The 1,153,433-nt window shown below is 43.1% G+C and overlaps 1 protein-coding gene across 1 annotated transcript; it reads left to right on the top strand.

Moving 5' to 3' along the window:
- The first annotated feature begins 234,489 nt into the window (after positions 1-234,489).
- On the top strand, positions 234,490-1,028,134 carry NALF1 (NALCN channel auxiliary factor 1). The gene is made up of 3 exons (XM_074983195.1): positions 234,490-235,278; positions 1,005,618-1,005,789; positions 1,027,839-1,028,134. Exons 1-3 carry the CDS (start codon positions 234,490-234,492, stop codon positions 1,028,132-1,028,134), a joined length of 1,257 nt encoding a protein of 418 aa, XP_074839296.1.
- Positions 1,028,135-1,153,433: the final 125,299 nt, after the last annotated feature.

Here is a 1,153,433-nt window from a genome sequence, read left to right as displayed (position 1 = left end):
TCCTCCTTACCCTTCATTCAGAATTTTAAATTCGACCTTTTACCTGTCAGGTTGCTATCATATTATGATGTTGTGATGTCAAATTTAGTGCACCATAAGTCAAGCTAATGGAATTTATAGTGAAGACAGACACTTGGTAAAATTGGGCTAAATGACTTAAAATCAATGTTATCTCGTAGTGTAGACATAGCCCTAGTGTGGAAGTCAGCAATTCCAGACTACTACTTGCGAGGAAGGACTGTGACTGGAAAATGTGTGAAATAGTTGATGGCTTTGTCCCTCCACAAACAAATTTCTGCAAAAATAGACATCTATATTCCAATTTTGACACCAGATCACCTTACAGCAAAGTACATCAATAGGACAGAGACTTACAAACATGCCTGCAATACCATGTAGATCACCACAGACATTTCACTGACTTTTGTACAAAGTACACTGGGAAAGTACATGACACACATCTTCAGGAACACCAGACTGAATAAAAGTTGCAAGCTGCTTAGTTTCTTTCTCAGTGAAAGATTACAGTAGGAAACATTGAAATGCCCATATTGATTCTGGGAGACCCAGCATATGCCTTACGTCCATGTCTAATGATACCTGACACAGGAAACCTAGATAGTACTAAGGAACAGTTCAACTACAGGCTAAGCAGGTCCTGGATGTTCATGGCTTGTGCTGTTTGCAGATTAAAGACACACTGGAAATGTTTTTATGGCAGGTTAGACCTCAATACGAGTAATATAGCCATGGTTATAGCTGCATGTTGAACATTACTTGATATTTGTGAAGCTAAGGGTGAAAGATTTGCTCGAGGGTGGAGTTCTGAAGCAGACTACCTAGTTGCTGATTTTCGGCAGCCAGGGACCAGAGCTCTCAGAAGGGCACAGTTTGAATCAGGGTGGCTTTGCGGTAACACTTTGAAAATGAGAACCAGTAGTCTACACCTGTGTGATTAGTATTGCAATATTACATTACATCTAGTTTTCATAGGAAGTAATTGTGAAATCTGGGGCCTTAAATCTCAGTAAGCACATGAATAAAATGGCTGTGTATGTCTTGGTAGTGCTTGCTATGTCAATTTGTGGGAAACAAATATTAGTTTTCATTCAAAAACTTTGCTTTTATTACACAGCACACAAGCTGAAAGACATACACTTGGCGGGAAAGGACGTAGAGTGAAGGGAAGAGCAGATTTTCTGACTGTGTGAAGGACCAATTATTATGAAGTTGTTTGAGGGGGTGGCAATGAACAGGAAACTGAGAGTTCCTGGAAAGGGAAAAGAGTGGAGTTGGGGAGGCAGGGAGAGGCACAGAAAAAAGTTCTGAATGTGTTGATGGGGAGTGCAGCCATATACTTGGCAACATAATTAAGGATGTCAGCATCTGTGTTTGCTCCTCTATGACTTTAATCATCCACAGAGTAGTGTCCATAATGAACCACTGATTCTCTTTTCTATCCTACTTTTAAGCTTCCCTCCACTCTCTGCGTTTCTTTTTGACTGCATTGGAGAGCTGCAATACTTCCTGGAGCATGTCTTCTTTTCTCCATCTTGGGCATTTTCTTATCAGTGGAGATACTCTGCTAGTGTGTGTGGAGTGTTCCTGAAAGCTGCATCTGCAGAAGCACAAGAAAATGCACAGAAGCATGGTTGTCAAGCTTACAAACAACATTGAAACATTTCAGTAAAATGCACCTCTGGTTACATAATTGCTTTCTCACTGGCTCCTGATAATCTTGCATTCAGTGAATACCCAAAGCATGGAGTGCATTGGTTTGGGGGGATGTCCTCTCCAATGGGCAGGGCAATAAAAACATGACCTCTTTTTACCGCTAGCAGATCTCTCTGCTGAAAGTGAAATCTGGCTCAGCTGTGCTAATTAGCCATGTGAGTATGCAAATGGGAATCCATTTGCAATTTCCAGAAATCTGCTAAAGCATAGCTTCTGCAGAGCTGAAGACCAGGGCTGTGTAGATGTGGCCCAAGTGTTGTAGTGAGCCAACTAGGGAAAAAAAATAAACTCTCCCTCACTTTTCCATAAGTGGTCATTGTAGCAGATATCTTGCACTTGATGGTAAACAGGGAAGCAAGGGCCTGTCTAATGCACACTTGTGGATTCTGCCCTGGTCTCTGCGCTGCTCAGTTGTGTGCCACATTGGTCCCCACAAAAGTGATTGCTGAATAGCATGTGAACATTTTCTGCAATAGAGAGAGGAGCAAAACTGCGCTGCCAAGGAGCCCTTAACAGAGGATTGCCAAGTACTTCCAGGAAACTTTCCTAGAGATTGCTCTGGAAGACTCCTGTAAGGTTTCAGCATGCATCATCACCCAGTTCTGCCTTATTGATCAGTGGCATAGGAAACTGGTGCACAGAAACACAGCCAGCTTCACATATTTCTATATTCCAAGTCCACCTTTGCACTGAACAAACTACAGCCACTTACTAGGTGTTTCATGTCCTGTTTCTTTCTCCCTGGAGAGCAACAGCTAAGACTGGCTAGATAACTCTGGAGTGGTTAACAGTTCCTGGATACCCACCCAACCAGGCGACTTCCTTGTGGGCTCCACATTGTTATCAAATTCTGCCTCTTCATCAATGACTTCACCTTTCAGGTGTGGTTTTTTCCCACCACTTCCTGTTCTGCCCTCTGCTTCCAGCATGGCAGGCATTGTTTTCCTGGTTCCACACACCAGGAAGTGTCTGGTCCTCCCTCTCTGTCAATCTTTGAGAGGGTCTCAGCCTTTTTGTTACAATCAGTCTTTTGCAATAAGCAGTGTGCTACTGTATCTTCTTTTCCCTTCTTAAACTGGACCTATCCCTTTTCATTTGTTTTTTGTACATTAAGATAATGCCCAGTAAACTGTTTTATCAGTAAAGTATTTTAATCTTTGGTCGACTGGCATGGGTATTTTAGATGAAGAGGGGCATAATAAACTCCTTAAAATGTCATCATTAGAACTGGACATATGCACCAATGTCCAGTGCTGAGTTATACTGTGATAATTACAGAATCATCCACAAATAAAGTATGATGGAGCTCTACATTAGAGAACTGTAACAGAGAGGTAGCCATGTTTTATTTTATTAGGAAACTGGTTTAATTATTGTATATCAGTAAGTTGATATAAAATAACAAGTCTTTGTCAAAACAGTGAAAGCCCCTTTAGTTGAGGGTTGAGAAAGTGGACCCACCCATCTCCCTCTTACAGGTTCCAAGACTATCCAAATACTTTCTCTTCACTTCTCTCCATAGTTTACCTGCAATGGCTGAGCTTCTGTGCCAGGGAGGAGCAGGCAGAACTCCATTTCTCACTTGCCACTGGCCTTGGATTTTACCTACAATGGATGATAGAGAAGGTCGCTTCTTTTCTCTAGTATCTGATCTCTTGAGGACACAGCCGTTGTTGCACTAGTCCATCTGCTGGAGTGCTAATTTGTTATTTCAGAGTTTTTGATGCATCTTGGGCCTTCATTCCACAGTTCACTGCAGTGTTTTGATATCACAGCATGTGTGAGTGTTAGGACCCTCCTTCATGTGAGAACAGTGAATCTGGCAGGCAGGAAGAAAGGAGGAGATCTGGAATGCAGTCTGAAGTGTTAACCACAGAGTGTCTCATGCGGTTTAAAGTGGTATTTTTGTGCCTATCAAATACATAATTTTGACAACCCAATGCATTACTAGATTCCGCATTGTTTTTCCACCAGACATATCACTATATCTGTAGTAGTGAATTTTAAGCCTTCTGGTGTATATCAAATGTACCTTCTATATGAGATTTAGATTTAGGGGCAGACAGAGTAAAGACAGAGACAGACAGAGTAAAGATATAGACACACATTCTAGAATCAGTGGCAGCTGTGTAAATACAGAATGAGTTCAATGGTGGTGTCCTTAATGCGTTTTCTCTGGAGTTACAGAAGAGTAATCACAGCAGAATTCAGCCTTTTTGCATTCTTCCAGGATTTTATTGCTTAGGTCCCCAAACATGGAACCGATTCTGCATGAGTGAAGAGGTCCAACATACACTGTGAGTTGCAAGACTGAGCCTTAGCTTTGTTTAGTTAAGTGATATGATGCAAGGAACAATGACATCAAGGAAAGGGATGTGGGATGATTTTAACAAATAAGGTGATGAGGTCACTTCTTCCTGAAGGTATACATCCTTCTCTTTCGCACTGTTTTATTCCCTTATTCATAAATTAATATTGTATTAGATTGGTGTGGGAATGTGGGCCTCTACTCCAGCAGTTGTGGAATTTAAATAGGCTTTATGTGGAGGCCTCTGAGGAGGGGTAGCAGGACCATATGGCATACAGGATGAGGGACATTCTTGGAGTAAGGGGCAACGTAAGAGAGCACAGGGGCTCTGGATAACATTTATACAGTTATACAAATCTTATTAGGTATCCATACTAATGTAAAGTATTACCCAGTTTCTATCAGCTCTGATTGAGAAAACTGCCTTGTGGGTTATCCTGGGAAGGAGCAAGGCTAAAGCCGCGTCTACACATGCACGCTACTTCGAAGGTAGCGGTGCCAACTTCGAAATAGCGCCCGTCACGGCTACATGTGTTGGGCGCTATTTCGAAGTTAACTTCGACGTTAGGCAGCGAGACGTCGAAGTCGCTAACCCCATGAGGGGATGGGAATAGCGCCCTACTTCGACGTTCAACGTCGAAGTAGGGAATGTGTACACAATCCGCATCCCGCAACATCGAAATAGCGGGGTCCTCCATGGCAGCCATCAGCTGAGGGGTTGAGAGACGCTCTCTCTCCAGCCCCTGCGGGGCTCTATGGTCACCGTGTGCAGCAGCCCTTAGCCCAGGGCTTCTGGCTGCTGCTGCTGCAGCTGGGGATCCATGCTGCATGCACAGGGTCTACAACTAGTTGTCAGCTCTGTGTATCTTGTGCTGTTTAGTGCAAGTGTGTCTGGGAGGGGCCCTTTAAGGGAGCGGCTTGCTGTTGAGTCCACCCTGTGACCCTGTCTGCAGCTGTTCTTGGCACCCTTATTTCGATGTGTGCTACTTTGGCGTGTAGACGTTCCCTCACAGCGCCTATTTCGATGTGGTGCTGCCCAATGTTGAAGATGAACATCGACGTTGCCAGCCCTGGAGGACGTGTAGACACTATTCCGATGTCGCTACATTGAAATAAGCTATTTCAATGTAGCGTGCATGTGTAGACGTAGCCTAAGGGAGTAAACCCTGACAGAAAATCCAGAGGGGAGTCCTAAGGCGGTTCTGTGCCAACTTCTGGCATTGATCCAGCAACTCCTGCAGCTGAGCTGAGGTTATCCTTTCCTTTGGACTACATCAGTAAAGCCGAGAGGGGAACCCTGGCGTCTGGGCAGCCCAGGGTCCCAAAAAATTGCCCAGGCTTGTGCCTGGAGAGGTACTCCAGCATCGCTTAACAGCACTGAACCAACACAGGAGGTAACAGATACCGGTAATAAGCTCTTGCTCGATTGGCGTAGAGAACGAGCACCAGGGGTTGTCTTCGATGGTGGGAGAGATCATCGCATCTCACTGGACAGTCACTGCCCGCCTCAACCTGGGCAGCCCCCAGCCACAAGGGTACTGTCCTGCCACAGTTCACCTACCTCACTGGGTGCATGAGGCTTAAGGTTCCCAAACCTGACAAGTGACTGAAATTTGAGCACCAGGCAAACAAATAAGAAAAATCAACAAGAAAAGGAAACCATCAAAGTTTTAAGCTTGCTTGCTAGAATGTGTGGACCATGCTGACTGGTTTGATTGAAGATCTTCAGGACATCAGCAACACCCGAAAGACCTCTGTCATCAATGAGGCACTGAAGAGGCTCGAAGTTGACATTGCTGCTCTGCAAGAGACGCAACTCGCAGATCCGGGATCTCTAAAGGAAAAGGACTACACCTTTTTCTGGCAGGGTAAAGCACAAGAAGAACCCAGGGAGCATGCTGTTGGCTTCTCCATCAGAAACACCCTTCTACAAATGGTGGAATTAGTCATGGGCGGATCAGAAAGACTCCTTCAGGTCATACTTCAAACTTGCGCCGGTCCTGTCCACATGGTCAGCGCTTACGCTCCAACCCTGTACACCAGACCAGAAGTAAAAGACAAGTTCTATGACGTGCTTAGTGCCACCACAGCACAAATATCTGCTCGCGAACAACTGTACATTTTGGGTGACTTCAGTGCAAGAGTTGGAGCCGATCGTGACTCATGGCCTTCCTGCTTAGGACACTTCGGTGTGGGAAAAATGAATGAAAACAGACAGCGTCTTCTCGAACTTTGCACGTACCACAATCTGTGCATCACAAACACATTTTTCCAAACCAAGCCACAGCACAGAGTGTCATGGAGACACCCATGCTCGAAACACTGGCATCAACTAGACATGGTCATCGCTAGACGCGATAACCTCAAAAACGTCCTTCTGACACACAGCTATCATAGTGCTGACTGCGATACAGATCATTCGCTAGTTTGCTCCAAACTCAAGGTGATTCCCAAGAAGCTGCACCAGTCTAAACCAACTGAAAGGCCCCACACTGATGCCAGAAAGACAGCAAACTCAGGGGGAGCCGAAAAGTTCAGAGAGACCCTCGAGGAGAATCTGTGCAGCAGCCCTGGGGGTGCCAATGTGACATCCGGATGGCAGCATCTGAGGGATACAATTTACAATACAGCCTTGTCGGCATTTGGAAGAACAGCCAGAAACACAAATGACTGGTTGGAAGCTAACTCCCATGAGATGATTCCAGCCATCGAAAAGAAGCGTGCTGCACTCCTGGAGCACAAACGCTCGCCAAGCTAGAGTACCCTGCAAGCACTCAGAGCAGCCAGAAAAACAGTACAGCAGACAGCCAGGTGCTGTGCCAACAACTACTGGCTCGAGCTATGCAGCAGCATCCAGATCAGTGCTGACTTTGGTAATCTCAGGGGAATGTATGAGGGCATCAAGAAGGCATTAGGACCCACCCAGAACAAGATGGCACCTCTGAAATCCAAATCTGGTGAAGTCATTGCTGACAAAGCCAAACAGATGGAGCGCTGGGTCGAGCACTATTCTGAGCCGTACTCACATGAGAACATTGTGGCTGATACAGCCCTCGATGCCGTCGAGCTCCTACCAGTAATGGACGAACTGGACCAGGAACCAACTATGGATGAACTGAAGAAAGCCATTGACAGCATTGCAGCAGGAAAGGCCCCTGGTCAGGATGGTATACCACCAGAGGTAATCAAGTGTGCCACAGACACTCTCCTGGAACCCCTACATGAGCTACTGTGCCTGTGCTGGAGAGAGGGAGAGGTTCCACAGGATATGCGCGACGCTAACATCGTCACCTTGTATTAGAATAAAGGAGACAGAAGTGACTGCAACAATTACTGTGGAATCTCCCTCCTAAGCATCACTGGTAAACTGTTTACTCGCATCATCCTCGGCAGACTCCAGAAGATTGCTGAGAGGGTGTATCCCGAATCACAGTGCAGATTCCACGCAGAGAGATCTACCGTTGACATGGTCTTCTCTGTGAGGCAGCTGCAGGAGAAATGCAGGGAGCAGAGGAAGCCACTCTATATTGCCTTCATCGACCTGACCAAGGCCTTCGACTTGGTCAGCAGGGATGGACTGTTCAAACTGCACCACAAGATAGGCTGTCCACCGCGGTTACTCAAGAAGATCCAGTCTTTCCATGAAGACATGAGACAAACCATCCAAAACGATGGCACATTATCGAATGTTTTCAGCATCAGGAGCAGTGTCAAACAAGGATGTGCCCTTGCTCCGACATTTTTCGGGATCTTCTGTGCACTCCTCCTGAAGCACGCCTTTGGATCTTCAACAGAGGGCATCTTTTTGCACACAAGATCTGATGGGAAACTATTTAATCTTGCGATGCTGAAAGCCAAATCCAAGGTGCGGGAAGTCCTTATCAGAGATTTGCTGTTCGCAGATGATGCTGCTGTTGTGTCACACACAGAAGACCAGCTTCAGAAACTGCTGGATCGGTTCTCCAAAGCATGCAAGGACTTTGGACTTTCCATCAGCCTAAAGAAGACAAATGTACTTGCTCAGGACGTTGCTGACCCTCCATCAATCAGCATTGACAACTATTCGTTAGAGGTCATCCACGAGTTCGTTTACCTCTGGTCCACCGTCACGGACACCCTGTCATTGGAGTCTGAGCTAAATAGGAGGATTGGAAAAGCAGCCACAACTCTGTCCAGACTCAACGAGAGAGTGTGGAATAACATCAAGTTGTACGCCCACACCAAAATGCAAGTCTACAGAGCCTGCATCCTCAGCACCCTCCTTTACGGCAGCGAGTCTTGGACCCTGTACACCCGCCAGGAAAACAGGCTGAACATCTTCCACTTGTGCTGCCTTAGGCGCATCCTTGGAATATCATGGAAGGATAGAGTGTCCAACAACACCGTCCTTGAGCAAGCTGGAATCCCAACCATGCACACCCTACTTAGACAGCGGCAGCTCTGCTGGCTTGGCCACGTTCACAGGATGAATGATGGAAGGATTCCAAAAGACACCCTGTACGGTGAGCTAGCCTCTGGCAAAAGACCTCCCGGATGCCCCCAACTGCACTACAAAGATGTTTGCAAGAGGGACCTCAGGAAGTTAGACATCGAGCCGGACAGTTGGGAGGAGCTGGCAGACGATCACAGCAGATGGAGGCAGGAACTACACAAGGGCCTTCAGAAGGGTGAGATGAGAATCAGACAGCTGGCAGAGGAGAAGCGAGCTCACAGAAAGCACAGTGAGGACCTGCCAGACACCCATTACATATGCAACAGATGCAGCAAGGACTGTCACTCTCGTGTGGGCCTTCACAGTCACAGTCGATGCTGCAAATGATGATCCCAAATGGAACTACGAAGGGCGTGATCCATAGTCTACGTAGACTGAAGGATGCTACTACTACTACTACTGATTGAGATAGAGAAAGATGTGTAATAGATTAGATACTTGCAGCAGTAAGGGTCACTGTGTCCCAGGGAGATTCAGCTGAGCATGATGACAAGCAGCAGAATCACTGCCACCTGTTTCAGGGCAAAGACAAATTTAAGCTGCAACTAGAGGTCTCTCAATGGTATTGGGGGACGCTGCCCAAGGAATGCCCTAAATCATCCATTCTTATCACAATATACTGCTTTGACAAGCATCACTACCTACTTCTGGAAGAGCGATAGCTCTTTTTGAGCCTCAGGACTCAGTAAAGGTTGTGGGATGAGCTTGACAATAGGCTGAATATTATAAATATTAACTATGTGTTAGGGCAGCTGTCCCACACAGGGAGAACGGGGATTAAGACAGCCTTGAAGAAGCTGCTTGGAACCCCAACCAATGAGAAGAGAGCTCTTTAGGAGCCAATTAGAAAAGGGCTGCTGGAGCAGCCCAGGTATAAGGGCTTCCTCAGCAAAGCAGAGATGATTCTTTCCCTGGAGTGCAAGGGAAGAGGACTGCATGCTTGGAGAGCCTTGATAATACAGCAGGACTGGACAGGGTCGGGGAGCATAAGAGTGGGAGCGTCAGCCTAACGGGGTGCCAGACTGAGGGGCAGAAAGGTGCTAGTGCTGCTGAGAAATGTCCCAGGAAAACAGGCAGCAGAACGTGGAGGAGGGGCAGTAAGTGGCTGCCAGCTATAGGATCCCTTGTCCAGGACCCAGAGCACTTAGTGGGCCTAAGTCCCATTAGCACCTGGTTGCCAGTGAAGAAAGTGGCTGAACCAGACTGCTGTTAGCCTACAATGGGAGGGCTAAACCTTAAATTACAGTTTTCCAGAAAGGTGAGTGGAAGGATTCAGGAATCAGGGACAAGGTAGTTGGGGGCAGCCAGGGCTGTGACCTGAAGAGGAGGCCATGATGCAGGACTGACACAGGTCCAGAGAAGATGGAGACAGTGGAGTGGTGATGGTTGAGACATCACCCAAAGAGGGTGCATGAGAACTGAACTGAGTTAATTCTCAAAGTGACCAACAGGGGCTGCTGTGGTGGTGAGTCCACCCTCTTACAAGCTGGCATAATAGATAATAAACAGGCTTGACACTTAGTCAATATGTAAAATTGAACAGACCTCCAAAGCAGCCATGTTCCACTAGGGCTTGCTGGGCAGCTTATCGTGGTAGTAAAGATTTATCTTTGTAGGTACCATATTAATAAAGACCATTTTATGTTTCTATTTAGTTTTGATGTGCAAGAAAGCCACACTGAGCTCCACATGCCCCAGCACCCCATAGTGCTAGGTGCTGCACAATTCCACAAGCTTGCTTTAGTAGAATACTAATGAGAATCTTCACTCTCATATGCTCACGAGAGAGAGAAGGAGAGAAGCAGCTTTCACTACTGCAAGAGATTCCAAATGCTTATTGTTAAGCGGCAAGTGAGTGTGAGAAAGGTCGGAGTTGGTTATTCTATCATTTGTGATGAACACGACTGAATTGAAATGTCACAGAAGTTGCACCTGGTAATTTTAAAGCTTTGGAGTGCTGGTAGCCTGTGGTTTCGCCTGCCAAGTAAATAAAAGCAGACTCCCTGACTGACTGTACAAATTTAAAATATTATAGAAAAATGTATTTACTGATGTGGCTGAAAACATTCTGAGCACCTGTGGAGGGTAGGCAGGGTTTGGATTTTATTTGGAGTTTAGCCATTTACACTGTGCAGTTCTAAAACACTGAGCTAGGAATTTAATAGAATATCAGTGATCGTAATCATTGGCACAAGGCTGATTGATCTTAACCTTTCTTAGAATCTGTAATGACCTTCTCACATATTAAAGAACCTCCCAAGAAAGACACAGGGGACTGTCATGGTGTAATACAAAGGATGTGAAGAAAATTAATTTTAAATGGTTGCAGAAAAGCTAACATCCCTCTAAAAGTCTCTCCTGGAAGCAGAGAATTTCTTGGCTGAAATAACTAATGTCCGATAAGCCCACCAATGGGGGCGGGGGAGGTGGGAGCGAAGGGATGGTTGCTCCAGGACCTGGCATTACAAAGGGGCCTGGGCCCTGTTGAAGTGCTGTGGAAGCACAGCTCATCCATTGCATGTGGGTCTGAGGGGAAAGGGTGGCTCAGTGCCATGATTCAAGCAACACTAAGGAGTTCTTAGCTAATGCTCTTGGCCCCGTCCCCTCTGCCAAATATGGGACAGGGATATATGGGGGGGAAGGGGTGGCTTCTCCCAGTTCCACCAGGCCCTGGGCAGCCGGGAAGGAGGTAGCAGCTCCCAGCACTCCCCTGGCTTCCCTGAGGCTCAGGGAAGTGACCTCCCTGCTCTCCAGTCTGCTTGGCTGCTGTCAGAAAAGGTCAGTGGGGGGAGGGCCCAAATATGAGACCGTCCCTTTTAAACAATAAGTAGGCACGCCTTTTGGCATCCCAAATAGGGGTTCATCCCGCCAAATACAGGACAGATGGTCACCTTAAAGCTGGGCCACCCACAGTGGCTGTCAGCCTCAGTGATGTCAGGTATTTGACAATTTCCTTGCTGAAAATGAACAATTAGAAAGAATTGGGGGGAGGTTTGCTGGCTCCTGAGGGAAGAATCCCTGAGCATGGGGCGTGATGACCCCTCCCTTCTGCAGGAGTTAGAGCTCAAAGACTGGTTAGTAGGAGAGATTGGCACTGTTCATCTAGCCAACATGGTAGTGATTTGGGTAGGACTTTAAAAAATCAAGAAACTGCTCCCACTTTTTTTTTGGAAGCCCAGGACTGACCAGGCAACTTGAGCCTTCCCCTCCAACCCTTGGACAGCAAATCAGAGAAACTGAGATTTTTTTTTATTTGTTTTTTTAGTACACCTTGTGATGCCACCACATGAAAAAAACAAAAAGAAAACATTCCTCCTGAAGAGTTCTGCAGATTTTATTAGGGATGAAACCAACAGAGTTCCAAATAGGCTTGTCTAGAAATCACTTAAAATCTGTAGATCACAAGGCAATTGTCTTGCTAGATTTTTAAATCAGACTTTGACAGCAGAGACATAATTCTCCATTTACTTCTATAAGATATTTTAAAAATTCTAAATGTGTTTGATTATTGAATTAAAGTCTATAGAATTTGATCATAAGGATACTTTAGAATGTGACTGTGGTGAGCAAGTTTTGTTTCTCCACTGTAGATGGGTTTTCTCAAACAAAACAACATGCGAATCAAAAGTACACTATTGAATATGCACCTACTACTAGTCTGGATTCAGACTTTCCAGGTATGAAATTAACTTTTTACATGTTTCAGATAATCTGAAAAACAGACTCTTAGGCCGCATCTACACTAGCCGGCTAGGTCGAAGTAGCCAGCACAACGCCAAAATAGCGCACTTCGTGTCTACACACACTGTGCGCTACTTTGACGTTGAAACCGATGTTAGGCGGCGAGACGTCGAAATCGCTATTCCTATCCAAAGATCAGAATAGCGCCCGACTTCAACGTTCAACATCAAAGTAGGGCGTGTGTAGATGATCCGCATCCCACTACTTCGAAATAACAGGATCCACCATGGCGGCCATCAGCTGAGAGGTTGAGATGTACTGTCCAGCCCCCGTGGGGCTCTATGATCACCATGTGCAGCAGCCCTTAAAGCACCATGCCCCCGGATTTCCTGTGGCAGGAAGCTGAGACCATGGAGGCAGCAGCGCATGCATGTGCTAGTCCTGCATGCCCTCCAGAGGCCCCGAACCTCCCAGCCAGAGCCCTGGCATCCAGCCAGTCCCCTGAGCGCCCCTAGGGCTCCCCCCCAAGGGGATTGAGGGCCCCCAGGCAGCCAGAAGGGGAGGCCAAAAAGCGGCGGGGCCCCTCCTGGTCAGAGGCTGAGCTCTGAGACCTGCTGGGGCTCTGGGGTGAGGAGGAGGTGCTCCGTGTGATGAGGAGCAAGCATCAGAATGCGGAAGTGTTCACCCAACTGGCTGAGGGCCTGGCCGCCTGGGGTCACCCCCCTCCCCACTGTCCTGATTGGGTGGAATTCCATCCAGTTAAAGCAGTGGGGGAGGCCTCTCTCCAGCAGCACTACGCTGCCATTTCCCCAGCCCAGAGAGGGGAAGGAGGAGCAGAGGCAGAAGTGGGCAGTGGCCCAGGCCCAGGCAGTGGTGGCAGAGGTGATGGCAGAGTGGCTTCCTGATTCCACCAGGCAAACACTGTGGGCCAGATCCAGCCCTGGCTTGCTTGACTGCAGCCCATGAGGCTCAGTGTTCCACACACACCCCTCCCTGTGAGCTGGATGCTGGGGAGGGGAGACCTGAACTTCAGGGACTGGATCCTGGCAAGCTGCTGTTCAGATGCAGACCATGGTCTGAGAGTTTCCCATCCCTGTTAGGGAAGGAATGGTCTCTAACCCTACGCTTGCATCGTGCCTGGAATGATGGAGCCTTGCGTTTTGTGAAGGCTCTTAGGTGCTACTGTACTATTTATTGTAATACTTTTCTGATAGTGGAACATTTTTGCAGCAAAAAGGAACTGCCATCTGCTATATTTATTTTTTTGTTTGTTTGTTTCAGGGAGTGTAGACAATAACCAGTGGACAGCCATTTTACATCTGATTCTGACCAACAGGGAGGAATTGGTTGTGAATCTACTCTGTACGGATTGGGCCTCACTGGAGTACTGTGTCCTGTTCTCTGCACAACATTTCAGGAAACGTGGAGAAACTGGAGAAGTTCCAAAGAAGACCAACAAAAGTTATTAAAGACCTAGAAAACATGACCTATGAGAGAACAGTGAAAGAACTGGGTGTGCTTAGTCTCAAAAAGAGAAGACTGAGATGAGACATGGTTACTTTCAAATACCTAAAAGTCTGTCACAAGGAGGATGGGGATATATTACTGTTTTTAATCTCTGAAGATAGAACAAAAAGCAAGGGGCTTAAAATGCAGCAATGGGAGGTTTAGTTGGACATTAGGGAAAGTTTTCCAACTCTCTGGTTATGTCTACACTAGCCCCAAACTTCGAAATAGCCATGCAAATGGCCATTTCGAAGTTTACTAATGAAGCTCTGAAATACATATTCAGCGCCTCATTAGAAAGCGGGTGGCCACGGCACTTCGAAATTGATGCGGCTCGCCGCCACGCAGATTGTCCAGACGGGGCTCCTTTTCGAAAGGACCCTGCCTACTTCGAAGTCCCCTTATTCCTATGAGCAGATAGGAAGGGGACTTTGAAGTAGGCGGGATCCTTTCGAAAAGGAGCCCCGTCTGGACAATCCGCGTGGCGGCGAGCCGCATCAATTTCGAAGTGCCGCGGCTGCCTGCATGCTAATGAGGCACTGAATATGTATTTCAGCGCTTCATTAGTAAACTTCGAAATGGCCATTTCAAAGTCTGGGGCTAGTGTAGACATAGCCTCTGCGTAGCTAAGCACTGAAATAAATTTCTTAGGGAAGTTGTGGAATCTTAGTCACTTGGAGATTTTTTTAGGAACAGGTTAGATAAACATCTGTCATGGATGGTCTGGGTGGTGCTTGGTCCTGCCATGAGTTCAGGGGCTGGAGCTGATGGCTTCTCGAGGTTCCTTCCAGTTCTAGTATTCTATAATTTTATGACTCTAAAGTTGGAAGGCAATTTGAGTGAAAGTAACTGTGAAAATGATGGATTTCAGGATTCTAAGACAAGGAAGGTGTGGGAACATCAAAATAAGGACTTCAGAAACAGATTCAGAGAACTAGTAGGTAGGGGAAGGAGGGGGTTCAGGAGAACCTAGGAATGGCCTCACAGGGTATACAGTCAGATGTCAGGGATGGTCTAGATTTACTTCAAGGTCTTTCCAGCCCTACATTTGTATAATAAAGCACCCCCCCAAAAAAAAGCAGTGTAGGTGACCCCTGTATTATCCACCAGAAACTAAGGGAAATGTTGAGGGCAGACAGGGGTATGTCTCATCTCCTCTCCACTCAGCCTATCTGCTATTAGTATAAGTCCCATTAAGAGCTTTTGCTAGTGCGTCTAAGTTACAGCAGCCCCATGGCTGTTCTCACTTGCACTATGGGTTGAGACAACATACAATTAGGGAGCTACAAACCAATGTGAAAGGGAAAGTAGTGTCACTAATAAAGAAAAAATGATGTTAGCTAGAATCTGGAGGAAAAATAAGTATGAAAATACATGAAAAGAGGAAAAATGGGAAAAAGTGGTAAAATTATGAGGAAAAGTGCATTTTTTCAGGAGAGTACTTTAGGGTTGATTACTGCACAGGAGACTTAGTAGAGAAAAAGAGCTTTCTGTCATTCAGTCGCCTGTGCTAAGCCAGTCTTAGTTTAGCTCTTGAAAAATGCAGAGTGGTGATTTAAACAAAAAGAAAGATGAAAAATCTGAGGACACTAAGACTCTTTGATTTGTCCAATAAATCTTTCAGAATGAGCAACAAATTAAGTGATGCCATTTAGTACTGATTAATGTACATTTTGAGATTTGTGCTTATTTAATTTATCGTTCAGATTTATCACATGCAAAGTATTGAAGTGCGTGACACAACTTCCAGTCAAGCCATTTAAAATAACCTCAAACAACTGGTGGAACAGAATCTGGATTCCAAAAGCTCCCACTGAAACTGCCCAATGACAAGGAAGTTCCAGTGTGTTGTCAAATTCTCTGGTGATTTGAGTCTTGAACATGAGGATACCATTGGTGTCACTCTGCCTTGATGATGTTATTAAAGGCTGTTTCAAATAGTCTATTTCAAAAGAGTCCCCTTTATTTAAAAGGTGCCCTGAAAAGAGATTACAACATGTGATACTGTGGCATACAGCCACAACTTTTTCAGCATGCATTTGAGCTGGCCATGTTACCCAGGAGCAGAGAAATCAGGGATGAGTTATGTAAGAATTTCCAAGTTATCCTTAATAGCTACATTGCCACTTTTGTCACCAAACACTTGTCAGTCAGGTCTGTGAAAAACAAACAAACAAACAAAAAAAGCAAAAGAAAAACAAACAAACAAAGAAACAAAAAACCAAACACCCCAGCTGCTAGAAGTGGACAGTGCTCTGTCTGTGGGAGATGCTCTCCCCCTAACATAGTTACCACTGCTTGTAGAGGTGGTGTAATTATGCCAAAGGAAGAGCTCTCTCTCCCACTGGCATTGAGTGGCTACATGGGAAACCTTATAGCAATGCTGCTGCAGTGCTACAGCTATGCTAGGTCTGTAGCGTAATCTTGACTTGACTATATGGAGGATACATTGAATACGTATTCAGAGAAGCTTTGGAAAATCTGGTGAGGCAGAGATTACCACTGGGCTAGAGTTTGGCCACCTTATAGTGCACTTTCCGCTCAGATCCCCATTCTACATTGGTCTGAGATCATAACAGTAGCAAATATTTTATTTAGAACTGTTGGTAGAGTTAAATTAATAATTTATGGAGGAAAGGGAGGAGACCAAATATGATGTGCTTATTAAATGCACATTTTTCTCATATTTCATCTGGGAACATGTTCATAATGTTCTGCATTTTGGTTTACTAGAGGTCAATTTGGTTCTTTTGCTCATGGTGCTGGGTAATGTTGCTGCTGCTCCTGCTGCTGCTGCTGCTGGCATTTGTGTGATCCTGCAGAAAACCTGGATGTCCAATCACATACAAGAAAACTAGAGCACTAATGAAAAGCAGGGAGAAGGAAACAGGCAATCAGGAGGAAGCTTGTTTGAGAATGTAATTAGAACAAAGCAACTGCATAACACAGCTAAATTGTTTTCTTTACTTTAACAGCATCTAATCCACACCATGCACTACACTGCCAAGAGTAATGGACTTATGTCTGCACTTCTGAGTGGCCCAACACTGCACAGGATACAGCTATCCCCAGCAAAGCTGTGTTATATGCTAACCAGTCCTAAGCCTCAGCAGTTCCTCTGGCCTCCTTCCATGGTTGTGACTGCTGCAAGTTAGGTCAGTGCTGTTTCTCCCTGCCTTCACAGCTTGCAGTAGCATAGAACAGACATAAGGAGCTAATGTTCAGCCTGGAACTAGCTGCCAAGTGAGGCAGGATTGGATCAACTGATATATATAGAGTAAGTAAGCATTCCAAACACCGACAAGGCCATGTTGTAAACTGTATCCCTCAGATGTTGCCATTTGAATGTCACATCGGCACCCCCAGGGCCGCTGCGCAGATTTTCCTGGAGGGTCTCTCTGAACTTTTCAGCTTTCTCCGAGTTTGCGGTCTTTCTGGCGTCAATGCCAGGAAAAGAGGCTGAACGTCTTCTACTTGCACTGCCTTAGGCACATCCTTGGAATATCATGGAAGGACAGAGTGACCAACACCTCCGTTCTTGAGCAAGCTGGAATCCCAACCATGAACACCCTCCTCAGGCAGCGTCGACTCCGCTGGCTTGGCCACATCCACAGGATGAATGATGGAAGGATTCCAAAAGACATCCTGTATGGTGAGCTAGCCTCTGGCAAAAGACCTCCCGAATGCCCCCAGTTGCATTACAAAGATGTCTGCAAGAGAGAACTCAGAGAGGTAGACGTCGAGCTGGACAACTGGGAAGAACTAGCAGACGACTGCAGCAGACGGAGGCAGGGGTTACACAAGGGCCTTCAGAAGGGTGAGATGAGGAACAGACAGCTAGCAGAGGAGAAGTGAGCGCACAGAAAGCACAATAAGGACTTGCCAGACACCCACCACATCTGCAAGAGATGCAGAAAGGACTGTCACTCTCGTGTGGGTCTTCATAGTCACAATAGACGCTGTAAATGAAGTCCTCAGTTGAAACTATGAAGGGCGCGATCCATAGTCTATGCAGACTGAAGGATGCCTACTACTACTAAGTAAGCATTGTGGAGGGTGAAGAGGAGGAAGTAGAGATCCTGGTAAAGAATCCAGGAATGGAGAGAGGCAAGGTGGGTGAGGTAATATCTTTTGTTAGGCCAGCTTCTGTGTCTGGGAGAAACAAGCTTTCACAGAGCTCTTCTTAAGGTCTAAGAAATGTGTTTACCTGTGATGACGCTTGGAGTACACAGTAGAACAGATTGTTTGACACAAATAGTTCATTCACATTTCAAGGGCCCCTTCAAGGTGAGGTGGCATGTTAACACCTCCACAGTGATAGGGTGAGGCCGTGGTGGAAAGGAACGTAGCTGGGAGGGAAGGATTTAAGTATCAGTATTCATGCTATGATTGTTAAGAGTGTGGCAACATCATGAATGTAAGCTCCCAGGCTTTGGAAAGTGTTGTATAGGTTTCCTCTGTGGATTGAGGACTGAGAAGTCAGATATAAGCTGCATCTACACTAGCTGGCTACTTTGAAATAGCCAGCCCAACATCAAAATACACGCTGCATGCTATTTCGAGTTGACATCGACGTGAGGTAGTGAGACATTGAAATCACTAACCCCTCAGAAGATGGGAATAGCGCCCTACGTCAACAATGAAAGTCGAAGCCAGGCATGTGTAGATGGTCTGCTTCCTGCTACTTTGAAATAGCGGGGTCCTCCATGGTGGCAAACAGCTGAGGGGTTGAGACGCTCTGTCCAGCCCCTGTGTGGCTCTATGGTTGCCGCACACATCAGCCCGTAAAGCGCCACGCCTCCAGATTTCCTGTGGCAGGAAGCTGAGAGCATGCAGGCAGCAGCACAGACACGTGCCCACTCTGCATGCCCTCCATAGGCCCCACAGAACCCCATGGCAGCCAGCTAGCCCCCTGAGTGCCCCCAGGGCACACCCTCTAGGGGGACCCAGAGCTCCCAGACATCCAGCCAGGAGGGGATGGAGGGGGTTCTGCTGGATGGACTCTGAAATCCGGGACCTGCTGGGGCTTTGGGGTGAGGAGGCGGTGCTCAAGGTAATGGGGAGCAAGAGGCAGAATGCAGGTGTGTTTGCCCGGCTGTCCAAGGTCCTGGCTGCCCGGGGTCACCCTGTCTGCTCTCCTGACCATGTCAGGAGTAAAGTCAAGGAGCTGCAGCAGGGTTACGCCCTGGCCCGGGACAAGGTCAGCCGGTCTGGGGCCACCCCCGCCACTTGCCCCTTTTACAGGGAGCTCAGGGAGATCCTGGGCCCCCAGTACACCTCCTCCTCCCGGCCACCCTTGACACCTTGGCCAACTAGACCCAGCAGGCCTTGGAGCCGGGGTCCAGCCCGGAGGCCAGCCCTGCACCCCAGGGGCCCCCAGAGGAGCCCACCCCTGGGACAGCAAAGGAGGAGGAGGGCTCCAGCAATGGAGAGTTCCTGATCGACCTCCTCTCCTGCAGCTCCAGCAGGGCATCCACCCGCTGGATGTCCCCCGACTATGGGAACAGACCACCAGTCATGTACCCCACAGGTGCACACCCCCAGGTTAAGAGGCGAGGGGCAAGGGACACGACCAGGGCCCCCCACACACCCAGCTAACACCAGCCCACCACAACCCAGCCAGATCATGGCCCTGGGACAGCAGTGGCCAGGCCCCCAGAGCCCGTCAACACTCAGCCCCCAGGACAGCACCACACTCCATCCCTGGGGGTAGAGGGGAGCAGAAGCCCCGAAGAGGGTCAGCCAAGGGGACACCACACCTATCCTGGGGGACAGGGGACAGGGACCCAGCAGGTGGGGGTGGGAGTTGTGGGCCACGGGTCAGGGCCCAGACTAACGGCTGCCTTCTGTCTTCCCTGCTCTTTTCCGCAGCTGCATCATCTGGGGGCCATGGCAGCATGGGCGCCGTGTCCATCATGCTGGACAGCCCGCCGTGGATGTCGCGCCATGGCCGCCAGGTGACGAAGCAGGGACTGAACCTGCAATGAGCCTGTCACCACCTGCACTAGCCATGAGCGGCTGCTGACCTCCAGGTCCTCGCCAACCTCTGGAGCCAGGTGGAGGTGTCGGAGCATTGCCTGCAAGTGGAGGAGTGAGCCGCCTCCAGTTGCAGGAGCGAGCACTGCCCTGGCACCAGGAGGCCTGGGAGTCCTTCATGTGGACCTTCAATTGGATCATCAGGACTCTGGAGTGGATCACCATGTGGATGCTGCCCCTCAGTGCTCCAGCTACTATCCCTCCCAGCCGCTCACCCTCCCCTGGAGGCTGCAAAGGAGGAGGACCATGGGGCTCAGGAGCTGGCCCAGCCATACCCGCCACTACTCCTGGCCCCCACCCAGCCTCAATGGGGCCTTCAGCCCAAGTGTGGGTCATGCCCCCCCAATGCTGGGAGATGGACAGTAGGGATGGGGGCCAAGGACTGGGCCACCCAGGCCCTCCGCCTTTGTACATGGTTCCCCCCTTCATTGTAAATAGTTGTTGTGTCCCACACCCTCTTTAGTAGCTGCCCCCACCCAGCGTGCATAGCTCCCCCATTTCTGTTTAAAAATTTCATCATTTTTGTTGGTTTTAAATTATGTCCAGGTTTATTTTTAAAATAAAAATGTGTCATTTTGTACTCTTAAGAGTGCAGTAGTGTGGGTGTCAGGGCAGTATTGTGGTGTGGGTGGTGGTAGGACAGTGAATGGCCCACCAGGGATGGCCACGTCGGCACTCACCCCACAGCCTGGTTGAAATGGGCCCACCGGGCCTCCCAGATCTGGATCCCCTCATGGTAGGCCTGGCGGCTCGGGCCAGTGGCTGGCTCGGGGTAGGCCATGCCAGCCTCGACAGCCCAGCTGTGCACGAAGTCCTCCCCCTTGCTCTCCACCAGGTTGTGGAGTGCACAACACATATCCACAACCTGGGGGATGTCAGGGAGCCCCATGTCCAGGCAGGTGAGGAAGCACCTCCAGCAGCCTTTGAGGCAGCTGAAAGTCCACTCGACCACCTGGGGCACATGGTTCAGGTGGGTGTTGAACCACTCCCAGCTGGCATCGAGGTGGTCCGTGTACAGGCGCATAAGCCAGGGCTGGAGGGGGTAGGCCACATCCACCATGAGGCAGAGGGGCATGGTGGTGTCCCCCAGGGGGATCTTCCTCTGGGGGATGTAGGTCCCCACCTCCAGCTGACAGCACAGGCCCGAGTTCCTAAAAAGGCAGGCATCGTGGGTGCTGCCAGGCCAGCCAACATATATGTCCTGGAAGTGGCCCCTGCTGTCCACCATGGCCTGGAGGACCACCGAGTGGTAGCCCTTCCTGTTCAGGAAGCATCCTCCGCTGTAGTCTGGGGCATGGATGGGGAATGTGGGTTCCCTCCAGTGCCCTGAAGCGGTTGGGGAACCCCATGCTGGCAAACCCCACAATAGCCACATCCAGGTCCATGAGCCGCACGAGCCTGTGGAGCAGCAGAGCATCCAGCTCATGGACTGTCTGCGGGGGGAGAACATGAGCACCCATGAGGGGTGTGTAGGGTGTGCCTGCCCCCGGGCTCCCCACTGCCCCCCAGGATCTCCTCTCCCTGGGCTTCCCCCCACCCCTGGACTCCTGCCCCGCCCCCGGGCTCTCCCCCTGTTCCCAAGGCTCCTTGGGTTCCCCCATGCCAATGTCCCCTCCTGGGCCTCCTTACCTCCATGACAACAGCCCCAACTGTGGCCTTGCCCACATGGAACTGCTGTCCTATGGATCGGTAGCTGTCTGGAGAGGCCAGCTTCCAACAGCAATGTCGACCCGTTTCTCAACAGTGAGGGCACACCACATGGGGGTGTCCTGGCACCGCAGGGCAGAGATGAGCCACTCACAGAGCTCAAGGAATGTCTGCCGGCTCATCCAGAAATTCCGGAGCCAGTGGTCATCGTCCCACTCCTCGAGGACCAGGCGCTCCCACCATTCCATGCTGGTGGGGTACCTCCATAGCTGGCAGCATGCCCAGTGGGGGAGAAGGGGTCAGGAGGGCCCCATGATGGTCTGGGGCAGCCCCTTCATCTCCTGAGGGGGAGGGCTTGTCTTCGAGGAGGTGCTGGGTGGCCTTCTGTGCGGCATCGAACAGGGTGAACCCTGCCTCAGAGACAGCCCTGAGGGCTCCTGGCTGCCGCCGCCGCTGCTTCTGCTGCTGCTGCTGCTGGGGGTCCATGTTGCGTGCACAAGGTATGCAACCTGTTGTCAGCTCTGTGGACCTTGTGCTGTGCAGTCCTAGTGTGTCTGAGACAGGCCTTTTAAGGGAGCGGCTTGCAGTAGCCCCGGCACAGCTAGCCTGCCCTGTAACCCCCATCTGCAGGCTTTCCTTGCCCCCTTATTTAGATTGAGGTGGCTTATTTTTTTTCGGGGCTGTGTAGATGCTCCCCTGGGGGGGCCCTTTTGATGTAGAGCATTCCTATGTTGATGTTGAACGTCGACGGCACGAGCCACGGAGGATGTGTGGACACTACGCATCGAAGTAGCTTATTTTGATTTCGCTACTTTGAAATATGCTACTTCAATGTAGCGTTCCAGTGTAGACATAGCTATAGAATGATTGTTTTGGTAGAACTGTGCAAGAGTCTTTTCCTAAGGAAATAGTCTGGCAAAACAGAAAAGCCCAAGCTCTCCACGCCTGTGTAGCAGCATCTATGTGACAAATTACTTCCACACCAGAGTGAAAGTTTGGCTTGGACCAGGAGTGATTCCTGTATCCATTCTATCCTAGCTGTCAGAACTGTTATTGGTGTCTGATACTTTATGAGAATGTGGATGTTATTCAATTACTGTCTTTAACATAAATCCTGGTTTATAAACTCCCTCTAGAATCCACCTCTCCACATGACATACTGGAATTTTAAGTGCCTACCATTATAGCCTGTTAGCTTATAGAGTATATTAGTTTGAGTAAAGCTTATGCTTTTATATAGATCTGTATTTATGCATAAATTGCAGTCTAGTAAATTTAGGTGAAAGGGGAGGCCTCTTTTTCTGTCTATTTTAGCAATAACCCCAGGAAACTTTCATAGGAGTCTGCAAAAAGGGGTTTTTGCAAAAGGGTTTTTCTTAAAGTAAAGTTTTTCTTATTTTTTATGATAGATAAATCTTTCTTGACAACTATTTATATATATTTGCATCAATTTTCCACCTTATTTTGTGCTCAAACCCCAGCACACACAGCTATTGACAAGAAGGAGTCATGGAAAGAACCAGGCACCACCCTGTTGACTCAGAAAGTATAGTTGAAGGTCATATAATGGCATTTGGGGGTACTTTCCTGACCTGCTTTTAGAATTTGCTTATGAGGACTGATCTCACACCTTGTGCATGGATATATGATCATAAGGAAAGTCCCTAAATTAATTTCAGCAATCAAATCTGGATACTCCAAAATTCCAAAGGGGTGGATGCCTAATTTAGCATGGGTATTTAAGAGCAGTAACAAAAAACAGTCTGGTGACAGATAGATAGCCATGTTAGTCTATATTCTTGCAAAACAAAAAGCAGTCATGTAACACTTCAAAGGCTAACAAAGTAATTTATTAGGTGATCAGCTTTCGTGGGACAGACCCACTTCTTCAGATCATAGCCATACCAGAACACACTCAATATATAAAATTTTTATCAAGGAAAACAAATCAGAAAAATTGTTATCAAAGCTGGCAAATCAGAAGAGCAGAGGGGCGGCAGGAGAAGGGTGTGGGTTGGGGAAGTTAAGAGTCAAATAAAACGAAGTACGCAAAAGAGTCCTTGTAATGGGCCAGGTAATTGGTGTCCCGGTTGAAACCACGTGTTAATGTGTCAAATTTGAATATAAATGACAGTTCTGAGCATTCCCTCTATAAACGATTGTTAAAGTTCATTTTCAGTAAAACACAGACTTTCAGGTCGTTAACAGAATGGCCCACTCCATTAAAGAGCTGGCTAACAGGTTTGTGAGTTAGTAGTTTTTTGATGTCTGTTTTGTGTTCATTCATTCTTTGTCGAAGAGTGTTTGCAGTCTGTCCTATATACATGGTGTGTGGGCATTGTTGGCACATGATGGCATATGTTATGTTTGTTGAGGAACAGGAGAATGTGCCCGAGATTCTGTGAATAACACGGTTAGGTCCAGTGAGGGTATCTCCAGAATAGATATGTGGTCAAAGTTGGCAGTGAGGCTTGTTAGAAGGAAAAGTTCCAGGATTGGTATTGTTGTGGTATAGCCTGTGGTTGCTAGTCAGAATCGTCATAAGGTTGGGATGTTGTCTATAGGAGGGAACAGGCCAGTCACCTAGGGCCTTCTGGAGTGTAGCATCCTGATTTAGGATAGGCTGTAGGTCTTTAATGATGCGTTACAGTGGTTTGAGTTGGGGGCTGTAGGTAATAACCAGTAGTGTTCTGTTATTGGCTTTTTTTGGCCCTATCTTGGAGTAGTTGGTTTCTGGGCATTCTTCTGGCCCTGTCGATTTGTTTTTTCACTTCTCCCGGTGGGTAATTCAGGTTTAAGAATGTTTGGCAGCGATCGTGTAGTTTTTGGTCTCTGTCAGTAGGATCAGAGCAGATGTAATTGTGCCTAAGGGCTTGACTGTAAATGATGGATCTTCTTGTGTGTGCAGGATGGAAGCTAGAAGCATGTAGGTAAGTATAGCGATCAGTGGGTTTCTGGTAGAGTGTGGTACTGATGAGGCCATCATAAAAACAGCCTATATAACATATCATGGTGAATTCCACACTCAACGTGGAACAAGCTCATGCTCTTTTGAGCGTATCTCCTTCTTTATATAACTATCTTGGTACCAATCTTTAAAGTCTCTCTACTCTGACTTATTATTGTCACATCTCTACTCACTGGCTGTGGAATGAAGCTCCAAGAACTGTAAGGAGGCAGTGAGTATCATATTTTCTTTTAGTATAAATAAAAACCATAAGTGCAGTTAGTAAGGTGAGCAGTATTAGAATAGTCAGTTAAGCTAATTTTGTTTGTAATCGGCTATTAAATTTGGATTTAAGAGTTTGTATCTCTTGTATCTGAGTATGTTCTTTATTAAATACCATCACACTGTTAAAACAAACCAATCATTAGTACTGCTAAGCCTGTCATCTGTGTAATCACTGAGGATCTTGAGAACCGCCACAACTCCAGAACATATCTTGCTCTGGACCAAAGTTGGCTGAGGGAAATGTGAGAACCTTTAATCTTTAAATCAGATTGGTTTGGGTAGGGTTGCCAATAAGCCCATCATCAGTCCCTCAGGTAGACACCATTATGCGTGCTCATGTATCCTATTTACTTTTTTAAGCCATACATTGCACATTCCCATGTGCTGAATTGTTCAGACCTTAGCTTTTGGAGAATCAGCCTTTTCCTAGTTTTGCATACAAATCAGAAGTAGATCTTCCACAGGAGACATCTGCATTGTTCAAGGCTCCATTGTCTGGAGTCCCATCACTATCTGTTTTCCTGTAGGCACAAATACAGCTGTACAGTCTAACAGAAGACCAGGAAGAAAGACAGCTAGAGAGAACAGAGGGAACAATACCTCATATAGGTCTCTGTGGAGGTGGAGTGCCACATAATTGTTTTTTACAAATGCCATTCTGTCAAATTCAACATTCACAAAGGTGCTAACCAGCTCAGCAGTTTTATATTTAAGTGCTCCCATTTCACTGTCCTCTGTAAACAGGTTTCACATTTTTATTCAGTGTTCAGATGTCTTTAAACAATGAACACAATAGCTATTGCTTTACTATGGGAACAGAACTTTGATAAGAGCTCTTCAGTCTAGCAGACAAAGATATACTATTATACAAGAGGTGGGAGTTGAATCTAGGCACATTCAGACTTAAAATAATATCTGTGTTTTTAATAGCGTTAACCATTTGTGAGAGAGTAGGAATTTTTTGTACTATTTTAGGATCCCTATATGTGCCTCAGTTTCTCCTGTGTGTTGCCGTATTACCTAGGGTTGTGTGCTCACCACAGAGGTTCAGACACAGGTGTGACTGTTTTCTAGCCATCTAGAACTCAGCTACCATATCAACAGAGTATCTGAGAAGATAATGACAAACCCAATCACTTGGACTTTGATACTTGGCAATTGAAGGCCACGGCTAGCCCAGCTCTCATCAGGAAGTGAAGTGAGGCAATGCTACCCAGCTGAGAAAGAAAGGATTGGGGAGGTGCTGGGGTGGATAAGACTAGGCTGCTGAGGGCTTTTGGGGATACACCTGAAGTGGGGCAAAGGACATCAAACAGCTGGGGAGACAAAGATTGAACAGTGTGTGTGTGTGTGTGTGTGTGTGTGTGCCCGCACGCAGGAGGTTGGAGAGGTGGGGGAGGGACGGTTACTACAGCTTGTCTGGGCTTTGGCTATCCAGAATGGACTGTATTGTAAATACCTTTTCTTGATGCTAATCAAGGACTTTCTGTGCTGTGTTCTAGTCAACCAATAAACACTTCTGGTTTACAATGCTGACTGACTGTCACTTCAAATGCTCACAGAGGAGGAGCCTTGCTTCCTGACACAAATCTGTACAAATCTCTCTGAGGGGTCTCTCTCAATGGGACTTGCTGAAAAGAGGTTACTGAGGGACCAGAGGTTCAGCCTAAGGTGGTGATGAAGCCATGTTGTGTACTCTGCAAGTGTAAGACCTTTAGATGGTCTGGCACAATGAGGGGTTCCTCCAAAAACTGTTCCAAAGCTGATGACAGAGAATTGATCCTGTGGGTGTGTGAGACAACTGTAAAAACTTTCCAAGGGTTGTGGGGATTGTTCCCTGTTGTGATTTTTTAATCAAAACTAGATGTCTTCTCTAAATATGCTCTAGTTCACAGAAAAAAGGCTGTGGCATACATGATTTATAACTAGTTGATCACAATGGTGCCTTCTGACCATACAAACGCAAGAATGGCCATACTGCACCAAAACATGTACCCTAGTATTCTGTCCTCTGGTAAATTGCCAGTGCCAAATGCTCAGTGTGAATGAACAGAGTGGGGCAATTTATTGTGTTCCATCCATGCCATCAAGTCCCAGTCAGCCAGAGCTTTGGAGAAACCCAGAGTATCTTCACTAATAGCCACTGATGGGTCCATCCTCCATGAACTTATCTAATTATTTTTTGAACCCACATTTAGCTTTGGCTTTCACAACATCCCTAATGATGAGTTCCAGCAGTTCACTGTGTGTTGATAGTATAATCTATGGAACAAGAACACTACTCTAAAGATTTTTCTCTAAAATGATGTGACAGAGAGACAGAGTTAGATGTGGGATTAGCTGAAAAGGAGATTGTTTGCTTGAGGGGACTGAGATTTATGAGTTCTCAACACAGAGATGATACTGGAAATTTAGACCAACAAAATTGCCAACAACAGAGTCCCCTATTTCACTCATGTATTGAAGATAAGTGGTTCTATTGTTTGATATAAATACCTCCTGTGGTCCTCTACTGTCATTTTAAAGAAGAAGATGCATTGCCAATTGGAGCAAATTATGACATAATTCACCAATATTCAAAGTGAGTTTCAAGAAGAGAAGATACGTCCATACAGACTAGTAACAATGATATTGATATATACAGGAACTGCATAATATATCTGTTTAGCTATATATGCTTAGCTATATGGCAATAATTGGGTAAGGCATGGTCCAATTTTGATTTTGGCAAAACCCCAGCTACATTTTTATATGCAGTCCCTTGGAATACAATGCGCAATTCTGGGACGTGTTTTCAGCTTTTCATCCGTGGCCTGTAGGAGCAGAGTATTTTGCATTATTTTATCTCACCTACATTAAAATAATGCATTGTTTTAATTATTGGTAATATTTATATTGCCTCGGAGTCTGTAATGAGTCCAGAGGGAGGCTACTCTGCCTAACTTCCACAGACAGCAAACATCAGGGGTTTGGCCCTCTGGGCAAGACAGAGTAAACAAAGCAGCTTAAGTCAGCTTCCTGGATGGAGCACTAGTAACAGTCTGGTACTGGCTGTCTTGCCTAGAGTGCATCTCTGGCCAGCCCCAGTGGTAGGGTTGTGGCCAGGTTACCTAGGCCCATCCTATTCCAGTGGATCCCAGATCAGGTCCCTGTTAGTGTTGGACAGTCCTGTCACTGGGTCAAAGTGAAAACCAACTTGCTGCCTCATATCCCAGCAGCAAAGCCAGACTGAAGTTTGGTTCCCCTGAGCTCTGCTATCATTGCCCTGACAGCAACTGGCTCTGTCTCACCATTTAACTATCTGGTGGTATGTCCTCAAGCAACTCCTCAGGGCCCTCTGCCTCCTGAGACAGTGTGGCACTGGTTGGTTTGGCCACTAACCCAGAATCCTGTAGAAGGCTCAACTCTCTAAAAGAGACATCTGCCTCCTTCCCTGGTCCAGTCCTGACTGACCTACAAGGCTCCCCTCTTGTGCTTTCTGTCCAATTCCTACACTTCCTATGAGAGGGCAAGACCAGTTTTGCTCTGCCACTATGGAGAATGTAATGGTCCTTCCCCTTTAGGTCCGAGGGAAGTCACTGTGCCTCACTCCTGAACCTCATATCCCTGTTGTGCTAAGCATTGTACAAAAATGTACAAAGAGACAGATCTTGCCATGAAGGATTGGTCTCCTTGATTGATCAGTCCTTCTGTCCTCATATGGACTACACCGATCATGTGTTTTCCATTTTTTCTCTTTCTCCTGAAGACTCCTTTCTTCTTCACATACAACCCAGCCTCTTTGAAATAAAATCTTCCCAAGTTATTGGAGGTCAGTCAAGTGTTTGATTTATTCCCTCTGGGTACCATTTGGCAATAGCTGCTATCCATTTAGTGTCAGCGAGCCTAGCTGTATATGAGGCAAATCACATTTTACTGTATGGCTACGTCTACACTATCAAGTTCTTTCAAAAGGGTTTTTGAAAGACGGGGGCTTTTTCAAAAGAGACTGTAGAACATTTACACACAAAAAACATTCTTTTGAAAGTAAACCAAAAGAAAGAGGTGCTCCATTCGAAATCACTCTTCCTTTCCCATTTCAGGAAGAGCGCCCCCTTTCAAAACTTCTTTTGAAAGAAAATGTGTGTAGACGCTCCACAGGGCCCTTCTTTTGAAAGAACAGTCTTCATTTTCGATCCCTGCCCCATTCTTTCAAAAGAGCAAGGGCAGTGTGGAGGCTCTCTTTTGAAAGAGATCATTCTTTTGATTCGCTTTCGTGTGTGTGTGGAGGTACTCTTTCGAAAGAAGTTCTTTCAAAGATCTCTGTAGTGTAGATGTGGCCTACTCTCTTTAAACAACAACTCTGTACTCTGAAACTCTGAACTGTATTCTGTGGTCTGATCAGTTCACTGAGAACACAGTTACGAGTTGAAATCCCCAGAATTATTCTTCCCATCACCACCTCCTTGACAGATAATTGTTGTTCCTCTATCTTTGGCAATTCCCATGTTCTGTTGACATACAACATAGCTGACACTACTGTTGAGCTGAAGAGGGTTGTGCATGTTGCCTTGTTGATTTTTTTTGTTGGAGGGCGTCCTTGATAGAATTCAATGTGCACCAACCAGCTTTCTTTCTCTGGGAGAGTTTACCTTTCTGATTTTGGCCCATGTTAATTTCTTGGACCAAATAAACATATTTCTCAATTTCTATTAGTTCTCCATGTATGTGCAAAAGTACATTTTAAAGCACACAGTAGAATAGCTTCAATTTTGGGGGAAAAAAAAGAATGTAAAGACAACAATGGGACTTCTTCAAGGGTCTGGATGCTTTATCTGAAATTTCCTCATTGTCTAGGTTGGCCCACAAGCCTTTTATTCTCTCACAATCCCCCTTCCCACATCAGGTTTTTGACGAGGTTCCTCCTTCTGCTATTAATTCATACAGTCTTCTTGGGAGTTGAGAGAGATATACAAAAGTAGGGCTACTGGCCTGTCACTTTTTATCAGATGCCTTTGGCAAAGGAATTTTCTAGGATTGTCTTCCTTTCTGTGGCTCACTTGCCCCCACATAGGCTGGCAAAATGTAGACCTTTTCTTAGTACTGGGGTTGGCTCAGCAGTTCACAAACCAAAAAGGACCTTTGTGTGACTTAATAGTCCATCTCAGCTCAGTGATGAACATGTACAATACCCTTTGAAGTGTCCTCAACATTTTCAGATATCATACAGCGCCAAAACCTTAGGAGCCCTAGTGTTCACTAAAAGTGAACATTTTCTACCCCAAAGCACAAATTCTGGGAAAAAATACATACTTTGGGAAACAGGCAAATTCTCTTTTATGATCTGTGTGTGTGCATGTGTAATAATTCTTGCAATGCTTTCTCAGTACAAGGTCAGAACAGAAGCCACATAGAATTAGCTTCAACTTCTCCTGCAAAGAATGACAATAAAGTATTGCTACCCTCTCATTAGAATATTTATCCAAACTCAGCTCTGTCTGTAGCTTATTTGCTATTAATGGTGCAAAAAGTATTTCACCGTCTCTTGCACTGGAGGCCTCTTAGAGATATCAACTTCACAATATGTACTACATCTGGTACAGAGAAAAAAGTAAGCTGTTTGCATTTTGCTCTAACTCAAGAGAACAACAAAACACAAACTACAGGTTTAGAAAAGGTGAGTAGGAAAAAGAGTTCAAAGCCAGATAGCTGTAGCTGAAAGAGCTGCAGCTGCTTTGACTTTCTCCTGTTACTCATAAACAGCACACATGGCTAGAAGCACAAATGTGGGTTCTCCTTTGAAAAAAAAAAGGAGATTTATTAATAACTGACACAGAAATTTAACAAGCACTGTACCTCCTTATCTGACAGCACACAGAGATAAAAATTTAGCTACATCAAAATGGGATATAAAACTAGAAATTTGAAAAGGTTTTTCTAAGACATATTCTCAAGCGTACAGTATCTGTCATTTTATAAGCAGGCGGCAGTGTCATATTAAAATATGGGACATGAGCTAATGCTTGTACAGAGCCTTGAAGATGTAAAATACTATTTGAGTCCTAAAAAGTATTATTATGACAAGTCAAATGAGAGAGTGGGAAAGGTTTTGACATAATCATAGACTTCTCTGACAGTCAAGATCAGTGAAGAACTACAATACTTTGTATAGGAGAGAAACCTGTATTTCTATTGGGTAGGACTCCTATTTTGCTCATCTAGCTATACCATGTTTTCTTGCGCTCAAAATCAGCACTGCTGGAGTTAAATTATACATGTTCTGTAGTTAAACACATAAAAAATCCCATTTGGTTACTTTTTGGTTTGTGGCAAATAGCAGAGAAAAAGTCTGTGTCTCATGAGGCACTGAACTTGGGAAACATTTTGGAAGAGTGAAGCATCAATATCACTGTACCTAACAGCCTCAGATTTGAGTCCTCATCAGCTCAGCTATGAAAGTGTATCCCAAATGTTATTTTTTATTCTAAAAGAAAAAGAGGCTGAAATCTAACTTCCTGACGGGGGACTCTAAAGAGTGTAGAGAGAGGCTGTTCTCAGTAGTGACAGATGGCCGAACAAGGAACATTGGGCTCAAGTTGTGGAGCGGGAGGTGTAGGTTGGATATTAGGAAAAAAACTATTTCACCAAGATGGTGGTGAAGCACTGGAATGTGTTACCTAAAGAGGAATTTCCATCCCTAGAGGTTTTTAAATCCTGGTTTGACAAAGTCCTGGCTGGGATGGTTTAGATGGGGTTGATGCTGATTTAGGCTGGGGGCTGGACTCACTCATCTCCTGAGGTCTCTTCCAGTCCTAGGATTCTACGATTCTAACAGAATAAACCCGTTATGAATGAACCATACCGATATTCTCTATATAGAATTGGAACCAGCTGAATAGGGGGAAGAAGTCAAGCTGTTTGTTCTGCGAGTGACAGTGTCTGGTGCAATCTTTATTGTTTCAGTGTCTGAGTAAATTGCCTAGAGTACCAGGTGAACAGATGCACTTTGTACACTGGGCACATGCTATGCATTTTATTCTAAATATGTAAGTAGACTACTGTGTTAAGGGGGAACCCTAAATCCACCAATTATGAAGCTGCTTCCCTCATTTATAGCAACACCTGACAAATTAAAACAATGGTGATCCCTACTACACAGAAGCAGAGTCACCCATTTCAGGGTGGGACTCCACTGCCTGGGAGAGTACAAATGTTGCGGTGAACTGTGGGACTGCTTAAAAAATCTGAAGACTTATATCAAAGGTAGTGCATATGTTTTTCATATGCTCCTGAAGGAAAAACAAAAACTAAAACAAAAACAACCCCCCCAACCTCTGCCTAGTGCATCAGTGGCTAAAATATATTCCAGCCAGTAAACTGCTGGATGGCAAGGAAAAATAAAGACCTTTTGACCCCTTGCTTAAGCAGCAGAGCTATTCCTAAGGCCAGTTCAACATTGTTCATCAGCTCTACTCTAATCTCACTTGGTGTAACTCTGTAACACACAACTGGCCCTCTTAGCAACTATGACTACTCTACCAGTATTTCACCACAACCATTTCTTCCCTTTTTGGAATGCAGAAATTCAATCTCTGCATGCATTGCCTTTCTGGAGAAACAAAATGACTAATTTCTCACACTGAGCCAAATTACAGACCATGTGAGCCTCGTTTGTTTTATGCACAAAGGGCTACATTCAAGTGTTTAAAACAATGGAGCCTGTTTTAACTCCACTTTCTGTAACATGGCTGAAAAAAGTTCTGCACCTTCTCAAACATCTGCATTGTGAGGCAGTGTCCCTCCCCAGCTTGCCAAGGATTCGGTACCATGCCCACATTCTCTGTCAGACAGTTTTAACATTCAAACTTAGGTTAAATCAACAAAAGGTACAGTTCCTCAAACCATGTATTTTGCCCCCCATTAATTCTCAATTTTGTTCTGTCCCTGAGAATTTGCTTCTTTATCCTCCTTTCACAAGATACTCTCGCAGTCCTAGTTCTTCAGAGCTCCCTATTCCCACCAAGCAGGCAGTTTGGGCCCCATGTCCATGCTCTCTGCTCCTTTCCTTACTGACTTGCCCAACCTCCCCCTCACCGCATCTCTCTCTAACTTCAACCTGCCCCGCTCCCTCCCAAGCTCAACTGAGGTCAGCTGACCAGCTGCAGGTGTACTGGCCCTGCTCCTTCTTAAAAGTCTGGTGTCACCCTTTGACAAGAAGTTAAACAATTTTCAATTTAGAGGGTCCTAAATGTGGACCTAAATCCAGACAGCTATTACATTACAGTAACAGTTTCCTGGTCCAAATATGGTCTATGCAACCAAAAACTCTGAACTTGTATGGAACAATTGGTGGGAAGTCCTGTAAGTTTCACTCACCAGATTTGTCCCTAACAAAAAGCCCATTGGGTTTTAGGCCTCCCTCTCTTTCCCTTATACTCCTACCCTCCCCTATAAATTATTCCACACCGTAGCTTATAGGTTTCAACAATAGACAAAAGGTAACTATGCAGAAGTTTAGAAACCTTCATTTTCAGAAAGAATGGCTCTTGAAGTATTTATTATACCAATAACTTATGTGTCCCTGATAAGGCCTCAAACAAATGACTCATAATTAACAGCCCATTCAAATACAAATAATAGCTCCTATGAAATGAAAGAAGGAAAGGAAAAAAGTGTGTGTACCAATATTAATTAATTAGCTAAGTGATATTAATTAGGTGACTACATAATTAGGTCTGGGACACTGAGGTTTCCTTTTGCTGCATTGTTAATATTTACTTCCTTGAAATCCACTTCTGAATTAAGTAGATGATTGCAGCTTATTTGACATATGGTGTCCAGAATGTCTGAGTTTTCATTGCAACAGAAGTGGATTTTCACTGAGATGCTCCTGTAACCAATGCAGTCAGTAAAATTTTCCTTGCTCTTTTCCCACCTTTCAAACTGCTTCCTCAGGGTAGTTTTTGGGATGTAAAGGACTGAGCATGTAATTAATTTTACATTTGATATAAATAAGTGAGTTTGATTGCTTTCAGTCCTGAGTATATAATAATGTGAGGTTTGTCACGTACCTTTTGAGACTACAAAAACCTTCTGGATGTGGTTAGACTACAGCCCTTTCCAGGATACTGGAGGTCTCTCGGAAAAGGTCTGCCATGTTCGACAACACTTCCGGTAAAGCAGACGCATTCTGTCACCCTCCCTATAATCCTCATTTTATGAGGAAGAAGTGATGGCCTGATGGAGGAGGTTTTTCCAAAATTTGGTACCATGTGGACAGGCCAAATTTGGAAAAGTCGGCCCTCACAGAAAAGCAGAAAAAGATATGCAAATTGTGATACACAATTTGGGTATCTTTTTCTGACATTTCCCCATAGTTTAGCCATTGCGTCAGATGCCCACATTAGTGATACAGGATGAACCTCTCTTGTCTGGCACTCCCAGGATCTGGCCGGTGCTGAACCAGAGAATTTGCCTGACCAGGGGAAGTCAATATTATCTAGCAGTATTACCAACACTACCACAGCTTACATGGCCATTACAAGACATTTAGGGGTAAATTACAGCTAAATAACAGCACAGAACACTGAAAGCCAGGACTGTGTTAGCCGATGGCCGGGTAAACGAGTGGTCTGTGAGCCTAGTTACATCCAAGTCTTTGACTACTAGAACCGACTGTCCCTTTGCAGCGGGCACCCAGAATGGCTGACAGATGCCCCAGAGATTCACCCGAGTCTTTAACTGCTAGGACAGACTGTCCCTTCGCAGCGGGCAGCCAGGGAGGCTGACGGGTGCCCCCCAGGAGTCTGTCCCGTGGAGGCGACATGACTCAGCGCTCAGCTCTCACTGCACCTTACCACTGACCAGGCTGATGTAGCCAAATGGCTGAGGTTCTTTGTTCTGTGTTCGGCTGAGTTACAGTAACTGGAAGGAGTCAGGCTGAATGCTTATATGGTTACTATTTATTAAAAGGGCAGAAATAAGAATCTTAATGGTTATAAAGTTATTGCTCTATCTTCTTAACTACTAGTAGGATAATACATATGGCATACCAATTCGATTACAAATGAAAGTTACACATTTCAGGACAAAGCGACTCAGTTTACAGAGCTCTTACTATTAAATATGCACAAAGTACATTACAGGTATAATTCTCACCCCTGTGTCCTTCAACTCCGGTGTAGCCAGCGTCTACCACTCAATCCCTCGGGAAGAAGATGTGCAAGGCGGGCGTCCCCTGGACCTTGGGAGGCAAAGACCTTACCCGACCGGCAGGTATAGGTAATTGGAGCTCAGTTAGAGTAGGCTGCTGGGCCTATCTTTATATCCTTTGGGTCACACACACTCTTCCATATCTGTTAGATGCCAATTATGCTGGTTTGCCTTTGTGACTCCAGTTCTTGCAAGGGAGTTGCAACTTAATTTACACTTGTAAGATAAAGGTAACTAAATCATTAAGGCAGGACATTCTTTTCGTAGGGGTGCGAGGTTCCTCTCCCAGGATGATTGTGTAGGCGTATCAATTAACACTACCAGCCAAGGGCAATTTAAGGCCCTGTGGTCATCGGCTGGCTTGTCAGCCTTCTTATCTGTGTTCTTCCGTTATCCAAAGTCATGACTGGGGCAGCACATCCTGTGTTCTTGAAGCATCAAAGACTGTGCTTGAGATAAGCGCATCTGTGCTTTCAAGCATTCTAAGACTGTGCTGTTTTCTTCTTTGTCTTTTGTGCTCTGAGGCACCTAAAAGGGGCAAGATGGAGTAAAGCAGGGGGATTCTGTCTGGCTACAGACTGCTGGCTGTAAACTAACTTTATGGACCACAAGAAACTTCACCACACCTACAATAAGTGGTCGTCTGGCTAACTAAAATCATGCCAGGTGGATGGACGTTGCCAGGTGAGAGAGTTCTGGATTAGAGATGTTCAACATATAAATTAAATGTGTTTGATGATTGTGCCCTAACTGCTATCATATCCTTGTGCTGATACAGTATTTATTTTTAATTGAATAAAGATGTTCAGAAAGGTCAACAGGCCGGTAGTGTTAAATTGATAACCTTTACATGTTTGTGCTTCCATCATATCTTTCTCATAGTATTTCCTCCCTTCTTGTCTCTTTCATTTTATATTCAACATATATCTTTACTGCCTACCACAAACAGTAGAATTCAATGAGTGAATCCAAAAGGTGATACCAATAGTGTTCTTTGGTCCACTAGCGCAGGGGTGAGCAAACTTCTTGTGTCAGGCCCCACTTTTCATCCCTGCAATTAGCAGGACCCTCACAACCCATCTAACGTAATCCAAACCAATGCAAATTTTGGTTATGTTCATATGCAAAAAAAATCTTTTGGCATGTACAAGATAATAAGTATGTAGAATGTAAAAAAACTATTGATCTGTATATAAATGTGACTATACACACATGAAAACAGTGACATATTTCAAAATTTTAATGAGATGGATGAGCCTGAGACCCAGCTGCCGATCATGTTGTGCCCCCCTTATGAAGTTTCACCCCATCTCAAGGGGCCCACGCCCCATTTTGTGCACCTCCACTGTAGAGAACAAGGGAGAGCAATAAAACATGTTGAGATTAGCAGTACAGATGGACAGTATCAGTTCCCTTTCCTAATTCTCCTGTTAATGGAGAAGGAATTGCCCCTTTTCTTTTTCAGTTGGGTTTTCTTCATGCCAGTCTCATTTCCTGGGCAGCTGGCGGAAACCATTTTGCTGGCATGTAAATCTGCTCCTCTGGGTTTTAATCTAAAATCAACAAGTTTCCACTGTGTACAAAACTGCATTTCAGCATAATTTCTCACTGCTGCCTACAAGCCAGGAAATGTCTTATGACTTCATGATTCAATGATCAAATGACTCTACTTTAGTACTCTTCCCCACAAATATTTTCTGCTGTAAAATATCCACTTTTGGTCATTTGGTAATGCAGAAACTGTTACTCACATTAACTATACATTAGGTTGACAAGGTGGCAGACATTTCAACTGGCCTATGATGGAAAATTGGAATCAAACAGTTGCTGTCCCTTCCCCGTTGCCGTTATTGGAACGAGTTCTTGGTAATGAATGGTGAGTCTCAAAGTGTTTGGTTAGATAGGGTATCTAAAAAGATTTCTACTTATCTCAAACTTGTCTATGTGACAGAACCACTTTGAACTAGAAATAAGGATGGAAGTCTCATTAGACAGTCAACAAGAGAACATGTGTTGGAATGGGTGGTGGAGTTTCTGTGCCCTACAATTTACAGTAGGTCAGACTAGATGACCCTGATAGTCCCTTCTGACCTTAAAGTCTCTGAACCTATGTGCACATCAAATTCAGAAATACCATAAGGTCAAGATTCTCTTCTGTCTCAAACAAACCCAGCAAGGCAGAGGCATGGAGGTAATCAATTAATTTCAATCAACCATTTTCAAACTTCAGAAAGTTTTAAACGTTGGGTTAATTTTAGAGTGATTTTGTTTTATCTAAACTAATTTGTCTGGCCCTCATTTTCTTCTTAAAATATTTTACCTACATGGAGGGTCCTTTCATAATATGAAATATGTAAAATCATAAGAGGTTGGTTTTGAAAGTGTTTTCCAAAAAGAATTTGTACTTTCAAACATTCCCCATGGTAAAATTATTTAAGGATCCATACAGTGGAAAGGATCTCCAAGAACTTCTGAAGATAAACAGCTTCTCAACTGGTGTTTAGTTGGTAAAGGCACATGAAGTAGAGTTGAAAGTTAATGAGCTAGGCCAGCATATGTCCAACACAGCTAGCTATCCACCACTCATTATTTACTGGCTATTGAAATACATAGAATATTCTATAAAATATTCTATATTCATATAAGACTATCATTTTCTCAGCTATGAAGAGGAGAGAATCCTTGAGAGTTCATTAATTCTGGCCTGTCCTATATAATTAAATGCTTGTTTTTTCATTAAAAATATGAATATAACTGTTTCATGCATTGCAAAATTTCTAAGTATAATAATTTACCAGCAAATTACTCTCTTTCAATTGCATTAGGAAAATGTCTCCAGTATTTAATACTTTTTTTGCTCCCTCTGTATTTCACAGTCAAATATGTATTTCAAAAATAATTAGAAATAGCAATCAAGATTATAAATTCAAAACAGTTATATTATGGGGCTCCAGTCAGGGATAAGACCCCCACTGTGCTTGGCAATGTGTGCATGTATAGCGAAAAAGGTATTCTCTTTCCCCAGAAGTTTTATAATATAAAAGTAAATGCTTCAACATGGCACAGTACATACAGCAGCTTTGGAGTTTTCTTCATCACCCTGGAAATGTCGCCATGTACTTCTTCCTTATGCCTTTCCTCGTTCTGTATACATTACCTTTAATCATAATTTGGATTACACTGTGGGACTCCTGCGAAAGAAGAGCAGAATCTCTGTAAAGGGAAATTTCTCTTTTGAAGATGAGAAATTTTTTGAACTTCATTGGTCAAGCTGGCCCAAAGACAAGACAAAAGTTAACAGTGACATATGGTCTTTGTCCTAAAAGATCCCACAGACAGATGATAGTACATAACTGGCTGTGTTGGTACGAAATGAGCCCTCCAGACTTAATAGAGTTGAGATATTTGACTCTCTCTTCAGACTACACTATCTATCTAGCTCTTTTTTTGAGCAGATTATCGAAATCCATAATAGAATAAATGTTGATGTGCATTTTGTTAATGCTGTTGTTAGGCTAGCGTAGATTCATATGCTACTGATTTTTAAGATAAATTAGATTTTTGATATGAGAAATTCACACATGGTGTAAATTGATTTACACTTGAATGAATTTGTCTTCTAATGTTTCTATTTCTGCTGGCAACAAAAGCATGAAATGAACAGAAATTAAACAGTGAATAAAGGTTTCATTAATCTTAAAGGTCCTCAGCAAGACAGCATTTTAGAAGTTAACAATAGCTTAGCTGGTAATAGTACTGTAGCAATTCATGAGCTTCACAATAATTATTTCAGTTATACAATATTTTATTCACATTAAACTTTAAGGCCACTTCTACACTTAAAGCTAGATTCATTAGGCATAGTTGCACTAGTTTTCATCCAGTTAGCATGCTAAAATAAGTGGTGTAGCTACTGTAGAATGGGCTAGCCTCTGCAAATTCACACCCAGGGGATCAAGATGGATGTGTACTCAAGTGTGTCTCTCTGATGCCCACGGCACTGTGGTTATACAACTAGTTTTAGAATGGTAGCTTAAAAAGAACTAGCCTGAGTATGCCTGTGTGAGCTGAGTGGCCAACGTAGTAATTGGCTAAATCTTCACCTTTAATCCTTTTATGTTTAGAGTTTTTAAAATAGCACTTGATTACTTTTGAAAATATAACAAAGCATAAACAACACATATAAATATCAAAAGTGATTAAAATACAGAGTACTTCTCAGGGCTGGATTCTGGTACCCTGACTCATACTAAGTTAATACCATATGTCACAAGTAGCTCCGCACATTTCAGTGGGAGGTTTGAGTGGGAAGGTACTACTCTACATTAGAGTGGGCCAGAAAACAAGAATTTTAGTTTGTGAAAAGTTCTGAGATTTCCGAATTTGTATTTGATCCACATTGGGATGAAACTGCAACACTTTGAAATCTTCTGTGAAGAAAAGAGAGTGAAAGAATAAGGTACACCCACAAAAATATCCCACTGAGCAGGGCACATAGCTGGGATGTGGAAGATATAGGGTCAGGTTTTTACACTGAGCAACCCATAGTGTCAATCCCTCCTGTTAGAAGTACTCCACTCCATTTAAATATTCATGGACCCAGAAAGAGAGTGCTGCTGTAGGGTCTCTGTCTCATTCTGGTTTTGATGAGAAACCGTGCAGATGAAAATTTCGTTGAAAACTGTATCTGTATGCAAAGTTTTGGCAAATATGTATTTTCAGACTAAATTATGTATTATAGTCATTTTCTGACTAAAATCTGTATTTTCTGACTAAAAACCTTTAGTTAAAAAAAGCTCTACGCAGCACGAGTCAAGGTTCCACAGGCTGATCCTAAACTGCTAAGGATCTATGGTAGCGAATACTCAATCTTTCATAATAAAAAGCCAACACTGTGTTCTAACAGACAGATAATGTGCTAAATGAATTACAAAAATCTTAACACTGCTATCATATATCTAACTGATCAATTTATACCTCTTTTTTATTGCACACACTGAAGGTATAGTTATGAAGATCAGATATATCTAAATGTAGGGATAACCTGTCAATTGATGACTTATTTGAATAGTCACACAATTATCTGTCCTATTAAATCATCTTTTGTACTTTGGGGGACACTACCATATGATTTTTTTCTCTGTTCTGTCCCTTTTAGATAATGTCAGATGACAACTGAATAACCCATGTGTCAACAGTTCAGTATATCCCCCTTTAGGAGTTAATGATTTCAGTGGAAAATAGATGCATAACTATTTCTGAAATACCACTATGTACCTGTTTACCCCTCCACTCTCTCTCTCTCTCACATGCCCCTACTCAAAACAATGCTCAACCACATAGTTCAAATTCCTCAGTGGCCACTTCTATTTTGGGTAGTGCCTGTGTTTGAAGGGAAGGTTGGTCTTTTTTTCAAAGATGTAGCAAAAGGTAATGGCTGTTTCTTACAGCTACTATAAATATGGGATGGTGGTTACACCCACGCGGCATCAATGACATTTTGCCTAAACTATAAGATATGCTAAGAAAATCTCTCCATATGCTGTTTTACCTGATACCCATTGACATGTGACTGTATGGAGCTGTCCTGACTCTCCTCAACTACAAAGTATAATTAGAAATGCATACTCCACCATGTAACTGCTGACTAGCCACACACAAGGGGAAACAGTCAGCGATGTCTTCAGGATTTTACTCAGGGTCATTTGTAATTTGATGTAGGAGCACCCTGATTAAAAATTGCTGAAGCTAGTTGGCATCTCAAATTTGGATGCATTTGGTATGTTAAAGTTTGCGGGATTTTTTCAGTTCTTCTATCCAGAATCAGAGCCAGCCCGGCTGGTGGGCAGAGTCCAAGATGGCACTTTGACTGCAGGTCCCGACTGGTGAGCAGTGGCTGCTATAGTCAACTGGCTTATAGGGCTCTCAAGGAGCAGAGCCTAAGACCTGCCCAGAATTGTACCCATTTCAAAACTGAATGGGGCTGAATGGAGCACAATCTAATGCCAAGAGGTGAAAAAAAGGGAGCCTCTTCTGTGCATATTGTTTAAAAAAATAACAAAATGGTAATGACTTGCACATCAAGTAAAGAACGATATATTTCAAGGAGAGTTCAGATATCAATCCCAAGAGTGACTCAAACGTATCGCTGCATTTACAGCCACAGGGGGAAGTACTTCAGAATTTCAGGGGCTGACAAATCTTTTCCTGAGTTCTAAAATTTGATCAACTTTGACAACTCTTACTTCCTTGAACAACCCTGCATTGAGAAGGTTAGGAAAATCAAGTGACATATCAGAAAAATAGTATTTGCTCCCCAAGCCTATTGAAGAATAAAAGGTCACAACTCCTGGGCCAATTTACATGTTATACCTGCAGTAGAGCATAGTGGGTGTAATAAACAGTTTTAAGTTACAGCTTTACCATTTTAACATTTTTATAGCTTTGAAATGCCTCAAAACTGAACACACTGAGTGCATCCAAATTTAACTTCCCAATTAGCCTCTGCCATTTAGTGGCATTTCCTTAATGATCACTTATAACTGAGCCCATGTCCATTAACCACATTAAATCCCTCACTGCCTGTTCTAAGGTAGGTTTCTAAGGTATGGTCCCCTTTAATGAATAAACATAGTTACTGCCTCCAGTTTTAGTGCAGGAAGTTTGGGAAGCACAGATTAAGGTCTCAGAGTACCAACTGGGAATATATCAAGGAGATGTCCGTTGTTCATATTTTCGGTGTCAAAGACATACGATGATCAGAAGACGCAGCAATCACATGTGTTAATATTGTTTCATTCAATACCTTGCAAAACAAGGGCAAGGGAAAGAAAAAGGCAAGTATAGGCACACCATTTAGTGAGGAAAAGGGATTAATAGGTGACACCAAGAAGACTGAGGTGTTAATTTGCTTGTCTTCACGATGAAATTAATGTAATCAGATGCATAACACAATATTAACAACATGAGGAAGGAATGCAAGACAGATTAGAAAAAGAACAGTTTAAGGAATATTTGTATATTTTAAATGAATTCAAGTTGGCAGGGCCTGAAAAAAATTCACACTATGGTACTTCAAGAAACTAGACGAAGCAGTGATGTCCCAAAAGACTGAAGAAGAGCAAACATACCATTAGTGGTGGTAATATCATATTTAGGTCTGCTTATTGACTTGAGAGAGAATTTTCAGTTTTGTTTGCCCATTTGACATTCTTATATCTGTACTTACATTTGTGGACAAAGAAAAAGGTTCCTTGTGGCCAGTGGGAAAAGATGGACCACAACCACAGCCCTGGCCAAGAGAAATCTATCCTGTCCTGTTGGCTTGTTTCCTTTCCAGGGAACACCAGGCTCACTAGTGGGCTCCAGATGAGGGGAGAGATGGGAATTATAATATCATGCAAGTAGATATACTTGACCATCTGAGATTGCCCTAGAAACATATCACTATAGACGTCAATTTCAGCCTTTTGCCTAAGTGGCTCACCCCTAGGCAATAAACAAAGCATCTTAAGGATTAGGCTAGCTGTTGATTGTGCCTTTAGACATACATGATTGCAGAGACTTTAAACTCCATAATATTGCAACATTACTCAGATATATTGCAGCAGCAATTCAAGAAAGGACTCAACAGCAGAGTCACAATTTCTTTGCCACAATGATACATCTGACAGAGGACTATATTCTAGCTACTTTCCCCGGCATCCAGTCAAGGTTGGACAACTGGAAAACTCAGTTGAAGATACCACAGACATATGAAAAACCAAGAGAGAAGCTCCTCCAGACCTTTCCTGGAGGCTCTGTCACACTGGGATCCTACCCTTCCTTCATGAAGCAACAGCCCAGAAATGCCTGTGAAAAGGAGCCAAGCAGTCTCTCACTACCCACTGGTAGTATCCTTCAGACGGGGCACCTCAGCCAGTCATGTCCAATCATGGAGTGCAACTCCCTAGAATGTGGGATCATAGAACTATGCAGAATTTCTGACCTTGATTTTGACCAGAATGAAAAGGTGTGTTTAGCCCATTGAAGCGGAAGGGGTTCACTGTGTCCAGGTTGATGGATTCAGAGTGCTTGAAATAGACCTTGTTCAACCTAGTGCACTCTTTTGTGAGTACCTTGTGAAGGTGATCTGTGTACATGGAACAAAACAGCAGTCATGTAGCACTTTAAAGACTAACAAAATAATTTATTAGGTGATGAGCTTTTATGGGACAGACTCACTTCTTCAGATCTGGAAATTTTGATGGAGGCATCCATTCATATCACACAGCTTGGAGGCCACTGAATGTTGGCAACACTGAAACAAAAACTTGGGTCAGCAAAATGAAGCGGCTGTCTTGGAATATTATAACTGGGAAAGACTGGTAACAGTTCCCCTCTTTACTGTCCCCTCCACTGGCTTCAGCCATACTCGGCTGAATGATATTTTCCAGGAGCAAGGTTGATTTTGTGAAGAGCTGATCTAATTGGAAAACATAGGAAGACTAGATGGCAATGTGAAGAGGATGGGAAAGCTTCATTACAAACCCATCTGGCCAGGGAGACAGAGCGTGGGGAGCACCCTCATCAGGTGGGCGATACCCAACCAGAAGGTGGAGATGCAGCTTCTGCTCAGGAAGAGCTAATAGCAGAGGACCACTCACCTGATTTAGAACTAGTCTATTTAACGCAGATCTATGAATTCATATGGGGGCAGAAGGAAGAAAGTCTTTTGAGAGACCTATATATCTGGATAGTGGAGATAGAGGGAGCTGTTATACAAGAAACAGAAGCAGCATAATTTCCCTTAGGAGGAAAATACATGAGAGTGCCAACCCTAGCCCTATATGCAACTCAGAGTTGTTGGCAGGTCTGGCTTCACCTACTGTCACAGGTAAAGTGGTTCAAATCCTAAGAAGGGGACAGGGCTTATTTTGGAACCAGAGCAAAGGAGTGACTTTCAAGGGCTCAGAGACGGGGCTGCAAATGCTAATGAGGGCAAAGAGACTATTTATTTGACTGTTTAATAGCTCAGAAGGGGATCATTCAGACTTTGTGAGGTGGAGAAAAGTGCATCATGGGATAGTGAGCCCATCCCTATGATGCACTGCGATCCAGTCTGAGAACTGCTAGTGGCAGAAGGTGGGGATTTGCAGAGGGATAGCTTCCCATGGTGCACTGGTCTCTCTGCTGATGCTCAAGCACCAACTGTGGACTCTAGCCAAGCCATTGGACTGATGCCAGGTTAGCTGGCGCCTGCTGGGAGCAGTGGGTGAAAAAGAACTGTGGTACTGCACCCCTCCACTTGGAAATGCTCATGAGGTGAGTTCCCCTTACCAGTAACTCACTTGACTATGTCCACACTACAGAATTAAGTTGACTTAAGTTATGTCGATGATCATAAACTACTGTAATTACATAACTTATGCATCGTCATACAACAATCCTTGTGTTGGCAAAGTATGTCGACATTATGGGGAGTCTGGGGCAGCCATAATGGAAAGGAAACTGAGCCTCCTTACATACCTTCTGCGCCAAGGGATGTAGCTTGGATGTCCAGAGCTATTGTTTTTTTGTGCTTTTTTTGGGAGTGCATCCAACAGACTATCCCTTTGGCCAGCTGTGCGTGGTGGAGTCCTGTGCCTGCAAGCAGCCAGCCATAAAAGTTCCAGTCCTGGGGGTGAAGCTGGCAATTGCTCTATGCCGCCCAGAGGGCTGAGCCTGACCATGCTAATTCCTTGTTGATTGTCCTTCAGCTGCTAAGTGGCATTGTGAGATATGGTGGCCTCACTCTGAAACTGAGCCACTCCAAGTCACTACAGATTCTGCTGTCTTCTCTCTCTAGTCAGCCCAGGTTGTCCATGGGGCATGGGATGATGGAAGTGGGGTCATCACAAAGGATGGCAAGTTGGCATCTCACCAGAATGACAGATGGCCTCCCTTGCCTTCTGTTACACCTGCCTCAATTTCCCTTTCATGCCCCTTCTCCTCCATGCCACAGGCAATCAGCTTTTAGGTATCAAAGTTCCTATGATAGGAGTGGAACTGGGACTGCAGAGCCTCCTCTTCCCACAGATTCAGCAGGTCCAAGAACTCTGGCCTGCTCCAGGCAGCAGCGAGTTTCATGCACAAAGCCAGCCTGGTTAGCTGGAACTATGCTGTGTGAATTCTCCACAATGAAGAAACAGGAAATGGAATTTCAGAAATTCCTAGGGCTTTGAAGAAGGAAGGGTGCATGCCTATTTACCTAGCTGAAGAGCAATGGAGTTGAAACTACTAACAAGGGAGGTTCAGGGTGTTGAAGGACACCTTCTGAGGGCCATTTAGAGTGACATAAGCAAGCACATTTTCTACAGTGACACTACATGATTTCAAAAGCTCAATTCCTCTCATCGAAGTAGTTTTATCATGCTGGAGTCAAAGGAGAGTTAAATTGGTGGGATGGGCATTGTGTGAACACTGCCACTGTTTTGTCATGAAAGCTGGTTTTTGTCAACAAATTGTGTAATGTAAACAAGGCCTAATGTGGAGGGCTTTTTTTCAGGCACCATTTGAAGTTGGATGTAATATTGCAGTTGACCCACATGATGGAGCCATCAGAAGTATCCTCGATCTCCTGCATATTTGTTGTGATTATTTTAATAAAGTAAGTATTTGTGTAGTGATATGTGCTATGTGAATGCCAGTTGCATACATTTAGAAATACATTATACCTTCTAGGAATAACAAAGCTTCCACTGCTTTCTCAACCAATGAAGCCTTTTTTCTCCACTGGACTCAACTCTGGCAAGCTTACTTACCATTTGAGTTGTTATGAGGACTCTTGTCAACAGAGAGAGATGTTCTAATGTGATGTAAAGCTCACAAGAGTGAGGTTCCATCTGATCTCTGGAGATCTGGGATACTGAAGTCAAGAGTCTTCTCGGAAGAAGGTGCAGTTGTAATTTTAAATGCCATCAGCCCCAGTGACTGTAGTTACAACTTCTGGCTACATTTACATGGCATGCTGCTGTTGGCAGGGTCATGCAAATGAGGGCACTCAACAATGCAAATGAGGTGCTTATTTACAAACTGTGCACCTCATTTGCATACTCTCTTGTGATCTCTGTCCCAACAGAAGTTTCAATCACCACAAAACAAGCCAAAAAGATGGGGTTCTGTCAACCAAACTCCACCCTTGTCAACAGCCCCTTATCCCTCATTTCTGGAAGGGCTAAGGGGCTGTTGACCAGTGGGGTTTTGGTCAACAGACCCCCCCACACACACACGTCTACATGGCTTATTTTGTGGCTACTGAAGCTTCTGCCAGGAGAGTGATCATGCTACAGTATGCAAATGAGATGTGCAATTTGCAAATGAGCACCTAATTTGCATTGTCAAATATCCTTATTTGCATGACCATGCCAGCAGCAGTACGCTGAATAGACGTAGCACAATAGAGTGAGAAGTTTCTCCAAATAACCTGGCACTATACACATGATCTCAGATCATTTTTGTAAGACAAAATGCACAAGTCTGGCTTTATCTTAAATAACCCCACTGAATACCAGGAAGGAATGCTGCTTCTGATGGCATTTATTGATATGTAACTCACCTAACTAGAACAGAGGTTTTCTTTACTTACTAATAACAGTGGCAATAACAAATACCAAGGGGCATGATCACTTTTGAAAGAGAAGGCTATGTGGGATTTGAATTATGTCAAATGTCAGGACCGCACACATCAAATTAGTGCACATAAACTTGTTTATATAATAACAGAGAGTAAGATGTGCTAGTCTATACACTATCAAAACAAAAAGCAGTCAAGTAGCACTTTAAAGACTAGCAAAATAGTTTATTAGGTGAGCTTTCGTGGGACAGACCCACTTCTTCAGACCATAGCCAGACCAGAACAGACTCAATATTTAAGGCACAGAGAACCAAAAACAGTAAGCAAGGAGGACAAATCAGAAAAATTTTCTGATTTGTCCTCCTTGCTTACTGTTTTTGTTTCTCTGTGCCTTAAATATTGAGTTTGTTCTGGTCTGGCTATGGTCTGAAGAAGTGGGTCTGTCCCACGAAAGCTCACCTAATAAACTATTTTGCTAGTCTTCAAAGTGCTACTTGACTGCTTTTTGTTTTGATTGTTTATATAATATATCACAGGCTCTCAGACTGATATAAAGCTAATTGATTGTTTTAAATGAATGCCTTTCTGATGTAAAGACATTGATGTGACTCAAACCAAAACATATTTTATATATTGACAAGACATCTTAAATGATCATATCTGGTATTAAAGGAACAGACACTTTAACAGAATTACTTTTGAAAGCAGAGGTCGTGATTTAACATTTGCAGTGGACTGTTTTAATCGCTGATGGACACAACATGATTTCTTCAGGTTTCTTCATGTTTGTTGCTTGTTTCTTTGAGCACTCAGATGCTACAGAGCTGGATATGGTATAACAACATGGATACATGAGAAGTCTGATGTTTACATTGGTAAAGTACTCAATAGCGAGGCTGGTCATAAGAAAACTACTGTTTCTGCAGAGTTACATTGAAATTTTGGCATATCTTTTGTTTTGTTTTGGAAGTACCAGTGTTCACCTCAAGAAAAATAAAGCATTTTCCCAATTCTGGCTCATTCCGTAAATAATTCTCAGAGGACTACACTAGATTCTATAATCATCATAAACTCTTAATTGAGATCAGCATGTGCATATGCACAATATAATTGCTTCATACTTCATGCACCATCACCAGATAATTCATACTGAAAGCAAGTACCCAGCTTTTGTGTGAATCCAGACAGATGTAGGGCTTAGCAAGCAAAAGCCAAAAGTTATCTGAAATTACTTAACTCTTTCATACAATAAAGATAACTTTTTTGAGTGATTTTGTGTGACCTTACAGAAAATGAAAGCAAGATGAAATTCACAGTATATGCAGTTATTAAAGAGAACACTAAAGTAAAAATATGCATTTTTCTACATTCTTTTTTGACTTATGGGTAGAGGAAGACCTTCTAGTTATGCTATCTTGGTGGTCTGTTGTGTCTGATGATGATGACTTGAGCTTTCACAGGCTTGTCAGTTGTGGACTCGCATATGGCTGAGGAGTCCAAGCCCTGAACGGCATGAGCATTCACAGTAGGGGCAAGGGAATTGTCCTGGCTTTGTTGGTGTGGCTACTGCTGTTGCTTTTCTCCTCTCATGAGCATCAATCAGGCACATGCGTCGCTGCTCTTCGAAGTTGTCATATGCGTGTCGTACAATGGCACACCAGCCTGTTCGGTCATCTGCATGCTACTCTAGCTGCATTGGCTTTAATCCAGTGTGAGCAATGTTGGCCTTCATGCAGTCTTTATACCTCTTGCAAGGCCTACCTTGATTCCTTTTGCCCCAGGAGAGTTCACCGTAGAGGAGTTGCTTAGAGATTCTTGACTCCTCCATTCGTATGACATGCCCTTCCAGCAAAGATGGGCTTTCAGAATCATAGCTTCAATGCTTGTGGTTCCTGTTCTGTTAAGGACTTCCAGGTTCGTGACTATGTCCTTCCATCAAATGTGCAGTATTGACCTCAGGCTGCGTGTGTGGAAGCTCTCCAGCAATTTTATGTGTTTTCTGTACAAGGTCCAGGTCTCACATCCATACAAGGGACTGGTCAGGATTACTGCCTTGTACACTTTCACTGTAGTAGACAGTTGGATATTGTGCTGATTCATGACTCGTGCTCTCAGATGTCCTTGTGCCTGATTGGCTTCGCAGATCCTGGCATTGATTTCTTTGCCAATGGAACCATCATTGGCTATCACGCTACCGAGGTGCTCGAACTCATCCACTGTTTTTAAACTCTGTTCCTTCAACAGAGGTTGAAGAGGGGAAGGCAGCAGATCCTGAACAGGCTGAAACAGTACCTCGGTCTTTTGTAGGATGATGGTCAAACCAAAGAGGTGAGTGGCTTCAACAAACTTGTTGACAATAAGGTGGAGATCAGATTCCTTGTATGCCGGAAGTGCACAGTCTTCAGCAAAATGGGCTTCAAGGATGAGCTTCTCAGGAATCTTGGTTCTAGTATTCAAACAATGAAAGTCAAAAAGTGACCCATCAAGACTGTATTTTGTGTAGACTCCATGGTCCAGGTCCCTGACTGCATGGCTGAGGATGCACGTGAAAAAGAGGTTGAATAACACTAGGGCCAGCATGCACCCTTGTTTCGTGCAGTTGGATATTTCAAATGGATCTGAAGACTCACCATTCGAAAGAACAAAGCCAGGCACATCATCATGGAACAGGCATATGAGGTTGATGAATGAGCTCGGGCAGCTGAATTTTGACAGGATAATCCACAGGACTTCTCTGTTGCCAGTGTCAGACGCCTTGGTCAGGTCTATAAAGGTGGCATATAGATCCAAGATCTGCTCAATGCACTTTTCCTGGACCTGCTGAACAGCAAAGATCATGTCAATGGTCCTGTGGCCTGGCTGGAAACCACACTGTGTCTCTGGTAGGTTCTCCTCTGAGATGCTGGTGATCAGACAGATGAGGGTGACTTGAGCCAAGATCTTCCCAGCAGTAGACAGAAGGGAGATGCCCCAGTAATTTCCACAGTCAGCTTTGTTACCCTTGTCCTTGAAGAATAGTCCCTTAGATCTGCATTTTAAACTGTATTGAAAGGAAAGCACAGTAATGTGTGTGTGTGTGTTTGTAAAGAAGAAGGGGGAATGAAACCATAATTTCTATATTAAAGCACTTTGTGTAAACACTTTGTAAATAAAGTATATGGATCAACAATTCTGGAGAGGTTCCATGTATTTCCAGCAGGTTCTCAGATAAATGACCCTGGTGGTGACACTGTTATTGTGCTTATTTATTATAACTCAAACTTCAAGCAGATCTTCATCAGAAAAAACAAACTTAACAAATCCAGAACTGGACTGCAATGACATTTCAGAGAGGTACTTCTGAGTAATGGAATAACCCTAATCTTTTCAAATTTTGAAAACAGACATTTCCCTCCGGAAGCAATGCTGTCAACTGGTGAGTCAGAGCAGGCCCTCACTTTACCAGCTTCCATTATTAGCAAGAAATAGTGTATTAAATGTCTGTAGAAATTACTAGGATTTTTTAAACCTCAAAATAGTAAATAATAAGGAAATACAAGGTCTTAATACTGGATGCTGTTTACAGGAGCAGGGCCAATTCATCCATTCCTAATCCTTCAGCTGGTTTTGTCCTTGGGCATAATTCAAAATTATCCCCACAAACATGATTTTTATGGAAGATTAGTATAAGAAAAATTGCTGCCCATCTAGTTCATTGCAGAATGGCTCCCCTTAATTTGCATATCTGCTTGAGAAGCTTCTTTATTTTTATTACAGGGAATCTCCTGTGACATCCCACAGCCTAAAGACTGGAGTTTACTGCTATGATTTATCCAACATATTAAAATGTATCAAAGAATTCTCACAAAAGATTTTCATTGCAATTCAGTTACACTGCACCATTTTGTCCAATTGTTCCATAGCTGTAAAATCAAAATGAAACACTGTAAAATTAATTAGTTATAATAATTCAGTAACTATACTGTGGAAAAGTTTAGACCAAAAAATCTCCCCTATTCACACTTAACATTCTAATGTTATCTGATTTTTTTATTGACTGTATAGTAGATTTTCTAATTCAATCCTTATTCCACAAGGTATGCAAAATAATGAGACAATCAGATGACTTTTGAATACTACTTAAAAATAATATATGCTGGTAATATGGTATTAATTTTGTCTTATTTCTTTTTTGAAGGGAGCCTGTCAGAAGAATATTTTTACCTTCCTTTTGTTCATAACTCTTCATTGCTTGCCATTCTCTTTGTGTTAGAAAATATTTACTTTCCCTACCAATTTTCCTTTTTCTACTTGGAAAACATTGATGCTTTCCTATAGATGGATATAGTTGAAATTAAAGGGGAAATCTTGTTTCTTTTATTTTTTTCTTTGAAGAGCAATGTTCCAAGCAAACCTGATACAGCAGATTGTTTGAGGGAAAGAGTTGTAAGGAAAACACCTTCAGTCTGACATACAGCATGGAAATAAGAGGGTGTAAGAGTTTTAATATTGCAAGTGCATCCCTAAAGCAATTTGGTGTCAATAAATAGAGAAAACTGTTTACTTTATAATCAATGTTTCATTTGTATCTGATGGCACTCAAGAAGCAATGTGCTTGTTTGCCTGGCAACAGCCAGAATGCACTTCCAGCTCAAATTTTTTTCACAAGAGCACTGATCCCTCTCTGGAAGTTCATTGGAACTATCCTAGCAGTCAGTCACCAGTTTTGCTGAATGCAGGATTATTTGCTTTGGATAGAGATTTATGAACAATGTTTAAATAAAACAAAGATGTCACTCTTACGTGTTGCTTATATTTTCAAAGAACTGAAGAAATTATTCTAAACTAATTGTTCATCTCATATGCCTTCCTCAGTCTTTAATGTGTTTGACATCACAGGGCTTTTTCCCCTTCTGTGGACATTGTTCCAGCAACATTTCTGGAACGAAGAAATTATTCCAGTCAGAGAGACCTGAGGGATGAACAGACTTGACTGTTGATATGTAAATGATGTTTTAAGAGGTCTGCTTCTCCGCATTTTAAATAAGATGATCTCTAGTTATGACTGAGGACTGTCTTGATGGCGTCTTTGCTTAGAAAGCTACTTTGTCCTGCTGCTTTGACATGAATTAGTTCTTCATCTTTCCATCTTGACTGTTTTGACTCTACTTTTGCAGCTCTCCATACTCCATCCTGCACAATATAATGGTGTCTACTTTCTCACATACCCAAAGCATAAGCACATCAGATCCCAGTTCAAACAGCTCCATTCATTCTCTTTTAATGACTTGGTCCAGCTTTAGACTGCCCTCCTGTGAAGCAGCTGCACTTCTAGACGTTATGTTCCATGCTCCTCTTTGTTTCCTGATGCTCTGCTAGTTTGTGTATATGGACAATTTCGTTAACACAGATAGGTGCACTCTTTTCTGAGACCAGTTCTTAAGTTCTCATTTGTTGCCCCAAGCTGTGGCAGCTAAGCACCAACTAAACAATAAGTTCCTTTCTTTGCCTTATTCCAATTTTTTGCAAGCATAGATTGGTTAAAATAAATAAATGAAATACACAAATGGATGTTAACAGCATTTCCTCAAGCAAAACAGTCAGATTCAATCCAGAGTCACTCAAACAAAAAGCTGCATTTAGCTCAAGGAATAGTGGAATGAGATACATAGCAAAAGAGAGATCAGGAGTTTAAATTGACTGCCTGGGTTCTATGGAAAGCTTAATGCATGCTAGCAGAATACTTAAAAACCACTTAGCTACAATGCTAGCATCTAAAATGTGACATGTTCCAGTCTGTTTGACTTATGTTAGCCTGCCTTCTGCCAAAACTACACAGCGACATGACATACTCACTCACTCCCCATGAGGAAATTGAATGCTCATCTTTGCAGAGCCTTGGACAAATATAGTTCACTTCTGCTTTGTAGGGTAAGTGATGGAGTCTGAATAAATAGATCCTGTTGTAATTAAAATATATCTATAGTATCTGTCTACCTTATGTAGTTTAACATAGTCAGTTTGAAAAGGCTTTTATGTTTTCAATTGTTGCTCCTTTTCAAAACTGACGACACCAAACCCCATAAGAGACAATACCATGTGAATACGGCGCTATGTTCTTCATATACTGACTCATTTCTACCAAGATATTAAAAGTTTCTTCCCTCAAATTCATACAGTCTAAATGCCTCTTTACAGGCCAATCAATCTTTTTATTGGTGCCACAAAGCTATTTTCAAGTTTTTGTAAAATAATTTCTTCATAGACATTGGAGAGTTCTGTGGATGCTCTAGGTAGAATGCATCTTGGTAGTTCTGAATAGGTTCTGATACAGGCTGAACCCCTCTAATCTGGCATCCTTGGGACCTAACTGGTGCCAAACAAGAGAAATTGCTGGACCGTGAGAGGTTAATATTGTCTTGCAGCATTGCCAACTTTTCTACTGTTTACTGGGCTCTTAGAAGACATTTAGGGGTAAATTACACCTAAATAGCAGCACAGAATGCTGGCAGTCAGACTGGTGGCTGTAAGCAAACTTTTTGGGACCCTGGGCAACTTTGCCACACCAGTAGGCGGACGTCCAGCTAACTAAATAATGCTAGATGGCAGATGTGCTAGATGAGAGAGTGCTGGACTGGAGAGGTTCAACCTGTACTACATTGAGAAGTATATCAAACACCTAGATACAATGTTTAAGATCTTTCTCTCAAGGGACCTGTTGTGTGCAGCCCTGAAGCTTGTGCCACCATTTACATCTATGTAAGGTGGGTGTAAAATGCTAATATTCTGATGTGTTAACTGTAACAGGCTGGTCTGTCCCCCTTAAGGACCATGGGCATAGGAGTAGCCAACTGTATTCCAAGGCATGGCCCCTTTAAAGTTAGGTGTTACAGGGAGGACTGGGGCCAGGTGACAAAGCCAGGTGACTAGTGCTGTGTTAATAATTATGATGTTCTAATTTCAATGCAATAAATGAACCCGGAGAATCAAAGGTTTTAACATGACCCTGTCACTGCACAGCATTGTACAGTTAAACTTGGGTAGGTGTTTCAAGAAGAGAGACCTCAGTCTTCAAATCCCATGCCACTGATTTTTTTTGACGTATTAATAAAGATACAGTAAAAGAAAACAATGTTAAACTATTTGAAAGGCAATAAAATGCTTTTATTTTAACAATAATCCTTGTTCCCTGCCTCTTTAGCTATGGAGGGCTTTTATAAAAAAACTTTCTTTTCTGACAGTCTTTAAGATGGTGTTAAATATACTAATATCTTCCTGTTTGGGAAAAAAGAGAAAAAATTAATTAAGATGGTCTGCAGCTGTAATTAATCTGTGATCTTGTTCCTTCTAAGATGAAACAAGACAAATACACACACACACAAGGGGCAGGGAAAGAACTGCAAAGATAAAATTAAATTTCTGATACTGATTTTCATGTGCAGCCTCGCTACTGGCTGAGGATAGGCCCAGCACTGTTTCATCAGCCACTCTGAGACCTGGAAAATATGTATCTGCATTTGGCTGAGTTTGAAATGTCTTTTAGCTGCCTTTCTCATCGTGGACTTGAAGGAGTTTGGTTAAAAAAGCCAGTCTTGGCATTCTAAGCCAGACTCAGAAGGCAAAACGAAAGAGTTAGACAAGAAAGGAAATAAGATGAAAAAAATTAAAATGTTGCAGCAGGGAAGCAGCTAATGTCCAGGGTGGTGGTAAGATTCAGCCACTAGAGTTGATACTGACAGCTTTACCCTTGTCTGACCCCTTGGTGACATGGTGGATGTTGAGTTCTCAGGAGACTGTGGATGTGGCAGCCATGATGGTAAAGCTTACCTCTTCCAGTTCACACATCTACCTGATATTAGTCTCAGAGGGGTAGCCATATTTGCCTGTAGCTTCACAGAAAATCCAACCTGAAGTACACTTATCCCTCGCTATAGGAGCACAATTGGTTCCCAACTTTCTGCTCATAGGCAAAAACTCATGAGGGACATTAAATTACCATTAAATACATGTTAAAGTCTTTGATTGGTTCCTAGTGCTCCTAACTTGGGGAAGGAGCATGTGGCGCTGCTTTTGAAAGCTAAGTGAATCTTGGGTTGCGGGGGATGGGGTGGAGAGGGTTAAAGGCTGGGGGCAGTTTGGGGCCATGAGTGGGAGGGAGGGTTAAAACCTGGAGGAAACTCCAGTTGAAGAGCTGGAGGCTCCTTCCTCCGGGCTGCAGCAGTGGTACCTGTCGGGGGCAGGGAGGCGGTGGGCCGAGGAGTTTGGGGACCAGGCCGGGGTGAGTGTTGGAAGTGGACCACACTGGGGAGTGCGCAAGGAGTTGCCACCAGGGAATGTTGGGAGTGGCCAGGCAGGGGCTGCTTGTCTCCCTTCCCCTCAGCCAGGGACTCTGTGGCTGGAGCTGAGCCAGTCGCAGAGCTACAGGTCTCCCAGCCCCCTGGCCAGGGACTCCATGGCTGGCTCATATAAGCAGGGGAAGTTCACTTGTTTTGTGGACGAATGTAGGTGTGTGAGTCCCTCATTTTAGCAAGTACTTGTAAATAAAGTACTCGTTAAAAGAGGAATGTGTGTGTATATTAAGTGTGCCATGAGGCAATACGATGTTAAAACAGTAATTAAATACAATTAAATCAAAGTTTTGTCATATCTTTAAAACAAAACAGAAAGCTCTGCAAATTTTCTGCTGCCTGCCCAGAAAAGATATTTCCCTACTCTCTACCCTATGTTTTGTTTTACTTGTCTATTATCAGACAGCACTGTGCGTCTTCAGATAATCTTCCCTTTGTTGATATCAGAGCCGCCTTTTCTGCAACTCTTGTGATATGGAACAGCTTTCCTCCATCTTGTTGCCTGCTTGACTTGCTTTTTTTTCAGACCACAGCTGAAAGATACTTACCTATTTCTTTTAATTTCTGTCTCTGCTATTTGCCTTCTGATTGCTATAATTGACCCACAATATGCTATTTGCTAAGTGCAATATGCACACAATATGCTAAGTGCTATTTGCAGCTTAGGCCATATATATATATATATAGTGGCAGACCGCTGCCTGGTAGCTGCAGGAGCCTTCTAGAAGGAACATATGCCGGCTCCTATTGGAGGTCCATGGAGTGGGCGGGCACAGCCCGCCCACAACTAAAAGGCCCCTCTTAAAAGGAGAGGGAGCCCATTAAAAGACATGGCCCCAACAAAGTACAGGGGACAACTAAGGAGAAAAACAGGGATGGGAGTGGAGGTCAAAGGTTTAAAACGAGGGAACCAGAAAAAGACACTGAGCAGAGAACCCTGGAGAGCGCCCACTGCCCCCCAAAGGTGTCGAGAGAGCCAGTGGACGCCGCCCAAAGGAACTCTGCCCAGATTCATGAGCAGAGAGTGGAGCGGAAATAGGCCCCACAGTCGCAGGCCTCCCCCCCGGCCAATCTCCTCTCCCAGGTGTTGTAAATGGCCACCTTGGCTGTGGCCAGGAGGAGGCTGACAAGGAGGTCCCGCGACTTAGTGGGGCCATGGATGGGGTGTGTCAGGATAAGAAGGTGCGGGGAAAAGTGCAGCCAGAATTTCAAGAGAAGATTCTGGAGGAGCTGGAAGAGGGGCTGCAACCTGGCGCACTCAACGTAAATGTGCGCCAGGGTCTCCCTCGTGCCGCAAAAGAAGCAGGTGTCGGGGAGGGGGGTGAACTGCACCAGGTACACGCCCGTGCTCACCGCCCCATGGAGGATTCTCCAGCCAATGTCCCCGGCAGTCCGCGGGACCAAGGTAGAATAAAGGCTGGCCCAGCAGGGCTCCCCACCCTCCGAAGGTGGTAGAAGGTCCCGACACTTGTGGTTTGGGCAGGACGTTAGGGTGGGGAAATGGAGCGTGTGAAGCACGAGCGTGTACAGGTGACGCCTGGGCACGGTTCAAAAGGGGACCGGCTGCAAGGCATGCAGCCGGCTGGGATGATGCAGGGGAGGGTGGTGGGGAGGCTTGTGGAGCCAGGGGCCCACAGAGAGGTCCAGAGGGCCAAGAGTGAGAGGGGGGCGGGGTGCACCCTCTCGCAGGACCCATCATAGGTAGGGGTAAGCAGCAGGTGGCAAGGCGGCCTTCACCTCCTCGAGCACACGCCGGGGACAGTGTAGGGTGGAGAGCCCCATGCGCCGGGCAAGCGCCGGGGCCTCCATGCAGTCTCCCCGGCCGTAGTCCAGGAGGTCTCTAACCCTGGTGATTCCACCGAGGACCAGCCTCCAGCACACCGCGGGGGACTCCGCCACCTGCACACAGAGGTAGGGGCTGTGTAGCAGGGGCTCCGCGAGGAGGTCTTCCCCTGCGGTGGCCCCTAAGGACCTGGAGACTGCGAGCAGCCGCCAGGTGTGGATGAGGTCCTGGTGGAAGGCCGGCAGCTCCAAGAGGTCTCGTGGATGGCCTCTCAAAGGCAAATAAAGGAGCTGCCGGTTGTATCGGAGCCCTCGGAAGTGACAGAGGAAAGCGTGCACCAGCGTGCTCCATGCCGGACTATCTGCACTGTTGCTGTTGAGGAGTCCCTGCAGGGCACGGAGGTGGAAGACATGGACCTGAGTGTGGAGGCAGGTCAGACCCTGACCTCCCTCCTCCGGGGGGAGATGGAGAACCCCTGCAGGGACCCAGTGCAGTCCTGGCCAGAAAAACTTCACAACTACCTTCTGGAGGTTGGCCAGGAAGCCCGGGGATGGGACAAGGGTGCAGAGATGGTGCCAGAGCATGGACAGGACTAGCTGGTTAAGCACCAGTGCCCTCCCTTGTAGGGAGAGACACTGGAGCAGCCCCACCCACATCCGCAACCGCTCAGCCACCCTGCCCTCTAAACTCTGCCAGTTTTCCAGTGGAGAGGGATGCGTGGTGGATAGAAAGACGCCTGGGTAGGACAGTGGACCCGTGCTCCACCGGATGGCCTGGAGCGTGGGTGGGAGGTGGCTCGTCTGCCACCCAGCCCCAACCACCAGGCCAGAGCTCTTGACGCAGTTGACCCGGGCAGAGGAGGCCACCGAGTAGATGGCTAGGCAGGCCTCCAACCGCACCAGGTCTCCCGGGTCCTGGACCACGAGGAGTACGTCATCGGCGTACGCCGACAGGACTAGCCGCAGCTCTGGCTCACAGAACACCAACCCCGTCAACCTTCACTGAAGGAGACAGAGGAAGGGCTCGATGGCCAGAGTGTAGAGCTGGCCTGACAGCAGGCAGCCCTGATGCATCCCTCGCCTGAAGCTGACCGGAGTGGTCAGGGTCCAGTTGAGCTTGACCAGACACTCTGAGGCAGCGTACAGCACCTGGAGAAACCCGATGAAACGGGGCCCGAAGCCGAAGGCCCGCAGAGTGTCCAGGAGATACCCGTGGTCCACCCTGTCGAACGCCTTCTCCTGGTCCAAGGACAGGAGGGCGAATGACAGACCATCCCTACACCCAAGCTCCAAGAGATCCTGGACCAGATAGAGGTTATCGAAGATGGTACGGCCTGGGACAGTGTAGGTCTGGTTGGGGTGGAGTATGTCCTGCAGCATGGACCCCAAGTGATGGGAGATGGCTTTGGCAATCATCTTGTAGTCCGTGCCGAGGAGCGAGATGGGACGCCAGTTCCGAAGGTCGCTGGGGTCCCCCTTTTTGGGGCGCCAGGGTGAGGACGGCCATGTGCACGACAGGGGGAGGACCCCGCTCTGCAAGGACTCGGCCCAGATGCTGAGTAGGTCTGGGCCGAGGACATCCCAAAACACAAGGTAGAACTCCATGGTCAGCCCATCCATGCCCGGGGATTTGTTGGTGGGCATGAGACGGAGGGCTTCTGAGAGCTCGGCCAGAGTGACAGGAAGCTCCAGCTGGTCCCGGTCACCCATGCTGACCAAAGGGAGTTGGTCCCAAAGCACTCTGCAGGCGTTGGCATCGGTCGGATCCAGGGAGAAAAGGGTGACGTAGAAGGCGCGAGCCCTCTCACGCATCTCCGCCGGATCCGTAAGAGGGGTGCCATCCTCCGCGAGGAGGCAGAGCATATATTTCTTGGCACCCCTCTTTTTCTCCAGGGTGTGGAAAAGGCGGGAGCTGCAGTCCATCTCCCGAAGGAGCTGGATCCGCGACTTCACAAAGGCCCCCCGCGCCCAAAGGGTGTCAAGGGCCCTGAGCTCGTCCCGCTTCTCCTGGTACGTGCCGCAGAGGGGTGGATCCCCAGGGCTGGTGGCCAGGCACCTCTCCAGCTCAAGAACCTCCCGCTCCAGCTGTCCTATCAACGTATCCCACCGCTGGCTGGCCCCCCGGGTATAGTCTCAGCAGAAGAGCCGCACGCGTACCTTTCCCAGATCCCACCACTGCTGCGCCGAGGGAAAGGCGCACCGTTGCCCATGCCAGGCCAGCCAGAACTCCCGGAAGGATGCCACGAAGCCCACATCCTCCAGCAGGCTGTTGTTAAAATGCCAATAGGCCGATCCCCACTTCCCCGGAGAGAGGGAAGCCTTCACGGCCACCAGGTGGTGGTCTGAGAAGGGGGCCGGCTGCACACTGGAGGAGTGGGCCCGAGAGAAATGGTGTCGGGAAATGTAGATGCAGTCCAACCGAGAGTGTACAGATTTATGGCCCACCACTCGGACGTAGGTGAAGACAGTGTCTTCGTCCAGGTGGTGGCTGCACCAGATGTCCACCAGGGAGCAATGATTGATGAGCTCCCTCAGGACTTCTGCAGCGGCCTGGCACTGCTCGGTCCCCATATGGTCCTGCTCCTCGAGGGTGCAGTTAAAATCCCCGCTGAGGACCAGGCACTTGTGAGGATCGATGGAGTCGAGGAAGGCCGCCGCCCGCTGGAAGAAGGATGTTCTCTCCGGGCCGGATGTCAGGGCGTAAACGTTGATGAGGTGGAGGGGCATCCCCTCCACCCGCACCCGGAGATACAGCAGGTGGCCTGGCACGACCTTGACGCTCCCCAGCACCTCGGGCTGCAGGTCTGGGGAGAACAGGGTCGCTACCCCGGCCCGATGGGCCAAGAGGTGACTAAGGTGGACCCCGCCTCCCCACTCCAGCCACCAGCTGGCCTTGGCAGCTGGAGTAGTGTGGGTCTCCTGCAAGAAGGTGACCGAGTACCCCCCCTCCCGGAGGAAGGAGAGCACTCGACACCTGTGGAGACCCGACCTGCAGCCCCTGGCGTTTAACGTGGCAAGGATGAGCGGTGCCATTTGGAGGGCTGGGGAGGATCCTCACTGGAGGGAGCACCGATGGCCCCCGTGAGGCCACGCAGCAAGCCGTGACCGATGCCGAAAGTAATTAAGGCATCACGGAAGGTACAGGCCCGCTGGTAGGCCACGGCATCCCTCTTCCTGGTCCCCTTGCCCTCTTTTAAAAGGGCCCTCACGGACTCTAGGATGGCGTGGAAGTCACCCCAGCGCTGGAGGGCGTGAGCGACCTTGTTCTTGGACCCGCGAATGTTGTCCAAGAACTTGTGTATCTCGCCCGCCAGCACATAGGGTGCTGGGATTTCAGGGATCTGGGGACCTGTCAGCCCCGTTTTCTTTTGGGCCCCGCAGCCAGAAAAAAGGTTGAAGCGGGGAGTGGGATCTAGGTTCGGGAGGGATGGGGGCGGTAGCGGGAGAGCAGCCCCAGAGGTGCTGGGAGAGGGTGGTGCAGCAGAGGCCTACTGGGCGATCACAGCCTCAGGGGCGGCTATGGGTGGACAAGTGTTGAGGGGAGGGGTGAAGAGGGGAAGGGTGAAGGTGGGGAGGATGGGGGTTGGAAGGGGAGGGGAAGGGGAGGGAGGAGATGGAGGGGGAGCAGTGAGAGGAGGAAGGGGCTGGAGTGGCGGAAGAGGGGGAAGGGGAGGGCCTGGAGGGGGGAGGGTTGCATGTTTTAGGATGGGACGTTGATTGGAGAGGGGAGTAGGGGTGGGAGTGGAGGGTGGGGCAGGGTGAGAGTAGGGGCTGGGATGGGAGTGGAGGGGATCTCGGGAGGGGGAACTTTATTGGTCAGCGAGGGCCCTGCACTCCCTATAAACGGTTCCCCCCAAGCTGGTTGCAGGAGGGAAGGTTTTGAGAGGTGCACCAGAGGAGCAGGAGCAGGAGCACAGCGAAAGTGTACCACGGGGAAGTGGTGGGAGAAGTGGCCCAGGGTGAGGCTACTACTTTGGGGCAGGGGTAAAGGTCCTGCCAGTTGCCTCTTGTTCTCATAGGGATGCTGGGCCGGAGTCCAGGGTAGAGGGTGGGTCTGGACTCCCCCCACCCTCCCCCCGAGGGATCACTTTACTGCAGCAGGCGCGGGCCTGCAGGGGGACTGGTATTATTCTCCCTGTACTGGTCCTGCCTATGATGAGGGTGGCTCGCTCAGCGGAGACCCCTGCCTTTGGAAGGGCCTGGGCAAAAGGGGGGCCTCCGTGAGTCTCTGAGGCAGCACAAATCCACCAGGAAGTGCAGGGACCCACAGAGGCTGACAAGGGACTTGATAGTGTATTACTCATGAGCAAGTCTGGTTTCAAGATAGTTTAAGGTTCTGAAATGCAGGTTTAATGTGAAAAAATAAAGTAACAAAATTTCTTTTGCCTCTCTGCCTGCAGCCTGCGACTGCCCAGGCCTGCTGAGCTCCTTTGTGTGCTCTGTTCCAACATGTAGCACTTCACCAGAAAAACAAAAGGTCCTGTAACACCTAAAGGACTAACAATGTTATTTATTAGGTAATGAGCTTTCATGGGTAATACACACTTCATCCGGAAAACTAGGAGATTGCATAAAGAGTGTGCAAAAAGAGTGGTATCTCTAAACTTCCTAGAGGACTTATTCTATAGCATACATACTGAGATTTTCAAAGGGTTCCACTGAAATTAAAAAAAAAACAACTGTGCACCCCAGCTTCCTTAGACTCATTTGGAAAATACAAAATACAACTATAGCATAGGGTGCCTTATGAGAGATAAAATGAAACCATGGTCTGGTAAATAAAGGTTCTGACCTTATCATTTACTTTGTTCTGAAAACTTAGTTTTTAGTTAATGTTTGTACAGAAAAGTGAACATACAAGTACTATATAAATGCTAAGTATTCTTGGGTGAATACATGTGAGTAAAGTCTTTTTTTTTTTCTAAGTGTACTGAATGAAGTATCTTCAGGATGGTTATTCATATTTCTAAAATTAGTATCTTGGGTGAGCAAACAGTATTTTCTTCCTAGCAAATGATACTTTTTTTCTTTTATGTAAAAAATAATTGGAGACACAATATAGAAATCCTTCTAAACACATTACCCAAATGATCTTTCATTATTTTATCAAACTGTTCAGTGTTTATGGCTACAGAGTTGCTATTGCTACTCAGATAAAATGCAGAAGGAGATTATTATTGACAGTGAACTCAATGAACCCCTGCACTGGAGACAATAATCTTTATATTTGTTTTGAATTCTTAGCATAAAAATGCACACAATGAATTGGATTCCACCACAGGCTCTGCTCAGAAATTATCCTGTCCAGATAATTTGTAACTTTAGGCACTATTCTAAAAAATGTTTCCAAGTGATTGTCCATGAAAATGTTATGCTCTTTAGTACAGAAGAATGATTTGTCCCTTAGCAAAACAATTTGATGTGCTCTGAGTTCTAAGAATCTTCTATCAAATCTGAAGCCTATGACAAACTAGTGCTGGCAAAAGATCTGTTTAGTTCAGTGTTTCCCAAACTAATTTGGCTATGGAACATGTCAGGGTCTGGAATATATTGACAGAACATATACATAATGGTTAGGGAGAGGAGGGTGTTCATACAAAAAAAATTGCTGCACGTAAGGTTCAAAAGTTGATTAAAAAGGTTACTTTTTAAGGTGTCTTTTATTTTACAAAAAAACAAAAAGAGAAAATCATCTGAATGAGCAACTAATGTCCTTCCGATAGGAGGATGGTTAGCATCCCGATAATTAAATATAAAGATGGCGTTGTACCTGATGAAGCAGGTCTTTGCCCATGAAAGCTTATGCTCCAAAATATCTGTTTGTCTATAAAATGCCACAGGATTTCTTGTTGTTTTTATAAAAATTAAATACAAACCCAAAACAAAGCATCAGTGTAACAGCTGCAAGAAGGATGGTTTGTGTCATTCTTCTGTACAACCATAGAAAGGACAATATTGTTCCAAAAAGGACTGTCCTTGGTTAAAGCTTAAAAGCCATTCATATGAAAAAGAAAAACAAAAATAATTAGGTACAGAATAAATATTTTTAAGTTTTGTGTTTTCATGCATTTGTTATGTTTCTAGAAAACTACTAGAAACTAGCAACGAAGGGTCCTGTGGCACCTTCTGTTAGTCTATAAGGTGCCACAGGACCCTTCGTTGCTGTTACAGATCCAGACTAACACGGCTACCCCTCCGATATTAGAAACTAGAAATAAGTAACATTTGATAGTTTTTTTTTTAATGGAAAGAGTGTTTTTGCATCATTTGATCACAAATCCAGTTAATATTAGGAATGATGCTCAAGAGCTGGATCTTCATATCAGGTGCAGCATCACGTGATTTCTCTGAACACAACTCAAGACGAAACAATCCAAATTGACACTGATTGTTTGGGCATGAGTAGCGTAATAACTATACTATTACGAATGTGTTATAAGTATTAATAAACCTACCATATAAATGCTATTCAAATACCTTAGTATTTTTATATACATCTTTCATATTTATTTTTTAATTTCATATTTAATATTTTAGAAGGAAAAATATCGCTAGCATCAGATTTTTTTCATGGCGCACCTATTCACGTCACACAAAACACCAGTGTTCCACAGAACACAGTTTGGGAAATGCTGGTTTAGTATGATCAACATCATACCAGTAAAATTTATGCTCTACAAAGAGCTGACAATTTTGTTCAAAGAGGTGGACTTTGTGCACTTATTAGCATGACTTTTTATTAGCAGAAGACTAGTCAAACGTGAACAGGCAGTATTCTTATAATGTCAAAGAAATGGAATGCTGTGCTCTCTTACAACCAAATTGTGCTCCACAGTGTACTTATTAGTGGTCCATAAAAAGAGCAATGTAGTCGGATTCTGTTGCCTCTTCTTGTTTCCAGATGCTAAAGTGATTTTTTTAGCTTTTTTCATTTGGAGCCCTAAACATTTCCTTACTATTATTTTTCCATGTAACCCACTGGTGGAAAAGGGAGTTTATAGTAAGTTAATGAACTTCACAGACAATACTAAAAAATAGGAAGTTCACAACAAAAGAGGAGACAGATATAAAACCCAGACCTTGTCTATGCTATTGGTTGCATGTGGTATAATTTATATCACTCAGGAGTGTGAACAGTCTGCACCCTGAACCATATAAATTGTACTGGCCTCAACACTAGAAGAGAGCTTCTTCCACTGACATACCTACCACCTCTCATGGACATGGGACCTACTAAGCTGATGTGAGGGCCTGTTCAGAGCATCTCCACCACAAGCACCACAGCTGCAAGCACTGTACTTTAGATGTAGCCATAGATATGGTTAGGAAAAACGACATTTATTTTGGAAAGCATCAGTAACATAATGGAAGACATAGTGATTGAAAGGGGAGGGAGAGAAACCTGTAAAATTGTGAATTTTAACCATCCCTTGTTTGTGCATCAGTGTCTGAATAGTTTTTTAAACTGGCATTTTTATGTCTCGTTTTTCAGAGTCCATCTATGAAAGGTCATCAGCCACCCTCTGTTGAAATTAGTTTTCAAAAGAAAACTGGGTTTTACAAAATACAAACACACAAACAATTTTGTTCACAAAATGTTCTGATTAGTGTGGAAAATTAATATTTTTTCATCTGAATACCATAACATTTTGACCAAACTCCAAAGTAACCTTCATAGTGGAACCACAAGAGCTACATATTTAAGATGTATGATTCAAGGGCAAGATGAGCCATTTTTAAAAACTGAAGATTTTGCCTACCACACCAAAATAGAATATTAGCTATCTAGCATTAAACACACGTTTCATGTCTTTAAATAAAGAAGATGGAAATAAAGAGGCCAGAAGAGTGAATGTAGAAGGAAGTGTATTAAGTAGTTAACAATACAAAAGAGGCGTTTGAAAGATCTAAAGCAGAAATGTTACAAAATGAAGTTAAGCTACTGTGAAATAAAGGTAAGGAAAGCAAAGGCAGAGAATGACAGGAAGGTTGCATGAGAGGTTAAGATAAATGGTAAGAAATGTTTCAAGTATACAGAGAACAAAAGGTCAGAAAAAGAGACAACAAGAACTATAAGAGATAAGAGATACTGGCAAAATGTAGATAGTGCCAGAGAGAAATAAAATGATCCTGCGTTGCTTTGTTCACAAAGAAATTCAAGGATGGAGAAGTTAGCAGAGGTAATAAACATATTTCTACATATCTCCTGGTGAGGAAGAAGACACACTGGCAGAAATCAATATCTGTTCAGAACAGTTTACCAAGAAGTTACAACTGCAATCTCTCTGTCCATAATCATATGAGACTTTGGGCTTGTCCACACTTGCCCCCAACTTCGAAGGGAGCATATTAATCAGAGCAATGGGAGATCACTAATGAAGCACTATGGTGAATATGCAGCACTTCATTAAGCTAATTCTCTTTCACGGCAACTTCAAAGCATCAGACTTCAAGGTGCTGGCATGCGTGTAGCTGTGGGCACTTTGAAGTGCCTGTGCTACTTCAAAGTGCCTTTACTTGTCAAAATTTTGAGAAGTAAAGTCACTTTGAAGTAGCATGGGCACTACTTCACTACATGCATTACATGCGTGCCAGCACTTCGAAGTTTGATGCTTTGAAGTTGCTGTGAGGGAGAATTAGCCTAATGAAGTGCTGTGTATTGACCACAGCACCTCATTATTAATCTCACATCGCCCTGATTAACATGTCCCCTTCAAAGTTGGGGGCAAGTGTAGACCCAGCTAAAGTGTGAATGCTCCTGATACGATAGTTTAGTAAGCATATGCTAAGAATAATACAAAAGCAGTGCCCAATGATCATAATATAACTGGGCTGACATCCTCCACAGCAGAAACCCAACCCTGAAGGAGAAAGAACTGGGGCAACAATCATCAGTTATGAGTCATTAGTCACAGAGACATGAACAGCTAATGGTCATTGGCTACAGGAGAACAAAACCGTAACAAAGGTATGCTGGCAAATAATTATGTGCTAATGTTCCCTCTTGAGCTTTTCTTGCATCTGCATGGAGTGTGAGGGCCTTCCTTGGCACAGATAGATGTTATCCTTTTGCCTGCTGGGTGTAAATCAAGGCTGTGTGCACGTATAGCACTTGGACTTCTCTTGCCTGCCCAGAACATGCACAGTGTGCATGTGGAATAGGGCTGTCTGTGCAAATTTGCAAATCAGGCTTGTCAAGTGCCCATTCTGGGCATAAGTACTCTCTTACCCTCACAAATGTTATGTACATTGGCCTCACAGTGGGTGTGTAGGCATCGCCAATGAGCTTTCAACCCTCCTTCCCTCATGGCGCACTTCACCTTTATACTGCAGAAACACAGTATGTAACTGAATTCCTTGTTTCCAAGGTCACTGATATTTGGGTGTGGTTTAAAGAACCAAGTTGGGAGTATCGGCGGGGTAGCCGTGTTAGTCTGGATCTGTAACAGCAACGAAGGGTCCTGTGGCACCTTATAGACTAACAGAAAAGTTTTGAGCATGAGCTTTCGTGAGCACAGACTCACTTCATCAGATGCTGGTCTTGGAAATCTGCAGGGCCACGTATAAATAAGCCAGAGCAAGGGTGGGGATAACAAGGTTAGCTCAGTCAGCAAGGGTGAGGCTTACTACCAGCAGCTGATCTGGAAGTGTGAACACCAAGGGAGGGGAAGCTGCTTTTGTATTTAGCCAGCCATTCACAGTCTTTGTTTAAGCCTGAGCTGAGGGCATCGAATTTGCAGATGAATTGTAGCTCAGAAATTTCTCTTTGGAGTCTGGTCCTGAAATTTCTTTGCTGTAGGATAGCTACTTTTAAGTCTGCTACTGTGTGGCCTGGGAGATTGAAGTGCTCTCCTATGGGTTTTTGTATATTGCCATTTCTAATATCTGATTTGTGTGCGTTTATTCTTTTAGTGAATGCTGGTAGAAAAGGGGTAGAGTTAGTTATTGAAATAAAAATAGAACAAATTAAAAACCATTTAGAAAAATTAGATGTCTGCGAGTCACCAGGGCCTGATGAAATGCATCCTAGAATCCTCAAGGAGCTGATAGAAGAGGTAGCTGAGCCGTTAGCTCTCATTTTTGGAAAGTCATGGGAGACAGGAGAGATTCCAGAAGACTGGAAGAGGGCAAATATAGTGCCCATCTACAAAAAGGGGAATAAGAACAACCCAGGAAATTACAGGCCAGTCAGCTTAACTTCTGTGCCAGGAAAGGTAATGGAGCAGGTAGTTAAGGAAGTCATCTGCAAGCACTTGGAAGGTAGTAAAGTGAAGGGAACAGCCAGCATGGTTTTGTAAAAAACAAATCATGTCAAACCAACCTGATAGCTTTTTTTGAAATGATAACGAGACTCGTAGATAAGGGAGAAGCAGTGGATGTGGTATACCTAGACTTTAGTAAAGCATTTGATACGGTCTCGCATAATATTCTTATCGACAAACTAGGCAAGTCCAACTTAAATGGGGCTGCAATAAGGTGGGTGCATAACTGGCTGGCTAACCGTACCCAGAGAGTAGTTGTTAATGGTGCTCAATCCTGCTGGAAAAGCACAAGTGGGGTTCCGCAGGGGTCTGTTTTGGGACCAGTTCTGTTCAATATCTTCATTAATGATTTCGATATTGGCATAGAAAGTACGCTTATTAAGTTTGCAGATGATACCAAGCTGGGAGGGGTTGCAACTACCTTGGAGGATAGGGTCAAAATTCAGAATGATCTAGATAAATTGGAGAAATGGTCTGAAGTAAACAGGATGAAGTTTAATAAAGATAAATGTAAGGTGCTGCACTTAGGAAGGAATAATCTGTTTCACACATACAGAATGGGAAAAGACTGTCTAGGAAGGAGTACAGCAGAAAGGGATCTAGGGGTTCTAGTAGATCACAAGTTAAATATGAGTCAACAGTGTGATGCTGTTGCAAAAAAAGCAAACATGATTCTGGGATGCATTAGCAGGTGTGTTGTGAACAAGACACGAGAAATCATTCTACCGCTCTACTCTGCGCTGGTTAGGCCTCAGCTGGAATATTGTGTCCAGTTCTGGGCACCCCAGTTCAAGAAAGATGTGGAGAAATTAGAGAAGGTCCAGAGAAGAGCAACTAGAATGATAAAAGGTCTGGAGAACATGACTTATGAAGAAAGGCTGAAAGAATTGGGCTTGTTTAGCTTGGAAAAAAGAAGATTGAGGGGGGACATGATAGCGGTTTTCAGATATCTTAAAGGGTGTCATAAGGAGGAGGGAGAAAACTTGTTCTTCTTGGCCTCTGAGGAGAGAACAAGAGGCAATGGACTTAAGCTGCAGCAAGGGAAGTTTAGGTTGGACATTAGGAAAAAGTTCCTAACTGTCAGGGTGGTCAAGTACTGGAATAAGTTGCCAAGGGAGGTTGTGGAATCTCCCTCGCTGGAGATATTTAAGAACAGATTAGATAGATGTCTATCAGGGATGGTGTAGATAGTGGTCGGTCCTGCCGTCGGGGCAGGGGACTGGACTCGATGGCCTCTCGAGGCCCCTTCCGGTCCTAGTGTTCTATGATTCTATGATTTACGTAGAGACTGTCCAGTTTGTCCGATGTATATAGCAGAGGGGCATTGCTGGCACATGATGGCATAAATTATATTGGTAGATGTGCAGCTGAATGAACCCACGATGGTGTGGCTGATCTGGTTAGGTCCTGTAATGGTGTTGCTGGTGTAGATATGTGGGCAGAGCTGGCAACGAGGTTTGTTGCATGGATGGGTCCCTGAGTTAGAGTGACTGCGGTGCGGTGTATAGTTGCTGGTTAGGATTTGCTTCAGGCTGGCAGGCTGTCTGTGGCCAAGGACTGGTCTGCCTCCGCAGGCCTGTGAAAGTGGGGGATCATTGTCCAGGATGGGTTGTAAATCCCTGATGATGCGTTGCAGAGGTTTTAGCTGAGGACTGCAGGTGATGGCTAGTGGTGTTCTGTTGGTTTCTCTCTTGGGCTTGTCCTGTAGTAAGAGGCTTCATGGCACACATCTGGCTCTGTTGATCTGTTTTTTCACTTCCTCAGGTGGGTATTGCAGTTTCAAGAATGTTTGGTAGAGATCCTGTAGGTGTTTGTCTCTGTCGGAGGGGTTGGAGCAAATGCGGTTATATCTTAGTGCTTGGCTGTAGACAATGGATCGTGTGTTGCATCTGGGATGGAAGCTGGAGGCATGAAAGTAGGCGTAGAGGTCAGTGGGTTTACGGTACAGGGTGGTATTGATGTGGCCATCGTGTATTAGCACCGTGGTGTCCAGGAAGTGGATCTCCTGTGTGGACTGTTCCAGGTTGAGGTTGATGTTGGGGTGAAAGTTGTTGAAGTCCCGGTGGAATTCCTCCAGAGTCTCCTTCCCATGGGTCCAGATGATGATGTCATCAATGTAGCGTAAGTAGAGATGGTGTGTTAGTGGACGAGAGCTAAGGAAGCGCTGTTCCAGGTCAGCCATGAAAATATTGGCATATTGAGGGGCCATGCGGGTACCCATAGCTGTGCTGCTGATTTGAAGATATATATCATCACCAAATCTGAAATAGTTGTATGTGAGGATAAAGTTACAGAGCTCAGCCATCAGATGTGCTGTAGCATCATCAGGGATACTGTTCCAGACAGCATTTATTCCATTTTTGTGTGGGATGTTGGTACAGAGAGCCTCTACATCCATGGTGGATAGGATAGTGTTTTCTGGTAGGTCATCAATGTATTGCAGTTTTCTCAGGAAGTCAGTGGTGTCTCACAGATAGCTGGGAGTGCTGGTGGCATAGGGTCTGAGGAAAGAGTCCACATAACCAGACAGTCCTTCAGTGAGAGTGCCAATGCCCGAGATGATGGGGCGTCCAGGATTTCCAAGTTTGTGGATCTTGGGTAGTAGGTAGAATAGCCCCAGATGGGGCTCTAGAGGTGTGTTGGTATAAATCTGTTCTTGTGCTTGTGTAGGGAGTGTCCTGAGCAGATGGTGTAGTTTCCTAGTGTATTTCTCGGTGGGATCTGAGGAAAGTAGCCTGTAAAATTTGGTATTGGACAGTTGTCTGGAAGCCTCCTTCTGGTAGTCAGACCTGTTCATGATGACTGTCGCTCCTCCTTTATCTGCCTATTTGATTATAATGTCAGGGTTGTTTCTGAGGCTGTGGATGGCATTGCGTTCCGCACGACTGAGGTTGTGAGGCAAACGATGCTGTCTCCACAATTTCTGCCTGTGCGCATCAGTGGAAGCATTCTATATATAGGTCCAGACTGTTATTTCTACCCTCAGGAGGAGTCCATGTGGAGTTATTCTTCCTGTGCTGCTGGGAGGGTGTCTGTGTAACGGTGTGCTGGTCAGTGTTGTGTTGAAAGTATTCTTTGAGTCTGAGACGGCGAAAGTAGGCTTCCAGATCACCGCAGAACTGTATTATGTTTGTGTGGGTGGCGGGGCAAAAAGAGAGTCCCTGAGAAAGAGCAGACTCTTCTGCTGAGCTGAGTGTGTAGCTGGACAGATTGACGATATTGCTGGCTGAGTTAGTGGTACCACTGCTGTGGCTCTGTGTGGCAGGCAGGAGTTTAGACAGCTTGCAGTCCTTTTTCCTCTGTAGAGCAGTGAAGTGTCTAATGTAAATCTCCTGTCTTATTTTAGTAAAGTTCAGTGGTGTGGAAGTTTGTGTTGAAGGTTGGTTTTTTATGAAAGACTCCAGATTTGAGAGCCCTTTGATGTTCTCCTGTTTGTTGTACAGGATGCTGATGAGGTGGTTCCTCAGTTTCTTCGAGAGTGTGTGACATAATTGCTCACTGTAGTCTTTGCAGTATGTAGATTGCAAAGGATTTTTCACCTTCAGTCCATTTGGTATGATGTCCATTCGTTTGGACTTGGAGAGAAAGATGATGTCTGTCTGAGTCTGTGCAAGCTTCCCCGTGAGGTTGATAGATTTCCACTCCATACGGCTAAATGCAGTGCCTTGCATGGTGTCAAGTATCGGAGGGGTAGCCGTGTTCGTCTGGATCTGTAGCAGCAACGAAGGGTCCTGTGGCACCTTATAGACTAACAGAAAAGTTTTGAGCGTGCGCTTTCGTGAGCACAGACTCACTTCATCAGATGCTGGGTAGGCATTACTGAATTTTAATATTACTGGCTTAACGTATGCTCTTTTTACCTCAGAAACTCACACTGCTGTACACCAGTATCAACCAAGATAATTTCATGATGGTTTCTGATGTTTGATTACTTCAGTATTAGACTGACAAAATCTTCAGACAAAATCTAGAAAGTCCAATACCATGAAGCCAAATAGACAAATTTCAAATTAAATCAGATTTAGATAAAATTTAACAGTTTTGCATTCAGATTAACAGTCACAAGCATGAATAGCCACTAAACTGTGATTTGTACTGGCGTGCGAGAATTTATCCCTTTCCTTTTAACAGTAGCCATACTAATTCAAATTGTAACTATGTGAGTAGGAAAAAGAGCAAATTATTCTTTAGCTTATTCGCCATGCTGTAGATTATGGTAACATCTCAGCATCTCATATCAGTCCCTCCCTGGCAATACTTTCCATAGTGCTGATATAGGTGTATGTGACAGAGTGTATACCCTACTTAGGTATTAAATTGGTTATCGTGGGCTTAAAAAGCCAATTGATGAAGCTCAGATGGGGAAGGGAATGATGATGATTATAATGGCAAGAAATTAAGAATAGAAGAAATTAACTTAAAATAATTATGGAAAAGACAAATGAGGAAGTTCAAAATTTTTTCAAATGCAGGAATGCCTGGTGATTTTAAATCTCATTTGCAATAACAAAGAGGAATACTTTTTAATTATCAAGGATGTGAGTGACGTAAGAATATTGATTAGGCTAAGTCAGTCACATCAGAGCAATGGACTGGACTAAAACAGAGTCCTTACCAATGTTCCCAGGATTTTACCCCGCGACCCTGCTCGCTGTCTACGGTGGGTCTAATCACAACGGGGTTTCAGGGTGTGTGAACTGCGCTGCTACAGTGTGTTTACCCAAGGAAGAAATACGGACAAAGTGTTAGGTTCAAACAGGGAGAAAGGGTTTATTTAACAAAGCAAAGTGTGGATTATGGTAAGCTAGGTGACACAAAATATATGGACCCTTGTTTTTCTGAAATAAGCACAGGATTTGAATACTAATTGGCTTTTAGCCTTAAACAATAGGTAACTGCTATAACAGCACTGCTATCTAACCCCTTAGCTACTTACTGCGCTTCCGGGACAGGGCGTGCAGCCTTCGATGCGTGCTGTAAAATGGAAAGGATAACTTCAGAGCTGAATATTGTATTTATTTATTCCTGGATCTTCCTGAGGTTCACCAGGTCGCTCGACCCTTGGCCGACTACTGCGGGGAGCAGATCTTACTTAGAATAAGAATTTGCCTGCGCTAAGCTAGGTCATTTCTCTAGTTAAGTGGGTTGCCCTGCTGGCCAAGCAGGGGAGAGCCCAGTATATGCGGGGTTTCCTTCTGAGAGGTTATCCCCTTAGTTAAATGGTGGGGTTTTCCTAGTTAAAGGTTATCCCCTCAAAATGGTGCTGCCTATTTCAACCACCTTGTTATGGTAGCCCTTTATTGCAGAACCTCGTTACCCCTAAGGGGTTACAAAAAACACCAGGGTTTTCTCTTTATAGGGTTATCCCTGGCCGCTCTACCCTCCTAAATAGGGGGGAGCTTATAGCTCTGGATTATAATTATAAAGCAGTTTGCCTAACTACTCTTCTGTTTGCATGTAATAGTTTTAGGCTAGACCAATAGCATTGGCCTCCTGTGCCTTTACAAAGAGACAAGGGGTACAAAATATAAGACGCAGATCATGGACTTGGGGAAATCCCAATCCACTCTCTGTTACAAAACTATATAAAAACATTAACTGCTCACCTAATTACTTATATTAGCCTTAAACCCAGACCACAAATACCTCCTTATTCCTGCTCTGTAATCCAGGCACTGGGCCTGTAGTTCTCTTCGAGCTAGGAAGTTATGACCCTCACGGCGCGCTTGTACGGCAGCCGCGTCAGGTCAGATAGTAAAGGAGGAAGGAAGAAAAGGAGAGCCAGGAGGAAAAACCGGCTTGGTGTACAAAAACCTCCCAGATTTTTTCAGGAATGACCGTGATATTTCAGACACCGGCCCAAGCTAAGGTCGGTGACTAGAAGGGCAGGGTCGCTGCTGCGGTTTCCCCGTGCAGGGCACCGTTGTTTAGGTGGCGCGATCTGCCGGGCAAACCCTCCGGATAAAAGAACCGGAGCCTTACTCGTGATTTTTGCTCTTTGTAGACTGGAGCTCTTCTGGTCTTCTGGCTGGAACTCTTCTGTTCTTCGTCGGCCCACGGCGGCTAGCGAGCGATGACTGACACGCAGGTCAGCTTCGGCTCTTCCGCCAGCGATGTTCGGCTACAGGCTCAGTCCAGCTCTTAGCTCAGTCCTTCTCTGTAGTCTTCTTTCTTCTTCGTCTGTTCTCCTCCGAGGTCTGGTCCGGAATGCCCCAAGCAGGGCTGCTCTCCTGAATATATGCTGCCTGGGTGGACCTGTTTGACAACTTCTGCCTGCTAGGTCCTCCTCAGTGCCACAATGTATCAAAGGGGCATTTGACTACTATATATGTATAAGGATTCTAAATTGACCAATCAGTTTGAAACATTTCAAACCATAACTTCATGCATATTCATAGCCCGCCGAATATTAATTGTAACTGTCATTCTCTAACTGTCATTTTCCAGTGGCCATTTTGTGTATCTAAACACCATTTTAACAGTAAATACATTTTACAATTTATCTAATTTTGATGTGGTTTGTGAGGGAAATATGTCACCACTGCTGGTAAAGCAGATTATAAATGTTAAATGCTTAGCTTAAAGGCCGTTTGGTCAGGATGCAGGGCAACCACACAGACACCACGGCTCATGGACAGGGACATATAAATCACCTCAGAAGAGGATTTTTCTACATTAATCAGGAAGAAATTCAGAGAACAATGGGATTTATTTTTTATGTTGAAAATATTCCCATAGTTCAAAAGTTTATATTTCTGTGAGTGATGCTGGATAGTAAAGTAACTTGGAAAAAGTGGTATAGAAAATAGCAAATGAAAGATGTAGGATTAACTTACTTAAAGTGCATCCAGAAACAAAAGGGCTGCAGATGAGAGCATACCAATGATGATGTAAAGACCATTGATAAGATCAGTGTCATACTTAAGGTACCAAGTTGCAATAATAACACCACCAGTGTGCATACTGCAATTAGTCACTGGGAAAGAACCTGAAAGCCTAAGGCTGAGACTATTCGCTCTAACCTTCTGGGTAAAAATAAAAGGAGTTGTGAAGTACATGGAGGTAAACACTATATTTATGAGGATTGCAGGGGGAGCTTAGTAGACAAAAGGATTGCCCAAAATTTCATCAAACTATTGGTGTAAAAATGGGTGAAAGATATACGTTAAATAAATCAAACAAGAGAAATGAAAATTTTGAGTCATGGGAAATCAAATTGCAGCTAGGCAATTATTTCCATTTGTGGATTTGGAACTATATGAAAAGTCAGAAGGAAGTTAAAAACTGCCTTGTAATACCAATGAAATTTCTGAATTTGTGAAAAATGAAACCAGCTTTGCCAAGTCTATACAGATAGATCAAAAGATGAGAGCATAGGTGGAGGGAACAACCTTTTGTTTTCCAGAAATCTAGAAGGCTATCAAATTGTATCATCATTCTAACAATTGAAGTAGTGGTGATAATTTTGGCACAACTTGGATAAGAGATGTGTGACCAGCCGCAGCTGCAATTTTATCTCATTCCCGGTCAAGCATAACAAGAGTAGAGCAGGGACTTCAAAAAGCAAAAATGATGTAATAAGTGAAATATGTTGCTAACTATGGATATAATGCCTGACTTGCAGGGTGACTGACTGTCCTGTTTTGGCTGGGACACCTACTGTCACCCTCCCTGCTCCATATTTGGCCTGAGGAAGTATATACCTCATAGAGCTGGAAGGGATGTTGGGAGGTCATCTATTCCAGTCCCCTACCTTCTTAGGCAGGACCAAGCACCACCTATTTGCCCCTATCCCTAAATGGCCACCTCAAGGATTGAGCTCACAACTTTGAGCATACCAGACCAATGCTCAAATCACTGAGCTATCCCTCCCACCACAGTATGGTCACCCTATGAGAAAACCAGGTGGGAAAATAAGCCTGAGGCAGGTTCACTAATGGGGTAAAAAGTGGCAGTTGCCCCAGGGCCTGGTGATTTAACAGGGACTTGGGCTCCCTGCTGCCGCCACTGCTACTAAGTCAGCTGCATTGAGCTGGGACCTAGGCCTTTTAAATAACTGTGGAAGTGTGGTTCTGAGGGCAGCGGGGAGGATGGTGGGGGGCCAGCACCATACTCCAGGTGCTGCTGAGGGCTGGCTGACCCGGCTCTGCCCCTTCATCCTGAGGCCCTGCCCCTTCCAGGGGCCCAGAGGTACCCTCCTCCCCTACCGCCACACCTTTCCCTGGCTCAGGGGTGCTGTTGTCTCCGCTCGCCTTGGGGTCCTAGATTGAGTTAAGAAGGATGACAAACTTCTGGGGAGGCATAAAGGAGTCACTGGGGTGAAGTAGGATCAGGTGGCACATCCTGAAAGAGGGGTAGGATTTGGGCTCCCATGGATTGAAAGTCCAAGGAGGTGTTCTGGGGAGGAACAGAGAAAATCAAAGTAAGAGGCTTAATAAGGACAAGCCTGAGGAGGGTGGAAGTTGTCTGAAGTTCATTCTTTTATGCTGGAATTTTATTATGAGATTTCAGTGGAGGACCTGAAAGAAAGGGCAAGCTAGAGATGTTGCAGGGAAGGAGCCCTGGGAAAGGATGGACAGGAAGTCTTGGGAAACAGCAGTAGGGAGTGGGACTGTGCTGATCTGGACTGCTGGTTATAAGGTCACTGGTCCGGAACAGGTGTTGTGCGGGTGACAACTGGCAAGATGATGGTGGGCTTGGAAAGCCCTGAAAGCAGGATGCAAAGATGAAGAGACCTTAACTGAGGCCATGAACCCCCTTTGCTACCCCAGGACAATTAGACTGCATGTCATGACCTGGCTGAGAGGGCTGAGTTATGGGAAAAGAGCCCACCCCACCGATGGAGTGTTGGCAGAGAGCCACATGGGGAGACGGGTATTACAGCTGGCCAGGAAGAGTGCTCTTTTGTTGAGTAATGTTCCTTTGGTGAGTGAACATCTTCAGTTTTTAAACCTGACGCAGTGGTTATAAGGGCCAGTTATTGCAGCATTTTCTTCAGTCAGAATAAAAACTTATTTAAGAGGATATTTGACATTCTGTGTCAGTGGGAACAAACCACTCCAGAGATGGTCACAGAGATGCCTTTGTGAACAAGTTTTCTGATGAGCCCTTCCTCAAAATTCACATATAGCAAATCATAAACGGAGTAAAACCATTTGGCTCTTCATACTTCAAACAAATATTCCTGAACTTTCTTCATGGTATTTTATCAGCATTAGCTGGAACTATGGTCTGCCCACGAGGATCAGTTAGGAAGGTTTTTTGTCATTACCTATTGTACAATCAAAATGTTGTTTGAAAAGCAAATGTAGGATGCATTATCAGAGCTAAAGCTTGGTGTTAAGGCTTTCTGGCTTAATAGCCTATCTTTTTTTGAAGAGGAGCTCAAATATAGACTGCCCTGGTTTAAAATCCTGTAGATTCAGTGCAGTCATTAAGTTTATACTGTAAACTTATCATGGAGTTTCACACCACACTTATGTGAATTATTTATTTTGTACAGTCAGACTAGAAGCTGAGCCTTTAGCTTTGCTTGAGCTGATATACATTTGAAAGAAACTGCTACATTTCCTGCAGACTGCCACTGATCCAGGACACAGCTGCTGTGAATGGATGTAGTATTAACAATACCAATAGTTATGTAGCTCTGATATACCACATCTGTTGGCAGTGTTATTCTTCTCTCCATTCAGGTATAACGCCTTTCTCTACAGTTTACTGTCAACAAAACAGCCATGTAGATGTTCTGGAGCCTTTTTGTCAACAGTCAGGGCTTCCAGTTCACCAGGCAGCCCTGTTTGCAGAGCTTCCAGACAGCCGTTTTTTCCAAATAGGGCCATGTAGTCTGGCTGCTCTCTGTTGACAGAGCAGATTGCTCTTTTGATCTTCTTTTATGTGTAGACCCAATCTGTTGACAGAAGTTTTTCTGGGAAATCCTTTCCAACAGTCACCGTGGTTGACAGATGCTTCTCGTGTAGACATAGCCTACAAGTATAATATTTAGATGCTAAGCTGATGCAAGACTATGTGTTAGCTTTGGGATGTAGCAGTTTTTGTTTGTTTTTTGTTTTGTCTGGAAATTTATCATTGACTAGATCTCAAGTATTCTCAACCTTGGGATCCTCAAAACAGAGTTCTGATTAATTTCATCTCTTTAATTTCACATACCTTCTGTGCCTTATCTGCTTGGTAGAATTTTCAACCACAAATCAAAATGTGCACCTGTTCTTGAAACCTAATGTTTTGAAAAAGTGTAATTTTGTTTTGGTTACCCCACACTTCTAATAATAGGACTGTGTCTGGGAAACATATTCCCTGTGTCCACATGTGCCCCTTCCTTTCAAAAGGGGCATGTTAATGAGTGAGTTTGAAAGATGCTAATGAGGTGCTGCAATGAATATGGAGCACCTCATTAGCATAATGGCGGCCGTGGCAATTCAAAAGTGCGGCTTTTCAAATCATGCGCTTCCCCTGGAGATGGGACCGTCTGAAAAGATCCCCCCGGTTTTTGAAAGCCCTTCTTCCAATCAGCAAATAGGAAGAAGGGCTTTTGGAAACTGGAGGGGAGGGTCCTTTCGGAAGGTCCCATCTCCACAGGCAGCACGAGATTCAAAAAGCAGCACTTTCAAATCGCCGTGGCCGCCATTATGCTATTGAGGCCCTGCACATTCATTGCAGCGTCTCATTAGCATCTTTTGAACCCACTCGTTAACATGCCCCTTTCAAAAGGAAGGGGCACATGTAGACCCAGCCATTAGCTGAAACCCTTTTTTTTAACCAAAACCACAAAACATTATGAAAGCACAAAAACGTTAATTGTTTCATGTCGAACTGGTTTTTCATTGTGAATTTTACTTTAATTTTATAGTTTTTAGATGTGAAAATACTCCTAACATTTTTTTTAACTTTTTCACTTCACTGAAAAATTTGAAAAGAAATTCCTTTGTATCAATTCCAAGCAATTTTTTTGTTATGCAGCCATAAAACCAGCAAATCAGTTACAGGAGGTCACTTGTTTGTCCTTTACTGGGTGTATCATTCTCTGTGGTAATGTGGAATTCTGCATCCAGTTTTTCTTTAGTTTGAAGTTTAACTTTGAATGGAAGTTAAACACCTCACTTACTTAGGCACTTTTGAAAATTCCACTAGGCATCCATATATATCTCCAAATGCTGATATAGTTTTGTAAATCTGCAGTTGGGTTTTTATGCATTATGTTCATTTTGGTGCAGAATTTGGCAGCCTAAGAGTTTGTACAGGTGGTCGGTCTCAGAGGAATACTAGGAAAAGCTACCTATTTCATGTATAACCACACTGAGCACTGCATACATATATGGTCACCTCATTTCAAATATATATATATATATATATATATATATATATAGGCACTAGAAAAGGGCAACAAAAATAATTAGCAGTTCGGAAAAGATGCCAAATGAAGAGAAATTAAAAAGACTGAGACTTTTCAGGTTAGAAAAGAGGAGACCAAAGGGTTGATATGATAGTTGTACACAATCATGGCAAATATAGAGAAAGTGAATAATGAGAAGTTATTTACTTGTTCCTATAACATAAGCGCCGTGTTTACCCTTGGCCAAAATTTCAAAAGGGCCATGCTAAAGGCCAAATCGGAGATTACTAATGAAATGAATATTCAGCACTTCGTTATCATGCTGCCATCTGCGGCACTTCAAAAGTGCTGTGTTTCAATCATGTGCAGCTCATCGACATGGGTCCCTTTTAGACGTTTGTGGGGTCCTTTTGAAAAGTACCCCCATGTAGACAATCCACACACGATCGCAACGTGGCACAGCCGAGAGCATGCTAATGAGGTGCTGAATATTCATTTCAGTACCTCATTAGTATTCTTCAATTTGGCCACTAGCATGACATTTTCGAAATTTTGGCCAAGTGAAGACATGGCCAAGAAGTGGTGATCGCCAAATGAAATTTATTGGTAGCATGTTTAAAAAACAAAAGGAAGTTTTTCTTCACACACTGCATAATCAACCTGTGGAACTCCTGTCCGGAGGAGGTTGTGAAGACCAGCACTTTATGAGGGTTGAGAAAAAAGGTCTAGGTAAATTCATGGAGTTTAGGTGTATCAACAGCTAGGATGGGTAGGAATGGTATCCCTAGCCTCTGTTTTTCAGAGGCTGGAGGTAGATGCCATGAGAGGGATCATTCAATGACTACCTGTTCTGTTCACTCCATCTGGGGCATTTGGCATTGTCCACCGTTGGAAGACAGGCTACTGGGATGGATGGACCTTTGGTCTGACTCAGGGGTCATTTTTATGTTCTTACGAATCTCAAATGTCAGAAACTCAGTCAACTTGGTATTTGAGATGGTCTGCCTGCTGAAATTTGAGGCAGTCAGTCTCTTCATTATCATGGCCTCTGAGTTTATTCAAATGAGGATTTATAGATGTCTGTACCAAGTTTGACCACACCTGATGTTTTGCCCTGAGGGACTGAAATCCACCAAAAATTGTGCTCTAGAAGTCATGCAGCCAAACAGCACAGGTTCAGCATGGTGCTCAAAAAAACAGTTGTTGGATTCATTTGAAGCGCCCTAATTGCAAATATCAATGCAAGAAGTGAAAATCATGAGAACAACCAATAAGGGAGGTGTGTATGGAAATATGTGGAGGATGGGGAAAAATGGACAAACAGGTCTCTGACGGATGTTGCTGTGGAACACAAAAGATTGCTGTAAGTGACAAATGCCTTCATTCTCTCCTCAAAGTATAGGAACCAATTACTGGACAATGAGCCCCATCAGGGATCTGTTTAATTTTTTTCATCCACGGGTAGAATAGATTTTGCTGTGTGCACCAAGACATGTACAGATGTGACCCGCAATAGACACACATCTTGCCCACTGTAGGGGTCAATGGGCACTCTGCTAATCAACTGGGCAGTACCTGAATCTCCCTTGGGTGGCCACACCGGTGCACACTAAATCCCACTACAACAGTCCCTTGATCTACACGAGGGTTCCATTCCCATGCATCCTCACGTAACTCAAATTTTGCGTAAGTCAGTGGAGGTGATGCTTCTTTCCCTGGTGGAATACACGTTCTGCAGCTAGGGAAGCCACAGGAGCACCTGGAGCTCATTTTGAAAGGTAAGTCCTGGGGTTGCGGGGCTTAAGCCTGGTGGCGGGTTGAGGTCATGGGAGGGCAGTAGGGGGGCTAAGCCTGGGGAGGGTTAGGGCTTCAGGCAGGGCAGAGGTGGAATAGAGGCAGGGCCTCACAGCCTTGCAGGGGGTTGAGCTGGAGCTGCATGCGGGGGCAGAGGAGGTGAGCCAGAACCACATGCACTGGGTGGGAGTGAGTCAGTCCATGGGGTGGGAATAAACCAGGGCCACATGGGGAGGGGGGGATTGAGACAGGGCTGGGGGGAGCGGGATTTTGAGTTGCACTTAACTTGCATTAATGCGAGTTAAGTGCAATTCGAAATTGCACATTTTGAGAGATTACTGTGCTCAAAATCACCTTTGACTGGTCATTCCTGTATTTACTGAAAACAGGTGTGACTTTGGAGCATGGGAGATAAACATTTTCATATAGCTCTGTAATACTTTAGTTGAAGTAATATGGCAAACTCTGTTCTTGTTGATATGAGAAGTATTCTTTCTGTGTGAAAACTGATTCTTTTTGAAGAAGTATAATTCACTGTAAGAGTATGGAATACCTCTCCCTCTACGTCTCTCTCTCTCTCTCTCCCTCTCTTTAACACCCCAAGGAGAACATCTGGAATTATGTAATTGCATAATGAAACTGAGTTTTCACTGATTATGTCTAATTAGTAATAAACATATTTTGAGAGATATCAGAGGCTCTTAGCCCCAAAATGAACCTTAACTCACCTGAAAGGACAGAGGGTTTTTAAGGATTGTTCCCATACAGTAGAATGAATTAGTTTTACACATTTTTTCCTCCGACTGAATTACTACATTTTCTAACTCTTACATGCAAGCAAAAATAATCATTATCTTAAACAAAGCTACAGTATAATTAAATTATAAAAAAGGGATTATTTTATCAACATAATGTTTAGTCATGGAAGAAAGCAATTTTGGATCACAGGTGGCATGATCCCAACTAAATCAAACCAAGGGATCTTGACAGCAGAACAATGTTGTTTATGAACACACAAAACCTAGGGAAGGTGTGATTAATTATTCCTGTTCTTGGAGGATGTCAGAATTGATTAACAGATAAATGGCTGAATGATTCACCTCCTGCAGGTCAAAATGATTGCACAGTGCTGAAATTAAAATACTTAATACCAGGGGTTGACTCAGCAGTTATTTAATTCCAGAAAAAAGCTCAGCAGATGTCAGCTAACAGCAAACCTGTAAACACGCCATGCTAGCCCTTTCTCTTATGATATATCAGAATTCAGTGAACACAGTTATACTTAGTCTTTCGTATTCATTCAGTAAATAAATAAATAAATAAATAAATAAATAAATAAAACCAAGTTCTAAGAAGAAATAAATGCATGGTCAATCCAGGTGATAACTCCTTTTAAATCTCTCTCTCTCTGTCTCCTACTGTTTCCATCCATCCAGTTTTACATTAAATAGAGATTTATTTTCAATTTGAAAGGAAAATGTGAAAAAAGTAATTGGTATACAAACAGGAAATGGAATACTTCGGAAGCAGGCATATACCGATTAGTATCTCTGGATGATTTGTATGAAAGGAATTGACAAATAAATTTCTTGCAAACTGTCAACTTTTGAAATATTCTGGGTATTGGGAAAGATACTAGAGGATTAGAGAAAGTCAAACTTAGTACCAGCCTTCAAAAAGAAAATAAATATTACAGGCAGTTTATTTAAAAGGAGCAACCATTCACCATAAATCTAACTTCTGTTTCAAATTCCATCATCTATCACAGGCTACATCTACAGTGCAAGATAAATTCAAATTTAAGGCAGCTAGCTCAATATTGCCACGTGATTGTCTTCACTGTAAATGTCATTAGTTCAGTTTAGGGAGCACTAATATGGAGATTACAATATCGCAGTTACCTGACAGGACATAACATCAAACTCAAATTCAGAAGTTCAATTAAAGGCCACTGTGGAAGTGTCATGTCTTAAAATCGAATTTATTAGCCACCAGAGGTGTCCTGTATGTAACCCACAATGCCCCTCAGTGCTCTGCGCTGGCTGCTGCTCTCCAGTTAATTAGGTAACAGGAAGACCATGAATTTTAAAGTGGGAGCAGCAAGCCTGTGGCTATTGGCTCTTGCTTGTATGAGAGCCTGAGAAATGTCTGTCTTTCTTTGCTATTAGTGCTGTGAGCGCATCTACCCATTACAAATAGCTCCTGCATGGAGTTTGTGCTTCTGTCTCTACACGTCTTTATTTTTTTTCTGTGAGCCAGCCACTGTCAGACATGCGTACCACGTGGCAACAAGGCTCTGGGGGTTGTGCTTGCATAAGATGCTGAAAATCTTCTCAGCAGTTTACATTTGTGAGCAAACCCCCTTCCCTCACCCACAGGTGCCACACAGTTGGGGTCTTTCTCGAACTCAGCCACATCATGTGGGTAGCGCCCAACACTATAAAAGGAGGTGTCAGCTCCATGTCCTAGCTTGCGTGCATTTACAGCTCCAAGGTCAGGTAAGTATCGGAGGGGTAGCCGTGTTAGTCTGGATCTGTAACAGCAACGAAGGGTCCTGTGGCACGTTATAGACTAACAGAAAAGTTGTGAGCTTTCGTGAGCACAGACTCACTTCATCAGATGCAGCTGATGAAGTGAGTCTGTGCTCACGAGAGCTCATGCTCAAAACTTTTCTGTTAGTCTATAAGGTGCCACAGGACCCTTCGTTGGTGTTAAAGGTCAGGTAAGATATTTGGAGGTTTGAAGCCACTGGGAGAAAGTGTCCCCTCCCAGCTAAGATATTCGGGGACTTGCAGGTGCCGGGGAGAAGTCTCCCCTGATACTCAGGCAGGACCGCTTCACCTGGCCTCCCACTGAACGCCTGCATGCCCATAGCATGGGACCACTGGGGCTTGCGGCCGCCAGGGTGAGGTCTCTGCCAGTGGCTAACATACTCGGGGGGGATTACTATCAGAGAGGTAGCCATATTAGCCTGTATCTTTGAGAACAACAAGAAGTCCTGTGGCACCTTATAGACTAACAGATATTTTGGAGCATAAGCTTTTGTGGGCAAAGACCTGCTTCAACAGATTCATGAGTCGGGGGGAGGGGTTGGTTCAGAGGGGTATTTAAAGAGTGGGGTCCCAGTAAAAAGGAGGTCCAGAGCTGACAAGTTCAATTCAGCCAAGGTGGAAATGGCCCATTATCAGTAGTATGTATCAAAAGAGGAAGAAACAAGTCAGATCAGACAGGAGGGTGTGGCCCATTGTCAGAGTCTAATGTGGAGATGTTAGCACCCAGGGCAGAGAAGCTGCTTTTGTAAGGGGCCAGCCACTCCCAGTCTTTGTTTAACCCTTGGTGGGTGGAGTCAAATTTGCAAATAAATTGCAGCTCAGAGATTTCTCTCTCCATTTGAGTTTTGAAATTTCTTTGTTTTAGGACTGCTACTTTTAAATCTATTACTGAGTGTCCAGGGAGACTGAAGTGCTCTCCCACAGGTTTCTGTACCTTACTGTTCCTCATGTCTGATCTATGTCACTTTATTCTTTTACATAGAGACTGTCCAGTTTGGCCAATGTAAATTGCAGTGGGGCGTTGCTGGCACATGATGTCGTATATTGTATTAGTAGATGTGCAAGTAAAGGAGCCCCTGATGATATGGTTGATGTTAGGTTCTGTGATGATATCACTGGTGTAGATATGCGAGCAGAGCTGGCAGCAAGTTTTGTTGCAAGGATTAGTTCCAGGTTTAGAGTTACTGTGTTGTGATCTATAGTTGCTGGTGAGAATTTGTTTAAGGTTGGCACTCTGTCTGTAGGTGAGGACAGGCCTGCTTCCCATGGTCTGTGAGGGTGCAGGATCATTGTCCAGGATGGGTTGCAGGTCACTTATGATGCGTTGGAGAGACCTTAGGTAGGGGCTGTATGTGATGGCCAGTGGTGTTCTCCTGTTTTTCTTGCGAGGCCTGTCTTGTAGCAGGTGGGTTCTAATATCAGCCATACCATCAGAAGCTCCTTTACCTGCACATCCACTAATATAATATATGCCAGCAGTAAAACAGTAATAGCATTTCCCATGACTTGCATGTTATAGCTTTGTTAATGCAATCTTAAATTGATTTGCCCCCCCCTTTTTTTTTTCGATCGCATTTCTGATTCATGCGGAGGTTATAATTCACCTCAACTCCCTTTCCCTTCTCAGCAGTGCTGCTGCCAAGCTCAGTTATCCCCCGTTTTGTGGTACTGCATTTGTTTTTTCTTCCCTGAGAGTGATGCTAAATTACATTTTTAGTTCTATTTCCCAGTTCTCCAATTTATCAAGAACCCTGTGGGAGTCCAGGAGGGTGGTCAGGCAATGGGGAGCACAGGGGGTTGGATCAGAGGTGGCTGGGGTCCAGAGGGATTAGAGGGCAAGGGAAGGTTGGATAGCAGGCAAAGGCCAGGACTTGTCTTAATGTTGAGGGAGGTATAGCCTCCACCAGTTTTCCCTACCTGGTCCCCCTTGCCCAAAGTGGTCCTCAAGCCAAAAAGTTTGCTCAACCCTGATCTAGTAACTTCCTAGTTATTCAAGGGTGTGTCCTTTTTAAAGCTGGACTCTACATTAACCTTTCTCCAGTCTTTGGACAATTCTCCTATCATCCAGGAGTTTGTAAATATTGTTGCCAGTGGTTCTAAGATTTCTTTAGCTAATTCCTTTAATAACCTGGGTGAATAACATCGGGCCCTGCTTATATGAATTCATTAAAACTGGTCAAAAGATCTCATGTAGTCTTTATTTATTCCTTTCTCTTTATTGTCTATGGTAGCTTCACTAATCATCTGATCACGTTATTTTTTGTGAGAAGAGTGAAACAAAGTAGGCACCGAGCAGCTCTGCCTTTCTATCTTTTGTTGCTACCCAGCTTACTTTCTTCTTAGAGCAGTGGGCCCACACCAGCTCTAATCTTTTTTGTAATATTTATAAAACGACTTCTTGTTGTCTCTAATATACCCTGCCAGCTGTAACTCATTCTTTGCCTTGGTTTTCCTGATTTTTATCCCAACATGGTCAAGGTATTCCCACATATACTTCCTTGGTGATCTGTGCCTTCTTGAACTTCCTGTATGTATCCCAGTAAATAAATTTGGGGGCCACGTAATGAATGGAGAAGGTAAAAACACATAATAAACAGCTCCCTGATTTAAGACCTAATCCACAACCCATTAAAGGCAAGGAAAGAGTAATAATGAACTGTTGAATCAGACCCTCATTGTGCACCATCTATCAGTTTCATTGAATGTGGCTGAAGTCCTGTGTCAGCAATAGAATGTAACCACATAATTAAATATGAGCATTATGTGTGTGAGCAGCCATTTGCAATTGTGAGACTGTTCATTCACATGAAGCTGCCAGCAAAAGCCCTCCATCTAAACCCAGCCCCACAATGTATAGCTTTGCCAGCATGCCCTATAACGCAACTGCTAAACTAAGCCTAGATCTCTCCTAAATCCCTGGGGTTAAGCAAAACAGGCAAGCACTGGCAACCTCTTATGATGGTTTTGCAATCTGGAAAAATGTTCAATAAATTCTACTTAAAGCTGGCAAAGTGATAGACTAAGTGATCCAATTGAGTAAGGCCAATTTTAAAGGAGATTTGTGATGCTTCTGAACTATAGCAACCTGCACAAACCTCTCTTGTTAAATATCACTTGCCAATTATTTCACCAACTAAAGGGTAATATTAAGAGCTGATTAGTTAGAACTGCATAGTCATTTTCAGAATTACTACCTTTGGAGATAGTATTGACAAAATAAGCAATTCAGCATAGTCCAGATGCGAATGAGTTAAGTTCCAAGTTCCGCACCCGTGTTTTCTCTAGGCCTTTTCTCTATGTGCCTTTCATGACGTACATATATAGTTAAATTACAATTTGTGGAAACTCTAGGACAATTGTCTCTAAGGTGACAATATTGTATCTTTTTAACCACTTCTTCCTGGAAGCAGTCCTTTGGGAAGAGAAAGCACGTAATTTTGTGAGATAATTGCAGGCACTATCCGTTTGGCTCCTCTGTAGAGCACAAAGCTTTTGGCTGTATTTTGCCTTTTTTTGAAAGAAAAGGAAAGAAAAGAAAGTTGAGAAAGAACAATGCTTCCTTGAGAAATTACCTCGAGCACACCTTCTTCACATTGTGTCTCCTTCAGTAAGCACTGCAGAAGAACAGCAGGGTGTAGAGCTCAGGCAAACGCAGAAATCAAACGTATATCAAACTATATTGTCCCAATTCTTTAAAAAAACAAGTAAGATGACAGAGAAATACTGCAAATACAGCGTAATCCTTTTGTTCATGTTGTTAGCAGGCTACATCTTTACATCAAAATCACTAGCAGTTTAATAATTGAATGGATATATATTTTTTTCAGAAATAATAGACCTCCAGCACAACAGCTTCAAACCAAATAGTGTAGCAATCTGAATGGAGCCGTACATTTCCAGACCTGGAATGAACAGAAAACATCTTTTAGCTTTCTGATTTTTAAGTGAATTTAATTCTATCCAGTTCATCGGCTGGGGATTTCCCGGCTAAGTTCATACAGACAGAATCAGTATTACCTCTCCGCTTTCCCACTCTGTGAAGTGGAAGCCCCAGTAGGGTGTTGCTGAATCAAGGAACAATGAGCTGTGCTGGGTGTGTATGAAGACTGGTTGGGAGGAGGTGGATAGAAGTGAAGGGGCATGGTAGGGAACCTGCCAGCTTCAGGAAGCTTTACATTCATGTGTATATCAGGCAATTAAAGGGCTGTGGAGGCACAACTTGGTTTTCCTGGGAAAGGACTGAGCTAGAGGTGTGCTCTGCAAGGTGAGCCTCATAGTGTCCTTCCCTAGGCTAGTTTATTTCACCTTGGAAGATTATTTGGGCCATAGAGACTGTAGGGTTTCTGTATCACTTACAACGGCATTAAATTAAACCTAAAGTATATTTGACTCAGTTATAATGGGGCTTTTTTCCCCTCCTTGGTTCCATAAGAATAAGCCTGTGCCTCAGAGAGGCTGCCTCTAAAAAGGGAGTGCTCAGTGATGTAGCGCTCACTCCCTAGGGAGCCAGGAGGTGGCTACTGCAAGACTCAGTGATGGAAGGGTAGGAGGAGGGCATTGGAAGATACATCAGTCAACTTTCTTCCAAGATTCAGAGCTTGTCTGGAGCTCCGCCTGGAATTTGAAGCTGTTTTACCATCACAGGAGGTTGAGTGCACAGGGGTGCAAAGTGTACTTGCCACACCCACAAGCACCACTCAATCCCCTGTACTTCATGGTGAAATTTGAAGGAATGCTGGTAGCAACCTTTCTGCCATATTTTATGTCTTCATTCTGGTTTGTGCATGTGAAGATAGAAAACCCACATAAGTCTCCTGAAATAAAATACTGAACCAAGACACTGTCTCCTGTCAGGGTTATATTATGCTGTCACTGGAGATGAGCAAATACCTAGCAGGAACAGAAAATGGGCAGACTGATGTGATGGCACATTAAAAAGGAAAGAAGCAATTCAGTTTCATCATGGACTCAATACTCAGTGGCCCATGCCATTGATCACTTTATAACATTGTATTAACATCAACCATTTTTGGGCTACATGATGAAGCTACTTTCTTTGGAAAGGAGAAGAATCAAAAAATGGTTGTGCGATGTGCATGCAAGCACTCTGTATTAGTGTTAAAACATTAAACACATAGGTCATAATGGCAAACAGCATTTTGTTGGAACCAATCTCGGTTGCTAATCTGACTCGCCTTTGGAAATGCTGAATGGTGACAGAGAGATAGCCGTGTTAGTCTGTATTGTATCAAAACACAAAAGCAGTCATGTCGCACCTTACAGACTAACAAAATAATTTATTAGGTGATGAGCTTTCGTGGGACAGACCCACTGTTCATCTGAAGAAGTGGGTCTGTCCCATGAAAGCTCATCACCTAATAAATTATTTTGTTAATATAAAGTACTACATGACTGCTTTTCTCTTTGGAAATGCTGTTTAACTATTGATCACCACGGTACAAAACTCTTCTACAAATATTCATTTTAAAATTACTATTGGTGTTTTGATGTCCTAGTGCTTTTGTAAATTCACCTTCATAGTAAATACAATTTTAAAATAAACCTTTCTCTGCACCTTGCTCCTTTATGGGGGAAAAATTATCTGCCAAGTTGCTACTAATTCCTTGTGGGCAGAAGGCTAGCACTGGACATTTGGCCACAAGAGAGAAATCGCTATCAGTCATAGCCTAAATGATGACTGGCAACAGCTGGTCCGGAGACCAGTTAGTAGAGTGGAGTTGGGGTACGGACCTCTTCTCCTAAACAGTACATCTATTAAATTATCTGATTCTGTACATATGATTCAACAATGATTAAAATCGTGAAGTTTGTCCAGGAAATGCATTTTGCTAGTTTTCCAAAACCGTAGTTTAAATACTTTAGAGCCGTGGTGTCCGACACGCTTTCTGTTCGCCACATGTGGCAAATGGGAAACCGCGGTGTGGTGAAATGGAGTCCACTCCACGTAAGCACCCCACCACTTGGTGGAACAAGCATGTGGTAGCAGTTGCTGAGGTGGCTCTGAGCCTCAGGTTTTTGTGGCCTTGGCAGGTCACCGCATGGCTCCAGTGGTGACTCACTCTCTCTCGCATGCAGTGGCACCTCTAGCCACAGCTCCTTGCACATATGGCAGCAGCTCCAGCCTCGGCTCTTGGGTCTTGTGGCACAGGTCTGGCAAATAATCTTGGGGCAGGGGGGTTCCTGGCTGTGCAGGGGATGGTGACTGGCAGAGGTTGTCACATGGCTGGAGGGGGTGCATTGCTTGCGGTGGGGCAGTGACAATTGTGAAATGTCTTTTGGACACCGCTGCTTTATAGATTTAGAGCAGCTTTACACATTTTCACTTACACTGAATAGTTCTGTAGGGCCACGACTTTAAAGTTATGTAATTAACTAAAAATGAAGATGGGCACTTCATGGGATTTTCCAAAGCCCCTAGGTTAGAGGTCTAACTACCGTGGGGATTTATTTAGCTGTCAACCTGCATCTTAATGTGCTTAAGTACCTTTGAAAATCTTAACCTTATTTCCAACTATTCTCACTGAAATCAGACTGCATCTGAAGGGAAGTGCTACTCACTCTGACTGTGTGTACACTACAAAATAACTTCGAAGCTGAGCGTCTACCCACACCCTACTTCGAAGTTAAACTTTGAAGTAGGGCACTATTCCATTCCTGGGAACGGAGCAAGGACTACAAAGTTGGACTGCCTACTTCGAAGTAAGGAAAAATGTGTATAGACTCTCTGCTGTCTACTTCGAAGTAGTGCCTAACTTCGAAGTTAACTTTGAAGTTAGTTCCTAGTGTAGATGGACCCTCTGAGTTAGGGTCCTCAGAGTCTAGCTCACTAGTAGCATTATAAAGGCCTGGTAGTATCACTAGCCACATGTGTGGTCATTGTCTCATTAAAGTTTGAATATTAAGGGATTGATTTTACTTATGCAGCAACTGTTTAGTTCATTACAGTGGTGATTTATAGGCCCATCAGACTAGCCCTTTAATGGATTATATTATCTGTTTTGAACATGGGAGGAATAGGAAATACCCAAGACAGCCTGAACACCAGACTTTCTTCTAACTTCATATGCATGAAGAGTTAATTACCAGAGCATAGAAACAGTGAAGGTGGGGAGGGGGAGGATTATTAGTCTCTCAGGTAACTAAACTGGAACAGAGACAATCAGCTTTCATTCTATGCTGGCAGTGACTAAATAGCTGAATAAAGGAAAGGAAGCAGCACTCAATTCAGGGGCATTTGTGTAACCCACGCCCCTACTAGATGTCTTCCACTGTCCCACGTGGTGGCACTTGGAGCACTTAGAAAGAACAAGCTGCCTCTACTGCCTTGGCTGAGCGCCAGCTGTGTTTTTTTTAGCTCAAACTGTAGAGGCTCCTGCACTAAGCTCTAGAAGTTCCAGGTTCCAATCCACCTATGGGCGGTTACAAGAGGGGACTCCTCCACGATTCCCCCTGGGTCTCTGAAGCTCAGGAGCTGCTTCCTCAGGCTGGGGAAGGAGGGTACTCATGTAAGTGGGGGTGTGGTTCTCATGTGGTGGTACCTAGACCACTTACACAGGGGGAAAGCAGGCAACAGCCGGCTTCTCCACTGAAGCTATAGAGGCTTCTGCACTAAGCTCTAGAGGTCCCCAGTTCAAGCCTGCCTGTTGGTGGTAACTTTTTCTTTAGGGCTCTCTCTTCTGTGGAAAGATAAAATCTAAAACCCTTTCTTTTTCAAGCCTGGTTAGGTTGTCTCATTGGTGGATCAGGGAGTGCCACACCTTTTGTGTAATCACCCAGTTTGCAGGATTTGCAGTTGTCTCTCCATTTAATTTTTCTAGCCTATTAAAAGTTCTATTTCCCAGCCCAAGAAGGGACTCGGAAACTGTGTTGACTCAGGTCTACTCTTAAAGAGACAGGGATACCACGGCTGTGTCTAGACCACCCCCCAACTTCGAAGGGGGCGTGGTAATTAGGGTGTTGGGCAATGCCTAATGAAGTGCTGCGGTGCATATACAGCACTTCATTAGGATAAATCTCCCCCACGGCAACTTCGAAGTGTGAAACTTCCAAGTGCTGGCTTGCGTGTAACCACGGTTCAACCGCACGTACTTCAAAGTGCCCGCACTCCTTCAAAGTCCCTTTACTCCTCAAGAGGAATGACCCACGGCTAGGTGCAAGCCAGCCCCCTTCGAAGTTGGGGGGCTGGTCTAGACACAGCCCACAGTTATTCAGGGAAGCAGTGGTCTTGCAAATGCAGTAAGGTATTCTATGGACAAACTCCTGACTGCTGTCTTTCCTCATGGGTGCTGGACCAACATACAGATAGGGCTGAGGGGTATGCACAGAGCCACTGAGCTCGGCTATAAATCCTGTGTATAACAGAAATTTTTTCAGACCAATGGATGCAGCAGGGTTCTCAAAATCCCTAGTTCCAGCATCTATGCCTTCACGGCCAAGTCAGAGTTGCCAAGGGTTGTACAAACCCTTGGAGATTTATGCTCCCCTGTGATTACATGACAGGGTTTTCAGAGATGGTTAGATTGAGCAACTTGATATGATATTTAATAAAGGATAACTTTAATGAACATATTGATATGACAAGCAGATTTTTTTTGTGTGTCTGGAATTATTGGATTCTTTTTTAATTTCACACTGTTTCTTTTCCGATGCGTGGCTGAGTAGTACTTTTTGATTTACTAGTTCCCACAAGGTTTTTCCTTTATCAGCCTTTTATTCAAGGAAGTTCTTTTCTCTGATTTTTTTCCTGTTTCTTCCCAAATCACTAATCTTTATGTCACATTTCTTACATTGTTATGCGTAGCAGATGACTTAACCCTCATGAGGCTGCACTTCATGGTTTCTCTGTTAGTTCCACTGAGTCATACTAAAGCTTCTGGCTCCATTAATGAGATAGTGAGAGCCACAAAGGTGTTTGTTTTGTTTTGATTTTTTCTTTTTTGGGATGGGGGAGGGGAGAGGGTGGGATAGATATTGGAGCTCTGCACTGTGACTAAGAGATTGGAGGATTTTTTATCCTTAATTTTCGTTGTCTGGCAACTGATATTCAGATTTAGAGTGTGATTGTACATTATTGGCTTAGTCCTGCCTGGGATACAACACAAACAACATTTTGTCTCTGGAAGGTATAGAACTAAAAGAGGAAATTGCCATTTTAATGAATTATATTCACCAGTGTGACCTTGTGGAACCTCCATGAATTGTGACCACTTTTGGGCTAACTTGTTAGTAGCCTGTTGAGAACTACCTTGCAAGAATCTATTATTGTAGCATCCTTCCATACTGTAACTGAAACTCCATTTTAAAACCTCTATACTGCCTTGACTCTTTGAAATTAGGTGTATGGCTGTAATTTCATTTGTGAGTATGAATGTGGGTGTGTGGGTGTGTGCAATGGGATCAGTCCCTGAAGCCAGCTTGTCTGGAGGACCAGCTGCCAGCTCTGCCTTGATGGCTGAAGAACAGTGCAAGTGAGCCTGCAGAAGAACTCACCCAAGAAAGAGAGACAAAAACCCCATCAAGAAAATAAGATCAAAGTCTCTTGTGTTGTTAATTGATGACTCACGGTCATACAGCTTCCTGGGGCAGTGGGACAGGACAAGAGCTGTGCACTGAAACATATGAAAGGATGGATGCAAATACTGTTGAAGTGGGTCTTGTCTTGTCAACATCAGAGCACTGATCTGGTTTGACAAAAGCTTGGCTACTCCCCTTCCCCCATCTAACTCACCTGACCAGTGACTTAAGGGGAGCAACAAGTTGGAAACTAAATAACAAGATAGAGTGTGTGTGTGTGTGTGTGTGTGTGTGCATGCACGCATGCACGCATGCACGCATGAGTGTAGTATATCATTTGCATATAACCCAGTAAATGTGGCATTTTTCCTTATCCTTCTGAAAAAGGATCCTGCATAATTCTTTTAACTATAACAACAGCACGTTCATCTGGATCTTCATGACACAGAACTGGAGAGTGGCCACTAATACACTCCTTGAATGCATATAGCACACTCTCTCTTTCATGACCAGCCAACCAACTGCTGAAAATTTGGCTATGTTTCAAGCTAGTGTGCAGCAAGCCAGGGTGTGGCTACATCTTGCCAAGCAGTAACATCTCATGTGCATACTGCTATGATGCAGTGAAAGACATTAGAGCACTATTTGGTGCATTGCTACTTGAAGGTGTAATGAGTCAAAAGGCACTCTGTGATGTGGACTGCACTGTAGCTGGAGAAATACACTCTGGCTTCCTACACACTAACTTGTCATGCAGACAAGCCCTAAATGATGGGCATTGGGGAAAAAATCTTCTTTATGGGCTAGTTGTTCCATAATTGTCAGCCTTGAAGGGTCTTGCCCCTTTCTCTGAAACGGTTGATGCCAGCCATGGTAAGAGACAGGCTATTCATAGAATCATGGAATCATAGAACACTGGAACTGGAAGGGATCTTGAGAGGTCATCGAGTCCAGTCCCCTGCCCTCATGGCAGGGCCAAGCAACATCTAGACCATCCTCAACAGATGTCTATCTAACCTGCTCTTAAATATCTCAAGTAATGGAGATTCCACAACCTCTCTAGGTAGTTTATTCCAGTGTTTAACCACCCTGACAGTAAGCTTTTCCTAATTTCCAACCTAAATCTCCCTTGTTGCAGCTCCTCGTCCTATCCTTAGAGGTCAAGGAGAATAATTTTTCTCCCTTCTCCTTTTAACCCTCTTTTAGGTACTTGAAAACCACTATCATGTCCCTTCTAAGTCTTCTCTTTTCTAAACTAAACAAGCCCAGTCCTTTCAGTCTTCTTTTATAGGTCACGTTCTCAAAATTTTAATTATTCTTGTTGCTCTTCTCTGGACCTTCACTAGTTTCTCCACCTCTTTTTTGAAATATGGTACCTTGAACTGGACACAGTATTCCAACTGAGGCCTAATGAGTGCTGAGTAGAGTGAAGAATGACTTCCCATGTCTTGCTTTCAACATTTCTGGAAATGTATTGCAGAATCATGTTTGCTTTTTTGCAACATAATCACACTGTTCATATTTAGCTTGCGGTCCACTAAGACCTCTAAATCCCTTTCCACAGTACTCCTTCCTAGGCAGTCGCTTCCCATTCTGTATGTATGAGGCTGAATGTTCCTTCCTAAGTGGAGTATTTTGTATTTGTCCTTATTAAACTTCATCATGTTTACCTCAGACCATTTATCCAGTTTGTGCAGATCATTTTCAATTATGACCCTATCCTCCAAAGTTCTTGCAACCCTTCCCACAGTGGTATTATCTGCAAACTTAGCGAGCGTACTCTCCATGTCAATATATAAATCATTGATGAAGATATTGAATAGAACTGGTCCCAGAACAGACCCCTGCAGAACCCCACTTGTTAGGCCCTTCCAGCATGACTGCAAATGGTTAATAACTACTTTCTGAGAATGGTTATCCAGCCAGTTATGCACCCACCTTATGGTAGCCCCATCTAAGTTATTTTTGCCCAGTTTATTGATAAGTAGACCATGCGAGACCATATCAAATTCCTTACTAAAGTCTAGGTATACCACATCCACTGCTTCTCCCTTATGCACAAGACTTGTTATCCTCTCAAATAAAGCTATCAGGTTAGTCTGTCATAATAAGTTCTTAACAAATCTATGCTGGCCGTTACCTATCACCTTATTTTCTTCCAGATGTTTGCAGATGAATTACTTGCACTATTATCTTTCCCAGCACAGAAGTTAAACTGGCTGGTCTGTAGTTTCCTGGACTGTTCTTTTCCCCTTTTTGTAGATGGGCACTCTCTTTCCCCTTTTCCAGTCTTCTGAAATCTCTCCTGTCTTCCAGAACTTCTCAAAGATGATAGCTAAACGTTCTGATACCTCCTCTATCAGCTCCTTGTGTATTCTAGGATGCTTTTCATCAGGCCCTGGTGACTTGAAGACATCTAATTTTTTTAAGTAATTTTTTATTCACCATGTTAGGCATTTCTGCATCAGATTTCTTAGTGAAGGCCAAAAAAAAAAAGTCATTAGGCACCTTTGCCATTTCCAAATTTCCTGATATTGTTTCTCCCTCCTCACTGAGTAGTGGACCTACCCTATCATTGGTTTTCCTCTTGTTTGTTACCCTTTATGTCTCTAGCTAGTGTGAGCTCATTTTGTGCCTTTGCCTTTTAATCTTGTCCCTGTGTACATGTATTGTTTGCTTACATTTATTGATGGTAATTTCTCCTGATTTCCACTTTTATATGACTCCTTTTTTATTTTGAGATCATGCAAGATGTCTTGACTAAGGCAAGGCGTCTTTTACCATACTTTCTATCTTTCCTATGCAGTTGTATAGCTTACTTTTGGGCCCTTAATTATGTCCCTTTGAAAAACTGCCAACTCTCTTCAGTTGTTTTTCCTCTTACACTTGCTTCCCAGTGATTGTAAACTAATCCAGTATGGACATTCCAGTGAAACAAAGTCCCAAACTAAGGTGGATTTTATCCTATACATAACAGAGGGAATTATATGGTTGTTAGTAAGTTTGACCTAGATTTGCTGCAACACATGCTGAAAAATGGCTAAGCTGTGAGAAACAGAAGCAAAAAGAAATTCATAGGCAATCCTCATTCAGTTCTTCCGATAGCAAACTTCCCATTGGCTTCAGTGGCAGTTTTGCCTTGGTACCAAGTGAGCAAAGACAGTAGGATTGACACAGTGGCCATGTCTACACAGCTTCTCCCAACAAAAATGTGCTTTTGTCAACAAAATCCACGGAGCAACCACACAGCCAAAGAGCTCCATTGGGAGTTTGCCAACAAAACCCAGCTGATCAGCCAGCAGCATTATACCTCTCCCCAATCAGGTATAGTGCCTCTGTCGATGGTATTCCATCAACAAAGTGCCCATGTAAACACCTCAGTTGACAGAGAGGGTCCTCCATGCAGCCCGCCAGCTCCACTCTGCAAGTTGGGCTCTATGGTGAGTGCCTCCGGCTGCGTTTAAAGCTACAGGGCACTAGGAAGCCCCATCCAGAAAGCCAGGGGTATGGCTGCAGGCTGGCAGCACATACCCAGTACTACACCCCAGCAGCCACTCCATGGACTTTAAGTATATGGCAGAAGCTGCCCAAGACTGGCCTGGCCCCTCCCAGGAGTCTAGTGAGGGGTCCCAGGATCCCTCCTGAGGGACCGGAAAGCAGGCCCCATCCTGGTCTGGGAGCTGATGGACCTCTGGGAGGATGAGCCCTTGGTGCTAGACCCCAGCGTCAAGCACCACAATGCCCACAGCTACACATGCGTTGCCGGAGCCCAGGTGCAGTGCAGCCATCCTGCAGGCACCCTTGAGCAGGTGTGTGCAAAAGAAAAGGAGCTTTGCCAGGGCTGCATTACAAGGAGCTTGACTACATGCTGGGGGGCAATGACAGAACACCCAACCGAGAGACCCTGGACACCAGGGAGGAGGTTCCCCCCACTGAGCTACTGGCCCATGAGTCAAGATCCCTGCCAGAGCCAGCCCATGAACTGCCCTTTCACCCCAAATCCAGCCGGGGCACCCATGTGATCACCCCCTCCTCTGGCCCCACCAGTGCCATGGCATCCACAGGACCTACCTGCAGGATCATCCGGTGAGATTCCCACAAAGCACATACACCCAGGCTGCGGGGAGGGGAGGACGGGGCACGCCACAGGACCTGACAGGATGGCCCAGGCAAGAACCCATGTGCCGGCCTGGTCATGTTGCCATTCCACACTGAGGCGTCCCACCCTAACCCTGCAGGGAACCCCCAGGCACAGCTGCCAGCCTGCTCGCAACTCCATGATGAGCCACATGACCCCCAGTGCCCCGCTTCCCCCCACAATGCCTGAGAGAGTGACAGACACGTGTGCCAGACCCAGCCCACCCACCCCACCATGGAGTGTGGCCCTCTGCTACAGGCGATGGGCAGCACAAGCACCTCCCGCCCACCCTTGACAGCACTTTGAGCAGCATGCTTGCAGGGTCCCCAGGGAGGCCCTGGCTGCACCCAGATCACCCATCACCCAGGCAGGACCCTCTCCATGGCCAACCCCTCTGGGGTACTAGCCTGCCGGGCCAGCCCTACAAGGGGGCTGTGCTCAGGCTGGTACCTGTGACACTACAGTGTCCTCATACAGCTGGACCCATCATTCCGGGGGCACCAGTGCGGACACCCCAGAGAAATACATTCCACCATGCAGGGGTGCAGGCTGCTGCTCGCAGGTGGTGTGGAGTGGGACCTCGGGGTCCATTCTGTGGGAAGGACTTATCTTCCCCTGTTCCCGCCCTACAGCTGCACCATCCAAGGGCTAGGCCGGCCCGGCCATCCAGCCAGGCAGCCCCGAGGAGGAGCTGAAGCTAGTGGAATTGGGAGCAGTGCCGCAGAGGGAGGGCACCCCACCACCACTGATGTGTGCCTGCAGTCCAAGGGTCTGCGCAGAGACGAGGAGTGGCAACAGGACTAGGAGCAGCCTCGGACCAGTGGCTGGCCAGGCCTGATCATGCCCTCGACCGCATGAGGCCTGGCTGGCCCAGGGGCCACGTCCCTGCCTTCTTCCTATTGCCTCACTGCTGATGTCCCCCCTCCCACTCCTGCTCCCTCTGTCTCTGTTCCCCATCAAGCTAAGGTAACAGATAGCATCTTTCGTAGCTTACAAACCCGTTTTACAATTTACAGATCTTGTGAAGTTTACCGTAGATCTCCCCACTACCCATTTTGCAGTCTTTCTTTTACTTATTTTGAATCAGGCGAGGATGTTCATGCAGAGTGCCTGATGCAAAAGTGAACGTAAACAGGCAGTTGGTTTTATTTTAAAAGAAGGGGCCATCCTTTTTCCGCAGGGTAAAGATTCCAAAGAGGACCCACTTCATCAGTCTTGTCCTCAGAGATTTATATGAAGTGATGTAACTAAAAAAATTGTAAGGATAATGAGATGTGTCTTTATCTGTAGTGTTTCCCCCAAAGAGGTACTTCCCTCACCATCTGCAAATGCACTCTTGGGAAGAACAATTTCTGTTCATCTGAAAGTTATGGGATGCTTAAATGACAGCACAGCAAATTGTGTATGTATGTGTGTGAGAGAGAGAAAGAGAGAGAGTCTGTGCACTCTACAAATAGGTTTTTGAAGGCACTTTCAACACCATTTTTGAATGCTTTCTAGCTGTTTCTGCGGATGGGTACAGGGCCAATGAGGGAAGCTACTGTAATCTATTTTATAAAGGTTTGAATGACCATTTGTAAATTAGATCTGATGGTATTATTTTTATTCAGACACAGACTAATGGTATAATGTATTATACTTGCAGAAAAAACCTGAAGTTCTCAAAAGTACAAATCCTCATTTTTTAGAAAAAGAGAATACCTGAGAAATTAAAATAAATAATGTGCAAAGTACACCTTCTATGGGCATTCAGTAGTTTAACTGAAGTCAGCTTCTCAGTTTCATTTAAAAAGACCAATTACTAATAAGAACGGTAGCAATTATGGTCACACTTTAGAGCAATTTGAATAAGGAAAAATTAATTTTATCTGAAATGGTATCATTCTAACAGCCCGTTCCCATCAACTTTTGCTTATGGTATGATTTTCACAGCAAATAACATGAGAAATATTCTAGCTAGAAACCAATTCTTTAGCCACTGAAAGTTGATAAATCTTTTGAAAGCTATGCAATACAGAAGTGAATATGTAAAAGGTATATGTGAAGCCATAAGTTAAGTGAGGTTTTGTGCAATCAGATTTTGAAGCCATTCAGGTCTGCAGATTTTGAAGTCTGAACTCAGAGTCTGCAGTCATTATCCAGATGAATGGCTTGCCTAAAGTTGACTGCTCAGCAGGGGAGCTGGAAGAGGAGATGTTGGAAGGGTGAGATCTTCCAGCACAAGACTGATCATGGTATTTTTCATATGACTGTCACTATGAATGTTAGAGTCTCACATCTTGTGATATTGTCAGCCCCAGATAGATCTGGAAGGTAGGACACAAGATTCTTTTGCTACTTTCACTGATACCAATGAAAAAATTCCTATAGAATTTGAGTTAGATGCCAAGACTATGAATTATACTCTGCTACACATGTAGAGACTAGACAATGGACCACACAAATAATATTTTTTTCAAAATTTCAGATGTACGTATTTGCAAGGACATACATCTCATTTGCTGAGGTACCTACCCCAACTAATTTGCACCCAAGTGAAACTTTCTAACACATACAGCAAAAGCTTGTGAATGCAAGCACAGAATATGCAAAACTGTTTAAATCAGGTAGCTAGATGTCTAAATCCCCAATATAAAAGGGCAAATGCAGTTTTGTACACAGAATTCTTTTTTTAGGAAGAAGATGAATGAAGAGCTCTGTGAGCGCCGTGCTTCTGTCAGAGATGGGAGAGTCTGCAAAGGGTTGGTTGGCTACATGGCATTGTTTTGTGTATGCAAAAGTACGTGCCACAGTTTTGCTCCTGCTGAAAATTGAGTGAGGGAGTGTCCGCACTACAGATTTTGGTTGACGCTAGTGACATTGGTGTGCAGCTATTGAAGTTTGTATATCCCTGGAGTTCATGCATGTGTAGCCGCTTGTATGGGAGTTGCGCATACTCCCCTGGAGTGCTTGTGTTGATGTAAGGTGAAGTGTATTACATGTAAGTATCTCACATAACACAAGTCATCACCTTTCAACATTGTTGCAATGTTTGTGCAATAATAATGACTCACCTAGGAATTTCTGAACTGGGGTTCAGGTTCACATGATGGAATTTTCTCCACCCTATTATGCCACTTATCGCCCATAATTTTCACCCTTTAAAAAGTGTCACTTATCTAACTGCAACAAGGAGTCCTGTGGTACCTTATAGACTAGAAGATGTTATGGAGAATAAGCTTTTGTGGGCAAAGACCCACTTTGTCGGATGCATGAATGACGGTTCCAGAGACATACACAACTGACACTTTTCAGTCTGTTCCATCTCTGACAGAACCACAAAGCTTACAGTCTCAAGAACGTTGCAAATTCAGGGTGAACAACTGTCCTATATTTGCAGCTCCTGAGGAAGTACGGCAACAACTATTTGAAGATACAGACTAATTCGGCTACCTCTCTGAAACTGGGAAACTACAGATTTTTCAAGGGCAGGCTGGGGAGGGACATAGTGAAAAACAATTCAAGGTTGTTCATTGCATTCACATCCAGCTGCGGATGGAGCGCCACTTCTGGGGACAGAGAAATAAGCATTGACTGGTGGAATTGAGCATAATGCAGATTTGGAGGGATGAGCAGTGGCTGCAGAATATTCAGATGTGAAGGATCTGTGTGCCAAGCTGGCACCAGCCTTCCAGAGCAGGGACACCAGACTGTCAGCCCCACTGCCAGCTGTGATTGCCTTCTGGAAGCTTGCAGTGTTGCATTGTTTCTGGTCAGAGGGCAGCCATTTTGGAGTCAGATAATACACAGCAAGGGCTGTTGTTATGCAAGCATGCAGGATCATTAACTGTCTGCTGCTACACAGGGCAATGACTCTCAGCAATGCGCAGGATATGGTGGATGGATTTGCAGCATTGGGGTTCCCTGCCTGCAGCAGGGAGATAGCATGCACTCCAACAGAGTACATCATCAGAACGGTCTGCTTTTCTATGGTCATGCAGGCAGTGGTGGATCACCAGAGACTCTTCACTGATAACAGAGTGGGCTGGTCAGGGGAGGTACATGACGTCACACCTCTAAGAACACAGGACCATTCAGAAAGCTGCAGGCATTGAAGTGCCAGTAGTTGTTTTTCTTGGGCACCTCTTGAGCCTCAGGCTCATGAAGCTGTACGCTGGCCACCTCAATGGCACCAAGGAAAGATTTAGCCACTAACTCACCAGGTGCAAAATGACAGCTGAAGATGCTTTTCATGGATTAAAGGGACGCTGGCAGTGTTTATGCTTTAGATTAGATCTCCGTGAGAAAAATATACCAGTGGTTAGAGCTGCTCTTTGTGTCCTGCCTCGTGTCTGTGAGGCCAAGAACGCCACCAGGGCAGCGGTGCACTGGCTGTCTGCTGACCTTGACCAGTGAAACACAAGAGCTGTTGTAATAGCCCTGTGGAGCTGTGCAGCAGAGGGAGGCTCTGAAGGAGCACTTTCACAGTCAGCCACCACAGACAACTGGTGCAGGGATTGCAGGGGGAGCTAGGAAGCTCATGCTGCCATCAGGCCTTGCCAATCTGGGGGAAGAGGAGGACCATCCCTGCCCTCATCGGAAGCAGCACAATGCTCATAGTGAGTGGGGGAGAGGAGAAACGACACTGGGCTTGCATCTGGCCCCCTGTGGTGCAAACCCCAGTGTTGCCCTATATCAGACACAGTCATGTTCTGTGCTCAAGTGCTCTCTGGGCCTGGCGATACGGATACGGCTAAGAACTGTGTAGCACTCATTGTAAATTTAGAAACAAGGCTGGGTGCTTCCTTGGAGCTATGAGTTCTGTGGTGCTTTGTGTACATTCACTGTTTGCTCTGAGTACAGTGATGCATTCTGCAACATTTGTTGAGAATTAGTAAAGATGATTTGAGTCTCCAAAACCAGAACATAACAGAATGAGAAAAAAGAGTGCAGAAAATTAATGTGCAAAACCTGAGAGGGTAGGAAACACACCTTTTAACACAGCTTACTGTGGAGAGAATTTAAAACTTGAAAGAAAGTAAACATTTAGTCTTTTTGAGTAAACAAATGTAATCTGCTGTGGCTGCACATTCCCCAACCAGAGAGAACCGGAACTGGTGTAAATGAACTTGTGGTTTCTTTGAGCTTTTCTCCTGATGTGGGTTAATAATACATCCCATGATGCCAAGTGGGATGCTGTTGGGTGGGAGCCTACTGAGCAGTGACCCTGGAGTTCTCTAAGGACTATGAAGGGTAGAGACTCCACGATTTTTGGCCCATACTTAAACCAGCAGCTGCAGCAGCATTTGGGTTTGCTCCTTGAGAAGACCCATAAGAAGGTATTCAGCAGCCATGGGGAGGACACCCGTGAAGCTGCAATACCAGAAGCTGATGATAAAAACAGGTTGATATGCCACTGGATTTACAGTCACAAGGAGAAAGGGAAGGGAAGGCAGTATTGAAACTTATCACCAAACACAGCTTTAATAAGAACTGTTTATCGGCACTTCACCTTTGGAGCACCTCAGCACAACATTGTTCTACAGTTTCAGCAATGCTTAATAGGGCCTGCCAGGGAGTAAGGATTTTCTTTTGCTTGAATCTATAGAATATTTATTCCTATTATGAGTGTAATTATAGGTCAAGATCACTGAATATTGACACTATTTTCTACAGGAACTGGTTGCAGTTTTAACTCCTGCATTTGCCCATTCATTGCTTTGTAGTCCAGGAGAGCTCCTGATTGTCATCCTTTAAACAAGTTCCCATGGTTTTATATTTTTATCAAGGACGTGGAGAAAAAACATAAAATCATCACTTACCATGTTAGAGAGACAAGGTGGGTGAGGTAACATGTTTTATCAAACCAAATTCTGTTGGTATCTCACTCACCAACAGAAGTTGGTCCAACAAGACAGATTACTTCACCCACCTTTTCCCTCTGAAGTCCTGGGACTCACATGTCTACATCTACATCGCATGCACCTCTGACAATGTCATCAGATCACGCAAATGTAACACTGATGGACCCAGGTTACCAGCTGTTGGGATAAAACCTGTGTGCATAGGGTCTAAAGCCCTGCACTCTGCCACATGATGTAAAGGCCAGCTGGCCCTTAGCTGAGGCTGTAGAGCAGGAACTTCACTCACCCCAGATGAGATCTTAGTGCCTCCGGGTACTACACACAGATAGGAGGAGGCGTAAGCAATGAGAAGGACAGGTCATTAAAATGAAAGTGATTTGGATCACTGGGTAAGCTAAGTGCAAGCAAACACCGTGTTTCTAGGATGGACTAATGCAGAGTTATCTATCTAGGAATAAAACATCCACACCACATTTACAGGATGAGAGACTCCATCTACTATGAGCCCCTAGTCTTTTTCTAAGAGTCACTGCCCAGAATAATCCACTGAACATGAGCTCTCAGTGTGATACTGTTGCCAAATGGTCTAACATGATCCTTGATGATGTATGAATAGCAGCAAGAAGGTTATATTTATTATGCTGGCAGATCAGGCACCAGCTCATGCCGAGGCCCTTAGGCATCAACTGTACACTGAGAAGCTCAGGTAGAAAACAGTCTGGTTTACTTGTATGTTAGTATTGTAAAATAGGTACTAATGTTATTAAAATGTACTTAGTGTTTAGACTTAATGAAGTGCATATAAACTGCTGAACACATTAATCTCACTTATAAGATCTGTATCCTATGTTATAAGGTAATATGCAAGTATTTACTCTATAAGTGCAAAAAAATTCACTCTGAAACCATAAACCCTCACAGTCATGAGCAAATCCTTACCAAGCGTAAAATACTAGTTTACAACAGGACATGTTACCTTCTACCTGACAAAAGATGGACCACAGACACCAGATAAACCATCGGGGACCAGGAGAGGACAAATGACTTTGTTGATTGTTTCCCACCCTCCCATTTATATCTATCTATTGATATACATAGATATAGATATAGATAAAAGGTAGGAAATTCCTCTGTAACCATGAAGCGTCAGTGGTAATTAAGGCTTCTGTTAGAGCCATGTGTGAAAAAGCCAATGAAATATTACGATAGTTTTCCCTCTGCATGGATCCAGACAAAAGTAGACAATCTGCAGATTGTTTTGAAGAAAAAGGCAGCTCTTTTTTGTTGTTGTTGTTCTCGTTCTTGTTTAAAAAATCCATATTTGGAAGGTATGAATTTTTGGTGCCTAATTTTTATGGCAGAGTCAAGGCTATGCTTCAAGAAATGTAAAGAGAAATTACAACAAGAACCATTTAAAATGGCTGATGATAATACTTGAAATAAATATTTGGTTATTTCAGTACTACAAACCAAAGTGGGTTTTTTAATGGTGACTAGCAAAATCACTGATCTCAGACTGTGGGATGAAGTAGGAATGTTCTGTAATATTTTTATGAGTTGTAGGTGCACAGCAAGTTCCTTCTGTACTGTGCATTGCTCATGGTGGAATAAAAGGTGCGTGTGCTCTTTGGGGCAGCTGAGCCCTGGAAGTCTTGTTGTCACTTTGCTGTCTCAGAATGAGACAACAAGAAGCCCCACTGACCAGAATATTGACACCTAGGAAACAGCGACACCCATGAGGAATTACATAGGAAGATACAACTGAAAGAGAACCTGCTGCAGGAGATTATAAAACGGAAGCTACAACTATTTGGACATGTTTGCAGAATGAACGATGAACGAAAAATCAAGACCCTAGTATTCGGCATAATGGATGGTTTGAATAGGAGAGGCAGATCCCACAGAGAATGGATAGATGATATAGTAGATTGGTGTGGAGCTAGTCTACAGAAACTAAGCCACTCTGCACTGGATAGGGAAAGATGGAAGAAAATAGTGAGAGAGGCATCAGACACCAACTGACGCTGAGCCCACGGTTATTGATGATGATGATGATGATGATGATGATGAAACGGCGACCAGAAGATGGAGATCTTTCTCCATCTCTCAGCGGGGCTGAAATGTGAGGGGCAAGAGATAAGGGATTGGCTTCTGGATGAGGCTTCTGATCTCACCTGAGTCCGAGGACAGAAAGAGAGGGACAGAGATCGCAATAGACTTTGTCATAAATTGGGTGCCTTTCTACCATGGTTTTGCCAGAATGTGCTAAGCCTCCCAGCATTAAGTTAAAAACTTTCTGACTCTGTATGTTGGGTGTCTAATAAATTGTTACCTGATTTGAAAAATGCTGCTTGTTGTTGCTGCAAATTCTAAGTGGGTCATTGCAGCCTGGAGGAGATGTACAGAGCAAACCTCCAACAGGAGTCTGTCTTGGCTGGATTCATTAGCGCCATGAAGCCAAGGATAGACACAGGGATTAGTGCTGCCCAAAGACCCAGTTCTTAAGGCTTGCACACTCTGGTTTTGCTCCTGTGGTGTTGTATGTGTAACACTGACAGCCCTGGGCTGCTGGCCCCAGGGATAGAACCTGCAAGCAGAGAGTCTAAAGCCCTGTGCTCTACCACATGAGTTAAAGGCCAGCTGGTACTCGGCTGCACCTGTAGAGCAGAGACTTCACGCACGTCACATGAGGGCTGAGTGCCTCTGGGTACTACATATGGATCCTTGAGTCCTGGCCTACTAAAAGACTCACTCCCAAGGGGTCGGTTACAGTTTGGAACACATATCAGAGCTGTGGATCATGACACATGGTAATGGCTATTATTTACAATGAACCTCCTCTGACCGCCTGATATTTATGGCCCTGGGTGCACTGTACAATCATAGATTCATAGAATCATAGGGTTGGAAGAGACCTTAGGAGGTCATCGAGTCCAACTCCCTGCTAAAAACATGAGCAATCCCAAATAAATCATCCCAGCTAGGGCTTTGTCAAGCCAGGATTTAAAAACCTCTAGGAACTGAGATTTCACCACCTCCCCAGCTAAACTAGTCCAGTGCTTCACCACTCTCCTAGTGAATTAGTTTTTCCTAAATTTTCAACTTAGGCCTCCTGCACTGGAACTTGAGAACATTGTTCCTCATTCTGTCATTTGTCTTCACTCAGAACAGCCACTCTCCATCCTCTTTAGAACTCTCCTTCAGGTAATGGAAGGCTGCTGTCAAATCCCCTTTCAATCGTCTCTTCTGTAGAATAAATAAACCCAAATCCCTCAGCCTCTCCTCATAGGTCATATGCTCTGCCACTTAATCATTTTCATTGCCCTCCACTGGACTCTCCCCAAGACCTCTACACCCTTTCTGTATTGCAGGTGAGGGGCAGAATTGGACACAAAACTCCAGGTGCGGCTTCAGCAGTGCAGAATTAAGGGGGATAATCACTTCCCTAGATCTGATGGAAATATTCCTATTAATTCACCCCAATATGCCATTAGCCTTCTTGGCTACAAGGGTACACTGTTGACTCATATCCAGTTTCTCAGCCATTGTAATCCCCAGGTCCTTTTCTGCCAAACTGCTGTTCAGCAATTGGTCCCCAGCCTGTAGCAGTGCTTGGGATTTTTCCATCGCAGGTGCAGGACTCTGCATAGCCGTGTCTACACATGCACGCTACTTCGAAGTAGCGGCACTAACTTCGAAATAGCGCCCGTCACGGCTACACGTGTCGGGTGCTATTTCGAAGTTAACTTCGACGTTAGGCGGCGAGACGTCGAAGCCGCTATTCTCATCAGGAGATAGGAATAGCGCCCTACTTCGACGTTCAAAGTCGAAGTAGGGACCGTGTAGTCATTGCGCGTCCCACAACGTCGAAATTGCGGGGTCCTCCATGGCAGCCATCAGCTAAGGGGTTGAATGACGCTCTCTCCAGTTCCTCAGCTCAATGGTGGCTGCGTGGAGCGGCCCCTTAAAGGTCCCCTCCCCCTCCCTTCCTGTGCAGGAAGCTGAGGGAACGTGCAGGTGGCAGCCTAGACACGCGGCCAGCCTGCACGTCCCTCAGCCACCCAGAACAGGGCCAGCACCTGCCATGGCTGCCTGGCAGCCCCCCCAGCACCCCCAGGGGAGCCCCCCCAGGGGACCCAGAGCAGCCAGGCCAGCCAGCCCGGCAGCCAGGCTGGGAAGCGGCAGCAGGGCCCCTCCTGGATGGAGGCCGAGCTGCGGGACCTGCTGGGGCTCTGGAACGAGGAGGAGGTGCTCCAGGTAATGGGGAGCAAAAGGCAGAACGCGGATGCGTTCGCTCGGCTGGCCGAGGGCCTGGCCGCCCGGGGTCACCCTGCCCGCACTCTTGACCATGTCAGGAGTAAGGTTAAGGAGCTGCGGCAGGGTTACTCCCAGGCCCGGGATGCGGCCAGCCAATCTGGGGCCGCCCCCGTCACTTGCCCCTTTTACAGGGAGCTCAGGGACATCCTGGGCCCCCAGCACACCTCCTCCCCTCCGGCCACCCTTGATACCTCGGCCGACGAGCCCCAGAAGGCCCTGCAGCCAGAGTCTGCCCCGGAGGTAAGCCCCGCACCCCGGGGGCCCCCCCTGGAACCCACCCCCGGGCCATCGCGGCAGGAAGAGGAGGAGGAGGAGGAGGGGGGCTCTTCCTCTGCAGAGTCCAGGCTGCAGATCCTCCTCCCGCCCTCCCGGAGCAGCAGCTGGGCGTCCGCCCCCTGGGGATCTCCGGACCGTGGGAGTGGACCGACAGGTATGTACCCCCCTCTGGTGTACACCCCCGGGGTTGAGGGGCAGGGGTAATAGATATGTGCCCAGGGCCCCCCACATGCCCACATGGCCATGGCCCCAAGGACAGCAGGGCCATGTCCCTCACAGCAGTGCATCAGCCCCTGCCCCCCCCCCCGCACGACAGTGCCACGGCCCATACCCGGGGCAGGGGGGAGCGGAACCTCAAGGGTCCCCCGGGAGGAGGGGGTGGGACACCCCGCAGCAGCAGCATGTGATGGAGTGGGGGGTGTGCAAAAGGGAGACTCAGGCTAGATATGAGCAACAAGCTGAATAGCTCCCAGGGGCAAAGGATGATCCTGGGGCTACAGCTGGCAGGTGACATCTCTGCCCTGAACAAAGAGGAGGGAGGAGCCGAGCTGGCTTTGAATCAGGGTGGGGGCCGCAGACAGAGGCTAGGGGAAGGGAGAGCTGGAAGGCAGCCAGCCTGAGGAGGGGGAAAGCCACACCCCAGAGGGGCACCCCTTGGGGTCTTCTCCCCAGGACGGGTTGGAAGGATTGTCTCTGACTGCTGTGCGGGCACTCCCAAGAGAAACCGGGCATCTGTGGCCTAAGAAACCTGTCCTGTCAGACCCTGCTGAGTGAAGTGAGAGTCACTTCTGCCAGGGTATGGGGTGCAGTGCAGGGGGACCCCTGAACCCCATCCATCCCAGTAGCATCTCCTGGGGACGGGGATGGGGAACCTGCAGCCCAGGGGTGGGGGGACAAGGGTCACGGCTCGGGGCCCACACTAACGCCTGTCTCCATTCTTCTTCCCCCCCTCCTCCTGTGTTCCTCAGCTGCACCATCGGAAGGACCAGAAGAGAGCGCCAGCGAGGCATCAGTGGTCCTGGAATCCCCTCTGGGGCCATCGCTCCAGGCAAGCCCCTCGGCGGAGGACCGACCGGCCCCACGGCGGGCTAGACGGCGGACCCTGCAACAGCACCCGACGGCGACGGACCCCCAGCTGCTGGCCATCCATCGTCGGCAGCTGGAGGTCGTGGAGCAGCGCCTGCGGGTGGACCAACGCCACCTGGACCTGCAGGAGTGGGCGCTGGCCTGGTGCCAAGAGGCATGGGGGGCCTACTTGGAGACATTCAACTGTCTTGTGGACTACCTGGCCCCCCATGCCACGCCGGCCGCCGTGGCGCCCAACGTGCCTGCTCCACCTGCCGCACCACCTGCTGCTCCGCACATCGCCGTCCCGTCCGCCATCGCCCCGCCACCCACCACCGAGCGCCGGACCACCGAGGGACACCTGGGGCCAGCTGAGACTCGCCGGTCATATCTTCCAGTCCGCCCGGCCCCCAGCCAGCCCCGGACACGGCTGCGGCTCAGGCAGGGCTCCCGGCCGCCCACCCCCAGTGCCGGACTTTAGGGGCGTGGGGCCTGGGACGTGCCCCCCCCCTTGTATATAGTTATGTCACAAAAGAGGATTGTTTTATTGACCCATTTCATTTATATTTGTGCCCCCCCCTTTGCCCCGCCCCATGTAAATAATTGTCCCCTTCCTTATCATCCCTGGTTTTCTTTTTATTGACCAATGTCTCCGTTATGTGCAATCTTTTTTATTATTGTTTTATTTGTACAGAATATTTTTGTTAGAAGAGGTCTTGTATATAGTTTGTTCTTGTTTTAATTATAGTTAAAAAAAAAGTTCTAAAAGAAAAACCAGTTTAAGTTCAGCCACAAGTGTGTGCTGTCATTTGTCCAGGAAAAGTGGGGAGGGGGTGCGGTTGGGTGCTCCGTGGTTTGGGTGTAGGGGCAGGGAGTGTTGTGGAGGAAGGGGTGGGCAGTGGGGGGCCTGGCAGAGTTCACCCCGCGGCCTTATCATCGAAGTGGGCCCGCAGGGCCTCCCGGACCCGGGTCCCTTCGGGGTCCACCTGGCGACTGGGGGCAGCAGGTGGCTGCAGGTCGGCCCTGCCGGCCTCCACAGCCCAGCCCTGATAAAAGGTCTCCCCCTTGCTCTCCACCAAATTGTGCAGGGTGCAGCAGGCACACACAATCAGGGGGATATTGTTGGGGCCCGCATCCAGGCGGGTCAGGAGACATCTCCAGCGTCCTTTCAGGCAGCCGAATGAGCGCTCCACCACCTGGCGCGCGTGGTTCAGGCGCTGGTTGAAGCGCTCCTGGCTGGCGGAGAGATGGCCCGTGTATGGGTGCATGAGCCAGGGCCAGAGTGGGTACACCGTATCTGCGATGACGCAGAGGGGCATGGTGGTGTCCCCCACAGGGATCTTCCGCTGTGGGATGTAGGTCCCCGCCTCCAGCCGGCGGCACAGGCCCGAGTTCCGGAAAACCCGGGCGTCGTGGGTGCTGCCAGGCCAGCCCACATAAATGTCCTGGAAACGTCCCCGGCTGTCCACCAAGGCCTGGAGGACCACAGAATGGTAGCCCTTGTGATTGATGTAGCGTCCTCCACTGTGATGCGGGGCGCAGATGAGGATGTGATTCCCATCCAGAGCCCCGAAGCAACTGGGGAAGCCCAGTGTGGCAAAAGCCGCGATGATGGCATCTGGGTCCCCCAGCCTCACGAGCCTGTGCAGGAGCATGGCGTTGATGGCACGCACAACCTGCAGGGAAAGCACATGGGAGAGCACCAATGAGGGGTGAGCAGGGTGTTCGTGGCCCTGCCCTGCCCTCCTCTCCCCTGCCCTGCCCTGCCCTCCGCCCCTCTGCCTGGGCCCCCCTCCCCTGCCCTGCCCTTCCCCCGTGGGTCCTCTTACCTCCACGAGGACAGCCCCGACGGTGGCCTTGCCGACACCAAACTGCTGTCCCACGGATCGGTAGCTGTCTGGAGTGGCCAGCTTCCAGACAGTGATGCCGACCCGTTTCTCCACTGTGAGGTCATGCCGCATGGCAGTGTCCTGGTGCCTGAGTGCGGGGGTGAGCCACTGGCACAGCTCCATAAATGTCTGCCAGCTCATCCTGAAGTTCCTGAGCCAGCGGTCGTCGTCCCACTCCTCAAGCACCAGCCGCTCCCACCAGTCGGTGCTGGTGGGGTAGCTCCTCAGGCGGCGGAGTGTGAGGCGGGGGGGGCGGGGTGCTGCAGAGTTGGGGGTTGAGCCCTGCTGCCCTGGGGGCAGCTCCTCCTCCGGTGTAGCAAGGAGGTGCTCAGCTGCCTCCCGCATGGCATGGATCAGGGCGAGCCCTGCTCCTGCCGGGAGGGCTGGGTGGACCTTCGGCTGCTGCTGCTGCTGTTGCTGCTGCTGCTGCTGCTGCTGGGGGTCCATGCCTGCTTCACCCGGGGTCTGTGTGCCTATGGCTCCTCAGACCACGTGCTGTGCAGGCTGAGTGTATGTGGGAGGGGCCCTTTAAGGGAGCAGCTAGCTGTTGCCCCGGAAGCACTAGTGCTCCCTGTGACCCTGTCTGCAGCTGTGCCTGGCATCCCTATTTCGATGTGTGCTACTTTGGCATGTAGACTTTCCCTCGCAGCGCCTATTTCGATGTGGTGCTGTGCAATGTCGAAGTTGAACGTCGACGTTGCCAGCCCTGGAGGATGTGTAGACGTTATTCATCGAAATAGCCTATTTCAATGTCTCCAAATCGAAATAAGCTACTTCGAGGTAGGCTTCACGTGTAGACGTAGCTCAAGTGTCCTTGTTGAATTTCATGAGTTACTTTTGGTCTAATCCTCAAATTTATCTAAGTTGCTCTGGATCCTAGCCCTACCCTCCTCCTCTCCCCTTAGCTTAGGGTCATCCGCAAATTTGCTGAGGGCGCAATCCATTCCTTCATCCAGGTCATTAATGAAGATATTGAATAAAACCAGCCCCAGAATCATTCCTTGGGATACTCAGCTTGATACTGACCACCAACCAGACATTGAGTGATTGACCTCTACCCATTGGGCCCGATGATCTAGCCGGCTTTCTATCCACCTTATCCACCTTACAATCTATTTATCCAATCCATACTTCATTAACTTGCTGGGAAGAATACTGTGGGAGATTGTACCAAAGATTTTGCTAAAGTCAAGATATAACACATCGGCTACGTCTACACGTGAAGCCTACATCGAAATAGCTTATTTCGATGTAGCAACATCGAAATAGGCTATTTAGATGAATAACGTCTACACGTCCTCCAGGGCTGGCAATGTCGATGTTCAACTTCAACGTTGCGCGGCACCACATCGAAATAGGCGCTGCGAGGGAACGTCTACATGCCAAAGTAGCACACATCGAAATAAGGGTGCCAGGCACAGCTGCAGACAGGGTCACAGGGCGGACTCAACAGCAAGCCGCTCCCTTAAAGGGCCCCTCCCAGACACAGTTGCACTATACAACACAAGATACACAGAGCCGACAACTGGTTGCAGACCCTGTGCCTGCAGCATGGATCCCCAGCTGCCGCAAAAGCAGCCAGAAGCCCTGGGCTAAGGGCTGCTGCCCACGGTGACCATAGAGCCCCGCAGGGGCTGGAGAGAGAGCATCTCTCAACCCCCCAGCTGATGGCCACCATGGAGGACCCAGCAATTTCGACATTGCGGGACGCGGATCGTCTACACGGTCCCTACTTTGACGTGGAACGTCGAAGTAGGGCGCTATTCTGATCCCCTCATGAGGTTAGCGACTTCGACGTCTCGCCACCTAACATCGAAGTTAACTTCGAAATAGCGCCCGACGCGTGTAGCCACGACGGGCGCTATTTCGAAGTTAGTGCCGCTACTTCGAAGTAGCGTGCACGTGTAGACACAGCTATCCACCACATTCCTCATATCCAGAAAGACAGCTACCTTGTAATAAAAGGCGACCACATTGCTCAGGCATTACTCACCATTAGTGAATCCATATTGACTATTCCTGATCACTTTCCCCTCTTCCTAGTGCTTCAAAATAGATTCCTTGAACATCCCCATCATGATTTTTCCAGGGACTGAAGTGAGGCTGACCAGTCTGTAGTAGCACAGATTCACCTTCTCTTTTTTAAAGATGGTCACAATATTTGTCTTTTTCCAATCATCTAGGACCACAAGTTTTCAAAAATAATAGCCAGTAGCTCTGCAATCATTTCAGAAAACTCCCTCAGCACCCTTGGATGCATTTGATCCCAACCCGTGGATCTGAGTGTGTCCATCCTTTCTAAATAGCTCTTACTCTGTTCTTTTCCCACTGAGAAATGCCCACATCCTTCCCATACTGTGCTGCCTAGTACAGCAGTCTGGAAGCTGACCTTGTCTGTGAAGACAGAGGCCAAAAAAAACATCAAGTACTTCAGTTTTATTCACGTCATCTGTCACTAGGTTACCTCTCTCATCCAGTAAAGGTCCCACATCTTCCCAGACCACATTCTTATTGTTAACATGCCCATAGATGCCTTTCTTATTACCTTTCACATCCCTTGCTAGCTGCCATTTCAATTGCCCTTTGCCTTCCTGATTGTGCTCCTGCATGCTCAAGCAGTATATTTATACTCTTCCCTAGTCATTTGTCCAAGTTTCCATTTCTTGTAAGTTTCCATTTTGTGTTTAAGCTAACTAAAGATTTCACTCTTAAGCCAAGCTGGTCACCCACCATATTTGCTTTTCTTACTGCACATTCCTGCACCTTCAGTAAGGCTTCTTTAAAATACAGCTAGCTCTGCTGGACTAGCATCCCAGGGAATTCTGCCAATCAGTTCCCTGTGGGAGACAAAGCCTGCCTTTCTGACGTCCAGGATTTATATTTTGCTGCTCTCCTTTCTTCCTTTGGTCGGCATCTTGAACTCCACCACCTCATGATCACTGATGTCCAGATTGCCCCCAAAATCTACCTCAATTACCAATTCCTCCCTGTTTGAGAGCAGCAGATCAAGACAAGTATGACCCCGGTTGGCTTCCTCTGGACTCATACCAAGAAGTTATCCCCAACCTTCTCCAGAAACTTCCTGGACTATTTGTGTATTGCTGTATTGGTCTTCCAATAGATGTCAAGGTGCTTAAATTCCCACTTGAGAACCAGAGCCTGTGATCTGGAAGCTTCTGTTGGTTACCTAAAGAAATTGTTGTCAACCTCATTCCCCCTCATCTGGTGGTCTATAACAGACACCACAGAATCATAGGTCTGGAAGGGACCTCAGGAGGTCATCTAGTCCAGCCCCCTGCTTCAAGCAGGATCAACTCCTACTAAGTCATCCCAGCCAGGACCTTGTCCAGCCGGGACTTAAAAACCTTAAGGGATGGAGAATCCACCACCTCTTTAGGCAACGCATTCCAATGCTTCACCACCCGCCTGGCAAAGAAGTTTTTCCTAATATCTAACCTACACCTTTCCCTCTTCAACTTCTGACCATTACTCCTTGTTCTGCCATCTGACACCACTGAGAACAATTTCTCACCCTCCTCTTTAGTGCTCCCCTTCAGGAGGTTGAAGGCTGCTATTAAATCACCTCTAAGTCTTCTCTTCTGTAAACTAAACAAGCCCAAATCCCTCAGCCTAACCTCATAGGTCTTGTGCTCCAGCCCCTTAATCATTTTTGTTGCCCTTCGCTGAACCTGCTCTACCAAATCCACATCCTTTTTATACTGGGGGGCTCAAAACTGGACACAACATTCCAGATGTGGCCTCACCAGTGCCGAATATAGAGGAATAACTACTTCCCTACACCCACCACAGCTTCACTCTTGTTGCTCTTGCCTCTAAACGTAACCCAAATACTCTCAGTGGGTTTTTGTCCCATTTTATCCTGGAACTCTGAGCAACCATACTGCTGTCTTACACACACAGTTCAACTCCGCTACCTTTTCTCCCTCACCCTTCCTTCCTGACCACCTTATACCCTTCCATGACAGAGCACCAAACATGCAAGTTGTACTACCAGGGCTCCATTATTCCAATGAAATCATAGTGCTTTGTGCCAGGACTTACAATTCACCCTGCTTGTTTCCCAGGCTCCTTGCTTTCATATACAGACCCCTTAGAAAACCAGCTGATTGCCCTACTTCACAGTCCGACGTTTCAGAAGCTCAGTGTATTCTGGAAGCAGGCCTTATTCATTTTCAGCAAGTTACACCACAGAACCCTTCTTTGGCTACGTCTACACGTGCAGCCAATATCGAAATAGCTTATTTCGATGTTGCGACATCGAAATAGTCTATTTCGATGAATAACATCTACACGTCCTCCAGGGCCGGCAACTTCGATGTTCAACTTCGACGTTGCTCAGCCCAACATCGAAATAGGCGCAGCGAAGGAACGTCTACACGTCAAAGTAGCACACATCGAAATAGGGATGCCAGGCACAGCTGCAGACAGGGTCACAGGGTGGACTCAACAGCCAGCCGCTCCCTTAAAGGGCCCCTCCCAGACACAGTTGCACTAAACAACACAAGATACACAGAGCTGACAACTGGTTGCAGACCCTGTGCCTGCAGCATAGATCCCCAGCTGCCGCAGAAGCAGCCAGAAGCCCTGGGCTAAGGGCTGCTGCCCACGGTGACCATAGAGCCCCGCAGGGGCTGGAGAGAGAGCATCTCTCAACCCCCCAGCTGATGGCCACCATGGAGGACCCAGCAATTTCGACGTTGCGGGACGCAGATCGTCTACACGGTCCCTACTTCGACGTTCAATGTCGAAGTAGGGCGCTATTCCTATCTCCTCATGAGGTTAGCGACTTCGACGTCTCGCCGCCTAACGTCGAAGTTGGTGCCGCTACTTTGAAGTAGCGTGCACGTGTAGATGCAGCTTTTGTGAAACAAAATAGGAAGGGTTCTTTCAAAGATGGGGTTTATTTTCAAAAGAGCCCTGTCTACACTGCTTTTTTTCTTTTGAAAAATTCATTTGAATTTTTGATTTCCTTCATTTGCATTCTTCTTTTGAAAGAGGAATGCAAGTGTAGACACAGCATATAAGTAGCTGCACCGAGAACAAATACATAATGGGCTCTTCACTTCAGCAGAGAAAGATATAACACAATTTTATGGATGGAAGCCTGAAACTAGGGAAATTCAGCCTGGAAATAAGTGTACATTTTTAACTATTAGTAATTAACCCCTGGAACAATTAGCAAAGATCGGGATGGCCTCTCCATTGCTGAATTTTTAAATCAATGGTTAGATATTTTTCTAAAAAAAATGTGATACAGGAATTATTTTGTGTAAATTCCCTGGCTGGTGTCACATATGAACTCAGATTAGATGATGGTTTAACATGAAGAACTCACAGGTGTGCCATGAGTGTTTGGAAAAATAAGTCAAAGTTTTACAATGAGACTTTATGTTAAGTTATTAGAACCAGATGCAATGTTACTTCTTCATTGCTATGATACCTTATTAAATTACTTCAACTTGTTATCCATAGAATCATAAAATCATAGAATGCTAGCAATGGAAGGGACCTTGAGTGGTCATTGAGTCCAGCCCCCTGCCCTCATGGCAGGACCAAGCACTGTCTAAACCATCCCTGATAGACACGTATATAACCTGTTCTTAAATATCTCCAGTGATGGAGATTCTACAACCACCCTAGGTAATTTATTCCAGTGTTTGACCACCCTGACAGTTAATAACTTTTTCCTAATGTCCAACCTAAACCTCCTGTGCCACAGTTTAAGCTCATTGCTCCTTGTCCTATCCTCAGAGGCCAAGAAGAACATGTTTTCTCCCTCCTCCTTATGACACCCTTTTAGATACCTGAAAACTGCTATCGTATCCCGCTTTAATCTTCTTTTTTCCAAACTAAACAAGCCCAATTCTTTCAGCCTTTCTTCATAGGTCATGTTCTCTAGATTTTTGATCATTCTTGTTGCTCTTTTCTGGACCCTTTCCAATTTCTCCACATCTTTCTTGAAATGCAGTGACCAGAACTCGACACAGTACTCCAATTGAGGCCTAACCAACGCAGAGGAAAGCGGAAGAATGACTTCTCATGTCTTACTCACAACACACCTATTAATGCACCCCAGAATCATATTTGCTTTTATTGCAGCAGCATCACACTGTTGACTCATATTTAACCTGTGGTCCACTATAACCCTTAGATCCCTCTCTGCCATACTCCTTCCTAGACAGTCACTTTTTATTCTGTATGTGTGAAACTGATTGTTCCTTCATAAGTGGAGCACTTTGCATTTATCTTTATTAAACTTCATCCTGTTTACCTCAGACCATTTCCCCAATTTGTCCAGATCATTTTGAATTTTGACCCTATCTTCCAAAGCAGTTGCCACCCCTCCTAGCTTGGTATCATCTGCAAACTTAATAAGTGTACTTTCTATGCCAATATCCAAATAGTTGATGAAGATATTGAACAGAACCAGTCCCAATACAGACCCCTGCAGAACCCCACTTGTTATACCTTTCCAGCAGGATTGGGAACCATTAACAACTACTCTCTGAGTATGGTTATCCAGCCAGTTTTGCACCAACCTTACAGTAGCCCCGTCTAAGTTGTATTTGCCTAGGTTATTGATGCGAGACCATATCAAATGCCTTACTAAAGTCTACGTATACCACATCTACCACTTCTCCCTTATCCACAAGGCTTGTTATCCTACCAAAGAAAGTTTTCAGATTGGTTTGACATGATTTGTTCTTTGCAAATCCATGCTGGCTGCTCTCTTCCTCTGGGATTCTTAAGACTGTGCAATCTAAATGTCCTCTTGACGTGCTCATACCACCTCTGCACCCCACTCATAGTTGCTGTCCTGGGTCAGTGCAGACCTAGAGTTCTGAGGTGCAGCCACAGCGTTCACCTCCCATCCTGCATGGGAAGAGATAAAGAGGCATCTTACTCACTTCACTGGTCACTCACCATACACCTGCTTTTTGCTGCTGCCCTGTGAGCCACTTGTGTCACTCTGCCACCACTCTCCTGGCCCCTCATCACATCTCTCCACTGCAAGCAGTATAGAAGAAACACAACTCCAGTACAGTTAACATTAATTTAAAAAAACATTCCTTTGCATATTGTTTACACAGATATTGCAAAAAATATCCCGTATACATTACAAGCTCCCCTAAAATAGCCATTAGGTCAGTGGTTGAGGTGCTCAGCTGAGAAGTAGAAGACACAAAGCCACATCCCAGCTCTGAATCAGACAACACCTGTGTCTCTTATTCAACCTGAAATTCCATGTGACCCTGGTAAAGCTCCCCAGCAGAAGTTTTGTCAAAACTGATAATCCCATGAAAAATTTTTTGCTTTGATAAATTGGCATTTTTCTGATTTAAAAAAAAGAAAACATTTCCCTCAAGGTCCCCCATTTAAACATGGGTCATGTGCGGAGCTAAGTTACCCTGTTAGGTGTGATTACATCACAGCCCATGTTGCTATGGCTATGAGCTTTGTGTTCCAAGATGGATTACAATCTTATTTAGGATAGCAGCAGAATTTTTAGTGATCTGTAGACTGTGCTCCCTGTAAGCTGAGTGCTTGGGTTCCACCCAGGAGAGATGCTGGTGCTGCCCAACTGATCAGCAGAGATCCCACAGCTCCCATAGCCAACAGCATGGGTGCGTCTACACTAGGAATTAACTTTGAAGTTAGGAGCTACTTCGAAGTAGCCAGCAGAGAGTCTACACGTGTTTTTCCTTACTTCAAAGTTAAGTAGGGAGCCCTACTTTGAAGTCCTTACTCCATTCCCGGGAATGGAGTAGTGCCCTACTTTGAAGTTTAACTTTGAAGTAAGGTGTGTAGATGCTCAACTTCAAAGTCTCTTACTTTGAAGTTATTATTTTAGTGTAGACATGACCCATGTGTTTCTACCGGTGGTGCACATCCATGCATGCCTTGGTACACATAACGAAATGTATTCTTCACAGACATGGGAAAAGTAGAGGGCCCATTGAATTGGAGGGAGATAGCTCAATTCTTGAGGGGGCCATTTAGGGATCTGGGGCAAATAGAGAACACACACACACACACACACACACACACACACACACACACACACACACACACACACACATAAAATCTGTCCGTGAGGGTGATAGGTCCTGCTATCAGTGCAGGGGACCAGGTTTGATGACCTCTCAAGGTCTCTTCCAGCTCTGTGAGAGAGGTATATCTTCATATTTATTTGTAGGTAAATACCTCTTGAATGCCAGCTACTAGTATTACCATGTTTAATATTGTGGTACTGTCAGAAAAAAAAAGATCAGGTTGTCATCGATGCTTTGCTAAGTATTCATGGTTCCTTGAGCTTTTGCTTTTAATTGAACTACCTTTTAGCAAAACTCACAGTGATTAAAATTAATTAATGTCTCTTAGTTAATGATGTGGTGTGTGTTTATAAAGTCTGTGGATGACACCAAAATGGGAAAGATTGCAAGCACTGTAATGGACGGGTTTCGAATTCAAAATGACTTCGACAAATTGGAGAACTGTTCTGAGATCCACAGTATGACATTCAGTAACAGTGAGTACAAAGTTCTGCACCTAAGAATTTAAAGAATCTTGAGGTTATCGTGAATCCCAAACTGATGTGTCAATAGTGTGATGCAGTTACAAAAAATAAAATTGTAATTTTGGAATGTATTAACAGGTGTGTTGTATAAAAACACAAGAAGTAGTTGAGCCAAATATAGTACAGGTTGCATCACTCTAGTCTGGCACACTTGGGTCCTGACTGGTGCTGAACCAGAGCATTTGCCAAAGCATAGGAGGTCTATATTGTCTAACAACATTATCAACACTTCCACTGCTTCCTGGGATGTTAGAAGACATTTAGGGGAAAAATACAGCTAAATACCAGCACAGCACCATGAGAGCCACCATGAGGACTGGTGGCTGTAAACAATCTTTACAGAACCACAGGAAACTTGGCCACACTCATAAGTGGACACCTGGCTAACTAAAATCATGCTGGATCACTGATGTTGCCGGACCAGAGAGCCCGGACTAGAGAGTGTGACCATTTTCCCTGTCAGCCTCTGTGGGTCCCTGCACTTTCCTGGTGGTTCTCTGGTATTGATGTATATGTTGCTGTTTGTTGGTTTGTTTGTTTGCTTTTTGTTTCATTTTGTTTTGGTTTTAGGGTGACAACAATTTTTAAAAGAAAATTTTCATTGGACTTCCACATAAAAATATTATTGTTTGGTGTTCTGTGGTTTCCAAAAGTTTAAGAAACACCTGCTCTATAGCAATCTGGGCAGCCTGAAGTATCATGGGCAGCTGTGAGACAGAAGATGCAGGAGAGCAGGGTGATGAATGAGAAGGGTAGAAACTCTCAGTGGCAATGGGGAGGTGCTGCACACAGGAGGCTAGTGTGAAGGCACAGGAGAGAGCAGCAGCTGCTGGCTGGGCACCCAGTTCTGAAGGCAGCACTGCTGCCAGCAGCTGCACAGGAGTAAGGGTGGCAGGGTTTGGCATTTCCATCTTTACTTTGCTGCTCCCGCTGCTGCTGCTGCTGCTGCTGCTGCTGCTGCTGCTGCTGGCAGAATTGCCTACAGATCCTAGTTGGTGTAACAGTGGCAGCTGCTGGCTAGGTGCCCAGCTTTGAAGGCAGCAGTTCAGAAGTAGGAGTGATGTGGGTTGTTCATTGCCACCCGCCTCTTTGGTTTGACCATCAGCCTGGGAAAGACCAAGGTACTGTTTCAGCCTGCTCCAGGATCTGCTGCTCTCCCTGCTTCAATCTTTATTGAAGGAACAGAGTTAAAAACAGTAGAGGAGCTCAAGTACCTTGGCAGTGTGATAGCCAATGATGGCTCCCTTGACAAAGAAATCAAAGCCAGAATCTGCCAGGCCAGCCAGGCACTAAGGTGTCCGAGAGCATGAGTGTTGAATCAGCACAATATCCGACAGTCCATTAAATGGAAAGTGTGCAAGGCTGTAGTCCTGACCAGTCTCCTGTATGGCTGTGAAACCTGGACCTTGTACTGAAAACATATAAAACTGCTGGAGTGCTTCCACACATGCAATACTGAGATCAATACTGCACATTCAGTGGCAGGACAGAGTTACAAGCTTGGAAGTCCTGGACAGAGCAGGAACCATGAGCATTGAAGCCAGGATTCTGAAAGCCCAGCTTCTCTGGACATGGCACGTCAATGAATGGAGGAGCCAAGAATCCCTAAGCAACTCCTCTACAGTGAGCTCTCCCAGGGCAAAAGGAATCAAGGCAGGCCTTGTAAGAGGTATAAACACTGTGTGAAGGCCAACATTGCTCATGCTGGTTTAAAACCAGATCAGCTAGAGCAGCATGTAAAAGATCAAATAGGCTCTTGTACGACACACATATGACAACTTGGAAGAGCAGCGATGCGTACGCCTCATTGATGCTCATGAGAGGAAGAAAGCAACAGCAGCAGCCACACCAACAGAGCCAGGACAATTCCCTTGCCCCCACTGTGAACACCCATGCCATTCAAAGCTTGGAGTCCTCAGCCACATGCGAGTTCACAACCAAGAGCCTGTGCAAGCTCAAGATGTAATCGTCGGACACGGCAGACTATCTGTATTGTTGTTGGTTAAAATGTGAGCAGTAAGGTTTTTTCCCTAAAGTTTGTTCCTCCCTTCCCCAGAATAAATTTTGCACCTACCAGTTTGAGAACCTCTGCACTAGCTGATCAGAAGGCAGCAAGGTGCATTGGGTTTATAACACTGAAACACCTTATTTTCTTTTCATTTCCATGACCTGTTCCTGTGAGGATGGGAGGGGAGCAACGGCACAATGCCCACAGCTGGTAGTGGAGGGTTGTGAAATAAAGGAAATCATTGTTTTTTAAGAGGCAGGGTGTATTATATAACATCTGTTCCTAAATGGACTCAATAAGAGGCAACCTGCTTGCATAAGCTGAAATATGTCAAGTTAAATGAAGCAGCAGCAGGGATGAAGGTAGGGTGCTTAGAAGTTGTGAAAATAAACAAGTGGCACATATTAACATTCGTAGACACCAGTCAAATGCTCAACTGGGCTGGTGCTTTCCTGATGACACTTCCATTTATTAAACTGCAATGGAACTGTGGGATTCCACCTGTCAACATGCTGCAGAGGAGAAATATTATAAATTGGGCAGTTTTGACTTGGGAAATATCCATGCCTGAAATGAACTTCAGAAGCCTTGCGAGCAGGTGGAGGGAATATATAACAAATGCTCTATGTTGGCTCTTGGCCCAGCCAAGCAATTTGGGGTAAATGAGCACCAACAGAAAACTATGACAGGGACAAGGAGAACAGGTTTAATCTGCTTCCAGAAATGGAGCCTGAAGTGGAAAGAAAGGTGGACTTGAGGGAGCAAACAAACAAAAATGCTGAGGAACAAAGAGCCCCACAACACAGGCTTCTCCTGCTTATTTCCAGGGAGAACTGTTGCCCTGATTCTGTGGCCTTCATGTGACCTTTAGCATTCTTATTCATGGCTATTTTTTTCAAAGTGAGCAGGAACAGTGCACACATTTTGAATAAAATAGATCAGAAAAGCACATCCCGAGATGCTGCCTCACTCACTCCTCTCTTAAGGAGAAACTACCCCACTCTAAAACACCCAAACTGTGCTTTAACTTAGAGAGTCAGAATGCTCTAAGACAAAGCTAAAGCTGCAAAGGGAGAGACAAAATGAAGAGGCACAGCAAAAACAGAAAAAGATGTGTGTCCAAGTTAGGAACTGAAGAGAAGAAGTGTGACAAGAGGATTCAGGAAGAATGTTCCTTGCAAAACAGAAGGTGTTATGTTCATGGCACTGGCCCTAGTTACCTGAGAGCTCACTTTTTATGCAGTGATGATTTTGAATGATAGCTTTGCTCCATTGGAAGAATAAATCAGTTGATAAATGAGGGAAGAAATGAATTTGCCAGACACAGACCTTTCATAGGACCTGGAGCAATGCAATTCAACTCATGTCAGAGAAAACCAGAATGGCCATGCACTTCACCTTATTTTGAAAACAAGACAAAACCCATTCCTCTGAGACTGCTTTCCTGAAATAAGACTCTTGAATGTGTTAATGGCTTTTTGCCTGCTATGCATGTTTTTTAAAAAGATCCAGATGATAACGTTCCGGGTTTGTTTTCAAGGAAAGCATTCCGGTAACTTGATAATGAGCATATTTTATGAGGTAAAGCAGTGATCGTGAGTACATAGATCAGAACAGGGATCCATGAAAGAAAACAACATTTATTCTTCCACCAATATGTCTTCCAGAGGAGAAGTTTCCCCCCTAAGAGTTGTAGGGGGAGAACTGGTAGAGGGCGGAGGTGCTAATAACATTGCCTCTTGCTATATATGAGCAGTACTTGGGCCCAGAGCACTTGTTAAGTATGTGGCCACTAGCTTCATTTTACTTTTCAAATCATTCTCCTTTCAAAGCTGCACACTAAACACAGCTCAACTCAGTTTATGTTCATGGTGATTTACAGCTTTTAGCAAGTTAACATGAAAAAACAGCACGAGAGCAAACACATTTACATAATGTCATCGGAAACAACATAAAATACAGAGTAGCTCATGTCACCAATGCTGTGCTGCCAATACCCTGTGTCATTACCAGTGCTTGTAAAGATTTTAAAAATATAATTACAAAAATAGACTTTTGTAAGGTTTCATTTTGTGAAGCCCCCCGACTGGCAGCATACCCTGTGTCATCTAAAGCACCAGATGCCAGCTTGTTTTGTTGCTGTTTGGTTTACAATTATGCATTGGTAAGTGGGTGTGGACCATCAGCTTTATTCCTTTGTCACTCTCTTTATTTAATTGCTTTGTGTATATTTTCGTAAGTGGATGGTGTTGTGTAAGACAGGCTGTTGTTAAAGTAAAGCAGGGGGCCAAATCATGAAGTGTAAGGTGTCCACTTTGTGCTGCATCAGAGGACAAATCTCAGAGCTAGCGTAAATGGCCATGAGAAGATCACCCTGCCAATGGAAATTACCTGATAGTGTAGAACCCTCAGAGCAACTCCTTTACCATGTTAGCAGTGCAGGAGGGCATAGCTGGAGCAAAGCTGGCATTTCCGAAACTTCTCTGTGCTCTGTTGGTCCCTGACTTCCATTATGGTCTGAAGGACCATTGACAGCCACTGTGACTTGAAACAATCTTCAGACTGCTTTTATTGATCCTGGAAGACCCCACTGTAAAAAGGTAGTTTTATGCTACTTTTGCACCTGCCCTCCTGACCTGCCCTGGGAACTTTTTGGCAAACACCAAAAGTCTGGTCCTATGTTTTTGGTCTGGGTGATGTCATGGAAGCAGAACATTTGTAATGCATGTAAAAGCAGAATTATAAAATACTTAAGTTGAAGTCATTCTTTAAACAAATCCCTTGTGAAAGAACAGTTGATATTCTACTTTATTTTCAAGGTCCAGCTCGCCTGGGTTTTTTTACTCCTGATAGGGTGTTGTCTTCCAGCTGTTATTTTCCTGGGAACATTCGCTTGCTGTTCTAAGTTCTGTAAAGCCAGGATGACACTGCATCAATTTTCAAACTCTACGTTGTGAAAGTACTATCAGAAATACATTGCAGTTTGCAGCTTATGGGAATGAATTTTATCCCATTAACCAGTTTGGGAGCCATCTAGTGGTGCTCACCCTTCAGAGTAATTAGAAGACATCAGAACCCACCTAGAGCAGCAGTAAGTAGATACTTGTGTAATGCAGACATTTGGTAGACCCTTATTTGGACCCTAATATGCTTCTGCATATGTTATACATGCTATGGAGAGAGGAGGAGAAGAAAATCCCAAAATCAACACACACACACCACACACACACTGCGAAATGGTTTTATGTATAAACAAAATTCTAGATTTGGTTGAAGCCTTCTAGGCCTTGCCCTGGAAGAATTATCTTGGTGCTGCTGTTTTAAATTGTCTTTGGCCTGAGACAGTTAAGTTTCCATCAGCTATTCTCTCTGATTCTCTGGAAGAAAGTTTGAGAAGGACAGTATACATTTCAGAGTTGTTTTTCCTTAATGGTCTCTAGACTTGCTGTGACTTGGCCACATAAGCACAGGTGTTGCTGACCTTCTCCCGAGTTATTTTCATTTCCATTCTTTATTGCACTATATTAAATCAGCCTGGAAAAGTGTTATTGCCTAGGACAGGTAGAACTGTTATCTGATCAAGGGTCAGGTTTCCTGCCTGCTGCATAACAACAAGGGAGGTTAGGGGAGGGCCAAGTGACAGAAGTTACACTCAAAAGTCCACTGAACTGCCACTCAAAGGGAAGGGGTGAGTGGGACTGGAACAAAATAAACTGAGCTGCCTCAGGACTAGTGAGAGGGAGAATAAGAGACCCGAGCTGCCAGTCAATGAGGAGGACATGAGCTTTGCTCCAGTCAGTGACACAAACAAGGCCTTGAATTAAGCCTAATTAGACAATCAATCTTTGACTTATACACTAATGTTCAGGTGGATGATGGGGTCGCCTCCACTGCCAAGGTCATAACCACTAATAGCAAGGGTTCTCAGAGCCACCCTTTCCTTCAGGGCAGCAAGGCCCAGTGGCAGAGGGACAGCTCAGTGGGTGGGGGGATAGCTCAGTGGTTTGAGCATGGGCCTGCTAAATCCAGGATTGTGAGCTCAGCCCTTGAGATGGGCCATTTAGGAAGCTGCAGCAAATAGATTATTCATGGGAGACTTTAATCATCCAGACATTTGTTGGGAGACCAGCACACAGACAATCCAGGAAGGTTTTGGAGAATGTTGGGGATAACTTCGTGGTACAAGTGCTGAAGGAACTGACCAGGGGCCATGTACAACTTGAACTGCTGCTCACAAACAGGGAAGAACTAATAGGAGAAACAGAAGTGGGTGGCAACCTGGACTGCAGTGACCATGAAGTCGTAGATTTCAGGATCCAGACAAAAGGTAAAAGGGTGAGCAGTAACATACAGACCCTTGATTTCAAAAGAGCAGCCTTCGAGTGCCTGAGAGAACTGATGAGCAGGATCCCATGGGAAATGAAGATGAAGGGCAAAAGAGTTCAAGAGAACTGGCAGTATTTTAAAGAAGTCTTACTGAAGGCACAGGAACAAACTATCGCGCTGCATATTCAGAAATACAAACATGGTAGGCAGCCACCTTGGCTTTACAGGGAAATCCTTAGTCAGCTTAAACTCAAAAAGGATGCACACAAGAAATGGAAACATGGACAGTTGACTAAGGAGGAGTATAAAAATATGGCTGGAGAATGCCAGAGAGTAATTAGGAAAGCGAAAGCACAATAGGAACTGCAGCTGGCAAAGGATGTGAAGAGTAACAAGAAGGGTTTCTACAGGCATGTGTGTGGGGCCGTTACTGGATGAGAGAGGTAACCTAGCGACACACAATGTAGGAAAAGCTGAAGTACTCAATTCTTTTTTTTGCTGAGGCTTCATGGACAAAGTCAACTCCCACACAACAGTCCTAGACAATGCAGCGTGGGAAGGTGGAGGGCAGCCATCGGTGGGGAAGGAACAAGTTCTGAACTATCTAGAAAAACTAGATGTACACAGATCCATGGGTCTGGATTTAATGCATCTGAGGGTAATGAGGGAATTGGCAGATGTCATTGCTGAACCTTTGGCCATTGTCTTTGAAGACTCTTGGAGACTGGGGGAGATTCTGGGTGACTGGAAAAAGGCAAATGTAGTTCCCATCTTTCAAAAAAGGAAAGAAGAACAATCCAGGGAACTATAGACGGGTCAGCTTTACCTCAATCCCTAGGAAAATAATGGAGGGTATCCTCAAGGAATCTATTTCGGAGTACTTGGAAGAAAGGAAAGTGATCAAAAGTAGCCAACATGGATTCACCAGGGGCAAGTTGTGCCTAATCAGTCTGATTAGCTTCTTTGACAAGGTAACAGACTCTGTGGACATGGGGAAGTCAGTGGACGTGCTATACCTTGACTTCAGCAAAGCTTTTGATACGGTCTTCCACAACATTCTTGCCCATAAGTTAAGGAAATACGGATTGGATTCTTGGACTCTAATATGGATAGAAAGCTGGCTTGATGGTCAGGCCCACCAGGTAGTGGTCAATGGCTCAATATCTGGATGGCTATCAGTTTCAAGCGGAGTGCCGCAAGGCTTGGTTCTGGGGCCGGGGTTGGACGAGGGATTGGATTGCACCCTCAGCAAGTTTGCAGATGACACAAAACTAGGGGGAGAGGTAGATACATTTGGAAGGTAGAAAGAGAATCCAGAGTGACCTGGATAAATTGGAGGACTGGGCCCAAAGAAATCTGATGTGGTTCAACAAGGAGAAGTGTAGAGTCCTGCACCTGAGGCAGAAGAATCCCAAGCATTATTATAGGCTGGGGACCAACTGGCTCAGCAGGAGTATGCCAGAATGGAACCTAGGGGTTAAGGTGGATGAAAGCCTGGTTATGAGTAAACAGTGAGCTTGTAGCCAAGAAGGCTAACGGCATATTGGGGTGGATTAGGAGGAGCATTTTGTGCCAATCTAGAGAAGTGGTTGTTCCCCTCTATTTGGCACTAGTGAGCCTACATCTGGAATACTGTGTCCAGTTTTGGCTTCCCCACCCATCAGCATAAAAAGGATATGGATGTCCTGGAGCAGGTTCAGCGGAGGGCAACAAAATTGATAAAGGGGCTGGAGCACAAGACCTATAAGGATAGGCTGAGGGATTTGGGCCATGTTAGTTTACAGAAGAGAAGACTGAGGGGTGATTTAATAGCAGCCTTCAACTTCCTGAAGGGGAACTCTAAAGAGGAAGGTGAGACACTGTTCTCAGATGGCAGAACAAGGAGTAATGGTCTGAAGTTGAAGAGGGAGAGGTGTAGGTTAGATATTAGGAAAACCTACTTCGTCAGGAGGGTGGTAAAGCATTGGAATGCATTATGTAGAGAGGTGGTGGATGCATTCTCCATCCCTCGAGGTTTTTAAATCCCGGCCTGACAAGGTCCTGGCTGGGATGACATAGTTGGGTTGATGCTGCTTGAAGCAAGGGGCTGGACTAGATGACCTCCTGAGGTCCCTTCCAGCCCTATGATTCTATAAGTTAGTAGCGCCTAACATCAATAGTCACTACCTGTCATACATTGTACCAGTAGTCCCAGGCTGGAAAGTCTAGATGTAGGTATGGGGAGGGGAACCTGAATCCACCGGGTATGGCAGGGGGAACCTGGTTGCCAGGTTCCAACCCAGGGGCCTAGGAAAGCAGTCACCTCCTGGTGGAAGGTTCAGGTCTCTCTGCCTCTCAACATATCCCCTGGATCACTTCCAGCATGTAGGCTGGCCTCAGGCACATTCCCAGCTGGCAGCATCTCAATGCCTTCTTTGTTCCCTGCAGTCAAATGGTTTTCTATGATGCAATCAGTGTTCCCAGACTTGGTAGTCTAGAATCTCGGCACTTCTTCTCCAGGAGCCTTAAGCACACCTGTGGTCTCCTCCTCAACCAGGCGAGCTGTGCTGTTCCCTTTTTCATATTTCTTCCACTGGGATACTACCCAGTAAGAATGAGAGTAGATTTGTGCCGAAAGTAGTTGGTTATCTCTGCCTGATCAGTGTGGGGGTAGTATACCCTTTCACAGCTAACCATATTAAATAAGTTTGCATAAAAATGATATGTAAGGTTTTCAACATCAAAATGTCTGGGATTCACCAAACCCGCTTCTTGAGGTTTTTTTGGTTAATATCAGCGTCAATCAGTAGACATTGGTGTTGAAGGTCCTGATTATGTAAACATGAAGCATGTCACAGAAAATTTAAAAATGTGTTACACTACTCTTGTGTAAAAATTATTTTCTAGAAAGTAAGTAGTCATGGATTATCTATCAGAAAGAGAAATTTTTAAGTGAATATTAGATCCTTGGAAGTATTTCCCTGCATTCACAAGACTTCAGTAAGCCTCATGTCAAATTAATGAAAGAAGGAAATGTTTCACTTTGCCTACAAAGAGTTGCATAGCATGAGCTATACAGTTGCCAAGGTTTTTTTTCATTTTTAGAGATTTTAAAATACTGTGGAACTAGCAGACAAATTGTCCTTAGCATAGTCCCATCCAAGAGTAAAAATAATACGTAGAAAAAATTTAAATGCGCAGTTACAAAGTCTCTTAGGGAACAGTCTTGGAAATGAATACACAAAGTTGTTTTTATTGCTGTTCTTGCAAATGGCTCAGAAGCTGAGCAAGCTGGTGTACACCAGAGTTGTGCAAGAAGAGAATCCATACACTTTGTCTTTTTGACAGAAAATTTGAGAAAGCATTTGGCAGGAATTTGGTTACCACACAGAGTTCTCTCAGAAGCTACTAGACAGGGCTTAATATAGATCCATCTGCACCAGCTATCTGTTGCTTAGGGATTTCCCTTACAGTAGAGCTTCATTGGTGGGGGGCTACACTGACCTTCTCAATGCTTTGCATAGCTGGAATAAGGGCAAGGTTCTGTCTTTGTGTGTGTGTATTATGTGTCTTGGGACTGACAACAAGATATGGCGGCCTTCAGAGGTAACATGCTCACCATTTAAAAAGTCTACATTCACCAACAGATTTCTTCTAGTTAAAATAGAAATTGTGACTCCAGTATTTTAGATGGCACTGTTGGATAAACGTTTGTAAATGCTGACTTTTTGATGTCAAGGACTGTATACTAGGTCACCAATTTGGATCTAAACCAGATTCTTAGTCAATAGAAGTCCATAAGCTCTAAGGGTTTATTGCATCTGAAACAAGTAGGTGGTGCTAGTCTACTTCCTAGTGGGAAGGGGACTACTTCACAAAGCATGAACACTGCATTAGTATTCCCATGGGAGAGGAAAGCTCAATCTATGAACTGAACAACCTTATATTTCTTAAAGGTGGTCCACCTAAATCACGATTGAGAAACATTGGTAGAGCAGTGCTGGGAAACCTGAGCTGTTGGGTCCCATGCTGTACCTCTTTTACAGAGAAACACAGGGTTTATGTCTTCAGTGCTGTGACTCTGGAACCATTCATGAGCATTAAATTCAGAGGGGGAAACACAGAAGACTGTCTGTGCTGTGCTTCCTATAATTGTTACAAAAAACAAGCTGTCCTGTGACACCTTAGAGACTAACAACTGTATTAGGTCATGAGTGGTCATGGGTAAAACCCACTTCTTAAGGTGAAAGTGGAGAGGAAAAACAGAAGTTTGTAGGGTTTATACAGCAGGGAGAGAGAGGAAGTGGGGAGGGTTACCTGTCAATAGTAGGGCCAGTTAATGGAGCAAATTAAATAGGATCTGTCTCATTCTTGCAAAGGTCGAAGGTGTGGAAATTGTCATAATGAATAAGACAGTTAAGATCTCTGTTCAGGCCTTGTTTAATTGTGCCCAATTTGAAAATGACTTCCAGTTCAGATGTCTCCCTGTGTAATTTTATGGTAAAGTTCTTTCGTAGAAGAATGTCTACTTTTAAACCCATTATGGAATGTCCAAAGAGGTTCCCCTACAAGTTTACATGTGTTCCCATTTTTCTTGTCACATTTATGTCCAATCATCCTTTGGCTCAGAGACTGTCCTATGTGTCCTATGTACATGGCAGAGGGGGCATTGCTGGCACGTGATGGTATATATCACATTAGTGGATGTGCAAGTGTCTGAGCTCCGGATGGTGTGGCTGATGTGGTTAGGTCCTGTGATGGTGTTGCTTATATAGATATGTGGATACATTTTGCAACAGGGTTTGTTGCAGGGATAGGTTCCTGGGTTAGTGCTTCTGTAGTGTGATGTGTGGCTGCTGGTGAGCATTTTCTTGAGGATGGGTGTCTGTCTTTAGGAAAGGACTGGCCTGTCATCAAAGTTGCATAAAAGTGAAGGACCATTTCCAGAATTGGTTGTAGTGGCACCACTTGTCCTGCAGCTCCACCTTACACCCCTGCAGTGCATCATTGAAAATCTACAAACTAGCCTCTCCATCTACCTTCCTCTCTATTTTTCATCTGAAGAAATAGGTTTTACTCACAAAAGCTCATGACCTAGTAAATGTGTTAGTCTCTAAGGTGTTACAGGACTTCTTGTTATGTGTGAAGCTGCAGACTAACATGGCTACCCTCTGAGACTGTAATTGTTAGTCTTTTTGACCGTCATGGAGGACCATATGTTCACTTCAGCTCTTCTTGTCATCGGTTATGTTAAAGATTAGATTCAGAAGAGAGAGAAACATTTGCCTCCATACTCATCATGATGCTTCATGAGTCTCTCAAAAATTGTTGCTGTTTGTGCCGGCAATGTTGGCCATATCACTTCATATTTAGGACACCTTCCAAACTCTAGTGAAGTCAAGAGAACTTTTTCCATTGGCTTCAATGGTCTTTGAGTCAAACATTATGTACCCTGTTCTTCCTGCTCTACATATACAAAACTAATAAACAATAGATGAGAACATAAGAACAGCCCATGCTTGCTCAGACCAATGACCCATCTAGCCCAGCATCCTGCCTTCCATCTGTGACCAGTGTCAGATGTTTCAGAGGGAAAGAACAGAACAGGTAATCCAAATTCTTTTTCTTATTAGGTTCCACATACATAAATTAATAATGAAAGATCCCAATATTGCTGTATACTCTCTCTCTCTCTCTCTCAATCAAGGACATTGCAAATATGATGGCTTTGAAGATGAATGATATCTTCCATGGCTTTGAACGTGTTGTCTATGTTTAGACTATGGTTGCTATTTTGAGATACAAATAGCAGTACTATTTCAAATGCAGTATTCTGGTTCCACTGCTACCAGTCGTGACAGGGTTAGTAGAAACCTCAAAACAAGGTGTGCAAGTTGCATAAATTATTTTGAGTTAGGGATACAGTCTAAACACAGCCTTTTAGAGAAAATCATACAAAGTGTTGAGAACACTTTGGTCGCATCTACACAGGCAAGATCTTCTGGAAAAATGCTGGCTTCTTCCGGAAGATTGCTGTACTATCTACACATAAAAGGTACTCTTCCAGAAGGAATCCGGAAGAATGTGCCACCTTCTCTGGATTCCGTACTCCACTCCCAAATCAGGAAGTGTGCCCTCTTCTCAAAGAATCTTCTGGAAGAAAGCATGGGCAAACACTCCACAACCCCTTCTTCCAAAACAGCAGTGTGCCATGGTGGTGGCCAGCTGGAGCGTGGAGACAGTCAGAGCTACATGAGGGCCTGGGACAGTGTCCACAGACCCAGCTAGGCCATAGCCAGCTGCCTCTACTTCAGGAAGCTGCAGGAACTCCTTACCAGTGGAGTACGGAATCCAGAGAAGGTGGCACATTCTTCCGGATTCCTTCTGGAAGAGTACCTTTTATGTGTAGATAGTCCAGCAATCTTCAGCCAGGAGGTGACTGCTTTCCTAGGCCCCTGGGTTGGAACCTGGCAACCAGGTTCCCCCTGCCATACCCGGTGGATTCAGGTTCCCCTCCCCATACCTACATCTAGACTTTCCAGCCTGGGACTACTGGTACAATGTATGACAGGTAGTGACTATTGATGTTAGGCGCTACTAACTTATAGAATCATAGGGCTGGAAGGGACCTCAGGAGGTCATCTAGTCCAGCCCCTTGCTTCAAGCAGCATCAACCCAACTATGTCATCCCAGCCAGGACCTTGTCAGGCTGGGACTTAAAAACCTCGAGGGATGGAGAATGCATCCACCACCTCTCTACATAATGCATTCCAATGCTTCAGCACCCTCCTGACGAAGTAGGTGTTCCTAATTTCTAACCTACACCTCTCCCTCTTCAACTTCAGACCATTACTCCTTGTTCTGCCATCTGAGAACAGTGTCTCACCTTCCTCTTTAGAGTTTCCCTTCAGGAAGTTGAAGGCTGCTATTAAATCACCCCTCAGTCTTCTCTTCTGTAAACTAACATGGCCCAAATCCCTCAGCCTATCCTTATAGGTCTTGTGCTCCAGCCCCTTAATCATTTTTGTTGCCCTCCGCTGAACCTGCTCCAGCACATCCACATCCTTTTTAAACTGGGGTGCCCACAACTGGATTCAGTATTCCAGATGTGACCTCACCAGTGCCCAATAGAGGGAAACAACTACTTCTCTAGATCAGCACAAAATGTTCCTCCTAATGCACCCTAGTGTGCTGTTAGCCATCTTGGGTACAAGGGCACACTGTTTACTCATATCCAGCCTTTCAGCCACCATAACTCCGAGGTCCCTTTCCGCTGTACTGCTGCTTAGCCAATCAGTTCCCAGCCTATAAAATGCTTGTGATTCTTCCATCCCAAGTGCAATACTCTACACTTCTCCTTGTTGAACCACATCAGATTTCTTTTGGTCCAATTTATCCAGCTCGCTCTGGATCCTATCTCTAGCCTCCAACGTATCTACCTTTTCCCCTAGCTTTGCGTCATCTGCAAACTTGTTAAGGGTGCAATCCAGTCCCTCATCCAGGTCATTAATAAAGATGTTGAACAACACTGGCCCCAGAACTAAGCCTTGTGGCACTCCGTTTGATACTGACCGCCATCCAGATATTGAGCCATTGACCACTAGTTGGGCCCAACCATCAAGCCAGATATCTATCCATCTTATAATCCATGGATCCAATCCATACTTCCTTAATTTATGGGCAAGAATGTTGTGGGAGACTGCATCAAAAGCTTTGCTGAAATCAAGGTATATCACATCCACTGACTTCCCCATGTCCACACAGCCTGTTATCTCGTCATAGAAGCAAATCAGATTGATCAGGCACAACTTGACCCTGGTGAATCCATGTTGGCTACTTTTGATCACTTTCCCTTCTTCCAAGTGCTCCAAAATAGATTCCTTGAGGATCCACTCCATTATTCTCCTAGGGATTAAGGTAAAGCTGACAGGTCTATAGTTCCTTGGATTGTCCTTCTTTCCTTTTTAAAGATGGGAACTACATTTGCCTTTTTCCAAACATCTGGGATCTCTCAGATCTCAAAGAGTCTTCAAAGATAATGGCCAAAGGTTCAGCAATGACATCTGCCAATTCCCTCAGTACCCTTGGGTGCATTAAATCCAGACCCATGGATTTGTGTACATCCAGTTTTTCTAGATAGCTCATAACTCAACACCATGGACAGCAGCACCAGAGCCCCTGCCACACCACAGGGGGAGGGACGTCCACCGGAAGAGCAGCCTGGATCAGCCTCAGAGCCCAGTGCCACACAGCTGAAGGTCCGATCTGGGGATGAGTCTGCCAAGGGTTCACTCATCATCAAGCTGCCCTCCACCTCCAGCAGCCAGACCACGTACAGCCAGGCATCCTGAGACCTTTTCAAGGGCACCTCAGGTAAGCATTCTCCGTCTGTTTCTACACACAGTAAAAACTTCAAAATGTCTGTGCTAATGGCCAAATTGAAGAATACTAATGAGGTGCTAAAATCTATTTTCAGCACCTCATTAGCATGTCGGTGGCCACGGCACTTCGAAAGTGCCACGGTTCATTCTCATGCAGCTTGTCTACATGGGGTCCCTTTCAAAAAGACCCCACCAACATCGAAATCCCTTTATTCCTATGATTTTCAATGTTGGTGGGGTCCTTTTGAAAAGGACCCCGGTGTAGACGAGTCACACAGGAGCGAACCACATCACTTTCGAAGTGCCACAGCCAGAGGCATGCTAATGAGGTGCTGAGAATGCATTTCAGTGCCTCATTAGTATTCTTTGATCTGGCAATTAGCCTGGCCATTTTGAAGTTTTTGGTAAGTGTAGACGTAGCCACCATGGCACATCCCTTGGGGTGGAGGCACACTTGGGCCCCTATGTGATGGTCCAACTGCAGATGTCCCACCCTGGAATGCTCCCTGTGGCCATGGGCATTCCCACAGGTGACACCTAGCACCCTTCTCTGTGGAGAGCCCTCCAAGCCGCATGCATGCACTGGGGGACCTCAGGGTGCATGACAGTGCCTGGACCACTCCCCCTTCAGGCAGGGGCTCCCCAGTGTCTGAGTGCACCCCCTCCCTCAGCCACTAGACTGTTCCCAAGGTGGGCCCGCCACAGCCAGGACCGTACCCAAGGCCACCAGCCACATGGGCCAGCATGCCAGGAGTATGGGCCACTGATACAGGGGACATCCCTGGGACCTGCCCATCCCTTGGGGTGGGGTAGCTGCACCCAGGGGTCGGGGGTCATGGCATCCAGGGCCAGGACTCAGGTCTGTCCCCAACCCCAACTCAGGTCTGTCTTACTGTATCACTGTCCAAGGGCCAGGAGAGCCATATGAGGAGCCCAGGGCCAATCCAGTCCATCCAGTCTGGAGGGCCTTCCAGTCCTGGAGCCAGGCTCAGAGCAGCCTCAGCACTCATGGCCCAGTGGGCACTCACCCAGAGGGCCCAACACCAGGGCCACAGTGAGGAGGCCACAGCCTATACAGTCAACCTGCAGCATCAAAATGCCCTTGCCAAAAAACAGCTGGCCCTGGATGAGGCTGAACTGGCCTGGCAGTGGGACAAGTGGAGGGAGATGCCAAGCTGCTTTGTCAACCACCCACCCATGCCGCCCCTAGCTACTCCCACCCCACCTGATGCTACTGAGGCCCTAGTTGCTCTACTGCCACCAAGCCTTTCTGTGGCTGCCCTGAGGAGCGTTGGGGCCTGTCTTGTGGCCACAGCACTCCACAAACCCTCCCTCAGCTTTCCTGCTCAAGCCAAGGCTGCGGCTGCCCAACATTACCTTCCCATGCTCCCGGCCCCTTCAATGCCCCAACAGGGACCATTCACCTGGGGAAGAAGAGGCACCTGCAAGCTCTGGGGCTCACAGCTCTCCACCCCATCCCTTGAGTAGGGACCCCGCCATCCTCATCCCTGTCACTTACCGAAGTTGGGATGCCCTTGTTTCATGACTTCACCCATGTAAATAGTTATCAGACATTAAAGTTTGAACACATATGTTCAGTATTTACAAAGTAATTCTTAAACATTGGGTTTATTGTTTTCAAGTTCTTTGCAAATGCACTCAGGCTATGTCTACACTACTAGATAAATTCAAATGTATTAATATCGATTTCATAATTCTGGAATTTATAAGTTCAAATTTGAACATCCTCACTTCCCACATGCTTCTCACAAAGTCAAATCATTGCTGCCACACACAAATTGGCTGACATCGACTGTTGCAGTAGTGCGTTGTGGGAACCTATCCCATAGTTCCCTCAACCCCATAGAATTTTGGGTATGCTCACTGGTCTTTCATATCATCTTCCCACATTGCATTTTCCTCATTCCCCTCCCATGCTATGCAAATATCCATTTTCCCATTGAAAGTAAGGAAAAGGAGGACATCCACACAGATGGTAAAAAAGTTTACAGAAATTTCTTTCTTCTGTAGCTGAATTCTCAACTGGCCATGCAATGAGTGTCCCCACTCTCATGATTGTATCTAATCCCTGAAAATGTGCTGATCCCTGAAAATAATACAAGGACCCTGACTCTATTCTCAGAGTTACAAGAAAGAGGATAGAAAAGTCAAGGAGAAAAGATTTTTGACTTTACTGAAAATAATACAGGGACCCCAAAAAGTCTGAAGAAAGAGAAGATAGGAATGTTTTTCAGAAAAAAGAGTTGTTGATGGGGAGAGTCTTTGGCTTTACAGTGCACTATAAGGCTTTGGTGCAACAACTGTGTTCTCAATTGGCCATCCACTGATGTCCCATCTCCCATCATTGCATGTGAGCCCTGAAAATAATTTGGGGGCCTGGACTGTATTCTAAAGTTAGGAGAAAGAGGATAGAACCAACTTCCGGATCAGCTGACTCAGTTTTGAAATTCAGACACAAGACAATTATCCTCTCAAGAGTATGTTGCAAACTTACAGGTTGTCTACTTCTAAGTGTGACCAGCAGAAAGACCTTTAGGGAAGCTACTAGAACGTGTATGGAAATAAGGGAATGCCTTACATTTGATTCCATTTGAGCACCCAACAAACCTGTGACTTGGACTGTGGGGAACTTTACTAAGTCTGTTCAAGCAGTCCAGGGTTAGATTTCTCTTCCCCTCCTAAATAAGGGAATGTAACCCAGGAAAAGAGATTTTAAAATGGAAACTTAAACAATTCCACGCAATGAGGGGAGATTTACTTAGCTCTACTTCCTAGGCTTACATCAGAGATTCTCAACCAGGGGACAGAGGGGGTTCTTCAGACTTTCTAGAGATTTGTGGTGAGCCTAATAATTCAGTAATTATTAATAAATGTGGGAGGTGGGGGTGGTTAAGCACCAGCTCATAATGTCAGTCCATCAAACTTGCCCCAGCTGCAGGTGCGGCTGGACCAATTTGAGTGGTACAGGTTTTACCTCCCTCATCTGGCATCCTGGGGACCTGACAGCTATGAGACAAGAGAATTTGCCAGAAAAAGGAAAGTGCAGAGCTGTACTCAGACCACCAGCCTTCAGCCTCCCTCCCATGGGGCTCTGGCCCAAGACCAGATTCCCAGGGCCTTCAAGAGGGCTCAAGCCAGCCCTGTCTTGTCCTGTCTCCCCCCCAAGCAGATGGGGGCTCCAACTCCCACCTGCAACAGCCCCCTGGCTCCCTTTGCTGCAGGGAAGGCAAGGGTGCCAGATCCTGGCCCAGTGCTGCTGAAGTGCTCTGGTTCCCAGCCTTGTGGCAGCATCCCACCCCCTGCTGCTGGATGACAAGTGGGCACTCAGGGTCCCTGCCCTGGGCTGCCCCAGGCAGGTAGGGGCTCCAACCCCCGTTGAGTCACTCTGATTGCCAGCCCTGCAGCAGCATTCTGCCCCCTGCTGCCATGCGACAAGCAGGGGCTCAAGGACCTGTCCTCATGCTGCCATAGTACAGGTGGGGGCTCCAACTCCTAACTCCCGCGGCCAGTGAGTTCTGCTTCCCGCACCCGCAGCCATGAGGCAGGCATGTGCTTTGGCTCCCAGCTGTGCAGGGCTCCTGCACCTGCCAGCTACTCTCTCATCTGACAGCATCTGTGGCCATGCTGGAGGACAGAATTTGCCAGACTAGAGAGTACTGGATCTGAGAGGTGCAAGCTGTATTGCAACCCCATGCTCCAGTATGCAATGCCACTCACTCAGATTTGGTCCCTCCTCTTTTGATGTCCCTGATCTGAGCAAAGAAGTGCTTTCCAGTACCAAACAAGCCCAAATCACTCACAGTGGCACTGGTAATATTAATCAAGAAAAGGGGATATTTCTGTAATTACTTTTACTTGACTTTTGAAGCGGTACCTTAGCAATGTTAGGTGGTAACAGCATTCTTTTTATCTTAAGGGAAGGGGGGAAGGGTCCAAGTAAAAAAATAAATAAAACAATGCTAAGATAGCATATGATTTTAAAAAATGTTGGAGAACCCAATGCCCTGTCCACTGATTTAATGGGAATTAGCTCAGGCCCACGCAGCATAAACAATGCAAAATTTTATCACATGCAATGAACCACAGAGATAGAATATAACAGCCAGTGAGTTGCAAAATGCAAATTAAAAAGCAGGCTTCTTACTAACAGTAGCATTTGGCACAAGCAAGAAAAATAATGATGATGGCATTGAACTGAAAAAAGAAAAAGAAAAAATCCAACTGCTGTAATGTAGGGAGCAAACACACATGAGTAAGAGTCTGTAGCTTCTTTTCTGCCAAGGAAATTAATTTAATCCAAGTCATAGAACAGTTTTTAACCTTTCTTGCAGAAACAAATTCTTCAGCTTTGAAATGCCAGTGCAATCTGAACACATGCGTCTCCTGATGTTACTTAATCTCCAGCCCTCTCAAGTCCACCCCCACAACCCCCCATCTCATAAAAATTCTAGCAACACCCCCTCCTCATCACCCATTGCCCTCTTCCATCCAGTCACCAAGCAACAGATTCCCAGTCAGGTACCTAGCCATCCTGAAAAGAAGTGTTTTTCAAACTGGGAATATTTTATTGTTCAGCAGAGAAATCCCCTTCTTCCACCACCTCCCGTTTGCTAGATCTAAGCTTTCCACAGTGCTAATTTTCATCCCCCTTGCTGACACCCACTGGTTCTGCAGTGATAAAAGTACAAACACAAAACACTCACCAAAAACCCTCAATCCAACTTCTTCAGCAAGCCCAGCAGCAGCCATATGTTACACATTAAAGAGAGCCAGTGAGGTTATTCGCTGCCGACATTGATAGAAAAAATGAAAAAAGTGTGTTTTTTTCTTAATGTAGAAGTAAATTGTCTACATTTCTCCACAGTTAAAATCACTTAAGGTTATATATTTGAATTTATTAATTACTTGTTCCATGTCTTTCTATAATCATTTCAGTTTGCAACTATAGGGATGTATTTGCTTTTTTCTCCCAAGGTGAGTTTTATCTCCTGCATACTACATTTTATTTTATTAAAATTAACATAAAATAAATGACTGGTTCTGTATGAGTACCTTTGTTTCTGGGATCACTAATGAGCCCTGAATTTACTGTTTCTAAGCAAGATGCCAAAGTCATTCTAGCAGAAATGTGTATCCACTGGGTTGCATTTGGGAAGCTTTACATTGGCATAATATTGCATCATATAAATTTCTAACATCACTTTGAATCCTGTTAAGATACTGGTTTCAGTGTCTAGTAACAATAAGTTTCATAGATTGTGCTTTCTTTAAAAGAAAATCCTTTTCAGTTTGAAAATTGCTTTTTAAAATGTAATTGGGTATTCCCTTATGGCATCTAAAAATAGTAGAACAAGTACAAACACAATTCTCCAGACCGTTCATTGTTTTACTTCCCTTTATGATGTTCCCACTTACCTATTTCCTTGGAAAATAATGACCTAACTTACTCCCGCCCCTCTCTTTCAACCACATTATAATTGTATATGGCATTCTTCATTTCCTGTAATCAACTCTTGCACAGTGTTTCTCTGCTTTTCTAAACAGTTTGTTTCATTTAATTGACTGAATTCTAACTGTCATCCTGAAGACAACATGGCTTTAGGCCTAACTTTTGATTAAATTTTTAAGTCTCCACTGAAGTATCCTCCACTGGCTGGGGCACCAACAAAATTAGCTCATTTACAACAAAATTGCATTTGAACAGGACAGTGAGGAAATCAAAATAAATCTTTGCATTTCTCAGACCTGGAACAGGCTTTAAAAGCCAGAAGACTCACAGGTCCTCAGCCTGAAAAGATATTTGCAGCTAATACACACCATTCTCTGAATCAATTAAGAGACAGATTATTGTCTTTATGGGAGAACAAACATGTTAACAAAGGCCTGGAATCTTGAAGTCAGTGGAAAGACTTGTATGCTGGATGGAGCTCAAAGTGAAAAAGAGAAAAAGGTATGACAATATTCTTCATATTCTGTTTTCAGATCCTTTGAAAGTACATCGTGGTCTGAAATAGTGCAAAACACATCTCCGTTAATGACTAAGGAAAGACAGTTATCTAAACAGTCTCCCAGGGGTTAAATTCTTCCCCAGTTATGCAGTACCCAAAATACAGGACTAAACACGATTTGGGGGTTGGACTTCTGCAGAATGGACACTGGTTCCCATTATTCATTTAAAAATAGCTCTTTATGTGACTTTGCAATCATTCCATGGTTCCCTCTTGCTGTAATTTGAACTGTTCTGTTATGAAAGGAATTTAATTTAGAAGAAGAGAATTGGATTGTTTGAGCAATTTGTCTCCCACTAGCCTCTAAAATAAGGCCTAAAGGAAGACTCTTAAACTCCCACTGACCTCATTGGCTACTTGCTATACCACACGGCTGGAACAGTCCCTTGTTTAAAGTACAGAGTAAATTAAATTCGAGGCTATACAAGCTTTGAAGAAGTGTTACAAATTAGCAGGTGACTCGTAACTGACTTTGAGGTTGCTAATTATTTTTACTTGGTACTCTCAATTTTCAGTGAGGGTAGATTATAATTTCAGTAGTGATTTAAAATGAACGAAGCTATTAAGTGCAGTGACAGGGAGGTGACAACAATTTGTAAAAATAAGGAGAGATTTGTGTGTGGTGGAGAATTGGATTTTGCTTTGCAGCTTAACATTTCATGAATGTCATAACCAAAACAAGAGTCAGGAATTGCCCAAAACTCGATGAATTCAGAGAACTTAAGCAAAAGGAGTAAATATCCAATCTCTGGCCCCTTCTCATCTCGAGAGAAGGTTAGCAACAATGGTGAGGATTTATGGGCAGTGTTTGAGTCTGAAGCTTCTCTCGTGGCTTATCTGTCCAATACTGGATTTGCATGGTCAATTGCAACAGCCGCATGTCAGTCTATTTCTCAGTTCGGGAGTCTGAGAGTTTTTCCTTCTAAGACAAAGTTCTTTTGCGTAGCTTAAACATATACTGTCGAAGGATGAAGTGCCCTGTCATAGCAATCGTTGCCAGGTGTTTCGATCTGATGATGTAGATTCCCAGGATTTTGGATCGATGTTGAACTTTTTCATGGTGTTTTTGCATGTATCCTTGAATCTTAGCTTTGGTCTTCTGCTTGTTTTCAACCCACATGACAGTTCGCCAAAGAGGATTTCTTTGGGAAGACATTCGTCACCTATTCTTCTCACATGACCAAGCCATCGTAGTCTTCTGATGTTGAGGATCACTATGAGGCTGGGCATGCCAGATCTTGACAGGACATCTGCATTTGAAACTTTATCTCACCAGTTGATATTCATAATTCTGCAGAGGCAGCGAAGATTGAAGCTGTTCAATTTTTATTCCTAGTTCGAGTAGGTGGTCCATGCCTCAGAATTATATAGCAGGATGCTCAATACACTTACCTGGTAGATTAGTATCTTTGTTTTCACTACAACAAGAAGTCCTGTGGCACATTATAGACTAATATATATTTTGGAGCATAAACTTTCGTGGGCAAAGACCCGCTTCATGGATGAAGTGGGTCTTTGCCCACGAAAGCTTATGCTCCAAACTATATGTTAGTCTATAAGGTGCCACAGGACTTCTTGTTGTTCTTAAAGATATAGACTAACATGGCTACCTCTGTGATACTTTGTTTTCACTGTCAGCTTAGGATTGTTCCATGCTCATTTTGTAAGTCTGCCAAAAAACATGGCTTCCTTAACAATTCTGATGTTAAGTTTTTTGTCCATAGATAGGTTTGTGGTGACAGTAGATTCAAGGTAACAGAATTGTTGAACCAGACCTAATGGTCTGTTATCCAGAATGATAGTGGGTCGCTGAGGTATACCTTGAGTGAATACAACAGTTTTCTTCATGCTTATGTCAAGAGAAACAACTTACAGGCTTTGCACAGAGAATCCATTACTGACTGTAGTGTGTCTTCATTATGAGCAACGACAGCTGCATCATCTGTGAAGAGGAGTTCTCTAATGAGGACTTATTTGACCTTAGTTTTGGCCTTGAGTCTTGCCAGGTTGTAGAGAGAGCCATCTAACCTTGTGTGGAGAAATACATCACTGCATGAGTTTTGAAATGTGCAATTTAGTAGAACTGAGAAGAATATGCCAAAGAGGGTTGGGGGCAAGAACACACCCTTGTTTGACTCCACTTTTCATTGCAAATAGTTCCAATGTAGATTCATCATATTCCACTGTAGCACTGTTGCTTTCATGTTTTCGTGAAAGGATGTAATGAGCTTGAGTAGGATAGGTGGGCGGCCAATCTTGGATAAAACGCTGTATAGTCCTGATCTACTAACTGTGTCAAAAACCTTTGTTAAGTCCACAAATGCTATGAATAATGACTTCCCTTGTCCTCTGCATTCTTCCTGTAGTTGTTGAAGTGAGAAAATCATGTCCATTGTTGACCTGCCAGCCCTGAAGCCACATTGTGTTTCTGGATAGACTCAATCTGCGAGTTTTTGCAGGCCTTTGAGAATGACACGGGCAAATGTTTTGCCTGTGATGCTCAGTAACGAGATGCCTCTGTAGTTGTTGCAGTCACCCTTGTCACCTTTGTTTTTATAGATAGTGATGACATCACGTGCTCTCCAACATTTTAGGAGTAAATCACAGAGGAAAGAACATAAGAACATAAGAACATAAGAATGGCCATACTGGGTCAGACCAAAGGTCCATCGAGCCCAGCATCCCATCTGCCGACGGTGGCCAATGCCAGGTGCCCCAGAGAAGGAGAACAGAAGACAATGATCAAGTGATTTATCTCCTGCCATCCATCTCCTGCCCTTGTTATGAAGGCTGGGGCACCATACTTTATCCCTGGCTAATAGCCATTTATGGACCTAACCTGCAAAAATTTATCAAGCTCTTTTTTAAACCCTAATAGAGTCCTGGCCTTCACAGCCTCCTCGGGCAAGGAGTTCCACAGGTTGACTGTGCGCTGTGTGAAGAAAAATTTCCTTTTATTAGTTTTGAACCTACTACCCATCAATTTCATTTGGTGTCCCCTAGTTCTTGTATTATGGGAAAAGGTAAATAATTTTTCTATATTCACTTTCTCCACACCATTCATGATTTTATATACCTCTATCATATCGCCCCTCAATCGCCTTTTTTCCAAACTGAAAAGTCCCAGTCTCTCTAGCCTCTCCCCATATGGGACCCTTTCCAAGCCCCTAATCATCTTAGTCGCCCTTTTCTGAACCTTTTCTAATGCCAATATATCTTTTTTGAGGTGAGGAGACCACATCTGCACGCAGTACTCGAGATGTGGGCGTACCATAGTTTTATATAGGGGAAGTATGATCTCTTTTGTCTTATACTTGATCCCTTTTTTAATAATTCCTAACATCCTATTTGCCTTACTAACTGCCGCTGCACACTGCATGGATGTCTTCCGAGAACTATCCACTATAACTCCAAGATCCCTTTCCTGATCTGTCGTAGCTAAATTTGACCCCATCATGTAGTACGTGTAATTTGGGTTATTTTTTCTAACATGCATTACCTTACACTTATCCACATTAAATTTCATTTGCCATTTTGCTGCCCAATCACTCAGTTTGCTGAGATCTTTTTGTAGTTCTTCACAATCCCTTTTGCTTTTGACTGTCCTGAACAACTTGGTGTCATCTGCAAACTTTGCCACCTCACTGCTTACACCATTTTCTAGATCATTGATGAACAAGTTGAACAGGATCGGTCCCAGGACTGACCCCTTGGGAACACCACTAGTTACCCTCCTCCATTGTGAAAATTTACCATTTATTCCCACCCTTTGTTTTCTGTCTTTTAACCAATTCCTGATCCATGAAAGGACCTTTCCTCCTATCCCATGACCACCTAATTTACATAAAAGCCTTTGGTGTGGGACCGTGTCAAAGGCCTTCTGGAAATCTAGGTATATTATGTCCACTGGGTGCCCCTTGTCCGCATGTTTATTAACCCCTTCAGAGAATTCTAGTAGATTAGTTAGACACGACTTCCCTCTGCAGAAACCATGCTGACTTTTGCCCAACAATTCGTGCTCTTCTATGTGCCTTGCAATTTTACTCTTTACTAGTGTTTCTACTAATTTGCCTGGTACTGATGTTAAACTTATCGGTCTATAATTGCCAGGATCTCCTCTAGAGCCTTTTTTAAATATTGGTGTTATATTGGCCGTCTTCCAGTCATTTGGTACCAAAGTGGATTTAAAGGATAGGTTACAAACCACTGTTAATAACTCCGCAATTTCACATTTGAGTTCTTTCAGAACCCTTGGGTGAATGCCGTCCGGTCCTGGAGACTTGTTACTATTTAGCTTATCAATTAATTCCAAAACCTCCTCTAATGTCACTTCAATCTGAGTGAGTTCCTCAGATTTGTCACCTAAAAAGGCTGGCTCAGATTTAGGAACCTCTGTAACATCCTCAGCCGTGAAGACTGAAGCAAAGAAATCATTTAATTGCTCCACAATGGCACTGTCTTCCCTGATCACTCCTTTTATATCTTTATCATCCAAGGGCCCCACTGCTTTTTTAGCAGGCTTCCTGCTTCTAATGTATTTAAAAAACATTTTACTATCGTTTTTTGAATTTTTGGCTAGCTGTTCCTCAAACTGTTTTTTGGCTTTTCTCACTACATTATGACACTTAATTTGGGAGTGTTTATGTTCCTTCCTATTTTCCTCACTAGGATTTGACTTCCACTTTTTAAAAGCTGCCCTTTTCTCTCTCACTGCCTTTTTAACATGGCTGTTAAGCCATGGTGGTTCTTTGTTAGGTCTCTTACTGTGTTTTGTTATTTGGGGTATACATTTAAGTTGGGCCTCTAGTACGGTGTCTTTAAACAGTTTCCATGCAGCTTCCAGGGATTTTAGTTTAATTACTCTACCTTTTAGTTTCTGTTTAACTAGCTTCCTCATTTTAGTGTAATTCCCCTTTTTGAAATTAAATGCCAGAGTGTTTGACCGCTGCAGTGTTCTTCCCAACACAGGAATATTAAAAGTTATTATATTGTGGTCACTATTTCCAAGCGGTCCAGTAACAGTTACCTCTTGGACCAGATCCTGCGTTCCGGTCAAGACTAGATCGAGAATCGACTCTCCCCTTGTGGGTTCCTGTACTAGCTGCTCCAAGAAGCAGTCATTTAAGGCATCAAGAAATTTAATCTCTGAATCCCGTCCTGAGGTGACATGCACCCAATCAATATGGGGATAATTGAAATCTCCTATTATTACTGTGTTTTTTATTTTGATAGCCTCTCTAATCTCCCTTATCATTTCAGCATCACTATCACTGTCCTGGTTAGGTGGTCGGTAATATATTCCTAATGCCATATTCATATTAGAGGAATGAATTGTTATCCATAATGATTCTATGGAACATTTTGATTCCTTTAGGATTTTTACTTCATTTGATTCTATATTATCCTTCACATATAGTACCACTCCGCCACCCGCACGACCTGTTCTGTCTTTCCGATATAATTTATATCCCAGTATGATAGTGTCCCACTGATTGTCCTCATTCCACCATGTTTCTGAGATGCCTATTATGTCAACTTCCTCCTTTGATATGAGGTACTCCAGTTCACCCATCTTATTAGACAGACTCCTAGCATTAGTGTAAAAGCATGTTAGAAAACTGCCACTATTTATATGTCCGCCTTTCACAGACGCGTTGGATTTTTTTATGCACGATTGTTTCACATCTGATCTTGCCCATATATTATTTCCCACGTTCCCTATCTGACTAACTTCTAGGGAATCCCTATCTATGGAGCCTTGTGTAAGAGAAGTCTCCATCCGATCCAGGTGCTCCCCCGCACCAATCGGCTTTCCCCCACCTCTTAGTTTAAAAACTGCTCTACGACCTTTTTAATGTTTAATGCCAGCAGTCTGGATCCACCTTGATTTAGGTGGAGCCCATCATTCCTGTATAGGCTCCCCCTACCCCAAAAGTGTCCCCAGTTCCTAATAAATCTAAACCCCTCTTCCCTACACCATCGTCTCATCCACGCATTGAGACTCTGAAGTTCTGCCTGTCTATCTGGCCCTGCGCGTGGAACTGGAAGCATTTCAGAGAATGCCAATCTAAAGGGAAGATCACAGCCTTGTATGCCTTCAGGACTTCAGCTGGAATTCTGCCCAATAAGATAAAGGAAAACACTAAAATTATTAGAACCATTATTTCTTATTTATCTCCTGGTTTTTTGTTGTTGTTTTTTTAAGCTGTAATTACTGAATTAGGATTGTAAGTGTAGACATCTGCAAAGAGGATATTTTGAGTAATATATCAATATCACATGTGTCCAGTAAAACATCATTAGAGTTCCCTTTTGGTAGTCAGGAAAACTATGAAAACCAATATTTTCCTTGTGTAGCGGCTTCCAGGTTTGTTGGTGGCCTTTCACATGATGGGAAAATATAAAAGTTGCTTTTACAAATGTGCCTGTAGAGGGACCATTACACCTGATCGATTGTACGTTACTGTGTATGTGACCACTACACAGCCAGACTGTGTAGTGGCCAGATGTTATAAGCCATAATACCAAGAAAAAATAATAACGAATCCTTCAGGCTGAACAGCAGAGGTCTTAATTTTGGAGGCAAAAGTCTGACTCCTTAATGCTGTTCCTTAGGTTGCAGGCATAGAATTTAGCTGACAACAAGAACTGCGCAGGAAACAGAGTTTCTGTTTCATGAAGCACTTTTGTTTGGTTGGTTTTGTTTTTATTTTTGTTTTTTTGAGATTTCAGAAAACGTTTCCTGCCCTGAGCATGAAAAAAAAGATTAAATGAACTGAAATGTTTAATTTTGATTTTGTCCTTTTAAAATTTGATTTTATGTTTTCATTAGAAATTTTAAAATGTTGAAATTCAGAAAACAAAACTTTACTTAAAATATTAACACAGGATGAAAATATTAAAAAGGAGAATTTATCAAAACTAACTCTTCCCTCACAAATAGTTTTGGTTTAGCTGAAACACCATTTTTTAAGGAAAGCGTTCCCAGCCAGCTCGATTGAAAGAGACAGGATCTATTTTATAGCCAGAGATTTGTTATAAAGTTAGATTGATAAGAGCATATGGTGCTGTAAAATGAGTCACTTGAAGTCCAGTTTTTTGTACAACAAAAGCCAGTAGATAGAATCACTTCCTGTGTCTTATGTATGACGCTCCTGTTTATACATCCCAGAATGGCCTTTACTGTTTTTTTCAAACAGCCTCATTTTCTTCACCCTCTCTGTTTATAAAGCACTACAAGCCTCTTTTCTTTTCTGCTGTACTTCTGCCTAGCCAGACATTTGCCCATTTTGTTTAAGAGCGTTTGATTTAAAGTATCCCAAGTGCAGTACTTTGTACTTACCTTTATTGAATTTCGTCTTACTGATTTCAGACCCCAACTCCAACTTATCAAGGTCATTTTAAAATCTAATCCTCTCCAAAATGGTTGCAACCCTTCCCATTTTGGCATCACCTACCAATGTTTTAAACAGTCTCCACTCCATCATTCAAGTCATTTATGAAAATATTGACTAGTACCAAAGTTAGGACAGACTCCACTAGATATGTACTTCCAGTGTGGTAGTGAGCCATTGGTAACTACTCCGTGGGTTTGCTCCGGAGCCCATTGAAGTTACTGGAATAGATCTAGCCTGGCGATGGCATATTTTTGTAACATTATATATATATATATATATATATATATATATATATCAGAGAGGTAGCCATGTTAGTCTATCTTCAAAAACAACAGGAAGTCTTGTGGCACCTTATAGACTCACAGCTGTTTTGGAGCATTAGTTTTCATGGGCAAAGACCCGCTTTGTCAGATGCATGAGTGGGGGTGCAAGGTTCAGAGGAGGATTTGAAGAGGATTTAATCCTCCTCTGAAAAGCCCCGTTCACGCATCTGATGAAGCAGGTCTTTGCCCACGAAAGCTTATGCTCCAAAATATCTGTTAGTCTATTTGGTGCCACAGGACTATTAATTATATAGCACTCATTCCAAAATGACATATATCCAAAAATTTTAATCTCTGATTAATGAAAAACCACCAACACAGCTGAGATCATAGACTGATTGTAAAACTACATTCTGAATAAAATATTTTTACGTCTTGTATCCACAATTATAAAATGTATATAAAATCTTTTCAACTGCCATAAAAATAGGAAGAAAATTCCTTTTCTGTACTCTCTAGAACAGTGGTTCTTAAACTTTTTGAGACCACAGAATACTAAACAATAATATTTTTATGCAGAACTATGAAAATTTTCTTCAAAAAATTGTTGTTATAAAAAAAAACCCTAAACGCAACATATACAGCAAAACCAAAATGAATTTAAGTGGGTATCATAGCAGTGAAGCAGTAACATTGTGTCTGGTTTTAATTACAGAAAATATATACCATTAATGTAAGATATCAAAAAACTGTCAGATGTTCGCAGCACACCTGTGAGTTGTTCACAAGACACGAGAGCTCCACAGAACATAGTTTAAGAAACACCAGTCTAGTGAGCTGGTTGGAAAATGGATATCCCTTCACACAAAGCACTTTATGAGTTTGGATTTCTTTTGGGTCAAATCCGGATGGAAAGTTAAAGTTGCAAACATTATAGGAGGCGGGAGTTTACAGAACTATTTGAGCTTGGGAAAGCCAATATTTTTGACTTGCAGGATGCCTGCCTGGAAGTCTTGCATCAGTTTCAATTGTTGTGTGAAAAGAGCCCTCTAGATGGACTGCTGGCAGCTGAGCGCTTAGGCTTTCCACCTCTCTGCCTCTTCCACTGCAGCTGCCAGAGAGAGGCAGCCAATCCTATGCAGAAATGGAGAAACCCAGCCTGCCCCAGATTGGCTGCAGCTCCATGGTTGCCCATCTGGGATAAAGTGAAATTGCCAACAACCTGACAGGCAGACAGCCATGGAGCCAACATTTTGATTTACCCAGTGGGGGAAAAAAAGCCCATATAATTATTTTCTGGGGGAAAAGTGATATTTTCCAGATGAAATTTTTGATTTTGGGAGAAGGGCCAAAATTCCTCGCCAGCTCTAATAATCTCTGAGGGTGTTTTGATATTACATCTTCATGCTGCGTGTGTGTGTGTGTGTGTGAGTGTGCACACACACATATGTGTAACTTATCAGAGATTAATGAAATATTACTAATATCTGTTGGGCTTGTTATAATCACCACCAGTTTTAGGCGTGGGGGCTATATAATGTCTAGAAAATTAATATCTGATCTCGTAAATGCTTAAGCATAAGGATAATTTTAAGCATGTGTATATTCACAGCTTTCAGTGGGACTGCTTCCATGGATGACTGTGGAAGTTTTGCAGGACTGGAGAGCAGAGGCTTTGTACTGGCAACTGTGATGTTGTTTAAAACAATTGACACAAATTTTAGCAGTCTTTGAACTTAAAACTGTACCCATAAATCAAACGTGCTCTTTTACTTGAAAGCCAGATATTGCTGGGATCTATCCTTTTTTAAAATTAAGAACCATACTGTCATAAATTATAGATGAGTTACTGCCCATGCCTGGTAATTTTTAATTGCTCAGAAGTTGTGAGATATTCAGCTTACATCTGGCTGTATTGTTATCCTTCTCGTTACGCTAAAGTCAGATAACTGATTTATTGCCCTATTTTACACCTGGAACTAGGTTTTAATAAAGCCAGATGGGTTTTAGCCTAAGCAATACATTTTAATCTATGTCCTAAATATATCATGAAAGCTTAAGAGGTTAGGGGTGGGTGGGAAGCAATTAATTCACCAGAAATATTGCTGATCTGACACTAATGTGACTGGTGAAATATACTGTGATCCCCCAATAACTAAAAACAACCAGGATTCTTAAATAAATCATTTGCAACAAGGTCATACAAGCAAGAGTGTCACTTTTAAATATGAATTTTGTAATATACTGACTAATGTGTATCACTGTCGTCTGCTAAAGACAACATAGGATCTCAAAGCATATTGTAATGAACCTAACAGTGCCCTCAGTGTCTCATAGCTCAGTGGTTCAGTGCACTTTAATGAGATGGTAAATCCTGGCTGCAGAAGGGGAATGGAACTGGTTGGGAATCTCTGTGATTCTGGGTGAGATGGGTGACCCTCCGCCCCATGTCTGGAGGAACAATCCCGTATTTGGGAATGCCAAAAAGGTGTCCCTACTTATTTTTTAAAAGGGACTCATTGGCCCATATTTGGCCCTTCCACTGCTGACCTTTTCCACCACCAGGGCTACGTCTACACGTGCACCCAACTTCGAAATAGCTTATTTCGATGTTGCGACATCGAAATAGGCTATTTCGATGAATAACGTCTACACGTCCTCCAGGGCTGGCAACGTCGATGTTCAACTTCGACGTTGCTCAGCCCAACATCGAAATAGGCACAGCGAGGGAACGTCTACACGCCAAAGTAGCACACATCGAAATAAGGGAGCCAGGCACAGCTGCAGACAGGGTCACGGGGCGGACTCAACAGCAAGTCGCTCCCTTAAAGGGCCCCTCCCAGACACACTTTCATTAAACAGTGCAAGATACACAGAGCCAACAACTAGTTGCAGACCCTGTATATGCAGCACGGACCCCCAGCTGCAGCAGCAGCAGCCAGAAGCCCTGGGCTAAGGGCTGCTGCCCACGGTGACCACAGAGCCCCGCAAGGGCTGGAGAGAGAGTATCTCTCAACCCCCCAGCTGATGGCCGCCATGGAGGACCCCGCTATTTCGATGTTGCGGGACGCGGATCGTCTACACGTCCCTACTTCGATGTTGAACGTCGAAGTAGGGCGCTATTCCCATCCCCTCATGGGGTTAGCGACTTCGACGTCTCGCCGCCTAACGTCGATTTCAACTTCGAAATAGCGCCCAACACGTGTAGACGTGACGGGCGCTATTTCGAAGTTACTGCCGCTACTTCGAAGTAGCGTGCACGTGTAGACGCAGCTCCAGAGAGCACTGACAGCTGCCACTTCACCAGAGCTATGTCTACACATGTATGCTACATCAAAATAGCTTATTTCGATGTAGCGACACTGAAATAAGCTATTTCGATGAATAGCATCTACATGTCCTCCAGGGCTGGTGCCATCAACGTTCAATGTGGACATTGGACAGCACCACATCGAAGTAGGCGCTGCAGGGGAGCGTCTACACGCCAAAGCGGCACACATTGAAATAAGGGTGCCAGGAACAGCTGCAGACAGGGTCACAGGGCAGACTAGCACTTCCGGGGCAACAGCTAGCCGCTCCATTAAAGGGCCCCTCCCAGACACACTCAGCCTGCACAGCATGCGGTCTGAGGACACATAGGCATGCACACCTCGGTGAAGCAGTATGGACCCCCAGCAGCAGCAGCAGCAGCAGCAGCCAGAGGTCCACACAGCCACCCCTGCAGGAGCAGTGCTTGCCCTGCACAATGCTATGCAGGAGGCAACTGATCACCTTTTAGTCACAGAAGAGGAGCTGCCGCCAGGGGAGGAGGAAGCAACCCCAGACCCTGCAGCCCCCCGCCCCCTCCCCCACTGCACACGCCGCCGGCTGTGGAGCTACCCCACGAGCACCAACTGGTGGGAGTGGCTGGTGCTCGATGAGTGGGACAATGAGTGCTGGCTCCAGAACTTTCGCATCAGCCAGCAGACATTCCTGGAGCTCTGCCAGTGGCTCACCCCCGCACTGAGGCACCAGGACACCTCCATGCGGCGTGCCCTCAGCGTCGAGAAATGGGTCGGCATCGCTGTCTGGAAGCTGGCCACTCCAGACAGCTACAGATCCATGGGGCAGCAGTTTGGCTTGGGCAAGGCCACTGTCGGGGCTGTCCTCATGGAGGTAAGAGGACCCATGGGGGGGGGGGAGCCCTGGGGGTGGGGGGCAGCCCTGGGGGGAGGGCAGCCCTGGGGGGGGAGGGGAGCCCTGCGGGGGGAGGGCCAGACACATCCTGCACACCCCTCACTGGTGCTCTCCCATGTCCTTCCCCTGAAGGTTGTCTGTGCCATCAATGCCCTGCTCCTCCACAGGCTCGTGCGGCTTGGGGACCCGGATGCTGCCATCGCGGGGTTTGCCAGCCTGGGCTTCCCAAATTGCTTTGGGGCTCTGGATGGGACCCATATCCCCATCCGAGCTCCGGAGCACAGTGGAGGATGCTTCCTGAACAGGAAGGGATACCATTCGGTGGTCCTCCAGGCCTTGGTGGACAGCCGGGGCCGCTTCCTGGACATTTATGTTGGCTGGCCTGGAAGCACCCATGACGCCCGGATGTTCAGGAATTCGGGCCTGTGCCGCCGGCTGGAGGCCGGGACCTACATCCCCCAGCGGGAGATCCCTGTGGGGGACACCACCATGCCCCTCTGTGTTGTCACAGACTCGGATACCCCCTCCGGCCCTGGCTCATGCACCCTTACATGGGCCATCTGTCAGCCAGCCAGGAGCGCTTCAACACACGCCTGAACCATGCGCGCCAGGTGGTTGAGCACACTTTTGGCCTCCTCAAAGGGCGCTGGAGTTGTCTCCTCACCTGCCTGGATGCAGGCCCCACCAACATCCCCCAGATTGTGGGTGCGTGCACCGCACTCCACAACCTGGTCGAGAGCAAGGGGGAGGCATTCTTTCAGGGCTGGGCTGTGGAGGCTGGCAGGGCTGACATGCAGCCACCCGCTGCCCCCAGTTGCCAGGTGGACCCCGAGGGGATCCGGGTCCGGGAGGCCCTGTGGGCCCATTTCAACCAGGCTGTGGGGTGAATACTGGCAGGCCCCCCACTGCACCCCCCCATCCTCCACAACACTCCCTGCACCCATGCCCACACCACAGAGCACCCAAGAGCACCCCCCCCCCAACTTTTCTTGCAAATAAAAATAGACCTGTTGGTTTTGAAACCAAAAAACAGTGAATTCTCTTATTAATACAATATATATATATATAAATATATATATATATATATATATATATTTATTGGAACAAAAGGGGGGAACTATTTACATGGGGGGGCAGGTACCATAAAAGAACAGGGGTCTAACACAAACTATATACAAATATAATGGCGGATATGTACACAGGGGGAACCACACCCGCTACTGTCCAGCGCCTGGGGTTGGCGGGCGCGACCCTCGCCTCGGCCTCAGCCCTGGCCGAGGCTGGCTGGGGGCTGGGCGAACCGGCAGATACGGCTGGCGGGTGTCAGCAGGCCCCAGGCCCCCCTCGGCGGAAGGCCACGGGGTGGTGGACGGCGGTGGGACGGCGGTCGGAGCAGCGGGTGGAGCAGCAGGTGGAGCAGCGGGCAGGGCGGGCAGAGCGGCAGAGCAGCGGGCGGCGCAGCATGGGGGGCCAGGTAGTCTGCTATGTGCTTAAAAGTGCGCATAAAGGCCCCCCATGCCTCCTGGTGCCAGGCCAGCGCCAGCTCCTGCAATTGCAGCCGCCGCTCATCCACCCGCAGGCACTGCTCCGACACCTCCAGCTGCCACCGGAGAGTCGCGAGCAGCTGGGGGGGTCCGTCGCCATCCTCTGCTGGTGGTGGCTCCGCTGTCGTCCCCGCCCTGGGGCTGGTTGGTGCTCCGCCAAGGGGCTGGCCTGCAGCGATGGCCCCAGTGGGCTGTCCGGGACCACTGACACCTCGCCGGTGCTCTCCGGGCCCTCCAATTGTGCAGCTGCAGAACCCAAGTGGGGAAGAAGAGTGGAGACAGCCGTTAGTGTGGCCCCCGAGCCATGGCCCTTGTCCCCTCACCCCTCTGCTGCTGGTTCCCCATCCCTGTCCCCAGGAGATGCTGCTGCTGATGGGTGTCCCACCCCCCTCCCGGGGGACCCTAGGTTCCACTCCCCCCATCCCCAGGGATGGGGCATGGCACTGTCATGCTGGGGGGGGCAGGGGCTGATGCACTCTTCTGAGGGACATGCCACTGCTGTCCTTGGGACCATGGTCATCTGGGCATGTGGAGGGCCCTGGTCATGTCTCTTGTCCCCGCCCCTAAACCCCGGGGGTGTGCACCGGGGGGGTACATACCTGATGGTCTGCTCCCACGGTCAGGGGACACCCTCTGGGCGGACACCCTGCTGGAGTTCTGGGATGGCAGGATTATTTGGAGCCCCCCCCCCCTCGCTGGAGGAGGATTCTCCCTCCTCCTCCTTCGGCATCCCAGGAGTGGGCTCCTGGGGGGGCCCCTGGGGTGTGGGGCTTGCCTCTGGGGTGGACGCCGCCTCCGGGGCCTGCTGGGGCTCATCGGCCGAGGTGTCAAGAGTGGCCAGTGGGGAGGAGGTGTACCGGGGGCCCAGGATTTCCCTGAGCTCCCTTTAAAAAGGGCAAGTGGCGGGGGCAGCCCCAGATCGGCTGGCCGCATCCCGGGCCCAGGCATAACCCTGCCGCAGCTCCTCAACCTTACTCCTGACATGGTCAGGAGTGCAGGCAGGGTGACCCCAGGTGGCCAGGCCCTCGGCCAGCTGAGCGAATGCATCCGCATTCCGCCTCTTGCTCCCCATTACCTGGAGCACCTCCTCCTTGCTCCAGAGCCCCAGCAGGTCCCAGATCTCAGCCTCCGTCCAGGAGGGGCCCCGCTGCCTTTTCCCAGGCTGGCTGCCAGCCTGGGAGCCCTGGCTCCCCTTGCGGGGGGTGCCCTGGGGGCACTTGGGAGGCTGGCAGGCGGCCATCGCAACAGGGGGGTGTCTTGGGGCTGCAGGGAGGCGTGCAGGCTAGCCGCGTGTTACTGGTGCTGCCTGCATACGCTCTCAGCTTCCTACACAGGAAGGCAGGGGGCGGGGAGCTTTAAGGGGCTGCTGCACGCGGCGACCATAGAGCTTAGGGGCTGGAGAGAGCGTCTCTCAACCCCTCAGCTGATGGCCGCCATGGTGGACCCCGCTATTTCAATGTTGCGGGATGCGGATCAGCTACATGTGCCCTACTTCGACGTTCAACGTTGAAGTAGGGCACTATTCCCATCCCCTGATGGGGATAGCGACTTCGACATCTCGCCGCCTTACGTCGATGTCAACTTCGAAATACTGCTACTTCAAAGTAGCCAGCACGTGTAGACGCGGCTCAGGGCTCAGGGAGGGCCTGCAGCCGCTGCCTCCTTCCTCATTCCCCAGGGCTTGGTGGAGCTAGGAGGGGCCACACCTCACCCCAATGTCCTGTATTTGGGAGAGGGAGGTATGGTTGCCCTACGGATACGGAGCCTGACCATGTAGCTGACAGTAATAAGTAAGGCAGTGGCACCCCATCTGGCTGGATTTTGAGGGAGGTCTGATGTAGTAGGTGAGCTTAAAGCAGCAGTCCTCAAAAGATGGGTTGAGACCCCAAAGTGGTTTGAGACCCCATGTTAATGAAGTTGCCAGGCCAGTTTTAGACTTGCTGGGACCATGGCTCAAGTTAGACAGAGCTCCACCCCCACTAGGGATTTTGGGGCTCTCCCTCAATCTGGGGCAGCAGGATCTGGGCTCTGATCCCTCTCCCCCTGCCCTGTGGTGGGGCTTGTGTTGCAATGTCACTTATCCATGTCCTGGGATCATGCAGTGACTTTGTTGTCAGAAGGAGGGTCACAGTACAATGAGGTTTGAGAACTGCTGGCTTACAGTATAGATATCAAATGAGGCTCTGCAGTTAGATAGGCAGAAGAACATCTGTCTTCCCCCAGTCTATGACTCTGGGATGCAGGAGAGAGACAGGTGCCTAGAGAGTGACATGACACAGAAACTTAGTTGCCCTAATGGACATTTACAGGAAAAGTTAGATGCCGACAATGTCAGGTAACAGCTGTGCATTTTTTTAAATTTCCAGTCTCAGTGATGGCTAAAAAATGGGACTTAGAGATCTGAATCTGATGTTTAAGCACTTAAATAACATTGTGGATCTGGCTGTGATTAACTTTGAGTTTGTTTGTACAACTGCAAGTTTACCTCAAGTATTTTAATGTAAACTTTTTCTGCCTTTTGACGAGGGAAAGTTCATGTGAAGAAAGAGCTTGTGGTTTATCACAGCAATAGCTGAGTCTGATTATGCATTCCAGGGAGTTCAACATCTCTGAGTTTGTGTTATTGAGACATTACATTGAAGCATTGCACTTTGTGGAGAGTGACAATGATTAGTCCTAATGCTTCAGTTGCATTTTTATTAAATAGGAAACTTCATTTTAAAACTGTCTTTTTTTCTCCAAAAACACTTGCTAGAACTATTCGTCACTGTTTCAGTGTCTCTGTAGCTGTGACTGTTTCCCAGCAGAAGCTGCCAGGTGGCTGCTATTGCCAGCAGGAGGTCCAGTCTGGTGATCTATATGAGGATTTAGGGAAGGCAGAGACATATGCATGCTGGACAAAAATAAGCAGTCTTTGCAGATTGTTCTAAGGTGGTTTAAACTGCTTTTAGGTTAACCCTGAATTTTGTAATCTGGATTCTCCTCTGAGGTACACAGGAGTAAATATGGAGTAACTCTAAGGAAGACACAATCACAGAGAGGTAGCCGTGTTACTCTGTACTCCAATAAAACAAATCAGCAAAAATTTGTTAAAGTCTAACAAAATGATTTATTCAGTGATGAGGAAGTGGGCTGGGATTTATTCATCAGGAAGCAGACCTGTCCCATGAAAGCTCATCACCGAATAAATCATTTTGTTATACTTAAAAGCGCTACATTTCTGCTGGGTTTTTTTTTTGTTTGCTAAGGAAGACAGATGTGAGTAAGAAGGGAATTCAGACACCTGAGCTCTTATTTAAATAAAATAGTCAAGATGGCAATTTTCTTCAGAACTGATTTGATGTTTTATTTTTAATAAACATTTTAAAATATAAATAACTTTTGAATATGTGAAGAAATATAAGGCAGAAAGCAATACACGTTATTAATTAATGCATAAAAACCTAGGCCCAGATCCTCAAATCAATAGGGCTGTGGCCACACTAGCCCCTTCTTTCAGAGGAGCTGTGGCAATGTGACACTTTTGAATATGCTAATGAGGCACTTCCATGAATATGCAGTGCCTCATTAGCATAATGATGGCCGCTCATGCTTTGAAACTGCTGATTTCAAAATACACGCCACCCGTGTAGCCAGGGGCATTTTGAAATGGCCCCCTGATTTCAAAAGCCCCTTCTTCCCAGCTAGTTTTTGAAAGAAGGGGCTTTCAAAATCAGGGGGTCCTTTCAAAAGGCCCCTGGCTACACAGGCAGCTGCGTTTCGAAACCAGCAGTTTCGAAGCACACATGTCTGCCATTATGCTAATGAGACACTGCATATTCCTGGAAGTGCCTCATTAGCATATTCCAAAGTGCCACATTATCATAGCCTATTCACAAGGAGGGGCTAGTGTGGCCATAGCCTAAATGTCAGGTGTTAAAATACCTTTGGGGATCTGGGACATAAGTTCCTAATTTTGTCGTCCTGTGTGTGCCCCCTCAGATAAAAAGATAGGTCCCTATTGTTTAAAACTAGGCGAAGACAGGAAAACAAAATTACCACCCATGGGCCACATCTACATGGGCACTTAGTACAGTGCTGTTGCTGGCCACCCTATGCTAATGAGGTTTCTAGAAATTGCAAATAGTTGCTCATTGGCAAACTTGCGTGGCAAATTAGCATAGCTACACGAGGTTTTGCTGTTGGCAGAGGGGGCTGCCGGCAGTACAGAGGCCATATAGACATGCCTCTGCCAGCGAAAACCCCCTCTGTCACCAGGCCCCTTATGCCTAAGTGCCAGTGTAGATGAGGCCACAGACTTGTTAACTCATTAGAAACTAAATATGCCACTGCATTCAGTCTGTCACTAATATGACTGCACATATAAAACTGCCTTTTCTTTTCCCACCAATAGAATGATACACTCTCTTGCATATTCTAGGCCGTGTCTACACTAGCCAAAAACTTCAAAACAGCCATGGAAATGGCCATTTCAAAGTTTATTAATGAAGTGCTGAAATACATATTCAGCACCTCATTAGCATGCGGGCAGCCATGGCACTTCAAAATTGACGCGGCTCGCTGCTGCACGGTTCATCCAGATGGGGCTCCTTTTCGACAGGACCCCGCCTACTTCCAAGTCCCCTTATTCCCATCTGCTCATAGGAATAAGGGGACTTGGAAGTAGGCGGGGTCCTTTCGAAAAGGAGCCCTGTCTGGACGAGCTGCGCAGCTGCGAGCCGCATCAATTTCAAAGTGCTGCGGCTGCCCGCATGCTAATGAGGTGCTGAATATGTATTTCAGCGCTTCATTAGTAAACTTCAAAAGGGCCATTTGCATGGCCGTTTCAAAGTTTTTGGCTAGTGTAGACACAGCCAATAAGAAAACAAAAGTGCCAATGCGGCTAACCAACAAAATAAAAGAAGTGAGAGGCAAAACACATCCTTTCACATCATTTAAAAAGTGTATCCTAGTGAAGAAAGTACCTTGTGATGGATGGGAGGGCTACTATACCTTTTCTAGATATCCTAGTATTCAATTTACTAAATTGCCTGTAAAGGTTTAAATCCAGATTTCTTTGTGGCAAGCAGCCAGATGAGCCAATTCCGAAGGGAGAGGTGGATTTTTTAATTGGTGCAGTTATCTGATAGGTCTTTTGTATGGCCAGAAGATAGATACAGAAATAGCTTCAGCCTGAAGCCAGGCTTGGAAGTTTTCAGTAATATCTGTGCCTCCGGAGAAATGTTGGAATAACAGATATGTGAGTAGAAAGAAGGTGTGTAGTCAAAGCAATCAGGTTATTTTCTTACTTTGGGTTTTGTGTGGGGTTTCTCAGGCTGGCTGATACACCCCCTGTACACTGTGGCTATGTCTACACTACTTCTCCCCTTTCAAAAAGGGGATGCTAATGAGACATTTTGGGATATGCTAATGAGGTGCTGCAATGAATATGCAGCACCTCATTAGCATAATGGCGACCGTGGCACTTAGAAAGTGCCGCTTTCGATCATGCACGGCTCGTCTACACGAGGTCCTTTTCAAAAGGACCCCACATGCTTTGAAATCCCCTTATTCCTATAACCTATAAATAGGAATAAGGGGATTTCGAAGTGTGTGGCGTCCTCTCGAAAAGGACCCTGTGTAGACAAGCCGCGCATGTCAAACTTTGAAGTTGCCACAGGGGAGAATTTGCCTAATGAAGTGCTGCATAAGGGTGAATATCTTTTTATGGACTGATAATTGTGTAAAGGATAGGAACACACAGCAAGATTGTATGGACAGTTTTCAGAACGGGGAAACGTAAATAATGGTGTCCCTTGGGGGTGTGAGTTAGAAGCAGTATTATTTAGGGTTTATTAATGATCTGGAAATTAGAGATAAAAAGTGAAGTGGTGAAATATGAAGAAGAAACAAAATTACTCAACATTAAATTCAAAGCCGACCCGAAGACCTACTAAGGGATCTCGCACAACTGGGTGACTGAGCAACAAAATGGCCAATACAGTTCAATGTTGATAAATGCAAAGTAATGCATATTGGAAAACATAATCCCAACTATACATATAAAAGGATGAGTTCTAAATTAGCTGTTACCACTCAAAAAATATCTTGTAGTCATTGTGAATACTGCTACTACTACTGAACTCTTGTACTTCAAGTGGAGCATAGGCTATCTACAAGTTTCCTCCACTTCATGCCGTCTCAGGACAAAACTTTTAGCTGACTCCACGAGTACCCCGGTTGTTGTCCTTCACTCTCAGAAGATCTTTTCCACGTTGTCTAAGGTCTTCCTCTTTTGTATTTTCCTTGTGGGTTCCATGTCAGAGCTTGATGGACTATGCTGGATAATGGTTTTCAGAGAATATGGGCTAACCATCCCCATTTTCTTCTCTTGGGCCGTGTCTACACTAGCCCAAAACTTCGAAATGGCCATGCAAATGGCCATTTCGAAGTTTACTAATGAAGCGCTGAAATACATATTTAGTGCTTCATTAGCATGCGGGCGGCCGCGGCACTTCGAAATTGATGCAGCTCGCTGCAGCGTGGCTTGTCCAGATGGGGCTCCTTTTCGAAAGGACCCTGCCTACTTTGAAGTCCCCTTATTCCTTTGAGAAGATGGGAACAAGGGGACTTCGAAATAGGCGGCGTCCTTTCGAAAAGGAGCTCTGTCTGGATGAGCCACGCGGCAGTGAGCCACATCAATTTCGAAGTGCCGCGGCCACCCGCATGCTAATGAAGCGCTGAATATGTTTTTTAGCGCTTCTTTTGTAAACTTCGAAATGGCCATGCAAATGGCCATTTTGAAGTTTTGGGTTAGCATAGACATAGCCTTGATTTCAATGTCAGTTAGTTCTTGTCCTGCTCTGTTCCAAAGCTCCTCATTTGTGACAAAGTCTTGCCATTTGATGTGAAGGATGTTCCTCAGGCATCTCTTTATGAATGTCTGTAGCTTGTGATTTGAAGACCTTTTAGTACACCAGATCTCGCATGCATACAAGAGCACGCTCTTCACATTTGTGTTGAAGATCCTCGTTTTTGTCTTCGCAGGTATTATTTGTGAACTCCATATGGGATGGAGAGTCTTGAATGAAGTTGCTGCTTTCCCTGTCCTGGCATTGATATCCTTGACTGTTCCTCCATCTCTGCCCATAATACTCTCCAAGTAGGGGAACTGCTCCACATCTTCCAGGTCATATCCACGTGGTGCGATGCTGTTGTTGGACTGGTTGATCCCCATTGTCTTGATGGATAGTTCTCTTAAAATATCCCCTCAATGTGCAGCAGCAGTGGAAAAGCTAACAGAATATTGGGAATCATTAAGAAAGGGATAGGTAGTAAAATAGAAAATATCATTGTGCCTCAATATAAAACCATGGTAGGCCTATATCTTGAATACTGCATACAGATGACATTGTCCCATCTCAGAAAAGATATATTGGAATTGGAAAAGGATCAGAAAAGGGCAATCAAAATGATTAGAGGTATGGAATGGCTTCCATGTGAGGAGAGATCAGTAAAATAATGACTTTTTGGCTTGGAAAGGAGATAACTAAGAGGGGATATGATAGAGGGCTATAGTATCAAAACTGGTATGGAAAAAGTGAATAAAGAGCTATTTACTCCTTCCCATAACATGAAAACTAAGGGTAGTCAAACGCAATTAAGTGACAGTGGGTTCAAAACAAACAAAATAAAGTATTTCTGCAAACCGCACAGAGAACCTGTGGAACTCCTTGCCAGAGGATGTTGTGAAGTCCAGGGCTAAAACATGGTTCAAAAAGAAACAGATAAATTCAAGGAGGTTAGGTCCATCAATGTCTATTAGCCAGAATGAGTAGGAATGGTGTCCCTAGTCTCTGTATACCAGAAGCTAGGAATGGATGACAGTTGATTATTACTTCCTCTGTGCATTCCTTCTGAATCACCTAGCTTTGGCCACTGTCAGTAAATAAGGTACTTGGCTAGATGGACCTTTGCTCTGACCAGTATGGCCATTCTTATGTTCCTCATGCATGCTCTGTACTGCCGCATCCATCACTATTTCCCCACTCTTTATCAGTATCTTTGCCAGATGCATGTAGAGTTTGTATGGCCACATCCTCTAACAGAGGCATGCAGAGGCAGTTTCTGGATGCTGGGGAAAACACATTTTCTTAAGAAGCAAGTGCGAGCTTATCTTGATTTATGGAGATAAAGAGAAAAAAAATCAGAAACATTGCCCTCTTTATTGGTAGGTTTGCCAGCTTTAGAAATAGAGACAGATGCTTGCTTTGATCAAACTGTACTATTAGCGGGGTACTTCACAGCTTCATTTATTTGACTGATTTTTATTTTTTAACCACATTTGTCTTCAGCATTCTATGCAGAAAAGCAGCAAGGGAGGCTGAATTCTCAACCTGCTCCTCATTCTCCCAGTTACTGCTTCCCTCCTTTCCACTTGTAGGAAAAATAATGGGCTGGTGGAGAGATACCTGCTGTTCCTCCTCCACTGGCAGCTTGTCTGTGCATACATGCTAGCTTACAGCACCTGACAGATTTCTTGATGATCCTGGGGAAGCCTGGCAAGATTAGCTATGTAACGTGTGAGCTGAGGAGAAGCTCTGTTGTGAAGGATTCTGAGTGTCTGTTTGCAGCCCAGGATAATTCAGTGGTTTGTGCATTAGCCTGCTCAGCCCAGGCTTATGAAGTCAATCCTTCAGGAGGCCATTTAGGGCTCTGGGGCAAACCGATTAAAGAAAATTCTGTGAGGGATGGTGCTAGCTTCTACTGTGAGGGCAGGGGACTGGACTTCATGAGTTCTGAAGGTCCCTTCTAGTCTTTTAAAACATGCTAAATGCCTGCATTCAGGTGAGCAATATGTACAACATTGTCAAGAAATTTCATTTCTTTGTTTTGAGCTGTAGTTAAGACCCTAATCATTGACTATGTGAGCAGAAAATTAGAGAGTAAACTGTCCCCCACTATTAAGACAGATGCTACTGTTTAATTTCAATTTCCCTTGGGGTAACTGAAAGCCAGGGGATTTGGCTTGCTTGTCAGTATTCCTCGTAGTTATTACCTCAAAATATAAATGCTTTGGTGGTATCAATATTTGGGTGAAAATTTTAGGTTTAATTGACAGCTTCCTGACAGCATCCATGATTTATTAACAAAATTAGTGTGTTTGCTGACTTTCTGAGTGGCTTGTCTGAAGGAAAATCCAGAAGGCTATGCATTGCTTTTTATGGGAGGACTAAACCTCACCTTTTAATGCTACCTCTCTTGTAATTGCCACGTTTTAGGATTTCTCCCCTCCTCTCCCTTCTATTATTAGCTGTCTGTATTACCTAAGTTAGTGTCTCAAGCCCCAACAGAGATCAGGGGCAATGTTCTGAACGGCATCTGTCAAGCCTTGGTAGGGAATGTGATCTGTAACTCAATACCAGAAAGACATAATTTAGCAACTGAACCAGTTGGTAGGCCCTCTCAGAGAGCTGACCAGCACATCTGTGCTGACTGAAATGCACATTTGGAAATAAACTAAATGAGAAGTTGATGAGACTTTAATGATCATGATGTCTAACGTCAATTAGATACAGAGAGAGCTCACTGATTTGCACTTGGCTAGTTTGCAGAATCCATGATTCTAAGGAAAACTGCTCCGCCCTGCAAAGATTTGAGAGCAGAGAGCTGTTGTTAGGTCTTAATAAGACTTTCTTATTTTAATAAAATATGCAATTCCTGTATCATGGCACGTTGAGAGGTACAGTGTACTTAAGTAATAAATGAAAACTTTGTTGGCTGGGGAATATTCCCTATAATTGTCACAATTCAGAGCACCCACACCTAGATTCCCCCTCAGTAGGATGGATCCGTTCTTGGCATTCATCTCCCCAGCTGTTGTCTTTCTTGGTGGATCCAATGGGAGATACATCTGTCTCTCTCCCCTGTGACCATAGTATTCCCAAGCTGGACAGTTACTTGTCTTCAATGTGTCATTCCCCAGTACAGGCATTCTGCCTAAACAAACCTGCTTGCTTTCTCTACACAGACATATCAAAAGCAATTACATTGTTATCTAAGCTACCATTCAGCTCTGTCTAAGCAATCCTACTTTGTTCTTAGGATTAAAAGCAATGCACAGAAAACATATTAAAACAACCAAAGACAAACATGCCAATAAGCTTACAAGGCATCACGTCAGGCTTGGCACTGCAGGCAGTCATGCCTGCTGGTCAGAGACAATCAGAGCGTCTGAAGTTGGCCAAGGGCAGCCTGACACCAGGAACTTGGAACAGGCTTTGGGTCAGAACAAGGGTCAAAATATATAGACAAGCTAAGTCAGGATCAGTGTCAGGATGCAGGCTGAAGGTCAAAGCCCAGCTGAAGTCAATCTGAGGCCCTGACAGGTCAATAAGTAGCTGGAACAAGATCAGAGGCAGAGGCAGACACAGACAAATCTGGAGCAAGCTGGAACAAGGCTAGGGGGGCAACAGGAACAGGCTCCAAAGCAGACTGCAAGCTAGGGGTTGTATAATGCTGTAAAGCAAGATGGCTTCAGCTAAGTAATGTTACTGCACAGAGTAACTTGCAGTTCATGGAGGGGAAGGTTCCACTGAAATAGTTATGCTAGAGGGTCATCTGACCCAGACCCTGCCCAGGGATAGGTTGCCTGAATGCTGAATTACTGCAGACTCTGCTTTTACAGAGTGAATGCACCTATCAAAGGAGCTGATGGACATTGCCCAGGGGAACTCTGACCAGGAAACAGAAGGAAGAGGTCCCACAATCTTTAAACACCTACCTAGCCAGCTTCTTCCTCCTGGTGTGGTGAATGGCCACATGGGCTAGAGCCAGGACAAGGAGGTCTAGGAACACTAAAGGGCCATGCATGGGGTGAGTGTAGATCAGGAGGTGTAGGAAAAAGTGCATCCAGGTCCTGAGGAGAAGATTCTAAGCAGCCACAGAAGGGGCTGTGACCTGATGCACTTGGGTATGGGCAGGTGTTGGGGAAGGGAGTGAACTGTGCCAAGGAATGTACTTGTGCTCCTGGCTTTGTGAAAGAGACACCAATTGTTATCCTCAGTGAGCTGCAGGACCAGGGTGGAATATAAACTGACCCACCCAGGGTCCTCACCCTCCACAGGTGGTACAAGGTCCCATCACTTGATGTCCAGGTGGGAGACAAGGATGAGACAATGAAGGGTATGGAACATGAACAGGTATAGCTGTTTCTTAGGAACAGTTTGGAGGTAGATTGGCTGTATGTTGTGCATGTAGCTCAGGTGGGATGTAGAGGGAGGCCAGGGAGACTCACAGGGCAGGGTCTCAATGGCACAGGTCTGAAATCAAGGGCTGAGGGTTGATCAGCCTTCCACAGGGTGCACTTGAGGAAAGTGTGAGAGATGGGTGGCAAGCAAGTCATGACAGAGGAACAAGCACCCCAGGTCTGGCTGTGGGCTTGCATCATAACACCCCAATCTAGGGCCTTATGTTCACAGTTTCGCCAGCAGTTCAGATCAGAATAGGATCCCATCTTACAAAGCCACAGGAGAGGCCATCTGTTTTTGCTAGATCAAGAAGAAAGCCCCCAGTCTGCCTAAATCGAGAGGCTTTTTTCCAAAATCTTTTTCATTGTCTTTGTGTTGCTGGAGAATTCACTGTGAGCTACGTATGTGTATCTACTGTGGCAAGTGCTCTTCTTATTCAGGTCACTGCTTGGGTCAGTCTCTCGCCCCTTTCCCCCACCAGTGGGTCTCTGTGGTACGGATCCCAGTCACTCCTCCTGGGACTCCTTCCCCAGCAGTTTCTCTGCTGACACTGGTCTGACTCTCTCTCAATCTTTTGCTCTCTAGCTCTGTTTCTCCTACACATCTCTTCCCATCCGCCCACTCTCTCCTCCACCTTCCAACCATGGAGGTTTTCAAAGGCCTTCATCAAGCCGCCAGTAGAGTCAGCTGGCCCCAATCTGCCTGAGCCAGCTCCCTCCCAGTTGCTACTGATTGCCCTGCTGCCCTCTGCTTCTATTGAACAGGTCTCTTCCCCTCTTTGGACTGCCTTTCTCTCACTCTGAAGAAGCCCTCTGGCCTGACCCTGCCACATTACTCAGAGACCAATAGCACAGGAAGTTTGTTAGCATCCTCCTCCCTACTTGAGAATGTACATGCAATGCCACAGTGACATGTACACACTTGTGTTTTCAATAGCTTGTACCCCAAAGGCACAACACTGATTGGATAAAGTTTAAAGATTCCCTAATTCTTATTTTAATTCTGTAAGGTTTGTTCAACACATTACAGGATATTGTCAGTTGTTACAGTAATTTCACTGAATTCAGTGATGTGCTTACTAGGGTTGAATTGGTAAACATTAATCAAAATAGAAATTTCTTAAACATCCTGGCTGCGACCACAATAGCACTGAGTTTCAAAAGGGGAAACCCCGATTAGTAATTTCAAAATGAGACCTTTCGATGTGGCGCGACTACACACAAATTGCTGGTCGATGCTACAATCCTCAGTGTCGAAGAGAGCCCCCAATCCTTTTGAATGGGAGCAGCTACACAGCACAGAGCCTCCTTTTGAAAGAAAGGGGCAGGAAATGGCACGGGAAGGGTCGAATGGACAACAAGTCCTTCCTGGAGCACTGGCCAGCTGCACCCTTAAGAGGCCCCTCCCAAACACCCTCGCCATGCACATGCTGAGGGCTCAGGCTGTATGCAGCCTGCGTCCTCCAGCCCAGAACTGATGGAGCCTTGCTCAGCCCTGATAGCGCACCACGGCATGTACCTTCAGCAGCCACAGGACAAGGACATCCTGCACATCATGGCCAGTCTGATGGCTGTCCTCAAGGCTGTTCAGCTCAGGCTTCAGCCAGCCAGCCACAGGGCTGGCTTCCTGCAGGTCACCCCACACACACACTGTGCAACCAGAGCACCCCATTCCCTGGGTCCACCGTCGCCTCTGGTGGTACGCCACCAGCAAGGAATGGTAGAACCACATAGTGCTGCAGGAGTGGGACAACAAGCGATGACTCGGAAATTTTTGGATGACCAATGCCACCTTTATGGAGCTGTGCCAGTGGCTGGCACCTGAACTGCAACACCAGGACACACGTATGAGGCCTGCGCTTCCCCTCAAAAAAAAGGTGGCCATCACCATGTGGAAGATGGCCAACCCAGACAGCAACCGCTCTGTTGGTCACCAATTCTGGGTGGGGCAGGCCACAGTTGGGGTTGTCCTTCTCAAAGTAAGTCATCCGCAGTGATCCACCCACAACAGGTCCTGGGGAGGGGTCCGGGGGACTGGGAGGGGTCCTAGGTGCCCCCATGCATCCCGCCACATGCTTTTGCCCTCCACCCCACGCAGGTCATCGCTGGCATCAACAGCATCTTTCCGCACTGGTTCATCTGTGTGAGGGATGTGGATGCCGCCATGGCTGGCTTCCAGCAGCTGGGGTTCTCCAACTGTTTTGGTGCATTGGACAGCACAAGTATCACCATCTGGGTCCCACCACACAACCATGGATGGTACATCAATCACAAGGAGTACCATTCTATCATCCTACAGGCCCTTGTGGACACCAGTGAGCAATTTATGGACATTTGTGTGAGCTGGTTGGGCAGGGTCCATGATGCCCACATTCTGTGCAACTCATGGCTTAGGTGCAGACTGGCCAATGGGCCCTATGCTCCCCCACATGGGAGCTCCCAGGGGGGTACACAACTATGTCCCCATGCATAGTCACCGATGTGGCCTATCCCCTCCAGGTCTGGCTAATGTGGCCCTATACAGGCCATACCAATGAGAGCCAGGACCGCTACAACGCTCAGCTCAGCCAGGCCCGTAGCACACTTGAGTGGGCATTCGGGCACCTGACGGCGCATTCAGGTGCTTATTGATGTGCCTGGAGGTGGGTTTCCCCAGCGTGCCCACGGTCATGGGAGCATGTTGTGCTCTCCACAGTCTAGTGGAGAACAAGCACAAGTTCTTCATGGAACACAGGGCAGCTGAGGCCATGCCGCAGTATGACCAGCCAGGTGCGGTCCTGTGCCACCAAGTGCACTGGGACAGGGTGCCACGTGGGAGGCCCTCTGGGAGACTTTCACTTAGGGGCTCCCATGACCTGCCCCTGGCCCACACCACGCAATCTCCCAATACACCCGCCCCTCACCCCTGCACCACCACCTGACTGCACATTTCTCACCATTCCCACCCAATTCATGACACGCAGCATAGTTCTTGTATGAATAAAGTGACTGTTTTTGTTTAAACAAGACAGACCCTAACCTTCAACCATGTACATGCAGGGACAGGGCAAGAAATATGTACATGGGGATGGTGGGAGAGGCCTTACTCATCTGCAGGGGAGGGGAGACAGGATCCATGACTGCCCCGGGTCCAGGGCCCCCCTGTGGGGCTGGGATGGTGCTGGGACCATGGGGAGATATGGTCATGGTAGGGGTGCAGCAACTTCAGCCTCAGTGTGGGGGAGTGGGGGGGGAGCCATGGCCAGGGTGGATGCTCCTGCCTGCAGCCACTGCACCAGCTCCCTCTGTTTAGTTACGATTAGGTGGGGTGTGAGCAGGGCACTGAGGGCAGGGGCCATGGGGAGGGCTGTGGGGGGCGAGGGGGCTGCAGGTGGGCTGGCTGGAGGGAATTCAGGCAGGGCTGTGGGAGGGGCAGCAGGTGGGATGGTGGGGAGGGCAGCACAGGGGAAGTAGGAGGGGCTGTCAGTGTAGCAGGCAGCTGGCCTAGGCAGGTGGTGACAGGCTGAGTGAGGGCGTGGAGGGAGCTGGCCACCCAGTCCCAAGCCACCCGCTCCATTGAGAGCCACTCCTGCAGCTGGTTGTTCTGCTCCCACCATGCGGCTGTGTGGTCTGCTGCAAAGTCCGTCAGGCAGCTGCAGTGGCAGGCCTGCCCAGCGCGGTGCCCATTCCTTGGGGGGGCATCAATGTTCCCCCCTTGTCAGCTGCAGCAGGGCTCCCTGGGATGTCAATGGGGCTGGGCCAGCTTGCGGACATCGAGGCTGTGAAGACATAAAGGGAAAGGGGGCACACTGTCAGTTGATTAACCAGGCCGTGTGGACCAGTGGCCATGTCTCTGTCGGCCATCACTCCCTGCCTATGGTGGTGGGGGCCTTGGAGTGTCCAAGGTTAGGAAGGGTCCATCCATGGGTGGGTGGTGTGTAGGGCTCTGTTGCCCCCCCCATGTCATCCAATGCCACATGCCCTGTGTGGCTCTCCATGGGCTCATACAAAGCTCCCCATGCATGGGCCTCTCCTGGACAGTGACCACACCTGTCCCCAGAGCCCCAGACTGTGGCCGCTAGCCATGTGGGCAGCCCTGTGCCAGCAGCAGCAGGGGCTGACCCACCTTCATGGCCTGGGGTGCCTGACACACCCAGTCCTACCTGAGGGTGCCTTGAGAGGCTCAGGGGAGGACCAGGTGGAGGTGGCCCAGCTCATGCACACAGGCAGCACAGCAATGTACAGGGGTCCCTTGCTGCCTCGCTCGCTGTCATTGTCCCCTTCCTCCTGCTGGGGCTCCAGGGGTGGGACTGGTGGAGTTGCAGAGGGACCCAGCTGTGAATCCTTGGCCTCCCACTCTGGTTTGGCAGTATCCAGGACCTGTTCTGGGGAATCTGACTCCTGTGGGCTGAGGAGCTGATCCAGCTCTGCATAGTAGGGACAGCTGGCAGGTGCTGACCCGACCACCTGTCTGAGTCCTTGGCCTTTGCATAGCCCTGGCACAGCTCCTTTATTTTGGAGCGCACCTGGTCAGGGGCCGGGTGTGGGGGGGGGTTTGTTTCAGCCAGGTTCTGTGCAAGGTGGGCAAAAGTCGCTGCATTCTGCTTCTGCACCTCCAAGTGCAACAGGACCTCCTCTTCCCCCCAGATGGCTAGAAGATCACGGACCTCGGGTTCCAGCCATATGGTGTCTCACCATATGGCTGGGGTCTTGGGAGCCCTGCCACCTGGTGCCCTGGGATCCCTGGGGTTCCTGGGGGGTCTTGCCTGCTGGCCATGGCTCTGGCTGTGGGTTTTGGGCTTGTTTGGAGAGGTGCTGGACAGTGTGCTGCTGCAGACACATGGGCTTGTGGCTGCCAGAACGCTCAGCTTCCTGCACGGGGTTTCCGGGTCCCTGCAGCTTTAAGGCAGATGGAGCCAGCAACCATAGAACACTGCTGGTGTTGGCCAGGGCATCTCTGTGCTCTGGGGGAGCTGGCACCATGGAGGACTTGTAATTTCAAAATGGCGGCCAGGGGAGCGGCTACACACATTTCCTTTTTATATTAACTTCAAAATGAGATGCTGTTCCCAATACGAGAGTGGAACAATGCTTTCAAAATGACCGCCTTGTTATTTCAAAAGGAGCAATTTGTGTGTAGTTGCTCATGTGCACATTTCAAAATTTCCCCTTCTTTCGAAATTGATTTCAAAATTACTTCCTAGTGTGGATGCAGCCCCTGTCATGGTTTACCATGAAGCGGTCCCTAACTCTTACCAAGAACTATGGTTTTAACCAAAACCCATTAACGTCAATTGGCTTGGTCCCATTGACTTTACTGAGAATTGGGACAGGTCCTTATGATAGCAGTCTCATCAACGTCATTGGGACAACACAAAAAAATATGACGTTAATACATAAATGAGTGTTGATGGGATTGGAGGGCATAATATGGTAAACTCTTTCATATCCAGCATTCCCAGGATCAGGAGGTAGCCAAGTATTCAGATATTCTGGATAATATAGAGGTATATCTATCAATGCATATCACTAAAGAAAAACAAAGAAACAAACAAAAAAGTATGCAGAGTGCTCTATTTACCAACAAAAGTAGGACTGCACAATGTAAGCTTATACCCTATTTGCTGTATTTATTTGAATTTACTTTCACGAAAATGTACTTATGGAAAACGTAACTAAAGTTTACTCATGGTTAAAATGCCAGTTATTTGAGAGTCTTGGATAATAGAATGCCAGATATGAAATAGTTTACTGTACAAGTACATGCTTCCTAGAACTTCTTTTTTGCCAGAGGCTAAAATTAGCCCTCGTGACTGAAGTCAACTCAAGTATGAATTTGATTTACGGGTCCATAAAATATACATGGCTCAATAGGACCAATAATTACAGTCATTGTATTCTTGCATATTCGGACTCCCAGTCCCATTTATTTCTTTTTGTAAAAAAAGCTTTATATCATGCTGAGATTTCATCAAGGATATAAAACTGATTAGATTTGGTTACTTCAGTTCATATAATCAGTTCAAATGAAAAGCTTCCCACAGGTATATCTGAGTGTGGGAAAAATCACAAAGCATAATCCTCATCCAAAACAGAGTCAATCAATGGAAAGAGTCCCCTTGAGGCGTACAGGTTTTGGATTGGGACCAAAGGACACATTGAACAGCAGCAGTAGTTAAAACTAAGGTAGAAATTATTAAATGTTTTAATACATTTCAGAAAAATGCCATCCAGTTTTTCTTCCCAGTACATTAAGAATTTAAATATATTTAGATAAACAATGGTGACTATATTGAGAATCATAGAGTACTAGAACTAGAAGGAACCTCAAGAGGTCATGAAGTCCATTCCCTGGCCCTCCTGGCAGGACTAAGAGAAACATCAGATGGATCACAGTACACAAACATTCCTGCATAGGAAGTAACTTGTCTCTTCTGAGTGATCCCATTTATATAAGTGGTACAGGTTCAGGCCCAGTCCCATTTCTATTACAGTACACTGTAAAATACCCAGTGAATTCAGTCCTGCCGAATCAGTCCTTTATTTAATGTGGCTATCTGTAGTTATGTGCAGATTTACAAAAATGTACTCAATTTGCACAAACTGAAACCCATGTCAAGGTCTAATACCACTCCCAAACTGCCCAAAAGAGCCTGAAAGAATACACTTTGAAACAAATTCTGGCTCAGCACATTGGATAAAGCAGGCTTAAAGTAAGTAGCCGTTTTACATCAGCTGATCCAGCCCATAATGTTTACCAAGATATCTCTTGCTCTATGAGTTAAAATTATATATTATAGTATAGTTACTTTAAACCTGATTTATCCAATAGGATATATATTTCAGTTCATTTGTGGTAAAAGGTGTTAAACGAAATACACATAGTTCTTTTAACATCTCTGGTGCTTCCATTGGATGGCATTATGAAAAATATAGGCATAAATAATCTCCCATGATTATGGCTACATCTACACTAGTCCCTTCCTTTCATAAGGGGCATGGTAATGAGTGAGTTGGGAAGATGCCTCATTAGCATAATGGCTTCCAGGTGCAATTCAAAAGTGCCGCTTTCAAATCACACACCACCCATATAGACAGGGGCCTTTCAAAAGGACCCCCCCAGACTTTGAAAGCCACTTCTTCCTATATGGTTCTAGGTAGCCTGTGAGAAAAATATTTTTCAGATGAAAAGTTACTACCGTCAACAACAGAAAGCAAACGCAAGATTGGAAATCTACCTAATCATTGCTCTTCTTTTAAAAATCAGCTGTTCAGCATGGCATGAATCATTTAGTTTAATAAACACAAAGAATTTCATTTTGTTGTATGCTCATACAGGATATTGTCTCTGGGGAATTAGACGCCCAGCCAGGCTGATTTTCCGTCCTATTTCTCCTCTTTTCTTTCTGCATTTTGTAATGTGAATAAGGCTCTCACAAACAGGAAGTTGGAGCACAAGATATTTTAAACACCAGTGTATCATATATTTCTCTTCTCTTCCTCCTGCTTCTGTGTTTTTTTATACTTTCATTGACGATGCAGAAATGACCTCTTATGAACAGACAGAGCGACACATTAAACATATACACTTTTTACAAATACAGACTACACTCCACATATACTCCTATAATCACTTGATATTGGCCAAATCCTTGTTCACACGGCTAATTCTTACCAAGGTGAGTAATTCCAGTGAATTGGAAGAAAACAGTATGTATGTATGGCTAACATAAAGTCTCTTCAGTCACCTCTTAAATCAGTGTTTCTCAACCAGGAGTACATGTACCCTTGGTGGAACAATGAGGTCTTCCAGAGGGTACATCAACTCGTAGATATTTGCCTCGTTTTACAACAGGCTACATAAAATCACTAATAAAGTCAGTACAATCTAAAAGGTCATTCAATGACTTGTTTCTTCTGCTGAATATGCCTTATGCAGAAATGTAAGCACAGTATTTTTATTCCAACTGAGTTATTTGATAAGATGATAGAAAGTCAGCAAGTTTTCATTAGTAGTCTTCTGTGATATTTTTGCATGTGTTTGTAAGTAAGTAGTTTTTAAGTGAGGTGTAATTTGATGGTATGCAAAACAAATCTGACTCCTGACAAGGGTACCACATAATCTGGAAAGTTTGAATGGCACTTGTTTCAAGACCTCAAATTACTTTAGGACCATGTTTCTCAACAGGTGGTATGTAAAAGAAGTCTGGTGGTACTTATAATATTTTTTAAAAAGGGGTATTTTATAAAAAAAGGTTGAGAAACACTGTCTTGGTATTATACACTTCACAGATGCTTTACCAGTAGTAACTTTTTTCTTTTAAATCCCTTTATCTCCCTTGCATAGCGAAAATGCCTAAGGTGTTGAGGAAATGATGCGTTGGTGATCAAAACACAAGTATGTTATATTCACCAATGATCATTCCCTCTCCTAGGGTACGTCTACACTAGGAACTAACTTTGAAGTTAACTTCAAAGTTAGGCACTACATTGAAGTAGCCAGTAGAGAGTCTACACACATTTTCCCTTACTTCTAAGTAGGGGGCTCAACTTCAAAGTCCTTACTCCATTCCCAGGAATGAAGTAGTGCCCTACTTCGCAATTTAACTTCGCAGTAGGGTGTGTGTAGATGCTCAACTTCAAGGTTGCTTTCTTCAAAGTTTTACTTCAAAGTAGACAACTTCTATGTTATTTTTGTAGTGTAGACGCAGCCCTAGAGAGTGAGCATTACCTCTAATATATCCAAGGGTCGCCTCTCTTAGACTTATAGATTTTAAGGCCTTAAGGGACCACCACGATAATCTGGTGTGACCTCCTGCAAACTGCAGGCCATAGAACTTTTCCACTTACTTCTAACCTCTTAAACCTAACCCCTGGCTGAGTTACTACAGTCCTCAGATCATGGTTTAAAGATTTCATATTTTAGAAAATCCCACATTTACATTCATCTAAAGCTTCTAAAGTTGCGTCTTCATGGCCCCTACCTTTCAGAAGGGGCATACAAATGAGTGAGATCAGAAATGCAAATGAGGCGCAGATTTAAATAACTTGTGGCTCATTTGTATATTCCAGAAAAGCCATTTCTGGAGGCCAAAACAGCCATGTGGATGGGGTTCCTTTGAAAGGAAAGTCCCCTTTCGAAAGCATCCTTCTTCCTGAAACAAAATTGGCCTTAAGAATTAACACAATTCCTTTAATAGTCTTCCAGAGAGTGGAGGAGTGTTTATTTTAAGCGTACATTGTCTGAATTCATGTACAGAAACAAACCATGTGTCTGGAAGTCAGGTGTATTGTTTAGTACTCACATTACATTAATCTTAGAGGAATATATTTCCATGATTCCTAGGAAGTTCCACAACCTAATGCAATAACACTAAGATTCTTAAATTTGGTCTTATATATATTTTTTTTAATTGAGAGGGTCACATCATAAACTTAAGTAAACCTGTGTCCTTTACTGAAGTTAATGGGATTTCATTTGGATTTACCCAAATGAAAATATGTTTGCTGGAATTAAAATAAAATAGCAAGGAGCCATTTTATGTTGTTTTCTGTATTCACAATGCACAGCCCAGGGTACCTATAATATATCTATAACACATGTACTCATTGTCATTCGTTTGGTTCAGGTTTAAGTGCTGGGGTCCTGGGTGGCTTGTTTCCCCCCCCATGTTGTCCTATAATTTGCCCCCATCAGACGGATAACTACCACAGCCATTTACTCCAGCTTTCAAAACAAATATGTTATTTTTTCAGAGATGACCAGGGTATAATCAGCTGTCTCCACTCTACCTTGTAATCTTGAGTACCTTACGGTGTCTTACTGAGGTAACTCCCATCTGGATCACTTGCAAACAGCCTTGCAGCATGCAAGCCCTGTCTTGAGTGTCTGTGTCCTATTGCAGCCTACCAGCCACACTTAGGTTAAACTCCCATTTTCAAAAACAACAAGAATTCCTTTGGTACCTTATTGATTAACAGATATTTTGGAGCATAAGCTCTTGTGGGCAAAGACTCACTTCATCAGCTGCATTGGAGTGGACTCTTGCGTTCATCAACCTTGTTGACACTTTAGGGGGACTATTAAATCCCTCCAGTCTCAGCTTTTTCCCAATAAATATATCTCCTGTACTGCCCAGCCTTCTCCTTGACAATGCATGTTACATTAAGTCCATTATGTCTGTAAAAGAATAATATGTGCACAACATGTCGCCACAGGTGGAGTTACCCAGACACTTCAACTTAAACAAACTGGATTAGAAAAAACAATAAAACAATATTGTTAATACAACGAGACAGATTTTAAGTGAGTACAAGTTGCAAGGCACAAAATTCAGAAACATAAGAAAGATAAAGATCAAATGGTACTTGGCAAAATTTTCTCATCATGTGCTCTCAGTCATTGTAATGACCAAATATATTTCATCAGGAGCCCTCCTCCCAGATTACAATGAAAGCTTCTGTTGTTGCTTCAGGTGCAGTGAAAGCAATTGGCAGAGAGGTGGTACCTTGGTGTGTTTGTCCCTCCTTTTTATAGTCTTGTCTACTATCTGAAAAGTATATCCAGCTGGAAGCAAGGTGACAGGCAGTCTGTGTGGAAGGAAACTCCATGCTCTTTCTTTGCCAAAACCTAGATTTTTCACCCAAGTCCCACTATCTTTCCTGAAAAGGATTGCCCACTTATCAGACAATGGTCCATTGGCCTAATTTTAGGGTTACCATATCTGACCTTTCATAAAAGAGGACATCCCCGTGAAGGAGTGTATCTGTATGATTATCTACCAACTTATGTTGTATTAATGTAATGTAGATACACCTATGCCTCAGTTTACGACCTTCTGATTTACAAATTTCCACTACAGCAAACCATGTAAACTTATACCTATATTTCAATTTACAAACACTATTTTCTCTACAATGAAGAACCAACCTTTGTCCAAGCATCCACCAGCAGATCCATTTTTGATTTACGAATTTGCATTTTATGAACAGTTTTCATTGAACAAATTATGTCCCTAAATCGTGGAATAGGTGTACATACAATAGCACATTAATACAACATGAGTTGGTAGATACTGATACAGATACACTCTCTTGCAAGGGTGTCCTCTTTTTTATATGGTAACCCTACTAATTTATACCTGACTGAGAAAGCTTGCTCTTTATTTCCGAGGAACTGTTTTGGCTGCTTCCCACAGTTTTCTGGAAAACATACTATTAGCCATGATCTCAGTTTATAATTTCACACATAACTCTGTTATGTGCATATTTCCATGATATTACTGATCAGCAAATCATGAATTTTTAAATGACGCATCACAAGGCATGCTTTGTACCCAGATGATAACAATTAGTGTGTAGACTATGAACAAACGTGTAGTCTGTCTTAGATGGGCTCAAATCAGAACATAGAATTTGATTCTTCACTCCTTTCCCTTGTAATTCTGGACTACAGATCTAAACTTTACAACTCAAATATTTGCAAATTGGATCAAGATGGAGCACCAAACCTACACCTCTGCACTTCAGAGAATTTATACTCATATCTGATTCCAAAACCAAATATAATCATCACTACTCTAATATCTAATAGTGATATGTTATTCATAATAATCTGACTCCTTAGCAGATTTTTTTCCTATAGAAACATTTTATTTAATAATTTTGAGCTGAAACTTCACTTAACCTATTTAGAATTTTCCTGCTTTATTAGAACAAAATCATCATAACCAAATACACCTTCCAGAACTGTTAATTAAAAGGGCATGTTGGATAAATAAATACACATGCTGTTGATCAGCTTCTTTTTGGAGGTCAGCAGTTGGTATCTCCTGCAGTGTTTATGTTAATTGTTGTCCAAAATTTTACCAGGAACTGTTTTGCCCATATGGCACGCAATGAAAATATTTGTAAATACAGAGCCTCTAGAGAGAAATTAAAATAAGAACATATATGTAGCAACCTAATAGTTCACCTGCTCTGAGATGATACCTACCTACCTACCTACCTACACACACACACATCTCATCATGACATCTATATTAGTCACATGCAATGGCAATTAAATGTGCATTATATACACATATACAAAATATGTACTTATATGAAGAATGTTTATCTTAACAATGAAAAATGTGTCTGTACATAGAGATACAGGTGGAATCTCAGATTATTGGCAATAACTAGTTCCAAAGGCCCGAAAAAGCAAAATGAACTCCAAGATGTGAGTATAATGCCTGAAACTTCACTGCAACGATGTTATCACCCACTGGATGTCACATATTTTCAATTCAACAGGTTTGTTTGTCATGTAAAATATATATAGGCAGATGTTTTTAGTTGGTTGTATCCCTTGAGGATGACTGTCTTCTACAAATCTGTATTGCGAAAAAGCATAAAAATGGTCTTTGTCCATTGATTCTCCTCTATGATTTCCAAAGAGAGTCTTCTGCTTTCAGAAAATTATTTTTATTTGTTTTTGTTTCTTATTAGTATTTACTATTTTGTTACATTTATAAATAGAAAGGTTCTGACTTCCATCATTTTGCTGAAGGACTGTGACAAGTTCTTTGGAAAAGCAGAAGGGTGACATCTCAGCTAGATTTAAATCCGAATTGCTGAGAGTTGATATTGCCTTCATCACACTTCTGCTGGGAGCCTTGGATGTTGTTAGTCAAGTTTGGACTTCAAGCAATGATATCATCCAGGTCTTTCAAGGATCTTGGGGAAATCTCTGCCAAAAAAGGAGTCAAAACTGATTTTTTTAATATAAACAAAAGTAGAAAATGGAACACTTGAAATTAGATTGCTTCTTTAACTTCATAAAGAATTAAACAAATGACAAAAAGTAGATTTCGATCTGATTATATTAGATATCTTGGTCACTATGAAATGGCACTTGGTCAGAACAAAATCTCTGTATCCTAATGGCTGTAAACTGTGGAGAATGGGTGGGTTATGGCTGTGCTCTCACCTCTCTCATGTTAGCCCCATACATATATGTTAGGTGCAGTATATACCATATTAACAGGTATTATGTGTCTGCTATTAGTATGTATGTGTGTGTGTGTGTTCTGGGAAGTTATATTTACTAAATATATAATGCTCTCTCCACCATTGTGTTCACCCATGTCAAGAGACCCCAAACCACTTTGCAAAGCTGAAATCATCTTCGGATTTAGAAAAGAGGTCTGCCAAAGCCAAGATAAAGAATAGTGTGCCCTACCACAGATTGGGAGGTATTTCTAAACCAAACTGGTTTGGCATGAAGTGTGCAAAACAGAGATAAGAAAAGTACTGAAACAAACAAGTGTTGCTTTACCTGGTGGGTTAGATTTTAGTGACATATATAGAGTTTTATAACTCGTAAAACCATACCATAAATATAGCTAATACCATATCATAGCATATTCCCAAAGCACACCTCCTGTGTAAGATGAGCACACTTCAATAATTTGCTTCCCAGGAGACGTTGAATCTATATCTATATCTATATCTGATACTGTTTTGTTGTTAGACAATAAATTTCGCTCAGTGTTATTTATTCTCTTGAATATTACTAGGAATGAACCACAATTGTAGTCAAAAAATTGACTGCTTTTTAGACTATATTCACTGGTATGTCCACTCACTGCTTCTTTCTCTTTGGTGCACTCCAAGTAACTGGATACCCCTTCTCACCAGAGTTCCTGGCTAATGTTGAATTTTGTGCCTGTCCCTGAACAGATGGTCTGGATTGCAAAGTAAAAAGAAAAGAGGATAATGTCAAAATTCTCCTTCATCAGACAGAAGGAAAAGAGTTACATGCTGCAAGGACACTGCTAACAAAGCTAACCATCTGGCTGTCTCCACTCTCAGTGTGATTTCAGCTCAAGAAGAAGGTGAGATGCCATGAGGCTTATAATTGACAATGGGAAGCGTTTGTCCAATGGATTTGTGTTTAATTAGAAGTGACACAATTTAAGTAAACCTCTGGGAGGTGTGACCCTGAGGTCTTGGGTGCAGGAGGGAAAGCAATAGGAAAAAGCTATACAGTGAAGATTTTGTCTACTGTGTACAAAGACAGTAAATATTAAATACTTCCTGGCCTCTTATCTTTTGTCATTTGAAAGGTGACCAGTCCCCTTATCCTTTGCATAGCCTTGGGCTGAATGGACAACATCCTCACAGGAGAGAACCTGTTACTCTTGGCTCAGGCATGGCTCCCATCTTTGATGACTGCCTGGGAAACTGTCTTCAATCTTGTACATCATCTAGCTGGAAATTTTTCATTTTTAAAGGAAAAAATGACCATTTTGTGTGCAATATCTTTGCAGAAATGTTCTTCCTTTTTTGGCCTGCTCTGGTTTATATAGAGGCTGCATTCTCTCCTGATCTCCCTATGCTCTTCAGCTCTCTTCTGTGGTCTCCTACATGTGCACAGCATCCAGCCTTTTTATCCAGAGACTTTTCCTTGGCTCTTTGCTGTTTAAGATCGAGATCCCCCCAAAACAAGACTTGCTCAGCATGCTCCTTTCTCTCTTCCTCTGGTTCAGACAGCCATACTTCCCTGCCTTTTTTTATTTTCTGAGGTTTGCCTTCTTATATTGTGGTGCATGAAGGAACATGCAATTTGGAAAAGAGTTTTCCTCTGGGGTCTTTGGTTCTTCAGTCTGGCTGCATGAACTGGAATTACAAACTCTAATAAGGAACGGGCCTTGCAACTAAAATGACTCAGCTGCCATTCAGTGGGTGAACCATTACCAGCAGTGGGACAGAGAGACCTATGAACATGAAGTGGTTCTCTTCTTCCCTTATTCCAGCTCCTTTGGCTTGTGTCTCTCTTGCATGGCATCCAAACTCATAGGAAACAAAGAGGATGCCATTAGTATATTCCCCATCATGATTTCCCCGTGGGTAAAAATGGACGGGATTGATCTTGAGCATGCCTTTGCGATTTCCCCTGTCTCTAAACACCAAACCAAAGTGCCTCTAATTTCACACTCCACCCAGTGTAGGCAAACTAAAAGTTCCCTAGTCGGTTAAAAGAACCCAGATCCCTTAAGTAAGCTCAGGTACATTTGTCAGTGCTTCCCACCACACATAGAATATGGATACATGTATCTGTAGGTAACTGAAGTAAATTACCCAGATTGAGTTGGTACCATTCTTGGCCACCAGGTCAAGAAAGAGGGAGAAAGAAGAAAGTCAGACATGATTAAGCTAGAGAAAGTAACAGACAGATGGCAGCTTAACTCAAATATGGCCTTTTCTCACTTAGCTGGTATTTACATGGCATATTTTCCAGGATTCCAAAACAGCCAGCAAGTTTTCTGGAAGTGATCTCATAAGACAATGCCCATCAGTCAGTATCAGCACTTATCTTCTAGAGCAAACTTTGCAGGTGTCCATTAACTCTGTTGAAGAGTATCTTCCAAGTGGCTGGCCAGGCATTACACTTAATGGTGGTAGATGCTTCCTGAGAGTATCTGTTTCTGATGGCTCAGTTTGACAATCTGCTTTCCTCCTCCCACCAACAACAGCTTCATGCAGCACAGGGCAAACAAAAATTGGATTTCAGTCTAAACTGAGCATTTAAAAGTGTATTCAAATTGTATGCTACAGGCCTATATACAGGGTGGGTGCAAACACCCAGTCCCCAACCCTGTGTCCTGTTTCTCTCCATTACCCGCTGCTGCACTTTGCAAGGGAAGCCTGAAGTGCATGATGGGTGAACCCAAGACACCCTGGGAGCTGTAGTTCTTTAGCCAACTCTCTGTCTACTGAGCTGGCCCAGGATCAGGGAAAGGACTACAGTGCCCAGCATGCCCTTGTTCACTAGCAACAGGAAAGGGAGGGGGACAAGGAAATGTTGTTTTCACTTGTGATATTACAGCAAGATCCCAGAAGGTAATTTCTATAAAAACTTTATTACTATATAAATGTTTATATAGTAATAAAGAAATCATTTTATCAATTACTGTTTCAATTCAGATTTTCGTTCAGCCTCTTTTATTTTATTTATTTTGAACTCCTTTACATTTCAAAAAGGGATGGTCCAAGTGTACCAAAAAAGTATGCTGTTCCACAGACATTCCTGTATACAGGCCTGTGCTATCGATTTATGTATCAGGCTTATGCCTCCTCCTGCTTGCAGGCTGTGGAACGCTGTTGTGGAGAGGTATGTGGTCTTCATGTAGCAGCTGTCAGTCGGTAGACAGGCTGGAATAAGTTTTGGTGAGTTGAACCTCTCTATCTGAAGGAGCAGCGTGCTTCGTCTCTCTTGGTTTTGGAGTTCTTGTGTGCTATCTGCCTAAATTCAAAGACATAAAATAGCATTACATTACAACCTTCCAGCAAGAGTACTTAACTTCTCTGTTGATATTCCATAGAATATAACACAATAGTAGTGTGGTAACACCTCACAATAAACCAAAATAATGGAGTTTTTCCTGTAGATCATCAGATAAAAATGGAGCAGACCTAGCTGCTATCCCATTCCTTTATCTCATTTACAATATAGTGGCTATGACTGTGCATTTTTATCGATAAAAAAAAAAACAAAAACAAAACAATCCTCCATCCCCAATTCCTCATAAAACTCTAAAATGTCATGATGACTGAACATACAAATGAACTGTCTGAGCTTTGTTTTGACAAAATATTCAGCTGTTTTGATTGTCTCAGAACCTCAGATTGTATTAATGTGCTTTTTCTTCTATCAAAAAACTACAGTGCCATACTGCAGCCTCTTGATGAGATGTGATTTGATGATAAGATAGGGGATGATAATATTGGAAAGGTGAATGCTCAGAGTTTAATTCTCTTGGAATATCCCTCACTCTGAATGAGGGCTGTAACGTTTTCTGGCCAGATCCTTAGCGGAGGTGGATAGACTGCCTTCTGTGGAGCTATGCTGATTTATGCCAGCAAAGGTTTTGACATATACTGTTTAGTTGAACTTAAGCAGTTCTACTCAAAATTGCTCATTTAAAATAATTTAAATAAATAACTCCCCCCAAAGTGTGTTTATAAATAAGACACCTAGGACATAGCACCTTGCTTAATTTAGTACATATGCATGTTCACATTCTAAAGCTGTTTATGATAATAAATGCACTGTCTAACGCTCAGCAACCTGTTTTTGAATTTCAAAGCAATGTAGCCTTCAGTTAAATAGTTGTGTAGGAGTGAATGTTACCAGCAGGAGTAACAGTGAAGAGTATTCATTACAACTTAACACATTGCTGATCACTTAGATTAGTACAAAATATTTATTAGCTTTTTAAAATTATTTCTTCTTCATTTAGTTGCTTTTAGAAATCTCTGCTTTAATTGCATTTTTGAGATGTCATTTTGCAGAACTGAATATTGCCAACATGTATGCAAACTTCAAAAAAATATTTGTATTTATTTTGGATGCTGCCGCTCAGGAGGATTTTCTCAAAGAAAAAACCAGTTCCGCAAGAGGATGTGCAGGTTCTCTGCACAACTCCAAAGAATATTTTTTTACTCTAGTGCAAATTAGTGTCAAGGAGAGTTGGTGATTTTTCATGTTTAATTAGAAGAAAACAGGGACATAGGAGGAAGTGGTTAAATTAGGGATTTTTAATAAAAGGTGGCTTCTCGTTCAAATATGGCCCAGATGGACTACATATTAATGTAGTTAGTATCCGACAGCTCTTTTCTTACTGATGTGAAAGCTTAAGATGTTTGAGTCTGGTTGTTGCTGATGGATAGATGTGCACATCATAAAGGCAATTATCAGCACATACTGATTAACACTGATGGTGATTGTAATATTTCATGACGAAAGGTACACCAGTTTTGATCATAAAGTTACTTTACTAGTCATACCAGTAAATGTGAAAGTGTTCATAAGCTCAGAGTCAAAGATTCAGCCTAACAATTTCCTGCAATATATTACATGAACTGTAACTTAACATTTTACAAATAGGGAGTTACTAAATAAGAGCTTCATTAGTGTTTATCCAAACACTTTCCTCCTTTGAGGAAGAAGGTTCAGGTTAGTGCCCTTACCAAGATTTTTTAGAGATCAGAAAAAAAAGGATGAAGGAAAGAAGCAAAGGAGAATATCAATTTATATTTAAATTATAGAAAATAATTAAATTCAGATGTGCTGGGCTGAATGACAGTAGAAATCAATGAAAAACGAACTAGTGTTTCCCAAAATAGAGCTGACTGTTTAGCCTGTCAAACTTGATTGTCACCTATTCAAATTTATTAAGAGGAGGACCCTCAGCTGACTAAACTTTGTCTGAATATTTGTCAATAATGTCCACTAACAGTAGTGTTTTTACATACACAAGAATTTTTCTAAGTTCTATTGGAAACTGAACTCTCCTTTTGAAATATATTGGAAATTGTAAGCTATCACTGTATAGAGGTTTTCCTGGTCCACCTTGCAAGGGAAAAAAAGGCCTTGTAGGGAATCATGCAGTCTGGATCCAGAGGGGTCTGTTCTCCAGCCAGCCAGCATAAGAGGGATGAGGTCTGCCTCTGTTTCAGGGAGAAGTGTATTTTGTTTCCATAAGTTCTTTGGTGAAAGCAAATGTGTTTGAGGTTCTTGTGTTTGGTTGATTTAAATTCTTAAGAATAAGTAGTGCTCCCTTGCTAACTTTCATCAAGCTTATTTACGTTTTTTATCTAATTTCTGAGCGTGTGTGATAATGAACATTACACCTACAACATGGAACAAAATCATTTTAGAGCTGAATTTATTCCATGTTTCCAATTGATCAGTTGCAGCAAAGAAGGAGGGTTATTTCAAGCATTTTACCTTAATTTGGTGGTAGATTATTAAATGAGTTTTACAGAGAAAAATTAGAAATGAGTTTGTCTATTGTGACTAGGTTAATATATATCAAACTGACTTCCTAATTCCCTTGGAACACTGGTTCTACTTAGTTAAGGGAGATTTGCCTAATGAGCTCTGTAGTTGAGCCCTGTGGGGTCTGGGATGGGTTGGTGTGTGTCTGGGGTGTGTTGGTGTGTGTTGTAGTCTGCTGATACACATACTTATCACTTGCTTGGCTTTTTAAGATTTCATGATTATTTTATTTTCAAAATTTAGGGCAAAGTAATGAGTAATAGTCCAGTATCCCTTCTTTTTAATGATCAGCATAACACCTGTAGAATGACCACATTTTCTGCTGGTGTAATTGGGTTCAGCTAATGAGGCTGATGACCCTGATATGTGGTTAATCTGCAAAGCCAAAACCTGTTCTTGTCCTCAAAGTGGTTGCAACCCTAAATTTCTGATCCACTTCCCTCACCATGCCTAGACATGCTCATAAATACTGTCAGCACAGTTATGTTCAATTGCATGAACCGATACACACAACAATGTGCTTTCACCCAAATACACTCACATAGTCAAATCTATCATCCCCACATAAAGACAGTCAGGCACTAGAACACACTAATGAACTCCCAGTTATATCCCCCGGGGAGACATGCACTTACACACCGGTGACACACCATTCCCCACATGCACAAAAACATACTTTGAAAGGAAATGCTTTCCAATCTCAACATGCTCCAATACAACATAGACACAAACACACATGCTTTCTTCTTCTTCCTCCTCCAGTCCTGGGTGATTCCAACTGAAGCACAGGTAGCTCTCTCTCCCTTTCTCCTTTGATTGCACAGTGTGTTGCTGTGAAAACAAAACCAATTTTAGCATCGGGGGATATTTTCAAGCTCCCCCCTCCATCCTGTGTCTGTTGCTAGATTCTTCAGTTGCCATGGTGAGCAGGGGAGTAGGCAATTCCTCCAGTCTGGGGAAAAATCATGAATTGAATGCTAATTTGAGAAAAACTGGCAATACCCTGTTTTTAACCCACTACTGGTTCATAAATGAAGTATATTCCTCCTCAGGGAGGCCAACAAAGAAAAGGCCCTAAAACTTAGGCACACCTTTTAATAAAAGCTTTACTTGTTTTATAATTTACGAACAATAGAAATGCAGGAAAGAGAAGAATAGTCTAATGCTCAGAGAAAATAAAAAGTTCTGGATTTTGCTTCTGGCTCTACCACTGACTTGCTGGGTGATTAGAAGCAACACACTTAAAGGCTAAATTATGGCAGTGGCAAGCAGAATTGCAGTGACAGGTGTTATGGCATGTCAATGCATTAGCAGAAGCTTTGGGAGGTGATGAGCCCTTTGGAGCTTGGAGGAGTGAAAGTCACTGTGCCACTCTTAGGCTGCGTCTACACAGCACTGCCCTTCTGGAAGGGGCATGCTAATAAGAGAGAGTGAAAATTCAAATAAGGTGTGGATTTACATATCTTGCAGCTCATTTGCATACTCTCATGCAATCTTGCTTCCGGAAGACCCTTTTCTGGAAGCAAAACCAGCTGCGTAGATGGGTTCTCTTGGAAGAAACTACCCCTTCTGGAAGAACCCTTATACTTATTCAAGGCCACATATACATAGCCCCCCTTCCTTCCAGAAGGGGCATGATAATGAGCAAAGGGGAATATTCAAATGAGGCACTGATTTAAATATCTTGTGTCTCATTTGCATATTCCTGCGATATTTCGCTTCAGGAAGCAAAGTGTTTGAGGAATTAAGGGGGCTTTTGGGGGTTCCTTCTGGGAGCAAAATCTCACATGAATATGCAAATGAGGCACAAGTTATTGAAATCCACGCCCAATTTGAATATTCCCCTTTGCTCATTACCATGCCCCTTCCAGAAGGGAGGGTTCTGTGTAGACACGGCCCAAAGTTTTCATGAAGGGGGGTTTTCTTCTTAGAGCATCCCATCTACAAGGCTGTTTTTGCTTCCAGAAAAGGCTGTGAGAGTATGAAAATGAGACATGAGATTCGTAAATCCACACCTCACTTGAATTTTAGTGTAGAGCTGAATTGTGCTTTTGCCACAAATGCCAGTATGGGGTAGCATGTGGTTTTGCTGCCCCAGGAGCAGAAGGAGGATCGTACTATGGTTCAGAGATACACAAGCTACCTTTTTGCCACCCAGTCATAGGCACACATACCCTGTGTCAGCCCTCTACCTAGTGCAGCATAAGTCCCCAGCTTGTTCAGCATATTGCATTGTGGGTTGAATGGAGGCCAAATTTCACCCAGTCTCAGACCCTGCACACCTGTTCAGGTGCCTTGGAGGGAGTGTAATGACTCTGTGGAGCTTACTGTTGTGCTTAAGTGTGATAGGTTCACCCTTCTGCTGTAAGGGTGATAGGCTCAGAAAAATAAGGCACCCCTTAAATACTCTTACTTTCCTGTGTAGGCTCACAACACTGGCCATGATTTGGCCTTTACTGTATAACTTAAGTAGCATTAAAGTCAAGGATGTTATCATGCTTAATTACACAGGTGGTGCAGATCCAGGGCTTTTAACTCCCAGGCTTTGGTGGCCCAGATTACAGTGCTTTACATATTATTTTCCTCATTACAATAGCCAGCTTTGCAAACTATTCCCTAGTCAAAACCATCAAGAAAAGGAGATTATTTCTGCAATATCTCAGGTATCACAGTGTGATAACAGTTGGTAGTGACTAAGTCCCTGTTAGTAAACATTGTTCCCTTTTGTCCTAGGGTTAAATCATGAAGCACAACTATCATCTGTAAACTGCCTTGCCATCCTCTGCTGCAAGCTGGTGTATAAAAGTCAAGCTTTGAATTTGTTAGATAATTATGCCAGGAAAACAAAAGTAGTGCATACCCACTTTGTTTCCTCATGAAAGAGTTTGTATATAGGATTAACCCTCTTTACTGCTGAATGAAGTGTTGAGTTCACACAGGGATCATGGTCCTCCAGTGCAGCTAGATGTATGATGTCTCTGAGAAGAACAAGCATTCCTCTAACATCTTAAAGACTAACAAATTTAGTAGGTAATAAGCTTTCATGGGTAAGGCCATTAGAACAGAAATTCTTTGGAATTTCCTGCAGCTGCAAAGAGGTTAATGTTGAAATAGGTGTTTCAAATGTCACTGCTGTATCCTTAACAATAGTGTGCTCCAGTAATGTTTCCTAAATAAAAAGATGACTAATGATACTTCACATGCTATAGAGCACAGCAATGTTCAAGTCAAACTATGTGTCTCCCAGGCATTTCTACTGATACTGTAAACAGTGTGATTCATGGTATCCAGAAATTGATGACCTACACTGTTGCTTTTGTCTGTAACTGCTCACAACCTAAGGGTGCAGAAGCAATTTTTAAAATAATCAAATAAAATACAGTGAAGAGGAGAACTATGTTGCAGATATTCAGTGCCAGGAGGAAGAGTAAGTTGCATTGGGCTGTGAGAGAAGAAAATAGTAGATTACAGTAGCTTCCATAACAAATGAGCCTAATGGAACCTGGGTTGTATTTTGGGAACCTAAGCAGTTTAGGCATCTAACTAACCCATTGATTTCTTTGAGGTTGCAGAGAGCATATCATGCTGAGTTTGGTCCAGTATATATAGGAAATAAGTCAAAGTCCTTACAGCCCTTAGAATATCTACAGCTCTGTTAATTCAATGCTGAAAAACTGCCTGAGAGCACCGAGCTAAATTTAAGCACACAAGTAATTTCATCCATGTTCCTCAAAATACGCAAGCATATGATTAACTTTAAGTATGTGCTTAAGTCCCATTGGCTTCGATATTTTGTGTGTATGGTGAGAGAGAATAGGGGTCCCTCCATGATGTCCTCTCATCAATACACCTAAATCCCATATTAAAAGCCATTAGTGATTTTATGGCTTGTATAATTTTAAGAAGATTTTCTTAATTTGTAATACTCTTATAGTGGAGTCATCCCCATTCCCGGGAGCTAAATCTTTAAGAAATATTATCTGTTTTGGGATCTTTGGCATCTTGAACTCCTCAGTCATCTTCAAGCTTAAAATCAATGAAATGTTGCTTTTGCTCCCCTCCCCCGGCCCTCTTCAGTTACAAACAGGCTTAACTGTTTAAATTCAAATTTCACAATTTGGGCCAGTTTCCACTGTCTGTGCAAATTTGCAAAAAGACTTACCATTGTTTTGTGAAGAAGAGTGCCCAGAAGATCATCAGCAAAAAATTTATATAAATAGATAGAATCTATTTTAGCCCAGACATAAAACCAAAATTGTGGGATCCAGGAGAAACCTAAATGTACCTGAAGTTGTTTTGATACCGCCTCCATAGGAAATGGTTCAAGACAGGTTTGACCAAGATTTTTAAAAGTGATTAGTGATTGTGGGTGCTTCAGTTGTTACATATTCAAGATCAATAGGATGCTCATTATCAAAGGGTGCTAACACCTACCTTCTGATCATTTCATAGGAGAGCCAAAACTGAGGCAGTTAAAATCGCTATCCACTTTTGAAAATATTGATCCTTCAGCAGAAAACCCTATTATGATGGCTTCCTTTTGAGCAGTCCCCTGCAGCTCTCCTTAGTCAAGACCAGAAAGGCTCACTTCCCACCCCAGCTGAATGAAGCAATCCATGGCAATGCTTCAGCTCACATTTAGGAGCAAGTGAAAGCACTAGGGTAAGCCTCAGAGGTGTAAAGGGTAAGATGTTGGCCTTTTAAGCTACGAAGACTCTCCCTATCTGCATAAGTCTTCATGTCTGAACACCTCTTACAAAAAAGGTAAAGACAGGAGTTCATCTGTCCTTGCCATGGACCCGAAAGCAGCTTACATACTTAGTGAGTTGACAGGCTACATACTGGGCCATTCCTCTTACCCCCAAACTGCAGCTATCTTTGGGTTAAACATGTCATCTGTTTAACAAAGCACAAAAAATGTTACATTACATGGTAAAAATAGAAAATAATATCATATCCCACTGGCACTTCAGGAGGAATGTACAGTTGGCAGGCAGAATGTAATCTCTGGTGTATTTTCATTAGAACATTAGAGTTAATAAAACAGCTCTTCTGGAAATTGTAGTAAGTCTTGACCAGTGGCCAGGACATCAGTCTTACATCAGACTTCAGGAAACGACATTTCAAATTACACATTATCCTCCAGCACAGACTCAGAGTTTCAGAGGTATTCTTTAATTATATCTATGCCACCTTGACCAGTCTTGCCAAGGGGAAGGGAAATAGGACAAGTGCCCTGGTGCTTAGTGATTCAGAAGAGCTGTGGACTCCTGACCACTGTTGCTGCCACCACTGTTGCTGCTACTATGACAGAAGCAGTGCCCAGAGCCCTGGGCTCTTTAAATTGCTGCCAGAGCACCATGTGGTGCACTCCAGGCAGTACTGAGGGCATGGGGGGTGTGGGGCAGATGTGCTGTGGTCCAGGTAGTGCTGAGAGCTGGCTGCCCCTGGACACACCCCTTCAGCCTGAGGTGCCATCTTTTTCAGGACCACAGAGCTGGTCCCCTTCCCCTGACTTAACCTATCTTGAGCTGGCTTGTGAAATCTGAGCAGATCCTAAAGCACAATGTTGCGGTCTCTAGTTTATAATTACTGAGATGAAGGGAAGAGAAAGCTGTTAGAGTGATTTCAGCAGGCAAGGAAAAGGTTTGAAAATAAAAGGGAAGTACAGATAGACAAGGAACAGACTAAAGGACATAAATTGTTCAAGTAAATCAGAAGCAAAAAGCCTAGAGTCATAGGAGATACAGTAAATCCTCTAGACTTCCAAAGGGGCAATCAAAAAGACAGTCAAAGAGGACACAGAGAATGCAGGAAAGCTACAGGATTTCCTTTTTTAGTTTCCATCAAAAAATGGATGGGAAGATGCCTATCCTTTTTACATTTATGCGGCTAAAGCCAAGCTTTATCAGAAATACATATATTAAAAGGTAAGGGAGAAAATCCCACTAAAACTACAAACACCAAGTACTGTTTATTCAAAATAATTTGTTAAAGGAATAGTAAAAAGAAGTAGTGGAACTCCTATGAGTATACAGAGTTTATCAAAGGAAGCAGTCTGCCCTGCGGGACTGTAAGGAGCCCAAAATTTTGCCAACATTTTTTAAAAGAGATCCAAAAGTGATGTTAAGAATTTCAGATGAGTGACCTATGAACTATATTACAATACCATGGCCTTTTGAAAAGCAGTCTACCTAGTTCCACCTTAGTGAGCTCTTTCAGATCACTCTAAAAATGCAGGGAATCATGACATACATTTCCAGAAACCACTTTAGCACTCCAGTTACTCTCTTCCAGGTACTTCATAACTTGTTTGATGATTTTCTCATGGATAAGTCCTGGCAATGCAATTCTTAATATCCCTTTTGGATCTTTTTAAAAAATGCTGGCAATTTTTTTTTGAAATCATCATAATAAAAAACTATTAGCCAAATTCAACTCAAATTTGTGAATGATTTCAGCAGACCCAAAACATACATTTTGACTAATTTATTGTCATACAGAAGGAGATTCTAAATGAGGGTGACCAAATATCCCAGTTTTATAAGGACAGCCCCAATATTTGGAACTTTGTCTTATATAGGTTCCTATTACTACCCCTGTTCCGAGTTTTCATGCTTGAACATAAGAGCAGAGATATATACACAACACTTTCTGAGAAGTGGTGTAGAGTACATTCCAGTAGGCACCTCTCTTCATCTTTATAAAGCTTAGTATCTTTATTAGTCTGGCTACTGAGCACTTTTTAAAAATTTATCCTGACTCATTTATTAATTATCTCGAAATATTGTGCCAAATTATCTGACTGCACCAATTTACACTGGCAGAGTGTGTCTCGTTAGCTGCATGATATGACAAACAAGTATTAGAAGAATCTTTGTTAAATGAATAACACTTGCTTTAGTTTCATATAAAATAAAGTGCTTGTTTGATACAAAAATCTATAAAATCTCTTCCCTTGAAAAGGATAACACATGCAACAGTTCAAGCATAAAGAATCAGGCTCAGAATGGAAAGTTAGCTACCATCTTAACTCTTAATAAAATGCTAGTTAATGTTATCTGATCATATACAGAAGTGTTTGATATCACACATTCCTTTACATTGAATATTTTACGAGGCATGGAAATCCTCTCTGGCAGTTAATTATGGTTTTCAGCAAACATTTTGCTATCATGCCCAAAGTGCTGGAACAATTTTGAGAGTGGGGATGCTAAGAGCTGTTGAACCCAAATGGAAACCCTGTATATAATGGAAACCACTTTAAGACGGGGCACCCCTTGCACTGCTGGGCTACATCTACATATCAGAGCTATTTTGAAATAGCAGCCATTATTTTGAAATGACTTTGAAAGAATCTACCCTACACACATGCTATTTCGAAATAAATTGAGCATAGCAGGTGGGTTATTTTGAAATCAGCAAATCTTATTGCAGGAGCAATAGTTCCTATTTCAAATAAGCTATTTTGAAATAGTGCCTATTTTAACCTACTTTGATCCGTTAAGACATGCCCTGTGTCTACATGTGCCCCTTCCTTTTGAAAGGGGCATGTTAATGAGTGGGTTCGAAAGATGCTAATGAGGCGCTGCAATGAATATGCAGCGCCTCATCAGCATAATGGGGGCCGTGGTGATTTGAAAGTGCGGCTTTTTGAATTGCGCGCCACCCATGGAGATCGGACCTTCTGAAAGGAACCCCCCCAGTTTTCGAAAGCCCTTCTTCCTATTTGGTAATCGGAAGAAGGACTTTCAAAAACAGGGGGGTCCTTTCGGAAGGTCTCGTCTGCACAGGTGGCGCATGATTCGAAAAGCCGCACCTTCGAATTGCGGCGGCTGCTATTATGCTAATGAGGTGCTGCATATTCATTGCAGCGCCTCATTAGCATCTTTTGAACCCGCTCATTAACATGCCCCTTTCAAAAGGAAGGGGCACGTGTAGACCCAACCATGGAATAGCACTATTTCAAAATAAGTCATAATGGCTGGGTCTACACGTGCCCCAAACTTCAAAATGGCCATGCAAATGGCCATTTCGAAGTTTACTAATGAAGCGCTGAAATGCATATTCAGTGCTTCATCAGCATGCGGGCGGCAGCAGCGCTTCGAAATTGACGCGCCTTGCCGCCGCGCGGCGTGTCCAGACGGGGCTCCTTTTCGAAAGCACGCCACCTACTTCGAAGTCCCCTTATTCCCGTCAGCTCATGGGAATAAGGGGACTTCAAAGTAGGCGGGGCCCTTTCGAAAAGGAGCCCCGTCTGGATGTGCCGCGCAGCGGCAACGCGTGTCAATTTCGAAGCGTCGCTGCCGCCCGCATGCTAATGAAGCGCTGAATATGCATTTCAGCGCTTCATTAGTAAACTTCGAAATGGCCATTTGCATGGCCATTTCGAAGTTTGGGGCACGTGTAGACACAGCCAATGGTGTCTAATGGCACTATTTCGAAATAGCCACTAGGGATGTGTCTACACCACAAAGTTCTTTTGAAATATTTTTCAAAAGAAGGGAGCTCTTTCAAAACATTCCACAGAGAATCTACACACAAATAATGTTCTTTCATATATAAATCAAAAGAATGTGGCACTCCATTCCCATTTTTCTGGAAGAGCTTCTTGAGAAAGAAAACGTGTAGATGCTCCACAGGTTTTGTTTTTTTTTAAGCAGTCCTCATGGGGCCTGATTTTTCGATCCCTGGCCTGTTCTTTTGAAAAAACATCAGCTGTATGGACGCTGTCCTTCGACAGAGCAGATCACTCTTTTGATCAGCTTTTTTGTGTGTGTACGCACTCTTTCAAAAGAGGTTCTTTCAGAAGAGATCTTCCGAAAGGGCTTCTTTCAAAAGATCTCTGTAGTGTAGACGTAGCCTATGTCTCCAGACGTGCTATTTCGAAATAGCTGGGTGCTATTTCAAAATACATTTTGGCTACATTACACATGCCCCTCCCTTTCAGAAGGGGCATGTAAATGAAGTGGGTTAAAATGCTAATGGGGCACTGATGTGAATATTCAGTGCCTTATTTGCATAATAGTAACCACCTGGAGTGTCAAAAGTGCTGCTTTCCAATTGCAAACTAGCTGTGTAGACGGGGTTCCTTCTGAAGAAAACCCTGGTTTCGAAAGTACTCTCTTCCCAAAGCTCCTCATTAGCATTTTTGATCTGCTTTATTTACATGCCCCATCCAAAAGAGAGGCGCATGTGTAGACGTAGCCTTTGTGCATAGCTGTGTTATTTCAAAATATTTCAAAATAGCTGTTTTGAAATATCTTATTTTGCAACAACTCTGTAGTGTAGATGTTGCCCTAGTGTTCAGCACATATGATCAAGCCCGCTGTGTCTGGTCACCTTGTGTTTTATGGAAACAATACAAACGAAGTGTTTTTCATCAGGTCAAACAAAATGAATATTGAGCTAATTTAGCCCAAATTTACAAAGAGTGTGAGCACCTAAACTCTAAAGTTAAGCTCCTCTTCCCCAGTTTTGGACTTCACTGAAATCCACAACCCGTGGCTGTTGCTTAGCCCTGTAGGTACACAATAGAAACCCCGACCTGTGTAAATTATGAAGCCTACTCACTGTGCACAGAAACAAATTTCCTTGTGTTGAGAGTGCTGTATTTAACTATGATCCTACAGTGCTTCTATACAGAGCTACCCTCAGAAGTAATGGCTGCTGTACTGGGCCATTAGCCAAATATGACAGAGCATGAAGCAAGACATAACTGTGTGTGCTGTGAAAAGAAGCTGCTTTGTTCTACGAAGAGTGATGTTCAGTTGTTTTTTTTTTCTTTGAGTAACGTGAAAGCCTCAGGGGAGTTGAATCAGCTAAACTTCCTGTAAATAGATATATGAAAACTTCACGCATCTGACTGCAGAGAGAGTGCTAAATGTGATGCCACTTTAGCTGCCAGGCAGCTGAGAGGTGTGTGACCATGGGAAACAGATGTTAGAGAATTAATAAGCGTGTTTACGTTCCATGTGATGAAATATTTAGGAATTATTGGAATGACAAGATTTGACAGCTTGTGTAAGTTGTATTGTATGGAAGCAGCAAGTGACAGAATCATGTGGCTAAGGCTGTTCTAAAAGAAAAGCTTCAGTTATCAGACATTGGTGTGAGGTTTTGCTGGTAGACTTTCAAACATAGCTCCCTGGGGGTTATTGTGTGAAGACTACTTGGATTATAAGCACCACTAGAAAGTAAGAAAGCCTCAGTTCATCAGATCTGGACTTTCTTCCTCTAGGGTCAACAAGCTTAGCACAACAACTGATTAGAAGCTAGTGTCTTGTGAGTTCAGGGTGAGGGGGATTCCTTGTGAGGATGAAAATGGAAGCCTAAAGCCTGATGAGAAAAAGAGTCTCAATGAAAATATCAAACCTGTAAGAATGTAAAAATGAAGGAAATTAGTCCATTTTCATTGGGATTTTAAACTATATTTTGGATTCCCACTAGGAACTGAAAAAAGTGGAGATGGGTAAGTTACACTCTCAGAAAAAACATCATCCAGCATAGTCTGTCAAGATCTCGTGTGGAGCCCAGAATGAAAACACAAAGGAGGAAGACCTCAGACAACATAGAGAAGATCTACTGAGATTGAAGGACAATTACAAGGGTACTTCTGGCATCAGCTAGAAGTTTTGTCTCAAAACAGAGTGAAGTGGAGGAGACTTGTAAATGCTCCCCTCAGAGTTTAAATTATGTAAGTCACCAGTCTTTTTAAAAAGATATTCTTGAAATAAGATTCAAGTAAATTGTATTCCTCTTTCAATGCTCTCATTATTAGATACATTTTCATAGTTTTATGTAATTTGTATGATAGGTTGACTACTTGCTGAGTTTATAAAAAAAAGGAGGAAAGTAACATAGTTTCATTATCAATTTGTCTTTTCCCACACTTTCCTTAGATAATATGTTAGCAATCTATTTTTTACCCAAAGAAATACTAATTAACCCATAGCTCTTGCATGACTGTTTTATGGTTACCTTATGCCACAAGCTTCCCTTAATATTACGAACAGGAAAAAAAATGTTTCTCAAGGATGGAGTACATATTTTTTCAACTACTGGTTTACTAAAAAGGACACACATTCTTCCATCTTTGTTCATTATTATCAAGGTCTTTATATTCTCACTTCTTCTACGGTCCACACATTCTAACACGTAACTTACACAGTGCTTAATTATACACAAGTGGCATGGAATTTTGAAGAAATTTTGTTGTATTAGGGATCATAGAGAGGGTGCTGAGCGTAAAAGTGTTCTGATGCTGTTGAGAATACCGACTGAAAAAAGCAAAAGATGAGCATATGACATGCAGAAGTCTTGGAGCGCCACAAAAGATTCCATCAACCAACCTGGTTGGAGTAAGTATTAAATGGAGCAGGTCTCAGCATCTTACCCTTTCCTTGTGATTTTGATTCCTTTTGATGTTATTATTAAGTACCATCATTTTTGTCATTTACTTTCGTTTTTGCTGATGGGAACTTTTTCAAGAGATTGATGTGTTTAGGGGCAGCACTCTGCCAGTTGTAGGGGAAGGCTATTTTCAGCTTATCTATACACTTCTTTCATCTTTCTATGGCTACGTCTACACTAGCACTCTACTTCGAAGTAGCCTATTTCAATGTAAGGACATCGAAATAGGCTACTTCGACGCATATCGTCTACATGTCCTCCAGGACTGGTGCCGTCAATGTTCAACATTGAAGTAGTGATGGAGAACATTGAAAGGAGCAGCCCCGGAAGAAAATGCAGAGCGTCCACACACACACAAGTGCTCCCCATCAAAATAAGGGGCCAGCAAAGCCCCAAGCTGCTCCCTTAAAGGGCCCTTCCCAGACACACTCAGCCTGCACAGCACGAGATCCACAGAGCCAACAACCAGTTTCAGACCCCGTGCATGCAGCATGGACCCCCAGCTGCAGCAGCAGCAGCAGCAGCCGCCAGAAGCCCTGGGCTAAGGGCTGCTGCACGCAGCGACCATTGAGCCCTGCAGGGGCTGGACTGAGCGTCTCTCAATCCCCCAGCTGATGGCTGCCATGGAGGACCCCACTATTTCAATGGAGCAGGACACAAATTATCTACACACGTCCTACTTCGACATTGAACATCGAAGTAGGGCGCTATTCCCATCTTTGGATAGGAATAGCGATTTCGACGTCTCGCCGCCCAACATTGATTTCAACGTCGAAATAGCGCATGGTGCGTGTAGATGCAATGCATACTATTTCGATGTTGTGCCAGCTACTTCAAAGTAGCCAGCTAGTGTAGACGCACCCTATTTGTTGAATGTTTCTGTCACCAGCATCTTTACTATTTTAATAATCATTCAATTATTATGAACTACTTAATCATATGATCATTAATTACAATATATTAAAATCATTGCAATCATAAGCTGTCTTCCAAAACACCTTAGTTTAAAGATATTGGCTATGTCTACACTTGGACACTATGATGAAGTAGTCTAATTTGAAGTAACAACATTGAAATAGGCTACTTCAAAGCATATTATCCACACATCCTCTGGGCCTGGTGCTGTCGATGTTCAACGTCGAAGGAGCAATGGGGAACATTGAAAGGGACCACCCCAGATGGGAAAGCAGAGCATCCACACGCACAAGCACCCTCATTCGAAATAAGGGGCCAAGAAAGCCTACAGACGGGGTCAGAGGGCGGACTAGCACTTCCGGGACAACAGCAAGCCGCTCGTTTAAAGAGCTCCTCCCAGACACACCTAGCCTGCACAGCACGAGGTCTGCAGAATGCTAGCCACACTCTTGCAGACCAAGTCACAGCAGCCATGGACCCACAGCAGCAGCAGAACCTGAAAGCCTTCCAAGTTTTCACCCAGGGAACAAGCACCCTGCTAGGTGCTGCATGGGAGACCGCCCAACAGCTCCTGGCATGGGAGCCCTCCCTGGGGACAGATGGGAATGCCCCTGACCACCGGGCTCCCCTGTTCCTCCCCCGCTGGGTGCTCCGCTGCCTCTGGAGCTAGCCCACAAGCTCTGAGTGGTGGGAGCAGCTGGTCATGGGGGAGTGGGATGGTGACCAGTGGCTGAGGAACTTCTGCGTGTGCCGGAAGACCTTCCTAGAGCTCTACCAGTGGCTCACCCCCGCACTGAGGCACCAGGACACCCAGATGTGGCACGCCCTCCCTGTGGAGAAGAGGGTCGCAATAGCTGTCTGGAAGCTGGACACTCCAGACAGCTACTGCTCCGGGTCCACCAGTTTGGAGTGGGAAAGGCCACAGTCTGGGCCATCGTCATGGAGGTAAGGAGGCCTGGGCATGCACTCACTGGGGGGTGGGGAGTCAGGGAGGGGGGCCCAAGTGTGGGGCTGGGGAGGGAGGGGGCCGGGTGGAGGCCTGGGGAGGCAGGGGTGTCTGGGAAGGAGGAGCCTGGGGCACCCTGCACACCCTCATGTGCGCTTGTGTCCCCTCCCCACAGGTGGTCCGTGAGATCAATGCCTTGCTGCTCCAGAGGCTTGTCCAAGTCAGGGACCTGGACTTGGCATCACAGGATTTGCTGCCATGGCGTTCCCGAACTGCTTCGGGGCCCTAGATGGGCCCATATCCCCAGCCATGCCCTGGACCACAGTGGGGGACAATACATAAACTGGAGAGGCCACCACTCTGTGGTCCTGCAGGCCATTGTGGACAGCTGGGGCCACTTCCAGAATGTCTACATGGGTTAGCCCGGCTGTACACATGACGCCCGTGTCTTCCAGAACTTGGGCCTGTGCCGTCAGCTGGAGGTGGGGACCTACATCCCACAGACGGAGATCCCTCTGGGGAACACCACCATGCCCCTGTGCCTCATGGGAGACGTGGCCAACCCCCTTCAGCTCTGGCTCATGTGCCTATACACCAGCCACCTCAATGCCAGCCAGGAGCAGTTCAACAGTCACCTGAACCATGCCCGCCAAGTGGTGGAGAGGACCTTCGGCCACTTGAAGGGCCGCTGGTGGTGCCTCCTCGCCCGCCTGGACGCCAGGCTCCAGAATATCCCCCAGGTTGTGGGTGCATGCTGCATAATCCGCAACATCATTGAGAGCAAAGGGGAGGCCTTTGTCCAGGGGTGGGCAGTCGACACCAGCACAGGCTTCCCCCAACCGGCCACCGCACCCAGTCACCAGGTCCACCACGAGGGGTATGGGTCTGCAAGGCCCTGTAGGCCCATTTCAATCAAGGAGACCCCTGAACACCTCCCTGGCCATCCCCAGCGGTCCTCCCACACTCCGCCCCCACCACCCATACATTATCCCCCCAACAAGCACACATCTCACAGGTTTCTTTGAAAAATAAAACAGTGGATTATTGAATAACTGATAAAACTGTCTGGTATGGTATGTGAACAACAAAAATTGGAACTTAATATACAAATGGGGAACAACTATATACAAATGGGAGGCCAGCGGATGGCTCGGCCATCAGCACATCAGTTGGGGGTGGGGGTGGAGAGGCTTGACCCCTGGTGGATTCAGGTCATGGCATCGCCCTTGTCTGCAGTCCCCGGTGTGGCAGGCTGGGAGCCAGAAGGACCTGCAAGTAGGGCAAGGATGCCTACCCCGGCCAGTCTTCAGCCCCAGTGGGCTCCACTGCTGAGGGGCTGGCAGGCAGGGTGGCAGGCTGGGCAGCAGCTGTGGGGGGCAGGCAGACCATGGCCTCCTGGAATGACCCTCCTATGTCCCAGAAAACCCCCATAAAGTCTTGCCACATTTCCCAGCAGCAGGTGGACTCCTCACAGTAAAAGCATGTCTTCTGCTTAGCTACCTCTGTCTGCCACAGGAGAGCCACCAGGAGCTGGGGGTCCATGGGGGACATCCCCTGGGTCTGGCGATGGCACACCCATCCTGGCCTTGGCAGTGTCCCCAGGCGCTGGTTGTGCCTGACCTCTGGCAGACTCTCTGGCATGACAGAGGGTGCCTGGCTGCCTGGGGCCTTGGATGGTGCAGCTGCGGAAAGTAGGAGGGGAAGGCTGTTAGTACTGTGCCCTGGCCCGTGGCCCATGCCCCCCATCCCTCCTTGGGTGCTGGGTCTCTGTCCCCCATCCATGGGTGTGGTGTCCCTGTCAGTGGCCCCATTGCATGGCCCCCCCACCCTGGGGTTAGGGCACAGTGCTGTCTGGGGGTGTGGGTGCTGACAGGCACTGATGGCCATGCCACTGTCCTGGGACCGTGCTGTGGCTGGACAGTTGTGGGTCGGGGTCCACTGGGGGTGTGTGGGCCCCCCCGGTCATGTCTGGTGCCCCTGCCCCATGGCCTGGGGGTGTGTGCCCTGTGGGGTATGTACCTGACTGTCCACTGCCACAATCAGCAGAAACCCAGTAGGCGGATGCCCAGCTGGTGCTCTGGGAGGGGAGATCAATGAGAAGCTCCCACTCCTTGCTGCTGGACCCCTCCTCCACCATCCTGAGGGCTGGCTCCTTGAGTGGGCCCCAGAGTGTTGGGCTGGCCTCTGGGCTGGAGTCCGGCTCCAAGGCCTGCTGAGAGTCCTTGCCTGCAGTGTCCAGTGTGGCCATGGGGGAGAAGGTGTCCTGGGGGCCCAGGATGTCCGTGAGCTCCCTGTAATAGGGGCAAGCGGCGGGGGCCGCCCAGACCGGCTGGCCAAGTCCCAGTCCTGGGCGTAACCCTGCCACAGCTCCTTCACCTTGCTCCAGACATGATCCAGAGTGTGGGCAGGGTGACCCCAGGTGGCCAGGCCCTCGGCCAGTCAGGCGAATGCTTGTGCGTTCCGACACTTGCTCCTCATCACATGGAGCACCTCCTCCTCACCCCAGAGCCCCAGCAGGTCTCGGCCTCCAACCAGGAGGGGCCTACCGCTTTTTGGCCTCCTGTTTGGCTGCTGGGGGGCCCTGGGTCCCCCTGGGGAGGAGCCCAGGGGTGCTCAGGGGGTTGGTTGGCTGCCATGGGTGCTGGTTGGGCAGTACGGGGCCTCTGGAGGGCTTGCAGGAATGGCATGTGCATGTGCTGCTGGCTGCATGCTTTCAGCTTCCTGCCACAGGAAATCCAGATCCGTGGTGCTTTAAGGGCTGCTGCGTGTGGTGATCATCGAACCTCACAGGGGCTGGATGGCATGTTTCAACCTCTCAGCTGATGGCTGCCATGAAGGGCCCTGCAATTTCGAAGTAGCAGGACACAGATTGTCTACACACGCCCTACTTTGACATTTAATGTCGACATAGAGCACTATTCCCATCTTCAGATAGGAATAGCAATTTCAACATCTCACCGCCTAACATCAATTTCAACATCGAAGAAGCACTATTTTGATGTTGTGCCGGCTACTTCAAAGAAGCTGGCTAGTGTAGATGTGGGCATTATGCGTTACTGTAGCTGACTGGATAAAACTGGCTGAATCTAAGTTCCTTGATGGTTTGATGAACATTAAGAACAGCTATACTATTCAGTTGTGTCTGTGCTATTGATGACTTGAGATAATGTATGTTTTCTGAAGCTGCACTGTTCTAAAATTAATAAACAGTCTTATTTTCTTGTCTTTTTTAAGCTATGTTTCACTTTTGCCTCACAAATGCAATGCAATCTCCATGCTATAATTGTTCTTTAGCTCTTCAGGGTTTAATCAGATGGAAAGCTGTTCCTGCTTTTGTGCTCTGGTATGTGACGTAATAGTGAAAAGTCACAGTTGCCAATTTTCATTGGTAGTCTCTCGCTTCAATGAAAAGAAAAAAAAAAACCCGTCATCTGTTAAAACTGCAGAGCTTTTTTACCGATGCAAAATTCAGTTGCATAAAAAGACTTGGTAGAAAAAGATCTTGAAAGTAACTGAAGAAACTGTTTGAAGGTATTATGGAAGTTAAATGAAACCAAAATGCAAGCATAAATTGGCTACTGCTTAACAGGCAGAGAAGCTGGACCTATTCAAAAGAATAAGGTGCACAGAAAAGCAAATAAATTAGTCAGGCTACGGGCCTGCTTAGGGAAAATATAAGAAAGCTACAAAATGTTTTGGGGAAGTTTATAATATAAGAGGATTGCACCTTTCAGATAATGATGATGTTAATGTTTCTTTTAAAGAATTTTATTCCTAGTTAGGTAGTTGACTGTGACTGGAACAAATCAATTAAAAAAAAAAAAAGACATGGAATAACTCTTACCTAATGGGGCAAGTACTTCAGAGAAAAGCAAAGGCTTGATTCGGCATGAAGAGTGCAGTCCAGCTCTCATCTAGGCACTAGTGGGGAGAAGAAAGTTTAGGCAGCCCCCTCCTCCTCCATTTTCTTTACCTTCTCTCCCTTCACATCCTCCCCTAAGAGCAGGAGATGATCTTGCATATGCGTTCAAGAGAGAACTAGTAGGGCCATCCAATAGGTGGGTCCAAAGAGGCATGAACTGATGACTAACTAGCAGCACCAGTTAGCCGGGGTTATCCACTGCTCCTTTTTAGAGGTGCATCAAGATGAAACCAATCAGACATTGTTTGCTTGCTTGGTCCTGCCAGGAGTGTAAGGGACTGGCCCTGATGCCCCTCAAGGTCCCTTCCAGTCTAGTGTTCTATGATTCTGTGGTTCGTGCACATACTCACTGTATTGAATCATTGTAGGACCACCAGAGGTCATGTCTAACATCGTTTTGGCTATTTCTGTAGCACTATGTAGGGCAGGGTTTAGCCAAAAGTGTTTGCACCTCTGACCTCTGCAATCCATTATTCACCCCAGGGTTGGGCAGCATGACAGGGCTGTGTCTGGACAGTTCCAACAAATTCCAAAAAAGCAGAATAACCGAACAAGAAGCTGGAGCTCCCCACAGAATTATTCATTCTAGTCCTTAAAAAAATTGGGAAACTGGCAAATAACTACATCTCTGCTTCCTTTTGAAATTATAGACTGACTCACTTCTACATATATTTTAACTGCTTTAACCTCTGAGTATTTTTCTTAGCTAATGACCCTCAAGTTAGTTTACTCTAAAATTGATGCCAACTCTTGTCTTTGGTGTGAGAACTGCTATGTAAATCAACTTAGGTGAGTGCCTTGTTTTCTGACACTGGGCATAACCTGAATAGTTTGGCATTTTTGGGGTAAAAGATCATTTATCCCAGCATTTCCCAAAGTGTGGTCTGTGGCCCAGTACCAGTCCCTGAAAAAAAAATACCAGTCCTTAGAAAGTTTACAAATTATCGCTATGTACTATTAATATTGTGAATAAATAGCAAACAGTGAACATCTATTCATTTTTCATGTGCACTTACATTTTTGGGCCACAAAAAAGGTACTAAAAATACCAGGTCCCAAGTATATAAAGTTTGGAAAATCCTGATTTATCCTATAGTCCAGTTTGCCTGGGTGACAAGATAGGCAGGAGTATCTAATGGGACTGTTTTTGATGCCATTATATAGTACTTTGGAAGTTCACATTTGGTACAAGAGATGTTGAAATCTAATTATAGAACATACTAACAGTCAGGATGTCTGTCCTGCTTTTGACACTCTACCATGAGACTGGCATTTATGGTTATGAGCCACTCCGGTAAGTGTGACAACTGACAGCCTCAGAAAAAGAACTCTGTTTGTCTAATATCCTGGGACCAACACAGCTACAACAACACCAGATAGGACAGTCTACGGACAGAAGACAATGAAAGTGTCAAAGAGAAAAAATGTGTTCTTTAGCCTCAAGGAAGACAATAACTCAGAAGTAGGATTATTCCTGTAGGTGAGCTCCCTTTCTTCTGTGCTCAGAACCACATGTATACTCTGTTATCTTCAGTTGTGTAACTCACAGGAATTATTAGAGGTTCATATTAGTAATAATTCTCCTGTACATCCAGTGGTAGCGGGGACAACTGAGTTTGGTGAAATTTATGGGCTGAGAAATAAAATGTATAAAATATTACAGGAAACCCAGAGATGTGCCATTTACAGTGTTTTCCATACACATGAGAGATTTCCTCCATGATCAGAGTCCTTCTGGGACTCCCTCTTTATGACTTTTATATATTTGTATCCATTTAATCCTGACCAATAGTTTGTTCCCAGAATATTTATGTGCTGGCAGTGGAAACATGTAAAGTCTGTGTTGGTGTGACTGTATCTGTTGTCAAACTTTTCAAATAAATGGTTGCAAGGTTTTGTTCACTGGTATGTGGAGCCATGAGGATGTGAACAGATGGTTATCCTGTAGCTTTGTTCCTTCCTCTCTGAGAGGGCTCAAAGGGTGAACATGTCATGTTCCCTTTCTTGTTTACACTAAAAAGTTCCACAAAGTTCTATCTTGTCATCACTTCTCTTCACGTGTGTTCATGTACGCTGAATGTGTTCATGTATTGGCCTTCATTCTCACTGGTACATAAAGATCATTCAGATTTAACTGTGTTTATCAGACCTGGGTGATCATTTTTGTGTTCCCCCCCATCAGACAGAAGTGGTGGAGTAAAAAGTTAGTTATGTTAGTCAGGACCAGAGAGATCAGAAAGACAAACACCTTAGGTGAATGGGCAACACAGTGTAAATAAAATTTAATATAAATAAATAAAAAGCAATAAGCAATCGAAGGAAAAAGAACTACTTGTACAACTTAGATGTGTCTAAATTAATTACATGAGTTCAAGAAAAAGATATGGGCATCATTGTGGGAAGCTCAGTGTGCAGCTGCAGCCAAAAAAGCAAACAAGATGTGAGGATGCATAAGGAAGGAAATGATAAAATATACAAAGAATATTATAATGTCTTTATATAAATAATTGATATAGTGTGATCTGCAACACTGTATACTATTATAGTTAAAAGGATATTGCAGAAGTAGAAGGAATTCAGAAAAGAATGATACAGGACCAAACAATTTTGTCATATAACATTAGATGGAGACAGTTGTTTACCTTAAAGCAGATGAATCAGGCAGAACATGATAAAAGTACATACAAGAATGAATGACTTAAAGAACATAAATTATGAACTTCAGTTCTCATATCACAGGAGTAAAGGATACACCGAAGGAACTTAAAAGGTGGGAAAGTTAAACCTAATAAATGCAGTTTCACTAAATGTGCAATTTGCCTGTGGAACTCATTGTTGCAGGAAGTTTGAGGCCAAGAATTTAACACAATTTAAAAGAGGTTGGACGTTTCGGCTGCATCTACACGGGCCTCTCCTTTTCAAAAGGGGCATACAAAAACGGCTGGTTGAATATACAAATCAGTGTCTTATTTGCATTTTTAATTCCTCATTTGCATAATACCAGCCACTCACTCTTCCAGAAGTGCTGTTTTTGAAAGCCAATACAGCTGTGTAGGTGGGGTTCCTTCGAAAGGAAGCCCCACTTTCAAAAGCACCCTTCTGATTTTTTTCCTCAGGAGAAAGGGTGCTTTCGAAAGGGGGTCTTCCTTTCAAAGGAACCCCATCTACACAGCTATTTTGGCTTTCAAAAACAGCACTTCTGGAATGGAGAGTGGCCACCGTTGTGCAAATGAGTCACTGAATAGGCAAATCAGCACATCATTTGCATTTTTGATTGACTATTTTTGCATGCCTCTCTTGAAAAGGAGTGGCCAGTGTAGACATAGCCTTATCTGGCTATCAAGATTATCCAGCATTATTGTAATTACTTAAAACAATAATTTTGTCAGAGATACTAAATATTATGCTTCAGGGATTAAGCTAACCTTTGCATGTTAGCGATCAAGATCAGACCTAATATGTACAGGAGGTGTGGGGAGCACATTACCCAGCACTTGCCTACTGTGAGGCTCTTACACCTTGCTCTGGAGCATTTGGTTCTGATCACTGTCAGAGATAAGATATTGGACTCAATGGATGTCAGACTGATCCGTCATAGTAACTCCTATGTGGCTATATCAACTAGGGATCAATTTGTGTAAAACAGAAATTATAGTGCTAGATATAGGGAAGTGTCTAAGGCTGTGGCCACACTGTAGCCACAACTTGAAATAAGTTACGGAATTTGCACAATGCAGTTTACTTTGAGTTAAACTATTTTGAACTTTGTCATCCACATGGCACTGAAGTTCAAAATAAGTAGCTATTTAGAAGTTTCTAGTACCCCTTGTATGACAAGGTGTACCAGAACCAGAATACCGTGCTCAAAATAGCTGCTATTTTGAGTGTGGAGTTTAGTGCAGGATGCATTTGTATCCCAAAATAGCAATTATAGCGTAGCTGTAGCCTAAAGGAATGGATGGAGATCATGAATGCACATCCTCTCAGAGGGGTTGTCTAACTTTTGCAGTACAGTTTACTGCTGAAAGTCTTCAGTCCTCAATGAGTCTCACATAACAGCTACAACACATGGTTAGAAAAACGTGCCATGACTGATTGAAGCCTGAGTCATTCTCTTCTGATGTGGACCTTGCCCTATTGGTCTGTGCCTCTACAGCTTCAAACAGTACGCTCTGCCCTAGGACTAAAGAACATGTAAAAGTAGGGCTGTCAAAAGATTAACAAAATTAATTGTGATGAACCACACTGTTAAACCATAACAAAATACCATTGTTTAAATATTTTGGATGTTTTCTACATTTTAAAATATATTGATTTCAATTACAACACAGAATAAAATGTTTGCAATGCTCACTCTACATTTATTTTTTATTACAAATGCTTGCGCTGTAAAAAACAAAAGAAATGGTATTTTTCGATTCACCTAAGTACTGTAGTGGAACTCTCTATCACAAAAGTTGAATTCACAAATGTAAAAACTCATGGCATTCAAACAGGAGATAATGCTGCCTGCTTCTTATTTACAATGTCACATTAAAGTCAGATCAGGCTCCCTCATGATACTCTTGTAGCTGGTGTCACAATATAGTTATGCACAGATTTGCTAAAGATTACGTCCTTTCATGCTTCAACCACCATTTCAGAATGCATATGCCCATGCTGAAGACAATTCTGCTCAATAACAATCCAGATCAGTGCAGACTGGCACACGTCCATTTTCATCATCTGACTCAGATGCCACCTGCAGGTTGATTTGCTTCTTTGGTGGTTTGAGTTCTGTACTTTCCACATCAGAGTAAAAACAAAGAAGTCCTTTGGCATCTTATAGACTAATAGATTTTTTGGAGCATCTGACAAAGTAAATCTTTGCCCATGAAAGCTTATGCTCCAAATATCTGTTAGTCTATAAAATGCCACCGCACTTCTCATGTTTTTTGCGGATTCAGATTGAGGTTATGTCCACGCTACATGATAAAGTCAAATTCAAGGCACTTAGCTTGATTTTACAATGTCTCTGTCTTTGCTGCAAATACCATTAGGTTGATTTTAGGCAGTGCTAAGGTCGATATTATAACACCGTGAGAAAGTGACTCGACATACCATCAAGTTCAAATTTAAAAGTACAAATTGAAGCTAGTGTGTAAATGTCATGTCTTTTAATAGACTTTATTAGCCTGCAGAAGTGTCCTGTATGTATCCCACATTGCCCCACAGTTGTCCACATTGACCACTTCCATCTCTGCTGCTCTCCAGGACCATGTCTATACATGCCCCCTCCTTTTGGAGGGGACACGTTAATGAGGTGGTTTTGAAGATGCTAATGAGCCACTGATATGAATATGATTTCCATGACCAGCATCTGATGAAGTGAGTCTGTGCTCACGAAAGCTCATGCTCAAAACTTTTCTGTTAGTGTATAAGGTGCCACAGGACCCTTCATTGCTGTTACAGATCCAGAATCACACGGCTACCCCTTCGATACTTGATATGAACATGCAGAGCCTCATTAGCATAATGGTGACCACACATGACTCAAAAGTGCCGCCTTTAGAACACACGCTGCCCATGTAAACAGGAGCCTTTTGAAAGGACCCCCTGACTTTGAAATCTCCTTCTTCCTAAACCAAATAGGTTCCCCCCACTCCTGAAGATTTTGGGGACTTGTTGCCACCGGGGGGAAGTTTCTCCCCACTGCAAAGATTTCAGGGGTGTGCTGCCACCGGGGTTGGGGGGAGATAAAATTCTCCCACAAGGAATTCAGTCAAACATCTAATCAACACATTATTTTTAACAAGCATCATCAGCATGGAAGCATGCACTCTGGAATGATGGTAGAAGCATGAAAGGGCATAATAATGTTTAGCATAACTTTTGTGCAAATACCTTCCAATATCAGCTACAAAAGTGCCACGCAAATGTCTGTTCTCACATCCTCAACACATTGCAAGTAAGAAAAGGCAGTGTTATCTCCTGTAAACATAAAGAAACTTGTTTATCTGAGTGATTGGCTGAACAAGAAATAGGACTGAGTGGATGTGTAGGCTCTGACATTGTACATTGTTTTGTTTTTAGTGCAGTTATGTAACAAAATGTCTACATTTGTTAGCTGAACTATCAGCACAAAGAGATTTCACTCCACTAGTTGCATAAGGTGAAATAAAATACTACTTTTATCATTATATAGTGCAAATATTTGCAATAAAATAGTATACTTTTTTATTTCAATTACACAGAATACTATACACTAGTCCCTTGATTTACAGCAGTGTTGTGTTCCCACATACCCTCACGTAATTGTTGGAATTTCATGTTAGTCGGGAGGTGACTTTTTTCCCCAGTGGAATGTATGTTCTGCAGCCGTGGAAGCAGCAGGAGCACCTGGAGATCCTTTTGAAAGGTAAGTCCTGGGGCTGGGGGGGGGAGTGTTAAGCCTGGTGGTGGGTTGGGGCTGTGGGAGGGGGGCAGGGGCTTAAGCCAGGTGTAGGTTAAGGCTGCAGGGGGCGGAGTAGAGCTGCAGCAATGCACAGGGGTGGTGAGCCAGGTTGCAGTGAGTTTGAACTGGGGCTGGAGGGGGCAGTCTGAGCCAAAGCCACATGTGTGTGGGGAAGCTGAACTGGGGTGGGGGGTGAGAAGGGGCCAAGTGTTGGGGGGTTTCAACCAGGGCTGTGTGTGGGGTAGTGAGCCAGAGCCGCGCACAGGGGAGTTTGAACGTGGGGGGTTGAACTGTGGTGAGTAGGGCTGCCGGGGGGGGAAGAGGGGGTGTTGAAACAGGGCTGGGGGGGTGGGACTTTGAGTGAGCAGGATTTTGAGTTGCATTTAAGTTAATGTGAGTTAAGTAAAACTGAAAATTGCACATTGAGGATTTACTGTACACATAAAATATAGAAAATTTGTGTTCAGATAATTGTTTTTAATTGTGATTAATTTTTCAGTTAACTAATTGATTGACAGCCCTACTTAAAAGCTGTAGCTATTACACTTTGCCAGGCAAACCATAATAAGCACATAACACCAGTGTTCTGATATCTATCCTGGAATTTGTTTTGTTCTGTTTGTGTAACTGACTCTTTTTTTTATACTTACAAATGCAGTAGTGTTATAGCCATGTTATTCCCAGGATATATGAGCAACAAGGTGGGTGTAACATTTTTTATTGAACGACCTTCTACTGGTGAGGGAGAAGCTCTCAAACATACATACAGTGCTTTGTCATGTGAGTCGAACAACTCGCCTCTCACCAACAAAAATTGGTTCAATAAAAAGTGTTACCTCACCCACATTGTTTGTCTGTTTGTACTGATATAAGGCATAGGCTTATACCTATGCCCATTGATGAGGTAAGTTTATAAATAAATAAACACAAGGGACATGTCCCTAATGAAGTGCTAATGCTATAATTAGGTATGTGTGAATAATGTGGCACCAAAAATGTATTTGATTATCTTTTCTGTTCAGGCAGTATCTGTGAGCTGATCATGATATCCTTAACCATGTGCATTATTCAGATATATGGAACAAATATATTTAAAATTTATTAGTTTGTCTATCAATATGCATGTTGCTAAATTGTGATTGTTCGGATAAACACACATGGTGTTGCTTCTTATCCTTGACTATGTAAGTCTGAAAGCACTTCCTGTGTCAAACCTGTGACTCATTTGAAATTTGTTTTCTGTGAATGTTTGTTCTAGGAAACATCATCATTTGAGTCTGCAGGAGTCTGAATATGGCCAAATTAAAATAATTGGAAACTCAAATTAGTATTCACAAACTTTTTTTTTAATTTTGCATTATACATTGTACAGAAATTGTAGAAAATTGATAAGGGATGTAAGGGAAAATGGAGTAATTTTTACCAGCAGAGTTAAGAACAAGGAGTTCTTAAAGTATACTAGAAGCAAAAATGAATCTTAAGAATGATATTGGTCCCCGCTATACGGAAGGTGGAATTGGCAACAGTAATATGGAAAAGATAGAAGTGTTCAACGTATGTTTTTCTGTATTTAAGGAAAAACAGATGTATCTCATATCTCAGAGGATATCATACCACATCTACTAATTTTAATCACATTTAAATCTTAGGTCCATAAAACTTGCAGCTTTAGCATCTTTAAAAAGCAGACCGATGTTCTCAATAAGCTGTTAATGCCAATTTTCAATATGGCTATGGTTATACTATAGCGCACTGCTAACAGAAGTCACTCTAAGAAGAGATGTCCCGACAAAACTTCTGTTGACAGAATGCAGCCACAAACAAAAACAAATTGGGAGAGCCCTCCCCTCTTTTGACAGAGCAGCCGGACTCTCCAGCTGCTCTCTCAACAAAACAGGCACCGGGAAGCACAGCAGACAGAAGGCCTCCCTAAAGCATCTACACAACTTTTTTGTTGAAAGAATCTGTGGAAAGCAGAGTTATGCCTCAAAGCATTGAGGCAGAACACTGTCAGCAAAAGTGCTGTGTTTGGTCAAGATACTGATGACAAATCCCATTGTGTGTGCATGCTCCACAAGTTTTGTTGACAAAAGCAGGGTTTTGTTGGGAAAACTTGCTAGTGTAATTATAGCCTTTGAATCCTGGGGAAATTCCAGATGACTACAAGAAAGCTAATACTGTGTCAATATATAAAATGGGAAAAAGGTTATTTGCTGAGTTATTATTGGCCTGTCAGTCTGATCTCAGTTCTGGATTATGGAGGGGCAGATATGGATTTGATTTATGAAGAATTAATTAATCCTAGCCAACATGTGTTTGTAGAACTCAGAATCCAGTCAAACTAAATGGATATCTTTTTCAATGAATCATACAACACTCAACTGGAAGGGACCTCGAGAGGCCATCGAGTCCAGTCCCACCAAGCACTGTCTAGACCACCCCCAACAGATGTCTATCTAACCTGCTCTTAAATATTTCCAGTGATGGAAATTCCATAACCTCCCTTGGCAATTTACATGAGATTACACATTTAATTGATAAAGATAGTAGTATTGATGTAATGTATGTGGACTTCTCTAAGGCTACGTCTATATTACAGCACTTTGTTGAAAGAAGTTTGTCAGAAGATATCCTCCAACAAGACTGCTGTCGACAGATTGTGGCCAGATTCTAAAGTGGATCAAAAAAGCAATTTGCATTGTCGACAGAGAGTGGGTGGACTGCCCAGGTGCTTTCTCAACAAAAGCGCTAATGGGAAGCACAAGAGACAGGGCTGCCTGGTGTCCTGGAAGACCTGTGTGTTGACAGAGGCCTGCCCCCAATCCTGAACATCCAGACTGGCTTTCTGTTGGCAGATCTCTGTCAGAGGCATTCTGCCTCATGCGACAATGGCAGAACACAGTCAATAAAAGTACCACAGAATCCTAGAATCCTAAGGCTGGAAGGAAACTCAGGAGGTCATTGAGTCTAGTCCCCAGCCTAAGGCAGGATCAACCCCAACTAAAACATCCCAGCCAGGATTTTGTCAAGCTGGGTCATAAAAGTCTCCAGGGATGGAGTTTCCACTACTTCTATAGGCACTGCATTCCAGTGCTTCACCACCTTCCCAATGAAATAGTTTTTTGTAATATCAAACCTACACCTCTCCCTCTGTAACTTCAGATCACGGCTCCTTGTTCTGCCATCCACCACTGATAACAGTCTCTCTCCATCCTCTTTAGCACCTCCCTTCAGGAAGATGAAGGCTGCTATCAAATCACCCTTCACTCTTCTGCAAAATAAGTAGGCCCATATCCCTCAGCCTGTCCTCATACGTCATGTGCTCTATGCCCCTAATCATTTTTGTTGCTTTCCACAGGACCCGCTCCAATATATCCACATTCTTTCTGTACTGGGAGGACCCAGAACTAGATGCAATACTTGGGATGTGGCCTCACAAGTGCTGAATAGAAAGGAATAACACCTTCTCTAGGTCTGCTGGAAATGCTCCTCCTAATGCACCCCAATATGCTGTTAGCCTTCTTGGCTACAAGGGCACACTGTTGACTCATATCCAGCCTCTCCTCCACTGTAATCCCTTGCTCCTTTTCTGCTGCACTGCTACTTAGCTAGTTGGTCCCTAGCTTGTGTCAATGCTTGGGATTCTTCCATCCCAAGTGCAGGACTCTGTACCTGTTCTTGTTGAATCTCTGATTACTTTTGGCCCAATCCTCCAATTTATCTAGGTCACTCTGGACCTTATCCCTACCCTCCAATATATCTACTTGCCCTTTAGTTTAGTGTCATCCGCAAATTTGCTGAGAGTGCAATCTATTCCTAATCCAAGTAATTAATAAAGATGTTGAACAACACCAGTCCTAGAACTGATCCTTGGGGCACTCCACTTGAAACAGATTGCCCACCAGACCCTGACCCATTGATCAATACCCACTGGGCCCTACAATCCTCTCAGGTTTCTATTCACCTTACAGCTCATTTACCCAATCCATACTTTTTTAATTTATGGGCAAGAATATTGTGGAATACTGGATCAAAAGCTTTGCTAAAGATGAGGTATATCACATCCATTGACTTCTCCACGTCCAGGGGTAGTTACCTCATTATATAGAAACTAATCAGATTGGTCAGGCATGACTGGCCGTTGGTGAACCTGCTGAAAGCTGCTGCATTCTATTGCTTTACTGTTGACAGAATGCCTTGGAAATCTGGACATTTCCTTGGGTTTTGTCAACAAAATGCCAGTGCTGTTGACAGAACCCTCTAGTGTAGGCATAGCCTACGGTATTTGTGTTACTATATGACATTTTTGTTAAAAATGAAAATTCTAAAAATTAATATGGCACACATTAAATGGAATAGAAATAAATACACTGATAGGTCACAAAATTTAATTGTAAATCAGATATCATCACTGAGTGGGTGATGTCTAAAGAAGTCCCACAGAGAATGGTTTTTGGCTCTATGCTTTTTAGTACCAATGGTCTGGAAGAAATCATTAAATCTTCTCTGGTAATATTTCCAGAGACCGAGCATACAAATTGGAGGAATAATAAATAATGAAGGACCGGATACTGATACAGAACAATCTGGATCACTTAGTAAATTAGAATAAAAAAAAGCAATATTCTTTGTACACAGGCAAATGTAAAGGCATACAATGTGGGACAAAGACTGTCAGTCACAAAGGATGGGGTCTCTATCCTTGAAAGCAGTGACTCTGAAGAAGATGTGGAGGTCATGGGTGTGTGTAATCAGTGGAATATGAGTTCCCAGTGCTGTGGCCAAAATGCCTAATAGTAGTCTTCAATATAAATTTACTGGATTGCCACAATCTCTCCTGTCCCCACTACCCAGGCACCGGCCCCAGAGCAGGCACCACCCCACCCCAGCCAGGCACCCCTCAGGATTACTCACCAGAGCTGCTGCTGCCACCGCACAAGCCACCCCAGGGCTGAAACCACGTTGCACGAGCTGCCCCACAACTTGAGCCTGCTGGGGCTGGAGGAGCCACCGCTGCCACCATGCTCTTATCCCATATGGTGAGGCATGTGCACGGAGCAGCTAGAGGAGCACCCCATGTGTGCAGCTCTCCTGAGCAGCTGAGCTGCATTTTGCTACACTACACTGCCCCGTTCACATGTGGCAAACAGCAAGCATATTGGACACCACAGGGATAATGCAACCCTTTCCTTCATAAACAGGGAAAACTGTTATACAGAAATCCAGCCTATTCCCTTCTGGCCTTGGAATCTGTGAATCTATACATCTACTTCTACATATAACAGAATTTTTCATTTTTAATAAACAAAGGGAGGGGAGAAGGGGCTGCTAGCAGATTCTGCTGCTGTGAATCAGTCAATTTTTCTGCCAGCATAAATTAAAGCATCATTTCTTCAAAGTAAACAAGTTGCTTCAAACTTTTGTGTGGGAGCAGGGCAACAAGCCTAAAATCTTGCTCAAAGATCTCTCAGGCAGTCCAAAACTGGAGGATTTAGCTTTCTACTTTATTTTTCATTCTCTTCAGGGCTGCCACTTGGAATTGTTTGTCACTTCCTGGGCACCTTTGAAACCATCCTCTCCTCATACTGCCATTTAAAACAAAGTTATTCTTGAAAGTTCTTCCAAGATGACCTCCCAAGTATACCTATTTTAATTAAAGGTGAGTTTTTAAAATGTAGAGAACTATTTAACCAGTGCTAACAAGAATTATGGGAAACAAATCAATGCTCTGTCCGGCTTTCTTATGATTCTCTCTATGCTCATCAAAGAATATGGGTCATTGATTCGATAAAAAAGCACTCTTTGTATTGGATTGTTTACTTCTTTTTTGCTGCTCCTACTAAGGCTATGTCTACACTTAGTAAAAACTTTGAAATGGCCATGCTAATGGCCAGATTGAAGAATACTAATGAGGCCCTGAAATGCATATTCAGCACCTCATTAACATGTTGGAGGCTATGGCACTTCAAAATTGCTGCATTTTGCTGCCGCATGGTTCGTCTATACCAGGGTCCTTTTCGAAAGGACCCCACCAACTTCAAAATCCCCTTATTCCTATGAGCAGCATGCTAATGAGGCACTGATTATGCATTTCTGTGCCTCATTAGTATTCTTTGATCTGGCCATTAGCATGGCCATTTCAAAGTTTTTACTAAGTGTACACATGGCCTAAGTGGCAAAAAATATATTGAATATTGTTCTGTACTCTGGTGAACACCATTATTTTTAGGATGTGTTTTTGGCAACTGTTTACCTACTCCAATTTTGTCACAGGCCAATCCTAACTGGAGGTGGAGTAGGACCCTCTCCATTAGTCTCTAGCTGACCTGGTTTGGCCTGAGTTGGGTGCCCCTCCAGGGGAAGGGTTGGGGGGTGGGTCCAGTCCCACCCACAGCCCTGGACTCCCACCCAGGGACCCTATGGAAGGAGGGAACTGGTTGGGCTTTTGCCACTGCCCCACAGCAGCAGCCTTTCTCTGGGCCTCTTCACCCATCACTTCCCTCTGGTACCTTGTGGCTGGTGTCACTCAGCTCCACTCTGTTCTCTTTTTCTTTCAAACCTCCAGCTTCCATTTCTCCAGACATCGCTCTACCCCTCCTGCTGCCTGGGGAAAGCCTTTTTTAGGGAGCCTGGAGGCCTTAACTGGTCACAGGTGCTTGATTGCAACCTATTGCTGGCTGACTCCTGACAAGCCCCATCTGTCTATCCAGCCTGCAGGACTGCACCTACTGGCTACGTCTACACGTGAAGCCTACATCGAAGTAGCCTATTTCGATGAATAACGTCTACACGTCCTCCAGGGCTGCCAACGTCGATGCTCAACATCGACGTTGTGCAGCACCACATCGAAATAGGTGCAGCGAGGGAACGTCTACACGCCACAGTAGCACACATCGAAATAAGGGTGCCAGGCACAGCTGCAGACAGGGTCACAGGGCGGACTCAACAGCCAGCTGCTCCCTTAAAGGGCCCCTCCCAGACACACTTGCACTAAACAGCACAAGATACACAGAGCCGACAACGAGTTGCAGACCCTGTGCATGCAGCATGAATCCCCCGCTGCAGCAGCAGCAGCCAGAAGCCCTGGGCTAAGGGCTGCTGCACACGGTGACCATAGAGCCCCACACGGGCTGGAGAGACAGCGTCTCTCAACCCCCCAGCTGATGGCTGCCATGGAGGACCCCACAATTTCGACGTTGCGGGACGCGGATCGTCTACACGGTCCCTACTTCGACGTTGAACGTCGAAGTAGGGCGCTATTCCGATCCCCTCATGAGGTTAGCGACTTCGACGTCTCGCCGCCTAACGTCGAAGTTAACTTCGAAATAGCGCCTGACGCGTGTAGCCGCGACGGGCGCTATTTCGAAGTTAGTGCCGCTACTTCGAAGTAGCGTGCACGTGTAGACACAGCTACTGAGAACTAGGAGGGGAACAAAAGGGAGTTCATCCATCACCCAAAATGTTCACCCTTTGCCTCTGATCTGCCACAATATATAACTTTTAAGAGAACAAAAGACTAAAATGGAAAGGAAATTTAGTTGAGTCTATTAAAGGAAATAAAGGCATAGCATGAATTGCAAGCATTCAAGTAGGCAGAGTAAATAATGTCTTGTAAATTTAGGCCAATGATAGTTTTAAGTGCTATAAAAGCCTACATGTCCTTTGCCTGATGGTTTAGATTTAAGGGAAAGCTTTAAGAAATCTTTGCCTGGTAGGATGTCTCATGGAGATATTTGTGAACAAATCCTGTAAAGAACTATGGAATCTTTCAGTAATGACTTCATTTTTGTTTACTTTGTAATTAAGAAATATATAGTTCAAGTTAAAAATACAGAATACGGTGTTTTGCTTTATTAAAAGAGATCCAAATCTTCTGTGCCACCTCAGTCAGAATAATTTACAGGCTGAACCTCTCTTATGTGGAACTCTCTCACCTGGCAACTCAGTAATCTGGCATGATTTTAGTTAGCTGGAAGACCTCTTTTCTTGGGTATGGCCAAGTTTCCTGTGGTCCCATAAACTGTGTTTACAGCCACTAGTCCTGGATTTCAGTGTATCTGATTGCTTAACAGCCTGTGCATGCTACCATACTAGGACCATGAAGCAGTTGTAAAACATGCCTGTGCAAGCCCCTGGCACACTTTTCTGCTTGATTATTGTTCATACACTTGCTGTGATGTTGTGTATAAGAAAGGTGATCATTTGTATCACTGTTCTTACCAGTGTTACACAATTTCCATAAATGTCACACAAAATGTTTCCTGTAAAGTGCCAATGTAAAAGTTATGATTTGCTAAGTATCATTTGCTGGTTTATATGCAGGTATGATCTTTGTATCTGAAGCAGAGCCATTGTTGTCCATACACAGAATATGCATTTGTGTAGGGCGCCTGAAAATTTGGGGACCACTAGGTCTTAATGTCCATCCATCTATCGTTTATTGTTCCTGTTCTGTGGCTCTGCTTCCTCCAGAGAAGATCTAGTTAACTTAAAAGTAAAAAAGCCTGCCAAACCTGTTAGCAGAGCACTGAAACTGTGAAAGAGCCATTCAAGTACTAATGAAGCTCTTTAACCAGCATTTGACAACCTCAGGTATATACTGTCAGTTTCTGAATTTACGTGTTAGTTGACAGGAACTTATTTTAAAATTTATTTCAGCATATCTCATTAGTGTGTTGCTGAAGATTATAAAATTACATCTCTAAAACATTGTGTGTATTCCCGCCCCCAGCTGAAATCAGGCACGGGGCACCAGTTTAATAGTACTGTATAACTTACTGACTTAATTTAAACCCTTGTATTCCAAGTGGAGCATAGCTCATCGAAAAGTCTCTTCTACTTCACTCTGTCTTGGGACAAAGCTTCTATCTGACTCTAAAAGTAACAAACTTGTGTTTTTTTTCAACCTCAGTAGATTTTCTCCACATTGTCCAAGGTTTTCCTCTTTTGAGTTTTCCTTGCAAGTTCCATTTGAGGGTTTGACCGATTATGCTGGATGATGGCTTTCTGAGAGCGTGGTCTAGCCATCCCGACTTTCTTCTCTTGATTTGAATGTCAAGTGGTTCTTGTCCCACTCTGTTCCAAAGCTCCTCATTTGTGACAAAGTCTTGCCATTTGATGAGAAGGATTTCCTTGGGCATCTGTTTATGAATGTCTGTAGCTTGTGATTTGTTGACTTTTTTTTAGTACACCAGGTCTCACATCCACACAAGAGCACACTCTTCACATTTGTGTTGAAGATCCACAGTTTCGTGTTCAGAGATATTATTTGTGATCTCCATATGGAATGAAGAGTCTTGAATGTAGCTGTTGCCTTCCCTATCTTGGCACTGATATCCTTGTCTGTTTCTCTGTCTCTGCCCATAATACTCCCCAAGCAGGTGAACTGTTCCACATCTTTCAGGTCTTCTCCTCCCAGTGTGATGGTGGTGTTATTGGACTGGTTGATCTACATTGTGTTGCTCTTTCCCTTGTTAATTCTCAGTCCAGCAATTGGGGCAGTTTTGTCTAGTGTTGCAATGTTTTCTTCCATGCTTTCATAGAATCATAGAATAGAATCATAAAATTCTAGGGCTGGAAGGGACCTCATGAGGTCATCTAGTCCACTCCCCTGCTCAAATCAGGATCAACCCCAACTAAATCATCCCAGACAGGACCATGTCAAGCTGGGACTTAAAAACCTCTAGAGATGGAGATTCCACCACCTCTCTCAGTAATGCATTCCAGTGCTTCACCACCCTCCTGGTGAAATAGTTTTTCCTAATATCCAACCTACACCTCTTCTTGTGTAACTTCAGACCATTGCTCCTTGTTCTGCCATCTGTCACCACTGTGAACAGTCTCTCTCCATCCTTTCTAAAGCCCCCTTTCAGAAAGCTGAAGGCTGCTATCAAATTGCCCCTCAGTCTTCTCTTCTGCAAACTAAATAAGACCAAATCTCTCACATGTGGGTGTGACAGGAAGGCAACGTTGTAAGCAAAATCAGAGTCCTCTAGCTGTTTGAAAAGTGTCCACTGAATGCCCCATTGATGGCCACCTGTTGTCCTGCTCATAACCCAGTCCATTGTGATCAAGAACAGGAAAGGTGACAATATGCATGCTTGTTGCTTTTCTGAGAGTATGCTGAAGGATTCTGTCAAGACACCATTGTGAACAACCTGGCATGTTGAAGGTCCTGAATGGATCAGGTTAATAATATTCAATGAGATGCCACGGTGTTGCAGCAGTTTCCTCAAAGTTTCTTTTTCTCTGCTGCTGAAGGCATTTTAAAAGTCTATGAAGGTAATGTACAGGGAAGACTTTCACTCAAGTGACCATTTTGTGATCATTTTGAGAGTTGCTATTTGGACAGTACAAGATCTCTTGCTTCAGAAGGTGGCCTGTTCTTCCCTGAGCTGTCTATAAATTTCTGTCTTCATTTTGTCCAAGAGAATGCTACTGAACACTTTTCCTGGAATAGACAGTAATGTGATGCCCCTCCATTTCTTGTGTTCCTTCAGGTTGCCTTTCTTTGGAAGCTTGATAAGGTAGCCGTGTTTCTAGTCTTTTGTGATCTCCTCATTGTCCCAAATTTTCCCAAATAGACTATACGTCACATTGACTGATGTCTCATTACCTGCCTTGATTGCTTCTCCAGAAATGTTGCCTGGACCAGATGCTTTTCCGATTTTCTGATTTCTTCTTTTGTAGGTCTGTTGCTGTTAATTTGAAGAGGTATATTTGCAGGTGGTAACTCCAGAGGTTCCATATGGGCAGGGTCATTCAGTAGCTCTTCAAAGTGTTTCTTCCATGTACTGAGCTGCTCACTTGGGTTTGTTAGCACATGGCCCTCCTCATCCTGTACTGACTGATCCACTGTACATCGTGACACGCTCATTTCCATGTGATGTTATAGAGCTCTTTCAAGTTTCTCTGTCCTGCAGCTTGTTCCACTTGTTTTGCAAGGTTTTCCACAAAGTTCTTTTTGTCTTGTTTTACAACATTTTTAGCTTATCTGTTGGCTTTTGAATACAGTCTTTGAGCTGCCATCTTGGCTGCTCTAGTTTTGCTGTTGTTGGTTGCTGCTTTTATGTCTTTTCATTTCTTCACTTTTCTCAGAGTTTCAGCTGTGATCCATTCTTTGTGGCACCTTGTTCTCTTTCCCAATGTTTTATTGCAGGTCTCTTTCTAGGTTTTTTTGGTGTGTTCCCAAATGTGTTCCACAGTAGTATCTTTTGGGATGAGGTTTAGAAACTGGCTCTTGTCTCTATATCCTTCAGCTGCTCTGTGTGGAATCTCAGTCCTGGCTTGGTCGCTTTTGTGGTGTATCTCTTGAGCTTGAATTTGAGTTTTATCATGACCAAATGGCGGTCAGAACCTACACCTGCTCATCTTCTAACTCAGACATCCTGTATTCATCTTCTGAAAGAACTGCTGATACGGATGTGATCAATCTGGTTTTCTGACTTGTAGTCCAGTGAAACCTAAATGACCTTATGGATTCTTTGGTGTGGAAAAACAATACCTTCTATCACCAATACTTTGAAGGAACAAAAGTCACTGGAGCTCTCTCCATTTTCATGCATGTTGCTTAGGCCTTCTTTTCTCTGGATTGTAGACTGAGTATGAAGCATGGTAGGGAAAGATGAAAGAAAGCTGCGCCACTGATGACCCTTCTCTTGCCCAGGAAAACCACCCAGACCACATACCAACAGAAGAAGACAGCACAGATTGAAGCAGAGATAAAACAGTACATGCTTGCAGTTTTGGGCTTGTGTGAGACAAGATGGGCACAATCTGGGCAGCTATGCCTGGCAACAGGTGAAACCCTCATCTACTCAGGACGTGAAGAAGAGGGCACACACATAGAATGTGTGAGCTCTGTGTTATCAAGAGAGGCATCTGGTGCTTTAATGGAGTGAACAGCAATATCAACACACACCATCACAGACAGATTCTACAGCAAAGTGTGGATGGTACTGATTGTGCAATGTTATGCACCAACCAACAAAGCAGCTGAGGAATGTAAAACAGACTTCTATGAGGAACTACAAAGTGTTGTGAACCAGAAAGCAAAGAAGGATGTCTTGATTTTGATGGGTGACTCCAATGTGAAAATTGGAAGCATAGATACAGAGAGAAAACAGACCATGGGAAAAAAATAGTACTGTATAGGGTCCCATAAATCTAAAGGATGGTCCTGAGCTAAAATTAAATATTTTGGTTATATGCTTGAATCTTAAATTTGTGTCAGATTATGTGGTGACATCCTCCAGAGCAGTCTAAACATAATGTAGACCTTGGCATTGATGGTCCATTAAGGATACTCCACTCTCATAATGGGCCATATAAGAACTCGTCCCACTCAAATAACTCTTCCTGAGAATGTCTCAGATAGTGAAGAGCCATGACTCAGCAAATCATGTAAGCACATGTGATATACTCATGTGACTTTGAACTTCATCTTGGGGTAGTAACTTTCCATGGACCTGGGCTGTGGGCTTTGTTTGGGACAGTAGATATTTAGGCACATGGCTGAAGATATCAAAAGACCCTTAATAAATTTCCATTTTGCCTTTTTTCTGCTTTAATTCTCTGGACTGTAGATTTACAACCAAAACAAGTATCTTAAACTACAGACTGAGGACCAGATAGACTTTAAAAGTCAGCAGTCTGTTCTGTCACTGCTACAAACCTAATATAAGGATATGCAATCACTGGTATGTATGTGATCTAGCATTTATATATCTATTCTTTTATTTACAAATGTTTAGTTATTTTACTAACGATTGGCTCAGAGAATGATATTTGGGTAAGATCTGAGATTCATGTTGACCTGGACTAACTGTCTGTTACTTTGGGATTAATAAAAACCTCACATATGAGCCGCGTCTACACGAGCCGGCTACTTCGAAGTAGCCGTGCCAACTTCGAAATTGCGCCCGCCGCGTCTACACATGCCGAGTGCTATTTCGAAGTTGAAATCGACATAAGGCGGCGAGACGTCGAAGTCGCTATCCCCATCAGGAGATGGGAATAGCGCCCTACTTCGACGTTGAATGTCGAAGTAGGGCACGTGTAGACGATCCACGTCCCGCAACATTGAAATAGCGGGGTCCTCCATGGCGGCCATCATCTGAGGGGTTGAGAGACACTCTCTCCAGCCACTGAGCTCTATGGTTGCCACATGCAGCAGCCCCTTAAAGCTCCCCTCCCCCTTATTTCCTGTGCAGGAAGCTGAGAGCTCGTGCAGGCAGCAGCACAGCCACGTGCTCAGCCTGCAGGTCCCTCGTCAGCTGCAGCCCACCACCCTGCACCCCATGGCATCCAGCCAGCTCCCCAAGCGCCCCCAGGGCACCTCCCCAAGGGGAGCCAGGGCTCCCAGGCTGGCAGCCAGCTGGGGAAGAGGCAGCGGGGCTCCTCCTGGACGAAGGCTGAGATCTGGGACCTGCTGGGGCTCTGGGGCTAAGAGGACGTACTCCAGGTAATGGGGAGCAAGAGGCGGAACGCGGATGCATTCGCTCGGCTGGCTGAGGGCCTGGCTACCCGCGGTCACCCTGCCCAAACTCCTGACCACATCAGGAGTAAGGTCAAGGAGCTGCGGCAGGGTTACCCCTGGGCCTGGGACATGGCCAGCTGATCTGGGGCCGCCCCCGCCACTTGCCCCTTTTACAGGGAGCTCAGGGCCATCCTGGGCCCCCGGTACACCTCCTCCCTGCCGGCCACTCTTGACATCTTGGCTGACGAGCCCCAGCAGGCCCCGGAGACGGAGTCCGCCCCGGAGGCAAGCCCTGCACCCCAGGTGCCCCCCAAGGAGCCCACCCCTGAGACGCCGGAGGAGGAGGAGGGGGAGTCCTCCAGCGACAGGGGGCTCCGCATTGCCCTCCTGTTCTGCAGCTCCAGCAGGGCGTCCGCCCAATGGGTGTCCCCTGAACGTGGGAGCAGACCGTCAGGTATGTACCCCCCTACTGCACACCCCGGGGCTAAGGGGCATGGACAAGAGACATGACCAGGGCCCTCCACACGCCCAGATGACCATGGCCCCAAGAACAGCAGTGGCATGTCCCTCAGAAGAGTGCATCAGCCCCTGCCCCCCAGCAAGAGAGCGCCATGCCCCATCCCTGGGGATGGGGGGAGCAGAACCTAGGGTCCCCAGTTGGGGGGGTGGGACACCCATCAGCAGCAGCAGCATCTCCAGGGGATGGGGATGGGGAACCAGCAGCAGAGGGGTGGGGGTACAAGGGCCACGGGTCAGGGCCCAGACTAATGGCTGTCTCCACTCTTGTTCCCCCCTGTGTTCCGCAGCTGCACCGTTGGAGGGCCCGGAGAGCGCCGGCGAGGTGTCTGTGGTCCCAGACAGCCCACTGGGGCCATCCCAGCAGGCCAGCCCCAAGGCGGAGCACCAACCAACCCCAGGATGAGGCCGATGGAGGAGCCACCTGTGGATGGCCACGGACCCCCAGCTGCTCGCGACTCTCCACCGTCAGCTGGAGGTGTCGGAGCGGCGCTGCGGGTGGAGAAGCGGCGGCTGGAGCTCCAGGAGCGAGCGCTCGCCTGGCACCAGGAGGCTTGGGGGGCCTTTATGCGCACTTTCGACCACATTGCACAGCACCTGGCCCCCCCGCCACGCCGCCCGCCACGCCACCCGCCGCTCCACCCGCCGCTCCACCTGCTGTCTCTCCACCGTCTCCCACCCTGGGGCCTACCGCCAAGGGGGACCATGGGCCTGTGGACACCGGCCGGCTGTATTTGCCGGTTCTCCCGGCCCCCACCCAGCCTCGACCAGGGCTCCAGCTGAGACGTGGGTTGCGCCCCCCAACACCGGGCTCTGGACATTAGGGTGAGGGGCTGAGGACATACCCCCCCTTTGTACATATTCCCCCATTTGTAAATAGTTTTTGTTGGACCCCTGTTTTAGTAGCTGCCCCCCCATGTACATAGTTCCCCCCTTTTCTTCTGTTAATAATAAGGTTGCACTGTTTTGTTTGAAACAACATTTCCATTTATTTCAAAGAAAAGTGTGGGGGTGTGTGCTCTCGGGTGCTCTGTGGTGTGGGCGTGGGGGCAGGGAGTGTTGTGGAGGATGGCGGGGGTGCAGTGGGTGGCTCACCCGCAGCTAGCCCTGCCAGTGTTCACCCTGCAGCCTGGTCAAAATGGTCCCTCAGGGCCTCCCAGACCCGGATCCCCTCAGGGTCAACCTGGCAACTGGGGGCAGCGGGAGGCTGGACATGAGCCCTGCCAGCCTCCACAGCCCAGCCCAGGAAGAAAGCCTCTCCCTTGCTCTCCACCAGGTCGTGGAGTGCGCTGCACGCGCCCACAACCTGGGGGATGTTGGTGAAGCCTACATCCAGGCGGGTGAGGAGACACCTCCAGCGCCCTTTGAGGTGACCGAAAGTGCGCTTGACCACCTGGCGCGCATGGTTCAAGTGTGTATTGAATCACTCCTGGCTGGCTGTGACATGGCCCATGTAGGGGTGCATGAGCCAGGGCCGGAGGGGGTACGCCGCATCTGCGACAACGCAGAGGGGCATGGTGGAGTCCCCCACAGGGATCTCCCACTGGGGGATGTAGGTCCCTGCCTCCAGTTGGCGGCACAGGCCCGAATTTCTGAACACCCAGGCATCGTGGGTGCTGCCAGGCCAGCCAACATAAATGTCCAGGAAGTGGCCCCAGCTGTCCACCAAGGCCTGGAGGACCATGGAATGGTCTCCCTTCCTATTGAGGAAGCGTCCTCCACTGTGCTCTGGGGCACGGATGGGTATATGGGTCCCATCCAGAGCCCCAAAGCAATTTGGGCAGCCCAGGCTGGCAAACCCCGTGATGGCAGCATCCGGGTCCCCAAGCCGCATGAGCCTGTGGAGGAGCAGGGCATTGATTGCACGGACGACCTGCAGGGGAAGGACATGACAGAGCACTGGTGAGTGGTGTGCAGGGTGTGTCTGGCCCTCCACCCCTGGGCTCCCCCCTCCCCCTGAGGGTTCCCTCCCCGGGCTCCCCCCAGGGCTCCCCCTTGAGCTCCCCCCCGGGCCCTCTTACCTCCATGAGGACAGCCCCGATGGTGGCCTTGCCCACGCCGAACTGCTGCCCTACAGATCAGTAGCTGTCTGGAGTGGCAGCTTCCAGACAGCGATGCCGACCTGTTTCTCGCCGGTGAGGGCACGTCGCATGGAGGTGTCCTGGTACCGTAAGGCAGGGGTGAGCCACTGGCAGAGCTCCAGGAATGTCTGCCGGCTCATCTGGAAATTCCAGAGCCAGCAGTCATTGTCCCACTCACCGAGCACCAGCCGCTCCCACCAGTACGTGCTCGTGGGGTAGCTCCACAGCCGGCAGCGTGTGTGGCGGGGTGGGGGGGCGGCTGGGAGGTCAGCAAGGTCTGGGGCTGCTTCCTCATCCCTTGGGGGCAGCTCATCTTCCTCAAATAAAAGATGGTCAGCTGCCTCCTGCATGGCACTAAGCAGGGCAAGCACTGCTCCTCCGGGGGGGGCGGGGTGTGGACCTCTGGCTGCTGCTGCTGCTGCTGCTGGGGGTCCATGCTGCTTCCACGGGGTGTGCGTGCTTGTGGCTCTGCAGACCGCGTGCTGTGCAAGCTGCGTGTGTCTGGGAGGGGCCCTTTAAGGGAGCGGTTTGCTGTTGCCCGGGAAGTGCTAGTCCGCCCTGTGACCCTGTCTGCAGCTGTTCCTGGCACCCTTATTTCGATGTGTGCCGCTTTGGTGTGTAGATGCTCCCCTGCAGCGCCTACTTTGATGTAGTGCTGCCCAACGTCGACGTTGAACATCGACGGCACCAGCCCTGGAGGACATGTAGACGCTATTCATCAAAATAGCTTATTTCAATTTCGCTACATCGAAATAAGCTATTTCGATGTAGCATCCCCGTGTAGACGTAGCCATGGTGAACTAGGATTTCAATAACCCTTCACTGTATTAGACCTATTTAACTGGATAGAAGCCAAGGGCTGGAATGCCTAAGAGATACTGTGTTTGGCTTGTGATTAACCAGTGTGACACTGCAGAAGCTGTTGTCTTAATAGGTTGGTGGAGCTAATCATAGGAAAAAACAGCAGTTTAGGGGGACTGTCTGCCCTATTTCTTGCCCAAAATGTTGTATTCTCAGCGTGGCACTTCCAAGCGCCCATTCATACTTACTTCTATTTATCCATCCATTCTTCTCATCTCCACAGTATCTCAGCAGTTACTGAGATACTGTTTTAATCTATATGGTGATTTCATTAATTAACCTTATGGAATTTTTTGTGTTCCTTCTCCTCTTTTTTGGCTAAATTAGAGTCTGTTTGGGGAACACATTTATTTTTGGTGGAAATTACCTTGTCAAACAGGTGGAAAGGATCTTTCCATATGTCCCAAAGGCAGTAAGCTTCAGGATGACTGTAACTGCCACTGGAATTAACTCTTAATCATCATTGGCGTATTGTTGAGAATGATGTCCCAAGAAGTCCTGTGTGAAGGATTGTTGTGGAGAACTAGAGTGGCTAGCTGAGGGACCCAACAGACGATGGCTTTTGAAGAAGAGAAACCCACCACTACTAAATGTTATGTTACAGAGAAATTTCTGAATCCACTTTAAAACTGCATCTTCTCTGCCCGCTACATGATGCATGTGGGTCAGTAGCATCTTGGGGCTAATTTTCCAAAACTGTAGAGAAATAAGTAGCAGGAGCTTTGAGACAGTAAAGTTATTTTGAAATAACTTTAGCAAAGTCTGTATGATGCACGTGTTTCAAAGTAAATTTGAAATAGCAGGTACATTATTTTGATTCCAGTAAATCTCATTTCCTGAGGAATAATACCTATTTCTAAATAAGCCTATTATGAAATAGCACTATAGACCTGGAAATGCTATTCGAAATAGCTTGGTGATACTTTGAAATGCATTTTGTGTGTGGTTGTGTTATTTCGAAGTAAGATATTTTATTTGAAAATAGGGCAGTTCTGTAGATGTAGTCTAACTGAGATTGCACATTTCCATGATGAGGTTGTGTTTTAGTGTTTATAAGATATGCAGAAAGCCTGATTGAGATACATTCTTTAAGCTTGGTTGTCATTAGATTACACCTTTCATTTTCAACAATGAGGGATTCTTAATAACACTTTGTAACAATTAATGACAAATAACTCTTCACATTAGTTTCCAGACTCCTACCTGCCATCCAGACAAAAGCTGTTGGCCAATAGATTTGTATATTAAACTCAGAATAAAATTTAAATTCCCAGTTTCAAAAAAATGATGTATGTTATTTTGGCTAAGTACCAATGATTTAGATTTAAAATAGTAAGAGAGGAAGCTGTGCTAGTCTATACACTATCAAAACAAAAAGCAGTCAAGTAGCACTTTAAAGACTAGCAAAGTAGTTTGTTAGGTGAGCTTTCGTGGGACAGACCCACTTCTTCAGACCATAGACAGACCAGAACAGACTCAATATTTAAGGCACAGAGAACCAAAAACAGTAAGCAAGGAGGACAAATCAGAAAAAGATAATCAAGGTGAGCAAATCAGAGAGTGGAGGGGTGTGGGGGAGGTCAAGAATTAGATAAAGCCAAATATGCAGAGGAGCCCCTATTGTGACTCTCAAAGTTCCCTGTCCCGGTTTAAACCATGTGTTAATGTGCCAAATTTGAATATAAAAGCCATCTCCGCTGCTTCCCTTTGAAGAATGGTATGAAAGTTCTTTTTCAGTAACACACATAACTTTAGGTCATTAATAGTATGCCCCATTCCATTTAAATGTTGACTAACTGGTTTGTGGATCTGGAGTGTTTTGATGTCTGTTTTGTGCCCATTAACCTTTTGTCCCAGGGAGTTAACTTTGCTTTTTGTTTAGATTTAAAAGTTACTTAAGTACCTAGAGATGCAGACAAGCACATAGTGGATTTATAAAAGCATTCCAGCAGATTAGATGCCTAATTCTTATTGATTTAAAAATATGTTTAAACAATGTTTTAAGAAAATCACAAAACTCCTACCTGCCCGCCCCCCCACCATTTTGCAGCCCTAAGGATCATCTTTTAACTCTCATTGACATCCATGTGATTTGTGCTCAGTTCAGTGGCTACTATTTACATGTCAAACAAGGATGCATCCTTGCTCCGACGTTGTTCGGGATCTTCTTCGCACTCCTCCTTAAAAACACCTTTGGATCTTCAACAGAGGGCATCTTTTTGCACACAAGATCTGACGAGAAACTGTTTAATCTTGCAAGGCTGAAAACTAAATCTAAGGTGTGGGAAGTCCTCATCAGAGATACGCTGTTCGCAGATGCTGCTGCTGTCATGTCAAACACAGAAGACCAGCTTCAGAAGCTGTTGGATCGGTTCTCCAAAGCATGCAAGGACTTTGCGCTCTCCATCAGCCTAAAGAAGACAAATATACTTGCTCAGGACATTGCTGTTTCTCCATCAATCATCATTGACAACTATACATTAGAGGTCGTCCACAAGTTCATTTACCTCAGGTCCACCACCACTGACAGCCTGTCCTCGGAGACTGAGCTAAATAGGAGGATCGGTAAAGCAGCCACAACTCTGTCCAGACTCAGCGAGAGAGTGTGGAATAACAACAAGCTGTACACTCACACCAAAGTGCAAGTCTACAGACCCTGCATCCTCAGCACCCTCCTTTACGGCAGCAAGACTTGGACCCTGTACGTCCACCAGGAAAAGAGGCTGAACGTCTTCCACTTGCGCTGACTCAGGCACATCCTTGGAATATCGTGGAAGGACAGAGTGTCCAACACTACCGTCCTTGAGCAAGCTGGAATCCCAACTACGCACAACCTCCTCAGGCAGCGGCAGCTCCGCTGGCTTGGCCACATCCACAGGATGAATGATGGAAGGATCCCAAAAGACATTCTGTATGGCGAGCTAGCCTCTGGCAAAAGACCTCCCGGATGCCCCCAGCTGCGCTACAAAGATGTTTGCAAGAGAGACCTCGGAAGTAGACATCAAGCCAGACAGCTGGGAGGAGCTGGCAGACGATCGCAGCATATGGAGGCAGGAAGTATACAAGGGCCTTCAGGAGGGTGAGTTGAGGATCAGACAGCTAGCAAAGGAGAAGCAAACCCACAGAAAGCACAGCAAGGACCTGCCAGACACCCATTACATATGCAACAGATGCAGCAAGGACTGTCACTCTCGTGTGGGTCTTCACAGTCACAGCCGATGCTGCAAATGAGGATGCCAAATGGAACTACGAAGGGCACATTCCATAGTCTACGTAGACTGAAGGGTGCTACTCCTAAACATGCTTGCATTTGCTGCTACCCTATTTCTGATCTGTCCTGCCCCCTGTATGTCTATCTGCCTAATGTATCTTCTCAAAATTCTTCATTATAAACTTTCTGGAGCCTTGTTCCCTGAACACTGATTAGCACTCCTTGGTGCAACTATAATATAAATAATAATGAGAAGGTGATTTAGGAAATTAAGATATTTACATTTTCTTTCTCTTTTATAACAAAAGTATGAAATTAGAATTTTCTTCATTTTCACTGACAAATAGGGTAAAGAAACTACAGTATTTCACATGGCTATCATCTGCATTATGTATGGAAGTAGCACTTGTTCACCGGGGGGTTGGGGGAGAAAACTTTCTGCAGGATTGCACCTTAAGGTAGGGGAAGGCTGGTGTGCAGCAGAGAGCATGAGAGTTGTACTGTCAGGAGTTTGAACTTCCCGCAGACCCATCCACATCAAAGGACACCTCACAGTATATATTCTGCCTAAAATTGATACCAGCAATCAATGGCCCAAGTGCAGTACATTAGAACTCCATATAAATGTGAGAAATGTGTGCAGGAATATAGAGTCATCTATGTGCTCATTACTCACCCCTAGCAGCTATCTCATTAACCTGAGGGCACCAAGTGATGTTTACATTCAGGTCAAACATATCAAATGAATTGTGGGAGGATCCTGAGAAGACCACAGGTGCTTGAGTCACCACACAGCTTGAGTCAGACGCCATCTGCCCAGTAATACTATGAAAGAGCTTTCTGTTGTATATAAAATAAATCTTCTTTCTTTACTGGTACATGGCACAGTAGTGACATGAATGCAGTCAGTGCATTTCACTCCCTTGGACAAAAATGAACTCTGGAGAAAATCCCAATAGTTCTCAAAGTACTGCTCATGGCTCTCTGATATTAGGAATATAATTGTGTTACCTGCATACAGGAACAGGGGAGCTACGAAATGTCAAAACACTTGGACATGAAGACTAGTAGAGTTTCAGATCCATCACGAGCTACCCATTTTGAAGAACTTTGGAAAGATTAAAAAGATTTAGCATTATATTTTAGGGTAGGAGATTAGGTGGGTTTTAGGTAGGAAATGGTGAAGACAGTAGTTTGTATAGCCCATTTATGACATCTGTCCAGATAAAATTGTTGGAATCAGTGAACTGCAGTATTTTTGGTTCTGTAATGTCTATTCTTAGCTCTGTCTAAGTTCACTGTTACGTCTAATCATCAAAGCACACATTCAAAAATAGTGTATCATGGGATGCTTCTGATTATATTTCCTGTAACCAAGAATGAAAACAGGAGATCATAGAAATATTTCAGCTAGCCTCTTCTATACGTTCTTGCAAACTTGTCTGGTATATGTAGGTGGTGGCTACTTTATGTTGTATAATTCAAATATGTGGGAAAAAGAGAGAAGTAAAATAAATAGATTAATATGTCTGTGAGCTGATTCAAAGCATGCTGAAATAAACACCTCAATTTACATGTGCATTGGTCTCCAGTAAGCAGAACTACAATATACAAAAAAATTATGGATAATCTTTTTATGGACAACCTCACATAGAGCAAGGAGGTTCACAAGGACAAAAGGGAACAATGTTCAGTGCTTTTTTATTCAGACCACAATAGTGATGTTATTATGTGAGTTTAACTTACTTACTAGCCATATCAGTGTCCTCCCAAGTTCTTCAGTTTGGGATCATGTATTGCAGCAGGCATTATCAAATGTTGCTTTAGTAATTTTTCCTGGTTCTTTTTTGACAGTCAACCCTTCTAGCATAGGATTGGACAGTTTATTACATATATTTATGTGATCATGGGGTGTGACTTACCAGCAGGGAGCCTGCTCTGGAAGGCTGATACACTCAGTTGTAACTTATCCCCCTCCCTCCAGCCACAGGACTGGGGAGCCAAATAGAGGTGTAAAAGAGCAAAAAGTTGCTGCTGTGATGACACTAGTGACACCCAAGAAGAATTTGAAGCTGGAGATATAGGAGTGCAGCCCCTGTCAGCCAGCAGCAGGTCAGAGGGTGCCCCTGCCAGGAGAATTCCCTTCTCTGCTCTTGCCCCAGCAGGGAGCTCACTGTGGGGCTGTGGAGGATGGACTTCTAAACAACACTACAGTATTCAGTGTTCCTTTTTTTTTTTTCCTGAGGTCTAAATGTTTTTGCAGACTTTTATAGACAAGTCCAATTTTAGCTGGTTTTTTTTACAGACCATCCATGAATTTACTGATGGTTGGCAAACCTGACCCTGTGTGTTTAAGCTTAAGAAGAATATATTTAAAATCAATGGAAAATGTCTACAAATGGGGCATAAACAGAAATGCTTAAATGTTCTATGTTAGGTCAGGTCTCACAATCACACTCACAATATCCCTGTTATTGACAAGATTCAGCCTCTGAATTTCTCTATAATGTTTATATTAAAATGCATATGTGTGTGAGAGACTGAAAAAAGTAAAAACAATTTATAGACTTCACTGGCATACTGAACAAGTAACTGATGTATAAGTCTCTTCAGGACATAGCAGTAGAATCATGATCTGTAGATGTTCCCATTAAAACCTGTCTGGATCACTACTTCTAAAACCAAACAGTATACAAAAGAAGAGCAATTAAAGTGCCCAATCCCACTTTTTTTATAAAAGGAATGGAAGATCAGCTTCTACTGCAAGAAAGCACGAGGTATTCTTCCTACAAACTGAATATTTCCAGTGTCAGTAAAGCCAGTTAATTCAGTTAACAAAACAAGATTTACTGTATTAAAAACAATAACCTGCTGCAGGACATTGCAAAAGATAGTACTCCATAAATGAACAGAATACTCTTCCTAGTATAAACCTCAGCTATAAAACACACATGCACACAACAAAGGTAGCCAGTAATCACAAAGCCATTTTATACAGTTATACAGGTTATGTGACATATCTTCTGAAAGATGTACGTACTGTCACAGCTTATGAGCATGATGGAAGAGTTTCTTTTCATGGTCACTATTTATTGTACACAATCTTCACAGCAAGGGAAGAGGATAACATAGACAGTTGCAGGTTATAAAATATGTTATAAAGTAGAATTTAAAGATAACTGTTTTAATCATTTTCTGTCTTTTACAGGAGATTTTAACTTTCACTAACAGAAATTATCTCTGGCCAACTCTTGTTAAGATTAGCTAAAATATGCAAACTAATAAAAGACATATAGAATTGGTTAAGCTATTGTTTTCAGACTCACAAATGTTGTGCATAGCTTATTCCAATAATATTTTGCAATGAGATAAAGCAGTAAATAAATTAGTTGTATTGTGCACCATAAGTCAAAGAATTAAAAGAACATCAACTCTTTAATTTAATAGCTAAAATAACTGCATGGCAAAATTAATTTAGACTGAACTATGAGACGTTAAAGGGATCAATCTGGAGAACATCCGCTGATGCTGCCTTATTAGGGAAGCACACTTACATGAGTTCTTCATGCTTGCCAAGCTTTGGCAGGCAAGAAGTAAAAAGTACTTCCAAAAAGAAGTCCTACCACCAGTGTTGTTATAAAAACAAGCCACAATAAAGAGAAGTATTTAGTAAGAATGCTGAGTGTGAGAGCATACTTTTACACAGTGGTTTTCTGGCCCCAGAACCGAGTACCAGCACCTCCGCATCCCCAACCATAGGAATGACTGTGGGGGAAAAGAGGGGAGAAGGGGGCACAAAGCTAGCTGAGTACCAGCTCCTCTTTTTTTAATTTTTTTTAACAAAAAGCACTGCTTTTTATAACATTTGTGGATAAAAGTTAGCTCTGATTTTTATATGCAAATAACCAGCAGTTAACTCAGAGTTAAATAAAATTCTAGCTATTCACATCTAACTTAAAGTAAAAAAAAGTATTAAAGGACATCTGAGTGATAAACCATTGGTCACTGTATATAGGTGAAGAATTTTCCCCCATTTGTAAAGAAATTGCTGATTTTTTCCTATTCTGTAGCATTACTCTCCCCCTCCCCCGCACCGGAGCTCCAAGACCTAACACTAAGGGGCACCAGAGAACAGAACTGCAGCAGTTTAGGTCTGGCAGGAACCAGCAGATGTCTGCATCAAACCAACATCATAACTTATTTGGTATTGGGAAGAAATGGGGATTTGGAAAAGATACAAGAGACGAAACAAACATATCAGCATGACAAATTCCCTAATATACAAAATCAGATCTGAGATAAAAACAAAGGAATACAAATTGCAAGAATTACTCTGTGATTTCCCATTATATTTTACTACTAAATGTCAGTTGAGTGACCATATATTTTCCAAACCAATGGGGAGAACACCATATAAATAAATAAATAAATCAGAATAATTGTGAACTTAGTTAAATCCTGGGGAAGTGTCAACAGAGAAGTAATCTCATTCACACATACACATCACTAACACCTTTACCACTTCAAGCTCACTTTAACTGTCATTAGAGTCTGAGTAAAATCTTGATCCTACCATATCCTGCCAGTTTTTGACCATAGCCTTTCACTTTCAACACAGAACAAGTTTAGCCACTCTTCTTGTACATGTGCAAAGAACAAAATAAATGAACTTAAAAAACAACTATATTACCGTAATATATCCCCAAGCAACTATCACAAAAACCCAGATGCAGTGCCTGCATCCTGGTAGATGCAGACATTAGCCTGCTAAACCCCAGGTTGTAGATTCAATCCTTGAGGAGGCCATTTAGGGATTGGGGCAAATAGATGCCAGGGATGGTGCTTGGTCCCACCAAGAGGGCAGGGGACTGGACTAGATGACCTCCCAACATCCCTTCCAGTTCCAGGAGATGTGTCTCTCCAGTCACATCTTATGGGGAGGGATAGCTCAGTGGTTTGAGCATTGGCCTGTTAAACCTGGGTTGTAAGCTCAATGCTCAGGAGGCTATTTAGGGATGGGGGCAAAGAGATGTCAGGGATGGTGCTTGGTCCTGCCAAGAGGGCAGCAGACTGGACTAGATGACCTTCCAGTTCCAGGAGATGTGTGTAAATCCCATGAATTGCAGCCCTCTTACAAATTTAGCTGCTCCAGTTGCAGGGAAAATAGAAATTCAAATGCCATTGCATCTGGGTAGAGTAAAACCCATTGGATCCTGCCTGCTTTTTACACAGATAAGTTCCCAACCACCACTTCTCTCAAAAATTCCACTGTACAGAGAGCAAGTTTAGCTAATTTTGTATGAAAACCATCCAAAACATCTAGAGATAAACATATCCCAATGTATCAGCGAGGCAAAAATTTACACCTGGCATTTGAGTCCAAATGGATCATACAAGTTTTTGCCCCGACCCTCCAAATCATTGGAATCAACATACCAAATTAAATTATCTCAGAGGATTAGCCATGTTAATCACCACTTCCTTGTCCCCCTCTCTCCCTGCTGTAAAACCCTGGATTACTGTTTTTCCTCTTCATTTGCATCTGATGAATTAGGTTTTACCCAGGAAAGCTCATGACCTAATATATGTTAGTCTCTAAGGTGCCACATGGCTGCTTGCTATTTGTGAAACTAAATTATGTCCAGAGTTAGCAGATTGTGTTCTGATTGACTAGGAACTGTGATGTGATCTGACTTACTGATGTATAGGTTTTTTTTGTAATATTAATATCCAGTAGTTTTAAATGAACATCACTCAGAGTTGAAGGCCCTGTGGGACCCAAGTGCAGATCACTTGCCTAACACAGGTCAAAAAATTTCCCCATCAAATCCACAACTTCTGGTTGACCTATGGAATGTCTTTTAGAAAAATATCCAGTCTTGATTTAAGTCTTCAAGTGATGGGAAGTCCCCCAACTCCCAAGGTAAGGTGTCCCCCTGGTTATTGACTAGTAACAGAGAGACAGCTGTGTTAGTCGGTGTTCTAACAAAAAAAAACAGCAGTCATGTAGCACTTTAAAGACTACCAAATACTCTCATTTAGAAATCTGCACTTTATTTCCAATCTTCATTTTTCTAGTTTCCTCTTACAAACATTGGATCTCATTATGTCATTGGGTACTAAATCATGGAGCCACTTATTATTGTGAATCTCTTTCCCCTATGGGTATTTGTAGATTACAATAATAGAATCATAGAATTATAGACATATAAGGCCAACAGAACCCTCAAATACCATCCAGTCCAGTCCTCTTCTTCCTACCCCCCACTCTGAGGCAATACCAATTATATCTAGTATATTATAATACAAGAAAATAACTAATATAGTACAGCTTCCACTTGCTATGGTAAGAACGAACGACTGCCCAAACAGTGGGTGGAGACTGCATTTTATGACCTGCAATTGGCACGCTGGAAATCCTGCATTTAGAGATATTACAAGTCTCACAAATCTTCTCTTTGACATAAAGAAGACCACCGGCACTGGCATTACCTACAAAACCAAAAATCATTTTGCAGAACACCCGCTGTCAGATAAAAGACAAGCATCAGGAGGGATATATGTTTCACGTGCCTTAACACGTCATATTCTTCACCAGAGATGGTTGCTGATCAGTGAAGACTCCACTTGTATAGATTTGGTTGTTCTCCACCAAATGTCTTGCCAGACACATACTTCTGTGGCACTGTTGCACCGATATTTTGGGATTCAGATTATTCTATGGGATATGTAGATGCTGCATTTGTACTCATCTAAATAGTATGCTGGAGTCCATGCTGCCAAGAAGCAACCAGACCCAGTAAGATACAAGATGTTTAAAGTTCCTGGCCTAGGATGTATTGGCTTTTGTTCTGCTTTCCTCTGCCTCCTGTTTCTATAGAAATAACAGAAGCAAACATAGTTCGGCTGTGAGGTACAGTTTCAGGGTTTCCGGCCAAAATGTAGCAGGATCCAGAGGCTGGACCCAAGTTTTCGTGTGGCTCTTCACGGGGAAGGCTCAGGGTTGGGATTCTGGGGAGGCTAAGCCTGCTCTTCATTTGGATGGTGGGTTGGAGGTTCTGCACGTCAGCGGGGCCGCTGGAGTGTGACTGCACTGCGATGCCCTGAGGTGGCCGCGGGGTTGCGCTCAGGGCAGAGGGGGGCAGGGAGTTGGTTCTCCTGTGGGCAGTGGAAGATTGGGTAATGGGGGCCACCCCCTCAAAAAAACCCTGGCCGGGGTCCCACAGCTGCCCATTGCCCCTGCCCAAGCCCGTGGCTAGCCGAGCTGCCCGCGCACCCTGCTGGGAGGGAGGGGGTACTGCGGGGCCAGGGCTAAAGGGACGCGGGGGCCCCCGACGGGAGCAGGCAGTGGCCCAGAGCTGAGGCGGCGCGCGCCGGCAGCCCTCTGGAGGGGCCATGTGCTCCGCGGCGCCTGTCCCCACCTCCTCGGGCAGGAGGCGGGCAAGCGGCTGCCAATGCGCCAGGCTCTAGCCAGCTCGGCGCGGGAGGAGATGACGCACGAGCTAGCGCTCCCCCCAAAAAAGTGCTTCTCCAGGACGAAGATGGCGGCAACTTAGCCCGGGGCCCGAAGATGCCTGTGGCCCTCGGGAGGCGAAACCCAGGCGAGCCCGCCCCGCGCGAGCCGCAGCTCCCCGTCACCCGCCGCCGCGGCAGCAGCTTCAGCAGCAGCAGCCGCCGCCTCCTCTGCCACCGCCTCCTCCTCCTCCTCAGGCGCGCTCCGGGAGCCCTGCAGCAGCGCCGCTCCGGCTAGAACCAGGGGAGCGGGGAAGGCGCCGCCGGCGGGCGGGCGGGCTGCGCGCATCGGCGCCGGGGCTGTGGGCTCGCAAGGAGGCGAAGCAGCCCCAGCAGCAGTGGGGAGCGGGCGGGGCGGGGGGGGGGGGGGGAAAGCCGCGGGCAGGCCGGCGGGGGAGCTGCTCTCCTCCAGCCGTCCGTCGGCAGCCGGGGGAAGCGGCATGCGGCTGGCAGGGGGCAGCCCGCTCGGCTCGGGAGAGCGATGGAGAGCTGCTATCTGACCATGCCTGGGTGAGAGGAGGGGAGGGAAAGAAGCAGCCAGCCAACCCCACCACTACCACTACCACCACTAGCCGCCACCACCACCACCACCACCTCCTCCTCCTCTCTCGGCATTGTTCCTCTCCTCCGCTCCACCGGACTCTGGGTGGGATGGATCTGGCTGATTAGTGTGGTGAGCCCCAGCCGGATCCACCTGCCGGACCCGACACCATTTCCATAGGGAGAGGACGAAGAAGAAAAAGAAGAGGAAGAAGAAGAAGAAGAAAGAAGAGGAAGAAAAAGGAGGGAGAGTGGAGCGGGGGAGAGAGAGGAAGGCAAGACCCCCCCCCCACATCCTTTAAGTCAATGCATGTTGTGGTGACACTGGCAAAGGAGCCCTCACGGTGGAGTCGGCCAGGGCTGCGCGTTCCCAAAATATGACCAGGGGTGCTTGGATGTGCAGCCGGCAGTACGATGAGGGCCTAAAAATCTGCTTTGCACCCCGGGAGAACGAGAAACCCTTCGCTGATTCAGAGAGGGCTCAGAAATGGCGACTGTCCCTGGCCTCGCTCTTGTTTTTCACAGTCCTGCTCTCTGATCACTTGTGGTTCTGTGCCGAAGCCAAACTCACCAGGACCAGAGACAAGGAGCGGCGGCAGCAGCCGGAGCGGGAGCTACTCTCTAGCATGGGGGAGCCCTCGCCTGCAGCACAGGCGGCCTCCTCATTCCCCACCTTGCCTCCCTCCCCCAGCGGCGGCGGCGGCGGCAGCAAAAACCACAACCACAACAACAACAACCAGGCTATTTTTCTAGGGAACTCTACCAAACCTTCCGGGCGCCTGGAGGCGTGTTACCCGCAGAGCTCCGCGTCGGGCCAGTGTTTCAGCGTGCAGGATGCGGACTCTCTGTGCCGGAGGCGATGGAGCCGGGAGCAGCCGGTGACAGGGCAGCCTCCGACTCCGGGCTGGAACTTGACGGATTTTTACCTTTCCTTTTGTAATTCCTACACCCTTTGGGAGTTGTTCGCCGGGTTGGCCAATCCGGACACTTTGAACTGCAGTCTGGCGGTGGTGCTGGAGGGGGAAGGCTCCTGCAGCCAGTGCGTCCAGGCTTACCAGCGCTACGACCAGCACGCTCAGGAGAAATACGAAGAGTTTGAGGTTATGCTCCAGAAATATTTGCAATCGGATGAGTACTCAGTGAACTCGTGCCCTGAGGATTGTAAGGTAGGAGCCCTGCTGTGTTCTGTGCTCTCTCGCCTCGGTGGGCCGGCTGGTGGCTGTCCCTTGTGCTGCGGAGCTGTTAGGTCGGGGGTCGGCGGCTTTGGTTGGTAGAGAGGAGGAATTGACTCTGGTCATGGAAGCTGATTTACGCATTGCTTGCAAGGAGCAGGAGCGTGATCCTTGGTCCTCTGGGAGTGCAGAGCTGGAATCCCCCTACCCATGCATATGCGATTGGCTCTCACTCGGCTGCCTGCTTCTGCGGGGCTTCCAATGCGGCTTGGCAGACAGGCAGGGGTAGGGGCTGCATGCCAATGAGCGGCCCCTGATACGGCAGTGTGCTGTCCCTGGTGGCTGGCGGTCTGGAGTGGACGTGGGAAGTTGGTTGTTCCGCGGGACCAGCGGCGTGGTTGCTTGGCGTTCCTGGAGGCGCTCGGTGGCCAAGAAGCGTTGGTTTTGGTGCGCACGGGGAAGCTCTGATTGCCGTATAAGCCATGGGTCTGTGCGACGTGACTCTGCCTTAACTTTAAGGACAAGTTGCTGGCTGTCTTGGGCTTTTGTGTTGACTGTCAGTGAGCCGTCCTCAAGGCTCAGTGGATGACTTCTGACCCGTGTTAGTTGTCTTGCAAGTCGTCTGGTCTTAGAGCTGCCAAAAGCCAGAAGCTCTCCAGAATCTCTGAAGGACACGCGTTGCCTTTCAGTGGTTTGACATGTCAGTGTGAATCCAGATTTGTTGTTCTCTTTAACGTGCAACCAGGTTGGGATTCAGGAGGAGTCAAGAACTGGGCGAATGTAGGAGTAGATATTATGGAGGTGCGATCCTGTGTAAAAAAGAGGACGTTTCAGGTGTATGTGCTTGTGGAAGTAGTCGGCTCTGCACACTCAGTAGCGTGGGTAAGAGCTCCAGGACTAGAGTGGCTGTAAACACACACTGCAGGGACCTTTACTGGGGAAGTAGTGATGACAGAATTTCAATAAAGCTCATCGTTATTCTCTGTGCATCCCCCATGCTCATTCAGAGCGATCCGCAGGCAGATTATTTTTTCTCCTAAGAAAAGTATGTCCCACGATGCTCTTCGGTAGCTGTCGCCTTCTCTCCACCTTGCACAAGCCCAGTTGGCCTAACTCCCAACGCGGGAAAGCTCAGGGAACGGGGCCGTACTTGGTGCTTTAAAATACAAAGTCTGGTTGTAAAATATTCTCGAACCTCTAAACCAGAGACGTGGTTTCTGCTCTGAAGCGGCTTGTGTGACTTTCCGTGATTGTGAACCACATAGGCACCTAGACAAAGCCAAACCAAACCCTGCTTTGAAATCAGCTGAGTACAGCAGCGCATACAAATTGCTTATCTGAACGGAGGGCTTTTCTGGTGATCATGTTTATCAAGAGAATGTGATCCCACAGCCGCTAGTGCTTTTTAACTTCCCCAAGGCCTTTTTGTTGATTACGGTATATGCCTTAAGAATCCCATTGCGTTGAATAGGGGCAGTACTAATAAGTAAGGCTTATGTATACTGCCCCAAAGGACAATCAGATGTATGTCCAAAAGTCCAATAAGTTATCTCATTGCCTAAATAAAACCTGATGTTATCAGCAAGAGAAATGTCAGTAGAGTTTTTCTCATTAGCTTAATAGGAATAAAATCAACTCACAAAGCAATGTTGGTCCAGCATTTCCTGGATCATTTAACTGTCTCTGTGTATGTAAACACACCCCACATGCAGCATACACTTAGAATACAGTGTAAATATCTTTTATCTCGCTATTGATTTATTTGGAAGCAATAGAAATTTCTGTTCAAAAGTTTTCTTGCTAAGGGACAAAAGTGTGAGGGCATCATTGCCGTTTCAGTAACTCCTTAACCTGGAAATTGATCTGCTGCCTTGTGCTGCCCAAGGATCAATATTTACATTCTTAATACGATGTTTTAAATCACAGGCTGGTTTGACTGGACTTTTACACCCACCACATTAACAGTTGCGTTGCCATGTCGTGGGGGAAAAGGGAAATGACAGAAAATATGAATTGTACAACACTGTATATAGCATTTCTCTTTTTCCCAGAGGGGGTTGATGTGCATAAATGTTTCTAATGAGTCTTCTGAAAAGATATAAGCAAAAAATTAGTAAATATAGAAAATATCCCTACTTGTGCCTTTTCAGCAACAAAATTGGGGCAAAAAGAAATACAGAGCAAATTATTTAATAGTTCCTGAGTTGGGGTTGCATGCACCAGATGTGCCAGCCAGTGGTAGTCACCTGTGCATTGAGAATTTGTCCTGTGTAGTAAAGTGAAGACAACAACAACTATGGTAGTAGTATTGTTATTTTTGGAACATACCACAAAGAGGTGATCTGGTCAATTACTTTTTTGCTGTATGATAATTAACGATCAGATGCTCCTGTAAGACTGGCTGTTTTCTAAGAGTTGCTATCCAAGGTGCTGAAAGACAAAGCACAATGCTTACTGTCCACATATTTGGAACACACTGGGGGTATATAACTATTGTGCATGTTGTGTCCCTGAATTTATGTGCTCATATCTTTAAGACATTTTCAAATCTTGTGTATCATTATGCAAAATCCAGTCATTTAGCAGTCTTAAGCAGGCTAGCACTGTAATGTAATGAAGTAATGTGAGTTTGTGTATTGGCTAGTCAGTTGCATGTACATGCTACTATGATGCCTTAGTTTCTTGCTGATAGTTTTTTAAGTGCTTATCTCAGGAAAAAGAGCTCTTTAAAAGCAGAATAATTTGAAAACTCCATGCTACTCTTGTGTTTTGTTTCTATAAATATTTTATTTCTTAAACTAAAATAAGAAACAGCTTTGCCAGTCTACGAAAACTGAATGTCTAGATGAGATTTAAGAGTTATGGTGAAGGACCAACATATAACATCTGATGAGGAAACAGAAATTGGATATCTAATTATATACAGATGTTGTTATACCTCATTTGATTGGCTAATTATGGTGTGCTGCTTTTTACTGTATATTAAAAGTTAATATGAGACATAATTAATGTATTCAGTAGTCAAACAAAAATACAGGTCAGATGTGCAGTAAGAAAAATGGAAAAGAGAGGTAAATTTGTATTTAAGAAAGGTTTAGTATTTTTTGAGAATATCTACGTTATGGAGGGGAAGAAACTATTTTATTCAGTTAAAATTTCTAGGTGATTGCAAAATCAATAAAAGTTATATTGAATAACACATAATGCAATATTTGTATTTCTCTGGACCCTCTACACTTCTTTACCCCACTAAACTCAAGAAATGCTTCATGAGTTAAAAAGTGGCAATTATGACATTACTTTTTCTCTTATGCAAATTACTGCACTTTTTAGTAATTATAAGATAAATAACAACTTTCTGCAACTTTTGCAGAATTTTTTAACTGCACCATTCTGAAACACTGACTTCGTATTTTCATCTTCTTTTACGTAAATGTATTTTTTTAAGTTATTCGTCTTCTCTAAATATTCTAAGGTTCATTGCAGATCTAGTAGTTTCTGGGGTTTGTTTTAGTCATATTTTGTATTGTGGCAATACCTTTATAGTCAGAAAGCATTTGGGCTAGTATAAATGCACTTTTAGATATTCTGTGACACTCTTAAATCTTCAAAATAGAAGTATATTAAATAGAAAGAAATTGCTTCCTGTAACATCGGTAGAGCTTAGCTTTATATGTTACACATATCTGTGCATTTACATGTGATGCAGATTAGAACAGTTGCTTGAAATTCTCAAGGTTCAGATGCTTATGCTTGACAGCGTCACATACATTTCATATACCATATATACTAGTTGAGATTTAGATTTTGCTTCCCTGTGGACTGGTTTCTGTTTGACAGGCACTAGTTATTGTTATCTTGCTGTAATTGTACTCTGGTTTCACAAAATATTGACCACCTGTTGCAAAAGTCTGGCATCCTTGAGTATGTTTTTTGTTTGCTTTGATAATCACACATATCAGAGTTGTATAAAACAAGAAGTACAACAAAGAAAAGCATTTATTTTAATGCATTTAAATAGCTGATGAAAATAATTGTAACTCTATGGAGTTATGCTGAGTTACAACAGTAGAGAATCCAATCCATTATCTATTTTAAACTTTGATTTTTAAACAAAATTAAGAAACAGTTTGAAGTAATGTTTATATTTGGTGAAATTACAGTAAACGTGATTGATAAGATCCATGTACTCTTGCTAATCAAGAATTACTAATGCAAATACAAATGGCATTGGGTTAAAGTTAGAAGGCACAGTTCTTAATAATGAGTTGTCGACTTTCTGTCAGGGGAAATACTCAAGTTCTTATTAAGTCAGAAGCCTATTGCTTTTCTGGAATAGAGGAAAATTCTGGCTGCTTCTGAGTCTGAACTGGGTCAAAGCACTAAGTAGGCCATGCAAATGTAGAGGTTTTCTTGAATGCTAGTTTTGGAGACAGAGTACTGGAGCTTAAGAATATTCTTCACAGACACATTTATTAATACTTGTAGTTTCTGAACAAAAGAATCATCATCACAGAGGCATTTATTTCACTATAAGAAGCAGAAGTGTTTGAAATAAGAACTTATTGCCTTAAACAATACTAGCTTAATACTGTACTTTGTTATTCATGTATTTTCATGGATTACCATAATAACATCTAGTTATTTTCTTTTAATGCTAGGACAACAGAACAGGAAAGGTAGAAGATATGCCAATATTTGTAATTTCTCTGTTAAAAATGGGTCAGTTCTTGCTGGAAAATCTGCACTAAGATCACTGCTATGACTGAGCAAGGGCTCCAGGAGTGGGGCCATGGCTCTAAAATTATTTTATGTATTACAGTCTTTCATTGCTAAGATCCCCCCTGAAACTGGTTCAAGGTAATTGGCATGGTAACTGCAGTATGTTTCTTCAGCCTGGGCCTTATCCAAAGCCTAATGAGATAAACGGGAGTACCTCCGTTAGCTTTGGATCAAATCCTAGATATAACATAGAATGACAGATAAAACAAACACACAGTAAAAATTGAACAATATTTAATCAATTCAGATTTGCAATTTTAAGACCATGCTGATAGAAAATTTGTAAAAATAGTTCACATGTAATGCTACTTAGTTAACAAAATACACGTTTGTGTGTATTATTATCATAAGTATTCAGTTGATTGGTGAATATGCTTCTACACCTGTTTTTTATTGGATTACTGTATTCAGCTCTTATTAACAGGTTATGCTAGGACGATTTAATATAATTAAAATAAATTATTTTTCATTTAATTGGAAATATCATTGTTTGCATGAACTTTGACTTCTTTCCTAAACAGAAGATCCATTGTAATTAGATTTTGGTTTAAGCTCTTAGTTAAGCAGTCAGAGAGGAACAAATGAGAAGTTTGAGATCAAATTTCAGGTGATAAGAGCCTTTCTACAGCAAAGGTCAAATAGGTCGGAATCTGACACAAAGCCACTTATGAGTTTCAGTCACACACCAATATTTAAAATTTAATATGTTGGGAGTAGTTCTTAAAAATAATCACTAACGGGGAAGTCTTATGATTTGACACTATTGGACAGTGGCTATATAAATGGCATAGATAAAATTGTATTATAAAGTTGATATTTTAAAAAAATTCTAAAATACAATGTTTATTTTAAAAACTTCCTTAAAGATGATTAACTGCAAGAAATTATGATAATTTTGTTCTGAAGTAAAATTGTTTTCAGGCAGTACACTTCAAAATACATCATGTGATTTGATTAACTAAACAAACTGATGTTTGTGCATATTTGATTGTTGAGATGAGTGTAAGGAATTAAACCAAATAATAATTTTTGTAGTTTTTTTCATTTTAGATGTGGCAGAAGTCAGTACCTCTATTATAATGCATTATAGCCTTATTGCAGTTAAGGGCGTCATCCTGCTTCCAGTTAAGTCAGTGGCCACACTTCCATTTACATCAGTGAGTTTTGATCAGATCCCTAATGTCTTGATTCAGCCAACTATTTAAGTACATGCCCAATCTTAACAACATAAGTAGTGCCAATCAAGTCAATACGACTATTCATGTGTATGAAGTATTTACTCAAGTGCTTTGTTGTTTCAGGGCCAGAATGCTCTATATGAGTAGTCCCTTAAAGATCACATTTCCAGAGGCCACAACTCTAGTTTAAAGACATGATTAGTGGCAGCTGCCATTGCACGTGTGGGGATGTTAGAGCCATATAGCGTGTGTCTATGCTGTGTTTGGAAACCTGTGGCAATGAGTCTCAGAACCTGAGTCCGTGGACTTGGGCACACAGGGGCTCATGCTATGGTACTAAGACCAGCAGTGTAACTGTTCACATGTATCTCCAAGGTTCAGAGCCTGGGCTCCAGACTGGGCCCAAATGTTTAGACAGCTGTTCTTAGCACTACAGCATGAGCCCACGTCTAAAGCCCACGCTCTGAAGCTTTTTGCCACAGCATTAAAAATACAGCATAGGCATACACAGGGGTACATCTCATGGCTTTGCCCTCATGCCACTCATACACACTGGTTCATTTGGAACCAGCAAAGATGTTCCTTGTACAGTTTGTGGACAGTGCAGAAGGCAGTCTCCTTCATCTCTATTTCCTACTTGGCAAAAGTCATCAGGAAGCTAAACACAGTTTTGCCATTTACAATGCCTGCAACACAGTTTGGTGCATGTTTTGCTCCAGGTTGGCCTGGGTAAGGATTGCCTGAAACGGTAATGACAAGGCATAGATGGTATTCTTTAGCATCACGAATACTCCTTGGAAAACAAAAGTGACAGTATTAAAATTAGGTTTGTGGGATGTTCTGTGGATATGTTAATTCTAATGCAGATTGAACAGCTTTGTTTGTGCATTCTGGTACTTGAGACTGTCCTGGACCGGCATGTGATATGACCAGGTTCATGGGACCTGCCTGTGGTCTCTTGGTTGAATGTGTGAGGAGAGTATTCTGTGTTTCTGAGGTGTGAAGGGAAAACTATATTAGCTTATGTGACTATATCGGTGTTAAATTGGATGAGGGTGGAGAAGAGCTTCCCTAATATTAATTTTTTTTAGCTCTGTGGTCTAGCATTTTTTGAGGGCTCTTCCAATAATATTAGTGTCTGACTCTCAGAAAAGCAAACCTCGTGGGAGCAGGGTGGGAAAAATGGTGGTTTGATTGTTCGCCCAACACACATTTTACAAGATTTTCTGGGGTATGTGTGTGTGTTGTGGATGGAGGTGGATAGGTTTCCGACTGTTTTCAACTTTTTCTTCCCTCCAGCCACGCCCGAGGGATCTCCTAGCCCATCTTCAGTTCCCTCCAGCCCTCTTTTCTCAGTATGCACAGGTTTGCTCTCTGTGTGTATTCAGAAGCAGAACTTCTTGTTTTAGTGAATAACACAGGTTTCGCTACATTTTAGTCTTGTTACAACTGTAAAGCTGTCATAGCTAGGAAAGTAAGTTAGCTTCAGCTTACTAAATTCTAGTTACAGGGTCATGTTGGCTGCTGCAAACCTGGTAAGGAGAACGGAATTGCACTGGTAGCACTCAGCTTGCTTTCTGGAATTCTGCAGCACATGATTTATGTAAAGCCTGGATCATTCCCATGAGATATGCACTTGACTGGGCTCTCCCTAATGATGTTCCACAGTTCATACCCAAATCTGGGGCTCAGCTGGATCTGTAACATCATTGCTCTTTCCAGATCCTGCACAGCTCTTTATGTGTGTCTGGTCTGGTGGTAAAAGTGAAGATTGAGAAGATGTCAGCAGGCTCTCTCTCTCTCTCTCTCTTTCTGTGCATATGTGTGAAGCTGTGTGTGGAGGATGTGCATTGTGTTTTAGTAAAGATAATGCATTATTAGTAATATAATTTGTGCTAAGCTATATCTGCAGATGTTTCAGGGACAGTTGAAGCCTGGGAGAAACTTGTATCTTGGGTCCTTGAGAATACATTGTCTGAGCTTGCAGTAAGCAGGTGCCAGTGAGACAGATCAGGAACTTAACATGGATGTCATAGATCGTCAAGGACCTTCAAGAAGCTGTCTGCTTCAGAAAGCCACAGGATGGGGAGAAGGGAAGAGAGAAGGAGAGGAAATATTCCCCAGTCCCTGATAGGATGATGCAGAAAATAATTGAGACATAAGCCTCCTGAGAATTTCTTCCCTGTGGTGGTAAGACCCAGAAGATAGGATGATCTGAACTGAAATTATTAATAGACAGTATGTATGGGGTGAGATTTTGAAAAGTGACTTTTTGAAGTCACTGAGAGATTTTAACATTGTCATTAGTGGGATCATAGCTAGGGCAAAGCAGAGGGCTTTCAAAAAACCCATCCCTGAAATCTCACATTTTTACAAAGGCAATTATGCAATGGATATTGTGAATGTTTTCATATGTATCGACTGTAAAATTTAAAGAAGCACCAATGCTAAAATGTCTTGTTTTAGCATTGCTTGAATACCAGATGTTCTGTAATCTTCAGGCAAATCAGAAGCATTTTCCCTGGGAAAGAATGTAATTTTGGTAGTTGTAAAAATATCTTGAATGAGTCCTGAATGTGTCTTTTATCTGGATGTTCCTTACTTCAGTGCAGTGGATCATAGTTTGACTTTATTTGCCCAAGTACAAACATGCGGAAGCCACTGACAGCCTAGCCGGCAGGTGGCTGAACAACACAAAGAATGTGTTGCAATTGGTACTCCCTCTATCACAGCTGGTGGACTGATTCATCAAGGTGACAAGGTGACAACATACAGATGGAATTCAGAGCATGTCAAGATACTTCGTCTTTGTGGAGTACAGGTTGAACCTCTCTAACCTGGAACTCTCTTGTCTGACAACAGCCATAATCCAACATGATTTGAGTTAGCTGGATGACCACTTATTGTGGGTGTGACCACGTTTCCCGCAATCCCATAAAGTTTGTTTACAGTCACCAGTCCTGGCTCTCAGTGTTCTGTGCTGCTATTTAGCTGTAATTACCCCTAAATGTCTTCTAAAAGCCCAGGAAGCAGTGGAAGTGTTGGTAATGCTGCTAGATAATATTGACCATCCATGGTTCAGCAAACTCTCTCTTTTGGCCTGAGTCAGCTTCTGAAGGTACAGGATGAGAAAGGCTCAACCTGTATTGTCACTGTGGCTAGTTCTTTCATAACATGTTCATTGTATTAGCAATGAAAACCATAAGTAAATTTCTCATTAAAGCAAAAAAAAAAAAAAAAAAGCCTGTGAGAAGTAACTCATAGTATTTCTCACTTCATCAATCGTTTTTAGGAAAAAAAACTGGAAGTGTTGTAAAATTTATCATACATTTCTGAACATTTTTCTATGTTGGTTAACATGCTTTTCATTTGTCAAGAGTTACACTCCCAGAAGACATTAGCCCTTTTCATCAACATTATATCTGTATCATTATGCATCCATTTAGGGATATAATTTTGATGCAAGAGTTTATTATATAATAAAGATTTTGAACAACTCTAATGTGTATTAACATAAATTAGAAAAGTTAATTATATTATATCTCAGATTAACGTGCTACAGTAATTGAGTTCAAAACACAAAACAACCAATGTTTCTAAATGTGTTATTACAAATTATCTTTATTAGGTGAGAACCCTTTTGGGGCACATCAATATATTTATACAAGTGATGGATTAGAAATGAGCAAAATTTACTAGGTTTTGCTTTAAAGTATAGGTCTGTTGTAGCAGCATTAAAACAATAAAGTAAATTAAATGGATGGGGGATCATTTTAAATGTCTCATTCCAGCTTTTATTCACACAGTATTATTGTAGAATAGATACTGCCTGTGCAGGAATCCTGAAGATTTACTCAACAAAAAGTGAATGGAAATCACACTTGAGTATCCATAACATTTTTATCATATACAATGTTTTTTCAGAATAGGTTCCTATACAGAAATGTGTGGTGAATAGGAACACCACTTTTTAGTCACACTTGCAGTTAGAGTGCATCTATATTGAGAGATTTATAACTGAGCTGAAAAATGAAATCAATCCAGTCTAAAACTTGGTGTAGAAGAACTCAACATAGGACTAGAATTCTCTACAATATATAAATAAAATAGTTCTACTATGTTCATGACAGAAGAAAAAGGATCACACAAATTGTGCAAATCGCTTTTTGAGATACTGTAATTTAAACAGCTTTTTGCATTAGAGTTGGAAATGTGCAGAAAAATATTACTTGATATAGACTAAAACCGTTGGTGATTTTTAAAGGAAATGACCCTTCTGAATACAGAGTAACTTTCTTTTGTCAAATTGTCTGTCGAGAGTCTGTTATGGTCTGAGGCAGAAGTCTGCCTCATCAAGAGCATTCTGCAGACAACCCTCTATTCCTCGTGGAATGATGAAGAAGGGGTGTCTCAGAAGAGGGGGTTTTCTTGACAGTTGGCCCCATGTAGATGGGCCAAATGTCAGGAACGCCTTTCCTGGGAGGCTTTGTTGACAGTTCTTGGCAATCTAGACGCAGCCTGAGTGTGCAAGACCGTATTCTTTGTATACCCCATTTTGCTGCAGATTTTGGCCCTTTTTGTGTTAAAAAAATGGAACACTAACATCCAAACTTATGTGAGCTGAGAGTCGCTGCTGACTTCCAAGGAAGTAGGACTGAGCCTATGGCCATGATCAGTCCATAGCTCATACTATAAAAGTTGTGAGTTTGCTTCCAAAGCTTGTTCTCATGAAGAATTTCCAGTGAAGTAAAGCAGGATTTATTGCAGGGGTGGTGAACCTTTGCCCATGGACTGCATGCTGTTCATCTGTGTTAGCTGCTGGTGGGCCACCAGATGGTTTCTTTAATTGAGCCTCTTACAGACAAGGCCACTCGCAGCTCCCAGTGGCCACAGTTTGCTGTTCCACACCAGTGGGAGCTATGGGAATAGATGGCATGGCCCACTTCCTCAGGTAAACAGGCTATCTGTCTGTCTGTCTGACGGCCCATCAGTGGCTAACCCTGACAAACCACCTGTAGGCTGGGGATTCCCCACCCTTGCTATAGGAGAGATTCATAATTCTGAGACTATTTAGAGAGGGTCATATTATCAGCTTTCATGTTTCATGCTTTTATCTAAGTGAGATCTTTTACATAATGTACTTCAAACTTATGTCGAGCTATCTAATGATTTTAGTATCATATCAAAATATTCTAATTGTTATTTTGTTTACTTTACACTCATTTTATTTTTATGATATTATCTGTAGTATTGCAATTAATCAACAGACATTTATCAATTTATTCTCACTGTCTTTGATATTGGTTAGAATGCTGGTTTGGCTTAATGTCCATGATGAAAAGTTAACACTGTCTTCTGACTGGGAGAAGTAAAGAAGCAGATTGACAGGGACAGACAAATACCCAGAAACCAACTACTTCTAGACAGGCCCAAGGAGGATAATAACAAAACACTGCTCATCATCACTTATAGCCCCAAGATCAAATCCCTCCAGCACATTATCAACAATTTAGTGCTTATACTGGAACATGATGCTGCACTCTTTCAGGCCCTGGCTGGCAGACCTGTTCTTTCCTACAGACAACCACCTAATCTCAGGAAAATTCTCACTAGCAACCAAATGCCGCACCACAGAAATACTAATCCTGTAACCTTTCCTTGCAACAAACCCTGTTGCCAACTTTGTCCACATATTTACACTGGAAACACCATCTAACAACATCAGTTACATGATCAGGGGCTCATATTCCTGTACTTCCACCAATGTGGTATACACCATCATGTGCCAGCAAATCCCCTCTGCCACGTGTATGGGACAAACTGGACAATCACTTCACCAAAGAATGAATGGACACATTTGACCTCAGGAATCTGAATACACATAAACCACTAAGTGAGCATTTCAATTCAGCAGGTCATAGTATCCAAGACATAGAGGCGTGCATTCTAAAACAAAGAGACTTTAACACCAGATGACAAAGGGATACATCTGAATTGGAATTTATTCTCAAATTTGTTACTTAACACCTTTATCAATTACTGTACACATTACAAGGACAATTTCCCCTCCTTTGATATTTGCAGCAACCCCAGGCAGACCGCTTAACTTAAGACGCTCACAGAAATTTTTTTCTTCACCCTTTCCCTGCCCGTCCTTCTGTCCTATCTTGCTGATTTGTCAGTTTTTATTTAATTTTTCCTTATCTTTTGTTTAAATTCTCTTCATCTCAGTTATTAAGATTCTCCAGATCTGAAGAAGTGGGTCTGTCCCATGAAAGCTCATTACCTAATAAAGTCTTTAAAGTGCTGCAGAACTGCTTTTTTGTACAGTCATCTCTGTATTAGTGGTTGGAAAATAAAAACAAATCATAACCATCTCCCTGTGCATTTTGCTATTAAAACAAAGGATTGAGTTCATCCAGTACATTTGGTTTCATAAGAAGTTATGTTTCATTTCTTTACTGGAGACAATATCAAAAATACAGCAACTATCTCATCTTTGGATATGGCTGGTCAAACATTTACAAAAGAGCAAAAAGGCCTATTTTTTTCTTGCTTCGTGTAGACATGCCACTAAATGAGGAAAAACAACAGAATGGATTTTGAGCTACACACAGCAACTTTAAGACAGCTAACACTGGGAAGAGGGCCACCTGCTCATCATCCATCCTGCCCATCATCCATACTCTCAACTATCAGAACTTTTAAGTGTTCCAGTGTAGGGGCTGTAAGGGTTCCTACCACAAAATCAATAGCTCAGGGTATATTTTCCTCAGTGTGTCCCTAGGACTTAGTTTGCTTTTCTGAGTCCCACTGCCTGCACCTCTGTAAAGAGGACAGGGGGTACTAAAAGTGGGAAACTTGACCTGTGAGGGCAATAAGATCTCTCTCTATATCTCATGAGCACAAGGCCTACCAGTGAACTCCCAGGTGTTTTACTATTGCCATCTGGAGAAGCTTTGTTGTACATTCAGACTACTACACCTTCAAGCTGTAAAAGAACAGAAGTGGCCAATCTCTGATCCAGAATGAAAGTTTTCTTGACTATGAATAAATACATTTTAAAATATTGGGCCAAACTATTCTCTCAATCCTATTAATGTGACTGAATGAGTAGGGTGACCATCCATCCTGTATTAGGTGGGATGGTCCCGTATTTGGGGTGCCGAAAAGACATCCATACTTATTTTTTTAAATGGGACTCATTGTGCCATATTTGGGATGTCCCCCCATTGGCCTTTTCCACCAGCAGCTGCCCAGGTGCAGCTGCTGGTGGGAATCACTTCCCTGTGCCTCAGGGAAGCAGGGGGATTGTGGGTGGCTGAGGTGTCCCTGCTGCTTCCCCAGAGCTAGGGGAGTGCTGGCATCTGTGGCTTCCCTGGGGTTCCAGGGCAGGGCTGATGGTTGCCACTTCCCTGGGTTCCTGGGGCGCACTGGGGGCTCCTGGGAAGGCTGGCAGCAGCTGTGGCTTCCCCACGGCTCCCAGGGAGCTCTGGTGGCTGTGGCTTCCCTGGGGCTCTGGGGGAGGGCTGGCTGCTGCCACTTTCCTGGGGCTTCTAGGGAGCACCAGCAGCTGCCACCTCCTTCCCAGCTCCCTGTGGCTTGGTGGAGCTGGAAGGAGCCACCCCTCCCCCCATATCTCTGAGATACGGTCACCTTACTGGGTGAGTGTACTGCATACAAATCTGTCTATGACAAACAGGAATTTTAATTGTTTTTTTTTCACCCAAATATACAGGATCTGATTCTCCTTTAAGATAAATCATGAGTGAGTCCATTTCAATCAATGGCATTGTTCCAGAATACAAGAGTTGAGAGAACCAAATTAGGCCCATATGGATTAAAACTCCGAACTGTGAAATGCAGAAGATAAATTTTATTCGGATTACTGAATTTACTTGGTGAACCTCACTATAAAAGAGGAGATGGAAAATGAAGTTTTAAATTCCCAGTTTCTTGTACTTGACTGATTACATTAATTTGCTGTTGATGTCAGACTAGTGCTGTTTCTGTCTTTGTTCCTGTGTTTTGTCTTCATCCCATTCTCCAATTCTATTGATTTTTCAGACATACCATGGCAAAATACCATGCACCTAATTTGTTAAATCTATGAAGGGAAAAATTCCTGAGGGACAGCTCAGCAGAATTAATTTACCTCATCCAAACAACATTATAGGTCATTCGCTAGTGTTATAAGGGCTGATGTTATAAGGACTTAGGGGGGACATGATAGCGGTTTTCAAGTACCTTAAAGAGGGTTACAAGGAGGAGGGAGAAAAATTGTTCTCCTTGGCCTCTGAGGTTAGGACAAGGAGCAATGGGTAAGGGAGGTTTAGGTTGGACTAATTACTATTTACTGTAACTTTGTCAACTTCTAGATCAAGTGTGGGGAACCATGAGCCTGCTGGGAGCGCATATTTTGTCAGGGTTACCCACTGGTGGGTAGCCAGACTGTTTTTCTTTTTTTTTCAGACAGTTATGATACGCCATTTTTAAAAACAGAATCAATCCTTGGTGACAGACATTCTTATTGGCTAGTTTAAAGGGAGCTAGTGAAAACAAGGGCACATTGTAAACATGGATTCAAAGATAAATAAATGAGTTGTGAGAGAGTTAACATGCAGCATATGTCAGTAACTTAAAGGTAAAATCTGTGTAAGAAAAATTAAATTAGCAAAATCAATGGGGAGAAAGCCAGGAAAAATTCAAAGAAGATGTTTACAATAAACTTCAAACTTTGCAAGTATAACAATTTTCAGTGAATGACTCAAAACAAGCTTATCTCTGTCCCCTGACTACAGTAACTCTTCACTTAACTTTGTTATTATGTTCCTGAAAATAGCATCTTTAAGGAGAACACTGTTAAACAAATACAGTTTTCACATACGAATTAATGTAAATGAGTGAATTAGGTTCCAATGATTTTTTCCCCCAGAGAAAAGCATTATATACATAGTGTAAGTTTTAAACAGTTTTAAACAAATTATATAATGCAGCAATAAAAGGAGGAAAATAATGTTTGGTGCAGGGTTGTGTCCCTTCCTGCTGTGTGCATGCCAGGGCAGAGAGATGCAGCTCATTAGTAGGTGGATCATGGGCATCCAGTTGTGTGAGCTCCCCCAGCAAGTAACTTGGTCATAGGGTCACAATTCAAAATGATCTGGACAAACTGGGGAAATGGTCTGAGGCAAACAGCATGAAGTTTAATAAGGACAAATGCAAAGTACTCCACTTAGAAAGGAACAATTAGCTTCATGCATATAGAACAGGAAACGACCGTCTAGGAAGGAGTACTGTGGAGAGGGATTTAGGGTTCATAGTGGATCACAAGCTAAATATGAGTCAACAATATGATGCTGTTGCAGAAAAAGCAAACGTGATTCTGGGATGCATTAACAGAAGTGTAGTGAGCAAAACATGAGAGGTCATTCTTCCACTCTTCTCTGTGCTGATTAGGCCTCAACTGGAGTATTGTGTCCAGCTCCAGGCACCACATTTCAAGAAAGATGTGGAGAAATTGGAGAAGATGCAGAGAAGATCAACAAGAATGATTAAAGGTCTAGAGAACATCAGCTATGAGGGAAGACTGAAAGAACTGGGCTTGTTTAGTTTAGAAAAGAGAAGACTTAGTGGGGACATGATAGCAGTTTTCAAGTACCTTAAAGAGGGTTACAAGGCGTGGAGAGAAAACTTGTTCTCCTTGGCCTCTGAGGACAGGACAAGGAGCAATGGGCTCAAACTGCAGCAAGGGAGTTTTAGGTTCGACATTAGGAAAAACTTCATAACTGTCAGGGTGGTTAAACACTGGAATAAATTACCTAGAGAGGTTATGGACTCTCCATCCTGGAGATTTTTAAGAGCAGGCTAGATAGATACCTATCAGGGATGGTCTAGACAGTGCTTGGTACTGACAACAGGGCAGGAAACTGGACTCGATGACCTCTCAAGGTCCCTTCCAGTTCCAGTGTTCTATGGGTTCTATAATTGGTGCATGGCAGCTTTAGAGCACCTGAACACCCAGATAATTGCTCCTGGACACCCCAGAGTGTGGGGCCCCTGGGGAAGTGGCATGGAGGAGGATGGGAGAGATCAAAGTGCCCCACTCCTGCTGCAGCCACAGGCAGCTCTTGGGGAAGGCTACACCCTGATGAGCCTAATGGATGACCCCAGAAAGGTCTCCCTGGGGCAGGTGCCATGCCTTGTTCCCAAGCCAAGCTCCCAGAGAGGGGAAATGCCTTCCCCACTATGCCTCCAGCAATCCCTGGGCATATGAGCCTTACCACCCTGGCAATGGGGGACAGCTGCTCGGAGAAGGCATCTGGACCGAGGTGTTACTTTGAATCCACCCTGATAAGCTTACCCATCCCAGGTCCTTGGTCTAGCACTGGGGGGCCCAGAGAGGTCAGTATCCCAGAGAGCTGCCTTACTGCGTATTTGCTGAGCACTTCATGCAGCTGGGCAAAGGAGCTGCTCTTTCCATTACTGTAACTTGCTTTGCATGGGCTATTGCCCCCTGTGTTCACAGCCCCTTCCAGCAAAGGGGAAGAGGGAATGGGATGCCACGTAGAGAAGTGTATTCAGCCGCAGGATAGCAAGGCAGCACCCCTGCTGTGCACCCCTTGCCCCTCATGGCTGCCTTGCAGGCAGGTGGTGGCCTCAAAAGCACTTTGAATAGTGCCCTGTTCCTGAGCTGGGAGAAGGATGAGAGCAGGGCCACAGAGCAACTGAGAACTGCTGAGGTGGTTTTGTGGTGTGTTTACGTACATACTATAGCTGAGCAGTGCCCCGTCTCGCCCCACAAAGACACAGCCCACTGCAGAAGAGGAGGCAGGCAAGGAAGCTAGGAAGTGTCATGAGTAGTGGCAGCAGTGACAGCTTCTGCTCACAAGAACAGGCTTGCTGCTAACTTCGCCAGGAAGTGCTCAACCCCTGTCCTCTCTCTTCCCCAGGCCTGTGTTTTCTCATGCCTGCTCCACTCTTCTCCAGAGCAATCCTTCTGCCCTTCTACCTCCCTCCCCTCCTCCTGAATGCTGCCTAACAGCTGATTGCTGAAGCAGGAGGCATGGGGGAGGAGGGAATAAGGCGGTGCTGATTCATGGGATCTGCTGGCAGCCAGGAGGCGTTGGGAGTGTAGGGAAGCTAATGGGGGAGTAGGGTCGCTAACTCTATTGGTTACAAGTTGTGCAATGCTGACTTATAAAGTTGCTGCTCTTCTGGAGAATCTTGCAAGCAGTGGACAGAAAAATTACCTTACAAGGGAGCATTGCACAACTTTAAGCAAGTGTATTCTCTAATGGAGCATGGATGTAACATTGGAACAATGCTAAGCGGGAGGCTGTTAAGTGAGGACTTACCTTAATTCATTCCCCTTCTTTACTCCTTTTACATCTACTTTGTATGCTGAATTTTTATTTGGACCAGCAACGTTTTTCTAAAGACTTTAAGAAGTCCCCAGATATTCTATTTATATAGCTTGCAGATGGAGTAGTAAACATACGCACCATAGATCACAAGTTTCTAAATCAATTCATGTCTCCATTGTAGACATGTGTAATGAGGCTTGGATCATTGGTTGACACACAAAATTGTAAGGCCAGATTGTATAAAATGCTGCATACCCTCAGTACCTACAAGGATCCATGCCCATTAACATGGGCTCAGGAACTGTTGCCATCAATAGATTATTAGCCTAGCCAGGAAGTTGTAGATATATTTTTTTCTTCCTGTGGAGTATGTGTGGTGTAAAGAAGCCTGGAACAGGCAAAACAAGCATGATTAAGACAAAGGAATTCCAGTTGTTGAGCTACCCAAAGAAAATGAAATTATATGTTAGGCCTGGGTAGGCTAATTTTTTGTATATTTTCTCAGGGCAGCTTTATATTGGAGGGATTAAGTTATGCTGGATACTTTAAGTATAAATTTTCATACTTTCAGATATTTGAATTTAAACTGAACTTGGAATTTTCCTGCTTCCTGGGGTTCTTTTTGACAATTAAAAAAAATCTTATGAGAATTTTCACCCTTAAATTACTGAACTTATAGGGTGAGTATGAACTTCACAATAAAGCATTTCTTTGGTCTGAATTTTCTTAATTTTTCCATACCATCCTAAACATGATACAGAGCAAAGAATGGAGCTTTGGACTGGAGAGGGGAAAGGCATCGGGGAGGAAAGATGTGGTATCCTCTTTAGAAATTTTCAAGTCTGTAGAGGGCTTGCCTGCCTCTTGAAATTCCTTATTACCTCACCATGAGGGATCCCCACTTCCCTTCACCTCAGAAACTTAGGAGACTTTTAGATCCCACCACTCTACATTTCTTGCAGGTGTCAGGAGGCTTGCTTCTCCCCCCACAAGCCTTGATGTAAACCAGAGAGTTAAAATGTTACAATTTCACTCCACACTGACTGCAAGTCACCTGGAGATATAAACACACCACTCAGATCCCAAGACTATGGGCTTCAAGTGGGGAACTTTTCAGGTGTTGAAGAGAATAAAATATACTCCCAACCTTTATGCAATATGCCAATCAGCTCAGCAGCTTCTTTAGGATTGCTGCTTTAACCCCTGTTTTGGGGAAGGGGTTGTGAACGGCAGTTTCAATTGGATGAAGCCAATGCCAAGGCTGCATTTCTTTCACTGTGCTTCAAGTCTCCTGCTGTGGCCTGTATGGATATGGAACACAGCAGATGTGTTGAGTCCTACCATACATCTTCTTGGTAGCTGCCAATCCTCCTTGTAGCAGGACTGCTGCATTTATGATGCTCTGAGAAACCTGTTGCAGTGCCTGTACCCTCATCGGAATTTTACCAGCAGAGAGCACAACATACAATCATGTTCTCCTAGTATTTGAACATGTCACCAAAGAGCTTTCAATCTACAGATAAATGAAGTTTACGAAGTCACTGCTCTGATCTTTAGAACTACAGAAAAATATCAAAACCACAGCAGAAACAAAGCTCATATTGAGGAAAATAAATAAGCAAGAATATAAGGTATCTGACCTTTCATAAAATACTTCCCCATCTTGCTATTTATTCTCCTGTCTTCCTATTAAGAGAAAGGATTATAGGTCACTGTTCAATCTGGATTCTAGATGGTCATGAAGCAGATAACAAGAGACACTGAGGAAAACCTAAGTGATTGATTTTCTTTTAAAAAAGATTCTATTTTCTATGTATCTGTGAAGATTTCATTTTACTTAAATGTTCAGTATACAGGACAATATTATAGCTATGGCTATAGATTAAGTTTTGTTCTGTCACATATTAAAGCTGCTTTCTCAGAGGACTTCGGGATTAAAGAAATACTATTTTATAACCTGGGAATAGTCTAAAACACTGAAATATGATTACTGCAGGCTCCAGTATTTGGAAGGATTTATGTAGCATATTGAATATTTATTTTTTTTAATAATGGAAACTTAACATGCTGCTTCATTTGACAATTGAGATCTTGTACAAATTCTGTTTGGTAGTTGCACAGTTCAAACCAATAATCAGTGAAATTATACTACGTCTAGAGATACCCTTCAATAAATTTACTATACTTTTGGAAGAATAATGAGTTAATTTTACCCTTCTTCCGGGAAAGTAAGACAAAAAATTCTCAATTGTTTAGACATTCCACAATATCTATTGGGTTAATCTTTTTAGCCCTTAGTAATGGCTGTGAAGTTTTCTTAAGTTGGCCACATTGGTGATTTGAATTAGGGACAAACTGAGTCTGGAAAAGTGATCCACTGGCTTCGTACAAAGAGAGAAACAAATCATTTGTAGAAGTGATGCCAGCATGTGTGATTGATTGTAACATTAGGAGGAGACCTGCAGGTGACCAGCACTTACCTCACTAACAGATGCTACTAAGCTAACAGCAATTGCTGGTGACGATCTCAGAGGCACAAGATCATTCTGCCAGATGGAAAAAGAAATTGGAGCAGCGTATAAACAAAAATGCAGATATGTAATTTGCATAAATAAAATTAGAGAACAAATACCTGTGCCTCATTAAGTTTATATAGGAGAATGAATAATGCATTTGCCTCATCTTTCTCAGGTAATAATTGCAATGGTATATGCTAAGAAGATAATTGAAGGGATCTCATTCCTTCAGTCAGCAAGCTGAATAGTAGAGATGTCTGATGTATTAACTTAGGTATTTCCATATGCAAAAATATATGAATTGGCACACTGGACCAGTCCAGTGATCCATCCAGTATCATGTCTCTAGCAGGAGATGGAGGAAAGGAAAAGAAACTTTGTACCAGATAGTTGTGAAATGCTTTGCTGCTGGCAAATGTTTCTTGCTAACTCAGAGGTAGCAGTTGACATATAAACATTTGTGCTCTGGGACATATTGGCCACATCTACACAGGCAACTTCTGTCAACAAAACTGGGCTTTTGTTGACAAAACTTGCTGAGTGCCTATATGGTTAAAGGGCTCTGTCAAGAGTTTGTTTCGCTGTTTAGCCGGCAGCGTTGTATCTTTCTCTGATCAGGTATAATGCCTCTGTCATCAGTTTTTTGTTGACAGACTGCCTATGTAGACACTTCTGACAACAGAGAGAGCGTCCAGTTCCCCAGGCACCCCTGTTTGCAGAGCTTTCGGTCAGCTGTTCTGTCAACAGAGGGCAGGGCAGTCTGGCTGCTCTCTGTCAACAGAGCGGCTTGCTCTTTCGAGATGCTTTTATGTGTGGATGTGATCTGTCGACAGAGGTACTGCTGAGGTTTCTTTGTTGACAGTGACCTCTGTCGACAGAAGCTGCCCACATAGATGTAGCTATCTTTTTGTTATATGTTATTCTGTCTAGCGTAACTGTGCTTGTGTGCATTATGGAGGAGCTGTGCTAAGGACCCTATCTTCAGGGTAACATTTGAAAATGACCTTAAAAATGGAATATAAGTTTTTGAATCTCTCTGAAAGCCTTTCAGTGAGAAAAATTCACAGATCTGGTCTGTGGCCCCTTTGGAGTTTTGATTTTGTTTCTCTTTGTAATTCTTGATGTGGCTCTGGCTGAAATTATTCCTGGGTAGCCTTATCATTCATAGCTACCAGATATCTGTAAAACAACCACTGTATAACATACACGAAATTTGGTAGAGAGGTGCATCCTCTATGGTAATTCAAGGATAATGTTGGATTTCAAATTATTTTTGTCCACTATGCATTGTAAGCAAAAGTTTATGAACCTGCTGTTATCAGAGAAAGTTTATGTGCATCTGTGCATGAGCTATCTTTGCTGATTGTGTCACTGCACACACACTCAGTGCCGCTCACAGGCAGCTGTTGATGCAAAATATTTATGTGAAGTGTCTGTACATAACAGAGAAGGATTTATGTGTAACGTGCACATAACTGAAAAGGATATTATGGGAGATGCTTTGACGTAAGAGAGCTTAGGGGCCACTTTAGCTCCTGTCACATAGGGCTCATGAGCAGCAGCTGCTGGTGCAAAAAGACATCTCCACGGGTTGAACCTCTTTAGTCCAGCACTCTTGGGACCTGAGTGGTGCTGAACAAGAGAATTTGCTGGACCACCAGAGGTCAATATTGTCTAGCAGCATTACCAACACTTTCACTGCTTATTGGGCCTTCACAAGACATACAAGCACAGAACACTGAGAGCCAGGATGGTGGCTGTAAACAAACTCTATGGGACGATGGAACACATGGCCAAACCCATGATAAACAATCATCTGGGTAACTAAAATCATGATGGTTTATGGATATTGCCAGACCAGAGAGAGCTGGACTAGAGAGGTTCAACTTGTATTAGCAGCCACAATTATGTTTCCACTGTAACAGAAGGTATGTTTTGAAGCTCAGGTGGACTTACCCATGCTACTTTTAATGTAGCTACCATGATAAAAATGGAAGTGAAGATGTGGTATCATGAGTTGTGGGGTTGGCTAGCCCACTCTGAATAGCTGTATCTTTATTGCTATTTTTAGTGTGCTCGCTATACTGAAGCTAGACCACATATATCTACCCAAGCTGGAAATCTCATATATGATTGCAGTGTAGACATTTAGCTGTTGCACAACATGAGCCCCTGACTTAGGAACTCTAAAATGCTAGGTAAGTAACAGACAAGAAACTGTTGTGAAGCAATTAGTTTTGCACTTCTTATGACATATGTAACTCAATGTGCAAAAACAAGGAAACAGACACTTCAGAGCACCCTGCCTCTTCTCCTTCAGCAGTAGGCAGAACTATTTCCCATTACTAAAACTTGTGTTTCATTCATTGGTGGATGAAAAGAGATCCACTTCAGCTGAGGCTTAAACCATTTATTTTAGCCTTTATTGTACATATTTTAAGACAATGCTGTTCTCACTTATGAATTGCATATTCATGCAAAAACAAAGGAGAGTAAAGTAAATGATCAGGTTACTTTCCCAGAGGACAAGGTTACTATTTTCAAATTTTTGGTCTCTGTTTGGTTGGCCCCTGTGTCTTCTCCACTCCGTCTTTTTGTCAGTCACCTAGGCCACATCTATACTACTGCAGTTTTTGAAAGATGATCTTCTGAAAGATTTTCTTTCAAAAGAGCATGTCCACACACAAAAAACCCAGATTGAAAGCTCAATCCATTCTTTCAACAGAGAATGTCCACATAGCCTCCACTCTTTTAAAAGAACAGGCCAGGGATTGAGAAATTTGATGCCATAAGGACTTCTCTTTTGAAAAAAAGGGCTTGCAGAGTGTCTACACATGCTTTCTTTTGAAATAAGGCACTCTTCCTGATCCGGGAGTGGAAGAGGGCTTCTGGAAAAAGAGCCACATTTTTTTGAGTTTGATTGAAATAACTCATTTTTTATGTGGCTGCTCCTCATATTCTTTCAAAAAAGGGCCTGATTTTCTGAAAGAACTTGCTAATGTAGATGCAACCCTATTGTTTATCCCCTGTACCACAACTCTGCACAGACTCAGCGTATCAGGTTACCTCTTCTTTGTACCTTTCTGTTCTAAACCCATAATTAAAACATTCTCATTAACCTAAACAAATACATTTTTGCTTATCCCTCCAAAACTTGCTTTTATCTACTTCTGTCATGCACCTGGCTCCATCCAGTTGTTGTTATGTGACAACAGTATTCTTCTTACTGATCTGTTGTTGTATCCTGTAGCTTTTGCATTTTGGTTTGTCTTGTTGGAGATGGTGAGCAGCACTGGAGCTAATAGGTTTCTCTTGACATGCTCCTTCCTCCACTTTGCTATTTCCACAGAGCAAGAGTTTTACAGAAAAGATATACGAACCAGTCATGGTTTATGCAACCCTGAGCCTGCTTCATCTAAATTCTGAAATGCTACAACTGCAGACATATGTAAAAAGCATAAAAATTCTTTTATATTTTCATAAAATATCATGCATAATGTTCACTCCTCTGACATTATTTAGCTGTTATTTGACTAACACATTCATTTCAGAGTTCTCTAACAAACTCATCACTCTCTTCCTATAACAATGCTTTAACCTCCACTCCCACCCCCAAGACTGTTAATTGTGGATGTCAGGGTAGGAGTGTGTTGTACGAGGTGAGAATTGATTGATCTGAGGGTTGACTGAAGACCATCATCCCTGTGGGAGGGAGGCGACAAACATAAAATTGTGGCATGTAGTCTGTCACTGATCTCTGAATCTCTTGTTTCTTAAGACAGTTTGCCCACAGTTAAATACCATATTATAGGTGAGGCGATAACAGTGATTTATATAATGCTACTGTAATATTGCAGTTCTTTTCTATTCTGTTCCCAAAATGCTTGGTAATATTTTGTTGTGTTTCTTGTTTGCTGCTTACAGAGCAGAGTTTCATTAACTATCCATGAGTGTTTTCCCTTCATAGTTGTAGGCAATTTTAACCCACTAGTGTCTGTAAGTAATTATAATTATTTTTTCCTGTGTGCATTCCTTCCATCTGTCAACAATACATTTTATTTACTATTGTTCTGGCCACCTGGCTTGGTTAAGTCCTGTGGCTGAATTCAATCCTCCCTTGGTCTTGACTAACTTAAATAATGTTACATCATCTGTAAATGAGGCCATTTCATACACGATCAATTCCATACAGTTAATAAACAGATTAAACACTTGCCTGTAGTACAGAATCACAGATACCTCTCTAGTTACATTCAGTCACGCTGGAAATTGGCCATTTATTCCTTTGCTTTCTTTTTTGTTTCATAGCCATTTTGCAGCTGCTGACTGTACTCTGAGAATAATTTTTAGTTCTTGAGCAGCCTGTTCTGAGGGACTTTTTCAAAGGCTTTTTGAAAGTCCACATAAACCGTCAACCATCTCTCCTTTCTAATTTTTAATAATGCATAGAGAGAACACTTAGAAAGTTTGTGGACAATAGCAAGTGCATTGGATGATAGGATTGAAATTCAAAATGATCTTGACAAACTGGAGTAATGGTCAAAATAAATAGGATGAAATTCAATAAGGACAAATGCAAAGGACTCCGCTTAGGAAGAAAACAGTCAGCTGAAGACATGCAAAAAGGAAAATGACTACCTAGGAAGGAGCACTGAAAAAAGGGATCCGAGGATCATAATGGCTCAAACTTAATATGAGTTAAAAGTGCTAACACCTGTAGAAAATACAAACATCATTTTTGTATGACTTAGCAGGAGTGTTGTAAGCAAGGTACAAAAAGTAATTCTCCTTTTCTATGTCGTGTAGATTAGGCCTCAACTTCAGGTGCCATAGTCTAAGAAAAAAAAGGTGGACAAATGAGGGAAAGTTGAGAAAAGAGGAAAAAAAAATAAAGATCTAGAGAACATGACCTATGAGGGAAGACTGAAAAAAATAGGTTGTTTATTCTGGAAAAGAGATGTTTGAGAGGGGACAAGATAAGAACTTTCAAGGAAGGGGGGTGGGTGGGGGATAATCTCCTTAACTTTGGAAGATAGAACAGAACAAGAAGCAATGGGCTTTAATTGCAGCAAGGCAGGTTTAGACAGGCGATTAGGAAAAAAAAAAGTTCTTAACTGTCAGAGTGATTGTGCACTGGAATAAATTGCCTAGAAAGGTTGTGGAATCTCCATCACTGTTTCTTTTTTTTTTTTTTTTAAGAGTGGATTATACGAACACCTGTCAGGGATGGTCTAGATGAGGGGTGAGAAACTCTGGTGTACTGGCCACAGGTGGCCATCAAGGTTAACCACTGGCTGGTTGTCAGAGAGTTGGTTTGCCTGAGCAGCTGTAGGCATGTCTGCATGGTGCCCTGCAGCTGCCAGTTGGCCACAGTTAAGTATTCTTGGCCACTGGGGGCTGCCAGCAACTGGGCCTATGAATGCTTATGTACACAAAGCATCAGATGGCCAACCAGCAGCTAACCCTGAGGAAACTATGTGTGACCTGTGAGCCAGAAGTTCCCTAACCTGGTCTAGATAGGGTGACCATCTTTCCCTATGCCAAATATGGAACATGGGGGGTTGGAGAGCTGCCAAGCTAGTGCAGCTCCCTGGATGCCTCATGCCATGTGGCACCTGGGATGGGGCTACTGCCCCAGGGAGGAGCTTCCTGGTTGCAGGGGTGGTTGCCCTGCAGAAGGGAGGTGGTTCACTGGCTGCCCCATGCTACCAGGCCCCAGGAATGCCGCAGAGATGCTCACTGGCTCCAGCAGTGGCTGTCTGCGGGGAGGGGACAACTCCCTGGCTTCTGGGGATGGCTGGAGCTCCCGGCTGCCCTACCCCTCCAGGTGTCAGGAATGGGGCTGCTGCCGTGCAGGGGACCTCCCGGGCTGCCCCACACCTCTGGGCGCTATCAATGGGGATACTGCCCACCAGCAGCAGGAGGCTCCCCAGCTGCGGAGGGTGGGTGCCTTACACCTTGAGGCACTGGCAGTAGAACTGCTGCCATGCAGGAGAGGTCTGTGACTTCCCCATGCCTTGGGATATCAGCAAAGCTACTGCCACCCTGCAGCAGAACTCAATGGCTGCGAGGGCTCCCTAGCTTCAGAGGCATCTGCTCTATGGCGGTGGTCGGGGAGAGCTACAAGGGAGGCTGCTCAGCAGCAGGGATTGGTCTACCTCCCTGCAGTGGTCTCCCCAGCTGCGGGGATATCTGCCCCACGAAGGGGCTACCCAGCACTGCTGGGCACCAGGTTCCCCCATAAAATCATGCAGGGGGGACAAAACACACTACCTTGCCCCTCAACAAACCCTCCTTAACTCTATGGCAGGGCACCTGGTTCCCTCCCCTGCTGCCGCCAGTACTGACTGGTCAGTACATGCTATACATTCTGTTCAGTCAGCTCCTGATTGATTTTACTTTCAGCTGCTGCTGTGTGGCTTGGGAAGAGGCAGCTCAGCAGGGGGAGTGAGTATATGGGACAATTAACGTTTTTGTTAAGAAAAGACATGCCTCAAATACAGAACTGTCCCAGTGCAAAAGGGACAGATGGTTACCCTATGTCTTGATAATACTTAGTCTTACCATAAGTGCAGTATGCTGGACTAGATGACCTCTCAATTTTCCTCTTGTACTTGATTCTATGACTTCATGATATGCTCAAAGAATTCAATATGTGAGGGAGGCACACAAGCCATGTTGTTTTGTTTATATCTTCTCATGCTCATCTTGGTGTTTCAGAATTCTATTTTTAATTATTGCTTCAACCAGTTCATCGGTATTAAACCAGCTTACTGGTTTGCAAGTTCAGATCTCACCCTCCTGACCCCAGCATTTGTTTCAAAAAATAAATACCATAGTTGTTCTCTTTCAGGCCTCAAGATGCAAACATATTTTAGTGAGAAATTAAATGCTTTTGTTTTATTATTGTTCTTACATTGCTTTAGAACTATTAGCTAAGTAGCAGCCTGTCTTAGGGATGTGTTGCTCTTTAATTTATCAGTGTCTTCCTCTTTTATTGTTTGAAACTTTGAATATACCTTAACTTTATGACTTGAAAAGGATAGGTATCTCTCCAGCATTCTGTGTGCTGAAGAGCAATGCAAATAAATAATTTATCTGCTGCACAATGTCTTTATGGCCCTTTTACTCCCGGCACCCCTAGGGAGCCACCAATTCTCTGTCAGATTCACGTTTCTGATAGGTTTAAAAAGTTTTTTTATAGCTTTGACTATTCACTCTTCATATTTCTTGAAGCCATCTTACTTGCTTTTTAATACTTTACATGCCATGGTTTATCCACGAGCAGGGCCTTAGGTTAACATCACCAAGTGTGCATGTTCACCAGTTGGTTGTTACGGAAGTAAATAGACTAGCCTTCTATGAGTCTGTTTTTCTATCTAGATACCTAAATAGGATGTTTTTGTTCTGACTGCTGGCTAGGCTGTATGAGGCTTTTCCCTTAAGTTAGAGGCTGAGGTTACCCCAGAAGTTCAATCTTCTGGGGTTCAATTTCACACCTCTAGTATAGAGGTGTGAAATCGACTTCTCAAGGGTTGCAGCTGACCCCTGTACTCCTTGTGAAACGTGAGGAGTAAGAGAGGTTAACAGGAGAAACTTTCCTGTCAACCTTCCTCAAGAGGGACGGCCAAGTCCGCCAAGTGCATATACATTGATTCTAGTTACGCAGTTGCCCTGGTTGACTTAGTGTGCCTAGTGTAGACGTAGCCTAAGGGGTTTATAGTTAATTTAATGGTTTTTTTTTAAATTTTACACTGACAGGCAATCAGTCAGCCTACTCGTAACCCACTCGGGCCAAACTCCTCTGTGCTCACTCTATCAGTGCGTTACTCTGGGTCATCTCTCAGTCTGAGATTTTGTGATATAAAAGGAGTGTACCACAAAAATTCTGTCTGGGGGAGTATTTCAAAGTTAGTTTTCATTCCATAGTGGCACAAAATGTTAAAATACTGACAATGTTCACAGAATGGAAAGACCAAAACTTTTCCATTGGGAAACGCTCAAACATGTTGTTTTGAATATTTGATTGAAGTGGGACATATAAACTTTTCTGAATCACAATAGTATATGAACTGAAGTAATCTGTATCTTCTTGAGCAATGTGATTGTCTCTGTAATCGGTGATACATTATGGGAGCTGTATTTATGTTCTTCCTTTATGAGCCATGGGTACATATTCCATGATGCTTCATGACCATGTTACTGCCCTGTTGCAGTGCATCAACTCAGCTAGAGGGGATATCATAATGCATCATAAAGAATGAAGTGAATTCAGATTATCTACAACTCTCATGAAGTATCCCGGTTTGGCTTTAGATAATTTTCATTTGAGTGCTTGATCTCAATATCTGCATTTCAGAGAATGCTGTAAACCACCACTTAGTAAAGAGTTTGAAACTTATATAATGCATGTATGTACCTTGCAGCAAGTGAGCTATGAAAAAAATTTACCTCGCTCTGTAATAGCATCTCTTGAGACTTTCCATTAAGCATGTTCCTGTTGTAGCTATGACACATGTTAGAGGGATAATTTGCATGCTTCACTAATTAATAACTGTGTTGCAGAGGAGAGTGAGATTGTTGTCTTCTTTGTCTTCCATTCTCAGTCCCATCCAAGTCCTGTGCCCTTGAAGTTACTGTCAATGGTCATGAAACAATGACTTTGCTCTCCAATTTAAACTGAGAAAAGTGAGGAGGAGAATGTCAGACTGTAAGGTAGAGGAGTGGTTCCTAGTGTACAGTTTCCTCCTTGTGTGGCCCCAGGGAGACAACCAAGCTCTTTCTCTGGAGATCTATCCTCCATTAATAGCCTTACTAATAAAAGTGCCCCCTTTTCTTACAATATACTGTACAAATGCTGAAAGAAACAAACCACTTTAAATCCAGGTGTTCCTGTTCTAACAACACCTCTAGACAATCAGAAGAGTAGTTTCAGGATAATAAAAGAGTCCTTTTCAATGTAAAAAGTTCTCCACGTTCTATAGGAAATGAAACAATAGTTTTCTAACTAACTTTGTCCTTAAATTTACAGCTGATCTAAACAATTTTTTTTTTTACATCTAGAGGCAGTTCTAGCCCTGTTGTAAGCTGTTGCAGCTGTAGCGACTGCAGGGGATCTGTGCCTGCTTCATTCAGAGCTTAATTTGGCCTGAGTTACTTCCTGAAAGCACATTGCCCACAAAGATACTGAGGGTTAGATCCTCAGCTTGATTAAACTAGTGCAGCTGTGCTGAAGTCAGAGGTGGGAAGCATCTTCAGCTACCACTGACATTAACGGATTTACTGCAACTTACACCAAGCTAAGTGTGTTTTAAAGGGATTTCACTAATTAAAGCTTTAATGGCCCAGTTCTACTCTGAGGTGTATATGAATGGCTCACATTAATTTTTATGAAGCCTCACATGTGTCTCTGACCTTTGGGAAGTATCCACTTCAACTCTAATTTCAATAGCTATTTTGATGTATTGAAGCCAATGAAGATAATGGTAACTGAATGTGCTTAGCACTTCTGAAAATCAGTCCACATTTATTTAGAAACCTAAATATGGATTAGGTGGCTAACATTAGGGGCAGAAACGTGAAAGCTTGAAACATTTTTAAAGGTCTTGAATAAGGTGAAAAGTCCAGAAATCCATACTAACCTCCATATATTTTCAACTACAACATCTTAAATGATGAAGATTGCCTTAGGTCATTTCATTGCCCCTAACGGAAGCAGACTATTTAATTATGTCACTGATCTACTATTTCTGTTAAATACAACCCCCAACAATCTGCTGGAAGAAATGCTGACTACATCTACAGTAGCATTCCTCTTTCGAAAGACGTATGTAAATAAAAGAAATCAGAAATACAAATGAGGTACATATGTACATATTTGGCACCTCATTTGCATATTCTTCTTTCAAAAGAGCTTGTTTAGAAAAAAGAAAAGCAGTGTAGACATGGCTCTTTTGAAAGTAATCCCCATCTTCAAAAGAACCCTTCTTCCTATTTTTTTTTTTTTTAGGAAGAAGGGTTCTTTCAAAGGCGGAGATTACTTTCGAAGAGCTGCATCTACTCTGCTTGTCTTCTTTCAAAAGAAGAATATGCAAATGAGGTGCCAAATATGTAAATCTGTGCCTCATTGACATTTTTGATTTCCTTCATTTGCATGCCTCTTTCAAAAGAGGAATGCTAGTGTAGACTTAGCCACTCTGGGTTTACACTGTTCATCCTTTCACTGACTGAGAAGAAGTTCGGCATCCAGCTGATACAAACAACATTAGAGACACGGGCATATACACTGCAAAACTTCAAGCCACATGTCACAGCAGGCAGTCTGGGTCCCATGTTAAAAGCAGAAGCCCAAGATATTTGATCTAAATCTTTATTAGCTGTCAGTAGTAATAAGTTAAGACTTATGAACAGTCACCAGAAGCTGACACTTTAACAGACTTTAACATATCTTTAACATATTCCAGCAAATTGAGGTTGGTGGTACGTATGTACAGGTGTGAACCAGGAAGTTACACAGTACACCTGCCATCTTTTTATTAAGACAGGTAGATTGGCAGAAGTGGAGGCAAAGGTTTGGCTATGGCTTGATGGTGACTGGCATTAGAGTGCTCGTGCCCACTGACATGCAGTAGCAATGGTGAATTACAATTCTGATTAAATGAAAATCATCCTTTCTAAAGCACTGCTTTCTGAAGGACAAAACAACCACCTAACAGTAAAGTGTCTCTTTTTCTGAACTAAGTGTCCTTGTCTTCCCACAAAATCAGTTTGTGTATTTGTATCTACATCTGATCCTGAGCTGCAAAAATAGTCCATAGATATAAATCAGATATCTGTGGATATGTAGAGTTCTGTTCATGTGTTTTTAAATTCTTTTACCTTAGTGAGAAAGGTAATCACTTTCCATTTAACTCTACTGGCTATGCTATATCAGGGTTTCCCAAACTTTATATAGGTGGGACCTGTTCTTTTTTTTTTTTTGGTACCTTTTTTTGCAGCCCAAAAATATAAACGCATATTAAAAAAAGAATGGAAATGAATATATTTTCACTGTTTATTATTTATTCACAGTTATAATAGTATATAGTGATAATTTGTATATTTTCTAAGAACTGGTATTTTTTTTTCCCAAGAATCGGTACTGGGCTGCGGACTACACTTTCAGAAACGCTGTGCTATATTATAAAACCCCAGCAACCACTATTATTAAGCAGCTTCCAAAATGCTGTTGGATTTAGATGATGCACAGCAGTGGGCATCGATGCTTTGATGTTGTATTTTTGCATACAGAAGACTGTGTTTTAAAATGCACCAGCAAAGTAACTTTTACCTCATAATCAACACCATCAAAGGGCCGTCCATTTCAGGGTCTCAGCACAATCTGTATTAGCCAGGGATGTACCATTAATAGGATGAAAGACAATAGGTATGTGGTAAACACACCTTTTCTTTTATGTAATATCCATATTCACTGTATGAAGAATGGGTGGTGTTAATTGTTTCCTTGTAAAAATGAGGTCCCAGTCTTATACTACAGGTTGACAAACTGTGGAACAGATATACTATGTGGGCTTTGTGCCACTCCATGAGGCAGCCTTAAGACTTATTTAAATGATTGGTTGAGGTTTCCCACTCTAGCAGATGCTATGCAGCCTTCCTCCCTTTCCAGTCTTCCAGACCCTAGGGCGGGAGCAGGCAAAATACAGGCTGCAGACTGAATTCAGCCCATTAAGCCTTCAGATCTGACCCTCCATTATACTCTGGGCCACCAATGTCCACAGCCTCTGGGGACCCTCAGGCCTTGCCTGCTGGGATCCCACATGCCCTCAAAGCAGCTAGCTGCTGGACGTGTGCATCTGTGAGCTGCGTGCCCCATGGGATGGCCACCCCACACTGCCTCTGCACCCAGCACAATCCTCACAGCTCCGATTAGCCAGTTTCCAGTCCGTGGAAGTTGCCAAGGCCATGCTTGTGATACAGCCACTGCACAAAGAGCCTCAGGGGATGTGTGGCACAGAGACACACATGGTGCCAGCTGCTGGCTGCTTTCAGCAATGTGTGGGGCCCTGGCAGGCAAGGAGCCTGCCTGATAGTCTGTCTGGGCTGGTGGCTGGGAGCTACATACTATAGTAAGCACTTCCTGGTCAGACCCTGCACCTGGCATGCCACCCAATCCTTCCCCACAACTTCTCTTCCCAGATTAAAACCCAAACCCTGTGCACCCCTTCCTGTAACCCTGTCCCGGGTCACAACCTCCTCCTGCGCAAGGTCAAAACTCAAGCCCTCTGAGACCCATCCTACACCTCTGTCACAGACCTCTCCCAGACCCTGCATCCCCTTCTTCACCTCAGCCATGTCTGCACCACAGCCCCCTTTTGAAAGGACGGCTTTCGAAACAGAACATCGAAAGCTGTTCTTTCGAAAGGGAGCGTCCACACAGAAAAACAGAGACCGAAGGTGCGATCCGCTCTTTCGAAAGTCCTGGACTGCAATTTTGAAAATGAGTGTCCACACTATGCAGGGTGCTCTTTTGAAAGTACAGGCGCAGGAAGTCCTGCGGGCAGGGTCACATGGCGGATGAGCCCTTCCAGGACCATGGCCCACCGTCCCCTTAAAGGCCCCCCTCATCCCGTATGTCAGCCTGCACGTGTCGAGGGCCAGCCACCTGTCCCCAGGCTCGCTCACCGAGGAGATCAGAGGAGGCACCCCGGGCCCGCATGGAACCCAAGCAGCCCCCCATGCCCATCGAGGCCGTGGCCAGCGCACTGGCTGTGGTCCTGGCTGCCGCGCAGCAGCGGCTATGGGCAGCAAGCCTATTAGCCACTCTCCTGGAAGTCATCCAGAGGGCGCAACATCCCCAGCTGGTCCCCCGGGGCATCTGCCGCCTGTGGAGCTTCCCAACAAGCAGTGACTGGTGGGACCAGCTGGTGATGGAGGACTGGGGCGACGACCGGTGGCTACAGAACTTCCGGATGACCAAGGGGACATTCCTAGAGCTGTGCCACTGGCTCGCCCCAGCCCTCCAGCACCAGGACACTGTCATGAGGCCAGCACTCCCTCTTCAGAAAAGGGTGGCCATCGCCCTCTGGAAACTGGCCACTCTGGACAATCACCGATCCGTTGGCCATCAGTTTGGGGTGGGCAGGGCCACCGTTGGGGCTGTCCTCAATGAGGTAAGTCATGCACATGTGGGGGCCAGGGGATGGGGGGCACTCCGGCATGGGGCACCATCAAGGACCACAGGGCAGCCCCCATCAGGGACGGGACAGGGACAGAGGCCTCAGGGAGGCCTGCCCTGCAGGGGACAGGGATGGTCGGGCACACTACACCCAACCCCATGCTCATGAGTGCATCCTTCTCCCGCTCCCTGCAGGTCGTCCGGGCCATCAACAGGGTCCTCCTGCGGCAGCTGGTGTGTGTCAGAGACCTGGTGATGCCATCTGGGGCTTCGAGAAGTTGGGCTTCCCAAACTGCTTCAGGGCCCTGGACAACACGCACATCATCATCCAGGCCCCACGGCACGGCAGCGGGGCTTTCATAAACTGCAAGGGCTACCATTCCATGGTCCTGCAGGCACTCGTCGATGCCAACGGTTGGTTCCAGGACATCTGCGTGGGCTGGTCCATCCGTGCCCATGACGCCAGGGTGTTTCGGAACTCAGGGCTGGGCCGCCGCATGGCCGAGGGGAACTTCATCCCCCAGCGAGAGCTCCCCATTGGGGACACCACAATGCCACCCTGTATCGTGGCGGACGCAGCCTACCCCCTGCAGGCCTGACTCATGAGGCCATACACGGGACACACACAGCCCAGCCAGGATGTTTTTAATGAGTGGCTGAACCAGGCCCGCAACACAGTGGAGCGGGCATTTGGCCACTTGAAAGGGTGCTTTAGATGCCTCTTCACGAGGCTGGAGGTTGGCCTCCTCAGTGTTCCCGCAGTGGTTGGGGCCTGCTGTGCCCTGCACAACCTCGTGGAGGCAAAGCACGGGCCATTCGTGCACGGGTGGGCTGTTGAGGCAGGGTGCGAGCATGAGCAGCCCCCTGCTGCTCCACGCCACCAGGCCCAGCAGGACGGGGTGCGGGTATGGGAGGCCCTGCGCCAGGCCTTTGAGTGGGAACTGCAGTAACCACCCCACCCCCATGTACGCACACCCCACCCCCATGCACACCCCACCACCCCCACACATGCACAGGGGACCCAGATGGAACCACAAAATAAACACTTTACTTAACCAATACTACTTCTTTGCCACCTATGTACAGGGAGGGGTATCACAGAAAGGGGGGCTGGGGGGAACTATGTACAAGAGGTATCACAGAAAGTGGGGCTGGGGGGAACTATATGCAGGGTTGTTGCGGCCTGAAGTGGTCACCCTCCGGGCCCTGGGAGGGCTGAGGGTAAGGGAGGAAGGCCCTATTCATTTATGGGAGTTGAGGGATGGGATCCCTGTTGCTCAGGTCCACCCCTTCCCCCTGCAGGTCCAGATGGTCCATCGTGGCTGGGCTGGGGCGGGTGGCACGGGGAGGGGCCCCTGTGAGCTCCCTGGGGTTGGCATGGGAGGTGTGGGGTGACCTCACCTTGGCCAGCTCTGGCCATCAACATATGGGCCAGCTGCATCAGCACAGATGGGGCAGGTGCGTTGGGACAAGGGCAGAGAGGTTGGGCTCGTGGGGAGGGGTTCGCTGCAGGGGGTGGGGTGTAGGGGAAATGGGAGGGCAGGAGATTTTAGGGGTGGGGAGGCTGACCGGGGGACTGGGGAGGTGGGGGGGTGGCTAGGTGACAGGGGGGTGTGGGATGGTTGGGTGGGGGCAGGGGGGGCGGGGGCAGGAGTGGCTTGTGATGGGGTGGCAGCCGTGTCTAGATGGCCCACCGTGGCTGGGGTCAGGGCGTCCATGTTCACCACAACCCACTCCCAGGCCTGCTGCTCCATAGCAAGCCACTCCCACAGCATGCCAGTAAGGTCCCACAAAGCTGCGGTATTGGCAGTGTCCCCCGCCTCCTCGTCACCACCCTGGTGGCACCAGCGGATGGCCCAGTGGCGACCCCACACGGTCTCTGCTCGGGATACGGGCCGCTCCCCCTTGCCCTCTGTGGTGGGGCTGGTCTGGCCCCTGGCTGCAGGAGCTGTGGAGACAGAAGGGGAGAGGGAAATGGGCCATTATACCCAGGTGCAGGTCCCCGTGTCCTGCCCCCCCCAGGGTTCACGTTCCTGGGTGCCCCACAGGGGTACCAGGAATGTGCCTCCCCGCCCACGCTGTTCCCTGCTCCCTCCAAGTCTGGGCAGCTCCTGATGCTGTCCCGTCTATGTGATGCTGAGTGCCGTGCATCATCCCCCTGAGAGCCCGGGGAACATAGCTGTCTAGGGTCCACATGCACCTGGACTGGTGGCCATGTGAGATGCCTCTGACCACCCCGGGTGGGACCTGACACTCCCTCACTGGGCACTAGGGAGGCTGGTGTGCACGCCACCTACCTAGGGGTCCCTCTGGGAAGGCAGGCAAGGCACAGTTGGATGGGGCCTGGCTGGACGGCCCGGATGGGAGGTCAATGACGAGGGTCCCCTCGCTTGAGCCCTTGTCATTGCCGGCAGGGTCGAGTGGCCGTGCTGTCTGCGGTTGCCTGGTGCTGGCTAATGACCCCGGGTGCTCCTCGCTCTCGGTCACCGTCTCTGGCTCAGTGTCACCAACCGATGTGTTGAGGAAGATGGTGGGGGGTCCAGCCTCCTTTGGCCCCAGGAGTCGGTGGAATTCTTTGTAGTAGGGGCAGCTTGTGGGGGCTGCCCCCGACCGCCTGGCTGCGTCCCAGGCCCTGCAATACCCCTGCCACAGTTCTTTTACCTTTGACTGGACCTGGGCCGGTGTGCAGGTGGGGTGTCCATGCCCGAGCAGCCCCTTTGCCAGCCGCTGGAAGGCGACCACATTGCTGTGATGGACCCGCGTTTGTTGGAGGACCTCCTCATCCTCCCAGAGGGAGAGGAGGTCCTGGATCTTGGCCTCTGTCCAGGAGGGGGCTTGACACTTCGGGGTCTGGCCCGCCTCCTGGGACAACTCCCCGCTGTCTTTGGAGGGCCCTTGAGGTGGGTGGGGGTCTGGGTGGCTGGCCATGGGTCCGGATGGTGTTGGGGACTGGCTGGCCGTCGCGGTGGCTGGCGAGCTGGAGAGCAGCATGGCTTCACTGCTGGCTGCACACTCTCAGCTTCCTGCCTGAGGGTTTCTGGGAGCCTGTGTCCTCTTAAGCGCAGCCAGACACTAGAACCATAGAGCTCTGTCTGTGCTGTGAGTGGTGCTGCCACCTGCCAGCTGATCGCTGCCATGGAGGACTCCCTCTTTTGAATGCGCAGGTTGCGGAGCATCTACATTTGCTCTCTTTCGAAATTATCTTTGCTCTTCCCATCCCGGGAACGGAGGACCAACTTCGAATGAACGCGGGAGTTCTTTCAAAGTTACTTTCAAAAGGGTGCGGGATGTGTGTGGACGCTCTGCGGGTTCTTTCGAAAGAGCTCGGTCTTCTGATTCTAATTTCAAATGTGCTTGCTAGTGTAGACGCGGCCCTCTTCTCCAAGTCAAAATCCTGTCCTGCACTCCCTCCCCACCCCAGTTCCCTGCCCCAAGCTCACGCAAAACACTCTTTGAAGTCATGAGAAGTTTTAGTTGGGCTTGGAGGTCAGAACTAGTCCCTAGTACCTATTACTCTGTTATTCTGGGCTAGGACTAGGGAACCAGTCAGGTAAAAGAACATGATTGGACTTTACATTCATCATGTTTAAAAGTGTCAATGTAGTTGAAAATGGGAGAATCTGTACATTGCCTGCATTGAATCTGATATGTTGAAGCTGTATGTGTATAATTCATTTGGGAGCAGCAAATAAGATAATTCTTTGAGAGGAGCAAAGGCTGGTCACTCCAGAATGACACCTGAAGTACACAGTGGTTGACATGTGCTTATCACTAGACTGTGCAAAGAGCACAAGGACAGTGGAGGTTTAGAAAGAGTGCTGGTGTTGCAGAGGCTGCTGATCCACAGCAGGCACATACAATGTTTCCTCCTGTTAAAGGCAGGCAGCAGCAAGATGCCTCCCACCCCTGGATACTCCTGGGAAGCATCACAGTGTTCCACAAAATAATTATGCGTGTAGGACTTCACCCTGAGAGGTACTGAACACTTGCATTTGTCACTAGAGTCACTGGCCCTGCTCAGTGAAACTGGGTTGAAAGATATTGAGCCCTGTGAGAGAGCAGAGGGAGCGAAGCAGCTGCTGGCAGGAGACTTGAAGTCTGGAATAGATTTGCTAAATGAGCCAACCAGAGACACCTGGAGGGAGCTGCAAGCAGCTGGCTCCTCAGAGAACTGAAGCAGGTCTTTTAGGGGCAGCTGGCTCTGGGAAATCTGAAAGGAAGTCAGCTTTGAGCATAACAGAGAAGCTGCAAGCTGAAGTCAAACCCTAGAGAGGGTTCTGTCTTTAGAATCAGCAAAAGACCCTGTGAAGGAATCTTTTTGCTTACCCAGGCTCTGAGGTAAGAGCCATGCCTAGAGGCACATTTGTGGACCTTAGGTTTACTTTTTGGTTTGTTTTGTCTGAATGAAGCCAGACCACAGTAAGTGTGTGTGTGTGTGTGAGACACAGAGGACCATTTGTGGTTCACCACTACCGTGTATCAGCAGCTTGTGTCCGGTTTCATATTTTCACTGTACTTAACACATTGCACTCATTGTGATAATTACAGAATGTAACATGTAATATATCATTGGAAAATTAATAACTAACTGATTAATAATATTTTTGTGTGATGTATATATGGGATGTGCACAAAAAGTTATGGATATGTGATAGAATGATGTTCTTCAAAGTTCATAAACACTGTCTGCTCTAGACCAAGGAATGTATATGTGTGTGTTTTGGCTGGTCTGGTTCTCATAAAAAGACAAAGAAGATGCATTTACATAAAAGATAACCTCAAGTTCTGTGTCTCCTTATTACGGTCAGACTTCACTGACCCTGTCTCAAGATAAAGGATGAACAGGTACAGTTTTCCCTTTCTGGGGGTTTCACCCTTCCGCTGCTGATTCATTCTATTCTTATGATTCCACAACATTACCTTCCCTCCTGATAAGAAGAAAATCTTTCCCTTCTCTGTTCTGTTATATACTTCAAAGCATAAAATCAGTACATAGTCAAACTTCCTTATATACTGTTAATACTTACATTCAAATTGATAAGCACCATGTCGCAGGTTTTCATACATTACTCAATATACTTTTATAATGTAGGAATAATGTATGCAATTTCTTGTCCATTGAAATGCACACACCTGCAACAGGCTATTTTTGCTGCTTACTAGGTTGATGTCTTTGTTCACCTGTTACTTAAATGTACCTTCATTTTCTCTGCCTGTTGACCAGGCTTGTTATGCAAATATGTGTTCCTTTGTCTAGGGTACGCTGGGCCATTGTTTGCAAAAACACATTTCAAGACCTAATTTTAGCATATCTCCATAAGCCTTCATACGCATATCCCATATGCACATCATACAAGAATATCAGTAATCAATGAGTTACTAATTTTTCCAGCAATGATGTAACACTCAGTTGGCATGTACATCATGACCACAAAGTACAGGTGTAGTGAGGGTATCAGGCCTGGCAAGGGTTGCCGATAAAGAGCACTGAATCACAAACAGGGAGGCTCTGGTGTCACAGAGTGGTGAGAAGATGAGCAAGGAGTCTATGGCTATGTCTATCGTACAAGAGAAATGCGAATTTAAGGCAGTTAGGTCGACACATATGATGTTGATGTCTTCACTGTAAATACCATTAGTTCAATGTAAGGAGCACAAATATTGATATTACATCATCAAAACTGGTTGGGTGTAACATCAAGTTTGAATATAAAAATCCAGATGAAGGCCAGTGGGGAAGTGCCATATCTTAAAATCAAATTTAGAAGCCTCCAGATGTGTCTTGTATGTATCCCACAAAACTACACAGTTATCTGCTATGTATGGCCACTTCCATCTCCACTGCTCTCCATCTGTGCAGGAAGTAGGTCACAGGAAGCCCATGAATTTGAATTCATCATCATCAAGCTTGGGAAATATAAACTTTCTTTTGCCCATCACATCGCACCATGTTGGTAGCCATTGCATCTCTTTCAATCATGAGCACTCAGGGTACTAGTCTGATTAGTTCTCAGGTTTGCAAGGGAGCTCACACATGGAGCCATCATGAGGTTCTGGAGATGAATCAGTGACGAGCAGATTTTGAGTCTCCAAGAGAAATGAGGAACTATTTCAGAAGATGTCATATGGGATAATCGCCAGAGGTTACTCCTGGGACTTTACACATTGCTGGGTGAAGGTGAAAGAACTCCAGAAGGCCTATCACAAAGTTCAGGAAGCCAACCGGTGGTCTGGGTCATCTCCAAAGACCTGCTGCTATTACGAACAGCTGCACATGCTTCTTGGGGGGACCTAACCACTCTGAATTTTGATACTTCTGGAGGCCCTGTTCCAGAGTCTGGGGTGAGCCAAGAGGAGCTGAGGGGGGTGGCAAGATGAAGAGGCCAAAGGATGGGGTGTGGGGAGGGGCAGAACCAGCAGTGGCCTGAGGAAGCTCTTCCCGAAAGCCCAGAGCTCTTCACAATAGACCTGGAACTGATCCCTCCTACGCTGGTCCCCCTTACGCAGGCCCCCCTCTATGTTGGTTCCCAAGCCGCCAGGGTCCAGCTATTCTGGTATTTTTTTCTGCATGCTAGAAGTGGGTTGCAGCTGGGTATAGGTATGGGTGTGGGCTTTCTAATGATCTGTGCCCGTCAGAACAGCATGTTAATATTTCTGGGGATGGAGCAGTTATCCTTTTTGGGAATCTCCACGAGGGCCTCCCTGAGGTACTCTTGTATTTTATGCACAAGGTTTTTGGGCAAGCCTGACTTATTGCGACTTCCATGGTAGCATACCTTGCCATGCCAGACAACCAGATAGTGATTTGGTATCATGATGCCTCACAGCAGTTTTGCAAATTTTCTAGGCTTGTGCTTACACAGAATGAGCATCTCTCCTTTTTGCTATCTGTTATTCTTAGGAGGTTGATGTCGTCTTTGGTGACCTAAAGAAGTATGGGAATTTGGATTGGATTTCTTTGCAATCCTCCCTGTCTTTTTACATTTCCCTGGAGTGCATTGCCGCACCACAAGGCTGGTGGGCGCTCAGTCTTCTCCCCTCTGCATGGGTGGCAGGCTCTCGGGGCCTTCTCCCCTTCCAATTCCCTTACCTCCCGCATTTCTTTTCACTTTACAGGGTTCCATCCCCAGCCAACCATCCATACAGCTGGAATAGAACCCTTCTCCCTTGCCATGTGGCTGCCGGGCTCTGCAGACCCCAGTCATGTACACCAACATGTCCAGCACTGGTTTTCCCTGTTTTACACAGCCTTTTCCCTGATGAGGGTTGTTCTGGGGACTGCCAAAAAACTTTTTCCCCTCACCATGCAGCTGGAAAGCTTCTCCCCCCAACATTTATTTTCACTTCACAGAGATCCCTCCACAGCCAACTGTCCATGCAGCTGGAATCAAACCCTACCCCTTGCCATATGGTGGCCAGGCTCTGCAGATCTTGGTCCCATGCATCAGCATGTCCAGCAGAGGTGAGTTTTTCTTGCGGAGGATTGCTCCAGGGAAGAGTAGAAAAAACTTGTCTCCCTGCTCCAGGACACCAGCTTGCTTCCCCTGCTTTGCACTCCACTCCCTTTGATTGTAAAGACAGAGACCCATTCATTCCATGGGTAAGTGCTCGCTGTATGAATTGTATTTCAGTTTTGACCTTCACTTTCCAGCAAGCATCCCCAGCATGGGAGACAGGGCAAGAAAGCACAAAAGGTCCAAGCAGGACCTTATCCTACAGCACGTGGAGTGGGCTCATAGAGAAATGATGGAAAGCAAAAGGCTCACAGCACAGTGGCATCAGACTGTGCTTGAATTCCAGAGAGAGCAAATGGGACACCTGAGGGAGGACGTGGTAAAGCTCATTTCAGCAATGAGTGACGAAACCAAGGTCCTCTGCTCCAGGCTGGAGCTGCAGAGGGACTCCCTATGGAGAACTGTGGGCTCTGCTCCCTGCTGCCTGGACTCCCCTGAATATAGGTCGCCCACCCCCCTTCATCACGGTCCCCAAATGCGGAGAGGGAGAGTAAGGCCACTCTGTTGCTCTGCCCCCAAGAGCTACTGCAAAAGACTTTCCCACCACCCTTGATAGCCCGTCTTTTCTCTTCCACTTAACCCTCTCCCCCGCCAAATAAACCTATTCTTTTTGACAGCCACGGTGTGACTTTTTCAGTATGCATGTGGGGTGGAGTGGGGTGGGGTGGGGTGGGGTGCACAAATAATTGCAGAGACTCATGGGACACCTGCCCACCGCTACACCAAGGTCTGTAAAGGACTCGTAGCAGAGGTACCCGAGCAGAGGTGGAGAGGGCCAATAGCCCACGCCTATGCCAAGGTCTGCAGGGGATTTGTGGCAGAGGGACCCAGGCATGGTTGGAGAGGGCCAATAACTCAGCTGTCTGTGTTTTTGTGTAACGCTCCCTTTACATCCATTCCTCTTCCTGCAACTTAACCCCCACCTCCCCATATAACAGCATTCTTTCTGTGAAAGCCACGGTCTGATTTATTGGCTCACATTTGGTGGGGAGCATTCAGAATTTATCTGAAGCTATTTCAGAAGTTGCAGTTTGCCATAAACTGCAGTATCTGACTGCTACATGAACTAGGAAGTCTTGCCAAAGAATTTAGGTTCTGTTGTCCATTGAAAGCAATGGTATGCATCTATGTGTATGCAGATATGTATAGCTATGCATATCTAATATATAAAGAATCCTTGTACAAGTCATTTATTAACTTCCAAAGGGCTTGAAATGAACGTGTAACTTTGTGTGTTGTGAGCAATCCCTCTGAAGTTGTGTAAATAAGAAGATGTGTAAATTTTCCCAGGACTGGGGCCCTAATTCACATGTTGCTCTTGAACTAGAATCTTGGAATTTAGTACATTAAGTGATTGGCCAGTGACTATAGAAATAATCCAGATGTGAATGTTTATATTTCCTGTGCATGCTGGTAAAATACTATCAGTACTTTTTGCTGGATTTCACTCTGTTCAAATGCCCTTTAATGTTACCCTAATTAACCTATTTTCCTGGGTCAGATGCTCATGATGGCTATAAGGCTTCTCTTTTATAAAAGCGGTGTTCAGCTGTGGTCACTAGTTCTGTTTAGCAGACTTTAGCCAACAAAACTGCCAGAGAATGACAGCCACTTCTACCCAAAGGTGCTATCTGCTAATTTCCAAACTGACTTTCTTAAGCAGTGAAGCATTGGTGTGCTTGATATCCTTCCCTTCTGGATAGCTTAGGAAAACATCTAAAGTAATTTTGTCCATGCAAGCCACTGAGACTTTCATCTATGTCGCTTTCCCACTAACAAATCAGGGGTAGCACACGATTATCATTATGCGCTAAATAAGACTGGCTTTTATTTTGTAAACCAAGCTGATAAGTGGAAACTTTTTGCACTCACATGCTTCAGCTGGTACAGCTGTCCATGTGCTTACTGGAAGTTGGTAAATGAAGCACTTCTTCACCAATCACATTGAATCTGTAATTTGAGACCAAGAGCAGTTCAGGCTGTTGGCTTTGATCTAGAAAGCTGTATATGACTTTGGCATTAGTTATTTGGAAGAACCAACTACCGTAACAGTGGACAAGTCTAGTTGGAATGCTTGAGCTAACAGTGGAAATAGTATTAAGAGCAGTTGTCAGGGATGGACACTGAACACTTTGGAGATGTGTTTGAAGCTGGCTGTTGACTTACAGAATGATGCTATGTTCATCTCTCTTTTCTAGGCTGTAGTACTAGTCTGATTTTGCTCCACAGCACAGAGGCACCCAGAGTTCCAGGACAAGTAGTGATAAACTTCCTGATTAGTCTGCTCTGTACCTCAAAGAATCACAATATGGTCAAGTTCAGATCTTTTAAACTGCTGTAAATACCAACCTACATTTTCAAAAGTGAATGATCTTGGACGCCTGCATTTATGGGGATCCAAATAGGAGCACTTCATAGAGGCCTGATTTTTAAAGGTTAGGCGAGGCCATCCACTAGATTAAAAATCAAGTTTTCTCCCAAAGTGGATGCAATTTCATGCTTTGCTCTGTCTTTTGTGGCAGTGGTGGTAGTGTTCCGGGTTTTTATGAATGCTTGACTGAGCAATCCTTTTTAGGAGCCACTTATCTCCCCCGAAATCAGGAGGAGGCCAGAAATGGTTCCCTCAAAGTAGTCATGCCTCTTTTCCTCTTGGCTGGAAACCCACATGCAGCAGGATCCCCATCCCAGAAGTTGAAATTGGAAGAAAGTTTTTTTTAATTTTGGAATGTGGGAAGTACACACCTTCATGGACAACTCAAACAGCATCTGACCAGAGTGATGTACAGCAATTCATTTCTCATGAATTGCATCAAATGAACATCAATATCACTACTTGGTCCAAAACTAGAAGAGCTGATGAAGGACAGATGGGGAGTTAAAAAGGGGGATACATCTTCTTCTGGAAGGAAAAGTTTTTGTGTGACTCTTGTTTGTGTAGATTGGGCTTTGCTATAAAGAACAAGCTCATAAGTTTCCTCTTTGAGGTAGCAGTTGGCATCAACGAGTTGCTCATGACACTCTGACTGAGGCTCACTTACAAACTAACAGGCAACTATTGTGAGCCCCTGTGCTCCAATGCTGGATGCTGATGAGGAGGTAAAGGAAGATTTCTATTCTCAGCTGGAAACAATTTTATGAGAGACCCTAAAAAGATAAGATCATTCTTCTGGGGGATTTCAATGCGTACATTGGATGAAACTCAGATTTGTGGAAAGGAACAATCATGAAAGAAGTTGGTAAAAGTAACTCAAATGGAATTCTGCTCTTGACCAAGTGTGCTGAACATGTACTTATCATGAACACCCTTTTCTGACAAAAGAAGTTAAAACATCTTGGAGCCATCCACAGTCAATGCACTGGCATCTTCTTGACTGTCTTAGTTTGTGCCTGTACTTCTTACAAGAGCAATGACAAGTGCCAAACTTTGCTGGACAGATCATCACCTCATTTGATACACAGTGAAAATTAAGATCCTCCCCAAATGGAGGCTGCAAAAGAAGCAGGTCAAGTGCAAGTGGAAGGTTCAAGATCTGAAGGACTCCATTAAGTGTGACCACTTCCGAGCAGTGTTAGAAGAAAAGGTTCCATCAGAGTTCTCAGAAGAAATTGAGAAACACTGGAGCCAGCTGAAAGCAGTAATCATCACAGGAAAACACAGACTACCAAACCAGAAAACAACAGTACTGGTTTGATGAGAAATATGAGTTTCTTGATTTCAGCATCAATGAGAAGAGAGTATGTCATTCTGCCAAGCTCAAAATGCCATATTGTAATAAAAAGTGCCATGACAAGATGAGGGTGGATGTCCAGTGTAAAATCAGAGAATTCAGGAACAAATGGTGGGCTGAGAAAGCACAAGAACACCAACACCTTGAAAGCATCCTCAACATACTTTGGGATTTTTTTTCCCAGTGCCAATAAGGCTGACTATGGGCCATCTTGTTATGGCATGAATCCTCTGCTCTAAATATGGAACCACACTTCTGAAGGACAACAAAGCCATCAATTTTTTGCTAGAAAGGACATTTTGAAGATCACCTGAAGGATAACTCCATGGTTGCAATTAAGTCCTGGAGCAAATCCCCCAGTGACTTAATAGGGATGAGCTTGGAGACCCTCCCTATTTGCACGATGTACACAATGCTATTAAGCAGATGAAGAACAAGGCAGCAGGTCTAGATGGGATCCCTGCTGAAATCTTTAAAGATGGTGGACCAGAGCTAATTTGGCAGTTTTACCTCACCGTCATCATCTTCAAAAACTGAGGGCTCAGCGCCCATTGGTGTCTGATGCCTCTCTCACTATTTCCTTCCATCTTTCTCTGTCCAGGGCGGAGTGGCTTAGTTTCTGTAGACTAGCGCCACACCAATCAACTATATCATCTATCCATTCTCTGTGGGGTCTGCCTCTCCTATTCAAACCATCCATTATGCCGAATACCAAGTGTCTTGATTTTTCATTCATTGTTCATTCTGAAAATATGCCCAGATAGTTGTAGCTTCCATTTTATAACCTTCTGCAGCAGGTTTTTTGAATGCCAATATTCTTCTTTTCGAATCTTTCATTGTCACCTATGTCTCACATCCAAACAACATGATGCTGAATAAACATGTTTTCAAGATGCTCAGCTTGGTTCTTGAGCTAATTGCTTTGCTTTTCCAGATCTTATCCATCGCCTTCAAACTTGCTCTTCCTTTTGCTATTCTACTCGCTATTTCCTTCTTACAGTCTAGATCATATGTTATGTTGCTCCCCAGATATGTGAACTTCTCTACATTTTCTAGTTCAATACCATCAACACTGCTCTTCCTTCCTATTTCCTTATCTCCAAATACCATTGGTTTTTGTTTTATTGATGTTCATAATCAGTCTGTACTGCTTCCCTTCTTCATTTAACACCTGAACTGTTTTCACTAGCTTCTCCTCATCTTCCTCAATAATAACTATATCATCCGCAAACCTCAAGTTGTTAATTCTTTACCTGTGCACAGATACCCCTTCTACCTCTTCCTTGGTCTTGTCCATCGCTCTCTACAGATGTGTGATGAAGATACTTGGTGATATTGGATCTCCTTGTCTCGTACCTCTACTTGTTTTAAACCAACTTCATAACTTCCCACATGTTCTCACCACTGCCTCCGCATTGTCACTGATATCCTTCAACAACCGTATCAGTCTGCTATCCACTCCATATGACTCCAACACTGCCCAAGTCACTTTCTGATCTGTACTGTCGAATGCCTTTTGAAAATCAACGAAGCAAGTGTATACGTTCTTGTTCTTTCATCGAGCATTTTCCGCTATCAGTCTTAGTGCCAATATCTGCTGTATGGTACTTCTGTCTTTTCTGAACCCTGCTTGCTCATCTGCTGTATGTTCTTCTGTCTATGATCTTAGTCTCTCCATCAGTATCATCATCAGCACCTTGCCTAGATGACTTGTTAGGGCAATCATTCTGTAGTTCTTGCACTGCAATGTACTTCCTTTCTTGGGTATTGTCACTAGCACAGATCTTGTTCATTCCTTAGGTGCCTTCCCTTCTTTCCATGCTATATTACACAGTTGGTGTATATCCTGAATCATGCTTTCTCTGCCGTATTTGATCATCTCTCCTGTGATCTTATCATTTCCAGGGCTCTTGTTGTTCTTTAGTTGTTTCACTGCTTTTTCTACTTCCTCCTTCGAAATATTGGTCTCTCTCTTGATGCTTGGTGGAGATAGCTCTTTCATTTCTTCAATCAGTCTCTCTGAGAGACGCGGGTCCAACTGTGGTTTGTATAGGTCAGTGCAATATCTTGTCCATTGCTGCACAATCTTCTCCCAGTTCATGAGCACTTCTTTGTTCTCATCTTTTATCTCCATCTGCTTCGGTTGCCATTTCCTATTAATATTCCTAATAGTCCTAATATTCCTAATACACCTCCTGGGTCTTACATTTGCCGTAATACCTCTCTATATCTTCACATTGCTCCTGTAACCATTACCTGCTCATCCTTAAAATCTGTATAAAGGAGGGGATACCTGGTGAAGTGAGGGATGGCAGATTATTCCTTTTCTCGAAGAGGATGACAAAGTGGACTGTGGATACTATCATTGTATTTCTCTCCTTGCCTCTGCAGGCAAAGTGGTGGCATGGATCCTTGCAACTTACCGTCTGCCCTCGTCAGAAGAAATTTTACCAGAGTCACAGAGTGGTTGCTGCCATATCTTGGAACTGCAGATATGACCTTCACAGCATGGCAGCAGCAAGAAAAGTGTCAGGAGCAAAACTGACCTCTCTATATGGCTTTCATATATATATATATATATATAACTAAAGCCTTTGATTCAGTGACTCAAAAGCCCCTTTGTATTATACTTTCGAAGACTGGATGTCCTGATATATATCAAGGTCCTGAAGTTGCATCATAATACCATGAAAGTGACTATTCTGAGTAGCACTGGTTCCTAGAGGGAAACAGGTGAGACTTGATACCATTGGTATCAAGGCAATGATCATCTGTCAGCAAAGCGCTGGACTGGTCAAGTTGTCTGGATGTCAGACCATTGCCTCCTAAAACAGGTCCTGTTCTCTCAGCAGAAACAGGGTACCATAATATAGGAGGACAAATGAAGTGTTATAAGGACTTGCTGAATGATCACTTAAAATGCAATATTGAGATTAATACTTGGGAGACCCTCATCCAAGATCACTCAAAATGGAGAGAGGACCTACATGATGGTTCCCCTTATTTTGAATTTTCCTGCCAAAAAGCTGAGGAGCGCAAGAAACTCAGGAGGAAGGAGAGCCTGTTTCCAGTCGTGGTCAACAGCCTCTGTCCTCACTGTAGTAGAGCTTATGGTTCACAAGAATCCACAACTCCCATGGAAGATGATCATACTCAGGAATGAGTGATCACTATCACTTCTAGATTTATACTAATATAACTGAGATCATAAAAGTGGTTTCCTGACACGGATGATAGTTTTTTTATTTTCAGATTTGTGGAAGCTTTAGTAGTCAAAGTGGCTGCATGAGTGAAGCATAATGGATTTGGCAATTTATGCATGCTGTATTGGAGAACTCCTTTAAGTCTTATTTTATTTTGTTAACCAGAATGTCATTATCTGAATCTTTCCTACATGTATTTTACCAACAACCTGCCAGGTCACCCTAAAGAAATTATCTGCCTCTCTTTTCAGAATTGGAAAAATTCTCTTAATCTTTCAAACACTCTTAGGAACTGGAGGTTTAATTTAAGAGTGCTGCCTTAAGCTATGCAAGATGTCTCAGTTTTTCTCTGTTCACTGTTTTAAAAACCCTGACTCAAAATACTAAACTCTCCCTTACTGTCATCTTGTAGTGCCAAACTGAAGGTGGGAGCAGCTAGTCACAGATGAGTGGTCCATGGATGTGAATCTGTGTGTTGTAAAGAGATGCCATGGAGACACTCTTTGGGCTCTATGGTACTTGGTTGAGACATTTTTCATACTCGCCTGTAAGGTTAGTTGTATGGTAAGGGTTCTCGCCTGATTCCTAGGAAACCTAGATTCAAATTTCTTTACTGAAACAGACCTCAGTGGACTTTTTCATTTGTTATGGGGAAATTCTATGGCTTGTGTGATATAGGAGGTTGAACTAGATGATTAAACTGGTCCGTGGTTCACCTTGGACTCAATGAAAGTCTTATCACTTATAAATATAGGTGAACCAGCCCATTGTAAGACATTCTAGATTTCTGTCAGAACAGCTTGCAGCATCATGGTATTGAAACTGGTGTGCAGTAGTCCAATAAAGAAGGGAAAAGTTAAACCACTCTTACTGTTCATTTGAAAGTACATTGATTTCACTGTTAAACTATGAGTAGCTGTTGGGATTCTTTAAATCAAAGCATGATTCATATAATTACTGTATTATGATTAGCTTTATTAAATAACTCAACATATTCTAAGGATCTGACAAATGGAAGGGAAATCAGAAGTGAAGAAATAGGCAGAACTGCTATGTGCAGTGTTTAAATTAATATAGTCCACTGTTGGGCATTCTTTCTCTGTCAAGATTACCTCTGAATGGAAGGTTGCTGTACTCTGATTTCCTTCAGCCCAACAGAAACACTTTTGTAAGCTTAACTTGTATTAAAGGTTAATTCTTTGTCTTCTATGTAGTCTTATGGGTGCACTTTCAAATTTTTTTAACACTTCAAATTACTTTTAGTTATTAAGAGATCAGTTTTCAGGTTTGGCTTTTACTTCTCCCCTTCCCTGCAACACATGGGAGAACTTAGGCTTTGTTAGTTTTTGGAACCCTGTAGTTGCATTGTGACTCGTTCAGCTCCAATGAAAAAATGAATTAGTAATTGTCCCATGTATGCATGCTAGGCAAGGTAATGTAATATCAAAAACACTTCCACTAACCAGTGGAATGATAGATGTACATACTAGAGTCTAAAGTCTCCTAAAGAAATGGAGCAGGAAGAAAAGAGGGTTTTTCATTTTTTTAAGACTGATTAATAGTGAGACTACTATCATTAGGTATACTTTACTTTCATATGGGAAATTCATCTTGTGACTAATTGTGCAGAGAAATAAAAATATGGGAACGATGATGCTTTGGAAAAATGAATGGACAGTGTCACATTTATAAATAGTTTGAACTCTGCTTCATTTCTTGAGAAATGCTAGCATTTGATATTAGAGAAATGATCAGTGAATCATAATACTGGAAGTATCCAACATTTAAATATTTTCTTTTTGTCTTATCTTATCTATTTATCTGACAAGTGGATTCTGCACCCTGGAACAGCATATTACTCTGCGGGTAAACTAGTTGAAATTATCAGGAATATTCACCAAATAAGGTATAATCCAGTGGAAATAAAACCGACAGGTTCTATTCGTTAGTCTGGGAATGATCATATACATTTTTAAGTGTAAGAGGAATATGTGGAAATACAAACTCTTCATAAACATATGTGAAATTGAATTCATCTTCATTAACTTTAAAGCAATTTTTAACTATCAAGGTGGAGTTTTCAGAGAATAAGCAGTTGGCTGTAGCCTCATTCTTGACTGAGGAGGTAGAAGAAGGAAGAAGAAGGTCTTACGTTTACTCTTTTTCTGTGTTTTTTGAAGAATCATGGGTTGCATTCCTTGGCGTTTCCAGTTAGCTACTTTTGTAGGATTTTTATATTTAAATTTCAATATATTGGTGACAAATGTCACTTTAAGACCTTTCACTCAGATAAGACCATGCCAGCTTTTTTAAAAATGGTCTGGTGCCTCCCGAGTTGTGGTATTTTGTTTGTGTGGTGGGGGGGAAGGGAGGGAGTGGGAGTGGTGGTCACAGCTGTAAGTCTGTCTTATGTAGATTTTTTAATTTGTCTGTTTCAGTGAGACTTTTCCAAATTGCTGTTTGCTAGCAATGATCAACAGTCCACGCTGGCCTCACACCAGTCTCCCTTAGTTCCTAGTAAAAAGCACTGTGTCAGCAGGGCATTGCTCTCTGGCTTCTTGACATCAGGTCCAGCTCCTACTCCAGGAGAGTTCGGAAGACATTACAACCACTATGTTCTTTTTAAGTATCTTATTCTTCCCTTTCTTGATTTTCTTTTTGAACTTGATTTTATTAGCTAGGAGACTTCTCAACCTTTAAATCCTTAGGGTGTGGCAGTGAAAGAGTAGATGTGTACTTACATATGCAGGGACGCACCTGTAAAAGACATAAAGGGAAAGCTCATGAAAGAAATGTTCCCAGTTTTTGAATAACCCTAAATGTTGTCTTTTAAAATTACTAATCAAAGGCTTCTCTGTGTTCTATGTTTAAAAGTCTAAAGAAGTTTAAATTTGTCTTATGTAATTTCTGACCAAAAATAATTATTAAACTTCTGGCAAAATCTGGTGGACAGGAGGAAGAAGTGTTAATTACGTTAACTTTATAATTTGGTTCTGAAGTTGTAATGCAAACAATAATATTGGAACCAAGCTATGTAAACTATATAACCATTTAGATTACCAACATTTTGGAAGAAATTCATTTTTGGTTTGACCCACCACAATTTTTAAAACTTTTGTACAGAATTTCTAGCAAACAAACAAAATCCATTATCCTCACGACTGTGCTAATGTTTTTTCTAAGAAGTTAAATATGAAAAGCTCTGATAGGGCTCTTGTTTCCCTAATGTCCTCCAAGTGTTCACGAGGAATGTAAAGTGTGAAAAACCCTAACAAACAGAAAATTAATATAAATGAAGCCTGCAGCTACTTATGAATAAACAGAACATTGGTAGATATCATTATTGATCTTTATGATAAAATAATATCTACAACATTGTTTATAGTCTAACATTATTGGCTTTCTATTTTGTAAGTTGACTCTTTTTTATTTCAAGCAATATGTTATACTATTGATCACTGAAAATTAACAAACTCCCTACTGCCCACAAACTCTGTGTCCTCTTAATGCCATCTACTGCACAACACTTTCATCTATTTTCTGCTCCTCCTTCTTTTATTGTAAAAATCTGAGGAAGGAAATTACCTAGCTGTGAAACATATTTCTCTAACAGCAGGATCTGGCTCAGTGGCAAGTTTGTTAAACAACTATTTTGGCAGTGATAGAATTGGACAATAGATACCTCTTGAACCTCTGCCTGGTAGTGAAACTGCGGATGGATTGTCTAAGTTGTCTTCCCTGCCTCCTCTTATTTTCTTTGTGCACAGGCTTGTTTGTTTGTAGTATTACTATATGTTTGTGATATGCACCATTTTCTCCTCTTCATTCCAAGTGCCAAAGAAATTGGACAGAAAATCCCATCCCCTCTTCAAAGAGGTGAAAACATTAAATATAATTATATGAAGATTTCATGTGAGGATCAGAAAAAAATGTTTAGGGCATTATTTCTGGGAGGGAAGTAAGCCATTCATTTCCTTCCTCTGCAGGGTTCAAATAAATAGTCTTCACTCCTTCTGGGCTGATAAACAGGGATTTTTTTTAAGCAAGCTCAGAGTGGTGAAGTCCTTGTCTTTTGTAGCACTGGAAACAAACTTTCCTTCTCAGCTAAGGTCTTTCTTTCTGTTCCTGTCCAGCCAGAAGGGGTGAGCACGTACAAAAAGATCTTTTCTCTAGTAGGTGCCAGTGAAAAGTTTGTTCTCCCTTGCGGTACTGGGGTATTTAATGTTATGTCTACCCTGCAGCTGAGAGCAAGTCTCTCAGCCCAGATAGACTGGAACTAGCGCAAAAAGAGAGAGCATGCTAAATAGCAGTGTGGATGGTGCAGGAATACCAATACTCTGGTTGGTCATCCAAGCCCACCTGACCTCTGCTACCTTTGAGCTACTATGACTGTCTATGCAATCTCAGAGGCTACCTGCTGTAACACAGGCATCCCTTAAAAGATGGCAGGTTTCTGTTCCTTGGCTTCAGAGCACTTATGTTCACTGTATAGATGGGTTCCTGGATAGATCCTATTGGTATGTTTTGAGCATAATTAAATATACCCTAATGTCTATCCTATAAAAAGTTTCCGTTTCTCAGTGAGCTTGGGTTTTTCAGACCATGAATCTCAAAATAGAAGGCTGCTGATAAAATACCCATAGTCCACCTCCCATTTCTTCCTCCAGCTCTCCAGGATTTATGAGACAATATGTTCAAGCAGTGTAATGAAACCTCACTGTGATATTCAAATTCTTGGTATGTGATAACAGGTTTCATAAAAGAAGCAAGTCTTTGAATATACATTCATATTATATTTGTATTTATCTCTTTACTATATGGTATATTAATCCATTTGAGAACAACCTGAAGCTGCAAATGATATTTACACACAAGTAATTTACAGAGCAATAATGATACCCAAATGGAGGTAAATAAGAGGAAGTAAATAATCTGTCATGAGGGAAGTTTTTGCTTGTGTGGCAGCGTCAGGACTCGTGTGCCTTAGGGTGTTTAAGGTTTTGAGGTAAGAGTGTTTTGTCAGGTACAGTATTATTTTAGTCTTCCAAGCACCTAAAAAGAATCACTGGAATCCAGTCAGAGTTTAGTAGGGTATATTGTGGCTGAAACATGTTGTTTGAAGCTTGACATGTGGTTGGCAAGGTATCTGGTTGTCTAATTCATGGAGATGGTAGGACAGATGACTTGGGTTCCTGGACTCCAAGACCAAAAAGTAACATTGTGATCATCTAGTTTGACCTCCTTTTTGGGAGTAAGGAAACTTTGAAGTTTGGCACATACTTCAAAGCGCCTGTGGCTACACTGCCTGTCAGCGCTTCGAAGTTAGCAGCTTCGAAGTTCCTGCAGTGGCCATTATGCTAATGAGGTGCTGCATATGCATCGTAGCACCTCATTAGCCTCCTCCCACCTGCCTGCTTAGCATGACCTCTTTGAAGAAGGGGAGTAGTGTAGACACACCCTAACTGTTTTAAAAATAGTAACAGAGAGGAAGCCGTGCTAGTCTATATACTATCAAAGCAAAAAAGCAGTCAAATAGAACTTTAAAAGACTAACAAAATAATTTATTAGGTGAGCTTTTGTGGGACAGACCCACTTCTTCAGATAGGGCTATGGTCTGAAGAAGTGGGTCTGTCCCACAGAAGCTCACCTAATAAATTATTTTGTTAGTCTTTTAAAGTTCTACTTGACTGCTTTTTTGTTTTGTTTTAAAAATGTACACTTTTTGATTTACTCTGAATTGATCCAGCTTCCAATTATAGGATTGTGTCCTGCCTCTCACAGCTAAACTGAAAAGCTAATTATTGAACTCATTCTTCCCCATGCACATACTTACAGATTATAATCAAGTCACCCCATAACGTGCTCTTTTTTTAGACTGAGCGTCTTTAGCTTGTCCCTACAAGGAACGTTTTCTAACCCTTTAATCATTTCTGTGGCTGTTCTCTGAATACTCTCCATTTTTTCCACATCCTACTTGAGGGCTATGTCCTGTTCATCAGTCACTGGGCCATTAGTGACTGTAAAGAAAGGCAATTTTATGAATGGACCTGGACACAGTAGAATCACTGTTTCTAGTCCTGGGTTTATAGGGCTAAGCTCCCAGATTTGGATTTTGTGGCTGACATCACATCCCTGGGACATTGGATTTAACAAACTAACCACCTTAGACCCTAAAACCAAACCTCTTAAGTCGCCCCATCATTATATATAATGTATATGTGCTCCTGCATAGTTCCACCAAAGCTGTGAGCACTCTGGTCTTCTAGTCTTACCGATTTGGGTGCAATGTTGCAGGGGAAAAAAAAAAAAGGAAAACCATAACCAGATTTTACTTTTGTTCAAAGTTCATAACAGATAGGAGGTGAAACGTCATATATTCCAAGCTATGGAGTATAATGGCTAGTACTTCCCTCGTACATAGGACACAGAATCAATATCTTCAAAATAGATCCAGCAGTAAAAATTAGGTGAATTATCTCAGTTACTGAATCTGGCAAAATATTTCACCCTAATTGTGTTCATGCCCAGGTATGGATGTGAGTGAGACTGCTGAAGTAGAATTTCAAGCATATAAAGCAATCATTGCTGATGCAGAACAAGCCTCTATACACTTGAATTTATAGAAAAAGTTAAACTTGTAATATTTTTATGACAGACTTTTGTGAAAACCACAAAGACAATTTTGACCTGAATTTACCTTAAACAATTCCTCTATCTCCATAGTATTCACACACCTTGAATAACACTGCTAGGAAATGTTGCCGCACATACAATCATTTTTGCTTATTCCAGTGAGACACTTGAAATAAGTAGCAGACAAATCCTTTAAGAGTGTGTGTTTTAATGCTGGATTTTCTACATTCACATTTACAGTACCTTTCTCTTGAAAATTCTCTTCCTGCGTGGCATTTGCTGTCATATAAAACCTGGTATTAGTTTGGCATGCTTGCCGTGTTTCCTTAGAAACGTTTCTGAATGATTTCCTGTAAAGGAAATTATCATCCCACATTTAGGAAGGTACAGTTACAACTGAATAATGTTTTGACAGAATTATCAAAATTAAATTGCACACTTTACAATAGCATCACATCTGAATTAACCTAATGTATATTTTCGATTCCTAAATGCTTTCTCCTAAATTCTGAGCTTGTGTCCGTCACCTTTAAAAAAGTAATTGAGTGAAAAAGGCCCAGGTGAACCCAGGGAGAGAAGTATTATATACTGTAATTTCACTTTGAAAATGTTGCGTTAGAGTCTCTAAATGGGAACCCATGCCATTTGAGTCAATATTTGCATGAGTATCAGAGAATGCTATAATTCTGTAGCACTTGCAACAAAGCCTGTTTATTGGTATTACAGTGCACCAGGACTGATTTATTTTCTCAGAGGTGGAACTCCAGTACTAACAGTTGGATTGGGATTTTAAGGCCCTAGTCTTGTATTTCACAAGTCCACCCACACAGATCTAATTGCTGTTGCTATCAGCTGATTCCTTATTCTTATCAGGGGATTTCAACGTTTGCAGGGTTCTTTCGAAAAGGACCCCATGTAGACGAGCTGTACGTGAGCAAAACACAGCACTTTCAAAGTGCTGCGGCCCACAGTATGCTAATGAGGTGCTGAATATTCAGTTCAGTGCCTCATTAGTATTCTCCAATTTGGCCATTAGCATGGCCATTTCAAAATTTTCCCCTAGTGTAGAAGTAACCCAGGAGTCTCTATTTGCTCTATTTTTGGTACTATCCCTTCTTATTATCTATTAGCTAATGACAGTGCCTGATCATGTCACCCCTCACTGTATCCACTACAAAACTCTGTGGGAATATGTGGAATAATTGGATGATGATTGGGTTGTTGCTCCTTGTTGTGGGGTACTTGGTTATGCAGTGGAGTGAATGGTCGGTGACATGGTGGGTGGAATCTGGGCAGTATTTTCTGACTCATTGAAGATGTTGGCCAATGACAGTTGATGATGTAGCTCACACTATACAGGTGTGGTGAATTCCAGTATTGTCATGTGTTGCCCTTCACTTGACTTTCACTTTGGGTGCAGGGAAACAAGGATGGTGTTGTGGAATCACATTGTTTTGGAAACCTGACAGGGCCAACAGTGATGTCAAAACTTCCAAATAAAGAAAATGGCCTTCATGGAGCTGTGTGAAGGTCTGAGAGGCATGTTGCTGAAGACGAATATGGGTGTCAGGGTGCTGAGTAGACTATGATTGTACCTGAAGGGGAATAACAGATTTTATTCCCTCAGAATTATATGGTCCTGCATGGCATGTGTGTACGAACTGTTGCTTTGAGGTCCCTCCTCCTGCTGTGGGTCACAACAGTGTACCCCAACATCACTAACCCTGGAAAGAGGGAATTCAGTTACAAGCTAAGTAGCTGCAGTATGGTCATGGATTGCATGTTTGGTAGGCATAAAGCTCACTGGCACTGCCTGTGCATCCATCTGGATGCCAGTGTGGCAAAGCTCTTTGTATTATTGCTTGCCATATAGTGTATAACATTTGTGAAGGTACGGGAAAGTGCTTCCATCCTGAGTGGCATCGGAACAAGTGGATCCTATCCACTTGCCCACTGGTGCTGATTCCCATTGGCAAAAGAAATCCAGGATTCTGATATCACATGACTATGGGGGGGGGGGGGAGGGTGGAGAGGGTTGTATTACTGTAGGGTCTAGAAGCTCCAGTTGTAAGTGGTACTAGCTGCTCATCATGTTGACCAATGTACACGAATACAAAGCCCCAAAATGCTTGTACTCTAAATATTAAATGACAGTAAATGAGATTACCAGAAATATCAGTAAGTGTACACAAGGCCCCAAACTGCTTGTACTCTAAATATTAAATGATGGTAAATGAGGTTGCCAGGGATGTATGTAAGTATAAGCTGGACTTCAAGTAGTAATATGTAGTGGGAGTCCTGTTCTGACTACAACAGGGTGGTGCAAAGAGATGCTAAAGAGAATTAGTTAGATTGTGATTGATCAACTTTGTACTGCTTCTCTCTCTCTATGGGAGTTGCTATGGACCTAGAAAACTGTCCCACTGGACCACCACACGGCCATGCAATGGCATCCATTCCCAGTCACTGGAAATCAAAAGTGATCCGTTACAATGGTTTCATCCATTACAAATCCCCTGACCTAACCAGGCAACCATACTGCTTCCCCAACAACTCCAAGAAATGTTTGTAAAAACAAAAGCATTGGACCAATTTTTCGGTGCCGAGGAGCAGAACGTCTTGGAATGAAGCTTCTAAAAGATCAGCTCACTTTCCTTGTGATCCATATTATGGCTGCTAAGCACATCAGCATTTTGTGCTCGATGTCATGTGGTTAATCAAATGAAGGATGCACTTACCATGCATCTAAAGGATCAGAAACTAGTTGTATAGAAATAACATGTTTATATTTGGGTACCTGTGGAGCGCTAGACTTGCCTGGAGTTACTGTTCACTGTTATTCTCAAGGCCTGTAGGCTAGTAGCTACAATTTAGTATACAAGTTGTGAAAGAGGAAGGCTCTTGCTCTAATTAGCTGTAAGGAATCTTTTCAAAAAAAGACAGATGAGGCTCTGCTTTATTAAAAATGCTATCTCCTTTTAAAGACTAAGCAGAAAAATGCCCAAAGAAAAACAATATGAAATGGTAATTCAAATTTCCCTTTTGTTTTCTCAGATACTTTATGATCTTTATCACCTGCTGAGTGCTACATATCAAGTAGATTCTGACTGGGGGACAAAACACTTCCTGCTACTATCTATCTGCTCTATTGTTCAAGTAAAGGCAGATTTGAAATTTCTAAAAAAACAAAAAAATCATATCTTTTGCTGGCAGTTCGGTTCTTAGAAGTAATTTAATTTTTACTCATCTTTCCTGATAGTGATACATTTCTTATGTCAAAAATTCAAACAGTATTACACTAGCCAATGCCCTGAAGCAAAGAATGCATTTAGGAGTCTATTCAGTTAAAGAGAAACCATGCAGGTAGAGTTGTCCCATCCATAGGGTGGTTCAAGGTATCTGCCCCAGCCCCAGACTTTCGGGGTCTCTTTGGAGGCTGTGTCAACCATCCAATGATGGCAGGGACCTGGGAGTTACACGGGCCTAGGGTTGGGTGACAGCAGTGGTCACTCCACCACCATGGTGGTGGGATTTAGAATGGCCCAGCAGTCGGTTCCATGCAGTCATGATACCCTCTCCATCCAATTCCATTCTGCTTCACTGTGGCAGTGGGAAGCAGAGCACCTCAGCCCTCGGGAGCACGGCTTCCTGCCCCTGTGAAGAAGAAAGATGTAGTAGTGTGGGAGAGAGTGGAGTAGGCTACAGGGCCACTCTGAATCCCGCCACCATGGTGAATGTGGGCCCCATAATCCCCCAACTCGCACTGGTCAGGGGAGTGGCAAGGGGCAAGATGCAGGCACAGCAGGGGGAGGCCTTAGGGGAAAGATGGAGTGAGGGTGGTGGGGGCAGTGCAGGGGCGGGTGTCTGGTGGTGGTTGTGCTCTGGGCCCTGCACCTGTGGCACGGGGGTCAGGGGGTCATGCCAGTCCCCATGCCCCCTACAGATAGACCTGCATGCTGGGATTTATGTCTGAGAAAAATAACACATCCTTTCTGTTCAGAATTGCTTCTCTAGAGCATTAAGAAAAGGTTATGAATATACTGTGTTGGGGGGACAAATATAAGAGTAATATGATGGAGATTAATGCATATTCTACAAAAGTCATTTATAATTGGTCCAACCTGGCACTCTACTGTGCCATGCCAGCACCATAAATTTGGGAAATCCAGAGTTTAGAAGTTGAAAATAGTTCTTTGATTGTAATTCAGTTGGATTTGAGAGCTTTTTATTAATTATATTTAACTTCTAAGCATAGGTTGAAGGCTTCACATTACTCTGATGTCCTGTCTGTAGAGCATTAATGAGTTTCTGAAAAAGGGACATTGACATTTTCTCAGGTAGATGGGGGAGATGTTTTCACAATAGAACTTCCTTTAAAAGAAAACACGTTTGTCTGACAATTACACTCATTACTGTTTACTAGTAAACAGTTAAATACTGTAATTGAAAGAGACTAGAGAAAAAAGAATACTTTGCACTTCTGTAGTCCCTTTCATTGGAAAATATCAAAGCATTTACAACCAACCAGACACTGAATTCTACCCATTGAGGTAAGGAATTAAAACTGTTTTGAAGAGGGTAAACCAAGACACAGATGCTGTGTCTAGAGTAGCCCCCAACTTTGAAGGGGGCATGGTAATTAAGGTGTCGGGAGACTACTAATGAAGTGCTGCGATGCATATACAGCACTGTATTAGGCTAAATCTCCTCCCTCATGGCAACTTCCAAATGTGAAACTTTGAAGTTCTGGCTTGCGTGTAGCAAATTTTGAGGAGAAAAGGGACTTTGAAGTAGCGCAGACACTTCAAAGTACCCGTGGCTGACCCATGGCTACATGCAAGCCGGCACTTTGAATTTTGACACTTTGAAGTTGCCACAGGGGAGATTTAGCCTAATGAAGTGCTGCATATGCTTCATTAGTAATTTCCCAACACCCTAATTACCGTGTCCGCTTCGAAGTTGGGCACTAGTCTAGACACAGCTATAGAGATTAAAGTGCATGACCAAGTTGTCAGAGTGACTTAGTAGCAAGGCCAGGAATTACAAGTCAACCCCCTCCACCCCATCCCAGGTCACAACCCCCTCCCATACCCTGCATCCCTCCATCACCTCTCCTCTAGGTCAGAATCCTCTCCTGCTCATATCTATACCCTCTCCTACACCCTCAATCACCTTCTGTACTCCAAGACTCTGCCCCAGGTCACAAGCCCCCCTTCACTCAAACTTCCTCCCAGACCCCACACTCCTTCCGGCACCCCTGTCCCCTACTCTGGGCTCCCTCTCCACAAAAACTCCCTTCTAGGCTCTGCACCTTCTCCATTAACAATCATGGGAGAATTTGGCCTCTGACCACTGACATAGTTTTTGGCTTTGCCCCCCATCTCCCACCTTTAATTATTGCCTGCCCCTGTTTTAGGGTTCTGTGGTAGAGACGGGAGTGAGGCGGGTTTCCTCACTCGGTGCTATGTAGCCTTGAGGCAGACCTTGAGAAAGGGAGAGCACATGCAAATACTTAATGGACACTGCTACCAAATCTCTGATTAGAGGCGCAGGGGCTCACATATACCTACGGTGGAGCACCTATATTGTTACTGCCCTAGACAAATAGCTTCATCTGCCTGTTGGACGAACATTTTCAGACAGAAAAGTTTTCTATCAGAAAAATTTCAACAAGCCTAAGTCCCTTTCTCAAAAGTTTTGGTGGCTTTTTTCCATTTCTGCTGCCTTTTAGCAGACTGTGAACATATCACCTTACCAGCAATCTCTTGGTCCTTGCTGACTGCCTATTATTCCTTCGGCCTTTCCATATATTTGTAGTTATGTTGTGCGCTTTCATGTTTCCTTTGAGGCTGGTAGTGGCTGCTGAAAAGCCTCCTGTTACTGTTGATTGCTAAGTAGTAGTAGTTCCTTGCAGTGGTGACAGGGGTTTCTGAGCAGAGAGTTTTACAGATTTCTACCAACAGCTGATCTCCATAATTAGGATGAGCTAGCGAACACTGTTCACAAATCCTGACCCACGCTATCTAAATGGACTCTCTAACCCAAATCCATGGTATCTGGGCATCTCTCTTTCATCAAAGCTTTATCCTTACTATCTCCACTTTACAGAGGCGGAGTTGAAAGCCATAGCTCAAGGTGAACATTTTTGACTTGCTGGAGGTCATGCAGGAAGTTATGATAGATCCTGGAATTGAGTTTAACTCTGCCCATCTCTAGGCAGCACTAATCATTTTTTTTTTAAACTAAGTGCCCTGCATCCTGCCCTGGCTAACTGAGGGATTCTGCTACTGCAGGAAGAATGCTTTGCTGACATAGCTGATTCTGCTTATTACCCTCTTGATGTAAGGGACATACTAGGGATGGGGGTTGTACACAGATTGCCTTTGGGTTGATGATCTGAGCATAGCTTAGTGATGCAATGGGGCTGCTCTAAAATTATTCCGGAGATAGGAAAAGTGAAGATCATTGATAGGACTGAAGTGCTCACAATAGCTGTTCTTCCATCTGCACCAGTACCTGGCACAGCAAAGGATTCAGCCACAAAGCTTCAGTGTTTCTCACTGCTCACTAATTCTAGGGACTGCTATGGTGCATCTTTTTTCTAGATGTGCACTAACTGAGTTGCATGCCTATTAGAGACATGAGTAACTTACAGACTTCTTTCCCAGGACACTTATTGGCGCAGCGTAATTCTCTGTCTGCAATTTTGTGCCAATGGAGATGCATCTGTGTGACTCTTACCTCTCTCTTAGCAATGAGATGACATTACCTTCCAGCAAACTGACTCAAAGTTTATTGTTCCTACCATTCTATTGGTCTCCTTTTTCAGCAAAAGAAATGATGGTACCTCATGTCATGGTCTTAAGAGATCTTGAGCGTTTACATTAATAGAAATGAATTCCATTAGCAGTCCTGTCTATCAGTCAAATGTTAATTCATTTAAAATGTAAACACTTGTACAGGACAAAGAAAAGAATGCCAGAAAATAGCTATAAGTGAATTGACCTGTGTTACTTAGTCGTTAACCTGTCAAAGCAGCAATGGAATATTAATTTATTTTAAGCATGTCTTAGTCTTTTCCTATCATTTCCATCCTCCCATTCTTCTTTTGCTGTGCACACTCATGGGATCCAAATAATAGTGAATTATGTACCAGAACTGTGTGGAAATTTTCTCATTAAATTTCTTTTAATAGCATATGCCCATTACAAAAATTGAAACTAGTTGCCCAAAAGAGTAATCGTTTATTAATTTCTCAGTGAGAAAATTATTTGAAAAAAGAGCAACATTATCTCATTTTGACCATTTCTAAAAGGGAAATGCCCTTTTTTTCAAGTCAAAATGACTGTTGTAACTTACATTAATTTATAATAAAACATTTTAAAAAAATTTTGAGGGTTGGAAAAATGGATCAGGTCAAAATATTTTAATCTGATGCATAGTGTCCTCAGGGAATATACACCAAAATGATGAATGAACTGCTCAAATACAATACATAGTGTCACAGCCCAGGACAAACTGAACAATCAAGGGCCATCAGAACAATCAGATATGCCTCACATTGTAAAAGAATCTCTAAGCTGATGAGCAGAGGGGGGCTGAAGTGGAAAAAAGCCATGGAAGGACAGTGAAACTGAATTATTGGGCAGTCTGTGGTTGTTTTAAAAAGAGCATAGGTCAAGAGAGCACCACAAACCAAATCACATTCCCATTATGCTGCTGACTGTCATGACAGGTCACTGGCAAAGGATATTTGTAGAAACAGGCCGAGAGAAAGTACTGTGGCTGCTGACAGGACAGCTCCTTCATTAACCATTACCTGATGGAATGGTTCTGGCTTCTGAGGCAGCAGTTGTTGGTAGCACAGGTGCATGTAGAGGGATATGGGTGTTTGCCCCTACTTCTCTGTAAAGCCCCACATTCTAAAATTGAGAAGAATTCTGCAGAGTGGAAGAGACCCATCATAACAATCTATAAGATGATGCCTAAAAAGAATCAGATTTACTGTTAAATAATTGTCTGTTCACTTGCTAAGTGTGGATACATGTGATAATATGGTGATCTGATTATTATTTTGTATCCCACCAGAAGTGTGCTAGATGCTTGCTAGAGGACAATGACAGACACATTCTTAATGGAGGAAGAGCAGATTATTCCACTGCAAAGGAGAGATAGGAAGTATGACAAGATGCCACCCTACCTTAACTAGGAGATCTTGAATGATCTAAATACCAAAAATTAGTCCTACAAAAAGTAGAAAGTAGGTCAAATTACAAAAGGATGAATAAAAAAAAACCTCCATAAGTGTGTAGGGGCAAAATTTAGGCCAAGGCACAAAATGAGCTCTAATTAGATAGAGACATAAAGTGTAACAAGAAAACATTCTACAGATATATTGGAAGCAAGAGGAAGACCAAGGTCAGAGTAGGCCTGTCAGTCAATGAGAAGGTTAAAAAATAGCAGAAAATGTGGACATGGCAGAGGTACTTAGAAACTTGTATGTTTTTGATTTTCACCAAGGAGGTGGATGGTACTTGGAGGCCTAACATAGTGAATGGTGGTGAAAATTGAGAGATTCAAAAGTTTAAACAGGAAAAAGAACAAGTTAAAGATTACTTAAACAAGTTATATGTCTTCATGTCATCAGGGCCTGATGAAATGACTCCTACTATACTGAAGAAGCTGCCTGAGAAGATATTTGAGCCAGTAGGTATTATGTTTGAAAAGTCATGGAAGATGTGAGCAATAAATGATATAAGTGATAACATGGATTAGTAAAGATAAGGCAAGGGAAGTAGTAGAGGTGGTATATCTAGACTTTAGTAGAGCATTTGCTACAGTCTCACATTCATTAATAAACTAGAGAAATATAGACTAGATGGAGCTACTATGAGGTGGATGCATAACTGGTTGGATAACCATTCCAAGATAGTAGTTATCAATGATTCACAATCATGCTCGATAGGCATAGCAAGTGGGGTTCAGCAGAGATGATTTTGTTCAATATCTTCATCAATGATTTAGATAATGGTATAGAAAGTACACTTACCAAGTTTGTGGATGATACCAAGTTGGGAGGAGTTGCAAGTGATATGTAGGATTGGATTATAATTCAAAATGATCTAGACAAAAGGGAAAAATGGTCACAGGTAAATAGGATGAAATTCAAGAAGGACAAGTGCAAGTACTCCACTTAGGAAGGAGAAATGGCTTTCTAGGAAGGAGTGCTGCAGAAAGGGATCTTGGAATCATAATGGACCATAAGCTAACTATGAGTCAATAGTGTGATACTGTTGTAAAAAGAGCAGACCCCATTCTGGGATGTATTAGCAAGAATGTTGTAAGCAAGACATGAGAAGTAATTCTTCTGCTCTACTCTGGGCTTATCAGACCTTAACTGGAGCATTGTGTCCAATTCTGGGTGCTGTATCTCAGAAAAGATGTGGACAAATTGGAGAAGGTCCAGAGAAGAGCAACAAAGATGATTGAAGGCCTTGAAAATATGAGGTATGAGGGAAAATTGAAAGAGTTGTGTTTCATTAATCTGGAAAAGACTGAGAGGAGACATAACAGTTTTCAAGTATCTAAAAAGTTGTTACAAGGAGGAAAGAGCAAAATATTCTTGTCAGCTTCTGATGATAGGACAAGAAAAAGTGATCTTAAATTGCAGAAAGGGTAATTTAGATTGGAGATCAGGAAAAAAACTTCTTAAGCGTAGGTAAGTACTGAAATAAATTACAGAGGAAGTGGTGGAATCTCCCTTATCAGAGACTTTTAAGAGCAGGTTAGTCTAATGCCTGGCAGATAGTGCTTGGTCCTGCCAGGAATGCAGGGGGATGGAGTTGATAACATCTCAAAGTTCCTTCCAGTTCTATTATTCTCTGATTCTCCTTCTAAAAGAAATCTTACATTGTAAATTTTAGATGTGACATTCAATAGAGGGAACTGACATTTGGAAAGAGAAGGGTTGGAATGATAAGATTATGCAGTTGCTGGGGTTAGAAATGTGTGCAGATTGGGGGAAGGCGTAGATCAATATGTATTATAGATGTCTGTGAATATCACAGAGGAGTGATAAGACTGTGAATTGATTATTTTGCTTGCAGCAGGGGATTATTTTAGCTGTTTGTTTACATGTTGTTAGTCTTATGTCCTATTATGTATGTATGTATTAAAGTAGGACTGAAGACGTGAGTCATCCCATTCCTACCTGATTTTCTTCCTTTGTACTCTGTATTCTTTTTACGCACACACACTACTATTTTCATGCTAGCTCTCTCCATTCAGTGCTCTCCTGCTCATTTTCTTATGCCTGTCTCACTTCAGCAGTTCCTACCACCCTTCAAAATCCTGGCACCATTGAAAGCAATGGGAGTTTTGTCATTGACTTCACTGGGGCTGGGATTTCAACTGAGCTGTGAGGGGAGCTTTTCTCATATTTGACAGGGTTGTCTAGTTCAGCACATAATTTTTGCAGGAGCACCTGGAGGAGAAATACCTGGGAAGAGACTGCCTTTCTCCCACACAGTGGTTGGCACTCTAACTCTGGGTCACTCTGACAGTGTCAGTTGCCGAAAGGCATGAGCGGCCCGTGCATTTTGTAAGCATCCCTGCACGGGCCAAAAGGATGAGATAATTAATTCAGCAACAGGTGATTAGCCCAGTTATACAGGTAATTCTGCTTACTGCTGAGTACAGTTAAAAGATGAACATAAAACAGATAGGAGGGAGAGGAGAAGGAAGACTTAGAGAAGCACAAGATTTTAGGGTATCTAAAAAGCTTGAGGTATCTGTCCCGAGCTCTGGGGAGAAGATAAAATCTTTGCACTGTGGAGAACAAGCATTTGTATTGCACACTGTGAATAAAGCACATGCTATTGAACCTGCCAAGAGAATGTATGAGAACGCTTTGTTGGGATGGATCCAGCGTGTGAGAATCCTGCCTATCACGTTTACTTGCATTGTACAGTAGAGATACCATGGGTGGATCAATGAAGTTTAAAAATCCAGATAGAGAGGTAAAGATGCTAACAGAAATGTAAATACATATTGGAGACCAAAAAGTGACAGGAAAAGATAATAATTTAAATGTGTTGCATAAATATTCTGAACTCTTTCAACCCAAATGAAAGTGCCTAACTTCCTTTTTCCTGTGTAATGTGACATACCTTGTGTCAGAAAACATCAGGTTAAGGTTGACATTGTTTTTTTTTTCTTGAACCATATAAAATGCCTGTTGGTATGTGAATAGAAATATGTTTCATATTTTAATTAAAAAGTACTAAACTTAATTATTCAGAGTAAGTCCACAAAAATAGTATTCATTTTTGAATACTCACTATGTAGGACTTTCCCATCAGATTATACAGCAAACACTTTGCAGTGACATTTTGTTGCCAGCATTTGGATTTTAAGACAGGCTTTCTAGGTCTGTACAATATTTTACCAAATCAGTAACTTCTTTCCTGCTGTTACAAAGCTGTAGGCTAGAAATTGCAATAAATTATAAGCTTTGGAGTCCTTGACAGAAGTATCAATGTGCTAACAAAATTTTTTTCTACTAATTTTTTTAGAATTTAAAAACTACAGGAATGGAGGTGGATTTGAGCAAAATAAATGTTTGCACTACATACTTGGAAATAAACATTTAGGATGTTATTTAAACAATATGCCTCATTGCTCTGCAGGAATATTTTATATAAACACAAACATATTTGGAGCAACTTTGACAAGGAAGACAAGGGGGGGAAAAAAAAAAAGCTTTGGGTGTGCTGGATACCACAAACTGTTTTGTCCATAAGAAAGTTAAACTGATGAATTTCCAGTGTTGGTAACCAGCACCTTCCACACAAACTTTCTTTTTAACAGGATTAATTAAGTTGTAAAAGTCTGAGATAGTAAAGCCGTTATCTAGACTAGAGACTGAGTAGACAGCAGGTGGGTCTAAATAAAGTAAATCATTTAATCATGTGTTGAAGTCCATTGCTACCAAAATAGAATTTAAATATATGCAAAAATCCATGCCACTTACATCCAGCAAAACTGCTAAATATGAGAGGGATGGACTTAAACAGATGCTTAAAGTTAATTACATGATTAAATACTTTGTTGATTTAGGCAACAGTCCCCAATACTGATGAAATCTTGGATATTAAACTGGTATTACACTGTTATACAAAACACAAACATGAAAAATCTTACAAGAATCCATGCTAACTAAGCTCCAGTCTGATAAACATAACACCTGGGCATTCCCCTTTACTTCAGCATGTGCATGTTCGACAGACCTGAATATCTATGATATTGCTACTTGTGCTTTCACAGCCAGAGTTGTGGTTTTAACACAAACTGTGCTAATGTAAAGATTTAACATAAGGTGGAGTACCGTGTACAGTGTTATCCTCCCAAAGGTGATTAGGTACTTGATCCAGAATAACATAGTTTAACCAGCTACCTGTGTTTCAAAAGCCTTTGTACCTAATTCTAGTTGCACAGCAGATTTATGCGAATTTAACTCTGTGTGTAATTAGTACAGATTTATATTGGTGTGAAGTCAGATTTAATTTCTATTTTGCGGTTATATTCGAACTGGGAATATAGTACATAAAGAGCAGTGAATTTGTCAGTTGTTTATATTGGGGCAGAGGTTACATCTTACAAAAATATGGTACATTTTTACATGGTATATTCTTACAAATCAGAGGATAGCTTGTCTGCTTTGGTTTTCATTCATTCTATACCCATCCGATAGAAAATGATGGCTTGTAAAGTCCCGAAAACACATTTTTGTCCCTTAATTAAATGTCTTTTGTATCTGCTATTGCATCAGAGGATTTCTACAATGGAGAACGTTCAGCCAAAATGTTCTGGCACAGGTTATTTGTTTGCGTGGCCACGTTCTGATTGTTTTCTTTTACCTTAATTTTTAACAGTGTGTGGGGCCATGGCACATACATAATGAACATTAATACTTAATTCTAAATATTCTGGAAACCCCACAAACCACTCATGATCTTTCTGCCAACTTTTGTATAGACAAATGATTAATACCTGAGTTGAGGTTGGTAATAACTAAAAAGTTTTTTTGCACCTTGCTAAATTTCTTATGGACACATTTTGAGCTAATTACACTCATCAGCTAATTAATGAATTAATATGGAAAGCCCGAGAAAGTAACTATATCCCCACCTTAATTTGCCCTGAGCATGAAACTGTAACCAGCACCTTCTTAATGATCCATAACTTCTTTAATTTTAACTATTCTGCTTTTATGTGCTGTCTAGTCAGTAGTTTAACTAGAAGTGTTTGGAAAATTTAAGCTAATAAAGTTTGACTATGTTTATTTTCCTCAGCAGAAACCGTATTTAAATAGACCTGCACAGTTCATTTAACGGATTTCCCCCCCACACCATGGAAGCAAAGTGGAAAGTTCTTGCAGAACTGCAATGGCTCTGGAAGTTAGTCTGCTCAGAATATGACAATTTGTCTTCCTAATGTCTTTGCATAATAAATAAGGAAAAGAAGTAAAATGTTTTTTTCCATTGAAAAATTCACAATAAAAGTGAGAGGCTAGTACTAAAGGAGAGTGACTATTTTTTTCCCTTGATCAATAGAACACTTTATTTTCTCTTGTGTTTTCATTTCTCGGGCTGTTCAACTAAAGGTGCAAAGAGGAGGACTGAATGAATGAGTCATAAGTATTCGTAGGCAAAAAACTTTTATTGAAAAACACTTTTATAGGTGAGTAATTTTAGCTGTTTGTCTCCACGCTTAGGCATAATACCATCTGCCTTGATCAGTTTATGAATGAAAGTCAATGAGTCTGCCAGCACCGAGGGTTTCTATTGCATTTATGTGAGAGCAGTGACTTCTATTTTGCAATCATACAAATGAAAAAACAGATTTTCAAATTTTCCCAGAAAATGAAGTTTTGCACTGGAAAATTCTGGTGTTTCCAACCCTAAAATCACCTTTCATGGGGACACAATTCCTCTCTTGCCAAGTACGCCTGTGTACTTGCCACCACTAACTGACTTGGGGGATCAGGAAATAATGACAGTAAAACTCCTTGCTCTCAAGTTGCTCTGGGACTGGTTCACTAGCATAATAAATTATCTATTGATGAAGAAGGTTCTTATGATCAGCACTGTGATTTGTGCCAGAACCACCTTTTTCTAGTACCCTGGTCTTGCCTGTATTTTAGTACTGGTTCTGCCAGATGTCATACTGTTCTTTGTCCCAGAGTTGGTGACTCTCCCTTCTTACCATTCTTTTGGTGATTGGCAGGCTGCTCACAATCTTAGCTGCAGTGTTTCCTGCATATCTGTAGGTGGGATTTGGTTTGGTTTGTCTGTCCAAAATAAAACCCAGCACCTTCACATGCTGAGACAGGCACGGAAGGATTATGAAGGATGGCCAGAGGTGGGAATGGGCAACACTGGGTGGCTTACTTCATGATTATGTGTTCTGTTTTTTCCCTCTGAAGCACCTGGAACCCTGCAATATCAGAAGATGGAGCTTTGCTGTGATCCACTGGGGCATTTTTATGTTTGCCCCAAAACACATGTCAAATTAGTGGTATAGCTGGGAATAGAATTTAGATTTCCCTGACTAGCTAACACTGCTCTTAATTTTTCTGATAGTTTTCCATGTCTATGGTGATAGTCAACAAGAAGACCTGTGGCACCTTATAGACTAACAGGTATTTTGGAACATAAGCTTTTGTGCCTCTGACAAAGCGAGTATTTGCCCACGAAAGCTTATGCTCTAAAATGTCTATAAGGTGCCTCAGGACTACTTGTTGTTTTTGAAGATACAGATTAACTCGGGTACCTCTCTGATACATGTTCATAGTACAGATCAGAGAAATTAAATGGCAATTAAGGAAAAAAAAGATTGTAGATGGGAAGCAACGAGCCTAAGTAAAGAAATGGTGAGCTTGAAAGCTTTTTCTGAGATTTCACATAACTTTCTCCAGGGTGCAAGCTGGATTTTCCCTTAATTTTCCAGGCCACGGTGTCTTTTGCTCTCCAGGCTCTGCTCATGCTCATTAGCATGTAAAGGTACACCCAGCAAAGTAACATGAATGCTATCCCAGCCACACATGAGCAGATACAAAGCAACACTTCATAACTCTGTTCCAGCCTTACACCCTAGAAATGTGGACCCTTACAATATTCAAGCCTTTCCCATCAACTCCAAACAGTGTAAACTCATTAAAAGTTTACCATTCCATTAAAGGGTAATGAATATGTACCAGCCTTTGTTAACCTGAGTGAAGATTCCTCAGAAACTTGAACCAAAAGCACACTGGCCTAGCTTAAGTAAAAGATGAATGCTTTAGTAAAGATGAATGATTACTGATTACTAGTGTTATAGGCATACAAGTCACAATTGGTTGCTAACCATAATAAAAGATAAAACTGTAGGCTAATTCCTAAACTTTACCAAGCTAACTAAGATTTGAAGTGAATAGCTTTCACACCCCGCCACTTGCTACTGCCAGTTCACAATTCTTAGTTCACAAAATATTTCCATTTAGCTTGTGACCACTCAGTTCAGTGTCCTATGGGCATTTATTGATGTTCTGGGCATGGAGAGGTAATGAGGACACGACTATCTCTTATTTTATACCCTCATTATATCTTTGAGGATTAGATCCCTGATGAGGTGAAGACAGTCTGTAGCATATATAAAAATCAATGCATCTTCCAGGTGAACTGTAAATTTTTTGTTCACACTTTCTGCTTGTATTAAGGATGGCATGCAAATATTTTGTTTATAATCCTCTCTCTGATGGCAAATGATTGTTTTAGTAGCTCTTAATTTTCTATAACTTGAAAGCAGTCCTTTTGTTGACACTGAGGAAGTAATCTGTAAGCTTGACTTGCATGTTTCAGTAACATATGTTGAATCTCTCTAGTCTTGTCTGGCAACATGTGTGGACTGGCATAATTTTAGTTAGTGGGATGTCCACTTATCATTCGTGCGTCCAAGTTTTGCACAGTCCTGTGAAGTTTTGTTTACAGCCCTGACTCTTAGTGTTCTGAGCTCTAATTTACCCCTAAATGTCTTCTAAGAGCCCAATAAGCAGTGGAAGTGTTGGTAAAGCTGCTAGACAATATTGACCTCCCATGGTTTGACAAATACTCTCGTTCAGCATCAGTTAGGTCCTGAGAATGCTGGACTGGAGGGGTTCAACCCACAGTAAAATCTTATGACTCCTTATACAATAGTGGTACACACGTTTTAACAGGACAGTGATGTTCATTAGCTTGTGACATTTCAAATAATACCTCACAAGGCACACTTTGTATAGAATCTATCATGGCCATATCAAAGTGATAAACATGGACTACAGGGAAAGTACGGAGGGAGTAGACAATGTCATTCAAGCTGTATGTTCAAGTGCTTAAAATGAACAAATAAACAGATGCCAGGCCACCTGGCAGCAAACAGCTCTTGTTTCACTTATCAAACCTACCTGGAAGTCACTGTACTGCTATTTCTTTAAAGTTTTTGTGTGCAAGTCTTGCGAAGGTGATTGAGCACTTCTAGCCATTAGTCATATGATTTATTCTAAAATCTTTATGTTCATTATATTTCAGTATTCTCATTGGCTATGTCTACACTAGTCCCCTCCCTTTCAAAAGAGGAATGCTAATGAGACAATTTGGGATATGCTAATGAGGCGCTGCAATGGTTATAGGAATAAGGGGATTTCGAAGTGTGCAGGGTCCTTTCGAAAAGGACCCCATGCAGATGAGCCGCGTGCAATTGAAAGTGGCACTTTCAAAGTGCCATGGCCACCACTGTGCTAACAGTAGTAGCATCCTTCAGTCTACGTAGACTATGGATTGCGCCCTTCGTAGTTCTGTTTGGCATCCTCATTTGCAGCGTCGGCTGTGACTGTGGAGACCCACATGAGAGTGACCGTCCTTGCTGCATCTGTTGCATAAGTAATGGGTGTCTGGCAGGTCCTTGCTGTGCTTTCTGTGAGCTTGCTTCTCCTTCGCTAGCTGTCTGACCCTCAACTCACCCTTCTGAAGGCCCTTGTATAGTTCCTGCCTCCATCTGCTGCGATCGTCTGCCAGCTCCTCCCAGCTGTCTGGCTTGATGTCTACTTCCCTGAGGTCTCTCTTGCAAACATCTTTGTAGCGCAGCTGGGGGTGTCCGGGAGGTCTTTTGCCACTTGCCATACAGGATGTCTTTTGGGATCCTTCCATCATTCATCCTGTGGACGTGGCCAAGCCAGCGGAGCCGCCGCTGCCTGAGGAGGGTGTGCATAGTTGGGATTCCAGCTTGCTCAAGGATGGTAGTGTTGGACACTCTGTCCTTCCACGATATTCCAAGGATGCGCCTGAGGCAGTGCAAGTGGAAGACGTTCAGCCTCTTTTCCTGGCGGGCATACAGGGTCCAAGTCTCGCTGCCGTAAAGGAGGGTGCTGAGGATGCAGGCTCTGTAGACTTGCATTTTGATGATGTGAGTGTACAGCTTGTGGTTATTCCACACTCTCTTGCTGAGTCTGGACAGAGTTGTGGCTGCTTTACCGATCTTCCTAATTAGCTCAGTCTCCAAGGACAGGCTGTCAGTGATGGTGGACCCGAGGTAAACGATCTCGTGGACGACCTCCAGCATATAGTTGTCAGTGCTGATTGATGGAGAAACAGCAACGTCCTGAGCAAGTACATTTGTCTTCTTTAGGCTGATGGAGAGCCCAAAGTCCTTGAATGCTTTGGAGAACCGATCCAGCAGCTTCTGAAGCTGGTCTTCTGTGTGTGACACGACAGCAGCATCATCTGTGAACAGCATGTCTCTGAGGACTTCCCGCACCTTAGATTTAGCTTTCAGCCTTGGAAGATTAAACAGTTTCCCATCAGATCTTGTGTGCAAAAAGATGCCCTCTGTTGAAGAGCCAAAGGTGTGTTTAAGGAGGTGTGCGAAGAAGATCCCAAACAATGTCGGAGCAAGGACGCATCCTTGTTTGACGCTGCTCCGGATGCTGAAAGGATCCGATAATGTGCCATCGTATTGGACGGTTCCTCTCATGTCTTCGTGGAAAGACTGGATCATCTTGAGTAACCGTGGCGGACATCCTATCTTGTGGAGCAGTTTGAACAGTCCATCCCTGCTGACCAAGTCGAAGGCCTTGGTTAGGTCGATGAAGGCAATATAGAGTGGCTTCCTCTGCTCCCTGCATTTCTCCTGCAGCTGCCTCAGAGAGAAGACCATGTCAACGGTAGATCTCTCTGCACGGAATCCACACTGTGAATCAGGATACACCCTCTCAGCAATCTTCTGGAGTCTGCAGAGGATGACGCGAGCGAACAGTTTACCAGTGATGCTTAGGAGGGAGATTCCACAGTAATTGTTGCAGTCGCTTCTGTCTCCTTTGTCCTTGTTCTTTGTGCTAACAAGGTGCTGCATATTCATTGCAGGGCCTCATTAGCATCCCACTTTTGAAAATCGGGGGGCTAGTGTAGACTTAGCCATTGTGTGATGACTGATGGGCAATAGACTGGATTGATTATTACATACCTACAAGCTGTCATATGGAAAACGTACCTACTTTTGAAATTAATATCAGTAATTAGCCAGATTTTACTGTGTACAAAGTGAGATGGAGAGCTGGAGGAGTTGGCTAAAGTAGAGTCTTCTGGGGGAAAGCAGTATTTAGTTCAGGATACAGATGAACATCAAAGATGCCAAAATATCATACTTCCTCCAATAGTCAGTGAAACTATAGAAGTACAAAAGTTTTTGCAGTCTGAAATTTGTAGTACTTAATTTTACAGAGTAGGTCTTTCTGTCCTAAGAGTTATGCATCTCTTCCGTCTTTCCTTCAAGTTCCAAATAATCCTAACCTCCAGGAACATGTGACCTGCAAGGAGTTTGGCACATTGAAGGGATTCTTCTGGGAATCATGGGGTGCAGCGGGCATGGGCCTGTAAGTCTGCAACCCCGCTCAGCAACTCATCTGTGAAGCTGCAGCACCGGGAAACTGAATTGAGATTAAAGGATTGGAACAAATGAGAGAGAGAGAACAGCAGCATGAATGTGCAATGACAGAGCTGAGGGTTAAGGAAACTCCTGCAGGGGTGAGCCAAGATGGGGTCAGGGAACCCTGGGCTGCATGGAGCTCTGAAACAAATGGCCTGCCACAGTTCAAGGAGGGAAGGAGTGATTCCAATCCATTGTCTACGTCTACACGTGCACGCTACTTCGAAGTAGCGGCGCCAACTTCAAAATAGCACCCGTCACGGCTACACATGTTGGGTGCTATTTCAAAGTTGAAATCGACGCTAGGTGGCGAGATTTCGAAGTCGCTAACCCCATGAGGGGATGGGAATAGCGCCCTACTTCGAAGTTGAACGTCGAAGTAGGGCACGTGTAGCCGTTCCGCATCCCGCAACATCGAAATAGCGGGGTCCGCCATGGCGGCCGTCAGCTGAAGGGTTGAGAGACGCTCTCTCTCTAGCCCCTGCGGGGCTCTATGGTCACCGTGTGCAGCAACCCTTAGCCCAGGGCTTCTGGCTGCTGCTGCAGCAGCTGGGGATCCATGCTGCATGCACAGGGTCTGCAACCAGTTGTCGGCTCTGTGGATCTTGTGTTGTTTAGTGCAACTGTGTCTGGGAGGGGCCCTTTAAGGGAGCGGCTTGCTGTTGAGTCTGCCCTGTGACCCTGTCTGCAGCTGTTCCTGGCACCCTTATTTCGATGTGTGCTACTTTGGCGTGTAGACGTTCCCTCGCAGCGCCTATTTCGATGCGGTGCTGTCCAACGTCGAAGTTGAACGTCGACGTTGGCAGCCCTGGAGGACGTGTAGACGTTATTCATCGAAATATGTCGCTACATCGAAATAAGCTATTTCGATGTAGCATGCACGTGTAGACGTAGCCCTAGTGGCCAGGACAGTCCTGCGGACAGTTTTCCAGGCCTGAGCCAAGGAAAGGTGCCTCTGTGTCTGTGCAGGAAAGCAGCTTGTCCACTGGGAAAGGCAAGTTGTCTGTGACAGACGCTGGCTCACCTGAGCATATCTGAGACCAGCCTGGGGGCTGGGACAGAGGAGAATGTATCCAATTCTCTGTCTGGCCGTGTTTACACTTGGCCAAAATTTCAAAAAGGCCATACTAAATGGCCAAATTGGAGAATACTAATGAGGAGCTGAAATGAATATTCAGCACCCCATTATCATCCTGCTGGCCACGGCACTTCGAAAGTGCCATGTTTCAATTGTACATGGCTCATCTACATGGGGCCCTTTTTTAAAGGACTCTACAAACATTGAAATCCCCTTATTCAGCTGATAGGAGTAAGGAGATTTCGATGTTTGCAGGGTCCTTTTGAAAAAGGCCCCGTGTAGATGAGTGGTGCACGATTGAAAAGCAGCACTTTCGGAGTGCCGCAGCAGGTAGCATGTTAAATGAAGCACTGAATATTCATTTCAGCACCTGTAGCCAGACAGAATCCCCCTGCTCTACTCCATCTTGCCTGCCCCTCTTAGGTGCCTCAGACCAGCACAAAGTACAGGGAAATAGCACAGTCTTAGAATGTTTTGAGAGCACAAAGTACAAGGCTTAAGAATGTTTTGAAATGCCTCACAAACACATATGTGCTATGTTAGCATGACGCTGGACTGGGAAAAATACAGATAAGAGGGCTAATAGTCTGGCCGATGACCACAGGGCCTCAAGCTGTCCTTGGCTGGTACTGATAATTGATACGCTCACATTTTTCGTCCCAGAAGAGGAATTTCCTGCCCATGTGAAAAAAACGCCCTGTCTTAACAAATTTGGTTATCTCTATCTTACAAGTGTACATTAACTTGCAACTGCCTTGTAAGAACTGGCGTCACAAAGATGAGCCAGCACAATTGGTACCTTGAGATAAGGAAGAATCTGCGTGCCCCAAGGGGTATAAAGAAGGGTCCGGCAGCCCACTCTAACTGAGCTCCAATTACCTACACCTGTTGGTCGGGTAAGGTCTTTGCCTCCCGAGGACCCAGGGGACGCCCTCCTCGTTTGTTCTTCCCGAGGGATTCAGTGAACGACATTGGCTATGCCGGAGTTGAAGGATGCAGGGGTGAGAATTATACATGCACTGTTTTTGTGCACATTTAATAGTAAGAGCTCGTTAGTCTGAGGCATCTGGTCCTCAAATGGGTAACTTTCTCTAATTGACATGTCATTTGTATCCTCCTACTATAGTAGCTAAGCAAATAGAGCAATAACCGTGTAACCATTAAGATTTTTGTTTCTGCTTTAATAAATAGTTACCATGTTTAAGTTTCAGCCTGACTCCTTTCAGTTACTGTGATTCAACCGAACACAAAACAAAGAACCATAGCCATTTGGCTATACCAGCCTGGTCAGTGGTAAGGTGCAGTAAGAGCTGAGTGTTGAGTTGTGTCGCCTCCACGGGACAGACTCCTGGGGGGCGCCCGTCAGCCTCCCTGGCTGCCCACTGCGAAGGGACAGTCTGTCCTAGCAGTCAAAGACTCGGGTACTATAAGCTCTCTGCACCAATCTCAGGGGCACCCGTCAGCCACACTGGCTGCGCACTGCAAAGGGACAGTCTATCCTAGCAGTCAAAGACTCGGGTGAATCTTGGGGGCATCTGTCAGCCATCTTGGCTGCCTGCTGCAAAGGGACGGGCCGTCCTAGCAGCTAAAGACTCGGATGTAAAATAGGCTCACAGACCACTCATTACCCGGCCATCGGCTAACAGCACCTCATTAGTATTCTCCGATTTGGCCATTAGCATGGCCCTTTCAAAATTTTGGCCAAGTGTAGACAGGGCCTCAGTGTTGAACAGCAGCAGCATGCCTGGGGAGAGAGCAGAGTCTGCATTTGAAAAGGGTGCCAACAGGGAAACTAGTTCATTGTCTGAGGAAGATTCCCCTCAGCCTGTGGTGGCTAGAGAGGGAACTACGAAAGTGCGTTCCAGGTGTGATCCTGAATCCAGCCATGGGGACTGGAATAGAGGGAAAGTCCCTGGGATGGGCAGTAGCATCCCTAATAAAGATGCTGGTCCTTGGTGCAAGGAAGGTGCTTCTGCTTCTGGAGAAGCTAGTTCTTTGCCAGAGCCTAAGGTGGCTCAAAATGTTGGTAAGATCCCAGAGTTGGATATGAGTGCAGCTGAAGCCCAGAAGGAATTGGTTGTGGCTCAAAGGAGCAGGGCCCCTGTAAAACCAAATGGAGGTCAACTGTTGTTTGAAGGAACTCCTGAGGAAGGGGCTCCCCCTGAGCAGTCTGTGGTAATTGCAGGGAATAGGAGCAAGGTAAACAAGAGTGGTCAGGAAAATTGTTTGTGTGTAGAAGGCAGAAGTTTGTTTGGGGGCACGTAATGTACTGTTTCTCTCCACAAATTTTCCATAAGTAAGGCTTTCTTTAATACAGAATAACTACCAAGCCACCCCTGTTTTCCACTTACATGTGACATGGCCAAATTAAGACTCAAGACTGGTATCTTTTCCTGCATATTTTCTGTGCTTTTTAATGTTAGTAAGTAGCTGGGCATGGAAGGAAAGATTCTGTGTGCATTTCCAGGCAGGAGACATAGATGAATGGAAAAAAAAAAGTGAAATAATGTCTAAGCTAGAACAGTGCTTCTCAGACTTTTGTGCTGGTCATCTCTTTCACGTAGGTAGCCCCTGAGTATGACCCCCTACCTTATTAATTAACAACGCTTTTTTAATATATATTTAACAGCATTAGAAATGCTGGAGTCAAAGCGGGGTTTGGGATGGAGGCTAAGAGCTCATGACTCCCCATATAATAGCCTCACCATGCAGCCCGAGAACCCTCGAGCCAGAATATACTAAACATATGTGATATAATGACAAGCTGTATGCACACTGATGAAAGTAGGACTCACTTTTATTCTGAATTGATAATATGAGGGGAGGCAACATATTTCATAATCTCATTTATTACAAGGTAAATTATAGCAGTAGGCCAATGAACATAAATGTAATATCTAAGCACTTCTAACCATTCTTCATATTGTTTATTATAAGGTCTTGCACTTACTGTCCATTCTATTTCATTATTAATTTTTTTTCAGTATTTCTATTCATTTTCAACACATTCACTGGTGGCAAAGTGGATGCATATCCATTTTTATTGGTTTTGCTTTTAATTCCAGCATTTGGCTTAAATTACTGTCTCTGTGTTACCTTGGAAACAAATGGAGGCTTGACTTTGAGTAGCTATACACCCAAAATGAGGGGTGGAGTTTTGAGGACTGAAGAGTGTAGATGTGATATAGAATAATAAGGTAATTATTGTAAAATTATTCTGTGTTGTATTTACACAAAGAAGAAACTCAAATAAAATGATAAAAAAGCCATATAATGTTGGAGACTGCTGAGAGTGAATAAGGAAAATAGTGTAATTCTGCTGGGAGAGCTGCGTTTACACTCATGAAATTGGCATTAAAGAAGTACAGCTGATGTAGAAAAATCCCCAAACCCTGGTGAGAGTATTAGAAGTGTTGGTACTATTTTATTTATTCCTAGAATATTGAAAATAACAACATTCCTATGTGAAAGTTGGCATAATGTCCCTTCTCTGTATTATAATAATAATAATAATTAATAATACAGCCCCACTCACCCAAATAGCACAGGAATTTTGACTGCATACAACCTGGATTATCCAAACAGCAGAGGGACATTTACTCATAGGATAACTGAAGTTGCAGATGATCGAGGGAATTTTCAATTGAGCCATTTGCAGGCTCCTTAATAGAAAAGACTCCCACTAAAGCCAGTGAAAACTTCACGTAAGGCTTGACTAGTAAAGACATTTTGAGTTTTGCACAATTTAATACAGCATGCTTCTGATTTGGATAAGATTGAATTCATACTTGTATAATCAAAGCAATTTCATAATAAAGTTGCTACTTTGGCTTTCAGAATTTGATTTCTTGTATTTCGTTTTGCTTACAGAGTGTGTGCATAAATATTGATTTTTTTTATTCCCATCAAGACATAATTTAAGAGAAATGAAGCTGATATATTAAATTACTTTGAGGAACATCTCAAAATACAATGACTTGAAAGTGCCTGTGGTTTGCAGGTATTGCTGAATTTATCCTCATGAAGTCCCAGTATGTTGGAAGGCATTATTATTGTACACATTTTGCAAAAGGGGAGATTTGGGCATAGAGGTTGAGAATTAGCCTAAATTCTCACAGAACAGCTGTGGCAATAAAAGAAATAAAACCCCCAGATAGCTTCATTCTCGCTTGTGTCTTTCATTCAGTAAAGCACTTAAATGTAGGCCCATTGGAGTCAATGGAATTTAACCATATACAGAAGTGCTGTGCTGAACTGAAACTACAGAATTGTGCTCCAATCATGTATATAGTTGTCTCAAGCTTAGTACATCTCCAACAACAGTGAAAAGTCATAGCTGGGAACATTTTTGATGCATTTTCCCCTTTATTTAGGCTCACTTTCAGACATGATTAACAAAACTATATCCACATTAGGAGTAATTAACAGTAATTTTAATAAATCTTCTAAGTAATGCCTGTGAGCTGTCATCATTTATTTTTAATTTTGTTTTGGAAATTGCATTTAGTTGCAAAAATGTACGTCCACAAGAAAAATACAAAATCACAATGAGACATACAAATGACAGGTTTTTCTATCTTCTTCATATATGCTCTTATTGAGCACTTTGTCAATAAAATTTACATCCAAAAATCCTTTGTTGCTAGTAACACAGAGATTTTACTTTTCTATTCTTAAAAAGATTGTGTTGCTTAAAAAAAAGTTAAAGAATAGCTTGCTCAAAATCTATGAACCAAATCCTGCAAACTCTTGTGTGAGGCTTTGACTTTGTAATATATGGGTAAGGACTACACAGTTAAAATGATAACTAGGATCAGCTCTGATTCACTTTTAACTTATTTCTCATTTTTTCCAGTTTCACTTAGTTTTAATAATGAAAGAAGCCTTCTTTCACAATAAGATAGTTTGAAGGGCCACATTCAGTTATCTCAGAAGTAGCGTGCATGAATTTCCAATAGACTTCCTGAAGCATTGATTTTCCTGTGTAAAACATCATGAAAATGTTGTTTTTCATATAAAACTGTAAATCTTCTCTCCTTTCCCCCCAAATAAAAAAGTCAAAATTGTAGATTTTACTATCTGACTCTGCTTTTACTATATTGTTTCCCCATTTAGGTTCTGACAGCTGGCTAACACTGGGGACCCTGGACATTTTCCAGCTGAATTAGAAACACATGCAAGTCTAGTATGTTCTTCTTAATTTACAAGAGATGGATAAAGTCCTACTTGCCTGAACTCAAGAGGAACCAAAATAATTATAATAAAAAAAATGCCAGTTTGTTAGTATAAAGGGCTAAGCTGCATTAAGCCACTATACAAAGCCTGATCTCTCTTTAGACATCTTCAGGTTTGCACCATGCTCACAGGCTGCTACTTGGCTTTCTTCCTGCCTCTCAGTCTCTCTTGGTTTCTGTATTTTTTTTGTATTATATAACACCCACTCACATATAACCACAAAAACAATGCTCTGTAGTACCTTGTGTGCGCATTCACAGCCTTCTTCTATTGTAGGTGGGGGCTTAAATTTATGGGTATGTTAATTGAAGAGTGTGTTCACACCTGTCAGCCTCAATGACATTTTAATTCAACCCCATAGCAAGCTTTCACCTGGCGCATAATAATACATAGTCCCATTTTGATATAATTAACACAAACTTTTCCTGGATCACTTCACAGAACTATTATCAATGAAAATATTAAAGTGGACTCAAAAAGGAAAATAACTATTAAAATGACTTGGTGGAAATCTGCACTTATTCTCTGTTATTTATAAAATAGGTTTACAAATCCAAACAAGATTTTTCATATTGATAGCAATCAAAAATCAAATGAACATATATTGAATTTGCTAGTGTTATTGATATTTCAGACTGTTCTTTTTCCATATTACTGCCTTTCTGAGATCAACAGGCCTGATTCTGATCTCTCAATCACTAGTTTTACCTCCACTGGTTTTATTCACTGTTCCAGCTGAGCTAAGCTGCCCTTTTTAGATTTCAGTTTCACCAGAGCTCGGTGGTAGGTGCTGAGAAGCGGGTAGAATGTGTGTGTGTTGGAATAAAGGGAAATTCCAAAGCTGTAGCAGCAGCCAACTATATGGCCTTTATATAGTACCAGAGAGATGTAAAACAGATGTTAAGCAACCAAGAATTTGGATTGTTGACTTCAGCAGAGTTTCCCCTGACTGATAGTGGTAAAAGTCAGAAGACAATTAGTCGCAGATTCCTTGAGTGAAATTCTGGTCTGCTTAAATCAATAGCAAAACTCCAGTTGATTCCAATCAGACTCTATGCCACCTGCCTATGCTCTTGGGATTGTGTGATTTTTGGAACTTTAAGCAATAGAGCTGCATTTATAGGGTCGCCTATGGCGTGGGGTGGACCTGGACCCAGTGACTTAAAAAAGGCTGGAGCCCCAGATGGCGTAGTCCAGACAGTGCTGATGGGCTGGCTGGGAGACACTAGCCACACGCCTGCCTCTTCTGCCTGAGGCCCCACCATCTCCAGATGCTTGGAGCTAGTCTTCTCCACTTTGCCCAGGGGCCTGACAGCTCTGTCGCCAGCCTTGCGTATGGTGACATTAATCTAAGAGCTTTCAGCACAATGCAGGTTTTGTTTTGTTTTGTTTTGTTGTTTTCCTTTGAATACATTTGGCCTGTTGAGTCAGGACTTGTGTGTGTCCTTCTGAGCTTTACAAAAACCAAGCAGTTTTTTAGCACCTTACAGACTAACAAATTTCTATATTGAGCTTCCCTAGGTAAGACTCACTTCTTCAGATTTTCAGACTGGAGTAGATAACTAGAACACAGGGTTTATATAGCAGGGAGGGGGATCTTAAGAAGAGTGTCTTACTCATGGAAGCTCATTACCTTATAAATAAATTCCTTAGTCTTTAAGCTGCAACAAGACTACTTGATTTTTGTGATGCTACAGATTAACATGGCCACCCTTTTGAGACTTCTGGGCTTTATTTGGCTCATGAGCCAATGAGTGGTGTCAGCCAAAGGCAGCAGCTTCCAACAAGGTCAGGTTGTCATTTTGAGAGTCTTTTCCCTCCGATCAGAAACAATTTTTGACGTTTCAACTGCTAGTGACGTACTTAATACAGTATGTTGTACTGATTTATTTATGACTGAGCTCATTAAACACAGCTGCACTCTATGATCAGGAGAAAATGAGCCAAAACAACACAAGGAGTTATCTGACAGAAGGAAACAGAGTTCTTTCATACCCACTTCCAGCAAAGTTCAGGCATCACTAAAAGTGGTTAGGGAGCAATAATGCACAATCTCTTCAGCACTAAAGGTTGCATTGGCAGCTCTCCAGGAACCTTCAAATGCATATAGTCTTGAAATGCAGAGGTGCTGGGTAGTATCATAGTTTAGGATTTTAACCATGTATATGAGGCATACATAATCCTTATGTACAGATGTGCTAGGCAGGATTCAGAAACAAGTAGTTTCAGCAGTGCAATGGTGGGGACTAAAATAACTAAGGTCTCTTAGGGTACATCTATACTAGGAACTAACTGTGAAGTTAGGCACTACTTCGAAGTAGCCAGCAGAGAGTCTATGCACATTTTTTTCCCCTTACTTCGAAGTAGGGAGCCCAACTTCAAAGACTTTACTCCATTCTCGGGAATGGAGTAGTGCCCTACTTCAAAGTTGAACTTTGATGTAGGGTGTGTATAAATGCTCAACTTTGAAGCTATTTTTGTAGTGCAGACACAGCCTTAGTGATCCATTGCTTGGATTGGAATTTTATGTGGTGTCAGAAGCGAAGATACATACAGCTCTCTTTTTTTCAAGCAGCAGTCACAACATCTGAGATGTGCTTTGCCCTGGACCTTGCTGGGCTGACTTGTTCTGCTCTGGAGGTGGGCCCTCTAGAGTAGTCTTTCTTAAGCTTTTTGAGACCATGGAACACCAAACAATAATATTTTTAGGTGGAACACCTTGGAAAATTTTCTTCCAAAGATTGTTGTCATCCCAAAACAAAAACAAAACCTACATATCCAGCAAAAACAAAATGAAGTAATGCAATAAAGTATCATAGCAATGAAGAAGTAATATTGTATCTGGTTGCAATTACACAAAATATATACTGGAACATAGTTTAAGAAACACTGGCCTAGAGCCTTTCAGCTAGCGCTCTTTCAGTAACCTAGTGCACAACTAATCCGCAATACAGATATTTGGAGAAATGATCGAATGATGCGTTACAGCACAAAAAATGAAGTATTGTTAGATGGTGGCCGGGTAATGTGCGGTGAGGTACCAACTATGCCCTTGTTACCATCCGAGTCTTTAACTGCTAGAGTGCAGAGCTCCGTCGCAGCGGGCAGTCTGGGCCAGATTGACGGATGCCCCAGGGTCCTAAACACCCAAGTCTCTTTTACTGCTAGAGCAGGGAGCTCCTAGCACTCTCACCTATGGCCAGGCTGTGGTAACCAAACGGTTAAAGTTCTTTTTATTGTGCTGGCTGTGTGGTAGTGACAGAGAGTAACAGCAGTCAGGCTTAGATCTTAACTAGTTACAAGTTTATTAAGCTACAGTTATAAGCGTGCGGTTACAAAAGGCTATTGTCTACTTCTTATATGCTAGCAGAGTACAGGTGTTAACAGGTTACATTACAATTCAATACCATGATGTCTTAATGGAACAGCATCTATCTATAGAGCTCTAATTCTTTAACTGTGCACACCAAAAGGAGACCTTAATATGGGTACATCTTCTCCTCCTTAATATGGGTATATCTTACCCTCCTTGCGTCTCTCGATACCAGCATAGCCAAGCCAGGATCGGTCACTCAATTCCGCAGAAAGACAAATACGAGGTTGGGCGTCCCCAGTTGCGGACCTCGGGAGGCAATCACGTGACCCGACCAGCAGGTAGTTGGTGAAGATGCACTCCGAGTCAGAGTGCTGCTGGGCCCATCTTTATACCCCCTGGGTCACGTATTCTCTTTCTTATCTATGGTGTCAGATCATACTGGTCTGTCTTTTGTGATGCCAGTGTTTACAAGGGCAATTCTTACTTAATTTGCACTTGTAAGACAGGAGATAAGCAATTTGGGAATACAGGACATTCTTTTACAAGGGTGGAGATTTCTCTTCTGGGATGGCTGTGTGGGCGCATCAAATCCATCAATGCCAGCTGGGGTAATTTGCTGAGGCCCCCCCGTTAACGGTTAGCCTGCTAGCCCTCTATCTGTGTTTTCTGTTTCTCAGGGTCACGATGAGCCAGCACATCTGGGCCCCTTTAGGAAGGCATCAAAGACTGTGCTGTTTAACTGCTGTTCACTGCCCTGTGTGCTCTGAGGCACCTTAGAGGGGAGGCAAAAGCTGGTCTGTAGTGGGGAGATTTTGTCTGGCTACAGGTATGTAGGGGGCAATGAACGACCTGTATAATCATACGTGTATAAAATACCAGCAGCTTAGACGTCAGAATGATTTTTGTGTAAGAAGTCCTGAACTGTACTGACATCTGCTCTCTGTAGCATTGGACTATAACAAAATGGTGGTTTTCAGGGCTATAACCATTTTTTGCCCTTAATAAAGGTGAGTAAGGTCATACAGCCCAGCCTGGTGCACCTCCATGGCAGTGATAGGGCAGACATTTGAATGCATCATCACCTTTCTATGGCACTTCCTTTGCCCACCGTGGTGTCCACAGGTAATGCAGAATCAGGTTCTGATTGATTCCAGGGGGAAAAGGGGGAGGAGAAGAGGCTGAGAAACTGCTTTCCCATCCAAAGGAGGCAAGAGGAGCACAAATTACTCACTCCACACCTGGGAAGGTAGTGACCAAATATCTGCCCCCGAAACCTCTTTTTGGGGCCATATAATAACTGGAATGAGAACTCAGCCCAGACTGGCTCTCAGGTTAGTGAAGTCCTATATGAGCTTAGATGTGTTTCTCTTTTATCTCCCTCCATTGCTCTAGCTATCTGTTGACCCAGCTCCCTTTGGTTGCCTGAGAAAATCCCTTAGGCTGGTGTGGGCTCACCAGACACATACCTTTTGTATATTACCATCATCTATTTTAAAGCATGGAGACGAATGATTTAATATGAATGTCTGTTTACTGCTAATTCCAGTGGCCACCATTCACAGGCTCATATTGGCGCAGTATCACATGGTATACAAACAATCACAATTGTTCCTTTCCACTTAGAATGGGTAGGGTGTCTTGTTTATTTTAATGGAGACTATTGTTTGTGGTATATTCTACATGAGGTAAAAATGTAACTACAGAGGTAAGTAAATCAGAGCTATTAAGGAATATGCTTAAGTCAATGAATTACATACCTGTTCAGTGACAACAGGGTATTGTTTGAGTAGTCAGATGATGTATATAGGTCATTGCTGCAAGAATTAATCTCTGTGCTTTACTTTTTAGGACCTGTGGGTTAGTATAGAATCTTTCACGGTATTTACACAAAACAAAGGGCAAAGTCATTTGTACTGCAGGTTCATCTCTCTCCACTGCAAATGGTAATGTATATAAGATCAAGAAAAGAAATGATGCAAGACATATGTCTGAGTCATGAGCTCATCTCTTTAAACATTCATTTTGAGTTCATTCATCTTTCCACTGGTCAGGTAATTGTTAGAGTCAGGAACCCATGGATACTAATCTTGGCTCTAGCACATACTACTTTTGTAACTTGGGACAAGTCTCCTCAGAGAAAATGCTTCTCACTTTGGATCAGTGCACATGGTCCCAAAAGTAGCAGAACCAGCACAGGCCTGGGGGTGTGTTTGTGCGTTGACAAGAAGGGGGTCTCTGAGAGTGATACGTCAGTGCAGTATCATCATGCAGAGTGTCCCTAGGCATAGGATAGGGAAAGGATGAAAGTGTGGCCAATGGGTCTATGTTCTACTTGAAGGTACTGGACACCCCTTCACTGTAGGGAATTGAGGCTTTAACTGATATTGAAGCCCATACACCATAATAAAAGAGGTGGGTGACTGCCTGACTGCTCTGTGAAGGGTGGCTGAGAGACCTGACCAAGCCTTGGGCCAGGTGGAGGGTGGCAGTTCTGAGCCCACATAAGCCAGACCTTCAGCTCCACCTGGGACTCCAGTGGTGATTCCAAGGGCCCAGGGCTTAAGTATATGCTGAAGTAACTGTCAGAGATGTTTGATTTAGGATAATATTTAAAAACACACTTCCTTATAAAGAAGTCCGAGTATTTAGTCTGATCTGTTTAATGCAGCCTTTGGTAACTTAAAAACTACATTGATCAGAATCAGACTTTTGGCACTATTTGGGACTTTATTTATTTTACTATGAAAATGGGAGACTATATAGTGTCATCGATTTTGCCTGTAATGAGGTTTCACTACTATAATTGAAAGGCAGATTTGGCCCGTTTCTCTTAACTTAATTTTCTTCTTCCCCAAACTATCTAGGCAGCCCAGCCGGCTCCAGGCAGCTCTCATTTATGTGTAATAATAGTATTAAGCCAACTTAATGTGACAAATGGCAAAAATCACTTTGTAGAAATTTCATTCAGACAAAAGAGTGAGTTGGGAAGTTGTGGTGGAGGGAGGAAGGCTGAAAGTGCTTAATGTTTTCATGTTTTTATTGCGCATATCTACAGCCAAGGTTTGGAACCAGAGTAAACAGATAGAAAATTTAGTAAACCTTTATGTCAGATCATTCAGAAATTACTCTCTTTCCATGTTAACAGAGACCTAAAATGAAAATCCATTCTGACTCAAGCGATCATTATGCTGGCAATGTGCGATACACTTTTAGTTACTCTCTGACCAGATGTTAATAGTCAACCGTTTCATCTGTAGGAAAATCTCTTGAAGAGTGGACTCTGCTGAACTAATGCACTTAATTTCTTTAGTGATAGATACCAAGGTGGTGCCAAGCCCATCTATCTTCTTACCTTTTTTGTTGCATTTTCTTGTTATTCTTTGTATGTAAGAAAAGAACCATATAAAAGCGTTCCTTGCGACTTAGTTATAATTGCACCCTCTGTTAGTAATTGCTCATGCATTCAAGAAGATTTGCTGCAGTATTTTGAAACAAATTGACATCATTCCAGTACTGCAGTTAATCTACTATTCAAGAAGGCATAGCAGGGGATGTCTTATTGCCGTGCTTTCTATGCATGGGTACTTTGGAAAGAAAACTAGCTTTGGAGGCAGTGTTTGAATGTTGCAATAAAATCATTATTCCTATCAGACTGTAATTTTTAGGTGTCAGTTGATACCAAGTAGCCTTATTTTAGAATTGTTTTCTTTAATGCTGGGATTATGCATGTCTTAATATTTCACTATACCTTGTACACTTTTGACATTAGTATACATTAAAAATCTCTGAAATCCTATTATGTGGAAATGATAGAAATGCTTGAAGACCTTTAACTGGCAGCCCGACAACTTGTATGGAAATACTAATAGTGATACGTTATGCAAATCACTTTCTTTGAAATGTGATGGTCAGATTTGTGTTGGCTAGCTTTCTTTCATGTGTTGCATGTCAGAAAAATGTAGCATATTGCCAGATTTAAATATAGAAGGGTATCTAAGGTATCCTTAATAGCAGGGCATTTTTTAAAACATAAGACACCCACAGAATGTAAAAGAAAAAAAGTTTGAAATATTACATTACAAGGAATGGCAAGCAATGCTGAGGTAGTAAAGATTTGCCTTCATCTTATTATTGGGAGCAGTAAATGATGGTGACTTGAATTACAGCACTTGACACTTTCCCAGAACATAAACAGCAGTGTAAGTATTGACAATTAGACAGCATAAATGTGTAGCATTTTGATAGTTAAGGGAAAGCATTTAAAGAACACTTTCTACCAAATAGCTATTTTAAAGTGAAAGCATTTTGAAGATTAGAACCTTTTGGGTTCTGCTTTATGCCATGGTTGTCAAAATGTAGTGAGAATCTCTTTGTAACTTAATAGGAAACTATGAAGGTTGGCAGAGTTAAAATTAGACTTGCCAAATGTGTTTTTGTTTGTAACCAGTCACATGCACTTTACACCATTCCTGGTTGCTCCAGCCTTCTTTTGTTTTGTGAACAGTCAGGGGATGGATATTTATCAGCTTTATTCTAACTGGTAAAAAGCATGCAGGCTGATCAAGATTGGGGGATGAAACATGAGGACCGGAGGTGTTGTAGTTCTTCCCATACCCCAAAGTCGTCGTCTTCTCTCCTCAAAGAACAAAGTTCAGGAAAACTCAAACAAGTTCCACTATTTATTTTGTTAAATGAAACAGAAATCAAAGATTAGGCCCATCATTTAATAAGCATATATTTTTCATCATGTGCAAAAGGAGGGGAAACAGTCAATGAATCAGTATCTTGCTACTATGTAAGTAAAACATAGCAATAATTCCTAATTCCTGGTACTGTAACTAAACCTAGCCAGTCTTGTGTGTGTGTGTGTCTGTCTCTGTCTGTCTGTCTGTCTGTCCTTAGATACATTACAACCCGTTTGCCAGCATTTAATCTATTACAAAGTTTTAATGAGATCCATTTAAAGGTGATGACTGTACTGCTCAACTGAGGCTGCCATGGTTTATCTGGAGTGCAAGAATCTTAAAAATTAACTGACTGAATTCAACTGTGGGATTAGCACTGTGACTTTAATAGCACTGTTAGTAGTCTGTTTTCTCTTGTTCATATTTTACATTTTATATTGTTGTTGAAGAAATTGGCTATGTCTCTCTTGTCACATTGCTCTCTGCAGTCTAGATGGATGCAGTCTTCTGGAGTTTGTTTTTCAGCTAATTGGAGCAGATTATTTTTTCTCCTGCGTAGACATTCATAGCCATTATTGTGTCACTGTTACTGTTCCAAAGCCATTTTATATTAATATAAATGTTGATTCTTTAATTTGATTTTTCCCTGTTTCTTCATTTGTCTTTTAGTGGCTTTCTGAATCTGGAGGAATATGGGCAGTCATTTCTTGAAACTGTTTATTATGTGAAAGTGTCAGAGCTAGTGTAAAAGAGGGATACGCATTCAAGTCATTCCATTTCCATTTTTATGACATAATCCTCAGTTGGTTTTTGCCATTTTTTTGGTGTTGAAGATGAGCAGATATGGCTCCCAAATTCTTCTGTTGCTTCAGGTCTTTTGGAAATGCGGACTCTGATAGTCATGGTGGCTGTTCTGGTGATTCATCAGCAGGCTTACTTGTGGAATCATCAGTGTTCAGTGTCCTTCCACTGAAAAGTCAAAGTTTCATTTAATTTGGTCTTGAAGGATCTCATTTTTTTGTATTATCTAAAAACTTTTATCTTATTATTTAACTTCTGTACCTTTATCTTAAAGGTGAGCCATTAGTAGTATTTCGTTGACTAAAATTACCTTCAACTTTAGGCATGCTGACTCAGATAAATTCTTCCATTGATTGCTGGTAATCATGGAACACTAACTCACTAACTCCTGTATTAATCAGCAGCATCCACATTTATTACACTCTGAATAAGAAGCAACTTCATCGTAAATTCAGCCCTGGGAAGTTGAATTAGCTAGCTACCGTATAAGTTTCCTAAAGTTTTCAAAAGTTTCTAGATTCTAAAAAAGGCCTATCAGTTCACAACTCCATTCCTGCTTCTTTTTGCAACCCCCATTTAATGCAAGCATATAAGAATACACTAGCCATGTTTGCTCTTCCATTAACGTTAATCCATTGCTCTTCCTCTGTCGGTTCCTGGGATAGGTATAACAAAAACCTTGATTAAGTCTTCCAAAATGTTAAAAGGGAAATAAGCTCAAGTTTACATTCGTAGGTTCAAATAAAAATCACATTTCTAGTATAAAAAAAAATCAAATATCCTGTGTTAATGTCGATGCTTCAGAGTAATGGAGAAGTTTTTTTTTTAAATCCTTGTAAAATACAAGTTCTATTTTGATAAGTCTCTTTTTTTCTATAAGTTTTAATTATTTATTATAATCAGATTAACCCAGTGTTTCTCATGTCTGTAAGTTAATTATATATTTTTTGAAAAATAAAAGGAAAATATATACATTTTATTTTAGCTATTGTATTTTACAAAAAATACAGTATTTTTATTGTTTTATCTGAGATTTCTTAAAAAGGGATTTTTAAAATTTGTCCATTTAATTTATTTTGTATTTTTTTTAAAATGGGAATTCAATCAAGTATATTTTTTTCTTCATCCCTATAAATTCTTATCATTTGTTATATTTTAACAAATAAGGGCTATAGTCAATTTGGTTTCCAACATTTTCTTCTAGTTTTCACACTTTCAGCATTGATTCAGCTGTGGCAAAATAGAGCACCACAACACATTTCTCTGTTTTGTTTCTTTTTTGTAAGGTTTATTGAGAAGCAATCGCATTCCAGGTTCATCCTATTTTTCTGGATCATTTTGATTCAGTCTCTTTCAAGAATTGCTCAGTTATGTCAATTTTGAGGACTGTACTTGACTTGGTGATTGTCTCTTTTCTGCTGGGTTTCATGAGAAATAATCCTATTCCAGGTACATGCCATTTTCCTGGCACATCCAAAGCCTTACAATGCTTTAAGTTATGATGAGGATACAGTATACCAATTTTGCTGGTCCTTGCTTTTATTGATTAAGTGGAGTTCCTGATCAAACAGACGAAGAGGCAAACTGTTGAAAATATATAGTAGATTTATGCCTTCTAATGATTAAACAAAAATATTGGATTTATAAACTTCTGCAAATTTGTTCTTTGCTTTACTTGAGCTGATAGCAAGTTAATTTCTTCCAACATTATTCCAATCAATGTTTCACATTAACTGTAAGCTACTAGGCTTAATTGTCTTGTTAGATGTTGTGTACGTTTTTTGTCGTCTATGAATAGAGCCCTACCAAATTCATGGCCATGAAAAATGTGACATGGACCATGAAATCTGGTGTCACGTGAAATTTGGTCTTTTGTTTGCTTCTACCCAGCGAAAATGATTTCAGGGTTGTGGGGGGAACCAGCATTTCTTAAACTAGAGGTCTCAAACTAAAAGAAGGTCGTGCAGGGTGGCAAGTTTGTTGTAGGGGGTTACACTATTACCACTCTTACTTCTACTCTGCCTTCAGAAGTAGGTGGTTGGAGAACAGCAGCTGCTGGGCAGGTGCCCAGCTTTTAGGGCAGCAACCTGCCAGCAACAGCACAGAAGTAAGGGTGGAGATACCGTATCATGCCACTCTTGCTTCTGCCACATGCGATTGGTGCCTTCAGAACTGGGCAGCTGGAGAGTGGCGGCTGCTGGACGAAGTACCAGCTCAAGAGGTAGCAGCACAGATGTAAAGGTGGTAATACTGCCACCCACTAACTTTGCAACCCCTCTGCCCCACAATTTTGGGTCAGGATGCCTACAGTTATAACATATAATAGTTCAGATTGAATATTTGATATCAGGAAATTTACCATTTTTAAAAAATCATATGGCCATGAGATTGACCAGCGTGGACTGTGAATTTGGCAAGGCCCTAACTATCAACATCTACTTAATCTCACATAGGGCCTAATTCAGGAAAGCATACCCAGGAATGTTCTCTTTCATGGGACTAGAAATAAGCTGATGGTTAAATGAGTTCCTCCTTGGGGTTGGACTCAAATTTATGCTGTACTGCTTTCCTAAATTGGTTCCCTAACAGATAAACCTCTGTATTCTATTGTGTCGTTAAAGGAAGCTTTGCATAGATTTTCAAAATAGACATCCTTAGTAGATCTCATTGTAGTAATGTATCCTGATTCAGATAGGAAAAAATATGAGAGGTATTCCATATTGGGACTGTTTGTTCCATGATTTCTCCCTATGTTTTTTGCACCTTCTTTTGAAACTTCTCCTGTTGTTTGTATTACAATAAAACCTAGAGGCTCATTGTTCTAGGTGCTGTACAAAGAAGGGATAACGGAACAGAAAGTCCGTTGGTCTCGTATGATATGCCAAGTCCTCCGTTCCTGTGTATGAATGTCAGGAAAAACATTAAGGCTACATCTACACTAGAAGCATCTGTCTACAGAAGTTACTGTCAGAAGAGATGGTCTGACAAAACTTCTGTCGAGAGATCACATCTACACAGAAAAGTGCATCGATCTTTTGATCCCCTCTGTTGAGAAAAAGGCCCCCCAGATCATCTACACAGCTTTTTTGTCAACAGTGTCTGTTGACAAAATGAATTTTGTGTGTAGATGTTCCGTGAGTTTTGTCTACTAAACCCCAGTTTTGTCTACAAAACAGTCTAGTGTAGATGTAGCCTTAAGAGTCAAAGTTAGGTAAATTCTTGGTGTCTGTTTCCTTTTGGGGGCCTTAAAATGCCTTTTTTTAAAATAAAATGTAGGGATGTTCTGAAATAAAACATCTTTCCTAAATGACTGGTTAGAATGTTTAATTTCAGCTGTGCCAAAATAAGCTAGTGTTTTGACACTTCTGATTTTTTTTGTAACCACTTTCCCATAAATAGATCTAACTTCACAAATAGTTTGTTGTTCTGAATCTGCATTTTTCCATGTAATCTGTTTGCATGAAAACTTTTGTGCAGCTTTCCTCTTGAGTTCTATCCCATTTCCTTTACCCCAAAGATCATGCTTCTCCTTTCTTCACACTTATAACTAGGCTGAATGAACACATTAGTAAATGCAATGTAAAGAACAGCACCTCTTGGGAAAGAAGTATGTCAGGTTCAGTACTGCATTAACTTTCTGGTCCTGTGAGTCCTCCTGCATTTGATTTTGTGGTCTTTGGTGCAGAAGGGGATTCTGAACCAGGGGCGGGGGCCTGGGTTCTGGAGGGGGTGTGAGGAGCAGGTTCAAGCCTGGAGGCACCTGGAGGCCATGGTCCACACCACTCCCTGGAGCATTTGGCTGCTGGCATGTCTCTGCATGCCCCTGGGGGAGACAGGGTGACAAAATGTCACCATGTGCTGCTCCAGCCCCTGGCCAATGGGAGCTGCAGGGGCAGTGCACAGAGCCACCTCCCCTTCTCCCCACCAAGTGCCTCAGAGATGTGCCAGTAGCCAGATCCTTCCAGAAGCAATGTGAGGCTATGGCACACAGGCAGCCTGCCGAGCCCAGAGGCTCCAGGATGTAACGGTCAATGGTGATCAATGGATTGATGAGCACTGAATATAATAGTGGGTTGACTTTTTCTGGGCACCTTTTAGCCTGGAACTCTGGTCTGCAGTCCCTAAATCCTCTGGGTTAGTCCAATCATGGCCAGGTTATCTTAAAGATCTTTTCTTGGGTCACACAGGAAATCTGTTGCAGAGCAGGGCTTTGAGCCTTGGTCCCTCTTTTTAGTGCTGATAGATGAAATTCAAACAGGATGGTTCTACGTTGGATTTTTCTTCTCATATTCCTGGTAGTTTCCATGATTCTTCTTATGAAAGGGGGCCTGTTTGGGGCTGATGACTTTTACAATTTTTTTTCTCTGAGCAGAATTGTAAAAGTCATCAGCCCCAAACAGGCCCCCTTTCATAAGAAGAATCATGGAAACTACCAGGAATATGAGAAGTATATGCTTCTTTAAAATTTATTTTAATTTTAAAGAATTTGCAATTAAACATAATAATTGTGATAATTAAAACAAACACATTCAAAGTAGGCTAATCTGTTTGCGTTATGGAAAACTAGATACCTGAATTTTCACTGTACTGTGTAGATGTTTATGATTTGGTAATCTGAAGCTCCAAAAGGAATTGATTGTTACTAATAAAGTCTGATTCACAGATACATTGCTAATAAGAAAAAAATGAGGCCCGGGAAGGGGGAAAATAAGATGATCCTACAATATGGCGTTGCAACTTCAATTGTTGGTCTGAAAGTATATTCAGTAATTAAGGCATAAAAGCAGAATGCTGCAGGAGTACTTAATAACAAGAATGAATTTAACTTTACTGCCGTTGACTAATTAGAACTGACGAGTGACTTAAAGATTCCACTTCTGTGTTAGAACTAGTGTTAAAAATGGCAAAATGTTTTTACAGTAAACTTTTTCATATCCGGCGTCCTCTCATCCGGAACTCTCAAATAACTGGCATTTTAACCATAAGTAAATTTTATTTATATTTTCCATAAATAAGTGTTAGGGCAGGGGTGGGGCTGCCTCCTGTCCAGCCAGTGGCTCTGGCTCCCTCTGTGGATGGGCAGGTGGGGCCTGGGTTAGGGGAGGGGCGGAACCACCTCCTGCTCCAGCTCTCAGCATCGAGCAGCATGGTGTCCCTGCTGCCCTCCAGCTGCTGGCCCCTGCCTCCCTGCAGAGCCTTTAATGGCTTGGAACCTGCAGTGGCCAGCAGGAGCACAGCAGCCCTGGCAGCACTCATGGGGAGAGCGTGGAGGTTGCTCTCAGTGAGGGAGAGGAAGGGGTGCCCGAGCATGCACGTGAGCGCTGGGGGGCATCGGGGCAGCTTCCTCCTCCTGCGTCTCTTGGAGCTGGGGTGGGCCCAACAAGCTGGGCTGGGGCTGAGTGGGGGGTACTGCATGCTGAGCCCCAGCCAGCTCCCAGCCACGTTGCTGCTGGGGATCCCCTAGCCCCAGCAGCTACCGGGGGTGGAGCTCACAGCCCTACCTCTACCGTGAATTGTGCGAAATTCACAATACACCTGGTTCCTCAGGAACATAATTCTTGTGCAAGTCAAGAGTTTACTGTGCTATTATTTTATTGCAAATAACTTGTACTGCAAAAAAAAGATAAACAAAAGAAATGGTATTATTTGTTTACATTCCCTGTAGTTTCCATGGTTGTTCTTATGAAAGGAGGCCATATAAAACTTACATCTTAATGAAAGTTAATGGCCATGGTTACACTACAGCAATCTGCCAACAGATGTCACTGATGGAAGAGGTTTCCCAACAAAACATCTGTCAACAGAGTGTGGCCACACACAAAAGCCAATCAGGAGAGCACCCCACTCTGTTGACAGAGCAGCCAAAATGCCTGGCCACTCTCTTGACACAACAGGCACTTGGAAACACAGAGGACCATTGTCCTGGATGCCCTGTCTGTTGAGAGAAGGTCCTCAGAGTGGCCAGGTATAAGGGACTGGTGACAGAGGGGTGTTTAGCTGGCAGAGGCACGTTACACAGCCTCTTTACTGCTGGAGGACCCCTCTACCAAGGGTGAAATCTCACACGGCTATGCTAATTAGCTATGTGAGAGTGCAAATGGGGAACCATTTGCAATATCTAGAAACCTCATTAGCATAGTGCTGCCAGCAGCAGCGCTATGCTCCTGGGCTGTGTAGACACGGCCTGTATTTTCTTTTTCGGTTTACTTAGTTACTGCTGAAATGGAAAAAGAATAGACGTCAGGGAATTCCTCAAATTTCCCAAGGAATTTCAGTTTTAAGAAGAGCATAGAAAATATTTGATTGTATTGGCATGTGTTGTGTTTGTCAACAAAAGTGTGAGGGAAAAAACTCCAACTGTAAGCCTTGTTGTGCTGAATTTAGAATAGGACACAACTTAGGTTTCTGTACCTTCACTGCATCACATTAGTTAACGTCTTCATTGACACCTTCCAGCATTCCAGTTAACTTCTTCATTGACACCTTCCAGTGTCTGTACGTGGCTGTAATAATGTGAATTCTTGCGTAGTGATCTGTTCACTTCGGATAGGACAAACAATCTTACTACAACTTCTACTCTTATTTTTCCTAGCTACATTTTAATTAATGTTCAGTCAGGTCTTATGGGTGTGGCTCTAATATTTTTTTTTTAACAAATTGGTAATTATTTTTCTGAAAACAATGAAAATGTTATGTTGCATTTAGATCATGGTGGATGTAGTTTAAAAACTGAAGCGCCTATCTACGGCTATGGCTACACTAGCAAGTTTTTTTTGACAAAACCATAGTTTTGTTGACAAAACTCACCGCACGTCCACATACAAATGCTTTTTGGCGATAGTCTGTCAAGAAAACTTAGCGCTTCCTCCATCAACCTTCTGCCGCTCCCAGATGAGGAAGAATGCCTTTGTCAACAGATTCTGTTGATAAAAAAGCCACGTGGACATGCTGGAGGGATGGAGGGCCTTCTCTCGACAGACACAGCTTCCAGGACACTGGGCAGCCCTGTCTGTTGTGCTTCCAGTTGCTGTTTTGTCTAGAGAGCAGCTGGGCTGTTTGACTGCTCTGTGGACAGAGTGGAGTGCTCTTTCAATCTGTTTTATCTGTAGACAGATGTTTTTAGTATATCTGTAGCCTATATGTGTAGGTCTTAAGTGGGTATCATATTCTTTTAGAACATTTAAAGTACGTATCCTTTTACAATCTCTTTGTAGTTCATTACATTTTATAAGCCTAGTCTTGCTCCTATTATGGTCAGTGGTCGTAGCTTTTCATGGTTAGAATATTACAATTAACATAATTTAATTTTTAAAATTATGCTCTGAATATTTTGGCATATGTTTTCAGCCAGGCATTGTTTCCTCATGTAAAGCCTGTAAACTGAACTGCAAATGTAAATCTGAATAATAATCATACCCTTATCCACATGACTATGCCTAAATTGAAATGGTTAAAGGTGCAACTACTCAAAGTTGCACCTATGACTGGATTTCAGGAGCTAATTTTATGGGTGAAAATAGCACTCACCCTTTGGAAAAATTACTGTTAAATAATATCCCACATGTTCATAACAGTCTAACTTAATTAAACAAGAAAACCAAAGTAATTTCAATGTAAGTAATGTAATTTGGGCATACACATTGTAATTTTGACATTTTTTCAAGCTCTAATTCAAACTGAAAGATTTCTTTTACTCAAAAATCTGAATTTTGTCATCTTTGAAGTTCCATTAAGATGCAAACTTACAGAAAATAAATCTGAAGAAAGTGAGGCTGACAGTAGATTTATGTCATTTTAAAATAAATCAAACAAAACTCCTGTAAAAATTTTAAAGGGGATATTATAGGGTTTTCTGTGAAATTAAGAATAACTTTATAAAATATGCTATATTTAAGGACTTCTTCATTGCTAACGTATGAAATACAGTAGAGCATATCTGGAAAAAAATAGCAAGCCAGATTCTGCCAAATTTCCTTACATGGACTACTCCTTACTACTCAAGCAGTCCCACTGAAATCTAAGCTGCTTCTCATAGGGTAAGGTACTACCAGACATGAGTAGCACAAAAAGGCTGAAGGGGAGTGGTTTGCATATCTGTCTTTAAATCAGGTCTATGGTCCAGATTCAAAAGGGCAAAGAAGGAAGTGAAATGAAAAAGAACAAAATACTTTATTTTTCAACCTCTACTCATGTTGAGCATTACCTTACATTGTAATTTATTCTGATGTGTTCTATGGGACTTCTCATGAGTAAATGCTACTAAGTGTGAAAAAGCATGACAGATTTTGTCCACAGTAAGAAAGAAAACAGATTATTGGCACATGTAACTAAGCACATGGATGGATACAATGGAAAACCAGTAACAGGTGAATAAAGCTACAAGAAGTCCAAACAAATTATTTTAATCAAACTTCAAAGCAAAACATCTACAATGATATGTTGTGAATGATTTTTTTTAACTCTCACTCAGACTTTTTCCATGGTGCATATTTAATCTGATTGAATTACTCACATTAGCAGAACACCTGTCACACAAGCTACAGACTAAAATTTGAAAGGAATGACTTTTGAAATAAGAGGACCTTAGGTAAAACTTCTAGATTGCATAGATGAGACCTACTCATTTGAAAACAAATGATCCTGTGCTCAAGTTGAGGAAGAAGTGTCATTAGCGAAGGTTACTGGCATTTTATATGGAGAGCTTGGAAGGTGGGTCAAAAATAATACTGAATAAGTCTAATTTTCTGGAGAAGAGAACAAATTACATCACTTGTAGATGTAACACCATGTAGAAGAGGAATACAGAAGCATAGGTACTATGGGAAATATAAATTGATACTTCGCCTACCAGAAATTAAGACTATGATACAAACAGGCAAGAGTTAGTGCATTGCTAAATTTAAGATGAGGTTTCTCTTTTTAAAATCCTTAAAAAATGTTGGGATATTTAAGGATAGTGTTACCTTTGCAGCTGTGATATTGTAGGTAATGTGATCAAGAAGTGGTAGCGTCAGCAAAAGAGTGCTCAGGAACCAGGAGCTAGTGAATCTGAGATGGGGGATGGCGAGTGGTCTAGAAAAATAGACTCAAAAAGAGAACATTGAAAGAGACATACACCTATATCCTGACACCATACAGGGAGAGTGGCTAATGTTAGCATCTAGTTTGAGACTGTATCTAGACTAGAGGATTTTGACAGCAAAACAGCACTTTTGTCAACAAAACCTGTGAGCATCCATATTTCCAAGGGCGTTCTGTTGACAGTTAAGTTGACAATGCAGCACTTTTGTCAACAGCTGTACTCACTTGCCATGAGGAAGAACGCCTCTGTCGACTGAGATCTGTCAACAAAAATCCAGTCTGGACATTCGGTCAACACAAAGGGCTTCCAGGACACCGGACAGCCCTGTGTGCTGTGCTTCTGTTTGGCTGTTTTGCCAACAGAGTGGCTGGTCAGTCTGCCTACTCTCTGTCAACAGAGCAGATCACTCTTTCAATCCATCCTGTGGTCCATCTGCAATCTGTTGACAGAAGTTTTGTCAGAAGATATCTTCCGACAGAACGTCTGCCAATAAATCCCTCTATTCTAGACATAGCCTGAGATGTGGGGAGGATCTTTATGTGTATACTATCAGCTTTACCCAACATTGCTGAGGTCCTTATCTGCATTAAGATTTTTTTAAAGTAAAAGGAAAATACTTCATTTCAATAATTTGTATTTTTCAAATATAGGGTTATTTGTATAAAGCTTAATTTTATTTTAGAGCTCTTTAAAAGGGGTCGTTAAAATTGTTTATTTTTAGTAATTTTTAAATGGGAATTCCATCGAGGGCTCATCTACAGTAGCCCCCTCCTTCAAAGGTGGCATGTAAATGAACCAGATCAGTGAATAGCAATGAGGTGGTGCACTGCATATGCAGCACTTCATTAGCGTAGTTCTTGCCATGCAAACTTCCATGTTGCTAAATTCGAAGCACTGGCAAGCAGTCTAGCCATGGACACTGCTAAGTACCTGTGCTACTTTGAAGTTTCCTTACTCCCAAAACATCTGGGTCCAGGTTTTCACTCCTGAAATTAGATTCTGTATTGAATAAAATTATTTTGCGTATGCCTTTGGCATTGCCATCTGCTAATATTACTCTGCCACTGTGACGAGCAGTCCAAACATATCAAAACACTCCTAGGCAAAAGGAGATTGGCATTGTGAAATTGAGTATCACAGTGCTTACATTTTAGGGGTCTAGAAAATCACCGTGGTATGCAAAGCCTGAGGAAAGGTGCTTGAATTCCTGTGAAACGAATGGGAAAAGATGGGAAAGCTAGACTGCAGGTCAAAAAGAAAAATCAGCACTGTAGGAAGGGAGCAACCTAAGTTGGCCAGTGGGAGAATTTGACAGGAGGGGTTGGTACAAATTTCCAACGCTATCATGGGCATAGGCTGCAGGGAGGTGCCTATGTCTCCTAGAAAATCTCAGCTCTGAACTGTCTCCTGGTCTTAGGTGCCTACTCTATTTTAGCAAGAAGTTGGTTGGAGAGATAGAAGGGGCTGCTTCATAGCTTTTCTCCTAGTGGGTAAGGTATTCACCAGGAATGCGGGGGGATCCCGCATCTAAGTTCTTCTGTGTCTGAAGAGGAGAATGGGTATGAACACCACTCAGGTTAGTGTTCTTACCACGTGGCAATTTTGATGTGGGGACTTGCTTAGTCTCTCCTGTTGAAACTCTGGATAAACACATGGCGTGCTAGTCTTCCCAGAGACAGAGGGAATGAAAGAACACACCTGGGAGTCACTCTGTAGCCTGGTGGTTAACACGCTCATCTAGCACGTGCTACCTATCTTCCCTTGGCTTGTGAAGAGATCAGCATGTGAGTGCCTAGCGTGAAACAGCACTGTGACTTCGCAGAGGTAAAAACATAGCTGTTATGCTTATTTAGGCACTTAAAAGGTTCCATAGGTGTCGTATGCCTCACCACAGTCCCTAGACTGTGATGTGAATGACTAAAACAGGGACTTAGGTCCTAACTCTTTTTGTTCATTCCTTCGTTCTCAGGTAGAGTTCAGCAACAAGCAGTAGAAACCAAAAAATTAATTTTATCTTGAGAGAGTGGTCTTTTGGTTTTGTGACCCTGAAAATGGCCAAATCGAGTTCAATGGAGTACTGACAGTCTTTGGCCTGTGCCTTCACATATTTATCATCCAGACTGAGAGCTTTGTCAGGCCTACCTCTTCTCAGGTGTGAAAGTGGGAAGGGGGATAACAGGGTGCTAGAATTTTTTGTATGTTCTTGTGCAGGTCCTGTCTCCTCTCATCACCAGCCAGACAACTCGGCTATTTATGACACAGTAATAAAGTGTTTGCTACTATGTATACTCTGAGGGTGGGCTTCTGGAAGTACTGGCCTGCCCTCACTTTCCCAGGACCTGCTGATGATTCTCCAATGTATGCAGTGGCATATAGCCAGAATCTAGACATTTGTTGCAGTAAACTGTGACACAGACAAAAAATGTGTAAATCGTGACTCCCCATTAATTACTTCATAACTGTAGTACTAAGAGGAGCTTCTGTAGGAAGGTTAAGAATGGAATTTATGGTGAAAAGTGAATCATTGTACATTAAATTAAGGCTATAAATACTTTATTGGGTTCACTTTGGTAAATTTATATAACTAGTATACTAGAAAAACATGATTGGTTTAATTGTTTTTGAATATCTAACAGGCAGGGCTTCAAAAGCCCTGGAGACAAAGACAGGTGACTCATGAGGTCTTCTAAAGGTCAAAGAAAATTGATTTTGAAATGAAAAAGAAAAAAGCACAAAGAGGAAGTAAAAGAATACATGTCAAAGACAGTAAGATTGTGGAAAGGAGAAAGTTAATAAACCCCCAAAAGAACAAATTAGTCAGAGAAAAGAATGAAAGTTTAAGGTCTGAAATATTTAATTTAATAGTAATTCCAGTCAAAGTGAGAGCAGATATTCTTGTACTGAATATTGTTTAAAATATGATTATTAACCAAAAAGGTTATCTTTCTGTGCTTATTTGTAACTGAGCCCCATGCAGGAGAATAGAAGGACATAGAAAGGGAACATAAGTTCTCCTTTTGGATCTCTGTCCAAGGGTTCACCTAGTTCATGAATGTGACCATGACAGCGTGGAAAGCCTCTACATCAGTGGTGTCCAATAAAAAGTCAAGGATCACCACAGAGCCCCTCCCAACCCCGCCCACTGCTCAGAATAAATGCCCTCCCCTTCCCCAGAGCCAGACACGCCCAGAACCAGGCACCCCCCACCCGACCCACGCAAACTGCCAGTGACTCACCAGAGCCGCTGCCCCTGCTGGAGCCACAGCTTGGCTGCAGCCATGAGGAACGCAGGAGCCACAGGAGGAGCTCCTGTGGTGGGGTGCATGTGTGGAGTGGGTGGAGGACATGCCACGTGTGGGACTCTAAGGAGCCTCATGTGGCCACATCGTCGTGTCCAGTTCACCACATGTGGTGAATGGCAAGCATATTGGACACTGCAGGTCTACATGATCCTTACTTCCACTCTGAGAGGGAAGAGGAGGACGGGGAGTGAAAATATCTTTGACTCTACTGTCAGCAGGCAGGTTATCAAAACTGCACCAAGATGGGGAAGTTCTTTATTGTATAAAACGCTGCAGTAAATGACTGACACCTTGGAAGGAGTGGTAAGTTGAGAAGGAAATAAAATATCATGCTTCAGAGTCTCACTGCGCCATCAGCAGAGTCAAGAGCAGATTCCATGCCAATGTATTCTGGGGTTGTTTTGGTCAACTTCCTCTGAAGAAGATGACTGTGGCTGGAGATGGGACACTAGACAGGGTCAGCCAGCGCTCTGAGGTGGCTCTGAGCATTCTCTCTCTCAGGTTCTTGGTTGTTTCCTGCTGTCATACTCAGGATCTGACCAACAGCCAGTGTATTTTCCAGGACTGTTTGGGTCTCTCTTTGCCAGGGGTCTAAGGCAATGGTGCACCTTGATCTCTTCTGTTATCTCACAATGGTACACAATAGTAGACTCCAGTGGGCAGTAATGATTTTGTCCAAATTGGTATGTTGGGTTTAATGCAGGGGTGCTGGGTAACATTCTCAGCCTGCTACAGTAAACTCTCTCATATCCAGCAGCTCTAGACTGGGAAATTGCCAGGTATGTAAATATTCTGGATAATAAAGAAGTATACCTTGCAATGCATAAAGCTAAACAAAAACAAGATTAGATATTAAGAAACAAACAAAAACATATGTGTGGAGTACTTTATTTTCCAACAACAGTAGTATTGGATGCTGTAAACTTATACTATATTAGCTGTATTTATTTGTATTCACTTTCACTATATTGTACTTATAGAAAACGTAACTAAAATTTACATACGATTAAAATGTCAGTTTTTTGAGACTTCTGGATAATAGAATGCTGGTTATGAAAGAGTTTACTGTTTTTACAAAAGGTGTTTCTTGATTTTAGGGGATTGATATTCTTTTTACAAAATAAATTGTAGGCTTGCCAACTGATCTGTTCAGAGGACAATATGGTCCTTGTACCTGCATCGGGCTGTGCAGACACTTGCAAGGACCCTTGGAAAGCATGACAAGGGCATTCATGCTGAGAACAAAATATAGCCTCATAGACTTTTATTGACATAAATGGAATCAAATGGACTTAAAAAAGGAAACAGTACTGTTCTAGAGGTACGTGTGGTACCAATCACTATAAAACATCCTAGATGAGCATAGTCACACCCTTCCTTGAAAACCTAGTGGTAAAAGACAAAGGATTAACCTTGTCTCTGGCATGGTCCAGGTTCTTCAGTGCGTGAGTAGAAGATGAAAAAGGAAAAGATGGAGGCTAGAAAGCCAGAAAATGAAGCCAAGGCTCCAGAAAAACTAACCTAAAACTAACTAGCTGAACAGATGGATTATCCTTCATATAGAGCCTTAGCACTGTGTAACTAAGCTGCTATGTCTAAACTTCATTTCTTCGCCAACAGAATATTGGAGTGTGCTTACTTTATAGGCTGGTACAGTCATATATATTAATAACAATTAGCTCATTCTCGCATCTGTTATTTCTAGCCTGAATTAGTTGCCTGATTATTTCCATGTTCTTTATGATGAACCTGTTAAGCTTATATAAGGCAATTGGTAGGCTACTTATCTATGCCAAAGTTCAAAGACAGGTATGCCAATTTGCTCTAACTCATCATACAGGCCTACAGAATCCTTGCATTACTGCCAAAATACTATAGTATAAAGCTATAAATTAATTATAGAATCATAACATCCTAGGGCTGGAAGAGACCTCAAAAGGTCATTGAGTCCAGCCTCTGCCCAAAGCAGGATCAAGCCTACCTAAGTCATTCTAGACAGAACATTTGTGGAAGATGAGTCTTCTGGAAGGGAGGTTTCCTTAGGAAGGACCCCCATTTCCTTCCAAAGGAACCCCATCGACACACCAGCTTTTGATTCCAGAAGGGGATCTTCTGGAAGCGAGATCTCATGGGAATATGCAAATGAGGCATGGGTATTTTAATCTGCACCTCATTTGCATCTTTCCCATTGCTCATTACCATACTTCTTCTGGTAGTGGGTCTTCGCCCATGAAAGCTTATGCTCTAATATAGCTATTAGCCTATAAGGTGCACAGGACTTCTTGTTTTTGTGGATACCAACATGGCTACCCCTCTGATTTAGGATCAATTTGCCTCCTTGTTTAGGTATATAAACACATATTCTGGATGATGCGGACAGTTAGTGAGAAGCCTGCTTTAACTGAACCCAACAAATAATTTCAGAAGGAGGCCAATGACCACTAGCTTTTGACCAGAGGTGACCTATTACTTACTGTAGAGTGAGGGACGAATATAGTTACCCAGTTTCTTTTTTCCATATAGGCCAACCACAGCTTACTCTTGGAGGTTCCTTAGGAAACTGCTGCTATGAAAATTCTGCCCCAGTTTGTAGTCTTAGCCCTTTACCTTTGGCTTCCTTATTCTGCTAAGTGTCTGTATTTCAGGAATCATAAGAAATCTCATCCTCTAGCTAGAGGACTGGACCTGACATTTTAGTCATGCCCTTTACAATCAGAGTTGTATTGAACCCCAGTCACAGCAAAGGGACTCCTCGAGACGTGTGGCATTAAAAAAAACTATAAAAAACAAAAGAAAAAAAACACTGCAGCTAACTCATTTATGTACAAAAAGTAAAAACGTGCAGTCAGAAGAATCTGATTCAGAATAGTCACAATATTTCCTCTAATACTGCGAAGCTAATACCATGCACGTGTAATTCCCAGAGGCATTGAGTGAAGTCTCTGCCCTGCAGCCTTGGCTGAGGATCAGGTGTCCCTCACCTCATGTGGTAGGGTACAGGGCTTTAGCCTGTGGTTATATGTTCACTCCTTTGGGCCAACACTCCAGGCAAGTCAGTGTTATACAGGCTAAGATGCAGAGAGAGGAAAACCCAAGGAGACCAGTAAAAGTGCTAAACTAGGATTCCCTCTTTCTTTCAAAACATTATGTAAATTTTCCTTCCTAAATTATCCTCCAAATGAGTCTGCACTGGCCTGTAAAAATGTGAATTTAAGGCACTAGCTGGCTAGGTACTAAAACAAATAATTTGTTATGCCCAATATCCCCCAAGAATACTCTTGAACCTCTGTAATCTGTGTGTCCCTGGTAAGGAGAGGAGGAAATGGCTGTGTGCACTGTGGCTTATCTCTCATCATAGCAGGGGGAATGGCAGGACAATAAAGCACTGCTCTGGAGTCCTTTTCCCTCACTGCTCCCATAACAGTGGGGAACAGTGCCCGTGAGTGGTAGTGGTGAAGCTATGAAGCCACATATGCCTCCTGGAAGAGGGTGCCATGTAAGTGTCTCAGCCCATGCCCCTCACACTCACACCTTGTATTTCCACCCTAATACCCTTCATTATGAAAAACACCTGTTGCCTGATTAAAGAGGTTAACATGTACTTGTGCAAGTTTCATTCTAAACACTATCTACATACTCCATCCTCCTTAAAATATTTCTATATTCTGCTATTAATTAGAGAATTTATTGAATGTGACCAGGCCCTTTAAATAATACCTCCAAGACTTTCTTTTTTATTTTCTTACCTCTCCTACAAAACAAAGGGGAAAACATTTCTCCCTATTAACTTACATTAGTAGAAGAACTGAGAGTTCCAACTCATATTTAATTTTTTTCTTAAAATGTGGCTCCTTTTTTAAGCACATACAATCAGAAACTAAATTAGCAGAAATGTATTTGAATTGGCTCATTACATTCCTTTGCTTAGTTGGAATGACTAGCTGATTTTTAGTGCTACACTGTATTTATTTTGCCATTGTGTGTTGTTCAGTGCACATTCTCTACATAACTAAAATAAGCCCAGCTCATTCCACTGTAATCTGGTACTAGGACTCCCAAAAATGACTCACTGTGGGAAATCTACAAAGGTGTTAAATAAAAAGACATAGTAATACCCACATGGAATGTAGTTCTGCAGACATTAATGGAGCAACTAACAGTTATAGCGTGGCGAAAAACTGCAAATGAGGGTGCAGGGGGACAAAAGTTGAAGGATTTGAGGAAAAAACCTCTTATTTTAACTACTTCTCAGCTAGTGGCTGTGTCTACACATGCCACTTCCTCCTGAAGTGGCATGGTAATGAGCAGCCCAGAAAATGCAAATGCGGTGTGGAATGTAAATTTCCAGCACCTCATTAGCATATGGCCACATGATTCAGAGTCTGGAAAAAGCTCTTCCAGACTCCAAAATAGCCATGCAGAGTCATGGCCCACAGGAATCTCCCGGAAGGAAACTCTCCTTCCAGAATCCCTCTCTTCCTTAAAATTTTGAGGAAAAGGGGGCTTCTGGAAGGAGGGTTTCCTTCCGGAAGATCTCTGCAAGCTGTGTCTCTACACATCTATTTTGGAGTCTGGAAGAGCTTTTTCCAGACTCTGAGTCAAGTGGCCATATGCTAATGAGGCACTGGAAATTTATATCCGCACCTCATTAGCATCTTCTGGGCTGCTCATTAACATCCATTTCAGGAGGAAGTGGCATGTGTAGACATGGCCAGTGAGTTTCATGTAAAATAATGTTGGCATGTGGGGGATGGAGGGTGTTCAACTCATCTTAATAAGGACTTCAGACTATTTTTAGGCAACATTGACAATATTAAAAGCCTGAAATATTATTCCATATAAAAGCTGTGTAAATAAAGGCTCACGTAGCTTGAATCTGCTTTAGATTTTAGCTTAAATATCTTTACAGTGAAGAGAACTCTAGCAGAATTTACAGTTTCTCCACTGAGACAAACATTGATGTTCTTTGCAACACTAGAGGTTCAAAATGGATTTTAGGAACCACTGTGCCATTTCTGACCCTCTTTTAATTATGCGTTTCCTAAACTCCTTGCCCATACCCAACTGGTGTGAATGTCAGGCTAGAGGAATAAGAAGTGAGTAAGAATTGGAGGAAATCAGAATTTCTTGAGGCCAGACCTGTTGATGGGTTGGAAGGAAGGGTGGGGAGGCAACGGCACTGGATACTGGGGTTTCAGCATGGCCCAGATCTCTTCAATGCTGATGCTGCCTCAGGAGCAGCGGCAGCGGCTGAGAACTCCAGGACCCTTTGAAATGCCATGGAACCAATGCTCTGCTGCTCCACACGCTGTTGAGGGAGGCAACACCTCGCTGTAGGCGGCACTAAAGAGCTGTCAGCCCTTGGCCAGGCCTGTTCCTCTTGAGGCTCCATCCCTTCCAGGTGTATGGAACCACCTCCCCACAAACCTTGTCCCCAGCTCATGGTGGCTGTTGTCCCCACTGCTTGAGGCTTACACATGCTGTAGGAAAGGTAAAAAATAAACCAACCAACAAAAATCTCTTTTTTCTAATTTTATTGATGAATCCCATTTTTAAGTTTTGTTTTCTGAGTGTTAATAACAGATTATTTTTTGATCTAAGTGAATGAACACATCAAGTGAAAAATAACAAGTATAGAAGACTGCAAGACCTGCCTCAGAACTGGAAAAAGAAAGGTATACACCATTCTGATTATTGGCCACATCCTGCGTTAAAGGAAGTAGAGCATTTCAATAGAATAATTGTTGGCCTTGGCCCAGGTTCTCAAAAATAGTTGGCTAACAGGTAAGCTCCTCAAACAATGTTTAGGCACCTAAATAAATGGCCTGATGTTGAAATACTGAGTACCTACTGCAGCTTCCAGTGACCACCCACCTCATCTGAAAATCTCTTTGTTCATTTTGGTGTGTAAATACGGGTTTAGGAGCCTAATGTTAAGCACACATTTTATAAAAATATTGACCCTGGCCTCTGTCTTTTCACACAGTCTTTATAAAAGGTGCCACCCTTTTATTCAAACATAGCTAGTAGTTGGAATAACTAAAGCCAGTTTTCATACAAGTGGTCAGGTTTAGGGCTTGAGCTCATGGGAGTATTTCAATTGATCAGGCATAGAGCTCAGACATGGTCAAATGAGTGCTCGCAAGCCACATGCATCTCGGACAGGGCAGCTGTGGCTCATGGAGTTTGTGGCTTCAGCCCTGTGTGGGCAGGGTGCTCTTTCAAGTTGAGCATGTTTAGTTATACATAAATAGGATCTACACTTAACATTTTATTCACTTTATGTCAACAAATATAAATTTGGTATCTAAAGAAGGCTCTACCTCTGGCTTCTAGGACTCTCCTTCTATCCTCATTAGGAAAAAGGGGAGAAAATAAGGAAAACACGGGAAGTTGTAAATGATAATTAAGGAGAATTCTACACAAGTCAGCCTAACTTCAATATCCGTTAAGATCCTGAAACAAATCACACTTCTGCATGGGTTCCATTGTTTGTGAACAAATAACTGTTCTTAACTAATTTTGGGTGCTGAGTTCAAAAATTATGTCCATTTTTGCCCATGACGAACAGATTTTCTGAAAATGGGAGTCTAATTTTTTGAAAAAATGCTATTATAATGTGTTATACATTATATACAGTGACTTATTTTCAAGAACGTGCATGGAAAAATACCTCAGATTGATTTAATTAATCAAAATGAATGCCATCTAGCTTAATTTTGTTGAAGAGAATCACCAAATTATTACATTATATACTCTAGGAGTAACAAAACAGAATTTTTTCATTGTTTTATGTTTTGAAGGATATTTATATTTTGGTTACACAAAAATGTCATGCTTTTTATGTGAATGGGATAGCAGGGCAAGAGATCTTCATTGGGTAAGGAAACAGTGGCCACCAAGGGAGAGTCAGATTCCCTGCTCCAAGAATATAATTACTGAAAAACTGATTGAGCCCTACAGGGTGCTGCTACCTCTAGTCCACATCACGCTAAGTATGAGGAAACAATTTGTGAAAACATTAAAGAAAAATGGTGACTGTTTCAAGCACATTTGCAACAAGACCTTCTAAAGGAACTATAACTTAATATTTACCAAGTTTTTAATGCATAAGGTGGAGTAAAAAGCATGAAAAATGTCCATATTTTTCTTTTTGATTTGTGAAAAATCCTTATGTGGCAGAGCAAAATGGATACCATTTTTGAAATCAGCACAGCAGAATTATGTAAAGTCATCAATTTTGACCAAAACAACTGAAACTTTGTTTCAATTTGCAGACCAGTGTTATAAACGATCAGTAGTAAACACTTAGGCTGTGGCTATACTACAGCAATCTTTCAAAATAAGTTCTTGCGGAAGATCTCTTCTGAAAAAGCTTCTTTTGAAAGAGTGCGTCCACACACAAACAAGAGGATCAAAAAATCAATCCACTCTTTTGATACACGGTGTCCACACAGCCTCCACTGTTTTGAACGAATGGGCTAGGGATCAAAAAATCTGGCATCATGAGGACTGCTTTTTCGGAAAAAAAAAATAGAAGGGGGTGCTCAAGGATCATCTACACATGTATTTCTTTTTTCTTTTTCTATTTCTTTTTCTTTTCTTTTTTTTTTTTTCAAAAGAAGTTTTCCAAAGAAGGAGCTCCCCCTGATCCAGGAGTAGAAGAGGGCTTCCAGAAAAAGAGACACGTTCTTTCAGTTTTGGATCAAAAGAGCGCATTTTGTGTGTAGATGCGCCGCATGTTCTTTCGAAAAGGGAACAGATTTTCCGAAAGAACTTGCTAGTGTATACACAGCCATAAAACTGATTTTATGAGGAATGTCCACCCTGCATTTATCAGGAAGAAATTATGCTCCAGTAGCCTAATTTCCTTCTTTGGCAGTTGTAGTCATGGTGGCTGGGCTGAGAGCCAGGGCCACTGCAGCAGGGCTGGGAGCCAGGACCAGGGCAGCTTGGAAGGCAGTATGGCTGAGGTTTAGGGGTAGAGAAGCCAGCTGGAGCCAGAAGTGCGGTCAGCAACAGCCTGGGGGCCCTCCAGCAGAAAACTACCCTGGTTCAGCAAATTCCCTCATTCGGGATTGGTTTGGTCCTGAAGGTGCCGGACCAGGAAGGGCCAATGTGTACTTACCCTTTGCTCATGAGCTTCGAGGTTTAGATGTGGACAACGTGTAGGGAAGTGCAGTGTTGCTAGCGTAGACATACCCTTCTAGTGCTTTGCCTTTTACCATATTCCTTAAACAGTAGTAAAAACATAATCTGTTTCTCTTAAGATATATTTCAGCAGGCCACTCCCACTTTTAAATTTGGTTCGGTGCATATGTTAATTTCATAACCATTTAACTATGTTCCCACAAGGATAATATGTTTCATATTCAATCTAAATACTTGATGCTGACTGGTAACTGTTGAATAAAAGCCTGAACACTAGCATGATATGTCTGGAGAAAGTTCTTTAATTATCAAGTGCAAAGGCAATCATTAACACCTTCCTCAGTATTTCTTTGAAGTAAACAGAGCTCATTTCTGAAAGGGAAAAAAATAAAAGCAGTTCAGGAATATGTCTGTTACAATGTGACTGAAACTGACAGACCGAGTCTTCTGATTCTGTTATATTTTAGAACAGTGAGTTGTTTGAGACAACTGGCTCCGTGTATAGATTCTTCATAGCATAGTGTAAGAGAAAAGTGTCAGAAGTCTGAGATTTGAATTCCTTAGAGACTTTCTCAATTTGTACAAATAAACCTGCAAAAATGGGCTTTCCCAAATATGTAAATCCTGCCACTTAAGTGTAAGTCACTCACAGCACACTGTGAAGTTGCATTTATCTTTTTGGACTTATGTTAAATTGACTGTAGTCTGGGTGGACCTGATTGTGTTCCCGTTGGTGGGACTTTTTTTATTGACTTTAAGGAGAGTAGCATCTGGGCTGATAGTTCCAAAATTCTCTTCAAAATGTTTGAATGAGTACATGTCTGTGAACACTTTAAATCCAACAGAATGGTTGTATTCTGAACTATGTTTATTTCTTGTGGATTTGACAGTCATACAACAATTTAAGCAGGGAACCACAGAAAATAGACTTAAGGTAGCATTTCAGTCATAAGGACATACACATGTACAGTAGACCCCCCAGCATATATGGGGGTTGTGTTCTTGCGCAGCCCCACATAAGTCAAAATTCACGCAACTTGGGGGAGCCAGGAAGCTCACCAGCACAGCATCACTGGACAGTTTCCTGTCTCCTGTGAGTGGCAGGCAGCAGAGAGTCTGGTTCTGGACTGCCTGCAGTTCACAGGTCGGCGAAGATGACCAGCACATCAGTTTCCCGGCTTCTCTCAGGGGCGGCAACCTGACTCGTGGCTCTGCTGCCTCGCTTTTGTCAGGGGTGGCAGCTTGACACATTCCTGGTTCCTGGCTCCCCTGCACTAACTGGACCCAGAAAACTGACCAGGACTGCTGCCCTGGTCAGTTTTCCTGCTCCTGTCAGTGGCGGCAGCTGAGAAGCTGGCTCCTGGCTGCCGCCCTTAACAGGACCAGTTGCCACCCCTTGACAGGAGCAGGGAAACCACTTCTGTCATGGGCGGCAGGTCAGGCTGCCACCCCTGACAAGAATGGTTTCTCCACTCTTGTCAGGGGTACTGCTGGTCCTGTCAGTGGTGGCAGCTTAGCTGCCGCCACTGACAGAAACTGGGAAGCAGATCAATGCAGCAGCGCTGGTCAGTTTCCCCACTCCTCTGAGTGGTGGGCAGCTGGTGTCAGGTATCAGCTCCCCGCCACTCAGAGTTGTGTTAACTGGAGGTGCGACTTGAGTGAGTGTATCTTGGGGGTCTACTGTAAAGATGTGAGGTTTTTATGACTAATATTCTCCATTAGTAAAGGTTGAACCTCTCTAGTTTGCTAACAGTCTGGTCCATTGACATCCGTGGTGCATCATGCTTTCAATTAGCTGAATGTCCACTTATGTGTGGCCATGTTTCCCATGAACCCATAAAGTTTGTTTACAGCCACCAGTCCTGGCTCTCAGTGTTCTCTGGTGTTATTTAAGCTGTAAAGCTGCCAAACTAGAGAGGTCCAAACTGTATTAAGATGCTGCATGTAAAGGCAATGAGATTTTCAGGAATTGTAGGAAGGTAGGTATCAGTGTGTTTCAGGTTCTTGTCATCTTCAATGATTATCTGAACCTGCTATTAATGTGCACATTCATTGGAGAGGTGGGTTTTTTTAGCCTGCAGTCTCTACAGCAATTTGCTTAAATGTTTATTCTTCTAGTACAGTAGAGTCTCATAATTACCGAATTTAATGTTTGTGACTTCAATTATTTGCAAGTAGCCATTTCGCCTGGGTCCCCAAGCAGGAGGACTGACAGCTGCCACTTCCCCGGGGCCCCAGGCAGGAGAGCCGGCAGCCGCCACTTCCTCGGGGCCCTGGGCAGGAGAGCCGGCAGCCGCCACTTCCTCAGGGCCCTGAGCAGGAGTGCTGGGAGCCGTCAATTCTCCTGGAGCCCCAGGCACACCCACCCCGTTATTTGCAAAAAATCAATGTGAGGGTTCTAAACACAGAACCCTCGCAAATGTTGAGACCCTACTGTACTGATATTTAGTATTCACATCGATAACCCAGAAAGAGGAAATGCAAATTGAAGTGCTAATTTACAGCCCTTAAACTTCTGACAGAGAATAGTGAAAGCTTTAGTGAATATATTTTGATAGTTTTTGAGGGGGAGTGCATGAAGTGTGACTTAAAGGGAAAAAATATTCTGTTCCTTCATTTTAGCAACAGTTTCGTGCTTTGTCTCAGGTACTACCTGCCTTGAGCTGTGAGCATTCAAGCCCACATTTTTAAATTGTAGTTGTTTCTTTGCTCAGCATTGCAAAGCCTAAGAGATTTAGACCAGTGGTACGCGTACCCCTGTAGCTATGCAGAGGCCTTCAACTAGATATTTGCCTAGTTTTGCAACAGGCTAAAAAATGCACTGGCAAAGTTTTATACATGCAATGGCTTGTTTGTACTGCTCTCTATACTGTACACTAAAATGTAAGTACCGTATTTAGATATCAGTCAATTTATTTTATAATTATATGATTAAAAGAGAGAAAATAAGCACTTTTTCAATCATAGTGGGCTATGACACTTTTGTATTTTAATGCCTCATTTTGTAAGAAGCTTTTAAGTGAGGTGTAACTTGGGGTTTACAAGATAAATCCAACTCCTGAAAAGGGCAGAGTGCTCTGGAAACTTTGAGAGTCACAGTAAAATCCTATTTTGAGAGGTGACTTACACCCCTTAGGATAGATTCACACAGAGGATTTAGGCATTTCAGTGCCTAACTTTTTGGTGCTATGATGCCCAGTGTAGGTCACGGCCTTGAGTTAGGTGTGCCTAAGTGTAGAATTCTTGAAAGGAGTTAGGGTCTGAACTTCCATTTCAATGGAAATTAAGAGCCTGAGTGACTATCTAAGTCACTTGTGGGCATGTCGACATAGGTACATGACTATGAGGGGAGAGAAAGTTAGCTGCAGCCTGCAGCACACACTGAAGTATTGTAACTGCTTTGAATAGTCTTCTAGGCCTCATCTACAAGGCAGCTTCTGTTGCAGGTCACTGTCGCCAGAGAAGCCTCAGCAATACCTCTGTCGACAGATCGTGTCTAGACACAAAAGTAGATGGGAAAGAGCTAGCCCCTCTGTCGACAAAGAGCAGCTAGTGTCCGGCTCTCTCTCAACAGAACAGCTGACCGGAAGCTCTGCAAACAGGGCTGCTTGGGAAACTAGAAGCCGTCTCTGTTCACAGACATATCTACACGGGCACTCTGTTGACAAAATACTGTTGGCAGAGGCGTTATGCTTGATCAGGAACAGGTATAATGCTGCTGACAGGACAGCTGAGTTTTGTCACCAGACTCCCTACAGAGCACTTGTAGACACATGCTGAGTTTTGTCAAAAAAGCTCAGTTTTCTCAACAGAAGCTGCCCATATAGATGCAGCCCCACTGCAAACTTAGAAGTGCCTGGTTAACAGGGTACCTCGTAATTTTTTTAGTTCATGCTATCAGAGTCTACGCAGGCAGAGACAGCACAGTTTTTTAGTGCACGCTGCAGTTCTTACTCCCTGTTGTCTGCACCATCAAGCTCTGTAGACAAACCCACGGCTGTCAAAATGATGAGGATTTGCAATGTTAAGCACATTAATGCCTATACTTCTTAAAAAGAAACAAATAGCTTTGCCTACAGCATTTGCTTCTTGAAAATACTTCCAAAATATTTCCAAAGTACTACCTTAGTCCTCAGTAGGAGTCTTAGAAGCCTCTAGTTTATTTAGCCATGCACAAATCAGGAAACTGCAAGCCCTACTACAGTGAATATATGTTTCTTGGCTTTATAAGGAAAGACTGATTTCAGATTAAAGAGAAGAAAGGATTCTTTAACAAACTGAAAAGGATACGTGTTAGTCTACCTATAGGCTAGATACATATTAGGCTGCTCATCTTATGCTAGGTGGACAGAAGGGTGCATTGGCAAAAGGAGGCCTGGAAGAAAAGTGTTTTTAGAATTCATAATTGCTAAATAATTGGGTATGATGATATTAATGTAACTTAATGCACTTTGGGAAGGGGTATGGGTAGTATGCCTCTTTCATGTGAGTAGTGACATAGAGCTCATTTGGCAATTCATTTGAGCTAGGAATAGAGCACTAGGCACTATATTTCTAAATATATAATGGGAATCTAGGTAGTCTGAAGCAAAATGTAAGCATACAGATTAAATCACAATGGAACCAGATTTACAGGTTCATGGAAGATGAAATGAAAAGAAATAATTGCTCCATTTAAAGCCAGCTATTCCTGTTATTCTCCAAATGATAAAGGCAGCACTTTGTATGCCTTTCTGTGGCGTGACAATTGCACCCATTAGCTGAAGAAGCATGTTGCCTAACAAACGACTTTGTTTGAGAATGCCTTGCTGGTGATGAATTATTTGCAAGTGCAGTTGTTTCATTTTGCCACTACAAAAGGAATAGTCATTACCTAGGGGCAGTATTGCATCATTATTTCAGCTGTGAGTGGCATTTCCATTGTAAATGATTGGCAGTTTTATATCTGGTGATCTTGTTGAACGACTCTTGTTGATAATAATCAATTGTTATCTGACCTGAAGGTGTTGAGTGTCTAAAAGAGGATTTAGTAATGAAACACTTAAAATAAAACAGGAACCAAACAAGTAAACTGGCAATTCTCACAATATAGTCCATTAGTTCAGGGTCAGGGATTCAGTCTTGATCAAACCACTGAGTAATGGTCACATTAGGAGCAGTAGAAGCATGAATGCCCAAAATTTATGCTGATGTAAAATTGCTGTGGAATTATGTGGAAGCAGAATTATGCCTATTGGGTAAAATTGCAAGAAGCATCTAATTGTCCTATGTTCCAAAGTTCCACTGAAAGCTAATTTAAATTAATGTATATTGGTTTTTATATTAACTCATGACTCTAATCTTAAGTAGAATGTGGAACTGTCAATGATACTGGAAGTAAAAATGGAATTGAATCCTATGAAAATTTGAACCACAACTGAAAATTAACTAACTCTCGACATCAATAAGCAAATGTCTATGTTTAGAAGCTGATTTTTAGAAATAGAATTATGATTTATTTTGGTTCTTTCATTATATATTTTTAAAATTGAAGTCATCAAAATCTGTTTTTCTTGCATTTTGTCATCATAATGAAGTCATATCAATTGCTGACCTATATATATAAATTTTTTTTTTGTGGCAATAACTCATTTTACCCAATTGATCTGCAGGGGGATTTTTTTTTCATAAATTTCATATGTTCTCAGTTGGGAAATAAACTGATGTCGTAGGCTGCCACTGGAAAACAGACTTATTTTCTTCCTCCTTCTATGTTAAAGAATTTGAGCATATGTCACATTTTATGAATTTCCAAATGAATTATACTTTTTTCTTGAAGTTTTAAAATAAAGGCTTGTTTCCTGGAAAACAAGTACAAAAATGATCTCTCAATTTTTGTGAAAAAATAGTGATATAGTTGAGGCAAGTTTACACTGTTTGACTAAGGAAATAGGTGATTTTATTTTTGCTGTTTTTTTTTAAAGTGCTTCAGATGAATGGAGCCCCGTACAACACAATCTGTTGCCTTCTCTTACTGAAATGCGGAAGTCCTGTCACTGTTTAGTGGTCCAAATTGCAATTAGGAATAGTTCCGCTGGTTATTTTAAAGTCCTGATCAGGAACCGACAGAGGATTTTCCCTAGACTTTACAGATAGCAGTCTCTAGTTTTTCTTTCAGTTATAGTTGTGTACATGTAACACTGACAAACCCTGGTTGTTGACAGGCTGAATTGAACTTGGGATCTTTAAGAGAGAAATGTATGAGCCTCTGCTGTATGAGCTAAAAACCACCTACCTGTTAGCTAAGGCTGTAGGAGACTCATTAATGTCTAAGTGGTCTGAGTGTCACTAGATGAGACAGAACACAACACCCAAAGGTGTGGGGGTTAAATATATATATTCAATGATGTAGTTGGAAGATTTCACTATTGTTAAATTGTCATGCAAAGACTTTATTATGCATACCACTGCCATTCTGACAGAACTCATCCCTGACAGCATGCCAGCAAGTGTAGTGAACTTTAGAGAGAGCGAGAGCATCTTTCTTTTTAAAGGAAAAATGTGATGTGAGTGTTAGCACAGGTATATACTTAAAATGCTGCAGCTGTGTCAATGCGGAGCTGTAGTATTTCACTGAAGATGACACTGTGCCAATGGGAGAGTTTATCCACCTCCATGAGATACAGTAGCTATGTTAATGGGAGAAACCTTCCTGTCTTCAGAGCTCTCTTTACACCAGGGCCGTGGATACACTAGCCCCTGCCTTTCAAAAGGGGGATGGTAATGAGCCACTTCAACAGATGCTAATGAGGCACTGCCATGAGTATGGAGTGCCTTGTTAGCATAATGGCGGCTGCGTGCATTTTAGAAGTGCCACTTTCGAAATGCACGCTGCCTGTGTAGACAGGGGCCTTTTGAAAGGACTCCCCAGATTTCAAAAGCCCATTCTTCCCAAAAGCAAATGAGGAGAAGGAGCTTTTGAAGTCTGGGGTCCTTTTGAAAGGCCCCTGTCTACATCAGCAGTGTGCGTTTTGAAAGCGGCACTTTTGAAATGTGCAAAACCACCATTATGCTAATAAGTCACTGCATATTCATGGAAGCACCTCATTAGCATATGCCGAAGTGGCTCATTAGCATACCCCTTTCAAAAGGTGGTGGCTAGTGTAGCCACGGCCCAGGGGACAGGTGGTCAGTAAAACTGCATTACTTAGGGGTGTGCATTTTTCACACCTCATCTGATGTAGTTATATCAATGTAAGTTTGCAGCGTATACCTGACCTGACAGTAAATAATAATAGTGCTGGTTATCAATTACTAAAGGTGTGCAACCTTTTTCTGTAGACTTTTCTCTGGCATCTCAGGCCAAGTCTACCCTATAAACATTCACTGGCCTAAGTACATCACTCTGGCTATGTCCGCATGGCCAAGTTATCTTGAAATAACAGCAGTTATATCAAAATAACCTTCATCGTCATCAACAATCATGGGCTCAGTGCCCGTTTGTGTCCGATGCCTCTCTCACTATTTTCTTCCATCTTTCCCTGTCCGGTGTAGAGTGGCTTAGCTTCAGTAGACTAGTATCAGAGAGGTAGCCGAGTTAGTCTGTATCTTCAAAAACAACAAGAAGTCCTGTGGCACCTTATAGACTAACAGGTATTTTGGAGCCTAAGCTTTGACGGGCAAAGACCCACTTCATCAGATGCATCTAAGAACATAAGAACATAAGAACGGCCATACTGGGTCAGACCAAAGGTCCATCCAGCCCAGTATCCCGTCTGCCGACAGTAGCCAATGCCAAGTGCCCCAGAGAAGGAGAACATAAGACAATGATCAAATGATTTATCTCCTGCCATCCATCTCCTGCCCCTGTACTGAAGGCTAGGGCACCATACTTTACCCCTGGCTAATAGCCATTTATGGACCTAACCTGCAAAAATTTATCAAGCTCTTTTTTAAACCCTAATTGAGTCCTGGCCTTCACAGCCTCCTCTGGCAAGGAGTTCCACAGGTTGACTGTGCGCTGTGTGAAGAAAAATTTCCTTTTATTAGTTTTGAACCTACTACCCATCAATTTCATTTGGTGTCCCCTAGTTCTTGTGTTATGGGAAAAGGTAAATAATTTTTCTATGTTCACTTTCTCCACACCATTCATGATTTTATATACCTCTGTCATATCACCCCTCAATCGCCTCTTTTCCAGACTGAAAAGTCCCAGTCTCTCTAGCCTCTCCCCATATGGGACCCGTTCCAAACCCCTAAGTATCTTAGTTGCCCTTTTCTGTACCTTTTCTAATGCCAACATATCTTTTTTGAGGTGAGGAGACCACATCTGCACACAGTACTCAAGATGTGGGCGTACCATAGTTTTATATAGGGGAAGTATGATATCTTTTGTCTTATTATCTATCCCTTTTTTAATAATTCCTAACATCCTATTTGCTTTACTAACTGCCGCTGCACACTGCGTGGATGTCTTCAGAGAACTATCCACTATAACTCCAAGATCCCTTTCCTGATCTGTCGTAGCTGATCTGACGAAGTGAGTCTTTGGCCATAAAAGTGTATGCTCCAAATTATCTGTTAGTCTGTAAGGTGCCACTGGATTTCTTGTTGTTTCTTCTGTAGACTAGCCCCGCAGCATTCTACTATATCATCTGCCCATTTTCTGCCTCTCCTGTTCGAACTGTCCATTATGCTGAATACCAGTGTCTTGACTTTTCATTTGTTGTTCATTCTGCAGATATGCCTGAATAGCTGTAACTTCTGTTGTATAACCTTCTGCAATAGGTTCTCTTTCAGCTGTATCTTTCTATATGGTTTCTCTTTGGTGACCTGCATCCATCCTAGTCTCAGGAGCTTTCTTTAACAACTCCTCTTGAATGCCAATATCTTTGTCTTTGAATAGTCTATTATCACCATGGTCTCACATCTGTACAAGATGCTTCTGAATACATATGTTTTCAAGACACTCAGCTTTATTCATAAGCTAATCACTTTACTTTTCCAGATCTTATCCGTCGCCTTTAATCTTGCTTTTGCTTTCACTATTCTACTTATTTCCTTCTTACAGTCTAGATCATATGCCATATTGCTCCCCAGAAACATGAACTTCTCTATGTTCTCTAGTTCAATCCTATCTACACAGATCTTCCTTCCTATTTCCTTATCTCCAAATAGAAATAACTTTAGTATTGTCTAAATGATGCACATGCTGTTTTAAAATAAGTTCAAAATAGCATGTGTGTTATTTCAGTTCTGGTAAACCTCATTTCCTGAGTAATAATGCCTAATTCAAAATAGGCCATAAGGGGCTCTGGTGGCACAATTTCAAAATAGTGCTATGGATGTGGAAATGCTATTTTGAAATAGCAAAGTACTGTTTCAAAATGTGTTTTGTGCGTGGCTGTGTTATTTCAAAATAAGATATTTCAAAATACTTTATTTTGAAACAAGGGCTGTCATGTAGACATAGCCTCAGGGATAGGAAAAATATCCACATTCCTGAGCAACAGTTATACTGACCTAAGCCTGGTATAGATATACTTATGTCGATGGCAGGTCTTCTTAACTACAGCAATATGGGAAGCTCTCCTATCAGCATAGTAGGGTCTTCCCTGAAGTGCTACACCAGGGACCAATACAGCTGTGCTACTGTGGAGTTTAAGGGTAGCTCTACCTTCAGTCATTCATGACTTCCATTAGTTTATATTTATTAATTTATTTGATTGTCTTCATTGCAGCTGCATCTAGAAGCATTAGTCAAAGATTGTGCTAGCCATTGTACAGTGCCTCCTCATGGGACTACTCATGTGCCTAAAGTTATACTCAAGCATTAGTATCTTCCTGAATCATGGCTTGTATTGTATAGTTAGAGACTGCACGCATGTGTGTTAAACTAGGAGTTCTTTAAGAATTATGCTTCCTTGGTTTATTCTCAGTTGTTTGTTTGTTTGATTTTTTTTCCCTTGCATCTACTGAAACTGACAAGCAAGAAAGAATTTTAGATGCTCTTCTCGGGACGTGGAGAAAACATGAATATAGGATCTGACAATCGGGACAGCCTTGTAAAATTAAGACTGCCAGCAGGAGCCTGTCTCAGACTATACTGATATAATTTTAGAGACTTGTCTTAAAGGCTCTTTGTACTTGCTGCAATTTAATTTAAGACCCTATTAAGAATTTGAAACAGAGCATGTAAATTATTGAACAATTAATTTTACAGAGATTCTGAGTTTATACTGCCACAAAGAAGTATGTAAAAAATTGGGTTGGTTCCTAAGGGTTCTATTTTTCTTTCTTTCCATTGATGACATATGCTCCTTCCTGTACTACTTTAGGACTTCTGTGACCCGTGACAGACTTGTGAAAATTGATAATCAAACAGCATAAAGGCCACAAGGAATACATTAGAGAAGTGTAAACTCCCCAGAGATGGGGAACACTGTTAAGGCATGCATTTGTAACAGGGGGAGGAAATGGCATGTTTAAAACTGCAAAAGGAGCCAGAGGCATTCAGATGAATATTTACAACTAATCAGTGCTTTTTTTTTTTGTTAAAAAAAAGAAGAGCTGGTACTTAGCCAGCTTTCTGGCCCACTTCACCAGCTAATCCCATGGATGGGGTTGCTGAAGTGCAGGTACACAGTACCAACAAGTACTGGCATTAAAAAAGCACTGCAAGTAATATGTCAGACAATAGATGAGGTTAATAATGGCAGCTCACTGTTTATAGCAGTACCACCGATCATCAGTGAGCAGAGAAGATTTAGCGTAGTGCTCTTTCTTCTGCACAACATAGTGGACCAAATAGTAACCTTATGATCCACAGTGAATAGGTATCAGTGTACTTCTGTGCTGCCCCAGGAGTGTGGTAAGAAGCAGAAATGAGGAGTATATAGAACTGAAAGCTTAAGCTCAGGTTAATGTCGGAAGCAAAAAATGGCTCTGCAGCAGGGTCTGGGAAGGATAGATATGTTCTCCTAAAACTCACCATAAACAAATATCTAAAGCTGCTATAATTGCTGATGTGGTAATGAGAACTGTTAAAATGCCCCCCTATCCCTGCCCTCGAAATCCTACCACTAAAAATGGGCTGTGCATGAATGTAGTTACCCTAGGTATGGCACACATATGTCACTCTGCAGTGTGGACTCCTGGAATTGTGCTTGGCTAGCTCGTTCCTGCATTCATATATACAGTGAAGTGTAGACATATCTTAAGAGTGCCAGGAGTTCAGGAATGAAGCTTGTGGATGCCTTTAATGCAAGAGAAGAATACTCTTTGCAATTTGTGTCCAATTATATCTACTCATATGGCTCCCATCACTGCAGCATAAGAATGCGTCACTACCGTCAATGAGTCTGTCCTCAGAACAATGTTCTGAGGTAAGGAATCACCATTATCTTTTAGAGACAGAGATTACACAGGAAATGATGGCACAGCTGAGAATTGATTCTAGATGGAACACTCTGCCTTAACCAATCTCCCCTGCTCCTTCCTCCTTTCGGCATATCCATGTAAAGGTGAAAGCAGGGGAGCATTTAGTGGGTCAAGACTCTTTACACATGGTGCAGAAACTTTCAAATGTTCAGAGCCTCAACACCTGAAAAGTCTCACTAAGGACACTAAAAACGTAGGAAAAATAACCTCTCTATATACCATTTTGATATTTCTACTTTTGGTTTGGAAGTGAAGAAAGAGGATTCAGAGTTGAGTGATTTGTTTACGTTAAAGTTTAATTCAGTATGTTTTGTTCAGAGGTTTACCCTAGCTCTTCTTGTATTTGAACTGGTTCCCAATCCTAACATCAAGCTGGCTTTAAACATGTAACAGTGGATGTCACCCCAAAGCATCCCACACTCAGTTTACTGACAGAACTTACTGTAGACCGCATTTACTTTGAATGGTCATGTGATCTCACAAATTTGCAGCAAGAAGATTTCACTTTTTGCTCATCACCCATAAAAGTGTTTTCCTCCTTTTTGCTGAGTAACTAATTTTCAACTGTTTTAAAGTGAGCGGAAAGCAAGAATATAAAATGCATAATGTCTACACAGGGTGTAATTCACAGAGCAATCTTATTATCAGGAAATAATTGGACTGAAAACATGGATTCAGATTGATGGAAAGGGTTCATTTGTAGTATAATTAAGTGGGAACAGAACAGTGATGCTTTGTTAAAACAATAATCTAGTTCCTAAATTGGTACTGTGAGACTGAAGGTTGAAACATTAATGCTGGAAACAAAAATTGTCTGGCTCCTGATTGTGCGCAAAAGAGAAATAACAGTAAGCATCATAAGCTTTTTAAAAAGTTTTAGACAAAATATAGTACATGTACACTTTGCCCCAAGTAACAATAAACTGGTTAAGATGATTCCTTTTGAGCCATCTATGGTAACGAGGGATGACTTCTTTTTCCTTGCCTGTTCAATCCTTAATGTTATCTAAGGCTGCTAGTTGCGATGGAGTTTTCAGAGTGGACTGGAATCAAGATGGCACCCTGGGAAGCAAAAACACTATATGCCATTACCAGTCCCCAAGGCATTAAGTCCCCCAGTTTGTGTGTTGATTTTCATTATCACCCTGCCACTATTTTTTATTCAAGATTCCCCAAGGAAGCTCTAGTTGGCAGTTTATAATGCAAGTGCTGTGTGTTCGGTCTGAGGCCCATGGTCTTGCAAAAACTCAAATGGTCTTGTGAATATTCGAAGCATTTAAGAGTGCTAGTTCTAAAAGGCCAGGGTAATAAGTTTTCTTTGGAGTAGTTTCAACCACTAAAACGTCATAGCTGTATTTTTTTATCAACTAGCAGCATTGACCTTATTATATTTTTGTACTGTGTAACGTACTTGACCTTGAATCCTTTCATGTTCTATTACTTTTGTTCAAGAACCTCAGTGCAGTGCTTGTACATTAAATGCTGTGCTCTGGAGTCATCTTGGTATTTTAGAGTAGATTGAAAGAGACATGGCAGCCATTACAGGTCAGATGTGATAGGAGATCAGAGTGTCATAATAAGCCTATTTCTTATTAACTCACTGCACACAAACACACGGGCTCTTTCAGCTGTTCAGAAGGGAGAAGACTGATTGTCAGGGGGTAGGGGCGGGAGGGGGGTGAATTGATCGTCTGTCGAGACCCACACAAAGCCCTGGCCAGCCCAGTATTTTATCAGAGCACTTACCTAATTAGACTTGGCTGTCCCACAAGGTCTGGATGCAGCTGGATATTCCTGGCTAAAGTGACACCTCTGGACCTCTGACACACCAGCCAGTATTGGTTGTGGTGGTAGTTTATGCTGTTAGTCGCGTCATTGCCTTGGAGATTTCCAGTTGCAAGGGAAGATGAGCCCCATGATGGTTAGAAGATTCACTTCAGAGCACTTGGCCTGTATCATCCGATGTATTACCTATAAAACTGTTTGGACCTGTAAATCCAGAGGCACTGAGACCACTGACAAGGGAGAGTGAAGTCTCTGCTCTACAGCCTTAGATAAGAGCCAGCTGGCTTCTAGCTCATGTGGTAGAGCAGAAGCTTTGCCCCTAAGGCTGAAGGTTCATTCCCTCCTGCTGGCAACCTAGGTCCATTGGCCTTACACAACCAAGAAACAAGGGATTCCATGCAGTCTACCTGCATTCTAACTTTTAAAGTGAATGATGTTTACCTGTTTGGAAATCTCCTCAAAAGGGTAATTCTCTGTGGAATTCCTCTGCTTCCAAAGATGTTCCATTCCAAGCAACCAATGCAATTCATTAAACCCTGCTCTCCAGGGCTCCAAGTTTCCTGAATCACAGTCCTCAAACTTTTGTTAGTCTTTAAAGTTCCACATTGCTGCTGTTTTGTTTTGTTAGGTCCAGCTATGTTTTCCTGGATGTTAAAAAAAATCTTCCATTCCCTATAAAAGTATTACCATTTAAAAATGTCCCAGATAGAAATATTGAAAGGACCGTTAGGCACAACTGTGTCTTTCAACTTATGATCTCCGTTTAAGCCTTATAGATCTCCTGGGGCAGTTTATAAAATGAATAGCAGAGCTTCAAGCCCACCAGCTAGCTCCCTGGTGAAAGAAGTGTGATAATGTGTAAAATGCCAAGCTAATGTTAATGTGCCGAGATCCTGATCCCACAAGGTGCCAAGTACTCTCAATTCCCATTCACTTTATTTGAAATTGACACTACTCATCACACTGGAAGGTTTGCCTTTTAGATTATTATACTTTGTGCTTACATAATGTTTTTCAGTCACGGATCTCAAAGTGCTTTATAAAGCTAGGTAAGTGTATCTCTCTCCACTTCACAAATGGGGGGGAACGAGATACCAAGAAGTTAAGTTATTAACGAGGAAGGCAAGTGGCTGAACAGAAAATAGAAGCCAGGTTTCCTGGATATTTGGCTAAGCTCACAAAATGATATTCTGCAAGTGATCATTATAGTGTCAGCCAATTCTGTAAGGCACTTGATCACAGGTCAATGCATTATCTTCATCAGGGGATGGAAAGAGATGGCATGGAACTGGATGGTGAGAAAAGACAATCAGAACTGGATGGGGAGAAAAATAATCAGGGACATACATAAACCAAAAATAAATTTAATCCAAATTTCATTTGGAAATCTTGTAGGTTTTGATTTTCATTTGGTTTTAGGGTTAATTTTTTGCTATGAAAGCTTGACACATTTTGTTGGAAAGCACAATTTTCTTGGGCAACTTTTGTTAAAGAGGAAAATTTATTTTCCATTGAAAATCTTGTTTATTAAATATTTTTTCACTCATCTGTAGTAATTGTATGAAAAATAAATGTTGAAGTTAGAAATGCTGGATCCTCCATACCCGTTTCCATCCTGGAAGAGTTTATGGCTTCTCCTATTTGAAAGACCCTTACAGTTGCTCCCAATCAACAAACTTTCATTCTGGGCCACTGGCATCTCCAGTGCTGATCCCCTTTTCTATGGACTGACAACACACTTAGCAGGTACCCCAAAAATATAGTGCTTCACAAGTATTCAGATGTGCATTAACACATTTGTGATTTGGACTCAAGGTGAAAGGACCTTATTTCTGTCATGGTAAAAAAATTCTCCTCAAGCAAAAATCACATTTAGCCCCAATGGGAATTTGGAATTGTCCATCACAAGACATTTTCTAGGACCCATTGGACACAGTCAAAATGCCACCCAAGATTTCACTTGAATAACTATTAGATTTGTGGAAGAAAACTTATCTGCAACTGTAGTCAGGGTATGGGACTACATAATTTTAATATCTTTTGTAGGAGGATATGCAATATTGATGTAGCTTCTGAAGTATGCCAGAAGCATGTCAATAATGGTAATAAAGAAAACACACAGACAAACAGTCGCACCAAAAAAATCCCTCCATGTCTGCGCCAAGAAAATGAAATTTTGTCATTAGGGTTAAGCCAATCTTAGCAAAGCTAACGAAAGTGGTGACCAGATATAAATTTTATTTCATTTTGCCCCTATATGGCGCTTGGGGGATACCATTACAAAAAAGAAAACTGTTCATTGATAAACTGTCTTCTATCTCCACAAGGGGTACGCAGTTAAGGGCTATGTCTGCTACAATGTGGTGTGCATGCAGCTACACTTCACAATGGAAAGCAAGCCGTGTCCATATTGCGATGCTTCACTACTGAAAGGCTCTTAGTAGAGAGGAAGTGGGGAAAAGCTTTGGAACTTGGGACCTGCTAACGTCTTTCCCTGCCACCTTGCCCTGCGGGAAGCAGGCAAAGACTCTGGCAGAGGTATGCAACACTGTTCAAAAGAGTGTACATGCAGGAGCAGGCCCACCAATATGTGTGGGGGGCAGGGACAAAGGGATCAATTGCCCCAGGGACCAGCAATTCAAAAGGCCCCAGGACTCCCAGCTGCTGCTACTGTGGCAGCCAGAGCCTTGGGCCATTTAAATCACCACTAGAGTGCTTGGCGGCACACTCCAGGATGCGCTAAGGGCTGGGGGTGTGCTGCACTGTCCAGACAGGGCTGCAGGCTGACTTCCCCAGCCCCACCCTTTCCTCTCTAGGCCCCTCCCTTTCTGGGAGCACAGAACTCCCCCCCCCACTTCACCCAGGGGGTTGGCAATTCTCTCCTGTGTGTGGGAAGTGCTGGTTGGCTATATAGAGGGCCATGTAGGGTAAGCTTCCATAGTGTTCAAGTGTGTCTTTACTCATCTTCTATCACTAAACGGGGCATTTAGAGTCTGTGCTCCCACACCACTGTAAGGAGTATGCAGTGCAGACATACCTATAGCAGAAACTATGGTGAGTTCAAAACTTCAGTAAGATCTGAGATAACCATCTACAGCAGAATTTCTCAACCTGAGGCATCTGTCAGATGGGTTTAGTGGGGTTGTAAGTGCAGGTCTGGCATCAGGGGATGACAAGCAAGACAGGGGTGCCTGTGAAACTGTTACGCGCTTCAGCCCCAACCCTGCCACTAGCTTGGGTGGCAAAACTTAGGCTGTGGACCTGTTGCATGGGCCTGACCCACATAATTGAGCTTTGCGAGGCTGTCTGTGATGTGGGGTCCCAGGCAATTGCCACCCCCCAAGGCTGGCATTTGGTATTACTCATAATTTCCTTAATGATACATAAGGTAGGAAGGTTGCAATTTTTTAATGCCTTAGTGGGTGTGCGGGCATAATTGGGGGTGTGTGATGGGGGGAAATTACAATTTCTTATTGTCTAAAATAGGTCACCAGCAAAAAAAAAAAAAAAAGTTGGAGAAACACAGGTATGCAGCATGAAATGTTGGACTGAACCATCAGTATGTGATAAAGCCCATTGCAAGGAACAGAAAATCCCTGCTTTGCCTCTGAAGCAGTCTTGGTCTTTCAGCAGCTTTTGGGCCAGAGTAAACTGCCACAGATTGTGTCACAGTATACGCACTGTGCCATCATAACTGGGTTGCCAGGCACACTGGAGAGGCAGAGTCAAGGCTCTACCAGTTTCTCATCCTGTCCTGAATATCTGCATGGTAAAGGTATACAGTGGATCTGCAGAGCCTGCTCTCCTTTGGCATATATAGGAAGTGGTAGATGGTGCATCAATGTAAAAGAGGAAGGAAAGACTTATGCTGTCTTGTGCTGTCACACAGGATGGCCCGTGATCTGCCCATAATCAGGGTTTATGTCAGTGAGGTGGGCATTAATACATCTCCTCTGAAGTTGGTACTTACATTAACTATGTTTTTCTACAAGGGTCTTAGAAGTTCTGTGCAGAAATATATACAGTGGAGTAATACAAGAAAACATGCAAGGAAGGAAAACTGATTTCCTCAAGTATGCACAGCTAATAGAAATACTAAAGCAATTTTAATCTAGCTTTGCACATTGCATGTGGATATCTGTGTTTGTATGAACCAATTGAAACAGATTATACTTGAATAAGAGACATCGTAAAGCGAAAGGCACTCTGAGGAGGCCTTAAATTGTCATTTTTCTCCTAACAAAGCCCACCGTGCCCTTAAATCCAGCAAGCAGATTATTTCATGATTTTAAAAGAACTAAATAAAAATCCCAAGCCTCCGCATGTATCAGACAGTGATTTTTTTGATGACAGAAGATGGAGTTATCACTTTAGAATGTTTAAGGTTATAGTTAGATGAGGAGAGTGGTCCACATAGATTAATCTATTTTGGGTATGTTTCATCACCTAGCCAACTTACTTCCTAAATTAGCCCTGCCATCTTTCAGACTTTCACCTGGATGTGTCTGGTGTTAGGTCGAAGACTGCATTTGACAGGTTTTATTTTATTTTTATTAACTGTAAAGCAACAGCCACATGGTCTGCTGTTGCTCTACCATTTTTACTTTTTTAGGATTTTATATTTAGCTTTCTTTTTTCTCAGTTCTTTATTTTTCAAGGAATTAATTTTCAGTTCTCTCAATATTTTTAAAGTTAATGGAGTTGATCACATGACTAGAGAAGGCAATGCATCAGCTCTTTAATGTTCCACTATAGCAAGCTGATAGTGTGATAACCAGGTGAATATCTATATATGACTGTACATGTTTCCAACAAGGCTAATGCTGAGCTTTGTGGATGGGAAATTACAATCTGCCCCTAAATCTTTGGAAGTCAATTGTTTAGTTCCTTAACAGAGTGTGTAAGTTTGGCTAGGGCTTAAAAATTCACAGCAACATGGGGTGGAAAAGTTATAAGAACAAATTTTCAACCCAGAATAAGCTTATCTTTTTGAATTCATGATATGATCGTTTTTGCACCTTTTGCTCTTAGAAGTCTTTTTGCTTTAAAACTTACAAAAATATATGAAGTCTATTTAGATTGTCAATTGTCTGCAGCAGGGACTGTATTTGTACAGCACCTAGAAAAGAGGGGCCCTGGTTCACAACTGGAGCTTGTAGGAATAACGGCAGTACAAGTGATTGATAATATCTCAACTCCCACAACTATCATATTTGCCTGTTAACAGCAAAGCCATAAGATGTGTGGATACTTTTATACCTGGTGTCTGATCTGGACAACTGTACATATTGAATTAGCTGGCTGCACTGTAGGTAACTCTCTACTATGACGTGCACCAACTGTATGTTTTACTTTGCCTCATATATGCCTGCACTTACCCTTAGTGTGGGTAACTTACCATTAGTGTGGAGCCTGTAAACTGCAACACACAACACATAGCATATGTGATGACTTATCAGGATCCAACTCAGTCTTCTCTTCTCAGACCGAATCGACTCCTGCCCAGTTTTTCAAACTTTCTTTGTCGGTCAGATGTTTTTCTAAACCTTTTATTCTCATTGTTGATCTTCTCTGGATTCCCTCCAATTTTTGGTCCACATGATCCTAAATTGTGCTGCACAGAACTGGAGACAGTACTCCAGCTGAGGCCTCATCAGGGCCAAGCAGAGTAGGACCTTTATGTCCCATGTGTTACACAGAGCATTCCTGTTAATACACCCCAGGATGGTAGCTATTTTTGCAACTCTGTGGGTGCGTCTACACTAGGAACTAACTTTGAAGTTAACTTTGAAATTAGGTGCTACTTCAAAGTAGCCTGAAGAGCATCTACACACATTTTCCCTTACTTCAAAGTTAACTTTGAAGTAAGGGAGCCCAACTTCAAAGTCCTTACTCCATTCCTGGGAATGGAGTAGTGCCCTACTTCAAAGTAGGGTGTGTGTAGACATTCAACTTTGAAGTTATTTTTGTAGTGTAGACACGGGCTATCAGAGGTTAGAGCATTGGCTTTGTAAACACAGGGTTGTGAGCCCAATCCTGGAGGAGGCCTTTCAAGGGTCTGGGGTAGGTTAAATTTAAAAAATAAAATAAAGTCTATCAGGGATGGTGATAGGTCCTGTTGTGAGGGCAGGGGACTAGACTTGATGACTTCTTAAGGTCCCTTCCAGCTCTATGAAATCTTGAAATGACAGCTATTCCATTCTCCGTCTAGTTAGCAATTAGACATCTATCAGCAACATCCTGAAGTTTATTTTTTTTCCATGAGAAGGAAAATTTAGAATAACATTTATTAAATGAATTCAAGACAGGGATGTCACTGTGAATCTTTGTCTCTCACAATAGCATAACAAGTGGCAGGGATGTGGCTGTCTTAGAAATTAAAGAGTAAGGACAGACTTCTGGCTTAGTATGTGGCATGTCCATATGAGAAAACACAAAAAAAGCCAGAGTTTGCAACTGATACAGGTTGAGGAAAACTTACACAACAATATGCTGCTATCTGGGTTATATACCTAAGCGAGGCCAATGCAATACGAGTGATGAACATCATTTGAATGGTAGGCAAGCCACTGACAATGGAAAGGGGAACAGCCATTGCATAATCCTCCATTTTCTCTTCCCCAGCACTTGCTCAAAAGCACCTTGTATGTCTGTCAGAGGCATTTTTAAACTAGTGCACCGATCTGAGCAGGGCCTAAAAGTTGGAACACAAACCAAGTGATGTACACTAATGAATCAAAGAGGAGAGTGTAACAGTATGGCTGATGACTAGATCATCCTATTGTCATGATGGCAAACCCACAGCAATCTCCTACGCTTATTGCAGGTGCATGGAGGTTGATATTTATTGGAAAGATGAACAAAAATACATCTACAGGCAGAGTGCTGGTTGGCAGTTTTTCTAACTTTGATAGTGAAGTGGGGAAATCTGCAAAGATGCTAGAACCTTTGTAGAAGTGATGGGACTAAGGCTACGGTGTTCCCTCCCTCTCCCCAGCTGGCTACTGTGGCAGTGAGCCCACTGCCCTCTCTTCTGGTGACAAAGCAGCCCCTAGTGGGTGCAAAATTACTTCTGTGCTTATATATCTTTTGTTAAAATGTGGGGGCCATGGTTCCCTGCCCCTCCCCACTCCCCAGCTCCAGTGCTGACAACAATATATCGCCAAGCTAATAATGTACAAACAACGATAGACAAACAATAGCTGGTCATACACAGTCAATATAAATGACTGAAGTTTAAGTGTTACACTGACAATACGTCAACCTAACTGACTTCTTTGGCAGACATGGAGGTATGAAGTCAGTGTAGTGGGTGAGATGTATCATTGGGTTGGTGGAAGCTAAGTTTCAGTGTAGATGCTTAAGCAGCATTATGTTGACCCAACTCTGTAATGTGGAACGTGCCCAAGTAACTTGTAACTTGTTCTTTTTCTATTTTAGCCCCATTTAGAGTGATATTCTCCGTGTTAATCACCTAATCAATGCTAACTTTTTGGTGAAAGCCGAAACAAAAACACGTCAGCCATTATTGTGTTTTCTTGTCATTCCCTCCTCATTCAGTAATGGGCCCACTGTGTTCTCAATGATCATCTTGCTTCTAATGTATTTAAAAATGTTTTCTTTTTACCCTTTATTTCCGTAGCTAATGTAATCTCACTTTACACCTTGGCCTTTCTAATTTTGTCCCTGCATGTTTTTGTGTGTGTGTGTTTGTGTATTCCTTCATAATTTGACCTAGTTTCCATTTTTTGTGGAATTCTTTTTTGAGTTTTAGGTATTGAGATCACCTGATTAATCCTGATAGTCTCTTGACACACTTTCTATACTTCCTTTATAGTTGGATGATTTGCTTTTGTGCCTTTCATAATACCTCTTTAAAAACTGCCATTTGTCTTTGACTGTTGACCCCACTCCCCGACCTCTCATGGGATCTTACGTACCAATTTTAAGTTTGCTGAAATGTGCCTTCTTGAGTTCCATTATCTTTTTTCTGGTGTTTTCTTTCCTACACGTTCCTTAGAATTGTGAACTCCATCATTTCAAGGATTGCTTTCACCCAAGAAGCCTTCCACGCTTAGATTCTCTACTACTTCTTCCCTGTTTGTCAGAACACATCTAGAATAAATTTTGTGAAGGAGGTCATGAAATGACTGAGTTGATTATTCTAAGGAATGATAGGGAGAGCAGGAAAATAAAGACAATGGATTTCGAGAAGGAAGACTTCAGAAAACTCAGGGACTTGGTAGGTAAGATCCTATGGGAAGCAAAACTAAGAGGAAAAAACATTGAAGACAATTTCAAAAACTGTCAAGAGACGCTATTAAGGGCACAAGCAAATTATTTCACTACATAGCAAAGGTAGGAAGTATGGCAAGAGATCACCTTGTCTTGACTGTGAAATCTCACATGATATAAAAATCAAAAAGAAGTCCTATAAAAAGTGGAAACTAGGTAAATTACAAAGGACAAATAACAGCCCCCACTCCACACACCCACACGTATGTAGGGCTAAAATTAGGCCACGGCAGAAAATGAACTCTAATTAGCTAGAGACACAAAGGGTAACAACATTTTCTACAAATATATTAAAAGGAAGAGGAAAACCAAGGACAGGGTCATGCAAGAGGAAAAAACAGTAACAAAAATGTGGACATGGTAGAGGTGCTTAAAGACTTGTTTGCTTTGATTTTTACCGAGAAGGTTGATGCAGATTGTATGCCTAATATATTGAATGCCTGTGTAAACCATGTAGGTTCAGAAGCTAAAATAGGAAAGGAAAAAGTGAAAAAAAGATTGGACAAATTAGGTATCTTCAGTTCACCAAGGTCTGATGAAATGCCTCCTCGAATACTCAAGTTGCTAACTAAGGAGAAATGTGAGCCACTTTTATCTCTGGAAAGTCTTTGACTACAGGAGAGATTCCAGAAGACGGAAAAGGACAAATATAGTACCCATCTGGAAAAAATGAAAATGAGAACAACAACCCAGGGAATTAGACCGGACAGCTTACATTCTTTACCAGGAAAGATGGTGGAGCACATAATTAAAAGAATCCATTTACAAATATCTAAAAATTTAGCACGGAAGGTTTAGGATGGAGATTAAGAAAAATCTTCTCACTGTCACAGTGGTTAAACATTGGAATAAATTATCTGGGCAGGTTGTGGAATCTCCCTCACTAGACAGTTTTAGGACAAGGTTAAACAAACACTGCTCGGGATAATCTAGCTGGTGCTTGGTCTTACCATGAGTGAAGGGGACTTGTTCTATTATACTATGATTCCAGTTACTTTCTCCACAGATCTATAACAAAAAAGTTGTCTTGGAAAGCAAGATATTTTTTGGATAATCTGTTCCCTGCTTTATTATTTTCCATACTGCTGTCTCCATTGTAGAAGTCTCCCATCAGCACCTATGACATCACCCTGGTTTTTTTACCTCTTTTATCCTTACTCAGAGATGTTTAACTCAGAGATGCCTCTCACTTCCATCCCAACATAAAAGCAAGCGTATAAATCTTTGATTTGCAAAGCAAAACCTGTTATCCTTTTTCCAAAGCTGTTCTTTCTGAACAAGCTGTACCATTCTATACCAATATTGCTGTCATATTGATGCCAATTATGTTGCATTTGTGTTTATCCACTAGCATTTCTATTTATTCCTGTTTATTGCCCGTATGTCTCACATTAGAATACAGGCATCCAAGATGTTCATTAGGTTTCCCTTCTATAGTTCCTTTGTCCCTATGTTTACCTATGAAGCCCCCTCTCCAGTTTCCAAGCCTTAACCCCAGCCTCTGCGTTGTGGACTTACCTATGGGCTTGTATCTCCTGCCACTTTCAAACCTAGTTTAAAACTTGCCTCACTAGGTTAGCCAGTTTGTAGATGGAGATGCTTTTCTTTAGAGTTGGGACCCATCTCTGCTGAGCAATCTTTCTTGGAACAACATCCTGTGATTGAGAAGGCCTCCTCTCATGCTGGATGGTCACCCTCCACCTGGTTTTCTCTTAGTGCTACATAGACAATAGTCTCTGGAAATCCACACCAGGACCCGGTGGTGGCATCTATGGACAGGTTTCTGTCTGGGAACAGGTGCACGTGGAGAACCAGAAACAGCATTGGCTTTGGATTGTGTTAGCAATGGAGGTGCAGCCTTTCTGAACCATGCTGATTTTATTCTTTCTCCCTGGTATAGCATGGCTTTGACTTAATTACCTTGTTCCTTGGTAGTAGAGAATGAGACTGAGTAGCTATCACGTCACTAAGAGGAGGACTTCACATTCATTGATTCTTTATAGTAAGTCCTGCATCTCTCTGAACACAGCAGGAGGCAATTTCTTTGCTTATAGATTTAGTCCTTTCCCAGTCTCCACTTAGCCTAAAGTCTGTCTCTCTGCATTTTTTTTCCTCAAGACCGTGTTCCCAGTATCTTCTGACTCTGTCCTTGCCCTTCTGTTGCTTTTATCCTTCTCTCTGTCTCTTCCTCTCTCTCCCCACACACTCATATTAACAATCAACAAAACCACTTTACCTTTGTGTTTCAATTTGTAAGGTGTTGCATGTGTCTTTATTTTTGGCTGTGACATGTATTACATGTGTTCTGGGTTCTCCCACTGCTTCATCTACTGCTTCCATAAAGGACTTAGTAGCTTCTCAAAGCTTATAAGTGGAAGGTGTCAGGTATGCCCTACCAGCTTCAATGAAGTTTCACCGACCCCTTAATGGTTCTCAACTAAGAGGTCTTGATGAGTTTACTTCTTTCCTCACGTTTATGATGATTACATCATTTTTAAAAAATCCATTAGGACCACCAGCTTAGTCCAGAGGTTCTCCAGCTCAGTACTTGTTTGACTGCTTTGTATGACTTTACTAGCCTAAGAAATATTAAATGAATGAAAAACATATTGAGCCACTGCATTTGACTAACTCTCTTTACTCCAGGTTAATATTCAGTACATCATGAGACACAAAATCATTTAAGAAATGGGCTGCTGATTGTATATAGAAAAACAAATCAGCAGTAATTAAATATTTGATGTTCAGGTTCCTTAAAATCTCTGTGGGGAGTCACATATTTTTAAATCCTTTGAAAACAAGAGCTGTCTTAGAAGTAAAATATTTGTTTATATTTAAAGTAATATCAAATAAATGTAACATTTACAAAATCTTTATCTCTATATTTGTGTCTACATGTGCCCCCTCCTTTTGGAAGGGGCATGTTAATGAGGCCCTTTGGAAGATGCTAATGAGGCACTGACATGAATATGCAGCACCTCATTAGTCTATAATAGTGTCTGCGTGCAATTGGAAAGGTCCACTTTCAGTACGCACACTGCCTGTGTAGACGGGGGCCTTTATAAAGGACACCCTGTGTTTGAAAGCCTCTTCTTCCTAAAACCAAGCTCTCATGTCAGCACCTCATTAGCATCTTTCGAATGCCTCATTAACATGGCCCCTCCAAAAGGAGGGGGTACCTGTAGGCCCAGCTTAGGAGTGCCTTTGAAGTGATTAATGGGGTCTGCTGTATGTGGTGGGTGCTAGTGGGATGTATGTTATGGAAATGGACCTAGAATGCAGCAGCTCCCATCTTTGGGAAGTTTCTTTTCAGTGTGATTCCAAATCCCGTCTTCACAGTTTGGGCTTTTACTCATAATATCTCATTTTAGACTCTGTGATTTGTTAGAATGCCTCTACACTGTTCAGTGGGAGAAGAGCAATTTTAACGTTTTGTTGTTTTCCTGCTGAATGAGTAGAAAACAATATTAATGGGGAAAAAATCATTCTGAGGATTCTAGCTGTATCTGTGAATGAAAAAACAAAAAAGCAGTCAAGTAGCACTTTAAAGACTAACAAAATAACTTATTAGGTGAGCTTTTGTGGGACAGACCCACTTCTTCAGATCATAGCCATCCCAGTACAATCCCAGACTCAATATTTAAGGCACAGAGAACCAAAAACAGTAAGCAAGGTGGACAAATCAGAAAAAAAAATTATCAATTTGAGCAAAACAGAGCATAGAGGGGCAGAAGGGGGGCGAGGAGCCAAGAATTAGATTGAGCCAAGTATGCAAATGAACCCCTATAGTGATTCAGAAAATTCCCATCCCAGTTCAAACCACGTGTTAATGTGTCGAATTTGAATATAAGAGAGTTCGACAGCCTCCCTTTCAAGAGTGTTGTGAAAATTCCTCTTCAGTAACATGCAAACTCTTAAGTCGTTAACAGAATGGCCCACTCCATTAAAATGTCGGCTAACAGGTTTGTGGATCAGGAGTGTTTTGATGTCTGTTTTGTGCCCATTAACTCTTTGTCTAAGGGAGTTTGAAGTCTGTCCAATATACAAAGCATCTGGGCATTGTTGGCACATGATGGCATATATGATGTTAGTTGAGGAACATGAGAATGTGCCCATGATTCTGTGAATAACCTAGTTAGGTCCAGTGATGGTATCTTCAGAAAAGATATGTGGACAAAGCTGGCAGCGGGCTCTGTTGCAAGGAAAAGTTCCAGGGCTGGTGTTCCTGCGGGATAGACTGTGGCTGTTGGTGAGAATCCTCATAGGGTTGGAAGGTTGTCTGTAGGAGAGAACAGGCCTGTCACCTAGGGCCTTCTGGAGTATGGCATCCTGATTAAGGTTAGGTTGTAGGTCTTTAATAATGCGTTGCAATGGTTTAAGTTGGGGGCTGTACGTGATGACCAGTGATGTTCTGTTCTTGGCTTTTTTAGGCCTACCTTGGAGTAGCTGGTCTTTGGGTATTAGTCTGGCCCTGTCAATTTGTTTTTCTTTTATTTCTCCTGGTGGATAATTCAGGTTTATGAATATTTAGTAAAGATCTTGTAGTTTTTGGTCTTTGTTAGTAGGATCAGGGTAAATGCGATTGTACCTAAGGGCTTGCCTGTAAACAATGGATCTAGTTATGTGTGCTTGATGGAAGCTAGAAGCATGTAGGTAAGTATAGCGGTCAGTGGGTTTCTGGTGCAGTGTGATACCGATCAGGCCATCCTTGATTTGTACTGTAGTGTCCAGGAAATGTCTCTCTCACGTGGAATAATCGAGGCATAAGTTGATGGTGGGGTGCAGATTGTTAAAGCCTCTGTGGAATTCTTCTAGAGTCTGTCTACCATGGGTCCAAATCATAAAAATGTCATCAATGTATCTTAAGTACAGGAGGGGTAATAGGGGACGACAGTGAATCGTTGTTCCAGGTCAACCATAAATATAATAGCATATTGTGGGGCCATGCGGGTGCCTATAGCAGTTCCACTTACCTGGAGGTATAAATTGTCCCTAAATCGGAAATAATTGTGTGTGAGAACAAAGTTACAGAGGTCAGACACCAGATTGGCTGTGGTGACATCAGGGATGGTATTCTTGATTGCTTGTAATCCATTTTTTGTGTGCAATATTCGTGTACAGGGCCTCTACATCCATTGTGGCAAGGATGGCGTTATCAGGAACTTTTCCAATGTTTTGTAATTTCCTCAGGAAGTCGGCGGTATCTCAGATATAGCTGGCAGTGTTGGTGGCATAGGGTTTGAGGAGGGAGTCCACGTAACTGGATAGTCCATTGGTAAGGGTGCCAATACCCAAAATGATAGGGTGTCCGGGGTTTCCAGGTTTGTGGATTTTGGGAAGTAAATAGAATAATCCAGGCTGGGGCTCAGATGGTGTGTCTGAGTGAATAAGGTTCCCAATAGCAGCAGAGAGTTCCTTGAGTAGTTGTTGTAATTTCCTTTGGAATTCCGAAGTGGGATCAGCGGAGAGAGGTCTGTAAAATGTGGTGTTAGAGAGTTGTCTGGCTGCCTCCTGTTCATAGTCTGATTTATTTGTGATGACAACAGCACCCCCTTTGTCAGCTGGTTTGATTATAATGTCTGGGTTATTTTTGAGACTCTGGACAGCATCGCTTTCAGCATAGTTGAGATTTTGTCTCATTTGGCATTGTTTGCATATAATGTCAGTCTGAGCACGGTTGCAGAAGCATTGTACGTAGAAATCCAGACGTGATGTGAATGACAGTGAGTCACTGCCAATGTATGGAGATTGTTCTGCCTAAGCTACATGCTCTGCTTTCCTTCCAATTTCTGAATACTTTATAGAGGCTCAGTAGTGTTCAGGCCTGTGCAGAAACCTGTTAGATTACTATGATCCAAAAATATATATTCCTGTAAAGAGTTATGAACTCTTTTCTTTCACCCTGACAACCCATCCAGCGTGAACAAATACCATCCTGGTAAACTTGCCTGCTTCCCAACACTGAGATGGAGAAAGGCCTTGAGGCAAGGCCTGAATTCAAGTTCTGTCAAGTTGTATTAGGGAAGCAACTTCCAGAGTTGAATGTGTACCTCTGAAAGTGCACTGCCAGCAGCTAACTCAGAGTTAAACCAAGAAGGAAGGTGTCACTTGCACGTTTCAGCTGACCTTCATTGCCATGGGATACATATCATGTGCCAGAGAAACACATTCAGGGTGGTGGAAAAAGTAGATGGGGTTTCTCAAGAAAAAAAAAATCTGAACAGGGTGTGCTATCAATTTTTTCAGTGCTTGAATTTATAAAATGCTCAGAATTATTGACATAATCTGAACCTATTCAAAAGGTTTATACAACATGAGAACCCTGGTGCTCTAGCTTAATTGTGGAAGTAAAGCTGAACACATCTAAAACATAAAAACGGAAGTGATGAGTTGATCAAAGTTCATGTTACACCTACTCAGACTGTTAGGAATTTATTAGAAAGTTATACTACAAAGTTGTTTCTTTTTGCTTATACCGCAGATTATAAACTGCAGGGAACAGAAACCATCATTTTTGTTCTGTATTTGCGTAACACATAGCACAATAGGGTCTTGGCCTGGGTCTAGTGCTACCACAAAAGAAATAGTAAGGAAAAGTAAGGAGAATGGGTGGGATCCCTGGGGAGAGAGCTGTGATGAGTAGGTTAGATTAAATACTATTTTGAATGGCTGTAAAGTTGTTTGCTAGTTTTTGGAAATGTTTGGAATCTGGGCAGCACATCTCCGGCACAGGATCTGTATGAAGCCAGCTAGTTCTCTTGTTTCACCTGCACAGAATTGAATTCACTAGGTGGTTATTTTTCTCCTTCTAATGATAGTATACATAAAACTGATGTTCAGTCTTCAGAGAGTTATTATTGTGCATCTACCAAACATCAGTGTAAGAATTTCTGATGTTATTCATGATGGTTAAAGTTGAAGGAATTGTTAGGAAATACATGAGCAAATGGATTAAATAATGAAAACAGAGAATGTGTTTTATGGCAGATTATAAGATGTCTGGAAACAGGAACCATCATTTTTGTTCTGTATGTATAACTCATAGCACAATAGGGTCTATGCCTGTGTCTATTGCAAGTACAATACAAATAGTGAGTGTTTTGGGTTCCACTTAATAGAATTTGAATTTTTCCCCCACAGTTAGCTCTTAAAGGGGGGAGAGGCGAAGCTTTTTCTTTTATCTTGGGTAATGGATAAAAATCACAACCAGAGAGGTAGTATTTGGGTAAACAAGATCAAAATCATTTAGCACTGTTTAAATTCAAGCAAACACTTTAAACTGCACATGCAAATGAACTGCAGTTAGTGGAGCCAAGAGAGCATAGAAGTAAGGGAGGAATGTGTTACCCAAAGGAGACCAGTCAGCAAGTAGCTGCATAACTCAAGCTTTCACATGTTCTACAAGAGTGTTCTGATGTATTGTACAGGAATCCAGTCTTGAGGGGACAGTACTTTGCAGGCAAGCAATTTGGCGAGCTGATGTAAATTTTTGGTTCTGTAGGCACAAAGCTGCTCTCCTAGGTCCAGTGAATCATTCACATACTTTTGAAGTGTGAGAAATGATGCAGACACATAACTCCTGCTTCAGTAGTCCCACACATTTTACCAAGGAATATTTACAGAAGTTACATGGGAAAGTATTTACTTTAAATCAGCAATTCCACTTCACAAGTCTGTTACTTGGGTCCAATGTTTATTGAGCTGGTTTCACTACTGTTAACACTCGGAAGTGCAAAAGGCCAAGGGTTCTTTAGGGAAAGCCACATGTTAGTGAGGAGCTGATGAGTTCTTCTCCAAACCCTAAAGGGGCTAGGGTGGATGGCGAGTGTAGTTGGGACAAGGAGGCCCCCTTTTATCTGTATAGTGTATTGTGTAGTGTGTTAACGGGTTTGATGTCCTAATTCAACTATATTTGGGGTTTCCACCACGCCATCAGTAAGAGAAAGAGAACGACGCCCAGAAAAAAATAAGCAGCCCCTGGGGTTTCTCCAACTCCCAATAGTTATTTAGGACGGCCCATGGGTTAGTGGAATTCCTTGGCTGGTACTATTACAAGGTGTAGGAAGTTGTGGGTTTTGGACTTTAGTGTTACCTTGTGGTTAATATGAAAAACAAGACTTTTAAATGAAGACTACACCCTGTCCTGTAGAGCATGGAGGCTCAACGGGTCCTGCTTCCCAGCTGTCGCAGTTTGCTTTCAGAACTTCCTGGTCATCAGGCCAAAACCCTTTCAGGGGCCCTTCGGTGTCTTTGCCACAGCCTTACACAGTACCCTTACAGGCTCATGGAAAACTAAGGATACACATACATATACCACTGAGACATATAGTTGAAGCAAGATATTTAAAAAAAAGACGAAACCCAAGGATGACAATGCAATTGCTAGTTTTTACTTGCACAGCAGGACATATACAAGAACAAAATAACAAAACTCTGCATTTGGTTAACTAAGCTAAACTGTTCCAGATTTCTTCGTGGTACCATTAAGTATTCATGCACTACTCTGCCTTAACTCAGCGCAGGCAGAGGAGCAGTGAAGGGCGATCAGTCCTTGTCACAGACAGCATCTGGTCCCGCCAGGATTTGGGAGTTTCTTCTCCTCCTTACATTGTTGCCCCCCTTTATGGTTCTGCTGTTTGCTGGCTCCACCCAAGGCTTGACACATCACATTCTGGCTGCTTCTGCTTCTCTTTGCCTGCAAACCTTCCGCGCTTCCCCCCCTTTTTTTTCATCTTACACAACTATAAATTTCCTTTTATACTATAAAGTTCCTTTTAAGGCATGCGGAGAGCGCCACTGGGGTTGCCAAGTCAGGGATCATGGGTTCTTTCCTGTTTATCAGTTTTGAGCTGAGGGTAGGGGTGACAAAAGTCACAGACATAGCCTTCAGGCAATTTAACTGATGAGACAAAAAAACAGTTTAGGCCTGTCTCCTATACTTTGGTTCCTCATTTCTTGCCCTGAGGGTGGCAAACATTGTGGGGTTGCTTTTTTATGCTTGGTTAGTCTCCCTTGCATATATTGTGTTTGTTTCCCTCCCGTGCACCACCCTTGTCTCTCATACCTCACGACTTTGTTCAGGTGCCTATGCAATTCACCCTAACGCGAGCGTGGCCAATGACTGAGGGTTCGCTAGACTAGTTTTACACAGTTAGAGTCATTTGGAGCACCAGCCTTTGGAACCAGGCTGCTGATGGGGAGGGAGATGGGGACAGTTGCCCCAGGGCTGAACATTCACAAGAGCTCAGTGCTGCCAACCACAACCACTACTGGGGGGACAGCTGGAGCCCAAGACCCTTTGAATCACTGCCAGCTAACACTCTAAGACCAGTGGTAGTTGGCATGCAAGTCTTGCTTGCAGGCTAAGTGGTTCTGCAGCAGCAAAGCCATGTGACCAATCAGTATGTGCACAAACTAGGGGGCCAGGTGGGGTGACTGGTGCCTCTGTTGTGGAGAATAGCCTTCTTTTCTCTCTTTCTGTATGTTTGCTCTTGTGGCTGGTTCAGAAGTACAGTAGTGTTAAGTTGTAACATTCCAGCAAGTATATTTGTTTTAATCCAATTGCTCTGTTTCTATGATGTGAACATAGCAGATTGCGCAATGGGCATATCTTCTAGCCAGACTTTCTGCCATCATGCCCTACAGATTGTGATCCATTAGCTTCTGCTAGTGAAATGCAGGAGCTGATTCAGATTCATTACATGGACAAGCTACATAATTTACTGTGCGTCCTGAAAGCCAGATGGTAAATTTGTAATTTCCCAGCACCATACCCGCACCAAGACTCCCCTAAGCCTACCCTTTCCCACTGTTATTCTATGGGCATTTCAAAAGTGCACCACTGGGGATATAAATAAATGGCTTTTAAGCAGATACTGCGGGGGGTGTCTGGATGGGAAATTACTAGATCTTAATTTAAGTAAGACTGAATGGCAATACTGGTTGTGAGATATACTCACATATTCAGGTGCTGAGGCATCATACCTGAGCTATACTTAGGTTTGAAATTTAAGTTCATTACACATATGAGTCAGCGGTATCACCAGTCTGGTTCATATAATGCACATACAGGATAGTCTGTCACCTCTAGCCACCAAATTATAAATCAAAACAATTGCAACAAAAGCAACAGAGTTATTTCATATTGAACTACATGTGTAAATGCATAGAACAATCGGTACAGTACATCTTCTGTTCGTTAATTTAAAACTATGTTTTTATGTTATCTTACATGTTTTAGTGTTGTATTAAAAACACAATTGCACTGTGGAATTTGTTAGAAGCTGGACATTTGTCAGCTAGGTGGGGGAAACTGAAGATGTTGACACCAATAAAGCTGGGGAAGGTAGTTGGGGTTGTACGATAGGCTTATTAACAGGATGTTCTGCTAAAATTGTCAGCAGTGCAATAGTTAATAGTGTTAATATTTTTATTCGTCATTATTAGATGTTCAGGTACCACCCCAATAACAGGATTTCTATAGTTTGTACCTCTTAGAATTATTGTTTCAGGGGTATGCAAATTCAGGCTATGTCTACACTACAGTGGTCTTTTGAAAGTATATATGGTGTTAAGACCAAGTTAATCTGATGCATATCCTGATATGTTTTAACATTAATATATTATTGCTAGTTTTCCCACTGTACTCCAGGTTTTTCCAGGACCTTTTAAATGGGTACAAGTTTTTTTTCCCAATAGTCACACTTCTCTTAGAAAAAGAAGCGCCAAACTGTTCTGAAGCTTTATCTCTTAGAATTGATGGCAAAACGTCCGACTTTTCCTGCAACGAACTTGTCCCTTATCAACTTCTGTAGGCATTCTAAGTCTGAGCCATCTTCAAGCTTAAATGATATGACGGGTCTAGCACCTTCATTGACTGACAGATGGTGGTTTTGGACTGTTTTTCAAATTCACTTACATTTCTCTCAAATTGAGAGTTTTGTTTTGTTTTGTTTTGTTCTTTAAAGAGCTATGCTTTGCGTAGAGGTGATCTTGAGGTAGGGAAGATTTCACTGAATGATTGGCTAATAATTCACTGCAAATGACAAGCTGACACTGGTTCACTCTCTTTTGCCTCTTAAAGACTATCTAAACAAGTAGGTGAGATCAGACCTTCTAACAATCTTGCACTAGTTAACTACTTGTAGCAGAAATTCTGCCAGCGGTGTCTTAAATCCCTCCATTTTATTCACTCAGGGACTGATTTATCTGACTGCCTATTTCAGAAGAAAATGAGCTCTGTAAACTCAAGAGCTTGTTTCTTTCGCCAATAGAAGTTTGCACAAAACCAGCTATTACCCCCATCCAACTTGTCTGTTTAATACCCTGGGTCTGACACAGCTACAACATCACGGCATGTCTCAGCAGGGGGCATTTATTGTGTTTCTGTATCATTCTCTGAAGTTTTGTTTTGGTTTGACACTGCTATTCATTAGCCATTTCTATATAATGGAAAGATAACAATTCCATTCATGAATGTGCAGCTTCCACCACCACATGCTAACTAAAACAAGTGACACCATAGCATTCAGACAAGCTAGAGGCAGGTGTATGACTATGGATTGACTCTTTTTGATGAGCTAAGATCAGGCCGTTATCCTGGCATGTATGCAAGCACGTCAAAATTGGTCTGCCTGGTGGACATGTGCCTGGGAGAAATACTTAAAAAAAAGTACTTTAGCTTAGGCAGTCTGAGTGGCAGTGTTAGAGGACATAAAGTCAGAGAGAAGGGGATAGTGGCTGGAGTGTAGAGGGCTTTACTATTTGTATGTGTATGGAGGGTTTTAGAAAGGGCAGGAGTTCTCAGCAGAGAGGGTAGGAAGGTAGGAGAGTCTGAGCTGGCAGTGGGGGCTTCAGCTGGGCATAAGTAGGGTGACTAGGAACCTCATTTTTAAAGTTACAGTCCCCTATTTAAGTCCTCCTACAGGTGTCCTGACTTCTTCTTAAAAACGGGAAAGCTCTCCCATATTTTCAGTAGCATGCCCAGTGCTTTTTTGTAAGGAAAGAGAAGAGCCGGTACTCTGCCAGCTCCTCACCCCGCTCCCCCAGCCAATCCTGCAGCTGGGGCTGCAGAGGTGCTGGTACTCAGTACTGGCACAAAAAAGGCACTGGGCACTCCCATCAGTATCAGTGGTTTCTGCTGTTGGCCACATCCCTGTTTGCCAGCCACAGGCCCACCAGCAGTGAGTGGAATGGTGCAGTTGCCAACTATGGGGGTGGATGTGCAAGGCTGGTGGTGTTGCAAACCTTTGGTGCACAGGGTTGAGCTGCTCCCCCTGCAGATCTTTCAGTGAAGCCTCCAGTGCACTCTGGCTCAGGAGCATGAGAAAAAGTGATTTCCAGGCTTTTCCTGCACTGAACCTGTAGGCTTCACAGCAGCTTTCTGGGCAAGGGCTTAGCAAACTCTTCATCCCCCCTCCCCGACCACCCTAGGCCCTGCACCCAAGGAATGCAGGACTGCTCTGTCACCTACACACCCTTCCCTGTGCAACCACCTCTATGGCTGGGCTCTGTGGCCACTGAAGCTCCTGTAGTGAGGTTCCCTGGGCCCCGGTGAACAAAGCATACTTGGGGCTTAACCCCTTCCTGCCCACATTGTAGCCAAGGGACAAGAGGCAGCTGGTTATGTCAGTGGCCAGCAGAATCCTGGAGATATTCACTGCCTTCTGAGGCTCTGTGAGCAGGCTTAATCAAGCTGCTTGCAGGCACTGGGGAGATATGGCAAGGAGGAAGGATAAGCTCTGCAAAGACATTAGCTTGGTCATCCCTTGCCCCTCCACATAACGTCCCCTCTGGGCAGAAGCTGCCCCCATCCCTCCCCTCCTGCGCAGTGCAGACAGGCTTCTGCTGGTCACATTCTGGTGTGAACCCTGGCAGAATTTATTTAGGGGGCCGTATGACCCTGCCCCACCTTATGTTGCCCTAGGAGGACACAGTAACAGGTGCCAGGAGGTCCCAAGACACTGACCAGGTGTGGAGGACAGAGAGTGCCAGTCAGGGAGGATCACTCAGTTGGTCATCTTTCCCCTGTGTGAGACACAGATAGAGAAGTGTGTGTGTGTGTGTGAACTTACCTGGGTGTTGAGTAAAAAGTCTCAGTGTTACTCCTACATGTGTTAACTCTTAAGTCATAAAGATAAGAATGTAAATAAAAAGAATCCACCTGTGTAGTATTTCTTTTTAATGTGGTCTCAGTCAGTTTGTTAACTTGAATGTTTGTCTACTCAATTTTAATTGTCATTGGACTCGTTTGAATACAAGTACCATTTTACCATTTGTCCAGTATTCAGCAAGGGAAATATGGTCAACCTAGGCATATGGCAGCTCCATAGAATCATAGAAATGGTATCATTTTAAAAGATCATCTAATCTAGACCCCAAAAGTGAGGGAGGAGCAAGGATACCTACATGATTCCTGACCTCTTCTTATTCTCTCTCGCTGCAGATTAAGTTAATTCATTTTTGTTCTACTTTTAGTGAACGTGGAAACTGTGTCAGAGAGGTAGACGTGTTAGTCTGTAGCTTTGTGAACAACAAGAAGTTTTGTGGCACCTTATAGACGAACAGATATTTTGGAACATAAGCTTTCATGAGCAAAGACCCGCTTCATGCATCTGATGAAGCGGGTCTTTGCCCATGAAAGCTTATGCTCCAAAATATCTGTTAGTGTATAAGGTGCCACAGGAGTTCTTGTTGTTCTCGTGGAAACAGTGATTACTATCCTCTTTGTAGCCGCTCATATTTCAGGTTGCTGTTTACTTTTCTCAAGTCTAAACATGCCTCCCTTTCCCAACCCACTTTTCCCTTGCTTCATTGCTCAGGTTTCCTAAATGTTTTATCATTTTTGTTGCTTGTCTCTTGTCTTGACACCCAAAAGTGGACAAAGTGCTCCACTTGAGCCCTCTCCAATGCCAAGAAAAACAAAACTATCATTCTACATCTTACATGAGACAGACTTGATAATACACCCCAGAATAACTTTAGGATTTTCAGCAAACACAGTACATTGCTGGCTCAAATTCCACTAAATGCTACAGCCTTTTCAGCAATATGACTGCCTAGCTAGTTATTCCTTATTTTGTAGCCACACATGTGATTTTTATCCCCTCCTCAGTGTAACGCAGTGGAGTAATGTTTATTACTGAATTTCATTCTGTTGATTTCAGACAAGTTCTCCAGTTTTCAGGGCCATTTGGAATTCTAATGCTGTCTTTCAAGTTTTTTAGCAACCCGTTCCAGTTGGGTGTCATCCATAAATTTTCTAAGCATACTCTCCACTACATTATCCTCATCATTAATAAATGTGTTGAATGGTTTTGGATCCCAGATAGACTCCTGCTGGACCCAACTAGATATGCCTACTCAGAATAACAGTGAACCATTGATAAATATTTTTCAGTATGATTTTTCAACCAGTTTTGCATCCACCTTATAGTAATATCATCCACATATTTTATGTAGTTTGTTTATGAAATATCATATGTGACTTTGTTAAAAGGCATACTAAAATCATGTTATACCACATCTACCACTTTCCCCTCATCCACTAGGCTGGCTACCATAACAAAGAAGGAAATTAGACTGGCTTGGCATGGTTTATTCTTGAGAAATCCATGAGTAGCTGTTCCTTTTAACCATACTAGCAGATTTACCTATAAACTCTTTTGATTCCCTACATTTTTTTAAAAAAAGGACTATAGTCATTTTTGTTTACAATAATATTTGTTCCAGTTCTCAAACCTTAAGCATTGATGTAGCTGTGCCAAAACAGAACACTACTTCAAATTTCTCCATTTTAGCTCTTTTCTGTAAGGAGTATTGTGAAGAAATCCTATTCCAAGTTTATCCTATTTCTCTGGTTCATCTTGCTTCAGTCTCTTTCCACAATGATTCAGTTATGTCAGTTTTGAGGACTGGACTTGCTTTGGTGATTGTCTCTTTTCTGTTTGGTTTTCTGAGAAGCTATCCCATTCCAGGAACATCCCAGTTTCCTGACACAACCAAACCCTAGTGTTATGATAAGAAGAAACTGTATACTGAATATGGTGGTTCTAGCTATTAACATTTAGTAGGAGTTCTTCACCAAACAGGCATACTCTGCAAAATAGAGTAGAGTATCCTCCAGCTGCTTACAAGCTGATTGTTTAATAATTTACCTCCTTGAGATCTCCCTCCTCTCAACAGATTTGGCCCCATGGGAAAACCATTGGAAGCCTTTAATACTCTGCAAACTTCTCAGGCAGGTGTCTCTCCTTAGTCCTGTAGCCAGGTATTTCCATTGCATCTGACCATCATGCAAGTTTCCTGAAGGAAGAGGTCATCCATTCCGTGCTCCCTTTGTAGCTCTGCAGATAGCAAGTGTAACCTCTGAAGGGAGGTATTGCAGAGGGCTGTCCTGGTGGGTAGCAGCTTTGTATGTTGGGACCCTTGATTCTGGGGTTCCTGGCAGCCACAGGTTTAGCAGCCGCTCAAAACTGGCCCTGTGTATTTGGGTGTGGTTTTGGATGACAGGAACCCTGGCAATGCAATATGGAACATCCCAAGCTTGCCTCAGTAGCTTGGCACAAGCCAACAGTAGGCTTTATAGAAAGCCAGGCAGTTATACACAGTACATTAAGAGTACAGTATGGAAGATTTTTTTTCCAACAAGTTCTTGTATCACAGTTAGGGAACTGCTTTACAGTCTAAAGTCCATTAACACGAATAGTGGTAGAGCACTCCAATCTAATTTTACCCTCATTTGTGGCTCATTAGAAATATTTTTTAATAAAAGCTTTTCCAGTCATCATTATAACAGTAATACAGAACCAGCCAATCACAGGCTTATTACTCATTTCTTACACATTATACAAGGTATATTTGCAAAAAAGCTACTTTGTGACAAGTGAAGTCTTAAACTGAATAGACTTGAGCTATTTAATGAAATGTCATGGTTTCAGAACCACAAGGAAAGCTAAAATATATCCACAATAAATTAAATCCACCACATAAATACATGCTACCCTAGCAAAACATCAGTTAACAATAACAATAAACCTGAATATGTATCCATGGGGAATGGCTCACGTTTAATGTTGACAAAACAAGGGCAGTAATGAAGAAACTGCAATTTATAGCATGAAACAGAAAAAAGAGTAAATTACTAAACACTCCTGACCTTGAAAAAATTCCTCATTGCATATGAATTGCAAATGAATTTGGTCACTAAGTTTAATAAATAGTTTCATGAAATAGAAGACACACTGCCAGATGGCTTCTTGGCAAAGGAGAACAAAGAGTTCACTGAACTGTCACAGGCTAGTGGACACCAGCTTGAATTAAAGAAAGTGGCAGCTCAGTGACTTTCAGTTGAGAAGGAGAGACGAGTTTATCAGAAAAAAATTGGTATGAGAAAAAGTCTTGAAACATTTGTGATGCTTAGGCCCACTGATTGCAGGGGTGTAAAGGGTATAGGCAGTTGCCCCAGGGCCCTTTAGATTGTTCTTGGACTGCTGCAAGTCATGCTCTGGAAGCCTCTCAGGGCTGGCTGGGAGGTTGAGGGGCATGGCATGGTATGCTCCAGGTGGTGCTGAGGGCTGGTTGCCCCAGCATGCCCATTCCACCTGAGGCCCCCAACCCCTCTGGGCCCATTGGTGCGCCTAACTGTAACACATCTCGTCAAGATTGTTTTTTCTTCCTTGATTGCCATTAAAAAATATAGAATTAATTCCAATGCAGAGCCTGACCTTTGGTCGAAGCTCACCAATATCTCACTTCACATAAAGCCAACTATGTTCTGCAAAGCATAAAGCCCTTCTACACTTTATTTCCTTCAAGTGCGGCTCAAAATGTTTGGTACTTTTCTTTATTCAAACTTTGTAAGAAGGAACCAAAGCAGTCTGGCTCATGATCATTAATAATTCAGATAAAAATTAGGAGGAGCTTTGACTGAAATTAGAGATGTTAAAAGTCAAGCCAATGATGTTGAACAACAGCATACCGAACCACTTGGGAACCACTGCTTTAGAGGATTTAATCAGAGAATTTCTGGAACACTTGATTTTGCTGAAATCAAGGATGTGATATTATGAACTTTCCAGGAGGAATACTTTGATTCATTTTGCCAGGTGTTTATGAATTAAAAGTTGTTTAAAAGTTGTATCTGACATTGAAATAAGATCCAGACCAAATGTTGAAAGAAATATTATGATGTAGTTTCTATTAAAGAACCATTAGTTCTTTTGCTTAGTGCCAAAATGTACTGCACTGTGCAAAGGTAACAACTAATCTTGCAATCCTATAGAGACTTGCAGAGATGGTTAACTGAATACACTGTGAATAGCCCCATTGATTTCAAATTAGATATCTATGAAAATCTCTGTAGGCTTGAGCATTGTACTGTGTATCTTAAAAGGATTTTATAGTCCGAAGCTACAGAGAGTGTGAAAGAGAGAGACTAACCTTGGGTCAAATTCTGTTTTTCTTGTTGTCTATGCCTTTTAAGCTTCATATATCTTAAATGGATTTTATACTCTGAAGCTACAGAGAGTGTGAAAGAGACAGACTAGCCTTGGGTCAAATTCTTTTTTTCTGGTTGCCTATGCCTTTTAAGTAGCATAAATAAATAAGTGCCTCTGTAATCTGAAATTCTCTCAGAGGGTCAGAATTTTATTCATCCGTGTTTGTCTTGATGATCTGAGATGGACAGATTTTTTTTCATATGTATATTTCCTTAGTTTGCCATGGCTTGTATCGATTATTAATATAGGTTGAACCTCTCTAATCTGGCACCCTCAGGCCCTGGATGGTGCTGAATGAGAGAATTTGCCAGATCACGGGAGGTCAATATTTTCTAGTACATTACAAACAACTTCCACTGCTTACTGGGCTCTTAGAAGACATTTAGGGGTAAATTACAGCTAAATAACAGCACAGAGCATTGAGAGCCAGGACTGGTGGCTGGAAACAAACTTTATGGGGCCACTGATAGCTTGGCCACACCTATGATAAGTGTTCATTTGGATCACGAAAATCGTGCTGGATTATGGATATTGCTGCATGAGAGAGTTCCGTATTAGAGAGATTCAACCTATAGTATTGTATGTATTTGACGTTTGACACACTGATCAAAGCACCATCCTGCGAACAGAAGATTACTCCATAACTGACTGCTGCTGCAGGATCTCTTGTACCTTCCTCTAAATCATCCAATTCTGACCATTACCAGGATACTGGATTAAATGGGACATTGATCTGATACAGTATCTGCATTCCTATTTACTATACAGATATGCATTAAAGCCTGTCACTGCCCAAAAGAAACAAAATTGCGGCTGGTTAACTTTCTTGGGGATGAAAGTGCCATTAATTGCAAAAAAGGTCCCTTTTCAAAACTGAAACTCCCTTGTAAAAATTTGTACTCTGTTTTAAAATGTTCTTTGTTTCTCCTCAATTTAATTCTGTTCTCCTCTCCCCCCCGCCCTTTTTTTTTGTGAATGGAAGTTTGGAAAAAAATGAAAACAGAGGAAAAAGCAAGGAAAAGAAATGAGTTAAAAAGAGGTAGAAAGGAAAACTAAAAACTAACATATTTTAAAATTTGAAATGTCCAATAACATTTTTAGGAAACTTTTAAAAAGAAAATATATTCATTTTTTTTATTCCCTTTGAATGAGAATGACTTCAAAATGTTCCAGAAGTTCACAAATCAATCTTTCAGTATTTGACCAGTTCTAGGTAAGTGATTTTACAAAATGTGTGCATAATTATCAGCATAGTTTGAGAAGAAATGTCCATACATTTATTGCCACTAACCTAAATTGATAGGGATTATCCTAAGGTTCATGACATGGATTCTTATCACATTAATGTTCTCTCAGATGTTTAAATGCTTAGTAGCCTCTGTTTTTCAGAGCACCTTCTTAAGCAAAAAGAAAATAATTTCTGATTTATTTTGTTTAGTTAAATGTTTGGGTCAGATTTTTTGTGTATGTCATGAAAGAATGATGGAAATATTGTGATGGATAGTGGTTCATGGCTTAAAATTACTTATTTTCAATGTTACATTTTAATTGTGTAATTTAATTTAAATGGTGGAGTTACTGTGTCGTCACATGTGTCCTGAAGTCCATGTGATAGCACAGAAGTGATCATTTGTTCCTTTTATTTATTTCAGTAATACATATTTATTGAATTTATTACTGGTTAATACAGAAACAGTTATGTAAATTAGGTAACTCGAGAGGAAAGACATTTAAAAAAGATAGTATGGTTGAAGGTCATGGTAACCTGTGTCACTAACAATGGATGTATGAGACACAATTGGAACACTGATCATAAATATTCAGGCACCGATGAACTTCATTTTCAGTGGGAATGACCCTGACTAAAGTGAATGTTGTTGATCAAAACTTAGAAGGGAAGAGCTGGAAACCTGTTATGCTAGACTTGTCCAAGTAAATAGAATTCTGAGCAAAAGAAGGAGCAAGCTGTATTTTGCTGGTTAAGAACATTAAACACTAATGGTTAATGTCATCTTGATTTGTGAGACATTGGCCAGGGTTGCAGGGTCATGTAAACTTAATGTTGCTGCTTTTGTGAGGTGATTATTTTGATGGCTGCCAGTTGGGTGTCACATTAATAGACCAGATCAAAATCAGTTCTGTACCATTAGTGACTAAAATCCCCTTAATCAGCAAGGCAGGCCTGTCTCAGCTACTGGCGGGAACCTGGGAGTATGTCTGCAGCATGGAACTTTCCTGCTGATTTAACCCACTGAAAGCAAGCTTTGTTGTAAAGCAGGTTACTTTCTGGAGCTTTGCAGATGAGGTTCATTTTTAGTTTGTTGCTCTTGGTTCCTGGCCCACTGGCATTTTTTAAAATAAATCCATTGGTGTTCCTATATTACCAAGAGATTAAACATAATGCATTATTAATGCCTTTGGATGGCGGGACACATGTCAATCCCATTCCTAACTTCCAAATGAGTTAAAAGAGGTGAAAGTGATCAAGAGTAGTCAGCATGGATTCACCAAGAGCAGGTCGTGCCTGACCAATCTGATTAGCTTCTATGGTAAGGTAACTGGCTCTGTGGACATGGAGAAGTCAATGGATGTGATATACCTTGACTTTAGCAAAGCATTTGATACAATCTTCCACAATAATCTTGCCCATAAATTAAGGAAGTATGGATTGGATACATGGACTGTAAGATGGACAGAAAACTGGCTTGACTGACAGGCCCAGTGGGTAGTGATCAGTGGCTCAGTGGTCGGTTTCAAGTGGAGTTCCCCAAGGATCAGTGGTAGGGCCAGTACTGTTCAATATCTTTATTAATGACCTGGATGAGGGGATAGATTGCACCCTCAGCAAATTTGCAGATGACACAAAGATGGGGGTCAGGTAGATACATTGGAGGGTAGGGATAGGGTCCAGAGTGATCTAGACAAATTGAAGGATTGGGCCAAAAGGAATTTGATGAGGTTCAGGTTGATGGAAAAATCCCAAGCACAGTTACAGGCTGGGGACCAACTGGCTAAGTAGCAGTGCAGCAGAAAAGGAGCTGGGGATTGCAGTGGATGAGAGGCTGGATAGAAGTCAACAATGTGCCCTTGTAGCCAAGAAGGCTAATGTCATATTGGAATGCATTAGGAGAAGCATTTCCTGCAGATTGAGGGAAGTTATTATTCCCCTTTACTTAGCTCTGGTGTGGCTTGGTCTGGAGTATTACATCCAGTTCTGGGCCTCCCAGGCATAGCAAGGATGTGGACACATTGGAGAGGTTTCAGTGGAGGGCAACGAAAATTATGAGAGTCTGGAGCACATGACCTATGAGGAGAGGCTGAGAGATTTGGGCTTATTTAGTTTGCAGAAGAGAAGACTGAGGGTGATTTGATAGCAGCCTTCAAATTTCTGAAAGAGAGCTCTAAAGAGAATGGAGAGAGGCTGTTCTCAATGGTGACAGATGGCAGAACAAGGAGCAATGGTCTGAAGTTGCAGAAGAAGAGGTGTAGGTTGGCTATTAGGAAAAACTCTTTCATCAGGGCTACGTCTACACTTACGAAAAACTTCAAAATGGCAATGCTATTGGCCAAGTAGAAGAATACTAATGAGATGCAGAAATGAATATTTAGCACCTTATTAACATGCTGCCAGCCACAGCAATTTGAAAGTGTCACGGTCCACTTGCCCACAGCTCATCTACATGGGGGTCCTTTTTGAAAGGATCCTCTATGTAGACAAGCTGTGGGTGAGCAAACTGCGGCACTTTTGAAGTGCTGCAGCCGGCAGCATGCTAATGAGGCACTGAATATTCATTTCAGTGCCTCATTAGTATTCTTTGATCTGGTCATTAGCATGGCCATTTTGAAGATTTTCATAAGTGTAGACACAGCCCAGGAGAGTGATGAAAGATTGGAAAGTGTTACCAAGAGAGGTGGCGGAATCTCCATCCCTAGAGGTTAACTCCTAGCTTGACATAGTCATGGCTGGGATGTTTAAGATGGGGTTGATCCTGTTTTAGACAGGGAGCTGGACTAGATGACCTCCTGAGGTCTCTTCCAGCCCTAGAATTCTATGGTTCTGTGATTCTAAAATCGGCAGCTAAAGCTTACATGTTCGTTAGTCTCCGGTGTGTGTAATTGAATCTAATAGAAGCTATTCATAAACACAAAATTTAAGCGCTGTTGCAACTGTTGTTTGAAATGATGTGTGGATGATTAACTTTGAGACTTACAAACTGATAGCACTTCTTAGATCCAAGCTCATTTACCCATAAAAAGGAAAATAAGACACATTTATTTGAACAGTATGGGAAAACGTTTTAGAAAGTATTAGATTAGTATTTAGATAGTATTTTGGGTTATCTTTTATGTCAGATATAAGGATTAAGTAGAGTTGATTATTGTATAATTAATTGTTTATTTATTGAGTAGAGTAGTTTAAAATTTGTCCTGAAATGCAGCATCTCATTTTTCACAGCAATTTGTTGACACTAGCATATTTCCCTGCTTGCAAAGGCCCAAATATAGGATGTGGTTTGTGGGGCTATGTCTAGAGTACAGCGGTTTGGTGACAGAAGTTTGTATGGGAAACCAGAAGCACAGAAGACAGAGCTGCATGGTGTCCTGGAAGCTCTGTCTGTCAACAGAGCGCCACCCAGAATGGCCAGATCGATTTTCTGTCGACAGAGGCATTATGCCTCATGGGTTGCTGGATACAACTGTTGGCAACAGTGCTGCATTCTGTTGATTTACAGTTGACAGAATGCCTTGGGAATCTGGACGTTCCCCAGGCTCTGTATATTTTATACAATGAACTTTAAATGTTCTGGAATGGATTCCTTTACCTTAAATAGCACTTTTTCTAACACCAGTTTGATAAATTTTCATTGTGATCTAATACATTCTATAGTTCTAATTTAAAAAAAAGCATCAAAATTGCACTGTAGGTCACTTAAGGATTAAATAAATGTCATCCCTTCAAATTATGTGTGCTTGATAGGTCTGGATGACAACAGCAGGATTACAATCAACATATACACAGAAACAGAAGCAAAAGAAAATTAACAAGGCACTCAAAAAAGCATACTATATAACAGACATTTGATGGGTTAGCTAGGCTTCTGATAGAAGAAAATCTTTAAATGACCTTTCCCATGCCTTTTTATATTTACCACCATATTTGCACTCTTCAAACCTAGTTTCTCAGTATGGAATCCTGTTATTAGCTGTTGCAGATATCCCAAGGGACTCCTTCTATCACTGCTTGCTTTTAGGTCTGACTTGTAAAACTGAAGATAAGACTTGACTGAGCTACATACATTATTTTTGATTAACTGAATTTTCATTTTGTCCCTTATATTACCTACCATTCCAGAATGGTCAAAATTCAGTCATGATGAGCATAACAGCATTTCTAGAGGTAAAAGTGGGATGATCTTAAAGTCTGATACAGATGGACCTTACAAATTTAGAAATAGCAGCATTCTATTATCAGAAAATGGAAATGTTACGTTTCCTTGAACCTGTCTTTGTCGAATAAGCCCTAGAAAGAGTTGAAGTGCTGGATGTTAAAGATGTGACATGTTTATTTAGTTGAGCTATTTTATGGGGAGGCTTACATGCATTACTTTTGATTTTCTCTACCTTTAGAGCCCCACAGAACTGGATCAGAATATGTGAAACCACCTGATTTTACAGGTATCAGAGCAGCTGCCACATTAGCCTGTATCTGCAAAAAAAACCAAGAAGTCCTCTGGCACCTTATAGACTAGCAGATTTATCAGAGCATAAACTTTCATGGGCAAAGACCCTCTTTGTCAGATGCTTACACTCCAAAAAATCTGTTAGTCTTCAAGGTACCACAGGACTTCTTGTTGTTTTTGCTGACTTTTCAGATGAACTGACATAAAAATAGTCATACTAAAGTTCTTAAAGCTCTCTAAAACATATTTTGTATCCTATGTGTCATGTGACAAAATACATGATGTGATGGGGTGTACAATTTAGATATGATGATGATGAAGAACTATGCAGTCATGTGCAATGACGTACTTCACTCCTTGCAGTGATCCCAGACTCAGGCTGCTTAAATCTTTTACACACCATGATGGATAGAGTTGGTCAAAAATTTTTTAATTAGAAAATGAGATATGAAAACAATGGTGAGCTGGCTACCTGACTGTATATGTTTATACATATGAACACTATGTCGGGATCTACACTTGCCTCCAACTTCGAAGGGTTGGAGGCAAGTGTTAATCAGGGTGATGGGAGATTATTAATGAAGTGCTGCAGTGAATACACAGCCCCTCATTCGGCTAATTCTCGCCTGTGGCAACTAAAAGTGCCAAACTTCAAAGTGCCGGCATGTGTGTAGCTATGGGCACTTCAAAGTGCCTGCACTACTTCGAAGTGCCTTTATTCCTCAAAAATTTGGGGAGTAAAGGTACTTCGAAGTCGCACGGGCACTTTGAAGTGTCCGCAGCTACACTCATGCCGTCACTTCAAAGTTTGGCACTTTGAAGTTGCCTTGGGGGAGAATTAGCCTAAGGAAATGCTGTGTATTCACCACAGCACTTCATGAGTAATCTCCCATCACCCTGATTAACATGCCCCCTTCAAAGTTGGGGGCAAGTGTAGACAAGCCCTATAGGAAAGACAAGTGTCATACAGTTGAAAACACAACCTAGAGATATCTTAAGACAGAAAAGACATACACATACTGAGTGTATGTGTATATGTGTATGATTATATCTGTATGGAATTATATCTGTATGTAATAATAGGAGATTTCAATTATCCCCATATTGATTGGGTACATGTCACCTCAGGACGGGATTCAGAGATTAAATTTCTTGATGCCTTAAATGACTGCTTCTTGGAACAGCTCGTACAGGAACCCACAAGGGGAGAGTCAATTCTCGATCTAGTCCTGACTGGAATGCAGGATCTGGTCCAAGAGGTAACTGTTACTGGACCGCTTGGAAATAGTGACCACAATATAATAACTTTTAATATTCCTGTGTTGGGAAGAACACCTCAGCGGTCAAACACTCTGGCATTTAATTTCAAAAAGGGGAATTACACATAATGAGGAAGCTAGTTAAACAGAAACTAAAAGGTAGAGTAACTAAACTAAAATCCCTGGAAGCTGCATGGAAACTGTTTAAAGACACCATATTAGAGGCCCAACTTAAATGTATACCCCAAATAAAAAAACACAGTAGGAGACCTAACAAAGAACCACCATGGCTTAACAGCCATGTTAAAAAGGCAGTGAGAGAGAAAAGGGCAGCTTTTAAAAAGTGGAAGTCAAATCCTAGTGAGGAAAATAGAAAGGAACATAAACACTCCCAAATTAAGTGTCATAATGTAGTAAGAAAAGCCAAAAAAGATTTTGAGGAACAGCTAGCCAAAAATTCAAAAAATGATAGTAAAATGTTTTTTAAATACATTAGAAGCAGGAAGCCCACTAAAAAAGCAGTGGGGCCCTTGGACGATAAAGATATAAAAGGAGCGATCAAGGAAGACAGTGCCATTGCGGAGCAATTAAATGATTTCTTTGCTTCAGTCTTCATGGCTGAGGATGTTACAGAGGTTCCTAAATCTGAGCCAGCCTTTTTAGGTGACAAATCTGAGGAACTCTCCCAGATTGAAGTGACATTAGAGGAGGTTTTGGAGTTAATTGATAAGCTGAATAGTAACAAGTCTCTAGGACCAGACGGTATTCACCCAAGGGTTCTGAAAGAACTCAAATGTGAAATTGCAGAGTTATTAACAGTGGTTTGTAGCCTATCCTTTAAATCCGCTTCGGTACCCAATGACTGGAAGACGGCCAATATAACGCCAATATTTAAAAAAGGCTCCAGAGGAGACCCTGGCGATTATAGACTGATAAGTCTAACATCAGTACCAGGCAAATTAGTAGAAACAATAGTAAAGAATAAAATTGCAAGGCACGTAGAAGGGCACAAATTGTTGGGCAAAAGTCTGCGTGGTTTCTGCAGAGGGAAGTCGTCTCTAACTAATATATTAGAATTCTTTGAAGGGTTAATAAACATGCGGACAAGGGGCACCCAGTGGACATAATATACCTAGATTTCCAGAAAGCCTTTGACACGGTCCCACACCAAAGGCTTTTATGTAAATTAGGTGGTCACAGGATAGGAGGAAAGATCCTTTCATGGATTGGGAATTGGTTAAAAGACAGAAAACAAAGGGTTGGAATAAATGGTAAATTTTCACAATGGAGGGGGGTAACTAGTGGTGTTCCCCAGGGGTCAGTCCTGGGACCGATCCTGTTCAACTTGTTCATCAGTGATCTAGAAAATGAGGTAAGCAGTGAGGTGGCAAAGTTTGCAGATGACCCCAAGTTCTTCAGGACAGTCAAAACCAAAAGGGATTGTGAAGAACTACAAAAAGATCTCAGGAAACTGAGTGATTGGGCAGCAAAATGGCAAATGAAATTTAATGTGGGTAAGTGTAAGGTAATGCACATTGGAAAAAAATAACCCAAATTACACGTACAACATGATGGGGTCAAATTAGCTACGACAGATCAGGAAAGGGATCTTGGAGTTATAGTGGATAGTTCTCTGAAGACATCCACGCAGTGTGCAGCGGCAGTTAGTAAAGCAAATAGGATGTTAGGAATTATTAAAAAAGGGATCGATAATAAGACAAAAGATATCATACTTCCCCTATATAAAACTATGGTACGCCCACATCTGGAGTACTGAGTGCAGATGTGGTCTCCTCATCTCAAAAAAGATATATTGGCATTAGAAAAGGTTCAGAAAAGGGCGACTAAGATGATTAGGGGTTTGGAACGGGTCCCATATGGGGAGAGGCTAGAGAGACTGGGACTTTTCAGTCTGGAAAAGAGGCGATTGAGGGGCGATATGATAGAGGTATATAAAATCAGGAATGGTGTGGAGAAAGTGAATATAGAAAAATTATTTACCCTTTCCCATAATACAATAACTAGGGGACACCAAATGAAATTGATGGGTAGTAGGTTCAAAACTAATAAGAGGACATTTTTCTTCACACAGCACACAGTCAACCTGTGGAACTCCTTGCCGGAGGAGGCTGTGAAGGCCAGGACTCTATTAGGGTTTAAAAAAGAGCTCGATAAATTTTTTGCAGGTTAGGTCCATAAATGGCTATTAGCCAGGGGTAAAGTATGGTGCCCTAGCCTTCAGTACAAGGGCAGGAGATGGATGGCAGGAGATAAATCACTTGATCATTGTCTTCTGTTCTCCTTCTCTGGGGCACCTGGCATTGGGCACTGTCGGCAGATGGGATACTGGGCTGGATGGACCTTTGGTCTGACCCAGTATGGCCGTTCTTATGTTCTTATGAATTGAGAGTGAAGGATTACATCTAAAGTTAGACAGCTTTCAGTCCTTATATATCCACCAGCAAAACCAGTATTGATCCTGGCCTTGATCTTGGGATTAATTCTATATACTGAAAACTAATCAGTTTATTAAGTATGATTCACATAATATATGAATAAATTAAGCAGGTTACCAGGGAATAAACTCCCTCCCTCTCTCTCTTAAAAAACAAAACAAAACAAAAAACCCAAAGATATTAAATGAAGCCAAAATACTGATGAAGAAATTTGAATTCCCTTTGGAACTGATTTTCATCAGATTCAAGAAAACTATAAATGATCTATCAAAGAAGCTACCCTTTCATTATCAATTGATAATGATTTCATAGAATGAACCATATAAATCTTCAGTGATATCATCCCAGCAATCTCCTATGCCTAGTTTGCAGGCTGCTCAATTTCTGCATTTCCTTGTAACAGAGCTGGAGAAACCCCATCTGGGAAATGCATGTTTTTCTCTCAATTCATTTCGTTTTTGGGGTGGGGTGAGGGGGAGTTTCTCTAGCTTACCAAGCCACTTTGTAGTAAATGGAAACATTCAGGATTCAGTCCTCTTTAACAACATACATGTTAGATTAAAGTGGCACACTATCCCGATATAGAATGTTTGTGAAAGATGATGAGGGGAATTCAAATATTTTATTAGTATGAAAATAATAGTTAAAAAATTAGTTGCCCCAGAATAGTCTGAGTTGGAGAAATATTCTGGAAAAGTCTCTGAATGAATCAAATGTGCTGTTGTCTTTGTCCTCATTTTTTCTTTTTCCTCAGGAGGTGGAATAAATACACTTTTCACTGTTTCAGGTTATTTTTTGTTTTAAATTCTTAATGCTAGGAACAAATGCAATTTCCATCATGGAGCTAGCTAATAAAAGTTCTACGATTGTAGTATAAACAATGAGTGTACAATTAGCTTTTAACTTTAGTTTTAAGAATTATGAATTAAATTCAGTGCAATTTAACCTTATTTCATAACTATACTGCAGTATGCTGTTTTTGCATTTTAGAGTTATTTGAACAGTGGAAATATTATTAATTTATCATTGCTGTGATTTTAAAATTAACACCCATTGCTGTAAATACCTGGGCATAATAGCCACAGTTATAGTCACAAAATAAATCAGAGTTTAGCTTTTAATAGTATCTTTCGGAATGAACATACTGCACCATATATCAGTGGGGTTAGGTTCAGTATTAACAAATATTGCAACCATGATATAATGCCTGACATTGTTTCTGGTATATTCTGGTAGGCTACAGCTGAAACAAACATCAATTGAGTTGGGTTCATGTAAATACCTGTACTGAAATTTGACTCAGAACATCATGAATAAAACCCATTGCTTTTGCAAAAGTTTCCGTTGTGCCGTTTTATAAGTGCAAAAGTTGAAGACATTTCTTTTAGGATGGTATTTTCAGCAGTGTGGTAGAGATGGATTTGTGTAATGAGTAGCACCATGTGCACACTTACTGGGCACCTGCACTGCTGTGATGGATGTAACAAGGGACAGTTTAGGGTGTCTAGTGAAGATCTGCTGCATTGACAGCAGAGTGCACTCTAATAGATGTGGATATTCCCCTGGAATTAGAGGAATAAGATAAATTGACAGGAGAGAGTCTCCTTTTGAACTGGAGTGGTAAATTGTAAGTTGTAAGGTGACCTAGTTGACACAGTAAGTTGACCTACGCTATGTTGCCAGGTGCACTGATGGTGGGGGCGGGAGCGCGAGGGGTAAAGGGGGCAGTTACCCCAGGGCCTGGCATTTCAAGGGGGCCCAGATCTCTGACTGCTGCCACCCCCAAAGTAAGCAGCAGCAGTAGTGGCTGGAGCTCTGAGCCCCTTTGAAGTGCCAGTAATGCTGCTCTGCAGTCCTGACAACACTAGGGGAAACTGTTCTTTGCCCCATCCATTCAACACTTGGTCCTGCTTTATTTTGAAATTGCTAAACCTCATTGTACGAGGACTATTGCCTATTTTGAAACAGTGATTTCAGAGTAGGTGCTGTTAAGACAGGGAATAGAGCCTATTTTGAAATAAGCCATATTGCATCCAATGGGTGTATTTCTAAATAGGCTCTATGTTATTTTGAAATAAGGCTGCCATATAGACATACCCTGGTTAAACAGTAAGAGACAGAAAATGAAATATTTAGGGAGGGGAAATTATTTAGGATTAGTTTGTAAATAACTCACTGGAATTCAGTGACCCTAATAAAATAGTTGAGTGTTGATTCAGCACAAACTTAGTACTATCCATTGAATCATTAAATACATTCACCTTGTAACTCTGCATTTTCCTCTGAGGTCTCCCATTCAAATACTGACCAAACCTGAGGATTGGCTTATTTTTAATTGGACTGTATTGCTCAAGAACCTGTGAATGCTTCCACCAGGCCTAATGTCTCCTGAAGTCAGTGGAAAGACTCCCATATACTTCACTGATCTTTAGTTCAGGCTCATGATGGCCAGATCTATACTACAGCAATTTTTTGATAGATGAACTTCCGGAAAATCTCCTTTGAAAAGAGTGCATCCACACACAAAAAAAGCAGATTGAAAGGTTGATCTGCTCTATTGACATAGAGCATCCACACAGCCCCCCGCTCTTTCAAAAGAATGGGCCAGGGATCAAAAAATCCATCATCATGAGGACTGCTTTTTGAAAAAAGAAAAGGCCTGTGGAACATCTCCACGTGTTTTTTCCTGAAAGAAGATTTCAAAAGGAGGAGCTCTTCCTGATCCGGGAGCAGAAGAGGGCTTCTAGAAGAAGAGCCACATTCTTTTCATTTCAGATTGAAAGAGCACATCTTATGTGTGGATGGTCCATGTGTCCTTTCAAAAAAGGGCCTGATTTTCCAAAAGAACTTGCACGTGTAGATGTGGCTGATGTGTAAAGAGAAACTAAAATGAAAAAAAGGCAAAGGAAAGATTGAAGATAAACATTTGAGCTTCAGCATATTGCCGAGGTGCTCTAATATTGTGTTTTGTGGCTATGCTTCCTTTTCTTGAGACAAAAAGGATTGGCTTTAAGTCAAGCCATGTCCCAGGATATTAAATTAAGCAGGCACTTTCAAACAGCATTAATATCTTCTCAGAAATGAACTTCTCCACTTGTCATTTCTCTTGTTTCACTTTTAAGCCATGATCTTTCCTGCATGTGTATTTCTCTGTCAAATGGTTAATACTCCCACATAAACTACGTGAATTTTCTGCATTGCTTCTAAGTTTTCATTTAGTGTACTATCCCATTTTTGTGTGTTGGGTGCCTGTTTAAAGACAGACTCCTTCTGCAGAAGCAGACACTGTGATTCACAGGGGATAAGAAACTCAGTTTTTGTCCATACATGCACATGTATACGACACCACCTGAGACAAATGAAACAACAGCAATACATAGCATTGCAAACTTGGATGTAAAATTGTTTCATGGCTGTTTTTAGGCAAGCTAGCTATGTCACCTCTTTTAGGAGGTACCTACACATTAATAACACTGTTCAAGTCAGTAAAAAGGAGCTTCAATAAAAGATGCTTTTATGTGAATATTTGTGGGGTGACATGAAACATTTAAATAACTATTGCAATATTTTAAAATAGGCTTATTGCTCTATTTAGAAATTCCCACACAGTAGTTTGGCTGATTTAATATGATTGCATATTGTAATCATTTTAGATACAGGCGAACTAATTCTTTTATTCCCAGTATTATGACGTTTTAAATTTTTTGACAATCTGGAAATGAGTAGGTAGTTTTCTTTGTGTCTGGCTTCTTCTATTCAGAGAACATCTGCTTCCAGGTGCTGTCCGCAGGAACCTCACAGTCTTCCAAAGTTTTTCTTAAGTTTATGCCCAGGAACTGTGTGGTGCAGCTCAGGAAGAAGGGACGGTGCAAATGGCTCCTAGGTAGGTGGGGAGTCCTCAGTGTAAATTATAATAGCTTCTGGATGGTCCAATATATACTGACTGCTGACAGAATTAAAGGTTAATTCTGACAGCTGGACATCAGTCAAATGTGAGTCTCAGAAGCACACATTTATTCCTCTAATCATAGATAGGAGGAGCTGATATGGAAACTGTGCCCTACAGGGCTTTGTCATAACTGGGGAAGTTGTCCAATGCCTACACCTACCTGTTTGGGAAAGATTTGTGGCAGCACAATGGTGCAAACTCCCCTAACGTAGCGCAGAGTATGTAGCCTCTTGCTGAAATAGAGGGCGAGGCAAACTTCTTTCTTCTGATGAAACAAAAGTAATCATCTGTCAGTCAGATTCCGAATCAATTAACCCAGCCCAGAACTGTAGCTGTATTATCTATATACATATAACTCTGCTCAGATTTCTATATGTATTATATATTGGATGATATATATCCATAATTAAGTATAATTTAGAGTCATTTTTTTTTTGCCAAGGTTCACGTTTCTTGGTCAAGATAGAATGAAGGTCCAGACTCTAGAGAAAATCATAAAAGAAACCCAGCAACAGTAATCATAGAGGACGATATTTAAAAATATTTTGGGGTTCATTCGAAAGCTTTGAACTGCAGTCCACTTATTGATGACCCCTGGTTTAGAATTTTTGAAAGCATGTATTTGGCCTATTTGTCTAATTTTTATTGTCAGTTGCCATGCCAGAGGATGCAATATTCTGAACAGACTCCGAGTATAGCTAGGAGGTCCTTGGGTTGTTTGCTGTTGAAGCTTGTGGATTTTTTACATGATGAAAAGAGCTCTTTGACATGATTTCCTCAGTATTCAGCCTTTCACGTACCCATCTGCTGTAATGCTCAGCTTCTTGCCTTTGACTATCTTGTAATGGGAAATCTCTAAATAATCACACAGCTGAAAGAATCACACATTTCCTGTGAGTGATGTGTGCATAGATCACACTTGAAAATATAGTTACCTTACAGTACTGCTGCATCCTCCTGTCAAGAAAAAAAAAATCAAATCAGTGAAATGCTTCAGCACTTCTTCTGCATAAATGCGACCAGTCAGCAAGATTACTGTAATCAGATATAAAATTCAGTGACAGAACACATTTGAGCAACATGCAGCAGGTGTTCAGAGGGATAGTTATTTGAATTCTTCATGAAGAGACGCATAGCAGATAGTGGAGAGGAGACCTGTGAAAAGGGAAATCCCTTCAAAGATAGTTTTGAGATGCTGACTGCTGAGAGTAATTGCACATGACTCCTCCTGCCAGTTTGCAGCAGTTGGGGCCTTGCTGAGTGAAATCAGACTTTGTACCATATTTTGCCATTATGCAGATTTCTAACCAAACTGTGCCATCACGTTCTAACTCCAAGTGCTGGCATTAAAAATGGGAGGAACAGTTGACCAGGGCCAATAGGAAACCTGTGCATGGAGGACCTGGTAGGATGAGGCTGACGGTGTGTTTGTTATTGATTCTGCACGTTAATGCTGGTAATATAGAACATTCAATATTTTTGTTACCTGATGGGCATTCTGTATCCACAAAGATTGCACAGAAGTGATGAAGAGGTATTCTCTAGTGCCACTTTACAAGTGGTGTAGAAAGTAGAGTGATCAGACCAGTCTGGAGGCACTAACCAATCTGTATTTTATACCTTGAAGTAAAAAAATAGTGTGGAATTTGTTGTTCAAAAAAAGGTTTGTGCTTAAAAAAAAAGTGGGGAGACTCTTAAGCAGGCTCTGGTGTGATTTCATCTCAGCGTTGACACGGTGATCAGTGACTCAGGATTCATTTAGCCTGCCAAGGGTTTTGTGCAAAGTCAGTTTTGGAGAAGCGTTGGAGAGGTAATGAAGGTGAGGATTTGAGCAGACATTTGCAGTTATCTATTAGAGGCAGTGAAATGATAATTTGTTACCAGGAAAGTTACAGTAAAGTATAAAAAATGAAAAGGTATTTGATGAATAAAGACTAATTAAGCTATCATATGGATGGCTGGGCAATCCAAAGCAGCTGACTGATTCAGTCAGTGATTTTGGTCTGTGGTACTGAACAGGCAATTAGGAAATAACAGGGTACAGCCCTGAAGAGTTTACAACTAACCCGCTAGATTGTCCATAGTCTTACTCACACTGAATAGTAACTTACCCCATGAATACTCCTTTTTAAGTCAATAGGACCACTTGAGATAAGATTCTATTAAATCAGAATAACCATCAAAAAAGACCAACCAAAAAAGAAGAAGAAGTAAAAACAGGTGGGAAGAGTTAGCAGGTGGGCCATTCCTTCATAGAACACAGTAATGGAAAATTTTCAGTGAATGGCACTATGTTTACAATGAGAAAAGGTTGGGGATGAACACTTGTTTGCCTTTGGTCATTGAAAAGTGCTTCAGACTAATTGTATTTTGGGAGTCCTGCATTTTGCTTTCACTTAAACATTTTCAGGGTTTAAATGTGAAAGTTTTGGTAGCTGCATACCTTCTGTTTAAGTCAGTAGGGGTTGCGAGGCAAATCACAGTGTAATTCTTAATAGTGTAGTGTTACAGAATACAAGATCTTTGTGCAAAAAGTAAAAAAGTACACTGGTTTGCACAGAAATGCAGAGCATTGCAGTCTTTTTTGAATATTACATAAATAGGAAATTTTGACTTGAGTAATGAAAGTATCTGTGGCCGTGTCTACATTTGCACTCCTCTTTCGAAAGAGGTACACACATGAGGGAAATTAAAAATGCAAATGAGGTGCAGATTTACATATCTGGCACCTCATTTACATATTCTTCTTTCGAAAGAAGAAAAGCAGTGTAGACATGGCTCTTTCAAAAGTAAAACCCATCTTCGAAAGAACCCTTCTTCCCATAAAAAAAAGGCAGAAGGATTCTTTCAAAGATCGGGTTTATTTTTGAAAGAGCTGCATCTACGCTGCTTTTCGTCTTTCAAAAGAAGAATATGCAAATGAGTTGCCATATATGTAAATATGTACCTCATTTGCATTTTCTCTCATTTGCATGCCTCTTTCGAAAGAGGAGTGCAAGTGTGGACACAGCTAAAGTGAATTCTGTTGCTTGCAAGTTAAGATATGTTACATAGCTTCTCTTTTAGGGCCAGATTGACACTTTAAATAAAGGGTGGGAAATAAAATGGATGAGGTTTGTCAGGGTCTGGGTTTGCCCCTGGCAGACTGCCAGGACTGCTTTACCTGCATCTTCTGTTGGCTGTGAATTACTGTTCCTGGCCAATGGGAGGTGCAGGAGGCAGCATGAACCACGACACTGCTTCCTACAGATTCCATTGGCTGGGAACAGTGATCCATGGCCAATGGGACCTGCAAGTGCCCATACCTGCAGAGGCACAGGTAAATGCAGTGCCAGCATTCTGCCAAGAGCTAACCCTGGTAAACTGCATCTGGCCCTCAGACCAATTATTGCTCACTGCTGCTTTAAATGCAATCTTATTTAGCATCTTAAAAGGAATATGGGGGCGGGGGGAGAAAGAGAGATGAGAGATCATGAAGATTAAGCTTGATGTGATAGAAGGAGGAACACCCAGGGAAGGGATCCACAAAGTAGAGGTGAATATTTTATTATTATTAATCATGTTACATTTGCTCATTGCCAAATTTTGGAAGAGCTGCTGAAATAGGTATCAGACTATCTCATTACCTCATCAGGTTTTTTTTTCATGACAACTAACTGCATTTATACAATCTATCTGTGTGTGTCAACTGATATGTGTACGTGTAGGTAGAGAACAGAAATATATTAGCAAAACAAAGACAGAAGACAACAGGGTAAGCCAAAAAATGCGCATGAGAAAATACAGTGGGAGGTGTGTCTTCCTGAAAACTGTAGCATTTTTCAGGCTGCTGATTCATTTAAACATATATCATGCATGCATCATGCTGCTACTCCAAATAATCTGGATACTCGAAGTGCATTGAGAAATCTTACATGTGTTGAAGGAGCAACTGTGGTGCAGTAGAAACAATAATAGGAAAACCATTGCCAATTATTTGGGAGAGCTCTTTTGTGAACTGCAGAGAAAGTATTTTTGCCAGTGAGCTATATCAACTGAAAGGAGTTCTAAGATTTTTGTATTAAAATTATGGTGATAGCTTTAGAATATTTAATTTTTCCTAAGATTTGATTTTTCTGAAGATCTGCTTCTTGACATGAATGCCTTTGAGGAACACATTTTCCATTATTGGTTTTCAGTTGTTCAAACCTCATTTATCACTTCTAAGAAAGTTGCTTCATGTTTGTTTTTATAACAAGCAAAAGAGGCCACTGAGATTTAAAGTTTGTGATCTCTGTTAATTGAGTTATCAACACTAGATTAGCTGTCAGTGCATCGTTTTAGTCTAGAAATAACACTAAATATGTTAGTTCTTTTTTAAAACCAACAATTTAGGGCAGCATTTGGGCCCCTTTGGGATCAGACTGATTTAAGGAGATTCAGTTTTTGCAACTGGAAAACTGGAATGTGTTCTGTGCAAATGTGTTTGAACTCTTTATTTAAGCATTGTTCAATGTGATGGTCAATGCATTCATTTACCCCCATGCAAGAAGTTTCAGGTAAGCCAAGTGTCATGTTTGGGATTTAGACGCTACAATGCATTAGGGAAAATGAGGTTATTGTCGTTGCCTCTATTAACACAGCAATCAAACTAACTTCTCCTGAAAAATAAATGTCTGGGGTGCGGCGTGGGGCGGGGGGCAAGTAGATGTAGTAATCTTCAATATAAAAGCACCATTGCCTTCTGAGAGTAGAACTGTTTTGTTTATGCAGGATCTCAGCCAGTTCTAAACATTGGGGAAACCAAATCTCACTGGTACGAAGGCTAAAGCGTTGTTTTAATCTCACTCCAGCAATATTTTGGGATGGGAGAGCAAGTTACATCAGGAGTCAAGTTAGGAATCAACTGGCAGCAGAGACAGGCTTTACAGGGTTATTAGGAGAGAATTTTGATTGAATGTAGTTGGGATGCCAATGAAGGAGAAATTATGACAGATCTATTCCCAGTGGTTATTAGGGCTATCAGGTTCAAGAACTGCATGTAGGAGCGCTCATGGTTCTTCCATTAAGTGGATTTGAAATAAATCCTACTAATAATTGATTGAAATTTTTGCAAAAATATTTTTTTTCAAAATACTGCAATAATGTATATGGAAAAGAACTGGTTTTAAAGCCAAAAGTTTCAAGTTTATTTTAATACTCAAAACTAGGCCTGTTGACAGGGGCAGGGGAGTGGTAAGGAGGCACTTGCCCCATGATCCAGTGTTTAAAAAGGGGCCCAGATCTTCAGGCACCACCGCGGCTATTTCAGCAATAGTGGCAGCACAAACTGTGGGCCCTTTTGAAATGCCACAGCAGCACTGCTGGATCACTGCACCGAGCTGTGAAGGAATTGGGGTGTGGGCTGAGCTCCAGCACTGTGATCTGAGCAGTGCAAAGGGCTATCTTCCCTGGGCCCTACCCTTTCTGCTCTTATCCCTGCATCTTCCAGGAGCACAGAAGCGGGCCCCCCTCACACCTTTTCCCGTGACCCACAGTAGCTGTCGGCCTTGCCTCTCAAAACAGAAAAGCAGCCAGCCTGTATTTCCAGAGAGATTAAAATTAGAGCTGGCCACAGGATGACAACTACTTTTTGTGACAGCTTTTAGAATTTGCTTCTGTTCCACTTTGGAACAAAAGCAAAACCTCTGGAACATTTTCATAAAATGAAATTGTGCTGAAATATCCATTTTTTTAAACTGAAAAGGTTCAGGTTCTAGAGGTTTTTCTTCTCTCTGTCACTCTGCCCCCTCCATGGAGTGACCAGAGAGTCTACCCATGACCTCAGAAACCTTCCAGCTGAAAACAGGAGAAATCACTGTCTTTGCCAAATGTTTAAACTGTGGTAATACATTTTTTATGAAAAACACATCAGAAATATTCCAACCAAAACAACATTGGGGGGAAGAAAGGGAGAGGGGAGTGGTGTGTAAAGAACTGGTAGGTTAGTTAGAAACAAAGACTAGGCTAAGTGAATTGTCATGAAAATATGATAAATTAATTGCTGCATTCAAATTGAAGGAAGAGAGCATGGAAGTTGAGAAAATTGGGAAGAACAATTAGTATTTTAAATATAAGAACAATACTTAGCAGATGTATTACTGTGACAGGGACCAGTGTGCCAGGCCAAGAAATTGAAGGCATCTGTTTATCCATGGAATACATCTGGTCATATTGACCCTGATTCTTTACTTTGTTACTTTTGGTTTAGACCATCTAACTTCATTGACTTCTGTTGAGTTGCATAGTTGTAAAACTTGAACACTCAGACTGGAGACTCACAGCCACCATCTCTTAGGAATGTAAGGAGTTACATTTTCATTTTCATTTTAGAACATGAGGCCTTAGCTTTGCACATTACACCTGTCAGTCATCTCATTCAAGTCAATATGACCACCCACATTTTTTACATTACGAATGTGTATTTTGGTTGGACTGGGGCCCATGTACAATGGCAAAGAGTATGTCACAGAGTTTGAATTGACATTTTTGAGTTTAAATGCGTAAAGCAAATGAGGCAATATTATCTTCCAAACAAAGCATAAAATTTAACATCTAGTATATATTCAAACTCAATTATAGTCTTCTCTTAGAGTGTGTCTATACTTGCATTTCTCTTTCAAAAGAGGTATGCAAATGAGGTAAATCAAAAATGCAAGTGAGGTATGTATTTGCATACCTGGTACCTCATTTGCATATTCTAATTTTGAAAGAGCTTCTTTCGAAAGAAGAAAGCCAGTGTAGATGCTGTTCTTTTGCAATTAAACCCATCTTCGAAAGAATCCTTCTTCCCTTTATTTAATGGGAAGAAGGATTCTTTTGAAGATGGGATTTACTTTCGAAAGAGCAGCGTCTACACTGGCTTTCTTCTTCCGAAAGAAGCTCTTTCGAAGTCAGAATATGCAACTGAGGTGTTGAATATGCAAATGTATATATAATTTGCATTTTGATTTACCTCATTTGCATACCTCTTTCAAAAGAGAAATGCAAGTGTAGACACACCCTTAGAGTTAATAATTAAGTATCTGGACCAATGGAAAATACTCAGCTTTTCTTGTATGACTCAAATGAACATTGTATAATTGGTATTTTTCTAACCTCTTTCCAGTGACGTTTCCTGCTTTTAATTTAAAGATGTTACAAAAATATTTGTAACTGGATATAAATATTAGCTTGGTAGGACAGCAGGGAAAGCTGGACAGGCATGGCTTTTTAAGTAGCTTATTACTGACCAACAGCAGGGCTGCAGAGTGGCAACATATGCTGATGTCACCAAAATTGGCAATATGCAACTATGCATCTTAGTGACAGAGATAATCTTCAAACAGATATAAACATAAGAATGGGCATGCTGGGTCAGACCGTTGATTCATGCACCCTAGTATTCTGTCTTCTGACAGTGGTTTATGCCAGATGCTTCAGAGGGAATGAGCAAAACCAGACAATTTATCAAGTTAGCCATTCCTGTCATCCAGTCCTATCCTTTGGCAGCCTGTGGTTTAGAAGCATCCACAGGATGGTGTTGTACACCTATCTGTGACCCATTGAGGCTCCCTGCTGAAAGCATTGGGGTTCTACCACTCCTCACCTCAGAAAAGGAGTGATAAATGGAGTTCCTTCAGGCCTGTAGGGAAGCTCCCAATTAGATTCCAGCAGGCTCAGTTAAAAGGAGTTTCAGAGCCTGAGCAGATATAAACTAATCTGGGACCAGAAGGGACAAGACAGAGAGAGATTCTAAAGGTAAGGAGGCCTTGGGGATACTTTCCGCAAGCAGGGAACAAGACAAGTAGGACCTGAGGACTGTAACCTAAGATAAAAGATGAAGGTGATGGGACTGAGTGGGAAATGTGACAGGGAACTGCAGCACTTAACCAAGTAGAGGAAGCAGTATTTGGCTGCTGTCTATAGGGTTCCTGAGTTGGCACCTGGCGTAGTTGGTGAGTCATGTCCCCTCACCGACCACGGGAAAAGCAGCCTGAGGCTCAAGGAAGGTCTAAGAATTTGCAATAGCCTCCCAAGAAAGTAGCTAACTAGGAGTTTAAACAGGCCCATGGATGCAGCTGAAGATCCTGAAGAAGGCCAATCATTTGTTGAATTTGTTTACTCGCAGGGGAGACTGAAGTTAAGGAACAGCTTGTCTGCAAAGTTGGGACACCAGAGAACTGCTGAAGGCAATGACTCTCCAGGAGAGATCCCTATAGGCTCCAGCCTGTAACAAGGCAGGGCAGGACTTAAAGCAAGCTCAGAAAGGACTGAGAACTCAGCCTAGACGCAAGGCTGCAGATGATAACGACACGAGTACAATCCTTGTTGACCCTTTGTTAACTGAGAAGGGGTTCATTCATTTTAGATTACGTATGCCTTAAGCAGAAGGTTGAATCCCAGAAGAACTGTGTGATGGTGGAAGGAGGGCAGGAGTGGGAGGGAGCAAGGCAGAGAGAGAGAGAGTCTGCAGATTCACACTCAGCCAACAGGAGGTACAGTGCTCAAGAGATATGAGTGGAGCCTGTCACACTGACCATCTGGTTTAGCAGCCATTGAGGGACCTAACCTACATGAACGTAACCAATTCTTTTTGCAATCCAGTTATATTTTTGGCTTTCACAACATCCTCTGATGAGGAGTTCTTCAGGTAGACTGTGTTGTGTGAAGAAGTGCTTCTTTATTTTTGTGTTAAACCTGCTGCCTCTTAATTTGATTGGATGACTAATGGCTCTTATGTTATGCAAAAGGCTAAGTAACACTTCTTCACTTTCCCCACACTTGTACTGGTTTATAGATCACTATCACATTCCACCTCCCTTTTAATCATCTCTTTTCTAAGCTGCACAAACCCAGTCTTTTAAAACTCTCCTCATATGGAAGCTGCCCAATCATTGTGTTGCCTTTCTCCGTATTTTGTTTTTTTAAATTCTAATAGGTCTTTGTTGACACGCAAGCCCATTAGTAAGAATCACAGAAATTGCTGACAGTTTTTAATGGGAACAGATATAATAACACATTTTACAGCTAAAAATTGTACTTCTTGCTTTTCTAAATGATGAATTGGAAGGTACCGCCAGTAAAGGTGATTCAGGCCCTGATTCAGCGAGCTACTTAACAATGTGCTTTTCTTTATGTAAATACCTTGCTGATTTTGGGCCATAGGTTCATGATCTTGCAAACACTTGTGCAGATGCATAACTTCAATCATGTACTTGTGCAGCCGTATAAGTGTCTGCAAAGTCTTTGGCGATTACAACAATCATAAAAACGGCCATGCATTGTTCACTTGCCAATCATGTATAGATTTCATGGGAATTATGAACAAGAGATGGGAAATTATGAAAATAACACCTTGATTTTGCTGAAGTCACAGGTCAAGATCTGCAAATCTTCATCAAACCAGGAGACTGTGAAGTAAATTACAATGACACTGACTAGGTTTTAGTACTGTATTTTATGTTCTTTTTTTTCAAAGTGCAATGCAGCCTTCTACTAATTGTGAGTTATTCAGATATTCCAAGGAAGAGTAAGAAGCAGTTGGGCTACCATTGCCCCTTATCAGCTGAGTGGCTAGTCAAAGTTTGGAGTCCTGCAAGTGTGCCAGCTAGGAGTAGAAACTGAAGAAAAAGATATTTTCATGCAGTTCTGCATATTCACAAAAAGTTTACAAAGTCCCATGTCTCTAAATGCAGGACTTCTTTTGCTCACGGCGCCTAGAGCTCTCTCTTCAGTCTCTCCCTGGCCCCAGAACTGCTCCCCAAGTTTCTTCCAGGGTCAGTTGCCAGGCTCTTCAGCTCTCCCTTCTGGCTGTGCCTCTGACCTGCTTTGCACTAGAAAATTAAGTTGGCTTAATTATGTTGATCAGATGTGAAAAATCCACAACCCTGTGCAGCATTGTTAAACTACTTAGCTACCACCCTGTGGAAGGTGAGTTACCTACACTGATGAGAGACCCCTCTCTGTCACTACCTACAATGATAAACAGAAAGGCGCCCTTACAGCTCTGTGTATCATTAAGAGATCTTTTTGTCTGTGGTGGTACCTGATCCAGAGTGGAGGGGGAAATGTACAGTGTAGGAAAGCTGGTTTCTGATTCTTCCCTGCTGTGATGACCGCATAGGATTTCTTTTGGCGGAGCCTGTCTGTCATGTGGAATTACAGTGGTGGAGCTGGCCTGTTGGCAAGCAGGGCCAGAGAAGAGGAGACATTCTATGCAGCTTCCTTTCTCCTCCAGGCATCTCCCCCAGCCAAACCACCTTTTACAGCTTGATCATGGTTTTGATTACCCCTCAGTTATACAGCTGAAGAAAGCATAGAAGCCTGATTAGGAAGAACATTCTCTAAGAGAACATCAGCAGGGAACCTTCTCCTAAAACTAAAATTATTTAAAAAAAAAAACAGCATGCTTTGATCACAGGGACATACCTGACCCGATCAATCTCCTGCCGTTTGTAGGAGGGGCAGCAAAGACTGTTGTTCCCTCTGTTGTCTTCCGTGCTTGCTACAAAACGTCTTTCACTGTCTCTAATATTATACAATTGTCTCTTGTGTTTAGGGAATCTATTACAATTGTGTGAAGTAGTGCATTGAAAGGCTTTTGTTGGGTGTCTGCAGAAAGGCCACTCAGACAAAACTTTCACACGCCATGACATTTTCAATACTTTCCTCACACGTATAGGTGTTCACCATCTGGCAAGGCAATTTTCCCCATGATCCAGAATGCATAACTTAAAAGTTAAATGCTCTGTTGGCTTTTCTTTTTTTTTTTTTTAATTTTTACAGTTTCTACACTTTTTCACAAGCACAGTGCTCTGCTTTGTTCTGTGTTATAGTGATGCATACGTGTAACATGGAACTTCGCATAACTTATCGTGCATATCTTTGATCTCCTATGCCTGCTTAATTCAGAACCAGATTCATCATTTTGTCTTGATTTTTTTCAACATTTAAGTGTCAGGCTTGTCTCAACTTGTCCTTGCAAGAACAGATCAAGATTTAAAGGATGCATTTTATTTGGGCTGCTTTCCCTAACTGCATGGGATTCAGTTTGAAATCTGCTATTGGTTTTTAGTTGGGTACTGTACAAGTGAATTAAACTATAACCTGCTTATAGGCAATCATGAATGGCCAATAGACTTGAGGATTCCTTTCCTTTCTATGTAACCTTAGGCCTGTGTTCACTGGGACCACACAAGCACCTGAAATAGAACACATGTTGAAGTGCTTTGCTGTATTAAGGCCTTCATCTTTGTGCCTCTGTTCTTCATCTGTAAATTGGGATGATAGCATTTTGCCTGTCATCTCTACTTAGACTGTAAACTCTTTGAGGGAGGAACTGTCTATTACTCTGCTGAGTAGCTAACACATATTCTTTACTCTTGGCTTTATTTTTATTAAGAGTTATAAATGAAGTTACCTGTTGGTCACTTAGATCACCGCAGTCATGGCTTCTGTGACATTCTGTAACCTCATGATTTCCACAGTTGCAGTGGCCAGTGTGGATCATCCCAGGGGACTGCCCGAGCAGCAGTTGGTGCAACTAGCTCCTCAGACTGCCACATCAGTGCCTGATGAGGGTTCCTGACTCCAAGCAGTGATGCCCCCGGGAAGCTAAGATTAAGATATATATAGAGATAAGATATATAAAGGTTACCCATGATTTGTCTATGACTTTTATTAAAAATACCCATGACTAAATTGGAGCCTAAATTACACCAACTGCAGTGTTAAATTCATTCTGCTTCTGAATCCAGAGCTTAATGCATTTGGGGCTACATTGTGTTTTTTTATTATTTAATTTCAAATCAAGGGCAGTGGGGAATTACAATATCCTGAGGTGAATTCAGGATTTTGATGTAGAGGTGCTGTCCTTCCAGGAGGTTCCAATTGCAAAATGTGGTGGAAGGAACCAAGCAGCCACATTACACTCTGCTTCATGTCTCTTTACATCTCAGATGCAGCAGTGCCTAGTGCAGAACTTCTAAGCAATCTCTGACAGAACAGTACCTCACCCTTATCCACACCAACAAAGACTAGAACCTCCGATGACCTAATGTGGCATAGCTCCACTAAAGCCAAGGGATGCCTTCAGTGAAATCATGCCAGATTATAGCAGTTGACAATCTGGGCCTTATATATCTATCTATTTCTATATCTATATCTATCATTCAAGCACGGTATGCTGAAAATGAAAACTGAAGCCAGCTTTCCAAATAAAAAGTGATGCTTTCCTCCTTTTGTTAAAGAACAAAGATACTGAGTCCATCTTAATTAAATGAGAACATCTTGCATGTTTATTTTAAAGCTATAAAGGCCAGTACTCAACTTTTCAAATAATTTTCCCAAAGAAGAGAGATGTTTAAAAACAAACAAAATAAATGGATAATCAGCATTCCCAATCAGTTGAACTGAGCTGATTATGCTCATTTCATTATAATGTGAACTTCTTGACTTGAGTGCTGGATTGTGCTTGCAATCTTCGCGCTGTCTTGTCTATTCCTTTGAAACAGCTAACACGTGGAGGAGACACTAAGAAGGTATTGTGTATGTGTGAGAACCTCCTGTACTTTCTTATAGGTCAGTTCTTTGCTGTCAGTTTCACGTGTGATTGTTTACATTTAATGTGAACTGTTCTTTTCTAAACAGATCAAACAATATGTGAAGGGCATGCTTTGTCAAGAGAGAGTTTCTGGGCTGTCCAGCTTGTCTTTGTTAGCTATCTGTGCTCAGAGGAAATCAGGCTGAGTGAACCCATGGGGCGGGAAATCTGCCAAGCCTGTTTGTCGTCCTAAGTTCCTGGGCTGCTGAGCTATATTAGATCTGCCTCAGGAAAAAAAATGCAAATGGTCTGCATTTTCTATGCCTATGTGGTGTATAAAGTAACTTGTGCATTTTTATTGCTGGAGAAAGTAGTATGCTATTGTGTCACATAGGATATATTTTGTATTTCCATGTCCCCTTCAACAAGGTGTAAGGAATATAGTCCAAGAAATTAGAACACTGCCATGTCTGCAAGAGCAAACTGAGTGAGTTGTACTTCGTGGATTAAAACTGCCTGGGTTTCCTGCTAAAAACTGAGAGCTCCGTCAGCGTGTTAAGCCACTGCACCACTACATAGGCTTCTGCTATTGTTGCAAAGAGCTGCAGTATGTATCAGCTTGAACAATAACTAGGCAATTCTTCTCCCCACTGCTGCAAATCCACTACCCAAATATAACCTTTTGCTGTGAAGGAAGAAAAAAGAAAATCCTGACAAGTTTTGAGTAACAGTTTTGCATCTGAGGCATCTGTTTGTTTTCTGCATCTGGCCTTTTCATATTCAGGAATATACAATTGTGTGGCTGCTGCTGCTGCTGTTCCCTGCAGAAGCTGACAGTTAATTTTCTCATTTGTCACATTATGGAACTTGTTCCCAAAGAGATATTTTATGCACTCTATTTCTTCACCGTCTTTCCTCTGGCGCAGGGTTTAGAAAAGCACACACCCAACCTGCTTTTTCTTCTTGGCTGGAATGATTTTAAGTCCTGTGACAAACTCTTACAAACAAGGGGGCTGGAACAATTTTTATTGTGCAGGAAGCCACTGAACCAACTGCAAATCCTGTGTGCAATGGAAACCACGTCAAGCCAGGGGGTGCAGCAGTTACCCCAGCATCCCCAGTTCCAGTGCCGCTAATTACAAATGATCATTCTTCCAGGGAGGTGTAGCCCTTTAAATGCAGTCCGGATTTGCTTTGAGACTGAATAAAAATACACCATGTTAACATGGCCTAGTAATAAAGCTGTACACAGTAAAGTGCACAAAGAATGAATATTCTGGCCTACTGTATGTGAAAGAATTATGTTCTCGTGGATTCCCTTTACAGGCATCATGCAGTCTTTTAACTTGTTCTGCAACTTGATTTCAGCTACCATAATACAAATGATTCATAGTAATTAAAACCAATATGGAATTTGTGCAGCATTTTCAAATGTATCCTTTTGCATAATGTGGGCAAACTGACATCCTAACGTATAACTGATATAGAAAGGGAATAGTTTCCTTTCTAAAAGATGTCTAAAAATAGGGGTATGTGGTACTTTTGATACTGAAGCATGCTTTTTTCCTTGTATATATTTTACCACCACACTTTTATGTAACTGCCCCTCATCACGACTGTATTACAATATATTATATCCTTGTGTTTGTACAGCCCCTGTCAAGGGAAGCTTTCTGAGCTGTGAAGTCTCTAAAAGCCTGAGTGTTAATGTCTGCTAAATTCAGAAGCCAAAACTCTTTCTTTCCTCTTGGATACAAGTGCAAGAGTTGCTTGTTTCCACAGTTGTTCTTTAAGAGAACATGAAAATGAAAGATAATGGTGAACAGGTCTTCCCTTGTTGGTCATTCCAAACTCCCATCCTTTGCTTTGTGGTGGAGAAACCACTGACTGGAAAGTGGGGTGGAAGTGGAGGCAAAATTCACGCAGAAACGATTCTCGCACCTACCTCAGTAACTAATGACCAGCAACAATTGCCTAGGGGAAGGGGAGAAAAATGTTCCAATTCTCCCAGCATCAGTCCCTCGGTTTTTGATCAGGGTCTTTGATCTAGGTGGACTGCCAGAACTGAATTAGGCAGCAACTGCTGCTCTCGCAGCTACAGCTACAGGGAGAGTGCAGTACAACAGTCTGAGCCCTGGGCTGCAGGATAGACTCAAAGGCACAGGGAACCTGTGCCCCCTGAAAGCCCACATGTGACAATCAGCCAGAGCCTAAAAGACAAGAAGACCCTGATCAAAGCAACTCTTGGGCTGCGTCTACACGTTCACGCTACTTCGAAGTAGCGGCACTAACTTTGAAATAGCGCCCGTAACGGCTACACGTGTTGGGCGCTATTTCAATGTTAACATCGACGTTAGGCGGCGAGACGTCGAAGCCGCTAACCCCATGAAGGGATGGGAATAGTGCCCTACTTCGAAGTTGAACGTCGAAGGAGGGCACATGTAGACGATCCATGTCCCGCAACATCGAAATAGCGGGGTCTGCCATGGCGGCCATCAGCTGAGGGGTTGAGAGACGCTCTCTCTCCAGCCCCTGCGGGGCTCTATGGTCACCGTGTGCAGCAGCCCTTAGCTCAGGGCTTCTGGCTGCTGCTGCGGCAGCTGGGGATCCATGCTGCATGCACAGGGTCTGCAACCAGTTGTCGGCTCTGTGGATCTTGTGTTGTTTAGTGCAACTGTGTCTGGGAGGGGCCATTTAAGGGAGCGGCTTGCTGTTGAGTCCGCCCTGTGACCCTGTCTGCAGCTGTTCCTGGCACCCTGATTTCGATGTGTGCTACTTTGGCGTGTAGACGTTCCCTCGCAGTGCCTATTTCGATGTGGTGCTGCCCAATGTCGAATTTGAACGTCGACGTTGCCAGCCCTGGAGGACGTGTAGATGCTATTCATCGAAATAGACTATTTCGATGTCGCTACATCGAAATAAGCTATTTCGATGTAGTGTGCACGTGTAGACGTAGCCTTGCACTTGTATCCAAGAGGAAAGAAAGAGTTTTGGAAGTTCCCAAAAACCTTTGAGTCTATCCTGCAGCCCAGGGCTCAGACTGTTGTACTGCACTGTCCCTGTAGCTGTAGCTGCGAGAGCAGCAGTTGCTGCCTAATCCAGTTCTGGCAGTCCACCCAGATCCTTCTTCAGTTGAAGAAGTGATGGCAGCAGGAAATGTGGGCTGGGTATCCTGCCAGCTCACTAGCCCTACCAGGGATTTGTGAGAGTGAAGATAGTAGGGCTGCCAACTCTGGCTGAATGTATTTCAGGAGCATTCACAACGTGACAGAATAACTTTGAGGAGTGCAGTACTCCATAACTCATTTACTATGGAGTGAGGTGTATAAGGGAATGAAAATTATGTACCATCACCTCATGACATGCAGAAAGATTCATTCAGTCAATTCATAATAAATAAATGCATTTAATTACATTTATATTATATAAGTTAGTTTTCTTGTTGGTAAGTGTCCTTGCTTAGAGTTACTGTCTTCTTAACCCGGTATTTTTGTTGGCTTTTTACAGTTTTCAACAACTCTGGAGACTTTTTGACATGTTCATAAAAGAACAAGACATACTGTAGTGTGGAGTAGCACCTGTGAATCTGCATTCACAACTTTGACTTAATAGGTTCTTTTTTCCCCCTCTTTTGCTCCAAAGTTAAATCATTAAGTTGAAAACCTGAAGTATGAATTTGAGACTGTGATTGAAAGAGTTCAGAATATGAGATTTAAAATGTGATTATTTTTACTTTGTGATATTTATTTGAAAACTTCTGCTCATCTTTAATTTTTATTGTTCCTTTTCCTCTTTTTTTCCACTATAAAATCAATGATATTACCTGTCAAAATCAATCTCAAGATGAAGAACATCAGCCAGCTTCTCAATATCGCCCCGTTGCACTTCATCTTTCAGGGAGAGGACTCGTTTATTTGAAAGCAGATATCTTGAAATCAGATATATTCAACTCCTTGAGAAATTATCTTTTCAATTCCTTATCTGATTTCTCCTCAAATTTTCTCTTACTCCATAAACAGACGTTGCACAAAATAGTATATACTTCCCATTCATATAACTTGTCCTCTTTCTTTCTCTTTAGTTTAGGGAGAAATTCTTTCATAATGCAATCTAGTTCTGTATAGGAGGGATTATTGCATTCTAATTTTATAAGGGGCTCATAAATAATCCTATCAGGTTATGGTGCAATTGAATGTAACACCCAGAACAAGACTTCTGATTGTCCTTACTGAATGGCTACGGTTACACTACAGCACTCTGTCAACAGAAGACACTGTCAGAGGAGAGTTCCCAAAAAGCTTCTGTTGGCAGAGTGCGGCCACACACAAAAGCCAATTGGAAGAGCTCTCTGCTCTGTCAACAGAGCAGCCGGACTGCCTGGCTGCTCTTTTGGCAAAACGGGCACCCAGAAGCACAGCAGACAGGGCTGCCCATTGTTCTGGATGCCCTGTCGGTCTAGAGAAGCCCCCCAGAGTGTTCACATAGCATTTTTGTCAACAGAATCTGTCAACAGCAGTGTTATGCCTCATAGTTGAGACGCAAAATGCTGCTGGCGAAAGTGCTTTTGTCGACAAACTGTTGACAAACACATTTTGTGTGTGGATGTTCCACCAGTTTTGTCAACAAAACAGGAGTTTTGTCAGCAAAACTCACTAGTGTAACTGTAGCCAATGTGTCCCGTGTAATCTTGGCACATTCTTTTGCCCCTTTGAGATGAAATGTTCCTGTAAAGCAGGCCACCATTCAGTAAAAGTCAGAAGGTACAGTCACTCTGTTGGCTCACAGCACAGAAGTTCTTTGTTGTCAAAGTTGAAAAATTATCTGATGCATTTTATCATTTTTATGAAGGAAAAGATCTCACCATACACTTTCAGAAGAAGACATTCAACATAAAAATTGAAAGATTTCATGTCGTTTTTAACCATTATCAATTACATGGTATTTGTAACCAACCTGAATTAATCTTTAATGAAGTTGTTTTAGCTTCTGGTGGACTGATGTGTGTTTCCCTAAGTAATGGAGCCTTTATGATCAACCTATGATGATGGAACTTATCAGAAGGCTGTTTTTATCCATAGTGTTTGAAATGCATACTATGACTTCTTTCTGGTATGGGACAGAAAACAAGAAAGCCATTTTTAAACCCTTCCAACTTTGAGGGAAAAACAGTTACAAGGACAATATTCTGACTTTCCTTATTTGAGGGAAATTTAGTCTATCTATTCAAACTGAGGCGAGGAAACACTAATTCAAGGTAATAAAACAAAAGTTCCTGCACCTGCAATATCAAAATAGTTTCAGTGATGGTTTTGAACAACTTTTACTAACAATTTCTGAATACTGTAAACACTTTGGAAATGATTTGCTACCATGTTCTTCAGCAGAATAACTTTCATTTAATTTCTCCTATTTCTCCTGTTACCACCAGATTTTCCTGAGGTGTGCATTCTTGTGAAAAGGATGAAATTGGAGGTTTATTTCTGATTTTTTTTCTTAATATCTTTGTATTTTGGATATGGTTCTGTCTACCCCACAGACCATACAGCTGCACAACTGCACCACTGCAGGTGCACTGATGTAAGGTTGCCCTGCTAGTTGCTCTGTGCAGATGGGAGAGAACTTTCCAAATGACATAATTAAACCCCAGTGAGTGGTGGTAGCTATGTCAGTGGGAGAGTGTCTCCTGTCATGATAATGCAGTTGACACTAACAAAAGTTTTACCAGCAAAGGTACTAGTGTACATATAGCCATTTAGTCTGTATTCTAACAAAAGAAACGAGTTGTCATGTAGCACTTTAAAAACTAACAAAATAATATATTAGATGTTGAGCTTTGGTGGGACAGACACACTTCTTCAGATCAAAGATATTTCCTTGTTTGTATGAGGGGAGGCAGGGTGGGAACATCACACACACAATTTACTGCAAAGACTTACTTTCAGAAGTCCCCTAGCAGGAGGTTGCGGGGGCGGAATTTCCTCAGCATGGCTGAGTGAGATAATGTCATTGAACAGCAGTGAACAATTTATATTATTTATGGCAAGGAAGCTTTCTGCTGAGTTCTGGCTGTTTACCGATAATGTTACTGAGTCAAGAAGAACAGGCAAACATACAAATTAAAATTAATTCCAGCTTCTTATCAAAAATGCACAATTCATCAGACTTCTGGTGGGAATACTTCAATTCTAAGAATAAGTTGCCGTGGGAATGATATCGTAATTTGATCTGTGTTCCTTTTCCCTAGTGTTTCACAGTTACAGAGTGAATATATAGTTGCTTTCTCATCAGCAAAAAGATAAACTGACTGGATTTGGTGGTTGTGAGAAGTCAGCGATTTGAATCAGATTGTTACTTCTCTGTTATTTACCAGGAAAATAAATTTAAGTTTCACTTCCACAATTAAATTGTCAGTGTTTAAGGGAAAACATCAGAATGAAGTAATGAAATCTGAAGCTGTTATAGTCCCTGTGGAAATTACACTATCACCAACCCTAAAGTTCAAAACCAATAAGTCAGTCTCCCATCAAAAACTCATGTAAAAATACTGGGTTAAAAATTGTTGGTTGTTTAGATCTATCACTTCTTTCTTTCTTATTTCTTTGAAACCCATAGGGAAAACAAAACCCCACCCAGTCTAAGCGTGTGTGATCATTTACTTCAGTTCTGTTAGTTCAATAGTATATTGATTGTGGTCTGTTTCAATATATATATTAAAGATCAGTGCAATGGACACATAATGCATTCATAAAAATAAGTATGGTTTTAACGAGATTAAAATATGCAATTTATTTGTAAATGTTTTTATAAAGCAATCATTTAATAGACTGTTAAAAACAGTGGCGAATGTCTTGAAAATGAATTTCTACTTTGTAAACACTTGTTTAATTGAAGTGGTAGGCGTAGATCCAATGTAAACCAACTGATAACATTTAATTTATGATTTTATTTCTCAGCAAACATCCCATAATTCCTATACAAAATTGAAGAGTACCCTAGCCTCTTTGGCCATGTCTACACAAGAAGCTGCTCTTGACAGAAGTTATTGTCAGATGGGATTTCACAGCAAAACTTCTGTTGACAGATCACATCTACACATAAAAGACAGATTGAAAGAGCAATCTGCTCTATCAACAGAGAGCAGACAGACTGTCTGGCCATGTCTGGACAGAACGGGTGCCCAGAAGTTCTGCAAACAGGGCTGCCTGTGAACCAGAAGCCCTGTCTGTGAACAGAAGGGCCCTGGGGCATCTACATGGCTGTTTTGTGGACAGAACAGTCCAGAGAGGCGTTATACCTGAATGGGGAGAAGTATAATGCTTCTGGCAAATGTGCTGGGTTTTGTCAAAGAACTGTCAACAAAGTGCATTTGGTGTGTAGACATGCCATGTTTCTTTCTGGCAAAAGCCTGGTTTTGCTGGTGAAAGCTGCTCATGTAGACTTAGCTTTTCTGTAAATCAGCTCCCAACTGACTTGTAAAATGTTCTAATTCCTTTCATGGGGGACTTACACAATATACAAAGTGATACTTGCTTAATACAGGTAAAATGCCATAGATTAAAAGTGTTACCTGCTGGAGTACAACATGAAGAAACTTTAAATACTTTTCAAAGTTATTTTTCTTTGATAGGATAGTTAATTCTCTTTGAATCACTTCATCCAAATCTGATTCTCTTACGTGTTGCGATAACAGTTCCCTCTGTATGCCTTCTCTTCCCTTCTTTCAGATGAAATAACCTCTTTTTGTTCCCTTTGTCTATGATACTAGGATGCAAATATTGTTTATAATAGTTTTTGTTTATTTAAGCATGGCTCTTTTATCCTCTTAAAACTTTTAAAGGGGAAAGATTAACAAGGCGCTTTATGGTGACATAATTATGCATGTCTTATGAATAAGAGTGAAACTGTTGAATATAGTACTGTATATAAAAAGATCTGAAATCTTATTCAACTTTAACTAACTTCTCAAATATGTCAGCTTTGTGCATTTTGAGGGAGTTTTTGTGGTGATAAGAAAAAAGGTATGAAATATTTAGGATATAATTTTCAGTTTCTTTCCTGTTTTATACCAGTGTTCCTCCATTGGTTGTGGTTTGTTGTATTGTAGCAAAATAGGTACAATCAGTGCTTTTTTTATGCTGGTAATTGCCATTACTGAGTACCAGCACCTCAGCAGCCCCAGCCAAGGGATTGGCTGAGGGGCACGGAGCTGGCTGAGTAGTGGCTCTTCTGCTTTTTTTACAAAAAAAAAAAAAGCACCGTGTAGAGTAGAGTGGAGAGTCATGTCCTATGCTCTCTTGTGTAGCTGTAGCACTGACGATATCTTTGGTCCTATGTAAATCTATACTATTATAAAATGACAGGCGTCTGTCCATCCATCAGTCTCACCCTGACTGGATTCCCAGGGCTGAAGCTGCTGGCTCCTGGCCCCGGGGTTGCAAGTGGAGCTCTGCACCTCCGCCAGCTCCTGGCCGCAGGGCTGCTGTGGTTCTCCCGGCCCCAGTGAGATCCCCATGGCTGGAGATGCTGGGCTTACCCTGCTTGCATCTCCAGAGTTGGATCTGCCAGCAGAGCTCTGCACCCTGGCCTGCTACTGCTGCCGGGGCTCCCCCAACCCTGGCCAGATCCCTGGGGCTGTGGCTGCTAGCAGAGCTCTGTTCCTCTGCCGGCTCCCAGGCCCAGAGATGCCGGAGGAGCTCTGTGCCCCTGCCGGCTCCCACCCTGAGGCTGCTGGAGTTCCTCTAGCCCCAGCTGGGTCCACGAGCCTGGAGCTGTGGGTGGAGCTCTGTGTCCCAGCTGGCCACTGGGCTGGAGCTGCTAGCGAGCTCCCAGGTTGAAAACTGACATAAAGGGGCAGGCCCTCTTACTAGTAATAATAATTAATGCAACTTGCCAGATTTGTTTACACTATGAGAGCAGTCCTCAACGTGCTAGATTGCATAGCAGGATTCAAGCATTTTTCCTTATTTTTTTAAAGTTATTTTTATTTTTGAAATGAAATACTTTTACATGCTTAGTTTGGTGCTTTTACTTTTCCCCTCATTTATCTATTTGATAATTATGGAAACTGTCAGTGAAATGTGTTTCAGACTGCCAAAACATCAAGCAAGATTAAAATACTACACCTTTGAAAACAATAAAATGTACAGAATGAGAAAGAGGCCTCTGAAACTGTAAACAGCATGTTTTTCTTAGTGCAAAGCTTGAGATGTGGATTGAGAGAAATTTTTAGTTTTCTTGTTGTGATTCTTTTTTGACAGTCAATCTCCCAAATTATGTAAACTCCAGATGAGGCATCATAGAACGTTTTTTCACATCACAAATGTTTGTGCATAAGTCAAATGATTTGAGGTAGAAATTTTACTACATATTGTGTCTAATGGTTTACAACTTTTGTCTATCAACATCAAACAAATATGTAGTTAATAAAAGGAGATAGGGCCTGCTAAGTCTATTTCTAATACACTTCTCTGTTTTTCATATTTTCATTCTCGTCTTGACTGTACTGTTCAATTCTCTGTTTTTCATCATAACATTCTTTGTCCTCAATATCTCAAAAGTATTTGTGTTGTGTTGTGTGTCTTTTAATTCTTTAATTCCACCCCCCCATGGCCCCAACCTTCCCCCAGCCTTAATCCCCTGCCCCCTTGCAGACAGGCTTTAACCCCACCACTCCCTGTGGCCTTTACCTCCTGCTCCCCTCCTGAGGTCCCAACTCATTGCAGCCTTAATACCCTGCCCCCCTTGTGGCCAGGCTTTAATGCCCCACCCACCTTGCGGCCCCAACCCACCTCTGCCTTAACCCTCTACCCCTGAAGTCCCAACCCATGGCCAAGCTTTAACCCCACTCTCTCTATGCAGCCTCAACCTGCTCCCAGCCGTAACCCCTCAGCCCTACTGTGGCCAGGCTTTTACACCCCCCACACAGCCCCAACCCACTGCTAGACTTAAATCCATACCCCCCTGCCACAAGCCTAAACCACCTGCCCTCCCCACAGCCCGAAACTGCCCCCAGCCTTTAACCCCCTCAACCACCACCCACAAACCCAGGATTCCTGTATGTTTCAAAAGGAGTGCCGCATGGTGCCACTCCTTCGCCAGCTACTATGTTCTCTTCTACACGGCTGCACAGCTCCTGCACCCCTCTGGCTCCCCCATGTACAGTGTGGCAGGGGCGGGGGCAGGGGCAGCTTCCTGACCTGCTACCTGAAAGAGCAGGGGTCAATTTAAGTGGTTTAATGGTTGGCACTGGCTGTTAGACCAATTAAATCGATAGGCAGGCAGGGAGCTGGCAGCAGAGCAGTGGCAGCAGCAGGAGCCAAAAGTGGCTGCTTAAAGAGCCACATGCAGCTCAGAGCTTCCCAGCCAAAATGGTGGCCCCAGGAATAAAGGGGGTGGAATACAGTTCTGCTACTTTCCACCGGAAAAAAAGGCCCTGGTTACATAAATGTATAGCTTACATCAGTTTCAGTTTCCACAGACAAGAAAAAAAAAACTCATAGTCATTTTCACAGAATTAATATTATTTAAAATATCATGTTGGCTGCAGCCCTCCCTTCACCCACCCCGACAATAAAATCATGTTCCTCAGACCAGTGTTCTACCAGTGGTTTTTCTAGTGTTTGCATTTGTGCTTTGACAATATCATTTGGTTTGAGTCTTGATTCAGGAAAGCACATAAACAGGTGCTTAGTTTTAAGCAGGTAGGTAATTCTACTAAGTCAACTGGAATACTCACCTACCTAAAACTAAGCCCATGCTTAGATTCTCAGCCCAGTTTGGGCCCTGATTCGCACACTTTGCCTGCCTTAATGCAGCTCAGTTCACCTTTTTATTAGGATGACCATTTATCCTGTTTTGGCCAGGACAGTCCCATATTTTAACAAAAGGGCTAATTGTCTTGTATTCACACCACCTGCTGACCTATCCTTCCCCCAGGTTATTGCAGTCACAGTTGCAGGTACCAGGTGCTGGCCAGAGCGCATATATAGCACATACTGACCAGCCAGGTGAGCTGGCAGCAGCAGGAGAGAAAGCCAGCAGGAGCCATGCCATAGGGTGAGGCAGGATATGTTGGGGTGCAGGGTGGAGTGTGTGTCCACCGCAGTGCTTTTGCTGTTCCTCCAGCCAGGGAGATCCCCTCCCCAAGGCAGGGCTGCAGTCCTGTTCCTGGGTCCGTGCAGCTTGGGGAAGCTGGGAGCCTCACCCATGGGGCTTGCAGCCTTGTTCCCAGAGCCACATGGCTTGGAGAAGCCAGACACTCTATGCACAGGACTGCAGCCCCATTCCTGGCTGCCTGCAGCATGGGCAGCCAGGGAGCACCCTGCATGCAGGATGGTAACTCCTGCAGGGCAAACGCCCCTGGAGCTTGGGAACTTCATGCAGAATGGCAGCAGTGAGGCAGTCAGTGCCCTGCATCCCACAGCGTGGAACAGCTGGGGCACCCTTTGGTGTGGAACAGTTGTAGAGGAGACCTCCCCAACTCCCTTGGGTAGCAGCCTCATTTTGCTTGGGGTAGCTGCCTGCAGCCAACCCCTCTTCTCTGCCAGGATGCATTGCTAGTGCTCCATGGCTGGGCAGCTGCCCCCACAGCCAGGGATGATCCCGCCCCGCCCCCACAGGCCTGCAGGCTGCACCCTTCATCCCCAGGGTACCCTGCCTCACTGGGAAGCTGCAGCTAATATGCCCAGGGCCATCACTGCAGGGCAAGTGCCGCCCATCCAGTGCCCCACTGTGGGGCAACAGCTGGGACTGGCAGGGCTGAATCCTGCATCCCCATGTGGTCCCTGTGGAGGAGAGGCTTCTGGAGCCCAGGGGACAGAGTCAGGGCCAGATTAACCTCCTGTGGGCCTGGAGCCCAAACATTTATGTGGGCCTTTAGGGGGGCAATGGAGCATGGTACAGGACTGAGGGGCAGGCCCTTCTATATTTTAAGTATTTTACCTATTATTAGTTATAAATTCAAGACTCTCCATCCCATGTGGAGTTCACAAATAATATCTGTGAAGGTGAAACTGCGGATCTTCCACACAAACATGAAGAGTGTGCTCTTGTATGGATGCGAGACCTAGCATGCTAAAAAGTCTTCAAATCACAAGCTACAGACATTCATAAATAGATGCCTGATGTACATCCTTCACATCAAATGGCAAGACTTGGTCACAAATGAGGAGTATAGGAACAGAGCAGGACAAGAACCAATTGACATTGAAATCAAGAGAAGAAAGTGGGGATGGCTAGGCCACACTCTCACAAAACCATCATCCAGCATATTCCATCAAGATCTCACATAGAACCCACAAGAAAAACACAAAAGAGGAAGACCAAAGTGGAGGAGGACTACTGAAATTGAAGGACAACAACTGGGTACTCCTGGAGTCTAGCTAGAAGTTTTGTCCGAAGACAGAATGCAGTAGAGGAGACTTGTAGGTGACCTATGCTCCATGCTGAGTACAAGGGCTAAGTAGTAGGAGTTATAAAAATGTAGTATGTCTTTTTAATGGGTATTCAGTAAACAATATTATTTTGAACTTTTGTATGGCATAGATCTGACTGATTTCCATTGAACTTGCTGAAGTCCAAGCAGTTTTACCAGGTGTCGCATATTTGGCCTGGGGAAATATGATCACCCTACAGTTTATGCACAGCAGGTGCAGAGCCAAGCTGTGCTTGCCTGTTGAGCAGGAGTTTGAGAAGAATTTCCTGTTCAAAGCCTGGTCACAAATGTGCCCTACTAGTGGCCCCAGGATGCAAAACTCTCTAAAGCGGGAAGTTGTGGGGCCCTCAGACTTTCCTTCTATAGCAGCCAGCAGAATTATTTAGTCACCAGCACAGAGGGCAGATATCAAACACTGTTTGTGCTCTTTTATTCTTTGGGAGACATACCTCCCTGTAAACACAGTATCCTTCAGTGTTCCCACTGGAGTAATGTGTCTCTGCACTGCCTCCTACACAGCAGCGTCCTTCCCCCCACCCATACATCTATGTTTTTGAACCAATCCTAACTCTGGAATTTATCTTATCTTCTCTGGCACCCACCCTCTGCATTCCAGTCCCTAGACCAGTTCTGTTCCTTTTGCTGCTCTTCCATACTTTCTAAGGGTCATTCGGCAGATCTCTTGCTGGGTTGTGAGGCTCTAATCCCTATTCAGAAGATTTCTGTATACAGATGCTGAATACATCACATTTGTGTTAAATACTAAGAGCTGGAGGCACAAGCCTTCAAATGTAAGGAGCAGGAGAAAAGGTGTATACTGATATGGGTTTCTGGAATGCAACAAGAAGGAGTCGGCAAGAAGGGGAGTTGGTGGTTAGACTAGAATAGGTTCACTTGCACACTGGTTAGTGGCCTCTCTTAGGATCTGATAAATATTATGGAAGTGGATCAAGGACTTGGTCAGCAGTCAGTCTGCGGTGTCTGGGGCCACTGCATGCCTGTAATGAAAGGAATCCTACCCAGGATCTAATGTTTCATTGAGGTTTAGACAGCACTTTATATTTTAGGTACTTTGGTGTAAACTCTTCTGAATCTCCCATCATCAGAAACAAACTCTTACCTGGAAACTTTCTACTTGTCAGTCATAATTTTCCTCCCTTTCCACCATAAGTCTTTTTCTTGGCCAACTATTTGATTTAGAACCATGGCAGTTACATCTTACAACAAACTGTAGCACAGGGAACAAGTTCCAGTACTTCGGCAAGACCTTGCCTGACTTACTCTATTCCATCTATCTCTGATAATATGGCATTATGATTTCCTACTACATCCTTCACAATGTTTTCTCCTCAAATGATGTTAAACTGACTGTTGCATAATTCCTTTTTAAATTTCCGGTTTGGTTTGTCATATTTGAGTCCTCAGGTTCTGCATGGAATAAGAGGCAAAGGGGACAATAAATATTACAAGAGAGAAAGCACTATAAAGTTATAAAGAATCTTTACTGGTTTGCTTGAAAATTGTGACTTTTATTGCACTATGGCACTCCCTACCTTTGGGTTAACTTACTTTGTTTTGTCTTCTCTCATTTGATCAAAGATTATTACAGCTAGATTCAGAGATCTTAAGGCCGGAAGGGAGCATTAGCACGCTTATATAGTCTGATCTCCTGTAGCACATGGGCCATAGAGACCATTCTCTCTTTTGTATGTGGTGGGAGGAGGTGGATGTTAAATTTTAACAAAGTTTATCAGCTGCTCGACTCAGTCAGTCCAATACAAGACTCACAAAAAGTGTTTTTTTGTGTGTGGGTGTCTCATGAGCCATGGTTTTGATCCAGTTGATTATAAATGAGGGAGCTGCTGCAAACTTTAGAATGTGTCTATGCCTCAGGGGAAGGGTTCTGATATCAAAATAAAATCCATGATAGAACATTGTCTTTCAGCACTTAATGGAAAAGCTTCAGCTGATTCCTATTGGTGGCCATTTTGACGAGGGTCTCTCTCTCTCTCTCTTGCTTTCTCTCTCTCATTGTTTTCAGTGAGACTGAACAGTTCTATCACCTTGAAGCATAGGGATCCGCCATCTTGCTTTATGGTGACATGTGGCTTCAGTCCCATTGATGAGAATGGGAGATGGAGGCCATTTTGGAAGAGGACAGTTCTTAGTGCCCAGAGGCACCGAGACCATGTGCTAGGGAAGGTGAGGTCTCTGCTCTACAGCGTGGGCTGAGAGCGAGCTGGCCTTTTGCTCATGTGGTAAAGCACAGGGCTTTAGCCCCCTACAGTGACAGATTCAGTCCCTTCTGCCAACAGCCTGGCTTTATAAATCAGGGGCTCATTGAGAGTGAACTGCTGGAAGGTTTCAGAAGCTAGGGATGTGCTTTCTTACCTGAGGGAAATATGTAATCCCAGAGGCACTGAGACCTTGCACTAGGGCAGGTGTTGGCAACCTGTGGCTCTAGAGCCACATGTGGCTTTGAGCACTGTGGCTCTGGAGGCTGCAGCCGCTTAAACAATACTTGGAGTTAAAATGGGATTTAGTTGCTTTGTTTAAGCAGCGGCAACCTCCAGAGCCACTGAGCAGTCAGCTCTGGCGGGGGGGCGGGGCGGGGCGGGGGAGCTGGCAGGGCAGGGAGCCCTCCTTGTCCTACCAGGAAAGTCAGCTTGCAAAGGAGAGCTGGGCGGAGGGATGGCTGAGTCTGCCCCTGACAGAGCTCTGCAGCTGCATGGAGAAGGAGGCAGCAGGCAGGAGCAGTGGCAACGCTCAGAGCTTGTTGGATGAAGCAGGTAAATCCTGGGGTTGGGTGGGGTTTAAGGGGTTACGCCTGGGGATTGTGGGGGTGGTGGATTTGAGGGCTGAGGCAGGTAAAGCCTGGAGAGGGGAGTAACTTAACTTTCTAACTGATACAAATCATTGTGCGTGCCCCGTTCTTAAAATAGGGGTTACAAAAATTACGGCTTGACGTTGTTTATTGAGGACTGTCTTCTGTTCACATGCATTTCGGCTCTTTAATTATTGATTTTTGTAACCGAATTTTTAAAAAATATCTCTTCTCGCTATTTCAGTTGAAGATCCCTGTACTAGGGAGAGTGAAGGCTCTGCTCTACAACCACGCCTGAGTGCTAGCTGGCATCCATCTCATGTGATAGAGCACAGGGTATTAGCCCTTATGATCACAGGTTCATTCCCTCCTGCTGATGACCCGTGTCTGTCAGCATTGCATTATTGACAGATAAAATTTCATTTATCAGAATTACTATGAAGAAATATTTCCATGGTATCTGCAAAGTGCATCATTCCCACTTGATCATGGTCTAACTGGTTACAACATCGGGATCGAGGAGGAATTTTCACCTGAGTCAGATGGAAGGATACCCTGGGAGGTTATCGCTTTCCTCTGTAGTATATGCCACGGGTCACTTGCAGGTTTAGACTAGCATAAATAGTGAATTCTCTGAAACTTGAATTCTTAACTATGATTTAAGGACATCAGTAACTCAGCTAGAGGTTTGGAACCCATTTTAAGAATAGAATGGGTGAGTAAGATTCTGGGGTCTGCAATGTGCAGAAGGTCAGACTAGATTATCATAATGGACTGTTCTGACCTTAAAGTCTATGAGTCTGCTTATGAAAAATCTCAACATATGCCCATTAAGCATATGTTTATTTCCCAAAGCTATGTATTGTATGATACCTACAGAACAGGTAGGCCAGAAGGGATGGGGATGTGTGTGTGTGCACACGCGGGAAAGTAGTGACAGAAAGTTTTTCTTACAGGAGAAAACTTGACTCTGTTGCTCCTTTACATGTTGCTTTGTGAGCCTTGTGTATCAGATGACTGCATATTTTAGAACTTCAGCCTTTATCAAATCTTGTCATTCCTGATAGGAAAGCCAAGGATTGAATGCCCTGGCTATAGTAGCCTTGTACCCATATCTCAAGACTTGTGGAGCCTCATTGTTCTGAAATCTGAGTTAGGTTCCATTTCTTCCATTAAATTTAGTCAAAACAATACCTTATTTTACACTGTGTTTTGTGAACTTTCCAAATTATCTGCCCCAGTGCTTAAGCCATATTTTATGGCTGGTCCAGTTAATGATACAAATGAGTTGAGTGTTTCTCATCATGAACCCAAATGTTTCTCTGGCTGCAGACAGAAAAACATGCTGTGCAATTTGCCCAGAGTGACAGAGTTTCTTTGACAGGTCTCCTCTTTTCACCTCTTTGATTAATTACTGTTGTTTGAGATGGGAATTTGACAACCACCATTTTTTAAATCTGCTTCTCCTAAGAAGTACTTTGAGGTTTGGTTTTCTGTCTGAGCCTGCTGGTTTTTGTTTTTGTTTTTGTTTTTGTTAGCTGAACCCCTCTTCTAGCTATGTCTACACAAGAAGCATTTGTCAACAGTAATATCTGTCAACAGAGTTGTGTCGACACACAAAGACAGATCGACATAGCAATCAGCTTTGTCAACAGAGAGCAGTCAGACTGCCCTGCCCAGCTGACCGGAAGCTCTGCAAACAGGGCTGCTGGGGAACCGGAAGCCCACTCTGTTGACAGAAGTGACTACACTGCACTTCTGTTGACAGAACTTTGTTGACAGAAATGTCATTGCTCAAATTTTTGAGGGACAACACTGTCGAGACGAATGCAGAGTTCTGTCAAGATTGTCAACAGAACACTTTATGGCTGTTTCTACACGGGCCACTTTCTTCGAAAGTGGCATGGTAATACGTGATCCAAAATACGCTAATGAGGCACGGATGCAAATTCTCCATGCCTCATTAGCATAACATCACGTGATTTGGACTCCGGAAGACCGTTCTTCTGGACTCCAAAACGCCATGTAAAAGCGCAGTCCCGGGGAAGCGTCCGGAAGGAAGTCCTTCTTCCGGAGGCCCCTTCTTCCTGAAAATTTTTGGGAAGAAGGGGCCTCCGGAAGAAGGACTTTCTTCTGGAAGACCTCCCAGGGGCCGCGCTTCTAAACGGCGTTTTGGAGGCCGGAAGACCGTTCTTCCGGACTCCAAATCATTTGCACCCATGCCTCATTAGCATATTTCAGGCTGTGTATTACCATGCCACTTTCGAAGAAAGTGGCCTGTGTAGAAACGGCCTATGTGTGTACATGATCCTTGAGTTATATTGACAGAAGGCTCCTTCTGTTGACAAAACGGTAGTGTAGACACAGCCTCTCTGTCTTCTAATGGGAAGAAATTAAGAAAATGAACGGCATGTTAGAGCAGTGTGAATAAGGGCAATTTTTGCTAAATGAGGAGGGTAGTGAAACCATCTGGACATTTGAAACTTGCCTATAGACAATTATCAGTTAGACAATTATCTAATTACATTATTGTTAGTCCTGGCATTCAAAGATCAAACTGCAGCATTATATCTTGTGTCTTAAATATGATATTGAAGAGTCTGACTTTATTACATTCTAAGGCCGTAGTTTTTTTTTTCTCCTTTGCAATATTGTTGACTTTTAATATCTTGAATCCATGCAGCTGTCACTGGTGAAATGTTTCTTGACTGAAACCCTAGCTTTATACAGAGTTCCAACTTTTTCTGTTCATGTTAATGGTGTTTAGGAAACTGCCATCTTTGGTTAAATGTTACCCATTGTTCTGAAAGTCATCTTAAATTTACGCACCTCTCTGCTCCAGCACCCTTGGTACCTCAGTGATCCCAAACAAAGGACTTTGCCAGACCAGGGGAGGTAATGCCCTCCTGGGCCCTGGCTATCCCCTGCTGAGCTTCAACTCCCCAGCTCTCCAGCTTCGACTCACCACTGCCAGCACTAGCCCCAGTGCTCAAGCCCCTAAGGGCTGCCTGGGAATGCTGGTTTCCAGTTCCAGTCCCTTGCAGGGCTGCAGGGCGACATTGGCCCTCTGGCCCTTGTCCTCCACAGGGAACTTACGAGGAATGTCACCTCCAGCACCAGCCTTGCTGCCCCCCAGAGGGCTGCCAGGTGCTTGACCTCCTGCCCTAGCTCTCTGGTCCAGGGACAACCCTGGTTCTGCCGGAGAAGGGAAGTTACCAGACAGACAGTGCCAGTTTTAGGAGTTGCAAACTGTATTTAAAACTCCAGGTTGTGTGAAAACAGCAGTATCTTTATTGATGTCTTTATTCAGTTTCTAGACACCTCTTTAAAATACAGAGCAGATATGGGGTTTGCTGCTGTCTATGAAATACAGGTTGAAACTCTCTAGTCCAGCACACTTGGGACCGGACGTTTGACAATCCAGAGAATTTGCCAAACCACAAAAGAACACTATTGTCTAGCCACATTACCAAAACTTGCAGGGCTTACTGGGCTCCTATAAGACAATTAGGGGTAAATTAGAATACAAATAACAGCACAGCACACTGAGAGCTGGGACTGGGGGACTGTAAACAAATGTTATGGGACCACGGGAAACCTGGCCACCCCCATGGTAACTCAACTTCAGTTACCTAACTAACTAATCAAAATTACACCAGACCACAGATGTTGCCAGATCAGAGAGTGTGGGGTCAGGGTTGGGTCGGATTGTCAACAGTTGTCCTTCATCTGAGGATTTTGCCCAGCACTGAAGATACGTCTACCTTTTGAGCTAGAGGTGTGATTTCTGGCACAAGGAGACATATTCATGTTAGTTCTGATTGAGATAGAGTGCTAAAAAAAGTACAGGTGCAGCAGAGAACACAGGAAGAAAACTTAAAAGCAAGATGGTAAGCACATATTGGAGACATGCTGGCCCTCCAACTACTCACTCACTCAGAGCTAGCGTGACTGAGTCTCCAAGTTGGAAACTGCAACTGAAGTTTGAAGTGTAGATATATTTGGAGAAGCAGGCGTTAAATATTAGTGTCCATGAAGATAGGCTATAGAGATGCAATGCTTTGCTGAGCCAGACAACAGATGAGTAGTACCATATTGTATTCCATGATTTCCAGTTGCATGATACTTTATAAGAACCAGTCAATTTTTTTTCAATTTTTCTTATGAAAAATGACCCTTTTTACCAAAATGAAAAAAAATACGGAAAAGGTTAATTTCTAATGTTGGTCCTTCCCCTTTTCTTTGTTCCTCTCCTTCCAGTGCAAAAGAAGAAAAAAAAATAGCTGAGAGCCTACCTCTAGCTTGCATTGTGGCATGCCTCTTGAGCAAGGCTGAGAATTAACAGGCCCATCAGATCTGTGTTTTGCACGACTGTATTGAGAAACAGTAGGTGATATTATTCAGTTTCATAATGGCACACTGCTGAAAACTGCTGAGATAGTTACTTTTAAAAGATTGGAAAACAGAAGACATAATCAAAATGAGACACGAAAGATAAAGAGCTGAGAAGCACAACAAAATATGACCATTTTGTCTGACTTGTATGTTCCACTTTTAATGACTGGCAAAAAATTAGAGGGGTTTATGGGTTTTTTGAGTTAAGAATAAATCCAGAGGTGGATGATAAATCCTACAAAATTGATAGGATTCGTAAACATCTCCGGTGCAGTGTCACTGAGGTCAACATTAGACTGTGGATGGATTTAGTCCAATATAGTATGTCTCACATTCTGTTTCATGTGTTTATGGTTCAAAACTTGTAACATAAATTATGAAATGCTTCCATGACAAACAGCACATATAATTCTATGGAGAGGCCATGCGGCACTATGGCCCATAGGGCAGTGTAAGAGGATGGGGTTTCTGGGCCCTGCTAGAGAAATCAATTCAGGGTAACTTTGCTGAAAATCTGGGCCACTTACAGCCCCAGGCTGGGATTTCCTTCTTACTAAGGCAAATTCAACCAGCCACACAGCACCTCTGCCAGCCCCACTGGCCATCCATAAGCCACATAACCAAACCCACAGACTTCTCAGCTGCTCTACCAGCCGAGACCAACAACCCCCAAATTCAGGTGAGGGGCTCTTAAGCCTGTTTCACCGAACAGCATACAGATTCTTCCAGACCCCAAAGGGCCCAGCCCCAGACCCCAGTCAATATATACTTGGATCTTACCCAAACAACACGCTCACCAATTCTTTGATCTACTATTTAAATATTTATTAATAAAAAAGAAGGAGCATGGTTAGAGAGAAGAATTGTTAAAGCAATACTTTACATCCATCAGTCATAACTACTGATGCAGGCCAGCGATGTTATTTGTTGATTCTAAAAATCCTCTGAAAGTTCATTTCAGGTTATGGATTTAGTTGTCAAAGCACTGTAGATCTGGCCTGCTGGAGTCCACACACTGGCACATGGACCCTGGGAACCCAAAAGACAAAGGATCCAAGATGGACACTGCTAAGTCTACACCATTACTCACTCTTGTGTTGTCTCTTCTCTTGTGTTCTCTCAGTTCAGGGACAAAGCCCCTTCTTCTTTCCATAGTCCCTTGAAGGTCTGCCCCCACCTGACTCAGGTGGGTTGTAGTGACAAACTGCCATTGGATGAATCCCAGGAGACAGTCTCAAATTTTTAAAATGAACCTGTTCCTTTGTTTCAGCTCAGGTCACTTGACCAGTGGGCTGCATCCATTGCCTGGTCCCACGCATCTGGAATGTGGATTCAGTGTCTGAGCACCTGGGTTCCACGCTATTGTTAAGCCCAGTGTCCTGGCGTGGGCTGAGTTCACATCGCCTATTGTGAAGCTTAGCACTGAAACGTTTTCTAATACAGCTGCATAGATAAAATCTATAATTTTACCTACATACATGATACAGACATGTGAGTAGCACACATAAGCTGTGTCTACACGTGCAGGCTACTTCGAAGTAGCGGCACTAACTTCGAAATAGCGCCCGTCGCGCCTACACGCGTCGGGCGCTATTTCGAAGTTAACTTCGACGTTAGGCGGCGAGACGTCGAAGTCGCTAACCCCATGAGGAGATAGGAATAGTGCCCTACTTCGACGTTCAACGTCGAATTAGGGACAGTGTAGACGATCCGTGTCCCGCAACGTCGAAATTGCCGGGTCCTCCATGGCGGCCATCAGCTGGGGGGTTGAGAGACGCTCTCTCCAGCCCCTCAGCTCACTGGTGGCCGCGTGGAGCGGCCCCTTAAAGGTCCCCTCCCTCTCCCTGACTCTGCAGGAAGCTGAGGCAACGTGCAGGCTGCAGCCTGCACACGCGGCTAGCCTGCACAGCCCTCAGCCACCCAGCCAGCGGCGATGGCGAGCCAGCAGCCTCCCCAGCGCCCCCAGGGGACCCCCCCCAAGGGGAGCCAGGGCAGCCAGCCCAGCCAGAGGGCCAGCCAGTCTGGAAAGCGGCAGCGGGGCCCCTCCTGGACGGAGGCCGAGCTGCGGGACCTGCTGGGGCTCTGGAGCGAGGAGGAGGTGCTCCAGGTAATGGGGAGCAAGAGGCGGAACGCGGATGCGTTCGCTCGGCTGGCCGATGGCCTGGCTGCCCGGGGTCACCCTGCCCGCACTCCGGATCATGTGAGGAGTAAGGTGAAGGAGCTGCGGCCGGCAGGGTTATGCCCGGGCCCGGGATGTGGCCAGCCGATCTGGGGCCGCCCCCGTCACTTGCCCCTTTTACAGGGAGCTCAGGGACATCCTGGGCTCCCGGCACACCTCCTCCCCTCCGGCCACCCTTGACACCTCGGCTGACGAGCCCCAGCAGGCCCTGCAGCCGGAGTCCGCCCTGGGGGCCCCCCCCGGAGGCCATCCCCAGGACATCGCGGCAGGAGGAGGAGGAGGAGGAGGAGGGGGGGCTCCTCCTCCGCAGAATCCAGCCTGCAGATCCTCCTCCTGCCATCCCGGAGCAGCAGCAGGGCCTCCGACCCCCGGGGATCTCCGGACCGTGGGAGCGGACCCACAGGTAGGTACCCCTCTCTGGTGGACACCCCTGGGCTTGAGGGGCGGGGGTAACAGAGATGTGTCCAGGGCCCCCCACACGCTCACATGGCCATGGCCCCAAGGACACCAGGGCCATGGCCCTCACAGCACTGCAGCCATCAGCCCCTGCCCCCCCCACCCTGCATGACAGTGCCATGCCCCATCCCTGGGCCAGTGGGGAGCGGAACCTCGAGGGGCCCCCGGGCGGAGGGGGTGTGACACCCCGCAGCAGCAGCATGTGATGGAGTGGGGGGAGTGCCAAAGGGAGACTCAGGCTACATATGAGCCACAAGAGCCGAAGAGCTCCCAGGGCCAAAGGAGGATCCTGGCGCTACAGCTGGCAGGTGACACCTCTGCCCTGAAGCAACAGGAGGGAGGAGCCGAGCTGGCTTGGAATTGGGGGGCGGGGGCGGGGGCCACAGGTAGAGGCTAGGGGAAGGGAGAGCTGGTAGGCAGCCAGCCTGAGGAGGGGGAAAGCTGCATCCCAGAGGGGCCCCCCTTGGGGTCTTCTCCCCACGACGGGTTGGAAGGACTGTCTCTTCCGACAGCTGGTGCTGTCACTCCTGCCAGAAACTGGCCATCTGTGGCCTAAGAAAGCTCTCCTGCTCTCAGACCCTGCGGGGTGAAGTGAGAGTCGCTCCCACCAGGGGACGGGGTGCAGGGCAGGGGGACCCCATCACAGCAGCATCTCCCGGGGACGGGGATGGGGAACCTGCAGCACAGGGCGGGGGGGACAGAGGCCACGGCTCGGGGCCCACACTAACGCCTGTCTCCATTCTTCTTTCCCCCCTCCTCTCCTGTGTCCTGCACCTGCACCTGCACCATCAGAAGGACCGGAAGAGAGCGCCGGCGAGGCCTCAGTTGTCCCGGAGAGCCCTCCGGGACCATCGCTCCAGGGCAGCCCCTCGGCCGAGGAACGACTGGCCCCGCGGAGGGCTAGACAGCGGACCCCATGCTTACTACCGCCGACGGCGACGGACCCCCAGCTGCTGGCCATCCTCCGCCGGCAGCTGGAGGTCTCGGAGCAGCACCTCCAGCTGCAGGAGCGGGCGCTGGCCTGGCGCCAGGAGGCATGGGGGGCCTATATGCAGACATTTAACCGGCTCGTCGACTACCTGGCCCCCCATGCCGCGCCGGCCGAGCCATCGCCCGCCCTGCCCACTCCTGCAGCCCCACCACCAGCTGCTCCAGCCGTCGCCGGCCCGTCCGCCGTCGCCCCACCACCCACCTGCGAGGGCCAGAGCGCCGAGGGACCCCTGGAACCACCTGAGACTCGCCGGCACCGATACCTTCCGGTCCAGCCCGCTCCCACCCAGCCGCGGACCAGACTGCAGGCGCGGCGGGACTCCCGGCTGGGCACGCCCAGTGCCGGGCTATAGGGGCGAGGGGCCCGGGACGTGGCCCCCCCCTTGTATATAGTTGGACCCTGTTTTTTTGGTGCCCCCGTTTGTCCTGTCCCCCCCATGTAAATAGTTTTCCCCTTTCTCCTCTCTGGTTTTCTTTTTATTATGTATGCCACACAGTTGTTTCTTTGGATTGTTTTATTTGTGTACATATTGCTTTGGTTGAACATTTGTACTTAGTTTTCTGTTTGTGCTTCACATATTTATTTACACCCCAAAAAAAAGGTTCGGCCAGAAAAAAATAATTTACGTTCAGCCACAAGTTCGTGCTGTCATTTGTCCAGGACAAGTGCGGGGGGGGGGGCGGGGGGGTGCTCCATGGTGTCGGCGTTGGGGCAGGAGTGTGGGGGAGGAAGGGGCGGGCAGTAGGGGGCCTGGGCAGAGTTCACCCCGCGGCCTGTTGGTCGAAGTAGGCCCGCAGGGCCTCCCGGATCCGGGTCCCCTCGGGGTCCACCTGCCGACTGGGGGCAGCAGGTGGCTGCACGTGTGCCCTGCCGGCCTCCGTGGCCCAGCCCTGCAGAAAGGTCTCCCCCTTGCTCTCCACAAGGTTGTGCAGGGCGCAGCAGGCACCCACAATCTGGGGGATGTTGTTAGGGCCCGCATCCAGGTGGGTCAGGAGACATCTCCAGCGTCCCTTGAGGCAGCCAAATGAGCGCTCCACCACCTGGCGCGCACGGTTCAGGCGCTCGTTGAAGCGCTTCTGGCTAGCGGAGAGATGGCCCGTGTAGGGGTGCATGAGCCACGGCAGGAGGGGGTATGCCGCATCTGCGATGACGCAGAAGCGCATGGTGGTGTCCCCCAGAGGGATCTCCCGCTGGGGGATGTAGGTCCCCGCCTCCAGCCGGCGGCACAGGCCCGAGTTCCGAAAAACCCAGGCGTCGTGGGTGCTGCCAGGCCAGCCCACGTAAATGTCCTGGAAACGTCCCCGGCTGTCCACCAAGGCCTGCAGGACGACAGAATGGTAGCCCTTCCGATTGAGGTATCGTCCTCCACTGTGATGCGGGGCGCGGATGGGGATGTGAGTCCCATCCAGAGCCCCGAAGCAGTTGGGGAAGCCCAGGTGGCAAAGGCGGCGACAGTGGCATGTGGGTCCCCCAGCCTCACGAGCCTGTGCAGGAGCATGGCGTTGATGGCACGCACGACCTGCAGAGAAAGCACATGCGACAGCCCCAATGAGGGGTGAGCAGGGTGTGCGTGGCCCTGCCCTGCTCTGGCCCCCCTGCCCTGCCCTGCCCTGCCCTGCCCTGCCCTGCCCTGCTCTGGCCCCCCTGCCCTGGCCTGGCCTGCCCTGCCCTGCTCTGCCTTGCCCTGCTCTGGCCCCCCTGCCCTGCCCTGCCCTGCCCTGGCCCCCCTTCTCTGCCCTGGCCCCCCTGCCCTGGCCTGCCCTGCCCTGCTCTGCCCTGCCCTGCCCTGCCCTGCCCCCCCTGCCCTGCTCTGGCCCCCCTGCCCTGCCCTGCCCTGCCCTGGCCCCCCTGCTCTGCCCTGGCCCCTCTGCCCTGGCTCCCCTGCCCTGGCCTCCCCCTGTGGGTTCTCTTACCTCCATGAAGACAGCCCCGACGGTGGCCTTTCCGACACCAAACTGCTGCCCCACGGATCGGTAGCTGTCCGGAGTGGCCAGCTTCCAGACAGTGATGCCGACCCGTTTCTCCACAGGGAGGGCACGCCGCATGGCAGTGTCCCGGTGCCTGAGTGCGGGGGTGAGCCACTGGCACAGCTCCAGGAATGTCTGCTGGCTCATCCTGAAGTTCCTGAGCCAGTGGTCGTCGTCCCACTCCCCAAGCACCAGCCGCTCCCACCAGTCGGTGCTGGTGGGGTAGCTCCACAGCCGCCGGCGTGTGAGGCGGGGGTTGGAGTGGGGTGCTGCAGGGGTAGGGGCTGAGCCCTGCTGCCCTGGGGGCATCTCCTCCCCTGGGGCAAGGAGGTACTCAGCTGCCTCCCACATGGCATGGGCCAGGGCAAGCCCTGTTCCTGCCGGGAGGGCTGGGTGGACCTCTAGGTGCTGCTGCTGCTTCTGCTGCTGCTGCTGGGGGTCCATGACTGCGGCGCCCGGGGTCTGTGTGCCTATGGCTCCTCAGACCGCGTGCTGTGCAGGCTGAGTGTATGTGGGAGGGGCCCTTTAAGGGAGCGGCTAGCTGTTGCCCCGGAAGCGCTAGTCCGCCTGTTGACCCTGTCTGCAGCTGTGCCTGGCATCCCTATTTCGATGTGTGCTACTTTGACGTGTAGACGTTCCCTCGCTGCGCCTATTTCGATGTTGGGCTGAGCAACGTCGAAGTTGAACATTGACGTTGCCGGCCCTGGAGGACATGTAGACGCTATTCATCGAAATAGGCTATTTCAATGTCGCAACATCGAAATAAGCTACTTCGATGTAGGCTTCACGTGTAGACGTAGCCATAGACTCAGGACATCATTAGCTTTCATTAAATACCTCACGTGACCCCCTTAGCATAATATTTGGGGCCAATAGCTACACTGGGCTTTAAAATGGTTTCCAGACCCAATATAAAAGTCCAGCCACGTGACAGGCAGTCTAGGCAGACTGTCATACTTTAATGTCTAAATTGTGTCAGGGTCCATTAATCAGCCCTGGATTGCGGGCTAAAACTGTACATTAAAGCTGCCTTAGTTCCTCCTTGTCCCTGAGCTGCAAGTTCTGTGCGGTGCCTGTCAGTGGTGCATACAGAATTTCACCCAGTATACCTAGCACATACAGTAGACTCCACTAATTTAGGTTTAATTAAACTGTCTTTTTAAAAACCAAGGTCACTGACTGCAGATAAATTCCTGTTGAGGTAATGTGTTTAAGGGGATAACAAGCATGGCAATGGGTATACAAATCCAGCCTTTTGTGATGTATAGTGGTCCATGTTAGTGTGAGATGCAACATGGTAATTGCTGAGTACGCTAAGATTATAGAAATAAACAAATTGCATGCAGTTTGGACCTCTGTTGTCCAGCACTCTTGGGACCTGACCAGTCCCAAATGAGGAAGTTTGCTGAACCATGGGAAGTCAGTCCTGGCTCCCTGCTGTCAGGCTCTCCTGGGGTACTACATGAACATTCCAAATGTTTTACTGAAATTGTGTGCAAATTTCATTGTTTTTTATGACTCTGAGTCTCTCTCCCATGTTGTATGCATGCACGTGTTGCGAAATTTCCACAAAAAACTGACATTTTCACATCATAAGCATATAAAATTAAAAATGGTATGTGTTTCAGGTGAATATCAACTGAAAGATACTTTTAAAATGAATCTTTTTCACTAAAGTCTTATTCTCAAGGAAAAACAAACAACAGAACAAAACAAAACAAAACAAGGAACATTTTACACAGGCCATTCGTAAAATTGGACCACTTTCAAATAATTGGAATCAAAATGTGAAAACCTTAGCGTGTTTCAAGTTTTCTGACTAAGTTTCAAATTGTTTATCTCAGCACTTGTTACACACGAAGAACACTTTGGTTATTCTATTGCCTGTTACTGAAATCCAGTGGCATATATATTAAAAAAGATACAGTTGCATACAAAATTATTTTTCTAAAGAAATTTCAGGTGAACAAGAATGAATCAGATGCACGAGGAGGAAGGAGAGGTGAGGAATGGTATGAGGCAAATAGCAATCTGTGTAAGGAGTAACAATGGCAGAGATATTGATAGAAGACTCAGTGGAGTGTGACAGGTATAGTTATGCTGTCGCCGTGGGAGATATTTGGATACAATTGGATGCTCTGAATGAAGAGCAGTAAGAAGTAGCTAAAGAGAGATTTACAGAATGCTCAAAAATGGTCGATTTAATTTGAAACAAAATTGTTAAGCAAATAGGTAGAAAGTTAAACATAAGAGGGTCATATTCAGAGCGCTTGTAACAGATGTGACTCCATTTAGTATGTACACTACATTTGGATTTGTCTTTGAATGTTGGCTCACAGATCACTCTTGTGTGGGGCAGGGAAGGAACTTAGACATGGGTACCTATGACACCTGCAAAAATAGTAAATGAAGGCCTATTTGCACGTATCAAAGCAGCATTTGCAGATGTGGTTGGGTACTTGTACATCCACAGATGTCTGTTTTCAGGTGAAATGCAGGTTCTATGATAAATTGCTATGCAAATTTTTTAGTCTGAGGCTTAGATGTCTTAGTCAGAAAATTTGGATCTGGGCATTCTTGTATATGCGTATTTGCATGTGTTAAATAAACCATAATAATTGTTTAGAACTTGTGTCATACCTCACATCTCAAGATCTCAAAGTGTTATACAAATATCAATGTACCTTCTCAACATGCTGTTAGGATAGAGCTATTTGGGCTTGCCTGTAAAGGTCTGTACTTTAAGAATTCGTATTCTTACAATTTTGCTAATTACAGAGATATACAAAGAATCAAAATCAGTCTATCTGTATGGAACGGTCTGAAGGCTTGCTAAGGCTTTTGGTTAAGCAGGAAGGGCAACCATATGCTGGGAACTGTACAGTCACATCCTGACATGTCACAACCAGTCACATTGAAATAAGTCAGTTTGGGGCTGTTAGAAAGGCAAGCCAATGTATCGCCTCCAGAGACAGGGTCGAGCCTAGGAGGTTTAAAGAAAATTCAGGATGAAAGCTTTCTGTCTGGCAAGGACCCACTTATCAACAGTCAAGGTTGTGAAATCTTTATTGTTTTGTTTTTATGCTTCTCACCTCTTTGTAGGTTATCTGTGTGGTCTCTGTCTGGTTCTTTGACTTTTTTTTTTCTGTCTGCTGTATAGTAAATTTGGTGGATAGAATCAGTTAGATACTTGTGTTACAATACTAGGGTTGGTTAGTTAATTTTCAGTGGAATGATTGGTTAACAGTAACTTGAAAATATTACTATATACACTAGGGACAAATGGAAAGAGGTAACAATGGGAAAAAAAGGAAACTGGATTCATGCTTACTGGAAGCTAACTCAGAATTTTTTGCCTCTTCAGAGTTTGGGTATTCCTGTTCTCTGTTCATCTGAGAAGGACCAGGGAAGTTGGAGGGTGAAGGGATAAGCCCTTTATTGCATTCTTGTGAGACAACTTTTATTCAACATTTTCAGGTGAAGATATTGAGGCAGAGATCCACAAAGATTACATAGGTGGCTAAGTCCCTGTTTTAGGTTCCTCGGTGACCCAGAAAACTTCATGCTAATCATGGAGGCTAATCAAGGGGCCTTCTGTCGACATAACTCAGGGATCATCAACCACACATAAAGTGTTCTGTCGACAGAGTCTTGACAATGTTATCCCTTGACAATTTGAGGAATGATGCTTCTGTTGACAGAGTTTTTCAACAGAAGTGCAGTGTAGACACTTCTGTTAACAGATGGAGCTTCTGGTTCCCCAGGCATCCCTGTTTGCAAAGCTTCCAATCAGCGATTCTGTTGACAGAGGGGACGGCTTTTGTGTGTAGATGCACTCTGTTGGCAGAGTTTCTACTGACACAACTCTGTTGACAGACATTACTGTTGACAGATTTCTCTAGTGTAGACGTAGCCATAGGTGCCTGAGCTTCCCACTCTGAGCATGTCTCTTGCACCACACTGTGGATATCTGTTTGCCTAAGCCCCGGAAATGATCCACAAACTAGGGGGAAGATAAAAAAGCAGTCAAGTAGCACTTTAAAGACTAACAAAATAATTTATTAGGTGAGCTTTTGTGGGACAGACCCATTTCTTCAGACCATAGCCATACCAGAACAGACTCAATATTTAAGGCACAGAGAACTAAAAACAGTAATCAAGGTGGACAAATCAGAAAAAAAAATATCAAGGTGAGCAAATCAGAGAGTAGAGGGGTGGGAGGGGAGCCAAGAATTAGATTAAGCCAAGTATGCAAATGAGCCCCTATAGTGACCCAGAAAATTCCAATCTCAGTTCAAACCATGTGTTAATGTGTCAAATTTGAATAAAAAAGAGAGTTCAGCAGCCCCTCTTTGAAGAGTGTTGTGAAAATTTTTCTTCAGTCATATTGTTTACAGTCAAGCCCTTAGGTACAATTGCATTTGCTCTGATCCTAGACCAAAAACTACAAGATCTTTACCAAACATTCATAAGCCTGAATTACCCACCAGGAGAAATAAAAAAAACCAAATTGACGGGGCCACATGAATACCCAGAGACCAGCTACTCCAAGATAGGCCCCAAAAAGCCAAGAACAGAACACCACTGGTCATCACCTACAGCCCCCAACTCAAACCACTGCAACGCATCATTAAAGACCTACAACCTATTCTTAATCAGGATGCCACACTCCAGAAGGCCCTAGGTGACAGGCCTGTTCTCTCCTACAGACAGCCTTCCAACCCTATGAGGATTCTCACCAACAGCCACAGTCTGTCCCACAGCAGCACCAGTCCTGGAACTTTTCCTTGCAACAAAGCCCACTGCCAGCTTTGTCCACATATCTTTTCTGGAGATATCATCACTGGACCTAACCAGGTTATTCACAGAATCACGGGCCCATTCTCATGTTTCTCAACTAACATCATATATGCCATCATGTGCCAACAATGCCCAGATGCTTTGTATATTGGACAAACTTCAAACTCCCTTAGACAAAGAGTTAATGGGCACAAAACAGACATAAAAATGCTCCTGATCCACAAACCTGTTAGCCAACATTTTAATGGAGTCGGCCATTCTGTTAATGACTTAAGAGTTTGTGTGTTACTGAAGAGGAATTTTCATAACACTCTTGAAAGAGAGGATGCTGAACTCTCTTTTATATTCAAATTCGACAGATTAATATGTGGTTTGAACTGGGATGGGAATTTTCTGGGTCACTATGGGGGCTCGTTTGCATACTTGGCTTAATCTAATTCTTGACTTCTCCCTGCTTCTGCCCCTCTACTCTCTGATTTGCTCACCTTGATATTTTTTTTTCTGATCTGTCCACCTTGATTACTGTTTTTAGTTCTCTGTGCCTTAAATATTGAGTCTGTTCTGGTATGGCTGTGGTCTGAAGAAGTGGGTCTGTCCCACAAAATCTCACCTAATAAATTGTTTTGTTAGTCTTTAAAGTGCTACTTGACTGCTTTTTTGTTTTGATAGTATATAGACTAGCACGGCTTTCTCTCTGTTACTAGTGGAAAATAACTATTCACCTGCTGCTCTTGTGTTCAGGGCCCAATCTGGTATGTGTGTGCGCAGGCATTCTAGATACCATTCTAATTCTGGCAGGAGGGGGAGGCAGGGGATGGTCGCAGCAGTGGCAGTTCTAGCATCCTGGCTTTTCCTTTAGTAGTTAGAGCCTTCTCCTTGGAAGGCAGGAGATCCAGATTCAATTCCCTCCCTTTGCACCAGGGGAATTTGAAGAGGGACCCTGTGGCTCACAGGAAACTGCTGTAACCTCTGAGCTACATGATATACAGATGTGCGGCATCCTCACTCTCTCTGTTTGTTGATGCCATTAGCCTATGTGTAAATACTTAAATCACTATTGGAGCAAGAGCGAGTGAGTGTGGTTGTGTAGTCTAGTGGTTATGTCAGCCACATAGGATATGGCAGATCTGTGTCAGTACCACTGGTACAGTGACTGTGTTCAGTATTTACCCACACTGTAACAGCTTTAACAGGAGAAATTGAGGGCTGCTGGTTTGGGATCATTAGCAGAGCTGGATGCCTCCCTGGAACCTAGATTCAAGTGCTTATCTCCATGAGAAAGGTGGAACTTTGAATACATTTCCCCATTGGTATTTCCCATCGGCTCACATAGGTGGTTCCCTGCTTAATGTGTTGGGTTTTGTGCATTATATTTAGGTGTCTGTTTCTCCCCATACATTACATAGGATGTCTCGATGCCTAACTCATGCTTTGCTGTGTAATTCTGGTGATTTTCTTGATGCCGAAAAGTTAGGTTGTATTTACACAGCGGCTACATGCCTGTGTCAGCTAGCTCAGTCTTGGGCGACTCAGGCTGTTTCATTGCCATGTGGACTTCTGGGCTCAGACTCTACAACCCCTCAGGATGGGAGGGTCACATAGACTTCTGGGCTCAGAAGGGTGGTAGGGTCCCAGAGCCTGCAGTTCACCGTGAGCCCAGAAGTCTACACGGCAATGAAAGAGCCTCATGAGCCCAAGTCAGCTGGCACAGGCTGGCCACAATTTTATTTGCTGCATAGATCTATCTGCAGCAGCTCAGTGCTTAAGCTCTTTTGTGGATCTAAGCCCAAGTGTCTTGTTCAAAGTAACCAAAATTGTCTGTGATCCTGGCCATATGTCTACCTCCAGATCACTTTGCTACAATCAAAATAGCTATATAATAAGGTAATAATTTCTTCTTGGCATCAGTAATAGATTACTCCAACAGCTGATAGTGGAAAACTTCTTGAATGTATTTTTTTATAAATTAATGATTTATGAAGTAAAAATATTTAAATTATTTGCTATTAATATATGAATATGGCATAGAATCTCTTTGCATAGTAATATGTGGCCACATTCTTATGTTAGGAGATAAACAAGGAGTTATCTCTGCCTTTCAGCCTTTTTTTGTTTTATCCAAACTGCCCATGTCATCTAATGACATTAATAGGAAAAGACATTTTTGTGTACACATAGTAATGTAAAAATAAATAAACAAACAAACAAACACCCCCCTCCGCCAAAAACAAAAAAAGCCTGCCTTATCAAAATAGTGGAATGATGAGTTGTATGGGTTTAATTAGATAATTTAAATATAAATATTTAAATGAATGCCAGTTCTAATGATCAATTAAAACAAAACCAGAAAAAAATATATTAAATGTCAACTTAATGTAAACCATTATTCGGGTACTCATAAAATTTAAATTATCATTTCTACATGGCTCTCCAACGTAGTCAAACATTGTGTTATACATCAGAACACATACAGGCAGATTTTAAAGAAAGGATTTCAGAAGCCCCTGTGCACATAAACATGTGTATGACTGTTACTAGTTTAAAAGCATAGTTCCCAAACTGTGGTCTGTGATCATCCAAGGTCTGTTTGCTGTTATTCTGTTAAGCAATGGTCATATGGTGCTGGGCTCCTCACCCTTTGTTTCCAGCTGGAAATGGAGACAAGTTGGCTAAGATGCTTGCACTAAAGACTGTTCCTACAAAGAGATGGAGAACAAATGGACATTCCCCCTTGGGGGGCGGGGGGCGGGATTTTTAGCCATCAGTGGTCTTGGAGGACCCAGAAACTGCTTGTGCAGTTGGCCAAACAAACAAACCAACCAACCTGTGTGCTTTCTCATATCATACAGTACTCTACTGGAAGGTGCTCAGATATTATAGTCAGGCTGGTGTAAGAACCTGTGAAAATAGCATGGAGATGCTAGTGGAAGAAAGGAGTGGGCAGCATATGGTGCAAGGCCGATCATCAAGGAGATGAAGAGTATGTATGCAAGAAAAGTGTATGTGTGTGTTTTAAGGGGGTGTTGTGGAAAAAAACTTGTTGGGGGTAAATGGGGAAGTGAGAGGAACAGGGCAGGGGAGATTAAATGCAGAGCAAGAACTGAGTGCAGTTACTCTTAGTAAAAAGCAGAAAACACTTTAAAGATGGTTTTCACACAACAGTACTTTTCCAATGACACAGTTCCAGCTTAAGTGTTTGGTTCCATTGTTATAAAGGTGTTGCATGGTCATGACTATGAAGGCAGCTGTTACATACAATATTAATAAAATGTGATAAGCTGTATGAAATATGTTTGGGAACCACTAGTTTAGAGAAATGTTACTATTACTTTAAGATCTATTTCATGAGAAGCTGTTTAGGAATTCGATAAGTTAACTTCCCTTTTAAAAGTCAATCTAGAAAATTCCTGATAACTTTGGTCTGAACCTAACATTGGCATAAGTCATCCACGTTTTTTTTTCAGTGAGGAATAAGACAAAATGGAAACTGTTTGCAAATGTAAGGTGTTTTTAATTGAAAATCTCCTAATGTCAATTCAGAGTTACACATTAAAATCAATCAATAAATAAAGTAAGGTAAAAGTTTAAAACAACAGACCATATTCATCATTGATGTATTTCTAATGATTTCAGTGGAGTTACATGAGGAATGAAATTGGCCCAAAGCCTATTGATCCCAACAAGCATTTAATTTACTATTGAGGTGAAAACAATGTTTTAATTTACCAAGAGTTTCAATTTTAATATTTATTAAACACTTGACTTGATAATATTAGTTTAGCTCATGATGACATTTGCTCTCCACATAATATCTTTCATCAAAGTTCCATTAACAGGCGTATTTAAATAATTGAATAGTTGGTCATTTGAATTCAGGCAGTCAGTACAGCCAGTTAACAATACCATTAATAGAAAGACAGGATGGGTGAGGCAATATCTTATTTCGGACAGACTTCTGCTAGTGAAAGAGGCAAGCCTTCATATCCTGGGACAAACCTGGCTACAACAAAACTGCAAAATGTAGTTAACTGCTCAAATGGATTTTTCATATAAATTTTAAAATAAGAAATACTGTTAAGTAGCTGAGGCCTAAATACATGTACTTTTAGAAAAAAAAGATATTCCTTGTTTGTAGAAGTTCTAATGTAGTAGAACACTTGGATGTGAAAGAACTTTCTGTTTTATTACTTGCTCTAACCTGTTTGTTTGTCCTTCTGGAAACGGGCAGCTCCAATTTTGATTTCTTTTCTGAGAGCTTATAACAGTCAGTTGGCAGATGACATTCCTCCGTCTGGTAGTTCCTTTATTTTCTAGGTCTTCACCCATCTCAAGACTGTTTAGTTCATGGCTTGTGCCTCTGGCTTCCTAGATAGCTAATGGAGTAGGTAGGTAGCTAATGGGTGGGTAGATTTAAGCAGTTGGTATGCTAACTGGCTCACTGCCCGACAAAGCACCTTATAACGTGCCTTCTGCCTTAGGATTTCAGTCTCTATTTGTATACTCTAGACACTGCTGCAATACAAATATTAAATAATAATAATATGGCACAGACCCTTGAAACAGGCCTGCAAGTACAAATGCTTACGCCTACGTCTCATTAAAATCTACATCATTACATTTTTATTTGCAAGATCAAGTCTTGAATTTGGCTACTGTGTCTAATTTCTAGGCCATATAACTAGATCCCAGAGAAAATTACTAGACAAGATTTGGGAGTTAACACAGTTGCTAGTTTGGCTGTTGCATTGGGGAAAAGTGAAGCATTCTAGTCAGTGGCATCTCTTGTAAATACCAAAACTAACCATTAGTATGTATTCTGTATGTAGCACCATAGGTGTGCAGACAAAATAGGTAGGTCACAGACCCAAAGCTCTTCCCCTCTAACTTAGATGGAATACTATAAGGCAGCAAGATGTGCCAAAGAATCTGTATAAGTATGGGTAGGACATTGAGAGCCTGAGAGAATTATCTACACAGCCTTAGATATAAAATTCTTGAGAAAATAACATTTGAGTGAATGAAATGAGGGAAGACGTTATGAGTGGTGGTTGATGTTGGGAGGCTAACTGCAAGAAGTGAGCCTGAGGAGAAGTTTGAAGAATGAGAATGAGGGTAGACTGCGTAGTGCACAGGATAATGGTGGAGTTTGCAAACTGAGGCTCCACTGATACGCAGTCACTTACAGAGGAGACCCGGGAGTGGTGACTCAAAGAGTTTTAGGTGTGTCTACAGCACTGAGCATACCTAGCACAAACACCAATACTAGTGAAGCCCCAGCAACATGGACTTCAGCATAATCTAGCTGCCTCAGTAAGTACAAAGGGTTATGGGCATGATTATACATCAACACTGAAGCTCATGCTGCTTCAGTTTCACTGCTGTTAGCACCTGAGCTATCTAAGAAATGTCTGTCTATGTTGTAACCACACCTCTAATTGGAGTGTAAACATACCCTGAGCTCTTAGGAGTATGGAGCATAGGAGAATTTGAAAGGAGAATTTGGAAATACTGTTGAGGCAATGCAGGGAGAGTTGGGGGGACTTTGTATTTGATGCAGAAGCAGATCTCAAGTAGAGCTGGGTAAAAATGCAATTTTGGGGGGCACCCAAATGGTAGGCAAATTTGAGTGGGATTTATTAAACAGATTTGGCTGGAAAACATTCAAAAAGTGTAAACAGTTTCAGTAATTTTGAAATTCAGCATTTTAGCATTTCATTTTGAAATCACTTTTTGTTTAGAAAGTTAGTTTAAAAACAGAACAGCAGTAATGTTACACTTTGAAGACTAACAACATGTTTTATTTGGTGATGAGCTTTCATGGGACAGACCCACTTCATCAGATCAAGCTGATACATTGGGTCTGTACTATGAAAGCGCATCACTGACTAAATAATTATGTAAGTCTTTAAAGTGCTACATTACTGCTGTTCTGTTTTGTTAGAATACAGACTAACATGGATACCTCTTCATTATAATACAGCTTTAAAAAAAAGTGAAAGAATCTTAAAATGACCTATAATGAATACTCAATGGGGAAAAAAATTGCTTTGGATTGTATAAAACATTTAATTTGACCCATAATGATTTTTACTTATTTATATTTTACCCCTTGATGAGAAAAAATAAACAAAGTTTGTTTAGGTTTTAACAGAACTGATTTTTTTTTCATATTTTTTTGGTTTGGTTTTGGGGAGGCACGGTGGGATGGTTGCAGGTAATTTTCTGAGTAAAACTACCAAAAAAGCACCAAACAATTATAAAAACTGATAATTGTGAGAAAAATAATTAGATCAACTTATTACAGGTTGAATCTCTCTAGTCCAGCACCCTTGAGACCTGACTGGTGCCATACGAGAGAATTTGGCAGATGACGGGACGTCAATATTTTCTAGCACATTGCCAACGCTTCCACTACTTAATGGGCTCTTAGAAAACATTTAGGGGTAAATTACAGCTAAACAACAGCACAAAATACTGAAATCCAGGACTGGCAGCTGTAAAGAAACTTTATGGGACCATGGAAAACTTGCCACACACATAAGTGGTCATCCGGCAAAATAAAATCATGCTGTATTGCAGATGTTGTCAGATGAGGGAGTTCCAGATTAGAGAGGGTCAAACTGTAATTTCTTGGATCTTTTGACTACTTTAGGCAAACCAAGTCAAAAGGTGATTATTTATGGTTATTAATGATAGTGTTCATTGAGACGATCACATAAAAATTACAAAAGATTCTTTTTCATATATGCTAAAGGATGCCAAAAATACAATTGAATTTGACTTTGAAATAAAGAAAATATTTCTGTAAGTGATCAAAATGATGCAAGAAACTAATAATGCAACAAGCCAGAAACATGCAAATGATGAAGTTGATTATAAAACGGTAAATAAAACATGATATAATCTAGCAACTCTAAAAACAATCTGTTAACTGAATATGACATTTTAAACTTTAAAGTAAGTAAAATCAGTTGAGATACCTATAGTGAACTAGTTGGATAAAACTGAATTCAAAAATCAATATGAGCATTAATCAAATGGTGCTTAGGATACTAATAATATGAATAAACTTTAAGTAATTAGAAGCTGCACATTAATATAGTTCAGCAACTAAACTTAAAGGCATAAGATCTGATAACCATGTACTATAAACTCAATGAATCAGGGCAGTGGAATAGGGATGGTGCATGGGGTTTGGAGAAATGGGGGCTAGATCCTCTGCAACAGGCATATGGGAGCAGATCTGATTCTGCTCTCCCAGGTTTTTCTGCCTTCACTGCTCTCATGGAAGCAAGAACAGGACCTTTAGGAGGGGCTGGCACATACTATGCAGCTCACAAGTTTGGATCAGCCTGCAGAGAAAAGGTAGGACTTCCTGGCTCAGTCCCACAGGTGCTGACAGGGACACCCATCCCAGAGGAAGTGCAGGAACATGTGCATCAGCCACTTACATGGGTTGGGAGACAGGACAGGGCACTGTTACCTGGTTTGATGGTAGAGAGGTGTTGGCACACAGGACACTAACCATCAAGAAGGGATGCGGGGGGAGTGATGCAGCACAAGGAATCAGCTGCCCAGGAACTGTACTGCTGGGACGCCCCTCCCCAGCCTCAAGCATGCAACTCTTGCCACCTCGGTAGCTCCCTTCTCTCCCTCTCCTGTCGCTTTGCCCTCCCTCCTTCCTGGGTAATTTCCATCCCTCCCTGCAGTTAAGTAACCAGATATAGGGAATTTGGGTACATGTACTAATTACCTGAACTCTGCCATGAAGTCTTTGGGATTTCCAAGCCAGTCCCAAGCCTGGATATAAGAGGAGGGTTGGTCAGATGAGTGATGATTCACTGACCATGAAACAATAATATGCATGAAATCTGATGCCACTATGACTAAATGATAAAAGGTGTTAGTTTGGATGTCACCCAGATAAACAAGGTCCACGACACCAACTGAGGTTATACAACTCAAGTTACAGCTATATGGGCATGTTCACAGAGTGAATGATGAACAAAAAATCAAGACCCTGGTATTCAGCATAATAGACAGTTTGAATAGGAGAGGCAGACCCCCCAGAGAATGGGTAGATGATATAGTAGATTGATGCAGAGCTAGTCTACAGAAACCAAGCCACTCCACATTGGACAGGGAAAGATGGAAGGAAATAGTGAGAGGGGCATCAGATACCAACAGGCGCTGAGCCCACGGTTATTGATGATGATGATGACTTATTATCTTAATATGGTACAGCAAGGAGCCAACCCCTTTTCATCACCCCCTTTGAAGATGCTGAGGAAACCGAGATGGAGTGCCTATGTCTGGCAGAGGAGGAGGAGTCTTACAGGTCTTCCTCTTTTGTAGCCCCCTTTTGTCTCATATGAAGGCATCAGGGTTGAGAGCCACTGCAGCCCCAGGGTAAGGTGGGAGAGGGGCCTGGTTCCCCATCCCAGAAGGGGCAGTGCTAAGGGCAGAAGGAGCATGGCCTAGAGCAGTCAACTCTTAGTGCTGCTCAGATCCCTCTGCTGGGCCCTCCCCTTCCTTCAAGCCATTCAGAGCACTGGAGCGGCACTGCAATTGCAGTTCAAAGGAGCCAGGAGCTCTGGCCCGAGCCACTGCTGAAGTAGTAGCGGACGCAGCCAGAGATTTGGACCCCTTTGACATGGTGGGCCATGCTCCCTTTGCCTCCCTTCCCCTCCCGATTGGTGGGTCCATATGAGGGAAAGGTTCTGGAGGGGCCCACCAATGAGACAGCAAGATTCAGGTTGAAAATTATGTAGGGATGATCAGTACTTTTTTGTAGGAAAAAAAGGTGCCAGAACTCAAGTCTGGTAATTCTTCATAGGGGTTAGAGTGTTCAGTTTTAATGCCCCAGTCCCCACGCTGCTATGGAGCAGTGAGGACTCCTGTCCCAGTCCCTGTCCTGCTGCTGAACCAGCTGTGAAAATTTTTCTCATGTTCTAATGAAAAATAGGTGCCGGGAACCCTGCTCTGGTGTGTTCTGCCAGAAAAAGTCCTGGGGATAATAACGGCCAGCAATGCAGTTTATTGCTGAGTACTCCCGGATAGTTTAAGTGAATAAAGTTGAATAATATTAAACCACCTACACAGCCCCCTGAATTGGTCAGGTATTGGTGTTTATTTGATTGCTTAGGATATTCAGGGATAAGGGACTGGTGACAGAAGGGGATTTAGCCAGCAAAGGCACCACACACACAGAGAGAGAGAGAGAGAGAGGGAGAGAGAGAGAGAGAGGCTTGTGGTACCAGATCATCCCATGTGATTATTATAGAACATTTCAGAGCAGATTGGATTAGTTCCGATTGGGTGGAGTTAGGCTAACATTTGGAAATGTTGAAAGAAAGCAATGCAGTTTAATCAAGTACCCTATAAGGTTGCAGATTTAATTGTAGGCAAGATGGACAGTTTACAAAAGTTGTTAGCAAGCTTGATAATGAAGCAAAGTTGTTAAAGGAACACGATACAGTGTTTGTTGTGAGTGGAATAAGCAGAACTAAAAAGTAACAATTTAACATGCAGAAAAAATTGAACGAGTTGGAGCGTAAAATTAAAAAAAACATGGTAGTTAACACTGTAGTTAGAAACACTAGACTCAATTAAAGTTAGCATCCAAGTATTGTAAAGTTTATAATACATACCATTAAAAACTAAATTGAGATGTTGAAGTTATAAAATGGTTTTTCTCACTTACACGCTTTGACTATTTTTTCCAAGGGAGTGAGATCTACTGATATTTGTCCAAACAAAAAGCAGTCAAGTAGCACTTTAAAGACTAGCAAAATAGTTTATTAGGTGAGCTTTTGTGGGACAGACCCACTTCTTCAGACCATAGCCAGCTTTAGCTATGGTCTGAAGAAGTGTGTCTGTCCCACGAAAGCTCACCTAATAAACTATTTTGCTAGTCTTTAAAGTGCTACTTGACTGCTTTTTGTTTTGATAGTGTATAGACTAGCATGGCTTCCTCTCTGTTACTATTTGATATTTGTCTGTAATTCTCACTCACACATACAAAAGACATTGCAGCTGGAGAGATTTGGGTCTGTAAAATACTGAATAGCATAACACTGATTTAACCAAATTGCTAGTTCCAAGTACTCTTAAGTAGAACTGAATTGAAAAAAAAATTAAACAGCAAAATTAACCATCAAACAAGAATTTCCACAAAGCTATAACACAATAAGTGCAGCTGAGATTTTGTTATGTACTGATGAAACCAAAGATTTGTAGAGCAGTTCTTTTAAGAAGCAAGTCAAATAATGTAGTAAACCAACTGAGCTTAGCACTAAACACGGGGTCTGTGTCCACACAGGCAGTTTCTGTCAATAGAGATCACGGTCAACAGAGAAACCTCAGGAAAAATTCTGTCGACAGATAGCGTCTATGCACAGAAGCATTTCAAAAGAGCAATCCACTCTGTCGACAGAGAGCATCCAAATGTCTCTGCTCCCTCTACAGAACAGCTGACTGGAAGCTCTGCAAACAGTGCTGCCTGGGAAACCAGAAGCCCTCGCTGTTGGCAGAAGTGTCTACACAGGCACTCTGTTGACAAAACACTGTTAACAGAGGTGTTATACTTAATCAGGGAGAGGTATAATGCTGCTGGCTGAACAGTTGAGTTTTGTCCACAGACTCTGCGCAGAGCATCTTAACCGTGTAGATGCTTGGCAAGTTTTCTTGACAATAGCCCAGTTTTGTCGACAGAAGCTGCCCATGTAGATGCAGCCTGGCTGTGACCAATAACTCTGGATGTTTCAGTGAAAGCATCCAGTTTAAATCAGCATCAAATCAGCTTTAGTTGTTTTTTCTAAGTACTTTTTAAAATATATATATAATGTATATAAATAAATAAATATATGTAAAAAAAAAATATATATATATATATATACACACACATATTGAGATGGAGAGACCAGTACTGTGTGCAAGGACTGGGTATATCATGGCCTTATATAATGACATTATTACATTTACTGTCTTTATTTTCTATATCTTTCTTAACAATTCTTAACATTGTTACATTTTCTCATTAATGCTTCAGACTGAGCTGATGTTTCCAGAAAAATATACACTCTGTTTAGACATCATCATTTATATGCGTAGTTGGGCTATGTTTTCCAATGATCATTACATTGCTTATATCAGTGTTGAATTTCCTGTGCCATTTTGTTGTCTCGTCACCTTGTTTTGTTATATCTCTTTGTAACATTTCACAGTTAAGTCCAAACCAGCTATCTTTTATAGTTTTGTATTGTCTGTAACTGTTGCCATCTTACTGTTTTATCCCTTTGCTAGATGATTGATGAGTATGTAGCCAAGTGGCGTTCCCGTACAGATCCCTGGGAGAATCCACTATTTACCTCTTTCCATTGTGAAAACTGACCATTCATTCCTACCCTTTTTTTCTTATATTTTAACCAGTTACTAATTCATTAGAGGACCTATCCTATCATACCATGCTGCTTAGTTTGCCTTTGGTGAGGGACCCGTCAAAGGCTTTCTGAAAGTCCTCATGTGCTCTTTCTATTAGAGCAACTTTGTCCGCATTTTGGCTAACTCCTCAAAGAATTCTCATACATTTGTGAATTCAAAGGCAAGTTGACTCTTTCCCCAAAGAATTGCATTGACCTACCCCCGCCCCTGATTTAGAGGGCCCTGATTCAGCAGACTTTGGGAACAACAGACGTCTGCCAGCCCCATGCCCCTACCATTTTTTCCGAAGTCCGTTGACTTTGCCCTCCAGCAAAGAAAATACATAAATGCTGTTGACTCACTGGAGCCACAACTGGAGGGGCTGGCATGGCTGGACCCACCCAGAACAGCTGCATAAGCTGCTGCAGCTGGAGCCACCAGAGGAGTCGCGGGGGCCACCGGAGTGGCTGCAGGACCTGTGATGCGGCTAGAGCTGCCATGGCTGGAGGAACCGCCATGCACTCCTCTCCAGGGGTGGGGTACGTACACAAGCAGAAGACACTCAATGTATGTGCCCCAGCCCTGATGGGAGCAGCACATGGCTGCTCCAGTGGTGGCCCAGGCCATGACAAGCCTCCGGCTGTAGTGGTGGCTCTAGCTGTGGCAGAGGCTCCAGCTACAGTGGAAGCTTCTCTGGCTGTGGTGGTGTTCCAGGATCTGATGAGGCTCCAGCAGTGGTAGATCCGGCAGTTCTGGTGATTCGCCCATTTACAGTATTTTGGGTGAGGGGCGGGGGAAGCCTGGCTTTGGGGGAGCGGTGCTATATGAGTACAAGTAAACCCTCGCATTTAAGGGGCTTCTGGCATTAATGGACACCCCTTCTCCCCATTAGTCTGTTTAACTGAGGGTTTACTATATGTGTCTGATAATTCTGTTCTGCTGAACGCAATATGCCTAACCTAAGTTTTGCTGGACAAGGATTTGGGGCTTGCCAATGATTTTTCTGAATTAGCTATAACCAAATTATATTTGGTTGCTTTGGGAGGCTTAGGCTTATTCTATGTCACAAGTAACTTTTTGTTATTTTTTTGGCCCTTTGAAATTCTGGAGAGTTATTCCCTTTAATTGTAGGTGTGCGTTCAATAACTGAACAGGTCAAAGTGTCAAGGCAAGTGTCCAGTTGGTTCCATTCAAGCTTTACAAAAAGTTATTTTTTTTCAGCCTTTCCTGGGAATTCTTAGCTTCTCCTTTAACTTAGTTATTAAAAATATGTACTAACCAAATTGTTTAAAGAGACTTTTGGCTCAACTGTCAGTTGCTATTTCATGAATCATTTAACAGGATAGTATTTTCTCGTATTGTTTGAGAGATAGCCATGTTAGTATCTTCACAAAACAAATAAAATCAGTCCTGTAGCAACTTAAAGACTTACAATATTGTTTATTAGGTGATGAGCTTTTGTTTTTGTAACTTGGTAATTATCTTCTGGAAGATCTCTTGCTCTGACTCAACTTTAATCTGAGGTGTGTTTATCTCATCTCTTTTCTTAACAGCAGGAAAATTTTTGTTCTGTCCTAATTCCAAATATACGAAGAAATCATCCCTGTGCTCATTCTAATTTTAAACAGCTTGTTGGTTCATTAAAATCAATATTTAATGCCAAATGTTTAAAATATTATAGCTTATTTTAACCATTGTTCTAGGTACATCAAAACATGAACAGCAGAAGTGCTATTCCCATGAATAATATCCTCAAATATAATTTCACAATTTTTACACTTAATTTTTGTACAGAATCCCTACATTTACTAATATACAAGCGCACATGATTTTATACATCAAAATGTTTAATTCTTGACAGTAAAAAAGATCTTATGTGTGTGAGCTTATTAAATTATATGAAAACAAATTTATTACAAGAGTGTTGGTTTAAGCAATTTTTGCTTTTAAAGAAATTTTGTAAAATATTATTTGGCCTTGTAGTTTTGTTTCCTCATGTCTAAAACATTGGTTGTTTACACTTCTTCATTTCATAAATTTGAGAATGTTATGCGATTCGCTACTAAATTGATTTGTGTATTTGCACATTGCTAGGAGATGTATTAATGGTAGTGTTGGAAACATGTAGTTTGCTCAAAGCTAAGACATAAACATCTTCAAAACAATTCTGGAGATGTTGATTTTTAGAGGCACTCAGGTGTATGGTCCCCCTTTGCAGGCATCTTGACTCATTAGCAAGAAGGTATTTGGTTTGCCTGAATACCGACAGAGAAATTGACTGTAGCATCCTTTTTGCAGATTGGGGTCATTTGTTAGATAAATCAAAACATATGTTTTGACACCATGTGTATTTTGAGACTTTTGGTATGTTACATCTTATTTTAAATATTTTTAGTATGTTTAGTTTATTTGTACTTTTATTCAAAGTTTAAACAGAAATTTACATGAAAGGTTTGTAGGAGGACAGGTCTCTCTTTTAGAGGTGGTGTGGAATATTCTGTTGAATCCATTTAATTACAACCATTTTATATTATATTTCTATCTAATTTATATCATATCTAATTATATTTCCCTTGATCTCTGGCTAACATTTTATAGTTAAAATGTCTCAGACTAAGGATGTGGGGAAGGTATATTAAAAACATTTAAAACATCCCAGAGCTAAATCGTAGGTAGTGTGACCTAATATCAGAACTTGTTTAGGTTTTAATGCGAAGCTACATGATTCAAGAGACAGGTATTCCATTATCATAGAGGTAGCCATGTTAGTCTGTATCTTCGAGAACAACAAGAAGTCCTGTGGCACCTTTTAGACTAACAGATATTTTGGAGCATGAGCTTTCTGATGAAGCGGGTCTTTGCCCATGAAAGCTTATGCTCCAAAATATTTGTTAGTCTATAAGGTGCCACAGGACTTCTTGTTGTATTCCATTATGTCATTATCTCATAGTTTCTAAGTAAAAGACCATTAACATTGCATCACAGAGCCCTAAACCTGAGATTTTTTGGTATTACATTCTCCCCCCAATCAATTATTCACTCAGCCCTAATGAGAAGCCAGAGCAGGGACCCAGTGAGAAGGAGAAAATGGTTAGGAACTGAGAGAGATAACGGCATCCTTGATGGGTGCAATGTGAGAATTGTGAAGACCTAGAAAAGAGACTGCTATGATAGAAATTAAGGTAGGAAGGAGCTGGCTAAGATAGAGAAGGCTTTAGAGAGAGGCAGAATTTGGACATTATAAAGAAGAGATGACAGAATTAATGATGCTGCTAGATTAGCTAATTTATAATATTCTTTAAAAAATGGGTCACAGTTTTTAAAGTGTTCAGTCACCACCTCTGTATTACTTTATTTAAAAAGAGCCAGGCCACTTGGTTTATGGACGTTTGCTCTGGGATGCTCAATGTACCAGATTATTTACCTAATTAACAGGCTCATAGGAGTTACATTTTCAATATTCTTATAAATCAGGCTATTTAAATTGTAAGTATGTGTTCAAAGATCTTTCTTTAGATGCACCAAATATGTTTTTTTTACCTTAACTTTTTTTTCCCCCTCTATGTTGTAGCTTTTTCATTTGCAAAACAGGAATTATAATACTTACCTATTTTGTCTGGGTGCTAGATCCATCAGTTTAGGCACCTACCTCCAAAACTAGGCAATTAGGCACCTGACCAGTAGGCATGTTAATGCTGTGTTAAAATGCCTTTGTGGATCTGACTCTCAGAGCCTGGGCATGTGGTTTTAAAATAAATAAATAAATCTTGCTACACCTGTATAAAATAAGCATGTTTTAGGTGGATCACAGAGATTGGCTAATATTTGCACCCCACTTTGAAACTACAAAGAGCCATGCAAGGGGCTGCATATTGTTTGTTCTTTTTTCTGTTTCTTCAGCACCAAGGCTGAACATTTGGCATGGAAACACGGGATTACTGTTCAGAACACTTCACTTTCAAAATCTAATTGTCTGACTTTTATTACCCTTTATGCTTTGCTTCAAGTTTGAAGATCTGCAAAGGTTGTTAAGGGCTTATGAGAGTGAAGATTGGCAGCTTGCAATGTGGAGGTGATTGAGCACTTGGAAAATTGAGATTGAATAAGAAAAGAATGAGGGTTGAAAAAAAGGTTAAAAATCTAGCCGGAACTTTGGCCAGTAGCAGTGCGAGCTGGTAATACAAGTTGAAACTCTTTAGTCCGGCACTCTCTCATCCGGCAACATCTGTGATCCGGCATGATTTTAGTCAGCTGGACGACCACTTATCATGGGTGTGCCCAAGTTTCCTGTGGTCCCATAAAGTTTGTTTACAGCCACCAGTCCTGGGTCTCAGTGTTCTGTGCTGCTGTTTAGCTCTAATTTACCCTTAAATGGCTTCTAAAAGCCCAGTGAGCAGTGCAAGTGTTGGCAATGTGGTAGACATTGTTGACCTCCTGTGGTCCAGCAAATTCTCTCTTTTGGCACCAGTCAGGTCTCAAGGGTGCCAGACTAGAGGGGTTCAACCTGTAATTAAGAAGAGTGCTTACATGGTTTGAATTCTGTTATCCTGATCTAAATATTCTGTCCCTGGCTCAGCTGTATGCTGAGCTATTTGGGCTTCTGATGTGTTTCTACCTAGTCTGCCTTCTATTACTATGCAGCCTACTGCATATATACCTGCTCCCTGCTGAAGATTTTTGTAGGAAGAATATTTCAGAAAATAGACATGTCATCTTCCTGTCTCAGCCCTGGTTATAAAGCTGGCTGTAATGCTTATTGTGTGAGATATTCTTAATATGGAAGGGTTATTAGCATTCTAGACTCAAATTCCCAAGAGGCTGAGAGGCAATAGCAAAATACAAAATAGTTATGTTATGACTTATTCCAATAAATAAGATCTTTGCTTTAATGCTCTTTGCTGACCCCGCCTCCAACAGGATTGTAGAAGAAGTGTAATTTGCAAGAGTATTGATTTTACTCTCCTAAACTGAAACAAGCCCTACATTATTCTAAAGTAGGTGTCATCTCTGGTTCTTAAGTAAATAAACAGCATAAAATAAATGGGAAAAGTTGGCATGAGTCTTTGATGCTAAAATAAAATATGAAACTATTTATAGGTTCTCTCTGCATGTTGTTTCATTAATAAGGATAATGTGCTGAGGAAAGTGGAGCTGTATTCATTTCTTAGCAGCTTAGTTTATGGGTGTTGGGCAGGAACTGTCTTGGTCCTCATTTCTACAGTTCTTAGCACATTGACTTCCTGTTCCATGACTGGAGTTCAAACGCACTACTACAGAACATAATCAAAATGTTTTTGCAGAGAAAATATTTTCATCAGTAAAATAAAGGATCAAGTTATCTTGTGTACCTTAGAGGAAAATTCAGTCTTAAACCTGAAAGAGCACCAGAAATATAGTAAAAAAAATGTATTTTTTAGCACAATGTTTACTTATAAATCACTAATTGACTGAAAGAAATATTGTTTCAATGGCCAGTGAAGCCCTGATCCTGTCAATATTTACATGTGTTTTAACGTAAAGAATGTGAGGAGTCCCATTGAATGACCTGTCCCCAGGCTTAAAATTAAACACGGGGAGCAAAAATGTTGAGCCCAAAATACACTGAATTGCCTATTCTTTTTTTATGAATTCTGTTTTCTAGCAGCAGTAAAACATTCAAATTAACTATAGCTTTTATTTCTAAAGAGGAGAGTGGTGACTTTTTCACTTATACAGAACCATTCAGCAATGAATTAGCCAGTTGTCTTATTGTTTTTTGCTACAGGTATCCAAGTGCTGATAGTTACATTTCAATTATTTTCTCTATTTGTACTGTAAGTTTGCATAATGCCTTCAGAAACCACAAATTTCCTACTGCAGATTCTGTTATTTCCATTCTTCTCTCAAATATGTGATTTAAAGATGTTCTTAAAATTATCTGTGCCATGTGCTGAAGAAACAAATAAATAAAGATATAAATAACACACACTGGCAGCTCTAAGGGATACAAAGTCTGATAAATGCAAACAGGATGAAGACTATCCCAGGGAACAGTTGAATAGTTTCCCACTGTGTCTAAACAAACATAAATGGAGATGAGAACCTCATTTTCTCCTCCCAAAACTGGGGAAAAAAAAAAAAAGTGATGCGCTCAAAATGGAGTAATTGAGTAGAGAATCTTTAATACACACTGTGATACTTCTCAGAAGTACCCACAGATATGCAACGCCTTCCTCCGACCTGCACTTAGAGTGTAGAAGCATTTTACCTGCCACAGGTAAGCTCCCTCATGAGCCCCATCTTATACAAAACATGCAGACTAACGACAAACACACTACAATCTTTCCCCCTCTGGGCATCCATCTGGAGAATCCAGCCCCTTACCTACTGGACACATACAATTACAAGACACACTGTTCCCAAAACAACGGTATACCAAGGTAACACACTATACATTAGACTCCAACTCTGTTTAATTAACAATAATTGCATATGTTATAGTGAAAACAAGTAAAAAACAGAAATTCAAATGCAAACTGGTTGGACAAATTGAATTAAAAGATTACCCATAAAATAAATCATAACAAGCAGTCTAGAGCTTAAATAAAACTAACAAGTTGTCCTCTTGTCTATTAAGGCACTGCTTATCCAAAATCCTTCCCACAGTTCTTCAGCCAGGATGGGTAAGGACCTCCTTTCATGAGACCAAGTGCACTGACAACTTTTATTCCCCATGGGAAGGATGGCAGGGCCTTTTTTTTGCACCCTTAAATACATTAAATCAGTCCTTTGTTTTCTACTCATCCATAGGAGTCCCCCACCCTCTACGCATTTTGTGTCCTGAAGTCCCCACAATCTCTTCATTATTATCATTTGAGTCAGTACACAAGTTGACTTCTCTTGTAAAACATACAATACACAGCTGGCAATTAGGGAAATAAGTGCATTCTGTAGCCTGTCTGGTGGAACTGGACTTAAGGCATGTTATCTCTGGGTGATCTGCCTTAGATTAGAATACCTTAGGAAAATAATTTTATAAGTGTGTGTACATAAAAGACCCTATACTTAAAGGCATATCTTCTGTTATATATATATTGGACTGTGTTGGACTGTTGCAGTGTTCTTCCCAACACAGGAATATTAAATGTTATTATGTTATGGTCACTATTTCCATGCGGTTCTGTAATAGTTACCTCTTGGACCAGACCCTGTGTTCCGCTCAGACTTCCTTCTAGTCCACCAAAGAGGTTCAGGTAAGGTTTCTAATGAAAACTTGTGTCATACTGTTATACTGGGTCGTCATCATTTTTGAGAAATGTATATTTATATACATTTATATACATAAAATATATTTGTCAAAAATGATGATATATATATCAACCCTATATATAGATCAACCCTATATATATCATCATTTAGGAATAAAATAAATATTTTATGTATTTAATTACACAAAAATGAGGAGGTTAGTTAAACAGAAATTAAACGGTAGAGTAACTAGAGTAAAATCCCTGCCAGGTGCATGGAAACTTTTCAAAGATCCCATATTAGACACCCAACTTAAATGGATACCCCAAATTAAAAAACACAGTAAGAGACCTAAAAAAGAGCCACCATGGCTTAAAAACCATGTAAAAGATGCTGTGAGAGATAAAAAGGCATATTTTAAAAAAGTAGAAGTCAAATCCTAGTGATCAAAATAGAAAGGAACATAAACACTGCCAAATTAAATGTAAAAATGTAATAAGAAAAGCCAAAAAAGATTTTGAGGAACAGTTAGCCATAAATTCAAAAAACAATAGTAAAATGTTTTTTAAGTACATTAGAAGCAGGAAGCCTGCTAAATAAGCAGTGGGGCCCTTGGACGATAGAGACATAAAAGGAGCAATCAAGGAAGATAATGCCATTGCGTAAAAACTAAATTATTTCTTTGGTTCAGTCTTCATGGCTGAGTATGTTAGAGAGATTCCCAAATGTGAGCCATCCTTTATAGGTGACAAATCTGAGGAACTGCCCCAGATTGAAGTGTCATGAGTGGAGGTTTTGGAACTAATTGATAAGCTAAACAGTCACAAGTCTCCGGGACTGGATGGTATTCACCCAAGGGTTCTGAAAGAACTCAAATGTGAAATTGCAGAACTATTAACGGTGGTTTGTAACCTATCCTTTAAATCAGCTTTGGTACCCACAGTGATTGGAAGACAGCTAATATAACACCAATATTTAAAAAGGGCTCTAAAGGAGACCCCAGCAATTATAGACCAGTAAGTCTTATGTCAGTACCGGGCAAATTAGTAGAAACAATAGTAAAGAATAAAATTGTCAGACATGTAGAAGAACATGATTTGTTGAGCAAAAGTCAACATGGTTTCTGTAAAGGTAAGTCGTGTCTTACTAATCTATTAGAGTTCTTTGAAGGGGTTAACAAGCATGCGGATGGGGGGATCCAGTAGACATAGTATACTTAGATGTCCAGAAAATCTTTGACATGGTCCCTCACCAATGGCTCTTATGTAAATTAGGTGGTCATGGGATAGGAGGAAAGATCCTTTCATGGATTGGGAACTGGTTAAAAGACAAGAAACAAAGGGTAGGAATAAATGGTAAATTTTCACAATGGAAGGGGGTAACTAGTGGCGTTCCCCAAGGGTCAGTCCTGGGACCAATCTTGTTCAACTTATTCGTCAATGATCAAGAGAAAGGGGTAGGCAGTGAGGTGGCAAAGTTTGCAGATGACACCAAACTATTCAGGATAGTCAAACCCAAAGCAGACTGTGAAGAACTTCAAAAAGATCTCAGCAAACTGAGGGAATGGGCAGCAAAATGGCAAATGAAATTTAATGTGGGTAAGTGTAAGGTAATGCACATTGGGAAAAATAATCCCAATTATACATACAATATGATGGGGGCAAATTTAGCTACAACAGATCAGGAAAGGGATCTTGGAATTATAGTGGATAGTTCTCTGAAAACATCCACGCAGTGTGCAGCGACAGTCAGTAAAGCAAATAGGATGTTAGGAATAATTAAAAAGAGAGAGAAAATAAGACGAAGAATATCTTACTTCCCCTATATAAAACTATGGTACGGCCACATCTTGAGTACTGCGTGCAGATGTGGTCTCCTCACTTCAAAAAAGACCTATTTGTGTTAGAAAAGGTTCAGAAAAGGGCAACTAAAATGATTAAGGGTTTGAAACGAGTCCCATATGAGAAGAGGCTAGAGAAACTGGGACTTTTCAGTCTAGAAAAGAGGAGACTGAGGGGCGATATGATAGAGGTATATAAAATCATGAATGGTGTGGAGGAAGTGAATACAGAAAAGTTATTTACTTGTTCCCATAATATAAGAACTAGAGGACACCAAATGAAATTAATGGATAGCAGGTTCAACACTAACAAAAGAAAGTTTTTCTTCACACAGCACACAGTCAACCTGTGGAACTCCTTCCCAGAGGATGCTGTGAAGTCCAGGACTCTAACAGAGTTTAAAAAAGATCTTGATAAATATTTGGAAGTCAGGTCCATAGACGGCTATTAGCAAGGGGTAAGGTATGGTGACTAGCCTTTTGTCGAAGGCGGGAGATGGACGCCAGGAGACAAATAGCTTGATCATTGTCTTCGGTTCACCTCCTCTGGGGCACCTGGCATTGGCTACTGTCGGCAGACAGGATACTGGGCTATATGGACCTTTGGTCTGACCCAGTACGGCCGTTCTTACGTTCTTATGTAAGTTCATGTAATTTTTAAACATGCTTATGCCCTTTGCCAGATGATGTCAATAGGTCTCTGTGTCACACAAACAAGTGACAGTATCAAAAGTAGTTTAGGTTTCAGAATTAAGCAGCAAGAGCATCTTTTGAGGGTGTTAATGTGAATGTTCTGACTTAAAATTCTGTGCAGTATTTTAGGAAAGGGAAAAAAGTGATGTGCTAATACCTGAATACTAGATCATTCTTTATTCTAATACTAATATTCTAATATTAATGTTTTAACACTTTGCAAAATAACAAGCTTTTTATGTTGCCATAAAATAAAAATAAATCAGTCAGTTTTAGTCTCCTTTGGGATCATAAAGAATAGGCTTATTTGTCAGGTTTTTTTCAAAATCTTTTGAGGCTTTTTCTCAAAATTCTTGTTCTAAAACTTACATGAGGGCAAAATTAGCTTATCAGCAGTTTCACTAACTTGTCAGTTTGGCTACATTTAGGCTGTCTCCCTGACTCAATATAATTTAGACAAGTTGTGCAATGCAAATTGCATAAATTATTTCAAGTTAACTTATTTCAAAGTTGGTGTCATGTAAAAGGTACCAAAGTTCAAAATAAGCGGCTAATTCAATGTTTCCCCCACTCCTCTCATGACGAGAGGTAACAGAAAGAGAATACCATTGTTGAAATAGCACTGCTGTTTTGAGCAAGGCAAGTAGCCATGGAGTTGCTGTTATAGGACATATTTGTATTCCAAAATAGCAACTATAGTCTAAATATAGCTTAACACAGTGGCACATTGTCTCCAGTAGTTTAGGAACCTAAAAAGGAGCCCAATGGTACATGCACCTGATTTTTCCTCCTCCTGTTTAATCTGTTACAACTTTTTACAGTTTCTGACAGAGAAATTCCCTAAAAGTGAGATCTTTCAGAATGGGCGATGTTTTCCCCAGAAAGGATGAAATCCAATTTTTTGAGGTATTTTTAGTCAAAGCATTAGAAAACAGGATTGTGAAGAGTCCTATGCTGTCTGGAGGGCCTGCTCAGTGGCTTTCAATATCTATACAATAGGAATAAATCCATCCCAGGTGTAACAGTTTCTCTGGAGGTAATATAGGACTGAATTTGGAATATAATCACAATAATTTCAGTATTCCTGTGATCTGATTTACTATGGAGGGCTTTCATTCAGATTTGTAAAAGAGAAGTAGTCTAAATTCTTAGCGTCTACTTTGTCAAAAAGTTGCTAACTGCCAATTTGATTTTCTCACACTTCAGCAAAGTTTCAAAGACGATAAAAGAATAAAATGTGGTATTAAATGATCATGCAAGCTGCTAGTCTTGTAATTGTTTTGTTTTTTACAGCTTTTGGGAATTGTCAAACTCTTATTTTGACAGCACCCCAGAGATACCCTGTGTCATTGGTATTCAATCAGTTAGAGAAGCAATTGAAAGGTTTGGAAAATACAATGAATAAAGTAAATATTTTTCATCCTGATTTACTGAAGCACCGAATTATTTTTTCTGAGAATTTTTCAGGTTTAAGAATTATTCTAAAATAAATTGGAAAAATGGTGTAGCAGAATAAATTAACTATTTCATAGTTCTTATAGTGTTAAGCATAATTAACTAAATGTTAACTGGGTTGTGGAACCCATGCTTCTTCTGAGTGATGAGACCTGTGTGGATGTTAATTCAAACTGTGAGAAGGGAGGTAATTCCATTTTCTGAGCATTGATCTAGTGCAAATTGAACAAATATGTAAGATATATATCATATATTTTAAGTTGTAATACACCCTTTCTTATTTATGACTACAGTAAAGCACTTGGGTTTTTTTTGGCTATTTTCTTTTAATTCTGCAAACACAATCCTGGGTCCAGTGACCAATTTGCAGTAAATAATGAAAAATTCACTATGCAGTTGTTGGGATGCTGGTGTCTATAAAATACCTTTTGATTCTCTTACATGTTTTGCAAAGAATGTCCAATGATCGTGTAAGCAAACCATAGTATTGCATAGGAAAAGTCACAGCTTTGTGCAGATGAAGTAGAAAAAGTGATTGAATATGCTATGAATTTAACTGCAAATATATCCTGAAAATAAAGAGGAAATAGGGATTAAAGTAGATGTTAAGCTTGACAAATACCTCAGCTTCTACCTTCTTTTCTATTTTAATACTTTTGTATAATTTTAAAATTAATAACAAGGTATACAGATATTATTTTTAAATACCCTTTGGCTTCATATAATCTTCATGACTCACAAATAAAGTGATTAATATACCCATTTTACTTCATGTCCAGTGTGAAACTGTATTTAAGGCAGGTTGTGTGAAAGAGCACGTTTCTGATAAAGAATTTTTATAGTCATTTCTTCTGACTTATAGCCGAAAGTTTTATTGCATAGTCTTTCATATATATCGTGTTTACAGCTCTTTTGTTTATGAAACTAATAGGCTTGTAGCTATTTATTCATTCGTTCATAGTTTAACCTACAGACACTATTAAGATTCCAATTAGTAGTCTTTGTTTCTGTGACTGAATTTTCAAAACATTTGTGATAACATTACTGAGTCATGGCTATAAAACGGAATGTATTTTAAAAATGTGCTCCAATACAGCTCCACTGAAAGCTTAACAGACCATGGGGAATCCTTATGGTTATTTTTGCCTCCGGTCCTGGAAGCAACTTAAAACTTTCATAGCCTTCTTAATGGCAGATCTACATTCCTCTTTTTAATTTCAGGTTCAAAATTCATATCAATTTTCCAAATGAAGGGAGTGAAAATTTCATCACATTTTCCAGAAAAAACAATGACAATTCAATTTTTTTCAGAGCTCACAGCGCTGAGGCAAAATAATTTTACACCTTTTTGACGCAAGTTTAGTTGAAGTAAAGAGACTGTATAGATATCACTGATGTGCAAAGTATTTATTTATCAAATAAGGCTTCAATATTCAAAGTTGATAATTTTTTTTATAATGGCCTGTTTGTTGATCTTCCCCTTGTCTTCAAGTAAATGTGTGAAAACCAGTATCCTTTCTGGCTTCTGTTTCACATTGATGTGCCCTTTACTTATTGCTTAACAAATACAGCCCCTAATGTGTCTTGAGTTATGCTTGCCTAAACATTTGTATGTGTTTTGAGGTTGTTAGAAAAACTAGGTTCCTACTTAACTGAATAATAGTTTTTAAAATATGACCTGAAGGGATTTGGCTTGGTCCATAATGTGAGGTTCTAATGATTTAGACACTAATTTAGTACAACCCTGTTTAGGCTGAATGTAAATGCAACTCCATAGCTCAGACAGAATCTCGGAAAATGGATGATTAGTGTTTTTGAATTACCTTTAAAGTGAGTCAGAAAAAGCCAGTCTTGTGTCAGTATCTGATAGTTCATTTATTTGGAAACTACATTCTTCAGCAGGGAGGGACTAAAACTGGTTCTGTGGCTTATAATGAGTGTGAAGAAGGTTCATTTTGCTTTGACGAACAGTGCATAAGGGAATCCACGGCAATTCAAAAATGCCGCTTTTGAATCACATGCCGTCCTTGTAGACAGGGCCCTTTTGAAAGGACTCCCCTGTCTTTGAAAGCTCCTTCTTCCTATTTGATCAGGAGAGTCCTTTCAAAAGGCCCCCGTCTACATGGGCAGCACATGATTCGAAAGCAGCACTTTCGAATTGCCGCGGCTTCCATTATGCTAATGAGGCACTGCATATTCATGGTAGCACCTCAGTAGCATCTTTTGACCTCACTCATTACCATGCCTCTTTCGAAAAGAAGGGGCTAGTGTAGACTTAGCCACTATAAGAAGAAGCAATGAAGGAAGGTGGGGTCTGTAACTGGGTGTTGCTGGCCCACTTGACTCAGATGTACTCTGATGTGCATTTGATGTCTGCTGTGCTCAGATGAAGTTACCCAGAGACCCTGGGTTCAGTAACCATTGGTGCAGTTTATTTACAGTCTGTTTTCCAATTTCACCAGACGAGAAACCCTCTACTATCCCACTTCCAACCGTTCCGGGATGTGGACCTGCCCCCCTCCCCACACTTTGCCCTGGGGCCCGTAATGGCTGTTGGCACCGCTGCAGGGTCCCTAACCACATCCTGGCTCTCCCAGGGAGTGCATCTTACCCCACCCTGGCAGTTCCCTCATCTTCCACTGTGCCCGGACTCCCTGACTCTGAGAGCAGCCAGTCTGTCCCTCTATTGCTCACAGCCTTCAAATACATTCCACCTTCTCTGGAAATGGCTTTCTGGACCAGGAAGGTCAGCAGCCTAGTCCCTAGACTGGGTCCTTGCTCCTCAGCTTGTTTTTGCCTCCCAGCCCTGACTTTTGTTCTTGAAAGCTAAACCCTCTACTGGCTTCCTGGTGATTCCCACTCCTTTCAGGGAGAACCTGCAGAGAGTTTTCTGTTCTCTGTAGCTTTCCTCCAGATATCTCTGGTCTCTGGCAGACTTTTCCACAAGGTTTCCACCTCACTGGGTCTCTCACTGAATGCTGCCTTTCACTCCTAGGTGTCCAAATTGAGACAACTTGTTCAGGAAGAAGGGCACTAGACTTACTTTATTCTTGGGGAACAGCAGCACTGTAATGGTCCACTTTTGGAAATTGACAGTGAGAAAGCTTAAGTGGTTGACTGGGCTTGTCTAGGTACAGACCTAGTGGATATGTTTACACCGCAGAGATCTTTTGAAAGAAGCTCTTTTGGAAGAGCTCTTCCGAAAAATACTTCCTTTGAAAGAGTGCGTCCACACACAAAAAAGCAGATCAGAAGAGTGACCTGATCTTTTGAAAGAGAGCATCCACACAGCCCCTGCTCTTTCGGAAGAATGGGCCAGGGATGGAAAATGAAGACTGTTTTTTCAAAAGAAGGGCCCTGCGGTGCATCTACACACATTTTCTTTCAAAAGAAGCTTTCAAAAGGAGGCGCTCTTCCTGAAATGGGAAAAGAACGGTGATTTTGAAAGGAGCACACATTCTTTCGATTTACTTTCAAAAGGACGCCTTCTGTGTAGACAGTCTGCAGGATCTTTCGAAAGAGCTTGCTAGTGTAGACACAGCCAGTGTGTGGCAAAGCAGGATTCATGCGTATGGCCCACTAGCTTGCCATACGCTAAGGTGAAGTGTTGCCCCTGCTCCTGTGTTCTGGAAGATCCATAGTTTGCTTTGGTGTGCTGTTGTTTCAAACAATACGGACAGCGATACAGCTACGTGCACTATAGGCGTTTCAGTGAGTAATAGGAGGGTCCACTCCACCCAATGGTATAAGACAAGCTAATGCACTGTAGATTTATGCTCCCGATTGTCATTGCAGGAGAGGTGCAAGCAAGACACGGGAGGTAATGCTTCTGCTCCACTCGGCACTAATAACACCTCAACTGGAGGATTGTGTCTGCTGGCCTCAGCTGTTCTCCCAGCTGGGAGAAGGGAGAGGGAGCAGCAGCAGCATGGGCAGAGGCTTTCTACTGCTGCTGTGATTGGCTGGTGCCTGGGACCAGGTGGGAAGCCATGTGTGTCTGGGGTGTTGCAAAGGTCAGTGCACCCCTGTTGTCCAGACCCCATGGCACTTAACTGTTCCTGCGACCCCTCCCTCCCACTCCAACACCCCACTCTCACCTGTTCCTGCCCATTCCCTCCCAGACCCTGCATCCAAACCCTCCACACCCTCCTCCTCAGACCCCCACCTCTCTCCTACACCTCCCTCCATCCCTCCCAAATTACCCTCCCTGAGCGTACTCCTCCACTGTCCCGCCTGCTCAGATCCCCCCCGCCACCATAGACAAATCTGTCGGGAGCCACTTTTTGCTTCTCATCTTTGTAGCCCCGGACTGATTTCTCTACAGATCAGTGGCCTCTGACACAAAAAAGGTTTCCCACCCCTGGTCTAGGTAATATTTAGTCCTGCCTTAGAGCAGGAGTCTAGCTCAGATGTTCTCTCGATGTCCTGATTGGTCCCATGTTTCTGTGATTCTGTGTACTAACTCCTCGGAATCCAGACAAGTTGTACCACTATTTTTCTTTCTATTTGCAATTAAATGGAAAATAAACATTTTCTGTCAACTACTGGAATTTGCAATTTTTTTAAAAAATTGCAAATGTTGGGGACCCCATGTTGCAGAATGTCTTTGGAAACTTTCTCTCTTGCAAGCCATCTGTGAGTCCTCAAACCTGTACTCCCACAGTGGGAAATTGTATAATTTGTTTCTGTACTTGCTTATGGGATCTGCCAAACTTTTTCTTTCTCAGTTGCTTCTCTTCTTTATCTACATCTGTTTTCATCCTTATTTTCTCTGTTTTTGACCAGCAAGAAGAGGGAAGAAGCACCATCTGTTTTTTTTTTTAAATGCTCAAAGTTTGGCGTCTTCTTCTGTAAATCATCAGCAAATCACACTAAAGCACAACATTTGGTATCCTTTAATTATAAGACATCTAACGGCAATTGTGAGGAAGCCCAACTGGATAAATGCTGGGTTTCTAAAACAAGCAGAGAGAGGACTGTTGGATTTTTTTTACTTATTTTTTTGCAAATGTATGGCCTAACTCTGCAAGTTTTGTACTCAGAACTACCACACAAAAAGCTGTCAGGACTAATCCAATAGATTTTGTTTGATTTAATTAAGCTGTATCTGAATATTGTATCTGAATCTATTTTATTTTGTAGCCCCTTTTTTAGCAGTAGTAAATTGTCTAAATGTACGTGGAGAGGATTTTTCTTTTTTGTCTTTGGAGCTTATCAGTTTCAAATGAATCTGTGCCAAAATTGCAACTTTGCTCTTCTGCTTGCTTCCAATATGAAATTAGATAACATTTGCTGATTCAGTCTGAGTTCTGCTTTTTTAATTTTGGGGTTCATTCAAAGCTAAACTAGAGCAAAACCTGTAGAGTGAAAAGCCATGTGAATTGAAATAGAAAAAAATACTTATTTGAACCAAAGAAAAAAGAATCAGTTGAATTTTGAGGTAGCTCATCCAGAAATCATAGCTTCTGATCCTCTGCATTTAATGCTAGAACATACTGTTTCTGTAAATTATATAATTGATAAGTAAGTTATATAGGTCAATAAAAGAATTACATACTGTTTCTCATGTTGTGACAAACCACAATGTAGCAACTTTATTTGTTCTCTTTTAATAAGCAGAATTGTCTGTGCAAAGACTGTAGGAAGAAAATAGCTTAAGTAATCAGCCACTAAAACTTCCAGATGGCCTTGTAGTACAGTGCTGCATCTGAAAAAAATAACAAGTAGACTCGTTGTTCTGGAAGATTTTTGCTGTGATCTATGCTGTGAAACCAACTACTTGGTTTATTGACATATAGTCTGTGAAGTGCGCAGTCTGTTTTGGTGTTTGAATCAGTTTTGGTAAACTGGAAAGGAGTACATGGTCAGATGGCATGTAACTATCTATGTGGGTGCTTCATTTTTTTTCTTATTTTTTTTTTAAATGTCACATAGAGTGCGTCTACACTAGGAACTAACTTTGAAGTTAACTTCTAAATTAGGCACTACTTCAAAGTAGGCAGCAGAGAGTCTACACACATTTTTCCGTTACTTCAAAGGGAGCCCGACTTCAAAGCGCTTACTCCATTCCCGGGAATGGAGTAGTGCCCTACTCTGAAGTTTAACTTCGAAGTAGGGTGTGTGTAGACTCGCAGCTTCAAAGTTGCTTGCTTCAAAGTAAACAGCTTTCAAGTTATTTTTGCAATGTAGACACAGCCATAGAGTGTCAGCAAAAATGTCCTTTCCCCTTTAAGTACTTCTGAAAGATGAAATTCACCTATGGCTTGTGTTATATACCAGATAACTAGTGGATCCTTCTGGCCATGGAATCTCTACAACCCTGTGGGGTTATGAGACCTTATTTTACAGTCACAGGTCTCTGCGTGGGCCCAGTGAACAACAGAGAATTTCTCAAGTAATTACTTGCTTTCATGCCATTGCTACTGCTGATTACTTTATGCATGTTGTTTCTTAGAGCCATTCCATGGCACTGACTAATCAGTAGCAACAAATAACAGACTTTGTTATTATTTTACTTAGTTTAAAATTAGTCCTGTTTGTCAGAATGCTATGCAAAATGGGATTGGAAAAAAGGGGTTTTCTGTTTGTCCACACTTCATTTGACTTTATGTGTAAATGAAAGATGCAGTGTAAATGGGATATGCGCTGGTATCTTTCATTTCAATAATGGGTATGCACACATTTATCTGTGTTGCTGATATAATAGAATGGGTGCCTTGAAAATATGAAACAAGAGATACTACAAAAAGGCTAAAAACTTTGAAATGGCAATGCTAGTGGCCAAAACGAAGAATCTATCTATAGAATGGCAAAGGGGAAAGAAACACTTTGGCCATGTCTACACTTACTAAAAACTTCAAAATGGCCAGGCTAATGGCCAAATCAAGGAATATTAATGAGGTGCTGAAATGCATATTCAGCTGATAGGAATAAGGGGATTTTGATGTTGGCGGGGTCCTTTCAAAAAGGACCCCCATGTAGATGAGCTGCGGGCAAGCAAACCGCGGCACTTTTGAAGTGCAACGGATGGCAGCATGTGAAAGAGGTGCTGAATATGCACTTCAGCGCCTCATTAATATTCTTTGATTTGGCCATTAGCCTGGTCATTTTGAAGTTTTTAGTAAGTGTAGACATGACCAAAGTGTTTCTTTCCCCTTTGCCATTCTATAGATAGTGGGTAGTTTACTGTATTTTCAAGGACAGAAGAACTGATACACAATGAATGTAGCCAAGTAAAAACTATAAACAGGAGTACTGCCGGTGTTATCAGCCGAGGAATAACTGTTCATTAGTCTCCTCCTCCTTTCATTTTTTTTAACTCATTATAAAACAAAACAAACCTCATATTCACAGTGTCTCATGACTGTGACTGGACAGAGATAGGTAATTCAATTTTCCTGAGGGTTTTGATGTTTTGAAATTGAGTTGTACTCCAACTAGAAATGAAAGTGGGCAAAAAGTTGAGAATTCCCCTGAAAGAGAAAGCACTAAAACTTCAGATATGGGACAATCCACTCAGCTCTTTGCTCCAGGGCTGTGGACCTCAGAAAGCTGGGATCCCCAAGTCGAACGTGGGCTGCCTGTCTGACTGTCCTACTGCTGCGGACTCTGGTTGGGGGCTCACACCTTCTGTGAGCCCCTAGGCAAGGGGCTCAGGCTACATGCTGGCAGAAGGAGCATGACCTTGGGCAGAAGGGGCAGAGCTAGAGCCACCCCTCAGCACCATACGGACCATGGCACTGGGTTCCCTAGCCTTGCAAGCCATGCAGAGATCATGGCACAGAACAGTGCTCCATGGGCAATTTACAGTGGCCCAGGGCTCCAGCCGCTGCCACTGCCATAGTAGCTGCCACTGCTCCTGCCCCCGTTGAATTGCCAGGCCCCAGGGCAACTGCTCATTGTGGGCCTGGACCCTGCAGGACCCTGGGAATCCTGGTGTCCCCAGCCTGGGCGCAATCCACATAACAGGCTGCCCAAGGTCTATAGATCCTAAAAGCCTGGGATGTACAGCAACCCACCAGGTATTAGGTAGGCAGGTTTGGAAAGCTTGTGTAGGTTCTGAAGGCACTTTTTCAGAATCCAACTGTTTCCTCATGACATGCCTATTTTGACAAATTGGTGTACATAGGCAAAAAACTCTGGTTCACTGGAATTTTTCTGTTTATCTTTATTAATGCCATTTTTGGTTTTTGAAGCAATTCTAGGAGTTTTGAATAGAGCCTCCTATTTTTAGGGTAAGCCATTATATCTGTAGGTTAGCTCAGAAGGTAAGGTGGAGAGCATTATTTATTTGGATGTGTTTATCATTCATCTCAGTTTTTCACAGAAATCAGGAAAGAGAAAGCTAAAAATAGGTGGCTTGAGGGCTATATATATACAGTAGAGTCAAGAAAGAAACACGTTATCAAGCTTTAATAGAGATCAACAACATCAGTACCTCTGACTTATTTTCTCATTTTTCGTCTTGCTTTTCTTGTCTGTTTAATTAATAATTAATTCTGCAGATACATTCTGCTGCAGCTCCATGCCTGACTGGCTAGGGTGCCTTCTGTAGTTGGACTTGTATGCTAACTTCAAGTCACTACTGAGGCTTTTATGTTGTAGCTATAAAGACAGACAAAACAACAATTCTTTTGAATGTAATTCTATGCTTACTTTTAAGGAAATATTTACCATAGTTGAGTAAATGTAATGTGTATGAAGTATAGTTACTGCATTTCTCTCCAGCGTCTTTTTAGTACAATGAAGGCAAGGCTAGTAGAACATCCTGTTATTGAGGTTGCCTGGTGTTTCCTGTTTTAAGACCCTGTTTTCAGTTGTACTAACTTGTCAAAACTGCAGCCATTTGAGCTGTTGTTTTCCATGCTGGGTCTCTACTTCAGGCTGAATATTTCTGAAAAAATCACTGCTGAAATAGTCCAACGCTTGCCAAGAATGAGGCTAGTGAATTTTTTTTGGAAGAGCTTTGGCACCCAATGCTTTAGACTGGGGAGTTGAAACATAGTGTATGCAGAGTGCCCTTTGTGTCAGGGCTTGGTCTTGTGCAGTACTTCTGAAAAGCTGCTCAGATTTATTCAAGTTATAAACCTTTGGTGAATCACAGCTCATATATGCTCAATCAGGTCTTAAACTTAGCAGGTAAATTCCCTGAAGATCAGGCATTCTGCAGCTGAGGGTTTCTTCACAAATGCAACAGTGGGTTGCGGTTAGATTCAGGTCTGTGGATATGAACTGATGGTGGAGAGTCAAGTGGGCCCAGAACTCCTGGAGGAAGGATACTGTCCATTTTGAATGAAGAGGAGAATAATAGCTGTATGGGAATAAATAGCCATAGGGAAGAGACTGAAACCAGATGATGTTGTGGTGAGAGTGAAACGAGAGAGAATTGTAGCATCCTGAGACTGGAAGAATCCTCAGGAAGTCATCGAGTGCAGTTCCCTGCCCAAAGCAGGATCAGCCCTCACTAAATCATCCCAAACAGGACTTTCCAGGAGGGGAAACTGGGACTGGGAGTTGTGAGAAAAAAATGGAACTGAGAGGAACTAGGAGCTAGTTCATAGGGGCAGAGGAGACACGGCTCATAAGGAACTGAGTGCAGAGTGGGTTGGGAAATTGGGACTAACTGTGTGAAGACATTATGGGAGGGAAAGTCAGTGGAGAAGGCAGTGAGATTGGACATGGTCAGAGAGGATACTGTGGGTGGGATGTGTGTGGCTGAAGGCCAGGATGGGGAGAGAGACAGACCCATTGAGGAGCCAGGAGAGGGGGAACTTGACTTGTCTGGGAAAAGAGATTAGGGACAAGGAGCAAAGTGAAAGGGCTGAGATTGGATAGATTGGAGAGCTATGGGAGTGGGGAGAAAGACTGGGTTGGAGAAGTGAAACTAGGACTATGGGAGAGAAGTTCAGGAGCTGAATGTGAAGCTTGTGCAGATTGGAATTGGCTGTAGAAGTGAATGGTACTGGGATGAGAAGACAAAACTGAGGAAGGCACAGTTGAGAGGGAATCAGGCAGAAGCGGGACATGTATTTGGGGAAAGGGGCAGAAGAGTCTCTATCCACTCAACCACACTGATCTGCAGAGCCTGAAATGTAACTGAAGATTTCTTTAAACTCACTGCCACAGGATCCCATCCCCCTGCTGGCCCACACGGAGAATGACAATTTAGTACTGTCAAAACAAAAAAAAACAGTGAAGTAGCACTTTAAAGAGTAACAAAACAATTAGGTGAGCTTTCGTGGGACAGACCCACTTCTTCAGACCATAGATAGTGATGGTCTGAAGAAGTGGGTCTGTCCCACGAAAGCTCACCTAATAAATTATTTTGTTACTATCTAAAGTGCTACTTTACTGCTTTTTTGTTTTGACAGTATATTGATTAGCACGGCTTTCTCTGTGTTACTATTTAACAATTTAGTACTGCTATCAGTTCCTGCATTAGAACAAGCAACAGTGATCTGTGTGGATGTATCTAAAGATTACAACCCTGGTGATGATCAGATAATTGGTTTTATGTATTTGGGGAAATTACAAATTACATTACTATGGTCAAAGAACATTATTAAGAGTGCAAGATCAAGCACTCAGAAATCAGTAAATATCAGATTAAGAATGCCGGTTTAATCTTAATTCTGCCTCTTATACATATTTATTTTGATTTTATACTGCTATGATCCTATGCTTTTTTTTTTTCTGCAGGGGTACCTTCTTATTGATTGCACAGGATGGCTTTGTTAGGCAGCGAAATCAAGGTTATGGAATAAAGGGAAGTTTTATTTGTAAGACTGCTGCCTCTTGTGATCTGGCAATTGGAAGTTGTGTACCTATCAGTGTATTTAGAAGTAGGCAGGCCTAGATCTGCCCAAAACTAAAGGCCCTTCCCCTCAACTGTGTGCAGGAACCAATGAGCTAAGGCCACAAATGATTACTCGAGACAATGAAGGAAGGGGAAAAGTGTCAGTGAAGTGAAACATTAAAAATCTGGGAACCTGAAGGGAATACTAAGCAGACTACCTCTGACAATTCCCATTACTCAACCAAAGGATCCAAAGTGCCCATGGGCCCTGCCCAGAAGAGCTCTGCCTGGAGACATGACTTGACAAGGGAATGGAAATGGGCCCAACAGTCACAGGATAAGTCTAAACTACAGAGTTTTGTTGACAAAACTGTCATTTTGCCAACAAAACCCATGGAGCACCTACATTCCCAACGTGTTCTGTCGAGGGTAAATCAACAGAACATGGCACGTTTGTCGACAGCATTCTGCCATTCCCCCAGGAGGCAGAACATCTCTCTCGACAGAATCTGTCAACAGAAAACAAGTGTGGATTCTCCAGGGGACCCTTTGTTGATGGACAGGGCTTCCAGGACTCCAGGCAACTTTGTCTGCCATTCTTCTGGCTGGCTGGGCAGTCCAGCCGCCCTCTGTTGACAGAGCAGGTCACTTTTTCGATCCTCTTTGCTGTCTGGCCACAATCTATCAACAGAAGTTTTGTTGGAAGACATCCAGTGACGCTTTAATTTGTTATCCAGTGTGGATCAGCTTCCAGGGAAAAGAGTCCCTGTCAGAGTATCCGATAGCTCAGTGGTCTGATCAAACACCTCAGAGATTAGAGACCTTTATTCAAATTTTTTCTGTGCAACAGGCAAAGAGGGAGCACTGGAACCAGTGCTTTTTTGTGCTGTCAGTACTTGCCAGAACTGAGTACTGGCACCTCAGCAGCCCCAGACATGTTACTGGCTGGAGGAGGGGGTTGGAAGCTGGCTGAGTACTGGCTCTTTTTTTTGCAGAAAAGGCACTGACTGGAACCACGGGTCTCTCAAATGCCGGGTGAATGTTCTAACCATTAGACTAACTTTAATGAGCGGGGTGCCCCCCCGCAGTTTTGTGTGGCATTTGGTGGCCTCTGAGCATTCCTCTCAGATTGAGTCCACCACATGTCTTAGGCAGAGGAACCACTATATTTCCCCATTTTCTGTATCTGTCTGGGACTTAGGTGGGAGATAGGGCCTGCATGCATGGAGAAACAAAGCTGTGTACAAGTTAGAGGCAGAAACATAGGCACTTAGGGTACTTTTACTGCAAACCAAGTGAGTTCAGGTGTCTACAGTATTAGGTGACAGCCATGCGAGGGATTTGTGGATTGCAGCATAACCTAAAAATGGGATTTAGGGCCCTAAATCTGGGATAGTTGTCTACCTTCTTTGTAGATCCAGGCCTCTTTGTCTCAGTTCCTCATCTGAAAATGTTCTGCCCCTTCTCTCCACACAGGGGGAAATAAATTCATTAATGACTGGGAAGCATTCAGCTAATACAGCAGTTCCCAAACCATTTGTGGTTGTGGAGCACTTGGATGTCATGGTGCTCTCTGAGGAACACTTTATCTTTTTTTACATCATCATAGTAACTATAAGGAACATTGCTAATGGAAAATATTTCATAATAATATTAACTAAATTATTGTGTGGTAAATGCAACTCAGCAAATAATAATGAAACCAGACATTAACAAAACACATATAAAATTGGTGACTGTATAGTCATTTCAAGAAAACTGTAATATTGAGAAAATTCCATTCCAAAATTTATTTTTCCCTAATGAGGATGAGACCACCATTGCTCAATTTCAGGGGCAGAGCACTTTGCCATAGCTCGCAGAACACCAGTGGTCCACTGGAACATAGTTTGGGAACTGCCGAGCTAATATAATGATGAGCACCGTAAACAAACCCCTTACGAGGACATTAATAATTCTTCCTTCAGAGCAGGTTTTCAACCGTGTGTCTTGAGATGGAAACAAAATGTTGCATAGTTACTCATTAAGCAAGAGCCATCAATTCTGTGCACTGAATGAGGCTGAGGTCCTGTGGGAAAAATAGGGAATATGATGTTGCAATTAAGCATAATGGGCATAGTGCATACAAACAAGGGGTCTGAGTTAACATTGCACAGACTACCTTAGTCTAGCATTTGCTAAATTTTGAGTAACTGACTTTGTAATCTTAATAATACTCTTTTACCATACTTTTTTGTTTTTGTTTTTTTTTTTTGGTTGCGGGGCAGAGAATCTCTCAAATGAGTGAATGCATGGACAAAACTATGTGTGCCATATATAAAACACATATAGATTTATGCTTCATAAAGATATCTAGAGTTGCCCAAAGTTATTGTAATAAACCACATAAGAACATAAGAACGGCCATACTGGGTCAGACCAAAGGTCCATCCAGCCCAGTATCCCGTCTGCCGACAGTGGCCAATGCCAGGTGCCCCAGAGAAGGAGAACAGAAGACAATGATCAAGTGATTTATCTCCTGCCATCCATCTCCTGCCCCTGTACTGAAGGCTAGGGCTCCATACTTTACCCCTGGCTAATAGCCATTTATGGACCTAACCTGCAAAAATTTATCGAGCTCTTTTTTAAACCCTAATAGAGTCCTGGCCTTCACAGCCTCCTCCGGCAAGGAGTTCCACAGGTTGACTGTGTGCTGTGTGAAGAAAAATTTCCTTTTATTAGTTTTGAACCTACTACCCATCAGTTTCATTTGGTGTCCCCTAGTTCTTGTATTATGGGAAAGGGTAAATAATTTTTCTATATTCACTTTCTCCACACCATTCATGATTTTATATACCTCTATCATATCGCCCTCAATCGCCTCTTTTCCAGACTGAAAAGTCCCAGTCTCTCTAGCCTCTCCCCATATAGGACCCGTTCCAAACCCCTAATCATCTTAGTCGCCCTTTTCTGAACCTTTTCTAATGCCAATATATCTTTTTTGAGGTAAGGACACCACATCTGCACGCAGTACTCAAGATGTGGGCGTACCATAGTTTTATATAGGGGAAGTATGATATCTTTTGTCTTATTATCTATCCCTTTTTTAATAATTCCTAACATCCTATTTGCTTTACTGACTGCCGCTGCACACTGCGTGGATGTCTTCAGAGAACTATCCACTATAACTCCAAGATCCCTTTCCTGATCTGTCGTAGCTAAATTTGACCCCATCATGTTGTACGTGTAATTTGGGTTATTTTTTCCAATGTGCATTACCTTACACTTACCCACATTAAATTTCATTTGCCATTTTGCTGCCCAATCACTCAGTTTGCTGAGATCTTTTTGTAGTTCTTCACAATCCCTTTTGGTTTTGACTGTCCTGAACAACTTGGGGTCATCTGCAAACTTTGCCACCTCACTGCTTACCTAATCTTCTAGATCATTGATAAACAAGTTGAACAGGATCGGTCCCAGGACTGACCCCTGGGGAACACTACTAGTTACCCCCCTCCATTGTGAAAATTTACCATTTATTCCCACCCTTTGTTTTCTGTCTTTTAACCAATTCCCGATCCATGAAAGGATCTTTCCTCCTGTCCCATGACCACCTAATTTACATAAAAGCCTATGGTGTGGGACCGTGTCAAAGGCTTTCTGGAAATCTAGGTATATTATGTCCACTGGGTGCCCCTTCTCCGCATGTTTATTAACCCCTTTCAAGAATTCTAATAGATTAGTTAGACACGACTTCCCTCTGGAGAAACCACAAAAAGAACATGGGAAAGATATTAAGCCTCATGCTTCAAGATTAAACCAACCTCTATTAGAGATCAGGATGGAGCCAAATGGAAAAGGCAGATCATCTCAGATGTGCCTGTGAGGGAGTTTTTGCACCATCTCTGAAAATCTAGTATTGCCCACTGTTGGAGACATGATATTGTACTAGCTGGATCACAGTTCTGATCCCGTACAGCAATTCCTATTTTCTTATTAAATATATGTTTAGAACATTGATTTTTTTTTCAAAAGTTAAGTGTACACTTAATTTCATCAGGTTCCTGGTGATACCCTGACACATATTCTTGTGGAATTATATATAACTTCCTCAAAGATTTTATACTGTGAAGATGTCTGAGCCCTTCTCTAGCAGGAACCATATGCCATTTCAGGGCTGTAGTAAGGCGTAAGCCCATGCAGCACAGGCCAGGCCTGAGGCCTGAGGCCTAGTCAACAATGGACAAAATATGGCTAGCATATAGCAAAGCTAAGCTGTGAGCAAATGGCAGGCCTCTGATAACAGAACTTGGCACAAACAGGGCTGAGAGTACAAAGCATTAATTGGTAATCAGTCCTAGTGCAGAACAATAATTGATACTGGTCATAAGTTGAAATCACACAGTACCAACAGCTCATTTAAAAAAGACCTTGGCACCAACTCCTCATAGATACAGACCCAGTTTCAGGAAAGGGTCTAAAATGACAACATAGTGGATAGAGATGATCCAATCAAACCACAAGGTACAGGATAATGAGTGGTAATCTGACATCAGAGTGTGGCAACCTGATATGTCAGCAGTGAGGTGTGGTTTGTTTGTACCTGTGTAGAAAGTGGTGTCTTAGGGGGACTGTCTTTATATGACCTAGAGGGCTGTGGAAATTTTCCACTAACTGAGTCATTCCATTGTGGCAGGTACGTACATGCAGTGGTTCAGTAATGACTACTAAACAACTGTTATTGTACTTTGCTTTACAATAAACCTGGCCTGGCACCTTTGATCCTTATCTGGTCTGTGGTTTTGGAGGTCCTCTCAGGGAACCACATAATTGAACACATTTGCAAGCAGCCTTCTGGTTGTCATCATCGATGGAGTCAAAGAACCATGAGGACACTGTGTCAGTAAATCCACCTAACTACCAGGGTATCCGTTCATGCCCTTTAAATACCTGTGTATGTATGTTAATCAAGCCATCTAAAGACATTTTGACAGTTCCTAAATATCGTTGCAAATTCAGGGACCAAATCTGCAAATTGTTTTGCTCTTCCTACAAACCCTTTACTTCCACCAATCATTTCTTTAGGACCTAAGGGTAAACTCCTAAGGCCTGGAGTTTGCTGGAGTTTCATCTCCAGGTTATGCAGGGTGATGAACTATAGTTTCAATGCTGCTTTGTAACCCATTTTTTTCTTTTTCCTACATGTGAATGAAACACCGAAAGATTAAGATTTAAGAAATGAGGAAAACACATGATTCCTATACAGCTTAAAAATAACAAATGACTTCTGACAAAAAGTATTTATCGTGAAATAAGTCATTTCTTTGCACCAGTGATTTCTACTAGAAAATACTACTTCAATGAAAAGAACCTCAGCTGAGGTCTCCATATATGCAGGGAAGATGAAATTGTTTTAAAAAAGCTACTATTGCCTGTTTACATAATTAGGAGAAATTTGAGTAACAGGCCAGACTTTGCAATTCATTTCCTCATCAATTATATGGAATATTTACTTGCAATTCATATTGGACCTTTAGGCTCAGTAGGCATATAACTTTCCTGTGCATCCTATGGAGAACAGACCCCGTCATGGTTGACTGTCCTTGTAAACTGCAAAGTGTATGTTAAGTATCTGGACCTGTATTAAGTGCCAAAAACATTTTCTGCTGAATTACATTATAAGGTCCTGAATCGTATTTGACATACTTCCCTGCTACCGTGGTTAGCAGAGATCTGAATTATGTTTGGACTTGACTAAAAGTGCTGATTGTTGTAATTTCGGAGTAACTGAGGAATGATTGAATATTTTACTGCTAAAGCATTTTACTTGTAAAATATTGCGTGTGTGTGTGATTTTGTGGACTGATGACCTAGAGAGGGCTCCTGTGAGCTCCCTTTTAATTAACATAGCTGGCATTTGGACTACTTTGCACTGTTTTCTTTACATATAAGATTTTAACCCCCTTCTTTACAATAGATTTGAATTAAAACTAGGGTGACCATCCATCCTGTATTGGGCAGGACAGTCCCGTATTTCAAGCACCAAAACGGTAACCTGACTTATTTTTAAAAAGGGTCTGATTGTCCCATATCCCCCCGCCCCCCGCAGCTGAACTTTTCCCTCACCAGGTGCACACGCGCAGCTGCTGGCTGGAGAGCACATACTGTACGTGAGTACGTGCTTGCCAGCCACAGGAAGAGGCAGCCAGCAGGGGGCCCTAAAAAGGTTAGAGGTCTTCCTCCCCCCCCAGGCTCGGAGAAACCAGACGGAGCATAGACACTGCTGTTGCTATCTTGCCTCCGCCCCGCGGCTCGGGGAAGCCAGGAGGAACACCGGCACCACTGCCACCTCCTTTCCTGCTCCATGAGGCGCAGGCCACCCACCCACATGGCTGCCGCCCAGTTCCCGGCTCCCTGCTCCTCGGGGGTGCTGGCAGGAGCATAGGTACTGCTGCTGCTTCCTTCTTGGCTCCCCGGAGCATGGCCAGCTGGGGAGGCAACCCGGGGCAGCCGCAGCCGGGGAGCTGCCCCTGCATCTCCCTGTCCAGTGTTTGGTACAGGGAAATATGGTCTCCCTAATTAAAAAGCCTAGCAATCCATCTCAGAAAGAAGGAAAGAGCTGTGCTCCATATCTGTGTGGGGAGACTGGAGGGTGGAAAGGTGGGCACAACGTGCTCACGTACTCCATGCACATGCTCTTTGTATGTCAAATGAGTCATTTGCTTTGAATCTATCTTAAACAAACACACAAAAAACAAACCCTCAGTTGTTGACCCTTCCCCCATCAGGCAGTCCCCGGGATTAACACATGCAAGAGGTGCCTTGTGAACAGAAATTGTTAATAGTGGTGGTTGGTTGATGATTAACCAAGAGCTCCACAAACCTGCCCTCAAATTGCTAAGTCTGACTGTGCTACTTCAAATGTTCACAGATGAGACAGACTCCTCCCTCAGACAACAGCTGTGCCAGGGGTGCACCTGCCCTTGTCACAGTAGCAGCTGCAAGGGGAACTCCCTTCCTGCATCTTCCAGTGAGATGGAGAATGTACGGGGGATGTGCCGTGTAGTCTCTTCAGCTTCTTTCCTAGCGGCCTATCCAGCAGAAAATAAAAGCTATGTCTGCACCGCAGTGCAAATTCAAAAGGCGCTCTTTTGAAAATCAGGGTTTGAAAGATCGCCTTTCCAAATGAAGCGTCCACACACCAGCAGCGGCTGGTGCCTCTGATCCGCCCTTTCGAAAGGGCGAGGTGCTCTTTTGAAAGAGAGCATCTACACTGCCACAAGTGCCCTTTTGAAAGAAAGGGCCAGGAAACACCACGGATGGGGTCGCCTGGAGGACAAGTGCTTCCAGGCCCACAGCCAGATGCTCCCTTGAAGGGTCCCAGCATATGCTGAAGTCTGTGGAGCTGCCATGAGCCCTGCAGATGTAGTGCAGGCCCTGGACAGAACGTGCAAGGCCAGACAGATCAGCAGCAGCAGCAGCAGCAGCTGGAGATCCTGCTGACGCTCGCCAATGGCATGGGCACCCTGCTTTCTACAGCAGTGGTGACCACCCTTCACCTTCTCCTGGCCCTGCCCACCATCATGGCTGTGGAACCCCTGGACCTGAGACCACATTGGTGCTCCCCCTGGGTACCTCCCTGACTGTGGAGCCACCTCAATAGCTCTGATGGTGGGCGCAGCTGATGATGAGGGAGTGGGACGATGACTCCAGAATTTCAGGATGCGGAGACAGGCCTTCCTCCTGAGATACCAGGACACGTGGATGCAGCTGGCCTTCCCTGTTGAAAAGAGGGTTGCCATAGCCATGTGGAAGCTGGCCACCCCAGATAGCTACCGCTTAATTGGCCACCTGTTTGGCCCTGTTGGTGCTGATGTCATGGAGGAAAGGCATGCTTGGGCCACACACCCACTGGGGGATGGGGATCTTGGGAATGGGGGACTGTTGGGGCCCAGGGCCCAGGAGAGGCATAAGGGGCAGGGGGCCAGGCACTCCCCATCATACCCTCATGAGTGCACACGCCCTCCATCCCATGCAGGTTGTTCGGGCCCTTAACACCATGCTCCTGCAGAGGGTCATCTGTGTGGGAGACCTGGATGTAGCCATCAGTGGCTTTGCAGCACTCAGGTTCCTGAATTGCTTTGGCCCCTGGGATGAGACCCATATACCAATCCGCACTCTGGAACACAGCCGGATCCAGTACATAAACAGAAAGGGGTACCACTCCATGGGGCTTCAGGGCCTGGTGGACAGCAGGGGCCAGTTCCAGTATGTCTATGTGAGCTGGGCTGGCCGCACGCATGATGTGTGGGTGTTGAGAAACTCCAGCCTGTGCCTCCACATGGAGGCAAGGAACTTTATCCCAAAGAGGGAGCTCCCATTCCGGGACACCACCGTGCCCCTGTGCATGGTGGTGGATGCCACCTATCCTCTCCTCCCTTGGCTCATGCAGTCCCATACTGGCCGCCCCAACCCCAGCCAGGAGCCCTTCAACTCCCGACCCAACCATGCCCGAAATGTGGCAGAGTAAGCTTTCGGGCACTCAAAGGGCTGGTGGTAGTGTTTCCTGAAACTCTTGTAGGTGAGACTGCATAACTTCCCCCAGGTGTTTTGTGCAAGCTTCATCTTGCACAATATTGTCGAGAGCAAGGGTGAGGCATTCACCCAGGGGTGGGCAGCTGAGTCTGTCCTGGGCTATGAACAGCCAGCCAATGTCCCTAGCCACCAGGGCCATCGGGACAGGGTCTGCGTCTGGGAGGCTTTCCCCAAGCACGTTGCTCACGGGCCCCACCTCCCTGCACCACTCCCAATAGACCTCCTGCATGCTCCCCCCCTCCCTGCCACCCGCCTCCCGGCACACACAGCACACGGTTATTTAGATGAAATATATTATGTTAAACAACAATGTGTAAATATAAACTGGGAATAGAACTATATACTGTGGGGAAACTGAGTGAACTGTTTACATTGGGGCAGGTCATGTGGGAGCACCTAACGGGGGGGGCTTACTGTAAGGCGGGGTGGAGGGCCTTGAGAACTGTCGGCCACAGGATCCCCTCCTGCCCCTGGTTTGGGGTCCCCAGTGGGGCTGGGATGGGGCAGGGAGGACAGGGATGTAGGGCCATGGGGAGTAGGGAGGACTCAGCAGGGGGGGCCGACAGGGGGATTGGCAGGAGGGCCAGCTGGAGGGGTAGCTGCAGAGGTGGCAGCAGGGGCAGCTGCAGGTGTGGCTGGAGGGGGCAGGTGGGCCAGAAGGTCTCTGAAGGTGTTTGCCACATCCTGGAGGGTCCCCATTAACTCCCCGCAGGCCACCCACCCCAGTTTGACTCCACCTCCTGCAAGCGGAGGTGTCGCTCTGCCACTTCCAGTTGATGATGGACCGAGGAATGTCCTCTGCACTCCACCTCTAGGCTGTCCTGGAGTGGGTCTGCCCTGGTGCTGTAAGTGGGTCTGCCCGGTCTCTGTTCCCTGCCTCTGGTGGGCTGTCTGGGACCACGGATAGAACGAGGCTCTCCTTTATCAGCCCAAGTTCTCTTCCATGTCTTTGTGCTTCAGCATTCTCTTTCACTCTCTTTGTCTCTCACCTGACCCATGCCTCCCCATCTCCCTTTTGCACAGGGCCCTCTTCCCTTGATTGCTGGGTGCTTAGATCTCATAATGGATTTTGTAAACACATTGTGTTTTACTTAAACCTGCAGCTCCTGGAGCAATATGCTCTTTAAAAGCAAACATAAAAAACCCCCAGAACTGAGGTTCTCAAAGTTTTCAGCCCTTTCAGTGGAAGTGGAAGGCTTGGAACATGATCCTTGTGTACTCTAAAAATTCAGAAATTGAAGATAACCCAAATGTATCATTTTTTAAAAAAAGAAAAAAAAATCTGGGTGTTTAGCTCATCATTAATGACTTTAGAAACTTGGGGTTGGCCATCCAGAATCTATACTTTCCTTGAATCTTTTTTTTTTCTTGAGACCACCTATGCTGTGCTACTGTCCAAAGTCAGGAACCGGCCATGCTGGCTCATTGATATTCCTTCTTTCTAGTTTGAAAGTGTGACATGCAGAGGCACAGGGGAAGGTGAAAGAGCCAACACTGAAAAAGGGAAAAAGAAGAAGCCTTGATTGCCTCTTTAGAAACCCTGATACTAGTTTCTAGTAGCTGGAGAAAACAACTGAAAACAGCTTTTTTTGCTACCTGCAATTCCCACTACTTCATGGTTCTGTTTGGTATATACCTGTCTTTGTGAGAGTCTTATTCCAAATCAGTTGGAGCTGACCTTTAATGGGAAAGTTGTCCCGCCCACCCCACCTCCCTCAGCTTGCCGTTTGGACTGGAGTTCCCTTTAAATTCCACAGAGGTGAGACAGTGCAGCCCTTAAGTGCCATTTTGAAACCAGTTATTGCTTGCTGCATTTCCCTCTATCCCTGCCAATAAGTGTTCATAATTCCTGTTGTATTTGTCTTAGGTTTTAATCCCATGCGACCAACTACTTCTGCCAATGTGGTTTCCAGATAGGGTAGGACCTTCAGTTGGAGTCTTCATGAGGTATTGGGGTGAGGGAAGCGTAGTAAGCCAATAATGTAAAGTGTTTATGGATTTAGGAAGAGGGATGGAAAACCTGATGGCTATAGCAAGGGAAGGATATGGATCTTAGAGGAGGCATCTCGTAGAAGAGTGGAATATATTTTATCTTTCCCAAGACAGCTATTTTGCCCAAGGAATATCTTATGTATTACTGACTGAGGTGGAAATTGTTTGAGGGAGTCCTTTGCGATATTTTTGGCATCACATAATCGGTTTTGTCAAACCAATTATAACTATTCAGAATACTGAATTCATCTAGAATTTCATGAGAAGAAGAAATAAACTACTGTGTTTGGATAAAGATGCTTCCTCTACATGTGGCACAAGAAAGTCGTTCCTTGGTCCCTTTACTACAAGCTTTCAGACTGTTCTAGCCAACGAGTAATTTCTAAGCATAAAGCAAAACACTCTCTCATGATTACTCCTGAATCATTAATCTCTGTGAAAATAGAGGCAATGGCATATGGCATTGCTTTCTCAGGATGACCTTGCATTTTTAGTCATCCTCTTAATTATGACTGATACCACTTTAATTATGTCTCTCTAGTCTGGTTTTTTTCACTTATTTTTGTTTAAAAATGAGGCCCAGAGACATCACAAAATTCCATATCCATGATAGTAAGACAGAAAGCACGGTTGTGAAACCCTTTATGAGACCAGCTTCCAGGTACTCTTTTGTTCCCCTGGTAATGACTAAAGAATAGAATATGTCATATTATATATGGGTGCTAGTTCTTGCCTTTTTTGGGATGGACAAACACCATTCAAAGGGTAGTGGCACTTTCCACTTTAAAAACATTGTTATTAATTTGGGTACTGAAAAAGAGGATAAGGAATTTAAAGTTATTTCTTAAATTTTTATGGTGGTTTCAATGTCTATTAGTTGCAACTTTCCTAGGCGCTCTTTGCTTGACCTTAGCAGCTCACTCCTTAATTAAAACTGTAAGTGGGAAATTAAAGCAGTTTGATTTTTTTAAAAAATGTAAATGAAAGCTGAAAGCTATTTGGATCATGGCAGGTGGGAGTTCTGAGGAAAGACAGTGGAGAGAGAATCAATACAGTAGGAGAAAGCTAGGCGAGAAACAGGTAGAAGGTGAGGGAGAGGAAGATCAGGTGTGCCTGAGGGAGAATGAAAATAAGTACATGTCTAAATTCAAATTACTCACCATAACTGTAGCATACATAATTTAAACATACAGTGGAATCTTGTTTTAGCTAAATATAATTGGGGACATGAGGTACATTTGAATGCAGTTCAGGTAAAAGTGGGGGCTTCTGTAAGGGCTGGACAATGAGGAACAGAATCCTAACAGAGTTGTCTTCTGCTGCTCTGGCCATCAGTTTCAATTGTACTCTTGCACTGTACATTTAAAATTGTTACCACAGTTATAAAGATGAAATAGTACCCAACTATGGCTGTCAAGCTGTTGATTTAAACAGGTGTGGTATAAAAATGGTCATGGGAACCCCCTATAGAAAGGCATATAATAGGCACACCAAAAAAAAAAAATCTCATTTTTCTTTGTTGAAATTTCAAGAATTTAGTATAAGTCCAATTTTCTGAATTTTGTGATGAGTACTAGCTTGTTGATGTCTTATTATCTTTAGAAACAAGTCAAAGCTGGGCAGTTCAAAGTCAGCTGTGTAGTCAGTTACAGTGAGGACTTTAATCTCGCTTCACAATTGCAGTGCAGGTATCTGATGTTACTTCTGTGAGAAGAGTACTATTTTGTCTATAGTTCCGAGATTCACTTTGGATATTGGTCTTTAAAAGCTCAACTTGTTCACATAAGATAATCTTATAATAAAGGCAATAATAAAGTTTCTTGGTCCAGATACTAATGCTTGATTTACTGACTAGGTCTATTTGGGAATTTTCCGTTTTTTGTTTGTTTGTTTTTTCTTTCAGGTAATGCCTTTTTTTTCAAAATCTACATTCTTTCCATGGGGAATTTTTATTTTCTAAAAAATGAATTAAAATATTGCAAATATAGTTGATTTTTTGTCGGAAAGCATGAAATCAGAGTGCCCTAATTTCTTATGTGGAAACTTCTCAATCTAACTTTTTGGAAAAAAGAACATGAGGGAAAAAAGAAGGTCCAGACTAAATCAGATCAATAGTCAATGAGCTTGTCTAGCTCAATACCCAACCTTACAACCGTGGCCACTGAAAGATATGTCAGAGAGAATGAATACAACAAGATAGTTATTGATGAGCATTCCCTGTTGTGCCTTCTCAGCTTCTGGCATGTGAGGGACACCCAGCGCATGAGTGTGGGTTACTGACCATCCTGGCTAATAGCTTCTGATGAATTTATCTCATTCTGTTTTGAACTGAGTTATAGTTTTGGCCTTCACAACATGCTCTGACAACCCGTTACATAGGTTGGCCATAAATTGTGTGAGAAAAAAAAAAGTACTTCCTTTTGTTTTATGGCTGCTGTCTATTTGTTTACTGAGTATTACGACAGGGGTGGGGAATCTCCAGCATGCCAGCTCCTTGTGTTTTATCGGGGATGGCCAGAGGCAGGCCACCAGAAGATTTGTTTACCTGAATGTCTGCAGGGATGACTGCTCACAGCTCTCAATGCCCACAGTTAGCTGGTCCTGGCCAATGGGAGCAGCAGGAAACAGCAGCTGAGCCCACATGACTTTCCACAGCTTCTATTGGCCAGGAACTGTGAAGTGCGGCTAGCGGGTGCTATGGGGTTTTGTGCCTATGGACTCTCAGAAGGCAAACTCTCTGGTGGTCCACCAGTGGCTAACCCTGACAAACCATATGTGGCCCGGGGACTGGGGGGTCCCCACCCCAGTGTTACATGAAGGGATAAGTAGCACTTCCTTGTTCACTTTCTCCCCATTGTCCATGATTTTAGGGCTTTTATTAGATCCCTCCTTATTTCTCTTTTCTAAGTTGCACAGTTCCAGTCTTTTAGTCTTTCTTCATATGGAAGCTGCTCCATAACCCTAGGGTACATCTACACTAGGAACTAACTCCAAAGTTAACTTCAAAGTAGCCAGCAGAGAGTCTACACACATTTTTCATTAACTTTGAAGTAAGGAGCCCAATGTCGAAGTCTTTACTCCATTCCCGGGAATGGAGAAGTGCCCGACTTTGAAGTAGGGTGTGCGTAGACGCTCAGCATCGAAGTTACTTACTTTGAAGTAAGCAACTTTGAAGATATTTTTGTAGTGTAGGCAAAGCCCTAGTTATTTTGTTGTTCTTCTCTATAGCTTTTAAATTATCTTTTTCATGAGACTTGTACATGGTATTTCAGTTGTATGTGTACCATGGTTTCATATAGTGGCATTATATTATCTTTTTATCTTGTTTTCTATCCTATTCCTAATGGTTCCTAACATTCTGTTTTTTGTGCTCCTACAGATTTAACCGACAATTTGAAATAAATAAATAAATAAACTATGAGTGGTAGCAGTTTATTTAGACCCCATTATTTGTATGTTTTTGCTTTGCATTTATCCATATGTCATATGCAAAGTTGTTACTCAGTCACCTAGTTTTGTGAGATCCGTGTGTACATGTTTGCAGTCAGTTTGGGCTTAATTATCTTGAGAAATTTTGTATTGGCTGCAAATTTTTCCACCTTTACTGTCTACTCCTTTTTCCAGATAATTTCTGCATATGTTGAACAGCACTAGTCCCCATACAGATTCCTGAGGGACACTGACATTTACCATTGCTAGTTCTTGGGCTGCAATGAAGGCTGTATACTGTTTAAAGTGAATACACTGTTGTGAAATCACTCAGACACAAATGTTATATAGAGACCCTTGGAACAGGACTGGGGAAGAGGATGTGGGTGGTAAAATTGTTTCCTCTTTCTTGCGGAGGAGATAAGCAGGCTTGGTGTTAAATATATTATTTTTGCTGTGTTCATCCATCTGTCTCTGCAGTCAAGGTTCTACCATATTCCCCTTCCTCACCACACACACATTGTGCCAGTAGCAGCCCCTCTCCAAGCCAGCTCTGGCCTGGCCCAGCCCCCCAACAAACACACCACCCTGCACCATGCCAGCCCAAGCCCCTTCCCTAGCCAGCATGGGGCCCAGTCCAGCTTCCTGACAGAGGCTTCCTATACTATGTCAGCCCCTCCTCCACCCAGCCTGGTGCCTGACCCAGCCCTGCAACAGTGCCCCCCTTTGCACCATTCCAGCCTCAGCTACTTCCCCAGGCCAGCACCAGGCCTGGCCTGCCCCAACTCCTCCCCGCCAAACCCAGCCAGCACCAGCCCCTCCCATTGCCAGTACCTAGCCCGGCCCAGCTCCCAATGGAGCTCCTCCCCCAGCCAGTGTGGGGCCCAGCCCAAACACTTTGAATGTGTATTACAACAGGTTTGTGTCTAGAACTTTCTTCCAGCCCAACTTCCGCTTGCAAGCAGAGCTGCAGCAGGACCTTTAGTACGTATAATATCTATAAAAAACCCTAGGCCATTGATATATTATTATATGCATTGCAAAAACTTAATCTTGAAAAGGATACATCCAGAAACTTAAAGGTGCCTTCTGTCACTACAAAGATGTTGACAGTTCAGCTTCTTCCATTTAACAGAACAAAACAAAACAAAATTACTAAAACCACTATGTTTTGTTTTGGTTTTTTTTATTTTAAAGGTCAAAACTGCAATCGGTATTATAAATTTAGTCAATGGTCCTGCAATCTAATTCATATTGGTAGAGCTGCATGGGGCCCAGTTTTCTCTGAGAATGAATTTGGGTACAAAGGTCCACTAGTGCAAATCAGAATGGAAATATCAGTATTCACTGGGTTATGTGATCTATATGAGATACCACAGGTATATTACCTACAAAGTGTACACTGCAAACATAAAGAAGTCAGCCATGATTCTTCCAACCTGTTTTCCCTTATGACCTTCTAGCCCCCACCAATCTCCACATTACAAGTCATATGACAGTAATGCATTCTTGGTAGTGTATTATGGAATAGTACTAATCAGACCATAGGTCATGGGGGACTTGGCATTTCTTATCGTCTTCATTTCAGTGTCGACCCTCCTGATTTTTACAAAGAAAGTGACCTTTCCAAATATTTGCATTAGAGTTGGTTGTGAAATTTTTGACCAATTGTTTCTTTTTTGGCTGGAAAATGGCAGTTCATCAAAGCCAGAATTTTTCAAAGGAAAAGATTGGCTTGGGCAAATTTCCTGTCCTAATATATTTTGGGGGAAAAATGAAATTGCCGGAATGGCTTGTTTTGACATTTTCAAAAGTAAAAGTTCTAGTTTTTAGTTCAAAACAACCTTGTGTTTTCATATTTAAGTTAATTTACAGGGTTTTGGGAGGGGTAGGGGGAGATGGGGAGGGGGAGGGGCAGATGAAAAAGATTGCCATTGAAAAAAAGGGTTTCCGCTGACCTAATATAGCATTTTGTTGAACAAACAGTAATCAATACTTCAACTTTCTGTCCTGATTCAGACAGGGAAAAAGAAAATTGAAAAAAAAATTCTCAAGGGACAAAAAGACTGTTTTTTTCTGACAGATGTAATATGCAACTCATACTTCATCCCTGGAAATGTGTGGGGTTTTTTTTTTTCCCATCAGGAAAGTCTGATAAAAATCAAAGAATTTTATCAAACAATCTTGAAAATGTAGCTGAGTTAATTTTAAATGTATTGCTTTCACTCATTTTGATTCACCTTATTTCTGTAATTTCCATTTTTCCAAAATGGCTTAAACGATCCAAATTTGGGGACTGGGATAGCTTGTTTGCTTGCTTTTTGAATGCTGCGAGACTTGTTAGGAAATAGGGACTAGTCTTGCTGAAGTCAACAGGAATGTACACATGACTGTTTGCAGACTTAGACTGTTATTTGCCACAGTCCTGATGTACCACCCCGCCCAAGTGAATTGACATGGATGAGAACTATAATTCAGAATTTGCTGCCTTCTGTTATTTTCTCAGTCTCTTCAGCTTACTGTTATGTAGTTTCTCTATGTGAAATTTCTTACCTCCTTCCCAAGCTGGCCATTACCTCTTCTAAAATGTTGATCTCAGACTTCATACCCTTTTCCCCCATAAAGGAAAGTATATTTTGTACCATCTAAAATTATAATAAATATAGCAAGGATGACAGCAAAATAGCATCAGTAAAAATAACATAGTTTTTCTGTGTTTCATTGGAGGTGCTGTATCAGGAGTTCTAAACAGCTTGGTGTTAAGCACACACAGACGCGCGCACACACGTGCATGTGTGCCCCCCCACAGATGTTATATAAGCATTTAAAGCAATGTATGCACAGCAAATTGTTCACTTTAATACATTGTACCAGATTTGTTTGTGGGTGAGAAATAAGGATCAAAGATAATGCTACACGGTAAGAGCTTTAAATTGCAGAAACAATTATGATTAGAATAAGGCACCATTAGGTTATCTCCATATATTATTAACACATTTAGAATTAGCCTCACTCCTGAAACTAAATCTGTATGCACAGGGCCAAGGACCTCCAGGCAACCTGACTGAATTCAACAGGATTTCTCAGGTATGTTGTTCTGACTGCAAAACTAAGGATTTAAATTGTTAATAACTGTTTAAGAGGATACTGTGGTAGTGTGTCTGGAGCACTGGACATAGTCAAGGGACCTGAGTCCTACTTACTCCACGCTTTGTCATCAGTTTGCTCTGTAACCTGGGCATGAGTAATTTCTATCTTTGTTTAGTTTTATAATGAAAAAGCCTTACAAATATTTGAATAACATCTTAATTAGAACACACCAGGGAGAATACCATTGTGTACATAATGAAAGAGCTAGATATACCTGAAGAGGAGATGTTTACTTTTCCAACTTGATCGAAAGAAATAATCAGGGAATGAATAAGGGATTGAAATACAGTGGCTTTCTTTTTCCTTCTTTCTTTCTTTCTTAAAATGGCTATTTCATAAAATATTGTTTAGAGTAAAAGCTCTTCCCATTTTCATTTATATGATTGAAGGTTTTAAGCTGGTTTTTTTGATGATCTTAAAACAAAACAAAAAAACTATTATATATTCAGCAGATTATAGTAACTAGAATCAAGTGACTGGAGATTGACAGAATCAAGGCACTTCATACATACTCGCTCTCTTTCTTTTTACCCAGCACTCTAGTGTAGCATCAGTAATTTTACCGCGATTAGTTGACAACATGTATAACATCCCATTTACCGGGCCATGAACTGCACTTTGCTATGCTGGTATCAAGCTGTTAACTAGCAACACATTTTAAGAGCTGCTGGTAACAAGTAACATCTTGGGGATTTTTGTTTAAATAGATCTGGCCTTTAGCAGAACACAGTGACGACAGGTAAAAAGATTCTTCTGTAGAGAACCAGAACATCAAATGGATATTATTTCCTTCCCTTCCTCTGCAGTGACCAACATGCTTTCAGCACTCATTTTTATAAGTTTGTACACAGATATGTCCCAGAGTAACACAGCTGTTCCCCAATGACATGGGAGTCTGACAGAGTTGAATAAGTAAATATCTGAATTGAGAGATGCCTGCTATATAGGGTCATACAGACTCCCTTTGAGAATGGGGTAAAGAATGCTACTTACAGCAGTGCAAGCCAGCCTCCTTCATGGCTCTTTACCCACAGGGTTTTATTCTGTCACCCATCACAGTAGAGTCTGGGGCCAAACTTTACCAGGGTCTGGTGAAGCTAAGTATCACAATGTCTATGTTTTAGGTACCTAAGAATTCCTAGGAACAATGCTGTTTTTTCAGAAAGCCTGAATTGGGAAGATATAGATACCTTAAACTGCAATTTAAAAAAATGAACAAAAAAAACCAACAAAAAACGAAACAAAACCAAAATCCAAGCACACGGCTTAAGGCAGTGCCTAAGCTAGCCAATGGGTGAGGTCAATGAGATGGGTGTGTACATTCCCCCCCCACTCCCATATCTGAGGTCTGTATCTAAATCGAGTCTGCACATAGGCTCTTACCTCTGCTTGTGATTCTCAGGTGTGAACATTCTTGGCATTCGGCATATAAGGCATTTTTTCACAATAGAGGAGGACCTTGTACTCACTTGGGATGTGAGAGACCCCAAGCCACATGATAACAGGAAGGAATTTGAACAGGTTTCTGCCACTTTTCCAGTGAGGATACTAATTATTGGGTTATTTGATATTATGATTTGGGGCAGGTTGGGTTTGGTCATGATGGGTTTGGTCCTGTATAGAGCAGGGGGCTGGACTCGATGGCTTTTTTAGGTCTCTTCCAGCTCTATTGTTCTATGATTCTATGATTCTGTGTTAAAGCTGATGGAAAGTTAATAAATAATTAGTCACTGGTGCATGAGAACTGGATCCTGGATCTCCCACATCTTGGCTGAGTACTCAGATTGGAAGATTGCTCTTTATCTGTCATAATGACTGGAGTTTACATGTCTAAGCATGTTTGTGACTGTAGGCCTGTGCATCTTCACATAAAATCAGTAGCCATAGTTTAACCTGACTTGTAATTAATGATAGTAAAAAATTCAAGTAAACTAGAGTTCTGGAGGCAAGGGAAGGGTTGTTTTCACATCTGTTTGGATTTTAGGTCATTTTTCCTCTTAGAAAGCTGACAGAGAAATTTGAAGGAAAACAATCGGATATTTGCAACATGAAAGCTGAACCATCATGCAGCCTCCACGCTCATGCTTTATGTGAAAAAATACATATTGCTGAAAGATTTCTTTCTTCCATTGACTTTCCTCTTAAGTTTTCCACAGCAGCAAAAGCTGTTCAGCTATTTTTCCATTTATGTCCACCCTGCCGATACTGTACTCCTTTCCCACGACAGCATTCTACTGGTGGGAACTGGCAAGCAAAGAAAGAGTATCAATATGTTGCACAGCAGAGTGCTGAGTTGATCCTGCCCTGCTGTTTGAATATCCATTCTCAGCAATACACATAGTGCTTGAAATGCCCTGTTGCGGAAACTGTCAACATAAACAAGAGTGTATGATTGTATAGAAGTAACCCATTAAGTTTTGCAACTCAACATAGGGCTTGTGTACACTAGCCCCCTCCCTCAAAGAGGGTGTGTAAATGAGCCTGTGTGGTGAATAGCAATAAGGTAGTGCGCTGCATATGCAACATCCCATTAGCTTAATTCTCACTGTGGGAACTTTGAAGTTGCAAACTTTGAAGCACCAGCAAGCCACGTAACTGTGGGCACTTCAAAGTATCCACACAACTTCGAGGTGCCCTTACTACCAAAATGTTTTGTAGCTGGATTTATAATTTTCCATTTTGACTGTTGTATGACTGGGTGAGCCCATTTTTAATTTGCTTAATAACATTTTTTTCAAACCCAAGATAGGTGGGGAGATAAAGAATAGAGTTTAAATTCAATTTCCTGCTTCATTTGATCTAGATCATGCGGGTCAAAATTGCAACACTCCCCGTCAAACAAGGGCTCTTTGGAATGTTAGGCAGGCAGCCTGGGAGCTCAAAAGGAAGTGGAAAGGGAGCACAAGTAGAAATTCGTTAAAAATAGGTAAAATGTGGCATCATTGTTCTTGAAGCATGTGTACTTCCTGTTATATAATTGTGAGCAAAGTGATTACAGCAAATTGGCTGTAAAAACTCAAACCAGGAACATTTTGTTCTTATTTTCTTATGGGAGAAGGTGAGCTGAGGACACCAGGGAGTGGAGGAGGGAGGGGAAATGCAGTGAAGGGAATGAATCTGTGGGAGAGTGTGGGTGGGAGAAGCAATGTTTCAGGCACAAAAGAAAAGTGAAATGCACAGACCCTGAAAAAAAAAGTCAAGGAAAGGGAAAAAGGAAAAAGAAATTCACAAAGGGAGAAAGAAATTTAGTTTCTCCCAGGCTATGTCTACACTACACAATAAAGTCGAATTTAAGGCAGTTAGCTCGATTTTGCAGTCTTATCGTCTTCACTGTAAATACCATTAGGTCGATATTAGGCAGCACTAAGGTCAATATTATAACATCGTGAGAAGTGATTTGATGTAGCATCAAGTTTGAATTTAAAGGTTCAAACTAAGGCTAGTGTGGGAATGCCATGTCTTTTAATAGACGTTATTAGCCTCCAGAGGTGTCCCGTATGTATCCCACAATGCTCCACGGTTGTCTGCTTTGGCCAGTTTCATCTTTGCTTCTCTCCAGGTGTGCAGGAATTAGTTACAGGAAACCATTCGGTAACAGGAAGCCCACAATGTTGAATTTGGCACCAGGAAGCCCATGGTGGCGAGCTTGTGGGATCATGCCTGTAAGAGAATCTGAGAAGCTTCTTTCTTTCTTTGCTATCAGCACAGTGAGCACGTGTACCCATTAAAGACAGCCCCTACAAGGAGTTCATGGTTCTGTAAGCTGAGCAGTTGGATTTTTTTTTTCAGTGCTGGCGCCAGCACCTGCCTTACTGCACCACATGGCAGCTACTCTGTGGGGGTCATACTTGTATGAGAGGCCAAGAAATTTCTTTTCTGTGGTTTACATTTGTACAGGGGCAGCTCCCCTCCCCCACAGGTACCATGAAGTCGGGGTCTTTCCAACCACATCACGTGGCTAGCCTCCAACCCAATAAAAGGATGTACCTGCTGTTTGGTGCTGACCATGCTGCCAATTAGCACCATGTTTGCACATGGTTAGGGCTCCAAGGCCAGGAAAGATTTTGGAGGGCTTGCTGCTGCTGGGGGGTAATTTCCCCCATGGCAAGTATATTTGGGGGCTCGCTGTTGCCAGGGGGAATTCTTCCCCCACCATCAGAGATTCAGGGGCTTGCTGTCACCAAGGGGAAGTCTAGCCCTGGCAACAAAGATTTTGGGGACTTGCCACTCCTACCTGAGCAACACTGGCCCTTCATCCAACAGCCCTATGACCCTCTCTCATTCAAAGAGGGAGGGCTGACCCCTGCACAGTCATTCGGACCTGCCTTCACCCACCTGAGCAACACTGAAGGGACCATATCAACTGGCCCATCAACCTAAGACCCCATAGCCCCCTCATGCAATGAGAGAGCTCCTTCTCTCATGATGGGCACTTCTGGTGTAGTGAAGTGGGAAGCCAAAAATCGTGCATCAAAAATATCTTTTTTCCTCTCCTTTCCTCCCCTTCTCTTTCTTCAGACTGTGCATTGTTCCTGTAATATCTGAAGGGTTGATATTTCTGGATTCAAGGGAGGGAGGACAGTGGCTGGAGGCCCAGCTGAGAAGACTCATACTTTTTGTAAAATCTTTGAGAATTTAATTATAAAAGCAAGAAATGTCAGTTGATTATTGATCTTTGTTAATACTTTCTTCCCAATCTTTGTTTCTTTTGGTGAATTCCTTATCAAATGGCTTCCTTAAAATGAGGAAAAGTAGTGGGAAGGCCAGGTGAGATGACACAGAGTCCTGTGTGATCCCAGGGCACAGAGTCATTCATGCATGTGTAAATTTGGCAAGCTCCATCCCCCGTGTGGGACATGTCTGTGTAATGAATTGGGAAGCCAAAAACCCTGCCTTTTTTCCAAACCTTCACTATCCTACTCTTTCTTCAAGCTTTGTGTTGTTCCTGTATTATTTTCATGTTTCTGTAATCAAGGGAGTGGTGGGATGTTGGCTGGAGGGCCAATTGAGAAGATTCAGACACTTGCTGCTTTTTCTAAAATCTTTTGATAATTCTGTTATAAAAGGCCTAGATGTCACATAATTTGCTGATCCGTGTTGATGCTTTTCTTCCCAATCTTTGTTTCACTCATGCCATACTGTGGTTTCAAGTGCAGGTGTGTGGGAGGGGAAGTAGCTGAGGAACCAGTTGACATGGCATAGTCATCTGGGTGATCCAAGAGCACATACGCATTGTGATTCCCTACTTTTCTTCTTTCCTTCTGGAAAAATGGCTGTTTGCTTCCAACAGGAGGGGAATCAATGCAATGCAATGTGGGAAGATGACATCACATACTTCAAACCATTTGCAGGACATTTTTTCTTATATTGCACTAGTGAAAATACCCAGAATGCTACAGGGCTGAGGGAACTGTAGAATAGGTCTCCCAATGCACTGCTGCGACAAAGTTTGGGGGTCTAGTGTGGAAGCAATAAGTCAACTTTGTGGGGAATTTGTGGGGAGGTGAGGCTAGTCAAATTCAAATTTATGAAACTCAGTGTTACAAAATCAATGTTAATAAATTTAAATTTATCCCATAGTGTAAATGTAGCCTCAGGTAGAAAAACAATGAATGGCAGATTTTGATAATTTCTCAACTCCCATTCACCTGTCTTTTCCAAGATGTTGGCTGTGTCTACACTACGAACTTACTTCAAAGTTAACTTCAAAGTAAGGGCCTAATTCAGAGTAGCCAGCAGAGTGTCTACACACACTCTTCCTTACTTTGAAGTCGACTTTGAAGTAATGTAGGCTAACTTTGAAGTTGCTACTCCATTCCTGGGAATGGAGTAGTGACCTACTTCGAAATTAAATTTTGAAGTAGGATATGTGTAGACATTCTGCACTCACTGCTTTGAAGTAAGGGGTCTGCCAAAGAGCCAGCACCCACCTCCCTAAAGGATGGAGACAGTCTGGCCTGCTCAGGCAGGGCTCTATGGTCCCTGCCAGCTGGCTAAGAGGAAGCAGCTCCCCGGCAACCCCAGGCAGGAAGCTGAGAGTGTCCCACAAGCAGGGGCAGCATGAGCTCCCATTCAGACTGCCCCTGCTCGACACACCACCCAACCTCTGCACCCCCTGGCCATCGTCACAGCACGCCAGGATACCCCTGCTTTGCCAGGCCTGGACGAAGCATCTAAGGGTTCACAGCACCTGAGCAAGGGCCATGCCAGGAGGGGACCCTCCTGGTCTGAGGTGGAGCTGAAGGACCTCCTCGCCTGTGTGGGGAGGAGGAGGCCTTTAGGCAAACTGGAACCCACCAGAAAAATGCAGAGGCCTTTGACTGGCTGGACAGCAGGCTCACCGCCCAAGGCTACCCCAACTGCACTGGCAGCAGCATCAGGATAAAGGTCAAGGAGCTGAGGTAGGCATACGTCAAAGCCTGAGACGCTGCCAGCCAGTTGGGGTCATGGCCCATGCTCTGCCCCCACTATAGGGAACTGCACAGGCTCCTGGGGCTGAGGGAAACAGCTGCCCTGGGGCACCTCATGGACCACGCCAGTCCCCATTCTGCAGACAGTGATGAGGAGGCTGGCCCCTCCAGCATCACCAGCCCCCATCATGGGGACCGGCCCACTGAGACCGAGGGCGATGACAAGGGCTTCAGTGATGGGACCCTCATCTTCTCCCTCCCTCTGGGACACTAAGCTGATTCCTGTCCACCGGAGCCTTTCCTGAGCACCAGGATGTCACGGTTGGTACGTACAGGTCAGGTGGAATGTCACAAGGGCCGGGGATGGGCCCTCCCTCAGAAGAGGCCCACAGCTGACAAGCCTGGGGCTGGGGGATAGGGAGGGAACACGGGCCGACCCTCACCAGGTGGGAGCTTCCAGGCACCCAGGATCCCATGGAGCTCACAGACGATCAGATGGCATGGGAGCAGGGTGGGGGTCAGTGGAGAGGGGGCCAGCAATCACAGGCCATCGTCCTGCCCCCTTCTGTTTCCACAGGTCCATCATGGGGCAGCCACCACAGACCTTCAGAGCCAGCTGCAGCCACGGCAGGCTGGGAAGCCGCCCCATCTCCCCAGCCTGGGGTGGTAGGGGCAGTTGCAGCTGCTGCAGCTTCCACCCCCCACACACCCCTGAGTGACTGAGACTTCCTCCATCCCAGCCCTGCTCCTGGTTCAGTGTCCCCACCTAGCCCCACTTCCTGTTTGGTCTCCCCACCCAGCCCCCCACCTCCCCTCTGCAGACTGTTCCTCCTGTGTGCATTGTAAATAGCATGACACATTTTTTTTGTTCTCCACTTACATTTATTCCAAAGTAAAGTTTATTGTTCCCACCCTAATCCCGAATCCCTGTTGTGTGGTGGGAGAGGAGTGTTGCGGGGGGAGCAGGAGGGGGTGTGTTTGGTGGGGGAGCTTGAGGGCTGGGGGAGTGGGGACACCTGTGGTGCAGATTATGGCTGGGAGGGTCACAGCTGACCGTCCATAAAAGCCTGGTACAAGGCCTCCTGGACCCTGACTCCATCCCTCTGGGGCTCATGGCACGGGGCAGCAGTTGTCTGTTCGTACCTGGCCCCAGGATCCACAGCCTAGCCCTGGATAAAGGACTCCCATCGACCCTCCTCGAGGTTGTGGAGGGCACAGCAGGTGGTGATCACTGAGGGGACATGTGGGAGGCTGACATCCAGCCTGGTGAGGAGGCTGTGAAACCTCCCCTTCAGCCTCCCAAACACTCTCTCTAGTGTGCCCCTGGTGTGGTTGAGGTGACCGTTGAAGGTGTCCTGGGCTGGCATGCTGTGTCCAGTGGCTTGGACAACCTGCGGGCGTGGCGGGGGCGGGGAAGGAAGTCACATCCTTGAACGCCTGACTGGGAGACCCCCGTCCCCCTCCCTGCCAGTGCCTCCCTTCCCCTTGCCCAGTAGCCCTGTCCCCCAGGGTGGATCCATGGTGGGGGCTGGACTTACCTTGATCAGCACCGCTCCAATGGTGGCCTTGCAGACTCCAAGTTGATGGCCAATGGGCCGGTGGCTGTTGGGGATGGCAGCATCCATAATGTGATGGCCACCCTCTTCCACACTAGGAGCACTGGCCACATCCAGGTGTCCTGGTGCTGGAGGACTGGGGCGAGCCAGTGGCAGAGGTTCTTGAATGTCTGGCAGGTCACGCAAAATTTCCTCAGCTACTGTTCATCGTCCCAGTCCTCCAGCACCAGCCAGTCCCACCACTCGGTGCTGGTGGCAAAGGCCCACCGGCATGGGATCATGGGGGTCCGGGGGAGGGGCAGCAGGGACATGGCCAGGGCTTGCAGCCTGGGTCCCATGTGGGCGACCCCGCCACGCTGCTGAAACAGCAGGGCAACCCGCATGTGCAGCAGGACATCATCCTCGGGGAGGGCGTGAGTGGGCGTGTTGGTGGGCTCTGCTCCCCAGCACATGCTCTGCTGCTGTGTGCAGCCTGGCAGCCTTGAGCACATGTAGGGTGGGGGTGTCTGGAGGGGCCCTTTAAGGGATCAGCTGGCTGCGACCCCCTGCCTGCCTCATTTCCTGGCCCCTTACTGCAAAGTAGGGGCTATTGTGCGTAGACGCTTTACTTCGAAGGAGGGGGAAGCCTACTTCAGAGTGAGGCAGGGTGTGTTTTGTGTGTAGAGGCTCTGCTTCGAAGTGAGCAACTTCGAAGTTATTTTGTAGTCTGGATGTGGCTGTTGATTCCCAACCCCATCAAGGGAGTTTCTTATTCTCCAGATAAGGAGCAAAGCCTTTTTGTTTGTTGTTTTGTTGTTGGGAGGAGCCAAGGAATGGATACGTGACATGACTTGTTTGTTTTTGTTTTTATTTTCTTTTATTAGTAGGGCCTCCATAATTGGGATCAATAACACAGAGCTCTTACGTAGTTGTTTCTTGTACTGATGTTAACCACTGAAATTAATCTTTAAAATGCTGCTACAGGCTAGAAAAATATTTATCTCCTTTTTGCTGAGAGAAAAACTGAGAGTGGTACAATGCCTCAAGATCAACAAGAGATGATAGTTGGTTGTAATGAATGGAAGAGGATTTTTCATTTATTAAAACTGAGTTTGCTAAATGCACAGTCCCTCTGCTTCTCCCTAGTGTTCTGGCTCCCAGGGGAGAGAAAAGTAGGCTGTGCTGCCTGCTCTTATCACACCAGGGCTACGTCTACACTAGCCCCAAACTTCGAAATGGCCGCACAAATGGCCATTTTGAAGTTTACTAATGAAGTGCTGAAATGCATATTCAGCACTTCATTAGCATGTGGGTGGCAGTGGCACTTCGAAATTGACGTGCCTCGCTGCCGTGCGGCTCGTCCCGACGGGGCTCCTTTTCGAAAGGACCCTGGCAACTTCGAAGTCCCCTTATTCCTATGAGCAGATGGGAATAAGGGGACTTCGAAGTAGGCGGGGTCCTTTCGAAAAGGAGCCCCGTCAGGACGAGCCGCGCGGTGGCGAGGCGCGTCAATTTCGAAGTACTGCGGCTGCCCGCATGCTAATGAAGCCCTGAATATGCATTTCAGCACTTCATTAGTAAACTTCGAAATGGCCATTTGCGTGGCCATTTCGAAGTTTGGGGCTAGTGTACGCACGGCCCAGGTTTCTCAAAGCCTTGGCCTGTGACTAGAAGACACAGTGACAACAGTAGGTAGAAGACCTAGTTGTTGGGTGCCACCCAGTAAGAACTGCAGAGTGAATTCTGGAGCTCTAGACTTCTGATCTCATGCCCAGACCAGGATGTATCTAACACCAAATCATCAAAGTATATTTTTCTTTTGTTTTATAACAAAAGTCCATGAGTAAGCACTGGTCAATCTTTTACTTTTTGGTTCAGCAGCAGGTTTCTAATTAAAAGACATGTTTGATCCAATGACTATTTTTTTTCCTTCTTACCCCCAGAATGGAGATCCTTCTTTTGTTTTTATCAGTATTTATTTCTATTTCTTCTATACAAATTACAGTTTCCTCAGTGGTGAAGTTCCCAGCTGTGCTAATTTGTGAACAATGCTAGCTACCATAGCTTCTACTATTTCCACCTGCCATTTTTTCCAGACCCCAGAAATAAGATGAATTTTTAAAATTTTCATAATCCATACATATATTCTCTGCCACTCATCACATTAGGCTGAAAAAAATTAGCACAAGGATCTGCAAAACTTCTGTATTATTGGTAATAGTTCAATTTTTAAAAAGTTAATTGCCAACACAATAGGCAAAATTAAAAAACACAAACCAAAAACATTCTCCTGCTTATTAAAGGAAAAATGTTGTATGATTATTACAATTTTTAAATTCAAGTCTTGGTAACTTAAATCAAGTTCATGTCCTGTGGCCTGAGGCTTTGATGTTAGTCACCTCTGCCCCCTGCCTCCATGCTTGTTAAAGAGAAAAAAATGCACACAACAAAGTTGCTGTAAAAGCTAAAAATATTTAGAAACCCATATTGGTGGGAATAGGCACGTGCTTGTTCAATAACAAAAAAAAAAAAGTAACCAGTTGTAAAACTTTGTGGGTGTGTCTACACTTGCATTCCTCTTTCGAAAGAGGTACACAAATGAGGTAAATCGAAAACGCAAATGAGGTATAAATTTGCATATTCAGCACCTCATTTGCATGTTCTAATTTTGAAAGAGCTTCTTTCGAAAGAAGAAAGCCAGTGGAGATGCTGCTCTTTTGAAAGTAAACCCATCTTCGAAAGAATCCTTCTTTCCTTTATTTAATGGGAAGAAGGATTCTTTCGAAGATGGGGTTTACTTTTGAAAGAGCAGTGTCTGCACTGGCTTTCTTCTTTCGAAAGAAGCTCTTTTGAAATTAGAATATGCAAATGGGGTGCTGAATATGCAAATTTATAACTCATTTGCATTTTTATTTGCATGCCTCTTTCGAAAGAGGAATGCAAATGCAGACTCACTGGCTATATCTACACTTGCCCACAACATCAAAGTAGCCTATTCCGAAGTAAGGACATCAAAATAGGCTACTTCAACATGTATCATCTACACAGCCTCCAGGGCTGGTGCCATTGATGTTCAACGTCAAAGTACCGACGGAGAACGTCAAAAGGAGCCACCCCAGAAGGAAATGCGTAGCGTCCACACGCACAAGTGCTCCCCGTCGAAATAAGGGGCCAGCAAAGCCCCAAGCTCCTCCCTTAAAGGGCCCCTCCCAGATGCACTCAGCCTGCACAGCACGAGATCCACAGAGGCAACAACCAGTTGCAGACCCTGTGCACGCAGCATGGATCCCCAGCTGCAGCAGCAGCAGCAGCCAGAAGCCCTGGGCTAAGTGCTGCTGCACGCGGTGACCATAGAGCCCCACAGGGGCTGGACAGAGTGTCTCTCAACCCCTCAGCTGATGGCCGCCATGGAGGACCCCGCTCTTTCGAAGTAATGGGATGCGGATCGTCTACACATGCCCTACTTCAATGTTGAACGTTGAAGTAGGGCGCTATTCCCATCTTTAGATGGGAATAGCGATTTCGACGTATCACTGTGTAACATCGATTTCAACATCAAAATAGCACATGGCGCGTGTAGATGTGACGTGGTATTTTGACGTTGTGCCAGCTATTTCAAAGTAGCCGGCTAGTGTAGATGCACCTACCCTGTTTTAGAAGTCATTTTGTAAATGCTGTAACATTTTAAATCTAGTGCACAATGGCTCTTTCTGTAAACTTTCTCTAACTTTGCGAAAACTCAAAGACACTTACTTACCACTTGCTGATCATTGTACAGAATTTTGGGAACTTTCAAATCAGTCCATTTCTTTTTGGAAATATAAAACTAAGACCTGTATGTATTCAACATATTTATTTACAATATATAGCACATTGTCCTAATAGAGCAAAGATAGAAGAGACAGTAGCAAAACGAGACATAACTGCGCTTAGAATTCAGCCAAATCATTTTTATTACAGACGTTTCTTTATTCAACTAACTTTTTAGGTCCTGCGTATGCCTTCTTTTCCTCATGTCTCAACAATCACCAGTCCTCGTGTGGTTTTAGTTGTGTGTTTTGAAGGAGTAGGCACTATTGCCAATAACAGTTCATCTGAGGATATCTTGCTACCAAAAGCCAGATTCTGCTATTCTTACCTTAATCATAGAACTGGAAAAGACCTTGAGAGGTCATCAAGTCCTATCCCCTGCACTCATGGCAGGACTAAGTGTTATCTAGACCATCTGTGGGAGGTGTTTTTCTAACCTGTCCTAACTAATCTCCAGTGATGGTGATTCCACAACCTCCCTTGGCAATTTATCTGAGTATTTAACCATATTGACAAGATTTTCCTAATGATCAACCTAGCAAGTGTTCCCTTTAACTTTTTTCCATCCGTGGGCAGAATTAGTTTTGTTATGTGCACCAAGGCATGTGCAGATGTTCATCACCCATAGAAAAACATGCAGCCAGCTGTGGGTATCTATGGGTGCTCTGCTAGTCAGCTGGGTAGCACCCATATCTCTCCGGGGCAGTCACCCAAGCACTCAGCTTACAGGGAATGCTGAACCTAACATATTCTTTGTACAGTGTAAGTCCATTGTCCAAGTCTACTTCTCCTATCCTCAGAGGTTAAGGAGAACAATTTTCCTCCATCCTTCTTGTAACAACCTTGTTTGTACTTGAAAACTGTTATGTCCCCTCTGAATTTTCTTCTACAGATTAAATAATTTTTTTTAATCTTCTGTTGTATATTTTCATATTTTCTAGACCTTTAATAATTTCTTCTTTGGACTTTGTACAATTTGTTAATGTCTTTCCTGAAATTTGGCACCCAGAACTGGACATACTGCCCCATTGGAGGCCTCAACAGTACAGTGTAGAGCAGAAGAATTATTTTTTGTGTCTTGCTTACAACTCTCCTGCTAATACATCCCAAGATGATGTATATTTTTTGCAACAGTGTTACACTATTGAATCATATTTAATGCATGATCCTCTATGACTGCTAAATCCCTTCCTGCAGGATCTTAAAACCATTATATCTTCAAGAACTGGTAAAGAAATGTTTGGAAGTTGGGAGGGGTAATGCAGAGAGCTGCTTCATCAAAATTTTTCCCAAATAAAACCAAAATGTCTTCAGTTCTAAGAGGTCTTCTGAAAGTGGGAGTCATTAGTAGCTCTCAGAAGCCTAGGCCAGGCAGGCCTGTGGCTGAGGGACAGAAGTAAGTGGCATATTTGCAAGAAGCAACTTAGAACTGTAAAAACTGTCTATGTTGCTGTTAAGCATCATCTTTAAAGGACTCGCTTTACCTTGACTGATGTGAAAACATTTGCAGCTCCTGTGCGAAAAAGCTAGGAACTTCAGAGCTACCACTCCCTACTGCAGTTCCTGAGGTGACAAAGCAGGTTCACTTGCCACACAGCTATACAAGGAAGAAATGGAAGAGTTAAGAGCCATACAGAGGTAAGTAGGAGAAAATGTCAAGGAAGAAAAGGAGAAAATAAAGTGATCTTTTCCACACAGTTTCAATGACAGACCAAAACTGCATTATAAATAATGTTTTGATCATATATGCAGACTCAGAAATATCATGCTTGGAGAGGCAGACTTTTAAAACAATTAGGGATATTAAATAATGTTGTGCTGTGGAATGATGGGATATTACTCATAATCTAAGTATGTACATAACAATCATGATCTACCATAAACTTCTTGGGGTTTATAACTCCAGTCTCCAAAAAAGAGACTTTGCATCTATTTAGTCAACTTGGATGAGGCCAGGTGGTAGTCAGCAACTTTACCTTTAGCACGATCGCTAGCATCTACCTTGGAAGTGCTTTGCCCTATCCCTGTCCCTTGCAATAGCCAAGCAGAGCCCACGATCCTGCTCCTTCCTGGTGAAGACATCTCCAGGCTTCAGAAGTAAGTTCACTCTGTATCCAGCAAGTGGCATATTTATGTAACTTAGTAAAAATAGAAGTGATTGGGTAATATCAGCTAAAAATGTGTATTTGTTTTAATTTACAGGCCTTTCTCCATCTGCCAGTTCTGTATCTACCAGCAGAGATTTTCCCCTTGACAACAGAACCACATGCTGTCACTGGAGAGTCCCCGGACATTAAAGATGCTTGAGCAGATTGAAAGAAAGAGCATGAGACATCAGCTGCTCTCTCTGAAGTTCAGTAATACAGAGACAGCAGTGAAGCAGAACCCCCGTCTGATCCCAAGCCCTTTCCTTTTCACTGTCCACTGCTATCTACCTCATCTCAAGCTGAGGGGATTGTTTCTTCCGGCTGTCTGAAATGAGCAGTTATCCTTCACAGAGGCACAGAGGATGATTACAAAAGCAAATATCCCTGATTTGCCATGATGGATTCAAGTTGAGGCAAAAGGACATAAAGTCCAGTTTACTGAATGTGTCAGAAAAGCTTTCAGAGAAACTAGTTGCCCGTGGCTGGCCCAAGGATGGTATTGTCTTCCTCTTTTGGAAGCTCCTTATCAAAATTCATGTCCCAAAGGAAAATCTCAAAGAGAACACTGGCAGGAACGCCACAAGGTGCAATTCTCAGATGAGCATCTCAGGTCAGTGAAGGAAGAGTCAAACCCAATGAATGATCTTTCGAGTTAATGTCATAATCTTGTCTCTCTATTTTTGAGAGCAATTCTATACGATCTGAGGTAGTTTGGGATTTGAAAACTGAGAAAATAGTTACATGAAAGTGTCTTCCTGGTACAAGAGAGGTAGAGGGGGCGCTTGTCTTCTCCATTGTCCAGTGCCATGAGGACTCTAGCAAGCATGCTTTGGATCTGCCTCCTTAACAAAAAGAATGCAGTGGGGAATTCATGTCACCATGATCCATGTAATTTTTCAAACATTTAATGCTAATAGTCCTTCTGTAATAATTTTGTTTGAAGATAATAAAATGTTTTATTGTAAGTTTGATGCAAGTTTAACTGAAAAGGTATATTAAGAGTAAATTGTATCTTCTCATTCTACTAATTGCCTGAACCTCCAAAAAAACTGCTGCTGCTCCTTCCTCTTATTTCCATCTTTCTCCTGGGCTGCATCTACACCACAGCTATCCTTTGAAAAAAAGTTCTTTTGGAAGAGCTCTTCTGAAAAAAACTTCTTTTGAGAGATTGAGTCCACACACAAAAAGGCAGATCACGAGACTGATACACTCTTTTGATAGAGAGCATCCACACAGCCCATGCTCTTTTTAAAGAATGAACCAGGGATCGAAAAATCCGGTGCCATGAGGACTGCTCTTTTGAAAGAAGGGCCTGTGCAGCGTCTACACACACTTTTTTGTGAAAGACTCTTTCAGAAAAGCGCGTTTCCTTATCTGGGAGAGGAAGAGAACTGCTGAAAAGAGGGCTGCATTATTTTGATTTCATATCAAAAGAGTGCATTTTGTGTGTAGACGTGCGACAGGCTTTTTCGAAAAAGACCTCGCTTTTCTGAAAAAAACTTGCTAGTGTAGACACAGCCCTGAAGTTTTTCTAATGTGAAAAAATCCCTTTTTTAGACTGTTAGACATCCAAAACAAACATGCAATTGATATTAGATAACCTATGGCACAGTCAGTGGGTTGTCACCTAAACCTTATTTTAATATCAACAGAGGTTGACAAATTTGTGGAAATTTAAAGCATATTTCATTCTGTATTGTGAAGTAGAAAGGAGATTATTAGATGGCATCCAGCACTCTAAGTTTTCACCTGCAACATTAAAATATTTGTACCGTAATCATTTTCTGAATCTAGTAAAAGGCATCATGAGCAGAAATACCACTTCAAAAGCTTTTTTCCCAAAAGCACTGCTGCTATAATTTTAATATTTGATTTAAATTCATATTATATCCATATCCATTATAAAAATTTAGATAGATAAGAAGATAGGCCTAATTGGCTACTCCCTGAACTGTTTATGTTGGGCTCTTACTTAAAGTTATGCCAGACACTGTGCAATCCAAATTTCATGAAGATGACAGAGGATATAATTCCTATCAGCGTTGTCTGATTTATGCTAAAATGTACAATCAGATAACCATAAGTCATACCACATATGAGGGTGATGGACAAAACCTTGAGAAGTTTGAAACATTTACTTTAGATAAACATCTTAATGGTTGGTGCTTATCCAGATTTTTCCAACCAAAAGAATATATTGTGGTCATCTACGTTTTTGATAGGTTTCCTGTACAAGAGGTAGCTCACTCCTCCCCTGTATTGCAAAAGTGTTTTTTAATCTCTACTTTAAATTGTTGCCCAAGGATAATCTACTTCTTCTTGCAGTTTAGTATACTTGCCTGGGTCCCTCATAATCTCCCCACTAGTGTTTACTATGGTGTTGTACAAGTCTGACCTCAGAGGATCACTCTCTCTATGTCAATCACTATCCTGCCACTTTATTGGGCTGCATTTCAGGACACAAGATGAGAATGAAAACCAGAATGCCTTTCAAATTAAAAGATAGCTGTGTTCAGGAGAGTGAAGAGTTCACTGGGAGGCTGGGAAGAAGGCTGTCCTCCCATAAGGACCTTCCTGGTTGTCTGAGCATAGGATGATGGATCATATGTAAACTTCTAAGACAAGGCTTGGTTAATGAAGGTTTCTCAGAACTGACATGTTCTCACTAGAATCGGTGTCTGTTGTACAGTTGCACAGAGACAGATCAGAGTATATACTCTGCAGAGGCTCCAAAAACAAAGAAGAGGCAGTGAAAACTGAGGCTATGTCTATGCTACCAGATACATCTGATTTTATTAAATTTGATTGTATACCACTGGGTTTTGTAAATTAATTTTGAGTATCCTCACTTCCCACAAAGTCCACACACAGTTGAGTTAGTGCTGCCACACTAGAGTCGCCAAATATTGACTGTTGCAGCAGTGCATTGTGGGAACCTACCCACAATTCCCTCAGTCCCACATTTGGTGCCCTCCCCCCAGGCCCTGCTGCACCCCCACTGCTGTCAGCACTCACACACATGCCTGGATCCTGGGACCCACAGCTTGGGGGATCCAGGAAACTGACCAGTGCTGCTGCATCTGGCTTGCAGGAGGAAGTCAAATGCAGCAAGGAGCCAGGTGCTGCACTGGTCAGTTTTCTGGCTCCCATGGGTGGCGGAGAGCTGGGAGCCAGGTGCAGCAGCGCCATCAGTTTCCTGGTTCCCTGCCACTTGCAAGAGCTGGGAAACTGACCAGGGTTGCTGTGCTAGTCAGTTTTCTGGCTCCCGTGAGTGGTCAGCAGCCAGGTGCAACAGTGCCAGCCAGCCTCTGGAGGCTAATGAAATTGATTCAAAGACATAGCACTTTCACGCCTTCATTTGAACTGTTAAATTTGAACTTTATGCTACACCCACCCAGTTCCAACGATATTATGATATCGATATTAGTGCTCCCTAAATTGAGCTAATGGTATTTACCGTGAAGACAGTCACTTGGTACAATCGAGCTAACTGCCTTAAATTCAAATTTATCTCACAGTGTAGACATAGCCTCAGTCTCATAAGGAAGGCAGAGGGCAATGGCTTTGGAACAGCACAGCAGCAAGGAAATGGGAAAGAAATGCTCGACACTTTGCTGCCTGAGCTGGGAGGAAGCCAGGAGAGAGAGAAGAAATAAGATTTTTAAAAATGTGAAGGAGCAGCTGAAAAAATAGGGAGACCAGGAGGAAAGACTGAGGTTGAAACTAGAATGGAGAGGGAAATACAAACAACAAAACATCAAGGCAGTAGGAGGGCAGTTTCCCCATTTTTTATTCTCAGAGCTTTTATTGTGCCAGTACTTGCTGGTAATGAGTAACAGCACCTCAGCAGCCCCAGCCCCAGGATTAACTGGGGGTCTGGCAGGGAGCCAACTGAATACGGGCTTCTCGTTCTTTTTTTCTTTTTAACAAAAAAAAACCAACCTCTTATTGTTTAAATTCAGTCTGAAGGTCGGAGGACTGTCCCTTTAAGTAAGCTTGCCATGGTTTTATTCAAACATGATCCAATGTTGAAAAGGTTTGCTTTGGATTAAATTTAAGCTGTATGGGTTAGGGCTAAATCTTAGTTTAACAAAACTTAGTCTTCTGTCCCTACTATAGATGTGACCTTATTCTCATTTGTGAAATGATGCTAAGTGAAAATGAGAGAGCATGGTAAATGTCACTTAACCAATGAGATAACAACATAATTTATTAGGTGATGAGCTTTGGGAGGGGACAGACCCACTTCTTCAGATCTGGAAATTCTGATGGAAGTAAACTGTCACAATGAGAATTTAACAGAAAGATAGAAAGAAAATAAAAACCAGTCTCTCAGCAAAGCTACACACCTGCAACTCCATATACCATTCCATGAGTCTTTTCAGATCAATGCCAACGTTTATTGCACTTCATCTGTGTGCAACCAGCTGTAAACAACCTGGGATCTAATAAACAACTATTGCTTATTCCCCTATGGATTTTCAAGTTACCATTCATTCACTGAGCATGTTTCAACTTAAGCTTTCACTTAAAAATAAATATTTGGTTCATGTTCTCCTTTCCTAATGTAGTTATCAACACATGATTGAAAAGCGTGCAAATACTGACTATACCTCTGAGGTAAATGACCACATTTCTGGGGAAAAATCATGATTTCCCTAATTTTTGTGAAGTGGTAAGTAAGTACTTCATCTCTCTTTTAAAAACATACCACCACATCACTCCCTTTACTTATGGGTTTTCAGTAGAGCTATATTGACTGCATTGTTTGCCCAAATCCTGCCGACTAATCAGTTACTTTATGTAGGAATGGCAACCATACATTTTCTTAGAATTCTTAAATTCTTATAGTTGTGAAATCCATGAGGCTGTGTCTAGACAAGCCCCCTCCTTTCAGAGGGGACATGTTAATGAGGCAGTTTGGAAGATGCTAATGAGGTGCTGACATGAATGTGCAGCACCTCATCAGCATAATGGCAGTATGCACGATTCGAAAGTGTCGCTTTGGGAATGCCACCGCCTGTGTAGACAGGGGCCTTTTGAAAGGATCCCCTGACTTTGAATGCCCATGCTTCCTAAAACCCAATAGGAAGAAGGGGCTTTGAAAGTCAGGGGGGTCCTTTTGAAAGGCCCCAACCTACATGGGTGGCAGCATTCCAAAAGCAGCACTTTTGAATCGCACAAGGCTGCCATTCTGCTAATGAGGCACTGCATATTTATGTCAGCACCTCATTAGCATCTTCCAAACTGCCTCATTAACATGTCCCCTCCAAAAGAGGGGACATGTATAGACACAGCCTGAGAAACTAGAGATTCCTGGTGAAACTCCTGACTTTTATGATTTATTTTAGCAATTGCATCCCTCCCACAAAGCCCAGAATATATCTTTTCTCATTCACAAAAAAAAAAAAATCCCCCAGCATATCCAATGAGACTGTTACTGGAGGGAGGGGAGAAGACATGCTTGGCCCTACTGAAATATTTGCTTGCAATAAACTAGTCTGCTTCCCACGCAGATGTTGAGAGACCTGAGGAGCAAAAGGACCAACCCTTAACAGGACTTTTGCTTGCTATGGGTCATCAACCATACATCAACCTGATCAGCCTGATGATCTAACCAGCTTTCTGTCCACATTACAGTCCATTTGTCCAAACCCTATGTCTTTAATTTGCTGGTAAGAATACTGTGAGAGACTGTCAAAAAGCTTTGCAAAAGTCCAAGTATATCATATCCAACACAATCTCCATATCCACAGAACCAGGTATTTCATCATAGAAGACAATCACATTGGTCAGGCATGATTTGTCTTTGGTAAATCCATGTGGTCTGTTCCTCATCACTTTTCTCTCTTCCAAACACTTCAAAATGGATTCTTGGAGGATCCCCTCCATGATTTTCCAGGGACTGAGGTGAGGCTGACAGGTCTGTAGCTCCCCAGATTCTCCTTCTTCCCTTTTTTAAAGATGCACACTAAATGTGCATTTGTCCAGTCATCTGGGGCCTCCCCCTAACACCAACGATAATGGCCAATGGACACTGCAGGATCCACTACAGCATTCCATACTGTGGCCAGAAATCCTGGACTTTAGTAATACAGATTGAGCGTCTCTAGTTCAGCACACTCTTGTCTGGCAACATCCACAATCAGGCATGATTTTAGTTAGGTAGATGACCTCGTATGGGTGTGACCAAGTTTCCTGTGGTCACATAAAGTTCGTTTACAGCCACCAGTGCTGGCTCTCAGCGTTCTGTGCTGTTATTTAGCTGTACTTTACCCCTAAATGTCTTCTAAGAGCCTAGTAACCAGTAGAAATAAAGGTAGCAGTGCTAGACAATCCAGATCTCCCATAGTCCAGCAAATTGTCTCATTAGATACTGGTCAGGTCCTGTGGGGGCTGGACTAGACAGGTTTAACCTGTACAATTTTCTAAATATGCAGGATCTCCTGTCCTTGTAAACCAGGAGTAACTGTACTGTAGTCAATGATCTCACACCACTGTAAAACCACTGGGAGAGCACAATCCACCATTCTAGTTTTAGTTCCTTTACTGTGTTTGCTTTATGACTTTTCAACAGATCTTCAGTGCTCACATTATTATTTACAGACTGCAGGATACGTATCTTGGTGGCATTTTAACTGAGTGAGCAGCTGACTTCATTAGCAGAGCAGAAGGATTGTCAGCACAACCCCAAAGTCTACTTGCTTCACTCTACAAGAAGACAGAGCTTGTACATCAATGCAGACTTGAGTACATATGCATACTGCTTCATGGGTGAGCCTTAGAGCTGGTCAGAATGTCTCTATGAAAATATGTTTCCTTGAGACTTTGTGTTTTCCACAACACTTTCATCAGGAAGGCATGAGGAGGGCCTGTGTGACTCTGATTCTGTAGCTGGGTGGTGAAGATATTGACCTAATATATTGGATATGCAAATTCAGATTGCTAGTATGCATGATTTTAGTGCTCTAGGATGAAAATCACAAAACAAAAAAACAGTCCTGGAGCACTTTAAAAACTAATGAAATAATTTATTAGGTTATGAGCTTGAAGTGGGACAGACTTTAAATGGGTCTGTCCCCTAAAAGCACATCATAGCCTAATAAATTATTTTGTAAAAGTGCTACAGGACTGCTGCTTTGTTTTGTGAAGACACAGATTAAAACAGCTACCTTGCTGTAACCAGGATACAATTTTTTTTTCTGAATGAGACAGAGCAAGGATTTACACTAAAGTCTTCCATAAGCTAGTGTCCCAGCTGTGAGGCCATAGACACTCTTTCTCCCGTGTGACACAATTTTGCTCATGGAAAAGGTTTCGTTTTGGTTCCAACAAAAGTGAATTTCAAAACCTGTGAAGTTTCTATGAGAAGAAATTGTTTTTCTTTGCTCAGCTGTGATGAGCACTGAATTGACCTAGTATTAAGGCTTCAATAATATGAGCTGGCATCGTTTCTTTTTTTTTTTTTTTTTTTTTTTAAATAACCTCAGCCAGGTTTAGTTGTTGGAACAAACTTTTTTCTTCTGCATGCTCATTTCAAGCACATTTATCCTTCCAAGGTGGCAGACGCTCCCAATGTCTGCTAGAAGTTGATCGACAGTATGCTTTTGTAAACATGAATGCCTGCTTACAGGGAGCCTTGCTGGCTGTTTAACCCACAGATTTCTCAAAGCTTTGAACAACGGAAATATTTTTGACAAATGGAGCACTGGGGCTGCAAACACTGGCAAAGGAATAGAAGAAATGTGGCAGTGATAAAACCTTATCTAAACAATCTTGTAAAAGAAATATATAGTTATTTTTGGGGGGAATATGTGCTGGTATGGCGTACTGGTGCATTTTTTTCAGAGCAGGGCTAGAGCTTAGAGCCCTTGTCAGCAATGCAGAAGCCCAGGACAGGGAGCTGGACCCCTGCCAGCTCTGCAGTAGCAAAGCCTGGAAGCTAGAAGCCCACGCCGCTCCTCCAGCAACCCCAGCCGTGGGAACCCTGGCAGGGGTGTGGGGAGGCAGGGAGCTGGCTGAGAACAGGCTCTTCTTTTTTTTTTACAAAAAAAAAAAAAAAGCACTGGAAATATATATTTCTACATAAGCAGTCCAGCAACACTAATTACAACTAGAAGCTACTACTGCTACTTAAGCCTTGTACTCTGTGTGGCACATAGGTCATCTTCAAGTCTCCTCCACTTCACTCTGTCCTGGGACAAATCTTCTAGCTGGCTCCAGGAGTACCCCAGTTGTTGTCTTCAGTCTCATTAGACCTTCCCCACATTGTCCGAGGTCTTCCTCTTTTGCATTTTCCTTGCAGGTTCCATGTGAGAGCTTAACAGACTATGCTGGATGATAGTTTTCTAAGAGTGTGGCCTAGCCATCCCCATAAGGTAATAAATCTGAGGAAATTCTGGGGGGGCCTTGACTGCCTGTGTTATATAGGAAGGCTTGGGAGATGAATAACATTTAACACGTGTGGATCAGTGAAGCTCTTTAAAGTTTCAATGCATATTTTGTGGAAAACAGCCTACATTTTTAAACAATTTATTTTTAAAAATAAAATAGTAAGGAACACATTTCCAATTATAAGTTTGAAAATTATAAAATGTTCTCTTTAAAAAAATAGACAGTTAGTACTGTATATTTTAGTAAAGTTTGCAAATTGAGAAAGGACGATTTCACAAAATAAGGAACCTTGAAGTGATAGTCTGGATATTAAATAAAGTTGCCTGAAAATATTGTCTGAGAAAGTCCTTTCATGAAAGACTGAAAATGCTTTGTAAAATATAGTCAAAAATTATATACAAATTATCCTCAGCGACTTCCAGACCATATTACCTTTTGATATGCAAAATACTTTGTCACATTTATTTTAGCTAATTATCTCTTCAATTTGTCATATTCTTCCCAGCACATTTTTTTCACTACATATTTTAATATCGTGAAAGAGCGTTTATAGATTGTAACAAGGATTAAACATTTCACACTTTTTTTCTTCACTAAGAAGGAAGTCTGAGTAAAGACCACACTGCCTGGAATGAAAACTATAATAAATCACCACTGTCTGAAATTCCTAATTGAGATTAATAAAGCAGCAAGAGGTCAGTTGTGTATATCCACTTGACATTGTGCTACCAAAAAAAAAAAAAAAAAGGACCCACCCCCCCACCACCACACATACCTAATGGAGTGAGAACAGGAGAAAAAGCCTACGTAGAATATAGCTTATGGAGGAATGGCTTAGTTTTGCATTAGATTTTGCAAGCTGAGCAACAGAAGTGTTAATGAAGAAGTCCAAAGTATCAGTGATTCATTAACGCTGACCATTGCATGAAACCTGCAGGGCTTTTTATAAAGAGATGTCTTGTGTCACGCTTCTGTTAAGTAACAGTATTCATATTTTTTATATAAAAATAGCTATTCTGTAATAGGGGAGCAGCTGTAGGAGACAAAACTACTATTTTTACCCTGTTCTGAGAGAAAAGCAATGGTCTTCCTTCGCAACATCTTATTTTGCATCATTGTTAGAACTAGCCATAAATACACAGCAGAGTTAATATGTGGACAGTATAACAAAATGCCTTCTGGCCATGTCATTCTCTCCTTTCAAATGAAGGGTCTTTTTTAATAGGCAATCACATTAAGAGTTTGTCTACAGAAATGCCAGAGGAATCTTACTGATGACAGCATGTCATGTCACCTCACCCTATTCATAAAGAAATTGATGTACACCTGCTTTATGATTCACTCACATTGCAGGTGCTAGGAACTTCCAGCGCCATGTGATGGATGGGGATGTACAAGTTGTGTTTCCTTTTCAGTGTGGCTAAATATGTTTTCTTTCCTTGCTCCTTCTTCAGACATTTTTCTGCTTTGGTGTGTTTAATGGTACTAGATTACTGTAGTACTAGTAAATGGGGGACAACAAGACCTATGATCATATCCAGTCTATCTAACCTGAGATTTTTCCATAAACATATCTGAGGGTTAGATAAAGCAGGCGGTCTTAGGGGCCTAGCCATCTCCCAGGTGCCTAAGTGCAAAAGTTAGTGGTTGTTGCCATTCACAAAAATGATCGCTCAACTGCTGTCTAACTGTAACCACAGTCAGGTCCATGTCTTCTGCCTCCAGGCCCTGCAGAGACTCCCTTACAGTGCAGGTAGTTCCGTTGACAGTGTTCTCCCAGTACCTTCTCTGGACCTAGAAGCTGGTTTTGGCAACCAGGCTCATGACAGGCACTGAGGAGGCAGATCTCCTTGTAGACCTCTGCCTCACAACTTGCAACTTGGTGTGTGAGTGGCAGAATCCCCTTTGGTGCACTACAGGCTGGTCCTTTCAGGAACCACCAGCGATGGAGAACTCCTGGACTCTGACACAAGGAGAATGGGTGGATTCCCCTAAGGGTTGGTTGGTACTTGGAGGTCTCCACCCTGCAGACTGTACAGTGTGTACTCCCTGAAGTGAGGGTAGCATGACTCTTGAGCCTTCCTTGAGCAGGCCCTGTGGGAAGATACTCCCCATCTTTTACCCCTGGCCCTTTGGACCTCTTCATTGGTCTGCCACCCTGCAAACCTCCCTTGTCACCTCACCTGAATACCCCAAACTATTTGCATGAGCTGCTGCCCATTTTTTTCTGAACCATGCCCAGGGCACATCTGCATATGGCCATGCTTCACACATTCAATTCCCTAATTCTGTTGTTGTGCCCTTACAGCAAGTTTCAGAACTTTCTACTACCTGTGGAGGGTAAGGAACCCTCATCAGTCAACCTATATGCCACCTTGATCTCACAGCCCACTGGTGGGGTGTGTTGATCAGGAGTGAGCCAGGTTGCAGACCCCTTTATTTGGATCCTCGGTGATTGTGGCTGCACTTGGCCCAGCCCCTCCTGATCTGTGTTTGTGGCCCCACAAAGTCACAACATCTCCTCATCACCTCCCTCCTTGTAGTGGCCAAAGTGGCCATCTATGACAGGAGGAGGAAGATGGACAAGGAGAGCTACGTCTACGTGGCCATTTAGCACAGTGCTGCTGCTGGCAGCACTATGCTAATGACAGTTCACAAAATTGCAAATAGAGGACAATTTTCAAACTCGCATGGGTAACTATTATAGCCGTGTGAGATTTTGCTGTCAGTGGGGGTGCCAGCAGTACAGGGGCCATGTGGATGTGATGACAGAGGGGGGACTTAGCTGGCAGAGGCACCAGAGGTAGATCCACACGGCCTCTGAACTTCTGACACCCGACCTCCTTCCCCCCTGCTGACAGCAATATCTCGTGCTGCTATGCTAATTAGCTGTGAGAGTTTGCAAATGGTCCTTCATTTGCAGTTTCATGAACTGTCATTATCATAGTGCTGCCGTCAGCAGCGCTGTGCTAAGCAGCCGTGTAGACGTAGCCAAGGTGTTCTGAGGCTGCGTCTGTCTCTATTTCTTCCTTTCGTCACACACACAGGTGCTGGAACTAGAAGTGGTGGTGGGTGCTGCATCTCCTGGCTTGAAGTGTTTTCCATTATATTCAGGGTTTGCAAATTGGTTCAATAGTTCTCAGCAGCCATATATAAAAATTGTTCCAACTCCCGAATCACACATCCAGGGAGCATACCTTTAGGCCACATCCGCTTGTGCCTCCACACTTCCCCAAACTCACTAAGGTCTACCTAACCCTGTGGATGCTTAAGTCCCTAAGCAACTGTGTTTCCACTGGTGAAGTTCCCTTTGTGCCTAAATTTCCACTGCTGTGTGTATGCACAGCCGTTATGTTCTGACATCGCTGGGCAGATTGCACCTACCTTGTATTTAAGCCTCAGTAGGATTCACAAACTTTAAAGTCTTCTGCCTAGCTTACCTTCAGGGTCTTATCTGGTGGGTGTGTGTGTGTGTGTAAAGGCCACCTACCAGCACACCAATCAGATGGGGACCCAAACTGAGCAAAAAGGTGGATACCGCTGCCCTCCCTCTCTCAAACTACTGGTTAAGGCCCTCTGCTGGGATGTGAGAGATGCAGATTCAAATCCTCAGTCTGCATGAAGTGACACAGGTTTGTACTAACAAATGTAATGGTCCATAAGCTTTGATGAGGTAAACCCACTTCTTCAGAAGAAAGAATAGGGCTATGGATTGCAATGAGTGTCAGGCCTCCTACAAATTAGTTCCCCTTAAGAACTAAGCATCCTGTGCCTCTAAGGGGTGATGAATGTACCCTACCCTCCGTATTCACCAGTTTTCTCTAACACTGTTATGTGTGCACATTCGCAGCTGACTGCAGTTTTTTTATGGTTTGTTTGTTTGTTTTTGGTTGAAGGAAACTTTATGCTTTGTTGAAAACAATTGCTGTGGTGGGTTGTAACACTATAGAACCACAGAAAATATTTGCATATTCTCATAGCGCTGAAAAACACAACACCTGTACTTTGTTTTCAAGCTTGCCAGATTAAAGGGAACCACAAATGTAATATATAAAAAGTAATATTAATAGCACTCTTGAGAGTCTAAATAAATATGGGCTTTTTTGCATAGTTTTTGTCAGTCCCTGTAAAAAAATGGGCTCTTTAGCTGAAACTGATGAGTGGGTTTAAAATATAAGATTTCACAGAAGAAAAGAAAGCTCATTATTGTGACCACCTGTGAGCTTTCCTGGTGAAAATATAGATCTTTCTTGGCCTGCAGATTTCTAACTGACTCAAGCCAAATGCTTTCTTTTTAACATAAATATTTTAAATGAACAAATCATTGCACCAAGTCTTGACCTTCATTATAAGCCTTATTAATAAATATCACAATAAAAAAGAATCAGTACTCTGTTTCCTTTTAATCAGACAGTGGCTGAAAAATAATTGTAATGGAATCAACCTGGTATTGTACTGAATCTCTCGAGGTGCTCATTTCCTTTCATATCTTTTCAAATTCATTGGTTAAATCCCATACGGCAGAAGAAATCATCATAGTCTTCTGTGTAATTAAAACTTCCCAGACACTGGTTGTATAAAGAATAGGAATAGACTGAGTTAAGAACTTGCCTCACATGCTGTTCAGATCACATTTTTTTGTCCTGACTCAGTTTTGTTGAAATATTACAATATTTTACAAAAGGGGAAGCCTTATTTTGTTTCGGTCAATGCTTGTTTAAGCTGTCTAGAAAAAAAATGCTTGCCATGCATTGAAGGATGGCCGCAAGATACTGTCAAAATTCCCGGTCTTAGAGTTATTGCATAATATCACATTTATGTTATTTACATGATTGTTTTCTGGAAAAGTCAACGCAGCTTTTTGATTTCAATGTTTAAAAAAAAACCCCTTTGAATACTAGAGCATTGAGATGTGAAATGGATGCTTATATTAATCAGTACATCTGCACTTGCTGTCTGACATATCCTAATGCAAATTATTTCATCATCACTTCCATGGACATTATCATATATAGAGTAAAAATATAAGTGCTTCAAGTTTTAACAATGCAGCCTTTATAATACTGAAAATGATTTTCCTCAGTATTGTGAGAAATGAGTTTCCTGTAGCACCCACTGACACCAATGAGAGTTGAGGGCCATCAGTAAATCCCAGGAGATGTTCAGCATCTCAAAGATCTGGTGTTGTTCTGTGGAGTTCCCTTGTAACCTGTGACAATAATCAATTACAGCATATGCACTCAGCAGCTGGAGATACTGTGAGGTTTTCTTCAGCCCTTTTTTGTTACATGAACACTTTTATATCCTAGCTAAAGGTAACCAGAGTCCATTTAGTAACTCATCATCATCATCATCAATAACCATGGGCTCAGTGCCCGTTGGTGTCTGATGCCTCTCTCACCATTTCCTTCCATCTTTCCCTGTCCAGTGCAGAGTGGCTTAGTTTCTGTAGACTAGCTCTGCACCAATCTATTACATTATCTACTCATTCTCTGTGGGGTCTGCCTCTCCTGTTCAAACCATCCATTATGCCAAATACTAAGGTCTTCATTTTTCGTTTGTTGTTCATTCTGCAAATATGTCCAAATAGTTGTAGCTTCCGTTTTATAACCTTATGCAGCAGGTTCTCTTTCGGCTGTATCTTCCTATGTAATTCCTCATTGGTGACCTTCTTCATCCATCCTATTCTCAGAATCTTTCTATAACAACTCCTTTCGAATGCCAACATTCTTCTTTTCGAATCTTTTGTTATCACCCATGTCTCACATCCATACAACATGCTGCTGAATACACCCGTTTTCAAGATGCCCAGGTTTGTTCTTAAGCTAATTGCTTTACTTTTCCAGATCTGCACGAGTACAATGAGTTTAACTGGTCCACAAGCTGGTCTTATTGAAGTCACTGTGGAAGTTTTTGAAAGTTTAGCTACTGGCTTCAATGGAAGTAGGATTTGTTACTAAGTATGTAGTTCTGTGTAATGCTGGTTAAAATCAAATATTTCTGAATAAGTAATAACCAGGTATTGTGCACCTTGAAAAGTGTCAGTTATTTGGCACTGAAACGTGAGAGTTATTTGTGGAGAGCTGAATGGATATATGTAGAAAAGACAGGGCACATCTATTGTTAGAAGGCAAATATACTTATTCTACTTCACAGTAGTATTCATGGAAATGCAGAAAGAGAGAGAGAGTGATGGATGATTGTTCTAGCTAAGTGTTCAAAGGTATCAGATAGTCAGTAATTCTCTGTGGATGTGATAGAAACCAGAACTATGGAGTGTTCTGTAACATTTTTGAAAAAGATTGCTAGGTAGTTTGAAGATAATCATTTTCCTTGATTAATTACTGTTTATAATATATTTGTATTATCATAGCACTTAGGAGTTCTAATCGTAGACCAGGACCCAACTGTGGTAGGAGCTGTACAAATTGTGGGAAAAGAGGGATCTTCAGTCTCCACTCGGTGATGGGAGGCTTAGGGCTGGGACAGTCTCAGGTGGGGGGTTTCCCTCCACCAGTTTCTTTTACCTGCCTTGTGTTTGTGTCTCTTTTCTATATGGTTTTATGAGAAGCAATCCCATTCTCAGGCACATCGGTTTTCCTGCCACAACCACTCCCTTTCGTTACTTTAAGTTATGATAAGAGGAAGCTATATATGAAATTTGGTGGTCCTAGCTCTTACCATGTAGGAGGTGTTCTTAAACAAATGTATAGAGAAATTGGTACAGTTAACAAAGTATTATCTGTGTAGAAACAAAGTTAAAAGTAAAGAGATGCAATTATAGTTCACAGTATTTTACAATGGATAAGACAAGTTGGATTAGAAGAGACTGGAAAATATACTCATAGACACAACAGTGCCGTAGCTGTAGTCTCTAGATGGTTAACAGACCCGGTTTCTCCTAAACTCCACAGGATACATTTCTCATGTTGTATTTTGGAGCAATTCCTTTGGCCTGCACAGACTGAACTAGTCAGAATGTTGTCTGAGAATGAAATTTTGATGAAAAAGTTGATTATTCTAATAATCCCACAAGTATCTGCTTGTCGGCCTTTTAGGGATCTCAACACTGACTTTGGGTTGCCAGTGATATTATTGTCCCAGTTAAAATTTTAGGACATTGTCAGGTACACAGTTTTCCCGTGTTCAAATCCCTTCTCAAAATCCACTTCTCTGAGGCCCACAGATACCAGTCACATGAGTAAAACTAATTTAAGACCCTGCCTTTAAAATGTATCTTAAATTAAAGTACTCTGGGTACCAACGTGCATTCTGCTTGATTTGTCACCTATGAATTGTAAACTCCTTAGGGTCAGAACTGTGTCTTTTTGTGGTTTGTGCAGCACTGAATACACTGTGCTTAATAGTTTTGTACTTTTACATCTGTAAACTATCTCCCTCAATACACATGTGGGTCTGCATATTATCTATGTTAATTAATTGGTCTCTGTCTTTTACTGCACAAGCTATTCCATTTTCCCTTTGTATTTCCGATGTATACTAAATATTCCTTTTGATTTTGGATACATAGCTAATACTTTGCATTACCTTGTGCTATTTTCTTTACCTTTTGGCACCTGGTTTCTCCTTTTCCTGGCTTTTCTAGGGAATAAACCTTGAAAAAATGTTCAGATGGCAAGGAGCTTGGTATAAATGTCTGGCTATATACACATATTTTGGATGTACATCAACATCCTTCTGTGAAACAGTTCCCATTTTAACCCCAGGTGGTTTATCTTGAACCATGAGGTCTGTAGTTGTGTAAGGGAAAAAATGCTGTTTTCTGTAAAATAGCAGGACATGCAGAAAATGGTAACTAATAAGATGGCAAATCTGTCATTACTATAGAACTCGCTTTGCTTTGCTAACCTCTTTAGTAGATTGCTTAATTAACGATAAATAAATTGGGGGTGGCCTCACTCTATAACTTGCAATAACGGGACCAATATATGGCACACAGACATTATTTATGCAGGAAACCTGAAATGATGTGGAATTAATTCCCCTGGCAAAGTCTGCTTTTCCTATAGCCCCAGTTTCACTATTTGTTATCAATGCTCTGACCTCTTTGACTGTTTCTTCTCAGGCTCCTCATAAAACTGATATGTGAAACTCCCTTTGCAGCAGCCAAACATACTAAAGATCTTTAACCTTGATTGTGTTCGTAATTTACCACTCTTTGCTGTGGCCAGTGCAAAGTCTCCCTGTCATTATGAGAAGTACTGGAGGCTTTGTGATGGAAACACAAGCAATGTCTCTCCTAGTGCAAAGGGAAGCATGGGAGCTGTGCTATCCTGTTACATAGTACAATGTGTACTTTGCCATCTTGCATTGGGACACCTGTGTATAAGCCTCATACAGACTTTGACTTCCTTGCTTCTGCACCTACTGTTTTTTCCACTCTTGGGTACCTGCACAGCAACCAGACACAGCTTAGGCCTTTGTATTGAGGCTTCAGCAATATGCTATTGCTACAAATGAAGCTCTGTATCTTTGTTTTGTTTGGGAAAATATATGTTCAGTAATGCTAAACAGCAGCTGTAATCTTCTGTAAGACAGATACGGGTGGGTGGGCGGATGTAAAATTCCTACACAAAATAACTTTAATTTAGATTGAAGGTTTCTTAGGCATGTGTGCACATACATACAGACATAAACACAAGGTAAATGTGAAGTAGCGGTAACATGCAGTTCACAATCATTATAATACTAGTCTGCAAATACTAATCTGGTACCATCACAATGCATAACTAGGGAACACATTGAAAAATAGGTGTCACCAAATGAAATTACAGTAAACCCTTGCTATAATGGACTAATGGGAGAGGATGTTGGCCACTATTCCCGAAAACCCTTTATATGTGAGGGTTTATTGTCCACCCACCCTTGCCAGGCTCCCCCAGCCCCAACCTCCCTCTGCCCAAAAAAATAAGAAAAGCCCTCCACTCACCGGAGCTGCCACTGATGTAGGAGTTGCTGGACCCTGCCACGTGGCTGAAGGCCCCCAGCTGTGCAGCTGGAGCTGTCTTGCCAAGCGCGGCTAAAAGTGCCTCGCTGTGTGGCTGGAGGCGCCTCAACACGTGGCTGGAGGTGCCACTGCACAGGTTGGAGGAGCCACCACCACATACGCCTGTCGGCTTCAGCGGAGGAGGCGGCAGCTCCTCCAGACTGCACCAGCAGTAAGTCTTTTCTTTTTTTGGGTCGGCGGATGATTTTGCGGACCTCAGTGGACTTTGGGAACAATGGGGAGCCGCCCGTTGTTCCCAAAGTCTGCTAAATCAGGGTCTGTAAAATCAAGAGTTTCTTTTCTTTTCTTTTCTTTTCTTTTCTCTTCTTTTTGGAACTCCTTGCCAGAGGATGTTGTGTAGACCAGGACTTGAACAGGGTTCAGAAAAGAGCTAGATACATTCATGGAGGTTAGGTCCATCAATGGCTATTAGCCAGGATGGGTAGGCATGGTGTCCCCAGTCTCTGTTTTTCAGAGGTTAGAAATGGATGACAGGAGAGGGATTGCTTGATGAATACCTGCTCTGTTCACTCCCTCTGGGGAATCTGACATTGGCCACTGTTGGAGGACAGGATAGTGGGTTAGATGGACCTTTGGTCTGGTCCAATGTGGCTGTTCTTAAAACTTTAGCACACGTTTTTTCCAATTCACCTTCAAACCAAAATAAAAAAGCTGAAGATCATACACTAATGATTCAATCCATTTTAAGTCAAAATGCGAGATCCAGTTGTTAAGGGTGTTTTTAATGACATGACAAAATAGTTATTTTCTGTTTCACCATGCTGGTTTAGTAAGCAGATGTGTAATCCTCAGTATCTTATCTTCTGTATCTCCATATTTGTGTGAGTGATCTTAGGGAAATTCTCTAAATGTTATTTAAAAAGAGAGTTATTGTTCATAGATGTTTGATACCAATTTTTCATAAATATTAAGGATGCTCAAAGGATTCTGAAAGAGAAAAGTCTAGTGGCAAAAAGCACAGAACCAGTACTGAAGACTTCTGGGTTTCCTTCTTTGCTTTTTTTAGGTTTCCTGTGTGATCTAGGGAAAAAATCAATTACTCCAAAGCACTTTGGTGTCAATGGGCCTCTTTCCATCACCTTATAAGGAATTTGAATCAGTCCTTTAAACTCTCTAGCTGCCTCTACATAACCCCTCCCTTTCAGAAAGGGCATGTAAATGAGTGAGATCAGAAATGAAGATGAGGTGCAGTTTTAAATATCTCACACTTAATTTGCATATTCTCACATAACCTTGCTTCCAGAGGGAGGGGCTTACAGGGGAAGAATTAGTCAAATCAATCTTACAGCTGTGCAGCCCAAAGGCTCCCAGCCATCTAGTTCAACCACCATCCCTCCCCTCTTCATTTCACAATGCTCAGATGGAGGGCAGCCCTATGTGATCCATATCTCACACAGCAATGATGACTGCCATGTGCCCCCACAACAACTTCAAGCATTGGTGGGACTCCACAATTCTTGCGCTGGGTGATAGCATAATTTGTGACTTTACAGCAACATGTTGTTTACAATAGACAAATAATCATTGCTTCACCTGCTACACATCAGGCTTTGTTTACAAGGCATTACATATGCACACCATTGCATTTTCATGCAAATGATTTCTAAAGGACACATTCCTCAAATCCTTCAGCGGTATTGAGCTCCTGCTGGCACATTCCTTGCACATAGAAAATGTACATTTATCCTTATATTGAAGCAACCTGGGTAGTCAGAGAAAGCAACACAATTGTTTGTATGTATGTATTTCCAGAATTGATAGCTGTGATAAATCAGTTGTCTAAGTTTCTTGTCTGTTGTTCTTGGCTCCTGAAAACTGTTGTCAATGGCTGGATCTCAGCTGCTTGCGGTGTTTATTTCATAACAAGGAGGTGGAAGTGTGACCAGTCCAAAATGTATTCCATTCTTTCTTTTTAAAAAAAAATGGGCATGTCGTCTGCCGGAAGCATAACTTGCTTGTTATCCGAGTTCAGCAGCAGGTCAGGTCATTTCTCAGTAGACTTCACTGCAGTACGGTTCAGCTACTAGAGGGTGTTTGTTTCTTTCCCTAGATAAGTGGAAATAAATCAACCAAAAGAGGCTCTAAGAGGAATTCTAAAATCACAATTACAGTTGAATAAGGATATGATGATCAGAGGGACAATTCTGGGATGTTGCATGACTGCCAATCTTAGAAAAAATAAAACATCGAGGGGAAATTCTCTAACTCTTTGAAGTTTACTGCATCCTAGATAGTGTTGTGGGTATGTCTACACAGCCCATATCAGTGAGCCTCCTGGCCTGCCCAAGTAGATAGAATGAGTCCTGATAGCCAAAGTCTAGCACTCTAAAAATAGCTGTGCAGGCAGTGCTTTGAAGTTACAGCTAAACTCAGGCTCAGAAGCCTAAGGAGAGGTTGGTATGACTACACCTAAAAAAAAAAAAAAAAATGGCCCAAGGCACAGAATCTCAAAACAGAGTCAAGTGAGTCACGATTGCAGGGTTCATGCTACTGGATTAAAAATAGTAGCGTGGATGTTCAGGCTAAGCCTGGAGCCCCTGCTCTGAAATTGGGTGACTGGGATGAGAGTGTGGCTACAGTTACACTAGCAAGATTTGCTTGCAAAACCCCAGTTTTGTTGACAAAACTCGTTGAGTGTGCACACACAAAATGTATTTTGTTGACAATATCTCCACAAAACACAGCACTTTTGCCAGCAGCAATGTGCCTCAAAGCTTTGAGTCAGAAGGATATTGCTGACAGATTCTGTTGGAAAAAAAAACTGTGTGGCCCCGCTGGAAATCTATCAATCTCACGAGGAAGCTTGCACAAATTCAGACAGACATCATCTTTCTCTCCAAATGCAAACAAATGGACATCATACCGAATGGACTGAAGGTGAAAAATCCTTTGCAATCTACATACTGCACAGACTACAGTGAGAGATTATGCCACACACTCTCAAAGAAACTGAGGAACCACCTGATCAGCGTCCTGTACAACAAACAGGAGAACATCAAAAAAGAGATCTCCAATCTGGAGTCTTTCATCAATAACCAACCTTCAACACAAACTTCCACGCCGCTGAACTTTACTAAAATAAGACAAGAGATTTACACTAGACACTTCACTACTATACAGAAGAAAAAGGACTGCAAACTTTCTAAACTCCTGCCTGCCACACAGAGCCACAGCAGTGGTACCACTAACTCAGCCAGCAATATCATCAATCTGTCCAGCTACACACTCAGCTCAGCAGAAGAGTCTGCCCTTTCTCGGGGACTCTCTTTTTGCCCCGCCACATGCACAAACATGATACAGTTCTGCGGTGATCTGGAAGCCTACTTTCGCCGTCTCAGACTCAAAGAATACTTTCAACACAACACTGACCAACACACCATTACACAGACAACCTCCCAGCAGCACAAGAAGAATAACTCCACGTGGACTCCTCCCGAGGGCAGAAATAACAGTCTGGACCTATACATAGAATGCTTCCGCCGATGCGCACAGACAGAAATTGTGGAGAAACAACATCGTTTGCCTCAGAACCTCAGTCGTGCGGAATGCAATGCCATCCACAGCCTCAGAAGCAACCCTGACATTATAATCAAAGAGGCAGATAAAGAAGGAGCTACTGTCATCATGGACAGGTCTGACTACCAGAAGGAGGCTTCCAGACAACTCTGCAATACCAGATTTTACAGGCTACTTTCCTCAGACCCCACCGAGGAATACACTAAAAAACTACACCGTCTGCTCAGGACACTCCCTACACAAGCACAAGAACAGATCTACACCAACACACCTCTAGAGCCCCGTCCAGGGTTATTCTACTTACTACCCAAGATCCACAAGCCTGGAAATCCTGGATGCCCCATCATCTCCGGTATTGGCACTCTCACTGAAGGACTGTCTGGTTATGTGGACTCTCTCCTCAGACCCTATGTCACCAACACCCCCAGCTACCTCCGCGACACCACTGACTTCCTGAGAAGACTGCAATACGCTGGTGACCTATCAGAAAATACTATCCTAGCAACCATGGATGTAGAGGCTCTGTATACCAACATCCCACACAAAGATGGAATAAATGCTGTCCGGAACAGTATCCCTGATGATGCTACAGCACATCTGGCGGCTGAGCTCTGCAACTTTATCCTCACATACAACTATTTCAGATTCGGTGATGATATATATCTTCAAATCAGCGGCACAGCTATGGGTACCCGCATGGCCCCTCAATATGCCAATATTTTCATGGCTGACCTAGAACAACGCTTCCTCAACTCTCGTCCACTAACACCCCGGCTCTATTTACGCTACATTGACGACACCTTCATCATCTGGACCCATGGGAAGGAGACTCTGGAGGAATTCCACCGGGACTTCAACAACTTCCACCCCAACATCAAGCTCAGCCTGGACCAATCTACACAGGAGATCCACTTCCTTGACACTACCGTGCTTATACACAATGGACACATCAGTACCACCCTGTACCATAAACCCACTGACCGCTACGCCTACCTTCATGCCTCCAGCTTCCATCCCAGACACACCACACGATCCGTCGTTTACAGCCAAGCACTTAGATATAACCGCATTTGTTCCAACCACTCCGACAGAGACAAACACCTACAGGATCTGCACCAAGCATTCTTGAGACTGCAATACCCACCTGAGGAAGTGAGGAAACAAATCAACAGAGCCAGACATGTGCCACGAAGCGTCCTACTACAGGACAAGCCCAAGAGAGAAACCAACAGAACACCACTAGCCATCACCTACAGTCCTCAGCTAAAACCTCTACAGCGCATCATCAGGGATCTACAACCCATCCTGGACAATGATCCCACACTTTCACAGGCCTTCGGAGGCAGACCTATCATTGCTCACAGACAACCTGCCAACCTAAAACAAATCCTAACAAGCAACTATACACCGCACCACAGTCACTCTATCTCAGGGACCCATCCATGCAACAAACCTCGTTGCCAGCTCTGCCCACATATACACACCAGCAACATCATTACAGGACCTAACCGGATCAGACACACCATCGTGGGCTCATTCAGCTGCACATCTACCAATGTAATTTATGCCATCATGTGCCAGCAATGCCCCTCTGCCATATACATCGGACAAACTGGACAGTCCCTACGTAAAAGAATAAATGCACACAAATCAGACATCAGAAATGGCAATATACAAAAACCCATAGGAGAGCACTTCAATCTCCCAGGACACACAGTAGCAGATTTAAAAGTAGCTATCCTGCAGCAAAGAAATTTCAAGAACAGACTCCAAAGAGAAATTGCTGAGCTACAATTCATCTGCAAATTCAATACCCTCAGCTCAGGATTAAACAAAGACTGTGAATGGCTGGCTAAATACAAAAGCAGCTTCCCCCGTCTTGGAGTTCACACCTCCAGATCTACTGATGACAATACAACTCAGCCTGCCTGACTGAGCTAACCTCATTATCCCCAGCCTTGCTCTGGCCTATTTATACCTGGCCTTGCAGATTTCCAGGACCAGCATCTGAAGAAGTGAGTTAACTCACGAAAGCTCATGCTCTAAACTTTTCTGTTAGTCTATAAGGTGCCACAGGACCCTTCGTTGCTGCTCTTGACAGACAGTACATCCAGAATAATTGGCAGCCCTGTCTGCTGTACTTCTGGGTGTCTTTTTGTAAAGAGAGCAGCCGGCTGTCAACAGAGCAGAGTGCTCTCCCAATTGGCTTTCACATGTGGCCGCACTCTGTCAACAGAAAATTTGTCAGGACATCTCTTCCGACAGTGACTTCTGTTGACAGAGCACTGTAGTGTAACCATAGCCCAAGATCCCAGCCCGAGCTCAGTATTAGCTGTCATACTGTAGTGTGAGCCCTAAAAGCCCGGGTCGCTTGCCCTAGCTCTGAGACTTGCTGCCACAGATCTGTTTTTCCAGGGCAAACATACCTTGAATGAGCATCTTCCCTGCTGCAGGCTATGTGGAAATTCCCATGGGTAATGTGTATGTTCTGGAAAATTAGGTGATTATTTTTAATATGAGTATCTTAATTGTCAGCTCTTGTGAAACTTTTCCTTTGGTAGAAGCATCTAGATAGTATTCATATCCAAAGTTATTGTGTCCTCCTCCCCCAGGAAACTCATCACATCCTATTTACACAACCTTTTGCCTACTTATCAACATTTACAATATTAGACAATGTGGACACATTTCCATTGTGTCTAGGAGGAAGTATTGTGTAAGCCTATTCTCCCCAAGATTTCTTGTCTTCACTAGAAGTTAGTAAGGAGTTTCTTAACTGTGTGTCTTTAGGGATAAGATGTAGATTACTGCCAACCTTCTCCTCAGGCATCTTCAGTGGATATGTACCCTTCGCTCTCTCTTCCAGAGGGGGAAATAGTGCCTTGCCATTTCTTCCCTCCTTCTGAATAGTAACTGAGAGGAAGCTGTGCTAGTCAATACACTATCAAAACAAAAAGCAGTCAAGTAGCATTTTAAAGACTAGCAAAATAGTTTATTAGGTGAGCTTTCGTGGGACAGACCCACTTCTTCAGACCATAGCCACACCAGAACAGACTCAATATTTAAGACACAGAGAACCAAAAACAGTAAGCAAGGAGGACAAATCAGAAAAAGATAATCAAGGTGAGCAAATCAGAGAGTAGAGGTGTGGGGGGGAAGATCAAGAATTAGATTGAGTCAAGTATGCAGACGAGCCCCTATAGTGACTCAGAAAGTTCCCATCACGATTTAAACCATGTGTTAATGTGCCGAATTTGAATATAAATGTCAGTTTGTCCACTTCTCTTTCTAAAACGGAGCGATAATTTCTCTTCAGTAACACACATACCTTGAGGTCATTCACAGAATGCCCCATTCCATTAAAATGTTGACTAACTGGTTTGTGGATCTGGAGTGTTTTGATGTCTGTTTTGTGCCCGTTGACCCTTTGTCTAAGGGAGTTAGAAGTCTGTCCAATATACAAAGCATCTGGGCATTGTTGGCACATGATGGCATATATGATGTTAGTAGAGGAGCATGAGAAAGTGCCCGTGATTCTGTGAGTAACCTGGTTAGGTCCAGTGATGTTATTTCCAGAGAAGATATGGGGACAAAGCTGGCAGCGGGCTTTGTTGCAGGGAAAGGTTCCAGGACTGGTGTTCCTGGGGTATAGACTGTGGCTGTCAGTAAGGATCCTCATGAGGTTGGGAGGTTGTCTGTAGGAGAGAACAGGCACGTCACCCAGGGCCTTCTGGAGTGTAGCATCCTGATTAAGAATAGGTTGTAGGTCTTTAATAATTTCCCTCCTTGTGGTGTAGGTTAATGGCTTCTCTCTCCCTGCACTAGCAGAAAAGAAGAGAATGAAGGGTCCATATTCCCACCATCCTTTCCCATAGAATTCCTTGGGCACTGCTGCAATAAAAAATAAATGAGATTTCACCATGTGTTACTTCCCAGGAAATGTGAGGGTAGAAAGGTTCTTTCTCTGTTTCCTACTGGACCCATTTGGAGGGTTCCCCTATTTCTCCTAACCCATCTTTTATTCCCACCTTTCTTCTATCATGCTCTTGAGTGAATGTTGCTCCTTTTAAGAGAGAGTAGGTGATTAGACTAGCTCCTTACAGACTTGAAATCTGTAGGTGAAATTCTAACCCCATTGCAGTCAATGGGAACTTTTTTACTGAATGTGAGTGGGGCCACAATTTCACCCAGTGTATCTTTCCCCCTCTGATGTGTCCAGAAGACTGGGGAGGAAGACCTTCCTTTTCACAATTCCTCTCAGTTAATCATTCCAGTTGGTATATGGTGTTCTGAGCAGTGTTTTCTGTAAGCTGAGTGCTTGGGTAGCTGCCCAAGAGAGATTCTGGTGCTGCAGAGCTGATTAGCAGAGCACCCACAGCTGGGAACATGTGTTTCCATTGGTTGTGCACATCCACACATGTCTTGGTGCACATCACAAAATTTGTTCTGAACTTGGATGAAAAAATTAGAGGGAATGCTGGGTTGAACACACACATAACCCCATCTTTGCTGCCACTTGCTGCTGCCCATGTGTAGTAGCCAGGTGTGCGACTATTTTCCTTGCTCTAACACAATGAGAACTAGTGCAAGTACCTCACTGCAAGCAGAAACACACAACATTAGCTCCAAGAGTAGACACAGTGTAAGGGTTTGGAGCTTTTCTGAAGAGGCTAAAGGGAACCATAGTTGCATAGCAGGATATGGTGGGAAGAAGGCAAGTGCCAAAGTTGATACAGTGAAGTGAATGAGTATCAGTCAAACACAAGTCTCACACCCAGCTGGTACAATGGCCCCAAGTGAAAGGAGTGTTAAATATCTTGTGATCTCTATCTGTATGTGACAGTTATAACTGGGGAATATTTCCAGCCAAACAGGGATAGTAATCAAATGTAGTAATGCAACCAGAGGTGGAAAATTCTCAAGAAAGTTGGTGAGTTCTGAAAAGCACAGAGTCATCACCATTGTAGGCTGAATTGGGCAGTCCTGCTTAGACAAAATTGCCACTGAAATCTGTACTAGGGAGACAACCTGAAACATGAGGCCTGATATGAGGCCTTAGGCCTGGATTAAACTAATGGTCAAAACTTGTTAATGTACAGCAAAGTCAGGCTCTGCTGACAGATCTGACGAGAACAGGGCTCAAGTTTCAGAAATACACATACCTAAGTGGTAGTAAGCACAAGGCATGTAAACACATTCCACTGTCATACTCGAACACCCCAATACCCCCATGTATAACAAGAACATATTGATGCTTCCTTGGGATAAAGTCAGGATGACAACATGAGGGATAGGGATGTTTTCACTGAACCAACAGGTACAAGGTAATGAGTGGCACCCAAATATGTCATAGGGTGGCAGCTTGATACCTCAGGAGTGACACACAAGTTGTTTGCACCAGTGTATAAACATGTATTGCCGAGGGGCTGTCTTTGTCTCACACTGGGAGCAGAGAAGAGTCTTACAACTGACTTTGCACACGTGTGTTAGTGCTCTGTTAACATCTGCTGGACACTAGGATCATGCTTCATTGACAACAAACTTGGCCGGATACTTTCATTCCTTATCTGATTTCTGTCACTGGGGGATTGCAAGGTCTGCTGTGTTGGCTATCTGTGCAGAGCTGGGGCAGCACACAGGGGAGCACACCCATGCAGCCAGATGGTTATCAACATTTGAGAAAGCAAAACATCTGTCAGTACACCACATCAGGGACATCTGTCAACAACATCTAAGGGATTTTTACACGAATAAGGACTGCAGAAAGTAACACAACATAAGTGGCAAAGAAAAGTAATAGCTCAAAGGTTCTGGATTAAAGAATGTGTATAAGTAGGACAACCACTTCCAAAAAAAAAATCAGAAAAGGATACCTCACTAGCTTCACAGATATTGGAATTAAAGTGGAACTCTCAATATTTCTGATATGAAAATGGATTGAAAATAGATGGAGCAAAAACTATACCCTGGATATGTAATCTTTGGGAAAAGTAGGCCTACATTGTGTTGAGTAGTCCTATCTCTAACTATGTCCGTTTATAAAACTTTCTACCACAGTTAGGGCATGATATTTTGGGATACAGCCCAGAGTAGTACAGAGTTGTGACTTCTAATGCTGTAGCCCTTTGGTGCCTTAAAAACTTTATTACTGCATCTCTCTGCCTGTAACATTCATATTGAGCCATAAGCCTGCACTCTGTGGCTGTGTCTACACTATGGCCATGTCTACACTTAGGAAAAAATTCGAAGTGGCCATGCTAATGGCCAAATCGAAGAACACTAATGAGGCACTAAAAAGAATATTCAGTGTCATTAGCATGCTGCTGGCTGCGGCACTTCAAAATGCCGTGTTTCATTCATGCGCGGCTCATCTATATGAGGGTCGTTTTCGAAAGGACCCCGCCAACATCAAAATCCCCTTATTCCTATCAGCTGAGTTAAGGAAGTATGAATTGGATCAGCTGATAGGAATAAGGGGATTTTGACATTTGCAGGGTCCTTTCGAAAAGGACCCCCATGTAGACAAGCCGTACGCGAGCGAAACATGTCACTTTTTAAGTGCCGCGGCTGGCAGCATGCTAATGAGTTGCTGAATATTCATTTCAGCACCTCATTAGTATTCTTTGATTTGGCCATTAGCATAGCCATTTCGAAGGTTTTCCTAAGTGTAGATGTAGTCTACAAGATAAAATTGAACTTCAAGGATTTAGCTCAATATTAAAATGTCACTGTCTTCACAGTTAATACTATTATTTCAATATGGATATTACAGGATGGGTATAGCGTTAATTTCAAATTTAAATTCTCAGATCAAGGCTAGTGTGGAAGCACCATGTCCTTAATTTGAATTTATTAGCCTCCAGAAGTGTCCCGGATGTATCCCACAAAGCTATGCAGTGACCCTCCATGTATGGCTGCTTCATTGTATGCTGCTCTCCATCCAGGCATGCAGGAAGATCACAGGAAGCCTGTGAAGTTTTGATTGAATTTGAATCTGAATCAGAATTTGAATTGGAATTCAGCAGCACCCAGCACTGCAAATAGAATCGTAGAATCATAGGGCTGGAAGGGACCTCAGGAGGTCATCTAGCTCAGCCCCCTACTTAAAGCAGGATTAACCCCAAGCAAGTCATCCGAGCCAGGACCTTGTTAAGATGGGACTTAAAAACCTCTAGGGATGGTGATTTCACTACCTGTCTCAGTAACACATTCCAGTGCTTCATCACCCTCCTGCTGAAATAGCTTTTCCTAAGATCCAACCCACTCCTCCCCTTTTGTAACTTCAGACCATTGCTCCTTGTTCTGCTAACTGACACCACTAGAATAGTATCTCACCATCCTCTTTAGAGCTCCCCTTCAGGAAGTTGAAGGCTGCTATTAAATCACCCCTATGTCTCCTCTTCTGTAAACTAAACAAGCCCAAATCCCTCAGCCTATCCACATAGGTCTTGTGCTCCAGCCCCTTTATCATTTTTGTTGCCCTCCTCTGAACCTGATCCAGCACATCCGCATCCTTTTCATACTTGGGGGGAAGAGGCCCGAAACTGGACACAATATTCCAGATGTGGCCTCATCAGTGCCGAATGGAGGGGAACAACAGTATTCATAACTGTTTGCACACATACTATGCATACAACACCCAGAGATCTTAACGATCAGTGAGTTATTAGGTTTCCAGTGATATCTTACATGCCACCTTTTAGGGGCAGATTATGACAATGGTGTGGTGGGTGGAGTGGGTGTATCAGGCATCGTGAAAATTACTGACATCAAGTAGTGAATATTAATAGATTTCTGTGTCACTTAGGATCTGATTTTTTTTAAAAAAATCCCTATTCCCATAAGTTCAAATACCCAACTAATTCTTATGTGTGTTAGTTGACTGTTCATAGGGTAGGGACTGGTGCAAGATCCAGCCCTGAGAGCAACTCTTTAAAATAGCAGAAATAGTTTGCAAACTCTCCCCTGTAACTATTTGGGAATTGGACCTGCTTTTCAGAATGAAATCCAGGCTCCACTGGAATCAATAGGAGTTTTCCATTGACTTCAGTGTAGACAGGATTCCGCACTGTACGTCATGGTAGCATCTAGATATTGAAGCCTTATGGATATTCAGCAAAAGTAGGATATTTTCCATTATTTACTAAATCAGCTAGTAGCATTTTGATTATGTTACACAAACATATGAACTATGTATATGGATATATTACTGATGGTGACATTTAGAGCTTTGCTGCACAACAAATAACTCCATTTGTCAGAAGTAAAAATTAATTTGCTGAAGCAAACATTCAGGGTGCACCTACACTAGCCAGCTACTTCGAAGTAGCCGGCACAACGTCGAAATAGCACGCGTCGCGTCTACACGCGCTGTGTGCTATTTCGACATTGCAATCGATGTTAGGCGGTGAGATGTCGAAATCACTATTCCCATCCGCAGATAGGAATAGCGCCCTCCTTCAACGTTCAGCATTGAAGTAGGGCATGTGTAGACGATCCACGTCCCGCTACTTTGAAATAGTGGGGTCCTCCATGGCGACCATCAGCTGAGGGGTTGGGAGACTCTCTGTCCTGCCCCTGCAGGGCTCTATGGTTACTGCCTGCAGCAGCCCTTAGCCCAGGGCCTCTGGCTGCTGCTGCTGCAGCTGCAGCTGCAGCTGGGGGTCCATGCTGCATGCGCGGGGTCTGCAACCGGTTGTTGGCTCAGTGGCAGGGCAGGTATGTCTGGGAGGGGCCCTTTAAGGGAGTGTCTTGGGACTTTGCTGACCCCTTATTTCGACGGAGAGTGCTTGTGTGTGTGGACGCTCCACATTTCCTTCAGGGGCGGCTCCTTTCGATGTTCCCCATCGCTAGTTCGTTGTTGAATGTCGATGGCACCAGCCCTGGAGGATGTGTAGACGATACGCATCAAAGTAGCCTATTTCGATGTCCTTACCTCGAAACAGGCTACTTCGACGAGGTGTGCTAGTGTAGATGTAGCCTCAGTGTACAGATTAACCCAGCCACCCCCTCACCTCCCAGAAAACCCTGTAGTCCTTAAAATGTGCCGCTTCTGACTGCTGTTTGTTGTTGTTAATATAAAACATTAACTCATAATATTTGAATACTTCTGTGATGCAACAAAACTATTTGTTGTTGATGACTTGTTATTTAAAAGTAAATGGCACTGTTTACAACACATTTTATTTTACATATTAAATGTCAGCATCAGTATTTATGGAGCCTGATGATGATAGGTTTCTCAGTGTTGAATAAAATCATTCGACTAAACTGTGTTTTGTTTCATTCCACTACCTGCCCCAGGCAGGCAACCCCTGCTCCCAGCTTGCTAGAAGACACAGAATGAATCTATCTTGTTTTTGATAAAGGCTGCTTATGTCCATGCAGTGTATTGTGGGATTTAGTTTAACATGAGTAAACAGAATTCTGGGGAAAACATCAGCTCTTAAAACAGCTTGGCATTTCACATTATATGGTATATACTAACCTAACACACACACACACACTGGCTTACACGTTTTCACATGTAAAATTCTGTACGGAAACTTCACGGTGCTTTTGAAACTTATTTTGAAAATGTCTAAATAAATGTCACACTTGATAATCAACAGATCTTTCTTTTTCTAGAACATCAGCTTTTGGAATACTGCAAGCTTATCCCTCACTATCTTTCTATTGTGCATCGGACAAAGGCCTTTCTCTAAGATTTAAAAAAGAGTTGCCCCTTTACTACTGGTTCAATCTCTGGCCTCCTTACTTAGAATACCAATTCAGATACTCTTTAATTTTCTGATGTCTATTTTGCAATGGAAAATTGGTTTTCAGACCAAATTCATCCTTTTAAATTGTTGCTTTCCATGGGCTCTTTTTTGCCTTTCCTAAATTTTTTTTTTCAGCGGAAACCAATATTTTGTATTCAGAAATGCTGCTGTTACCTACTAGGAATTACAGTTCAAGTGCCTTATGCGCTCATTCTCCTGCATGGCTCCCTTGCCATATTGAATCTTTCACAATACACCATGGTGGTTCAGAAAAGGCAAGACCCCCTTTCTAGTTATTTTTTTATTTTTTTATGTAGCTATACATTTGCATTTTTGATATGTCACTGGTCTGCATGAAACTGGACAAAGGCTACCAAGTCATTTCAAACAGGTTACTGAGAAGCATTAGCAAACACTTTCACTCACAACTGTCATGGCTAGAGACAGAGCTGCATCAATGACCCATTTCCAAGTTATTTGAGGCATTAGGTTCTATTGCCTTCCCCAGTCCTGAGATAGACTCCTGTGATACTCCTACTTTCAGACCAGTTTCTATGGCTCAGTATCGTGTGTCCTAACACTGCTTACTCAACAGGCCCAATTAGATCCAGTGCCCACAAGTCTTTCCTTCAGAAACTGTGTCTAGCATAGTTTCATATTAACTGTAGGAACACAGCAAAACAGAAGAGGAAATTATTTTAAACAAAATAGTCAATTATAGGCCTGTCTTATCACAGGGACCCCATCCTCTGGAATCTGGATTCTCCTTAACTCAAAACCTCTGTTCCTCCCTTCTGGAAAGTGTGTATCATCTTAAATCCAGTCAGATTGTTTTGTCTCCTGAACTTGATTGAACTGGTTCCAAAAGCCCAGCAAGATGTCAGAAGTGCATTTCAAAGTGGCTGGCTTGATACTGTTTTTTTATCCACTGATGTGTTTTGCAGGGAATGTGAATATCCAGTGCTTTTTTTTTCCTACAAAAAAGAGGAATCAGTACGCAGCTGGCTTCCCACCCCTCCAGGGTCCCCCAACTGGGGCTGCCAGTGATTCCCTACCGCAGGGCTGCCAGGGACTAGTACCCCCCGTCTGGGTCCTAGAGCTGGAGCTCCTGGTGGAGCTCCGTTCCCCTGCCAGCTCCCAGCCTTGGTACTGCTGGGTTCCTGACTCCGGGAAGGTGCTGGAGCTGCCGGCCAAGTTCCTGGGGTTCCCCAGGTTCTGCCCATGTCCCTGGGTCTGGAGCTGCTGGCGGAGCTCTGTGCTCCTGCCACCTGCTGGGATTCCCAGCTTTGAGGTGCAGGTATGGCGTAGCATGCCACACACACACACACACACACACACAGACAGAGAAAACAACCCACTGTGAATCAGTTTCCATCCTGTATAATAAAAAAAATTAGGGCATTAACTTGATGCATGCGTACAATAAACACCACCCTAATACTTTTTCAGGAGTTAGCTTTCATTAATAATTGCTGATCAGCTCACATCCTTACCACTTACTTCCCTGAACCAAATCCCAAGTGGTGTCCTACAGAGGAATGTCTCTGTTCACTACCATTTCCCATCCCGCTTTTCATGTTTTTCTTAGTTGTGTCACATACAGCTTTTGGCAAACAACAACATTGGTATCTAACTGTGAGGGAGAGGAAAGCTCTTTTTCTCCCGTCTCTACCCAGTTAAAGGTCACTAGTTCAGAATACAGAGCCAAACTTTGAATTACCCTTGCACAGGAGCACAGCTGTAGGAATGGAAATCTGAATAAGGCCAGGGGAAAAGAAAAAAAAAAGCCATTCCTGCACGTAGAGGAGTACAAGGACTGGACACCCAGTACTCAAGGCTGAGTAAGGAGGGAGAGTTCTAAAGAACAGATAGTCCACTGAGGTTGATATGCTGTACATCATGAAAGGGCTTATAGTTGTGCACTCCACCTGAGTGCTAGTACCTCACCAGTGTTAAATGTAATCATGCTTTTAGTATTTAACGTAATTATGAGGAATGCAATTTACATCATTTCAGGCGCTTCAGGTTTGTACTGACTGGGCTTACCCGAACGTGAGTGTAAATCTGCTTTTACATTGTGTAACTGTATCTAACAATTTGTAAACAGAGGATTTAGAAATTTTTTTTTTTAATAGAAACTATTGAATTGGTACATCAGGCACCATAGTATTTCAGAAGCTTTTTGTTCTTTCGTATTTTCTCTAACATGCTCCTTGATGACTGTTTATTTATGAGTCAAAAGTTGGTAATGATTTACTTTCAAACCCTGTTCACTTGGAAAGGGGTTCTGCAGTCAGAAAAACAATACTGACTCAAAATAAATAGAACTTTTGTTTCTATCCCTTGTGCTGCTTGGAGATGGATGCAATGTTGAGCTGAATCAAATATACATAATTTATCAGGACTGATGTCAAGATTTAAAATACATTAAAGTCTGACTATTTATATGGAAAACTGGCAAATGCAAAAAGCCACTGTCAAAATACACCTCTGAAAAAATAGGAATGAAATCAAGAATGTAATATATTCTTCCCATTCACTCAGGGGGAGAAAAACTCTCTAACTCATGAGATAAACCTGCTGTATCTCTGCCAGATAAGTAAAAATGCTGTTTGCTGAGAATTATTTCAATATAAAGGACTAAAATAGTGATGACTCATTCCATGCAAGTAATAATCACAGCATAACCTTAACTTCACCTTATATTTTTTCATGTTTAAATAACGCATCATGCACTTCAGCAGTGCACATACCATATGTGTACAGAAAATAAATCAATCCAGCTCTGGTTGGAATTAAGTTTCAGCACTTGTGTATAGTTGTAAGGCCGTAGCAACTATTATCAATATTTTAACACTATTTTTTCACAAAAAGTGTCTAAGTATTAGAGCTGTGTGGATAACTTGTTCTCCAGTTGACTGAAACAAAAATAGAAAAAAAAATAGTTACAAGTCACACTAGTCATTTTGCTCCATACTTCTGTTGACTATAGTGTTTTTATCCTTGTTTAAGTAAAAAAGGATTTTAAATCCCCAAACTTTATTTTGTTAAAAAAAATGAAAAGTTCCAGAAATACTAAAAATAAATATTTGGGATTTGGGGATATTTTCTAGAAAGAACTCAGCAAATTAACAATGATTCTGCAAAATGCAAAAATCTGATTCAGCAAAATAAAATTTCTAAAAATTGTTGCCCAGTTCTAGTACAGAAGTTAAGATATGTGAGGAGCAGGTAGGCTCTGCTGATGGTTTTTCATAGTTTTTACTGATGGGATTTGCACACTGGTAGCTGTAATTCTTCACGAGTTTTATGCTGAATAAGTTTTATAAGCTTTGCGACTGGGTGCTCGCGAACAGGGTGCGTGCTAACAGGAGGGAGTTTTGAGAGGCTCTCCTGGAGGAGGAGAAGGAAGGAGCAAACTAAAGCACCTTGGGGTAAGTGGCTGCTTATATTTGGAGGTTTTGGGCTTGTGTGTGTGTGTTTGTTTGTTTGTTTGTTTGGAGTTTGGAGTGCTGAGCTGAGTGTTTGTTTGAAAGGCCGTGTGCTCAGGCAGGCAGTTGGAAGCTGAGAGTCTTGATTAGGTTTGAATTGAAACACCGTGTGCTGATTGGCTGAGCTGTAGGCAGAGGGAGGAGCTATCAGGGAGGCCGAGCACTTAAACCCTGCTAGTAAGCGACCAGGGAGCTTTGCGACCGGGTGCTTGCGAACAGGGTGCGTGCTAACAGGAGGGAGTTTTGAGAGGGGAGTTGAGAGGGGGAGCTTGGAGGGAGCCAGTGACTTCTATTGCCCTTAACCTAAATCCTTTATAACAACCTCTATCTGAAACATTTAATTAACCCTCATATATAATTAGAGTAGGAAATGGAGGCAGAAGCCCAGCAGCAGAGTGGGGGCTATCCTGTTTATTGTGTCGAGTGCAGTATGTATGACTACCTACCCTGTGGGTGGGTGGCGTATGTGTGCGCTCGATGCAAGGAGCTCCTGGCCCTCAGAGACCGAGTGCGTGCTTTGGAGGCCAGGGTGGCTGAACTGGAGGAGCTAAGGAAGGCAGAGGTGTTTGTTGATGAGACTTTCCGGGACATAGTAGGGCTGTCCCACCTCCAATCTGACAGTCCTGATGCTGTTACGGAGGATGAAAGGCTCAGGGAAGGAGAGCAGTCAATGGGAGCAGAGGGAAACCATCCCATAGTTGGGACCCTCCTTCCAGAGGGTGATGTTGTATCCTCTTGTGCCGAGGATACTTCTCCGGGGGAGGGAGCGCCAGCTGTTAGGAAGAAGCAGGTTTTAGTAGTGGGGGATTCGATCATTAGAAATATAGATAGTTGGGTTTGTGATGACCGGGAGAACCGTATGGTGACTTGCCTGCCTGGTGCGAAGGTTACGGATCTCTCGAGGCATCTAGACAGACTTATGGGCAGTGCTGGGGAGGAGCCGGTCGTCGTGGTACATGTTGGTACCAATGACATAGGGAAGGGTAGAAGAGATGTTCTGGAGGCCAAATTTAGGTTACTAGGAAAGAGACTGAAATCCAGAACATCTTTGGTGGCATTCTCTGAAATGCTTCCAGTTCCACGCGCAGGGCCAGATAGACAGGCAGAACTTCAGAGTCTCAATGCGTGGATGAGACGATGGTGTAGGGAAGAGGGGTTTAGATTTATTAGGAACTGGGGACACTTTTGGGGTAGGGGGAGCCTATACAGGAATGATGGGCTCCACCTAAATCAAGGTGGATCCAGACTGCTGGCATTAAACATTAAAAAGGTCGTAGAGCAGTTTTTAAACTAAGAGGTGGGGGAAAGCCGATTGGTGCGGGGGAGCACCTGGATCAGACGGAGACTTCTCTTACACGAGGCTCCATAGATAGGGATTCCCTAGAAGTTAGTCAGATAGGGAACTTGGGAAATAATATATGGGCAAGATCAGATGTGAAACAATCGCATATAAAAAAATCCAACGCGTCTGTGAAAGGCGGACATATAAATAGTGGTAGTTTTCTAACATGCTTTTACACTAATGCTAGGAGTCTGTCTAATACGATGGGTGAACTGGAGTACCTCATATCAAAGGAGGAAGTTGACATAATAGGCATCTCAGAAACATGGTGGAATGAGGACAATCAGTGGGACACTATCATACCGGGATATAAATTATATCGGAAAGACAGAACAGGTCGTGCGGGTGGCGGAGTGGTACTATATGTGAAGGATAATATAGAATCAAATGAAGTAAAAATCCTAAAGGAATCAAAATGTTCCATAGAATCATTATGGATAACAATTCATTCCTCTAATATGAATATGGCATTAGGAATATATTACCGACCACCTAACCAGGACAGTGATAGTGATGCTGAAATGATAAGGGAGATTAGAGAGGCTATCAAAATAAAAAACACAGTAATAATAGGAGATTTCAATTATCCCCATATTGATTGGGTGCATGTCACCTCAGGACGGGATTCAGAGATTAAATTTCTTGATGCCTTAAATGACTGCTTCTTGGAGCAGCTAGTACAGGAACCCACAAGGGGAGAGTCAATTCTCGATCTAGTCTTGACTGGAACGCAGGATCTGGTCCAAGAGGTAACTGTTACTGGACCGCTTGGAAATAGTGACCACAATATAATAACTTTTAATATTCCTGTGTTGGGAAGAACACCGCAGCGGTCAAACACTCTGGCATTTAATTTCAAAAAGGGGAATTACACTAAAATGAGGAAGCTAGTTAAACAGAAACTAAAAGGTAGAGTAATTAAACTAAAATCCCTGGAAGCTGCATGGAAACTGTTTAAAGACACCATACTAGAGGCCCAACTTAAATGTATACCCCAAATAAAAAAACACAGTAAGAGACCTAACAAAGAACCACCATGGCTAAACAGCCGTGTTAAAAAGGCAGTGAGAGAGAAAAGGGCAGCTTTTAAAAAGTGGAAGTCAAATCCTAGTGAGGAAAATAGAAAGGAACATAAACACTCCCAAATTAAGTGTCATAATGTAGTAAGAAAAGCCAAAAAAGATTTTGAGGAACAGCTAGCCAAAAATTCAAAAAACGATAGTAAAATGTTTTTTAAATACATTAGAAGCAGGAAGCCTGCTAAAAAAGCAGTGGGGCCCTTGGATGATAAAGATATAAAAGGAGCGATCAAGGAAGACAGTGCCATTGCGGAGCGATTAAATGATTTCTTTGCTTCAGTCTTCACGGCTGAGGATGTTACAGAGGTTCCTAATCTGAGCCAGCCTTTTTAGGTGACAAATCTGAGGAACTCACTCAGATTGAAGTGACATTAGAGGAGGTTTTGGAATTAATTGATAAGCTGAATAGTAACAAGTCTCCAAGACCAGACGGCATTCACCCAAGGGTTCTGAAAGAACTCAAATGTGAAATTGCGGAGTTATTAATAGTGGTTTGTAACCTATCCTTTAAATCCACTTTGGTACCAAATGACTGGAAGACGGCCAATATAACACCAATATTTAAAAAAGGCTCTAGAGGAGATCCTGGCAATTATAGACCGATAAGTTTAACATCAATACCAGGCAAATTAGTAGAAACACTAGTAAAGAGTAAAATTGCAAGGCACATAGAAGAGCACGAATTGTTGGGCAAAAGTCAGCATGGTTTCTGCAGAGGGAAGTCGTGTCTAACTAATCTGTTAGAATTCTTTGAAGGGGTTAATAAACATGCGGACAAGGGGCACCCAGTGGACATAATATACCTAGATTTCCAGAAAGCCTTTGACACGGTCCCACACCAAAGGCTTTTATGTAAATTAGGTGGTCATGGGATAGGAGGAAAGGTCCTTTCATGGATCGGGAATTGGTTAAAAGACAGAAAACAAAGGGTGGGAATAAATGGTAAATTTTCACAATGGAGGAGGGTAACTAGTGGTGTTCCCCAGGGGTCAGTCCTGGGACCGATCCTGTTCAACTTGTTCATCAATGATCTAGAAAATGAGGTAAGCAGTGAGGTGGCAAAGTTTGCAGATGACACCAAGTTGTTCAGGACAGTCAAAAGCAAAAGGGATTGTGAAGAACTACAAAAAGATCTCAGCAAACTGAGTGATTGGGCAGCAAAATGGCAAATGAAATTTAATGTGGGTAAGTGTAAGGTAATGTATGTTGGAAAAAATAACCCAAATTACACGTACTGCATGATGGGGTCAAATTTAGCTACGACAGATCAGGAAAGGGATCTTGGAGTTATAGTGGATAGTTCTCTGAAGACATCCACGCAGTGTGCAGCGGCAGTTAGTAAGGCAAATAGGATGTTAGGAATTATTAAAAAAGGGATCAATAATAAGACAAAAGATATCATACTTCCCCTATATAAAACTATGGTACGCCCACATCTTGAGTACTGCGTGCAGATGTGGTCTCCTCACCTCAAAAAAGATATATTGGCATTAGAAAAGGTTCATTAAAGGGCGACTAAGATGATTAGGGGCTTGGAAAGGGTCCCATATGGGGAGAGGCTAGAGAGACTGGGACTTTTCAGTTTGGAAAAGAGGCGATTGAGGGGCGATATGATAGAGGTATATAAAATCATGAATGGTGTGGAGAAAGTGAATATAGAAAAATTATTTACCTTTTCCCATAATACAAGAACTAGGGGACACCAAATGAAATTGATGGGTAGTAGGTTCAAAACTAATAAAAGGAAATTTTTCTTCACACAGCGCACAGTCAACCTGTGGAACTCCTTGCCCGAGGAGGCTGTGAAGGCCAGGACTCTATTAGGGTTTAAAAAAGAGCTTGATAAATTTTTGCAGGTTACGTCCATAAATGGCTATTAGCCAGGGATAAAGTATGGTGCCTTAGCCTTCATAACAAGGGCAGGAGATGGATGGCAGGAGGTAAATCACTTGATCATTGTCTTCTGTTCTCCTTCTCTGGGGCACCTGGCATTGGCCACTGTCGGCAGATGGGATGCTGGGCTCGATGGACCTTTTGTCTGACCCAGTATGGCCATTCTTATGTTCTTATGTTCTTATGTTCTTATATGTGTTTCATTGTGCTGTTTCATTCACCTCAGGCTGACTTTCCCATTTTCTTGTCTCTGAAACACTAACATGGAAGCTCCAACAGCATATAAAGAAGAAGAGAAGCAACTGCCTATGCTTTCATTTATTCTCAGCCAAGAGAAAATGACAGAGTGGCTGTAGCATAAACCATTTATAATTATAAAATAGTTAAAACATCACAGAAATTGTCAGTAGATGCAGAATATTTCAACAAAATTCTTACATTTTGAGTTAATTATCTCCACAAGATTTTTTTTTCAGAACAACACTCAAGCACTTACATGGTAATGTAATATCAGGGATTATGTATAATATTATACTAAAAATAAAGACATGCAGAAACAGTAGTTGCACAGAGTTGTTAAAAAGTCTAGAGTGTCATTAAATAGAAGCATGGAACATAGAGTATTTAGAAATTAATTTTATAATGGCAAGGCCGTCACAAAAATATATTTTGTTTAAAAAATGAAGCAGAGGTTATGAAAATATACATCCTGCATGGTTTTTTTTCAGTTCAAAACCATAATAAATCCAGATTTAAGTGGATCTTGGCCCATTTTATCAGGGAGAGAAGAAATTAAGTTGGTATTTGACCTAATTTTTGAAAGGAGTTTGGGGGTACATCCGCATATGATGTAAAGCAGTGTAGCCCCAGGACAGCTATGCCAATTCTTGCCAGCTGAGAACAAGGTAATATCTCTATGTACAGCTCTTTAGGTGCCTTTTATATTATTATTTTTCTGTGTGATGAGCATGCACACAGAATACAGGAAATCCCTTCTTTATAGAATTAATAGTCTAACATTTACAAATCTTAAAATATGGCCTGAGGTCTGGTTAGATATGGGGTGGTTTTTCCATGTAAAATTCTGATCAGCACAAAGGAATGGTTTTGTCAAAAACTGAAAATTTTCAAGGTGGTTGGGGCTTTCCGGGCCAAAAAAAAAACATTTTCCACAAATAACACTTTTCATGAAAATCTTTTAATTAGTCAAAACCTCAACTTTTCATCCAACAGGTCAGGCAGAAAATTTTTTAATGAGACCTAATTCTGAATTGGTAACGTTCTGAAAATAGCTGAGTTTTGTGTGCTTTGGGAATTTTTAAGATTGTAAAATGCAGCGGGTTTTTGAACCTTAAAAGATTTATAAAAACATGTTCTTTGTTTCCGCTGTGTGGGTTTCCCAGCCTCCAGTAGTTTTCTATCCTAATAAACTCAAAAGTTTAGAATGCAATTCAGTACTACAGAGACATTAGTAAGAAAATGGTTTAGAGTCCCACACCAAATATTTAGACGAAGATTCTTGGCTCCACAACCCACAAATACAAACAGCAGAAAGCAGAAAAATAACAAGTCCATTTGATCCCCATTAATACTCTGATTATTAATTCCCCATCTCAGCCCAAAGACCTTCCTTCCACTGTGAGAGCTCATAATTGCCACACATACAGAGATCTAGATTTGAATGCCGCATTCTACTGAACCCAATCTGTGAGGGTATTTGACAGTGGTAGGCAACCTGCAGCCTGTGTGTTTCATGTGGCCCATTGGGATTCCAGGTGTGGGCTGTGAGACATTTTGTTTACCATTGCCCATGCGCAGGGTTGCCAGCTTCCACTGGCTTCCATGTACGTCATTTTTTTTCCTATCAGTATCATTAAAGTGATGGGCATGTGAACTGTGGCGCGTGCTGATGGCACACAACACTGACCGTGAGAGCCGTTCACTCATTCTCCATCCAATCAAAGTGCTGCTATGGTTCAGTCGGCACACGCTGCGTCTTCTAGGTTCGCAAGTGCAGTTAGCAAAACCACCCTACCCCGAGAGACTGTCTTGATTACAGTAGTTTTGTGGCCCTGTGAGATGAAGGAGGACCACTCATGTGTCTCATTTCATAACCTTGTATGCCCCAGACTGCCACATAAAATAAATACATAAAATGTATCTCGTATCCCTCTCTGATTTGAATTAATATGGGACCCTTTTTATAGGTTCTGTTAAAATTTTACAACAAAGTTCTGCTAAAGGGAGTAAGGTGGAAGGAGGGCAGGCTTTCCACAATTGAAACCTTGTGGTCTTGCACTTAGTGCCTTGATATTCTTCCTTGTTTGTGATCAGCTAGACACTAACATTTTTTATTTGTGAAAAACAATTCCAAGCATGCCATTAAACCATGAAATGCACTTTCCAGGGGGTTTATCATCATTAAAAGCCCTTTTTTTAACTGATTTTGGTTCGTAAGTAGGTAAAGCAAGACCTATTTTGTGACTACCAGGCAGTGGTGAATTATCCAATGGGCCAACAGTGGCCCTGGCCAACTCGGAGACATTGGAAAAAATCCTTCATGGAGAGGCAGAAGCCCGAAGCCCCAGCTACTTGGCAAGGCAAGGTAAGTTCCCATCCCCTAACCCCACCAGCTAACAGCATTGCTTTGCAGTAAGGGAAGCTCCAGCACCTGAACCCCAGCTGCAGCCTCAGGACAGGAGCAGCAGTCCATCTCTGCTGGGCCTCAGGGTTGCTAAGTCTGCCAAGTCTTTAGGATTGAGGGAGCTCTCACTCCCAGCTGAGGTTTTTGCAGGGCTGGAAGGAACAAATGAAATGCGGGGCCACATAATTGGTGGACAGAATGAGGTGGGACTATGTGTGGAAGAGGGTTAGGCTGGGCCTAAAATGGGTGGGGCCATGGGCAGGGCCCCAGATAGAAGTAGGGAGGGACCCCCCACTTGCTCTGGCCCAGTGCCCCACAAAGCATTTGTCCACTTCTCTTATCAGCTCAGGAGTGAAACCAGACAACCCCCGCCATGACCATTCAGTGGTTTAAATCCAGTGTAAATTCTGCATTCCAAAAAAAAGGCTGTGTTGCTTTTTCATAGGTTTTAACACATCAATAAACAATTCCACTAAAGTTCAGGCACAACATTAAGGATCAATTGTCAATATTCTCGGCTGAAGTTACTAAAGGACACAATTACATATATTCAGACATTTGTGTACCTTAGCTTAAATTAATAACAACCATCTCTAGCTATTAAATGCACCATCATGTTAATCTCAGGTTTTTATTGGTTCACAGAGAGAAATCAAAGTATAGAACTTTGTAGAAAAACAAGCTTCAGATGGGAGAGTACTTCAAAGGTTGGTGGAGCTGTGTATGAGTAAGAAATGAGCCCCACCCTCCAAGAAAAATAAAAAAGTCAATTGCTAGTTTCTGAATTTGCGTACTCTTTGCGAATACTAAAGGAGTGTTCTGTGGGAGATAGGGATGTGTGGTCAGTGGAGTTGAAAGCTGTTTCCATGCACCTTTTCTCAAAGGAAGCCACAGAAGCCACATGCAGCCACCATTAGCAGCCACAGCAGTCTACTGGGCAGAGATGGGGGAGGTAGCAGAGCAGTAGCTGTTCCCTGCAGTGTTGAGGAGCTCCTGGAGCAGCCTTAACCCCACTCTTCCCATCAGCCATGAGGTTCTGGTGGCCAGCCCTGGCCCTTAGCTCCTCCTCCTCCAGCTTCAGCTGCAAGGCTCAGGGGTTCAGCCTAGGACAGCAAGGTGTCAGCAGCAACGGCCTTATCTGGTGTTCTAGTGATGAGGAAGGAGGGTGAGAGGCTGTTGAAGGAAGCTCAGGGTGATGCAGGTTGGGAAGGCAGTGAGGGTAAGGAGGACTGAGGTGAGCCAGGGGAAGCAGTAGAGCAAGGGACATCAAAATATAACTACATTATTATTGAGTCTGCAAAAGAAATGCTACAGAAATAATGTTTAGTGATTTGGATATGTAAATGTGCATATTTATATTTTACCTAAAGCCAATTAAGTATTTTAGAAAAAAAAATGGCCAGAGTGGTCACCAGTGTGATTTGGTGACTACAGTCTGAATCCAGCAAAAAGAAAAAAAATGGTGGGAACCCCTTTTGTGATAGTGAGCAACCTTTTTGTAAATCTTGTCATCTCTGCCTGCTTCCCTCATGAGTCTTCTCACTCTTCTCCCTGGGGAGAAGGCTAAAGCCCAAGCATAGGGCAGAAGGTAGCTATGTTGCTTAATTGCTTCATGTGCTACTGGAAGATACAGAGATATTGTGGTGGCAAGTGCAGAATAAAAAACTTACATTGAAAAGAATAAAATTGGGCATCTCTTGTCAGAAATCTTCCAACAACCTCTCCTCCATATTTTGGAGTGTAATAATTTATCATCCCTGAAGCCCAGGAACAATTCCCTTGTGTCATCAAAGTGATTTAATTCCTCTCTTCATAAATTACAGCATAACAGTGTTCTGATTTAGGCTGTGTCTATACTTGCTGCGTTAAAGTCCTGCTGCGGCAGCACTGGACTGGCAGCACTTCAACGCGACACTGTGTTTGCAGCTTTCCCACGGCTTTAGAGAAACTTCTTTCATGAGGGGCATATCTCCAATTGCTGGGAACCTGTCTACACTGGGAAGTTGCTGTGCAGAAACTTGTTGTCCTTGGGGGAGGGGAGTGATTTTTCACTTCCCTGAGAGAGACAGGTTCAGTGTAGTAACTTACCAGTGTAGACAAGCCCTTCATGGTCTGTGTTGGCTTCTTTACTGTCCAAAAAACTCCAGGCAAAACTATAAATGCCTAAAGTCCCTTGGCACCTAAGTTACTTAGGTGGCTAGATTCCTGCCTCTGGGCACATGCACCACTGTCTGTCTCTAAGATTCCATCCAGAGCCCCTGTCATTCAGGGACCAATGACTGATCCACTGCAGATTAATACTAACATTGTAATTGGACCAGAGCAGGCCTGCCAATGCGGAGTTGGGGAGGGAAACTGGGGGCACTTGCACCAGGGCCCAGAGCTCATGGCTGCTGCTCTGGGCTCTTTTGAATTACTGTAGGGGCACTCCTCCACACAGAACTGAAGGCAGAAGGGGGCAGTGCCACAGTCTGGCTGGTGCTAAGGGTGGACTGCCCTTGGCCCTGCCCCTTCTGGTCTTCGTTCTTCCCCTTCTGCGGGCATGGAGGCCCTCCCATTCATACACAACCACCTTGCTCTGGAGCTCATGGTGGCTGTTGGCAATGCTGAGCCAGCAAGAGAGAAAATGGGACTGGGAATGACTCTCAGGGCACCTGGAAGCTTGGAGTCCCAAGGTACAGTCTGTTCCTTATCCATAGTGGGCAGCTTCAAGAGGTGAGACTAGGGAGACCCACATAAGAATATCCCTTAGGTCTGTAAATTGAACTCACATAAGAAGTGGGAGACTTTTCTTCTACACCTCAGCTAAGTGCTGTCTTCACTGGGCTAGGAGTTTTATAATGTGGGCAACAAGGCCTCCTTTAGCCACTTTGTGTTAAGCAAGGCAGGTTGCTAGCTCCGTCTCCTCGAGCAGTGTGTTTGGTGCCTAAGCCAGCTGACCAAAAGTGGTGGGTGCCCATGTGTGGTTCTCTAAGGAGAGCTAGGTGACCCTGCAGTCTGGACTTAGGCACCTATCTCTAAGAGAGCGGCAAGGTTTAGCATACACCCCATCATTGACATCTCCCATCAACCAGAGTGCCGACTTCTCTGCATCACATTTTAGGTGTCTGTCTCTCCTCATGCACTGGAAAGGGAGCATTGGTACCTAACTTGCTTTTGTGGTTCATGATGTTTTTCCTGGATTTCCTAGGAGCCTAAAAATTAGGCTCTATTGTGCTCATCATTGCAATGCCTAAGACACTTCATGGATGCCACTCAGAATGTCCACAGAAAATCTTATCCATGGTGATATTAATTTGAATGAATACCAGCAAACTAGTTGTTTCAGACTTCATTCCATGTTGATAGTCTCTGATCAGATTTTTGCCTTTTATTTGAGCAGTTCTTCAACTTTTTTTAGCTGGGCCTCAGTGGTCAGATGACTGATCCATAACTGTTTGCTATACTTAGTGGTTCTGTTTGGGTACTGGTCACCTAGAATTTAACTTTCAGCCAAGAACTTGTCAAAAATATATGCCTGTCATAGAAATTGCTTCATGCCATCTGTTGGTTATAATATGGGAGAGGAACAAAGAGAGTTATGAAACAGAAATAACTAGTCATTTTACTCCTTGCGGTAATTATGTCAAATTAAAATTCTTATTGTATAATTCTGTGTTAGACTTTTTCTAGCTAAATGTGCCTACTTTGAAATCAGTCATCCTAATGTAAAACACTAAAGAGAAGGAGTAGGTGTAACATGGTTACAAAGTTATTAATATTTTCTATATTTTAAAAAACGTATCCAAACATCCAATTTCCCCTTTTTAATTACTGAATCACACCGAACAAACATCCTGTGAGCTGGAATGGTTCCAAGTTCTTTCTGAATATTTCCTGTTAATTCAGAGCCCTTTATTAAACAGTACGTGTGTACTTTAAATAACTTTCCCATACTAAGGTCTCTCTGATCTCATTTTAATAAGATCACATCATAATCAAACCCCTAATTTCACCTTTATTTACATAAAGATGGAATCAAAATAACTATTTAACATTTCTGTCAGTGTTTAGCAATTGTTCTCTGTCTAGATTTCCATTTGATAGTGAACTATCTGTATCTTTTCTGTAGTTACCATGTTCTACTCAGAATATATTAGAATCACATTTTACGGTGGGATGTTCTCCACAGTGTGATGTTGCCTTATTTTATACTTTCTGGCTTTATTTAAAATCTCTTTGCTTATGTTTAACTCTGTCTTATATCTGGCATTATTTAGCAATTTTAAAATTTGCCCCCATTCTCTTCTACAAGTTTTTTATGTCTTACTGAACTTCAGCAATTTTTCCTTCCCTATTGGATTTCCTAAAGATAAGCATGCCCCTGGGAGTATGGCGCCAAGAAGCAACCCACCCCACCCCACCCCTGTCCTGCCCAGATCTCAAAACACCTCCACCCAAAAGCTTCGCAAAATCTTTAATCTGTTTCCCAGGGTTTCTGGATTAAAGAGGTTCAAGTGTATGTAGGCTAATTTTTGAGATACACTGTATAATTTATACTAGGGATAGTGACATGGATTAAATGCCTGTTTTCATTCAAATCAGCGGGGACTGTGGGAAGAACAAATAGAAAACCAGCACAGTGACCCTAACAAACACTTACGGGACCATTACTGCACAATGGCCTTCTTCAAGCTCCAGCCCAAAGTGACACAGCTGTGTTGGCAATATCCAGAGCTAACAGATCAAAAGGCCCCAAACAGTTTAACAGTGACTTTCTGAGAAGGTGGGTGATCAGCTACTTTTAAAGTACATTCCACCAGAAACAGGGGCAGTGAACTGGTTTGTGAGGAAAGATAATGCCACTGGAACCCGAAGGTCTTGCAGGGCCTATATGATCCTTGTGTGGAAGGTGAATAAGCAGCCTGTAAGCTAAACATGTGTGTAGTCTCTTTATGGTTTTAAGGTCCGTTTTCTCTGAGATGCTTTTATTCTACATAGATAAAACATTGCTTTCAGAGGGCAATCATAGCTGCTGAGGGAAATGAACTGCAAGTACTGAACCCAGCCCAGTCCTGCTGAGATAAGAATGGCAGAGTGCAGTTCAAGACACAGTCTGAGAGTGAGAGAACCCAGTGTGATCCCGCTCTGAGGGGGAGAGGTGACAGTGGAGCAATTAGCCAGTGTCTATGTTACTATCATTCCATAAGCAGCTCAGAATGCTCTTTGGGCTGCAATGGATCCCAGCGAGCTGCTCTGAGAGCCAGGGATAGCTGGAGCACAAGCATACTCTGGCCACACCCCCTTTTCCTTAGACAAACCCTCCACATCAATAGCTGTCGGTGAACAGTGCAAAATTGACTTTGTGCAAATGAACATGCCTACTGTGCAACAGGTTTTCTGAAATGCCCTCCTAAAATAGCTGCCACTTTAGCTCTAAGGGTTTCATAATACATATTTCACAGAGAAATCATCTCATCTGTCATATTTTGGTGGAATGATTTCGGTCCAATTGTTTATCTGTAAGAAATTTTTTATTGGATTCTATCATTTGCTATCACAGTCCATAAAGTTGGCTTAGCCTGATTAGTTAATGAGAGGAATTTTTGCATAACTGTACTTGACAACTGAAGTCCTGGCAGTAATGATAAATGCTTACAGTATCTCTCTTGATATACCAGCAGTTCAAAGTCAGTATTTGTTTTATATGTATGTGATTATTCATTAGGTGGATCGTTCCCATTTTATGTCCTGAATCATATTAAAGGCTAGCATCATACTTGAGACTTACTGTGCTTTGCTGACCTTCTGGGGCCTGAAGGGTACAATCCAAATATTATATTCTTCAAGGCTTTTTGTCCTTTCATGCATTCTGATCATTTTCATTCCAGTCTGTTCAAGTCCCAGATGCGTGAGAGAGAGAGAGAGAAAATGTATGTAAATATTGACTCTCTTCTCCGTGCCCCAGTGTTGACTATAATATTACATTTCTTCAACCATATTTATTATTCTGTGATGCTACATCTGAGACAATATGACCTAGTTGATAGGAATCAAGACTCACGAAATCTGGGTTCTTCTGCCACTGACCTATTACATAACATAGGGCAGGTCTCCTGATGCCTATATTTCTCTTACTCTTTTTCATATCTGTTTAGATGGTAAGCTCTTCAGGTCAGGGCATGGGTATATCTATTGACCGACACTGGGGCACAACTCAGATAACTAATAATGACAGAATATTTTTATGAACATGCTATAAGATATCAGCAAGAGATGTGGTAAAGAATACTGAGGAGATCGGGGAACCGGAATTGCTGAGAGACGTGTTGGGTAGCCCTTGATCTAGTATAAAGAAGGAGACTTTCAGTTGCGTTATTTCATAAACTGAAATCATCAAGAAGAGTAAATAATCCAATTTGTGTGTGAGAGCCCAGGCTGTTTGCAGGCAAGGCAGTTGAAGAAAAATCATATTACTTGTAAACTGAGCACATTTGATACAAGTACTACTGAGCGAAGACAAACATAAAACCTCTCGATGCCATTTTTACAGTGGAAATGTTCAGAGTTCAACAGCACTTAAACCTCCCTTTTTCAGCTTCCCCGGGTGTTAAATGGGACTCAGAATAATTACTTCCCCACCTCACAGGGATGTTGTGTGAATTAATTAGTTAACATTTGTATGAGCTTCCAAGATGCAGAGCACTATATAAGTGCTAATTAGTTTGATTATTATTAGCTGAATGTCACTTGCACTGTTAGGAAACCCATACCTTAAAAGGCCAGTGTATTAGTTGGTTTATGTTGTGTCTCATAAGATGTATTCAAAATACCTCTCATGCAAGAAACAATGAAACAAATAAAGGTGTATATCATGCAGTTCAATAGATCTGCTGCCCAAGAGTGCCATTTTCTTCTTGTAAACATTAACAAAATACAGCTGTATTGTGTTTTAATTCTCAGAGCAGCCATGCAAACCATTTTACTTCATACACGTTCTGGACTCTAAATCTTTAATTACAAGGAAAATGTAAAAGTAAATAAAAAGATGGCCTTTGGTTGAGAGGTAGCACCAGACCAAATAAGGAAGTGCCATATAATCAGTCTCTCAAATATGGATTTAATTAAGCAATAAGCCATAATTGGCTGCAAATCTTTCTATTACTGTGCCTCAAGTGGCATGTGTTTGTAAGGCTTGAGGCTAAAGGCAGAATTACTTTACTGAGGCAGCAAATACAGTATTCCCAAGAAGTGCATTTCCCAGAATAGTTTTCCAGCATGTTATGAAATTAAAATGTATTTAGTAATTATTTAATACTACTAACAAAGAAAACAGTCAGATCAACCTTTACTATCTGTGAATATTTCAAAGATGTAAACAAGGACAAAAAGGAGCTATCCCGGCTAAATAAAAACTATGACTAGGAGTAATGGACAAAATTAAGAAAGGAACACTGAAGCTACGTCTACACTTACCAGGAATGTCAACGGCTACTACACAATTTTAGGTATGCCAATTGCTTACCTAAAATCAATTTTGTAGCCATCCACTTTGGTCCCTGTTCTCACTGCAGAATGTCAACAGGAATGCTCCTCCCATCGACATTCCTTAATCCTTGCAGCTTGCAAGAAGTTCTGGGGTCAACATTGACCCCGGAACATGCCATTTCATGCACTCATGAAATGACGCCCTGGAAGATCCACCCTCAGCATTCAGTCTTCCGCAGCCAATGTAGATCTGGGCTTAGACTGACTTTCAAGGGAAACTTCATAAAATACTGGTTAAACTGAAAAATTGTCTCACAAAAAGACATTTTGGAACTTGGGAACTTCATCCTGCTTCCACTGAATTTGCTGGGAGTTTTCAATTCAGCGGCAGCAGGATTGAGGTCTGGGACATTCAAAACAAGACTGGACAAATGTTCTGAAAAGTTCGCTGTTGGGAATACCCCTACATTGAAAGGGAATAAGCAAAATGGTGTAACTGATTTTTTTTTCTCTCTAATTTCTAGACTTCGATTCAGCACTTAGTCATCTGGTTCGTCTCTCTCTCTCTCTCTCACTTCAGTAGGAATATTCACATGTTTAGGATGCACTTAGACACCTTACCAAGTCATGCCCTTACTGACTTTGAGGGATGTGGGATTTTCACTGACGGATAGCAATAAAAGCTCCTTAGTGTCCAATCATCTAAACTCAGGATATCATGTTTAGGTGGTACTGTATGATAAAAAGTAATTTAAATTTTGTTTTGTTATGGGTTTTTTTGTTTTTGTTTGTTTGGTTTTTTTTACTGAAGATTTTGTATCTGGTGTCAATGAGAATTTAATACTGTACAAATTTAACACCCTGAACACTCTTTCTGCAGACGGCTGCTCTGAATTTCCTAAATTATCCCAGCAGTTCCAATGACACTGGCAACCACAGTTTCTGAGCTGATCCTTCAAGGTTTGGGGGAGTGAAGGGAACGGGAATATGCAATTTGTGTGAGTCTTGTATACCAGTCATGCAAAGCTCAGATGCTTCATGGTCTAGAATATGCTACAATGCAGTAAGTGTAGCTGGTAAATATCACCTGGCATTACCACAGTAAGTTAGGTTCTAATTTCCGCTGAGGAAGATGGTGCAAATAACATAGCATTTATAACATGTATAGAATGAGAATTGGAGAGAAATGTGTCTGAGACACTTGTGGGGGGTGGAAAATTGGAAGATCCAAGAATGAGGGGGAGATGAGTGGGACCAGGAATGCCCAAACATAAGTGCCACCACAAGACTTTAGCGTAATTTTGAGGAACATGATTCATTCCAGTAGCAAAGACTAAAGGGGGAAAAAATTCGTATTCTGCCCCCGCTATTATTATTGATAACTATGCTTAAGATAAAGCTGAAGTTAGAGAATGAGGAGTTCACACTAATGCAATGACTTTCCCATGTTTCATTTCTTGCATGGATACTTTTATTGGTATTCCTCATTTTGAGTCTTTGGCTGTGTCTACACGATGAGGGAAATTTGAATTTAATGCAGTTAGCTCAATATTACCAGGTAAGTGTCTTCACTGTAAATACCATTGCCTCCATTTAGGGAGCACTATCTCGAGATTACAATGTCACAGTTACCTGATGGATATAGCATCAAGCTCAAATTCAGAAGTTCAATTAAAGGCCATTGTGGAAGTGCCACATCCTAAAATTGAATTCATTAGCCTCGACAGGTGTGCTGTATCTATCCCACAAAGTGGTGCGTGCTGCACCTGGCTCCCAGCTCCCCACTACTAGCAGGAGCCGGGAAATAGACCAGGCTGCTGCATTCCTGTGGCGGGGGGTCAGGCACCCTACCGCTGGGCAGCTCAAGCTGTGTGGGGCCAGGCACCCCCCCTGCACCTGCTGGAGCTGATGCAGGGCCAGACACCCTGCCACTGGGCAGCTGAACTCATGCATGGAGCCAGGCACCCCCCCAGCCAGCAGGCTCCAGCTGCTTTTCCACCAGAGCTGGTGAGTGTCAGGGCTTTGGCCTTTTTCAAAGAGGGTTTTCTGGGGGGAGCAGGAGTGGTTTTGGGTGTCTTTTGTGGAGGTTGTTTTCAGGAGGTTGTTTTTTGGGGCAAGTTGGGGTGGGACTGAGTTTAGGGGAGTCTATGGAGAGGGGAGTAAACCATCACATTTAAGAGACTATGAGGAAGAACGGACAGCTCTATTAGTCTTGGTAGATGGGAACAGATTGGAGTACTGAGGTGATGAGCCCAGAGGCCAGGCGGGCACACAGAGGAAACAGGTCTCCTGTTTCTGTTCCCTCCTTCTGTTAGTTTATCTACGTCTGGTGATCTCGTTTTAATTCTCTTCTTGTGGCTCTGCAGTTGAGAGAGTACCTGTATTGTTTCTCTTGCTTCAAGTCAGGAGAACGAGAAAGAGGAGAAAGGCTCCAAATGCTATGAGACAAGAAGGGGAATGAAATATGTTCTCCTCTTTATAATTGCTATTAGGGCTATCCTGTCATGCCCCTTTGTGACTTGTTTGGCCTATGACTTTGCAATAAATCTTTAGCCGTTTACGAGGGAAAAGACTATGATGAAGTAGTTACTTCACAAATATAAATAAAAAGTGACCTGCACGCTGTGCTGTAAATCCATTTAAAATGGAACAAATCTGTTTTGCAGGCTCAGTTTCTTGAAAAAATTTAGTATGGTTACACAAAAGCCCACAGGAGAATTATTTGCGAGGAATCATATCCTTTAAAAAATGCAGTTCTTAGTAATCCAAAGTGGCAATATTTAATGTAGCTGATCCTTTTTTTTAATCTTGGGGAGAGCCACAAATTTTGGAATAGGAATTTTTCATGCTTCTATGCCAAACCAGGTTACTCACAGTAGGAGAGAAGCACTTGGTAAGATTTTCTGTAGTGTCAGGTGTGAAAATGTCCAGCTTTTGTCATGCAGTTGTAAAAATGAATATTTTTCCCCATACAATTGCATGCACAAATGCCTTTGGTATGCTTCATTTGTGAGAAACATATAGTAGAAGCATATGAATTGGATCAGAGACACAGTCTATCCAAGTTAGAGTATGTCTACACTACAAGCTAAATTTGAATTTAAGGCAGTTAGCTTGATATTACCACATGACTGTCTTCACTGTAGATGCCATGAGCTAGACTTAGAACCGCTAATATCACTATCATAATATCATCGGAACCTGCTGGGTGTAGCATCAAGTTCAAATTTAAGAGTTTAAATAAAGGCCAATGGGGAAGCGCCACATCATAAAATAAAACTTATTAGCTTCCAGGGGTGACCCGTATGTAACCCACAATGCTCCTCAGTACTCTGCTCTGGGCACTGCTCTCCAGGTGCCCAGGTAACAGGAAGACTGTGAATTTCAAATTGGGACCGGGAAGGCTGTGGCTGTGGGCTCATGTTTGTATGAGAGCCTGAGAAATGTCTTTCTTAGCTTTGAGAGCTGTGAGTGCATCTACCCATTACAAATAGCCCCAGCACAGAGTTCATGGTTCTGTCTCTAGACTTGGAATGTTTTTATGCGCTGCCTGGCGCCAGCCGCTGCCTCACCACATGACAAGGGAGATAGGCTGTTGTGGGGGTTGTGTTGTGGAGAAACTTCTTCTCAGCAGTTTACATTTGTGCACGCTCCCTTCTTCCCCCCAGGGGCCATGCAGTTGGAGTCTTTCCGACGCTCAGCCACATCACGTGGGTAGCCCCGACTCCATAAAAGGACATGCCTGCCATTCGGTGCTGACCATGCTGCCAGGCAGCACCCTGTCCTAGCTTGCGCACGGTTAGGGCTCTAAAGGTGGAAAAGATTGTCAGGGGCTTGCAGTCATCTGGGAGAAGCTTCCCCCGGTGGTTAACATTTTTGGGTGCTTTCAGCCATCTGCATGGGCTGCTTCAACTGACTCCTCACCAAAGATATTTTCAGGACCTTTCTGCCAACAGGAGGAAGTCCCCCCCGGCATCTACGAATTGCAGGGGCTTGAAGTGGCCTGGGGAGACTACTTCAATTGGCCACCCACTGAAACCCCACCATGCCCAACACCCCAACAAAGACCCAGGAGGCTGCTGCTAGCTGCTGCTGGGAGGAAGTCTGCTCTGGTGGCTAAGATTTCTGGGGCCTTTTTGCTGCCAGAGGGAATGGTTCAAGTTGCCCTCGAGCCATGTACCGGGCACCCCACAGTCAAAGATTTTTGGGGACTATGTCAACGGGCCATCCAACCTCCCAAATACCAAACTGCCCCCCAGTGGCAATGAAATTTGGAGAGACCCACCCCCCCATCTGTCATGTTGGCAATGCCTGTGTAATGCCTGTGTAATGAAGAGGAAAGAGAAACATATTTTATTCTTAGCCTTTTCTATCTTCTTTCTTCTAACTTTGGGCCCTTTCATGCAGGGAAGAATGGGTGGAGGGCCAGCTGAGAATACAGACTGGGCACAGAAGCTGTATAATGAACTGGGAAGCTCTCAGCAACTCTCTTGTTTCCAAATCTTTTCTATCAACTATTTCTTCATGCTTCTCATTGTCCCTGTATTATTTTTAGGGATCAGATGCAATCAGGGGGTGAGGGCAGTCAGTGGTGGGCCAGCTGAGAAGACACAACTGATTATTTTTATAAAATCTTTCACAATTCAGTTACAGCTACAGTTTTAAAATGCAATTCAGTTACAGAGGAGAGATTTCTGTGCATTTGGTGATGTTTGTCGATGCACTAGTTTTTCTTCCCTCCACTTGGAAAAATGTATGTTTGCTTACCACAGGAGGGGAATGAGGGCAATGCAATGTGGGAAGATGATGTCAAATGCCAGCAAAAATACCCAGAACTTTACGGGGGATGAGGAAACTGTGGGATAGGTTCCCACAATGCACTGCTGCAACAGTTGATGTTGCTGATTGAGTGTGGCAGCAATAAGTTGTCTTTGTGAGGAGCACATGGGGAGATGAAGATAGTCAAAATGAAATTTATAAAATCCAGTGTTACAAAATTGATAATAATAAATTTAAAAGTATCTTGTAGTGTAGATGTAGCCTCAGGATCTTACATTTGACACTGGCTAGTAGAAAATGCTTCCAAAGAAAGGAGTAAAAATCTCTTGTAAGAGATTGTGGAGTTACCTGACCATAGAAATATATTTTAAGACCGGTATACTCCTGACATCCCTACCCTAATTTAATCACAAATTTCAGAGGCAAAGTATTCATTTCCATACAATTTCCAAATGGAAGCAGAATAAAATTAATTTGGAATTAAGATTTGACTGCCTTTAATGTTGCTAGATTTTCATCTCTCCCTTTCATTTGACTTGATCAATAGTTGAAGATTCAAGAGGTATTCGAAGTTGGCTTTGTGACGCTCGTTCTTCATTTATTTGTTTTATTGTTGTTTCCTGCATCAGAATACACCCCTTCTGCCATTTTTTTCATCTCGTCCTGTGGTGATTTCCATCTCATTAGGGAAAATAGACAGTTTGCTTCTCGTATGGTTGCTGCCAGTGAAGCTGCTGCTGCTGCTTGATCAGATGCAGCTGGATGTATGAAATTCAACCATGCTGTTCCATTGCCCCCAGGAGTATGCCACCTCTAACTTCCAATTGTAAGAAGTCCGAAGTCTGAAAGTTGCTCAGAAATGGAATGCTTCCATGTGACAGTATAGTAGTGCCGTTAACTGCACTTATTGTTGTTCATAACATTTATGGGTTAAATGTAGCAATGTTTTTCAAAAATCATGTTACTGCAAAGTTGCAAACTATAGTTTTGGAGTGGTGGATAAAATCTATATGTGCTAACTGATTTTGTGTTAGTGGCTAGGATTTGTTACACATGATCTCTCTTCCTTATTGATTTGTATTATATTAAGCTATAGAGAGAAGAAAATAGTGTCAGCAGGAAGGAATTAAATTAAAATCAAAGATGGGCTCACACAGTGCTATCCCCTGTATTGGAAAAATCTATTCAGAGAGAATGGTACCTCCCAGTCCTAAAGCTGCAGTGGGGGACTCTGATTCTGCTCTCAGTCACACCAGTGAAAATCAAAAGAAATCTCCATTAAGTTAATTGATTTATGCTAATATAAAACTGGGACCCATATAACAGAACCAATCCTTGTGCCAGAGGGCCAGAGAAGCTGACTGTGAATGAGCTGAAATTTTAAATAAGAATCTCGATAGTCATAAAAAAATTAAAAAGTCAGGTTTGAGGCTTTCTCCATGTGAAGGTAGCTTTGAAAACATAGAGTGAGGTTCATTAATGCAAAATAATTTACTGGCTGAACAGAGGAGGTGGTTGGGTGCCTTTTTGCAACACACCAAGACTAGAGCTAAGAAACACACATGAAAAGTAGTTAAATAAATTTGGGGTCTTTCCCTCAAAATGATCTTGCTAAAGCTCCATCAATTATAAAGAGAAGACTTGCCTACGTTCAGGATACAGTATTACTGCTGAGTCCTGACTCAGGAAGATATGCTTGAATTAAGAAGTGAGGAAGTCATTTGGATTTCCTCAAGATAGAGTAAATTAAAAAAGACTCATTTTTAAGAGGTGAATGAAACCAGTTAGAATCCATCAAGCTAAAAGATAAGGGATTTTCTAATTCCAGTCTAAGTAAAAGGTGATAATGTTAATTTTGAAGTGTTCTATATCACTCTTTGGCTACGTCTACACTTACCAAAAACTTCAAAATGGCCGTGCTAATGGCCAGATCGAAGAATACTAATGAGGTTCTGAAAGGTATATTCAGTGCCTCATTAGCATGCCACCAGCCATGTCGCTTGGAAATTGCTGCTTTTCACTCCCGCGCGGCTCGTCTACATGGATCCACCAACATCGAAATCCTCTTATTCCTTTTTTGAAGAATTCCAAAATTTTGAGGAATAAAGGGAGTTTGAAGTTGCCCAGGCACTTTGAAGTACCAGCGGGTTAGCCATGGCTACTCGTGAGCCGGCACTTCGACCTTTAACACTTCGAAGTTGACGTGGGGTGAATTAGCATATGCAGCACAACACTTCATTAATAATCTCCCAACACCCTGGTCTGGCATGTATGGATTTGGAACGCATCTCAGTTTCATTAAGCCCCGTTATGTTCTCCACGTCAATCACTGAGTCTGTTCTGGTATGGCTATGGTCTGAAGAAGTGGGTCTGTCCCACGAAAGCTCACCTAATAACCTATTTTGCTAGTCTTTAAAGGGCTACTTGACTGCTTTTAGTTTTTATACGTGCCCAATTCATGCAGCTTTACAGTAAAATTCAGATCACGAAAATTCCCTAGTCTGGAGCTGAAATTCTGGTTTCAATGAGAGCTGCCAGTTCATTGGGCTGCTAAACAATAATGCAATTCCATTTACTTTAAATATTGTTGAACGTTTTCTACATTTTCAAACGTATTGATTTCAGTTACAACACAGAACACAAGTAAACTGCTTATATTTCTTTTTGACTACAAATATTCGCACTGTAAAAAGATGTTTTTTTAAATTCACCATGTACAAGTACTTAAGACAGTCTATCATGAAATTTCGACTTGCAAATGTGAAAATATGTACAAATGATTGCACACAAAAGTAAAACAATATACAATTTTAGGACTTAGGTCCGCTCAGTCCTACTTCTTGTTCAGTCAAGCACTCAGACAAACAAGGTTGGTTACAATTTGCTGGAGATAATGCTGCCTGTTTCTTGTTCACAATGTCACCTGAAAGTAAGAACAGACATTTTCATGTGTCTGTTGTACCTGGCATTGCAAGATAAATATGTTCAAGTTGTGCTGAAAATTCATATGTCTCTTGTGTGAATCATCATTGCAGGGGAGAAGCATCAGTGCTGATAATGGGTTCTGTTTGATAGTGATCCAAACCAGCGCAGATTGATGCAGGTTCATTTTCCTCATCTGAGTCAGATGCCACCAGCAGAAGATTGATTTTTTTTATGGTTCTGGTTCTGTAGTTTTCACTTCAGTGTGTTGCTCTTTCAAGGCTCCTGAAATCATTCTGTACACCTTATCACTCTCAGATTTTGGATGGCTCTTCAAATGCTTAAACTTTGGGTCAGCCAATATAGCTATTTTTAGAAATCTCGTATTAGTACCTTCATTCCATTTTGTTAAATCTGTGAAAGTATTCTTAAAACAAGCATTTGCTGGGTCATCATCCAAGACTTCTATAATGTGACACATATGGCACAATGTAGTTGAAACAGAACAGGAGACATACAATTCTCACTCCACCCCCCACCCCCCGCCAAGGAGATCAGTCTTAAATCTAATTAGCTCATTTTTTGAATGAACAGTATCAGCAGAGAAGCATATCCTCTGAAACAGTGGTCAAGGCATGAATGGTAAATTCCTTGCAGTGCTGGCTACAGTAGTACCATGTAAACACCTTTTCTCACTTTCCGATGACATTGTAAACGAGAAGCAAGCAGCGGTATCTCCCATCAGTGTAAGCTACCTTTTTTTGATTATGAATGGAGTTATGCAACCCAAAAAATTACATTGATAAACTGCACATTCACTTTAAAAAGACTGTGCTTCTGTACTTTTATAAGGTGAATTGACAAATACTATTTTATTTATCATTTTTACAGTGCATATCTTTGTAATACAAATATTATAAAGCCATCACTGTAAACTTTGTATTCCATGTGATGATTGTAATCAATATTGAAAATGTAAAAAAATCCAAAAAGTTAACAATTGCAGTTGGCATTCTATTGTTATAAATGTGATTAAACACAATTAAGTTGTTGAGTTAATTGTGTAAATTAATTGTGATTAATCAACAGCCCTAGTTTCAGACTATCACTGAAAATCCAGAAATATGTCATAGCTTTGATCCAAATTTGAAATAATTTTGTCTTGAACTCCTTTTCTTAGTGAAGGAAAACAGTTCAGATGATTTTGGTTCTTGTCACTCTTCTGTTTGATCAGAACTCAGAGTTAACTAAGTTATTCCCAGTGTATTATCTTTTAAAAGTGTCTCATAATTTTTGAAGTTCAGTGAAACAGTCTTTCTCAAGCTGAGTAAATACCTTTCCCTCCAGAAGCTTGACTGTTGAATTGTTTTGCTCTAGGCATACATTACAGGTTACAAATTTACATAGTGGCTTAGAAATGCATCCTTTATAGACAGCAATCAGAGCCTCTTAACTGTGACTGTACAAAGGGGAATGGGGGCTGATTCTTCACTCTGGTAAACTGATAACACATGTGATTCTACTGAAGTGAACAGAGCTGTATCAGCATAAAGCCAATGTATCAGAATGCAGAAATGAGACCATTGCTGGTTGAAGCAAATGTAATACTTTCTGCAAAGCCAGCTGCAGTTTCCAAAATTCAGCATGCAGTCTTCCTCATTCCCATTCTGTATAACCTGTCATAAGTCTTGCCACCTGCGGGATCAGTTGCCCAAGCTCTGTCTGAATTTGTTGTGTATTTATAAGAGAGTTAGGGGGAATAAGCGAATAATAATGGAGGATAAGAGAGCCTCTGATTTCCCCTTCGTCCCTCCCCCACACCCCAGATGGGACTGCGATAAAGAGGAAACATAGTTATTTCCTCATAATTTGTTCTGGTACTTAATTTATCACGAGGGCGCACTGGGACAGCTCACGGTACCTCATACTCCCCTTCATGTGACACTAGTACTTCAGCAGTATATATCAGACTACTATTGGTGTCCCTTTGCAGTTGAGGATTTGGCAGAAATTGCTTTGACTCTGCCTTTGTCACACCTTGGGACATTTAAAAGTGCCACAAAAGATGTAAGAGCTCCTAGGGGTATTAGTTATCGTCCTGGTTTTTATCCAAAAAAAGAAGATCTGAGGAAAATTAAACACCACATTCTACTTCATTACAAAGTATATATAATTTCCATAGCCCCACAATTTTCTCTTGCTCATTGTTGTGATAATTATTTTCATCTACTATTGGATGCCTTTACAGTTGCAAGAATATTTGTTTCTATTTCTAACTTTTGGGCAGAAAAGTTAATTTTATTCACTCTTTGCTCCATGTTGTATGTTATATGGATATTGATATGGATATTGAATTTAGATCCTTAACAACAACAACACTTTTCTGGCATCTTGACCTCTCCTGCCTTCTCTTAGGCTATGGTTACACCAGCGAGTTTTGCTGACAAAATTCCAGTTTTGTTAACAAAAGTGGTGGAACGTCCCCACAAAACGTGTTCTGTCAACAGTTTGTTGACAAAACTCAGCACTTTCACTAGCAGCGTTCTGCCTCTCAGCCATGAGGCATAATGCTGCTCTAAACAGGTTCTGTTGAAGGATAGCTGTGCGGAAGCTCTGCGGGACTTTCTCTTGACAGACAGGGCATCCAGAACAATGGGCAGCCCTGTCTGCTGTGCTTCCAGTGCCTGTTTTGTTGAGAGAGCAGCTGGGTAGTCTAGCCACTCTGTAGACATAGAGGAGTGATCTTCCCGTTAGCTTTTGTTTGTGGCCACACTCTGTTGACAGAAGTTTTGTCAGGAACAGATTGTGGTCATGCACAAAAGTGAACTGCTCTGATGATCCACTCTGTCAAAAGAGATTGACTGGACGGCCCATTTGCTGTCGTGACAGAATGGCCATCTAGAAGTACAGCAGACAAGGATGCCTGGTGACCCAAAAGCCCTGTCTTGTCAACAGAGGGCCCCTGGGGACATCCACGTGGCTTTTTTGTCAACAGCTTCTGTTGAGAAGTGCATTCTGCCTTGCAGAGGAGAGCCAGAAGGCTGTCAACAAAAGTGCCACATTCTGTCAATTTACTGTCGACAGTACGAATTTTTTGTGCGGATGCTCCACGAGTTTTGTCAACAAAACCAGGGTTTTGTCGACAAAACTCTCTAGTGTAGACATAGCTGAAATGAAGGATATCTGGGTGTACCTCTGCATCACCTGCCAACTATTGTTTCAACCATGCACTATTTTCAGCTGTAAACAGAACATCCATTGTAGCTTGATTTTTGTTGCTGAGAATATCCCCTGGAGGCTACTCAATCCCTTGACTAGCATTGTGTTCACCCTGTGAATAAGTGATCATTGTGAAATAAACACTATTAAGTTTCCATATTGCCAGACAGGTAGAGAAGCATCTCCTACCTGAAAGAAACTTGTGTATCACCCAGCTCGCAGATTGTAAGATGATAATTTGCAGCATGGATACATGACTCCTTACACGTTATCTGTTTATGCATTTTGTAGACATAGGCTTTCAGTGAAGATGTTGTGTCACACTTTTGGGTGAACTATTATGTAGAGACCAGACCCAGGGAACCCTGTAATACAGTGAATCACCAAGACCCTGACACCAAGACCCTGGGCCTCTGGGGACTATGGGGTGTGAAACACATATTGGAATGATAGTCACAGTATAGTGCGGACTTTGGGTGCATGGGCAGGGGGAGGGAGGTTATAAACTACTTTAAATTTAACCACAATAGCTGAGGAGGGTTTGCTCATCCCATATCAATGACTGACTATGGGTTATAATTCATAGAGGCAGCGACATTTTCCCTAATGCCAGGGAGCTCTCGGAGGCATTCTGCTATACTTTTTTAGCTTTGTTTGCATTCAAATTGCCTCCAGGTGCTGCCCTGGGATGGTATAATTCTTTGCTGCCCACAGTATAGGGCTCTGCTTCAGACCTTCTCAGGCTTTGAAAAATTAGCGCACGTATTACAGCAACTGATGGATGTATGACTGCTAAGCAACGGCAATAATCATGTAAACAGAGATCACATATTTTTATTGTCGGGAAACTTGGTCAAATGCCTGACTCTTGTCTCCAGTAGTGGCTTAGAACTGGTACATCTAAGCTCTTGCAGGCTGCTACTGTAAACTTTTCCTAGCATAGCTTTACAATAAAGTCCGGAAGCAGGAACAGCAGGCCTCCTCACTCTGCAGCAGACATGGGGAACAGCAGAAGCAACCCAGCTGTGCTCTTCTGCTGGAATGTGGTGCTGTTACTTGAACTATGAATGTAGAGTTTTTTGCTGCTCAGAGCTCCCAAAGTGTATAAACCTCTTTAGCCTTAGCTGGCTAGTATGACTCCTACTGAAATTGTAGGCTCCTTCTAGCCAACTAGTTTCTAGAACCAGTAGATATTGCAAAATTAAAAGATGTTGCAGATTTCTGAAACTCCATCAGGACATAGTAGAGCCCAATGGTCTTTTGGAGTTTTCATCTTCATTAACCTGGACAAATTTGCTTCAGGAGATTAAATGCTCAAATATGTCTTTGGTGAAATTTAAATCTTCTGTGAGATCTTTGGTGTTTAAAAAGTCAAATGGGATGTTTTAATTATATGATCCAGATACCTTTGATCATTCTATTTATTTTCTATTTTAATTCAATTAACTTCTCCATTTTTCCATAACTAGAATGAGGAGGGAAACCAAGAAGTTGTGCCCAGTTTGACATAGTGTGCAATCATGTCCTGATCCAGCAATGTTATCCTTGCTGGCGGATAATGTTACTCATGCATGGAAGTGTTTCAAGCACTGGTGCTGAAATATGGCTCTCTCTCTCTCTCTCTCTCTCTCTCTCTCTTTAGTTCTGTATAATATATGAGCAGGCCTCAAAATGAAGGAAATATTTTGTAGGCTCCCTCCTCCCCATTATTTTGTGAATTCTTTGTCATTCCCAAGGTGAATTATGGCAGCTGAAGTCATATCCATCTGAAAGTGAAAAGGAACTGGGACCTTAATTTGCCTGCCCAGGAGTCAATTTTTATGTGATACAGGATTTGTAATGATGCTACCCATTAAAATGTAAGGGCATGGAGATACCTTGGGGTGCAATTCCTTTTATAGCTGTATGCTTCTGATTGATTTCAAAAGCAGCTTTAACTGTTACAAATTGGGTTTGGCTTTAGCAATATTTGTGTTCTGTATAAAAAAAGAATTAGAAAGCTGGCTCGACTGTACAATGGCAGCCTTGCAGCCTGCCAAATAAGTGACCTGGGCTCAGCAGTGAGCATGGAAGCCTGCATCATTCTGTTACAGACATTGTGTGGAAAATAATGTGCTTAACAATGTAGCAGAAGCCACATCTGTTAAGCCCAGTCCTTAAAATAATATGAGGTAGGGGGATTTGCAGTGGTTAATTTACTGGATATTCGAATCAGAAGGGAGAAGAATGTCATACATGATAGCAAAGTGTGTCTAAAAACTGTTGTGGAACTGAGAGTAAGATTATATTGTGCAGAGAACTCATTCAAATTTCATGTCCAAATGGACAGAAAACAGGGCATTTTTCAAAGAATGTTGTGAAAATTTAAAAGTGCTGGTCACGTTTCTATCTGGTTTACATTGTAGATAGCATAAAGGTTGTGAGGGCATGAAAAATCACATAAGCTGCAAATTTCGTGTACTAGAGGGAGGTCCAAAATATCTTGCCAGTGCCAAGCGTGTCATTGACAGCAACAGGTTTCTTTGCCAGCTTTACAGTTAAACTGGACTAGAATAAACTCAGTTTTAATAAAACTCTGCTTTGACCTTTGGCTGGGCTGAACATTTGTAGTTTGTTGGAGTGTTTAATCTATAACAAGGATACATCACACCGTTACTCTTTGGCAGGTTTGGGTGCCTGATGAACAGAACCTTACATGGCCTCTTTTCCTAGCACAGTTGCAGAATATTAATTCTGTGGATTTTTTATGAGCCACTTGGTGCTGTCAACTGTCTCGTGTAAAGATGTAAAATCTCTTTCACTCCTGTAAAATGTGATTGATTAAATTGATACACAGCTAGAACACAATGTAAATAATACCAAACGTGCACCATTTAAGGAAAAAACAAAACAAAACAAAACAAAACAAAACAAAACAGAAAGAAATGTCTTTCTCCACTAAAGAACAATCCCCTCTGATTCTAATAGTTCTGTAGACACATTTAATTTAATTCCAAAAACGGCATGCCCGAAACACCTCAAGAAGTGTCTTCTTGTGTTTCTTCCCTTGCCCAACACTGTCACAAGTGACAAACTGGTCAATATATGGTAGCTCTGCTATTTTATAGGATAATGGGCAAGGGCCACAAATGTATGATTCTTGTAATATTTTCTGCAAAGTTTCTCATGTTTTTTGTAATTTATATTTTTTCAGCTATGTCTTTAGGATGTACAATATGTATTAATAAAAGACAATATAGTGGTATATTGTCATCAGTGCTATCTAGTTTTCTATGTATTGAAATGAGACTGTACGTACCTCAGACTCTCTGCAACAAGCATTTAATAGGCTTCTTTTTAATGCTAGAAAAACTTTTTCTAAATCATTTTTCACCTTCAAAGAAAACAATGGTCTGTAAATTCAATAGCCCAGTAAACTGTAGTATTGGCTTAGTGTCACATATCATGAACATGCAGCAAAATTTTAAATAAACAACCTTCCCAGTTCTATTACTTCTTGCTTGTGGAGTACGGTCAAGGAATAATATATTCAGATTTGCATTAAAACCAGATGTTTTACTTCTGGGGAGATCATGTAAATGATTGTGGGTGTTTTTTAACTGACAAATTTTGATAGGGGCATTTTGTTCTGATGGAATTTGAGTCAGGATACTTTGGTTCTGTACTTGACCCGGATTTGCTGGGTGACCAAGAGCAAATCAGTTTAGCCATGTGTAAAATGACTGTATAGTATCTGCTGTATGTTTTGATTAGTGTTTGTAATTTGGGCTGTGGATTAATCAGTTAGCTCACATGATTAACTAAAAAAAAGAATCGCGATGAATCACAGTTTTAATCATGTAGTTAAGCAATTGAATACCAAGTGAAATTTATTAAATATTATGAATGTTTTATATATGCTCATCCCTCGCTATATGAGCACAATTGGTTCCCAAATTTCTGCTCTTAGGTGAAGGTGAAAACTTGTACGAAGGACACTACAGTCCCATTAAAATACATGTAAAAATCTCTGATTCATTCAAAGTGGTCCTAACTCAGGGAAGGAGTGGCAGCATGTAGTGCTCCTTTTGAAAGGTAAGTGAACCTTGGCTTTGCAGTGGGTTGGGGAGGGTTAAAGGCTGGGGTAGTTCGGGGCCATGAGGGTATAAAGGGATAAAACTGGGTGGCAGGTTGGATCCACAGGGATCGTTGGGGTGGGGGTGGGGGGTGTTTAAGGCTGTGGCAGATTGGGTCTGCAGGGCACAGGGACGGTTTCAGGCTGCTGCAGGTTGGCTCTTCGGAGTGGGCGGGGAGTTCAGGCCGAGACGGGTTGAGTCTGCTGGGAGTGGAGTAAGGCTCAGATTAGCAGGGGGAGTTCACTCATGTAGTGGACAAAGGTAGGTATATGTGTCCCTCATTTTAGCGAGGGATGAGTGTATTTTCAAATAAGTTGGTTTCAATTACAAGAAAGAATACAAAGTGTGGAGTGATCACTTTATAATTTAGCATTACAAATATTCTTACGCTAAAAATAATAAACCAGAGAAATAGTATTTTTCAATTCACTTCCTATAAGTACTGTAGTACAAATTTTTATTGTGTAAATTTAGGTTATACATGTAAATTATTTTTGTTATATAATTGCACTCGAAAACAAAATAATGTAAACATGTCCACTCAATTCTACTTGTTGTTCAGTCAATCCCAAAGACTGAACAAGATTTTTTACATTTACAGGAGATGCAGAACAGTCCTTGCAGTGGGGGAACTGAAAAGAAATGTTTTTTATGGTGCAAATATTTGTAATCAAAATGAAATATATAGTGAGGAATGTATATGTTGTATTCTGTGTTGTAATTGAAATTGATATATATGAAAATATAGAAAACATCCACAAATAGTTAAATTTACGGTGACCATCCATCCTGCATTGGACAGGACGGTCCTGTATTTGGGATGCCAAAAAGGTGTCCTGACTTATTTTTTAAATGGGACTCATTGTCCCGTATTTGCCCCCCACGAAGCCTTGGGAAGTAGGGGGAATGTGGGCAGCTGCCGCTTCCCCAGGGTCCCCAGGGAGTCTGACAGCTGTGACTTCCCCAGGGTTCCAAGGAGATTGCCAGCAGTTGCTGCTTCACTGTGACTCCCCAGGAGTGCCTGTGGCTGCTGCTTTCCTGGTCTGCCGGGGATCTCCGGCAGCTGCGTCCTCCTTCCCTGCTCCCTGGGGCTTGGAGGAGCTGCCCCTCCCCGCCATATCTCCCTGTCCCATATTTGGGACAGGGACATATGGTTACCCTAGTTACATGTTATTAACAACATGATTAATTGTGATTACTATTTTAAATTTCTCACATGAAAGAAGCTAGATGTGTGCAATTGCTGTGTCTTTATTATTATGTATAGATTCCCACCACATCTTTAATGAGACTTTTATTGACCCCATAAAATTTACACTGAACACTCAGTAAACCTATATTATGCAGAAGATTGAAGGTAGGGGAGACAGATTTTACACTGTAGTTTAGAGGGGCTATGAAAATACACAGTTATCAAACTGCATGTGTATATGATAGGATTCACTTTGATAGGATAATGAGCCTTGTGGGTAGGGGAGAAGCGGTAGATGTGGTCTACCTAGACTTTAGTAAAGCATTTGATACAGTCTCTCATGATATTCTTATCAAAAAACTAGGCAAATACAATTTAGATGAGGCTACTAGAAGGTGGGTGCATAACTGGCTGGATAACCATACCCAGAGAGTAGTTCTTGATGGTTCTCAATCCTGCTGGAAAAGTATAAAAAGTGGGGTTCCACAGGGGTCTGTGTTAGGACCGGTTCTGTTCAATGTCTTCATCAATGATTTAGACAGCGTAGAAAGTAGGCTTATTAAGTTTGCAGATGATACCAAGTTGGGAGGGGTTGCAACTGCTTTGGAGGATAGGGTCATAATTCAAAATGATCTGGATAAATTGGAGAAATGGTCTGAGGTAAACAGGATGAAGATTAATAAGGACAAATGCAAAGTGCTCTACTTAGGAAGGAACAATCAGTTTCACACATACAGAATGGGGAGAGACTGTCTAGGAACGACTACAGCAGAAAGGGATCTAGGGATTATAGTGGACCACAAGCTAAATATGAGTCAACAGTGTGATGCTGTTGCAAAAAAAGCAAACATGATTCTGGGATTCATTAACAGGTGTGTTGTGAACAAGACATGAGAAGTCATTCTTCTGCTCTACTCTGCGCTGGTTAGGCCTCAGCTGGAGTATTGTGTCCAGTTCTGTACACCGCAGTTCAAAAAAGATGTGGAGAAACTAGAGAGGGTCCAGAGAAGAGTGACAAAAATGATTAAAGGTCTGAAGAATGTGACCTATGAAAAAAGGTTGAAAGAATTCGGCTTGTTTAGTTTGGAAAAGAGAAGATTGAGGGGAGCTATGATACCAGTCTTCAGGTGTCTAAAAGGGAGTCATAAGGAGGAAGGAGAAAACTTGTTCTTCTTGGCCTCTGAGGATAGAACAAGAGGCAACGGGCTTAAACTGCAGCAAGGGAGGTTTAGGTTGGACATTAGGAAAAAGTTCCTAACTGTCAGGGCAGTCAAACAGTGGAATAAATTGCCAAGGGAGGTTGTGGAATCTCCATCGCTGGAGATATTTAAGAACAGGTTAGATAGGTGTCTATCAGGGATGGTTTAGATAGTACTTGGTCCTGCCATGAGGGCAGAGGGCTGTACTCGATGGCCTCTCGGGGTCCCTTCCAGTCCTAGTGTTCTATGATTCTATGAGTTGTTTGTTTTTTCTATGTGGAGGCACATTTCTTGGGAGAGGTGATAATAAAACTAGGCAAAAATTTTCATCACAATGTTGCACTTTATATAATCTAGTTAATTAAGAATGTGCTTCCATTATTGTTGCTCATTTTCAGATTTTTGTAAAAAACCTTAATTTGATTTTTGCAAACATGTTAGCCATATTTTAGTTACCAGGAGATGTGCATAGGAAATATTTTTTGATCCAGTTAAGTTGTATCGTAGTAAGATTTTGCTAAATAACTAAAAATAGTTATTTTTAAAACCTGAAGGAGTCATAAATCACTTGACAATATTTGAACTGAAAATTACAAAATTTCTAAATGTAGGAGTGAGTACAGAGGATACACAGTATGCTATTTTCTAATAAATGATAACATGCTTTTTGATATGGGGAGCAAAATTTCAGGATTGTTTCTTATCCCCCAAATTTGACATGTTATCAGATTAGATACAGAGTTTGTCTTGCAAACTGGTGCAGCTTGATGCACATACTGGGAGAAGAGGCAACTGCAAGTCACAGTTCACACTGAAGTCGGGGGGGTCATTGTAAAAAACTGTCTCAATTAGAATGCCTTTTAGGTAAACACTGGGTTTTCAGCTATATGTAAAAGAACGTGTTTTTTGTGTATAAAATTAGAATTTTCTCTGAAGCCTTTTCCAATTAAGAAAGGAAAACTGTTGGTGTTTCAACAAAAAGTCAAAGATTCCAGGGGGAACCTTTTTGTTGAAAACATTTTATGTTTTCATAAAAATTTTCTGGAGGGGAACCAGTTTTCAATCTGCTCTACTTTGGGGCTGGAGAAGAGTACAGACTGCAGAAGAGTTTTTGTGAGGGTGTAACATATGCCACCACTTTGTGCTATTTCCTTCTGGTGTTGCTCTAGCATAATGACACCACCTCTTTCCATTGATAAGGGATAATCGCTATTTAAAATCAGGCCTTTCTTTGACACTGTGTATGGAAGCTATCAAAGGAATCTCATGTGTATTCCACTACATTGTGTTCCCATGACAAAGACTGAAATAGTTAAAACTGCAGAGACATTTCTGTTGTGTTAAATCCAGTCGCCCATATCTTTACTGATTTTTTTGCGGAATTGATTTTGATCAAAAGAGGTGATAAGTCCACTATTTAATACAAATAAAAAGAGATGGTAGAAAAAAAGTTACTTTGTATTATAAATAAAATGCTTACACTATTTTGTTAATAGATCTAGCACTAAAACAGCTAAGGATAGAAAACACAAACTGGGCTAGGAAATAGGCCTCGCTGGGAAGTATCTTTAGAGTATTCAGCTGAAAACTAATTTTGTTTGACCAAGTCATGAATCAGAATTCAACTCTGCACTTCAGATATATGGCACGTTTACACATTAATTTACTTTGCACAGTGAATAAACTGGGGTCTGTATTCAATATATTCTGCCTGTCAGATCTGAATGTTGGCCCTTATTCTCATAACATATGACATACATGCAAATGGATAAAACAAGGGACTGGGAGATTGTAAGGAAGAGTGATTAAATCTGAGTGAGCACCAGGTTTTCTATTTCATGAGAAGTTCTATGATTTTGATTTTTTTTCTTTTCCAAAGAGGGATACAGCAAAAACAAATCATCGTCACCACCACCAATAAAAAACAAAAAAAAAAAGAAAAGAGATTTTCCATGTAATAAAATAAAACTAAGACAAAACACTTTGGGTCCATTAAAATATTTTGTTCAGATTCTGACATTTAAAAATAGTAGAAAATGTTTATGTACAATCATTCTAATTAAAAAATTGAAAGATTACTTCTAAAATTGGAAATCTAACTCCTTTCTGTTTTTTGTTTTTTAAAACAAAAACCATACATTCCACTGGAAAATTTCAGGCTTTCTCCAGAGGCTGGAAAAAAAGTCGAGTAATATCTACTCATCTGAGCTTTGTTGTCCAAGAGGGAAATGCAGTTCAATTGCCTTGTATAACAAATGTAATTAATTGGTCTCAGTCCTTTAAACCAGTGTGTCTCAAACTTTTTTTAATAAAGTACCCTGTTTAAAAAATATTATAAGTACCTCCAGATTTCTTTCGCATACTCTTAAGGGTACCCATACTACCGGTTAGGAAATATGGTCCTAAGGTAAGTAGAGGTCTTGAAACAAGTGCCATTCAACCTTTCCAGATTACTGTACCCTTTTCAGGAGTCAGATTTGTTTTGCATACCATCAGGTTACACCTGACTGAAAAACTACTTACTTACAAAAATATGCAACAATATCACAGAAGACTACTACTGAAAACTTGCTGACTTTCTACCATCTTATCAAATAAATGAATTGAAATAGAAATATTGTACTTGCATTTCAGCATAAGGCTGAAGGAGTACAAACCAGGCATAGTCTGAATGACCTTCTAGACTGTACTGATCTTACTAGTATTTTTATGTGGCCTTCTGTAAAATTAGACAAATGTCTAGATAAGTTGTTGTACACATGGTTGAGAAACACTGCTTTAAACCACTGCCATCCTCTGTAATGATGGGATTAGAGTGCATAACTTCATGTTTACATTTAACCCCTTTAGGCAAAATTGCTTATTTCAAATGCATATCCAGTAGGTTTTAGAGGTGAAACTAGTTCATTTTACGTAAGGAAGTTTAAAGCACCTGCAAGTTTGGGGCTAAATTTTCCAAATGCATCTGCACAAGATGTCTATATATAACACCTTATGCACAATCGGTGTAATTTGATTTGGAATGGGTGAGTAAAGATAATGACGAGAGCTACAATTACAGTAGAGCCTCAGTGCTGAAATACAGGTTGAACCTCTCTAATCCGGACCTCTCTTGTCTACCAACATCCATAATCCTGCATGATTTTAGTTACATATATGACCACTTACCATGGCTGTGGCCAAGTTTCCCATGGTCCTGTGAAGTTGGTTTACAGCCACCAGTCCTGGCTCTCAGCATTATGTACTGTTATTTAGCTGTAATTTACCCCAAATATCTCCTAAGAGCCTAAAAAGCAGTAGAAGTGTTGGTAATGTGCTAGACGACATTGACCTCCCATGGTCTGGCATTCTGTCATCCAGCACTGGTCAGGTCCCAAGGGTGCTGGACAACAGATGTTCAACCTGTACTTGAATTGTGAACTGACTGGTCAACCACATTCATCGTGTTGGCACTTGAAATTTATAATCAGGCATCAGTAGATTTAAAAAAAAATTATAATGTTTTGTTCAAAGTTACGTACATTTCAGAGTTCTGAACAGCCTCCATTTCAGATTTACAACTTCCAATCCTGAATTGTTCATATCTCTGAGATTCTACTGACCTATTCCAGTTTTCAATGTTCGTATTAAAACTGTCTGGGAAAATAGCCTTTATGCTTAAGTAACTTGTAGATGAATGACCGCATGAAGTAACACATTCTGATGCCATAGAGTCTATATTTGCTAGTCTATATACTATCGAAACAAAAAAGCATTAAAGTAGCACTTTAAAGACTAACAAAATAATTTATTAGGTGAGCTTTTGTGGGACAGACCCACTTCTTCAGTCCACAGCCAGACCAGAACAGACTCAATATTTAAGGCATAAAGAACCAAAAATAGTAATCAGGGTTGACAAATCAGAGAGTAGAGGGGCGGGGTGGGGGAAGTCAAGAATTAGATAAAGCCAAGCTTGCAAAAGAGCCCCTATGATGACCCAGAAAATTCTTAGAAAAATGTGTAACAATCTTGATTTTGCCTCTGTAATATCTTCTTTTGAGAGATGATAGCACTTTGCTGTTTCACTCTCAAGAAAAAAGTCTCTCATAAATAATATGAGATGAAGAAACAGATGCATTTTAGTTTATAATTATGGTTGCATTCTTTCTTTTCTTCCAACAAGTGCTTGATTGAACAAATGGATCTTCCCATCTATCTGAGATGGTTTTTACTTGAGTGCTTTCTACAGTTAGTTAAAGGGTTAGTTTATTGTTTGAGGGTGTGCTCCATTTTCAATTTAAGGAGAAGACAAGAAAGAATGAAATGTTAATTATAAACCAGGTATCAAACCACTGAATTATCCTAAATATATTCCAATTCATTTGTAAGGAAGGTTTAAATATGCAACTTTGGGTCTAACAAATCACTTTGTTTTTGTAGAAAATGGCCAGAATGATTAGGATTGTTTTTAAACGTCATTGATTTATGTTCAGCACTCTCATGGAATACAACAGTTGTCCAGAGTGCACTGAATATGAAGATCAACTTGTGTAGAGTAGGTACCATCTAGTCTGATGTTTTATTCATTAAATCAGAGCTCCTTGTTGTTTTTAACTGAATTGCTGAAATGAAGTTGTGAATTGATTAGCTTAACCTGGTGGATAATATTCATTAATCATTAAGAGCTTAGAGAAACAGAACATACTTGTGACCTTCCAGGTCAGGTAAGCCACAGGAAACTAGCATGCATTGTGTCTGCAGCTTATTAACCTAACGTGCAAAGCCAAAACAAATCTGAAAATAGATGTGTGGAAGAAAGCTCAGCATAAGCTCCCTGCACCTACTTAAACATTAAAGGGTCAGAGCCACAGTCTGCACCTGGGCTTATCTACACTACCACAGAAGGTCAATCCACTAAGGGTTGATCTTCTGGGGCTTGATTTCACTCATTCAAACTGGATGAGCTCTGTACTCCTTGGGAGATGGGAAGAGTAAGGGAGGTTGAAGGGAGAAACTGTCCTGTTGACCTTCCCCTGTAGAGGCAGACAAGTTAGCTGAGCACAGATATGTCAATTTTAGCTACAGAGTTGGCATAGTTAGAACTGAATATCTGGGGTCAACATTTTTGGTCTAGATGCAGCCTCTGTGTCTTCTTCTGGCATGCAATGCTCAGAAGGATGGAATAGTGTAGCAATTGAGAAGATAAATCATCAAAAAATCACTGAATAGAAACAAACCACATTACAAATTTAAAACCAAACTCTCTCTCCCTCTAGTCCTTCCATTCCTCCCTGATGTTTCCCAAGTATAGTGCTCTGTCATTCCCTCACAATAACATTTTGTCATCAGCACCTAAAACAGAGGTGATGGTAGTTTATAACAGTGAATGGATATACCACTTACCAAAATTTATATTTGAGGAACTATCTATTGTTGCCAGCAAGTGATAAGATTTATTGTTTGCAAGGAAGAAGAAAGCACAACCTTAGCTTTTAGCAGGCAAAAATAATTACTACTACTGCTACTACTACTACTTAACCTTTGTACTCTGAGTGGAACATAGGTCATCTACAAGTCTCCACCACTTCACTTTGTCTCGGAGACAAACCTTCTAGCTGACTCCAGGAGTACCCCAGTTGTTGTCCTTCAATCTCTGTAAATCTTTTCCACATTGTCTGAGGACTTCCTCTTTTGTGTTTTCCTTGCGGGTTCCATTTGAGAGCTCGATGTACTAGATTGAATGATGATTTTCTGAGAAGTATCAGGGAGTAGCTGTATTAGTCTGTATCTGCAATAACAATGAGAAGTCCTGTGGCACCTGATGAAATGGGTCTTTGCCCGTGAAAGTTTATGCTCCAAAAATCTGTTAGTCTGTAAGGTGCCACCAGACTTCTGATTGGTTTTCTGAAAGTGTGGCCTAGCCATCACTGCTTTCTTCTCTTGATTTGAATGTAAATTGGTTCTGGCCCTGCTCTATTCCAAAACTCCTCATTTGTGACAAAGTCTTGCCATTTGATGTGAAGGATGACATTAAGGCATCAGTTTATGAATGTCTGTAGCTTTTGATTTGCAGATTTTTTCATACACTAGAGCCGTGTCTACACGTGCATGCTACTTTGAAGTAGCGGCACTAACTTCGAAATAGCGCCCGTCACGGCTACATGTGTTGGGCACTATTTCGATGTTAACATCGACGTTAGGCAGCGAGACGTCGAAGCCACTAACCCCATGAGGGGATGGGAATAGCACCCTACTTCACGTCTACACGTGAAGCCAACATTGAAATAGCTTATTTCGATGTAGCAACATCGAAATAGGCTATTTCGATGAGTAATGTCTACACGTCCTCCAGGGCTGACAACGTCGATGTTCAACTTCGACGTTGCGTGGCACCACATCGAAATAGGCGCTGCAAGGGAACGTCTACACGCCAAAGTAGCACACATCGAAATAAGGGTGCCAGGCACAGCTGCAGACAGGGTCACAGGGCGGACTCAACAGCAAGCCGCTCCCTTAAAGGGCCCCTCCCAGACACAGTTGCACTAAACAACACAAGATCCACAGAGCCGACAACTGGTTGCATACCCTGTGCATACAGCATGGATCCCCAGCTGCCGCAGCAGCAGCCAGAAGCCCTGGGCTAAGGGCTGTTGCCCACGGTGACCATAGAGCCCCGCAGGGGCTGGAGAGAGAGCATCTCTCAACCCCTCAGCTGATGGCCGCCATGGCGGAACCCGCTATTTCGAAGTTGCGGGACGCGCAACGACTACACTGTCCCTACTTCAACGTTGAACGTCGAAGTAGGGCGCTATTCCTATCCCCTCATGGGGTTAGCGACTTCGACGTCTCACCGCCTAACGTCGAAGTTAACTTCAAAATAGCGCCCGGCGCGTTTAGCTGTGACGGGCGCTATTTCAAAGTTAGTGCCGCTACTTCGAAGTAGCGTGCACGTGTAGACACGGCTTGAGAGTAGCAATTTGGTCACGACAAGATCTCTCACTTTGGAAGCCAGCCTGTTCTTCTCTGAGCTATCTATTAGTTTCTGTCTTCATTCTGTCCAAGGGAATCCTATTGAGCACTTTTGACACACAAGTCCCAATAATAATAATAATAATAATAATAATAATAATATTGTATTTTGGCTTTGTACAAATATGGCTCTTTGAATCAGAATGTTATTTGTAAGGCCAGTTGCTTAGTAGCAGACAATTTTTCCTGTATATTGGTTTGCTGGGTCATCTTTGTTTAATAATGGTGAGGTAATATGTATTTTTTAAAAAGAGTCTGAACACAATATGTGTTTTCTAGCTTGATTTAACATGTTACTATGACATCCTTAGATTGGTCAATTCTGTTATTGCACAACTTCATATTGTAGCCTATAGATTGGATCCTTTTTAGCCGTGTGAATAGATGTTTGCTTAAAGGCAGATTACTATCTTTTTTTTTCCCCCTGCCATGCAGAGGAAGATAAAAACTACTGTATATACCATATTTAAGCAATAAGGCCAACATAAGCCTTTTATCACTTAGATAAGGGCATTGTGGGGTAGTTAAGGTGCCTTAGTAATCTGAACAGCTTTATCCTTATGTAACAGATAAAGCACTGCTACTAAGCTCATTGTTACTCATTTCCAACTTGTGTTTTTTAAGAAGGAAAAGTTATAACCTTTTTTCATTTCTTTTTTTTCTGAAGTCAGCTTGTATAAAAACAAATAAAAAACCTCACAAGTCATTATATAAATAGGAAAATATATGAGGCAATCAGTAAAGCAATTGTCTGTTCATATGAAATGGATGAGAGCCATTGACTGCATTGTCTGTCTTGATAACTCAACCTCCAGGAAGGAGGATCAGAAGGAGTGAGCAGCTTAACTGATTTTTATTTGCATTAGTTTATTTGTAGCAAGAAGCTGTGAATTTAAATAAGATGACTCCTTGCTATTTGTTCTCTGTTGTTTAATCATGTTTATTAACCCAAACTTACCCAGAAATAAATGTTATATGTATACTAACTAGCCAACATGTTGATTGTCCAGCTGCTTTTGACAAATAATAACTATTTACATACTACCTATTACATAAAGTTCTATGCTGGCTGTACCAAAATCTAACAACAAGATAGGGCTTTGTTAAACAAACACTGTGATTATTAAAACTACTATTTCAACAAGGGAATTTTTATTAAAATTTATGGACAGGTCATGGGAAATAAACAAAATTTCATGGCCTGTGACTTTTCCATGAATTTTACTGTAAATACCCCAGATAAAATCTCAGCTGTGGGGTTCCAGGATGCCACTGCAGTGGTGGGCCTAAGGTGGGGGTCTGCAACTTGCTCCCTGGAGCCGCATGAGGCTCTTTAAGGACTTCTTTGTGACTCCCGATGCTATAATTGCAAAGTAGAAAAAAAAAAGAAACAACAACAAAAAAAACCCTCCTGATTATTTTTGATAAATGGTGAACATCTAAAAGCCCAAAAAGCAACAACTCATATCTAAATAACAAATAATATGTGATCTGGAAAAGTTGGATATGTCCCCTAGTGTCCTCCAGAGAGAGAGAAGGTTCAGGAGTGAAAGTCAGGAAGACGGTACAAACACACAATAAAGCGTGAGGAAATAGAATATGTAAAAAGTTTATGAATGTTCTGCAGTAAACATGTATCTCATTGCAAATCATTGTGGGGGCGTTGTTCTTAAAATAGGTGTTACAAAAAGTATAGTTTGACGTGATTTATTAAGTACCATCTTGTATTCACATGCACTGTGGTTCTTGAACTATTGATTTTTTTACCGAATTGGAAAACAAATGGCTCTTTTTGCTATTTTGGTTGCTGACCCCTGGCCTAGGGTGTGCTGCTGTTCTGGGGAGCTGACAAAGCTAATCTCACCAATAGGTCAGTGATTCTGCTCTGGCAGCCTCCAGGGGTACTGCACCGGCTGCCCACAGGACCTCTATGAAGGCAGTCCCCAGGGCCAACTGCCAGGAGGTGCCAAACAGCAGCTGCTCGGGCCACTCAGGCGTGTCCAACTATGTTGCCTGCTGCTGAGGCAGTTCCCAGGGATGGTCCCAGGGCTTCCTGAGCAGCGGCTGATATGTCTGAACCTGGGCCTGCTCCAGCTGCAGCCTCTGTATGACTGTGCCCTGCTGCAGATGTCACAGAAGTAACTGAAAGTCATGGAATCTGTACCTTCTGCGACCTCCATGCCAGACATGCAGCTTTAATGATTATTGATAAAGGTCCCTCACAGTGGGAGCACCACCCTTATCACCAAATTTTAAAAGGTATTGCCATTTCCACCTGGATCATTCGTCAATCTAAATTAGTACCCATCTCTGGATGATATTGGATGCTTCAGAGGAAAGCATGAAGCTTCTGTAATGCGCTCATTTGTACAAATAGTAAAAAAAAAAAATAGGGGAAATGTGTGTCATATATATTATCCTGTGCTTATGAAGTGAATCAACCAATCTTCTCCAGACACCCAAGGAACTCTACTGACAAACCTGCTAACTTTAAACATGCACCCATAACTTTTCCTTCTCCCATATCTCAGGACAGAGTTTCTTCTGTGTTTTCTTCTGTTACTGCACACAGTGTCACATATTTATTAATTCCTTCACGTATGATATTTTTATGTATTTAAAAAATTCTCCTGTTTTGCACCTACAAGGTGTCATGAATGCCAGTGATAAAACATATGCGTGTACCTGTTTTATTGGCACAAACGACATTTGCTTTTGAATCCTATGTAGTTAGACATCTAAATGGAGTCATGTCTGCCTGTAGTAGTCTTCACTTGAAATTGATTTATGGGTGCAAAGTTGCATATCCTAACTTCATGGGTAAAATATACCTATTTATATTATTATTTGGTGCACACAAGTGGAGTAACTGAATGTCATCCTCTGAGTTTGAGATGAAAAATATCTCTCACTTCTCTCCTGCTTGTAATTAGAGGTGTGGAATATGTATTTATGTGAAATATTATTGCTGGTTAAAAAGTAGATTTTCTCCCCTTTTGCCTTGAAAATGTTGGGGCCCGAATCATCCTGACAGGCTCTTGAAGATTTGTGGGAATGTAGCAGAGAAAATCTGTTTTCTGCACATATGCTTCACTCTGTAGGTTGTTCTTGTGTAATGTATTTGTCATGGGAGAATCATGCTCATGCAAGGTCACGTGACCCCTGAGATAATTTGGATCAAATTGCTGGATAGCCTTGATGATGAATATTAAGCCCATGAGTTTTAGCTGGCATTCCATGAGGAGCCAGTGAGCAGGATGAGAACATATTGCGATATCTGATTGTTTTAGAAAAAAAAAATAGAAAAAAGATTTCCCTTACAGAATTAACTTTAGTATACGCTTATTGCAGATGCACTGAACCTTTCCTGAGTTTGTCAGAAGCATCACTAGATCCAGATGAAATCTCCTGAGTTTAATAAAATTTCTTTTTTTCTGAAGAACTTAATGTGGAGTCTAGGAAGTAGAAATCTTTCACTATTTCCTTCGACAACTTGTCACAGGCGCAACATATGTTGTGGCCCTTTGGCCTAAGGATACACTTCTCCTCTATAATAACCTACTTCACTTCAAAACTTCATGGGGGATTGCATCTTGCATCTCATACGTCCTTCCTAGTGCTACCATTTTCTATAGCTTTCGGTGGGTAGAAGGATGCATGGCCGTTATCCCTTGTAGAAGTTCAGCTACAGTGTTCTTTTCTTCATTCCAGCTCACTCCATTTCTGATTAATCACATAAAGAGCTGAATGTAGAGTGAGATGGTGGAGAAGGAGAATAACAAGTGTTTTTCTGTTCTTGCATTAGAATAGCATAATGTTTTTATCCATCTTCAGGAGCTCACTGACAGTAATCAGCCCAGATGGAGTGATTGTTTGTGCCCCTTTATTCTGGTTCAGTGAATTGTCTTTTGGAAAGGGAGTCCATTTTTAATACTTTTTACATCCTTTCAAACCCGAAATCCTGTATTATGTGTACTGGGTTTGGCTGATGAGCCATCTATATTCCAATGGAGACATCTTTGGGTCCAGCAGCAGCTGTATTAAGATACTTACTAGACCTCTTCTGTATTGCGGGACCATCTTCTGGTTAGTAATAATGTTGTCAGGAGGAATATCTACTTGCAACAGAGAGGTAAGGATGAAACTGTGTGTACTCTGGAGTACATACTATGTTATATTGTAATGGATTTGATTTGATCTGCCTCTCCAGTGGAATTTACACAATTTTACAAGCTTGTCTACTGGAACTTAACAGTGCTTCCTACTAATGTACTTAACTCGCTCTTTAAAATAAATAAATAAATAAAAATGTTTCAAAAATCAATATTATACATTTCAATGGCCGTGTCTACACTAGCCCCAAACTTCGAAATGGCCACACAAATGGCCATTTCGAAGTTTACTAATGAAGTGCTGAAATGCATATTCAGTGCTTCATTAGCATGCGGGCGGCCGCGGCACTTCGAAATTGATGCGCCTTGCCGCCGCACGGCTCGTCCCGACGGAGCTCCTTTTCGAAAGGCCCCCGCCTACTTCGAAGTCTCCTTATTCCCATGAGCTGATGGGAATAAGGGGACTTCGAAGTAGGCGGGGTCCTTTCAAAAAGGAGCCCTGTCGGGACGAGCCTTGCAGCAGCGAGGCTCGTCAATTTCGAAGTGCTGCGGCTGCCCGCATGCTAATGAAGCACTGAATATGCATTTCAGCACTTCATTAGTAAACTTCGAAATGGCCATTTGTGTGGCCATTTTGAAGTATGGGGCTAGTGTAGACGTAGCCAATAAGTGGCAAAATCTCCCCATTGTCTCCAGTGACATATGTCGTATTGTTGAGATAGGGATTTTTGCATTGTTGAGATAGGGATTTTTGCAGTAAAAACCCTCAGAAAGTTATAGGTTGAGAGAAGACAATATATAGCACTTTAGTCCTCCATTTATTGTTTTGGGCATAAACACTAAGTTCAGATTTAAAGTGCTACTTTACTGCTTTTAAGTTCAGATTATGGTTCTTTCACCATTTTGTTCCTATGCTGTCTTTGATCACCCTGTGGATGCTAAAATACATTAACACAGTGTGTTAGTTAGTAGCACGTTAACCTTGAAAGAAAGGCTTTTTATGATGTCAATATTTAACCAATATCCAAGAATTTATTATATGTAAGATACAATAAATTGAGGCCTGTATGCTGCAAAGTGATTGGTGAGTGCAGCTCTCCATGCTCATTGAAAGTAATGGATGCCCTGAATAAGGGAATCCACTCTAGTGGGCCACAGAGGAAGAGTCAGACTCATGTTACTATTCATGTAATAAGTGAATTAAATATCGCTTGTGATACTGTTCACTTATTGCCCCATATCTACTATCTATTTTAGCAAATTTCTTTGTGTCTGTTCAAGAGTTCCTACTAAACAGTAAGAACATAAGAACATAAGAATGGCCATACTGGGTCAGACCAAAGGTCCATCGAGCCCAGCATCCCATCTGCTGACAGTGGCCAATGCCAGGTGCCCCAGAGAAGGAGAACAGAAGACAATGATCAAGTGATTTATCTCCTGCCATCCATCTCCTGCCCTTGTTCTGAAGGCTAGGGCACCATACTTTATCCCTGGCTAAAGAGCTAGGACAACCAAATTTGGTGTATAGCTTCCTCTTATCATCACTTAAATCAGCATGTGTCTGTATGCCAGGAAAAGGGAATGTGCCTGGAATGGGTTTGCTTCTCGTATAAAACCAAACAGAAAAGAGATACCAAATCAAGTATAGTCCTCAAACTTGACAAAACAGACGGAATTTTGAAAGAGGCTGAACCGAAGATGAAAGGAAGCTGGTGAGGCCAGTGTACTGATCTGATAAGAAGGAATGGATTGGCTGGGGCACTGGGCTGCAGGAAGAGGAGGTGGGGTGCCCAGCCCAGGGTTCTGCTACAGGTTGCTACATAAAGCATCAGGCAGCCAGGCGCTGCCTGGGACTGCCCCAGCCCCAAGTGTCCCATCCTCCAGGCACCCTTTAGGGAAGGCACAAGGTGGGGGCAGGCTGAAAGTTCTCCTCCCACCCCCAGACAGATTCATACAGGGAATATGGCTTGCTGTTCCCCTTTGCCACTGTCAGGGAGTGAGGGGAAAGTGCACTTTGCCACATTCTTCACTTTGTCTGGGGAGGGAAGGGGACTGTGCACTTTGCTCTCACTCCCTGACGGGGCAGAAAGGGGAACAGCAAGCAGCTTCAGTACCCATGTCATCGCTGCAAAGCTTCTACACACATGCGTATACACACACACACACACACACACATAAACGTGCGTGCCTTGGCCTGAGCCCCCATGCTCCCAGCCCTGTGCCCTGACCTCTACAACCCTCCACACCCCCACACCCTGCCCTGAGCCACCTCCTTCCCCTCTCATTCCTGCACCCCAGCAACTCCATCTAACTGCCCTGTGTATGTGTGTGTATGCATGTGTTGTCTGTAATTGCATAGTCCTGGGGGCATTCTAAAATTATTGCATTTGGAATGATATTTCAGTTCCTCCAGGACTGACAGTAGTTATTTATTATTTTATTGTCTTTGTTCTGATTTACTTACTCCATGATGGAGGTCACTGCCGAACTAACATAAAACCACTTAACTGCATGGTAAATTTTGGAGACTTCATTATTTTGGAGAGCTCATTAATTTCACAAGTAGTAATATTATTGCATATAGTAACATCATGCTTAGTATCAGAGGGGTAGCTGTGTTAGTCTGGATCTGTAGAGTAATGAAGGGTCCTGTGGCACTTTATAGACTAACAGAAAAGTTTAGAGCATGAGCTTTCGTGAGTTAACTCACTTATTCAGATTATGCTTAGTGTGAATATAATATCTGCTTTCCCCGCCCCACCATGCATTAGGCAAAACGTGTAAGTGGGCCTTATTACATGTGCACAACAAGATATAAGAGATGGGATACATGTTAATAAAAGCTACAAAATGTATATCTAGTCATGTGTAATTCTTTGAGTCTGAATGATGCCTGGGTTACTGCATTAGCTGCTCTCTGAAGATCTGTGCTCAGCTGAAATTGTGTGCTCTTATCCCCAGTCTTTAACCAACACATTTTCATATTGCAAAAACCAACACTCAGAGCAGCTGTCTTTTGAAGATTCACAATGGGACTAGAACATTACATTTCAGAATTAAGAAGTATTGGGCTTTGCCTTGATTGCAGGCTTCTGTTGGGAGTCCAGAGATCTCCCTACAGAAGTCTGCCACTCCAAGTGACTTATGCTGACATCCTGGTCATCCCCGTTCCACGAGGTAGAAGGGATGTGTTGTCAGAAGGGATGGGTCAAATGTTGGGAAAGCTTCTTCCCAAAGAACTGTCAGCAGGAGACATACAAATGTTTTTGGATATGGATAGATTTGAAAGCAAGACGTTATTGGAGTTCCCAGGATTTACTTGTGGATGTAAATATTTTGCATGTACAAGTGAAACTGGATGATATTCATACAGGTGCTGGATGATAGTGCTAGGTATAAGCTAAAGTTTTCTGCTGTTATCTGTCTTCACTTCAGATTCACTGGTGGGAGCATTTGTGTGGACACAACATTGAGGGGCTCTGAACAAGGTTAGCCTACATAGCTTATGGCTACACTGAAAACACCTCTCAACAGATGTTTCCGTCAGAAGAGATTTTCCAACAAAACTTCTGTCAACGGAATGCAGCCATACACTAAGGTGGATCAAAAGAACAATACGCTCTGTTGATGGAGTGGCTAGACTGCCACGCTGCTCTCTTGACAGAACGGCCAGCTGGAAGCACAGCCGACAGGGCTGCCCAGTATCTTGGATGCCCTGTCTGTTGATTGAAGGCCCCCCCCAGGGCATCCATACAGCTTTTTTATTGACAGAATCTGTTGACAAAGGTGCTCTTCCACATCTGGGAGAGGCAGAAAGTTGTCAGAAGAAGTGCGGAGTTTTGTCAACAGACTGTCGACAAAATGCATTTTGTGTGTGGACATGCAGCGAGTTTTGTTGACAAAAAGTTAAAAAACTTGCTAATGTAGCCATAACCATTGTGATTAGAACAGTGACAACTTCTATTAGTCCTGCCTGCTCAAACATTCCCATTTATTGTTACTCTAGTAAATCAGATCCAGTGGTAAAAATGGATTAGGAGTTCTGGATGTAAGCGGACTTCGAAGTTGCACGGGTACTTCGAAGCACCCATGGCTACATGGCTTGCCTGCACTTTGAAGTTTGCAACTTTGAAGTTCCCACGGAGAGAATTAAGCTAATGACGTGCTGCATATATGACTCAGCACCTCACTGCTCTTCACCAAGTGGGCTCATTTACATGCCACCTTGGAAGGAGGGGCTGACTGTAGAGAAGCCCATAGTGTTATAGGTAAAAAGGGTTTGTGAAATGTTTAAGTATACAGATGTTATATCCACTAATAAGCTGATACTGCAACTCATAATGGCAGGAACAGAATTAAGAATACAGAAAATTCTCATTTCTAGATTTTTTTAAAGTTATACAGCTGTGAATTTAATGTTCTGCCTTGCAAATTATATGCAATAGAGACCTGAAAATTTATTTCTTTCTTATCGACCATAAAGTTCGAATTTGACTTACTACGTATTACATGGAAAATGTGATGGCAGGGATTAAAGTAAAACAGTGCAATGTAGCTATTAAAATATATTAATCAAGCTGCTATGGTAAGGGGAGGACTAGCTCAGTGGCCAGAGCATTGGTTTGCTTAAACCAATGGTTGTGAACTCAGAGAGGGCCAGTTGGGGCATGTGGCAAATAGGTTAAAGAAAATTTGTCAGGGATGGTGATAGGTCCTGCTGTGAGTGCAGGGGACTGGACTCCGTGGCCTTTCAAAGTTCCTTCCTGTTCCATGAGATATGTATCTAAATACCTCTGTATTTCATTCATCCTGCACTGTGAATCGGTATTCACGTAGGATTTCAAGAGCTGCACCCAGACTAGATTCCTGATCATTTCTAAAACTATGAAAACAGATGGAAATAAAACGAAGGCACAATTTCAGTCCTCTTTAATGCTTTATTTTGGGCTGGGGTCACAATCTGAATCACTTTTGAAATTGATTTCCTTTCCGCATTTCTGTGATTTTATGCTCCTTTATTGTCCGTCTGACTTTTGCTGTGTTTTGTTTACGTTTGCCTTCCCTTTACTTTGTTGTTGTTTTTTTTTTCTTTTCTTAGTGCCACTTTGCTTGGTTTGTTATGTTTTTTTATAATCTGTGTTGTCTGCGTTTTTAGAGACTCTATTTTCTTCTTCAACTAATTCTTCTCTTTAGATTCAGCTCTTATTTTTCCCAGTTCTGATCTCTGATATCCAATTTTCTCTCATTCCAGTTTCATTTTACAGATATATTTATTCTGCTTGTCTCTCTGACTGTGAGATTATTCCCTTTTGCCTTGTCTCTTTTCTTTTTATTTTTTTTCTCTTCTCAATCCTCCTGTTTTCCACTTATTCTCTTCCTGACCTTCGCTTGTTCTTTCTGTCATCTCCCATCCTTTCTGCCTTCTCATTAATTGGTTAATGGGCCATAAACAGCTGTTGATCTTCGTACAGAATATCTCATTGATTTCTAGGGAGGGTCCAAATGTCTATAGGGTGTTTTGATAAGAAAAATGCTATATTATTAATCATTTATTATGCACATAGAGGGTAGCACATGGGAGCCCAGTTATGGACCAGTACCTCATAGTGCTAGGTGCTAAACACAACAAAAATTAGTAGTACTTATCTCCTTTCTTCTTCTAACTATTCTTTTTCCCGTCTTCTCCTCCCCTCATGTTTTTTGTCTCCATAATGACTGCACTATGGCAGCTCTTGCTACACACATAAAAAGACAAATGTGTAGGACGGGTAAGTGCAATGCATTCAGACGTGATCTCAGATAAAACGATCATGTTTTCATTGTTGTCTCTCACTGTGACGCTTCATATGGACTATGCATCTAAATCAAGATGAAGCACCACAGTCAATGGCAGAGATAAGAGCTTTTCTTGAATCGTAATTTTGTGTGTGACTGTGATTGAATCTAAGCTCTCATTTTCTTTTTTGGTTCATATAAAACACAGCTGGCTCAATGGGGAGAAAGTGGAGCTGGACTTGTGCAGAAGGCAGATGAGAAGAGTTGAAGCCGGGGGAAAGGAGAGCACCTGGCTTCCTGACATGGGCTCTGCAGCATCAGCCACCCTTGCAAGCCCAGATGCAAGGTGCCAGGCAGAGCAGAGCTCCTGGAAGCACATTGATAAACGATACAAAAGGAACTATTTATGGCAAGGTACTAGAGTACTGAACAAAGAGATGTAGCTTTTCTGTAGGTTGGTTGGAGTTTTTTAAACTATCCTGTAGAATTTAATAGAGAATTATATCATTTGCAGAAGGTTAAAAGAAGGGATATAATTCTCTCTTAAATTAGGTAGGTTATTTGAGAAATTCCTATGGAATTCCCTTCATCTATGTTTACTAAATTGTTTAAGTTTCTCCTCCCACCCTGCAGCCCCTTCCCCGCCTCCATCTCCGTTCATGCAGCAGAAGTACAGGATGGCAATAATGAAGATAGAAGTGATTGTTTGTGTAGCTTCATCAACTCCTTCTATCCCCACTTTATTCAGCTATACCAAGAATGACAAGATAGTAACTAGAGAGAAGTATTCCCTCTAATTTTTTCCATCCATGGGCAGAATAAATTCTGTTATGTGCACCAAGGCACATGTGGATGTGTGCCACCAATAGAAACACAGGATGCCCATTGTGGGTTGTTGTCACTCTGCTAATCAGCTGAGTGGCACCTGAATCTCCTGGGCAGTCCCCCAGCTGCTCATCTTACAGGGAACGCTGCTAGAGAGACAAGGTGGGAGAGATAATATCTTTTGGGGGGCCAAGATATCGCCTCACTGACCTTCTCTTTCTAATCTTCTGACACTAACATGGCTACAGCTACACAGCATAAGAGATAATAACTGTCAACCTACTTTCTCTGTTTTTGTGTAGGTTGGTAAGCAGTTCCAACATGCTGCCATCTTATTCATGCATTCACAATCAGTGTTGACACAGGCCCATTTTAAATCCGTTTCTACAGGCAGATATGTTTCAATTGCCTATGTTTCTTGATTTTTTCTCCAAAAGTTATCTTTTAATGGAAGAGTTCATAATTGATGGGTGGCTAACAATCAATCCTTTTGCGGGACAATGTAAAGAGTTAATAATAATGTGTTGTTCCCATCTAATAGTCCGTTCATTGCTAATCTGATGTAAATATAGAATTGGCTAATTGGAACAGCTATAGTTTATTCCAGTTATTCCATAACAAGCTATCAAATATGAGTAAAAAAACATTTCATTCATTTTATGATAAAGAGATTATCTGTATGAAATATTCAGTATGGATTCATTTATGCTTTTTATTTAGGCTTGCACAGATAAAATAAATGCAAATAAAACCCCTCTATTTCAAGCCTTCTAGCAGCAGGAAATAGCTTTGTAACAAAATTACATAACAGCTGTCATTGCCAGTGTCCAACATGATAACATTTTCTCTCCGCTTTTAACTGAGCTCTCCTCAAGGACTTGTGCAGTCAGAAGAAAGCAGAGATAGGGGATGTAAGGGTTATGCAACTGCTGCCTATTAGTAAGTAAAGTAATTGGTAACACAGTATGGAAGTGTCCTTTCAGCCTGACCTGGAAATGTCATCTGAGTACAATGAGTGTCACTGTAAAAGCTGGGTAATTTTTGTTTTGAACTACTAGTATCATTGATTGTACTGGTAGCAACTGATCACTGTGGTAAGGTCTGCCTGCTCTGTAGCACCCCCAGCTGAATCTGGGTGATTCCACACGTACTCCCCTCCTCAGTTCCTCTTCTCAGACAGCCGGTAATACTGTTTCACTCTTGATTCAATAATTCCCTTCTTTAGCATTTGCTTATTACAAAATAGGCCACAACAGAAGGTGCTTTTTGGCTTTCAGGTTCTTCTGTAACTTTCTTGCAAAGCCCAGTCCCCTAAGGGTTCACTATCAGCCTTTACATCTTTTTTTTATCTCATGACAGGAACATAGACAAAAAGAGTGGAATCATAATTTCTTGGGTTACCAAGAGTCAGTTCTCTTCTTGGACCTTGATAACTCAAGACATTATTATCCCTCCAGCTCTTGTTCTGGAACTGGGTTGCAGCTCATCTCCTTCAGCTGGCTCCACTTCATCCTCAGGCTCAGAGGCTTTGGCTCCTTTCTACTAAGAGATGTCTACTCCTTGCTAATTCAGGTTCCTGCAGAAGGAGGCACTGCTTATATAGACTGGGTGAGAGGGGAGTCCTGTTCCATTCTCTCCCTCAGACTCCAGGGCCTTAAGCCCTTAAGATTAATTACAAGTATTCCATCTACAGCTACTTCTTTCTGTGCCCATTTCCTGTCTCCCCATATTGCCACAGGCTTTTGTATCAGGCTAACCCAGGCACTTAAAGCTCTGTGTCATATGTTGAGGAGGAGTGGGCAGTAGGCATTACTGCCCTGAAGAGGCAGGCTGCACCATGACAATTGCTAATGGCTAAATTTAATAAAATAGATGACCCACTAAAATGGATTTGATGTTCCATGGAGGACCATGCCAATTCTGTCCAAAGCATACAATACAAGCCATAAGTAATTTATTAAATGCTCTGAAATCAGCATGGTGATATTGTTTGCAGAACTGGTACAAAGCGGTGGGTCAGTCAAACCCTTAATATCACTGAATGTATGAACAAAATTGAAAACCAGTAAAGATGAAATTTACGGGCCTCTTTTTCAGAGATGCAAGGGATCATGAATCCCACTGATGTAAGTCAGAATTTGTATTTATTCTTCACCTGAATACCCAGTCGTACATGTTCCTTTTTACAATACAATTGCAGTTAAAATTACATTTTAAAATCTGTTTAATTAAATTAATACCAGTAAAAGCATAAATGTTAAAGGCAAAGATCTACCTTAAATATGAGAAAGAAAAGTTTTGTTTAAAGATAACATGCAGGTATATTTGGATAATAAAATCAAATAACTGTATGGTAGGCTAGTGACTTTTTAACATTGTTGAGTGACTTCATGGTGCATGAAAGTCAGTGACAAAGCCCCCCACCCCCACCTCTGTGTTTGAGTGAGATGAGATACTTAAGAAATAAAACATTTTTTAAAAAAATCAGTGTAATTTAAAAAAAAACAAAAAACTCTTTTATTTTAAGGTAAAATTGTATTTTTCACTTATTATGTTGTCTGGTTACTGCATTAGAGCATTGAAGATCATTCAAAGAATTCTTATTTTTGTTCTTCTTATTATCATATGGTGAACATTTTGACTTTGTCCCAGTTTGGGAAGGGAACATTTTTTGAGCTGTAGATTTTGTGTGCGTGTGTACGCATGGAATAGGAAAACTGCTTTCTATCATGCTCTATAAATAATATTGACACAGAATTCAAATGTTGTTAGACATTATGATCTCATGTAATGTAAATACACTTTGCATTTTGTTGACTTTTAAAGTTTCAGGAGAATGACATGCCATTAAATACGTGATGCATACATTTATAGCTTCCATCTTACATTGATGTCTTCTCCATTTCTGGAAACAAGGGAATTGTTTTTCACTGAACTTGTATTGTACAATGACTGTATTGGGTGCTCACCTATCTTCTCTGTTTCTGCTAAGGAGACACCACTTTGACATCACTATTCTGGCTTGATTGGGCCTACTATTGTTCTGTAACCACAGTAACAGCAACACATTGAGTTAAAAGACACAAACACAGCAATGAGTGACTCCAGTACTTTCTAATCCAACGGATTGCACAAGGACTAACAAAATGATTTATTTGGTGATGAGTTTTCGTAGGACAGACCCACTTCATCAGATCAATTTCATTTCAAATGCAGACTGACAGCTATAAGCACAGAGGACAAAAAAAAAACCAAAAAAAGAAAAAAAATTGCAATAAAAACTGACAACTCAAATAGGATTGAAGGAAGGGAGTGAGAGGTGGGGGAATGTTAATTGTCCTCTCTGAGATAATTACGAGCATCAAAGGAAGGGAAGCAGTCCTTGTAATGCGTGAGGTACTGGATGTCTCTGTTCATAGCACATGTTAATGTATCGAATTTGAATATGTACTCTAACTCACAAATCTCTTGCTCTAATTTGTTGTTAAATTCTCTTTCTTCCAGGACACAAATTCTCAGGTCTTTAACAGAATGGCCCACTCTATTGAAGTATCCACTGACTGGCTTATGTGTATTGAGTTTTTGATGTCTGCTCTGTGCCCATTTATTCTTTGGTGAAGGTTTTAATAGAATAAATGGACACAGAACAGACATCAAGAAATGAGCACAGCTACCTCTCTGTTACTATTCAGATTGCGTAAGGCATAAATAAAAGTTACACAGTGTTTCATTTCACTTAGTTCAATTCTCATCACTCATGCAATACAAACACTACGCTATACTAATTCACACACACATATAAGCCGTGTCTACACGTGCACGCTACTTCGAAGTAGCGGCACTAACTTCGAAATAGCGCCCGTCACGGCTACACGCGCCGGGTGCAATTTCGAAGTTAACTTCGACGTTAGGCGGCGAGACGTCGAAGTCGCTAACCCCATGAGGGGATAGGAATAGCGCCCTACTTCGACGTTCAACGTTGAAGTAGGGACCGTGTAGTCGTTGCGCGTCCCGCAACTTCGAAATAGCGGGTTCCGCCATGGCGGCCATCAGCTGAGGGGTTGAGAGATGCTCTCTCTCCAGCCCCTGTGGGGCTCTATGGTCACCGTGGTTAGCAGCCGTTAGCCCAGGGCTTCTGGCTGCTGCTGCGGCGGCTGGGGATCCATGCTGCAGGCACAGGGTCTGCAACCAGTTGCCGGCTCTGTGGATCTTGTGTTGTTTAGTGCAACTGTGTCTGGGAGGGGCCCTTTAAGGGAGCGGCTTGCTGTTGAGTCCGCCCTGTGACCCTGTCTGCAGCTGTGCCTGGCACCCTTATTTTGATGTGTGCTACTTTGGCGTGTAGACGTTCCCTCGCAGCGCCTATTTCGATGTGGTGCCGCGCAACGTCGAAGTTGAACATCGACGTTGCCAGCCCTGGAGGACGTGTAGACGTTACTCATCGAAATAGCCTATTTCGATGTTGCTACATCGAAATAAGCTATTTCGATGTTGGCTTCACGTGTAGACGTAACCACAGTATGTCATTTCACTGAAGATTTTTCAGCATCTATCTGTTCAACAGGCCTGATGATTGGTGGAGTGAAACAGGGGAGGCAACTGCACTGGGGCCTATAGTTTCATAGGGGCCAAGAGCTCCAGGCCGCCACCACTGCCACAGCTCTGGACCCCTCTGAAGTGCCACAAGTGCATCTCTCCACCACTCCTAGCTGGGGGCAGGAGTAGAAGTTGCCAGGGTCATGCTCCAGGTAGCACTTGGGGCTGCCTGCCTGTGGTCCCGCCCCTTCTGCCTGATGCTTTGCCCCTTCTGGCTTTGTCCCCAGGTCCATGATGACTGTTTATCCCACTGCTATTCGATACCACAAAGAGAAATGGAACAAAGGAAAGCACTTATTCAAGATGTGCTCTTCATTATCTTCAATGCATTCTGTAAACATTCTTCCTATAGATTAAACCAATTTGACCTGCTGTTCCTGGGCAACTCATATTTTAACTCCAGGGCTACGTCTACACGTGCACGCTACATCGAAATAGCTTAGTTCGATGTAGCGACATCGAAATAGTCTATTTCGATGAGTAACGTCTACACGTCCTCCAGGGCCGGCAATGTCGACATTCAACTTCGACGTTGGGCAGCACCACATCGAAATAGGCGCTGCGAGGGAACGTCTACACGCCAAAGTAGCACACATCGAAATAAGGGTGCCAGGCACAGCTGCAGACAGGATCACAGGGCGGACTCAACAGCCAGCCGCTCCCTTAAAGGGCCCCTCCCAGACACAGTTGCACTAAACAACACAAGATCCACAGAGCTGACAACTGGTTGCAGACCCTGTGCATGCAGCATGGATCCCCAGCTGCTGCAGCAGCAGCCAGAAGCCCTGGGCTAAGGGCTGCTGCACACGATGAACATAGAGCCCTGCAGGGGCTGGAGAGAGAGTGTCTCTCAACCCCTCAGCTGATGGCCGCGATGGAGGACCCCGCAATTTCGATGGTGCGGGACGCGGATCGTCTACACGTGCCCTACTTTGACGTTCAACTTCGAAGTAGGGCACTATTCCCATCCCCTCATGGGGTTAGCGACTTCGATGTCTCACCACCTAACGTCGATTTCAACTTCGAAATAGCGCCCAACACGTGTAGCCGTGACGAGCGCTATTTCGAAGTTGGTGCCGCTAGTTCGAAGTAGCGTGCACGTGTAGACATGGCCTAGGATTGTCAAAATTCACTTTTGGTAAGGTGTAGGCTTGAGGAGAAACAAATTCTTTTACTAGCAACAAAACATCCTTGTGGTTTCTACCAGATTCTCTAGCTGAAGAAGTGGGTCTGTCCCATGAAAGCTCACCTAATAAACTATTTTGCTAGTCTTTAAAGTGGTATTTGACTGCTTTTTGTTTTTCTAGCATTTTTATATTTTTTCCTCCCTTATCTCCTTCTCTCAAACTAGATTCATATTCTGAATGATCAGATCTGGCAGCTGCCCAGATAGAAAACCCCTGCAAGCTCCAAGATCAACAGACAAGATATTAATATTCATATTGTGTCTCATTTTTCTCAGTTGTTCATTTAACTCCCTGGGATTTAGAGAGATCTGTTGGGAGCACTGATGTGAAGCACCTGTGGCTTCACACAGCTGTACTAGAAAGAAGAGGAGAAAACAATTTTTAAAGCACTGGTGTACACTAAACCATACAAAGGCTGTTTTTTTTTCTTTTGCTTCGTTTGGTTTTTTTGTTGTTGTTGTTTTTTTAGATTGCTTAGATATAAGCAAAATAAAACTACTGGAGGAAAATCCCCTAGTTTGCAGTTGCATTTTACCATGTTGGTCAGTTTCATGCCAGAGGAATTAAATGTTTTATATGATTGGCAGGATTTCTAAAAGATGAGAAGTTGACCCACTTTCCAAGGCCACCTCTTTAAGTCATCGTGAGACATTCCACGTGTAAATAAAGGAAGCATGATGGCAAATAATTCTCCCTCAGTAACTGAAAGTTGAAATAGATTTAATGGAGATTCCCTGAAAGAGCTGGTTAGAAACTTTTCAGTTAAACAATTTTTAAGAAAAATGTCAGTTTGTTAAATTTTCTGTTGTTGATTACTGTACACTCTGAAATTTCTGCCAGAAATGCCTTCACTTGGACATTAATACCCATGAGATTCAGATTCTGCCCCACTGATTAACAGAGTTCCCAAAGCAATTCATAGTGGGCAGCATGTATTTCTATTGGTGGTTCACCTGGCTTAGAGACCTGAGGTTAGACAGTAAAAAAGATGGGATACACCTAGTCAGATCACCAAGAACAGGGGACTCTGGCGAATGGTCATCACTAGGCTATGCACCAAGATGTAGGAGTGGAACGAGCTTACTACTAATACTACATCTGCACATGCCTTGGTGCACATAACAAAATTTATTTTGCCTATGGGTGGAAAAAATGAGGGCACTGTTGGAGACTCCCATTCGTGATATGAAGGTAGTGAACCAGAGTCCCTCAGAAGACCGCAGATCTCCAATAAAAGGGACCTCACTTTTCTTCTGCTTCAGTTTGGGTTGGGGGAGAGGACATATGGGAGCAGTGTGAGGACAGAGCCTTCAGCAACATCACTGAACATACTTAGTACAAGTCAAGCAGCAAAACACTGGATGAAGGTAACTGATCCTATTCGTCCTTCCTACATACATAGCTCCCCTGTCCAGGAGCAATTGAAAACTCTAGCTTTTTGGTAGATAGCTTAGCAACTAGCTGGCAGGAGCACTGTATCTAATTCCGATATAAAAGAAAGAAAAATCAGTAAATATTACATCCATTTAGTTCTAATAATAACATATTCTGACACCTTGTGTCAAGTCACTTTAATGGACACCTTAACATTTCAAGGTATGTTCTTATGTTCTTACTTTGTTACTAACTCCAGAGAGAGAGAGAGACTGTCAGGATTCTTGTGCTGTACCTCAGCTCTGGGAAGAGATGGGCGGGTCTAGTAGGTTATAGCAAGGGTCAGATACATCTGGGTTGTATATACGAATGTAAGAACAGCCATAGTTGGGAAGACCAGTGTTCCATCTAGCCCAGTATCCTGTCTTCTGACAGTGGCTAATGCCACATCAGTAGGGCAACCATATCTCCCTGTCCCAAATATGGGACAGGGAGATATTGGGGGAGGGGCAGCTCCTACCAGCTCCACCAAGTGCTGGGGAGCCAGGAAGGAGGCGGCAGTCACCGGTGCTCCCTAGGGGCCTAGGGAAGCAGCAGGCCCAAGTGCTCCCTGGGAGCCCCAGGGAAGAGGCAGGCCCCAGCGCTTCCCAGGAGCCCCAGGGAAGTGTCAGCCAACGGCACTCCCCCAGAGCCCCAGTGAAGTGGCAGGGGCTTAGCAGCTGCCCACGCTCCCCCTGCTTCCCCGAGGCTCGGGGAAGTGACTCCAGTGAGCAGCTATGCCTGCGCAGCTGCTGGCGGAAATGGTCAGCAGGGGAGGGCCCGAATATGGAACAGTTAGTCCCTTTTAAAAAATAAGCATGCACACCATTTTGGCGTCCCAAATATGGGACTGTCTCACCTAATAATGGGCTGGATTGTCACCCTACACAGCAGCCCAAGGAGGACTGGTTCTGGGATCTGCAGCTGTCCAGGGAGCACCGTGGTACAAATGCAGTTCCACAGACACCCACCAGGGAAGGCTGGAGCTGTCCAGAAGGGCCAGGTCCATGGCTGTCCAGCTGCTTGAGGTGGGGAGGGGGCTGGGATCGGGACAAGGCTGCAGCTTTTTTGGCCTCCAACTCAGGGACGGCTGGGTCTGGGGCCATGGCTGGCTGGACTTCTGGACACCAGGTGTTATGGCTGGGCAGGAAGAGCGGGGCCATGCCACCCCCTTGAACAGAGGACTAAGGGGCCAGAGGCTGACGCAGTAACCTGTGGTGGGAGCTAGGCTTGGCCCCATGGAGGGTGACTGAAGGGCAGGGCTGGGACCTGTTGTCCCCAGCTGGGCCTTCACCTTCTGTGAATGGATGGGGTGACAAGATCTTCACGCAGTATTCAAGATGTGGGCATGCCATGATTTTCTGTACAGACAATATGACATTTTTCTGTCTCGTTGTACATTCTTTTCCTCATTGTTCCCAATATTTTGTTAGCTTTTTAGATTACAACTGCACATTCCGAGCTCTCTTTCTTGAGTGGTAACCACTAATTTAGACCCCATTATTTTAGTGTGAATAGTTGGGATTATATTTTTGCATGTACATAACTTTGCATTTAGCCACACTATGGCCGTGTCTACACGTGCACGCGACTTTGAAGTAGCGGCGCCAACTTCGAAATAGCGCCTGTCACGGCTACACATGTTGGGCGCTATTTCGAAGTTGAAATCGACGTTAGGTGGCGAGACGTCGAAGTCGCTGACCCCATGAGAGGATGGGAATAGCGCCCTACTTCGAAGTTGAACATCGAAGTAGGGCACGTGTAGACGATCTGCGTCCCGCACCATCAAAATAGCAGGGTCCGCCATGGCGGCCATCAGCTGAGGGGTTGAGAGACGCTCTCTCTCCAGCCCCTGCGGGGCTCTATGGTCATCGTGTGCAGCAGCCCTTAGCCCAGGGCTTCTGGCTGCTGCTGCTGCAGCTGGGGATCCATGCTGCATGCACAGGGTCTGCAACCAGTTGTCGGCTCTGTGGATCTTGTGTTGTTTAGTGCAACTGTGTCTGGGAGGGGCCCTTTAAGGGAGTGGCTTGCTGTTGAGTCTGCCCTGTGACCCTGTCTGCAGCTGTGCCTGGCACCCTTATTTCGATGTGTGCTACTTTGGCGTGTAGATGTTCCCTCGCAATGCCTATTTCGATGTGGTGCTGCCCAACGTTGAAGTTGAACGTCGACGTTGCCAGCCCTGGAGGACGTGTAGACGTTATTCATTGAAATAGACTATTTCGATGTCGCTACATCGAAATAAGCTATTTCGATGTAGCGTGCACGTGTAGACGTAGCCTATGTTTCATCTGTCATTGTGTTACCCAGTCACCCAGTTTTGTGATATCCCTCTGTAACACTTTTCAGTCAACTATTTTGAGTTATTGTATCATCTGCAAATTTTGTCACTTCACTGTTTGCCCCTTTTTCAAGCTCATTTATGCATAAATTGAACAGCACTGGGCCCCATATAGATCCCTGGAGCACACCACTGTTTGTTCTTACCCTTTTTTCCTAACTTTTAAGTGGAGTTCCTGGCAGTTGTCACAATAGCCATTGATGATACTTCGATTACTTGAATGACAAGTGTTTTGTTTTTGTTATCTTAATCTTCGGGCCACCCTCTGTTTATCAACAGCCTCCATGCCTGAAAGGCAAAGCTGGGAGCAGCACAAGCTCTGGTGCAGTTAAGAGCTGAGTCTGGGGCTAGGCCTGTGCTTTAAGCAGACCTCAGGGTTGAAATGAAGGGGTTCAAACTTCAGGGACACTACAGCTTGGAACTGTGGTCCTGGATTACTTCTTTCTTTTCATCTCTTTTTACTACAAAATCAGTGATACCAGCTACAGTCTTGACGACCAAGACTCCCCCAGAGTGCATGTCTCAGGTTATAACAACTCTGGAAACGGGGTAGTGCCAATAGGCATTCGTATACTGCAGCACCTGCCAACGGGTTGGAAAAACTGCCAGGTTGCTTGATGGTTTATCTAGCTCACTATTCCAGAATCCATTTTGACATTAAAAAAAATCCTTTGTTGCTGTGGACAGGACATGCAATATATCCTCAAATGATGTTACCAGGTAGTGACTTGTTTTGTAGCTGATGAATAGCCTCAGTTTACTTCGATTTTTTCCCCAAATCCTGATGCTGATTCATTCTGCCAGTTCCAACAAATCAGTAATTCCCTTCTTTTCAGGTTTGCAAGTTTCTTCTTCAGTGACTTGACCCAGCTAATGAATACATGAGGGTCGTATTTCTAACTCACCTTGTCTTTTAGATTCCCATCTGCTTGAAATTTGTCCTTCTATTCTGGTAGAGTGCTGGTTGGAGCCCATATGACTGTTCTCTCTTATCTCACACATTGAGGATATTCTGCTGTTGCACTGTGATCAAATCCACAGCCTGCTCTACTCTGCTGTGGGTAGCCCTTGTGTCAACTACTTAAATCTCCAAGGAATCATGTCTCTTATTTTATGTGTTTCTTACTGACAGTTACCTTTGCCTATTAGTTTCACAACAGTTTTATTGTACATCATTATGTTCTCGCATTTCCGCAGTCTAATACAGTTCTTCATCAATGTATATGGGTTACACTGTAACTGGGTAGCCACAATTTCTCTTGTAAACTGGAATCAGGTGTGCTATAAATGAACTTGTCTTTAATTATGGAATTTGTAGTGTCCCCACAGTTGTATGTGGATGTCAGAGTTTTGAGCTCTCTAATATTCCTTTTTCTCCTTCTTGGTTTCAAGCTCTAAAAAACCCACAAACATACCACCCCATTGTCTTTGGGCAGTCTCAGTCAGTGCTCATCACACATGTCCATTAGCTGTTTTAGTGTTTTGGACATTGTTTCTGAAACAATGCTTCATCCATTTCTCATCCTTTCTTTCCAATGAGATACTACGAAAGCTTTACTGTCTTTTTCCCATTTTTATTCTCCAAGGTCTGTTCTGTATACAAACTCATTTCTGTTTTCCATACTTCATGCTTGTGCAAGGGTTTTGGTTTTGGATTTTTGGCGGGGTTTTTTGGCTTGTTTTTTGTTGAGTTATGAAATGCAGCATTGCTGGTGGTCTGAGTCTCTCCTTGCTCCTTGTTTTCTCTGTGTCTAAGTATTGTTCTGTTTGTCTGTTAGTCATACGCTCTCTTCCTCATTGTGAGTCTCACTGGACTGACCTATGCCAATGTATTCCATATACCACATGCTGGGCCATAACATGAAAGTACTCCGTGTTTCTAAAAGTAAACTGGCTCTTACTACAGAAAACTATTTGCAAAGATACTGCAACTGCAGATTATATTTTAGCCATGTCCATGCAGCGACTTCCTGATTCCAAGCTCTTCCTTCTTGCCACCTGGACTCTTTCCTTCCAATGCTATAAAAGGTGCTATAGTGCACTAGGCTAACCTTTGTATTGAATAGCTTGACTTAACACTTAGCAGGTATACATGGCCTTTTGGTATTTGTGCATTTTAGGCTATGTCTAGATTATAGGGATTTGTCAACAGAAGTTTTTGTTGGAAGATATCTTCCAACAAAATGTCTGTCAACAGATTGTGGCCAAACTGCCAAGCGGCTTGCAAGAGCAATCCATTCTGTCAACAGAGGGCGGCCAAAGTGCTCAGCTGCTCTATGAGCAAAATAGCCAACCAGAAGCACAACAAAGAGGGCTGCCCAGTATCCCGGAAGCCCTCTCTGTTGGCAGAAGGCTCCCTGGAACATCCAGACCAGCAATCTGTCAACAGATCTCTGTCAACAGAGGCAGTGTGCCTTGTGGGGAGCTGTGGTACAGCTGTTGACAAAAGGGCTGGATTCTGTTGACTCACTGTCAACAGAAGGCCTTGGAAAACTGGATTCTCTGCAGGTTTTGTCAGCAAAACCATCTAGTGTAGACATAGCCCTTATAAGCATCCCATCTTTACAACTGAATAAAGATATTATTTATTTAGGTAAGGTATAAAGATAATCCTGTTGGGGTTGCTAATGGGAATTAATTTAATTCACTTAAATGCTACAAATGGAGATCAACCCATTATTTTTTTCATGGATCTGACTTATGGTCACCCAGCTGAGGCTCAAAAAACAGGTGTGTTCAATTTCTGAAATGTTTTGAAATTATGGTTAGACTGTTTCATATCGTGTACAAATGTGTAACTGTGTTGTTTTAAAAATCTGAACATACAGAACGGTAGAACAAACATTAGAATGTACAAAAACACGAAGGGTATGATGTTCAAATACTTGAGCCTTTTACTCTCACCAAAAAACACATTTGCTTCACGTGATGGCAGATAAGCTTGACTTTGGTCTGAAAAATATTTAAAAAGCACATGAATCTATATTTCACATCTTCATATCACACACAGTTCTAAGTGGCATGTCTTTAGGCTGTCCAAAGGACAGAACACAGAGAGGTTAATATGTTCAACTTAACGATAGTCTGTTCAAGACACACATAAACACACATTATACTAGTACATTATTAGATTTAAAAGTCAGAAACGGGGAGGGGTGAAAGAGGCAGATAAACTCATGCACATTCGTAGAATTTAAGGCCAGAAGAGACCACTAGGTCATCCACTTTGAGCTCCTGAATGATAATCACATACATTTTATGCACTTACCTTTATACTGAATCCAATTACTTGATCTCTAAGGAATATGTTCCAGAAAGGCTTCCAGTTTGATAAGAAGGCATCAAAATATGGAGACTCCACCACTTACTTCTCTTGATAATTTTCTAATGACTAATAGCTGTATATGCCTTAATTTCAATTTCTCTGGCTTCAGCTTCCAGTCACCTGTGTCTATCCTGACTTTCTTTGATAAAGAGTCCTTTACTGAACAACTAGTATTTTCTACCCACAAATATATTTGCATCCTCTAATCAAGGCTTCTTGGGTTTTTTTTTCCTGGTAAATTAAAGAACCGAGCTCTCTAAGTATCTCTCTCTAATTTTCTTACATCCTCAGATAATTTTGTGGCTCTTTACTGAATCCTTTCCAGTGATGCAACATCCTTTTTAAAACAGGGACACTGAAGTGGTGCATAGTATTTTAGTATAAACCTCACCAAATACATATTTAGAGGTAAAATCACCTCCTTATGTACCTCCAAGAATCTCATTAGCCCTTTAGCTAGAGCATCACACTTGGAAGTGATGTTAAGTTGCTTGCATGCTTATGCTAGGACCCTGTGAAGGGCTTTGCTGAACCCTCACTAGAAAAGGGGTGATGGAGCAATACTAGGCTGAGAAATCAAGCCCATCAGCAACCTTAGAACATGCTTCAGCTGGAAGACCTGCTTAAAATGAGACTTTGACACTCCATGCGGGAGGGAAAAGGAAAGGCTGGCTGCAGGAAGGAAGCCAGTTAGTAACGTCCTGGGACACAAGATTTCACATGGGAAAGCCCTTGCTGTGGGTGAGGCCCAGATGGGCAGCTAGGGGCCTGACCCCTTTTCTCTTCCCTTCACCTTCCCTTCCCCATCATTGCACGTTGCAAAGCCCTAACAACTATCTAAATTATTGAAACTGCTGAAACAACCCTTCATGTGGAGGGAAGGAAAGGTCTGTGAGCACTGCCCAAGCTGGACAGAGTTGGGGGCTAGGAAATAGCTCAGGGGATGCTAGTGTGGGATACAAGCTGGGGTGGAAATACTCCCTAGGGCCATGGGTCAGAATAAAATGTAGAGGGAGACAGACTGTAACCTGGCTGCGAGGTTCCCCAGATTGTCTGACCTCCACTTCACTCCCAAGATATTAGAGGCTGTTGAGCTCTGGCCTGATGAGTAAGCCTGCTGGTCCCTACAGAAAGCGTGCTACAACCCATAAATCATACTCACAGTCACTGCTTTCTAGTCCCTTATTCTATGAGTGTAGGTAAAGGTTGTATTTCTTGTTCTTAGATGGATAACTTTGCATTTGGATATATTAAAAATCATTTTATTTGAATCAGCCTAGCTTGCCAAGCTATCGACATTACTCTATACTGTCTTCCAGATCATAGGTGATAATGTTGAATAGTGCTAGGCCTAGTAGTGATTCCTGCAGAACACCATTAGACTATTGTCTCTCTCCCCGCATCCTCCGACAACTGCTTTCAATTAGCCAGTCCATTTGGCATGTGTTTTATTGATGCTATAAACTTGTATTGTATACATTAAATATGTGTACACATGTCAGTATGCAGATGTTTTGTATTGTACGTTCATTTCAGCGTTCAAAGAATGAGAACATTTTCATTTTTAATAACCACTTAGGTATTTCCTATACATTTCATACTTGGTTAGGGATTTTTGAAGTACATTTATCCATTCAATTCTGTAGAAGGATCTATTCTTCTAGATAAAGAGTCCTTTGCCAAAAGTATTTTGCTCTTCATAGATTGATGTTGCCCTCTTAACTAAACAAAATTTAACAATTGCATTCATCACTGAGAACTAGTACCATCATCTTAGCCCTAGCACCGTGCTAGTATTTAGAAGGTGAGAATCATTAAATAATTATGTAATCAGCTAAACGATTGATTGATTTATTTACTGTCTGCCAAATGAGATAATTATAGCATAGCGACAATCTCTCAAAATAAAGTGATTGTTTTTCAGCCCACGCCTAAGCTTTGTGTACCTATGTTATTAGAAAATCCCTGTTAATTATATTCTGTTGCTAGGTAGTATCTGCTCAGAACATCTTCTGAATAACCACATTCATCTGAACATTTTATAATGCATACTACAATGTCTACAGTGTTCCTAGGAATATACTTGGCATTCCTTCTGTCTTAATACTTTAGTTACCACCTTATTTAGGTATTCTACACAAAGCTCCATGAGTGAATTGAAATTCTGGATCTTCAGCTAGCCTGATTGTGCATTCTGCAAGAGCTAGGACCTTCACTCCACTTCACAAATGGCAATATTTTTCATTAGGTCCTAATACTGCATGCAGCCAAAAAGAGAAAAATACCTTATAAAATAGTGGATAGAAATTATGCCTGCAGAGCAACCATCAAAGACTATTAGATATCAAAAATCCATTTCAAAGTCTAGAATTAAATATCAAGCAAATAATGCACATTGTTAGCAGTGGCAGTGTTCTGGTTTTATTGATTACCAGGAGCCCTGGATACATTTTGTGTTTTGTGATATAGTTTTGTGCTGTAGTTTTGTGGTATATTTTTGTGAGAGCAAATATAGTGAAAGATAACTTAACTGTTCTAGAGTATTTATGCTTTGCCTCACAGACAATAAATATACAGTGTCAGTGCTGTATCTGATGAACATTAAAACGTGTATTTGTTGGCCTTGATACTTTGCAGACCACCAATAAATATTGTGACAAGACATGAAGTCACAGTCAGAGAACGGGAAAATGGACTTCCAGTAACATCAACACAAATACACCTCTGTAGATAGAATTTATCTTTACTGTGAAAAATAACAGAATCTGTTTTTAGCACTACTAAAATCTATAGCATGCTATATTGCTAAGCCCCAGCATTTTATACTTGATTAGGAAATTTGTCTTTTTTCTTTTTTTTGGCAGAGTATTATGAAAAAAGATGATTTTCCATTTTTTTAAATTTTAATCATTTTCTTTTTTTCAACTTGAAAAATATGAAATCAAACCCCATTAATATTAACTCACAATGGGCTTGTCTACACTAGCCCCCAACTTCAAAGGGGGCATGATAATCAGGGCAATGGGAGATTACCAATGAAATGCTGCTGTGAATACGCAGCACTTCATTAGTCTCATTCTACCCTGAAGCAACTTTGAAGCATGAAAATTCGAAGTGCTGTCACACTGTGTAGCCGAAGGCACTTCAGAGTGCCTGCGCTACTTTGAAGTGCCTTTATTCCCCAAAATTTTGAGGAGTAAAGGAACTTTGAAGTAGCATGCGTACTTCGAAGTGCCCACGGCTACACAGCATGCCAGCACTTCAAAGTTCGATGCTTCAAAATTGCCATGGGGGAGAATTAGACCAAGGAAGTGCTGTGTGTTCACAGCAGCACTTCATTAGTAATCTGGGGCAAGCGTAGACCCAGCCAACATGTTTTTAAAGACACAAGGTCTTTTTTGGTGGGGTGTTCAAAGTTTTCCCTAATTTTCATGGTAAATTTGCAGTAATACGTAATTAAAAATTAAACATATTTTTCATATTTGTATTTTTTTAAATATCCCTTCAGTTGAGTTTTCAGTCATCTAGGCAATTTCTGCTTAATGAATAGTTTTACTCACCGCACCTTTAAATAATTGTAAAGAATACATAGTTTTGTCTTTAAACATTATTCTGAAACCTCTGTTTTTCAGGTTCTGTGAAAGAACATAGATATATGAGCACAAATTGGCCTGGATTTTGCCACACCATAGATAAAAGAGTTAGTCAGTGCTGAATATGTGACAGTAAAGACAAAAGTAGGCATTGTCAAGCATTTTTTATTGAATTGGGGTTTTGTTCTGAAAATGTCAGATTAAAGTGAAGCTTTTCTTCTTGTGTTTTAATAATTGCATTAACCATATTAGCTGGCTTGGAAAAAAATTTGAAAGGGCAAGAAACTTAAACATTTGCAAGAAGGGTGATGAGTAAGCTTGTACATACTCCACTTAAAGCAACGCTCTTGGATCTCAGTTTAAATACAATTTTCTGCATAAACGCATCACGTTCTGGCTGCATTGTCTAGAAGCAAAGTATTTCAAGAATGCTTTTCCACTGCTTTCTCACTGAATATCAGAGACATATAGGTAGGAGGGGGAAAATAGGCAGAGTAAAGGGGTAAATCAGCTGGCAATTTAAGGTAAGTTCCTGGGGTGGAGAAATGACTTAATGGTCTCAAAATTTACATTTCTTTTTCCTGAAGCTCCAGTTAAAATTTGCTCTGCTGGAATTCCTCCATTTAATGTCCGTCTTCATCAAAATAGAACACCTGCAAGCCTTTACTACCTGCAACTTCTCCAAACTTTGCCATGAAGCACTAGAGGTCACACCACACCGGACCTTCCTGACACAAAAGCAAAGAAATATTAACCCATGTAACAGTAAACATCATCTACTTGTCCACCTAAAAACACCAGTTTTAATATTCCCACAAATACTGTAAATGATGCAGCAGGAACTTAATTCTCCCCTGCTTCAATCTGCCTTTCCTTCTGTATGAGCTACCTCTTCTCACCACTACTAGTTGAGGATATTGGTGTAATAGTATTGGTGTAGTCTATTGCACGAGGAAAAAAATGATTGGTGCCGGGAAGCTGGATGCCTGTGTTGCTTTAGTGTGTGCTATAGTGGCAATGGGTAAGCATAGAGGTGTCTTTCAGGGGAATTGGCCACCTCTGGGGCAAGGAAGGCTATGGCACCTCTCAAGAGACAAGGTGCTGCCTGGTTCCACACAGACAGTGGCTTCTATGGTGCCCAGTTCCTCCTCAGCTGGGTTGCAAGCTTGCTGGAGATACGTCCAGGCCCTGGGGCAGGGAGGGCAAGAGTCAATATGTCAGGCTCAGCACCTTTCAGCAGGGCTGGGAAACCACACAAGTGTATAAGCCCTGGCCCTGAGGATGGGGAGGGGAGCAGTTACTGGAAGGCTCAGCTCCCTGTAGAGAAGCTGGGCAAACACAGACTATATAAGCTGTGGCCCTGAAGCAGAGCAGGGCAGCAGTCAAGGTAACCGGGAAGAGGTTGTAACAGTATATAGTCCCTGCAGTATATAAGTGTGCCCTGGAGCAGTATGTGTCAATTGCCTGAGAAAAGCTCTGTTCCCTTTCAACAGGGCTGAGCAGTCAAACAGTGGCAGTAGTTTGCCCGGGAGCAGGGAAGAATAGCAGGCACACCACCATGGTCGTGTGGTTTGGGAGAAGTGAGGGGCTACCTCTCCAAGGGGAGGGGGAAAAGGCCACCAGCCCACCCACTCCACTGTGCCACAACCCGGAGCCCTAGCAGCAGCTCACGTCAATGACCAGTCAGTGGGCGTCCGAGCTGCAACCCGCTGACATGGGCCCTGGTGGAGGGCTCCCTCGCCTGCTTCCTACCTCCACCTCCATTAGTGAGGGTTCCCAGTCTGGGTCCTCTGGGAGATCCCGTAGGTCTACATCCTCCGGGTAAGCAGCCGGGGGCAGGTCTGGAAGCTCGGGTCTGTCCACATCATTTAGGTAGTGGACTGCTGCCGGGACTGTAGGCTCAGGCAGGTCCTGGACCTCTGGCAGGTTTGCAGGCTCAGGCAGATCCAGGACTTTTGGGTAGCTGGCAGTTGGCAGGTTTGTAAACTTGGCAGGTCAGAGCCTCCTTAGTAGCTGTCCCCCAGGGGGCACAGAGGGACCAAGTAGGTCAGGGACCTCCAGGTAGTGGCCAAGTGTGTGACTTGGACTTGCCCCTGGGGTCTGGTCAAGGCAGCTGGTGGAGCCATCTGGCCAATCAGTCAGCCTCATGTGAAGGCCTTCAATTTCTGCTCCCAGGAGCCCAGCCAGGACCTTCTGCTTGGCTCAGAGGTAGCCATTTTAATGAGCCCTGGGCCCTGCATCTGGCACTTCCTGCCTCCCATGTCAGCCTCCAGGAGGTGGGGCACAGGTGTTCTGGCCCTGCCCACCAAGGTGTCCAGAAGGCTTCCTCTGCTTCAAGGGTGGGGTGGAGTCATACCACCTCGCTACAGTAAGTGTGCAGCTATGAGTGAAAAAGAAGCTTTACACGGGCTTAATTTGTCTTTTCCTTGGTTTGGTAGTTTTGGGGCAGGTCTCTGGTGTGTACTGCAGCCCAATCTGCTTTTCAACAAAGCCTAACATTAATTTCCTCTTGTCTAATATTTAAGAGGGAAGTGGCAGGGTGGGCAAAATTGGTGGGGGAGAAAAACTGCACATGAACACTTACGCCCCTTTCCATGAAAAGCCTTCTGCACTGTAACATGAAAGGTGACAGAAAAGCAGAGATGCTCTTGTAGAAGATTGCATCTGCATGGTAGCACCTTTATTTGTATGGCAGAAAGTTTTGTCCAATAAATTGTATCTGTCAGCAACCCCTGGCGCACAGACTTTTAGCTATAAAGAATAATGGTGAAAAAACAACTCATCCTGCGGCACCATATAGACAGATTTTTTGGAGTATAATATTCCGTGGGCAAAGTCTTTGCCCACAAATGCTTATGCTCCAAAAAATCTGTACTTCTGTGAGGTGTCACAGGACTTCTTGTTGTTTTTTGCACATACAGGCTGTGTCTACACGTGCACGCTACTTCGAAGTAGCGGCACCAACTTCGAAATAGCGCCCGTCACGTCTACACGCGTCGGGCGCTATTTCGAAGTTAACTTCGATGTTAGGCGGCGAGACGTCGAAGTCACTAACCTCATGAGGAGATAGGAATAGCGCCCTACTTCGACGTTGAACGTTGAAGTAGGGACCGTGTAGACGATCCGCGTCCTGCAATGTCGAAATTGCCGGGTCCTCCATGGCGGCCATCAGCTGGGGGGTTGAGAGACGCTGTCTCTCCAGCCCGTGCAGGGCTCTATGGTCACCGTGTGCAGCAGCCTTTAGCCCAGGGCTTCTGGCTGCTGCTGCTGCAGCGGGGGATTCATGCTGCAGGCACAGGGTCTGCAACTCATTGTCGGCTCTGTGGATCTTGTTGTGTTTAGTGCAACTGTGTCTGGGAGGGGCCCTTTAAGGGAGCGGCTTGCTGTTGAGTCCGCCCTGTGACCCTGTCTGCAGCTGTGCCTGGCACCCTTATTTCGATGTGTACTACTGTGGCGTGTAGACGTTCCCTCGCAGCGCCTATTTCGATGTGGTGCTGCGCAACGTCGATGTTGAACATCGACGTTGCCAGCCCTGGAGGACGTGTAGATGTTATTCATCGAAATAGCCTATTTTGATGTCGCCACATCGAAATAGGCTACTTCGATGTAGGCTTCACGTGTAGACGTAGCCACAGACTAACATGGCTACCCCTCTGATAATGATGAAAAATTAGCTAAAATCCATGTGGCTATCAGATTCCATGTGTCTAGCTGATTTTTCTCCTAAAAGATATCTATCAGCAGTACAAGCTCAAACCGTCCAGGGCAAATTTCAGTCAGACCCCAAGTTCAGAGGCTTGCTATTGAAAATTCAAACAGAGAAAACAAACTTGTTCATCAAAAAGAAATCAATGTGCATAAAACTGACAGTAAAATTTCACTCAGTGGGGCCATGTTAAAAAAGAATCATACATTTATGCCTCACTGTAAGTCCAGTTTAAGACACGACCATTACATGTGGTGTTTCCAAGCACTGTACGTTGGTGTTTGTCTGTGTCTGCACTATGTTGATATATAAATAGGTTTATGCCAGAGTTTGTCAACCTTTGGAAAGGAGGTCCACCTAACATAAGGCGAATAGGTCCAGGTTCCCTTGTGTAACTGAGATTTGTGGGCTTAATTTATAAGGATTTAGGAACTACCATCAGTGAGGCCAGTCCAAACAAGATTACCACCAGATGGCTAGAACACCTTGAAGTGACAGAAAAGTGGACGACAGAGGCCCAGACCATTAGGCAAGTGCATGCCCACACAGAGAATGTTATTTCTGGAACTAAAGGAAACATGCCAACATGCATACAGTAGTTCACATTTCTGGTACTTCTTAAAAGCATAAAAACTGCAATACTGACTATTTTTTAACCCTGTTATAATTTTGGTTTTCACAACATCCCCATTGAAGAGTTCCTCAGGTTCAACAGTGTATTATTTGCAGTACTTTCTTTTGTTTGTTTTAAACCTGCTGCCAGTTTATTTCATTGGAAATACTTAGTTCTTGTGTACTGTAAAGGTGTAAATAACATTTCTTCCTTGTCCCCAACTTCTTTAGTCACACATTATTTCAGCAGAATTCAAGTGTGTGGTGTGTGTGTATGGAGGTGTCTAGTCTTCATTTACTTGTCCATAAAGAAGCAGTCACAGCCATAATACTATACATATAAATAATAGGAAATCAGTCTGTTTCTGATGCTAATGATAGGACTTAAAAACTGCATAACATCTACTTTATTTTGTGTTTTTGTGAATAATGGAATTTTCAGGTGTAAAAGCACAAGTGCATCATTGTTTCAATATTGTGTAAATGATCATGAGATTTAAATGGTGCATTTAAAAGAGATGAGTCTTAGTCTAATATATAGGGTTTTTTTTCTTTTTTTTCTAGTTCCTGATATTTCCTTAATCCTGGAGTTCTGCAATTATGAAAGAAAGAGAGCCTGCAATTGTGTTTCTCACAGCACTGTTAAATGTTTTTTTTTAAGTCAAATTGCTGTCTGAATTATAAACTGTATCCTGTGCTGGATAAATATGCATTCTGCTAATTAATATTTTGTTAGAGATAAACCAGTTTGAAAAACAAATCCTATTTAACAAATTAGGAAGATAATTCATCTAATGTGAAAATGTTCAGAAAAGAAAAACAGCAGTGAACACCATATGTACAAAACTCAAGGTCAGGATTGCAATGAGAAAGAGTGGTTGGAAAAAAACTAAGAGCAAGTGTCAAGTTTCTTATAAGTCATCAAATCCATTGTGAATCTACTTATTTTGGAAGACAGTTAGCTGAGAAACTAAAGCAGTTAATAAACTTTATCTGCATGAATGAAACACTGAAGAACTGTACCCTAGCAACTACCAGATGATCTAATGTCAAGTGTAGTTGTCAAAATGGAACAGCTTGCAAGCCCCTAAGCTGTAATGGTTTGTAATGTGTGGGATATGATTATTAATTTGAACATAAGCACTGTCATGTCTGTTTGTGAAAGTAGACAACAATGATAGCATCAGGAAATATCCTGGATGTTGCATAGCACCTCTGTCAAGTAGACCCAAAGGGCCTAATCCTCCAATTACTAATTTAAGAAAACTCTCACATGTATTAAACTGCCAATTAGTCAACAACAGTGTGTTATGTGTTGGTATATACATGTAAGGAGACTGTTATTACTTTTTTTGTTAACTTGTTAGTTCTCGTAAGTGTGTCTTTTAATGGATAGCTCTCTCTCTCTCTGGACGTTTCTACACAGGCCACTTTCTCCGAAAGTGGCATGGTAATACATGGCCCGAAATATGCTAATAAGGCACAGATGCAAATTTCCCATGCCTCATTAGCATACGGTCACGTGATTTGGAGTCCGGAAGACCGTTCTTCCGGACTCCAAAATGCCATTTAGAAGCGCGGGGGAGCTTCCAGAAGGAAGTCGTCCTTCCAGAGGCCCCTTCCTCCCAAAAATTTTCAGCAAGAAGGGGCGTCTGGAAGAAGAACTTCCTTCTGGAAGCTCCCCCCGGGGCCGCGCTTCTAAACAACGTTTTGGAGTCCAGCAGAACAGTCTTCCGGACTCCAAATCACATGACCGTATGCTAATGAGGCACGGGGAGTTTGCATATGCGCCTTATTAGCATATTTTAGGCCGTGTATTACCATGCCACTTTCAGAGAAAGTGGCCTGTGTAGAAACAGCCTCTCTGTCTCTGTCTGTCTGTCTGTCTCTTTCCCTCTCTCTCTCTCTCCGGTGATTTAACTTATTGAATACTGGCACTTTGGCAGCCTCCGCCAGATCTGTTCCGGAAGATCTTTCAAAAGAGCACATCCACACACGTAAAAGCAGACCAAAAGAGCAATCTGCTCTTTCAAAAGAGCATTCGCACAGCCCCCACTCTTTCGAAAGAATGGGGCAGGGATCAAATAATCCAGCACCACGAGGACTGCTTTTTTGAACAAAGGGCCCCTGGAGCATTTACAAACACTTTTTTCCAAAATAATCTTTTGGAAAATGGCAGTCTTCCTCATTTGCAAGAAGAAGAGAGCCTCTGGAAGAAGCACTGGGTTCTTTCAAAAGGAATTTAAAAGAGTGCGTTTTGTTTGTGGACACTCATCTTCTTCTTGCAGAAGAGGGCCCAATTTTCTGAAATAACTTGCTAGTGTAGATGCAGCCTGTATATCTGACAATATTATTCTTTAATATAGTTTCAACAAGTAGTAAAGTCAGGTTTACCAGCCACTAACTGTCATTAATTCCTCTACAGCCCTTTTAAAATTTATCACATTAGCTATCTTCCAGTCATTTTGTACAGAAGCTGATTTAAATGATAGGTTACAGACTATAGTTACTCGTTCTGTAATTTCACGTTTGGTTTCCTTCAGAATTCTTGGGTGAATACCATCCAGTCCTGGTGACTTATTACTGATAATTTTTCAATTTGTTCCAAAATCTCCTCTAATGACACTTCAGTCAGGGCCAGTTGCTCACATTTGTCACCTAAAAAGAATGGGTCAGATTTGGGAATCTCTCTCAAACCCTCAGCTCTGAAGATTGATGCAATGAATTAATTTAGTTTCTCTGAAATTGCCTTAGCATTCTTAAGTGATTCTTTGGAATCTTGATCATTCAGTGGCCCCAGTGGTTGTTTAGTAGTTTTCCTACTTCTGATGTACTGTTTTGAGGGGGGAAGGGTAGGCAGGATAGTATTACTTTTTGAGTCTCTGAATAGTTGTTCTTCAAATTCTTTTTTGGTCTTCCTAAGTATATTTCTATATTTCATTTGCCAGAGTTTATGCATCTTTTTATTTTCCTCAATCAGATTTAACTTCCACTTGATAAATTATGCCTTTTTTATCTCTCACTGCTTCATTTATTTTGTTTAACTACAGTAGCATTTGTTCTGATTCTCCTATTATGTGTAGGGTTCTTTTTTTTTTAACTATTATTATTTGAGGTATATAATTAAGATGAGCCTTTGCTGTGGTGCCTTTACAAAGTTTTCTTGCAGCTTGCAGCCATTTCATTTTTGGCGCTGTACCTTACACTTAATTGCTTTTTAACTAAATTCCTTTTTTTGCTTAGTTCCCTTTCTGAAATTAAACACTGCAGTGTTGGTCTGCTGTGGTGTTTTCACTTCCACGAGGATGTTAAATTAAATTATATTATGGACAAGCTGGTCACACCGCTAGGACCAGAGTCTGTGCTCCACTTAGAAATAAATCAGTTGCCTCACTTCTTGTGAGTTCCAGAGACTAGCTGCTCCAAGAAGCAAGCAGGTCATTTCTATGTTCTAATTTCCTTTTCAGTAGTGAATATTTTATATTATAAAACCCTGTAAGTAAATGAACAGTACTTCTGTATCTGGGCAGAATTTATTGCAATAGGGAATATTGTTTGTTTGTTTGTTTGTTTGATTGATTGATTGATTGATTGATTGAAATCAGACCGTTCAAAGTTAAAATATGTCTCAGACAGCATTTGGGACAAATGTGTACTGACTAGATAATTACAAATACAAAGGAAAATGTGTTGAGGGGTTTTTACATTTTTTACATATTCAGTGAATAATGCTCTTTGAAAGTAAAAAAACAAACAAACAAAAAAACAACCATCACTATCATGGGAGTGGCCATGTGTTCTGTGGTCTCATCAAGTTTCTTTGCAGCCACTCATCCTGGCTCTCAGTGTTCTGTGCGGTTATTTACCTGTAATTTATCCCTAACAGTCTTCTAAGAGCCCAGTAAGCAGTGGAAGAATTGGTAATGCTGCTAGACAATATTCACTTCCCGCGGTCTAGCAAATTCTCTCATTCGGCACTGGTCAGGTCCCCAGGGTGCCTGACCAGACAGGTTCAGTTTGCATATTATTTAAAACAATTTAACCTAAATAGGAGAAGTATAGAATATATATCTATTTAATGGTTGTTAAACATCAGCATATACATTCATGGTGATAACCTGGGGTTTAAGTCATCTACCAAATTTATGGTATGCAATAACTTTATTTTTCAGGTAACCTCACTAAAATCAGTGAGACAACATGCAGAATAAAGCCTTGATCCTGCAAACATTTATAGATGTGTTTCAGTTTAAGAATGGGAGTTGTGACATGAGTAATTTGGAATACTCCCATCCTTAAAGTTAACTGTGTGTGTAGGTGTTTGCTGGCAGCAGTGCCAACAGGTGCTGCAGGCCTCAGGCAAGGTGGAATGATGGTGTGGCCAGGAGCAGAAAGGGCAGAGGAAAGGGCAGTCAGTTTTCAGCACCACCTAAACCGCAGCACAGTCCCCACACTCCTTCAAACCCACGCACAGCCAGAGCAGTGCTGCTGCAGCATTTCAGAGGAAGCCAGAGCTCTGGTCCCCTTTTAAATGCTGGGCCCAGGGGCAACTACCCACTTTATCTTCCGCCATTGATGAACCTGTTTTCTGGACTGGGTTTAAAGTAGTTATCTGAGTCAGAGTGGCAAGATCTTGGCCGATAGTTGCATTGATCTTCTGGTAAGTATAGACAAAGCCGAAGTGTGCTACTGTCCACCCCATATATAGATATAGATATAGATATAGATATAGATATAGATATAGATATATACACACACTATTTTAAAACCATCGTAGATGTGCTGTGCCTAGGCAGGAGTTTCCTGTTTTTATCATTATGGTGTATCTTGTTAGAATGTGCAATGGGACACATTAAATATCATGCATAAGCAATTTTTGTATCCTAGATACTATAGCAATTGGCACACTATACATTTTAAAGATAAATCCTTTTACCTGAGCCTTATGCTTTAATTATACTTTGTAAGGGAATAAATAAAAGATGATGTAATTTTTTATATCTCATTTCCTTGCTTAGAGGTGTGTTTAAGAAATGAGATTCCAAATTACGCATCCTAGCATGTGCTGCAAGGTACAAGGTAATGTGGCCAGAAAGCAGAATATCCATAAAAACCTAAGACTGGCCATACTGGGTCAGAACAAAGGTTTACCTAACCCAGTATCCTGTCATCAGACATTGGACAATGCCAGGTGCCATAGAGGGAATGAACTGAACAGGCAACCATTAAGTGATCCGTTCTTTGTCACTCATTCCCAGCTCCTGGCAGAGGCAAGGGAAACTATACCAGCCGTCCTGGCTAATAGCCATTGATGGATCTGTCCTCCAGGAATTTATCTAGTTCTTCTTGAACCCTGTTATAGTCTTGGTCTTCACAACATCCTCTGGCAAACTGCTCCACAACAAGTTCTCTGTGCGTTGTATGAAAAAATACTGTATTTTATTTGTTTTAAAACTGATAACTATTAATTTCATTTGGTGACCCTCTAGATCTTGTGTTATGAAAGGCAGTAAATAGTCCTTTCTTATCTACGTTCGCCACGCCAGTCATGCTTTTGTAGACCTCAGTAATATCCCTCTTAGTAATCTCTTTTCTAAGATGAAAACTCTCACTCTTATTAATCTCTCCTCATATGGAAACAGTTCCAGACCCCTAATCATTTTTGTTGCCCTTTTCTTAAACTTTTTCATTTCCAATGTATCTTTTTTTTCAGATGGGGAGATTGCATCTGCACACACAATTCAAGAGGTGGGCATACAAGGGATTTATAAGCCGCGTCTACACGTGCACGCTACTTTGAAGTAGCGGCACTAACTTCGAAATAGTGCCCGTCGCGGCTACACGCATCGGGCGCTATTTCGAAGTTAACTTCGACGTTAGGTGGCGAGACGTCGAAGTCGCTAACCCCACGAGGGGATAGGAATAGCGCCCTACTTCGACGTTCAACGTCGAAGTAGGGACCGTGTAGTCGTTGCGCGTCCCGCAACATCGAAATTGCCGGGTCCTCCATGGCGGCCATCAGCTGAGGGGTTGAGAGACGCTCTCTCCAGCCCCTCAGCTCCATGGTGGCCGCATGGAGCAGCCCCTTAAAGGTCGCCTCCCCCTCCCTTCCTGTGCAGGAAGCTGAGAGATTGTGCAGGCGGCAGCCTACACACGCGGCCAGCCTGCACCTCCCTCAGCCCCCCACCCAGCTGCGATGGCTGCCCGGCAGCCCCCCCAGCGCCCCCAGGGGACCCCCCCCAAGGGGAGCCAGGGCTCACAGCCCAGCCAGAAGGGCAGCCAGGCTGGGAAGCGGCAGCGGGGCCCCTCCTCGACGGAGGCCGAGCTGCAGGACCTGCTGGGGCTCTGGAGCGAGGAGGAGGTGCTCCAGGTAATGGGGAGCAAGAGGCGGAACGCGGATGCGTTTGCTTGGCTGGCCAACGGCCTGGCTGCCCGGGGTCACCCTGCCCGCACTCCTGACCATGTCAGGAGTAAGGTGAAGGAGCTGCGGCAGGGTTACTCCCAGGCCCGGGATGCGGCCAGCCGATCTGGGGCCGCCCCCGTCACTTGCCCCTTTTACAGGGAGCTCAGGGACATCCTGGGCCCCCGGCACACTTCCTCCCCTCCGGCCACCCTCAACACCTCGGCCGACGAGCCCCAGCAGGCCCTGCAGATGGAGTCCGCCCTGGAGGCAAGCCCCGCACCCCGGGGGCCCCCCCCGGACGCCACCCCCGGGACATCGCGGCAAGAGGAGGAGGAGGAGGAGGAGGAGGGTGGCTCCTCCTCTTCAGAATCCGGGCTGCAGATCCTCCTCCTGCCATCCCGGAGCAGCAGCAGGGCCTCCGCCCCCCAGGGATCTCCGGACCATGGGAGCGGACCGACAGGTAGGTACCCCCCTCTGGTGTACACCCCTGGGGTTGATGGGCGGGGGGTAATAGATATGTGTCCAGGGCCCCCCACATGCTCACATGGCCATGGCCCCAAGGACAGCAGGGCCATGGCCCTCACAGCAGTGCATCAGCCCCTGGCGCCCCCCCCCCACCACGCACGACAGTGCCATGCCCCATCCCCGGGGCAGGGGGGAGTGGAACCTCGAGGGGCCCCCGGGAGGAGGGGGTGGGACACCCCGCAGCAGCAGCATGTGATGGGGTGGGGGGAGTGCAAAAGGGAGACTCAGGCTACATATGGAGCAACAAGAGCCGAATAGCTCCCAGGGGCAAAGGAGGATCCTGGGGCTACAGCTGGCAGGTGACACCTCTGCCCTGAACAAAGAGGAGGGAGGAGCCGAGCTGGCTTGGAATCGGGGGGCGAGGGTGGGGGCCACAGGTAGAGGCTAGGGGAAGGGAGAGCTGGAAGGCAGCCAGCCTGAGGAGGGGGAAAGCTGCATCCCAGAGGGGCACCCCTTGGGGTCTTCTCCCTACGACGGGTTGGAAGGACTGTCTCTTCCGACAGCTGGTGCTGTCACTCCTGGGAGAAACTGGGCATCTGTGGCCTAAGAAACCTCTCCTGCTATCAGACCCTGCGGGGTGAAGTGAGAGTCGCTCCCACCAGGGGACCGGGAGCAGTGCAGGGGGACCCCTGTACCCCATCCATCACAGCAGCATCTCCCGGGGATGGGGATGGGGAACCTGCAGCACAGGGCTGGGGGGACAAAGGCCACGGCTTGGGGCCCACACTAACGCCTGTCTCCATTCTTCTTCCCCACCTCCTCTCCTGTGTCCCGCACCTGCACCATCAGAAGGACCGGAAGAGAGTGCCGGCGAGGCCTCAGTCGTCCCGGAGAGCCCTCCGGGACCATCGCTCCAGGCCAGCCCCTCGGCCGAGGACCGACCAGCCCCACGGCGGGCTAGACAGCGGACCCCGCGCCACCACCAGCCGACGGCGACGGACCCCCAGCTGCTGGCCATCCACCGTCGGCAGCTGGAGGTCGCGGAGCAGCACCTGCAGCTGCAGGAGCGGGCGCTGGCCTGGTGCCAGGAGGCACGGGGGGCCTACATGGAGACTTTTAACCGCTTGGTGGACTACCTAGCCCCCCATGCCGCACCGGCCGCCGCATCGCCCGCCCTGCCTGCTCCACCAGCCGCACCACCAGCTGCTCCGCCCGTCGCCGTCCCATCCGCCGTCGCCCCGCCACCCACCGCTGAGGGCCGGAGCGCCAAGGGACCCCTGGAGCCACCTGAGACTCGCCGGCCATCCTACCTTCCGGTCCGGCCCGCCCCCACCCAGCCCCGGACAGGGCTGCGACCGCGGCGGGGCTCCCGGCTGCCAACGCCCAGTGCCGGGCTTTGGGGCGAGGGGCCCGGGACATGCCCCCCCCCTTGTATATAGTTTAAAGTTATTATTTGTTGCCCCCCATTTGCCCCGTCCCCCCCATGTAAATAGTTCTCCCCTTTATCCTCCCTGGTTTTCTTTTTATTATTGAGGACACTTGTTTCTGTGTATTGTTTTATTTTTGTACATATTAGTTTTTTTCCACGTTTGTACATAGTTTGTTTTTGGTTCAAATATTTACAGTTAGAAAAAAAAGGTTCTGAAACAAAAAGAAGTTTAAGTTCAGCCACAAGTGCGTGCTGTCATTTGTCCAGGAAAAGTGGGAGGGGGGTGCGGTGGGGTGCTCCATGGTGTGGGCGTTGGGGCAGGAGTGTGGTGGAGGAAGGGGCGGGCAGTAGGGGGCCTGGGCAGAGTTCACCCCACGGTCTCTTCATCAAAGTGGGCCCGCAGGGCCTCCCGGACCCGGGTCCCCTCGGGGTCCACCTGCCGACTGGGGGCAGCAGGTGGCTGGACGTCTGCCCTGCCGGCCTCCGCAGCCCAGCCCTGGAAAAAGGTGTCCCCCTTGCTCTCCACGAGGTTGTGCAGGGTGCAGCAGGCACCCACAATCTGGGGGATGTTGTTGGGGCCTGCATCCAGGCGGGTCAGGAGACATCTCCAGCGTCCTTTCAGGCGGCCAAATGAGCACTCCACCACCTAGCGCGCATGGTTCAGGCGCTCGTTGAAGCGCTCCTGGCTAGCGGAGAGATGGCCCGTGTAGGGGTGCATGAGCCACAGCTGGAGGGGGTACGCCGCATCTGCGATGATGCAGAAGGGCATGGTGGTGTCCCCCAGAGGGATCTCCCGCTGGGGGATGTAGGTCCCCACCTGCAGCCAGCGGCACAGGCCCGAGTTCCGGAAAACCCAGGCGTCATGGGTGCTGACAGGCCAGCCCACATAAATGTCCTGGAAACGTCCCCGGCTGTCCACCAAGGCCTGGAGGACCACAGAATGGTAGCCCTTTCGATTCAGGTATCGTCCTCCATTGTGATGCGGGGCGCGGATGGGGATGTGAGTCCCATCCAGAGCCCCGAAGCAGTTGGGGAAGCCCAGGGTGGCAAAGGCCACGATGGTGGCATGTGGGTCCCCCAGCCTCACGAGCCTGTGCAGGAGCATGGCGTTGATGGCACGCACAACCTGCAGAGAAAGCACATGGGACAGCACCAATGAGGGGTGAGCAGGGTGTGCGTGGCCCTGCCCTGCCCTGCCCTCCTCTGCCCTCCCCCGCCCTGGCCTCCCCTCCCCTCCTCCTCCCCTGCCCTGGCCTCCCCTCCCCTGCCCTGCCCTCCTCTGCCTGGGCCCCCCTCCCCTGCCCTGCCCTCCTCTGCCCTCCCCCGCCCTGGCCTCCCCTCCCCTCCTCCTCCCCTGCCCTGGCCTCCCCTCCCCTCCCCTGCCCTCCTCTGCCCGGGCCCCCCTCCCCTGCCCTGCCCTCCCCCTGTGGGTTCTCTTACCTCCATGAAGACAGCCCCGATGGTGGCCTTGCCGACACCAAACTGCTGCCCCACGGATCGGTAGCTGTCCGGAGTGGCCAGGTTCCAGACAGCGATGCCGACCCGTTTCTGCACTGTGAGGGCACGCCGCATGGCGGTGTCCTGGTGCCTGAGTGCGGGGGTGAGCCACTGGCACAGCTCCAGAAATGTCTGCCGGCTCATCCTGAAGTTCCTGAGCCAGTGGTCGTCGTCCCACTCCCCAAGCACCAGCCACTCCCACCAGTCGGTGCTGGTGGGGTAGCTCCACAGCCGCCGGCGTGTGAGGCGGGGGTGGGGGCAGGGTGCTGCAGGGTTAGGGGTTGAGCCCTGCTGCCCTGGGGGCATCTCCTCCTCTGTGGCAAGGAGGTGCTCAGCTGCCTGCCGGGAGGGCTGGGTGGACCTCTGGCGGCTGCTGCTGCTGCTGCTGCTGCTGCTGCTGCTGCTGCTGGGGGTCCATGACTGCAGCGCCCGGGGTCTGTGTGCCTATGGCTCCTCAGACCGCGTGCTGTGCAGGCTGAGTGTGTCTGGGAGGGGCCCTTTAAGGGAGCGGCTAGCTGTTGCCCCGGAAGCGCTAGTCCGCCCTTTGACCCTGTCTGCAGCTGTGCCTGGCATCCCTATTTCGATGTGTGCTACTTTGGCGTGTATACGTTCCCTCGCTGCGCCTATTTCAATGTTGGGCTGCGCAACGTCGAAGTTGAACATCGACGTTGCCGGCCCTGGAGGACGTGTAGACGCTATTCATTGAAATAGGCTATTTCGATGTCGCTACTTCGAAATTAGCTACTTCGATGTAGCGTGCACGTGTAGACGTAGCCATATAGTGGCAATGCGGCATTTTCTGTTTTATTATGTATCCCTTTCTCAATGATTCCCAACAGTCTGTTCTCTTTTTGACTGCCACTGCACATTGAGTAGGTGTTTTCAGAGAACTGTCAAAAATTTACTCCCAGGTCTCTTTCCGGAGTGGTAACAGCTAATTTAGAGCCAATCATTTACAGAGAGCGAGAGAGAGATTATTTTTCCAGTGTGCTTTATTCTGAATTAATTAATATTAAATTGCATCTGACATTTTTACTGCCCAGTCACCCACTTGTGAGATCCTTTGAAGTTCTTCACATTCTGCCTCAGAATTATCTATCTTGAGTAGTTTTGGATCATCCTCAAATTTTGGCAGTTCACTATTTAACCTTTTTTTTTTTCAAATAATTTAGGAATATATTGAATAGGATTGGTCCCAAAACAAGACCTCTGTGGGACACGGCTAGTTACCTCTTTCCATTCTGAAAACTGACCATTTATATATATCTACTTTCCCTTTTATCCCAAGTCAGCTTATTTTGCTTAAGAGACTATAGTAAAGGAATTTGTCAAAGGCTTTCTGAAAAATCTAAATATCCTATGTCTACTGCATCTAGTAGATTGGAGAGACATAGCTTCCTGTTCTTGACTCCTCCCCAATATATTGGCTACATCTACACTACAGTAATTTGTTGACAGAAGTTACTGTCGGAAGATATATTCCGACAAAAGTTCTGTTGATATATTGCAATCACACACAAAAGTAGATCACTCTGTTGATCTGATCTGTTGGGAGAGAATGACTGGACTGCCCAGCCACTCTCTCAACAGATTGGCCAACTGGAAGCACAGAAGTAAGAGCTGCCCTGTGATCCAGAAGCCCTGTCTATAGGTAGAGGGCCCCCTGAAGCATCCACATGGCTGTTTTGTTAACAGGGTCTGTCAAGAAAGGCATTCTGCCTTATGGGGGAGGCAGAAGGCTGTCGACAAAACTGCCTAGTTCTGTTCACAGTATGTTGACAAACGCATTTTTAGTGTGGACACTCCACGAGTTTTGTCGACAAAAACCAGGATTTTGTCAACAAAACTCTCTAGTGTAGACGTAGCTACTGAGTTCATCTATATGTCTGACAAATCAGTTTGCCTGGTACTGAAGGCAGGCTTATTGGTCTGTAATTGCCACGATCACCCTTGGAGTGCTTTTTAAAATTTGGCATCACATTAGCTATCCTCCTGTCATTGTGTACAGAAGCTGATTTAAATGATAGATTACAGATTATAGGTACTGGTTCTGTATTTTCACATATGAGTTCCTTCAGAATTTTTGGGTGAATACTAGCAATTCTGGGCCGTGTCTACACTAGCCTCAAACTTTGAAATGGCCATGCAAATTGCCATTTCGAAGTTTACTAATGAAGTGCTTCATTAGCATGCGGGTGGCCGCGGCACTTCAAAATTGACACGCCTCGCCGCCGTGTGGCTCGTCCTGACGGGGCTCCTTTTCGAAAGGACCCCACCTACTTCGAAGTCCTCTTATTCCTATGAGCAGATGGAAATAAGGGGACTTCGAAGTAGGTGGGGTCCTTTCAAAAAGGAGCCACGTCAGGACGAGCCGCGTGGCGGTGAGGCACTTCAATTTCGAAGTGCCGCGGCTGCCCGCATGCTAATGAAGCGCTGAATATGTATTTCAGCACTTCATTAGTAAACTTCGAAATGGCCATTTGCATAGCCATTTTGACGTTTGGGGCTGGTGTAGACACGGCCCTGGTGACTAACTCCTGTTTAATTTATCAACATATTCTAAAATCTCCTCTTATGACACCTCAATCTAGGAAAATTGCTCAGATTTGTCACCTAAAAAGAATGGCTCAGGTTTGGGAGTCTCCTTCACATCCTCAGTTCTAAAGAATTCATAACAAAGAATTAATTTAGTTTTTCCACAATGGCCTTATCATCCATCAGTGCTCCTTTAGTATTCCAATATTTCAATCATCCTGTGGCCCCACTGTTTGGTTAGCAGGTTTCCTGCTTCTGATGTACTTTTTTTTTTTTTTGGGTACTACTTTCTGCATCTTTGACTAGCGGTTCTGTACATTATTGTTTTGACCTTCTTAATTATATTTTTACACTTCACTTGCCAAAATTTGTGCTTCTTTCTATTTTCCTCACTGAGATTAAACTTCCACTTTCTAAACAATGCTTTTTGTCACACACTCTTATTTTGTTGTTTAGCCAGGATGGCACCTTTTTTCTAATAACCTCTTTATTGTTGGGTAGTTCCCCTTTCTGAAATTAAATGCTACTGGTTGAACTCCTCCAAACCAGGACTCTCAGGTACAGCAACAACCGCGGTCTGGGAGGGCCATGGAAGTTCCTAAACCAGACATCTCCATTGGCCAGGAGAACAGTGGCATGATAGTTGGTGGCTGGGAGTTCAGCCAGGCTGGTGGCAGTGGGGTTGATGGCCAGGAGACAGCTTGAGTGTATGGCTTCAGGGCCTGTGGTTGATGGCCTGGACAGAGCCAGGAATGAAAGAACTGATGCCAGCAGAGAGCCAACTGGGGGCGGGATTGGTGGGAGTGGAGCCAGAATTGCCTTTCCCTGGTCCAGCAATCTCCCTCATTCAGGACTGGTCAACTCCTGAGAGTGCTAGATCATGGAGGTCCAAACTGTTTTTGTTGGGGCACTGTTCTGTTTTTCCTGCCACAGAGAAGTTACATTTTATTATAAGGTGGTCGCCATTACCAATGATCCTGCAATATTCACCTCTTTGACCAGATACTTTGCTCTACTTAGGACTAATGAAGAATTTCCTCTTCTCTTGTGGCTCCAGAACAAGCTGATCCAAGAAGCAGTCATTTAAGGTGATATATATCCAACTGATATACTGCCACTTTGGGGCTTCTATTTCCTCAGGCTGGCAGTATCACTGAGGAGATTTCAAGTCTTTAGGGAAGAGGTTAAAGCATGCATCACTCCTCCCATTGGGCTCCTGCCCATTCCATCCTCCTCCAGTGATGAATTCAAGTCGCAGCACTAATTTCAGCTGAATCACTTGCATTTAGGGCTGTCAGGCAAGGACAGTAAATGTGTCTTCAAAGCGGAGAAAAGTGTACAAAATAGTAAAGAGGGTGTGAGAAAGGGTGAGGGTGTCCAGAATAACGTGTCAGAGCTTGATGCTCTGGCACATTCATGTAGCTGACACATGGGATTCAGCAGTCTTATTAGAACTGGATGGGCCTCTGGAAACCCACACTTTGAAGTCTGGAAACTCCCTGCTACAGAAGAAGTTTGATTTAGAAGATAGCCCCAGCTATGCTTAATCTTGTGGAAGTCCAGCCAGCATGTGAACTGGTCCCAAAGCACCCAGGCAAGAACCTCTGCGAAGTGTCATTACTCTGATAGCCGCCTAAGTAGGCGTAGGGATACACTGTCAGTACTTTTTGACAATCTGGGAGACAGGGAAGTATCATGATCATCACTAGCTGCAAGGGGAAGGGAGCAAACAGAAGTTAGAACAGCAAGGGATACAATGTTTCTAATCACGAGTGATTAATAGTCGTATACTCTGGGGAAATTTTCAAAGTACATTGACAATTTTATAATGCCACTGCTGTATGCTTTTAAATCTGTGTTCAGTCAATGATTTCCTGTTCTGAAAAATATCCCTTTATTTACATCTATATCACAGTCAACATATGACTAATCTTAAAGTTACACTCTTTGCACTCAAAAGCCCAAGGTATTCATGGTAACCTTATCTTGTCTACATAGTACATAAAACCTCAGTTCTGCTGTTGATGTAAAATGAAGCTGCAGTTTTATGCTTCTTAAGAATCTGGATCTGTATAATTATCTGAGCTGCATCTGGACAGCTGTCACTGAGGTTATTCAGAATGGGGTGTAGTGCATATTTAAAAGACCCAGGTTTAAGAGAAACTGCAGATATTTGAGGACTATCCAGACCAAAACATTCTTCTTCTTCTTCTTCCTATTAGTAGTAGTAGTAGTAGTAGTAGTAGTAGTAGTAGTAGTAGTATTCCCTGGAATCCTAGTGATGGTCCATTATGTGTCAACTAACTCAGATTAACTGTCAACGAGTTAACAAGCTCAAGTACAGACAACCCCATGGAGAGAAAGTTGGGGCAGGTGGAGTATATAAAGTATGTGGAGCAGCCATAAAATCTATGAGTCTAAGCCATCTCTGGGGAAAGGAACCTTTAAATTCATGAAAAGTCTACTACTCTGCATTTTTCTTTGGGTCACTCATTAACCCTGGTGGTATCTCTGTCTCTGTGAGGAGTAAAGCCATATTTGCCCCATCTCCTCTCACTGTACTCCCTACACCTCAAGGAAGAGATGGCAGAGAACAACAGTATTGTAACTCTAAAATTTAAAATTCATACTGCAGTTGACATAAAACTGCATATTCAGACAGCTCTTGCTCTGGTCTTATGTTTTGGAAACTGTATGAGGCTGGAGTTGAACAAGGAATTGTTATCTGGAGAAAGCAAGCTTGTAAAATTGAATACTTACTGGTTTATGCACACACAAAGATTCGCAGGCAGAATATCAACAGTGCTCAACACATAGCTTTGATTCGCAGTCCTCTAAATAAGAGTCCAGATTCCAAAATTTAGCGGATTGCTTAACCATTCATGATGATCTGGCAATTTTATTGAGGTGCCACACTGGAAACTGAGCTGTTTTGAAACTTGAGATCTTACAACTCCTTTTCCAACAAAAAGCTGTACTTTTTCATCCTCAGATCATACCAGTAATAACACAAAATTGTGAACAGGCTTTTCTACATTTATTTTAAAAATGCCTTTAGAAGAAAACTAGGGGTAGGAAATTTCAATCTGGAAAGGAGAATAATTTCAGAAAGTAATGAGCAAGTAAAAAGAGGATGAGTAGACAATATCTTTGTAAACAAAAGAAAACAAATCAAGTTTCTAGGCTTTGTAAAATGATTCCTAAAAGGAAGAAAGAAAGAAAGAAAGAAAATGGGAACACTTTTCAAAACGTAAAAATCCTCTAATTTTTTCAAAATCCTTTGACAGGAATGTACTAGCAAATTAACCTAATTTTTTTCCAAATATTATCTTCTGCCTAAATATGAAATGTCAGCAGATGTCTGCCTAGAGAGAAAGAGGTGGTCTTATCTTTGAGGAAGGCATAATTAGCAGGACATCAAAATTGCCATTTTCTAAGCCTAATCAGTGCCTTCCCATACATCTAGAGAAAACAAAATATTAAGCATGGGGCTGTTAGCCCAACTCATTGAAACATAAATGTATGCTTATTTGTTTGTTTAAATTATTTTAATTCAATGTTTCTTACATGATTTTTGTATTACATCCAATATATTGCAAAGCTGCAAGATCCTACATTCTTTTTCATGTCTTGTTCCTGGGAGGAAGTCCCACTTCTTGAGGGGAAGCCACAGGAAAGCCAGCTGGCACTGGGACTAGGAAAGACTAGCCAAAAAAGAAAAAAAAAAAGAATGTTGACTGCAAAGTGTGATATTACATGAATGCAGTGGTAGCGTGAGGCTGCTTGAACTTGCAGCTAAATCAGGCTTGACCTTCGGGGCTTGCATATAATAATGAGAATACGAAAATGTAAGATAGAGATAAGTGACCATTTGTAGATTTTTACTGTAATTAAAATCAAACCAAAATAGTTCTTGGAGCCACTTTCTCATTACTTATTGTTTTAAACCTCTTTGCTGTTGCTCTCCATTCAGAAAAGCACTTGAGCATCTGCTTAAGCCTCTTTGATTTCTGTGGGATTAGAATATCTGCTTAATGTTACACATGTATTCAGCCACTTTGCTGAACAGTCATGGGCATGTATTTAAATGTGTGGCTGAAATGGGGCTTGAAGATGTCCTCTTTTAGCGACTGCCAAAATAACGTTGTTGGACTTTAGAAAAATCGATCCCCTACAGGGCATCCCACAATCACTTTGTTAAACTGGAATTCTAGGCCAAAATCTGCAAAAGTTGCTGCCTGAAGTAAGATACCTCAGCCATGCATGGGGAAATCACTAGAAGTATCCTTTCGCTCAGAGGTGCTGAGGCATGGGATGCTGCTTTCAGTATACTTAGTGGGAAAAATTCTTAAATGTTTGCTTTCAACTTCAGGAAGAGCAAAACAATATAGCGACCTACTTAAAAGTCTTATATTGATTGATTTTACTCAGCCAACATAACGATTAGATTTACAATTGAAACTGCAAAAATGATCTTGATAGAGCTTTCTTGTTAGCATGAAAATTTGATACAATTTTGTGACCCTTTGTTTGGTGGGACTGCTGGCATTCTTAGAGCTGAGCATGTATGCTCAAGTGTCCCCTGAGCGCTGAATCTTATAGATACACCCCTTTAATAGTGCAGCCAGAGATGTTTGCTTGCTTTGTGAAAGCCCTGGTCTTTTAAGTTACTAGGTGCAGGCCCAAGAAGATTGCCTTGATAAGTCCATAGTAGAGCTATGCAGAAAACAGTAATTCAGTTTCCCTAAGGATATTGAATTTCAGAATTTGATTTCATTCTATCTAGGAACAAGCCTCAAGTATACTGAAATTCTTTGTGAAAGAGAAGCTGTCCTAGGCTATGTCTAGACTAGAGGGTTCTGTTGACAGAACTGATGGAGCATCCAGATTCTGAAGGGTGTTCTGTCTAGGGCATTCTGTAAATTGACAGAACGCAGCACTTCTTTTGACAGCTATATGCTGCTCGCCACAAGGAAGAGATCTGGTTTGGATGTCTGATCTGGGCATTCCAGGGGCCCTTCTGTTGACAGAAGGGGCCCAGGACACCAGAAAACCCTGTGTGCTATAGTTCCGGTTGGCCATTTTGCCGATTGAGCGGCTGGGCAGTCCAGTCGCTCTCTGTCAACAGAGTGGATCTCTCTTTCAATCCACTTTAGTGGTCTGGACACAATCTGTTGACAGATGTTTTCTCACAAAATAACTTCTCACAAAAACTTCTGTCGACAAATTGCTCTAGTCTAGACATAACCCTAGAGCTTGTAACTACAGGGCAGACCACCTGGCTACTTAACAGTCCACTCAAGATACTTAACCCTGGAAGACCTGGAGTCCATAAACTGGTCTCCCTAGCTGGATGCTCCAAAGTCATCAATCCTGAATCCTTGGGTGCCCCAGATCCAAGGCAGACTGCACAATAGATTGTCCCAGAGCTTCGGACCCCAGAAACTCCCAAGCAGCCCACCAGGTGGATACCGAGTAGTGAGAGAATTCAAGCTGGCAGGAAGACAATCAGGCAAGAGTCTATGATTCTATGACACCAGGCATGTTTCCACCTGAGTTCTGGAGACACTTTGTTCAAATTGAACAGTCACTGTGGAATATTTCAATTTTGTCATCAATAAATTCTGATGAAAAACCATCCTTAAAATTTGCCTGCCAACTCTAAGTTCACAAATTCAGTGATGCTGGTGCTGAATGATGAAAATGCTGATGAAATCATGGTCTTCTCTATACATAGGGAAATAAATATAGTTAATGGAAGAATATAAAGAAGGATGGAAATGCTTCAAGGAAGATTAAAAAGTGTTGTCTTCTTCCACTATTTTCATAAGCTTTTGCTGTCTAGTAAAGAATTCCATATAAAGCAGCTTGCCATCTAATATTCAGTGGAATGGTCTTGCTTGGGCAACTGGCTTAAACATAATGCCATGGTGTTATTGTGCAATTATTTTTATCAGCAATGACTATAATGCTAGATATTATCAAGAATTTTCGAAACACTTTGAACAAAATGACTTATAAAAATGGAGACCAATGCATGTTACGTTTCTCTTTGCTTCATATTACTATAATTTTGCCTCACAAAAAAGGAGGTAGGGGAAACTTGGAAGAAAGTCATTTATTCCAGTAAAATTGTGCTCCTAAACACCTGCTTTGAACCCATCTGCTTGAAATGGTTCTGACGTACAGCATGAATATAATTCTTAAATAACATAATAACAATTTTAATGATACTGGAAAGCTTCTTGTCCATTAGTTTATGCTCAAAAATTAGATGAATGACTTCAGTTCTGATGCCTTGCCATTTTTTCAAAACATGTTTTCTGGCATAATTCTTAGTGCCAAAATGCTCATGACTATCCTTTGCAAAGAATTATAAAGACTACACTAGACACAGTCAAAACATTAGTGTTCACCGATGATGGTATTAAGATATCAGTTTCACCTTTACAACCAGAAGCACTTGGTCTGTCCAAAGCACAAGAGTGTTAACTGTGAATAAATGCTGACTGTTAAAGATAGTGTAAGGAAAATGCTCCAGTCACCAGCATACAACACTTTTCCATTATCACAGTTGTGATTGAGATGATACAGATGCTACTGCTACCAGTGTTTCCATATTATGCCTGCTGCTTTACTGACTGTCATGTTGTGTGCCTGTGTATTTTATCAGATGTGTGCATTTCTGTAGCCTTTTCTGCCAAGGGCTTGTTCTGGACATTACACAAAAGTGTCTTGAGTCAAGGAAGATTTTTCTTTATAGATGACAGGGAAAAATCTGGTGTACATAGTGCTGTGAATAAGGCTCCAGATAAATCTTGCGGCTGTTTCACTCACATATTGTTCTGTTATGTTATGTTTCCTTCGCCTCTATTTTGATCATTTAGGTATTGATGCTGCAATCTTAAGTAACTTTAATGGTGAGAATATTCCCACAGAAATCAGTAAACTTATTCCTGGGAGTAATATTTAGCATTTAATTTTTATTTTTTGCAAGATTGATACTTTAAATTGTAAGCTCTTTGGGGCAAAGGCCTCTTTTTCTCATTTGTCTGATTTCTACAGAAACACATTTGGAGCTATATCAGTAACGATAATGAGGCTACTAATCTGCCTGAAGACAAGCATTCTAATCCCATCTGATTTTTTCCTTTGAATTCACATATCAGTTCCCATGCCTGTTTCGTTTTATTTTATGAGGTATGTAGAGCCCTCTGCTGGTGCCTGGTTTCATTCAGAATACACATTTTTATTTTGTGTCGAACAGTGCCTTGCTAGATTGAGGTTTTCACATGAATATTTGACTGCATATTGCACTGCACAGTTTTTGCATTGTTTTCTTACTATGTAAATGTTTTCTGTGAAACAGTGGGGCACAGAACTTAAAAACAGTTGCTGTAATGGCATTCCGTACACTCTAGCATGAGGGGTTTGTAGCTTTACAACCAACCACACTGGGAAAGTGGTTTCTTTGATTTCCATACCCATCAGGGATTCCTGGGCTGCCTCACTGTTCTGGAGTCTTTGATTTGATCAGAGCTATTTTGCTTTCCTATTTAAAAGGGTACTTAAGTAAAAATAATGTTTGATTAGTATTAAGGAATTCCTCCAGAAAAGACAGAGGAGGAAGGAGAGATTAAGGTGCTAAATTTGATATAAGATGCTGAAAATAAGAAGGGAATGAGCACTGTTAAAGGAGGGAAGAGAAATATGATTATGCAGCATCAGACCTGCAGTCACTGCTGCAGAATAGAGAATAGAAGCCGCACAAACAGCCAGTATTTCCTCTCTGAAGTCACTGAACGGAGTCTTCTTTATGCAGGCACAAAGGTTTTCTCCAGTTTAGTTTTTGGCTGAAGAATAGCTAAGTACTGTGCACTTGCATACGTATTGGGAGGGGGGCATAAATCTTACTTTTCCTTTTGTGTTTATTAAAAAGAGATGCCGAGTCTGTGTGTGAATCATTTAATATTCTTAATAATAATGTCTACTTAAGAAATCCATTAGAATATTTTTATTGTTAATTTAACAGGAGAATATGCTAATGCTGTGATATTCGAATTGTTTTACAAAATGAATGCTACTTTTAGGATTTCCCAATGAACATTTTTACTGTGTACAATAGTTCACGCATTCAACTCATGCTCACGTCCTTAGGCTCATTCCTCGACTGACTAATGCAAAATATCAAGTACAATATGTAACTCCTCCTCCTCACAAGCCCAGTGTGAGGTTATCCAGAATAGGGGAATTTCTTGTGATTTCTTACACTACTTGGGGAGACTAGGCCTGGGGGTTTGCTGGTTTGCTCTCCACTGTGTATTAATGTGTGTGTAAATCAGACCAGATCCACTCAGACAAACCACCAGGAACAGGCTTTATTCTGTAAAACCCCACAAAAGAGGCTCACTGTTCAGAAGCTACTCTTCTCTTCCTTCAGCCTGCATGCTGCTTTCAACTCAGTCTCTGCTGAGACCCTCCTGGGGGAAGACAGTACATCCTACAGCATAACCCCCATTTACAGACATGTTCTAACTCCCACGGTAACTAAGCACTGCAACAGCCAAGTCCACGTCCTCCCTCTGTGTCACTTGAACTCTTCTCTGGGTGCCCAAGAAGCCTTTTTTTGGTCCTACCTGTAAAAAAAACACAAAAAAGACTCACTTTTCAGCAGCCCATCTTCTCTGTCTGCACCCTGCAAGCTGCTCCAAGTTCAGTCTCTGCTGAGACCCTGCTGCAGGCATAGAGCATGTCCTGGCAGGAACTAGGAAGTTCTCGCAGCCTGCCGCAGTTTGTTGTTCACAACTGGTAGTTCCCAGGGCTGCTGCTGAAGTGCACTGGTCTTTGCGCTACAAATCCAATATGTAGTATTTTCCTGTTAGCATTACCTGCACAGTGATGTGAATGGTTGGAATATTGTAAGATGCTTATTTTTTTTTTCAGTCAAAACAGTAATTCTCAGTGTGAGGAGCTTGCTTTAGGTGTTTTCCCCATCAATACTGAGCGTCATAGCAAACATACTCAAACATTTCCAAAATAAGTCAGCGCGTTAGCACTGAAGACATATTGTGGGATGTGGTGACAGGTGAAAATTGTTGCAGAGTTCCCCCATTAACTTACGATATAAACCTAGTTTGTTTGGTTTCCTTACAATCTACTGCAAGCTATAAAAATAAGTGAATTTTTCTTTGCTTTAAAAGGGTCTACAATAAAATAAAATAAATAAAAACACTTGAGACACCAAAGGAAAACCCTGCACAGCAATAATTAGAGGGCTATAGTCAGTTCTGTTTGATGTTGTCTATAAGAGGATAGCCATAATCACAGTTATTTCTTTGAAACAAGTATCTGAACAATAATCCAAAATATCTTTGTGTTAGATAACATTTAAGAATTTGGGACTGGAAAGTAAATAACAAATGAGCTGTTAATAATAACAGCAATTAATAACAATGGTAATGTAAGATGGTGCTTGTTAGACAAAGCTCATTTAAGCAAGCAGTCTTGAAGCACCTTACAGACTAACAGTTTTATTTGTTAGGCTGTGAGCATTCATGGGTAAGGCCCAAGCAGTGATAACCTGCAGAGAGGGAGGTGTTCTGCATCATGGAGATAGAATTCCTCTCCAGCTCCAAGGGAAAATGCACGTGTTGTCACTTATTTATTCACTGTGGCATATTCCACTTACAAACTGATCCCACCTTGTGGGCTGTCCTACAAGAAGGTGGCATGGACATGTTTGCCACCCCCGTCCCCAACAATTTTTCATCTGCTTTTGGATCTATGAAATCCCCATGAACAGCAAATCTATGTTGTTTACCTAAGGGAAGTGGAGAGATGCTCCTAGCTTTTTTTCCCCACACTCCCACTTGTGGTTAAGCGTGGGGAGGGGTAATGAGTTCTTCCTGTCCTCCACGCAATGGAGAATAGAGTTGAAGTAACTAGGAATTAATCACAGCCATATGCTTTTTTTGCCTTGTTCATTTCTACCTTACCTATTGCAATAGTACACGATAGACAGCTCACATAGCTTTGGCGTGAATAGTATACTGTGTCTGAAAGCACAGCAGGTAACAGTCTAAGGCACGTTTGATAATTACAGCATGTGAAAACATAGAATTTAGTCATAGTTCCGTGTTGAAAAAAAAAGAAAACTCAACCATAGTTTTTATTTGAACAAGTAAATAATCACAAATGTTTTTTTTTCTCACGAAGGATTACAATGATGTGATGTTTATAGGGTCAACTAATTCGAGTGATCCAAAAATAGGTCACAATAGGTCATAATATTTTTTTCCAGGAGAGTTGGGGTTTTTATTACCCATGCTCACATAAGCTGAAAATAACCCAGCCAATATTGCTGAAATATTTTAAACAAAGGTTCTTTTGGTTCGTGACCAAACATGGCAATTCCCTTCCCCAGTTCTCTTTCAAAGTTTAAAAGCGGGAGAGAGAGAGAGAGTTATGGGTGAGTCAACAGAAGGCTTTGGAATGGAATTTTCTTTTCTTCTTTTCAGTCTTCCATCTGTTAATGCTTTGAGTTCAGTGATACCTGCAGACAGCCTCAAAGAGAGTGAATAAAAAACTATCATGACATATAGAGAACAGGAGTCAGGCTAAGTTTGGGTCAGTAGAAAGCTAAGTTTGGGTCAGTAGAGTTCAGCCTTCCAAAAGGAGCAGGATGAAATGGAAATGTAGGCAGTTCCACCACTTTATCTCCTTCCCAGATGACCTGGTGTGGGTTGAGCTCATGCAGCACTTGCTAAGGGTAATGGAGAAATCTCAGTTAGGTTTATGTTCTCCCTTTTCCTTAGAGAAATTCTGTTTGCTTGCTGGGGAATCACCTTCCCTTTCCAATAGGGCACGTGATTTAAAGCCACAATCTGTTCTTCTAGTAACTATCAAGAAGGAGTAAAGGGAAATGCACATAGTTTGTATTCCACATCCTATCTATACTGAAGATATTAGTAGAATGTTTGATCAATGACTCTATAAGGACACAAACATATCTAAAGAGACCTGAAAATGTTTTCATCACCACAAACTTGATGCTTTTCTATATTACCATAATCAAAGCTTCTGTGCCCTCATATAATTCTCCTGGGCTGACAACCTACTTAGTGGTTAATTGGAACCCTGTTTTGGATTCAGCTTTTAAAACCGCAAGGGACATTCTGTATGGGTCTGTATTCAGATCATCTATGGTTTTAATGAAAATGAGACTTCTTTTAAATTATAGTCCAGCAAGATAAGAGCTATCTATTTGAATAGCCGCTCTACTGTGCTCAGATATTATGGATTTGGATCCCCTGCTTCTATGCTGTCTCTTCCATAGAATGTCATGCTCTCTTTTGCAATTGAGATAGAAAGCTTCCCCTTGATTTCACCAAAGCATTACTTTCATCAGTTTTAAATGAAAACTTTTAGCAGTGTTTCAATGGCCAAAAAGTAGGTCTAGAAAAAACACTACATCTAGTTTCTAGGGATAAACTGAGGTTTTGAAAATCTTCCAAAACTATTTTGGGGTCATAAAATGGATTTCAATGTGCAATTTTTTTTAAATTTAAAATCATGCATTTTTCATAGAGAAATCAATAGACAGAATTTGATTGTGCACGTAATGAAATTTTCAGTTCAGATATAAAACTAATATATAAATATTAAAAGTTTGTGTCAACTCAAAATGAAAACTCTATTTTTATTGCAAAATAAAATAGTTACACATACACATCCAAAAACATAAAATGCTTATTTTCATTTTCAATGCTTTAATTTGTATACAAAATCAAATAACAATGTCAAAACAAAACCTTTGAACTTATTTGGCTTTTACCAGCCAAAATAATGATCAATTTGGGCACAAGTTTGCTAAATGTTTTTGTTAATGTTTTTTTCTTTTTGCAAAAGTAATATTGCAAAATTATTGCCCAGCTTCAGTATGTTTTTTTCCTACCTAAAGGGAAAGCTGTTCTTTCTGTCAATGACAGCTGAGCTTTACTCCAACACAACCTACACAGGCTAAATCATAGCCTACATATTTTCCCCCTCTGGTTTATATTAAATCTTCTCACTACTTTATACCCTCCTCAACCCCTTTGATTCTATTTAATTTGTTTTTTCTCAGTCCCCACCTCTTATCCCTCAGTTCCCCTTTTATGGTCTCCCTGTCCTATTCTAGCTGTCTCAATATTTGACAAAACCATTTCTTCGTCTAGTTGTTCTTGGATGACAAGTATCAGAGGGATAGACGAGTTAGTCCGTCATGGCAAAAACAACCAGAAGTCCTGTGGCACCTTATAGACTAACAGATTTTTTTGAAGCATAAACTTTCATGGGCAAAGACCCACTTCGTCAGATGCATGTTGTTCTTGGATGATGCAGAGAACATAAAATGTGAAGCCACCTTGTACCTGAATTGTGTGCTGTTTTAGAGACTTTGCCAAATCATTCACTATATCATGAAAAACCCACAGCAGGTCCACTATTTCCCACTTCTCATAGCAGGGGCTTGTTACGCTCTCCCCCTACAGAATTAATAGTGGGAATGACCTTAAATGCAGAGGTAGCTGGAGTTCAGAGCATTCCTAAGGACATGATGTACGTAGTCAAAACTGTATATCAGATGAAGATTGGAGAAGGGGAGGAAAGTACATGAGGATACTTAAAGAATGGTTCCCTTGATCCTAACACATGGATGCTTAATGGAGAGCAATTGCATACCAGTATACATTAGGATTAAATATTTTAGCGGACAGGGCAAATTTTTATTTTGTATGTTTATGATTTTCAATATTTCCCATCATTTTGAAACAAAATTATTTGAGCTGGTTGGGAATTTTTCTGATGAAAATGATTATTAATCCAAAGCAAAATATTTAGTGGGAGAGTGCTGGTTTTATCAAGTTTCTCAACTTGAAAGAAATTGGTTAAAATATGGAAATTCTGGAAATGTTTCCAAAAAAATGACAAAAAAATCTAGTTTTCTGCTTTGAAATACCTTTTTGATTAGAAATATCAGTGTATTACCGTTTTTTAAGGGTCCCAAAGAAGATTTTGATTTTATTATCAGAGCACATATGGGTTGATTGACCTAAATCAATGTTTTCCTTCTTGAATAATTTTAAATTATCAAGCTTTTGTTACCATTTGGTGGAAGTCAGGGACCATGGGAACTGAAATCCTGAAAAAAATTTTACTGGATGGAAAAATAGTTTCCATTCCACTCTAAAATGTGTTTCAAATTACATGGAGGCAAGTCAGGAAAATGATCCTGCATTCCTTAATATCTTTATTCATAGGTCTGAGTGTTTACAGGATTGGACTCTAATTCAAACTACTATATACAGTTGCAAGAGACTGCTAAATTTCTCAGATAACTCCGTCCTACTATGTCAAGGGATGACACCCTCACTAATGAAATATGAGATTAAAACGAGACATCATGTAAACAGCTCTCATTGTCTGATACAATACCTGGAAAATCTAGAAATTTAGAAATTCATGTTCGTGTGGGTGTAAGGTAAGCTACATATTGACTTTACCCTTTTGAAAATAATTAATGCAGAGATTGCCTGCATCTTCAGATACCCACTCATCTTTAAATTACCCATTTTCTTAGTGCAAGGGTATCTTTGTTTTCAGTGACTATATAGACAGCAGATTATATTCGTTCTACACTCCTGTCAGGTAAAAAAATAAATTGGTCCTAATCATTTGAGATCATTTAATTCCATGAATAGTAGATGTAGTCCTGATGTTCTGGCCAAATTTCAGTTTATGTAATTACATCTTTAGTACCAGTCTCCTTTAATATGGTATTGGGATTCATTTTGTCTCCTAAACAATCAAATGTTGTTACTTTCCACAGTTAAACAGATGACATATTCGTCTCCAGCAATTCCTGCATTTCAGTCATGACTAACTGAAAAAACATTGCCGTGATAGTATTTTCCTATACCCAGTCCAAACCTGACGAAGCTATATGAAAAAAAGTGATACAGAAACTTATGTTGCCACCCTTACTCGCATTGGGCTCATCTTCGAAGGGGCATGTAAATGAGCCCGATCGGAGAATAGCAATGAGATGCTGCACCTCATTTGCATAATGGCGATTGCAGGAACTTCGAAGTTGCTAACTTCAAGGCAGCAGCAAGCAGTCTAGCCACAGGCACTTGGAAGTACCTGCGCAACTTCAAAGTTCCCTTACTTCCCAAACATTTTGGGAGTAAGGGACCTTTGAAGTTCTGTGCATACTCCAGAGTGTCTGCAGCTACACTGCCTGCCAGCACTTTGGAGTTAGCAACTCTGAAGCTCCTGCGACAGTCATTATGCTAATGAGGTGGTGCATATGCACCGCAGCACCTCATTAGCCTCCTCCGATTGGGCTGATTAGCATGCCCCTTTCGAAGGTACAAGCCCATTGGGTAGTACCTCCACTTCACAAGTAGCTCCTTATTTCCAGTGGGAATGGCAGCAGAGTATGGTGCTCCCCCTTGTGTGACTAAGCGTGCACAAAGCCTAGTCCAAACCCTGACACCCCTACTTATGCTTAGCTGGTTACTTCGGGAGTAGATCCATGTAGGTAACTGCACTCAGGCTGCACCCAGAGTAAGGCATTATTTGACTTGTGTAAGAACAGAAAAATCTGACTCAGATATGTTACATGTTGATAGCATATTTTATCTGAAAGAAATTCCAGAGGACTTCCTGATTTGCTTCTCTGTGCCTCTCTCCTCCTGCCCTCATAGCCCCATTGGAAAGATATATTATCACTGTAAAGCTTTCGAGTGACTTAGTAATAGACCAAAAGTATTGGGTGCTTAAATGAACTTCTCTTACCAAAGCATAAATAAATCTCTACTACGGACGTTGCAGAGGAAACAACTTGCATGGTGTGTATGGAAACCACTCTCTCTCTCTTTCAGCTATTAGAGCACACACACACACACACACACACACACACACACACACACACGATTCAGGGAATTCTCACTGGTGGGATATGGTTATAAAGATGTGAACATTCTGCTTTCGTGATGGTTACATCACTCATGAATCACATAATTATGAAGGATGCAGCCATCCCAGCCCACTTTTGAATTTTAAAATGGTGGATTTGCATCTCTGTCTTAGTCAAACCCGGTGCATTAGTAACTGTATGCAAAATTGTGGACCCTGCATTTGCTCAGGTGGATAACTTCCCATTTGAGAAGTCCCATCAAAGGCCAGACTATGATCCCTGTATTCAAACTGCTGAGTATCTGTTCCGTTATGTGAATTTAAGGATCATAATTGACGTTGCCCAATGGTGCAGGCTCAGAAATGCATATTCCCTGTGAAAGGTGGAATATATACACTATCCTTTTGTTGTTGTATGAAAGCTTTTTTAGGCATTTGTTCAGGATGACCTGTTTAGTTCAGTCATGGCTATAGCAATGTTGAGGGCCCTAACACTACACACATGTACATAGTACAGTAGAAATGTATAGCCCTGTATGGATAGTGCTTTTCCTTCTACCACTGGGATGTTTCTTACTATTTGTGCAGATGTTGTTTCCTTCTTTTATAGCTGCATCATCTCCAACTGCTAAGTAAGAGGAATGATAGAAGTATACAGTGTTGAGATTTATTATTAATTGTGATCCTATGTTTTGTCTTGTAAATTCAAGTGACATGTAACTGATCGGTGATAATTTACAGATGATACAATACATGGAATAAAATAGACTTTTTATTGTGACTGGCACTCTCTGCTAATGAGATGGAAGATAAGAAATTAAAATGATCTCCAGTGTAAGAGTAGATGATAAATAATGTACAAGAGAAGATTGTATAGATTGCTGAAGTTTATTAGACCAATGCAATCAATAGAATGTGGTACTGCGTTATGTTTTAAAAATTTATGTGAGGTGACCAAGAATCATTTATCAAAGTGCCATAAATGTTAATGTATAGATTTGTGTAAATTAACATTATGAAATATAGCTCTGAAATAAATCTCTGAGCAGAACTTTTGCCTGTTTGCATTATCTTTGCCAGGTTTCCCATGTCCGTTGCAAACACTCAGGTCAAAGACAAATATCTAAAAATAATTGATGTAACAATGGCTATAATAATTGAGATTAATGTATAAAAATAATTGGTGTAAATGAAGGAAAAGATGTATTCTTGGGATGGCCCAAAATGATTTAATGAGTTGAGTCCTATTAACGAAAATCTAAGCCTAATATTGGGAAGACTCTCCAATATTACAATCTCGTACATTGTGTGATCGATTCTCAAGACAAGTGGTGAAAGTGCCAATGTTTGAGAGATTTAACCCGTATTAGACAAAAACCTGGAAAATTTCCAGCGCAACCCTCCACTGATAAAACAATGGACAAGCAGGCCTAAATAGACTTCCCATTTTTATTTTCTTGCATTCAGTTCTCTCTTGTTTGCTTGACATGCAGCTCACATTTGATAAGAAAATTACTTGTATAAATAAGAAGGCTTGGCTTTGTGAGATTACAGAAGAGTCTGTGGAAAGATCATGAATTTTCAATTGTGCGTTTTCTCCATCCACATGTTTCTTACCCGCCTCCACACACACATTCTCATATACGTGGCATTCAAATGACAACAATAGAGTGTGAACGTGAGTGAATTGTTTCATCTATGATTGTAGTTGGGGCACTTTTGTTAAGCAGTACTGAGCAGACCTTTGAGAACAAAGAATATCCAATACATAGGCCAGTTGTCCACCATCTACACGATCATGTTTATTTTATATCTCACCAACAATTTAATGTTCAGGATTTCAAGGAATTCTTTGGATTAAGCACATGAATTGTCCTGCCCCTAAACCTATCCTGACATAATCCCTCCCAAATAGTGCAATATTTCTTTTCTTGTTGGGAACTGACAAAGTCATGCAGGATACATTTTCACACAGTCAGTAATGGTCATAAGTGCAGTAGATAGGCAGTGAAGTCCCATGGAGGGTGAATGCTAACGTAATGGAGGAAAACAAGTTTCTTCACTTCATAAGAATATAAATAAACATGCATGAATGTTTCCGTCTGCCATGCACATATATTTTTGCTGATGTCCACCATTGCTTAATCTGTCTAAATAATTTACAGGGATGTTTTACTTCTCAAGCTATAATTCAAAACCAGCTTCTTGACTTTGGATATCTGCAAAAATTTAGCAAGGCAGAACTGTGCAGGTAGCTTGTTCTGTGTCTCATAGGCTGAATGTACTCTACATTCCTCTTTTGAAAGAGGAATGTAAATGAGGGAAATTGAAAATGCAAATGAAGTGCTGGTTTACAAATCTTGCACCTCATTTGCATAATCTCTTCTGATTGCATATTTGGAAGAGATATTTTAGAAAAAAACAGTGTAAATTGTGTTCTTTAAAAATACATTTTTAAAAGAACACTTCTTCCTATTTTGTTTCAGGTGAATAGGTGAGTAATATTTATCATTTCCCACACTCGATAATGGGGGTTGCCTGATTAAATTAATAGGGAAAAGGTGTTTTACAAAAAAGAGGAAGTATTGTTTCATACAGCACACAGCTAAACTGTGGACCTCATTGCCATGGGATGTTATGATGGCCACAAGTAAAAATGGAATAAGTTCATAGAGGGTAGGTCCATCAAAGTCTAGTAGCTAAGATGGTCAGGGACACAACCCCATTTTTTAGGGACTCTTAACCCTCTGACTCCCGGAAGTCGGGAGTATAATACAGGGATAGAACACTCCAGAATTGCACTTTTTGGTACATTCCCTGTGAGCAAGAGAGGCCATGGTCTGAACCACTGTGGCAGTTCTTATGCTGTTTTATGATGACTATCCATAAGGATAAATATGTTGTTGTTAGTATATAATGGGAAGGAACTTTCCAGTTCACTGTATGGCACATTCTCTTGTGAATATGTGGTAATAAAAATGTTTCTATTAACTTTAAATTCATAAGCTTCCATGGAATTTAGAGAGAAATTTACCCTGATGCTTATCAAAGCAAGTATCCCTCATAGTTCTAAGAGGACAATAAAATACCCTTTCATACAAATTCAGTTTCCAGTTATAATACAAAACTTTCATTCGTAAGAGAAACGGGAATCATTCCAATGTTTTTTTCTTTTCTGATGCTCAACTCTTCTTTAAGCACACGCAGAATATGTGTGTGAAACTTCATGAAATATGTGCAGATTTTTCCCCACAGTCAAATAAAAGTGAAGTGCTGATTTATCGGGGAAGAATATTTCAAATGCAAAGAAAACTAAATTAGAATAAGCTATATGAAGACTTAAAGTGAAATGCTTGCTCCACTGAAATCCATGGCAAAACTCCCAAGGAACCAAATGTAATGCCTGGCATGTAGTCTTGTTACAAATGTAGTCATATTAGAAGTGGGTTAATTAATGGGTGCCTGTGGAAAGTAGGGTAAGCAAAACATCAGGCAGCCTGCCAGCAGCTAACTGATGAACTGTGTGCATCCCCCGACCTCCCCAGGAGGTTCTCCATCCCTGCTTTAAATAAAATGAAATGAGACGTAGGGCTAGTTTTGCTTTTGTCCCCAGTGCAGATGTAACACTGAAAGTGGAATCAAACCTGCACTTGAGCTTAGTGGCTAAACCTCTACCACATGAGCTAAAGGCCAGCAATCTCCCTGCTAAGGCTGTAGAGGAGACTGGTTCTGCTTCTCTGTAAGTGGGCTAAGTGCCACTACATGGGAAAGGGAGCCACATGCAGTAGTTGTCAGAGTTACACAGAGCTGACTTGGGTAGAGATATGAAATGTATAAGGCAGGAACTAAAGTGCTTGTGATTGATATTTTGCTTTACAGCTTAAATAGCTAATCCTTTTCCAGTGTAGCACTGAGCTTTCTACAGATCCCACATCTTCGTATAGCTTTGCTGCTAAAGAGTTAAAACTAAGGCTGTTACCCAATTTGTGTTATGAAAACAATGATAGCACATATGTGGACATGTTGTGAAATTTAGATTTAACTATGTGCATAATATTTGATTACCCATACAGCAGGAATTGCTTAAATGCTTGTTAAATATAGAATACTTTTGGATAACAAATTAATTATACATCACAAAGTTAATGATCTATGTGGCATTGGAAGAACAAAAGTTCTGGAAGGAGCCTTTTAAAACTGCCAGAATATTTGAATGCAGTACCATCGCACTGGTGAAGCAGACAATCTGTTGCTGGAGCAATTGTTCGTTAATATGATGAGAACTGGGAGGTGCTTTTCAACAGAAGTATTTTAAACTGCAAGGAATAAAATAACTAGCCTATTGTCCAAAACAGACTTTATAAAACTAGTGAAAGAATGCATGTCAGTGTTTGGCAAATGAAAAAGAGAAGTTTTCCTACTGAGATCAGGATTCAAATCAGGGCATCATATCGCACAGGATACAAATTACACAGAATTGTGAGTTGTTTGTATGCTCTATTTTGTTTGCACAGTGATGTTCCATTTCATTACAGTGAAGCAGAGCCATTAACTAGTGGCAAGTTTGGAAAGGTTTCATTGTAAAAAATACATCTTTAATTAGGAATAAGGGACAGGCCATTTGAAAGTGTGTCATGTTAATTTGTTTACCATATTTAAAAGATCAAAAACGAGGGCGAGAGAGTTCTTAAGTTTCCCTGTTCTACTCAAAGAGTTTGTTCAAACACTGTCAAACCTCAACCTATAGCAGTCCCAATCCTTTACTGAAGCAAAGCTCCCATTAACTTGAGGCCTGAATGTGCCCTGACACCATTGTAAATCAGCAATATTTCCAACAGAGAAATATTAGCATAGAACTGGAGACAATATAACAAGACTCAAGCCCAAAGTTGATGAGTGGGTCCTGCAGGACATCAAATGCCTTAGTGTCCTTTGGCATTGACAGCATGGAGACAAATTTTACACGGCTAAGCAAAAATAGCAATGCCCACCATTATGTTAAAATGAAATAAATAGCCTGCAGTGCACTTTTTTATATTACAATAATTGTAAAATGTAAATAAATGCAAACTAGATATTTTACTGAAAAACTTTTGCACAAATTAATGGTGTAGCTAACCTCACATAGAACAATTTATCGTATGGTTTCAGAGATTTCCCTATTTCCATTCTTTATCAGCCCAGTTATAAGATAGGAGTTTGTTTGCCCAAGGTTAGTTTGTTTTGATCTTATTACTTGAGCACAAAGGTTCATATCTTAATGTGAAGCTTATGTTGAGCTGCAGAGGCACAACATGCATCTGAAGTCTCAGAAATGTTCTCCCAACCCAAGCCTTCAGTGCCAAGTTTGACACCGAAGAAAATTTTTACACCTGAGTTATAATCTTTGACATACGATTACTTTAAAAGCATAAGTAATGACACTTTCAGCACTGAGCAGATCCATGTAAATGGCCAAATCTCTCTTCCAGATTTGCTTCTTCAAAACTCTCTGCCATTCCAAACTACATTCAGCTCTTCAGCAAATGCCAATCTTTCTTTAAAGAAGCACTAATAATAAAAGTAATAAAACATATATTAAAAAGCTATGGTTGCTGTATGGGTTAATAAGGGAACTTCAGGAAGAATATGAAGACAGTTTTGTGTCCAGTCCTGTCCTGTTTTGAGACCTCTGTCAGAAAGAAACTCTGGAGAATCTCAGATTTAGGCTCAGTTCTGGTCTTAAGTAGGTTAGGTACCATTTGTTCCCAGTGTAATTTTATCCTGTCACTTACCAGTCAATAAAGATCTTCCAAGCTGTTGTGTTTATCTTTTGGGATTATTTTTAAGTTTGATTTGCTTAGATATATTTCCCATTATTTATCCAGAGTATTCTAGGATTTGCCTTGTTCACAAAATCCATGTCATCATCATCATCAATACCCGTGGGCTCAGCACCCGTTGGTGTCTGATGCCTCTCTTATTATTTCCTTCCATCTTTCCCTGTCCAGTGCAGAGTGGCTTAGTTTCTGTAGACTAGCTCCGCACTAATCTACTACATCATCTGTCCATTCTCTGTGGGGTCTGCCTCTCCTATTCAAACCATGCATTATGCCAAATACTAGGGTCTTGATTTTTCGTTCGTCGTTCATTCTGCAAATGTGTCCAAATAGTTTTAGCTTCCATTTTATAACCTTCTGCAGCAGGTTCTCTTTCGGCTGTATCTTCTTATATAATTCCTCATTGGTGACTTTCTGCATCCATCCTATTCTCAGAATCTTTCTATAACAACTTCTTTCAAACACCAATATACTTCTTTTCGAATCTTTTGTTATCACCCATCTCACATCTGTACAACATGCTGCTGAATATGCACGTTTTCAAGATGCCCAGCTTTGTTCTTAAGCTAATTGCTTTGCTTTTCCAGATCTTATCCATCACCTTCAAACTCGCTCTTGCTTTTGCTATTCTAGTCGCTATTTCCTTCTTACAGTCTAGATCATACATTATGTTGCTCCGCAGATATGTGAACTTCTCCACATTTTCTAGTTCAATACCATCCACACTGATCTTCCTTCCTATTTCCTTATCTGCAAATACCATTGTTTTGTTTTATCAATGTTCATAATCAGTCCATACCGCTTCACTTCTTTGTTTAACACCTACTCCGTTTTTGCGAGCTTCTCTTCATCTCCCTCATGATAACTATATCATCTGTGAATCTCAAGTTAATTCTTTTCCCATGCACAGATATCCCTTCTACCTCTTCCTTGATCCTGTCCATCGCTCTCTCCAGATGTGTGATGAAGATACTTGGCGATATTGGATCTCTTTGTCTCGTACCTCTATTTGTTTTAAACTAACTTCCCAACTCCCCACATGTTCTCACCACTGCCTCTTTGTTATCATTGATATCTTTCAGCAACCTTATCAGTCTGCTATCCACTCCGTATGACTCCAATACCGCCCAAGTCACTTTCTGATCTATACTGTCAAATGCCTTTTGAAAATTGACGAAGCAACTGAGCTGAATCCAGTCATCTACTAATGGTATAGATATCTCATTTTGAAAAAAAAATGATGACTTTTTCTTGAGCTAGCACTTGTCCAGAAGTCACAGGAAAGAAAGGCAGCAATTCCACCAGTCTCCTTGATGTCATCATGATTGATAAAAGAATTCGTAGAATATACATAAATGTACATTCTATGAATTCTTTTATCAATCATGATGACATCGAGGAGAGTGGTGGAATTGCTGACTTTCTTTCCTGTGATTTCTGGACAAGTGCTAGCTCAAGAAAAAGTTGTCGCTTTTTTTTTTCAAAATGAGATATCTATACCATTAGTAGATGCTTGAATTCAGCTCACTTAGTATCAAGTGGTAGAACCTGGCTTCATTTCTGTTATCTCTGGGGATTTATACTTACAGAAGCTTCCTGATGCCATGCCCAGATGTCTGAAATTGCTGCAGCTGTAATTTTTCATAGAGACTGGTATTCATTTGATATTAATAACTTGTAAATAGTACAGAGAGGAATTTGTGTATGTGTATGTGTACATTTCAGAAATGTCACCTGGCTTCCTATATAAATGCAAATTTTAGAGTGAGAGGCACATCGGGGACTCACAAGGCCTTATAAAGGCTATATTAACTTTCACATACAGAATCATAAAAATTTGTTAAAAAGACAATGAACACAATAGCAATTGACCTGTACATGGTTCTGTTTTGAACAGCAAATAGAATTTGTTTTGATTCCCCAGAAGGGGTGAGGAGAAGAAAAGGCAATAAAGTACAACTGATCATTTTGTTCTTACTCCATTATTTCATGATAGGAAGAGTTTGGATGCATGTTGCGTTTGGCTCATGGAAAACACCATGGGCATTTATAGATGTACAAATAATTCCTTTCTTTGAACATCTCACACTAATGTGCATTTTGGAACTACAGATTATTGTTTTAAGGTAAAATAATTTAATTTTTGAATATCAAAAATAAATTAGAAATAATTCTTAATAATTCTTAGGGATCTAACCAACTTTACTTTAGTAGTATATGTATCATGTGAAGGAAGTGTTACAGAGTGTATCTATCATTATTATGCATAATCTTCTGCATTCTCCATCTCCAAATCCCTTGGCCATTTCACACCTTGGGTACAACCAATTCCTTCTCCCTGAATTCCTGAATATTACTTTAACCTCTCCAGCCCATCCAGAATATTGTTTACCATGACTTGGCCATAGTCACTCCTCCTGCTGTCTTTGCATTCTATCCTACTTTAACTCTATCTTCTTTACTCTGGCATTCAAGACCTTCCACAACTCAGCTTGCTTCTGCCTTGCTTCCTCAGTCTCCTTTTTTTACTGTTCAAGAGCTCTTTGCTCAGCCCAAATTGCTCATCTGGAGAGATGTTCATGTCCTCTTATGGCTACCTGGTCCCTTCTTTCATTGTGCCCCATCTGTGCCTGAAATTTCATTCCTGAGCTCATTCATGAGTCCTTTGCCCTCGCATTAGTTATAACCTTTCATAAAATCAACTTTTATTTAAACTTGACTATGAAGTAAGGGGCTGATTCCAATTGCAGACTAGTGTATAAAAGCAACAAAATAACTCAATTTAAATTAGTAAAAATTGTGAGTTTCTAAATATGGGTTTATGAGTCCTAAGTTTAGGCATTCACTTTTCAAAACTTTAGCTCTATCCACCAGAATATATCTGTCTATGGCTACGTCTACACTAGCCCCAAACTTCGAAATGGCCACGCAAATGGCCATTTCGAAGTTTACTAATGGAGCGCTGAAATGCATATTCAGCGCTTCATTAGCATGCGGGCGGCCGCAGCACTTCGAAATTGACGCACCTCGCCGCCGCGCGGCTCGTCCCGACGGGGCTCCTTTTCGAAAGGAGCCCGCCTACTTCAAAGTCCCCTTATTGGAATAACCCTATTGTAATAAGGGGACTTTGAAGTAGGCGGGCTCCTTTCGAAAAGGAGCCCCGTCGGGACGAGCCGCGCGGCGGCGAGGTGCGTCAATTTCGAAGTGCCGCGGCCGCCCGCATGCTAATGAAGCGCTGAATATGCATTTCAGCGCTTCATTAGTAAACTTCGAAATGGCCATTTGCGTGGCCATTTCGAAGTTTGGGGCTAGTGTAGACATGGCCTCTATGATCAGCAGGTTTATTGTCAACACTTTCATACCATTTGTTCATCAGTCCTTTCCTGTTGTCAGTAGACATGGTCATGCAAATATTCAGAGATGTGCTGTATTTGAAGAATGTGCATGCTTGTGGGATCAAGCCATTATATCGTGTGTTCTTTTGCACAAAGAATCTATCTTTATCTGCTCTATGAAGTGTCCTGGGTACCTATAGAATGATACAAGTAAACGAATAGATAAATTCTTAAATCATTAGTGGTTTTGCCAAACCACACTTGTAAATTGTGTATAACATCTCCTCTGCTGTTCCAGTATTAGAAAATATTGTAGTCATTGAATACTCAGATTTATGTTAGTTTTATTTATGTTAGTTTTTGAAATCAATGAATGTTGTCCCACTTTCCCTCCATTTCCACTACAGCACTCTCTCCGGATCTGAAGAAGTGGGTCTGCTCCACAAAACCTCATCACCTGATGAATTATTTTGTTAGTCTTTAAAGTGCTGAGTGCCTGCATTTTTGTTTTGATAGGGTACAAACTAACATAGCTACATCTCTGTGACTACCTCTTTTTGGGATGATCAATGAGACAGGTTACTGCACCAACTGAAATTAGTGGGGTGCTTTCAAAATTGTCTGCTATAATAGGAGCAAAAATGAAGACAGCGACAGTAGGAATAAGTTATAGTTCCAAACATCTGCTAACGATAAAACAGAAATAGCATTTTAGGTAAGCAGAGTGTTCATAAGGTGGCAATCCCAACCCTCTTATATATGGGGATACACATCACATCTCATAGAACTGGAAGGGACCTCAGGAGGTCATCAAGTCCAGTCCCCTGCCCTTTTGGCAGGACCAAGCACCGTCCCTAACAGGTTTTTTTTTGTTTGTTTTTTAAAAAATATCTTTTTGCCCCAGGTCCCTAAATTGCTGCTTCAAGCGTTGAACTCATAAGCGTGGGTTTAATAGGGCAATGCTCAAAGCACTGAGCTATCTCTTGCACCTCTTCTCAGAGTACTTTACATATGCTCTATGAATGACCTATAAATAAAATCCTTGTGTCTTCAATTCAGCTATAAACAATGAATAAAAGTTTATACTGTGACACTTACATGTTTTTCTTTATCACTATTTTAATGATGTCAGTATAATATAAATCTGGCATTTCATGCCCCATGGACCATTTTAACTGATTATTTATTGAAGAAAGCCTGCCATTACATTGGAAATAAATACTTTTATTCCACATTTATATATGATTTGGCGTGCCCTCAGGTTGGTTTAATAAAATGTTACAGCTCAGAAAAAGTAAAAATGTGCCATGAAGATGAAGTACACACAGCTATTTGTTGTACTCCTCCACCCAAGTCATTTTTAAAAATAAATTGTGCCATTCTGGGATGGCAATGCTTCCATATATGATTGTATCATCATCCTGAAATAGTCTGGGAAATGAGAGAGGGTGCCCGAATGCATGTACAATTTATTTTAAAAAGATAACTGCAAAAAAGATGTGCTAGGAGGTCTATTTTATAGAAAAAAAATCTTTAAACTGCTATAATCAGTGTCCTAATACAGTGGCTTTGCCCTTCAGAACATACAGGTAGTTCGACTAACAAGCTTTTTTGCATGCTACCTGTACATGGAATCCTTTTGCAAGGGAACACTGTTTTTGAGTATCTGATTCTTGGCCCGCAGTTTGGCAAGCATGAAGTAGCTATCTCCATATGCACTGCAGTGTTTTATTGGTTTTGTTAATAAACTGTTAAGTTGTCCAAACTCAAGCAGCAAAACTGTCATTTTTAAAAGGATTTTGCCAGACTACAGCCAATCAGTTATGTACAGCCAGTGACTTCGTACCATGCTCCATACTTATGCAAAAACACTCCCTGGCACCAAAGGCTGCATATGTGGATGTTGTATTATTCCACCACCAAGCTTGCCTGCAGAGTCAGAAGCAAGAGTTGGTTAGATTTTTTTTTCAGCTTCCAAGAGGCTTTGCCTTATACTTGCATATGCCTTAGGCACATTGTGGGTATTATTAAAAAATAATAATAATAACCACAATGATAATTAATCATGATTTCCAGTATCCACCTGTCACAATGAGACAACTTCTGAGTCACTTTTCTCCTTCTTATGTGAGACTGTGTTGAAGATACACACACATCACCCAATAAATTCAGTGACCAGTCCTGCCATTGAAGAGTTCATGGTGATAGTTCTAACAGTTATTTACCATATTTTCCCCAGAGTTCAGCACTTTAGCAGCTTCTATTAAAGACAATGGGTAGAATTTTCAAGAATATCTAAATGACTGACATAGGAGCCATTCGGCTCATAAGTCAATCAGGCCGTCTTGAAAATTGAACCCATTGCCAGTAAGATCTGCTAGAAGAATCTGCAAATCTGACCTTTGGGATCTGCATACTCGTGCTGCCCGTAATGCGGATCAGGCTTTGGTCACTTTATCAGGAGACAAATTGGAAAAATTATTTAAACTTTATGAAGAACTTGGAAATGAGGAAACCAACATTAATATACATAACTGTTTGTAAGATACAGTGGTACAGACAGAACATAAAAAATTAGACAAAGAAAAATGTTAGGGGCATATGAAAAACTGGGGACAAGTTGACAATATGAAGATTGCATACATGCATGTTTGCTTTCCTTTGTAATGAGGAGAATCATAGGGCACAGCTGAAATATTTTAAATGACTTTGGAAAATAAATTCATTCTGTAGTATGCGTCCCTTGAATTTTGCTGCATTTCCTATGGGGTTTTATGATGACCTACGGTTGCACTGATAATGGAAAAAAATAGACACCTAATTCACCACTAGCACATTGCTACTGGTGGCAAAAAACCTGCACGTTGTTTACACTGAGTTTTTACCATTGGTTGCAGCGCTTTGATCTTGTCAGGTTCACCTGAAGAGGCTGCAAAAGATAAATGTCATGGGTGCTGGTAGGCACAGCCAAGTCAGTAGTCATGTCCACAGTAAATCTTGGATGTCTTTGCCTTTCTCATGCTAGGAACCATACACTCTCCTTCAGCATGGTCTCCCTACTGTCTCCTTCCTCCTTCAGTACCTGTTTCCACCAGTTTATCAGCTGAGGAATCAGCAGGTCCGCATGGACTCCAGGGGGCAGACTTTGAAAGAATCTGGCACAATCCACAGAGAGTATGTAGAGGGTATCAGGTAGTGAGTACAGGAAGTTCTCACCCTCAGTATGCAATAAAGAATGCTGTCAGTCATTTCTCCTTAACGTACTGAGGGTTAACAAAAACAGGCCAGCCATGCAGCTATGCATCCCTTATATACGTTTGTTTCCCACCTCCCTTGGTAAATAGGTTGTTCTGTTACCAAAGGTTAACTAACTAGCTAGTTGCACATATCCTGAGTTATCACTACCTTTGCATAGAGAGTTTTTCCTCTGGGTAGCAAATAAGACACTCGGGTGGATAGTGTACCAGCTGCCTGATCCCATATGATGCATGTTTTGGAGTTGAAGATACTATGTATGCACATGACATTCCCTGTCCTTTCGAAGAACATTGTAATGGAAATGATATAAGAATCATTTCACCCCACTCTGGAACGAAACATAGCACAAGCAAAACTACAGATGGACTATATAGTTCAAATGTAATTTCCAACATTAAATGTACTGGAACACCTCAGCTAACGTTTTCTGTTTGATTTTCCATTGCCCTGTACTTTGTGTAGTTATTTACACCAGGGCAAAATTAAGGCAAAGTGGGAAGAACAAACTTCTGTTCTCATTTGCATTCAAAATGCATGCTCCGAATGAAGAACAATGGAGGTCTCTTACTCTGATGAAAACGTATTATGGGACTATTGGTTCTGACTTGTCATGACTTCTGTTTCGGTAGTGTGTGAGAGGTGACACTTCCACCAGCACATGGCAGAATATTGGCTCAGTTCTGGGTAAAATGCCACCTACCGGATTATTTTGTTGGTTCAGGGGAGATTCTCCACTGAGTAAATAAGAAGGCCTGACTCTGCTTAACTTGTGAGACCTAACATAGTTCTGTCAAAGTGTACTGTGTAAAGAGTATACACTAACCTTTGAGCAAAATTTTCAAAATCCCAGCAATATTTGGAGAACTGACATAAAACCCTATCAAAAATGGTGGAAAATAGGTAAAATCAAATACTGTACCAGGAACATTTCCTAAATTGTGTTGCTTGAGAACATTCATGACAATAATTGTATTGCATTTTTAATCTAACTCAAGTACAATGGGTTTCGTAACAGCCTGCTTTGTTATTGTTTTATGTACTAGCTATACAAACAGAACCATCTTCCCCCATAATATGTGTTTAAAATGGAGATAAAATTTTGACCAAATAAATATTCCTGTGACTAGCATTGTTTGGCTTACAAGGATCTATAAATTTCATTTTAAATTCAGAGGAAGATGCTAAGACAGGAATGGCTTTCCCACAGCAATCATAGCTCAAGCTAGTAGGAATCCTTTCACTGACTTTAGTAGACACTGGATCATGCTATCTGAGAATCATGTTTTAGTTTGTTGATGTTTGAGTAACTTCTCCTATTTGCACTCATATCTGCAGTCCTTCCTGCATTTACAGAATTTAGGGACACAGAGCCATATTCACTTTCAACCTACGTAAAAGCTACGGCTATACCACAGCGCTCTGTCAACAAAAGTCGCTGTCGGGAGAGATTTCCCCACAAAACCTCTGTTGACAGAATGCAGCCACACACAAAAGCCAGTCAGGAGAGCGCTCCTTTCTGTCGACAAAGCAAACGGACTGCCTGGCTGCTCTCTCAGCAAAACAGGCATCCCAAACCACAGCAGACAGGGGCTGCCCATTGTTCTGGATGCACTTTGTCGAGAAAGCCCCCCGAGCAGTCACACAGCTTTTTGTTTTGTTTTGGTTTGGTTTTTTTCAACAGAATCTGTCAACAGCAGTGTTCTGCCTCAAAGCTTTGAGGCAGAACGCTGCTCACAAAAGCAGTGTGTTTTGTTGAGAAACTGTTGACAAAATGCATTTTGCATGTGCATGATCCACAAGTTTTGTAGACAAAACTGGGTTTTGCTGGCAAAACTTGCTAGTGTAAACATAGCCAAAGAGTTTTCATTAATAAATGCCTTCCTGTTTACATGGTAAAGCACAGCATGAACTCCAAGTTTTGTACATCTGTTTTTGAGCATAGTTTTAATATGATGCATAATATGATGCAGTTAACATAGCATATATACAAAAATTCAAAGAACAGCAAATGTGTATTATTAAAATCAGTACTGAGCTAGTGAGCAAAAATAAGACTTCCTTTGTTTCTGTATGGTTTAGGAATGGAATTTTTTAAGATCCATATGATACTGCCATGCACTGTGATGTTAATGTTACTGGTCACTAGCACACCAGTTATTCATTACTAATTCCTAATTGTGATTTTTGATTGTTCATTGTTTAGAAGTGGTCATTTTTAGCGCAGCTTTAATCTAAGCATAGAGAGTTATGCAGAAACATTTAGGAACAGTCTGATGAAAGAACTCTTGGATTATGTGCAAGAGGAGGTGTTGAGAGCAGACTTCTAAATGCATTTATTGAAAGCATAAAGGAGAAAAATAAGTACAGGTACATATTGGTAGAAAAATAAATACAAAATGATCAGTTAACATGCAATGAACATGAAATGGACTTATATGAAGTTTCTCTAATGCTTTGGCTATATACGCTTTTTATTTTTATGAATTTTAAAATAAGCCTTGACATTTCCACTTTCATAATTCTTTTTCTAAATCTTCAAGGCACCTCCTTTTCCTGAACTAGTCATTAGTCACCAGATACGGTTAATTGGACTTCTTTTTACAAGTAGTATAATCAGCATTTGTCAAATCTGGCAATATAGTGCACAAAGAGACATATTAGAGGTTTTTTTAATGTTAAGTTCTGCAAATGCTTTTACTGTCTGGAATGTGGATTGGCTGATAAAAGTTAACATTTGTAAGATAAAATGCCTCAGGAATATAACTGCATGTATTAAGATACACTATTAACTAAAAGTTCATTTGTTGCAATATATTATATTATTCTGAATATTTGGTGTTGACAGATGGGAGTAAGTATAGCACCTCCCTCATTCTATTAGGTAATTTGTTTTCAATTACTGGAAAATGGGAAGAATTTTAGCAAAAAGATTCCAACACATATTTGTCCCATTTTGGCTAAAAGTGTTCTAGTCTTTTTTTTTTTTTTCCCCCAGCTTGAACTATAGCAAGTGAATTTATATCAATTATTTGTGGATCTTTTTTTTAGGAATATTAGTCTTTTTTCATTAAGAAATTTGAAAATGTTTAAACAATTTCATATTGCTCCCATTGTCGCCCATTATGTACTCTTATTATAAAAAGTATAAAATAAATTTGACTGTGGACAATTCAGACTGAACTCAAGACACTGTGATTAAGGGTGAATTATATTTGATCTCCTATGTAAGAAAGAAAGGTTGGGGGAAAAATAAAGAGTTTCCCTCATTTTTTCACCTTTAAGGCTATACACACTTGGGTTAGGTCTATACAGCCTTTTTTTTTTTTTTTTTTTCAAAATAACTATCCTAGCATCTACACAATGCAATTGCTATTTCAAAATTATTTTGAAATAGTGGGTGGCTTATTCCTAAATTAGTAAACCTCAGTGTAGTTGCCTCTACACTAACCCGTTCTTTTGAAAGAGCAGGCCCCACTTCGAAGTAGCATGCAGCGTGTCTACACATGCCTCCCGCTATTTCGAAGATGAATCAACATTAGGTGCTGCAGGAACTGAAACTGCTCTTCCAAACAGAAAATAGGAAGAGGCTGTTCTTTCAATGCCTTTTTTCAAAAAGGATATGTGTTGACGCTCCATGTCCTGCTTTTTTGAAAGAGCCAGGTCCGCCATGGAGGCAACCAGCCTTTAGGTGGAGACGTCCTGCCCAGCCCCTCCAGTGCTCTATGGTCTGTGCATGCAACAGCTGTTATAGCCACATGCCCCAGGAACCCCCGTTGCAGGAAGCTGGGAGCATGCGTGTGAGCATGTAGTGCCAATGTAACACCTCAGCCATACCCCAGTGGCTAACAGAGGAGCATGACCACCAGCCCTTTTAAAAGAGCACTTTAGTACAGCGTAGCTTCTATGAGGAATAGCGCCTATTTTGAAATAGCTATTTCTAAATAGATGCTGCTAAGACAGGAGCTGTGGCTACACTGCCCTGCCCTTCCAGAAGGCACACGCTAATGAGTGAGAACGAAAATTCAAATGATTCAAAGATTTACGTATCTCGGCTTCTTCCAGAAGGGGGCATTTCTTCTGAGGGAACCCCCTTTACATGGCTGGTTTGGCTTCTGGAAAAGGCTCTTCTGGAAGTGAGATAAGTAAATCTGTGCCTCATTTGAATTTTCACTCTCACTCATTAGCATGCCCCTTCCTGAAGGGCAGTGCAGGGTAGATGCAGCCAGGAAATGGAGCCAATTTCAAAATAACCCATAGTACATCCAATGGCTCTATTTCAAAATAGGGTCCATGTGTGAAGATGCTGTATTTCGAAATAGCTAAGTGCTATTTCAAAATGCATTTTTGTGTGTAGCAGTGTTATTTCCAAATAGCTCTTCGGGAATAACTTATTTCCAAATAAGGCTGTTATGTAGACATACCCTTGTAGTCCTGATGCAAGAACACTTGTTCAGGGCTGAAGGAAATTTTTCCATCAGAAGGGTTTTCCACAAAATGTGTAGTTTTCATACAAAATTTGCTCTCGTTCACCTTTGTGGAGCAGACTCCAAGATAAACTACATCCTTTATGATGCACCACAGAAACTCAGCCAACGGTCAGACTTAGGAGCATGATGGGAGATGTAGTCCATTCATAGTGGCTAAGCCATTAAGGAAAATCAAGTCATGAGGCTTCTGAACTATAGTTCCCATGAAGAACCCAGGAGCAGTTAGAAGCTTTCTCCTATAAAAATCTGTTACTTAAAATAATCAGTTTTATGACGTCACTGTGTAGTGTAAATAGGTGCAATACAGTCTTGAAATGTACTGGTCATGGAAAATATATTAGTTTATGCTAAATTCTTATTATAATTCTACAGTCTCATGACATAGACCTTCATTATACTACCCAAACAGAACTCTTTAGCAGCATACAAGTCTACATTGCAGGTCAGACAGTATGTAACTGAATGGCTACGTCTACACGTGAAGCCAACATCGAAATAACGTCTACACGTCCTCCAGGGCTGGCAACGTCGATGTTCAACTTCGACGTTGCGCGGCACCACATCGAAATAGGCGCTGCGAGGGTATGTCTACACGCCAAAGTAGCACACATCGAAATAAGGGTGCAGACAGGGTCACAGGGCGGACTCAACAGCAAGCCGCTCCCTTAAAGGGCCCCTTCCAGACACAGTTGCACTAAACAACACAAGATCCACAGAGCCGACAACTGGTTGCAGACCCTGTGCCTGCAGCATGGATCCCCAGCTGCTGCAGCAGCAGCCAGAAGCCCTGGGCTAAGGGCTGCTGCCCACGGTGACCATAGAGCCCCGCAGGGGCTGGAGAGAGAGCATCTCTCAACCCCCCAGCTGATGGCCACCATGGAGGACCCAGCAATTTCGACGTTGCGGGACGTGGATCGTCTACACGGTCCCTACTTCGACGTTGAACGTCGAAGTAGGGCGCTATTCCGATCCCCTCATGAGGTTAGCGACTTCGACATCTCGCCGCCTAACGTCGAAGTTAACTTCGAAATAGCGCCCGACACGTGTAGCCGCGACGGGCGCTATTTCGAAGTTAGTGCTGCTACTTCGAAGTAGCGTGCACGTGTAGACACAGCTAATGAAAGATAAACAGTGGTGAAATACTAAGGAGTTATCATTCAGAGAGTTTATCATTTAACTTGGGCAGCATACCTTCCACAAACAATCTCCATTACAATACTGGAACATATAGCAAGAGTTAGGAAACAGAAGGTCCATCTAAGTCTACTGATGATCCCCCAGAGTATGTAGTATTGAACTGCTGGAACATAAAAACACAGCTGTGTTTATCTTGGATTAAACTGCATTCTCTAGATCAGGGGAATAACACTTTGACAGAAAACTACATTAGCCATTCACCAGTAACCTGAAAATAATGAATGTCACGGGGAATTGGTAACCTCTCACGACCCGCTACAGGCTGCCTGGTCAGCGCGAACCAGTTAGCGAGGCCCCCTGCACCAATTGTCTGAATTCTCGGGGACCTAAGCTTTCAAGGAGGGGCAGTCGGCGTAACATGCCCCACCCTCCTGCAAGCCACCCCACCCCCTTCCGGCAAGAGAAACAGGGGTTGTGCAAGTACCCTCCGCTTAAAGAATGTTAACTCCCTGGCAGGCAGTGGCTGGGTCGGAGAACGAAGGTGAGCCAGAGGTTTAAGGTGAAATAGATGATATATTTATTAACACAGCCAACAGCAAGCGAATAAACAGCAAAAAGTGTAAAACATACACATAAAACAGTTCATAATACTAGGATAAGCTCTAAACTCTAATGAACACTTACTATAATTAATAACTTCATGGTAACAACCTGTACGGTGAACTTTTTTAATCCGGAAGGCACAAATTTAATGGTGAGTAGGGATTTAAGGGAAGAGGTAAAGGGCTTTGTTGATATCTTTTACTGCTTCGAGTGGGGCAAGGGCGCTACTCCTTGTCCTTCAGCCTCAGGCTGGGTCGCTACTCCGACCTAATTGGTGGACCTTGGGATCCTGCCTCAAGGCCCACCTACTAACCGGGAGCTTCGAGGTGGCCCCACACCTAGTGTTCGAAGGTTGAGGGATAGGTAGGTAGCAAGGTGAACTCGGGTGACGGGAGACAGTCCCTTCACCGTAGCATCTTACTTATATGATAACAAATATAAACTATTGCAGTAATTCCCTAACTAATTACTCAACTATATGAACTGAATGAAGTTATCAACTATAAACGATTAATTAAGTGTACAACTGTATATTCTGCTGATTCGGGTATTTAGGCCCAGCCCTTAAGTCGGACCCCCAGGCACTGCCCTCCCCTTGGCCCTGATGAGGGCACAACAAAGGGAATGACCCTTTGTCCGCCTGTAAGGGGTCCCGGTACCCAAAACCAGTGAATGTGTCCTTTTAAATGGAGCGTTGTGTGGCTCCGGGCTGTGCCTCGGGCCCGGTGAATGGTTTACGTGTCCTGTAGTTGAAGGTCAAATCCGGCAGGCTGTGTCTTGTCCAGTGAAGTAGTCAGTGTGGGCAGAGCGGGCGCAGATGCTTGGGTGCGCTGGTGGTCAAGATGGTGGGCCCCTGGTTGCGCCACCAGGTACACAGTACCCCCACCAGAGTGGGGGCCAGTTCGCCACCTGGTGGCCTGGCCAAGAGACCCACTTGCTGCTCCACGAAGCAATGCGCTGCTAGCGTTCGGTGTGGCGTGCTGAGGCGCTGGCGCCACTTCTGCGCTGGTGGTGCCACTGAGGCAGGGGCAGGCACAGTGGTGATTTGTCAGCTCTGGCAAGCGCTGCCAAAAAGTGGCAAGCGCCGCTGAGATTTCAGCTCTGCTTCCGCCGAGTCTTCACAAAGGCTTCACCACTTCTAGGCTGGCCTAAGGGACTCGGTGGACACCGCAGGTGCAGCCACGCCTCCCTATATGAAGTAACGGAGTCAAGTCCATGTCCTTCAGGGCCACAGAATGGGCTGTGAGCCCTGAATTTATAGCTTGATCTAATGAATATTTATGACATGATTAGCATACTAAAAGTTCCACGCAGGTGTTTTCAACTAGGTCCTTTGTCGGCCTGAAAGTGCTGGAAGGATTCACTTTGGGCCAATCAGAAGCCTTCATTTTAAATCCGCAGTCATGAATAATTCATGAGTTCAGGTTACCGGGGAAACCAACGGACTCAGAGTGAGTGTTGCAGGGGCTGCTAGATAGCAGCTTATGTGACTTTAAATTTTTCATGTGCCTGCTTGATGTTTAATAGCCAAAGGCTTGTTTCCCCTAGCCCACAGGGATGATAACGCCCTGGGATAAAATCCCTGACAATGAACAACTTGCAGACATATTTATCTAGGTTTTTCGTTACCTGGTTTACTAGCTATGGATCATATTGAATGTCATGCCTGGAGTTTATTTACGTTGGAACCTTATTATCAATAAAACTGTCAGATATCTCGAATGTATGGGTAGGCATTATTTTAAGGGTGTAAATGTGTATACATACTTTTATCTTGTGGCTGTGTCTAGACTAGCCCCCAACTTCGAAGGGGGCATGGTAAGTAGGGTGTTGGGAGATGACTAATGAAGTGCAGCAGTGCATATGCAGCACTTCATTAGGCTAAATCTCCCCCGAGGCAAGTTCAAAGTGTCAAACTTTGAAGTGCCGGCTTGTGTGTAGCTGCGGGTCAGCCACAGGTACTTCGAAGTGCCTGTGCTCCTTCGAAGTCCCTTTACTCCTCAAAAGATTTCCCCCCACCTCTTTGGCTCAAGGGCATGATGTTTGTATCCTCCATCACAGTGATGTAATGCAGTTATCATCATGCCCTAAACAGGATCGTTCTATCTTCTTTGAAGCATTACTTTTGCCTCCTCTGTGAGAAGCTGAGAAATGTATGAACTAGGGGGAAATGATTGTAGATTAAACGAACCTCAAAATGCTAGTTAAAGGAGTATATGACAAGTAATTTTCTGTAAAGAAATCAACTGAGAGGTTTGGGAGACCCTATAGCTCAATGTTTTTAAACTATGTTCCACGGAACACTGGTATTCCAGGTACAACTCACAGGTGTCCCGTAAGCATCTGACACTTTTTTGATATCACTCATGGTATGTATGTTCTGCTATTAAAGCCAGAAACAATGCTACTTCTTCATTGCTATGATACCTGATTAAAATACTTTATCTTCATTTTATTTTTGCTGTATATGTTGGTGTTTGTTTTTTTGTGGTATGACAACAATTTTCTGGAAGATAATGCTCACAAGTGTTCTGCATAAAAATATTATTGTTTGGTGTTCTGTGGTCTCAAAAACTTTAAGAAACACTGTGGTAGCCTGTTTGGTATTTAAGGAAAGGAACTTTTACAAAATGTGTTATATTTAAGAAAGAATGAGAGTTCATTTCAGAAATTAGTCATTTAAGGCTCCCCCCAAACCTTTTGAAAGTGGGGAGGGAACCCCTTTTTCTGTAAGCACAGTGTTGGAAATGCTAGTTTTAAAAAAGATTGAGAAAAGATATATTTTTTTTAAAAAGATAGATTCTACTGCTCTCTGTCTGTTAGAAGGGAAGGAGGGAGGAATAAATGTTTTCTCTTCATTTGAACTTCATGTAGCCTAGAGGCCTGTTTATCCTGTGAAGACATCTTTCATTTTCTCAACCAATACCATAATTTAGAGTTGCACAGCTGTCATTTTGGCTAATAAATATGCCCCTAGAAGATCTTCAGTCAAGTTTTGTGCTCTTATTTTTGAATGTAACTATAAGGCTGAAAATAAAGAAATAATGTTAAAACATGCTATACACGTGTGCTTTGTCAACAATAATTCAAATTTCCTTAACTTTAGGGTATGTTAAAGGCTAGAAACAAGAGAAATAATCTGAAATAAAATCTCCGGCTATGAGTCAGTCCTGAAGGTGATTTTATAGGAAGAACACAGGAAGGGAGAGAAGGAGCGATCAGATTGGTGTCAGAGAGAAAGAAGAAGAGAAAAAAAATCTCAAAATTAGACTTTTAATAAGTGCTGTTTCAAACATCAAAATGACCAGTTACCTAAAGTGTCAGAAAGAGATCGAGAGAAAGAGGCAATTATTAATGTTATTCTTTTTACACTATGCCCCACACAGATACAGGTTGTATTTGCTGTTCTTTAAAATTTGGATTTTGCCTTGAGGAAACAAGAATTTTAGCTGTCCTTTGAAAAGAAAAATGAACATAAAAATCTTCTGGTGTGTATCTGGACACTAAATTGATTAATACCCTGTGACTGTGTTAGATTCAGAAGTCAGCTGAGTGAAGCGACATAATTTATTTAATTATACTGACTCATTTAAAATGAAAACAGTCAAAGCTCTAGGCACATTAGATTTTAATATAAGTACAAAGTAAACCTGTTCTCCTTCATTAATAGTTGCCTGGAGCACAGCATTGATATGGTGGTTGGAATAACAGGGTGGAGTAACGGAGACTTGGTGGGACGATTCACATAACTGGAGCAGGGTCATGGAAGGTTATAAACTGTTTAAGAAGGACAGACAGGAGAAAAGGAGGAGGAGTTGCGCTCTGTGAGAGGGAGCAGTATGGTTACTTAGAGCTCCACTGTAAGGAGGGAGAAAATCCAGTTGTGTGTCTTTGGGTTAAGCTTAGAAGCAGAAGTAGCACAGGTGATCTTGTAGTTGGTGTCTGGTATAGACCACCAGATGAGGGAGATGAGGTAGATGAGGATTTCTTCAGGCAGCTAAGTGAAGCTTCCAAATCACAGGCCCTGGTTCTGGTGGGAGACTTTAATCATCCAGACATTTGTTGGGAGACAAATAGAGCAGTACACAGACAATCCAGGAAGTTTTTGGAGAATGTTGGGGATAATTTCTTGGTACAAGTGCTGAAGGAACCGACCAGAGGCTGTGTGCAACTTGACCTGCTGCTCACAAACAGGGAAGAACTAGTAGGAGAAATGGATATGGTTGGAAACCTGGGCTGCAGCAACCATGAGATCATAGATTTCAGGATCCTGACAAAAGGAAAAAGAGTGAGCAGTAACATACAGACCCTTGATTTCAAAAGAGCAGCCTTCGAGTGCCTGAGAGAACTGATGAGCAGGATCCCTTGGGAAATGAAGAAGAAGAGAAAAAGAGTTCAAGAGACCTGGCAGTATTTTAAAGAAGTCTTACTGAAAGCAAAGGAACAAACCATCCCACTGCATAGTACAAAATGCAAACATGGTAGGCAAACAGCTTGGCTTAACAGGGAAATCCTTAGTCAGCTTAAACTCAAAAAGGAAGCATACAAGAAATGGAAATGTTGACAGTTGACTGTGGAGGAGTGTAAACACATGGCTGGAGAATGCTGGAAAGTAATTAGGAAAGCAAGAGCACAATTCAACTGCAGCTGGCAAGGGATGTGAAGAGTAACAAGAAGGGTTTCTACAGGCATGTTAACAATAGACGCGTTATCAGAGAAGGTGTGGGGCCATTACTGGATAAGAGAGGTAACCTGGTGACAGATGGTGTAAGAAAAGCTGAAGTACTCAATGCTTTTTTTGCCTCAGTCTTCACAGACAAAGTCAACTCCCACACTATGGTCCTAGACAATACAGTATGGGAAGGTGGAGGGCAGCCATCTGTGGGGAAGGAACAAGTTCTGAGCTATCTAGAAAAACTAGATGTACACAAATCCATGGGTCTGGATTTAATGCACCCAAGGGTACTGAGGGAATTGGCAGATGTCATTGTCGAACCTTGGGCCATTATCTTTGAAGACTCTTGGAGATTGGGAGAGATCCCGGATGACTGGAAAAAGGCAAACATAGTGCCCATCTTTAAAAAGGAAAGAAGGACAACCCAGGGAACTATAAACCAGTCAGTCTTACCTCAATCCCTGGGAAAATAATGGAGGGGATCCTCAAGGAATCCATTCTGGAGTACTTGGAAGACGGGAATGTGATCAAAAGTAGCCAACGTGGATTCACCAGGGCAAGTCCTACCTGACCAATCTGATTAGCTTCTATGACAAGGTAACAGGCTCTGTGGACATGGGGTAGTCAGTGGATGTGATATACCTTGACTTCAGCAAAGCTTTTGATATGGTCTCTCACAACATTCTTGCCCATAAGTTAAAGAAATATGGATTGGATCCTTGTACTATAAGATGGATAGAAAGCTGCCTTGACAGTCGATCCCAATGTGTAGTGGTCAATGGCTCGATATCTGGATGGCGACTGGTTTCAAGCAGAGTGCCGCAAGGCTCGGTTCTGGGGCCAGTGTTGTTCAACATCTTTATTATTGACGTGGATGAGGAACTGGATTGCACCCTCAGTAAGTTTGTGGATGACACAAAACTAGGGGGAGAGGTAGATACGTTAGAGGGTAGAGAGAGAATCCAGAGTGCCCTGGATAAATTGGAGGATTGAACCAAAAGAAATATTATGCGTTCAACAAGGAGAAGTGTAGAGTCCTGCACCTGGGGCGGAAGAATCTCAAGCATTGTTATAGGCTGGGGACTGACTGGCTAAGCAGCATCACAGCAAAAAGGGAGCTAAGGGTTATGGTGGATGAAAGGCTGGATATGAGTAAACAGTTAGCCAGAAGGCTAACGGCATACTAGGTGCATTAGGAGGAGCATTTCAAGCAGATCTAGAGAAGTGTTCCCCTCTATTCAGCACTGGTGAGGCTACATCTGGAATATTGTGTCCAGTTTTGGGTCCTCTCCCCGAGTATAGAAAGGATGTGGATGTGCTGGAGCAGGTTCAGCAGAGGGCAACAAAAATGATTAAGCGGCTGGAGCACAAGACCTATGAGGATAAGCTGCGGGATTTGGGTATGTTTAGTTTACAGAATAGAAGACTTAGAGGTGATTTAATAGCAGCCTTCAACTTCCTGAATAGGAATTCTAAAGAGGAGGGTGCGAAACTGTTCAAAGTAGTGTCAGATGGTGGAACAAGGAGTAATGGTCTGAAGTTAAAGAGGGAGGGGTGTAGGTTGGATATTAGGAAAAACTACTTCACCAGGACGGTGGTGAAACATTGGAATGCTTTGCCTAGACAGGTGGTGGATTCTCCTTCCCTTGAAGTTTTTAAGTCCTGGCTTGACAAGGTCCTGGCTGGGATGACTTAGTTGGGTTGATCCTGCTTGAAGCAGGGGGCTGGACTGGATGACCTTCTGCGGTCCCGTCCAGCCCTATGATTCTATGATTCTTTAATTTAAAAATAATCATCAAAACATAGCAAAACAGAAAATTTGGACAGGTAGTCATTTAAAAATAGGCCTGATATTACTGGTAGGTGACTGAGTATGCTAATTAGATCATTTATTTTTATTGCAGTAGGGTCCAAGTTTCCTAGTAAGATATTGGGATCTCATTGTGCTCGCATGTGGTCAAAGGCAGTCCCTGCCTACAAAGAACTAATAATCTATGTATGTGGTATGTGACAACAGGCAGACACAGCAAACATTTGGGGAGATGATTAAGACTGAAATAATAGGTAGTAGTCACAGAACATGAGCTGCCCATTCATTGGCCAGTGTTTCACAGGCGTAACAGTGTTATGTTAATATGAGTGACTATGCTAGTGTCTGAGTTAACATTATTCAATATTTATAATATCTAAGTGAGTTGCAGGTCTAAGATGTTCAGTTTACAAGTCAGAAAATGTTTCTTTGTATTTTTAAATTGCAAGTTCAACCAGAGAAGCCTTCTTTCTCACTTGGCATCAGTAATAATTATTCTGGAACAGATACCCTCAAAGTGTGGGGTGCATCTCTCTAATGGCATTCTGAGAAATGTTCAGGCATGCAGAGCTGGGGCTAACCCACCATAGCTGCATCTACACGTGCACGCTACTTCGAAGTAGCGGCACCAACTTCGACGTTAGGCGGCGAGATGTCGAAGTCGCTAACCTCATGAGGAGATAGGAATAGCGCCCTACTTCGACGTTCAACGTCGAAGTAGGGACCGTGTAGACGATCCGCGTCCCGCAATGTCGAAATTGCCGGGTCCTCCATGGCGGCCATCAGCTGGGGGGTTGAGAGATGCTCTCTCTCCAGCCCCTGCGGGGCTCTATGGTCACCGTGGGCAGCAGCCCTTAGCCCAGGGCTTCTGGCTGCTTCTGCGGCAGCTGGGGATCTATGCTGCAGGCACAGGGTCTGCAACCAGTTGTCGGCTCTGTGGATCGTGTGTTGTTTAGTGCAACTGTGTCTGGGAGGGGCCCTTTAAGGGAGCGGCTTGCTGTTGAGTCCGCCCTGTGACCCTGTCTGCAGCTGTGCCTGGCATCCCTATTTCGATGTGTGCTACTTTGACGTGTAGACGTTCCCTCGCTGCGCCTATTTCGATGTTGGGCTGAGCAACGTCGAAGTTGAACATCGACGTTGCCGGCCCTGGAGGACGTGTAGACGTTATTCATCGAAATAGACTATTTCGATGTTGGCTGCACGTGTAGACGTAGCCCATGGGAGGCATACAGGGAACACCTTCTAGCTTCTCTGGGATGACTTAGTTGGGATTGATCCTGCTTGAAGCAGGGGGCTGCACTTGATGACCTCCAGAGGTCACTTACAGCCCTATGATTCTGTGGTTCCCTCCAGGCCCCGGTCCTTTGCTTGGGACCCTGGATGCTAATCTCACACTTTGCCCCAGCCCTGTCTTCCTCTGTGATCCCAGCTTCAGCCTCCTTAAGCTTCAGCCACAAGACCTTCCCCCATGAGCTGCACCCACTGTCCCAGCCCCGGCTTTGGAAGGAAGAGACATACACACAGTGGTTAGGGGGCAGATGTGCTATCAAATACATGGATTACTGGCCTAGAGGTCAAATTCTGTACTCTATTACATTTGTGCGACTTGCTTTCATTCATATGAATAACAAAAAATAACTAAAACTGGGTCTACAATAGCCTTTTTTTCACTAAAATTACATGTTATTGCTGCAGTTGTAACTGCCCACAGGCAGACTCAAAGCTGAGACTTCTGAAGCTAAGCACAGGCACCACTACAGCTTGAGCTAAAGGCCACCAATTTGTGAAGTGGTCTGTATACCACTATATGGGACAGTTAACCACACATTGGTGTGTGGGTTCCATAATTCCTATGCTGGTGGTAATATAGGATCATTACTGCAGTTATGGTACTGGCATCATGTTACTGAACCTATCTCAGACCGCGTCTAGACAGCATTTTAATTAAAGTATCAGTTCTCATTGCTATTACAGGTGGAACTGGTGGGAAATTTTAAGTGGGAGGTGGGGGGAAATAGTGCATACAAATCACAGTTATAGTCAGTGGGATTAGAATTTGGTAACATTTCCATTGACAAGGTGTAATAAGGAACATACCCCAAATCAATCTCTTAAGTGTTTCAGTTTAGCTCCATAAGAATTGTAAAAAGAAATAAGAATTTTTTTTTCCAACACAGTAAGTGGCCATGAGTCTGAGGAAATATAGGGAGTGGATCTACTGTGTGAGAAGTTGCCATTACTATATAGTCATTTACAGATTGTCTACATTTTAGACTCTAAAGACAAAAATCTATAGAGCTCTGCAAATCTGTAGATATTCCATGCAGACTATCCACAGCTCATTTTTGAGGATATGGACATGAATAATATCTTTTATGTAGAACCCTGAAAAATTGCAGATATCTGCTTTATATTCACAGGTATCTGGATCTGTGGGTGTGCATGTGTATATCCACAGATCATTTTTGCAGACACAAATGTGGATGTGGTTACCAGTTTGGCAGAGCTCTGCAAATCTAGTCATGCATCTATTAAAATATGAAGCACTGGTTCAACAGAAGCTTGAGTCTTACATGCTAGAAAAGTTCGCAGAGAAGCAAATACAGTCCACCAAGAAACATATGAAAAAGCCATAGTAGTTCTTGTTCAGACTTTTAGGAGTCGACATTTACACAATCTTTGTCAGGTGTTTCTGCTTTCAAAAGAAGTCATACAGGGAGGTTGTTGGAAACTGTACTGAGTTCAGTCAGACAAATCCTGTTTCTCTTCTGAGAGATACACACTTTAAAGTATTAAGTGGAGATTTTTGAAAAGGATAGAGCTACTTCTGCTGTGAAATGAGTGAGTGTGTTACGTGTGTGCCAAATTTGCATTCTTGTATTTGTCCTCATTGATTCAAGCCTCACACTGCCAACAAGAACAAAACAAACAGAAAGCTGTTAAAAGGCGCCCTAGCGATCTTTGTCTGACAATGAAGAGAAATCAGCCGGAAACAACTGTGCCACCTCCAGAATCCTCCTTCTTTCATGCCTCTTGTCTCTCACCTAATTCTAGAAAGCTTTCTGTCTAAACTATAGCTGATTTCTACCAGCTATTTCAAAGTTGTTTTCACAAAATCAGAGTGGGAAAGGTTCTATTTTTAATACTTTCAAAATTTTGTTTCAGAACAGCCTACTTAAGTGACAGTAAAATTCTCCTGCCAGTGCTTACTGATTTTTCAAATGAAGCCTCAGTCCTGTCAAACAGATAACGGTGAACCGTGAAACAGAAATGAACTTGAGTTAAGGCTAAATGGAAGTGTTGGAAGTCTCTGCTACTTCAGTTACATTGTGTATTCAGTGGAAAAATACATCTTAGACAAATTTTCAAAAACATTTTTGTAATATCTTCTTGGTACTCCCTGCCTTACTGCAGATATCTCACTATGCAACGTTGTAGTGAAAAAATGCAATGGGACTATGTTTGGAATGTCAGAGTCTGATGCTTTTTAGGGTATCATCAGTAGCCAAGGAAATGTCATGAGCATCATGTTGTATAAGTAGTTTTAAAGGCAAGTTAAACCTTACTCTTGTCTGAATGCCCACATCTATAACAGAGGGGACATTCTGCTGTAAGATCTGTGCTTAGCTCAATTTTCATTGATTTGGCAGGTAACCTTTAAGCTGTATGAATTGTCAATGTTTATTGGAAGCACATTTTCAGTGCAGCTTGGGAAGCAATTAGTGAACCAAATATTACTGCTAAATTTGAACTTTTTCCTTGCATCTGAATAAGGTGGTAATTTTGCAGTTTAATATTTTGATCTAAGTTGTGCCACTTGGGCTATGTCTAGATTACAGCGATTTGTCAACACAAGATTTTGTCAGAAGATATCTTCCAACAAAACTTCTGTTGACAGATTGTGGCCAGACTGACAAGCAGATAGAGCTCTTGACAGAGAGAGGTCGGACCACCTGACTGCTCTCTCGGCAAACAGCAATTTTGAAATAGTGGATGTGATGTGTACAAAATAGAAGTTATGTTATGATGACGATTGTAAAGTTATTTTGAAATAACAGTTGTTAAAACTTTGCTGTGTAGACCTACCCTTACAGACTTGTTTCTGACCTCACTCGTATGCAAGGTTTTAGAACAACATGTGAAGGAAAGAACAATGAAATCCATAAAGGTAAATGTTATAGAAGATGCACTTTAACACAGGTTGCCAAAAGTATGTCATGCCAGACTAACCTGATTTTCTTCCTTGAGAAAAATAACAACTTTCATAGATAAGGAAAGTGCAGTAGATCTAATATGCTTGGATTTCATTAAAGAATGTGACATGGTATTACCTGGGAAATTATTGGTTAGATTAAGAAAGAATTGTAAGGTGGGTAAGCAGCTGGCTAAAGGAAAGAAGACAATGGGTTGTGATAAAATGTTTTATTGGACCAGAGAAAGGTAATTGACAGTTTCTCAAGAAATAGTCTGGGGACCAACCTTATTCTATATTTTTATTAATGATGTTAGCACAAGAACAGAATTGTGTTAATGGAATTTACAGGAAGATCTGGAAGACATTGAAGACTAAAGGGAAAAAAATTGGATGAAATTCAATAGTAAGAAGTGCAAGTTAATGCACTTAGGGTCTAATGATGAGAATTTCTGCTACAAGCTGGGAACTCCTCACATAGGAACAATAGAGGAGGAGAGAGACTTGTGGGACAGTAAAGAGGCTCACGGGATGAGTATGAGACAATATGATGTGGGTGTTTAAACAAATGCAACTGGGATCCCAGTGTGTATCAGATGAAGCATTGGTAGTAGCGAGAAAGAGGTATGAATGCCATTGTAGAACAAGTAAGACCTCATTTGGAACATGCCTCAGAGTGTATTAAATTTTCAGAGATTTCTATTGTCCCTAAGAAGGACAAATCACAACTTTTAGTATGTAAAATAATTGACCTTTGTTTCTGTTTTAAATGCAGTATTAGATTGCTTCAGACAGGCTTCAGCTTTTGGGTCTCTGGTAAACCAGGCCTCAAGTTTCAGTACCCTACAATCCCTAGTCCCACAGTGCCCTGAATGCTTTTTTTCCCAGTCTGTACCCAGTCTATGAAGGTCCTCTCCCCACATTTTTACCAGCAGGTTGTACATGTATCTTACCATTATTGGCCTCTGTTCCTTACTCATGGGCTGAAAAAGTTGTTTGAGAACCCAAGATTGTCTAACAGTCAAATTCCTGTAATGCTGAGAATTGTCAAAGTTGCAGCCTTGCACGGTGAAGGTATGTTGTGTGGACAGGGTTTCCTCCTTTCTTCCAAAGGGAAGAGTATATAAGACTATCTTATCATTTGGAAGACTTTCAGTTCCTGAATAAGAAACCATTCCACCGTCAGGGTAGGTACAACATCCCTGAAGTGACATGGGTAGATGGAGAAGGACCCTGGAGGCCCAGCTTATTGGCATGGACAGAAAGAACCAGGAACAATTTGAGTTCCACAGGGCATGGAAGGCTTGGGCTGTTCAGCAGGAAGAGGGCACTGATGAACTGGTCCATGGAACTGGAGGGACACTTTAGGAAATGGGAGCACTCCTTAATGGAGAAGCTCATAGAAGTGGTGGCCAAACAACTTCCAGGCCACCTGCCGCCATGGCCACTATAGCTGTCTCTAAAGTGCTGCATCATCTCCTCCTCTTCTGGCTCCCATCTGTGTGGTAAAGCTTAGAATTTGGAACTTAAAGTTGGAGAGTGAGTTTGTAAGGCAATGAACACAGATCTAAAACAGATTGTTGCCATAAGAAATAATAGATGGATTTGAGAAGATGGGCTTTATAAACAGTGCAGGAGCCATGGAAGGCAGCTATATCCTAGTACTTACCCACCACACAAGACAACTGTGAGTGAGGAACCAATATGATTATTAGTTGCTTGCTCTGCAAGTGTTAATGGGCCACAGAGGCAGATTCGTGAATGCCAGCATGATAAATACTTCTGCCTGAGAGTGGAGAAGTTTGAGATTGTACTGAAGATGGAAGAAGGGATTTAATTTCCTGGCAAAGATAAGGTTTTCTATGCTGTGTCTGTGTTAACTCCTATACCATATATACACACCTAAATATGTGTCCAGTTTTTTAAAACTGATGAGTACCTAGAAGTACCCACTGGAGTCAATGATTGAAGAAGTCAGTGAAGGGTATGAGCTACTCAGAACTACCAAAATGCAAGCCTCTGACATATCTGCAGTTCTCTTTTTTAATAAAATTATAGAAAAGAGAGGTAATAAGTTCCTTGTATCACCCCTGAGCTTTCACACAAGAGCACTATGACAGTGTTTCTCAACCTTTTTTATAAAGTAACACTTTTAAAAAATTATAAGTACCCCAAGATTTTTCTCATGTACTTTTAAGGGTATGCATACCACTGGATGAGAAACATGGTCTTATGGTAATCTGAGGTCTTGAAATAAGTAGCATTCAATGTTTCCCATTTACTGTACCCTTTACAGGAGTCAGATTTTTTTGCACACCACCAAGTTACACCTCACTTAAAAACTACTTATTTACCCAAAACACAAAAATATCATAGAAAACTGCTACTGAAACTTGCTGATTTTGTACCATCTTATCAAACACATGGGCTGTGTCTACACTAGCCAAAAACTTCGAAATGGCCATGCAAATGGCCATTTCGAAGTTTACTAATGAAGCACTGAAATACATATTCAGCACCTCATTAGCATGCAGGCGGTCACAGCACTTCGAAATTGATGTGGCTGGCCGCCATGCGGCTCATCCAGATGGGGCTCCTTTTCGAAAAGACCCTGCGTACTTCGAAGTCCCCTTCCTATCTGCTCATAGGAATAAGGGGGCTTCAAAGTAGCCGGGGTCCTTTCGAAAAGAAGCCCCGTCTGGACGCGCCTCATGGCAGTGAGCCGCATCAATTTCGAAGTGCCGTGGCCGCCCGCATGCTAATGAGGTGCTGAATATGTATTTCAGCGCTTCATTAGTAAACTTTGAAATGACCATTTGCATGGCAATTTTGAAGTTTTTGGCTAGTGTAGACATAGCTATGCATTGGAATAGAAGTACTGTACTTACTTTTCAGCGTAAGGCATATGGAGCAATAGAAACAAGTCATTGTCTGAATGAACGTTTAGATTTTACTGACTTTTCTCGTGCTTTATATGTAGCCTGTTGTAAAACTAGGTAAATATATATATATATATATATCAGTTGATGTACCCCCTGGAAGACCTTGGTGTAGCCCAAAGGTATACATACCCCTGGTTGAGAAACACTGCACTATGACACCAACTTGCAGAGCTGTCTTGAAAAGCTGTGTCCTTTGCAGGGGAGTTACATGAGAGGTGTCTTGTGAAAGTGAAATCATCCACCTCACATAAGTCCTCCACTGAATTACATGGGGCTATTCAGATGTGCAGACTTAAGCATCTGCATACATTTGTTTTCAGTATTGAAGTTACAGATATCTTCAGTGGGTGAATATATATGTTAGACTGTGAACAAAGAATTCTGAGAAAAAACAGAAAATCTAAGAAGGCAGTTGGAATGAAATTCATTCAATTTCTTGTAAATCAGCTTATGTAATTCACAGAGAACATATGACCATACTGAGTAAGACCAAAGATCTGTCTATCCTACTATCCTTCCTTTTGACTGGAGCCAATGTAAGATGCCCCAGAGGGAATGAACTGAATAGGGTAATTACTGAAGATCAACGGCTTGTCATCCAGCCCCAGCTTCTGGAGGTCGGAAGTTTAGAGACACACAGAGCATGGAGTTGTATCCATGACCATTTTGGCTAATTGCATTGATGGATATAGCCTCTATGAATTTCTCTTATTCTTGTTTGAGCCCAGTTATAGTTTTGGCTTTCACATCATCCCCTGTGAATGAGTTCCACTGAGTGACTTGCACTGTGTAGAAAGTACTTTCTTTAGTTTGTTCTAAACCTGCTACTTATGTGACTGAGTTAATAACTCTTCTTTTTTCACTTTTTCTACACCATTCATGGTTTTATAATCCTTTCTCACATCCCTCCTTTTCACATCCCTCCTGTCCATACATCCAAGGATCTTGCTATCTCTTTTGGCCCCAAAACTGTACTGAGAGTTCACGTTCAGTAAATTACTTACCAAAATGCCTAAGTTTTTTTTTCAGAGTCACTGCTACCCAGAATAGTCCACCATCCCATAGGTATGCGTTACATTCTTGTCTTCCTCTTTACATTTTACAATATTAAAGCATATGAGCTATGTTTATACTACAGCAGTCTGTTGACAGAAGTCACTGTTGGACGAGATTTCCCAACAAAACTTCTGTCAGCAGAGTGTGGCCACACACAACAGCCAAATGGAAGAGTACTCTGCTCTGTCAACAGAGCAACTGGACTGCTGCCTGACCAGTCCTGGATGCCCTGTCTGTCAAGACAAGCCTCTCCCCCGCCCCCGCCCCCGAGCATCCACGCAGCTTTTTTGTTGACAGAATCTGTCAACAGCATCGTTATGGCTCATGGCTAAGAGGCAGACGCTGCCAGCAAAAGTGCTGAGTTTTATCAACAAAATGCAAGGGCTGCATATACACATGCCCCCTCCTTTCAGAGGCATATTAATAAGGCAGTTTGGAAGATGCTAATGAGGTGCTGACATGAGTATGCAGCACCTCATTAGCATAACGGTGGCCATGCATGATTTGAAAGTGCTGCTTTCAGAACGGGTGCCGCCCATGTAGACAGGGGCCTTTCGAAAGGACCCCCCTGACTTTGAAAGCCTATTTGGTTTAGGAAGCAGCCATTTTGTGTGTGGATGTTCCACCAGTTTTGCCGGAAAAAAACGGGATTTTGTCAACAAACTGCATTAGTGTAACTGTAGTCATGTTGTCTGCTTCTACCCAGTTCACTACGTCATCTGGGTTACTGTTTGTATTATTTATATTTGTTAAATTCACATAATTCTTTATTTACTAACCAAATCCTTTTTAATGTTGTACAACAAAATATTTAGTGTCCTGTATATGTGTCATGTGTTAGCTTGCATTTTACCCTGACTATATCATCTGGTCCATATGTTCAGTAAAGACTCATCAAATTAATAAAAAGGGTCTAATGAAGTATTATAAACAAAACCAGGTAACTGATATTGGGTATTTATTATTATACAAATAGTGAAGTTAATTGTGGGAAAGAACAAGGCAATCCTGGAAGGTTGGAAACTCTACCCTCTATAAACAGACAGAAGGCTGGATAATCAGTTTGGGAATGAACAACATCAGCATTAGACCCTGTACAAAGGAAGGGACCAAAGTTCAGTGTAGACACTTCTGTCGACAGAGAGGACTTCTGGTTGCCGGGCAGCCATCTTTGTAGAGCTGCCATTCTGCTTCCTGGAATCAGAGGGCAGTGCAATCTGGCAGTTCTGTGTCGACAGAGTATGTTGTGCGTATATGCAGTCTGTTCACACAGGCCATGTCTACACTCAGATAGAACTTTGAAATAACCATGCTAATGGGCATTTGGAAGAATACTAATGAGGCACTGAAATTGCTGCTTTTCGCTCCCACGTGGCTTGTCCAGATGGGGGTCCTTTTCAAAAGGACCCCACCAACTTCAAAGTCCCCTTATTCCTTTATGCCACGTGGGAGCTAAAAGCGGCAATTTCGAAGTGCTGCGGCTGGTGGCATGCTAATGAGGCACTGAATATGCATTTCAGTGCCTTGCTAGTATTCTTTGAAATGGCCATTAGCATGGCTATTTCAAAGTTTTGTCTAAGTGTAGACGTAGCCAGAGATTGTCGAGATTTCCCTGTTGACAATAACTTCTGTCAACAGATGTTTCTAGTGAAGACATATCCTCCGTGTTGAGGAATAATGCTTCTGTTGACAACAGTGCAGTGTAGACACTCCAGGGCCCTTTTGTTGACAGAAAAACCTTCTGGTTCACTGGGCAACCCTGTTTGCAGAGCTTCCAGTCAGCTATTCTTTCGAGAGAGGGCCGGGTAGTCTGGGTGTTCTCTATCCACAGGGTGAACTGCTTTTTTGATCAGCTTTTATATGTAGATGCAATCTGTTGACAGAAGTTTTGCCGGTCGATCTCTTCCAACAGTGACTTTTATCGACAGATTGCTGTTGTGTAGCTGTAGCCTTAGAGAGATTGTCAACACACACCTAAATTCTATTTTCATAGAGCACAAATAGCTTAACCAACTCATTTCTCACTCTTCCCATCTATTTTATCTCAGAATTTATAGTGGTGTCAAGCAAATTCAGCTTTCCTCCAGTATACATGTCCATCTGAACAGGAAGCTGACAGGATAAAGCTATGAATGGGTGGGTGCTTCTAGAAATAGCTCATTTGTTACTAAACCTAGGAGCGTGATCACAATATTTAATAAAATCTTAGAGTGCAACTCCAAGAGTCAAAACAGATGGGGAAGGAAGATGTATTATACCTAGAATAATTATAGGTTGGGAGGAAATAATTTTGGAGAATACATCTGTTCTGAATATATCTCCATTTTTTCATAGCTTGTCTGAGATAATAAAAGTACTCCAAATTGTATTGGAACAGTCATGATATTTGAAGATTTTAACCATGCTAGCAAAACAAATCGAATTGACTTTTCTTAATGGTGAACATAGAAAATGTTGATTAGAACATGATTCTGCTGCTACCAATATGGTTATAGTTTCTGGCTCCATATAACATCTCTTCAAGATGGGAGACTACAGACTATAAAGACAAATAAAATTCTCTGAACACAAATCCCAAGGCTGTTCTGCAGCACTCAAAAGCCTTGACTTTCCTGACTAGGAGATTATTTAGTAAAAAGCAAAGGCACCGTATTCATGTAGTGTCAAACTGAGGTACAAAGTCAAAGGAAAAATACAAAGCCTCTTTTTTCTCTTCTTCATTATTATTATAATTCAGGTTCTTCTTGTTGAGATGGTTCTTTTGCTATGGTTTTGGCAATCAGGACATTGGGGAATACTACTCTGGAAAACAGAAGGATCTTTTTGGTGTTCCTAGCAGTCATACCATACAATCCTGGACTGATTTTCAAAACAGCTTAGTACTTCCATGTGACATACTGAGTGAGCCATACTTTATAAGGGGCACATTTATATTAGCATGGGGGATTCTGGGGAATTAAAATCAGAAACAGAACTGCATTGTTCAGAAGAAGCTCCCCACCCTTATATATACCTATTCACCATTAAGAAATGTCAATTAGATTTGTTTTGCTAGCATGGTTTAAATCTTCAAATATTATGACTGTTTCAATATAATTTGGAGTACTTCATGTAGATAGATAGATAGATAGATAGATAAAACGAGGGACACTCACACTTACCTTTGTTCACAAAATGAGTGAACTTCCCTCATTTATATGAGCTGGCCAGGGGGTCCCTGGCCAGGGGTTGGGGAAACCTGCAGCCCTGTGGCTGGAGCGGAGTTAGCCACAGGGTCCCTGGCCAGGAGACAGGGAGACCCACAGCCCTGTGGCTGGCTCAGCTACAGCTGCAGAATCCCTGGCTGGGGGGCAGGGAGAGCCACAGCCCCAGCCCAGTCTGCTCCCAAAACTCCTCCTGCGGCAACTTCCCTCACCCTCCTCCCTGCCCGCTCCCAACACTCCCCCATCCTGCAGCTTCCCTCACACACCCCCGGCCTGCTCCCAACACCCACCCTGGCTTGGTTCCCGAACCCCCAGCCCACTGCACCCCCCACAGGTACAGCTGCTGCAGCCCAGAGGAACTGCCGCCTCCTCCACTGGAGCTGCCACCAGGTTTTAACCCTCCCTCCTGCTCGTGACCCCAAACTGCCCCCAGCCTTAAACCCTCTGCAAGGTCCCGTCCCCCCCCAGACCTAAGGTTCACTTCTTTCAAAAACAGTGTGATATAATGCCACTCCTTCCCCAAGTTAAGAGCATGAGGAACCAATCAGAGATTTTTACATGTTTTTGAATGACAATTTAGTGTCCCTCTTACAAGTTTTCCGATTGTGCTCGTATAGCGAGGGATGAGTGTTTGTGTATATGTATATATATATATATACTTTTTCCACCTGCTCTGCATTAAACTGGCTGGAATCCTGGACACACTGTGTTTTTCTGGGAGAAAAGCTTCATTCTTGTACTTCTTTGTCCTTCTTGCCTGTGTTCCAGGCATATTATTTTGCATGGCAGTGGACAAACTCAGTGTTGCTATGTAGAGTGTGGTACTTTTACAGGCTCTACCCATAAGATACACTTTTTAAAAAATCGTCTTGAGATTCCAACCTGTGACACCAGTATAAATAAAGTAGAAATTTGAAATATGGCCGCATGTGCTATCTGGACTCTGCATGATTCTTGTACTTGCTTCCCCAAGAGTAAGGTCTAAATACATATATGTGCTTTGCTGAGCTCCTCTGCCTTATTCTTCATTTTGTGTGGTTTGATTGTCTCACTGAGCTCCTGAGGTTTGGTTATTTATCTCTGGGGTTCAGAAAACCTACTGATCTGTTAAGCTTCTTGAGTTTGGTTTGGCCTTGATTGTGGGTAGCATAATTTGTGGTTCTCAACTGAGCGGCAACCACGCATGGTGCCAAACTGAGAAATCATTTCGGATAGATCTTCATTAGATGATCTTTCCTCTCTTGTCTTACAGGGTTAAATCACCAATGAAATAGTTAACAGTTCCAATATTCTAATTATCTTCATTGGTCAGCTGAGTTAACACTTCACTTAGGTGAATGGCATGGAAATGTTTAGATCTACGTCTTTAGAATAAGACGATGAATTGACAATTCACTAAAAGTAGCTTTTTTTCGCAAAGGCTGATCACCTTTTATCAAAGAAAATACATCCTGTACACTGTGATATACATAAGTATACACACCTAGAAGAACAATGAATCCCTAATATTAAGTAATATTACTTAAGTGTCATTACTTACAGTACAGCTAGAAGAAGGACCCACTATGTCTTCCAGGTACCCAGTGGTCTTTGCTGCTGAAGGGGACTTCAGAGCTAAACTGTGATGCTCAAATACTCCTTTCATATTCTATAACTATATGCCAGCTGCACTGGTTTACATCACGCAAAGTTTCACTTTTTTTCTGAGATACGCCCTCCTGCATTAGTTATAATCCTTCCTGGCTATAGTAGTTTTAGCTAGCTTAATCTATTTTTTAAGCTCTAACAAACACAAAAATAAACCCTTTTTTTAAAAAAAAACTTAATTTACCTAACAGGCACGCAAATTATCTGCCTAACAACTATTAACCTATTATTTATATAACTTATATCTTTATACTTGCCAGTTTGTGTTATCTGTATTCCTTCAGTTCTGCCAATGAAGCATTAATGCTCTAACTTTAAAGCTTCCATATTTTGTATACACTAAGCCTCTTTAGCACTAACCTCTTGGGAGCCTTGCTTATTGTAATAACTCACACATTTCTCTTTATCCTTAATGACTTTTGCCTAGCGTACAATATGTTATACATAGGGAAACAAGCAAAATTATTACTTTAACCAACAAGAGTGTTGTATATGATTAATAAAGATTTTGAACAAAACCGGCCCCAGAACTGATCTCTAGGGTAATCTGCTTGATACCAGCCGACAACCAGACATAAAGCAGTTAATCACTACAGCTGCGGCCACACTAGCCCTTGCTTTTGGAGGGGCTGTGGTAGTGTGGCACTTGGAGATAGGCTAATGAGGTGTTGCTATGAATATGCAGCACCTCATTAGCATAGTGGTGGCCGCGTGTGCTTCGAAACTGCCGGTTTTGAAAAGCAGCTGCCTGTGTACCTGGGGGCCTTTTGAAATGGACCCCTGATTTCAAAAGCTGCTTATTCCCAGATGGTTTTGGTTTGGTTTTTGGGCTTTCAAAATCAAGAGTCTGCATCAAAAGCCCCCCTGGCTACATGGGCGGCTGCTTTTCGAAACAGGCAGTTTCGAAGCGCATGCAGCCTCCTTTACACTAATGAGGTGCTGCATATTCATAGCAACACCTCATTAGCATATCTCAAAGTGCTATATTACCATAGCCCCTCCAAAAGGAGGGAATACTGTGGCCACAGCCTACCTGTTGAGTATGATGATCTAGGCAGCTTCCTGTCTACCTCAGAGTCCATTTATCCAGTCCACACTACTTTAACTTGCTGGTAAGGATATTAAGGGATATCATATCAAAAGTTTTTCTAAAGTTAAGATATATTACATCCACCACCTTCCCCATAGCCACAGTTCCAGTTACCTCATCGTAGAAGGCAGTCAGCTTGGCCAGGCATGACTTGATCTAGGTGAATCCATGTTGACTTTTTCTGATCACTTTTCTCTCTTGCAATTTCTTTAAAATGCTTTTTTTTGAAGAAGAAGAGGGAGAGCTCAGTGGTTTGAGCATTAGCTTGCTAAACCCAGCATTGCAAGCTCAATCCTTGAGGTGGCCCTTTAGGGATCTGGAACTAACTGATTATTTAAAGGGGTGAGGGGAAAAGGATGGTGCTTGGTCCTGCTAAGAAAGCAGGGGACTAGACTTGATGGTCTCCCAAGGTCCTTTCCAGCTTTATGAGTTGTGTGTCTTTGTCTATCCCCTCCATTATTTTATGGGGATTGAGGTAAGGCTGTTTGGTCTATAGTTCCCTGGATCGTCCTTCCTTCCATTTTTAAACACAGGCGCTACATTTGCTTCTTTCCAGTCACCCAGGATCTCCCCCAGTCATCACAAGTTTTCAAAGATAATGGCCAATGGCTCTGCAATCACATTAGCCAACTCCCTCAGCACCCTGAGATGCATTTGATCTGGCCTCATGGATTTGTGTAGGTTCATCTTTTTTAAATAGTTCTTAACCTGTTCTTTCACTGCTGAGGGCTACCCAACTCTTTCCCATATTATGTTGCCTTGTGCAACACTCTGGGAGCTGACTTTGTCTGTGAAGACAGAGACAAAAAAAGCATCGATTACTTCAGTTTTTTCCACGTCACTACATTTACCTCCCTCATTCGGCAAGTGTTCTGCACCTTCCCTCATCAGTCTTTTATTGTTGATATGGTTGTAGACACCTTCCTTTTTACCTTTCACATCCCTTGCTAGCTGCAGCTCCAATTTGCTTTGGCCTTCCTGATTACACCTTTGTATGCTTGAGTAATATATTTAAACTTCTCTCTAGTCATTTTTCCAAGTTTCCACTTTTGTAAGCTTCCTCACTTTTGTAAGCTTCCTTTTTGTGTTTAAGCTCATCAAAGATTTCTCTATTAAGCCAACCTGGTTTCCTGCTATATTTGTTTCTTTGTTTGTTTGGTTTTTTGCTGCTTTTATCGGAGGAAAAGCCATGTTAGTCTGTATCCACAAAAACAAGAAGACCTTTGGCACTTCTGACAGGGTTTGGGCTCTCCTTCTGGGTCAGTGGACGGCCATCCCACCCCACTGCCATGAGTACCCCAACAACCTCCCCATCACCTGTTTGGGAGGTTCCCACCTTGGTCAGGTGGGTGAGAGGCAACAGTTTGGGGGAATTAACTCAACAGTTCAGGCAGCAAACCATAGTTCAAACAGCCCCGTCCCTAGCTCAGGGCAGGACAGCAATATGTATATGTAGAGAGAGAGATACACATCTCACGAAACTGGTAGTGCCCTTGGGAGGTCATTGAGTCCAGTCCCCTGCCCTCTTGGAAAGACCAAACACCATCCCCCTCCCCTTTTTTTATAAATCTGTTTGCCCCAGATCCCTAAATAGCCCCCTCAAGAAATGAGCTTGTAACCCTGGACTAAGCAGGCCAATGCTCAAACCACTGAGCTATCCCTCTCCCCAAAACCAAACTCTCCTTATGCAAATGAATAAATGGACTCAGATCAGACATTATAAGAATTATAACATTCAAAAACCAGTAGAAGAGCACAGCACTTCTGTCTTCTTGGACATCCAGGCTACATCTATACGACAGCCTAAACTCAAAATAAGCTACACAATTTGACCTATGCAATTGGCACTATGCAAATTCTGTAGCTTATTTAGAATGTAGTTCTAAATAGTCTATCTCAATACTTTCGTAGGTTGAAATAAAGTGCTATTTCAAAACATCTCTTTCTCCTCCTGCAATGAGGACTACAGGGATGCCAAAATAGCATGCCCATTATTTCAGAAAAATATTTCAAAAACATGAAGAAGATATTTCAGGATATTGAGGTATCCTGAAATAGCTCTGCCATGTAGACACAGTCTCAGTGGCAGACTTGAAAGTTGCCATACTTCAGGAAAAATAAAAGAGAGAGAGAGCTGCCACGGGAGTTCCCTGATCAGGAATCCTAGATTCTGCATCTCCATAAAAGCCTGCCTGATGGTCTGATTTGCTGGTTTGGCCAATGTAGTTTTTCAATGAAAAATTATCAGCATCTGTGGAATGTTGTGATTCATAAATTAATAATATCTTCTAAAGGAACAATAGTCTTAACAGAAAATTGCCCACTTTTGCTACTTAAAATATATGTATAACCTTATAACCCTACAGCACTAACTTATAGTCAGCAGGGCCCTCTTCAAATTTCTCCCTCCCTTCAGTCAGAGTGGGGACTTGAAATGGGGGCTCTCCCAGACATCCCTCATCACTGGCCTAAAAGATATAAGTGAGCTACTCCTCCTAAATATATGTATAACCCTATATATGTATAAGATCAACTTTTCTGCATGTGTAATTACATATACTTCCATTTAAATCAGTAGAACCATTCTGAGAATCTGGTTCAGCAATTTACTAGTACAATTTCTGAGGTGGAACTCCTCTATTGTTTTACAGTACTGTGCTACAGTAGAAATAATGTATTGCATATTTTGAGGACTCTCATTTGGAGAAATGAGGTGTGACTGTAGGTGTGCAGTAGAATTAGTGTTAGACTCACAAAAGGGCTTATTTTAGGCATCTACATTCCAGAATCAGGCTCCACTGGGATTCACAGAACTTCTGCTCAGCTGCCACTGAACCTTATAGATTCCTCAGCTCACTTAGAATGTATATTTTTGCATAAAGTAATTGTTCCTGTCTTTGAGCATAGAGCCCTGTGCCAGGTATGAGAATCCCTAAGCACTGGAACTATTCACAGTTTTCCTTTGCCAAGCCTGACCTTGTAAATGCAATCAGATCTAACCTATTGGAGTGGGCTGCTATAGACAGCCTTGGACAAAATGGCAGGCAAAAGAAGAGGTCCCTCATAACCTTTAGTCCAGGGGCTAAGGTACTCACTTAGGGTGTAGGAGACCCCTGTACAACTATTTTTCCACCTAACAGAGAAAAAGCTGTTCCCTAACCACTGACTGTGGACTATTCTGTTACTTTCAGGAGAAAGAGTTTGTTGTGTGGGTGGGGTCCCCTCCCAGTCTTTCTTCTTTTACCCGTCTTTCTTCCTTTGAAAACATCATATATGCACTTAACCTGGATCTCCCATCTTCCTGTTCAGTGCTAAGCCAGTAGGCGACAGAATCATTCTCATGCTTGTTCTTTTCTTTTTTCTGGCCCAGTGATTCTGTCATTATTTATCCACAGTGGAACAGCTGTCGTGGGTGAGTCTGAGAGAGTACCCCTCATGAGAATATTCCATAGACCAAGGGCTACAGCAGGGCCCTCTTCAAATTTCTCCCTCCCTTCAGTCAGAGTGGGGACTTGACATCCCAGGAGAGTACCCTCATCACTGGGCTAAAAGATATAAGTGAGCTCCTCCTCTTCATCTTCCAAGAGCACAGGTGCCTAACTCCCAGATAGGGCTTGCAGCTGAGAACGTGAAGCAGCTGAGTGTACCTCACTGCAGCCTAGACTTAGGTGCTTGTCCCTGAGAGTGGCAAGGCTTAACACGTACCTCTTCAACTTGATACTTTCTCTTGACAAGAAGCCACCTTGAATACTGGCTTTTTTTGTGAATCCCACTCTGGGGTGCCTGTCTTTCCCCATTTCTTGGATAGGAGGCGTATGGGCCTAACTCAGGCTTTGTGAATCTCTGTGATTTCCTAGGTGCCTAACAGTGTCAGCATGCCCAACTTTCTTTCCGAATCTGGCCTTTAGTGTTGTACATACAGCGATAGATCAGCGATATAATGCTGAAGTCAATGCAGAGCAAGGAAGGGCCAGAGCAGGGCTGAGTGTAATGTCAAGCGGTTAATGCTGGACATATTTAAATTGTCTGTCACTCTTCTCTTCCAGAACAGAGTTCTAAATTGACTTTGAGCATATGAATAATCCTGTATCTGATCTTTACACCAGTCTGAATCTGCAGATTGTCTGGGCAAAGACTGCTCCTCCCACCCCTGCTTCTTTTTGACTGGTTCCTTTTACAAAGCAGTCTCTGTCTCAGCAGCTTAGATCTCAGCAGCTGTCTTCATGAAGAGCTGAGATGGTATGTGCTAATGATAACGAGGCTGTTCAACAAAAGAGGGAAAAGGAGAGGCCAAGAAAAACAGGAACAGGCTTTAAATATTGCTTCGCCAGAATTTTGTTACAACGAAATATAGGGGGCAGGAAGCCCTGTGTAGGAAAATGTAGTTTAAAGGTGGAGCTATGATTTTGTTGACACCCTACTGTTTGGTTTAAATATGCTCAACAGCAAACAAATCAGATGACTCAGTCAATCAAGTTTCCCCATTGGTGATGCTGCAGAACTTTTTTATCTCTTTTTCTTTGTTTCAACTCTTTGTTAACAGTGAAATAACCATGCTTCTCAAAAGAAGCTTGCTTGTCTTCTGGAACAAAAAGATAGAAGGAAAGCTGCGTCAACATGTCAGCCACAAATAGAACAAAGGAACTAACAGAGTGAGCAAAGTTGTTTTAATTTCTAAAGTTTTTTGGCAGTTGTTTCATAACATAGTATGCTACAAATATTTTTAAGAAACAAACTGCAGATTTTAAAAAAGCGTATAGCAACATTACTAATTAGTGTTCAAGCCACTGTCAAACCTAGTGAAAATCATTTTTCCGTAGCATGGGTATGTAGAATATGAGGCTGAATGGCTGGCCAATTGTCAAATATCCATAGAGGTCTGGGTTCTGTTAAGAATTTGGTAGAGGAGATCTGTAAAAATACAATATTATATATAAGCCCAATGTACTCAAGAGCATTATATAATATATAGTTGCCTGTTTTACCACAGCAATGGCATTTTATTAAATTTTAATTAGGATATTATCACTAGAGTTGTGTGATCTATTCAGAACAAGGCTTGTTAGGGTATATTGGCCTTATGAGCATCTGGCCATAATATGGTGACAAGAATGTTTAAAATATCTAGATGACTGGCTAGAGAGAGACAGATAGTCAACATGAGAGCCACTTTATGGTTATACATTGGAATCATTTGTTTTATTTTATTTTATTTTATTTTATATAGCCTGTATGTTTACTTTATTTTATATAGCAAAAGAAACACTTACATTTGGAGAGAATTGGATTTTGACATTGTGTTTCTTAGAAGCAAAGTGACATCACTTCCTGGGATCCCTACATGAGTGAGGATCTGGTTAAGTTGGTGTACATTACCAAACTCTGCTAAAGAAGACCCCGTTGTATTAATTACAGATGCTTAGTTATGCAGTATTGACAATGTCAGACTGCTAGTATAACTCCTCCAGTGACCGATTACTATGTAAATGATGAAGACACTATTGTCATAATGTGACAGCTTGTGGGAAAGCAATAAAATAGTGCACAGGCAAAGCCTGGCTGCCTTCTTACAGGTATTTCCCAGAAGCAATGATTATGAGAAATGTGAAGCTTTTAAAATGATGTTATGTCTAGGAAGCCCCTTTAATTGTGCCCTGAAATTCTGAGTATTTGCTTAGTTGCTCAGTAGCCAGTGTATCCTGAAAGCTGAATTACATAATGATTGACTATTCATTATAATATTTTCCTTTCATTTTTCAGCATAAGCAGAATATAGTGATTTTAGGACTTGCTTTTGTGCAGTGCTGAGCAAAAGTGACCTGAAAACATTTAGCACGTCATGCAGCTTTTTGTACATTAGTATTTCCTGGTCTGGGGGCCAGTTCAATTTGGAGGGAAAGGAAGGGGCAAAGGAGAAAAGTCGGGGAGGGAAGGGTGAAAAAGCTTCATGATCCAATGTTTATCTCAGTCGTCAGTGCAAATACACTCCAACAGTTGGGAGGAAAGCAGGAGGTTACTCCCACTACATCACTGCCGGCCATCAGTAACTTCGTAATGCAGTTGGCAAGCCAGAATAGCCCATGGGAACAGTCTGTAGGGTTGTAGTAAGGCAAACTGTGCTTTTTTTGCTCTACTCCTGCAGCAGTCTACTAACGGCAATAGCACTTGTTACCCACTCTCATAGGGCAGCCAGTGTATGTCACCACCTGCCAACAAGAGGAGGAAGGAGCTGGAGAGTCACTATAAAAGAGCAAAACAAAGCCTTAGAAAGCAATATTGCTCTTCTGTGTGCAAATAACACTCTCTCACACAAACACACAGAAAGAAAAAGTAACAAGGAAATGTGAAGAAAAGTGAACTGAAGATCACTTTGGAAGGGGACAAAAGGAGAAGATGTCAATTTGCCAAATGGCTCCCAAAGTAAAAGTCTGTTGTGAATTGTGAGGGCAACATACACAGAAACACATATGGATGTGTATTTCTATCTCTATGTCTATAAAATATGAGACCAAGTGGCTTTCATATCACTTAAAATAGCACCCTCTGTCTTGATCCTTCCTCACAAGAATGCAACCTCCTGAATTCTGTACTTTGCATGAATCCAAGACAATTCCTAGTCAATCTCCATAGCTGGTATAGATATAGTACAACTACACTGATTTAAACTAGCTGCAGAATTCCCCCCAGATCTTTTTTTTTGATCCTGTGTTTATTAAGACTATGGTTACACGAGCAAGTTTTGCTGGAAAAATCTCAGTTTTGTCTACAAAACTCCTGGAGTGTGCACACACAAAATACATTTTGTCGACAGTATCTTAACAAAACACAGTGCTTTTCCCAGCAGCATTCTGCCTCAAAGCTTTGAGGCATAACACTGCTGTCAACAGATTGTGTTGATGAAAAAGCTGTCTGGATGCTCTGGTGGGGGTCCTCAGACAGGGAATCCAGAACAATGGGCAGCCCTGTGTTCTGTGTTTCAGGATGCCTGTTTTGTTGAAAGAGCAGTCAGGCAATCCTGCTGTTTTGTTGCCAGAGCTGAGTGCTCTTCCATTGGCTTTTCTGTGTGGCTGATCTCCGTCAATAGAAGTTTCACTGGGAAATCTCTCCTGACAATGACTTCTCTTGAAAGAGTGCTCTATTATAACCGTAGCTTAAGTGTATTCAGAATATGATATTGTAGTACTGGAATTTGTGATCTGTTGGCATTTCTGAAGTCAAGTCTTCCATGGACTTGTGGTGAAGTGAAGAAATATGGTTTCCATTAGAACTACAGTAATAAGTAGCTGATTGGAGGCAGAGCTGCTAGGATTGCCTATAATTAAGGTTGTCTAGCTCTTCCCATTATGCACCTGTTTTGAGTTAGTGTTGGTTGGAATTTTGCATTTCTGTTGCAAGGGGAATTCTGAGATTTTAAAAAGTTTTCATTCTGAATCTGAATGAGACTGAGACATTTCCTATGGTGAAGAAATTCTGGAAAATAATATTTTAGGGAAAAGTTGAAATATTTATGTACAATCTTTCCAAAATGAAATTGAGTATCTTCCCTGACTAAGAGGAACTCCTGAGAGCAAAGAGATTAAAAAATATGCTCAATAAATTATATGGGGATGTTACATGAACTGTGTTATCCAAGAGGTTAGGGTAGATTCTATAGGTCCTTCCAGGCCCAGAAATCTTTGAAAAGCCTTGGCAGATGCAGCTGTCATTTGAGCTTCCAGGGCTGTGAGTCTCCTAGCCACCTAGCAAGGAACCTAGAAGCCTCAGTCTGAGACACCAGGGAATGGGCAGCACTGACCTGTATGGTGAGTATCCTAAAGGCTCAGAGCTCCACGGCAGTCCACATGCTGTGACTTTTCTGAGGTGCAGAATCTGGAGCCCTTGAGATGTACAGCAGCACTCCTGATAAACTGCCAAGGAACTAAGAAACCTGAAAGAAAAATGAAAAAATACCACCCTTCCGCCCTCCCCGCCCAAAAAAAAATAAAAAAAACCCCTCTCCCATTTCATTTTCAACACATCAGCATTTTCCAATGAACGATGGAATCATTTTTAGCATGTTGTATGGTCTGGGTTATATAGGAAATTACTGCCCACCTGTAAAAGACTAGGTTTAAGTAACTTGTCCAGAAATATGTAGAAGCTCTGGGGCAAAACAGGTATAGAATCCCATTTCCCAAGGGGTCCTTCCACTGTCTTAACCAAGAGGCCATCATTTTCTTTCTGAAATCATCTTCCTTAGTCACTGCACAACATCCAGCTTGCACAACAAATGAGTCTGAGGTCCTACAGGCAACTCTTGTCTTGAGTAGCATCTGGATGCTCAACCTTGTTAACCATAATGTTCTTTTAGCATTTCGTGTGTGTGTGTTATTTGTTCATATGCACTCCAAAGCAATTAACTCTCACAATCCTGAAGCTGATAATCAATGCTCAATGGGTTAGTGTTAATTTAATAGAAAAGATTTGAGATGGCACCTCAGGAGCTGAAGTTCAGTGAAATCCAGTTGCTATGGCATCAAGGAAGCCAGAAGCTTTCCTGTGGATTGGTGAGCCATCAGAGTTCTTCCAGGGACAGAATGAATAATTGTAAGCATTTTATTGTAAGTTCATTCTTGATTTTCAGTCGGATAGGTGTATTATTAAAAGAACTCTCTGAATCTATAGAGAGCCTGATGCAAAGTGAATTAAATTAAATTATTGTTTATTTGGAAATTTCAACTCAGTCCCATGTGATGGACTGAGTACCTTTGAATGACCCTTTTATTAGTTAGAATTAGTTCAGTATCAAATTGCTGCATTATTATGTTTAATTTATTTTATCAGTCATAACATTTAGTACATAATGGTCATTACCCAGAGCACGGGAACTAAAGCACTGGGCTAGCTGGCTTGCAATATGTGGGATAAATGTTGTGGAAGATTTGTTCCATTGTGTACGCTCAAAAACTTGCCACTCACAGAAGTTGGTCCAATAACAGATATCACCTTTTCCACCATATCTCTCTAATACTAAAATTTAATTAGCCATTCATAGTCAAATATAATTTGAAGTGATTGTTTCCATTAGCTATATATAATGTTTATGATCTATAAAAACTTTAAATGGCATAGAGTCCTTTTGGAGGGCCATTCATGCATCTGACAAAGCGGATCTTTGCCCATGAAAGCTTATGCTCCAAAATATCTGTTAATTTATAATACCACAGGACTTCTTGTTGTTTTTGAAGATGCAGGCTAACTTGGATACATTTTTGGTATGTATTTTTCTCTCTCTGTAGAGGTGCCACCTTAGGTAAACCACTCCCTTTATCCCAATGGAAACACTCAGTTTAATTTCCAATAACATCTTCTTTTCAAAGGGAAAGTTTTATGTAATTCCTGTATTTTTAAACATGGGGATACAAATCTCCAGACACTAATATGTAGGGCTACTTATCTGAGGGCTTGAAGTGGAATTCACCCCTGTGCAGAGGACCATAACAAGGAGTTAGCAGTATTTATGTTTCCAATATGGCCCACAGGCCTGGTCTGCCACCATTCTGTGGCCAGTGAGAACCTCAAGCAGGTTCTCTGCCTGTCACACCCTCACATGCCACTCAAGGTACCTGCCTACAGGGGCCATGTAAGGGTTGCCCCTTTTCCCAGCACAATGTTGTAGCTCTCATTGGCCAGAAATTAGCCAATGGGCGCTGTCTGGGTCATGCTTGTGGAGCAGGCAGCACACAGAACCCCTGTCCATTTTGATTAGAACATGTTGAGCAGAGATATTCATGGCCCCTGCAGCCTGATGCTTTGAGCTGCATACAGGGCAATGGCAAGCAGTGAGCCTGCACCAGGTCCTGCTGGGCTTCTGGCTGGGATCCATCTAAGGTAAGTACCTCCCAGCCACAGCCTTCAGCTGGCATCCCATCCTCCGTCCCTCCATTCCCCTGCTCTCCCTCCTGCATTCCTCCCCCAGGTCACAATGCAAAACCTCTGCATCCCTGCTCCTGCACCCAGACCTCCTCCCAGACCTTATACCCCAATTTCCTGCCTCAGGTCACAACCCATTCTTTCACTCAAATGCCCTCTCAGAACCCATGCCCCTTTGCCCCCCACACCCAAGTCTGCTACCCCAAGATCTCTCCTGCACCCAACCTCCATCTGAGACCCTGCACCACCTCCATTACTATCATGGAAGAGAGCAGCTCTCGACCAACTACCAAATTCTTGGAGTGGCCTCCCACCAAAAATTATTGCCCACCTCGGCTTAAGTCATGTACACGCCTTCATTAGAGGAGTTAATTTTATTCTGTAAAAAGCATTGTCCCTGGTTGTGAATATTTCCAGAATTATATCCTTCATTAAATATATTTCCAAACAATATCTGAATTGCAAAATCCTTTCTAACATATCTTTGCAAACCTAGCACAAAGTGGAAAATTAAGTGAATGTGGGAAGAGTTGCAGAAGCTGGACTACAGGCCAGTGGCTCCCAAGCTTTTCAGTAACACGGCCCACTTCAGTGAGACAATTCCATGGCATGCCCACTTTTTTCAGCTGAATTGATTGCTCATAAACATCACATTTACTTACATTTACTATGGTTACAGACTCAGTAGTAAGGTTTGCAATGTAGCAGTAAGCACAAAAAGCTAAACAAGGATCAAATGCATTAATGTTTCAAATGCACCATGGAATGTACTGTCTTAGACAGAGAGCACAGACACATTTTCAAAATCTGCTCAACACCATGCTGGGGATGTTGAGTAAACAAGTAACTACCGAAAGCAGTTCCCCTCTTGCCAACCCATTGGAGCCAGGACGCAGCATTTAAATCACATCCCATCTCCAGCAGGCTTCTTCCTCCCTTTTGCTCAGCAGGGAGTGGGGGTGAGTTTCCCACCAGCTCGTTTGGGCCAGGAAGCAACATTCAGCTGTCTACTGGCATGAATGGCATCCTGTGAAGTTGGTGTTTCTCTTCATGGTGGCTCTGCAAAGAGCCACAATGAGAGGAAATAGAGGCACTTTCATGGCATACTTGTACAGTTCTCATGGCACACCCGTGTGCCGTGGCAATATGTTGAAAACCACTGCTATAGACCATCACAAATCTCAGCACCTCCTACTATAAGTGCATGATGCACTTCTTTGACCTTGGCTTCTCCAACATATATACATAGCAATATATAAAGTTCAAAACCAGTATATTTAAGAAAAAATGGAACGTACCATTCCCCACAAAAAACTACCAAATGAAGACACTCCACTGCACCTGCTTCTCCTGCAAGGGAAAGGATAAGAGAAAAAACCATTCCATTCTGTAAGAAACTACTAGAAAGTGCTCGGATGCAATTGTAGTGAAGGAACTGAATGTACTGAAGGAACTGAATGTGACACCATGTAGATTCAAGCACAAGACCTTTATTATGCACAGCTGGTGGAATGTCACTTTGCTTGTTAGGCTCAGTCAGACTGACAAACAGCTGATTACAATGAATTATATAGGCTGTCTATGGGCAGAGGAAAACAACGGCGTAGGTGTTCGCAAAACTCCTGGACAGATGCTAACAGCAAGAAATAATGAATGCAGAAAGCCAATCCTCTAAAAGATTACGTAAGTGTTCCACCCATGGCTCAGGTTTTCATATGAATACAAAGGTATTATCCCTTTTATCTTGTAGAAGATAAGTTAAATTCCAATTCCTAGTCTTTAGGAATGTCATGTGGAACCTTCTGCTAAATGTTTTCTGCAGGTACATTCCTATATCGTTTTGAGACATAAAGGAACAATAAGCAATACAGATCAATTATAAATACTACCCCTTTTCTGGGCTCAGATTGGCATGTATGAAGGGTAGACACGATCACTCATGCTGACAGATCTTTCCAGAACTTGGCTGAGGAAGACAACGTTATCTCCTTCTTTAAACTGGGGACCAGACTTCCAAACCCCTCTTCTATGAATGACGAGGATATAATTCAAGACAAGCTCCAATTACTGCTTTCACACACAAGGTTTAGATTGCATCAGCTCTTCTGTAATGACAGGTAGTAAAACAAATCTATCTGTGTATCTGTGCCATGCCTTGTTCAATTAGAATGAAAGTTTTGGGGCCTGCTTTGTGTAACCTTATGTTAAAGATTTTGAACAAAAATGGTGGCCAAAGTCTGACATGATATAATATCAGGATCTTGGCCCTTCATGTAATAAGTACAGCGTAACAAGTGTATAAACTAGACAGGAAAGCTGGCGAAGGGTCTGCTTTGAAGTGATTGTGCCTATTGGTGTAATTCTGCAGGAGGTTTCTTCTCCACTCTTGGGAATTGTTCTGTTGTAATGGACTAACCTAGGAGCTGTGTCTTTGCAGGTGTTTCCAGATTTAGCATTTCTCTTTGTGTCCTAAGACCAAAAGTGAAATGAACTAATAGGATCCAATTACTGAGCTAGCTGCTGCTCTAATAGGGGTGCTATTAAAGAGTCTCATTAATTTTTACTGATAGACAATCACTCCTTCCATTGCCACTAGGAAGGCAACGAGGCACAGTTCAACGGATGAAGCTTTAATTTCATAAAGATGGCAAATAGTCTCAGAGGGGTAGCCCTGTTAGTCTGCAGCTTCACAAATAGCAAGCAGTCCTGTGCACCTTTGAGACTAACAAATGTATTATGTCTTCAGCTTCTGTGACTAAAACACACTTCTTCAGTAGAAGAAGAATAGCTGCTTTTAAATACATTATTGAATGTACAATAGGATTAAAGTGTTTCCCCTATAGGTTTACGTATATTTCAATTCCTGATGTTAGATTTATGTCCATTCATCCTTTGGCACAGAGACTGTCCAGTTCAGCCAATGTACATGGCAGAGGGGCATTGTTGGCACATGATGGCATATATCGTATTAGTGGATATGTGGATGTATGAGCCCCGGTAGAGTGGCTGATATAGTTAGGTCCTGTGATAGTGTAACTTGTATAGCTGTGTGGGCACAGAGTTGGCAACAGGGTTTGTTGATGGATAGATTACTGGGTTAGTGTTTCTGTGGTATATGTTGTGTGGCTCCCTCCCCGCTATATAAACCCCGGATTCTATTTTTTTTCTACTCCAGTCATCTGAAGCAGTGGGTCTCACCCACATAAGCTCATGACCTAATACATTTGTTAGTCTCTAAAGTGCTACAGGATTGCTTGTTATAAGGATGGCAGCTATTCCTGAGATCATCCTAAATAAAACGACTAATATCAGAGCTACACATAGGCAAACTCTTGTAGAAAACATAATGTTTACAGTCCTGTGTCTGTGTTATTGCTGACAGTTATTTAAGGAAGGGATAACACTGGGTAGCTGGTAAACCAAAGAGGAATCTGTATTTCTGAATCAGAAAAGGTTGTGCTAAATATTCATAGGGAAATAGAAAATACTCTGCATTTGCATTTTTATCCATTTTCATCATCTTGTGTTCATGGTGTTTGTGTGAAAACACAGCATATTAGACTTAAAGTCTTCAGACAGTAGGAACTTTGGTGTGGGGATTTTTATATTTGCACTATGTGCCTGCATGCCTCTGGAAACTTTCAAAGTAACTGTCTGTATTACAATTTCCGTTTTCAGCTACTTTCATTGCGGCTGATCTTGGCGTTTAATTTCCAAGTTTTTGATTCTGTCTTCCTGAGGGCAGAGCTTCCCCCACATTGTCAGGAGGCTCAGCAGAATCCATTCTGATGCTGTCTCTAGGGAAGAGGTTCTTGTTATGTTGCTCTCTCCCTGTTAGTCAGAAATACAGTCTTTTGAGTTTGGTTTGCTTCTTTGGCAAATTATAGAACACCATTGGCTGGGTCTACACTTGCCCCCAACTTTGAAGGGGGCATGGTAATTAGGGTGATGGGAGATTAATAATGAAGTGCTGTGGTGAATATGCAGCACTTCATTAGGCTAATTCTCCTCTGATTACCATGAACCCTTCAAAGCTGGGGGCAAGTATAGACAGACCCAGTTGTTGTGCATGAAATAAGGGATGCTGTAGCTTTTCCTATGAGAGCGAAAGCACACCGAGGGCTCAATGGTTATTATCTGGAAGTTGTTCTCTGGCAAAAGCAAGCAAACAAGCAGATAAACCTTGTGTTAGTTGCTGTGGCTCCTCCCCCATGCTAGCAGGAAGTTGTGTATATTTTTTCTGTTCCTGAATGGTTCTGGGATGGCTAGAAGGTCTATTATTGCAACTGATGATACTGTTGTTGTGTGTGTTCTTCTTCACACAAAGACAACAAAACTAATTAAACATTCTGGGAACCGGTTATTAGCAGTGTAACTTAGGACTCATTTGTTCAATTTTTTGAGTATCTAGGTCCCATTGATTTTAGCTGGTAGAGTTTTGCAAGCAGCCTAACCTCTGAAAAAGATCAGTGCCCTGAATCTCTCAAGGCTACTGCCTTGCTAACTCTCCTGATTTATTCAGCTGGGGAACGGCTTGCATTTTCAAACATTTAATATTACACTTCATGTATTCCCCATTCTGCTAACATCACAATGTTTTGAAAGGGCAGCCATCCTTTGAGCATGGTGCGCCGTTTAGATTGAATCTCTGTTGGCCTGCATTTCATGTGGTCAGTTATGTCAGTGCAAAGCAAGCTCTAATGGGTTGTGAAATTAGGTGTGATTTGTTGTAAATGACTTCACCCCCTCTGTGAGGCTGTGAAATTGTCCCTACCATGAACAGTGAAGCCTCTGAAGCAGGGATCAGCAACCTTTCCAAAGCAGAGTGCAACCAATGTCTCTCTCATCAATAAGAACAATGTACATTGTGGCCACTCCTTTTTTCCTTAATCCCTGTGTTAGATTACTTGATTACTTATACACCCAGAGAACAAACCGCTTGTTGGAGTTTGGCTCAGGCCAGGCCTACACGATAAGTTTATGTTAGTAAAACTATATCACTCAGGAGTGTGGAAAATCCACACCCTTGAATGACACAATTATACCGACCTTACCCCTTATTTACAAAGCCCTTTGTCAGTGGGAGGGCTTTTCCCATCAACATAGCTACCACCTGTCACAGAGATCGATTAAGTACACCAAAAGGAGATGCTCCCCTTGAGCAGAGCAGTGTCTTCAGTGAAGCTCTGACGTTCTGCTGCATGGTTGTAAGTCTGGATTTGCCCTGATGTGACCACTCTGCCTAATCTTAAGTGATTCCTCACCCCAGGTAGTAACTCAGGGGAAAAAAATATTCTTTACAATAGCTACTTACCTTCAGTTCTTCAATACTGTATCACTGAACAGCCATGCTCACACACCCAGTGGTGCTGTAATTAGAGGTGGGGCGGGGGTTCTGCACCACCCCTCGGTTTAAAGTGATTTCCAGTACACACAGGTTTATAGTTTGGTTCAATGGCTCTTTGCCTGTAAAAAATTATACCCACACCCTTGCCACCCATCCTCTCCACAGAACTGTGGCATTTTTTTTAAGATCATTACATGTCCCTCTTAGATCTTTGAAAGTTGAAGACTCCATGGATTTCCAAGACTGTTCACAGTGAAAAGCACCCACCACTTTGCTATAGGCTTGTATTCATAGACTGAAGAATTTCTGCCAGCAATGCACATGGCGAAAGGACTTTCTAAAACATGGGAAGCTGCTATGCCTGTACATCATTAGAGCTCAATATCTAAATTTTAAAATTGGATGACTGAAACCAGCATAAGCTAAGAAACCTAGTACTGCACATATTTCCCATTTGCTGAGTACGTTATTTTTAGTTGAGAATTTGACAAGTATACTTTCTGCAACAGTTGATTCATATTTAATTAAATATAGCCCATGTACTACTGAAACATTTTTAAAATACGTAAGTTTGCTCAAATAAGTTTTAGCCCATCAGAATCATTTTCAGATTTGAGAAGAGACAAATTTTTCAAAACAAAATTTTTCAATCCCCATTTATTTCTTTCTTTTTATGGCAAGTTATAACATATCAAGTCCAAACAAATTTTCATATTTCATGTTGATCTATCACATATCAAAGAGAGGTGCATTACATTTCATATGCATGAACTTCTAAATGATCAGTACATGCACTAATTTTAATTTCTTCTTCTGATAGCATTTATAATTTTGTTTTATACCATGTCAAGTTAGGTATTGTTTCTTTTTTTCTTGTTTTCTTTGCTTTTTTTTTTAAAGAAAGGCATAGCATTTTCCAACCTGCAAGCTGAAACACCCAGAAAACAAGAAAGTTTTATCATTATTTCGTGATTTCAATTAATTACCCGAGCCATTTAATGGGGAAAAGTAATGTATAGTTTTCTTTCTTTCTTTCTTTCTTTCTTTCTTTCTTTCTTTCTTTCCTTCAGGGAAGACCGTTATGAATAAATCATATTACATATCCAAATTCAAAGGGGAATTATTAATATCAAGCCATTTCAAGTTAGGAATTGTAGGCACGGACATTTCACAGTCTTGCAAAGGGAGTGACATCATAAAATCTAAATGTTGAAAGGACATGTTTTTGTTAGTTAGACTGGCCTTCTTCTTGATCACAGAGACATTAAAATGAAATTGCAGTCTAATTATGCTTATCGGGATCTTATCAGACAATCAAAAGATAGTGTTTGTCAGACTGCTTTAAAAGTAATTAATAAAAGATACAATCTTCAGTTTCAAATTGCCAGATGCTGCTTCAGAAGCTTGTCAGAGGGTCATAAGGAATAGTACAGACTGACCTTGATCTTTGTTGCTTATGTGAAGTTGTTACTTTGGTACAGAAGGATCAAAGACACTGACACATTGGTAGTCTGAAACTCAACATGCACACACATAAAATCAGACTGCTGTAATGAGTAAGTGGCTTTCTGTGTAAAAGCTAACTAGACTTATGGGAGAAAAGCTAGATATTAATGTTTTATTTTCATCCATTTTTCTTTTTTGTAAACTCTCATTTTATACTAGCCATCAAGCCATGTTATATTGTCCTGGAGTAATTGAAATTCATTCTCTAACTTCCCTGAATTTGTCCAATTAAAATGATTTATTTAGCTTAAAAGGGTACAGTGAAGATGCTACTTATCGTGATGGGAGGAATTCTCTTAGGCTGCTGCCACACTACCATTGTCCTGTTGGAGGGGGCATGGTAACGAGGCAAGTCGAAGCAGGCTAATGAGATACTGACATGCATATTCAGCTCCTCATTGGCATAATGATGGCCACGTGAACAAACTTTGAATTTCAGATTGACAGTGAAGATGGGGGCCGCTTCAAAATAAGCGCCCCACTTTGACATTTTCTTAATCCCACAGAACTAGATGGAAATAAGGGAATGTCAAAGTGGGGTGCTTAGTTTGAAGCTGTCCCCTTCTTCACTGTCTCTCTACAATTTGAAGTTTGTTCGCATGGCCACCATTATGCTAATGAAGTGCTGAATATGTATGTCAGCACCTCATTAGCCTTTTTCAAATTGCCTCATTGCCATGCCCCGTCCGCCAGAACAGCGGTAGCATAGCAGCAGCCTTACTGGCATAGATGGTCCACCTCCCTGAGAGGCAGTTGCTATGTTGACAAGAAAAGCCTTCCCATTGACACAGTGCTATCTACACTGGCAGTCAGGTCAGCGTAACTGTGTCACTGAGAGGTGTTGATATTCTACACCATTAAGCAATGTAGTTGTACCAACATAAGCTGCCAGTGCAGACCAAACCTAAGAGTTATTTCATTCTTACTTAAAGACAGTCAGACTAGTCAGAAAAGAAACGAATACCAATTAACAATGTGGTACTTTCTGAAAAAGTCAGTTTAAATAGTTAGTAATGCATTTCTGTAGTTCTTGCTTACAAACAGGTTGGGAATTTTACTCTTCAGAACAATTTTAAATTTAAATTGTAAACTGGAGGATGTCTAAAAGAGAATAGAGTAATAGGTGGTGAATTCAGCAGGTAATATAAAATAGGGAGATAGAGACCTATTCTGAACTCTGAACAGTGACGTTGGCCTTGACCCTGCAATGGTTCTTACCCAGCTCTGACGGATTAACAGGAGTTCTTGAACAAACAGACACACAGATAAATTCTGTCAAATATATAGTAGATGAGAACTCCTAGTATTCATTTACAGTATTTACCAGAGCAACTACCTTATTGTACAAACTTGCAAGTGAATTATTTCATGCATCTTCTATATGACAATTGTAATTAAAATATTTTTTTTGAAAACATTTCCAAATTTTTACATGGGCGAAAGCTGCTGGGATACTGGAATGGGAAAATGCCTTCTTTTTTAAATAAAACTGAGCCCGAAACTCAATTTTTCCCAAGAAACCTGAGACCAGTGAAGCCTGACAACACTTGCTAAAATTTAAGGTGATGTGGTATTGTGAGTGTCAGATAATCCGGAAGGCACATCGTGTTGAAAAACTGCAATGAGGAGAATGCCATTCATCTTCATAATCTCATGCTTCAGGGAATAAATGAATCACTGCCTGGGTCAGAAAAAATATTTTCCTCTTTACCCAGTATTACACAATTGTTGGTATATTATGCTTTCCCCCCTGTCTCTTAAATATGAGATAGCAGTATTTTCAACAGACTATTTTATAAATCGATTGTATACCCTCACCTTGACTTCTGTATTCAGCATTCGTTACTCTATAACCAAAATACATAGCAGAATGGAAAGGTTCTGGAGACATTTTGCTTTGGACAAAATTTTTGCACATGAGGGTTTGAAGACAGGGAGGCAAAAACACATGGCCTTTAGCCTGATGGCAAGGACACTGGCTTAGGGCATAGAAGAGCTAACTTCCAAGTTCCACAAAATTAGCTGCATTGATGAATTCTCCTCCAGTATTTTAACCAGTGGGTTGCAGAATAATCTGACAGAGATAAAACTACCTGAATTATAAAACTCAGATTGAAATCTGCAAATGAGTAATTCAGCGCAATCTGAGAGAGGCATCAGACACCAAAGGGTGCTGAGCCCACAGTTCTTGACAATGGTGATGATGACTATTTTAAAGGGTTGAGGTTAGGGTGCCCAGACAATGGAGTCACACACACCACCTCCCTTCCAATGTCAAAAGTTACTTAGAAATGGAATTGCCAACCTCCAGTCAGCGGTATAAGAGATATTCCAGTAGCCCATCATTGGTGCTAAAGTACTGCAACTATTTTTCTAAAACTAACATTTTAATTGGCTACCACTGCAGAGTAATGTAGTAAAAGAAAAGTCGTTATTGCCATGGTGATGAAGTGGTCATCTGCTTTTGTTTCCCAGACAGCCCAGAGTCTACTTATTTGCTTAAAGGTATAACCCAACACAATGTAGCCCTCGTCTTGACTTGTCTTTGCATGCTACAGAAATAAATTATTAATAAAAATAATTAATCATAATTAGTATACTGGCGTATGTATTGAAATCCTAGCATGAAATATTTATTATTGATTGTTGATTCTTTTTAGTGTCTTTTTACGATTGCAGTGATCGGAATAAGGGGATTTTGAAAGGTGTGGGGTCCTTTCGAAAAGGACCCCCGTGTAGCTGAGCAGAGCCACGTGCTTTCGAAAGCGGTGCTTTTGAAGCGCCGCAGCCGGAAGTGTCCTAATGCTCATGAGGCACTGAATAGTCAATGGCTATTTTGAAGATTTGTGCCCATGTAGACACAGCCCTACTATATTACTGGTACTCAACCACTTATCTCCTGGTGGAGGCAGTGTTTTAAAAACATGGCCTAACCCAGTAAATGGAACCACAGGTGTCAGTCTTTTCACTGTACAGTGCTGGGAATGTATGCCAGAAAGTAACACTAGAGGAACTTCAGAGCACCTGTACCTTTATGATGTTTTGAGTTATTGGGTCTGATTGAAGCATGAAGTACTGGTGTCAGTAGCACCAGGAACATCTAGTGCTGGTATATTATTTCTTATGCATATTCTTAAAATTAATTAAAAAAATTCTCTGGACGTTTATGTATCTCTCTACAAGGAAAACTATGACTTTGAAAGCATTTCTTAGGATTAGGTGCCTGAAAAGCAAAAGGGTGTAAACATGACTATCACAGTGCTTCTCTAGGCTGATAATGTCACTCCCTTATCTGGAAGTTGCGGCTGCATGTATAGACAGAGGTCCACACAGAGTTAGCCAGGGTTGCATTTACAAAGCTGCTTTGCTCACACCAAGAGCTGTTAAAATGAGTGGAAAGGGGCATGTAATGCTTTCTGCTTGATAGCAACATTCAGTAATTTTTTTCTCATGAAGGAATTCAGTCACAGTCATTGAACAGTTCTCATGCTCAGAGCAATACCATGCTATGAAGCAAAATACCCTTTTGGAGAAGTGGTAGAAATGACTAGTAAGAAGAAACTATTGTTGCCCTCCAAGACTTGTGAAAGCAGGGTGGAAGATACACTAGCTTTTGCACATTTTCATTCAGACATGCTGGTGAATATATGGCTTAGGTCACCTATACTAATGGGGTAGCTCATTATTTGTCATTTGTAATCTCAGCAACTGTATGGAACAACACTGTGTCATAGTAACTAGTATAGACATGTTAGTCTCTTGATCTCTGACTGCAACAAAAATAGTAGAATGTCCTGGTGCAGTCCAGGATGGAGACAATCAGGGATGGACCTTACATGTGAGTTCTTAAGTGATGATGGACTGGTCGTAAGGTGACCATCTGTCCTGTACATGGCAGGACGGTCCCATATTTGGGCTACTGAAAAGGTGTCCCTATGTATTTTTTTTTAAAGGGACTCATTGTCCTGTATTTGGGCCCTCCTCACTGACCTTTTCCACCTGCAGCGGCTGGCTGGAAAGCACTAGCTTTCCCTGAGCCTCGGGGAAGTGGAAGGAGCATGGATGGCTGCTGCATCCCTGGAGCTCCCAGGGAGGGCTGGCAGCTGCTGCTTCCCTGGGGCTGGGGAAGGCTGGTGGCTGCCACCTCCTTCCTGGCTCCCTGAGGGTTGATGGAGCCAGGAGGAGCTGCCTCTGCCCTAGATAGCTCCCTGTCCCTTATTTGGGACAGGGAGATATGGTTGCCCCATTTGGTCAGCTTTATGGTATATGCAGCTATGACATAAACTGTCAGCCTGATTCTGCTCTCTACTCTCTTTATAAGGTAATTAAAATGTATTAGAGTTGCATAAGCCCAAATCCTAGAGTCTTACAGAGGCAAAGTCAGACAGACTTCAGTGATTCAGGCCTGCAGGATTTGTTTAACTGTGTTTACTGCAATGAAGTGGAATCCTATTAGGATAGCCCTGTGAATGGATTAGTATTGATTATGCTCATCAGGATGCCATTTTGAATCTGAAATGGATCTCCAGTTGTTTTACTTATCTCAAACCTCTGACACACTAAAGAGTTACAAGTACCACAGACTGAATGTTAACAAAAGACTCATGGTTTTGGCCAAAATGAGGTGAAATGCAATTGAACTAGAGACACGGAATGTCAACCAGTCAGAGGACTCTTGTGATACTACCACCCCTAAAAGTTGCTGACTACCAATAAGACCTGAAAGGGTCTACAAGAGATGAACAGAGCAGCACTGTAGAAATCTTTTCAGGGAAGAGAAAGCATTACTGGCCACTCAGCATTGCAAAGATCAGATGTCCTTATCTGATTACCCTTAATCACCTGCTGGCACCCCAGTTAAGCAAATTACCTTCCCAATTAAGCAGCATTTTTTGCTGTTTAGTATAATTAGATTTAATTCTGTACCCTGGGAAGCGTCCCAATTATAAGTCTTTCTTGATTTAGTGGTGTGTAAGGTAATAGTTAAAGATGAAAAAAGAGAAGTCACAAGCTGAATAGAGAAGGAATAGGTTACAGAAATATTAGATAACTTGAACATGTTAAAATAAGCACGTGGTGATGAAATTCATCCTCTTGGGAACTGAAAGAACTAGCTGAACCACTCCAGTTACCTTTGAGAACTCTCAAAGAACAGATGAGGGTCTGTATATAAAAATGTAAAAAGGGACAAACTTAAACCAACTTGCTAGTGGAAAATAAAGTAGTAACTAGTTTAAGGGGCAGTATGGTTTTATCAGAAAAATCATACTTGGGGTGCTTGGGTTCTTAATTCAGTTGAGGGTATAAAAAGTAAAATATACATGCATATGTTATTTTTATGAAGTTATGTTTTATTTCAGATTTCTTAATAAAGGGACTTTGAAAAGTGTATGTTTAATTTTTAAAGTAAACTCTTTTAAATGGGAATTCCATCGTCTATATATTTTCTGCATCCCTATAAACTATTATCATTCACTGTATTTTAACAAAAAACAGAAACATAGTCAATTTTGTTTCCAATAACTTTTTCTTAAAATTTTTAAATCTTAAGCATTGATTTAGCGGTGACAAAACAGAGCACTACTCCAAATTTCTCTGTTTCATCTCTTTTCTGTCAGTTTTTTTTTTTTTTTTGAGAAGCAATCCCATTACAAGTTCATCCTTCTTTGGTGTTTTTTTTTGACTCGTCTTGCTTCAGTCACTTTCAATATTTGCACACTTATTTGAGAAAACAGGAGGAGTTTGGGGGAAGCCGTGAAACAGAAGAGGATGAGAGGGTGGCATACATAGAGCTTATGAGGGAAATGGAAGATTCCAAAGAGCCCTCATCTGTGCAATTCACTGGGCCTAGGGATGCAGCAAACTGTGCAACAGTCTAATTTAGTTAGATATGTCAGGAAGGAGGTATCAGTTGGAGATCTCAGTTTGGTGCAGTACGATGTCAGTCAAGGTACAGCGAGAAGTGGATGGGATTCTAGTTGCTCAATATTCCTTACTCGTTTTACTTTCTAATAAATGTTGTTTTTATTGTTTTGTACAGATACTAACTTAGTCTCTTCAGAGCCAGTTTTCTTAATTTGGTCAATTAAAAACGTATTACCTCACACTCGCAATACTTCCACAGTACTGACCACATATTTAGCAGAATCTTTTATTGGAAGATGTCATAAATGCAGTACCTGAGTGATGCATGGAGAAAAGACATGAATGCTTTCACTGCCAAATGTTATAAATAAGTTGTAAAGTGATTTCTACTTATTACACCAGTACAGTCACTGCTCACTGGTACTAAATGTTCTACCATGCAGAACCAGGAGCTTGGGTACTCTTAGCAGTGTTCATTCAGTGATTTCAAAACATTAATTATTACAATGCCTTGAGAGTTAGGAAAGTTTTATTAAACTCTTTTCAGGAGGTTAACAGATGAACAGGTATGTAAGCCATCCATAGGCTATGCTGATCCAAAGCTCACTGAAGGCAATGGGAGGTTTGTGGTGACTTTAACAGGCATTAGGTCAGGCCCATAATTCTATAACAAAAATCTCAAAATCCAAATCTAATTCCTAGCTCTAGTAATTAGACAGACACCCATACAGCTATTTTGTCAGTGTTAAATACTGCCCTTGTTACATATGTGTTCACTTACTATTAAAGTTAAGAGCAGTTTTGTGTAAAAATCAGGGCTAGAATTTGTAGTATTAAAAATAATAATAAAAAAAAAGTTTGTGCCTGAGTTAGACAGGTTGAAGCTCCACGGAAGTTCTCTAAAGCTAGGTCTACTCTACAGAGTTCTGTCAACAAAACTAGGGAGCATCCACACTGCAAAGCGTTCTGTCGAGAATCTGTTGACAGAACGCAGGTAGTTTTCCTGGCTGAGTTCTGTCTTGGCCATAAGAGGCATAGCACCTCTGTCGACAGATTCTGTTGACAAAAAATAGTGTAGACTCTCTGGGGGGCCCTCTATTGACAGACAGGGCTTCCAGTTCACTGGGTTGCCTGTTTGCAAAGCTTCCGGTTGGCTGTTCTGTCAACAGAAGGCTGGGCAGTCTGGCCACTCTCTTTGGATAGAGGGCATTGATGGGGTGGTTTGCATTAGGTGCAGATGTGTTCTGCAGACAGAGGGTCTGTCGGGAAATGTCTGTCTGACAGTGACTTCTGTTAACAGAACATGTCCACACCTAACTGAGGCCCCTGCTGTCGATGTCTGGCTTTATGCCTCATGCAGGAGTGGCTTAACTCTCCTGAGAAAACTGCTGCTGTCTGTCGACAGTTTCTCCACAGAACACATTTGTCTTATAAAACTTAAACTCAGGCGTTTAAGCAGGAGAAGAAAAATTTATCCATTGGTGTTTTGAAATATATTTCAGTGTTCATGTAAATTTTACCAGAAAAATGGTAATTTACAATGCATTATATTAATTGTCTGTCTTTGTCGCAGAGGTCCAAACCAGTGGTCACATGGTGGAGAGACTTTAACATTTGTATGTGTAGCTTTATTCACATATAGTCTAATTGATGGTAATAAGACAATTTGTATGGATCACACTGCTCACCTGCATAAATGTTTCTGGGACCAGGCCCAAATAAGCAGTTTTAAAATTATTTATTATTGGCCTGTTTCTGCCAGTATTACTTTCAGTTGACTACTGCATAAATAGTCCCAATGAAATCACCTCAAAATGGGTACGGGTGGAAGGATCTCATGTAAAGTAAAAATGATATCCTGGGCTAATTTACATTCATAGGTAGAACTGGTTGATTAAAAAAAAAAGTCAATGAAAATGCTCTTGCACCAAAATGCTTTGTGTGTGTCTATGTGTGTGCATGCATGTGTGTGTGTGAAAATGTAAATGTCTTTCAAAACATTTTGTGTTGTTCAGTTAATTCTGGAGTCTTTGGGGGACTTTGAAGGATTCAGAAATATCAAAAAGCCCTCCAGCCTTTTCCAGCTTTTCATGGAAATGTGAACAAAATTCTAAGAATTCTGGGCTCTTTTCTTTTTGAGAACTATACATATTGGCTACATCTGCATGAGAGGGTTTTTTTCCTGGCAAAAGCGGGCTTTTTTTGGAAAAAAACCTGCAGAGTGCCTACACGCTAAATGCATTTTATCAACATACACCAGCAGTGTTAGACCTCTCCCTGTTCAGGTATAACACCTCTCTTAGCAGTGTTCTGTCAAGAAAACAGCTGTGTAGATGCTCCAAGGCTCTTTTGCCAACAGACGAGGCTTCTGGTTCACCAGGCAGCCTTGTTTTCAGAGCATCTAGTCAGCCACTCTGTCGAGAGAGGGCCGGACAGTTTGTCTGCTCTCTGTCGACAGGATATCTGGCTTTTCTGATCCACTTTTATGTGTAGACTTGATGGAAGTTTCGCTACGAAATCCTTTCTGTCGATCACTTCTGTCAACAGATGCTTCTTGGGTAGGCGTAGCCACCATGTTCTGACCAGCGTTACTAATAGGTCAATGGCCAAGGCATTCAATAGCCCAGAATTTGGCTAATACCAATGTAACAAAAAATATCCTCAAAGTTATGTGGCTGTCTAATAAATGAAAAGAGAAGATGAAGCCTGGACTTTGTATCAAACCTACCCACCATGAAGAAAATTAAATTGCCCAGTTAGTGGGTGCTCTTCTAACTGAAAATGCAGCATTCTATGAAAATACTTTTAAAAAACCCACTGGAGTAAAATTACACACAATTGTAGTAATTTGAACCATTGCTGTACAGTTTTTTTTCACTGAAGGGTATTGAAAATAGAATGATTTATACGGTATAAAACAGCGATGCTCAGAGCTCTGTTGTTCAGAAGGCAATTTAGCCATTAATAGTACCCAAAAAAGAAATCCCCAATAGTGGGAGTTCATTGGTTCATTTACTATAGGTAGAAAGATAGATATCTGCTGTCTGTTGACCCCATATATAGGGTCTGACTACCTCAGATTTATATAATGCATATATATTCTCACAGCAAAATGACAAATTATTGTTATTTTGTCAACTAAAGTTGTTTATTAACATAATAAAAACATCCTGATTGGTTAGTAACTTAAATTGATTAATAATTAATTCACAAGGTGTTTTAATATCATGTGCTGCAAAGATCCAGCGGAGACATAATAAAAAGCCACTTGCAACTGGAGAGCTTCAGTCTGAGTATCACTGCTGTAGAGCTACAGTACAGTTGAGACTCAGTGTATTGAATTCCTATGCTTCATTATTTAAAAATGTTCAGGTATTCTAGTAAATATAAATATAAGTAAAAATTTCTTCTATCAGGTATCTTTGAAAAGCTGGGCCACGTTCATCTCCTTACCCATGGTGGAGTTACCAATGGAAAGGAGCTTGAGGAATGAGCTGCTGTTGTAAGGAAAGGGTTAAGTCCAGGTGCCCCGTCACTGCCTGTGTGGAAGCCACGATGCTGTCTGTAGGACCCCTCTCAATTTTTAAGAAAATAATTTAGGGCTCTGGGCACTGCAGTAATTATTTCAACTTGAATAAAGCCCTGCTTGTATTCTGACAGTTCTGGAACTACTCCAAGACTCCTAATATGTCTTGGTAAGTACTTTGGTAGTCTGTTGTGCCATATCAATATCTTTCTAAAGGCATTGTGGAAATGTTGTGTAAATTTGACCTTATTAGACTTACTGCCAGGGTCTTTTTTAAAGAGTCTTCTCAGACATACTGTGATGATGAGACTTCTTGGTAGTTCCAAAAGTTCACAGTAATTGCATTTAATTATTTACATACAAAGGATAATGAAGGCTATTTAATTTCTAGTTAGCCATTTAGCCACTTTGTCAGCAGCTAACATCCCCAAAGGGACAGGAGTATTATGAAATAACACTTTATAAATGTTACACAATAATTGGCATGCTAGATTTTACCTTGCATTCCATCTGAAGTCCTACTGGGAAATTAGATTCCCTAAAAATTACACTGTGCTGAGAATAGTGCCAAATAAATGTGGTGCTAAAATTTCAGATGAAGAAGATGCATAGCTGCAGTACATCAACACATGTAACAGGCTAGATAATATTTTATCTCACATATTAGCTATTAGTGGTTATTTAAGCAAGAAAGCAGTTGACACTTTAGGAAACACACAGAGAGGTACAGGAGGTATACATTTCAGTGTGGTTGCTGCCAGTTATACAACTGTTAAAGGGATGAGCAAAGAGCTAGAATTTCATTCCCTGGGAAAACTAAGCAATCACAAATGATATTCTAACAGAGAAGGAAAGACCAGTGAGAAAAACATGTGGTCTGACACATCAGCACACATCTTTCTGTAACTCAGGAAAGGTCATCCCTATTTCCTAGCCTTCACAGTGTCATCTCCCTCCATGTCTGTGAAGAGTATGCTAAGATGGAAGTGAGGAGGGAATTGGTTGTTAAGTAAAGCATTGACAGCCAAGATAACCCTTTATGTTGTTCCACCAAGTACTAAGTTACCTAATGTGCAGAGCTGTGCAGTGTGGGTATAGCTGTACTATCTGACAACCCCAAGTGGCATACCTACTTTAGTCATTTCGTTTGTCATCTATTGTCACCTTCCCGTGCTTTAACATTTTACTGGTATGTAGGATAGAAATGAAAAATTAGAAAAAAATCCTTAATTAGCCTTTTTCACGAAATGTGATACATTTTTCAGAGAAAAAGAAGTTTCCCTTTTCAACATTCAAAATATTTTGAATCTTCTCGGTTGGCCCACAAATGCAATTAACTTTGAATTTGTTTTATTCAGGTTCCCTCACTTTCCATATTAGAAAATGATCTCATCTTACTTTGCTTAGTAAAAGCTTATTTAGGGCATCTTTGTGTAAATCGGAGCATATTCATTTGAGCAAGTGTAGCCCGGATCACAATTGTCTTCCAAGTGATAGGGACTTTTTTGAATACTCCTATATTTTGGTAGGTATTGTAATTGCATGCATGAGCAATTTATAAAAAAATTGCTAATGGCTTAAATAATGAAAAAAAAACATTCAGGCTTTCTCAAAGGATACTTAATAAGTAAGTAGCACAGAAATGAATATTAGAGATTGAAAATAACATTGAAATCATTAAAGGCATGAGAGATGCACTGATAAGGTGCTTAATATTTCAGGTTCATGCAACTGAGAAACAACTTTAAATCATCTAACCAACTATATATTTTAGAGTGTGTCTTTCTGTTGGTGCTACGTTTGTTCAAGAACTCGTCTTAAGCTGTAAGGGCAACGAACCATGAACTTTGGTATGCTGAGTCCCCTTACCCTAACTTTAACAAAGGTCAGGGTTTGGTTGTGCCTGGAAAGTGCCTGAAGTCCTAGGATTTCCCAGAACATGGAAAGGGGAGGGCACCAACAGGGGGAATGACAGACTTCAGACTCACCACTGGGGAGAAGTGAACACTGTAGTAAGTACAGGCCTAATATGAGGCCTTAGGCCTGAACCAAAGTAATGATCAAAACTTTGGTAACAGAAAGCAAAGTGCAGCTGTGAGCTAAAGGAATGCATTGCTCACAGAAGCTGGCAAGAAGAGGGTTGATGTTGCATAAACCTATCTACCTAGCATATTGAAATAGGAACATGGTACCAGAACACCCGACCCTGGAACATTCCACAGATAAGAAAGAACAGGCCGACCCATCCAATGACAGGGACAGAAGGGTAATATGATGGATAGAGTTGTTTTGTTTGAAGCAACATGTACAAGGTGAGAGGCGGCACCTGACTACGTAGAAGGGTTGTAGCTCAATACGTCAGGAGTGATGTGTGAACTGTTTGTACCTGTGTATAAAAATGTACTTCTGGGATGTGGTCTGGGTCCGGCCAAGGGGGCAGTGGTGAGTCCTGCCACTGACTGAGCCGAGTCCATTGACCGTGGGTGCATATTTGTAGTATGCCCTGACTTAGACTCAGAAGTTTACAGGGAACTACTATTGTATCCAATACGGCAATAAACCTGGCTGACGTGCCTTCGCACCTTACTAGACTCTGTGGTCATTGGGGGTTCTCTATGAGTCTGCTGTGTCAGCTATCTGCAGGGCTGGGGCAGCGCACAGAGGGAACACACGCACGCAGCTGAGTGATACCAACATTGGAGAGAGCAGAGCACCACGCTGGTGGCAACTCTGACAACAAACACAAGAATCAGTGATATGGCAGAGTGACCACTGGGGGGCAGCCACAGCAGGAAAACAGTGGCCATGTACAGACAGGGCTCTGCATCCTGCTGGGAGAGGGAAGTGCCCCTCTACCCCAATCCCCACCCCTGCCATTCCTACACAATTAGCCCTAAATCATTTGCATAAACCATATTCTTTTTCCTTTTGTTTTACAAACAGAAAAATAAAGCCTATTTTACTCGAGCAACGCCAAGTCAGTTTGCTACTTTACACTATAAAAATAAAGTAAATCCATACAGAGCTTTCATTTGGTGGAGAAATTAGCTTATGTTGCATAAAATGCATAAAGCATAAGGGACTGGCACCAGAGCAGGGGTTTAGCCAGCAGAGGCACATCCACATGGCCTCTGCAGTGCTGCCATCCCCTTCTGCCGGCACCAGACTCGCATGTGGCTATGGGAATGAGCTTTGGGAGTATGCAAATGGAGAGCCATTTGCAATCCCAAGAAGCTCACTTTGCATAGCTCTGCCAGCAGTGGCACCGAGCAGAGCTCTGTGTAGACCCAGCCATTATGAAAAAAATTAGGCACAGTTTATTTATAAAGTTAAAAAGAAAAACACTACATTAGGAGATCTCTGAGATTACCAAGTCAAGCTCTCTTAAGTTAGGCAATGGCAAAGATAAGGTTTCCCAAACAATAATCTCCAGGTTGTAAAATATTGTTTTGTTCATCTACTTAGCTGGAGAGAAATCATGAGCCAGATGAATTCCGGGCACAGTGGCTTCCTTGGCAGCAGGGAATGGAACTGCCTCAGGAGAACAAAGCATCTGCTCACATCTCTTGGAATGTGGCTCCTGCTCATATTTACTGGGTTCAAAGGTGGCTTTTCCTGCAATGGGAGAGGCAAACCCAATGACAAGGTATAGCAGTATTGTCATGAGAAAAGACCTTTGGAGGTTGCCAAGTAAAAAGTAAATTACTGTTTTTGTTTGTTTGTTTTTGCTTCATTTTGTTTTTTGTTTTTGGTACCATGGAGGAATTGTTTGGTTTTGAATAGTGGAGGACAAGGGTTGATTTTAGGACCAGTTCTTTTTGGCAGGGTTTTATCATATGAGAGAAACACTCACCACTTTATTTGCCAGATTGCACCAAGAGGGTTTGCAAATGCTGACTGTTGGGCTATACCAAAAGAAGGACAGGAGACATTTGATGTGGATTTTAATCAGGCTGCAACTTTATTATGTATACTTTTAGGACTACCCAGTAGATAAAGTATATATTGCAGGCACTTCTCATTTCTCACACTGATTTTTTAAGATCACTTCAGCTGTCTGTGCTTTACCCATCAGGAAATTCTTACATTCTGCCCAGTGTTGCCAGGAGAGATTCAGGTGCCACCCAGCTGACTGGCAGAGTGTTCACAGCTGGTCACAGATGGCAATACGGGTTTGTATTGGTAGCACATGTATGCACATAACAAAATGTATTCCGCCCATGAACGGAAAAAATTAGAGGGAACACTACTTCTGCCCATCACAAATGTATTTTGTTTTATAAGTTAATATATGAGCAGTGTTTTAAGGTTATGGAATTAAAGATTTTTCCCTTTGTTTCCCTTTTTATCTTTTATTACAACAGAATAGTTGCTTGGTACAAGAGAGATGGCAGAATTTTGCATTAAATATTTTCCTGCATTTGTTTTATTTGTTTTTTTTCAATGACAAAAATTAAAAATTAAGCAATAGACCTCATTTCTGTATAGGAATCATTTAGTGTAAAGGAATATTGGCAAGCTATGAAGAACTCAAACTTTTAGAAACAGCTGAATGTTTTCAATTTAAATTAGCTGATGGACTAAACCCAAAGCATACACAGAGTCTGCATAAGCATTATCTTCTAGGCACAATAACTTAGTCTAAAAGGTTTACTCTCATAAAATAAGCAACCTTGGAGCAACATCAATGCAATCAACGATTTTCCAGTTTGTCTGAGGATGAACTTGAAGATACCAATTTGTTAAAGCTCAAATGGTACAGTCTGTAAATCTGTTGTTCTGCTGCATTTTACTAGATGCTTTTAACCTTCCCACTTCTCACAAAGCAAAATCATTATTCTTCTCTACTGCAAGGCAGCACAGCACCTGAGAGAGGCAAATCCTCTCCTGTGATTTCACCAGGAATGCAGAAATTCCATATGCTCAGGATAAAGCTCTCTTGTGGTTAATTCTGTAGTCCTGTAGTGAGTGAAGGTAATAAAAAAGGCTGCTCACACCTCTACTAGCAATGGAGATGATGCTTCACATCATTGCGTGCTCAGTCTTCAGTGTATTTGTATACGTGTGTCTATCAAATTAATTTTAATTATTTAATATGACTTTCCCCTTGCAACAATTTACTTCAGGTACCTTTTTAGTTACAGCAGGATTTCAGCCCAACTAAGTGTCAGTTTGACATACATTTAGTATACATGCTAAAGATGTATATGTTTGTTGTCCATCTCTCAATCTCATTCATCACAATTTTTAAGAGAGGAGAGATCCATTATTCCCTCTTCTCTGCCATTGATGCTAGTTCAGTAACCCACACTCAGTCAGCTATTGATCCTAGCCTGCCACCCTACCCCTTCACACTTTGCCCAGACCCAGGGTTTTTTTCTGATGGTACTTTATTTTGTGCCACCCCCATTATATATGGAATGTCCTTCCTGACAAAATGACCAGGCCACTGCTGTCTCCTCATTTAACACTGGAGCGACTTTTTTTTCTTTAGGGTTCTTTACATCCATCCATCACCGACATGTCTGGGTACCTAACATAGACAATAGCTCACAATATTTTTTCTCCTCAGGAGAATTCATGGAATCATAATTACTTCATTTTTGTCATGATGGCTACCAGAAATGAATCCACAAATACGTTTATGTAAAAAATACATTTTCTGCCCCTTGCTGTGTACTTTTTTTCTGAGTAATCTCATAAACTCATCCGAGTCATTCCTATTATGTTTTCACATCGATGATTACATCACATCTGTGTTATCCAGTGGCCGGGTAATGTGCGGTGAGGTATTCCCCTGGGTCCTAAACAACCCAGTTTTTTACTGTTAGAGCAGGGAGCTCCTAGCACTCTCACCTGCAGCCAGGCTGTGGTAACCAAACGGTTAAAGTTCTTTTTATTGTGCCGGCTGTGTTGCAGTGACAAATGAGTAACAGCAGTCAGGCTTAGATCTTAACTAGTTACAAGTTTATTAAGCTACAGTTATAAGCGTGTGGTTACAAAAGGCTATTGTCTACTTCTTATATGCTAGCAAAGTACAGGTGTTAACAAGTTACGTTATAATCCAATACAAAGATATCTGTTACCATCTAACACAATGATATCTTGATACAATGACATCTAGTTACAGAGCTCTAATTCTTTAGCTGTGCGCAAAAAGAAAGGAGACCTAGCATGGGTATATCTTACCCTCTCTGCGTCTCTCGATACCTGCGTAGCCAAGCCGGATTGGTCACTCAATTCCGCAGAAAGACGAATACAAGGTTGGGCGTCCCCAGTTGCAGACCTTGGGAGGCAATCACCTGACCCGACCAGCAGGTAGTTGGTGGAATGCACTCAGAGTTAGAGTTCTGCTGGGCCCACCTTTTATACCCCCTTTAGGTTACGTATTTTCTCTGTTATCTAGGGTTCCAGATCGTACTGGTCTGTCTTTTGTGATGCCAGTTTGGTACAAGGGCAATTCTTACTTAATTTGCACTTGTAAGACAGGAGATAAGCAATTTGGGAGTACAGGACATTCTTTTTGTGTGGGTGGAGACTTCCTCTTCTGGGATGGCTGTGTGGTCATCACATCCATCAATGCCAGCTGGGGTGATTTCCTGAGGTTCCCCCCCTCTCTTGTTGACAGTTTGGCCTGTTAGCCTTTTATCTGTACTTTCTGTTTCTCAGGGTCATGATGAGCTAGCACATCTGGGCCTCAATGAGGGGCATCAAAGACTGTGCTGTCAGCAGCCGTTTCCGTGCCCTGTGTGCTTGCAAGGCTCCTCAGTGGGGTGAGGGGGCAGCGAGCAAGCTGGCTTGTAAGGGGGAGACTTTGTCTGGCTACAATCTGAAGTTGGATTGTCACAGCTTCAGAGTTGGACCATGTCTTCCTAATTGAACCATGAAATACCAAATCTGCTTCTGGGTGATCCAGTAGTATAAACAGCTTGTTATTCACTCATCAGTACTATTACCTAATGTAATTTATCCACATGGTACATCACAGACAGGGCAAGAAGAGACAAACTCACAGTCTTTTTGAATTTATAGTGCTGAACAGTTAATAGAATAGAATAGAAAGTAACTGGCTGGGAAGGTAGATGAAAATGGAGCCACATGACAAAACCCAAGAGGATAAGAAAACTATGTGTGATCCCCTTTTCCTCCTCTCCCATTGTGCATGTTTCCCAGTGGATTAGTTCCCTCCCTTGCACTATTGGACGTGGTGCTCAACTATTTCATTCCTTCCTGTTCCTCTTCTGCTTATGAATTATGTCTCAGAAGGAGTACTGCAGAAAGGGATCTAGGAATCATAGTGGAGCATAAGCTAAATATGAGTCAACAATATGACACTGTTCCAAAAACAAACAAACAAACAAACAAAAATCATTCTTGGATGCGTGGATAAGAGTGATGTAAATATAAGATAAACAGCTTGTTTGGTCAGCAAACACTGAGGCCAAGTCTACACTACATTGATCTTTTGAAAGATGATCTTCTGGAAGATCTCTCCCAGAAGCTCTTCCTTCGAAAGGCCGCATCCACACACAAAAAAGTGGATCAAAAGATCAATTCACACAGCCCCCTCTCCTTCTAAAGAATGGGCTGGGGATCAAAAAAATCTGTCACCACAAGGACGGCTTTTTCGAAAAAAGGGCCTGCAAAGTGTCTATACTTGTCTTTTTTTTAAAAAAAGTGTTCGGAAGGAAGTGCTCTTCCTGATCCAGGAGTGGAAGAGGGCTTCTGGAAGAATAGCTGCATTCTTTTAATTTCAGATCAAAAGAGCACATTTTGTGTCTGGAAGCTCCATGTGTTCTTTTGAAAAAGGGCCCGATTTTCCAAAAGAACTTACTAGTGTAGATGTGTACTAAGACTGGAGCATAGTTAGGCCATTAATGATCTCTCAAAAAGCTTTTTCACACCTCTCATCCCATTGTGGTCCAAAGGGCTCTAAGGGACTATAGTGCCTCTGCTCTGGAGATCTTGGGAGCCTCTCCTGACCGCAGGTCTTAGAGTTGCTCTTGTTGGGCAGGTACCCCCTGGTGAAATCATTCAGAGGTTTGACAGTGGTAGCATAATTCTTCACAAACTTATGGTAGTAATCACTAAATGCCAGGTAGGATTTACGCTCCCTATGGACATGGCCATATAACAAGTACTTCTGTCGTGCCTGGGTCAGTATTCACACCTTCTTGGGACACAGTGTGAACAACATACTTCACCAATGTTCTACAAAACTGGCATTTGTTGATAGAATGCTTCAGTCCATAGGCCTCCAACCAGTCGAGGACCTTAAGAAGCCTTTCTTCATGTTCCTCCAAGGTCCTTCCAAATGCAAACAAGTCATCCAAATAAACCAAGACTTTGCAAGAAGTTCATGTCTCTCATGACTTTCTTCATAAGATGCTGGAATGTGGCTGGTGCCCCAGAAATCCCTTGAAGTGTGCATTCATTCTGGTAAAACACTAATGGGCAGATGAAGGTTTCTTTTCCTTCTGCTCCCAGAGAAATCTGATAGTATCCACTTGAAACAGAGAACCACTGGCTTTCCAGGAAACAATCTAAACCACCTTGAATCTGAGGAGTAATGTACTGGACTGGTGCAGTATGGCTGTTTAGGGTCAATACACATCTGAACGTTCCCATTGTTTTTATGGACCACAACAGTAGGTGAGCCACATGGGCAGGGGGATTCTGTAATTATGCCATTCTCAGCCAGCTCTTGAAGATGCTGTTGTGTGTCTTCGATCTCAGAAGGCAGTTATGCCTGTGTACTTCAGAGCCCCCATTGATCACTCAGATGTCTCCTGTTTAGCATTCTCAATTTTCCTATAGGCTCCATCACAATGTGTGTGAATCATCAGGATGCTTGTCTGCAGTAGTCCTCAGTATGTTGAAAAGACTGGCGTTGGTTCCTATTAGTACAGACACATCACACATCCCTTTAGGGTCAGGGCATATCTTTGGTGGTCACTTGATAACGAGTTGGATGTCTTCATGTCACTGTTCTGTTTGTGAGTCCATTGATGGCTGCAGAGCCCAATTCTGGAGCCACAGGTCTTATTACAGAAGAAGCAAGCGTTAGTAGCTGTTGAAGGAGCACGGGATAGTTTTTGATGCTCTTTTCTTCTTGGGTGTGTCTACACGTGCATTCGTCTTTCAAAAGAGGCATGCAAGTTAGGCAAATTGAAAATGCAAATGAGGTGTGAATTTGCATATTCAGTGCCTCATTTGAATATTCTAATTTTAAAGAGTTTCTTTCGAAAGAAGAAAGTCAGTGTAGCTTTCTTCTTTTGAAAGAAGCTCTTTTGAAATTAGAATATGCAAATGAGATGTTGAGTATGCAAATTTGTACCTCATTTTGCATTTTTGATTTGCCTAATTTGCATACCTCTTTCGAAAGGGGAATGTAAGTGTAGACATACCCCTTCTCCACCTCTCCTGATCTGCACTGCAGTGGGACCTCTCAAACTGTGCCACTCCCTCATGGATTACCATTCTCCATGGGGGACGGTCTTGGGCAATGTTCTCCCAAGTGTTGACACCAGTGCTGCACTTTTTCATGTGTATCTTCAGCATGTCCTTATATCTCTTCCACCAACCCCCAGAGCTCCTCTGTCCTTCCTACAATTTGGAAAACAGAATCTGTTTTGGGAGGCCCTATCAGACATCCAAACCACATGACCAGTACAGCAAAGTTGTTGATGAAGTTGTTGTTGATAATAGCTTCAGTGATGGTCATGTTTGACTCTTTCAGGAGGCTGGTGTTTGTGCGCCTAGCCTCCCAAAAGAAATTTAGAATTCTCTTGAGGCAGCATTGATAATATTGTTCAAGTGCCTTCAAATGAAGCTTGTGTGTGATCCAGGTTTCACATGCATATAGTAGTATTGGAACAACCACTGCATGGTATACAAGGAGCTTTGTCTTGGGATAGATATCCCGGTTCTTGAAGACTCTTTGGCTCAGGCGCGTGAAAGCAGAGCTTACATGGCTCAGACAATGATGGATTTCCTCACCAATATCAACTTTAGTGGAAAGATGACTTCCTAGGTATGGGAAGTGCTCCACATTTTCCAGCAGTTTTCCACTGACTTCAGTAGAAAGTGCATGAGATTGTCCCATCAGTGAAGGTTGGTAGAGCACCTTGCTCTCTTTGATGTTCAATGTGAGGCCGAGATTCTTTATGCTTCAGCAAAGACACTTAAGATTGTCTGAAGGGCTGTGAGAAAAAAGAGCAACAACCCTATTGTCATCTGCATACTGGAGCTCCGTGATCAAGGTTGTTGTGTTGCTTTTAGCCTTTATTCTCCTGAGAATGAAATGCTTCCTGTTCATTTTATAGACAATTTTCACGCCATCTGGAAGATTGCCATCAATGGGGTGAAGGGTCATGGTGAACAGTGATGAGGCAGTGACGCAGCCTTGCTTGACTCCTTTGAGAGGATGGTCTGCAGGGTGCTATGATTTACTTAGTGAAATGCTTTGGTCAGGCCGATGAAACTCATCTATAAGGCTTGGTTGAGTTCATGACATTTTTCTTGCAGTTGCCAGTCAGTGAAGATGATCTCTGCTGTTCCTTGAAATGGTTGGAAGCCACACTGGGATTCTGGGAGAATTTCTTCTGAGAGTGGCAGGAGTCAGGTTGCAAGAATTTGAGCTAAGATTTTCCCTGCTAGTGCCAGGAGGGAGATACCACGATAGGTTTCACAGTCCAACGTGTTACCCTTCTTGAAAAGACTGAAAATTGGTGTGTCTCTGAAATCTTGTGGCATCTTTTCCCTGTCTCAGATTTTGTGGCATCTGCTCCCTATCTCCTGTTCTTTTCTTCCTCTTATTTATTAGCTGCCCCATTTGCAAGTGGTTTACATTCCCATGTAATAATTATGTGAATGAAATAACAAACTGTATTGAGACATTGAATCTGAGAAAGAAAACTAGGTAAGCTAGTCCCATAGTCAACATGAATTTCCCATCAGTCAATGTATGTGTTGGTCCTGTATATTCATATGGGCATAGCACTCTGTATTTTCATTGGTCCTGCTAGTATGAACTTTAGCATCTAGCACAATCAGATACTTGAGCATGCGGAGGAGATTTAAGAGGCCACATTATTCACCTGACCAATCATACAATTAAATAGATATGTGTATAGCCTGAGGGAGGCCATACTTGTTACTGACACTTGCCAGTAATCAGTGTGTACTTACAGCCTTTTTGTAAACCCCCTACATGTTTAGCATTTATATTGCAACATAAACATGCTTTCAGTCACAATGGCAGCCGCTAAGACACTGTTCTGACTGCTTTGCTGTCAGAGAGTGCTATCACAGTTTTCAGTTGATAGAGAATGCCCACACAGCAGTGCACAGCTCTTTTAATTGCCTTCCTTTGGGTTTTCCTTTCACCTGCAGGCAACTACTTTGAAAAGGACCACTTCCTCTGTCTGACAAAACTAATCTAGAGTGTCAGTGTTATTTTATATGGTTGCAATTACCCACTGCTGTAGCAAAACTCGGAATTGAAATGTAGTCTCCAGGATATAGACAGTTTTGAAGTAGTATGCTCATTACTAATGGTCTGAGTGGTTTCATGATTATTTATGGTATTTAAATATCTATAGGCTGCTGATGGTGATGAAGCTGATTAAAGGTTAACACAAAATGAGATGTTATCTTTTATAATTCATGTCCATTTGTGTCAATGCAAAATGAGCAGCAATTAGAGCATGTTTGTTGTCTATTGATATCAAACTGTCCATTTTGGTCCCAGGAGATGAGAAAGAAAAGGTGGGTGGTAGTGGGGTAATATAAATAAATGACTGTCCAATAAGAATATTCCTTACCAAATGTGTTACCTACATTAAGAAGTCATTAATTTGTTTTCAAATATATATTCTCCAATTCTGTATTTTTCTAAATCGGAAATTTAATGATACACTCTAATGTTCATTGTACAAAAGACAGAAAGAGAAAATTACTTAGTTTCTCCAAGAGTACTTCACAATATTTCCACGTGCTTTTATCAATAAATCTGCTTTCTGGTGACATTTATGCCATACCCTTTTTTTATCAGTCTGTCTTGATCTTATTGTACTTACACTTTTTGTAGGAAAATAAATGATGAGTGGTTTCTGGTCAGAATAAATAGTGCACAGATTGCGTTTAAGTAAAAATTCAAGGTACAGAATATTTGGAGTTATCAAAGCTCTAAACTCAACAGTGGTGTCATTGAGTATAATACTAGATATAATATATCAAGTTGTTATGGCAACTGAATGTTCGGATTGAAATTTATGTAACCAGAACTCCAAGGACAATCCTAAGAAAATTAAATAAACATATTTGGAAACAAATGAAATATTATCAGCTGCCATGTTGTACAGTTCTAATGCCTAACCAGTTGTTGTACTTGCTAGGTAACATGATGTCATGTGATGTACAAAAATGGTCTTTTTATATAATTTATTCTTTTTCTTAGTTATATCTTTTGATTTCTACTTTTTGGGGTTTTTTTGGTTTGGGAGTTTTGTTTCCTTGTTTCTGTTTACTTTTCTTTTTTATCTGAGTCCTTTGTTTCCCTGTGGGAACTTATGAAACATTATCTTAGCACAGGACTAGATTTCTATACCCTTACTCATGCTGAATAGTACTTGACATCATGAATAACCTCAGGGAAATCAAAGGAGATAGGACAATTTCCCAGCTGAGGATCTTGCCCCATGTGGTTAAAATGCACCATCTTTCCCATTTCAAGCAATTAGCATATTAACTCTACTTCTTGGTATGCCGTTTTTAATATTCTTTTATAATCCAATCCTGTAGGGCCCTGAGTGCCTCCAGCAAAGTAATGAGCACTTCTGCCACTGTTTGATGAAGTATAGCTAAATGAGTGTTGAATGTACTCACCATATTTCAAGAGCATCCCCCTACACTGTAACTTTATTTTATTTTATTATTTTATTTTGAATTGTAAATGAACCCAGACAAAATGTAATTTCACCTTCAGGAGTTTACAATATTCATTTTGGATGCTGATACATTTCTTGTTTGATTTCCCATATATGGTTTGTAATTTCAAAAATTATGCATTGCAGGGAAATTAATGTAAAATAAGCTCTCAGCCATTACGGAATCACAAGAAAGTTGTAAGTGAGTTAATTACAAGTTGAACCTCTCTAGTCCAGCACTCTCTGGTCTGGCAAAATCTGTGGTCCAGCATGATTTTAGTTTGCTAGATGTCCATTGATCATTGGGGTGGCCAAGTTTCCATGGTCCCTTAAAGTTTGTTTACAGCCACTAGTCCTGGCTCTCAGTGTTCTGTGCTGTTATTTAGCTGTAATTTACCCCTAAATGTCTCCTAAAAGCCCAGTAAATCATGGAAGTATTGGTAAGACGGCTAGACAATATTGACCTCCTGGGTTTTGGCAAATTCTCTGGTTCAGGACCAATCAAGTCCTGAGGGTGCTGGACTAGAGAGGTTAAATCTGTATTTTGTAATCAAGGTAACATAGGGCAAATGCTTTGTAATTTAAACTCATACTTCTAATGATATTTTTACTTTACCCTTCACTCAAAAGGAGATGCCTTTGGCCTCTTCAGTATCAGACTGTTATACAGCATGCCTGTTTTCCTTCCTTCCAACATAATCATTATCAGGTTTAAAGATGTTCCTATTTCCTACTTACCAAGTTTCCAAAAAAAGTAGAAAAGAAGTTTGTAATAGAATTGTGTCCAACTTTCCAGGTATATTAGGAATGTAGTGAACACATTCAGTAAACATATTTGCCAATTTCCCTTTAGGGCAGAGTGTAGTTGAACAGAACATGTTCCATTCTCTGCACGTTGCAGAGTAACAGTAATAATATCCTGGAAGTTCTGGTTTTGGACCCCTAGCTCTGTTAGACAGTTTGCCGATGCATATTTCCAAAATCCAAATTAAACAAACACAAAGACAGTATTGAGCTAAAAGCTAGCGCCTTATCTGGGGCCAATCATTTTCTTCTTAATTTAAATTGCTATGTTCTGATCTCAGAACACAAAACAGGCTTTCTAATAGTAATCTTACTTGAAAATACATTGTCCGTCTTTCCAAAAAGGGATATTATTATCTATAGCACATTTATGTTTACAATAAAAGATTAGACTTACAAGATACATTCTAAAATTGCTCAATAACATAGTGTTATTGATATTGTATATCATGTTACTTGGCAAATTTAAATATGGATATACAGGAAATCTGCACTCAGCTGTATAATATTAGTATAATATGAGATATTGCATATACGCTTTTTTAGTGTAGTAAATCTCTTAGTGCTGCAATCTTTATTCGTGACCAAATCTTGCTTGCCTTATTTGAACATTCACAGTGAAGTCACTGCATTTCCTTTGTTCAATGAATTCATCAGGAGTTCACCATTTTTTATGCGGACAATGGGAGTTTTACCTTAGTAAGGACAGCTGGATAAGGCAGTTGGATTAATTTAAGGCAAAACAAAAAAGGCATCAAGTAGCACTTTAAAGACTTACAAAATAATGTATTAGGTGATGAGCTTTGATGGGGCAGATCCACTTCTTCAGGTATGAGGGAGTGGGTCTGACCCATGAAAGTCCATCACCTACTAACTTATTTTGTTAGTCTTTAAAGTGCTACAGGACTCCTTTTTTGTTTTGTGAAGATACAGACTAACACGGCTGCCTCTCTATGACTAATTTAAGGCAAGTCATAGTACAATATATGTCTATTAAAAGCATATATACAGTTGTACATTTCACTCACACAAGATATTGCAATCCTATCTCGATTTTTGGATATACGGTTTGTATAGGAACTATCTTATTGGGTCAAACCTGAGGTCCATGTAATCCACTGTTGTATCCAATAGTGGGTAGTGTACCGAATGCTTCATATAGAAGTGTAAAAAGCTCCATAGTACATAACTGTAGGATATTTAAGGACTAAAAAAATTATTTATTAGGTGATTTTTTTAGTCTTTAAAGTGCTACATGACTGTTGTTTTGCTTTGTTAGAACGCAGACTAATACGGCTACCTCTCTGGTACCATTCAGCTGTTGGATAGTAAGGGAATTCTACATATTCACATCAGTAAGTAAATAATACTGCTAGAAAAAAAGGGTGCCTGTGTGCAATACAACTCTGGATGGTCTAATTTGCCACATAACTATTGAATTCATTTGGAATACCATTAAGCCGCTGGCTCCAACTCTATTTTGTAGCAATGACCTTCAGTTAGGTTAAGCACTGACATTATCTCAGACAAATGCTTGGTCTGGAGCAGAATGTGAATCTCTGAAACTCAGAGAGCAAGTAACATTTCAGCTGCCTTCCTGACCTGATGATCTCAAGCACACCTAATAACTTTCCTTTGATCATTATTAATTATCAAAATTATTTATATAATATTTTTATTCTGTGGGATGTAATTTGTGCCCAACAATTAATAGTTCCTATCCTTAATAAGCCAATCCCAAGGCATTAGAAAGAACAATGTGATAAAAAAGGTACAAAACATGACAGATATTTTATCAAAAATAGCCTGTAGCTTTGTATTCACATAACCCAGTTTTCAGGAATACATCAAATGCTCTATCAAATATCTTCCCTTGGAGAAAGTCCCACTAAAACCATATTAGACTATAAATAGTCATAAGTAGCTCTGAGTGGTTGAATCATCAGCTGTCAAATTAGTACATACAAACAATAATTAATCTTGTTCTTGGTCATGTGGCCTTCTGACTATTAAAAATAATTTATTCAAAACTTAATAAACAGACAGAAGATAGACACAGATTGTAACTTCACTGAAAATCACCTTGATGTACGCTAACCAGTGTTTTGAATCTAAAGTGTGTAGAGTTTTGGTTCAGTCTCTATCAGTGCAAGCAGCAGTTATGTCTGTCCAACTAAACAGCTAGAAAGGCCATTAGCTGGATAAAACAGTAGCTTGGTTAGATAACTGGACTTGTAAATCAGGGTTGTGAGTTTAATCCCTGAGTGGGCTTTTCAAGGGCTGGGGCAGGGTAGATTAAAAAAAAAATCTGTCAGGAATGGTGATTGGTCCTCTTTGAATGGAGGAGACTGGACTCAATGACCTCGCAAGGTCCCTTCCAGTTCTATGACTATTAAATGAAGCTAGTTATTATTTTTTTGCTCAACAGAACATATAACATGAAAACACAACAATATTTTTAAAAGAAATTTGCAGAAGTTGTCCAGTAAAGATCTTGCTAAAATACCTATTTAACTCTATTTTTCAATAATTTATAAGTTAGCTGTTAAAATGTATTTCAGGAAAGGCAGGTCTATTAAATCTATTTCTGTTTCAGGTCAAAGCAGTGGATATAGACTGTGTCTCCCATGACATGATATAATGTGACTCCCCATTCCACAGTAAAAATTTAGTAATGACTGTCTCCACTTTTACCTGTTCTAAGTGGCTCTGTCTGGGGAGAAGCAATTGGAATTGTGTTCACAGCAGTGGAGAGGGAAATACTCATGAAGATATTTAAGAGAACAATGGCCGGATTTTTCCTGTTAAATAGCATTAGAGAGAGCCTGTGATGTGATTCTGAAGAGGCTAAAGAGAGGGAATAAAGTTACCACCTCAGGGCTCTCTGTCAGCACAAAGCAATGGTAATTCCATACCACAGGGTACCAGAGTATGAGCAGTTAGCATCACACTGGCAAGTCAACTTTCCCCTAATGGCGCAGGTCCCCCATTACTCTGGCAAATCTATCTGATATGTAAGAACCAGTCCTTACTGCATTGTGGCATTCAACTGATGATAACTAGTCTCCTAAATTTAAGCTTGGGAATGGATATGTTCCATAAAAAAATCTGTGTGGTTCTTTAATACAACGTATGTTTCCCTTTGTCAGCTCTATTTTCCAACTTCTACTTACTGCGATGGGACTGTGAGCCTGTTGTATTTTTTTAAACTGGAAATATATAGAAGTGTACAGTATATTAGGGTCTGATTTAATATCCACTGAAATGAACAGAAAAAATGAATCCCATTGACTTCAATGGTCTTTGAATCAGGCTCTTAGTGGTGAATGTCACTTGTAAATAAAGGCATGAAGAGGTGGAATTCAGAAGAAGTAATGGATGTGTGGAAAGGAAGAAGGCAGGTATTGTTAGGTCGACCATATCTTCCTGCCCCAAATATAGGACAGGGAGATATGGGGAGGGAGGTGTGTCTCCTCCAGGGAGCCAGGATGGAGGCGGAAGCCACTGCATCCCCCAGTGCTCCAGGAGCCCCAAGGAAGCAGCAAGGATGGGGCAGCCATGGTACTTCCCCTCCCTCACTTCCCCAAGACTCAACAGCAGGGACAGGGCAGCCGCCACACTTCCCCCTGCCTTCCCTGAGCCCCAAAGAAGCTGCAGGGAGAGGGCAGCCATGGCTGCTTGTGGAAAATAAGGGACAATTGGTCCCTTTTCTAAAATAAGTAGAGACGCCTTTTTGGCATCCCAAATAAGGGACCGTCAAGCCAAAAATGGGATGGATGGTCCCCCTTGGTATCATGGACCTGGCAAACTGGATCCCCACCCCTAAATGAATTGTGCTGTGCTGTCAACCCAGCCTTGGTAGGACTCACAGAGAAAACAATCAGGAGGCAAGAAATGGCCATCTACCGAAAGGGAAAAGAAACATGGAATAGGTTAGGTTCACTGCTGGGGCTTCCAGTCAAAAACAGGCCATAGTGACTGATGTCAATAAGTCCAGATGGAGGTGGGGTGCAATGGGACAAACCTATCCCTTTAGGAAGTGTGTAGGTAGCTGTGGCAGCCCACATAACTGAGTGCAACTGGCATGAAAAGCAAGGATAGCGCCGGGTCATACATGGTCTTTACAAGTTTTTACACTGGTCGTATCAAGGTAATATCTGAATGCTATAAGCTCTATGACTAACATCCTCTGCCTAGGGTGATAAGTATGTCTGCAACGTAGTGGGTTTTTTATAAGGTCTGACTTTTCATTTATTTTTTTTTTAAATCTGCTACATATTTTTGTTAGAGAAAGCAAGGTCAAAGAATCACCCTGTGGACTTGCAATGGGAAGTGGTTAGGTTTGCTATAGTCCGTAGTGCCTGTGAGAGTTTGTTCCACAGTCTAGGAACAATTCCTGAGAAAGCTCTGGCTACAGTTACATTGCCTCACAGTTCTGATTGCAGAGCGTGAATAGGAGTATGCACCAAAGTGCAAATACATGCTGTGGGTGTGCACTAAAAGGTCCTTGGTTCATGGTAATATATTCTAGTTTGTAGAGAATTGCATTCATGTGAACTAGGAACTTTTTAAGTTTCTGCCCATAGCGCCCATGGCTTGGGTGGGGCTGTGGGGCAGAAGGGCTACAGAGCAACACTGGCGCGCACTCCTTTTCACAAATCCCGTGGTCTGAACTGTGGCGTAGTGTACACAAGTGCTTGATCTGCTGTAGAGATGTGAAAGAACGTTTGGCGTCTAGGGAGTATCTTCTAATATGGCTTAGGCAGAGTCCCAGACAGGCTTTATAACCTCACTTTGCTGGCATATTGTGGTTGTGAAAGCTGCCCACTTTCCTCTCGTACTGAATTCTGGGCTAAACCTGGGCTTAGGGGAGTAACAGAAAGTGCATATATATGTACTGCACAATATCTATCTATCTATGTATCTATCTATCTATTTAGTGAGAAAAATGTTTACCATTATTTTAGTTGAATAATATTACAGTTAGTATTATTATAGTCTTATTTTGGTACCACCTGCAGACCACAATCATATACATGGGCCTACTTTGTGCTAAGTACTGTACAAACATAAAAAAGGCAAACCCTGTCCCAGGAGCTTATTCTCACCAAATCTACCGGAGTAAAATAATAAAAAACCCACCATTTTCATTGTGATCTTTAAAATGTTGCAGTTTTGAAAAACACCTCAGTGATATCCCTTGACATGAAGTCCTCTGCCTCTGCACACAACTGGTACATCACAGGAAACAGTATAGTGTGTCTCCCCACTCACCTGCCAATGTACAGGTTTAACCTCTCTTGCCCAGCCCTCTCTCATCCAGCTACATCCGTAATCCAGCATGATTTTAATTCGCTAGACAACCACTTATCATGGACATGGACAAGTTTCTGGTGGTCCCATAAAGTTTGTTTACTACCACCAGTCCTGGCTGTAAGTGTTCTGTGCTATTATTTAACTGTAATTTACCCCTAGCTGTCTTCTAAGAGCCCAGTAACCTGTGGAAGTGTTGATAATGCTGCTGAACAATATCGACCTCCCATCATCCAACAAATTCTCTCATTCAGCACCAGTCAGGTCCAAAGGGTGCTGGATGTGAGAGGTTCAACCTGTACTTTCTTCAAAGGACTATGTTAAAGTTTGATAGGTAGGTCAGTCCCCACACAGCAAGCCACCCCTTGGCTTCTTTTCTGAAACTGACAATAAGTGAGTGTGTTATAACTCACCGGCCATGTCTACACTAGCCAAAAACTTCAAAATGGCCATGCAAATGGCCATTTCGAAGTTTACTAATGAAGCGCTGAAATACATATTCAGCTCCTCATTAGCATGAGGGCGGCCGCGGCACTTCAAAATTGACGCAGATCGCCGCCACGCGGCTCATCCAGACAGGGCTCCTTTTTGAAAGGACCCCGCCTACTTCAAAGTCCCCTTATTCCCATGTGCTCATAGGAAAAAGGGGACTTCGAAGTAGCCAGGGTCCTTTCTAAAAGGAGCCCCATCTGGATGAGCCGCGCAGCGGCGAGGTGCATCAATTGCGAAGTGCCGCAGCCGCCCGCATGCTAATGAGGTGCTGAATATGTATTTCAGTGCTTCATTAGTAAACTTCGAAATGGCCATTTGCATGGCCATTTCGAAGTTTTTGGCTAGTGTAGACATAGCCACTGTGGCCATGATTTTTGTGATGAAAATACCTAACAATCAGGAACTGGGCTCAGAACATCAGTTTCTTTACAAAGACTATCACATAAGCTACGTCTACACTGGGATGCTACATCGACATAGCTTATTTCGATGTAGCGAAATTGAAATAAGCTATTTCGACAAATAGCATCCACACGTCCTCCAGGGCTGGTGCCGTCAACACTCAATGTCGACGTTGGGCAGCACTACATCGAAGTAGGCGCTGCAGGGGAGAGTCTACACACCAAAGCGGCCCAAATCAAAATAAGGGTGCCAGGCACAGCGGCAGACAGGGTCACAGGGCGGACTAGCACTTCCGGGGCAACAGCAAGCCACTCCCTTAAAGGGCCCCTCCCAGACACACTCAGCCTGCACAGCACGCGGCCTGGAGAGCCACAGGCACGCACACCCCATGAAGCATCATGGACCCCCAGCAGCAGCAGCAGCAGCAGCCAGAGGCCCACACACCCACCCCTGGAGGAGCAGTGGCTGCCCTGCTCAGTGCCATGCAGGAGGCAGCTGACCATCTTTTATTTGAGGAAGATGAGCTGTCCTTGGGGGATGAGGAAGCAGCCCCAGACCTTGCTGTCCTCCCAGCCCCCCCTTGCCACACACGCCGCCAGCTGTGGAGATACCCCACGAGCATGGACTGGTGGGAGCGGCTGGTGCTCGGCAAGTGGGACAATGACCGCTGACTCCGGAACTTCTGAATGAGCCGGCAGGGTGGTGAGCAGCTGGGGGTCCGCGGACGCCCGCAGATGGCCCCGCCACTGCAGGGCTCATCCTGGGGCTGGTCTGTGCTCCACCGAGGGGTTGGCCTGGTGGGATGGCCCCGGTGGGCTCTCCGGGAGCACAGACGCCATGCCAGTGCTCTCCGGGCCCTCCGATGGTGCAGCTGCAGAACAGAGGGGGGAAGAAGAGTGGAGACAGCTGTTAGTCTGGGCCCTGATCCGTGGCCCTTGTCCCCCCGACCCATCTGCTGCTGGTTCCCCATCCCCGTCCCCTGGAGATGCTGATGATGGGTGTCCAACCCCCCCCGGGGGACCCTAGGTTCCGGTCCCCCCATCCCCAGGGATGGGGCATGGCACTGTCCTGCTGGGGGGCAGGGGCTGATGGACTCTTCTGAGGGACATGCCACTGCTGTACTCGGGGCCATGGTCATCTGGGTGTGTGGAGGGCCCTGGTCATGTCTCTTGTCCCTGCCCCTTAACCCTGGGGGTGTGCACCAGGGGCGTACATACCTGACAGTCCGCTCCCACGGTCGGGGGACACCCATCGGGCGGACGACCTGCTGGAGCTGCAGGAGGGGAGGTCGATTTGGAGCCCCCTGTCACTGGAGGCCTCCTCCTCCGGTGTCCCAGGGGTGGGCTCCTGGGGGGGCCCCTGGGGTGCAGGGCTGGCCTCTGGGGCAGACTCCATGTCCTGGGCCTGCTGGGGCTCGTCACCTGATGTGTCAAGGGTGGCCGGGGGGAGGTGTACCAGGGGCCCAGGATGGCCCTGAGCTCCCTGTAAAAGTGGCAAGCAGCGGGGGCGGCCCCATATCAGCTGGCCATGTCCCGGGCCCTGGCGTAACCCTGCCACAGCTCCTTTACCTTACTCCTGACGTGGTCAGGAGTGCGGGCAGGGTGACCCCGGGGCAGCCAGGCCCTCGGCCAGCCGAGCGAATGTATCCACATTCCGCCTCTTGCTCCCCATTACCTGGAGCACCTACTCCTTGCCCCAGAGCCCCAGCAGGTCCTGGATCTCAGCCTCCGTCCAAGAGGGGCCCTGCTGCCTCTTCCCCCTCTGTCTTGCAGGCTGGGAGCCCTGGGTCCCCTTCGGGGGGGTGCCCTGTGACCGCTTGGGGGGCTGGCCCAAGGTGGTGGGTTGGGGCTGCTGAGGGATGTGCAGGCAGTGCACGTGGCTGCGCTGATGCCTGCACGAGCTCTCAGCTTCCTGCACAGGAAATAAGGGGGCAGAGAGCTTTAAGGGGCTGCTGCACGTGGCAACCATAGAGCTCAGGGGCTGGAGAGAGCGTCTCCCAACCCCACAGCTGATGGCCGCCATGGAGGACCCCGCTATTTTGATGTTGTGGGACGCGGATCGTCTACATGTGCCCTACTTCGACGTTCAACGTCGAAGTAGGGCGCTATTCCCATCTCCTGATGAGGTTAGCGACTTCAACGTCTTGCCACCTTACGTCGATTTCAACTTCGAAATAGCGCTTGGCACATGTAGACGCGGCGGGCGCTATTTCAAAGTTGGCACGGCTACTTCAATATAGTCGTCTAGCGTCGACGCGGCTATAATGTTTAGAACACAATTTCTTGGTCACTGGTTACCTGAATCAATTCAAACCAGAGATTAGAACTGAGAGGTACCCGATTGCATTTCATTACCGATCCCAGCTGCCATCCCTCTGAATATCATTTACTGAATGACAGGCCTGATTCTGTAATGCCATTGTGTAAAGTTCTTCATATTTTACTTTCCATATATTGCAGTTTACTGATCCTTGTAACAAATAAATTGTGTTTCCAAAGCTCTCAGAATGGTATTTAAAATGAACTAATTATCACAACAAGGAATCCTGCTAGGATGCAATTTGGTGCATTATATTAGTAATCAAGATTTTTTTAAAAAGTTGTATCTACAATGTAGTAAATTACTTCAAAAATTATCTAAATATATATGACCATAAATATCCACTGACAGTAGGCCTCAGTGTCCTCCATGTTATAGTTTGTCACATAATGTATGCATAGTATAAACAAGTATATATTTAGATGATTAATCAAACAGCTTTGAAATTTTGAGTCAGTAATAAGAAGCTAAATTGCTTGATAATTGAGCAGCTATAATCACAGTAATTCATACAAACCATTTTGTAAATATGGACTAATCCTGGCCCCAGTTGAGTAAGGTGTTTAAGCACATGCCTAATTTTATATATCTGGTTGAAACCACCAAGGATTTTTTTAAAAACTGGGCTCTTTGACTTTAAATATGTCTAGGGTTACCATATTTGACCTTTCAAAAAAGATGACACCCCTGAGAGGGAATGTATCTGTATCAGATCTATCTGTATATATATACTACATTAATACAACATGTACCAATTCATGTTGTATTAATGAAGTATATATACTATAACACATTAATACAACACGAGTTGTTAGATATTGATACAGATATACTCCCTCTCAGGGGTGTCCTTGTTTTATATGGTAACCCTAATATTTCTGCAAACATAAACCATATTGTGCTAAAATAGATATTCTTCCTAGAAATAGTCTTTGCCTGCTTGATTTTTGTGTCTGATAGGGGCAGGATGTGGTGGAGATTACATAAAGGTTAAGGGCGAGATAATATTGAGTGTCCACCATGAGTGCACAGAAAATAGAGATGATATGGTAAAATCTTACAGGGAGAATCTTGTTGACCCTCACCCCATTTTCTATGAGAAAACCAACAAGAAAGTCAAAGAAAACATGTACAGGCCTTTAGTTTTTGTAGTGACTATAAAATCAGGATGGCACTACTATAATCAGCGTAGCCTCAGGCTATGTCTGCACTATGAGATAAATTTGAATTTAAGGCAGGTAGCTCAATATCACCCTGTGACTATCGTCAACGTAAACACCATTAGCTCGATTTAGGGAGCACTAATATCGATATTACAATATCACAGTTACCTGGTGGATATAGTGTCAAGCTCAAATTCAGGAGTTCGATTAAAGGCCAGTGTGGAAGCACCATGTCTTAAAATCAGATTTATTAGCCTCCAGAGGTGTCCCGTATATAACCCACAATGCCCCTTAGTGTTCCTCTCTCGCTGCTGCTCTCCAGGTGCACAGGAATTAGGTAACAGGAAGACCATGAATTTCACGTCAGGACCAGGAAGGCTGTGGCTGTGAGCACATGTCTGTATGAGAGCCTGAGAAATGCTTTCCTTTCTTTGCTATTAGTGCTGTGAGCACATCTATTTATTACAAATAATCCTTGCACAGAGTTTGTGGTTCTGTCTCTACACTTGCTATTTACCCTGTTTTTTTAAGAGCAATTCAAAATAATTGGAGAACATTAAGAACCTGTCTTTGGAGTTGCATTTTAATCCACTATGTTCAAACAAAATATGCTTCTAATTGATATTATATTCACTGTGAGCATTCTACAGATGGTAAAGTGTATTAAAATTTATATAATTTGAGACAAGATATCCCATACATATAGATTTAGGGATTTCATATCAACATATTTTTCAAGATTGATTTTTTTTGGCATAACAGAATGCAACTTCTTGTTGGTGATATCTGGACCTTTTCCTGCAAGTGGATCATTATTTAAATGCTGCAGCATACAATTAGAAAGCAGAATCTTAAGAGGAAAAGATTATTGTTTTAACTGCAAGTGTACATTATTAATAAAGAAAGAGACAGAACAAAATTACTCTTCTGACCATGTGATGAGTTTGAAAAAACACAACTGACTTTAGCCTGGTAAAGCAAAGCTAACTTAATATTAGCTAGGTGAAGGACAAAAGGGTTGGATGTATCATAATTTTAAGACAGCACACATTCTCACTCAAATATTGGAACACAAAAATTGAAATTGAAACAATGAAAAATTATTGGCTCCAAAGCAAGGTTTGAAATTCATGTGTAACTTACTGAAGTATCTTGTGTAATTAAATACATAACTAAGGATCTAACTGTAGCCGCAGTAATGATGTTAAAATGTTGCATTTACTTAGCAGTCTTCATCTACAAGTATAAAAGGACTGTGGCAAGAAAGGTAACTATCACTTTCTTTATTGGATAGAAAAAATGATGCGCAGGGAACTTCATGTGACTTGCCCGGAGTTTCAGTACTCAGTGGCAAAGCTACAAAAAAACTCTGTGTTCTGCACTCATCTGCTCTACTGAATATGTGACAACTTCTTTTAACAGCAAGTGGCTGGGGGCTAACCTTGTTTCTTTACATTTAATCCCACTCTTTTAATGGCATTCCCTAACCCAGGGCTCAGCAAGCAAAATAGCAACAAGAGCCATTTTTTTCCAATTCAGTAAAAAAGAAAAAAAAAACCCTCAAAAGCTTCAATGCATGTGAATATGAGTCAGTCCTGAATAAATAACTTCAAGCCATACTTTTTCCAAACCCTGTTTTATGAACAGTGGGCACACAATGATTTATAATGTAATTCAAGGCTACTGAAGGATATTCATAAACTTTTTACATATTCTAATCTATCTCCTCACACTTTATGTGTGTGTTTGTACCACTTTCTTCCTGACTTTCACTCCCAAATTTTCTCTCTCTCTCTCTCTGGAGGACGCTAGGGGGAGACATCCAATGTTTTGAGATCACATGTTGTTTGCTGTTTAGATATGAGGGTTTTTTTTCTTTACTTTGCAACTATAGTGTTGGGATCCACAAAGTATTCCTTAAAGAGCTGCATGAGGCTCCGGAGTTGCAGTTTTCAGACTCCTGATGTAGAGAATGTTTTGGGGGAGATTCTATGCCCTGTGACAAAAAAAGATCAAGCGAGATGGTTTGATGCTTCTTTCTGGCTTGGAATTTATACGTTGATTCCCAATGATTCTATATATGGTGAAATTGTCTTAAGTAAACTCACAGAGGGCTGAATAAATTACTTTGCATCTTTCTAATGAGGATACAATAGAATTGTAACTAAATGCATTTTGAATAGTAACAGAGAGGAAGCCGTGCTAGTCTATATACTATTAAAACAAAAAAGCAGTCAAGTATCACTTTAAAGACTAACAAAATAATTTATTAGATGAGCTTTCGTGGGACAGACCCACTTCTTCAGACCATAGTCATACCAGAACAGAGACTCTGCATTTTGGTATTTGTTATGATTGTCTCTTAAAACCAGCAGTTGCCCAATGAGGATGACCTGAGGAAAAAATGCATTTTAGAGCAGGTAGGAACCCAGAATTTCCATTCCATGACATATTGTGAAACTTATTTTAGTTTTATTTTTTCCTGAATGAGGAAATTAAAAAAGATCTAAATGAATCCCCTAAAGTCCACCTTAGAAAACTCAGAACAACATTTTATTCTCAACAAGATTGGAATTGTCTTATTTTCAGCATGGTAAAAAGTATTTTGTCCTTCTTGATTCAATGCTTATGTTGTACACTAGTCAAACACTTAAACTATATTATCAGCTGTATTCCATTTTATATTTTTGTATTTTATATTAAAATTAACATTGAAATAATTATACAAACATAGAATAAAATAGGTGATATTTGATATTTAATGGTGGTTTGGGGGCTGGCAGGTTACCATTAATGTGATATAAAAAGGGGGACTGGGCAGCTTACCCACACACTAGCCAGGGACCCTGCCCTTCTCTGAGAAAACAGAGCCAAGGAGACAGGGAACCCATCTATTGGCCAACTCCAGACTTGGGAGCTAGGCAGGCAGCAGACAAACCCTGGCCAACAATCAAGCAGGGCCAGCTTGCCTGGCTTTTACTGAAAGCTTAGATCAATCTTACATGTTACTACAGAACACATGAATCTTATGAAATCAGCATCTTATGGGAAAGAGTTCTGTTAGAAAAAATGTTGTCCATTTTAATTTTAAAATGAATTTCCATTACACTTGCATTTTAATATCTTCAGTAGTATATCACTGGAGTACGATATAATTGTTTTATTGTGACTGACTTCATTATAGCCCCACAATGCTTCTCCTCAATGTGGTGGAAAGAAGAATTATTTTACAGCATTTAGCATTGACAGTTAGTTGCTGAATGAGCTGATTATGTTCTTTGATAAGGCTCCGTTAGGTAGGAAAGTACTGCTCACTATAATAAGGCTTAGCAGAACTTTTTATCATTTAGATGGATAATAGTAATATAATTTTATATGATTTATACCAATTTTAGAAGCCCATATTTTCCACAACTGAAATAAATTTTCAATGGTGAGAAATTCTGGGTGGGGTGAGGAGGTGTTAGGCAAAAAGTAAAGACGAGAGACACTGAGATTTAAAAAGGGTCTCCAAAACACAAATTGTCAGCATCAAAGTAAATATCCCTAAATCCAAGTGTCAGAGAGGTAGCTGAGTTAGTCTGTAACTTCAAAAACAATAAGAAGTCCCGTGGCACCTTATAGTCTAACAGATATTTTGGGGCATAAGCTTTTGTGGGCAAAGACCTGCTACACGATCACCTTGAATTAACAGCATCGTGGTTTGTTATTGTGCCATGATTTATCTCAACCGTCAGAGACGTTATGTACCTTTTCAAGTAGGCATTATATCTCAGAATGTTTCTTTTTCTTCAGATGAAGAGTTAGTTATCACAGTACCTTTTTGCAACTGTGCTTTTACCTTCAATTCTATTTTATTTGTGGCTTTTATGAGAACATTCTACTAAATGGAAGTCATCTGAGTTAAATATTACAGGGACCTTTTCTTTGCAGCCTGTTAGACAGAAGTGCCATACAGTGGGATTTTATTGACATCAATATAATATTAAGGGGTGAAGAAAAGAACTTGTATAGTAACCTAAAGTTGGGAAAATAGTACTTTAACTGAGACATACATTTCTCACTGTTGGGCTGTGGCCACACTACCCCTCCCTTTCAGAAGGGGCATGTAAATTACAGCCATTCAAAATTGCAAATGAGGTGCTGCCATGCACGTGCAGCACCTCATTAGCACAATAGCAGCCATGTGAATTTCGAATTGGGAGTAAGGGAATTTCAAAGTTGGGTGTGTATTTCAAATCTCCTGCGGCTAGACAGCCAGTCAGTACTTTTAAGTTAACAGCTTCAAACTGCATGCAGCTGTCATTATGCTAATGAGGTGCTGCCATGCATTTTTGAACTGTCATAATTTACATGACCCTTCCTAAATGGAGGGGTAGTGTGGCCACAGACTTGCTGCTTTAACTGTTGGCCAGAATTTTACAGAAGCAGGGTTGAAAGTATAAATATCAAAATGTATAATCCCTGAGATGGGAGGTTTCACATTTAATTTTGATATTGCATATCAAGTGTAACATCAGCAAAACCCCTTTGGAATATTGTGTGGGGTTTTTTGGCTTAAACATGGTTTAAAAGCATTGTTTTGTTTTGAACATTTACAGGAAGGTCATTAACTTGTTTCTCACAGCACAGTGTGGGTGTACCTTTGTTTGACTTTCTGGCATCATACATTTGATAGCGGGGGACATTAATACTAAAACACTCTTTGTTACCCCAAGATAACAAAGAGGTTGACTTTATAATGCAGACTACTGTAGAAACTGATAGGTGTGATCATAAGCTTTCAGAGCAGATCTATTGGCTAAAGAAAGGAGAAACTACCATTCAAATAGTATACCTCTCCTCACACAGCTTTTGGGCAGAAGGCCAGGAAATATCAAGAGACAGAGTTTAAGAAAATAATGTGTTATTGCACTTTATGGTCTTATAGATACATAATGAACATTGGGAAAGGCAGAAATACAGTATACAAATTACTATGAAGTATGACGTACAAGAACTATAAGAATAAGAAGTATAAGTACAAGAATGAGTTTACAGTTGAAAGGTAAAGCAGATTTACACCAATGGGCCAGGTTAGTCAGCACACACAACACAACTCAGATTATTGGCAAAAACTGAAGCAAGATACTGTAAAGTTTGGCATATGCCATAAATCCCTTCCCCTGACCCTGTGTTAAAAGGCTGCTGGCTGGTTTGCTGTGAGCCAGATCACCCAGCAGCTGCTGCTGTGGCAATGGAATAGGGGAGTCAATCCCCCTGTGAAGGGGGAATCACAGCTGGTCTGGGGTGCCCTCAGTTGTGCTGCAGGGGAATCAAAGGATTCCCCTGTTAAAAGTAAACCTCCAGCAGCTCAGCGGCACTGGGGGAGCCTGACCCTGACACACACACACCTGGGCGAGAGCAGTCAGGGGAAGAGCTGGCTGTGCCAGTTCTGTTCCCTCCTGTCAGGGGGATCTCCTCCCCCCTCATCTGTGTAGAGGCAGATGCCTCTGCCTGGAGCTTCCGGGGTCCCCCTCCAATCATTCTAATGTGAGATATGAGCACGTTGAATGCGTGTATCTTGAGGGTTCACCGTACAATCTGAGTAACAAATAAACTGACATCCCTCATTTGAAACCAGAAGTATGCAATCAGGCAGCAGCAGAGACCTTCTTTCCTCCCCTTTCTCCCTCCCTCCCAACCCAGCATCTCCGAGAAAGCAAGTAGAGTTTAGACAGAACTACTAAAACATTAAGGAAAAACAGCTTTTTTCTTCTGCATTGTAAAGTGTCAAAGTTGTATTAAGTCAAGGTTGAGTTGTAAACTTTTGGATGAATAAACAATGTTTGGCTCAGGTTTAAAACATTTCAGAGGTATGAACAACATCCATTTCCAAGATGTTTATAACTCTGTGGTTCTAGTGTACCCTTCTTTTCAGTGTCAAAACCTTAGATTGTAATCTCCCTAACTGGGCAGCGACAGTCTCTTACTGCATGAAGGACGGTAGCTAAACTTATAAAATATAACAAAAGTCGAGTTCTTTAGATGCTTAGAGAATAATGATTTAAAAAAAAACTTACCATTTATTGAATTGCATGACTAATTTTAGCCATGCTGCCAGAGTGAGCCATCAGATTCTGCTAAACATGTTTTAACAAGCACATTTATATTGCAGTCTTACAAACACTTATTTGCAAGAATAGTACTATTAACTTGAACGGGTCTCCTTGTGCAAAGAAAAATGCTTGGAAGTTGAAGGTTTGCGGGCTTAGGACTCCAGTTTTTTAACACTCCAAAACTGATTTGTGAAGCACAGTGATAGAGATCTCCAGATAAACTCATTGGCCACGTCTATATGAGCAGATTTTCCAAGCAAAACTGGGCTTTTGCCAGAAAAAAATGTGGTACATCTACACAGCAAATGCACTTTGTCAACAATTTGTTGATGAAAGCCGGCACATCCACTGGCAGCATTATATCTCTCTGCGTTCAGGTATAACACCTCTCTTGACAGTGTTCTGTCGACAAAACAGCTGTGTAGACACTCTGGGGCCCCGTTTGCAGAGCTTCTGGTCAGCTGTTCTGTAAAGAGAGGGCCGGACAGTCCAGCTGCTCTCTGTTGACAGGGTGGATTGCTCTTTCCATCTGCTTTTATGTGTAGACACAATCTGTCAACAGAAGTTTTGCCTGGAAATCCCTTCCGATAGTGACTTCTGTCGACAGAGGCTTCTCATGTAGATGTGGCCATTATGTGTAAACTTGTGCCCAAATTAGCACATACAAAAATTGCTTTTACATGGGAAACCTCCTGGTCAGTGCCCCTTCAGTCTGGTGTTCAGTAGCTAATATGTGAGGTTTCAGAGCCCATTGTCAGTGCTGCAGTCTCCTGAAAATCTTTACCACATACAAATCAAATAAATAGGTATTTCTAAGTGCAAAGTGCCTTCTTTGAGTACAATTGCCTCATTCTCCAATAATCTTGCATTATAATCAGTTATTTTCATAGATAATTGTATGAGACAAGTGGAATTAGCAAAATAATTGAAAATAACTCATACATTTCTGTTACATCTACAGCCATGTAATTAAACACATGAGTGAGGTTTGCCTTGTATAAAAATATTTATATTTTAAGAACTGAGGAAAAGCCTTACTGTGAAAACTTGACTGAAGATTTCTTTTTAAAAAAGTCTTAGGTTTTACAGGGACATCTGTAAACAAACAGAGCACAAGAAAAATAGTTTGTGCATTTTACTTTGAATATCGTTGGAAATTTAATTCACAGGAGAGGTTTTAAAGTGCACTGAATTTGTATGTTTTGTAGTCTGGTTCTGTATTTCAAACATGATGTGGTGAGGCCGAATCTCCATAATAGACTGCATTCAAGTGATTTGGGTCAGTTGCTTTTTGACCTTGGGCCAAGTCATGTAATCTCTCTGTAAAATATAAATCTTTCATCAGTAAAATGGAGGATAATGACTCCTTTCTCCTGCCCTCTATCTTGTCTACTTTAAACTCTAAGCTCTGTGGAGCACAGGCTGGCTGATTCTGGGCTTGTGTTGTACATAACGCAGTGAGGTCATTTTCTCAGTCAAAGTTTCTAAGTGCTATCATAATACAAATTATTATTTCTTGAATAATGCTAAGCCATGAGGTCTGTGAATAGGGAGTCCACAGTTGCCCTCTTCAAGAGGAATCTTGGGAAACAGATTGTATCCTTTTCTGCATGGCATGTGGACATATATGTACCAATTCTGTGCCTGCGTGCTTGGGATAGAATATATAATCAAGGCTCCACATATTCACTGCCCAGTGGTGCAGGAGAGAAAGTAGCTGTTTTGTGGAAATTGCTTTGCCCCCACCCTTGCTTGTACCCATGTTGCAGGTAGCTGGAGCAAGACAGTAAGAGACGTATCGCTTTTCCCTCTTACAGGCGAGCATGGAAAGCCATGATCTTATCCAAAGGTAATGATATTTCATCTAGTATGTGTACGTGTAAATGATTACACTATATGCAATGTAATTTGCACCTTCAGTATGAAACATTGACGTGAGTTATGATCACAGATGGTAGAAGGAAGGATGTGAACTACCTGCCATTTCAAACCATGTCATGTGGCTCAGAAGTCACTGATTCCAATAGCCAGGATAATGCATGCTAACCTACAACAATGTTCGTGTATTATCTTGGGAAACTGGAAAAAATAGCTCAAGTCACTTGAGAAAATGACCATTTTACTTCAGTGTTGCTAAGTAGGTAATGGTGGAGTGCATTTTACAGTAATACTGTCATGTATTGCATGTGGAGAAAGTATCACAAATTATCAGACAATAAACATTTAGCCATTTCACTTATCCAAGCAAAAGGAGGGGTGTAGGTTGCTTCATTTTAATGCTCCAGTCTGATGCATTTTAAGATGTGAGTTCATGCAGTTCAGAGTGGAAAATGATTCTGATAGCGTCCTCAAAGCTCTGGTTCATACACATCACACAGTCACCACAGAAACATACATTATTGGCAGACTATGCTCCAGAAAGGTTCATCACTTGGAAAAACAGGTGCCATGTGTGCCAGGCCTACGGTACATGGCAGGACATGAGAAGGCTTGCTTTTTTCTTTTATTTTTTAAATGTTGGTACAACATCTTTTCTAGGCCAACAATATTTCTTCTGCTTTCACCTAGACATGAATAATTAAATGAATTCAGAGAAAGTTGGTGTGAGAACCTCTAACAGAAGAATAAGTGATCCTTATTAATAAAAGATTCCAAAGATCACTTATTTTCCTTTTATTGGTCAGGAATTAAGCCCCTTTTTCTACTGGTTTACTAATACAGGGGGTGAAGCTCTCCACCAGCGAAAATCAATCGATACCTTACATTCATGTCCCTCTTTAAATCTTTTACTGCTGCCTGAGACTCATGAGCCGTGTCTACACGTGCACGCTACTTCGAAGTAGCGGCATTAACTTCGAAATAGCGCCCGTCATGGCTACACGTGTTGGGCGCTATTTCGAAGTTAACTTCGACATTAGGCGGCGAGACGTCGAAGTCGCTAACCCCATGAGGGGATAGGAATAGCGCCCTACTTCGACGTTCAGTGTCAAAGTAGGGACCGTGTAGTCGTTGCGCGTCCCACAACGTCGAAATTGCGGGGTCCTCCATGGCGGCCATCAGCTGAGGGGTTGAGAGATGCTCTCTCCAGCCCCTCAGCTCAATGGTGGCCGCATGGAGTGGCCCCTTAAAGGTCGCCTCCCCCTCCCTTCCTGTGCAGGAAGCTGAGGGAACGTGCAGGCGGCAGCCCAGACACGAGGCCAGCCTGCATATCCCTCAGCCAGCACAGCCACCCACCCAGCTGCGATGGCTGCCCGGCAGCCCCCCCAGCGCCCCCAGGGGACCCCCCCCAAGGGGAGCCAGGGCAGCCAGCCCAGCCAGGCGGGCAGCCAGGCTGGCAAGCGGCAGCGGGGCCCCTCCTGGATGGAGGCCGAGCTGCGGGACCTGCTGGGGCTCTGGAGCGAGGAGGAGGTGCTCCAGGTAATGGGGAGCAAGAGGCGGAAAGCGGATGCGTTCGCTCGGCTGGCCGACGGCCTGGCTGCCCGGGGTCACCCTGCCCGCACTCCTGATCACGTCAGGAGTAAGGTGAAGGAGCTGCAGCAGGGTTACTCCCGGGCCCGGGATGCGGCCAGCCGATCTGAGGCCGCCCCCGTCACTTGCCCCTTTTACAGGGAGCTCAGGGACATCCTGGGCCCCCGGCACACTTCCTCCCCTCCGGCCACCCTTGATACTTCGGCCGACGAGCCCCAGCAGGCCCTGCAGCTGGAGTCCGCCCCGGAGGTAAGCCCCGCACCCTGGGGGCCCCCCCGGAGCCCACCCCTGGGCCATCGCGGCAGGAGGAGGAGGAGGAGGAGGAGGAGGGGGGCTCCTCCTCCGCAGAATCTGGGCTGCAGATCCTCCTCCTGCCATCCTGGAGCAGCAGCTGGGCCTCCGCCCCCCGGGGATCTCCGGACCATGGGAGTGGACCGACAGGTATGTACCCCCCTCTGGTGTACACCCCTGGGCTTGAGGGGCGGGGGGTAATAGATATGTGTCCAGGGCCCCCCACATGCTCACATGGCCATGGCCCCAAGGACAGCAGGGCCATGTCCCTCACAGCAGTGCATCAGCCCCTGCCCCCCCCACCCCGCACGACAGTGCCATGTCCCATCCCCGGGGCAGGGGGCAGCGGAACCTTGAGGGGCCCCCGGGAGGAGGGGGTGGGACACCCCACAGCAGCAGCAACAGCAACAGCAGCAGCAGCAGCATGTGATGGAGTGTGGGGAGTGCAAAAGGGAGACTCAGGCTAGATATGAGCAACAAGAGCCGAATAGCTCCCAGGGGCAAAGGATGATCCTGGGGCTACAGCTGGCAGGTGACACCTCTGCCCTGAACAAAGAGGAAGGAGGAGCCGAGCTGGCTTGGAATTGGGGGGGGAGGGTGGGGGCCACAGGTAGAGACTAGGGGAAGGGAGAGCTGGAAGGCAGCCAGCCTGAGGAGGGGGAAAGCTACACCCCAGAGGGGCACCCCTTGGGGTCTTATCCCCAGGACGGGTTGGAAGGACTGTCTCTTCCGAGAGCTGGTGCTGTCACTCCTGCGAGAAACTGGGCATCTGTGGCCTAAGAAACCTCTCCTGCTGTCAGACCCTGCGGAGTGAAGTGAGAGTCGCTCCCACCAGGGGACGGGGTGCAGGGCAGGGGGACCCCTGAACCCCATCCATCACAGCAGCATCTCCCGGGGACGGGGATGGGGAACCTGCAGCACAGGGCTGGGGGGACAAAGGCCACGGCTTGGGGCCCACACTAACGCCTGTCTCCATTCTTCTTCCCCCCGTCCTCTCCTCTGTCCCGCACCTGCACCATCAGAAGGACCGGAAGAGAGCGCCGTCGGGGCATCAGTGGTCCCGGAGAGCCCTCTGGGACCATCGCTCCAGGCAAGCCCCTCGGCCGAGGACCGACCGGCCCCACGGCGGGCTAGATGGCGGAACCCGCGCCACCACCACCCGACGGCGACGGAACCCCAGCTGCTGGCCATCCACCGTCGGCAGCTGGAGGTCGCGGAGCAGCACCTGCAGCTGCAGGAGCGGGCGCTGGCCTGGCACCAAGAAGCATGGGGGGCCTACATGGAGACTTTCAACCGCCTGGTGGACTACCTGGCCCCCCATGCCGCGCCGGCCGCTGCAGCGCCCAACGTGCCTGCTCCACCCGCCATACCACCAGCTGCTCCGCCCGTCGCCGTCCCGTCCGCCATCACCTCGCCACCCACCGCTGAGGGCCGGAGCGCCGAGGGACCCCTGGAGCCAGCTGAGACTCGCTGGGCATATCTTCCAGTCCGGCCCGCCCCCAGCCAGCCCCGGACAGGGCTGCGGCCGCGGCGGGGCTCCCGGCCGCCCACGCCCAGTGCCGGGCTATAGGGGCGAGGGGCCTGGGATGTGGCCCCCCCCCGTATATACTTTGAACTTATTATTTTGTGCCCCCCGTTTGACCCGTCCCCCCCATGTAAATAGTTCTCCCCTTTATCCTTCCTGGTTTTCTTTTTATTAATGAGCACACTTTTTTCTTACTATTGTTTTATTCGTACATATTACTTTGGTTCCACATGTTGTATATAGTTTGTTCTTGTTTTATATATTTATAGTTAAAAAAAAAAGTTCTCAAAGAAAAAGCAGTTTAAGTTCAGCCACAAGTGCGTGCTGTCATTTGTCCAGGAAAAGTGGGAGGGGGGTGCGGTTGGGTGCTCCATGGTGTGGGCGGTGGGGCAGGAGTGTGGTGGAGGAAGGGGCGGGCAGTGGGGGGCCTGGCAGAGTTCACCCCGCGGCCTCATCATTGAAGTGGGCCCGCAGGGCCTCCCGGACCCGGGTCCCTTCGGGGTCCACCTGCCGACTGGGGGCAGCGGGTGGCTGCACGTCAGCCCTGCCGGCCTCCACAGCCCAGCCCTGGAAAAAGGCCTCCCCCTTGCTCTCCACCAAATTGTGCAGGGCGCAGCAGGCACCCACAATCAGGGGGATGTTGTTGGGGCCCGCATCCAGGCGGGTCAGGAGACATCTCCAGCGTCCTTTCAGGCAGCCAAATGAGCGCTCCACCACCTGGCGCGCGTGGTTCAGGCGCTCGTTGAAGCGCTCCCTGGCTAGCGGAGAGATGGCCCGTGTACGGGTGCATGAGCCAGGGCCGGAGGGGGTATGCCGCATCTGCGATGACGCAGAGGGGCATGGTGGTGTCCCCCAGAGGGATCTCCCGCTGGGGGATGTAGGTCCCCGCCTGCAGCCAGCGGCACAGGCCCGAGTTCCGGAAAACCCGGGCGTCGTGGGTGCTGCCAGGCCAGCCCACATAAATGTCCTGGAAACGTCCCCGGCTGTCCACCAAGGCCTGGAGGACCACAGAATGGTAGCCCTTGCGATTCAGGTATCATCCTCCACTGTGATGCGGGGCGCGGATGGGGATGTGAGTCCCATCCAGAGCCCCGAAGCAGTTGGGGAAGCCCAGGATGGCAAAGGCCGCGATGGTGGCATGTGGGTCCCCCAGCCTCACGAGCCTGTGCAGGAGCATGGCGTTGATGGCACGCACAACCTGCAGAGAAAGCACATGGGACAGCACCAATGAGGGGTGAGCAGGGTGTGCGTGGCCCTGTGCTGCCCTCCCCTGCCCTGCCCTGCCCTCCTCTGCCCTGCCCTGCCCTCCCCTCCCCTGCCCGGGCCCCCCTCCCCTGCCCTGCCCTACCCCCGTGGGTTCTCTTATCTCCATGAGGACAGCCCTGACGGTGGCCTTGCCGACACCAAACTGCTGGCCCACGGATCGGTAGCTGTCAGGAGTGGCCAGCTTCCAGACAGCGATGCCAACCCGTTTCTCCACTGTGAGGGCACGCCGCATGGCAGTGTCCTGGTGCCTGAGTGTGGGGGTGAGCCACTGGCACAGCTCCATAAATGTGTGCTGGCTCATTCTGAAGTTCCTGAGCCAGCGGTCGTCGTCCCACTCCCCAAGCACCAGCCGCTCCCACCAGTTGGTGTTGGTGGGGTAGCTCCACAGCCGCCGGCGTGTGAAGCAGGGGTGGGGGCGGGGTGCTGCAGGGTTGGGGGTTGAGCCCTGCTGCCCTGGGGGCAGCTCCTCCTCCGGTGTAGCAAGAAGGTGCTCAGCTGCCTCCCACATGGCATGGAGCAGGGCAAGCCCTGCTCCTGCCGGGAGGGCTGCGTGGACCTCTGGCGGCTGCTGCTGCTGCTGCTGCTGCTGGGGGTCCATGACTGCGGCGCCCAGGGTCTGTGTGCCTATGGCTCCTCAGACCGCGTGCTGTGCAGGCTGAGTGGGTTTGGGAGGGGCCCTTTAAGGGAGCGGCTAGCTGTTGCCCCGGAAGCGCTAGTCCACCCTGTGACCCTGTCTGCAGCTGTGCCTGGCATCCCTATTTCGATGTGTGCTACTTTGGCGTGTAGACATTCCCTCGCAGCGCCTCTTTCGATGTTGGGCTGCGCAATGTCGAAGTTGAACATCGACGTTGCCAGCCCTGGAGGACGTATAGACGTTATTCATCAAAATAGCCTATTGCGATGTCGCTACATCGAAATAAGCTATTTCGATGTAGGCTTCATGTGTAGACATAGCCATGAAGAGGCAAACCGAAATGTATTAGGATGTTATAGGATTCCCACAAGATCCTTCTCCTTCAGACTCACCTCACTGGTATTTCCTGGAGCATCCCACATCATTGTCTTATGTAGCAGAGTATGGTAGCATTTCAATTCGTAACAACCCTTCTTGTAAAGATATGCAGAGTCATCTCCAGCATGCAATCTGATGTCAAGCAACAACTTCAAGGCTTCCCCAAGGTTTATAGAACAATTTTACTTGACCTTTAACTGAAAATCCAACTCTTCTAGGAAACAGATTTTGCTGTTCCCTTGGGTGATCACTGAGGAAAACTTTCACTGTCTGTTTTCCATTCACTGTCCTTGACATAAAGCTGTATAATACAAGAGTGTAAAGGCTTATGATTTATTTGGAGACATCAAGTACTCATGCATTATATTCCTGTTTCTATTTTAAATAACACAAATCAAGATAAACAGCTGTAAGGAGAATTACACTGCAAACAAACCTCTAAAGAAGATAACTCTGAAGGTACTTAGATGTTCATTGATTGTTTCCTAAGAAATTATTGAAAATCACTCTGAAATCAAAGATAGCCTGAATTCTGTTGTGCATGAACAACAGATATAAATCTAAGTATGCAAATCATAATGTTTGAAATATACCCCTTAAAAGCTGAATTGGGAAGATGCCATTTCCAAGTCTGTACTATTACAACTAATATGGGAGGTAACATTAGGTGTGTTTTCTCACTGTCATGGGAAGCAAATAAAAATAGCTAAAGACAGCTAAACAATTTTACAGGTCTTTTAAAGTATGATGGTTACCACAGCAGAGTCAATGTCTTTAGGCCAACATTTTTAAACCTGCGTAGCTAGTATAGGCTTCTACTTCCATATTCAAGCATGTAAGAGTTGCTTAATTTACAGAATTATAGAATGTCCTTAAATCCAAGAGAAGTGGAGCACTAGAGATGCTCAAAAGAAAAAAAATCAGGCCATGTTTACTTACCTGCCTTAATATTGATATATGAGTCTAATTTTCAAGTCTGTGCCCTTAGCTTTTATGGTGCATGCCATTTGTATCTATAGGCCATGTCTACATAGGCAGCCGTTGTCAACAGAACAGGGCTTCTGTCGACAAAACTCTAAGAGGGGCTACACGGTTAAAGCACTCCATCGAGAGTTTGTCAGCAAAACTCAGCTGTTCTGCCAGCAGCATTATACCTCTCCTCGTTCAGGTGTAATGTCTCTGTCGACAGTGTTTTGTTGAAAAAGTGCCCATGTAGGAAGTTCTGTTGACTGAGGGGGTCCTCCATGGTATCCAGTTGCTAGAGCTGGGAGACGCCCTCTCCCCAGCCAGTGGGGTTCTGTCATTACTGCTTCAACTCCCCCTTAAAGGGAAAGGGATACAGGAAGCCCAGAGCAGGAAGCTGGGGGCATGCCTGTAGGCTGGCTGCATGTGCCCAGGCACACACCCCAGCAGTCACACTGCACACAGTGCCAAATGGCAGAGTCAGCCCAGGATCGCCCAGGCCCCTTCCAAGGACCCCAGGAACCATCCCAGGAGCCCAACCAAGGGAGAGCTGGCATGCCCCGTCACGATCCACCAGTGAGGTCAGGGATCTCCTGGCCCTCTGGGCTGATGAGTGCAAAAGGGTGCAACGCCCCTGGCTATTACCGCCTGGCAAAAGCCCTGACATGGTGTAGCCACCCTGCACGCGCCCTCCAACAGGTGCATACAAAGGTGAAGGAGCTGCGTCAGGCATACATACGGGCCAGGGCTGCCTGGCACTGCTTGGGTACAGGGCTGCCCTCCTGCCCCACTAAACAGCCCTACACTGCATGCTGGTGGGGAGATGATGGGGCCCTGGTCCCAGCGATGGTGGACACTGGCTAGGACGTCCTCCCCCCACCCCCAAAGCCAGCACCACAGACCCAGGATCCTCCCAAGAGCTTCAGGATGAACTGTCCTGTGACCATGACACCAGCCAGGGCATACTCACCATAGCCCTGTCCTCTGGTCCAATCCAGCGCCATGATGTCAGCACAGGCATCCCTGGACCTGTACATGTGACCTGCTGTTGAGTTCCCCATGAGGAGCATACATGCTGGTAGGAGGGTGGAGGAGACAGGGTGAGCCATGGGCCTTGCCAGAATGGCCCCACCAGGAACGCGCAGCTCACACACCCCACCCCACTGGGCACGCCCGCAGGTGACAGCCACCAGCTACCCCCAGGGACAGCACCATGAGCCTCATACATGTGGGTGCGGGACATCCTGGTTACACTAGGAAGACCCACTCCACTGGCAGAAACTGCCTCGCGGGCCCCCTTGCAGGGGCACCGGCCCCTGGGGCTAACCCAACAGGGTGCAGAGTTCAGGCCAGTGCATGACTCCGTCACACAGGGCTCAGTCTTCAGGGGGCACATGAGCGCATGCCCTGGACAGACCCATCCCATAGCCAGGGAGGGGGCTTGCCACTTGGTGGGAGGCAGGACCCAGGGACTGGGCTGCTGCAGGGACTCAGTGCACTCCCTCATCCCACCCCACAGGGGCACTGTCTGAAACCCAGGGCAGCCCACACACCCAGCCAGGCAGCCCCAGTGAGGAAGCTGAGCCAGCCGGACTCAGACAAGCGCTGCCCAGGGAGGAAACACCGCTGCCCCTTAGGCGCGCCAGCAGCCCACAGATCTGTTGCCAGCCATCGCATGATGGCTACCAGGCCACAGCAGCTGCCATCCGGGAGCAGAATGCCATCTACTGAGAGAGGCTGCAGGCAAAACAGAAGCAGCTAGAGGCGGAGCGGGAATGGCAGCGGGAATGGGTGCAGGCCTCACGTCTCTAGCTGGCCCAGGTGGACCATGCCCTGAACCTAGTCGCCACCTGGCTGGCCCAGAGTGTGACACCCCAGGGCCCTGAGGCTCCCCCACTGCTGACATCCCCCCAGCCAGCCCCCATTCCCCTGGCAACATCCTCCCGCCCACCCCTGAGCCCACAGCCCAGGTGCTGAGCCAGGCTCTGCATTGGGCATTTGGGAGCTCCCGTGCCCACACCCCCCAGGCATGCCGCATACTGAATCCAACCCCACAGGAGCCTGTCCTCCCCAGCCATACCTTCCCTTACTCCCACCTCCAACACAGTCCCAGGGCAGACCCTGGACCAGGGTGGATGGGACAGCCGTGGCCAGCATGGCTCGAGGCCATCCACCCCCTCTCTAGAATAGCACTCCCACCCAGTTCAACTGCCCCCTTGCCACCCTCCCTCTCCCACTAATGTAAATAGTTGACACATGTTAGTAGGTCACACAGGGTGCTTTATTTCTGTGCATGTCATTTTATTGGTCAGTTCAGGTTTCCATATTGTTTGTGAAAATTCAGATTTCCTTTTAAAGTTTGTTCTCTGAAGCCCAAACCCAAGTCCTTCCTTTTGGGCGTGGGTTGGGGGGGTGATGTCGGGGGTGGAAGGGGTTACAGTGGGGGATGGAAGGGCCACAGGCGTGGGGCAGTCCCCAGAGGTGACCCTTGGGGGGTCATAGTGAGCCCTGGGTGAGCTGTTCCCACAGGTTCTCCCAGATGTGGACCCCGTCGGCGTATGCCTGGTGACTAGGCGCTGCACCCGGCTGTTCGTAGGGGCCCTTGGCCCCCGGTGCCCACCCCTGGAGGAAGTCCTCCTTCTTCTCCACCACATTGTGGAGGGCACAACAGATGGTCATTTTGCCACCCCCCCCGCCACATCCAACCAATTCAGGAGGCACCTGAACCTCCCCTTCAGTCACCCAAAGGCAAGGTCAACGTGGTTCCATGCCTGTGCCAGATGGGCATTGAATTACTCTTGGCTGGGGTCCAGGTGCCTGGTGTACAGCCTCATGAGCCATGGCAGGAGCAAGTTGTCTGCATCAGCCATGATATAGAGGGGCTTGTGTGTCTCCCATGGCCAGCTCCAGAGGGAGGATGTACGTGCCTGCTGCCATCTGCGTGAACAGGCTGGAGTTGCAGAACACTCTTGTGTCATGGCTGCGGCCTGACCACCTGACGTACAGGTCTAGGAATTGCCCTCAGTGGTCCACTAGGGCCTGCAGCACCACAGAGTGGTAGCCCTTCTGATTGATGTGGCATCCTGTGCTGTATTCCAGGGCCTGGATGGGTATGTGGGTCCCATCCAGCACCCCCAAGCAGCTGGGGAAGCCAGTGTGGGTGAAGCTGGTGAAGAGGGTGGTGAGCCTCTGCAGCAGGATGGTGCTGATGGCCCGCACCACCTGCGGGAGTGGGGAGAGCAGAGATGCCCATGAAGGTTGGGGTGGTATTGGGTCCCTGGACTGCAGCAGGCCCCATGTCCCTGTCCCTGTCCCTCCATCCCCCTCTCGCACCCCACCTCTCTCCCCTGGCCCCCTCCATCCTGGCCTCCCTCTCCCCTCACCTCTCCCCCTGCCCTCCCTCTCCCTCTCCCCCGACCTCTCTTCCCCTCTCCCCCACTTCACCCTCCCGCTGTGGTCAGCCAGTGGCTGTCTGGTTCTCTTACCTACATCAAAATGGCGCCGACAGTGGACCTCCCAGTGCCAAATTGGTGACCCACTGAACAGTAGCTGTTGGGGTGTCCAGCTTTCACAGGGCGATTGCGCCCCCTTCACTGCGGGGATGATGGTGGGGGCGAGCCAGGTGCACAGCTGGAGGAACGTGTCCTTGCGCATCTTGAAGTTCAGTGTCCACTGCTCTTCACCCCATTGCTGCATGACGACCTGGGCCCAGCACTTGGTGCTTGTGGGGTGCTGCCAGATCTGCCTGTACACCTGAGGAGTGTCTGCGGCCAGGGCACAATGAGGGGCCTGTTCTGCAGGCCATCTCTTGGGGTTTGGTCCCCAGATGTGGTCCTTCAGACCAATGATAGGCAGTGGCAGGGCATGCCTGGGGGCTGCTGCCCCGTGGCTGGTGTTGCGAAGGGTGGGAGTTGGGTGTGGGGGAAGGGTATTGCGTCGGGCTGTGTGGGTGAGGATGGGGGGGTTGGGTCAGGAGGTGAGGGGTTGGGGGGGGAATGGGTGTCGGGAGGGGTAAGGTGTCAGGAAGGGTGCTGTTTCAGGTAAGGTAGAAAGTGGTTTGGAAAAAGCAGAGTCTCTCTCAAACAGCAAGGAGTCCTGCAACCACTTCGCTTCACCCCCCCAGGAGGTAGGCGAGCCTCAGCGTGGGCAAGGGGCATGGGCCAGGGAGGTCCTTTAAGGACGCACAGGGACGGTGCCCCAGGAAGGGCTTTCCCTCCATGCCTGCCTGCCTTCCAGGTCACAGAGCTGTTTCTGTCGACAGAGGAGTCCATTCTGCAGATAGAGCAGCCAGAACGTGTGGACGCTTCCTGCCGAGTGCGAGGCTCCCTTTGTCAAGGTGCATTTGTGTGTAGATGCACTCTGTAGACAGAGGTTCTGTTGAGATTTCTCTATCAACAGTGACTGCTGTCAATGGAAGCTGCCTCTGTAGATGTGGCCCATGGTGTCCAAACTGACACTTGACTCTGCCACAAGTTAGGCGGATATGTTGCTGCTGAGGCTCATATGTTAAATGTGATTGCTGTTATGGGTTCAGATGACACTTAGTCACACTGACAGTTGTTTCCAAACAGCTTCACGCTATCACTCTCAGCTCGTTCATTTGGAAGCTAGAGTTTCCCCATCCTCATTGACCAATCTGCAGATCTGTATCTTTAAAAACAGCCCACGATTCCCTTACCAACAATGTGTCCATTTCCCATCTTCAAACGCGCGACATTGGTTTGTAAGGTAGAAGCTGTTTAAGTTTCTCCTCTACTGCACTTCCACATGTTAATTTATCTTAAAAATAGTTGGGAAAACTAGAAAAGAATTGTATCTGCACTAGCGGCTTCTCTCTTTTGTTATGGGAAGATATAGGTATAACTGTCAGTGTAGTAATTTTTAATTAGAGTGGTAGGGGTTGTTCTAGATTATAGTCTCCTATAAATTTATTTAAACCTCAGTTAAAGCGGTAACTTCTATCAAGACCATATCTTTTTTGAGATAAGGGGAGAAACACTTCCTTAAACCTCAGGTATGCCTGAGGTTAGCTTGTCTCTCTTCCCTCCCCCGTCCCCAAGTCTGGACACAACAGGTGTAACCCATTAACAGTGAGCCTGTACTGGATGCTGACCAACCTATCCCACTAACTCCAGTTCCTGATCCTTCTCACTCCCATATAATGGATATGATATAGTTCCTAATATTTGCAAAGGGCATGGAGGGTTGCGTCTGAATGCTGCAAAACATGGATCTGTGGAGTTTGCGTGAGCAGCTGCATTCCTTTTTCGTGTGGATGGTGGGAGGAGGGAGAAGAGTTGAAAGGAATAGACTGCTGGGGCCTGCAGTATCAGCAAGATGGAAATAATGGATCCATTGCCATCTGCATCCTGAAAATGAGAGAGCACCACTGACAGAGGTTACTGTGTTGCTGGAGCTGTAGTTGCCACTACTGGCATTGTTACAAAGCCCACTGGCTTTTGATCAGACTGATAGACCTTTCCCTTGTTCCTACAGCTCTCTCAGATGCCTTATGGGTATACACTAAAGTTAGAATTGGTCCCTTTAAATATCTTTACTACAGATTCGTTTAATTTAAAAAAACACTTTAATGCACTAAATATATATGTAAGGCAGGAGTTAAAGGAAGAATCAGCGTTCCCATTGATATTGCCACTGTAAATCTATACCCTTATGAAAGGAAGCTTATTCAAAAGAATTCTGTTGTAAATGGCGCAGAAGTTAATTATGAAACAAATTAAGGCCCTTGACTTCTTAGGTTTTAGCCTGGTTAAATGCAGTGGTATAGCTGAAGGGTGAGTTTGCCCTATCCTCCATGGCCGTTAAACCTGAAACATTTGCTTCAATAAGAAGGATGATTGAGTCCACCTTTCACAGCAACAGCAAAAACCTTGCACTCAACTCTGTTTCCAATTACTCACATTTCTTAAGAACTGCCATCCTAATAAACTGTGAAAATTCTCATTAGAAGTATCCATACGTGTATAGAAACACTGCAGCATATGCAAGCACATTATGTGGATGCAGGTATATTATTTGTAGACACAAACCTATCTGAACAAAATATTGAAGGCAATACATAAACTGCAGTGGGCACCAGAACAGCAGCAAAAACCTCTACATTTTTCAAATTCAGATAATCTGCAAAAACATGTTAGTCATGACCCGGTTTTCCATACGTAGTGAAGTTGTTTTTCTGCATCTTGAAGTCCTACTCATTAATTTCAGACGACACCAATGACATTCTAATATATGCCTATGCTAACTAGTATTTAGGCTTGTGGAGTAGAGAGGCAGACTGTGTTATGCCCTCTCTGCTGCTATCCCTCCCAGACAGCTCCTTATACAGCTTCCTCCCTAACATCCTGATGTGTTCAAGGAGGTCCATGGAGGCTTTCAAGAGCCCATTGTTCCATTCAACTGAGTTTGGATAATTTCTCTTCCACTGAAGTAACATGCTGTTTTTCCCTTCGGGAAACTGCTAAATCATTTTCTTAGGGAAATACTAGTTATGTACAGCAAATATTTGCCTCTGGAGTGAAATATTTGCCCAAGGGCAGTTATTTTCACAAAGTTTCATAAGAAAAAAGAAGCTGCAACCCCTGTGTTCCTATAGAACATTCACACCAGTTCTTCCATCCTGCCTTCCATACACTCAATATGTCACTATCAGTATCCAGATACACAGTAGTTTGCAGGAATAAAATGTAAACACTGCCACTCCTGTAGGTCTTTCCCCTCAGCTAATGACTCTTCTTGTGTAGCTTCTCTTCTTGGAACCAACTCTCTCATGCCTTGCAGTTATGGTAGATTTGAGAACTAACTTGCCATCTAGTTCCCAGTTCTTCAGACAGTCTGTTCATTATGATGATGATTGACTGCAGAACAGCTATTGGAAACTTGTCCCAATTTGTGGCACTGTAGCCATTGTACAAAAGGACAGACTATTCTACTTCTCTGAGGGCACATCTGAACAATCACTGCCTTGGAGAATTGCAGATGTAACTTTGACATTACTTGCTGCTTATTATGATACTGAATTCTGCCACAACTTAAACATCAAAAAGAGTTTCAGGCTACAAAGGAGCAGGATCTCAGAAAGGAGGAGAGAGGGAAGATGACAAGAGACATCCAAAAGTGGAGATCACATTCCTGACATTCTTCTAGAAAAAAAGGTCAGGGAGAAAGGATAAACTGAAGAGAGCAGATAATTTCTGGAAATGAGGTACTGGAGCCTATTCAGCTAGGGTTACCAGACAGCAAGTGAAAAATCCAGGAAGGATATGAGGGTTAATGCGCACCTATATAAGACAAATACTGAAATAATGGCACTGTCCCAATTTTATAGTAATATCTAGTCATCCTGTCTGGAGCTTTAGCCTAAACATGCTATTTTATTTTTCTTCTAATCTGATTTTTGCCTCTTTTACAAAAAATTTACTACATCCCTTGTGTTTTTACAAATGTTTGGCAACTCCATGTATGCAGTAATACTCCTTTCAACACCTGAAATGAGGTTATGAAAAAGGGTGTCTGCAGTCTAACCACCTGGGATGCTCCTTCAAAAAAAAAAAAAAGTGGGCCGAAGAATCATTCTCCAAAAAGTGTGATCATGTCCCTTCGGAGGTACAGCAGATGGCTATTGATTATGGAGAAGAACTAGGCTTAAGTTCCTAGGATGACACAGCCTCCCATTCCCCGAGATGGTCAGTTTCATCTGCTTGAAAGATATGATTAGTCTTTATTGATTACTGCTCCTTAATTCCCCCACCCCCCATTTTGCTAAAGGTACTATTGATCAGGGCCAACTTGGATAGTAAAAAGTAACTTCCTCATTTTAGCTTCCATGCTGGCATCCTCCCAAACTCTAGACTCAGCTTAGAAGTTATGGTGAAGGAATGCTCATGCAGCCTAAAGGGGAACTCAGTAATTGTGACTCCCATATTCATTTCATATCATGTCATCTCATGTATTTCTGCATTCCCTTCTCTTCTTATTCTTCCTGTCCCAGACCTGGTATACCCTGTGCTTTTTAGGCATGGAGGCTATTGCTCCAGCTCCCCACCCAACCTTTACCTCGTTCAGTAGGTCAGCCACTAGAGCAGTCAGCTGAGTAAAGAGCAGTGGAGCTGCTTTGAGCAAATATTATATTTGGAAGCACTGTAGATTTGAGTGATATGCCGTGGGACCATTCTGGAGCAAGTCCTGTACTGGACATGCTGTAGGCTGACTTCATTGCTGTGAGTCGCAAGGTAATGGTCAAATGGACATTCAGTTACTAATCCCACTTTTTCTCTTTTGCACCACTTGCTGGTCACTGAGGCCCTGTCTGCACAGGCAGTGGCCAAGCCTAGGTCAGATACTCAGTGGCTCAGTCTGACCCTATCACCAGTTGTTTCAGCTATGAGAAATATATAAACTCTAACAAAGCCAAATATTTGTTGCTTTTGCTGAATATGGCAGCTTTTATCAATCTAAATGCTGTGCCTAGTGAGTAGTGAGGTTTGTGATTAATATGCAAGCCTCATCCTGAGTTACTGACACTAGGTTCTGAAAGCTGTAACTTGACTACAAATCAGCTCATTTTACTCTCCTGGGATAATTCCTGGGTCTAAAAACCAAAAACATAAAATGTTATCGTAAACACTCCAAAACCAAAATGCCTCTGGACAAACCTTTAAAATACTTTATTTCTCCCTAAGCTTATTCTGTTTGGTCCATGCTTCTAACTGCTTTTGGCAACTTGTGTATAGTCCTGATACATAATGATGAGGGCTTTGCAGTCTGTTTCAGTCTATGCACTCCTAAGCTATCCCGTGAAATAGAGCCACTGCTACTGTATAATTTACTGAGAGAGGTCCCAGCTTAACAACATTATCTCCATTAAACATAGTTCAAACCAGCTTTTAACATTAAGCATGTGCTGAAATGCTGATGACTTTAGTGCAGTATATGTGACTTCAGCACGTGAGACCAGGGAAACACAGGAGCTTGTAAGAGGGGACCCTAGTACAACCAGTATGGTTAGAAATGGCAGCAATGCCTGTGCCAACGCTGTTCCTGTCACCAGACAGACAACCTGACCATGAATGCCTCTATCCAAATATTGGTGTGGTTATGCAGAGAGTGTGGCCTGCAATTCCCACTTGCAGAAATCCCGGTAGCTGGAAACCATCTAATATGAAAGGTGCCTATAGGCAGAATGTTTCAGGAAACAGGTGAGAGAGCTACAGGAGTCACTGACTGGCTGAAGAATATCTGTGTCCATGGGGAATTCATTGAGAGAATTCATGAGGAGACGTATGTGGCTGAGGAAGCCGTCCATCTACAGAGGACTAGAGGAGATGCCTCTGTCTCAGGGAATGCTTCTGACAGCAGGCAGTACCTCACCCCTGCTTCCAACTCATCTGCCATTGTTCTGGCAACAAGAGAAGTCAGAGGAGGAGATGCCATGTACTCCCTCACACACCCAGGCTGGGAGGTCTCCAGTCACCCCTCTCTGAAGGAAATGTAAGATAGCAGTGGCTGGAGACTCTCTTCTGAGGACAACAGAGGCACCCATCTGTCACCCTAACATAACATCCCAGGAGGTATGCTGCCTGTTATGGACCTATATCCAAGATGTTATGGAGGGATTGTTGAGGATCTTCCATACATTTGAGTACTACCCCATGCTACTCACCCATGTGAACACTAATGATACTGTGAGGTATCACACTGAGCAGATCACAAGTGATGACAGAGCTCTGGGAGTGGAGCACAGGTGATTTTTTTTCCCACTCCTTTCAGTCAAAGGCAAGGACCCAGGCAGAGACAGATAACTGAAATATTGAAATAGATGGGTACATCTTGCTCAAGAAGGACAGGCAGAGGAAAAAGGGAGAGGTGTTGCCTAATGTACTAAAAATGTTTACACTGGCACTGAAGTTGAGATGAGCATAGGAGACAGACTTATTGAGAATCTTTGAGTGAAGATAAAAGAGGTTAAAAAAAATTGATGTCATGGTAGGAATCTGCTATAGACCACCTAACCAGGAAGAAGAGGTACATGAAGCTTTCTTTAAGAAAAAAAAAAGTGACAAAATCATCCAAAGCACAAGACTTGGTGATGATAGGGAAGTCCAACTGTCTACGCATCAGCTGGGAAAGCAACACAGGGGGGCACAGATTAGCCTACAAGTTTTAGAATGTATTGGAGAATTCTTTTTGTTTCAGAAGGTGGAGAGAACTGGGAAGTGAGGGAGGAGGGAAGGCTGTTCTAGATTTAATATTGACAAGCGAAGAGAAGTGGTTGAGAATTTGAAAGTGGAAGGCAGCTTAGGTGTAATGATTGTGGAAAAGGTGGAATTCCTGATAAGGAATGGTAGGAGGCGTAACAGCAAAATAAAGGCAATGGATTTCAAGAAGGCATGCGTCAGCAAACTAAGGGAGTTGGTAGGTAAAGTCCCATAGGAAGTGGAACCAAGAGCAAAAACAAGTGAAGAAGTTTGCAATTTTTTCAAGGAGACATTATTAAGGGTACAAGAGAAAATTATTCTGCTATATAGAAAAGATAGTAAATATGGGAAGAGACCACCCTGGCTTAATCACGAGATCTGGAGTTAAACATTATAAAGAAGTCCTACAAAAAGTGGGTCAAATTACAAAAGATGAATGTAAAAAATAACACAGGTATATAACAAGAGTACTTTTGCAAACAACTAGAAAATAATAAGGTTGTAGGTAACAGTCAGCATGGACTTGTAAAGAACAAATCATGTCAAACCAACCTGATCGCTTTCTTTGACCGGGCATGGCAAGGTCTGCCTCACTCCTGGCCCTGAGCCACTTGTTCTGCTCAGCTCCACAGGTAATTTGGGTACTGCGGTCTCGGCCCCACATGTTCTCGCCACAGTTTGAACTTATGTGCCTTGGCTGAAGGAGGCTGGGATAGAGACCCCCTGGTCTGCCTGGGGTGGGTATGCAGTAGTCCCCAGCCACTGGCTGACCCCAGTGGTCACCTGGGGGAAGGGAAGTCCAAACATGCCCTGTGGGAACTCTTCACATCCCCAACTTTCCCTAGCAACACTAGTGTTCTCCGCTGTCTAACTCATTCTCACCTTATATGTTCTCACCTCACTGTAGTTCCTCTTGTCCCACCAGGGGTGGCCTTTTAAGCAGTCCTGTAGCAGCCTCAAGTGAGCTCACCCAGCCCTAACTGATTTATAGCAGCCCTTCCTAGGCTGCTTCCCCAAGTCAGTTGTTCCTTGCTGCCCTGAAGTATCCTTCTGTTAATTAACCAGCCTGTCTCTGCTTGTTTAGTGTTGCCCCTCTCCCCTTAGTGGTCTGGCCTGGCTCTGTCACAAAGGTAAGAGTATAAGCGGGGAGTGGTAGGTATGGTATACTTAGACTGTGGTAAAGCATTTGATACAGTCTTATAAATAAACGAGGGAAATGCAACCTAGATGGGGCTATTATCAGTGATTGCACCACTGGTTGGATCACCATTTCTACAGACTAGTTATCATTGCTTCACAGTCATGCTGGAAGGGCACAACAAGTGCGGTTCCATAGGGATCAGTTTTGGGACCACTTCTGTTCAGTATCTTCATCATTGATTTTGATAATAGCATAGAGAGGAGAAGGAGGTTCATGAAGGAGTTGCAAGTACTTTGGAGGATAGGATTTATAATTCAGAATTGATCTGGACAAACTGAAGAAATGGTCTGAGGTAAACAGGATGAAATTCAGTAAGGACATGTGCAAAGTACTCCTCTTCAGAGGGAATGAGCAGTTTCACACCTACAAAATGGCAAATGACTGTTTAGGAAGGAGTATTGCAGAAAGGGATCTAAGGATTATTGTGAATCATGAGCTAAAGATGAGTCAATGGTCTGACGTTGCAAAAAAGCAAACATCATTCTGGGATGTATTGACAGGAGTGTTAAAGCAAAACATCAGGATTAATTCTTCTGCTCTAGTCTGCACTGATTAGGCTTAAACTAGAGCACTATGTCCATTTCGGGGCACCACATTTCACGAAAGATGTGGACAAATTGTAGAAGGTTCCACACAACAGCAACAAAAATGATTAAAGGTCTAGAAAACATGACCTATGAGCGAAGATTGAAAGAACATGGTTTTCTTAATTTGGAAAAGAATAGTCTGAGAGGGGACAGAATAACAGCCTTCAAGTACCTAAAAGGGTATTACAAGGAGGAGAGAGAAATATTGTTCTGCTTAACCTCTGATGATAGAACAAGAAGGAAAGGGCTTAAATTTCAGCAAGGTAGGTTTAAAAAAAGTCTTAACTGGGTGGTTGAGCACTGGAATAAATTGTCTAGGGAGGTTGTGAGATATCCATCATTGTTTTAAGAGCAGGATAGACAAATATTTGTCAAGCATGATCAAAATGGTGCTTGGTCCTGCTATGTGTTCAGGGGACTGGAGTTGATGACCTCTTGAGATTCCTTTCAGTTCTAGTATTCTGTGATTCTATGCAAATATAAATACTTCTCACAAAGTATGCTAGCTCTTACGATATGCATGTAATTTATATAAAGTCAGTGTGATAGTACAGGATTTGGGCAATAAACTCTGAGCCTTAGTGATGTTTGACTTCACATTAGTACCTGCTGCTATCATGTGCTGAGCACTTACTCTGAGATTCTTTCATAGAATCATAGAACACTAGGACTGGAAGGGAGCTCGAGAGGCCATCAAGTCCAGCCCCCTACCCCAATGGCAGGACCAAGTACTGTTTAAACGATCCCTGATAGATGCCTGTGACTGTTTAGAACTTAACAGGGTTTGAGGATATTTGGACTCAGGCAGTATCAGTTCTAGTTTTACACACTTGGTTGTAATGTAAAGGAAAAGAGAGAATCAATAATATTGCTTGCCCAGATCATAGTCTGTTAACTATATTGAAATCAATATTGTTTGGAAATATGCAAATATTTAAACTCTTCATTACACTCAAGTACTTTATTGCTTAGCATTCATTAGGCTAGTGCTCAATGTGTTTAACTTCTGGTTCTACAGAAACCTCTAATTTGTTAAGTCAGCAATAGTGGTGCAATAAAGGGATATACAAACAAAAGAAGATGTACCACTTCCCATTAACACTGCTAAACATTATTATCCCCACAGTTGAAATAAGGAAAGTTCAGAGAATAAAAGCTTCTGCTATGTTTGCAGTTGAAACTTCAATATACTAGAGCATGAAGTAGCTTGAATTGCAGATTTTCTGCTTTTTTCTGAGCTTTTGTGTATAAATGCTTTGAGGCTTCAACCAGTTACAATTGCCTCTATTGAATTAAATTTGAATTGTTTCATAGTCAGCTTGTTTTATAATCAGTGGGTTCCTTTTTTAGCTTTTCAGGGGATAATATGTCTGCAGTGCTACTATACTGAATGAAGAAGGCTGGGATAAGAGAATTTTCTTGAGTGAAAGACAATATAAAAGACAAAACTGTCTTTTCTTTTATCTGAGTGCTGGTGACACCCACACACCTAGGCACCTAAACCACTTATACAGAGCAAGAAGGCATGTTCTGTACAGTCTTAGATGAAAGTCAGTTGGCTTTTTGCTCAAACTGTAGAGATGCCTGCACAAAGCTCCAGAGGTGTGTTTGAAATGGGATTGCTTCTCAGAAAACCACATGGAAAAGAGACAGAATCACCAGACAGGTAAAAGAGCCTGCTTGGGGGCACACCTCCCTCTTACTCCCCCAGGACTGCCCCCTGCCCTGAGCCTCCCACCTTCCAAGGCACCTTTTAGGGGGGATGGGAAGGGCTTTTCCTCTGCCTCACTGATTTGTACAGGAACATTCCTGGCTGTTCCCCTTTATCACAAAGCAAGGAAACAGTACATTGTTTGCTGCATTCCTACTCTGGCTGAAGAGTACAGGGGGAGAAGAACCTGGACCTGTCCCAGCCGGGTCTACGAAGGGTGGAGGGGGCTAAACGTCCCACCTCCCCTATTCACACAGGAACATTACTGGCTGTTCCCTTTCATCAGGCAGTGAAGGGAAAGTGCACAGTTTGCTGCCTTCCTCACTCTGTGTGGGGAGCACAGAGGACAGGTGAGCCTTTACCTGCCCCAGCTGGGGGACATACACCCCTCCCCTGGCTGTGGCCACTGGAGCTTCAGTAGTCATGGAGAGGCACTTTGCACCTGGCCCCAACCTTCTGCCATAAGAGAAGGCTGGGGCAGCCTCTCTCCCCAGGGAAACCTGCATTCAGAGCCCTTTGTCCCCAGACATCCCTCCCCAGAGCAATGATTCAAATGAAGAAAACAAAAATTAATCAGTGTAAGGACCTGAGTAATGGTGGATAAATCTAATATTCTATACAGTAATTGTTCTCAATGCATCATGAGAATTTCATGTTATAGAAAAATGGAATTTACTGGCTCTTTGTCTCTGCACTTTTCATTAAAAATAGAATTGACCATTTGGAGAATAAGATGGTCTTTAAAAACATAACTTAATATTTTGACATTTTATAGAATGAAATAATACTACCTGCCACCCAGCCTATTGTGTAGCTCTCCATGGAATATCCTAGCATGGGTGTTTTATTAAGAAATTGCCACCATCTTCCATTAAAGAGAAACTCAACAGCTGTCAGCAGCATCCTGGGACCATGGAGATCTCCACCACAGATCCAAGGTTTTGGGAGTGTATAGCTCCAACAGTAAATACGCACATCCCTGTGCCAGCAGCAGCGGGGCCTGGATGATGCCTTTACAACCATACTACTGTAAAAATATGCATAGGTATTTAAATAGCTAATATAGTTACGCAGTTTGGATATTTCATTTTATTTTAAAAATATGTTAAAAAACTCTCCGCTTTAAACCAAAATCAAACACAGAAAGCAGGCCCAGTTTCTTAGCTGTTTCCTAAGCATTAAAAATCAGCAGCATTTACCCTTTGAGATTTAATCCTTTTATGTTGAGAAAATTATCATGTATGGTGTATGCCAAAATATATTGACCAAGATGTGACAAAGCTAATTATATGTTTTCCATACAATGGATAATAATCATGATGTTTATCTGTAAAATATCCACTTTGAGAAATTACTGCAGCAATAAAAAGCTGAATGATGAAATTCTGCTGATGGTTGATATATTCTGTAAGTCTGATTGACTGATTTAAAGCAGGTATGGGGCTCACTTTCTTTCAATTGAGGTCATGACAATTACGTATGTCCTCTTTAGCCTCTCGGTCTCTCCAAGTGGAAATTGAATTCTCTCAGCTTCTGTGCCAAGAAGATGTTTTAAATAAAACCAATCTTTTCTTGCAGCCTCCAGCACAAAGATTTGAGCCTTTTTGTAATGGTGGGCTTTAACTCAAAGAATTAGGGGTTTTTTTTTGTTTTGTTTTTTGGGGTTTTTTTTTCATTTACAAATTGGTAAGAACTGGATTGGTGTAGTGGATTTGCAATGAACATGTAAAATGTTTCCATTTATGTCAATGCACTTGGCTTCCTGTTTATCCCAGTGTAACCTAGATTGGGGTTTTCCCATTCTCTTTTGATTTCTGCTTAGGTGTTGAGTTGATCTTTGCTCCTTTTATTTGTACACACAAATAAACTGCCAGTCATTAGTTATTCTCCCCCCCGCCCCCGGCACCCAGTGTTCCATGTAAACTGCTTTCTACATTTTTTGGATTTAGTGCCAAATCCTCAGACAACATAAATTATCGTAGCAGCATTGACAATTGGTGCAATGTCTGAGAGTCTGACCCAAATGGCTTTGTTTTTTGCCAATGTAAGATATTAAAAACATAAAACAACTTTAAGCTGTCTCTGGGTTTTATTATAACTGTTTAAGTTCTATAGAAACCTTGGTTCTACAGCCATTAAATCATAACATATTTTATTTTAAGAGAAGGGGGTTCCTATGCGTAAACTCTAAAAATTGAGTGGCCTTCCCTATCTTAATCTCTCTTCTCTTTTGTGCATTGCCTCATTAAAAGTCAAATGTAGTGCATACCATCAATAATAGGGAGTATAGCTGAGCCTCAATTTTCATATTTCCTCTGTCTGACAATGGTACGTCAGCAGAAAAATTAGAAAACATGTTGCATATCATCATCCTTCGAGAAAGCTGCACATGCCAACAACCTGTGCCCTCACAAGCTGTAACAGAAGGTACCTATTGACCTAAGCAAATTTCCATCCAATCTTCACTCTAATTAATGGCTTTTTGGCACAGTTATTCCTGACTTTGTGAACAGGCTCCATGTATATCATTTGTTTAATGGAGTCTGATGAAGATCTTGTATACCACAAAAGTAAATTAGTAACAGTTGGGCAGGTTTTAGACAAATTTGCCTCCTCTTTGGTGGCTGGAATAGATGTGTGACACTGATGAGGTCATTGAAGGAACCAGTGATGGCACAGCACAGCATTTTGTGGCCATCACAGCATTAATATGGAGAAAAGAGGCTCTCGGGAAAAAAATATATATTAAGAAATTGTACAATAGTGTTTGAATAATAATGATGAATATGGATGCAGAGTGGCGCTAAGAGATGCAGCTGCTTCTGATATATCTGTCCTTGCATCTATTACTTTTCCTTGTCTCCCTTCAAAAGCCTCCTCCTGATAATGATGAAAGCTGGTGATGCTTGTAGCTTCCAGGTTGAAATTAGGTATTGCAATAATCTGCCTTGCACTTATGACAAAGCTGAATATGGAGGGAAATTCATTTTTTAGTTCAGTGCTAGTGATGGGGAAATAGCAGATTATAAATCAGTTTAAACAGCACCATTTTAACTCTACTCTGATATGCTTGCGCCTGTGTACATTTATGCCATAATTACAGAATGATCAACTTTAAACCATTTGTTTTATGTAATAAATAGCTTGGTTAATCATTGTATTGAAACCGCAAGGTAATTCTGAGAGTTAAAACTAAAATTGTTCAGTTTTCATACAGGAGAAATTCATAAAACTAAAACAAGTGCAGTGCTTCTAACATAGAAAAGCAGATAGAACAATGATGATGTGCTGCTTCTGGGCAATTTATTTAAGGGTGCAGTGATTTATTGGTTCAGTGCAATTTATTCAAGAGAGATGGCTAAAACACTATCGCCTAAAATTGGTCATCTAAATTCTCATTTGAACTAGTATTTCCTTCTGATTTTTCCCCTGGACTCTCTATCTGTAGTTACCATTTCTTGTCTTTTTTGCAATCCTGCAGTTGAGAGAATGCTGATAGAACTTGTTAGCTAGCTTGACAAGTGGTTGATGGGCAGAGCAAGCTCTGTCTGTTCACCCGCATAAGCATATGTCACTTCCACTGTCCTGTGGCTTTTGAATAGGCATGCCCCTCAAAACCAACTCAGGTTTACAACTTAGTTTATCATGCTGATGGCGAATGCTGCTAAGAACAAATACCTTTTATTAACTCACTATTCCATTTTCCTCTAATATCTCTAACAGCAATGGCAAAATTTCTGTTTCTGCTCACTGTTTCTACTTACAGAAATCAGTAGCACATTACTGTGCAAGTGAGTAACACAGCATAATGCTTCTTAGTCAGTTGCTATCTTTTAGTTAGTCTTAGTTGCTATCTTTTATAAAAGGAGTAATATATTTTCATTTTTAAATATGTGGCATTATTATTAAGGAATTAGAAAAAGCTAAGCAGAACTGGCTGGGATGATCAGACCTTTCATTTTCACATTGTCCCATAGCATAAGGAGGATGCAATCCATGAAACTAATAGCATGTAAATTTAAAATCAATAAAAACAAACATTTGTATTCACTAATCATTTAGGCAGGTCTTATAATTCAGTACCACAGTAGGCAAATTTACTACTACTGTGTACTCAAATACAACAGCTGAATTGTTTAAAAAGAATGATTAATTTTAAGACCAATAATGCTCACTTCCTTGGTCTTTTAGCTGTTTTATAGACAATAGACTATACTGGACATATTTGTCTATCTGCTAGGTTAGCATCTAATACAATAAGGTTCTACCCTAGATCTGCATGCTGCCATAATAAAAATAATAAAGCTATGAAAGCAAAGAAAATAACATATTAATTTTCATGTCATAAAATTGTGACCACAAGAGTTAGGAAAAAATCTCCTTTTATTATGCACAATCTGCTTTTTGGTGGGGAAGCACATGTTAGCAGATTCCTCAGAATAATATTGGTATGAACATAAAACAACAGAACAAATATTTGTTAATGCAAGATGGCACAGAGGCAACTCCGCTCTTAACACTAATGCATCAGGAATCCAAACTTTTTTTCATATACATCCCCAGGCAGGGAGCCCACTCTACTTCCTGTTAGAGATATTTCGTGAAACGGGCTCCTTCAGAGCTTGGGCTTAAAGCAGCCTGCAATATAAGATATGGCTACATGAGACGAATCAAATGATTCCTATATAAAAGGTACCAGGAAGATGTAGGTAAGGCACTTGGGGAATGGAGAAGAAAACAACAGTAGTGGTACACAGGGCACTAATTAGACCAGTTGCAGAGTCTGGATGCCAAGCCTTTGGTTCGTAGCAACACAAATCTGAAATAACTGGAGTATATTCAAGCACAGGCACTGTGTACCCCATTTGAGGCCTTTATGGCTACATCTAGACTACAGAGATATTCCAAAATAAGATATTTTGAAACAGCTTTTTCCAAAATATTTTATTTCAAAATAACACAGCTACGCACAAAGGCCACATCTACACAGCCCTACCTTTCTGAAAGGACATGTAAATACTGCAGATCAGAAATGCTAACGAGAAGCTGATATGAATATCAGCACCTCATTTGCATAATAACGGCCACTTGGAGGGTTGAAAGTGCTGCTTTTGAATTGAAAGCTAGCTGTGTAGATGAGATTCTTTCTAAAGGAAACCCTGATTTCGAAAGCACCCTTCTTCATAATTTTTGGGGGAAGAAGGGTGCTTTCAAAATTGGGGTTCCCTTTCAAAGGAACCCTGGCTACACAGCTAGTTTTCAATTCAAAAGCAGCACTTTCAACCTGCCTGTTGGCCGCCATTATGCAAATGAGGTGCTGAATATTCATATCAGCACCTCATTAGCGTTTTCAATCTGTGGCATTTACATACCTCTTCAGAAAGGGAGCGGTAGTGTAGATGCAGCCAAAATGTTTTTTGAAATAGCACCCAGCTATTTCAAAATAGCATTTCTAGACACACAGTGCTGTTTCAAAATAATGCCATTGGATCCCATTATGGCTTATTTTGAAATAGCACTCTTCTGTGTGGCCATGGCTACACTAGCCCCAACCTTTCGAAAGGGGCATGGTAATGAGCCACTTTGGCAGATGCTAATGAAGCACTGCTATGAATATGCAGCAGCTCATTCACATAATGGTGGCTGTGTATGTTTTAAAAGTGCCGCTTTCGAAACACACGCCACTTTGTGTAGACAGGAGCCTTTTGAAATGACCCTTCAAACTTTGAAAACCCATTCTTCCCAAAGCCAAATGGAAAGAAAGGGCTTTTGAAGTTCAGGGGGTCCTTTCAAAAGGCCCCTGTCTATATGGGCACTTTCGAAACATGCTTGGGTGCCGTTATGCTAATGAGGGGCTACATATTCATGGCAGTGCCTCATTAGCATCTGCTGAAGTGGTTCATTCCCATTCCCCTTCCAAAAGGCGGGGGCTAGTGTAGACACAGCCAGTCTTAATAGTGCCTATTTTGAAATAACAATGTCAAAATACGCTTTATTTCTCCTGCAATAAGGTTTAGCAATTTTGAAGTAATGCACCTGCTATTTTGAATTTATTTCCAAATAGAGTGCGCATAGCGTAGATGCTCACAAAGGCTGTTTTTACACATGCCACTTTCTCTGAAAGTGGCATGCTAACAAATGGCCCATAATATACTAACGAGGTACAGATGCAAGTTCCCCATGCCTCATTAGCATAAGATCACATGATTTGGAGCCCAGACGATGCTCTTCCGGACTCCAAAAAAAACGTGTGGAAGCGCAGTCTCCAGGGGGGTTTCTGGAAGGAAGTCCTCCTTCCTGAGGCCCCTTCTTCCCAAAAATTTTTGGGAAGAAGGGGCCTCCAGAAGGAGGACTTCCTTTCAGAAGATGCCCCAGGGGCTGCGCTTCCACATGCTGTTTTGGAGTCCGGAAGAGCATCTTCCGGACTCCAAATCATGTGACCTTATACTAATAAGGTCTGGGGAATTTGCATCCGCACCTCATTAGCATATTTGGGCCATTTATTATCATGCCACTTTTGGAGAAAGTGGCATGTGTAAAAATGGCCAAAGTTATTTAGAAGTAATGGCTATTATTTCAAAATAACTCTGTAGTGTAGACATAGCCCATTATAGCACCTTTTGTGTGCCTTACAAATACTAGCCATTGAAATGCCTATCACTCCTAGGATGATGATCTTGGTCTTACTTAGCACTTTGCCCAGAAAGGGTAATATCAAGGGTGAAAAGGGATCTTAATGAAAATAAATTATTGGAGACCAAAATCTATAAGTATGGTAAAATGCTTACTCACTGAAAATCATGCCACTTAGATAGATGTAGGAATATAATGAAATAAATAAAAGGAGCAGACTGGTAAATGTACATGATAGAACAAACCAATATATTTGTGCTACGTGGGAGCACTATTGCCAAATATGTACAGATGGCTCCAAAGAAGTAGGTACAGGAGAGTGAAAAAGGTTTTGCAGGTGCCCTTACACAATAAGCCATAAGTCTAACTAACTTTGTATATGCCTTTATGGGTGAGCTAACAGGGATTATGCTAGCACTGAACTGAATAAAGATGTGTGGCCAGCTGCCATGGTCTTTCTGTCTGACTTCTTATCAAGGTGGCAGGCAATTTAGAGTGGTAAGTCTGACAGCAAAAATGATATTCTTAATGAAATAGTACCGCTAACAACTGAACTGGCACAAGTGATTATAACCATAGTAATAGCATGGATTTTGGGGCATATAGGCAGTCAAGGTAAAAAGTGCTATTAATCATTCTCAAGTTGACATAGGAATCCCATTTTTAAAACAGGGAGTGAGAACACCTCATCAAAAATTAACTAAGGAGGGAATGGCAAGAACTGTGAGCAAATGAAATACAGGGAAACAATTTCTAAGGCTTGTTCCCAATAACTGATGATGACATAATCAAAGTGTCTGTGAGGAAGAGTGAAGTGACTTTATTTAGCAATTCAACAGTGCACCGTGGGTTAAATAATAATTTGCTTCTAATTAACATGAACAAAGATTGCTTACACATAAAATGTAAGGACCACAAAAGGATAGATAATACCCCCTGGGATTGTAAGAGGGTACCAATGAAAGATGTTTCCATAGAAAACTCAGAGGCTTTAAAGTAACATTATTATCCTTGCAACAGCTATCAAAAATACAAGGAAAATGGGAGCAAACTAAGAAATCTTTTACAAGTCTTTAAGAATGGCAGGAAAAGTGGTAAATCTTGAAACAGATACAAAGTGCCATACCTGGCAGTCATCGTGAAGCAAGTCTACTGTGCGACAAAACTGAAAGAGAGGAGGACTGGAGGGGTGTGTAAAGAGGCACGACTAGAGGCATGCAGTCTCACAGGAAGCTGAAGAAACTCAGGAAACAGGAAACTGTGCAAGTGGGACTGATGGAAGAAGCAGGTACCTGAAGCAAGCTGGCTTCTGAGGAGTGTTAGTCTACATCTACACTATGAAATAAATTCAAATTTAAGGCAGTTAGCTCGATATTACCACGTGACTGTCTTCACTGGAAATACCATTAGCTTGATTCAGGGAGCACTAATATCAATATTATAATATCAATAGTACCTGCTGGGTGTAGTGTCAAGTTTGAATTTAAAAGTTCAATTAAAGGACAGCGTGGAAGCACCACGTCTTAAAATCAAGTTTATTAGACTCCAGAGGTGTCCTGCATGTAATTCACAATGCCCCTCAGTGCTCCACTCTGGCCACTGCTCTCCACGTGCACAGGTTTCAGGTAACAGGAAGACCAAGAATTTCAAATCAGGACCAGGAAGCCTGTCCCTGTGGACTCGTGTGTAAGAGAGCCTGAGAAATGTCTGTCTTTCTTTGCTATTAGTGCTGTGAGCACCTCTTCCCATTACAATAGCCCCTGCATGGAGTTTGTGGTTCTCTCTCAACACTTGGTGTTTTTTTCTGCGCTACCTGGTGCCAGCTGATGTCCCACCGCACCACATGGCTGCAAGGCTGTTGTGGGGGTTGTGCTTGCATAAGAGGCTGAGAAACTTCTTCTCAGCTGTTACATTTGTATGTGCCCTCCTTCCTCTCCCCACAGGAGCCACACAGTTGGGGTCTTTCCCGTGCTCAACCACATCACGAGTAGCCCCCAGCCCAATAAAAGGACATGCCTGCCATTCCATGCTGACCATGCTGCCAAGCAGCACCCTGTCCTAGCTTGCGCAAGGTCTGGGCTCCAAGGGCAGGAAAGAATTTCGGGGACTTGCAGCTGCTGGGGGGAATCTCCCCCCAGTGGCTAAGATTTTGGGGGGGTTGCTGCTGCACGGGGGAACTACTTCAGTTTCCCCTGATACACCTCCCAATGCCCCACACGCCAACAAGGACCTGCAGAGCTAACTGCCACTGGGTGAAGTCCCCCCGCAGCAGCTAAGATTTTTGTGGCGTTGCTGCCATCCCCTGTGTTGGCAATTTCTGTGCAGTGAAGAGGAGAGACACAAATCTTTTCCCTGGCATTTCCTATGCTCTTTCTTCTAACTTTGCACCCCTTCGCACAGGGGAGAGTGAGTGGAGGGCCAGTTGAGAACACAGACTATGCACAGAACCATATAATGAACTGGAAAGCCATACCCTCCCCTCAGCAACCCTCTTTTTTCAAAAACTTTACTATCCACTCTTTCTTCAAGCTTTTCATTGTCCCTGTGGTATCTTCAGGGATCAGATGCAATCAAGGAAGGGGATACACAGTCATCCACAGTCAGTGGATGGCCAGCTGTGGAGACACACACTTGCTGATTTTTATAAAATCTTTGATAATTCAGTAACAGAAGAAGGAGATTTCTGTTAACTTTGCCATCTTTGTTGATGGCCTACTTTTCCTTCCTTCCTCCTGGAAAAATGGATGTTTGCTTACCATGGGAGGGGAATGAGGGCAATGCAATGTGAGAAGATGATATCAAATACCAGCGAATATACCCAGAATGCTATGGGGATGAGGGAACTGTAGGATAGGTTCCCACAATGCACTGCAGCAGCAGTCGGGTGTTTGCTGATTGTATGTGGCAGCAATAAGTCGACTTTATGAGGAGCACATGGGGAGGTAAGGATCGTCAAATTCAAATTTATTTAATTCAGCATTACAAAATCAATATTAATAAATTCAAATTTATATCGTAGTGTATCTCTGTTGTCTGCCTAAAGGGAGCAGCAGAAGAATGCTAGGGACCCTCCACCCCCACAGTAACTGTTACAGTACAATTGGAATGGTCCATTAAGTATTTACCACACTTTTGGCACTAGAAGAACAACTGCATACAACTCTCCCCCACCACATTAGCGGAATGTTGTGGTTACAAAACTCAAACATTTAAAACAGAGGTGTCAGAATTAAGTTTGCCCAGAAAACTTAATTCAAATTGCCCTTACGCTTAGGGTGATCAAATAGTAAGTATGACAGATCAAAACAGTGATGAGGGATAATAGGCACCTACATAAGGCAAAGCTCCCATATACTGGGACTGTCCCTATAAATCAGGATAGCTGGTAACCCTACTTACAGGATTGCAGACTCAAAGGGCTAGTTGTGTTACTCTGCGGCTTCACAAATAACAAGCAGTCCTGCAGCACCTTTGAGACTAACAAATTTATTAGGTCATGAACTTTTCTTTTCATCTGAAGAAGTGGGCTTTATCCATGAAAGCTCATGACCACCTGACTAAATTTGTTAGTCTTTGAGGTGCTGCAGGACTGCTTGTTGTTTGTGAGGATCACATACTGGGCTTTCCTCCACCCCCCAGACGCCCTGTAAATGTACTGAATGCTCATCTCTTCCGCAGAGGGGAGACTGGATTTGATGGAAAACAGTGGGATCTGGTATACAAATCCTTTGGTCCCCGGAAGAGCCCGACGGTGGATCTATACTTAAAACACCACAATGTCACATCTGCACCATTGCAGCTGTGCTGCTGTAGCGCATCCGTGTAGTCACGACCGATGCTAATGGGAGGAATTCTGATGGTGGCAGTGTTATTTCACCTCCCATAGAGGCAGTGTGTAAGTTGGCAGGGGATTTCTTCTGTCATCTTAGTGCTGTAGACACCAGGGATTAGGTTGGTATAGTTACATCTTTCAAAGGTACAGATTTCTCACACCTGAGAGACTTAGCTGTACCTAAATAAATTCCTAGCGTACAGCGGGACTGACAGCCACCACAGGCCTCAGGGCTAGATGAGCGTGAGGCCCAGCTCTGTGCCCCAGGAAGGAGCAGGGCCAAGGATGAAAGGGGTGGGGCCTAGGGCAATGATCCCTTAACTCCACCTGGACCATGGCACTGGGATCTCCACTTCCTCTCTCAAGGCTGTGCAGAGTGGTAGAGCAGTACTGCCGCAGCACTTTGAGGGAGCCCAGATTGCTAGCCAGTGATGCTAAGTAGAAGGGGCCAAGGGCAAATGCCCCCGTTCTGCCTCCCTCCCTGCCCCCATCACGTGCCTGCTAGTATAGATCAGGCCTGGGTAACTATAACCTCGAAAGAGTGAATGATCAAAAATGCTCTGACCCCAAAAGCAGAATTAAATTAAATGAACTTCTAGGAAGAGGACGTAAGTCCAGTGAGGTTTCAAGCTTTATGGCAAGTATTAAAAATCTTTTAAATCAAACAAAACTCCTGAACAAGCAACGATGCTTTGAATATCATGCTTTGGCTTTTCTGGGAATATACAAACTGCTCACACAGAGATTTTTAAAACATGCCTGATGCCTTCCAAGAATTCAATTGCATGGGTCTGATTGATGCCAGCTGTACCCAAGAGCCAGCATTTTCAGGACCATTTAATTAGCTGGCCAGCTGCTGATACTAACAGAAGAGATACCCAGGCCTATGACAGATAAAACACAAAGCATGAATTCCTGGCTGGGTGGAGTACAGTAGAGTTTTACCATTGACTTTAGTGAAGTCTGAATTTAATGCACAGTCTAGAGGTGATGAAAATGCTAATTTCCTCTCAGCTCTCTGGATTGTCTATAAACTGCCACAAGTTGTAGTATCCTTTACTGATGCTTGTTTCTTGATGTGCTCCAACTTTGTGGGGCTGCCTTATGTCAAAGCACAGAGGTACAACTATTAAGTCCATAGCTGTAAACTTTCCTGATTACCACTTAATTTGTACAATCTATTTCAGCAACACTGGACTGAGGCCTTGTGTATATAGGCCTTGTGTATAATCTTGCGTATAAGATTTAACAATTATTTTACCACTGTACCTTTCCTCTCCCAGAATGTGATCGTATTTATGCTACAATAAAATTGTCCATGTGTGATTTATATTCATAAAACAATATGGCTACATCTGCACTAGGGGGAAACTTTGAAATGGCCATGCTAATGGCCAAGTTGGAGAATACTAACGAGGTGGTGAAATGAATATTCAGCACCTCATTAGCATGTTGCCAGCCGCAGCACTTCAGAAGTGCCGCATTTCGCTCACACACAGCTCATCAACACGGCGGGGGGGGGTCATTTTTGAAAGGACCCTGCAAATGTCGAAATCCCCTTATAGGGAATAGGAACGGGGATTTTGACATTTGCAGGATCCACACATGAGCAAAACATGGCACTTTCAAAGTGCATGGCTGGCAGCATGCTAATAAGGTGCTGAATATTCATTTCAGCACCTCATTAGTATTCTCCGATTTGGCCATTAGATCTACACTAGCATTCGTCCATCCCTTGAGGTCTTTAAGTCCCAGCTGGGTGAGGTCCTGGCTGGGATGACTTAGTTGGGGTTGATCCTGCTTGAAGCAGGGGGCTGGACTAGATGACCTCCTGAGGTCTCTTCCAGCCCTAGGATTCTATGATTCTGGGATTCTATGGCCATTTCAAAGTTTTCCCCTAATGTACACGTAGCCTTAGAGTTTTATTTAACATTTTATACTGGGCTGGAGGGGATATTCAAGCAAACAATTTTTCTCTGTCTTTTTTGACAGTATATTATCCATTGTCACAGTGCTTCTTCATGGCTTGATGAAAGTAACTATTTTAAACTGAATAAATGGGAAGATACTTTCAAGAAAAGGGAGTTAATTATCTTTTTAATCAGTGTGCCAAAAATATATGGACATGACATCTAGCAGTTAATACTGTGGCATTGGTATAATGAAAATAATGGTGGTAATATCAATAACTAGTGTTCATAGTAAGTCACAATACATAATTCATCTGACAAATTTTGGCCACTTTTTCTATTCATGAAATATCTACATGCAGAATGAGATTTTCCTAGTCTTATTCTTTATGCTATTTAATTAACTAATTACTTGATTTATGTAGGGGGATTTGAAGGCACAGCTATCCAGCAAAAGCTGGGGTTTGGTGAGCCTACCTCAGTTAGCTACAATCCAGGTAGAGTGGGCAACCATAGCTGTGAAGACAGCAGAGTATGTACTTGATTCACTGACTAGACCACAGTGAAAGCTGCACTTTCAGTTTTCTTTTGTTCTTACTTAGGATATCTGGATTTAGAGCAGCTCAGGTAGGATAGCACCTCTTCAGCTATTGCTTGGTAAATTCCGTGAGTGTTTTGAGCTAGAAAATGCCAATGTTTAGCGATAGTCAAATAAGATTCATGGCACTGGTTATGTTGAATTTTCTTATTCATAGGCCAAGCAAAAAATCCAGATTAGTTAAATTTGGGTGCCATGAGAAACCATGTATTGACCTTTGAAATTTACATGCTAAAAGAATGCATGCCATGATCATCCACGGAAAGTAACTACGAATGGAACCAAATGTAAGTTAATATTTGTGGGTTTTTATTTATTGCAATATTCAATTTGTTCTCATAACTATTGCAATGTCTATCAGTTCTGGGTCTTTTTTTTTTTTCATTCTTACCTCTTTATAAAAGGGAAAAATGTCACTATCCACACTTTACGCACAGCATGCATAACAGGCACAATCAGAATTAAGATTACTTTTCCATCACCAAACAGGAAGTCAGCAGTAAAGTAGGAAACAGACTCCCTGCTTTGTGCTGAATGCAGTATGTCACAGTTGGTCCTTATCACAGAGAAACATTCATTCATATTTCAAAATTAAAATGTATTGTCGTGTTTGTGGCTATTTATATTTTGTCTTCAAGTCAAAACAAAGTGATGTGACTCAAGCAGAGCTCTGTACCTTTCATGGAGTGATCCTTATGCTGGTTTTGTGAGCGGGCATTAGTAAAATTCATATATAATAGGACAGAAGGTGGTTGAGGTAATATCTTTTATTTGACCAACTTCTGTTGGTAAGAGAGACAAGCTTGTGTGAACACATGCACCCCTTTTTTCAGCTCTGTGTGAACTTTAAAACTTGTCTCTCTGGCCAACAGAAGTTGGCCCAATATAAAGTATTATTTCATCCATCTTGTCTGTCTAAAATCCAGAGACCACCATCAGTGAGATGATGTTTAAACACTTGCCATCCAAGGCAGAACTGTATTAGAGGAAGAGGCCAGGTTATTGGCAAACTCAAAGACAATAGCTCCTATTGGGAGGGATATGTTTCTTCTCAGTATTTCTGTGAAATGATGAGGTTAGGCAACATGCAAACAGTAACACCAGCAAATGTAAAGAACTCATTTCCAATTTGCATCCCATAACTTACTGATGCCTGTGACCACAACCCACAGAGCTTGTCAGTAGACTTAAGTCTGCCACACATCCTTTCATTAACCAGTGCAAGGAAAATGCAGAACAGCACTAACAACTTTCTCTCTCCACCTGCTTTCTACAGTTTTCCACAATTTTCTACCTGATTTCTGAGAGTCATCAACGAGTAAGGCAATAATTTTTACTTAAGTTTGTAAGCCAACTCAAGTTACTTTCTGTAACAACCAGGCTATAATTCAGAATAAATTGCAATTCAAACACTAGGTTCAATGCAGGTTTAACGCATCATGTCGACATTTTCATTTTGCTTGTAAAGCACGCTGATAAGTACACGTGCAAATCTTTGTCCTCTTTGAAAAAATACATATGGTGCCATCTGCAAATAAAAAGAGTATCATCACTGAAGTCTATATTATAGTTGGAAGCCCACAAATGTTGATGTCATTGATCTTGCACAATGACCATACAAATAAATGTTGCCTCCTCTGGTGACCTGTTTTAGTTGTATCTAGTGGAGGCAGGTTTTGGGGGGCAGGGGTTGATGATTTTTCAGGGATGTGATTTTATAACATTCAGCAACACACTAATTAACTATTTTAAAGTAAATTTTAATTGATGTCCTGTCGACTAACACCGACAGTATATACCTATGGTTGGCAAATGCTTGTTAAATGGCTTCCATGCCACTGAAATGGCTCTTTCATGGATTCATTGATCTGCTACAGATCTGGCAGACTTTTTCACTTTTAAGTTAACTAGATCCTCTCCAGGGAAAGCAGAGCCACAGAACAGGGATAGGAAGACCTGGGTGGACATTAAGACCCAGTGGTGCCCCAAATTTTCAGATGGCTGATGCATCTGCATATTTTGTATACAGGTAAAGATGGCCTTACTGCCAGTTGTCTGGTTTTAATCTGCTGTACACATGAGCTGCGTCTACACGTGCACGCTACTTCGAAGTAGCGGCACCAACTTCGAAATAGCGCCCGTCGCGTCTACACGCGTCGGGCGCTATTTCGAAATTAACTTCGACGTTAGGTGGCGAGACGTCGAAGTCGCTAACCTCATGAGGAGATAGGAATAGCGCCCTACTTCGACGTTCAATGTCGAAGTAGGGACCGTGTAGATGATCCGCGTCCCGCAACGTCGAAATTGCTGGGTCCTCCATGGCGGCCATCAGCTGGGGGGTTGAGAGATGCTCTCTCTCCAGCCCCTGCGGGGCTCTATGGTCACCATGTGCAGCAGCCCTTAGCCCAGGGCTTCTGGCTGCTTCTGCGGCGGCTGGGGATCTATGCTGCAGGCACAGGGTCTGCAACCAGTTGTCAGCTCTGTGTATCTTGTGTTGTTTAGTGCAACTGTGTCTGGGAGGGGCCCTTTAAGGGAGCGGCTGGCTGTTGAGTCCGCCCTGTGACCCTGTCTGCAGCTGTGCCTGGCACCCTTATTTCGATGTGTGCTACTTTGACGTGTAGACGTTCCCTCGCTGCGCCTATTTCGATGTTGGGCTGAGCAACGTCGAAGTTGAACATCGACGTTGCCGGCCCTGGAGGACGTGTAGACGTTATTCATCGAAATAGACTATTTCGATGTTGGCTGCACGTGTAGACGTAGCCATGTAGTTTAACTCCATGCAGTTACTGCAGAAATTGCATCAATGCGAATGGGTAAAAATGGCACACACAGCTCCTACTGTGAAATGGGTGTGGGCAAGATCCATGTCCATATCTGTGGATGGAAAGTCTCTGCAGCTTCTGTACAGTCTTTTCCCTTTGTTTCTGTTGACATATCCACACATATAAAATACCCAAAATGTTTGCTGTGACTTTCTAAGACCTTTTCCTGACTTTTTTGTCTTCTTTTCTAAAATCAAAGTTCCTAAATTACAACAGTATGAGGGCATGTCATTACTGATATTGTTCTAATTTTTCATGAGTATTGAATAAATGGCATTTTGAGTCAGATTTTTGTGACATGGTCTGTAAAACATGTAGAGGTACTTGTGAGCCCTAAAAATAGAAATGGGGGGATAGAAAATGTCATTGATTTTAACCCATTGTGATGATCTCTATTTATGGCTTCCCTAAACATGATCCTTGACTTTCATCAGCAAAGATTCTAGTGTAAGTGCAAACTTAAGGGACAATAGAAGTATTCTTTGTCTTAATCTAATAAATCTAAAATATGAAGCACATTCCCCTTTGAGACTGAATCTAGACTGGGGTTGTGAAGTTTCTCTGAGAATATTACCTTGAGCAAAATCCCGTATAGCCACACTAAAACTACTCATAAACATTTTCAGAGCTAAATCATGTTCAGGTGTATGGAGTGAGACTAAAGTGGAAGAGGACATTTGAGAGTCTCCTAACTAAAACTAGATGTCCAACAACCAAGGAAGTTAACCATCTTGATGTGATAAGAACATAAGAATGGCTATACTGGGTCAGACCAAAGGTCCATCTAGCCCAGAATCCTGTCTGCCGACAGTAGCCAATGCCAGGTGCCCCAGAGGAGATGAACCGAAGACAATGCTCAAGCGATTTGTCTCCTGCCATCCATCTCCCGCCTTCGACAAATGGCTAGGCACCATACCTTACCCCTTGCTAATAGCCATCTATGGACCTAGCCTCCAAGCATTTATCGAGCTCTTTTTTAAACTCTGTTAGAGTCCTGGCCTTCATAGCGTCCTCTGGCAAGGAGTTCCACAGGTTGACTGTGTGCTGTGTCTCTCCTCATATGGGACCCGTTCCAAACCCTTAATCATTTTAGTTGCCCTTTTCGGAACCTTTTCTAACACTAATATATCTTTTTTGAGGTGAGGAGACCACATCTGCACTCAGTACTCAAGATGTGGGCATACCATAGTCTTATATAGGGGAAGTAAGATATTCTTCGTCTTATTTTCTATCCCTTTTTTAATCATTCCTAACATCCTATTTGCTTTACTGACTGCCACTGCACACTGCGTGGATGTTTTCAGAGAACTATCCACTATAATTCCAAGATCCCTTTCCTGATCTGTTGTAGCTAAATTTGCCCCCATCATATCGTATGTATAATTGGGGTTATTTGCCCAACGTGCATTACCTTATACTTACCCACATTAAATTTCATTTGCCATTTTGCTGCCCAATCACTCAGTTTGCTGAGATCTTTTTGAAGTTCTTCACAGTCTGCTTTGGTTTTGACTATCCTGAACAGTTTGGTGTCATCTGCAAACTTTGCCACCTCACTGCCTACCCCTTTCTCTTGATCATTGACAAATAAGTTGAACAAGATTGGTCCCAGGACTGACCCTTGGGGAATGCCACTAGTTACCCCCTTCCATTGTGAAAATTTACCATTTATTCCTATCCTTTGTTTCCTGTCTTTTAACCAGTTCCCAATCCATGAAAGGATCTTTCCTCCTATCCCATGACCACTTAACTTACATAAGAGCCTTTGGTGAGGGACCGTGCCAAAGGCTTTCTGGAAATCTAAGTATACTATGTCTACTGGATCCTCCCTGTCTGCATGCTTGTTAACCCCTTCAAAGAACTCTAATAGATTAGTAAGACACGACTTCCCTTTACAGAAACCATGTTGACTTTTGCTCAACAAATCATGTTCTTCTACATGTCTGACAATTTTATTCTTTACTATTGTTTCTACTAATTTGCCCGGTACTGACATAAGATTTACCTGTCTGTAATTGCTAGGGTCTCCTTTAGAGCTCTTTTTAAATATTGGTGTTATATTAGCTGTCTTCCAATCACTGGGTACCAAAGCTGATTTAAAGGATAGGTTACAAACCACCGTTAATAGTTCCGCAATTTCACATTTGAGTTCTTTCAGAAACCTTGGGTGAATACCATCCGGTCCCGGAGACTTGTGACTGTTTAGCTTATCAATTAGTTCCAAAACCTCCTCTAATGACACTTCAATCTGGGACAGTTCCTCAGATTTGTCACCTATAAAGAACGGCTCAGATTTGGGATCTCTCTAACATCCTCAGCCGTGAAGACTGAAGCAAAGAAATCATTTAGTTTTTTCTGCAATGGCATTATCTTCCTTGATTGCTCCTTTTATGTCTCTATTGTCCAGGGGCCGCACTGCTTTTTTAGCAGGCTTCCTACTTCTAATGTACTTAAAAAACATTTTACTATTGTTTTTAGAATTTATGGATAACTGTTCCTCAAAATCTTTTTTGGCTTTTCTTATTACATTTTTACATTTAATTTGGCAGTGTTTATGTTCCTTTCTATTTTCATCACTAGGATTTGACTTCCACTTTTAAAAAGATGCCTTTTTATCTCTCACTGCCTCTTTTACATGGTTGTTAAGCCATGGTGGCTCTTTTTTAGGTCTCTTACTGTGTTTTTTAATTTGGGGTATGCATTTAAGGTGGGCCTCTAATATGGTGTCTTTGAAAAGTTTCCATGCAGCTTGCAGGGATTTTACTATAGTTACTCTACCTTTTAATTTCTGTTAAACTAACCTCCTCATTTTTCTGTAATTGCCCTTTTTGAAATTAAATACCAGAGTGTTGGACTGTTGCGGTGTTCTTCCCAACACAGGAATATTTAATGTTATTATGTTATGGTCACTATTTCCAAGCGGTCCTGTAATAGTTACCTCTTGGACCAGATCCTGTGTTCCACTCAGTACTAAATCAAGAATTGCCTCTCCCATTGTGGGTTCCTGTACCAGCTGCTCCAAGAAGCAGTCATTTAAGGCATCAAGAAATTTTCTCTCTGAATCCCTTCCTGAGGTGACATGTACCCAGTCAATATGGGGATAATTGAAATCCCCTATTATTACTGAGTTTTTTATTTTGATAGTCTCGCTAATCTCCCTTAGCATTTCAGCATCACTATCACTGTCCTGGTCGGATGGTCGATAATATATCCCTAGTGCTATATTCCCATCAGAGGAAGGAATGGTTATCCATAGTGATTCTATGGAACATTTTGATTCATTTAGGATTTTTATTTCATTTGATTCTATATTATCTTTCACATACAGTACCACTCTGCCACCCGCACAACCCATTCTGTCCTTCTGATATATTTTATATCCTGGTATGATCGTGTCCCACTGATTGTCCTTATTCCACCAGGTTTCCGTGATGCCTGTTATGTCAATCTCCTCCTTTGATATGAGTTACTCTAATTCACCCATCTTATTCGACAGACTTCTAACATTTGTGTAAAGCACTTAAAAAAACTACCACTGTTCATATGCCTGCCCTTCCCTGATGTATTGGATTCTTTTATATGTGATTGTTTCTCATCTGATCTGGCCCATACTTTATCATCTCCCATCTTCTCTTTCTGACTGAATTCTAGAGAATCTCTATCAATGGAGTCTTGCCTAAGAGAAGTCTCCATCTGATCCACGTGCTTCTCCACACCAATCGGCTTTCCCCCATCTCTTCATTTAAACTCTGCTCTACGACCTTTTTAATGTTTAATGCCAGCAGTCTGGATCCACCTTGTTTTAGGTGGAGCCCATCATTCCTATATAGGCTCCCCCTACCCCAAAAGTGTCCCCAGTTCCTAATAAATCTAAACCCTTCTTCCCTACACCATCGTCTCATCCACACGTTGAGACTCTGAAGTTCTGTCTGCCTACGTGGCCCTGCGCGTGGAACTGGAAGCATTTCTGAGAATGCCACCATAGAGGTCCTGGATTTCAGTCTCCCTCCTAGCAACCTAAATTTGGCCTCCAGGACATCTCTCCTACCCTTCCCTATGTGATTGGTACCTACATGTACCATGACCACCGGCTCCTCCCCACCACTGCACATAAGTCTGTCTAGATGCCTCGAAAGATCTGCAACCTTCGCACCGGGCAGACAAGTCACCATACAGTTCTCCCAGTCATCACAAACCCAACTATCTATATTTCTAGTGATCAAATCACCCACTACTAACACCTGCCTCTTCCTAACAGCTGGCGTTCCCGCCCCCAGAGAGGTATCATTGGCATGAGAGGATACCATAGCACCCTCTGGAAGGAGGGTCCCAACTATGGGATGGTTTCCCTCTGCCCCCATTGACTACTCTCCTTCCCTGAGCCTTTCATCCTCCTTAACAGCATTGGGCCTGTCAGATTGGAGATGTGACAGCCCTACTATGTCCCAGAAAGCCTCATCAACATAGCTCTCTGCCTCCCTTAGCTCCTTCAGTTCAGCCACCCTGGTCTCCAAAGCCCGCACTCATTTTCGGAGGGCCAGGAGCTCCTTGCATTGAGTGCACACATACGCCACCCACCCACAGGGTAGGTAATCATACAAATTACACTCGACACAATAAACAGGATAGCTCCCGCTCTGCTGCTGGTCTTCTGCCTCCATTTCCTCCTCTGATTTAATTTCATTCTATATGGGGTTTTTAAGTAAATGTTTCAGATGGGGATGTTGTAAAAGATTTAAGGACGCTAGAAGTAACTAGCTCCCTCTAAACTCCCCTCTCAACACTCCCTCCTGTTAGCAGTTGCCCTGTTTGCAAGAGCCCTGGTCGCAAGCACGCTGGTCACTTGCCAGCAGGGTTTAAAAGGCTCTGGCCTCCCTGATAGCCCCTCCCTCTGGCTTCAGCTCAGCCAATCAGCACAGAGTTTTTAGATTTCAAACGGAATCAAGGCTCACAGCTTCCAACTGCCGGCCTGAGCATACGGCCTTTCAAACAGACAGCGCACTCCAAACTCCAAACAAACAGACAAACACAAGCCCAGAACCTCGAAACACAAACACCCACACACTCTAGACAGCCACTTACCTGAAGGTGCTGTAGTTTGCCCCCTCCTTCACCAGGAGAGCCCCTCTCAAAACTCCCTCCTGTTAGCAGTTGCCGTTTGCAAGAGCCCTGGTTGCACACTGTGACACGGTGATCCTTACGCTTCCAGTTTAATGCCATAATAGCATTGACAGGGGATATTGTGTTGCAGTAAAGACACAGTTTGATACTTTTAAAGCTATTAAGAAATAGGTTGACACTTTTAAAGCTGTTCAGGGAATTTAGCTGTACTTCTTCCATTAACTTCCTTTGCAGTTCAATCATAGTAATTTTGTTTTACAAATCAATCAACCACTACTAACCGCTACTTGAGAGATGGTTTTGTTTTATTTTATCCATTTAGATCTCTCTGTTTTAGATCTTTTTTGTTTGATAGCTCTTTTGTGTCCATTTGTATTCCATTTTGTTAGGGTCTTTAAGAAACTGCACATGGCCTTCTCAAGGTTATGTATGAAGAGATTCTTGTAACATAACTGAGATGAGTTCTGTAAATATTTATAGAACAAAGCAAAACAAAGAGAAAATGCATGAGTCTTAATACACTGGTGTTTGGATTCTGTGGTAATGAGTGTGTGAATAAGAACCTATACAGCATACAATAGATTCAGTTGTAAAGGTCTCTTGCCCTCGCTCACAATTTGATTTCATGTCAGTTCAGCGGTCATCACAAGCTGTTTTGTCACTAGTAGGGCTGTCAATTAACTTGCGTTAACGCCTGTGATTCATGCAGGGCAGACTTAAGGCTTTAAACAAATTAACGCACATTAGCATCGGTCAGCTGACAGATTAACGCACATTAGCATGGGTCAGCTGACAGCCCTAGCTCACAGCTCTGTGGAGCTCTGCTGTTGGCCGGCCAGGCAGCCAGAGGATCAGGTGCAGGAGGTGCTTGTTGGCTGATGGGATGGGGGAGGGGAGCAGCGGTGTGTAGAGTTGGGTTTTTCTGCTGTCTCAGTGGAGCACTGGACAGGGAAGATTGGGGGGAGGGGGCAGCTCCCGGACAATGCAGGGGAAGGTGGCTATTCTGCCTTGCTTCACCTTACGCTGCCCTACCAGGCTTTCACTACTTCCTGCTGCAGCAGTGTCAGGCAGTTAAACACCATGGCCTCAGAGACAGAGAGGTAGCTGTGTTAGTCTGTATTCTATCAGAACAAACCAGCACTCCTGTAGCACTTTAAAGACTAACAAAATAATGTATTAGGCGACGAGCTTTCTTGGGACAGACCCACTTCCTCAGATCTTCTTCTTCCCTGGCCTGCCACTTCTCAATGCTGCCACACCACTGGTTGATTTCACCCCCTCCTTTCTGGCTTCTGCTCTAAGCAGTGGTAGGAGAGCTCGGGAGATCTTCCTCTGCCTCAACATGGAGCTTGGACCCTGGCGCACAACCAGCATCACACCCCATGCTCTGTCTCGTGCCTGCTCCCAGGAGTTTGCCCACAGGGTGCAGCAGGCAGCCAGCCCACCCCACAGCACATCTCTGATCCTGCAGTGCCAGCACCGCTCTGGCTCGCAGCCTTGGCAGCTCTAGACTCCCTGCCTTGGAAAGGGAAATGTTTAACCTGAAGAGTTGTGAGTGGGCCAAGGTGGGGGCTGTGCTTGGATACAGAGTCACTGATTCCGTTCGACTCTCTGTTAAAGTTTGCACTAAATGCCCAAATTATGGGTGGGGTTTTGCCATCACTACTGGTGGGTTTCTCACTTTCAGCCAGCTGCAAAAGAAAGTAAATGAAGAAAGGTTTTAAATTCCCGACTCTTGTAGCTTCCCAGTTCTCAGTGTTCTCATCTCCCCTTCCTCCCCTCCCCTGCGCCCAAAATACTATCATGGCAGCTTTTTCTTCCAGCTTTTGAGAAATACGTGCTGACTTGGTCTCTGAAAGACTGCACAGATAGAGTAGTACCAGGTTTGCGTCTGGCTCCAAACTTTATATCTATTTTAGGAGAGTGCTGGGGTGTAGATCCAGTTTTCCATTGTTTTTTGGCAGGTGTTAGGGGTGAAGTCTGACAAGCAATGAGGGGTATTCACGTCGCTGGAACTCACCTTCCCAGGAGGTTGCTGCAAAGCCTGGGCTGAGCTTGTTCTCTGCTGACAGACTCCAGCCAAGTTTGTTTTATCAGGGAGACTTTTCACTACAGAGGTAAAAGTCACAAGGAATATCTTGTTGCAGTGCTTGTCCTCATCCTTGCATGCTCTGTCTCTGTCCACTTGTTCTCATGCAGCCACTACATTACAGTCTGCATCTGGCATGCCCTGATCTCTGGTTCCAGCCATTCTGGGAGTGACGCAGCAGGTGCCTGGCTGCAGAGGATGGTGTTAGCCAAGCATAAGTGAAAACAAAGTGATTCTGGCATGGTGGTGCTGATTGCTATTATTCCTGATGATGACAGTGAAAGAAGCTGTGTGATCAGCATTGCTAACCCCAAGCATTCAAAAACTGGGAGACTGATTTGCAGATCAGGAGATTTGTGGAAAAATAAAGCTTGGGCTCTGTTTGGTTTCTGGCCATGGTTCTCATGTTCAAGTTTTTTTCTCAACAGCCATAAAGGCTAATTTTTAAAAAAATATATATTATTGTTTAACAGTGCAATTAATAGCACGATTAATCGTGATTAATTTTTAATCACATTATTAATCACAATTAATTTTAATTGATTGACAGCCCTAGTTGATAGTTATCTTTGCTTATTGCTAAAACAGACAGCATGTGATGAACACTGTACTGACATCAAATCTATTAGAGTTCTCAGGGGACTTTACAAATGATTCTATTCTATTTCATATCAGCTTTTATACGACACCAAAAGAAATTTGAGCAACATTTCAGGTTGCTCAATCTCTTTTTCATCAAAAATAAAAAAAAATTCAGTTAAAAATGTCATCTGTCCATCAATAAAGAATGCCTTCCCATTGTCCCATATCACCAAGGATGGGAATTGGAGATGTAGAAGTATGTCTCACAACATTGGGCTTGAAAAGTCAGGAACCTTGGGGAACCTACAAGAAATATGGAGCACTCCAAGGAATGTCCCTGTGTCCTTGGTCTAATTCTCCTCTTAGAAAGTCAGAGCTTGGTCAGACATTCATGCTGTCCTTAATGATTCTAGAATAGAAAATTGCACATGTGTAGGAAGGTATAATTTCATATTTGAGAAGAACAAGGCACATATAGCAACTCAATGGGATTTTCAGAATCATCTCATGGAGCATCACGGACTTGCTGTCCCACTATCAGAGGAGAGTTTTGGTGCAAATCACTTTTTTTCATTGTAGCAAATATATTTTTAGTCTTTCACAGTACCTATTTTTTTGAAATCCTGTACTAGCAGCATTAATAATCCAGCCAAAGCTTTTTTATTTGCCTACCTGCCCTGAGGAATTTTCACTGTTTGTCAGTGGTTACTGTTAAAATCTTAGCATTTGTCAAGACTTACACATAGAAGTATCTGTGATTTCAAAATATTCAACTGTATTTAGAATGTGAAATAACTGTCATACCTCAGATGATATATTCCCTGTAAGCTTAGTGCTTTGACAGCCACCCAGGAGACACTCAGGTACCACCAGCTAATTAGCAGACTGCCCACCGTCAGCAGCATGCATTTCTACTGGTGCACATCCCCATGTGCCTTGGTGCACATAACAAAGTTCATTGTGCTCATGGATGGAAGAACTTAGAGGGAACCCTGGTCACGACTATGGTTAACATTTTAATAGTGATCACTGTGTGCTGTGTTTTATTTATATATCATACATAAATGATGTCCAGTCCACCCAGCACAAGGTCACCTCTGCAACATCATTTGCCGTTAAATCTCATTCTTTAATATGCCACACACCCCCACCCTCTATTTTATTTTTTCAGCCATGATAGTTTTTCAATAGTAAGGTTAACTCCTTCACCAGCCAACAACTAAACCCAATTTCTCCCAATTAGGCACAACAATAATATATTAACAAATAGGTGGCTGCTAATTTCTGAATAGCCTTGCTACATATTGCATAAACGCAAAGCTACATTAATCTTTGGCACTGTTATTTTCCCCAAAATATACAGTCACGTCTGGCACTATAATCAGTAAGGAGACACAAATGAGTACTTACAGCCAATTCATATTCAAGGCCATGGCTATGATGAGGAAGAAAATGTGTGCAAATCTGAAAATATTCTCTTGGCAAAACTATACTTTGAAGACGACATTTCTTAGCCAGAATAAACTGTGTGTTGAGGAAAGCTTACACTGGATGCTGAGACCAACTCTTAGCACAAGGACTCTGCCAGAAGCATATCAAACAAAATAAAAAGATTTTCATATCCTGATCGTGGCTTATCCTGCATTGTTTTCTGCTTCTTTTTCTTGTAGATGCCTCTCGGCGACCTCCATGGTAGTGATGGTGAGTATGCCGTTCGATTCCAAAGACCTTGATAATCACTGAGTGCATCAGAGCAAATCTCACTTCTTGATCACATTCTTCTTTATAAATCTCACCATATTGTTTCCATTTAGGCACCACTCCTATCATACAATGAAATCAGAAGGGAGTTTTGTGATTATTTTTCAATCATTCTCTCTCTTTTTTTTTTCTGATGGGCAGCCCATAATAACTTTTGTTTGATGTGGTCATGTTGAAATCTGATTATGACAGGGATGTCTCTGGTTCCCAAACTCAATACTGATCGCCGATGTCAATAAGGGTGTCCAAGATTAGAATCTCTCAACCATTGTCTTAACGTACACTGTCACATCTGAGTACCCAAGACACTGATGGGTCTTTTGTTTCTCCTTTCACACTTCACAAGCTCCTTAGGCATTTCTTTACCTTGTATCATGGATCTGCCACATTGCCAGAGAATAAATGGTATCATCCATTGCAGTGAACATGTCATCGATTTCCTCCATTCTAGCTCACATTCACTCACACTTTTTGCTTAATCATTCATGATCTTGGATATCTATAATTTGGGGAGAAGGTTGCTTGTGCTGATCATATTTTGTTTTTGATGTTGTGGCAAAAGATGTTTGATCATCACCTGACCTGCCATTTAAAAGCAGTATTTTACTGAGCTCTCTACATTTCTACCGGCTGGTTAAAATAAAATTCAAAGAAAAGTGCTGCACATAAATTACAGCTTTCCTATATACATAATAACTAAGTACTGAACCAGTGTAGTATTCTTAAACTTCTATTTGAAAAATATTTTAATAATACAAAAAATGTTTTGCTTTTAATCCAGAATACCATAATTCTGTGTAAGCATTAGCCTCTATGGTAATGTGTTTTGCTAAGCATAAGGTATAGAATAGACTTTAGAAACCATGCTTTCCTGTTCAAAATCCCTCTTTAGATTCCACGTCCTTTATCAAGTCTACAAGAAAATAGTCAACTATCACTTCTGTTTTATTACTAAGAGAAGACAATACTAAAAAGTCTTTCCTCCATCATGCTATGTACTGACCTCAGCAAACAATTGTATACTCCTGTTGTTAGAATGTGCACATTAAAAATGTGTTCTGTCAACAGTAAATTGACAGGACAAGGTATTTTTGAAAACAGCCTTCTGCCTCTCCCCCTTGAAGCAGAAGACCTTGCTTGAGAGAATCTGTTGACAAAAAATCCATGTGGATACTTCAGGGGGGTCCTCTGTCCACAGACAGGGTTTCTGGGACACTGGGCAACCCTGTTTACGGTGCTCCCGGGTGGCTGTTCTGTCTAGAGAATGGTTGGGCAGTCTGGCTGCTCTCTGTCAACAGAGCAGATCAACAAAGTGATCCACTTTTGTGTCTGTTCTCAACCGAAGTTTTGTCAGAAGATATCTTCCAACAGAAACTTCTGTCAACAGACTGCTCTAGTAGAGACATAGCACTTGTTGTGCCATGTCACTATGTACTTTATAATCTTCTTTCGGAAGGAGAATTTCCCTTTCCCTTACCTGGGGAGTCATGTAGTACCACAGTGTAAATAAATTACTCCAATTTTTTTAGCTAAATCAAAGAAATAGCCTGCTATAGCTTTATTTTTTTTTCTTTTGGGGGACAAGCTACTTTTTTCAGATCCTCCTGGCAGAAGTCAGCTATGACATTTTTTTCTGCTTTGATGCAAGACATTCGATTCATATACTTCATATGAGTTTTGAAATCCATGAGTGATCCAAGCACAAATGTGAAAAAAACAAATTTTGCAATATAGCTCCTTGGGTAGCTGATATATCTAGAGAGATTAAAAAGACCAACCGAGATCAGAGAGAAGAATTTGCCCTTTATTATATGATCATACTTTCTTTTTATAAGCCCTATTAGCACAAAAACAAATACTATTGAAACTTTCATATACCTACACTTGAAACTCTACAGCAGCACAAACTCTACTTAGATGGGTGGGAGGAGGTTTTCCACTGGCGTAGGTACTCCACCTCCTTGAGAGGCAGTAGCTAGCTCAATGGAAGAATTCTTCCATCAACCCAGCAGTGTCTAGATGGTAGGTTAGGTCAATACAGCTATATCTCTCAGGGATGTGGGCTTTGTTCATACCCCTGAGAGATTTATCTATACCAATGTAAATTCCTGGTGTGGACTAGGCCTTCATGTAATAACATTGAAGTTAGGGATTAATTCCTATCTAAATCTTATGACATTTTAAATCTGCTCCTTAGCCTAAACAAACTAATGTCTTTAGGTTGTGTCTTTACATACAAGGGGTTATGTGTAACCTGCGCTTACTTGGGAGTAACCCAGGAGGCACTGTGTCTCAGAGGCGCATATTTGAGTGATGGTTTCTTAACTGTTTCCTCTCCTTGTTTCCTGTCCAGTAAAATACATCATTTCATTCCATTTCCTGGACAACAGTTAGAGAGATGGAGCCACCCTATTCCTAAATGCTTGCTTAGGGGGAGGGTAAATTAGTGATACTTTCACCAACCCCAGTATTTGAGTAGGATTATAATGTGGTTTCCTACTCCATCTTACTTCACTACATGGTCATGTTGTCCCAGTCACAATCTAGCATTAAATAAACTATTGGGCTTCTTACTTTGTGACATACATTAGTAATGCTTGAAATATACCATTAATGCCACCACACTCCCTGGCTTGAAGAAGCAATAAAAAACACCACATTTATATGGTTTTAATGTTTTCTGGCATCAGCACCCCCACTATATAAATTGTTCCAGCATCCTTTCCAAGATGTGTGTCTTCTTTGGTCTTGTTCAGAGTGCTAACAGCATTTTTAAAATGTTTCTCTAGTTTATGTAGCGAGTGGCAGAAGTTGTAGGAAAGAATAAAAAGGTATTACATGAAAGTATCAACAGTCATGTAGTCTTAGAGTTTATGATGATGATGGTTTTTAGTGTACAGGGTATCTGTAAAGAGACAGAATGCATGTCCATAGAACTGTAAAAATGATTGAGATAGTATGCTGACCTCTGCAACAACTTTAGCTTGCTTTTTTTTTTTTTTTTTAAAGTTAAAGCCATCTATGCATGTGTTCAGGGCTAAAGTTTAAAATGTTTCAGGAGAGAGATGCAAGTATAAATATTATACATTTAAGAGTAAAAATGCTGCGTCACATTCAAGATTAACATAAAAATGAAAGGGGAAGAAAGTATGCTATGTCTAAGGAAAAACTGTGTTCATTGTTCTTTTGACACATATGAATATACTGGATAGACCTGAGGTGAATGGCACTTTCATCCTGGATGTATTTATAGCTGTAATAAACAGAAGAGAGGTCACTAATTCAGAGTGGTCCAGATTGCTAGGTAAACTGGGTGCAAGCAAGCAATGTATGCTGTAAATGTAAATGTTTATATCTATGAACAAAGAATCTCAGCCATAATTACAGGGTGAGGGCTCTGTCTACAAATATTTAATGACTGGCTTTTTAATCTAACACAGAAAGGTAGAGTAAGATCCAGTGGTCAGAAGATGAAGATGGACAAAGTCAGACTGGAATTAAGCTGCAAATTCCTATTGATGAGAGAAATTAACCATTGGGATAATTTACCAAATATTGGCTCATGTTACACCTTTTCTGCTGAACTGAAGGGTGCATCACTAAACATTTGTTCCCCATGTCGGTATTTAGAGACTGTAATCAAGCTACCCCTTAAACTTCTTTTCATTAAGCTAAATATATTGAGCTCCATAAACCTATTACTACAAGGCATTTATTCTAATCCTTCAATACTTCTTGAGGGTCTTTTCTGAACCTTTCCAATTTATCAACATCTCTCTTGAATTGTGGGTACCAGATGTGGACACTGTATTCCAGCAGCAGCTCCACCAATGCGAACACAGAGGTAGAAGAGTGTGGAGATGGAAGGCCTCTCAGGGCACATCTACATGAGGATAAGAGTCCTCCATCATGGCCAATGTGAGCCCAGGTCACATTATTCAGGTTCATAGGGCTTGGGCTGCAGGACTAAAAAACGTTGTGGAAACATTGAGGCAGAGGCTAAAACAGGAGTTCTGGAACTCTCCGCTCTTGAAGGTACTTAGAGTTCAGGCCTGAGCCTGAATCTGAACATTGACACAGCAGCCCCAAAGCCCGAGGCCTGCAAGCCCAAGTAGCTGATCTAGTCCAGCCATGAATTTTTTATTGCCATGGAGACATAACCTCAGATATTGGTCAGGTTACTCCAGTGCGTATTGTAACCAACCAGGCTCGGGTTCCCCAGAAACGAGGCTGCACCCAGAAGGCGAGTGCTATATTTGGTTTATTGAAAGCGCGTGACACCCGCAACAGGAGCCCCGGAGATGCTGCAGTCACCAGTGGGGGAAAACGTGACGCGTCGGAGCTTCGCTCAGGGAGAGGCTCTGTAACAGGCCTCCTAACACTAGCTGATAAAGCTCAACTCATTAACATAAGGTTGCCTAAAATTGCCTATGCATTCCTTATCATTATCTCTTGTGGCCTACTGCCAGCGTAGCCTTGAAGTCTTGGCAAGCGCGCCTTGTTCTGCAGTAGTTCTCATGGCAGGGTTAGTTATTTTGCAGCTTTTCACGTTGCACAGACTGGTCTGTTTAGATTCTCCTGAGGATTCACAGAGGGGTCGGACTGCACTCTCGACCGTTACAATGTCTTCTTGCACCCTACACTATTCAGGGGAGAGAAGAAAACAAGAAGCAGGGAGTGGAATTTGAAGTATGGGGAAGAAGGCATCTTGTCCTTCCTCTGTTGCCAACTTCCAACGTTCAAATATTCCATAGACATAAATGGTGCTATTTCTAGCTCAAGACGGGCATACTAGGATAGCAGAGTTTTCAGTGTTGTCTTTGGTTTCAAGGCATTCCTTCCTTTTAAAAGTATAGCCTTGTTTTCAAAGTTTCAGAATATTGTTAGTTTAGGCATTTACACTGCCTTGTGCGGGCCCACTGGGGTTAAGCGAACAAAAATAGTTTGAAAATTTCTAAATCTAAATATCTACAGATTTTCATGACACCATGTGCAATATCTCCCTGTACGAACTCTGTGACAAAGTTACCAAATTGTGTTCCCTTCATGTACCCCAGATAATGCTTGTGTCAAAAGGCAATACCTGACAAGCACCAACATCAAGATCCATCGATTTACCAATTCTGAATTCCTGTTGGAATACGCAAACTTGCAAAAATCATTAAAGGTGTTCCAACTTTCTAAAGGATGAGCAAGATTATCAGAAATCAAAGGTACTGAGTATCTCTTCTAAGAAAGCAGCCTCAGCTAGCAGAGAAAAGCTATTTGTTTTATTCCCACAAAATAATGAAAATGAGAAATTTTGCACAGGGTGTATGTCAATATCTTTATTTTTGTGTGTTGATTAATTTATTTATTTACACATTAAAAAGCAATCTACTTTACTGTCCTTCACTTCTTTGTTTCCTGTGTTCTGAGTCCAACATGCAATGTCATACTTTTTTAAGGAGATACTTTGTTTTCATTACCTTCAGTAAACAATAACTGTACAAATCACTGGCAAACAAATATAAAGCAAGTGGATCTGGCAGCATGGAGGGGAGAAGCTTGGAATATATTTATGTTAGAGAAATAGCTTTGGAACTGGCACCTGGTAAGCATCTCAAAAGGAATGATGAATTCTATTCTGAAGTATCTGATTTCTCCATGACAATTATGCATATGAAGTAAAGTGTTGGGGGGAAAGCCTTTTTTAAAAATGAACAGAATATGTTTTGCATTACAAAATTCTCTCCTACTCAAGTGCACTTATCATACTGAAAAGATATGTTTGAAAACTGGGTTTCAGGAGCATGCTTAAAAGCCTTCGGCATGGAAAAGAAGCTTGATATTTTTATTGGTTGCATGCAAATGGTACCCCACTTTAATTTTTTTAAGTCAAAAGCAATCCTGAATTGATGAGCACAGAAGTGGAAATCAGAAACTTGGGTCATAGACAAAAAGGCAGTTCAGTAGCTCTTTAAAGAAGACAGATTCTGGGACCCAGTACTCTCAGAGGAAAGGCATAGAGAGCTTGTGGCATAATTCCAGTCTGTAGGAACATAAAAATTACCAAACCTTATCAGACCAGTGGTTCATCTAATGCAGTATCTTTTTACTGATGATTGCCTGTAGCAAATGCTTCAGAAGGGAGTGTAAGATACTCCATAATGGATAATAACTGAATTTAATTATATGGGGAATTTACTTTGTACAGAAAATTTCTTCCTAACATCAAATAATTAATAGGTGACTTATACCGTGAAATTTGATAGTGTACCTTATACATATGTTTTTTCCTATCTAGTAACTGTGAATGACTTGGATGTCCAAGTAAACATCAACTCCTTTTTTGGATCCTACAAGTGACCTCAGCGATAACATACAGCATAAAGTTGCACAGAGTAATTATTTGTTGTGTAAGAACATTTACTTTTATCAATTTATGTTTATTATTTTCAACTTTAGTGTATGTCTCCTTGTTTTTGTATTATTCCTGTTTAAATTAGAGCACCCATTCTATTTTCTGTGGCCCATTCACCCCGCTAGCTGTCTCCTCTATATTAAACATAGGCAAATGTAAGGGGTCTCAAAGATAGGTTATTAATATGGAACCAAGCCAGAATCTTCAAATCTAAATGTTGAAGCACATATTATTTGACCTGATGGAATTACATTTGGTTATTAGTACATATCAGCTTTTATTTCATTGGCACAAGTTATCAAAAAGTGAAATCTGCTTCAAGTCAGTAACGATTTTGACCCTCAACGATCTAACTTTTTGGTCCCTGCCTGTTTCTCACTAGGGCTACGTCTACATGTGCACGCTACATCGAAATAGCTTATTTCGATGTAACGACATAAAAATAGTCTATTTCGATGAATAACGTCTACACGTCCTCCAGGGCTGGCAACGTCGACGTTCAACTTCGACTTTGGGCAGCACCACATCGAAATAGGCGTTGCGAGGGAACGTCTACATGCCAAAGTAGCACACATCGAAATAAGGGTGCCAGGAACAGCTGCAGACAGGGTCACAGGGCGGACTCAACAGCAAGCTGCTTCCTTAAAGGGCCCCTCCCAGACACAGTTGCACTAAACAACACAAGATCCACAGAGCCGACAACTGGTTGCAGACCCTGTGCATGCAGCATGGATCCCCAGCTGCAGCAGCAGCAGCCAGAAGCCCTGGGCTAAGGGCTGCTGCACACGGTGACCATAGAGCCCCACAGGGGCTGGAGAGAGAGCATCTCTCAACCCCTCAGCTGATGGCCACCATGGCGAACCCACTATTTCAGTGTTGCGGGACACGGATCGTCTACACGTGCCCTGCTTCGATGTTCAGCTTCGAAGTAGGGTGCTATTCCCATCCCCTCATGGGGTTAGCGACTTTGACGTCTCGCCGCCTAACATCGATTTCAACTTCAAAATAGCGCCCAACATGTGTAGCCATGACAGGCGCTATTTCGAAGTTGGCGCCGCTACTTCGAAGTAGCGTGCACGTGTAGACGCGGCCTAGAAGTATCATATACACAAGTAGGAGGCTGGTCAATGGGTAACTGTAAATAGCTCAGGCTACAAGGATTGTGACATAGTCCTTAAAAAAGAAAAGTATAATGAATGGCAAAAAGAAAACAATAGTAACACATTTGGGATAATAATTCTGATTTTTCACATATATACACTGTGGCTATGTCTACACGTGCCCCAAACTTCGAAATGGCCATGCAAATGGCCATTTCGAAGTTTACTAATGAAGTGCTGAAATGCATATTCAGCACTTCATTAGCATGCGGGCGGCAGCCGCGCTTCGAAATTGATGAGCCTTGCCGCCGCGCGGCGCGTCCAGACAGGGCTCCTTTTCGAAAGGATGCCGCCTACTTCGAAGTCCCCTTATTCCCATGAGCTCATTGGAATAAGGGGACTTCGAAGTAGGCGGCGTCCTTTCGAAAAGGAGCCCCGTCTGGACGCGCCGCACGGCGGCAAGGCTCGTCAATTTCGAAGCGCGGCTGCCGCCCGCATGCTAATGAAGCGCTGAATATGCATTTCAGCGCTTCATTAGTAAACTTCGAAATGGCCATTTGCATGGCCATTTCGAAGTTTGGGGCACGTGTAGACACAGCCTGTATCTGGTAAATTAAGTTCAGTGATGGAAAGCCTCATCTGAAGTTTTGATACTCAGGAAATAGAGAAAAAAAAAGAATTATACTGAACTTCATCACACTGGGATGATCGGCTCATCCCTGAATAGAAAAAATGTTTATTGAAGATTTCTTGAGCAGTGTTTTTATAAAACCCATATAGCATAAATGATTAAAAATAGCGCTAGATTGGATTTTGTTTAGCTGGAGATAGTACATTGTTCATCACTGTTCCCTTTTTTAGTCTGTAATCCCAACTCTCCAGCTGTTTTTCTTATTTCCCCCCTTCAAATCTTTACTTGCTTCCAAAGCAAATCTGATTTTTCACATATATTATCCTATTTAATCATACAAAGAACCCTATGTGGCCTTTAGAGTTATCATCCACATCCTGGCATGAAAAGTTAAGAATGAGGACATGTGCCAGTATTCATCTTTAGTTTGCTTGCTGAATTTTGAATGGGATCCTACAAGAGGTGACCACATACATCTTTTTCAACTTGTAATTTCAAGGCCTTGTGCAGTCTCTTGCATGAGTACAAAGTGAATATAAAATGCTGCTTTTCTGAGCTGGAAGTGGTTCAGATTTACTTTGCACAACTGAAAATGACTATGCACAAGCAAGGCAAAGGAGAAACAAGCTTTTCGTTTCCAATTCTAGTGGTCACTATAATGTTGTGAACAAAACACACAAAAGATAGCAGTGAATTTTTATATTCACAGGCCGGATGAAAAAGGTTTTATTTTTTGTTATAGATAGATTCAGCTCCTAAAGGTTATCTTCACCTAATTTGTTTGAACCTAGTCCTAAATTCAGTGATGTGCTTCGCTTATGACACGTCACTCTTATGTGAGCTGATCTGATAAGAGTCTGTATTCTCCTTTACTTCTGATTCCTGTACACACAAAAGATAAAGAGAAACTAGCCTGTCTCCAGGCCTGCGGGTGGGGGGTGGCAAAGGGGGCAGTTGCCCCAAGCTCCTTTAAACTCTGCATCAGCACTGTGCCACCACTCTGCATGTGGCTCTGAGGGAGTATGGGGAGGCCCCCTGGAGCTGACTGCTCTAAACCACACCCCTTTCTAACCTTGCATGCCAACCCCCACCCCACCCCTCCACCTTTCTCCCAGGCCTGCAGTGGGTGTCAGCTCTGCTGCCTGCCACTATTTCCTGAGGTTGCTAAACTTGTGAAAACAGGGCTTTTTACTGAGGTGAGGAACTCAGGCGTATCTGGTTCCCCCCTCTCTCTGGGGTCCGTCTCATCGAGAAATCCTTGCTAATTCTTTTTTTTATTCTGGCTGCCTCTTGTTCTCAACATACTTGCAGTGGGAGAGTAATAGAAGTGTTAGTAGGATGACATGGGCTGAATGGCCTCATATCTCCAGGAGACTGGGGACTGTTAGAAGACTAAATGGCTGAGGCTCAGTCCAGTGAAGGCTGAGATGATACTGATAGGGCAGAGGAAAGCGAGGATCAGGGGCTTGATCCAAAGTTAATTTCAGTCATTCAGAGTCTGGATCCAGCCAGTGGTTAATACAGATTGAAACAGCTGCACCAGCCAGGCAGGAGATGAAATAGTGCAGGAACATTGCTTACCTAATCTAGAGAGATTGGGGAAGTGCATGGCCCCAGGCCTCCTTATTCTACCCCTAAATTACACTTAATATAATCACCCCAGATATAGACAGGTTGATCATGACTTAGATTCACAATGAAGGGGTTTTTTTGTTTTGTTTTGTTTTTTTTAAATCTGAGGCTACTGCTGGATGCTGGTGTAGAACTGGTAGCTGTGACCAGGAGTATTATCCCCCTTTTCTGTTCCGAGCGAGAAGATTCTGACCATTTCTTTCAGTTACAGCCAGTGCCACTATTACCAATGTCTTTGTCATCTCTACTTTAGGCTACTGGATTTATTTTTACACAGGACTTACATCTTTAGACATCTCTGGTGTATCCCTCAGTCAGGCTCTGCTCCAAAGTAAAAGTAACCTTTTTTATAGAGTGTACATAGATGGTTTGTTTGAACCTAGTCCTAAATTCAGTGATGTGGTTTAAATAACTTTCTAAATAAAAATTTGTGTACTTTATCCATTGAAGAGTGGGGAAGAGACATCAACTATGAATGGAACATTGTCCTTCCTTGGGATTAGTTGAAAAAGGGATTGGCTAGAAGTTTCTCATGTTCAGCTACCATAGCTCCTACATTAACACATACTTTAGGAATTCAGACTCAAATGCGGCTAATCATTATAATTTTAAACTATTATAGTTATACATTATTACTTCCTGTTCCCCTAATAAAACAGGACATATGTTGGGTCTCACTGTGGCAGGCTTTCATGTTTGCTGATTCAGGCTGGAGTGAGAAAAAAGATTTCATCCTTTAGCCTACCCCGCCCCCCACACCCGTCAAACCCCAGAACCCATCCATAGATGATTGCAGAATGCAGGCACTGCTCTCTACTCATGCTGTTGCTGACAGTAATCAATGGAAGAGGGGTAAGAAGTGTTGTAAAGGAGGAGAGGAGAGGTGTCCAGGAGGTAGCCTTTCTTAAACTTGAGGCAGTAAAGCCACGAATAAGATAAGCACATATGTAGCTGTTGTTTCTACTGCAGTGTGCAATCTTCTGGAGCCTCTATGTTCCTGCTTGAGCTTCCACTTCTGTGTTTCCCCAGTCATCCCACACTCCTGTATCATGCTACAGTATTCCTGTGACTGTAAAATTAAGAATCTGTCCCTTTGTAGTCTGGCAATGTTTTTAATATGAGATTTTTTATTTAAAGGTGAACACAGAAAAAGGTAACAGCATGTGTTTTCATGCTTTGCGTGCTCACTTTTTAAAATACCTTGACTTATTCTATAATTCCTCAATATACCATCTTCATAGCCATCTCAGGCTCATTTATGGAAACGTAGTAGAGCACATGTAATTAGAGATTTTGCTGATAAGCTTCTTTGAGGAAGAGTTTAGAAAACCGTCTCTTGTATTTGTAACTGAAAGGCAGACTTGATTACTAATACAAGTATTTTTTTCTGTACACACAGTAGAAGTGTAGTTTCCTAAAGAAAATCAGAATTGACTACTTCAGAGAAAATGATTTACTAGATGAAGTGGCATTTCACTTGGGGGACCAATTAACCTTAGGTCTTAAGAGCGAAGAGGGTTTTTTATGGCATCAAATCATTCTCAGCTGAAAGGAAGTGAAAATTACGAATTCACACAACACATAATTCCAAAAGTGTCACAATTTATCTCTCTCCTTTGCCCACTCCTCTTTTTCCCACCTCTGCTCCCCAAAGACAGAAGAAAAGACTGAGTTCCCACAATAGGGTGACCAAGTAGGAAAACTTTTATTGCATTAGGTTAAACACAAGTGAATTTATTTAGAAATTAATGTAATGTACATAACTTGCTATTAGATGCTAGAAGGTAGTGTCTCATGAAGATGGTGTTTTAGGAATAAGGCAGCAAATTGCTAAAAAATACATATCCATCCATCTCTACTACCTGATAGAATAGATTTGATCAGTGCAGAAATAGATTCCTATTTTTTAAAATCCATTTTTATTATTTTTTAATCTACCATGTAGGACATGGCCATCGGTACCCAATTTTCCTGTCTGTCAATCACAGGTCTTGTGAATTTATGTCCAGCTGTGTGGTCACTAACGCAAGTGAACAAAGGGAATACTTTCCCTTTGAACTACTTTCTTATTTAGTGTGTATTAATACTATACAATCAGTAAGATAGAGAACAGTTGGGAAAAGAATTACAGGGTGAACCTCTCTAATCCGGAACTCTCCTGTCCAGCAACATCTGTAATCTAGCATGATTTTAGTTAGCCAGACAACCATCACAGGTGTGGCCAAGTTTCCCATGGTCCCATAAGTTTGTTTAGAGCCACAAATCCTAGCTCTCAATGTTCTGAGCTGTTATTTAGCTGCAATTTACCCCTAAATGTCTTCTAAGAGCCCAGTAAGCAGTGGAAGCGTTGATAATGCTGCTAGACAACATGACCTCTCATGGTCTGACAAATTCTCTTGTCCAGCTCCAGTCAGGTCCTGAGGGTGCCGAATTAGAGCGGTTCAACCTGAACTCCCTAACTTTGAAGGACAACTGGAACAAATCTGCATTTGATTAAGCTTTTTAATGGGTTGAAAATAAGGTTTACTCATAGCTCTCCAAGATGTTGGGACACTTTTCAATGGAGGCTATTCGAACATATTGGACATCAACAAACGGGGAAACATGTATATGTGGAGGCCAGAAAGAATTGTCTTGAAAATCCTCTATGCACGCCTTTGAGTTGATGGTGCTTAACTAAGGGAGTTGTACAGAGTATTAATTGTCACAGTGCTTCAATGAAAGTACCTTCAAATAATGGATAATTTACTAATAGGCTCATGTATGAATCCTATATCCTTGTACATTTTATTCTTTTCTCCAGACAATGACCCTTGAGTCTACTGATACTGTTTTTGAATATTTATAGCCCATAATGGTACATTCCCTATTCTCATATATGTCCGATATCTAAATATCACTAGTTACTGGATCAATCTCTTTGATGGTTATCTTCTCTTTTCATTCCTTTTGGGGCACCTGGAATTGGCCACCATCAGATGACAAAATACTAGGCTGGATGGACCTTTGGTGTGACCCAGTATGGCCATTCTTAATGTTCTGAATTTCTTTTGCTAGATAATTGCAAAGAACTCCTTAGAGAAATCTGTTGTCCTCAAATGGCCTTTGGCATTATATCTTATTGTATGCCATACACCATCATTTGATTTCCTTAGCGCTCACCATTTTTCCCTTGTGCCTGATTGTTTAATTCCCCTAGGCCGGGTCTACATGGTGTGGCTTTCCTGTCAGGTTCATGCTAATGAACAGCCTCGAAATTGTGAATGGCTGATCATTAACATGGTTCCGCAGTTCATTAGCACAGCCGCGTGAGAGCTCGGTCTCGGCAGAGTGGGGTGCTGGTAGTAAAAAGGCCATGTGGTCATGCCCCTTCTGGCAAATAGTTCAGGCATAAGGGTCTGGTGACAGGGGGGCTTTTTGCTGGCAGGTGCACGTCCACATGGCCTCTTTACTGCTGGCACCCCATTCTGCTGAGACTGAGCTCTTGTGTGGCTATGCTAATGAGCTGCGGGACCATGCTAATAAGCAGCATTTGCAATTCTGAGGCTGCTCATTAGCATGGACCTGCTGGGAAAGCCACGCCATGTAGATCCAGCCCTACTGTCTAATTGTCCTGGAAGTAGACAATGGGTATTGGCTCAGTTGTTTCACTTGGGTGCCATCAGTCATTCACTGTGACGCAGGTATCAGAGGGGTAGCCATGTTAGTCTGTATCTGCAAAAACAACAAGAAGTCTTGTGGCACCTTATACACTAAGATATTTTGGAGCATGAGCTTTTGTGGGCAGTATATACAGTAAATACAGAGGCTGTGATGCAGAATCCCACCACCACATGGTTCCCTCTGTGAAAGCTTCTCATGGTTTCTGAATTCGTGATGGAGTGTTCCAACAGGAAGGGACAACTGCTGATCAACTCTGTTCTGGAGTGTACACAGAGCTCCCTCGTATGCCATGTCAGCTGGCTGGCAGAGCATCTCGTTCCCTGACATTTGCCTGGCTGCTGCACAGGGATGCATATGTTGTGTAGGGAGGTTCCCTGTGTCATCTCTTCCCACACCCACTGAAGAGTCTAACCTTCTAAACCCCCCAATACACACACACACACACACGTCCTAATTCTCCAAGCCCATAGCATTCTGAGGGACTTTTCACATGGGAATTTTAACTCTGGTTAACTGACTGCCAACTGACATGAGCTGGCCAACACATCTGTGTATGCTAGTCTGGAAACTCCACAAATATTTGTGGCTTCTTTTAGGACTCAAGGATCTTGTAGCCCTGTACAGTAGTCCAGCTCTGGGGACACCAAATACCTGTGCCCTGGAAGAAGTGTACAGAGAGTATCCAGACTAGCATGTCCAAATATATTGGCTAACATGAGATTAATTGGTAATCAATTAATTTGAATTAAAAACTCTACTATAGTCAAAGTTTGTGTAACATTTCCTCCTCCCCACTCAGAATCGGGGGTAGTTTTGACATCAATGTTCTCTGGGAAACTGAATTAAGTAGTCTTAAAAATGTTCTTCAAGCAGTCCCACAGTCTAATTGTGAACTGAAGCCTGATAGAAGCATAGTGAGGGTTAAGAGTGACCGTATTAGTTGGCTGAGCTCCTGCCACTTCCATTGGGTGCCATGATTATGACAAGATAGCTAAACTGCTGACTTGATAATACGAAAATACAAAGCAGCCCTTTAGTTTGTTTTCTTTTAAACATAAAGTGGGTAATGGTCAAGGGTTTGGATTATTAATTATTGTATGCCTTGTTATTTGCTATTATACAGTCTCTGTAAATTGCAGAAGAGACAAACTTGCAACATTTTTTTCCTGGTAAAATTCATGTGCAGCAAAAGTAGGTAGTATTACTTAATACTCCTAAACCAGTATCAGTCTCAACTATATAGTATATACTGTTGAAAGCAAGCATGGTATTCTCTGGTTTATAGTGTAATTTAAAGTTGGCTAGTTTCTGTTGACTGCAAGCTTTGTCTTCCTTAAGAGATAGGAAATGGACATGGGCCAATTTGTTTTACTGTATTTAGCACCCACCCAAAGATTGTGGATTCTCAGGCTGTAATTTAAATCATTCAGGCTCTGAGTTTTGTTTGGGACTAGCAAAGGATGATTTCTTTTTTATCTCACAGTAGCCCTAGAAGCATGAGAAGAATTATTTTAAGCAACTGTTATAATCTATAAAGTGCATGTACATAGGCAGAACTTCTGAAGTTAATTTCTGTTAGGTGTCATAAATTAATGGGGAATTTATATAATGGAATTCAAGCTTTATAAGTCCCAAAATAAAAACTATTCTAGAAGTTCTGTAAAATCAAACACACCATAGAATTCTCCCATCCTTAATAAGGACTCTATAAACTAGTAAATTGCGGGATGTGGGTAAATTATTGGTTAAGTTAGATGCCAGTATATGCCTTCTCAGATTTATACTAGTTCACTATAGGTTTGCTAGTTAAAAATAAAGTTTCACTGTGTACTCTGCCTAATGTAACCCCCACTTTGGAATTTACCAGTTGCTGGAACTGTATGCACTGAGCCTCTACATTTGCCATGCTATGGACTACAACAGTAACGGTTGCCTGCACTCTTTGATACCATTTGCCAACCCTGAAGTCCAGGACGGGGAGAGAATGGATTAGACAATCTTGTTGAGGCCAATAGGGAGGCATGGGATGATCTGAAAAAGCAATTGACTGGGCCAATGATGAGCTAGTGTCAGGGCTGTGATTTAGATGGCCAGGTCTGGTGGGTAGAACGGGGCAGGTGATTGGGTCCCATGACAGACAGGACTGAGATCCAGGAACTGAGGTCGGAGCTAATGATCAGATGCCAGGAAATAAGAGCAGATAACAGTGGGTGTGTGATCCAAAGCAGAGCAGGAGCTCAGTTACAAAGACTACCGCCTTTTTTGACTTCTTGTTTAAGTAGGGTGAGCCAGCCAATCAGAGCTCCAGTATTCTGCCAGTTGGGGCCCAAGGGTGGAGCCTTTCTGTATGAACCGCGAGTCAAGGAGTCCCAATTCTGGTCAACACCAGTCAGCATAATGGCAGCATCACCCCAGAACCCTGTGGACCTTGTTTTGATGCACAAATAGAAAGCTAGGGATGCTCAGGCTGGAGGAAGAGAACAACCTGGAAAAACAAATAGTTTCAGCTTTTAGCTTGGTCTGAAGGAGAAGCAGCACTGCTCAGAGCGTCTCTGCCTAACTCTTCTGCCCATAGACAGAGTGTGTGAACAGCTGAGGGATTCAGTGCATGGATCAGGCCATCCTACCTGCAGAGATCCAACACGGCATCAGCTGTGGCTATGTGGCTTCAAACTAGGGAGCTCACTGCCCTATGCAGAAGTGAAGAGAGTCAGGGGACCCATTATGTTTAGTCCAGCCTGTGTTCACAAGGCTGGAGCACTCATCTCTAGAGTGATCTGCAGCATCCAATCTGCATGGAAAAGTGCAGAGGAGGACCTGCAGACTGGGAAGAGTTGTGTGTGTGAAAGGTAGGGAATTTTGTTGGTGTTTTAGTATGTATTTGTTAATGCTATCCCTTTCCTTCCCGAGCCTATTTTCCGGCTTCCAAGAAAATCCCATGTTTATTATATTGTCATTTTGGGGCGTGCAATTTCTTTGTTGGGGTTTGTGCTTGTGTACTTTATTTTTTCACGTTTACTGGGTTTTATACACCTTGTCGGCATTGGCAGCATTATTCATTTTTCCAAAGGCCAACATCCCTTCTGTGTCAGGCACAGCAAGCTGTTACTTCGGGTGTAGGCATCAGGTATCACTAAAAAGTACCCAGGATCCAAGCCATGTAGGATATAGGAGAAACCACTCAGCACCAAGGAGGAGGCTAGAACCACACCTCTGGGTATGGGTTATACTAACAAGTCTGGGGAGTGCTGAACCCTTAACACGCTACAGCGGCACCACTGCACTTATGCTGCTGTATCAGAGCGGTAGCCATGTTAGTGTGTATCTTTGAGAACAACAAGAAGTCCTGTGGCACCTTATAGACTAACAGATATTTTGGAGCATAAGCTTTTGTGGGCAAAGACCTGCTTCGTCAGATGCATCTGATGAGGCGCGTCTTTGCCCACGAAAGCTTATGCTTCAAAATATCTGTTAGTCTGTAAGGTGCCACAGGACTTCTTATTATGCTGCTGTAGTGCTTCAGTGTAGACACTAAGGAGGGAAGGGTTCTCCTGTTGGTGTAGGTAATCCACCTCTCTCAAAGGAAGTCTTCTACTACTGTCTACACAAGGGTTAGATTGCCCAGGGCGTGGATTTGGACGAGCATAGCTGGGCCAACTTAACTTCTTCAAGCCATTTTCTTTTTCTTCAGAAAAGTTTAGCTAATTAAGCTATTTAGTAGATTTCCTCTGTCACTAAGCAACTGATTATCCCCTAAGAGTGAACTAAAATTAGCAAGAAAAAATAATATTTTAAAGTAGGTTTTGGAATGAATGTAAACATTTGAAATGTTTTGTTTGGTCATTGTAATAACTTCTCAAAATGCTGTGGTAATCCATAAAAATTCTGCTTGTGTACACCTATTATTAAATTATTAGTAATAACCTATTTGTGTATCCACCCCGAGAAACCACAGAAAGGAGATTTACATGGGGAAACTCCATGGTGTTTGATGTGTGGGCATGACATTTTCTGAAAACCTGTTCGTTTTGTCAAAACCCAAATTTTCCATCAAAAATATATTCTTAAACTGCCATAACAATAAGGAGGCCCACTGAAACCAATGGGACTTCTCATAGCAGTAAAACTAAACATGTGCATATATATGTGCAGGATCAGAGTCCAGAACTGTAATCTTTTTTAGGGTAAGGACTGCATCTCTGTAGATTTTTGTGTAATACCTAGCACAATACCTTGCTGAGAGCTCAGGAACCCTCAGTCACTGCTCTCTGCTTCCTGAAACAGACGGAGAGAGAGGCAAGGGCCCCACAGTCCCAGCATGAACATCTCTTCTTAACCCTACCAGACATGGAGTTTCCAAATTGTGCAATAATGACACCAGAAAGCTACAACAGGACAGAGGTGACTGGCTGCAATGTGGCATATCTTGTTCTAAAGAGCTCAATTAATGTGTTGTAAAATTGGCAGGCATAGCTTTGGTGGGTAGTCTGAAGTAACTTAAAACATTTATCCCTGAATATTTTGTTTCACAACTAAACATTTTAGGAGTTCTTCTCCTGATGAAAACTGGATTTCCGTCTTTGAAAGGAGCTTCCCATATGTTTAGTGTTACAAAATTGTCAGCTAGACAACTGAAATCAGCAAATGGTCCAGGAATGCAATTAGAGTTATTTTTTAAAATATGTTGTTTTATTTCTAACTTCAGATGCATTTGCTTGGTGACAAAGGGCAGGAGGAAGACTTCTTCCTCCCCCCCACTCTGCCTCATTTTGATAGTGATCTGCTGAGGTGGGGGGATGTAGTCTTTTAAACATTCCCAAATAATTGCTAGTTTTCTACTGTACCTACTGTGACAAATTTGGTGTGTGCTGAAAAAGACAAATAGGAGAGAACATGAGCATTTTCGTCAAATGTTGCTTATTATAGAAACCTGCTGATAGAGGGAGATGGTCTAGGACGTAGTTACCCAGGGTACCCTGCATTCTGAGGAACAGCCCCTTTTGCTGAAGTTGACTTAAGTCTGCATACCAGGGAGTGTCAGTGGCTGGTATGTAATGTATTCAGGAACACAATGACCATTGCTGCAGTTTGGCTGTGTGGGAGTAAGATATTTAAATTCCAATCTTTCCAGAGTTCTCCAGGCAAAGCCAGTGCTCAGTTTCAGCTTAGGCTAAATTTTGAATGGCATTTATGTGACTAAAGTTTCAGATAAATATGTAGCAGGATTTTCACGTCTAATCACCCAGATTTCGAGGAGAGAGGTAGTTGCCTGTGTTCGTTTGGGAATCCAGCCAGGCACCTAAGCACCTTGGGAAAAAAAATCAAAAAACAAAAAACAAACAAAAAAAACCAATCTGGCCCTCAGAGTCTGTACTTATCAGCATTTAAAGAATATATTATTGTGGGCAAGACATATCTTGGTAGCTGTCTTTCACAGCACCTTTACTAACAACTGTGCCGCCCTTTCCCAAGCATTCAGGAATTATTCCTTTATGTTTCTTTATGTTAGTTTATATTGCCTACATCCGGGCTAGCAGTTTGGATAGGCCTCTGTGAGGGATGATCTAGAAGGTGCTTCATCCTTCTGTTAGGGTAAGGACTAGACTTGGTAACCTCTCAAGGTTCCTTCTAATTCTACCTTTCTGTGATTCTCAACCAAGGGTATGAGTTCTTCCGGGGAAGTACACAGAGATCTTTGAGGGAGTACATCAACCTGTCTAGGTATTTGCCTAGTTTTACAACAGGCTGCGAAAAGAATACTACTGAAGTTAGTACAAAGTAAAATTTCATACTGTGACTTGTTTATACAACTCTACATACTATACACTGAACTATAACTACAATATTTATATTCCAGTTGATTTTATAATTATATGGTAACAATGAAAAAGTAAGCAATTTTCCAGGGATAGTGAGCTGTGACACTTCTTTATTTGTATGTATGATTTTGTAAGCCAGTAGTTTCTAAGACAGGTGAAACTTGCAGTACACAAGGCAAATATGAGTTCTGAAACAGGTACAGTAGTCTGGAAAGGTTGAGAACCAGTGGCCTAAATCATAGCTGCCTAATGGTCAATTAAATAAATTGGATGCTATTTTTGAAAACAAAAGAGGCAGCCATGAGGGAGTGTGTGGCGCTCTGTGCCTTGCAGGTTCAGACACTGATTTATCAAAGAGATTAAGTCAGCATTTTTGCTTGCTTCTGGGTACACAGTGACACCATAGGTTTATTATACCTTTCTAGACACTTTGTGCAAAGACTAAGTTGCAACAAACTGCATAAAATACAGTTTTTGTATAGGCTGTGGGCCGTATTCTGGAAGTACTCGCATACACAGGTTACCTAATAAGCAGTTCCATGGACTCGATCCATTGTTCACACCAGTGCATGTCTACACTTGCCCTATGTTTTTCACATCCAAATCTTGAGTGAGGAAAGTGTTGATAGCTGTAGAAATAGACATATCAGACATAAGACCTTGCATTAACAATCTGTTTTTCAAATATAGCACATAAAGCAGGTTCAGACAAAATAAAAGACCTTGTTGGACTCTTTGTTGACTTCAGTGGGACAATTAACATAATTAAAGATACTCACGTGTTAAGTGTTTGAAGGATCCAGATCTTGCAATGATGCAGCTATTTGTATAAACCTTCAAAGTTGCATTTACATTTATTCAACTAGAGGGAATATGGCCCTTTTGAAGAATTCAAAGTAGAGTGAGTGGTGTAGGAAAATGGAAGCTCAAAGTTGCCACATACTGGGTGTGTCTACACTAGGAACTAACTTCGGAGTTAACTTTGAACTTCGGCTCTACTTCGAAGTAGCCACCAGAGAGTCTACACACATTTTCCCTTACTTTGAAGTTGGAAGCCCAACTTCGAAGTCCTTACTCCATTCCCATGAATGGAATACTGCTCTACTTCAAAGTTCAACTTTGAAGTAGGATGTATGCAGATTCTCAGTTTCAAAGTTGCTTCCTTCGAAGTTGTACTTTGAAGTAAACAACTTCAAAGTTCTTTTTGTAGTGTAGACACAGCCACTCTGTTTTTCTCTTGCTGGCATGATCATGATATACCCCTTTCTCACCATCCATGATTTCACTATACAATAATCCAAAGGTGGGAAGTAGGTGTAATGATTCATACACATCAGACCCATGAGTGCTATGACATACAGGAATTATGAAATTCCATCAGCAGTTTTTCTCCCAAGAACCATTCTGACACCAAAGAATGACCTGTCACAGCACTCCAGTGATGAAGGAAAATTCACTTGCATAGTGGCTAGAGAAGGCCGTGTCTACACTAGCCCCAAACTTCGAAATGGCCATGTAAATGGCCATTTCAAAGTTTACTAATGAAGCGCTGAAATACCTATTCAGCACCTCATTAGCATGTGGGTGGCCGCAGCATTTCGAAATTGATGCGGCTCGCCGCCACGCGGCTCGTCCTGATGGGGCTCCTTTTTGAAAGGACCCTGCCTACTTCAAAGTCCCTTTATTCCCATCTGCTCACAGGAATAAGGGGACTTCGAAGTAGGCGGGGTCCTTTCAAAAAGGAGCCCCGTCAGGACGAGCCGCACGGCGGTGAGTCACATCAATTTTGAAGTGCCACAGCCGCCCGCATGCTAATGAGGCGCTGAATATGTATTTCAGTGCTTCATTAGTAAACTTCGAAATGTCCATTTACATGGCCATTTTGAAGTTTGGGGCTAGTGTAGACATAGCCGAAGAGTAGAAAATACAGGAGTCCTTCCATGAGAGTTTAGGACAGCACAGAAAAGAGCAGGAACAGCTGGGGTGGAGTCAGAGCAGTAAGAAAAGAGCAGTTGTCTGTTCATGGAATGACTCATGGAATGATTCAATAAGTGCAAGCCCTGGATTGCAGTCAGACTGAACCAAAATGCAAGATCACTGATGTACGAAGTGCTTTAACTAGCCATTCACTGCATCTGCAGAGAACGGCCACAAACTGACCTCTGCTGAGGAGCCTGCAGGAGACCTGAACAGGTCAAAGCATCTCAGTGCTGATTAGAAATGGGACTTGCCCACAGGGGAGAGGGTTGAACTGATTAAATCTCTTGTGATGCCCCAGAAGTAATTCAAGATGCCCTACACAGACAGAGAATCAGTTAGGAGAATGATCAGGGGAGGGAATTTGTTTGGCTGGCTGGAAGACAGGAACAGTGCTTTATGGCTGAGATGGGGGCGGGGGGGGAGGTCGAATTGCTGCAAAAGGGGACAACTGGTGACTCTGATTTATCCCCTGGAATCTTGATGGTTTTAACAGTTTAAAGTGTGAGAATGTGGTAAAGGCTCCTTTCACACAGAACAGGCTGAGGCAGCACCCACTCTCCCCCACTTTTAGGTAGTGAAATGAAGTTGGGGGGATATGAGGTACCAGCAATGAATTGACTGGGAACTTTGGATACAAAAAAAGAAGGGCAGGGTGAAGACCCTGCAAGTTACTGAAAGAACATGATGTTACCTGCCCCCTACACTTCTTTATGGGCTGAGCAGACTCACACAATTCTAATACATAGTAATAAATCTGTGAGCTGATTAACACTGTATCAGCTGTCTCTCTCCTTCTTTTGGTATAGTTGGGCAAACTGATAGCACTGTTCCCTGTTGCCCTCTTTGAGAGTTGAACTTCAGAGAACTCCAAAGGAAAAAAACTGAGGCTATAGAGGTATAAAGCAGTTCTTTCTTCCGCCAAATGTGAGTGAGTTATGCTCACATAGGATAAAATAAGCAACATAATTTTGAACGATAGAGGCATAATTCGAAGTTAGGGGGTTGAAACCAGCATAACCCACTTCAGCTCCATGGTTATTTTCAAGATGTCATCCGGCACCTGTAAAATCATTGCCTGAGAATTTATGGCAGCCTAGTTTTCATTCCATGTGCATTGATTGTATATATTTGTATTCCTATATTTGCACAGTTATAAACGGAGGGCCCAATCCTCATCTGGTGTAAATCAGTGCAGCTTAGTGTAGAGTTACACCAGCTTAGCATCAGCAAAGGATACAGTCCACAATACAGACTAGAGTTGTGGACCCTGATTCTTGGCTGACCCACACCTGGTAGATTGATTTGCCCCTGGGCTTATTGGCTATAACATGCTATCGACTCAGAATAGTAACATTTTACTCCCATTTGGCACTTACTTTTCCAAAGCATGCATGACTTCAGAAGTTGCAAGGCAGTGCAGAATCAGTGCAGATTGAAGTGAAAAGCTGATGCTCCATGGGTTGACATAGTGACTGACCCTGGAATAGCAAAGCCACAGGCTGACTCCGATAACTTAAATCTCACAGCTGCTACCACCAAAAACTCAGGGAGACGCTGGTTAGTATGACAAAGGGGTAGGGTGGGGTGGGAATTGTTAAAGCAAAATGGAAGTGGCAATATAGAGAAGGTGCTATGGTGATGATTCCGTAAGGTGTGCATGTACATGTCTAAGTGCAATCAGAGGTATAATAAGTTGACTTCGGTATACTCACAGTTTTACTGTTTGTCCTAGTGAAACACCTTGCTGAATCAGGGCTATAGCAGCAACAGTTCAAGAATGAAGAAAAGCGGAGTCATTGGGTTGTTAAGAGAATATGTTAAGCAGAGTTGATTTCTGTATTATATAATAAACAGTTCAATACATAGTTTATGCAGAAAATTATGGGCCTGGTTCTCCACTCTGTAATATCTGTACCATTACCCGAATGAAAAACTTGTGTAATACAGGTTGATCCTCTTTAGTCCCATACCCTCAGGACCTGAGAGAATTTGTGGGCCCATGGGAGGTCAATGTTGTCTAGCAGCATTACCAACACTTCCACTGCTTCCTGGACTCTCAGAAGACATGTAGGGGTAAATTAGAGCTAATCAGCCACACAGAACACTGAGAGCCAGGACTGGTGGCTGGAAACAAACTTAATGGGACCACAGAAAACTTGGCTACACCCATGATAAGTTGACATCCAGGTAACTAAAATCATGCCAGACCACAGATTTTGCCAGAGAAGAGTGTGCTGTATTACTGAGATTCAACCTGTAGCACGAAGATTCCAGCCTTATATTTTTTTTTCTTACAAGAAACAGTATTAATTCTAGTTTCAGTTAATGCCCCACATCACTAGTCACTTTGTAAAGCTATAGAATAAAAGGTTTCAACTGGAACATTCAACTTCAGTCAAATATTTTTAAAAATATAGATGTAGGATATTACTTCCACTATTGCTGCTAAGATAGCTGTTGGCTAAGTGTCAGTGTTCACAGGTGTACAAATCCCCTTTTACTTTCTCCTTTCATTGCATTATTTGGGCTACTTTCAATTGCTAATTACTGATTAGTTAAGAGTACAACCATTTTCTTAGAGAAGCAGTGTAAAATGGGACAATCAAGGAATACAGTAGCAGTATTCCCTGCCTGGCTGCCCAGGAGAGATTCAGCTGCTGCCCAATTTACTAGCAGATTGCCCATAGCCACCCATAGTGGACAGCATGTATTTCTATTGGTGGTACATATCTGCACATGCCTTAGTGCACATAACAAAAATGATTCTGTCCATAGATGGAAAAAATTAGAGGGAACACTGAACAGCAATCAGAATTGTATAGATTGTGTCTTATGACAGGTATAGGTTATTATTACTAAAGTTACATCATTGATTCTTTTTAATTAGTTCTCCCCATTGGTCAATCTTTTTGCAAATAGTTAGCTGCTACTTAGTGAAGTCTGCTTCATTTTTTTTTTAAGATCATTTTTGTGTTGCTAGCGACACAGGATCAAGCAATTCATGGAACAGCAAGAGACAGCTCTGTAGTTTAGTCATGCTCCTTTTCAAACAAATGTTTACTTGCTGTTAGTGTGATACCAGTACGTACTGGATCCAGGAAGAGCATCTGTGCTTTAGAATTGTTTTCGATAACTGCCCCTGTTGAGACGACAGCATCACGTGCTTGAGATCATAACTCTTTGCTGTTGATCTTCAAAAGAGAATATCTGCTTTCTAAAACAATGTATTTATAAAAATGTGTATCTTCCCTCCAAAAATCTTAACATGCCTTATCTATGATTAGTTAAATATCACAAAACTCTGGGAGGAGTGATCTTAAATTTACAGGTGGAGAAACTATAGCAGACATAAATTAAAGGTAAATTTCCAAAATTGCCTCTACATTTGTGTGCCAGGTGTCTAGGCCTGGGCTGTCAGTCCACAGCTGCTTTCATTCAGACTTTATATGGATTTCAGGGTCCATCCAGCAACTTCAGAAGATCATTAGCATGAATTTCAACTGAAAGGTTTGATAAAACTTTGCATAGTTGTATGCATGTTTCTTTCCATAACAATTCCTATTTAGTATTTTCAGTTCTTCATTACACTAATTTGTAGGACTCAGCTTGGATGGCAAATGTATCAAGACAACAACACATTCAAACCTGCTACCTGTAGAATATGCACATTTTGCAGTTTCAGACTCCTAGTTTCAGTTCAACAAAGAGGGAACTTGAAAAGAAGCGACTTCCACTTTTCGCTTCCATATCTTACAGTGCATCAGGGTTGAGGATGTACAGAAATAATTAGAACATAAAGCTGATTATTAAGAAGCCTGAAAATTGTCAGAGAAATTGCATCTGAAACTTGGAGGTTTTGGCAGATCATATTGTTAATAATGAGAAAATGTTACAAAATGTAAAGATTCAAGAAGTTACAAGCAATTCTATTTGTTTGGAATTTTTTTTTGTCAGTTTCCTCAGTGATGGGATTTTGAGAAAGAAGGGGCTTATGGAAGGAGGGTTTCCTTCGGGAAGATCCCTGTGGGCCATGCATCTGCACATGTATTTTGGAGTCTGGACTCTGAATCACATGCCTATATGCTAATGAGGCACAGGAAATTTATCCTGCCAGTCTCTCTCATGGAAGGAAGGTTAGACTCTTCTGGTGATTCACCCCACAGAAGACTTGTGAAGTTCTGCTGATGATTTGTAGCAGATGTGGTCTGCTAAATTATCTTGCACGTAAGGGAGATCAGACCCTTTTTCTAGAAAGAAAGAACTAGGACAGATGGGCCATGTCTACATCGCCCCGGAGCATAACACTGTTGCCGGCAGTGCTATTCTAATTAGGTTGCTAGAAATTGCAAAAGGTTCCCAGTTTGCATACTTGTGCTGCTAATTAGCATAGCCCTGCAAGATTTCGCTTTTGGCAGAGGAGGCTGCTGGGTGTAAAGAGACTGTGTGGCTGTGCCTCTGCCAGCTAACCCCCCTCTGTCACCAGCTCCTTTTGCCTGAATTTTCTCAGGGATAAGGGACTAGCAACAGAGACACATCCTCCCAGCCTCCGTACTGCTGGCAGACCCCTCTGCCAAGAGCAAACTCTTGCAGGGCTATGCTAATTAGCTGCACACGTATGCAAATGGTGAACCATTTGCAATGTCTAGAAACCTCATTAGCATAGCACTGCTGGCAACAGTGCTAAGCTCTGGGCCCACGTAAACGTGGCCATGAAGTCTTCAAGGGAAGCCCTAGGGACAGCATGACAGGGTGAAGCCTGCACTCTTTATCTTCTTGTGCAAATGACTCCGCTACCCAAGGTTTGTAAATGCTGGTGTGTTGTTTGTGTTATCTGAGCCACCACTACTTTCCAGGCCCATGCAACAGCTCTGTTTATGGTGATACTGAGGAAGGAAAAGATCTCTCTGCACAGAGATTTTTTTTTCCTTTATTTAAGCCAATTAGCTTTTCCCACTTTCCGTCCATTTTCCCTTTGCTCTTCCTTCTTATGTGCTTTTTTACTCTTCTGGGTAATGAGTTAACTAGCTCCTCATATCTTCCAGCTCAGATTGATTTAGTAATTAGCCCCAGCTTCTAACAATCAGGCCTTTTGCCAGGCTAACTAAATTGTTCTTACAGTGACCTGAATGCTGGTTCAGCTGTTGGTTCACAGCACTTTGCCACAGCCAGCCAGCTATGCTCAGTCAGGAAGCTTAAGATAAGATTTATGATGTGAAATTAATATTTCAGAGATACCAGTAAAGACAAGCCCCAGGCAGGAAATGGTAAGCCTAGACACCTCAGCTTTTCTGGGATAGAGAATCAGATGTAAGGTGGGTGTGGCTACCTTCAGGGAAATGCATGGTATCCTGTCATATTTTGAAGCTGATGAGGTTCCAAGGCTGAAATGGGGCATGAGTGTGCTTAACTGATTAAAGATAATAATCCAGTGTTGTAATACCTAGCTGGCTGTTTGGATAGATCTTTATATTGCTGGTTTTTCATTTCCCTATTTAAGACTTGGGCCATAACAACATACGTGAACCTGATTTGTGTCTTGTTTCCATAACTCTGTATTTCATTATTTTGAAGAGTTAAATTCACATTACTAGGGAAAGTGGAAAGCGTTCTAGATGATCATTGGAAGGAAGATACTTGATTTTTGGCTGGGGCAGGCTGGGATAGGTTCCATTTAAAAGACAATCTTCTCCTGTCATCTCAAACAATGACTCTTTTTCAACGTATAGGCTTAACACGGATGACTAGTAATTAGGGCTAGATTATGCCAGGCAGGTGCACGAGGTGATAGTGCATGTAAAGTTCTCCAGGTATGCAAAAGATTAGTGCTCAGGACAGTAGTAGCTCCTTCTGTCCCCTCCTGAAGTAATGAAAATGTTTTTCTTTAAATGATGTTTAGTGCTCAAATATGAAACCTAGGTAAACATGTATCACTTAACTACATTGGTAATACCCATCCACAAACAAACTTTGAGTCAGAAGCAGGAAACTGAAGTCTCTGCTGGCCCAGGGAGTGCCACTGGTGAGAACAGTTAACTAATGAATTAATGTTAATGATTAGGTAGACTGAGAATTCTTGCTTGTCTGGGCTTCCTTGTTCCCAGACATAATGTGTGGTATGGATTGTGAGTTATTTTTTTCCCCAGTGGGCAATCTTTTCAGGAACATGTTCCTTTTAGCAGCAACGCTAAATATGGGGAATGAAAACAAGAAGAGTCACGCCTATTCCACCGAGGTCAGCCAAAGTAAATTGTGCTACAGAGTCTGTGTGTACACAAACTCTAGCAACCTCTTCAGAAAAGCACTGATCTGATTCGTTACAGCATTACAATGAAATGTAGGCATTTAAAGTAGGATTTTGTGGGTCACAGTCAATTGAATTGAAGGATTTAGCTGCAATAATATTTACAGCTTCTTAGTCCTATCCAGCATTCCTTGTGTACCCAAAATTTCTCTCAAAGTCAACTGGTAGTTTTGGTGCATAGGGAGTGAAAAATTAAGCTCATAATTAGCAAACAGCTCAAATTCATGTCCTTGATATTACTGCAAGATTGGCATGCCCTCATCTGTTTACCTTTTCCAAGGAAATACAGGAGAGAGGAAAATCAACTATTATAAAAGCTATTATAACCATCATGTAATATAGTTTTATCCTCAATCTGTTCAATTGTTATTTTTATACAGAAGCACACATTTCTTTTCAAGATATTAAAAAGCCAGTTATTAGTGAAATGTTAGCTTGACATCAATAATCCCAATACCATTCATTTTGTTTTTGTAAAACTGGGATTAAGGCTAAAGAAACTGAAATAATATTTCAGCCTGATTAGAACTGTGTGAAGGTAAACTCCTCACTTGTTTGTGTCTGATAGGAAGAAGGGTAAATAAAGCTTGAAATCCTTGAGTCCTTTTGAATCCTGTTCCGTATGAATGCACCTGATGTTAGACAGCCAAAGACCAAACAGTTTGTGCTGCTGAACTCTTTCTGATTGCTGTACAATACTTCAGAAAAGGAATCAGCCAGCCACTTGACTTAGTATAAACTGCAAAGCTTTTATGATTTTTTCTAATGGTATAATGACATGCCACATAGAAAGAGGGTAAAAAAAATTGATGGATGTCCAGCCAATATGTAAATGTAATAAAGGTGACATTTGTTTAAATTTACATTAAAACGTTTTAAGTTTTCAGCATGAATTGTGCCTTAGAAATATTTTTGCCCCTAATGGAACAGGTTGGCTATGTCTACACTACAGCAATCTGACGACAGACATTACTGTTGGAAGAGATCTTCTGGCAAAACTTGTGTCAGTAGATTACATTCTCACACAAAAGTGGATTGAAAGAGCAATCGCTCTGTCGACAGCAGCCAGACTGCCTGTCTGCTCTCTCAACTGAATGGCTAACTGGAAGCTCAGCAACCACCCCCCACAACTCCCCCAAGCATCTACATAGCTTTTTAGTCAACAGAAACTGTTGGCAGAGGCATTATTCCTCATTGTGGAGAGGCAGAACACTGTTGGCACAAGTGCCAAATTTTGTCGACAGACTGGTGACAAAATGCATTTTACATGTAGACAGTCCATGAGTTTTGTTGACAAAACTGGGGTTTTGTAGACTAAACTCTCTGGGGTGGACATATTAATGGAGGGTAGGGATGAGCAGCTGGCATGGGGGTAGGGTTGGAAAGGCAAAGCAAAGAGAGGACAGTGAAAGGAGAAGCACACAGAGGGTTGATGGGTGGGCAGCAGAGGTGACATGCTCAACCATTGCAGCCAGTGCCAGCAGGAAACAGGATGGAGGCAGTCCGCTTTTATGAGGTTACCCCATTGGGGCCTAAGTGGAGCAATGCAACTGGGGAGATGGTGGCGGAGTGGTGCTGTCTGCTGTGTTGCTCTGCGTCCAATGGCTCCTGCTGCTGCAGTAAATACGGAGGAGGCGACTCTTGATCATGCCCTGCACCGGCCCCCCGATAATCCTCTGGGGTGCCTTGCATAGGGAAGGGGGCTTTGAGGAAAGGTTGCAATGGAGGATGGAGAGGATGGAGCAGGGTCAGGAAGAGGTGGAATGGAGGCAGAGTAGTGATGAGGTTTGGGGAAAGGTGTGGAGCTGGGGCAGGAGTGGGTAGAACGGGAGCAGGGCAGGGTGAAGCCTGGGTTACAATGGGGTTGTCCCGGGCCACCCACACTGTTGAGGGACAGCCCTATGTATCCTCATTCCAAAGTCTATCTTAATAAAAATTTTCATGGTGTTATTAGATTCACCTTTTGTCTAGTAAACATTTTAGAATTTGGATTGTAGTATTTCTCTTTTAGTAGTGCTTAGTTCTACCAGGACTTGGGTGTCTCAAGCTGGACTGCCAGAAAATGAGGCATGCACAGCTAATGTCTGTGAAAAGTTTAGTTTAAATGACCTGTCTGGTATGACTGAGATTCTGTGGCAGAGGGGGCGGGGGGACTGCAGTTCTCCAGGGCCATATTCAGTTGCCTAAATTATTCCCTACACACAGAGCGGAAAAAGGAAGAGGAAGATAGATGGGAGAGTGTGCACTCTGTGACTGTGGGGCCTATTTCCATTCCCTCCTCCTCTCACATTCTGGGTGTTACTCCTTTGGGCAGCGTCCACTGGCTTCTTGAATGCCTTTGCAGAGCAGTGGGTGCTCTCCAGTATTCTCTACTTTGTGTTCCTCTCTGGACCCCTTGTTTTGGCCTGTAACTTTAGTCCCTTTGCTGTTTTTTTTTCCTTCATATTTTACCCCCATAATTATTTGCCATCTGGACCCAGTTGGGAGGACAGAGGTCATCCTTTAATTTTGTGAGTGCCTATGCCTACCCATCCTGGTATCTGCAGCAGACTCACGACTTCCATCTTCTGCAGCAAATCTATGGTCTCACAGACGACACCCTCCTTTATGTCAAAATTCTATACCTGCTTAGAGCAGCATCGTCATTTCTTTATATTCAAATCTTCCTTCTCAGGGACTAGTTGCCAGCAAAATGTGCATTGACAGCACTGAAAAGACTGTTTCCCTACTCTCCATGTTGAATAGTAGCAGAGAGCTAGCTGTGATAGTCTGTATTCTAACAAAACAAACCAGCAGTCATGTAGCACTTGAAAGACCAACAAAATAATTTATTAGGTGATGAGCTTTCATGGGACAGATCCACTTCTTCAGATCATCAAGAGAGGCATCTGGTGCTTTATTGGAGTAGACAGCAGTATCATCACCCATCATCACAGCCACATTCTACACTAAACCAATGAAGCAGCTGAAGAATGTAAAACAGACTTCTATGAGAGACTACAAAGTGGTGTGAACCAGAAAGCAAAGAAGGATATCTTGTTTTTGATGGGTGATGTGAAAATTGGAAGCATAAATACAGGCAGAGAACAGACCATGGGAAAAGAAGGCCTAGGTAACATGAATAAAAATGGAGAGCACTTCAGTGATTTTTGTTCCTTCAACAGATTGGTGATAGTGTTTTTTCACACAAAAGGCTCCATGTGGTCACTTGGGTTTCACTGGACCACCAGTCAGAAAACCAGATTGATTATATCTGTATCAGCAGTTATTTCAGAAGATGGATGCTGGACAGTCACACTAAAAAGGAGCAGATGTAGGTTCAGACTACTGTCTGGTCACAATAAAACTCAAGTTCAAGCCCAAGAAGTACACCACAAAAGCAACCAAACTGGGAGTGTGATTGAACATGTAGCAGATAATGGATATAGAGACAAGAACCAGTTTCCAAGCAGAGCTGTATAACAGATAAGCACTTCTGATAAAACTAATCCTGAAAGATGCTACCGTGGAACAAATTAAATTTGGGAACACACCAAAACAGCCTGGCAAGAGACCTGCCATAAAATAAGAGGACAAGGCATCACAAAGAACGGATCACAGTAGAAACTCTGAGAAAAGTGAAGGAACAAAAGGACAGAAAAGCAGCAATCAACAACAGCAAAGCAAGAGAAGTCAAAGAGAAGTCAAGAGAGAAGTTACAGAGGTAGTTAAATTGGACAAGAACTTTGTGGAAAACCTTGCCCAACAAGTGGAACAAGGTGCAGGATGAAGGAACCTGAAAGAGCTGTATGACATCATATAGAAACTAGCTGGGTAATGATGTACAGTGGATCAGCCAGTACAGGATAAGAAGGGACATGTGCTAACAAACCCAAGTGAGCAGCTCTGTAGATGGAAGGAACAATTTGAAGAGCTACTGAATTGTCCTGCCCACATGGAACCTCTTGAGTTACCATCTGCAAATATATTTCTTCAAATTAACAGCAACAGACCTACAATAGAAGAAATCAGAAAAGCCATTGCTGATATAAAATGTAGAAAAGCACCTAATCCAGACAACATCCCTGCAGAAGCAATCAAGGCAGGTGGTGACACATCAGCCAAGATGATGTATACTCTATTTGGGAAAATTTGGGACACTGAAGAGATCCCACAAGACCGGAAACATGGCTAGCTTAGCAATCTTCCAAAGAAAGTAAAGTTGAAAGAATGCAAGAACTGGAGGGGCTTCACGTTAATGTCTATTCCAGGAAAAGTGTTCAATAGGATTCTCTTGGAGAGAATGAAGACATACATTGATAGACAACTCAGGGAAAAACAGGATGGCTGCCAAAGCAAGAGATCTTGTGCTGACCAAATAGCAACTTCAGGGTGATCACAGAACAGACACTTGAGTGGAACTTGCCCCTGTACATAACCTTCATAGACGTCAAAAAAAGCCATTAAAAGTGTTGACAGAGACGCTTTGTGGAAACTGCTGCAACATCAGGGCATCCCATCCAAAATTATTAACCTGATCTATTCAATGTACAAATCCTCAACATGCCAAATTGTTCAGAATGATGTTTTGACAGAACCGTTCAGCATACTCTGAGGAGTGTGACAAGGGTGCCAATTGTCTCCTTTCCTGTTCTCAATCACAATGGACTGGATTATGAGCAGGATAACAGATGGCCTTCAATGAGGCATTCAGTGGACACTTTTCAAACAGCTAGAGGACATTGATTTTGCTGATGATGTCACCCTCCTTTCATACCAACAAGAAAAGTTTGCAAAACTAGAAAAAAACTGCCTCAATTACTGGACTGAGCATTAACAAGGGAAAGACCAAGACAATGAAATTCAACCAGTCCAACAACACCATCACATCAAGGGGATGGCCTGGAAGATGTGGAGCAGTTCACCTCTTTAGAGAGTATTATGGGCAGAGACCAAGGAACAGACAAGGATATCAGTGCCAGGGTAGGAAAAGCAACAACTTCATTCAAGACTCTTCATCCCACATGGAGTTCACAAATAATATCTTCCAAGGCAAAACTGCAGATCTTCAACACAAATGTGAGGAGTGTGCTCTTGTATGGATGCAAGACCTGGCATACTAAAAAGTTTTCAGATCACAAGCTACAGACATTCATAACAGATGCATGAGGTATATTGTTCACATCAAATGGTAAGAGTTTGGGGATGGCTAGGCCACACTCTCAGAAACCCATCATCCAGCATAATCTGTCAAGCTCTTAAATGGAACCTGCAAGAAAAATCCAATAGAGGAGGTCCTCTGTGAAGGTGGAAAAGATCTACTGAGATTGAAAGACAACTGTGGTGCTCCTAGAGTCAGCTAGAAGTTTTGTCCCAAGACACGGTGAAGTGGAAGAGACTTGTAGGTGACCTATGCTCCACTCAGAGTACAAGGGTTTAAAAAAATGTATTTCTTTCATCTTGTGCAGTTTGTTGCAGATACGAGGGTGGGTGCTCCCAAAACTAAAGAATGAAACCCCTCTCCCCTTAGTTGAGTGTGTGAAAACACAGAGCCCAAATGGCAAATAATTATGGAGACAAAAAATGAAAAGCTATAATGGAAGTAAAATAGGGGTTAGTCTAGCTCCTTTATTTACAATCAATTTCTCATGAATTTCAGTTTTGCATTGCTTGTTCAGGGTGCTTCAGAATTTGGCCTATAAATACTCCTGGGAAATGTGTGGTTTTTTTGTTTTGTTTGTTTTTGTTTTGTTAGTTCCTACAAACATTTCCATTTGCATGTAATAATAATTAATAAAAAAATGATGGAAATGCTGCCATTTTCATAGGCCCCCTTCCCCCCATCAGGTGACACCCTCCTCAGTAAACCTGCCAAAGTATAGTAACTAATTGCATGAGTAAAGGCATTAGGATGAGGCTCTTAATTTGTGTCTCGGTTTAATTTTACAGTATTTAATCTTAATCCTAATCCTAGTCTCATTGAAAATCAGTTGCAAATCTCCTATTGATTTCTATTAAAGCAGGACCAGCCCAATGTGTTTTGCCTAAATCTGATCTTACAACATCCCTTTAGATGTGATAAAATGTGTCCTGTGTCTGTGATGTGACAAAGAGGCTCTGCTGGTCATAGACGGATAAAATTAATGTTTTTTTCTTTTGAGAGAGTACTGGTAGAAGAAGGGACAGTCCATTATTTGAAATGGAACAAAAACATTATCAGCAGTCATCTTTAGATACATTACTGGAAAGCACGTGCCATTTCCCCCTTGCTTAACTCATTCATTCAAACAGGTTTACTGATGACAGCTTTACCTATAGGAGCACCCTGCTCCTGTCTCTCTGCCTGAATCTCCTTTGCTTCCTGGTTCTCAAGACTTTTTTTCTTGCCTGAGGCTGTCTGATAATTTGGAGGATTCTGTGTAGCACGTTAGCTTTTGTAGCTAGCATGCTGGGCATCTTGAATAGCAAGTAAATGCAGAAGAATTACAGAATTTAAGGGAAAAAAATGTTTATGTGTTCAAAATAAAATGCATCATGATATTGCATCTTCTCACTTTCCAAGAAATTAGGTGTCTTTATTTGTGGATAGAATTATTTGTTTGACTGTTCTTGTTATTCACTTGCTTCTGTATAAGCACAGCCATATGATCAGATATGTGTGTTTAGATGTACTAGCTAAGCCAAATATGAAAAGCATTAACCTTACTGATACACTCATAAAATTGATTCTGGATACTGCTTTGTAACTCCAGAGTAACAGCAGGCACCAAATAATTTGCAAAGTGTATTTCCACTGTTTTCTTGATGTTGATCACCTGTTGATTTATTAAGTTACTGTTTTGGTTTTTACTGTGAATAAAAATTACAGTTTATTACATGAAATCATTAGGAGTAAAACCAATGCAAAAAGATCTGCTAAGTCATCTAGCCATCTTCCTGATAAGGTTGGCTGTTCTCTATTTTGTATTTTCATGTACTTTGTCCAGATTTGTCTTGTCTCAAGTTAAATTCCTTTCTTATTTTTATTTTACTTTGTAAAACTAATTTCTGGCTGAAAAACATTGCATCCAATTTCATTTATTGGTGGATGAGGACTGGAGGGCTGGAAGGCCAAAGGTGATAGCATTTTTAGCTCTTTTGGTGATTGATGTGATAAAACAGATTATTTTTGCTACAGGCTGGGTATAACCAAAGATAGAATAACCATGAGTTGGAGCAAGGGTGCCCTGTTTCACATCAGTTTTTCCTGAAATCTGATATTTTCAGTGGTCACTCAATATCAGAAACCATAACTTTTCCATTGATATCTTAGGTGATATACTTTGTACAAGTATTTTTGCAGTTAAATAACAGTGGCAACGTTAATGATATAAATGGCCATATTTCAATCAGACAGCATCACACATGTATAATCTGAAATATTTTGGTATTAGACACCATCTAAATTCAACTTGTAATGTCCTATCCCCAATATCAAAGACCACTCTATATTCACTATATTTCTTTTCTTGTGATGCACAGAGCTCATGCTATTGCATTTTTCCAAAACACTTAGTCAACAATTCCTCATTCACTTCCTGCGAACTTCAACAGGTTGCATTCTCTTCATGGTATCGTGCCTGTTACTTTTGGTGTCCATGAAATTCAGCATTCTGAAAACCTGGACTCTCAAATCCACAAATTTTAAGTCTGAATAATCACATCCAACTCTCCACGCAAATCTAGAAAGGTAACCATTTTTTTCAACATACCTGAGGATGATGACATCTAGTGACAAGTTACCCTCCCCGACTCCACTGACAGGTGCCCTCTCCTAATAACTGGAAGTTGTTTAAATAGAAAATTTTACTGATTTTACTGACCGTGTGACAGTCCTAAATTATTCCTCCTCTTCTTTCTTTTAAATCTGATTAATTTATAGGCCAGCATTTCCTTTTCTATTCCACTTATTTCTAAGATGAAAAATTAACTTATTTTTGTTATGAACATAATTTTCATAATTTCAATGGCTGTCATAAATATTGATATTAAAATAGGATATAGAATATTTCATTTTCATTTTGGAGTGATTTTGTTATTAATTGTTAAGGCCAGTGAGATGAGCATTTCTGATTACCCCAATGTTCTCTGTTTATTTGTGAGCGTGATAGAGGATGGCCAATGGCAGTGTACATGTCTTCATATTGCTGTCCTAATATGCCTTAATCTTTCCAATGTAACCTTATTGTTTTGGATGCGGTAGCTTGAATAGTGAGAGGCGTTTTAGTCTCAAGATCTGTTACTCCTTCGAGTTTCCCCTGAGGTTCCAGTTGTGGTTATGAGATGTGGCACCAGGCCACTGGCAAGAGAAATAAAAACACTGAAATAACTTTCATAGGCCATCAAATAGAACATAATGCCTTCATCATGGTTATTTTTTTTAAATATTAAATGAATTCTCTTTGACTGTGATCACACATTTCCAATGTTAACTTTCCACAAATATTCTAGCAAATTAGTGTACTGACAAGAATATTTATGGGAAGTTGACACTTTCCATAAATTGGTAATTACATATAGACAATATTATTAGAGTGCAAACCTTTGTATGCTGAGGTAAACAAAGCATCTTACAATGCAGAAGCAATTAACCCTGATGAACTGTGTGCAATCTATGAACTAGAGATTCCCCACTCCTGCATTAAACTCTCAGATTAAAATATTGAGACGTAAGGCAAAAGATTATACACAAAACCTGTGAAAGCTCTGGACCACGGTCATTAAATCTTACAACAGTGCTAAACTTTAATAAGTGCATTTTTAAAAAGTACAGAGATTAACATTTCCAGGTGATTATGTGCACAATATATGTGATTGTGTATGGAAGTAATTGTATGTACAAACATGATTGTACAAAGAATTGTATTGTATGCACAACTGCATGTAATTATGTGGCTATCTGGCATATCTTGTGGTTATCTGAATTTATATTTTTTAAAATTTGGCCTTCAGTGCTTTTTCTGTCATAAACTTCATCTGGAACTGGAAGTAAAGTCTGCAAAACTATTATTTCCTGGGGTGGACTGCAATCTCGATCAAATTGAACTGATCCTATGTGCTGTCCTAGAGAACAGTCTAGTTTTCTTGAAGCACATTTTTCATTTGAACAAGAGAGCAGTAGGCTGACAAGAAGTGAAACCCAATCGCCTGGGGTTAACAATGACCCATTAAAGGTGTTAACAATAAGTCATGTCCTATTCTGAAGACTTGAGCTTTATTGAATAAAAAAGGAGTCAGAGCTCAGCTTTCCTGGATGGTTCCGTAAACATGTTCAAAAACAGATATTAAAACCAAAATGAATAACCACTCAATCCTTGCTTTACAAAACAGACACACCAGTTTCCTTACTACCACTTGCATAGGCTTGTAAAAAATTAACATATATAAACTAACATTTTATCTCTGTCATTACTGTAATTTCACATTTTTCATTATTTTCATTGCCAGCATAGCATTTCCGCAAGAGATTTCTATAGATAAAATATTTCATACAATCATGTCATGCAACATACTCTCTACTGTGTTTAGTACTGTGTATATGAAGTGGATGCAGGTGGAAGCTCTCTGTTCTTTGCATGATGAAGCTTAGCTGTGGCCCTAGATATATTTCTAGTGCACAATTACTAGAGTTTGGTGACAGATATAATAAGGTATGGTCCCCATGCCCCTGTAGTCAGTAAAAATACTGTCATCGCCTGAAGACTTTGAGTTTCGAATCAGGCCTTTGGTGGGCATTTTATTTATTTATTTTTAAAGGAAAAAAAAGCACAAGCTCTGATGTGATTCTCACATAGTCATATAGGAAAGCAAGCCTAATTTTGAAGGGAGTGTGCAAAAATCTGGTTCTCAGAGCTTACCTAACAAGTATGCTTTTGATGGGCAAGTCAGAACAGAATCTAGGTCACTGTATTATATTTTGTGCAGCCCCTTTTCCAAGCAGCACTAAGAAGAATAAAAAAGTATGAAACACGTTTTTTTGTTGCAGACATTTATTTTAGTTCCGGTAAGATACCACTCAGAGTGGGTCTGGGAGTGGAAGTGGGTCTGTTGAATGAGAAGGTCCTATTTTACCTTATTCTTACTGAATGATACATCCAACCTGTGGAGGTACTCCAGAGACTTGACTTACGCCAGCACTTTATTCCATCACTGCTAAAGGCCTGAATTAAGAACCTTGCAATTGTTCGCATGTATTTGATTCGTTTAATACTTTTAACTCTCTCACTTTCTTTCTTTTTACAACTACTATATATATTCATTCCTTAGCCTGTTTGGTTTTAAGCTAACCACCTCCCCCCGCCCCAAACCCCGACCCCTGGCCAAGATGGATAGTCAAAAATGGCAAAAGGCAATGACTCTTCCATAAGCTGAGACTCTTCCATACCCTATATTTCAAGGGTAGGCAAACATCATTTACCAGACCATCAGGGTTGGCAGCTGTGCATCAAGACATTTTTTGTACTTGGAGCATCAGCAGGCACGGAGACCTTCACATCCCAATGGCTGTGGTTTACACCAGTCTCAGCCAACGCAAACTGTGGGAAGTGGTGCAGGCTGAGACATGTGCTGGCAGCAGCTTCCCGCTGCTCTTGGTGGCTGGGACCAGCAAACTGCACCCACTGGGCAGTGTAGGTTTCTGTGCTTGATGTTGCTTCAGATACACAAAATGTCCAGGTGCACCAGTGGCTCACCGTGACAATCTGGGAGCCAAAGTTTTGCTGACCTGTTGAAAAGCTGAATCATCATGGACTGGTGGCTCCTTTTTTGTCCAAAAATATTCAGCTTATAAATGAATATGTGTGGTAAATCTTTGGAATTTGTAGATGCTAAAAGACTGGCAAAGATTGCTAAAGATATTTTTGGACAAGATTGGAGTTATAAAAGCATGGAAATGTGGTTGATCCTTTGTGATCAGAAGAAACTTTCTAGTTGATAAGGTTGGTTTTCATTACCTCTTATCTGCAGAAGGAGTGTTACTGGTGATGACACAAGAGAAGTGGAGTGTCTGAGGGAATTGCTTTTAAGACTTCTTATTAGCTAGAATGGTGAACAGGAGCACTTTTTCTGACTTGTTTAGGCAGTGTCTACACTGGCCAAAAACTTCAAAATTGCAGGCAGCCGCGACACTTTGAAATTGACGCAGCTCGCCACCGTACAGTTCATCCGGATGGGGCTCCTTTTCCAAAGGACCCCAGATACTTCAAAGTCCCCTTATTCCTATGAGCAGATGGGAATAAGGGGACTTCGAAGTAGCTGGGGTCCTTTTGAAAAGGAGCCCCGTCCGGACGAGCTGCACAGCGGCGAGGCGCGTCAATTTCAAAGTGTTGCGGCCGCCTGCAATTTCGAAGTCCCCTTATTCCTATGAGCAGATGGGAATAAGGGGACTTTGAAGTCGCTGGGGTCCTTTTGAAAAGAAGCCCCTTCTGGATGAGCTGCGCAGCGGCGAGCCGCATCAATTTTGAAGTGCCGCGGCCGCCCACATGCTAATGAGGCGCTGAATATGTATTTCAGCGCTTCATTAGTAAACTTCAAAATGTCCATTTGCCTGGCAATTTCCAAGTTTTTGGCTAGCGTAGACATGGCCTTAGTGTTCCTTATAGCGGAGGGCCCTTTCTCTTGGGCCGTAAGTAGTCCTGTCTCTAAGCATTTCACCCTGAGGAGATGCTTTCAGCAGTGTCCCCCAAAATCCTCTCCCTACATGTTACAACATGTTTATCATAGCATAGAAATGTATAACTGGAAGGGCCTGACAGATCATCTGGCCAATCCCCAGTTCTAAGGTGGGACCAAATAAAGCTGGACTGTTCTTGACAGGTATTTGGAGGCTTTTACAAATATGTGGGACATATGCCGGAAAACTACCTGTCATGTCTTACATATAACGCTCCTGTTTATAAACCCCAGACTGATCCCCTTTTTTGCAACTGTGTCACATCGATGTCTCATATTTCAATTGACATCAGCTACCAGCAGATCCATTTCAGCTAAACTACCAGCTAGTCAGTTGCTCTCCATGTTGCAGTTATGCATTTAATCTTAACATATTAAACATAATACTTTGTACTTTATTGGGTTTCATCTTGCTTAAGATCAATTTCCTAATTTGTGAATTCTTTTTGAATGCTAACCCTGTCCTCCAAAATGCTTGCAAACTTCTCCCAGTTTTGGATCTAGAAGTGACCTCTGTAGGATCCCACTAAGTATATCCTCCTCAGCATTAGCATCTATATGTATGTCTTACAAGGTATTTTTTTCTCAGCAGCCCTTTGACGAACATATGTAGAATGTTTGTTCATCTTTTAACTGATTCCTGTCTCAATTATTGCAGACCCCTTAAGTTTTTTTAGAAAATCGGAGAATCAAAGGGTTGGAAGAGGACTCAAGGGGCTGGACTCCATAACCGCCCTGCCCAAAGCAGGACTAACCCTAAATATATCATCCCAGACAGGACTTTGTCAACCCTGGGACTTAAAAACCTCTAGGGATGGAGATTCTGCTACCTCCCTAAATAACCCTTTCCAGTAATTCACCACATTCCTAGTAAAATAGTTTTTGCTGATATCCAGCCTAGACCTCCCCCACTGCAACATGAGACCATTATTCCTCATTCTGCCATCTGTCACTACTGAGAATGGCATCTCTTCATCCTTTTTGGAACTCTTCTTTCAGGTAGTTACAGGCTGCTCTCAACACCCCTCACTCTTCTCTTCTGCAGGCTAAATAAGCCCAAATCCTAGAACTTCTCCTTGCAGGTCATTTGCTTCAGCCCTCTAATAATTTTTGTTGTGCCCCACTGGATCCCCTCCAATGTGTCCACATTCTTTCTGTAGTCTGGGGCTCAGAACTGGGTGCAGTACTCCAGATGTGACCTCCCCAGTGCCAAATATGGGGGAGTAATACCTTCTCTAGGTCTGCTGGAAATGTTCCTCCTAATGCACCCTAATATAACATTAGTTTTCTTGGTTACAAGGGCACAATGTTAATTCATATCCAGCTTCTCACCCACTGTAATCCCCAGGTCCTTCTCTGCCAAACTGCTGCTTAGCCAGTTGGTCCCCAGCCTGTAGCAGTTCTTGGGATTCTTCCTGGGACAACCCCATCCACCAATGCCCCTGGTGTGAGCCGGCCCCCCATGCCCCACCCTTCCCCAGCCCCACCCCTACTGCATCCCCTCCCATAAGCAGCATTGCTTGAGGGATTATGGAGCCTGGTGGCACAGCAGCAGGGGTTGTCTCCCCATTTACTGCATGGGTGGAGGGAGATAGAGCAGCACTCTGCGTTGCCTCCCTCCTGGCCTGCTGTGCTCTGCTTCTCCATGGTGGCAGGAAATGGAGTGCCCTGGTGCTAGAGTCCTCAGCTTTCAGCTTCTGTGGAGAAGCTGGATACAGTGGCCTGGGAGGGCAATGTGGCGGAGCAAAGTAGTCTCTCCCGCACCCCCGCAGCATTGCATCCAATATAATTTTACACGGCTTGCACAGAGTTAATGGTATAAATCTGTTCATTGTAATAGTTTAGTGTGTATAAAGTGTATTGCTGGTTCATTATCCAGAAGACTTAACGTTATAGTGTTATAACTTTTATTCCAGAATATGGAATTCGTATATTAAAACACTGTAGAAGTGAACTTCCAAACTCTGCTTACACAAACCTTCAGGCTACAAATAAAGAGGCTAATAATTTTTCAACTATGGGGTTAACAGTTAGTTTCTTGTTGCTGAAAAATAAATAGTGAAGATCTAGGAGAAAATTGATCAGTGTAAAGAAGTTAAGTTGGCGCATTACTAATTGGATCCATGTTCAATCAAAGTGGGCCAGGCTTTTAGCCAAGGAAAGGATTCCAGGGCTTTCTCACAGTTGTGTCTTAGTAGTGATTATTCAGATTTCCAAAGCTGGGCTGTGGTTCTCTTTGCTGCTAGAAACTGTAACTTGTTTCATGAATTTGGACCATAAAACATTTGGAACTGCGCCGATCGCCATTATTCGTGTATTAAAATTGCAATCTGTTTTGGAAGCAAAGCGTTAAAATCAACAGGTCATAGTGACTTGTACATCTCTTGAAAAAAAAATCTGTGTAGAGAACATGGATGTTAGCTGATTTTTAAAATAGCCTTCTCATTACAGTACCAGTTTTAAGGATAAAAAGATTGGAGGTAATAGTTTGTGCTTGTTCACAATTGTACCCATTTAGCAGCAAGCTGCAAGAATGATTAGCCTTCTTGGCTACCAGGGCACACTACTGATTCATATCCAACTTCTCATTGGCTATGTCTACACTTGCCCCCTTGTTTAAAGGGGGCATGGTAACCAGGGTGATGGGAGATTACTAATGAAGTGCTGTGATGCATGCAGCACTTCATTAGGCAAATTCTTCCCTGCGGCAACTTCAAAGTGCCTTTACTCCCCTGACACTCCAGGTACCTAATTTTGTGGAGTAAAGGCACTTTGAAGTAGTGCTGGCACTTCGAAGTGCCCATGGCCACACAGCATGCTGGCACTTTGGAGTTTGACACTTGGAAGTTACCATAGGAGAAGAATTTGCCTAATGAAGTGTTGCATATGCATCACAGCACTTCATTAGTAATCTCCCATCACCCTGGTTACCCAGGGAGCAAGTGTAGGCACAGCCATCCAGTATAATCCGCAGGTCCTTTTCTGCCAAACTGCTGCTTAGCTAGTTTGGCCCCAGCCTGTAGCATTGCTTGGGATTCTTCTATCCCAAGTGTAGGACTCTGCATTTATTCTTGCTGAGCCTCAGGAGTTTCTTTTGCCCAATCCTCCAATTTGTCTAGGTCATTCTGGACCCTGTCCTTATCCACCAACTTATCTACCTCTCCCCCTAACTTAGTAGCTAATGGAAAACCTTCCTTAAAGTGAGAACTAAAATCCTTAATCTATTTAGTGGCTCTGTGAAATGGTTAAGAGCCTGACCACAGCCTAAGAGTACTTACATGGAGAAAAGACTTCTGACAGCAGAGGTCTCTCATCTAGCAAATAAAGACATAAAAAGCTCTGGTAGGTGAAAGCTGAAACTAAATAAATTGAGACTGGATGTAACATAGAAATTTTGAACAGTGATGATGATTAACCATTGGAACAACTATGTGATTCTCCATTGCTCAGATTCAGGAGTAACTTCGATAAACTTAATTGCCTCCATTAAGCAAGAGATCAGACTATATTATTGTAATGGTCCCTTCTGTCCTTAAAAATATGTTTTTGTTTGCTTCAAATCATTGAATTGAGTTATAGCATCTGAAATAATTTATAATGGAGTACAACTGTCTACTGAACTGCAGAAAACAAGTGTGGTCTAATCAGACGTACATTGGCTATATGACTTCCACGGCACTCCTGGCACTAGGTCTTAACAGACTAAACAACTGCTCAGGGCCCTGAGCCACTCAATGGGAGGGAGGGTGGTAATTTGAATTTTAGTATGTACTGGGGTGGGGCACAAATATAATACTCCTTATGGTCACTAGTTAGTTAGAACAGCCTCATAGGGTTTAAGCATGTCTTTAACATTAAGCTCATCTGAAATGATTACTTTACATTGCTGGATCAGGGTCTGAGTTCTGATAGAGTTCATATGAAATGGATGATAATGTTAGTGCCTGGTTCTCCTCATATGTACAAATTTGCAAAGTTCTGAAGTCATGCCAGTTAAAAGAGGTGTATGTAAGAGGGAAGTTGCACAGATTTGTCTTTAGCAATCTTGTGGGAAATTCATCCCTTGCCCTTACTTTTGGCTAGATTTTTTTTCAGATTTTATAAGATGATTTTTTTACCTTTTTATTTGAAAATATTGTTGTGCAAACAAAGGAATGGTTGATTCTCTAATAGCAAATGGAGATAGTAAGAAGGGAACAGTTTCTACCATATGAAGCAGTCAGTGCGGAACTATGGTGAGAAATGCATATATTATTATTGTCTAAGGATTTCCTAAAAGCCACTTATGTAACTATGCTAGCCAAGCATTGAGCAGTTTGTGCTTATGTGCAGAAAAATAGTCAAATATTAGTGATACTGAACATCTGCTTCTTTGTATAATATATTTTATGAGCAGTACTGAAGTTAAATCATCAGGATATTTTCAGCCTTCTTATGGGTATTCCAAATCTATATATGACTGCTGAAAAAAATAATGTCATGAAATTATGGAAAAGGACCATCTAAGGGAAGTAATATAAAAAAACTGAACAAATTGAAATACCTGTTAAAGAAAAATCTTTAACATAAAAGTAGCAGCAAGACTAGCATAAGGAGAGGGACTCACAAGCACAGGTCAATACTGATCCAGTGATATTTCCTCAATACAGGCAGAGACTAATATTAGAACACTGTGTCCAATTCAGGCATCTACATTTAAAAGGCTGATGAAAAGTTGGGGAAGATTCTGAGAAGAGGTATGGAAAACATGCCTTTCAACGAGAGACTAAGAGGACTTGCTCTGTTTTGCTTATTGAAGATCAAATTAAGAGGTGACTTCATCACACGGTGGTACATAAGCAGGGAGAAGAAACCTGGTAGTAGAGGGTTATTCAATATACAGTATAGGCAAAGCAAGATCTGATGGCTGCATGTGTAAATCAATAAAGTACAAATAAAGTATAAAAGTTGAATGGTGGTGGTTATCAACCTTTGAAAAAGATACCCTATAGATGTGGCTATTGTTTGGTCTCTTTAAAGGAAGACTGGATGTCTTCCTGAAAGATTTGCTCCAGCTCAAAAGCAAGTTGTTTGCTGAATACGGGGCTGAGGGGTGGTGGGCGTCTCTAGTTCAAATTGCATGGCCTGTATCTTGTCATAGATTTGATAAGGCAACCTTAATGATAACTTCTGGTCTTAACATTTAGGAACCTATGGATTTCGCAATATTATGGCTGTGTCCAGATTGCCAAGAACTGTCAGCAATAGACACACAAATACGATACACAATTTGTATATCTCTTGACAAAGAGGTCTGTCAGGAGAGGCCTTCCCAACATTTGGCCTATCCACACAGGATCAAATGTCAGAAAAATCCCCTCTGCCAAGGCATCTTCCTCGTTGAACGAGGAAGATAGGGATGTCAGCAGAATGCTTGTGATGTGCCAGATTTCTTCCAAGAAAGCTCCAGTCTCCTGACAGAAACCTGCAGTTTAGATATAGGTGTAGAGATATATAAACAAATAGCCAGTGATGATAGTGCTGGGCAGTTATTTTGAAGATGAGCCAATGTTGATGCTTTCAGGCTGTATGTCTCAACCTATAAAAATGCCACAGATGCACTTTTGAACATTCTGATACATCCAAATCAGCAGTTACCCATTTTCTATGTGAGCAGCTAAATATCTGAGTAAGTGGCACGTTATTTACTAGTGAGAGTGATTCTATACTTTTTGATGTGCTTAATTGTCCCTTCTGAAAACAATGCCTATTTAGAAGAGGTGCTTCTGGAAACGTTATCTGGGAGTAGTATCCAGTCGTTATTTTGCCATCAAAGGCGCCGTTAGGATATATTATGTCAAATATGTAGGTATTATCTTTTACAATTTCTTATTTTTTCACAAATTGATGCTTTAAAACTAGGAGGGTGTTTCACTTTCTCACAGATTGAAGTCTAAGGAAACTTTGAAGCACTTCAAAGCAGCATGGCAAGAGCTGTGATGCAAGTGCCTGCAAGAATACGTAAAATACAGTGGTGAAGCAGTTAACCCCTTTCTCTGTTCTTTATAATTTCAGGTGTGAATTGTTTTTGTTCTCATCAAAGTGAAAGTCTCATAGATCTGGCTTCAGCCAGGCATGAAGCTGGAAGACATGGTACAAACATCCCAAAATACATCCCTAAAATACAAAAAGAAAACCAAGCAGAAGCAAAAGACAGCCCCCAAACAACTCGTACTTGTCATATTTGGCTTCCCTATAAAATATGCCCTTGTTTATGGTGATTTTTGGAGACATGGACAAACGAGTATTAAAGTTAATACATTTTAACTTTCACTTTCCTCCTTTTTCCATGCTGCTGTCATAGGCTGGTAAAGGGATTCAACCCAGTTTGCCTAATGAGCCCATCAACTACATTCAGAATTCTTCTAAAATCTCCACACCTATGTGTGCACTCACCACTGCCATGACAAGGTACCTGTCTATGAACTCCCCATCAGATGGGACGTCCACAGTGGCGGGTCCCTCCTCCTCCTCCTCCTCCTCCTCCTCTAGTGTGTCAGGGGGCTCGGGCACGGCTGTCTCCATGGTGGCACGGGGTGGGGAGGCATCATCTGCAGCCAGGAGGTCCCAAAGCTCCCACTAGAAGGGGCAGCTGGCAGGGGCACAGTTGGATTTGCGGGTGCTATCCCGGGCCTGCATATACCCCGCCGCAACTCTTGTACCTGACTTGCTCCGGTGTCCGGGAGGCGTGGCCACAGGCAGCCAGGACCTGGGCGGGGCGGGCGAATGCTGGGGCATTCCTCCAGTGCCCACTGGTGTCCAGGAGGACCTCCTGATTGCACCAGAGCCCCAAGAGGTCCTGGAGATCTGGCTCAGTCCAGGAGGGAGCCCTCCATTTTGGAGCCCAGTTGGGGTCTTGGCTGCCCTTGTCCCGGTTCCTGGGGTTCCCCTGAGCAATGCGGGACTTGCTGGGCACTGCAGAGCCTCGGAGGAGTGTGGCAGGCAGCCCTGCATGTGCTGCTTGTCTCACACTCTCAGCTTCCTGCCACGGGGTCTCCGGGTTCTTGCAGCTTTAAAGTCTGCAAGGACCTGGAGACCATAGAAGCCTGCTGGGGCTGTCTAGAGTGGCCCTGCTCTCCAGCAGGCTGCCGCCAGGGAGGACTTCTTGTTTCGGAAGAAGCAGTCCGGGAATGTCTATACATGCCTTCTTCCAGAAGATTCTTCTGGGAGGCGGTCCTCTTACAGATTCTGAAGCGGAGTACAGAATCTGGAAGAGGGGGCACCTTCTTCTGGAAGAAATCCAAAAGAGCATCTTGCATGTGTAGATGGTCCTCAGATCTTCTGGAAGAAGGCACCATTCTTCTGGAAGATCTTGTCTGTGTAGAAGCGGCCTAAAAGACAAGGTATCTCATTTGTCACCCTGTCTTCTGAATGTATGTGCTTCCCTGTATCTCTTTAAATGTGTGTTTACCATGTTTGGATGAATTGTTGAGAATGTATTTATCTGAAAGCAGAGAAGAAGCAATTACACTATTGAGCAAAAAGTTGTAATGTGGACTGTAATTATTAAAGTTTCTTCGCTTGCTCATAATTTTCATATGGGAGAGAATAGTTTTGTTTTGTTTTTTTTTTAAAGCAAAGAACAAAAGAACATAAGAATGGCCATTACTGGGTCAGATCAAAGGTCCATCCATCTCCAGCCTTTGACAGACAGAGGCCTGGGACACCATTCCTACACCCTAGCGAATAGCCTTTTATGGACCTAACCTTCATGAATTTATCTAGCTCTTTTTCGAACTCTGTTATAGTCCTAGCCTTCACAGCTTCCTCTGGCAAGGAGTTCCACAGGTTGACTGTGTGCTGTGTGAAAAAGAACTTTTTTTTAATTAGTTTTAAATCTGCTACCCATTAATTTCATTTGGTGTCCTCTAGTTGTTATATTCTGGCAGCAAGTAAATAAATTGTCTTTATTGACCCTCTCCACACTGCTCATGATTTTATATACCTCTATCATATCCCCCCTCAGTTTCCCCTTTTCTAAACTGAAAAGTCCCAGTCTCTTTAGCCTCTCCTCATATGGGACCCATTCCAAACTCCTAATCATTTTAGTTGCCCTTTTCTGAACCTTTTTTAATGCCAAAATATCTCTTTTGAGGAGAGGAGACCGCATCTGTGCTCAGTATTCAGGATGTGAGCATACCATAGTTTTGTAAAGGCAACATTACAAATTGACATTAACTCCAGTTTGTTCCATGTAAGCTATAAGAATGAAAGTATATAATGATGCATTTTAAATGAACAAGCCTATTGTCTTCTGCAAGTCCCTCAGATCATCTGTCCACACTACAACAAATGGATAAACAGGATATCCAGAACTTGCATCCTCAGTCACCTTGTCAATCAGAACACAGATTATTGGCACTGAGAAATGCTAATAACTCTCATCTTACTTTTCCTCTTAATTCTAGGTGTAGCAAACACTTTCTGCTCTATTTGGTTCCTCCTTTTTCTTCTCACTGATGTCTCTTTGTCAGCATGGTTTCCTCCCCTGGAATATTTGTGTTCATTGTGCTTAAAATCTGGTACCTGTGATTGTGGCCTCTATTTGGCAAAGCATTTAATCATCTGCATAACTTTAAACATGGGAGTTTTGCTCTTAAAAGCCATGTTTTAGCCAATGTATCAGAATGTAGCTCCATAAATATAAATTGTGTGGAGTCTGAACTGGACGCTTAAAGAGAAGTACTGATATTGCATTGCTGAGGATTAAAGTCAACACTCTGGCTCGAATAAATCTACTACAGCCAGATCTGTGCTAGTGATGAGGGAGGAGATGAAGTGCCCTAGCATTAGTGGTGAGAGGCAGTATATTCCGGCCTAGGGCAGAAGAAGCATCAGGTTCTTCGCTACTGCAGCATACTCATTCACCTCCTGTGGCACACCCTCATTTTCCCCATTGTAGGTTGCTATCGTTATGGATGACTAAAAAGAAGAATGCATGAAATTGTGGCCATCCTGCACCTTTGGGCACCAGGGCTGGGCAGCATCAGTAGAATTGCTAGACCCGACTAAATAGCTTTGAGGAGTACTTGTAGAGTTATAGCTCCTGGCTTGACTGGAAGCCTGGGGTGTGAGCTCCAGATGCCGTCTCACTTCCAGGTTTCCTCCAGTGAAACAGCCAGAATTGGCCATTCTGTTACTAAAGTTACTGCATGTGAGCCACTAATGAATGTAACTAACGTAAGGTTCAGCTCCGAGCACCTAATTTGGGTTTCTAGATATGGGTGTTCAAGTAACTGAAATACAGAAAATCAGGAGTCTGGAAGTGAAACACAGCTCAAGAGCTTTCTAACTTCTTTTTCTCTCTGCCTTCAGTTGTTCAGCCTCTGGTGCGCCGTAAACAAATACTTCAAAAAACTTATAAAACCCAGCCACCTTTCCTTGCTGGGAAAGGAATGATTTTTCAGGACTCAAAGACCTGTGAAACTAAATATTAAAATAAGAGGGGAAAATCTTCCTGATTGTCACCACTGTTCCCTTCAATCTTTTCCATCCGTGTACAGACTTATGTGCACTGAGGCATGTACATACCAGTAGAAACAAAACAAACCCCTAGTTGTGGGCACTTCGTTAATCAGCTGGGCAGCATATGAATCTTTCCTGAGCAGCCACATAGAAACTCAACTTATAGGGTACACTGGTTGTCACACTATTGACTTCAATGTTCTGCTACTATATACAGTATATTTGTAGCTATTTTGGTCCCAGAATATGAGCAAGTCTAGAAATATGAGCTTTTATTGGACCAGCTTCTGTTGGTAGAAGGGACAAGTTTTGAGATTCACAGTGCTCTTCTTCAGGGCTTCAGGAAGGTAACCGGCGTGTTTAGCTTAATGCAAGGTGAAAAAATGTTAAGCATAGATGGTCCACATATATTGAAGGAGACCACTTAAAATCAATTTGGAAATTAGCATGAAGTGGGCAATTAACACCCAATTTCATAGCATGATGAAGGATTAGTAAGTGATAGGGTGTATTACAAATTGCTGCAATAAGCCATAAAACCAGTGTCTGTCTTAAATACATGGTTTTTTAGTGTCTATTGAAGTTATGGATTTAAATTCCCAGGCTCATCTTTTGAAAGTGCTGTGTGGAGGTTTTCTTTAAGGATGAGGACTGACAAGATGCAGAGATTGCTTTTGTGTTTGCCCAAGAGTGGAGCATTTTTTTCTCTCATCATTTTTTTATTGTGTCTGTTCAGTTGAGAACATAACAATTTGTTTCACACATACTCCCTGTTTAGACAGGAAGAAGGGGTGTGTAGGGAAGAGCGGGTTTGTCTCCTGCTTTGAAGATCCATCACACAGTGTTTGTTTAAACATACTCTGTATGGAATTTGTGAATGCAACAGTATAGATCAAGCTTCCAAGAAAGCTGGGGGTCCCCTTGGTAGGTTTTTCATATTTCAAGATGTATTTGCTGTGATTCCTCCATTTTCAGTCCCTGTTCCTTTTTCCTGTGCTGTATTAATCTAGCTAAGATCTCCATTCTCTCAGTGCAGGGAGGCTATAACAGAGGACGGCAAAATGGCTAATGAGGTAGAAAGCAGTGTGCGAACCGCTTAGGATGCACTATAATCATACTCCATGGAGTGCAATGTGAAAGAGACTAAAAAAGTGTAGAATAAAACTGAATTTTTGCTCCATTTGGTGCTTTTTCGGTTATAATTACTTAAAGATACTAGGCAATTTTGACGAAATAATGACATTTATTAGTCAAAATACGTTACTGATTTTGATACTAGGGCATTTTAAGTCATTGTTTGTTTTAATTCTGTTTCCTTGGTAATAACAATTAATAGCATTAGGTAAAGTCCTACTGTACAGGTTGTCTCTGGGTTTTCACTTGCTAGGTTTTGTTTTGAAAGCCCAGCAAGCTCAAGCAAAAACTGTTCTTTTGTCATAGAACATGATCTGATAAGGTAAAAGTGTTTATATCTTGAAAGAGCCTACTTGACACTTAAACACACACAACTTTAAAATTAAATTCAAATTAATAAATAATGGAATGGCTGATCAGCTATGAGGCTGATCTTACCAATACATGCTGCCAGAAGCATTGCTTGCCGTCACATCGGGTCCCACTGATTTCTATGAAACTACTCAAATGCATGAAATTACGCATATGTGAAAGTGTTTGTAGGCTTGACACACAAGTTACAAGGGTAACTTAAAACACTTCCTGTCAATGTCTCTTTGTCAAACAATCATTTGTTTGAGTTATGATAGACTTGCATGCACCGGGGCTCTGAAGGGGAACAACAAATATGTATATAGATACTATATGCTTTATAACTAAATACAGTATTTTCTTCTCTTTTTTGATTTGTCAGTACTGGTACTCTTTTTAAGCGTAAACTGTATATAAAATAGAGCTTTTTAAATTTATTCTTTCCACACATTTATACATCAAACTAATCACACATTTCCAAGACACATTCAGCTTCTGTTATTATTACACTTTTATCTTATCTTTTGTCATAAAAAAAAACAAAACTGCTGCTACAGGATTACCAGAAATAAATTAAGAAAAAAAGAGAATATAAAATATAGACTGGACATTAAAAAATTAGGTGACAAATATCAAATATATACATATCTGCTCTGTATTTTACTTGTATTACTTCAGATTACAAACCCCCATGTGCATATTTCTTAAGGTACACATTTTAAAGTTAGAGGAAAGGAAAACAATGAACACATCCTCTTTAAAGAAAATCAACATCAAAGCAATAGTCTGAAAAATTTGCTAATTTAGAATACTTTTCAGGCAGATAACAATGTGGTTGTACTAGGTTTCTCTAGAAAGCCCAGCTACAGCGTAATATGTTAAGACCTCCCATCTAATCTGTTTAGGAGTTTCACTACATGCCTTTATGTCAGACAATTTTCAGGTTGGGGAAATCACTTGCCCTTGACATCTATCATTATCTCTCATGACTAGAAAACATCACCTGTATTTTTTTTTCCATTTTCAAAAGCACTTATACTGGGAAGAAGCCACTATGTAAATGCAAAGTTTTAAAGATTTATGAAACAAATGCAGTGTTATTGGTTTGACTCTTTTGAATGATATAAAGGTTTGAAATATTATGGAACAGGAGAGACAGCAGAAACAGAAAGCTATTCCTATACACTCATAAAAGGTATACTTGGCAGTTTCCTGTGTGTATTATAATGAGGTCCATATGGTACAAAGATAATAAGATAAAATATTTAATATTTCAAGTACTATCTACATCGCACAACTGAATATTTATGAAATATGTTATTGAGAGATCTTTCCACCAAGGTAGAGAAATTCCATTGTAATCTTCTTTTGTCTGAAGACTGCTATATATTATGAGACACTCAATTATATATTGTAGGTGTCATCACAAACTTTCTGTTCATGTACATAAGGTCACAATTTAATTAATTCTCATTCATAATAATTTGAGTATATAGTACATTAAAAGATTTTGTAGTTTTTCTGGGGCAAAATGAGTAAGCGTGTTGGTTCCAAATGTTGTACTAAATGTTTTCTCTAAATTTTGAGGGAGTATTTTTTGTCGTATATAAACATCTGAAACTCATGTGCTAAAGCAGATCATCCAGTCCATGAAGTGTTTTTTGTTTTGTTTTTTTTCCCTCTCATTGAATGGGGGATTATAACTGAAGAACTCATTGCTTGCCCATTTCAACTTCCTTTCTTACTTTTGAGTTAACTAGAAGATTGGAATGGAGAAGTATTGCATGATTTTTTTTTTTAAACTTCAGTGTACTTTCCAGAAAGTCGTCATAATCTTTGGCCTATATTAGCAATTGTTAGTTTGATTACAACACCCAGAAAAGAAAACATTCAACGTAGGCTATTGCAAAAGAATCTTATTTCTGTTCTTAATTTATCTATGCAGCAGAAGTCTTGCTTACCATTGGAACAAAGTCTGGACACCGTGTATGAAGCAAGTAGGAGGGTTTATTACACACACTGCTGGTGAAGTGCCACTTCGCCCATCAGTACTCAGTGAAGCACTGCCAAACAATAGATTACAATTGATTATATAGATTATTAGTGGGCGGGGGAAAACTATGGCATGGGTGTCACCCAAGTCTGGATAGGTCCTGGCAGCAAGATGAAATGAGCACAATAAGCCAATAATCTGAAAAAGATTACAGAGTATCCCCGCCCATAGTTTATACAACATCGTGGCTACGTCTACACGTGAAGCCTACATCGAAGTAGCCTATTTCGATGAATAACGTCTACACGTCCTCCAGGGCTGGCAACGTCGATGTTCAACATCGACGTTGCGCAGCACCACATCGAAATAGGCGTTGCGAGGGCACGTCTACACGCCACAGTAGCACACATCGAAATAAGGGTGCCAGGCACAGCTGCAGACAGGGTCACAGGGCGGACTCAACAGCCAGCCGCTCCCTTAAAGGGCCCCTCCCAGACACACTTGCACTAAACAGCACAAGATACACAGAGCCGACAACGAGTTGCAGACCCTGTGCATGCAGCATGAATCCCCCGCTGCAGCAGCAGCAGCCAGAAGCCCTGGGCTAAGGGCTGCTGCACACGGTGACCATAGAGCCCCGCAGGGGCTGGAGAGACAGCGTCTCTCAACCCCCCAGCTGATGGCTGCCATGGAGGACCCCACAATTTCGACGTTGCGGGACGCGGATCGTCTACACGGTCCCTACTTCGACGTTGAACGTCGAAGTAGGGCGCTATTCCGATCCCCTCATGAGGTTAGCGACTTCGACGTCTCGCCACCTAACGTCGAAGTTAACTTCGAAATAGCGCACGACGTGTGTAGCCGCGACGGGTGCTATTTCAAAGTTAGTGCCGCTACTTCGAAGTAGCGTGCACGTGTAGACACAGCTCTTATCTCTAGTACAGGTGTTTTTCCTAACAAGTTATTAGAACAAAACAGATAGACAATAATGTATTTATGTTGGATAGGATGAATGATGCGTCTACAAGGGTAATGATGGCACCTCCACACTCCACATTCGGGGTGCTTATATAGAGGGTTGAACTAAAAGACGTTAACAGCATAAAGCAGCAACATATTTGTTTTGAGTACAAGTCTGGGATGGCAGAGGGGAAAACACCATAACTAGGTGCTCATATGCATGGCCTTTCTGTGGAATGTGGTTACTGAAGCAACTATCCCTCCCTTCAGACTCCAAGGTCCTGTCCGAGCTGGGACAACCTTTCCTGGGTCTTGTGAGTGAGATGAGGGAGGGGGTCCAGCGAGGTATCTCTCCACTCATGCTAACTGAGTTTCTGTAATATAGGATTATAGGCCTACTCCAGACTTTAGGAACCGAATAGGGGGTCTTCAGCACAAAACATAACCTGCCTCAGAAATTTCCATCCTACACTTACATGAAAAGGGTATAGAGGCATTGCACAATTCTATTCCAGATTCTTTTGTGGTGCATCAGTTTCAAAGGTTTTTTAGGACAGATTTGCATAAAGAAATACTTTTTTTATTTATTGGTCCAAAGTGAATCTCTCTTCGACTGCAGAGGTCAATGAAGCATTTCTGAGCAGCAATATGGGACTGGAAAGGGCATAAGAAGAGAGAGAGCATCTAGATTAGCAGGAATGTGTGATACTAGCTAATCAGATTATGGGTTCAAATTATACTTGTTGAGTTGAGCTTGACACATCTGTGGGCATATTCTGGCCTATATACATGAAGACATTTTTGTATTGGTAATATACCTAAAATGTGATATGAAAGAGTTCTTAGGCAGAGTCAGCTGACTTCCATGAGTCAGAATTTCATTAAGTGTAGATATATAAAAATAATAATTTTATTCCACCCACATGGGATGCCTATACCTACCTACTACATGAGTAACACACTCAGCTGTTTGATTCTTGTTGGCTATGTCTACACTAGCCAAAAACTTTGAAATGGCCATGCAAAGAAAGAAATGAACTACTATACCACACAACAGCCATGTCTACACTAGCCAAAAACTTCGAAATGGCCATGCACATGGCCATTTCGAAGTTTACTAATGAAACACTGAAATACATATTCAGCACTTCATTAGCAGGCGGGTGGCTGCGGCACTTTGAAATTGATGCGGCTCGCTGCCGCGCGGCTCGTCCCAAGGGGGCTCCTTTTTGAAGGGACCCCCGCCTACTTCGAAGTCCCCTTATTCCTATGAGCAGATGGGAATAAGGAGACTTCGAACTAGGTGGCGTCCTTTCAAAAAGGAGCCCCGTCGGCATGAGCCGCACAGCGGCGAGCCGTGTCAATTTCAAAGTGCCGCGACCGCCTGCATGCTAATGAAGCTCTGAATATGTATTTCAGCGCTTCATTAGTAAACTTCGAAATGGCCATTTGCATGGCCATTTCGAAGTTTTTGGCTAGTGTAGACACAGCCGTTGTGTGGTATAGTAGTTCATTTCTTTCTGACATAAAATTAGAGGCCACTTCCTTTTGTATAAAACACCTACAGGGGAAGAAAATTATATATATATTTTCCTTTTTTCCCCTAAAGGCTTCAATTTTTAACTTTAACCTGGTAAATCAAAATACACTTCTGTTTGCTAAGTTGTTTTGAAATGAGTAGGCAAAAATGTTTTACTCCAATGTAAAACAAGGATTGTGGGTTATTTTTATTTTAATTCATTGTTATTCATTGCAAGCAAAACTGAAAAAAATAAAAGGCAACATATTTTAGTAGCATTCCCCTGGAATATTATATCTCTATAACTGAACGCTTCTTTACAAAACATGAGAAATCCTATTTTAAATTCTTTAACGTCATTAGAAGATGGCAAGTAGCCAAATAATTACAAGAAGCTGGGTAACCCTGTCCATTGATACTCCTCAGGAGTCTTTGATTTGCCTGTATTACATATAATTTTTGGAATTCTGAATATAAAATATATATATATATGATTGGTCAGAGTGATCCTTGTGAGTTGAAATTCATTGATAGGCTCATTTAGTCCTTGATTTACAGTCAGATGGATGACCCAAATGAGCAGAATTTGATATCCATTATTCAAACTTCTCTAGGTGAATTTATTCAACAGCAGTATAGAGGAAAGGTCTGGGAAAATACAGATTCAATGTACAGACAACAAAAACTGGAGTAAAATATTTAAGACATCAAAGGACAGATAGGTCTTGAAATCTATTTAAATTAGAGGCATGAGAAGAGTGGAATAAAATGCAGTTTGGCAAAGATAAGCCTGCAAGGGTGTTCACAATGAGCTCTGGGAAAGAACGTGCATGCAGGTACAAACTAGGAAGCTAACAGCTAAACAGTCACAATGTTAAAAAGATGTCACGTGGTTAAAAGGATGGATGAGGATGGGGGTCACATAAGAGTCAGCAAGGCTGTGGAAGTTTTACACAGTAGCTGACATTAGGAAAGTTGTAGGACTCCATCCTCATCAGGCTAATGTGGGTGAGGTGTCAGCTGGTTATGTGCCTGCAGCTGGCGAACGAGGGCTCAGAGCAACTGAGAGGGAGCAGTTGCTTGCTAGGACCATGTAAACTGCATTAAAATTACATCCGCTCAAGTTTTGGGGGCCATGCCACATAAAGGCTATACACAAACTGGAGAAATGCAGAGGGTCATAGGAAACTAAAGAAATCATCAGACTCAGTCCCTCCTGAGCTCCCCAGGGTGCACCATGCCATGGAATGCAGAGCCTGCTCCTCTCTGTCTATTAATAGTTGTCAGTAGAGGTGGGATCCAGCAAGAGGGATAGTGTGGATTTTGGTATGAGCCATCACCATTTCACTAAATTCATTGAATGCAGACACTAAAAAGTTAGGCTACGCCTGGTCAGAACTGGAAAAGATCACCCAGGACAAGGGATGCTGGAAAATGGTTGTCAATGGCCTATGCCCCAAGATGTAGGAGTGGGAGAGGGTTCCTTTACATTTTTATTTTGTCACCATTTCCTAAATATTTCCTGTTCACGTTCTTGCAGGGTTGGCATACTTTCATATGAAACATTTTCAAATGGTACACAGTTATGCTGAACTGTAGGGAAAGCCCAATTAAGAAATGCCAGTGGAAGCTACACAGTATGTTCCAGGTCTCCTGTAGTTAGTAGTACTGTATGTTGCAGAATTCCACCCCACTGTGTTCTGTTACTCTTTTCCCAGGGTTTATCTTTTGATGCTTTTAGACTTATGCATGTCAACTGTCTCAAATGTTCATACTTACATATGAACATTGAAATTGTATTGAAGTGGAAAGAGCTGAATGAGATAGGGCAAGAAGGGAGCATTTTAGGAAGAAGGGAGGCAGGGATAGACTGCTTTCTTAATGCAAGAATATAGTGCATATGTTTCTAGAATAGACGAAAAATGTTCTTGTTTTCAGTGGTATGGATAAGCATGTCCTTCCCCTCACTTTTCTACTACAAATGAGATAATACATATTGAGATAGTGTTAAGGAAGGCCTTACAAGTAAAGAGGGAAAAACTGTGTATACATCAAACTCTGACCCTGCCTTCTTAGACTGTCACAAATTAGCTTAAACTCTTAGGCTGCTGCTACACTACCATTATCCTGTCAGAGGCGGCATGGTAATGAGGCAATTTGAAGCAGGCTAATGAGGCACTGACATGAAGAAGAGGAATTGTGGTGCCTGGCTGAATTAAATTGGTTTGAGCATTTCCCAGCACTGTTCTTGGAAAACTAAAGCAGTAACCATTCAGAAAGACTTGTTCACTCACAGGCGAAGGCTGCTGCTTTACTACTGCAGAACTAGATCGGAGTAAGGGAATGTTGAAGTGGAGCGCTTATTTCGAAGCTTTCCCCATCTTCACTATCAATCTGAAATTCGATGTTTGTTTGCACAGCTGCCTTTATGCTAATGAGATGCTTAATATGCATGTCAGCGCCTCATTAGCCTGCTTCGAATTGTCTCATTACCATGCCCCCTCCGACAGGACAATGGTAGTGTAGCAGCGGCCTTAGACTGTGAGTGAACAAGCCTTTCTGAATGCTTACTGCTTTAGTTTTCCAAGAATCGTGCTGGGAAATACTCAGACCAATTTAATTCAGCCAGACACCACAATTCCTCTTCCTCAGGCCCACCAGGTATGTTATTTTAAACTACTGAACCAAAAATAGAGAGTAAAAAGTCCATTCAACATTGTGTACCATATACAGTACCTGGAAATGAATGGGGATGTGCTTGCCAGTGGTTAGTCAATGTAACAAAGAAAAATACATGGTTAAAGTATTTAGTAGAAACTGAAATGTTAGACTTTTCAGACATTAACATAATGTACAGTGTCATTCTAAGACATGGTCCAGTGACCATAACATTGTTTCTAATCTTACTTTCATATTTCAGTACGCACTTCCCCTAATATATTCTTTAGCCATGTTCATTATAAATGTGAAAGCTGCACTTGACATTTCCACTCTACTAAGCCAGTGCAGACAAATTGAAAACCTTTATTACATCCCTCTACTCTCCAGAGGGCCACTGTGGGAACAGTTGCTATGATGTGACTCACAAAACTGCAAGTGATTGGGAAAACAAGGTTTATCGTAAAAGTTTATGTGCAAAGCAAAGAATTACCATCATGTGAATAGTTTCTAAATCATTGCCATTTTCTCTCTGTGTTGCAATGCCTCTGATTCACTCCTACTATGTATTCATTTACAAGCAAATCCTTCCTGAGCAGCTAATATGGCATATTGGGTCTTTCCACAGGGGAGAACGGGTGTCATCCCCAGATGACAGGTCAGCAGGGAATATACTCTGTGGGTCTATTTCTGAACTGATAATGAAGTAACTAACAACAAGTAGTCTTGACACGCTTTTATGCAATGTCTCCCTGAAATTAAATATTCATTGAGCCAGAGCACAAGTAAGTTTTTCTCTAGAGCCCAGTTGTTATGCTACTTCCATGGTCCAAGACAGAAAGGCCGTGTCTACACGAGCCCCAAACTTCGAAATGGCCACGCAAATGGCCATTTCGAAGTTTACTAATGAAATGCTGAAATGCATATTCAGCGCTTCATTAGCATGCGGGCGGCCGCGGCACTTCAAAATTGTCGCTGCTTACCGCCGCGCTTCTCATCCCGACGGGGCTTCTTTTCGAAAGGACGCCGCCTACTTCGAAGTCCCCTTATTCCCATCAGCTCATGGGAATAAGGGGACTTCGAGGTAGGCAGGGTCCTTTCGAAAAGGAGCCCCATCGGGACGAGACGCATGGCGGCAAGCTGCGTCAATTTCGAAGTGCCACGGCCGCCCGCATGCTAATGAAGCACTGAATATGCATTTCAGCACTTCATCAGTAAACTTCGAAATGGCCATTTGCGTGGCCATTTCGAAGTTTGGGGCTCGTGTAGACGTAGCCAGAGTTAGGTTCAAGTCCATGCTCCAATTAGTATTTAAGTATGTCATTCAAAGCTGTCTCTGCATTTTTTTCCTTGGCCAGCTTAGGTATCTGCATACTTATGTTACTGGTTGTTGTGGATCTAGTCTAAGGTATCTAGCTCTCTCCATGCACCAGGCACCTAAACCGGGGCACAGGATTCCACTCAGGAATGGGATACTGCAGATAGGCCTTGGGACACTAAGCCTGTGTCTCCTGTGTGGATAGAGCTCTCAGTATGGTGATTGTGGGATAAAATTTCCTATACAGATATACTAGACAGATAGCTATTGAAGACAAATGAGTACACAACTCCCACTGAAGGTGGGGTAAAAAGGGATTGACTAGAGTCAAACATTTTCCTATCTCTTACCAGTCCAGCTTCTGTTCACCACTGGCTCAGAAGACATGGCTGAAGCTAGTTGTTGCTAGGGGGACACTGAAAAAGCCATTGTATTAGCGAGTCAAATGAACAGCTCATCTGAGGCATTTGTATAGACCAAGGGGGAGCCGACAGCCTCCATGGGCCCCTGAGCAAAGTGGGGAGGGCAAGAGCCAAGGATGGGGGGTGGGGGTGGAGGAAGGTGTACGCTGCTCTCATGCCCCCCCTGCTCTTAGCACTGCCCAGAGTTCATGGTGCAGTGCCCCGGTAGTGATTTAAAGGTCCCCAGATTCCAGCAGCTGTTTATTCAGCAGCAGCAGCAGCAAGTGCTACGGGTCCCTTTGACTCACTGGGCCAGGGGCAGCTACCTTCTTTGCACACACACCCCTGTTGGTGGGCCTGATGTAACCCAAATGGCATATTAGACTTTGTAGAAAAAATTCAGCAGCTCATGGTTATGAACATAACTGAAAATGTAAACCAATGGAACAGTGCAGTGTAGTTCTGAGTTTTAAGACCTCTTAAATTCTTAGACATACGAACTCTGCCCACCCACCAATTAATTTCAGTGCAGAGATACCCCTAAAATCCAGAGATGACACTTTCATGGAAGCAGTAACAGTCTAATTGCTGATTAGTTTAGAATGTATCCCATGGATTGGGAAAGAGGTCAAAGTGAAGCCCTCAAGAGGGAGTGGGACATAAGGGTTGTTGCCCGGAAAGAAAAGTAGAAGGAAGAACAAGATGGATGAGGCGATATCAAGGGAAGTCGTCACTGTAGTCCTCCCAGTGCTGAAAAGAGAGCCAAGCCATCATACTAGTACAGAGCCAAGACAGCAACCTGTCTCCTTCCTGTTCCATATGAGGAGTGCCTGAGTAAACCAATGAGGCTATGTCATACTCCTTTATCACATAGCTTAACTCAACTAAGAAAAGAGAAACGTAGGGCTGGAAGGGACCTCAGTAGATCCTCTAGTCCAATCTCTTGCACTCAAGGCAGGAATGCTTAATAACTAGAGCAGCCTTATTCAAATAAATTATAAATTTAGTATTTTACTTGTATGTTATGACTCCTAAGAGCTAAGAGAAGACCCAAGAATCTGAGAGAAAAAGAAAGTGCCACACAACTGTTTAAGTCATAGTGCAATTTTCTTGGACTTCTGAGATGTTTCTTTGCAGTCCATTGGGTTGGAATGGGACTTTTGTCTTATAGTTCCTAGATGTGAGAGAAGAGAAGAAGCTCAGTCTTCTAAAGATATAAACATGACAGTTCTTTATCCTCTTTTCCTCTCTCTTCTGAATGTAGATAAGAATCAAGCAAAAGTAAAGAAAACAAATGTGCTTGATTATTGTAAACTAAGAAAAATTGAGTTCTAGAAAATGATCTTGGTTTTTCTCACGTGGGATTAACTCATAAGCTTTAAGGCCAGTTTAATAGTTTTCAACTGAAACCGTTGTTTTTCAATAAAGAGGGAAAGAGAAAGAGGACTGGTGTGATTTTTGTATTTCTTATGAAGTAGCCAGCTACTGAGGCTTTCCAAAATTATAGAGTTTGAGTGGGTACATAGTGCAAAAGTGTTTGCCTTGTATTTCTGGGTCAACAATTAGTGCAGTAGCCAACATAATTTATGGGAGAAATGAAATCACTTTCTTACTTGCATTGCGTATGATCATTGAAATGTTGGCTGCGTCTTGTACATTTTAACTTTTTTTAGCCATCCTAGCTGTCAAAGCAATTATTGCTATTGCCACATATATAATAGTACCTTGTCTTGTGCATGTTGCTACAAGCCATTTGTAAATTCTCAGACTATGCAATACATAACAAATATTTGTGGTTGTTAACTTAAAATCATTTTTCCCTTGGCCCCATAGTGAATCTGATTACAGGTTATATAAATGCAAGTTTTATCATGACAGCAGATGAGAACTGATGCAGCATACTAATTTTTTCATTAACGTGTAAATGAGCAAATTATAATCTGAGCAGGTTGCATGGTTTTTTCCAGCTCCTTTTGCTGTAAAGCACATATGTCCATTCAAAACCTCATCTCTACTAAAAAGACAGACAAGCAAATCCTTAAGTGCAGTCTGGTCTGCCTTCATTATAATGGTGATTACAGTGTCTCACTGAAGAGGCATCAGCACATCTCATATTTGATTCCCAGTCATTGAAGGATCAGATGTCACTAAGGGTTAGCTAGGAAAAAAAAATCTTGTTAAAGAAAAAGCTGTCATCTCAGGTCTTGTTGACTTTTGCTGAAATTCTTGTGGGAATGTATATAGTTGAAGTGAATAAACAAAGTACAGAACTTACTGGAAATCTGCTTAAAGCACCATAACATAAAGTTTTGTTCATCTTATTAATAAACAGGGGAAAAGCTTAAATATTGCACCAAACACTGTAACCAGCCATTCTCATGAAAGTATTTCAATATACTAAGCACTTCATTTTCTGCTATGTTATTATATAAACAAATATAACTGTGTATTTTCCCTCTGAAGCAGCATGTAGAGTTCCAAATTAGTTTCTGTGTTTTGTTCCCTCAATACACCCCTCTAAAAGTTCATATTGGCCTTAAGGGCTACAGGTACGCTGGTGAGTTTTGCTGACAAAACTCCAGTGGAACATCCACACGCAAAATGTGTTTTGTTGACAGTTTGTTGACAAAACTCAGCACTTTCAGTGGCAGTTTTCTGCCTTTCAGCTGCAAGGCATAATGCTGCTGTCAACATTCTGTCAACAAAACAACTGTGTGGATGCTCTGGGGGGAGGCTTTCTCTTGCCAGATAGGGCATCCATAACAATGGGCAGCCCTGTCTGCTGTGCTTCCGGGTGCCTGTTTTGTTGAGAGAGCAGCTAGGCAGTCCAGCTGCTCTGTCGATAGAGTGGAGCTCTCTTCCGATTGGCTTTTGTGTGGCTGCACTCTGTCAACAGCAGTTTTTGTCAAGATATTTCTTCCAACGGTGACTTGTGTTGGCAGATTGCTGTAGTGTAACCGTAGCCAAGATTGGTAGGTTCAGAAGGGATTGATCAAAGTGAATGAGCCCAGGGTTTCCTGAACTATAACCCCTAGTAATGAAGGCCTTTGAAATCATAAACCTTTCTATTTCGTCACTTTGTAAGAAAAAATACAAAAGTATGGAAAAGAAGTAAAAAATCATTAATGAGGTTCCTCATGTAAGATCTAGTGTAGGATTTTGTTTGGTAGGTTTTTTTTTCCTCAAAAGAAGCAGCTATAAGTTCATCTTCATAAATCCATATGATACAATTTTTAAAATGTGTATTGTTGATGTTCAAGAACTATAATGTAGTTTTACAGTAGACCCCTGACTTACGCGGTGGTTGCATTCTTGCGCAACCCCGCATAAGTTAAATTTCATGTTACATGAGGGAGCCAGGAAGCTGACCAATGCAGCCCTGCCGCTCACAGGAGACAGGAAATTTACAGCCCTGTTCAGTTTCCTGGCTTCCCTGTGTGGCAGGCAACCCAGAGCCCGGCACCCGCTCCCTACCCTCCTGAGTCATGTTAAACTACATATGCACACTCAAGTTGCGCATATCTCAGGGTTCTACTGTTCTTAAGTACTTTTGCAGTACTTTTGATGTCAGAAATTGCATCTTATATCAAATCATAAAATCCTTGCTCAGTTTTGATCAACGGGAAACCCTTGGTGAAGTGAATGAAGCACATCCTCGTGTTTGTACACAGGGCCTACTTTGGCCTCAAATAGGAATAATTTGCAGGGGCACTAATAAGAGTATTCCCAAACTAAGGACAAGACAGAAGCTAATGCTTCTCCACTTCTATAAATGAAGAGGAGTAACATGCTGCCTATGTCTTAGGTGAGATGCTGTAAAGAGGGGAAAGTCTTACCATCATTTCAAGATCACAACAAAAATTCCTCTGGAGAATTCCACAGTTTGGTATGCAGAAAATATAGGTGACAAAGAAGGAAACAGTCATTCTCCAGAATATTAACATGAAACCAGAAGTATTGTCAGATGAACCATCGTTAATCAGTGACAGCTTCCAAACACCAGAAGTCCAATGTGAGTGGTGACCCCAGGTGGGAGAGGAGGGAGAGGCCTTGGCCAGTGGTATGTCACAATGGAACAGTTTGCTTCTTTAGACTTGGGTTGCCCTTTCCACAGCATACAGTGAGCTGGCAGGGTCTGAATACATGTGTTGGGAGACATGTCTCCTGATCAATAAGCAGGTACTGAAACCCCAACAGAAGCAACATATCCTGAAACCATGGTTAGCTTCATCTCTGTGTCATTTTCAGTCTCCCCTCATCATTTTGGGTGCATTTGCAGTGTATCAAGTGTGAGAAGTTGAGGATTTAGCAGCTATCTTTTCCTCAGTCTCATCACATTGATTGCATTTTGCCATGGACCACCATATTTTGGGAGTTACCAGATCAAATATCCATGGGATAATGCTAGTCCCTTGGTCGACTGATGGCACAATCTAACGTCAATTTTACAAAGATTTCTTAAGAATAAAGATTTACACAAAAATGAGCATTAGAAGAAAAATGTATGAAAGAAAGCAAAAAAAAAAAAAAAACCAGAATGATTTTCATTTCTATTTGCACTGAGATATTGCAGCAATCAATGACAATATAAAACCCCAAGATATTTTATTTATTTTTGGACTTCTATCACTTAACAGCAGCAAAATCGTTCAGACAGCAGCAGCATTTTTCAGCCAATATATAAACTTCTGATAATGTGGGTAAGTAATAGTAAAGATGACTGACATTTAATACAAGCAGCTACTGTTAGAAGCATAAGGATTACATGAAGTATGTCCTCTAACTTAAGGATCTTCCAGCCTTATGGGCTTTTATTTTCTCGGCGCTAAAAGGGGTCAAGTTTAACTCCAGTATTAGTAGACTTACAGTTTTCATGTGGAAAGGCCCATTTAAGGTGCTGTTTTGTAACAGACCATGGCTGCATTCACAGAAATCTGTCATAGACATCAGTGGGGAATTGAACTTGTGACTTATGCAGTGAAAGAAAAAGCTCCTACTCTTCAAGGTGAAAAAGAAAGCTTAGCTGTGTGAAATCCAAATGTACAGGATCATACATACCAGGTCACTGTACTGTACTGTTGTAGGGGTTTTGGTGTCAAGGAGAACATCTGAATGTTTGTCTGAAGGTCAAAGTTGTTCAGCAATGGTTTAGGCTTTTAATATCAAAAGAGATCCTGAATAAAAATTAAAGATCAGATAATCCTTTAAAACATATAGGAGTAAAAAAACTAATTTCTTAAGGTATTTGTAGAAGATATGATTAAAAGCACGGTTGATATTCTTCTAAGAAAGGGCACTATTGGCACACGAGAAATGTCCAACCTATGCTTAACATTTAATACACCGACCTTAAAAAATAGTAATTATCAGAGGTTTTCATTGGCAAATATTAGAAGCTGATGTGTCAAAGACTATGATATTAAACACAAAGGCTGCATCTTCTGAAGTGCATGTTTGAAAAGGAATTTCGGCTGGTATTTGATGCTTTTTTGGAATAATGTACAGTTGTTTTTTATGTAGTGCATTACAAACAAGGACAGAATCAGATTTTGTATCATTTTCCTTTCCTGGTTTGCAAAGTTTAGGAACAACACCATCTGCATCATAACAGCAAATGTTTTGTAGAGCTTGGAACATTTCGTGGACAACTGGCAATTAAGTTTCATCAGCATAGCAGCTCCAGTGGTCAGTGTTTAAATGTGCTTTTACATTTTGTGCTTTCAGTGTCACTACAATATTTGTAAATAGCTGTTTGAAATATGAGCATCACTTAAACACTTTTTGTAGATTTTTTTTTACTTGGCTGCTGTGGACAGTTTTTAGTGAAAACCATAAATCTATATTTATATTCTCAAGACCCAGATCCTACAAATTATTGCATGTGGGCACAGCCCTTCACCACATGGTCATCACGAGAGCTTAGTGTGTGTTCAGTGGTCCATATGTATGTAAGTGATTGTGGATTGGAACCTAATGCTGGAATCGTACTTAACATGCTCCACTCTGCTGAATCCCTGTAGCTAGGGCTGCTTGGAGGGAGGACACAGACAAAGCAGCCAGGCAGGAGATTCATTGGATAGTCCAGGAGAGGGACTGTGGAATCTGCACTCAAAGAGTTTAACAGATGAAAACCATCTATAAAGGGGTGTGAATGACATCAGGTGCTACTCCTATACATAGAGTGAAATAGTGGCTGTATTGCAGCCTTGCCCACGGATTATAGGTGGGTTAGGGAGGCGACAGCAAACAGTGAGTTGGCAAGGCCTGTATATATGTGTTGGGAGACACGTCTCCTGATCAGTCAGCAGGCACTGAAGCCCCAATAGAAATGTGCCCTGAAACCATGGTTAGCTTCATCTTTGTGTCATTTTCAGTCTCCCCTGCTCATTTAAGGCTCATTGCAGGTAAAGCAGGATGCCATGCCCAAGCCACACACCCAAATCCTGAATCTTGTTCCCCCCACCTCTCCAGGGCTGGCATCGCTGCTCACTCCAGCCCTGTCTGCCTCCCCGCTACGTGTCTGGGGCTGCCATTGCTGCTCGCTTGAGCCCTGCTTGCCCCCCATCCCAGCCCTGCCTCCTCCCCTCTGCATAGGCTGGCATCACTGCTTCCTCCCCTGTTTGCTCCTCTTCAGCCTGCTATTTTGAGAAATGCCCACTTTGAGATGCCTGGGACAGGGTTTTAGAAAGGGACTGTCCTGGCCAAACAGGACATATGGCTGACCTAAGGCAGGTAGAAGGAAATTCCATCCCCTCACAGAGAGCTCTTAGTTCCTAACATAAAGCTCAGAATGCTACCTTTCAATAGAATGACCTCTGTGTTGGGTAGCCTGGGAGACTCATAGGGTGTCTACACACCAGCAGTTACAGAGATGAAATTGGAGTAGTTATCTGTGCCGCAGCAGCAGCAGCAGCCAATCCCACCTGTAATGTCTTTCCAGATCCTCTTCCCAAACTCTGTGCCTACATCTGCTCTAGAGAGTTTTGCCAGTAAAACTGGGGTTTTGTCAACAAAACTCATGGAGTGTTCACACACAAAATGTGTTTTGTCCACAGTGTGTTGACAAAACTCAGCACTTTTGTCAACAGCCTTCTGCCTCTCCAACACAAGGCAGAATGCCTTTCTCAACAGAATCTGTTGACAAAAAAACCCAAAAACTGAGTGGATGCTCAGGGGGCCCTCTGTCAACAGACAGGGCTTCTCAGTCATTAGGCAGCCCTGTCTGCTGTGCTTGTAGTTGGCTGTTCTGTTGAGAGGACAGGGCAGTCTGGCCACTTCTCTGTTGACAGAGAAGGTGACTATTTTGATCCACTTTTGTATGTGGCCACATTCCGTCAACAGAAGCTTTGTCAAAGGTCTCTTCCAACAGTGACTTCTGTCGACAGATCACTGTTATGTAGACATAGCCTCTGAAAATGTGGGCCTAAGGTATATGCAGTGCATGTGATATGACTTCTCAGTGCAACAGCCAGAGATCCTTCCCTTCCAAGGCTGTACACTGATTCAGCAAGAGTTTTGTTGTGTCTGCCGCCCTCCAGAGCCACATGTGGGAACAGGGTTATTCTTCTCTGGGTTTAAACACCCTGATGACTTTAACTGCAGCCTTTTTTGTGGGGGCCATACCTTCATTGCAGTAAGTTTCTGTGTAGAGCAGTGGTGCCCAATATGCTCCCCATTCACCACATCGTGGCTGGGATGGCTTAGTAGGGGTTGATCCTGCTTGAAGCAGGGGGCTGGACTAGATGACCTCCTGAGGTCCCATCCAGCCCTAGGATTCTATGACTCTATGAAGTGAGGCTCAGGAGAGCAACACATGTGGGGTGCCCCTTCTGCTGCTCCATGCATGTGTCCCACCACATGGTGGGATAAACATGTGGAGGTGGCTCCTCTGCCCACTGCAGGCTGCAGACACATTCTGGGGCATCTCGTGCGGCAATGGCTGCAGCCATATTCCAGGGTGGCTTGCCCGGTGGTGGCTGCAGCTGCATTCTGGGGTGGCTCACAAGGAATGGCTACAACTGTGTTCCAAGGCAGCTTCCAGGAGTAATCTCTGGGGGGCGGGGAAGAAGTGTTGCCTGGCTCATGCAGAGGGGAAGGAGGTCTGTGGCAATCCCTTACATCCCTTTTGGACACCACTGGTGTAGAGTGTACACACTTGAACTGAATCTACGAAACATTGCTCATTCCTTCTGGAATAAATCAGAGAAGCCGTCAGCAGCATATGTTGAACCAGACCTTTTCATGAGGTCTGGAAGTCTTGTGGTCCTGCCACACCCCATCCCAGAAAAGAGCAGTGGAAAGGTTCAGTGAACTGCCTAGGATGGCTGTTTGGGAAGCAGCCAGTAAGTGTGCAGCAAGGTAGTATAAGGAGAGCTGCAAGTTCAGTTCCTTGCTGGAGATGGAGGTGAGCAGACGATGCTCTGAGCTAGCTGCTGGGATTCCCGTTGGATGAAGCCCTGAGGTAAGGATGAAGGTTGTGCTGGAGCCATGGAGATGAGGCCTGGGGGACTATAGCAGCAATGCAGTTATTCAAAGAAATGTTGCAGACAGCTGCTATCTATAGGGTCCCTGGGCTGTGGCTCCAAGTACAGGGCAGACCTGCTCTCTCCCTGACCTCCCAGCAGCCACTGGTGGAGGAGATGTGATCTAGTCAGTGAGGCACTCCAGAGTACGAAAATGAACTACAGTGACTCAGCTGAAGGGATGGAGCCAGAAAGACCCTGAGAAAGCAAAGATATTCCCTCCAGGGATGGAGCCCTGGGAGCATGGCTGTATTCCAGAACAGGGATGAAGGGATATTACCAAGGATACTGAAAAAAGTCCCATTGGACTTGTCCTCCAGAAGGAATTTGCCTCATTTCAAATACAGATTGTGTGTGACTTGGATGGATGTCTGCGTTGCCAACGAGCCACCATAAAGACAGCAACAGAGTGCAGGCATATGCACTCAACCAAGGGGTATCTGTGCGAGGTGAGTGCCCCCCCATTATAACCTCCCACAATTTAAAAGTCAATGCAAGATACATATTTTGATCAAAGTGCAATGGTGTTTTCTTCCATCAAATACCATGCAAGCATTCAAACTAGTACTCCTCTTAATTAATGTGTTTACAGCAGGATGTTGCAGTTGGTTCTAATTCAATTTTGGATGTGTCGTGGTCTGAAATATTTGGATGGAACCATGTGGCTGGGTCTAAAAAAATAATTTGAGCATCCGTTTTGTTTTCTCTAGAGCATTTTCTCAGGGAGTTCAACTCTCTCAATAGGATCTTGCAACTTGGGAGTTGTGGAAGCCATCAAATTCTACACAACTTAAGTCTACGTCCTGCTGGCTGGAAACTCATAGAAACTTTTTTTTTAATGGGACAAGCCAGACACAGATATGTCAACACAGAAGTCAATAAACGCCAACATGAAAGGAGCTCCTGAATCTGTGCACAAAGATTTTCCTCCATTATATAGGGAGGCAGGCGGGAGTTTTTGCAGCATCCCCAGGTCCCAGAAAGCTTCTCTGTAGGAGTATGTGCAAGGTGAGAATGAGGATGGGAGGAAGGGTGGATTCTTTTCTTCCTACAGCACCTAGTGAACTTTACAAAAAACAATTATGCAGCCTCATGCTGGAGTGTAGAGCTCTTGTGACTATATGAATCCTTCACACAGATCAGCCATGGCCAGGCAGACTTCCTGGGTAGGGGAACAGCAATGGATGTGCTCTGCCTGGCGCGAGAAGTATAGGTCAATTCCACTGAGGTGTGTGGGGTGTTGTGAATCGGTCCATGGCCTGTTTTATGGGTATATGAACATATTCCCAACTTCCTCATCCTAAAAGTAATGACATGGAGCCTTCTCCATGAAGGGATCCTCACAGAGAGTTCTTTCACCCCAATTGGGAGAGTCGGCAAAATGGTAATGCTAGCTTGAACTCACATGATTGAATTGCTCCCTTGGGTGGGTAGGCGAGGCAGCATCCCAACCTTCTAGCCTGCATGTGGCGATAAAGGAGCCAGCCCTAGCCCACTGCACTGCTCCTGTTGCTAATGTTGCTTTTCTATGGGCATTTAACATAAGCAGTAGAAGTTATATGAATTCCAGTGTGGGAGGGGTTATCCATGGTCTGATAATCTGACTGAACTTCAATGTATTTCCTTTCCCTTGCTGAATGTACTGCTCTCATGTAAAATCTGTTTCTGTCTTTGCTTTTTAAAGGGTAACCACCACTTCAACATATTTTGTCTGAGGCTGGGACTCTGATGCTTCCTGCTTCAGTCAATGACAAACTAAAATAGCATCCACAAGCTCTGCCAAGTTCATGGGACACAGCAAATTAAATCAGGAAATGAGCTGAAGAGGAAATTAGGCACCATGTAAAAGTTTGAAAAGTGCCTAGCCGCCAGCCTTAGGGTACATCTCTTCACTACTGGGAAGATCGACCTTGCTGCGGTCCATCTTCCAGAGTGCAATTTAGCGCACCTGGTAGGAATGTGCTAAATCGAACTTACAGTGTGCATGCATCAGTGATGGTACTCTTGCCCCTCATTAGGGGTAAGGGAAGTCTGGGGGAGTGAATGCTCCCATCCACCTCACTTGGCGGAGATGGCACAAAAACCCAAATTAAGGTATGCTGACTGCAGCTACATAATTAATGGAGTTGGAATTGCAAACATTCATTCGATCTTCCACTGTAGCGCAGACCTGCACTTACAAGGCATTTCAATGGGAGTTGAGCACCAAGGTGCTTTTGAAAATCCCAGTTACATCATCAGGAACATTTTACAGTCTGGCTCTTAGAAACATATCTCAGAGACTTTTACTGAGCCATAGCCTCCCACATACCTCCTGACATGCATGTGTGGTACTTGGTAACTAAAAGCAGAACTAGATTGCTTTCAAGCAGTAACACTGGTGAGGCTGTTTTGCTACAATTCTACATACCTTAAAAATGGGGCTCAGACTCCTATGCCAGCCATCACCACATATCATTCAGAACGTGGACCCAGCAAGTGTTTATCTTCTGCCACTATTAGTGAATTATACATGATAATTCATAGGAAAGTGAAAATCCCCTTAGGGGGATGTATAAGAAACAATTGTTCTTTTGTCAAACAAAGATCACTTTAACCCTTAAACTTAACCACTTCCTGGGCTAACTTAGTTTCACCTTTCAGTGCAGGTTAGTGGCTCAAAGTGCAGTAAATATTTGTTATACACTTGGGGAGGGGAATATACTCAGAATACACGCATATTTGAAGATAATCTGAAAGGGCTATTACATGCTCTTTCTAGTAAAAATGTGTGTGGAGAAAAGGCCGTGCTCCTCAAACATGTACTACAAAATGTAACTGTATGTCTTAATACGTATCATTCAACTCAGTAATCAAAGAACAATATATTGTATTTTACCAGGAGGAATTTATTGTTGTTCCCCTTTCTCACAATAAGCAGCAAATATATTATTCCAGGACGGGCTCCAGAAACGACCACAGAGATTTAATTCAGCCTCACACTTCAGTGGAGCCCACAACTACTAGAAGGGCTCAGGCCAACACTGACAGCTTTTACAGGCAAATTCTGTTCTCTACTACAAAGCAATGGTAAAACTACCTTGGAATTAACAAAATAATTTATTAGGTGATGAACTTTCATGGGACAAACCCACTTCTTCAGAATTTCCAGATCTGAAGAAGTGGGTCTGTCCCCCGAAAGCTCATCACCTAATAAGTCATTTTGTTAGTCTTTAAAGTGCTACAGGACCTGCTTCTGTTGTACTTACTTCATAAAATATGTTTGTTGCAGACCTAACTAGCCATTCTCCTACCATTCTTTGTTCCTATTTTGTATTTACCCTCTGCACGCTGATCAGGAGCATGACAGATAGTAGGTTTGTACGATAGCTCATAGGCAGATACCCCTGTGCAGTAAGTGGAAGAATAAAAGTTCTACCTCTCTGAGGGTTTTACAAATCCTTCTGGTTGGGCAAGAGTTTGATTTGTATTGGCCCTTATCAAGTGCATCTTTTCCCACTGGAGCTGTGCATTCATTAATATCTTTTTTCCAGTACAGCTAGGCCTTTGAATCTATAGCTATCCTGTCTCTATTTAAAATAATTTTACTATGAGAGCCAAGTGCTTTGCATTAAACAAAGAATGAAGCCATGATATGTCTGTCAGTTCTTCCTCTTGTGGGCCAAAGATTAATGGACATTGAGATCAGAAGAGTCTAATAATAATAATAAATATTATTATAAATATTATTTATTAGTATAAGGCTTTTATTATAATATTATTATTGGCAAATTTAACTTCCTGCACAAAACAGGCCATGACTTCTGGGTGAACTAGAGTGCATCTTTCAGAAAGACATCTAGTCTTGATGTAAAGACTGCAGACATTGGGACTTCATTGCAAGGCTTGATAAATTGTTCCAGTGGTAAATTGTCCTCATTTGGTTGCCAGAATTGTGATTACCATGTTTGACTCATGAGCAGTCCATGTAAAATGTTTTATTTAGTATGTAGTTTATGGCTTACTGGTAATGTGACATTTTGTAATGTCCTTTGGTTTGGTATTGGCTGTCTGTTTTATTGAACAAGACGTCATCCTAAGTCTAGTGCAGAGGAACACCCATCTGTTCCAAAGCCAGGGAAAACACTGACAGACCCAAAGAGCTGCCAGCTATTTTTCTTGCTTTTTGTTATATACAAGCTGAAAAAAACTGACTCTGATTAATGAGGTAGGATCCTCAACTCCCTGAAATTTTAGAAGGGTACATCGAACACAATCTCAGATACTGGGTCTGATTGGAGACATAAAGATTCTCTAGAATAGGGAAAGAAAATTTGGCACAGTCTTTATTTCATTGACAGCAGCGTACACCACTTTGTGCATTAGGCTGCCTGCCAAGCTGCTGCAAATTTTCTTATGCAGATGAATGTTGTGGTTCATCTAAGACCTGATTAACACCTGAAGCTTCATTCTGCAAGTAGGAAGGGAAATTAGTCACCTTAAATGCCTCTGCAGTAGCCTTCCACAAAGGCCAGTTTTGGTTCAATACACATAACATTCCCTCACTTCTCTGTGTCAAGTATTCCAGATGATAAATCATATTGGAGTGGTGAAGATCTGGAGATAAGACTTAGAAATGAAGGTGAGATGAAGGGGGTGGGAAGGAAAAGGCAAACTCAAAACAGAAAAGCAGATTTTAAAAAAAAGAGAGAGATTTTTCCCCAGAAAGAAAGGGAAGGGAAGAAGGCAAAGTACAGAAATAAGAACACAGACTAACTTATAAAGAAAGAGACAGAAAGCCGTGCTAGTCTATACACTATCAAAACAAAAAAGCAGTAAAGTAGCACTTTAAAGACTAACAAAATAATTTATTAGGTGAGCTTTTGTGGGACAGACCTCGAACCTTATGAGGATTCTCACTAACAGCCACAGTCTATACCGCAGGAACACCAGTCCTGGAACTTTTCCTTGCAATAAAGCCCGCTGCCAGCTTTGCCCACGTATCTTTTCTGGAGATACCATCACTGGACCTAACCAGGTTATTCACAGAATCATGAGCACATTCTCATGTTCCTCAACTAACATCATATGTGCCATCATGTACCAACAATGCCCAGATGCTTCGTATATTGGACAGACTTCAAACTGTCTTGACAAAGAGTTAATGGGCACAAAACAGACATAAAAACACTCCTGATCCACAAACCTGTTAGCCAACATTTTAATGGAATGAGCCATTCTGTTAATGACTTAAGAATCTGCATGTTACTGAAGAGGAATTTTCACAACACTCTTCAAAGAGAGGCTGCTGAACTCTCTTTTATATTCAAATTCAACACATCAACACGTGGTTTGAACCAGGATGGGAATTTTCTGAGTCACCATAGGGGCTCATTTGCATACTTGGCTTAATCTGATTCTTGACTTCCCCCCCTTTTGCCCCTCTATTCTCTGATTTGCTCACTTTGATATTTTTTTTTTTTTTGTGATTTGTCCACCTTGATTACTGGTTTTAGTTCTCTATGCCTTAAAAATTGAGTCTGTTTTCGTATGGCTGTGGTCTGAAGAAGTGGGTCTGTCATAAAGCTCACCTAATAAATTATTTTGTTAGTCTTTAAAGTGCTACTTTACTGCTTTTTTGTTTTTATAAAGAAAGAATATTACTTATAAAGAAAGAATATTAACATGTGAACAAGAAAGGTCACAGACATAAAAGAGATAGCAGCCAAGTGAGAAAAAGTGACTCATGAACAAATGTCTAAATGAAGACCTGTTGCTACTAAAGCAGATTGGTGTAGAATTGCTTTCTGTTAGACATGGTCCTTATATTATATATGTTGTGTCCAGCATTTTGATTGCAGCAGTGCTCGAGTAAAGCATGAGTCCTGGTGGCCAAATTGTTGTAAGTGTGAAGATAATTATTACTGAAGGGGTAGAATATTATAAATTATTTCATAGTTCTTCACATTTTTAAGCCAATAATTTTCAACTGTTGTGTTCCCTTTCTGTCATTTCTCTTGTGAAGGAGTTTAGAGGTGTTCACATGAGCAGTACTGGTGAATCAATAGCAGAGAATGTTAACAAATAGCAAATTTTGAACTGGTAGTTTTAAGTATTTATTATATAAACCTGTTCCAAGGGTTATGCTTACCCACTGAGGGAAAAGAAAATTGGTTTGTAATACCCCCCTGAGACAGGGCCACATAGTCCATTTTATAGTTGGGAATAGAGCCACATGGAAACAACATGATTTCCCCCAAGGTTGCACATGGAGTATGTGGCAGAGTCAGGAATTGGACTGACATCTGCTGCATCCCACTTCATTTGATCTTAAGCAAATGGTCACTCAGAGGGGTCTGCACTAATGGGTACCAATGAAGCGTTAGGGCTTTAATTTGTAAGAGCTCTCTATGTACTATCAAGCATCTAGCTCGTTTCTGGGAAATGCTACTTTTGAGTTAGTTAGTCATTAGGAATGTAGCAAAACAGCCACATCAGTGTTACTGTTTAAAAGCAATCTAGTTATGCTTCTCGTTATCAGGTACCATACATACATGTTAGGGCAGGCGTGTCCAACCTGCGGCCCGCGGGCTGCACACGGCCCTGGACAGCTAGTAATGCGGCCCCACAAGATCGTAAACTTTTAACATTATTATGTGATTTATATACATTAACTATATTATATATTTTGTACGCAGCCCAAGACTATCTTCACTCAATGCGGCCCAGGCAAGCCAAAAGGTTGGACACCCAAGTGTTAGGGTTTTACCTTTTGGACAGATATAGTGAGTCCCCAAGTTGTTCAAATTACCAAAATCGTAGAATAAAGGATTGTTCAATTCTGCATATTGCATTTCACAATTCATTGCATTTCATATTTTACAGCATATCAATGCTTAATATTTTAAATTGCTTGATAATCAGTTACATTATTTTGTTTGCATATCTGACAATGTGGATTAAAAGTAACTCTTACTGATCCCAGTTATAACCAAAATTTAAATTGCTACGATATCTGGAGATCTTTATTTCCCTTTGCAAACTGTATTTGACTAATTTGTAAACAATCACTTTGGTTGCTGGAGAATCATCAATAGAAAGTTAACTAATTTTACAAAGCAGTTTTATCATCTGTTTCCAAGCCCATTTTATATAACACGTTCCCATATGGTAATATCTCTTTACCGTTTATGGTTCTGGATACTTTTGATAAATACAGTCATGTTGGGTACATATGTTTTGTACAGTTGCTATTGTAAAATAGAATTATGGGAATAAACATTTTTGTGGTATGTTCTCGGAATCTATTTCAAGATCCCGTTTGGCCTCCTATTCGGTAGCTTCTGATTTGGATTAAACAAACGAAAAGTGGAACCCTTCAGCACTTGTTCTAAATGGTGATGTTTTGGAACAAAACAGACAGTTTGTGCAGGTCTTTTTATTTTTCATCAGCAACTTCGGAGATTTACATCTCTTTAATTCTTCAATTCAGAAGAGAATGAGGGAACTGGTAAATGGAAAAAAGTCTGTAATTCATACCTTGGAACATGCTTTTTACTTGTTAAGGTCAATTTTGATCATAAAGTTGTGCAGGCAGATCATAATTTGGATTAACACCATATCTCTGTCAAATTTCATTATTTCAGTAGCACTATGACCATTCTTCCCATCTGAGGATCTGTTCCTTAAGTAATAGATTATTTTTAAACTGACCCTTCTTCTGTAGAAACCAAATTTCAAATTATTTAATCCTAGGAAGAACTCAACAATTTTGAAAACTACAAACAAACATAATCCAACATTCCTGTCTTGCAGGTGGAAGTGATATTGATAACTGAACATTTCACAGGTTTCTACCAATAAATGTAGAGTATATGTTGTGGTCACAGTTGGCTAGCTGGTACAAAGAGTAGTGGGTATAATATGTACTCCTTAGTATGCAACACAAAATGGTCTAGCATGTTGGGACTGGTATTTCAGAAAAGATTGAATGGAGTTCTTGGTATGTGTGAAAAAAAACTAGGAAGGATTAGTAAGAAGGGACAGAAGTCAAGAAGACGGCTGAAAGCAGGGCCAAAAAAAATTAACCTGATCTCTGGGAGGAGGAAGAATGAGAAAGGGGTTTCGTAAACAGGGGGTAGCATGATCAGACAGGTGGGCCAAAAAGAGAATTTATATGTGCTAGAAGGAGCAGGGTAGGGGTAGGATTATTAAGGAGGAAGTTGCAGTAATCAGATTGGGAGATGATGAGGGGTTGAATAAAGCATTAGCTCGTGGGAAAGATACATGCACATTACACAATTGACTTATAATATTCTATATGGAAGAAAAGGGCAAGAGAGAGAAGATGGAGCAGACAGTTGTTTCTCAATGTTCCTGCCTTCTTTGTTTCTTTAAGTGTGTTAGAATTCCTCCACAGGCCATTTATAGTAATAATAATAAAAACTGTTATAGTGTGACAAAAAGCTGTAAGAAGGAGTAATTTTTATTTTGAATGTAACAGTGCAGTAAATTATTGCCTTGCATGTTCATTGGGAACTACTAATACCCATTTGTCATGTTAGGACTTTCCTGTCGCTGACTAGCTACATTGTTTATGGTAGTTTACAGCTCTAAAATTACTTCATCCAACTTTTGCTGAATTTATGCATACAGGTTAGAAGATCAAAGGTGCTGTCATTTTTTCCTAGACCTCTTGTAGTAATTGTCATGCCACAGTATTCTAATAAATCCAGGCTGTCTAGAGTCCTAGATCTCTACTATTAGACTTAGCTTCTGATTTCTGGATAGTAAATTATCAATTGTAGCTTTGGGCAATGTTTGACATTCACATCACCCAGGTGCTTCACTGTGAGAGTAGCAGAAAAATGTACACCCTACACTCTAAAAAACTCTCCAGCAAAGGCTTTTACAGCAAGTGGAACTACTTTCTGTCCATAAAACTGCAGATTTCCTGATTGGCCTACAAACACTGAGTCTTATGAATTCATTTAATAAATTGCTGCTGTCTATTCTAACTAAATACATTATAATAAAGGCTGAGCATGTTTAATAATGTCTTCATCTCTATTTTATGGCACTTCTGTAAGCCTAGACTTATGTCTTGTTCTGCACCCCAGCATCAACTGCATATGCAGGCTCCCAGAACAGAAATATTGCAACAAAATGCTTAGAAGTTCTGTTAAATTAGATAATTCCGTTGTCATAGGCAAGGCACACATGAAAGTTAAAATAGCCAAAGTGAACTTTCAAAGCCAAAATCAATTTCTTCTTTTTTGCCATCACTCGCCACTGTCCCCACCATGTGCCCTTGCTTTCTCCAACATCCCCCCCCATGTAACCTTACTAAAAATGGTGCAAAATAAAATGTCTAGGGCAGCAATAATTTGTACACATACTCTGCTGCCCAAGGAGTGACTGCATTCCCCTGCACTGACTACTGGCCAAGGGTGCAAGTTATCTCGGTCAAGGAAAAACACACAGGTTGTAGCTGTATCCACTAAAAAATGTAGATTTTGAGCACTCACCATAATGTAAATAAGAATGTCTATTTCTCATTGTAATGTATTTATTCTTGCACTATACCTGTTAGATAGAGAAATACCTAATTTACAGATGAGGAACTGAGGTACAAAGTCCAGAGCAGAGAACATAAGTGACTGTGGGAGGTGGGGTGCAGGGAGGGCCCTCCACAGGGACATGGAGCAGACATGAGGGGCTCCCTCTTTTAACAATTACAATTTTGGTGAGGCACAAGGGAGCAGCATAGCTTCTGAATGCTGTCATGGGTCATCTATCACAGGGAATGAAGCCCAGCTCTCCCACAGCATAAGCCATGCCCTAGTCACTGGACCATCCTTCTACTCTATCTGCTCCCTGTTTTGGGGTATCACATTTGAACTTTCAAAAAAGAGGACACCCTGGAGAGGGAGTAAATCTGTATCAGTATCTGACAACTCATGTTGTATTAATGTGCTTTAGTATAGTGCGTAGATACAGTACAATAATACAACCTAAGTTGGTAGACACTGATACACTCCCTCTCAGGGGTGTCCTCTTTTTTGAGGAATAGAATCCAGTGTTGTGCCGTCCAGTCCCCACTCCTGACCTTGGTAACAAAGTGTAGCTGAAGCATGCATTTGGGTCAGAACTGCAAATCCAAAGCCAAACCTGGGAGCTTTGGAGCTTAGTGCATGGACATCTATACTTTGAACCAAAAGCAGCTGCTTCTTGGCTAAGGCTGTAGAAGAGATTCGTTTTTTCTGTTTGACAATGGTCTAGGTGCGCCCACATGGGATAGTGAACCACACCCAGTAGTTGTGTGGATTTCACCAATATTTGCAAAGGACAAGTAACGAGAGATTTTTAACTTTCCCTCCTTCCGTATGACTTCCTTTTGTACAACAAATCAAGACACTCTGTTTTGTGTCAATTTTCACCATTAGCCTGATACAAAATGCAGCCACTTTGTTCAGAAAATACTTGGCCTCTTTAAACAAAGAACCATGTTTTTTTCCTTCCCCCCCGCCCAAAGATATGATCACTAACATGTAAAGTCAAGCTTCAGTACTTAATTGTACTCCATACATTATTAGCCCCAATGAAGGTGAGCTTCTCGTGCACCTAAGCAAATTGTTCTTTAAAAACAAATTCCCTAAATACTAACTAAATGCTACCTCCTGTCCAATTAGGCTCTGATCCAACAACATGAATTCAATAGGAGTCTTTCCATTCATGGGAAAGTTAAAGACCCATTTAAACTGTGAAATCTAATTTGCAGGCTTGAAATTCTGTACCCATTTCATCACAAACTTTAGGACTCAAAAATGGAACTATGGGACACTAGGGCTTTGCAAGAATCAAACCAGATCTCCCTAGTGAATAGTACCCATAATTCAGACAATTTTTTAAAAAGTTTTCTAAGTTTCCCTTTAAGAGAACTTCTGCAGAGTGAGGAAGGTGATAATAAATACAGATGAAATAATAATACCCGAAAAAGTGATAATAACACAAATCAGTTATAGAATTATTATGCTCTTGAAACTCAGCAATGAGATAGATTGCAAAATGAAGTTGATACCCATTCCCACAGTTGCATTCTAAGTTCAACTGAAACACACTACCATTAAAGTATTGCGAAGTAATATCCGGAGAAACTCAGGGACAGCGTCCTAACCTAGAAGCTGACCTCCTGCTGTTTTTCAGTTAAATAATTTGTGTGACTTTCAGGCTTCATTATGTTTATCCCTTAAAATAAAGTGTGTGTTGGGTGGCAGGGGGCAGAGGTTTATTCTCCCTTCTGGGTCCACTAGGAAGAAATTGGGGGTGAAAAAAACAACATCATTGTAAAAGTGGGGCAGTACCCTTTATACTATTCACCCCTTACACTGAGTCACTGCAGAGGCCACTCCACATGGTTAGGACTTTGTGTCTGCAAGGTACATTCTGGAACCAAGAAAGCACAAAATTCTCACCAGGAATCTGATGTCCACCTAGTGACAATCATTTCCATGGTGGTAGCCCTCCTGAAAGGTGGCAATTGCTGGGGTCTGTTCCAGTCCTAGCACATCTCACTAGGTAGCCTGTAGACAGGTGGGTGAACACAGACCTTTGCAAAGCGATCAGCTGAATTCTATGTAGTTCTGTGTTCATTTCTTAGTGAATCTATTGAATCCACTGGCTGTGTTGCCTTTCACTAGATACTAGCACAAGCTCTCCCCTCTGTTGGAAGGTTGTGATTAGAAATCTACTTGAGTTAAATGGGCAAATATTTTACCTTCTTCTGTATTAATCTGCAGGAAGCTATTCTGTGGCCCTCAAATGATGTATCTATTCCCTCAAGCTGTCTCTTCTATCCAAAAGTCAAGGAAAACAGTTATCTCAAGAAGTGAAGAGAAAAGAGAAATCTATTATTCCATTACATCAAGTTGATCGGAAATAAGTTGACATAATACACCAAGTATAATTTGTATTGTTAAAAGGAGGGTTAATGATTATTATGTGTTATATCCTAAATCAGATAAGCATTTATGCATATGTTAACCATAAACATATGAGTCATCTCACTGAAGCCAATAAACCGCTCAATGTGACTAATGCTAAATATCATCTTAATTATTTTGCTTAGTATATTTGGAATTAATCACATGCTCCAGTGTTTTTCTGAATCAGGACCTATATCTGTTGAAGGTTTGTGCTATTTATTTAAAAAAATAACTTGTCAGATAGGAAATGGTTAAAACTGACAGCTCTGTTGTCTTTTTACCACTTCAGGGAATACTGTGGATACTGGTTTTGACATGGAAACTATGCTCTCTCAGTACTCTTATGCACATGGACACAAACCACACTTATCCTTGTAACGCTATTTTAAAAATAGTCCCTAAGACTTCCTCATGCCAGCAGGAAAGAGTGAAATATAATTGTTTTTGTTGTACTCTTGTGAAGTGCTCAGATGATATTCTGTGTGGTGGTTATGTACAAAGCTTGGTAGACATTACTAGATAGTGAAGCATACTCAGCAGAATCAGAAGAAATTCATTTCAAGGCATATTAAAGGAAGATTATGTTAGCTGAGTGTAGTAATAATTACTATATGTCATCACCAGTTCAGTAGAAGAAAAACCAGCAAAACCTACAAAGCTATTTGATTGTTCTTAACTCTTCTTCTATTGCTATTGTTTTAAGCCCATTTGTACATTAATTAATTTCTCTGCAGGATATCAGTCATTGGAGCCGCATCTACACGTGCCGGCTACTTCGAAATAGCCGCGCCAACTTCGAAATAGCGCCCACCACGTCTACACATGGCAAGCGCTATTTCGAAGTTGAAATCGACGTAAGGCGGTGAGATGTCGAAGTCACTATCCTCATGAGGAGATGGGAATAGCGCCCTACTTCGACGTTGCACGTTGCATGTCGAAGTAGGGCACGTGTACCCAATCCGCGTCCCGCAACATTGAAATAGTGGGGTCCGCCATGGCGGCCATCAGCTGAGGGGTTGAGAGACACTGTCTCCAGCCCGTGGGGCTCTATGGTCACTGTGTGCAGACGCCCTTTGCCCAGGGCTTCTGGCTGCTGCTGCTGCAGCTGGGGATCCATGCTGCATGCACAGGGTCTGCAACCAGTTGTTGGCTCTGTGGATCTTGTGCTGTTTATTGCAAGTGTGTCTGGGAGGGGCCCTTTAAGGGAGCAGCTTGCTGTTGCCCGAGAAGTGCTAGTCCGCCCTGTGACCCTGTCTGCAGCTGTTCCTGGCACCCTTATTTTGATGTGGGCCGCTTTGGTGTGTAGACGCTCCCCTTCAGCGCCTACTTCGATGTGGTGCTGCCCAACATTGAAGTTGAACGTCGACGGCACCAGTCCTGGAGGACGTGTAGATGCTATTCATCAAAATAGCTTATTTTGATTTTGTCACATCAAATAAGGTATTTCGATGTAGCATACATGTGTAGACGTAGCTTGGGACACTCAACCTTTTAAAGCAGGTGTGTCCAACCCGTGGCCCGTGGGCTGCATGTGGCCCTGGTAAGCTAGTAATGCGGCCCCACAAGATCGTAAACTTTTAACATTATAATGTGATTTATATACATTAACTATATTATATATTTTATATGCGGCCCAAGACAATTCCTCTTCACTCAATGTGGCCCAGGCAAGCCAAAAAGTTAGACACCCATGTTTTAAAGGAATCTGAACATTAACACCAGACTAAATTTGAGACCTGCTGAAGAAAAGTAAAACAAATTCCTTGTCCTGATATTTTTAACTTCAATTCTAGCAGCAGGCTGTCTGGAAACATTATCGTTTACCCTTTAGTTCAGTCACCAATGTGATTACTGTGAATGGCAGCATCAATATTTGTATTCTAGTGAGATAGGCCAATGCCCTCCAGGAATGGAGTGGGCTTTTCTTCATAATTCCATAGCTTTGAGGCATGCCATCTGCCACAGCACGTAAAAGGGATGCCCTCGGGTCACGTTTTATTTTCCCGCTGATCCTCTCTAGAATTTGTCTGTGAATGATTTTGACTTCTTTCTCTTCAGCATTTCTATTCCCCAAACACAATTTGTCTGCAAAACTCTTCATCTCCTTGTGCCCTGGGTAGCTGTCTAGTGGCCTGATCCTGAGAGGCACTGAGCAATGAGTGAACGGGTGTTCAGGGCACTCAGCACACCTTCTTGGGCCCTTTAGTTTCCTAGCTTTGAACATAATTATGGCACTGTCTTGCAGCACTCCTTCAAACAAAGTTATCCCTGAGCTCAATGCAAATTTTGCCCCCTTGAGAATTCTAGGATCAGGTCCTAAATTTGTCTATTAAATTAGCATTCATAGATCTTTGTTAGCATGAACTGGAACATAACAGTATGGCTGTTTTTATGAATTTTTCTGGGCACTGTCTTGTACTAGTCATGTATCATTAGCATTGGTTATGGACATGATTCTGCAAGGAAGGCTGTGCAAGTGGACCCCTATGGCTGTTAGAAGTTCAGTGAAGTCAGGGAGGCTTTGTATAAGCTCAGGAGTCCATCTGCACTGTTTGCTTGGCAGGACTGTGTCTCATGCTTGAACGTTAGAAAGAAGTTCTAGTATAGATGTAGTAGTAGGGGTGAGAGGAACTTATGTAGAGCATGACTCAGTAGTATTAAACTGTATTTTCTGTCTTATGTGTTATTACAGTTTAAAAATCAAGGGACCTAAACTTCCACTATGCCTAGCCTATTCTAGTGTACTGAAGAGGTTTTCTACCCTTTCAGTGACCACTGAAGTTGCTTTTGCTGGGTGCCTGTGTAAAGAACTCAGGGCAAACAGTGATGATAATATTCAGCCACAGTAAACCCTCCAACCTCCATCCAATAGCTAACCCAGCAATCCTACAAACATATATGTAGCCAAAGCCAGGTTATAAGGGAGTTTCCCCAACTCAAATCCTGCCTAACATACTCTAAAAGATTCAAACCCAGGCTCTCCACTCTGCCATTAACTCGATGTATGACTTGGGTAAGTCACCTAACCTCTCTGTGCATCAATTCCCACTCTGTATTATGTGGAAAATATTTAATACGAATTACTTATTAATGAATGCTTTCAGATCTGTAGAAGACAGGAATTGCAGTTAGTGAAAATTATTAGGAAAGAGTCTTTTATTTGGACATGTGTTTTCAGTTTTCTTATTTATAATGCTAGTAAACATACCGCCATGCATTCTGTAGGGCTGTGTCTACACAAGCACCCATCTTTCGAAAGGGGGGTGCTAATGAGACACTCCAGGATATGCTAATGAAGTGCTGCAATGAATATGCAGTGCCTCATTAGCATAATGACAGACACAGCACTTCAAAAGTGCTACTTTCGATCATGCGCAGCTTATCTGGATTCAGCTTCAGTTTATTAGACTTCATCCAGTCCATCACCATTTCCAGACACAGGTTTAGATCAGTTACTGCCATACCTGGTTCTGGTGTCACAGGCTGGGTCTACATGAGCCCCTTCCTTTCAGAAGGGGCATGTTAATGAGTGGGTTTGAAAGATGCTAATGATGCACTGTCATGAATATGCAGCACACCTCATTAGCATAATGGCAGCAGTGGCAATTTGAAAGTGCGGCTTTTTGAACTGTGCACTGCCCATGGAGATGGGGACCTTTTGAAAGGACCCCCCAGTTTTCAAAAGCCTCTTCTTCCTATCTGGTGTTAGGAAGTGCAATTCGAAAAGCCTCACTTTCAAATCACCGCTGCTGCCATTATGCTAATGAGTTGCTACATATTCATGGAAGTGCCTCATTAGCATCTTTTGAACCTGCTCATTAACATGCCTCTTCTGAAAGAAGATGCTCATGTAGACATAGGGACAGGAAAATAAATGTAGGTATCGTCTGCATGTTGGTGGAACAGTCCTCTAAAACTCCTTATGACCTCTCCCAACTGCTTCATGTAGATGTTAAACAGCATAGTGGACAACATAGCACCTTACGGAACCCTATAACACAATTTCCATGAGGTTGAATAACAGCCTCCTAGTTCCGTCTTCTGAAAATGTCCTGACAGGTAAGACCAGAACCACTGCAAAACAGTGCCCCCTGTACTCAACTCCCCCAGGCGTTCCAGGATACCGTGGTTAACGGTATCAAAAGCTGCTGAGAGGTCCAGGAGAATTAACAAGGGTGCACATCCCCTGTCTGTCTCCCAGCATTGGAAGGCAACCAAGGTGGTTTTGGCTCCAAAACCCAGCCTAAAGCCAGGCTGAAATGGAATGGAATGGAATATTAGCAACTGGACTATAGTTATTCAAATCATGTGAGGGTCCACTTGGGCAGGCAGTCACTGTGGCGGGGCTCTTCGCCTGCTTCCCCAGCTGGGAGAGCTGGGGGCTGGAGGAGTGCTTTTGATTTGCACTTAACTCACGTTAATGCAAGTTAAGGGCAAATCAAAATCGTGCATACCAGGGGAATTATTGTATGTATATGTACACACACAGAGTGATAAACCAGAAGCTCTATGAGGCCTCAATCATGCAATGGGGGCCACCCATATCGATTTTATTGCAAAATTCAGAGCCTAGACACCCACCCATTGCTAATCTATATCCTTTAGATTATAGATTATAATTATATAATCTATAAACCCTGTACTTCATAGGCCAATAAACCTCTGATAATATCACACCAATTTACAGCAAAGAATAAGTGCTGTATATTGAGGCCATCAGTACTACAATACTTAGGCTTTGTCTACACTAGCATCCCCATTTTGAAAGGAGGATGCTAATGAGACACTGTGGGATATGCTAATGAGGCACTGCAATGAATATGCAGTGCCTCATTAGCATAACAGCGGCCATGGCACTTCAGAAGTGCCGCTTTTGATCGCGTGCAGCTTGTCTATGTGGGATCTTATTAAAAAGGACCCTGCACATTTTGAAATACCCTTATTCCTATTTGGTTATAGGCTCTGATGTAACTAGGAGGCTAGCACATGTACATTGTGTTATAGGGTCCTGTAAGGTGCCATGTTGTCCACTATGCTGTTTAACATCTACATGAAGCAGCTGGGAGAGGTCATAAGGAGTTTTAGAGGACAGTTCCACCAATATGCAGATACCTAAATTTATTTCCCTGTGACACCAGAACCAGGTTTGGCAGTAACTGATCTAAACCTGTGTCTGGAGGTGGTGAGGGACTGGATGAAGTCTAATGAACTGAAGTTGAATCCAGATAACACTGAGGTCCTGTGGATCAGGAAACCACGTGTTCAAGAATGTAGTGTGGTACCTGTTGTAAATGGGGCTACTCTCTCGCTGAAAGAACAGTTACACAGCTTGCGAGTCCTCCTGGACCCTTTTTTAACATTTGAAAACCAAATTTCTTCAGTGGCTAGAAGTGCTCTTGGGGAGCTTCGTCCGATCTGCCAGCAACGACGTTTCCTGAACAAGCCTGACTTGGCCACAGTGATCCATGATCTTGTCACATCTCATCTGGATTATCGGAATGCACTCTATAGGGACCTGCGCTTCAAGAGTCTTTGGAAACATCAGCTGGTTCAGAATGTGGCTGCCCCAGTTTTAACTATCGGAGGGGTAGCCGTGTTAGTCTGGATCTGTAACAGCAACGAAGGGTCCTGTGGCACCTTATAGACTAACAGAAAAGTTTTGAGCATGAGCTTTCATGAGCACAGACTCACTTCATCAGATGCTGGTCCTGGAAATCACCATGGAAACCAGTTTTAACTAATACTCATTATATAAAACACATTATGCCAGTGCTCCAGCAGCTGCACTGGCTTCCAGTGTATTACCAGGCACAATTTAAGTTATTGGTTAGGACTTATAAAGCCCTAAATGGGTTGGGTCCATGGTATTTAAAGGACTGTCCTTTCTCATATGAACTGGCCTGGGGATTGAGGTCAGATGGGGAGGCTCTGCTCACTGTCCCCCCCCCCGGGGAGATAAGATTAACATCAACACGGGGCAGGGCCTTCTCAGCCTTTGCTCCCAGGCAATGAAATTCTCTTCCCTGGGATATTCGCATGGTTCCAACATTAACGTTGTTTCAGTACCAGGTTAAAGCCACCCTTTTTACTCATGTTTTTATTAGTGTTTCAGATTTTGTGTGTATGTGTGTGTGTTCCTTCTTTTAAGATATTTTAGTAGGTTTTATGTCCTTTTGGAGTTTGGATTTTTAAACCTTTTTATATGTGTTTATATTTTTTAAAAAAATTGTCAGCCACCTTGAATATTTTAAATAGAGAGGCGGGTAAAATATTGTAAATAAAAAAATAAGAAATTTCATTAAATCATAATTTAGTGTAATTCAAAATAAAACAAACAAAAACTGCTAGTTTCATACCACTGCACAGCAAAGATCATAAAGACTGTGGCTACACTGCTCCTCCCTTTCAGAAGGGACATGCAAATGTGGCCAATCAGAAATGCAAATGAGGCACAGATTTAAATGTATCATGTCTCATTTGCATGCTTGCGTGGGATCTCAATTCCAGAAGAGCTGATTTCAAAAGTCAAAACAGCCATGTAGACAGGATTCATTTAAAGGAAACCCCACTTTTGAAAGCACCTTTCTCTAAAAACAAATAGGAAAAAGGTGCTTTCAAAAGCAAGGTTTCCTTTCGAATGAACCCTGTCTACACAAGTGTTTCGGCTTTCAAAGTCAGCTCTTCCAGAATCGACATACCACATAAGGATGCAAATGAGGAGTGAGATATTTAAATCTGTGCCTCATCAGCTGATGGGAAATGCAACATTTGCATGCCCCTTCCAAAAGGGAGGGGCAATGTAGTCACAGCCAAAGTGAAGTGTTATGGTGAGACAACTTATGACTAAAAACTTTATCATTTTTATTTGGTAATCAGCAAAATGTGAAAGTTAGACTTCCAAGTGTGTTGTTTTGTATTCATTTGTTGCTCAATGTTATCACTGCACTCCCTTTGAAGTCAATACCAAAACTTCATATGAAATATGCCATATTGGACATTATCAGTGTGCTGTAAATAGTCATGTATTCTGAGTACATTTGTCCATGGTTTAAGCATTGCTTTTCTTAGTTATTGATACGTTTAGATGTGTCTAGGATTTTTCTGTTCATATGTTATATAACTCTTTGTTGTTTATGGAATCCATGTTCTTAGTTCAGTTGTAAAGAGTATTTCAATTGCAACCTCATTCTGTGAAGAAGCAAAATGAAAAACAGATGGCACAAAGGACGAAGCCCTGGACAGAGGGCTCTATGCATCTGTGAAAATATGTTCACATAACTCGCCACTTCTTACTCTCACTTTAGTATATCATGCTTGTCACAGGATTCAAATTCTGAATGTTTTCGTGTTCAGATTGAAAGAGGAAATTCAGCACTTTGTATACAAATAGCCAGCAATGCTGTATCCAAATACACTCTGGAATGCCAGCATTACTACATAAGAGCTGTGAATAATCCCAACACTTTTTAAGTAGAACTACAGGTTTCAGAGGTAGCTGTGTTAGTCTGTTTCAGCAAAAATAACAAGGAGTACAGTGGTATCTTAAAGACTAACAATTTTATATGGCAAAAGCTTTTGTGAGTTGCAGCTTACTTCGTTAGATGCATGAAGTAAAAGAAAAAGGAACAGAGATGGGAGATTGCATCAGAATCACACAGCCAAAAGAAAGCATTACCTTTGTGCATTCATGACTATCACATAGTTTATTAAGTTTTCGGAGACTATGTGGGAGTTGGATTCAATTTCAATAGCAACATGTATTATCATTTATGTTATACTTAGTAATTGGGTTGAGTCCCCATCCTCAGATTTCTGATGTCTTCCTGTTTACCCACGTATTTTTAACTTCTCAAGACTTTGCATTTTTAGCACAGAGCAAATGTAAGGTCTTTTCCATTACACACCTGGTTTGTATGGGTATTTTTTTACCTTCAGCTGCCAGTGCCAAATTTTCAAAGGCCCACATGCCTGCAGGATAATGCAGAATATGTACAAGACCTCTTACATCTGGAAATTCCCGTATTTGCTAGTGGGGTTCTGTACATGGTTTCATCTGTAGGGATCTCTGCTCTTGTGTTAAGTCCTATTGAAGTGAGTGGAACACTTCATGGACATGTCTGTTTATATTTAAAGTGGATAACCTAACTTAATGCTATATGATTCCATTAGCACGGGTAAGAAGTTCTCCATCAAACAATTGTCCAACTGAAAGCATAGTTTTCACAAACTCAAATTTTTTTATTCTTGAAAATTTTGATTCAAGAAATTTTTTGATTTTTCTGTTGGGATTTCAGGTCAGCTTGCCTCAGATAAAAATATCCCCCCCAAACATTTCATTTCAAACCAGTTCAATAAAATATTAATATAAATGGTTTAAGTTGGTACATTGCTTTATAGGAACTGTAGTTTGGGTTTATGAAATCCAAATCTGGTGAAGTCATCACTGACAAAGCCAAACAAATGGAGCGCTGGGTTGAGTACTACTCCGAGCTGTACTCACGCGAGAACATTGTGGTCGACTCAGCCCTCAATGCCATCGAACTCCTACCAGTAATGGACGAACTGGACCAGGAACCAACTGTGGATGAACTGAAGAAACCCATCAACAACATTGCAGTAGGAAAGGCCCCGGGCCAGGATGGTATACCACCAGAGGTAATCAAGTGTGCCACAGACACTCTCCTGGAACCCGTACATGAGCTACTGTGCCTGTGCTGGAGAGAGGGAGAGGTACCACAGGACATGCACAATGCTAACATCATAACCTTGTATAAGAACAAAGGAGACAGAAGCGACTGCAACAATTACCATGGAATCTCCCTCCTAAGCATCACTGGTAAACTGTTCGCTCGTGTCATCCTCAGCAGACTCCAGAAGATTGCTGAGAGGGTGTATCCTGAATCACAGTGCGGATTCCGTGCAGAGAGATCTACCGTCGACATGGTCTTCTCTCTGAGGCAGCTCCAGGAGAAATGCAGGGAGCAGAGGAAGCCACTCTATATTGCCTTCATCGACCTAACCAAGGCCTTCGACTTGGTCAGCAGGGATGGAGTGTTCAAACTGCTCCACAAGATAGGATGTCCTCCACAGTTACTCAAGATGATCCAGTCTTTCCACGAAGACATGAGAGGAACCGTCCAATACGAAGGCACATTATCGGATGCTTTCAGCATCAGGAGCGGTGTCAAAAAAGGATGCATCCTTGCTCCGACATTGTTCGGGATCTTCTTCGCACTCCTCCTTAAACACGCCTTTGGATCTTCAACAGAGGGCGCACAAGATCTGACGGGAAACTGTTTAATTTTGCAAGGCTGAAAGCTAAATCTAAGGTGCGGGAAGTCCTCATCAGAGATATGCTGTTCGCAGATGACACTGCTGTCATGTCACACACAGAAGACCAGCTTCAGAAGCTGCTGGATCGGTTCTCCAAAGCATGCAAGGACTTTGGGCTCTCCATCAGCCTAAAGAAGACAAATGTACTCGCTCAGGACATTGCTGTTTCCCCATCAATCATCATTGACAACTATACATTAGAGGTCATCCACGAGTTCGTTTACCTCGGGCCCACCATCACTGTCACCCTGTCCTTGGAGACTGAACTAAATAGGAGGATCAGTAAAGCAGCCACAACTCTGTCCACACTCAGCGAGAGAGTGTGGAACAACAACAAGCTGTACACTCACAACAAAATGCAAGTCTACAGAGCCTGCATCCTCAGCACCCTCCTTTATGGCAGCGAGACTTGGACTCTGTACTCCCACCAGGAAAAGAGGCTGAACGTCTTCCACTTGCGCTGCCTCAGGCGCATCCTTGGAATATCGTGGAAGGACAGAGTGTCCAACACTACTGTCCTTGAGCAAGCTGGAATCCCAACTATGCACACCCTCCTCAGGCAGCGGAGTCTCCGCTGGCTTGGCCACATCCACAGGATGAATGATGGAAGGATCCCAAAAGACATCTTGTATGGCGAGCTAGCCTCTGGCAAAAGACCTCCCGGGTGCCCCCAGCTGCGCTACAAAGATGTTTGCAAGAGAGACCTCAGGGAAGCAGACATCAAGCCAGACAGCTGGGAGGAGATGGCGGACGATTGCAGCAGATGGAGGAAGGAACTATACAAGGGCCTTCAGAAGGGTGAGTTGAGGATCAGACAACTAGCAAAGGAGAAGCGAACCCACAGAAAGCACAGCAAGGACCTGCCAGACACCCATTACATATGCAACAGATGCAGCAAGGACTGTCACTCTTGTGTGGGTCTTCACAGTCACAGCTGACGCTGCAAATGAGGATGCCAAACAGAACTACAAAGGGCACATTCCATAGTCTACGTAGACTGAAGGATGCTGCTACTACTACTACTACTACTACTAGTTTGGGCTTAGGAGTCAGGCTCCCTGGAGGATTATGTCTCTCATAACACACTACAGATTTCCCTAAGACTAAGATTTGGGAGGCTTCAGGGGACTCACGTGACTGAACTAAATCTCCCATAATGCACTCATTCAGGTGACGTGACCTAGAGAGGAGAAGGGAGGCATCAGGTTCCTGAACCGTAACTATCATGAGACCAGGTCTGCTGATGGGGGGAGGGAGCACAGGCCATGGAGGGCACTGGCTATAAAAAAAAAGGATTTGGAGTCCCTTGTTGCCACAGCAACAACTGGAGCCTCAAGCCATTGGAACTGATGCTGGAGCACTGCCTGGTGTGCTGTGGGCAGCACTGATGGCTGGGAGATAGGGTAGCGGGGATCAACCATTTGGGCAGTGCTGGGGGCTGGCTGCCTCAATCCTGACTCTTCTGCCTGAAGTGCCAACCCTCCCAGGCACACAGAGCGGGCCCCCTCCCCACCATCTTGCCCAGGGGTCCAGGGAGGCCGCTGGGGCCGGGTGCAGGAGACAGTGCACTGCTTTGGAACATACAGACTAATAACAAACTTATTCGAAGCAAACCTTTTGAGTCAGTACAAAACAGACATTTCAATTTTGGGAACATTGAAATGTTCTCTTTAAATTGAAAACATCAAACCGGAAATATTTTACCGTTTCGTTATTTTTTGTTATTTCTGTTCCATAACATATTGTGCAATTGCAACCTTTTCATTCCAATTTGTGACAAAAAACAAATATTGGAGAGTTGGAATTTCCCAGTCATAGTTCAGAAATTCCATATTTCATTTTAGTTTCCAATATGCAAATACAGGTGCTCTAGATGAGTGATTTTACACATGTTTGTGATTAGTCCACAGAGTTCAATTAAAAATGCATGGACTTTTTTTTAATTACTGAATGAATTTGACTGAATAATCCGCAAGTAGAAAAATGAAGCTGAGTTTGTTGAGTAAATTATTGCAAACTACTTGCTAAGCCCCAGTCCTGTTCTGTCTGAAATCCAAGGGAGAAAGATCAAGTCCAATTTACTGACTTCTGTCCAATGCACAGTAATGGCCACTTGCACTATCAGTGAAGAACATTGGATGCTTTGAAGCCAAAGATCTGTAATGGAAAATAAAATGAGGGAAAGAGGAACTCCAAAGGGCTTTGTTTACTAATAAGTTGCAGCTTGATGTTGATGTGATGTAACACATCGTGTCACCGTTCATAAATATTTCTTTAGGGTTTGGATATATTTTTTCTAAAGCCAGGGTCAAATGAAAGATAATAGGAAAACTATTTGAGTTCCTATTTTCTGCTTGGTTTTTGAGACATCAGAGTTATTCAACATAAAATTTTAGTTGTAACTCCTTAGCTATGGTGTACGTTTGCTTATAGTTTTCGAATAAATAGTAGTTGCCTACGTTAGGGACATGTCCATAATGTCATTAGAACATTAATCCATGAAAGAGCCCTTCATTTGCCCCCACCTAATGTCAACATGTTTTGGAATAGCTAGTGCAAAGGCACTTTTAGCACTTCGGTTCATGGTCTATTGTATTGCCCCATTATACTGTATGAGTACATCCGCACTATAGAGACCAGTGTGTTTTCAACTCAAGTTAACTAGTCCAAAATTAGCCAATTTAGGTTAATACAGCAGTGCAGACACAGCAACTTGACCTTTTAACTAAGCCCGTAGAGCTGTGATGGGCAACCTGTGCCTCTCCCCACTCCCTCTAGGCTGCCCCCTTCCCCACATGCCTCTCGCACTCCAGAGCCCTGCGCTAACTTGCTCCCCTACCCCACCCCAATACTTTTGGAGGAGCTGTGAATTGCCTGATTCATGCTCTGTCCCCTCCCTCCCAAAACTGGAACACTGTAAATCAGCTGTTTGCCACAGTCCAGATCTGGGATAGAGGGAGGAAGGGGGGGGGCGGAGCATGAAATTTGCATGCTCCAAAAGTTCTGGAAGGGAGGAGAATGAGCAGATAAGGGCAGTGCTCAGGTGCCTCACGCACAAGAGGCACATGGGAGAGGATGGCAGACAGGGACTGCGGCAGCCACAAATGGAACCCCAGTGGGCCTCAGGCTGAAGGAAGGCCACTCACACAGCCCACGCACTACTCATGATTGCCCATCCCTGCATTATAGGTATGTCTAACCAGTGGCTGTGAGCAAGCCTCACATCCCAGGCAGGTAGACTCAGGCTAGCCTGGGAGGACTAGTATACAAAAAATAACAGTATGGCTAGTGCAACACCAACAGCACTTTGGGCAGCTGCTTGGGCTTGGAACAAAGGGGGTCAGGTGAATCCAAGCTCAGATGGCTAGCCTGGAGTGCCACTGCTGCTGCAATATACACATGGCTACTTTTCATGTCCTCGCTTGAGCTGAACAAGTGTGTGTGTGACTGCCCACATGGGCTATGTCTACACTTACAAAAAACTTTGAAATGACCATGCTAATGGCCAAATCGAAGAATACCACTGAGGCACTGAAATGAAATATTCAGCGCCTCCTTAGCATGCTGCCGGCTGCGGCACTTTGAAAGTGCCACAGTTCGCTCACCCGCAGCTTGTCAACATGGGGGTCCTTTTGGAAAGGACCCTGCCAACATTGAAATCCCCTTATTCCTATACTGCGTGAGAAGGGTGTGTTTTTAACTCAAGTTAACTAGTCCAAAATTAGCCAATTTGGGTTAGTACAGCTGATAGGAATAAGAGGATTTCAATGTTGGCAATGGGCGAGCAAGCCACAGCACTTTGAAAGTGCTGAGGGCCAGTGGCATGCTAAAGAGGTGCAGAATAATCATTTCTTTGCCTCATTAGTATTCTTCGATTTGGCCACGAGCATGGCCATTTCGAAGTTTTTTGTAAGTGTAGATACAGCCTGGGAGGCTCTCTGCCAGGTGCTATACAGGAGCCTGCGGTTCAATTTAAGCTTCTAAACTGAGTTAAAAGTGAAATTATCATGGCTTTGCTGCTATTTTAATCTAAATTAAAGAAGAGTTAAGAAAAAGCCATTTTTACAGTGTAGATATATACTGAAAGTCGCCCTGTAGAGAGGATTAGAAATCTTATGCCCCACCTAACCCTCCTCAGAGCCCTCAAAATAGGGTTTGTGATGGTCCCACTATGAGTAGGTTTTGTGGAGGCCCTCTCTCAAATGCGTGTATGTAACTCATTGTAAGCACTTTTTCCTCCTTAAGTCTTCATTTTTTAGCTTCAGGTTCTTGTTACCAATCCTACGAGATCTCCTCACCCATGTTTATATTATTACCTTCAAAGTGCTTTTGGACTGTGATTGTGTTTCCTCTCTTTCCTAGACTATTTAGTATTGTCCTATTATGCTTTATCAGCTTCATTTTTTCTCAACTCTTTAAAACATTTCCTAAAACTATGGAGACCTAAGAGAAGCCACTTTGGTTCTGTGATCCATCCAGCCCAATATCTGTCAGTGGCTACTATGAGATCACTAAGATGAGAACTGCATAAAATATTAGGAACTGTGGTTATATCAGGGCTGTACCTTACTAGTTTTACATGTGAACATTTTATGCACACCATTAACTTAAAAAAACACAAACAAACCAAAACAGCATTGAACTTTAGGACTAGTGTAGGGCTAGTTTTCATGGGTATCTCCTCAGTTCCAGACACACATTAGCATATGAGTCCCTTAATTGATGTGACTCTTTCCATGGATTTCAAATAGGATTAAAGTTACACTTGTGATCAAGTGTTGGCAGGACTGGGACTAACCATTCAACTTGGTTTATTCTCTGATTCTTTGTTTTCCAAAAGAGGGAAGGAAAATGACCATTATTTTCTGTGAATGAATTACTCCTGGAGGCATTGATGCATGACAGAAATTTTTGAGATAACATTTGCAGTACATGGTAAAATGTCTAGCACTGCATTTGCAAATTTGCAGATCTCAGGCACTGGGAGAGGGGAAGTATTGTGACTGACATTTTCTAAAACAAGGAGAAGACAGAGTTAAACCATCTAATAGTAAATCTAGCCAGTAAATAGCAATATCCTAGTCACATGTGCCAATTCCTAGAAATGTGCTATAAGAGTGAATTAGAATTGTCCACATATCACAGTGATGGATGTAAGCAGTGTTTTTACAAGCTTATTGGTAAAAAACCTAATCAGGCTCAAATTCTGTTTTCTGTGTCTGAAATATCCTCTTAGCCAAGGAAGGAAATGAAGGGGAATGAATGGGGAGCCATGCAATATTATGACGGATGTTCTGTATTTTCTCTCTGTGCAGGATATAATGTTAGTAGCAATTACTTTGCAGGGAGAGCATGGGGAGGGGGTTTCACCAAGACCATGAAATAGGATATCTCAAAAGGTGGATTCCTTCTTAGATTAGACTTTTGCCTGCTTTTCGGACAAAACACAGTGACTGCTCCCTGCATTGTTTGAGTAATAACTCTTCTGTCTAACCACACTGCAATGATGGCTGCTCATCAGGCCTATGTCTCCACTGCAGCTAGCAGGGTACTTGCCAACCCAAGTAGACTGACAAACACTAGCTCTCCTCTTGCTGGAGAGTTTAATGCTGTAGTATGGGTGTTTCAGCAGTGTGGGTTAACACCCTGGATCTGTACTCAGATGGCTTGCCCATGCCACTTCCAGCTGTAATGTCCGCGCTGCTTTTAATGTGCTAGCTCAAACAGAGCTAATGCATTATCAAAACAAAAAGCAGTCAAGTAGCACTTTAAAGACTAGCAAAATAGTTTATTAGGTGACCTTTCGTGGGACGGACCCCCTTCTTCAGACCATAGCCAGACCAGAACAGACTCTGGTCTGGCTATGGTCTGAAGAAGTGGGTCCGTCCCACGAAAGCTCACCTAATAAACTATTTTGCTAGTCTTTAAAGTGCTACTTGACTGCTTTTTGTTTTGATAGTGTATAGACTAGCACGGCTTCCTCTCTGTTACTAGAGCTAATGCATGTTTACCGAACCTGCTAAACTCGCTCCCAGCTGCTGCTCCCATGCCTAGATTATGATGATGTTTCCATATTTTAAATTCAGTGGCAATGTCTACACTAGCCCCCACCTTTCAAAAGGGGGATGCCCACGAGGCACTGCCATGAATATGCTAATGAGGTGCCTCACGAGCATAATGGTCGCTACAGTGAATCAAAAGTGTTGTTTTCAAATTGTGTACTGCCCATGTAGACAGAGCCTTTGGAAAGGACCCCCCCCCCCAGTCTTCAAAAGCCCCTTATTCCTATTTGGTTTTAGAAATAAGGGGCTTTCAAAGACTGGGGGAGTCCTTTAAAAAGGCCCCCATCTACACAGGCGGACCGCAATTCGCAAGCGGCACTTTCCAATTGCTACGTCTGCCATTATGGTAATGAGGCACTGCATATTCATGGCAGCACCTCATTAGCATATCCCAAAGTGTCTGATTAGCATCCCCCTTTCGAAAGGTTAGCCATATTTTCCGTGGTGAAAGGTGAGGTTTACATCTCTGTCTGCATCTACATGATATTCCTCTTTCAAAAGAGGAATGCAAATGAGGGAAATAAAAATGCAAATGAAGTGCTAATTGACAACTCTTGTGCTTCAGTTGCGTTTTTGGAAAAGATTTTTTTTGGAAAAAAAAGCAGTGTAGAAGGGTTCTTTCAGAAAAAAAACCCATTTTCAAAAGAATCCTTCTTCCTGAAACATTTTCGATTTCCCTCATTTGCATTCCTCTTTCAGAATCTTGCGAAAGAGGAATGTAATGTAGACACAGCCTCTGTGAAATTGTGCCATGATGCAAAATAGTAAATCAGCTGCAACATTTTTGAGGGGAAACCGAGTTGGCCAACTCAGAAAGCTTAATCGTGTTTAGTTCCGCAAAGCGTGCAAGTGACGACATTGCATTAGTCTGTGTCTCTTGTTGGCTTGAAATAGTTATGGTGTATGTGTATATGTATATATATATACCTACAGTTTGCAAAAGTGAAAAAAGCTGAATGCACTCTACTTGGACTCAGAATAGCACCTGAAGGCCACGAGTATAACAGGATTCAAAAAAGAATTGGATAACTTATTGGGAAGTGTTTCTCAACTAGTAGCACGTGTGCCCTTGGGTGTATATCAACGTCTTCCAGCGGGTACATCGACTTATCTAATTATTTGCCTAGTTTTACAATGGGCCATATAAAAACACTAGTAATGTCAGTACAGTCTAAAAGGTCATTCAGATAATGGCTTGTTTCTACTGCTTTATATGGCTTATGCTGAAATGTAAGTACAATATTTCTATTCCAATTAATTTAATTAATAGTAAGATGGTAGAAAGTTAATAAGTTTTTAGTAGTAATCTTTTGTGATATTTTTGCATATTTTTGTAAGTAGTTTTTAAATGAGATGTAACTTGGTGGTATGCAAAACAAATTTGACTTGTGACAAGGGTTCAGTAATATGTAAAGTTTGAATGGCACTTGTTTCAAGAATTCAGATTACCTTAGGACCATGTTTTTCAGCTGGTGGTATGGGTACTCCTGGGGTACATGTGAGAAATCTGGGGGTACTTATCTTTTTTTTTTTTTGTAAAAGAGGTACTTTATTAAAACAAAAATGAGAAGCATTGGTAGAGAGGGTAGTTCCATCAATGGCTTTTATCCGGGATGGGCAGAGAGGCAAAACCATGCTGTGAAGTATCCCTACTCTCTGTTTGCCAGAAGCTGGGAAAGGGCAATAGGGTGATCATTTCATGATTACCTGGTCTGTTCTTTCCCTCTGGGGCACCTGGCACTGCGCTGCCCTGAGGCAGGATCCTGATCTGATGCAGTATGGCTGTTCTTTGTAGAAAGAGTTATTAGGATACAGTCAACTTGATCGTAATGTGTTAACACCACTCTCTAGGGAATTTAAAATTGTGCTCTTTTTCCTTAATAATTGCATTGCCAGAGTTGTATGAAACATTTTAAATATTTTACTTTGAATGATTGAAGTGGGATCATCCTAAAATCCTTCTATAGCTGAGAGATATACTTGTATATGGGTTCCATTCAAGCTATGACACATTTGGCTCACGTTGCTTCTACAGTGGTCAGCAGCATTGACAGCTGCCGTGGGTCCTTGAGTAAGGCAGGAGGGGGGCCCAACTCCAAAACCCCAGAAGGGGTGGGACCAAGAGCAGAAGAGGCGGGGTCAAGAAGAGTCAGCTCTCAGCGCCACCCAGACCCTTGTGCTGGGTCCCCCTTCCCACTCCCTCACAGCTATGTGCTGCTGTATCAGTTCAGAGGGGCCTAGGTCAACTGCCCCCATTATGCCCCTCCTTGGCAGGCTTGGTAGAGGTTAAACGTAAATGTGTGTAAGTGTGTACATGCTGTACTAGAATACAATACTGTTCCAGACATTTAAGGTGGGGTGGAAGCTTAAAATAGGACTTGATTTTCGGCTGTAGTGACAAAGGGAAAAAAGGGGTCTCAGAAGCACAATATTACACTCACTCACTCTGATCCTCATCTTGACAGGGAGCCAAACATGTCTTGAGCAGTACGGAGTCCTCTTAGGACCAGATATAAAGCCTGCTGAAGTCAGTTGACTTTGGATCAAGCCCTTTGTGATGGCTAATGATCTTGCCCTAAGTTTCTTTGATCCTGCTTAGAAGGGTAGGGTTTTCACAAGCTTGGAGGGCTGCACATGTATTACGTTTTTTGTTAGTGAATGTATAGCTACAGTGTGGGGTATAGAAAGAAATACTGGTTTGGTACTAAAGGAATGTGTGCTGCAGGGAATGCCAGTTTTCAGCTAAGGTGTAAAAGAGAGTCCCTGGCCAGTAAAGATTGTGTTCATTTTCACTAGGATAGAGAATTTTAGCTCCAACTGTCTGTCCTTCTTGTCTCTTCCACTGTTGTGCATTTGAAAAAGTCACTCTTCAAATGACACCTCTTAAAATTAGCTAAAGTGCTGTGGACCAAAACAAACAAACAAACAAAACCCCAATAACCCACATTTCTGTAATTACACATGTACACAAACAGCCTTTCGTCAAATGATTTTACTCAAGATGTGGCTCCATTACATTGCCAAGGTACCTACAGTGTAATCTTAGAACTACATTTTCATGTATTTAGTGTATAGCATCCTAGTCTGAAAACTGTAAAAATTTCAGTAGCACAAGGTGTGAATTGATGAACCCTAGAATAATGGAGGGTGAGATTTGGTGAGATTTCCTGATATTCTGATCTGTTCATATTAGGAAATTCAAAGTGTCTGTCACATTTCCATTAGCTTGAAAAAAGCAAGTTTAGAGCAAATTGGGGATTTCAGGGGGAGCTTGCAGGGGAGTGGAGGGACGGATGCTATGGAGGGAGATGGGAGAGTGCATAGCCGGGGAGTTGGAAGAGAACAATGGCATGCCCAGATCTAGGGGTGTCTGAGCCCCGCCTCTGCCCCATCTCATAAGAACAGGGATATTAGGAATTTTGCCTCTTTTGGTGCCCTCTGTGTGTGTGTGTGTGTGTGTGTGTGTCAATGCCTAGGGTACATGCCCATGGATCTACACAGACTGGACACCTCCTTCCTCTCTCTTCAACCTGTGATCTTGGTTGCAGGGCAGAGGGAGGTGGTTGCCCTTTTGGGAAGGTCTGATGCCTCTGGGCCACTGGAGCCAGGATCGGTGGAAGTCCTGCCCCTTTAAGAGGTAAGATGAGAATGGGCATAGCCACCCTCTCCGCACTCAGAAAGGGTGGGGTGGGAATATCCACTCTGTTGAACAGAGCCGCTCAAAGGCTCAGAGGTTTTGTTTCAGCTTACATTACATTACTCTTTCAGAGCCTCCCTCCACCATCCTTCCTCTTGAAAGGACGATGATTCTAAGTGTGCTGAAATCTTCATGCTGCATGGATTTTCCTGACAGTTGCTGTAGCTCATAGCAATGCAGATTAGGTTCAATGGCCCAAATTTGAGATCCTTTGAGCAAGGGATTCCGGCGATATAAGCCCTGAAAATAATAGGCAGTTTTCAAAATGTCTGTGTAGAGCTGCAGATCAGACTACCATGTGATGCCGATCAAAATAAATTAAATCTGTCCCTTTTTACCCAGGACAATGCATGATCTGCACAACATCTTTGTGAAACCCAGCATATGAATCATGTTGCAAAACATGTTTTCTTCTTCACTTGTGCAGCTATGGAATGTGGAAGGATTATAGTGTGCATACATTATAGTGTGCATACATTATAGTGTGCATACAGCAGAAAAGGAAAAGTTGTCAGAGGGTCTCTGTGCAAACACTTTGTTTGCCCTGGTAGTTCAGGGGAATGTGCTCATTCCATTGCCTTGAGGAACACGCCACCACCACTGACGTGTCTTATCTGAACCTTTGTACATCCATGCAATAAAGGTTTAGTGACTATTATAACAGAACATGTTTATATTTTATTGTCAGGTTTATCGTGAACCCAGCATACGAGTCACCAGCTGGTCTAACCCATATTTTAGTTGTAACGGGTGGGCTGGAGCTGGAGGCAGAGGACTTTGTGTGTTGGGTGTACAGGGTGGAAGAAGAAATGGGAGGACAGGTTGAGGGAGATAGAGTGATTCTGTAGGAGGGGTCAGGAAATAAGGACAGGTAATAGGAAATATTTGGATCTGTTATGTGGGAAAATTTATATTTTATTAGCAGCTGAGGGACCTAGTGGCTACTTCCCAATCTCATACAGATTAATGTGGGGTTTCCAAAGAGGTATAGCAAAAAGGTTTGGTATTGACAATTCAGGTACGTTGATTGCTGATGGAAAGGAAGTACGTGTGCTACCAGGGTGCCTATCATATGAATTCTGGATATTCCCTAGATCACACAGTTGAAAAAGTTTTGTGGGAGAGCAGGGAGTACACCATGACATCAGAATTGATGGCTACATGCTAATTTGGGTGGCATCATATTTTATCCATTCTGCACAATGTAAACAGTGGCTGAAGAAGAGGTCGTGATCTATGGGATATTATTGTGATTCACTTCAGCAAAAGTGATGTGGACCTCAATCCTGGTCTGCACTCACGCAGCATGAGAAGGGAGATGAGGACAACAGCAGAGATTTGTTTCTAGAAGCTGTGAGTTTTTCTCTGTGGCTGTGTGTGTGAACAATTGATACCTTGATGGTATCAAACCTATTAATAGTGTTGGGAGAACATTAAACGGGAAATGTGAGGATTCATGGATGACTAGAAAAGGTGTCCTGTAAGGCATAGAATCATAGAAGAGTAGGACTGGAAGGGACCTCGAGAGGCCATCGAGTCCATCCCCCTGCCCTCATGGCAGGACCAAGCACTTTCTAGACCATCCCTGAAAGCCATCTATCTAACCTCTTCTTAAATAGCTCCAGTGATGGAGATTCTACCACCTCCCTTGGCAATTCGTTCCAGTGTTTGATCACCCTGACAGTTAGGAACTTTTTCCTAATGTCCAACCTGAACCTCCCCTGCTGCAATTTAAGTCCATTGCCTCTTGTTCTGTCCTCAGAGGCAAGGAAGAACAAGTTCCCTCCCTCTGCCTTATGACACCCTTTTAGATACCTGAAAACTGCGGTCATGTCCCCCCTCAATCTTCTCTTTTCCAAACTAAACAAGCCCAATTCTTTCAGCCTTTCTTCATAGGTCACATTCTCTAGACCTTTAATCATTCTTGTTGCTTTTCTCTGGACCCTCTCTAATTTCTCCTAGTAGCCAGAAAGATAGAGTAAAAATCCACTACACAGAAAAAATATTTTTTTCAAACATCCTATTCTGATTATTTAAAGAAAATAAGCAACAGAAATTAGCCAATGCTTTTATACTTGGCATAAAAGAGTCCTTAATAAATATCTCCGGCAGCCTGCCAATGACCACAGGGTGATCTGAATAAATCTGATATTTTCTTCACAAGTGGTCAATGAGACAGAAGAAATTTGAACCAAAAAGAGGTTAAGTGACTGGCCCAAGGTCACAAAGCAAATCACCCTCAGATCTGAAATTAGAAAACCTGCTTCTGAATCCTTACTGTATGTGCTGACCACGAACCTACTCCCATACAACTTAGGAAAACAGCAATAGTATTATGTGAATAAAGGAGAAGTTGGGCATTTTGTGAATAGGAGAAGCAGTGCTTTCTGCTGAGGTTTTCAGAGGTAATGTGTACCTCCTTTTTGTCTCTGTCCAATCTATATGGCGTCTTTAAAGACCACAGCTATTACAATTACTCTTCCAACCATGGAATCGGTTTCCTAACAGCTACATAAAACAATTCAACAGCAATGAAGTCATGAGAGTCATTTTTCCCCAGGTAGCATGAGAAATGTTTGAAAATTATGACCATTTAGTAGTCCCTTTTGTACGTGATAAATCCCATTTGCCTCTTGCCTTACTCTGAACATCTATGACTGATATGGGAATTTTTCCCAAGTACGGAAAACTAAATGTACCTGGGTGAGAGATTTTTCTAGAAAGTAGTAACTAGAAAGCTGCTTATCTGAGATGTTACAATGCAAATTTGCACAGCTTCATGCTTCAGTGTGTCTGTTGTTACTGGGCTAAACAACAGAAATTAAGACGTTAATTGAGCACCATGTGCAGTAAGTAGTTGTTTGGAAATGCTTAGTCCAACAGCTTTGGGAAAACAGTGCAAAGTGAGATAAAGGGAGAAACTTTGAAGAGCGCAGAGCTCAGTTTCACTAAAGTCCAGTAACCAACAATGATATCACTTGTCAATTACAGTCTAGAATGTGTTGATTTGGAGGAGTTCTTTGTCAGAGACTGTCAGTACCCACAGGCCTGCTGAAGGGGGACCCACAGAGGCTATTGTCTCCCTATCTTACTCATCTGGGGTCATGGCATTGTGGAAAGTCTCCCAGGAACTCACTATACATATAGTTGCCTAATATGTATAACTGGTATTGCTAGGGTGTAGAATCTAAGGGTGTACATGCATGCATTGCTGGTTTGGATATAGTTGCCACCAACTGTACAGCAGTGAAACACCCATGGCTGGTCTCGGCTAGTTGCCTTGGTCTGCAGGGTGTAGGGTTGCTGAGTAGATGTTCACACTCAAGCTAGAGTCCCAGCTCTTGAACAGTGTACTGGGGGAGTATCCCATGAGCCTGAGCCTGAATGTCTACTAGCAATTTTTAATCCTGCAACTGAATTCCCTCAGGGTGAGCCCACTGGCTTTGGCCAACTGCATCTACTCCACAGGTATTTCTTTCAAGTGTAGAGGTACCCCAAGTGCCCTATGGGACTAACAAAGGAATGCTTGTATGGTAACTAAGTTGTGATAAATATTAAACTTATTGGGGAAATTACTTCTATGAACATTCTTGCTTTATCATTCATTTTATCCTACGAGGTGGCGAAATACAGAGCATATTAAGACTTTATTTTCTATTATGTACTTTGACTCTATTGAATGAAGTGTATGAACTACATTGTGCACGGGGTAAAATCACTTATACATTTGCTCCATTGCAATCAAGATCTGATTTTCAGTATTTTATTTTATTAAACTGGGAAAATGTACTTTCTGCATCTGAGTGACAAAAGGTGGTTCAAGTGTATATGTCATTTTAGCATAAATGCTAGTACACCAGTAGCTCCAGGGAAAGGCAAGTAAGCTCATAAATTTTATGATATTTCAACCTGTTCTCTCAGTTTAGAGTGACAGATGATAGTTGGAAAGAAGTTTTGATTCAATATTTAGTGTGCAGTGGAATTCAAAGATGGCTAACTGTTTTTCATGCATTGTGAACATTTTCTGTCGAAAAAAAAGACCTTTTCAAGTTGTTTATTTCTTTTCAAAAGTGTTTAATTGAACTCAGTGGTATTTCAGAAGCACAGAGCTTTAGAATGAAGCTGGTCAGTGTGTGTTTTTCTCAACTGTGCACACAGTATCACAGAAATTCATTTTGCATAGACTTTCATGCCAGCTTTGTGAAGCTTAATAAGGACCTGCCACAAAATGCTGTGCTGGTCATATGTTAGCTGTCAGCATAACTCACAGCATGTACATTTTAATTTTCTTTCTTGGGAAGAAAGTTTGTTACTTAAGGCACAGAGTTTTGCTTGGAGAGGAATGTTAATCTAGTGTAGTGACTAAATGGCAGGACCAAATTCATTGTGCAAAGGCAACCTCTTGAGGAGTGAATGGAGTTTAGTTTCCATTTCCTAAGATAGGCGATAAGGTAGGAAAAATTTATTTTAGTTGAGTTAGGGGTATTATTCCACATCAGCATTTTTCATCTTGAGCTTCCTTAGGCACTGGCTCTTACAGCAATTTCCTTGTGTTGCTCTTGCAAAGCTCATTCACTTTTCTTTGTTTTGTATATTGGAATATGGACAATACCTAGGGTTGCATTTGATGGACTTACATCCTCAGCAGTAGTGATGTGCTAGCCTAGCTCCCATACAGGGCCTTGATTAATTAGACAAGAGAGGAGAGAAAAAGGAGAAGAGATTCTGCTCTCACAGCCATGGATAGATGGAGAGCTGGCAGGAATCTCTGCCAGCCCTTCTCCTATTGGAATTTTGCTCTAGAGAAGCTGTTCAGCCTTGGGGACAGGTAATGGTTTACAAGACAACTGTTTGGTCCGGGGCCCACCAGCTGGCAGGGAAGTGACTGTGCAGCTTGGGCTGCAGGCAGGTGCATGTGCTGCAGCAGAGGGAGCAGGTTGAAACAGAAGCCTGAGCTCATGGCTGGGAAGCTGGTCTAGGAATGAATCCAGGTGTATAGACAGACCCATCCTAGTGCAAATGGATCATATTGCATTGCCAATGTAGATTTGCTGTAGGGAGCTAATGAGGCCTGTGTTATTTACTGTTACTTTTAAGGACACCAAGGCTATGTCTACACTTGAAACTTTATAGCAGTGCAGCTGCAGCTGTGCCATTGTAGTGCTTCAGTGAAGACACTCGTTATTTCAGTGGGAGGGGTTCTCCCATCACTGTACTTAAAGCACGTCCTGGAGAAGTGGTAGGTAGGTCAGTGGGAGAATTCTTCTATTGGCCTAGCACCATCTGCACTGAAGGATAAGTTGCCTTAGCTTAATCGCACAGGGGTGTGGATCTTTCATACCCTCAGAGACTGAGAGTCTGTTTTGCACACATAACTTTATAGTATCGATTGGTCCTCAAATTCTCTCCAAGCCACAAAAATGGATGATAATTATTAGAATATGTCACTTAATAATTGTATTATTATAGCTATTCCTAGTTTTCATTATTCATTGTACTTTTTTCCTTGTGTCTCATAAAGCGTCCCCTGTTATAGTGCTGATTTGGAGGTTAAGATAATTCCTGTGTGCCTTATATCTTGGACTAGATTCTTAAAAATTATTTACTTATAAGCATTATCCCAAGATGCATCATTTTTTCTGTTCCAGGGCCTAGGAAGGGTCACCCTCTTGTGGCAGGACCAGGTATAAGATACAGAACATAGTATTCTGAGGTCAGATAGAGAAAGCCATTTCCAGAGCAAGCAAAAGGGAAACTATAGGGAAAGATAGAGTCAGATAGGGAAAGGCACACCCCGAGAGAGAGATGATTGCAAATATACTATGCATTAGCGTCACATCATGCCATTGCGAACTGGTTACAAAATTGTGTCAGCCTTGAGGTGACAGTGTAACTCTTGTAATATGCTGTAAAATAAACTCTCCTATTCAGGATGTGGGGCAGCCCTTCCACAATGATTAAAAATCAGCACTTTAATGAAACAAGGCCAGGAGTACCAGCTCACTTAAAGGATCGGTGGTTTGTGGCAAGACCCAGATGCCCATTGTAGAACGTGGTATAAAGGAGAATTGGCCCCAGTGCATATAACATCTTAACACACATTTTCATTGGGTTCCTCGTATTTAAAAGCTCAGGAAGCAGGCCTTGTTAGTAGCTGTTGTAGTTCTGCAAAAACACTTCCTCTCTTTGAAAGAGGAAATGACTGGAAAGTGGTCACAGTTCCTAGATCACCAGGACTATTTGGAAATCTGGGGCTTTCTGAGAGTTCATACTTGTCATGTTTCCCCCCATTAATACAAAATAATTTCCTTCATGTTCTCCCAAATCTTTCCCTTTGTTTCCACCGAGCAATCAGAAGATTCATGCCCACTGGGGGAGACAAGAAACAAGTGCTCAGGGACTCATGGATAGAGGCTGTTTGATAAAGAGGAAGAGGAAGTAACCTGCATCATGCTTCTGATAGGTCTAATAAAATGGGGAGAAGCATTCTGGCTCCCCAGTGGATGTAAATGATTTTTTTTATCATTCTACTTTAGGATTTTGGATTATGCCACTCACCATAGTTTGTTACTGAGGAGACTAGATCTGTGAGGTGAGGTCCCTAGAGGGCTTCCTGCAGATTCTACTATTCTCCTTTCCGTTGTTATAGGAAGCTCTACTTGTACATACTCTCATCTAATCTGTATCATGTTTATTATGTGCTAATCAGCAGAGTTTGTGTTCTTTCCAGTAGGGCATTAGCAACAGTTAGCTGTTCTTATCTCATTAGGTCCCCAGAGGGAGAAGAGTGTGCAATGGAGGGTCTATTTTGGGAATGTCATTTAAGGTAAATAATAATAATAATAATAATAATAATAATAATAATAATAAACTTATACATATAGTGACCCATCCTTCCAGAGACGGCAATCAGCCTACAGTAACTTGCTGCACCAGATCCTGACTAGTAAATTGCAGCCAGTCCTTGAAGAATGTGATCACTGTGTGGGCAGGTTTGAAAGCATTTTCTAAAGAAGAAAGAAAGAAGAAGAAAGAATTGTGGATCCAGAAAGGAAAACTGTTCTCTCAGAGTTAAGGTCTCTTAAATTTCAACCAATTTTAAATTTTAACATTACAATACAATGCACATTTGAAGTGCTCAGACATGTTTCTGAAGATAGACAACCTGAAACAGGAAGCTATGATGCTGGACTAGTAATCATGCCTCTATTAAAAGAAAGTCCTCAACCAAACAACAGCATTAGTTTAAGTAGGAACTCACTTCTTACCCATAGTTTATCTCAACGTCATGTATGCATCTGAATGAAACAGGGACAATTTAATTGGTAATATTATTAAACAATTTCTTCATTTTTTCTTATTAAACAGATTTAATACAGAAATTTATATCAGTCTAATGTTAAGGTGGAATAATTCAAACCACTAGTCTACAAACACAACTTTACAAAATTACATTAAAAAGAATATATTAGGCCATCTAGCTAATCTTTCTACACTAAGCACATAATAAAAATATTAGTATAGTTTTATTGCTCTAAGTTGAAATGTAATGGTATTACATGAACTATAAAAAGAGAATATAAGTAGTATCTATTGTCTTGACTATTGTAATTCTTAAAAATGGTTTTCATTAACAATAGTTATTCTATATTATATGAGAAGAGAGACTACAGATTTTTTCAGTGTATTTAATCAGATCTTTCTCTAGTTACTGAACTTTTATTTTGAACTATCATTAAGTCTTACACTTTGTCAATTTCATTCATTTTTAGAAATGTAAATATTTCAAATAACTTGCTGAAAGATTTGAGTACTTAATCTAGCAATATGTTATAGTTGGACATGGTGGTATCTTTCTCCTAGACTATCTGGTTCACAGCTAACCATAGCTAATCTACAAACAGTGCTTTTTTTGTGCTGGTACTCGCCAGTAGTAAGCACCAGTACCTCAGTTGGCTGAGGAGGGAGCCAGTTGAGTAGAGGCTCCTTTTTATTTTATTTTATTTTATTTTATTTCAAAAATACCCTACTGTCTATAACTAAAACAACATTTGGAATTCTTCATTTCTGTTTGATTCCTCCTTGCCTTTCGTGGTTAGTTGCTGACTTCTGAACAAGAAATTGTTTAAGTTTTTGCACAAGAATAGCCATATTAAACAGAAATGTGACAAGACACAACACTGTACTCTTCAAAATTTGGACAGCTAAGTTAAATTAATAATGTCAACCCATTTAATTTTAGTGCAGCTCTTTTAAAACTGACACAAGGATTTCAACTGAAATATGAACTTGGATGATAAGTCTATGCTTTATCTTAAAAAAATTAATAAGGACACTTAGATTATCTTTCTTTCTGTGTCCTCTTTCTGATGTCCCTCTTTCCTGTGTAGGCTAGTAGTTCGGACAGCACAGTGTCTGTATAGTGCTGTCAGTTTCTCTCTTGGTAAGTGGAGTCCCTGTTTTGAAAGTGAAAAAGATGGGGCATCTTTTCCCACTGTGAGCCCCAGCCATGGTGATATCTGGAACCTTGAGGTCTAGGTGCTCAGCTATTGTTTCCCAATGGAGCTTCCATCTGGAGCCAGGCCACCACCTGAAATCTCAGCTCCTTACTCTGTCTGCATGGACACCTTCTCACATTCCCTTTCTGATTCAGCCAAATCAAGGAAGTAGTAATAGTACTGATTATCGATGGACTTCACATCATTTTGGGTTTTGGACACCTCTGGATGCATTATACTATCCGTAATAGCCAGGATTTTGCCCCCCCCGCCATATGAAACAGACTAGAGCATCTCTGCCCCAAAATTAAATAAACACATTGATAAGCATCAGCAGTGGGAATACATAAGCATTCTCAGTGTCTGTGCTGCAGACAGGAGAAGCACAAGTAGAACTCACCTTAAAAGTTGTGATGTGGATTTAAGAAGATTGGCTCTACCAACTTGAAGTGAAGAGGGAGGAGCATGCAAGCAAAAAGTTGACAGTGGGTTGGAGTTCCTGGACCCATTGGGAGACAAGAAGGGGAAACACACTGCTTTTGCTCATTTCATTTAGAAATTCAGTATTCAAGTGATCTTGAAACTTAGAAATTGTAATTACCTGCTGGGACTGGTTCTTTGCAACTGGCAGGTTTCACTCTGTCCTATTTATTGCTGCTTCTTTTTGATTACAATTATAATATATTCTGCTATCCATATCAGTCTGCCTCTTCAGACTGTTAAACTGTCCAGGCCATTTCTCAATCACAGCAGTGTTATTTCAATCTATCACATGTTGCAGGGGGAGGGGGAGGGCTGGTGATGAATGTTGATTGCTCACATCAGAATGTATTAAGGATTTATACGTATTAAGTATTTGGCTGATTATTTCTTGGAATAATTTGCTATACTTGTATTAGGGAACAGTGAGTTTCTCCATTTGATCAAGTGTGAACTGGCTTTCTGAAGCACAGAATGATAAACCATGTTGTGTGCTTCTGAGGTCTATTTCTCTCCTGTAAGCCATTTGACAATCAGGCTAATGGAGTTTTTGACAGAAAATGTTTAATTTGATTCCAGAGATAAATGTGTATCTTAAAATAAAATGGGTTGTACTTTACAGTACCTTCCAGATTAGGAAATAAAATTATATTTTTCTGAGGGTCTTTCTCGATATATTATTTTAGGCCACATACTTCAGTCAGGTTCATTTAGATTATAAAAAGAAAAGAATTATGTATAGCCACAATTCTTACAATCCTTTGCATTAGAGCAACTACATAGAATTGACAGAGGCTTAAGGCACACAGGGAAATCCCGTTTCCAGTTAGTAATAACAACTGAAAGTCCACAATACAGCAACAAATACACAGCAATGGCTTGAAAACATAGAATATCACCCATGCGATTGCATTTATTTAATTGTACTGATGAGGAGATCCAGATATAGTGTGGTACCCTTGTAAAATAAGCAGACTTATGAGACAGCAGTTATAGATCTAGCATAAGATCTGGGAGGAAAAAGAGCCATTCTTTTTTAAAGAAATATGCACTACCTGCTTAAACAGAGCATGATGCTATTTGGAATTTTCAGCACTTCATTGGCATAATGGCGGCCGCACGCGATTTGCAAGTGCCATCTTGAATCACATGCCGCCCATGTAGCCAGGGACGTTTTGAAAGGATCCCCGGGACTTAGAAAGCCCCATCTTCCTATTTGATTTTAGGAACGTTTGAGGAATAAGGGGACTTTTGGAAGAGAGGGGTTCCTTCCAGAATGGCCCCATCTACATGGCTCTGTAGCTTCTGGAAGGGACTCCTCTGAAAGCAAAATCTCATGGCACTATGCAGATGAGGTACAAAATATTTAAATCTGCACCTCATTTGAATATTCCCCTTTGCTCATTATCATGCCCCTTCCAGAAGGAATGGGTCCTGGTGAGCTGGAAGACAGGGTCACATGGACAGCAAGCCCTTCCTGGAGCCCTGATCTGGTGTGCCTTAAAGGGCCACCCTCCAACCCACATCCCCTGCCCATGCCATAGCTTGCCTACCTCCTTGAAGGACAGCAAAGCTAGTGCAGGGCTCCCAAGCTTGCTGAGAGAAAACTTCATCTGTTCAGTGAGCCATGGTGCCAGAACAGCTCCTGGCCTTGCGCTGGCCCCCCACACAGGTCCTTCAGCTTCTGCTGCACCTCATCCTGGCCCTCCTCCTCCTCCTCTTCCTCCTCCTCCTCCAGAGGACAAGGCTGATACCACCAATGGAGCATATGCTCTCACTGCTGCAGGGCACCACTGGTGCCTGCCCTCTTGGGAGAGCAGGTGGGACTGGAGATACACCACCTGTTCCAACTGGTGCGACCGGCTCATCATGGGCCAGTGGGGTGACCAAAAGTGGCTCCAGAATTTCTGAATGCCGAAGGACACCTTCCTGGAGCTCTGTGCCTGGCTTGCCCCCACCCACAGAGACAGGAAACCCACCTGTGACCCGCCATCTCCCTGGAGAACAGGGTCACCATTGCCCTATGGAAGCTCTCCACCCCTGACAACTACCACTCCATGGGAAACCAGTTTGATGTGGGCAGGTACACCGTCAGGTCCATTCTTACTCCTGGGCTGCAGACTCCACACAGGAGGAGGTCACATCCAAGGGGAACCCATGGGGAGAGGAGTCGGGCGTGCAAGGGAGGGAAGGGGGAAGCCTCGTCCCTGGAGGAACATGCTGTCCCTCCCTCATACAGCTGTTCTGCCAGGGACTGGCCTCCCATGGAGTGACCCTAGAGAGTTTCAGTGGGATGGGGAACCCCTGGCAAAGAGCCTAACTCCCCCCAGTTCCTCACCCATGTATCCTGCCTCCTCCTTTTCCATGTCATGAGAGCCATCAACTTCCTTCTGCTGTGGAGGATCTTCTGTCTGTCCAATGTGGACACAGTTGTGGCCAGATCTGATGCCCTGGGATTGTTTCAGGGCTGTTGATGGGACCCACATTCCCATCCATGCTCTATACCACAGTGTGGCCCAGTTCATCTACCAAAAGTAGTACTAGTCCATCATGCAGCAGTCCCTGGTCGATCACTAGGGACAGTTCATTGACAGGTATGTTGGGTGGGCAAGCCAGGCATACGACACCCATGTGTTTCACAACTCCGGCCTGTTCCAGAGGATGGAAGTGGGCACCTTCATCCCGTCAGGAGCTGGCCATCAGGGACATAGGCATGCCATTGTGTATGTTTATGGTGTGTGGGAGGATGCCTCTTACCCCTTCCTGTCCTGGCTCAGGAGGCCCTACACCAGCCACCTGGACCCCACACAGGAAATGTTCAATGCCTGCCTCAACCAGGCATGGAACCAGGTGGAGTGTGCCTTTGGGCATCTGAAGGCACAGATCAGGTGTCTCCTGACATGCCTGGATGTGGGGGGAGAACAATGTCCGGCAACTTGTATGGACATGCTGTGCCCTCCACAACCTTATGGATGGAAAGGGGGAGAACTTCCTCATGGGGTGAGGGGGTGGACAATGGCCGTGCCTCTGAACAGCTAGGCATGGTGCCCATCCACCAAGCCATCAGCACAGGCTGTGGATCTGGGAGGCCCTGAGGGAGAGATTCTCCTGGGACACATTCTGTCGACAGTATATTGACAGAACACATTTTAGGTGTAGACACTCTGGGGGTTTTGTCAACAAAACCCAATAGTGTATATGTAACCTCTGTGAGTAAATGTGGAAACATGGGCCCACATATTGATTAGAGCATTGGTTCCCACCTTGGGGTCTTTGGACACCTGTGGGTCCATGAGGTCATTGCAGAGGGTCCGTGAAAAAATAGATAAATAAAAATGATCACAGAAAATAAGTTTTAAATAAATTGCAATGTTACAATCAATTATTTTTATATTAAATACCTTCCAACAATGTTATTAATAGCTATCCAAAAATCTGTGCTGTGCTTTCCTTTTCATTTCATGAAGTGTACAAAACAGCTAGAATTGGCTTTGGGGATCTATGAACCGTCGCAGTGGGGCTATTGGGGTTCCACACTAGTGAAAAGTTGGGAACCACTGGATTGGACCATGAGAATTGATTGTATTACCCACAGGGTCTAGGTATGAAAAGAGCAACCTTGCAGACATATAGAATTAGATGGGATTAAAAACTTGATTGGGCAAAACACCAGCAGCTCAAGAGATTAAAAACCATGAGTCAGAGCTCCAAAGTTGCAAGGCTTTCAGAAAACTCAGATCATGTTTTTAAGTCCCCTCTAATCCTCTGCCAAAGTGTGGTGATAATTTCAGGTGACAAAGCCAACTGTAAAAGCACTTAAAAATGCACACCTCTCCCTGGCTTCCCAGAGACTCAACTTTTATATCTCTTTACCTGTGAGAGAGGGGAACTACCATCCATTTCCTATTAGTGTCTTGAATTCCCTAAACTAGTCTATTTTCTTTGTGAAAAAGAGCAAGATGGTAAATAGTTTGAGAACTAGTGACCTATTTAGTACATGATTCATATTCTCACACACAGACAAATTATATTGCTCTTGAAGCTTGAGGAATTACAGGTGTACATATTTAGGAACTTTACTTATATAATCATTCGTTGAAGTGACAATGTCACAGTCAAAACAAAACACGGTTGGTTAAGCCTTTCACAACAAGCAGCACTTCCATCCCTCATAGGTCTCCCTCTATCTCAGGCATCACCACTCCACATGATTCCCCTGCACTGTCCTGTTTGCCATATCCCACTGCAACCTCCAAAGCTCCCTCCTGCTTCCCCTTATTGTCCCCATCCAAGTCTGTACTATACACCCCCAATATCTACACAGTGCACAGAAAACCTAACTGTGCCCACACTGTGGTGTGCCGCTACATGCACTGGAGAGAGGCTCTGGCAGTGGGCAGACAGGAGAAAAGGCTTGGCAGTAGGGAGCTTTCCGAGACTTTTCTTGCTGTCTCCTCACAGCCAGAGCCTTGTCCTGCCGCTGCAGTCTTAAAAAAAGTAATGTTGGTAGGGCAGGCCTTGTTTTGGCAAGCAGAGGGCCATGTAGGGTTCATATTCACAGGGATCAGGCATGTCTTTACTTGCCCCATATAAGCAGTGCCTTACTGTGTACCTGCTCTTTATGTCCATCCTGGCAGGATGTGTAGTGTATGTATCTTAATGTTAGTACAAATGGACCATGTGTGGTAGATATATCTGTACTCCCTGTTGCTCTCACAGTTCCTGTGCCCTGTCAAGCCCCTTGGATCATGGAGTGGCAGACATTTTGCATCTAGGCATGGCTCCAGTCTCACTGGGAGATAGCAGCCAACTTTACTAAGGATAGCCTTAGATGGAGTTTACCACCCACTTTGGACTGCTTTCCCAAGCAACCTGACTCCAAGAAGACCTGGTCCTGGAACACCAGGGGCTGCTACCGACTTCACACCATTCATAGGCTTGGTGGAAATGTGCCCAATGGGTGGCAGGGACATCCGAGCGGTGGTCCCTGCCTGACACCCTCCCCCAGAGGGGGATATGAGGGGAATCCGTCATCCCGGGCCGGCTGACCGACCAAACCCACTGGATTGAATCCTCCGGGCAGACTGTGCAGACCCCACCCATTTACCTCTTAATGGTTTCATGCCCTCTTGACTCACTTGCACATGCAGATGGACTGAGGAGAAATGATGACCCTCCTACTGACTTCAACCACTTTGGCAGTCATAAGAGAAGGTGGAGTTCCAATCGAGAGGAAGGCCAGAGTTGACGAGGCCACGCCTTCACTGACTGAACTGACTTTGTCAACTCTGGCCTTCCTCTCGATTGGAACTCCCTCCTTTTCATGAACCTGTGTAATTACACCTCTGGAATCTCCACTACATTGCAGCTGATGAAGTGTGTCTTTGCCTACATAAGCTTACGCTCCAAAATATCTGTTCGTCTATAAGGTGCCACAGCACTAATTTGTGTGAGACCCTGTCTAACACAGTTTTTGTACTGATTTATTTATTTCCATCTGAAAATGAAACAGGTATCATTAAAGGATTACAGTTGCTGAGGATGGGTGCAGTAATGCTTATAAAGAGTGTTAACTCCAGTAAATTTAGATTATCATTAAGTGTGTCACAACTAGGGCTTTTATTAAGTTAAACATTTCGGAAAGAAATAACATTTTTAATGGGAAAAAGTAAACAGATACAGAATCTTTGCACAGACAGAGAATAAACATTTCAAAAGCACATTGGCGATTTAGATGCCTAAATCCCATTGATTTTTCCCTTTTGAAATTGGGACTTTAGCACCAAAATAACTTACGTCAGCTTTTCAAAGATATTTCGGCACCCAAAGGTACAGCTAGATTAATCATAAAATACTAGAATTGGAAAGGACCTCAACAGGTCACAAGTCCAGTCCCCTGCCCTCAAGTCAGGACAAGCACCATCTATAGTGGACTTTTCGAAAGTGCCTAGGCAAATTAGGCACATGGAAAATAACAGGAATTAAAAACCTAACTTGTTGATGTTCTTTTGAAGATCTCACTAGGTGCCTAGCTTCATCTTTAGGCTCTTAAATATCTCTTAAAATCTAGCTCTTCTGACATTTTTATCAAAGACCTAACTTCCATGAAAATTGGCTAATGTCCCCAACTATGCAACTGAATTAAAATACAGGATTGAATGTAGTTCTCCCATTCATAATGTCTATTTATAAGGTTATTTCCATTAGAAAGGATGCAGTAAGAACAAAAGGATGAAGCAAAGTAATTTAAAAGTATGGATGCTATTGCTAGATATCATGGGATGCACACAGAACAAGGCACACACAAACAGTTAGGTTAATTGCTTCTGGAGCTCAAAGAATGCGAGAGCTGGGATTTCTCCTAGCTACTAATATGGCACTGAGCACACTTTGCTCTGTATTGCTGCCATCATGCACAGTGTTTGTTCCTGGAATGGTGGGGTTTTGTTTGTTTGGTTGGTTGATTGGAGGCCATTGATGTACGATTTGTGGGGTTGTAGTTCATCTTCATGGTGCAGTATGGAAGGAAGCTTCCTCTCTGTTCATTCATGCCTTTTTATTTGTGTGGGAGCTGGCTGAACACCACAGATTACATGTTCCAGGCAAGGTTGTTATACATGTTGTTTTGTTCCAGAAGTAGAACCAGAATCTCTTAAGTATTAAAGAAGAGTTTCCTTTCAGACTTGCATAAGTATTTTTATAAGAAGAAGCCGTGAAATAGCACTGGGTGAAATTCAGGATATTTTCTTTCTGAAGATTTGAGGGAACATCTTTGCTTTTCATCCACAGGCATTTGCACTCATCAATGTTAATGTTTTGGTTTCAAGTCTGAAAGAACTCATGATCTCAGAGTCACACTCAGTCCAAACCTTGTATGCTTTGAAACTGAAGGGAGTTGGAACATGAAATGGAGAAGGTCATGGTTCAAAATATCCTGATGAGTTTAGATAAGTAGCAAACTTGTGATCTATAAGATGTTAACCTCTGTATACTTAATTTATTGTTTACTGTCTGTAAGGCAAGGGATATAAATCCAGTGATATATGTTTCGTTTTTCTTTTATTTGTTTTGATTTGGATGTTTATTCTTTAACTTTATGAGATCTTAAGAGTTCAGATTTGTGACTTCTGAGATGAACATTACAAAATCAGATAATCGGATTTTCTGTTAATGAGCGTACACAATTTGACTAATGCATTTTAGAGATGCCTGTTGACAGACTGAATGTAAGTCATCAAGCATATGAACAATACATCAGGATAGCAGTGGTAATTTTAGCAAGTTTTCTAAGTGAGATTGTGGCACTGAAACGTTATTAGTTGTAGGAACTTGGAAACATGATGTTTCTGTGAGGGAAAGCAATAAAAATAATAAAAACAAATGTTTTAAATAATTTCATATTTTTTATTGTACTGCCAGCTCTTACTGTCTTATGTAGTTTATTTTGTACTACAGGGATACAAGGATAACATGTTTATAGCATTCAGTACCAGTATTTTCTGTAAGAAGATTAGAAAATCATACAGAAATTAATGTAAACTACTCAGTTATCCCAGCAATAATTTTAAATGAGAATGATAAACTCAGTGTTTTTCTGATTCAGTCTAAAGATTACCTCCAGTCATCATGGATAAAAACTTTATATTTTTAAATGAAACTTTAAATTATGCAGAAATTGATAAATAAACTCCATTTTCCCTGACTTTCCAGTGCCGAGTGGGTAACTACATTCATTGTAAAGGTATGCATCACCTCTTATAATGGGCATAAGCAAGAGTTTTGCTTAAAGCTTATCCTATATAGGGCCCCTTTGCATCTTGAGAGATGGTGGTTAGCAGCAATGGTGAGGATCTATGGGCAGTGTTTGAGTCTTCAACTTCTCTCATGGCTTGTCTATTCAACGCTGGATTTTCACGATCGACTGCAATAACGACATGCCAGTCTATTTCTGAATTCTTGAGTCTGAGAGCTTTTCCTTCTAAGACGAAGTTCTTTTGCGTGGCTTTACACATATACTGTCAAAGGATGATGTGCCCTGTCGTAGCAGTCATCACCAGGTATTTCGATATGATGATGCAGATTCCCAGGATTTTGGATCAATGTTGAATTTTTTCATGGTGTTTTTCATGCATCCTTGAATCTTAGCTTTGGTCTTCTTCTTGTTCTCAACCCACATGACAGTTCACCGAAGAAGATTTCTTTGGTAAGATCTTCTTCACCCATTCTTCTTACATGACCAAGCCAACGTAGTCTTCTGCTGTTGAGAATCACTATGAGGCTAGGTATGCCAGATCTTGATAGGACATCTGTATTTGAAACTTTAACTTGCCAGTTGATGTTCATAATTCTGCAGAGGCACCGAAGATGGATGTTGTTCAATTTTATCTCCTGGTTTGAGTAGGTGGTCCATGCCTCAGAACCATATAGCAGGATACGCAATACACACCCATGCCTGGTATATTAGTATCTTTGTTTTCACTGTCAGATTAGGATTATTCCATGCATGTTTCACTTGCAAAGCTTATCCTAATGATTTAAATGGGTGACACATTTAGCCTTATGAGGGTTTTCAGAATGGATGAAATTCATCCAAAGACATCAGGAATAGGGTATGCATGTGTGTATAAATCTTATATCCATAAATCACATATCCATAATGATTTGCACATGCTTAATAGTATGCACCATGAATAACTAAAGTCAGTCAATGACTCAACTGAAGCACATACTGAAATCTTTTGGTGGCCAAAAGCACAAAGTGCAAGAGAAATTTTAGTTGGATGAGAGAGCTATCTGATTTAGAATGGTTTTATAAACTATCTTTGCATTAAAGAGTCAATAGTTATCAGGACAAGTGGACTGTTTCAAAGTGGCTGATGTTTTACAGTAACTCACAAACAATTGGCCACTCGAAGGATTGCTCATGTAAAATGCCAACACTTCTTTCAGGATGTGGCTACACTGGCCCCCTCCTTTTGGAAGGGGCATGGTAATGAGTCACTTCGGCAGATGCTAATGAGGCACTGCCATGAATGTGCATCGCTTTATTAGCATAATGGTGGCTGCGCGCATTTCGAAAGTGCCGCTTTCGAAATGCACAATGCCACAATGCCTGGGTAGACAGGGCCCTTTCGAATGGATCCCCCCAGACTTGGAAAGCCCCTTCTTTCCAAAACCAAATGGGAAGAAGGGGCTTTCAAAACCAGTGGGTCCTTTTGAAAGGCCCCCAGCTACACAGGCAGCGTGCATTTTGAAAGCGGCACTTTTGAAACACATGCAGTTGCCATTATTTTAATGAGGTACTGTATATTCATGGAAGCACCACATTAGCATTTGCTGAAGTGGTTTATTACCATGACCTTTCCGAAAGGTGGGGTCCAGAGCATTAATAGCACATCATTTTAAGATCTCACAAGCATAATCATACTCTCCCACTATGGAAAAATACTGAAATCACAGTTTTTGTAGACTATAAACTTTCTGTACACTTAAAACTTTCAGTTAACTTTATTTCTTGCTCAGTCATTAGTGAAAGAAATAACCACATTTCAAAAACAGGCATCAGACCCTGCACAGAATATGGCATTTTTCTTTGATGTCCGGTACTCAGATCAAGTCCATGATAGCGCTCTGGCAGCTAATGTCAAGTCATATGCAAATATGAAAAACATTGAAAACACCAAAATCTCTTGCAAGTCAAGACATTCACATTTCTTTTGAAAACAAATATACTTTTAACAATTTCATATACTCCCTTTATGCTTTTTTAACACAAATATGCATATAGTAGTATCTTTAGCTGATGTGAGAAACAATTGCCTCTTGGATTTAAAACTTACTTTTAGAGGAACAATGATATTACTGGTTAGTTAGTTATTTGTGTAAGTGTAGTAACTAGAATATTATCCGGGCTTCTGTGAAAATAAGATATGTCAGGTAATGCACAAGAGCAAAGAGACTAAGCCATCTGTGGTTATTGTGGGTTTCAGACAAGGATGTCTTATGTCATTGTGATCTTTTTACTAGCAATGGATGAGAGTCCACAGAACAAGCGTGGGGCATACAATACACTTTCACACAGAAGTTAGAGTACTTTGACTTTCCAGATGAATCCGCTTGCTATTCTGTATCCAAAGAGACTTGCAAGCAAAAACAAATCTACAGGCCTATGTAAAATTTCTAGGGCAGAAAATCATCTTAAGTAATTACTGGAAAATCAATGCATAACAAGGAGGCTACGTCTGTACTATAGAGATCTTTCGAAAGAAGCTCCTCCAGAAGATCTCTTCCAAAAGAATTTCTTTCTAAAGAATGCATCCATGTGCAAAAAAGAAGACCAAAAGAGTGATCTGCTCTTTCAAAAGAGAACATCCACGCAGCACCCAGTCTTTTGAAAGGACGGGCTAGGGATCAGAAACCAGGTGCCATAAGGTCTGCTCTTTTGAAAAAAGGGCCCTGTGGAGCATCTACACATGTATTCTTTTGAAATAAGGTGTTCTTCCTGAAACAGGAGTGGAAGAGCACTTTTGAAAGGAGTACTACATGCTTTTCAATTTACTTCTTGTGTGTAGACGCTTTTTGTGTGTAGCTGTGTGTAGATGCTCCACAGGCTCTTTCAAAAGAGCCCCCTTCTTTTGAAAGATTTTACTAAAGGACTTGCTAGTGTAGACGCTGTCTTAGTGTCAGAGTTCTTCCTTTGTTGCTTTGCTATTTCCTTGTTTCTTTTTTATGTTACTCTCCACTGATATAGCAGTAGCTAGCAACATGGCCTTATTTTTTGTTTTGCCTGTTGGCATGCACTATGTGTTCTGTGACAGTTGCCAGAACCTATAATATCTTATCTTCTTCATTCTGTATTTCAATTCAGTAGTCATGATACTGCATGGTGTATTTAAATAGGTACTTTCCATAGAAGCTCCACTGCAGACACTTGGCAATGTTGTGTCTGTTCATATATTCTCTCCCAGACAGGCTCCTGCTGATGCCCAACATGTGCTCCACTATGTCTTTCCTTCAGAATACATTCTGCAGTTTGAAGAGCAGTTCTGTCAATCAGTTTTGTTTCAAACCTAATTAAGGCGTAAGGATTTCTCCTGTGCACTCATAATGAGGCTGTCTCTCTTTCGAGATATCCTTCTGCAGGTTATGAGTTTGTTAATCTTCAATCACTAATGGGTTCATTTTCTCTCCACAACAGTCTCTGCATCGATTTCTGTGCAAATCTTTTGATTCTTTCTTTGATATGCTTTCTCTTTTTATGCTTTCTTGGCCTTGGATGCATATTCAGACACCACTTATTATCAAGGCCAGATGATCTTTTACTGTGATTAACTCATATATTGTCAGATGCTTCTACCATCAATAGTAGTCTTTTTATCCTCCATCATATCATCAAATATGCACTCTTTCTACGTCCTGATTTGATATTTATTATGGTATGCAGTATCAGGAACTTTTTTTTAATTGTTTCTTCACCTGGCCTACAGTTACACGACTGTGATCTGTTGACAGAAGTCACTGTCAACAGAGCGCAGCCAATATAAAAGCTAGCCGAAAGTGCACTCTGTTCCATTGAGAGAAAGGCTAGACTGCCTGGCTGCTCTCTTGACAAAACATGCACCCAGCAGCACAACAGACAGGGATGCCCATTGTTCTGGATGTCTGTCAAGAGAAGGGTCCTCCCCCAAGAGCATCTGCACAGTTTTTTTTTTTTTGTCAGCAGAATCTGTCAACAACAATATTATGCCTCATGGTTGAGAGGCAGAATGCTGCTGGTGGAAGTGCTGAGTTGTGTTGACAGACTGTTGACAAAATGAATTTTGTGTGTGGACATTCCACCAGTTTTGTCAACAAAACTTGGGTTTTGTTGGCAAAACTCACTGGTGCAACCACAGCCCTCATGTTTCCACTTGAACTCTTTGTGAGTGTGCCATTTTACAGATATTGCCACATACTAATAGTTTGGATCAAATTATTTGAGTTTTCTTCTTAGAGTACTTCTTATTTCTCTTTAATATGCTTTCCTCACAGCTTCTTTGACTTCCTCACATTGTAACCCAAACACTTCCATGATTCCTAAGTATTGATTGGAGACACGCTGGGAGATATTTTTGACAGTACTGTCATTAACTTGTATGTCATTTAACTGTACCAGTTGGCCCCTTGTTACAAATGCTGATACATATTTAATTAAGTCAACTTGTAGCTTTATAGCTTCAGCAATTTTTCTTCACACATCAGCTATCTCTGCAGTTCCTTTTTTCACCATACATACAGTTTCAGATCAACCACATATAACACATGGTTAACTGGCTGCTGTTCTTTGTTCTGTGATAAACTGAGGTTATGTCACTTAGAATCCATGTCAACAACAGTGTCACTACCACTAACAGAAACAGAAACTGAGTCTCCTTGTCAGATTCTTCTTTTAATTTGGAGCTCTTAGGAGAACACCTTCTACATAGCATTGTGTGTTTCAGTTAACCATGGATTTCTGAAGATAGGAAATGAATTTTGGATGAAATTTGTGTGTTTTCAGAGCATCAATGATCCATGAATGTGTGGTGTTTGTCAGATGGTTTTTGCTTTATTTTTTTTTATTATGTATTTGTACAGGTTGAGCCTCTCTAGTCCAGCACTCTCTGGTCTGGCAACATCTGTGTTCTGACATGATTTTAGTTATCATGTGTGTGGTCAAGTTTCCTGTGGGTCCATAAAGTTTTCTATGCTGTTATTTAACTCTAATTTTCCCCCAAATGTCTTCTAAGAGTCCAGTGAGCAGTGGAAGTGTTGTTAATGATGCTGGACAATGCTGACCTCCCATGGTCCGGCAGATTCTCTCGTTCAGCAGCAGTCAAGTCCCAAGGGTGCCAGAAGAGATGCGTTCACACTATATTAGAATAGCACCAATCAGATTGCTGGGTGCGGTAAACTCTTTCATGTCCAGAAGCGCTGGAACCAGGAGATTGCTGGATATTCAGATATTCTGGATAGTAGAGAGGTATACCTAGCAATTCACAACACTAAAGAAAAACAAGATTAGATATTAAGAAACAAACAAAAAGGTGTGCAGAGTACTTTACGTACCAGCAACAGTAGTATTGTACACTGTAAACTTATAGTGTATTTATTTGTATTTACTTTCACTATATTATACATACAGAAAACATAACTAAATCTTACATATGGTTAAAATTCCATTTGAGTATTCCGGCTAATAGAATGCTGGATATGAAAGAGATTACTGTATTTTGCAAACAGGTAATAAGAGATTTCTTCCTGAAGAGTTTACAATGAAAGTTAAAGTTAAAAACCACTGCATGGATCAAACAAAGAGACTGGAGAAGGGTTGCTTAACTGTGAATGCAGTGGGAGGCTCTTTTTATCTTGTTTCTTTATAGTCTGAAAAAAAAAGTAAAGAAGAGATATTATTGATTTTTGGCAATCACTGATGGTCACCAGCCCAGGTATTACAAATTGGATGTTTACCAAAAAGTTGGAACTTGAGGCCATATTATGAAAGTATCACACAGCCGTGTGGTAGAAGACCATTTTTGTTTTGTTTTATTGCCTAGTTTCAGCCATATGGCCAGGGCCAGGATTACGAAGAACAGTGGTCACATTGTGTGAGTCAGCATTCATTGATTCCAGTGATTAGTTATAGATGGGTTAGTGGCTTTATATACTAATTGAAGGAAGGTATTCTGTAATACATAGTAAGTATTATTTCAAAGCATCAGAACACAAAACGCCATTGGCACTGATTGTGCATATCTGTAATCTAATATAGTTAGTGTGGCAGCTGGGTCTGCGTGGCTATGTCTACACAGTGTGATTTTTTTTTCAAAATAATTTATGCAATTTGTGCTATGCAAATTGCATAAATTATTTTGAAATATCTCATTCTGAATGTGATGCTGTCCAAATGGCACTAGTTTTTGGAATAAGTGGCTCTTCTGAAAATTCCGATACTCCTTTGTACGACAAGGGGTACCAGAACTAGAATAGCGCGCCTGAAATAGTTGCACTATTTCAGGCACGGTGAAAATCCGCGGCGTTGCTATCCCGAAACAGCAACCACCATCTAGACATAGCCTGTTTGTGTCTCTTCTGCATTCAGACCCTAAGCTGCTCAGAAAGACTTATTTCAGGCAGTAATTTAGAGATGAATTTTGGGGGGTTGGGCAGGATGCCTCTGCCTTGGAAAGAAATCAAGATTGTTTTAAGACAGTAGCATCAGTGGTGAAAAGTGAGCTGCCTTGCACCTTCTCTTTGTAATAAATACGTGTTGTTTGGTTTTCTGAGCTCATCCTATTTTTTATAATTTCAGAGACTCTTCCTGCTTATGCTAAAACAATCAGTAAGGAAACCAGGAGGCTACATAATACTGATCAGCCCCAAAGACATGTATTTCTGGAAGTGAGCTGGCAAGCTGTACATAGGAAATACCAGAGTAACTCAGATGCTATGGAGTGGTAGCTTGATAAACATGAACTCTGTAGTGTTGGCTAATGTACATAAGGAGTTATTAAAATTGTGAGCTTTAAGTTAGATTGCTTCAAAACAACTTCATTTATTCTACAGAGAGTAAATTAGAATGTAAAACACTTCATTAAAGCTGTTGGTACATCTGTCCTGTGCATAACATCTAAGTTAATGAGAGCAGTTTGCGTATGAATGCATGTCAAGTGACTGAAGAAGGCTTTCAATTGAAACTACACACTCACTGAGTAATACGTAAAATTAAACACTTCAAATGGACTTGTCTCCCCACTGAGCTGGTCATAATTGTTGATTTTTTGAGTTATGTTTTGCTGCTGCTTCTGCCAATAGAGATGTAAAAAAGAAATTTCTTAAGTGGAGTGTAAGTGGAGCACATGTCCATTTAGAGGTCAGAGTAATGAATGATGCTCCTTTGTATTAGTAAGCACTAACAAAGGGATTTTTAACTAACTTTGGCTCTGTCCTCATGGCAAGTGAGGGGAATGATTCTCCAGCTTGCATACACTCAATAAGAGCTAGCAGGAGTATGATTAGTAGCTTAGCCACCGTAGCACAAACATTGGCAGCAGCCATGTATCTTAGCCAAGCTGCAAACATACTCAGCTGCTTCAGGTAGGTTTGTGCTTGGCACAACTAAGCCATGCATCACTACCTCTGCTACTGCAGCTGCACGACTACTTCTACCGTCACTAGTTCTCACTGAGATGTGGGGAATCACACTTTCGGCGTGCAATGTTATGCATGACTTTGAATATGAGTTAGGTTTGCTCACATGGATGCTTCTGAAAATGTCACCTAACAGCCTGATCCAGAGCCTGCTGAAGTCAATGCAAGGACTCCAGGCTGCACCTACGCTAGAAGCATCTGTCTACAGAAGTTAGTGTCGGAAGAGCTGTTCTGACAAAACTTCTATTGACAGATCATGGCTACACATAAAAGTAAATAGATCTTTTGATCCTCTCTGTCGACAAAAGGGCCCCCCCCAGAGCATCTACACAGTTTTTTTGTTGATGGTTTCTGTCTACAAAATGCATTTTGTGTGTAGATGCTCTGTGAATTTTGTCTACAAAACTCTCTAGTGTAGACATAGCCCCAGTGTCTAACAAACAAAATGTTCCTCTTAAAACCTAAGTCATCTCATTCTTGTCAACCCACTTTATTAAATTAAGGGATGATCTAAAGCCCACCAAAGTCAATCTCTTTAACTGGGTGCAAAATAATGACAGCTAAAGCCATGCCTGGTATCACCTACAATCTCACAACTGTACTTCACATCAGCAACACCACTGGTAAGATGGAGAAGGAACGTCCAGGCTTCAAGCAAGATTGTGAGTGGGCCCATGTGGATATGTGGGAGCCAGCTGCACCATGGAAAGAAAAACTGCTGGCACCTTCAACTGTGCTTGCTCTCAAAAGAGAGTAGTGAATGGAGGGGAAAGCCTTAGATTTGTCTCCCTTTGCATCAGTGAGAAGAATTGTTTGGTTCAGAAGAAACCACACTCTGCATCTCATTCAGTCAGTGGTTCTTAATCTTTACTGCACCTTGCACTTCTTTGGTTCTCAAAATATGTTCTCGCACCCCTTATCAAAAATCAAAAATGGAGATGGGGGGCCTATACACTTTTAAATACATATTAAATATATGTAAAATAGTTTTATGTTACTACTCACCACAAATAACAGTACAGTAGCATACAAAAATATGCAAGTACTACCCAGAGATGTTGTGGAGTTTTGCTGTGGAAGTAAACTGTAACCGACACACTCACAGTTAGTGGCTAAGTGAATTCAAATAAAACTGCTGTGCTGCCACATCATCATCTACACATGCATCAAGAAATATCCCACAACGTGGTGGTACACTGTATTTTGTAGTGAGATAATTTCACTACAATTAGCTTAAAAACTTGAAAATAATTTTTGTTTGTACATTACAGTAATCGTTAAAAAATGTGTAATGTTAATAAATACATAGGTTTGATGAAACAAAGTAGTTGTACTTATGTGCCTGTGCTTAATTTGTGTTTTCGATGATTTACTTTCTAAAAAGGCATGTCTCGCGCCCCCAGAAAGGGCATCACTCACCCTCACGCACCCCAGGTTAAGAGCCACTGGTTTAAGTGGTGGTATAGCTGCTGCTGAACCAGAGATTCCATTAGAAATCTAGGAAAAAATGTGATTGAGTCTTTAGCCATATTGACTGTGAGTACACTGGAGAGTTCTGTCAATAGAAGGGACCTTCTGTCTACAGAACTCAGGGAGCATCTACGCTCATAAAGCCTTCTGTCAACAGAGTCTTGACAGAACTTTGCTTTTGCCTCAACAGTTTTCCCTCAAAAATTTGAGACATAACACTCTGTAGACAAAGTTCTGTTCACAGCAGTGCAGTGTAGACACTTCTATCAACAGATAAGGCTTCTGTTCACTGGGTAGCCCTGTTTGCAGAGATTCAAGTCAGCTGTTCTGTCAACAAAAGGTAGGGGAGTGTGCCTGCTGTCTGTCAAGAGAGCAGATTGCTCTGTCGATCTGTTTTTGTGTGTAGATGCAATCTGTCGGCAGCGTTTCTGCTGACGTACGTTACTGTTGACAGAGTGCTGTAGTGTAGATGTAGCCACTGAGGCTATGTCTACACTTCCAGGAAGATCAACCCACTTAAGGTCGATCTTCCAGAGTTTGATTTTCCACATCTGGTGGAGGTGCATGAAATTGACCTGTCTGGGGTCAGCAGTCAACACTATCATGAGAAGTAAGGGAGGTCGACAAGAAAAATGCTCCTGTCAACCTCCCTCAGTGAGGACAGTCAAGTAAGTCAATTTCAGATACGTGAATTGTAGAGATGCAGTTGCCATAGCTAGAATTGTGTATCTGACATTGACTTACCAGCCTAGTGTAGACCAAGCCTAAGCAAATGCTTAAGTATGTCCCTGCACAAGAAAGCACCAATAGGGACACTTTTCTAAATAGAGGCAAAATCATCCCACTCTTATCCATCCTAGACCTGTTCTTTAAACCATGAACTCCTTTTTTAAATTAGATTATATTTTCATCATTTGTATTAACATGTTAACATTTTGTCTGCTTAGTATGATCCCAAAGATGAGCCTTTTCAGAAACTTTCATCAAAATAAATACATCCATTTTGGAGATATCCCCATGAAGATAAAAAAATGCAAATCTCACCACTTAAGGATTTTTTTCTTACGCATTTTGTGTTCTCAGTCATCAGAATTCAAATATGTTTTAAATGAAACTTTAGAACTGGTATTACTACATGAAAAACTACTGCCCTATGAATGAAAGAATTTGATTTTTTAAATGACAAAGCTACTGAGTGTTTTTTCATTCAGATACTAGTAAAGATATCTGAGACCTATGGAGGAAAAATTGTGAAAAATGCCAGAGCTGTGGTCCCAGGCTTGCAACTGTGCCAGATATATGCCAGCAGACCTCTTCACCAATGCAACATCTCTTTGCTTCCAAAGGAATGCCACACAGTTATAGGGACTCTCTGCTGCCAAACCAGATGCAAGATCATGGCCTGTCTTTGAACATGTATGTTCCACCACTGTACAGACATTTGGAATATTAGTTACTGTCATAACACTGACTACCACCTTCATTCACACTTGTGGTTCTTGTCTGTGAAGCCACAGATTGCTTTTGCTTCTGATTTATTTTCCTGTGTGAATTTCGGGCTTCCTCTTTTGAAAAATTGGCTTACTAAAATGGCTCATCTAAATTTACTCTAGAAGTGGGCAGTAGGGTGTAAAGCTTGATTGCTAAGGTAAGTGAGGCTTCATGCAGCACAGCAGCTGATACTGCAGCAATAGATGAATGATCATAAATCTATGCTCTTCATTGTTTAGATTTTTAGTAACTTCCTAATAATCCTCTTTCACTACAACAAAAATCTCCATTTACCTAGTTCTGTCAACTGCTCAATAGCTAAATAATTTAAAGTTAATAGCATATAATAAGCTCAATTACTATTGCAGAGTTATAAGTGCATCCTGGGAATAATTAATCAGAGGAGTCAAAGTAAATTGAAAATGAAGGGACAGACAACAGATGGCCTTTTAGCTCTGAACTGATCTCATCTTATTGGATTATAACAGCTAAGCAGGTGTTGGACCAGTTACCACCTGAGAATATCAGGTGTTCCACGTCTGTTACTTTGTGATGTCAATTGCAGTTTTCATTGCATTTTTATTTTGGAATTCTTTTATTTCTTTATATATTTGATGTTGTGTTGAGGGGCACAGTGGACTAGTATTACACTACAAAGCTGGGTTTAATTTCTGATCTTGTTAACTAATTTCCTGAAACTCCTGTTATTTCATGCTCCAGTGAGCACACATCCATGGATTATATTCTTGAGATTTCATAAGATGAGAAATTTCAACATTGCCCATCCTGGACATTACCACTGGAGGGGTCCTATGGAAACAGCAATGTCTGATCATGTAACTAAAAAGTGACCATGCAATCTTGTGATACAATCTAAGTTTTGCCATTTTTTAAATGTTTGAGGCCTTGATTTTGAGAACATAACAATGGTCTTTCATGTGAAAGTTTTTTTGTAAGAGTCTCATATCAGTTTATTCATTTGTTTACTTAATGAAAAGACATTTGAAAAACTCATATTCCATTTTGTACAATAAACGTGCATCAAAAGGGTCTTTGCCAGAGCCCCTAACCTGAGATCAACAGCACAAACCTCTCCCAGTTCAGCCAGTTGATTTTGTCTGCATATGGACTAGTTGGTAGAGATAAGCAAAGTAGGCTTGTCAGTGAGTTACACCAGTGCCTTTCAACCTTTCCCAACTACTGAACCCCTTTCAGGAGTTTGATTTGTGTTATGTACCCTCCAGTTAGACCTCATTTAAAAACTACTGGCTTACAAAATCAGATATAAAAATACAGGAGTGTTACAGCTAAAGTGTTACTGAAAAATGCTTAGTTTTTCATTTTCCTATATAATTATAAAATAAATCAACTGGAATATAAATAGAATCACAGAATCATAGGGCTGGAAGGGACCTCAGGAGGTCATCTAGTCCAGCCCCCTGCTCCAAGCAGGATCAACCCCCTACTAAGTCATTCCAGCCAGGACCTTGTCCAGACAGGACTTAAAAACCTCGAGGGATGGAGACTCCACCACCTATCTAGGCAATGCATTCCAATGCTTCACCACCCGCCTGGTGAAGTAGTTTTTCCTAATATCTAACCTACACCTTTCCCTCTTCAACTTCTGACCATTACTCCTTGTTCTGCCATCTGACGCCACTGAGAACAGTTTCTCACCCTCCTTTTTAGAGCTCCCCTTCAGGAAGTTGAAGGCTGCTATTAAATCACCTCTAAGTCTTCTCTTCTGTAAACTAAACAAGCCCAAAACCCTCAGCCTATCCTCATTAGTGTTTTGCTCCAGACCCTTAATCATTTTTATTGCCCTTCGCTGAACCTGCTCCAGGAAAGCCACATCCTTTTTATACTGGGGGGCCCAAAACTGGACACAATATTCCAGATGCGGCCTCACCAGTGCCGAATAAAGAGGAAAAACTACTTCTCTAGATCTGCTCAAAATGCTCCTCCTAATGCACCCCAGTATGCTGTTAGCTTTCTTGGCTACAAGGGCACACTGTTTACTCATATCCAGCCTTTCATCCACCATAACCCCTAGGTCCCTTTCCATTGTACTGCTGCTGAACCAGTCGGTCCCCAGCCTGTAACAATGTTTGGGATTCTTCCGCCCCACGTGCAGGACGCTACACTTCTCCTTATTGAACCACATCAGATTTCTTTTGGCCCAGTCCTCCAATTTATCCAGGTCCCTCTGGATTCTCTCTCTACCCTCCAACGAATCTACCTCTCCCCCTAGTTTTGTGTCATCCACAAACTTTCTGAGGGTGCAACCCAGTCCCTCATCCAGGTCATTAACAAAGATGTTGAATAACACCGGCCCCAGAACCAAGCCTTGTAGCACTCCGCTTGAAACAGACCGGGTGGCAGATGGATGCCTCCGTCCCTCTTAGGAGGGAGTCCCCGACAACCACCACGCTTCTTTTTCTCTTGGGGGTGGTGGTCATAGAACTCCCATCCCCAGGACTGCGTATCCCAGGCCTTCTAAACTGTGGGCACTCTTTCAGATACCTCCCAGGGACTGTATCAGCCCCAATTATCTCCACAGTATCACCTGTGGAGAAAGGCTGAAAGCGGTTACTTAACTCCACTGGAATTGGAGAGACTGGAACTGGTTTTCTCCTCCTGGAGGTAACATACTTCCAGTTCTCCTCCTTGTTTTGGGCAGCCTGCTGTTCCTGCAGTATTGTCTGTTGTCTTCTATCCAGAAAGTCTTCACCCTCTCTGATGAACCTGAGGGTTGATATTTGTGCCTCAAGTCCTTTAACCTTCTCTTCTAAAATGGCTACCAGCTTACACTTGGTACAGAGAAAATCCTTTCTATCATTCGGGAGAAAGACAAATGTGGCACATGACATGCAGGTCACAACCTTATTTGTTTCTTTTGCCGCCTTGAAGGGCACAAGAGAAACACTGTATAAGAAAGGTGAAAAGAGGTATGGGGCTCCTCCCAAAGGCAAACTCCCAGGCAAACTCCCTGCTAGCTGCTCCTGTTCGCTGCTCACAGGGTTTGCTGGGGCTGTCTTCTTATAGAGCTGCTAGCTGGTTAGGCCCAGCTCAGAGCCTTTGCCTCCAATCTAATCAGCCCTTGAAGGCCCACCTGGAAGGAAGCTCTCCCAATTCACACCTTGCAAACTTGCCAAACTGCCAAACACACTTCCCAACTGCCCCTCTCTGCAAAACAGATGCTCAGGCACACACGCAGCTATGCAAACTGCCCCTCGCTGCAAAATGAAACAAATGCACAGATACCACAGACAGAAATTCAACCCACCAGCTCACAATGCAGCCCCCCAAATGCCACACTCACCTGAGCTCCTCTAGGATGCTTTCCCAGGCAAACTCCTGTACTTACATTTCAATGGATGATGTGCGAAGCAGTATTAAATATTTCGTTGTATGAATTTGAGTTTTTACTGAGTCCACTTTTTATGTAGCCTATTGTAAAAAACTAGATAAATATTTGAAAAAGTTGATGTGCCCCCTTGTCCTTTGCATACCCCCCCTCAGGGATACACATCCCCTTCTTTAACACTACTGTGTTACATAACTATTTGCCAGTAGGTTGTGCAACTATTTGCAACATAGTAGGCTGAATGGTATTTTTTTTTTTGAAAGCAAGGAAGTGGTGTGATGGTTTGGGACCTTTGGGATGCCAGCTGAGGTGCTGAGACGCAACTGAAGCAACCTTTTTCTGCCAAAATTGGGTCCCCTTGAACTGGTCTTGCTGTACCAGGCACTAGAGCCTCCTCCAGCAAAATACACAATGAAGGTCATTCCCACTGACGAAGATACAGACGCTGAGCTCCGTTCTGGGAAGACTCAGTTTACGGGATTTGCCCAACACCCAGGTGTTCACCCTCACCAAAATTATATACCAGTCCAAAATTATATGAAATTCACTTCCTCCCTCAGTGTGGAAGATGGCATGCACAGCTTCCCTCTCCCTTACCCCCATTAGAAATTACATGAACAGGGATTATATCCCCTTACATCTCCTCACAGGTCAGCTAAAGTCTTTCCTCAGACCTGGCCATAAAGGTAGGATTCCACAATCAAAACAGAGAGCAACTGTAGCTTAAAATCTATCCTGACACTGTGGAAAAGTTAAGGCAGCCATTAAAAATTATATAAAAACAATATATAGCAAACAGGCAAATAGATATCCATTTTCTACACTTGATAATTTCTAATTAATAATCATTGTCAGGGGAAGTGGACAGATTTAATGACAAGAACGTGTTTTGTCTGTGTATTAAAATCAAGAGAAATCCTGACAGTGGCATAGGCCCGTTACTAGCTGGGGATGGTAAAACTGGTAATTCTGATGCAGAAAAGGCAGAAGTGTTCAGTATATATTTCTGTTACACACTTGGCAATAAGCAGAGTTTCATCACTTAAAAATGATGAAGCACTTTCCAGTCCATTAGTATGTGAGTAGTGAATAGTCTTTAAAAAAAAAAAAAATCCAGCAGCCTAGGTATCTTTCACCCAGAAGTCCTGAAAGGGTTGGCTGAGGACCTCTCAGGTCCACTGGTGTTAATATTTTTAATACATTTTGGTATTAAATAGTATTATATCACTGTTTGAAAACAGCTATTTGACTCCAATAACAGTGGAAAAGCTAATTCATGATCTAATTGAAGGACATGAAGGATAGGCATATAATTTAATTCCAGTCAATATGATAGTATTGAAAATAATCTTGTCAAATTAACCTGTTTTCATTTTTTGATGAATTTGCCAATTTGATAAAGGTCATTATGTAGCTGTAACATTGTTAGGCTTTGGTAAGTACTTAGTAATGCTAATTAAAAATTGCCATTATACAATATCAGTAGCACACATGTTAAGTAGATTAAGAAGTGTCTGGCAGCTCTCAAAAAGTAGCTTTCTATGAGAAATCGCTGAATGGGGATGATTCTGGTGGGATTTTAGGTGTGAGTCGCAATGCTATTGAATATTTATTTCCTGTTCTGTTCTACATAGGGTTTGATACGGTGCTCATCAGTTTGGTATCTGAGTGCCTTTCAGTAGTGCATTAAGCAGTGTGCCTATAAATCTGTCGTGTTTCTTATCTCTCTTCCCAGAGGTAGAAGTGTGTGGAGTGGAATGCCTTGTTACAGAGATGTTGCAGTGGTTTGATTTTGTTGTTGGTCGGTTTGTGTTATTGCTGTTTAATTAAATACACCGGTTGCCATGCATTTCTATTGGAGAAGGCCAGGTGAACAAAAATGCACTTTGCACTTGGAGTGGGAGGTGGTGAAGTATATGTCAGTTCTTAGTTCCTGAGGAAGTTTGTTTCAGTCTTAGACCATCAATGCACACTTGAGCTTTCCTCTTACTGTGGAAAGTTCCATTGTACCAGAGGAGCCATATTGTTAACCACAATCTTTGTCATGGACTTTTAATCTATTTTTAAGTATTCAGGGTCTGGAGTCACTTGAAAAAAAGGAGGTCTTGAACTTGATTTGAAATTCTGTGGCAATGTAGATAGCAGAGGGCAGGTGAGATTTGATCACATTAGCCTGTTTGGCTGAGAAACTGTAATTCAGCATTTTGTACCAGTTGGAGTTTCCTAAATGCTAAAGGTTTCATGCATGGGTATTCTGCATCATTGTAGTCTGGCTGAGAGATCACAAAGATGTGAATAGCAGATGCCAGGTCTTCATAGTCAAGGAACATAGCATGTACAATTTAAATGTACAGGTTAGTGACAGGCAATGGAGGTGTCATTTGATTAATAAAAATCTACAGAATCATAGTTTCAATGGTGTCACCATCTGTGATGTGGCAGAGGAGACTAATCACACCCAGCTTTACACCTTCTAGTTCATGGAAAGTTTGATAATGCAGCATTGTCAGAAATAGGCCAGGTTGGGTATCTTCAAAAGCCCTTTTCTCAGGAAGACACTAGTACCACACATGACAAAACTAGAACCGTTTTGTGAAGATATATATTCAAAAATGTTTACAAATGAATGTTGTTTTATTATACTATAGCAAGGGGATTCATTAGTTACACAAAGAAGACACTGATGTATGGAGAGACACAGAACTGAAAATATTTATTCATAAGGTCATCATCCGTGTCATCTCCATCGAAGGCACCACCACTAGACACTTCAAACTGATCCTTTGTCTGTGCCATATTCACTTCTCCATACCTGGCAGCTCCTGGCCAAACATTTGGAGAGTGGTAGTCTTTTCAAACAAGCTTTGATTAGCTGAAGGATTGATTCAGAAGATGATTGTATTTCAGGTAAAACTGGTGTGATCAGTCCATCCTCCAAGACCTATTCATGCTGACAGGAGGGTAGTTTTTGGTGCATTTGTTAATGGTACATCCATTCTTTAGATTTATATTTTACCCTTTACGTAGCATGTATAAATTCACTCTTTGTTGGAGACACTTTTTATCTGCTGATCTAGTTCTTAGAAAACATTCACCTAGTAGCTCTGCAAGTGTTAGTCTTCAAATGGTAAATTTGACATACGAAAGCCTCCAGTACATTTATGATCATATCAATGACTGTCTCAGCCATTATGATCAACTTCAGAGGAAGGCTAGGGTCTTCAGAGGCTGAATCAAATGCTTCCAATATGATAATTTGGTCTTTCCAGCCAACATTCCAATCATGTTGCATTCTGCAAGGATGTGGAAGTGCAATGACTTTTACTGGTCAGAGTGATAAATGAGGGAAATGCAGCAATTTTATTCTTCAGCATCAGGCAAAAACCAGAATCTTGCAGAAGTTTTGGCTAATATCTCAGAGACATTAAACCATCTGTCTTGTGCAACAATCCATCACTTAATAGCAACTCTCTCTCTGCCATGATGGCATACAACATATTAGTTTCAGTTCCTCATGGGAATTAGGAAAAAACTTCACTGAACAATGTGAGGTAGCAGCTTCATTACACCATCCAACAATGACATTCTTCAAGCAAGTCTTCACATGCTGGAGCATTTTTTTGCAAGATATATAATTAACTTCATGCAAATGTCAGACAATAGCTTCTTCATTATGACACTGGACATTCATGAAGTCAATGATTTTGTATTGGACAGGTTCAATGCATGGGGTCTCTTCTCCCTGGGTAATTTAATTCACTCCTCTGCATACATGTCAAGCACACATGGTAATTTTGTCATATGTCCACTTTGGTCTCCGTAGTCTCATACTGAATGATTCAGCCAAATTTTGGCAGGTGTTAAATTTCTGGTTCTCAAGTAACTGAATCTCAGCCATACTGTCTACGATTGGTATATTGGAAGAAGTGTCAGCAGGTGCTGGCTTAGAAAAACCATGCAAGGTGTGCATTAGCTTGCTTTTCACTTGGAACATATGCACTATTCCATTAAATTCAGACACCAATCCTAACACCTTGGAAAACTGGTGCTTTCCCTAGGTCTCATGTAGATGAACCTCATGCTGATACCAGAATATGAGCCCACAATGCTTGCCACTCTCATTCTGACTTTCTTCTTTGCATGTAACATAAGTTTAAATGGGATTTTTTTGTTTTGTTTTGTTTTTAGTCAAAATCTATAGACTGAAGTAGCATAAAATAATTCCTCATACAATTTATCCATCTCATCAACAACTTTAGCTGTCACAGAAATTAAAGATCACTTTGTCTCGATATTCAGGAGCTTTGGTCCACCACGGACAAGTGGGTTGTGGACACATGGCATAATTTACTTGGTATATAATTTGATATGATAATCAATATTATATGTGTGGGCCTCTATTTCTGCCATTTCACTCACTTTACTTTCCATGCAACATTCTTGCTAAGTGACTGCTATCAATTCACTTAGGGTACTTCCAAGGTCTTAATCTTTGGTGATGATGTGGGCTGAAGAATTAACATCTTCTTCTAAACCTTTACTTAACAGCAAAGGGTGATCAAACAGTCATAACCATTAGTGCAAGTCTTTAACTTACAGTGATTGGGAAGCTGATGGGTATCATATGCATTTGTTGTCTGGACCTTCCTTCAGGCTGATTCTTCTTCATCCTTACTCAGTTCCCCTCTTAACTATTTATAACCCTCCAAAGTCAGTTGCAGTTAGATATTTCCTGCCAGAGCCAAAGTGTAATACTACCTAAAACTAGAAGCAGTCAGCTTAAAGCAACTAATAACGTATTTAACACTTATTTGACCACTTGAGAGAGAGAAAGAAAAAGAGCCTAATTAAAAATTTCTTTTCTACAATTAATACAGTAGATTAGATATAAACATACAACACTTAATTCAGCAGTTAGAGAGGCAGAGGAAGTTATATAAACTCAGAGCTAACATCAGCTCTGAAACGAGCAAGCAGTAACACATAGGCTGGATTCAGGTGAGAACATAAGGTTGACAAAAGTCCCCTGCACTGACCTAATTGTATATATACCTACATTTAAATTTGTGTTCCACCCATGAATGTAACTTAAATGCAACTACCTTCCGGAGTGGCATTGAGCTGTGGTTGATGTACTGAAGTCAGCACAGCACAAGTATAGACACTTTACATATGTTGATCCTAATGGTCCTGCAGCAGTTGTCCCACAATGCCTGAAACTGGCCATTTGGGTCATAATTGTGACCTCAAGACTCTAGCAAGGTAACAGCAATGATGGCTTTGGAAGATCCTTTGCATATAGTGAGAAAATGGTCACACAAATGCCAGCATCCTCACACAAATGCCTCACTGAAGCCAATGTCACCAGGATTGAAGTAATGATTTTTATGCACCAACTCCGCTGGGTTGGCCATTGTGTGCTGATGCCAGGTTCTTGCTTGTCAATACAAGCCTTCTGCTTTCAGCTCCCTTACGGTCAGAGAGCCTACGGTGGTCAGAGGAAACACCACAAGGACACACCGAAAGTATACTTCCAGAAAGCTGATGTGGAACACCAAAAGCTGGGAGGAGTAAGCCCCAACTGAACTGAATGGCCTCACATCCTCCACCGGTGGCCTGCTTTGAGGAGAAGTGCCTTGTCCTTGAAGCTGACAAAAGAGAGAAAAAGAAGAAAAAAGAAAGAAGTTTCTAGGAGGCAGTTGACCTGCCAGGAAATGTTTGTGCCAACTAAGTGAGGGGGACTGTGGTTTCAGAATCCAACTCTGGACTGATCTGAGAACCCATATGTAAATCTGTGGTAGAGATCATCCTGGAACTGAGGGATTGTTGCTACATAATTGTGAGTTCCACTATCCAGGGTCCTGGAGACTGAAAGTTTCCCCCTTCTTCTTAAAACCCTGTGAATTCTTGACATGCTTTTTCCTGGTTGTACCACTTGGTAAGCACACCTAGCAGGTATCCACTGTGATGAACAATTGCATAGATGACCACATTGGCTACCTGCTCCAGATGCATTTAAGCTTGGCATAGACAGGGGGTCCTGTGCCTGTGAGAAGAAGAGTCTGTAAAAGCACAGCTATGGATCAGCTGCAGAAACACAAAAAAACAATGAGCAGATTGCACAGGGTATGCAGGAAAACAGCAACAACAGAGATCAGCAGCAGTGCTGCCGATATATAAAAAGGCCAGGGAGATGGGTAATGCAGTGCTGAACTGCAGATTACTATGGATACCTCCAACAGGCCCACGTCACAGTCCCCTAACATGAACACCAAAGATGAGGAGGACAAGAAGGAGGATGTGGGATTTACGACCAGAGTCCAGTTATGCTGTGTGCCAGGACCTCTTTGAGACTCCATCACAGTCCAATCAGTCCTGGTAGTGGAACACAGGAGAGACTGATGCTGAGGAAGGAATGTTGGGTAAGAGTATACATTTATTTCCTGTTATAGTGATGGTGCCCCCAACCTAACAGGATGCAACTATCAATTTTAATTTACTCATACTAGAAGACATACTTTTACACCAAAGAGAGGTAGTGCTGTTGTCCTTTTTTCATCCACCTGGATAATTAGATGGGCAGCAGGAAGAGAGAAATGCAGAGCACTTTTATGTACACAGGGATCTCCCTTGAATCCTCCTGAGAAAACTTGGTGAAACTTTCATAGAGATATGCTGCAATTCTCCCCCACAGTTTTCTAGGGAATAGCAGCCTTATTTCTTCCTCTGCAGTAGGACACCCTGTTATCCTATGCCAGTCAGTGATAACTTCAGCAGGCCTCATTGTCGTAAAGAGTCTAGTAGCATAAGGGCCCTAGTAACTTCAGGATGACAGCAGCCGCTGTGCTTTCCCTACCTTTATTCTACTCAGGAGTGAGATATCAGATAAAATCACCATCACCCGTGGGAAATGGTGCTAGCATTCAGTCCATTGCCCTATACTCCTAGTTTCATGCAACTGAGCAATTCCCTCCTGATTTCCCTCACCCTGGCAGACCATCCTACCATGGTTGGTGCCGTGGGTGGTGCTATACACAAGTATTCCAAAACATAAGTGTTAATAAGCATGTCTGGTTTAAAACTTTAGTGGGGCAAGGGTAGGAAGCTCTGAATCTTAACTTTTGCTTTCTGGTATGATGATAATGATGGTGGTACCTTTTGTGTTTTATCTGCAGCTGCTCCCTGCGTACCCTTGAGGTGCTTCCCCTTCAAACCCACAGAATATCTGAGCGAGATGAGAAGGAGAAAGATGACGACTTTGGGTGACATGTTCAATGAGATTTTCAAAGCCAATGCTACATCAGCCTGTGAGCACAGAGACTGGAGGATGACGATTGCACACAGCATGGATAAGGAAAAAAGCAGACAGGAGAAAGGCCAAGGAGCATCAGCAGGAAAAGGAGAGGGAGATGGACAATGGGATTTCTAGCAGCAAACACAGATGCTGCAGATTTTGTGGACTTACTGGTTCAGAAGTCTCCCTTTGCAGTCCCTGGAGGACTGCATCACAACACCGCTCTGCTCCACTCTGGGACTTTCCATATGGTATCTGAGGCTGCACCTCAAACCCTACCATTCTGTCCTGGGGGATATGAAAGATAGCCACGAATTCACTCAAACAATGAGCTGTAAGAACTAAGGTTTGGTTTGAATAGCTATAATGGACATGACTGTTCATTCCCTGGGTTAGGTGCGGTTCCACTAATATGTTAGGTTTTCAGTACAGTTGATCTTTAGTTGCATCAGTTTTGCACTGTTTTTGTTACTGAATAAAACTGTATGATTTGGAGTATAATTCAACTCGAGAGTTCACAATGTGGTGTAATAATCATAAAGGTACAATAAACACTGCAAAATTGATAGGTGCATTGACAATCTCAAATTGTTAGGTGTGCACCAAGCCTCATACGATTCCTAGAAGGCCACCAAACCACAGAACCAGGCAGAGCCCAGTAAACTACTACACATTCCTGTGGCTCACTGAGAAAGTGCTTTTTCAGCCCTCTCTCTGCCACACTGAGTTCTTCTTGTAGCCTTTGTGTCTGGTTGTCCAATCTCAGCAGTCCTTTTGCCTCCATCCTGGTGGCAACTTGCCCTTTTACTTCTCAGTTATTTTGCAGGACACATCAGGAAGGTATAACCACTGGGATGCATTTGCACTGACATCCAGTCTTGTGAGTAAACAACACTGGCATCCATTCACATCCCCAAAAGTGAACTTAGTGGCCATTTTACATCTACTGAAACAGTAGCTGAATCTTTGCTTGCTGCTTTTGAGGTGGCCAATATATATCTTCATGAGCTAGAGGGGCAAAGGGTAGACTGCGTCCCCCCAAGATCACTATTGGCATTTCAGCATCACCAATGGTAATCTGCTGATCAGGAAAGAGAGTTTTTGATTTATCCTTCTGAACAGTCCTGTCTTCTGAAAGATGCAAGTATCAGGTGCCATCCCTGACCAGACACCTTTGATGTCAGTGAAATGACCCCTGTGATACTCCAGTGCTTGAACAGTACTTTCTCTTGATGTACTTTTTGGTGGGTGGGTCCGGTGCCAAAATAGAAATCTATATTCCGTCTATTACTCTGTAATAATCTGTAAAGTGAAAAAAGCACTTAGGTACCACGTTCTGATCATTAATTGGTAACATCATAATGCCAGTTGAGGGCCACAATTTAAGTTGATGGGGGTTCCATGTCTGACATGCTTGTGTCAAAGTATAATTCAGAGTAACAGAGAGATAGCTGTGCTAGTATATGTTCTATCAAAACAAAAAAGCAGTCCAGTAGCACTTTAAAGACTAGCAACATAATTTATTAGGTGATGAGCTTTTGTGGGACAGACCCGCTTCTTCAGATCATAGCCATACCAGAACAGACTCAATATTTAAGGCACAGAGCACCAAAAATAGTAATCAAGCTTGACAAATCAGAAAAATATAATCAAGGTGAGCAAATCAGAGAGCAGAGGGGCAGAAGGAGTGGGGGGAGTCAAGAATTAGATAATGCCTTGTATGCATAAGAGCCCCTCTAATGACCTACAAAATTTCCATCCCAGTTCAAATCACGTGTTAATGTGTTGAATTTGAATATAAAAGAGAGTTCAGCAGCCTCTTTTTCCAAATTACTGTGAAAATTCCTCTTCAGTAAAATGAGAACTTTCAGGTCATTAACAGAATGGCCCACACCATTAAAATGTTGACTGACAGGTTTGTGAATCAGGAGTGTTTTTATGTCTAAGAGAGTTTGAAGTCTGTCCAATATACAAAGCATCTGGGCATTGTTGGCACATGATGGCATACATGATATTATCTGAGGAGCATGAGAATGTGCCTGTGATTCTGTGAATAACCTGGTTAGGTGCAGTGATGGTATCTCCAGAGTAGATATGTGGACAAAGCTGGCCATGGGCCTTGTTGCAAGGAAAAATTCCAGGACTGGTGTTCCTGCGATGTAGACTGTGGCTGTTGGTGAGAATCCTCATAAGGTTGGGAGGTTGTCTGTAGGACAGAACAGGCCTGTCATGTTGATTTTGAAATACTTTCTATACAACATGCCTACATAATTGTTTTAGGTTTCTCGTGCTTCTTACCATTGTGTTTGTGGGAGAAAGGGCTTTCAAATGATAACCAACTCAACTCCCTTCCAACATCATTTATTACCAAAACTTCAACCAATCCAAAGACCTCGAGATGGGAGCTGATGGGGAGGAAGAAAGTCTGTCTCCCACCCTGCTATACTTGAGAGGTTACACCACTGAAATTAGGATTATGCAGATTTGACAATCAAATGATACCTACCTTTTCTTTCTATCATTAACTTGCCGGTGGCATTACACATGTTTCCAGACTGTCATCTACAGGGATGGGATAGCCAGCTAGGCAACCCAAGATGGTAGAAAGCATTACTCATGGCTATTGTATGTGAGAGCTTAGTAGCAACAAGGAATCCAAGAGTATTCCTAGACTATGAACTGAACTGACCCACTGTGGAAGTGAGCTTCCAGTCAAAGGAGAACTGCACTGAGGCTGCAAACTCTGCAGAATGCTCGTTTTTTGCCCACCAACATCAACTCTCTTTTTCTCAGGTTCAGTTTAAGCCAGCTATTCTTCATCCATGAGCTGATCTGAACCAAGTACTGGGCCACTGGTGGAACTGGTGTGGCCATATGTGGTGAAGGATAGGTAGAGCTGTGTCATATCTGAATATTGCTGGCACTTGAGTCCATGTTGATTAACGAGTATCAGAGAAGTAGCTGTGTTAGTCTGCAGCTTCAAGAACAACAAGAAGTCTTGCGGCACCTTATAGACTAACAGATATTTTGGAGCATAAGCTTTCGTGGGCAAAGACCTGCTTCATCAGACGCATGACTGGGGTGGGGTGGTTGCAGAGGGGTATTTAAAGAGTGGAGTCCCAGTAAAAGGGAGGGCCAGAGCTGACAAGGTCTATTTAGCCAAGGTGGAAATGGCCCAGTATCAACTGTACTTATCAGAGGAGATTAAAAACAAGTCAGATCAGACAGGGGGATGTGAGCCTTTGTCAGCATCTAATGGGGAGATATTAACACCCAGAGGAGAGAAGCTGTCTTTGTAAGCTGTGAGCCACTCCCAGTCTCTGTTTAATTTATGGTTAATGAAGTCAAATTTGCAAATAAATTGCAGCTCAGAGATTTCTCTCTCCATTTGATTTTTGATTTCTTTTTTTTTTTTTTGTGTCAGGACTGCCACCCTTAAATCTGCCACTGAGTGTCCCGGGAGATTGAAATGTTCTCCCACAGGCTTCTGTACATTACCGTTCCTGATGTCTGATTTATGTCCATTTATTCTTTTATGGACAGACTGTCCAGTTTGGCCAATGGAAATTGCAGTGGGGCATTGCTAGCACATGATGAGATTTATTATATTAGTAGACATGCAGGTAGAAGACCCCCTGATGGTATATGAAAAATAAAAAAATTCTAAAAAAATAACCGTTTCTACAACAAAACATTTTGTACAAAGTCATCTTCCAACTGAATTTGTTTGTTGTTGGTCAAAGCAATCTCCAATAGACATGAATACAATTTTCTCTCTGGAAATCAGAAAGATATAGCAAATGAATCCTTAATGATGTATTCAATAGCTACAGGAGGAGAGAGTTATTGGTCATTTTTTCTTTTCAGATCTGGGCAGCTTCAGAGCTTAAGTTTGCAATGTTTCTATAAGACAAGATGTAAGGAAATTAATTATAGTGGTCCTTAAAATTAGATTGTGAGCCGTTTACTTCAGTAGGTCAGCAATCAGTTATGCATGTAAGTAATCCCATTAAATGAGTGAGGATATTCATATGAGTAACTGCTCATCAATATGAATAAGGAATACACAGTCTGGCCTATTTTATTGTCAGTGGCAGATTTTAGATTCAATTTTCTAACAGTGAGAAAGAAATCTACGCTGAAAACCAATTAGAATCCAGTATTAGATGAAAGGGATACCAAAAATGTTGGTTGGAATGCTGAAGAACAGAGAACTGTCTGTAGCATCTATGTTTCCACATCTGAGTACTACTTACAAGTTTCCAGCTTCTCTCTTTGTTAGGACTTTTTTTAAAAGTACCTCCTTTTCATCAGGCCTTGGGAAGTGCAAGTTCCAGCCTAGAGAACACTCTCCTTAGTGTAGCTAACCTGAGAGATAATTAACCTCCTCCTACTTTAGCATCTCCCGCATGTATCACTGTGGCTTTGGGAAAACACTTTCTGTGCTAGAAATTAAGTTATATTATGCAGCCAGGCACACAGGCAGATAGAAATGAAAGATGCTGAGATTACTGTAGTGTTTATGTACTGAAGTTGTTGTGGTACCCTGTTGACAACTGACATATCATTAAGACACATCTGCCTGTGTCAGCTGTCTGTTTCTTTAGCTGCCTGCTGTTATGAGATGTACAGCATTTCTTTTGCCACCAGATATGTTTAGAGTTTTCTTAGACGACCAATTTAGCCATCTAGCAATGTTGTCAGTTTATTTTTCAACAGAACACTTTTAGAAAAATAATGTGCTAAGTGCCTATGTAAATTGCTATGGCATTGGGGTTTTTTTATTTGTTATAAGCTATGTTTATTTTGTAACTGTGAAGTATTTATTATCCTTATGTTAGATTTTCCACTGAGTGCTTTTATGTTGCATTTTTGTATCTGTTTTCTATGAATAGTTCATCCACATTTGAATCCATTTATGGAACATGTCTAGTTTTCAATCCTCTCAAAACAAAGAGCCTGAAGTACACAGTTGCATGCATACAATTACTCACACCTGCTTGAGTTGTGTAAATACCTGAAGTGAACATGCAAACTAACTGTGGGCCATTAGTGTGCAAATACCAAATACGTTCATGCAAATGGCTCGTGCAAACATATAAATTAGACATGGCACAAATATACTTGGGTCTAACTTTGAAAAATTGGACTAACACCATTTTTCCATGCATTTGGCTAAATTTGAATCACAGCAAAACTATAACACATTAAACAGAACCCAAACAGGGCTCAGGAGTGGGAGATGGAACTGCCAGGGAAGTAAGGAAATAATACAGCTCGGGCATGATAGTTTTTCTGGCTTTTCCCCTACCCAGCTTTACCTCCATCAGTTACCAACTCCCTGTCCATGAAGATGTTCACATCCCTGCATGGAGCTCTTCTCCATACTGCAGTGAGCTGAACAACGCTGGTAGGTCCCCTCGCAAATCTGGCTTCCCCACCCACTCTGAAAACTGCACATATGTTGCTGCACACAAACCCCTCTGTGCTATGGAAGAAAGAGCAGCATTTGCCCTAAAAATCATAATTGTGTTGGTGCTTATTTTGCCAGCCTAATTCATCAGTAGGAGTCTGCCTCCATACAGCCGTTACCCTTGTAACATTAATGAGAACTTGAAAATAAAACTACAGGCATAGATCTGATAACAGGTCTTCCAGACCTGTCTCAGCAGGCCCTGTGATTTTGCACCAAGCAGGGAGTTCATTTAAGTATATTGGTTTCAGTAGGGATTGTACCCAGCAACTTCAAAGTTATAATCATCTGCCTTCTCAGAGGAAAGAAACAAGCAGGAATGGAAGGAGTGATCCCACCTAGTGACCTACATATTTGCCTTAATTTTCCAGATGCCTTAACAGCCTACCAGATAATGAGCATGCTGATATCAGTGCACCCTTACACAGTGCTAGTAGGCATAAATACATACAATACTTTGTTTGATTTTCACATTTTGATGATATTAGAAGTACATTAATCTAGTCTAGATGAATTAGTATCTATGGTTTCACAGGCAGTGCTGTCAGACAGGTGGTGTCGACAAAGCCGTTAAAGGGTTTTCTTCCTGTGAAATGGGAAAAAAAACCCACTGATAATTTTAGTAAGTTACATAACATGAAATAAGAAGAAAAATGATCTGGCTTCATCTCAGTCTTGTTATATTTTAATTCACAGTTCAGATGAGCCCAGGCTGGCTCATTTATACCAATCAACCACCTCCTACATCTAAATCAACCACAGGGTTTTAGAGCAAAAGAAGATTTACAAAGGTGGAGACAAAATGACACAGTTAGGATAGTTTCATTGTGCACCATCAACAATGTCTCTCTATGCCCTGCTCCATGCTGTGTAGGTAGAAGATTATCGTTGTGAATATCTATTCTGAATTAAGTGGCAAACAAGCCCTTGATTGTCAGGGTGGACAGGTAATTGCCTTTTACCCATTTCTTGGGGATCTTCAGTGGTTCAGAAGGATGGTGGGTCTTTGCATCCTGAGGAGAAAGGATCATGCAGGAAATATTTTGATGACAGCAATGGGAGATTATGGAACAGTGGCCATACTTGGAGCTGGAGTTCACTTTGTTTAATAGTGTCTGTGTAATGAGGTGGAGTGGCCTCCTTCAGAGCCTGATGGGGAGGGCCAACTCCGCTCCCCCTAGTAGGTGGAGCCTGCCCAGCCCCACTCACCATGGTAGAAACTGACGGGAGGGACTTGAAGGATAAGAGGAAGGGTCCCCAGCTGAGTCTGGCCAGAGCAAGGGAAGGAGAAAGACATGGCTAGCCCCTGCAAGAGGCTGGACCTGGTCCCCAAGCCCTGCCCTGTTCTGCCTCTAGAAGAGAGTGACTGCAGAGAAAAAGTTACTGGTACTTCGTCTGTAGTCTGTACAGTGGGGAGCTAACTGTGGAGAGGTGCTTCCAGGACTGCCAGCTGCTGTATGTAGCAAAGTCTGAGGACTCACAGACTACAGATCTGCACCATGAAAGGGCAGGAGGAAGTTGCCCAGGAAAATCAGTTATTAGTTCAGTGGTGTTGCCAGAAGAGGTATCGGTATGTTTCAGTAGGATCTGACTGAGCTGATTTGCCACTTTTAGGACCCTGAGTGGCACCTCGTGTGGTAGGATGGACCCAGGTCCTTCTCCCCAACTTTGCCCCTGGGATGGTGGCCTGCTCACCTTATGCTGGATGGCCTGAGTTGTGACTAGCTAGATTGCATCTACACATAAAACTGGATCAATCTTTTGACCTGCTTTGTTGACAAAAGGGCCCCTCAGAGCATCTACATAGCTTTTCTGTTGACCGTTTCTGTTGAAAAAACATGCATTTTGTGTGTAGACACTCTGCAAGTTTTGTCAAAACCCCAGTTTTGTTGACAAAACTCTCTAGTGTAGACATAGCCAAAATGAATTAAATAAACACCAAAATGAAAAATTAGAGTTAAATTTCAAGCCCTGTTATGATTATAACAAATATAGTAACATTTAATTTTAGCTTTATGGTACCCACTGCTTTATATTTCAGGATATATCTATCTATCTGCACTGTACAAAAAGTCCATAGTATATATTTCAAGGCACAATTTATATCTATGTGCATCCATAGCTGCGTCTACACGTGCACGCTACTTCGAAGTAGCGGCACCAACTTCGAAATAGCGCCCGTTGCGTCTACACGCGTCAGGCGCTATTTCGAAGTTAACTTCGACGTTAGGCGGCGAGACGTCGAAGTCGCCAACCTCATGAGGAGATAGGAATAGCGCCCTACTTCGACGTTCAACGTCGAAGTAGGGACCGTGTAGACGATCCGCGTCCCGCAATGTCGAAATTGCTGGGTCCTCCATGGCGGCCATCAGCTGGGGGGTTGAGAGATGCTCTCTCTCCAGCCCCTGCGGGGCTCTATGGTCACCGTGGGCAGCAGCCCTTAGCCCAGGGCTTCTGGCTGCTTCTGCGGCAGCTGGGGATCTATGCTGCAGGCACAGGGTCTGCAACCAGTTGTCAGCTCTGTGTATCTTGTGTTGTTTAGTGCAACTGTATCTGGGAGGGGCCCTTTAAGGGAGCTGCTTGCTGTTGAGTCCGCCCTGTGACCCTGTCTGCAGCTGTGCCTGGCATCCCTATTTCGATGTGTGCTACTTTGACGTGTAGACGTTCCCTCGCTGCGCCTATTTCGATGTTGGGCTGAGCAACGTCGAAGTTGAACATCGACGTTGCCGGCCCTGGAGGACGTGTAGACGTTATTCATTGAAATAGACTATTTCGATGTTGGCTGCACGTGTAGACGTAGCCCATGTGTCTGAGATTAAACTCTGGCCTGTAATATGAAGGATCACTGACTACTTGCAGTATCTACAGATGAGACCCTACTCCAATTATAGCGTACACTCTGATGTTTCCCGCTTCTGGGATGAATTGAAATGTTTGGCATCATTTTGAAATAGTTTCTTCTCTGCCTTGATTTATGCAGTAGCGTTGTGTGAGTGGAGAGAAATCAGATTCCTGGACAACATCACTCTGGGTCCTACAGTAAAAGTGTGGTGCCATAAATGTTCCATATCCAGTAGTGGGGTGATTTCTCCAATATAGGCAAATAGGAGGACATAAAGCTGCCTCTTAAGGGGCCCCATGCAAGCCCTCATACTGGGAGAATGCCACAGGTCAGATTTGGATAGGATGGGCAGAAGGTATGGCCACAACAGAGATGCCAGGATAGGCTGTTTTCCTTAGCCTTCTCCACCAGATGGGAGCCCTGCCAGAGTCAGGAAGGCACAAAGCTACTATAACACATACGCACAGAGAGTTCTCCCTCCATCCCTCAGCTACTCATGACATCACACTCCAACTGTATTCCAGGGAGGGGTCCTAGACCACAGAGGAAGATCAAGTCATGAGGCACCTGAACTACAATGTCTGGGGGGCACTATGGCTTCTTAAACACAGATTAATGTCAAATATTTTGATTCAATCCCACATGACAAAATCCTTCGATTCAGGTCAACCCAAGCTAAAATTCAGTATTGAGTTTTGTTTTCCTAATAGAAAATCAATACTTTTGGACAAATTTGAAAAGTTCCCAGTTGAAAACATTGCAAAGGGGCCTGATTTTCAGAAGGCTGTGGGATAGCTTTTAAACATTTACTGAGTGCTATTGATGTAATGCCACTGATGTATGTGCAGAAAGGAACTTCCATCACTTCTATTTCAAATCATGTTCCTAGTGATGGTCTGTCCTGGAGACAATATGTGCTTCAATGAAAGCAGAAAATAATTTGGGTATGTATTGTAATGCCACTAAGATCTCTGTCAGACAAGACAGAGAATAGCCAGGAAGCAGCCAAGCTTAATTTCATTTACATCTAATTTATTGATCATATTTCTGTTTAAAGTATTTTAATATATCTAATCTGATACCATCTCTAGTCACTGAGAAAAAATATTCAAGGAAAGCTCCTGAAAGCTCCAAACATTTACAGCCACTTTAGTGCCAATATCTTTCCATAATTACCTAATAGCAGCCTCAAGAGACAGCGCTTCAGTATGGGCTCTAAATGCCTCGTTTAATTATGTATCAGGTGAAAAAAAGAAAAAGAACTGAAAAAGCCTGGGCCAAATCAAGAATCAGTAAGTGCTGAGTTTACTGAATTTTGATCAGTACTAGCCATCTTACAAATAACTGCAATAAATCGATCAAGGTAACTTTTCCCTTTTTAGAAGAGCAATCTGATAGCCTTCTTTCTATCTAAACAATATTTCATGTTTTGTTCAATTATAATGCGGCAAAATCTCAGCCACGTCTATTGTCTCTTGGCCCTAGCTGGAGGGCGCTGTCAAAGGAAAACAAAATAGTGATGGGAAATCTCTCAACACACCTCTCCACAGCCTTCATAATGGTGTACAAGAACAAGTGAAGCGGTGTCTAGTCAGTGGAACCATTAGCTTCCACTATAAACTCTAGGGGCATCTCAACATGCAGAGCTGCAGTGGTTTAGCTTAAGGTGTGCTATTACTCCATTTTTTAAACAAATGCTTTTTGGGGTTTAAAACAGGCTCAATTGTGTTTTAAGTCATTTAGGTTTGAGATAAATTGAACCCAAAATAGTCATGTCGACAGTGTCATGCTAATTAAAGAGGCAGTAGCAAGCTAGCATTACTAATACTGTATTGCTGGAAACCTGAGTTCAAATCCTAGTTTGTGGTGACAATAAAACTTAATTCTTGTAACTGGAAATGGAATAGCAGTTACACCTAAGTAACTAACAAATTGCACTAAATCACTGCAAGCTTCCAAACTACATTCTCTTAGCTGATGTTCTAAAGTAGTAGTCCTAAGGAGCTAGATAAATTCGTGGAGACTACATCTGCCAATGATTATTAACTAAAATGGTTAGGGATGCAAGACCATGCTCTGAATGTCCCTAGCTCCTGACTGTCAGAAGTTGGGAGTCGATAGCAGGGGATGTACCAGTCAATTACTGACAGACCTGTTCACTGCCTCCAATGCACTTGGCACTGGCCACTTTCAGAAAACAAACTACTGAGTTAGCTGGATGCATTATAGGCCTGACCCATTATGGCCATTCTTCTGTATTTTGCAGTTTTGTGTAACAGAAATCTTTTGGTTGGCATGTATCTCCTAGTGTAAGTCCAATGGCTATTAATCACAACCTCATATATGTTGCACTCAGTTATTGTAATTGCACAAAGTTTACTAAGGGTAAAATTGATCCATAGGCAGAGGTCCCACTCTTTAAGACTATGTCTACACTATAGAGCTATTTCAGAAGAAGTTCTTCCAGAAGATCTCTTTGGAAAGAGCTTCTTTCAAAAGACTGCATCCACACACAAAAAAACAGATCAAAGGAGCAATTTGCTATTTCAAGTGAGAGAGAGAGCCGTGTTAGTCTGTGTTCTAGCAAAACAAAAAGGTAGTCATGTAGCACTTTAACAAAATAATTTATTAGGTGATGACCTTTCATGGAACAGACCCACTTCTTCAGATCATATCCATACCAGAACACACTCAATACATAAAGCACAGAGGTCCAAAAATTGTTATCAAGGTTGACAAATCAAAAATTGTTTTCAAGGCTGGCAAATCAGAAGAGCAGAGAGGTGGCAAGAGAGGGATGTGAGGTGGGGAAGTTAAGTGTTAGATAAAACAAAGTATGTAAAAGAGTCCTTATAACGGGCCAGGTAATTGCTGTTCCAGCTGAAACCACATGTTAATTTGTCGAATTTAAATATAAATGCCAGTTTTGAGCAGTCCCTCTGTAAATAATTGTTAAAGTGCCTTTTCGGTAAAACACAGACTTTCAGGTCATTAACTGAATGGTCCACTCCATTAAAGTGCTGGCTGACAGGTTGTGTGTTAGGAGTTTTTTGATGTCTGTTTTGTGCCCATTCATTTTTTGTCGAAGAGTGTTTGCAGTCTGTCCTATATACATGGGGTGTGGGCATTGTTGGCACATGATGGCATATATGACGTTAGTTGGGGAACAGGAGAATGTGCCTGTGATTCTGTGAATAACGTGGTTAGGGCCAGTGATGGTATCTCCAGAATAGATATGTGGACAAAGTTGGCAACGGCGCTTGTTGCAAAGAAAAGTTCCAGGATTGGTGTTATGTTGGTATAGCCTGTGGTTGCTAGTCAGAATCCTCATAAGGTTGGGATGTTGTCTATAGGAGAGAACAGGCCTGTCACCTAGGACCTCCTGGAGTGTAGCATCCTGATTTAGGATAGGTTGTAGGTCTTTAATGATGCCTTTCAGTGATTTGAGTTGGGGGCTATAGGTAATGACCAGTAGTGTTCTGTTATTGGCTTTTTTGGGCCTATCTTGGAGTAGTTGGTTTCTGGGTATTCATCTGGCCCTGTTGATTTGTTTTTTGTTTTTTTTTTTCACTTCTCCCAGTGGGTAATTCAGTTTTATGAATATTTGGTACAGATCTTGTGATTTTTGGTCTTTCAGTAGGATCAGAGCAGATGTGATTGCACCTAAGGGCTTGACTGTAAACCATGGATCATGTTGTGTGTGCAGTACGGAAGCTAGAAGCGTGTAGATAAGTATAGCAGTCAGTGAGTTTTCGGTAGAGCGTGGCACTGATCAGGCCATCGTTGATTTGTACTGTAGTGTAGGTTGTTTAGGTTGCTGGGCATTAAGTAATTGTATCTTCGAACTGATTTATTAATTATTTTGCTTACTGTCAGTGCAGAGATGTGATTCCAACTGTTTTAGTCACAAGAGTTATTTCACATACAGTAGTGGAACCCAGGAGTAAAACCCAACCAAAATGCAGAAATCTGAATTACTATTTCGGGCTGTACTATTGTTAAAGGAAGAAAACAAATAATTAAGCAGAAGACCATCAATGACAGAACACAGCTGATGATGAATGTTTACTTTCTATCACAACCTCTTCTGTATGTCTCCATATAGATCTTTTAACAGTGACTATGCCCTACAAAGAGAGCTCCCTGGTAGGCTCTACTCTTTGGGCAAGGTAAAACCCATGGATTATTTCCCAATGTTATTGTGAGCCCAAATCATAGCAGAGCCCTGATAAGTAAAAACTAATTCTAAATGGGCAAAAGAATTTAAATATTCCGTGCCAAAATGACTTCTTACATTAGTAAATAGTTTAGGAAAGTCATTCGAATTCATGACGACGCATAAAGTATTTTGCCATGTATATAACAATGTTATTGAGAAATTACTCTAGAAGTTTTTCAGTCAGCTAACATATTTACACATATGCAGATAGCTGTTCATATCTTTTCAAATTAAGCCTGTGGAAACTGACTTCCTCTACCAAGCTCTGTACAAGATAATTTCTCTTTAAATTGCTGCTGTTTCCAAAATCTCATATCGATGTTAAGCATAATATGACCCAAATCCAAGTGGTTGAGATTGTATGTTATGGGGAAAATAATGCAGTTTTCATTACTGGTGGTTGTAATAGTAATGAGAGCTCTCGGAAATTTTTGGTCTAGAACAGATTGCAGTAATTATCCCATCTTTCTGAAAGAGGAAATCATACATTTGATTACTTTTAGGGGCAGCCTTTTCCTTCTTGAGTCAGAGAACAAACTTTGAAATTTGAGCTGCACAATTCCATATAATTTTGCCTAAGTAAACCTTAGAGTTAATCATCATATGTGAAGCTACTTATCCTCCCTGTTTACAGAAACAACTACATACTGCTGATCCCTTTTTGTACCTCCTTCTGGGAACCATTCCCAGTGATGCTTCAATATAATATACTGCCTTATTGATATATACTAGGGTTTTATGTGTGTGAGGAAAAGTAATTCCAGTGTTTGTTACAGCTGAGCTATAGAAATATGTTCTATATTTAACCCTCATGCTAATGTGCTTACACTGTATACTGTGGACAAAGTGGATCTTTGCCCACAAAAGCTTATGCTCCAAAATATCTATTAGTCTAGAAGGTGAGACAGGACCTCTTGTTGTTTTTGAAGATACAGACTAACTCAGCTGCCTCTCTGATACTTACACTGTATAGCTGCGTCTACAGTAGCCGGCTATTTTGAAGTAGCCGTGCCAACTTCGAAATAGCGCCCGACACATCTACACATGCCGAGCGCTATTTCGAAGTTGAAATCGATGTAAGGTGGCGAGACGTCAAAGTCACTATACTCATCAGGAGATGGGAATAGCGCCTTACTTCGACGTTGAACGTCAAAGTAGGGCATGTGTAGACGATCTGCGTCCCGCAACATCGAAATAGCGGGGTCCTCCATGGCGGCCCTCAGCTGAGGGGTTGAGAGACGCTCTCTCCAGCCCCTGAACTCTATGGTTGCCACATGCAGCAGCCCCTTAAAGCTCCCTACCCCCTTATTTCCTGTGCAGGAAGCTGAGAGCTCGTGCAGGCAGCAGCACAGCCACTTGCCCAGCCTGCATATCCCTCAGCAGCCCCAACCCACCACCCTGCACCCCATGCCATCCAGCCAGCCCCCCAAGTGCCCACAGGGCAACTCCCCCAGGGGACCCAGGACTCCCAGCCTGCCAGCCAGCGGGGAAGAGGCAGCGGGGCCCCTCCTGGACGGAGGCCGAGATCCGGGACCTGCTGGGGCTCTGGGGCAAGGAGGAAGTGCTCCAGGTAATGGGGAGCAAGAGGCGGAATGCAGATGCATTTGCTCGGCTGGCCGAGGGCCTGGCTGCCCAGGGTCACCCTGCCTGCACTCCTGACCATGTCAGGAGTAAGATAAAGGAGCTGCAGCAGGGTTACACCCGGGCCTGGGACACGGCCAGCTGATCTGGGGCCGCCCCCGCTGCTTGCCCCTTTTACAGGGAGCTCAGGGAAATCCTGGGCCCCTGGCACACCTCCTCCCCGCCGGCCACTCTTGACACCTCAGCCGACGAGCCCCAGCAGGCCCCAGAGGCGGAGTCCACCCCGGAGGCAAGCCCCGCACCCCAGGGCCCCCCCCCAGGAGCCCACCCCTGGGATGCCGGAGGAGGAGGAGGAGGGGGAATCCTCCTCCAGCGACAGGGGGCTCCACATCGCGCTGCCATCCCAGAGCTCCAGCAGGGCGTCCGCCCAGAGGGTGTCCCCCGACCGTGGAAGTGGACCGTCAGGTATGTACCCTCCCTAGTGCACACCCCCGGGGTTGAGGGGCAGGGACACGAGACATGACCAGGGCCCTCCACATGCCCAGATGACCGTGGCCCCAAGGCCAGCAGTGGCATGTCCCTCAGAAGAGTGCATCAGCCCCTGCCCCTCCAGCAGGACAGTGCCATGCCCCATCCCTGGGGATGGTGGGACTGGAACCTAGGGTCCCCGGGGGGGTGGGGGTTGGACACCCATCAGCATCAGCATCTCCGGGGCACAGGGATGGGGAACCAGTAGCAGATGGGTGGGGGGACAAGAGCCACGGGTCAGGGCCCAGACTAACGGCTGTCTCCACTCTTCTTCCCTCCTCTGTTCCGCAGCTGCACCATCAGAGGGCCAGAAGAGCACCAGCGTGGCGTCTGTGGTCCCGGAGAGCCCACTGGGGCCATCCCTCCAGGCCAGCCCCTCAGCAGAGCACGGACCAGCCCCAGGACGAGCCCGACAGCAGTGGAGCCATCTGCGGGCATCCACGGACCCCCAGCTGCTCGCCACCCTCCGGCGCCAGCTGGAAGTGTCTGAGTGGCGCCTGCAGGTGGAGGAGTGTTGGCTCTATCTCCAGGACCGAGCACTGGCCTGGTGCCAGGAGGCTTGGGAGGCCTTCATGCACACCTTCGAGGCCATCGCGCGGCACTTGGCCTCCCCTGCCGCTCCGCCCGCCACTCCGCCTGCCGTCCCTCCACCATCAGCCGTCCTGGGGCCTGCCACCGAGGGGGACCATGGACCTTTGGACTCCACCCAGCCCTATCTGCCGGTTCTCCCGGCCCCCATACAGCCTTGACTGGGCCTCCGGCCAAGACGTGGGTCGCGCCCCCCAACACGAGGCGCAGGACAATAGGGGTGTGTGGCCGAGGACGTTGCCCCCCAAAGCACCCTTCTTTGGACATATTCCCCCCCATCTTTGTAAATAGTTTTTGTTCTACCCCTGTTTTGTACCTGCCCCCCCATGTACATAGTTCCCCCCTTCTTCTTCTGTTAATAATTAATACAAGGTTGCACGGTTTTGTTTAAAAAAAATTCCATTTATTGCACAGAAGTGGGGGGGAGTGTGCTCTTGGGTTCTCTGTGGTGTGGGCTTGGGGGCAGGGAGTGTTGTGGAGGATGCGGGGGTGGAGTGGGTGGCTCACCCGCAGCTGCCCCTGCCAGCGTTCACCCCGCAGCCTGGTCAAAATGGGCCCGCAGGGCCTCCCAGACCCGGATCCCCTCAGGGTCGACCTGGCAACTGGGGGCAGCGGGTGGCTGGACGTCGGCCCTGCCAGCCTCCACAGCCCAGCCCTGGAAGAAGGCCTCTCCCTTGCTCTCCACCAGGTTGTGGAGTGTGCTGCATGCGCCCACAACCTGGGGGATGTTGGTGAGGCCTGCATCCAGGTGGGTGAGGAGACACCTCCAGCGCCCTTTGAGGCGGCTGAAAGTGTGCTCAACCACCTGGCACACATGGTTCAAGTGCATGTTGAACCGCTCCTGGCTGGCTGTGACATGGACCGTGTGAGGGTGCATGAGCCAGGGCCGGAGGGGGTACACCGCGTCTGCGATGAGGCAGAGGGGCATGGTGGTGTCCCCCACAGGGATCTCCCAGTGGGGGATGTAGGTCCCCACCTCCAGCCGGCAGCACGGGCCCAAATTTCTGAACACCCAGATGTCATGGGTGCTGCCAGGCCAGCCAACATAAATGTCCAAGAGGCGGCCCCGGCTGTCCACCAAGGCCTGGAGGACCACGGAATGGTAGCCCTTCCTATTGAGGAAGCGTCCTCTGCTGTGCTCTGGGGCACGGATGGGGATATGTGTCCCATCCAGAGCCCCAAAACAATTTGGGAAGCCCAGGCTGGCAAACCCCGCGATGGCAGCATCTGGGTCCCCAAGCTGCATGAGCCTGTGGAGGAGCAGGGCATTGATTGCGCGGATGACCTGCATGGGAAGGACATGAGAGAGCACAGGTGAGGGGTGTGCAGGGTGTGTCTGGCCCTCCCCCCCCCGGGCTCCCCCTCCAGGGCTCCCCCCCAAGGCTCTCCCCCGGGCTCCACCCCGGGTCCTCTTACCTCCGTGAGGACAGCCCTGACGGTGGCCTTGCCCACGCTGAACTGCTGCCTTACGGATCGGTAGCTGTCTGGAGTGGCCAGCTTCCAGACAGCGATGCTGACCCGTTTCTCTACAGTGAGGGCACGTCGCATGGGGGTATCCTGGTGCCATAAGGCAGGGGTGAGCCACTGGCAGAGCTCCAGGAACGTCTGCCAGCTCATTGGAAGTTCCGGAGCCAGTGGTCGTTGTCCCACTCGCCGAGCACCAGCCGCTCCCACCAGTCCATGCTTGTGGGGTATCTCCACAGCCGGCGGCGTGTCCGGGGGAGGGTGGCTGGGAGGGCAGCAAGGTCTGGGGCTGCTTCCTCATCCCCCGAGGACAGCTCATCTTCCTCAAATAAAAGATGGTCAGCTGCCTCCTGCATGGCACTGAGCAGGGCAGTCACTGGTCCTCCAGGGGCGGGTGTGTGGGCCTCTGGCTGCTGCTGCTGCTGGAGGTCCATACTGCTTCCATGGGGTGTGCGTGCTTGTGGCTCTGCAGACAGCGTGCTGTGCAGGCTGAGTGTGTCTGGGAGGGGCCCTTTAAGGGAGCGGCTTGCTGTTGCCCTGGAAGTGCTAGTCCGCCCTGTGACCCTGTCTGCAGCTGTTCCTGGCACCCTTATTTCGATTTGGACCGCTTTGGTGTGTAGATGTTCCCCTGCAGCGCCTACTTCGATGTAGTGCTGTCCAACGTTGACATTGAACGTCGACGGCACCAGCTCTGGAAGACATGTGGACGCTACTCGTCGAAATAGCTTATTTTGATTTCGCTACATCGAAATAAGCTATTTCGATGTAGCATCCCAGTGTAGACATAGCTTATGTGATCTGGATGATTATATTTTAAAAATACATTTTGGGGCAAAACATTGCTTTCTTTCTCCTCCTTACTTTTCCTCAATGCATTCGAGGAATGTAGATCAGTACAAAACTTGCATTCTTCTTGTTAATATTGTGAAAGCAGGGTTGGAATTTGTTTGCAATCCTTTCAAGATGACCAAGACTACAAATAATGTTGATATGTTATCAAAATGCTTGTGTTAATGTAACAGTTGCAGGTGGGATCTATATTTTACATACATTTCCATTTACTCACATTGAGAAGTGCTTACTGCCTTAGAAATTATCAGATGACTTTTATAGATATCTGCAGGATAGTTTAATAATTTTCCAGGAGATGTGGCAGAACCCCCCTTCTAAACATAAGCTATAAAACTAGAAAAGGTTTTATAGTCCGTCATCTTGCAGTCTGTGATTCTCCTCAATTGCAATATTATCTTTGATGATTCACCTCAGCCCAGGCCAATAGAATCATTCAGTGTATGTGATCATTCATGCTGCTGAAGGGATTGTGAGATTGAAGCTGTACCAGCTCAGGAGACATCTCTGAGGCATTGTTTTCTCCATACTGCCCCTATACGCTGCACGGTAGTAGCAGTTTGCTGCACCAGCATAAATTATGATGCTTCCTGTGGCAGCTAAGCTGTGCATTGAGGAGTTGAAGCCAACAATTCACTCTTGCTCCATCCATCAGCTCCAGGGAGGAGAAAACAGTTAATGGTTTATTCAGTAACTTGCCTCTGGTATTCTGCTGGGAATGCACGTACTACAAGTTGCAGTCCAATCCTGTTTGTATGATATGTGTCTTGAACATATTGTGCTTGTATGAGAATTAAAACACAAAATGAATACTGACATAAATGTGTTAAAAATCATGGGACTTCCCAAGTCTACTAAATAATTACTTCACTAAAAAATTGGGGAAAATAGTGTACTTGGTATATATGGAAGATTAGTGATTTTTGTAGAAGTTGTTAAAAAAGGGATTACCCAGTGTAATATGTCAGAACGGATAAAAAAGACAGTTTGTCTTTCCCTGTCTGCACAGAAAGAATAAAAAAAAAACAGCTCATAGAAAATAAAATGTGTCAGGCCAACATTCCTGTCATAGTGGCTTGTGGAACCAAATGTTACGACTGTGCGAACTGACATTAAAGAATGTATATGAGAAATTTCAAGAATATTCATAAAATGCACTCAACATTAAAAGGCCATTTTGAGAGTTCAGATTAAAAGTCATGTCTGTCATAAACAAAAGGATACTGTTGACTTTGTTTAGAATTGTTGAGTGCAGTAATTTTCAGTCTGTCTTCTTCCCTCCGCTTCTGCATTCATCATAATGTATAGCTTCATGACTTTCAGATGCATAATCAAGGTTACTGAACAGCTAACCTTGTGTGAAAAAATAGCATTAAAAACATCTTAACAACAGTACAAGTCAACCTCAACTACATACACTTTTTATTCACTTGTATGACAGAATGCAGTAATGGCAATGGCAAAATGATACAATAACAACAAATTAATATCCAGCTGAAAATATGTATTTTGGTCAGCCAACCAACCAAAGGGGTTGAAGTGGGGGAATCTAATTTAAACCAAAGAAACAAAGTGTCTTTACAGGAAGAATTTGGAAATAAATTGAAAAAATGAAAGCTGAAGGAAGATAAGATATGTTTTTAAATAACAGGAGAAAAGTACTGTAAATATTCAATTCTTCTTAATTGATTGACATTTGGGTGTTGGCTGAACAGAACAATATAAGTTACAATGTATTCACGTATTAAATTTTATAAGAGAAATAGATCTATTTTATCCCTAAGTGTAACTAAGTTGTAGATTTCAGTGGAGTTGTACCAGAAAAGAATTTGCATCAGAGTATTAGAGAAGCAGTGAGTTTCCTGTATTTATAGTTAACACCAGTTTCCTTTATTGTAATTTCTTGACAACTTTGGTTTGAAAATTGGTTTGGTCTTAGAAGTGTCATATTTAGTCTATAGGCAATGGAGATTATTAATGCAAAATTTGAAAGATATTTGCTGTCTTGAATTACAGGTCATCAAAGATAATACAGTAAACTCTTGTTAAAGTGATATTTGATTAACCAGTGTACTCGAATAACCAGCATGACTCACAGCCAGGAAGATCTGGTTAGTGGACACCAGGCACGAGTGCAAAGAAGCAGTGTCAGGGCTGAGGTTTGTGCACACAGGGGGAGAGCAGCGCCCTGACCACCCCCTGCTCCTTGGAGGAAGGGGTCAGCTCTCTCAGTGCTGCCTCTGAGTGCAGCTGGCAGGATCCTCTGCTCTCCATCCCAGCATGAGTACTCTTGATTATCCAGAATATTTGATTATCTGGAAACCTCTTGGTCACATGGATGCTGGATATCGAAGAGTTTACTATCGTGGTTTTTTTCTAACATTTCTTTGTCTCCCTCTTCTTAAAAACAGTTTATCATTATCCTTTCCAAATTTCCATAGAGTTATATCTCCTTTAAAACTTGCAAGTTAGCTGTATTTGGAGAACATAGGCTATATTTAAACAAGTACAATGGGAATTAAGACAACTAGATCTTATCTCATTAATATGAGGAGGTTTTTAGTCTTTTGTTTTTGTTTTGCTGTTGTTTTTGGTAGGAGCAGGCACAGACATGGTATGTTTGTATGAGTATTGTATCCATTAGCTGATTGAAACTTTGGCATATGTTGTCCAATATAGTACATGGATTTAAAGCCAAGTCTCCCACTCCCTACGTGAGTACCCTACCCCATGGGCTATTGGGTATTCTGGGGTCAGTGGGGCTATCTCATTCTCTCCTCTTCAGAATGCTTCTCTGTGAATAATAAATATTTGCTGGTCAAGAAAGTGTGAGTATGACTTTATGGCCTGGTAATTAGGTAACACATATTGGAGAACTGGGGTAAGGAGGGAGGCATTTACCTGAAAAGTATTGACCCGGTTTAGGCTCCTTACTTCATCACTTCTTTTTCTTTGGGCTTGTCTACATTGTTTTTGTTTTTCGGGGAAAAAAAAATCTGGAAAAAAACAACCCTTGTGTCCACACTTCAAAGCTTGTCATTTTGGAATACCAGGGCATTTAACTAACCCTAAAAAAGGTTTTATGAAAGTTTTCAGTATATGGAGTGCTTTTTTTTTTTTTTTTACAGGATGTAATGTTTCTTTAGATTCCTTTCAGGTTTCCTTAGTGAAATCACATTACTACTAAATTTGAAATGTGGGTGGATTTTGACATTGGCTTATGCAAGAAGCATTTCTAAATGGCAAAATATGTGCACAGTATATGTGGGAGTTTGTGTGATCATAAATGATGTGCAGAAGAATTGTGGTACAATATTACAGTGGTACTTACAAAAATGGCTTTTTGCAAATATTAAAAACTTTTATCAGTACACACATCAACAAACTCTAGTTTATTGACCCTACTCGTTTTCATCAAGGTGTGAAATAATTCCATTAAAGAATGTAAATAGTGTCCTACAGGACTTTGTTTGTAAAACAACACAAAAACAAAAAAAAGGCTCTGCTCCTGCCACCCCACTCCCTTCCCTGCCGGGTTCCAGCAGCTGGGACTGACAGAAGGCCAGCAGGGACTTCTGATCCCGGCCTCTGCTGCTCTGGGGCAAATGGGGGTTCTGGCTTCCAGCCCCATGGCAGCATCCCAGCCCCCATACTACTGCGGAGTGGGCAAGGGCTGCAGTTCCCAGCCCCTGCACTGCTGCAGGCTGGCGGGGGCTCTGGTAGCCTCACAGCTGCGGCGCTGATCTCCACCAGCAGCCCCACCTGTGGGAACCTGGTGAGGAGGTGCCAGTACACAGTAGTGGTTTGTGCTGCCACAGAAAAAAGCCCTGGGTTGTGTCTACACTACAAAAATAACTTCCAAGTTGCTGACTTGGAAGTACAACTTCGAAGTAACAGACTTTGAAGTTGAGCGTCTACACACTACTCCATTCCTGGGAACGGAGTAAGGATTTTGAAGTTGGGCCTCTACTTTGAAGTTAACTTTGAAGTAACAGAAGATGTCTGTAGACTCTCTGCTGGCTACTTTGAAGTAGCCACAGCTTCAAAGTCCTTACTCCATTCCTGGGAATGGAGTAGTGTGTAGACATTTAACTTTGATTTGCTAACTTCAAAGTCAGTTCTTAGCGTAGATGAACCCCTGGTGTAATACCTGTTTATGTACTAAAGCATTTTATTGCTTGCCAGCTGGATAAAAGCTGTAAAATGAAGCAGAAGTATTTTAGCTTCCCCAAACTATGAAAAAGATATCCTATCATATGAAAAGTTACTCATGAGGCAGCATATAAATTCATTATGAAGCATAAAATGAGACAGTTTTATTGAGTTCAGTCTTCAACACATATTTTCTCCTCAGTTGAATGGTAACACATTGTGACTGAACACTCCTGGAGATGACAGTATAAGTCACCTGTGTCCAAAATTACTGAGATCACAGGTGGAGGCATTTGAGCTATCTGACTGGTTGAACCCTGCTATGTGCTTTTTTATATCATTTCCATGAATGTACATACTCCATTACAGTAACTTAAATTCTGCTTGGAGGAACGTATGCAATTATGTATTTGGCCTGAAGATATGTAAAACCTAAATAGGAAAGAAAGGCAAAATTACATAATTCATAATTGGAGACACTGGGTGATCTTGTGTCTATTATACTTTTCATGAATATACTATTTAACTCCAAAGCAGTTATGGCTCTATATTATCTAACTAATCCAATTTCTCTGACTATCCAGAATTGATCACAGTTAAAATTAGAATTAAAATTTCTCCTTTCTGCCCTCTGCCTGACACGATTCCCCTAGGGAAAAAAGGGCATCAGGATCATCTACAATTATTGTAAGTGTCTGATTTCAAATAAGTATCAGAGAGGTAGTAGCCGTGTTAGTCTGTGTCTTTGAGAACAACAAGAAGTCCTGTGGCACCTCATAAACTAACAGATATTTTGGAGTCTAAGCTTTTGTGGGCAAAGACCTGTTTCATCAGATGCATGAGTAGGGGATGGGGTGGTTTCAGAGAGGTATTTCAAAAGTGGGGTCCCAGAAAAAGGGAGGGCCAGAGCTGACAAGGTCTATTCTGTCAGGGTGGAAAAGGCACTTTACCAGTAGTATGTATGAAGAGAGGAAAAAACAGGTCAGATGAGGGGGCGAGGGTGGGGGTTATGGCCCATTCTCAGTCTAATGTGGAGCTGTTAACACCTGGGGCAGAGAAGCTCCTTTTGTAAGGTGTGAGCCACTCCCAGTCTCTGTTTAATCCTTGGTTAATGGAGTCAAATTTGCAAATAAATTGCAGCTCATAGATTTCTCTCTCCATTTGATTTTTGAAATTTCTTTGTTTCAGGACTGCCACCCTTAAATCTGCTACTGAGTGTCCAGGGAGATTGAAATGTTCTCCCACAGGCTTCTGTACATTACCGTTCCTGATGTCTGATTTATGTCCATTTATTCTTTTACAGAGAGACTGTCCAGTTTGGCCAATGTAAATTGCAGTGGGGCATTGCTGGCACATGATGGCATATATTATATTAGTAGATGTGCAGGTAAAGGAGCCCCTGATGGTATGGTTGGTGTTAGGTCCTGTGATGATATCACTGGTGTAGACATGCGAGCAGAGTTGGCAGCGGGGTTTGTTGGAGGGATTGGTTCCAGGCTTGGAGTTACTGTTTTGTGACCTACGGTGGCTGGTGAGGATTTGTTTAAGGTTGGCAGGCTGTCTGTAGGCAAAGACAGGCTGCCTCCCAAAGTCTGTGAGAGTGAAAGATCACTGCTCAGGGTGGGTTGCAGATCACTGATGATGCATTGGAGAGGCCTTAGGTGGGGGCTGTATGTGATGGTCAGTGGTGTTCTCTTGTTTTCCTTGCAAGGCCTGTCTTGTAGCGGGTGGCTTCTGGGTACCCATCTGGCTCTGTCAATCTCTTTCCTCACTTCCTTAGGTGGGTATTGTAGTTCGAGGAAAGCTTGGTAAAGGTCTTACAGATGTTTGTCTCTGTCTGATGGGTCAGAGCAAATACGGTTGTACCTTAGTGCCTGGCTGTATACAACGTATCATGTAGTATGTCCTGGATGGAAGCTGGAGGCGTGTAGATAAGCGTAGCAGTCCGTGGGTTTTCGGTATAAGGTGGTATTTATGTGACTGTTGCTTATCTGCACAGTAGTGTCCAGGAAGTGAATTTCTTGTGTGGACTGGTCCAGGCTAAGGCTGATGGTGGGGTGGAAACTTAAAATCACAGTGGAACTCTTCAAGAGCCTCCTTCCCATGGGTCCAGATGATGAAGATGTCATCAATGTAGTGCAGGTAGAGGAGGGGCGCTAGGGCACGAGAACTGAGAAAAACGTTGTTTCAGGTCAGCCATTAAAATGTTGGCATACTGTGGGGCCATGTGGGTGCCCATAGCAGTGCCACTGATTTGAAGGTATAATTTGTCCTCAAATCTGAAATAGTTGTGCGTGAGGACAAAGTCACAAAGCTCTGCCACCATTTGTGACATGGTCTCATCAGGGATCATGTTCCTAACAGCTTGGAGTTCATCTTCATATGGGATATTGGTGTAGAGGGCCTCTACATCCGTGGTGGCCAGGATGGTGTTTTCAGGCTGGTCATTTCAAATACGATTCCTCTAACTCTTTAAACTAAACTGATACCTGAGCTGAAGCTCTGTGCCCTTGTCTCTAAAAACTGTGGTACTACTAGGACGTGAGCTACAGAGAATGAAAATGGTCAGAAGGAAAGGTCGCAGCCACTCATGTGGGAAAATGTGCTGAAAGGGTGCTGCATCCTATAGAGTGGGTGGTTTTGGTTTTGATTTTTTTCCCCCAATGTATTGCATTTCAAGTTGCAAGAAGGCCCATCAGCTCCTGAAGAAGAAACAGGGTCCTATTCAGATGGTACATGATCCAAGTGAGATTTCTGCTGCATATTTGTTCTTATCACACTAATATAGGTATCAATAGCAATGTGGCTGCCATAGTATGAGGAGCCACCATGCAGGCACAGCTGAGCCGTGCCAAGTACAAATCCATCTGAAATTGGTCCAGCAGCATCTATGTGTAATGCTAATGGGCGCAGGATGTTGGCAGAGGGAACTGAACATGTGACCATAGGGGCTAAAGCTCTGTGAGCTACCACATCAGCTAAGGGCCAATGGGAAATGCAACAGGGCTGTAGAGCAGAGACTACACTCTCCATCATACGTAGTCTCAGTGCCTCTGGGTTACTTCCCTCTGCTGAGGAAGCACATCCCGAGCTTCTGAGACCTAGCAGCAATTCACCCAGATGCTCCCCTGCTTGTAACACCAATGCACCTGGGTTGTGGGCAGGAAGGAATGAACCTGTGAGCACAGGGACTAAAGCCTACATGAGCTAAAGGCGAGCTGGCTCTCAGCCAAGGCTGTCGAGCAAAAACTTCACCCTCCTGAGCACGTGGTCTAAGTGCTTCTGGGGTTACATGTACATAAAACCTTTACCTTTCCAATGACTCCAGTGAGTCCAGTGCATTCTTCCCACTATTTCCATATCCTGGAAGTACATTTCCATTAGTGATAAACTCCTTCTCAATTCACGGTTCCCCTCAGACTGAATTAGCTAATTGGAGGATTTCTTGAAGTCATTATGGGCAGAGGATTCTGAATGCCTTTGAGACTTGACAGCCTCCTAGTTTTCTGCACAAGTTCTTCCACTGACCTATAACATTATGCTGTCTAGGGAGGAAAGAGGACTTTGGAGACAGCTGACTCTTCACATATACACACGAAGAAAGATTTATGGCACTAGTCCCTTCTGCACACAGACCTTGGGGTAAGGATAACCCAAGATGAAGGTACAAGGTAGGGCAGTATCAGATGCACTCATAACCCTATCCTATTCCAACCTCAAACATGGAACAGCCTTCCACAGACATCTCTAGCCTCCAAACCACCTGCAGGATCTGGGGGCAGGTGAAGAAGAAAACTGTTAAACTTCACAAGCAGGTGAAATGTTTCTTCAGTGGCTCCAAACTTGTGTAGTCTGGCTCAGAACTTTTCATATACTTCTAGAAGGACATATGTGTTTGGAGGCTTAGCCGGTTTGACTCACCAAATGCTGATGTCTTTTGGGCCTATAGATCTTTCAGTGCTTTCTCTTCTGCTTTGCCTGCTTTCTCATCACATCATTGATTTTACTTAAGTAAGCTGTACATATTTCCAACACGAAAATCTTTAAGAAAAATAATTTGTTTGCCAGAGCTTATACTATAGGTTTTCTCAAGCTGTGCATCATAAACAAGTTTTGAGACTAGGTTTCGGTGAAAGATTCCATTCAGAAGAGAAAATCACGTAAATTAATTCCCATGACAATCAGGGCTGGGTATTAAAATAGATGTCAGTTTTTATTTATTGAAACTACCAAAAGGATGTTATATGAGCAACTTTCAATGGTACATTTGTTTGGAATGTATTACACTGAAAAACATTTGGCTGGTTTGGACATTAAGACTGCACCGGTGAGGATCAAGTGGGAAACCTCTGCTGGAGTTCACTTTTATTATTTCTCTGTACACTAATTGTTGCATGGCTGGGTTTGTTTAATTTTTTCCCCTTTAATATGCATATAATTGGTTTGTCCAAGTCTTATAGTTTTGATCAATATCAATTTCCTGAAATTTCCTGGTTAAATCCAATTTGTGCCTTCTTAGTTTTGGTGTAGAATCAGATCAGTGTCTCTTTGTTTTCTGAGAGCATAAATTATTGACTCAGTTTTATTCAATTATTTGTTGTTGTTTGCTGATTGGAACTTTTCTTGTTACTCTTGACAAGTTTCAAAGCACATCAAGCCTTGATTCACTTTTATTTTCTTTTGAGGACTTGTCTATTATTGCTGATGTATTTAGGTTAAAATTTACAAAATATATAGGCAGCATATAGGCTTTAGACCCTCTGACCCTATCCTAAAAATGCAGGAAGGAATTTCCTATAATACAGTATTACACTACTAGGGAATTATTGGGAGTTGCCTTCTTCAGAGTCTTCCTCTGCCAAACCTGAATGTGAGTTTTGTATACAGTAAGCTCGTGGTAGCAGATGTGAATTTCCCAGGTTTCCCATAGCTTTCACACTTACTGAGGGCTTTTGACTTCCTCTTGAAGTCTGAATTTCTCTGACACAGTGTATTCTTCTACCATTGTCTTTTATTTTCCATGCCTCACAGATCTCTGATAGAATCATGCAATCAAAGGACTGAAGGAGACCTTGAGAGGTCATCGAGTCCAGTCCCCTGCACTCACCATCTAGATCACCCTTGACAGGTGTTTGGCTAACCTGCTCTTTAAAATGTTCTGTGATGGAGAATCCACCACTTCTCTAGGAAATTTATTCCAGTAGCTGTCTACCCTGATAGGAAGATTTTTCTAAAGTCCAGTATAAACCTCCCTTGCTTCTATTTAAGTTCTTTGCTTCTTGTCCTAACATCAGAGAGTAGGAAAAATATTTTTCTCTCTTTTCCAAACTAAGCAAACCCAATTTTTTCAATCTTCCTTCACAGGTCTTATTTTCTAGAGCATTAATCAATTTTATTGCTCTTAGGACTCTAAACAGTTTGTCTACATCTCTCCTGAGATGTGGTTCTCAGAACTGGGTACGCTACTCCACTCATAGTCTAATCAATTGAGCGCAGAACAGAGCAGAGCAGAAGAGTTGATTCTCATTTCTTACTTACAGCTTACCTGTTAATACATCTCAGAATGATTTTTGATTTTTTTTGCAAGTGTTACGCTGTTGACTCATATTTAGGTTGTGGTCCACTATGACCACCAGATCTTTTTCTGTGGAACTTCTTCTCAAGTAATCATTTTCCATTTTGTATGTGTGGAATTGATTGTTCCTTTGTAAGTAGGATACTTTGCATTTGCACTTATTGAATTTCATCCTCCTTCAATTTGTCCAAATCATTTTGAATTATAATCATGAGACAAAATGATCCAATTTTAAAAAGCTGGCTGCCTTACATCCCCTTCTCATTGAAGTGTTTTAGTTGCGCTGAATAAAGCCTCTACTATAAATAGAGTCCTACCAATCACTATCATGAAAAATGTGTCACAGACCGTCAAATCTGGTCTTTGCCCATGAAATCTGAACTTTTGTGTTCTTTTACCTTATTCTACACATATTTTGTGGGATATCAGTGTTTCCCAGACTGGGGATCCTGACCCAAAAAGAAATTGCAAAGGGGTTGCAAAGTTATTTTAGGAGGGGTCACAACTGGTAGGACTCCATTATCACCCTTACTTCCGCACTGCCTTCAGAGCTGTGTGTCTGGAGAGTGGCTTCTCTCAGGTGTGTGACCAGATCTAAAGGCAGCGCACCTCCCCAGAAGCAGCATATACTAGACCATGAAGAGCTGGATGGCTGGAGAGTGGTGACTGCTGTCTCATGGCCCAGCTCTTCTGGCAGCAGTGCAGATGTAAGGGAGGTAATACCATACTTCAGTAATGGTCATGCCTTCAAAGCTGGGCTCCAATTAACAGTCACTCTCCATCTGCCCAGCTTTGAAGGCAGCACCAGCAGCATGGAAGTAAGGGTAGCCATACTACAACCGCTCTGTAGAATAACCTTGCAACCACCCACAAGTCTTTATGGGCCATTGTCCCCACAATTACAACAACATGACATTTCAGATTTAAATAACTGAAATCATTAAATTAACTATTTCTTTAGATCCTGCATCTGTCAAATTGACCAAAATGGATGATGAATTTAGAAGAGCCCTAACTATAAAGTCTACCCTGTCCTTTTTTTCTGATAAATAGATCAACTATCAGCTAACAGGACTCAAAAATGAAGAATGTCTCAATTTGTCTTAGCCTTCTACTTAAAATGGACAACGTTATCCCCAGTTTTGTTTATGTGGAATCTCTATCAAGCCAATGAAATAGTCCAGAATGAAAGGAGTGTTTAAAGTACAGTACAGCCGCTGTATCTCACTAAATTAAAAGACACATCAAACATCAGCAAGCAAAGTTGAGACATTCTATATCCCTGTCAGAAAACCCTGTTAACTAAATTGTCACATCCAGAACAATATACTCCATCGCAGTTGTCTTTGTTTAATAGTCAATGGTATAAATTCATCATGTGCTTAAAAATTGTATTAAATATGAACCTGTTGCCACTTCCTAAAAGTCTGCTTTTCTACAATGTTCTGATATAAAAATATTTTCAGAAAGTACCTCTAAAAGGCCATTTATAGTGATTCCTGGAAAATTCTAATTTCTCATTCACTTTTCACCTCCAACATTTAAAAATATAAATGAACTCAATATATTATGGGACTAAACCTCCTCTTCTGCTCCATAATTTGCCCAGATTTCACTTCAGATGTATTTTTGAGTATATTTTAGAAATGTGGGGATTCTTGTATATCTGTGTTCCTTCATGCCACGCGTAGCTCTCATGCTGTGAAAGTATGTGATGATGAAGATGATGATGATGATGTTTATTATTATTATTATTATTATTATTATTATTACCATCTCTGATGCAACTCCTCTAAATAAACTAGAAAGAAATTTGAGATTATAAATTTATTGGCAAGACTCATTGATATCAGCACTGAAAAGCCAATACTATGATTTAACACAGTTTTGACATTATTAATCTGTTGAGTAAGAGGGTAAAGATCCCTCTGGTACATTCTCACTGTGCAAAAATTAGGGACATTTATTATGATTCATGGCTGTCATTGCTCTAGGAAGTTATGACAAAATGTTTCAGCAGACAAAACAAAGATACTTATAGGAGCAATAGTAAAGTTAGATAACCTTTTAATCTATTTATTGAAGGGCTTTCAGTCCTGTTTCAGGGAAGGTGAACAGTGGGCCCATAAAATGGATCTATATGCACAGCACTGTACTATCTATAAAAAGGGAAAAGGGACTGGAGCAAACCTGGTAGCACCTCCCAACTCTTATTAAGAGATTAGAGTGCTTTTAAAAATAAAGACACAGAGTAGCTCAATATTTTCCTTTAAGTCTTTCCTGGATGAGTTATCATGTGTACTCGTGCTCTACAGTGAAACAAACAGATATTTCAAATCCCTAGAACTGGAAAAGCACTGTAAGTTATAATAACAGAGCGACTTCTCTTCAGGCATTATGAGTTTTTTTAAAAAGGCTATCAGTGTTGTTCCTGAAGTGTTGGTGCTTTAAACCCAAGGAAGGATGGTCATTGCCTAGAACATACCTTTGTGCCTTTTAGGATGTATGAAAGTGGATTTATTAGCCATAAGGATGCCTGTGACACAGGAAGCTATTGGTGCCATCTGGTAGAGGGCACGGGGTTTCATAAAGTTTTACAAGTTTCCTCTAGTCAGATATAGGCACAAAAATACACTAAGGAGTGGTGAGTGAGGACTCTGCTGAGAGCTAGTAGCCCGCTGGTGACATCATCATTACAAAATGTATGTATAAATAATATTTAAATCATTATATGTATGTTCTTAAAATTATGTTCTAAGACAGGCAGCCATGAGGGGACATTTCTTGAGGTAATTTCCTCTCCAGCACATAGTCCCAGGTACTTATCTAATGTCTGGTCACATGTGGTATATCTCTCAGTGCATGCTTTTCTCATACTAAACCAATGGCTAATCAAGAGATTATGAAATCTTTGAGAGAGGAAATAAACAGCAAGGGGGACCATTGTTTGCAAGTGAAGACCACAGATTGTTGTGATTTATCAGGGGATGCAAAAGAACCCTCTGGATTTTTCAGCGAGGTGATAGATTAATAGTGTGTTTTATGAACAGAGGAGTCTTAGCCAAACTGTGACATAAAATGCTGGAAGAGGTTGGTGTGGACACTGTTCTCTAAGATATGAAAATATCTCGTTAAGTAAGACTAGATTATAGAACGCATGTTATGATTTTATTCAATCTAGCACCATTTTGTTTCCAGTTCTGCTTGCTAGCACTTGAATCTCTAAATTGGTAAATAAATGTTTACTAGTTTTCAGTATAAACATATTTAAATGCTGAATAGTTCTGGTCTGGCTATGGTCTGAAGAAGTGGGTCTGTCCCACGAAAGCTCACCTAATAAACTATTTTGCTAGTCTTTAAAGTGCTACTTGACTGCTTTTTGTTTTGATATTTAAGTGCTGTGTGTTAAGCAGAGCAGTTACATGACGTGTCACTGGTAAAGTTGGCTGTCTTGTCCTTTGGAAGCAGTGACTCTGCATGCTGTGGAAGTGTTCACTGGAGCAGGGCCAGAACTCCTTTATTGCAGCGAAGAAAGTGCATTCCCTGCACAGGCTTGAGTGGAGTGCTTTTTTGCCTGTGGCCAGTGGAGTAGGGGAGCTAATCCATTACAATCACAGACAAGGCTTCCTTATGCTAAGAGCATGTGGTGAGGTGCCGCACAACCCTGTATAGTCCCAGGGAGCACCATGATGGCACAAACAGCCGAATATTACTCCCCACTTACTGGTTCACGCTCTAGGCACTTGTCTGCCAGAGAAAATAGATACTGAGAGATTCAAAAGCAGTAAACAAAAAGATTATGGCTTATTTTCTGTTTACTTTGATTAAACAAAAGCAAAGAAAAGAAAAGAAGTATATTAAACATACGTGATCAGCAGATCCCAGTTAGAAAAAACTGTGTATAGGCCTTGGCTTGAACACCACAGACAACATTACGGAAGGTATGAAATCTCTACTTAGAGAATTTAAGGATCATGAAGAGCTGATTAAGCCACCAAGAGTGCCTAAGGCCATAGCAGTGGGGAGGTGGGAGGGAAATGCAGGCTTAGGAAACCAGCCTGGCACAATTCCCCGTGAGAAGTGCTACAGTTAGACCTGTCCAAGATAGAAATCCAAACGCTGGCAGTAGCAGTGAGGACCAGAGAGTTAGAAGTAGTGAGGAGAGCCAAAGAGAAAGAAGCAGGGGCAAAAGAAAGGGGGGTGCTACAAAGCAGGAGGAACACAAGTGAAAACAGGTAGCAGTAGTCGAAAAAAGGGAGATGGAACAGACAGTGTAAGGTTGAAAATCTGGAAAAGCAGGGCCAGAACCCTCAGCCCATGGGTAGCCTTCCTTAGGGGTCATATAGCTGGCACAACCTGTGTTCATTTTATGGGGAGTCAGATTGCATCAAAGTACATTTGATCACATTTGAAAGGTTATGAGAGTAATCAGCAGAGAATGACTATTTTACACTTGCGGTTGTCAGGTAAAGCTACATAGGTGTTTAGTGATGGGGTGTTAATGATGCTATGATCTGTTTAAAGGGCCTGTGTTAAAAAAGGTTTCACAGATCCCTCCTGGGAGACACCTTTTGACAATGTAGAAAGGGTTAATGGTGTTACCTACAAAGTATAAAGTCCTCACATAACAGAACTTTAAAAAGTGCATTTCAACAGATTAAAAATGTATCACAACCATGAAACCATTTTGAACATGATATTGATACAGCAGCATTTTAAGACATTCCCTCTGCTTGATTCAAACACTGAATGCAAGAGTTAGAGCCCACTAGTGAGCACGGACTTTTTAAAGGGTTAACCCTAACTGAAAAGGCAGATTATGGCTATGCTGGAAAGTCACCAGCACATATTTTCCAAGAGGCCAGGCTTGGCTCACAGAATAGTCCATAAAATTAACCCTGAAGGACTGCAGCTTGCACCCAGCAGAGCACTCTTGAATATACTCAAAATGCTGGAGTACATTTGTAAGGAGAAATCAAACATTAGCATAATTAGAGTCTGAATCCCTGGGCTTTTCCAGTGGCTATGGTTCCCAAAGAGGATGGGACCATAAAGTGTTGGGTTGATTAGAGGAAGCTTAGTGCTGTCACAGGTCCTGATGCATACTGTGCCCAGAACTGGTGACATGTTAGACACTTTAGGAAAGGCAAAATTCCTAAATACTCTGGAATTAAGAGAATGGTTAAACACTGGAATAAATCACCTAAGCCGTGTCTACACGCGCATGCTACTTCGAAGTAGCGGCACTAACTTCGAAATAGCGCCCGTCACGGCTACACGTGTTGGGCGCTATTTTGATGGTAACATCGCCGTTAGGCGGCGAGATGTCGAAGCCGCTAACCCCATGAGGGGATGGGAATAGCGCCCTACTTCGAAATTGAACGTCGAAGTAGGGCATGTGTAGACGATCCGTGTCCCGCAACATCGAAATAGCGGGGTCTGCCATGGTGGCCATCAGCTGAGAGGTTGAGAGACGCTCTCTCCAGCCCCTGCGGGGCTCTATGGTCACTGTGTGCAGCAGCCATTAGCCCAGGGCTTCTGGCTGCTGCTGCTGCAGCTGGGGATCCATGCTGCAAGCACAGGGTCGGCAACCAGTTGTCGGCTCTGTGGATCTTGTGTTGTTTAGTGCAACTGTGTCTGGGAGGGGCCCTTTAAGGGAGCGGCTTGCTGTTGAGTCTGCCCTGTGACCCTGTCTGCAGCTGTTCCTGGCACCCTTATTTTGATGTGTGCTACTTTGGCATGTAGACGTTCCCTCGCAGTGCCTATTTCGATGTGGTGCTGCCCAACGTCGATGTTGAACGTCGACGTTGCCAGCCCTGGAGGACATGTAGATGTTATTCATCGAAATAGCCTATTTCGATGTCGCTACATTGAAATAAGCTATTTAATGTAGGCTTCACGTGTAGACGTAGCTCTAGGGAAGTTGTGGAATCTCCATCACTGGAGATATTTAAGAATAGGTTAGATAAACTTCTAGATGGTGCCTGGTCCTGCTGATGACCTCTTGAGGTCCCTTCCAGTTCTAGTGTTCTATGACTCTATGATTAACAAATGGGGTGTTGGCAGATGTACTTGAATGCTGAACTGCAGAAAAAGACCACCGGACAATATCTTTCCAAAGAGGTTGTAGAGCAGTTTGCTCCTCCATGAAAGGGAAATGTACAAATACAGAGAAATCTCTGTTCTTGCTCCTCCACAGACATGTCCTAAGTGCCCTTCTCTCAGCTTCTCTCCAACAGGGACGTTTCCATGCACCCTGTTGTGTTTATCTTTATTATTTTAAAGCACACAGTTCCAACTGTAAGCACAGGGGAGTAAGATAAAAGACTATGTGGGAGGGAAACCCAGGTGAGTGGCTCAGCAGGTATCTTGGATGTGCTTTAATCAATCCTGAACAGAGACTACTAGAGCTGATTGGAAAATTTAGTCGAAAAATCTCAACTGGGAAAAAAGAACAGGCACTGTATGGGTGTTGGGATGGGGGAAATTGGGTGCATTTATCAACATTAGAGCTCAAACAGTAGTGTGAACCCAGGGGGATCCCATTGAGATAAGAGTAGAAAACAGTGCCCAAGTTGATTAGCCATGGAATGGGATACAGCATACTTTTGTCTCCTCAAACACTACAGGCTCTTTGATTTGAGCCTGGGCTGTAGCATTTTATTTTCTTTGTCATGCACAGGGTGAGGTGCCTGAGTCATCTGCTTTACATTGGCTCACTTTAGTTCCAAAGAGTCAAAGTCCAGATCCTCTCTCATATAAAAAGGGGATATAGTCTTATGCAGAGGAAAGATGGAGTAGGGGGTAAAAGGAGAAACATTTAGGTTCTGAACCGTTTTCACGATAGGACAGAGGGGAAATTAAGCTTTTGGGATGGAGAGGCAGCTCAGTAACAGAGAGAAGGCTCTGAAAGTCCATACCTTGCTGGTGTATCCTACCACCAAAGTAGGTGGAGTATGTGGAGACATCTTTACAGAGACTGAGCAGGTCCTGGGAAGGGATAGGACAGGACTGAAAAAACAGCTTTGAGAGAAACTACATAGAAAAGCATCAAGGAAGGAAACAGCTCTGATAGCGTAAAGCCTAGAAATAGGGTTGAATATAATATATAATAAATATTGACATAAACTTCCTGATAGGTGGAAAGGATCCACAGAGTAAATGAGATACAGATCCACAGAGTAAATGAGACACAGACCTCTCTGACTGCCTAACCGCAGAGTATCGGTCATCTACTTGTCCTTGATCTGCAGTAAGATTCCACGCATGGATTGAGGCCAGAAATCTGAATGAGCTTGAAAGTGAAACAATACATTGTTATTTACGCCTTGGCCTGTCTCATTCCTTATTTAAAGCACACCATATTTTGCCACATCAGTAAATGGAAAATAAGCATTAATTCAACATAGGTTGTTGATCTAAACTGCAGTGAATGAAGTGAATTTCTCTATATGTGCTTTGACTCACCTTGGGCTCATTTAATTAATTATGTTCTTATGACCTCAGTACTCTTCCAACTAATTAGAATACAAGCAGAAGAGACTGTTCTCTAAAAGTTTCCTTTGTTTTCCTTAACTTCATTTGTGGAAATAGTTGTTATGAGCAGCTTTTGTGCAAGTTTGCGAGAATTAAAATTTGTGACTTGTCATGCTACATGAGGCTTAGGCTACGTCTGCACTGGACTAAGAGAGTCAACTGCAGATGGCCAATTCTAGCTAACTTGCGTAGCTAAAACTCACATATCTGCACTTGGCTAACTTGGCTGTCTACACAGGGGAAGGCCAACAGGAGAGTTTCTCCCATCCACCTTCCTTATTCCTCACATCTCACAATGTTGATTGCAACCCCTGAGAGGTCAATTTCACTCATCTGTACTAGATGTGCAAAATTAAACCCTGGAGGTTTGATCCCAAGGGGGTTGATCTTCCAGGGTACTGTAGACCTGCCCATAGACTGAGGGAGCCCCCAGTTAGAGTATCTGTTAGCCCAATAGGTAAAGAAAGTAGCTGAGCGATCACAGATGCCTGTTCAGCTCCCATCTCCTCCTCAGGCAGAAGTGGTTATTGAACAGGGATATCTCACACCTCAGGTGTGTACCCTCCCCACATGGGTTAAAATTCTGAGAGATGTCTTCTTTCCACCACCTCCTGTAGTAGTATTCCTGGCCACTTCCACACATGCACAATCTTCTGGCAGATGATCCTCTGGAAAGACAGCTTCTGGAGAATCGTCTTCCGGAAGATCGCATCTACATGTTAAATGCAGTCCGAAAGAGCCTTCTGGAAGAGCATGTCTACACATGCACAGACTCTGTTTTGGAAGAACAGGGCAGGAAAAGTTGTGGATGGGGTCACATGGCCAGAGAGCTGTTCCGGGGCAGCGGGCCACGCTGCCCTTTAAAGGGCCCCACCCAAACAGACCCTCCCTGCACAAGGTGCTGATGCCTGCCGTGCTCCTTGCAGCAAGGCCGACCCAGGTCCCTGTCTTGACTGTCCCAACCAGCAGGCATGGACCCCCAGCAGCTGCAGGCCAGCAGCGTTGCTCTGACCTGTAGGCTGGCCACCCTCCTGGCCACCTTCCTTGGCCTCCTGTGGTGATGGAGACCCAAGCCCATGAGTCCTGACCCCACATTGCTCCTGCCAGCCCCCTGGATCCATGCCACTGGTGGGACAGGGTTGTCATGGGGGTGTGGGACAAAGACCTCTGGCTGCAGAATCTTCAGATGAAGAAGGAGACCTTTCTGGAGATGGCTCGCCCCCATGCTCTGATGCCAGAACACCTGGATGAGGCTGGCCCTCTCCGTGGAGAAGTGCATGGCCATCACTATATGGAAATTCTCCACACCGGAGAGCTACCAGTCCATCGGGCAGCAGTTCTGGGTGGGCACGTCCACCACTGGGGCTGTCGTACTAGAGGTAAGCCCTGCCCCCACCCCACCCCAGCTGGGGACTGTGGAGATGGAGGGCTGGACTTGGGGTTGGATAAGTGTAGCCCAGGGGGACCAACACTCACCCACTGCTGGAGGGGTGCTTCAATGGGGGTTGAGAGCCCTGTAGCCAGGGAGGGTGGGGCCAACGAATGGGGCAGGGACACCCCTGCACACATCCATGAGTGTGCCCACTCTCATTCCCTTGCAGGTCGTGAGAGACGTCAGCCACGTGCTGAAGCAGTGGCAGGTGTGCATAGGTTGGCCAGGGCCCCGCACACAGTGCAGAGCATCCCTACCACCTCACACCACATGTCCCACTGTCAATTTAGTTCAGCCTTATCGAGGGACAGCCACGTCTCCTCCAGGGCATTCTGATAGCTGAGGGCGGCTGTGTAGGCCATGGCCTCATCCTTGTGACCTTGGTGTCAAGCCCCTTGGCTCCTTGTCCACTGTGCTGTGGGAGCTGAGGCTGGTCCAGGCCCAGTTGTGGGGCTGCTGGCTTCTCCGACCTGGACAGGGCTGACGGGCCCGGGCTCCTTGTCCAGCTCTCTCTCCCCTTGGATGGCACCACTGTAAGACAGGGGCGGGGGGAGTCAGTGCCACATCTGGACCCTGGGTGCCATGACCCTGGCTCCCCTGGGTGGCTACCCCCACCCTGGACCCATGGGACAACTGTGCCCTAGGGATTGCCACCATGCAGGCTCCTGCATGCTCACCATACTGGCACCTGGGGCACGATGTCTGGGGCAGTGGTGCTGTCTGTGGTGGCCCCCCCGGGAACAGGCTGGGAGGCCATGGGGGGTTTGGTTGTAGAGGGGGAGCCTACCGAGGGATGCAGATGGGCTGAGCACATTCGTGCTACCCAAGGGGCTCCAGTGCTCTCATGTGGCTCTTCAGCGGGGAGGATGCTGGATGTCACCCACAGGTGTGGCTGTGGCCCCAGGCCCCATTCTGGAATGGGCCATATGGGGTTGGAGAATTGCATCAGATCCCGGGTGTGCCCCACCCTCCCAGGGATGTGCCATGGCATGCACTTACCTGAGGTGTTCTCGAACAGGTCGGGTGATGCCCAGCTGGAGGTGGCCTGGCTGCTGGTGGCAGACGGCAGCTCTATCACCAGGGAGCCATAGGACGACTCCCCACCGTATGGGACATCCATGGTGGGAGGGCCCTCCTTCCACCCCATTGCAGCAGGGGGCTCTGGTGCAGCCATCTCAATGGTGACCTGGGGTGGTGATGTGTTGTCCCCTCCCAGGAGGTTCTGCAGCTGCCGGAAGAAGGGGTAGCTGGCTGGGGCATGGCCAGACCTGCAGACACTGTCTCGGGCCCACCTGTATCCCTGGAACAGCTCCTTCACTTTACATTGGACCTGCTCAGGAGTCCAGGAGGGGTGGCCTTGGGCAGCCAGGCTCTGGGCAAGCTATGCAAATATGGGGGCACAGCAGTGGTGCCTGCTGGTGTCACAGAGGACACCCTCATCACACCAGAACCCCAGGAGGTCCTGGAGCTCTGGTTCTGTCCAGGAGGGGATCCTCCATTTGGGAGCCTGGTTGGGGTCCTGACTGTCCTTGTCTGGGTTCTCGGGGCTGCCCTGGAGGGTGCTGGGTGCTGGCCTGCTGGCCATCTGGCTGGCTCAGTGCCTGGTGCAGGGCCCTGATGGAGTGTTGCTGGCAGCCCTGCACATGCTGCCTGCTTCCACACTCACAGCTTCCTGTCACAGGGTCTCTGGGTCCTTGTGGCTTTAAAAGATGCAGGACCCAGAGACCACAGAGCCCCGCTGAGGCCACCTGGTGCAGTCCGCGAGCATCTACACATGCCTTCTGGCAGAAGAATCTTCTGGAAGAAGATGCTCTTCCTGGTTATGCAGCAAAGTACCAAATCTGGGAGATGAGGCGCCTTCTTCCGGAAGAAATTCAGAAGAGCGCCTTTCATGTGTAGGCACTCCACTGATGTTCTGGAAGAAGGTACCACTCTTCCAGAAGATTGTGCATGTGTAGAAATGGCCCCTGAGGGGTATGATCAAGTAGGCATGCTCTGAACAGATCTGCAGGATCAGGCTACACATGGGAAGTAGGCTTCAGAGAAATGCCTGTCTTCCCCTGCTTTATGATTACACTGGGGACTTTTGCTGCAAAAACTTAGGTGGTAAGTGAGTTTAACCAACTACAGGGTTTGGTAAGAGTTTTCTTCATCACACTGGTGCCAAAATTGGAACTGAGGGATAGGTGCTGCAACTAGGGTGCTACTCAACCTCTGGCTTGCAGTAGTTATAACAAACAAAATACCGTAAACTCCTTTTAACCAGCATTCAAATAGCTGGACTTCTCTATTAACCAGCATTCCATCGCAGCCGGTGGCTCCTCCTCTCTCCTTTCCAGAGTGACACTGGGCTGTCCAGAGCGGCTCTTTGTGCAGCACAGCGCCCTGCCCAGAGCGGATCCTTGCGCCATGGCTGAGCGGCTCCCAGGTTGCTGGATATCAGTTCACTATACATGGTTGCTGCCTTCAGCACCTCCACTATAAAAAATTGTTCCAGGACCACTGGACTTAAGCATCTAACTGTTTTTGAGCATTCAGTCCATAGGCTAATGTTTGGTTTTTTTTTAACTTGGGGCCAAAATTTCACTACTTAAAACCATATTTAAACATTATACTAGCTAATTTGGTTTGCAGTGCTGAACAACTGCACTTCCCAGGTGAAGTCAATAGACGCTGTGAAAAACAGACTTTCAAAAATCTGCCCATTTATGTAGGTCTTTATGTATGACTTGGAGGCCTAATCTAAGACTTCTAGGCTTGGAATTTTTTTAGTTTGTGCCCTCTTTGACTATTTACTCATTTGCCAAATATTCCACTTACCTCACAATGATAGTGTGAGATTTAAGCAGTCTGTAAACTGCTTTGAGATCCAGGCATTGGAGAGGTAACAAAAATGTGAAGTATATATAATGAGACGTATTGGCTATGTCTACACTACAGAGATCTTTCTAAAGAAGTTCTTCCAGAAGATCTCTTCGGAAAGAACTTCTTTCAAAAGAGTGTGTCCACACACAAGAAAGCAGATCAAAAGCGTGATCTGCTCTTTTGAAAGACAGCGTGCACACAACCCCCTCTGTTTCCAAAGAACAGGCCAGGGATAAAAAATGAAGACTGTTCTTTCGAAAGAAGGGCCCAGCAGAGTGTCTACACACATTTTTTTTGAAAGAAGCTTTCGAAAGGGGGTGCTTTTGCTGAAACAGGAAAGGAAGAGCAATTTCAAAGGAGCACCACAGTCTTTTGATTTACTTTTGAAAGAATGCTTCTTGTGTATAGACACTCCATGGGCTCTTTCAAAAGACTCCCCTTCTTTTGAATAGTCTTTCAAAAGAACTTGTTAGTGTAGATGCAGCCATTGTGCCCTCAATTTTTAATGTCAGTGGGGAGATCAGTAAAAAAAAACAAAACAGCACAGTAGGTCTCATTATTGTTAATTTCTTCCTCTGCCCTCTTTGGATAGTTTCTGCTACTTTCTTTCTCTAATTTGATAAGGTTGGAACATTCCCCTCCCGCTTTCTCTCTCTCTCTCTACCTGTCTCTCATTCTCTGTTAATTGGACAGAAACTTCTTATCGGAAGGGTTAAGTAGGTCAAACAGACCCTAACAAAAGCACTGTTTCAAGCCTCGTATGTCAGTCCCAATTTTGCCAACTCCTGCTGTTTAATCCAGAATCATTAAATATATTTAAAGGATCAGTGTAATGTTTTTTAAAAAAAAACATAATAGAGATGAGCAACAAGTGAACATTAAAATCATCACGAAATAGGCCAATGTAATTGGCATGGTTGTTCTTTGTGCAGAAAAGCATTTTCTGTGTTGACCTAAGCAATTCATATTACGTAATTAGCTTCCATCTCCATTACTGTTTTGCTTATGGACCATATCCACTACAATCGGAAGCTTAATGGGAATTGGAAATTTAAGATGAATGAGAATTGGAATTGGGATTGGAAGTTTAAGATGAAGGAATAAGTCTCCCACTACAAAGAAAAGACCTACTCATCTTATGCAGTTGAAATTCATGGCTGCCTTTGCCTGTCCTTCAGGGGAAAAATGAATCAGCTCTCTTTATTATGAACTTTGTCAGCATGATACAGCTAATATTTTAGTTTGAAAGTAAATAGCAAGGTTGACATTTATATACAAAACTTGAATGTGACAGTATCCTATATGCTGTGATATGTGTCATTGGCTGATGCAGTGTGAGCACAACAGGCTTTCTTTCTGTGAATAAATCAGTGTAATTATTTATTCTTTAATTTTAAAGACCTACTGCTTTTCAGATATTTCATTGCACAGAAGCAATATGGACAGTGAAATTATTTTTTGCAGCACAGAGAGGGGGGTTTCTGATGGGGGAAATTGTATGGCAAAATTTTGACCAAGCTTGTTGATAAGTCCTGGGCCTGAAGCAGCACTGATGGGGAACTCATTTAATACAAATAGGTCATTACGAGGTAAAAATACAGAAGGAGGGAGCTGTTGAATTTCTTAGCCACTCATCAGTATTCCTGTGAGCCGCTCATAAGGAATTATCATGTCACATAGCTGGTTCGTAGCCTAGATGAAGGGATTCTGTGTGTCAATCAGTGCAAATGTAATCACCCAAAATAGAGACATTCCAGACTAGTTTCCATGATTAACCAAGTTTGAAGGAATTTAGAACTTTAAAGGCACAGGGGCTTAATGTATTTTTTCCCTGCTTTGCTTATATCTAAAGAGAAGAGTTTCTTCAGCAGACACACTGGCTTACCACTGTAATGATTGTTATTCATAAGGGTGAGATGCTGACATTGAAGGAGAGCAGCTGATCTTGGAAAAAGGAACCTAGCTCTGTGCCCTGCTCTTTTTTTTTGGTTGTTTTTAATTTTCCCCTTGCTTAGTACAATATGGTGCTCTTCACAGAGCAGGTTGACAGACTGGTGCTGTGCAGAAGCTCTCAGACTTGCCAGTGCTCACTTTCTATGCTAGCTGTGGTGACTATAAAGATGGCATCCTCATCTTTAAAAAACAAAACAAAAAAAGCCCACAAAACTATGTGCCAACATAAGGAGAAGTACTTGACAAAAGGATAATCAAGTAGGTCACAGATTGACAAAGAATGAGCTGTGGTCATCGTATTTTCTTGCACAGCATTGAGAAAGATAGCTGTATTTTAATGAAACAGAATGAACCCAGGCTTCCTTAGCAAACAAATTTGGTTACAAAAATAACACTGACGTGCTCTGGGCAAGGTGGAGTGGGACAACTTCACCCTCCAGAAATGAGAGGGGCTTGGGCAGCCTGCCCTCAGCACCATCTGTACGGTGCCACGTCCCCCACCTTCCGCACACCAGTCCTTAGCTCTGCCCAGAGCACACCACCAGGGGGCCCAGCAACAATTTAGAAGGCTCAGGGCTCCAGTTGCCGCTGCTGCTAAGAATAGGTGGGGGCAGCTGACAGCCCTGGGCCCTTTTAAATGGCCAGGCCTCAGAGCAGCTGCCTCCTTTCTCCCACTCCACCCCTGGTCAACAGGCCTGAGTGAAAGCACAGAAGTAGCAACTTATTCAGAACTTTAATAGCTGAGAAGTTTAAGTAGCACAGACTTAGGGGACCAGAATGAATCTCTGTCCTGATTTCAACTAAAAAAAACTCCACCTCAGTTAAAACATTTCAATTTTAAACCACGTGGATTTCATTTTGTACAGTTTTCTGCATTTCTGTTTCCTTTTCTTTGTTAGTAAGAATTTTCACAGAAAACACAATTTTTGTATCTAGTGTGGTATGTCTGCCCCTGCTGTTATAGTCCATCTGAAATGTAAATGCACACTTGCAATACAAAACAGAACAGAACAGAAAAATCCACAGCAACAAGTCTCAGGTTCCATGTCAACAGATTGAGGTCATGAGGGTTTGTGCTAGTAGGCAAAAAAAAATAGCTGTATAAATATTCCCATTTGGCCTGGAGCCCAAGCTTTGAGACTGTCCCCCTTTGCTTGGGGTGCACCCCAGGCATATGCTTAGAATCCAACTTATTATGGGTTAGACCATCACAGCCCTTATTCAGTATCCAGGCAAGTAAAAGGGACTGGTACCTGCCCAAGGCTGTCTATACACTAAAACATCAGTTGACCTAGCTACATTCCTCATAACTACATAGCTAGGTCAGTGTAACCACCACCGTAGACACACTTAGGTCACTGGACTTTGGAGAGGTAGATTTACTACAGCAATGGAAAGCCTCTTTCTATCGATGTGGGAAACATCTGCACTAGAGGGGCTCAGCTGCAGTGCCACAATTGTGCCTCTGTACCCCCGTAGGGTAGATATACTCCTCCGCTCCTCTTGAGACATCAGCTCCAGAGGTAAGTCTTTCATTACAAACATCAGGGAGAAAATGAGTGGAGGAGGAGGAGGAGGAAGAGCCTAGGTTGAGTGCCCAGGGACAAAACCCATGTGCACTTTTAAATAGGGTTTTGTAACTATTATTATATATCAAATAAATCATATTTTAAAATAAATTAGCTGACCACCACAAACCTCAGATTTCCCTTAGCTAATAAATTTTAAAGTGTGACCTGTTTTCTTCATCTAGATCTACCTTTCAGATTTCTTTCCTGGGAAAATGAGTGGTGGGATAAAAAGTATTAATGAGCACGTTTTAAATAACACAATTTCAAGCATCACTTGGAACAAAGTGTAGACAAAGACAATTGTGTTTAACAACATGTGAGCTGATTGTGGATTATCCTACGGGCGATAGGCCACAGTTCAGCAGATCACTTAACAGTATGTGCAAGAATACTGCCATCCCATTTCTTTCTTTCATTCTGAAGTCAATGGGATTTACCTGACTGCTTTAAATAAAGCATGGGTTTACTGAATCGAGAGCTTACATAGTAAGAATGTAAGGGTGATCACTAAGCACTACAAAAAATGTCCCAGGAATGAGGAAAGGTGGGTGGATGGGGAGGTTGAACCCTTCTGCAGGCAGGGATTTGCTAAACAGGGTCTGTCTAGGAAAGGGAGATTTGACTATGGTAACTAAACTCAATCTCCAAGCAAACCAGCCAGGGTTGCTTCATTTCCAAACTATAGAAACAAAATTGCAGAATTCAGTTAATCTGTTCCTGAAAAAAGACCTGCGAAACTTGCATAGAGTCAGTTCTGGCGTGTAAAGCCGGTAGAACTAATAGAAATGAACACCCATGTAAATCTGAGTTCACTGCCCATTTACACCAGTTGAGGACCTGGCCCTCTCTTTTCTAGTAGAAGACATAGCATTGGGCCTTACATCAGCTGATTTGTTTCTCTTTAAGACAGAATTGTTTGCAGTGTAAATGACTATTGTTTGCTTCTTATTTCAGTTAATAGGGCTTGCCATATATCCCATCCCTATTTTAATTGTTATGGAAGATGATAATATAAAGCTAGGCTGCCTATAGCAAATGAATTTCTCTCTCTCTCTCTCTCTCTCTCTTTCTCTCCACCCCGCCCCCGCCCCCAACTCCCCCTGTTCTGTTGATCCTTCCCCTGTCCGCCGTATACTTGCTTTTCATTATATACTTGAGCTCCTTGGGGCAGGTACAGATCTCCTTAAGTGAATAGAAAGGACCTAGTCCAGTATATAGCTGATGTAACCAAAAATAAGAAGTAATAATAATTACTTCCATCTTAGTTACCTGTTATGGGGGCAGTACAGTATGTTGATAAGTTTATTTCCTATCTTAGTTCCTTTTAATGGGAAAGGAAATTAAAATACAGAAGAGGGGGCTGCTGATGCCGGAAGCACACATTTTGTGAACTTTTCTAGAAATGAAATGCTGCTGTATTTAGTGATAGTTATTACTTACTGTAAACAGTGCATTAGACATATGCGTTCATGTGTGGAACATTACTAAATGTGTTTGTTCGTCCCTGCATTATGAAACAGTTTATCAATTTTTCTATAGCACTAGCTATAAAAATATTATTTTTCATCCCCTCTTTATACACCAATTTGGATTTCACTTTTACTTTTCGCTCAGCAATAGTTCAGTAGAAAATCAGACTTCTTGTCTTACCTTCACTGGACATGGAGACCAATGGACATGTGGAACTGTGTCAAAAGCTTTACCACAATCAGGATATATCATGTTTATTGCTCCCTAGCACATTGAGTAGAGTACCCTCTACTCAATAAGTTAATAACACAATAAAAAAGGCATGGTATAAATTGTTCTTAATAAGTCCATGCTGCACAATCCTTATTACTCTATTATCCTCTAGGTTTTGGGGGCCACTAAGCAGCCCCCAGGCCGCACATGGTTTGCCAAGGTTAGCCCCTGGTGGGCCAACAGACATTTTATTCGTCTGCACATCCACAGGCATGGCCGCTCGAAGCTCCCTTTCAGTATGTCTACGCAGTTAAGTTATTTTGAAATAATGGCTGCTATTTCAGAATGACTTTGCTAACATCTACACAGACAACTGCTTTTTTGAAATAGTTTTGAAATAGCAGGCAGCTTATTTCGAAATTGGTAAAAATCATTGTAGCTGTGTCTACACATGCCCCCTTCTTTTAGAGGGCGCATGTTAATGAGCCAGTTTGGAAGATGCTAGTCAGGAGCTGGCATGAATATGAAGCACCTCATTAGCATAATGACGGCCACGCATGATTCAAAAGTGCTGCACGCGATTCAAACATGTAAACAGGGGCCTTTTGAAAGGACCCCTCCCTCCTGCCATCAAAAGCCCATTCTTCCTATTTGGGTTTAGGAAGAAAGGACTTTCAAAGTCAGGGGTTCCTTTTGAAAAGCCCCCATCTACATGGACGGTGTGCATTCTGAAAGCGGCACTTTTGAATCATGCGCAGCTGCACGTTATGCTAATAAGGCGCTGCACATTTATGTCAACACCTCATTAGCATTTTCCAAACCGCCTCATTAATATGCCCCCTCTTTTCAGGGGCATGTGTAGACACAGCGGCTGCATCCACACAAGCAAGTTCTTTTGAAAGATTTTTTGAAAGAGCACACGATGGCCGTTTCTACACAGGCCACTTTCTCTGAAAGTGGCATGGTAATACATGGCCCGAAATATGCTAATAAGACACAGATGCAAATTCCCCACGCCTCATTAGCATACGGTCACGTGATTGGGGTCCCAAAGGCCGTTCTTCTGAACTCCAAAATGCCGTTTAGAAGCGCGGCCCCAGGGGAGCTTCCAGAAAGAAGTCCTTCTTCCGGACGCCCCTTCTTCCCGAAAATTTTTGGGAAAAAGGGGCCTCTGGAAGAAGGACTTCCTTCTGGAAGCTCCCCTGGGGGAGAGAGTGTCTACACACAAAAAGCGTTCTTTTGAAAGTAAATTGAAAGAATGTGGTGCTCCTTTTGAAATGGCTCTTCCTTTCCTGTTTCAGGAAGAGTGCCCCCTTTTGAAAGCTTCTTTCAAAAGAAAACATTTGTAGACACACAACAGGGCCCTTCTTTTGAAAGACCAGTCTTCATTTTCAATCCCTGGCCCATTCTTTTGAAAGAGTGGTGGCTGTGTGGATTCCTTCTTTCAAGAGAGCAGATCACTCTTTTGATCTGCTTTTTTGTGTGTGGATGCACTCTTTCGAAAGAACTTCTTTAGAAAGATCTCTGTAATGTAGACGTAGCCAGCTTGTATGAAGAACAGCACTTATTTCAAAGTAGGTATTTTGAAATAGGGGCTGTACAGACAGGGAAATAGAGCCTATTTCAAAATAAGCCATTGTGCATCCAATGGCTCTGTTTCGAAACAGGCGCTATTGGCTGTGGTCACACTAGCCCCCTCCTTTCGGAGAGGCATGGCAGTGAGGGATTTTGGCAGATGCTAATGGGATGCTGCCATGAATATGCAGCTCCTTGTTAGCATAATGGCAGCTGCACACGATTCGAAAGTGATGCTTTCAAAACACATACCACCCATGTAGACAGGGGCCTTTCGAAAGGTCTCCCCAGACTTCAAAAGCCCCTTCTTCCCAAAACCAAATGGGAGGAAGGGGCTTTCGAAATCAGGGGGTCGTTTCAAAAGGCCCCCAGCTACATGGGCAGCATGGTAAGCAGAGGTGTAAAGTAACTAAGTAGAAACACTTTGTTACACTACCCAAGTGCATTTTTTCAGGATTTTTACCTCATTAGCATCTTCCGAAATTCCCTCATTACCATGCCTCTTTGAAAGGAGGGGGCTAGCGTAGCCACAGCCATTGTGTCTGAACACTCTATTTTGAATTAGCTGAACCCCATTTCAAACTGCATTTTGTGTGCAGCAGTGTTGTTTTGAAATAAGCTATTCCAGAATATCTCTTCCAGAATAGCTTATTTTGAAATAATGCTGCTGTGTAGACATAGCCGTTGGCTGCAGTGTGCCATTCCTGGCCAATGAGAGCTGTAGGAAGTGCTCTGCATAGGGGTGCCACTTCCTGCCATTCCTATTGGTCCAGAATGGCAAACCACAGCCAATGGGAGCTGTGAGTGGCCATACCTGTGAATGCATAGGTTAATGAAGCATCTGGAAGCCTACCAGTGGCTCACCCTGGTGAAACATGTCCAGGTTGCAGGCCACTTTGTTGCCCACCCCGGCTCCACGTGCTTACAAAACAATGGCTTAGTAATTTGTTCCAGTATCTTCCAGGTATTGAAGTTAGACTGACTGGTTCGTTAACTCCATATGTGGGGCCAATTCTGCGAGCAATATACTACCATACAAGATTTCTCCTTGCATGCTCTAATTTCACACAGAAAGACAACAGCTTGGTAGTTCACTGTGTAAGGATCACGTGTGACATTCTGATGCCCTTTGTTGTGAGTCTCATTAGTAGGGATAATTCTTGCATCTGCTGAGTTAAGGGGGAAAAAGGAAATTCCATGGTTGAGTAGTAAAAGAAGGAAAATGACAAGACAGGAGTAGCTTGGGAAAAATTGCTGCACAGAGTCTCACAGTGTCAGTTTTAATTACCACTGGAACTGGCCAAAAAAATTTCACATGAAAAACGTCCTTTTTTAAAAATCAGAACTTTTCCAAACAGGTTTTGTCTGTATTTTAGTGATGCTTGCTCCCCACAGTTTTTGTTTATTTAATGGTACACATACTTCTGTTGTTTTATTGTCTAAGAATATTACATTTTGTCATATGACTCACACACTTTATATATGTTAACTAATATAGCACATTATAGGCTCTATCCAGCAATCTAAATCACATAAAAGCCGCCCCATTCAAGTCAGTCAGTCTCCATGAGTGCAGGGTGCTGGCCACCCACATCTCCCTGGCTGAATTGGGCTCTAAATTGTATATTCCCCATAGATAGGATATCTGACTGCGATAAATAGTCTTCTAAAGTTCCCTCCCCCATCATGTCATAAGCTATGAATGCAACCTTAAATACTATAGATTAGTTCATTTGGCTGGTAATCTTATAGCAGTTAACACTGATGGATTCTGAACTATTCCTAGGCTCATGCTGAAATATTGAAAGAACAAAGAATATGGAGCCCAGATCTTTTCCAGCTGGTATGAAAATCTGAGTCCCAATGTTGCCTGTAGTAATTAGGTATGTCACAATATAAAACACCCTTCTATGCTAGATGTTTTTGGTCCTGACTTTATGTTTCTTGATTTTAGTGGAATCAGGCCGGACAATTGGCTTCCTGCGTCATTCAATAATCAGGGTCTTTTAATAGGCTGTATATTGAGAGTCCAAATTTTCCAGCTGCTTTTGCAAATCTTGAGTATATAACTTAGCTTTAAGCACATGTAATGAATGTCCCAGCAAGAGTTCAATACTGCTGAAGGATTTGGGGAATGTGTCCTTCAGAGATCATTTGCATGAAAATGCAAGGTGTGCATATGTAATACTTTGTGAACAAAGCCTGATGGGAGTAGCTGAAGAAATGAGGTGTTGTCTCTTGAAAACATGTTATAAAGTCACAATTTATGCTATCACCCAGTGTAAGAATTGTGGAGTCTCATCAATGCTTCAAGTTTTTGTGGGAGTACAGGGCACTCATCACTACTGTGTAAGATATGGATTGCAGAGGGCTTCATATAAAACCTGAATGAAACTTCATATCTGAGAGTGACTAGTTGATTGCCTTAATACAGGTCCACAAATTCCCCCTATCTTTCTGTAAACCTACCACTTGCTCTGAATGAGAATGTGTGAAGCTTTGTTGCATAAAGTCTCTACAGCATGCAGTTGTATGTCATTGTTCAGTCTATGTGCCTCAGCCCCTCCCAAAACCTGAGGACTACAATTACAGTAGCAAGCTTTGCTAACAAAATCCTGGTTTTGTCAACATAACTGCTGGAACAGTTTGTCAACAAAACTCAGCACTTTCTCTGGCAATGTTCTGCCTCTCAGCCATGAGGCATAATGCTGCTGTCAACAGATTCTCTACACAAAAAAAGCTGTGTGGATGCTCTGGAGGGCCTTCTCTCGACAAACAGGGCATCAAGAACAATGTGGAGCCCTGTCTGCTGTGCTTACAGGTGACTGTTTTGTTGAGACAGCAGCCAGGCAGTCCAGTGCTCTCTTGACAGAGTGGAACAATTTTCCAATTGACTTTTGTGTGTGGACGTACTTTGTTGACAGAAGTTTTGTCAGGAAATCTCTTTCGACAGTGACTTCTGTCAACAGATCACTGTAGTGTAACAATAGCCCAGCTGTTCCACTGCCTATTAGACCTTCCATAGCTGTGAAATGGTGGCAAGATGTACATGCAAACTCCCATGTTACAAAAAGATTAAAAGCCAAGTTTTTCTTGATCCCTAATTACAATGTTCTATATTTTTCATGAAAACATAGCTGGAGGCAGCCAGCTGTAGCTTACAAATTATTCAATATTCCCACAATTACCTTAGTCCTTCAGGACAAAATCATATAAGGAAATGAGGTTTTGCTAATGTTGCCATTCTTTGTTAACAACACTAGCATGGTGTTATTAATTGGGCATTCGCTACTCCTTCTCTGCATCTGGAAAAATTGATTTTTAAAGATCGTGTGTGTGTGTGTGTGTGAGAGAAAGTTAGTTTTGCTAATATAGTGCTAAAAAGAATTACAAGGGGATGGAATATCCCACCTAACAAGCAAACTGTCCAGAGGCTAGAGAGAACATTATTCAAATTAATTGAGAAACCTCCTTTAACAAAACCCAATTAAGCACTGAAATATTCTATCTTTGGTTCTGTGTTGGGAAACAATCGAGTATTAGCCTCACATTCATAATATAAATAAGGAAAGCTTTCTGTTTTGATTTGTTTTCACTCCAGGCCTGAGCATGTAAATTTTCTGACAGGTTTCTGTCTGTAAAGTGCCTGGAAAGCTGCAATAACAATAATAGTAAATGTTGAGAAATTGTTTGAAAATCTTGTAACTAACTTATTGCTAGACAACAGCCATGTAAAAATTAACTGCAGCAAAACCATATTTGCTGCAGAACAAAAATATAACCACCATTCTCACACACAGACTCACAAAAATGAAGTACTTGAAAGTAATCAAATTCAGCTCCATGTGCTCTGAGAGGCAGAAGGAATTCTAGACTCCTCCTGACTGTTTTTTTACCCAATTTGTTTTTAAATGTTTCCAGTGACAGGGACTCCACAAAAATCACTTGGAAGACTATTCCAAGGTTTAACTACCCTTATAGTTAGAAGATTTTTCTCTAATCTCTAACCTAGATCAGTTTTGTGGCAAGTTCAGCACATTACATTCAGTCCTATCTTCAGTGGTGCTGCAGAATAGCTGATTATCATCCTCTCTGTAGCAACTGTTAGCATATTAGAAGACTGGTTCAGGTCGCTCCTTGGTCTACTTTTCTCCAGACAAAACTTGCCCATTTTTTTAATCTTTCCTCAGAGAGGGGATTTTCTGAAACTTGTATCATTTTTGTTGCTGTCCTCTGGACTCTTTTTAATTTGTCCAAATTTTTACTAAAATGATGGTGCCCAAAACTGGATGCAGTATCCCAGCTGGAGCCTCACTGATACAGAGCAGATTAGAACAATTATCTCTTTTATCTTACATACAAACACACTTGTTAATACGCCACAGTCCTAGCTGGGATGATTTAGTTAAGGCTGATCCTGCTTTACACAGGGGCCTGGACTAAATGACCTCCTAAGGTCCCTTCCAGCCCTAGGATTTTATGATTCTACACCTCAGATTTATATTAGCCTTCATTTTTTCAGCTACATCACACTGATGACTCATATTCACTTTGTGTTCCACTATAAAGTCTAGATCTTTAACAGCTGTACTACCACCTAGACAGTTATTCCCCGTTTTGTAGCTGGGTGTTTGGGCATGTAGCTTATTAAGCTTCATGTTGGTAAGGTGATCATAGTTTGGCCTAATTATATAAGGTACATTCCAATGGATAAGGCAATGGGCAAGGCCTCAGCAGACCTGAGTTATATTCCTGATTTGGGTATTGACTTGCTGTATCGATCACAGACAAGTAATTGCATCTTATTTCTCTTTTCCCACCTTATCTATTTAGGGCGGCTGTCAGCATGTCAGGGAATTAGTTAACTCTGCTCATGTGTTTGTACGGTGCTGAGTGTAACTGCCACCAAGCAGACTTGAACCTGGGACCTCTCAGTTTGAGATAAAAGCCAGGGCTGGCTCAACTAAGGCTTTAGAGATTCATTCTCACTCTGCTTAAGTGGCAGAGGTGCCCCTACATGAGAAGGTGAATCACACCCCTAGGTGTGTCATTACATACTTCCTCTACTGAGGAAGCCTATCCCAAGCTGCAGAGACCCAGCTGAAATCCCAGACAACCTCCCACTTGTAACTGCAGAGGGGGGGACTCTGGGAGGGATAGTTCTGTGCTATGAATATCAGTTTGCTAAACCCCCAGTTATGAGCTCAATCCTTGCAGGGGTCATTGAGGGTTCTGAGGCCAATAGGTTTACCAGGAGGATGGTAAAGGACTGGAATGCCTTCCCTAGGCAGGTGGTCAAATCTCCCTACCTAGAAGCTTTTAAGTCATGGCTGATCTGGATGACTTAGCTGGGATTGATCCAGCAGGGGGCTGCACTCAATGACTTCTTGAAGTCCCTTCCAGCTCTGTGATTCTAGGAAATTTAGGACTTTTGCAGCTTATTGCAGGAGCCTCTACAATTTGAGCTAAAAGCCAGGGTATTGTCAGCTAGGACTGTAGCAATTTGTTTTTCCTCTGTGTAAGTGCCACTGCATGGGACAGTGAACTACACCTTTCAGTGTCTGGATTACACTGAGCATGAGGCCATGATCTCAATTGACATGTGCAGTTAACATGTGACTATAAATGATTCATAAGAATGTGTATTTTAGTGAAGCTCTAGTTTAACATATCCAAATCATGGCAAGATTGTTAATCTATAGCAACAGTGTTATTTGCAATTACTAGCCCTTTTTACAAATGTGGATCATGTGATGTTTTAGCTGCATATGGGATAGCCTCATACACTGCGCAGGGAGGGGAGCAAGTCAAGAGATTCCTACAACTTTACAGGCCCTTGTGTAGGGGCTGTTGAGAACTGCAGCATAACACAAGATGCTTTTCTGGGTTGAGGAAGAACAGAGCCATGGAGCCTTCCCAGCTACACCCCAGTCAACGAGGACTATGACTGAGCCCCCTGCTTTTGGAAACTCAGACAATTGTGGGAGGCATGTGGGTTTAGTATTTGCTAAAGGGCTCCCTGTGGTGACATGGCTCTGTTCTGCTCTGCTTCTTTCTGTGGCGTGTGCTGAAATGCCTGATTTTAGCCCAAGATAAGATGACTTCATTATCAGCTGTTTTCACTTTCATAAGTGCATGCAACTATAGCAAATACCGCAGATCATAAGGAAAAGTTATACAATTAGACATAACAAAATAGGAAGGGCTTTAATGGCAAGTACTGTACACTACAGCTTAAATCCTCAGAAGTATTTAGGTTTCCTATGTCCATTGAAACCAATGGGAGTTAACTGTCGATGCACCTTTGAGTATCTCAGCCCACAACACATCTTCATGTTTTCTAGTTTGATTCCATTTCCCAAAAAGCAGATATTACAGGTAACAGTGTAAATCATTTCCTAGAGCACGGGTGGGTAAGCTGTTTCACCAAGGATTGCCTCTGGAGGGCCAATGTTGTTTTATTTACCTGTGGATCTGCAGATATGGCTGCTTGCCACTCCTGTTGGCAACAGATTGCTGTTTCTGGCCAAAGGGAATCATAGGAAGTGGAGTCCCATTCTAAGCCACTTCCTACAGCTCTCATTGGCCGAGCCTAGCTATCCACAGCCATTGGCAGGTGCAAGCAAACATACCTGCAGACGTGCTGGTAAATAAATCACCAGCAACCCACTAGGGGCTAACCCTAGCAAACCACATCTGACCTGTAGGCTTCTTATTGCCCAACCCTATCCTAGAGCAGTGTATTATTGTTTATATTTTGTTAAAGCTGATGTAAGTAACAAAAGAGAAAACTAGGGCTCCTTGTGGCTTTTATACTTAGGCCAGCTAAAGCCTTACTGCACTAGTAGACCTGCTCACACAGAAATGCAAGAGTAAGCACAGAACTGAATAAAAAAATAGTAGAAGAAAATGGTGCCTTATAGCCAGGCCCACCAACAAAGGGGCAAAAGGAGCAATTGCACCTGGGCCTGGTGGATTTAAGGGGGCCTGGGGCTGCTGCTGCCCAGGTCCTTTTAAGTAGTGCTGCTGTAGCAGTATGGTAGGACTGCAGACAACCCGGAGCTTGGAAGAGTGGAGCTGCAGGGCGGGGGACGGGGGGAAGAGGTTGTAATCATGTGAGTGGGAGGGGAAAGGACAACTGGGATGGGAATGGAGAGGTGAACCAGGCTGGAAAGAGAAGGAGAAGATGAGCTCTTGGGGTAGAGCCAGGCACAGGACTGCAGGAAGCAAGGGCCAAGCAGGGCAGGGGAACTGGGATGGGATGGGAAAAGAATGGAGGAATGGGGCAGAGGTAATCAGGGACAGCTGTGAGAAAGGGGCTGAACTGGGAGAAGGGCATAGGACCACTGTGGAGCACTAATGGGTGGGGAGGGCAGTGAGGGGAAGGAGCTGAAGACAGGACAGCTGGGGGGAGAGCTGTGCAGGGATCACTGGGGTGGTAAGGGTGGGTGAGAGGGACACCTCCATGCAAGTTGGGGAAGAGGTTGTGGCCCACTAGGGGGTCCTCTTGTGCTCAGGGTTTCCCTGGATTGAGGGGAAGGGATGGCGTGTGGCTCTGCTAGAGGGAAGGGAACAGGGGGCCCATTGACTGTGCTGCCTTGGGGCTTGGTATTCCTGTCAGCAGGTCTGCTTACAGCACCTGTGTTTTATTTATAGAATCCCCACCAGCTAGCATCCAGAGGATCATGAAAATCACTGGAGCTTTTGCTGAAATGAGGAGGATTGGTCCCAATATTTGTTAAGCACTTTGAAGATGAAAAGGGTCATAAATGCAATGCATTATTTAAACGAGTTGTTTCATTTGCAAAATGTGTCCAGGAACTCCAAAAATAGGCCTATTTTCAAATGGAGACCCTGTCAGATGCGTAGCTCCCATCTGACAACTCCAGTAGTGCTGTAGGGATGATGAAAATGATCAGAGGCTTTTTCACATATTTTTTTCCTTCTCCATATTATGATGCCTCCAGAGAAGCAAACATGTTAGACCATTGCTAAGACGAACACAAGAGGACAAAACAAACACTGCCAAAGAGACCCTGAAAGTTGTTTCCAGTTACTTGTTGGTTCATGTACCACACTACCTTGGCTCTGACGCTGCCTTTCGGAGGTTGCAGAGGTATTGTTTCGCCCACTGAAGTTCATCCACACTCCCAGAAGCAAACCTGTAGTCTGGTACTGAATTTGTACTATAAAATCTTCCTGGGCTTGGTTCTCTTCTGCCTTGCACTCTGTCTAGTTGTTTGCTTGTGTGCAGAAGGAGACTGAAGCTGGTAAGAAAAAGAGGGCACCCCGAGAGGTAGTGCATCTTTATCAGTATCTGCCAACTCACATTGTATCAATGTGTTATATTTATTACATATAGTACATTAGGACAACATGCATTGGTACATACTGATGCAGATACACTCCCTCACAGGGGTGTCCCCTTTTTTGAAAGGTCAAATATGGTAACCCAAGCCAAATTGGAACAATAGCATTTTCTGTAAAGGAATGTAAAAGGGGCAGGGAAATGGAGAAGCAGGATCCCTGTGCTTATATGTTTAGTAGCTATTTCTTAACTTTACAGTTATTAGAATAATATCAAAGAACCAAATTGCTCCTGGGCAGAACTCCCCAGACTTCAGGGGAATTATACTAGACTAAAATTTGGCCCATTGAAAACATAGGTTTGGGGATAAATTAGAACCCACCCCAACACACCTTTACTCACTGGAGAAGTCAATTCACATTAGGGCTTGCTTTGTTATGTAATGGCCTTCAGCATACTGCATCTGAAATGAGTGTATGCTTCCAACTATAAAAAAGAGAAAAATTGAATCTATTGGAAGTAGTTTGACGTCCCATCACAGCTCTGTCTTAATTATTCAAAAACTATTTTTTTCATGAGCAGCTGAATGGGATATTCTCAGTTTAGGCATCCCATTTTTAAAATTTTTAGCTATGATAACATGGTACAGAAATGGGTTTGTGCCTACCAATCTAATTCTGGGAGTGAAATTATGGTTCCATTTAAATCAGTGGGATTTTTGCCTTGATCTTCTGATGCTTGTTACTCCCATAGAAGGAGATTAGTGCTATAAAGCTCAGGAATTGTTTCAGATGAATGGGGAGCACATGACCAGACCTTAGGTAGCTTAAACTGAGAAGGGCAGCCAACTCTTTTAATTTGTCTCTATTTATACTGTTTAAGTTTGCAATTTCCTCATCTGGCAGACTGAAATTAGATGGCTTGGATTATAGACCACTGGAACCATATTTGAGTTGCATGCTTAAATAACATCCACATTTTAAACAGGAAATTTAAATACCCACACAACTGGAATATTTCTGTAGGTTTAGAAAAATTTAAAATAATTCCTGAATTTGGGGGATCAGCTGCAAGACATGACAGTATCTCCTACTCTTTTCACAGTCTTCTTTGGTTTGTGAATCTGCTTGTTCAATACTCTATGCCACATACATGTTAATTATCTGTCTAAGGGTATGGTATAATTTTTGCTAGTTGCTTGCTAATCTGATAGGATTTTAAATCTCATGGCTAAAATTATTTTATTTATTACACCGGAGCAAAATAGAATGTGAAAAATGATAAAAAAAGAAATGTCTCTTAAATTCTCTCCAAGGAAAAACAAGGATTTGGGGAAGTAATACATGAAAGAAAAAGTTCAAAGATAGCATAAGAACTCAAAGATTACTGCTGAAATATAAGCTTTATAGACAGAATGTTTTTTATGGCTGGTTATATTGAATACATTAGCTTTCCTGGGATTTCTCAAAGGACATTGGGATGAAATTAATATAGAGAAAACAGAACGCTAAAAAATGCCCAACTTGGACTTTCTAAAAGAGCTGGAAGGGTGATGTTTTGTGACTATTGCACTATACATCATGAGTGCTGATTGATCTTTTTTGAATAATGATCAACATTTCAAATATATAGGCTGCATCTACACTTGCATTCCTCTTTCAAAACAGGCATGCAAATGATGGAGACTGAAAATGCAAAGGAGGTGAAGATTTACATATCTGGCATCTCATTTGCATATCCTTCTTTCCAAAGAGCTTCTTTCGGAAAAGGAAAACCACTGTACATGTGGCTCTTTCAAAAGTAAACCCCTTTTGCAGTATTTTTTGTTTTGTTTCAATTCCTGTGCAGGGTTATCAGCTATCCTAGGAGTAGGGTGACATAGTGCCCAGTTTTCAACCAGAATGCCCAGCAAAAAGAGACCTTGGTAGCTCTAGTCAGCACCACCAACGACGCCATTAAAAGTCTGGTCAGTGGTGCTGAAGAGCCAAGGCAGGTGAGGCCTTACTTGCCATGTTGCACCCTGGAAGTGGGTAACTCCTAGGTGGGGCCATGAAGCTCTGCATGCTGCCCAGGTCCTGAACATTGGCTCTGCAGCACTCCTATTGGCCAGTTGACCGCCAGTAGGTGCTAGGGAGCAATATTAGCTGGCAGCCCGTGGATTCTTCTGCGCCTAATCCCACCGCTTAGGTGCTTCCGGAATGCATGTGGTGCCCCAGGACAGGCAGCCTATCTTAGTGTCACTGCACAGGAGCTGCTCAGGTTAGCCTCATCCCCATCCCCATGCCTCTGATCCCACCACAGGACTGGACCCCCACCCCACACCTGGAGCCACCTTGGCACCCTTATTGCAGGTGACACCCTAATGTCCACACCCTCAGTTCAGAGCCCATACCCTCTCCTGCACCCCAACCCCCAGGCCTGTGCTTGTTCCCAAAGCAGGAGCTCCCTCTTGCATCCCAAACTCCTCATCCCTGGGCCCATCCAGAGCCCTCACCCATCAACCCACTGCCTCCACCCACAGCCTCCCATATTCCATGTCCCTCCGCCCCACCATCCAAACCCCTGCTGAACCCCCAATGCCTCATTCCTAACCCACTCCAGAGAAAGCCACTGGGGGAGGAAGAAAGTAGTGAGTGCAGGATGACAGAGCCTCAGGGAAGTAAATAAACATAAAGTGTATGGAGATGCACATCTTGTAGAACTAGAAGAAATCTTGGGAGGTCATGGAGTCCAGTCTCCTGCCCTTTTGGCAGGGCCAAGCAGCATCCCTGCTTTTTTTAGGTTAACCTATTTGCCCCAGATCCCTAAATAGCACGCTGAAGGATTAAACTCATAACCATATATTTAGGAGGCCCCTGCTCAAATCACCGAGCTATCATCCTCCCCATGAATGCTGTCTGTTGTGTCAAAAGAAAGTTGGCAACTCTAAGCAAGTGCCTTTTTATGACACAACAATCTGATACATAGGATTTGGCTTTATGGTACTCCACCTGAAATCATATCAGCTGCTGATCCCAGAACTACATTACACATTATGCACAAGTGACCAGAACTGAAGTATTGATTTTCTCAGGTCTCTAAAAGATACGTTGACTAGGGCTTCAGGGTCAAATTTTGACCTTGGTGGTGCACAGATGTCTGCAAATTGTACTAAATACACACATGCAGGCCTGAAAAGGTGCTTCACTCATCACAGCCTCCTTCCACTGGTTACTTATGTTGTGCTCCCCCGCCCATCACTCTGACTCAGTGTGATCCCTCTTCTTCACTCAGCTCACTGGCCATGTCACTATAGAGCCTGCCATTTCCCTGCCCTCTGCATCTTCTAGGGTAACAAAATCCAGCTGGACAAGCTATCCGAATGTTGTCTCAGGCAATCTTCTGTTCTCATTCAAGGTCCAGTGTCCCCAAGACTTGTAGGGGAACCTAAGCCTGCCTGTATTCCAGGTTCCAAGCCAGAGACCGTCTGATGACAGTCTCTCTGTAAAAGAATAAATGGACATAAATCACACATCAGAAATGGTAATATACAAAAACCTGTAGGAGAACACTTCACTCTCCCTGGACACTCAGTAACAGATTTAAAAGTAGCAGTCCTACAACAAAAACATTTCAGAAATAAAATGGAGAGAGAAATCTCTGAGCTGCAATTCATTTGCAAATTTGACTCCATCAACCAAGGATTAAACAGAGACTGGGAGAGGCTGGTCCCTTACAAAAGCAGTTTCTCTGCTCTGGATGTTTACACCTCTACATTAGAATCTGACAATGGGCCACATCCCCTCTGACTGATCTGACTTGTTCTATTCTCTCTTGATGTATACTACTGATAATGGGCCATTGCCACCCTGATTGAATAGACCTTGTCAGCTCTGGCCCTCCCTTTTACTGGGAGGCCCCTGTTTAAATACTTCTCTGAACCCCTCACTTTCTCCCCGCACACACTCATGCATCTGATGAAGCAGGTCTTTACCCATGAAAGCTTATGCTCCAAAATATCTGTTAGTCTATAAGGTGCCACAGGACTTCTTGTTGTTCTGATGAGCAAGATAGATCTGCTTAGTCTCCAGTCCCACTGCAGTTTCCATGGACTTCTTCCTATCCCACCTCTCAATCTCTTTAGATTCTTCTTCTCCCCAGGTCCACTTCATGTTTGTGGGTCTTGCCAGCCTTCCTTGTTCAGGAGAGGTGTCCAGGGTTTACTCCCCTGCTGGCTCTCCTCTTTGACCCAGGCCAATTTCCTTTCCTTCTAGGGACCAACGGTATAGTTCCTCCCTACAGCCCCTTCCTGCTCTCACTTCCTGGTTTTATAATTCTAGCTCAGCTCCTCCCCTTGCTGAGCTTCATCTGCCATTAGACCCCATCAGTGCCCAGTTCCTATCCACAAAGAGCACCTAAGATTAATTGTCCCTCATAAACTCAGTCAGGACTTGTGGGGAGTGGGCACCTCATCACTAGAAACTTATGAAGAAAATGGATCAAAATAAAAAATGGCACAACTCCAGGAGACATGCTGAGTGTAGTTCAGTGCAGTGATCTTTCAAACCTTGTTCAGTAAGCTCAGGTCTGAATGCATATAGAAAGGTGAAGTCAGTCTAATAGTTCTCAAGACAGTTTGCAGTACAATTGACAAATTCTGATCAGAAGTTGCTTGTGACCAGGGCTAAAATAAAAGTTTTCAAAGTGATCAAGCAACACAACTGGCTGTTTGCATAGCATGTGAACTATGCCAGACTTCTGCCATTATTATGAGTCTTTCCCTTTCTGAGTAATTTTCATATTGTGAAAGGTTTGACTTGTCTTCAGGGCCATGTGTTATTTCCTCTGAGTGCTTCAACTTAGTATCTTGAGACTCCGTCAGCTTGATATTTTCAGTTGTTTGCTTGGATTTAAATAGGGAATTCTTAAGTCTGAGTGAGCAAGCTGAAATTTCCTTGCAAGTTGTAAAACTCTTGTGATAAGGAGGGGCGGTTCCAAGAAAAAAAATTCAAAATACCTCCAAAAATATTAGACACAAGCTTTAGAGGGAGAGGTGGCTTGGCGGTCTGAGAATTAACTTGCTAAGCTAAGTGTGGTGAGTTCACTCCTTGAAGGGGCCGCCTGGGGCAAATAAGCTGATTTTTTAAAAAAAAAAAAAAAAAAAAAGGATGGTGCTTAGACCATCAGAGAGAGCAGGGGACTGCACTCAATAACCTACCAAGGTCCCTTTCAGCTCCTTTAAATGCATATCTCCAGACCTTTAAAATATTTATATAGCCCTTGACAAAATGACTTACCCATTTACATTTTTTTAATCATAGATGTCTGTAGCAAAGCAAATTTTGTACGCACCACAAAAGTATTTTCTGTGGCAGGGTGTGGAGCCTCTTCCCTGTGGAACTGAAGTACTTTGCAGAAAGAAGAGGAGAACCTTGATTTGAGCTCCCCCAGAAGTAGGGTTACCAACCATCCCCTTTTGGCTGGGACAATCCCGTATTTCAGACATCAGGAAGGTGTTCTGACTTATTTTAACAAAAGGGCTAATTGTTACACCACCTCCTGAGTTGCCCTTCCCCCAGGTCAGCACAGTCACAGGTGCAAGTACCAGGTGCTGGCCACAGAGCATGTGTGGCACATATTTACTGGCCAGGTGTGTAGGCAGTAACAGGAGAGGGAGCCAGCAGGGGCTGTGTCACAGGCTGAGGTAGGGTATGTTGGGGTGCAGGTACAGGTAGCATGTCCTCCACCCCAAACTGTCCTTTTTGCTGCCCCTAAAGCCAGGGAGAACTCCCCTGCCAGGCAGGGTTTGCAGCCCTGTTTCTGGCTCCCTGCAGCTCGGGGAAGTCAGGAACCTCACCTGCAGAGTTTGCAGATCCATTCCTGCACCGTGTGGCTCAGGGAAGCCAGGAGCTGCACCGTTTCCAGCTCCCTGTGTCTCAGGGAAGCCAGGAGCCTCAGCCATAGGGCTGCAGCCCTGTTCCTGGTGCCACACAGGTTGGGGAAGCTGGGAGCCACAACCACAGGGCTGCAACCCCTTTCCTGGTTCCTCACAGCATGAGGTGGCTTGGGAACACTCTACCTGCACAGCAGTAGCTCCCACAGGGCAAACGCCCCTGGAGCTTGGGAGCTCCCCTGCAGGATGGCAGCCCCAGGTGCTAGCAGCACAGGGCAGCCAGGGAGTTCACCTGCTACAGGGAGGCAGCCAGTTCTGAGCATGCCCAGTGTGGAACAGCCAGGGTGCTCTTTAATGTGGGGCAGCTGAAGAGGGGCCCTCACCCCCTCCTTCCTGGGGCAGTAGCCCCATTGCTTGGGGCAGCCAGAGAGCCCCCATTGCTTGGGGCAGCCCTCCCCACACCCACAGCCAGCCCCCTTCTCTGCCAGGCTGGATCCCTGGTGCTCCATGGCTGGGCAGCTGCACCCACAGCCATGGAGGATCCCACACAGGCCCACAGCCTTCATCCCCGCAATCTCCTGCCCCCACTGTGAAGCATCCCATATGAGCAGGGCCACCACTGCAAGGCAGGAGCCCCCCTGTCCAGTGCCCCACTGTGGGACAACAGCTGGAAGTGGCGGGGCTTAATCCTGCATTCCCCATGTGCTCCCTGTGGAGGAGAAGCTTCTGGAGCCCAGGGGACAGAGTCAGGGCCAGATTAACCTCCTGTGGGCCTGGAGCGCAAACTTTTATGTGGGCCTTTGGGGGGCAACAGAGCATGGCACAGGAAGGAGAGGCAGGACCTTATACAGAGCAATATCCATTTACTTGTAAATAGATATTTTTATATATTTTTAATTTTTTTACCTATTAGTTATAAAAATGTAGTATGTCTTTTTAATGGGTGCTTAGTAAAGAATGTTATTTTGAATGTTTGTAGGGCATAGGTCTGATTGATTTCCAATGAACTCACAGAAGTCTGAGCAATTTTACCAGGTGTGCCATATTTGGCATAGGGAAATATGGTCACCCTATCCAGAAGGAAGTGGTGGAAATGAGTAGGGAGACACCTGGCATTTTTTTTAGACTCATGCATACACTAGCAGTGAATAGCCTAAGTCTTCTGACAAGTGACTTGCTGGATTGGTTAATGAGTCACTTGACAAAGGTAATGGAGCCCAGCGTTGAACATGACATTTTAGAGAAGACATTACAATCCTGATACAGACCAAGAGTCATGAATTCAGATGTAATTCTGTAACAGAAGGTGAAACTTTAAAAGATACCTCAGATGCTTACCTATGGCAGGAGTATGTCCAAGATAGTGGCCCTGAGAGCTTAACACTAAGGCTACGTCTACACGTGCACCCAACTTCGAAATAGCTTATTTCGATGTTGCGACATCGAAATAGGCTATTTCGATGAATAACGTCTACACGTCCTCCAGGGCTGGCAACATCGATGTTCAGCTTCGACGTTGCTCAGCCCAACATCGAAATAGGCACAGCGAGGGAACGTCTACACGCCAAAGTAGCACACATCGAAATAAGGGAGCCAGGCACAGCTGCAGACAGGGTCACGGGGCGGACTCAACAGCAAGTCGCTCCCTTAAAGGGCCCCTCCCAGACACACTTTCATTAAACAGTGCAAGATACACAGAGCCAACAACTAGTTGCAGACCCTGTATATGCAGCACGGACCCCCAGCTGCAGCAGCAGCAGCCAGAAGCCCTGGGCTAAGGGCTGCTGCCCACGGTGACCACAGAGCCCCGCAAGGGCTGGAGAGAGAGTATCTCTCAACCCCCCAGCTGATGGCCGCCATGGAGGACCCCACTATTTCGATGTTGCGGGACGCGGATCGTCTACACGTCCCTACTTCGATGTTGAACGTCGAAGTAGGGCGCTATTCCCATCCCCTCATGGGGTTAGCGACTTCGACGTCTCGCCGCCTAACGTCGATTTCAACTTCGAAATAGCGCCCAACACGTGTAGACGTGACGGGCGCTATTTCGAAGTTACTGCCGCTACTTCGAAGTAGCGTGCACGTGTAGACGCAGCTAATGACTGACTTTTATGACCAGTTGTTTTGTTTTAAAATAATTTCATTTCAGCATTAATATGATGAGTTCACTGGAAGAGTTTATGGCAAACACTGGAATCATTGCACAATGAAAATATTTTTCATCAATGTCAATGATGGTTCAATTCTAGTTTTATGAAGCATTATTGGGGTAACAGAATCAAAGACGAATCCCCCTTCACTCATTGTCCTTATAATTAATTATTTACTTTAAAATATCCCTTAAGCTAACTATATGGGATATTTATGTTTCATAAAAGCTGTGTCTACACGTGCACGCTACTTCGAAGTAGCGGCACTAACTTCGAAATAGCGCCCGTCGCGGCTACACGCGTCGGGTGCTATTTCGAAGTTAACTTCGACGTTAGGCGGCGAGACGTCGAAGTTGCTAACCTCATGAGGGGATCGGAATAGCACCCTACTTCGACGTTCAACGTCGAAGTAGGGACCGTGTAGACGATCCGCGTCCCGCAACGTCGAAATTGCCGGGTCCTCCATGGCGGCCATCAGCTGGGGGGTTGAGAGATGCTCTCTCTCCAGCCCTTGCGGGGCTCTATGGTCACCGTGGGCAGCAGCCCTTAGCCCAGGGCTTCTGGCTGCTGCTGCGGCAGCTGGGGATCCATGCTGCAGGCACAGGGTCTGCAACCAGTTGTCGGCTCTGGGTATCTTGTGTTGTTTAGTGCAACTGTGTCTGGGAGGGGCCCTTTAAGGGAGCGGCTTGCTGTTGAGTCCGCCCTGTGACCCTGTCTGCAGCTGTGCCTGGCACCCTTATTTCGATGTGTGCTACTTTGGCGTGTAGACGTACCCTCGCAGCGCCTATTTCGATGTGGTGCCGCGCAACGTCGAAGTTGAACATCGACGTTGCCAGCCCTGGAGGACGTGTAGACGTTATTCATCGAAATAGCCTATTTCGATGTTGCTACATCGAAATAAACTATTTCGATGTTGGCTTCACGTGTAGACGTAGCCAAAATTGCACTTTATAGGCACCAGTGCAGCAGAGCTTCGTTATAATACTAAGAAGTGTAGTACAGATGGGCTACGTCTACACGTGCACCCAACTTCGAAATAGCTTATTTCGATGTTGCGACATCGAAATAGGCTATTTCGATGAATAACGTCTACACGTCCTCCAGGGCTGGCAACGTCGATGTTCAACTTCGACGTTGCTCAGCCCAACATCGAAATAGGCACAGCGAGGGAACGTCTACACGGCAAAGTAGCACACATCGAAATAAGGGAGCCAGGCACAGCTGCAGACAGGGTCACGGGGCGGACTCAACAGCAAGCCGCTCCCTTAAAGGGCCCCTCCCAGACACACTTTCATTAAACAGTGCAAGATACACAGAGCCAACAACTAGTTGCAGACCCTGTATATGCAGCACGGACCCCCAGCTGCAGCAGCAGCAGCCAGAAGCCCTGGGCTAAGGGCTGCTGCCCACGGTGACCACAGAGCCCCGCAAGGGCTGGAGAGAGAGTATCTCTCAACCCCCCAGCTGATGGCCGCCATGGAGGACCCCACTATTTCGATGTTGCGGGACGCGGATCGTCTACACGTCCCTACTTCGATGTTGAACGTCGAAGTAGGGCGCTATTCCCATCCCCTCATGGGGTTAGCGACTTCGACGTCTCGCCGCCTAACGTCGATTTCAACTTCGAAATAGCGCCCAACACGTGTAGACGTGACGGGCGCTATTTCGAAGTTACTGCCGCTACTTCGAAGTAGCGTGCACGTGTAGACGCAGCCATGATGAGTTCTGTTGAAATTATGGAGATATTTGGAATGATGAGACTAGTCCAGTGGATCCTTTTTTCATAGAATAGCTGTTCCTTGAAGAAACTTTCATTTAAGATTCCACGTGATGAACATCTTATACTTTTCTGTTTGTTTTTAATGTTACCGAAAGATTGCTAAAGTAACAGAAGGCCACAGATACAACCACTACTGTGGTAATTTATCTGTCTTCAAAGAAATGTATTTATAAGACTAACACTGGCTTCTACCAGAGAGGTAGCCAAGTTAGTCTGTATCTTCAAAAACAAGAAGTCCTGTGGCACCTTATAGACTAACAGATACTTTGGAGCGTAAACTTTTGTGGGCAAAGATCTGCTTTGTCAGATGCATGTCTGGGGGTGGGTTTCAGAAGCGGATTTAATCTGACTCCATCAACCAAGGATTGAACAGAGACTGGGAGTGGTTGGCCCATTACAAAAGCAGTTTCTCCACTCTAAATGTTCACACCTTTACATTAGCTACTGATAATGGGCCACATCCCTCCTAACTGAACTGACTTGATTTCTCCTCTCTTGATGTTCACAACTCCACATTAACTGCTGATAATGGGACACATCCATCCTGACTGAACGGACCTTGCCAGCTCTGACCTTCCCCTTGACTGAGACTCCCTCTTTAAATCCACCTCTGAACCCCCACCCCCATGCATCTGATGAAGCGGGTCTTTGCCCATGAAAGCTTATGCTCTATAATATCCCTTAGTCTACAAGGTGCCATACAACTTCTTGCTGTTTTTCAAGTAACTTCCACATTATTCTGGGTTTCTTTTTCAGAGTCTTTTCTTTGTGTTTGGCTCAGAGAAGGCTAATTATTTAACACATGAATTGGAACTAAAGGAGAGAGCATATTAGAAAACAAATCTCAGCCTTGTCTGAACTTTTAATCTATTTTCATAGCACAGAATCAAAGAAGAGGTTGGAGGTCAGCTACTCCAAGCCCTGCTCAAAGCAGGGCCAACAAATTGAAATAAATGTTGTGCATCTTTTAAAACCAAAACTAATAAACCATGTCTCCCATGATATCATACTCTTTTGGGCCTGCATTAAAATAGACAAAATCCAAGTTATTCTATTTGAATTAGTACTGGACAGGAAGTACTAATAGACTGTTTTACCTCTTTTTAAAGTATACAGTATATGTCCACTGGAAAAAAGACCTTGTCAGCAAGCATTAAAATGTTTATATTATGAAATTCTAACTGTAGTGTTATGCATTCTTATAGATGATGAACTGTTAAGTCACAGTAAAATATTGAAATATTATAGCTTAACATGAAAGAGTTATCCTTTAACTAAAGCACAGAGCTGAGGACATTCTCTTTCAAGATTTATCCAGAGCCTTGCTGAGGAACCTTGCTGAGGTTAAACCTTGCTGAGGTTAAATAACTAAGTTATTTAACCTCACTGTCACTCAGTTTATCATGAGTGGAATGGGTATAATGATACATAAGAGATTCTTATGATCCTTGAAATTCTCAAAAGGAAGTCACTATAAACAACAACAACAACAATAATAAACAGAAGTAAAATAGTAAATAATTATGGCACAAAAAGGCCATTGCGTTTATGCTCTGATTATTGCAAAAAGAAACATGGATTTTATAATACCAAACAATCAATTTTATGACCTAGAATTTAAAAGTTAGAAAAATCAGAAAAAAATCATTGTGGAGTAGAGATGGATGAAAAATGGTAATTTTATTCCGTTAAAAATGTGGTCTTTTCAGGTAAGAATTTTTTTAAATTGTGCCCCAGAGCAAAAATTCTGCAAAAATTGTGTTTGGAACAATCAGCAAGTTTCACTTCAGTTATGTTGGATCATTTTATTTCAATAATGTAAAATACTTTATTTTGCTACTGTAAAAACACAATGGCAGATACAATATTAAATACTGTGTAAAGTAATGTCATGTAAAATACAAGGCTAATCTAAATTAATCAGAACACTAACTCTGAAATCAAGTATTTTTATAACATGAAAATGAAGCCTTTTGACTTCTTCCTTTGGAAAATTTTGTCAGAATCAATAGTCTTGTGAACTGTTTTGATTCTGACAAAAGTGCATTTTCCATCTTTCATCATCTGATACTGAATCACTGACTCATGCTGGTAATGACGGTCATTTCAGGAAGATGCTTGACCCCTCCCAGCATCCCTCACAATTTCATTATTAACAGTGTAAGTATGTATGTTTCTACAATCTCAAAGTCAAGTTTTGATCATGACAAGCTGAGTAGCAAAGCAGTTTGGAGATATTAAAATGAGAAGGCATTCCACAGTAGCCTGTTTTCACTGTTTAATATTGGACTCAACATACAATTTTCCCAGAGTCAAGCAGTTCTCAAAGCTCAAAGCTGACAAAAGTTCCTGTGGGAATTCATATCTGTACCAGAACCCTTGTCACATTTAATCATAGCTTGTTTCAGTTGGCCATCTATATTTCGGTCATGTATAAGCCACCCAAAAAGGCATCTCTGTTGTCAGATATTATATCTCAGGTCTTGTGTCACGGCAGGTCTTGGGTTGATCCATGTATTTCATAAAGAACAGCCTCTGTTACTCGAGACAGCACATCATACCCTGGTGATCATAATGTTATGTCTCAATCAGAGCCCCTGCTGTACAAGCGTAACTTTAGAAGGAGACAAGTGCTATTATATTGTCTATTTTGGAGCCTGCATAAGCATTAATAATGACTTTTAGAGCAAAAGTTTAGGTGCTTAACAAAGAGGACTCTTGAGCTACTGTAGCTTTGCCTTGAAATAAATAATTATAATAAGATCCATTCATATCTGTCAGATTTTCCTTCAGCTGTGTATCTTCATGATGGCAACACTGGCCCCCTTATGATTTGGTCTTCAAGATTTAATCTGGCAAAGAAAGACTTAAAAATCGCTCACAAATGGTAATATGCTGGCACTCTACAAACCTCCGTCAATCATTGCCAATGGATCAACATCTTGTAATGGAGAACTGCAATCTCAAATACCAGTCTCAAACTGCAATCGTAAATACAAGTAATCCAGCCCACCAAATTGTAGACTGATTATAGCTGACACAGACTATGCTAAAAATTACATCATACGAATTCACCTGGAGTAGGTATTTAGAAAATCATTTAACTATAAGTTTGGGTCAAAACTCCATGAAACGTGATTAATTGAATCTTACATGCCTGAACAAATGCCTACTTGCTAGAGATATAGCATCTAATGAAACACAAAATAATAAAAAAAATCCATATTTTGGACATTTCATATGATAAATACAATTTAAAGCCTATTGCCCTTTAAGAATGTTTTTGTATTTGCTGTACTAAAAACAAATGTCAGGACAGAACTGGCATGCACAGTCTAAAACAAGCATTTAGAATTTCCTAATCTAAAATTAATTTAAAACAATACAATTAAATTACACCCAAATTATAAGTAGTGTGCTCCAGTCATAGTTAGTAGTAGTAGTAGTGATAGTATGGTAGCTTTTTATAGTCACAGTCAAGATCACCAGAATGGCCTAATCATACAAGTAACTCACTTGCACATGGGCAGTTTTTATTAATATTTACGTATATCTGCTCTCATGGTTCATTTTCATGCAATAACACGCCAGAGTAATGCAAATAGTTCCCCCATTTAAGGAAAGGCTAGCTAGCAAATTAGCAAGATACTCAATTAGCATGTACCTAATTTAAGTACATTAATAAACCCATTGAAGGAGACTGAGATATTATGCTGCATTGGGCCATAATAAAGAGTTAGATCAATGTTTACAATATTTGCACTGTGATATTATCAGTTTGCAATAAAGAAGAATTTTTACAAGTAATTTTCTGTTCTATGTTTTCTAGGGATCTAATTCTGTCACCCAAAATCAATTTGAATGGTAACTTTTTCCACCCCCGATCTCACTGAAACCAGTGGAACTAGTCACACATTAAGGTACTGCTCAATATTAACTAAGGTGATAGAATCAAGCCCGAAATAATTGCAATTTTTGTGGCAGGTGAGACTAGAGAAGTATCACACTGTTCCCCAAAGCAGTATTGTCAGCAGTATTATCTCAAGCTACATCTACACTACAAGATAAATTAGAATTCATTAATATCGATTTTGTAACGCTGGATTTTATGAATTCAAATTTGACTATCCTCACCTCCCCATGTGCGTCTCACAAAGTCGACTTATTGCTACCACACTCAACTGGCAAACATCAACTGCTGCAGCAGCGCATTATGGGGACCTATCCCACAGTTCTCTCATCCTCGTAGCATTCTGGGTATGTTCGCTGGTATTTGACATCATCTTCCCATATTGCATTGTTCTCATTCCCCTCCCATGGTAAGCAAATGTCCATTTTTCCAGTTGGAAGGAAGGAAAAGTAGGGCATCAACAAATATGGCAAAGTTAACAGAAATCTTCTTCTGCAACTGAATTACCAAGGATTTTATAAAAATCAGCATGTGTGTGTTTTCTCAGTCAGCCATTCACTTACTGTCCCCCCTCCCTTGATTGCATCTGCTCCCTGAAAGTATCACAGGGACAATGAAAAGCATGAAGAAAGAGTAGATAGTCAAGATTTGGAAAAAAGAGAGGTGCTGGGGGCGGGCGCGGTATTTGGGTTTCCAATTCATTATACAGCTTCTGTGCACAGTCTGTATTCTCAACTGGCCCTCTACCTGCTCTTCCCTGCATGACGGGGTACAAAGTAAGAAGAAAGAGGACAGAAAAGTCTAAAAAGAAAAATTGTTGTCTTCCCTCTTCACTGCACAGGAATTGCCAATACAGGGGACGGCAGCAATGCCCTGAAAATCTTAGCTGTCAGGGAGACTTCCCTCCAGCCGTAGCTAGCCCCCCAGGTCCTTGCTGGGGCATGAAGGAGTTTCAGTTGAAGTAGTCCCCTGTAAGGCAGCAAGCCCCTGAAACTCTTAGCCACCAGGGGAGACTCCCCCCCACAGTGGCAGCTAGGCCCTTGGGTCCTTGTTGGGGTGGGAGGCAGGGGGATTTTCAGTGGGGGGGCAGTTGAAGTTGTCCCCCCATTTAGTGGTAAGCCCCCAAAAATCTTAGCCACCAGGGAAGAGTTCTCCCTGGCAGCAACTCTCCCTTGTTGTGGGTTTAGGCAGTAGGATATAAGAAATGGAAAATAATGTCCATTGACAGGGCAGATGTAAAGCTAACATAAGGTGCTCACCACTCTGTCACTATTTGAATATAATGGCGTGTTTTAAGAGTTAGACTCCATTCTGAGGAACCAGTGTGAACCAGTGTATTGGCTCTGAAAGTCTACTGACATGAGTGATAGTTTTTAGAGGAGGGATTTTTTTTTTGTCACAGCTGTGCTAAAAACTCTTTAGAAGGCTTTGGGAACTGAATTTTAATGGTTATTTTGATAATCCAGCTGCTAACATCAGAATATTGATAATGAAGAGAGTCAAAATATTTGAGCACTTATTCACTTTCTTTTGAAATATTGCACAGAATATCTAGTGTTGTGGTATGAGCAATGGTGGAGGGGGAAGAAGGAAGAAAAGATTCATATCTTGAAAATGATGAAGAATTGACAGCAGTAGAGAATGAAACTGATTAGACACTCTAGGGCTTTTCCATTCTGCTCTGCTGATGCGTTTCATACAATGTGACTCAGATGATTCAGTCTCCATGCTAAATCTGTTTTGACAGAAGGCAGATTATTTAGAATGTGCGTGTGTGCATGTGTGTGTGTGTGTGAGAGAGAGAGAGAGAGAGATGGTGTGATACGGTGGGTCTATATGCATGTAGAATTTAACAATTTGCCCCTTATAATTTTGACAGTGTGATTGTTTGACTATTGGTCACATAACACAAAGTAATCCTCGTGTCATTGTCTGTGATTGCCCTGCCAGTCATACCATACCACATGCAATGGATAACATCACTGACATTTAATGTTGTCACCTTCCAGAGGGCAATCGAAGAGCAGCTCCATAACCATCCAATATACTGATCCTCTTTGCCTGGTGACTTGCAAAAGTCACTTGGTTCCTTTGCACCCACTGCGGGTAGGAATTAATAAGCTTCTAGGTGTTTTGCTTTGAATACATAATCCAGACAGCATTCCTCATGTCTCTCATATGCACGTATTGTAAGGCCAGAGGGAACCTTTATGAGCACCTCCTGTACAACACATCATAGATTTGCCTAGGAGGAGACAGCTTACTGGCCAGCCCCTCCCCTTGGAGGAGCAGAAGAGTGCCTGACTACAAAGGGGTGGGGAACCCCTAGCTCATGGTCTGGATCTAAACCATGGTTTCACAGGACCTGGACCCCAAGGCTCAGAACTCCACTCCATAGCATCTGATCCATGACAGGGTGAAGATCTTGGAGCCCCAGGCCTTGCAGGCCAGATCAGGCAAACTGTGGCTAGATCCAGACTGCAGGCTCTGCCAGGGACTGGGGACCGGAGGCCAGGAGAGGCAGGAAGCTGTTGCAGTCCAGTACAATGCTGATGTAAGTTCTGTAACTTCCAGTCGTTGTTGGTTTTAAGCCCTGTAACTTTCTGTAGGCTTTGTTTGTAGCAGCTGTTGGTGTATATTGTGTATTATAAGTTAGTAAGAAATTGTTTATAGATACCATAAATCTGTAAAGAAATTGCTTTCTCTGAAGGGAGCTTTTCTCTGTGTGAGTGAGGAAAGTGTGAATGTGGGTGTGTGTGCAATGAAATCAGTTCTCGAAGTCAGCCTGTCTGGATGGCCAGAGAATTAGAGGAACTGAACCCTACAAAAGAACCCATCTGAGCTAGATAAAGAGGCCCCACCAAGAGAAGACCAAAGTCCCACCAGCTGTTGGAGACTCATGGTAATGCAGAGTCCTGGGCCAGTGGGACAGGACGGTATCTATGAACTAAAACATATAAAAATATGGGTGCGAAGCTGTACTCTTTCAAGTTCTTCTTTCCATCACCACTGTGCAGGAAATGGCTGGGGAGGCAGGAGAAGGCTCATGCCCTGGGCCCTTCTCCTTTACCTCAGGGTGGATGGTACTGACTTTTCCTGAGTACTATGCTGAAAAGAGAACACAAGCCAACAAGAGAGCTTGTATGTGTGTCTGTGTATGTGGTGTGCATATAATATGCATTAAGTTGCATGCGTACACACAGCCAACAAAATCAAGTCCAGCCCCCTGCCTAAAGCAGGATCAACTCTATCTGCATCATCCCAGCCAGGACTTTGTCAAGCCAGGACTTAAAAACATCTGTGGATGGATATTCCACCACATCTCTAGGTAATGTGTTACAGTGCTTCATCACTCTCCAATGAAATAGGTTTTTCCTTATAGCCAGCCTACACCTCCCACTCTGTAACTTGAGACCATTGTTCCCTGTTCTGCATCTGTCATGACTAAGAACAGTCTTTCTCCATGCTCTTTAAGGCCCCCTTTAGGAAGTCAAAGGCTGCAATCAAATTGCCCCTCAGTCTTCTCTTCTGCACATCAAAGAAGCCCAGATCCCCTAGCCTTCTCCTCATAGGTCATGTGCTGCAATCCTTGAAGCATTTTTGTTGCCCTCCACTCAATCATCTCCAATGCATCCACATCATTTCTATATTGGGAGTCCAAGAACTGGATGCAGTACTACAGATGTAGCCTCACCAGTGCATAATTGAGGGGAGTAATAACTTCTCTAGATCTACTGGAGATGCTCCTCCAAATGCACCCTAATATGCCATTAGCCTTATTGATTCATATCCAGCATCTCATACCATAATACTCGTTTCCTTTTCTGTTGCACTGCTACTTAGCCAGTTGGTCCCCAGCCTGTAACAATGCTTGGAATTCTTCCATCCCAAGTGCAGGACTCTGCACTTGTCTTTGTTTAACCTCATCAGCTTACATTTGGACTAATCCTCCAATTTATCTAGGTCACTCTGGACCCTATTCCTATCCTCCAACTTGTCCACCTAGCTTAGTGTCATCTGCAAATTAGCTGAGGGTGCAATCCATTCCTTTAGCCAGGTCATTAATAAAGATGTTGACCAATAGTGGCCCTAGAGCTGATGCTTGGGTCACTCCCCTTGAAACTGGCTGTCAACCACATGTTGAGCCATTGGGCCTGACCATCTAGCCATCTTTCTATCCAGCTTACAATCCCATGATTCCAATCCATACTTCCTAAACTTATGGACAAGAGTATTGTGGGAGACTGTACCAAAAGATTTGCTCAAGTCAAGGTATATCACATCTGTTGACTTTCCCATGTCCACAGAGCTACTTACCTCATCATAGAGGCTAATCAGATTTGTCAGGCAGGACCTGTCCTTGGTGAATCCATGTTGACTACTCTTGATCACTTTGCCCTCTTCCAAGTGCTTCAAAATGGATTCATTGAGGATCACCTCCATGATTTTTTCCAGGGACTGAGGTAAAACTGACTAGTCTACAGTTCCCTGGATTGTTCTTTCCTTTTTTAAGGATGGGCAATGTATTTGCCTTTTTCCAATTAGCTAGGACCTCTCCCAATGGCAAAGTTGCAATCCAAGCTGTAACCACAACAAACAAACAAACAAACAAACAAACAAGCAAACAAACCTCCCCCCCATAGTTTTACAGCTAACTCATCATAGCTGAAATGTCCAGAAAGGATCAATTTAATTGCAGTGACTAACTCAGAAAATGCACACAAACTACACATTATAACCACTGTGTTTTTGTCTCGTGCTATGTGAGCCTTCTGTACAGTAAAAAATGGATTGTCTACAGCTTCCACCGCCTTACCTTGGCTTCCATGAAACTTAAGTGTTATTGAATTGAACCCTTTGAGACTATGCCATATTTTGAATAGTCAACAATTTTGCACTAGAAACCCATACTTGATGCAAAATCTTGAGGATTCTTTCTCCCCTGCAGTGGGACATACAAACCTCTTGCTTCCATTTCCATTTCTGTGCCTAACATCAGAAGTGAAGCAGGTAAGAGACCAAGGAATGGAAAGAAGAGTTTGAAAGCCTGAGTGTATATATTTTGAGAACTTGAGAGAATGTACATTTGCCCTTGCAGCCATGGTGCAGTATGGCCATGACTTAGGCCCTACTTCACTTGTGATACTATAGAAATTGCAAATTCTCCAATAGTAAGCTTTTGCTGCAATTTTGACAACAGGAGCCCCCATCCCTATGGGCAGGTTGACAGTGGGAGCCTCAGAAGCTGCAGAGCTGAAAGCAGGATCTACTGCTGTTAGCCCTGGGTGGCAGCAATCATCCCCGAGGGCCCTATTTTCAGCTGTAGGCAGCTGACAGCAGGCCCCCTACTCAGCCCCAAGTTCTCACTCTCAGCCCTGAGCCTCTACTCTCAGTCCTGGGGTGCCAACAGTGGGATGCCCCACTCTTCACCTTGGGCTGTTGACAGTGGAAAATCACAGAAAAATATTAGTGGACTTTATTACCAAAAATCATAAGGTCCGTGACTACTTTTCTGCAATTTTCCATGGTTTGTTCACTACTCAGCACAGCTTTTTGACAATCATCCCTTAATTCAGATATGGCCTTAGTAATGGTCTATCTCACTAGTATATCAGAAATCAAATGTACATACTGGAGCCTGTCCAAAACCAGCAGTGTCATTCTGTTAAAACAACAAAAAGAAAAGGAATTCTGGGGGGCAGAAATTGAAAATATAACAGAGAAAAGGATTCATAGAGAAGTATTTTTCACAGAACTGAATTTTTTCATTGAGTCTTATATTCTGAAAGCTACCTATATGTACCTACCTATATGTAACCACGAACGACTGGTTCGAAGCTAACTCTGATGAGATAATTCCAGTCATTGAAAAGAAGTGCGCTGCACTCCTGGAGTACAAATGCTCACTGAGCCAGAGTACCCAGCAAGCACTTAGAGAGGCCAGAAGAACAGTACAGCAGACAGCCAGGCGCTGTGCCAACAACCACTGGCTCCAGTTATGCAGCAGCATTCAGACCTGTGCCGACTTTGGTAATCTCAGAGGAATGTACGAGAGTATGAAGAAGGTATTAGGACCCACCCAGAACAAGATGGCACCTCTGAAATCCAAATTTGGTGAAGTCATCGCTGACAAAGCCAAACAGGTGGAGCGCTGGGTTGAGCACTACTCCGAGCTGTACTCACACGAGAATGTTGTGGTTGACGCAGCCCTCGATGCCGTCGAGCTCCTACCGGTAATGGACGAACTGGACCAAGAGCCGACTGTGGATGAACTGAAGACAGCCATCGACAGCATTGCAGCTGGAAAGGCCCCTGGTCAGGATGGTATACCACCAGAGGTAATCAAATGTGCCGCAGACACACTTCTGGAACCCCTGCATGAGCTACTGTGCCTGTGCTGGAAAGAGGGTGAGGTTCCACAGGATATGCGTGACGCTATCATTGTAACGTTGTGTAAGAACAAAGGAGACAGAAGCGACTGCAACAACTACTGTGGAATCTCCCTCCTAAGCATCACTGGTAAACTGCTCGTGTCATCCTTGGCAGACTCCAGAAGATTGCTGAGAGGGTGTACCCTGAATCACAGTGCGGATTCCGCGCAGAGAGGTCTACCGTTGACATGGTCTTCTCTCCAAGGCAGCTGCAGGAGAAGTGCAGGGAGCAGAGAAAGCCACTCTACACAGCCTTCATCGACTTGACCAAGGCTTTTGACTTGGTCAGCAGGGATGGTCTGTTCAAACTGCTCCACAAGATAGGCTGTCCTCCACGGTTACTCAAGATGATCCAGTCGTTCCACGAAAACATGAGAGGAACCATCCAATATGACAGCGCATTATCGGATGCTTTCAGAGTCAGGAGCGGCGTCAAACAAGGATGCGTGCTTGCTCCAACATTGTTTGGGATCTTCTTCGCACTCCTCCTGAAGCATGCCTTTGGATCTTCAACAGAGGGCATCTTGTTGCACACAAGATCTGATGGGAAACTGTTTAACCTTGCAAGGCTGAAAGCTAAGTCTAAGGTGCGAGAAGTCCTCATCAGAGACATGCTGTTCGCAGACGATACTGCTGTAGTGTCTCACACAGAAGACCAGCTTCAAAAACTGCTGGATCGGTTCTCCAAAGCATGCAAGGACTTTGGGCTTACCATCAGCCTAAAGAAGACGAATGTACTTGGTCAGGATGTTGCTGAATCCCCATCAATCAGCACTGACAACTATACATTAGAGGTTGTCCATGAGTTCGTTTACCTCGGGTCCACCATCACTGACACCCTGTCGTTAGACACTGAGCTAAATAGGAGGATAGGAAAAGTGGCCACAACTCTGTCCAGACTCAGCAAGAGAGTGTGGAATAACAACAAGCTGTACACTCACACCAAAATGCAAGTCTGCAGAGCCTGCATCCTCAGCACCCTCCTTTATGGCAGCGAGACTTGGACCCTGTATGCCCGCCAGGAAAAGAGGCTGAACGTCTTCCACTTGCGCTGCCTCAGGTGCATCCTTGGAATATCATGGAAGGACAGAGTGACCAACACTGCCATCCTCGAGCAAGCTGGAATCCCAACATGCACACCCTCCTCAGGCAGCGTCGACTCCGCTGGCTTGGCCACGTCCACAGGATGAACGATGGAAGGATTCCAAAAGATATCCTGTATGGTGAGCTAGCCTCTGGCAAAAGACCTTCTGGACGCCCCTAGTTGCGTTGCAAAGATGTCTGCAAGAGAGACCTCAGAGAGGTAGACATCGAGCTGGACAACTGGGAAGATCTAGCAGACGACCGCAGCAGATGGAGGCAGGGGTTACACAAGGGCCTTCACAAGGGTGAGTTGAAGATCAGACAGCTAGCAGAGGAGAAGCGAGCGCACAGAAAGCACAATAAGGACTTGCCAGACACCCACTATATCTGCAAGAGATGCAGCAAGGACTGTCACTCTCGTGTGGGTCTTTATAGTCACAATAGACGCTGTAAATGAAGTCCTCAATTGAAACTTTAAAGGGTGCGATCCATAGTCTATGCAGACTGAAGGATGCCTACTACCTATATGTGTAGAGTTCCAGATACAAACTGTCATTCATAAAGTTAAATTACTTTCCCAAAGTTGAGTTCAGAGGAATGCATGTATCTGTACATATACATGACCATAGTTGAACAGTGGTCTCACAAGTTAAGTGGGTGCTTAAAACTGGGCTTTGCATGCATGCCAGTTGAAGTAATGCATCTAATTCCCCTGAATGCTCTTGAAAATAGCGCCCTTGATTGCTTTATTGGTTTGGGTCCCCGGTGTTTTACCCAGCATCATATAGAGAGATACTGGCAGATATGGGAGATCTTTTATAAAGTGCCATCATTTTAGATTCTGTTTTCTTTTTACCTTGCTTTGCTTTGGAGCAACAATATCTACTTGGGAAAAAAACAGCAGTATAATTTTTCAGCAGTTGCTGAAACATTATATACTGGGAAAAATCTTTCTATCTCATCTGATGTCCATGAACGAGAACTCCCAGGCCCTTTGTCAAGATGTGATGAAAGTACTGTAAAGGCTTACTTTCCTTAGATTTGAGTTAAGCTCCTCCTTTATTCTACAAATGAGGTTGATTTCTTTTTTTAATGTCTGTTGAGTGTGCATGTGTTTGTGCAGGCATGTGGCTACACCTGTGTGTTTGTTGGACACTTCAGTTATTCATATTTTATATGTGTTCTCTTGGTTGTAGGTAGATTAACCAGAAGTAACAACTTGGAAAAAACAGAGAGTATACAAATGGAAGTATGTTAAAATAAAAAGGCAAAATTCTTATTTTAGGAGAATATGGAATCCCCATTTTACTGTCTCACAGCAAGCAGTATCTTACAGTTTGAATAGATGTGAAATAGTGAAGGAGAAAAACCGGGTAGTGAAAAGGTAGAAGCAGTGACTACTTGGAAGAAAGGAGAAAGATGGAGACAGAGAGAGAGTGAGAGGGAATGAAAAAAGAAAATACTCCCCCAAAATGATGGTCATTAATTATTTATCTCTCTGATATGAATGAACAAAATTGGCACTTCATTTTCCATGCATGAAAATGTATAAGCCTGGTGTGTTTTCTATAGCAATCTAATACTTCTGTAACACAATTACATGTCCACATTCACAGTCTTCATCCAAAAAAAAGAAAGATGAAAAACCACACACACACAACAGTGGAAAAATGTTAGCAAGAAAAATTATTTTAAAATGATTTTATTACATGCAATAAAAGGTATGGGGAATATGGGGAACATCTACTGTGAATATAAATCTTTGGCTTAACCATTGAAGTGCTAAACAAACAATCAAAAAAAAAAGAGTAATCACTACCTATAAAATATATAGTTGCAACATGCATACCTGAGACATGTCAACATATATTATCATTGATGGTGTCACATGGAACTTTTCCTATAGCAGCAGAAACCTGTGAGAAGAATCTGTGAATTCCAAGGATTTAGGGCACATCAGCAGATAGGACAGTATACCTAAAAATATGAAAGCCAGACAGAATGTGAACTTCTTGGAGCAGTGCTGACAGGGTGTGAGCCGATGCCCAGGTGCCTGCTAAAGGTCTGGTGAGGCAAAAAGCAGGGGGCGGGCGATGCTACACCAGCAGCTATGCTAAGCAGCCAGGGCAGGCTGGGTTCTTTGGTTTGTGTTTAGTTTGGGTACAGCAGCAAGAGGAAAATTACACTTAGAGAGGCTTTAACAGTTACTTTTTATTTATACAAAGATAGAAACAATTTAACTAAGACAAATGATTAAAGTACAAGTTAGTACTCATGGTTCTTAAAGGGGAAACAACACAATTTAACTTAAGAAAAGTTTTAGACAAACTAGCTAGCTTAAACTAATACAATTAATGTGTACACAAGAAAGGCCTGTTGCAGGTGTGATTTTTACCCCTGCCTCTTAGACCTGGTGGAACCAGAGTCTTTCCCTCAATTCCTATAGGAAAGAAGTTTAATACAGGTGTAATTCTTACCCCTGCCTCCTAGATCCAGTGTGACCCAGATTCTCTCAATCCCTCAGGAAGAAGTAGATACGAACCAGGTGTCCCCAGTCTTGGGAGTTAATTCCAGGCCTGGCCAGCAGGTGTAGGTGATTGAAATTCAAAGGGGGGGTGGTTTGCCAAGCCCCTTTATACCCCTTTTGTCACGTAGGCTTCTTCCTGGTCTTAAGTGGCCAATTGGGAGGAATGTTTTGAACCCCAGGTTTCCCAGGGAAGATGCAAGGCTCCATTTGCATCTGTGAATTATGGACAATTGGGCACCTTTGGAGGTGATGGGCAGGGTTTCCCCAATCTTCCTGGGGAAGTGATCACGGCTGGGGAAGTGATCAAGGCGTGTCAATTACTGAGATCAGCCAGAAGGGCGGCCATTAGCTAGCCCATTTACTGTCTGGTTTTTGTGTATAGTAGAGAGGCTGGGCGAGACAGCACACCTGCGTTCCCAGGACATCAAAGGCCGCCTGTCTCCCCTGCTTATTTCTCTCTCTGTCTCTCCCAGTGGGGGGGAGAGGGAGAAAAGGCCAAAGTGGGGGGGTTCATGTCTGGCTACACAGGGGTGTGTAGTTATATCAGCTGAGGGCAAGTTATAACAAAATTATGGGTTGCTCAAATTCTCAGCACACCACATATACTTCAGCTCTGAAACAACAGGTTCTTTTGCAATTAGTGTCCATATGGGCAGTTTGCTTCAGGTATGGTTGACCTCCATGGGAGACTGGACATTTCTGAAGCAGTACCCTTTTGCCATGTGCATGTGTCTCAAACACCCTTGTGCTCTGCACTGACTTTACACAGGGGTGAACAGGCAGTCTGCCGTCAGGTGCTTCTCAACCACCTTGGTGTGATACAATATATTCAGCATGTCCCAGTCAGTCAATCTAACCTCAACTAGTTTGTTAACCACCAGAGTTTATTACTTTACTGTTTAGTAGTTAGATTAGGTTTGTAAAAGGGTTATTTCTAGTCTTCTTATTCCTCTCCCCTCTATTAGGGAGACACACTAGGATCACCAGGGTTCAAACATTACCTAACTTGTCTGGAGGCAAACCCAGTCAACAATGGGCAGTCCTAATGTATTCATTATCCAGGGGAAACAAACCTTCTACTGGAGAGCAATTTGTATTTAGGCATTAATGCCATTAAGGGCATGGAGTGCAATTTCTATTAAGGTATCAGTGGACCTGATTTTCTCACATCGACAACTGCAGGAAATACACAGAGAACAAGGAAAACTGTTATTCATAGCATTTGTGGACTTTACAAAGGCATTTGACACAGTTAGTAGATCAGGACTATACAGAGTATTAACCAAGCATGGCTTCCCACTGACCCAACTCAAGCTCATAACATCCTTTCACAAAAGCATGAAAGCAATACTGCAATTTGATGGATCTACATCAGAACCGTTTGCAGTGAACAGCGGAGTCAAACAAGGGTGTGCTCTTGCCCCTATTCTCTTTGACATATTCTTCTCAGTTCTATTAAACTGCACATTTCAAAACTCACACAGCGATGTATTTCTCCACACAACATTAGGTGGCTCTGTGTACAACCTGGCTAAACTCGAAGCCAAAACTAAGTCAAGAAAGTCCTCACTGGAGAACTCCTCTTTGCAGATGATGCAGCTCTCGTCGCTCAGAATGAAGACACGCTACACTTACTGATGGGCAGCCCCCAGCCAGAAGGGTACTGTCCCACCACAGTTCACCTGCCTCACTGGGCGCATGAGGCTTAAGGTTCCCAAACCTGACAAGTGACTGAAATTTGAGCACCAGGCAAACCAATAAGAAAATCAACAAGAAAAGGAAACCATCAAAGTTTTAAGCTTGCTTGCTGGAATGTGCGGACCATGCTGACTGGTTTGACTAAAGATCTTCAGGACATCAGCGACACCCAAAAGACCACTGTCATCAATGAGGAACTGAAGAGGCTCCAAGTTAACATTGCTGCTCTGCAAGATGCAACTCGGAGATTCGGGATCTCTAAAGGAAAAGGATTATACCTTTTGCTGGCAGGGTAAAGTCCAGGGAGCATGGTGTTGGCTTTGCCATCAGAAACACCCTTCTACAAATGGTGGAATTAGTCATGGGCTGATTGGAAAGACTCCTTCAGGTCACACTTCAAACTTGTGCTGGTTCTGTCCACCTGATCAGCGCTTACGCTCCAACCCTGTATGCTGCACCAGAAGTAAAAGACAAGTTCTATGACATGCTTAGTGCTGCCATAGCGCAAATACCTGCTCGCGAACAACTGTACAGTTTGGGTGACTTCAATGCGAGAGTTGGAGCCGATCGTGACTCATGGCCTTCCTGCTTAGGCCACTTTGGTGTGGGAAAAATGAATGAAAACAGACAGCATCTTCTCGAACTTTGCACGTGCCACAATCTGTGCATCACAAACACATTTTTCCAAACCAAGCCACAGCACAGAGTGTCATGGAGACACCCACACTCGAAACACTGGCATCAACTAGATGTGGTCATCGCTAGACGCAATAACCTCAAAAACGTCCTTCTGACACACAGCTATCATAGTGCCGACTGCGATACAGATCATTCGCTAGTTTGCTCCAAACTCAAGGTGAGACCCAAGAAGCTGTACCACTCTAAACCTACTGGAAGGCTCCGCATTGATGCCAGAAAGACAGCAAACTCAGAGACAGCCAAAAAGTTCAGAGTGACCCTCGAGGAGAATCTGGACAGCAGCGCTGGGGGTGCCGATGTGACATCCAAATGGCAGCATCCGAGGGATACAATTTACAACATGGCCTTGTTGGTGTTTGGACGAAGAGCTAGAAACACAAATGACTGGTTCGAAGCTAACTCCGATGAGATGATTCCAGCCATCGAAAAGAAGCACGCTGCACTCCTGGAGTACAAACGCTCACCAAGCCAGAGTACCCTGCAAGTGCTCAGAGCAGCCAGAAAAACAGTACAGCAGACAGCCAGGCACTGTGTCAACAACTACTGGCTTGAGCTATGCAGCAGCATCCAGACCAGTGCTGACTCTGGTAATCTCAGGGGAATGTATGAGGGCATCAAGAAGGCATTAGGACCCACCCAGAACAAGATGGCACCTCTGAAATCCAAATCTGGTGAAGTCATCACCTACAAAGCCAAACAGATGGAGCGCTGGGTCGAGCACTACTCTGAGCTGTACTCACACAAGAACATTGTAGTTGATACAACTCTCAATGCTGTCGAGCTCCTACCAGTAATGGACAAACTGGATCAGGAACCATCTGTGGATGAACTGAAGAAAGCCATCGACAGCATTGCAGCAGGAAAGGCCCCAGGCCAGGATGGTATACCACCAGAGTTAATCAAGTGTGCCACGGACACCCTCCTGGAACCCCTGTATGAGCTACTGTGCCTGTGCTGGAGAGAGGGAGAGGTTCCACAAGATATGTGCGATGCTAACATTGTAACCTTGTATAAGAACAAAGGAGACAGAAGCAACTGCAACAATTAATGTGGAATCTCCCTTCTAAGTATCACTGGTAAACTGTTTGCTCATGTCATCCTTGGCAGACTGCAGAAGATTGCTGAGAGGGTGTATCCCGAATCACAGTGCAGATTCTGCGCAGAGAGACCTACGATTGACATGGTCTTCTCTCTGAGGCAGCTGCAGGAGAAATGCAGGGAGCAGAAGAAGCCACTCTATATTGCCTTCATTGACCTGACCAAGGCCTTCGACTTGGTCAGCAGGGATGGACTGTTCAAACTGCTCCACAAGATAGGCTGTCCGCCACAGTTACTCAAGATGATCCAGTCTTTCCACAAAGACTTGAGAGGAACCGTCCAATATGACAGCACATTATTGGATGTTTTCAGCATCAGAAGCGGTGTCAAACAAGGATGCGTCCTTGCTCCGACATTGTTCGGGATCTTCTTCGCACTCCTTCTGAAGCACGCCTTTGGATCGTCAACAGAGGGCATCTTTTTGCACACAAGATCTGATGGTAAACTGTTTAATCTTGCAAGGCTGAAAGCTAAATCTAAGGTGTGGGAAGTCCTTATCAGAGATATGCTGTTCTCAGATGATGATGCTGTAGTGTCACACACAGAAGACCGGCTTCAGAAACTGCTGGATCAGTTCTCCAAAGCATGCAAGGACTTGGGGCTTTCCATCAGCCTAAAGAAGACAAACGTACTTGGTCAGGACGTTGCTGAACCTCCATCAATCAGCACTGACAACTATACGTTAGAGGTTGTCCACAAGTTCGTTTACCTTGGGTCCACCATCACTGACACCCTGTCATTGGACACTGAGCTAAATAGGAGAATTGGAAAAGCAGCCACAACTCTGTCCAGACTCAGCAAGAGAGTGTGGAATAACAACAAGCTGTACACTCACACCAAAATGCAAGTCTGCAGAGCCTGCATCCTCAGCACCCTCCTTTACGGCAGCGAGTCTTGGACCCTGTACACTCGCCAGGAAAAGAGGCTGAACGTTTTCCACTTGCGCTGCCTCAGGCGCATCCTTGAAATATCGTGGAAGGACAGAGTGTCCAACACTGCTGTCCTTGAGCAAGCTGGAATCCCAACCATGCACACCCTCCTCAGGCAGCGGCAGCTCCGCTGGCTTGGCCACATCCACAGCATGAATGATGGAAGGATTCCAGAAGACATCCTGTATGGTGAGCTAGCCTCTGGCAAAATACCTCCCGGACACCCCCAATTGCACTACAAAGATGTTTGCAAGAGGGACCTCAGGGAGGTAGACATCAAGCTGGACAGCTGGGAGGAGCTGGCAGATGATTGCAGCAGATGGAGGCAGGAACTACACAAGGGCCTTCAGAAGGGTGAGATGAGGATCAGACAGCTAGCAGAGGAGGAGCGAGCCCACAGAAAGCACAGTAAGGACCTGCCAGACATCCATTACACATGCAAGAGATGCAGCAAGGACTGTCACTCTCGTGTGGGCCTTCACAGTCACAGTCGATGCTGCAAATGATTATTCCAAATGGAACTACGAAGGGCACCATCCATAGTCTATGTAGACTGAAGGATGCCTACTACTACCTACTACTACTACTGTATGGTTCTGAGGCATGGACCACTGACTTGAACCAGGACTAAAAACTGAACAGCTTCCATCTTTACTGCCTCTGCAGAATTATGAATATCAACTGGTAAGATAAAATTTCAAATGCAGATGTCCTATCAAGATGTGGCATACCTATCCTCACAATCATCCTTAACAGCAAAAAACTATGATGGCTTGGTCATGTGGGAAGAATTGGTGGTTAATGTCTTCCCAAAGAAATCCTCTTCTGTGAACTGTGATGTGGGTTGAGAACAACAGGAAGACCAAAGCTAACATTCAAGGGTACATGCAAAAACAGTATGAAAAAGTTCAACATCGATCCAAAATCCTGGGAATCTAAATCATCAGATTGAAATACCTGGTGATGATTGCTACGACAGGGCACATCATCCTTTGATAGTATATGTGCAAGCCACGCAAAAGAACTTCATCTTAGAATGAAAAACTCTCAAACTCCAGAATTTGGAAATAGACTGACATGTGGTTACTGCAGTCTACCGTGCAAATCCAATGTTAGACGGATAAGCCACAAGAGAAAGCTGCTGACTCAAACAATAACCATAGATCCTCACTGTCACTGCTAACCACTGTCTCTTGAGACATAAAGGGGCCATATTATCACTGGTACATGATCAAGGCAACAGGGACTGACAGTCTGCTTCTGCCAAAGCAGCACTGATGAATACTCTTGGAACCTCCAGTACCCAACATTAAGGGTCTCTGAGTACCACAAAATGCTAAATGGCTATCCCAGTTTGTGTCTGCCCTATGTCATGTAATGTCTTCCATAACACCACTTCCTCTGCAAAGCACCTTACTTGAAGAACTCCCCCTTCCGTGCCATGACTTCATCTGGTACCACAGGAATGCAGATAGTCACTATGTCAGAGGAGCTGTTGATGCATAACAAATACCTTTCAATAACAAGAGCTACATGATCACCAGAATTTTACCTTTCCCAAGTACTGCCTGATTCTCCACCATTCTCTATAGAAGCACTTCTTGTGGATAATAATTGGGATCTTTTCTTCAGATACTCATATCTATGTTCTAATCTTCCCTAATAACCAGACTAGGAACCCACTTACATACAGAGAGGGCTGATACTGGGACAATAACTTTTGAAACTGTTTCTCAGTAAGTATGAGTAACTGTGTATGCCACTTCCTCTACTGTATGATCCGATCCACCTCAATGGCCATATCGGGACCCTTGGATAGTCTACCATCAGCAGTCTTCTAAAACCTCTACTGGGACCACAGGGACAGTTATTTTCTTTCCCCATCTCTTTCTTCTCGACTACCCAAACAGCAGGAGGAAACTTTTGCTATGCAGGAGGCTAAAGCAGACAAAGAGACTCATGCACAGACTAACATCTTCTTGTCTTTTGCAGTTGAAGGGATGATGCCTCCCACCTTCTCCTCTGCTGACTAGTTGAAACTGTTTCAGGACCTCATAAAACAGGTGTCAAATTCTTTGCAGATACCCACTGAAGAAGTCAGGGTTCAGAATACAAATGGCTGGACATTTTACAGACACCATTGTCTGCTCAGGTGGCCTGACCTGTTAAGGATGCACTTTTAAACCCTGCAAAAACTATCTGACAGACATCTCCAACAGTACCAATCACTGCCAAGAAGCCTGATTAAAAAGTACTGTGTTCCAGAATTTTTATTTTCTGACCTGTATTCTCACTTGTTCATCGTTATTGGAGGGGTAACCATGTTAGTCTGGATCTGTAACAGCAATGAAGAGCCCTGTGGCACCTTATAGACTAACAGAAAAGTTTTGAGTATGAGCTCACGAAAGCTCATGCTCAAAACTTTTCTGTTAGTCTATAAGGTGTCACAGGACCCTTCATTGTTGTTCATCATAGAAGCTGTAAATGAATATAGATGATGACACCATGCTAAAAGTGACACCATATGACAAAGATCAAATGGGATGTCACCTTATTAGATAGTTGGAGACCTTTCTTTTGATGGTTTGTTTGTTTGTTTTTTTTATGGAGAAGAATCATGACTGTCAGCTACAGTTGACTACCTCCTGGGAATTGGGACTATCTACACATTCTATGAGAGATCACTTGGCTGCTGAAACAGCTTTTCATTCTCTGGGTTTGGGATTCTCGGTGTTCACTTCTCCCACAACGGTGATATTTATCAAGGGATTAGAGGACAAGGCTGATACTTGGACTTCAGTACACAGTTTTGCCACACATTCTTCAGTTGTCCATTCTTCCAGCTCAGATGTTGCCTTTGTGAACATGGTCTTGCCTATGGTCTTGAACAGAGCTCCAAAACAGAGCTTCTGCCCCAGCTGTGAGGACCCTCCCATACCCCATCTTGGTTCCAGAGCCCACACCACATCCTGTGTCCCACCCCCTGCTCCGGACTCGGCTCATAGCCCCATCCCACCCTTCAAACACCTCTGCCCAAGTCCAGAGCTAACACCCTAGCCCCTTGCCTCGTCCAAGATGAAAGTGAGTGAGAATTGGGGAGAGTGAACAAAGGACGAGGCATGGAATGATCCGGAATGTGGACTCTACGGAGGGAAAGAGCAGGAGGCTGGGCCAAGGTGTTTGGGTTTATGTGATTAGACAATTGGCAATTTGGGTATATTTGTGTCTGGGATGGGGAAAGGAGTGGTAGGGTTACTACATGGCACCCAATTTTGGAACAGAGAAACATACTCTTTCTTCAGTGCCTGATCACAGGCACACACAGGAATGGGGCCCCAGTCATAATGCTATCAGCTGCCTGCATTATCTTTGGCCCAAGGAACACCACAAGGAATGCTAACTACCTTGTCTGCCAAAGAGCTCAGGGAGTTTTTAGTGTTAGCAGTCCGTGTAGGTTGCATATGGATGTAAGAGAAAGGAGAAAGAGGCATCTGTGCCCTCTTCCTCCTTTAGGTTTCTCATTCAGCACTAGCCAAAGGGCCAGATTTATAAAGAGCCAAAAATACACATAGCATTCCAAGGGGATTTTGAAACATACCTATATGCCTAACTCCTACTGAGATTGGGGAAAATGAAATTGCTAATAGGGATCGGTGAAGTGGATCATATTGAAATCCCCACACCTCTAGCTCCATGTTTAGAACCTATAATCTTTCTGAGCTTTGCAGGGTTAGACTGGTGTTTTCCTGTACTGAGTTACATGGCTACCAGCAGAAGTGCAAAATTCTACAAGAGAGGCTGTTGAAATGTAATTTTATGTCCAGTTTTTCAGATATAAAAAGTGCAGGCAGAAAAAGCATCACATATATTTCCAGATTTGGGGATAACACTAATGAACCAGAAGGCCACTGAAGTCAATTAAAGGTCTGTCATTAATTTTAATGGGCATTGAATCAGCTTGAAATTCTGAGAGCTGTTGAACACCTGCAATGTACATTGATTTCAATAGAAATTATAGATCTTACCACCTTTTAAGATTAATTTCACTGGTAATGCTTTACTCTTATCTGGAGTTTTCTATTTAAAGGTCCATTTCAAGTTCACTTTCCTATAGCTGCAAGCCCTTTAGCCATAAGAAGACTGCAAAAACTGTCCATTCATCTTAATGAAGTGTTATCATCTGAAGCATTACTATGACCACTTAAATGCCAGTTTAAATAACTGCTTATATTGGAGGAGTTTAATAGTAGAAAGAGCCAGCAAATGTATGCATCCTCTTGAACTGGAATCACCGCTTTTGTCCCATTGGATGGTTATCTGAGTTTCCATATTACTGCATCATACAGAATCATAGAAATGTAGGTCTGGAGGAGATTTCAGTAGGTCATCAGTCCAGTTCCTTGCACTCAGGCAGGACTGAGCATTGGCTAGACCACCCCTGCCAGGTGTTTGTTTAACCTGTTTTTAAAAAAAAAAAATCTAGTGACAGATTCCACAGCCTTCCTCATTAATTTGTTCCAGCACTTAACTGCTTACTCCTTCCTAAGCAGTCATTTCCCATTTTATATTGGTACAATTGATTATTCATTCCTAATTGTAGTACTTTCCATTTGTCCTTACTGAATTTCATCTTATTTATTTCAGACCATTTCTCCAGGTTGTCAGAACCATTTTGAATTCCACTCCTGTTCTCCAAAATGCTTGCAACCCATCTCATATTTGTGTCATCTATAAACCTTATCCATTTTTCAAATCATTTAACTACTCTATTTTCCAAATCATTTATGAATATATTAAATAGAGGTAGATCCTGGACAGAGCTCCATGGAAGCCCGCTTGGCATATCTTCCATCTTGACTGTTACCCATTGATAGCTATTCTCTGAGTACAGTCTTTCAACCAGTTGTGCACCTCTCTTCGAATAGGCTCGTTTAGGGCAGAGGCAGGCAAGATATGGCACATCTTGCTATTTAGTCTGGTCGATGGCCCACCCCTGCAAATGGAGCAGCACCACTTAAAGGGACTAGCTGCTTCTTGTGGCTCTCGGCACTGTGGAGGAGGGAGGAGAGGATTCATGAAGTCCTCCCATCTCCAGCTGGTTTCTGGCCAATAAGAGCTGAGAGATGTTCCTGGGGGGTCTGACAGCATGAAAAGATTTCCCCGCAGCACTGAGAGCCACACAGAGTGGTCTAAGGCCTGGAAGCTTGACTGAGAGTGCTGCTGGCTGACAGCTGCTTAGGTAAGCACCCACGGGCCACAGCCTACCTCTGACACACATGCCCACCTGCACCCCACCTTCCTCCCAGACACTGCATCCTCCTGCACTCCTCCCACAGGCCAGAATCCTCTTCTGTATCCATACCCCCTCCTGGAGCATGCACCCCCACTGCTTGCCTCAGGTCACCACCCAAACCTTCTGCACCTTTCTCTCACCCACCCCCAGAACACACCTTCCTCCCAGACCCTGTACAACCTCCTACATCCCTCTCTGCAGAGCCCTGAGAATCCTCTCCTACACTCACACCACCTCCCAGACCCTGCTCCCCAATCCTCTGCCCCAGGGCACAAGCCTTTCCTTTACCCAAACTCTCTCCCAGACCCTCCCCACTCTCTTCTGCACTCCAATCACATAATCCAAGCTCCCTTTTGAACCCAATCTCTGTCCCATACCCCACACCCCCTCCGTAAGGAAGTGTGTCCTTTGACCAGTTACCAAAATCTTGGAGTGGCCCCCTATCAAAAATTATTGTCCACCTCTGATCTAGGGTATGTACCCCAAGTTTGATATTGAGGTGGTCATGAGAGATGACATCAAAAGACTTACTAAAGTCAAGGTATATAATATACAGCATATTGTGGCAACTTCTGCAGTTGACATCTATATGTAGCCTGTTCATAGACTATAATCAGCTGGGGAAGTCACCTGTGATGATGTTTATGAACACTGATTTTTATGAACTATTATATGGCAAGTTTTGATTATGCAAGTAGAGGATACGTCTTCTGAACAGTCACAAGTTTGCTAATGTCCATAAATTTTAAGGTAAAATTGTTGGATTTAAATAGCATGGTTAATAAACAGGTGCAGGTTCATGCCTCTTGTCTACAAAACTTGTCTCTACAGACCCAAAGTCAATTAGTCCCATTTAGTAAGTATCTAAACTGGTATCTGGTATTATATGATATCAGAATGACAACAATTGGTTCTATTTACATATATCAAGCACCTACTAATAGAGTTTGCACAGTACAGAAACATAGTATTTCAAATAGATTCCACATCTCAGCTGAGTGCCACAAACACTTGGCTACAGAGGTAGTCTGTCAATTTCTCCTGCTAGAGTTGTTCCACTTTGTACATATAATTAAAAATTCCTTGGAAAAGACAGAAAGAGACTGACTTCAAAACCAAGTGGTTAGCCTACTCATCTGGGATATAGGAGACTCAAGTTAATTGAAACTGAGTATTCCACATCCTAAGTGAGAGACCTAGATCCAGCAATCTACTCACTATTCTGGTTAGTTGATTTTGATGAGAAATTCCATCCTGTATCTGAGAAAATTTCCTGATTAAATTTTCATTGCAAGTGGTATGCTTAAAATTTCAGCTATGATGAATCAACATTTTTTCGAGTGGAAATAACACTTCATTAAAGGATTCCCAACCATCCCTACTTCCAAATAATGTTCACAGCCTATTCCACATAAATAGATACACCATCTTATCATTTTTTCCCATAATTGGTATTCCTAAACCAATGTAGAATTTTGTAGATAACTCATGCAGCATCTTTCACTTCAGGATTGTTTGTACTTGATATATCAAATTTCTCTGTTTTCTTTCTTTTCTCTAAGGTTTACTGAAAACCATTCCTATTCCAGGTTCATCTTACTTTTATGGCTCATCTTGGTTCAGTCTCTTTCAGCATTCACCTAGTCATGTTATTTGTGAGCCATACTTGATTTGGTTATTCTTTCTCTTTTCTGGTTTTATGAAAAGCAATCCGAGTCCAGGTACATCCCATTTCGTGGCACAGCCAAACCCTGTCGTTGCTTTAAGTTATGATAAAAGGAAGCTGTATTCAGAATTTGGTGGTCCTAGTTCTTACCATTTAGGAGGCATTCTGGATCAAACAGACAAACTAAAATATATTGCAGATGTACAGATTCGTTTGGGTCATTCATTATTGGACCAACGTCCATTGGTGAGAGAGACAGGTTTCAAGCGTCCATGGAATTCTTCAGGACTGAAGAGATCTGTATAAACTCTAAAGCTTGTCTCTCTCACCAACCAAAGTTGGTCCAATAAAAGATATTACCTTGTCTGTCTAATATCCTGGAATGAACACAGCTACAACACTGCTTATATAGCGAATCAGTTGTAATTTCAAACTTTATTTGAAAACAATGAATACACATATCACCTGGACTGCTGTCATGATAATCAATTATTGTGAATACACTTCATGTAAAAACATGTACAAGTGAATTTAAAATGCAAATATTTGAATTCACAATGTAAGAGCTAAAAGCTCCTATAGATGAGTTTAACATAAACCACAGATGAGTGATCTTGTTTTCAGTTGTCATGTAAAAACCTTACTTTAGCTGCTTCCATTCCAACTATTCTAAGAATAATAGATTTTTGGTTCTGAAACTACTAACTTGGAAATAATAGAACTTAAAATTTTACTGATACAGATAAAAACTATAACTGATCAGATGAAACATGCCTGTATTTGCATCAACTCTCCAGCAAATTAATGCTTTCAAATATCAGCTATTGAATTTTCAGTGTTTAAACTTTTTAAATATCAGTTTTCTATTCTTATTCTTATTCTTATTACAGGTATAGAAAAGGGAGATATAATCAAATGATATTGCTGTTCAGTTTCTGATAGAAGAAATGTAGTTACTAAATCTTTCATTTAGTTTTGAAGGAACACAGAGTTCTGGGACACAGACAGTAGGGCCACATCTACATGACCCCGGACTTCAGGTCTGCTGCCAGCAGAGCTATGCGAAGCAGATTTCTGGAAACTGCAAATGGCTTCACATTTGCATATTCATATGGCTAATTAGCATAGCTGCGTGAGATTTCGCTATTGGCGGAGGAATCTGCTGGCAGTAAAGAGATCATGTGGACATGCCTTTGCCAGCTAATCATAGCTCTGTTGCCAGTGGAGCTGAAGACCGGGGCCATGTAGATGTGGCCTAGGTGTCTCTCCACAACTGCTGCCTCATAGTCAGCAAATGCAACTCTTGCATTTCCTGAGCGCTTTATGAAGGAGTTGTATGGCTCATAGGTTCAAGTTTCCATTATGAATGATAGTGGGTCTCAACAAAATACCTTCCATGAGACTAAACGAATTAACATCAATATGCTTTAAAATAAATCATTTGGCTGCATTGCTTTACAGCTTCAGGTGATGGACTCTTTAATGTGAGGGATCTGGATCAGATGTAAATGTTCTTTCTGACTGCTTATAGATTTATCCCCTAGTCTGTCGCTGTTGACGTTCATGCACTTTAATGTGCTTCTTAATGCTGCAGACTGGATTGGAGTTTAACTGAGAGGAAACAGCACCATCTACAGTGACCTTAAGGCTTTGCCCTGCTTGGTATAATTATAAAGAAGAAATAGGACACGGTGTGTTAAATAAATCTCTTTGAAATGTCTTCTGGTGTTTAGTTCCTATGCCTTTTTCAAAATTATTCCTGCATTTTTAGAATCATAGTCTGTCTGTAAAGTACAGGACAGCACACACGTGTAATAAAAAGTGCATCAGAAAGTGATACATCTCTACACAAATAAGGTTAGAGAATAATATTAATCCAGTGACAATACAGTAATGTTTTATGTTTTTAAACCTCAGTCACTTTAGATGGGGTTTGGATGGGGTTTTTGTTGCAGAAGTGGGAGAGTAATGATATATTATGGGTTTGTTTTACTCAGGTGGTATTCTCTTAAAATTTACTTTTAAGAACCAGCATCAGCATAGGTGCAGTACAGTATGTACTTCTATTACTGAAAGTGCTATTGTCATCCATCTATACTTCTGATTCTTCTCTTTTTCCAGACTGTCTACAAAGCCTGGCTCTGTTCCCAGTATTTTGAAGTCACACAGTTTCACTGCAGCAACAGAATTCCTTGCAAGCAATACTGTTTGGAGGTTCAGACACGGTGTCCATTTATATTACCAGACAATGATGATGTCATCTATGGAGGACTATCAAGTTTCATCTGTACAGGTAGGGTGCAGACCAGCACATGTCATTAGTTTTCGTTCCAAATTTAGCTATGAAGGGTGTGACTAACCATGTTTTGTTTCCTCATAGCTTCAGCCATGAGAACCCAAAAGAATTCTTCTTCAAACTGGTTTCTGAAAGGTTTTTAGGAGTTGAAACAATACTTACTATGTCACATTTTCTATGCTTTACCTCAGACAAGAGTAGTTAAGTTTACAAAAGCACATTTCCTATTGAAATCTAATCTAATAATCTGTTATGCTTAATAATTTAATTGAGGAGAGGTAGCTTCTGTGTTATGCTTTAATACTAAGATATTGCAAGCAGAATAGTGACTTGAGCTGTGAAGCTAGCATCTACCAAATTTGCATTTCTCTGCAGTCTCACATCTTATGTCTTTAACATACATACAGTAATATCACTATGCTAACTTGCTAATCATGCCCCCATCCTAACTTTTAAAGGGACACTGTCCAGAGAAAAGCAAGAGGAATTTAATATTCTTCTGTTGGGCATGAGAGAGAGGGCTCAGAAAACTTGTCACAATGTAAGAATGTGGTAGACTCCAAAAAGGATATGAGGGCCTAAATTTGGAGAAATGTAGGAGTCATAGAGAACCCTCCCCCCAAACCTATAAATCAAGGGTCATCCACAATGATCCATGGGTCTTCCACCCCATTATTGGTTGAGCTGCCTCTGGCAGATGTATTGTGGCTCCCCGGCAGATGTATTGGGCATTTGGTGAATGGGGTAGCTATGGGAATTAATGTTGTTGAAAACAGCCCTCTCATTGAGGATGCTCAAGGAGTCTTAGGCCATGCCTACACTTGCCCCCTCCTTTCAGAAGGAGCATGTTAATAAGGCAGTTCAGAAGATGCTAATGAGACACTGACATGAGTATGCAGCACTTTATTGCCATAATGGCAGCCGCACGCGATTCGAACGTGCTGCTTTCAGAATGCACACTGCCCGTGTAGCCGGGGGCCTTTCGAAGGGACACCCCCCCAACTTCAAAAGCCCCTTCTTCCTATTTGGTTTTAGGCTTTCAAAGTAAGGGGGGTCCTTTCAAAAGCCCCGTCTACATGAGCAGCGTGCGTTCCAAAAGCAGAACTTTCGAATCGCGCATGGCCACCATTATACTAATGAGGTACTGCATATTCATATCAGTGCCTCATTAGCATCTTCCGAACTGCCTCATTAACATGCCCCTTCCGACACAGCTTTAGAGAGGAGATTACAGATACTCTGATTGTACCTGAGGTCTGTTCCAGCCCTAGTATTCTATGATTCTATGATACTTGGTCTCACCTTCAGAACCCTAGCACTGGTGAGTTTTGGGACTTCAGTGGACGTTGGTGGAGAGAAAATCATAGAACTGCTGCTTCCTTATGCAGATCTGCCAGTCTGGCTCTCCTGAGCTCTTTTTACTTTAGTAAGTGTTGTTCTCCCCATGTTTTTAATGAGAAAATACTATTCATGCATTTAGCTGCGCACTTTTGTTGTTCAATAATGTATTTTTTGCTGTCACGTATTTTTGACAATGACACACTATAACCAACGTAGAATGTTCCAAACCTGCAGATAATCAGTGGATTGAAACATCAGAGGAAGCTATATTCTTCCATCCCAGGCTACGTCTACACGTGCACCCAACTTCGAAATAGCTTATTTCGATGTTGCGACATCGAAATAGGCTATTTTGATGAATAACGTCTACACGTCCTCCAGGGCTGGCAACGTCGATGTTCAACTTCGACGTTGCTCAGCCCAACATCGAAATAGGCACAGCGAGGGAACGTCTACACGGCAAAGTAGCACACATCGAAATAAGGGAGCCAGGCACAGCTGCAGACAGGGTCACGGGGCGGACTCAACAGCAAGTCGCTCCCTTAAAGGGCCCCTCCCAGACACACTTTCATTAAACAGTGCAAGATACACAGAGCCAACAACTAGTTGCAGACCCTGTATATGCAGCACGGACCCCCAGCTGCAGCAGCAGCAGCCAGAAGCCCTGGGCTAAGGGCTGCTGCCCACGGTGACCACAGAGCCCCGCAAGGGCTGGAGAGAGAGTATCTCTCAACCCCCCAGCTGATGGCCGCCATGGAGGACCCCGCTATTTCGATGTTGCGGGACGCGGATCGTCTACACGTCCCTACTTCGATGTTGAACGTCGAAGTAGGGCGCTATTCCCATCTGCTCATGGGGTTAGCGACTTCGACGTCTCGCCGCCTAACGTCGATTTCAACTTCGAAATAGCGCCCAACACGTGTAGACGTGACGGGCGCTATTTCGAAGTTACTGCCGCTACTTCGAAGTAGCGTGCACGTGTAGACGCAGCCCCAGAGTGCAGGAATTGTCCCCCTCCATTCTTGATAGGTGGCCAGCAGGGTTGTCAACCATCGGTGAATTCACAGGTAGTCCATAAAAAAGAGGTATAATTGGACCTGTCTCTAAAATCCATAAAAAACATTTAGATACCAGTAAAAGCCACCCAGTGCCTTTCTCATGGTCCCAGGCTGAGCTCCATGGTGCAGGGCAGCTCCAGGGAGTCTGCGATTCCCAGGGCAGGGATGGAGAGTGGAATTCTGGTGAGACTCCTTCCAACCTGCTGCTGGTTGACAGAGGCTGCTCTTCTCTGCCTCTCGCTTTGAACTCTTCTTCAGTGTCACTAGTTTCAGCAAAGCAGCAACTTTTAGTAGGTGGGCATGCCTGGAGGGATGAGTCAGGGGATGGGATACAGTGCCTCCCATGGTCTTCCTTCCCATAAGTCATAGGGGGGTGGTCCTTGGACAAAGCATGGGGATGGCTTGGGTCAGAGGCAACTGTAAAAGGATTGTGTCCGCATGCCTGGCCAACATGCTGCGAGTCCAGCTACCTGTGCTGTGGGCTCTCCCCCTTCCTCCAGCTACCTGCCTGTTTCATGACTCCCTGTCTCAGTTTTCTGTCTGAGGTGTGGTTTCACAGGTGCATCACTGTCAGTTCAGCTGAGGTGGAAAGGTAGAGATGTATGAATAATAACACAGAATATTGTTCACTTTTGTCATTTTGAGGAGTACGGGGACTTTGAAATACCCCGGACACTTCGAAGTATAGGCGGGTTAGCCACGGCTACACGCAAGCCGGCACTTCGAAGTTTAACACTTTGGAGTTGCTGCGGGGGAGAATTAGCTTAATGAAGTGCTGCATATGCACCGCAGCAATTCATTAATAATCTCCCGACACCCTACTTACCATCCTCCCTTCGAAGTAGGGAGGTAGTGTAGACACAGCCACAATGTCTCAAATTTTCACAAGCCACTTCTCTTTTGGGGAGTTCACTTCTTTAGTTGCTCATTTTAGAATCCCACAGCCTGATTTCTAAAGCCACTGAGTGCCCACATTGTAATTTAGCCTATGACTGTATTACACATGGAAACCAACTGCTGATATGTGTAGCTAAAATTAAGTTATCACAGGTCAACAACAATGGCTGTCTACACAGAAGAAGGTCAACGGGAGAGTTTCTTCCATCAACCTTTCTTAATCCTTACCACTTGCAAGGAGTTCCAGGGTTGACTTTGACCCCAGAAAATGCTGTTTTACACAGGCGCAAAACAAAACCACAGAAGAACAACCCTCACCAGGTCAATCTTCTGTGGTAGTGTTCCATTAGCCTTAAAACCAGTGAAAGATGCAGGTATTCATGACCTACCAATGTTAGCTTCTAAGTGCCTAACACTGGGCCTCAAATATTGATGCACTCTTTAATTATAGGATCCCCTTGAGAATACGGTCTTACTTGTCTTGGGTCACATGATGACTTAGTGGTATAGTTAATAACAGAATCGTAGAGTTCTGATTCCTCAAATGCTACTAGGGAACTCAGCATTGCCACCAGTGGGTTGATTCATAAAAGTGGAGAGTCAGAGAATAGTACTTATGAGGATCCCCCAATATATCTTATCGTATTTGTGGGGTTTGATACAAAGTTGTTTCACAGAATCACAGAATCATAGGGCTGGAAGGGACCTCAGGAGGTCATCTAGTCCAGCCCCCTGCTTCAAGCAGGATCAACCCCCACTAAATCATCAAAACCAGGACCTTTGTCCAGCCTGGACTTAAAAACCTCAAGGGATGGAGAATCCACCACCTCTCTAGGCAACGCATTCCAATACTTCACCACCCTCCTGGTGAAGTAGTTTTTCCTATTACCTAACCTACACCTCTCCCTCTTCAACTTCAGACCATTACTCCTTGTTCTGCCATCTGACATCACTGAGAACAGTTTCTCACCCTCCTCTTTCGAGCTCCCCTTCAGGAAGTTGAAGGCTGCTATTAAATCACCCCTAAGTCTTCTCTTCTGTAAACTAAACAAGCCCAAATCCCTCAGCCTATCCTCATAGGTCTTGTGCTCCCACCCCTTAATCATTTTTGTTGCCCTCCGCTGAACCTGCTCCAGCAAATCCACATCCTTTTTATACTGGCGGGGGGGGAACCAAAACTGGACACAATATTCAAGATGTGGCCTCACCAGTGCCGAATAAAGGGAAATAACGACTTCTCCAGATCTGCTTGAAATACTCCTCCTAATGCACTCTAGTATGCCGTTAGCCTCCTTGGCTACAAGGGCACACTGTTTAGTCATATCCAGCCTTTCATCCACCATAACCCCTAGGTCCCTTTCCATCATACTGCTGCTGAGCCAGTCAGTCCCTAGCCTGTAACAATGCTTGGGATTCTTCCGGCCCCAGGTGCAGGACTCTACATTTCTCCTTGTTGAACCGCATCAGATTTCTTTTGGCCCAGTCCTCCAATTTATCCAGGTCACTCTGGATTCTCTCTCTACCTTCCAGCATATCTACCTATCCCCCTAGTTTTGTGTCATCCACAAACTTGCCGAGGGTGCAATCCAGTCCCTCATCCAGGTCATTAATAAAGACGTTGAACAGCACCGGCCCCAGAACCGAGCCTTGTGGCACTTCTCTTGAAACCAGTCACTATCCAGATATTGAGCCATTGACCACTACCCATTAGGCCCGACCCTCAAGCCAGCTTTCTATCCATCTTATAGTCCAAAGATCAAATCCATATTTCCTTAACTTATGGACAAGAATGTTGTGGGAGACCATATCAAAAGCCTTGCTGAAGTCAAAGTATATCACATCCACTGACTTCTGCATGTCCACAGAGCCTGTTACCTCGTCATAGAAGCTAATCAGATTGGTCAGGCAGGACTTGCCCCTGGTGAATCCATGTTAGCTACTTTTGATCACTTTCCCCTCTCCCAAGTGCTCCAAAATGGATTCTTTGAGGATTCACTCCATTATTTTCCCAGGGATTGAGGTAAGGCTGACTGGCCTATAGTTCCCTGGATTGTCCTTCTTTCTTTTTTTAAAGATGGGCACCATGTTTGCCTTTTTCCAGTCATCCGGGATCTCTTCTGACCGCCAAAAGTCTTCAAGGATAATGGCCAAAGGTTCAGCAACGACCTCTGCCAATTCCCTTCGTACCCTCGGGTTCATTAAATCCAGAACCATGGACTTGTGAACATCTAGTTTTGCTAGATAGCTCAGAACTTGTTCCTTCCCTACAGATGGCTGCCCTCCACCTTCCCATACTTCATTGTCGAGGACCGTCATGTGGAAGTTGACTTTGTCCGTGAAGACTGAGGCAAAAAAAGCATTGAGTACTTCAGTTTTTCCTGCATCATCTGTCACTAGGTTACCTCCCTCATCCAGTAACAGCCCCACATCTTCTCTGATAACCTATTTATTGTTAATATGCCTGTAGAAACCCTTCTTGTTACTTTTCACATCCCTTGCCAGCTGCAGTTCCAATTGTGCTTTCGCTTTCCTGATTACTGCCTGGCATTCTCCAGCCGTATGTTTATACGCCTCTTTAGTCAACTGTCCCCGTTTCCATTTCTTGTATGCATCCTTTTTTAATTTAAGCTGACTAAGGATTTCCCTGTTAAGCCAAGCTGGTTGCCTACCATGTTTGCATTTCTTACTATGCAGCAGGATGGTTTGTTCCTGTGCCTTCAGTAAGACTTCTTTAAAATACTGACAGTTTTCTTCAACTCTTTTCCCCGCCATCTTTGTTTCCCAAGGGATCCTGCTCATCCATTCTTTCAGGGAGTTGAAGTCTGCTGTCCTGAAATCAAGGGTCTGTATGTTACTGCTCACCTTCCTTCCTTTTGTCTGGATCATGAAATCTACAATCTGATGGTCGCTGCAGCCCAGGTTTCCTCCCACTTCTATTTCTCCTACTAGTTCTTCCCTGTTTGTGAGCAGCAGGTCAAGTTGAGCACAGCCCCTGGTCGGTTCCTTCATTACTTGTACCAAGAAGTTATCCCCAACATTCTCCAAAAACTTCCTGGGTTGTCTGTGTGCTGATGTATTGGTCGCCCAACAAATGTCCAGATGATTAAAGTCTCCCATGAGAATCAAGGCCTGTGATTTGGAAGCTTCACTTAGCTGCCTGAAGAAAGCCTCATCTATCTCATCTCCCTGATCTGGCAGTCTATAGCAGACACCAACTACAACATCTCCTCTGTTACTTCCGCCTCTAAGTTTAACCCAAAGACACTCAACTGGATTTTCTCCTTCCTCATACTGGAGCTCTGAGCAATCATACTGCTCCCTCACATGGAGCACAACTCCTCCTCCTTTTCTCCCGTCTGTCCTTCCTAAGCAGTTTATAACCACCCAGTCTCCATTATTCCAACCACCACATACTTCTTTGACTTTGCCAGGGCTCTAATCCTTCCTGTTTGTTCCCCAGGCTTCTGGCATTAATGTACAAGCATCTTAGAGAAAGGGCCAATTAGCCCACTTTCTCCTCTTCACCCAGGAAAACCACTTGATTGTTCCCTCCTCCTTCCCACTTACTTCGCAGCTTGTGTCACCTTCCCCCGATGAACCTAGTTTAAAGCCCTCCTCACTAGGTTTGCAAGCCTGCCTGCAAAGATGCTCTTTCCTCTCTTCATCAGTTGGATCCCATCTCTTCCCAGCAATCCCTGTTCATGCAAAAGAATCCCATGGTCAAAGAAACCAAATCCTTCCCTGCTACACCACCTACACAACCACATGTTTACCTCTGAAATTAGACAATTCCTACGCAGACCTCTTACTTCCACAGTGGTTTGCTAACCTCTGGCAAAATGACTAGTTTTATCCCCACAGAATCCAGGAAGTCCAACACCACAGAAGAGAAAATGAAATGCAAGTTGAACTGAAGGTTCATAGTCATCAGTAAGGGGGGATAATAAGACTCTCTTAAATTAGGGGTAGTTAAATAAGGATTATTTTCCTGAGATGAAGATTGGGGAAGCTTCAGAAAGAGACTTTTCATACAGAATTTATTTATATTTTCCAAGTGCTCATGCATAATATTTACCTCTCCTAACAAAGAGTTAACATGTGGACAAAAAAAAATATAGCTCCAGTACACAAAGATATGCCACACCCGACCAGTCCATCCCACAAAATCACTTTAGAAACAAATCCCCTCATTTGTCTAGGACAGCGGTTCCCAAACTTTTCCAGACAGGGACCCATTTTGTGAATTTACGAACACTTGGTGACCCAAGGCAATTCAAATATGGGTAGGGGAAAGTGGGGAGGCAGAGCCACAGCTAGCTAATTTTGCGCCTGAGGCAAGAATATAAAATTGTGTCCCCTCATGTTTATATATTCATAACAGTTATTTCATAGAAAAGGGTAAATGTGTTAGTAAAATAATAACACTACATTTACTATAGTTAGTCAGAGTTGTGGTGGTGGAAAGACACTCATCCCCAAGCTGCTCTCCCTAGTTTAAACTCCCCAGTTTAAACTCCACACTCAGGGGCTTGGGGAGTCACACTCAGGGACTGCAGGGGGCTAGGGGAGTCACATTTAGGGTCTAGGAGTCACTCAAGGGCTAAAGGTGTCACACTCAGCGGCTGGGGCAGTCACATTCAGAGGCTGGTACAGTCTAGAGGCAGCACAGGAACCTCCACGGCTTAAAGCCGGCTGGGGTGCGGAGCTCTGGCTGGCAGCACCAGCTGCCTGGGTGCAGGGAGAACTCTCCAACCCCCATGGCTTGAAGCCAGCTGTGGCAGAGCCCTGGCTGGCTGAACCAGCTGCTGGAACCCTGCTGGGGGTTAGGGAGACCCCACCGCCTATAGAGGCTGGATGCCAGGGAGTTGAGCCCTCCTTCCCGAACTTGGATTCAGGCCCCCACCTCACCTGAGCTGGGCACTGCTCCTCAGGTATCAAAACAAAAAAGCAGCCCAGTAGCACTTTAAAGACTAGCAAAATAATTTATTAGGTGGTGAGCTTTCGTGGGGTAGACCCATTTCTTCAGACCATAGCCACACCAGAACATGGTCTGAAGAAGTGGGTCTGTCCCACGAAAGCTCACCACCGAATAAATTATTTTGCTAGTCTTTAACGTGCTACTGGGCTGCTTTTTTGTTTTCATAGAATATAGACTGGCACGTCTATCTCTCTGTTGCTCCTCAGGTAGGCAGTTTTCTGCCCTGCAGCTGAACTGGTTCTCAATTTAATTGATTGGCTTAACTGCCTGGCAGTTGTTAATCCAGTTAAGAAGTTGAGAACAACTTCAGGAGTGTGAATGGCTCTTAAGAGCCACCCGTGGAGCTGCCCCCACCAAGCTGGGGACCCTTTTCAAATGTAATGGTGACCTATGTTTGGGTCCCAACCCATAGGCTGAGAAACCCTGGTTCAAGGTGACCACCTATCCTGTTTTTACTGGGACAGTCCCTTATTTAAGCTGTCTCATAGGCAGCCCAACTTTTTAAAGAAAACAGGCAAATTGTCCTGTATTTTGCAGGGCTCCTGTTCCCCGGCATCTGGTGTCTCAGAGCAGCAGCCCTGCTGCTGGGAAGCTCCTCTGTGGGGCAACTTCCCTGCCTCTCACCAGGAGGTTGCAGAACCTCTATTTTCAGCAGCCCATCCCCCACCAGGAGGTGGTGAAGCCTCCATCCTCTGCTTCCTCTCGTTGAGAGCTGCAGAGCCCTCATCCCCAGTGCTTCACTGTGGGGCAGTAGCTCCATGTCTGAGGAGCCCTGACATGGGATAGCAACTCCCCTATCCCCAAAGGCCAATGTCTTATATTTGCCATGGGGCAATTTGGTCACCCTACATTTCTCCATCACATCCCTTGGTCTGACCGCTTCCCAAGCCAACCCGAAATACGTGGCCATCGCAAAGCTTTATTGCGGTCGAGGCAAGTGAGCTATGACTCCCCTAAAGTAAGGGAGGGAGTTAAGGTTTGTGATCAGGAATGTTTTAAGGACAGTGCTCTGTCAAAAGCCATCTCTTTCAAACCCTGTCACCATTAGCTTTAGCAACCCCACTGACTCTAACTGTGGCAATATCTGGCAGGGATAGCCTTGGAAGATTTTGACTTTTACTTTTCTGGAGGTCCAGCAGGACCTGAAACTGAAACTGGAGGAGTTTTTGGAGATTTGCTTGCCCATGGATGGGGTAGGATTTTGGCTGGCTGTGGAGCTGGTTGAATTAAACCAAAGCTTGAGAGAAGAGAAGAAAGGAATCTCTTTGTTTATGGGGTGACCTTCTCTCTGAGAAATTACAGCCTTACAGAGCCTATGCTTTTCTTTAAAGAGGTTTCAGGAGCAAGGTTTCACAATTGAGGTCTCTCTTCCTCCTCTCCATGGTAACAGACTGTTTTCTCCAGGTTTCACTAAAGCTTATGGGCAAATGGAAAGATGGGCTGATTGACTCCTGCAGGAAGATGTTTCATTGTATTATTGCAGAAGCCAAGAAAGCTGAAAAGGGGTATTGCTGGTTTCTGTTTTTATTTGATATTGAATGCAGCCTCAGATGAAAATATTAATGTCACATGCTGCTTTCAAACTGTGCTTAGATAAGAGTGTACAGAGGACTTTTTCATTCAAAATGCTGTGAAATGTGGTTACTATACAAGGCTCTTAACTGTTAATATCCTTTTTTGTCCATAAATTGGGAGTTTTAATAGAGTAGGGGAGACACCTAGTGGGGAAAAGGTGACATCCCAATATCTCAGGAAAAGCCAGGTGGCTTGCTGATTTAAAACAGGAAGGAATAAGTATTATTTATCTCAGTGTGAGATGTACAGATACTAAATCTGCCTGACAAGCAACTTCATGTATAATTTCTAATATAGGCGTTCCTCCAGAGAATGATGTTCCAGTTAGTAAACCACTGCAGGGGGGTGGGAATTATGGACTTTGGAAGGATTAGATGGGAAGAAAACAGGCACAAGCAATACTTTCCCATACCACTTTCGGAATCATCAGGAGCAACTGGTGAAGGGTGACATGGGGGCCACTAGCCACAGGACATCCCCCAGCCTGAGGAAAGGGACAGGTCAGCTCCCCTCCACTGCAGGCCTTGCCTCTTCCCCCCCAACCCCCCCACTCTGCACCTCACCTCTTCCCCCAGCTGTTGTGGCCTACGGAACTAGAGGGGACAGTGGCTGGCACCAGCAGCAAGGGTCCAGCCTCCTGTTCTCAGGAGGGGAAGCAGAGCAATGCAGCATCAGCTTGCTTTGCTTCTCTGGATGCATCGCTCCACTTCCTGATGGTGAGTGTGGGGTGGTCCTGCCCCTCCCCCAACCAATGAGCTGGGTGAACAGAGAAAAGCTGAAGCTGCATTGTTGCATTTCCCTTGCTGCCGCCTGTGAGTGAAGGGGGCTTGATTCCTACTGCAAGTGCCAGGCCCATCCACCCTCTGTTAGCTGCGCCTCCCCCTCCCCCCCAGATACCCAGGAACCTTGGCTCTGCCAGATGCTGGCTATCTCCTTTCCCTTTCTGCCCATGGCATCTGGGGGGTGCCCCCCATACCCCCACTCCTGGTTGCCCCTGTGAATCATTATGTTCCTAGAAAATCTGGATATATGTATTGAAACAGCCTCTTCCGGGTTTTAAAGTAAGCGATTTCATTTTTGGTTATAAAATGTAATGGGTTAATCCTCACCTGTGACTGAGAATCCTCACTGGTCACCTCAGGACCCTGGCATTGGTGAGTGGGCACTGGGCTGTAGTCACTAAAGCCCCTGTATTCTGGGCCAGCTCTTCCTGGTAGAGGATAAGGGAAGAAGCTCCACACACTGTTGTCTCTGCTCTCCCCATGGTCTGGAGCCACGTCACTGGGAGCACTGGGAACTTTGTCCCTATGCTGCCCTTGCCAGGAGGCTCTGCCCCTGCAGCTCCCACTGGTCAGGAATTGTAGCCAATGGGAGCTGCGAGGGGCAGTTTCTGCAGGTGAGTGTGAGACCATGTGGTGTGAGACCTATTCCCCCCATCACCACCACCACTAGCATTTGGGAGATGCCCCAGATAAGCACCTGGCACCCCAACCCTCTGCCCCAGCTCTGAGCTCCTTCCTGTGCCCTAACTCCCTCACAGATCTTGTACACCAGTGCCCAGCCTTGAGCCCCCTCCCACACCTGAAGTTACTAACTCCTCCCAGACCCCACATCCCACCCCTGAGTCCCAGCCCTGAGCCTACTCCAGCACCCTAAGTACGCCCAGGCCTCACACCTTCACTCCAACCTCCTTCCCCAAGCCCATTCCTGCACTCCAAACCCATTAGCCCAAGTCTGGGAGCCTCTTCCAGCACCCCAAGCACCTCATCCCCAGCCCTATCCAGAGCCCTGCCCTAGCCCCAGTTGGAGCCCTCATACCCTCCCACACCTGTCCTTCTGCCTCAACCCATAACTCCCTGCTGCACACTGAATCCCTCCTTTTTACCCCATCCTGGAGTCTAGGGGGACCCACAAAATCTAAGCTCCAAGCCCCCACAAGAGTTAATCCAGCTCTGCCAGCAGTCTTAGGCCTGACATCTTTGGGGTCTCCGGTTTGTGCTGCACTTGAGGACTCTGACCTCCAAATGGCATCAGCTTCCGCATTCCCAGGCTTTGATCTTTTGAGCTGAAGTCTTCAACATGCAATCTGACTGCACAGCAACTAGTCCCAACTGAACTTGCACTGCTCATGAGTGCTACACCTCGAGCATGCCCAGTAGTCAACCACTTCCTGTCCTGTGCAGCGTGAGCGCACCCTGCCACAGGCAGCCTCATTCTGAGAAGAAGTTTTCTGGGAATTTTTAGTCGTGGTATGTGTGTGTATGTTTGGATTCAGACTCCCTTGAGACTCCCTTAGATATGAATAGCAATCTAACTGTGCTTTACTGAGAACATTTTGGTCTCATTTAGATTAGTACCAGCACATGTTTGGGGCCAAGCAAAATTAGTACCCTTTCAGAGAAGAGTGCGTGAAATGATAACTTTCAGTTCAATCTGATGATCTCAGTGTGTACCAGAAGAAATGAGGTACTTGGTCTGACTTCTTACTCCAGAATGTGTTCTGCTTAATTGACTGCTTGCCCTCTAACTTCATCTCCCAGTCTTCTTCTTCTGTTTTGCCACTTCCATATTCAGGATGAGTAATTTTATAGCCTTCTTCTAAAACTCATGATTATACATCCGATTAGCACGCAGATTGGTCTCTCTAGTTCTGTTGATATGTGGTCTATTTATTGAGTCTTTCGCCTCCCCTCAGGTTGTCTTCCATCGATAGTCATTGCAAGAGCCATTCTCCAGTTTCCAATGGGTACGTCTATACACACATAGCCTAGCTTCTCTCAATTTGGCTTCAACTGAAGCAACCCAGATTAGGCCCTTATAACCTCATGTTATTTCCCATCATGAAGTGTCCAACTGCATGACCATGTCAACATCTTTACTGCCAATGGCTGTGTCTACATGTGTCATGTCTTCCAGAAGAACACAGGCTTCTTCTGGAAGATCTGGGGAACTTCCACATGTTTCTAGAAGAAATCCAGAAGAACACACCACTTCTTCCAGATCCCAAACACCAGTTCTGTAAGGGAAATAATGCCTCCTTCCAGAAGATTCTTTTGAAAAAAAAGCACGTGTGGAGGCTCGCAGACCACTTCTTCCGGAAGAAGCAGTCCACCATGGTGGCTCCCCGCTGTAGCCAGGAGACAGTCTAGCAAGCCCCTGGAGGCTCTATGCCTCCAGCAGAAGTTAAAGCTGCAAGGACCTAGAAACCCTGGAGCAGGAAGCAGGGGCTGTAAGGCTGGCAGCACGTGCTGGACTGCAGCACCCAAGCCACAACTCCAGACCCGACGGCCAGCACCTGGATGTCCAGATGCCAGCCCCTTCCCCCCCCCCCACAGCTCCCAGGCAGTCCCAGGGAGTCGGAGGATGGCAGCCCAGAGGGGGAGTGGCCCAGTAGGAGAAGGGCCTCTGCCTGGACAGCGCCGAAGCGGTGGGATTTCCTTGCACTCTGGTGAGAGGAAGACATCCTCAGGGACACACTGGGGCACTGGCCAAATGCTGCTGCCTGCAGCCAACTGGCCACAGCCCTGGCCGTCAGAAGCCATCCTGCCCAGACTGCAGACTAGGTCCAGTGCAAGGTAGAAGAACTGCACCAGGGATATACATGGGTCAGGGACAGCCGCCATCACTCTGGGGCCGGCCCAGCCAGGTGTCCCTATTATAGGGAGCTGTGGGACATCCTGGCAGGTGATGACACCTCGCCACTGTGCCACGTTGTGGATATGGCAGCCACAGAATCCTCTGCCACACCAGAGGGGGAGGATGGCAGCTCCTCTAAAGAGGCCGGGGAGTAGGGCAAGACCACTGGCCAGCCCCAGGAACCTTTGGATGACTCCTCCCCTGAGGGGTCCCAGGTGATAGCCCTGGCCTCAGGGCCAAGCAGCCAGACCATGTCAAGCTGGGCATCCATGGACCTATATGAGGTCATGTCAGATAGGCACATGGCACGGGACATCCCCCGGTGGGGAAACACACAGGCCCCTCACCATGCCCCCATGATGCCCCACACTGGAGTACACACCAGGGCCGCAGGTGAGCCTCAGGGAACCCCACATGCCCCCCTTCCTGGAGTCCCTGCACATGAAGGTCCACACGGGGGGAACCCGGTGCCCTTTGTGCCTGACCGCATCCTTCTCACCCGGTGCCATGTTCCAGGATGGGGCCCTTCACAGATGTCAGCATCCCTAAAGCTAGGGGCTGCCCAGGCCACCATGCGAGGGCCATGGCTTGCAATACAAGGGCCTCCTAGGTCTGGCCCAGGGAGGGTGCTCAGGAGGCCAGGGGACTGCCACATGGGGACTGCCACATGGGGCTTGCCTGGGGTCCTAATCCACCTCTTCCCCACCTCTTACAGCGGCCCCATCCTGGGGATGAGAGAGGCACCAGAGGAGCCCAGTCCCAGCTAGCAGTGCGCAGGCCAGAGGTGCTGCATTTCCCTGGGCGGAGCATGACCCACACGCATATGCACCCACCCTCCACCACCACGGAGAGGCAACTGGTCCTGGAGGCAGAGGACCTCCAGTGGCACCAGGAAACCTGGGGGGAGTAGGTGGGGATACTCTGGCAGATGTGCGAGGCCCTCATGGCACTCCCTACCACCCCTTGGCTTCTTCTCATTCATCACTCTTTCAAAATAGTCACTCCAAACTTTGTTGATTGATTCACCATTTGTTTGTAACATACCGCCTTGATTTCTAATGTAAATCACCATGTTCATTTGTCCCTTATCATTTTCTCTCTTGCCCTGCCATCTTTCTAGATGGTATTCTTTCCCTAATGTCCTCCCAATCAGTTTGATAGCTCATTAGAAGCCGCACTGCTATCCCATCACTTCTTCTGCCATCAGTGTATGCCATCTTATCATTGCTCCAGGCATGGGCCTGCCATTTTTAAGGTTATTTTTTCTCTCAATGGATTCTTTAACTTGAGGAGTCCAACACCAGCCTCACTTCTTCTGCTTTTTAGTACTGGTGTTATCACTTCTTGTACTTCTGCTGTTTCCAGCAAAGGTGATTTTAGTTTGAACCAGCTGTCCTCCACACATTCCTGTGTGCAGGCGGAAGTTCTGCTTATTCTTGTTTGAAGAGGGAGCTGGGGGGGGCATTATTCCCCTCTTTGCATTTCTACCAGCTACAGCTTTCTCATGCTCAGGGGTTTAGATGCTTCTACAGTCTCTTTATTCTGAAGTTCATAAGGAAAATCTGTGCTATCTCATATTGCACTGACTGGATAATGCCTTACCAATGATTATTCAAGGTCTATTTCTGATTATGGTTACAAAGAAATCAAGAAGGGGCTTGTGCCCTCCACTGGCATAAGTGATGAGATGGTTTTCCCTCTCCTAAATGTGTATCACCAAGTCCAGTGCCAGCCAAATCTGTAGGATGGTTTCCTGCTCTGAATTTCTGGTCCCAACGCTATGCCCTGTATGGACTGATGAAGTGGGCCTTTGCCTATGAAAGCTTATGCCCCAAAATATCTGTTAGTCTATAAGGTGCCACAGGACTTCTTCTTGTTCTCAGAAATACAGACTAACACGGCTGTCTCTCTGATATTCTATGGACTGTTTCATATCCAGCCTCTGTATTTTTAACAGGTGCATTCAGGTCTGCTCTAACAATTACTTTCTTGTTGAATGGTATGCTTCCTCTCTCAACTGTGGTGAATTGTTACTGACTAGATGAATAGATACCTCTTCCCCTCACAGTTCAACACTCATTAGGGAATTTGACAAGAGCCCTCAGTGCGATCAGTCAGCTAAGTAGTTAATCCTCTTGAATCCATTCATCCCATGAAATCCTGCAGTTTGGGGAGTTTCCTTTTGGGGAATACACCATGATTTCTGGATATAAACTCACTTTTCCTGAAATATGTTGAGTTATGGTGTGGGCCCCTGTGATGTCCAGAATCAGCAAAGCAATGTTACAGTATATAAGGTGTTAGATAACAAGTGGTTTGCATAACAAGAAGTCCTGTGGCACCTTATAGACTAACAGATATTTTGGAGCATAATCTTTCATGGGCAAAGACCCACTTTGTCAGATGCAAGAGACTTACCCATGAAAGCTTATGCTCCAAAATATCTGTTAGTCTAGAAGGTGCCACAGTACTTCTTGTAGTTCTCAAAGATACAGACTAACACAGCTACCTCTCTGATGTAAGTTACTTGCATGTAAATCACATTTACCCTGTCTATAATATACTCAAAATTGCTAAATACCTTTCGTCAACAATTATGTTCGGCAGTGACAAGTGGGAAAAAATAAACCCAAAGCCTGATTTGGGTTAGAAGTAGCTTGAGTGTTCCTCCTCCTTTTTGTTCAGCATGAAGTGAACAGCAGTAAAAAAATATTAAGCCTATTATTAAGTTTATTGCATAGCTTTTTGAGACAGAGCTTTGACTGATATGAATCTCTGTATCTCCACTGGCTTCATTGTTTTACACCATCAAAGAATCAGGTCCTAGAAGTTTTTATATAAAAATGGAGTAAATGTTCCACTGAATCAGTGTATTCTTTCCCTTCACACAGCACGCACACAAAGAAACTTCCCCAGAGAGAAGTGCCTGAAAGAGCGTGCCAGACTCCATCATTCTTGGGCAAATTACCACAGGAGAAAAGAAAGAAAGAAAGAAGGAAAGAAATAAAGACTTCATCAAGCTTGTAGTTTGAATGGAATCTTGAAAGGGAAATTAGTTGTTAAAACAGCAAAACAACCTCTTCGCTGGTTTAAAAATAGTCTGTCTGAAGAAAGTCTATCTTTGTATTTTTAAAAAGATTTGGTTTACATTTCATTTTATTACATTTTGTCTAGTTCCTATTATAATATGAATATCCGGACAGAATCATTAGTGTATGGCAGACACACCACTTTGGAAATGTAGAAGACCATCTGGAGAAGATCAAGGAAAGCTGACATCCAGACCAAATTTAAGCTTAAAATCTCTTTCCCTCCATTTTTAAAAAATATCAGTACAGCCATCACCAGGCTAAGCAGATAGTAGGCATACATACGAGAAAGCTAATCCCACATATAATAATGGGTTATATAAACCACACATTGTAGATTATTGATTTCCATCCATTTGGGGCAGCACTCTTGATAGTACAGTTGCTGTCCACAGAAATTTAATTTAAATACCAGCTCATATGTCATCCTGTAATGACACTATCTGGTAGAAGTTTATTTTGTGGCAATGTGGCAAGGGACTGACAAAGTCTGAACTGTTCCTGTCTTGCTGTGGTGTATTAACTGATGTTTTTATTTTTTTCCTGAATGTTTTCCATATAGCCTTGAATCTATTACTTTTTCACTAGTAACTCTGATTGCGCAACCCAGCCTCACAGCAATGAACATTTTTATGAGAAGTCCCCCTGTGGTCAAAGTACTTGTCTGAGTGGTTGTTCATTGGAGTAAGTGTGAATGAACCATGCCTTATTTGTGCTTACTAGAACTGCAAGCAATAAGCATCTCATTTTCTAAGGATAGTTAGTTTGCTTGCTTAGGACATGGAAGTAGGGCCAAAGGCCACAAAGTTTAGATTTAAAGTTTGGGAGTTTTAGTTCAGACGTTTTTCTGTAAAATGTCTGAGAGCATTGTAACGTAAGAGGTATGTCCAGTTCTCTGCTTTAACTATCTCTATTTCCCAGAAATAATTACCCTGAAACAATTACCCTTAAGCTATATAAGGACATGCTGAAGGCACACATGAAAAAGTACAGCATCAGTGTTGACACTTGGGAGAACCTTGCCCAGGACCATCCCCATGGGAGAGACGTATCCGTGAGGAGGTAGCACAGTTTGAGAGGTCCTGCACAGTGCAGACAAGGAGAGGCAGAGAAGAAGAAAAGAGCAGCAGAAATTGCCCTGCACCCCTCTAACATCTCCTGACACCTGCCCCTTCTGTGATAAGACCTGTGGCTCCAGAATCAGGCTTGTCAGGCATCAATGAATTCACAGATAGGAAGGTGACATGAAGACGTTCAACTCTTTACTTAGTGTTAAAACCCGAAACAGAAATACCAAGTGTTGGCACTATCTGACACTGTGATGTCATTTCTGGATTTCACTCATGGAGCCATTATCTGCTCTGTGCAACAAAAATAGATCAGACAACAATCCTGTCTTACTCCCTCAAGTCCTGCAACTACCTCTTATTTTTCGATGTGCCTTCTCTAGGCAAGGCCAGTTTTGTCTGTCCCTTTCATTTAATTAAAAATCCTGACAAGAATCATAATTTATGGTTAGAAAGAAAAAGCCATATTTTTCAAAAAATGTCTCATTTTCAAAACCCTGGGCTTTCAAAAATATTTATGAGTAAAATCGTGAGTACCAAACCATGAGAAATAATGTGCACCAGTGTTTCACATAAGGTGAGTATTTGTGTGGCTACCAAGGAGAGACTCAAATGCTGCCCCAATAATGAGCAGAACATCCACAGCTGTCAGCATGTGTTTCTAATGGTGGTGCACATCCACACATGCCTTGATGCACACAACAAAATTTATTCCATGCATTGATTGGAAGAATGGAAGGAACACTGATGTGTATGCACAGCTCCTAGTGAAGGCATCTCAGGGAACATTGTTCCTGCTGACTTGAAATTCTGTTTGTGAACCCGTTTTATGCCTCTTCCTGTTTGTCTCCCAGGATGTCTTTCTGTGTAAAATGTAGTAACTTATAATTCCTTTTTTACTTGACTGGTTAGAACATTTCATTTACTCTCACTAAAATCTCCATAAACCTAATCACATGAAGACATCCATCTTGAATGTAGTTCTCAGCTATAGTAAGACATATTCCCTGAAGATATGTGTGCAATGCTGATGTCTATAAAGTGTTATTTGTTTGTGGAAAATTATGGTGTTATGGCTAAGGGGTTGCTCTCAGATGTGCCTTTTCAGGAATTTCAGGTGTGAAGAGAATGCCATTCTATGTTGAAACTAATGAACCTCAGCAGGTTCCTCAGCCTTAAACTTCTGCTGATAACCTTTGGGAGGCCACTGAAAATGATAATAGGGGTAAGACGGGGTAAGGAGCTGTGTATGTAAGGAACAGAGGCAGAGAGGGATGCTTGTGCAGCCAATAATGTTGTGGCACAAAATGGAAGCACATATTGAATTCCTAGGATTGGCTTCTCTTGGAGCACATATAAAACACAGTCACAGAAAGGTAGCCATGTTATTCTGTATCTTCACAAAACAACAAAGCAGTCCTGTAGCACTGTAAAGACTAACAAAATAATTTATTAGGTGGTGAGCTTTCATGGGGCAGATGCACTACTTCACTTCTGGGAATAGATCTTCCAGATCTGAAGAAGTGGGTCTGCCCCATGAATGCTCATCACCTAATACATTATTTTGTTAGTCTTTAAAGTGCTACAGGACTGCTTTTTTGTTATGTAAAACACAGTGGGTGTGTCTACACTGGGAACTAACTTCGAAATTAACTTCAAAGTTAGGCGCTACTTCAAAATTAGGCAGCACTCCGAAGTAGCCAGCGGAGAGTCTACACATATTTTCCCTTACTTCAAAGTTAACTTCGAAGCGCGAAGTCCTTACTCCGTTCCGGGAATGAAGTAGTGCCCTACTTCGAAGTTTAACTTCGAAATAGGTTGTGTGTAGATGCTCAACTTCAAAGTCTGTTACTTCAAAGTTTACGTCTGAGTAAGCAACTTTGAAGTTATTTTTGTATTGTAGACAGGGCCAGTGAGGAATAATAGTGTAGACAGGCCAGTGAGGCCAGACAGGGACAGTGTAGTCAGTCTGAGAGATGTCACGGTGATTCAAATGTGTATGACTGTTAAGTTTGTAGAGGCTGTACCCAAAAGTGACACTTAAGAATCAAAAAATCTGTAGCGATGTTTCATTATTTTCTGGAGGAACGTTGATAGCTTAATGTTCTAAATAACATAGAAAACTTACTTCTCATTCAATTTAGTTGTTATTCTGGAATAATTATATATGTCACTGTACATGTAGAGACTAAATTTAATTGTTGAGTTGAAGAAGAGGGGAATTTAAATTTTTAGGAAAAAAACTCAATGCCGCTCATGGAGCTGCTTCTGCCAAGGTACTTCTAGTGCTTGTGAAGTATTTAAATGCCTTTTGATTACTAACTGGTATAAATGGACTTCGATTTCAAAGGAAGTCTGTGTTTTCCTAAAAACAAGACAGTCAGGAAATATCGCTGGAGCAGTAAACAAGCAGCCATGGGATCAAAAGCATTAGCAATATTCTGTGTCTCTTCAATTACAGCTAATAGGGTGAGCTACTGCAGGTACAGAGCTGTTTGCATAATTTCCTGCATTTTAAAGTATTTCACTTATACAAGTACAGTTGCCAAGAAGTTTTTTTTATAAATACTAACATATGTATGCCCATAGAATGATTCTAAAGTTATAAATCAGTCTGTTTCACAGCATATGCAAGAAAAAATGCTAGCATGTCTCTAAATCTCCACAGAGTGCCACCTTAAGAAACCATTAAATAAGAGTGGAGATGATAAAGGCAAAAATGCAAAGTTTTCAGATCTGGGTGGCCAAAGTTAAGCACCTGACTCTGCATCTTATACAACTAAGGAAGTGGATTGCTGAGCACTTACAGGACAGATCAAGAACGTGAGCACTACGAGAAAGCCAACAACCTATTCTAGTTTTCAAAGACAGCTCAAGAAGCATTTAAAACACAGATGAATGCACAAAAAATTAGACATACTTTTTAATAAAATGTATTCTAGCATTATTCATGTAGATGTGAACATAAAGTATGCCACATCAAACTTAACTTCTATTTATCACTGCACTGAGTAAATCCTTCTGTTCAGTAGCAGATCTGTGCCATAGAAATATTGGACGAAAGGATTAGGTTTTATTTTATGTTATGCTGCTAGTTTCCTTTATACAAGAAGTTAATGAAATGCCAACAATATAAGATTTGGAACTGAGCACATTAAGGTACATCTGCACATCTACCTACTAGTTCTTGAGAGACATGGTGTAATTGGCAGTATTTGTATACAAAGCAAAATCCTTTCTAGAAGAAAGTTTAATCTATAAACAAGTAACAGTTGCTTAGCTCTTCAGAAGTGACTGATCTTAATATCTCAGTACTGGCAAGTTATTTTCTAGCAATTCCAAAAGCTGTCATCTGTTGTTTTCTAATATAATTCTGAGTGAAATGTTCTACTACAATATGAATTGAAAACAAGAAAAGAACTTTGACTGTTAATTAGACATTCCTGGACTTACAAAGCCAACTCGCAGTTGTACTCTCTTGCATAAACTCTGCACTGTGCTCTCTTGTTTCTTCTATAAAGCAGATTTGTGGGAAGTAAGTAAAATTCTATCATATCTGATCTAACCTATAATAATGCAGAGAGTATAGTGGGTTATAATCAACGATAACTGTGGGAAAATACAGAAATGACTATTCCAAAATAGATAAATTATGTCAAATTGATTGATCCAAACCAATTCAAAAAGAAGGAAGTTAGAATATTAACTGATGGACTAGTTACTACAAAGAAATTTCAGGAAATTCAGTTACTATGTTCTTTTCTGCTTCCACTTCTGGGGTGTAGAGAAAAGAAGAACTGACTAAGGAACATGTTGGAGAAGGATCTGAAAGTTGACAGGAACAGTTGTAAATTGATGGGTTTAGAAAGTTTATTGGCAAAGTGAATGGTTCTGCACCAGTTTACATCAGTTGAGGGTTTGGCCTGTAAGGTCAGGCTTGTAATGACATGCTCATTGCTCAATAAGACCTTTCAAAGCGATTTACAGAGTTATTGTTTTGTGGAAGGGAAGTCCAATGTTCAGATAGTCCCTCATTAATTTAAACCCAGCCTTAGGAATATCCTCAATAAGTCAAGGAAGAGACTTTAAATGTTAGGTTATTCTGACTAGAATACTTGAGTTATTGCCTTTGCATTATAACCCCTGTTTTTCCACAACAGTCAATTTCACACTTTTATGACAATACTGTTTCCCTACTATTTCCTTATACTTCCCCTTTGTTAGATTAAAAGTATTACCTCACCAACTGTTATGACTGGGGAAGGCAAGAATTGCGTGGGGCTCAAACTTAGATTAAGAGACCTCTACTAACAGTTGTGTCTAGAAAAGATCATTTCTGATAACTGCCAGCTTCTGCCATTCAGTCTGCTAATGAAATTAATTTTCTGTTGGATTTATCCTACAGGGCTCTACGAAAATTATCCAACCAATGCAGAACCAGAATGCTGTGATGTCAGATGGGGACTATTACCAGATAACCAATCCAAAGGGACTATAAAAACAAGTGACTCAACAATGTGTCACAGGACATCGCTCACAGTTTCATCAGCATCAAGACTGTGTAACAGCAGACTTAAACTGTGTGTTCTTGTATTAATTCTCTTACATACAGTACTTACAGTCTCAGCAGCACAGAACTCAACGGAACTGGGCTTTGGAGGCATAACAACTTTGGAAGATAATTCTACTAATGAGGAATAAAAGAAAGGATACATGTCAAATGACAGACACACAACAGGCCCATGTGTACTACAGTCAAAAATAACAAAGACTGGGTGCTTTTACCCTCCAATCACTTCTTGAAAGGCCTTCTGGGTAAATTAAAAGGATGGGCAACAATCCAAACAGCAAGGACACATGAACACAGCTTTTTATTGACTAAAAGGCTGTATGGTGACTTAAATTTCTCACACCATTTTATACACTGTGTTTTAATGTTTGGAGTTTCTTTTTTGTTTGTTTTATGCACTTGTTAATACAGGATTTTATTTTTGGGATGGTTTCTCAAAGCTAAACTAAGTCTTTTCACTGTCGATATATTTCTATTCATTGTGTGTGTTCATCTGATAGTTCTGTCTTTTATGTCCTGTCAGTTTCTATTAGAAGAATGACTGCTATGATTCCATGGCATAACAGAAAAAAACAACAAAAACAAAATAAAAAACAATAAAAACACAAAAAATACAAAAAAATACACATCCCGCAACCACCAACCTACCTGTCCCTTTTACTGTGGAAGTCATTCTCTTCCATCCCCCTCCACCATGTCCCTTAAGCAGACAACATCCACTTGCTTCTGTCTGTGTAATCACAATGAATGGGTACACATGATTCTGGTGTGCCTCTGCCACTGTTGCACAAACCAGCTGACTGAGCAAACCCAAACGGAGCATGAAAGGGTTCCTTTTAGCTGAACAAACAAGTGCTCTCCTTAAAAGGTGGGATGGGACAGTTAGCAAGTTTTTATGTATAGAAAACTATAACAAACTGTTGCTCCAATTCCCATTTTTAAAGAAGTCCAGTCCTTTCTCACTGGTCAGTTGAACAGGAGCAGCCTTTTTAGATACAGTATGGGAAACCAGTTGAGCTCAGCAAGTTGAATAGTTGGGAGTCCTTCCTGTTGGAGGTAAAAGATTGGCATTCATTGTGAATTACGTTTTCAGTTCCATTGCAGTCACATAACCAGCAAAGATTCATAATGTCTGGGAGAAACAAGATTCAGAAGAAAAGAAGCCTTTTTTTTAAAAAAATGACAAGGCTACAGTAGAAGCTTTGAGCACCAACAGTACAAATGATTTGTTCAGTGTTGAATCCATTCTTTTTCTAACAGCTACATGTTATTGAAAGTTATTCTGGTTATTAAGAGTGCATCATGATGTATTAGCACAGCTGAAGAACATGGTTTTTTTTTAATAAATAGGTTGACCATTTTCATATGTGTGCAATAAAACAGCAAAGAATATACCAGACTCCCAGTAATCAAGGAAAAGAAAAATAATCTGATTGCCTTTTCCTGTCCCTAATTTTTTAAGTGGGAACATTTTACTTGCTGAGTGCATGAGAATTTGCTTTTAAAAAAGGGTTTTTTAGAGTTTACAATAGAATCAATGGAAGGAAAAGTTAATAAGGGCTGTTTTTAAACATTTTACATTCCTTCCTATTCTCTAACTACACGTGGGAAGTGCACTTTAGAGATGTTTGCTGTGTAGCTGGGAGATGAAGGAAAACTATAAGAAATGTTCTCTTAGCAAATAAAGTTTAGTTACCTACTTTCTAGCATTGAAATACCCCTTGATAATTATGTCCATTATATGACTATCTCGTCACTGCTGCTTAAGTATGGATTTTGTAAAATTCATAATTTATAGTTTGTGAAAGTTGGCGGTGTCTCATGCGGGAAGAGGGAAGAAAATCCTATTGGTTAAGTAGTTTACAATATATTTGTTAAGATGTAAAAGGTCAAATATTTTGCAAGAGTATTTGTTTTGATAATGTTTTACTCTGACTAGGACTGAGGATCTTATAATGACCTGTGCAAATACAAAAAAGCACCAAAAATGCAAAATTCTTCAGCTCATTTGTGTTTCCATAACCTGTTTCCCCTACACAGTGTATTCCATTCAATAAAACATGGTGCTTTTTCTGCTAGGGGCACATGTGTTAATTGCATTGAACTGCTGCAAACTATGGAAAAAAGTGTAGACATTAAAATGAAAAAGCCTTAACTAATGGTAGAATGTAGACTACAAGAGGATGGGAATATTCCTGAAAAGTAGTGGAGCAATAACTGGACAGTGCTGTGGTATTGTGTGATAGCTTATGAGTCACACTACTGAGAAAGCACTTACTAGGTGAGCTCTTGTTCAACTGACCACTTAATTATTTTAAGTGTATATGGTCAGTAAACAGTTTGTTATAACCTTTATCTACCTCTGCTGTGCAAAGGCCATTCAACATCTGTTTCTGTGGTATTCTTCATATTTTTGTTCACACCATATTTCACTTTCACCTGCTTTTACACTGCACCAGTACAGTAGTGAGTCCTGTTCATCCCCCATTAAACTAGCACATAAAGTTATCATTTCTACCCTATTTTGAGTCATGGTCATCTAATGTGACAAATTCTGTTTAAGAAATATTATTTCCTCTCTCTGTCTCTCTCTTCCCTTCCCTTGTTCCCCGCCCCCCACTTTTCTTTTTCTTTTCTTTAAAGGTGTTTTCAGCTGGTTCCATTGAAAAATATGACTCCTCCACTGCTTGGCTACACTCGGTAACATATGTCACACTAGATGGGGAGAAAGACAGCTGAGAAAAAACAGTGGCAACACCATCACATGCATAAAATAGTCAAATTAAAGTTGGGCAAAATGGGGCAGGAAGTAATTACAGAGTCCTAACCATTAAATATAAAATGTAATAAAATATTCCCCGAACCCCACCCGAGTCAGTGCCTGCAGTTAAATGGTCTGTGAATTCTCTCTGTCTTTTTTTTTTTCTCTTTTGTTTTACAAAAATCATGTGCCTGGAGTGACTACTGCTGTGACATTTGTTACCATTCCAACAAGGTATTTCCACTCCAGCAGTGTGGTATGAAGCTTCTCTTGGTGACAACTAGAAAATCACAAGTAGACAAAGACTCTTTTCTGAAGTTACGTAATCATGTATGATGCAAAATTTCATTTCATCCACTCCTCCTTCGTAATAGTTTTCCTGGCACAAACTTAAGCATGCTTGATATTGTGCACATCTTACTTTTTTTGCCAGAATAAATTTGCATCTTACCACTGCTGTAACTGCCATCTTGTTCCATTTCTCCTTGTACTGTATGCCTATTACATACATGATGATGAACTGGCTTAAAAGAGAAAATATTTCTTCAAGCAAGTGACAAAAAAGAAGAATAGAATAATATTTATTTTGCAGTCATATGGAACCAATGTTCCCCATGTTTTTTACTGTCTTATTTTCTGAAATAGGAGAAAATCCAAACTTTGTGCAATATGTTAATACTGCTAAGCCAAATGTCATATAACATAACCAGAGCTACATGTTATTCCTTATTGCATTTACATTTGGTAATATGTTATACTGACTTTTTTCTTTCATTAAAGAGATAGCATCCATTTTTTGCAAATATAGCAGGTGAAGGCTGTCCTTCTGCACGCCATAACCTAATGACAAAAACAATTATAGAATAAAGGTTTAGCTCCACAACTGATGAAACAGAGCCATTGATTGCCAATGAGTCTGTGGAACAATAAAGACACACCAAAAATGGGTTTTCAAGATATTTCACCTTTACTGGTCAAACAGTAGTTTTCATCTAATAAAATAGAGGAACAAAGAGCTGTATACCAAATAGTGGAGATGGCAGGTTTCATTGGGTATGTGCTATGAGGTTTCAACACCTGGCCAATATAATATTCTACCACAAAGTAGGAGGACAAGGACGTTGCCTTCCTGCTTTCTGTGTATTAGTTTATTGTTAACGGCCTTACCCTAAGTGCTGCATTCATGCACTGACGTAGAAAGGACATCTGTTTATTATAATAACAGAAGAGACCACATACACACACTCATATGTAGTAAAACCTGCCTTATGTGACTACCCAAGCACAAGCAATAATAATTTGCCTAGCAGAGGTAGTTTATTAAAGGTCAAACAAAATTATATTAGAAATGGCCACTTAAGGAGGGGCTGAGGGTCTCCACTGAGGTGGTTCTCACTGCAGGGTTCACGACATATCTCATAAATGCTCCAGCCAGTCAATGAATTCTTTGTAGCTGGTATTCTGGCTCTGCTTGGAGCCCCATTGACTTCAGTGGAACTCCATGTAGGCACGGACTCTATTGTCTAAGGGCTCATTGCAGGTTCTGAAGCTAAATTTCTGATCATGTAGTCTTTACTCCAGCAATATGCCTAAGTAAAGACAATGGGATTGGACCCGACTTGGGTAAAGACTAATATATTGATAAATGGTATATTGTGAATGGTTCCATTTTCTTTGTTAGTTTGGCAGCAAGCAAAAATCCACTGCAGCATGGAGTGCAGGCTAACAGAAATGTCTCCAATACTGAGGGGAAAGGAAACAACAGTTCTGAGGAACCAAGAGATTTTTATCAGCATCTGGCATGGAAACAGCAGTAGTATGGAAATTTGGAAAGTTAATGTGAGTGGGATGTATCAGTTAGACATTTGATACTGGTAAGTACGGTGGCTGACATTAGTAGTCTTGGGATGAAGCCTAAATAAATATAATTTGGGATTTATACTTACAAGAATTTTCCAAGCAAACAGACACAAAAGCCCTCTGAGCAAGGCTTGAATTTGAGACTTCTGATTTTTCCAGTATTTTTGTTACTTATTAAGTCTGGTCTGTCCGTTTCAAAACACCTATAGTGTGTGATGGTATAAAAAGCAAAAATAGAGGTGGGACAACCTGGAGAAATCCCATCAGTGAAGTGAACTAGGTTTCTTTAAAAATATACACTATGTCAATTGGTGGCTAGAGGCATATATAGATATAGGATTAGATAGGCATATAACTATCTATTTATAGAAATAGATATAAAATTTTCAAATGTGTCAAACATACAGGACTACTGTATGGTAAGAAAAGAAAAGCCAGTAGGTAAAAAAGTGAAATACAAGATTAAATTCCCCTCTGTGATTCATAGTCACACTGTGGAATGTGTAATGCCAAGGAGAAGTTTGAGGACAAATAACTCTTTTATAACAAGAAAATTAAAATGTGTTTGCAGGGTTTTGTTAATGCATACTTAAATGCTCATTCCTGCCTCCTCTCTCCTCTTAGTTTTTCACTTTAAACCTTGACTTTTGCCGAACATTGGCTTAATATTCCTTTCAGTTCAACAGAATGTCGGCAACCTAGAAAGTATTAATGAAAAACTAGAAGTGTGAGGGTTCAAAAGTGCTGTTTTGTGCATCAGTCTAGGGCTACATTTACACTTACTGGAAAAGATCGACCTCTCCGAGTCAATCTTTCAGGTGCTGTTTCGCGCATGAGCGAAATGGTGCGTTCCAGGGTCAACGTCGAACCCAGAATGCCTCCTGAGATGTTTGACGGTAAGGAAGGTTGATGGGAGGAGCACTCCCATTGACCTTCTGCCATGAAGATAGGCACAGAAGTCGACGGCTGCAGAGCTCTTTTTGGTCCGCAATTGGTGGACCAAAAATTGCATAACAGTTGTCGACCTTCAAGGTAAGTCTAGACACAGCCTAAGTTCCTAGTCACTCTCACTCTCCCAGACCAACTTCCTCTCTATGATTTGTACAGGGTGAATTTCATTCGTATGCAGAGGACCAGCACTAGAAATCTGCACAACTTGAGTCTCATTTAAGGCCCCATTTAAAATGTGATTAAGATACTCGTACTTAAAGTTAGACATATTTTAAGTATCTTGCTGATTTGTGACCTCAGAGCTCAGTAAAGTTCTTTAATGGGAGTTAGGTGGAACATAGACCTTGTACAAATTGTCAGCATGTTGGTGACAAGTATCAGAGAGGTAGCCATGTTAGTCTGTATCTAAAACACAACAAGAAGTCCTGTGGCACCTTACAGACTAACAAGTATTTTGGAGCATAAGCTTTTGTGGATAAAGACCCTCTTTGTGTTGCATCTGATGAAGCAGGTCTTTGCCCACGAAAGCTTATGCTCCAAAATATCTGTTAGTCTATATGGTGCCACAGGACTTCTTGTTGAGCATGTAGGTGGGAATTTCACTAACATTTTTATCTTTCTATTTATCTGTCTTAAGAATCTTCTGCTTTCCTCAGCACCAAACTTCTCCAACAAGGAATTCCCAACATATAATATAGTCCTATTTTCCATTACCTCAATATTATAGTATTCTCTCATGGGGTGGTTCATCAGGGTTAGCTGCTGGCAGGCCACCAGCTGCTTTGTTCACGTACATGTCTGCAGGTATGGAGCCCCGGCAGCACTCTGGCTGCAGTTCACCATTCCCAGCCAACAGGAATGTCAGTAAGTGGTGGTCTAGCACACACTACTTCCTGCAGGTCCCAATGGCTGGGCATGGTGAACTGCAGCTGCTGGGAGCTGTGGGGCCTCATGCCTGCAGATGGTCAGGTAAACAAGGTGCCTCTGGCCTGCCAATGGCTAACCCTGATGAACTGTCAGTGGCCAGTGCACCAGAGGTGCTCCACCCCTGCTCTATACATTATACTGAGAATACTGCAAATTGGACTCAGTCCTGTGTGATGCTGACTATGTTCAACTGCCACTACTGAATTGGGGTTTGAACATGCGTAGCACCCCACAGGAGCATGTCCATACTGAGATAATGATACTTCGAAGAAGAATGTGGTTAAAAAAATTAAAGTATATTTTTCCCCTTTTTCCTGTCCATTCCTTTCCCCCCGCCCATCTCTTACAAAGTCAGCTGCCTGTCCTGGAACACACATTAGCCTTAATAGCCCTCTGAAAAAAAAGTAATTATAAAAGGTAATGTTCTTTTACTTTATATGTCAGCAGCCATGATGACTTCTGTGCTTGCAAAAAAAGTTTTTGAACTTCTTAAACTGAAGATTTTATGATTTTGACTTACGTTTTTCTCTCCACCTGTAATCCAAGTCCTGCTAAAGTCAATGGGTCTCTTGCTTTTGACTTCAGTAGGACACGATTAACGGCATCATCCCAAACCCACTGAATTCAATGTACAGTTTCCCATTGAATTCAAGGAGCTCTGGATCAGACACAAAAACCTTTTGAGCATTTGCATGATAGGAAGATAAATGAGCAGGTGATCAACAAAAAAGAATCTACAATGTTTTGAAAGTTCAAGTAGTGGGTCAAATAATTAGCTGCAGCTCTATGCAAAGGTCACTTTGAGCCAAAACTCTGAGCGAGATTTGATACACTTTTTTTTTCCCCCCTAAAATCTAACAAGCTTCATTCAGGGTTTTGAATATGCAAAAACTTACACGAGATTATAAATGCAAAAGAAAAATATTTAAAAGATTCTAAAACATTTTCACTGGTACAAGTGGAAATAAAATTTAGAATTTTTAATTGCAATTTTTAACCCCTTAAAGATACTATTTCTTACGTAGTTTTTCAAAGCTGCTTTTTTGTTTTTGTTTTTAGAGGTTTTTTTAAAACAGCATTTTAATCTTTTCAAGAGTTATATTGAACTATGCAGCTACAAATTACATGCTTATGTTAAAGGACTTGCAATTAAAATTATTCTACTCTTCTGTTATTCCCAAGTTGTATGAAACTGAAAGCTCATGTTAAAAGCAGATATAATTGTGTTTATTCTTATTTCCCTTTTTTTTCTTTTCTTTCTTTTTTGTCAAAATTAAGGACTGGATTTTGTTTGAAATGGGCTAAAACGACAACAGTGGTTTTAACTACCTGGAATGTCTTATGATTCTTAGCATTTAAAAGAGGGCTAAGTGTTCCAATCAGAAAAAATATTTAAAAGATGTAAATTGTAATAATATATTACATATTGTATTATTATAGCAAGTTTAGTTAAGCAACTAATACTATCTTTAATTTTTTACAGAGAACTTTGATGAAATAATTTATTACAATGACTCACAAAAATCATGTTTTCAAAATGGTAGGGGAAATTGTTGAAGATTGTGAAAAAATACTAAAGCGATGCTTTATCGAGAATAAATGTAAAGACGCAAACAGTGAGTCTGACTTTTTCAAGTCTAGGGATTCGGGAATATATTTAACTCCTTTTTATACAGATGGGAATAATTATTTTTCAAAATACTCATAAAATACCTAAACTACTTCCCCATTTTTCCCAATAAGTAAATATGAAATCTCTTACCTTTTTACCTGGACTGTAGACCAGCAACTGCCTATTTAGTGAAATGCTTATAATACAAGCATCAGGAGTAAGATTATTTCTTCCTCTTTTTCTAGCTTTCCATATCACATTGTGCAGATATAGCAGGAATGCTGGTGTGGTTGACCACCCGATAACGTTCAAAAGGAAAATAACAAGAAAAAATGAAGAAAAAAATCTTATATTTTTAGGTCATGTGTCTGTAAAGTTTAAGTTGTATGAAATCTTCAACAACAAAAATACAGTGATTTTTCTACATACTGGTCATTCAATATTTCATAACAAAGAGTGAATTTATAAGTGGCTTTTGATTCTTTGTCTCTCTGGTGGTTTCCTGGTTTTCTTAACCTTTGTACACCTCAAAAGGGGTTGACAAGAAAATTGCAACTCCAGGAGGTAGCAACATAAATGCCTGTAACTTAGAATGTGCTGATAACTTGGAGCAGGTTGAGAGTACCCACACAAGAATGATGAAAGGATTAGAAAACATGCCTCATAGTGATAGACTCAAAGAGCTTGACCTGGCTATCTTAACAAAGAGAAGGTTGGGGGATTACAGTTTGTAAGTTGTCTGCACGGGGAACAGATATTTAATAATGGATTCTTCTTCCATCTAGCAGATAAAGGTATAACATGATACAATGGTCAGAAGTTGTAGCTAGATAAAATCAGACTGGAAATTAAGTGTAAAATTTTAATGATGATCATAATTAACCACTGGAACAATTTACTGAGTTCATGGTGGATTCTCCATCACTGACAACTTTTAAATCATATTGGATTTTTTCTCCTAAAAGATACATTCTATGAATTACTTTGGGGAAATTCTGTGGCTTGTGTTACATGGCAGGTCAGATGACATGATAACCAAGGTCACTTCTGGCCTTGGAGTTTATGAACATTGTAGGAACAATGTAGGGTAACATTAAAAAAACCAATCCAACATTCATTGAAACCAATGCTAAAACTCCCAATGAGAGCAACCAAAGGTCCAAAATAAGGTTATAAAAAGGAAATCTGCCATGTTGCAATTGTAGGCCAGCAGAAAATGTTCCTGCAGACAACAGATAAAAATCAACTGTCTTTTATGATAATGAGATCTACAGAGGAATATGTGTTCTGCAAGATATACTGGAACCTGATAGCCTTGATGGTTTGATTATCATAGAATCATAGAACAATAGAGCTGGAAGAGACCTAATAAAAGCCATCGAGTCCAGCCCCCTGCTCTAAGCAGGACCAAACCCATCAGATCAGATTATGTTGAAGAGGAAGCTGGAAAAGGAAGTTTAAGTGTTACTGCTATGATATTAAATAGAAGAAATATGTGGGGGTAAGACAGAAAAAAATTCTCGTGTTTAATTCACAGTCCATTATTATCCGATAGTTTTGTCTGTTATCCCTGATAAAATTCTATTACAGATATGTATTTCATTTGAAGTACCCATCCATACTTTCAAAATCATTAAGATTCCTCACCTTAAATATATAAATGCAAATTATATGCACATTATTAAAAATGAAACACGGTATTCGAGGTTTATTTCAAGAACCATTTTATTACTTCATTTAGTAGTTTATTATAGTACAAATCTAGTTTTTGCATCCATGTATAGGGAAGACCTGAAACCCTACTGACAGCCATAAGTCAGGAAAAATTCCATTAGAGTCAATAGACTTCAATAAATGTAAAGCGGTGTAATATCAGGATCAGATCCTGCTTTTAAGTTGTAGAGTTGAAATCCTGGCTGAATGGAAGCTAAAGGCAAATTTTTCACTGATATTCAAACTGAAATAGAGATTTTAGTGAATGGCAATTATGTAGTTCATGTTCTGAAATAGAAATGCCATGAGAACATGGAATAGAATGTTTTTCATGATTGGATTTTCATTCATGTGTGAAAAATAAGGAAGAAGTAAAATATGCAAAGTAAAACTCTTTAAGTGCCTCATTTTGCAAGCACTTAAATGTGTGCTTAACTTTATATAGGTGCCTAAAAGCCAGTAGGAGACTTTCAATTAATTTTGGTGAACTTTGGATCAAGCCCAATATAAAAAAAAAACTTTACTTTATGTAATGTTATTTCAAGAACACTGTGTTTCTGTTTTTCTACATAAGTCTATTTTACATCTTTCTTCCTTTAAGACTCTGTAATTGTTCATTTCTCATTAATATATTATAGGCTGAAAGTGACAGAATACATTCAACAAAAGTAAATGCAAACACTTATCACAGACACAGACTGGGCATGTTTATTACTTTCCATGTATCACACAAACATTCTTTAAAATATGCGGCCACATCAGCATAGCTGGCCTCTCCCTTCTCTTTGGCTATGTGTACACTAGAGGGTTTTGTCAACAAAAGTGGCATCTTGTTGCCAAAGCCCAGGGGCTACATCCACACAGAGCCATGCTGCCAGCACTGTGTTGCAAAGAGGCCTCTCGAAAATGCAAGTGGCTGCTCATTTGCCTAGTCGTATGGCTAATTTGCATACTCCCATGGTATTGGTCTGCTAGCAGAGGCTTCCTTCATTAGAAAACTCACCTCGTAGGTGTGGTTATGTTGGCAAAAAAACCTTTTGCTGGCAGCCCCTTACCCCTGAAAAATATCAGAGGTAGCTGAGGAGTGTCCGTATTCCCAAGACATTCTGTCAAGAGTAAATCTGAGATAGTCTTATCCCACTCCCCTTGAGGCATAAAGCCTCTATTAACAGAGATCTATTGGCAGAAAGCCGATCTGGACACTCCAGGGAGCCCTCTGTAGACAGACAGGGCTTACGGGACACCAAGCAGCTCTATCTGATGTTCTTCCAGTTGGCCAATGTGTCAAGAGAGTGGCCAGGCAGTTTGGCTGTGATCTGTTGACAGAAATATCTGTAGACCAATTGCTGTAATCTAGACATAGCCTTTGTGTTTTTCATTTAATATTTTCTGAGCACTCACTCTCTGAAATCTGTCAAATATTTCATGTAGTTATGGTACCTTTAAAATACATCAGATTAATGGTAACAATTTGTACATGAAGCATCCTGTTAATAGCAGAAGGAGACACAACAAGTGGTTGAGTATACACATTAAAAATACTTTTAATGTTTGATAATCAGCTATAAAAAAGTATGAAATGGTCTTCTGAGTTTGCTACTTGATTCCAAGATAGTCTAAAGAGCAAACATGTGGAATGTGCACACACCGAGGAGTGTACTTTTACTCAAGTAGTTTTCCAGTGGGACACCGATATCTCTTTTTTTCTCTAATCAGAGAGGTAGCTGCATTAGTCTGTATCTGCAAAAACAGCAAAGAGTCCTGTGGCACCTTACAGACTAACAGATTTTTGGAGCATAAGTTTTCGTGGGCAAAAGCCCACTTTGTCAGATGCATTGGCATCTTCTCTCTCTCTTTCTCTCTCTCTATAGCTGTGTCTACACGTGCATGCTACTTCGAAGTAGCGACACTAACTTCGAAATAGCGCCCGTCGCGGCTACACGCGTCGGGCGCTATTTCGAAGTTAACTTCGACGTTAGGTGGCGAGACGTCGAAGTTGCTAACCTCATGAGGGGATCGGAATAGCGCCCTACTTCGACGTTCAATGTCGAAGTAGGGACCGTGTACACGATCCGCGTCCTGGAACGTCGAAATTGCCGGGTCCTCCATGGTGGCCATCAGCTGGGGGGTTGAGAGATGCTCTTTCTCCAGCCCCTGCGGGGCTCTATGGTCACCGTGGGCAGCAGCCCTTAGCCCAGGGCTTCTGGCTGCTGCTGCGGCAGCTGGGGATCCATGCTGCAGGCACAGGGTCTGCAACCAGTTGTCGGCTCTGTGTATCTTTTGTTGTTTAGTGCAACTGTGTCTGGGAGGGGCCCTTTAAGGGAGCGGCTTGCTGTTGAGTCCGCCCTGTGACCCTGTCTGCAGCTGTGCCTGGCACCCTTATTTCGATGTGTGCTACTTTGGTGTGTAGACGTACCCTTGCAGTGCCTATTTCGATGTGGTGCCGCGCAACGTCGAAGTTGAACATCGACGTTGCCAGCCCTGGAGGACGTGTAGACGTTATTCATCGAAATAAGCTATTTCGATGTTGGCTTCATGTGTAGACGTAGCCTATCTCTCAGCGGTCATATCTTCATATCACCCTCCTATTTGTGAGTCCATTGGTGGGTGATCAGCCTGATTCTAAAGCTGATCACAGAAGGGGCGTGTATTGATAGCTGTTGGAGGGGCATAGGGCAGTTTTTGATGCTCTTTTCTTCTTTTTCACCTTTCCTTGTTTACACTGAAGCAGGACCTCTCAAATGTTTCTTCCCCCCCTCATGGATTACAGTTCTTAGCGCGAGATGGTCATTGGCAAGGTTCTGCCAAGTGTAAACACCAATGCTACACTTTTTCATGTATGCCTTCGGCATGTCCTTATATCACTCCTGCTCACCCTCAGTACTCCTCTGTCCTTCTTCCAACTCAAAAAAAGTAATCTGTTTTGGGAGGCACTGATTGGACAGCTGAACCATGTGACCAATCCAACGAGGTTGTTGATGAATGATAATGGCTTCAATACTGATCATGTTCAGCTTTTCCAGGACACTAATGTTTGTACCTCTAGCCTTCCAGGAGATATTTAGGATTATCCTGAGACAGAGTTGATGATATTGTTCAAATGCCTTCAAATGACACTTGTATGTTGTCCAGGTTTCACGTAGAATCATAGAATCATATAATCATAGGGCTGGAAGGGACCTCAGGAGGTTATCTTGTCCAGCCCACTGCTTCATGCAGGATCAACCCCATCTAAGTCATCCCAGCCAGGATCTCATCAAGCCAGGACTTAAAAACCTTCAGGGATGGAGAATCCACCATCTCTCTAGGCAATGCATTCCAGTGCTTCACCACCCTCATGGTGAAGTAGTTTTTCCTAATATCTAACCTACTCCTCTCATTCTGTAACTTCAGACCATTGCTCCTTGTTCTGCTATCTGACTTGAATGAGAAAAATTTATCTCCATCCTCTTTAGAGCACCCGTTCAGGAAGCTGAAGGCTGCTATTAAATTCCCCCTCAGTCTTCTCTTCTGTTAACTAAATAAGCCCAAATCCCTCAGCCTCTCCTCATAGGTCATGTGCTCCAGCCCCTTAATCATTTTTATTGCCCTCTCTCTTGCATTGTGTCATCCACAGACTTGCTGAGAACGCAATCCCGTCTCTCATCCACGTCATTAATAAAGATGTTGCACAACACCGGCCCCAGAATACAATAGTGTTGGAACAACCACTGCACAGTATACAAGGAGTTTGTCTTGAGATAGCTGTCCCAGTTGTCAAGGACACTTTGTCTCAGGCAGGCAAAAGCAGACCTTGCATGGCTCAGATGATGCTGGATTTCCACATTAATATCAACTTTAGTGGAAGGATGACTTGCAAGGTATGGAAAGTACTCAACATTTTCCAGCAGTTCTTCATTGACTTCAATAGAAAGTACATGAGATTGTTTCATTGGCAAGGGTTGGTGGAGCACTTTGATCTTTTTGATGTTCACTGTGAGGTTGAGATTGTAGATTGTCTTTTGCTTCAGCAAAGGCACTTACAATGGCCTGAAGGACTGCGGGAGGAAGAGCAGCAACCATGTTGTCATCCACCTACTGGAGCTCCATGATCGACGTCATGGAAGGCTTGCTTTTAGCCTTCAGTCTCCTAAGTAAAGAGCTAGAGAGAGAGAGAGAGAGCTTCCCATTCATTCTATAAAAAATCTTCATGCCATCTGGAAGCTTGCCATCAATGAGGTGAAGGGTGATGGTGATGAAGATGTAGTACAGAGATGGGGCAATGACATTTTGACCTCAAAGGGGTCGCTTTGGGACCTTTGTTGCTCTATGCTGTGGTAGTCATGTTGTTTTGAAACAGCCTCAAGATACTAGTGAATTTCTGGGGCCAGCTGATCTTTGAGAGGATGGTCCGCAGGGCACTATGATTGACTGAGTCGAGTGCTTTTGTCAGGTTGATGAAACTCATATATAAGGCTTGGTTTTGTTCACAACACCTTTCTTACAGTTTCCAGGCAGTGAAGATCATGTCTTCTGTTCCTTGTAATGGTCAGAAGCCACATTAGGATTTTCAGAGAATTTCCTCTGAGAGTGGCAGCAATCGGGTTGCAAGGAGTCAAGCTAAGATTTTCCCTGCCATTGCCAGGAGAGAGATGCCACAATAGTTTCCACAGTCTGATTTGTTAATCTTCTTTGGAGAGACTGATGACCATGTGTCTGTGAACTCTTGCAGCATCTGCTCCCTATCCCAGATCTTGAGAATCAGGAGGTGAAGTTATTTGTGGAGTGCTTTGAAAACTTCAGCAGGGATTCCTAGTCCAGTTGCCTTGTTGCATTTCATTGCTTTGATGGCTGCTTGGACCTCACTCAGGGTGGGAAGTGTTGCAGGACACCTGTAACTTGTACTTAAGTACCCACTTTTCCCCAAGCAGCTGCACTTTTACTCAAGTGACTTCAGGTACTCTTTCCACCTCAAGAAGTGGGCAAAGTAGCAACCATGATGTTAGATATTATTAATGAAAGGACAAAAGAAAAAAGGAAATTTTCGAGGACAGTGACAATCCTTTTATTTTGTTTGCATTGTGATTTGCACACTGGGGTCATGCCACATAACTAGCACCCTAGATACTATAGTACTGCTACTATTAATAATATAGATCAATGTGCATCCTCATGTTGAATACTCGGTTCAGTTCTGGTACCCCGTTTCAAGAAGAATAGAGCAGAAATCAAAAAGGTCCAAGGAATGACAATTCGATTGATTAGAAACATTGGGCTAGATAGCATATTAGTATATAATTTACGGAAATATGATAGTGACATTCTGGATTTTTGGACGTTCAGTTTCCTTTAAAAGCCTGATTTATGCAAAAAAATAAACAAATAAAAATAAAAGGTCATCCTTTAAATTGACTATGTAGCCTTGGGCCAAGATAGATTGTATTTATTAAATCTAAAGTCAATTGGGTGAACGTTTTCTGAACTATGAAACCCTAAAATTAGAAGTATTCGAAAAGGAAACAAACCTCCTAAGAACCAGGGTGGCAAAAGTACCCAAAAAATTATTTGTGTAAAAGTGCAGCTGCTTTCACTTCTGTATACTTGAGTAAAATAAAGATGTGATGTGACGTGTGTGCGCGTGGGAGAGAAAGAGAGAGTTATTTTTACACAAGTAGTTTTCCAGAGAGACACTTATACTTAAGTAACTCTCTCCCATCACCTCCCAGTAGCTGCACTTTTACTCAAGTAACTTTTTGGGTACTTTTCCCACCTCTGCTAAGAACCCGTAGTGCCTACTGCTCCTGGTGGGGCAAAGGACCCACAAGATTGTTAAAGTGAGAAGGAAGCTGGCATCTCTAATAGGCCTTCTGAAATGTGCTGGGGGGGAAGTATAAGCATAGTGGATGGTGGCAGAGGCTATCAGTGGGCTGACAAGCTTTTGGAAGATCACAGAGGGCTGGGGAATGCAGGAGAATGAGTTTTCATTTCCTGGTTTATATTCATGGAGTTCAAATTACAGGAAAAGGCAACTAGAGACAACAAAGAAGGGGCAAATTTTCTGCCCCCCAAACTCCAAGGCTCAGGGAGTAGGGAGGAAGGATCTTTGTCCAGGTTCTGTTAACCCCTAAAACTCCCATCTGGCTAGATTTTGTCCCTTATCTTTCCTTCACAGATCCAAAGAGGAAAGACTTTAAGAAGCTAAAGGAGAGGACCTATTAGCTTTGAATTAGGGCAAGCCTCTTCCTGAGGACTCTAAACAGGTTTAACAGTAGTGGAAATCCCATTGTGCAAAGTTTAGGACCTGTAAAACAATGGAGTGGAAACTATCACTTTGCTGCAGATCCTGAAGCTAGCATGTCAAGGGTTTTTGGATCTCCTAAGGTATCTTGCACAGAAGCTCTCATCTTAGTGAACTTTGTTCCTGTGGACCTCCATTCTAGAGCATCTTAGGACCTTTAAAAAGTAGTAAATTCCAACCCAAACCTGTATTAAGATTAGGTTAAGTTTGTAGGCACTTACTAGGGTGTGACTGAGCAAAACTCTTGTACACTAGAAAAAGGACAGATAGGCAAGTGCATACATAGTCTTAGGAAAAGGGCCAGAGGTACAGCCCATACAGCCCCAGCCATGGAGGAACCCTCTGTCAACAAAAGGGGCCTTGGAACATCTCAACAGCTCTTATCTCAACATAATACTTTTGAGAGAGGTGTTATATCTCTACGAGAAGAGATGTAATACTGCCCGCGGATGTTTTGTCAACAAACTGTCAACAAAGAGCATTTTGCGTGTAGACACTCTGTTGTTTTTCCCTATAAAAACCCAATTTTGACAGGAAAATCCTCTTGTGTAGCCGTAGCCATAGAGCCTATTTTAAAATAGAGCCCTTGAACACATTACGTTGAACACATCTACACAGTCCCTATTTCAAAATAACTAGTTCGAAATAGGTGCTATTCCTCATGAAGGCTACATCAACACTAGCCCAAAACTTCGCAATGGCCATGCAAATGGCCATTTCAAAGTTTACTAACGAAGCGTTGAAATACATATTCAGCGCCTCATTAGAATGCCAGCAGCTGCAGGACTTCAAAATTCCTAACAACAGATAGGAATAAGGGGATTTCAAAGTTGCTGGGGTCCTTTCAAAAAGGAACCCCATCTGGATGAGCTGCGCCAATTTCAAAGTGCCACAGCTGCCAGCATTCTAATGAGGCACTGAATATGGATTTCAGTGCTTCATTAGTAAACTTCAAAATGGCCATTTGCATGGCCATTTCGAAGTTTTGGGCTAGTATATACCCGGCTGAAATGAGGTTTACCTATTTCAAAATAAGCCAACCGCTATTTCAAAATTATTTCAAAATAGCAGTTGCATTTTGCAGATGCTGGGAAAGTTAATTCGAAATAACAGCTGTTACTGTGAAATAACTTTCCTGTGTAAACATACCCTAAGTCTGCAGACCCAGACTAGTTGAAGCCATGCTGCAGGTCTTTTACTGCAGTGTAGCTGTACCATTAGGGGTCAGCTTTCAAAGGCTGTGTCTACGTTTGCATTTCTCTTTTGAAAGAGACATGTAAATGAGGGAAATCCAAAATGCAAATGAGGTGCAGATTTACATATTCTTCTTTCGAAAGAGCTTCTTTCGAAAGAAGAAAAGCAGTGTAGATGTCAGTCTTTTGAAAGTAAACTCCATCTTTAAAAGCACCCTTCTTCCCATGCATTTTCAATTTCCTTCATTTGCATGCCTCTTTCGAAAGAGGAATGCAAGTGTAGAAACAGCCAACCTGAAGCTCAAAATCAGAGATTCAACTCCTTCATTCATGAAACTTCTGGTTTCCTTGGGGATTTTTTTAAACTCTGTTCCTATAGCCTATGTCCTTATTTGCTAACCCAATGCATAGGTGTCTCCAGCCGAGGTGGGGTTAGGCAATGTAGCTTTCTGGTCTGAAAAATTGTTCGATGGGTAGCACTGCTGTCTTGTTGCTGTTAAACCTCAGCCATCTCCCTCACAACTTACCTGCCACTATTTACCTGCCGCTACTTAGAAATCAAGAACAGTATATTATGAATCAGGTATTTTAAAAAATGACTTCTGTGGGATAGTTCATCTCAGGTTATCACAGTGCTTTACAGTATTAATTAATTAAGCCTCCCAATACCACAGTAAAGTGTGAAATTATGATTTAGCCCTATTTTACAGGAAGGAAAACAGGCACCGAAATGTGACTTCCCACAGACACTAGCTAGACAGTGGCAGCCAGGAATATGACCCAGGACGCCTGAGTCTTTGTCCAGCTCTCCTATTAGACAGCACACATAACTAACTACTATAACTGTGCAACACTGAGGTCTTTATGAGACAACAAGTTTATTTGCAGCTAGTTGTTGCATAAATCTGCAGTGTGCTAGCTTGATGTGCAATGCTTTTTTCTGAGGAAAAAAAAGTGCCAGAACTCAAGCCTCAAACTGCCCCTCCTCCTACCCCCAAGCTTAACCTCTCCCCTCCATTGCCCCAAACTGCCTCCTTCAACCCCAAGCTTATCTCCACCCTGCATCCTCAGACCCCCCCAAGTGGCCGGGCATCCCCAGCCCTTTCTCCCCAACTCAATTCCCTCTCTCTTCCCCGGAGCTTCCAGCCTTCCCCCTTCTTCCAAGACTGTGGCCACACTTGGCCAAAACTTTGAAATGGCCATGCAAATGGCCATTTCGAAGATTACTAATGAGGTGCTGAATTGAATATTCAGTACCTCATTAGCATTAGGACTCATTAGCATTCAGTACCTCATTAGCATTTCCGGCTGCGGCACTTTGAAAGAGCTGCTTTTGAATGCTCACAGTGCAGCGTGGCTACACAGGGGTCATTTTCAGAAGGACCCCTCACATTTCAAAATCCCCTTATTCCCATCAACTGAGAGGAATAAGGGGATTTCAAAATGTGCAGGATCCTTTTGAAAAGGACCCCCGTGTAGCCACGCTAAGCCACATGCAACCGAAAGTGCCCCTTTCAAAGCACTGCGGCCAGAAACTTCCTAATGCTAATGAGGCGCTGAATATTCAGTTCAGTGCCTCATTAGTAATCTTCAAAATGGTCATTTGCATGGCCATTTTGAAGTTTTGGCTAAGTGTGGCCACAGCCGTACTGGGACTAGAGAATCTGCGTGGCTCCCAGCTGGAGATGCTCATATGTAGAGCAGCAGAGTGGTGCGCCACATGTGTGGCTCTAACAAACTGCATTTCACCACCCACCCCCTCCACTGCACCATTCACCACCAAACGTGGTGAATGGGGAGTGTAGCCCAGCTACCTTCAAAAATGGTGGCAGTGACCGGAAAAAAGGTGCTGCAATGGCATTCCACTGCATTCCAGCAGAAAAAAAGCCCTGCTGATGTGTATTGAAGTATCCTCCGTGCCCTTGTGCCACACACAAACTCCATGTCTACACATGCCCCTTCCTTTCGAAAGGGGCCTGTTGATAAGTGGGTTCGAAAGATGCTAATGAGGCACTGCAATAAATATGCAGCGCCTCATTAGCATAATGGTGGCCACGATGATTCGAAAGTGTGGCTTTTCGAATCGCGCGCTGCCCATGGAGACAGGACCTTCTGAAAGGACCCCCACACAGTTTTCGAAAGCCCTTCTTCCTATCTGGTGATCAGAAGAAGGGCTTTCGAAAACTGGGGGGGGGTCCTTTCAGAAGGTCCCGTCTCCATGGGTGGCGCACAATTCGAAAAGCCACACTGTCAAAATGCTGTGGCCACCATTATGCTAATGAGTGCTGCATATTCAATGCAGCACCTCATTAGCATATTTTGAACCGCTCATTAACATGCCCCTTTTGAAAGGAAGGGGCACGTGTAGACCCAGCCATATAGAGGTTGAACGTCTCTAATCCAGCACACTCACCCAGCCACATTCGTCATCTGGCATGATTTTAGTTAGCTGGACAAACACTTACCATGGGTGTGGCTAAGTTTTCTGTGGTCCCATAAAATGTATTTCCAGCAACCAGTCCTGCTTTCAGTGTTCTGGGCTGTTATTTAGCTCTAATTTACCCCTAACTGTCTTCTGAGTCTACATTTACACTACAACATAAATTTTAATTTATTAAAATCGATTTTGTGATGCTGGGTTTTATAAATTCAGATTTGACTATGCTCACCTCCCCACAAATTCCCCACAAAGTCTATGTATTGCTGCCACACGTAAACTGTCAAACATCGACTGTTGCAGCAGTGCATTGTGGGAGCCTATCTCACAGTTCCCTCAGCCTCATAGCATTCTGGGTTTTTTTTTTTGCTGGTGCAGTATGGGAAGAAAAAGCCCTGCAAGTGATTGTGGGTATATGATGTCATCGTCCCACATTGCATTGCCTTCATTCCCCTGCCATGCAAAGCAAACAGCCATTTTTTCTGAATGAAACAAGGAAAATTAGGGAATCTCAGGTGAAGGAAAATGAAATACTGTAAGGTGGTTCAGAAGGTGTAGGGCGCCAGGCTGGAGACTGTCATGCCGCCCTTGGCTCACCAAGGTGACTGTGCCATATGAACTGGCACTCCATCCACTTCCCCATCCCTTGAAAATGCCCCCGCCTGGGTAGAATGGTATAGCTTCTTCATGATACACTAACTAGTGCTCCAGGCCTGGGATTATTAAAGATTTTACAGAAACCTGCAGGTGTCTGTGCCTGCTCAACTGGCCCTCTTTCTTAAGAGGGTCTTTTGATAAGGAATTTGCCTTGAGCTCAAAGAAAGAGAAGGTTAGAAAAGGTTAGAGAAAAGAGTTTTGGCTTCCCACTTTGCGACACAGAGTTGTCCAGTGCAGGGGATGGAGTTCACCAAATTTCAACAAGTGGCAGTGCTCAGATGGGGTGGGGGCAGCCCTGATTGACTGTTAGGGAGCCAGACTCCCTCATCCTATTGAGGGGGATTGGATGGATCGGAGGATGTAGGGTCAGTTGACAAGGTCCCCCAAAAAATTTTTGGGCATGGGGGCTGTGGGGTCCGTGGCTCGAGGGTCAATGGAAATGGTTCCCCCCAGCAGCAGCAAGCCCACAAAAGTCTTAGCTACCAGGGGAGACTTCCCCCAGCAGCAGCAAGCCCCACAAAATATTTTTGGGCATGGGGGTGTGGGGTCCATGGCTCAAAGGCCAGTTAAAATTGTCCCCCCCCGAGTGGTAGCAAATCCCTAAAAATCTTTCGTGCGATGGAGCCCTCACCACATACAAGCCACGACAAAGTACTGCCTGGCAGCAGGGTCAGCACCGACTGGCAGGCACATCCTTTCCTTGGGTTGGAGGCTAGCCACATAATGTGGTTGGGTGCAGGAAAGACCCTAACTTCATGGCACCTATGGGGGGAAGAGCCTGCACAAATGTAAACCACAAAAAAGAAGTTTCTCGGCCTCTCATGCAAGCACACCCTCCCCCACAACCTAGCTGCCATGTGGTGTGGTGGAGCAGCAGCTGGCACCAGCACTGAAAAAAAAAAAAAAAAGGACTCAGCTTGCAGAGGTAGAGACAGAACCACAAACTCTGCGTTGGGGTTATTTTTAATAGCTAGATGTGCTCACAGCGCTGACAGTAGAGAAAGAAAGAAGTTTCTCAGCCACTGGCTTCCTGGTGCCAAATCAACTGAATGGACTTCCTGAAACCTAATTCCTGCACACATGGAGAGCAGCAGAGATAGAAGCAGCCAGAGCAGAGGACTATGGGGCATTGTGGGATACATACTGCACACCTCTGGAGGCTAAGGAAGTTGATTAAGAAACATGGCACTTCCACACTAGCCTTCATTCAAATTATTAAATTCAAACTTGACACTGCACCCAGCCACTTTCGACAATGTTATGATATTGACCTTAGTGTTCCCTAAAATCGATCTAATGGCTTTTACAGTGAAGACAGTGGCACTGTAAAATTGTGATAACTGCCTCAAACTCAACTTTATCATGTAGTGTATATGTAGCCTGAGAGTGCAGTAGGCAGTGGAAGTGTTGGTAATACTGCTAGACAACCTATGGCTCCAGAGCTGCATGTGGGTCTTTAAGGAGCCATTTGTGGCTCTAGAGGCTGACGCCACTGAAACAAAAATCTAAATTCTGTTACCCGCCACCGGGCCAACTGAATTTAGTTTTTTTTGTTTAAGTGGCGGCAGCTGGAGCTGCTCAGCAGTCAGCTGTGGCTGGGAGCTCAGAAGAGAAAGACAGCTGGGCAGGGAGCTGCCCCACATGGTCAGAAGTCTAAGCTGGCAGGAGAGCTGGGGTCAGGGTGGTTGAGCCTGTCCATGCCGGAGCCATGCAACCACACTGAGAAAGAGGAGGACATGGCAGAGAGCAGAGGGGGAAAGCGGCAGCAGTAGCCGCTGCAGAACTGCATGCACTGAGGCAAGTTAAGACTGCAGGCAAGTGGGGGAGGGAGGTTGGGGCTCAGAGGTTTTAAGCTTGTTGGAGAGGGCTGGGGCTCAGAGAGGTTAAGCCTGGGGAGGAAGGGCAGGCTGGTGGGATGGGGGTTAAAGTTGGGAATAGTGGGGCGGATTTGGGGTCTGAGACGGGTAAAGCCTGGAGTTGGGCGCAAATTATTGTGTGTGCATTTTTCTTAAAATGGGGATGATAAAAAGCACAGTTCAACGTTATTTATTCAGGACTGTCTCGTATTCACATGAATTGTGGCTCTTGAAGGATTGATTTTTGCAACTGAATTTGAAAAAATGGCTGTTCTCACTATGTTGGTTGCAGACTCCTGTGCTAGACAATATTGAGCTCCCATGGTCTGGCAAATGCTTTCATTCAGTACTGGTCAAGTTCCCAGGGTGCCGGATGAGAGAGGTTCAACCTGTAATTCCCTAATGAATGGTGAGCAAATGCGAGTAGCTGAAAGTCAGTAGGGAACTTTTAGTGCCCAATAAGAGGAGTTCCCAACTCAACCAGCCCTGAGTGCCTAGGGCCTAGTGAACATTTGCAGGGTTTTCTACTGAACTTAGTGGAGGTATGTCATTATTAAATATTGAGCTTTCATCTCCTTTCGCTTCATGTCACAGTCTTCTAATGAGGCTCACAGAAGTTAGCTATTTGCAAAAAGAGAACATCCTGCTTCAGTACAATTCATTTTCTCACGTACATTATTAAGGTTTGAGCTAATGAAGTATTAATTCAGTCTGCCTGGTCTTACACCATTTCTGGGCTTTAACTCCTTACATCCATAGCTTTTTAGAAATTAGGGAGCTATATCTTAAAGCTGTCTGTACATAATGCTGCTCCAGTGCTAATGAAGAGAGTCACTGAGCTATATTCAATTTACATTGAAAACTGATCAAAATAAGAAATTTTTGCTGATTCGAGTATCTACTTGTTCAGTCAGTGAAAATTAGGAAGAAGGAAGGGAGTTCAGAAAGTATATTCTATATTTTTCATTCTCGGTTACAATCCTTTTTATATAGTATACTCAGTAAAGACAACACTAGTGCTGTGGTCAGTCCATGGCTCTCTTCTTTCAGCGGGTCAAATTCAAGGCTACAGAGGCCTTATGTTCAAAGCTTTCCATTACTCTAGTACCTTTTGTCAGTGAAAACACTGCATCCTGCTTGAGTATGACCTCTTATCACAACTGTGTTCCACTCAAAAAGCTTTCATTCTTGAGGCAGTGTTGGATGTTTTGACCCACAAGTGTGACATCCCCTCTTGAAAGAGATCAAAGAAGCCAAAAAGTCTCATTAACTTCAGGGCAAACAGTAATGTATTTGTATTTGAGCCTTTCCACAATAACCACCCCTAGCCAAACAGAATCCCATTACTTTGTTCAAATAGCCACAACACAACTCACTCTTGGAAGGATAAAAGGTGTTCACTTTAATACATGTGTGGCAATTACATCTACTGCAGTCACAACTAAAGGTCTAATGTTAATGTTCTCTTGGGCTAGGTACTGGACAAACACATACGAGGACCCTCACCCACCCCTAAGAATGCTTCTGGTGGTGATACAGAGGAACTGGAGTATCCGAGGGAATTGCTTTTCTGACTTCTTAGCCAGAATGGTGAAACAGAAGTTCTTTGGCTCATATCATGCACCTTAAATTATACGTGGGGAGCACCAGTATTGGGCCATGACTTCCTTTTTTTCTGTACTGGAAATGGCATATCTCCAGATCTGAAGAAGTGGGTCTGCCCCATGAAAGCTCATCACCCAATACATTATTTTCTGTGTCTTCAAAGTGCTACATAGCTGCTTGTTTGTTTTCTTTTTCCCAGAAGTTCACCTTGAATTGCATAGTCTGAGTAATGTCCCACCAGGGCACAAATTTAACACTTGGGTGATTGGCACTGGTCATGAGCACCCAGATTGTCCTAGCTTGGGTATGAATGGCCATACTGCAAAAACATGCCTGAGTGTGTCCACTTGACTTCATCCACTCTGCTATTGCACTAACCTGATTGTTTTACTGGAACTTTTGAGGGTCAGTTTAGAGTGAACAGTGTAATGGTACAGACACGTTCCCGAATTGTAACAACCTTTCCATCAGGTGCCAACCCACATACTTCATGAAATGCTCTTCTATGCAGAAAGTTCACCACTCTCAGATCCTACAGTCCCACACTTTCCAAATGCAACAAGAAGTCCTGTGGCACCTCATTGACTAACAGATACTTTGGAGCATAAACTTTGGTGGGCAAAGACCCACTTCATCAGATGAAGATGTTGCATCTGACAAAATGGGTTTTTGCCCACAAAAGCTTATGCTCCAAAATATCTGTCAGTCTATAAGGTGCCAAAGGACTTCTTGTTGTTCTCAAAGATGCAGACTCACACAGCTACCTCTCTGATACCTAACACTTTCCAAATGTTCATTTGAATTTTCTGAGTAGCCACTAGGTGGCAATCATAAACCTTGTCTAAACAAAAAAGCAGTCGAGTAGTGGTGGTAGTAGTAGTAGTCTGAAGAAGTGGATCTATCCCACGAAAGCTCAGCACCTAATAAATTATTTTGTTAGTCTTTAAAGTGCTACTGGACTGCTTTTTTGTTTTGATAGTATATAGACTAACACAGCATCTCTCTGTTACTACTAAACCTTGTCTGAACACCATCTCTGACAAAGAAGATACTAAAATGGGGGAGAGGAACCTACTCTAGGTCGGGGGACACTCACCCACAGAAAAATCAATTGGAGGAGTGGTGGACCACACCAGTGAGAAGAAAAAGTAAATATATACATAAAACCTTGCTGTCGTGATCCCTCGCTAAACAAACAAACAAAAAAGTGCATTCTACTCATTCCCCTCACACACCAGCCTTGGAGCCTACGGGAGCCCAGGCTAATAGATTTTGTGGGCTTCCCTAGGCTCTGGAGTGCGACCAAAATAAGGGGTTCAGTGTGGGCAGAGGATGCTGTGAAGTGGGCTTGGGATGTGGAATCTAGGCAGGAGTGGGTTGCAAAAGCAGCTGGTTGCTGGAAAGTCTGGGAGAGTGGAAGAATGCAGGAGCAGGCTGGGGAGTGATCTGCGTAGCAGCTGGGTGGAGAAGCAGGCTTGGGGTCAGGGTCTGGGCAGGAGGAGGGTGCAGGAGTGGTCTGGGGTTGCAGGACCTAGGTTCGGGTGGGTGCTTAACCTGACTGCAGCTTCCCACTGCTCCCACTGCTATATAGCACCTCTCACAAAGACATCTTGCTCCATGACCAGGGTTCTTAGGTGATATACCAGGAGAAAGAAAGAAAAAAAGAAAGAAAAAAAGAAAGAAAGAAATAGTGCCAACATCAACGTTCTGAACATGGCTCTGTTCCAGTAAAGCAAAATTTTGAGACAATCTTGCATGGAGTCCAGAGATTTTAAAGTACTTGGCCAAGGGTTTTTTTAAAGTTATTTAAGTGTTGCTCTGCCCACTGTTGCAAGGCCCAAGTGACTTGAATGACTACAGCGACACAGGTGTAGCACAGTGACCATGATATTGCAGTGTAGGCTGGGGTCAGCAACCTCTGGCATGGATGCCAAGAGTGGTACTCAAGCATTGGCACTCCAGGCAGGAGTTCAGCCCCATCCCTCCGCCTCCATGCAGCTGGGAGCTTGTTCAAAGTCATGCCACCCATGGATTAACAAAAGACCAGGTAATGCTACCTACCACCACCTAAACAGCAAAGCTCTACATCTTAATTTATTTATTAATGAAGCTGTTGTAAGTAGGACTATAAGTGGATTTAAAAAGTGTCACTGACATTCGGACCTTACATAGAGGTAAAAAGGTCAAATTTTGGCACTCCACCTCAGAAAGGTTGCTGCCCCCTGGTGTAGTCACTTATTAACATGGCAGGAAAAAAATTTTCATCCATGTAATAAACCATTCCTCTCAATAGGTGTTGAATTTACATTGGCTTAATTAAATCCCTGAGGTGTAAACTTCCGGGTGTTTAGACTGAAAATGAGTCACTGTGACGTGCAACACTGAGCAAATCAAAGCCCAAGTACCTTAAAAAAATCTGGGCTTTCGTGGCTGTATTTTATGTTTGTAGATAGCAAACTTCTTCGATCTGGAGTCAGCTGGTACCAGACTAGGGTAGATATTAATAGCAGTCAGTATGTTGGGATGCTGTTAAAAGATTATGCTAGTTCCCAAAACTTTGAAGGAAACTTTGTGGGTGTACAAATGCTGACCTGCCCATGTAATAACAGGAGTGTTGTCAGCAAGACACGAGAAGTCATGCTTCTTCTCTACTCTGCACTGATCAGGCCTTAGTTGGAGCATTGTGTCTAGTTTTACACACCACATTTCAAGAAAGATGGGGAGAATTGGAGAAGGTCCAGAGAAGAGCAACAAGAATGATTAAAGGTCTAGAGAACATGAGCTATGAGGGAAGACTGAAAGAACAGGGCTTGTTTAGTTTAGAAAAGAGAAGACTGAGAGGGGAAGTGATAGTGATTTTCAAGTAACTCAAAAGCTATGTCTACACATGAACGCTACATCGAAGTAGCTTATTTCGATGTAGAGACATCGAAATAGGCTATTTCGATGAATAACGTCTACACGTCCTCCAGGGCTAGCAACGTCAATGTTCAACATCGACGTTGCGCAGCACCACATCGAAATAGGCGCTGTGAGGGAACGTCTACATGCCAAAGTAGCACACATCGAAATAAGGGTGCCAGGAACAGCTGCAGACAGGGTCACAGGGCGGACTAGTGCTTCTGGGGCAACAGCTAGCCGCTCCCTTAAAGGGCCCCTCCCAGACACATGCAGCCTGCACAGCATGCGGTCTGCAGAGCCACAGGCACGCACACCTCGAGCAACGCAGTCATGGACCCCCAGCAGCAGCAGCAGCAGCAGCAGCAGCAGCCTGAGGTCCACACAGCCGCCCCTGCAGGAGCAGTGCTTGCCCTGCTCCATGCCATGCAGGAGGCAGCTGAGCACCTCCTTGCCACAGAGGAGGAGCTGCCCGCAGGGGAGGAGGACTCAACCCCCAACCGCCGTCCCCCCCCCGCCGCACACGCCACCGGCTGTGGAGCTACCCCACCAGCACCGACTGGTGGGAGCGGCTGGTGCTCGGAGAGTGGGACGACGACCGCTGGCTCCAGAACTTTCGCATGAGCTGTCAGACATTTCTGGAGCTATGCCAGTGGCTCACCCCTGCACTGAGGCACCAGGACACCGCCATGCGGCGTGCCCTCACTGTGGAGAAACGGGTCGGCATCACTGTCTGGAAGCTGGCCACTCCAGACAGCTACCGATCCGTGGGCCAGCAGTTTGGCGTCGGCAAGGCCACCATCAGGGCTGTCCTCATGGAGGTAAGAGGACCCACGGGGGGAGGGGGAGGCAGCCCTGGCAGGGGAGGGGAGGGTAGGGGGGCCCTGGCAGGGGAGGGCCACACACACCCTGCACACCTCTCATTGGTGCTCTCCCATGTGCTTACCCTGCAGGTCGTCCGCACCATCAACGCCCTGCTCCTCCACAGGCTCGTGAGACTTGGGGACCCGGACGCCGCCATCGCGGGCTTTGCCACCCTGCGCTTCCCCAATTGCTTCGGGGCTCTGGATGGGACCCACATCTCCATCCGTGCCCCGGAACACAGTGCAGGACGCTACATAAACTGGAAGGGCTACCACTCAGTCGTCCTCCAGGCCTTGGTGGACAGCCGGGGCCGTTTCCAGGACATTTATGTGGGCTGGCCTGGCAGCACCAACGATACCCGGGTATTCCGGAACTCAGGCCTGTGCCGCCGGCTGGAGGCGGGGACCTACATCCCCCAGCGGGAGATCCCTGTGGGGGACACCACCATGCCCCTCTGCATCATCGCAGATGGGGCATACCCCCTCCGGCCCTGGCTCACGCACCCATACACAGGCCATCTGTCTGCCAGCCAGGAGCGCTTCAACCAGCGCCTGAACCACGCACGCCAGGTGGTGGAGCGCACATTTGGCCGCCTCAAAGGGCGCTGGAGGTGTCTCCTCACCCGCCTTGATGCGGGCCCCACCAACATCCCCCAGATTGTGGGCGCATGCAGCGCCCTCCACAACCTGGTGGAGAGCAAGGGGGAGACCTTCTTTCAGGGATGGGCTGTGGAGGCCGGCAGGGCCGATGTGCAGCCACCCGCTGCCCCCAGTCGCCAGGTGGACCCCGAAGGGACCAGGGTCCGGGAGGCCCTGTGGGCCCAGTTCGATGAGGCCACGGGGTGAATGCTGGCAGGCCCCCCACTGCAGCCCCCCCATCCTCCACAACACTCCCTGCCCCTACGCCCACACCACAGAGCACCCAAGAGCACCCCCGCAACTTTTCTTGTAAAAATAAAAGCAGACAGTTGTTTGTCAACTCAAACATCTTTAGAACTCTTATTATTACTAGCTCAACGACTAACTATGTACAGGGAAATTCTAACTTATATATGTATATATTATAAAAATAGGGATAACGTGAAAGGGGAAGACAAGGAAGGGGAGAACAATTTACATGGGGGGTAAGGATCAGCATTGTAAAACAGGCGTCAAATATACAAACTATTATTTACAGCAAAAAACTAACTTAAAACTGGGGGGAATATATACAAAGGGGGGGGCCATGTCCTGGGCCCCATGCCCCTACAGTCCAGCGCTGGGGATGGGCAGCCGGGATCCCCACCTCGGCCGCAGCCCTGGCCGGGGCTGGCTGGGGGCTGGGTGGACTGGGAGATACGGCCGGCGAGTGTCAGCTGGCCCCAGGTCCCCCTCGGCAGAATGGCCCTTGGTGGTGGGTGGCAGTGCAACGGTGGACGGCTCAGCGGGTGGAGCAGCGGGTGGAGCAGGCAGGGCGGGTGCTGCGGTGGCCGGCGCGGCCTGGGGGGCCAGGGATTCCGCGATGCGGTTGAGGGTCCGCATGTAGGCCCCCCATGCCTCTTGGTGCCACGCCAGCGCCCGCTCCTGCAGGTGGAGGCGGTGTTCCTCCACCCGCAGCCGCTGCTCGGCGACCTCCAGCTGCCAACGGTGCAGTGCCAGCAGCTGGGGGTCCGTCGCCAGCGGCTGGTGGTGCTGCGTCTGCCATCTTCCCCGCCGTGGGGCCGGTCGTTGCTCCGCCGAGGGGCTGGCCTGGAGTTATGGCCCCGGAGGGCTTTCCGGGACCACTGATGCCTCGCCGGCGCTCTCCGGTCCTTCCGATGGTGCAGCTGCGGAACACAGGAGTGGGGAAGAAGAGTGGAGACAGCCGTTAGTGTGGGCTCCGAGCCGTGGCCCTTGTCCCCCCACCCCTCTGCTGCAGGTTCCCCATCTCTGTCCCCGGGAGATGCTGCTGTGATGGGGTTCAGGGGTCCCCCTGCACTGCACCCCATCCGCTGGCAGGAGTGACTCTCAACTCAGCAGGTACGACAGGAGGTTTATTAGGCAACAGATGCCCAGTTCTCCCAGAAGCGACAGTACAGCAGTCACAGACGGTCCTTCCAACCCGTCCTGGGGAGAAGACCCCGAGGGGTGCCCCTCTGGGGTGTAGCTCTCCCCCTCCTCAGGCTGGCTGCCTTCCAGCTCTCCCTTCCCCTAGCCTCTAACTGCCTCCCCTGATTCAAACGCAGCTCGGCTCCTCCCTCCTCTTTGTTCAGGGCAGAGGTGTAACCTGCCAGTTGTAGCCCCAGGATCATCCTTAGCCACTGGGAGCTATTCAGCTTGTTTCTCATATCTAGCCTGAGTCTCGCATTTGCACTCCCCCCACTCTATCACATGCTGCTGCTGCTGCTGCTGCTGCTGGGTGTCCCACCCCCTCCCCCTGGGGGACCTTAGAGGTTCCGCTCCCCCCAGCCCCGGGGATGGGGCATGGCACTGTCGTGCTGGGGGAGGCAGGGGCTGATGCACTCCTATGAGGGACATGCCACTGCTGTCCTTGGGGCCATGGTCATCTGGGCATGTGGAGGGCCCTGGCCATATCTATTACCACCGCCCCTCACCCCCGGGGGTGTGCACCAGGGGGGGTACCTACCTGACGGTCCACTCCCACGGTCGGGGGACACCCAGGGGGCAGACGCCTGGCTGGAGCTCCAGGACGGCATCATTATCTGGAGGCCGGTGTCGCTGGAGGAGGAGTCCCTCTCCTCCTCCTCCTCCTCCGGTGCCCCGTGGGTGGGCTCCTGGGGGACCCCCGTGGTGCGGGGCTTGCCTCCAGGGCGGACTCCGCCTCCGGGGCCTGCTGGGACTCCTCAGCCAAGGTATCAAGAGTGGCCAGAGGGGAGGAGGTGTGCCGGGGGCCCAGGATGGCCCTGAGCTCCCTCTAAAAGGGGCAAGTGACGGGGGGCGGCCCCAGATCAGCCGGCCGCATCCCGGGCCTGGGCATAACCCTGCTGCAGCTCCTTCACTTTACTGCGGACATGACCCGGAGTGCGGGCAGGGTGACCCCGGGTGGCCAGGCCCTCGGCCAGCTGAGCGAAGGTATCCGCATTCCGCCTCTTGCTCCCCATTACCTGGAGCACCTCCTCCTCGCTCCAGAGCCCCAGCAGGTCCCGAAGCTCAGCCTCCGTCCAGGAGGGGCCCCGCTGCCGCTTCCCCACCTGGCTGCTGGGCTGTAAGACCTGGCTCCCCTTGGGAAGGGGGTCCCCTGGGGGTGCTGGGGGGGCTGCCGGGCGGCCATCGCGTTGGGTGGGGGTGTGGGTGGCTGCGGAGGAGCGTGCAGGCTAGCCGCATGTTACTGCTGCTGCCTGCATGCTCTCTCAGCTTCCTGCACAGGAAGGGAGGGGGCGGGGACCTTTAAGGGGCCACTCCACGAGGCCACCATTGAGCTCAGGGGCTGGAGAGAGCGTCTCTCAACCCCTCAGCTGATGGCTGCCATGGAGGACCCCGCAATTTCGATGTTGCGGGACGCGCAATGACTACACGTTCCCTACTTCGATGTTGAACGTCGAAGTAGGGTGTTATTCCCATCCCCTCATGGGGTTAGCGGCTTCGACGTCTCTCCGCCTAACGTCGATGTTAACTTTGAAATAGCGCCCAACATGTGTGGCCGTGACGGGCGCTATTTCGAAGTTGGTGCCGCTACTTCAAAGTAGCATGCACGTGTAGATGCGGCTAAAGAGGGTTACAAGAAGGAGAGAGAAAAATTGTCCTCCTTGGTCTTTGAGGATAGTATAAGGAGCATTGGGCTTAAACTGAAGCAAAGGAGGTTTAGGTTGTACATTGGGAAAAACCTAACTATCAGGATGGTTAAACTTTGGAATAAATTGCCTAAGGAGGTTGTGGAATCTCCATCACTGGAGATATTTAAGAGCAGGTTAGGCAGACATCTATCACGGATGATCTAGTCATAAGGGCAGGGGACTGGATTCAATGACCTCCCAAGGTTCCTTCCAGTTCTAGTGTTCTATGATTCTATGTATATGATCATATTGTCGGTTGCAGCATTTTAAAGTATGTTAACATCCTGGCTGCATGTAAATATGTGCTCAGTTCTGGTGTTATTCTGAGCCATGAGACATTTCTGTTGACGGCATGGGTTGATGCCTTTGAGGTTCAGTTCTTCTGTGCCATAAATAAATCCTGCTGTGGTCCATGTTCTTTCAGCAACACTGATTTATGCTCAGCAATTCCGAACATTTGTAGTGACAGGAAGTAGCCATGAGGCCAGGCATGTGGGATAATGGTAGCTGTGGAAAAGGCATCAAAGAACTGTAGCTTCATCCTTTTAGCCCTAGAAAGGAGAACAGGTAACAGATAGAGAAAGTGTGACAGGGTTGTTTATGCTGATCCTGCCTCTAACTGTTGTCCTCACATTGAAACATGTTTTAAAGATTGGATTTGAGGGACTCTGGTGGGGAACTTTATGGCTTATATAGCTTTGTTTCAGTTTGTGCTGTTGTTTTTCAAGAATGCCCCTTTCCTCTGCCATCAATGCTTGAGATAGGGCCATTAATCCCCTTCTGGTCTGTGGGGCGATAAACTGTGGGGGTGACAGAGAGGAGGAGAAAAATAGGACACTGAACTTACTGTACTGAAGGGATGATATGCATGTGGTCAATGCTGTACCTGCACATTTCATAGGCAGGAGATGGGGCCCCTAGCTTCAGACAGTAACACCCAGAAATCTTTTGGAGATGACCTGTTCAAATATTTTTGCTTTTCCCACTGCTCTCAGCTGTACTGGTCTTTACCTATTTTGTCCACAAAGCCATAGACATTGAGTCTGTAGGCGCTCTGGGGCTTAGCCCCCCTGGAAGAAATTGTGGGTATTCAGTGCTCACCAGCCATGGCTGTTTGGTGGTGGTGGTGGTACTGATCAGCTGTTGTTTGGTGGCTGCAAGAGGCAGACACAGGAGGGCAGAAAGCAGCAAGTGGCAGGCAGAGGCCTCAGGGAAGTGGGTAGAGTGAAGTTAGGACCTTGAGGGAGGGGGCAAAGTGGGTGTTGGAACAGGTTGGGCTTCAGTGAAGGGGCAGAGTGCAGGCAGAGCTGTGGGGAGGAGCGGGGGGTGGGGGTGGAGCACCCCAAGGGAAAAAGAAAAGTCAGTGCATTTGCATGAAGTTTTCTTTTGTTATTCTCTTCACTTCTCCCCCATCCCTACTCCACACACAATTTTTCCTGCCTGCTGTTAATTCACATGCTAGATCCTACGTGCTTTCTTGTACTCCTGTATGTAGTGAACTGTAGACGTCCAAGTCAAATGCACTTCCTTATAGGTTCTCCCTTAAAAGTTCTCGTACCTTTTACCGCTTCGAAAAGAAAACTGAAATGGTTTAGGGTTTTCCTTTCCAAACCAAAACAGACAAAACACAGCATGGCCTATCTCTGCTCAACTTGTGCATCATAAAAAAGGACTTCAGGCTCAGACCCTTCGAAATATTTGGTACCTAAATTCCATGGTTTTCAATAAGTTAGACACCTAAATACTTTGGCGGTTCTGGGCCTCAGTTAATACCAATTTATTTTACATGAAGATAAAGATATTGCTTTTTACCAGTTTGTTGGAAGAACAATGTACCTTCTGGCAGCATGTGTGTCTGTGGATGAACAGGTAGATGGCAGTGCTGCCTCATGAGTTTAAGCTACCATTCTGTACTTTCTGTATTTTTCAAAAACCACCATTTCAATTCCACATTACAAAGTATAATTACCAGCTAATGCTTCCCTTCTCCTGAGCAATGCCATCATCATCAAATGAAAAGAAACTATTAATTATAATTGTATTAGACACTCATATTGTATATTTCATCCATGGTGTTGTCTTTGTTTCTTGTGCATCATTATGTAAGAGATATTAAAGCAGTAGAACAAAACGCACAGTGATAAAACTCCTTTTTAGTGTCAACACTAGGCACTAATCAATCTGTGAATTACAGCCCAATAATCTGAATGCTCTTCAAATACAATTATTGTATTTCAGCATTCTACATATTTTTCATGAAGAAGAAATGAAAAATAGTGGGAAGAAGTAAGTGCAGTGCTATTTTAATTCATGTGTTTTCATTAATCAATGAAGCAGAATTGTTTTACATTCAATATGCTTTCAGATATATTTCTTCATTTCTAACCAAGGCTCATGTTATAAATTTAAAGCAGATAACTATAATCACAGAATACGAAAACAGGAAGGGACCTCAAGAGGTCTTCAGGTCCAGCCTCATGCACTCATGGAAGGACCAAGCACCATTTAGATCATCCCTAATAGATGTTTATCTAACCCGATCTTCATAATATATATGTAATACATAATTACAGGAAATTGTGCTTAGTAAAATGTTGAATATGCTACATATAAAGTTGTACTTCTTTAACTGTATGAAGCAATAACTAAGACAAAACTGTGGATCTTCAACACAAATGTGAAAAGTGTGCTCTTGTATGGATGCAAGACCTGGTGTATTAAAAGTCTTCAAATCACAAGCTACAGACATTCATAAACAGAAGCCTGAGGCACATCCTTCGCATCAAATGGCAAGAATTTGTCATAAATGAGGAGCTTTGGAACAGAGCAGGACAAGAACCACTTGACATTCAAATCAAGAGAAGAAAGTGGGGATAGCCAGGCCACGTTCTCAGAAAACTACCATCCAGCATAGTCTGTCAAGCTCTCATATGGAACCCACCAGGAAAACGTAAAAGAGGAAGACCTCGGACATGTGGAGAAGATCTACTGAGACTGAAGGACAACAACTGGCATACTTCTGGAGTCAGAGTGAAGTGGAGGGGTTTAAGTTAAATCAAGTTACCTTAACTAAATGGGTATGTCTACACTAGAGCGAGCTGTTGACAGAAATCAGAAGCGATCTTATGAAAAAACTTCTGTTGACAGAGTACTGCCACACACAAAAGTGGATCAAAAAAGTGATCCTCTCTTGACAGAGAGGGGCCTGACTGCCCAGCCCTCTCTTGGCAGAATGGCTGACCAGAAGCACAGCAGACAGGGCTGCCTGGTGACTGTCGACAGACGGTCCCCTGGAGTGTCCCCTTTTATTTTGAAATAACTATCCTAGCATCCACATTACCCACTCACTATTTCGAAATAGTTTCATAGTAGCAGTTGGCTTATTTTGAAATAGGTAAACTTCATTCCATGAGGAATAGTGCCTATTTCAAAATGGCTATTTTGAAATAGGTGCTGTTAAGACAGGGACTAGAGCCTATTTTGGAATATGCCATAGGTCATCCAATGGCTCTGTTTCAAAATAGGCTATCTTGTGTGTAGACACTCTATTTTGCAATAGCTGAGCGCTATTTCAAAATGGATTTTGCGTGTAGCAGTGTTATTTCGAAATAAGCTGTTCTGAAAAATCTCTTCCAGAATAGCTTATTTTGAAATAATGCTGCTGAGCAGACATACCCATACACCTCACATCTTCCTGTTACTCTGCCTTCTGTCTCCCATTTTAACCTGCTGCTACGTTTGGAAGCTACAGAAACTCTTACACCTAGTAACTGACACGGGAGCTTCACTACAATTTGCAATAATTCTAAAATTGGTCCAATGAGTGAAAGTAGATTTCTGTCCAACTCTGTAAAATTTACACTCGGCCTCTATTGTATTTCTTTGCTGTATCAGAAAACAAAATGAGTTCTGGTGTTCTTTGTAGGGAAAGAAGTCAGGTTGGAAACCTGAAAAGAGAAGGGGTGGGGACAAACAAACAAACAAAAAGTCCAATCACCATGTTCTCCCCACATTTACCAATGGGCTTACCTTAGCTCTCTCCCCGGGGGGAAATGGCAGATCTTGTTCCTGCGTAGGTATGTGGCATATCATTAGGCCCCATGTCTATGAATGAGACCAACTTTCACATACCTCCTCCCTCCCCCACCCTCCAAAAAACTCTCCTAACAGGAAGAAATAAGTAAAGAAAACACCGTCCATTGCCCCGCAGACACAGTCCACTCGTAACTCCCATTCTCTATGGTACAGTCAGTAAAAAGCTCCCTCACACAAGTGTCAAATGAACAAAAAAACTACCTCAACTTAACGTGGATCAGTACAAGATAAGTGGGCAATATGACTTTCCACTAGCCATGATTTTATTGCTGATGTGTTGACCAACCTCTTCTGCATCAGGAAATCTGGTTGATTGATAAAGAAGGAGAAATAACAAGTGATGCTAGCAGACCAGGGACCAGTTCATGCTGTTTCTTGTGTGTAGATACTCTAGATCTTGTGTGTAGATACTCTATTTTGCGACAGCTGGGCACTATTCCAAAATGCATTTGGCGTGTAGCAGTGTTATTTCGAAATAAGCTATTTCCCATAGCTCAGCTGAACACTAAGAATACGTAGAAGAAAACAATCTGGCTCACTTGTGTGTTAATATTGTTTAAAAAAAGTAGTTAAATTATGAAACAGAATTTAGTGTACAGCCTTCACTGAGTGTTTGTGAGTGGCTGTATTAATTTTTCCCACGCTGGACTTACTATAGCATGGGGTGAACACATTGTCCTATGGCCAGTAGGGGACATCAGCCTCTAGGGATGGGGGCTGCTGTCCCATATCAGGGCTTTTCAGTGATGGGGGCGGCATGGTGAGGTACTAGGGATGGGGGGGGGGCGCTGCCAGCCTCCTGATGAGAGGGGAGTGGAGGATGGGTGCTCCACGACCTTCTGGCAGGTGTTGCTGAGAATAGGTGCTTTGTAGCTTCTGGGTGGGGGGGACAGAGAATGTGGCAGCCACCCTGGGAAGGAGCTTCCACATAGCAGGAGCTGTCTCCCCAGGGTGGGGATGCTGGGGAGCAAGGCATTTTCCTTATGGAGGGGATCCCTAGCAGCAAGGAGCTGCCTTCCCTAGGTACGCAATGCCAGGGAAAGAGGCAGACGACCCTTGGCAGAGCTTGCTGGCAATGGGGGCTGCCACCGTCGGGTGTTGAGGAGTGGGGCAGCTTCCTCATGGAGAAACTACCCTGCAGCAGGAGCTGCTGCGCCCCAAGGCACAAGGCACCGTGGAAGAGGGCAAACCCACCTTGGAGGAGCTCGCTGGCACTGGTGGCTGCAGCCTTGAGACAGCAAGTCATCAAGGAACAGGAGCCCCACAAAATATGGGACAATTTGCCCATTTTCTAAACAAAGTTGGGACGCCTATGAGATAGATTAATTAAGGGACAGTGCTGGTAAAAACGGGATGGATGGTCACCCCAAGCACCATGGTGCTGGGCCCATGTGCAGAAGGGGCCCTGGACCACTCTGTTTGCGATATGCCCTAACTTCACTATCCATACCCTTAAGCAGGTCTGCACTGTGTATACCCACTGGCCTCCCAAGTAAGCCCCCACGTGCCTGCTGCCTGCTTCCTGCTCTTGGCCAGGCCCCAGTGGAGCTCCATCTGCAGCTCCAGCTCCAAGCTCTGTCGCCTGCCTCCTGTTTCCGTGGAGCTGAGCTGCTTGAGACCAGTGCACAAGTCAGATCAATCCTGGCCAATGGGTATAGGCAGCAGGGTGGAGAACTTGGCTGGCCCACTCCAGTCAAGTTGGTCCTGTGGGAGCCTGCCATGGGTAGGCCCTGCTCCTCCACTGGCCTGGCTGATTACACTGCTCCAGAGAGGATAGACTAGGGTGATTCTCTGTCCTGGGGACAAGCTCTGGTCATACTGCTAGGTCAACCCGGCAAAGAGTCACGCCCAGCAGGGCCCATGAGTGTAGTTTCTATGCTGCTTTGACTCTTGGGGCAACATGTTTCTAGGCATAAGAAGCAAATCCCCAGTTACCAGCCCTATTTTGATTTGTATACCTGGGGCCTCCCCTGTGGAGTCCCAGAGGCTCAGACCTCTTCCCTATGTTGTTCAGGCCTATTCCCTATACATGAAGCTGTTAGGAAAACTTGAAGCATAACACAGGCAGACGTGTCAGCTGTGTGCAAACATTAGCCATCACTTCCTTCCTTTTTCATAAAGTGTCAACAACACCACCCCCCAGCATTTTTAACGGATAGGAAAGATGAAGAGCAGCTGGTTATCAATGAATCCAGGCAAGACTGAGGTACTGCTGTTAGGAACGAAGTGTTAGGAAGTGTCTCCTCTGTAACAACCTGCAATACAGGTTGCTATGAACACATCATTCCAGTAATCTAGTTTCCGTGCTGGTCTTTCCTTAAATACAGGTTTCAGTTCAAGTTCTCTGTCCTGTTTCAAAGCCCTCCACAGAAGTGGCTCTAGCCACTTGAGATACTTGAGAGATACTTGAGACAGCTACATTTTACCAAAACTGTCAGCCAGTAGGAGTAGGTTTGTAATTATAAAAAAGAGCTTTCACCTTTGACATGGAACAAGAGTGATCACAAAACTAACCAGTTAAAAATGCAGAATTAATTCCTGGAATATAGATTTCTCTTGATAGGTTTACACATCCCAAAATAGTTAGAAAACACCCCTTCACACCCACAAATAAATTTAAAACAGCCGTAAACCGATTAAGTTATTTCTTCTATAAGACAGAAAACAGAAAGATTGTTGTTTTATTTCTATTGTTAAATATTTGGCAGTAGCTCAGACCATAGGTAGATAAATTAATGAAAAGAGCAGGAGAAAATATAAACCAGAAAGAATTTTTGTGGGGCTTGATATTTTACTAATTTCTAAACTCAGAATTTCAAAATTCTTGAAATATGTCAAATGAACATTTTCAAAATGAAAAGTTCCTCTTTTCTGGTTCAAAGCAACTTTTTGTTTTGAATTTTGAGCTCATTGAAGTGAAACACATTTTTAAAATATAAAATAGTAGAAATGGAAACAATGGAATTTTTTCAGGTTTTTCTGTTTGCAAAAAAATCATGCTTTTAAACTTTTTTGGGCAGCAGATATGTTCAAATCTCAAAAATTTTGGCTCAGTGAAAACACCCTTTGTTATGATTAATTGATAGAAAAAGAAGCTGTCCTAAAACCAGTAAGAAAACAGAGCAGTAATGATGTTATGATAGAGATGTCCAGTTGCCTGAATGTGTGATAGGCCAAAGCAGCAACACTACTGTCCAGAATTTCTCTTACAGTAGGTGACGTTATCATAATCATGAAAAACATAGTTCAATATGTAAAATACATATGAATAAATATGCAGTTCTTTCCTGCCTTGGGGCTTCCTTTCTCCCGGAAATCTGTATTTCCTTTTTTTTTGTATTGTCCCTGTTTGTCCACCATCTAATACAGACCTTGAGGAACAACTCAGTCTCTTTTGTCCAGATTACCTTTCTTTCTGCAGTGAAAACTCTCAGGAAACCCTCTTCTCTATCACACAGATATTCAATGTACTTACACTGAACAATATAATTAAGAGCTGCTGTGCTCCCATATGTTTATTTCAGTATGTAATTAGAATAGCAGACTAAGTGGGTGCAGAATGGCATTAGTTCACTTCAATAAATTACATTTTAAATAGGCAGTTTTTTCATCTTCTTTCAATCCCTGTCCTGAACTTTCACAGGCCTCCTTTCCTCAGCTGATCTGCTGGTTAATTTAATTTAGCACTGAAAAAACTCCAGTCTGGTGCTGCTTTGTGCTCTTGATTATATTTTTCAATGCAAAATGAAAGTAACCCACTGAAGAGGCTAAGGGAAGAGGCCTAAGAGCCAACAGAATGCAGAAGTCTAAAAGCTGCTTTTTCCCCTCCTTCACTTCAAGCACTATTTTATTTGTCATTATTGTATTTGTCAAGAGAAACTCCTGGTTGTATTTGTCAAGAGAAACTGAAACTGACAGGATGGTAAGGGTGAGAGGAATAAGGTGCAAGAGGCAAAGAGTCATTAAAGGCAGAATGGGCAGAATGGGGAAGAGGCAAAATACAAAATAAAAGAAATGACAACAAAAAATTAGATATAAAATATAGGAAAAGCTGGTTTGAGTTTTGGTGTGGTTTTTTTTAATTATTATTTTTATTTCTGGGTATGGCACAAACAAAACTCCCTAGAACTCTTGGTGTCAGCTTATTTTTAAATCTTCACCATTGCAAGTATTAAATCATGTCTGGATTTGGGGCCCACTATGTTAGGGACTGTACAATACAGACAAGTCTGTCTAGATCCAGAAAGTTTGCCACTTAATTCAAAAAAGTCCAGTCTTTATGACGATCCTCTCAGAATCCTAAAATGCTGCACAATAGCACTGATTAATGCAGTAGGACCATGAGGGAAGAAGAGGTGTATGCCCATCAACGCTACTGCATGATCCACGGTGTGTTAACGGAAAATACAGGAGCCCAGTGCTCAGCCCAGTTACTGGGATGTGCAGGACAGCTAAGGTGAAGGAATCTGCCCGACAGAAGACACAAGCTTCTCAATGATTAGAGCAGGCTCCACAGTCATTATTACATGACCACCCAGGGAATCAGGGATGTTCCTTTTCAACATGCTCAGAATCCCTTCTTGTTTCCATAAAAGACATCCTTTTCTCACTGAACTCCTTACCAAAGAGGTGGCATGTACTCCCTTCTTGTGTTTGGCATTTCTATGCAAACTGGAGCAAGCAACAAGAGTTTAATTTGTAGCATATTCCAAAAACCAAATTCTTAAGCATAGGTGCAACTTTCAGGAATAGCCCCAGTAATTTCACGGATGTGGGACTACACGCCTGTGTCTACACTTGCCTCTTCCTTTCGAAAGGGGAATGTTAATGAGCAGGTTCCAAAGATGCTAATGAGGCGCTGCAATGAATATGCAGCGCCTCATTAGCATAATGGCAGCCGCAGAGAAAGGACCCACCCCAATTTTTGAAAACCCTTCTTCCGATCATTGGGGGACTGTGGGGGGCGTCCTTTCGGAAGGTTGCGTCTCAACGGGTGGCGCGCGATTCGAAAAGCCACACTTTTGAATCACCTCAGCTGCCATTATGCTAATGAGGAGCTGTGTATTCATTGCAGCACCTCATTAGCATCTTTCAAACCTGCTTATTAATATGCCCCTTTCGAAAAACCCAGCCCACAACATGTGTAAGTGCTTTCCAATATCAGGCCCCAGATAAGCTTTGCACAGTCTTGAAGAGCTGCGTGCAAGTCCAAACATTTACTAGTGAAAATACATAGAATTCAGTAGAGTTATACCTAGAATGTCTATTGGACTCTTTGTATTTTACTGAATCTATGTCAAAAGACCTCATTAAATGATGCTTTTCTTGCCTTCTCTCCTGTTTTGGAAGGTGTCAATGCCCGGCAAGGAAATATTATTATCTCCAAATATGAATATTTACTGACCTGTAAATAGGATAGGTTTATGGTGATTGTCACTTTTGCCTGCCTGAAGAGAAATATTTTCTATCTCTGCTGCCATTCCCCTGGGATTGTACTACCAGTACAAATATTATAGCATTAGAAATTTCAATTTACTGGTGCTATAATTTTGCAGAACTTTCAAAAGGACATTTGCAGGCAGGCAAGTAAAGAGAAAATGGGTGAAACACCCAAAAAGATTGTTTAAATTAAATGTATCAGAGCACAGTAGAAATTGAAATTGTTGTTGTTTAGCTAGGGATGAATATGAGCACAAGTAACATATACCACTGCTTATTTCCTTGATGGGCAACATTTTGTTGATTGTTGTTTGTATAGGTGCAAACAAATACTACAAAACTCATGGTTAGCTCAATCAAGGTAAGAAAATATAACACTTGTAAGTATAGCATGTTCCACTATTCATTTCTTAACTTGTAACACCCACACAGATTTCAGCTGAAGAATTCACCATTAATCAAGAAAGGTCATGGGCTTATTTATTCATTAATTCTAGACAGGCTGCTATTTTTTCTAGAAAGTAAATAAACAAAATTTTCAGTTAGTTTCTCATCTTCCTTTAAACAGATAGGCAGGAGCAAGTTCCATTACATTCCATCTCAGTTTAATCCCTTGCTGTTACGAGAAGTGGAAAATGCAATTAAATGCACTTCTGAAAGCTTTCCCTAGAGTGTTGTTTACAATATTGCCTGCATTAAACAGCCTGCATAAGGTGATGCATCCACTTTTCAATGTATTTGCTAGCTTTGAGAAACTTCCGGAAACTATTATGAGACTCAAAGAATTCAGGCAGCTGCACTGACACAATTAAGATCCCATTCACTATACAAATATAGTTAAAGACGTGATAATATTACTAGTGTAGTAGATTTGGCAGGTGACATGTTTGGCAGCGGGGACTTGGCAAGAGAGAGGGGTCATCTCTTCCATACTTTATTATTGTGCCAACAGTCCTCTACTGTCATCTTTGTGAAGAAGCTAACCTACTCCAAGTGGTTTTGATCACTCTTTCTTGGGCTCACATATACATTTGTGTTGGAAAAAAAAAAAAGCCAAAAAGCCAAAAACAAAACAACTGAGAGAAGTCTAAAAGCAAGCAGCAAGGCATGGTGGGAAAAAAGGATATGCCAGGGATGCCCAGCAGTATTATACATAAGCCAGACATATTTCTCTTATGTAAGTTGATAACCACATATGCAGTATCAGTGCTTGCAGCATTTTCTCGTAAAGGTAGTTAAATTAAGTGGGGCTACTCATGTGAGTAAGGTTTCAGGTATCTAAAAGCGAGTCACAGGTATCTAAAAGGGAGTCATAAGGAGGAAGAAGAAAACTTGTTCTTCTTGGCCTCTGAGGATAGAACAAGAGGCAACGGGCTTAAACTGCAGCAAGGGAAGTTCAGGTTGGACATTAGGAAAACGTTCCTAACATTCAGGGCGGTCAAGCAGTGGAATAAATTGCCAAGGGAGGTTGTGGAATCTCCATCACTGGAGATATTGAAGAACAGGTTAGATAGATGTCTATCAGGGATGGTTTAGATAGTACTTGGTCCTGCCCTTGGGGCAGGGGGCTGGACTCGATGGCCTCTCGAGGTCCCTTCCAGTCCTAGGCCGTGTCTACACGTGCACGCTACTTTGAAGTAGCGGCACTAACTTTGAAATAGCGCCCGTCACGGCTACACGCGCCGGGCGCTATTTCGAAGTTAACTTCGACGTTAGGCGGCGAGACGTCGAAGTCGCTAACCCCATGAGGGGGACAGGAATAGCACCCTACTTCGACGTTCAACGTGTAGACGTTCAACCGTGTAGTCGTTGCGCGTCCCACAACTTCGAAATAGCGGGGTCCGCCATGGCGGCCATCAGCTGAGGGGTTGAGAGATGCTCTCTCTCCAGCCCCTGCGGGGCTCTATGGTCACCGTGGGCAGCAGCCCTTAGCCCAGGGCTTCCGGCTGCTGTTGCGGCAGCTGGGGATCCATGCTGCAGGCACAGGGTCTGCAACCAGTTGTCGGCTCTGTGTATCTTGTGTTGTTTAGTGCAACTGTGTCTGGGAGGGGCCCTTTAAGGGAGCGGCTTGCTGTTGAGTCCGCCCTGTGACCCTGTCTACAGCTGTGCCTGGCACCCTTATTTCGATGTGTGCTACTTTGGCGTGTAGACGTTCCCTCGCAGCGCCTATTTCGATGTGGTGCCGCGCAATGTCGAAGTTGAACATCGACGTTGCCAGCCCTGGAGGACGTGTAGACGTTACTCATCGAAATAGCCTATTTCGATGCTGCTACATCGAAATAAGCTATTTCGATGTTGGCTTCACGTGTAGACGTAGCCCTAGTGTTCTATGATTCTATGATTGATTCTATGACTCAGTTTATGGCCTCTGAAGGCAAGCTTTGCAACACTGACTACTAATCTGGGGAGGTTTCATGGGCTGGGTATCCAAAGTGATACACCTTAAAAGGGCATGATTATCAATTAAGAGGTGCTCAGCACTCTGAAAATCTGACTTCCTTAAGATGTCTCAACTTGGACCTGCAACCATCAAAGCATCCTAAATGGCTAGAAACCAATGACAATATCATTCTCTGATATTTAAGTATGACGTTTTTAATGTTACTAAGCTCAACATCCATTGATCATTTAACTTTCATGACACTGGATTAAATCAGACAGAGCAATATGAATGATAATAAATAGTTAGACATAATCAGTGGGGGAAAAAAGACTACAGAAAAGCAAAAACCACCCCAAAATAATTGAGCCATCCCTCTTATGAAAAGAAAACTTCTGCCTGATTTACTGGTTGTCTACCTAGGGGAAAGTCCATTCAGTCTAACACCCACAGACAAAACAATCTGTCATAATTCAGACCACAGACTTGGGTTACTATTTTATATATCTGTCCTTTTTTCACATAGCAAAATGGGAGACGGTGTCTCAAAAATAATTGGGTATTTACTCTGAAATGTTAAGACTGACCTTTCTAATTCAACTACACCAGATTTACTTCTGCCACTCTGTGATTCTCTGATGGTATATATTCCTCTGACTAGGGCAGTGATTCCCAAACTTTTCAGCATCACACACCCCCACTTTTGATTTTTGAGAAACCTTCATGCCCCTGCCAGCTCTTCTTTACCATCATCCAACCCCTCTTTTAACAAAAAAATTCAATTTGTAATTTACAATAAACACAAAAACTTGATATAAAAATGTTATTTAAAATTAAAAACAAGCACAAATACTTTCCCTTGGCCCCTTACAGGTGCCTGGTGCAGCCCCAGCTGGCCAGCTGCCCATGCGCCTGAAACCTCTGCTGCCAGAGCCGCCTGCCTGAGCCCCACGCCTCCAGGACCAGCCACCTGCTCACCCACCAGCCACCCACCCCAGCTGCAGACCAGCCACCTGAGCCACCCGCCCAAGCCCCACACTGCCGTGGCCCGCCATCTGCCTGAGCTCTGTGCTACTAGAGCCAGCCACCTGCCGGCCAGCCCGAGCCACCTGAGCCTGGCGATCCCAGGGCCATCCACCCAAGCTCCATGAATCCTGCAAGAAGGTCGGCTGCCCGAGCCCTGACAGCCCCGTGAGTTGCCCGCCTGAGCCCCACCCCTCCCACAAATCCAGGCACCACCAATGCCCTGCTCTTAACCCATTCCCATCCCTGTTACCAGAGCCAGGAACCCCCAGCCCCACATCTAACCCCATCCTCTTCCTCTTTCTCCTCCTCCTCACCCCCCCGCCCCATAATCCACACTCCTTCATCTTTGGATGTGGGTCTTCGCCGGCTGCCTGCTTTTTACAGTGACTGCATTGAGTCACCCACATAAAATGGCAGGGCCTGAGAGCCAGAGTCAAAGGACGGCTCTTTCTTTGGGTGGGAGGAATGATGGGGGAGGCTGGGTCACCTCACACCCCCCTGGAATTTCTTCATGCCCCCCAGGGGAGCACACCCCCCAGTTTGGGAAACCATGGACTAGGGCATGTTTCCTAGATGGTAGTTGTATCCAGAGCAAGTTTGGAGATTGAGAGCCAATTGTGTTATGTATTCCATGATTTTAGCCCTGGTGTGAACATGACCTGAATGTTTGATTTCTTCCTTTCTTAGTGAGTGATTACTTTTCAGAAGATTTAATTATAGGGCACAACCATTGGATGCGGATCAGTGTCCCTGCCATATTGCATTCTCTGCAGCACAACCCTGAATTAAATCATATATTTCTAAAAAAAGTAAATAAGGTCAAGTTGCAATCAGCCAGATTTTATACTGGGTTCCATGGAGGTCGGTAGTGGTCACTCTTTTTGTTCTGATAATATTGCAATATGCCTGCCCAGTCTCCAATGCACATGCTATCTGCTCCTATTTAGGCAGGAACCTTGTCTGAGCTATTTGTTAGGTTGCCAAGCAACATGTAGAGTCCACCTGATAGACCTTTTCATTCATTTGAGGTTACAGGGGACATTTAACCCCTTCCTGCTTGCAAGAAGTGGAAAATGCTATTAAAATCCTTCTGAAGTGTTTCCCTCTTCTTAGGTCTGGTCTACACTAAGCATTTAGGTTGAACTTGGCTGAATTAAGCTGATTTTCTTAACAATGAGTCCACACCAGCAAGCCTGTTCCACCTACTTTAAGGGCCGTTCAGGTTGATTTCAGTACTCCTGCTTTTCATGAGAAATAACACTAAATTTGACCTTGCATGACTGCCTTTAGGGTAGTGCAGATGCAGTACTGTGAAAGTCAATGTTCTTGGCCTCCTGGATGTGTCCCACAATGCCCCAGTGTGACCACCCTGGCCAGCGCTTTCATATCTGTTGCTGTCCAGGTGAACAGGAAAAGGCCCTGAATAACATCCATTTTATTTCCTGTTAGGCCAGTATGGTGAGTGGAGCAGACAACACCTGTTAGCAGCACATCTGGCCAGGGTTGCAGTCAAGTACCAGCCTGGAGCATGCAGGAGACCCTGGACCTGATTCCTGTTGGGGGTGTACGTGTAAATTTGTTCTGGCAGAACTACAAAGCAGCAAAAGAAATGTTGGTTTCTATGCCAAGATTGCACCAGGCATGGTGGAAAAAGGATATGCCAGGGATGTCCAGAAGTGTTCATGAAAATAAAGGAGCTCAGGGAGGCATACCAGAAGACAAAGGAGGCAAATGGATCATCTGATTCATCACTACAAACGTGCCACTTCTATGAGCAGATGCATGGATTCTAGGAAGAGAACCAATCACTGTCACAAAGCTATCTAGGGATACATAGATGGATGGAGGGGGAAGAGGAGGATGCAAGTGGTCAGCAGGTGAATGGAACAGCCGATCTCACTGACAGCCAGGACTTTTTTAAAACTTTGCAGTCAATCCCCTCCTCCTAGGACATATGCTGCCTGACCCTGGTGATGGGGAGGGCACTTCTAACTAATTCACATTTTAAATCATCCCTCAAGTGTGTTAAAACAATTGTGTGTGATCTATGGTGGACATACTGCCCACACAGTGGGGGCTCCCAAGAACAGTTTGTTAACGTTGGAATCCTCTCTGCACATCTTCAAAAATCTCACAATCTACCTCCTCTCCACCTTTGTTTTGCTGCAGCAGGTACAACTGCAAGCCCATTGCCCACTTCCCCAGCTCCTCCAGTCATTCACCTAGCACAGATCTGAAGGTGAAAACGTGCTTGGGATGGCATGTTCCATGAGGAAAAGCGCTTCGCCCACATGGACAGGACACAATTCAATGCACGGAGAAGAACGACACTACAAGAGGGGGGATATAGTGTGAGGAGAGGTGAACAGAGCATGAAGAGAGTAGAGCATTCAGGAGATGAGAAACCAAGACCCTGGAGGTGATATTGAACTCGTGGAGCAGCAAACAGTGCTGGCAGAGGCACAGGAAAGGCAGGTGGAACACAGAGACCCCTCCAGCCCATGCTAAGCGACATGCCCTCCTCACCATATTCCATAGCCGCCTCTCACAGGAACCTTAGAATGTGGAGGTGGGAAGGAAGTTAAGGCCAGCCTTCCATTCAACCCCCTGGGAAGTTTTCAAGAACAGGAAACTGACATTCCCACGCCTGTGTTTGCTGAATAAGGGGACTGCCAAATGCTGGTTGCCCTGGCTCCTCTCTCCCCAAAGCTCCCATTCCGAACTCTTTTTCTGTCTCTGCTTCTCTGTGTTCCCTAAAGAAAAATCTGTGATTTCTCAACAACTGTATCTTCATTGCTTGTGTTGCATGGTGGGAGAGGGAAGGGTTAGAGGGTTTGCAGACCAGCACATGATACAGGGGGCACCTTATGAAGAGCAACAGACATGACTGTCATTTTGCTGTCTGGTCATTCACAATGCTGCTTTTCAAAGCCTCTCTGATTAGGAGGTCTACACTAGACTTGAAAGTGGATCTTGGATAACGCAATTCCAGCTCTGACAATTGTGTAGCTGGAATCGACCTATCTAAGATCCACTTATCTGGCCATCCTCACTAAGGAGGTTTATGGGAGAGACTCTCCCTTCGACATCCCTTAGTCCTTATGATAATGAGGAGTACAGGAGCTGACTAAGATCCCTGATATTTTGATTTTGCATGTCCCTACTAGGCACGAAAAATGGAACCCCAGAAGGTAGATCCAGACCAGGTCAATCTCCCAGTTAAGTGTAGATGTACCCTTAGTGCGCTCTCTTTTTTCCCTGGTGTCTGGCTGCTCATAATTAGGGGCCAGGTGATCTGCCTCAACCTGCCACCCTGGCATGAAATTTTTACCCTATTCTCACAGATACTATGGAGCCCAGAGCAGGCTGCCACAGTGATGGGAATGTTGCTTTCACTAAAGTCTAACCAAGTCAATAAACCCAGAAATGTTGCCTTTAAATGGGCCAAAGCACATTCTCCACTATTCTGCACTTGCGCAGCCTGTAGTTTAACTGCTCCTTACTGCCATCCAGGAAGCCTAAGTATGGCTTTTTGAGCTATGGGAGTGAGGGGTAGGCTGGGTCTCCAAAAATAACTATTGGCATCTCCATATCTCCAATGGTAATGTTCTGGTCTGGGAGAAAGTTCCATTTTTCAGCTTTCTGAAAACATCGGAGTTACTAAAGATGCATGGATCATCCACCTTTCCTGACCGTCCTACACTGATGCCAGTGAAATGGCCCTTGTGATCTACTAGTACCTGCAACACCATGAAGTACCACTTGGGGTTTATTTACTGTGGCAAGATGGTCAGGTGCCAAGGTAATCTTATCTTGTGTATTCCATGTATTTCCCTACCACAGTTAGGGAACTCCATTGCAGCAAAACCACCCACCATGTCCTGCACATTTCCCAGAGTCCCTGTCCTTCATGGCAGAAAGGTACTGATTGCCTTGACTCTTTGAATCACAGCAGCCCCAACTGTTGACTTATCCACTCTGAATTGATTTCCAGCTGACTGGTAGCTGTCTGCCATTGCAAGCTCCCACAAGGCTTTTGCAACTTGCTTCTGAACTGTCAGAGCAGGTCTCATTTTGGTATTGCTGCGCTTCAAGGTGGGAAAAAGCATGGGAGGAAGTTCCATGAAAGCGGCCTTATTCAGGTGAAAGTTTTGCATCCAGTGCTGACTATCCCACAGCTGCTGAACTGATTATCCCACCAGTCTGTGCTTGTCTCACAGAACCAGAACTAGCTTTCCACTGCGTGAACAGGAGCTACTGATGCCAGCATCAACCATTGCTCCACTCCAGTGTTTTGCACATGTGTGTGCACATGTCCTCCTCACATTATTCTTCACTCTGGCAGCTCCTGGCTAGACTCTGCATATACTGTAGCACAACATGCAAGATGTTCACAGTGCTTACCACAACAGCTTGAAGCTGAACAGGGTCCATGCTTGCCTTACTATGGCGTCTGCATGCATAACCAGTGAAAAAGGGCAACGAAAACATTGTTTGCCATTGCTTTCAAGCGGGACAGGGAGGAGATACGTGCACTATGGGAGGCTGACAATACCTATCCAGAGACACCCTCTGCACTGTTGTGCCCCATTAGACACTGGGGGCCTAACCCAGAGTGCAAGGGCCTGACAGGGACTGTGAGACAGATCCCACAGCCTATCGCTGTCATAGACAAAGGCACCTGCCCTAGAACAATCTCATTCCATCAAACTCATGCACACGGTGGGGACGTGCAACCTCAACTTCACAAAACTGGGTGTGAAAGATTCCCAAAACCAAATGGCAAGAAGGGGCTTTTGAATTCAGGGGGGTGTTTTGAAAGGCCCCGGGATAGCCGCGTGTCATGTGTTTCAAAACTGGCACTTTCGAGGTGCGTGTGGCTGCCAGTATCTAATGAGGTGCTGCATATTCATGACAGTGCCTCACTAGCATCTGCCAAAGTGGCTCATTAGCATGCCGCCTCCGAAAGGAGAGGGCAGTGTGGCCACAGTCAGTGTGTTTTAGGGCTTAGCCCTATTGGTTACAGCTTTAAGATTACAGGATACATAAGTTAAATACAGTTAATGCAAAATAAAATATAAAACAAATACAATTAAAAGTGATGGCTTAAATTTGCACTAGAACCAGTGCCTCTTTTGTGCCGATACTTGCCAGTACTGAGTACTGACACCTCTGCAGCCCCAGCTGTGGGATTGGCTAGGGAATGGGGGTCAGGGAGCCGGCTGAGGACCAGCTCCTTTTTTTTTTTTCCACAGAAAAACCACTGACTAGAACTCAGTATTTCCAGCCCAGATAGAAGCAGAACGAATCAGAATCTTGAAAGGAACCACGTTCTCATGAGACCTTTAGATCAACATGATGGGTCTTACAGAATGATTCACTGAAGTCCACAAGGCTACCCAGACACAGCTGAATTTTGCGTACATATCTGAACTGAATTTCTGAACTTTAAGAGGTCCATCCACCATTAGGGAGGATGTTTCTTTAAAAGTGATAAGCTCCTCTTGGGAAAAGGGAGAGAGGATTACTGTATGTTTTTGTTTCACAGTGAATAGTTTCACATTCTACCTTTCCCGTTCCTTCTCCCCACTTCATCTCATTTGCCCTCACCATTTTCCCTTTCATTTCTCTTCCTTCTTCCTCCTCATATTTTTAAAATTAGCCCTCCATTTTTCCCTTTTCTCTCTTCCCTGTGAATCCTTCCATTTCCTTTCTTTTTCTCACATCTGTGCCGCCTCACATTTTCCCTAATCTAGTGTGCTTGCAGGCTGCTGCCCGATCTCCAAAGAGGCTCCTAAACTACCATTATTGCTTAGTAACAGAAATTGAGGAGGGATGTGAAATTCATAGAATCTATTATTTTATCCTGCCCATGATTTCAGTGACCCTGGCTATAGCTCCTACTAGCAAAAAAATGCAGCAATTACCCTTATAGATGTCTTTATGAAGGTAGGATTTCTAGTTCTCTACAGGATATTATTTTCTCAGCTGGCCCATCATATAGCTTGCTAAGGTGAAATCGTACCTTATCAAGTGTTGGGCTAATACGCATGGGTAAAATGCATTTATTAGTTTAAGATGAGCCAGTCAATTTGTATTACTGAACTGAATCATCTTCAGAGGGACACCAGAAGTTGCCTCCCATCACATATACGTTCTCAGTAATTTGTTGGCACTATCAGCAGCCATTTCAGATCTTTGCTTTTGATAATGAACTAGGAAGAACTAGTCTATTAACTGGGTTAGAAGCAAAAGCAAGCAAAAAGTAAACAAATTTCTCAAATGTGTATGAGTTAGGATTAAAATATTAATATTTTAACCTGAACTCACATACATTTGAGAAATTTTTATATATATATGGTGTAGGAAATGTATACAGAAAAGCTTCAAATTCCAAGCGTTTAAGGAGACAGGGTGGTTGGGTGAATGAGAAAGAGAGACCTAAAAAAGAAAACTGACTAATTAAAATAATTAATATTTGGTGTTCTAGAACGTAAGACTTCTTCACTTGCTGAAGATTGATGGCTATATTGGATGCTAAAATCAAATTTGTGGATTGAATGTTTCCCTCTGAGTTATGCATCACTTGTTTGCAATGAGAATTGTGCATGTATTTCCAAGATCAGACTGTGCTCACATAGCAAATAGCAAAGCAATGATCACAAGGATCACAGTGCTTTTGGCAGCAAGATCTTTATTGGAAAAGATGGACTTATTTATTCAAAACTCTTTCCACAATCACAAAGTTACCACCAGTGTTCCTTCCCCCAGCCAAGGAAAGGTGGCACTGGTTCCCCTTTACAACAAAACATTCAGTTAAAAATGGTCACTGTAGGCCATAATACAAGTGTTATGTTTCACAGCATACACACAGAGAAGTTAGACAAAAACATAACATACCCTTACTGGTGGGTCACTATATAACACCATTTTATTTAACAGAATTCCAATGATGATATATAAACGAAACCAAACCAAATCAAAAAACAAAGTGAGAGTCAGAGAAAGGTGGTTACACCTAAAAGAGGTGCACAACCACCCCATCTTGTTCAAAATTGGCTGTCTGCAGACTTGGACTCTGGTCTTCTTATGCTTCACTACAGAGCTTTCCAGCCAGCAAGTAGGGACAGAACTCTTTTAATTTCAGTTCAGCCCTGGTCATTCTCAAGCAGGTGATTCAGCTGTTTGAATCTCTAAATTCTAAATACTTGAGAAGCATTGTAACCATACATATACAAGTTTAGACCAATACAAACTGGAATAAGAGACAGCAGATAATATGGGTTTTCTGTCATCTTCCCATACTCTGTCACCGGAGGTAGAACTATCCAGGTAAATGTATTTCCACTTTGACAGTGGAGGAGTACTTACATAATCAAAGCAAAAATATCTGGAAAGACAGTATTCTGGGGACAGCAGTGAGCAGATCTAGCAAAGATTCTTCTTCTTCACCTAAGATGCAACATTTTCAGAACTTCAGAATGCATGGGTAGCATTGACATTATAGGCAACGTTGCAGTCTGAAGGACTATATCAGGTACAGGTAATGTTGCATGTCTCCATTTAAAAAAATCTAAATCTTAAAAACACTAGATTATACAAAATTTTTTATTAATGTACTTATTTGTATGCATTAATATGTTTTCAAATTAGACATTGTGTAATCTCTGACCCTAATGTTACATACATACAGTAAACAAGGAGAAATGTACATGCTGAACCTCTCTAATCAGTCACCCTCAGGACCTCAGCAGTGCTGAATGAGAGGATTTGCTGGACCACGGTAGGTCAATATTGTCTAGCATCATTACCAACACTTCTACAGCTTCCATGGCTCTGGGTTCTTAGAAAACACTCAGTGGTAAATTACAGCTAAATAACAGCACAGAAGACTGGTGGCTGTAAACAAACTTGATGTGACCATGGGAAACTTGAGTATGATAAATGGTCATCCAGCTAACTAAAATGATGCTGGATTATGGACAAGAGTGTGCTGGACTAGAGAGATTCAAACTGTACTTGTATTTGCAGCCCTATGCCATTACTTTGTGGTGCAATAATTGGACTGAATGCCTGTGTTTTCAGTATGTCTGACCAAACTCAAATTTAAATGGGAGAAGAATATAATATTTCTAAGAGCATTGAAGCACCAATCCACCTTTTCTTGAATTCTTCCTCTGCATGGAGGCCCAAATCTACTGTTGGTTGAAAGACAAGCTGAAAGGGCAGTAGTACTGTATTCAGCTACAATGAATATAGGAAGTATAGCTCAGAAAATTGTTTTGTATTTTGTATTGATTGATGAGAGTTTTGATCTAAAATGGAGTTTAGTAAAAATCCATTTTCTTACGCTGAAGTCAAAGATATGAAAAACATGTCTGTGTACCTTCATGACATTTGGCTATGGGCAGCTGATCTTCAGTGTTAGATGCATGCCTAAGGATTAATGGTAAAAATCTTCTCATTATTACAAACATCTTCAACTAAGAACTTCACACAGTACACATTTAAAGTGTGCTTCATGACAGACCAACATAATTACAATTCTAGAGTGATAATCTGTAAAGCATTTTGTTACATTTGCACAGCTATAGAGATGCAAGGAATTTAAACTCAATTCTTTAAATCCTACCTGTCTTGCAAGAGATTTCTTGCCTGGAGTGGGTGGGTGACATTCAGAGGAGTTTCCAGCATGAAGGAATCCTAAGTCTTTCCCACTAGCTCATTTCACATAGTAGCTGTGTCTACACGTGCAAAAAACTTTGAAATAAATGGCCCTTTTTTGAAAGAGTGGGAGGAGCATCCACACATGTAAACTCGTCTTTCGAAAGAAAATCGAAAGAACGGGGCTGACTTTGAAATCCAAACCCCGATCCTGTGTCAGGAAGATGGCTCCCTTTTGAAATAATAAATCGAAAGTGTACACGTGTAGATGCTCCACAGTCCGCTCTTTCGAAATACAGGTCTGCCATGGCGCCGACCAGCTGGAGCATGGAGCTGCTCCAGCCGGCAGCAGCAGGGCTCTAGGGTCCCCGCGTTCGGCTGCCTTAAAGCCGCATGCAGGCAGGAAACCCGTGGCAGGAAGCTGAGAGCGTGCTCGGAGCAGCCTGCACACGCACTCCAGCCTGACGCTCCAGCACCTGCATGGCCAGCAACCAGCCCCCCTGTGATCCCATGGCCCCGCCTCCGAGCCCCCGCAAGGCTCCCAGGGCTCCCAGGGAGAGAAAATAAAAAAGGGCTCCCTCCTGGAAAGAATGGGAGCTGTGGGACCTCCTCGGCCTTTGGCAGGATGAGGAGGTGCTGCACCACATGGGCATGAAGCAGTGCAATGCGGCAGCCTTCGGCCACCTGGCAATGGGCCTCCACACCAGGGGCCACCCGGAGTGTACCGCAGAGCAGGTATGCTGCAAGGTAAAAGAGCTGCACCAGGGATATGCCCGGGCCAGGGACCAGGCTGGACACTCCAGGGCAGGACCAGCAACGTGCCCCTTCTTCAGGGAGCTACAGAGCACCCTGGGGCCCCAGGAGAGTTCACCCCCCATGGCTTTCCTGGACACCTCCAGGGAGGAGCTGCAGCTGGAGGAAGAGGAGGAGCAGCCCAGATCGGGGACCCAGGAGGGCGAGGGGACCACGGACTGATCCAGTGAGGAGGGGGAGCGGACCATAGTGATGCCCTCCTTCTCCTCCAGCCGGGCGACCGAGGGCCGGACATCTCCGGACACCACTGAGGGACCCTCCGGTACCTCCAGGGAGCGGCACACACCTACTCCACAGGGTGAGGGCGACGCAACGGCTAGGCACCCGCACATGGAACTGGTGGTCCCAGGCCGCACACAGGCCAGTCCCCCCATGGGATGCGGCACCCCGCGGTGCTGCACCAGTGATGCCCAGCACCTACCCCCAGTGGACAGCGCCGTAAGCCACACAGGGGTGGCGGCCGGTCAGTGCCGGATGGTGCCTGGGGCCCGTGCACCGCAGGCTGGGAAAGGCCACCTGCGGGAGAGACCCCTGGAATCACAGACAGGCTGGGAGGTCTGGTCCTAGGGGGTGCCAGTCGGTGCTCCCTGGGGGGGGTCAGTGTCCCTTGGGGGGGTCTGGGGCCCCATGGGGTGGGCTCGGGCGGGTAGGCCACAGCGGGGTCCCCTCTGTCCAGGGCACACTACTGACATGCTCTCCTCCTCTCCACACAGCCACACCATCCGTGGGCCAGGAGAGCCACGTGCCATCCCTCATCCCGGACAGCCTGCCCACAGCCGTCGGAGGTGTCCAGACTCCACCCCAGGCAGAGTGCCATTGGGTCCGTGGCCGGACGGCCTCCTGCTGGGCCAAGGAAGACCCAGCCACCCAGTGCCAGGCCGAGGTGGCCATGGAGCACCTCCAGCTCGCCTGGGCCGACATGGAGTGGCGGAGGGCAGCCGGGGATAGACTGCTTACCACCCTGGAGGGCGTTGGCCATGCCGTGCAGGAGCACACGGCCACTGTGGCCTGCCTCCTGGCCTCCCCCCGGTGTCTCCCCCTGCTGGCCATGCCTCCTCCATCCCCACCGATCCTGACCCCTGTGCCCTCACCGAGCCTGCCCCCTCCGCTCCCAGCAAGCCTGCCCCCTCCCCACCCACTGAGCCCGTCCCCTCCACCCCTGCCAGGCCCACCCGCCAGCAATATTTGCTGGTGCTACTGGCACCCTCTCCCCCTGCCGGGGACCCCACACCTGGGGGGGCAGGAGCTCCAGGGGCCGATGGGGTTCATGGCCCACCACCCCTGCCCCAGAATGAGTGCCTTGCCCTGCTCCAAGTTAGGTTCCCCCCGCCCCCCTCCATATTAGGTTCCCCCCTCCAAGATAGGTTCCCCCCTGTACATATTTACCAACACCCAGTTATATAAATGTTTCTTTATTATTCACCACTCCATGCTGTGCTCCTCGGTGGATGGTGGGTGGTGGATGTGTGGGTGCGGTGCTGGTTGGGGGGGGTGGCAGGGATGGTGGGTGACGGATGTGCGTGGGATGTGGGCATGCATGTGGGTCAGAGGTGGCCATCGACAAAGGCCTGCCTGAGGGCCCCCTGGATGCGGTGGCCATCCCGGTGGGCCTGGTGGATGGAGGCGGCGTCCAGCTGCTCATAGACAGCACCAGCCAGAGGGCCTCCCCCGGGGACATAGGCATCCCCTTTTCCCTCCACGATGTTGTGGAGGACGCAACAGGCCCCCACCACCTGGGGCACGTTGGGGACCCTGACCTCCAGCCACGTGAGAAGGCACCTCCACTGCCCTTTAGGCACCCGAAGGCCCACTCCACCACGTTGCGGGCATGGTTGAGGCGCTCATTGAACGCCTCCCTGGTGGGGTTGAGGTGTCCCGTGTAGGGCCTCATAAGTCACGGATGCAGGGGGTACGCTGCATCTGCCACCATGCATAGTGGCTTGGTGACGTCCTTCACCACAGGGATCTCCCACTGGGGGACAAAGGTGCCAGCCCCCATGCGGCGGCAGAGGCCAGAGTTCCAGAAGATCCGGGCATCGTGGATGCGGCCAGCCCAGCCCACACAGGGGTAGGTGAACCAGCCCCTTGCGTCCACTAGGGCCTGGAGCACCACCGAATGGTAGCCCTTCCTATTCACGTACTGGCCAGCGCTGTGTGGCGGTGCATGGATGGGGATGTGTGTGCCATCCAAAGTGCTGATGCAGTTCAGGAAGCCCAGGTCCTGGAAGCCAGCGACGGTGTTGTCCACATCCCCCAGGCAGATGACCCTATGGAGCAGCATCACGTTGATGGCCCTGACGACCTGCAGAGGGGGAAGGGGGACACATGTTCTAGTGTGGGTGTGGCGGCCATTGCCCCCTGCCTCGGGCCCATTCTGCCCCCCTCCCATCAGGCCCCTGGCCTGTGCAGCCCCTGTCTCCTCTCGTCCAGCCTCTGCCCCAACTGGCTGCTTGCAGGGGAGGGTTCCCCTTGCCCCAGCCCCCCCCCCTCCCAGCCCCACCTTACCTCCATATGCACAGTCCTGACAGTGGCCCTGCCCACCCCGAGCTGCTGTCCCACGGAGCAGTAGGAGTCCGGGGTGGCCAGCTTCCAAATGGTGATTGCGACCCATTTCTCCAGGGTGAGGGCTGGTTGCATGCAGGTGTCCTGGTGCAGGAGTGCAGGGGCGAGCCAGTGGCAGATCTTGTCAAAGTTCTGCCTCGACATGCGGAAGTTCCACAGCCACCTTTCCTCGCCCCACTCCCCTAGCACCACATGCTCCCACCAGTCGGTGCTGCTGGGGTGGGTCCAGAGGCATCAGGGCACCCAGGGGGGCGCCTGGCAGTGCCCCAGTGTGGAAAGTCCTGTGGCCCTGGGGGGACCGTGCAGTTATTTTATTCACCTGTGAAAGGTCATTCAGAAGGGGAAAGAGCTTAGAGAGATGACAAGTATTATTCTAACAAATAGAGACAAAGTGCACGGCATAATTCATGTTTTGGGACTGGACAAAATATTCATTGGTGAATCTAAGCACCACATATCATGGGAGAAATTTTGTCAAACACCCTTCCTAGTTCATTACATGAACAAAACGTTTTCAATCAGACCACTGACATGAATTCTCATAGCCATGCAACCAGTTATTTACCCAAAATAATGTCATTTTTTTAACCAAATATGCACATTTAAAATGGATTGAATCTTTCTGCTGATAGGTTGATCTGCATAGCACTAGTACTTTGGCCTTTTTTTTTTTTCAGTGTCTGTGTCTACAGGAGAGAGAGAGTAGAATTCCATACATGTGACAAACCTTGAGATAATTCAATTCCATTGACAAAATCATGATACAGCCACTTTGGGGCAGATCTCAGCTACCGTAGGCTGTCATAAATCTGCTGATATCAGTGGACCCTTGATAATTTACTCCCTCTATGGCTATGCTCCAGAAGTGCTACAATACTGATTATTTTGGAAAGAAGCTTAACAACCGGCACGTCTTGACTTTAGGTAGTGAAAATAGCAAAAAAATATTAAAGATTCATTCCTGCACTCCTTCCTTTGGCACAATGTCAAATGGAGGCAGAATAAAAAGTGTACGATCTAGCCTGACTTAATAATAAGCCGTCAAAATAAACACAAGTCTACTCATATATCTATATTAAACAAATATATGAACATGAACTTCTATTTGAAAATGGAATGTAGCAGGACCAGCTCTCCTCTGGTGTAAGTGAGCACAGCTTCACAAGCGAGATGTAGTCCCTTTGGGAAACCAAGAAGCACCCAAATTACCACTGCAAGAGGCAGCAGGTGAACCATGGCAGCATTTCCAAATCATCATTTTCAGGTTTCAGCAAAAAATATCCTCAATGGTTTCATTTTCTGATGAAAGGTTAAGAAAACAAACATATAAAGAATATGCACACTGTGATTAGGGTACAAATCACGGTTGGGCAATGATTTTTGCAGGGAGGGGGCCACACTACAAAATTTGGTAAGTCATCAGAAGGGGCATGGCCTCTGGCAGCAGGGGTGAGGCAGCAGCTAGAGAGTGTGTGGTGTGTGTGTGTGTGAGAGAGAGAGAGACTGTGTAGTTGTGTGGGTCTGTGAAAAAGAGAGACTTTGTGACAGTTTGTATATATGTGTGGTGCAGACTGTGTGTGAGAGAGAGAGAGAGAGAGAGAGTGTATGTGCTGGCTTCTGCTGGGTAAGTTTCTGAGAGACACTGCCATCTCTTACGTGTGCTGTCTCTTTAAGAAAAATAAGCTGTCCTGCTTTGTTGCCACTCCCCCACCCCGCCTTCTCTGTTCTGCAGACATAGGGCACATGGGGAGAAAGCGCGCGCGCGCGTGTGTGTGTGGGAGAGAGAGAAACAGTGTGCTGCCTCTTCAGACAGGCACTCATCTCAGTCACTCACCATCCTTCTGATTGGAACAGCTCTGTCTCCTCCTCAAACCCTGCTGGAGAAAGATGGGTCACAGGAGCAAGTGGGTTACCTTAACTTCACTGCTCCCTTCTCTGAACCCTTCCTCTGCTTCCTGTCAGTTCGTAGTAGGGTCCTGGAAGCAGCTCAGCTGCAGGATGGAAAAAGGTGTTTTGGGGGGAGCAGGGGGGAGACTGAACACATGATGCCAGCATGCTCGGCTAGTTGGCTGAGCAGGCCACATAGACATGCTGGACATTGCAGATTCAGCCTGCAGGCTTTATTTTGCCCATCCCAGGTGTAAATCAATAAAGTGCTGAAGTGAGTGAAACAGTTTTTACTGTGCACCAATCTACGTGAAACTGAAGTTACTGCCAGACACTTGAAGGACCTACCACAAGGTTACCACAGGTGTTGCTCAGTATGTAAAGAAGCTATGTTCCTTTAGGACTTGCACTAATAATGAGTCAATGAAGTTCAAAAATGCATTATTAGCATTTACATAATTATACACACAAAAGATCCTGCCCAATATGCTCTCACTCAAGTATTTCTGGAAAGTAGAAAATGCCAGCGGGCCTCTGTATCACAAAGTCACATATACCTACTCAAACTAGAGCTACATATTTCGTTTAATTATAACTAAGATCCTGCTGTGATGTCACTTTCAGGTATGTCACAGCCTTTAAAAGCCTGTAGCTCCAATAATATTTGGAACTTTTGTAACTGCTTTATCTAACAGTGTTTGTAGTTCACTCTGGTCCAATGATGATGAAAGATCAAAAGGCTGGCTGAGCCATATTGCCCTGCTGATGAACTTGTCAAACATTTTATTTGTAAAGACTGATCATAGAGGTTTCTTCTTATCTTGCTTTTATGACTCACAGAGAACATGGCATCGTTTTGAAAAACCCTAGTAATACCTTATTAAAACAAAATGTTTCCCTTTGGGATTTACTCACAGAGGTTATTACATTGTCATTTCATCACATTACTATTTCATTTCATTAGAAAGGACTATAATGGAGAAACATAAAATGCATTTTGCATGTTTATAGATTTTAAGGTTCATACTGTCAAATCCTGTAGGCCTAATTCACGATCTGTGATAGCTAAAACTACTAATTAACTTGATTCATCTGTTTTCAAAGCAAGCCTCTGTCAGTTGGGAGAGATTTTACTTTCCAGATTTCTAACTCTACAGTAAATTATTTCCTCACAGTTCCATTGTGCTTCAAACATCCTAAACTCTACTACCATACAGAATCCTCATTCAGTGAGTGCTTTGTATTTGAATGACCTCTTTTGTTCATCTTTTTTTTTTTAATGATTTACACACAAGCATAGAGGGGTCTCTCCCACTCAAGTGGGTTCTTCAGTGCTAAGGCTTTAGTTGAGATAACCTAACCATTCAAGGCTGTGCCCTTTGGAGAAGTCCTTCAGACTGTTTAATGAAGCAAAGAACTGGGAAAGGACTTTGTTCTCGCAGCTTCTTATCCATCCTTTGGAGCCACAGTGTTTAAAAATACACTAATGAATCTGGTTTATTGGATGGAAATACAGTATTCTTCATTGCAGACATCTTTTAACAAAAGCAATCAATTAACAAAATATCTCAACAGCTCAGAAGAGCTCAAATAACTCCTACTTATGAACTTGCTTGGTATAACTATCTACTGGATGTTCAAAAGCATGCTGGGAAGCCCTTTACAGGGAAATTCTACAGTGAAAAATTATTCCATTAAAAATGGCAGGGTTTTAGTCAACAGAAATCCTCTACCATATCACAGCAGAAAGATTAATGAACAAAATAACAGATAAAATTTTAGATCCCTGGTGAACTTGGGTTGCTAGTTAGAAGTAACATCTTTTTAGTAGTCAAGTTAGGAAATTTCTTCTGTAAGTCCCTGGGCATCATTAAAGTTTATAATCACCCACAAAGTCATTTTATAGTCACTCTTCAGACTATAACTGCATTTTAACACTCCAATAATAAGAAGCCACGACCAATTTAATTGAAAGATGTAGTTGAAGGGACTGCTGGCATTAAAATGATGTGCTACAAATATGTCAAACATAACCTCTCAGAAAGATGAGACTAGATCAAAATATTGTGTTATATTCTGAGGACTTTTTCACCTAACCACTATAAATTAAAATATTGACTCTTCTTCAAAAAAAATCAAAATTACCCTCTGAAGTGGCACAAATAAAAAAATAACTTTAGAAAAAGAACTTACAAATTTAGGTACAGTAGTGCCTCCAGTTATGTGAGGGTTCTGCTCCCATGCACCCTCATGTAATCAAAATTTGTGTAAATCAGGGGACAGCTTTTTCTCCAGCAGAACACATGTTCTGCAGCAGTAGAAGTAGCAGGAGCACCTGGAGCTCCTCTTGAAAGGTAGGTCCTGGGGTTGTGGGGGGCAGTTGGGGAAAGTGCAGCCTGGTGGTGTGTTGGGGCCATGGGAGGGGCAGGGGGATGCAGTTGAGCTGGAGCCAGGCTACAGGGGCGGTGAGCTGAAGCCAGGTGCAGGAGATTGAGCCAGAGCTGTGTGTGGGGATTGAACTGGAGTTGTGCTGGCAGGGGGTTGCTGAGCTGGGCCGCGGGGTTTTTGAGTTGAGCCAGGGCCAGGGGAGCCAGATTTTGAGTCTTGCTTAACTTGCGTTTCTGCAAGTTAAGCGCAACTCAAAATTGTGCATTTCAGGGGTTTTATTGTACTTCTAAAATGGGCTGGGATGGAGTGTTTGTGCGGGCTACCTTCTCTTAAGGCATGGGAGAAATCCATTCCTTCTCTCTTTAACACCTGGTGCAGCAGAATGGCAAGATGAGTGAAAATTGTATGTCCCCCTGGATCAGACTCCTTTTTATAAAAAATGCTTTTAATATGTATAAAAGGCTGTGAAAAGAAAGGTGCATTCAAGGAAGAAGGGAAGAAATAAGAGACTCCACTCCGTAAGCATCAATATTTAAGCATGGAGTGTTGGCATTTGTGGATAGTTTTATTTTATAAAGAAGATTTTTTTCTCTTGTGTGTTATAACTGACTGTGAATACGTGTTTTAAATTTCTATCATTTTATCACAATGGAAATTACAGTTCTTTCCCACGCTGAAAAATGCTAGCAGGGATGCCACGATGAATATCTAACATTTGAGCCCTTGAAGGGATTTTTAACGCTAATCCAAAGGGTAGGGCCATATACTGCTTAATAGTATAACGTTGTCATAAATCTCAACAGTATAACTCTACCTGAATTCTTAGAGCCACTCTTCATGCCTCAAAGATTAATGCTATTGTATTTGCAGAAGCACACACACACACATAAATAAACCCGCTAATCAACTTTTCTGTACAGTTGGAAATGATCCTTTCCATCATTTAATCATTTAAAATGTATTATTATTGTGGTAATATCTGGTTGCCCCAGTCATAGATCGGATACCGATCTATGCGCTTGGTGCTATGCAGACACAAAATAAAAAGATGTTCCTTGCCCCAAAAGAGCTTACATGATAAATACAAGACTAGAGACAACCAACGAAAATAGACAGACAAGCACAAGCCCACAAGGAAACAATGAGAATATTTCTCAGTACGATCAGCAGTGTTTTCAGTTTTGCTGAGTGCCCCCATGCTTTCTTGTACGAAGGGAAAATGGTAAATAGCAGCACGCAATTTACCTTGTCTTTACCTTCCTTAATTTGTACTATGTCCTCTTATTTGTCTCCTTCCTAAGAAAAAATAACCCCTATCTTTTCAATCTCTCTTCATACAAATCTTTCTCTGTTTCTACTCATTTATGTCTGAATCATTTATGTCAGACTCATTGCTTGTCTGAACCCTATTTTTGCTGTATCCCTTTTGAGAAAAATTGACCAGAATGGAACACAATGTTCTGGATGAGGGCATAACATCAATTTTACAATAGCCTTATAACATTTTTAGCATTATTTTCTCTCTTGTTCTTCATACATCCTAATATTTTGGCCATCTGACATTGTACTGATATTGAACAGAAGTTTCTACTGAGCTTTACAACATGGAGTGGCAGTCATAGGCCTGGGGTAAACCCATGTCTTGCATTGATGCCATCACTTATGCCTGGTGGGACAGGACAGCCCAGATGCCCAGAGCCTCTAACACCCACCGCCCTGGTGCCTTGCCCCTGCCGGTCCTTCCTGACTCCCCAGGCTTCCACTGACCCCTAGACTCCCCCTGACTCCCAGACACCACCACCTGCTGCTCTCCCTGCCCACCCTGACCCTCCTGTAGCCCCTTTCCATCCATACCTCCCCCTGGCACCGGACCACAGCAGAATATATGGTCTCTGGATGACGGGGGCAAGCCAGGCACAAAGCTCAAGGAAGGTGGCCTCCAAGTTCAGAAGTTCTGGAGCCACTACTGGTTATCCCACTGGCCCTTGACCAGACAGTCCCACCAGTTGGAACTGGTGCAGTGCCTCTACCTGCCTGTGCACCTGGGGCGGGGCATGCAAGTCTGACTGTCCTTCAGCCATGGCAAGGTCCTCACAGGTGGTCTTAGGCTCAGCCTCCATGAGGAAGAGGAGGACATCCATTAGAAGGTGCAGCACCTGTTGTAGCATCTCTGTGTGAGGCCAGCTCAAGCCTGGGGGCTGCTCTGGCACCATGTCTCCCTGGAATGAGCTGTGTCTCCCAGAAAGATCGGAAGCCCTGCTGTAGCTGTGCTGTCCCTCAAGGAGGTAGGCAGGCCCACAGCAGAGGCAGGGAATGGGTGTCCTGGTGGGTCCCTTTAAGAGTATGTGTCCCTGGGGCTCCCAGAAAGAAATGGTGACCTGTGACCCTGTCTGCTGGAGTTATGGGTATCCATTTTGCTGATAGAGTGGCTGAGCTGTCTGGCCACTCTCTGTCAACAGAGCAGATGCTCTTTTGACATGCTTTGCGGTCTGGATGCAATCTGTTGACAGAAGTTTTGTTGCAAGCTATCTTCTGACACAAACTTCTGCCAACAAATCCCTGTAATCTAGACATAGCCTTGGGAAGATCCACAGATTCTGAGAATTCCCTGCGTGGCCATCAGTGTTATACCATCCATGGATTCTTTCTGTAGTTAGTGGTAGACAATGTTCTCACAATTTTTTCTCTCACACTTAGATATACAGCATATAATTTGATATGTAGATATTGATCGCATCATTTGAGTCTCTGTAAGGTTCCTCTCAATTTTCTCATAGTCATCTCTACCCATGAGCAAACTTGTCTACACTTAAAAGTTTTTGGCTGCATTGACAATGCCGGCATAGTTAAAGCAGAAAAAAAGCCCTATCATGGACATAGTTATATGGGTTTAGAAGTCTATGTCAGTATAGATTATTCCTTTTCACAAATAAAAATAAATTACATTGGTGCAAGACACCTTTACATTAGCATAATTGTGTCTACACTAGAACTTTTACCATCATACTTCTGTTGACAATAAATCACACCCCAACTAATGTAGTTATGCCATCAATAATTTTGCCACCTCATTGTTCATCCTTTCTGTAGATCATTAATATTTATTAAACAGGGTTACTCTTAAAAGTTAACCTGTCATCCTGTATATTATTAACCACGTATTCCTGCTTTTTCCCATCTTTTAGCCAGGTTCTGGTTCAGGATATTACTTCTCATAAGAACATACATAAGAACATATGAATGGCCATTACTGGATCAGACCAAAGGTCCATCTAGCCCAGCATCCTGTCTGCTAACAGTGGCCAGTGCCAAGTACCCCAGAAGGGGAGGACTGAAGACAATGATTAAGCAACTTGTTTCCTGCCATCCATCTCCAGCCTCTGGCAAACAGAGGCCTGGGACATCATTTCTACCCTTGGCTAATAGCCTTTTATGGATGTAACCTTCATGAATTTATCTAGCTCTTCTTGAACTCTCTTATAGTCCTGGGCTTCAGGGCTTCACATCACTCTGGCAAGGAGTTCCACATGATGCCTGAGTGCTGTCTGAAAAAGAACTTTCTTTTGTTAGTTTTAAATCTGCTACCCATCAATTTCATTTGGTGTCCTCTAGTTCTTATATTCTGGGAACAACAGAATAATGTTTCCTTATTCACCCTTTCTACACCATTCATGATTTTATATACCTCTATCATATCCCCCCTCAGTCTCCTCTTTTCTAAACTGAAAAGTCCCAGTCTCTTTAACCTCTCCCCACACGGGACCCGTTCCAAACTCTCACCAGACGAGTTTGGTTTCCTTAATTGCATCTTGCAAAGAACTTTGTTAAAAGCTATTGAAAGTACAAATAAATTGTAAGTACTGAAGTTTCAAATCCGTCTACCTCACTGCTTTGTGTGCTCAGTAATAAACGAACAAACAAAAACATCTGTGTTACAAAATATGCATGGCAAAATGCATGAGGACCTCAGGGCTGAGGGCTGTGAGGTTCAGATGAAGAGGTTGTACAGCATGGTTCCTGATGCTCTGGATCTCCCTTCACATGAGCTAAGGGGTTGGGCTCTGTTTAGTTTTCATGTTGAAGTTCGGAAACATTTTCCCTTGCAAACTTTAAGGTGGCAGTTAATCTTCCTTAAAGGAACACTCACCTCTCTGGGGCATCCCAATGGCTATTACTGTGCAGTCATGGCAAGACACAGCTTACAGGAACAAAGTTCCTTACTCTGTTGCCATCATAGAGAAGGTGTTTCACACTCCTGTGCATAGAAACAGATTCTCTTCAAAAGGCTGGCACAATGGTTTTAGTTCCTTAATCACTCACATCCACTACAGGGGATGGCAAATTCCTTCCTTTCTGAATAAGATGATTCAGAGAAACTAATGTCATTTCCTGCCACCTGTGGACTATCCTTGCATACATAATGATATGGACCCTGGAACTTTCTGAAGTCAGATCTTGGAATATTTGACTTCATTTCTGAAACTGAAATAAAACAAAATCTTACAGTAATTATTATCTGTGATGGGAAATGAATTATTCATCTATGTAATCTACTATATGCATTATATACAGAAAGAGACATAAATAATGAAAACCTCATTTCTACAAGGGACAGACATTCTGTTGTCACATGCTCTGAAATATGTTAGTTATTACTGCTTGTTTTCTCCCCTAAATCCTTTTAAAACTCATATTCACAAATGCCACCTCAAGAAAACTGAGTCTCAAATGTGCATTTGTTCATCCTCCTCAGAGGAAAATTAGACTTATATTTGGTAGTTAATGTTCTGTTTGCTCTACCCAGAAGAATAACTCAGTTACTGCAAACTAAACCCAAATATTTCAGCTTTAATGCAAGAAGATCATATAGGTGCCTATATTTAAAAAAAAATCTAGCTTTGATCACTTATTTAAACTCAAGTAGTGGGCAAGCAAAATATACATGTGGTTGCATGGATATGCATAAGTACTTAAAGGACTGAAGTCTTATATTGGAAGCAGTTTGCAAAAATGACCAAAGTGGAAATCTTCACACCTAGCAGTTAACCGGTGTTTTGCCACTGACATCAGTGAAGTCAGAATTTTATTCCATTTCTTCTAATGATTTTATAGCATACCTAGTGCTCTGGGATGCTGATCCTGACTGGAGCCTCTTGGCTCTCACTTAATAAAATATTATAGTAGTAGTATATGGTTATATAAAGCACATACATAAGGGCAGTGAATTTAAGATGCCAGAGACGTGACTTTGGGTCTCAATTGCTTATTGAGTTTGCGTACATACAGAAGTTCACCCAAGTGAATCTCTCAGCTGGACTGGGACCTTATATTTTTATCTTCTGATTTTCTGTGCTTTAGCTTGCATCCTTAATTTTCTCTTCAAATAGTTTCCTACATAAAATTTCTTGAGATTTGAAGTTTTGGAGCAACTTTTTGAGGCAAGAGTTTTATAATTTCTAGAAGCATCAAGAAGCATCCTTGTAGTTTGGTGTTGCCTGTCTGAGTTAGACAAAAGCCCGCTTCAAAAGTCAACAATGATATAGGCAACTCGCAGGAACAATATTCCTTTTTAGTAAAATTGGCCATAACTTTGAAGTAATATCTAACTAAAAATCACTGCTAAGTATGGTATTTTGTGAGCAGCACCTAATCCATTCAGAGAGCTTTGAAATACCTCTTTCTAGTGAATAAGTTGAGAAGTCATTCTTGTGATCATTTAGATTGCTACTTTTATTCAAAAATTTTCTTGGACCAGGCTTATTGTTTCCAGTTTGTCTGCACTGTATCGAGCTGATAGACTATTTAATTCATTATGGTCATATTTTACACCAATTCTCACATGTTGTTTGTTTGTTAATTAAACCGCATTGGATACATGTAATATTTCAAATATTACACAGTATGGGTGTGTCTACACTAACACTCTGTTTCGAAATTAATTTTGAAAGTTGGCCCAATTTCGAAAGAGACTGCGGAGCATCTACACTCCCAACAGCCTCTTTTGAAATTGTTTTCGGCGAAAATGGGCCCGGATTTTGAAACCGCTCTTCCCATCTGGGATTGGGAAGAGCGGCCCCTTTCAAAATAAATTTTGAAATACAGCACGTGTAGATGCTCCAGGGCCGCAACTTCGAAATTGCGGGTCCACCATGGCAGCGGCTCCAGGGAGCATGGGAGATGCTCTAGCAAACCCCGGCGGGGCTCTATGGTCCCTGGGCCAGACCCTTAAAGCTGCACGGCTCTGGAAACCCCGTGCAGGAAGCTGAGAGCGTGCCTAGGGCTAGAGAAGCATGAGCTTAGACCTATACATGCTCCAGCAGCCAGACTGATGCGCCACCCAGCCCATCAGCAGGATGGCGAGCCCCCCGCACTCTGGAGCACCCCAGGAGGCCCCCTCTTCCTCACCTGAGGGGTTGCCGGATGACAGCCAGGGCCAGAAAAGGAGGGGCCCCTCCTGGATGGAGGCCAAGGTAAAAGACCTCCTCAGCCTCTAGGCAGAGGAGGAAGTGCTGCTCCACAGCACAGAGAGGCCCCGCAATGCAGCTTCCTTTGAGCGGCTGTCCCCGGGGCTGCAGAAGTGGGGACACCCCCGGCGCAGGCCGCTCAGGTCCACTCCAAAGTAAAGGAGCTGAGGCAGGCCTACAGCCAGGCTAAGGATGCCCGCAGCCGATTGGGGGCTGGGGTCGGCCCGAGGTCCCCACACTACCAGGCACTGCAACAGCTCTTCAGCCCAAAGGACATCCCAGAGCCGTCAGTGGTGGTGGACACGTGTGGGTTGGACACCGACAGGGAGACAGACCCACTGGAGCAGCTGGGACCCTCGAGCCAGACCACACCTGCGGGGCCCGGGAGCAACTCGGAGGAGGGGGGCCCGTTAGTCATTGCAGTCAGCTCTGGTACCTCCAGCCATGTGCCCTCAAGGCCGGTGTCCCCAGACCTGTTATCTGGAGCCCCAGGTAGGTGACAGGAGGATAGGGCAGCCTGGGTGGGGGGGCCTATCCCATGGTACCCTGCCCTGTCCCGGACCCAAGCACGGCACCATCCAGCACCTGCACCCATGGACAGCACCCTAGCCCTCCCAACCGGGAAGGGATGCGGGGGCCAGGCCGCAGCCAGCAATTGCCCCACAGACGAGGTCCCGGTGGGCACATGGGAGCCCCAAGGGGGGGTCAGCAGGGGAGGCACCACCTCGGGGAATGGCCTGGGGATGGAAGGGGTGGGGCGGGTGGAGCCCCCAGGCCCGGGCAACAGCACTGATGGGTGGCCGCTCTCCCCTTGTGTCTCCACAGCATCGTCCTCTGAGGGCCGGACCTCACCCGTGCCACTATCAGATGGAGCCGGAGACCCCTCCTCCCTATCACCCCAGCTGCCGCCTGGCCAGACCTGGAGGGCCCGAGGCTGGCAGCGCTACGACCCTCAGGTGGCAGTGGAGGCCCACACTGCAGCCATCCAGGAGCAGACTGCTATGCTCCAGGAGTGGCTGCTCATAGAGCAGGAGGACAGGGCCTGGCAGAGGGAGGTCTGGTCCGAGGAGCCCCTGAACCCACTCCCACTGCTGCCCCTAAACTCACTCCCACTGCTGCCCCTGAACCTGCTCCTACTGCTGCCCCTGGACCCGTTCCCACTGCTGCCCCCGAACACACCGCCCTCATCCCACCCACCCTCAGCCCATCTACCCATCTTCCCCAGGCCACTGGCCGATCGCCAGTGCCAGCCAGGAGGGGGATCCCCTCCCTGCCCCTCTGGCTCCTCCAGCCCCCACCCTGCCTCACCCAGCCCACCCTGTTCTTCAGCCCCTGGCTGACCCTACCTCCCCGTCCTTCAAGCCCCCTCCCAGCCCCGACAAGGCCCCTGCACAGGGGCGGCAGGGGCAACCGTACCCACTGGGGATCTCACCCCTCCACCCCTGTGGGAGACTAGGCCTGTCCATGCCTGTGGCCCTGGCCATGGGGGCATGCCTCTGCCCCATTGTATATAGCTCCCCCCCCGTTTCCCCCATATTTAGCCCCAGTAGGAAGACCCCATGCCATTGTTCAACAGCTGTTTATTTACATATAGTTAGTCCCCAGTTAATAAACCCTTTCGTGCACCCCAGTGTTCCCTGTGTATGGGGAGGGCTGTGCTGCAGGATGGGTGTGAGCCATGTGCCAGGTGGAGGTCAGCGTAGCTCCCGCTTGAAGGCCTCCCGGAGGGCTTCCTGGTCCCTAACCCCTTCACACTGTGCCTGGTGGCATGGGGCCGTGGGCGGCTGCTCATAGCCAAGGCCATGGTCTGCAGCCCACCCGGGCATGTAGCGCTCCCGCTTTCCGTCCACCAAATTGTGCAGAGCGCAACAGGCCGTGACCACCCCGGGGATGTTGGGCAGGCTGACGTCCAGCCGCACGTTGAGGCATCAGAAACGCCCCTTGAGGCGTCTGAAGGCCCGCTCGACAGTGTTGCAGGCATGGTTCAAGCAGTTGTTAGAACGTCTTGGCTGGCAGTGGTGTGCCCAGTATAGGGTGCATCAGCCACGGCTGCAATGGGTACGCCCCATCGGCCACTATACAGGGTGGCATTGTTGTATCCCCCATGGGGAGCTCCCAGGCAGGGATGTAGGTGCCCTCCTCCATGCACTGCCCCAGCCAGGAGTTGCAGAGTACCTGAGCATCATGGGCTTGACCGGACCAGCCAACACATATGTCACTAAACCGGCCCCGGGCATCAACGAGCGGTTGGAGCACCACCGAGTGGTACCCCTTGCAGTTTATATAGTGTCCCGTGCTATGGTCTGGGGTGTGGATAGCTATGTGCGTGCCATCGAGCGCGCTGAAGCAGTTCGGGAATCCAAGGGCTGTGAATCCTGCCATGGCGTTGTCCAGGTTGCCGAGGCGGATGACCCTCTGCAGGAGGAGGCAGTTGATGGCCTGGCCCACCTTTGGGGGGGCACCAACATGTGGGCCTGCACATCAGGGGGCCCCCCACCCCTGCAGGCCCCCCACCTGGAGGCCCCTTGCCCCTGCAGGACCCCCACCCAGAGGCCCCCTTCCCCCTACCCCTGCAGGCCCCTCACCTGGGTGCCCCCTGCCCCTTCCTGGGGAGGGTGTGAAGTCCTTGTCTGCCTTATCTCCAGGAGCACGGCTCCCATGGTGGCCTTGCCCAGCCCGAATTGGTGCCACACTGAACAATGGCTGTCCGGGGTGGCCAGTTTCCATATGGCGATCCCCACATGCTTCTTGACTGGGAGCATGGGCCACAAGTGGGCGTCCATGTGTTGCAGGGCAGGTGTGAGCCACTGACACAGCTCCAGGAATGTCTGCTGTGTCATCCTGAAGTTTGTGAGCCACCTTTTGTCGTCCCACTGGCCCACTACCAGCCTGTCCCACCAGTCCCCGCTGCTGGAGTGGCTCCAGAGGTGCCGTTGGGGAAGGGGGGTGGGGAGTGGCAGTTGCCCTGTTGCTAGGGCCTGCAGGACCCCTGTGGGGGGGGAAGGTGGGCTCCAGGCCTTCCACTATGCCCAGGATGGCGATGACCACCTGGGTCCCAGTGATGGTGGCAGCATCAGCCTCTGGCAGCTTCTGCTGCTCCATTCTACTCTCGGTTCTTGGTGCACAGTCCACGTAGTGCTGTGTACTACTCTGCTGTGCTCTGTGTGTGCAGGGTGGATGTGTTTGGGAGGGGTCCTTTAAGGGCGCTGTTGGCTGAGTGACCCGGAAGAGCTTGTCAGCCATGTGACCCCATGCGTGATGTTTCCCGGCTGCTTATTTCGAAAGAGCCCGCTTTCCTGTGTGGACGCTCTCTTTCGAAAAATGGAGGGTGTTCTTTCGAAATAGCGAAACAGTACAGCAATCCATTTTGTGTGTGTAGCCGCGCTATTTCGAAATCCCTTATTTCGATTTTCTTTTTCGATGTTCCCCCTTTCAAAATTTCTTTGTGGTGTAGATGCACCCTATGTGATTTTTGTAGTTACACTTAAAATTATTATTGTTCTTGAACTATATGTGAGATGAACTTTTTAATTCTAGTGATATTTTTGGGACTACCATTTTATTTCTATTTTACAAACTTAATTTTTTATTATATCCTGCTTTCCTATTTTTTTAACCTGGACATAAAATTAATATTTTAAAAAGCAAACTAGAGATAAGTTTGTCTGGGGCACCAACAAACATAAATTTTAAGCAAGCACACAACAGTACAGTATTGGAAAATGTAATGCCGCTCTATCATTTAGGAAAGAAACAGTGTGTTTTCAATTTTTCATGACATCTCACAATACTGGTGTGAACCAATTACATTTAAAATATATGTTTTGTCAAAAGTAATTAAAGTGTGCACATTCTGAGTTATTTTGAAGTTTGAAATTAAACTGCTTTGTTACTTCTCATCCATCCCTAGTTCTCCCCTTGAGGTGACCTTAAAGCTACTCTAGAATGGTAACAGTGAAGGTGAATTTTAAGATTTCAGTCAGCAGCCAGTACATTTTACCCTTGTTACTCTTTTGGTAAATACAATAGCATGATTATATGACTCATTGAAGAGGATGGTTTGGACAGTCTGGTAGAGTTTTGGTTCTTTAATCAAGGTAAGCCTCCTCAGTAAGGAGCTTAATGTAAACAAACCAGAAAAGTAGATTAAGGGTTGCTTTAGCAAACACCAGATCCCAGATCTATTTGTAGGTTAAAGGGATGCATGGACAGAAAGGCCATCTAAATGCTACATCTCATTTTTTCCAGTTGAATGTATATGCCGTTTCATTTCTTTATCATATTCCAGATATTTCCATAATTTTAGGATCTAGATGCCATTATGAATATAAAAGAGGACTCCACTTCTTACCCTTCCTAAGATTAGGTGATTTGACTTTTTTTGGTAATATGTATATTACCTCATTTCCTATTATTCTTCTGTTCCCTAGTCTCCTTTTTTTTGTTCTAAAGGTTACTATCACAGTAACACTTTCGGAAAAAGTACACTTTCATTGTATTCAGAAAACATCCATGTATCTAATCACCTGTGGAAAGGAGTTCCATATTTGGAACCTCATTGTAGAGAACTTCCTGGCCCGTGATCTTGGCTGTTTGAATGTATTTTCTGTCACCATTAGATTCCTATTGAACAAGTTGTCAAGAAGGGCCACAGACAAAGCCTAGCCCTAAAGATAAGAAACCTCAAAGGCACCTTGAATTGTATTTTGTAATGAATAGGAAGGCAAAATGATATGCACTGAGCTGTATCGCGTGCTCTTAGCAAGTTACTTATTTAAGAATCTGCTATAATCTGCACAGGGTATGTGAGTTGCAGTAGTGAAGCCTGAATGATCCAAGGCCTTGCATTTTCTCACTTGCTCGGGTCTTCCCCTCACCTTCAATTCCTTGGTTGCACAGCTGCATGGGAACTGCACTGCCAGAGATGTCCCCCACCTACTGATGCTTGCCAAATCCTCGTGTTGCTGATTTAAAAAATAGCGTAACCTTCTGATCAAACTAAAGAGTCCTGAATCTGGTCCACTGACTCCTTCACCTGACCACCCAGTCTGCTCCCTTTCTCTCAATACCAATACACAGACTTTCACAGAGGCCTCCCCAGGCTTTGGAGGAGGAGAAAGTAAACAACACTGCTTCTGCCAGTATGCGTAGACATCTGTGCACAGGGGGTGTGTGATTTAGGCTATCAAATTACATGGGACTGTTCACAGAGTATGGTATTAGTCAGTGTGAGCAAAGGCTATACAATCTGGTCCAACTGAGTTGTGCAAATAATTTCAATGAAATTAGAAAGGAAGCCGTGCTAGAAATTAGAGTATGTCTTCTGCTTTCCATTGTGTTTGTGACATGTGTACGGAATTCTTAGATAAAACTAAACATAGACCATTTCAGGCAAAAGAGATCTCTTTTTGGACAGAACTTGTTTTATAATGAAAACAATTACATATAATAATTTCCACATGATCACACAGCCAAATTACTACTCTTGTGAAAATGTTATATAACTACTCAATTTTGGGCAAGCAACATGGGAAAAATGTGAAATGTAAATTTTTTGCAATCACATTTTCTGTAGTTTTGTACTGTTCAGTTAATAGTAGAGTCATGTACGAAAAACATAGGTTTCGTTTCTGAGTGGCTGATGCATTAGTTTGTGGCTTTACTGTTTAAATTGTTTCAGGTCACATGTCATCACAATTTGATGTATACTTCAGTGGTGTATTGCAAATGCTTCAAATGCGTATTTATGCAACTTCCTCAAGACTCTACCTAGACAACATAGATTTCTGAGAACAATCCATCATTTACATTGAACAAATTCTGTCTACTTCTAATGATTATACCTGAATTTCTTGACACTGACAACCTGTGACCTTCACAGATACTTGTCTTACCTTCCATCATGCTATGTCTGTTTCAGGAGTCCTTCCATAAAAAGATAGGTCTTTTCTCAATGAGAAGTAATGGCAATTGCTTCGCCTTGGTAGTAGAGAGTTGGTAGTTTGTCATTTAGGCATTTCACATTGTTACGATACATAATGCAATGTGTCAGAATGATTCAACGCTGACTGCACAACAAACATTTACTGTGATATACAACACACTATAGATGTACAGCTATTTAAAAATAAAATCTTCAGCCAATACCTATGCTGCTTGCTAATGATTATGTACACACACATATGGCTCAGCACACATTTTACACATCTATTGGCTTTTCAGTATAAAACCCTGCATAGTTTGGGCTCTGCTTACTTTAGGGGTAGCCTCTCTCCCCATGCCATATGCCATAAATGCAATAAGTACTCAAACGGAAGTCCTTCCATAGGGGAATCTGCTCACAGGGTATTCTCATCACCAGGCGCTTCAGAGAGAATGAATAAAACACCTAATCCTCAAATGATCCAATGACATCAATCCTTCCTAGCTTCTGGAGAGACCAAGGCTACGGATGCCAACCCTACCCATCGTGGTTAACAGTCATGGATGGATCTATCCTCCATAAATGTATCTAGTTATTTTTTGAACCCTGTTATGGTCTTGGCCTTCACAATATCCTTTGGCAAGGATTTCCACAAGTTGTATGAAGAAATATTTTCTTTTGTTTTAAATCGGCTGCCTATTAATTTCATTTGGTGACCTCTATTTCATAGAATCATAGAATCATAGAACAGTAGAGCTGGAAGAGACCTAAAAAGGCCATTGAGTCCAGCCCCCTGCTCTAAGCAGGACTAAACCCATCAGATCAGCCCCACCAGGGCTTTGTCGAGGCGAGACTTAAACACCTCCAGGGATGGAGACTCCACTACTTCCCTGGGTAGACCATTCCAATGCTTGACCACCCTCCTAGTGAAAAAGCTTTTCCTACTGTTCAACCTGGACCTTTCCAACCACAACTTGAGACCATTGTTCCGTGTTCTGCCATCTGTGACCACTGTGAACAGCCTCTCTCCAGCCTCTTTGCAGTCTCCCTTCAGTTAGTTGAAGGCTGTTATCAAGTCCCTGCTCAGTCTTCTCTTCTGCAGACTAAACAGTCCCAATTACCTCAACCTTTATTCATAAGTCATATGCTCCAGCCCCCTAATTATTTTGGTCGCCCTCCGCTGGACCCTCTCCAGTGTATCCACATCCTTCCTATAAATGGGGGCCCAGAACTGGACACAGTACTCCAGATGGGCCTCACCAAAGCTGAATAAAGAGGAATAATCACTTCTCTGGATCTACTGGCAACGCTCCTCTTGATGCAACCTAATACACCACAAGCTTTCTTGGCTACAACGGCACACTGTTGACTCATGTCCAGCTTCTCATCCACTACAACTCCCAGATCCTTTTCGGCAAAACTACTACTGAGCCAGTCTGACCACAGCCTGTAACAATGCTTGGGATTCTTCTGGCCCAAGTGCAGGACTCTGCACTTGCCCTTATTGAACCTCATCAGATTTCTTGCAGCCCAGTCTTCCAATTTGTTTAAGTCACTCTGGACCCTGTCCCTACCCGCCAGCGCATCTACCTCTCCCCCAGCTTAGTGTCATACACAAACTTGCTGAGGGTGCAATCCAACCCCACATCCAGGTCATCGACAAACGTGTTGAACACAATAGGACCCATAACCGAACCTTGGGGCACTCTGCTAGAAACTGACCGCCATCCCGACATTAAGCCATTGATCACTACCCTCTGCGCCTGACCTTCTAGCCAGCTTTCCATCCATCTTACCGTCCATTTATCCAATCCACATTCCTTTAACTTGCTGACAAGAATATTGTGGGAGACCATATCACAAGTTTTGCTAAAGTCAACATAAATCACATCCATCGATTTTCCCCTATCCACAAAGCTGTAAGGAGTAAACATCACTTCCTTATTTACTTTCTCCAAACCAGTCATGATTTTATAGACCTCTGTCATTGCCCTTAATCATCTATTTTCCAGCCTAAAAAGTCCCAGTTTTTTATATCTTTCCTCACATGGAAGCTCTTCCATGCCTCTACTCATTTTTGTTGCTGCTTTCTGAACCTTATTCAATTCCTCTCTCTCTCTCTCTCCCTCTCAATCTCTCTCTTTGAGAGAGAGAGAGAGGGAGGGAGAGAAAGGGCAGGGAGCAACCACATCTTCAGTCAGTCTACGTCTGTACTAGAGAGGTTTGTAGATAAAACTATCAGCAGTGACTCCAAAGTCTCTTTCTTGAGTGGTAACAGCTAATTTAAACCTAAGTATTTTAATATGTACAGTAATGTTTTCCATGGTGCATTATTTTGCATTTATCAACATTGGCTTTCAGTGAACCTGGAACCCCTGACAATCTTGACTCTAATCTGGGTCCCAGAATCACCATGGCCTCAGCCCTGATATAGATATCCTGGTGCATTCACCTCAGACCCTATAACCTCCAGCTGGGACTCCAAGTGCTGGCTGCCTCCCTGCTGTGCATCTGTTGACTCTAAATCACCAGTAGGATTTTGGTGAAAGTTTTGTTACATCTTTCATAGATTTGGCATCACACTTTGGTTCTGCAAATTAGCATTTTCCAAGGAAACTAAGATGTGTTGAAGCCACCTTTATATTCCTCCAGTCCCAGAACCGCTAACTACTTGGAAGTAGTTCTATTGCTCATCCACTGTCAATGGCCCAAAAAGGCTGTTTGACATTTGGTGATGCAGGGGAGTCTTGGCAGCTTGTCATGCCCTGATTGTGCACAGAACTGTGGGTCTGGCTTAGGAAATGCTATAGCGATTATATGACACTGTAGGATTTCCCTGACAATGCTGCTTCCAAAGGCTTTGTTTAACATTGAACCACACTGGGTCAATGTTTTAGTTCTGGTGGTTTTTAAGCTTTTTAAACTTGCTGAGTAGACCACTTCTAGAGTCCTACACCTTTTTTAATTTATGGACAGCAGTATCAGATCATGTGTGCTTAACTTCATGATCAATGAGTAACTTGCTAGTGCTTCTAACAAATCTGGAACCTATATGACAGTTAAAAATAATGTAGACAAGGCTCAACATATTTGTAAAATATATTTGCATTATCTTAAAAACAATTCAGCCAGGGAAATAATAAAGATTTTAGCAAGCAAATAAGTTCAATGCTTCTAGGAAATGCTATAGTCAGTTATTCAGCCTTCGTTTTGGAGTATGCTGTTTGAATGGTTAAAACATTGTATGGCTTTTATCTTCAAAGTCTCTGATCCTACTAATTGCACTGTTTTTTTAAATATTATATTAGTAACAGTAGATCAGAGCTTTTCTTCTCTTAGAAGTTTATATCAGATAAATTATTCCTTTCCATTAGTGTTTCACAAGTATATGTAATTGTGCAATTTGCATAGAAGAGACAACAGGACAGATAACTGCACTTTGTTCATTTATGGCTTGATATACAGTCTGTTGAACTAGAAGGGAGTCTTTTCAAGCTTTTCTGCCAGAAAGCTGAAAATAGAAAAATTGAAACTGGAACTAAAGACCAAATTTTAACAGTGAGGGTAATTAACCGTTGAGACAGCTTAGCAAGTCTTGTGGGTTATCCTGGGAAGGAGCAAGGATCCTTTCATGGATTGGGAATTGGTTAAAAGACAGAAAACAAAGGGTTGGAATAAATGGTAAATGTTCACAATGGAGGGGGGTAACTAGTGGTGTTCCCCAGGGGTCAGTTCTGGGACCGATCCTGTTCAACTTGTTCATCAATGATCTAGAAAATGAGGTAAGCAGTGAGGTGGCAAAGTTTGCAGATGACACCAAGTTGTTCAGGACAGTCAAAACCAAAAGGGATTGTGAAGAACTACAAAAAGATCTCAGCAAACTGAGTGACTGGGAAGCAAAATGGCAAATGAAATTTAATGTGGGTAAGTGTAAGGTAATGCACATTGGAAAAAATAACCCAAATTACACGTAGAACATGATGGGGTCAAATTTAGCTACGACAGATCAGGAAAGGGATCTTGGAGTTATAGTGGATAGTTCTCTGAAGACATCCACGCAGTGTGCAGCGGCAGTTAGTAAAGCACATAGGATGTTAGGAATTATTAAAAAAGGGATAGATAATAAGACAAAAAATATCATACATCCCCTATATAAAACTATGGTACGCCCACATCTTGAGTACTGTGTGCAGATGTGGTCTCCTCACCTCAAAAAAGATATATTGGCATTAGAAAAGGTTCAGAAAAGGGCGACTAAGATGATTAGGGGTTTGGAATGGGTCCCATATGGGGAGAGGCTAGAGAGACTGGGACTTTTCAGTTTGGAAAAGAGGCGATTGAGGGGCGATATGATAGAGGTATATAAAATCATGAATGGTGTGGAGAAAGTGAATATAGAAAAATTATTTACCTTTTCCCTTAATACAAGAACTAGGGGACACCAAATGAAATTGATGAGTAGTAGGTTCAAAACTAATAAAAGGAAATTTTTCTTCCCAAAGCGCACAGTCAACCTGTGGAACTCCTTGCCGGAGGAGGCTGTGAAGGCCAGGACTCTATTAGGGTTTAAAAGAGAGCTCGATAAATTTTTGCAGGTTAGGTCCATAAATGGCTATTAGCTGGGGTAAAGTATGGTGCCCTAGCTTTCAATACAAGGGCAGGAGATGGATGGCTGGAGATAAATCACTTGATCATTGTCTTCTGTTCTCCTTCTCTGGGGCACCTGGCATTGGCCACTGTCGGCAGACGGGATACTGGGCTGGATGGACCTTTGGTCTGACCCAGTATGGCCATTCTTATGTTCTTATGTTAAGGCTAAGGAAGTAAACCCTGACAGAAAATCCGCAGGGGAGTCCTAAGGCGGTTCTGTGCCAACTTCTGGCATTGACCCAGCAACTCCTGCATCTGAGTTGGTATCAGACGTAGAGGTTATCCTTTCCTTTGGACTACATCAATAAAGCCAAGAGGGGAACACTGGTGTCTGGGCAGCCCAGGGTCCCAAAAAATTGCCCAGGCTCGTGCCTGGAGAGGTACTCCAGCATCGCTTAACAGCGTTGAACCAACACGGGAGGTAACAGATACCGGTTATAAGCTCTTGCTCGATTGGCGTAGAGAATGAGCGCCAGGGGTTGCCTTCGATGGTGGGAGAGATCGTCGCGTCTCACTGGACAGTCACCGCCAGCCTCAAGCTGGGCAGCCCCCAGCCAGAAGGGTACTGTCCTGCCACAGTTCACCTACCTCATTGGGTGTGTGAGGCTTAAGGTTCCCAAACCTGACAAGTGACTGAAATTTGAGCACCAGGCAAACCAATAAGAAAATTGACAAGAAAAAGAAGCCATCAAAGTTTTAAGCTTGCTTGCTAGAATGTGCGGACCATGCTGACAGGTTTGACTGAAGATCTTCAGGACATCAGTGACACCCGAAAGACCACTGTCATCAATGAGGCACTGAAGAGGCTCCAAGTTGACATTGTGGCTCTGCAAGAGACACAACTCGCAGATTCGGGATCCCTAAAGGAAAAGGACTATACCTTTTTCTGGCAGGGTAAAGCCCAAGAAGAATCCAGGGAGTATGCTGTTGGCTTTGCCATCAGAAACACCCTTCTACAAATGGTGGAATTAGTCATGGGTGGGTCAGAGAGACTCCTTCAGGTCATACTTCAAACTTGCGCCAGTCCTGTCCACCTGATCAGCGCTTATGCTCCAACCCTGTACGCCACACTGGAAGTAAAAGACAAGTTCTATGACATGCTTAGTGCTGCCATAGCACAAATACCTGCTTGCAAACAACTGTACATTTTGGGTGACTTCAATGCAAGAGTTGGAGCCGACTGTGACTCATGGCCTTCCTGCTTAGGCCACTTCGGTGTGGGAAAAATGAATGAAAATGGACAGCGTCTTCTCGAACTTTGCATGTACCACAATCTGTGCATCACAAACACATTTTTCCAAACCAAGCCACAGCACAGAGTGTCATGGAGACACCCATGCTCGAAACACTGGCATCAACTAGACGTGGTCATCGCTAGACGTGATAACCTCAAAAACATCCTTCTGACACACAGCTATCATAGTGCCGACTGTGATACAGATCACTCGCTAGTTTGCTCCAAACTCAAAGTGATTCCCAAGAAGCTGTACCACTCTAAACCAACTGGAAGGCCCCACATTGATGCCAGAAAGACGGCAAACTCAGAGACAGCAGAAAAGTTCAGAGAGACCCTCGAGGAGAATCTGCTCAGCAGCCCTGGGGGGTGCCGATATGACATCCAGAGGGCAGCATCTGAGGGATACAATTTACAACACAGCCTTCTTGGTGTTTGGAAGAAGAGCCAGAAACACAAATGAGTGGTTCGAAGCTAACTCTGATGAGATGATTCCAGTCATCGAAAAGAAGCACGCTGCACTCCTGGAGTACAAACGCTCGCTGAGCCAGAGTACCCTGCAAGAACTCAGAGCAGCCAGAAAAACAGTACAGCGGATGGCCAGACGCTGTGCCAACAACTACTGGCTCAAACTATGCAGCCAGCATCCAGACCAGTGCTGACTTGGTAATCTCAGGGGAATGTACGAGGGCATCGAGAAGGCATTAGGACCCACCCAGAACAAGATGGCACCTCTGAAATCCAAATCTGGTGAAGTCATTGCTGACAAAGCCAAACAGATGGAGTGCTGGGTCGAGCACTACTCCGAGCTGTACTCTCGTGAGAACATTGTGGCTGATACAGCCCTCGATGTCATCGAGCTCCTACCAGTAATGGACGAACAGGACCAGGAACCAACTGTGGATGAACTGAAGAAAGCCATCGACAGCATTGCAGTAGGAAAGGCCCCGGGCCAGGATGCTATACCACCAGAAGTAATCAAGTATGGCACGGACACTCTCCTGGAACCCCTACATGAGCTACTGTGCTTGTGCTGGAGAGAGGGAGAGGTTCCACAGGATATGCACGACGCTAACATCATAACCTTGTATAAGAACAAAGGAGACAGAAGCGACTGCAACTATTACTGTGGAATCTCCCTCCTTAGCATCACTGGTAAACTGTTTGCTCGCGTCATCCTCGACAGACTCCAGACGATTGCTGAGAGGGTGTATCCCGAATCACAGTGTGGATTCCGTGCAGAGAGGTCTACCATTGACATGGTCTTCTCTCTGAGGCAGCTGCAGGACAAATGCAGGGAGCAGAGGAAGCCACTCTATATTGCCTTCACCGACCTGACCAAGGCCTTCGACTTAGTCAGCAGGGATGGACTGTTCAAACTGCTCCACAAGATAGGCTGTCCGCCACGGTTACTCAAGATGATCCAGTCTTTCCACGAAGACATGAGAGGAACCATCCAATATGATGGCACATCATTGGATGTTTTCAGCATCAGGAGCGGCGTCAAACAAGGATGCATCCTTGCTCCAACATTGTTCGGGGTCTTCTTCGCGCTTCTCCCGAAGCACGCCTTTGGATCTTCAACAGAGGTCATCTTTTTGCACACAAGATCTGATGGGAAACTGTTTAATCTTGCAAGGCTGAAAACTAAATCCAAGGTGCGGGAAGTCCTCATCAGAGACTTGCTGTTCACAGATGACGCTGCTGTAGTGTCACACACAGAAGACCAGCTTCAGAAACTGCTGGATCGGTTCTCCAAAGCATACAAGGACTTCTGGCTTTCCATCAGCCTAAAGAAGACAAATGTACTTGCTCAGCACGTTGCTGATCCTCCATCAATCAGCACTGACAACTATTTGTACGAGGTCGTCCATGAGTTTGTTTACCTCTGGTCCATCATCTCTGACACCCTGTCATTGGAGTCTGAGCTAAATAGGAGGATTGGAAAAGCAGCCACAACTCTGTCCAGACTCAGCAAGAGAGTGTGGAATGACATCAGGTTGTACACCCACACCACAATGCAAGTCTACAGAGCCTGTATACTTAGCACCCTCCTTTACGGCAGCGAGACTTGGACCCTGTACACCCGCCAGGAAAAGAGGCTGAACGTCTTCCACTTGTGCTGCCTCAGGCGCATCCTTGGAATATTGTGGAAGGACAGAGTGTCCAACACCGCTGTCCTTGAGCAAGATGGAATCCCAACTATGCACACCCTCCTCAGGCAGCGGCGGCTTCACTGGCTCGGCCACGTCCACAGGATGAATGATGGAAGGATCTCAAAAGACATCCTGTATTGTGAGCTAGCCTCTGAAAAAAAGACCTCCCAGATGCCCCGAGTTGCGCTACAAAGATGTTTGCAAGAGGGACCTCAGGGAAGTAGACATATAGCTGGACAGCTGGGAGGAGCTGGCAGACAATTGCAGCAGAAGGAGGCAGGAACTACACAAGGGCCTTCAGAAGGGTGAGATGAAGATCAGACAGCTAACAGAGGAGAAGCGAGCCCACAGAGGGCACAGTAAGGACCTGCCAGACACCCATTACACATGCAACAGATGCAGCAAGGACTGTCACTCTCATGTGGGCCTTCACAGTCACAGTTGACGCTGCAAATGATGATCCCAAATGGAACTACAAAGGGTGTGTTCCATAGTCTATGCAGACTGAAGGATGCTACTACTCTCCTTCGCTTGGTGTCTTTATATGAAAACTATCTTTCTGAAAATATACAATCTATGTCCACCTCATATGACTGAGTCTGATGCATATGTAACACACAATCCCTGGATAGGTTGTTGGGAACAGGAAACAGGAATGAAACCTGGGACCTCTGGGTCTAACCGTATGAGCCTCTAACACATAGGGTAAGACCTACACTGCTATCAAATGTCTATAGCAGACTTTAAATTTCCATATGTAGTTCAGATACTAGAGAGGGACAGAGAACATCATTGAGCAAACAATGAAGGTTGGGGTGATTGGATATCTAAATAGTGAATGCCAGTGAAAATGGGATAGGTTCAGAATCTAAAAGAGGGGAAAAAAACTAATTTAAAATTACTTGGACAAGTTAGACGTCTTCAAGTCACCAGGACCTGATGAAATGCATCCTAGAATACTCAAGGAGCTGAGAAGTTTGACCCATTAGCTATCATCTTTGAAAAGCTATGGAAGATTCCAGAATATTACAAAGAACAAATATAGTATCCATCTATAAAAAGAGAAATAAGGACACCCAGGACACTGCAAACCAGTCAGTTTATTTTCAGTGCCAGGAAAGATAATGGAACAAATAGTTAAGGAAACCATTTCCCAACACCTGGAAGGTAATAAGATGACAGTCAGGATGGATCTGCAAAGTTCAAATCATGTCAAACCAACCTGATAGTTTTCTTGGATAGGAGTATGGGAAGTCACTCCCATTGACATCCCACAGTGGAGAAGCTCAAATTGAGGTAGATTGACTTCAGCTGTGTAATTCATGTAGCTGGAATTGTGTATCTTAATTTGACCTTCCCCTTTAGCATAGCTCTGGCCTTTGTCTGCTTCTGGTCATGGCCTGTAGCCTTTGTTCTCTTTTATAAGTCAGTATTTTAGCAATGTTGTGGACTCACCTTTACCAGGTGACCATTTGAATTACTTCTAGGTGATCAGTTGCTTGGTTACCAGCCTGCCTGGAAGAATGGTTTCCCCTGGACATTTGTCACTTAATTGTTCCTCTAGAGTAGGATTATTTAGTCCTTGATGAATCGTAATGATTTACTGTTCCATTAAGGAGCAAAGAAATAAGGTAACAAGGAGGGTGAGGCAATAACTTTTATTAGATCAACTTCCATTGGTGAGAGAGACAAACTTTCAAGCTCACACTAATCTCTTCAGGTCAGTTTTCTGTGGCTCAGAAGCTTCCCAAGTCTCACCAAGAGGTATTGGTTCCATAAAGGTATTACCTCATCCACCTTGTATCTCTAATATCCTGGTACACAACTATAGATACAGTGCATTCCATTGAGGGAAAGATTCTCAGATGCCACGTCTCCTCCCCTTAACACAGGAGGCATGATGCAAGGATACCGTGAGATGCACGCGCACAGGGACTCCAGAGAAGGAAAGTCAAAGGGTCATGGCTCTCCCACTTTTGAGAGGGGACGGGCCAGGAAGCCAGTCCCATCCACTTTTCTCCAAGAGCACATTTCTTGCCCATCAAGGCCTTGGACCCTGGCAAGGTCAGAGGTTGCAGCCCAACCTTAAGTAAGAATGGCACAGGAAGCCCAGGCAGCAATGGAGAGCTGCAGACCTTCCACCTGCTCAGCTCATGTTCCCACCCCTTGATTCCTCTCCCAGGACAGGCGGAGTATCTGGGACTCCCCACAGCTGTTCTTACCAGCTGTGGTTCTCTTGACTTCAGGCCCTGCCCTTAGGCTGGGTCAGAAGCTGAAGCCAGGCTCGGGTAAGAGCCACATGGGAAGCTGTGAACCCTCCACCTGCTCTGAGTGAGGGGCGCAGAGCTGGGATAGGAGCTGAGTGTTTACAAAATCAAACTGGAATTCATAATTTCACATGGATAGGTTCCCGAACCCTCTGATCATTACTACCTAGAGAAAAACAACATTTGTCCCATTTTAAGCCAGTATCAGAACACTCTCTATGGTGGGACCTTGGGGAAAGTGGAAGTTCATAGAATCATAGAATCATAGAACACTAGGACCGGAAGGGGCCTCGAGAGGCCATCGAGTCCAGTCCCCTGCCCCGACGGCAGGACCGACCACTATCTACACCATCCCTGATAGACATCTATCTAATCTGTTCTTAAATATCTCCAGCGAGGGAGATTCCACAACCTCCCTTGGCAACTTATTCCAGTACTTGACCACTCTGACAGTTAGGAACTTTTTCCTAATGTCCAACCTAAACTTCCCTTGCTGCAGCTTAAGTCCATTGCCTCTTGTTCTCTCCTCAGAGGCCAAGAGGAACAAGTTTTCTCCCTCCTCCTTATGACACCCTTTAAGATATCTGAAAACCGCTATCATGTCCCCCCTCAATCTTCTCTTTTCCAAGCTAAACAAGCCCAATTCTTTCAGCCTTTCTTCATAAGTCATGTTCTCCAGACCTTTTATCATTCTAGTTGCTCTTCTCTGGACCTTCTCTAATTTCTCCACATCTTTCTTGAATTGGGGTGCCCAGAACTGGACACAATATTCCAGCTGAGGCCTAACCAGTGCAGAGTAGAGCGGAAGAATGATTTCTCGTGTTTTGTTCACAACACACTGCTAATGCATCCCAGAATCATGTTTGCTTTTTTTGCAACAGCATTACACTGTTGACTCGTATTTAACTTGTGATCTACTAGAACCCCTAGATCCCTTTCTGCTGTACTCCTTCCTAGACAGTCTTTTCCCATTCTGTATGCGTGAAACAGATTATTCCTTCCTAAGTGCAGCACCTTACATTTATCTTTATTAAACTTCATCCTGTTTACTTCAGACCATTTCTCCAATTTATCTAGATCATTCTGAATTTTGACCCTATCCTCCAAGGTAGTTGCAACCCCTCCCAACTTGGTATCATCTGCAAACTTAATAAGCGTACTTTCTATGCCAATATCCAAATCATTAATGAAGATATTGAACAGAACTGGTCCCAAAACAGACCCCTGCGGAACCCCACTTGTTATGCTTTTCCAGCAGGATTGAGCACCATTAACAACTACTCTCTGGGTATGATTAGCCAGCCAGTTATGCACCCACCTTATTGCAGCCCCATTTAAGTTGGACTTGCCTAGTTTGTCGATAAGAATATTATGCGAGACCGTATCAAATGCTTTACTAAAGTCTAGGTATACCACATCCACTGCTTCTCCCTTATCTACGAGTCTCGTTATCGTGTCACAAAAAGCTATCAGGTTGGTTTGACATGATTTATTTTTTACAAAACCATGCTGGCTGTTCCCTATCACTTTACTACCTTCCAAGTGCTTGCAGATGACTTCCTTAACTACCTGCTCCATTACCTTTCCTGGCACAGAAGTTAAGCTGACTGGCCTGTAATTTCCTGGGTTGTTCTTGTTCCCCTTTTTGTAGATGGGCACTATATTTGCCCTCTTCCAGTCTTCTGGAATCTCTCCTGTCTCCCATGACTTTCCAAAAATGAGAGCTAACGGCTTCATTACCTCTTCTATCAGCTCCTTGAGGATTCTAGGATGCATTTCATCAGGCCCTGGTGACTTGCAGACATCTAATTTTTCCAAATGGTTTTTAACTTTTTCTTTTTTTATTTCAAAAACTAACTCTACACCTTTTCCACCAGCATTCACTATGTCAGGCATTCCTTCAGACTTCTCTGTGAAGACCGAAACAAAGAAATCATTAAGCATCTCTGCCATTTCCAAGTTCCCCGTTACTGTTTCTCCCTCCTCACTGAGCAATGGCCCTACCCTGTCCTTGGTCTTCCTCTTGTTTCTAATATATTTGTAAAAGGCCTTCTTGTTACCCTTTATGCCTGTAGCTAGTTGGATCTCATTTTGTGCCTTAGCCTTTCTAATTTTACTCCTGCATTCCTGTGTTATTTGCCTATGTTCATTCTTTGTAATTTGTCCTAGTTTCCATTTTTCATAGGATTCCTTTTTTAGTTTGAGATCATGCAGGATCTCCTTGTTAAGCCAAGGCAGTCTTTGTCCATATTTACTATCTTTCCTACATAGGGGAATAGCTTGTTTTTGGGCCCTTAATAATGTCTCTTTGAAAAACTGCCAATTCTCTTCAGTTGTTTTTCCCCTCAGTTTTTCCTCCCATGGGATCTTACCTACCAGCTCTCTGAGTTTACCAAAATCTACCTTCCTGAAATCCATCTTCTGTATTTTGCTGTTTTCCCTCCTACCAGTCCTTAGAATTGTGAATTCTATGATCTCATGATCACTTTCACCCAAGCAGCCTCCCACTTTCAAATTCTCAACCAAGTCCTCCTTATTTGTTAAAATCAAATCCAGAACAGTTTCTCCCCTGGTGGCTTTTTTCAACTTTTTGGAATAAAAAATTGTCTCCAATGCAGTCTAAGAATTTATTGGATAGTCTGTGCCCCACTGTATTAGTGTCCCAGCGTATATCTGGATAGTTAAAGTCCCCCATCACCACCAAATCCTGGGCTCTGGATGATTTTGTTAGTTTAAAAAAAGCATCATCCACTTCTTCCACCTGGTTAGGTGGCCTGTAGTAGACTCCTAACAGGACATCACCCTTGTTTTTTACCCCTCTTAAACTAACCCACAGACTCTCAACACGCCCATCTCCTACGTCCATCTCCACCTCAGTCCAAGTGTGTACATTTTTTTATATATAAGGCAACACCTCCCCCCTTTTTTCCCTGTCTATCTTTCCTAACCAGGCTGTAGCCTTCAATACCAACATTCCAATCATGTGTATTATCCCACCAAGTTTCTGTGATGCCAATGATATCATAGTTGTATTTTTTATTAGTACTTCCAGTTCTTCCTGCTTATTACCCATACTTCTTGCATTGGTATATAGGCATCTTAGATATTGATTTGAACTTTCCCCCCCAGTTTTTTCCTGGCCCTCTTTTTACTCTGACATTGTTGCCCATGCTCCCTCCTACTTCCGACCCATCTCCCAGGTTTCCATGTTCTCCACTTACTTACGGGCTTTGCTCCCCTGTCCCTGGCAAACAAAAAAGTTGGGTAGTTCTGATCCTTCCTTTTATGTGCCTAACATAGAAATAGAGTGTCCACTTGTTTGCTGAACTGTAATTGATTTCTGAACTGTTCCATCAAATGACTTTGCAAATCTAAATAACGGTTTGATGTGTGAGCCAAGACTCCAGATTTCCTGTTATATGTTTTCTTTCTAGCTTTGGAGATGCATCAGTCATCACACCTAAAATCCCATTATTCAAATTATAGTCTGTCATGTTTAATGCATTGTGTACAAGCAGAACAGCCATACTGACCTGTGACAGACACTCTAACCCACTAAAATCATTACTACTAATATTTCTGGGAAATAATCTTGTCTCATTAATTTTTGAATTAAAAAAACCACTGAACTCTGTGCAAGCTATTTTGGAAAAACTGACTGAGTTTTGGATGATTTGAGGATTACAAAAGAATTATTTTAGAAGAGATATTAACACTACTATTTAAAAATAACCTTTTCCAAAATGTTTTTATACATTCAGTACAGCCTAATAACAGGAAGACAATTTACAGACTGTAAATAGATACCTGACTCTCTAGTTTTAAAGTAATTCTAGCATTCCAAATATATTAACCCTGTGAAATACAAGAATTTAGAAATATTAGTTGTAAAAGTAATCACCTATGTCCTCATCAGGCACCTGCATCAAAGTGGCATGATTTTCAAAAGTTCTGACCACTTCCAGTTTCCATTTAGACACTGATACTTTAAAATCATAGTTGGCATAGTTCGGTATCAGATTTACTAGGTGTTGGACAGGTCCTTAACTCAATTAAGTTTAAAACAAAAACAAAAACAAAAAAAAAGCATCTAGGGGCTGCACCACCTGCTTGCTACCCTCACCAACCCTCCTTTCTTCACAGGAGGTCAGGGAGCTGTGTGGCCAGCCCCAGCCTTCCCGGAGGGTCAGGGAGGTGAGAGGCTAGCCCCACCCTTTCCAGAGGTTCAGGGAGCCAAGTGGTCAGCCCCAGCCTTCATGGGGTGGGCACCATTATTGACAGTGTGTATCCCACACTGCAGTGTTGTGGGAGACATAACTGATCCTTTCATATCTTGCGCATTTCTGCCTCAGCTGCTGGCAGCAGCATCATAAGTGCCTCTGAGAGCTCTCCATGCTGAGGAATGTCAAAGCAGCACAGCCACTGTCCCCTCCCGCTGCAACAACCCTCTGCCTAAAGCTGTGTTACTAGCATAGGGCAAAATGGGACCGTTGCAATGATTTCGTGTTTGTTTGTTCCCCAAAGGGAGCAGCTCCTTCAGCTGTCACATACTTAACGGGGAGGGGCCCATACTTGCAGGGCAGCTGAGAGCAAAACACAGAGCACAACCCTCAGGGAAGGCATTGTGGGATAGTGGTGGAAGCCAGTAGCGTTAACAGAACAAACAGCAGTGTCTGCACTGGCTCTGTGCTAACAATAAAGGGAAGGGAAAAGAAAAAAGTCTCCTGGAGGGGTGGAAATTTTTTGTCAGAGAAACAGAGCATTTTCATTTGCTGTTCCCTCTACCCACCCAGCACCCAGCCACCACTGTCCAACCCCCCACCTGCTAACCCCCACTGCATTCCTAACACCCAGTCCCCCATTATCTGACCCTGCTCTGCCTCACTCAACCACTAATCTTTCTTCACCCCCAGGCAAATCATTCCTCCCCCGCCCACTCCCCTCCCTCACCTCCACTGCACTCAGTAACCACCTGGGATACTGTCTCAGAGAGGTAGGTGTGTTAGTCTGTATCTTCAAGAACAACAAGAAGCCCTGTGGCACCTTATAGACTAACAGATATTTCGGAGCATAAGCTTTCGTGGGCAAAGACCTGCTTCATCAGATGCATGAGTGAGGGGTGGTTTCCAGAGGGGTATTTAAACAGTGGGGTTCCAGTAAAAGGGAGGGCCAGCACCCCTCCCATTAACACTCTCTCCCAGTGCACTCACCCTCACCAGCCCTCATCTCCTTTGCTATACCCAGCTCCTCCGCAGAACCCTAAACCCTCCTGAGCCAGTGGTGTCCAGCAGGGGTTCAAAGATCGCCACACTTGTGGCTGTCATCTTTCCATATCCACCGTTCATTACCTAATAAATGCCTCCACCTCCCCCAGAGCCAGGGACCCCCCAGCCGCCCGTCCACTCTAACTGAATGTCCTCCCCAGGGCCAGGCACCACCAACTGCCCCATTCTAACTCAATGACAGCAACTCACCAGAGCCTCTGGAGCCACTGCTGGAACCACCGCTGGAGCTGCCACCGGGGTTGCCCCCACTGCTGCCGTGTGCTTCTCCCACCAAGCCGTGGGGCATGCGTGCAGAGTGGGTGGGCAGCACTTTCCGCATGTGGCTCCCAGGAGGAGCTGTATTTAAAGGCTCCAAGAGCCACATGTGGCTCGAGAGGTGCGGGTTGGCCACCCCCATATTTGCTGCAACACAGTGTCCTATTTACCACATGTGGCAAGTGGTGAATGTATTGAACACCTCAGTCCTAACCTATCAGCCTCATTACAGATGCCCCCCACCCCTATCCACACTGGTACCTGTCCACTGACCTGCTCCAACCCTCATCCTCTGCTCTACATGCCCTTCTATCAACAGCCCTACCCCAACTCGCACCCTTCCAATAATTTCCCAACAGGGTCCTGCACTTTGTGCTTGCTGATCTATCATTATGTCAACCCACCGCACCATCCCACCTGCTACCCCCAGACCCGGCAATGGCATAGCATGGCAGAGGCAGTAGGTTATAGACCAGATAAGACCCACATACATATTGTCCTCCATCCCCACAAGTAAGTTATTCTCTTCCCCAGGTCTTCTGTCACCACAGCACAGCTGAGAGAGGGCACAAGAGGCAAGAGACAGGATAAGACCCTCCTGGAGTACTTATAAGAGGGGCTTTCATGTAGGATTGTCAAAGAGAAGACAGTGCTGGAGGTGGGGAAGGGGAAAGCTGGAGGAGGGTTCATATGGGGGAGCTCACTGGCAGCAGTGCCTTGTGGACACTGGAGGAGTGTGTGTGAGTGTGTGTGTGTGTAGTGGAGGGGGTTTCAGGTGGGTGCTGGAAGGTGGCAGTGGAGGGGATACCTGGAGCCTCAGTTTCATTCCCTGTCCAATGGGAGGGTAACTTGCACAGACCCAGGACACGGTGACAGCAAGCACATCCCTGCTGGTCCCTTTCTGTAGGGCTGGCTGGATTCCAGGATCTGTGAGGGATTAATCAGGGCTGGATGGAGGAGAAGGGCCAATTAGGAAGCAGACCAATTAGGGCTCTTTCTTACCTGCAATGGAATGACACTGAAGCTCCAGGTATCCCCTTCAGTTGCACCTTCCAGCACCCACCTGATACCCCCCTCCACTACATGCACGCACATGCACACACACACACGCAGTCTCCACAGAAAACCTGGCCATTGCCTTTCATTTGAAAAATCCTCATGAACAGAAGGTGGGACAGCAAAAGTGAGTCAATGTCTGGGGAAAAGTGGATGTACAGTAACCCTGTTTTCATGAACATTTAGATTCTTGGTTCTTGCAAAATGAGCCAGCTGTGTAAGAAACTGAATACTGCTTCTTTATTTCATAGGAAAGGTAGCTACAAAGATATGTAGTCCTAGGTTCATGTTTCAGGATTTTGTTTTGTGTTGTTTCCATCACTTTCTCTCACTTCTGATTATATGTTTATTTTTCCTTAAATAACCCTACTTTTGTTTTATTATCATTATTATTATTATTGATTATTGTGATCACAAGTGCTGTGTGGTTTACTGGCAAGGTGGTTTAAAATAAACCTGTTGAACTGGGATATGCTGCTCCTTCTGCTAAAGAGGACCTGGAGTTTCTCTGAGTAGCTACTGACAGGTGCTGGATATAACATGAGGAAAAATTCAGAGACCCATGGATTGGGGAATACCTATTGTTAACCTGCAAGACACAGCTATGGCTGGCATAGCTTGGAGGAGTATGCTTGAGTGGCTGAAAGACTGATTAAGGAGCTGACATCCAGCAGGCAGATGGTAAAAGGCACCTCATAGTCCATAAGAGCCGTCCCAACAAGGGGTACCATCAGAGCCTCCCAACATCTGTAATTGTCACTTTTGACTGAGATGGAAAGTGTAGCAAGTGATACAGTAGTTACCTGATTACTTGTTCAGTGAAGTAGAATAGTAGCATCTCCAGAAATAAAATAATAAGTTGCTAGACAAGAAGAGAGATCCTGAATGATCCATTACAATTATTATTTGCATTCATCCATTTCTATCTTCCTCCCAAGACATAATCTGTCACCACCCTCCATCGATTTAATAAAAATAGTTGTATTTAGGGAATGGAGAAAAATAAATAAAAATGACCACTATGTAACAACTGAGGAAGATACATAAAACTAGAGGGGGATATCTTTTTTCTAAGATTTATAGAACATCCATTTGAATTTCCTAAACACATTGTTTCAGTGGACATTTCCAAGGACTGTTGCAAGAGGATGAAAACTACAAATAGCACTCTCTAACCAACTCCAGTTACCAGAAAACTTTGCCTGGTAGATATGTCTTGTTCTCTCCTTAGTAGCTAAAACTAGATTCCTGAGGTAAATCTCAAGCAATCTCATCCAGATTTAATTAACATGCATACATACAAAGAACTAATCCTAAATTTGCAGAAGGAAATTATTTTGCAAAATACATATCTGACAAGCATACAATCCAACCCTCCCCACTGCTGTCTCATGGGAACCAAAACAAAAGCAAGAAGAGGGAAATAACTGAGCTATTATGTTTGGATCAAATAGCAGTTTAAAATGTTCACATTCAATGTATCTAAATGCAGAGAGATATTCACTGTGAGCAGCTGCTCTAAATTCCTGTTTGAATAGCATTTTATTTAATAAATACATGCTTTGTAGTGGAGCTGAAGATGAAGACTAGATACTGAACAACCCTTTGGTACTTCCACTGTACTTACCGGCTAATGAAATAGACCTCTATATGGACATTGATCTTAAAGAGAGTCTGTGTGGGGGCCAAAATATTATTAACCTTCCCTTTATGGTTTTTTGTAAGTGCACACTACTCCATTAAGCTTTTGGGAAACTGAGATGGAGTGAATTTATTTTGCAAAAAATGAGTGCCTTCAGTGATCTACTGTTCTTATATTTAAAAAAAAATAAACACCCATTGCCTTCAGAAATTCAGTTCATATGGTCAATACCTGAATTAATTATTTGATCATGGCTGATTGGGGTTAGACCAAATATTTGCCCATTAGCATACTGTATTTGGCATGCTACAGCATAGCCTGCCCTTTTTCATTTAACTCTGCCTCCTTTTTGGACCACATCGTTCTGCATGACTGGGAAATGAAATTGGAAATGGGGAAAGAAAGATTCAGAGAATAGTAGCGGACACAACGTTATATAAAAAAGCATGTTTCACAAATTTGCCTACCATTTGGCCCAATCCTGTAAGGAGCCGCCCATAGCTGTGAAGTCAATGGGAGGGTTTTGTATAGGGATATTTACAGGATCAGGTCCTATATTTGCAAAAATCTTCCAGAATCAGTGTTCACTATTCAAGTAATCTTATTCTTAACCATGTAAATTGCAAAGTAATACTGCTGCTCTCTCTCTCTCTTTTTCCCTTCCACTTCTGTGACATTTTTCATCCAAGGCACTTACAAGGCTTTGTAAATAAGCTAAATTAAGCTTTGTAAATTAAACTTTGTAAATAAGCTAAATTAAGGTTTATGAGACCATAGTTAAGTAGGTATTATCATTACATCCTCATATCCTATCAGGTGGTAGGGACACTGGATTTATGTGGTATTCTCCCCAAACTCTCTGCCTGCAGCGCACAGTAATAAGTGCTATCGAAATAGCCAGGAATAATAGATGGGTAAACTGACTGGTTGGGGCCAGAGGTGGGGTGGATGAGGCAGCAAGGAGAGGAGGGTGGTGAGCATCTTATGACATTGAGACTACTTATTTTGATGGCTTTATATCGTGAAGGTGCTTAACTTTTGGCACTCGAATTTTCACACTTGGCCTAAGTCACTTACAAAAAGCACAGTACAAAATAAATCCCCTTAAGAAGGTACAGTAAAAAAATTTTTTTCACAAATACCTTGGTAACAGTTTCCTGCATGACATAAGCTATCACGCATGCCTAGAGATTGCTGTCTTATTCCGTGTATATAATCTGATTATGAAACACGATTTCTTCTCATGTAAGTTTTAGATGAACTTTCTGATAAGGTATGTCTACACAGCAGCCTTATTTTGAAATAGCTTATTTTGAAACAATGTTGCTACACACAAAATGTATTTTGAAATAGCACTTACCCATTTCAAAATACAGTGTCTGCATGCATAGAACCTCTTTCAAAATAGAGCCACTGGCACACTATGGTTTATTTTGAAATAGGCTGTTTCCCTGTCTTAACAGCACCTATTTTGAAATAGCAGTTTCAAAATGGCTATGTCTACATTAGCCACCCTGTCGAAAGGGGGATGCTAATGAGACACTTCAGGATATGCTAATGAGGTGCTGCAATAAATATGCAGCACCTCATTAGCATAATGGTGGTCATGGGACTTTGAAAGTGCTGCTTTCAATCGCGCACGGCTCAGCTACACAGGGTCCTTTTCAAAAGAACCCCACACACTTCGACATCCCCTTAGTCCTATAACCAAATAGGAATAAGGGGATTTCAAAGTGTGTGTGGTCCTTTGAAAAGGACCCCGTGTAGACAAGCTGCAAGCAATGGAAAGCCGTGGCCGCTATTATGCTAACGAGGTGCTGCATATTCATGGCAGCGCCTCATTAGGGTATCCCAAAATGTCTCATTAGCATCCCCCTTTTGAAGGGGGGGGAGCTAGTGTAGACATAGCCAACAGGTGCTATTCCTCATGCAGTGAGGTTTACCAATTTTGAAATAAGCCAATCACTATTTCAAAATTATTTTGGAATAGCAGTTACATTGTGTAGGTGCTTAGATTGTTTTTTCAAAATAACTTTGCTGTGTAGACCTACCCTAAAAGACTACCTTGGCAGATATGTGTTTTCAAAGGTTAAACAGAAATGAATCCATACTGTTAAATTCTTAAAATCTTGGCTGTGATATGCTTCATATTTTAACTGCAATTTCTGGAAGGACAACTGATGCATTCATAGGGTGCCACATAGATTTCTGTACAGTGTGCATCAGAAAGAATGCAGTCCTTTTTTAACCTTTTGTATTCTAGTTATTTAGTGTCAGATTTATTGTCTGATATAATTTAGCAAATCACATGATCTATGGTACAAAACAGAATGCATTGACAGGATTAGCACACTTTCCTTTGTCCAAGGCCAGTACACAGTCTGCAGCAAATGACATGTTAATTAGTAGATAGGTTTACTTGAATCTATTTAAATTCCCAAACACAGACATCACCTTTCTACTGGAGAGTTAAGACCGTTCTAATATCTGCACACAATACCACAAATCTAGCCCTGAACTCTCTTCTAAATAAAGCAAAATCCTATAAAATAAAAAATTGAGGTTCACCCAATACAATACCATTCTGCTTCTCCAACCATTAAATCATTGCTATCTTAACCTTGTATCATTCTAGGTTTTTAAATATGCTGTCATGTGGTACCAAACAACTTACAAACATCTATTTTATTAACTCTATTACTGTTATCAACTAAAATTATAATCGCATGAAACCAATATTATGTTAGTTTAACAGGATCTATTTTCCATAAATCCATGTTGATGTGCAATAGTTACATTGCCCGCTTTTAATTCTTTATTAAAAGAGTATGTATCAGCTGCTTGATTTTTTTTAATTAGGAATCAAAGCCAGACCGACAAACCTATAATAATCCAGGTCATCCCATTTACTGTTTTTGTTATGATTGGTTCACCTAGTCTGCAGTTTCCCTAGTTAATGCTTCCTAGCCAACTACCATCCTGAGTTGCGCAGCTAATATTAATCCATTCTCAGTTCTAGGCAGGTGCCTCCTAATTAACCTGTCATCCACCGCTCCACATTTACTACCTCCTATAGCTTTCTTCTTGTTAATGATAGCTGTCATTCAGGAAAACACAATGCATATGCTTAATTGAAGCATCTGAGTATTCAACCCCACTGTAGCCCCAATGAAGAGTTAAAAGAACTGATGGGAAATCACTGAGACTTCTTAAATACCTAAAGTTAAGTGCATGTGAAGACCTTGGCTGGATTGGAACCTTTACAGACAAGTTTTATCTGTATACGTTTTATAGGTATTCCATGTTATTACATTTCTGGCTAATTGTGCTATTGCCCAGCAGTTTGTTACAACTTTGCTGTTATCTTCAAATCTTTTTTTTCCCCTTGCAATCTCTCCTAGGAAAGGACTACAAAGTTTAACTTGAGATAATGATAAAAGCCTATCTTTCCGAATTTCCTTACTACAGTCATTTCCAAAGCAAGCATACCAAGACAGAGATTCGAAGAGAAGTGTCATGCAACTCACTATTGCCATGTACCATCTGAGTGAATTTGGCTCTTATCTCAGAGATCAAGAGAGGTAATTTAGGACTAAATAAAATGAAATAAATCAGTTCTTGAGCCCTAAGCCACCCTCAGATAGTAGCAGTAATAAATCAGATCAATAAACTGAAATATTCAGAGGTTCTTCCTCTTAATTAAATAAGATCAGAACGGAGACATCACTCCAGAAGAAAAGGAAAATGTAATTAGCTTATCTAACAGTGTCATTTAGTGAATCAAAACCTTTTGAAAGGTCAATGAAACTTGCCCTTATCATCTCATTATCTTGCATTACTAATAAGATACCATTAAGCAACTTCGCAAGAGTAATGGAGCAATACTGCCACAGTTAAAGGGAAATTGCAAGATATTTTTAAATGCAAGTTTTTGTTTATATTTCCACTAATAGAAAAGCCTCAGAGGCTTTTAAAGAATTATTTTCAAAACTGATTTTGCCCTTTCATGTCACTTTATTTCCATACTTGGCTCTTTCCCAGCACTTTAGGTAAACCACCTCTAAGAGGGGACTAGCTAACAGCGCTCGGAGCTGCAGCCCAGTTTACACTGATGCTTTACAGCTCTGTAACTTGCTGTGCTTGGGTGGTGGTGGTGAGCTGGGAGAGTGTTTTTTTCATACCTCTGGGCCAGAAAGTTGTAGCACAGTAGAGTTCCAGTGTAGATTTAGGGGTTGTCTACAATTGGCTTCAGGGTGGGGGAGGATTTGCGTAAAAATACTTTTTTTTTCTTCTGTTAAAAACCCCCTTGTCTCCACACTGCAGGGCATTTAACTTGAAATAGTAACTCCACTAAAAATGAACAACCTTCACTCACCTCATCCCCTTTAATTTTGAAATTGACTCCGTGTATACTAAGCAGAGGTAATGACAACTTAACTGGCCTCCAGAGAGGCATCCTATCATTGCTCTTATTTAAAAATTGGGCTCTCTAATGTGAACGCTTAATTTCAAAATGACCTTGCAGTGTGAATGCTTTTTTTCAGAAATAAGTCATTGAAACGTTAGAATGTTGAAATAAGCTATTTCTGAAAATCCCTGCAGTGTAGACATAGCCTAATATACTCCCTTTTAACGTATGTGGCTTACTCCAGATACATCACAAAAGATGGTAGCAAAGCTCTTCCATTCATAGGACAAATTGGGGTAGCTGCCCCAGTCCCTGTACTTTTGGGAGCCCTGCAGTGGCCAACCAAACCATCCTATGGATGGAAGAGAACCAGGGCGTTAACTGGGGCCAGAGGACTGGTGCAGCAGAAGCAGGGGTTGATTCCCCACCATCACCATACAAGCAGCTTGAACTGGAGTGGCCTAACAGCCTATTCTGCTCCGACCCACTGTCTTCTTCTGGTGCACAGGAGGGGGTTACCCAGTCCCTGTGTCCCACTCAGGCTGACCCTGGAAGTTAGTATGGAGATGCAGAACACGACAGCTTGAACACGTAAATAACGATGTGATTAAATACATCACACTGAAGTTTATTAGTGCTTGTCTACATTTGGACTTATTCTGGAACAGCTTTATAAATGGAATGTGTAGATGCTCTTATTCTGGTAGAAGATAATCCAATTAGCTTTATTTGTTTTCAAAGAGGTTTTTTTTTTCCTTTTTATTTAAACTCTTTAATTGAAATCAATGTGGACTTTTTTTTTCCCCATGAAATGTCAAACAGATGAGGGTTTGGGGGTTGCATTGCTTTGCCTCTTCCTCTCGCTCAGTAAAATGAATATAAAAAGCACACTGCTCATAAGGAAAAATGAATGCAATGGTTTTTTCATGAACATTTGCCTATTCTTGCTACAAAAATATAATACCAGGTTATTAATACAGTAGGTGACTTTGTTTTTTCAAAACATTTTTGCACATGTAATTTTGTGCATGTAATCACTTGCACTCCCATGTTATAGACATAACAGGTGAAGGCCCATTCTACCAGGATGAATCGAGCATGAAAAGGAATTTGCACATGTAAATTTGATCATTTCCATAAGCAACTGAAAATGCATTAAAAGAGATACATGGAAATGTAAGCTATTTCGCTTGAAAAAAACAAGAGAGACTAGATTGAGGACCTTTTCAAAACTGGCCATTTAAACCTGCATCTTCCCATTAACAAAAGAGACCATAAAGACTTGTATCAATAAATTACTGATTAAACCTCAGTGTATATACTCTAATGTGATAGCCCATAGCAGCCCCCAAAGGAAGCATAATGATCAATTGTGGCAATAACCCACAAATTAAGGGTTCCTAATGGCAAGCACTGACTTGATTGACTGCAAGGGCTTTGAAAGAGCCTTGCATTCTATCTTGCCAATGATCCATGGATTAAGGGCTCACATTTATATAGTACGCTGTAATGGATTTGAGGGAGCCATTAAGGTCTATCATGTCACTGATCCATAAATAATGGCAGTTGCTTGAGGAGTATCATTTGTCCACGCTGCAGTGCTTTAAGGATGCAGCAAAGGTGGCTAAAGCGCAGTAAATATTTATGCACCTGAGGCAGTACCTTACGCACTTTTATTTACACATAGAAGAAACATATTATTGAAATCATACTGAAGCCAAATAAACAGATATTGGTTTAAGTGGCAAACAAGGCTCTCTTCCCCCTTCTCTCCTGGCCCCAGATCCTGACATTCTTTCTCATTCTGAACAGCAACTTAATCCCTGAGTGATTCTTGTGAAGTCAACAGGGCCGCTCAGAGAGTAACGTGCTAAGCAGCATGAGAAACATCACCAGAGGTGCGCCGCTTACTAAGCATAGTGGATGCAGTGGCAGGAACAATGTTGGGAGCCTGTTATGGGCATCTTCATCACACTGGGCTTATTTATAGGGAATTCACTTCCTTCCAAAGCACAAGGAACTTTAGGTGCAGATCAAGAGACAGGCAGTAGGATCAATGCCTGCAGGACTCCACTGATCCACTCCTGTAGCACTTTGGGGGCTGCTACAGCTTTATGGACATGATTTAAAATTAGAATTGATGGAAGGCTTTTGTTACCTACCAGCTCTGTGTTTTTGGGGAACCAGAGAATGACCACCTGTCAGCCCCGTGCTTGTGGGGAGCCAGGGAGTAATACTCATAGAAAACAACCCCCTTCCCCCAGGCCTTTGGACCAAAAGACAAAGCACTGAATCTGGCAGGGGTAGACACACTTAAATCCCACCAACAAGGGTGATTGGATTAAGGAAACACCCCAGCCTCATCTGCATTGAAGACAGAAGAGAAAGACCTCTCCATTAGCATACTGAGTGGGGAACAGCTTTTCCAAAGCAGGAATTGCACTGAACTATGGGATACTGAAAGCAGAGAAGAACTGCCTGATGGGAAATCTCTGCTCCAGATGCTAATGAATCCAGGCCTGTTCACACCCAAATTTGTCATTATCAGACCAATTCTAGTCATGGATCCTACTGATTCACAAAATACTGAGACTGCCTAGTTGCATCCTGAGCTTGTTCAAGGAACATCACCCATAGACAGGCATGATCTGTCTCTATTGTCTCGCCTCTGTTTACCCATAATTAGGGCAACCATATCTCCCTGTTCCAAATACGGGATAGGGAGATGTGGATGGGAGGAGTGGCTCCTCCTAGTTCCACCAAGCTGCTAGGGAGCCAGGAAGGAAGCAGCTGCTTTTGGCCCTCCCTGAGCCCTGGGGAAGGAGCGGCCACCAGCATTCCCCAGGAACCCCAGGGAAGCAGCAGCCTTCAGTGTTCCCTGAGCCCTGGGGAAGCAGCAGCTGCCAGCCCTCCCTGGGAGTCCTGGGGAAGCAGCTGGGATTTGGCAGCTGCCCACGCTCCCCTTGCTTCCCTGAGGCTCAGGGAAGTAGCCTACATGCTCTCCGGCCAGCAGCTGTGCACAGCTGCTGACAGAAAAGGTCAGCAGGGGGAGGGCCCAAATATTGGACAATTAGTTCCTTTTAAAAAATAAGTAGGGATGCCTTTTTGTTGTTCTAAATACAGGACCATTCCACCAAATACAAGGGTGGGGATGCTCACCCTACCCATAATTAAATCCAGTCTTCCCCTTGAACTATTGTTTGGTCCCAACAAAACACCTACTCTTGCACTAGGAACTGTTCTGATGCCTGGATGTAAGTGCTATATCAGTTCCATTGAGACTTCATCATCTCCTGCCTGATCATGCTTGGGGCTTGCTTGTCTACTGCCCTCTGGCTCCCCCGGCTGCCATCACCCTCTGAGAACCCTGATCAGTGCAAGCTCCACAGAGTGGTGGGTGAGATCTCTCTCTCTCTCCAGGCATAGCCTCCTGACCTTGCCTCATTTAATTAGTTATGTGATTTCCTAACATTTGTAATCAGTGTATTTACAATTGTAATTGTTAAATATATATTCACTACTCAGAAATAAATAACTCAAGGGAGGTTTAGGTTGGACATTAGGAAAAAGGTTCTAACTGTCAGAGTTGTCAAACACTGGAATAAATTACCTAGGGAGGTTGTGGAATCTCCATCTCTGGAGATATTTGAGAACAGGTTAGATAAGTGTCTATCAGGGATGGTCTAGACAGTACTTGGTCCTGCCATGAGGGCAGGGGGCTGGACTCCATGACCTCTCAAGGTCCCTTCCAGTTCTAGCATTCTATGATTCTATACATTTCATTGTTAAGCTCATTGCTTCTCTCTCTTTTTCTTTCTCTCTGGCTCACTCCTCCTCATGGGTGTTGTTTTGGCTTCCCCTTTCACTCTGCAACAATACTTCTTGTACCTAAAGAGTCCTGTAGTGCCCATAAATTCTGCAGGGGTTGCCCATCGAGTAGAGTACTCATAGAATGTTTGTGCTGTGAAAGTGGAGACTGGGGAGGAACAGCTGGGGCTGAACTGCAGTGGCATCTGAGGGTGGCATCTGACAGTGCTGTTTGACCCAGCTGCTGAGTCAAAAGGCACATAAGGGCCACAGCTTGGCACTGCTGTGCAATCCAGCCCACTGAGTACAGGGACGTATAAAGTTTCAGCTTGTAAGTGCTGATTAACCAGTCCTCTCAGAGGACCTCTGGCAGTGTGTGTGTGTGTTTACCTGAGTCCAGGGTGGGAAGAATTTAATCCTGTGGACCCTGGTTCAGGCAGAATAACTCCATTGGGAGGGAATTAGCAGAAGGGAGAAGTGCAGCTCTTTAGAAACACTAGTAACACAAGCAACACACAGGTAGAATTATTCACCTCCCCTCTGTAGCCCCAAATAAATGAGTATACCTCAGAGTAAGGGGTAAATCTGGCAGCACTTTCCATTGCCCATGGAAGATTTTGGCTTAAGCAGAAGGTTGTAATGGTAGCTGCAGAGTAATTCAGCCTTGGCTTCACAGTCAAGTGGGTATAATCCATTCATAGTTGGCTGTTACCATGCTTTAGGATTTGGCCCAAAGAAATGCTTCATGAGAAAATAAGAACAGCCATACTGGGTCAGACCAAAGGTCCATCAGCCCAGTATCCAGTCTTCTGACACTGGCCAATGCCAGGTGTCCCAGAGAAAAGAACAGAACAGGTAATCATCAAATGATCCCTCCACTGTCACCCCTTTCCAGTTTTGACAAACAGAGAAAAGGTGAACCATTTCTACGCATCCTGGCTCATAGCTATTGTTGGACATATCTTCCTTGAATTTATATAGCTCTTTTTTTTTTATTTGCATGCTGACAAAATCCTGGTCTCCACAACATCCCATGGCAAAGAGGTCCACAAGCTGACTGTGTGTTGCATGAAAGGAATACTTCCTTTTTTTTCGTTTTTGTTTGTTTGTTTGTTTGTTTGTTTTGTTTTGTTTTTTTGTTTTTAACCTGCTATCTATTCATTTCATTTGGCAGCCCCAAGTTCTTGTGTTCTGGGAACAAGTAAATAACTTTTCCTTATTTACTTTCTCACACCAGTCATGAGTTTATAGACGTTTGTTATATTCCTCCTTACTCTCCTCTTTTCTAAGCTGAAAATTCCCAATATTTTTAATATGTCCTCAAAAGGCAGCTGTTCCAAACCCCTAATCATTTTTGTTGCCCTTTTCTGATCTTTTTCCAAGGCTAAGATATTTTTTCTTTGAGATAAGATGATCATATCTGCATTCAGTATTCAAGATGTAGGCATACCATGCATTTACAGAGGCAATAAGATATTATTTTTCTTATTCACTATCCCTTTTTTAATGAGTCCTTACATTCTATTTGCTTTCTTGACTGCTTCTGCGCATCAAGTGGATATTTTCAGAGAACTATCCACAATGACTCCAAGATCTTTCTCATGAGTGGTAACAGTTAATTTAGTCCCCATCATTTTGTATGTCTATTTAGGATTATGTTTTCCAATTTGCTTTACTTTGCATTAATCAACATTAAAATTCATCTGTCATTTTGTTGACCAGTCATCTAGTTTTCTTAGATCCTTTTGAAGCTCTTCATAGTCTGCTTTGGACTTAATTATCTTGTGCAGTTTAGTATCATCTGCAAATGTTGCCACCTTATTATTTACCCCTATCTCCAGATTGTTTATTAATATGTTGATTATGATAGATCCCAATACAGAACCCTGTGAGACACCAGTAGTTACCTCCTCTCCATTCTGATGGCTGCCCATTTTTTCCTACTCTTTGTTTCCTTTCGTGTAACCAGTTATCAATCCATGTAAAGACCTTCTCTCTTATCTCATAACTGCTTACTCTACGTAAGAGCCGTTGGTGAAGAATCTTGTCAAAGGCTTTCTGGAAATCTAAGTATACTATATCCACTGGATCCTCCTTGTACACGTACTTGTTGACCTCTTCAAAGAATTCTAGAAGAATAGTGAGGCATGATTTCCCTTTAGAGAAACCATACTGACTTTTTCCCAACATATTATGATTATCCGTGTGTCTGACAATTCTGTTCTTTATGATAGTTTCAATTAATTTGCCTGGTAAGGATTTTCGACTTACAGGAGTGTAGTTGCCAGGATCACCTCTAGGGCTCTTTTTAAAGATTGGTATCACATTAGCTATTTTTGAGTCATTTGGCCTAGCAGAATATTTAAAGGATTAGGTTACAAACCATAGTTAGTAATTCCTCAATTTGACATTTGAGTTCTTTCAGAACGCTTGGACGAATACCACCTGGTCCTGGTGACTTATTACTGTTTATCAGTTTGTTCCAAAACCTACTCTAATTACACCTCAATATGGAAACATTCCTCAGATTTGTCACCTAAAAATAATGGCTCAGGTTCAGGAATCTCTCTAGCATCCTCTGCTGTGAAGCAAAGAATTCATTAATTTTTTTCATAATGGCCTATGGGCCTTGAGTGTTCCTGTAGCAACACGATCATCCAGTGGCCACACTGCTTGTTTACCACGCTTCCTGCTTTTGATGTACTTAAAAAATTGCTATTACTTTTGAGGTTTTGGCTAGTTGTTCTTCAGATTCCTTGTTGGTTTTCTGAATTATATTTTTATACTTTATTTGATAGAGCTTATTCTCCTGTCTCTTTTCTTCACTAGGATTTAACTTCTACTTTTTAAATGATGCCCTTTTATCCCTCACTGCTTCTTTTACTTGTTTTTTTTTAATTAATTTGTGGTACACACTCAAATTGAGCATCTGTTATGGTGTGCCTAATACCAGATCCTGACATTTTTGCCCTGCTTTTTCCCCCTTTCTATTTAAAAGTAAACAATAATCCCATGCAAAAGCTCGTAAATTCAGAATTAATTAAGAAATGTATTTGAGGTAAAAGATTTCCAATACAGCACATTTAAAAGGACATTCTCTTTGCCCTTGGTATGTCCTTAGCAGTTCTCTCCATCAAAGGTATTTGTGATGGAATAATTTTCCTCCTTTGTTCATCCACTTTGCCAACTTGATCCTGAAGTAAAGTCACAGTACTGAGCTTGTAATGTTACTATGGCAAAGGCTATGAAGTCATAAATACAAGATTGTGAATTCACTGCACAATCAATCTAAAATGCTGGGTAATGAGAGGGAACAATCCTATTCATACACAGATCTCTTCAACAGTATCAAACAGAATGAACAATAATTTTACAAGCAAGGAAAATTACTTTTTGTCCGAAGAGTCTCTTTTCAAGGAAACCTAACTGATATCTAGAACATCAGAACAGCTGAAAGATCAGCTACACTTGGAAAAGATACGGGTCATTCCGCTTACTACTACTAAGATGACGTTTCTTTTCACTTTCAGGAATTTTGTCAGTACACACTGGAATCAGATGCCTTCCAAGAGCCAGTTAAGAAGTGATTAACAAGAGAGAGAACTCGAGGCAAGAACAGCTGAGTAGCCACCAAATTACTGCTGCCATAAAGTACAGGTCTCAGATGAGAATGAGTAGCTAACAGTCTCCTCTGTATAATTAGTAGAATATTTAACTCCATGTCTTCTCAAAACTACTCATCCTACACCCCTGCTCCATTTTCACCATGTGTATTAACATCTCTGTTGCGGTACTGCCAGGATGACAAACAGCTTGGGCCCTATTGTATGAAATGAGATATTTTACAGACATGTAATACTTCTGCTAGGAGTTGATGGAAACATAAAATGCCATGTTCAATTTTCCAAGAGTTTTCTTAAACAGCAAACACCAGTTCAGGCCCCAACCCAGAAACCTAAGAAAGTATATAGGCCAACCTGGGTACACTTACAGAAGAACAGCCATCCTGGGTCAGACCAGAGATCTGTCTAGCCCAGCATGCTGTCTTCTGGCGATGGCCAATGCCTGCTGCTTCAGAGGGAATGAATAAAAACAAGTCATCATCAAGTGATCCGTCAGCTATCACTGATTCCCATCTTCTGGCAAAGAGGCATGGGATACTAAGCCTGACCATCCTGGCTAGTATCCATTGATGGACCTGTCTGTCATTAATTTATCTAATTCCACAGGATGACTGTGTGTTGTGTGAAGAAATCCTTACTTTTGTATGTTTTAAACTTGCTTCCTGTTAATAATAACACTATAAAAATAAACAATAAAAATAACACTTCCTTATTTACCTTCTCCACATCAGTAATGATTGTACATATCTTCCCTCTCCACCTCCCCGGCCCACCCTGGCTTCATAATCTCTTTTCCAAACTGAAAAGTCTCTCTTTTATTAATCTCTCCTCCTATGAAAGCTGTATCAAATACCGAACCATTTTTGTTGCCTTTTTCTGTCTTTTCCAATTCCAATATATATATTTTTGAGGTGGGATGATCACATCTGTATATAGTATTGAAGATCGGGGCATACCATAGATTTATACAGAGGCAATATGATATTTTCTGTCTTATTATCTGGTCTTTCCTACTGATTCACAGTACTGTTAGTTTTTTTGACTGCTGTTGCACATTGAGTGGATGTTTTCAGAGAACTATGCATAAAGAGTACAAGAGCGCTCTCTTGAGCAGCAACAGCTAATTTAGACCCTGACATTTTATATGCATAATGGGGATTATGTTTTCCAATGTGGATTACTTTTCATTTCACAACATTGATTTTGTTTCCTACAGTAGATCTAGCCTAAGCTAAAGCAGACTGTGAAACATTTCGAAAGGATCTCACAGAATTGGGTGACTGGACAACAAAATGACTGATGAATTCAATCTCAGATATACAGTTCTAGTTATGTGAATCAACTTTCTGTCCTTGGGTAGACAGAAGCTCTTTGGGCTCATGTTGATGTCCCTTACTCCACATAATATCATGGAGTACCATGGTTGACGGCCGAGACAAGAGAGATCAATTTTGCTGCATCTTCACATATGCGGCAAAATTGAAGTCTGGTACATCAATTGCAGCATTTCAATCACGCAGTGTGTATAGACATACTCTCACCAATCTTGAGTATTCTCAAAGGGGTAGCTGGGTTAAGCTGTATCCTGACAAAACAATAGTAACAGAGAGGTAGCCACGTTAGTCTGCATGTTAACAAAACAAACCAGCAGTCAGGTAACACTTTTTAAAGACTAACAAAATAATTTATTAGGTGATGAGCCTTCATGCTTTTCACCTGTCCCACGAAAGCTCATCACCTAATAAATCATTTTGTGAGTCTTTAAAGAGCTACATGACTTCCATTTTGGTTTTTTTCACAAAATAAAGTAAGCAGTCTCGAAGCACTGTCTTTAAGGTGCTCTGGGACTGCTTGCAATCTTGAGTAGTTCTGCATCATCTGCAAATGGCTCTTAATGGGCCATAGGTACCCACTTGCAATCACTGATTACAGGGGTTAAAATAAACTTTATTAGGTAATAATAGGGGTGGGAGGTGAGAGGTAGAAGCACATTAATTTTCAAAATGAATGAATTATAGTCTGTCAGGGAAGATCCTCTCCCAAGAAGGTACATAACCATAGACACATACTCAATACGCTGGGCAATTGTCAATTGCTGGTCCATTCTAAATAACCCCTTCTCCCTAATTCCCCACTCACGATTATCTGTTCTGGGTTTGGGAAGTCCATGCCTGCTGGCATGCCAGTGTAACCCGTGCTGCTATGAACTCTCTACCACCTGATCAAGCTACATTTTCAGCCACAAAAAATACTTCGGATAGGCTGCCATCTTCTGTGTGGCTTCAGCACAAATTGCCTCCATTCTGTCTTAGTGTCCGCTGCTTTCCCCATCCTTCTCTTCCTAGCCACCATGGCTGCTCTGAGTTCCATTACCAGAAAACTGCCACCACCTTTCTGCACTCTGTTGCTGCAAGGCTTCTCTCAACTCTGTACCATTCACAGTTTTGCAGGGGTGCTGGTGGTGATGGCTCATGAGTTTGGGTAGAGGGGAACAGCCCATGCAAGGTAAAAGGAAGTTGTCCTCCCATTCTAACCTCTCCCTGACTCAGCCAGACGAGCAACTGAAGCCCAGCTCAAAATAAGAACCTGTCCTTCTCTGGCTCTCAGCACACAACTATAGGGAGACACAGAGAACCCAAACACACTCCTCAAAGTGGTGATTTACATGTCCACCTGCCCCTAGCACCCAAACCAGATCCCTGCCTTTTAACACCAAGTGATGCCCAAGAAGGATGTGTGAATCAATTTTTTTTTCTGTGGGAAATGAGTGAAATTTGCAGAAGACACTAATTCTGTGCTTTTGCAATGCTGAAGAATTTCCCCATTGCAGTAATGTAGGAGCTCACATTTGTTACTGGCTTGGTAGAATCTATTACAGAATATACCCCAATTTAGGGCATGTTCCCCGTTTTCACAGTCTCCTCTGAGGTAGACATTCATGACCACTGTAGACAGCATAACAAGGCAGTATAGACATACAAATCTAGCCTGTGCAAATGGGCCATAGTTTTCAAATGCTGCTTATTTGAGTAACATTTAAGTATGTCCATAGTTCATTTTGTCCATTACTAATATATACATTTCACTACATTTATGACAGCAAGTATCTGATAAGATAAAAGCATATTTTGATATATCTTTATTTTATTAGTCACAAAAAACACCAGACTTCATCAATTACAAGTGATCCCTTTCTGGCCACCTGGACACACTTCCCTGAGGGTCAAGAGTTAGAGTAAAAGGACAGTCAATAATATGCAAAGGTCCAGCTAATACACTAATGTCAATTAAAGTTCAAGAAAAACAGAGTTGGTAAATGAGCTCAGGCTTATTATGCTAACAACTTTCATTAGCCCAAATTGAAATACTCTAACAAAGTTTCAATAGCACTTAACGGCTAACACAGAAAAGGTGCTGGGATGCTTGGCTGGGAAATCCTGAAAGTGTAATATAGAAATGACTAATAAAGCTCACTGTTTTCTAACACAGTGGCTCTGCACATCCTCTCCCTTCTGCCCATAAATTAGGGTTGCCATGTTCCCTGCTTCATCTCTCAAGCCCCTTAGCACCAGCTATGATAACAAGGAGTTCAAAATGAAAAATCCTCTCTCTTTCGCTTCTGCTGCTACTAAGGAAACTAATCACTCCCATTAATCCCCTTCATCTCCCTACTGCCACTTGAAGTGACTTCTAAACTTCTCCAGTTTCTGTCACAAATGATTTTTTAAACTTTTACAGCTATAGGGAGTTTTAGGGCAGGGTGGGGAGAAGGGAGTTAATAGGGTGCAGAGAAGAGACATTTTTCTGCAGTTTTTTGTCCTTTTTCCCCACTGCTATGTAAGCTGAAAAAAATGTCTTAGATCTTAGAAACTGCCTACATGACCATATATATGCTTTGATTGATGCAACCTAAGCTGGTATCCATTTTCGAATTATGTTTTTCTTTTTAGCTAATATATTCAATTATTGCTGTTCATGGCTGATGAAAATAGTATCTCTGTCCTCTCTTTATCACTGTATGGCTACGTCTACATGTGAAGCCAACATCGAAATAGGCTATTTAGATGAATAACGTCTACACGTCCTCCAGGGCTGGCAACGTCGATGTTCAACTTCGACGTTGCGCGGCACCACATCGAAATAGGCGCTGCGAGGGTACGTCTACACGCCAAAGTAGCACACATCGAAATAAGGGTGCCAGGCACAGCTGCAGACAGGGTCACAGGGCGGACTCAACAGCAAGCCGCTCCCTTAAAGGGCCCCTCCCAGACACAGTTGCTCTAAACAACACAAGATCCACAGAGCTGACAACTGGTTGCAGACCCTGTGCCTGCAGCATAGATCCCCAGCTGCCGCAGAAGCAGCCAGAAGCCCTGGGCTAAGGGCTGCTGCCCATGGTGACCATAGAGCCCCGCAGGGGCTGGAGAGAGAGCATCTCTCAACCCCCCAGCTGATGGCCGCCATGGAGGACCCAGCAATTTCGACGTTGCGGGACGCGGATCGTCTACACGGTCCCTACTTCGACGTTGAACGTCGAAGTAGGGCGCTATTCCGATCCCCTCATGAGGTTAGCAACTTCGACGTCTCGCCGCCTAACGTCGAAGTTAACTTCGAAATAGTGCCCGACGCGTGTAGCCGCGACGGGCGCTATTTCGAAGTTGGTGCTGCTACTTCGAAGTAGTGTACACGTGTAGACACAGCTTATGTGTGTGTGGTTACAATACCACTGAAGCGCAAATAGAAAAATGGAAATTGAGATCTTTAGAAACAAATTATAGCATGAGAATATCATGTTCTCCCTTAAATACTAGTGAATTAGAGGAAGTTAGGTCTGGACATAGAAGAACCTTTTACTACATCTACTGTTTCCAGTGAACCAATGTTTATAGCTTATACAAGGAGACAGAAGCGACTGCAACAACTACCGTGGAATCTCCCTCCTAAGCGTCACTGGTAAACTGTTAGCTCGCGTCATCCTTGGCAGACTCCAGAAGATCGCTGAGAGGGTGTACCCCGAATTGCAGTGTGGATTCCGTGCAAAAAGGTCTACCATTGACATGGTCTTCTCTCTAAGGCAGCTGCAGGAGAAGTGCAGGGAGCAGAGAAAGCCACTCTACATAGCCTTCATCGACTTGATCAAGGCTTTTGACTTGGTCAGCAGGGATGTTCTGTTCAGACTGCTCCACAAGAGAGGCTGTCCTCCACGGTTACTCAAGATGATCCAGTCATTCCACGAAAACATGAGAGGAACCATCCAATATGACGGTGCATTATTGGATGCTTTCAGAATCAGGAGCGGCGTCAAACAAGGATGCGTGCTTCCTCCGACATTGTTCGGGATCTTCTTCGCACTCCTCCTGAAGCATGCCTTTGGATCTTCAACAGAGGGCATCTTGCTGCACACAAGATCTGATGGGAAACTGTTTAACCTTGCAAGGCTGAGAGCTAAGACTAAGGTGCGAGAAGTCCTCATCAGAGACATGCTGTTCGCAGACGATGCTGCTGTAGTGTCTCACACAGAAGACCAGCTTCAAAAACTGCTGGATCGGTTCTCCAAAGCGTGCAAGGACTTTGGGCTTACCATCAGCCTAAAGAAGACAAATGTACTTGGTCAAGATGTTGCTGAATCCCCATCAATCAGCAATGAAAACTATACATTAGAGGTTGTCCATGAGTTCGTTTACCTTGGGTCCACCATCACTGATACCCTGTCGTTGGACACTGAGCTAAATAGGAGGATTGGAAAAGCAGCCACAACTCTGTCCAGACTCAGCAAGAGAGTGTGGAATAACAATAAGCTGTACACTCACACCAAAATGCAAGTCTACAGAGCCTGCATCCTCAGCACCCTCCTTTATGGCAGCAAGACTTGGACCCTGTATGCCCGCCAGGAAAAGAGGCTGAACATCTTCCACTTGCGCTGCCTCAGGCACATCCTTGGAATATCATGGAAGGACAGAGTTACCAACACAGCTGTCCTCGAGCAAGCTGGAATCCCAACCATGCACACCCTCCTCAGGCAGCGTTGGCTCCGCTGGCTTGGCCACGTCCACAGGATGAACGATGGAAGGATTCCAAAAGACATCATGTATGGTGAGCTAGCCTCTGGCAAAAGACCCCCCGGACGCTCCCAGTTGCATTACAAAGATGTCTGCAAGAGAGACCTCAGAGAGGTAGACATCGAGCTGGACAACTGGGAAGAACTAGCAGACGACTGCAGCAGATGGAGGCAGGGGTTACACAAGGGCCTTCAGAAGGGCGAGTTGAAGATCAGACAGCTAACAGAGGAGAAGCGAGCACACAGAAAGCACAATAAGGACTTGCCAGACACCCACTACATCTGCAAGAGATGCAGCAAGGACTGTCACTCTCGTGTGGGTCTTTATAGTTACAATAGACGCTGTAAATGAAGTCTTAAATTGCAACTTTAAAGGGCGCGATCCATAGTCTGTGCAGACTGAAGGATGCCTACAGAGACAATGTTTATAGCTACCTGTGCTATTGAGTTCTAAATGTGGTTCTAAGTTGGATACTGTAACTAATCAAATTGTTCAGATCAGAAACCATATGGAAATAGTGGGCCTTAAGATTATCAAGGGCAGATCTTGGCTCTGGAAAGAAAATGGAAAATCTAGAAAGCTTTACTAAAATTTCTAATATTCCCATATTTTTCCTAAGATATCTGAGTAGAAGATCTCAATAATTTTGTTTTGTAATTTTTAAAAATTTTGGAAGACTTTGACCCTACTCTCCACAAATCAATATTTCTTTTTAATGTTTTTTCCCCTATGAAAATTTAATGACTCAGTACTTAAATAACCTGAGCTTGTCTTCAAGCAACAACACTTTTTTGAAAAAAAATTGCATATTTCCATGACAAATAAAGGATTGCATAGATATATAGAAAAAGAAGTGGAAATTTTACTTCCCTTTTGTTCCCTACTACATCCAGATTCATTAAAGAGCAACAATATGACTATCAAAATACTTTTCTGATTTATAAGCATTGAGCATTATTGAGAGTTTGGATGTGGTATTGTACTTAGTCATTTCCATGCTTTGGAAATTTCTATCCCAAAATCACTCTACTGTTTTTAAATTTTTAAAGGCTTGATTGTAAAGCTTTTTTCTTGTTTCTCAAATAAAAATAAGGATTCTGTCAACCTGGGTAATCAGTTAAACAGAAAAATAAACTGAATATTAAAAGTATCAAAAGTTTATAGAAAAAAGGAACTGTGTGTGGAGGGGAAGGTACTTAAAATATGGAAGAAAGGCACATAAAACCAAAAGGAGACATAGAAAGTCCATGTCCCCTACTATTATCAAAGGACTAAAAATTGTTATAATTTAATTTTAAATAAGTTTACATATAGTGATCTCTATTTAAAAAAAAAAACTCTCTTAATGGAATTATACTAACCTGATGATAAGTGTACTGTGTGGCCCAGTTTCTGAAGTGTGAGGCTATGACCTTAGTTCAGTGGGATTTTGTGTGCTTGTCTACACATGCACTAGTGCTGTTGCATCGCTGTAATTCTCAGTGAAAGTGCTTGAAAATGCTCCATGAACAGACTGCATTTCCCAGACCCCTGTGAGATATATTCTTCTGAACCTAAGCTTGGAGTATAAATTGGGTTTGAGTTTATATGTGCACAAATGCCAAGCAGGATCACAATCATTAATTCTTCAAATGAAAAAGAAGGCACAATGTAATGTTAAAGGTGGCCAAAATTTGGGGTAGGGAGAGGAATTGTGATCTTAAAGCCGCTTCTACCCCCAGCGAAATCAAAATATTAAAAACAAAATTTTAGAGTTTGATTTTCAGCCAGGTCTAAAATATCACCAGACTACTAGTGATAAACTCCTGGGCAACATCCTGGCCAGTGGTTTGTGCTGTGTGTAGATTGTAATCTGTTTTTCCTGCCGTGTAACAATTAGCAATTGGTGTTCTTCAACATATATTGAGTAGCTCCAGATAAGGGTGCCATCTGTGCCCTGACAGGAGAACAAAAGCTGAAAAAGGGAAGGAAAAGGGTGAAACCCATTGAAAAGGACACAAATATCTTTTACTTTAAAGGATGGCAAAGGGCCCATATGTGTCAATGTCTAATTTAGTTCAGTTTTTGATTTCCTGCAAATACCAGCACCACAGAATGACAGCCTGAACTTGAAAAGAACATTCTGGAGCAATAGATACACACACACATCTCCTAGAACTGAAAGAGACCTCAGGAGGTCATCTAGTTTAGTCCTCTACCTTTTTGGCAGGACCAAGTGCTGTCCCTGACATCTATTTGCCCCACTCCCTAAATGGCCTCCTCAAGGATTGAGCTCACAACCCTTGGTTGAGCAGGGCTATGCTTGAGCCAGGGAGCTATCCCTCCCCAACTTTTAGGGCTGGAAGGGACCTTGGGATGTCATTTACTCCAGTTCTCTGCCATCTTGACAGGGCCCAAGTACCACCCCTAACATCTATTTGCCCCGATCCCTAAATGGCCTCCTCAAGGATTGAGATCACACCCTGGGGTTTAGCACGCTAATGCTCAAACCACTTGAACTATCCCTCCCCCACACCTCTGGCTGTTTAGAAATAACGATGTTTTTCCTGAGATTTGTAAGTGAAGATCCATGAATAAATTTTCAGCATGACACACAAGAAACTATACTCCTAACCAATTACTATTATTGGCAACTTCCTTTTCCATTTACTGCCCAGAAACTCCATCTTTTTCTCCCTTCGCTGGACCTTATGAAGGAGAGGCATCAGCAGAGCTTGGTGAAAGGGGCAGCTCTGAGAACGTCAGAAGATACAGCAAAAAAAAAAATGAGCTGAGGTAGCACTCCCTTGATGTAAACTGAACCCTGATGAAATGCACCGTAGAATACTCAAGGAGCTGATAGAGGAGGTATCTGAGCCTTAATCTATCATCTTTGCAAAATCAGAGGAGACAGGAGAGAATCTAGAAGACTGGAAAAGAGCAAATATAGTGCCCATCTATAAAAAGGGGAATAAGAATAACCCAGGAAACTACAGGCCAGTCAGCTTAACTTCAGTGCCAGGAAAGATAATGGAGCAGGTAATTAAAGAAATCATCTGCAAGCACTTGGAAGGTGGTAAGGTAATAGAAAACAGCCAGCATGGGTTTGTGAAGAAGAAATCTTGTCAAACTAATCTGATAGCTTTCTTTGATAGGATAACGAGCCTTATGGATAGGGGAGAAGCGGTAGATGTGGTATACCTAGACTTTAGTAAAGCTTTTGATACGGTCTCTCATGATATTCTTATAAAAAAACTAGGCAAATACAATTTAGATGAGGCTACTGTAAGGTGGGTGCATAACTGGCTGGATAACAGTACCCAGAGAGTAGTTCTTAATGGTTCTCAATCCTGTTGGAAAAGTATAACAAGTGGGGTTCCTCAGGGGTCTGTGTTAGGACCGGTCCTGTTCAATGTCTTCATCAATGATTTAGATGTTGGCATAGAAAGTATGCTTATTAAGTTTGCAGATGATACCAAGTTGGGAGGGGTTGCAACTGCTTTGGAGGATAGCGTCATAATTCAAAATGATCTGGATAAATGGGAGAAATGGTCTGAGGGAAACAGGATGAAGTTTAATAAGGACAAATGCAAAGTGCTCCACTTGGGAAGGAACAATCAGTGTCACACATACAGAATGGGGAGAGACTGTCTAGGAACGACTAGAGCAGAAAGGGATCTAGGGATTATAGTGGACCACAAGCTAAATATGAGTCAACAGTGTGATGCTGTTGCAAAAAAAGCAAACATGATTCTGGGATGAATTAACAGGTGTGTTGTGAACAAGACATGAGAAGTCATTCTTCTGCTCTACTCTGCGCTGGTTAGGCCTCAGCTGGGGTATTGTGTCCAGTTCTGGGCACTGCAGTTCAAAAAAGATGTGGAGAAACTGGAGAGGGTCCAGAAAAGAGCAACAAGAATGATTAAAGGTCTAGAGAATGTGACCTGTGAAAAAAGGTTGAAAGAATTGGGCTTATTTAGTTTGGAAAAGAGAAGATTGAGGGGAGACGTGATAGCGGTTTTCAGGTATCAAAAAGGGAGTCATAAGGAGGAAGGAGAAAACTTGTTCTTCTTGGCCTCTGAGGATAGAACAAGAGGCAATTGGCTTAAACTGCAGCAAGGGAAGTTTAGGTTGGACATTAGGAAAAAGTTAGGTTGGACATTAGGAAAAAGTTCCTAACTGTCAGGGCGGTCAAACAGTGGAATAAATTGCCAAGGGAGGTTGTGAAATCTCCATCGCTGGAGATATTGAAGAACAGGTTAGATAGATGTCTGTCAGGGATGGTTTAGATAGTACTTGGCCCTGCCCTTGGGGCAGGGGGCTGGACTCGATGGCCTCTCGAGGTCCCTTCCAGTCCTAGTGTTCTATGATTCTATGATTGATTCTATGACTCAGTTTATGGCCTGTGACGGCAAGCTTTGCAACACTGACTACTAATCTGGGGAGGTTTCATGGGCTGGGTATCCAAAGCGATACACCTTAAAAGGGCATGATTATCAATTAAGAGGTGCTCAGCACTCTGAAAATCTGACCTCCTTAAGATGTCTCAACTTGGACCTGCAACCATCAAAGCATCCTAAATGGCTAGAAACCGATGATAATATCATTCTCTGATATTTAAGTATGAAGTTTTTAATGTTACTAAGCTCAAAATTCATTGATCATTTATCTTTCATGACACTGGATTAAATCAGACAGAGCAATATGAATGATAATAAATAGTTGGACATAATCAGTGGGGAAAAAAAGACAACAGAAGAGCAAAAACCACCCCAAAATAATTGAGCCATCCCTCCTATGAAAAGAAAACTTCTGCCTGATTTACTGGTTGTCTACCTAGGGGAAAGTCCATTCAGACTAACACCCACAGACAAAACAATCTGTCATAATTTAGACCACAGACTTGGGTTACTGTACAATTTTATGTATCTGTCCTTTTTATCGCTGGAGATATTTAAGAACAGGTTAGATAGATGTCTATCCGTGATGGTTTAGGTAGTACTTGGTCCTGCCATTGCGACAGGCGGCTGGACTCGATGGCCTCTCAAGGTCACTTCCAGTCCTAGTGTTCTATGATTACTTCAGAGGTGAGCAAACTTTTTACATCAAGCCCCACTTTTTGTCCCTTAAATTGGCTGCCCCCCGATCCCCAACCTGTCTAATGTTATCCAAACAGAGAAAAAATGTGGTTATGTTCATATGAAAAAAAAGAAAAAAACTTGTATGTTTAAGAAAATAGGTATGTAGACTATACAAATTTTATTAATCTATATAAAAATGTGAATATTCATATATAAACCAGTAACGTATTTCAACATTTTTAATGAGATGGATGAGCATGAGACCCAGCAGCCGACTGTTGCTCTGTCCCCCTTAAAAAAAAAACTTGGATTTTTTAAGCCCATCACCAGAATTTATGCTCTTTTATGATAAGTAAAGCTTTTAGGCAGTGACTAGGACCTGATAAGTGTTTTCATTAATGAATACCTTTCAGGTCTATGTATGCAGATGAAGTGTGATCGCCTTTCAAAATTCTTTTTAATTCACCATCCGTTAATGTTCCATAAAAATGAAAGGTTACTCAACAACAAAGGAATTATGGTTCACTGCACAGGAAAAAATGAATATGGAGTACAGTTTCTTGATGAGTTAATAATAGCAAAACATTAACTTCCCCCAAGGTCTTTGGCAGCTCTGAAAGAAGCCCCTGCTGAATGATGTCAGTTCATAAAAATACACGTTGACTCTGTACTTTGTATGTTCTCTTTCCCAAAGTCTGGATTTCCTGCTTAAACAAAGAAGCATAAAAGTCAGGTGTATTGACACAATGTAGCACTTCCTTATCTACATTTCACCAGCTTCAAGTCAGATGGTGGTCCCGTCTGACAACCTTTTACTCATATGGGTAATCCTTATTCCTATGACTAAGAACAATGATGTTTGACAGCAAAAGGATAACTTGCAAGAGTCAGAAATACTTATCTGAATAAAGGGTGCAAGAGAGGGCATGTAATCCTCCCCATTTGCATCCCAAAATAATACAAGAAGTAGATACTGTTTGTATTATGAGTGAGTATAGTTGTGACATTGCACTCTAGGTTGTTCAACAGCTGTGTGCCTTCAATTCTCCAGCCTAGGGTGCCTTTTTCTGACATTGCTTTATTGTGAGAACAGCCACTCCTGATCTGCTAACACACAGCCTCTACCATGTACGTTAGTCCCAGATGAGTTATTAGATCACTCTTAGCCAGCCACTCTTCAATTATATCACAGACTGATATCAGCAAATTCCTAGTCCCAGACTTGTCTTTAGAAATATGTGTTGTACTGGCCAGTGCTTTCCTTCTGGATAATACCTGCTTATAAGATATAAGAGCATAAGAGTTGCAATACAAAAGTCCCTCTAGCCCAGTATCCTGTCTTCAGACAGTGGCCAAAGTCAGCTGCTTCTGAAGGAATGAACAAAGCAGGTAATCATCCAGTAATGCAGCCCTTTTTGCCCATTCCCAGTTTTTGGAAAACAGATGCTAGGGAAACCTTCCAGGCAATCCTGGGTAATAGCCATTGATGAACCAATTCTCCGTGAATTTATCTTGTTTATTTTTAAAGCATATTACAGTCTTGGCCTTCAGAACATCTTCTGGCAAAGGGTTCCATAGTGAGAAGTAAGTCTGCCATTTTATTCATGGAAAATGATATGCAGAAATCCTGTTAAGTAGCAGAACACCACTTGTCATCACCTATGGTCCTTAGCTTAAACCCCTCCAGCGCAACACTGACACTCTTCCACCTATACCAGAACACGCGATCCCTCACTTCCCCAGGCCTTGGGTGACAGGCCAGTCCTCTTTTACATACAACCACCCAACCTCAAGGAAACACTTACTAGCAGCCACACATCATACTGCAGAAACATTAACCCAGGAACCTATCCCTGCAACAAATCTCATTGCCGGCTCTGTCCAGATATCTATGTTAGACACCGTCACTGGACCTAGTCACATCAGCAACACCATCAGAAGCTCATACATCTGCACATCTTCTAAGGTGATATATGTCATCAAGCGCCAGCAGTACTCCTCTGCCATGTACATGGGACAAACTGGACAGTCTGTGCCAAAAGATAAATGGACATAAATCCCACATCAGGAATTGAAATAAACATAAACCAATAGGGGAACATTTTAACCTCCCTGGACATTCAGTAAATGGTTCAATAAAGGATGACATTCTTTCACAAAAGGATTTTACCACAAGATTACAGAGTGAGACATCTGAATTGGAATTAATTTGCAAATTTAACACATTTAAACCTTGGGCTTAACAGAGATCTCAGTTATCTTATGCATTACAACAACAGAGTTTTCTTCCACAAGATATCTTCCAACACAAACTTCTGTCAACAAATTCCTTTAATCTAGACAGAGCCTTGCTGTTTCCCCTAAGTATGATACACTCTTTTCTGCAATTTATTGGCTTCTTGGCCAACCCCATCAATGGGATAGTCAGGAGATTCATTGAAAAGGGTTTCATTTCTCACAGAGCTGAAAAGAGATGATGTAAATGGACTTTCACAAATCCACCACCAATTTCGAAGTATAACAGTATCAGGGCCATCCTGAGATGTTTTGGTGCCCCACACAACCCTCTGCATAGGGGGGCAGCTCCACCACAAGGGGGCTGCCCCTACTTGCAGGGGTAGGGGGACTTACAGGGCAGGATGACTGGATGGGACTGCCTTCCACACTCACTGCTGGTGGGGAGCAGAGTGACATGGCTGCAGGCTGGCAGAATGGGCCAGGGTTGGATTGCTGTGCTCTCTTGACTGATGCTGGTGAGCCCAGGAGTAGACTGGACCCTTTCACATCCCCCAGGCTGTGTTCTTTGTGGGAGGAGACTTGGAGGAAGTCTGGTAGTGTCACCACTTCCCCACCAGCTATCTCAGAGAGATGCTACATGGCACTGTTAGTGACCCAGAGTGGCCAACTTTTCCCCAGCAGGAGAAGTGGCTCCATCCTGTTCCCCACCTGGCTCTGGCAGCCAGGGAGAGCATCCAAATGTCCTGGGAGGGCAGCACAGAGGGACAGAATGGAGTTCCACCACATTCACCTCCAGTCGATAACGCTGGTGGAGTGGGTAGAGCATGTGCTCAGTGCTGCCACCCAGTCCTGGGGACCCCTCTGCCCCCCGACATTCCCCCCGACCACTGCACAATGCGGAGTCTGCTCACCCATGTGACCACTGGGGCCGCATCCATGGGGTGCCTGCTGGCTGCAGTCCAGCCCCCATATTGCTTCCCACTTGGGAGGGTCAGGGCACTGGCCACGGGTGCTGGATACCACCACACCTAGGTCTGGGATGCAGTTGGGGGGACACAGGATGGGATGCCCCCTCCAGGCTGCCCGATCCACCTGTTACCTACCCGGGGCTTCAGAGACTAGATCTGGGAACACTGGTCTCAAGGGAGTCTGGCTGGAGGTGCCAGAGATTATGGCGATGATGAGGAGGCCTTCATCCTCCTCCCTGGCTCCACTACCCCGGTCCAGCCTGATGGTCCTGGCCAGTTGTGCGGGTCCCCATCGGTGTCCCTCTCAGGGCCAGCCATGTCGACCATGGCTACTGGCTTGGGAGCATTGTTCAGGCTTAGGAGCTGGTCCAGCTCCTGAACATGAGGTTACCCTGGGGCAGCCCCTGCCCCCTCCATCACCTGTAGACGTCCCTGGTTCGACTATAGGCCTGCCTCAGCTCCTTTACTCTGGAGTGCACTTAGGCGGCCGTGCGCAGGGGGTGGCGCCGCTTCTGCAGCCCAGTGACAGGCATTCAAAGCCCACTGATTTTTTTGGGCTGCCCGGTGCTGGGCCACAGCATGTCCTTATCTGCCCAGAGGCTGAGAAGATCTTTAATCTCGGCCTTGGTCCAGGAGGGGCCTCTCCTCTTCTGGCCCTGGCTTGCCTCTGGCGACCCCTCAGACTGCGAGGAAGGGGCCTCCTGGGGGTCCCTGGGGCCGATGGGCTGAGTGGCACCACTCTCTGGGCTGTTGGAGCATGTGATGGGCAGAACTTGTGCTCCTGAGGCTCTGGGCATGCTCGCAGCTTCCTGCACAGGGTTTCCGGCTCTGTGCAACTTCAAGAGGCTGGCCCCAGGGACCATAGGGTCCTGCTGGAGCTTGCTAGAGCATCTCAAAACTCCCTGAACCCACCACTTTGGAGGACCTACTATTTCAAAATAGCAGCCCTGGAACATCTACGCATACCCTATTTTGAAATTTAATTTCGAAAGGGGACGCTCTTCCCGAAATCAGATGGGAAGAGCAGTTTTGAAATTTGTGCCCCTTTCTTCCCAAAATAATTTCGAAAGAGGCCATTATGCATGTGGACGCCCTGGGGCCTCTTTTGAAATTGGACCCTCTTTCAAAATTAATGTTGAAATGTGGGCTAGTGTTGACACACCAATGATGTTCAATGTCATCTATTCTCAAATTGTGGATGATAGAGCTGTGAAAGAAGAAAGACTTTTCTCAACAGCTTTGTAGTACCCAGAGGCACTGAGACCTCATACTAGTGTGAGTGAAGTCTCTGTTCTACAGCTTTGGCTGAGAGCTAGCTGGCCTTTAGCTTATGCGGTAGAACACAGGGTTTTAGCTCCTATAATTGCAGGTTCAATCCTTGGTGCTGACAAGCTGGTTCTTCCAGTTTTACACATTGAAGACCACAACCAAAGCTTCCAACCTTTTGGCAACAATTTCTGACTTTTTTCAAGAAAATGGTATTTCATGGGAAAAGCTAATCAGCATTTGCACTGATGGTTCCCCAGCCATGCTTGGCTCTTGCTCTGGATTTGACACACACACACACACACATGTATATATATCCAGAGCAAGAGCCAAGCTTAGTGAAAGGTTGGGACTGGGGGCCAACTTATGAGAGGAAAAGCAACTCAACACAGCCCTGGCAATCAGGCAGAGTGGGAGCAGCTGAGGAAGAGGCTGCCCTGAATCAGTTAGGGCCAGCCGGGTGCACTTAAGGCTGCCTTTAAAAACCTTCCCCCAGCAGAGCTAGGGGTGAGAGTGTAGGAGGATGTTGGCAAGGAGGTTGGAGAATCAGGCAAACAAGGAAGGAGTTAGAGAGTGTTTCAGACTTTGGATATTCACTCCAGAGACAGTGAAGGCAGGGAACTGCTCCTTCAGGTAATCTGAGGGCTCATCCAAAGGCTGAGGGCCTGGGGACTGAGCCTGTTCAAACCAGGCAGGGCTCTTACTGATTGCACCTTGGGTCTTGGAACCAAAGCCTGTACCCCAACAGGGGCAATCAGGCCCCATGTTGTGGGCCCATGGCCTAAGTAGAGGACTGGGGCCCAGGAGATGCATGAATCCCCATCACATGTGGTGAAAGAAGTGGGATGGAGGGAAGTGAGAAGGAGGGAAGACAAAATGGAGGATGTAGTAAAAGCACTCATAAAGTCCACCACAGTGCAGCAAGAAGCTACCAGGGTCCAAATGGCTGCCCAGCAGGAAGCCATACAGCTACAGCAGGAAACTAACAACCTGTTGATAAGCCAGGCTGCCCAGGACCGGACTACCTGTATGAGGTAATGGTGTAATTGCAGGCTCTGTCTGCCCAGGCAGAGGGCCAAGATGGGACGCAATCCTCGTAGGTCAGCAGTTACCTCTAGAAGATGACCGACAAAGGTGATGTGAAGGCACACCTCTTGGCCTTTGAGAGGACAGCCATTCAGGCAGACTGGCCCTAAGCCCGGTGAGCCAGCATCCTGGCCCCATTCCTGTCCCGGGAGGCACAGAAGGCCTACTTTGACATGCCGGAGGAGGCTGCCACTGAATACCCCCAGCTGAAGGCCAGGATCCTTGCCAGGTCTGGAGTAACAGCCGCCCTCAGAGCTGGGAGGTTCCACGAGTAGATGTACCAGAAGGGTCAAGCTCCAAGGTCTCAACTATGTGACCTGATCCATCTAGACTGGAAATGGCAGAAGCCCGATTTCCACAACCCAGAGAAGATTGTGGGGGAGTGCTGCCTGAACTGTGAGGGTGGGTACACCAGAACAACCCCATTTCATATGACAACACAGTGGCTGTAGTCAAGACACAGTTAATGGCTACGGGTCTTTCGCGGCCCCTTGAGGGTGAAGCCCAGCAGAGCAGCTAAACCACAGACGCAATGTGGTTGAGCACATTTTCTAGATGAGGGAAAGGATTGCCTGGGTTACCGCACTGTGGGAGCACCTGGAGAAGGCTCAGGAAGCTCAGCATATCCACTAGAACTGTTGGGTGACAGTCTGGAAGTTTCGGGTAGGAGATCAGGTGATGGTGTTGGTCCTGACAGCAGAGAGCAAGCTCCTGGCCAATTGGCAGGGGTCCTATGAAGTGACTGATGTTCTAGGTGAGGTAGATTATAGGGTACAACAACTGGGCTGGTGGAAGCCTCCAAAAATGTGCCGCGTCAACCTGTTGAAACCTTGCCAGGACCGGGAAGTGCAACTGGTGGCCCTGGGGATGGTGATGCCAGAAGAAGGCTAAGAGAAACAAGTGGGGAATCTGCCCAGAGTTAACCCCAGACCAGCGAGCCAAAGTTCTTAACATGCTGGAGCGACACACAGACATGTTCTCATCAAGACCCGTCAGGACCGCCGAGGTGAAACACCACATCGTCACAGACCCAGGAGTGAGGGTGAACATGAGACCTTACTGGGTTCTGGAGGCAAAATGGAAGGAGGTCCAGAAGGAAGTGAAGAAGATGCTGGAGCTTGTCATTGAAGAATCTCACGGCCAATGGTCCAGCCCAGTTGTTCTGGTGCTGCAGCCTGACAGCTTCATCAGATTCTGCAATGACTTCAGGAAATTAAATGAGGTATCCAAGTTCAATGCCTACCCTATGCTCCAAATAGATGAACTAATTGATTGGTTGGCTAAGACCTAATTTCTATCAACCCTCAACCTGACCAAGAGCTACTGGCAGATCCCCTTGGCCACGGCTGCCAGAGTAAAGATGGCTTTTTCCACACCTGAGGGCTTATATCAACACACGGTCCTCCCATTTGCACTGCATGGAGTCTCTGCCACATTCCAACGGCTCATGGATAAGCTACTGCGGCCACACCAGGCATACGCAGTGGCTTATCTGGATGATGTCATCATACATAGCCCGGACTGGTACATGCACCTAGGAAAGGTAGAGGCCATGTTGGACATTTTGAGGAGGGCTGGCTTTACCGCAAAGACTGCAAAATATGCAATGGGGTGAGCGGAAGCCGAATACTTGGGGTATGTTATGAGATGAGGCATGGTAAGTCCCCAGATGAATAAAGTGGTGGTGATGCAGAATTGGCCACAGCCCATCTGAAAGAAACAGGTGCGGATGTTCCTGAGACTAGTGGGGTACTACCGGAGGATTATCCCCCACTTTACCTCCAGAGCATGCCCCTTGGCAGACCTAACAAAAGCCCATGGCCTGGAGGTGGTGAAATGGACCCTGAAGCACAGGCAGATTTTATCGACCTGAAAACAGCTCTGTGCACTGATCCAGTGCTTTTAGCCCCAGACTTGGAGAGGGAGTTCCTGCTCCAGATCAATGCCTCAGAAGTTGAACTGGGTGCCATACTGTCCCAAATGATGAGGGACGAAGAACACCCCATTCTATACTTAAGCCAAAATCCCCTCCCAAGGGAGCGAAATTATGCAAAGGTGGAGAAAGAGTGTCTTGCAGTGAAGTAGACCATGGGGAGTCTGTAATATCACCTTCTTGGGCAACAATTCACCCTCATTACACATCATGCACCCCTGCAGTGGATGCACTGGAACAAGGACAGGAACGCAAGAGTAACACAACACAGTGGTTCCTGTCCCTACGACTGCTCCTCTTCTATGTGCAACATAGGGCCAGAACCCAACATGGTAACGCGGATGGCCTGTCACAGGTTTGCTGTCTGCCGTCCCAAGTAGCCCAACCTCATGTTATTGAGCAGGGAAGGGGGATATGTGACATAGTGATACCGGGGGGGGGCAACTTACAAGAGGACAAGCAACTCGACACAGCCCTGGCAATCAAGGCTGCTTTAAAAACTTCCCCCCAGTACAGTCAGGGGAGAGAGTGTAGGAGGAGGCTGACAAGGAGGTTGGAGAATCAGACAAATGAGGAGGGAGCTAGGGAGTGGTTCAGATATTGGATATTCATCCCTGAGACAGCGGTGGCAGGGAGCGGCTTCTGCAGGTAACTTGAGGGCTCATCCAAAGCCTGAGCGGATCAGGGAGTGAACCTCTTCAAACCAGATGGGGCTCTTATGGACTGCACTTAGGGCCTTGGAACCAAAGCCCAGACCCTGGCAGGGGCAACCGTGCCCCACGCTGCGGGACTGTCACCTGAGTAGAGGACTGGGGCCCAGGAGATACACGGACCCTGTGACAATATATAACACACACAGAAGAGAGAGAGAGAGAGAAATGTCTTTTTGTTATGAATTGGTATAAGCCTTGCACAAATTGGTTCTGAGCTGCCACTAGGCCTCCTATGTGCTAAGGCCACACAAATATATAAATAATATGATTAAACTTTAAAACAAACATTAATAGTACTGGCCAGGAAACTTACTTTTTCCTCATTTTTTTTAATAAAAATGATTTGTTTGTGTGTGTGAGTGAACGTTTCTTTTTTATTTTATCAAAAATAGCTTCTTTTTACTGCAAATGTTTTAACTAAAAAATCCAGCCTGCTTCACTGATATAGGTCAAAAATACACAAGTCTTATTTTTCTATATAGCTGTTGCTCCCATGTATCATATGAGATGTGCAACAGTATTGTTATAAGGTCATGAGAGCTCCTAGTAGCTATCCAGATTCTACCAGCGTCTCTTGCCAGTGATGAAAAAATACTAAACTTCTATTATTATTACTAGTTTACGACTTGTCCAGGACAACCCCAATCAATATATATTGCAGTCAAAAAACAAGCAGAAGTCACAGATGATGGGCTGAATCACATAACTAGGCTGCAGCAAAATGAAATGATCTTGATTAAAAAGTAACGCTGATCTGTGTATTCTGATCACAAAAATGATACCTTGGACAAATATTCAAGTGATTTCAATTACACATAGAACAGCAACATGCCAGTAAGTTGAACTCTATTCAGGAAGGCCCTTTACAGACCTCTGTTTGGGAAGCCGTTCTCTGTCAATGAATACGTATACAGAAGCCAGGCTCCAAGCAATAGTTTCCTGGGCCAAGGCCCTATTTATAAAATGGGCCTCCTACACCATCTCATACAGACACAGTCATTAATGAAAGAAAAATATATTTTATTTCTGAAATAGCGTAGACTGGCCTTATCACTTGACAGCTTTACTTTGCTGGCCTTTTTTATTGCAAAATCAAGACTGACCTCATTAAAGACCACTTTTCTAGTGTGTTTGCAAACAATAGGCCAATAGAGAAAGATGACTTCCATGTTCCAGTGCCACTGCAGATTGCCTGCAGTTTATAATGAGCATCAGTTTGCTGAAATTTCTTTCAGCTTTGCCACAGTCACTGACAAAGTGCAAAAATTCCTAAGGCTTTGCACACTTCACTGTACATTAGCTGCAGATTTTTGTTGTAAATCTCATTAAATAAGATGAGGGCTACGTCTACACGTGCACCCAACTTCGAAATAGTTTATTTCGATGTTGCTACATCGAAATAGGCTATTTCGATGAATAACGTCTACACGTCCTCCAGGACTGGCAACGTCGATGTTCAACTTCGATGTTGCTCAGCCCAACATCGAAATAGGCACAGCGAGGGAACGTCTACACGGCAAAGTAGCACACATCGAAATAAGGGAGCCAGGCACAGCTGCAGACAGGGTCACAGGGCGGACTCAACAGCAAGCTGCTCCCTTAAAGGGCCCCTCCCAGACACACTTTCATTAAACAGTGCAAGATACACAGAGCCAACAACTAGTTGCAGACCCTGTATATGCAGCACGGACCCCCAGCTGCAGCAGCAGCAGCAAGAAGCCCTGGGCTAAGGGCTGCTGCCCACGGTGACCACAGAGCCCCGCAAGGGCTGGAGAGAGAGTATCTCTCAACCCCCCAGCTGATGGCCGCCATGGAGGACCCCGCTATTTTGATGTTGCGGGACACGGATCGTCTACATGTCCCTACTTCGATGTTGAACGTCGAAGTAGGGCGCTATTCCCATCCCTTCATGGGGTTAGCAACTTCGACGTCTCGCCGCCTAACGTCGATTTCAACTTCGAAATAGCGCCCGACGCGTGTAGACGTGACGGGCGCTATTTCGAAGTTAGTGCCGCTACTTCGAAGTAGCGTGCACGTGTAGACGCAGCTGAGATGTGTCAGCATAAGTTCTTTTCCAAAAAGAGACATGAAGGTTTTATTCAGATGCAATATTTCACTTTGAAAGTACTACAAAAGATCCTTTGGGAATAGATGAGACCTTGATATTTGGATTCTTCTTCTAGCATCCAGTGTGACATATTTTAGGACTGAATGGAATGTCCAGCGAATGTCATTGGTTGCTTTGATTCGCCACAACTCACGGAGAAGATTGCCAAAAGCTGCGTAGAACATGTTTCTTCTGAATAAAGACTTCCTTTTATCTTCAAATGTTATAAAACATGATTCACTGGGTGCCTCATTGTGAAATCTTTTCCTTTTGCTTCCTCTTTTTCTGCAGTACATGCACAAAATTCCCATTCCTTCTGCCGCAAGGCATGCTTCAAATAGAATTTTTGGGCAACTGATCTTGAAGCTGCTTTAATGCTTCAATAATATCTGCAGTGAGAGTTGACTCTGAATCAAGACAGATTCTTTGGACTTTACAAGTCTTGTTTTTTTGCTCCTCAGTATTGGAAAGAAATGTATACCAGAAGCTAGCCAACAAAATGCATGAAAATGAGCTGACGTGCTGTTCCACTGCTTCCATTTGCAGCTTTGGATGCCAAATGTAACTCAAGACTACACGCCAATGCTTCCAGGATACTTGAGAAATGCTTTGTC

Source organism: Carettochelys insculpta, chromosome 1, assembly GCF_033958435.1.
Source record: "Carettochelys insculpta isolate YL-2023 chromosome 1, ASM3395843v1, whole genome shotgun sequence".
NCBI classification, from domain to species: domain Eukaryota; kingdom Metazoa; phylum Chordata; order Testudines; family Carettochelyidae; genus Carettochelys; species Carettochelys insculpta.
The sequence above is the reverse complement of the archived record's forward strand: the minus strand, read 5'-3'. Positions and strand labels throughout refer to the sequence as shown.

What these genes read in the sequence shown, in the direction of transcription:
- NALF1 (XM_074983195.1), top strand. Translation starts at nt 234,490, where the DNA reads ATGACCAGGGGTGCTTGGATGTGCAGCCGGCAGTACGATGAGGGCCTA. An exon ending in CGTGCCCTGAGGATTGTAAG is followed by an intron (nt 235,279 to 1,005,617) that starts GTAGGAGCCCTG and finishes CTCTTTTTCCAG; the next exon opens with ACTGTCTACAAAGCCTGGCT. An exon ending in ATCAAGTTTCATCTGTACAG is followed by an intron (nt 1,005,790 to 1,027,838) that starts GTAGGGTGCAGA and finishes TTTATCCTACAG; the next exon opens with GGCTCTACGAAAATTATCCA.